At 44.9% G+C, this 1131467-nt stretch overlaps 8 protein-coding genes across 16 annotated transcripts; 5 read left to right on the top strand and 3 right to left on the bottom strand.

The window, feature by feature from the left end:
- Nucleotides 1-15537: 15537 nt before the first annotated feature.
- LOC140728003 (MICOS complex subunit MIC26-like) lies at nucleotides 15538-47374 on the top strand. 2 transcript variants are annotated; one of them, XM_073046083.1, is made up of 10 exons: nucleotides 15618-15636; nucleotides 16186-16287; nucleotides 18566-18661; nucleotides 24271-24390; nucleotides 28377-28431; nucleotides 34870-34968; nucleotides 35636-35727; nucleotides 42489-42605; nucleotides 43319-43368; nucleotides 46811-47374. In XM_073046083.1, exons 3-9 carry the CDS (start codon nucleotides 18653-18655, stop codon nucleotides 43358-43360), a joined length of 534 nt encoding a protein of 177 aa, XP_072902184.1. In that variant the 5' UTR covers nucleotides 15618-15636; nucleotides 16186-16287; nucleotides 18566-18652; the 3' UTR covers nucleotides 43361-43368; nucleotides 46811-47374. The 2 variants fall into 2 exon arrangements, with proteins under 2 accessions (XP_072902183.1, XP_072902184.1); XM_073046082.1 differs by lacking the exon at nucleotides 18566-18661 and having other exon boundaries at nucleotides 15538-15636.
- A 5708-nt stretch (nucleotides 47375-53082) lies between these two features.
- Nucleotides 53083-94769, top strand: mbtps2 (membrane-bound transcription factor peptidase, site 2). Of its 2 annotated transcripts, XM_073046080.1 has the most exons (11): nucleotides 53083-53166; nucleotides 58752-58900; nucleotides 62688-62826; nucleotides 64644-64747; nucleotides 65501-65628; nucleotides 65744-65862; nucleotides 73992-74172; nucleotides 76618-76712; nucleotides 82069-82264; nucleotides 86516-86591; nucleotides 90423-94769. In XM_073046080.1, exons 1-11 carry the CDS (start codon nucleotides 53092-53094, stop codon nucleotides 90643-90645), a joined length of 1485 nt encoding a protein of 494 aa, XP_072902181.1. In that variant the 5' UTR covers nucleotides 53083-53091; the 3' UTR covers nucleotides 90646-94769. The 2 variants fall into 2 exon arrangements, with proteins under 2 accessions (XP_072902181.1, XP_072902182.1); XM_073046081.1 differs by lacking the exons at nucleotides 86516-86591; nucleotides 90423-94769 and adding an exon at nucleotides 84917-85880.
- Nucleotides 94770-112266: 17497 nt separating this feature from the next.
- sms (spermine synthase) lies at nucleotides 112267-170721 on the top strand. Its single transcript, XM_073046079.1, has 11 exons — nucleotides 112267-112373; nucleotides 114775-114895; nucleotides 118644-118737; nucleotides 126255-126319; nucleotides 129786-129961; nucleotides 130776-130930; nucleotides 142468-142557; nucleotides 144481-144595; nucleotides 148770-148849; nucleotides 164642-164757; nucleotides 168859-170721. Exons 1-11 carry the CDS (start codon nucleotides 112328-112330, stop codon nucleotides 168887-168889), a joined length of 1089 nt encoding a protein of 362 aa, XP_072902180.1. The 5' UTR covers nucleotides 112267-112327; the 3' UTR covers nucleotides 168890-170721.
- Nucleotides 170722-193482: 22761 nt separating this feature from the next.
- Nucleotides 193483-774137, top strand: phex (phosphate regulating endopeptidase homolog, X-linked). The gene is made up of 22 exons (XM_073046078.1): nucleotides 193483-193748; nucleotides 214354-214419; nucleotides 227231-227392; nucleotides 245751-245837; nucleotides 255011-255237; nucleotides 619954-620022; nucleotides 687161-687277; nucleotides 695584-695667; nucleotides 696288-696433; nucleotides 696687-696780; nucleotides 700856-700984; nucleotides 704726-704827; nucleotides 730352-730429; nucleotides 733313-733416; nucleotides 734747-734805; nucleotides 748906-748960; nucleotides 759949-760016; nucleotides 763451-763581; nucleotides 765388-765453; nucleotides 766528-766632; nucleotides 768097-768173; nucleotides 774035-774137. Exons 1-22 carry the CDS (start codon nucleotides 193625-193627, stop codon nucleotides 774135-774137), a joined length of 2253 nt encoding a protein of 750 aa, XP_072902179.1. The 5' UTR covers nucleotides 193483-193624.
- Nucleotides 774138-777924: 3787 nt separating this feature from the next.
- Nucleotides 777925-851310, bottom strand: LOC140727997 (cullin-4A-like). 3 transcript variants are annotated; one of them, XM_073046074.1, is made up of 20 exons: nucleotides 850824-851310; nucleotides 845620-845735; nucleotides 838566-838669; nucleotides 835115-835184; nucleotides 834397-834470; nucleotides 828359-828521; nucleotides 828195-828284; nucleotides 828027-828109; nucleotides 819641-819708; nucleotides 816969-817087; nucleotides 813663-813855; nucleotides 812559-812663; nucleotides 811367-811477; nucleotides 807780-807865; nucleotides 797987-798094; nucleotides 795243-795356; nucleotides 787127-787232; nucleotides 784437-784609; nucleotides 783915-784067; nucleotides 777925-779149 (listed from the first exon to the last, which is right to left on the bottom strand). In XM_073046074.1, the coding sequence occupies exons 1-20, from the start codon at nucleotides 851173-851175 to the stop codon at nucleotides 779054-779056; spliced, it is 2484 nt and encodes an 827-aa protein (XP_072902175.1). In that variant the 5' UTR covers nucleotides 851176-851310; the 3' UTR covers nucleotides 777925-779053. The 3 variants fall into 3 exon arrangements, 2 of the variants coding, with proteins under 2 accessions (XP_072902175.1, XP_072902176.1); XM_073046075.1 differs by lacking the exons at nucleotides 777925-779149; nucleotides 783915-784067; nucleotides 784437-784609; ... (5 more) ...; nucleotides 812559-812663; nucleotides 813663-813855 and adding an exon at nucleotides 813864-814266; XR_012098980.1 differs by lacking the exons at nucleotides 777925-779149; nucleotides 783915-784067; nucleotides 784437-784609; ... (5 more) ...; nucleotides 812559-812663; nucleotides 819641-819708 and having other exon boundaries at nucleotides 813718-813855.
- A 12-nt stretch (nucleotides 851311-851322) lies between these two features.
- Nucleotides 851323-902660, top strand: pcid2 (PCI domain containing 2). 2 transcript variants are annotated; one of them, XM_073046076.1, is made up of 15 exons: nucleotides 851323-851426; nucleotides 856282-856369; nucleotides 862183-862272; nucleotides 871364-871437; nucleotides 872181-872248; nucleotides 877823-877862; nucleotides 882145-882199; nucleotides 883852-883955; nucleotides 884586-884661; nucleotides 885437-885578; nucleotides 885805-885905; nucleotides 888115-888188; nucleotides 897184-897309; nucleotides 897428-897551; nucleotides 902314-902660. In XM_073046076.1, exons 2-15 carry the CDS (start codon nucleotides 856334-856336, stop codon nucleotides 902401-902403), a joined length of 1200 nt encoding a protein of 399 aa, XP_072902177.1. In that variant the 5' UTR covers nucleotides 851323-851426; nucleotides 856282-856333; the 3' UTR covers nucleotides 902404-902660. The 2 variants fall into 2 exon arrangements, with proteins under 2 accessions (XP_072902177.1, XP_072902178.1); XM_073046077.1 differs by having other exon boundaries at nucleotides 851349-851431.
- A 13449-nt stretch (nucleotides 902661-916109) lies between these two features.
- Nucleotides 916110-950633, bottom strand: LOC140727996 (coagulation factor IX-like). Of its 4 annotated transcripts, none has more exons than XM_073046071.1 (9): nucleotides 950464-950633; nucleotides 950209-950369; nucleotides 942318-942342; nucleotides 930824-930952; nucleotides 928425-928538; nucleotides 925137-925181; nucleotides 924086-924198; nucleotides 919588-919702; nucleotides 916110-916769 (listed from the first exon to the last, which is right to left on the bottom strand). In XM_073046071.1, the coding sequence occupies exons 1-9, from the start codon at nucleotides 950540-950542 to the stop codon at nucleotides 916195-916197; spliced, it is 1356 nt and encodes a 451-aa protein (XP_072902172.1). In that variant the 5' UTR covers nucleotides 950543-950633; the 3' UTR covers nucleotides 916110-916194. The 4 variants fall into 4 exon arrangements, with proteins under 4 accessions (XP_072902172.1, XP_072902171.1, XP_072902174.1 ...); XM_073046070.1 differs by having other exon boundaries at nucleotides 925053-925181; nucleotides 950464-950632; XM_073046073.1 differs by lacking the exon at nucleotides 928425-928538 and having other exon boundaries at nucleotides 950464-950632.
- Nucleotides 950634-995876: 45243 nt separating this feature from the next.
- LOC140727994 (coagulation factor X-like) lies at nucleotides 995877-1039277 on the bottom strand. The gene is made up of 8 exons (XM_073046069.1): nucleotides 1038947-1039277; nucleotides 1034639-1034799; nucleotides 1029327-1029351; nucleotides 1012534-1012647; nucleotides 1010046-1010177; nucleotides 1007348-1007517; nucleotides 998889-999006; nucleotides 995877-996846 (listed from the first exon to the last, which is right to left on the bottom strand). The coding sequence occupies exons 1-8, from the start codon at nucleotides 1039014-1039016 to the stop codon at nucleotides 996278-996280; spliced, it is 1359 nt and encodes a 452-aa protein (XP_072902170.1). The 5' UTR covers nucleotides 1039017-1039277; the 3' UTR covers nucleotides 995877-996277.
- Between the last annotated feature and the right edge of the window lie 92190 nt (nucleotides 1039278-1131467).

Here is a 1131467-nt window from a genome sequence, read left to right as displayed (position 1 = left end):
CACACACACAACACAACATAGTGTGTGTTGAATATATATACCCACACAACACAGTCACCTCCCGATACACACACAACACAACATAGTGTGTGTTGAATATATACACCCACACACCACAGTCACCTCCCGATACACCCACACACCACAGTCACCTCCCGATACACACACACTACACAACATAGTGTGTGTTGAATATATACACCCGCACACCACAGTCACCTCCCGATACACACACACACCACAGTCACCTCCCGATACACACACACAACACAACATAGTGTGTGTTGAATATATACACACACACACCACAGTCACCTCCCGATACACACACACGACACAACATAGTGTGTGTTGAATATATACACCCACACACCACAGTCACCTCCCGATACACACACACAACACAACATAGTGTGTGTTGAACATATACACCCACACACCACAGTCACCTCCCGATACACACACACACCACAGTCACCTCCCGATACACACACACTACACAACATAGTGTGTGTTGAATATATACACCCACACACCACAGTCACCTCCCGATACACACACACTACACAACATAGTGTGTGTTGAATATATACACCCACACACCACAGTCACCTCCCGATACACCCACACACCACAGTCACCTCCCGATACACACACACTACACAACATAGTGTGTGTTGAATATATACACCCACACACCACAGTCACCTCCCGATACACACACACTACACAACATAGTGTGTGTTGAATATATACACCCACACACCACAGTCACCTCCCGATACACACACACAACACAACATAGTGTGTGTTGAATATATACACCCACACACCACAGTCACCTCCCGATACACACACACTACACAACATAGTGTGTGTTGAATATATACACCCACACACCACAGTCACCTCCCGATACACACACACTACACAACATAGTGTGTGTTGAATATATACACCCACACACCACAGTCACCTCCCGATACACACACACAACACAACATAGTGTGTGTTGAATATATACACCCACACACCACAGTCACCTCCCGATACACACACACACCACAGTCACCTCCCGATACACACACAACACAACATAGTGTGTGTTGAATATATACACCCACACACCACAGTCACCTCCCGATACACCCACACACCACAGTCACCTCCCGATACACACACACTACACAACATAGTGTGTGTTGAATATATACACCCACACACCACAGTCACCTCCCGATACACACACACACCACAGTCACCTCCCGATACACCCACACACCACAGTCACCTCCCGATACACACACACTACACAACATAGTGTGTGTTGAATATATACACCCGCACACCACAGTCACCTCCCGATACACACACACACCACAGTCACCTCCCGATACACACACACAACACAACATAGTGTGTGTTGAATATATACACACACACACCACAGTCACCTCCCGATACACCCACACACAACACAACATAGTGTGTGTTGAATATATACACCCACACACCACAGTCACCTCCCGATACACCCACACACAACACAACATAGTGTGTGTTGAATATATACACCCACACACCACAGTCACCTCCCGATACACACACACAACACAACATAGTGTGTGTTGAATATATATACCCACACAACACAGTCACCTCCCGATACACACACAACACAACATAGTGTGTGTTGAATATATACACCCACACACCACAGTCACCTCCCGATACACCCACACACCACAGTCACCTCCCGATACACACACACTACACAACATAGTGTGTGTTGAATATATACACCCGCACACCACAGTCACCTCCCGATACACACACACACCACAGTCACCTCCCGATACACACACACAACACAACATAGTGTGTGTTGAATATATACACCCACACACCACAGTCACCTCCCGATACACCCACACACCACAGTCACCTCCCGATACACACACACTACACAACATAGTGTGTGTTGAATATATACACCCACACACCACAGTCACCTCCCGATACACACAGACAACACAACATAGTGTGTGTTGAATATATACACCCACACAACACAGTCACCTCCCGATACACACACACAACACAACATAGTGTGTGTTGAATATATACACCCACACACTACAGTCACCTCCCGATACACACACACACCACAGTCACCTCCCGATACACACACACGACACAACATAGTGTGTGTTGAATATATACACCCACACACCACAGTCACCTCCCGATACACACACACTACACAACATAGTGTGTGTTGAATATATACACCCACACACCACAGTCACCTCCCGATACACACACACACCACAGTCACCTCCCGATACACACACACAACACAACATAGTGTGTGTTGAATATATACACCCACACACCACAGTCACCTCCCGATACACCCACACACCACAGTCACCTCCCGATACACACACACAACACAACATAGTGTGTGTTGAATATATACACCCACACAACACAGTCACCTCCCGATACACACACAACACAACATAGTGTGTGTTGAATATATTCACCCACACAACACAGTCACCTCCCGATACACACACACAACACAACATAGTGTGTGTTGAATATATACACCCACACACTACAGTCACCTCCCGATACACACACACACCACAGTCACCTCCCGATACACACACACTACACAACATAGTGTGTGTTGAATATATACACCCACACACCACAGTCACCTCCCGATACACACACACTACACAACATAGTGTGTGTTGAATATATACACCCACACACCACAGTCACCTCCCGATACACACACACACCACAGTCACCTCCCGATACACACACACAACACAACATAGTGTGTGTTGAGTATATATACCCACACAACACAGTCACCTCCCGATACACACACAACACAACATAGTGTGTGTTGAATATATACACCCACACACCACAGTCACCTCCCGATACACACACACACCACAGTCACCTCCCGATACACACACACTACACAACATAGTGTGTGTTGAATATATACACCCACACACCACAGTCACCTCCCGATACACCCACACACAACACAACATAGTGTGTGTTGAATATATACACCCACACACCACAGTCACCTCCCGATACACACACACAACACAACATAGTGTGTGTTGAATATATATACCCACACAACACAGTCACCTCCCGATACACACACAACACAACATAGTGTGTGTTGAATATATACACCCACACACCACAGTCACCTCCCGATACACCCACACACCACAGTCACCTCCCGATACACACACATTACACAACATAGTGTGTGTTGAATATATACACCCGCACACCACAGTCACCTCCCGATACACACACACACCACAGTCACCTCCCGATACACACACACAACACAACATAGTGTGTGTTGAATATATACACCCACACACCACAGTCACCTCCCGATACACACAGACAACACAACATAGTGTGTGTTGAATATATACACCCACACAACACAGTCACCTCCCGATACACACACACAACACAACATAGTGTGTGTTGAATATATACACCCACACACTACAGTCACCTCCCGATACACACACACACCACAGTCACCTCCCGATACACACACACGACACAACATAGTGTGTGTTGAATATATACACCCACACACCACAGTCACCTCCCGATACACACACACTACACAACATAGTGTGTGTTGAATATATACACCCACACACCACAGTCACCTCCCGATACACACACACACCACAGTCACCTCCCGATACACACACACAACACAACATAGTGTGTGTTGAATATATACACCCACACACCACAGTCACCTCCCGATACACCCACACACCACAGTCACCTCCCGATACACACACACAACACAACATAGTGTGTGTTGAATATATACACCCACACAACACAGTCACCTCCCGATACACACACAACACAACATAGTGTGTGTTGAATATATACACCCACACAACACAGTCACCTCCCGATACACACACACAACACAACATAGTGTGTGTTGAATATATACACCCACACACTACAGTCACCTCCCGATACACACACACACCACAGTCACCTCCCGATACACACACACTACACAACATAGTGTGTGTTGAATATATACACCCACACACCACAGTCACCTCCCGATACACACACACTACACAACATAGTGTGTGTTGAATATATACACCCACACACCACAGTCACCTCCCGATACACACACACACCACAGTCACCTCCCGATACACACACACAACACAACATAGTGTGTGTTGAGTATATATACCCACACAACACAGTCACCTCCCGATACACACACAACACAACATAGTGTGTGTTGAATATATACACCCACACACCACAGTCACCTCCCGATACACACACACACCACAGTCACCTCCCGATACACACACACTACACAACATAGTGTGTGTTGAATATATACACCCACACACCACAGTCACCTCCCGATACACACACACTACACAACATAGTGTGTGTTGAATATATACACCCACACACCACAGTCACCTCCCGATACACACACACACCACAGTCACCTCCCGATACACACACACATCACAACATAGTGTGTGTTGAGTATATATACCCACACAACACAGTCACCTCCCGATACACACACAACACAACATAGTGTGTGTTGAATATATACACCCACACACCACAGTCACCTCCCGATACACACACACACCACAGTCACCTCCCGATACACACACACTACACAACATAGTGTGTGTTGAATATATACACCCACACACCACAGTCACCTCCCGATACACACACACAACACAACATAGTGTGTGTTGAATATATACACCCACACACCACAGTCACCTCCCTATACACACACACTACACAACATAGTGTGTGTTGAATATATACACCCACACACCACAGTCACCTCCCGATACACACACACAACACAACATAGTGTGTGTTGAGTATATATACCCACACAACACAGTCACCTCCCGATACACACACACTACACAACATAGTGTGTGTTGAATATATACACCCACACAGCACAGTCACCTCCCGATACACAACATAGTGTGTGTTGAATATATACACCCACACAACACAGTCACCTCCCGATACAAACACACAACACAACATAGTATGTGTTGAATATATACACCCACACAACACAGTCAACTCCCTATACACACACACTGCACACCAGTCACCTCCCTATACACACGCACAACACAGTCAACTCCCTATACATACACACTACACACCACAGTCACCTCCCTATGCACACAACACAGTCACCTCCCTATACACACACACTACACACCACAGTCACCTCCCTATACACACACACACACAACACAGTCACCTCCTGATACACAGACACACAACACAGTCACCTCCCTATACACACACACAACACAGTCACCCCCCTACACACACACACTACACAGTCACCTCCCGATACACACACACACAACACAGTCACCTCCCTACACACACACTACACAGTCACCTCCCGATAAACACACACACACAACACAGTCAACTCCCTATACACACACACTACACACCACAGTCACCTCCCTATACACACACACTACACAGTCACCTCCCTATACACACACACTACACACCACAGTCACCTCCCTATACACACACAACACAGTCACCTCCTGATACACACACACACAACACAGTCAGCTCCCTATACACACACACAACACAGTCACCTCCCGATACACACACACAACACAGTCACCTCCCTATACACACACACTACACAATCACCTCCCGATACACACACACAACACAGTCACCTCCCTATACACACACACTACACAGTCACCTCCCGATACACACACACACACACAACACAGTCACCTCCCTACACACACACTACACAGTCACCTCCCGATACACACACACAACACAGTCACCTCCCTATACACACACACTACACAATCACCTCCCGATACACACACACAACACAGTCACCTCCCTATACACACACACTACACAGTCACCTCCCTATACATACACACTACACAGTCACCTCCCTATACACACACACAACACAGTCACCTCCCGATACACACACACAACACAACATAGTGTGTGTTGAATATATACACCCACACACTACAGTCACCTCCCGATACACACACACACCACAGTCACCTCCCGATACACACACACTACACAACATAGTGTGTGTTGAATATATACACCCACACAACACAGTCACCTCCCGATACAAACACACAACACAACATAGTATGTGTTGAATATATACACCCACACAACACAGTCAACTCCCTATACACACACACTGCACACCAGTCACCTCCCTATACACACGCACAACACAGTCAACTCCCTATACATACACACTACACACCACAGTCACCTCCCTATGCACACAACACAGTCACCTCCCTATACACACACACTACACACCACAGTCACCTCCCTATACACACACACACACAACACAGTCACCTCCTGATACACACACACACAACACAGTCACCTCCCTATACACACACACAACACAGTCACCCCCCTACACACACACACTACACAGTCACCTCCCGATACACACACACACAACACAGTCACCTCCCTACACACACACTACACAGTCACCTCCCGATAAACACACACACACAACACAGTCAACTCCCTATACACACACACTACACACCACAGTCACCTCCCTATACACACACACTACACAGTCACCTCCCTATACACACACACTACACACCACAGTCACCTCCCTATACACACACAACACAGTCACCTCCTGATACACACACACACAACACAGTCAGCTCCCTATACACACACACAACACAGTCACCTCCCTACACACACACACTACACAGTCACCTCCCGATACACACACACACACACAACACAGTCACCTCCCTACACACACACTACACAGTCACCTCCCGATACACACACACAACACAGTCACCTCCCTATACACACACACTACACAATCACCTCCCGATACACACACACAACACAGTCACCTCCCTATACACACACACTACACAGTCACCTCCCTATACATACACACTACACAGTCACCTCCCTATACACACACACAACACAGTCACCTCCCGATACACACACACAACACAACATAGTGTGTGTTGAATATATACACCCACACACTACAGTCACCTCCCGATACACACACACACCACAGTCACCTCCCGATACACACACACTACACAACATAGTGTGTGTTGAATATATACACCCACACACCACAGTCACCTCCCGATACACACACACTACACAACATAGTGTGTGTTGAATATATACACCCACACACCACAGTCACCTCCCGATACACACACACTACACAACATAGTGTGTGTTGAATATATACACCCACACACCACAGTCACCTCCCGATACACACACACAACACAACATAGTGTGTGTTGAATATATATACCCACACAACACAGTCACCTCCCGATACACACACAACACAACATAGTGTGTGTTGAATATATACACCCACACACCACAGTCACCTCCCGATACACACACACACCACAGTCACCTCCCGATACACACACACTACACAACATAGTGTGTGTTGAATATATACACCCACACACCACAGTCACCTCCCGATACACACACACAACACAACATAGTGTGTGTTGAATATATACACCCACACAACACAGTCACCTCCCAATACACACACAACACAACATAGTGTGTGTTGAATATATACACCCACACAACACAGTCACCTCCCGATACACACACACAACACAGTAACCTCCCTATACACCCACACAACACAGTCACCTCCCGATACACACACACAACACAACATAGTGTGTGTTGAATATATACACCCACACACCACAGTCACCTCCCGATACACACACACACCACAGTCACCTCCCGATACACACACACAACACATCATAGTGTGTGTTGAATATATACACCCACACAGCACAGTCACCTCCCGATACACACACACAACACAACATAGTGTGTGTTGAATATATACACCCACACAACACAGTCACCTCCCGATACACACACACAACACAACATAGTATGTGTTGAATATATACACCCACACAACACAGTCAACTCCCTATACACACACACTGCACACCACAGTCACCTCCCTATACACACGCACACCACAGTCACCTCCCTATACACACACACTACACACCACAGTCACCTCCCTATACACACACACACACAACACAGTCACCTCCTGATACACACACACACAACACAGTCACCTCCCTATACACACACACAACACAGTCACCTCCCTACACACACACACTAGACAGTCACCTCCCGATACACACACACACAACACAGTCACCTCCCTACACACACACTACACAGTCACCTCCCGATAAACACACACACACAACACAGTCAACTCCCTATACACACACACTACACACCACAGTCACCTCCCTATACACACACACTACACAGTCACCTCCCGATACACACACACAACACAGTCACCTCCCTATACACACACACTACACACCACAGTCACCTCCCTATACATACACACAACACAGTCACCTCCCTATACACACACACTACACACCACAGTCACCTCCCTATACACACACAACACAGTCACCTCCTGATACACACACACACAACACAGTCAGCTCCCTATACACACACACAACACAGTCACCTCCCTACACACACACACTACACAGTCACCTCCCGATACACACACACAACACAGTCACCTCCCTATACACACACACAACACAGTCACCTCCCTATACACACACACTACACAGTCACCTCCCTACACACACACACTACACAGTCACCTCCCTATACACACACACTACACACCACAGTCACCTCCCTATACATACACACAACACAGTCACCTCCCTATACACACACACTACACACCACAGTCACCTCCCTATACACACACTACACAGTCACCTCCTGATACACACACACACAACACAGTCAGCTCCCTATACACACACACAACACAGTCACCTCCCTACACACACACACTACACAGTCACCTCCCGATACACACACACACACAACACAGTCACCTCCCTACACACACACTACACAGTCACCTCCTGATACACACACAACACAGTCACCTCCCTATACACACACACTACACAATCACCTCCCGATACACACACACAACACAGTCACCTCCCTATACACACACACTACACAGTCACCTCCCTACACACACACACTACACAGTCACCTCCCGATACACACACACACAACAGTCACCTCCCGATACACACACACAACACAGTCACCTCCCTATACACACACACACAACAGTACAGAATTACACACCCACACATCAACACAGTCACCTCCCTATACACACACACAACACAGTCACCTCCCTATACACACACACAACACAGTCACCTCCCGATACACACACACAACACAGTCACCTCCCTATACATACACACAACAGTACAGAATTACACACCCACACATCAACACAGTCACCTCCCTATACACACACACAACACAGTCACCTCCCGATACACACACACACAACACAGTCACCTCCCGATACACACACACAACACAGTCACCTCCCTATACATACACACAACAGTACAGAATTACACACCCACACATCAACACAGTCACCTCCCTATACACAGTCACAACACAGTCACCTCCCTATACATACACAGTACCGAGTTACACACACACACACACACACACACACACACACACACACACACACACACACACACACACACACACACACACACACACACACACACACACACAGAGTCACCCCCACATAAAGCACAGTTATCACCTCCACATATACACAACACTTAATCACATATTGCTATATTAAAAAGACAAAACCTATTTAGTCTGGTGGAGGAAGAATTTAAAAACTGGTTGCTTAAGGGTAGCAACAACTGCACTTCCTTGAAAAAATTGTCTGATGACGTGAAGTGATTTGCCTCAGAATTGCTGAGGCTGGAGTCCTATTGTGTGGGCGTGTTAATGGAGAAAAAGCACAGTGGATAGGTGCAATGGGCAGTGATGGCAATGAATGTCAAACAGACAGAGTTATTTATTCGGTGCAAAAATCCACCACCTGGGTGATCCAGACAAGAAACATTGAGAAGTGTGAAGCTAATTTGTAACATCAGTAGTGTTTCAGAGCAACATAGCTGACTTTAGAATTTGGAATACTTACAGTAGATGGGGAATAATGTATTTAAATGCTAAAGCATGATAGATATCAAATGATTCCTTCCGGGGAATCAATCCAGCTGGGTGATACTTTACAGTCAGAAGCCGGTTAGAATGTGGAAATTTTTATCTCATGGAGTGAGTGAAGAGACCACCACCAGGGAGGGAAACCAGCAGTTTTTGGCCCCAGATAGAACTGTTGCATGTTCTGAGCAGATTAGGCAGCATTATTGGACGAAGGAACAGTTGATGTTTCAAATCAACCTTGAGTAAAAGGATGACCCTTTAGAGGAGAGATAAGGTGGGATTTCTTTATCCATCATTGCTGAGGAGGCCAGGTCGTTGCGTCTATTGAATGCAGAGGCTAATCATCATCATCATTCTGTCCTCTGTTGTATGACATCATCATTTTGTGCCGTGTTGTATGACTTGGGTCAACATGGTCTTAGACCATGATTATTCTTGGCAAATTTTACATGATGGAATGGCGGAGCAGACTCAGTGAGCCAAATAGTCTATTTCAGCTCCTATCTCTTATGGTCTTACAATGATTAAAGGTCTGAAAGGTCTGAAAGCTTGTCTATATCAATGGTGTTGAAGTTTAGAGCTTCAAATTTCTAGCTGTGAACATTGCCAATAGACTGACCTATTTCAATCACATTATGGCCAAGAGAGCTCACCAACGCCTCTACTTCCTCGGGAAATTCAGCATGTCCTTGTCGACTTTTGTCAATTATTTTATTGACGCACCACAGAAAGTGTTCTGTCTGGATGCATAATGGTTTGGTATGATAACTGCTTTGCATGTGACCACAAGGAACTGCAGAGAGTTGTGGATACAGCTCAGCACTTCAAAGGAACCAGCCTTCTGTCTGCCTCCCACTGCTTTTGTTTTTTTATGTAATTTACATTTTTTTTAAAGCTCATCATCAAACAAACATTTCCATAAGATGTATTTCAGACATTGTACATATATATCATATAATCATATATATCACAAATCTCCACAAAGTATTTATCTGAGGTATACACTTATAGAAAAGAGTGAAAAGAAAAAACAAGCAAAAGGAAAGAACTATGTACAAGTAGGGAGTGATCTTTTTTTTTTACAACAGATTCATCGATTTGTGAGAATAAAATCAGGCCTATGAGGCATTATGTAGTTAAACCATTTTTCCCAGTATGAATCAAATTGTTCCAGCTTATGATTAACAGATGCTGTTATCTTCTCCACTTTGTAAATGTCCATTGTAATTTCCATCCATGTATTTAAAGTTGGGCTCTCCTGTGATAACCATTTCCCAGTAAGAGTCTTTTTACCAGCCACCAACAGTATATTCATTATTTATCTCTTTTCAACCATTCTTGAGGTATATATCCAAAATATATGGTCTTACTCTCTAAGGGTATTTCACATTTAAAGATGTCTTGTAGGGCATTATGTATCCCCCTCCAATAGTTTTTGATAACAGGGCAGTCCCAAAAAATATGATAATGATTTGCATTTTGATTTCCACAATTTCTCCAGCAAACAGGGGGGTTACTATCACAATGGGATTTCTGAGAGGGTGTAATAAAATATCTTATCAAGTTTTTCCATCCAAACTCCCTCCATTTCTGTGAACTGGTACACTTCCATTGATACCTCCATATTGTTGTCCATTCTTCCTCAGATATAATTATCCCTCCTTCCTTCTTCCATTTTGTTTTAATGTATGAAGTTGAATGTGTTTTAAGATTTGGCTACCCCGTATACATGCTTGAAATGATTCTACTACCGTTATCTGAATTATATGCTTTTCTAAATAGCTCTATCAAGCATGTACTTGCCTTGGTTACATTTTTAAGTGTCTTATTAACATATTGTAGCATCTGTAAATACCGATAAAAATCTTGTTTTTCTAATAAGTGTTTCTCTTTAAGCATTTCAAAACTGAACAGTGTTCCTTCTTTCATTATGCTGCAAAGAACTGTTATTCCTTTAGCTGTCCAGTCCTTAAATCTAGCATCCAATTTATTTGGTGTAAAATCCAAGTCATATGCACACCATTTAAGAATTGCAATATCTCCCTCTAGATTATATTCTTTTATAGTAGTTTTCCATATTTTAAGAGTCAATTTCACCCATGGGTTATCAATAGTATTTATGTACCTTTGCAGGTTGTTATCAGCCAAAATTGCTTGTATGGGGATGGGAAGTACCCGCTCCTCAATGTTTTTCCATTGAGCGTCATATGATGAGTTGCACCAACATATCACAGCTCTCAACTGTGCTGCAAAATAATAATCTCTAAGAGAAGGTAGGCCCCCTCCCTCCTTTTCCTTTGCTAATTGCAAAGTTTTGAGATGAACTCTAGGCCTTTTACCTGCCAAATATACCTTGATAGCATCTTGTTCCATTCATTGAATTGATTTTGATTAATCTCTATTGGTAGGGTCTGAAAGAGATATAACAGTCTGGGCAGTATATTCATTTTAATAGACTCAATCCTAAGTAATATAAAATCCACATTATAATAAGTATTTCTTGAGATAGGTATATCACCATCTACTTTTGCTTCCGTTTAGCTTCTCAACATTTTTAAAGTTAGCCAAACCTTATGGCTCTTCTGAAGGGAGTGAGGACTGTCTTTGGGAAACTCCCGGTCTCTTCCTGATATACTTCTCTCGGCCTCCTCCCGTCTCCTGCCTTCTCGATTCTTGCACTATTTCCCAAGCCGAGCAGGATAATTCCTCTGCCAGGCTTTCCCTCGTTTTGATCATGCTGACAGGCCTGTGGTCACCTCTTCCACTGTCTGGCCATTGCTTTTGTAAAGCAGGCAGTAAAATCAAACACCCCACCCACTATGGACATGCTCTCTTCCCCCTCTCTCAGATACAAAAGCCTGAACACACAGACTCAAGGACAGCTTCTATCCCACTGTGATCAGACTCTTGAACAATAAGATAGACTCTTGGCATCACAATCTAACTTGTTAGCATCTTGTTTACCTGCACTGAGCTTTCCCCGTCGCTTTTACATTATTCTGCATAATTATTGTTTTATCTTATTCAATGCACCTTGTAATGATTTGATCTGTATGCAAGGCAAGCTTTTCACTGTATCTTGGTAGATGTGACAATGATAAACCAAAACCAATACTGTTGTCACTGGATTATTGAGAGACCAACATAATACCAGAGGGTTTTTTTCCCTTGATTCTGGATCATACAAAAGGAACTTTGGTTAGAAATTTGGAGGAATTGCACATTAGTTACATGTAGGAACATTGAAATCAAATCATGAACAATGTTCCCTTTGGCAGAAATAATCCTAGTGTTCAAAGTTCAAAGTACTTTTATTATCAAAGTATGTGCAACTGCAACTTTGAGATTCGTCTGCCTACAATCAGCCACAAAACAAGAAAAACTGAAAGAGCCCAATTTTTAAAAATTGATTTGAGCATTTATTAGCTGTCTTGGACAACTGCCTAACATGGGCTTCATTTACTGGTCCCTGGCTTGAAATGAGGACTCTTGGACTAAGTGGTATCATAGTACCTGTGACGCAAATGCTGAAGGATCATTGGCTCCTTTCTTTTGCTGGAACAGCCTGGTGCTTCAGTGCCCATTTAGCCTAAGGAAACTTTAATCTCAATATCCATCCAGCAGGCTACCACCTTTCCCCATAATGTGGCTCTCCAGTGATTTGGTCTGGGAGGATGCAGTACTGGAGTGACTTGTTGCTTAATGTGTAACATTGGCAAAAGAGGCAGGGATGAACCCAGCGGGTGCAATGAACCCATAAGGAGATGGAGTGAGATACATTGCAGTCACAGTAAGAAGGAGCTGAGCTTTATGATGTCAGTGGTAGGTGACACATACTGTCCCTTTAACTGAAGAGAGAAGGGAAAGATGAGCAAGGCTCATCTCCACCAGCCGTATGAGGTCATTTACCTGTCATGCAGCCATCTCCCACAGACAGGTAAACAACTAAAGCATTTAAAAGACATTTGGATGTGTACATGGATAGGAAATCTTTAGCGGGATATGGGCAAATCATGTTGCCAAGTGGAACTAGCTCAGGTGGGCGCCTTGGTCAGGGTGGACGGGTTGGGTTAAAGGGCTTGTTTTGTGCTGTATTTACTCTAGCAGGGGGTCTGACTCTCTCACACACACAATGTATAACACACGATCTCACACACACCACGTAGGATCTCTCTCCTACACACAACATACGGTACGTTCCCTCTCTCATATGCACACACAAGAAACACTGGGGTATTCACACACCCACAATACGGGGGTGCTACAAACTGTTACTGACTGCGCTGCCCTTATCCCCGGGACCCTCTCTGTTCTGGGGACAGGGACAGGGACAGAGAGGAAGGTTTTCAAAGCTTGCAGAGGGATCTGGACCAGCTGGAAAAATGGGCTGAAAAATGGCAGAAGGAGTTTAATGCAGACAGGTGTGAGGTATTGCACTTTGGAAGGACAAACCAAGGTAGAACATACAAGGTAAGTGGTAGGGCACTGAGGAGTGCAGCAGAACAGAGGGATCTGGGAATACAGATACAAAATTCCCTAAAAGTGGCGTCACAGGTAGATAGGGTCGTAAAGAGAGCTTTTGGTACATTGGCCTTTATAAATCAAAGTATTGAGTATGAGAGTTGGAATGTTATGGTGAGGTTGTATAAGGTATTGGTGAGGCCGAATTTGGAGTATTGTGTGCAGTTTTGGACACCTAATTACAAGAAGGATATTAATAAAGTTGAAAGAGTGCAGAGAAGGTTTACCAGGATGATGCCGGGACTTGAGAAACTGAGTTACAGAGAAAGGTTGAATAGGTTAGGACTTTATTCCCTGGAGCGTAGAAGAATGAGGGGAGACGATAGAGGTATATAAAATTATGATGGGTATAGATAGAGTGAATGCAAGCAGGCTTTTTCCACTGAGGCTAGGGGAGAAAAAAACCCAGAGGACATTGGTTAAGGGTGAAGGGGGAAAAGTTTAAAGGGAACATGGGGGGGGGGTGCTTCTTCATGGAGAGTGGTGGGAGTGTGGAATGAACTGCCAGATGAAGTGGTAACTTTTAACATTTAAGAAAAACTTGGACAGGTACATGGATGAGAGGTGTATGGGGGGATATGGGCCAGGTGCAGGTCAGTGGGACTAGGCAGAAAAATGGTTCGACACAGCCAAGAAGGGCCAAAACGCCAGTTTCTGTGCTGTAATGTTCTATGGAGAGGGTGAGCTGCGGCCGATTTTGAATTTGCGTTGTGTGTCTGACCTCCGCGGCCGCCGTAGGTGGAGCGGCCGGCCTGTCCTGTCCTGGGAGTAGGTACGGCGGGAACGGGGACGGAGAGGACGGTGAGTCCGGGACGCGGCCTGCCGGTGGGTGGGCCAGAAAGAGATGTGGAAACGCTCCCAACAGTCGGTGAATGGAGGGGGTTTGTGCACATGGTGGGAAGTAGATTTCAGTAGAGGACAGTCCTTGACTTGTGGAGTCAGCAGCTGCACTGGTGCGAGAATTCCGGTTCCATTTTACTGGCACCTGGACAGGGCTGTGTGGATTGGGGGGGAAAGGGTCAAACGCAGGTAAATGGGACTAGTTTGGATGGGTATTTTGGGCAGTCTGTACTGCATGACTATGGGCGAAGGAAATATTTCAGTCCATGCAGTGTGGCGATTGAGGGGTATAACTTTTATTATTGTAATCCAGACAACATCTGATAAACGTCTTCTAAAGCCTCCATATCCTACAGTGAGATAGCCAGAACTGCAGTGTCCAAGTTTTACATAGCTGGCTATAAAAGGGTGCGTGGAGACTGGAATGTGTGCCCACAGGCGCAGTGGGTGAGGGTAGTATCCCAAACATTGAAGGTTGGCCACTGTGTAACTTGGTACCATTTCTTGCAGGTTGTGGGAGTGGAAAGGTTCCACACATACCTGGGACTCGTTCCAATGCCTGTGTTCGCACAGAGTAACAAAGACATGAAAGGGATTCTCAAAGTTGATCAGGTAATGCTCTTATTTTGTAGTCTGCTAATATTGATACGTTTTTATTTTGTAGTTCAAAGTAAATTTATTATCAAAGTACTTACATGTTGCCATATACAACCGTGAGATTTATTTATTTCTGGGCAATCACAGTAAATACAAGAAACAATAGAATCTGAAAGACCTCACCCAACAGGATGGACACCAATGTGCAAAAAACCAGTGCAAATACAAAAAGAAAGAGAAAAAAGTAACATTAGTAATATGTCAACACAAGAAATTACAAAAATAAATAATAAAAGACTTAACAAATTCTGGATGATAAATGCAGAAAATGCCAAGAGAAACCAGAAACAATCCCACACACTACAGGACTGAGCAGCAGTTTAACTCAATCCGATTCCTTACACCAGCAAAATCAAATGGCAAGCATCATTCACCAAATCTTGCTTAAAATACAAACTCATAAAAGACACCATTCCTTGCTGTAAATGCGTGCCTGATCCAGTTTTGGAGTTAATTATATTATGACCAATGTATTAATACAGCTAGAGCAATCCATAATAACCGTCTGGAGTATAATATTACAGGATAAACGAGCAAGAACAACTTACTTAACCATTCCAAACACACACAACTTATCTTTAACAATTAGTTAAAAATCACCAGAAATATGCTGAATTAAAAGAGGAAATTGAAAGACTGTGGAACATGACAGGGGATACATTGTCCCAGTAGTAATATCTACCACTGGTATCCTCCCAAAGTCACTGCACAATAGCATTAAACAATTAGTCCTACACAGCAATATTTATGTAAATTTTCAGAAAGCCACAACACTAAACACCACTAGAATGGTCCAAAACTTCCTAGCAATTGAGAAATAAATGTGCTTGGCACTGCCTGTATCTCTGGTTTGAACTGAGGGGAAAGAATAAATAAATAAGCAATATAAGCAATCAAGAACATGAGATGAAGAGTCCTTAAATGTGACTCTCATTCAGTGATGTGCGAGTGAAGTTATCTACTCTGGTTCAAAGGGCTGATGATTGAGGGTTAATAACTGTTAACCCTCAAATAACAAAGACAATTTTTGATTTTGTTTGAACTTCCATCGTCTCTGATCAATACAAGGGAGCCAGCACGATCCCCCTTCACCCCTCGCTTGCATGCCCATAATGGGGAAAGTGCACATGCTGACTAAATGCTTACATAGCCCAAATGAACTGAACCAACAATAGCTGTCCCTGAACCTGGTGGTGTGGGTCCTGGGGCTCTTGTCCCATCTTCCCAATGGCAACAGCATGGCCTGGGTGATGGGGGTCCCTGCTTTCCTGCGACAGCGCTCCACGTAGATGTGCTCAGCGATGGGGAGAATAATAGTTCAACGTGGACTAGGTAGGCCAAAGGGCCAGTTTCTGTGATAGTGCCCTATCATTTTGAATCGCGTTGTTCTCTAAAGCGATGTAGCAATCAACACTGGCAATTTTATTTACAAATTCACACGTTCATACACCAGCTTAATACAGAGGAAGTGCAGTGTCTCACAAAGCAGGAATTGCTCCCAAACCGAAGTCCCCGTAGTAAACTGTGCCCCTTTCTTGACTCTGAGGGAGATGCTTTCAGCTGAATCAGGGAAAGCTTGCTCTGTGCCGAGAGGTTGCTTGCAAATGCGCCAACCATTGCAGAGGCTGTCCTCGGTTACTCCGGTAAAGGAATGAGCAATATGTGAGAGCTGAGCAATTGTCTACTAAGCCAAACAAGGCACTGCCGAATTGGAGCATGTTAAATGAGTGGAGTTGGTCAACACTTAAGGACATATTTCTACATCTGCTTCAGGGTCGGCTAATTTGAAAGATTCCTGTGATGTTCCTGTTGAGCATCAGCAAGAAATGTTGGGCCAGTTAACCATGAGGCTGATTAACTGATAAGCTGATTAGCTTGCATCCCTCCTCGAGCAAGATCAGTAGGAACTTAGTTCCATTGGCACTTCTCAATTGATTGCCTGATGTGTGAAGTGTTGGATCCTATTATGTACAACACCGAGTTCAGGCTTTGGTGTGGTGAGATCTGGTTTGGGAGAAACCTTGCCTTACCCAGAACGAATCTAATTTCAGTATATCCAGCTGCTTCTATGCAACAGCAGCAAAAGCTTCAGATGACGCATCACAGAAGATGCAGACCTCTTTCTTTTGAGCTGTGGATGCTGGAATTGTTCTGTAGGTTCTTGGACTTTTCAAATCTTTAAGATCCTGAAGGGAGGAATACTACTGCTGCCACTGTATATGTTTCTCTTTAGGGAGCGTGACATCCCATCCACAAGCGTCTGAGGTCAACATGAAGCATCCCTGCTTACTGACTGGAGCAGCAAATCAATAGGCTGTTGATGGCCATGGTGGGTAAAGGGTCTTACAGTAATCTGCAAAGTAAGGGTGCCAGTAATGAGGTCACATCCAAGGCCCAGACTACGCTGCATAGAAGGCAGGTCCAGTCCAAGATCAAGATTCTGCAGACCTTTGGCCAGATCTTCAGGTGGGAAGGGTTGCATGACCTCAGTACTGTTGGATGTGATCTTACGTGGTCTGAGATTAGACAGTCAACGTGTATTGCGCTGCTTTCAGTGCATTGACTGCTTCTTCTGCACTAGAAAATGATTTCAGACTGTCACTGAAATAGAAGTGCCTCACTGTGTACCTTCATGCTTCAGTCTGAATTCATTCTCTTCCTTGATAGCGGTCCTTTTCAGGCCTCAGCTGCTGTGACTCAGTTACCAAATACATGAGCTCTTGTGGGTACTTATGAATATTATTGTCCATTTGGTGGTCACAAAACTACAAGAGTCTGAGGTAGTCTCGATGATCCTCTCTCACTGGGAAGCAAGGGAACATTTGCTCGATGTCTGCCATCACTGCGATGGACTCAGTATTGAAATGCACGAGGACCCTGAGCACACTGTTATTGAGGTCTGGACCCCATAGGAGCATACTGTTCAGTGATTAGCCTTTGAACTGCACACTTGAATCAAAGACGGTTCATATTTGTGCAGGTTTCTGTGAGTTTTCTTTGCTGGAATCTTGTGGAGGCAGTAACTCAGCACGATTGCTCCTGAAGAGTCAACTCCACATAATGATCTTTCATTCCTGTTTCCTTCTCAGTGTGTGACTGGGGACATGAATCGGCCAAGGGTCTATTCTCTATTCTTTGGTAGAAGTTGTTGTGGAGTGCAGAAAGGAAAGGGAGCTGCCCAAGTGTTTGACTCATCTCTGCTAAACTCTGTTCATGATTCGAAGGCAGATCGCATCTTCGGTGGAAGATGCCAGCTTTTCATTGTCCTCCAAGTGACAGCGACTGGCTTGCCTGAATCTGGTTGTCAGTGTGAGTACGTAAGTATGTGCTTCATTTGCTTTCCGACAGTCTTCTGTTTCATACAAATTCTGCTCTCACAGGATCTGAAATGAATTCCGCACTTGTTCTCTAGGACATTAGTCTGAAACCATCGAGGCAGGCCTCACCCACTGTGACCCAACCCAGGTCCAGTCATTGGGTTTAAGGTGCACCATGCCAACCATTACTAGGTTCATGTACCTTGTGTGCACGGATGGTGCCTCTGCCGAGCAGCAGGAGAATTTCAGCAGAAGTGTCAAGTGGGAGGGTCGTGTCAGCTGTAGCCTTAGGATGTGAATGACCGTGTGCAGCCTCAGGAGTTGGGATTTCATCTGCTGTTGGGATCGTGGTCACACTCAATGAAATATGGCGAGGTTAAGCAGACCACCCTTCCTACTGACTCCACGACAAATCCCTGGCTCTTCTCCTGGCATGTCTTTAGAACGTAAGGGGGAACTTTGAATATTGAATGTGTCAAAGAATGTTGAATTTGCCAATGACACATTGCTCTGATCTTCAATATCACATATGCCTTTAGTTTTTGCTCGGGATGTCCTTTTAGGTAGATGTTGACTCAACATATTTTAAAGCAGGGTTGGTCTTGGAAGCCTTTCCTGCATACCTGTGTGCACGGGGACGTATTGCACCCGATGGATGCTCAGCTGGCTCCCCACTGTGACTGGAGCCAGTCATAGCCAAGGTGCTGACCCTGAGGGGAATGTTGATGTGTGCTGCTCACTGCTGCACTTCGTGCAGTGTAAGAGAGCTTTAGTCTTTTGATTGTTGAGCTATTGAAGCACAACATTTAAAATATATTGAGTGCTCCTTTAGAAAGTGCCTCTGGTCTGGAAGCATTTTTGTTTTTCTGAATGCTTTTCATTTCCTTAAGAGGTGAGGTTCCTTAAGGGGAGGATGTTGTCTATCGGGGTTCATGATAGAGTTTTCTACTTCAGTTTTGTTGACCGTGATAGGGGTTCTGGTTTTCCATACTTTTGCTGGAATGAGGTGTTACCAGAGGTTGAGAGGATAAAACCAGGGTCATTTTGCATTTCTGCATGGTGGCAGATGAAGTCCACAAAGAATGAAAATGGTGAATGGGGACGTGATACTTGAACCCTTCAGTTATCCATTGCTCTTGCATGCTGTTTGGTTGTGTTTCCACTATAGGGTTTATTCCTCTTGCAGTGTCCAAGAAACTCAGTCCTAGTAGGTAACCCTTGCTTTTCGCAGCTGGCAGATCTGTTTTCAGAACTACAAGTTCCCGGAGCTTCCGTGGTTCTTTGTGTGAGAGCTTTAGAAATTATCAAGTCTATTAAAGGGAGATTCTTTGATTGCCCCTGGAAAGCCACAGTGTTTGTCCAGCCTCTACCACAGCATTTGTACCCTATGGTTGGATTACTCTTGTGAACTGCCTTAACCCTTGTTGCATGTTGCAGTGACTCCCCACCAGGCCATTACAGAGAAGGTCTAGCTTTTTGCTTGGTTTGAGACTTCGTCCTTCGATGGGGTTGTGAAAGCTTGACTTGCAGGACAGATAACTGGAACACTTTTATTCCTGCTGTGACTAGGTCTCGAGCCAGATCAAATGCACCTGCAGCTCCTGAATGAGAGCATTGTGGAAACTGGTTTGCCAAATGTGTTTCCTGGGGTTCAGTCTCTCCATGTCTGCAGATGGGATTGGCATCAGCAGCAACTCTTCACTATGGTAAAAAATTTGGAAGGGATGTTGTGGGTCTTTGCTGCTGTAGACCTTGACTGTCAAAACCTGGACTATGTGAAATACATGCTGGTGAGAGGTGAGGACAGCTTCTTGTAGAGCTGTACCACTGATGTTTTTTGTAGCCAAAATAGGTTTGGACATATTCTTTAGTAAGATTCATTGGCTCTTGTGACGGCAAAGCATGACTGGTTCTGGTTATGGACTCAGCTGTCTAAGTCAGCTGCTGCTTCATACACCTGAGGCAGCCTTAGCTCCACCCTCTTCCTCGAGCACACTTCATGGAAATTCTGTACATGCTCTGCTCATGCCTTCTCAATTTGTATCTCAACTTCAGCTTTGGTGCAAGTTCATGCTGGAGCTATGTGAATTGTGCATTGCAATAGATGAGCCACATTCTGACCTAGCTCCAGATCTTGGTGATCAACGTTACTCGAGTCGCAAGCGGACATCGATTTCGGCGTCTAGACATATCTCCAGACCGCGGGCAATGCCTCTGAAGACGTTATCTTTTCACTCTGCTGCCCTCACTGTGTACATATAGAGAGCTATGCAGTGATCTAACCAACATCTCAAATATCACCTGAGACAGAAGCTTTCTTTGGGCCACCATCCATGAGGCACAAGTCAAGAGCTGGGCTGGATGAGGGCAGCACCAACTTTACAGAAGCTCTTAATGAAAAGCAGGTCAAAAAAATCCACTTAATTAGTGCCCCACCCACCTTCCTTAAGGCAGCAGCAGGTTATGACTGCATTATGTACCTTCTACAAAATGCACTGCAGTCACCCAGCATCACCCGCCTGCCCCTCCAGCTCACATGCTTGGAAAGCTCTGATAATCCTCTGTCCCAGTGATTGCAAATCCTGACAGTTCAGCCTCAGGTTAACCTGATACTGTTTCATTTTCCTTTCAAACTTGCCAGGGCCCAGTTTCCCACACTCCCTTTAAACTCACCAAGGTCCTGTTTCCCACACTCTTTAAACTCACCAGGGCCCTGTTTCCCACACTCCCTTTAAACTCATCAGGGCCCTGTTTCCCACACTCCCTTTAAACTCACTAGGGCCCCACTTCCCATACTCCCTTTAAACTCACCAGGGCCCTGTTTCCCACACTCCCTTTAAACTCACCAGGGCCCCATTTCCCATACTCCCTTTAAACTCACCAGGGCCCTGTTTCCCACACTCCCTTTAAACTCACTAGGGCCCCATTTCCCATACTCCCTTTAAAGTCACCAGGGCCCTGTTTCCCACACTCCCTTTAAACTCACCAGGGCCCCGTTTCCCACACTCTTTAAACTCACCAGGGCCCCGTTTCCCACACTCCCTTTAAACTCACTAGGGCCTTGTTTCCCACACTCCCTTTAAACTCACCAGGGCCCCGTTTCCCACACTCTTTAAACTCACCAGGGCCCTGTTTCCCACACTCCCTTTAAACTCACCAAGGTCCTGTTTCCCACACTCTTTAAACTCACCAGGGCCCTGTTTCCCACACTCCCTTTAAACTCACCAGGGCCCCGTTTCCCACACTCCCTTTAAACTCACCAGGGCCCTGTTTCCCACACCCTTTAAACTCACCAGGGCCCTGTTTCCCACACTCCCTTTAAACTCACCAGGGCCCTGTTTCCCACACTCCCTTTAAACTCACCAGGGCCCTGTTTCCCACATTCCCTTTAAACTCACCAGGACCCCGTTACCCACACTCCCTTTAAACTCACCAGGGCCCTGTTTCCCACACTCCCTTTAAACTCACCAGGGCCCTGTTTCCCACACTCACTTTAAACTCACCAGGGCCCCATTTCCCATACTCCCTTTAAACTCACCAGGGCCCCGTTTCCCACACTCCCTTTAAACTCACCAGGGCCCCGTTTCCCACACTCCCTTTAAACACACCAGGCCCCGTTTCCCACACTCCCTTTAAACTCACCAGGGCCCCATTTCCCATACTCCCTTTAAACTCACCAGGGCCCCGTTTCCCACACTCCCTTTAAACTCACCAGGGCCCCGTTTCCCACACTCCCTTTAAACTCACCAGGGCCCCGTTTCCCACACTCCCTTTAAACTCACCAGGGCCCCGTTTCCCACACTCCCTTTAAACTCACCAGGGCCCCATTTCCCATACTCCCTTTAAACTCACCAGGGCCCCGTTTCCCACACTCCCTTTAAACTCACCAGGGCCCCGTTTCCCACACTCCCTTTAAACTCACCAGGGCCCCGTTTCCCACACTCCCTTTAAACTCACCAGGGCCCCGTTTCCCACACTCCCTTTAAACTCAACAGGGCCTCGTTTCCCATACTCCCTTTAAACTCACTAGGGCCCCGTTTACCACACTCTATGTTTAAACTCATCAGGGCTCCATTTTCCATACTCCATTAAATGTTTGTAGGTAAGCAGGGAACTGTGTATTTAATATTTCAGTAATATTTGAGTAATATTGTAAACATACTGTTTGATTCATCATTGTGGTTTACATAATGCATTGTGGGTTATATGTAAAAGTACATAAATGGCACACATTATGCCGTCACGTCATACACACATGTCTCTCTGAAAGTAAAAACAAAACTCAGACAAGCTCTCCTGCACTCCCATCTTTTTGCTTACAGTTAGTGGAGTTACAAAATATAACAATTGGAATTAATGTTTCTTTAGTAGAGAGTGAGCCAGTAGAATTTGATTCTCGATCGATTCAAGGCAATGGGGAGAGTGAGATAATGGTCTTTTGGTTGGATTGTTGCAAGATTACAAGAAATGAGTTGGGCAGTGGGATTAATTTTGGATTAATATAGAATGTAATTTACATTGGCAAGGTTATCGTATGGAATTGGTGGCATTAATTTTGCTTTGAGGAGAGTAACTCAGTGGTCTGTACCTACAGTAGCCACGACCCATCCTTGTTTTGCAGTTATCGCTTTATACAACCCCAACTAAAACCTCGCATTTTGAGGAAGCAAAACCAACTCATCTTGAAGAGAGCATCTCTGTTTTACGGAAGTCAGCAGAACCGTATATCACTCAGTATCAGGTATGGCAAACATTTGGACTGTGTCCTTTGGGAAGAATGCGGTTTGATTTGAGTTATCTAATGTTCCCTTCAGACTTGGGAGAGATTTCTGGCTGCCAGGAACATTGGTTTCAGGATCATCTGAGCCACTGGTAATTCCTTTGCCATTTTTTTTTAGTTGTTGGATTGTTACTGTTATTCTTTGGATATGTTGCATGTAGGTCCAGGTCCTGATTAAGAGAGTGCTCCATTTGATAACAACCCCTAGAAATGGACACCCATTTGAAGACAGACCTAGATCCTTCAGGGTCTTGTCAAACATGGCCCTAAAGCACTCTTGTCTTGCAGGCGGGCATGTGTCTAAAAGATTACTCTGTTATCTAACAAGCATTCCTATTGTATTGCTGATAAAGCTGTCATAGCATATGGCCATCCTTTTCATAAATTGAAGATTTTGACTGAAAGATGTTAGAAGAGTACAGCACAGGAACAGGCCCTTCAGCCCACGATGTATGTGCTGAGCATGTTGCGGAATTAAGCTAAATCTCTTTTGCCTGCACTCGATCCATATCCCTCCATTTCCTGCATATCGATGTGACTATTGTATCTGCTTCCACCACCACCCCTGGCAGCTCATTCCAGCCACTGGGTAAAACAAAACTTGCACTGCACATCTCATCTGAACTTTTCCCCCTCACCTTAAATGCATGCCTCTAGTATTTGCCACCTACCCTGAGGAAAAAAAGATTCTGACTGTCTAACTCTCAAAATCTTATAAACTTATATCTTATCTTCCCTCAGCTTTTGACACTGACCGGACTCTCCTTATAGCTCATACCATCTAATCTAGGCAGCTTCTTGGTAATCCCCTTTTGCATCCTTTTCAAAACACCACATCCTTCCTGTAATGGATGACTAAAGTGCACCCTAAACAAAGTTTTTTTATATAGCTGCACCATGACTTCTTCATTGCCCCAACCAATGAAGGCAGGCGTACCATCCGACTTATTTTACCATCCTGTCACTGAGGAGTTCATGAACCTCTAGGATTGAGACCATCTGTCTCAACTTTGCTCACAAAGCTGCCATTCCTGTTCCATTCCCACTATACTTTCAGCACAAGCCTCACTCCAGTGCCTTCAGTATCTCCCTCCATTCTCACTGAACTTTCCTTCATGACCGTTCTAGTGGCTGAAGTGATTCCTTCTCTACAGCCTATGCTCATCCACCTCCCTTTCATCCCTTGAAAGTTAGAACAGTAATTGAATCACATTGAGATAGTGGAAACTGCATGTTGGAGTGTTGGGACAGGGTGTCACAGGGGTCATCAGTATACATGAGTAAGCTGTTTCCATTGACATCTGTAGGTAGCAGCTGATGTGGGCATCTTACGATTGGTGATCTGCCCCCTGTCTCAGGACTGGAAAGGCCCAGAATGATACCTTCTGATGGCTTCATGGTGCTATTTCCCTTGAAATCTCTGCAGCCTTTGGTACCATTCATCACATTGTCATCCCCCAGGGCTCAATTGGAATTCCACCATTAAGTATTCAATTGGAGGCACAAGGATGAAACTTCTCTATCACAAGGATCTGCCCTCCTTCCCCCCCCCCCCACCCCCCACGTGCTGGCCTTTTGATTACATCATTTTCAGTCCTGGTTACCTTGCACTCGTGGACCAGCTCCATCTCCTACTACCTGCCTTGATCCAATCATTGCTCTGTTTAAGACGAGCATCTTCACAGAACAGAATAGATTCAATCTACTTACTCTTCATCCATCCTCCTCCTCTCATTCGAACCAGGTTTTTCACATTTGACCCTAGGCCGAGTCCACCACATACTTGCTCTGTTAAAAGCACCATTTCCACAGTACTACATTGCCCATCTGCCCCTGAACTTGTCTCAACCCATCTGCCTCCTAAAGGTGAGGACCTGTCCACTTGTTGCACTAGACTCCCCAATAACAATAGTGTTTCACCCTACATTGTCTTCATGTGAACTGTTCTGCCCATACTGCCCAGTACACGTCTTACCTCGAGCTCGCTGAAGCACATTTGTCCGCACTGCTTTAATCTGTGCTCTTGCAGGAATCCATGTAACCGGTGAACAAGGTGAGTGAGCTAAGGTTAAGTTGTTCAGACAAGTATTCAAGGAGGCTGGAGGTGTAAAACCATGGAAGCTGATGCAGAGGAGATTTATGGGTGTATACAAGGTCTTGATGGATAAATAGACAAAAACTGTTCCATTAGTGGACTATTCAGGAATTGGATGCATGATTTACTGTGATGGGCAAAAGATACAGGGGGCAAGTTTTCTTTATGCACTGTTTAGGGCCTGGAATTTTCAACCAGCTGAAATGTTCAACCCAAAACATGAACAATTTCTTTCCCCCCATAGATGCTGATCAGAGTTCCCCTGGCAAGTTGTTTATTGCTGGAAATTCCAGCATCTCCATTAGGCTCCGGAATTTCTGTCTGTTAGGGTAGTGTCATCAGTTGAGGTTTTCAAAACAAATTAATTAGGCACAAGAGAAACGATTGAAGAGACATTGTTGAAGAGAACAAGAGACTAGGACTGACTGGACTAGTCTCTGAAGATCTGACACAGACCAAGTCTGGACAACTTACAATGGAAATGGTGGCCAGGTTACTAAGTTTGTGGCAGGAACCAAAAGCACTGGCTTCATTCTTCTCCGTATTCAATAGCAGGAAATTTCTTTCATCCAGATAAACACTGTGAGAAATTTGAAATGACGAATAGTCAACATAGAATCAGTAAACAGTGTTAAGTGTCTATTATTACATAAATCGTATTTTGCCTGGTCAAGCTGGTCTATATCTTGCAAACAGTCTTCAACTCTACTGCAGTTCCAATCATCAGTAAGCTGGATGTGAGGAACAGACAACTTAAACACTAAAGATGAACTCTTGATCTCTCAGTCTAGCACACCATACCCTTCAACTTGGCCTGCCTGCACGGCACGTCCTCTCTCACTGTAACATTATATTCGCATTTTCCGTTTGTACTACCTCGATGTATGAAATTATCTACCTGGGTAAACCAAATACCAGTTGCAATTCTCATTACGTTATTGAAATATAGCCAAGTTCAAGTTCAGTTTATTGTCATTCAACCATACAGCTAAATGAAGCAAAGTTCCTCCGGACGAGGGTGCACAACATAGTACATATAACTCACACATTATACAGAAAGTAATATTACCACAAATAAGTGAACAAATAATAGCATTTATAACACAATATAAAAGGTAAACAATATATCGGTAAAGACAATTCATGCATGATGAGATCTGGTGGTGGCAAGTAATTCAGTAGTCTCACAGCCTGGGGAAGAAGCTGTTCCCCTCCCTAATGGTATAGAGCTAAGACTCTATATGGTCAATCCCTGTGAAATTCAGCAACAGTTACTAGTCTTTTTTCTCTTGCTTTAGCAACTGTTCACTCTGCCAATCGGCAGAAAGATTACAGAAGTCCTGGAGAATACATCATCATTTTGTACTGTGTCATATGACATGGGCGATCATGGTCTTCCATCCAAAGCCCTTCTCACTCTTTTCTCTATCCATGACCATGATTTTTCTTGGCAATTTTTTCTATAGAAGTGGTTTGCTGTGCCTTCTTTTGGGCAGCATCTTTACAAAATGGTGATCCCAACCATGATCAGTACCCATCAGAGATTGTCTGCTGGCATCAGGCAGGCAATCTGAAGAAGACAGATACACAAAGTTCACCCCATGGAGCGGTGTAGATGGTCCCTATGGGTAACGTATCATGTGGGTCAGATCTGCTCTAAAAGACAAGGGCCCCATTCATAAACTGATGCTAAGAATATTTATTCAGGTCTGTCAGGGATAGTACTAAAAAAAATTCTTCAAATACAAATAGAATCTTTTAACTTTAGTTGTAAAGAGGTGTATGCTCTTGAGGACTCTTCTTCATTGAATAGAATCTTACTTTGATTTATTTCATTTTTTTCTCTTTTAAGGGTGTTTACAAGGATCTTAAGCCTAAAATAGAAAAAACTGTTCAGCTTGGAAAAGGTAAGAAACCATCTGAGTTTGTCATCCATTTCTGTATGATATAAGAAATAAAAACAGAATTACACTATTCACCCCCTCCCTCAGGCCAGCTCTTGCATTAAAGACTGATCTTTTACCTTGAGGCTGATTCAACTTTAGTTAGCTGCCAGTCCATTTTTCCCTTGAATGTACTGAATTGCAGAGGTTAACCACTCTTTGTGTGAATTAATTTATTCTGTTCTGATCCTCTTATTTTACCCATTAAGTGGTTTTAGACACCTCATCCAGGGAAATCATCTACACTGTGAAGTCAAAGAAGTAAGTTTTGATGAGATCACCTCTCAGTCTTATAAACTCTGCATAATCTCTCCTCAAACCTACCATATCAGTTACCCTTCTGGTGAACCATTGCTGCAGTTCCTCCATTGCAAGTATATCTTCTTTGGGTATGCGGATCATACCTATGCCCACTATTCTAGCTGTAGACTTGGTAGGATGCTATATAAATAGAGCAAAGTTTCTACATTTGTACTCAAGTTCCTTTGAAACCAAGCCCTTCGGGGTTATTTTTACTGAACTTGCGCATTAGTCCTGGAACTCAAGTGTAAGGGTACTGGGGCCCTTTAAACACCGATACCTTTCAGTGTCTGACCATTTAAAACATTCAAGCAATGCTGTGCTTACTCAGCCCCTGCTGCTCCAGCCACTGCCTCTTCCTCATTGGGAGGCTGTGGATATGGTGAGAAGGGAGTGTATGAGGTTGAATAGGATACGGAATCGGCCATGATGCAGTGGCAGATCACACTCGATGGGCTGAATGGCCTTATTCTGCTCCTATGTCTTATGGACCACAGTCAGAGCAGATCAGAAGTAACACCAGGTGTGTCGAGCTGCAGCTTCTTAGAGACCAGAACTGGAGCTGCAGCTGGATGACCTTCGTCTGGTCAGGGAGAGTGAGGAGGTGATAGAGAGGAGCTATAGGCAGGTAGTCACACCGGGACCACAGGAGACAAAGAAGTGGGTAACAGTCAGGAGAGGGAAGGGCAAGAAGCAGGTGCCAGAGAGTACCCCTATGGCTGTCCCCCTTAACAATAAGCACTCCTGCTTGAGTACTGTTGGAGGAGATAACCTACCTGGGGGGAGCAACAGTGGCCGCACCTCTGGCACAGAGTCTGGCCCTGTGGTTCAGAAGGGCAGGGAAAGGAAGAGGATGGCAGCAGTGATAGGGAACTCTATAGTTAGGGGGTTAGACGGGCGATTCTGTGGACGAAGGGAAGAAACGCAGTAGAGGTTGTGGTACATATTGGTACCAATGACATAGACAGGAAAAGGAAGGAGGTTGGAGAAACAGACTACAGGGAGTTAGGAAAGAAGTTGAGAGCAGGACCTCAAAGGAAGTCATCTCGGGATTACTGCCTGTGCCACGTGACAGTGAGTATAGGAATAGAATGAGGTGGAGGATAAATGCGTGGCTGAGGGATTGAAGTAGGAGGCAGGGTTTCAGATTTCTGGATCATTGGGACCTCTTTTGGGGCAGGTATGACCTGTACAAAAAGGATGGGTTGCACTTGAATCCCAGGGGGACCAATATCCTGGCGGGGAGGTTTGCTAAGGCTATTGGAGAGAGTTTAAACTAGAATTGCAGTGGGGTGGGAACCAAACTGAAGTGACAGAGGAAAGGGAGGTTGGCTCACAAATAGAGAAAGCTTTGAGTCAGTGCGAAAAGGAGGATAGGCAGGTGATAGAGAAGGGACACGCTCAGACCGATGGTTTGAGGTGTGTCTGTTTTAATATGAGGAGTGTTATGAATAAAGTGGATGAGCTTAGAGTGTGGATCAGTACTTGGAGCTATGATGTTGTGGCCATTACAGAGACTTGGATGGTGCAGGGGCAAGAATGGCTACTTCAAGTGCCAGGCTTCAGATGTTTTAGAAAGGATAGGGAGGGAGGCAAAAGAGTTGGGGGCGTGGCACTGCTGATCAGAGGTAGTGGCACAGCTACAGAAAAGGAGGAAGTCATGGAGGGGTTGGCTGCGGAGTCTCTGTGGGTGGAAGTTAGGAACAGGAAGGGGGCAATAACTCTACTGGGTGTTTTTTATAGACCACCCAATAGTAACAGGGACATCGAGGAGCAGATAGGGAGACAAATTCTGGAAAGGAGTAATAATAACAGGGTTGTTCTGATGGGAGATTTTAATTTCCCAAATATTAATTGGCATCTCCCGAGAGTGAGGGGTTTAGATGGGGTGGAGTTTGTTAGGTGTGTTCAGGAAGGTTTCTTGACACAATATGTAGATAAGCCTACAAGAGAAGAGGCTGTAATTGATCTGGTATTGCGAAATGAACCTGGTCTCAGTGGGAGAGCATTTTGGAGATTGTGATCACAATTCTATCTCCTTTACCATAGCATTGGAGAAAGATAGGAACAGACAAGTTAGGGAAATGTTTAATTGGAGTAAGGGGGAATATAAGGCTATCAGGCGGGAACTTGAAAGCATAAATTGGAAACAGATGTTCTCAGGGAAATGTACGAAAAAATATGGCACATGTGCAGGGGATGTTTGCGTGGGGTTCTGAGTAGGTATGTTCCAATAAGAGAGGGAAAGGATGGTAAGGTACAGGAACAGTGGTGTACAAAGGCTGTTGTAAATCTAGTCAAGAAGAAAAGAAGAGCTTACGAAAGGCTCAAAAAACTAGGTAATGATAGAGATCTAGAAGATTATAAGGCTAGCAGGAAGGAGCTTAAGAATGAAATTAGGAGAGCCAGAAGGGGCCATGAGAAGGCCTTGGCGGACAGGTTTAAGGAAAACACCAAGGCATTCTACAAGTATGTGAAGAACAAGAGGATAAGATGTGAGAGAATAGGACCAATCAAGTGTGACAGTGGGAAAAGTGTGTTTGGAACCGGAGGAAATAGCAGAAGTACTTTATGAATACTTTGCGTCAGTATTCACAACGGAAAAGGATCTTGGCGATTGTAGGGATGACTTGCAGTGGACTAAAAAGCTTGAGCACTTAGATATTAAGGAAGAGGACGTGCTGGAGTTTTTGGAAAGCATCAAGTTGGATAAGTCACCGGGACCAGACGGGATGTATCCCAGGCTACTGTGGGAAATGAGGGAGGAGATTGCTGAGCCTCTGGTGGTGATCTTTACATCATCAATGAGGACGGGAGAGGTTCCAGAGGATTGGAGGGTTGCGGATGTTGTTCCTTTATTCAAGAAAGGGAGTAGGGATAGCCTTGGAAATTATAGGCCAGTGAGTCTTACTTCAGTGGTTGTTAAGTTGATGAAGAAGATCCAGAGAGGCAGGATTTATGAACATTTGAAGAGGCATAATATGATTAGGAATAGTCAGCATAGCTTTGTCAAAGGCAGAACATGCCTTACGAGCCTGACTGAATTTTCTGAGGATGTGACTGAACACGTTGATGAAGGAAGAGCAGTAGATGTAGTGTATATGGATTTCAGCAAGGCATTTGATAAAGTACCCTATGCAAGGCTTATTGAGAAAGTAAGGAGGGATGGGATCCAAGGGGACATTGTTTTGTGGATCCAGAACTGGCTTGCCCACAGAAGGCAAAGAGTGGTTGTAGACGGGTCATATTCTGCATGGAAGTCGGTGACCAGTGGTGTGCCTCAGGGCTCTGTTCTGGGACCCTTACTCTTTGTGATTTTTATAAATGACCTGGATGAGGAAGTGGAGGGATGGGTTCGTGAATTTGCTGATGACACAAAGGTTGGAGGTGTGGTGGATAGTGTGGAGGGCTGTCAGAGGTTACAGCGGGACATTGATAGGATGCAAAACTGGGCTGAGAAGTGACAGAACGAGTTCAACCCAGATAAGTGTGAAGTGGTTCATTTTGGTAGGTCAAATATGATGGCAGAATATAGCATTAATGGTAAGACTCTTGGCAGTGTGAAGGATCAGAGGGGTCCGAGTCCATAGGACACTCAAAGCTGCTACGCAGGTTGACTCTGTGGTTCAGAAGGCATATGGTGCATTGGCCTTCATCAACCGTGGGATTGAGTTTAAGAGCCAAGAGGTAATGTTATATAGGACCCTGGTCAGACCCCTTGGAGTACTGTGCTCAGTTCTGGTTGTCTCACTACTGGAAGGATGTGAAAACCATAGAAAGGGTGCAGAGGAGATTTACAAGGATGTTGCCTGGATTGGGGAGCATGCCTTATGAGAATAGGTTGAGTGAACTTGGCCTTTTCTCCTTGGAGTGAAGGAGGATGAGAGGAGACCTGATAGAGGTGTAGAAGATAATGAGAGGCATTAATCGTGTGGATAGTCAGGGGCTTTTCCCCAGGGCTGAAATGGCTAGCATGAGAGGGCACAGTTTTAAGGTGCTTGGAAGTAGGTAAAGAGGAGATGTCAGGGATAAGTTTTTTACTCTGAGAATAGCGAGTGTGTGGAATGGGCCGGCGGCAGCGGTGGTGGAGGCGGAAACGATAGGGTCTTCTAACAGACTCCTGGATGGCTACGTGGAGCTTAGAAAAATAGAGGGCTATGGGTAAAGCCTAGGTAGTTCTAAGGTAGGGACGTGTTTGGCACAGCTTTGTGGGCCTGTAATGTGCTGTAGGTTTTCTATGTTTAACATCTCCTTGCTGACAATCAACATAGGTGCACCTCAAGCATGAATGTTTGGCCCACTGCTCTGCTCTCTCTACACCATGACTGTGTGGTTAGGTACAACTCAAATGCCATCTAAAAGTTTACTGATAACACAGCTATTGTTGGCAGAATCTCAGGTGGTGACAAAGAGGCATATAGGAGTGAAAGAGATTGGCTGGTTGAGCGGTGTCACAACAACACGCTTGGCATTCAGTGTCAGTAGACCAAGAAGTTGATTCTGGATTTCAGGAAGGGAAGTCGAGGGAACACACACCAGTCCTCATTGAGCAGCCAGCAGTGGAAGGAGTGAGCAGTTTCAAGTTCCTGGATGTCAACATCTCTGAAGATTTATCCTGTGCCCAACATATTGATGCAATTATGAAGAAATCATGACAGCAGTCAGGATGAAGGGTCTCAGCCTGAAACGTTGACTGCTTGTTTTCACGGATGCTGCCCGAGCTGCTGAGTTCCTCCAGCTTGTTTCAACACTTTAGGAGTAGCTTTTTCCATTCAACTATACGATTCCTGAACAGTCCATGAACTCACAAACACTACTTCACTATTTCTGCTCTCTTTTTTTGCACTATATATTTCCTATTGAAATTTACAGTGTATTTTCTGTGCTGCACTGCACTGGTGCCATAAAAGAACAAATCTCACAACATGGGTCAGTGATAAAACTGATTCTGATTCTCATTCTCATGTTAAGGTGCTTTTAACTCTATGTCAAGCTCTTAATGTCGTCAAGTATCAAACCCTTATCTCGAGGTAATTCACTAATTCAAGGTTTCTCATATACACATTTTATTCTGCTTTTAATTTTGGTAGCCTGTGATTTGCTGTGAAATTTTGATAGTCCAGTATCAATATTGGGAATGTGTGTGTTGTTGTGTAGTAGCTTCATAAAGAATCACATGGGCTATCTAAATCATGGCTTTCCTTCTGCACTCTAAAGCCAATTACAAGTGCAATAAACCAAGTAAATGTACATTCCATACAGTAAAGAGGTCAGCTGTCTGCTGTTCCTACCCTTTCTAGTACACAGAAAGCCCACAACTCAAAACTCTTACACAGCAAGTAGACAGACAGACACACGTGTATGGATGGACAGATGTAACAGTCACACGCACACATGCAAAGACAGATGCAGGCGCAGACAGTCATAGTCTGTCTCTCACACTCTCACTCTCTCTCACTCTCACACTCTCTCTCTCTAACTCTCTCATATATTTAGGGTTTACTTGAGACACAATATTTATTCCCATCTTAATGCTAACATACAGAGATTCTCCCATTTTATCTTTCAACACTACATTCTACATGCACTACATAAAGAAGCAAACGAGTAATCAACATGAACCTGATGAAGTGCACCCTTTCTGGCCACTTTATCATTCTGAGCTTAGTTCTTCTGATCAATCCCCTCCCCCCAACAACCCTTCACCAGCTATTTTCCTTCTGTGCACAGAATTCTTCTGCCTTTTCCCTTCTTTTCTGTTTTAAAAAAACATTGGTCGTAAATCCATGAATACAAACATATTCCAAGTGTAAGTGCACTCAAAATCTCATTCTGAATCTATTGGGCTGCCAGAGTGTTGAGGTACCTGGGCCACAATGGATATTGAACCCAATGGATTAACGGTCCCAGGCTCGTCATTACATCGGTAAAGTTGATCTGATGACTTCGAATGCTAATTAAATTCACCTGTGGCAATGTATGGACAGCACAGTATTCATTATCCAGGTAACCAGCAGAAAATGGTTAGATAAAGGAAATATTAAGATGAATAGATGGGTGGAAGTTGTTTTGGTTAAATGCTTTTTTTTATTGTTCCGGCAGATGGCTATACCTTTCTGAATAATCCTCCACCTGGATTCTACCCACGGACTGGAGTCATCGCACTTGCTGGTGTGGCTGGCCTTCTGCTTGCTGGAAGGGGTAGGAACAGAAGGAAGCTTTTGTTTTAGATGCAGTTTGGTGTTTTACCTGGCCTAGCCCATGTGAGTTCAGTAATGAAGTCACAATGGTCAAATTCACAGGCTTCAGTCTGCAACCTTCTGGCACAGGCAAAACATATTGTCTTCAACCCAAAGGCACCTTTGAACTAGAGCCATGGATTGAAATTGTATAAAAAGAACAATTTAGGAGCTAAATGCCCCACCCTGTTCTTCTTTGTCAGATCGTACGACCACCTTGATGCTGCACCAGATCCAGTTAGATATTGAACCAACCAACACAAATACTGCAGGATCTCAGTGGGGAAATGGACAGTCAGGTTGTTGGGTTGAGACAGGGGAAGGAGTGAAGCAAGAGCTGGCAAGTGATAGATGGATCTAAGTGAGGGGGGTGATGGGCTGATGGAGGAGGGGAGAGTGGGGATAGTGACTGAGTCTGCAAGGTGCTGGGTGGAAGTGACGAAAGGCTAAAGATGATGGAATGTGATGGGAGAGGAAGGTGGAGCGTGGAACAAAGAGAGAGAAGTGGGAGGGCAGATGGGAAAATGGGAGAGGGGAACAAAAACCTCTCTAAATAAGAGATTTATTTTTTCTCCACTCTTGTCTGTCATTGGTTTAATTTGAGTATTTTTATTTTGATCTAATTATAGGTTCCCGTGTAAGGAAAGTGTTTTACTCATGTGGGTTTGTAACTGCTTGCGCCTCTCTGTATTATCCTCAACAAACTGTTGAAATTGCAAAGGTGAGTGTTTCATTGGAACCTCAGTTGTACAGAGGTTGTACCTCATTGGGATATTATAACTTTAATAATTAATGTTATGATGTTTAAAGATTGGAATTACTCAAAGATGATTTATACCTGCCTGAGAATAATTTTAATTAGAGTCATAGTGTAATACAGCAAGACAACAAGCTCTTCTACCCGACTTTTCCATGCTGAGCAAGGTCCTACTCACTTGCGTTTGGCTTATGATTTTATAATGTCTACACAATCAACCTTCAGGTTCCTACAGTCCAAAGAATGAAGTCCTAGCCTGCCCAGTCTCGCCCCATAACACAGACCATCAAGTCATGACAACATTCTTTTAACCTTCCTTTGCAGTAATGCTGTTTAAAGAAAGCAGTTAATTAATTAAACCCTTGCAATTATGGATTGTTTAGAACTCCTTTACAGATTTTCCTTTGCTAATACAGCTGTTGGAGGAAAATGCCACTGGGCTGTGTAACGTAATGATCAAAGCATCTGCTGCAGATGTTGGTGGAGGATTGCCTTGCTGGGGAAAAGTCCCTCACTGCTCCTGGAAATGCTGCCACATCCACATCAGTAGATAGCCTAGATGTAGTGAAGCCCATGACAGTATCCATGGGCTGTTGATGAGAATATTTCAGCTAGCTGATTGAACTGATCTGACCAGCTAATCTGCTGCAGTAATCCTGTTTTTACCTTCATCTGACGTAGATGTTGTTGGTAAATCCAGCATTTATTTTCCATCCTTAATGGTCCCTGAACTGAGTGACTTCGACTTTTTCAGGATATGTGTCAAACCTATTGGCTGTGCGTTCCTCACAGAAATAACATTTCTGAAGCATCAGCATTTAATATTTATGAACTTTTTAACAACACAACAGGTTGATCAATACAAGAGGTGATCGGAGGAATGTATAGGAGGGATGTTTTTCATGCAGTGAGTGACGGGTGCATGGAATGCACTGCCAGGGGTGGTGATATCGTCAGATACACTAGGTGGATTTAAGAGATTCGTCTTAGATAGGCACATGGATGAAAGAAAAATGTAGGCTATGTGGGAGGGAAGGTTATAGAGAGGTGATCTTGGGTGTAGATTAAAAGGTCAGCATAATCTAGTGGGCTGAAGGGTCTGTACTGTGCTGTGGAGCTCTGTTTTATGTTCTGTGTTTTTAATTACACAAATTAAAATTTTGTGAACGGCAGAAGCGGGATTTGAACTGCAGTCCAATTACTTCACAAGTGCACCAGGTTATCAGTCTGACGATTAGTTATTGGCCAGGACACAGCTCAGTGGAATTAGAATGGGTGAAGTGTCGAAGGGAGATGATTTCATCATCAAAGACTCCAGCAAATTTCTACAGGTGTTCTGTAGAGAGCATCCTAACCAGTACGGAGGGGCCACTGCACAGGATCATAAAAAGCTGCAAACTCCATCATGGGCACGAGCCTCCCGAGCAATCAGCACATCTTCAAGGAGTGATGCCTCAGAAAGGCTGCATCCATTATTAAGGACCCCCAACAACCAGGGCATGCCTTTTTCTCATAGCTACCATCGAGGAGGAGTCCGATGACACACACTCAACATATTAGGAAAAATTTCTTTCCCTCTACCATTATATTTCTGAATGGACAATTAACACATGGGTAGAGCGTTCCTATGGAACCTTTCTTAAGCCGAAATGGCGTAAAGCGAAGAACCATTAATTTATATGGGAAAAATTTTCGTAAAAGCAAAAATCCTCTTTGTAATGCAAAAACCTTACTAATGTAGGTCTTTTGTAAAAGCGAAGTGACGCAAAGCGAACAATCGTAATGCGGGGGACACCTGTACTCTGCCACACTATTTTTGCTCTCTTTTTGCACTGTTTATTTAATACAAGTTATCTATATATCCAGTATACTTTCTTACTGTCCTTTGTAGGGTTTTTTATTATTATGTATTGCAATGTTGCTGCAAAACAACAAACTTCACGACATGTGCCTGTGATATTAAACCTGATTCTGCTTCTGACTATGAGACCTTAACATATATAACCATATAACAATTACAGCACGGAAACAGGCCATCTCGGCCCTTCTAGTCCATGCCGACGCTTACACTCACCTAGTCCCACTGACCCGCACTCAGCCCATAACCCTCCATTCCTTTCCTGTCCATATACCTATCCAATTTTACTTTAAATTACAATACTGACCCTGCCTCTACCACTTCTACTGGAAGTTCATTCCACACAGCTACCACTCTCTGAGTAAAGAAATACCCCCTCGTGTTACCCTTAAACTTTTGCCCCCTAACTCTCAAATCATGTCCTCTTGTTTGTATCTCCCCTACTCTCAGTGGAAAAAGCCTATCCACGTCAACTCGATCTATCCCCCTCATTATTTTAAATACCTCTATCGTCCCCCCTCAACCTTCTACGCTCCAAAGAATAAAGACCTAACTTGTTAGCCTTTCCCTGTAACTTAGGTGCTGAAACCCAGGTAACATTCTAGTAAATCTTCTCTGTACTCTCTCTATTTTGTTGATATCTTTCCTATAATTCGGTGACCAGAACTGTACACAGTACTCCAAATTCGGCCTTACCAATGCCTTGTACAATTTTAACATTACATCCCAACTCCTATACTCAATGCTCTGATTTATAAAGGCCAGCATACCAAAAGCTTTCTTCATCACCCTATCCACATGAGATTCCACCTTCAGGGAACTATGCACCATTATTCCTAGATCACTCTGTTCTACTGCATTCTTCAATGCCCTACCATTTACCATGTATGTCCTATTTGGATTATTCCTACCAAAATGTAGCACCTCACATTTATTAGCATTAAACTCCATCTGCCATCATTCAGCCCACTCTTCTAACAGGCCTAAATCTCTCTGCAGGCTTTGAAAACCTACTTCATTATCCACAACGCCACCTACCTTAGTATCATCTGCATACTTACTAATCCAATTTACCACCCCATCATCCAGATCGTTAATGTATATGACAAACAACATTGGACCCAATACAGATCCCTGAGGCACACCACTAGTCACCGGCCTCCAACCTGACAAACAGTTATCCATCACTACTCTCTGGCATCTCCTATCTAGCCACTGTTGAATCCATTTTACTACTTCAATATTAATACCTAACGATTGAACCTTCCTAACTAACCTTCCGTGCGGAACCTTGTCAAAGGCCTTACTGAAGTCCATACAGACAACATCCACTGCTTTAATCTCATCAACTTTCCTCGTAACGTCTTCAAAAAGTTCAATAAGATTTGTCAAACATGACCTTCCACACACAAATCCATGCTGACTATTCCTAATCAGACCCTGTCTATCCAGATAATTATATATATCATCTCTAAGAATACTTTCCATTAATTTACCCACCACTGACATCAAACTGACATGCCTATAATTGCTAGGTTTACTCTTAGAACCCTTTTTAAACAAAGGAACCACATGAGCAATACGCCAACCCTCCGGCACCATCCCCATTTCTAATAAAATTTGAAATATTTCTGTCAGAGCCCCCGCTATTTCTACACTAACTTCTCTCAAGGTCCTAGGGAATATCCTTTCAGGACCCGGAGATTTATCCACTTTTATATTCCTTAAAAGCACCAATACTTCCTCCTCTTTAATTGTCATAGTTTCCATAACTTCCCTACTTGTTTCCCTTGCCTTACACAATTCAATATCCTTCTCCTTAGTGAATACCGAAGAAAAGAAATTGTTCAAAATCTCCCCCATCTCTTTCGGTTCCACACATAGCTGTCCACCCTGATTCTCTAAGGGACCAATTTTATCCCTCACTTTCCTTTTGCTATTAATATAACTGTAGAAACTCTTAAGATTTATTTTCACCTTACTTGCCAAAGCAACCTCGTATCTTCTTTTAGCTTTTCTAATTTCTTTCTTAAGATTCTTTTTACATTCTTTATATTCCTCGAGCACCTCATTTACTCCATGCTGCCTATATTTATTGTAGATCTTCCTCTTTTTCGGAACCAAGTTTTCAATATCCCTTGAAAACCATGGCTGTCTCAAACTTTTAACCTTTCCTTTCAACCTAACAGGAACATAAAGATTCTGTACCCTCAAAATTTCACCTTTAAATGACCTCCATTTCTCTATTACATCCTTCCCATAAAACAAATTGTCCCAATACACTCCTTCTAAATCCTTTCGCATCTCCTCAAAGTTAGCCTTTCTCCAATCAAAAATCTCAACCCTGGGTCTAGTCCTATCCTTCTCCATAATTATATTGAAACTAATGGTATTGTGATCATTGGACCTGAAGTGCTCCCCGACACATACGTCCATCACCTGGCCTATTTCATTCCCTAACAGGAGATCCAACACTGCCCCTTCTCTAGTCGGTACCTCTATGTATTGCTGCAAAAAAACTATCCTGCACACATTTTACAAACTCCAAACCATCCAGCCCTTTTACAGTATGGGTTTCCCAGTCTATATGTGGAAAATTAAAATCTCCCACAATCACAACCTTGTGCTTACTACAAATATCTGCTATCTCCTTACAAATTTGCTCCTCCAATTCTCGCTCCCCATTAGGTGGTGTATAATACACCCCTATAAGTGTTACTACACCTTTCCTATTCCTCAATTCCACCCAAATAGTCTCCCTAGATGAGCCCTCTAATCTATCCTGCCAGAGCACCGCTGTAATATTTTCTCTGACAAGCAATGCAACACCTCCTCCTCTTGTCCCTCCGATTCTATCACACCTGAAGCAACGAAATCCAGGAATATTTAGTTGCCAATCACACCCCTCCTGCAACCATGTTTCACTAATAGCTACAACATCATATTTCCAGGTATCAATCCATGCTCTAAACTCATCCACCTTTCTTACAATGCTCCTAGCATTAAAATAGATGCATTTAAGAAATTCTCCACCTCTTACTCTCTGTTTATCCCTAACGGTACAAACAACTTTATTATATTTTTCTTCCTTCTCCCCTTCATCTTCAGTCTGAGCACTCCGCTTCTCTATCACCTGCCTATCCTTCCTCACACACTGTCTACTAGCTTTCTCTATTTGTGAGCTAACCTCCTCTCCCCTAGTCTCTTCAAATTGATTCCCACCCCCCAACCATTCTAGTTTAAAGTCTCCCCAGTAGCCTTAGCAAATCTCCCCGCCAGGATATTGGTCCCCCTGGGATTCAAGTGTAACCCGTCCTTTTTGTACAGGTCACACCTGTCCCAATGATCCAGAAACTTGAATCCCTGCCCCCTGCTCCAATCTCTCAGCCACGCATTTATCCTCCACCTCATTCCATTCCTACTCTCACTGTCACGTGGCACAGGCAGTAATCCTGAGATTACTACCTTTGTGATCCTTCTTCTCAACTGCTTTCCAAACTCCCTATATTCTCCTTTCAGGACCTCTTCCCTTTTCCTACCGATGTCATTAGTACCTATATGTACCACGACCTCTGGCTCCTCACCCTCCCACTTCAGGATATCTTGGACACGATCAGAAACATCCGGAACCCTGGTACCAGGGAGGCAAACTACCATCCGGGTGTCCTGATCGCGTCCACAAAATCGCCTATCTGACCCCCTAATTATCGAGTCCCCTATTATTAAAATTCAAGATGGCTCCCGCTGCACTCCTGTTGTGATCCTACGACTTCCTTCTCCAAACGAAAACCGATTCAGGATTTCTGCCCGTTTTAAATCTTCCCCTCTTCACTGCCTGCCATCACACGCCTGCACAGTCCCGCTTCTCTTAACTCTGATGAGAATAAGAAAATTCAAGATGGCTCTGCCACACTCCCATTCTGATCCTCCGACTTCCTCCTCCAAAACATGTAGGAGAAGAATTCGGCCATCAGGTCTGCCCTGCCTTCAATCATGGTTGATTTTTTGTTAAGGGCGCCAGAATATTCCAGCTCGGGACATTGGAGTTTGGAATTCAATTCCAGCACCATCTGTACGTTCTCCCTGTGACCACGTGGGTTTGCTCCCGCGGTCCAAAGGTGCACCAGTTAGTAGGTTAATGAGTCATTGTAAATTGTCTTGTGATTAGGCTTGGGTTAAATAGGTGGGTTGCTGAGTGACATGGCTCAGTGGGCCTGAAAGCCTGTTTCACTCTGTATTTCTAAATAAAATAAATAAATGTTTTAAATATCCATTATCTCGCCTTTTCCCCATAACCTTAACCTCCTTACCAATCAGGAGCCTATGACTTAGTCTCTGCCTTAAATATACCCAGTTACTTGGCCTGCATTGCTGTCTGTGGCAATGAAATTCCACAGATTCACCACCCTCTGGCTGAAGAAATTCCTCCTTATCTCTGTGCTAAAGGGCTATCCCCTTATTCTGAGGCTGTGCTCTCAGATTCCAGTCTGTCCTAATGGAAATGTCTACTGTATCCATAACTTTCATTATCCAGTGAAATCATTCAGTAAGATTTGAGGTAAAAGGAACAGCCGTGAGCAGTGGGACAGGAGGGTTGATGTTAAACGCAAGGTGTGGTGAAAGCATGAACAGAGATTAATGGGCTGATGCACCATGTTCTGTGCTGAATACTCAGCCGTTTCTACTTGATCTTTTTGAGATGCCACTGAGAGTTTTGATTCACAGCTAGTTAAAGACACTGTGTAACCCTGGTCCAGAGCAGAGAGGGAAGGCAATAATTTATTTTTAAAAATCAATATAAGTACTAATGTCATGATGATTTGTGATACGTAGATAAGGTATGTGCTAATTACTGTGCTTTCCTCAGGCAACTGGTTCATCACTTTATGAATTGTCCATGCAAACATATTTAACAATTGAATCTCTGTGGAAGAAATTCAGAGATCAGAAGCCAGAAGCTTCCCCAATACCAGGGAATAGTCAGGTACTGCCGCTTTTTCTCTTATCCAGGCTGTGATGCACCCAGGTATGTCCTCCTGTTTCTAAACATGAGATTCTGCAGATACTGGAAATACACAAAAAGTGCTGGAGAAGCTCAGCAGGTCAGGCATCATCTGTGGAAGGGAATAAGCAGTTGACGTAATGGGCCAGGGGTCTCAGCCTGAATTTGAAACTGCTTATTCCCTTCCATAGATGCTGCCTAACTGCTGAGTTCCTCCCATTTACTTTCTTTACAACCTGATGCTTATACTCCATAATATGTTAGAAAAGGTTTGTACGACACCATGTACTGCAGAGATAGATTTGTAAAGAATGGTATTGCACCACATCTTGTTCAGATAGAGTGACTCATTGTGAAGCACTTGCATTGCAGCATATGTCTATACAGATCAAGGATTCATTAAATACTCTCACCTCTGACACATGGATTCCATGTCCACTAACACCGATTTATTGTCACATAATGAAAGAATCGCCCAACTCTGACCGACTGTACAGATGGTTTGTCAAACTTAACTCCATTTCCCTACACACATCATGCAGAAGTACGCATCTCTACAAACTACTTCAAGAAATGGTATGCAAGACAATGGTGCTTAATGTTAACTTCATATATGGATGATGACTATTTAAACATTATTTATGTTTGTTCTACAACTCTTTTTAAAAAGCATCTATTGACAATTTTTTTTAAAGGTTACCAAGGTTCAAATATCAGATGCAAAAAGTTCCTCTTAAAAGTACAGGTAGGCATCATGTGTTTTTCCCTATCCTCTAACGATGGCATTGAATACTGCCTGACAGCACTCATGGAGAGAGCGAAAGGGGGGAGATGGAGCTTGCTGGGAGAAGGGGAGGCTGGTAGGTAATGTGGTGACAATTACCACATTCAGTTGTTGGAATTTGATAATTAAGAAAGGTGGTGAGTGGAACCAGATAAGGGAGGGATGATGGTCAGGCATAATTACTTTATTGCCAAGTGTACCAAGATAGAGTGAAAAGCTTTTGTTTATGTGCTATCCACACATAATCACATCAAGTTAGTGCAAAAGGACAGTAAAAGAATTGAAAATACTATTACATTTGCAGCAAGTGCAATGCACAAAGACAAATAAGGTTCAAAGACAAGTGAAAAGGACAATGGGGGATTTCCAAAGCAAGTAGATTGGGAAAATCAGCTTGGAGCTGAATCCCAGGAGAGGGAATTTGTAGAGTTTCTATGAGATGGCTTTTTAGAGCAGCTTGTGCTTGAGCCCAGTAAGGGAAAGGCAAATCTGGATGTGTGTTGTGTAATGAACCACATTTGATTAGGGAGCTAAAGGAACCCTTAGGAGACAGTGATCATAATATGATAGACTTCATCCTGCAATTTGAGAGGAAGAAGCTAAAGTCAAAGTATCAGTATTAGAGTGGAGCAAAAGGAGTTTCTGGGAGAAATTTGTAAGATAGATGCATCTCAAAGAAGAAAAAGTATTCTAAAGACAGGATGGCGTAACTGTGGCTAACAAGGGAAGTCAAAGACAGCGTTAAAGCAAAAGGGTATGCTATATTTTTACAATATAGTAAAAACTAGTGGGGATTTAGAGGATTGGGAAGCTCTGAAAAACCAACAGAAGGCAACCATAAATACCATTGGAAGAGAAAAGATGAAATATGAAGATAAGCTAGCCAAAATAATATAAGAGGATATCAAATTTTTTTCAGATATATAAATATGAATGAATATTGGACTGCTGGAGAGGTAGGAATGGGGGACAAAGAAATGGCAGACAAATTCAATAACTGTGTTGCATCAGTCTTCACTGTGGAAAACACCAATAGGATGCCAGAAATTTGGGAGCGTTAGGACAGAATTGTGAGTAATTGCTGTTTCTAAGGAGAAGGTGCTTGGAAAACTGGAAGATATTAAGGTGTATGTATCTCAGATGGACTATACCTAAGAGTTCTGAAAGAGTAGCTGAAGAGATTGTGGAAGCATTAGTACTGATCTTTCAAGAATCATTAGATTCTAAAACATTTCCAGAGGACTGGAAAATTGGAAATGTCACTCCACTCTTCAGGAAGGGAGGGAGCCAAAAACAGGAAGTTACAGGCCAGTTAGCCTGACTTCAGTGGTTGAGAAGATATTGGAGTTCATTATTGAGGTTTCAGGGTACTTGGAGACATGATAAAATAGGCCAAAGTCAGCATGGTTTCGTTAACTTGAAACCTTACCTGACAAATCTATTGGAATTCTTTAAGGAGGTAACAGACAAGGTAGACAAAGGAGGGACAATAGATGTTAAATTTTCAGAAGGCCTTTGACAAGTGCCACACATGAGGCTGGATTCCCAAGGGTTGAGTCAGTGGTGAGGAAGGAAATGCGATGTTTGCATTCATTTCAAGAGCACTTGAATATAAAAGCAAGATGTAATGTTGAGACTTTATGAAGCACTGGTGAGGCCTCACTTGGAGTATTGTGAGCAGGTCTTAGAAAGGATGTGCTGACATTGGAAAGGGCTCAGAGGAAGTTCGCCAGAGTGATTCCATGAATGAATGGGTTATCGTAAAAGGAGCGTTAGATGACACTGGGCCTGTACTCACTGGAATTTGGAAAGATGAGAGGGGGAATCCCTGAAACCTATCAAATGTTGAAAAGCCTGGATAGAGTGGATGTGGAGTGAATGATGGGGGAGTCTGGGGCCAGAGGACACATCTTCGGAATAGAGGGATGTCCATTTAGAATGGAGATGAGGAAGAGTTTCTTTAACCAGGGGAATATGTGCAATTCATTGGGTGTATTTGAGGTGAGGCTGATAGATTCTTGATTGATCAGCCATGATGAATAGTGGAGCCCACTCGATGGGCTGTATAGCCTAATTCTGCTCCTATCTCTTATGTTCTATACAAGAGCCCATGATAGTTCAGGAAAAATACTAGCATGGATAGAAGAACGGTGGACTGGGAGGAGGCAAAGAGAGAGAATAAAAGGAGCCTTTTTCTGGATGGCTGCTGGTGACTAGTAGTTGTTGTTGGAACCACTTCTTTTCACATTATATGTCAATGACTTAGCTGACAGTATTGATGGCTTTGTAGTTTGTGAACGACCCAAAGTTAGGTGGAGGGGCAGGGTACATTGAAAGAAGCAGGGAGGCTGCAGATGAACTTGGATTAGGAGAGTGGCAGGTGGAATATAGTGTAGGGAAGTGTATGATTATGTACTTTGATAAAGTAATAAGAGTGTAGGCTATTTTGTAAATGGGAATGTAATTCAGAAATCAGAAGTGCAGAGACTTGGGGTCCTAGTGCAGGATTCCCAAAAGGTTATCTTGCTGGTTGAGTCGGTAGTAAGGAAGGCAAATGCACCGTGAGCATTCATTTTGAGAGGGCTAGAGTGAATAAGCAAGGATGTAATGCTGAGGCTTTACAAGGCATTGGTGAGGTCTCACTTGCAGTATTGTGAGCAATGATGGGCCTCTTATCTAAGAAAAAATGTGCTGGCATTGGAGAGGGTTCAGAGGAGGTCCATTAGAATGATCCTGGAGATGAAAGGATTCATGTAGGAGGAGTGTTTGGCTCTGGGCCTGTACTCACTGAAGTTTAGAATGAGGGGGGATCTCATTGAAGCGTTGAATATTAAAAGATCAAGTAGACATGCAGAGGACGTCCAGTTGTGATGGAATGGTGGAGCAGACTCGATGGGCTGAATGGCCTGATTCTACTCCTATGTCTTATAGCTGTGATGAGGTAGATTCAAAGGTCAAGATTTTGTGCTTATGGTATGAGGCTCGCAATAGTTTTATAACAATGGCAGAGAATGGTATGTGTTCTCAAGCTGTTCTATCCTCTGCGTGACAGAAGAGGAGAGAAGACAAAGTGATTAGGGTGAGAAGGATCTTTAATTAGGTTGGCAGCTTTCTCCAAATAGCGGGAACAAGTTGGGGGAGAGGATAGGAGACCCAGTGGTGTAAAAACGTGCTGGCGATAGGCCTTTTTCTATGTGCTGCTTTGTCTCTGCCCATCAACCATCAGCTGCTGTCCCCCAACTCCATCCCTCCCTCCATTCCTGACAGCTGACTGCATCTTCCCATCATCCCCTTTCTCACCTGGTTCAACCTATTACTTACCCCCACCCCCTACCTCTTTATACCAGTAGTCCTGATACCGGGTTTCAATCTTATACAATTGACCACTCTTTTACCTCCACAGATGTTACCTGACCCACTGAGTTCCTCCCGCAGATTGTTTATGGCTCCAAATTCCACTATCTACATCCCTTGTGTTAAGAGCGCCCCAGAGCTTCAGGCAGTGCCAGCCAGAGGAGACAGACACCTCCACCACAGGTGGTTGACAGAAGCCCAACTCTCGCCTCTCCTGCCTTACGAGCAGAATTCTTCAACATAATTTCTCCCTAATACTGATGGCCCTACAACCTCCAGCAAGTGTTCTGTGGCAGACAAGTGTCAAGTGAAACTGGGCTTTCCAATGTCACCGGAATCATCCTCACCCTGGCACCTAACTTGGAAAGAACTGTCTGATACTTTCGTAAAGATACTGACCCCAAATTATTTTCTGATAGGTGGACTAATTTAAATGGTTTATTTCAAGGAACAGAGCTATGAGTGAAGCAGTATTTCTTGTGAAGCAAAATAAGCCTGAATGATTGTTGTTCAATTAATCACACTTTATTGATGAGTTAAATAATCAGAAATTTATTTTTGCTTGGAAATCTGTATATTCAATATAATCTAATAAAACACAATTAAAGATCAAGTAATATGGGTGAATATTTTGTGTGATAATTGCATGTGCACCCACGGTCAACTTTGAACCTGTCTGTGGTGCTGTGAGGCAGTGGCCCCACTATAATACCTGACTGGGTGAGTATAACTTCAAAGATACAGAAGCAGTCCTTGCTTGGTCAGGGTAAAGCAGTCTTCTCGACTGTGGCCTGTTCGCCATCTGTATCATTCATTTCCTGCACTATACACTGGAGGGTACTCGCTCAGGACCACCGAAATCCATAATCTCTATGTCCAAGGGACAAGGAGAACGGGTGTAGACAACAGCACTGCATACACAATCTCCTCTGACGCCACCGTTGCTGGCCAAATCAAAAATGATGAATTGGCATACTGTATAGGAGGGAAACATGAGGAAATCTGCAGATGCTGGAAATTCAAGCAACACGCACAAAATGCTGGTGGAACACAGCAGGCCAGGCAGCATCTATAAGGAGAAGCACTGTCTATGTTTCGGGCCGAGACCCTTCGTCAGGACTAACTGAAAGGAAAGATAGTAAGAGATTTGAAAGTAGGAGGGGGAGGGGAAAATGCAAAATGATAGGAGAAGACCGGAGGGGGTGGGGTGAAGCTGAGAGTCGGAAAGGTGATTGGCAAAAGGGATACAGAGCTGGAGAAGGGAAAGGATCAAGTGTAAGGGCAGGTGTAGCACTTATTCCGCTTACATCACCAATATATAAAAAGCCACACTGAGAGCACCGGACGCAGTATACCTCACCAATATATAAAAGGCCACACTAGGAGCCCTTACACTTCCTCCCTCACCACCATTCAGGGCCCCAGACGGTCCTTCCAGGTGAGGTGACACTTCACCTGTGAGTCAGCTGGTGTGGTATACTGCGTCCGGTGCTCCCAGTGTGGCCTTTTATATATTGGTGAGACCTGACGCAGACTGGGAGACCATTTTGCTGAACACCTACGCTCGGTCCGCCAGAAAAAGCAGGATCTCCCAGTGGCCCCACATTTTAATTCCACGTCCCATTCCCATTCTGATATGTCTATCCATGGATCCATGGCCTCCTCTACTGTCAAGATGAAGCCACACTCAGGTTGGAGGAACAACACCTTATATACCGGCTGGGTAGCCTCCAACCTGATGGCATGAACATTGACTTCTCTAACTTCCATTAATGCCCCTCCTCCACTTCTTACCCCATCCCTGACATATTTAGTTCCTCCCCCCCTTTTATCTATTTATTTATTTTCTCTCTCTCTTTCTGCCCATCATCCTTTGCCTGCTCACCATCTCCCTCAGGTGCTCCCCTCCCCCTTTCTTTCTCCCTAGTAGGACTCCCATCTCATGATCCTTTCCCTTCTCCAGCTCTGTATCACTTTTTCCAATCACCTTTCCAGCTCTTAGCTTCATCCCACCCCCTCCGGTCTTCTCCTATCATTTCGCATTTCCCCCTCCTACTTTCAAATAGAACCATAGAACATTTCAGCACAAAAACAGGCCTTTTGGCCCTTCTTGGCTGTGTCGAACCATTTTTCTGCCTAGTCCCACTGACCTGCACCTGGGCCATATCCCTCCATACACCTCTCATCCATGTACCTGTCCAAGTTTTTCTTAAATGTCAAAAATGAGCCCACATTCACCACTTCATTTGGCAGCTCATTCCACACTCCCACCACTCTCTGCGTGAAGAAGCCCCCCCCCCCCCATGTCCCCTTTAAACTTTTCCCCCTTCACCCTTAACCCTGGCCTCAGTGGAAAAAGCCTGCTTGCATTCACTCTATCTATACCCATCATAATTTTATACACCTCTATCAAATCACCCCTCATTCTCCTATGCTCCAGGGAATAAAGTCCTAACCTATTCAACCTTTCTCTGTAACTCAGTTTCTCAATTCCCGGCAACAGCCTTGTAAACCTTCTCTGCACTCTTTCAACCTTATTAATATCCTTTTGTAATTAGGTGACCAAAACTGCACACAATACTCCAAATTCAGTCTCACCAATGTCTTAAACAACCTCACCATTACATTCCAACTCTCATACTAAATATTTGATTTATAAAGGCCGATGTACCAAAAGCTCTCTTTACAACCCTATCTTCTTGTGACACCACTCTCAGGGAATTATGTATCTGTACTCCCAGATCCCTCTGTTCTACTGCACTCCTCAGTGTCCTACCATTTACCTCGTATGTTCTACCTTGGTTTGACCTTCCAAAGTGCAATACCTCACACTTGTCCGTATTAAACTCCATCTGCCATTTTTCAGCCCATTCCTCCAAATGGTCCAAATCCCTCTGCAAGCTTTGAAAACCTTCCTCAATGTCCACTACACCTCCAATCTTTGTATCATCGGCAAATTTACTGATCCAATTTGCCACATTATCATCCAGATCATTGATATAGATGACAAATAACAATGGACCCAGCACTGATCCCTGTGGCACACCACTAGTCACAGGCCTCCACTCAGAGAAGCAATCCTCCACTACCACTCTCTGGCTTCTTCCATTGAGCCAATGTCTAATCCAATTTACTACCTCTCCATGTATACCTAGCGACTGGATCTTCCTAACTAACCTCCCATGCGGGACCTTGTCAAAGGCCTTACTGAAGTCCATGTATACAACATCCACTGCCTTCCCTTCATCCACTTTCCTGGTAACTTCCTCGAAAAACTCTAATAGATTGGTTAAACATGACCTACCATGCACAAAGCCATGCTGACTTTTTCTAATAAGTCCCTGTCTAATCCAAATACTTGTAGATCCTACACGAGGAAATCTGCAGATGCTGGAAATTCAAACACACAAAATGCTGGTGGAACACATTCCAGGCAGCATCTATAGGAAGAAGCAGTGTCAAAGGGTCTCGGCCCAAAACGTCGACAGTGCTTCTTCCTATAGATGCTGCCTGGCCTGCTGTGTTCCACCAGCATTTTGTGTGTGTTACTTGCAGATCCTATCTCTTAGTATTCCTTCCAATAATTTACCTACTACCGATGTCAAACTTACCGGCCTATAATTTCCCGGCTTACTCTTTGAATCTTTTTTAAACAACGGAATTACATGAGATATCCTCCAATCCTTCGGCATCTGACCCGTGGATATTGACATTTTAAATATTTCTGCCAGGTCCCCTGCAATTTCAACACTAGTCTCCTTCAACATCCGAGGGAATACCCTGTCAAGTCCTGTGGATTTATCTACTCTGTTTTGCCTCAAGACAGCAAGCACCTCCTCCTCTTCAATCTGTATAAGTTCCATGACCTCCCTACTTGTTTGCCTTGTTTCCATAGACTCCATTCCAGTTTCCTTAGTAAATACAGATGCAAAAAACCCATTTAATATCTCTCCCATTTCTTTTGGTTCCATACATAGCCGACCACTCTGATCTTCAAGAGGACCAATTTTATCCCTTACTATCCTTTTGCTCTTAACATACCTGTAGAAGCTCTTAGGATTAACCTTCACGCTGACTCCCAAAGCAACCTCATATCTTCTTTTAGCCCTCCTGATTTCTTTCTTAAGTATTTTCTTACTCTTTTTATACTCCTCAACCATCTTATTTCCTCCCTGTTTCCTATACATGCCATATATCTCTCTCTTCTTTATCGGAGTTCCAATATCTCTCGAGAACCAAGGTTCCTTATTCTTATTCACTTTGCCTTTAACCCTGACAAGAACATACAAACTCTGTACTCTCAGAATTTCTCCTTTGAAGGCCTCCCACTTACCAATCACATCCTTGCCAGAGAACAACCTGTCCCAATCCACGCTTTTTAGATCCTTTCTCATTTCTTCAAATTTGGCCTTTTTCCAGTTTAGGACTCAACCCGAGGATCAGATCTATCTTTATCCATGATCAAGTTGAAACTAATGACATTATGATCACTGGAACCAAAGTGTTCCCCTACACACACTTCCGTCACCTGCCCTAACTCATTTCCTAATAGGAGATCTAATATTGCATCCTCCCTAGTTGGTACATCTATATATTGATTTAAAAAACTTTCCTTAACACATTTCACAAACTCTTACCCATCTAGACCTTTAACAGTATGGGAGTCCCAATCAATGAGTGGAAAATTAAAATCCCCTACAATCACAACTTTCTGTCTCCTGCAGTTGTCTGTTATCTCTCTGCAGATTTGCTCCTCCAATTCTCGCTGACTATTGGGTGGTCTATAATACAACCCTATTAATGTGGTCATACCTTTCCTGTTTCTCAGCTCCACCCATATGGCCTCAGTAGACAAGCCCTCTAATCTGTCCTGCCGAAGCACTGTTGTAATATTTTCCCTGCCTAGCAATGCCACCCCCTACCCTTCATCCCTCTGCCTCTATCACGTCTGAAACATCAGAACCTTGGAACATTGAGCTGCCAGTCCTGCCCCTCCTGTAGCCAAGTTTCAGTAATGGCTATGACGTCATAATTCCATGTGTCAATCCAGGCCCTCAGCTTATCTGCCTTTCCCACAATACTCCTTGCATTGAAATATACACACCTCAGAAGATTGTTACCACCACACACAACCTTACTATTTGTGACTTTGCATGAACTACTATCATCATTTATTTTTACCCCCGTTCCACTATCTACTCTGGCACTCTGGTTCCCATCCCTCTGCAAATCTAGTTTAAACCCTCCCCAATAACACTAGCAAACCTCCCTGCAAGTATATTGGTCCCCTTGTAGTTCAAATCTCTTTCCTTTCAGTTAGTCCTGATGAAGGGTCTCGGCCCGAAACATCGACAGTGCTTCTCCTTATAGATGTTGCCTGGCCTGCTGTGTTCCACCAGCATTTTGTGTGTGTTGCTTGTATAGGAGGGAGATTGAAAGGCTGGTTAAAATGCCGATCTCTCACTCAATGTTGGCAAAATCAAAGAGCTGATTATCGACCACAGCATCCATCATCAAGGCCCCCACTTTCCAGACCATGCTCTCTTCTCACTTCTACCATCTGTCAGGAGCCTTAGTTCCCACAATTCCAGGTTCAGGAATAGATACCATCCAATATTCCTGAACCCGGATTAGCGGTCGGAGCAGTCTGGGGAGAGGCCGGAGACTGGGAGCTGCACTTCGGGTAAAGGCTGCAACACCGGCCGGGGTCTAGTTGTGCATCTATTTGTCACTCATGGTTACCAGCTGCAGTGGAGAACACTCATTTTCAAAACTGAAAAGGATTAAAAATGAACTAAGGAGCACCATGGGTCAAAACAGATTGAACAATTTCACTCTAATGAGCATTGAACATGAACTTCAGCGTGAAATAAACATTTCCAGTATCCTCAACAAATTTGCTCATGCTAAATCTAGAAAATCTAACTTTTAAATTGTAGTTTTGTTACTTTTGACATTTGAAATTGATACCTACATGTAAGTAATACTATTACTGAAGTGTACTGTATTATCTGGCTGTAGAGCAAATGAAAAAATTGAATTACTTTACTATGCAAGTAAATAATTTACGTTTACTTATGTGCATTTTTCTAAATTTAGGGCCCCTTTATAACACATACTACAGGCCCCGCACTAGCTTAATCCGGCCCTGATTTTAGGTATAAAATTACTGTACATCTATATAAAACCTTTAGATCTCCCTTACCAACATGGCCACCACCTTGGTCAGCTGGCACTTTACCAACATGGCGGGCCGGACGTAACGCTCCGTAACAACATGGCCGCCGTTGGGTGATGTCACCTCCTATTTGGCTGGTCATTTCCGGTGTGATGGTGCCGGCAGCCGCTGTTTTGGGCCCAGTGGGTTTTTGGTGTGTGCTGTGTCTTGTCGACTCGGTGTTTAAGGTGAGGCGGGTGGCCGCGAATCCTGTCTCAGTCACCACGGGCACGGCAGGGTTGCAGCCCCTTTTCTGCTGTCCCGCACCAATCCCTGGAACATCACTCTCCCGTACCTATTCCTCCGTGACCCGCCCTCCCTAGCACCCACTCAGAATCTCATTATCGACTGCATTGACCCACCCCACCTGTCTCACCATCCTTCCACACTAAGGGAGTAGCTCAGATAGGATCTCGGTTGCGTCTGCACCATTTGGGCCGAATAACCTGTTTTCTTGCTGTATGACGCTATGACCAGTCCCTCGTGTAACCTTGGTGGTCTTTCATCCACGTGCAGGCTGGGCAAAACAAGTCATTCATTCCCTGTGGCACAGCGGCTGAGCAGGTAGAGCTGCTGCCTCAGCTTTAGTGAACTGTTCAATACCAACCTCTAATGATGTCTGTATGGAGTTGGTATGTTCTCCCTATCATCACAGTGGGTTTCTCCCACATCCCATAGCCATTCAGATTGGTAGGATAACTGGACACTGTAAATTGTCCCTAGTGTGTATATGAGGATTAGAATCTGGGAGGAGAATGTGGGCAACGGGATTAATATAAATGACTGAATTTCATCTATTTGCAGATAATTTCTCATACTGTGCACTGATGAACACTCAGGTCTTTAGAAATGCTTTTGTAGCCTTTTCTGGCTTCACGCATCTTTACAATTCTTCTAAGGACTTAAAGTTCTTTTGCACATCAACAGATCTGTCTTGAGAGGAGCAGGCTCTGTGAGTAGCCTGACTTGGTGTCTTTTTTATAGGGCAGGGCATTTCTACAACCCACACATCCAATCTCATCTCATTGATTAGAACACCTTATTTCAAATAGCTTTTGTAGAAGACATTACCCTAGAGGCTCACATACTTTCTTGAACTTTGAATGTGATGTTTAAATGGTATATTCAGTATTGACAAGAAATACAATTGTTTTTGTGTGATTAGTTTAGGCAGATTGTGTTTGTCTATTATTGTGACTTAGATGAAGATCAGACCACATTCTGTGAGTAATTAATGCAGAAAAACAGGTAATTGCAGGGGCTTCACAAACTTTTTCTTGCAACTGTGCTATCCTTCTCAATCCATTCTTCTGCATTCACCCCGTAACCATGAGATACAGGAGCAAAATTGGGCCCTTTGATCTATCAAGTCTACTCTGCCATTTCACCATGGCTGATCCATTTTTTCTCTCAGCCCCAATCTCCTGCCTTTTCCCTGTATCCCTTCATGCCCTGACCAATCGAGAATATATCAACCTCTGCCTTAAATACACGTAAAGACTTGGCCTTCACAGCCACAGTAACAAATTCCAGATTCACCACTCTTTGGCTAAAGAAATTCTTCCACTCATCTCTGTTCTAAAAGGACGCCCCTCTACTCGGAGGCTGTGTCCTCTGGTCCTGGAGTTTCCCACCATAGGATACATCCTCTCCACGGTCACTCTATCAAGGCCTATCACCATTCGACAGGTTCCAGTTAGGTCACTTTTCATACTTCTGAATTCCTGTGAATACAGGCCCAGAACCATCAAATGCTCTTCATGTAACAATCCGTTCAATTGTGGAATCATTTCGTGAACCTCCTTTGAATCTCTCCGGTGTCAGCACATCCTTTCTAAGATAAGGGGCCCAAACTCGCTCACAATACTCCCAAGTGAGGACTCACCAGTCCTCTATAAAGCCTCAATGTTACACCCTTGCTTTTATATTCTAGTCCGCTTGAATTGATTGCTAACATTGCATTTGCCTTCCTCGTCACAGACACAACCTCCAAATTAACCATTAGGGAATCCTGCACAAGGACTTCCAAGTCCCTTTGTGCCTCAGATATTTGAATTTTCTCTCCATTTAGAAAATAGCCTATCTACTCCTTTATTTCTTCTACCAAACTGTGTAACCATACACTTCCTGACACTCCATTCCCATTCCATCTGCCACTTCTTTGCCCATTCTCCTGTAGCCTCTCTACTTCCTTTTTGGCATGCATTTTGTTTTATCTCCTGTTGTAATTTCCAGGCCATATCCTTACTATTGTTTGAGGGTATATTTATAACTCCCATCAGGGTCTTTTTACCCTTGCAGTTCCTTAGCTCTACCCACAATGATTCAACAGCTTCCGAGCCTTCTTTCTAATGATTTGACTTAATAATTTTTTACCAATAGAGCCATGCCATTCACTCTGCTTTCCTGCCTGTCCTTTTGATACAATGTGTATCCTTGGACATTAAGCTCCCAGCTATAATCTTCTTTCAGCCATGAATCAATAATGCCTACAACATCATACATGCCAATCTGTAACTGTGCTGCAAGTTTATCTCCCTTATTCTGTATACTGCATGCATTCAAATACAACATCTTCAGTTCTGTGTTTACCCTTTTTGATTTTGTCCCCCTTTTACATTGCAGCTCATCCTGTTGACTGCAATTTTGCCCAATCATCAGCTTCTCCATTTGTTTGATTACACATTGCCGCTGTTTGTAAACCAACTACCTCATCCTCAGCACTATCACTCCTGTTCCCATCCTCCTGCCAAATTAGCTTAAACCGTCCTGAACAACTCTAACCAACCTGGCAATAAGGATAATCCTCTAATGGATAACCCTCCCGGGTTGAGATGGAATCTGTCTCTTTTGTACAGGTCGTACCTTCACCAGAAGAGATCACAATGATCCATAAATCTGAACCCCTGTCCCCAACACCAGTTCCCTGCCATTTACCTGCCAAGTCATTCTGTCTTGCCCTCACTAACCTTTGATACCCTTACTAATCAAGAACCTGTCAATCTTTGCTTTAAATACACCCAGTGACTTGGCCGCCACAGCTATCTGTGGCAATGGACTCCACAGATTCTCTACCCTGTGGCTAAAGAAATTCCTTTGTTCTAAATGGATGTCCCTCTATTCTGAGACTCTGCCTCTGGTGTCTCCCCCACTTCTGGGAAACATCTTCTCCACATCCATTCTATCTAGGTTTTTCAATATTTGATAGGTTTAAATGAGATCCCCGTCATTCTTCCAAACTCCAGCAAGTATAGGCCCAGAGCCATCAAATGCTCCTCATCCATTAAGTTTTTCATTGCCAGAATCATACTTATGAACCTCCTCTGGGACCTCTCCAATACTAGATCATGTTTTCTTGGATAAGGGGCCCAAAACTCACAGTACTCAAGTGTGGTCTGACCAGTGCTGAATCAATAATAAGTTGATAAAGGGAGCAAAGTAGAATATGAGTTGACTTGTGAGAAACATGAAAACAGGGTAAGAAGTTTCAGTGTAGGTGAGAAAGGAGAAGATTAGCAAGGGCAACTTTGTACCCTTTAAGGAGGAACAGGAGAGCTTATAACGGGAGATAAGGAAATGGCAGAGAAATTAAACAATCCCTTTGTGTGTGTTTATTAAGGAAGACACAGAAATCTTCCCTGACATACAGGAGAGCCAATTATAGAATTACCACTGAAGAAGTTAATGGTAATTTCGAATGACTACAGTACTGTGCAAAAGACTTAGGCATGTATCTATTGGTCGGGTGGCTAAGACTTTTGTACAGTACGGTATTTGTCAATGTGGAGCGGAGAGCTGTAAACCTGGTGGGACCAAAGAATGTTGGGAATGGCAAGAGTAGAGCGCCGTGGGATTTCTGGTAGAGGAGTACCGGGGCGGGGGGACGCAGGTGCAGACACAGGCAAGATCATTTGATTCCAAACAATTGGTTTATTGATCATTGAATGTTTCTGATGTTTCTTGCACCCTTCCCGTTTTCTGAACCTTCTCCCTGTCCCTTTCCCACTCTCAGTCCTCAAAAGAGACCCATATGAGAATCGGGTTTATCATGAAATGTTATTATCATGAAATTTGTTTTTTTTTGTGGCAGCAGTGCAGTGCAATACTTAAAATTACTACAGCACTGTGCAAAGGTCTTTGGAATCCTAACTGTGGATCTGTGCCTGAGACTTTTGCACAGTGCTGTATATCCCAGAGTTGTTAAAGGTGACTATGGAAATAGTGAATGCTGAGATTATCAACTTGCAAAGCTCTATAGATTCTGGGATTGTTCCTGTGAATCGGAGGGTGGTAAATGTGATTGTGCTATTAAAGGAAAGAGCAGGGAGAAAATGGGAAATAACAACTTTCTAACATTGGGGTGACCCTAATAGTTGGGAAACCGCTGGAATTAATAATAACAGATTGATAGCAAGACCCATTGCATCGACTGCACTTTCCTGTATTGTTGCAGCCTAACCCGCTTAGTTCCAGCATCTGCAGCCATTGATAGCAAGACACTTGGAAAAGATAATTGGATTGAATAGTATGAATTAACGAAGAAGACTCGTGTTTGAATAATCTGTTGAAGTTTTTGATGCTGTATCTGAATCTGTGAATTTGGATTTTCGGAAGACTTTATTTAAAGTCCCACATCGGAGGATGATGGCATGGATTGAGAGCTGGTTAACAGAGATAATAAAATGATTCTTGCCAGGCTGTGCCTAATGGGGATTTGTCTTTTATCTCACATCGACAGTGATAATTAGGAGTTTGAAGAGATTTGGTATGTCAACAAATACACTCAAAAACTTCTATAGATGTACCGTGGAGAGCATTCTGACAGGCTGCATCACTATCTGGTATGGGGCGGGGGGAGGGGGGCTACTGCACAGGACCAAGAGAAGCTGATGCGGTTTGTAAATTTAGTCGGCTCCATCTTGGGTACTTCCCTAGAAAGTACCCAGGATGTCTTCAAGGAGTGGTATTTCAGAAAGGTAGCATCCATTATTAAGAACCTTCATCACCCAGGGCATGTCCTTTTCTCACTGTTACCATCAGGTAGGAGGTACAGAAGCCTGAAGGCACACACTCAGCGATTCAGGAATATCTTCTTGGATTCAAGATAATAAACCTGATTCTGATTCACTGTGTACTGTATATGGAAGAGGATCAAGTATAACGTTTACTGATCACATTAAAACTAAAAGGGAGTTTGAGGAGTGAGGAGGATGTAGAGGCTTCAAATGGTAAAGACTAGCAGTGACTGGTAACATACTGCAAATGGAGTAAATAGTGGAAAAATATGAGGTTGTCCACTTCATTTGGAACAAGAGGTGTGCTGCACATTTTTTATCGGTGAGAGATTGGGGAATGTTGGTACTCAAACAGACCTGCCTGTCCTTGTGCAACAATCTGCTGGAGAACTCAGTGGGTCGAGCAGCATCAACAGGGGAAAAGGAATTGTGACATATTGGGTTGAAAGCTTGCATCAGGACTGAGAGAGCCTTTCTCCCCCTCTCCCTTCCCTCCCTCCCCCTTTACCCCCTCCTCTCTCGCTCTCCCTCTCTCTTCCATCATCTACCTGATACTGAATCCTAGTTCCACAGTACCATCTCCCCCAACCTGACTGTCATCTTTCACTCCTACTCTGCCAGTGAGTGGTAGAATCTGGGGAGAGCTTGTGTGGAGAATAAAATAGGTTTAGTGTAAGTGGGCGTAGACTAACTGTGTGGAGGGTCTGTTTCTGTCTGCATGACTCAATAAAACTGATGCCAGTCTTCTGAATCTGCAGTCGTCACCTAGTCTAAAGGTGTGGTACGAAGAATGCCTGACAAAACTTGGGATCAGCATTGCCCCTTTTCACATACGTTGGCAGTCAACTTTCTTCAACCGGTTCTTTTTAAAGATGGGACGATGGAAACCTCAGTTTCTGTACTTGTGGTAAGTTGAGTTATAAAGTTCCTCTTGAAACTAAGGCTGTCTGGATTATTTTTTGGAAAATTCAGCTCATCAGTACTGATCTGGGACCTCTATGTTAAATTTCAAGTGTGAGCCGATGTGTTAACTGTACGAAGTTACACTGGAGTAAAGACCGAGAGCAATGGTGTTACAGAAATCCACGGCGAGCGTGAAGATGGAAACACTACCACTGAGGGTAGTTTCTCCGGCATTCATTCTGGATCCTAGCTAACTGGGCCAGCGGTTAATCAGGGCAGCCACTTATTTGGAACAATTCTTAAAGAACATAAACAAACTAAGAAAATATCCTGCATTGTCTTCATTTATCTGGGTCACTATGCTGGTAAATGGGGCTGCAGACTGTTGCCGAACAGATTCCTACTGTTGTCAGGTGCACGCCCTTGTGTGGCTGTTAGCCGCTGCACCATGCTTAGAGCGAACAGGTTTAAATAGTATCAGTTGCATGTGTTTGTGTTCAAAAAATAGTGAATTTTGTCAGATAGTTGGTGAGTAATAAATAGGAAGACAATACCAAATACAAACCCCGTTTTTAGAAAAGTTGGGATATTTTCCAAAATGCAATAAAAACAAAAATCTGTGATATGTTAATACATGTGAACCTTTATTTAACTGACAAAAATACAAAGAAAAGCTTTTCAATAGTTTTACTGACCAACTTAATTGTATTTTGTAAATATACACAAATTTAGAATTTGATGGCTGCAACACACTCAACAAAAGTTGGGTAAGAGGCATGTTTACCATTGTGTTTCATCACCTTTCCTTTTAATAACACTTTTTAATCGTTTCGGAACTGAGGATACTAATTGTAGTAGATTTGCAATTGGAAATTTTGTCCATTCTTGCTTGATATAAGACTTCAGCTGCTCAACAGTCCGTGGTCTCTGTTGTCTGATTCTCCTCTTCATGATGTGCCATACATTTTCAATAGGAGATAGATCTGGACTGGTAGCAGGCCAGTCAAGCACACGCACTCTGTGTCTACAAAGCCACGCTGTTGTAGCCCGTGCAGAATGTGGTCTGGCATTGTCCTGCTGAAATAAGCATGGACGTCCTGGGAAGAGACGTTGCCTTGATGGCAACATATGTCTCTCTAAAATCCTAATATACGCCTCAGAGTCAATGGTACCTTCACATACATGCAACTCACCCATGCCGTGGGCACTGATGCACCCCCATACCATCACAGATGCTGGCTTTTGCACCTTTCGCTGATAACAATCAGGATGGTTGTTTTCATCTTTGGCACAGAGAACTCAACGCCCGTTTTTTCCGAAAACTAGCTGAAATGTGGACTCATCTGACCACAGCACACGGTTCCACAGTCTTTCAGTCCATCTGAGATGAGCTCGGGCCCAGAGAACTCACCGGCCTTTCTGCATAGAGTTGATGTATGGCTTCTTCCTTGCGTAATACAGTTTCAAGTTGCATTTCTGGATGCAGCGATGGACTGTGTTAAGTGACAATGGTTTTCCGAAGTACTCCCGAGCCCAGGTGGCTATAATTGTCACAGTAGCATGACGGTTTCTTAGGCAGTGCTGCCTGAGGGATCGAAGATCACACGCATTCAACAGTGGTTTCCGACCTTGCCCTTTACACACTGAGATGTCTCTGAATTCTCTGAATCTTTTCACAATATTATGTACTGTAGATGTTGAAAGACCTAAATTCTCTGCAGTCTTGCATTGGGAAATGTTCCTTTTGAACTGACTAACAATTCTCTCACGAATGTTGGCACAAAGGGGTGAGCCACGACCCATCCTTGCTTGCAAAGACTGAGCCTTTGATAGACGCTACTTTTATACCCAATCATGATACCTCACCTGCTACCAATTAGCCTGCTTAATGTGGAGTCTTCCAAACCGGTGTTACTTGAATATTCTGTGCACTTTTCAATCTTATTTTAACTCAGTCCCAACTTTTGTTGAGTGTGTTGCAGCCATCAAATTCTAAATTTGTGTATATTTACAAAATACAATTAAGTTGGTCAGTAAAACTACTGAAAATCTTTTCTTTGTACTTTTGTCAGTTAAATAAAGGTTCATGTGAATTAACATATCAGATTTTTGTTTTTATTGCATTTTGGAAAATATCCCAACTTTTCTGGAAATGGGGTTTGTAGTTTTGCTCACTGTGGTTTCAAACATTCAAGCTTGGAGATGCCAGAAAAGGCCACAAGTGAAAATGAAATGATTTCACTACTTCAACAAGTTAGGAACTACGAAGAACTTAAAGGTATCAATAACCATCTCAAATGTTACAGTGCAAATGAAAATTTGGAGGATGCAATCATAGATAGTGTTGTATGAAGGCACTAGGTGTCTCTACTGATTTTGTTCGTTGCATGCACTGGATTAACTCCTCTGTTGATTACTATTAGAAATTAAAACACAATTTTATAGTACTGTAGTACTATTGGTAGTGTTCTAATTTATTCTGCATTTCATTTAAATACATAATTTGTTACTCAGTTTGTCTTCTTCATGCCCTTTTAACGATTTCCATGAAACCAGCTAATTGAGACGGCTGCTTAATTGGGCTGAAATGTACTGGTCCAAGCATGTCGTACGCACACATACACACACAAACATGCAGAGATGCACACAAAATTCCAGTTAATTGGGACACATCAGGACCAGTACATTTTGGCCCAATTGAACAGCTGCCCCATTTAGCCAAAGTTTCATGGTGAGGGTCTGAAATACTTTAGTCAAAATTGAAAAAAAAAGCAAAAATCACTGCTTTTTGAATCATCGGCCATTGACCCAAATGGATAGCATTACACAAAAGCATGTAACTGATGCTTTTTAAAAACTGTTTGCTCCAAACATGGTATAGTGTCTAACAGCCACACAAGTGCACAAAACTGACACCAGTTGGAAACTGTTCGGCAACAGTCTCCGGTCCCAAACAATTGAAGCAAATCCCAGGTATTTTCTCGATTAGATTTTGTTCTTTAGGAGTTGACCCAAATAAACGGCTGATCAACCGATGGACCAGTTAACCAGAGTAATATCCTGTGTATACATGCAAAGGATTACCTCTTGCATTACTATGGAATTGTCCCTGATTGTGATTTTGCTTGCACTTAGGTCTTGTACTGCAGAGTATAGTTTTCTGTTCACTATATTCTGACTGTTGTCTAGGAAGCAGATTGAGTGTGCTACATAGATAAGGAAAAGGATCAGAAAATTTACTGCTGTATTAGTTAACATCAAAGCACTTGCAATATTGGCAAAGGTACAGGGACCTTAATGTTTTCAAAAACCTCAGCACAACAACATGCTTGAGTAATTTTCTTTGCACTAGAGTATTGAATTTGGCGTCATATATAAATTTTGTATAACTTACATTCTGTGTGTTGTCTGAACCTATGTGCCTGTGGTGCTGCTTTAAGTTTTTCATTGTACCTGTACCGCACTGTACTTGTGTACATAACAATAAAATCAACTTCAGTTCTCCTTCCAAGTCCCATTATTGTTGTCCAGCAGACTCTTTACACATTCTTAACTATCGTGTTGTGGCTAGTGAATTATCAGGGATGATTTCTTCTTCCATGTCCTCAAAATTAACCTGTGGTGTTCTTCAAGATTGTATCATAGAAGTCGTATGAGCTTTCTGCTTACTTAATAAACCTGACACCCTTCAGGAATGTGTCCTGAGAGGGATGCAGCCATTTACTTCACTTATTGTGCCTTGTCCATCATTGAAAGATGCACTGGGTCACTGACTATTTCTTGATCTCTAGGTTCAGTCTTGGGATGGGATTTGGAGTGGTCTTCATGTTTATCTCAATAATACTTCTAACAAAAACCCTGGCACAGACATTGGCGGTGATGTCAGCCGATGGGACAGTGGCTGAGAACAAACGCATCCTGCAAGTTGTGGTAAGTGGCCCAGGCCTGGGGAATGAAGAATGACTGTCATTGTTGGGGTGGGAGGAAAATACAAAATGCCCAAAAAACCCTCAAAATCTTTATCAAGGGAGAAATAGTCAATGTTTCTGGTCCAAGACAATTAATCAAGACAGCCTCAGATGATTAATTTACAAAGCATCTCAACAAGCACTTGAATGCAATGAATGCATAAAGCTAATGCAGCTAAATGGGTTAACTAAGATGTACGTTGGTCAGTAGAGACATGATGGGCTGAAGCGCCTGTTTCTGTTCTGTATGACTAAATACCGGAGATAGTTGAATTCCTTATCCCTGGTCCCGTGGCTTGGTTGGAACAGTGTAGGAACCAAGTTAGAATGGGACAGAGAACTCAAGTGAGAAGCTTTGCATTATTTGGATGTCCTTCAGTTGAGCTTGGAAGACGGATGAAGTGTGGTGCAAGAACAACTAGAAAGCCACATGACTGGTTGTTTCCACTCATCAGTGAAAGCATAATGTAGGAATGAAAAGATGAGAATATGACAATGGAGAGGTTAAAAAAGAAGAGTTTTCTCAGTAAGTGTGGCTTTAAAGGCCAGAGCTGTCTGTCTGTATTAGAGGACTGAATTGCATGTGATACAATCTTGTTACTGTGCCTATTATTACCTCTATAAACTTGTGCTTTTTCCACGTTCTTCTCACCTTAATTGTTTTATTTCTCATCATTAGGCCTATGCCGTCATCTGAGAACGAGGCAGCATCAAGTTCAGTATATGTACTTATGATAATTTCATTTGATACTTATCACCGGGATTGTTTTGCAGAAATCAACTTGTCTGTCTATATGACCACTCTGTCTAATTTGATGTGACAGCTCTGTGCCTGAAATGAGCGATGACTGTAAAGGGAGTATGAACAGAGGCAGACTGAGGATGGAGGACTCAGCTGAAAGCTTTGTGCATTGTTTCCATCTCTTCCAATGGGGTGAAAGGTGACAGAAGAGCCACATGTCTGCAATACCACTAAAGAACAAAGGTGTAAAACACCATTTCTTAAGATACTAGTGTGGAAGCATATGAACCAGATGGTTGCAAGAGGGTTAATAATTGACTACATATCCTTGCTGCAACACCACCAAATCTATCAAAAATCTATAACCCCTGGAAGAAATTGATCCTTATGCAGTTAGGGTTGAGTGTGTTTTTAATTATTCTCTTTATCTGCCTCCTCCCTCTATGTAACCAAGCAGAGATCATGGAGAGTTACTGAACAAGAGAAAAATTTATAAAAAACAATTGTAAGAAAGGAGATTTGAGCCAGTTTGTTTGAAATCTGGGTGTTTTCCCTTAAATGTTCCCTTAGTAGTAAGATGATAAAAGGATTTTGCTGTTAACAGTTGGTGTCTCGAGTTATTTACAACACAACTAAAAGAGTGAAGCAGTTTTAAGAAGTGGATGCCTTGACTTTCACCTGAGTTGCCAGATACTTGACCCACATGCGTTTTCTCCATGTAGCAGTCAGATCAGAAGAGATTTGTTAGTTGTCTGCAGCAGGGTTCTGATGCAGTCTCGACCCAAAACATCAGCTATCCCTTTGCTTTCAGATGCTGCCTGACCTGCTGAGTTCCTCTAGCAGTTTGTGTTTTGCTCCAGTCTGAGCATCTGCAGTCCCTTGTGTGTCCAATGAATTAATGGTGGTTGTTCATTGTAGGTCAAGGCACAGACACTGAATATTGCTGAGTCGTCCCCACAGCACCCAGTGCTATATAAGACTTTACAGACCATTTGACTTCAGAACAATATATTTACTTTTCTTTATAATATCTACAGGTGCCTGGTGTTAACCTACCTACGAGCCAACTGGTATATTTTTTCACTGTGATTCTGATCAGTGGGATTATTCACGAAATAGGCCATGGGGTGGCTGCAGTCAGGTATTGTCTCTACTGATTCACTTTGCTCCAGAGATTAGATGAAATGTTTTCCCTCTTTTGGGGGATGTGTTTTTAGTTTTATTATTTTCATTTGTCTGGGTCTTCCTGTGGGAACAGTGGGTTGTATTGGTTGGCATGTGCTTGGAGAGAACGTTAAGGTGGTGTTTCTTCATGTTCATTATCATTCACCCAAACAGTGGTAGGTCAGTACAAGGCCCAGATTCTGTAGGCTCCCACAGTTCATGAAAGGATTGGGAGTTGTAGTGGAGGGAATATGTCTCTTTGCTGAATTTATTCTCTTGGTCTGAAAATGAAACTAGTGTGTTATTTACCAAACATGAAAGACTTGCTCGATACTAACTCAGAACTGTGTGCCTCAAATCCAGCTGCTATTCACCAGTCCTATGTAGCATGAGTTTCAAGTCTGACTTTGTACTCAGGCGGTATAAAAGTCATAGAGTTACTCAGTTAGACAAGATTAGTGATGAAAAATATGTTTGAAAGTGGTCTTGGATTTATTTTCTTTACTTGGAGTTCTATCTGTTGGAATGCTTTAGAGACAATACAACCAATGGTACTTGGGAAGTTAATTGATGCAAAACACTGAAGCTGTATATTCAGTGGACTAAGCTTTTTTTTTGTCCATATCTCAAGACCTCAGCCATTGCAGTGTAGTTTGCTAGAAATTGATTTCAATGCTTGTCAAGCAGCAATTAGTCTGGTATTGAATTGATTTTTTTTTACTGTGTGCAGGGAGCAAGTGAGATTTAACGGCTTTGGAATGTTTATTTTTGTTGTCTATCCTGGGGCATTTGTTGACCTCTACACAAACCATTTGCAGTTGATTTCCCCAATTCAACAATTACGAGTATTTTGTGCAGGTAAACAATAACTCTCCAAATATTTTGATTGAGAAGAGTTAAGATTGTATTTAAAACTGGCTTCATTTTTGGACTGCAAATTTAAACAGTATTAATTGTTCCGCTCTTTTGGCAGGTGTATGGCACAATTTCATCCTGGCTTTGATGGCTTTACTCATCCTGTACTCATTGCCACTCTTTCTCCTTCCCTTGTACTACACTGGAATTGGGGCATTGGTCACTGAAGTCACAGAGGTAATTAATTCATCTGAGCTAATGACAGACGTGTCTAATACTAGATGGCTTAGGTTTACAATGCAGAGTAAGGTTTAAAGAGGATCTGAGAAAGAATGTTTTTCATTCAGAGGGCAGATACAATGTGGAACACACTGCCTAAGAAGGTGGTGGGTTCAGATGTCCTGCAACATTTAAGGAACACTTGAAACACTAAGGCACAATAGCTGATGGAACAAGTGTTGATGAGTCGGGCAATTGATGGTCTCATGGTCATGCTGTGCCAAAGGGTCTGACTCTAAAACGAGCGATGACTTACAATCACATCTGAATCTCAAGTGTAATAGGATTATACCTAAAATTACAATAACTTTTATTGCTTCAAACAAGGTATGTTTAATAGAGCTGACAATAACTAAAATGAACTTAAGGCATGTCTGATGGTTTCTCTCCTTTTTCTTCTTTAACTTCAAAGCTGATTCATTTTAAGGAATGAAAAAGAACTTGCTTCTGAAAATGCTTCATCAGGCCAAAAAATGGTAATATGGTGATGTTGACAGCAGAATTAGAGATATATGCTGCTACACTCAGCAGTGCTTGATAACCTGTTAGAGGAATAGGTAGATACTTTATTGATCCCAAAGGAAATTACAGCGTCACAGTAGCATTACAAATGCACAGGTATAAATATTAGGAAGTAACTAAGAAAGAAATAAAAAGTAAGTTCTCTCCAACAGTCTAACAGGAGGGGATCATCACTTCCCCGGGTATAGGTGGACTCATTATAGAGCCTAATGGCTGAGGGTAAGAATGACCTCATATATTGCTCTTTGTAGCAATGCAGTTGTCTTAGTCTATTGTAATCCCAGGGGCTGAAACATCTTTTGAGTGAGTATATAATGTTCCTGCTTGTGATTTATCTGTACAGGTAATTGCAGTCTGTACAGATCATTGGTACCATCTGCACAGCTCATCTCTGCCAGTAAAGTTGTTCACCTGGTAGTTCCATTTGCCTGAGTTTGACCCATGTCCCTCTAAACCAGAGGTTTTTAACCTTTTTTTATGCCATGGATCTCTTTGTCAGTCTGGTGAAGTCTGTGGACCCTTCTCAGAATAATGTATTAAAATCTGTAAAATAAAATATGTAAGATACAAAATAAACCAATTATATTGAAATCAGAATCAGGTTTAATATCAGTGGTGTGTGTCATGCAATTTGTTAACTTAGCAGCAGCAGTTCAACGTAATACATAATAAGATAGAAAGAAAAAATAAATAAATCAGTAAATCAATTACAGTAAATATATATGAGTATATTGAATAGTTTAAAAATTATGCAAAAACAGATTAATATATATTAAAAAAGCGAGGTAGTGTTCATGGGTTCAATGTCCATTCGGGAATCGGATGGCAGAGGGGAAGAAGCTGTTCCTTAGTTGCTGAGTGTGTGTCTTCAGGCTTCTGTACCTCCTTCCTGACAGTAACAATGAGAAGAGGGCATGCTCTGGGTGATGGGGGAGGGGGTCCTTAAAAATGGGGATCACCTTTCTGAAGCACTGCACCTTGAAGATGTCATATGTACTACAGAGATGAGTACCCAGGATGGAACTGACTAATTTTATGACTTTATGTACCTTCTTTCAATCTGTGCAGTTGCCCCCCCCCCCCCCACCCCCATACCAGACAGTGATGCAGCCTGTCAGAATGCTCTCTATGGTACATCTATAGAAGTTTTTGAGTGTTTTCATTGACAAGACAAATCTCTTCAAACTCCTAATGAAATATAGCCACTGACTTGCCTTCTTTACAGCTACATCAACGTGTTGGAGCCAGGTTAGATCCTCAGAGATCTTACCACCCAGGAACTTTAAATTGCTCACTCTCTCTACTTTTGACCCCTCTTATCAGGATTGGTTTGTGTTCCCTCATCTTACCCTTCCTGAAATCCACAAACAGCTCTTTTGTCTTACTGACGTTGAGTTCCAGGTTGTTGCTGCGGCACCACATCCATTAGTTGGCATATCCTGCTCCTGTACACCCTCTCATCTCCATCTGAGATTCTTCCAACATTGGTTGTATCATCAGCAAATTTGTAGATTGTATTTGAGCTATGCCTAGCCACACAGTCTAGGCTATAGAAGGAGTAGAGAAATGGGCTAAGCACACAGTCTAGCACACACCCCAGAGGTGTACCAGTGTTGATCATCAGCGAGGAGGAGATGTTATCACCCGTCTGCACAGATTGAGGTTTGCCAGTTAGGAAGTCAAGGATCCAATTGCAGAGGGAGGTACAGAGGCCCAGGTGTCAAAATATTTTTAAAAATACAGTTATCAAAATATTTTAAAAACAAATTTGTGATATAGTAATATATGTACTTCTTCATTAACTCATTAAATAATAAGACTATACATTTTAAATATAGTCAAGTTACAATTAAGTTTTATTTTTTGAAGACATCAGTGTGAAGGCTGTTGTTACTTTGCTTGAATAAGAACATGAAACTGAGGTAGTCTGACAAAGCAACATGCGTGTCATATTGGACATCCAATTGATTTTGATTTTTTGTTTTAATGGTTACAAGTGTGAAAGCTCAATGTTTTTGTATGCTTTTTAAGTAATTTGATAAATTTGCAAAGAACTAAGTAATCTGAATGTTTATTAAGTGAAGTGCAAGATATTCAAGAAATTTGTATGCCAAGTAAGTAAAATAAAGCAGGTTATACAATTTATCTGAAGTGTTAACACTGTTAATGGTTTTTAAATACTTGGATCTATGCCCCTCATGACTTTATAAACCTCTGTAAGGTCACCCCTTCACATCCTCCTTTCTCAAGCCCCCAGTCCAGGCAACATCCTTGTGAATCTTTTCGGCTTAATCACATCTGTGGTGATCTGAACTGTGCACACAATGCCCAGTGTGTTTAACCAACAACTTGTTCCAAATTCAGAAGAAATAGATCACTCGATGTACCCTGTGTAACCCCAACATAATATGATAGAATTCACCCTGCAGTTTGAGAGGGAGAAGCTAAAGTCAGGCGTATCAGCATTACAGTGGAATAAAGGGAATTACAGAGGCATGAGAGAGGATCTGGCCAAAGTTGATTGGGAGGGACACTAGCAGAGATGACAACAAAGCAGCAATGGCTGGAGTTTCTTGGAGCAATTCAGAAGATACAGGATAGATATGTCCCATGAAGAAGTATTCTTAAGGCAGGATAACGCAACTGTGGCTGATAAAGGTAGGCAAAGGTCAAAAGAGGGCAAAAGTTAGTAGGAAATTAGAGGATTGGGAAACTTTTAAAAACCCGCAGAAGGCAAATAAGTAAGCCATAAGGAGGGAAAAATGAAATATAAAGGTAGGCTAGCCAATAATATCAAAGAGGATTTCAAAAGTTTTTTCACGTATATGAAGAGTGAAAGAGACATCAGAGTAGATATCAGTCTGCTGGAAAATTATACTGGAGAGATAGTAATGGAGGACAAAGAAACGATGGATGAACTGAACAAGTATTTTGCTTCAATCTTCGCTGTGGAAGTAAGGCGGAAGTTCAAGAGTGCCGTGGGGCAGAAGTGAATGCAATTGCTATTACTAAGAAAAAAGGGCTTGGGAAGCTGAAAGGTCTGAAGGTAGATAAGTCACCTGGATGAGTTGGACTACAATCAGGGTTCTGAAAGAGGTAGCTGAAGAGATTGTGGAGGCATTTGTAATGATCTTTCAAGAATCTCTAAATTCTGGAATGGTTCCAGATGACTGGAGAACTGCAAATGTCACTCCACTCTTCAAGAAGGGAGGGAGACAGAAGAAAGGAGGTTATTGGCTGATTAGCCTGACCTGTGGTTTGGAAGATGTTGGAGTCAATTGATAAGAGTGAAGTCTCAAGGTACTCAGAGGGCCATGATAAAATAGGCCAAAGTCAGTATTGTTTCCTTAAGGAAAAATATTGTCTGACAAATCTTTTGGAATTCTTTGAAGAAATAACATGCAGGATGGACAAAGGAGAATTGGTGGATGTTGTGCACTTGGATTTTCAGAAGGTTTTTGACAGGGTGTCACACATGAGGCTACTTAACAAATTAAGAGCCCGTGGTTTAACATGGATAGAGCATTGGCTGATTGGCAGGAGGCAAAGCGTGTCAATAAAGGGAGTCTTTTCTGGTTGGCTGTGGTGTTCCACAGGGGTTGATGTTGGGACCACTTTTTCTTACATTCTATGTCAATGACTTGGATGACATGAATTGAAAAGATAAGATAAAACTTTATTCATCCCAAAGGAAATTATTGTTGCAAGGTTGTTCAGTCAGAAATATATATTTTAAAATACAAAATGTGCATTAAAAAGTAATAGTGCAAAATACAGGTGTGCAGTGAAACCATGTACTTAAGGAGGAGGAGTTGTAGAGTTTTATAGCCACAGGGAGAAAGGATCTCCTATGGTATTCTGTGATGCACCTCGATGGAATCAGTCTGTTAGTAAAGGGTCTCCCCTGTTTGTCAGGTTTGTCTGCTTTGTTGCAGAGTTTGCAGACGATATGAAGATAGGTGGAGAGGCAGGTAGTCATAGAGTTATAGAACACTACAGCCCAGAAACTGGCCCTTCGGTCCACCTAGTCTGTACTGAGCTATTAATCTGCCTAGTCCCATCGACCTGCACCCAAACCATAGCTCTCTATACCCTTCTCATTCATGTACCTACAGTGCCTATAAAAAGTATTCACCCCTGGCCCCCTGAAAGTTCTCATGTTTTGTTAATTTACAACATTGAATCACAGTGGATCCAACCCGGCCTTTGACACTGATCAACAGAAAAAGACCCCCCCCCCCCCATGTCAAAGTGAAAACAGATCTCCACAGAGTGATCAAATTACAAATATAAAACAAAATAATTGATTGCATAAATACTCATCCTTAATATGAAGCACCAAATCATCACTGGTGCAGCCAATTGGTTTTAGAAGTCACACATTTAGTTAAAAGGAGTTCTATTTTTGGACAACTGTGTGCAGTCAAGGGTTTCAATTGATTGTAGTAAAAATACACCTGCACCTGGAAGGTCCAACTGCTGGCGAGTCTGTATTGTTGCAAAAACTACACCACAAAGACAGAAGAACACTCCAAGCAACTCCGCAAAAAGGTTATTGAAAAGCACAAGTCAGGAGATGGATACAAGAAAATTTCCAAGTCACTCAATGTCCCTTGGAGTACAGTTAAGTCAATCATTCAGAAATAGAAAGAATATGGCACAGCTGTAAATCTGCCTAGAGCAGGCAGTCCTCAGAAACTGAGTGACCATGCAAAGGGACTGGTGAGGGAGGCCACCAAGAGACCTGTGATAACTCTGGATGAGTTACAAGCTTCAGTGGCTGAGATGGGAGAGACTGTGTGTACTACAACTGTTGCCCGGGTGCTTCACCAGTCACAGCTTTATGGGAGAGTGTAAAGAGAAAGCCACTTTGAAAAACAACTGTCACACAAAATTTTGGCTGGCGTTTTCTAGTGGGAGACTCTGAAGTCAGCTGGGAAAAAGTTCAATAGGCCGATGAAACCAAATTTGAGCTATTTGGCCAGACTAAACACTGTTACTGCACATCATCAAGAAACACCAATCCCTCTTGAAGCATGTGGTGGCTGCATCATGCTGTGGGGATGCTTCACTGCAGCACACCTTGGAAAGCCTGTGAAGGTAGAGGGTAAAATGAGTGCAGCAAAAATACATGGAAATCTTGGAGGAAAACCTGATGCAGTCTGCAAGAGAACTGTGACAAGAGAAGATTTGTTTTCCAGCAAGCCAATGACCCCAAGCATAAAGCCAAACCTACACAGGAAGCCTTAAAAACAACAAAGTTAATGCCCTGGAGTGGCCAAGTCAAAGTCCAAACCTCAATTCAATTGAGAATTTGTGGTTGGACTTGAAAAGGACTGTTCACACATGATCTTCATGCAATCTGACAAAGCTTGAACAGTTTGTAAAAAAGAATGCGGAAAAATTGCAGTGTCCAGATATGCAAAGCTGATAGAGGCCTATCCACACTGACTCAAGGCTGTAATTGCTGCCAAAGGTGCATCTACTAAATACTGGCTAGAAGGGGTGAATACTTGTGCGATTATTTTGTGTTTTATATTTTGTGATTAATTTAGATCACTAGGTAGAGTTCCGCTTTCACCCTGACACGAAAGTCTCCCTCCATTGATCAGTGTCAAAAAAAGCCAAATCAAATCCACTGTTGTAAAACAACAAAACTTCCAGGGGAGTGAATACCCTATTTCTATTCGCAGTTTATGTCCTCAACTCTGGTTGATATTTCATTGATCCTGTTAGTTACTATTCCATAGATCTGAGTATGCCCACAAGAAAATGAATCTCAGGGTTGTATGTGGAGACATTTACTTTTTTTATTAATTTTTTTTCTACAAACGAACAACAAAAAAAATACAGCACATCCACAAAAACCATGACCTTAACAAAATCAAATTAAATATTGAGCAGCAAAAGGGAGAATAATATAAAGGCAAAAGTAAATATACACATTAGAGGTACACCGCACCAAAAAAACCTTAGTCCTCACCCCGTAAGAAAGTCCAATACAAGGCCCCATTTCCTTTCAAAGATGTCCCCTCTGTCCTCATTACATAGTCTCAGTCTCTCCAAATGTAAAGTATTTGCCAGTTCTCTCAGCCACAGATCGTAGGTAGGCACAGAGTCCATTTTCCACATTTGCAGGATTAACTTCTTAGCAATCACCATTCCAAACAATACAGCCACTTTTTCATACTTATTGGCTGAAGATAGGGAGCTTGTTGCTCCAAGGATGGCTATGAGCGGCTCCAGTTCCCACCGCTTCCCATAAGCCCCCGAGAAACAGCGAAAAATACTTTTCCAGTATGGATAAAGTTTACAACATGACCAGAATGAATGTGACATGTTACTGTTCTCAGATTTACATCTACTACAAACTGGTGAAACATCAGGATAGAAGCTGTGCAACTTTTCTGTGGAAGAATGGAGTCTATGTATTGTTTTAAACTGTATAAGTCTGTGTCTGACATTAACTGAACAATCATGTATACTTTTTAAACACTCATCCTAGACCTCCTCTGTCAGTTCTATACCCAATTCATCCACCCATGCCTGTTTAAGTCCTGCAGTATTCACCCGAAATTCATTATGTAGGATCAGATAAAAATAGGATACAGCACTACGAGTAACCGGATCAAATTTATTTATTGCCTCCAGGGACTCATGTTTGTCTAAAACTTCGAAATTAGGTATATATTTCCTAACATAATCTCGAATTTGTAAATATCTGAAAAAACTAGATGCAGGGATATTGTAAACTGCTTGTAACTGTGCAAATGTGGCAAAGTTTCCAATAATATATAGATCACCTACACTACAGATGCCACTCCGTTTCCAGGAAGAAAGAACAGTATCATTCAGGCCAGGCAAAAAGGAATGATTATCACAAATTGGAGTGTCAATATAAGTTTTTGGGGCCTTAATGTGTAGTTGAATCTGCTTCCAAATTCTTATAGTGCTGACATCCACTAAGCTGTTACTAAATTGTGACTTGTTAACTGCAGTAGGTGTATTAAGGAGAACTGGTAAGGAAGTCTTTTTACAAAGCACTCGCTCTATGAGTAACCATGCTGGGCACGAGTCTGAGGTAGAGGGTGGGCCTTTTTTCATTTTTCACACCCTTTGTTCATTTGGAACAGAGATGAGGAGGAATTTGTTTAGCCAGAGGGTGGCGAATCTGTGGAATTCATTGCCACAGACAGCTGTGGAGGCCAGGTCATTGGGTGTATTTAAGGGAGAGGTTGATAGGTTCTTGATTATTCAGGGTGTGAAAGATTACGGGGAGAAGGCAGGAGAATGGGGTTGAGAAGGAAAATGGTTCAGCCATGATGAAATATCAGAGTAGACTTTGATGGGTCAATTGCCTAATTGTGCTCCTGTGACTTATTGGTATTATTAGTGTAGAATTCTCTCAAGCCTAACCTTTGTACACTTTCCTGAGGGGTAGCACCCAGAACTGAACAGGATATCTCAATTTTGTCATGACCAGAGCTTTATAACACAAAGTAACTCCCTTTTCTCTTAATTGAAGCTTACTCCAGTTTTAATTGTGCATATTCTCTGTTTCCCAGAATTCACCCGCCAGTGGACCCAGAGGACTGTTTACCGGTGATCTTATTAAATATGTAGAGAACTGTTCAGTTCACTGTGTGGAAGATTGGCACAAGTGCATTGAAGAAATCCATCAGAAACCTCAGACTGGATACTGTGTTAATGAAGTGACCCTGCAGCACCTCAGCTCTGTGACTCGAGGTACAGATATGCTCTTCGGAAGTAGATGCTGAAAATATCAGGCAGACATTGAAAATTAGTTAACATTTGAAACTGAAGAGCATTCAACAAACTGGGAAATAGTAGGGGGTGTCACGTTTTAAAGGATTGGACAATTAATTTTTGTTTTTAGTGTCTTTGTATTTTTACCATCTCTCTGGTTTATTTAGCAGACATACATTAGTTATCCTTCAGAGAATTATCTGGTCCTTTGCCATAATGGGATTTTGCTGTGTAGAGCATTTCCCAATGTTGAAGTAGTTCCAAAGTAATTGGTGGGTTTGATTCGTTCTGGGGCTCTGGCCTGTGCTATTTGTATTTTAAGTGGATGTGAGGGAGAATGGAATAGAATTGGGTAAAGAGAAGTAACTAGTTTTGGATACCTCTGCTATGAGGAAACATTTCATTTAAATCTATCCTATCTCTACCCCTTGTTGGAATAGAGTATGAGCGAGACTAAGCAACCGAGGCCCAAGCTAGATGGAGTGAGTTGGGTTCAGTGAAAAGGTAACGAGACCTCAGAGTGGGCTGCAGTGTGGGCAGTGGACTACAGACAACAACAAATGTTCGTCAAGACATGGGAGTTAATTCTACAGAATCTACACCTGAATGGATGGTGGAAGCAGATACTCTCACATTTAATAAGTATCTAGACATGAAGTTGAACCACATTCCATGCTGGTAAATGGGATTAGTGTATTTAGCTACTTGTTGGACTGAAAGGCCTGTTTCTGTGTTGTATGACTCTGACCCTGTAACTCTGTTCTTGATTGATGATAATCTCTGAAGTAACATTAGACATGGTAGAAATAGCCTAAGCAAATTATTGACACGTGTACCTAGATATAGTGAAAAGCTTTTTGTTTCGTGTGTCATCCATACAGATAATGCCATACACAAATACATTGAGGTACTAAGATAACAAAATGCATAATATAGTGTTAGTATTACAGCATTACAATGCAATTGTCTACAATTTGCATTGTAGAATTTGTCTACATTTGCATGTACAGTCAGCTCTCCTTATCCATGGATTCCGTATGCGCAGATTCAACCAACCACGGATCAGGAAAACCCGGAAGATCTCTCTCCAGCGCTCGTTGTTTGAGCATGTACAGACTATTTTTTCTTGTCATTATTCCCTAAACAATACAATATAACAACTATTTACATAGCATTTACATTGTATTAGGTATTATAAGTAATCTAGAAATGACTTAAAAGTACAGGCAGTTCCCGGGTTATGAATGAGTTCCATTTCTGAGTCCGTCTTTAAGTCGTAACAGGTACATCCGGTATTATTTAGCATCAGTTAGTCAAACATTTTTCTTAGTATATAGTACATATTTTACTTTTCTATGCATATAAAACACTTAAGAAACGTATGTATTTCAATAATTAAACCACTGTGTTGCTTAGTAATAATTGTAGCTTTCATAGGGACAGGGCCTTTCACATGCTCCATTAAAATTGTTCCGATCACTGACCGACTGTAGCCTAACGCTTTTCCAATGACCGATGGTTTTTCACCTCTTTCCGATTGCTTTATTACTTCCACCTTATTTTCAATCGTGATCGTGATTATTTTCATGAACAGAAACACCATGGATTCAGAGCTGCGCTGGGTCCTAATATCCACTGCATTGACCATGTTAAATAAAGTCCGGGGTTCCGCTGGGTCCTATAGACCACCGCATTAAGACAGGTTAAATAAGGAACTTGAGCATCCCCGTTTTTTGGTATCCGCGGGGGTCTCGGAACCAGTCCCCGCAGATAAGGAGGGCCTACTGTAGACAAGGTCCTCGGTGAGGTAGGTTGGAGTTTAAGAGTTCATCTTTTAACATAGGAGAGGTCTGATCAAGAGTAATAACAGCAGATGGAAGCTGTCCTTGAATTTGGGAGTTCATGCTTTCATAGTTTTGTACTTCTGCCCAATGGGCCCAAGGGGTAAGAGGGAAGTGTCCTTAAAATGTTGTCTACTTTCCCAAGGCAGTGGGAAGTGTGGATGGAGTCAGTGGAGGAAGACTGATTTGCATGATGAACTGGTTTGCATTCACAACTCTGCAATTTCTTGCAGTCTTGAGCAAAGCAGTTGTCATACCAAGATGTGATGTATCTAGGTAGGATGCTGTCTATGGTGCATCTCTTAAAATTGATTAGAATCATCAAGGTTATGCCAAATTTCCTTATCATTCAAAGAAGTGGAGGAGTGGTGGGCTCTTTTGGTCATTATATTTGCGTGATATTTACATAAATAGTTGTGGTATTTACACCCAGGAACTTACAGTGCAATGTTCTTTGAGTCTACAGTGATGACCTCTGTGCACTAGCTGGATGTTCTTTAAGTTCCAAATAGTTCCATAATCATAGGAGATCTGAAGTTTCCCTGTGGAGCAACCGAGAAACATTGCTTTTTCTTCTCTGCAGCGTACAAGAGGCTTGATGGAACCACTGAGTGTTGTAACAACAACAGCCTTGTGGATATTTGCTTTTCTTACCATGGCAACTTGCAGATGCCTCAGGTGAGCCTCACCACACTCTGTCCTCACACGATTGAGTCAATGTTTAACAACCATAGAATTCCACCTCCTCCTGTCTTTATACAAAATTAAACACAAGAGATTCTACAAAACACGTTGTTTCTGTGATCTGCGCTTGATGAAAAGAAAAATATTTGAACTGCTAACTGGGAAATATTGATAGTTTAGTTACAACTAATGTTGACATCTGGATCAACCTTTTCTGACCATTATAATCCAGCAGAAACCTGTTTAATGAAACCTCACATTAAATGATAGAACAAAATCTGAGGTTTTTAACCATACAATATTGTCAGGGAAACAATGGGTAAAATACTTCATTTGAATATTTTATTTTTCCACCTCCACCGGTTTTTAGCCATTTTAATTTCCCATTCCAACTTCTCTGCCTGCTCCACTGCCAGAATGAGGTAGAATGTGAATTACATGAGCAGCAGCTTGTGTGCTGCCTGGGTAGTCTACAATCTGCACATGAACATAGAATTCTCTAACCCACTTCCCTTTCTCTGTCCTCCTGATCTGCCCAGTTTCTTCTACATCCACCTCAATTACTCTGTTCCTTTCTCATCCCTCACCGTCCACCTGCTCATCACCCACAAATTTCTCTCTCTTAGGCCCCCCCCCCCATTGTTCCACTCTGCCTTCCCACCTCCCTCAGTTGAGTCCATGCACATCTTTCCTCTTTTACCAGATTCAATCACCTATCACAACCCAGCCTCTGTTGCAAATGTCTACTCTCCCCTTGTCCATCACCCCTCCTCAAATGGATCCAGCTATTACTTGCCAGCTCCTGTTCCACTCCTTCAGCCACCTCTTCATACCAGCTACCTCCCCCTACTCTCAGTGCAAATGAAGAATCTCAATAGCTGCCCATTTCCTCCATTGATGTTGCCTGAGTTCTTCCAGTGCTCTAGCTTCCAGCATCTATAGTCCCGTGTGCCTTTGTATATTATTTGATACCTTTCCTACAGTTTGGAATAATAAGTGTAAGTTGCTGTTTATTTATTTTGTATTTTGTTTTAATCTCTGTGGCTGTGGGCTTTGCGGGCTGAGCTCGCATTTAATTCATCTTCATCATGTGTGACGTGAGTGATCATAATTGTTCTTGGCAAATTGTACTGAAGTGCTTTGCCATTGCCTTCTTCTGGGCAGTGTCTTTAGAAGATGAGTGACTTCAGCCATTATCAATAGCGGAGGGAAGGAGTGCCTTACACCTCATTTGCTGGAGACATATCTCTGCCACACCACCCAGAGCATTTAATTACCATCCCTAAATGCCCTTAAGATGGTGAGCTGCCTTCTTGAACCACTGCAGGCCTTGAGGTGTGAGTGTGCCTACAGTACTGTTAGGGAGGGAGATTTCCTAGGATGTTGATTGAGTAACGTGGTGGAAAGGTGGAATTCCAACTCAGGACAGTATGTGGCCTGGAGGGCAACTCCCTGTTGCTGTCCCCTTGTTTTTGCTGCCCTTGTCCTAGCTGGTAGAGATCATGGTTGGAAGGTGCAGTATAAAGGGTCTTGGGCTATCAATACTGTCCTGAGAGGTGCTCCATATCCTGAAAAAGATGTTTGAAATAAAATGAATATACATTGTTAAAAGCTGAGCCCCTAGAATTCATCTTGTGATATATTAGTAAAAGTCTTTCATTCAGAAAATGATGTATTTCTATCTTCTATGTTCAATCTGTAGACAATTAGATACTAATGTATAACTCCAACTCTGTGACACAAAACACAATACTATTGTTGGAGATTAAATTAAATAGCTGGGTATTCTTTGTACATCAGCCAGCATCAACAGAGGGAGAAAAGCTGTTAGCAGTTCAGGTCAATAATGATTTATCAGAACTTTCTTTCCACCCATACCCCCACCATTCACCTTGTCTCTCCTCTGTCCCACTGTGTCGCTGACTTTCCAAACATACCCTGTCACTTCCTCCTCCCCATCCCCATCTAACCATCTCAGCTCAAGTTTCCCAGTTTGTCAGTGTGTTTGGTCTCTTGACTCCTAACCTCTCCTCTTCGTTCCCAATGTCTTCCCATCTCTCTTCATTTAGTGTCTGGGTGAGCTGCCTGAACGATTATAGCTTGGTAGCACTCACGTCTACTGTGATGAAGTGCATCAAGAGGTTGATTAGGGCTAGTATTAACTCCTGTCTGAGCAAGAACCTGGACCCACCACAACACACCTACAACAGACACAATCTCACGGGTTCTCCACTCGGCTTTGGGGCACCTGGACAACAGCAATACTTACATCAAGCTGCAGTTTATATCGATTATAGCTCACTATTCCTCTTGTGCACTATTTGTTTGTTTATTGTAACTACTAGTAAGTTTTTATGAATTGCTCTGTACTGCTGCCACAAACAAATTTCGCGACGTATGTCATTGATAATAAACTTAATTCTGATATTGATTTCTGCTTCATCCCTCTTGCTGCACTCAGCTGCCAGCATCTCCTGCTCTATCCTTCTTTTCCTTCCTTATTCCTGTCACACAGATCTCACCACCTTCTGCTACTCCTCCACTGCCCCTCTTTCATCTTCTGTTTCCACAACTCCCTCCCCACTCATGCCTTCTCATGACTGGCTGTCTCTCAGCCTGATATTTTCCCTGGTCTCTCACTGTCTACTCTTGCTATTCCCGCACACTGTCACCACTCCACTCCCTCCTTCAGTATGGTTGCACTCCCTGTACCCTCTGACTGTGACCAATGGTGTATTGCCACTGGTAGCAATGCCATGACATTTGAGCCCCACTAATTAATGAAAAGTTTCACTTCCTGTTGACACATTTACATTATACCTTGAGAAACAAAGCCTGTATGATATAATTTCCATCTTTAGCGAGGGGCAATGACTTCCTTTCCCGGTCTGCTTGGTTCGCACAAACCTCATTGACCTCCAGGACAGTGTTCTCCTGTGTTATAGTAATTTGCCTATGGGAAGTTCACAAAACAAAGCCAAAAAAAAATTGAGGAATAGAATGGAAGTTCACACTCATGGAACTTGTGAGTAAAATAAACAGAAAATCGGGAAGAAAAAGCCAGATTTTGTCAATGCTTCACAATATGGATAGTTTTCTAGGAATACAATTCCTCCTTGACACTCAGAAATTTTCAAGAAGCATATGAATAAATTTAGTCCACATCAAAGTCACAGCTCTCTCCTCCCACTTATCTTTTTCACCCTCCACCCTCCCCTACAACCCGTCACCACCCTCCCCAAACTTGTACTTCAGCCTCCAGCACACACAGTTTTGATATACCCATGAGGTTTTGATTTTGCTGAAATTGAAAGTACTCTGCAATCCCAAGAACTAATGGGAAAAAAACAAGAAAATCTGCAGACGCTGGAAATCCGAGCAACACGCACAAAATGCTGGAGGAACTCAGCAGGCTAGGCAGCATGTATGGAAAAGAGTACAGTTGACATTTTTGACTGAGTCTCTTCAGCTGGACTGGAGAAAAGAAGATGAGGAGTCAGAGTTAGGTGGGAGAGGCAGGGAGAAACCGGGAGGGGAGGGGTGAAGTAAAGAGCTGGGAAATTGATTGATGGAAGAGATACAGGGCTGGAGAAAAGGGAATCTGACAGGAGTGGACAAAAGGCCATGGAAGGAAAAGAGGGAGGAGCACCAGAGGGAGGCAATGGGAGGGAAAGAGAGGAGGTGAGAGGGGTAGGGGAGCATTACTGGAAATTTGCACATACAATATTTCTACTTTATATAGGTTGTATATTTATCATTTCATTCCTGCTTTTACTATATGTTAGTGTTATTTTAGATTTTATGTGTTATTTGGTATTTGGTAGGTTATATTTTGGATCTAGGAACGCTCAAAAATTTTTCCCATATAAATTAATGGTAATTGCTTCTTCGCTTTATGACATTTCAGCTTACAAACGGTTTCATAGGAACGCTGTACCTTCGGATAGCGGGGGAAACCTGTACAGCCAGTTGAAATAGTGTTACTCCGGAGACAAGGTGCAAAGCACAGAACCAACAATCACACACAGCATAGGCATGCATAGCACATGTAAGATAGTAATAAACATACAGTCACACAAGAAAAATATAATGTAGCTCAAGTCCCTAAGTAGCCTCGTAGATTGATGGAGCATGTATGTTTTCAGCAAGACCAAGCCCTCAGTAGTCCGCAGACAAATGCACACAATCTATTGAGCGAACACTGGAGGGCATCATTGACGGGAGGGACCTACCCCAATCCAGCATGGATGTTGTTTCACACTGCCTCTGGCAGCTGTGATAGGTGACACTCCGGCACGAGGCCTAGCCCTCACAACAACCAAGGCCACACAGCTCCCCCACCACCTGTCTTTTCCAATTACCCAGAGAATAGAATTTCCCGTATTCTACGTTACCAATGTTCAACAGTCTTGCAGTCACAAGAAAAATATCCAAATCCATCACTCAATGGTAGGCTGCATACCACCTTCACGCACCAACTCTGATGCCTTTCTGTAGCAGGCAATGACACAGTTCGCACCAAAACTAGTTCCTCCGCAAATAAGCGACTCGCTTTTGGGGTAGACCTGCAGTACTTGAAGTTTTTAATGTTCAGCAGTGCCTTGCGATCGTAAAAGGACAAAGCGTCCTTTAACATCTGCCGGACGATGCTGAGGATGGTCTACGAGTCTGTGGTGGCCAGTGCTATCATGTTTGCTGTTGTGTGCTGTGGCAGCAGGCTGAGGGTAGCAGACACCAACAGAATCAACAAACTCATTCGTAAGGCCAGTGATGTTGTGGGGGTGGAACTGGACTCTCTGACAGTGGTGTCTGAAAAGAGGATGCTGTCCAAGTTGCATGCCATCTTGGACAATGACTCCCATCCACTCCATAATGTACTGGTTAGGCACAAGAGTACATTCAGCCAGAGACTCATTCCACCGAGATGCAACACTGAGCGTCATAGGAAGTCATTCCTGCCTGTGGCCATCAAACTTTACAACTCCTCCCTCGGAGTGTCAGACACCCTGAGCCAATAGGCTGGTCCTGGACTAATTTCCACTTGGCATGATTAACTTCTTATTATTTAATTATTTATGGTTTTATATTGCTATATTTCTACACTATTCTTGGTTGGCGCGGCTGTAACAAAACCCAATTTCCCTCGGGATCAAAAAAGTATGCCTGTCTGTCTGTTTAAAAAAGAGAAAAACGCCTTTTAAATCTTACTGACAGCTTGGAGAGTTTGTGTTAAAAGTGTGCTGGGCTTGATAGAACCTCCACAGCTTGGAACTGGGGTATTACCATTCTTGAGAGCTGTATACGACTTGGTATGCCTCACTCTCTTTTGTGCATTTGTTTGGGTTTGTAGCATGTTTGCCTGCCAGCCAGGAAAACCATTGAATCTAGTCGGTTGTGCCAGCGGAATGCAGACTGTCAGAAGGAGTTTATCCATAGCCTGTGTGCAAAGCCTTCCATGGAAAACCAAACCAGGCTGATCAGAGTCAAGCACGCGTCTGCCATGGATATGTTATTTGTTGGGCACCCTGTACATCTTCAGTATGCAGGTATGTGGCAGTGTGGTTCTATAAACGATTGGCTACATTGCATTGAGTTAAGATTCACATCAAGTTGTTCACTCTCTTCTGGCTGAGCTTTTGCTGCCAATGATCGTGTGCCAGTTGAAATGGCAGGTGAGCAGAGAAATCGAGTCATCCTCTGCCAGATTCACTCTTGCATCTGAGTGCTCTGTGTGAGAGCCTGGAACCGGGGTGTGAAAACCTACCTTAGAGATCAGAGATGTTAGTGGAATAGCACAAAATGTAAAAGTTTCTGGGTCAGTACCCCAGCTCAGTTATTGTTACTTTATTTTCATAGCTTTGGGACATTGATAGTGGCACATAATAAAAAGAACACAGCTATCCACGGTTTGATTCTACCCCCAGTATCACTAGCTCTCTCTCCTCTGAGCTTGCATACTTAGCTACACTTTATATTGAATCATTGTAAAGCAGATATTTTGCTACTTCCTTCTTCTCAAAGTCCAAAGCCATCATCTTGAGCCTCCACCATAGAAACTCAGTCCATTTTATTGAAACCTGGCCGAGTTTTTGATCCCCAACTTGAACACACTGACTCTACTTGGGTCATGTTGCCAGGTTTGGCTGTCTATGGGCACTTCCTCAGGCAGATTGCCCATCCTCTGCTCTTTGCTTTCTTTCAACTGCATGTGGAGCAAGAGAATCAATGCAAAGTTCCATGTAGAATATGGAACCTCTCTCCTTCGGTTAAGTCCACTTTTTCACTACATTGGTACCTGACCATTTAGCATCCTTTTAACAAGGGAATGCGACATGGGGTAATCATTTTCTGTTCATTTGAAGAACATTTTGCTTAACCGAGTAAAGTTTCATTCTTAAAAAGAAATGTGAGAATATTAGGACATAGTTGTTCAGTAACTTGCCAGTTACAGATAAAATGGGGTAAGAATTAACAGATATAAGGACAGAGAGAAAGCAGTATTGGAATATTATTTCGCACTGATATTTATGAGGGAGGTGAAACAAAAGGACATTAGATGATGAGATTTGAATTTAAAATCGAAGAATTGATTATTTTAAATTGATCAATTTAACTGGGATGGGTTGCACCCATTCATTTTAGAATAATCTAGGGAAGAGTACAAGAGGCATTATCACATGTTTAACAATTCAATAGAAGAAGGTGACATGCCAGATTGTTGATGGATGTCTTACCTGTATTTAAGCAAAATAGGATGTATCGTACTAGTCAGCATAACAAACGTAGGTGGTAGGAAAAGTGAAGTAGAGCAAAGGACAGACAGAGATGACCTAATGAAGGAGAGAAAAGGGCACATAGAGATAAAACAACAAATCATCAGCTTGGGTTTGGAAATGAGAAAATCTTGCTTGATCAATATTAAAAAATAACAATATGAAGACAAATGTATTACTATAATCAAATAGTTTGTTTTATATAGGTTTTTGAATGACCTTGGTTAAGGTTCACTGTTGTAGACCAATGTCAGCGAATCTCTCATCAAGACATAAACAGCAGAGCATAGTAGTAAAGAGTTGTAATTTATGGGTTGGGGATGGGGAGGTGAGGTGAGTAGAGGTGTTCTGCAAGGATCAATGCCAGGGCAACTGTTTGCAAATTAATAACTTAGACCTTGCAGCGGTAGTCAACATTGAGGAAGATGGCAAACAAATGACTGATGAATATTAATAAACTTGCAGAATGGGTAAATGTTTGGCAATTTAAATTCAGCTCTGTATAAAAACAAGGTAATAACTTTTGGTAGTAAAAACAAAGTCTCTATTACTGGGAAGGGGAGCGGCTAGTTAGCAGTAGGGGAATAAAGCAAAAGCACACATTAATAAAAGATACTCAAAGCCATGAAATAAGTAAACACACACTCTGGTTTGTGGAAGGAATTTAAATTGAGAAATAAGTGTTAAACCTATCTGGAACGTGGTTAGACAATATGGTATCACGTAGAAATGCAGTCACCATATTATGAAAAGAGCACACTGGCTGTGGAAAGGGAAAGGGTGCAGAAAAGGATCATAAAAATGGTACCAGGAATGGAAGAGGGTGAACAGACTGGATGCTCTTCATTCAACAATATCGGGTGACTTAATACAGTAGAAATGTTTAAAACAATGGTAGGTTTTCACAGAGAAGATCCAGAGAGACAACCTTGGGAAAGAGCCTAACTAGAAGCCGATAACAGAAGGTGTTCACCATGAAATACAATAGGGAAGCCAGTAGAAACAGAGGAGAGAGAAATACCCTTTTTAGCCAGTGGTTGATAGGTGTCTGGAATTCACAACCTGAGGTAGAAACCTTGCCCACATTTAAAATGTATCTGTGCATGATCTAGACCTGTCACCCTGTGAGTCACAGTCCTCCAACTGCTGGGAGGGTGGGATACAGTTGGGTAGCTGCCTAATGACCAGGAGAAACAAAAGAGTAGTAAATTTTTAACGATTCTGTAGCCAAAGTGTGGTAAAAACAAATTGGATATGCTGCTAGAGGAAATGAGAAACCAAATGATGTTGATGGTTTTAAGCTGATGCTAGCAAGCAGGGGAGAGAGATAAGAATGCAGGCCACACTGAAGATAAAGAGAAAGATTAGCTTTATTTGTCACGTGTAAATCAAAACATACAGTGAAATGTGTCTTTTGTGTCAAAGTCCAACACAGTCCAAGATGTGCTGGGAGGCAGCCCGCAAGTGTTGCCATGCTTCTGCTGGTAATGTAGCATATCCACAACGTACTAACCCGAAGCCAGATGCCTTTGGAATGAGGGAGGAAACCGGAGCACACGGAGAAAAGCCATGCAGTCACAGGGAGAACATAGAAACTGTTTGTAGACAGCGGTGAGAATTGAACTCCAGTCTTACAGCCGCTATGTTAGCATGCTGCTGATACAGTTAGACAAAGGAGGATCAACACCAACGTAGATGGAGAACTCAATGGCCTGTTTTATGCTGTAAGCTGTATAATTAGGACATTATGGGAAATGGATGTGATGGTTATCTTCATGATTACATTGTATCTGAAACCATTAAACCCAGCAGAGTTTTCTGCTGCAATTTCAAATAACTTCACACTTTCTGCAAATGTTTTGATTGTGACCCCTGTTTCCTAGCATGACCACATCAACAGGTGATCATGTCAGCAGACTTTGCCCATTTCCCCCAAGGCAATGAGTGGAACTGGACCTTCCATTTCATTGAGCAAATACTTCCCACCTTTGGAGTCATAAAACCATTCTGTCTTGGAAACCTGTTTTGATTTGCATATGAATGTGAAAGGAAATACATCTTTAGATAATGTGAACATTCCACTTTAAAACTATATCCGAATATCATACACAAAATGCTGGAGGAACTCAGCAGGTTGGGCAGCATCTATGGAAATGAATATTCGACGTTTCGAGCCTTTCGTCAGGACTGGAAAGGAAGATGCCAGAATAAGGAGGGGGAGGTGCAGGAGTACAAGCCAGAAGGTGACAGATGAACCAGGTTTGTGGGGGAGGGGAATGAGGTAAGAAACTGGGAGGTGATCGGTGAAAAAGGCAAAAGGCTGGAGAAGAAGGAATCTGATGAGAGGAGAGTGGATCATGGAGGAAGGAGGGGCACCAGGAGCAGATGAAAGGCCGTTGAGTAGAAGAGAAGAGGTAAGGGGGGGGGGGGGGTCCAGATTGGAGAATTGAAGAAGGGGGACAGAAAAGTTCCCGGTGGCCAACTATTTTAATTCCAATCCCCATTCCAGTTCCAACGTGCCGGTCCATGGCTTCCTCTACCTCCATGATGAAGCCATTCTCAGGCTGGATGAGCAACATCTCATATTCCGTCTGGGTAGCCTACAAGCTGATGGCATGAACGTCGATTTTTCAAACATCCAGTGTGGCTCCTTAATCTGAAGGTGGCCTCATTGAGGTAGTAGAGGAGGCTGTGGAGCAGCGTATGGGAGTGAGGGTTGGAATTAAAATGATTGGCCACCAAGAAATCCTGTTGTTTGCAAATGGGATGAAGATGCTGCACAAAACAGTTCCCCATCTTTGTTGGGTCTCACCAATGTAGAGGAGGCCTCTTTGGGAGCACCAGATACAGTAGACAACCCCAACAGATTGACAGGTGAAGTGTTGCCTTGCCTGGAAGGACTGTTGGGACCCTGAATGGAGGTGCACTGATTTGTTAATTTTTTAAATGATTTTGTGGCCATGTTCATAAGCTTGTGGACTACTATGTTTTATATGCTTCTGATATGTATTTTTTTGGTTGCAGTGAGTCTTACCAACTACATGCCACGCTTTGGTTTCCTACACTTGAACATCCCAGTTGTAATAGAAACTTTTTGCAAGTATCCTTTTCCTGTTGTCAAGAAGACAAACCAGTCCGCAAGGGGTTGATGGAAGTCTCTCTCAGAGAGGGGTTGTCACATGCTGTCATAAATTCCCAAGCAATCTGGACCCTGTGAAGTTTATCAAAATGAGCGCATTGCACCAGTGGGAAGTCTTTAACTGGAACTGTTTCCATTTATCACATTCCAGTGGTAATTTTAAGCCACTTTGTTACTGAATCACTGAGAAGTAAAAACCTTCTTTCTAAGTTCACCCTTTCTATTAAAATAGTTTTTGTTGGAGCTCCCTAAACCTCTCTGCAAACTGCCCAGCCTCTCTTTGCCTCTGCTCTTCATCACTTCACCACAGCAAGGTTTGCCATACTTCCATCCACCCAACCCCTACTTTGTTTACACCATCCTGTGAGCTGTTGTACCATTCTCTGCAACATGGCTTGTAATTTCCCACCTTGAATCTCTGCACTCTAGAATAAAATAATTGGTTTTGACTAGTAGTCTTTGATCTGCTTGTCAATGAGAGCTGTTGTCACTATTTCTTCTCTACCTTTTACTTATGTAGCTTTAGCTTTCCTGAAACACTGTCTTTGATGTGCTTGTCAACTAGAGCTGCTGTCTCTATTTCTCCTCTACCTTTTACTTACTTCTCCTCTGTGTCTACAGCTGTTCTTCAACTCTAACAGTGTCTTTCAAACTTCTCAGCCAAAGCTAGTTTTTGGTACTGGCAACCATCCCAGTGCATGAATTTATACAACCTACTCTGGCACTACCTCCCCATAACATGTAATTGGTTTATTATTGTCACATGTACTGAGATAAAGTGAAAAACTTTTGTTTGTATGTCATTGAGACAGATTATTCTATACACAGGTACATAAAAGTCTTGTAAAAGATGAAAACAAAATGCAGAATGTAGCAGTACAGTTTCAGAGAAAGTGCATTGGAGGTTGACAAAGAGATCCAAAAGCTAAACTAGCTTCAATTTTACCCGTGCTATGATTCTGATCCAATCAAAGACTCTATCCATACCTCATCCATTTAATGAGTGGGTGGTGGGACTTTCAATCTTTGAAATGGAAGCTGCTCTTCAAGAATACATTGTCATCATCATTATGTGCCATGTCATATGATGTGGGCTATCATGGTCTTCCATCTATCCTTAATCTGATTGTTGCCTGTGGAGAAGACCCCTTCATGCTGTTGTTTTCTCTATCCATGACCATGACTGTTTTGGAAAGATTTTCCACAGTAGTGGTTTACCATTGTCTTCTCACAAACAAAAGAAAATCTGCAGATGCCGGAAGTCCAAGCAACACACACACACACAAAATGCTGGAGGAACTCAGCAGGCCAGGCAGCATTTATGAGTACAGTCGGTGTTTCAGGCCAAGACCCTTACATCAGGAATGGAAAAAGAAAGCTGAGGAGTAGAGTAAGAAGGTGGGGGGAAGGGAGGAAGAAACACAAGGTGAGAGGGAGGGGTGAAGTAAAGAGCTGGGAAGTCGATTGGTGAAAGAGATAAAGGGCTGGAGAAGGGGGAATTTGATAGGAAAGGACAGAAGACCATGGAAGAAAGGGAAGGGGGATGAGCACCAGAGGACGATGATGGGCTGGTAAGCAAATAAAGTGAGTGAGGGAAATGGTGAATGGGGGGAGGGGTACAATTACTGGAAGTTCAAGAAATTGGCGTTCATGCCATCAGGTTGGAGGCTACTCAGAGGGAATATAATGTGTTGCTCCTCCCACCCGTGTATGGCCTCATTGTGACAGTAAAGGAGGCCATGGACTAACGTGTTGGAATGGGAAATGGAATTAAAATGGGTGGAAACCGGATCAGGTTTATGAAAAGTGCAAGGAATGGGACAAACCAAATTGCTTTACTAGGAGCTGGGATGGATTTGATGGATAAGTGCAGAGAATGATTCCAAGATTTTAGGATGAACAAAATGCATCAATTAAGAAATCCACAGAATATCAGTTTGAGTCCTACCATGACAGTAGTGTAAAAGAATGATCACATTGGTACATCGAGGTAGTACAGGAAAAAGCAATGCAGAATAAAGCAATACAGTGCTAGAGAAAATGCAGTGCAGGCCGACAATAAGATGCAAAGCCACGTCAAGGGAGAAAGTGCTCAAAAAGCCGAAAGACCTCAGGACGTAAGTCACACGGACCAGTTGAACTGCACCCTAGGGTTCTGAAAGAGGTAATGATAGAGACTGTTGAGGCATTAGAAATGATCTTTCAAAAATCATTGGACTCTGGCATTGTGCCAGAGGACTGGAAAATTGTAAATGTCACTCCACTCTTTAAGAAAGGAGGAAGGCAGCAGAAAGGAAATTACAGACCAGTTAGCCTGACCTCAGTGGTTGGGAAGATGTTGGAGTTGATTGTTAAGGATGAGATTATGGAGTATTTGATGACACAGGACAAGATAGGATAAATTCATCTTGGTGTCCTTAGGGGAAAATCTTGCTTGACAAGCCTGTTGGAATTCTTTGAGGAGATTACTAGCAGGATAGATAAAGGGGATGCAGTGGACATTATATATTTGGACTTTCAGAACACCTTTGACAAGGTTTCACACATGAGGGTGCTTACCTAGTTAAGAGCCCGAGGTGTGGTTAGAGCATTGGCTGATTGGTAGGAGGCAATAAGTGGGAATAAAAGGATCCTTTTCTGGTTGGCTGTCAGTGACTAGTATTGTTCCACAGGGGTTGATGTTGTAATAGATGGCTTTGTTGCCAAGTTTACAGATGATACGAAGATTGATGGAGGGGCAGGTAGTGTTAAGGAAACAGGTAGGCTACAGAAAGACAGACAGATTAGGAGAATGGGCAAGAGAGCAGCAAATGAAAAACAATGTTGGAAAATGCACGGTCAGACACTTAGGTAGTAGACGTAAATTTGCAGAATATTTTCTAAATGGGGAGAAAATCCAAATATCTGAAATGCAATGGGACTTGGGAGTCCTTGTGCAGAACACCCTAAAGTCTAACCTGCAGGTTGAGACAGTGGTGAGGAAGGCAAATGCAATGTTAGTATTAATTTCAAGTGGTCTGGAATACAAGAGCAGGGATATGATGCTGAGGCTTTATAAGGCAAAAGTGAGGCCTCACCTTGAGTACTGAACAGATTTGGGTTCCTCATCTAAGAAAAGGTGTGCTGGCATTGGAAATGGTTCAGAGGAGGTTCACTAGTGTGATTCCAAGAACGAAAGGGTTATTATACAAGGAATGTTTGATGGCTCTGGGTCTGTACTCACTGGAATTTAGAAGGATGAGGGGGGATCTCAATGAAACATTTCGAATATTGAACTGCTTAGATGTGGAAAGGATGTTTCCCATGATGAGGGAGTCTAGGATAAGAGGGCACAGCCTCGGGATAGAGATGTGTCTATTTAAAACAGATGCAGAGAAATTTCTTCAGCCAGAAGATGGTGAATTTGTGGAGTTTGTTACCAGGTCAGGTCGTTGGGTGTATTTAAGGCAGAGCTTGATTGGGTCTTGGTTGGACACGGCATCAAAGGTTACAGGGAGAAGGCCGAAGTCTGGGGATGGGGGTGGGGGGGGGGGGGGGGGGAAGGATCAGCCACTATTGAATGGTGGAGCAGACTCGATAGGCCAAATGGCCTATTTCTGCTCCTATGTCTTATGGTTTTATTACCAAGTTTATTATGTTTTTATTATTAAGGTAGACTTATTACCAAGAGTTTATGACCCATTATTTCCATATTGTGGAATAATTAAATATAAAAATATTGCTTGTCAAAAGTGTAGATGAAGGCATTTTATAACTTATTGCTGACTAGATTCCTTGATGTTACTGTCCCAGATACGTGCTTTCCTTATCAGGAGCTCTCGCAGTAATAAATGCTGTGCCATGTTTTGCGCTGGATGGACAGTGGATCTTGAATTCCTTCCTGGAGGCCACACTCAGCTCACTTATTGTAGAGAAGAATCATCGGGATCTCATTGGATTTTTTATCTTGCTTTTTGGCAGTGCCCTGCTGGCTTCCAATGTGGTTTTAGGTCTTTGGATGGTAACAGCTAGGTAGTGCTTTAAGCCTGATAGCTCCCATTTATGCCTCTATAGCATAGTCCTCACTGCCTCCAATTCCACATTGTGGAAACTGCTGAGCACAATCCCAAGATTTTAAAGGACCCCTGTTGGACTGTGACCATGTAATTTTGTGCCAACTATTCAGTTGGGCAAGCCTCCTCTGGAGCATGAAATTGGAAAATATATTGGATAGGGTGAGGGCACCTTCTATCATTCAACTATTGTAGCTTTGAGTGGAATAGTTTCAGTTCTGTCTATTTAAATTAAGTGCTGGGGCCCATCATCAGCTGCAGAAATGTTCACTATGTCAATCTGTAACCTTGTGGCCTGGAACATCTCTCCCTCCATCATTAAAATCAGGCCAGGCTCCATAAAGCAAATTTGGGTAAGCATGCCCAGTGAAGCTACAACCCAAATCTGTAAGTATGCTGACAACATTATCAGCATTTCATAGACATTTCACTACAGATTTGATCAAATCTATGCAGCACTATCATGTTTGGTAGACCCATGACCATGGCACTATCAGCGCTGGAGAAGGAGGTTGTTCAAAAGAACATTCCCATTCTTGCCGGGTGCAAGGCCCCATGAGTCTGAAGTAGTCAGGTACATGTTCAGCCAAAAGTGCTGAGTGATGCTCCATCCTCCTGAGGTTCCCTCTATAAAAGAAGCCAGTTTAATTCAGTTCATGTGATATCAAGTAGTGGTTGAGCCAGCTGGATACAGCACACAACAACTCACTGTAATACTGATGACCGTCAGGGCAAGCTGTACCACTAGCCAAGTTGTTCCATTACAGTGACAACACTGGCATCATCATTGGTTTGACAATGTGAAATATAGTCTGGTATGTTCTAAAAAAACTACGGCAAATTCAATCTGGCTAACCACCACCCAATCAGTCTGCTGTCACTCACTGGAAGTGTGAAGAAAGGTTTGTTGACTGTGCTATCAGGCAGCACTTACTGGACCACCAGAGCTCAGTTTGGTTTTCACTAGAACCAGCTGGGCCCAGACATCATCATTTGATCCATACTTGGACCAAGGAGTGAGGTGAGAGTTACTGCCCTTGATACTGAGGGTGCATTTCACTGAGTGCAGCATCAAAGGGTCCTGTTTAATCTGACATCAGTGGGATTCAAGGATGATTGGAGTCATAATACAGAGGAAACCAGATGTAACACGCACAAAATGTTGGTAATTGGATGTCAATCCTATCTCTAGTATGTCACTACAGGAATTCCTCAGGGCAGTATTAGTCTCACCACCAAATTCAGCTGCTTCATCAATAATATTCCTTTTGTCATTAGCAAAGAGTAGGATTGTTTGCAACTGATTAATCCGAAACAGCTGGAATAATAAATGTGGCAGCACAAGCAGGGAAGTGACTAGATGTCCTGTACATGAGTGACTCATTTGATACCATAAGGCTCTTCCAATATCAAAAGGACACTTGCTTGGAGTGTGTTGGAATACTCTCATTCAACAAGATGAGTGTAGCTCAATAACACTTATGAAGCTTGGTCATCCAAAGTTCAAACCTTGAGATTCCTCTCCTTACAGTCCACCACAAAACAAGAAACCCAAAAAGAACCCTTCAAAAAAACAAGCAATAAACCCCCAATGCACAGAGAGAGAGAAAACACAAATTGTGCAAACAATAAAAGCAAGCAACAGCACTCAGAACAGAAGTGGGTTCTCGGGCACAAAGCCCAAGGCAGCCAGAGCAGGCCCACAGCCTCTACCTCAGTGCAGCAGAGTGGAGCAAATGTCACAGAACAGTGAGCAGAGCCGGCCCAACCCTCATCTTTCCCTGGCCTGACATTTAAATCATCCAAACATCAGGTTGTACCTCGCTCATAGACTTGGGCCCTGTTGCATCAATACATTCTGGGCCTGGACTGAGCTTTCCAAATTGGCCTGATGGGATGGTGTTCCCCTGTACTTGAAGCCCTTTCCTTCCTGGTGGCAGAGTTCACGGGTCTTGGAGATGCTGTTAGGAGCTTAGATCGATCAGACCTCGCTCTCTGTTTCGGCATCTGGGCTCTGAAGCACCCCTGCTTCACATGTCCTATGTCCGTCTCAACCTTGCTCTGACTTTGCATTGCACTCACACAGCTCGACCCTGGAGTCAGACTCTTCGCTGTTGGCAGTGAATATTACTGTAACTTTTAACAGAAAAACTGTTAGTAATGAAGTATCCAGGACAAACCACTCCCAACCCCACCCCCAAGCATTCATTCTCTCAGAACCATAGAACTATGTATAAAATGTACTTAGTTGCCCATGCTTCTGACAGCATCTCCAAAACCCATGAGTTCCACCACTAGGAAGGAAAGGGCTTCAAGTACAGGGGAACACCAGTGCTTTCATGTGCCCCCAAGCCACACACCAGCCCATCTTGGAAATGTTCTCACCAATCCTTCATTGTTGTTGGGTCTAACTCCTTCCCATTGCAACAGTTCCAAGAAGGCAGCTTATCACTTACTCAGGGGCATTTAAGAATGGGTAATAAAACAACCAGTTCCCAAAAATACAAAAAGGAAACTGTTGTAAGTTTGTATAATGATTTTAAATTACAAGTAGTATTTGTGCTGATGCTGCCACTTCCTTTCCTGATTGATTTAATTTGGAAACTGATATATTCTGGTGAATGTCAGCAAGTAGTAAGTTGTCGTTTTGGTGTCCAGACAAAAAGAAGTGCTTAGTTCTGTTGGAACCTTTGAATCAAGTGGCCCCTCTTGGAAAGAGATATTGGTCTAACATGCTTGTTCATCTGAAGTGTGGAGCAACACACAAAGGCATTGGAGTAACTCAGCAGGTCAGGCAGCATTCAGGGAAGGAAATGAATAGCCAATGTTTTGGATTGATCCTTCATCAGGACTGGAAATAAAGAGGTGAAATACCCCTCCCCATGCCTTTTTATATTGGCTTTCTTTTTCTTTATGGCCTGATGAAGGATTTCAATCTGAAACATTCACTGTTTATTTCCCTCCATTGATGCCAATTGACCTGCTGAATTCCTCCAGCTCCTTTGTGTGTTCTCCACATTTCCATCATCTGCACTCCGTGTCTTGATCCTGTTTTTTCAGTTTGACTCAGAAGTGATACTGATTTATAGCACCTTCCAGCAGTAATTGTTTTCCTGCACGTATTTTACCCATAGAAGACTTATCATGTCCTTTTATCATAAATATAACCAAAATTAAATCATGTTGAAGAAGAGTCAATGCTTTCAGAGCATAAATAGAAAGTAAGTTGCAAGTAAGCCTGATTCCACATTAAGTCAGAAGATTTTCCTTGGAAGATTAGTGACAAGGCCTATGTGCTGTACCACACAGGTTTTCCAGGTGTGGTGTCTCACTGAGAATTTGATAATTCTACTTGTATGTTGTTCTTCATTGCACAGCAATTTCTTCTCTCTTGCCTTAACAGCTTAATTTTGCTTAAGTTTCTAAATGGTGTCTTCTCTGTTTCTGATTGTGACCACATGCGCCAAATGAGCTGCTGATGCTGGTGGACCTGTTGTGCCTCTTCCAGTGTTATGGAATTGAAGCTGTTCTGGATTCTACCATTCTTGTCAAACATTTTCTTATATAAACAAGAGACCTCATGATGACAACCATCTGGCATAAAGAGCTGTAACTTTATGCATATTTTGATAATTTTATTTATTGAATTATTGAGTGCTGCAGGCAGGTTAACCTTTGTTGTCTTGTTGATGATTTGGGTTAGGATTTGTCAAGATGCACCTGTATTTTTCTCTTCTTTTAAATACTAGTTGCCTGATAGGTGTTCACTGATTATTTCTAATATCTAGCAGCAAAATATAGTCCATTCCAATGATATAAGGAAGGAATTATTCCTCCCTCTATCCAGCAATGAACTGTTAAAGAAACAGCAGATGAAATTATTCATATATCAAAGTAAGTAGAGTATTATCCAAAGTTCTGTGGATTTTAACAAAATGTATTGAACTACAAAATTTAATTTGTGTGTTGTCTGTATTTGCGTGAAAAGTAATCATGTGTTTTGTAAAGTTGTGTCCATGTAACTTATTTTGCTGCGATATCTGGAAAATTTTGAGATTTTTTTGAAGTAAAAATATATAAACAAAAAGGCTTTGTGCATTATTTGGCTTCACACTTTCTTCAAGGATATTGAGAATATAATGCAGATGTACTAGTAGTTTGAGAATTGCAAAACAATTTGGAAAATTATCATTTGCTTAAAATAATGTAAAATGGCAATGCAAGATAAATTATGAAATAGTGGCAGAAAAACTTCTGAGCAATTGAAGGAAGAACAACAAAGATTTGAAATAAAGGTACTTCGAGAATGAGGAGAACTCAACTGTACAGAATTGAAACTGGAAGTCAGTCCCAATCTTGGGTAAACTGCCAGCTTTCAGTATTACTTTGTCCAGATGGGGAAGTGTATGGGTAAATGTGACGAGAACTCTTTGCTTATTCAGCAAACTGCAAATCTCTGTTTTTGCTTTGTAAGCTTTCAAAATTGTTATGATCACAAGCAGAAAAATAATTATAATTAATATGGATGCAAACTAGATTAAATGTTGGGTTGTTTGAAAATTGATTGAATGCCTTACATTTAAACCATTGTAGTAAAAAAATACACATTTTCATATATTCAAAAAGGATTATCTTAAATTCAGACAGCTTGGTAGGTCTTCACTCCCTGAAAGTAGATTGTGTGCAAAGAAGGCATATGGCATGATTTCCTTCATTAGTTGGAGAATTGACTATGAGTAAGGAAGACTTCGGTTATGTCACACTTTGTGCGTTTCTGGTCACCTTATTAAAGAAATATTGGAGGCTATAGAGACTGCAGAAGTTAACCAGGGTGCTGCCTGGATTATAGGGTATGATCTATAAGGAGAGATCATAAGCCATAGGAGGGGAATTAGGCTATTCGGTCTATTGAGACTTCTTTGCCATTCCATCATGGATGATTTACTATCCCCCACAACCCCATTCTCCTGCCTCTTCCCAAATCCTTGGACACCCTGACGAAACAAGAACCTCTGAATCTCCACTTTAAATATACCCAATGACCCAGCCTCCACAGCCATCTGGCAATGAATTCCGCAGAATTACCACTCCCTATCTAAAGAAATTCTACCTCTTCTATGTTCTAAAAGGATGTCCCTCTTTTCTGAGTCTGCCCACTTGTGCTAGACTTCCCCCACTATAGGAAACATCTTCTCCATGTTCACTCCACTTAGGCCTTTCGATATTCAATAGATTTCAATAAGATCCCCCCCCCCTCATTTTTTTAAACTCTAGTGAGTACAGGCCCCAAACCATCAAATGCTCCTCGTACATTAATCCTTCCTTTCCCAGAATAATTCTCGTGAATCTCTTCTGAACACTCCAATGCCAGCACATCTTTTAGATAAAGCGGCCCAGAACTGCTCACAATACTACAGCATGACCAATGCTTTATAAAACCTCAGCATTACCTGTTTGCTTTATATTCTCGTCCTCTCAAAATGAATGCTGACAATGCTTTTACCTTCCTTACCACTGATTCAACCTGCAAGTTAACGTTTAGAGAATCCTGCACAAGGACTCCCAAGTCCCTTTGCATCTCAGAGTTTTCTCCCTAATTAGAAAATAGTCTGTGCCTTGATTCCTTCTACTAAAGGGGATGACCATACCCTTCCTTACACTATATTGTGTCTGTCACTTCTTTGCCCATTCTCCTAATCCATCCAAGTCCATAAGACATAGGAGCAGAATTAGGTCATTCAGCCCATTGAGTCTGCTCCACCGTTCCATCATGGCCAATCCCAGATCCCACTTAACCCCATTCACCTGCATTCTCACCATATCCGTTGATGCCCTGACTGGTCAGGAAACGATTAACTTCTGCTTTAAATATATGCACGGACCTGGCCTCCACTGCAGTATGTGGCAGAGCATTCCACAGATTTACCACTCTCTGGCAAAAACAATTCTTCCTTATCTCTGTTCCAGAGGGTTGCCCCTCAAGTTTGAGGCTATGGCCTCTCTTCTGAATAACCCCACCATAGGAAACATCCTCTCCACATCCACCTTATCTAGCCCTTTCAACATTCGGTAGGTTTTAATGAGATCCCCACGCATTCTTCTAAATTCCAGTGAGTACAGGCCCAAAGCTGCCAAAAACTCCTCATAATGCCCATTAAGTTCATCTCCCATTTTTTGTCTCCCCTTACTACTTCACCAGTATCATTTTCCAATGATCCAATATCAACTCTTACCTCCCTTCTACTCTTCATATAACTGGAAAAACTTTTAGTATCCTGTCTATTTATTAGTGGCTAGTTTGCCTTCATTGTTCAACTTTTCCCTTCTTATAGCTTCTTTAGTTGCCTTGTGTTGGATTTTATAAGCTTCCCAATCAACTGACTTCCCACTCAATTTTACTACCTTATATAACCTTTCCTTGGCTTTTAGGCAGTCCTTAACTTGCTTTATCAGTCACGGTTGCCCACGCCTGCCATTTGAGATCTGCTTCTTCCGTGGCACATATCTATCCTACACCTTGAGAACTATTCTCAGAATCTTCAGCCATCTCTTCTCTGTCATCATCCCCGCCAGTATTATCCTCCAATCCACCTGGTCAAAATTCTCCCTCATGCCTCTATTATTCCTCTTATTCCATTGTGATGCTGATACATATGAGTTATGCTTCTCCCTCTCAAATTACAGTACAAATTCAATCAAATTATGATCACTGCCTCCTAAGGGTTCCTTTATGTTAATCTCCCTAATCAGATCTGGGTTATTACACCCAATCTAAGATGGCCTTTCCCCGAGCAGGCTCAAGCACAAGCTGCTCTAAAACACCATCTCATAGGCATTCAACAAACTCTGACACCAATTCAATTCACCCAATCCCCTTGCATGTTGAAGCCCTCCATTACAATTGTATCATTACCCCTATTACATGCCTTTTCCAGCTCCCTTTGCATTCTCAAACCCCACATCTGGGCTGCTATTTGGAGGTCTAGATATTGTTACAAGAATCACCCCTTGAAATAATGATCAGTGAGGCACAGAGAATCTGTGTTTACTAACAAGTAACTTATTATTTAAACTAAAAAACACGTGGGTTCACCATCTTATCCACCTGTGTGCACCCTACTATGATTCTCTGATCCACCATGAACAGTCAATGAAGAGAAAAGGTATTACCTGGGAAGGGAGTCTACACTGGCCAGGCATTCCTTATGGTCCCGATCTCCATGTGTCTGTGGGGTCCTCCTTATCTGCGATGGTTGGTCTCTGGCTGCTGGGGAGTTATCGAGTCCGTGTATTTGGAGCTCCTGAGTCTTATACTGTTCCTCATCAATTAAACCATTGGATCTCCATCCCATTGGCTCAAGGTCACCTGACCTACCGGGGTCACCTTCTTACTGGTCATTGTACAGGGCTACAGCCAACATTGTTTCACAGCTGTGCCCACCCCAGCCTTGTGTATTTGTGTCTTTACACTCTGACAGGTCCAAACCAGTTAAGTGAGGCAACCCAGACAGAGTCTAACGAGATTACCGATTGCAGGTCTGGCATTTTACAAAACAAGTAGCTACTCCTCGGAGAATGGTCTCAGCTTTATTGCTCTGATTAGATTGTCCCAGAGTCGAGAATCAGTTCAGAGCCCATGCCCTGTACATAACAAATAGCTACTTGTTTGAGAATCAATTCAGATTTAGCAGATCAGTTCCTGTGTCCACATTCAGTTGCTCTGATTAGATTATCCAAGAGCAAGAATCAGTTCAGAGTCCAAAAAAATGGGGGTGGGGGGGAAATAAAGACATCTGAATTGTCTGCTTCCCTGCCCTTCACCAGACTGCAGTTTCCTCTGGCCAACAATATGATACCCATAATATTTTTTTTACCCTTGCAATTTCTTACCTCCACCCACAACGATTCAATATTCTCTGACCCTACAGCACCTCCTTCTAAAGATGTAATTCCTTCTCTTACCAACTAAGCCACGTCACTACCTAAGCCTTCCTGCCTGTTCTCTCGATATAAAGTATATCCTTTAATGTTAAGCTACCAACTATGGCCTTCTTTCAGCCACGACTCAATGATGCCCACATCGTCATATTGACCAATTTCTAATTACACCACGAGTTCACCCACCTTATTCCGAATACTACACACATTTAAGTACAGCACCTTCAGTCCCACGTTCTTGGCTATTTTGAAATTTGACTCTGTGTACAATTTAACTCTTTGCTCCGTCTGCAGTTGTGCCCAATCTTTGGCTTGGCCTTCCTTACATTCACGTTAGCACCTGTCGTCTACTTGTAAACCTGCTTGCTCATCCTCAGCTCTGTCATCCTGGTTCCCTTCTGCACACTCCCTGCTTCCTCAACACTGCCTATTCCTCCACCTATCTTTGTATTGTCCTTAAACTCGGCCACAAAGCCATCGATTCTGTCATCAAAATCACTGACATCAATTGTGAGAAGCGGTCTCAACACCAATACCCACAGAACAACAGTAGTCACCAGCAACCAATAAGAAAAGGCCCCCATTATTCCCACTCTTTGCCTCTCGCCAATAAGCCAATATTCCTAGCAGTGAGGATGTAGTTACACTTAGACAGATCAATTAGGTAGGCCACTTACTTCACCAGACTCCCAAAGCAGACACTCTATTCTGGTCTCTGTCATGGGAAGTGACTAGCAGTTGTTCTTCAAGCCTCCCTGAAAGGATACAACACTTCTGACCCCTGGCCTTCTCTGGTCTGTTACCATTCAGAGTGGAGAAGCAGCATTCAGAATAGTATTTAGGACTTTAAGCCCCAGAAGAATACCAGAATATGTGTACCATCTCCCATACCATCCTACTGGCTGTCCTGCCAGTCTCCTGTCCTAGCTGTGGTTCCCAAATTGACCTCAGCACCCACACAACCATAAGAGGAAGCAAGTTATCCTTGTTCCCAAGATAATCGCTAAAAAAAAAACAGACCCTCAACCTTTTTTCTGGTTACTGTCCCATGGATTAACTTAGCCTTGTTTGTCACCATGTTTCACCATCTCCTCCCATGGGTAAGATGAGCCACCCCCAACTTTCACTGGTGACTCCCCATTGGTAGTTAGCCATACCCTAATCTTAACTGGCCTATCTCTCATTTCACTGCATCTCCATCATTCACTGAACTCAGCTCCTTGGGTTGTTAGACTTGCCTAATTGGTTAGTGAACTGTGCCCCACTTAGTTATCTTCACGTCATCATTTACATGTGCATCTTACTTGGTGTGTTTCTAGTTTTCACTGACCTCTCATGGTTAGTTAGCTGTGCCCAGTCATTTACATATCTATTCTACTTGCTCAGCCATTCACAGTTCCTTGGAGACGTAAGACACTACGCTGCCCTGGTGGAGGACTTTGTCAAATGGTGCAAGCTGAATCATCTGCAGCTCAACATCAGTAAGACAAAGGAGATGGTGACGGACTTTAGGAAGACTAAGCCTGCAACACTGCTCCCTGTTACTGTTGATGATGAGGATGTGAATGTGGTGAGGACGTACAGGTACCTGGGGTGCACCTGGATGACAGACTTGAGCACCAACACACAGGCTGTGTACAAGAAGGGCCAGAGTCACCTCTACGTCCTGAGGAGACCGAGGTCCTTTGGAGTATGCAGGCTTCTCCTTCACATGTTCTACCAGTCTGTTATCACCAGTCCAGTCTTCTATCTGGCAGTGTGCTGGGACAATGGCATCAACACAAGTGATGCCAATAGGCTCAATAAACTGATTAGAAAAGCTGGTTCTGTTACAGGAGTTGAACTAGACACACTGGAGGCTATAGTAGTACAAAGGACCCTTTGAAAAATCCTGGCAATTCTGCACAATGTTTCTCACCCTCTGCATGTCATCTTGGCTGAACAGAGGAGCACTTTTAGTAATAGACTAAGACAACTGCTGGTCATTCTTACTCTTGGCCATTAGGCTCTATAATGACTCTCCTCCTGTTAGACTGTTTGAGGTAACTTATTTTCTATTCTTTCTTACTATTCTTCTAATATTTGTATATTGTATACCTGTGCATTTGTAACGCTACTGTGACACTACAGTTTCCTATGGAATCAATAAGCTATCTATCTATCTACAGATACTGGAACCTGGAGCAACAAACAATATGCTGGAGTAAATCAGCAAGTTGAGCAGCATCTGTGGGGGAAAGATATTGTCAACTTTTCCAGTTGAGAGGCGAAAAGGCTAGCGTGGAGAGGAGAGGGGAGTGGCAAAGCAGAGACTGAAGAAGGGTGTAGGGTAACAGGCAGGTGAGCAGGGGTGGAGTTGGAAGGCAGTGGCAGGTGATCGATAGATGGAAAGAGAGGGAAAAGAATAAACAACATACACGGAAGGTGGGGGGAATGGCATGTGAAGACAGGACACAGATGGTGGAGGAAAAGAAGGAGAAACACAAGCTAAACAGGCAACAATAATAACCATTAGGACAGAAGGGAGAGGTGAACAACAGTGACCAAGATTGGGGGTGGGAGAACCTGTGTATGAATTGTGTGAATGAATCCAGAAGGGGGTGAAAATGAAAGGACTTGCAGAATCAGAAGTTAAGTTGTGGAGGGGGGGGGGGGGCGGGGAGAGTACCTGAAAACTCAATATACATTCCATTGAGCTGTAGCCTACCCGGACACATCCTCATATGGAGGTTTAAATACACAGGATCGCAGGCGGCTGCAGAGGGATGTAAACTCAGCCACCTCCCCCAGCATTGAGGGCATTCTCAACACCCCCCCCCCTTATCACTGAGGGCATTCTCACCCCCCCCCCCCACTATTGAGGGCATCCTCACAACCCCCCCCCTTATCACTGAGGGCATTCTCACCCCCCCACTATTGAGGGCATCCTCACACCCCCCCCCCCCTTATCACTGAGGGCATTCTCACCCCCCCCCACTCCACTATTGAGGGCATTCTCACCCCCCCACTCCACTATTGAGGGCATTCTCACCCCCCATTATTGAGGGCATCCTCAGAACCCCCCCCCCCCTCACCATTGAGGGCATTCTCAAGAGGTAGTGCCTCAAGAAGTTGGCACCCATCTTTAAGGACCCTCACCACTCGGGTCCTGCCCTCTTTTCATTACTAGCGTCTGGGAGGATTCACAGGAGCCTGAAGATACACACTCAACAATTCAGAAACAGCAGCTTCTGCTCTACCATCAGTTCTCAGTGGTCCATGAACCCATGGACTCCACCTCAGCATTTTTGCACTATATTTATTTTTTAATTTAAAGTAGTTTTGTCTTTTCACTGTACTGCTGCCACAAAATGACAAATTTCACCTGATATGACAGTGATATTAGACCATTTCTGGACAAGTTCATGTGGGAATGGGAAGAGGTGTTGTAATTGACTGCATCTGGAGCTCAGGTTGATTATTACTGACTGAGGATAGATGTTCTGTGAAATGGTTGCCAAGTTTACACCTGACCTTGCCAATGTAAAGGAAACATTTGAGAGCTTCTTCTTCTGTGAGACATTTCTATCCTACGCCTTGAGAACTATTCCCAGAAACTTCAGCTATCTCTGCTGTGCCGTCATCCCCGCCAGTATCCCCCACCAATCCAGCTGGACAAGCTCTTCTCTAACGTCTCTGTAATTCTCTTCATTCCATTGTGATGCTGATACATGTGAGTTACGCTTCTCCCTCTCAAACTGCAGTGTGAATTAATCAAATTATGATCACTGCTTCCTAAGGGAGAGGAGCTTGTCCAGCTGGATTGGAGGAGGATACTGGCAGGGATGACGGCAGAGCAGAGATAGCTGAAGTTTCTGGGAATCTGATCTGAGTTATTACACAACACAAAATCTAAGATGGCTTTTCCCCAAGGAGGCTCAAGCACAAGCTGCTCGATAAAGCTTGGTAATCCACTGTCAGTCGCCGTTTGTAGGTTCCATCTTCAGTCCTACGTGTCTTCACTTCCCTAGTCTTTACTGGAGTAACTTGTGACATAGCTGCCAATTCAGAGTTTGGCATTGTTTCATTGTCCAACGTAGGGAGTACTTTTCAAGAAGAAGTGTCACTGGCAGAGCTGCCCACCTGAAATTCCTGCCGAGCTTTCGAATACTGCTTCAGTCTGCTTCAAAGCTCTATACAATGCACTTTGATTTGACAACACGTTTCCTGTTAACTGTTCGCTCATTTAGTTAATGCAAAAATTTGCTCTTTAGGCTTTTTACTCTGTCTATCACACAGTTTTTGTAGTTTATCACCTTTCAGTTTTCTTTCCCAATTGATTAGTTCACAATCACATCTTTACTGGCCCTGTTAACTTTTTTCACTCACTCACACATTCAATCAAACTGTTCCTATCTTTGACTCACATATTCCAGTTTGTTTTTCCCTTTCCCGCAGGCATTCTCTGCATTTTATCACATGCCTTCTCAATAGACTTAAATTGATCGTACATTTAATCTGTTTTGTTTTCATTAGTTTTATGAAACAGATGTTTTATTCAGGTAAGAGCCCAAACACTCAGTCATCTGTTCACCTGTAACTGGAGATTCTGTAGTAGGTTTCACGACTTTGGCCATTGTCTCAATTCAGTCTGGTGTAACACATGTACAAACTTTTATCACTTGGACTGTGATCCAAAATATTTGGTCTTGCAACCAAAATTCTGTAAGATAGCGTCAAAATCTTTATAGGACTGCAGTTAAGTATTTTTGAATTGTAAGCAAAATTTTATTGGCTTGCAGTCAATATTTTATTTTAGTACTACAACCAAAATTCTATCAACTTGCAAGTGATATTTTTGGTTTGCCAATGTCAATTTTTCCCTCACTGGATTGCAATCTAAAGTTTTTAAGCACAAGATTACAACTGGAAAATTTATTCAATTCTCCACCAACTTATATGAGCATAATTTCAGTATAATATTAGCTTCAGTGTTGGTCTTTTTTCCAAATCTGATTTTTTTCAGAATAGCAATGTATAGTAGTTTCCTCACTCTTAAACCTCCCCTACACGGTGTATTGAAGCACAAACTGGACAGTTTGGAATTATAGAGGAAGCCTTTACCTCCATTTAAGTTTAGGCACTGCAAGTGTCCACTTGGTCTGGGATTCTTCCAGGTTCTTAAATCTCCACGCCCATTCCGCTGACTATGCCAAAAATTGTTCAATTCTGATGTTTTTGATCTGAGGTTCTTTCGGATGTCAAGAATGAGACATAAGACTTGTTGCTTCACAGTAGTTTTATTAAGTACAACGAGAACAAAGGAATTAGAAATGGAGAACAGCAAGAGTCTGGTAATGAGTAGGAAAGAACAAAGATGGAGAGTCAATATGCTCTTTTTATAGCACAGATAACAAGCATTCCATTCAAATTTGTAAATGCCAGGTAATCAATTAGAGATCCCCTATTCCAATATGCAATACTCAAGAAGCTTCCAGAATGATACAAAGAACTGTAACCAATAGGAAACAATTGTGTGTGTGTGTGTATATATATATATATATATATATATATTATATTTATACACATATAATTGTATAAAATACAGGCAGGCATGAGAAAGTTCAAACTACAAAGGAAGTAACACTCCCTGGATGGTGTATGAGGACACATGTTAAATCTATTGTGAAGTGCCAGGCGTAAGAAAGTGATGAGCTGACCAGGGGGCCGTGAAGAAAGTGCTCCCTCTGTGGAAGATGGAAAAGGGTGGGCAGGAGAAAATGTGGCTGGTAGTAAGATCACAAGGCAGCTGGTGGAAATGATAAAGGACGACACGCTGGGCGTGCAGTCTCGTCTGGTGAAAATAAGGGTGGGAAACTCTATCTCTTTCCTGTCTAAGAGGAGACTGAGAGAGAGCAGAGGTGTCAGAAACAGAGAAGACGTGAGATTCGAGAAGAACAGAAGGGAAGTCATACTTCCTGAATAGGGACAACACTTCAGCTGCCCCGGAGAGCCTCATCTTCAGAGCAAATGGTAATAGAGACAGAGAAGCAAGGAGAAAGGAGTGGCAAGGACAGGGTGGGAAGTAGCTGTGGGAGTTGGTGTTGCTTGTTAATATATTTATAGTAAATATCCCTGGCTCGTTTGTCTCCTGTGATGGAGACAGTGAGATCTAGAAATGGGAGAGAAGTGTCAAGCTTTGCTGTATGGTTGAGTGCTTGGTGGGGGGGGGGGGGGAATCATTGCTTTTCTGCTGCTAACATGTGGGTGGGGGAGCTGGGAGGGGCTTTGGGGTTCTAACATTTAAATTTGGGGCACTCTTTTTGTTTTTGTGGATGGTTGTGAAGAAAAAGAATTTCAGGATGTATATTGTATACATTTCTCTGACATTAAACGTACCTTTGAAACCTTTGAAAGTGGTCCACAAAATCACAAGGAATCTTTTCTTTCTACTCTGTCACTGTTACTGTTTCCCTCTCAGTCCTGACTCAGGGTGTGGAATTGGAAATGGTTTATTATCGTGTGGAGAGTGAAAAGCTGGCCATGCACACTGTTCATTCAGATCGGACCGTGCAGTGAACACTGGTAGTGTAGAGTGATACAAAATGCTTTAGAACCACCCAACTACACGGAGAGTGGAGGGGGCCTGGAAGCTGCTGCCAAGGGTGCTGGTAGAGGCCGGTACATTACTGTCACTTAAGAGACATGGATGGTAGAAAAATGGTGGGCTAGGTGAGAGGGAAGGGGCAGATTGATCTCAGATTAAGTCATGCAAAATCGTGGGCTGTACTGTGCTTATGTATTAGTGATGTGGAATAACAGCTGCAGAGAAAGCGTGGTTCAGGTAAACAATCAGGTACAAGAACATAACAATGTCGCGAGTCCAACTTATCACACTGGGGAACTAGCTAATAGTCTTACAGCAGCAGAGAAGAAATTGCCCTTCAGCCTGGTGGAACGTGCTTTCAGGCGTTTGGAAGAGGGAAGAAGAGAAGACGTCTGGAGTGGTTAGGCTATTTGATTATGCTGACTGCTGAAGTTTAGACGGGCCCCATTGAGGGGAGGCTAGTTCTCCTGATACACAGAGCTGTGCCCACAACATGCTTTCAATAAAATTTTACAACGATCGAAGGGAACATGCCAAATTTGACCCAAAACCTGGACAGTTTTGCACCCCTCCCCCCACTCCCCTCCCTACAGATGCTGCTCGACCCACTGAGTTCCCATGGCACTTTGGTTTGTTATTCATTGACATATCCCACTGTATGAGTCAGCCCCACTCCCACTTTACACTGTTAATCAGTGCCACCCCATCATTTACATATCCGCTTCTCTGCTTAATTAGCTCTGCCTCTGCTTTCATGGAGCCTGCCCACGGTTTGGCCTCCTCTCTAGCATTCTTCTTCTCCTTCTGAGATTTTATGGTGGTTAATAAACAGCTTTAGGACGCGTTACCCAGAAAACACTGGAGGAACTCAGCAGGCCAGGCAGCATCAGTGTCTGCGCTTCCAGCATCTGTGGATTTTCTCCTGTTTGTGATGCTGCCTGGCCTGCTGAGTTCCTCCAGCATTTGGTGGGTGTTGCTCCGATTTCCAGAGTCTGCAGATTCTCTCTAGTTTAAGGTACATTACATCCGCCTTCTGAACTGGAGTGTGGGTCAGGATATGTAAATCACCCATATTTATATTTGTATCTATTAAAAAACTTGTATTCTTATGTAATTGCACTATATATTTAAAGCAATAATCCTGTGATCCTTTTTGCAAAATACTGTTAATGTTAAATTGTATTTTACTCCGTGATAACTTTAAAATCATCCATCTCCTCTCCTGATTATAGATTATATCTTGGACACCTCACCAATGCATGCTCAACCAATTCTTGTTGATTACAATAGTCACATCTCACATTATTGTATTTCATTAAAAACAATGTGCCCTGTGTGCCCAAACCTCAATTTCGATATTATCACCTCTTCTCTCCTTCTCTTTCCTGCATTTCTCAACCATCCTGCTTCTTTACAGATATTATAAAGTTGTCTTCCTGTTTTCTCTTCATCCTAATGTTGTCTCCATTTAAAATGTAATTTTTAATGTTTTTCATTTCTCCTTTACTGTAATTTATTTGAATGTCCACTTCTGCTCACCCAATTGCCTCCTTTGCTAATCTATCCCACTTGCTCATTCCCTCTAATACAACATGCGCAGGAATCAACGTAAAACATACAGAGTCCCATCATTTAAAAACTGAATAAGCTTTGTATTATCTCACACATAATGTCTGGTCTTGTTTTTGGGTGTAAATCTTTTAGACTCCTGATTGTTGTGCTTGATCAGACAATATTACAACTCACACCAATCTCCCTTCCTCCACCTGCTGAGAAGCTGATAGTTCAGCTGTCATTTCACCTGTACACACCAAGAAGCCATCATGCAGCCTCACCTGCTTTTTAATGTTAGTATCAGGCACTACCAGTCCTACCCCTAATCTATTACCATTTTCAAAGCATCTGTGTATATTTATAAATATCCATAATGATTATTTACATAAGATTCAATAATATCTTGAGTTAATATCACTGCTCTATTTTTCTGTCTCCTTTTGAATAATTTAGGATCCAGCTCTGGTGCTTCACAGAGCCATGGCTTCAAATAGCCTACAAAGTACCCTGGACATCTCCAAGGAGCTGTGTCTCAGAAAAGCAGCGTCCATTATTAAGGACCCCCATCACCCAGGGCATGCCCCTTTCTCACTATTATCATCAGGTAGGAGGTACAGAAGCCTGAAGGCACACACTCAGCGATTCAGGAACAGCTTCTTCCCCTCTGCCATCTGATTCCTAAATGGACATCGAACCCGTGAACGCTACCTCACTCTTTTAATATATATTATTTGTTTTTGCTTGATTTTTAATCTATTCAATACACGTATACTGTAATTGAAATGCTTATTTATTATTACTATTATTTTCTTCTCCTTCTACATTATGTTAACTTATGCTGCTGCTAAGTTAACTAGTTTCAGGACACATGCTGGTGATAAACAGATGAACAGTTTTGGATACTGTTGGGGGAGATGTCTCATCAGGGGAAGGCAGCAGCAGCCGAGTTCACTGCACCATGGGTGGCTCTGCGGCACAGGAGGGAAGGAAGAGGAGTGGGAGAGCTATAGTGATAGGGGATTTGATTGTAGATAGGCGTTTCTGCAGCCGCAAACGAGACTCCAGGATGGTATGTTGCCTCCCTGGTGCAAGGGTCAAGGATGTCTCTGAGCGGCTGCAGGACATTCTGGAATGGGAGGGTGAACAGCCAGTGGTCGTGGTGCACATAGGTACCAACGATATAGGTAAAAAACGGGATGAGGTCCTACAAGGTGAATTTAGGGAGTTAGGAGATAAACTAAAAAGTAGGACCACAAAGGTAATAATCTCTGGATTACTACCAGTGCCACGTGCTAGTCAGAGTAGAAATAGGAGGATATTTCAGATGAATACGTGGCTTGAAAAATGGTGCAAGGGGGAGGGATTCAAATTTCTGGGGCATTGGAACCAGTTCTGGGGGAGGTGGGACCAGTATAAACAAGACGGTCTGCACCTGGGCTGGACTGGAACCAATGTCCTAGAGGGACCGTTTGCTACTGCTGTTCAGGAGGATTTAAACTAATGTGGCAGGGGAATGGGAACAAGTGCAGAGACAGAGGGGTGTAAAATGAGGGTAGAAGCAAAAAGTAGTAAGGTGAAAAGTAAAAGTGGCAGGCAGGCAAATCCAGGGCAAAAAGCAAAAAAGGGCCACTTTTCAACATAATTGTATAAGGGCTAAGAGTGTTGTAAAAACAAGCCTGAAAGCTTCGTGTATCAACGCGAGGAGCATTCATAACAAGGTGGATGAATTGAATGTGCAGATAGTTATTAATGAATATGATATAGCTGGGATCACAGAGACATGGCTCCAGGGTGACCAAGGATGGGAGCTCAACCTCCAGGGATATTCAATATTCAGGAGGGATAGACAGGAAAGAAAAGGAAGTGGGGTAGCATTGCTGGTTAGAGAGGAGATTAACGCAATAGAAAGGAAGGACATTAGCCTGGAGGATGTGGAATCGATATGGGTAGAACTTAACTCAGTAAAAAATATGATATGCATCTAAATCACTATCTCAAAAAGCATTAATAATAGCTTTTAAAAAGTTCTTAAGTCCTGGCGGTTGAATTGTAAAGCCTAATGGCATTGGGGAGTATTGACCTCTTCATCCTGTCTGAGGAGCATTGCATCGATAGTAACCTGTCGCTGAAACTGCTTCTCTGTCTCTGGATGGTGCTATGTAGAGGATGTTCAGAGTTTTCCATAATTGACCGTAGCCTACTCAGCGCCCTTCGCTCAGCTACCGATGTTAAACTCTCCAGTACTTTGCCCGCGACAGAGCCCGCCTTCCTTACCAGCTTATTAAGACGTGAGGCGTCCCTCTTCTTAATGCTTCCTCCCCAACACGCCACCACAAAGAAGAGGGCGCTCTCCACAACTGACCTATAGAACATCTTCAGCATCTCACTACAGACATTGAATGACGCCAACCTTCTTAGGAAGTACAGTCGACTCTGTGCCTTCCTGCACAAGGCATCTGTGTTGGCAGTCCAGTCTAGCTTCTCGTCTAACTGTACTCCCAGATACTTGTAGGTCTTAACCTGCTCCACACATTCTCCATTAATGATCACTGGCTCCATATGAGGCCTAGATCTCCTAAAGTCCACCACCATCTCCTTGGTCTTGGTGATATTGAGACGCAGGTAGTTTGAGTTGCACCATATCACAAAGTCCTGTATCAGTTTCCTATACTCCTCCTCCTGTCCATTCCTGACACACCCCACTATGGCCGTGTCATCAGCGAACTTCTGCACATGGCAGGTCTCCGAGTTATATTGGAAGTCTGATGTGTACAGGGTGAACAGGACCGGAGAGAGTACGGTTCCCTGCGGCGCCCCTGTGCTGCTGACCACCGTGTCAGACCTACAGTCTCCCAACCGCACATACTGAGGTCTATCTGTCAAGTAGTCCACTATCCAATCCAGCATGTGAGAGTCTACTCCCATCTCCGTTAGTTTGTGCCTTAAGATCTTGGGCTGGATGGTGTTAAAGGCACTAGAGAAGTCAAGGAATGTAATCCTCACAGTACAACTGGCCCCATCTAGGTGAGAGAGTGATTTGTGCAGCAAATACGTGATAGCATCCTCCACTCCCACCTTCTCCTTATACGCAAACTGAAGAGGATCCTGGGCGTGCCTGGTTTGTGGCCTCAGATTCTGTATTATCAGCATATGGCAAGCATTTAAAGATCGCATGGATGAACTACAACAATTGTTCATCCCAGTTTGGCAAAAGAATAAACCAGGGAAGGTAATGCACCCATGGCTGACAAGGGAAATTAGGGATAGTATCAAGTCCAAAGAAGAAACATATAAATTAGCTAGAAAAAGCGGCACACCTGAGGACTGGGAGAAATTCAGAGTCCAGCAGAGGAGGACAAAGGGCTTAATTAGGAAAGGGAAAAAAGATTATGAGAGAAAGCTGGCAGGGAACATAAAAACTGACTGTAAAAGCTTTTATAGATAAGTGAAAAGAAAAAGATTGGTTAAGACAAATGTAGGTCCCTTACAGTCAGAAACAGGTGAATTGATCACAGGGAACAAAGACATGGCAGACCAATTGAATAACTACTTTGGTTCTGTCTTCACTCAGGAGGACATAAATAATCTTCCGGAAATAGTAGGGGACCGAGGGTCTAGTGAGATAGAGGACTGAGGGAAATACATGTTAGTAGGGAAGTGGTGTTAGGTAAATTGAAGGGATTAAAGGCAGATAAATCCCCAGGGCCAGATGGTCTGCATCCCAGAGTGCTTAACGAAGTAGCCCAAGAAATAATGGATGCATTAGTGATAATTTTTCAAAACTCTTTAGATTCTGGATTAGTTCCTGAGGATTGAAGGATGGCTAATGTAACCCCACTTTTTAAAAAAGGGAGAGAGAAATCGGGGAATTATAGACCAGTTAGCCTGACATCAGTGGTGGGGAAAATGCTAGAGTCGGTTATCAAAGATGTGATAACAGCACATTTGGAAAGAGGTGAAATCATCGAACAAAGTCAGCATGGATTTGTGAAAGGAAAATCATGTCTGACGAATCTTATAGAATTTTTTGAAGATGTAACTAGTAGAGTGGATAGGGGAGAGCCAGTGGATGTGGTATATTTGGATTTTCAAAAGGCTTTTGACAAGGTCCCACACAGGAGATTATTGTGCAAACTTAAAGCCCACGGTATTGGGGGGTATGGTATTGATGTGGATAGAGAATTGGTTGGCAGACAGGAAGCAAAGAGTGAGAGTAAACGGGACCTTTTCAGAATGGCAGGCAGTGACTAGTGGGGTACCGCAAGGCTCAGTGCTGGGACCCCAGTTGTTTACAATATATATTAATGATTTAGACGAGGGAATTAAATGCAGCACCTCCAAGTTTGCGGATGACACAAAGCTGGGCAGCGGTGTTAGCTGTGAGGAGGATGCTAAGAGGATGCAGGGTGACTTGGATAGGTTAGGTGAGTGGGCAAATTCATGGCAGATGTAATTTAATGTGGATAAATGTGAGGTTATCCACTTTGGTTGCAAGAACAGGAAAACAGATTATTATCTGAACGGTGGCCGATTAGGAAAAGGGGAGATGCAATGAGACCTGGGTGTCATTGTACACCAGTCATTGAAGGTGGGCATGCAGGTACAGCAGGCGGTGAAAAAGGCAAATGGTATGTTGGCATTCATAGCAAAAGGATTTGAGTACAGGAGCAGGGAGATTCTACTGCAGTTGTACAAGGCCTTGGTAAGACCGCACCTAGAGTATTGTGTGCAGTTTTGGTCCCCTAATCTGAGGAAAGACATTCTTGCCATAGAGGGAGTACAGGGAAGGTTCACCAGATTGATTCCTGGGATGGCAGGACTTTCATATGAAGAAAGACTGGATCGACTAGGCTTATACTCACTGGAATTTAGAAGATTGAGGGGGGATCTTATTGAAACGTATAAAATTCTAAAGGGATTGGACAGGCTAGATGCAGGAAGATTGTTCCCGATGTTGGGGGAGTCCAGAATGAGGGGTCACAGTTTAAGGATAAAGGGGAAGCCTTTTAGGACCGAGATGAGGAAAAACTTCTTCACACAGAGAGTGGTGGATCTGTGGAATTCTCTGCCACAGGAAACAGTTGAGGCCAGTTCATTGGTTATATTTAAGAGGAAGTTAGATATGGCCCTTGTGGCTAAAGGGATCGGGGGGGTATGGAGAGAAAGCAGGTACAGGGTTCTGAGTTGGATGATCAACCATGATCATACTGAATGGCGGTGCAGGCTCGAAGGGCCGAATGGCCTACTCCTGCACCTATTTTCTATGTTTCTATAATAAACCTGATTCTGATTCTGGAGACAACCCAGGAAAGGGCACTGTAGCCTGTCCCTTCTGCTCTTCCATGCAAAACTTGTGATTCCCTTGCTTTCCTTTTGCAGCACGGGTCTGAAAGCAGTCCGGTTGCATGATTTTCTCGATGTTGGGACAGTACAAGCCGGTCTCAGTTGCCCCCCGCCCCCCCACCCCGAGGTGAGACTCCGCCCCGCCCCGGCCCCGCCCCTCGGCGCAGCGCGCATGCGCGCCCGGCTCGGTCGCTGTGCACTCGGCATGGCCAGGAGCTGGAGCCATGGCGGTGCAGCAGTACGTCCTGGACTTCTGCCTCTCGGCGCCAGGTGAGTGCGACCCGTCAGTGGTTTCGCGGGGGAGCGCAGGCCGAGCCTCCTCCGACCGAGAGGTGCAGACGGCGGGGGTGAGTCGAGGCGAAGCTCGGACCCCGCCGCCAGCCTGTAGCAGGGGAAGAGGGGGGGAGTGGTGGTGGAGGAGATAGCGGCGGGCACGGGTTCAGGCCTAGGCAATCTGACACGCTCCCCGGAACCGAGCGACAAACAGGACTACTTTGCAGGTATGTAGCCCAGTGCATTATTAAGCAAATAACATTGATGATCAATGACATAATAAGTGGCATGAACTAAACTGATTAACTGAAACAGAAACTGTTGCAAAAACAATCAAACTGGGCGAAGGACAAAGGTGAGGATGGAGCAGATGTAACAGTTTAACCTTCAAATCATCAATTCTTACACCATGGCAAGGGTGAGCATAGAAACAAGACACAAGGTGTTCATCCTGCATCAGCAAGGTTGACCATAAATGTAGTGGTTGGGCATGGAAACTGCAGCAGACGAAAGATACATCAGACTGACGTCCCTTCTAAATCGAAGAAGTCCAGCATTGCTATCAGCTCTGAACTCAGAATCAACTCTAACCCAAATATACAATCTACAAATCTACCAAATAAAAAACTCTACAGTCTGAAGAAGTCTTGTCAGAAGTGATCTACATGGAAGATTTGCTGTCAAAAAGCTTCCTCCGAAGTGGACACAAAGCTGGGAGATGCACCTATGCACAAAAACACAAAACACTTGGTGCTGAACAATGGCAGCAAGTGGCATGGGCTATCGAGTTAAAATTGAAAATTTTTGGCTCAAACTTGAGACAGTTGTCTGTAGAAGAGCTGGAGAGTGCTACATAGATGAATGTGAAGCATGGTAGAGGTTCCCTGCAGGTTTGGAACTGAACTTTTACCAGTGGAATTGGTGATCTGGTCTGTAATCCTCAGTGCTGACAAGTACAAGCAAATTTTCATCTATCACGTAATGCATTAAGGGAGATGTCTGATCAGTCCCAACTTTGGGCACAACATGGAGGGCTGAAGGTTCTGTACTGTGTCATAGTGTTTTTTGGTTTATTTGGCAGCTGGACAATGACCCCAATCACATGGCCAAGGCCATAAAGAACTAACTTCAGCAATTTTCCAGCCGTTTTCTTATAAAACTGCTTGACAGGAAACCTAAGGGAATTGATGCAGTTTTAAAGGCAAAGGGTGGTCACAACAAATACACCCAGACCCTGCTTAACTCAGAGGGCTGTGTAAACAAACGCGATGCATAAATCGCTATTACGTAAATCGACAGGTGTCTGGTTTTAAAAAAATCAAACCCAAAATATATGATCTATTATGTTTACACAGTATTATTTGTGGAGTAACAAACACTAAAGTAGACCTAACCTGTACATCAGTGGAGCAGCAACACATTACAACTGCAGCGGAGGGAAGCTGGTGGTGGCTACATCTTAAAGGAAGGACCAGGCTGTGGTTCCTCCTCTAACTTTGGCTTCTTCAAGTAGGCTTCAAGATATGACTGCCTTTTCTTAAGTTTCCTCTCATGAAGCAGTTCTCGGTAGCAGGAAATTAATGTCGAGAACTCCTCTCTTTGCCTTATTGTTTCATTCCCAGTTGGGGTCGATGAAGTGGTCCCATGATTTGTATGATCGTCGTGATGCTAGTGCTGAGGAATTTGGTGGTGAGGCTTTGCCCAAGACTTTTGTATGGTACGGTGTGCCAGTGATGGTGATTCTGAACTGTGTGTTATACTTCCAGTAAGTTGTGCAATCTTCACCCACTGTATATTGGTTGCTTAACCCAATGACGGGGGTGCACAGTGAAACAAATTGCTCAGTCCTGAATGGTTGTGAGATTCTTATTTGTTCTATTTGTAGCCATTGGGAGATGTCAGTTTAGATACATGGAGTTTTGTTGATGAAGAAATGAATGACATTGCAGTTATCTTCATTGATTGTCATCCTTTTCATTAAGACAAGTTTTACATCATGTAAATTTGAGTGATATTCCATAGAAAATATTAAGTAAAGACAACTTGAGGGATTCCTGCCATGCATCTGTCACCTGGGAAAGTTTTATTTGTCGATCTTATGAATTTGCTGGACAGGATTGCATCTAATATATTATTTCCTATAATATCAGGAAGAGTTTACAAAGTTCTGCAAATAGATTTTTTTTACAGCATGCTAATTATACTGATATTTGCTTTAAATTTGTGCATTTTCTTCTTAGGATATTGATTACTTTCGCTATTTAAGTAAATTAGATGTCTGCAGACTGCTGTAGGTGGATAGAAATTGTCAAACATATATGTGGGTGAGTCAATAGTAGATGTGAAAGATCAGCAATATAGTTCTATCTTTGTTAATGTTGGCTTTCTTTTTCCTTAGCTGATGGCAGAACTGTTATTGAAGCATTGGAGCCAATTTTTCGGGAGCAACAAATGACCAAAACAGTTCACAATTTGGGAGAAAATGGATTCTTAGTAACATATATTTCAGAGTCTGGCAGGTATGAGAACTTTCAAACCTGTTTTTAGAATTATGGCAGAAGATTAAGTTCTACTGAAACTGAATTTATGGCCTTTGTATTTGCAAACATGCTTGGTGGGATATGTGTTACTTGGTTTAATGACACACTAGAAGGAGGAGATTGTTTGGCGTCTTGTAGAGTTGTTGCATCACACTGTCAGTGATTTAGGTTCAGTTGTGACTTCTGCTGCTGTCTGAGGAAATTGCATGTTGCAAGAGGGTTTCCTCACATCTCAAAGATGTGGATTGGTGGTTAATTGGGCGTGGGGGTGGAAGAATTGTTGGGAATGTGGACAAGTTAAGTGAGGGAATGAGAATTCTCTGAGAGCTAGTATAAATTTGATGGACCAAAAGGTCTTCTGTCATAGCACTACAGTACAGAAACAGGTCCTTCAGCCCATCTACTCCATGCTGTCCTGGTCTTCTGCCTAGTCCCATCTACCTGCACCTGAACCAAAGCCCTCCATACATCTCTCATCAATGTATCTATCCAAATGTTACAGTTCAACTCACATCTGCCACTTCTACTGGCAACTCATTACACACTTGAACCCCCCGAATGAAGAAACTGTCCTTCAGATTTATCTTAAGTATCTCACCTTTCTCTGTAAACTTATTCTAATATCATTCAACCTGAAAGAGGGGGTGGAAATACCTGCAAGCACCCCTCTTAATTTTACATATGTCTATAAGATCTCCCCTCATTCTCCTGTGTTTCAGTGAATAAAATCCTGATCTCTTTAACCTTATAACTCAGGTCCCAGCAACATCCTTGCTGTCAACAGACCGTTGATGCTTAATAGCTGTGACAGCATTGATAGAAAGAGAAATAAAGTGAAGGTTAAACACCCTTTGCTGAGGATATATTTCTGTGGTTCAGTCACAGATTCAGTCCAAATCTTGTTCTGGCAGTGGTGAAAAGGTGAGGATTGACAATGGGGGCACTGGGTTTCCATGTACAGGCCTGCTGGGCTCCTACAGTGCTGATCACACATGAAGTAGGGATTGAATGTCCCTGAACAGAGGGAAGACTGTAAAGTTCCCACCTTCTTTGGAATTGGTCTTGATTGTTAGTTCCTGGAGCCCCACCGGAGGGTCCATTTGAGGACCAGAGACCTTCCCCTGGGATACTGAGAGAAGATGGAGAGAGCGGGTGTCTGCCTAGAGGATCATGCACCGTCACCTGTGATTTCCTTACACCTCATAAACCCCCTGAAGATACTCACCCACTTCAGCCCACTGTGACACAACTGTTGTTGGCAGAATTTCACTGGCGATGAGGTGGTTTCAGGAACGAGGTCAATCAGCTGGTTGAGTGGTGTTGCAACTGCAACCTTTCACTCAACATCAGCAAGACATTGAGGACTTCAGGAAGGGAAAGTCAAGGGAATACACACCCTCATGGAGGGGTCAGCAGTAGAAAGAGTGAGCTGTTTTAGGTTCCTGAGTATCAGTGTCTCTGAAGATCTTTACTGGATCCAACATATTGATGCAGTTACAAAGAAGGCACAACAGTGGCTGTGTTTCATTGGGAGTTTGAGGAGATTTGGTATGTCACTAAAGAGTAGCTAATTTCTACAAATGTAGCGTGGAGAGAATTCTAACTGGTTGGGGAGGGCGTAGTGTGGCACTGCACAGAATCGGAAAAAGCTGCAGAAGGTTGTAAGCTCAGCCAGTTTCTTCGTGGTCACTACTCTCCCCAGCAGCCAGAACATCTCAGAAAGGCGGCACCAGTCATTAAGGACCAGCAAGAACGTACCCTCTTCTCATTACTACCATCAGGGAAGAGGGACAGGAGCCTGAAGAAACACACTCAATGTCTTAGGAACAGTTCTTTCCCTCCACCAATCGATTTCTGAATGATCATGAACCCATGAACACTATCTCACTATTCTTGCTCTCCTTTTACACTACTTTTAAATATTATTGTAATTTATAGTATATTTCATGTCTTGCAAAGCAACAAATTTCATGACATGTCAGTTATAATGAAACTGATTCTGATCAACGGGGGTCAGCAGGGAATATCTTAAACACAAACACTTGGAGCCCAGTTCTCGAGCTGCATGTAATTCATTCACTTGCAGGTCTGTGGTTTTTCAAGACTTTCATTTCTGTGTGTGGTTCTACACCGTCTTTACACTTAGTCACTTTCCCTGTGTCCAGTGCTCATAAAACCCAGTGACAATTTTTCAACATCCATTCAGTTGTCCTCTGGGTGCCTGGGTCTTAAGGAAATAAGGAACTATGCGTTACTTTTTGCCCACTCAACTTTAACCTTCAGATATATTTTGTTTGGTAAAGTAACGTTTGCTCTGGAATAAAACAAGTTAGTAACATTCTGCAGGTCTGGCAGCATCAGTTGAAAGATAAACAGTGTTTAACCTTCAGTCTGTTAATCCTCCATCAGAACCAGGAAAGTTGAGAGCATGGGGGAAGGAAAGATGGGACAAAGGAAATACTTCTGACCTGGAGAGGACAAGATTTGCATGGAGAAGTTATAGAAATTATCAGATTAATAGAGGTAGTATGAGAAAAGTTGTTTTCCATTTTCATGAAAGGCATAGGCTTTAATTCAGTAACAAGGAAATGTGGTATTAAGTACTCAGCTGGTCAAGCAGAATCCATGGAAACAGAAACGCTTGGCTTTTTAGGTTGAAGATCCTTTTCAGACTTGCCGTGGACCTTTTAATATATTCAGATTGGGTAGTTCAATTGGTATTTGGCCTGTTTGTGCTCATTATAAAGGTTTTGCTGATTTCAAGTGGTCATTAAATAATTTTCATCATTTCACACCACCGTGAGATGCTTGTAGATGCAAAAGGGAAAAGTTCCTGCTCTCAGATGTACAGAATAGGAAGAGGTCTTGACCTACATTCTCTGTCTTGATCATGCTATAAAATTAAACTAATCCCTTCTGCCTGCATGTGATCAATATCCCTCCATTCTCTGCATATTCATGTCTCAATTTAAAAGCTTCTTCAATGCCTCTGTCATATCTGCTTCAACCACTGTTCTTGGCAGCACATTCCAGGCCCTCTGTGTAAACACTTGCATTGCACATCACCTTTAAACTTCTCCCCCTCTCATCTTATATGGATGTCCTCTCAGTATTTGGCATTTTTAACCCTGCTATAAGAATTCTGACTGTCTACCTTATCTATGCTTCTCATAATTTTATTAACTCTCAGGTTTCCCCTCAGTCTCCAGTGCTAGAGAAAACAGTCTAACATTGACCTATACCTCTTTGTAGCTGCTACCCTTTAAGCCAAGCAGTATCCTTGTAAGCCACTCCTGCACCCACTTCAAAGCCTCTCCATTATTCCTGTAATGGGGTGACCATACAGAAATGCAGCCTGACCAGAGTTCTATACAATGTGTTGTTACCTTTTGTTTTACTTCATGTAGTAGCTAATTGTATCAGTCTGTCTATCTGTTAAAATGTGGGGAGGGACATTTTACTGAACACTTGCATGGTGTTATTTTGTTACGTACACAACGAAACAAGCCATGCTATCCTAGAAATACATTCAATGTAATATGTTTGGGATTTGTGCCTTTCCTGCTTTGTGTTTATGCAAACTTCCACTCCTATGCTCTGCTTAGCAATTTTAGAATATAAACTGTGTTGTATTGTGCTCTTTTACAACCACTGGAAAGAAAAGACTTAAATACTACTTGAATTTCATACACATTTTATTTCAGACTTCAATTAATTTTACTTGCAGCTTTGCCACTCTAAGAATGTACACAGATAAGCTCATGACATTTGACTTCCATAGCTATGAATTGGACAACAAAGGGCGAGCAACAGTTGAAACGGTAAGTGTTATGCTTCTGAGTATATTAGTTTGCAGAATTTGCACTGAGGTATATAAAGGAAAATGGGTATTACTAAATGGAGCAAAACTAGTCTTTATTTCACATGCGGTCATGGTAGTTAGACAACAGGTGTCATGAGTTTCTGATTTTGTTTTATAAGAGGGATGCAGAAATATTAATGAGCACATACATTAAGCTTGTTGGCTGTTTTCCCCTGAAGTCTGATCACAAGCTAGTTGACAGCTTGTACTAAAGGTAATTAGCTGATTGGGTCAGTTTAGAACTTGAAGCAAGGATGAAGAGCCTGTGGATTGTGATGACACAACATAGTTAAGATTTTGTAGAATACAATAAGTGGACTCTTGATTTGTCAATGATTGATATTGACCCTACTATCACAAGCCCAGAATTAGATTCTTTTGACTGAACAGGCTTACAGCATGGAAGCAGGCAGCCTGGCCTACCATGCCCTCAAAAACCAGCAGGCACACATCTGCATCATTATTCTCTCTCAATTCCCCTCCCTGCCCCAGATTCTCCCTGCATGAGCAAGTTACAGTGACTAGTTAATCTACTGACCCGTAGGTGAGGAGAGTGATGCATTTGGAGAAAACCCATTCAGGAGAATTTAAAAGGCACAGGGACAGCAGACCTTGATCCCTGGAGCTGTGTGCCTGGTGCTGTAACTGATCGCACTACTGTCTTTCAGGCTTCCTTTAAGGGAAAAGTTTGTAAGAACCTAAATAGTGCCTATTTATACAACAAGAGGTGCTCTTTTTACATGAAAGACAGTGTAAATGGAAGCATTTGCATCGAGGAAAACTATCTTGCAATCATTGTACATTTCAGTATAGGTCTTTGAAAATAATAAGCATGATTGGTCTTTCCCTTATTAAGAGTGGATTTAATGGTAAATCCAAGGATATTAAACAAATGTATTAAACAACAGTTGGTTATTCCTTATCTGGAATACAATGGCCAAATTGGGACATTGCCTTTTTAAGAAGAGTCTTGGAGCAGTTCTGGACCAGAACTGGGAAGTGGTATTTTGCCTTAGGTTAATGAATGCAGAAGAAGTTTTATCATGCATTGCTCCTGGTTCTTTTAATAATCTTTCTGAATGATTTACTGAAGTGTTAAAGATGAACTGTTTTGATGGAATTAACACTGAGAAACTGTCTTCTTTCCCAGGTTCATTAACCAGTATAGCAGGTTTAAGAATTGGAAAGGTATGCAGAACAAACACCAATAAAATGCCAGTAACCAGGCAACCTCGTACCAGATTGACAGATGTGCCAGACTATTGGATATTATTTTCATCAATAAGCTGTCACAATTGAAGTTTACTATTTTTTTGCAATTAGATGATATGAAAATAGGTTTTTATAGTCGACCTAGTCAGTGTGAAGAGGTGTGTGGGAACCCAGGCCAGAATATAGAAACATGGAAAAGCTGCAGCGCAGTGCAGGCCCTTCGGCCCACAATGCTGTGCCAAACATGTACTTCAGTTAGAAATTACCTAGGGTTACCTATAGTCCTCTATTTTTCTGAGCTCCATATACCCATCCAGGAGTCTCTTAAAAGACCCTATTGTATCCACCTCCACCACTGTTGCCGGCAGCCCATTCCACGCATTCACTACTCTCTGTTTTAAGTAAAACTGACCTCTCCTCCATACCTACTTCCAAGCGTGTTAAAACTCACGTGCTAGCCATTTCAGCCATGGGGGAAAAGCCTCTGACTATCCACACGATCAATGCCTCTCATCATCTTATATACCTATTGGGTCACCTCTCATCTTCCGCCACTCCAAGGAGAAAAGGCCAAGTTCACTCAACCTATTCTCATAAGGCATGCTCCCCAATCCAGGCAACATCCTTGTAAATGTCCTCCACACCTTTTCTATAGTTTCCACATCCTTCCTGTAGTGAGGTGACCAGAAATGAGCACGGCGCTACAAGAGGGGTCTGACCAGGGTCCTGTATAGCTGTTACATTACTTAACTGTGTTGGACTCCATCTGTCACTTCTCAGCCCAGTTTTGCTTCCCATTGATGTCCCACTGTAACCTCTGACAGCCCTCCACACTATCCACAACACTTCCAACCCTTGTGTCATCAGCAAATTCACTAACCCATCCCTAAACTTCCTCATCCAGGTCATTTATAAAAATCACGAAGAGAAGGGGTCCCAGAACAGATCCCTGGTGAACACCAGTGGTCACCAACTTCCATGTAGAATATGACTCGTCTACAACCACTCTTTGCCTTCTATGTGCAAGCCAATTCTGGATCCACAAAGCAATGTCCCCGTGGATCCCATGCCTCCTTACTTTCTCAATAAACCTTGCATGGGGTACCTTGCTGAAATCCATTTACACTACATCTGCTCTACCTTCATCAACGTGTTCAGTCATATCCTCAAAAGATTCACTCTGGCTTGTAAGACACGACCTGCCTTTGGCAAAGCTATGCTGACTATTCCTAATCATATTATGCTTTTCCAAATGTTCATAAATCCTGCCTCTTTGGATCTTTTCCATCAATTTGCTAACCACTGAAGTAAGACTTGCTGGTCCATAATGGAGATGTCAGGGATAAGATTTTTACGCAGAGAGTGGTGAGTGCATTGAATAGGCTGCCGGTGATGGTGGTGGAGGCAGATATGGTAGGGTCTTTTAATAGACTCCTGGATAGGTACATGGAGCTAAGAAAGATAGAGGACTATGGGTAACCCTAGGTAATTTCTAAGGTAAGGACATGTTTGGCCTATATTGTGCTGTAGGTTTTTATGTTTCTATAATTTCCTGGTCTATCTATTCCCTTTCTTGAATAAGGGAACAACAACCACAACTCTCCAATCCTCCAGAACCTCTCCTGTCCCCATTGGATCATTGCCAGAGGCTCAGCAGTCTCCTCCCTCACCTCCCACAGTAGCCTAAAGTACATCTCATCTGGTCCTGGAAACTTATCCAACTTGATGATTTCATAAAGCTCCAGCACATCCTCTTTCGTAATATCTAAACGCATTGATGTAGTGTATATGGATTTCAGCAAGGCATTTGATAAGGTACCCCATGAAAGGCCAAGATCCTTTTCTGTAGTGAATACTGAAGCAAAGTATTCATTTTAAGTACCTCTGAACTCCCCTTCAGTTCCATACACACTTTTCCACTGTCACACTTGATTGGTCCTATTCTCTCACGTCTTATCCTCTTGTTCTTAACATATGTGTAGAATGCCTTCGGGGTTTCTTTAATCCTGCTCAACAAGGCCTTCTCGTGGCCCCTTCTGGCTCTCTTAATTTCCCTTATAATCTTCTGGTTCTCTATCATTACCTAGTTTTTTGAAACGTTCATAAGCTTTTCTTCTTGACTAGATTTTCAACAGCCTTTGTACACCACGGTTCCTGTACTGTACCATCCTTTCCCTGTCTCGTTGGAACATATCTATGCAGAGCACCATGCAAATATCCCCTAAACATTTGCCACATTTCTGCTGTACATTTCCCTAAGAACATCCGTTCCCAATTTATGCTTCCAAGTTCCTGCCCGATAGCTTCATATTTCCCCTTACTCCAATTAAAAACTTTCCTAACTTGTCTGTTCCTATCCCTCTCCAATGCTGTGGTAAAGGAGATAGTATTGTGATCACTATCTTCAAAGTGCTCTCCCACTGAGCAGGTTCATTTCCCAATAACAGATCAGGTACAGCCTCTCTTCTTGTAGGCTTATCTACATATTGTGTCAGGAAGCCTTCCTGAACACACCTAACAAACTCCACCCCATCTAAACCCCTTGGTCTAGGGAGATGCCAATCAATATTTGGGAAATTAAAATCTCCCACCATGACAGCCCTGTTATTATTACACCTTTCCAGAATCTGTCTCCGTATCTGCTCCTGTATGTCCCTGTTACTATTGGGTGGTCTATATAAAAAAAACACCCAGTAGAGTTATTGACCCATTCCTGTTTCTAACTTCCACCCACAGAGACTCAGTAGACAACCCCTCCATGACTTTCTCCTTTTCTGCAGCTGTGACACTATCTCTGATCAGCAGTGCCACGCCCCCACCTCTTTTGCCTCCCTCCCTGTCCTTTCTGAAACATCTAAAGTCTGGCACTCTAAGTAACCATTCCTGTCCTTGAATCATTCAAGTCTCTGTAATGGCCACAACGTCATTGCTGCAAGTACTGATCCACGCTCTAAGCTCATCCACTTTGTTTATGGATGCTTCTTGCTTTAAAATGAACATTCTCTATCACCTGTCTATCCTTCCTCTCGCACTGTCTCCAAGCTTTCTCTATTTGTGAGCCAACCACCCCTTCCTCCGTCTCTTCAGTTTGGTTCCCAACCCCCAGCAATCCTAGTTTAAACTCTTCCCCAATAGCTTTTGCAAACCTCCCTGCCAGGATATTGTCCCCCTCAGATTCAAGTGCAACCTGTCCTTTTTGTACAGGTCATGCCTCTCCCAAAAGAGGTCCCAATGATCCAGAAATCTGAATCCCTGCCCCCGTTCTAATCCCTCAGCCTCGCATTTATCCTCCACCTCACTCTATTCCTATACTCACCGTTGTGTGGCACAGGCACTAATCCCAAGATTACAAACTTTGAGGTCCTGCTTCTCAACTTCCTTCCCACCTCCTTGTTGTCTGTTTTCAGGACCTCCTCCCTTTTCCTACCTATGTCATTGGTACCAATATGTACCACAACCTCTGGCTGTTCACCTTCCCACTTCAGGATATCCTGGACGCGATCAGAAACATCCCGCACCCTGGCACCTGGGAGGCAAACTACCGTCCGTGTTTCTTTCCTGCGTCCACAGAATTGCCTGTCTAATCCCCTAACTGTAGAGTCCCTTATTACTGCTGCCTTCTCTACCCTTCTGAGCCACAGGGCTAGACTCTGTACCAGAGGCATAGCCACTGGAGGTTGCTTCCCCCAGTTAGACTGCCCTCTCCCCAAACAGGAGTACTTATTGTTAAGAGGACGGCCACAGGGATACTGTCCAGCATCTGCTTCTTGCCCTTCCCTCTCCTGACTGTCTCCTGACTCCCATCTCCGTACCTGTCTCCTGAGGCCCCAGTGTGACTACTTGCCTGTAGCTCCTCTCTGTCACCTCCTCGCTCTCCCTGACCAGACGAAGGTCATTGAGCTGCATCTCCTGTTCCCTAACGCTGTCTCTAAGGAGCTGCAGCAAATGTATTTAAAATAAGGGCAGCAAGGCAGGGAGCTTGAGGTTCAGGGCTTTGGTGCTTGGAGACAATGAGAAACAGAGCCCAGAGAGTTTAAAGGGAGCATGGGAAATGGGACTCAAATCAATTTAAATGGAGGTGGGGTCCAGAGGGTTTAAATGCAGAATGGGCAACAGAGCCTGACAAGTTTATAAGGAACAGAAAACAAGAGTTTAGTAAGTTCCAAGGGAGCATGGAGATGTGGCACTGAAACGCTGCTATTTCTGAGCAATAACATAAGGAATTCTTGGAGTTTTTTGTTCTGTGAATTGGAATGTGCTGGTAACAGATTGTATGGTAGTTCCTGGTGAATACTGAATATGTGCAGGCCTGCGGGAAAGCAGTAAGACTAATTGAATTGATCTTTGAAAGATATTTGGACCAAATGGGTTCCCATAAGATAATATTCTAAATGGGCATTTTTTCAGTGTGCTTGTGTATATAGTTTTGTGGAATGATAGTGCTATCTGTAGTGAAATAATCCACAACTATTTGAGATGATTGAGGTATTTATTGGGTTTGACAGACCCCAAGCTGAGACCTTATAATCTCTCCTCTTTGCTCTATTTACAGAGTCCAAAGTTTTATTTGTTATTTAACAGGGTTAACTACTTTATTTGTCATAGCTGATGATATTTGTATGCTTTGTCCTGCACCATACAGGATATTACCATTGTAGGTCCCTTCTGATTTCTGATTTTACTTACCAAGCCTATAACCAAGCTCCAGTACAGTGTGCTGGAATGAACCTGTCCTATTTGTACTTGATCATTTTGTCTCTGTCCCAGCTTGCCAAAGCCTTGGTTTCAGCTAGTAAGGTGTTTCTCCTTGATTCCCATTCTACACATTGTTGAGCCAACTTTTGGCCATGGTAGCATAGCAGTTGTTACAGCTTGGGGCATCAGAGTTCAACTCTGACATCATCTTAAGTTTTAAGTCCTCCCTATGGAAAGTGTGTCTTTTCTCTGGGTCTGCTGGTTTCCCCTCACAGTCCAAAGAGGTAAAAGGTAGTAGGTTCATTGGTCAATGTAAATTGTCTCATAATTAGGTTAGGGTTAAATCAGGGGTCACTGATCAGCGTAGCTCAAAGGGTTGGAGGGCCTGTTCCGTGCTATATCTCAATAGATAAAGTAATTGTGTCCTTAGACATTTGAAGAAGAGGGATCATTATTTGAGAATGCTGTTCTTGGACTACAGTTCAGCATTCAACACCATAATTCCCTGCAGGCTCGACCTTCACCCTGCCTTGTGTAGCTTGATCCTGCACCTCCTGTCAGATTGGTAAGGATGGGCTCCCTCACCTCTGACCCTCAACACAGGTGCCCCTCAGGGCTGTGTCCTAAGCCCCCTCCTTTACTCTCTGTACACCCATGACTGTGTTGCCATCCATAGTTCCAATCTGCTATTTAAGTTTGCTGACGACCCTACACTGATTGGCCTAATCACAATAATGAGGCAGGCTACAGAGAGGAAGTCATCACCCTGACAAAGTGATGTCACGAAAACAACCTCTGCCTCAATGTCACAGAAACAAAGGAGCTGGTTGTGGATTACAGGAGGAATGGAGACGTGCCAGCCCCTATTGACATCAATGGTTCTGGGGTTGAGAGGGTAAACAGCTTTAAGTTCCTTGGCATAAACATCACCGAGGATCTCACATGGTCTGTATATATCTGCTGTGTGGTGAAAAAGGCACAACAGCCCCTCTTTCACCTCAGATGGTTGAGAAGTTTGATTCCCGCCCACAAATTCTAAGAGCTTTCTATAGGGGCATGATTGAGAACATCCTGACTGGCTGCATCTCTGCCTGGTATGGGAACTGTACTTCCCTCAATCGCAGGACTCTGCAGAGAGTGGTGCGGACAGCCCAGTACATCTGTAGATGTGAACTTCCCACTATTCAGGACGTTTACAAAGACAGGTGTGTAAAAAGGGCCTGAAGGATCATTGGAGACCTAAGTCACCCCAATCACAAACCGTTCCAGCTGCTACCATCCAGGAAACGGTACCGCAGCATAAAAGCCAGGACCAACAGGCTCTGGGACATCTTCTTCCACCTGGCCATCAGACTGCTTAATTCATGCTGACTCAACTGTATTTCTATGTTATATTGACTGTCCTGTTGTACATAGTATTTATTATAAATTACTATAATTGCACATTTGAATGGAGAGATAATGTAAAGATTTTAACTCGTATATGAAGGATGTAAGGCATAAAGTCAGTTCAATTCAGTTAATTCTACAGTGATTTAATTCAATTGACGCTACTCATTTATATTTCAGCTCTGTAACAAACTGGAACAGAAAATGAAAGACCTCTTGCAGGGAAATATCAAAAGGCTAAAAAGGTAGGAAATAAAATAGATCATCCAATTGGATATCGCGTTAACTGACAAACTTGAGTGGCTTCTCTCAATCAAGTGTTTGTTGATAGTATCCTGCATGTTAGTAATTGGTTACTCTGTTCTATTATTTTTCATTCTACATGTGTTAAACTGAGTTATTTGCTTTATCACGTGGAGAACTTGATAGAGGGTAGTCACAATCAAAGATATTGAAGCACTGAAATAAACACGTGCTTTGGCAGATGTTTATAGTACATGTTCTTCCTATGAATTGTTCAGGTGTAAGTAACTTGTTAACTCATTGAGCAAATTACTTGATAAGTATTCAAATATCAGTTAGCATAGTGAAATGCTCTTCTTGCAGGATATGGGAACGCAGGGAGACATCTAGTGTCCCTGACAACTATATCTTTGAGAATGCATCCAGCTGCAGCTGCTTACAAACCATGTTAAGGATCATTCATGAGGCTGAGGGTTGATTGACAGCCTATATGGGGAGGTAGTTGCACCTACCGTGCACAGGTAACTGGGTCCCCAGGGGAGGAGGGCATAGGCAGCCAGTGCAGGGTACATCTGTGGCTGTCCTTCTCAATAATAGGTATTTCACTTCAGATACTGGCGGGGGGTGGTCTGGCACTGAGTTTGACTCTTTGGCTCATAAGGGAGAAGAGGTAAGCTACAGTGATAGGGGATTCAATCTCAGGAGGTTCTATGGAAGAGAATGAGATTTATGGGTGGTATGTTCTCTTTCCCCCCCACCCAGGTTCAGACAGGGAAATAGGCTGAAAACCGGCAGGTGTAATTTAATCAGACACGTGGAGAGTATGCATGGTGAGCAGTAGGGCACAGAGGAGTGTGGAAGAACAGAAGGATCTGGGAATACAGATCCATAATCCCTTGAAAGTGGCATCATAGGTAGGTAGGGTCGTAAAGAGAGCTTTTTGCACATGGACTTTCATAAATCTAAGTATCGCGTACAGGAGCTGGGGTGTAAATTGGTTGTGTAAGACATTGGTGAGTTCTAATTTGGAGTATCATGCAGTTCTGGCCACCTGCCTACAGGAAAGTGATCAATAAGATTGAAAGAGTGCAGAGAAAAACTTTACAAGGATGTTGCTGGGACTGGAAGACTTGAGTTATAAGGGAAAGATTTAATAGCTTAGGACTTTATTCCCTAGAATGTCAATGGAGGGAGATTTGATAGACTTAAACAAACTTATGAGGGGTGTAAATAGGGTAGATGCAAGCAGGCTTTTTCCACTGTGGCTGGGAGCAACTAGTGATAGAAGTCATGGGTTAAGGGTGAAAGGTAAATTATTTAAGTGAAACATGAGAGGGAACTTCTTCACTCAGAGGGTGGTGAGTGTGGAACGAGCTGCCAGTGGAAGTGGTGGATGTGGGTTCATTTAAACACCTAAGAGAAATTTGGATCAGTACATGCTGGGAGGGATATAGATGGCTATGATTTGGATGCAGGTCATTGGGACGAGGAAGCATAATAGTTTGGCATGTGCTGTATGGGGTAAAAAGCCTGTTTCTGTGCTGTGATGTTTTGTATCTGTGCCTTCTGATAAATACACCTTGGCAACAACTGAAGTGAAATGCTAAACACTGTCATAGAAGACTCAGAAATTCAAACATCAAACCATGTTTGAATCTTGCCAGTGTTTCGTGTTTTACTTCTGTTTATGGAAGGCATTTTAATATTAATCATTATATTTGCACAATACAGAGCTGGCCTTTCTAATATTGTCAAGTGAAAATCACAAAACTGCAGATGGTGGAGATCTAATGTAAAATGGAAAAAGCTAGAAATACCCCAGCAGTCAGGCCACATTTGCAGGAAGAGATAGTTAAATGCCCGAGTATTTACAGCGTTTTCAGTTTATCATACAATTTTCCTTCCTTCTCCTCTGCCTGTATTGCCTCCCTGAGCTGTATATTGGATTGATTTACCTTCTCTCTTCAGAAATCATTTATTTAGGTACAATTGCACTATCTTCTTGTTACCATATAGCCATTTGATGGACTGATTATGTTCACCTCAATAATGAATGGGCAACTTCAGTCCCTTGCAGTGCTTAAACATATATGGATTGGGTCTATTGGAGAACACATGAATGATTAGAGAAGCCAGACTATTACCACTTTGAGCCATAGCTTTTTCTCCAATTCTGATTTAGGAGCAGAGTGCACAGTCTCAGAATAGGCTGAGGAGGAATTTCTGTAGCCAAAGGGTGGTGAATCTGTGGAATTCATTGCTGTAGATAGCTTTGGCGGTCAAGTCAGTGGGGATATTTAAAGCAGAGGTTGATAGGTTCTTGATTAGTTAGGGCATCAGCTGTTATGGAGACTAGACCTTTTAAGGCGTCATATTTGGTTTTGGAATTTCAAATTAACTACAGCTAGATTTTTAAAATTTTAAGTAAAGTTTTGAATTTAAAGCAATGCCGGTCAAGTCAAAGTACTTGATTTATTTGCAGACATTTTGAACCATAAATCCTACTTCAGAGCTGAGTATTGAGGGAGAGATCAGAGTGAGAAGTACATTCTCTCTTTAGCCTTGTTAACTTCATTAAGGAGATGTGTCTACCAACATTCTTGCAGATTAAGATGATGCTGGATTGTCAGTGGCCTGTTTTCAGTTTTTCCTCATGACAGCATTATGCCCCTATTTGCATGTAGAAACTAACTAAAGAAAGTTGTGTAGCTCACTGTTCCATATGGGACTTGAGGGATGTGTTGGGTTTAACAGAAGAGGAGGACTAGTGCTTAGGCCAATGAAGAGGAGGGTGGAAATAACTAGTTGTGCTGTTTGCTTCTGATGGACTTTACAACAGGCGTTTCAGCTTTTAACCATTTCTCTTTCCACAGACGCTGTCTGAGTGCTGAGTGTTTCCATCAATTAAGCTATTTAATTTAGAGGTGCAGCACGGAACAGGCCCTTCTGGCCCACCGAGCCGTACTGCCCATCAACTCACCAATTTAACCCTAGCCTTATCACAGGACAACCCACAAATTAACTTACTAGTTGGTGTATCTTTTGAATGTGGGAGGAAACTGGAGCACCCGGAGGAAACCCACACGCACAAGGGAAGAACGTACATACTTCCTTACAGCGGTCACCAGAACTGAATTTCAAACTCTGCCTCAAGCTGTAACAGTGTCACACTAACTGATATGCTACTGCGGTTAGTGTAGCAAACGATATGCTATTTGTGTTTTCTGTTTTTATTTCAGATTTCCAATATTTGAAGTTTTTCACATCTAATATTCTGCCTTCGACCAACATAAATAAAGCTTAATTCCAACTGGCAGTGCATCTCATTTACAGTTTACAGGATGTTCCCAGTGCCTGTATTTAAAATGTATTTCTCTAGATGTGTGTCCATTTGGGACTTTGTTACTTCCCTTATAAGGAAGAATGTAAATGCAGATTTGTTCATTCAACCAATATTGCTCTACACAGGTTACCTGCAATCATCAGAGGGGGGACCATTGATAGATACTGGCCTACTGCAGATGGCCGATTGGTTGAATATGATATTGATGATGTTGTTTATGATGAAGATTCTGCATACCAGAACATAAAGATTCTTCATTCAAAGCAGTTTGGAAATATTCTCATCCTCAATGGTGACATTAGTAAGTATTTACTGGTTTTCTGGTGTTCGTAAGAGCTGATTAGTTTATTTGTTAATAAACATTCAAGAGTGGAATTTTATTTGTTCTTGTGTCTTGTTTCATGCAATCTTCATTGCTTTTTTTTGTCCATTGTAACCTGTTTTGAATGCTGGTCTTTGTCAAACTCTCTTAATATCCACTGACAATCCATAGTCTAGGGACATTGTAGGTGGCTTAGAGAAAGAATGGAAAGAAAAAAAGATTCCTTGTACATAATTTAAAGGTGTGAATTGTTGTTGCATCCCACTCTTCCTTGTTGGAACTGAGTCCATGATGCAAATGCGAGCTTACAACAAAAACTGAAAATTCTGGTAATACACAACCGCTCCTTTAGTGCTGTGGAAGGGATAAGGGCAGGGTTGAACTTGGGCTTTTTTAAAAGCTGCCTTATTGTTAATTTTAGAAGACTTGCATAGGATTTCCTACATTCTGCTCTGTAAAATAAGATATATTTATAATTATATGTGAACCACCTCCTAAAAATGTTCCTGCATTTGAAGTAATGAATTGATAAATAATGAACATATTCATCAATTCAAGCAGCATCTGTGAAGAGAGAATAATGTTTCTTGTTTTTAAGTCCATGTGGAACAGTTCTCAAGCACTGGATAAGACTAGGGTAAGGCTGGATCTTTACCACCTTCTGATAGAGCAAGAGTCCTACCAGTGCTCCTTGGGACTTGAACCTCATTTGTCCTTGAAGTTACTGTTGAGCCTGTTGCATTTAATTCCTTACTGAATGATGTAGTAAACATTATATATTTCTTTGTTCCAGATTTGGGAGAAAGTGACCTCCCATATACACAGGCTATAATGGGCAGTGGAGTGGAGGACTACACAGGGAAAGAGATTCTTATCTTGGGAGGAGGCGATGGTGGAATTCTGTGTGAGCTGGTTAAGTTAAAGCCAAAGATGGTCACCATGGTGGAAATATCCTTTACCCTTGCCTGAATTAGTAGGTAAATGGTGTGAAATGGCTTGCTTAAAGCTGGTAGGATTTACAGGAATGCTATCTAGTCATTTTGAGTGGAGAAGGAGAGAGTTACAATATATTCTCTAGGTTGTACTGCAGATGGTGAAATAAGGTTCCAGCTTTTAGTATTAATCCTCTGCTGACAACTAAGTGTTCACTTACTTTTTGTCCTCTTGTTCTAAATTCTCCCATAGTGAAAATGTCTAGATATCTACCCTTCAAGCTGTGTAAGAGTTCCTGATAGTAAACTGGTTTAATGTCACGTGTACTGTGGTGCAGTGAAAAATTTTATTGCAGAATTCATTCTTCTAAAATTTAAAATCGTATAGGCCCTTCAAGGACAGCACCTACAAACTCTCTCTTCCCCCACCCCCACATCAATTCTGGAAATCAATCTAATGAACCTTGATTACACTGTCTCAGCGCAAGTGTCTCTTGCCTTCAGTATGGATACAATACCTGTTCATTATATTCCAGATGCTGTCTCACCAGAAATATGTACATTCTTTACCGAGATCCTCTTGCAGTCCAGGTCAAGAAAGGACTATAAGAAAGTAAGAGTGGACCATTTGGACCCTGATGCCTGTTAAGTAGATCATTGCTGGCATAATATATAAGTCTATTCTTCCACCATTTTCTCATATGCTTGGAGAAAAGTACACACCATTTGAATTGTATGCCTATATGTTAACCCCGGGTGATTTATGTACAAGAACATGGAGGTCCTTCTATACCTCAGGTTTTGTTCTCTTAACATTTGAAAATCAGTTACATAGCCTGGGCAGGCCCATGACCTACTGCTTGTGCTCCTGTGCTGGTTGTCAAACGCCCATCTGAACTGAATCATTTATTTTTCATTCAAATTGTCATCAGCTCTGCTATCCCAACCTTCTTTTTCCCCATGTTATATTCCAGCAGCCAGGTTTTGCCCATTCACTTCCATAAAGATTCCTAAAGACCCTCTGCATTTTCAACAACCCACACTGCCCCTAGTTTCATATCAGCAAACTTGAACATAGTATACTTAGATCCTCATCCAAGTTGTTGATGTGGATTTTGAACAGATGAGTCTCTGCCCCAGCCGCACCCCCTCAAATTCCTGTGACGTCCCAGTCATCTCAAGTCCCCATTTATTCCTACTGATTTCTGCCTCTTTGGCCAGCTTGTGAGCACTTTCCATCTATGCTAGGTTGAGCATGAGCCTTGTTAAAAAAACAGACAAATGCTATAATCAGCAAGTTTGCAGCCCAATGCACCACAAGGTGTGGAGAGGAACAACAAAAACAAATCTCCCTCTTAGCCAGTTCCATTGTATTGCCTGGAATCATGAGTCTTTTTAAAGAAAAAATCTCCAGTGAGGCACTTCATTAAATATCATCTGAGAGTGTAGTTTATTTCTGGTTCATCCTCAAGAAAATTAACAAATTGATTAAGTATTTTCCCTTTCATAAATTAACTGTCCAATCTAATTATGATTTTTATCAATACCCTAGTGCACTCTTACCACTTGATAATTTTTCCATTTACTGACAGTGGCTGAACTAGTTGTATTTCTAGTTTCTTCCTTGATTAGTGAGGTTAGTTATGTAGCTGCCAATCCTGGGAACTCTAATTCAGTGGAAGCTTGGAAGCTATCATCCAGTGGACATGGGTATTTGTGTGCTTTTACTCCTATTGCTAATTTCTTCTGGCTCTTTATTTCCTCTAGACTTGTTGATCTCCATTCCTGGGGATTCTCAAGTTCAAGTTCAATTGTCATTCAACCATACATATGTAGACAGCTAAAAGAAACAGCTGTGCTCTCCATGGAGGCGGACAAGCAAAATGTTCTGAAGTTAGATTAACAGCAGAAGGTTCTCCTGTGTTCAGGTTTTGAGGGAGGCTGGGGATGAAATTGCAGAAGCCCTTGTGGAGTTATTTGCTTCGTCATTTGCCACAGGCGAAGTGCCAGAAGACTGGTGGGTGACTAATGTTGTTCCATTGTTCAAAAATGTTAGCAAGGACAGCCCAGGAAAATACAGCATGGTGAGCCTGATTTCATTTTGTAGGGAAGTTACTGAAAGCCGCAGGATAAGACTTCCTTTTCAGGAGCATCTAAGATATCCTCCCCCTTCAAAGAATGCCGTTTCCCTTTCTCTACCATCGATCCTACTCTCATCCATTTCCCGGACATCTGGCCTCACCCCATCTTCCTGCTGCCATTGTAGGGGTTGAGTTCATCCTGTCCTTCCCTACCACCCCTGGGTCACCAAATCCTGTACATCATTCTTTGCATCTTCTGCATTTTCAACAGGATCCTATCACCAAACACATATTTACCTTTTTCTCCCGATGCACCCCCCCCCCCGCCAACCTCATCTCTCAGGATTGCTCTTTCCATGACTGCCTTGTCTGTTCATCTCTCCTCACTGATCCCCCTCCTGGCACTTGTCCCTGTAAGTGCCACCAGTGTTACACTTGCCCATTCACCACCGCCCTCACTACTGTTCAGGGTCCCAAACAGTCCTGCCAGGTGAGGCAATACTTCACCGGGATCACCTACTATACCCAGTGCTCTTGGTGTGGCCTCTAAACTGCTTTGTCAAGCACCTTGGCTCAGTCCATCACATCAGGTAGAATTTTCCAGTGGCCAACTATTTTAATTCCACTCCCCATTCCGACGTGTTGATCCATGGTTTCCTCTACTACCACACTGAGGCCACTTCCAGGTTAGAGGAGCAACACCTCATATTTCATTTGGCTACCTGTTGGCATGAACATAATTTTTTCCTCATGTCTGATAATTTCTTCCCTTGACCTTTTTCCCCTTCCCCCATTCCAGCACCTCCTTTTCTCTTTCACTTGCTTCACCTGCCTATCACCTCTCTGGTGCCCCTCCTCCCCCACTTTCTCCCATGGTTCTCTTGAGCCCTTTACCTTTTCCATTGATCATCACCCCCCCCCCCCCCCACCTACTTAACTTCTCCCTCACTCACCTTGCTTTACCTATCACCTTCCAGCTTGTACTCCTCCCCCACCCCCACCTTTTCATTCTGGCTTCTACCCTTTCTTTTCCAGTCCTGATGTAGGGCCTTGGCCTTAAATGTTGACTGCTAATTCCACTCCATTGATGCTGCCTGACCTATTGAGTTTCTCCAGTATTTTGAGAATTACTGGAAGGAATTCTGAGGAACAAGATCTACCATCACTTGGAGAGTCAATGCCTAATCTGAAATAGCATGATTTTGTGCATGGGAAGTCATATCTGATTAATTTTTTATTTGTTCTTACTGAGGGGATGAATGAAGGCAGGGCACTGGATGTTTATATGGACTTTTGTTAAGTCTTTATCGTCTTAATTGGAATCTTAGGCTGCATAGGATTCAGATAAGCTAGTGAAGTGGATTTAAAATGAGCTCAATGATAGGAAGCAGAGGGTGATGGTTGAAGGTTGATTCTGTGAATGATGGGGTACCCTCTTGTTATTCATGTAGTGGATCTGTATGCAGGTGGGCACAATTAGCAAATTTAGTCAACACACACAGAACGCAGCAGGCCAGGCAGCATCTATAGGGAGAAGTACAGTCGACATTTCAGGCCGAGACCTATCGTCAGGACTAACTGAAAGAAGGGATAGTAAGAGATTTGAAAGGGGGGGGGGAAGGGGGAGATGCAAAATGATAGAAGAAGACAGGAGGGGGAGGGTGAAGCTAAGAGCTGGAAAGGTGTTTGGCAAAAGGGATACAGAGCTGGAGAAGGGAAAGGATCATGGGACGGGAGGCCTAGGGAGAAAGAAAGGGGGAGGGGGGCACCAGAGGGAGATGGAGAACAGCCAGAGTGATTGTGAGAGGGACAGAGGGGTTGGGGAGAAGGAGAAGAAAAATAAATAAATAAGGGATGGGGTAAGAAGGAGAGGAGGTGCATTAATGGAAGTTAGAGAAGTCAATGTTCATGCCATCAGGTTGGAGGCTACCCAGACGAAATATAAGGTGTTCCTCCTCCAACTTGAGTGTGGTTTCATCTTGACAGTAGAGGAGGCCATGGATAGACATATCAGAATGGGAATGGGATGTGGAATTAAAATGTGTGGCCACTGGGAGATCCTGCTTTCTCTGGCAGACAGAACATAAGTGTTAAGCAAAACGGTCTCCCAGTCTGCGTCGGGTCTCACCAATATATAGAAGGCTGCACTGGGCGCAGTATACCATGCTGTGATCCATATGGGTGCCCACGGCCACACCTTTAGTTTGGAGGAAGTGGGAGGAGCCAAAGGAGAAATTATTAACAGACTTATTAATAGACTTATTCCCCTAGTCGGAGGAGGGTGGTGGTAAGAGGGGAATTGGTTAGGTCTGGAATCCAAAAAGAAGCACAGAGCTTTGAGACCTTCCTGGTGGAGGACAGAGGTATATAGGGACTGGACATCCATGGTGAAAATAGGGCAGTGGGGGCCAGGGAACTTAAAATCATTGAAAAAATTCAGAGCATGAGAAGTGTCAAGGTATGAAATTCAGTGATGGTGCTAAATTAAGTGATCATGTTGCTAGTGAAGAAGGTTGCAATGAATTACAAAGAGATCTTGATCATTAGAGAGATGGACTGAGGAATGGCAAATTGATTTCAACTTAGGTAAGTGTGAGGGTGATGCATTTTGGGCATTCAGTCCAGGGTAGGATCTATACAGTGGACAGCAGGGTGCTAACAACTGGGGCGTACAAGTACACAGCTGTGGATTTATACTGAGTGGGTGGCATGTTGGCCACAAACAGTCATGTGGATGCTGCTTGGACTTGAGGGCCTGAACTATAGGAAGAAGTTGGCCATGCTGAATGTTTATTCCTTAAAGTGCAGAAGAAAGAATCAGATTCGATCAGTGTTAGCATCACTGACATAGGTCATGAAATTTGTTGTTTTGGGGGCAGCAATACAGTGCAGGCATAACAAATCACTGTCAGTTACAATTAAAGAATAGTGAGGTAGTTAGTGTTCATGAGTTCATATAACAATTACCACACAGAAACAGGCCACCCCTGCTCTTCTAGTCCGTGCTGAACGCTTCATGGAGTGTTAAGAAATCTGATGGCAGAGAGGAAGAAGCTGTTCCAAAAGCATTGATTGTGGTCTTCATATTTTGCATCTCCTTCCTGATGGTAGCAATGAGAAGAGGGCATGTCGTAGGTGGTGAGGGTCCTTAAAGGTGGATACCACTTTCTTGAGACGCCACCTTTAGAAGATGTTCTCAATTGGGGGGGGGGGGGGTGATCTCAGAGAACTTTACAGATCATGAGGGGTATGGATAAATTGCATGGCTCTCTTCTCCCTGGGGTTAGGATGTTAGCACAGATACAAGATAAGATGGAAAATATTTAATCAATAGGTACGTTTAATGTCAGAGAAATGTATACAACATACATCCTGAAATTCTTTTTCTTCGCAAACATCCATGAAAACAGAGGAGTGCCTGAAAGAATGAGTTACAGTTCAACGTTATAATTCCAAAGCCCCTCCTTTTATGCGTATGCAGCCACAAGGCAACGAACCCCCCCACCAGCAAAAAAAAACATCAGCACCAAGCACTTGATCATGCAGCAAAACATCAATAAAGAAACATTTGCAGTACTCCACAGACTGCTTGTTCACGTGGTAATTTGACGTACCACAGGCATGCTCTCTCTCCCTAATAAGAGAAAAAGAGGTGTCCCTGTTGCACAGCGAGAGGGGAGACATAACAAAACAGCTCATTGATTTATGATGTTAGAAGTCTGTTGTGTCACTTTTTCCAAGCTCTGCACCCAGAGAGCTCAGGTCTCTGGACACCCAACCAGCAGCAGCCAAACTGCTGCTCCCAATGTTCCGTGCTCTCCTGCAACGCCTCAGTCAGGGAGACCGGCCTTGAATTAGCCCATCTCCAGAGCCACGAAAATCTGGTACCCTGTAGGCATGCTAGTCTGCCAGGCTGTTCCTGAAAGTGGAAAGTGGCCGGCTGTGAGGCCCTGAGAACGGGTCCTATTACCGCAAGGAACAGAAGCCAGAGTGACCTCCAGGTCAGGGTCTTCAAAAGAACCTTGAAAAGGAAAAAGAGACAAAAATAGAAGTAGAGCTGTTTCTGAAGATGCAAACAAAGGAGTCGCCGTCTAGCACCATCTTGACTTTAGTCTGTCCTTTGATAGAAGAGAACTAAGAGGAAACTTTACAGAGGGTAGTGAGTACTGGGAACGAGCTGTCAAAGGAGGTGGTTGAGGCATGTATAATTGTAACATTTAAGAGGCATTTGGATGGGTACATTAGTATTTCCATTGTCTTAGTCTTAAAGGACCCACAAGTTGCTAATCTGTTCTCTTTACATACACGTAGAAACATCTATTATGTTATTGCTAGGTTAGTCTGACAGTTTCCTTTGTTTATTTGTCAGTGTCTTTGTCCTTTACCAAAATCTCAATTGTATAGATCACATCTCCTGTTGGGAGTTAGTGTCTCAAAAGATTTGTGAATATGTTTATTGGTAACCTTTACATATTAGTTTACCCTTTATTGTACTGTACTAAATCCAAATTAAATGATTTGTTTATCCTTCAAAATACTGATCTAGAAACCCCTTAAGCACCCCATGAGTTCACTGTCAAACTGTCTGTACTCAACTGGTTTGTCCAGTTCACATTTAAAATCTGTAATTATTGGGTAACCCTTGTTACTCAATAATCTTCCCCTGCTTTGGTGCTGCATTACTGCTATTGTTTGAGGAGTGTATTGTTTTCTGTCCCTTGTTATGGCTCCACCCAAGTTGAGAACTCTATTTCTTGAGCTGTACTCTTTTATTTCTGCTGTCTTTAATTCGTTTTCCCATTATGGGTGCCCTCCTCATTGATTTTGTCCATCTCTTCTAAAGGCTTGGTATTGTGGACTGTTTGCCCCCCGTTTTTAGTCTCTTTGCACAACTGTACTGGCTCTGAGACAGTCTCTGCTTAATTCCAGAAATATCATTAATTCATTTATCTTGTTTTGAATGCTGAGTGTAATCGGATTAAGTACTTTTAAAATTTTTATCCTAATGTCATACTTCCCTGCTCCAATTGAATTTGTTCCACCTTGTTTCTCTGCTCTGTCCCTTCCTGACAGACTGCTCTATCCATTACCTGGTTAGTCACAGAGCACTACAGCCATTCAGTCCATCTAGTCTACTTTGCCTTGTCCTATTGACCTAGACCATAGTTCTCTATATCCCCCCCCATCCACATAGTTATCTAAATTTCTCTTGGGTGTTGAAAGTGAACCTACATCCACCACTTCCACACTGTTGCTATCCTGAGTGAAGGAGTTTGCGTTAAATATTTCACTTTTCACCCAACAGCTGACCTTTAGTTCTAGTCTCACCCAACCTCAGTGGAAAAATCCTGCTTGCTTTTATGCTCTCTATACCTCATACTTTTGTATACCTTTCTAGTCTTCCCTAACTTTCCTACACCCCAGGGAATGAAGTCCTAGTTCATTGAATTTTTTCCCGTAATTTGGGCCCTCAAGTCTTGTCAACTTCCTTGTAAATTTTTTTGTACTCTTTCAATCTTATTGATATTTTCCTTTAGGTAGGTGACCAAAACTGCACACAGTACTCCAAATTAGGCATCACCAATGTCTTGTACAACTTTAACATGATATCCCAGCTCCTGTGCTCACTACATTGATTTAAGATGACCTCTGTGCCAAAAGCTTTCTCTATGACCCTATCTACCTTTGACACCACTTCTAAGGGAATTTTGGATCTATATTCCCAGATCCCTCTGTTCTACCGCACTCCTCAGTGCCCTCCCGTTCACTATGGAAGACCTATTCTGGTTTGTCCTCCCAAAGTGCAACACTTCACGCTTGTCTGCATTAAATTGGTATTACCATGGCTGCCATGGTAACATTATGGTATTGCAACTTGGGGCATTTTGGAGTTCAGTAAGGAATTTACACATCCTTCCCATGGAATACATTTTACCCCAGGTGCTGTGGTTTCCTCCAACAGTCATACCAAGTAGGTTAATTGGTTATTGTAAATTGTTCCATGGTTAGGTTAGGGTAAAAACGAGGTTGTTGAGTTACTGGTACGTGCCATATCTCTGAATAAATAATTAGACAGAATCCACCTGCTGCTTTTCAGCCCATGTTTCAAACTGGTCCAGATCCCACTACAAGTTTTGATAACCTTCCTTGCTGTCCACTACACCCCCAATCTTGGTGTCATCCTCAAATTTGATGATCCAGTTCACTACATTATCATCTGGATCATTGATATAAATGACAAGCAACATCTTTTCCCAGCAACAATCCTTGTGCACGCCCTGTGAAGGTTGGAAAGGCAACCTTCTACTACCACCCTGTTTTCTCCTGTCAAGTCAATGTCATATCCAATTTACTACATCATCCTGAATGCCGAGCTATTGAATCTTCTTGATCAACCTTCCATGCAAGAACTTGATAAAGGCCTTGCTAAATTTCATAGGGGTAACATCCACTGCCTTCAACTATCCTGGTAACCTTGAAAAACTCTTAAGATTGTCTCCCTAAACTTGATATCTTTGTCTTTTAATCTGACAGGAATATAATTCTATACTCTGAAAATTTCACTTTTGAAGGCTTCCCACTTCCCAAGTACACCTTTGCCAGAAAACAGTCTGTTCCAATTTACACTTGCCAGATCCTTTCTGATTTTTTCCAATTTAGAATCTAAACCCAAGGACAAAACCTGTCCTTCTGCATAATTATCTTGAAATGGAATTATGGTCATGAGATCCAAAGTGTTTAGCTACACACACTTCTGTCACTTGCCCTGTGTCATTCCCTAATGGAAGATCCAATATTACACTCCCTTTAGTTGGGATCTCATTAAATTGATAAAGGAACCTTTCCAGTACCCATTTTACAAACTATGCCACTCAGCCCTTTTACAGAATAAGAGTCCCAGTCAGTGTGTGGAAAGTTAAAATCACTTAAAGTTTCTCCCTTAAATCCCACTGATTTAATATAATATAATCCAGTTTGCAAGATCATGACTTTCTTATTCCTCATTTCCACCTATATACACTCGGTAGACGAGCCCTTCAGTCTATCCTGCCTTTTCCCTGACTAGTAATGCTATCCCTCCCATTCTATCATGTCTAAGACAGCGGGAACCTCAGACCATTGAGCTGCCAGTCCTGCCCCTCTTGCAACCAAGTTTCACTAATGGCTACAATGTCATAATTCCACATTCTTATCCATGCTCTAAGCTCATCCGTTTTATGTACAATACTCCTTGCATTGAAATAGATGCAACTCAGGACATTATTCCCAACGTGCCCAACTTTGTCTTCTGTCTTCGTATGTGGGCTTAACACCATTTTTCCCCATAACCACTCCACAATCCGCCTTGGCACTCTGGTTCCCAATCCTCTGGAGTAGAAATGGCAAACCTCATAAGGATACTCGTCTCCCTCCAGCTGAGGTGCAAACAATCCCTTCTGTACATGTCTCACCTTCCCAAGAAGTGAGACCAATGATCCAAAAATGTGAAACCCTTCCTTCTAAACCATCTCCTTAGCCACATTTTCCTGTTTTTGGTAGCAAATCATGAGATCACAAACTTGGAGGTCCTGTCCTTTAACTTAGCACCTAACTCCCTGAATACACTTTGATTGGTACCATAAGACGTAGGAGCAGAACTAGGTCCATTGCGATTGCCCCACCATTCCATGACAGCTGATATATTAGCCCTCTCAACCCATTTCTCCTGCCTTCCTGTAACCTTTAACTCCCTTACTAATCAAGAACCGCTGTTTTAAATATACCCAATAACTTGGCTTCCACAATCATCTGTAGCAATGAATTCCTCAGATTCACCACCATCTGTCTAAAGAAATTCCCCCTCATCTCTGTTTTAGAAAGGGGCCCTGCTATTTTGAGGCTAAGCCTTGTGGTCCTAGATTCCCCCACAGCTGGAACCATCCTCTTTAGTTTAGGCCTTTCAGTATTCAATGGCTTTCAACTAAATCCCCCCTTGTTCTTCTAAACTCCAGTGAGTACAGACTCAGAGCCATCAGATGCTCTTGATGTTAACCCTTTCATGCTGTTGATGTGGACTAGAACCTCTGGCTGTTCTAGTTATTGTGGACTTGGTCCGAAATATCTCTAACCCTGGCATCAGAAGGCAACATATCATTTGGTTGTCTCTTTCACATCCACAATACCTCCAGTCTGTTCCCCTAACCCTTATCACTACTGCTTGCCTCTTCTGCCCCCCGCTTCTAAGCCAAAGAGCCAGACTCTATTTGCATAATAAGAAAGAAAGTTACCAGAAATACTCTTTAGCCGCCACTACCTCTCCTTGCTGAATTCTCTTGAGCAAGAGCCTCAGACTCTCCACTGTCCACTCACGATGGCTGCTGTGCTTAAATCTCACATTTTATTGGCTTTTGTCAAATAACTAATTATCCAATGATTTCAAGCACACAGAATATCCTGACTGGACCCACTTGCTTTTTCAAAACTTGCACACAAAATCCATAAGGCAGCTGCTCAAACCCATTTTTCAGAGTTTTCCCCCACAAAGGTGTCTGAGCAACACATTCCAAATGCTAGAGTAGCTCATTAAGTCAGGGAGCATTTATTTAGGGTAACGATAATTTGATATTTCAGGATGAGAACTGGCCCTGTTTATTCCAAACCATAGATGCTGCTTGATTTGTTGAGTTCCTCTAGCATTTTTGTACGTGTTGAGCAATGATAAAGCTTGTGCTGTTACAAAGAGAAACAGGAGTTAGCCTGCTCCACTGTCAGTACGATCATGGTTGATCTGCCTCAGGCCTCATTTTCTCTTCTGTGGCAGTTAAACAAAAGTCTTGTTGGGATTGGAATTGGAACCTCGTGCATGCTCTGCATTTTAAACTCTAAACCTCTTGACCAATGAGTCCATTCCCAGTATGATTGATGGCATAGAGTTGAGGAGCCAAATGCCCTCCTATTACTTTTTCTAAAGACTGTTTGGTGCTATTGCCATAGCTGAGCAGTGTGGAAATGATTGGCTAAGCCTCTGTCATTAAGCATGATTTCCATACTACCGTTCGTGAGAGTGATTCAATGTATATCATTTGGGTGCTTAATCTTCAGTTCCTGTACTTTCTGGAGAAGTTGTCTTGCGTTTACCGGAGAAGTAGCTGGAGACAGCTCTCTAAATAGGGTTTCAAATGAATTGACTTCTGTGCAGTCTTCTACACTTTTAAAAATCTTGTTTTGTGAATGCCCGAACAACTGGTTTATTTAACCTGACAGCTGACTTGTAGATTTATCAGAGGTACAAGCAGTAAAGAAAGTCTTTGCTTTTTTTACAGTTTTATTTTAATCATGCCGTACGTCTGGGGAATGCCTGTTTTGGGACGGTTGTGGACCTACGAAACTTCCTCTTGCTAGAAATAATGTTTTTATACCTTCGGATTTTATTCAACTATAAGTTTTAATTTATTTTGCAAAAGTGTTTTCAAATTCCTTAACTAAGTTCTACATTGACCAAATGGTGATCGACGCATGTTGCAAACACATGCGCAAAACCTGTGGAGATGTTCTGGACAATCTGAAAGGAGATTGCTACCAGGTATATATGTTCAAAAGCTCTGGATTAAATCATCAATTGTGCATGACAAATATTTTGAAAGCTGCCTTACTAATTTTCAAGAATTAATAATAGAGCTGTTCATTTTGTCTGACATCTAACTTATTATTATTCTGGTTATGACTGCATGGCAAGCTCTCTCAACTCACTGCTTTTGTTCAGGTTTGTATTCTGATTCTCTATTTCAGCACTGGTTGCTTCCAATGCATTCTATTAATTCCTTTTGGGTACTCATCTACAATCTTTACTATCTTGATACCAGTTTACTCAGAGACTCAGCCTATTAATGCTGCGAATGTAAACTGCTCTGTACCTGAACACAACCCTTTCTTTGAAACTTAGCTGCTCTTTTTGCAATGTACCTTTTGGTTTGTTCAACATATTCATAATTAATTAACCTTTTAAAGAACTGTACTGGGGCCTCACCTAGCATGCAGTATGAGCTCTGAGGCTCAAGTGGTAATTAGTTCCAAAATGGGGCATTAGGTGCTCCCAATGACATAGTGCAAAACAATAGTCACATTTGGGAGCCGGTAAGTTATTAGCATTGTTATCTTTCAGTATTGAGTATTTCCCCAAACCCAGTGTGCAGGATAGCATGGAATGTGTTGCTCATGAAAGAGCAAATGCAGGCCTTTCACTCTCTCACCTGCTTTGCCATTCAGTAAGGTTGTAGTTTATCAGCATAACCTTCCAGTGTTAACCCCTAAATCTTTGGTCCTCTAAAATTGACCTCTCACTTGGTTCTGTAAACTCTTCTAGAGCTTCATCCTTTCATTCCTGTGGTAGTGGTAGATGGCCTTTTATTCACCACCCCCAGTTTGGTCAATATCCGCTGTCTTTCTGAGTACTAATAACTGCTCAAACTCCTTCATTTCCTATGTTCCAGTCATTTGAGAACTTTCCTCACAAAAGTGAATCTGTGCAGTATTACTTTGTATCTTTTCGCAGTTGGTGTACAGGCAGTCCCCGGGTTACGTACAAGTTCCGTTCCTGAATCCATTTTTAAGTCGGATTTGTACGTGAGTCGGAATAAGTACATCCGGTATTATTTAGCGTTAGTCAAACGTTTGTCTTAGTATATTTTACCTTTCTGTGCATATAAAATACTTAAGAAACATATGTATTCCAATAATTAAACTACAGCGTTGATTAGTAATAATTGTAGCTTTCAGCGGGGCAGGGCCTTTCACATGCTCCATTATTCTCACTTTATCTGTTATCCTTTAAAATTGTTCCGATCGTTGACTGACTGTAGCCTAATGATTTTCCAATGACCCATGCGTTTCACCTCTTTCCAAATGCTTTATTATTTCCACTTTATTTTCAATCGCGATCGCTTCCCGTCAATGGATCAGAAACACTGTGGGCGGCGGGTCCCGACCTGTGCCGGCTCCCGAGGTCCACTGGGTCCTAAGGACCACTGCACTGAATTCCCCAGGTCCACACTGAGACAAGTTAAATGGGACAAGTGGGAGCTGTGCTGGGTTTGGGTATTTGATCCTCCACAATATTCTGCGTGGAAATTTAAACTGGAGGTGGCAGTGTTTTTTTTTACGAGGTCGAGTTGCGAGCTCAACATTAACCTGGCACGGGAGTGGTCTATCACTAGATCGAACGCAGGAACTTCCATTCTCCAGCCCGGCGCTGACCTCACTGCGCCACCAGCCGACCGGAATTTGGGGTGGGGGGGGGGGCTGGGTCAAGGTGAATCTTACTAAGAAAAATTTAAGCCAAATACAAAATTAAACACAACACAGTATCAACGGCAATGACTTAAAATGGTGGACGGCGTTGCGATCCAACTTAAAATGGCGGACGGCGTTCTCCTTACTCTGTTCGTAAGTACGAGTTGTCATTCGTAACCGGGGACTACCTGTACTGTCATTTTTTTTTATTGTGCAGGTCTTAGTGGAAGATTGTGTTCCAGTGCTGAAGGCATATGCTGCAGAAGGGAGGCTATTTGATTACGTTATTAATGACCTGACAGCTGTTCCTATCTCTACATCTCCGGAAGAGGGTAAATACTGTGACGTTTATTCATTTTCAAGAATTGGGTATGGTCAGCAGTTACTGCCCGTCCCTGTTTTACCAAGGAGCTTGCTTATGGTTTTATGATAACTTAGCAGTTTTATGGTTCCCATTAGTCGTTTAGATTTACTTTGCTTTACTTAATTAGCTTCATTTAGATTCCCTTGTAATTCTCGAGCTACTGTGTAGCATTTCAACTTGTGGATAATGTCTGTCATTTTGTTCTGTAGTTATTACTTCACTATTACTGAAATCACTAAGAACCAACTCTGGCATCATTGCTGTGGATCCACTGCACTCCATTTGCCAATTCTTACAACTTTATTTTTTTGTGAAAACTAATTTTATCTGTATTTGGGTTGAAAACTTGTTGCTGAAGGATAGTGTGAGTATTTTCTGATTGCTACGGAGAGTCTGCAGAGAGATAAAGATAGGTTAAGTGAGTGGGCACGGCCTGGCATCTGGAATACGATGTTGGTAAATGTGAAGTTGTCCACTTTGGAAGGAAAAATGGAAGAGCAGATTATTATTTAAATGGTAAAAATTGCAGCATGCTGCTGTGCATGGGAGTGCTTGTGAATGAATCACAGAAGATTGGTTTGTAGGTGCGGCAGGCTATCGAGAAGGCAAATGGATGTTGGCCTTGCTAGAGGGATTGAATTTAAGAGCAGGGAGGTTATGCTGCAACTGTACAGGGTAAATTTGAGGCTGCACCTGGAGTACTGCATGCAGTTCTGGTCTCCTTACTTGGAGAAGGTATACTGGCTTTGGAGGCAGTGCAGAGGAGTTCACCAGGTTGATTCCAGAGATGAGAGGGTTAGACTATGAGCAGAGATTGAGTCGCCTGGGACTGTACTCGCTGGAATTCAGAAGAATGAGAGAAGATCTTAAGGAAACATAAAAATATGACATGGATAGATAAGATAGAGGCAGGAAAGTTCTTTCCGCTCGTAAGTGTGACTAGAACTAGGGGACATAGCCTCAAGATTTGGGGGAGTGGATTTAGGACGGAGGTGAGGAGGAACAGTTTTTCCCAGAGAGTGGTGAATCTGTGGAATTCTCTGTCCGATGAAGCAGTGGAGACTGCCTCAGTAAATATATTTAAGACAAGGTTGGATAGATTTTTGCATAGTAGGGGATTTAAGGTTTTGGGAAAAGGCTGGTAGGTAGGGATGGCCAGATCAGCCATGATCTTATTGAATAGCAGAGCAGGCTCGACGGGCCAGCTGACCTGCTGTTGCTCCTATTTCTTATGGTCAGTGTGTACATTCTCTCTTCTCCTCTCTCCATCAGGCAGAGATAAAACTAGCCTGGAGGCTCATATCACCAGACTCAAGGACAGCTTCTACCTTGCTGTTGTAAGATTGTTGAATGGTTCCCCAGTATGATAAGATAGACTCTTGACCTCACAATCTTCCACCTGCTCTGCTCTCTGCATCTGCTGTTGCATTTGTTATCGTTTTACCTTGTTGTACCTCAGTGCACTGTTGAATTATTTGATTTGTAAAAATAGTAATGTAAAACAAATTTTCAACTGCACTTTGGTGCATTTGACAAAAATAAGACAATTTCAATGCAATTTAAGGCAATTTTAACGCAATGTAAGACAATTTTAATGGTTCCAATCCACAAAAGACCGTCCTGCATACTATTTATGTTCATAGTCTACTTTTCTTCAAACTTTGGGCCTTAATGAAGCAGGAAATGAGATGGCATGTACATCAGTGAATGAAAGAATCACTTCCTCAGTCATCCCATTAAAGGATAATCAGGAGGAAAATTAGATCACTACCTAAGATATGCAATGGGATGTTCAAATGTGGGTGGCTCAGTTAAATGTGATGTGTGCTTTTGAATTTGTTTCATCAGTTACCTAGAATAAAACTACTAACCAAAACTTTCTAATTGTTGCAATGTCCTTTGAGTCAGAGTTTTGACTCTATACACAGTTGCTGACCCTGTATATGTGAAATCCAAGATAGATTAAATAAAATCTTTGTAAATGCACCAATTACATTTGCTTTAGTGGTGTCAAATAGGATCTGATGTATTGATACTGAATAGAGCTGTTTTTGATGAGGCCAGGCTTTATTTCCCAATCCAAATTGCTCTTGTGATCAGTCCCTTTGCATTACTGGATACCTTTTGCTGTCCAGCAGTGATGAAGGAAGGATGAGGTCCAAACCCAGAATTTATACCCAAAGCAGATGCATTATCTCCAAGATAGGGTAGGATGGAATGTAAAAAGTGGGATTTACGTCTATGTTTTCCCCTTGTCTTTCTAAGTCAAAATTGAGTTTATAGTTATTTGCACAAGTGCAATGAAAAACTTGCTGCATCATATGCGCATAACATCAGATAATCATCATTCATAGGACAACGTAAGCAAGTTAGAGGTTGCTTATTTAGCAGATGGGTGGAAGGCAGCCTTTTGTACCACTTTTTTATTTTATCTGTGTAGCTGCAGTGCATTTTGTGGATATATTTTTTATCACACTGTGCTGGTGACTGAGGGAATGAATATGTGGTTAATAAAATGGTCCATTTTGCTTTCAAACCTTGAGTACTGTTAGAGATGTACTCATCCTGATAAATGGAGAGTATTGCTTGCATTCCCAACTGATGTCATGGGTGGAAAAGCATCTAGCACTTAGGAGGTGAGTCAGCTATTGTGTTCTATAAACAAAGACGGTGGGGAATTTGGAGAAGGTGTTGAAGGTTATGGAGGGTAGTTGGCCCCCCTTTGGATGACGTGTTAATCAACTGTCGGATCGTTGTCCAGGTCCTGCTTCAGCTATGTAGTTTTCTGAGAAATAACCAATAGAATTGTGGACTGTACAATTATAAGTGAGTCTTCACCTGGATGTGATAGGAAAAAGTACTGTCTGTGATGGAAACAGATACAATAGAGGCTTTAATTGGATGAACAGGCTCATAATTTTATGGCATAGAAATAGACCCTTTGGCACACTGTGTCCATGCTATTCTTTTTGCCCATCTTCCTATCCCACTTGTCTGCATCAGGACTGTATTGTTCACTCTTTCATATGTAAGTGCCTGCCTAAATGTCTTTTAATCATGGTGATTATATATGATTCTACCACCTCTAGCAATATGTATCAGATATCAATCAACATATACTTTTAAAGAAACTAACTTCTCCAACCCTCTTAAATGTTTTCCTCTCACTTTAATCCTGTGTGTTCTTGTTTTTCATACCCACCCACAGGAAATGATTTTGGTTACCTACCCTATCTGCCTCTTGTATAACCTCATACTTGGGTTACTCCTCAGCTTCCTTTGCTCCAAGGCAAATGGGCCCTGCTTGTCCATTCTCTCCCCATGACGAAGCGCTTCCAATCCAGGCAACAATCTGATGGATCTCTGCACCCCCTCCAGCGCAGTCACATCCTACAGTGTGCAGTCAGAGTTGCAAATGGTACTCCCAAGTGTGGCCTCAACTGGTGTTTTGTAAGGGTGCAACATTACATCCCAACTGTTCTGTTTGTCCACCAACCAATTAATACCAGCGTGTCAAATACCATCTTCACCCACCCAGGGAGAAAACATTGCAGAGACTTGGGCAACGAATGATGGAATGAAAATAAGTGAATAAAATAAATAGATTGCTTTTTAAAGGTGCCAGAACAGGAAAGTAGTAAATATACAGAAGGGGCTAAATTGGATCCTTTTGATTTCTCAAAAAAGCATTAAAAATTGGTCTCTATATAAAGTTACTATAGGGTGTGTAAACTCAGATTTCTCTGTTCGATATGCCTCTGAATATGAATAAGGGAACAGGACTAATCAAGTTACTATATAAAGCTGACCTTTGCCCTCCTATTGTGTAATGATTCTATGATTTCTTTTTGAGTTGAGCAGAGTTTGCATTGTCCACTTCTAGCCAAAAGAATTACTGGTGTGTTTCTGGCAATTCAATAAAGTGCAATTTTATCATTGAAGGTGCCTTTTACTGCCCAATTAGTACTGAGAAATCCAGCTTCTCAATGGCTGCAGCTTGGTTGTGTCATTTTTGTTTTCTGACCTGCAGTTTCCTATTTTTATGTTAACAAATTTTAGATTTTTTTTCAGTTATAAAAATCTGAATGGAAGTTAAAGGTGAACTCGTATAGAGTGAATTGTTTATTTCTTTCTGCCCCTAGAATCAACATGGGATTTTTTGCGACTTATTCTTGATCTTGCTCTGAGGGTTTTAAAGCCCACTGGAAAGTATTTCACACAGGTGGGTCAGTCTTTTCACCGTTTATTCTGATTATGACAGTAATAAAACTTCATAAATTAACATTGCACCATGCAAATGAGAAGATTTCAGAAGGGAGGTGTTCCATGAGCCTTGGTGAAATGCATCTAGTCTGCACCTTAGTAGGTTTTCCAGTTGAGGGAATGATGTTTACAGTCCATTTGAGTTATTGGGAAAGTTCTCCAAATCACTAGACTACACAGGGTATCATAGGTGATGGTACTTATAAACTTGGTGTATGAGCAGCAACAAGTTAAGATTCTTGGAATTCTCTTTCAATTATGTTGGATCTTTATTTGTTCAGGAACTTTAGTTTTAATAATAAAATTGATGACTGCTTTTTTAAGAAGGAAAGTAGAGAGAAAATGGGGAAATGTTGATGAATGAAGCTGACTTTTGATGTAGAGAAGGTGTTAATTATGTTGGGAATAAAGTGAGCACATCAGAACTGAAGAGGTGGGAGAAGGACAGGCAGGCCATCTGCTCTGCTCCATCATTCATTGATAGCATGGGCAATCTTCAATCTCTGCCTTGTTTAGCGCTCTCCCTATACTCCTTGATTCCCTTAATGCACAGAAGCCAATCAGTCTTTTGTTTTGAATGTTCACTGAGTTTTCACATATGTTGAGAGTAGAGATTCCCCCCCCAGTCCTCTGAGTGAAGAGATTTACACTCCTGAGTGAGCTTCCTGGTTAAAGATAATGAGTGTGAAATATAGAAATATGGTCATTATCAAAGTGTACTCGGACCAGATTTTCATGATTCCTTCTGTTTTTAAATAGTGTTTTCCTAGTTTCTTGACCACAATCAGTGGCAAATTATTTTAATGGGAACAGGCAGTTTTAGAGAGAGTGATGGAATAAAGCATTGAATACTGCAGCACAGAAGCTAGATCTACCCATCTATCTTCCACTATTGGAGTTTACAATAACTTAGATGTTTGTCAAGATACTCAAATGTTGTGAGAGTTCCTGACTCCACCATTCTGTCAGGTGAGTGAAGTTAGACTTTCCCATTTACTTGAGGTGAGTGCAACAAACTCAAAAGTGTTTGGATTTAAATTGGGGAAGTACAAGATCAAATTCTGGATGATGGAGAAGTGTTTTTCTCACTGCTGTCTTTATAACTTGGACAAATATAAAAATGATTCAAAGGGCCATGAACATTGATTTTATCCCTAGTTTACTGGAGTACAAAAGGATAGAAGGTATAAAATTGGACTGAGTTGCAATCATATTGCACCCATAGTACAGAGCAAAGGTGGAGGGGTCAGGTTAAGATGCTGATCAGCCATGATCTCATGATTGGTAGAGTAGGCTGATTTCTGTTGGTGTCTTCTCAATTCCTGTATTTAATTGCAACCCAAATAAAGTGAGTCCAAGGGTGTGGGTGGGGTAGGCACTCCAAATGAGACTTGCATAACTGTAACCTTCCAAGGAAAATCTCAGGGGTGATCTATTGTAGAATACTCTGATTTTTTTTTGAGAAAAGGAATTTTCTTGTTTTACATTTATTTGCTAGCCTAATTTTGTTAATCAGATGTTACAACAGAGGTTGTTATACATGTGATCCTATTGACCTTGCCATCTAACTGTTGTAGCAGTCAAGAGACAGAATTCTGCTTCTTCAGAGAATCTTGTGTCGAGGCAAGGAATGGATGAATCGAGTAATTCACTCATGTCCAAGTGTGCCCCATTCATGCTCTTGTTATTTCTGATCCCGGAACACAATGATTAATGTCTGCAGAGTACCCATTAATGGAAAGCTTTGTTCAAACTCAGCAACATCGCGATATTTCTTAGTGGGAGCACCAGAGGTGCAGTGCTGCTAGTGCACGCTGGATGGCAACATATACACATTCAGTCACAGGAAAACAATTGGGATTTAGAATGTAATATGAGCATGGGGTATGTACAGTTCTGCTTGCTTTGATTTCTTAATAGCTATTTAGACACATGACTAATTTTCCTAAACATTTGACTTGTGCTTTGCCTTATCAGTTTTTTTGCATATTAGATTATGTGGATGTTAGACAAAGGAAGTACTGTAAACTATGAACAGTAAAAGCTCTAATAATCATCTGGTTAGTCTTGTGGATACTACATGGCTGTGTCCCAGCCTATGAGGATTTAAAAGAACTTTTGGCACTGTGTGAAGAACAGAGGAGTTCTGGATTCCTGGATGACATTTGGTCTTCAGGCAACGTGTATTAAAACATTATCTGGTTATAATCTTGTGCTTTGATGTGAGACTTTGGGCCTGAATTAGCTGCCATATTTCTCTACCTTAGAAAAGTGACTATTTTTCTAATGTACTTTCACAATTGTGAAGCACTTTGCAACATAATAAAGGATGCACTGGGTGTTGCATCAATGGGGGACTCTTTACTATGTGTACAATAATCCAGAATTGTTTAAAGATTGTGTAAAGCAGTTGCACATTCAGTTCCAAATTTAAACAAAAACAGACATGGTTATATCTGTACAGAGTTAAACTCTGGCTTCCAGTTGTTCACATTCATGCTGGCCTGGCACCTGGTTCGGTCATTTGACAAGAGTATGAGCTTGGGTCCAGAGTGCAAGCAGCATGTGTGACCAGTGTCAAGAATCCAGGTTGTGGCAGGACTTGGAGTTCAGGACACCGCGGGTCACAATGCTGGCAGCTTTGTGGCTAAGAGCTGAGTGGGTAAATATATATTCCCTGCTCTCTTTAAAATCAACAGGTGACCTCGCCTGGCCCCTTAATATCACCTCCCTGAACGAGAAGATACAGCAACACCTCCACTTCCTAAGAAAATTGGGCAAGCAAGGCTCCCCCCTCCCATCTTAAGTGCTTTTTACAGGAGCATCTTTGAGAGCATCCTGACAAGCTGCATCTCCATCTAGTATGGGAGCAATCAAACATTAGACCAGAAGTCCCTACATAGGACTGTGAGAACAGCTGAGAAGATCAGAGTGGTGTCCCCATCATCCATTGAGGACATTTATCAGCAGTGCTGTGCATGCATTATTAAGGATCCCATTCCACCCATCCATTCAGCATCCTCTTTGACTTGCTACCACCAGGCAGGAGACTACGGTGTGTAAAAACAAGAACGGTCAGGATGAGACACAGTTTCTTCCCCTTATTCCTTTTCTTCCTTATTCCGAGCTTGCTGGAGTTTCATTGCACTATGTAAATGGGCATTGAGGTTGTGCCGATAGTGGTTTCATCTATATGCAATGCAAATGTATAAGAAGGTGATGTACTCTTAAAACAGACTCACACTGCAAGTATGGGTCCTATCCCTGTAGGTTGAGAATTAAATCTTGCCCTGTAATCAGTGCATTGGCTTTTAACTAAACCACCTTGATTTGCTTCCCTCAATATTCTGTTCTTGGGAGACTATTCTAATTTTGCCAACATCATCTCTGGTAACACTTCAGCAAATATTATGTCCTTTGAAAGACCTTCCTTAGTTTTTCTTGGTGTTGTGTCCAAACTTACTCTGAATATTCCACCTGAGGCCTATCTTTTAAGATCTAGTGTCATCATTTTGTGTTTATGAAATATTTATAACAAAATATCCCTTAAACTTCCTTAATGCCCTTACTGGTTTGAGTATATGGACACTAATATGTAAACTTTTCAGATTAATTTAACATGATGGTGTAGCAAGTAGAGTCACTGCTTCACAATTTCAGAGACCCAGGTTTATTATTGTTGTTGTTATTGTTATTTGTTTTTTTTGTATTTCTTACAAGGGAGTAAAAATCTTTGTGTCTCTGTCCTAATGTATAAGCAATAAGAAGGGAAATGTGGGAGGACATTGTCCAAACACTAAAATTGTAAACATAATTATTTTGTATACATGTATAGTCAGATCAGTTCTGATTGCCTGGTGAAAGAAGCTGTCCTGGAGCCTGTTGGTCCTGGCCTTAATGCTGCAGTACTGTTTGCCAAACTGTACCAGATGAAACATTTGGTGGTTGGCGTGGCTGGAGTCCCTGATGATCCTCCTGGCCCTTTTTACGCATCTGCTGCTGTAAATATCCTGAATAGAGGACAGTTCACATCCACAGATGTGCTGGGCTGTCCGCACCACCCTCTGCAGTGCCCTGCAATTGAGGGTATTACAGTTCCCGTACCAGGCAGTGATACAGTCAGTCAGGATGCTCTCGATTGTGTAGAAAGTCCTGAAGATTTGGGGACTCATGCCGAACTACTTCAGCCATCTGAGGTGAAAGAGGCGCTGTTGTGCTTTTTTCACCACACAGCTGGTATATACAGTCCAGGTGGGATCCTTGGTGACACGTATACTGAGGAACTTAAAACTATGCACTTTTTCAACTACAGTCCCACTGATGCCAATAGGGGCTAGCCTGCTTTCTGCAAATTTGATCAGCAGATTGGAGCAGCGCATAGCAACACATTTGTGGGTGTATAGCGAGTAGAGCTCAGGACACAGCCCTTGGTGGGGCTCCTGTGTTGAGAGTCAGAGGTGAGAGAGCCCATTCTTACTACCTGCCAGAGATCCAACAGGAAGTTCAGGATCCACCTGCACAAGGTGGGGTGCAGGCCAAGGTCTCTGAGCATCTTGTTGAGCCTGGGGGAGGGAATCATGGTCAGAATTTGAAAGTACGAAGATCTGATAGAATGGAAACACCTGACAGTCAGGAAATTAATAAGCTTTTTTTGGACTTTTACTCTAATCTTTATAAATCTGATTTTTCAGACAGTTACTTCTATGAATGAATTTCTGCATAGATTGAATATACTCCAAATTTCTACCCAAGATATGAATACTTTAGATGCACCCATTAATCGAGAGGAAATTAAGACCATAAGACAAAGGAGCAGAAGTCAGCCATTCGGTCCATCGAGTCTGCTCCGCTATTTCATCATGAGCTGATCCAATCTCCCCGTTAGTCCCATTCTCCCGCTTTCTCACCATAACTGATGCCCTGACTACTCAGAAATTGTAAGAGTTGTATCTTGTTTTCAATCAGATAAAGCTCTAGGACCTGATGGTTTTACGGTAGAATTTTGTAAGACGTTTACGGACTTACACCTCATCTCTGCCAAATTTTCACTGAATCTATATCTTCTGGGACCCTCCCGAAAACTTTTCACGAGGCATCAATTTCATTAATTCCTAAAAAAGGAAAAGCTTTATTTGAATGTGTCTCTTACAGACCAATTTCTTTCTTAAATGTTGATTCCAAAATTTTTTCTAAGATTTTGGCTAACAGGCTTGAGAATGTTTTACCTAAGGTTATTTCTAAGCATCAAACTGGATTTATTAAGAATAGATATTCATATTTTAATATTCGGAGACTAAACATCATTCATTCCTCTCCATCTAAAGAATTTGAATGTGTTGTTTCTCTTGATGCAGGGAAAGCCTTTGATAGGGTAGAATGGCCCTATTTATTTCAGGTTTTAGAAAGATTTAATTTTGTCCCTTGCTTTATTTCTTGGATTAAACTGATTTATCAAGCCCCTTTGGCAGCAGCTATAACTAATAATCAAAAATCTTCTTATTTTAGGTTATATAGAGGTACCTGGCAGGATAGCCCTCTCAGTCCGCTGCTATTTATTTTAGCTTTAGAACCTCTCGCTATTGCTCTTCGGGACTCCAATGAGGTTTTGGGTATTAAGAGAGGTGATAAAATGCATAAGGTTTCATTGTACGCAGATGACTTGTTAGTTTACATTTCAGATCCTAAGAAATTCATTACTGCTTTTTTCTGAATCTAGCAGTTTTTTTGGATATAAATTAAATTTGCATAAAAGTGAGTTATCTCCTATTAACAATTATTTTGATCAATATGATCAATTTCCTTTTAGTATTGCTAAAAATAACTTTACTTATCTCGGTATTAAAATTACCAAAAATTTTAACGACCTGTATAAATATAACTTTCTTCCATTAATTGAGTATACGTAGCAAGTAATTTCTAAATGGTCTCCTATGATATTATCATTAATTGGCTGTATTAATGTAATTAAAATGATAGTATTACCAAAGTTTTTATATGTATTCCAAGCAATCCCCTCTTTTGTTCCTAAACTGTTTTTTGATAGAATAGACTCTAAAATTTTATCTTTTATTTGGAATAATAAAAATCCTAGGTTGAGTAAACTTATATTGCAGAAATTAAAAATAGTATGGTGTATGGCTTTGCCAAACTTTAGATTGTACTACTGGGCAATTAACATTTGTTATTTCGCTTTTTGGATTCATTTTTCAGATATACATGATTGTCCCTTATGGGTGGATTTCGAGAAAAACGGTGAAGGGATATTCTTTGCCTTCTTTATTGGGAGCTCCTCTTCCTTTTTTGCTTTCTAAGATCGGTAGTCGAGACTTTAATCCTATTATTAAACATACATTAAGAATTTGGTTTCAATTTCGTAGATCTTTTGATTTTAATAACTTTGTTCTTTCTAGTAAAATCCACCTTAATTATTCTTTTGAACCTTCAATTTTTGATCAGACCTTTTCAATTTGGAAAGCCAAAGGAATAGTAACTTTTTTAGATTTGCTCATGGGTAATTGTCTAATGTCTTTCACTCAGTGGATAAATATGACCTATCTAATGTACACTTTTTTAGATGTTTACAAATTAGGAATTTTCTACGTAATTTACTGCCAGATTTTCCCTGGCTTACCCAATATTATTGATACTCTTTTTCAGATCAAACCATTTCAAAAAGGACTGATAGCTATAATTTATAAATGGTTATTGAACTTGCATATGTTATCTAATGATAAAATTAAAGATGCGTGGGAACAGGAGTTTCGAAAGTCACTTTCAGATAATTAATGGGATAAAATTTTTCATTTGGTAAATACCTCTTCTATTTGTGCCCGTCACTCCTTGATACAGTTCAAGGTAGTGCATTGGGCGCATATGTCAAAGGACAAATTAGCCCGTTCTTTTTCTAATATTAATCCTATTTGTGATAGATGTAATATTGAGGTGGCTACTTTAACACACATGTTCTGGTCTTGCATCAAGTTAAAGAATTTTTGGAAAGAAGTCTTCAAAACTTTGTCAAAGGTTTTGAATTTGGATCTACAACCGAATTTACTTACAGCAATTTTGGGATCATTCCTTTGGAAGCAGGAGATATTCCAACGGATGATAGCTTTCACAACTTTATTGGCTAGGAGAGTCATTTTTTTAAAATGGAAGGATTCTAATCCACCTACTGTTATTTATTGGCTTACCTCCATTATGTCCTGTCTAAGTTTAGAGAAAATAAGAAGTCGGACATTTGATACATCCTCTAAATTTGAGGAAATTTGGCAACCTTTTATTCAATATTTTCATATGCTCTGACTTATGGACCTTCCAGTTACCTTTTTGAAGTTTTGGATTTGATCAGAAAGTTTTTCCTTGTTTTTTCTTGCTTTCACTTTTAGTTTGAGCTGCCCAGTTCTTTTTTAAAATATTTTTTGTTTTTTTTTGTGTTTTGGGGTTTTTTCTTTCAGTTTATGTCAATTATAAAAGTTTCTTTATCTTTTTTCTTTTTATGGATAAGAGGAGAATCAATTATCCTTTTCTTTATTATATACTATTAGATTAATACTTTGATCTTGATAATGTAATTTTTCCTTTTATTGGAACTGTTATTGATATAGATATTTGTGATAATTCTCCTCTTGTTTATATACTTTTTTATTTAACTAATAAAAAGATTGATAAAGGAAAGGAAAAGGAATTATGGTGTTGAATGCTGAACTGTAGTCCTGACCTTGAGTGTGTCTGAGTAGATTTCCCACATCCTCCCTATGATCATGTCGGTTGTCAGTAATTGAATACTAAGTTTTCTGTAGTGTGAAAATCAGTGATAGAGTTTGTGGGGGTGGTTGTGTGGTGGAGAACTGATTGGAATGGGGGGAGAATAAGATGGGATTGGTGTAGGTGGGTGCTTGATGGTTGGCATAGTTTCAGTCACCTGTCATGTTTCCTTGCTATGGATTCTCTGTCTATATTCTCAAAGTGTATCCCCACATACATTATACTGATAGCTCTCCCTCTTCCCCTTCCAATGTGAATAACTTTGCACCTTTTGTACTCCTGCCAATTCTCAGCCCAGCTCTGCATCCTATCAAAATCCTGTTGTAACCTACGACATTGTTCTACACTATTTACACCACCACCAAATGTTGTTATCTGCAAACTTACTAACTCACCCTTCCACTTCCTCATTCAAGTCGTTTATAAAAATTACAGCGAGGAGTGCCTGAACAGATCCTTGTGGAACACCAACTTCCAGGCAGAATATGCTCCATCTGTTACTACCCTGTGCATTCTGTGGGAAAGCCAATTCTGAATCATTTCTCTGGGTTCCATGCTTCCTGATTTTCTGAAAGAGCCTACTGCAGGAAACCTTGTCAAATGCCTCACACAGAAATCCATATACACCATGTCCACTGCTTTGCCTTCATCAATTGGTTTTGGCACTTCCTCAAAGAACTCAATCAGGCTCATAGGTCAACCTGCCCCTCACAGGGTCATGCTGACTATCCCTAATCAGAATATGCTTCACCAAGTACATGTAAATCCTATCTCTAAGAATCCTCACCAATAGTTTGCCTCACTGACATTACACTCGCTGGGTTTTAATTCCCAGGGTTATCCCTACTACTTGAACAAAGGAATAACATTGTCAACTTAACACATACAAAATGCTGGAGGAACTCAATAGGCCTGGCAGCATCTATGGAAAAAAATACAGTCAATGTTTCAGGCCAAGACTCTTCAGCAGAACGGACTCTACCTGAAGCGTTGACTGTACTCTTTTCTACAGATGCTGTCTGGCCTGTTGAGTTCCTCCAGCATTTTGTGTGTTACTTGGATTTCCAGCATCTGCAGATTTTCTCTTGTTTGTGATAACATTATCAACTTCCAGTCTTTGCTGCTCCTGTGGCCAGTGAGGAGGCAAAGATCATTGTCTAAGGTAAAGCATCTGTTTTCCTCTAGTATACTGTTTGGCTTCAGTGACCTACAGCTGCAAGAAAAGGTTTGTGAGCCCTTTGCAGTTACCTGGGTTACTCATAAAATGTGTTCTGATCTTCATCTGTCACAATAATAGATAATCTGCCTAAACTAACAACACAAAAGCAATTGCACTACTTGTCAATACTGAGTACAATATTTAAATATCACAGTCTAGGTTCAAAAAAAGTATGTGAACCTCTGGGTTAATGCCTTCTACAAAATTTTGGAGTCAGGTGTTCCAGTCAATGAGATGAGATTGGAGTTGTGGGTTGTGGAGGTGCCCTGCCCTATAGAAAAGGCACAGTCAGGTTACTGACAGTCTGCTCTTCTCAAGAAAGATCTGTTTACGTGCACCATGCCTTGATCAAAACAACTTTCAGAGGACCTTAGAGGCAGATTTGTAGAGATAAATGAAGCTGGAAAAGGCTATAAAGGCATTTCTAAAGACATGAGTCTTCATCAGTCCCCAATAGGAGAAATTGTCTACGAATGGAAGAAATTCAGTACCGTTGCTACTCTCCCTAGGAGTGGGCATCCTGCAAAGATCACACCGAGGGCACAACTTGCAATGCTGAAGGAGTTGAAAAGAATCGAAAGGTAACAGCAAAAGACTTGCAGAAATCTCTAGAACTTTCTAAAGTCTCTGTTCACTATGAGAAAACGCTGAACAAGAATGGTGTTCATGGAAGGAGACCATGGAGGGAAGCACTGCTCTCAACAAAAAACATTGCCCATCGCAACTTTGCAAAGACCACCTGGATGTTCTACAATGCTTCTGGGACAATGTTCTGGGGACAGATGAGACAAATGTTGAACCTTTTGACAGAAGTGCATGTTGCTATGTTTGGAGGAAAAAGGGCACTGCACACCAACACCAAAACCAAAACAGCTGTGAAGTATGGTGGAAGGAGCATCGTGGTTTGGGGCTGTTTTGCTGCCGCAGAGCCTGGACAGCTTGCAATCATTGAGGGAACAATGAATTCAAAATTGTATCGTGACATTTTACAGGAGAATACCAGGGTAATGGTCAGTCACCTGGAGCTTAATAGAAGTTGGATGATGCAACAAAAACAATGATTGGAAACACGAGTAAATCAACAACAGAATAGTTTAAAAAGAAAATGTGTTTTGGAATGGGCAAGTCAGAGTCCAGACCTGAATCCAGTTGAGATGCTGTGGCAGACCTGAAGAGGGCTGTTCATACAAGGTATCTCAGAAATATTGATGAACTGAAACAGTTTTCTATGGAGGAATGGTCTAAAATTCCTCCTCACCTTTGTGCAAGTCTGTTCAGAAGCTACAGGAAATGTTTGGTGGAGTTTATTGCTGCTAAGGAGATTCTGCCAGTTATTAAATACAACTGTACCTACCCTAACGTTTTTCAAAAGATCCAGCATATCTCCTTAACGTTGACATTTTCCAACTTCTCAGTATCTTCTACATTGATCTCATTCATCAAGTACACTCCTCCTTTTGTGAACATTGAAGCAAAGTTTTCTTAAAGGACCTTCCCTGCCTCTTCTGACTCCAGGCACGTTTCTTCTTCTATTCCTGATCGGTCCTACTCTCCCTCCAGTCATCCTGCTGTTTTTGCAAGTGTAAAACACTGTGTTTTTCTTCGTCCTACTCATCAAGGCTGTTTAATGCCTCCTAGCTCTCCTAAGTCCATTCTTCAGTTCCTTCCTGGCTACTTTGTAACTCTAGAGGTCTTTCTGATGCTTGCTAAACCTTAAAATAACTAGATGTTCCATATTTCTTGTCAACCCCAGTTCTTTCACCTTACTATCCTTTCCCTGCCTCAGTGGGACAACCCTATCCAGAACTCCATGCAGGTGCTCCCTAAACAATCTCCATATTTACATTAGTCATTTCCCTGAGTATATTTGGCCCCAGTTTTCACTCCTAAGTTCTTGCCTAAATAGCAGCATATTTCACCTCTCCCAATTAAAATCTTTCCTGTACCATTTGTTCTTGTCCTTGTCCAAGGCTATGATTAAGGTCAGGGAGTTGTGGTTCCTTTTTCTGAAATGATCACCCACCAGGAGATCTGACACCTGACCAGGTTCATTGCGTACTCAGGTGTCCCCCCCCCCCCACCCCTTTACAAAGGTAGAGCATTCCTATGAAACCTTTCTTAAGCTGAAATGGCGTGAAATGATGAACCATTAATTTATATGGGAAAAATTTTCGTAAAAGCGAAAATCCTCTTTGTAATGGGTGAAAGCAGGTTACTAATGTAGGTTCTTTGTAAAAGCGAAGTGGCAGAAAGCAAACATTTGTAAAGCGGGTGAAACCTGTACCAGACCCAGTATGGTCTCTCCTCTAGTCAGCCTGTTTACATATTTTGTCAGGACATACCTAACAAGTTTTGCCTCATCTAACCCTTTGTACTGAGGAGGTGCTAATCAATATTTGGGAAGTTGAATGACGCCCATGACAATAACCCTGACATTTTTGTGTTTTCTCAAAGTCTGCCTTCTGATTTACATCTCAGTATTTCTGCTGCTCTTGGCAGTTGTATAGAATACACTCAATAGTGATTTCTCCCTTCCTGCTTCTGACTTCCAGTCACACTGATTCTGTGGACAATCACTCCGTGACTCCCTTCCTTTCTGCAGCTGCGATAGCATCCCTGATTAGCACCCACTTCCCCATCTCTTCCCTCCTTCCCTTTCTTTTTTGAAATGTCTAAACCTTGGAACCTCCATTGACCATTCTTGCCCTTGTGACAGCCAAGTCTCTGTAACAGCCACAAGATAATAGTTCTCTGCACTGACCCATGCTCATAGTTCATTGCTCTTGTGTTTGATATCTCTTGCCTTAAAAAAGACATTTCAGGCCATACAACCGACTGCAGTTACAGCACCTATAACAAGGTATTCACCCCCTCCCCCTTGGAAATTTTCATGTTTTATTGTTTTACAACATTGAATCACAGTGGAATTAATTCGGCTTTTTTGACACTTCCATGTCAAAGTGAAAACAAATTTCTACAAATTAGTTACTAAACATAATAATTGATTGCATAATTACTCACCCCCTTCAAGTCAGTATTTAGTAGATTCAGCTTTGCATATCTGGACACTGCAATTTTACCCCATTCTTTACAAAACTGCTCAAGCTCTGTCAGATTGCATGGGATTGTGAGTGAACAGCCCTTTTCAAGTCCAGCCATAAATTCTCAATTGGATTGAGGTCTGGTCTCTGACTTGGCCACTCCAGGACATTCACTTTGGTTTTAAGCCATTCCTGTGTAGCTTTGGCTTTATGCTTGAGGTAATTGTCTTGCTGGAAAACAAATCTTTTCCCAAGTTGCAGTTCTCTTGCAGACTGCATTAGGTTTTCCTTAAGGATTTCCCTGTATTTAGATAGATAGATACTTTATTCATCCCCATGGGGAAATTCAACATTTTTTCCAATGTCCCATACACTTATTGTAGCAAAACTAATTACATACAATACTTAACTCAGTAAAAATATGATATGCATCTAAAATCACCCTCTCAAAAAGCATTAATAATAGCTTTAAAAAAGTTCTTAAGTAGTTTACTTAAATACATTGAGTCCTAACCCCGGCACTTTAACATATCTTACTCCTGGCAGTTGAATTGTAAAGCCGAATGGCATTGGGGAGTATTGATCTCTTCATCCTGTCTGAGGAGCATTGCATTGATAGCAACCTGTCGCTGAAACTGCTTCTCTGTCTCTGGATGGTGCTATGTAGAGGATGTTCAGGGTTTTCCATAATTGACCGTAGCCTACTCAGCGCCCTTCACTCTGCTACCGATGTTATACTCTCCAGTACTTTGCCCACGACAGAGCCCGCCTTCCTTACCAGCTTATTAAGACGTGAGGCGTCCCTCTTCTTAATGCTTCCTCCCCAACACGCCACCACAAAGAAGAGGGCGCTCTCCACAACTGACCTATAGAACATCTTCAGCATCTCACTACAAACATTGAATGACGCCAACCTTCTAAGGAAGTACAGTCGACTCTGTGCCTTCCTGCACAAGGCATCTGTGTTGGCAGTCCAGTCTAGCTTCTCGTCTAACTGTACTCCCAGATACTTGTAGGTCTTAACCTGCTCCACACATTCTCCATTAATGATCACTGGCTCCATATGAGGCCTAGATCTCCTAAAGTCCACCACCATCTCCTTGGTCTTGGTGATATTGAGACGCAGGTAGTTTGAGTTGCACCATATCACAATATCACCATATCAGCAATATTTGCTGTATTTATTTTGCCCTCTACCTTCACAAGCCTTCCAGGGCCTGCTACAGTGAAGCATCCCCACAGCATGATGCAGCCACCACCATGCTTCACGGTAGGGAGGATGTGTTTTTGTTGATGTCCAGTGTTTGGCTTATGCCAAACATAGCGTTTAGTCTGATGGCCAAGAAGCTCAATTTTGGTTTCATCAGACCACAGAACATTCTTCCAGCTGACTTCAGAGTCTCCCACATGCCTTCTGGCAAACTCTAGATGAGATCTCATGTGAGTTTTTTTCAGCAGTGGCTTCTTCTTTGCCACTCTCCCATAAAGCTGTGACTGGTGAAGCACCCGGGCAACAGTTGTTGTGTACGCAGTCCCTCCCATCTCAGCCTCTGAAGCTTGTAACTCCTCCAGATTTGTCATAGCTCTCTTGGTGGCCTCCCTCACTAGTCCCTTTCTTGCACAGTCTCTCAGGTTTTGAGGATGGCCTGCTCTAGGCAGATTTACAGCTGTGCCATATTCTTTCCATTTCTTGATGATTGAATTATCTGTATTCCAAGGGATATTCAGTGGCTTGGAACATTTCTTGTATCCATCTCCTGACTTGTGCTTTTCAATAACCCTTTCATGGAGTTGCTTGGAGTGTTATTTTGTCTTCATGGTGTAGTTTCTGCCAGGATACTGACTCACCAGCAGTTGGACCTTCCAGATACAGGTGTATTTTTACTACAATCAATTGAAACACTTTGACTGTACTCTAGTGATATCCATTTAACTAATTATGTGACTTCTAAAACCAATTGGCTGCACCAGGGATGATTTGCTGTGTCATATTAAACTTGTTTTGGCGGGTGGGGTGAATCAACTACTTTCTTTTTTATATCTGTAACTAATGTAGATCTGGATCACTTTGTAGAGATCTGTTTTCACTTTGACGTGGAGTCTTTTTCTGTTGATCAGTGGGGGGAAAAGTGCCAAATTAAATTTGCTGTGATTTAATGTTGTAAATCTGTAAAACATGAGTACTTCCAAGGGGGTGTGAATACTTTTTATGGGCACTGTAAATTTTTTTCACTACCTATCCTTAATTTTTACACACTGCAGCAACCTTTACACCAACTGCCCCATCCCTCTGCCAAACTATTCTAAATCCTCAATTTTAACAAATCTGCCGAAGAGAATATTGGTCTCCCTCAAGTTCAGGTGTAACTTGTCCTTGTTCACAGTCATACCTTCCCTAGAACCAATCCCAATAATCCTCAAATCTGAAGCTCTACCACTTACACCACTTCTTCAGCCAAATATTCATCTGCCACATCATCCTATTCTTGCCCTCACTAGTGCACATCACAGGCAGCAATCCAGAGATTAAATTGCTTGAGGTTCTGCTTTACAGCCTCCTACTTGCTCCCTAAATATTCTCTTCAGGACCTCATCCTTTTTCACCCTTCTATCATCAGTATCAATATGTATCATGACTTCTGACTTCTCACCCTCCCCCTTAAGAATGCTGTGGACCCAATCTGAGATGTCCTTGACACTGTTTTTGTTCACTTCTAACTTCTCAACAATTAAGGCTGTGAGCAGTTTTCAGGAATGGTAACCTGAGATCTTGCTGAATGCTATTTTTTTTGTACTAAAGTTACACTATATTTAGTTATTATTGTTTTAAATAAATAGTATTTTCCCAGCTACTAAAGTTGCATTACTTAAGTGACATTAAACTTTCAATCTTGATCTTATTGAATGTTGGTCAGGATCAATGCCTAAATAGCTACCTTGTTCTTCTGTTCACATAAGTGACACTGTGGACCATCTCTGAGAACACTGACCATTATGATTCAAAATGCCATAATTCTCTTATTTTCCCACTGATTGTGTCTTAGAAGGGGATGGGAGTTGGCATCAGTAGGCTATCATTAACCGAAAAATTGTAAAAAGTGACTGAAATCAGTATTTCTGCCTGCACCATCTCTTAGGTGCAAAATAAAATCAAAGTTAAAATAAAATTTATTATCAAATACTTGAGTTTCACCACACGGCCTTGAGGCACATTTTCTTGCACATATTTACAGGAAAATAAAAGCAATAGAATTTATGAAAACCTGTACACAATGACTGACAAACATCCAGAATGCACAAAATGAATACAGATTGTGTAAATATAGAAAACATACCAAGAACACTAGTTATAAAGAGTCTAGGTTATAATGAGTGAAGTTGTCCATAGTAGTTTAGGAGCTTGATAGGTAGTAAACGAAACTGGTTGTATGGGACCTGAGGCTTCTGTGCCTGCTTGGAGTTGCAAGAAGAGAGCCTGGAAGTTGCCTGGAATTGGACAGTTGTATGTTGATGTCTAGCATGCTCCTTGAGATTGGTGGTAGGACTGGGTGGGAAGTTGAGATGGCCACTTGGAAGTCATTGATTACTGTCATATTTGTTTTCTTGTGGTTTGTGTTGCTGCCCATTTCCAAATCGGTAATCTTTATCTGCAAGTCAAATTTTGTAAAAATCTGGATAATTTTTTTTCCTCCTTTTGAAGTGCTTAATTGTTTTTCTCTTGTAGGGTAACTGTGCAAACTTAACAGAAGCACTAGCAACGTATGAGAAGCAGCTGAACAAGCTCTGCTGTCCTGTGGAATATTCAAAGAAAGTTGTTTGTGTTCCTTCTTATGCAGAATTGTATCCTTTCTCAAATTTGAAGTATTTATCTATGAAATAGGTTAAGTTCTTTCCCCAAATGAGTGTTTCCATAGGTAATTTAGTCACTCTCAACATATATGTAGTTAATTGAGAGTGTGCCTAGTGAAACAAAAAAATTACTGGACTGGCAGATGATTTGTATCTAATACCAACTTAGGACAATGAGGGTGAGTATTCAGTACGAGTGGTGAGATGATTTGTTTCAGTAACTCCTCACATTTAAATTCCTTCCAAGTTGTGCTTGGATTCTTGAATGGCCGGGTTCTTTCTTGCGTCAGTATCCTCTTCCAGCACTATTGTGCATTTCTCTAATGCTGGCCTTCCACTGTATTATTTTCAAATAGATTCAAATTTTGTCTGATTTATGTTCCTGTGAAATACATAGATTCATGTTTATTATTTAAAAACACATAAATGCAAGTTATTGGGATGTAACCTGTGAAGTAAAATGATCATTGTTGTTAATAACATCGTTAGGACTAAATTTCTTGGACAACTGTCACAAAGATTAGTCACAGTTTAATGAGGATTCAAAACAATAAATACTGAAAATGCTGTCAGATTTCATCTTGGGAAGGGGAAGCTTATAAAGATTTAAGTGCAATTAAAGCCAATCTAAAGGACAAAGTGACAAATTGAGATGTCCATAAAGAATGTGGCTATGGAAAATTAGCTGAAATCATTTATTTATAAATATCTGTGGGCAACATTTGAAGGTGGTGTGCTACATGCAATCCCCTTCCAAGCTCTCTAAATAATAACAAAGTTAAAGTAACCCATTGGAAAACTAGAACTTAGTGTTGATTTTAGCAATAGCTTTGGCTCATGAGTTCAGTGAACTGATGATCTTGGCTCCAGATCACGATTATGTGATTCTCCATGGAAAATGAATACATTGTCAGGCTTTGTCCCCAGGTGGCTTGTTTAAAAATCATGAAATATTTCCTCATTTTAACCATAACTGCATCAGTCATAAAAATACATAAGCCATTAGGCTCTACCCTCAGATGGTTCTAGGACATAGAACATACAGCACAATACAGGCCCTTTGGCCCACAATGCTGTGCTGAACATGTACTTTAGAAGTTACCTATAATTTCTAAATAATCTTCTATTTTTCTAAGCTCCATGTACCTATGCAGGAGTCTCTTAAAAGACCCTATCGTATCTTCCTCCACCACTGTTGCCTGCAGTCCATTCCATGCACTCACCACTCTCTGTGTAAAATAAAAACTTACCTCTGACATCCCCTCTGTACCTACTTCCAAGCACCTTAAAACTGTACCCTCTCGTGTTAGCCATTTCAGCCCTGGGAAAAAGCCTCTGACTAACCACACGATCAATGCCTCTCATCATCTTATACACCTCTATCAGGTCACCTCTCATCCTTTGTTGCTCTAAGGAGAATAGGCCAAGTTCTGTCAACCTATTCACATAAGGCATGCTACTCAATCCAGGCAAATCTCCCCTGCACCCTTTCGATAGGTCCCACATCTTTCCTGTAGTGAGTCAACCAGAACTGAGCACAGTACTCCAAGTGGGGTCTGACCAGGGACCTATATAGCTGTAACATTACCTCTGGGCTCTTAAAAACTCAGTCCCACAGTTGATGAAGGCCAATGCACCATATGCCTTCTTAACTACAGTCACCCTGCACAGCAGCTTTGAGTGTCCTATAGATTCAGACCCCCAAGATCCCTCTGATCCTTCACACTGCCAAGAGTCTTAGCATGAATACTATACTTTGCCATCATATTTGATCTACCAAAATGAATCACCTCACACTTATCTGGGTTGAACTCCATCTGCCACTTCTCAGCCCAGTTTTGCATCCTATCGATGTCCCGCTGTAACCTCTGACAGCCCTCCACACCATCCACAACACCCCCAACCTTTGTGTCTTCAGCAAATACTAACTCATCCCTCCTCTTCCTCATCCAGGTCATTTATAAAACATCACGAAGAGAAGGGGTCCCAGAACAGATCCCTGATGCACACCACTGGTCACCGACATCTATGCAGAATATGACCTGTCTACAACCACTCTTTGCCTTCTGTGGGCAAGCCAGTTCCGGATCCACAAAGCAATGTCCCCTTGAATCACATGCCTCCTTACTTTCTCAATAAGCCTTGTATCTGTATCAAATGCCTTGCTGAAATCCATATACACTACATCCACTGCTCTACCTCCATCAACGTGTTTAGTCACATCAGAAAATTCAGTCAGGCTTGTTAGGCATGACCTGCCCTTGACAAAGCCATGCTGACTATTCCTAATCATATTATGCCTTTCCAAACGTTCATAAATCCTGCCTGTCAGGATCTTCTCCATCAACTTACCAACCACTGAAGGAAGACCGACTGGCCTATAATTTTGACCATGGAGGAACACTGTTTTGCTTGGCTGAATTCATGTGTATGATTGAATGCCAGTTAAACTTGAACTCACTCGCTCCACCGAGGAGCCATTTCTGTGCAGTGAGTAAACCTGCACCTCTCTAAAGCCCATATCATCTCTTCGGGCTTGTCCATGTTGGGATTCAAGTTGTGCGGACACCATTCTAGCAGCTGCTCTACCTCCCCTCTGTGCACTCTCGTCATCGTGATGAGGCCAGTCACTGTTGTGTCATCAATGGATTTGATTCAGTTTGAACTTGAGCCAAGAGCACAGTGAACAGCAGTGGGCTGAGCACACTGGTCAGTGCTAGAGATGTTGCTGCCAACAAGGGCCAGTTGGTCTGTTGGGAAGTCCTAGATCTAGTTACAGAGAGGGGTATTGAGAACCGATGAGTACAGTTTATCTGCCAGCTTTTGAGGGATGATTATGTTAAATACTGAGCTAAAGTTGGTGAGCAGCATCCCTGAATATGAGGCATCATTTTCCAGGTGGGAGAGGACGGAATTGAATGCAGATAATACGGTATGATCAGAGGATCAATATCTGCGATGATGAGTGAACTGCAATGGTCCAGTGTAGCAGGAAGATGGGATTTAATGAGATCCATAACCAGCTGTTCAAAGCACTTCATTATTGTTGAGGTCATTGCTACTGGACTGTAGTAATTAGGGCAGGTTACTGTTGCTGTCTTGGGCACCAGTATGATGGTGCTGCCTAGAATCCTGTGGGGGCAGTAGACTGTTCCAGAGGGATGTTGAAGATGTCTGTTAACTGGGCTGTGCAGTCCCTCAACACCTGACCAGGCCCTGAAGCTTTATGTGCGTTGACTTGGCTAGGGTCTTCTTCACAACAGCTGCAGCCAAACAGTGTGCCTGCTTGGGTAGGGGTGTGTGGGGAGGGTGGAATGGGGTAGGGAGTTTTCCAACGGGAGCATTGTTCCGTTCGTAAAGACATCCAGCCTCTTGGGAAGAGAACTGTCGCTGCCAATGACATGCAGGATGGACTTGTATTCTGTTATGGTCTGAATGCTCTGCCCAATGTGCCTCTTGTGTCTGGTATCACAGAAATGGCTACATATTCTCTGTGAATAATCCCACTTTGCCTTCCTGATGGCATGGGAAAGCACAGCTTTTGCTGACCCCATTCTGAAAGTATCTTTAGTCAATATTTTAACACTCCTTTCATGCAAAAATGGACTCAAAATTCTTATTCAGAACTGCATGTCTTCATTGATCTGATAACTCCCTTTCTTTCTCCATGGATGCTGTCTCCTGCTGAGTGTTCCCGGCATTTACAGTTTTAATTTACAATGAAAATCATAGCACTTAAAAAGTGACAATGTCCAGGATTCCTGCTGCTCCTGGAAGGCCCTGGGATGATGGATGGTCAGAGGCCAGGTGATGATTTTCCTTGTGTTGTAAGGGAGATTGCCTGAAGTGGAGTGATTGGTGTTGGTGGATCAACAAGTCACAAAAGACAATCCCTTCAGAATGATAATGGAAACAGGAAGATTGGTGGTAGAACTCAGCTGAGCTTTGTTATATACAATTTTTAAAAACCTATTTGTCTGAATATTATAATTTTTCATTTTTCAGAAGTGCTTTTAAGCGCATTTTATAAACGATGGTAAATTTTATGTGCACAAATTCAATGTGTTTGCTTTCCTTAAGCTCCTTGTTCAGATGGGTGTTTTACACAATATGGAAGAAGTAAAACCTGCCTTTTCAATGCAAAAGTTGTTATAATTTTATGAAAATCAATAAAATTCCTAATCATAAGGATGCCAGGGCAATGTCCTGCATGATGCTTTTTAGCTTGCTCCCTGGTGCATGTTCTTTCTCAAACAACAAATGCTGCGTACTTAAAGTTAAGAGTATTGGCCCAAAATGTCTTATATTGTGCTGTGACTTGACTTGTCTTTTCTTGAAAAAGGCAATGCATATTTTGCTGCATTTAAAAAAAAAAATTATTTCTGGTCACTTGTATTTTGAATGAAAGTGGAAAGAAAATGCCCTTATTCAGCTGGACTACTTCAAATTGGTGTAAATGTGAACCTGTATCTACTGTGTGAATGGCAAGCTCACAATTTGTGTCTATTCATCTAAATGTTTTTTGCATTGTAACTTTCAAATTATGATGCAAACATTTTGACCATAAAACAGGAAATTAAGTTTTTAATTTATTTGCTAATTTTCCTTTGATTCAACACAAAAAAAGTTGCTATTTTCGTAAAGTTACTACTGTAGTCCCTTGAAAGGGCTAATGGGAGAGAGAGAGAGCTTACTTAGATTGCTTCAGGGATGGAAAGTGGGAATCAATTGTTCAAATCTCTTTTGTCATCTTTTGAATGTTTTTCCAGGCATGTTGCTAATGTTAGGATGTTTGTTGTTTCATTAATCACAGCAGAATTGTTTTCCTTTATGGTTGAGTGAAAATGTTTCACTTATTAGCACTGAGAACCAAGCAGCTTCTGCCGTTATTTATTCTGACTAGGATATAAATGAGCAATAGGTTGCAAAGGCATCTGTGTAACCATTAATTTACATTGAAGGAAAAATGCACAATTGATGCTTCTATGGACATAGGAATAATAATGCTTGGTAAGTTCCAAGCAAATAAAAACAAGACTTTGATATTTTAAATTGAGTATGGGGAAACTTTTCCGGTTAATCATTCCTTGTATTTGATAGTGTAGTTCAATTATTTCCATCAGCTGTGTTCATTGGAAAGAAGTCAGAGCAAATGGACATTATTAATAATGTCAGCTCCTAATTGCAATTGTTGGAGATTCATGCTTTATGTATTTCTATTGCTAACCTGCTTTTAGAAAATGGTGGAATTTCAGTGGTGTTTCCTGAGAAGTAAATATTAGTGACTATTGGTAAATAGGTGCAAGGAAGGATCAATCAGCCAGCGTTAAAATTCAGAAGATTTTAGTTAAATTAATTTCTTTCCCTTATTTAAACATCCAATTTAAATAGATTAATATCAGTCCAACAAGGAAACTGATGGGAAATGACAGGATGGAGGCAGCACATTTATCCTCATATTGCTTTAGCAAAGGCTCCACTTATTTCAGCTGTATATTTTCTTTTGCATCCTATTGTTCAAGCTCTCTCAGACACTGACCTTCTTTTGTAGTGTGGTGTGAGATGGTTACATCTAAGTAGTGCAGCCATATTTCGAACATGGAAGACTTTTCTGCATGTCAGACAATGGCAACTTCACACAAAACAGCCTTTGCACTAAATGCTGCTCCCATTGTGTAGAACATTGGTCAGGTACAGTAGACGGGAGTATTGTAAAGGATTTATTGATGGTGATTTAGTTCTGTAGTTAAAAACATGCAGTAGTGCAGTAAACCTTGCAAAAAGGGTTTAACTTTAAAAAAAATTAGCTGCTTGTTTTAAACTTGAAATGTTTTGTGTTTGTAAGCATTAAAGAAAAGGTACAAAGCTGCCTGCATCATTGTAAACATTGTACCCCCATAAACTCTTATTTTTAAAATAAATTTTGGAGTCTTTATTTGCTCCTTTCCTGCATTACCTACCTTTGTGTTGGTTTGAGGCTTGAGATATGCCATTGGGGAATTGGTATTATTTTAACTGATGTTTCTCCAGGAGCTCTTGCCTTTGCTCCTTATGTTGTTCTAATCCGTCTTTAATGGAATGGATTTGCCCGCTGCTCTAGGTTAATATTGTGTAGTTTAAGTTCGATAAATTTGCCTCTGATGTATGGGCCCTCTGAAATATGGATGTGCGTATCAAAATAGATGTAAAACAGGCTGACACTACATTAGTGGAAATCCTAACCATCTTCTTCAAAATTATTGCATGAAGTCAAAATTATCCTGTTGATTTTGCAGGTAATATCCAGTGTGTTTCTATGCTCCTGTGGCTGTTGAATAGTGAGGGATTTAGTATAATGTTGCTTTTCCTGTGACAGGACCAGCTTGGCATATGTCTGCCTTTATTTGAATGAGCTGTTGGCTCCTCTTGACTTGTCTAACCTCAGTTTAGTCTCATTCCTCATTCATGTATATACAGCATTGGAAACAGGGCCTTTAGCCCATCTCATCAATGATAACCAAGGTGTTTCTTGAGCTAGTCCCATTTGTCTGCATTTAGTCCATACCCCCTAAATTGTTCCATATACCCCTTACCTGCTAGAAAAACTTACCCCTTTGGTTCCCTTTATATCATTCCCCTCTCATCTTAAGTCTATTGCTCTGGTTTTGGGCTCCTTTTTCCAAGTGAAAATGACTGACTGACCTTCATCTCTGGCCCTTCTGGTTTTATAAAACTGGCCAGGAAGAACTCAGGTCTGCAAATCAGCTTACCTAAGACAGTTTCCAGATGGTAAGCATTTTATGTAAAATTGGCAAGCTTGTAGAAACAACAGCCTGTGATCTGAAATAGCCTGAGCCCAGTATTTGTCTGAGCTGGAAAGGAAGTTACCTGAGGTACAGGTTTGGGGAAAGAGCCATAAAGTAATAGTACTTGTAGCCTTGGGCCAGGTCCAATGAGAAGCTGACAAAGCTTGAGCCAATGAAATTGTAACATAACAGGTTGAACTGATAAGGAAAAAGGTTAAGAAATGGAGGAGCTCAAGTACAGGCAACAACAACTCTGGAGAGGAACTATCATAGAAGTAATGATGCCACGTCGGAAATGTGGAAATCACAAGGAATGGCTGGCCTGCATAGACTCCCTTTTCTGAGTATCACCTTTTTGAATCTTTAACTGTTCATGGAATTCTAGTGGGTGTATGCACAGGTATTTAGTTTTGTAAATTCACATGCTTGTTAACTGAACCAATATATATCGATTCTTTCTGTGCCTAACTGATCATTATTGTTGAGTAATACCAGTGACAACTCTACAAGAATACTTGCAAAATGCTGGTGGAATGCAGCAGGCCAAGCAGCATCTATAGGGAGAAGCACTGTCGAACGTTTCGGGCTGAGACCCTTTGTCAGGACTGACCAAGGGTCTCGGCCCAAAACGTTGACAGTGCTTCTCCCTATAGATGCTGCCTGGCCTGCTGCGTTCCACCAGCATTTTGTGTGTGTTGCTTGAATTTCCAACATCTGCAGATTTCCTCGTGTCTCCTCTCTGTAGGAAACAGTCCCAATCTATTTGCTGTCTATAACTTAAGCCATCCACTCCCAGCCATAGCCATGTGAATATTTTATGCACTCTCTTAATCATTTCCAGCCTATTATGTAGCAAATAGAACTGAGCATAGTCATACCAGTGATAATAATGCCTCTAATATCTTGGGAAGGTTTTGTAGCGTGAAATCCTTAAGACTGCCAACATCTCTTCATTTATAATGTCAATATGTTTCAGAACATTAATGTTCTCCACCTTGAATTCCCTAGCTTCCATGAGCTTGATGGTAAATAGACACTAGAAGTATTCATTAAATATCTCACTCGTTTCATGTCACCCCACATGTAGCCACATTGATCTTTAAGGAGTTGTATTCTCTTTCTGGTTACTCTCTAGTTCTTGATAAATTTGTAGAATTTCTTGGGCTTCTCCTTGCCTTATCTACATCCCTTTTACTCAGGCTTTGTTTGATTCCAGCTGCCTTTTTCTGAAAAAAAACCTCAATATCCCTCATCAGCCAGGGTTCCTTAATTCTATCCACCTTGCCCTTCACTCGCTAACAGAGAGTTCAGGACCAATATGTCCCTGTTTCACTTTTGAAAGTATCTCAATTGCCAGAACCTATTCATGTCAACCATTTCAAGTTCTTATCTAAAACCTTGAAAACTACCCTTGTAAAACTTTAACTTGTGCACCAGACCAATTTTTTTTCATAACAATTTAAAATCTACATGAATTACGGTCGCTGTTCCCAAATTGCTCTCCCACTGGAAATTTGGCTTCTTGTCCTGCCATACTGCCCAGTACATGGATTTTTCTAAACAGAGATTTAGTACTTCCTCTCCCCAGTGTCACTTTATATTCATAGAAACATAGAAAATAGGTGCAGGAGTAGGCCATTTGGCCCTTCGAGCCTGCACCGCCATTCAGTATGATCATGGCTGATCATCCAACTCAGAACCCTGTACCTGCTTTCTCTCCATACCCCCAATCCCTTTAGCCACAAGGGCCATATCTAACTTCCTCTTAAATATAGCCAATGAACTGGCCTCAACTGTTTCCTGTGGCAGAGAATTCCACAGATTCACCACTCTCTGTGTGAAGAAGTTTTTCCTCATCTCGGTCCTAAAAGGCTTCCCCATTATCCTTAAGCTGTGACCCCTCATTCTGGACTTCCCCAACATCGGAAACAATCTTCCTGCATCTAGCCTGTCCAATCCCTTTAGAATTTTATACGTTTCAATAAGATCCCCCCCTCAATCTTCTAAATTCCAGTGAGTATAAGCCTAGTTGATCCAGTCTTTCTTCATATGAAAGTCCTGCCATCCCAGGAATCAATCTGGTGAATCTTCTCTGTACTTCCTCTATGGCAAGAATGTCTTTCCTCAGATTAGGGGACCAAAACTGCACACAATATTCTAGGTGCGGTCTCACCAAGGCCTTGTACAACTGCAGTAGAACCTCCCTGCTCCTGTACTCAAATCCTTTTGCTATGAATGCCAACATACCATTTGCCTTTTTCACCGCCTGCTGTACCTGCATGCCCACCTTCAATGACTGGTGTACAATGACACCCAGGTCTCGTTGCATCTCCCCTTTTCCTAATAGGCCACCGTTCAGATAATAATCTGTTTTCCTGTTCTTGCAACCAAAGTGGATAACCTCACATTTATCCACATTAAATTACATCTGCCATGAATTTGCCCACTCACCTAACCTATCCAAGTCACCCTGCATCCTTTTAGCATCCTCCTCACAGCTAACACCGCCACCCAGCTTCGTGTCATCCGCAAACTTGGAGATGCTGCATTTAATTCCCTCGTCTAAATCATTAATATATATTGTAAACAACTGGGGTCCCAGCACTGAGCCTGGCGGTACCCCACTAGTCACTGCCTGCCATTCTGAAAAGGTCCCGTTTACTCCCACTCTTTGCTTCCTGTTTGCCAACCATTTCTCTATCCACCTCAATACCATACCCCCAATACAGTGTGCTTTAAGTTTGCACACTAATCTCCTGTGTGGGACCTTGTCAAAAGCCTTTTGAAAATCTAAATATACCACATCCACTGGCTCTCCCCTATCCACTCTACTAGTTACATCTTCAAAAAATTCTATAAGGTTCGTCAGACATGATTTTCCTTTCACAAATCCATGCTGACTTTGTCCAATGATTTCACCTCTTTCCAAATGTGCTGTTATCACATCTTTGATAACCGACTCTAGCATTTTCCCCATCACCGATATCAGACTATAATTCCCTGGTTTCTCTCTCCCTCCTTTTTTAAAAAGTGGAGTTACATTAGCCACCCTCCAATCCTCAGGAACTAATCCAGAATCTAAGGAGTTTTGAAAAATTATCACTAATGCATCCACTATTTCTTGGGCTACTTCCTTAAGCACTCTGGGATGCAGACCAGAGTACCTATTCGTACCTAATACTTGTGGTATTGCAAACCTCTAATTGCACATTTAGGTGTTGGAAGCCTGTTGTGTGAAACATTTCAAGGCCGTCTGGAAGTCGCAACACCCCAAGTCTATTCAGGGCATCCTTTGGAAAGTTCTGAGAGCTGGTTGGTCACTTGCTGTTGCCTGAATTCTGTATTGCTAAATTGCTATAGCTTCAGTACTGTTTGTTTACTGATCAATGTGAGGGTGGTGTCTATGGCCCTTTTGCCAGTACAAATATTGAGAAGCATTAATACATGGACTTAAAATGGACATCCATGCACCTCGAGGGATAAAATTGGTCCACTTGAACATAGCACGTTATCCAAAGCCAAATACAAAATGCTGGAGGAACTCAGCCGTTCAGGCAGCATCTATGGAAATGAATAAACAGCTGATGTTTTGGGCCGAGACCCTTCTTCGTGACTTGGGGGCAGGTGATGCAAAGTGGGTGGGAAAGGCCAATGGCTGGAGAAGAAAGAATCTGATGAAGAGGGGAGTAGACCTTAGGAGAAAGGGAAAGATGAGGGGACTTGGGGAAGTAATAGGCAGGTGAAAAGAAGTAAATGGTCAGAGTGGGGAATAGAAGGGTGAGGGAAAATTTGTTTATGGGAAGGGGAGATCAATATTCATGCCATCAAATTGGAGGATACCCAGAGAGAATATAAGATGTTGCTCCTCCACTGAGGGTGGCCTCATCTTGGCACAAGAGGAGGCCAAGGATGGACGTGTCAGAACAGGAATGGGAATTAAAATGTTTGGCCACCAATAAGTCCTGCTTGTGGTGGATGGTGAAGAGGTCCCCCAGTTTATGACAAATCTCACCAATGTGGAAGAAGCCACATCGGGAGCACTGGACACAATGGGCAACCACAGCAGATTTGCAGGTAAAGTGTTGCCTCACTAGGACTGTTTGGGGCCCAGGGTGGAGGTGAGGGAGGAAGTGAGTGGGCTCTTGTAGCACTTAGGCTGCTTGCAGGGATAAGTGGATGAAGGTTGGGGGGGGGGGGGGGAGAGGGATGAATTGGCAAGGGAATTGCGGTGGAAGTGATCACCGTGGAAAATGGAGGGGAGGTAAAGATGTTTAACGGTAGAATCTCTTTGGAGATGCTGGAATTTACAGAGGCTAATGTGTTGGATGCAGAGACTGATGGGGTGCTAGGTAAGGAGAAGAGGGACTCTATCAATTTTAAGGTGGAGCATGGATGTACCAGAAGTGGGGGACATGTTTGTGAGGGCAGTGTCGTCTTTTAAAGCATCGTCTTTTAAAGGAGGACAGGAAAGCAACGACCTGGGAACAGATAATGGTGGAGACAAACAGAAAGCAGAATAGAATTTTTACAGAAGGTAGGGGGAGAAGAGGCATAGTTGAGATTACCGTGGGAATCAATGGGTTCATAAAAGATGTTGGTTGACACTGAGGTGGACCAAGTGAATTTAAGGGCAGGGTGGAAGTTGGAGGCAATTTTTCCTCATGCTGCAAAACTGCTCAAGCTCTGTCAGATTGCATGGGGATCATGGGTGAACAGCCCTTTCAATTCCAGCCACAAATTTTCCATTGGATTGAAGTCTGGACACTGACTTGGCCACCCCAGAACATTGATTTTGTAGTTTTAAAGCCATTCCTGTGTAGCTTTGGCTTTATGCTTGGGGTCATTGTCTTGCTGGAAAACAAATCTTCTCCCAAGTTGCAGTTCTCTTGCGGACTGCATCAAGTTTTCCTCCAGGATCTCCTGGTATTTTGCTGCATTCATTTTAACCTCTACCTTCACAAGCTTTCCAGGTCCTGATGTAGCCACCACCACGCTTCACAGTAGTGATGGTGTGTTTCTGATTATGTGCGGTGTTTGGATTATGCCAAACATAGTATATAGTCTGATAATCAAAAAACTCAATTTTGGTTTTGTCAGACCATAGAACCTTCTTCCAGCTGACTTCTAGAGTTTCCCACATGCCTTCTGGCAATCTAGCCAAGGTTTCATGAAAATGTTTTCAACAGTGGCTTTATCTTTGCTACTTCCCCATAAAGCAGCAACTGGTGAAGCACCCAGGCAACAGTCTTTCCCATCTCAGCCACTGAAGTTTGTAACTCCTCCAGGTCTCTTGGTGGCCTCCCTCACTAGTCCCCTTCTTGCACAGTCACTCAGTTTTTGAGGACAACCTGCTCTAGGCAGATTTACAGCTGTGTGCCATATTCTTTTCATTTCTTGATGATTGTCTTAACTCCAGGGGATATTTAGTGTCTTGGAAATTTTCTTGTATCCATCTCCTAACTTGTGCTTTTCAATGACCTTTTTGCAGAGTTGCTTGGAGTGTTCTTCTGTCTCTATGATTTATTTTGCCAGGATACTGACCCACCAGCAGTTGGACCTTCCAGATCCAGGTGTATTTTTACTGCAATCAATTGAAACACCTTGACTCCTCACTGTGTGACTGCACACAGGTGATCTCCATTTAACTAATTATGTGACTTTTAAAACCAATTGGCTGCATCAGGGATGATTTGTTGTGATTTATTAAAGTGGAGGGTGTGAATACTTACGCAATTGTATATTCTTTTGTATTTGTAATTAACTTAGATCACTTTGTAGATATCTGCTTTTACTTTGATGTTAAAAAGTCTTTTTCTGTTGATCAGTGTCAAAAAAGCCAAATCAAAACCACTATGATTCAATGTTGTAAAACAATAAAACACGAAAACTTCCAAGGGGTGTGAATGCCCTTTATAGGCACTGCATATCACAGATTTGGATGATGATATTAACTGGATCAATAAATTGGCAGATGACAGCAAGATTGGAGGTGCAGTGAAGAAAGAGGAGGCTATCAAATGTTGAAGTAGGATCTGGACCAGCTGAAAAATGGCAGATAGAATTTAATGTATACAAATGTGAAGTGCTACATTTTGAGAGAACAAACCAATGGGGTATGCAGGGAGAACAGTATTGCACTGAGGAGTGTGGCAGAACAAAAGGGTCTGGGAAAACATCCATAATTCCTTGAAAGTGAAATCACAGGTGGAGAGAGCCATAGAGAGTTAGGTACATCAGTTTTCATGAATCGGAGTAATGAAAACAGGATTTAGAATGTTGTGATGACTTCGTATAAAACATTGTTGAGGCCGAATTTAGAGTATTGAGTATAGTTCTGACCACCTACTTATAGGAATTGTATCAATAAGATTGAAGACAACATATACAAGGCTGTTGTTGGGTCTTGAGGACCAGAGTTATAAGAGAAAAGTTGAACGGGTTGGACATTATTCCCTGGAATTTAGGAGAATGAGGGAAGATTTGAGATACAAAATTATGAGGGGTATAAGTAGGATAAATGCAAGCAAGCTTTTGCCACTGAGGTTGGGTGAAGCTGGAACTAGAGGTCATAAGTTAATAGGAAAAGGGAAATATTTGAGGGGAACCTGAGAGGATAGAGAATGTGAAAATTATAAGCATAGACTCAGTAGATCAGAGGGAACTTTTTTTCCTGGTAGCTGTCAATACTACAGTAAGGGAGAATGAGATTAACTGGCTTCTAGTTATAATGTTTCATTGTCACCCTCTGCCTCCTATTAACAAATGCTTTGGAACCATCTCCCATGTGGAACAATGTTGAAGATTTTTATTAAGGTCTATGTAGAGTATATCAACTGCAAAGTCCTTATCAAATATGCTCTTCTTTGAAAAAAATTAATCAAATTTGTCAGTCGGGATCTCCAACTGAAGCTGTATGCTGACCATCCCTGATCCATTCCTGCCTTTTCAATTATGGATTAGACCTATTCCTCAGAATTTTTTTTCCAATGCCATCCCTACATTGGGCTTACTGGCTAGTAGTTACTTAATCTGTCCATGCTGCCCTTCTTGAATAAAAGTGCCATAGTTTGTCTTCCAGTCATCTGGTGCCTCACCCAAAGCCAGGAAAGTCAGTGCTGCGATCATCTCCCTTGCTTTCAGACTGAGGCTGTCTACAAGAAGGGTCAGAGCCATCTCTACTTCCTGAGGAGACTGAGGTCCTTTAACATCTGCCGGACAATGCTGAGGACGTTCTACGAGTCTGTGGTGGCCAGTGCTATCATGTTTGCTGTTGTGTGCTGGGGCAGCAGGCTGAGGGTAGCAGACACCAACAGAATCAACAAACTCATTCGTAAGGCCAGTGATGTTGTGGGGGTGGAACTGGACTCTCTGACGGTGGTGTCTGAAAAGAGGATACTGTCCAAGTTGCATGTCATCTTGGACAATGTCTCCCATCCACTCCATAATGTACTGGTTAGGCACAGGAGTACATTCAGCCAGAGACTCATTCCACCGAGATGCAACACTGAGCGTCATAGGAAGTCATTCCTACCTGTGGCCATCAAACTTTACAACTTCTCCCTCGGAGTGTCAGACACTCTGAGCCAATAGGCTGGTCCTGGACTTATTTCTACTTGGCATAATTTACTTATTATTTAATTATTTGTGGTTTTATATTGCTATAGTTCTACACTATTCTTGGTTGGTACGACTGTAACGAAACCCAATTTCCCTCGGGATCAATAAAAGATGTCTCTGTCTGTCTGTCTGAAATGTCTCATCAGGCCCTGGGTATCTATCCATCCTTATGCCTTTTAAGACATCTTAATTAGTTCTGAACATGTCACAGAATTTCTTACAAAGCTTCTCCTCCCCCTCCCTAAATGGTTCACCTATAAGACCCCTCTCTTTTTTAAACACAATGAAGAAGTAGTCATTTAAAATCTCGTCTTTTTTGTGAAGGCATTGATGAAGAGCAATATAGTACAACTGTGGCTGAGAATGGAAGTCAAAGCTATTGTAAAAGCAAAAGAAAGGGCATACAACAAAGCAAAATTTAGTGGGAAGATAGAGGATTGGGAAGTTTTAAAAAACCTACAGAGAGCAACTTAAAAAAAATAATTAGTAAGTAAAAGATGAATTATGAAAATAAGCTAGCAAATAATATCAAAGTGGATAGTAAAAGCTTTTCCAAGTATGTTAAAAATAAAAATGAGGTGGATATAGGACTGTTGGAAAATGAGGCAGGAGAAATAATAACGGAGGACAAGGAGATGGCTGATGAACTAAGTGAGTATTACATCAGTCTTCACTGTGGAAGACACTAGCAGTATGCCTGATGTTGTAGTCTGTGAAGGAAGAGAAGTAACAGTAACTGCACCCACAAAAGAGAAGGTGCTCAAGAAGCTGAAAGAAACTAAAGGTACATAAGTCATCTGGACCAGATGAACTGCACCCAAAGGTTCTGAAAGAGGTAGCGTTAGAGATTGTGGAGGCATTGGTAATAATCTTTCAAAAATCATTGAACTCTGGCATGGTGCCAAAGGACTGGAAAATTGCAAATGTTACTCCACTCTTTAGAAAGGAGGAAGGCAGTGGAAAGGAAATTATAGACCAGTTAGCCTGACCTCAGTGGTTGGGAAGATGTTAAGGATGAGGTGATGGAATATTTGGTGACACAGGACAAGATAGTACAAAGTCAGCATGGTTTCCTTCAGGGAAAATGCTGTCTGACAAACCTGTTGGCATTCTTTAAGGAGATTACAAGCAGGGTAGATAAAGGGGATGTAGTGGATGTTGTATATTTGGACTTTCAGAAGGCCGTTGGCAAGGTGCCACACATGAAGCTGCTTACCAAGTTAAGGTATTACCATGGTATTACAGGAAAGTTACTAACATGGTTACAGGATTGGCTGATTGGTAGGAGGCAGCGAGTGGGAATAAAAGGATCATTTTCTGGTTGGCTGCCAGTGACGAGTGGTGTTCCGCAGGGGTTGGTGTTGGAACCGCCTTTTTTTTGTAATTTTTTTTATTGAAGTTCATCATCAAACAAACATTTCCATAAGATGTATTTCAGACATTGTACATATATATCATGTAATCATATATATCACAAATCTCCACAAAGTATTTATCTGAGGTATACACTTATAGAAAAGAGTGGAAAGAAAAAAACAAGCAAAAGGAAAGAACTATGTACAAGTAGGGAGTGATTTTTTTTTTACAACAGATTCATTGATTTGTGAGAATAAAATCAGGCCTATGAGGCATTATGTAGTTAAACCATTTTTCTCAGTGTGAATCAAATTGTTCCAGCTAATGATTAACAGATAATTTGCATTTTGATTTCCACAATTTCCCCAGCAAACAGGGAGGTTACTATCATAATGGGATTTCTGAGAGGGTGTAATAAAATATTTTATCAAGTTTTTCCATCCAAACTCCCTCCATTTCTGTGAATTGGTACACTTCCATTGATATCTCCATATTGTTGTCCATTCTTCCTCAGATATAATTATCCCTCCTTCCTTCTTCCATTTTGTTTTAATGTATGAAGTTGAATGTGTTTTAAGATTTGACAACCCCTTATACATGCTTGAAATGATTCTACTACCATTATCTGAATTATATGCTTTTCTAAAGAGCTCTATCAAGCATGTATTTGCCTTGGTTACATTTTTAAGTGTCTTGTTAACATATTGTCGCATCTGTAAATACCGATAATCTTGTTTTTCTAATAAGTGTTTCTCTTTAAGCATTTCAAAACTGAACAGTGTTCCTTCTTTCATTATGTTGCAAAGAACTGTTATTCCTTTAGCTGTCCAGTCCTTAAATCCAGCATCCAATTTATTTGGTGTAAAATCCGAGTCATATGCACACCATTTAAGAATTGCAATATCTCCCTCTAGATTATATTCTTTTATAGTAGTTTTCCATATTTTAAGAGTCAATTTCACCCATGGGTTATCAATAGTATTTATGTACCTTTGCAGGTTGTTATCAGCCAAAATTGCTTGTATGGGGATGGGAAGTACCCGCTCCTCAATGTTTTTCCATTGAGCGTCATATGATGGGTTACACCAACATATCACAGCTCTCAACTGTGCTGCAAAATAATAATCTCTAAGAGAAGGTAGGCCCCCTCCCTCCTTTTCCTTTGCTAATTGCAAAGTTTTGAGACGAACTCTAGGCCTTTTACCTGCCAAATTAACCTTGATAGCATCTTGTTCCATTCATTGAACTGATTTTGATTAATCTCTGTTGGTAGGGTCTGAAAGAGATATAACAGTCTGGGCAGTATATTCATTTTAATAGACTCAATCCTTGAACTGAGACTGAAAAAAGGAATCAGGTTCCATCTTGCCCCATCTTCCTTAATTTTTTTATATAAAGGCTGATAATTACATTCTGATAATTTTGCCAAATCTTTTGGCATAATGATGCCCAAATATTTGAAAGACTCTGTGTGCCATGCCCAGGGGTATCGACTTTCAATTACTCTTGGTGGGCTATAGTAATATGAAAGTAATTGGGTTTTATCTATGTTGATCTTGTATCCTGATAATTGGCCATATTGTTCAAAGGATTGCATCAATTTAGGTAAAAAGTATGTTGGTTGCCCTAGATAGATCAAAATGTCATGCTCATACCAAGCCAATTTATGCTCTGTCCCTTTAATAGTAATTCCCCTGATATCTTCATTTTGTCTGATATATTGAGCTAATGGTTCCAGATAAAGCGCGAAGAGTAGTGGTGATCCTGCACAACCCTGTCTCGTGCCCCTTTCTAGGGTAAGACTATTTGATAAATATCCATTGATTTTAATCCTAGCAGTAGGATTGTCATATACTGTCTGTATAGTTTTAATAGTTGTGTCTTGGAAACCAAATCTATGTAAAACTGTGTAAAGAAAATTCCAATTAACTGAATCAAATGCTTTTTCAGTGTCCACGCTTATCACTATTGCTTTGATTTTATTTTTTTGTATATGATCCATAATGTGAAGTGTCCTTCGTATATTGTCGTGTCTGGCATTGTCGTATAAAACCTGTCTGATCGTTACGTATCAGTATGGGTAGAAACTCCTCTAATCATTTGGCCATGATGGAGGTAAATAATCTATAATTTACATTAAGAACGGATATTGGTCTAAATGAGCCGCATTCCATTTTATCCTTACCTTCTTTCGGTATAGCTGAGATTATTGCTTCCTTCCAACTGGGTGGCATTTGTGCCTTTTTTTAGAGCCCAGTTCAGTGTGGGGAGTAAAAACAGAATTAACTCATTTTTAAATTCTTTGTACCACTCTGCCGTATACCCATCTGATCCTGGTGACTTGCTTAATTTAAGCCTACTAATTGCAGCTTTTAATTCAACTTCAGTTATGTCAACAGTCATCATTCTATTTTGTTCTTCGCTTTGTTACGTATCCCGTAACTGGATCACTTACCAGCAAAGATAGAGAGGTCCGTTGAAGTCTGATGGCACTATTTTGTAGAAGTTTTTATTTATAAAGGGGCACAAAAATAAGGTTAATACAAACATTCAGATAACATACGTCGTCAATACTCAATCTAAAGCGCAGGTATAGTAATAATCAATAAGAAATAAGCTCTATCGTTGTCTAGGGGTAATATATTGTCCGATGTAAATATAAAAGTCTCTCGAGGTCACTGCAGTTCCACCAGCTGCCGTCTTTTGGGTGTCGCGGTGGTGCACTTTGTTGGAGAGAGAGAGAGAAATAGGTATAAAAGGGAACAGTTACCCGGCGGGTTTTTTCCAACCTTTATGAGTTCGATCCGTCGGAGTCTCGTTGGGGGGTGGCCGTTCACTTGTGGCCTCTCCTGTAGCTAAAGCCGTTATTTTGTGGTGAGGTCGCCAATCCCAGGCAAGGAAAAGATGCACACGAACCCCCCCACCAGCTCTCGCTATTAAACGCTGTCACAGGATTTCTAGCGTGTCTTCTGGTACGTCTGGGGGGCCGTCTTTACAACCCCTCTTTTATCTGAACTCACGGGGTCTCAGATGTCAATCTGGTTGGGATGATGCAATCTCTCTCCATCTCTCCACCCACGTTGCCCTGAGGCTATACACGTAGTACAGTTCCCAATTCACAAAGGTGTCTCCACGAGACAATGACCACAGTCGCCAGCTTTTGCCTCGCCATGAAACGAGGAACACCGCACGTATCTCTCTCTTCTCTTGGGCCATTGACCCCCCCTTCACTAGGGCTCTTGCAATTCTCACAAAGGAGGGGGCTGGGATCATAACAGCTTGAATTGGGTAACTCTAGAGAATTCAAGAAGGTGTCAATTTGGGTTATGCTTCCCCCTGGAACTTTGGAATATAGAGTTTTGTAAAACACTTAAAAAGCTTCTTGAATTTCACTTTGCTTATTTTTTTTTATCATTTTCGTTCTTGGGTCCCTAATTCTATGAATTGTATTTTCTGCTATTTTTTTCAGTTTCCATACCAGTATTTTCATAGATTTCGATCCACTTTCATAATGTCCCTGTTTCAGAAATATTAAATTTTTCCTGATTTCTTGCGTAGCCAAACTATTTATTTCATTCCTAATTCTTTTAATTTCCCCAATGTATCCTGTGCCAAATTCAATTTGTGTTTTTCTCTAGTTCCTTCAGCCTATTTTGTAATTCCTCTAATGTTTTATTCTTTATTTTTTTCTTATATGAAGATATCGCTATAATTTCCCCTCTTAAGACAGCCTTCAGAGTATCTCATAAAATGGGAGGTGAAACCTCTCCATTATCATTAAATTCTAAGTAGAGAGCAATTTCTTTTTTAATTTATTCCTTAAAGTATGGATAATTGAGTAGACTTGAATTTAGTTTCCAAATAGTATTCTTTGGTTGTAGGTCAAAATCAACAGATAAATATATAGGTGCATGGTCACTTACATCTATTGTCCCAATTCCACAGGTGTTTATTTTGTCTTTGTCTTTTCCAAATGTTATGAAATAGTCTATTCTTGTATATACAGAATGTGGAGCAGAATAATAAGTGTAATCCCTTCGGTCAGGGAAAAGGTCCCTCCATATATCAATTAAACCAACATCCTCAAAAAGTGTATTAACTTTCTTATGTAAAGATTTTGTTTCATAGGTTTCTCTATTGGAAGAGTCTAAGTTTGGTTGTAATTGTAAATTTAAGTCTTCCCCACATATCAGGAGACCTTCTGTTTCCGTTACCATAATATCAGTAATTTTCTGAAAGAAACCAATATCACTTCCCGGGGGTGCGTATATATTCAATAGAGTAACTGAATTTCCATCTATATTCCCCCTTACCAGAATATATCTGCCCTCCTTATCTCCCATTTCGAATACTTTTTCAAAATTTAGTTTACTTGAGATAAGAATAGCAACTCCTCTCCTATGTCCTGATTTATATGAGGAGAAAAACAGATTAGTGAAGCCCATTCTCTTTAGTTTTTTTATGCTCATTATCAATTAAATGAGTTTCCTGTAAATATACTACATGGGCTTGTTCTTTTTTTATTTTGGATAAAATTCTCTTATGTTTGATTGGATTTAATAGCCCATTGACATTAAAAGAAATGAATTTTACCTTGTCCTTAGCCATTTGTATTTATCTGTCAATGTATCATTGAAATTAGAATAAAACTTAATCGATCTACTCCCTAAACAATTAAGAACCAAGAAACTCAAATAATAACAAAAATGGCAACGAACGTGTGATTCCAAGGATGAGGTCTCTAGTAAATGACCCTCCGTTGAGCTAGAGGAAATGTCTAGCTGTGGGGGATAACCCCTCCTACTTGTGAGTTGAGGGCCCCCATTGCAGTATTCATAAAAGTCAGTGAACAAATCCATTACACAGAAAAGATTTCCCTGTGTACTATATATACACACACACAAATATATATATACATACACACACACACACATATTACATACATACACATATATGTATACATATATATATATATTCTCATTTTGGTGGGGAAAAAGGAGTAAGTGAGTGAATAAAGAATAACAACTAAGTAATATAAAATCCACATTATAATAAGTATTTCTCAAGATAGGTATATCACCGTCTACTTTTGCTTCCGTTTAGCTTCTCAACATTTTTAAAGTTAGCCAAACCTTATGGCTCTTCTGAAGTGGGTGAGGACTGTCTTTGGGAAACTCCCGGTCTCTTCCTGATATATTTCCCTCGGCCTCTTTCCATCTCCTGCCTTCTCGATTCTCGCACTATTTCCCAAGCGGAGCGGGATAATTCCTCAGCCAGGCTTTCCCTCGTTTTGGTCATGCTGACGGGCAACCTTCTGGCCTTCATGTCTGTAGTCGCCTCTTCCACTGTCTGGTACAACCGCGTCCCGTTGTCATAAAACACTCAAAGTTTAGCAGGGAAAGGATTTTAAATCTAATCTTTTTTTGCTTTAGTACTCGCTTTACTTCAGAGTATTTGCATTTCTGGAGGACCACGGGGGGGAGGGGTGGGAATCTTGGTTGAAATATATTAATTTATCATCAAAAAACACTCTCTTCTTACCCCAGGCCCTTCGTAGAATCTCTGCCTTGGCGCTGTACCGAAGGAATTTTATTATTATTGAGCGTGGCTTTCTATCCTGGGTAGGTTTCGAGACGAGCGCACGATAGGCTCTTTCGACTTCCAGCTCCATAGGCGAGGGAAAATCTAGCGCGTCCCGCAGTAACTTTCTGACAAACTCTGTCATAGACGAGCTCTCCGCTCCTTCAGGAACATAGTAGATTCTGATAATTTTCCGCTGTGATCTTCCCTCCAGGTCAGGCAGTTTACCTTCTTGGTGATGTAATATTTTTATTGTCTTACTCAGTATCTGTTCCACATTTTGAATGCGATCTTCCACCTTCTCAATTCGAGTCTCTGCCACCGCTATTTTTTGATTGACGCTAGCGAGCTCTGACTTAATATCATGGAACTGCTGCTCTATTTCTTTCCAGAACTCCCTTATCTCTTCCAGGATTTCGAACCAATTCACCGCTTCGCCTGAACGAGGCCCAGCGTCCGCCTCGATAGCACGTGGTCGGGTAGGAGAGCTGCCCGCTGCACTCCTCTCAGACGCAGGCTCTGCAGTGTCGCTTTTTTATTTCCATTCCTTTTCCCCATTCTTGCCCCTCTTTTCAGTTCAAATATTTTTCGAAAAAATTAGGGCAGGTGGATGCTTCCCTGGTGTCATGGATTATTGATTACCTGACTGGCAGACCACAGTACGTGTGCTTGCAACACTGTGTGTCAGACAGAGTGGTCAGCAGCACTGGGGCTCCACAGGGGACTGTCCTGTCTCCCTTTCTCTTCACCATCTACACCTCAGACTTCAACTACAACACAGAGTCTTGCCATCTTCAGAAGTTTTCTGATGATTCTGCCATAGTTGGATGCATCAGCAAGGGAGATGAGGCGGAGTACAGGGCTACGGTGGGAAACTTTGTCACATGGTGCGAGCAGAATCATCTGCAGCTTAATGTGAAAAAGACTAAGGATCTGATGGTGGACCTGAGGAGGGCTAAGGCACCGGTGACCCCTGTTTCCATCCAAGGGGTCAGTGTGGACATAATGGAGGATTGCAAATACCTGGGGATACGAATGGACAATAAACTCAACTGGTCAAAGAACACTGAGGCTGTCTACAAGAAGGGTCAGAGCCGTCTCTATTTCCTGAGGAGACTGAGGTCCTTTAACATCTGCCGGATGATGCTGAGGATGTTCTATGAGTCTGTGGTGGCCAGTGCTATCATGATTGCTGTTGTGTGCTGGGGCAGCAGGCTGAGGGTAGCAGACACCAACAGAATCAACAAACTCATTCGTAAGGCCAGTGATGTTGTAGGGGTGGAACTGGACTCTCTGACAGTGGTGTCTGAAAAGAGGATGGTGTCCAAGTTGCATGCCATCTTGGACAATGTCTCCCATCCACTCCATAATGTACTGGTTAGGCACAGGAGTACATTCAGCCAGAGACTCATTCCACCGAGATGCAACAATGAGCGTCATAGGAAGTCATTCCTACCTGTGGCCATCAAACTTTACAACTCCTCCCTCGGAGTGTCAGACACCCTGAGCCAATAGGCTGGTCCTGGACTAATTTCCACTTGGCATGATTAACTTCTTATTATTTAATTATTTATGGTTTTATATCGCTATATTTCTACACTATTCTTGGTTGGTGCGGCTGTAACGAAACCCAATTTCCCTCGGGATCAATAAAGTATGTCTGTCTGGCATATTTGATGGGTTAATGGGGCTTAACATGCATTTTTCAGGGGGAGCTCGTGACTTAAACTGCCATTCTTGACGATGACGTCACCAGAAACAGGAACCACTTCTTTTTATGCTGTAGATAAATGATATAGATGATGGAGTAGATGGCTTTGTTGCCAAGTTTGCTGATGATGCAAAGATTGGTGGAGGGGCAGGTAGTGTTGAGGAAACAGGTAGGATGCAGAAGGACTTAGACGGATTAAGAGAATAACAAGAAAGCGGCAAATGAAATACAATGTTGCAAAATTCATGGTCATGCACATTGGTAATAGAAACAAATGTATGGATTATTATCTAAATGAAGAAAAGTCAGGAATCTGAGATGCAGAGGGACTTGAGAGTCCTTGTGCAGAACACCCTGAAGGTTAACTTGCAGATTGAGTTGGTGGTGAGGTGGTTAGCATTCATTTCAAGAGGTCTAGAATACAAGAGCAAGGTTGTGATGCTGAGGCTTTATGAGACACTGGTGAGGCCTCATCTTGAGTATTGTGAACAGTTTTGGGCCCCTCATCTTAGAAAAGATGTGCTGGCATTGGAGAGGATCCAGAGGAGGTTCACAAGGATGATTCCAGGAATGAAAGGGTTATCATATGAGGACCGTTTGATGGCTCTGGGTCTGTACTCACTGGAATTCAGAAGGATGGGGGGGGGGGGGTGGAATCTCATTGAAACCTTTCGAATGTTGAAAGGCTTAGACAGAATAGATGTGGTAAGGATGTTTCCCATAGTGGGAGAGTCTATGACAAGAGGGCACAGCCTCAGGATAGAAGGGCTCCCTTTAAAGACAGATGTGAAGAAATTTCTTTAGCTGAAGGGTGATGAATTTGTAGAATTTGTTGCCACATGTAGCTGCGGAGGCCAGGTTGTTGGGTGTATTTAAGGCAGAGTTTGATAGGTTCTTGATTGGACATGACATGAAAGGTTACGGGGAGGAGGCTGGAACTGCGGTTGAGGAGGATATCGAAAAGAGGATCAGCCATGATTGAATGGCAGAGAAGACTCGATAGGTCAAATGGCCTAATTTATGTCTAAGATGGACATGGGCAAGTACAGTGAACAGAATGTGAAATTCATAGGGAGGAGTGGAGAAACATTGGCGATAATGTACAGGAGCTGGAAGAATCATGGAGGGATATACAGAGCCTATAAAAAGTATTCACCCCCCTTGGAAGTTTTCATGTTTCATTGTTTTACAAGATTGAATCATAGTGGATTTAATTTGGCATTTTTTGACATTGATCAACAGAAAAGGACTTGTGTCAGAGTGAAAACAGATTTCTACAAAGTGATCCTACAAATGCCCAGGTGCTGTGTCTCACCGTGGCCGATGTGAGAAGAACCCTGTGCAGGGTCAACCCATGGAAGGCTGCTGGACCAGACAATATCCCTGGTAGAGTGCTCAGAGGATGTGCTGACCAGCTAGCAGATGTTCTCACTGACTTCTTCAACATCTCCCTGAGCAGCGCCACCATTCCAACGTGCTTCAAGGCTGCCACCATCGTTCCCGTGCCGAAGAAATCTTCAGTGTCCTGCCTAAATGACTACCGTCCCGTTGCACTCACATCCATCATCATGAAGCGTTTCGAGAGGCTCGTCATGAGGCATATCAAGACCCTGCTGCCCCCCTCACTGGACCCCCTGCAGTTTGTGTACCGTCCCAACCGCTCAACAGACAACACCATTGCTATCACCCTCCAATTTCCTACCCAATTTCCAATTGCCTACCCAATTTCCCTCGGGATCAATAAAGTATGTCTGTCTGTCTGTCTGTCACCTGGCCCTAACCCACCTGGACAAAAAAGACACGTACGTTCGAATGCTGTTCATAGACTTCAGTTCAGCATTCAACACAATCATCCCTCAGAAAGTGATTGGAAAGCTGAGCCTACTGGGCCTGAACACCTCCCTCTGCAACTGGATTCTAGACTTCCTGACTGGGAGACCTCAGTCAGTCCGGATTGGGAGCAGCATCTCCAACACCATCGCACTGAGCACGGGGGCTCCCCAGGGCTGCGTGCTCAGTCCACTGCTGTTCACTCTGCTGACCCACGACTGTGCTGCAACACACAGCTCGAACCACATCATCAAGTTCGCCGATGACATGACCGTGGTGGGTCTCATCAGCAAGAACGATGAGTAAGCATACAGAGAGGAGGTGCAGCGGCTAACTGACTGGTGCAGAGCCAACAACCTGTCTCTTAATGTGAACAAAACAAAAGAGATAGTTGTTGACTTCAGGAGGGTACAGAGTGACCACTCCCCGCTGAACATCCATGGCTCCTCGGTAGAAATCGTTAAGAGCACCAAATTTCTTGGTGTTCACCTGGCGGAGAATCTCACCTGGTCCCTCAACACCAGCTCCATAGCAAAGAAAGCCCAGCAGTGTCTCTACTTCCTGCGAAGGCTGAGGAAAGTCCATCTCCCACCCCCCATCCTCACCACATTCTACAGGGGTTGTATTGAGAGCACCCTGAGCAGCTGCATCACTGCTTTGTTCGGAAATTGTACCATCTTGGATCGCATGACCCTGCAGCGGATAATGAGGTCAGCTGGGAAGATCTTCCTGCCATTACGGACATTTACACTGCACGCTGCATCCGCAAGGCAAACAGCATTATGAAGGACCCCACGCACCCCTCATACAAACTCTTCTCCCTCCTGCCATCTGGGAAAAGGCACCGAAGCATTCGGGCTCTCATGACCAGACTTTTCTTCCCCCAAGCTATCATAGACTCCTCAATACCCAGAGCCTGGACTGACACCTTATTGCCCTAATGTCTTGTTTATTATTCAATATAATGTCTGCATTGCTTTGAGCACTTTATGCAGTCCTGGATAGGTCTGTAGTCTAGTGTAGTTTTTTCTCTGTGTTGTTTTTTACGTAGTTCAGTCTAGTTTTTGCACTGTGTCATGTAACACCATGGTCCTGAAAAAACATAGTCTCATTTTCACTATGTACTGTACCAGCAGTTATGGTCGAAATGACAATAAAAAGTGACTTGACTTGATCTAAATTAATTACAAATATAAAACACAAAATAATTGATTGCATAATTATTCACCCCTTCAAGTCAGGATTTGATAGATGCACCTTTGGCAGCATTTACAGCCTCGAGTCTGTGTGGATAGGCCTCTGTCAGCTTTGCACATTTGCAATTCCCCCGATTCTTCTTTACAAAACTGTTCAGGCTCTGTTGGATTGAATGAGGATCATGAGTGAACAGCCGTTTTCCATTCCAGCCGCTGATTCTCAATTAGATTGAGGTCTGGACTCTGACTTGGCCACTCCAGGACATGAACTTTGTTGTTTTAAAGCCATTCCTCTGTAGCTTTGGCTTATGCTTGGGATCATTGTCTCGCTGGGAAACAAATCTTCTCCCAAGTTGCAGTTCATTAGGTTTTCCTCCAGGAGTTCCCTATATTTTGCCGTATTCATTTTACCCTCTACCATGGAGGCATAGTGTGTTTTTGATGACGTGCAGTGTTCGGATTACGCCAAACATAGCGTATAGTCTGATGGCTGAAAAGCTCAGTTTTTGTTTAATCAGACCATAGAACCTTCTTCCAGCTGACTTCAGCATCTCCCATATGCCCTCTGGCAAACTCTAGCCGAGATTTCATGGGAGTTTTTCATGGGAGCTTTCTCTTTGCCACTCTCCCATAAAGATGCGACTGGTGAAGCACTCAGGCAACAGTTGTATGCGCAGTCTCTCCCATCTCACCAGTGTGAACCGTGTTAGCTCTGTAGGTCTATGACCCTGCGAATTGATCTCTACATGAGTCTATAACGCCATGTCTATTTCTCTATAAATCAGTGGTTTATGGCTCTGAGACTTGATAGCTTGATGGTATGGCTCAATAACTCTATAGATCTGTGAATAGCTTATGGTTTCTATAGGTTTATTGGTCAATGAGTTTTGACAGCTTGATGACTTTATCACTGTGATTCTTTAAGTGGCAGAATGCTTCAACTTGTTTCTTTGAAGACACCCGCCTCATGACAAATCAAACCTGTCAAAAACTGACCTAACGGTCCCTGCAATGTAATTATTTTACTGGGAAACTGATTTTTCAGCAGACAAAACCTTTGCTTTCTCACCTAGCTTCTCATTTCATCCCAGCTCCTCCAGACCCCTTACCCCTCACTTGGCTTCACCTATCACCTTTCAGCTTGTACTCCTCCTCCTCCTCCTCCTCTACCTTATTCTGACTTCTTCCCCATTCCTTTCCAGACTTGAGAAAGGACCTCGGCCAGAAATATGGACCTCTCCATGACTGCTGCCTGACCTGCTGAGTTGCTTCAGATAGATAGATACTTTATTCATCCCCATGGGGAAATTCAACTTTTTTTCCAATGTCCCATACACTTGTAGCAAAACTAATTACATACAATACTTAACTCAGTAAAAAATATGATATGCATCTAAATCACTATCTCAAAAAGCATTAATAATAGCTTTTAAAAAGTTCTTAAGTCCTGGCGGTTGAATTGTAAAGCCTAATGGCATTGGGGAGTATTGACCTCTTCATCCTGTCTGAGGAGCATTGCATCGATAGTAACCTGTCGCTGAAACTGCTTCTCTGTCTCTGGATGGTGCTATGTAGAGGATGTTCAGAGTTATCCATAATTGACCGTAGCCTACTCAGCGCCCTTCGCTCAGCTACCGATGTTAAACTCTCCAGTACTTTGCCCACGACAGAGCCCGCCTTCCTTACCAGCTTATTAAGACGTGAGGCGTCCCTCTTCTTAATGCTTCCTCCCCAACACGCCACCACAAAGAAGAGGGCGCTCTCCACAACTGACCTATCTTCAGCATCTCACTACAGACATTGAATGACGCCAACCTTCTAAGGAAGTACAGTCGACTCTGTGCCTTCCTGCACAAGGCATCTGTGTTGGCAGTCCAGTCTAGCTTCTCGTCTAACTGTACTCCCAGATACTTGTAGGTCTTAACCTGCTCCACACATTCTCCATTAATGATCACTGGCTCCATATGAGGCCTAGATCTCCTAAAGTCCACCACCATCTCCTTGGTCTTGGTGATATTGAGACGCAGGTAGTTTGAGTTGCACCATATCACAAAGTCCTGTATCAGTTTCCTATACTCCTCCTCCTGTCCATTCCTGACACACACCACTATGGCCGTGTCATCAGCGAACTTCTGCACATGGCAGGACTCCGAGTTATATTGGAAGTCTGATGTGTACAGGGTGAACAGGACCGGAGAGAGTACGGTTCCCTGCGGCGCTCCTGTGCTGCTGACCACCGTGTCAGACCTACAGTCTCCCAACCGCACATACTGAGGTCTATCTGTCAAGTAGTCCACTATCCAATCCACCATGTGAGAGTCTACTCCCATCTCCGTTAGTTTGTGCCTTAAGATCTAAGATCAGCATTTTGTGTGTGTTACTCTGGATTTCCAGCATCTGCAAAATCTCTTGTGATGACATTTCAAGTTGCACAACATGCCAGGAGTTATATATTTGGAGTTGGAGTTTCATTAGAACTGACGTTTGTATACATCCCTGATCATTGCAAGCTGGATAAGGAATTGCTGCAGTGACAGATATAAACTAATACATTAAAACTAACTGCTGGCTTATGCAGCAGACAAGTTAGTGGCTGCACTTAAACTGGGACCTACATTCTTCCAAGTAGTGTACAGGGGAGGGAGAGCAGCCACTGTTCTTTCTCTGAGAGGGAGGACAGGTTGTGCATAACACTCCTGCCCGTAAATGGAAAATTTTAACCAACTCTAGAGGACTGGTTTTTCCATAGAGAAGGAGAAGGATAGGAGGAACTTTTGGACATCATGCAGATGGAGGTGTTGGAGAATGCAAGACCGACCATGGGAAGACATCGAAACAAATGGTTGAAAGTAGCCCTCTTTATTTCTGTGGCTGTAGCTGTGGCTCTCGGTATTGTTCTGATACTGGGTGAGTGTGCATTTTCCAACTCTGCTCAAGCTTGTGTTGTAAGTTTCCAAAGGTTCAAAATGATGTTGTAATTTTTGCACAGGGGTTTATAGCCAATAGACAATAGGTGCAGGAGTAGGCCATTCGGCCCTTCGAGCCATTCAATGATCATGGCTGATCATCCACAATCAGTACCCCGTTCCTGCCTTCTCCCCATATTCCCTGACTCCGCTATCTTTAAGAGCTCTATCTGACTTAAGAACAGCACTGTCAACAATAGAGAAAGGGGTTCAAACTGATGTTGTAATTTTTACATAGGAGTTTAAGAACAGCATTGTCATCAACAGAGAGAGCTCTTCTACGTTTTGAAAATCTGCATGGGTTGGAGTTGGGTCCATATATGAAATCTGGGTATAATGCCTGTTGTGTCATAAAATTATCTCCAAATGGAGTGATAAATAACCATTTTGGGTCTCATGCCATTTGTGGCAATTCAGCTCCTGAATCAGTAGACTGTAGGTCCCGTCTAACTCAGGCCAGGTTGAGACACCTATGCTATGCTGATATTGGAAAGGGCTGTGTCTCATAAGAGGTGGATGCAAAGAAATCCCAGAGCAGGGTTCAGACAAGAGCAGGGTATATCTATCTAAGGTCAATAATTATGCCAAGCAGCATCAGTAATCTGGCTCCTGTTCTCATTTATCTCAGTATCATTGCTTTGTGCTCACCTTGAGCCACCATCAACCTCCTGTTATTTTAAAAAATAATTAAAGTGCAAACACGAGGAAATCTGCAGATGCTGGAAATTCAAACAACACACACAAAATGCTGGTGGAACCAGCATTTCAGTCCTGACGAAAGGTCTCGGCCTGAAACGTTGACAGCGCTTCTCCCTACAGATGCTGCCTGGCCTGCTGTGTTCCACCAACATCTTGTGTGTGTTGTTGTTATGATTAAAGTGCAGTTGGTTTTGGACCTTTTGCCATTTTTTGTCTGCTTCTCACTTTACTGGACTAGTCAGCGTCTGCCCTCCTTCCCCATGTGCCCTCTTTCTCTGGGCACCAGTCTCTGCCTTGCCTTCCTTGCATGCCCCTTGCATCCCCCCCCCTGGCTGTTCCTGTGTGTGGGGGACCCGGTGACTGAGATGGCCTGGCCCAATGCTGCTGGTGATCTCTGCAGGGCTGTTCTGGAGAATTTCCCTGTGGTATGAGCGCAGCACTTCCTCAGAAGATTCTTTATGCTCACACCCAGAAGATCAGGGTGGGAATGGCAAGGGCACCACACTCAATCCCACCCACCCTCCCCGGGAAAGGTGGAAAAATGGATTCAAAATTAACTTGATAATGGGAAATGGAGGATGATGGTGGAGACCTCTTTTTGTACTTGAAAGTTCGTGCTCAGAAATTAATGATGGGTACTTTACCGATTGTCAAATGCAATCATGATTTGAATGTGAGAGCCAACTTGCAGTTGACACAGAGTCTGGTTATGCTGGTTGTGGTGTTGATAATGAGGAGGATGGGTCGTCATAAAGTACAGAATGATATTGGTGAGCTGGGTTGAGCAATGACAGATAGAACCAAATTCTGATAGTGGAAGGTGATGAATTTTTAGGAGGTAGAATAAGGTTGGACCGTGACCAAGAATGTTTGGGTCTTAGATCGTTTTGGGGAATAGAGGAATTTGGTGTACAAAGTTCATGGATCCCTAATAGTGGCAGCCCAAGTTGATGAGGTGAAGAGGCATTTGGGATACTGACTGTTATTAGCAGGGGCAGTGAATATAAAAGTATGTAGGTCATGGTACAACTTCATGAAACAATGGTTAGGCCACAGCTGCAGTGCTTGCCAGTGCTTTAGGAAGATTTAACTTCACTGGAGAGGCTGCAATGGAGATTTACTGGGATGTTGCCTGTGATGGAGTTTTTCCAGGTATGGGGAGAGACTGAATAGGCTGGGTTTGTATTCCTTGAAACAGAAGGCTGAAGGTGGGAGTGAGGAGAAAACCTGAAAGATGTACTGTATTATGAGAGACATGTATGATGCTGAGATAAGTCCTAGGATATCCAGGGACACATCATCAGTGACACAGCCTGGGCTCATCGGGTGTTCCGGGTCTTTCAACAGCAGACACTCTTGCCTAGGTGACCCAGCCAGGGTTGATCAGGCCCTGGCTTGTGTCCCAGCAGCAGTGGTCCACCCTTTGATCCACAGCCATCTGGAGGCTCGTTCAGCAGCCTCTCTGACAGTCCTGATGGCTCTTTTCTTTGCAGCTCCGTAAAGGTTAGTGAGAAACTTCTTCCCATAATGGAGACATCTAAAAGCAGAAAGCACAGGCTGAATGTAGGGAGTGAGCAGGTTTTGAGGGGATCTGAGGAATTTATTTCCAGACCTGGGTTCTGGGGATGTTGCTGTGGAGGGTTGTGCAGCCTGGTGTGGAAATGGAAGTCTGGTTAATGACCAGAAGGGTTGCTCCACAAGACACTTGTCAGTCTGGACAGCCTGAGTGATGAGGCTTTCCCAAGTAGACGGCTTATCTTCCAAGCCCTCCAAGATGCTGCAGTAGTAATGGGTCACTGGACTTACATGCTGCCGTGGCCCTTCACTGTGACGGTCCTGAATTCCATGGTGTAATCCAAGGCTTGATGCGGGGTAAATATCTGATCTACTGCCTCCCTTCTGCTTCCCAAATGGTCAAAAACCCAGTGCATCTCAGTGGTGAAATCATCAAAATTTATTGCAAATGCGGGTCTTATTGTCCCAATTAGCAGCATCCCAGGTCAGAGCTCATCCAGCCAAGAGAGAGATGAAGAAGGCAACCTTGGCTCAGTCCATAGAGTTCAGAGATGGCAGGCCCTCGAAGTGTAAGGTGCACTGGGACAGATAGTTGCAGCACTAGGCTGGGGATTCATTGGAGTATTCGGGCACTGAACTCCAGGGCTCCGAGGAGGAGCTTGGCTGGTGTGCTGTATCAGGACAGAGAGCTGGTTGAGAGTGGTGAGTAGCTAGTCAGTGGTTTCCTTCTGCCTCTGGATGTGTTAATGGACAAGTTCCTTTAGGCAAGCAAACACTTCTGGGTGAATTGCTGCTTCACTCGTCCTGTCAGGAGGCTTGACCCAAAAGCAGAGCAGTGAAAATGATTTAGCAGTGAGCAATAAGCTTAAGAGTAAACTGCACAATAATAAACCACAAGGGCCACAAAAAGAAAGAGGGAACAGGTACTAAATACCACAGGCAACAAAGTAACTGAAGGCTAGGAGCAAACACGAGGAAATCTGCAGATGCTGGAAATTCAAACAACAACACACACAAAATGCTGGAAGAACACAGCAGGCTAGGCAGCATCTATAGGGAGAAGCGCTGTCGACGTTTCGGGCCGAGACCCGAAAACGTCTCGGCCCGAAACGTCGACAGCACTTCTCCCTATAGATGCTGCCTAGCCTGCTGTGTTCTACCAGCATTTTGTGTGTGTTGAAGGCTAGGAGCAACTGGTTGAGGCTGGTTGTTTTGAAGAGTGAATAAAAGCTGTGTTCGAGAGCAGGGTTTCAATAGGCTGCAGGTGATGAGTTGGAAATAAGGTGCAGGTGATTCCTGTTAGCTGAAATGAGACTGGGAGGTGGTTGCTTGTGCAGGTCTGACAACAGAAGGTGTTTGGAACACACTGCCAGAGAAGACGGTGAAGGCAGAGACTCTATTGACATTTATAAAGTATCTGGATAAGCATTTGAACTGCCAAGGCATAGGAGGCTATGGAGAAGTGCTAGTATATGCGATTAGTGAAGATGACATGGGCAGAGAGTGCTAAAGAATTGCTTTCTGTGGAGTATGACACAGTGATTGCATCCACAGATTTTTCTCCATCGTTTTTGCTTGTTGAATTCACAGATTTGTCAAAGAGTAATTACCTTCTGTAAAATGCATCGACTTAGTTTTATTATGTTAAGTTTGTTGGCATGGCTAGGTATTTCATCCTGAATATAGACACTAGCGCCTTTCCAGTGACAGATGTTGGTAAGCTAACAGGCCTGAAGTTATCCACATCCTCCATTCATGAACAATGGAGTCACACTTGCAGCTTCTCAGTCCTCTGCAACTCCAAAATCTTAACCAATGGCTCCAGCATCACTACAGCCAATTTCTTTTAAACCTTCATATGTGGCCATCAGAGCCCAGTGTCTTGACTGACTTTAGTCCAATTAATTTTTCCAATATCCTATTATTTATGATTGCAATTATCACAAGTTCTTTCTACCCATCAGAAACCTGTAGGATATTAGCAGTGGATTACTGATGCAAAATATTGATTTATTTGCCGTTTCTTCATTTCATGTTTTAATTTCCCAGTCTCACGCTCCAAAAGCCCTACACTTACCCTGGCTAACCTTTTTCATTTTATTTATAAGAAAGTGCTTGCTGTTTGTTTTCCTAATACTGTACTTCCCAGTTTTCTCTCATATTTAAAAAAGATTTTATTAACATTTGAGTCTCTTGCTGCTGGCTCTTCAAAATCCCTAGTCCTCTTGTCGAACACTAGCTCTTGTTAATTATATGCTCTAGTCTTTGATTTACTCTTTTCCTTGACTTTCATTTTCAATCACAAATTCTTTTGCAATCCTTTTTATCGAATTCAGATAAATTTCTGCTGTATTATGAACTAGCTGTTTAAATGTCTGCTCTGCCCGTTCACTTAACCTATCCCTAAGTTTATTACCCAGCTCACTCCAGCCAACTACCCCTTCAGACTATTGTAACTGCTGTTGTTTGAGGACATTGAGTGTATCCAGAATTACAACACATTGTGATCACTGCTCCTGGGAGAATCCTTAACCACAGGTTTTTCATTAATCTTGCCTCATTATGCATGACAAACCTTAAACAGAGTGTGGGTAAGGTCTGTAATTTACTGCTCTGAAGAATAAATTCCTCCTCTTCTGCACCCACAACAGTTTGATTAGTCAAATGTAAAAACACATCTGAAACTTCTTACATGTCTTTACTGTTTCCCTGTTTGAGTGCTCCTTTAGAAAAGCCACATCTTGGGGGCCTATGGACTGCTCCCAGTGTTGTGGTTTTTCGTGCTTTACAAATGACCAGGAGACGCAGAAGATTCTTCAAGAAGGGTTAAACTTTAATTTGCAAATCAAAGCTGAGACAGTCATTGAGCTAGTCGCTGATTGTCTCCCGATTCTCGGACACAGCAGCTTTTTAAAGCAATCCCCTGGTTTAGTTGCATTAACATATCCAAGCGGTCTATAGGTGCATATCACAAGTACATCCGCCACTATTGTTTTTACCTATTGACTTATTCATGTTCTAGTCTGACTACATAGCTTTAGTTACACAGCAGACAAGTTCAAAGCAAAACATCTCTTAGCTACCTTTTATTAACACATATTGTCGTCTACATTCAATTGGATACATGCAGAGCCCATAGCAAACTTCAAAGCTGACTACCTCTCATTAGCATATATTAACACACCATTGTCTTTTAGCATTCCACATAGTTTTTAGCATTAAGTTTTATACCCCATAATATTTTATACTCCAATACCAGCAGACCCGTCTTTCCCCTTTTCCTTAATTCCAAGCAGCCCAATTCCACATCACTGTCCAGTGTACTCAGCACTGCTGGGATTCTTCCCTTCATGAACAAAGCTATCTCACCCTCTTTACCTTTCTTCAAAACAAAATACACTACAGTCAAACTAAACCCTTTTTGAATATTGTTGGTCTATTATGTAACAGACCACATGCTGAGTCCTACAAACGTCACAAAGACAAAATCTAATATTAAATGAGTCTGTTGGGGGATAAATGTTGGCCGACACTAAAGAAAATACTGTGTTTTATCATTAACTGTCACAGGAACTGTTAACGTGAGTGTAGTAGGGACAGGCAGGGCCACGGATTTAACATCTCCTTCCATTTCAGAGTCTAATCTTCTCATACTGCAGGAGGAAGGATATATCCAGAAACTATAGCCAGTCAGTTTAATCTCTGTTGGAAAAGCTTTCAGAAACATTGATCTGGGACGGGATTTATAATCACCTGGAGGAATTGGAACTAATTTAGGCAAGCCAGGGTGGATTTTGTAAAGGGCAAGTTAGGTATTGATAGAATTAGATAACAAGTAGATTTGATGAGGGATGTACGGTCAATGTGGTGCTTCATAACTGGTCAATGTTGAAGCACAGGTTGAAGAGGAAACTGTAAACACGGATACAAAGTTGGTTACGTAACAGACACAGAGGGCTGTGGTGAAATGTTGTTTGTCAGACTGGAGGACGGTGTACAGTGTTGCCTCCACTCTTTGCATTGAGGCTGATGCTTTATCTGACAGACTTGGGGGAGAATGCCACAACTTCTAAATTTGTGGATGACACAAGACTCAACAGTACAGTGAACTGGGAAGAGGCTGGTGACAAAGCGCAACTGGACATGAACAGACTGGTAGAAGGGGCAGACGTATGGCAGATGGAGTTGAGTGCGGAGAAATGAGAAGTGATGCACTTTGGTAGGAAGAATTAGTTGCGTAAAGGATACTTTCTGAACGAGGTGCAGGAACTGAAGAAATGAGTGTATATGTACACTAGTCACTGAAGGTGGAGAGGCTGGTTGAGAAAGTAATTAATCACACATAAACAGTTCTGGACTTTATCTAAAGAAGTTTAGAGTATAAAAGCAGGGAAGTCATGCAGAACCTTTATTAAAAACAATTGTCTTCAACTGGTTTCACATTATAGGAAGGATGAGGTGGCTTTGAAAAGGTCTAGAGTAGAATGGTCCCGGGGTGGGGGACCACATCTGTGAAGATAGGTTGGAAGTTGAGGGAGAGTTTTGTTTGGAGTAGAAAAGGCAGAGGGGGAGTGTGATATACGTCTAAAATGATAGAGTGAAGGAGCAAAAACCTCCACCAGCAGCGTGAGATTGGAACTGGAATGCACTGTCTGCAGTTTACTGTAGATATATGTACAGAGGTGCAGTGAAAACTTTGTTCTGCATGCAGTCATTTCAGATCATTTGATTACATCAGTGCATTGAGATAGTGCAAGGGAAAGCAAGAAGAGAATGCAAAATTACAGAGACAGAAAAAGTGCAGTGCAGGCACAAGACCACAACCAGGCCGACTGTGAGTCAAGAGTGCGTCTTTTTGTATTGGCGACCATTCAACGGCAGAACAGAAGCTGTTCTTCAGCCTTTACCTTCTGTCTGATGGGAAATTGGAGAAGAGAGGATGTGCAGGGTGGGATTACCTGGCTGTTTTACTGAGGCAGCAAGAAGCGTAGACAGAGTCCAGGGAGGGGAGGCTGGTTCCTGTGATGTGCTGAGCTGTGCCCACAACTCTCTGCTGTTCCTTATGGTTACGTACTGAGCAGTGGGGGGGAGGCAGCTTCCACTGTGGCCTGCAAAAGGGAACAGAATGGATATATGGTGAAGAAAAGTTCTGCGAGGCTGTGAAGAAGGGGGCTGGTGGATGTAGTGGGCTGAATGGTCTCTTCCGTGTGATCGTTTTATGATTGTGTAACTAAATAGGACATAGGTCTGGAGGTAAAAGTGCTATATTGACATTGAGCCGCAGGTTTTTCAGAATGAGGTCCATTTCAACAATGCTCTAATGGGCATCAATGCCACTCATTACTCACACACTCCAAATTGGAACATGCTGCTTCCAAACTTCCATTTCTCCACATCCATCTTAATTGGGAAGACAGCCAAACTACAAGAGAAAAAGGATCTGCACTTGGAGCAGCTATGGCTATGCTCTTAGTCCTGTGTCAGGTTGTTTGTGCCAGACACTGAGGGAGGGACAACCGAGTGTTGTTTAAAAACAAGCTGCTGGCACAGTAGATGTTCAGCACAGGGGTAAAATGAACAGAGTCGCTACTCACAGCCCAGTGACTCAGGGTCTGTCTTGGTCTTGGGTGCTGTTGGTGTGAACTTTGCACATGCCCCTTGTGTCCATGTGACTTCCACCCTGGGGTCCTGCTTTTCTTCCGCATCCCAAAGACACGCAGGTGGGTGGGTTAATTGGCCCTGATGGAGTTGGTGTGCGAGGGAAGGGTTTGCAGTGAAATGGGTGGGGGACTGGGGTTTGATGGAATGGGCTCTGAAGCAGTGGTCTGCTATGTTCTACGAGAATCCGCTGTTCGTACCTGGTCTGGTGTACAGGTGACTCCAGACCCACCTAGCCGGCTGCTCCCTCAGTGTAGAGGCAAATAGGAATGAACAATAAATGCTGGGATCACTAGTGATATCCACATCCTGTCAGTAAATAACACAAAGCAATAAGTTTAAATAAAAAAGATGTGCTGAGATATATTATCAGGTTTCTGCTCATTTAAATACAGTGAAACTTGGAGTCATAGTATTGTACAGCACAGATACGGTCCTACAACCCAAAATGACCTTGTTGACCATGTGCCAGTGTTAGGCCCATTTCCCTATAAACCTTTGGTAAACTCCCCACCCTTCTGTAAGGTCACCCCCTCACTCTCCTACATTCCAGGGAAAAAAACGTCCCAAAATACTATCTGTTGTGTCCTGCAACTCCAAAGCGTAAAGTTAATTGAAAGAAAAACACAAAATTGGGATACTTATGTACATTCTTAGTTTTAGCGAGACTTGCACTTGAGAGGTGGTGATGTGATGACATATGCCGTTTACATACTTTTACTTATAACCCACAATGCTTATTTAAATAACAAGGAATATATTTATAATATTACTCAAATGTTACTGAAATATTAAATACACAACACCCCTCCCTGCTTAGCAACAAACTCCAGCTAAATACAGAATGCATCTCAACTCAAATCAGCAAAGTTTTGCTCTCCAGTGGCCCCCTCCCCTCCCCCCCCCCCAGTTCATATTGGTCACATTCATCTTTCTGTGGTTTCTTTCGCATTGCAGATTGGCAGGTTGGGGGTTGGGATTTGATGTCCTCGTTGCCATTTTCTGGGGGGGGGGAGGCAATCTGTTAGTTTTTTCTGCGAGGGAGGAGTTCAATGTTCTTGTTGGTGTTTTTCTGTGTGGGCGATCTGTTAATCTTTGTGTGAGAGAAGGTGTTGGGGGCTTGGCTTTGCGAGTTTTTGTTTCCCTTTCTCATGTGTGTGAAGGGACCCAAGGCTTGTCTTTGTTTCATGGCTATCTGGAGAACACAGATCCCAGAGTTGTATTTTGCATACATTTTTTGATAATAAAGTAACTTTAAACTTCTATCACTCATAACATGTGAGCTGACTGCAGCTATACCCTACGGCAGGGCAGCACAGGCCAACTTCACGAAACAATGTGGATTATATTGTCTGATGTCAGCATTTCTTTTGTCTTTTGGAAAGCCACCTCACACTGTTTCGTCCATTGCCATTTGTTCCCGATCTGTAGTAATGAGTTCACGGAGTGGAGCACAGTAGCCAGGTTTGGCAGGAACCTATTAAAGTAATTGACAAATCCTAAAAAGGACTGCAACAGTGACAGATTCTTTGGCTTTGGGGCATGGACCACTGCTTGAATTTTCCCAGCACACTTGTGTAATCCTTGTGTGTTAATGGTGTGACCGTAGTAAGTGATGCTTGTTTTAAAGAATTTGCACTTGTTGTGCCATGCTCTGAGCCCATAATCTTCTAATTTTTTATCACTGTCTTGAGATTTTGGAGATGTTTTGTGCCATCCTTGCTGGAAACAATGATGTCATCCAGGTAACACTGTGTGTCTAGGCAGTATGGAGCACTTGGTCCAGAGTGCAGGTGCAGATGCTACTCCAAAAGTAAGCCTATTACAGTGATAAAGCCTTTTGTGAGTGTTTATAGTGAGAAATATTTTGGACTCTTCTTCCATCTACATCTGTAAGCAGGCCTCAGTTAAGTGCAATTTGCTGAAGAAAGGTTTGCAAATGTATTTTCTATCCTGAACAGAGGATATTGATCTGCTCTCAGTATTGGGTTGACAGTGACCTTAAAATCACCACAGATCCTGACAGACCCAGTCTTCTTGGCTCCTGGGAACAAAACTTGGGTGTGGCATTTTTATTTAACACTATTTTATCCTTCATATGTTTTGAGTTTTCCAATGCCATCTTTGAACACTGATGTGGCATCGTCCAGTACCTTTCTGAATTCACTTTCAGTTGACTATTGCAGGGGACGTGACAAGGAAATGGGGATGGATCTCCAATCAAGTTGCAGTTGTCTGAGCCAGTCATGACCCCACAATGCTGGCCCTCCTGTTTTCACCACATACAAGAGTCAGTGTGGCTTGTTGGTCGTTGCATTTCACTGCTAGGAATGTCATTCCCACAGGAGTTATCTTCTTTTCCTGTATGGTTCTTAGTTGGATATCTGCAGGCTTCAGTTCAGTATCTTTGAAATGCCATTCAAACTCATTGGTGAAATGACTGAAAGAGCCAAGCCAGTGTCCAATTCCAATTTAATTAATTTGCTGTTCTCTTCTTGTCCAAGCCAGTTTGCTTGTCTCTTGTTAGTTTTCACATTGTAAGCCATAAGGCTACCCAGTCCTATGTCAGTATCATTACTATCAGAATTTTCAACAACAATTCAGATTAGTGATCATTTTGAAACTGCAACTTTACTTTTTATCTTTTTCTTTTCCTGGTGCAGTCCACTTATTTTTGTCCACCTGACATGCTCTTTGTATGTAAGGGCAAAAGGACCCAAATGGCTGTTGTCTACAGGCCACCAAACAGTAGCATGGATATTGGGTGCAAGTTGAATAGGGAGTTAACATTGGCATGTGGCAAAGGTAATGTCGCAGTAGTTATGGGGGATTTCAACATGCAGGTGAACTGGGAGAATCAGGTTGGTGCTGGACCACAGGATAGGGAGTTTGTAGAGTGCCTACGGGATGCATTCTTGGAACAACTTGTACGAGAGCCGACCAGGGACAAGACTATTCTGGATTTAGTGTTATGTAATGAACAGGATTTGATAAGCGATCTCGCAGTAAAGGAGCCATTAAGAGGTAGTGATCACAATATGATAAGCTTTTATCTGCAATTTGAGAAGGATAAGGGCAGCTCAGAGGTGTCAGTGTTGCAGATGAACAGGGGAAACTATGGAGCCATGAGGGAGGAGCTGGCCAAAGTTGACTGGACGGATAGCCTAGCAGAAAAGACAGTGGAACAGCAATGGCAGGTATTCTTGGGAATAATGCACAAGGTGCAAAATCAGTTCATCCCCCAGAGAAGGAAGGATTCAAAGGGGGAAAGGGGCCTCAGTGGTTGACAAAGGAAGTCAGAGACTGCATAGCATTAAAAAAAAGGAAATATGACAGAGCTAAGGTGAGTGGGAGGACAGATGATTGGGAAGTTTTTAAGGAACACCAGAACTTAGCTAAAAAGACAATACGGGGAGAAAAAATGAGGTATGAACGCAAGTTGCCAGGAATATAAAGGAAGATAGCAAAAGCTTTTTTAGGTATGTGAAGAGAAAGAAGATAGTTAAGAACAATGTTGGGCCCTTGAAGAATGAATTGGGTGAAATTGTTAAGGGAAACAGAGAAATGGCAGAAGAAGTTAATGAGTACTTTAGATCTGTTTTCACTAAGGAAGACACAAGCAATCTCCCAGATGTATGGATGGGCCAAGGACATAGGGTAACAGAGGAAATGAAACAGATTGACATTCGGAAGGAAACGGTGATGAGAAGACTGATGGGACTGAAGGCTGACAAATCCCCAGGTCCAGATGGTCTGCACCCTAGGGTACTAAAGGAGGTGGCCCTGGAAATTGCGGATGCATTGGTAATCATTTTCCAATGTTCCTTAGATTCAGGATCAGTTCCTGAGGATTGGAGAATGGCTAATGTTATCCCACTTTTTAAGAAAGGAGGGAGGGAGAAAACAGAGAACTATCGACCTGTCAGCCTGACATCGGTGGTGGGAAAGATGCTAGAGTCCATTATTAAGGATGAAATAGTGGCATATCTAGATAGCAGTGATAGGATTGGGCCGAGCCAGCATGGATTTACCAAGGGTAAATCATGCTTGACTAATCTGTTGGAATTTTTCGAGGATGTAACCAGGAAGTTAGATGGGGGAGATCCAGTAGATGTAGTGTACCTCGATTTTCAGAAGGCATTTGATAAGGTCCCACATAGGAGATAGGTGGGTAAAATCAAAGCTCATGGCATTGAGGGGAAGACATTGACATGGATAGAAAACTGGTTGGCAGATAGAAAGCAAAGGGTAGCGGTGAATGGGTGTTTCTCGGAATGGCAGGTGGTGACTAGTGGGGTGCCACAGGGCTCGGTATTGGGACCACAGCTGTTTACAATTTACGTCAACGATTTAGATGAAGGCATTGAGAATAACATCAGCAAATTTGCTGATGATACTAAGCTGGGTGGCAGCGTGACATGTGATGAGGATGTTAGGAGAATTCAGGGTGACTTGGATAGGCTGGGTGAGTGGGCAGATACTTGGCAGATGGTGTTTAATGTGAATAAGTGTGAGGTTATCCACTTTGGGAGTAAGAACAGGAACGCAGATTATTATCTGAACGGTGTAGAGTTAGGTAAGGGAGAAATACAAAGAGATCTAGGAGTCCTTGTTCATCAGTCACTGAAGGTGAATGAGCAAGTGCAGCAGGCAGTGAAGAAGGCTAATGGAATGTTGGCCTTTATTACAAAGGGAATTGAGTACAAGAGCAAGGAAATCCTCTTGCATTTGTACAGAGCCCTGGTGAGACCACACCTGGAGTATTGTGTACAGTTTTGGTCTCCAGGGTTAAGTAAGGACATCCTGGCTGTAGAAGTGCAGCGTAGATTCACGAGGTTAATTCCTGGGATGTCTGGACTGTCTTGCGCAGAGAGGTTAGAGAGACTGGGCTTGTACACGCTGGAATTAAGGAGATTGAGAGGGGATCTGATTGCAACATATAAGATTATTAAGGGATTGGACAAGATAGAGGCAGGAAATATGTTCCAGATGCTGGGAGAGTCCAGTACCAGAGGGCATGGTTTGAGAATAAGGGGTAGGTCATTTAGGACAGAGTTAAGGAAAAACTTCTTCTCCCAGAGAGTTGTGGGGGTCTGGAATGCACTGCCTCGGAAGGTAGTGGAGGCCAATTCTCTGGATGCTTTCAAGAAGGAGCTAGATAGGTATCTTATGGATAGGGGAATCAAGGGATATGGAGAAGGCAGAAACCGGGTATTGATAGTAGATGATCAGCCATGATCTCAAAATGGCGGTGCAGGCTCAAAGGGCCGAATGGTCTACTTCTGCACCTATTGTCTGTTGTATGTGACCTACTTTGCTGCATTTTCTGCAAGTTTCACCTTTAAACCTGCATTGGATTGAATTCACTATTTCTTACATCCTTCACATACATGAGGAGTAAAAATCTTTGTTATGTCTCTGTCTAAATGTGCAATCATAGTAATTTATAATAAATAGAACAGTCAATAGAGCATAGAAATACACTCACATAAGCATGAGTTAATCAGCCTGATGGCCTGGTGGAAGAAGCTGTCCCGGAGCCTGTTGGTCCTGACTTTCATACCACTTCCTGGATGGGAGCAGCTGGAATAGATTATGATTGGGGTGATTCAGGTCCCCAATAATCCTACAGGCCCTTTTTACATACCTGTCCTTGTAAATGTCCTGAATCCTGGGAAGTTCACAACTGCAGATGTGTTGGGCTGTCCGTACCACTCTCTGCAGAGTCCTGTGATTGAGGGAGGTACAGTCCCCATACCAGGCAGTGATGCAGCCAGTCAGGATGTTCTCAATTGTGCCCCTGTAGAAAGTTCTTAGGATTTGGGGGCCCATACCAAACTTCCTCAACCATCTGCGGTGAAAGAGGCACTGTTGTCCCTTTTCACCAGACAGTTGGTGTGTACAGACCACGTGAGGTCCTCGGTGATGTGGATGTTGAGGAACTTAAAGCTGTTTACACTCTCAACCCCAGATCCATTGATGTCTATAGGGGTTAGCCCGTCTCCATTCCTCCTGTAATCCACAACCAGCTCCTTTGTTTTTGTGACATTGAGGGAGAGGTTGTTTTCTTGACACCACTGTGTCAGAGAGATGACTTCTTCCCCGTAGGCCACCTCGTTATTGTTTGAGATACGGCCAAACAATATAGTGCCATTGACATATTTAATTAGCAGATTAGAGCTGTGGGTGGCGATACAGTCAGGGTATGCAGGGAGTAAAGGAGGTGACTCAGTACACAGCCCTGAGGGGCTTCTGTATTGAGAGTCAGAGGGGTGGAGGTGAGGGAGCCCACTCGTACCACCTACTGGCGATCTGACAAGAAGTCCAGGATCCAGTTGCACAAAGAAGGGTCAAGGCCTTGACCCTGAGACTCCTGTCGAGCCTGGAGGGAATTATGGTGTTGAATGCTGAACTGTAGTCCAAGAACAGCATTCTCACATAAGCATCCTTCTCCTCGAGATGTGTGAGGGCGGTGTGTAAAGTAGTGGAACTGCATTGTCTGTTTGGCGTATGTGAGCCCCTGCCACAGTGTATCACTATTTGTTTGGCCAGGCGGGTTTCTGTTTAGAAGGTGCAATTTTGTTCACACTCACTTTCATTCCTGACTGCAATTCAATGGTTGGCCTGCTCTTTCCATTGATACAGTGATTTCAACTGCTCTGTTAAACATGAGCTGTGCTTCAGGAAGGAGTCATTTATGAATGCTTTCTTGTAAGATCTCACAAACTAAATGATCTCTCAGTGCATCATTAAGCCCATTACCCAACTGAAAATGCTCAGATAATCTCTTCAGATAGTCAGATAGTCGATGTCTCCAGAAGACACGGTACATCATTAAAGACCCCTCACACCCTCTCCATAAACTGTTTGTTCTTCTGCCATCAGGTAAACGTTACAGGAGCATCAAAACTAAAACCACAAGGCTACTAAACAGCTTCCTCTCACAGGCAGTCAGACTGCTAAATAGCTGCTCTACCTGAATCTGCTTTGGTCACTCTTAACTTGCACTGGACACTTATAACTTGTTTTTAACTGACATGTGGCTATTGTGTTTTACCATTTATTGTTATGTTTATTATTTAGTGTTGCGTTTGTTATGTTATGATTGCACTGCCCCTGGGAAACGCTGTCTCATTCTGCCCTGCAGAGCTGATGTACGGTTAGAATGACAATAAAGTTTTTGAATCTTGAAATCTTTTTGAATCTTCAGTTCAGCCAAGTAAGCTGAAATGGACTCTCCTTCCTTTTGATTCTTATTACAAAACCTAAAGCACTCTGCAATCAGCAATGTTTCTGGTTCTAAATGTCCCTGTGTTACTTTCATGATATCAGCAAAGCTCTTTTCTGTTGATTTGGTTGGAGCAATCAAACTTTGAAGCAAACTATATACCTTTAAACTGAACACACTCAGCAAAGTTGACATTTGCTTTTCATTAGCTGTTTAATTTGCTTCAAAATACAGCTCAATTTGCTCAGTATACAATATCCAGGTATCTCTTGTGCAAATGAACGCATCTATTTTTCCAATGTAGCAAGCCATTTCTGCATTTTTTTACATTTATTTCATTTTTCAATCTTTTTATTGATTTTCCAGTAAAAAATATACAAATCAGAGGAAAAGTTTAGCAAACAGATAATACAAAAGACGTATAAACAGCGGTAAAGAAAAGTATATATTATCAAAATCAGATAGGTATAATGTTACGCTGTTATATATACAATATAATCAAGAAACCACAACTCCTCTTAACAAATCGTAAAAAAAAGATTGGAAAATTTTATTTAATAAAAGGAAAAAAAACCCACTAAACTAAATTGGAACAAAAAAAATTTAAAAAAAAGAAGCAAAAAGAAAGATCGGGCAGTCCATTTGAAGATAAAATTAGAAGAAAAAGAAAGAGAGAAAACATCCTTCCAGTCACCTCCGAACCTTCACGGATAAGGATTTTCCCTAAAGAGAATAAAGAAAAATAAATAAATAAAAATAAATTCAATCTTGAAAATATTGAATAAAGGGTCGCCAGACTTGCTCAAAATTAAAAGATGTATCAAACGTCCAGCTTCTAGTTTTCTCCAAGCTTAAACATGACATAATGGAGGAGAGCCAATAAAAAAACAGTAGGCGGATTAGTATCTTTCCAGTATAACAAGATAGCTCTCCTGGCCAGTAATGTTGAAAAGGCTATCACATGTGGAGCGGAAGCAGACACTCTGCCTACTTCCTCTGGAATAATCCCAAAAATTGCCATAAGTGAATTGGGTTGAACATCCACATCTATAACTTTAGATATTATTGTAAACATATCCTCCAAAAATTATTTAAGCTTACAGAAGACCAAAACATATGAGTTAGAGTAGCCACCTCTACATTACATCTGTCACAAATAGGGCTTATATTAGGAAACATATGTGCCAATTTATCTTTGGACATATGGGCCCTGTGTACTATCTTAAACTGAATTAACGAATAGCGTGCACAGATAGATGAATTATTAACTAGATAATAAATTTTACTCCATTGATCATCTGAAAGTGAATGTTGAAGTTCTATTTCCCAACTGTGTTGAACCCTATCATTAGGCAACATGCGAGCATTCATTAACTGTTTATAAATGTAGCTATTAATTGTTTTTGAAAAGGTTTAACCTGAAAAATAGCATGAGCCAAATTTGAAGAGTAGGCCAAAGGATAATTCGATAGAAAATCACGTAAAAAATTCCTAACCTGTAAGTATCTTAAAAAAATGTGTATTAGAGATGTCATATTTATCCATTAACTGGGAAAAAGACATTAAACAGTCTTGTAAAAACAAATCTAAAAAAGTTTTTATTCCTTAGTTTTCCATGTTAAAAAAGCCTTATCCAGAGTTGATGGTTTAAAAAAAATTAGAATAAATATTACTAGAGAGTAGAAAATAATTTAATTCAAAAAATCTATGAAACTGAAACCAGATTTTTAAAGTATGTTTAACAATAGGGTTGAGAGCTTGTCTACCTATTCTGGAGAGCGAAAACGGAAGAGGAGCTCCTAATAAAGAAGCTAAAGAATACCCCGTTACCGAATTTTCATCCAAATGTAACCATGAAGGCTGATCCTGGTTATCTATATCATAAATCCAAAAAGTAATATAACGAATATTGATTGCCCAATAATAAAATCTAAAGTTCGGTAAGACCAGTCCTCCATCTTCTTTTGATTTTTGCAATAAAAGTTTATTCACTCTAGAGCTTTTCCAAACATTATTCCAAAAGTTATTCCAAATGTAAGACAAAATCATAGACATAGAATAGTACAGCACATTACAGGCCCTTCAGTCCACAATGTTGTGCCGACCCTCAAACCCTGCCTCCCATATAACCCCCCCACCTTAAATTCCTCTATATACCTGTCTAGTAGTCTCTTAAATTTCACTAGTGTATCTGCCTCCACCACTGACTCAGGCAGTACATTCCACGCACCAACCACTCTCTGAGTGAAAAACCTTCCTCTAACATCCCCCTTGAACTTCCCTCCCCTTATCTTAAAGCCATGTCCTCTTGTACTGAGCAGTGGTGCCCTGGGGAAGAGGTGCTGGCTGTCCACTCTGTCTATTCCTCTTAATATCTTGTACACCTCTATCATGTCTCCTCTCATCCTCCTTCTCTCCAAAGAGTAAAGCCCTAGCTCCCTTAATCTCTGATCATAATCCATACTCTCTAAACCAGGCAGCATCCTGGTAAATCTCCTCTGTACCCTTTCCAATGCTTCCACATCCTTCCTATACTGAGGCGACCAGAACTGGTCACAGTACTCCAAGTGTGGCCTAACTAGAGTTTTATAGAGCTGCATCATTACATCGCGTCTCTTAAACTCTATACCTCGACTTATGAAAGCTAACACCCCATAAGCTTTCTTAACTACCCTATCTACCTGTGAGGCAACTTTCAGGGATCTGTGGACATGTACCCCCAGATCTCTCTGCTCCTCCACACTACCAAGTATCCTGCCATTTACTTTGTACTCTGCCTTGGAGTTTGTCCTTCCAAAGTGTACCACCTCACACTTCTCCGGGTTGAACTCCATCTGCCACTTCTCAGCCCACTTCTGCATCCTATCGATGTCTCTCTGCAATCTTCAACAATCCTCTACACTATCTACAACACCACCGATCTTTGTGTCGTCTGCAAACTTGCCAACCCACCCTTCTACCCCCACATCCAGATCGTTAATAAAAATCACAAAAAGTAGAGGTCCCAGAACAGATCCTTGTGGGACACCACTAGTCACAACCCTCCAATCTGAATGTACTCCCTCCACCACGGCCCTCTGCCTTCTGCAGGCAAGCCAATTCTGAATCCACCTGGCCAAACTTCCCTGGATCCCATGCCTTCTGACTTTCTGAATAAGCCTACCATGTGGAACCTTGTCAAATGCCTTACTAAAATCCATGTAGATCACATCTACTGCACTACACTCATCTATATGCCTGGTCACCTCCTCAAAGAACTCTATCAGGCTTGTTAGGCACGATCTGCCCTTCACAAAGCCATGCTGACTGTCCCTGATCAGACCACGATTCTCTAAATGCCCATAGATCCTATCTCTAAGAATCTTTTCCAACAGCTTTCCCACCACAGATGTAAGGCTCACTGGTCTGTAATTACCTGGACTATCCCTACTACCTTTTTTGAACAAGGGGACAACATTCGCCTCCCTCCAATCCTCCGGTACCATTCCTGTGGACAACAAGGACATAAAGATCCTAGCCAGAGGTTCAGCAATCTCTTCTCTTGCCTCGTGGAGCAGTTATGACATGGTGGTGTGATGATGTATGCCATTTATGTACTTTATATATAACCCATAATATATTATGTAAACAATAAAGAATGCCTAATTAATCAATATAGTTACAATATTATGTAAATATTACTGAAATATTAAATACACAATACTGTCCATCTTCTCCTTGTAACCCATTCCTCCCTGACCCAATAAGGAAATGGTGAGGGCAAGTACTGGAAGCTCAAGAAATCAATGTTCATGCTATCAGGTTGGAGGCTACCCAGATGGAATGTGAGTTGTTGCTCCTCGAACCTGAGTGTGGCCTCATTGCGGCAGCAGAAGAGGCCATGGACTGAGATTCATAAGACCTAAGAATTCAGCCATTTGGCTCATGGGGTCTGCTCTTCCATTCGATCATGACTGATCCTTTATTCCCTCCTCAGTCCCACTCCCCGGCCTTCTCTCCGTAACCTTTGATGCCATGCCCAATCAAGAACCTGTCAAGCTCTGCCTTAAATACACCCAATGACCTGATCACCACAGCTGCCCGTGGTAACAGAGTCCACAAATCTACCACTCTCTGGCTAAAGGAATTTCTCTGCATCTCTGTTTTAAATGGATGCTCCTCTTCCTGAGCTTGTGCCCTCTTGTCCTAGACTCCCCCACCATGGGAAACATTCTTTCCACATCTACTCTGTCTAGGCCTTTCAACATTCAAAGTGAGATCCTTCCTCATCCTTCTAAATTCCAGTGTGTACAGGCTATCAAACATTCCTTATATGATAACCCTTTCATGCTTGGAATCATCCTTGTGAACCTCCTCTGAACCCTCTCCAATGCCAGCACATCTTTTCATAGATGAGGAGCCTAAAACTGTTCACAATACTCAAGGTGAGGCCTCACTGGAGCCTTATAAAGCCTCAGCATCACATCCCTGGTCTATACTCTAGACATCTTGAAATGAATGCAAACATTGCATTTGCCTTCCTCACCACTGACTCAACCTGCAAGTTAATCTTTAAGGTTTTCTGCACAAGGACTCCCAAGTCCCCTTGCATCTCAGATTTTTGGATTTTCTCCCCATTTAAAAAATAGTCTGCACATTTATTTCTATTACCAAAGTGCATGACCATGCAGTTTCCAACATTGTATTTCATTTGTCACTTTTTTTGCCCATTTTCCTAATCTGTCTAAGTCCTTCTGCAGCCTACCTGTTTCCTCAACACTACCTGCCCCTCTTTGTATCTTTGTACCATCTGCAAACTTGGCAACAAAGCCATCTATTCCATCATCTAAACCATTTATATACAGCATAAAGAGAAGCGGTCCCAACACTAACCCCCACGGAAGACCACTACTCACTGGCAGCCAACCAGACAAGAATCCTTTTAAACCCACTCGCTGTCTCCTACCAATCAGCCAATGCTCTAACCGTGCCAGTAACTTTCCTGTAATACCAGGTGCTCTTAACTTGGTAAGCAGCCTCATGTGTGGCACCTTGTCAAAGGCCTTCTGAAAATCCAAATATACAACAAACACTGCATCTCCTTTGTCTATCCTACTTGTAATCTCCTCAAAGAATTCCAACAGGTTCATCAAGCAAGATTTTCCTTTAAGGAAATCATGCTGACTTTGTCCTGTGTCACCAAGTACTCCATAACCACATCCTTAACAACTTACTCCATCTTCCCAACCACTGGGGTCAGGGTAACTGGTCTATAATTTCCTTTCTGCTGTCTTCCTCCTTTCTAAAGAGCGGATTGATTCATCCAGAAGTGGTTTGGGCTCACCGGGTATTGATCTGCCTGGAATTTCAACACAACTTAGCCAAAGAACCATGAAATGCCATGGCAAATTCTTTCTTGAAATGAGAAGCGTGACATCCGATAAATTTGTGTCTGCTTTATTCACAGCTGCTCGTCGAGTGATCAGACTGCACTCTGAGGAGTACTGCACAACAGCTGAATGTGCTGAGGCTGGTAAGTGGCAACTTTTATTCCTTCTTGAGAATGAGGTTTGTGGGATGCAGACAACAGGACTGAGGTTTGTTCCATTCCCCGTTATTTCAGAAGCTGGGTTCAGACCATTGCTTTAAATCCCAGGTGTGGGGTCCAATGCACCTTAGTTTTCTGTGAGGGAAGCTGTGTTTATCAGCCTTGGACAGGGAAGCAGTTTTAATTTTTGTTCCAAAAGGAAGCATTTCCGAGAGGACACTCACAGGAAAAATGACAAGTACCTTCTCTGCAACACAAAATTCTGGAGGACCTCAGCAGGTCAGGTAGCATCTATAGAAATGAATAAACAGTCAACGTTTTGGGCTGGACCCTTCCTCAGGACTGGAAAGGAAGGGGCAGAAACCAGAATAAGAAGATGGGAGGAGAGAGAGGGCAGAAATTACTGGAAGTTCAGGAAATTGATGTTCAGGTTGAAGTTTACCCAGATGGAATCTTTGGTGTTGCTTCTCCAACTTGAGTTTGTCCTCACCATAGCAGTCGTGGAGTCCTCACCATGCACGGATATAGAAATAAGTTGGAAAATGAGTAGCTTGGGTGATTGAGTTGTTCTCTGAACTTGAAATCCATTTGTAAACGTTTCGTCGCCATACGAGGAGACATTCCAGTGCGTTGTTCACTTGTGTGTACTCCGAATGCTTATCAATCAGCTGATTGGTCGTCATTGCAGAAACTCATTGTGATAGAAGTCAATGTGTGAGCAAACACTTTGCATGCAAGATAATTCCCAGGAGTATGGTTTTACACAAACAACTCTGCAAACTTGTATGTTTTTTTATCAATTCAATTTATAAGTGAATGTGGGCAAAACTCCAGACTATGCAACCAATCAGTGACAAAACCCCTCCCTACGTCACAACTGAGTTTCCATAATAACAACCAATCAGCTGATTGATGAGTATATAAAGGCCAAGCATTTGGAGGACACACCACAAGTGAACAGTGCACTGATTATGTCTCCTCGTATGGTGACGAAACATTTGCAGATGGATTGCCAAGATGAAGAACATCTCAACCCAACCATGGACTGGTATGTCAGAATGGGAATGGAAAGTCAAGTTGAAGCAGGTAGCCTTGTGTGACAGGCAGAGAGAAGGTACCTCGGCAAACCAGTGTCCCAGTCAGCGTTGGGTCTCACCAGTGTTCGAGGCAGCTACACTGGAAGCACCTGACACAGTAGGTGACCTTCACAGATTCACAGGTGAAGTGTTGCCTTACCTGGAAGGACTGTTTGCAGCCCGGAATGGTTGTGAGCTGAAGTGTAGGGACAGGTGCAGAACTTATCGCACTTGCAGAGATAAGTGCCAGGAAGGAGATCAGTAGGGAGGGACAAATGGACAAGGGAGGTATGTAGAGAACGATTCCTACAGAAAGCTGACTGGAGAGGTGGGTAAGATGTACTTCGTGATTCTATTACAGATGATGATGCTTAGTGATTCTATTACAGATGGAAGATGTTACAGGGAATTATGTGCACATAATACAATTATAAAGAAGGCAAGACAACAGTTATATTTCATTAGGATTTTGAGGAGATTTGGTTTGTCACTTAAGACACTCAAAAGCTTCTACAGCTGTACCATGGAGAGCATTCTGACAGGCTGCATCACTGTCTGGTATGGGAGGATGGGGTGTGGGGGAGGGGGGGCTACTGTACAGGATCAAAAGAAGCTACAGAAAATTGTAAAATTAGTCAGCTCCATTTTGGGCACAAGACATCTTCAAGGAGCATTGTCTCAGAAAGGTGACGACCGTCACCCAGAGCATGCCCTCTTCTCATTGTTACCATCAGGAGGTACAGAAGCCTGAAGGCACACACTCAGAGATTCAGGAACAGCTTCTTCCCCTCTGCCATCCGATTCCTAAGTGGACATTGAACCCGTGAAAACTTTGTTGTTCAGACGTTTCCAACTCTTCGTGACCTCATGGACCATCGGGTTTTCATGGCAAGATACAGAGTAGATTGCTAGGCCTTTCTTCCGTGCAGATACTGCTGCTGCTGCCCAGGCTGGGACCCAGCCGGCTGGGTTTGAACTCTGGACCATCTGCCTCGTAGTCCAGTGTTGATGCCACTACACCACCAGCTGGCCTCAGTTTTTATTTCTGTTTTTGCACTATTTTCAATGTAACTATTTAATATACACATATATACTTACTATAACTGATTTACTGATATAATTTTCCCTATGTTATCATGTATTACATTATGTGCTGCTGCGAAGTTAACAAATTTCACGACACATGCCGGTGATATTAAATCTGATTCTGATTTAGAGTCTGTGAGGTAGTGGGGAAGGACAAAGGGAACAGGAGGACGGAGCGAGGGCAGATGTGGGAAATTGAGATGCGGATAAGTGCAACACTGGCAGTGGAAGGGAAGCTTCTTACTTTGAAAAACGAGGACATCCCTGATGTTCTGGAATGGAAAGCCTCATCCTGATAACAGATGTGGCAGAGACAGAGGAGCTGTGAAAGGGGAATACCATTTTCACAACTGATAGTGTGGGAACAGCTGTACCCAAGATAACTGAGTGTCAGTTCATCTGTAAAAGATGCCAGTGCATTGTCTGTCTCCAGAAATGGGAACAGTGAGATCAAGAAAAGGGAGAGAGGTGACCGAGATGGCCCAAATAAAGTTGAGGATAAGGTGGAAGTTGAAGGCAAAGTTGATTAAAATTGATGAGCTCAGCATGGGTGCAGAAGCAACACCAATGTAGTCATCGATGCAGTGGAGAAAAAGTTGAGGTATGTTACAGGTGTAGTTTTGGAACATGGTAGTTCCACGGCTGATAAAAAGGCAGGGATAGCTGGGGACATGCGAGAGTCCATAGTTACACTTCTGGTTCGGAGAGAGTGGGAGGAGCCAAAAGAAAGGAGAGAAAGAACCAGTTCCACCAACGAGGGAGGAGGGTGGTGGACTGGCACTGGTTAGTTCTGTTGTCCAGAAAGAAGTGGAGAGCTTTAAGGCTTTCCTGATGGGAAACGGAAGTGTATAGGGATGGGCCAGGGAACTGGAAGTGACTGAAGTATCACAGATGTAGGGAGGAGCAAAGGGGATACGAAGGAGTCGAGGTATGTGGATCAGTTCGGTGCAGTAGAGGCTGGCAGAAACTGTGGTTCTACCTGAACAGTCGGGCTTGTGGATCTTGGGTAGGAGGTAAAAACAGTGTAAAATACAGGGAATCTGAGGCTGGTGTCAGTGGATGGTTGATCTCAAGAACTAATAAGGTTGTTGATGGTGTGGGAGACAATGGCCCGATGCTCCTTAGTGAGGTCCTTTTCAAGGATTAAGTAAGAAGAAGTGTCTGAAAGTTGACCTTGGTGGTGAGGTTATGGTTGGTTCTGAGAGACTGGAGGGCAATACTTTCAGAGGGGGTGAAATTGGAATAGGAGAGGGGAATGCTGAAGTTGAGAAGTTTGATGTCCCATTGGCTGTCAGAGTTGAAAAGATTCCAAAAGGGCAGAAGGCCAGAGTGGGATGTTTAAGAAAAGGATGAGGGTTGAAGACAGGAGAAGGGACATCGGAGGGGTGAGGGAGGGGTGGGGGTAGGGAAATCCTTGCCAGAGACGTAGGTTCGGAGACAGAGGCAATGGAAGGAGCTCGACATTGTCAGTGGCTATGAGAAAGTTCTCAGCCTGGAAGTGGTTGGGCTGTGGCCATAGCCAATGCAGAAACTGGATGCAGCCAGAGCCAAGGTCAAAGGTGCAGAGTCTCTCCTGTTTATGAAAAAGCATCACTGCTTCTCAGCATATTATGGAACTTTGCAAAAGAAAACTTTTCCTGAGTTTCGTTAATGCTGCACACGCTCTATTTGAAGGAGTTAGAGCATGTGATGCTCTCTTTCAGATACACATGGTATAGTTTACCATTCTCCAAGAGAAAGAGAATCAGACGAGAGAGAGGGTGAATGTTGGTTTAGTTTCTATCCCTCTCCTGTGCCGGTAGCACCATGTTCTCAGGACAGGCCCAGCCTGTCCACATCCAAGTCCAAGCTGAGTTTCCTGTCATGTGCCCAAATACTGTACAGTGAGGTACAGGCACAATGCAAAGCTTGTTTGTCGCAGCCTCACAGGCATGTAGGTTTAGACAACGCACTGAATGTAAATTGACATTCTGAATTCAGGTTTCTGAATGTAAACAGAAATCATTCAAGACAGTGAAGAAAAATAAAACGAGAATGCAAGATATTACATTACTCAAGCATATTGTGCTGAGGTTTTTGAAGACATTGCAATTGTCCTGCATGTTTGATGATATTGTGAGGATACAGCTAACACAGTGCTACATTTCCTGACCCTTCTTTCTTCTCAGCACACAAAATTGGCCCCCTTACTCTCGGTGTTATGACATCAGATTCACGGATCTAGTTGTTCCTGTGATGTTAGTTGTGTCGATGGTACTGGTAATCAGTCAGGCAATAGCAAAAACTGGAGGTCAGGATTGGGATCAACAATTTTCAGGAAGGTGGATTCAGAAGGAAAGAAGATATTAGTACTTTGAGCAAATCTTTACTATTCTTAACATAAATACAAAAGGTTCTACAGATGCTGGAAATCAAGAGCAACATACACAAGATACTGGAGGAACTGAGCAGGTCAGGCAGCATCCATGGAAGTGAATAAACTGTCAACCTTTCAGGCTAAGACCCTTCATCAGGACTGGAAAGGAAGGGCAAGAGGCCAGAATTCTGATGAAGAGTCTCAGCCCAGAACATTGACTGTTTATTCATTTCCATAATGCTGCTTGACCTTCTGAGTTCCTCCAGCATTTTGTGTCTTACTCTTAACATTTGGCAAGTTATTCAGGAGATTCTGTAACTCATGTGTTCCATCGCTCAAGAGTTGGTGAGAATCGCTATGTGGAGCTGAAGACAGGCGTGAGTTTCAAAATACACGACGCAGATCTACGTTGTTTGGCGCTCAAAGTGTTAGTGAGTCTAGGCCCGACCTCACTCACGTCATGTACATTAACGCAGTGTAACTCAGGATGCTGAATTGTGCAGACCTAGTTGATACACTGTGGATACAAGCTTTGTTTACAAGTGTCTGTGAAAGGAAGATTTTGCAATTCACTTCTTTGTTGATCTTTTCCAGTTTAATTTGTGGAACGCAATTGTGTTGAACTGATATGCTGCGGAATCTCATTAACAAAAACTTTCAAATAGCAAAATGTAAATATTTGGGATTTGCACCTCTGGCGTTTAGTTTCCTAGTATTTTTTTGTTTTTAATGCTTTGCTTGACCTGGGTTATCTTTAGCCTATATATATTAAAGGTAGAATAAGTGATTGCACAAACTCTAAGGAGGGGAGCCACCCTAGATTAGATTGAAAGTTTTGGTTGTATGGGGAATACTTTGGAAGTTTTTTGTTTGGTAATGCCTGCGATCATCCTCAGTTGGGGAGGTAGATCTAGGCTTCAGGGGTTAATTGTATTTTCTTGTTTGTGTAAAGGGGTGGGGAAGTGTTTTGAGGGATTATCATAGCAGCTTATTCTTTTGTGTGTTATGGATTGGCCAGACTTTCTTTTCATTGTGCGTTATTGTGTGCAGCTTGTGTCCTCACACTGTTTTGGATTGTGGGCCCTGTGTGTCTTTTGATGTGGTTAACATGATTGCTGCCGATGGAGGCCACCCTGGGAGGTTTATTTCTTGGAATGTAAAGGGGCTCAGTGGTCCTGTTAAAAGAGCTAAAGTTTTCTCTCATCTGAAACAATTAAAAGCAGATATACTATTTCTACAAGAGACACATTTAAGAGTGGAAGACCATAATAGACTCCATAAAGCATGGATTAGTCAGGTTTTTCATTCCAGATTTAATAGTAGGTCCAGGGGGTGGCAATATTAATCACCAAAAGAAAGCAGTTCACACCATCTGATGTGATCAGTGACCCTAATGGTTGCTTTATTATAGCCCCTGGATCTCTCTTTCAGATACCTGTCATTGTGGTAAATGTTTATGCCCCTAATTGGGATGACTTCCACTTTGCAGATAAGGTTTTATCACTAATACCTAACCTGAATACAGACCAGCTGATCTTTTCAGGAGATTTGAACTGTGCTATTGACCCACTGCTTGATAGATCTAGCTCTAGGAGAGCTTCTTCTGGTACGGCAAAGGCCTTCTCGATGTTTATGAAACAAAATGGTTATATGGATCCTTGAAGATTTTTGAATCCATTGGTTGGGCAATTCTCTCTCTTTTCTCATGTTCACCACTCCTATTCCAGGCTAGACTATTTCTTTATAGATAGCTCCTTGATACCAATGATTAGACAAATTGAGTACACTGCTATAGCTATATTTGAAACTGTGAAACTGGATCTATGTTTTCCTTTCAGCATTAGAGAACAGCCTCTTTGGAGACTTATCCCCTTTTACTTTCCAGTGAGAAATGTCGTAGTTATATGTCGGCTAACATTGACACATTCTTTGAGACTAACAAAACTGAGTCGGTATCGTAATCTTTACTTTGGGAAACTTCAAAAGCTTACTTGAGGGGTCAAATAATATACTTCAGATGCCAATAAAGAGCGTAGGAAGGAAATGCAAGTGTTATTGCTATCTATTTTGGACCTGGATAGGCAATATTCTGAGGCACCCACTGTGGAATTATATAAAAGCCGAGCTGATTTGCAAGCGAAGTTTAATCTTCTATCTACAAACCTATCAGAACAATTAAGACACGTGGCCTCTGTTATGAATATGGTGACAAGGCGAGCCGGCTTATGGCTCATCAGTTGAAGCATCAAGCTGCATCACGACTTATTCCCCAGATAAGAGACACGCACCAAAACTTGACAAGCAATCCAAAAGAGATTAATAACATCTTTGCAACTTTTTATTCCTCTCTGTATACCTCAGAATTTCCCTCAGATATAACAAATATGGAACGTTTTTAGATAATTTGAAAATACCAACTCTTGAACCAGAGGAGGTGGAGAATTTAGATCGGGCTCTTGGGCAGGAAGAGATTAATAATGCCATTATGGCTATGCAGAGTGGTAAGTCCCCAGGTCCTGATGGTTATCCGATAGAATTTTATAACCTTGTAAAAGTGGTTCAGGAATCTTTGGAGAACAGTTTCTTACCCCCAGAGGCATCTATTTCACTTCTTCTTAAAAAGGACAAGGATCCGACATTGTGGATCATATCACCCCATCTCGCTTTTGAATGTAGATGTGAAAATTTTGGCTAAAGTGCTTGTGTGCCGTTTAGAACGTCTTAGAACATCCTAAGATAATCTCAGATGATCAAACAGGTTTTATTCAAAATCGCCATTCTTTTTTTAATATCCATCGACTGGCTGACGTGGTTTATTCACCCAGTGATTCTCCGAGTCCGGAGGTTGTTATCTCCTTGGGCGCGGAGAAGGCGTTTGATAGAGTGGGGTGGGTATAATTGTTTAGTGTTTTGGAGAAATTTGGATTTGGCAGAATATTTGTAGCCTGAGTTAAGCTATTATATCACTCACCTTTAGTGTGTATACAGACAAATTATTTTCGATCTGACTATTTCCCATTAACACGTGGCACTCACCAAGGCTGCCCATTGTCCCCTCTTCTTTTTGTAATTGCAATTGAGCCTCTTTCTATTGCACTTAAGTCAACTACATTATTTCAAGGCGTTAGGAGAGGGGACATGGAACACCGTGTATCCCTGTATGCTGACGACCTCTTACTTTATGTTAGCGAGCCTGTAGGTAGCAGTCCTGCTATTGTGTCAATTTGGAGCCTTCTCTGGCTATAAACTGAAACTTCAAAAAAGTAAATGCTTTCCCATTAATAACTTGGCCCTACGGATCCGACAGGAATCTTTGCCTTTTCCTTTATCTCAAGATGGTTTTGTATACCTAGGAATACATATTAATCGCTCTTTTACATCTCTGTTTGAAGCTAGCCACAGGCCTCAGGTTAGCTAAATGAAGGCTGATTTTGAGAGATGGCGCGGTTTACCCCTTACTATAGCTGGAGGAATTCAATCAGTGAGAATGACGATACTTCCCAGTTTACCCCTCACTATAGCTGGAGGAATTCAATCAGTGAAAATGACGATACTTCCCAGTTTACCCCTCACTATAGCTGGAGGAATTCAATCAGTGAGAATGACGATACTTCGCAGTTTACCCCTCACTATAGCTGGAGGAATTCAATCAGTGAAAATGACGATACTTCCCAGTTTACCCCTCACTGTAGCTGGAGGAATTCAATCAGTGAGAATGACGAAACTTCCCAGTTTACCTCTCACTATAGCTGGAGGAATTCAATCAGTGAGAATGACGAAACTTCCCAGATCTCTTCACTTGTTCCAGAGCTTGCCAGTTTTCTTATCTACGTTATTTTTCAAATCAGTCGACCAAGCCATAACCTCCTTTATTTGGGAAACTAAAGTCCCAAGAGTTAATAAGCGCACTCTCCAAAGAGGTTGTGACATAGGTGGAATGGGCCTTCCTAGCTTTATTCATTATTACTGGGCATCGAGCATTCAGAAGGTATTATTTTGGCTCCACCGGCCAGATATAAACTGGTGCCTGCTTGAGACACGGTCCTGCCACTCCTCGTCCCTTCCAGCTTTAGTGTATTCTTCCTTGCCATTGAAATCCTCTCAATTCACATCTAACCTGGTCGTGCTCTCCACCCTCAAACTTTTTAATCAATTTCGCTGCCACTATAAGTTCATATCAGCTTCAATTTTGGGTCCCATTCATAGAAACCCATCTATTTCTTCCCTCCACACTCGATTCAGTTTTTAGACAATGGAGTTTGAACGGTCTTATGGGCATTAAGCATTTGTACACTGATAATATATTTGATAGTTTTGATAACCTGTGCAGTAAATATGGCCTTCTACATAATCATTTTTTAAAATACCTGTAGATTCACCACTTTGTCAAGGAAAAATTCCCTCTTTTCCTGATCTACCACCTGCTATGTGGTGTGAAAAGTTCAATCTAGCTTTAATAAAGGGCTGATCTCTGTACTATACTCTCTGCTGATGTCTTTGGAAGTTCAAGATCTAAAGATCTAAACAAATCTAAGTCTAGGTGGGAGGATGACCTTGGTATAGATCTGGCTGAGGAATATTGGGCAAAAGCATTGAATAGAGTTCATTCCTCATCATCATGTGCTAGACTGGGGCTCATACAATGTAAAGTTTTACACAGGGTACATTAAGTAAAGCCAGGCTTGCTGACATATATCCCGGAACAGACGCTGGCTGTGACAGGTGTTCCTTCTCTCCGGCTGGTTTAGGTTTAGTACATGTATTTTGGTCTTGCCCTTGGCTTGATAGCTATTGGGCACTGGTTTTTAAAATTATCAGTGAGGTTTTGGGGGTGACACTGAGACCTTGCCCGCTTATAGCTGTATTTGGTGTGGCGGATGATTCTTTGGGTTTAAATGCAAACTAGTCGGATATCGTTGCATTTACATCGCTTTTGGCCCATAGGAGAATCTTGCTGGTCTGGAGATCTGCCACTCCCCCATCTGCTGCTGCTTGGTTAGAGGACATAATGTTTTTTCTGAAATTAGAAAAGGTGAAATTCACTCTGAGGGGGTCTGTGAAAAAGCTCTATTCAAAATGGGGACCTTTCTTGTCATATTTTGGGAGTCTTAAGGAATTACCTACTAGTTGAGGGCATCTGATTGTACTTGGGAAGTTGCCTCTCTCTTAACACGCATCTGGTTTACCTCACAGGGTGGTTGATGAATTGTAATATGAGTATATTCTGGATCATCTGACATGTTGTGGATGTGTGTGGGCCTTCGTCTTGAAGGAGTGTGGGGGTATGGCTGTGAAATGTCCGTACTTGTATTTGTGAAGTGTTGCATTGTAAATACATTAGCTGCCATGGTATGTTCGGGGAGGGAGGGTGAGGGGAGTTTTGTTTAGGAGAAAGATATAAAAGCAAAATGGAGGAAAATGTAACCATTATGTATTCTGTTTTGTGTCATTCCTTCAAAAAAATAATTTAAAAAAAGAAAAGAAATACACCACCCAGTGATCACCTCCAACTAGAGAGAATAACCTCTTACTCATGACATTCATGGCCCATCAGATGGGCATGACCCTTGATCAGAAACTAAGCTGAACTTTGAGAGGCTTACTTCCTTGACACCTCAAAGGAATTGTTTCTACAAGTCAGGAGTGTGATGGAATGTGTGCAGATCCAACAACTCTCAGGAAGTCTGGCAGCCTCCAGAACAAAGCAACCTGTTCTCTCAGCACTGCAACGACCATCTGAACATTAGTTCCCTTCATCAGCAACACACAGTGTCTACCGTGCACATTGTGTATCAATGGCACTGCAGTTATTTGGCCAGGCTACTCTGACATCCCCTCCCAAACCCACAAGAAGGACAAGGGCACCACCAATCTTAGGCAGATTCACTCCAACTCACACACAACGTTTGGATATCGAGCATCTTTCACTATCATTGTGCTAGATCCTAGAACTCCTTCCCCTACAGCAGACTGAGTGGTTCAAGAAGGCAGCTCATCACAACCACTTTGAGTGAAGTTAGGGATGGGCAATAAATGCTGGCCTTCTCAACGACGTTCAGATAAATAGCCAGTCAAAGTTATCTGGTAGAGATTACTCTGATGTGTTAACTGATCTGACTTGAGATGACATGAGAATTGGCATATCCTGATGACCCTCACCAATTTTTACAAATGCATCCTATCCAGGTATATTACAGCTTGGTATGGCAACCACTCTGTCCAAGACAGCAATAGCAGAGAGTTGACAGCACAAAATTCACCCTCCCCTCAACTGACTGTCTACATTCCCTGCTACCTCAGGAAAGCAGCGAACACAGCTAAAGACCCTTGCCACTCCGATCATTCTCTCTTCTCCCCTCTCCCATTAGGCAGAAGACACCAAAGCCTGGATTGTTTAGGCTATTGCTCAGCAACATGTGAAGTAGATCAGATTGAGTTAGGTTATTGTCATGTTCACGTGAGTTCACCAAGAATCAGAACTGAATTTCTTATCACTGACGTGAAGCTCACAGAGTGAACAGTACCCTTGGGAATAGTAAATCAACAGTAAACACCTCGACAAGCACAAAACATAGTGCAGCTTTAGAAATGCTAAAATGACAGTAACAGAATGAGGAGAAGTTCAGAGTCGAGGAAATGTAGTACTTCTTGGGAGGGATGTGAAGAGGTGATTATTTCAGAAGCCTGATACAGTGGGAAAGAAGCTGTTCTTGAGTCTTTTAATCAGGCTTTCCTGTATCTTCTCCCAAAGGTAGAAGCGGAATGGCCAGCTGGCAAGTATTGCTGACGATACTGTTAGCTTTTCTGAAGCAACACACCTTAATGGGTGGAAAGGAGTGGACTGAGTTGGAGTGGGCTCTTGTCGACCCAGAGCAGAGCAATGGCCCTACCAGGCTGAGATACCTTTTATAACATATCTGTGGAGGTTCAAGAGAACCCTCCTGGACAAGCCAAATCTTCTCAAATGCCTAAGGAAGTACATAAGCTGAGGTGCATTCCCAATATCTGCAACAATGTGAAGCTGATGAGTTAGATTCAAGGTGTTTGTTTGTAAAATTGTTCTCTGTCCAAACTTTCCTCCAAGGTCCTTTAGTCTTCAGGACTAGGAGGGGTGAGCTCATGTCCAAAGGTGTTTTTGGGAGAACACGTTTAAGAGATCACGATGGTCACTTCTTGTTTGGGTGGAAGTCAAGTTTATTGACATGTGCAGAAGTATGGTGAGGTACAATGAAAGACTTAATTGCAGCAGCATCACAGTTCCGTAGGTTCAGCGAATACACAAAGCATTCTGTAAGTTGTATAGAGATATGCATAAATTATCACAGACAGTGAAGAAAAAAATACTGTAAGAAAGTAATTGTTCCCAAATCGGATGGTGAGGGATTTGAGGCTTTTGTACCTCCTGCCAGAGAGACCGGTTAGTGGGGATCCTTGATAAACTCCTCTTGTAGATGTTGTCAATGGTGGGGAGGCCAGTCTGTATCCTCCACACTCTGCTGCCTCCTGCACAGCTGTGCATTGAAATTCTTGTAAATACCTTGATGTAACAATCAGGAAACTTTCTAAAAAGCTGTAGCAACTATGGTAACTGTGCAATGGCTTTCACTTGTGATTATTGTGAAGAAAGCACGACAGCACCTCTACTTCTTCAGGAGTCTATGGAGGTTCAGCATGTCATCAAAAACCTTGGCAAACTTCTATAGAGATGTGGTGGAAAGTGTGCTGACTGGTTGCATTACGGCCTGGTATGGGAAAATCAATGCCTTTGAGTGGAAAATCCTACAAAAGGTAGTGGACTTGGCCCAATACATCACAGGTACAACCCTCCCAACCACTGAGCACACCTACATGAAACATTGCCGTAGAAAAGCAGCATCGTCATCAAAGATCGTCACCACCCAGGCCGTGCTCTTCTCTTGCTGCAGCCACCAGGAAGAGTGTACCAGTGTCTCAGGACTCGCACCACCAGGTTCAAGAGCAGTTACTACCTTCAACCATCAGGCTCTTGAGCAAAAGGGGATAACTACACTCATTTACGGTCTCTGTTATATTGTTATTTCATGCTCGCTATTTATTTATATTTGCATTTGCCCTGTCTGTTGTTTATTGACTCCGTTCACAGTTACTGTTCTATAGATTTACTAAGTATGCTCGCAGAAAAAGAATCTCAGGGTTGTATGTGGTGACATGTATGTAATCTGGCGATAAATTTTACTTTGAACTTTGATTATGCGTATTTGTGTCAGTGCTATTCGACTGTCTTTGTTTCCTCTTACAGCTGTTACAATATTTAACAAAATCAACTGGTCAGCTGATCCATGTGACAACTTCTACAACTTTGCATGTGGAAGATGGCAGAAGGAGACGCCCATCCCTGAAGACTATCCAAGCTATGGGATTTATGATTGGGTTGAGCAAAATGTCTACATCATGTTGAGAGGCAGGTTCACTCTACTCACTTCTATGCAGAAACACAATTAAGCTTTCAATTCTGGGAAGGAAAGCCCTTGCGTTTTATATTTGTGTAAATGAGATAAATATGGGGTTTTGATAGTGCTGACGCTTTGGTCTGGACACATGAAATGGAGTCTGCATCACAGTCATACATCATGGAATAGGCCCTCCAGCCCATCTCAACCATGCCAGCCAAGGTGCTTACTGTATCTAGTCCAATTTGCACATTTCATCCACATCCCTCTAATTTATTTTATTTTTCCTGCCTCAGTCACTCCTACATAACTGTTCCATATAAGCCCACCTTCTGAACTGAGCTGCCTTTCAAATGAAGAAGTTGCCTTTCAAGTTCCAAATAAGTCTTAAACTAATACCCTCTACTTGATTTCTCAACCTTGGGTAAAAGACTGAAAGTACTCGTGCAACCTGGGCCCTCGTTGTTTATGAACTGCCCAAGTTCATAAAGTGCAGCTGCCACACAACCTCCCAGTGTTTATACTCATTGCCCTGACCGATGATGGCCGCCTTCTTCACTCTCTCCACCTGCAATAGCACAGGCAGTAAACCTTGTACTTGTACTAGCACAAGAGGTTCTGCAGATGCTGGACATCTTGAGCAACACACACAAAATGCTGGAGAAACTCAGCAACTCAGGCAGCATCGACAGAAGGAAATAATAAGTTGATGCTTTAGACTGAGACCGCTCATCAGGACTAGAAAGGAAGGGGGCAGAAACCAGAATAAGAAGATGGGGGAAGGGAAGGTAGTCAAGCTGGCAGGTGAGGGGGAAGGTGGGTAGATGGGGAATGATGTGAGAGGCTGGAAGATGGAAGGAATCTGATAGGAGAGGACAGTGGGGATCTAAGATGAGGCCGATCTGCTGTGCTGTGAGTGACAGAGAATATTCAGCATTACCTGTTTACAGTTAGTATATGGGAAAGTACTTCAGGGGTTTAGCTGTGGATTTGGCCTGGTCAGCGTCCCAGCCCATAAAGAAAAGTTCAGCAAACTACACAAACCAAAGGTCTGCGCCCCAACTGCACACTGTACATGATTCTCACGCTCTGCCACTTTTCCTTTGACAACGAGCTTGGGTCTCGGAAATGCTGATCTCCTTTTAGTATAACATTATTGCATCACAGGAGCTGGGTTAACTTGTGTAAATGTGTAGGCAGTAAACCTCCTGTGGATTCAGTTTTTTCTGTGATGCAGAGAATTCAATAGCTGGCTTTTTGATCAAATATACAGGACAACAATGATTTTGCTTCCTGAATAATTTTAGGTATACCTTTCGTATCGCCTATATTCATTATTTGAATTCATAATTCAAGTCAATTAAAATTTTGCCCACAATGTAAGCTGAAAAGTTTTCTATCTTATTCAGGCATGCCTGCCAATGCTTTGGGCTGCCAGCATTACCACAACAATGGCAACTTTTTATTGAATCTTCAGTGGTAAGCTTGTAATCTGTGCTGTTACTCAACAGCAATATCCATCCTTCAATACCAATCAACAATGTTTACCATTCAATACCGATCAGCAATGTCTACCTTTCAATACCAATCGGCAATGTCTACCATTCAATACCAATCATCAATGTCTACCTTTCAATACTGATCGGCAATGTCCACCCTTCAATACCGATCAACAATGTCCACCCTTCAATACCGGTCGACAATGTCCACCTTTCAATACCGATTGAGAATGTCCACCTTTCAATACCGATCGGCAATATCCACACTTCAACACCAATCGGCAATGTCCACCTTTCAATACCGATCATCAATGTCTACCCTTCAATACCGATCGACAATATCCACCCTTCAACACCGATCAGCAATGTCCACCCTTCAATACCGATCGGCAATGTCCACCCTTCAACACCGATCGACAATATCCACCCTTCAATACAGATCGACAATATCCACCCTTCAACACCGATCGACAATGTCCACCTTTCAATACCGATCGGCAATGTCCACCCTTCAATACCGATCGGCAATGTCCACCCTTCAACACCGATCGACAATGTCCATCCTTCAACACCGATGGGCAATGTCCACTTTTCAATACCGATCGGCAATGTCCACCCTTCAATACCGGTCACCAATGTCCACCTTTCAACACCGATCGGCAATGTCCACCTTTCAATACCAATCGGCAATGTCCACCTTTCAATACCGATCGGCAATATCCACCCTTCAACACCGATCGGCAATGTCCACCTTTCAACACCGATCATCAATGTCCACCTTTCAATACCGATCGGCAATGTCCGCCCTTCAATACCGGTCGACAATGTCCACCTTTCAACACCGATCGGCAATGTCAACCTTTCAATACCGATCGGCAATGTCCACCCTTCAATACCGATCGGCAATGTCCGCCCTTCAATACCGGTCGACAATGTCCACCTTTCAACACCGATCGGCAATGTCAACCTTTCAATACCGATCGGCAATGTCCACCCTTCAACACCGATCGGCAATGTCCACCTTTCAATACCGATCATCAATGTCTACCCTTCAATACCGATCGACAATATCCACCCTTCAATACTGATCGGCAATGTCCACCCTTCAATGCCGGTCGCCAATGTCCACCTTTCAACACCGATCGGCAATGTCCACCTTTCAATACCGATCAGCAATGTCCACCCTTCAATACCAATCGGCAATGTCCACCTTTCAATACCGATCGGCAATATCCACCCTTCAACACCGATCGGCAATGTCCACCTTTCAATACCGATCGGCAATGTCCACCCTTCAATACCGGTCGACAATGTCCACCTTTCAACACCGATCGGCAATGTCCACCTTTCAATACCGATCGGCAATGTCCACCCTTCAATACCGATCGGCAATGTCCACCTTTCAATACCGATCGGCAATGTCCACCCTTCAATACCGGTCGACAATATCCACCCTTCAACACCGATCGGCAATGTCCACCTTTCAATACCGATCGGCAATGTCCACCTTTCAATACAGATCAACAATATCCACCTTTCAATACCGATCGGCAATGTCCACCCTTCAATACCGGTCGACAATATCCACCCTTCAACACCGATCGGCAATGTCCACCTTTCAATACCGATCGGCAATGTCCACCTTTCAATACAGATCAACAATGTCCACCTTTCAATACCGATCGGCAATATCCACCCTTCAACACCGATCGGCAATGTGCACCTTTCAACGCCGATCATCAATGTCCACCTTTCAATACCGATCGGCAATGTCCACCCTTCAATACCGGTCGACAATGTCCACCCTTCAACACCGATCGGCAATGTCCACCTTTCAATACCGATCGGCAATGTCCACCCTTCAATACCGATCGGCAATGTCCACCTTTCAATACCGATCGGCAATATCCACCCTTCAACACCGATCGACAAGGTCCACCTTTCAACACCGATCATCAATGTCCACCTTTCAATACCGATCGGCAATGTCCATCCTTCAATACCGGTCGGCAATGTCCACCTTTCAACACCGATCGGCAATGTCCACATTTCAATACCGATTGGCAATGTCCACCCTTCAACACCGATTGGCAATGTCCACCTTTCAATACCGATCGACAATGTCCACCCTTCAACACCGATCGGCAATGTCCACCTTTCAATACCGTTCGGCAAAGTCCACCCTTCAACACCGATTGGCAATGTCCACCCTTCAACACCGATCGGCAATGTCCACCTTTCAATACCGATCGGCAATGTCCACCCTTCAATACCGATCGACAATGTCCACCCTTCAATACCGATCGGCAATATACACCCTTCAATACCGATCGGCAATGTCCACCTTTCAACACCGATCGGCAATGTCCAATTTCAATACCGATCGTCAATATACACTCTTCAACACCGATCGGCAATGTCCACCTTTCAATACCGATCATCAATGTCCACCCTTCAACACCGATCGGCAATGTCCACCCTTCAACACCGATTGGCAATATCCACCCTTCAATACCGATCGGCAATGTCCACACTTCAACACCGATCGACAATGTCCACCTTTCAACACCGATCGGCAATGTCCACCTTTCAATACTGATCGGCAATATCCACCCTTCAACACCGATTGGCAATGTCCACCCTTCAACACCGATCGACAATATCCACCCTTCAACACCGATTGGCAATGTCCACCCTTCAACACCGATCGACAATATCCACCCTTCAACACCGATTGGCAATGTCCACCCTTCAACACCGATCGACAATGTCCACCCTTCAACACCGATCGGCAATATCCACCCTTCAACACCGATTGGCAATGACCACCTTTCAATCCCGATCGGCAATGTCCACACTTCAACACCGATTAGCAATGTCCACCCTTCAACACCGATCGGCAATGTCCACCCTTCAACACCGATCGGCAATGTCCACACTTCAACACCGATCGGCAATGTCCACCCTTCAACACCGATCGACAATGTCCACACTTCAACACCGATCGGCAATGTCCACCCTTCAACACCGATCGGCAATGTCCACCTTTCAATACCGATCGGGAATGTCCACACTTCAACACCGATCGGCAATGTCCACCTTTCAATACCGATCGGCAATGTCCACCCTTCAATACCGATCGGCAATGTCCACCCTTCAATACCGGTCGCCAATGTCCACCTTTCAACACCGATCGGCAATGTCCACCTTTCAACACCGATCGGCAATGTCAACCCTTCAACACCGATCGGCAATGTCCACCCTTCAACACCGATCGACAATGTCCACACTTCAACACCGATCGGCAATGTCCACCCTTCAACACCGATCGGCAATGTCCACCTTTCAATACCGATCGGGAATGTCCACACTTCAACACCGATCGGCAATGTCCACCTTTCAATACCGATCGGCAATGTCCACCCTTCAATACCGATCGGCAATGTCCACCCTTCAATACCGGTCGCCAATGTCCACCTTTCAACACCGATCGGCAATGTCCACCCTTCAACACCGATCGGCAATGTCCACCTTTCAATACCGATCGGCAATGTCCACCCTTCAATACCGATCGGCAATGTCCACCTTTCAACACCGATCGGCAATGTCCACCTTTCAATACCGATCGGCAATGTCCACCTTTCAATACCGATCGGCAATGTCCACCTTTCAATACAGATCAACAATGTCCACCTTTCAATACCGATCGGCAATATCCACCCTTCAACACCGATCGGCAATGTGCACCTTTCAACGCCGATCATCAATGTCCACCTTTCAATACCGGTCGACAATGTCCACCCTTCAACACCGATCGGCAATGTCCACCTTTCAATACTGATCGGCAATGTCCACCCTTCAACACCGATCGACAATGTCCACCTTTCAACACCGATCGGCAATGTCCACCCTTCAACACCGATCGGCAATGTCCACCCTTCAACACCGATCGACAATGTCCACACTTCAACACCGATCGGCAATGTCCACCCTTCAACACCGATCGGCAATGTCCACCTTTCAATACCGATCGGGAATGTCCACACTTCAACACCGATCGGCAATGTCCACCTTTCAATACCGATCGGCAATGTCCACCCTTCAATACCGATCGGCAATGTCCACCCTTCAATACCGGTCGCCAATGTCCACCTTTCAACACCGATCGACAATGTCCACACTTCAACACCGATCGGCAATGTCCACCCTTCAACACCGATCGGCAATGTCCACCTTTCAATACCGATCGGGAATGTCCACACTTCAACACCGATCGGCAATGTCCACCCTTCAACACCGATCGGCAATGTCCACCTTTCAATACCGATCGGGAATGTCCACACTTCAACACCGATCGGCAATGTCCACCTTTCAATACCGATCGGCAATGTCCACCCTTCAATACCGATCGGCAATGTCCACCCTTCAATACCGGTCGCCAATGTCCACCTTTCAACACCGATCGGCAATGTCCACCCTTCAACACCGATCGGCAATGTCCACCTTTCAATACCGATCGGCAATATCCACCCTTCAACACCGATCGGCAATGTCCACCTTTCAACACCGATTGACAATGTCCTCCTTTCAATACCGATCGGCAATGTCCAGACTTCAATACCGATCGGCTGTGCTGTATCCATGAATGAAAACTACTGAAATTTGGAAGTCTTGTTGAAACACGTACAGTACAGCTGCTATAAGTGAGCATCTGTGATGATCTGAAAGTAGTAGTGCTGCTACTAGGAATGCTGCTTGAATACACCAGGTACTGCTGATTCATTTGCAAATGGGACAGCTGTGCTAAAGAATCTCATTACATTAAAACTGATCGGTCACTCAGTAAGCAGTTCATTGCAGGGCAGAAAAGTGCGGTACATAAGCCACTTTTAGACCCAACAAAGATATTTTGCCTCTTCTTCAAATAAAACTGGGACTTATGAAAACTTTTGTCAAAGCGATGCACAAGAGAGGTGAAGGATTTTAATATTTAACTCGGCTGTTTCCCAGAATAACTGTTGCCAAGATTAAGGAAGGCATTTTTGTTGGTCCATAAACCAAGCAGATTATCGATGACAGGCAATTTGAAGAACTTACTAGTGGGACTGGAGAAAATCACATGGAAGGCATTCAAAGGATGTTATTGAAAATTTTCGTGGCAACTACAGAGCACCAAACTGCGTGCAACTGGTTGACAACATGCTTCAGGCATACAAAACCAGGAAGTGCAACATGTCACTAAAGATTCATTTTCTGCATTCCCGTTTAGACTTTTTCCCTGCAAATCTTGGTGCTGTTGGTGACGAGCATGGTGAAAGGTTTCACCAGGACATTGCGGACATGGAGAAATGGTACCAGGGCAACTGGAATCCATCAATGCTGGCGAATTATTGTTGGACACTTAAGCAAAAAGCCTCAGACACTGAGTACAAATGAAAATCATCAGCAAAACATTTTTAACTTGAACTATTGCAAACCATCAGCACTGTTATGCACTTAAACACATTATAGTCAATAAAAGTTAATTTCTTGTTTCTCCAAACTCCTACATGATACAAATAGTCTGAAATTACATTTGTGTTCAACTTCAAGGGGTCTATCATAATCAGGAAGATTCTAAGGACATAACATTTCTGTCTAATTGCTGTCTAATGATATCAGTGCTGCTCAGGACACTGTCACTGTCACTGGCTGAGAGTTGACAAACTTCCAGGGAAAAGAAATCGAAGTGCTTTTGAATCCTGTCTACAAGGGAATGTCTGATTGTGAAAGGGTATCTGAGTTTGACTTTCTAATATTTGGCCCTTGCAGTACAACATTTGATCATCCCATTAGATAGATAGATAGATAGATAGATACTTTATTCATCCCCATGGGGAAATTCAACATTTTTTCCAATGTCCCATACACTTGTTGTAGCAAAAACTCATTACATACAATACTTAACTCAGTAATAATATGATATGCATCTAAATCACTAACTCAAAAAGCATTAATAATAGCTTTAAAAAAAAAAAAAAGTTCTTAGGTCCTGGCAGTTGAATTGTAAAGCCTAATGGCACTGGGGAGTATTGACCTCTTCATCCTGTCTGAGGAGCATTGCATCGACAGTAACCTGTCGCTGAAACTGCTTCTCTGTCTCTGGATGGTGCTATGTAGAGGATGTTCAGGGTTTTCCATAATTGACCGTAGCCTACTCAGCGCCCTTCGCTCAGCTACCGATGTTAAACTCTCCAGTACTTTGCCCACGACAGAGCCCGCCTTCCTTATCAGCTTATTAAGACGTGAGGCGTCCTTCTTCTTAATGCTTCCTCCCCAACACGCCACCACAAAGAAGAGGGCGCTCTCAACAACTGACCTATAGAACATCTTCAGCATCTCACTGCAGACATTGAATGACGCCAACCTTCTAAGGAAGTACAGTCGACTCTGTGCCTTCCTGCACAAGGCATCTGTGTTGGCAGTCCAGTCTAGCTTCTCGTCCAACTGTACTCCCAGATACTTGTAGGTCTTAACCTGCTCCACACATTCTCCATTAATGATCACTGGCTCCATATGAGGTCTAAGCCAATGCTTCTTCTCTCTTTCCCTCCTCTGTTTTGCAACTCAGACCATCAACAAGCTAACCATATAACCACATAACAATTACAGCACGGAAACAGGCCATCTCAGTCCTTCTAGTCCGTGCCGAACACTTACTCTCACCTAGTCCCACCGACCCGCACTCAGCCCATAACCCTCCATTCCTTTCCTGTCCATATACCTATCCAATTTTACTTTAAATGACAATACCGACCCTGCCTCTACCACTTCTACTGGAAGCTCGTTCCACACAGCTACCACTCTCTGAGTAAAGAAGTTCCCCCTCGTGTTACCCCTAAACTTTTGCCCCCAACTCTCAACTCATGTCCTCTTGTTTGAATCTCCCCTACTCTCAATGGAGAAAGCTTATCCATGTCAATTCTATCTATCCCCCTTATAATTTTAAACACCTCTATCAAATCCCCCCTCAACCTTCTATGCTCCAAAGAATAAAGACCTAACTTATTCAACCTTTCTTTGTAACTTAAGTGCTGAAACCCAGGTAACATTCTAGTAAATCTTCTGTGTACTCTCTATTTTGTTGATGTCTTTCCTATAATTCGGTGACCAGAACTGTACACAATACTCCAAATTTGGCCTTACCAATGCCTTGTACAATTTTAACATTACATCCCAATTCCTATACTCAATGCTCTGATTTATAAAGGCCAGCATACCAAAAGCTTTCTTCACCACCCTATCCACATGAGATTCCACCTTCAGGGAATTATGCACCATTATTCCTAGATCACTCTGTTCTACTGAATTCCTCAATACCCTACCATTTACCATGTTTGTCCTATTCTGATTAGTCCTACCAAAATGTAGCACCTCACACTTATCAGCATGAAACTCCATCGGCCATCTTTCAGCCCACTCTTCTAACTGGCCTAAATATCTCTGCAAGCTTTGAAAACCTACTTCGTTATCCACAACGCCACCTATTTTAGTATCATTTGCATACTTACTAATCCAGTTTACTACCCCATCATCCAGATCATTAATGTATATGACAAACAACATTGGACCCAGTACAGATCCCTGACGCACACCACTAGTCACCGGCCTCCAACCTGACAAACAGTTATCCACCACATCTCTGGCATCTCCCATCCAGCCACTGTTGAATCCATTTTACCACTTCAATATTAATACCTAACGATTGAACCTTCCTAACTAACCTTCCGTGCAGAACCTTGTCAAAGACCTTACTGAAGTCCATATAGACAACATCCACTGCTTTACCCTCGTCAACTTTCCTCGTAAGCTCTTCAAAAAATTCAATAAGATTTGTCAAACATGACCTTCCACACACAAATCCATGTTGACTGTTCCTAATCAGACCTTGTCTATCCAGATAATTATATATACCATCTCTAAGAATACTTTCCATTAATTTACCCACCACTGACGTCAAACTTACAGGCCTATAATTGCTAGGTTTACTCTTAGAACCCTTTTTAAACAATGGAACAACATGAGCAATACGCCAATCCTCCGGCATAATCCCCATTTCTAATGACATTTGAAATATTTCTGTCAGAGTCCCTGCTATTTCTACACTAACTTCTCTCAAGGTCCTAGGGAATATCCTTTCAGGACCCGGAGATTTATCCACTTTTATATTCCTTAAAAGTGCCAGTACTTCCTCCTCTTTAATCATCTTAGTTTTGCATAACTTCCCTACTTGTTTCCCTTACCTTACACAATTCAATATCCTTCTCCTTAGTGAATACCAAAGAAAAGAAATTGTTCAAAATCTCCCCCATCTCTTTCGGCTCTGCACATAGCTGTCCACTCTGATTCTCTAAGGGACCAATTTTATCCCTCACTATCCTTTTGCTATTAATATAATTGTAGAAACCTTTCAGATTTACTTCCACCTTATTTGCCAAACCAAACTCGTATCTTCTTTAGCTTTTCTAATTTCTTTCTTAAGATTCTTTTTACACTCTTTATATTCCTTGAGCACCTCATTTACTCCATGCTGTCTATATTTATTGTAGATATCTCTCTTTTTCTGAACCAAGTTTCCAATATCCCTTGAAAACCATGGCTCTCTCAAACTTTTAACCTTTCCTTTCAATCTAACAGGAACATAAAGATTCTGTACCCTCAAAATTTCACCTTTAAATGACCTCTATTTCTCTATTACATCCTTCCCATAAAACATATTGTCCCAATCCACTCCTTCCAAATCCTTTCGCATCTCCTCAAAGTTAGCCTTTCTCCAATCAAAAATCTCAACCCTTGGTCCAGTCCTATCCTTCTCATAATTATATTGAAACTAATGGCATTGTGATCACTGGACCTGAAGTGCTCCCTAACACATTCCTCCGTCACCTGAACTTTTTAATTCCCTAACAGGAGATCCAACACTGCCCCTTCTCTAGTTGGTACCTCTATGTATTGCTGCAAAAAACTATCCTGCACACATTTTACAAACTCCAAACCATCCATCCCTTTGACAGTATGGGCTTCCCAGTCTGTGTGGAAAATTAAAATCTCCCACAATCACAACCCTGTGCTTACTACAAATATCTGCTATCTCCTTACAAATTTGCTCCTCCATTTCTCGCTCCCCATTAGGTGGTCTATAATACACCCCTATAAATGTTACCACACCATTCCCATTCCTCAATTCCACACAAACAGTCTCCCCAGGTGAGCACTCTAATCTATCCTGCCAGAGCATGGCGATGAATGACGGCAGTGTGGGAAGCTGCTTTCATGATTCACTTCATCACACAGTCGGGTGGAGAAGGAAATGTGTGCAACACTAGCACGCTGATTTGTGGGAAGCCAAGACTGCCAATCCTAAGTTCTTTAGCGAGCCTCTCATGTGAACTGTTTTTTCTAATACACATCACCAGTTTACAAACATCCTGTTTTTGTTGTTCTGATTTCTACCAAACAATAAGTTCTTGTTAACTTAGACCTTGAATCTATAGGCTCATGTTTCACATTAGGCATGGTACATAAATTAACAGCACCAGTTTAACATTGATGGTCTTCTCAGATTTCTGAAGGTGAACCAATGACCTGGTTTAAATCAGCTTTGGCTGACAATCCCATTCTCACATGGGGTTGGCGTGGCAACCCACATAACTGTGATCTCCAGGCTACTGTCCACGCTGTTCCCCCTGCAGAGCTGTATTCTAGGAAAAACCTTCAAAGCTTCCTTCAATCCAAGTAAGAACTGAACAAAGATCTATAAACTAACTAAATTTGTGCTGTGACCAAAAGATCGGCCTAGTTTGTCCTTTTTCGCAATCTTGCTAAATGGCATACAACTTGTCACATTTGTGAGAAATCACAGAAAGGACACTTCGTAGGACATCCTCAGGTTATAAGCACTCAGCTTATGTATGGCCCATACATAGAAATGAATGTATGGAGACCGGCAGGATGGATTTACTGAGTCCATGGGGCTACAGGCATTTTCTGCCATCTGGGATCTTACATTTGAATAGTTGAGGTAAGTGCACTACTTTGATCACAAGTTACCCTGGGTCAGCCTATGCTTTAATTAAATATTGGCAGGCAGCTGGAATCTGACTTGCAAACTCTTTGGGTTTTACGAACATTTTTCAGGAATGGAAACCTGAGGAGGACCTGTAATGTTAGAGCTCTTCACAACCTGGTAATTCCAAAACCAAATATCCTTATTGTGGTAAACCACATATACCTGTCTGGACACGCCCCTCTGCTGACTGCTCCTGTGGCTCCTCCCACAGACCCCTGCTGACTGCTCCTGTGGCTCCTCCCACAGACCCCGGTATAAAGGCGATTGGAGGCACTGCTCCCCCCCCCCCCACCCCAGTCTCCAGGATGTTGTGTGGTGGGCTCTTGCTGCTAATCGTGGTCTCTTGCAGCTAATAAAAGCCTATCGTTCGCCTCCCATCTCCGAGAGTTATTGATGGTGCATCACTTATCACAATAAACAGAAACAAAGAGCACGGCATTTATGTATCACAAGGATATGGTCCTAAAGCAGACAAATGGGATTAGTGCAGATGAGCAAAATGATTGATCTGGACATAATGGGCTGGAGGTCTCATTTTTATGCTGTGTGACTCTATGACAACATTAACCCACTTAACAAACCTACTCATCCTGATTTACAATTACAGGTTACAACTGTTCACACATAAATATCATGATTGATACCATAAACCTCATTTAAAATGCTGGTCTTTTGAACTGTTTGATAATGTAATTTACTTACAATATCTCAAAACCTTTCTGATCTTGGAGACTCAGTAGCAGTCCAGGATTTGGGTCCAAGCTCCACCTCACTATTTTACAAATTGAACACCCTTTTGTAAAATATGTAAAATACAATTTTTCACACTTTCTCTCATGACCTTATTCTTTATATTCTGGTTAGGCATTCATCTGTATTTGTTTTATATTTTCATGTATTTTTAGTTAAAGACCAGAAAATAAATAATCTCCTCCAGTGCCTACAGATCATCATCACTTGAAATGAGGGGGAAATAAAGCATTGTCCCAGTTCTGCTAAAGGATCATTGACAGAAAACCTTAACTGCATTAACTCTGCCACTGTTTTCACAGATGCTGCCTGACCTGTTGAGTATCTGAAGCATTCTGTCTTTACTTTTCTAAGCAAACATATTATTTTATTTTTTGCTCCATCAGTTTACATGAGATTATATTGTATAGTGAGAGGCAGTTAGAGATAAAGGTCTGTGGATTTTTATGAGTTTAAAGTGTTTTTAAACTCCTTTAGCTTTCAGCTTAGATTTTGCTGTAATATTTTTGGAAGGTGAGTACTGTATGTGTAAATGTAAGAAAGAAAATGCTTTATGAGAGACATTTGTTCATTTTGTTTACACGCTTGATCACAATGGTACAATGCAAAAGCCCTGCAACTCTACGGTGCATGAGGAATAATGATGAAAAAGTCATTTCCAATAAACAAACACACCTAGGATCAATATGATTGAGGTATACACAAAGTATGAGTTTGAATATTTGTTCTAAGAGAAAATAAGAAAAAAATCTGTATGAATACTGACATACCAATACAAATTTATCATTCACCAGGAAACAATAATTTAATTCACACCAGTATAAACTTACATCAAAATTGCATTGAGAAAATATTTTAAGCTATAACACAAAATAATACCATATAATACAAAATAAAGACCCATCAGCCAGTTTATAACATGCAATGTAATCATTGAAGCTCATTGCTGCGTAATCAATCCAGTTTGCTTCACTTCATTTACTCGTAGTATCGAAGCAGTTCAACTATGAAGAACCAGTCCAAGCAAAAAAAGCCCAAGGAAAAAGCATTGAACTTTCTCCAGTCTTGGCTACTAGCTGCTAACTGACAGTTATCTGCACATTCTCTGTGTCTGCATGAGGATTTTCCCGACAGTGGTACCTCTTGTTCCAGATTTGGTCCTGTGAGCGTTTCGCCGTGCTCATTCTCTGTTTTCACTCACCTCCATCCTCCATGCTTTCTGTAGAAAAAAATGGCTACCTGTTCTTTTCCCGTGATCTCTCTGTGGAAAAAGAAGACAAATCCTATTTGCTAATTCAATAAACATAGGTAGAAACATAGAAAACCTACAGCACAATACAGGCCCTACGACCCACAAAGTTGTGCCAAACACGTCACTACCTTAGAAATTACTAGGCTTACCTATAGCCCTCTATTTAACTAAGCTCCACGTACCTATCGAAAAGCCTCTTAAAAGACCCTATTGTGTCCGCCTCCACCACCGTTGCCAGCAGCCCGTTTCACCACTCTGAGTAAAATACTTACCCTTGACATCTCCTCTGTATCTACTCCCAAGCACCTTAAACCCATGTCCTCTTGTGGCAACCATTTCAGCCCTGGAAAAAAGCCTCTGACTATCCACATGATCAATGCCTCTCATCATCTTGTACACCTCTATCAGGTCACTTCTCATCCTCCGCCGCTCCAAGGCGAAAAGGCCGAGTTCACTCAACCTATTCTCATAAGGCTTGTTCCCCGGTCCAGGCAACATCCTTGTAAATCTCCATCCGCACCCTTTCTATGGTTTCCACGTCCCTCCTGTAGTGAGGCGACCAGAACTGAGCACAGTACTCCAAGTGGGGTCTGACCAGGGTCCTATATAGCTGAAACATTACCTCTCAGCTCCTAAATTCAGTTCCACGATTGATGAAGGGCAATACACTATACGCCTCCTTAACCACAGAGTCAACCTACACAGCTGCTTTGAGCATCCTATGGACTTGGACCCCAAGATTCCTCTGATCCTCCACGCTGCCAAGAGTCTTACCATTAATACTATATTCTACCATCATATTTGATCTACAAAAATGAACCACCTCACACTTATCTGGGTTGAACTCCATCTTCTGCTTCTCAGCCCAGTTTTGCATCCTATCAATGTCCCGCTGTAACCTCTGACAGTCCTTCACACTATCCACAACACCCCCAACCTTTGTGTCATCAACAAACTTATTAACCCATCCCTCCACTTCCTCATCCAGGTCATTTATAAAAATCATAAAGAGTAAGGTTTACAGAACAAATCCCTGAGGCACAGCACTGGTCACCGACCTCCATGCAGAATATGACCTGTCTACAACCACTCTTTGCCTTCTGTGGGCAAGCCAGTTCTGGATCCACAAAGCAATGTCCCCTTGAATCCCATGCCTCCTTACTTTCTCAGTAAGCCTTGCATGGGGTACCTTATCAAATGCCTTGCTGAAATCCATATACACTACATCTACTGCTCTTCCTTCATCAATGTGTTTAGTCACATCCTCAAAAAATTCAGTCAGGCCCATAAGGCACAACCCGCCCTTTACAAAGCCATGCTGACTATTCCTAATTATACTATATCTCTCCAAGTGTTCATAAATCCTACCTCTCAGGATCTTCTCCATCAACTTACCAACCACTGAGGTAAGACTCACTGGTCTATAATTTCCTGGGCTATCTCTACTTCCTTTCTTGAATAAGGGAACAACATCCGCAACCCTCCAATCCTTGGGAACCTCTCCTGTCCCCATTGATGATGCAAAGATCATCGCCAGAGGCTCAGCAATCTCCTCCCTCGCCTCCCACAGTAGCCTGGGGTATATTTCATCTGGTCCCGGTGACTTATCCAACTTGATGCTTTCCAAAAGCTCCAGCACATCCTCTGTCTTAATATCTACATGCTCAATCTCTTCAATCTGCTGCAAGTCATCACTGCAGTCACTAAGATTCTTTTCCATAGTGAATACTGAAATAAAGTATTCATTAAGTACCTCTGCTATTTCCTCCGGTTCTATACACACTTTCCCACTGTCACACTTGATAGGTCCTATTCTTTCATATCTTATCCTCTTGCTCCTCACATACTTGTAGAATGCCTTGGGGTTTTCCTTAATTCTGCCCACCGAGGCCTTCTCATGGCCTCTTCTGGCTCTCCTAATTTCCTTCTTAAGTTCCTTCCTAGTAGCCTTATAATCTTCTAGATCTCTAACTTTACCTAGCTCTCTGAACCTTTTCTTTTCTTCTTGACTAGATTTATTACAGCCTTTGTACACCACGGTTCCTGTACCCTACCATAACTTCCCTGTCTTGTTGGATCGTATCTATAGAACTCCACACAAATATCCCCTGAATATTTACCACATTTTTTCATACTTTTCCCTGAGAACAAGTTTCCAATTCAACCCTCCAAGTTCCTGCCTGATAGCCTCATAATTCCCCTTACTCCAATTAAACGCTTTTCTAACTTGTCTGTTCCTATCTCTCTCCAATGCTATTGTAAAGGAGATAGAATTATGATCACCATCTCCAAAATGCTCTCCCACTGAGAGACCTGACATCTGACCAGGTTCCTTTCCCAAAACCAAATCAAGTACAGCCTCTCCTCTTGTGGGCTTAACTACATTTTGTGTCAAGAAACCTTCCTGAACACACCTAACAAACTCCACCCCATCTAAACCTCTCACTCTAGGGAGATGCTGATCGATATTTGGGAAATTAAAATCTCCCATCAACTCTGTTATTATTGCACCTTTCCAGGATCTGTTTCCCTATCTGCTCCTCGATAACCCTGTTTCTGTTAGGCAGCCTATAAAAAACACCCAGTAAAGCTATTGACCCCTTCCTGTTCCTAACCCCCACCCACAGAGACTCCATAGACAATCTCTCCATGACATCCACCTTTTCTGCAGCTGTGACACTAGCTCTGATCAACAGTGCCACACCTCCACCTCCCTCCCTGTCCTTTCTGAAACATCTAAACTTGCAGTGACCAATCCTGTCCCTGAGCCATCCAAGTCTCTGTAATGGCCACCACATCATAGCTGCTAGTACTGATCCACGCTTTAAGCTCATTGGCTTTGTTCACAACACTCCTTGCATTAAAATAGACACATCTCAAGCCTTTGGTCTGAGTGCGTCCCTTCTCTATCACCTGCCTATCCTCCCTCTCGCACTGTCTACAAGCTTTCTCTATTTGTGAGCTAATCTCCTCTTCCCCAGTCTCTACAGTTCGGTTCCCACCCTCCAACAATTCTAGTTTAAACTCTCCCCAGCAGCCTTAGCAAACCTCCCTGCCAGGATATTGGTCCCCCTGGGATTCAAGTGCAACCCATCCTTTTTGTACAGGTCACACCTGCCCCAAACGAGGTCCCAATGATCCAGAAATCTGAATCCCTGCCCCCTGCTCCATTCCCTCAGCCACACATTTATCCTCCACCTCATTCTATTCCTATTCTCACTGTCACGTGGCACAGGCAGTAATCCTGAGATTACTACCTTTGAGGTCCTGCTTCTCAACTTCCTTCCTAACTCCCTGTAGTCTTCTTTCAGGACCTCTTCCCTTTTCCTGCCTATGTCATTGGTACCAATATGTACCACAACCTCTGGATATTTTGCAGGACTGCAGGATATCTTGGACGCGATCCGGAACACCCCGGACCCTGGCACCTGGGAGGCAAACTACCATCCGAGTTTCTTTCCTGCATCCACAGAATCACCTGTCTGAGCTCCTAACTATAGAGTCCCCTATCACTACTGCCTTCCTCTTCCTTTCCCCACCCTTCTGAGCCACAGGGCCGGACTCTGTGCCGGAGGCACGGCCACTGTTGCTTCCCCCAGGTAGGTTGTCCCCCCCCAACAGTACTCAAACAGGAGTACTTTTTGTCAAGGGGTACACCACAGGGGTACTCTCTAGTACCTGACTCTTCCCCTTCCCCTGACTGTGACCCACTTGTCTGTCTCCCGTGGCCCCAGTGTGACCACCTGCCTATAACTCCTCTCTATCACCTCCTCGCTCTCCCTGACCAGACGAAGGAAATTGAGCTGTATCTCCAGCTCCCTAACTCCGTCCCTTAGGAGCTGCAGCTCGATACACCTGGTGCAGATATAGCCATCCAGGAGGCTGGGAGACTCCAGGACCTCCTACATCTGACACATATGGAGGAGACCACCTAAAAGATTGGTTGATGGCAAAAGATGGTTTGGTGTCACAGTATTTCAGTGGAGAGGATGGCCAAGCAGATAGAGTCCCCACAGCTCTTGGCCATGGCAATGCATGTTCCGGAGGCCAACTTGTGGACTACCATAATAAAATTTGGTAATTTTCTATGTAGATGTAAACTGTCTCTTGATTTTGTCCTTCATCCTATCTACATATGATTCTAGTCCCAGTATCCTTGGCTGACTTAATAACCAGCTCACTTTCAGCCCGAAACCTTTGCAGACGGGGGAAAGCACAACCTAACCAATGCACTTGAGTACCAACATCTGCTTACGATCCAAAGGAAATGCAGATGTTGGAAATCTGAAACAAAAGCAGGAAAACAGTCAGGCAGCATCTGTGGAAGGTAAAACTGAATTAATAGTTCAGGTTTGAAGCTGTTTCATCTTGCCAGACAGCATCTATGGAAAAGAGTACAGTCGCCATAGGGGGTACCTTTTAAATCTACTCCTCCAGCTTTTTTCCTCCAGCCCTGCCGAAGGGTCTCGGCCTGAAATGTCGACTGCCCTCTTTTCCACAGTTGCTGCCTGGCCTGTTGAGTTCCTCCAGCATTTTGTCTGTGTTGCTCAGACTTCCAGCATCTGCAGATTTTCTCATTTTCACTTTCATCTTAATTGTTTCCTCTCCCAGTTCTTTCAAAGTATCCCTGAGCAGAAAGTTTTCTTTTTCCAGAGATGCCACCAGTGTTTCCAGCAGTTTTAGGATTTTAGATCCATTTTTTTATATCACTGCGCTCAAAAATTGATTTTTCACTAACAATCAATTTTCCTCCCCTGCAGAGCTGTTGGAAAACCCTATTGATACAGAAAAAGATATTGAAAGTGAACAAGATGCAAAGAGACTTTATCAGTCATGTATGAATGAAAGTAAGTAATTTAGTACATCTGTAAATCTAGTTTTGCAACCCCGAAGTCTTTACCCTGGGAATGTAAATGTGTACTCAATACAGTATATGAATCTGTTTAAAATATTGCAAGCTGCATGCTGATGTTCCCAGTGGAAACTCAATCTCAGAAGGGAATAGTGATGTGCTGTGGATATACAGCACTGGTATCTGTTGAGGGCTGCCACTCAGAAACTTCTCTGGAGTGCACAGAAGTTAAAACTCTGAGGTACAATAATGCAAGGCAGCTTGCTTTATCAGTGACAAGAATGGCGGTGCAATAGAGAAAGAGCACTGTGGTTTAGTTTTGTTTCATCCACTTCCTGCCCCGGCCACCTGTTACAGAGTCTCACCAGTTCCTTGGGCCTACCCGCCTCGGGCCTCAAAGCTGAACTTACCATCTTAAAATCTTAATCACGGACCTCTATTTGTTTTCCAACAGCATTGATAATGGTTCTCCTGCGACTATTTACACGTCTCTCTTATCCCATGACCACCAGACTGCCACTGTTGAATAACAGAAGAGTCTGATTTAAATTGTCTGACCCTATGGACTTGTTCCAGGACAGATCCAGACAAGAATTCAGATTTCTGGATCATTGGGACCTCTTTTGGGGCAGGTGTGACCTGTACAAAAAGGACGGGTTGCACTTGAATCCCAGGGAGACCAATATCCTGGCAGGGAGGTTTGCTAAGGCTACTGGGGAGAGTTTAAACTAAAATTGTTGGGGTTTGAGATGTGTCTATTTTAACACAAGGAGTATTGTGAACAAAGTGGATGAGCTTAGAGCATGGATCAGTACTTGGAGATATGATGTGGTGGCCATCACAGAGACTTGGATGGCTCAGGGACAGGAATAGTTACTGCAAGTGCCGGGTTTTACTTGTTTCAGAAAGGACAGGGAGGGAGGCAAAAGAGGTCGGGGCATGGCACTGTTAGTCACAGCTGCAGGAAAGGTGGATGCCATGAAGGGATTGTCTACAGAGTCTCTGTGGGTGGAAGTTAGGAACAGGAAGGGGTCAATAACTCAACTGGGTGTTTTTTATAGGCCACCCAATAGTAACAGGGATATTGAGGAGCAGATAGGGGAACATATCCCGGAAAGGTGTAATAATAACAGAGCTGTCATGGTGGGAGATTTTAATTTCCCAAATATCGATTGGCATCTCCCGAGAGCAAGGGGTTTAGATCGGGTGGAGTTTGTTAGGTGTGTTCAGGAAGGTTTCTTGACACAATATGTAGATAAGCCTACAAGAGGAGAGGCTGTACTTGATTTGGTTTTGAGAAATGAACCTGGTCAGGTGTCAGATCTCTCAGTGGGAGAGCATTGTGGAGATAGTGATCATAATTCTATCTCCTTTACAATAGCATTGGAGAGAGATAGGAACAGACAAGTTAGAAAAGCGTTTAATTGCAGTAAGTGGAATTATGAGGCTATCAGGCAGGAACTTGGAAGCTTAAATTGGGAACAGATGTTCTCCGGGAAAAGTACGGAAGAAATGTGGTAAATATTCAGGGGATATATGCGTGGCGTTCTGCATAGGTACGTTCCAAAGAGACAGGGAGATTATGATAGGGTACAGGAACCGTGGTGTACAAAAGCTGTAGTAAATCTAGTCAAGAAGAAAAGAAAAGCTTATGAAAGGTTCAGAGAGCTAGGTAATGTTAGAGATAGAACCACAGAACCATAGAAAACTACAGCACAATACAGGCCCTTCAGCCATCCATGTTGTGCCGACCCATATAATCCTTAGAAAAATAGTAATAAACCCACACTACCCCATAACCCTCTATTTTTCTTTCATCCATGTGCCTGTCCAAGAGGCTCTTAAATACTCCTCATGTTTTAGCCACCACCACCATCCCTGGCAAGTCATTCCAGGCACTCACAACCCTCTGTGTAAAAACTTACCCCTAATGTCTCCCCTAAACTTCCCTCCCTTAATTTTGTACTTATGCCCTCTGGTGTTTGCTGTTGGTGCCCTGGGAAACAGGTACTGACTATCCACCCTATCTATGCCTCTCATAATCTTGTAGACCTCTATCAAGTCCCGTCTCATTCTTCTATGCTCCAAAGAGAAAAGTCCCAGCTCTGCTAACCTTGCTTCATATGACTTGTTCTCCAAACCAGGCAACATCCTGGTAAATCTTCTCTGCACCCTCTCCATAGCTTCCACATCCTTCCTATAATGAGGTGACCAGAATTGAATACAATACTCTAAGTGTGGTCTCACCAGAGATTTGTAGAGTTGCAACATGACCTCTCTACTCTTGAACTCAATCCCTCTGTTAATGAAGCCTAGCATTCCATAGGCCTTCTTAACTACCCTATCAACCTGTGCAGCGGCCTTGAGGGATGTATGGATTTGAACCCCAAGATCCCTTTGTTCATCCACACTCTTAAGTAACTGACCATTAATCCTGTACTCAGTCTTCTGATTTTTCCTTCCATCAGTTCACACTTGTCCAGATTGAACTCCATCTGCCATTTTTCTGCCCAACTCTGCAGCCTATCTATATCCTCTTGTAACCTTCGACAACCTACAACTCCATCCACAACTCCTCCAATCTTCGTGTCATCTGCAAACTTACTCACCCATCCTTCCGCCTCTACATCCAGGTCATTTATAAAAATCACAAATAGCAGGGGTCCCAGGACAGATCCCTGCGGCACTCCACTAGTCACTGACCTCCAGGCAGAATACTTTCCTTCCACAACTACCCTCTGCTTTCTTCCTTTAAGCCAATTTTTTATCCAAACAGCCAAGGTTCCACTTATCCCATGACTCATGACTTTCTGGATGAGTCTCTCATGAGGGACCTTGTCAAATGCTTTGCTAAAGTCCATGTAGACCACATCCACTGCCCTACCCTCATCAATTTTTTTTGTTACGTCTTCAAAAAACTCAATCAGGCTCATGAGACACGATCTTCCCTTCACAAAGCCGTGTTGACTATCCATGAGTAGACTGTACTTCTCCAAATGCTCGTAGATCCTATCCTTAAGAATCCTTTCCAGTAGTTTGCAGACCACTGACACTGGTCTATACTTCCCAGGTTTCTCCCTATTACCTTTTTTAAACAAGGGAACTATATTTGCTATTCTCCAGTCCTCTGGCACTTCCCCTGCAGCCAAAGAGGATTCAAAGATCATAGCTAATGCTCCTGTGATCTCTTCTCTCAATTCCTACAACAACCTGGGGTGTATCATATCTGGCTCTGGGGATTTATCAATCTTAATGTTTTTAAGAACATCCAGCACTACTTCTTCCTTAATCTCCACATTGTCCAGCACACAGGCCCGCTCTACTTCGGCCTCAACCTGATCAAGATCCTTTTCACTTGTGAATACTGAAGCAAAGTATTCATTTAGGTCCTCCCCAACCTCCTCCGCCTCCAGGCACATGTTGCCCTCTTTATCTTTTAGTGGTCCCACCATCGTTCTCATCATCCTCCTATTCGTCACACACGCATAGAGTGCATTGGGGTTCTCCTTAATCCTACATGCTAAGGCCTTCTCATGCCCCCTTCGAGCTCTCCTAAGTCCTTTCTTTAGCTCCTTCCTGGCTACCCTATATTTCTCATGAGCCCCTCCTACTTCCTGCTTCTTATATCTGACATATGCTTCCTTTTTCCTCTTGACGAGTTACCTCACATGTTTCATCAGCCACGGTTCCCTTTTCCTACCATTTTTTCCTTGTCTCAGTGGAACAAACCTATCCTGAACCCAGCTCAAGTGGTCCCTAAACTTCTCCCACTTTACTTCTGTGCTTTCCCCTTTGAACATCTGTTTCCAATTTACTCTCGCTAGTTCCTGCCTCATCCCTTCAAAGTTAGCCCTTCCCCAGTTAAGCACTTTCCCATTTTATCTGATTTTATCCCTTTCCATAGCTATGCTGAAGCTAAGGGAGTTGTGGTCACTCTCACCAAAATGCTCTCCCACCAAGAGGTCTGTCACCTGACCAGGTTCATTACCCAGAACTAGCTCCAGTATGGCCTCTCCTCTCGTCGGCCAGTCCACATACTGTGTCAGGAATCCTTCTTGAACACACCAGACAAATTCAGCCCCATCTATCCCCCTTGCACTCAGGAGGTGCCAGTCAATATCAGGGAAGTTGAAATCACCCATAACTACATCCCTGTATTTCCTGCACCATTCTAAAATCTGCCCTCTTATCTGCTCCTCGGTGTCCTGAGGGCTATTTGGGGGCCTATAGACTACTCCCAGTACAGTGATTGATCCCTTCCCATTTCTGACCTCCACCCAGACTGACTCCGTGGACACTCCCTCTGCAGTATCCTCCCTTTCTATAGCCGTGATACTATCCCTGACCAGCAATGCCACTCTCCCCCCCTTTCTACCTCCCATCCTATGCCTTTTAAAACACCTGAACCCCGGGACTGCATCATCCAATCCTGCCTTTCCTCCAACCAAGTTTCAGTAACAGCTACAACATCGTAGTTCCACGTACTAATCCATGCTCTAAGTTCATCCTCCTTGTTCCTAATACTCCTAGCATTGAAATAGACACATTTCAACCCCTTTGAAACCCCGTTGATCTAGAAGATTATAAGCCTAACAGGAAGGAGCTTAAGAAGGAAATCAGGAGAGCCAGAAGGGGCCATGAGAAGGCCTTGGTGGGCAGAATTAAGGAAAACCCCAAAGCATTCTACAAGTATGTGAAGAGCAAGAGAATAAGACATGAAAGAATAGGACCAATCAAGTGTGACAGTGGGAACACAGACAAAATGCTGGTGGAACGCAGCAGGCCAGGCAGCATCTATAGGGAAAAGCACTGTCGACGTTTCGGGCAGAGACCCTGACGAAGGGTCTCAGCCCAAAACGTCGACAGTGCTTCTTCCTATAGATGCTGCCTGGCCTGCTGCGTTCCACCAGCATTTTGTGTGTGTTACTTGTATTTCCAGCATCTGCAGATTTCCTTGTGTTTCACAGTGGGGAAAGTGTGTTTGGAACCGGAGGAACCAGCAGAGGAACTTGATGAAAACTTTACTTCAGTATTCACTATGGAAAATGATCTTGGTGATTGTAGTGATGACTTGCAGAAGACTGAAAAACTTGAGCATACAGATATTAAGTAAGAGGATGTGCTGGGGTTTTGGAAAGCATCAAGTTGGATAAGTCACCGGGACCAGACGGGATGTACCTCAGGCTACTGTGGGAGGCGAGGGAAGAGATTGCTGAGCCTCTGGCGATGATCTTTGCATCAGCAATGGGGACAGGAAAGGTTCCGGAGGATTGAAGGGTTGCAGATGTTGTTCCCTTATTCAAGAAAGGAAGTAGAGATAGCCCAGGAAATTATAGACCAGTGAGTCTTACCTCAGTGGTTGGTAAGTTGATGGAGAAGATCCTGAGAGGCAGGATTTATGAACATTTGGAGAAGTATAATATGATTAGGGGTAGTCAGCATGGCTTTGTCAAAGGCAGGTCGTGCCTTACAAGCCTTATTGAATTATTTGAGGATGTGACTAAACACATTGATGAAGGAAGAGCAGTAGATGTAGTCTATATGGATTTCAGCAAGGCATTTGACAAGGTACATCATGCAAGGCTTATTGAGAAAGCAAGGAGGCATGGGATCCAAGGGAACATTGTTTTGTGGATCCAGAACTGGCTTGCCCACAGAAGGCAAAGAGTAGTTGTAGACGGGTCATATTCTGCATGGAGGTTGGTGACCAGTGCTGTGCCTCAGGGATCTGTTCTGTGAACCTTACTCTTTGTGATTTTTATAAATGACCTGGATGAGGACGTGGAGGGATGGGTTAGTAAGTTTGTTGATGACACAAAGGTTGGAGGTGTTGTGGATAGTGTGGAGGGCTGTCAGAGGTTACAGCAGGACATTGATAGGACGCAACACTGGGCTGAGAAGTGGCAGATGGAGTTCAACCCTGATAATTGTGAAGTGGTTCATTTTGGTAGGTCAAATATGATGGTAGAATATAGTATTAATGGTAAGACTCTTGGCAGCGTGGAGGATCAGAGGGATCTTGGGGTCCGAGCCCATAGGACGCTCAAAGCAGCTGTGCAGGTTGACTCTGTGTTTAAGAAGGCATATGGTGTATTGGCCTTCAGCAATCATGGATTTGAATTTAGGAGTTGAGAGGTAATGTTGCAGCTATATAGAACCCTGGTCAGACCCCACTTGGAGTACTGTGCTCAGTTCTGGTCGCCTCACTACAGGAAGGACGTGGAAACCATAGAAAGGGTGCGGATGGAGATTTACAAGGATGTTGCCTGGACTGGGGAACAAGCCTTATGAGAATAGGTTGAGTGAACTCGGCCTTTTCACCTTGGAGCGGCGGAGGATGAGAAGTGACCTGATAGAGGTGTACAAGATGATGAGAGGCATTGATCATGTGGATAGTCAGAGGCTTTTTTCCAGGGCTGAAATGGTTGCCACAAGAGGACATGGGTTTAAGGTGCTTGGGAGTAGGTACAGAGGAGATGTCAGGGGTAAGTTTTTTACTCAGAGAGTGGTGAGTGCGTGGGATGGGCTGCTGGTAACAGTGGTGGAGGTGGATATGATAGGGTCTTTTAAGAGACTTTTGGATAGGTACATGGAGCTTAGAAAAATAGAGGGCTATAGGTAACCCTAGTAACTCCTCAGGTAGGGACATGTTTGGCACAACTTTGTGGGTCAAAGGGCCTGTATTGTGCTGTAGGTTTTCTATGTTTCTATGTTTCTAAATCCAATTACTCCCCTTTTTCAATCACTTGATCATCAATAATCTATACTTGAGTTGAGGACAGCATAGTGGAGCTGCTGATAGAACTACCGCCTCCCAGTTCCAGCAATCTCTGTTCAATCTTGACCTCATGCTGTCTGTGTGAATTCAGGATGTTCTCCCTGAGACCACGCGGGATTCCTCTAGATACTCCAGTTTTCGTCCACACTCCAAAAACATGCAGGATGCTAGATCAGTTGGCTGCTGTTGTAGACTGGGAATTGATGGGAAAGTGAGATGAATGTAATATTTGTGTAAGTGTCTGGCTGGCTGTCAGTATCAACTTGGTTGGGGAAGTTGCTTGGTTTCTGTATTTGATGGCCTGTTTTGCAAAATTTCCAATTGTCTTTTCCTTTGGCAACTCACGTTCTCAGTAATAATTATCAGCTGCACAGTTTGCACGTTGGTTGTTTGTCAGCTTTTCATAAATTCTTTTGTGTGTTTTTTTTCCTGTAAATGCCTAGAGGAAAATGATTCTCGAGGCAGTTTATAGTAACAAAAATGGGCTTTGATGTGAGTTTACTTTGAACTTTGATCAAGTGGATTTCAAGTTTCAAATTCCTTTAGCTTGGTGAATTTCCCCATCATATCACAAAGATATGATATCACAAAGATTTCCCCATCATATCACAAAGAACTTTCTACCTCTCTTCCCTTTTATTCACAACAGTTTCCATCATATTCTGGAATATTTTTATTTCCCTGAAACTCTTGATATTTACTTATAAAATATTGAGGTTAACTTTCAGAGAAGTCACCTGGTAGGTGTGTGGGAGAGTCATGATTTATGCTACCAGCAGTTTTTCAGAAAATCGTTCACTATTCTTGGTTTCATCTCCTGCAGGATCCCCTCTTGTCCCCCAGCTCCCATTCCTGGCCTCTTCTACCCTTCTCTAGGACCTCTTTTATGATTGAACCTCTGGCCTTCCACTTCATTACAGACTGTACCTGATCTGTTTCCTTTTCATCTTTTACAACATCTTAAATCCATCTTTAGTTGATTATTAATCTGAAACATTCGCTGTTTCATTAACCTGAAACATTCACTGCTTCTCTGAATCATTAATCTGGAACATTTACTGTTTCTCTGGATCATTAATCTGGAACATTTACTGTTTCTCTGGATCATTAATCTGGAACATTTACTGTTTCTCTCTTGCAGGTACCACCTGACCTGCTGAGTATTCCCAGAAAACAACACACACAAAATGCTGGTGGAACACAGCAGGCCAGGCAGCATCTATAGGGAAAAGTGCTGTCGACGTTCGGGCCGAGACCCTTCGTCAGGCCTAACCGAAAGGAAAGATAGTAAGAGATTTGAAAGAAGTGGGGGGAGGGGGAAATGTGAAATGATAGGAGAAGACTGGAGGGGGTGGGATGAAGCTAAGAGCTGGAAAGGTGATTGGCGAAAGTGATACAGAGCTGGAGAAGGGAAAGGATCATGGGATGGGAGGCCTCGGGAGAAAGAAAGGGGGGGAGCACCAGAGGGAGATGGAGAACAGGCAAACAACTAAATATGTCAGGGATGGGGTAAGAAGGGGAGGAGAGGCATTAACGGAAGTTAGAGAAGTCAATGTTCATGCCATCAGGTTGGAGGCTACCCAGCCGGTATATAAGGTGTTGTTCCTCCAACCTGAGTTTGGATTCATTTTGACAGTAGAGGAGGCCATGGATAGACATATCAGAATGGGAATGGGACGTGGAATTAAAATGTGTGGCCACTGGGAGATCCTGCTTTCTCTGGCGGACCGAGCGTAGGTGTTCAGCGAAACGGTCTCCCAGTCTGCGTCGGGTCTCACCAATATATAAAAGGCCACACCGGGAGCACCGGACGCAGTATACCACACCAGCCGACTCACAGGTGAAGTGTTGCCTCACCTGGAAGGACTGTCTGGGGCCCTGAATGGTGGTGAGGGAGGAAGTGTAAGGGCAGGTGTAGCACTTGTTCTGTTTACAAGGATAAGTGCCTGGAGGGAGATTGGTAGGAAGGGATGGGGGGGGGGGACGAGTGGACAAGGGAGTTGCGTAGGGAGCGATCCCTGCGAAAAGCAGAAAGAGTGGGGGAGGGAAAAATGTGTTTGGTAGTGGGATCCCGTTTCGGTTAGTCCTGATGAAGGGTCTCAGTCCAAAACGTCAACAGTGCTTCTCACTATAGATGCTGCCTGGCCTGCTGCGTTCCACCAGCATTTTGTGTGTGTTGTTTGAATTTCCAGCATCTGCAGGTTTCCTCGTGTTTGAGTATTCCCAGAATTGTCTCTTTTTATTCCATAATTTCAGCATCTGCAGTATTTTCTTTCTGTGTTATTTCACCAAGACTGTCCTGCCAGTTAGCTAATTGCTCACATCATGTGTCTGACTACACTGTTGTCAGTTGCTGCCTTCATTCTCACCCCTGCCTTTCTTGTTGATAGCTGCCATAGAGCTAGAAGATAGCAGGCCTTTGCTTCATTTCTTGAAGCATCCACATTTGCGCTGGCCTGTTCTCGAGGCAAGCAATGGACCTGATGGAACCTGGAAGGAAGAGGAATTCGACCTCCTGGAGGCACTGGCTATTCTCCGAGGGAGATTTGCAAGAAACGTCTTCATTAATTTCCGTGTTACACTTGATGAGAAAAGCTCCAGTGAAAGAATCCTGACGGTCAGTGCCATCATGTCCACTCTGTACAATATTGTACATGCATTTTGGCCAGAATCAGCGAAGGCTGAGGAATGACTAAATTCGGTGTGCTGTGTCTGCCTGTCTGTGGTCTGCTCTGCGTTTGAGGAAACAAACCCAGACTGGGCAACAGCTTTGCAGGACACCTGGTTTGTCTACAAGGGTGACCCTGCACTTGTAGTCACCTATGACCTTAAATCTCCATCACACTCCTCTACCGACCTCAGCCTTTGACCTCCCACTCCTCTCCGATGTTCATCTTGACAGCTTCTATGACTCGTGAATGGAGCTCTCAGACGTTAAAGATGAACTCTTGGTCTCCCAATCTACTAAGATCTTTGTTCAGCTGCTCTGTATTTTCTCTGGTGCTGCAACACTATACTCTGTATTCTGGGGTTTTTCAATACTTCTGTGTTCTTATGTTATGGCACCATTGTTACTGAATCTCAGTACACGTCACTATCACACCACATTGCATAATGGAGCTCAATATTGAAATTAATGGCTTCAGATAACCTGATCAGCCAACTGTAACATTAGCTGTTTTTCTCTCTCCACAGATGCTGCTTGACCTGCTGAGTATTTCTAGCATCCTCTTTCATTTCTGATTTCTGACAGCTGCTGTGGTCTGTACCTCCCTATTGCAGCATTGTTTGTAAGTTTACCCCTGCTGCCTTTACCTATCTTCTCCCTCTGCCTTCACCTATTTATACCATCAGACAGGTCAGCTGTGGGTAGCAACACTCGCCTCACTCTGTTAGACCGCGTCTGGGTCGCCCAGATTGTCCTGTTCCCCACTCTGCACCTCCCCCTTTGCAATTTCAAACATTCTTCTTTTCTTCACATTCCTCTTCCAATCAAGGTTCATCAACCGAAAAGACTGATGGCATGTTTCACCCTCCACGGGTGCTGCCCGACTTCTTGTTATTTCAGATTCCTGCCTGTGTGTAGAATCATTACAGTGGGGCTGAGGGCTGAAGCCAGGGGCCAGGGAAAGAGGATTCACTGGCTCCTTCCATTGAAATTTTGATGCAGGTCTGGTCGGCCAGTTGTCTCCCTTATTGTTCAATGGACACTTAATTCTGGGTTGGTTTCAGACTCAGTAGCAGTGTATAGTATTGCAGGATAAAGCACAGCTCCCTGACTGACACAAAACCAACCACTCAGTCTGAGTCGGAGAACACAATGCAGACTGCCGTTCCCCAAGTGCGCAGGCTCGTCTTAGATCAGAGGTCAAGCCATTGCCTTTTCTGTTTCTCCGTGACATTGAAGGAGAGCAGAGTATTTCAATTAATATTGATCCCTCGATCAGCATCAACAAAACGGGTTAACTGATTGACAGAATTTGCTCTACGCAGTTGGGGTTACGGCTACAACACTGACCACATGGCTGCAAAGCAACGTAGAGGTGGAGTTAGGGTAGAGTTTGTCTGTCCAACTTGCCTGACTGGATGGTCAGCCAGAACAGTGCTCTTGGCTTTCTGTGTGGAATCCGCCTGCTACGTTCTCCATTGAACTCTGCTGTGTTCTACACTCAGTTGCCAATTTAATTTCCCAGGTTACCAAGCATGACGTGAAAATGGAGTGGTGGTGGACGCAGTGGTCCCAGCAAAATGGAGGCACTTCCTCAGAGTTGTAATACTCTGTGCTTGCTAAGCAGACTGGGGGCATGGAGTCCAATCAATGAGTCTACAATGGCCAGCCCCACAAGAATTTTTAATGAGATCCACCTCCTGTTCGTCTAAATGCGTTGAGAGTTCCATAAGACAGTTGTCCAATTCCAGGCACCAATATAATGAATTGAATTCTCCAATTTCAGGTAACCTGCTCTCCCTCTGCCCCTTTTCTCATTCCTGCAGATCTACCCAGTTCCTTGTACACTCACCCTAGTCCCCCATCAAACTGTTTCTTCCCCCTCCTCCACTCACTCCACCTTCCTATAAACTACACAGCCCTCTCATTGAATCCCCTCCCCTCCCTCCCTCACTTGATTGCACGTTTTACCGCCCTCCCCCATCCCCTCAAATTCCATCATCTGCAGATCTCCGTTGCCTCCACCTCCCAGCCTCTGTTGTTATTCCCACTCTCCCCTGTATCACCTGCTCCCCTGGATCTATCCATCACTTGCTCCATCTTTTACACTGATTCCCTCCCCTTTTAGTACAAATGAAGAGTTTCGACATAGAACAGGTAGAGGCTCTTCTACCCATGATAGCTGATTAAACTAGTTAAAACCCTAACCTAGTCCATTCTGCTTACTCACCATACCTCTCCATTTTCTGCATGGCTGACGAAGAGCCTCTTGAACACTTCTGTCACAGCAGCCACACTATCACCCTTCAGATGCATTTCAGACAGCCACACGCCTCCTTTGCACTTGCTCCTTGCTTCTACTCTACCTACGTCTGTCACAAACTACCGACCTCCCCTCAGCCTTACCGCTCCAGAGAAAACAATGCAAGTTTGTCCAGCTCCTCCTCATAGCACATTCCAACACAAAACACATCGTCTGGTGGATGCAATGTTAGCATCCATCTCACGAGGACTGGGATATAAGCGCAGGGATGTGACACCAAGGCTTTATATGGCACTGGTGAGAATCTTGCCAGTGTCTGAGAATTGGAGAATGAAGGGTCATCTTATAGGAATCTAAGAGGTGAGTTGTTCACCCTTGAGGGGTGGCATTTTAGAACAGCGGGAAGGAATCAGAATCAGGTTTATTATCACCGGCATGTGATGTGAAATTTGTTAACTTAGCAGCAGCAGTTCAATGCAAAGGAGGAATTCATTTAGCCAGAGAGCAGTAAATCTGTGGAATGCTCTGCCACAGACAGCGGTGGAGGCCAAGTCCATGGGTATATTTAAAGTGGAAGCTGAACGTTTCCTGATCAATCAGTGTATCAAAGGATATGGCATGAAGGCAGGTGTATGGGGATGAGTGGGATCCGGGATCAGCCATGATGGAATGGCAGAGCTGATTTTGGAATCTAAAATTATTATAACAAGAGTTCTGGAAATACTCAGAAGGTGAGGCAGCATCTATGGTAATACAAACAGAATTAATATATTAAATACGAAATATGAAGAATGAAAAATGAAAGCAAGTGAGCAAACAATATTAAAGCAGATAGTAAAAGTGTTTTCAAATATGTAAAATATATGAGAGAGGTGAGAACTTATAGAAAATGAAGCCAGAGGAATAATAATGTGGGACAAGGTGATAGCAGATGAACTAAATCAGTGTTTTACAATTGCCTTCACTGTGGAAGACACTAACAGTGTGCCAGATGTTGAAGGGTGTGAGGGAAGAGAAGTGAGTGCAGTTACTATTACAAGGGAGAAGGTGGTCAGAAAGCTGAAATACTTCAGGGTACATTAGTCACCTGGACCAGATGAACTGTACCCTAGGACTCTGAAAGAAGTAGCAGTAGAGATTGTGGTGGCATTAGTAATGATCTTTCAAAAATTATTGGACACTGGCCAGAGGACTGGAGCATTGAAAATGTCACACCACTCTTTAAGAAAGGAAGAAGACAGCAGAAAGAAAATGATAGAGCAGTTAGCCTGACCACAGTGGTTGGGAAGATGTTGGAGTTGATTGTTAAGGATGAGGCTATGGAGTACTGGTGACCCAGGACAAGATAGGACAAAATCAGCATGGTTTCCTTCAGGGAAAAACTTGCCTGACAAACCTGTTGGAATTCCTTGAGGAGATTACATGTAGGATAGATAAAGGAGATGCAGTGTTTGTTGTATATTTGGACTTTCAGAAGGACTTTGACAAGGTGCCACACATGAGGCTGCTTACCGAGAGGGGGGTGAATTTGTGGAATTTGTTACAACAAGCAGCTATGGAGGCCAGGTCATGAGTGTATTTAAAGCAGAGGTTGATAGGTTATCATTGGACACAGAATCAAAGGTTATGGGGAGAAGACCAGGGAATGGGGCTGACGAGGGAGGAAAGGATCAGACATCATTGAATAGTAGAGCAGAATCGATGGGCCATAGGGCCTAATTCTGCTCCTATCTCTAAAGTTCAATTATATCAGTTCAAAATCATTTCTCAGAACGAAGATGGGAGAAGCCAACAGGGAGGAGACATCTCTGATAATACAAGGGTGTCGATGAGGGTAAACATGAGGGGACAATGCAGAGAGACAATAATCAGAGAGAGAACACAATTTAAAAAATGGAGCAGTTACAATACACAGATCAGAGAGACATGTCGAGTAGATCCTCTCCCAGAGTTACAATACACAGATCAGAGAGACATGTCGAGTAGATCCTATCCCAGAGTTACAATACACAGATCAGAGAGACATGTCGAGTAGATCCTATCCCAGAGTTACAATACACAGATCAGAGAGACATGTCCAGTAGATCCTCTCCCAGAGTTACAATACACAGATCAGAGAGACATGTCAGGTAGATCCTCTCCCAGAGTTACAATACACAGATCAGAGAGACTTGTCCAGTAGATCCTCTCCCAGAGATACAATACACAGATCAGAGAGACATGTAGAGTAGATCCTGTCCCAGAGTTACAATACACAGATCAGAGAGACATGTTGAGTAGATCTTCTCCCAGAGTTACAATACACAGATCAGAGAGACATGTCGAGTAGATCCTGTCCCAAAGTTACAATACACAGATCAGTGACACATGTCGAGTAGATCCTCTCCCAGAGTTACAATACACAGATCAGAGAGACATGTCGAGTAGATCCTCTCCCAGAGTGACAATACAGTTGTCCGAGAGACATGTTGAGTAGATCCTCTCCCAGAGTTACAATACACAGATCAGAGAGACATGTCGAGTAGATCCTCTCCCAGAGTAACAACACACAGATCAGAGAGACATGTCGAGTAGATCCTGTCCCAAAGTTACAATACACAGATCAGTGACACATGTCGAGTAGATCCTCTCCCAGAGTTACAATACACAGATCAGAGAGACATGTCGAGTAGATCCTCTCCCAGAGTTACAATACACAGATCAGAGAGACATGTCGAGTAGATCCTCTCCCAGAGTTACAATACACAGATCAGAGAGACATGTCCAGTAGATCCTCTCCCAGAGTTACAATACACAGATCAGAGAGACATGACCAGTAGATCCTATCCCAGAGTTACAATACACAGATCAGAGAGACATGTCCAGTAGATCCTCTCCCAGAGTTACAATACACAGATCAGAGAGACATGTTGAGTAGATCTTCTCCCAGAGTTACAATACACAGATCAGAGAGACATGTCGAGTAGATCCTCTCCCATAGTTACAATACACAGATCAGAGAGACATGTCGAGTAGATCCTCTCCAAGAGTTACAATACACAGATCAGAGAGACACGTCGAGTAGATCCTCTCCCAGAGTTACAATACACAGATCAGAGAGACATGTCGAGTAGATCCTCTCCCAGATTTACAATACACAGATCAGAGAGACATGTCCAGTAGATCCTCTCCCAGAGTTACAATACACAGATCAGAGAGACAAGTAGAGTAGATCCTCTCCCAGAGTTAGAATACACAGATCAGAGAGACATGTCGAGTTGATACTCTCCCAGAGTTACAATACACAGATCAGAGAGACATGTCGAGTACATCCTATCCCAGAGTTACAATACACAGATCAGAGAGACATGTCCAGTAGATCCTCTCTCAGAGTTACACGACATAGATCAGAGAGACATGTCAAGTAGATCCTCTCTCAGAGTTACAATACACAGATCAGAGAGACATGTCGAGTAGATCCTCTCCCAGAGTTACACTACACAGATCAGAGATACATGTCCAGTAGATACTCTCCCAGAGTTACAATACACAGATCAGAGAGACATGTCGACTAGATCCTCTCCCAGATTTACAATGCACAGATCAGATTGACATGTCGAGTAGACCCTCTCCCAGATTTACAATACACAGATCAGAGAGACATGTCCAGTAGATGCTGTCCCAGAGTTACAATACACAGATCAGAGAGACATGTCGAGTAGATCCTCTCCCAGAGTTACAATACACAGATCAGAGACACATGTCGAGTAGATCCTCTCCCAGAGTTACAATACACAGATCAGAGAGACATGTCCAGTAGATCCTCTCCCAGAGTTACAATACACAAATCGGAGAGACATGTCGAGTAGATCCTCTCCCAGAGTTACAATACACAGATCAGAGAGACATGTCCAGTAGATCCTCTCCCAGAGTTACAATACAGTGATCCGAGAGACATGTCGAGTAGATCCTCTCCCAGAGTTAGAATACACAGATCAGAGAGACATGTCGAGTAGATCCTATCCCAGAGTTACAATACACAGATCAGTGAGGCATGTCGAGTAGATCCTCTCCCAGAGTTACAATACACAGATCAGAGAAACATGTCCAGTGGATCCTGTCCCAGAGTAACAATACACAGATCAGAGAGACATGTCCAGTATATCCTCTCACAGAGTTACACTACATAGATCAGAGAGACATGTCAAGTAGATCCTCTCTCAAAGTTACAATACACAGATCAGAGAGACATGTCGAGTAGATCCTCTCCCAGAGTTACAATACACAGATCAGAGAGACATGTCCAGTAGGTACTCTCCCAGAGTTACAATACACAGATCAGAGAGTCATGTCGAGTAGACCCTCGCCAAGATTTACAATACACAGATCAGAGAGACATGTCCAGTAGATGCTGTCCCAGAGTTACAATACACAGATCAGAGAGACACGTTGAGTAGATTCTCTCCCAGAGTTACAATACACAGATCAGAGAGACATGTCCAGTAGATCCTCTCCCAGAGTTACAATACACAGATCAGAGACACATGTCCAGTAGATCCTCTCCCAGAGTTACAATACACAGATCAGAGACATGTCGAGTAGATCTTCTCCCAGTGTTACAATACACAGATCAGAGACACATGTCCAGTAGATCCTCTCCCAGAGTTACAATACACAGATCAGAGACATGTCGAGTAGATCTTCTCCCAGACTTACAATACACAGATCAGAGAGACATGTCGAGTAGATCCTCTCCCATAGTTACAATACACAGATCAGAGAGTCATGTCGAGTAGATCCTCTCCCATAGTTACAATACAGAGATCAGAGAGACACGTCGAGTAGATCCTCTCCCAGAGTTACAATACACAGATCTGAGAGACATGTCGAGTAGATCGTCTCCCAGATTTACAATACACAGATCAGAGAGACATGTCCAGTAGATCCTCTCCCAGAGTTACAATACACAGATCAGAGAGACAAGTAGAGTAGATCCTCTCCCAGAGTTAGAATACACAGATCAGAGAGACATGTCGAGTAGATCCTCTCTCAGAGTTACAATACACAGATCAGAGAGACATGTCCAGTAGATCCTCTCCCAGAGTTACAATACACAGATCAGAGAGACATGTCCAGTAGATCCTCTCCCAGAGTTACAATACACAGATCAGTGAGGCATGTCGAGTAGATCCTCTCCCAGAGTTACAATACACATATCAGAGAGACATGTCCAGTAGATCCTCTCCCAGAGTTACAATACACAGATCAGAGAGACATGTCCAGTAGATCTTCTCCCAGAGTTACAATACACAGATCAGAGAGACATGTCGAGTAGATCCTCTCCCATAGTTACAATACACAGATCAGAGAGTCATGTCGAGTAGATCCTCTCCCATAGTTACAATACAGAGATCAGAGAGACACGTCGAGTAGATCCTCTCCCAGAGTTACAATACACGGATCAGAGAGACACGTCGAGTAGATCCTCTCCCAGAGTTACAATACACAGATCAGAGAGACATGTCGAGTAGATCGTCTCCCAGATTTACAATACACAGATCAGAGAGACATGTCCAGTAGATCCTCTCCCAGAGTTACAATACACAGATCAGAGAGACAAGTAGAGTAGATCCTCTCCCAGAGTTAGAATACACAGATCAGAGAGACATGTCGAGTAGATCCTCTCCCAGATTTACAATACACAGATCAGAGAGACATGTCCAGTAGATCCTCTCCCAGAGTTACAATACACAGATCAGAGAGACATGTCGAGTTGATACTCTCCCAGAGTTACAATACACAGATCAGAGAGACATGTCGACTAGATCCTCTACCAGATTTACAATTCAAAGAACAGAGAGACATGTCCAGTGGATCCTGTCCCAGAGTAACAATACACAGATCAGAGAGACATGTCGAGTAGATCCTCTCTCAGAGTTACACTACATAGATCAGAGAGACATGTCAAGTAGATCCTCTCTCAGAGTTACAATACACAGATCAGAGATACATGTCGAGTAGATCCTATCCCAGAGTTACAATACACAGATCAGAGAGACATGTCCAGTAGATCCTGTCTCAGAGTTACACTACATAGATCAGAGAGACATGTCAAGTAGATCCACTCTCAGAGTTACAATACACAGATCAGAGAGACATGTCGAGTAGATCCTCTCCCAGAGTTACAATACACAGATCAGAGAGACATGTCGAGTAGATCCTCTCCCAGAGTTACAATACGCAGATCAGAGAGACATGTCCAGTAGATCCTCTCCCAGAGTTACAATACACAGATCAGAGAGACATGTCGAGTAGATCCTGTCCCAGAGTTACAATACACAGATCAGAGACACATGACGAGTAGATCCTCTCCAAGAGTTACAATACACAGATCAGAGAGACATGTCCAGTAGATCCTCTCCCAGAGTTACAATACACAGATCAGAGAGACATGTCAGGTAGATCCTCTCCCAGAGTTACAATACACAGATCAGAGAGACTTGTCCAGTAGATCCTGTCCCAAAATTAGAATACACAGATCAGAGAGACATGTCGAGTAGATCCTCTCCCAGAGTTACAATACACAGATCAGTGATACATGTCGAGTAGATCCTCTCCCACAGTTACAATGCACAGATCAGAGAGACATGTCCAGTTGATCCTCTCCCAGAGTTACAATACACAGATCAGAGAGACATGTCCAGTAGATCCTCTCCCAGAGTTACAATACACAAATCAGAGAGACATGTCCAGTAGATCCTATCCCAGAGTTACAATACACAGATCAGTGAGGCATGTCGAGTAGATCCTCTCCCAGTTACAATACACAGATCAGAGAGACATGTCCAGTAGATCCTCTCCCAGAGTTACAATACACTGATCAGAGAGACATGTCGAGTTGATACTCTCCCAGAGTTACAATACACAGATCAGAGAGAGATGTCGACTAGATCCTCTCCCAGATTTACAATGCACAGATCAGAGAGACATGTCAAGTAGATCCTCTCCCAGAGTTACAATACACAGATCAGAGAGACATGTCGAGTAGATCCTCTCCCAGAGTAACAACACACAGATCAGAGAGACATGTCGAGTAGATCCTGTCCCAAAATTAGAATACACAGATCAGAGAGACATGTCGAGTAGATCCTCTCCCAGAGTTACAATACACAGATCAGTGATACATGTCGAGTAGATCCTCTCCCAGAGTTACAATGCACAGATCAGAGAGACATGTCCAGTTGATCCTCTCCCAGAGTTACAATACACAGATCAGAGAGACATGTCCAGTAGATCCTCTCCCAGAGTTACAATACACAGATCAGAGAGACATGTCCAGTAGATCCTATCCCAGAGTTACAATACACAGATCAGTGAGGCATGTCGAGTAGATCCTCTCCCAGTTACAATACACAGATCAGAGAGACATGTCCAGTAGATCCTCTCCCAGAGTTACAATACACTGATCAGAGAGACATGTCGAGTTGATACTCTCCCAGAGTTACAATACACAGATCAGAGAGACATGTCGACTAGATCCTCTCCCAGATTTACAATTCACAGATCAGAGAGACATGTCGACTAGATCCTCTCCCAGATTTACAATGCACAGATCAGAGAGACATGTCGAGTAGATCCTCTCCCAGAGTTAGAATACACAGATCAGAGAGACATGTCGACTAGATCCTCTCCCAGATTTACAATGCACAGATCAGAGAGACATGTCCAGTGGATCCTGTCCCAGAGTTACAATACACTGATCAGAGAGACATGTCGAGTAGATCCTGTCCCAGAGTTACAATACACAGATCAGAGAGACATGTCCAGTAGATCCTCTCTAAGAGTTACACTACACAGATCAGAGATACATGTCCAGTAGATACTCTCCCAGAGTTACAATACACAGATCAGAGAGACATGTCGACTAGATCCTGTCCCAGAGTTACAATACACAGATCAGAGAGACATGTCGAGTAGATCCTCTCCCAGAGTTACAATACACAGATCAGAGAGACATGTCGAGTAGATCGTCTCCCAGATTTACAATACACAGATCAGAGAGACATGTCCAGTAGATCCTCTCCCAGAGTTACAATACACAGATCAGAGAGACAAGTAGAGTAGATCCTCTCCCAGAGTTAGAATACACAGATCAGAGAGACATGTCGAGTAGATCCTCTCCCAGATTTACAATACACAGATCAGAGAGACATGTCGAGTAGATCCTCTCCCAGAGTTACAATACACAGATCAGAGAGACATGTCCAGTAGGTACTCTCCCAGAGTTACAATACACAGATCAGAGAGTCATGTCGAGTAGACCCTCGCCAAGATTTACAATACACAGATCAGAGAGACATGTCCAGTAGATGCTGTCCCAGAGTTACAATACACAGATCAGAGAGACACGTTGAGTAGATTCTCTCCCAGAGTTACAATACACAGATCAGAGAGACATGTCCAGTAGATCCTCTCCCAGAGTTACAATACACAGATCAGAGACACATGTCCAGTAGATCCTCTCCCAGAGTTACAATACACAGATCAGAGACATGTCGAGTAGATCTTCTCCCAGAGTTACAATACACAGATCAGAGACACATGTCCAGTAGATCCTCTCCCAGAGTTACAATACACAGATCAGAGACATGTCGAGTAGATCTTCTCCCAGACTTACAATACACAGATCAGAGAGACATGTCGAGTAGATCCTCTCCCATAGTTACAATACACAGATCAGAGAGTCATGTCGAGTAGATCCTCTCCCATAGTTACAATACAGAGATCAGAGAGACACGTCGAGTAGATCCTCTCCCAGAGTTACAATACACAGATCTGAGAGACATGTCGAGTAGATCGTCTCCCAGATTTACAATACACAGATCAGAGAGACATGTCCAGTAGATCCTCTCCCAGAGTTACAATACACAGATCAGAGAGACAAGTAGAGTAGATCCTCTCCCAGAGTTAGAATACACAGATCAGAGAGACATGTCGAGTAGATCCTCTCTCAGAGTTACAATACACAGATCAGAGAGACATGTCCAGTAGATCCTCTCCCAGAGTTACAATACACAGATCAGAGAGACATGTCCAGTAGATCCTCTCCCAGAGTTACAATACACAGATCAGTGAGGCATGTCGAGTAGATCCTCTCCCAGAGTTACAATACACAGATCAGAGAGACATGTCCAGTAGATCCTCTCCCAGAGTTACAATACACAGATCAGAGAGACATGTCCAGTAGATCTTCTCCCAGAGTTACAATACACAGATCAGAGAGACATGTCGAGTAGATCCTCTCCCATAGTTACAATACACAGATCAGAGAGTCATGTCGAGTAGATCCTCTCCCATAGTTACAATACAGAGATCAGAGAGACACGTCGAGTAGATCCTCTCCCAGAGTTACAATACACGGATCAGAGAGACACGTCGAGTAGATCCTCTCCCAGAGTTACAATACACAGATCAGAGATACATGTCGAGTAGATCGTCTCCCAGATTTACAATACACAGATCAGAGAGACATGTCCAGTAGATCCTCTCCCAGAGTTACAATACACAGATCAGAGAGACAAGTAGAGTAGATCCTCTCCCAGAGTTAGAATACACAGATCAGAGAGACATGTCGAGTAGATCCTCTCCCAGATTTACAATACACAGATCAGAGAGACATGTCCAGTAGATCCTCTCCCAGAGTTACAATACACAGATCAGAGAGACATGTCGAGTTGATACTCTCCCAGAGTTACAATACACAGATCAGAGAGACATGTCGACTAGATCCTCTACCAGATTTACAATTCAAAGAACAGAGAGACATGTCCAGTGGATCCTGTCCCAGAGTAACAATACACAGATCAGAGAGACATGTCGAGTAGATCCTCTCTCAGAGTTACACTACATAGATCAGAGAGACATGTCAAGTAGATCCTCTCTCAGAGTTACAATACACAGATCAGAGATACATGTCGAGTAGATCCTATCCCAGAGTTACAATACACAGATCAGAGAGACATGTCCAGTAGATCCTGTCTCAGAGTTACACTACATAGATCAGAGAGACATGTCAAGTAGATCCACTCTCAGAGTTACAATACACAGATCAGAGAGACATGTCGAGTAGATCCTCTCCCAGAGTTACAATACACAGATCAGAGAGACATGTCGAGTAGATCCTCTCCCAGAGTTACAATACGCAGATCAGAGAGACATGTCCAGTAGATCCTCTCCCAGAGTTACAATACACAGATCAGAGAGACATGTCGAGTAGATCCTGTCCCAGAGTTACAATACACAGATCAGAGACACATGACGAGTAGATCCTCTCCAAGAGTTACAATACACAGATCAGAGAGACATGTCCAGTAGATCCTCTCCCAGAGTTACAATACACAGATCAGAGAGACATGTCAGGTAGATCCTCTCCCAGAGTTACAATACACAGATCAGAGAGACTTGTCCAGTAGATCCTGTCCCAAAATTAGAATACACAGATCAGAGAGACATGTCGAGTAGATCCTCTCCCAGAGTTACAATACACAGATCAGTGATACATGTCGAGTAGATCCTCTCCCACAGTTACAATGCACAGATCAGAGAGACATGTCCAGTTGATCCTCTCCCAGAGTTACAATACACAGATCAGAGAGACATGTCCAGTAGATCCTCTCCCAGAGTTACAATACACAAATCAGAGAGACATGTCCAGTAGATCCTATCCCAGAGTTACAATACACAGATCAGTGAGGCATGTCGAGTAGATCCTCTCCCAGTTACAATACACAGATCAGAGAGACATGTCCAGTAGATCCTCTCCCAGAGTTACAATACACTGATCAGAGAGACATGTCGAGTTGATACTCTCCCAGAGTTACAATACACAGATCAGAGAGAGATGTCGACTAGATCCTCTCCCAGATTTACAATGCACAGATCAGAGAGACATGTCAAGTAGATCCTCTCCCAGAGTTACAATACACAGATCAGAGAGACATGTCGAGTAGATCCTCTCCCAGAGTAACAACACACAGATCAGAGAGACATGTCGAGTAGATCCTGTCCCAAAATTAGAATACACAGATCAGAGAGATATGTCGAGTAGATCCTCTCCCAGAGTTACAATACACAGATCAGTGATACATGTCGAGTAGATCCTCTCCCAGAGTTACAATGCACAGATCAGAGAGACATGTCCAGTTGATCCTCTCCCAGAGTTACAATACACAGATCAGAGAGACATGTCCAGTAGATCCTCTCCCAGAGTTACAATACACAGATCAGAGAGACATGTCCAGTAGATCCTATCCCAGAGTTACAATACACAGATCAGTGAGGCATGTCGAGTAGATCCTCTCCCAGTTACAATACACAGATCAGAGAGACATGTCCAGTAGATCCTCTCCCAGAGTTACAATACACTGATCAGAGAGACATGTCGAGTTGATACTCTCCCAGAGTTACAATACACAGATCAGAGAGACATGTCGACTAGATCCTCTCCCAGATTTACAATTCACAGATCAGAGAGACATGTCGACTAGATCCTCTCCCAGATTTACAATGCACAGATCAGAGAGACATGTCGAGTAGATCCTCTCCCAGAGTTAGAATACACAGATCAGAGAGACATGTCGACTAGATCCTCTCCCAGATTTACAATGCACAGATCAGAGAGACATGTCCAGTGGATCCTGTCCCAGAGTTACAATACACTGATCAGAGAGACATGTCGAGTAGATCCTGTCCCAGAGTTACAATACACAGATCAGAGAGACATGTCCAGTAGATCCTCTCTAAGAGTTACACTACACAGATCAGAGATACATGTCCAGTAGATACTCTCCCAGAGTTACAATACACAGATCAGAGAGACATGTCGACTAGATCCTGTCCCAGAGTTACAATACACAGATCAGAGAGACATGTCGAGTAGATCCTCTCCCAGAGTTACAATACACAGATCAGAGAGACATGTCGAGTAGATCGTCTCCCAGATTTACAATACACAGATCAGAGAGACATGTCCAGTAGATCCTCTCCCAGAGTTACAATACACAGATCAGAGAGACAAGTAGAGTAGATCCTCTCCCAGAGTTAGAATACACAGATCAGAGAGACATGTCGAGTAGATCCTCTCCCAGATTTACAATACACAGATCAGAGAGACATGCCCAGTAGATCCTCTCCCAGAGTTACAATACACAGATCAGAGAGACATGTCGAGTTGATACTCTCCCAGAGTTACAATACACAGATCAGAGAGACATGTCGAGTAGATCCTCTCCCAGATTTACAATGCACAGATCAGAGAGACATGTCGAGTAGATCCTCTACCAGATTTACAATTCAAAGATCAGAGAGACATGTCCAGTGGATCCTGTCCCAGAGTAACAATACACAGATCAGAGAGACATGTCGAGTAGATCCTCTCTCAGAGTTACACAACATAGATCAGAGAGACATGTCAAGTAGATCCTCTCTCAGAGTTACAATACACAGATCAGAGATACATGTCGAGTAGATCCTCTCCCAGAGTTACACTACACAGATCAGAGAGACATGTCCAGTAGATCCTATCCCAGAGTTACAATACACAGATCAGAGAGACATGTCGAGTAGATCCTCTCCCAGAGTTACAGTACACAGATCAGAGATACATGTCCAGTAGATACTCTCCCAGAGTTACAATACACAGATCAGAGAGACATGTCCAGTAGATCCTATCCCAGAGTTACAATAAACAGATCAGTGAGGCATGTCGAATAGATCCTCTCCCAGATTTACAATGCACAGATCAGATTTACATGTCGAGTAGACCCTCTCCCAGATTTACAATACACAGATCAGAGAGACATGTCCAGTAGATGATGTCCCAGAGTTACAATACACTGATCAGAGAGACATGTCGAGTAGATCCTCTCCCAGAGTTACAATACACAGATCAGAGAGACATGTCCAGTAGATCCTCTCCCAGAGTTACAATACACAGATCAGAGAGACATGTCGAGTAGATCCTGTCCCAGAGTTACAATACACAGATCAGAGACACATGACGAGTAGATCCTCTCCAAGAGTTACAATACACAGATCAGAGAGACATGTCCAGTAGATCCTCTCTCAAAGTTACAATACACAGATCAGAGAGACATGTCGAGTAGATCCTCTCCCAGAGTTATACGACACAGCTCAGAGAGACATGTCCAGTAGGTACTCTCCCAGAGTTACAATACACAGATCAGAGAGACATGTCCAGTAGATCCTCTCCCAGAGTTACAATACACAGATCAGTGAGGCATGTCGAGTAGATCCTCTCCCAGAGTTACAATACACAGATCAGAGAGACATGTCCAGTAGATCCTCTCCCAGAGTTACAATACACAGATCAGAGAGACATGTCCAGTAGATCTTCTCCCAGAGTTACAATACACAGATCAGAGAGACATGTCGAGTAGATCCTCTCCCATAGTTACAATACACAGATCAGAGAGTCATGTCGAGTAGATCCTCTCCCATAGTTACAATACAGAGATCAGAGAGACACGTCGAGTAGATCCTCTCCCAGAGTTACAATACACGGATCAGAGAGACACGTCGAGTAGATCCTCTCCCAGAGTTACAATACACAGATCAGAGAGACATGTCGAGTAGATCGTCTCCCAGATTTACAATACACAGATCAGAGAGACATGTCCAGTAGATCCTCTCCCAGAGTTACAATACACAGATCAGAGAGACAAGTAGAGTAGATCCTCTCCCAGAGTTAGAATACACAGATCAGAGAGACATGTCGAGTAGATCCTCTCCCAGATTTACAATACACAGATCAGAGAGACATGTCCAGTAGATCCTCTCCCAGAGTTACAATACACAGATCAGAGAGACATGTCGAGTTGATACTCTCCCAGAGTTACAATACACAGATCAGAGAGACATGTCGACTAGATCCTCTACCAGATTTACAATTCAAAGATCAGAGAGACATGTCCAGTGGATCCTGTCCCAGAGTAACAATACACAGATCAGAGAGACATGTCGAGTAGATCCTCTCTCAGAGTTACACTACATAGATCAGAGAGACATGTCAAGTAGATCCTCTCTCAGAGTTACAATACACAGATCAGAGATACATGTCGAGTAGATCCTATCCCAGAGTTACAATACACAGATCAGAGAGACATGTCCAGTAGATCCTGTCTCAGAGTTACACTACATAGATCAGAGAGACATGTCAAGTAGATCCACTCTCAGAGTTACAATACACAGATCAGAGAGACATGTCGAGTAGATCCTCTCCCAGAGTTACAATACACAGATCAGAGAGACATGTCGAGTAGATCCTCTCCCAGAGTTACAATACGCAGATCAGAGAGACATGTCCAGTAGATCCTCTCCCAGAGTTACAATACACAGATCAGAGAGACATGTCGAGTAGATCCTGTCCCAGAGTTACAATACACAGATCAGAGACACATGACGAGTAGATCCTCTCCAAGAGTTACAATACACAGATCAGAGAGACATGTCCAGTAGATCCTCTCTCAAAGTTACAATACACAGATCAGAGAGACATGTCGAGTAGATCCTCTCCCAGAGTTACAATACACAGATCAGAGAGACATGTCGAATAGATCCTCTCCCAGATTTACAATGCACAGATCAGAGAGTCATGTCGAGTAGACCCTCTCCCAGATTTACAATACACAAATCAGAGAGACATGTCCAGTAGATGCTGTCCCAGAGTTACAATACAAAGATCATAGAGACACGTCGAGTAGATTCTCTCCCAGCGTTACAATACACAGATCAGAGAGACATGTCCAGTAGATCCTCTCCCAGAGATACAATACACAGATCAGAGAGACATGTCCAGTAGATCCTCTCCCAGAGTTACAATACACAGATCAGAGAGACATGTCAGGTAGATCCTCTCCCAGAGTTACAATACACAGATCAGAGAGACTTGTCCAGTAGATCCTGTCCCAAAATTAGAATACACAGATCAGAGAGACATGTCGAGTAGATCCTCTCCCAGAGTTACAATACACAGATCAGTGATACATGTCGAGTAGATCCTCTCCCACAGTTACAATGCACAGATCAGAGAGACATGTCCAGTTGATCCTCTCCCAGAGTTACAATACACAGATCAGAGAGACATGTCCAGTAGATCCTCTCCCAGAGTTACAATACACAAATCAGAGAGACATGTCCAGTAGATCCTATCCCAGAGTTACAATACACAGATCAGTGAGGCATGTCGAGTAGATCCTCTCCCAGTTACAATACACAGATCAGAGAGACATGTCCAGTAGATCCTCTCCCAGAGTTACAATACACTGATCAGAGAGACATGTCGAGTTGATACTCTCCCAGAGTTACAATACACAGATCAGAGAGAGATGTCGACTAGATCCTCTCCCAGATTTACAATGCACAGATCAGAGAGACATGTCAAGTAGATCCTCTCCCAGAGTTACAATACACAGATCAGAGAGACATGTCGAGTAGATCCTCTCCCAGAGTAACAACACACAGATCAGAGAGACATGTCGAGTAGATCCTGTCCCAAAATTAGAATACACAGATCAGAGAGACATGTCGAGTAGATCCTCTCCCAGAGTTACAATACACAGATCAGTGATACATGTCGAGTAGATCCTCTCCCAGAGTTACAATGCACAGATCAGAGAGACATGTCCAGTTGATCCTCTCCCAGAGTTACAATACACAGATCAGAGAGACATGTCCAGTAGATCCTCTCCCAGAGTTACAATACACAGATCAGAGAGACATGTCCAGTAGATCCTATCCCAGAGTTACAATACACAGATCAGTGAGGCATGTCGAGTAGATCCTCTCCCAGTTACAATACACAGATCAGAGAGACATGTCCAGTAGATCCTCTCCCAGAGTTACAATACACTGATCAGAGAGACATGTCGAGTTGATACTCTCCCAGAGTTACAATACACAGATCAGAGAGACATGTCGACTAGATCCTCTCCCAGATTTACAATTCACAGATCAGAGAGACATGTCGACTAGATCCTCTCCCAGATTTACAATGCACAGATCAGAGAGACATGTCGAGTAGATCCTCTCCCAGAGTTAGAATACACAGATCAGAGAGACATGTCGACTAGATCCTCTCCCAGATTTACAATGCACAGATCAGAGAGACATGTCCAGTGGATCCTGTCCCAGAGTTACAATACACTGATCAGAGAGACATGTCGAGTAGATCCTGTCCCAGAGTTACAATACACAGATCAGAGAGACATGTCCAGTAGATCCTCTCTAAGAGTTACACTACACAGATCAGAGATACATGTCCAGTAGATACTCTCCCAGAGTTACAATACACAGATCAGAGAGACATGTCGACTAGATCCTGTCCCAGAGTTACAATACACAGATCAGAGAGACAAGTAGAGTAGATCCTCTCCCAGAGTTAGAATACACAGATCAGAGAGACATGTCGAGTAGATCCTCTCCCAGATTTACAATACACAGATCAGAGAGACATGCCCAGTAGATCCTCTCCCAGAGTTACAATACACAGATCAGAGAGACATGTCGAGTTGATACTCTCCCAGAGTTACAATACACAGATCAGAGAGACATGTCGAGTAGATCCTCTCCCAGATTTACAATGCACAGATCAGAGAGACATGTCGAGTAGATCCTCTACCAGATTTACAATTCAAAGATCAGAGAGACATGTCCAGTGGATCCTGTCCCAGAGTAACAATACACAGATCAGAGAGACATGTCGAGTAGATCCTCTCTCAGAGTTACACAACATAGATCAGAGAGACATGTCAAGTAGATCCTCTCTCAGAGTTACAATACACAGATCAGAGATACATGTCGAGTAGATCCTCTCCCAGAGTTACACTACACAGATCAGAGAGACATGTCCAGTAGATCCTATCCCAGAGTTACAATACACAGATCAGAGAGACATGTCGAGTAGATCCTCTCCCAGAGTTACAGTACACAGATCAGAGATACATGTCCAGTAGATACTCTCCCAGAGTTACAATACACAGATCAGAGAGACATGTCCAGTAGATCCTATCCCAGAGTTACAATAAACAGATCAGTGAGGCATGTCGAATAGATCCTCTCCCAGATTTACAATGCACAGATCAGATTTACATGTCGAGTAGACCCTCTCCCAGATTTACAATGCACAGATCAGAGAGACATGTCCAGTAGATGATGTCCCAGAGTTACAATACACTGATCAGAGAGACATGTCGAGTAGATCCTCTCCCAGAGTTACAATACACAGATCAGAGAGACATGTCCAGTAGATCCTCTCCCAGAGTTACAATACACAGATCAGAGAGACATGTCGAGTAGATCCTGTCCCAGAGTTACAATACACAGATCAGAGACACATGACGAGTAGATCCTCTCCAAGAGTTACAATACACAGATCAGAGAGACATGTCCAGTAGATCCTCTCTCAAAGTTACAATACACAGATCAGAGAGACATGTCGAGTAGATCCTCTCCCAGAGTTATACGACACAGCTCAGAGAGACATGTCCAGTAGGTACTCTCCCAGAGTTACAATACACAGATCAGAGAGACATGTCGAATAGATCCTCTCCCAGATTTACAATGCACAGATCAGAGAGTCATGTCGAGTAGACCCTCTCCCAGATTTACAATACACAGATCAGAGAGACATGTCCAGTAGATGCTGTCCCAGAGTTACAATACACAGATCAGAGAGACACGTCGAGTAGATTCTCTCCCAGCGTTACAATACACAGATCAGAGAGACATGTCCAGTAGATCCTCTCCCAGAGATACAATACACAGATCAGAGAGACATGTCAGGTAGATCCTCTCCCAGAGTTACAATACACAGATCAGAGAGACTTGTCCAGTAGATCCTCTCCCAGAGATACAATACACAGAGCAGAGAGACATGTAGAGTAGATCCTCTCCCAGAGTTACAATACACAGATCAGAGAGACATGTCGAGTAGATCCTCTCCCAGAGTAACAACACACAGATCAGAGAGACATGTCGAGTAGATCCTGTCCCAGAGTTACAATACACAGATCAGTGAGACATGTCGAGTAGATCCTCTCCCAGAGTAACAACACACAGATCAGAGAGACATGTCCAGTAGATCCTCTCCCAGAGATACAATACACAGATCAGAGAGACATGTCAGGTAGATCCTCTCCCAGAGTTACAATACACAGATCAGAGAGACTTGTCCAGTAGATCCTCTCCCAGAGATACAATACACAGAGCAGAGAGACATGTAGAGTAGATCCTCTCCCAGAGTTACAATACACAGATCAGAGAGACATGTCGAGTAGATCCTCTCCCAGAGTAACAACACACAGATCAGAGAGACATGTCGAGTAGATCCTCTCCCTGAGTTACAATACACAGATCAGTGACACATGTCGAGTAGATCCTCTCCCAGAGTTACAATGCACAGATCAGAGAGACATGTCCAGTTGATCCTCTCCCAGAGTTACAATACACAGATCAGAGAGACATGTCGAGTAGATCCTCTCCCTGAGTTACAATACACAGATCAGTGACACATGTCGAGTAGATCCTCTCCCAGAGTTACAATGCACAGATCAGAGAGACATGTCCAGTTGATCCTCTCCCAGAGTTACAATTCACAGATCAGAGAGACATGTCGAGTAGATCCTCTCCCTGAGTTACAATACACAGATCAGAGAGACATGTCCAGTAGATCCTCTCCCAGAGTTACAATACACAGATCAGAGAGACATGTCGACTAGATCCTCTCCCAGATTTACAATTCACAGATCAGAGAGACATGTCGACTAGATCCTCTCACAGATTTACAATGCACAGATCAGAGAGACATGTCGAGTAGATCCTCTCCCAGAGTTACAATACACAGATCAGAGAGACATGTCGACTAGATCCTCTCCCAGATTTACAATGCACAGATCAGAGAGACATGTCCAGTGGATCCTGTCCCAGAGTTACAACACACAAATCAGAGAGACATGTCGAGTAGATCCTGTCCCAGAGTTACAATACACAGATCAGAGAGACATGTCCAGTAGATGATGTCCCAGAGTTACAATACACTGATCAGAGAGACATGTCGAGTAGATCCTCTCCCAGAGTTACAATACACAGATCAGAGAGACATGTCCAGTAGATCCTCTCCCAGAGTTACAATACACAGATCAGAGAGACATGTCGAGTAGATCCTGTCCCAGAGTTACAATACACAGATCAGAGAGTCATGTCGAGTAGATCCTCTCCCATAGTTACAATATACAGATCAGTGAGGCATGTCGAGTAGATCCTCTCCCAGTTACAATACACAGATCAGAGAGACATGTCCAGTAGATCCTCTCCCAGAGTTACAATACACTGATCAGAGAGACATGTCGAGTTGATACTCTCCCAGAGTTACAATACACAGATCAGAGAGACATGTCGACTAGATCCTCTCCCAGATTTACAATTCACAGATCAGAGAGACATGTCGACTAGATCCTCTCCCAGATTTACAATGCACAGATCAGAGAGACATGTCGAGTAGATCCTCTCCCAGAGTTACAATACACAGATCAGAGAGACATGTCGACTAGATCCTCTCCCAGATTTACAATGCACAGATCAGAGAGACATGTCCAGTGGATCCTGTCCCAGAGTTACAACACACAAATCAGAGAGACATGTCGAGTAGATCCTGTCCCAGAGTTACAATACACAGATCAGAGAGACATGTCCAGTAGATGATGTCCCAGAGTTACAATACACTGATCAGAGAGACATGTCGAGTAGATCCTCTCCCAGAGTTAGAATACACAGATCAGAGAGACATGTCGACTAGATCCTCTCCCAGATTTACAATGCACAGATCAGAGAGACATGTCCAGTGGATCCTGTCCCGGAGTTACAATACACTGATCAGAGAGACATGTCGAGTAGATCCTGTCCCAGAGTTACAATACACAGATCAGAGAGACATGTCCAGTAGATCCTCTCTAAGAGTTACACTACACAGATCAGAGATACATGTCCAGTAGATACTCTCCCAGAGTTACAATACACAGATCAGAGAGACATGTCGACTAGATCCTGTCCCAGAGTTACAATACACAGATCAGAGAGACATGTCGAGTAGATCCTCTCCCAGAGTTACAATACACAGATCAGAGAGACATGTCGAGTAGATCGTCTCCCAGATTTACAATACACAGATCAGAGAGACATGTCCAGTAGATCCTCTCCCAGAGTTACAATACACAGATCAGAGAGACAAGTAGAGTAGATCCTCTCCCAGAGTTAGAATACACAGATCAGAGAGACATGTCGAGTAGATCCTCTCCCAGATTTACAATACACAGATCAGAGAGACATGCCCAGTAGATCCTCTCCCAGAGTTACAATACACAGATCAGAGAGACATGTCGAGTTGATACTCTCCCAGAGTTACAATACACAGATCAGAGAGACATGTCGAGTAGATCCTCTCCCAGATTTACAATGCACAGATCAGAGAGACATGTCGAGTAGATCCTCTACCAGATTTACAATTCAAAGATCAGAGAGACATGTCCAGTGGATCCTGTCCCAGAGTAACAATACACAGATCAGAGAGACATGTCGAGTAGATCCTCTCTCAGAGTTACACAACATAGATCAGAGAGACATGTCAAGTAGATCCTCTCTCAGAGTTACAATACACAGATCAGAGATACATGTCGAGTAGATCCTCTCCCAGAGTAACACTACACAGATCAGAGAGACATGTCCAGTAGATCCTATCCCAGAGTTACAATACACGGATCAGAGAGACACGTCGAGTAGATCCTCTCCCAGAGTTACAATACACAGATCAGAGAGACATGTCGAGTAGATCGTCTCCCAGATTTACAATACACAGATCAGAGAGACATGTCCAGTAGATCCTCTCCCAGAGTTACAATACACAGATCAGAGAGACAAGTAGAGTAGATCCTCTCCCAGAGTTAGAATACACAGATCAGAGAGACATGTCGAGTAGATCCTCTCCCAGATTTACAATACACAGATCAGAGAGACATGTCCAGTAGATCCTCTCCCAGAGTTACAATACACAGATCAGAGAGACATGTCGAGTTGATACTCTCCCAGAGTTACAATACACAGATCAGAGAGACATGTCGACTAGATCCTCTACCAGATTTACAATTCAAAGATCAGAGAGACATGTCCAGTGGATCCTGTCCCAGAGTAACAATACACAGATCAGAGAGACATGTCGAGTAGATCCTCTCTCAGAGTTACACTACATAGATCAGAGAGACATGTCAAGTAGATCCTCTCTCAGAGTTACAATACACAGATCAGAGATACATGTCGAGTAGATCCTATCCCAGAGTTACAATACACAGATCAGAGAGACATGTCCAGTAGATCCTGTCTCAGAGTTACACTACATAGATCAGAGAGACCTGTCAAGTAGATCCACTCTCAGAGTTACAATACACAGATCAGAGAGACATGTCGAGTAGATCCTCTCCCAGAGTTACAATACACAGATCAGAGAGACATGTCGAGTAGATGATGTCCCAGAGTTACAATACACTGATCAGAGAGACATGTCGAGTAGATCCTCTCCCAGAGTTACAATACGCAGATCAGAGAGACATGTCCAGTAGATCCTGTCCCAGAGTTACAATACACAGATCAGAGACACATGACGAGTAGATCCTCTCCCAGAGTTACAATACACAGATCAGAGAGACATGTCGAATAGATCCTCTCCCAGATTTACAATGCACAGATCAGAGAGTCATGTCGAGTAGACCCTCTCCCAGATTTACAATACACAAATCAGAGAGACATGTCCAGTAGATGCTGTCCCAGAGTTACAATACACAGATCATAGAGACACGTCGAGTAGATTCTCTCCCAGCGTTACAATACACAGATCAGAGAGACATGTCCAGTAGATCCTCTCCCAGAGATACAATACACAGATCAGAGAGACATGTCCAGTAGATCCTCTCCCAGAGTTACAATACACAGATCAGAGAGACATGTCAGGTAGATCCTCTCCCAGAGTTACAATACACAGATCAGAGAGACTTGTCCAGTAGATCCTGTCCCAAAATTAGAATACACAGATCAGAGAGACATGTCGAGTAGATCCTCTCCCAGAGTTACAATACACAGATCAGTGATACATGTCGAGTAGATCCTCTCCCACAGTTACAATGCACAGATCAGAGAGACATGTCCAGTTGATCCTCTCCCAGAGTTACAATACACAGATCAGAGAGACATGTCCAGTAGATCCTCTCCCAGAGTTACAATACACAGATCAGAGAGACATGTCCAGTAGATCCTATCCCAGAGTTACAATACACAGATCAGTGAGGCATGTCGAGTAGATCCTCTCCCAGTTACAATACACAGATCAGAGAGACATGTCCAGTAGATCCTCTCCCAGAGTTACAATACACTGATCAGAGAGACATGTCGAGTTGATACTCTTCCAGAGTTACAATACACAGATCAGAGAGAGATGTCGACTGGATCCTCTCCCAGATTTACAATGCACAGATCAGAGAGACATGTCAAGTAGATCCTCTCCCAGAGTTACAATACACAGATCAGAGAGACATGTCGAGTAGATCCTCTCCCAGAGTAACAACACACAGATCAGAGAGACATGTCGAGTAGATCCTGTCCCAAAATTAGAATACACAGATCAGAGAGACATGTCGAGTAGATCCTCTCCCAGAGTTACAATACACAGATCAGTGATACATGTCGAGTAGATCCTCTCCCAGAGTTACAATGCACAGATCAGAGAGACATGTCCAGTTGATCCTCTCCCAGAGTTACAATACACAGATCAGAGAGACATGTCCAGTAGATCCTCTCCCAGAGTTACAATACACAGATCAGAGAGACATGTCCAGTAGATCCTATCCCAGAGTTACAATACACAGATCAGTGAGGCATGTCGAGTAGATCCTCTCCCAGTTACAATACACAGATCAGAGAGACATGTCCAGTAGATCCTCTCCCAGAGTTACAATACACTGATCAGAGAGACATGTCGAGTTGATACTCTCCCAGAGTTACAATACACAGATCAGAGAGACATGTCGACTAGATCCTCTCCCAGATTTACAATTCACAGATCAGAGAGACATGTCGACTAGATCCTCTCCCAGATTTACAATGCACAGATCAGAGAGACATGTCGAGTAGATCCTCTCCCAGAGTTAGAATACACAGATCAGAGAGACATGTCGACTAGATCCTCTCCCAGATTTACAATGCACAGATCAGAGAGACATGTCCAGTGGATCCTGTCCCAGAGTTACAATACACTGATCAGAGAGACATGTCGAGTAGATCCTGTCCCAGAGTTACAATACACAGATCAGAGAGACATGTCCAGTAGATCCTCTCTAAGAGTTACACTACACAGATCAGAGATACATGTCCAGTAGATACTCTCCCAGAGTTACAATACACAGATCAGAGAGACATGTCGACTAGATCCTGTCCCAGAGTTACAATACACAGATCAGAGAGACATGTCGAGTAGATCCTCTCCCAGAGTTACAATACACAGATCAGAGAGACATGTCGAGTAGATCGTCTCCCAGATTTACAATACACAGATCAGAGAGACATGTCCAGTAGATCCTCTCCCAGAGTTACAATACACAGATCAGAGAGACAAGTAGAGTAGATCCTCTCCCAGAGTTAGAATACACAGATCAGAGAGACATGTCGAGTAGATCCTCTCCCAGATTTACAATACACAGATCAGAGAGACATGCCCAGTAGATCCTCTCCCAGAGTTACAATACACAGATCAGAGAGACATGTCGAGTTGATACTCTCCCAGAGTTACAATACACAGATCAGAGAGACATGTCGAGTAGATCCTCTCCCAGATTTACAATGCACAGATCAGAGAGACATGTCGAGTAGATCCTCTACCAGATTTACAATTCAAAGATCAGAGAGACATGTCCAGTGGATCCTGTCCCAGAGTAACAATACACAGATCAGAGAGACATGTCGAGTAGATCCTCTCTCAGAGTTACACAACATAGATCAGAGAGACATGTCAAGTAGATCCTCTCTCAGAGTTACAATACACAGATCAGAGATACATGTCGAGTAGATCCTCTCCCAGAGTTACACTACACAGATCAGAGAGACATGTCCAGTAGATCCTATCCCAGAGTTACAATACACAGATCAGAGAGACATGTCGAGTAGATCCTCTCCCAGAGTTACAGTACACAGATCAGAGATACATGTCCAGTAGATACTCTCCCAGAGTTACAATACACAGATCAGAGAGACATGTCCAGTAGATCCTATCCCAGAGTTACAATAAACAGATCAGTGAGGCATGTCGAATAGATCCTCTCCCAGATTTACAATGCACAGATCAGATTTACATGTCGAGTAGACCCTCTCCCAGATTTACAATACACAGATCAGAGAGACATGTCCAGTAGATGATGTCCCAGAGTTACAATACACTGATCAGAGAGACATGTCGAGTAGATCCTCTCCCAGAGTTACAATACACAGATCAGAGAGACATGTCCAGTAGATCCTCTCCCAGAGTTACAATACACAGATCAGAGAGACATGTCGATTAGATCCTGTCCCAGAGTTACAATACACAGATCAGAGACACATGACGAGTAGATCCTCTCCAAGAGTTACAATACACAGATCAGAGAGACATGTCCAGTAGATCCTCTCTCAAAGTTACAATACACAGATCAGAGAGACATGTCGAGTAGATCCTCTCCCAGAGTTATACGACACAGCTCAGAGAGACATGTCCAGTAGGTACTCTCCCAGAGTTACAATACACAGATCAGAGAGACATGTCGAATAGATCCTCTCCCAGATTTACAATGCACAGATCAGAGAGTCATGTCGAGTAGACGCTCTCCCAGATTTACAATACACAGATCAGAGAGACATGTCCAGTAGATGCTGTCCCAGAGTTACAATACACAGATCAGAGAGACACGTCGAGTAGATTCTCTCCCAGCGTTACAATACACAGATCAGAGAGACATGTCCAGTAGATCCTCTCCCAGAGATACAATACACAGATCAGAGAGACATGTCAGGTAGATCCTCTCCCAGAGTTACAATACACAGATCAGAGAGACTTGTCCAGTAGATCCTCTCCCAGAGATACAATACACAGAGCAGAGAGACATGTAGAGTAGATCCTCTCCCAGAGTTACAATACACAGATCAGAGAGACATGTCGAGTAGATCCTCTCCCAGAGTAACAACACACAGATCAGAGAGACATGTCGAGTAGATCCTGTCCCAGAGTTACAATACACAGATCAGTGAGACATGTCGAGTAGATCCTCTCCCAGAGTAACAACACACAGATCAGAGAGACATGTCCAGTAGATCCTCTCCCAGAGATACAATACACAGATCAGAGAGACATGTCAGGTAGATCCTCTCCCAGAGTTACAATACACAGATCAGAGAGACATGTCCAGTAGATCCTCTCTAAGAGTTACACTACACAGATCAGAGATACATGTCCAGTAGATACTCTCCCAGAGTTACAATACACAGATCAGAGAGACATGTCGACTAGATCCTGTCCCAGAGTTACAATACACAGATCAGAGAGACATGTCGAGTAGATCCTCTCCCAGAGTTACAATACACAGATCAGAGAGACATGTCGAGTAGATCGTCTCCCAGATTTACAATACACAGATCAGAGAGACATGTCCAGTAGATCCTCTCCCAGAGTTACAATACACAGATCAGAGAGACAAGTAGAGTAGATCCTCTCCCAGAGTTAGAATACACAGATCAGAGAGACATGTCGAGTAGATCCTCTCCCAGATTTACAATACACAGATCAGAGAGACATGCCCAGTAGATCCTCTCCCAGAGTTACAATACACAGATCAGAGAGACATGTCGAGTTGATACTCTCCCAGAGTTACAATACACAGATCAGAGAGACATGTCGAGTAGATCCTCTCCCAGATTTACAATGCACAGATCAGAGAGACATGTCGAGTAGATCCTCTACCAGATTTACAATTCAAAGATCAGAGAGACATGTCCAGTGGATCCTGTCCCAGAGTAACAATACACAGATCAGAGAGACATGTCGAGTAGATCCTCTCTCAGAGTTACACAACATAGATCAGAGAGACATGTCAAGTAGATCCTCTCTCAGAGTTACAATACACAGATCAGAGATACATGTCGAGTAGATCCTCTCCCAGAGTTACACTACACAGATCAGAGAGACATGTCCAGTAGATCCTATCCCAGAGTTACAATACACAGATCAGAGAGACATGTCGAGTAGATCCTCTCCCAGAGTTACAGTACACAGATCAGAGATACATGTCCAGTAGATACTCTCCCAGAGTTACAATACACAGATCAGAGAGACATGTCCAGTAGATCCTATCCCAGAGTTACAATAAACAGATCAGTGAGGCATGTCGAATAGATCCTCTCCCAGATTTACAATGCACAGATCAGATTTACATGTCGAGTAGACCCTCTCCCAGATTTACAATACACAGATCAGAGAGACATGTCCAGTAGATGATGTCCCAGAGTTACAATACACTGATCAGAGAGACATGTCGAGTAGATCCTCTCCCAGAGTTACAATACACAGATCAGAGAGACATGTCCAGTAGATCCTCTCCCAGAGTTACAATACACAGATCAGAGAGACATGTCGAGTAGATCCTGTCCCAGAGTTACAATACACAGATCAGAGACACATGACGAGTAGATCCTCTCCAAGAGTTACAATACACAGATCAGAGAGACATGTCCAGTAGATCCTCTCTCAAAGTTACAATACACAGATCAGAGAGACATGTCGAGTAGATCCTCTCCCAGAGTTATACGACACAGCTCAGAGAGACATGTCCAGTAGGTACTCTCCCAGAGTTACAATACACAGATCAGAGAGACATGTCGAATAGATCCTCTCCCAGATTTACAATGCACAGATCAGAGAGTCATGTCGAGTAGACCCTCTCCCAGATTTACAATACACAGATCAGAGAGACATGTCCAGTAGATGCTGTCCCAGAGTTACAATACACAGATCAGAGAGACACGTCGAGTAGATTCTCTCCCAGCGTTACAATACACAGATCAGAGAGACATGTCCAGTAGATCCTCTCCCAGAGATACAATACACAGATCAGAGAGACATGTCAGGTAGATCCTCTCCCAGAGTTACAATACACAGATCAGAGAGACTTGTCCAGTAGATCCTCTCCCAGAGATACAATACACAGAGCAGAGAGACATGTAGAGTAGATCCTCTCCCAGAGTTACAATACACAGATCAGAGAGACATGTCGAGTAGATCCTCTCCCAGAGTAACAACACACAGATCAGAGAGACATGTCGAGTAGATCCTGTCCCAGAGTTACAATACACAGATCAGTGAGACATGTCGAGTAGATCCTCTCCCAGAGTAACAACACACAGATCAGAGAGACATGTCCAGTAGATCCTCTCCCAGAGATACAATACACAGATCAGAGAGACATGTCAGGTAGATCCTCTCCCAGAGTTACAATACACAGATCAGAGAGACTTGTCCAGTAGATCCTCTCCCAGAGATACAATACACAGAGCAGAGAGACATGTAGAGTAGATCCTCTCCCAGAGTTACAATACACAGATCAGAGAGACATGTCGAGTAGATCCTCTCCCAGAGTAACAACACACAGATCAGAGAGACATGTCGAGTAGATCCTCTCCCTGAGTTACAATACACAGATCAGTGACACATGTCGAGTAGATCCTCTCCCAGAGTTACAATGCACAGATCAGAGAGACATGTCCAGTTGATCCTCTCCCAGAGTTACAATACACAGATCAGAGAGACATGTCGAGTAGATCCTCTCCCTGAGTTACAATACACAGATCAGTGACACATGTCGAGTAGATCCTCTCCCAGAGTTACAATGCACAGATCAGAGAGACATGTCCAGTTGATCCTCTCCCAGAGTTACAATTCACAGATCAGAGAGACATGTCGAGTAGATCCTCTCCCTGAGTTACAATACACAGATCAGAGAGACATGTCCAGTAGATCCTCTCCCAGAGTTACAATACACAGATCAGAGAGACATGTCGACTAGATCCTCTCCCAGATTTACAATTCACAGATCAGAGAGACATGTCGACTAGATCCTCTCCCAGATTTACAATGCACAGATCAGAGAGACATGTCGAGTAGATCCTCTCCCAGAGTTACAATACACAGATCAGAGAGACATGTCGACTAGATCCTCTCCCAGATTTACAATGCACAGATCAGAGAGACATGTCCAGTGGATCCTGTCCCAGAGTTACAACACACAAATCAGAGAGACATGTCGAGTAGATCCTGTCCCAGAGTTACAATACACAGATCAGAGAGACATGTCCAGTAGATGATGTCCCAGAGTTACAATACACTGATCAGAGAGACATGTCGAGTAGATCCTCTCCCAGAGTTACAATACACAGATCAGAGAGACATGTCCAGTAGATGCTCTCCCAGAGTTACAATACACAGATCAGAGAGACATGTCGAGTAGATCCTGTCCCAGAGTTACAATACACAGATCAGAGAGTCATGTCGAGTAGATCCTCTCCCATAGTTACAATATACAGATCAGTGAGGCATGTCGAGTAGATCCTCTCCCAGTTACAATACACAGATCAGAGAGACATGTCCAGTAGATCCTCTTTCAGAGTTACAATACACTGATCAGAGAGACATGTCGAGTTGATACTCTCCCAGAGTTACAATACACAGATCAGAGAGACATGTCGACTAGATCCTCTCCCAGATTTACAATTCACAGATCAGAGAGACATGTCGACTAGATCCTCTCCCAGATTTACAATGCACAGATCAGAGAGACATGTCGAGTAGATCCTCTCCCAGAGTTACAATACACAGATCAGAGAGACATGTCGACTAGATCCTCTCCCAGATTTACAATGCACAGATCAGAGAGACATGTCCAGTGGATCCTGTCCCAGAGTTACAACACACAAATCAGAGAGACATGTCGAGTAGATCCTGTCCCAGAGTTACAATACACAGATCAGAGAGACATGTCCAGTAGATGATGTCCCAGAGTTACAATACACTGATCAGAGAGACATGTCGAGTAGATCCTCTCCCAGAGTTAGAATACACAGATCAGAGAGACATGTCGACTAGATCCTCTCCCAGATTTACAATGCACAGATCAGAGAGACATGTCCAGTGGATCCTGTCCCAGAGTTACAATACACTGATCAGAGAGACATGTCGAGTAGATCCTGTCCCAGAGTTACAATACACAGATCAGAGATACATGTCCAGTAGATACTCTCCCAGAGTTACAATACACAGATCAGAGAGACATGTCGACTAGATCCTGTCCCAGAGTTACAATACACAGATCAGAGAGACATGTCGAGTAGATCCTCTCCCAGAGTTACAATACACAGATCAGAGAGACATGTCGAGTAGATCGTCTCCCAGATTTACAATACACAGATCAGAGAGACATGTCCAGTAGATCCTCTCCCAGAGTTACAATACACAGATCAGAGAGACAAGTAGAGTAGATCCTCTCCCAGAGTTAGAATACACAGATCAGAGAGACATGTCGAGTAGATCCTCTCCCAGATTTACAATACACAGATCAGAGAGACATGCCCAGTAGATCCTCTCCCAGAGTTACAATACACAGATCAGAGAGACATGTCGAGTTGATACTCTCCCAGAGTTACAATACACAGATCAGAGAGACATGTCGAGTAGATCCTCTCCCAGATTTACAATGCACAGATCAGAGAGACATGTCGAGTAGATCCTCTACCAGATTTACAATTCAAAGATCAGAGAGACATGTCCAGTGGATCCTGTCCCAGAGTAACAATACACAGATCAGAGAGACATGTCGAGTAGATCCTCTCTCAGAGTTACACAACATAGATCAGAGAGACATGTCAAGTAGATCCTCTCTCAGAGTTACAATACACAGATCAGAGATACATGTCGAGTAGATCCTCTCCCAGAGTTACAGTACACAGATCAGAGATACATGTCCAGTAGATACTCTCCCAGAGTTACAATACACAGATCAGAGAGACATGTCCAGTAGATCCTATCCCAGAGTTACAATAAACAGATCAGTGAGGCATGTCGAATAGATCCTCTCCCAGATTTACAATGCACAGATCAGATTTACATGTCGAGTAGACCCTCTCCCAGATTTACAATACACAGATCAGAGAGACATGTCCAGTAGATGATGTCCCAGAGTTACAATACACTGATCAGAGAGACATGTCGAGTAGATCCTCTCCCAGAGTTACAATACACAGATCAGAGAGACATGTCCAGTAGATCCTCTCCCAGAGTTACAATACACAGATCAGAGAGACATGTCGAGTAGATCCTGTCCCAGAGTTACAATACACAGATCAGAGACACATGACGAGTAGATCCTCTCCAAGAGTTACAATACACAGATCAGAGAGACATGTCCAGTAGATCCTCTCTCAAAGTTACAATACACAGATCAGAGAGACATGTCGAGTAGATCCTCTCCCAGAGTTATACGACACAGCTCAGAGAGACATGTCCAGTAGGTACTCTCCCAGAGTTACAATACACAGATCAGAGAGACATGTCGAATAGATCCTCTCCCAGATTTACAATGCACAGATCAGAGAGACACGTCGAGTAGATTCTCTCCCAGCGTTACAATACACAGATCAGAGAGACATGTCCAGTAGATCCTCTCCCAGAGATACAATACACAGATCAGAGAGACATGTCAGGTAGATCCTCTCCCAGAGTTACAATACACAGATCAGAGAGACATGTCGACTAGATCCTGTCCCAGAGTTACAATACACAGATCAGAGAGACATGTCGAGTAGATCCTCTCCCAGAGTTACAATACACAGATCAGAGAGACATGTCGAGTAGATCGTCTCCCAGATTTACAATACACAGATCAGAGAGACATGTCCAGTAGATCCTCTCCCAGAGTTACAATACACAGATCAGAGAGACAAGTAGAGTAGATCCTCTCCCAGAGTTAGAATACACAGATCAGAGAGACATGTCGAGTAGATCCTCTCCCAGATTTACAATACACAGATCAGAGAGACATGCCCAGTAGATCCTCTCCCAGAGTTACAATACACAGATCAGAGAGACATGTCGAGTTGATACTCTCCCAGAGTTACAATACACAGATCAGAGAGACATGTCGAGTAGATCCTCTCCCAGATTTACAATGCACAGATCAGAGAGACATGTCGAGTAGATCCTCTACCAGATTTACAATTCAAAGATCAGAGAGACATGTCCAGTGGATCCTGTCCCAGAGTAACAATACACAGATCAGAGAGACATGTCGAGTAGATCCTCTCTCAGAGTTACACAACATAGATCAGAGAGACATGTCAAGTAGATCCTCTCTCAGAGTTACAATACACAGATCAGAGATACATGTCGAGTAGATCCTCTCCCAGAGTTACACTACACAGATCAGAGAGACATGTCCAGTAGATCCTATCCCAGAGTTACAATACACAGATCAGAGAGACATGTCGAGTAGATCCTCTCCCAGAGTTACAGTACACAGATCAGAGATACATGTCCAGTAGATACTCTCCCAGAGTTACAATACACAGATCAGAGAGACATGTCCAGTAGATCCTATCCCAGAGTTACAATAAACAGATCAGTGAGGCATGTCGAATAGATCCTCTCCCAGATTTACAATGCACAGATCAGATTTACATGTCGAGTAGTCCCTCTCCCAGATTTACAATACACAGATCAGAGAGACATGTCCAGTAGATGATGTCCCAGAGTTACAATACACTGATCAGAGAGACATGTCGAGTAGATCCTCTCCCAGAGTTACAATACACAGATCAGAGAGACATGTCCAGTAGATCCTCTCCCAGAGTCACAATACACAGATCAGAGAGACATGTCGAGTAGATCCTGTCCCAGAGTTACAATACACAGATCAGAGACACATGACGAGTAGATCCTCTCCAAGAGTTACAATACACAGATCAGAGAGACATGTCCAGTAGATCCTCTCTCAAAGTTACAATACACAGATCAGAGAGACATGTCGAGTAGATCCTCTCCCAGAGTTATACGACACAGCTCAGAGAGACATGTCCAGTAGGTACTCTCCCAGAGTTACAATACACAGATCAGAGAGACATGTCGAATAGATCCTCTCCCAGATTTACAATGCACAGATCAGAGAGTCATGTCGAGTAGACCCTCTCCCAGATTTACAATACACAGATCAGAGAGACATGTCCAGTAGATGCTGTCCCAGAGTTACAATACACAGATCAGAGAGACACGTCGAGTAGATTCTCTCCCAGCGTTACAATACACAGATCAGAGAGACATGTCCAGTAGATCCTCTCCCAGAGATACAATACACAGATCAGAGAGACATGTCAGGTAGATCCTCTCCCAGAGTTACAATACACAGATCAGAGAGACTTGTCCAGTAGATCCTCTCCCAGAGATACAATACACAGAGCAGAGAGACATGTAGAGTAGATCCTCTCCCAGAGTTACAATACACAGATCAGAGAGACATGTCGAGTAGATCCTCTCCCAGAGTAACAACACACAGATCAGAGAGACATGTCGAGTAGATCCTGTCCCAGAGTTACAATACACAGATCAGTGAGACATGTCGAGTAGATCCTCTCCCAGAGTAACAACACACAGATCAGAGAGACATGTCCAGTAGATCCTCTCCCAGAGAGACAATACACAGATCAGAGAGACATGTCAGGTAGATCCTCTCCCAGAGTTACAATACACATATCAGAGAGACTTGTCCAGTAGATCCTCTCCCAGAGATACAATACACAGAGCAGAGAGACATGTAGAGTAGATCCTCTCCCAGAGTTACAATACACAGATCAGAGAGACATGTCGAGTAGATCCTCTCCCAGAGTAACAACACACAGATCAGAGAGACATGTCGAGTAGATCCTCTCCCTGAGTTACAATACACAGATCAGTGACACATGTCGAGTAGATCCTCTCCCAGAGTTACAATGCACAGATCAGAGAGACATGTCCAGTTGATCCTCTCCCAGAGTTACAATACACAGATCAGAGAGACATGTCGAGTAGATCCTCTCCCTGAGTTACAATACACAGATCAGTGACACATGTCGAGTAGATCCTCTCCCAGAGTTACAATGCACAGATCAGAGAGACATGTCCAGTTGATCCTCTCCCAGAGTTACAATACACAGATCAGAGAGACATGTCCAGTAGATCCTCTCCCAGAGTTACAATACACAGATCAGAGAGACATGTCCAGTAGATCCTATCCCAGAGTTACAATACACAGATCAGTGAGGCATGTCGAGTAGATCCTCTCCCAGTTACAATACACAGATCAGAGAGACATGTCCAGTAGATCCTCTCCCAGAGTTACAATACACTGATCAGAGAGACATGTCGAGTTGATACTCTCCCAGAGTTACAATACACAGATCAGAGAGACATGTCGACTAGATCCTCTCCCAGATTTACAATTCACAGATCAGAGAGACATGTCGACTAGATCCTCTCCCAGATTTACAATGCACAGATCAGAGAGACATGTCGAGTAGATCCTCTCCCAGAGTTACAATACACAGATCAGAGAGACATGTCGACTAGATCCTCTCCCAGATTTACAATGCACAGATCAGAGAGACATGTCCAGTGGATCCTGTCCCAGAGTTACAACACACAAATCAGAGAGACATGTCGAGTAGATCCTGTCCCAGAGTTACAATACACAGATCAGAGAGACATGTCCAATAGATGATGTCCCAGAGTTACAATACACTGATCAGAGAGACATGTCGAGTAGATCCTCTCCCAGAGTTACAATACACAGATCAGAGAGACATGTCCAGTAGATCCTCTCCCAGAGTTACAATACACAGATCAGAGAGACATGTCGAGTAGATCCTGTCCCAGAGTTCCAATACACAGATCAGAGAGTCATGTCGAGTAGATCCTCTCCCATAGTTACAATACACAGATCAGTGAGGCATGTCGAGTAGATCCTCTCCCAGTTACAATACACAGATCAGAGAGACATGTCCAGTAGATCCTCTCCCAGAGTTACAATACACTGATCAGAGAGACATGTCGAGTTGATACTCTCCCAGAGTTACAATACACAGATCAGAGAGACATGTCGACTAGATCCTCTCCCAGATTTACAATTCACAGATCAGAGAGACATGTCGACTAGATCCTCTCCCAGATTTACAATGCACAGATCAGAGAGACATGTCGAGTAGATCCTCTCCCAGAGTTACAATACACAGATCAGAGAGACATGTCGACTAGATCCTCTCCCAGATTTACAATGCACAGATCAGAGAGACATGTCCAGTGGATCCTGTCCCAGAGTTACAACACACAAATCAAAGAGACATGTCGAGTAGATCCTGTCCCAGAGTTACAATACACAGATCAGAGAGACATGTCCAGTAGATGATGTCCCAGAGTTACAATACACTGATCAGAGAGACATGTCGAGTAGATCCTCTCCCAGAGTTACAATACACAGATCAGAGAGACATGTCCAGTAGATCCTCTCCCAGAGTTACAATACACAGATCAGAGAGACATGTCGAGTAGATCCTGTCCCAGAGTTACAATACACAGATCAGAGAGTCATGTCGAGTAGATCCTCTCCCATAGTTACAATACAGAGATCAGAGAGACACGTCGAGTAGATCCTCTCCCAGAGTTACAATACACAGATCAGAGAGACATGTCCAGTAGATCCTCTCCCAGAGTTACAATACACAGATCAGAGAGACAAGTAGAGTAGATCCTCTCCCAGAGTTAGAATACACAGATCAGAGAGACATGTCGAGTAGATCCTCTCCCAGATTTACAATACACAGATCAGAGAGACATGCCCAGTAGATCCTCTCCCAGAGTTACAATACACAGATCAGAGAGACATGTCGAGTTGATACTCTCCCAGAGTTACAATACACAGATCAGAGAGACATGTCCAGTAGATCCTCTCCCAGAGTTACAATACACAGATCAGAGAGACATGTCCAGTAGATCCTCTCTCAAAGTTACAATACACAGATCAGAGAGACATGTCGAGTAGATCCTCTCCCAGAGTTATACGACACAGCTCAGAGAGACATGTCCAGTAGGTACTCTCCCAGAGTTACAATACACAGATCAGAGAGACATGTCGAATAGATCCTCTCCCAGAGTTACAATGCACAGATCAGAGAGTCATGTCGAGTAGACCCTCTCCCAGAGTTACAATGCACAGATCAGAGAGTCATGTCGAGTAGACCCTCTCCCAGATTTATAATACACAGATCAGAGAGACACGTCGAGTAGATCCTCTCCCAGATTTACAATACACAGATCAGAGAGACATGTCCAGTAGATGCTGTCCCCGAGTTACAATACACAGATCAGAGAGACACGTCGAGTAGATTCTCTCCCAGCGTTACAATACACAGATCAGAGAGACATGTCCAGTAGATCCTCTCCCAGAGATACAATACACAGATCAGAGAGACATGTCCAGTAGATCCTCTCCCAGAGTTACAATACACAGATCAGAGAGACATGTCAGGTAGATCCTCTCCCAGAGTTACAATACACAGATCAGAGAGACTTGTCCAGTAGATCCTCTCCCAGAGATACAATACACAGATCAGAGAGACATGTAGAGTAGATCCTCTCCCAGAGTTACAATACACAGATCAGAGAGACATGTCGAGTAGATCCTCTCCCAGAGTAACAACACACAGATCAGAGAGACATGTCGAGTAGATCCTGTCCCAAAATTACAATACACAGATCAGAGAGACATGTCGAGTAGATCCTCTCCCAGAGTTACAATACACAGATCAGTGACACATGTCGAGTAGATCCTCTCCCAGAGTTACAATGCACAGATCAGAGAGCCATGTCCAGTTGATCCTCTCCCAGAGTTACAATACACAGATCAGAGAGACATGTCCAGTAGATCCTCTCCCAGAGTTACAATACACAGATCAGAGAGACATTTCCAGTAGATCCTATCCCAGAGTTACAATACACAGATCAGTGAGTCCTGTCGAGTAGATCCTCTCCCAGTTACAATACACAGATCAGAGAGACATGTCCAGTAGATCCTCTCCCAGAGTTACAATACACTGATCAGAGAGACATGTCGAGTTGATACTCTCCCAGAGTTACAATACACAGATCAGAGAGACATGTCGACTAGATCCTCTCCCAGATTTACAATTCACAGATCAGAGAGACATGTCGACTAGATCCTCTCCCAGATTTACAATGCACAGATCAGAGAGACATGTCCAGTGGATCCTGTCCCAGAGTTACAATACACTGATCAGAGAGACATGTCGAGTAGATCCTGTCCCAGAGTTACAATGCACAGATCAGAGAGACATGTCCAGTAGATCCTCTCTAAGAGTTACACTACATAGATCAGAGAGACATGTCATGTAGATCCTCTCTCAGAGTTACAATACACAGATCAGAGAGACATGTCAAGTAGATCCTCTCCCAAAGTTACACTACACAGATCAGAGATACATGTCCAGTAGATACTCTCCCAGAGTTACAATACACAGATCAGAGAGACATGTCGACTAGATCCTCTCCCAGATTTACAATGCACAGATCAGTTTGACATGTCGAGTAGACCCTCTCCCAGATTTACAATACACAGATCAGTGAGTCATGTCCAGTAGATGCTGTCCCAGAGTTACAATACACAGATCAGAGAGACATGTCGAGTAGATCTTCTCCCAGAGTTACAATACACAGATCAGAGAGACATGTCGAGTAGATCCTCTCCCATAGTTACAGTACACAGATCAGAGAGTCATGTCGAGTAGATCCTCTCCCATAGTTACAATACAGAGATCAGAGAGACACGTCGAGTAGATCCTCTCCCATAGTTACAGTACACAGATCAGAGAGTCATGTCGAGTAGATCCTCTCCCATAGTTACAATACAGAGATCAGAGAGACACGTCGAGTAGATCCTCTCCCAGAGTTACAGTACACAGATCAGAGAGACATGTCGAGTAGATCCTCTCCCAGATTTACAATACACAGATCAGAGAGACATGTCCAGTAGATCCTCTCCCAGAGTTACAATACACAGATCAGAGAGACAAGTAGAGTAGATCCTCTCCCAGAGTTAGAATACACAGATCAGAGAGACATGTCGTGTAGATCTTCTCCCAGAGTTACAATACACTGATCAGAGAGACATGTCCAGTAGATCCTCTCCCAGAGTTACAATACACAGATCAGAGAGACATGTCGAGTTGATACTCCCCCAGAGTTACAATACACAGATCAGAGAGACATGTCGAGTAGATCCTCTCCCAGATTTACAATGCACAGATCAGTGAGACATGTCGAGTAGATCCTCTCCCAGAGTTACAATACACTGATCAGAGAGACATGTCGAGTAGATCCTGTCCCAGATTTACAATTCAAAGATCAGAGAGACATGTCCAGTGGATCCTGTCCCAGAGTAACAATACACAGATCAGAGAGACATGTCGAGTAGATCCTATTCCAGAGTTACAATACACAGATCAGAGAGACATGTCCAGTGGATCCTGTCCCAGAGTAACAATACACAGATCAGAGAGACATGTCGAGTAGATCCTATCCCAGAGTTACAATACACAGATCAGTGAGGCATATCGAGAAGATCCTCTCCCAGAGTTACAATACACAGATCAGAGAGACATGTCCAGTGGATCCTGTCCCAGAGTAACAATACACAGATCAGAGAGACATGTCGAGTAGATCCTCTCTCAGAGTTACACTACATAGATCAGAGAGACATGTCAAGTGGATCCTCTCTCAGAGTTACAATACACAGATCAGAGAGACATGTCGAGTAGATCCTCTCCCAGAGTTACACTACACAGATCAGAGATACATGTCCTGTAGATACTCTCCCAGAGATACAATACACAGATCAGAGAGACATGTCGACTAGATCCTCTCCCAGATTTACAATACACAGATCAGAGAGTCATGTCCAGTAGATGCTGTCCCAGAGTTACAATACACAGATCAGAGAGACATGTCGAGTAGATCTTCTCCCAGAGTTACAATACACAGATCAGAGAGACATGTCGAGTAGATCCTCTCCCATAGTTACAATACACAGATCAGAGAGACATGTCGACTAGATCCTCTCCCAGATTTACAATTCACAGATCAGAGAGACATGTCGACTAGATCCTCTCCCAGATTTACAATGCACAGATCAGAGAGACATGTCGAGTAGATCCTCTCCCAGAGTTACAATACACAGATCAGAGAGACATGTCGACTAGATCCTCTCCCAGATTTACAATGCACAGATCAGAGAGACATGTCCAGTGGATCCTGTCCCAGAGTTACAACACACAAATCAGAGAGACATGTCGAGTAGATCCTGTCCCAGAGTTACAATACACAGATCAGAGAGACATGTCCAGTAGATGATGTCCCAGAGTTACAATACACTGATCAGAGAGACATGTCGAGTAGATCCTCTCCCAGAGTTACAATACACAGATCAGAGAGACATGTCCAGTAGATCCTCTCCCAGAGTTACAATACACAGATCAGAGAGACATGTCGAGTAGATCCTGTCCCAGAGTTACAATACACAGATCAGAGAGTCATGTCGAGTAGATCCTCTCCCATAGTTACAATACACAGATCAGTGAGGCATGTCGAGTAGATCCTCTCCCAGTTACAATACACAGATCAGAGAGACATGTCCAGTAGATCCTCTCCCAGAGTTACAATACACTGATCAGAGAGACATGTCGAGTTGATACTCTCCCAGAGTTACAATACACAGATCAGAGAGACATGTCGACTAGATCCTCTCCCAGATTTACAATTCACAGATCAGAGAGACATGTCGACTAGATCCTCTCCCAGATTTACAATGCACAGATCAGAGAGACATGTCGAGTAGATCCTCTCCCAGAGTTACAATACACAGATCAGAGAGACATGTCGACTAGATCCTCTCCCAGATTTACAATGCACAGATCAGAGAGACATGTCCAGTGGATCCTGTCCCAGAGTTACAACACACAAATCAGAGAGACATGTCGAGTAGATCCTGTCCCAGAGTTACAATACACAGATCAGAGAGACATGTCCAGTAGATGATGTCCCAGAGTTACAATACACTGATCAGAGAGACATGTCGAGTAGATCCTCTCCCAGAGTTACAATACACAGATCAGAGAGACATGTCCAGTAGATCCTCTCCCAGAGTTACAATACACAGATCAGAGAGACATGTCGAGTAGATCCTGTCCCAGAGTTACAATACACAGATCAGAGAGTCATGTCGAGTAGATCCTCTCCCATAGTTACAATACAGAGATCAGAGAGACACGTCGAGTAGATCCTCTCCCAGAGTTACAATACACAGATCAGAGAGACATGTCCAGTAGATCCTCTCCCAGAGTTACAATACACAGATCAGAGAGACAAGTAGAGTAGATCCTCTCCCAGAGTTAGAATACACAGATCAGAGAGACATGTCGAGTAGATCCTCTCCCAGATTTACAATACACAGATCAGAGAGACATGCCCAGTAGATCCTCTCCCAGAGTTACAATACACAGATCAGAGAGACATGTCGAGTTGATACTCTCCCAGAGTTACAATACACAGATCAGAGAGACATGTCCAGTAGATCCTCTCCCAGAGTTACAATACACAGATCAGAGAGACATGTCCAGTAGATCCTCTCTCAAAGTTACAATACACAGATCAGAGAGACATGTCGAGTAGATCCTCTCCCAGAGTTATACGACACAGCTCAGAGAGACATGTCCAGTAGGTACTCTCCCAGAGTTACAATACACAGATCAGAGAGACATGTCGAATAGATCCTCTCCCAGAGTTACAATGCACAGATCAGAGAGTCATGTCGAGTAGACCCTCTCCCAGAGTTACAATGCACAGATCAGAGAGTCATGTCGAGTAGACCCTCTCCCAGATTTATAATACACAGATCAGAGAGACACGTCGAGTAGATCCTCTCCCAGATTTACAATACACAGATCAGAGAGACATGTCCAGTAGATGCTGTCCCCGAGTTACAATACACAGATCAGAGAGACACGTCGAGTAGATTCTCTCCCAGCGTTACAATACACAGATCAGAGAGACATGTCCAGTAGATCCTCTCCCAGAGATACAATACACAGATCAGAGAGACATGTCCAGTAGATCCTCTCCCAGAGTTACAATACACAGATCAGAGAGACATGTCAGGTAGATCCTCTCCCAGAGTTACAATACACAGATCAGAGAGACTTGTCCAGTAGATCCTCTCCCAGAGATACAATACACAGATCAGAGAGACATGTAGAGTAGATCCTCTCCCAGAGTTACAATACACAGATCAGAGAGACATGTCGAGTAGATCCTCTCCCAGAGTAACAACACACAGATCAGAGAGACATGTCGAGTAGATCCTGTCCCAAAATTACAATACACAGATCAGAGAGACATGTCGAGTAGATCCTCTCCCAGAGTTACAATACACAGATCAGTGACACATGTCGAGTAGATCCTCTCCCAGAGTTACAATGCACAGATCAGAGAGCCATGTCCAGTTGATCCTCTCCCAGAGTTACAATACACAGATCAGAGAGACATGTCCAGTAGATCCTCTCCCAGAGTTACAATACACAGATCAGAGAGACATTTCCAGTAGATCCTATCCCAGAGTTACAATACACTGATCAGTGAGGCCTGTCGAGTAGATCCTCTCCCAGTTACAATACACAGATCAGAGAGACATGTCCAGTAGATCCTCTCCCAGAGTTACAATACACTGATCAGAGAGACATGTCGAGTTGATACTCTCCCAGAGTTACAATACACAGATCAGAGAGACATGTCGACTAGATCCTCTCCCAGATTTACAATTCACAGATCAGAGAGACATGTCGACTAGATCCTCTCCCAGATTTACAATGCACAGATCAGAGAGACATGTCCAGTGGATCCTGTCCCAGAGTTACAATACACTGATCAGAGAGACATGTCGAGTAGATCCTGTCCCAGAGTTACAATACACAGATCAGAGAGACATGTCCAGTAGATCCTCTCTAAGAGTTACACTACATAGATCAGAGAGACATGTCATGTAGATCCTCTCTCAGAGTTACAATACACAGATCAGAGAGACATGTCAAGTAGATCCTCTCCCAAAGTTACACTACACAGATCAGAGATACATGTCCAGTAGATACTCTCCCAGAGTTACAATACACAGATCAGAGAGACATGTCGACTAGATCCTCTCCCAGATTTACAATGCACAGATCAGTTTGACATGTCGAGTAGACCCTCTCCCAGATTTACAATACACAGATCAGTGAGTCATGTCCAGTAGATGCTGTCCCAGAGTTACAATACACAGATCAGAGAGACATGTCGAGTAGATCTTCTCCCAGAGTTACAATACACAGATCAGAGAGACATGTCGAGTAGATCCTCTCCCATAGTTACAGTACACAGATCAGAGAGTCATGTCGAGTAGATCCTCTCCCATAGTTACAATACAGAGATCAGAGAGACACGTCGAGTAGATCCTCTCCCATAGTTACAGTACACAGATCAGAGAGTCATGTCGAGTAGATCCTCTCCCATAGTTACAATACAGAGATCAGAGAGACACGTCGAGTAGATCCTCTCCCAGAGTTACAGTACACAGATCAGAGAGACATGTCGAGTAGATCCTCTCCCAGATTTACAATACACAGATCAGAGAGACATGTCCAGTAGATCCTCTCCCAGAGTTACAATACACAGATCAGAGAGACAAGTAGAGTAGATCCTCTCCCAGAGTTAGAATACACAGATCAGAGAGACATGTCGAGTAGATCTTCTCCCAGAGTTACAATACACAGATCAGAGAGACATGTCCAGTAGATCCTCTCCCAGAGTTACAATACACAGATCAGAGAGACATGTCGAGTTGATACTCTCCCAGAGTTACAATACACAGATCAGAGAGACATGTCGAGTAGATCCTCTCCCAGATTTACAATGCACAGATCAGTGAGACATGTCGAGTAGATCCTCTCCCAGAGTTACAATACACTGATCAGAGAGACATGTCGAGTAGATCCTGTCCCAGATTTACAATTCAAAGATCAGAGAGACATGTCCAGTGGATCCTGTCCCAGAGTAACAATACACAGATCAGAGAGACATGTCGAGTAGATCCTATCCCAGAGTTACAATACACAGATCAGAGAGACATGTCCAGTGGATCCTGTCCCAGAGTAACAATACACAGATCAGAGAGACATGTCGAGTAGATCCTATCCCAGAGTTACAATACACAGATCAGTGAGGCATATCGAGTAGATCCTCTCCCAGAGTTACAATACACAGATCAGAGAGACATGTCCAGTGGATCCTGTCCCAGAGTAACAATACACAGATCAGAGAGACATGTCGAGTAGATCCTCTCTCAGAGTTACACTACATAGATCAGAGAGACATGTCAAGTGGATCCTCTCTCAGAGTTACAATACACAGATCAGAGAGACATGTCGAGTAGATCCTCTCCCAGAGTTACACTACACAGATCAGAGATACATGTCCTGTAGATACTCTCCCAGAGATACAATACACAGATCAGAGAGACATGTCGACTAGATCCTCTCCCAGATTTACAATACACAGATCAGAGAGTCATGTCCAGTAGATGCTGTCCCAGAGTTACAATACACAGATCAGAGAGACATGTCGAGTAGATCTTCTCCCAGAGTTACAATACACAGATCAGAGAGACATGTCGCGTAGATCCTCTCCCATAGTTACAATACACAGATCAGAGAGACATGTCGACTAGATCCTCTCCCAGATTTACAATTCACAGATCAGAGAGACATGTCGACTAGATCCTCTCCCAGATTTACAATGCACAGATCAGAGAGACATGTCGAGTAGATCCTCTCCCAGAGTTACAATACACAGATCAGAGAGACATGTCGACTAGATCCTCTCCCAGATTTACAATGCACAGATCAGAGAGACATGTCCAGTGGATCCTGTCCCAGAGTTACAACACACAAATCAGAGAGACATGTCGAGTAGATCCTGTCCCAGAGTTACAATACACAGATCAGAGAGACATGTCCAGTAGATGATGTCCCAGAGTTACAATACACTGATCAGAGAGACATGTCGAGTAGATCCTCTCCCAGAGTTACAATACACAGATCAGAGAGACATGTCCAGTAGATCCTCTCCCAGAGTTACAATACACAGATCAGAGAGACATGTCGAGTAGATCCTGTCCCAGAGTTACAATACACAGATCAGAGAGTCATGTCGAGTAGATCCTCTCCCATAGTTACAATACACAGATCAGTGAGGCATGTCGAGTAGATCCTCTCCCAGTTACAATACACAGATCAGAGAGACATGTCCAGTAGATCCTCTCCCAGAGTTACAATACACTGATCAGAGAGACATGTCGAGTTGATACTCTCCCAGAGTTACAATACACAGATCAGAGAGACATGTCGACTAGATCCTCTCCCAGATTTACAATTCACAGATCAGAGAGACATGTCGACTAGATCCTCTCCCAGATTTACAATGCACAGATCAGAGAGACATGTCGAGTAGATCCTCTCCCAGAGTTACAATACACAGATCAGAGAGACATGTCGACTAGATCCTCTCCCAGATTTACAATGCACAGATCAGAGAGACATGTCCAGTGGATCCTGTCCCAGAGTTACAACACACAAATCAGAGAGACATGTCGAGTAGATCCTGTCCCAGAGTTACAATACACAGATCAGAGAGACATGTCCAGTAGATGATGTCCCAGAGTTACAATACACTGATCAGAGAGACATGTCGAGTAGATCCTCTCCCAGAGTTACAATACACAGATCAGAGAGACATGTCCAGTAGATCCTCTCCCAGAGTTACAATACACAGATCAGAGAGACATGTCGAGTAGATCCTGTCCCAGAGTTACAATACACAGATCAGAGAGTCATGTCGAGTAGATCCTCTCCCATAGTTACAATACAGAGATCAGAGAGACACGTCGAGTAGATCCTCTCCCAGAGTTACAATACACAGATCAGAGAGACATGTCCAGTAGATCCTCTCCCAGAGTTACAATACACAGATCAGAGAGACAAGTAGAGTAGATCCTCTCCCAGAGTTAGAATACACAGATCAGAGAGACATGTCGAGTAGATCCTCTCCCAGATTTACAATACACAGATCAGAGAGACATGCCCAGTAGATCCTCTCCCAGAGTTACAATACACAGATCAGAGAGACATGTCGAGTTGATACTCTCCCAGAGTTACAATACACAGATCAGAGAGACATGTCCAGTAGATCCTCTCCCAGAGTTACAATACACAGATCAGAGAGACATGTCCAGTAGATCCTCTCTCAAAGTTACAATACACAGATCAGAGAGACATGTCGAGTAGATCCTCTCCCAGAGTTATACGACACAGCTCAGAGAGACATGTCCAGTAGGTACTCTCCCAGAGTTACAATACACAGATCAGAGAGACATGTCGAATAGATCCTCTCCCAGAGTTACAATGCACAGATCAGAGAGTCATGTCGAGTAGACCCTCTCCCAGAGTTACAATGCACAGATCAGAGAGTCATGTCGAGTAGACCCTCTCCCAGATTTATAATACACAGATCAGAGAGACACGTCGAGTAGATCCTCTCCCAGATTTACAATACACAGATCAGAGAGACATGTCCAGTAGATGCTGTCCCCGAGTTACAATACACAGATCAGAGAGACACGTCGAGTAGATTCTCTCCCAGCGTTACAATACACAGATCAGAGAGACATGTCCAGTAGATCCTCTCCCAGAGATACAATACACAGATCAGAGAGACATGTCCAGTAGATCCTCTCCCAGAGTTACAATACACAGATCAGAGAGACATGTCAGGTAGATCCTCTCCCAGAGTTACAATACACAGATCAGTGACACATGTCGAGTAGATCCTCTCCCAGAGTTACAATGCACAGATCAGAGAGCCATGTCCAGTTGATCCTCTCCCAGAGTTACAATACACAGATCAGAGAGACATGTCCAGTAGATCCTCTCCCAGAGTTACAATACACAGATCAGAGAGACATTTCCAGTAGATCCTATCCCAGAGTTACAATACACAGATCAGTGAGGCCTGTCGAGTAGATCCTCTCCCAGAGTTACAATACACTGATCAGAGAGACATGTCGAGTTGATACTCTCCCAGAGTTACAATACACAGATCAGAGAGACATGTCGACTAGATCCTCTCCCAGATTTACAATTCACAGATCAGAGAGACATGTCGACTAGATCCTCTCCCAGATTTACAATGCACAGATCAGAGAGACATGTCCAGTGGATCCTGTCCCAGAGTTACAATACACTGATCAGAGAGACATGTCGAGTAGATCCTGTCCCAGAGTTACAATACACAGATCAGAGAGACATGTCCAGTAGATCCTCTCTAAGAGTTACACTACATAGATCAGAGAGACATGTCATGTAGATCCTCTCTCAGAGTTACAATACACAGATCAGAGAGACATGTCAAGTAGATCCTCTCCCAAAGTTACACTACACAGATCAGAGATACATGTCCAGTAGATACTCTCCCAGAGTTACAATACACAGATCAGAGAGACATGTCGACTAGATCCTCTCCCAGATTTACAATGCACAGATCAGTTTGACATGTCGAGTAGACCCTCTCCCAGATTTACAATACACAGATCAGTGAGTCATGTCCAGTAGATGCTGTCCCAGAGTTACAATACACAGATCAGGGAGACATGTCGAGTAGATCTTCTCCCAGAGTTACAATACACAGATCAGAGAGACATGTCGAGTAGATCCTCTCCCATAGTTACAGTACACAGATCAGAGAGTCATGTCGAGTAGATCCTCTCCCATAGTTACAATACAGAGATCAGAGAGACACGTCGAGTAGATCCTCTCCCATAGTTACAGTACACAGATCAGAGAGTCATGTCGAGTAGATCCTCTCCCATAGTTACAATACATAGATCAGAGAGACACGTCGAGTAGATCCTCTCCCAGAGTTACAGTACACAGATCAGAGAGACATGTCGAGTAGATCCTCTCCCAGAGTTACAATACACTGATCAGAGAGACATGTCGAGTTGATACTCTCCCAGAGTTACAATACACAGATCAGAGAGACATGTCGACTAGATCCTCTCCCAGATTTACAATTCACAGATCAGAGAGACATGTCGACTAGATCCTCTCCCAGATTTACAATGCACAGATCAGAGAGACATGTCCAGTGGATCCTGTCCCAGAGTTACAATACACTGATCAGAGAGACATGTCGAGTAGATCCTGTCCCAGAGTTACAATACACAGATCAGAGAGACATGTCGAGTAGATCCTCTCCCATAGTTACAATACAGAGATCAGAGAGACACGTCGAGTAGATCCTCTCCCAGAGTTACAGTACACAGATCAGAGAGACATGTCGAGTAGATCCTCTCCCAGATTTACAATACACAGATCAGAGAGACATGTCCAGTAGATCCTCTCCCAGAGTTACAATACACAGATCAGAGAGACATGTCGACTAGATCCTCTCCCAGATTTACAATTCACAGATCAGAGAGACATGTCGACTAGATCCTCTCCCAGATTTACAATGCACAGATCAGAGAGACATGTCCAGTGGATCCTGTCCCAGAGTTACAATACACTGATCAGAGAGACATGTCGAGTTGATACTCTCCCAGAGTTACAATACACAGATCAGAGAGACATGTCGACTAGATCCTCTCCCAGATTTACAATTCACAGATCAGAGAGACATGTCGACTAGATCCTCTCCCAGATTTACAATGCACAGATCAGAGAGACATGTCCAGTGGATCCTGTCCCAGAGTTACAATACACTGATCAGAGAGACATGTCGAGTAGATCCTGTCCCAGAGTTACAATACACAGATCAGAGAGACATGTCCAGTAGATCCTCTCTAAGAGTTACACTACATAGATCAGAGAGACATGTCGAGTTGATACTCTCCCAGAGTTACAATACACAGATCAGAGAGACATGTCGACTAGATCCTCTCCCAGATTTACAATTCACAGATCAGAGAGACATGTCGACTAGATCCTCTCCCAGATTTACAATGCACAGATCAGAGAGACATGTCCAGTGGATCCTGTCCCAGAGTTACAATACACTGATCAGAGAGACATGTCGAGTTGATACTCTCCCAGAGTTACAATACACAGATCAGAGAGACATGTCGACTAGATCCTCTCCCAGATTTACAATTCACAGATCAGAGAGACATGTCGACTAGATCCTCTCCCAGATTTACAATGCACAGATCAGAGAGACATGTCCAGTGGATCCTGTCCCAGAGTTACAATACACTGATCAGAGAGACATGTCGAGTTGATACTCTCCCAGAGTTACAATACACAGATCAGAGAGACATGTCGACTAGATCCTCTCCCAGATTTACAATTCACAGATCAGAGAGACATGTCGACTAGATCCTCTCCCAGATTTACAATGCACAGATCAGAGAGACATGTCCAGTGGATCCTGTCCCAGAGTTACAATACACTGATCAGAGAGACATGTCGAGTAGATCCTGTCCCAGAGTTACAATACACAGATCAGAGAGACATGTCCAGTAGATCCTCTCTAAGAGTTACACTACATAGATCAGAGAGACATGTCATGTAGATCCTCTCTCAGAGTTACAATACACAGATCAGAGAGACATGTCAAGTAGATCCTCTCCCAAAGTTACACTACACAGATCAGAGATACATGTCCAGTAGATACTCTCCCAGAGTTACAATACACAGATCAGAGAGACATGTCGACTAGATCCTCTCCCAGATTTACAATGCACAGATCAGTTTGACATGTCGAGTAGACCCTCTCCCAGATTTACAATACACAGATCAGTGAGTCATGTCCAGTAGATGCTGTCCCAGAGTTACAATACACAGATCAGGGAGACATGTCGAGTAGATCTTCTCCCAGAGTTACAATACACAGATCAGAGAGACATGTCGAGTAGATCCTCTCCCATAGTTACAGTACACAGATCAGAGAGTCATGTCGAGTAGATCCTCTCCCATAGTTACAATACAGAGATCAGAGAGACACGTCGAGTAGATCCTCTCCCATAGTTACAGTACACAGATCAGAGAGTCATGTCGAGTAGATCCTCTCCCATAGTTACAATACAGAGATCAGAGAGACACGTCGAGTAGATCCTCTCCCAGAGTTACAGTACACAGATCAGAGAGACATGTCGAGTAGATCCTCTCCCAGATTTACAATACACAGATCAGAGAGACATGTCCAGTAGATCCTCTCCCAGAGTTACAATACACAGATCAGAGAGACAAGTAGAGTAGATCCTCTCCCAGAGTTAGAATACACAGATCAGAGAGACATGTCGAGTAGATCTTCTCCCAGAGTTACAATACACAGATCAGAGAGACATGTCCAGTAGATCCTCTCCCAGAGTTACAATACACAGATCAGAGAGACATGTCGAGTTGATACTCTCCCAGAGTTACAATACACAGATCAGAGAGACATGTCGAGTAGATCCTCTCCCAGATTTACAATGCACAGATCAGTGAGACATGTCGAGTAGATCCTCTCCCAGAGTTACAATACACTGATCAGAGAGACATGTCGAGTAGATCCTGTCCCAGATTTACAATTCAAAGATCAGAGAGACATGTCCAGTGGATCCTGTCCCAGAGTAACAATACACAGATCAGAGAGACATGTCGAGTAGATCCTTTCCCAGAGTTACAATACACAGATCAGAGAGACATGTCCAGTGGATCCTGTCCCAGAGTAACAATACACAGATCAGAGAGACATGTCGAGTAGATCCTATCCCAGAGTTACAATACACAGATCAGTGAGGCATATCGAGTAGATCCTCTCCCAGAGTTACAATACACAGATCAGAGAGACATGTCCAGTGGATCCTGTCCCAGAGTAACAATACACAGATCAGAGAGACATGTCGAGTAGATCCTCTCTCAGAGTTACACTACATAGATCAGAGAGACATGTCAAGTGGATCCTCTCTCAGAGTTACAATACACAGATCAGAGAGACATGTCGAGTAGATCCTCTCCCAGAGTTACACTACACAGATCAGAGATACATGTCCTGTAGATACTCTCCCAGAGATACAATACACAGATCAGAGAGACATGTCGACTAGATCCTCTCCCAGATTTACAATACACAGATCAGAGAGTCATGTCCAGTAGATGCTGTCCCAGAGTTACAATACACAGATCAGAGAGACATGTCGAGTAGATCTTCTCCCAGAGTTACAATACACAGATCAGAGAGACATGTCGAGTAGATCCTCTCCCATAGTTACAATACACAGATCAGAGAGTCATGTCGAGTAGATCCTCTCCCATAGTTACAATACAGAGATCAGAGAGACACGTCGAGTAGATCCTCTCCCACAGTTACAATACACAGATCAGAGAGAAATGTCGAGTAGATCCTCTCCCAGAGTTACAGTACACAGATCAGAGAGACATGTCGAGTAGATCCTCTCCCAGATTTACAATACACAGATCAGAGAGACATGTCCAGTAGATCCTCTCCCAGAGTTACAATACACAGATCAGAGAGACATGTCGACTAGATCCTCTCCCAGATTTAAAATGCACAGATCAGAGAGACATGTCCAGTGGATCCTGTCCCAGAGTAACAATACACAGATCAGAGAGACATGTCCAGTAGATCCTCTCTCAAAGTTACTATACACAGATCAGAGAGACATGTCGAGTAGATCCTCTCCCAGAGTTATACGATACAGATCAGAGAGACATGTCCAGTAGGTACTCTCCCAGAGTTACAATACACAGATCAGAGAGACATGTCGACTAGATCCTCTCCCAGATTTACAATGCACAGATCAGAGAGTCACGTCGAGTAGACCCTCTCCCAGATTTACAATACACAGATCAGAGAGACATGTCCAGTAGATGCTGTCCCAGAGTTACAATACACAGATCAGAGAGACACGTCGAGTAGATTCTCTCCCAGCGTTACAATACACAGATCAGAGAGACATGTCCAGTAGATCCTCTCCCAGAGATACAATACACAGATCAGAGAGACTTGTCCAGTAGATCCTCTCCCAGAGATACAATACACAGATCAGAGAGACATGTCGACTAGATCCTCTCCCAGATTTAAAATGCACAGATCAGAGAGACATGTCCAGTGGATCCTGTCCCAGAGTAACAATACACAGATCAGAGAGACATGTCCAGTAGATCCTCTCTCAAAGTTACTATACACAGATCAGAGAGACATGTCGAGTAGATCCTCTCCCAGAGTTATACGATACAGATCAGAGAGACATGTCCAGTAGGTACTCTCCCAGAGTTACAATACACAGATCAGAGAGACATGTCGACTAGATCCTCTCCCAGATTTATAATGCACAGATCAGAGAGTCACGTCGCGTAGACCCTCTCCCAGATTTACAATACACAGATCAGAGAGACATGTCCAGTAGATGCTGTCCCAGAGTTACAATACACAGATCAGAGAGACACGTCGAGTAGATTCTCTCCCAGCGTTACAATACACAGATCAGAGAGACATGTCCAGTAGATCCTCTCCCAGAGATACAATACACAGATCAGAGAGACTTGTCCAGTAGATCCTCTCCCAGAGATACAATACACAGATCAGAGAGACATGTAGAGTAGATCCTCTCCCAGAGTAACAACACACAGATCAGAGAGACATGTCCAGTAGATCCTCTCCCAGAGTTACAATACAGTGATCCGAGAGACATGTCGAGTAGATCCTCTCCCAGAGTTAGAATACACAGATCAGAGAGACATGTCGAGTAGATCCTGTCCCAGAGTTACAATACACAGATCAGTGAGGCATGTCGAGTAGATCCTCTCCCAGAGTTACAATACACAGATCAGAGAGACATGTCGAGTAGATCCTCTCCCAGAGTAACAACACACAGATCAGAGAGACATGTCCAGTAGATCCTCTCCCAGAGTTACAATACAGTGATCCGAGAGACATGTCGAGTAGATCCTCTCCCAGAGTTAGAATACACAGATCAGAGAGACATGTCGAGTAGATCCTGTCCCAGAGTTACAATACACAGATCAGTGAGGCATGTCGAGTAGATCCTCTCCCAGAGTTACAATACACAGATCAGAGAGACATGTCCTGTGGATCCTGTCCCAGAGTAACAATACACAGATCAGAGAGACATGTCAAGTAGATCCTCTCTCAAAGTTACAATACACAGATCAGAGAGACATGTCGAGTAGATCTTCTCCCAGAGTTACAATACACAGATCAGAGAGACATGTCGAGTAGATCCTCTCCCATAGTTACAATACACAGATCAGAGAGTCATGTCGAGTAGATCCTCTCCCATAGTTACAATACAGAGATCAGTGAGGCATGTCGAGTAGATCCTCTCCCAGAGTTACAATACACAGATCAGAGAGACATGTCCAGTGGATCCTGTCCCAGAGTAACAATACACAGATCAGAGAGTCATGTCGAGTAGATCCTCTCCCATAGTTACAATACAGAGATCAGTGAGACATGTCCAGTAGATCCTCTCCCAGAGTTACAATACAGTGATCCGAGAGACATGTCGAGTAGATCCTCTCCCAGAGTTAGAATACACAGATCAGAGAGACATGTCGAGTAGATCCTGTCCCAGAGTTACAATACACAGATCAGTGAGGCATGTCGAGTAGATCCTCTCCCAGAGTTACAATACACAGATCAGAGAGACATGTCCAGTGGATCCTGTCCCAGAGTAACAATACACAGATCAGAGAGACATGTCCAGTAGATCCTCTCTCAAAGTTACTATACACAGATCAGAGAGACATGTCGAGTAGATCCTCTCCCAGAGTTATACGATACAGATCAGAGAGACATGTCCAGTAGGTACTCTCCCAGAGTTACAATACACAGATCAGAGAGACTTGTCGAGTAGATCCTCTCCCAGATTTACAATGCACAGATCAGAGAGTCACGTCGAGTAGACCCTCTCCCAGATTTACAATACACAGATCAGTGAGTCATGTCCAGTAGATGCTGTCCCAGAGTTACAATACACAGATCAGGGAGACATGTCGAGTAGATCTTCTCCCAGAGTTACAATACACAGATCAGAGAGACATGTCGAGTAGATCCTCTCCCATAGTTACAGTACACAGATCAGAGAGTCATGTCGAGTAGATCCTCTCCCATAGTTACAATACAGAGATCAGAGAGACACGTCGAGTAGATCCTCTCCCATAGTTACAGTACACAGATCAGAGAGTCAAGTCGAGTAGATCCTCTCCCATAGTTACAATACAGAGATCAGAGAGACACGTCGAGTAGATCCTCTCCCAGAGTTACAGTACACAGATCAGAGAGACATGTCGAGTAGATCCTCTCCCAGATTTACAATACACAGATCAGAGAGACATGTCCAGTAGATCCTCTCCCAGAGTTACAATACACAGATCAGAGAGACAAGTAGAGTAGATCCTCTCCCAGAGTTAGAATACACAGATCAGAGAGACATGTCGAGTAGATCTTCTCCCAGAGTTACAATACACAGATCAGAGAGACATGTCCAGTAGATCCTCTCCCAGAGTTACAATACACAGATCAGAGAGACATGTCGAGTTGATACTCTCCCAGAGTTACAATACACAGATCAGAGAGACATGTCGAGTAGATCCTCTCCCAGATTTACAATGCACAGATCAGTGAGACATGTCGAGTAGATCCTCTCCCAGAGTTACAATACACTGATCAGAGAGACATGTCGAGTAGATCCTGTCCCAGATTTACAATTCAAAGTTCAGAGAGACATGTCCAGTGGATCCTGTCCCAGAGTAACAATACACAGATCAGAGAGACATGTCGAGTAGATCCTTTCCCAGAGTTACAATACACAGATCAGAGAGACATGTCCAGTGGATCCTGTCCCAGAGTAACAATACACAGATCAGAGAGACATGTCGAGTAGATCCTATCCCAGAGTTACAATACACAGATCAGTGAGGCATATCGAGTAGATCCTCTCCCAGAGTTACAATACACAGATCAGAGAGACATGTCCAGTGGATCCTGTCCCAGAGTAACAATACACAGATCAGAGAGACATGTCGAGTAGATCCTCTCTCAGAGTTACACTACATAGATCAGAGAGACATGTCAAGTGGATCCTCTCTCAGAGTTACACTACACAGATCAGAGATACATGTCCTGTAGATACTCTCCCAGAGATACAATACACAGATCAGAGAGACATGTCGACTAGATCCTCTCCCAGATTTACAATACACAGATCAGAGAGTCATGTCCAGTAGATGCTGTCCCAGAGTTACAATACACAGATCAGAGAGACATGTCGAGTAGATCTTCTCCCAGAGTTACAATACACAGATCAGAGAGACATGTCGAGTAGATCCTCTCCCATAGTTACAATACACAGATCAGAGAGTCATGTCGAGTAGATCCTCTCCCATAGTTACAATACAGAGATCAGAGAGACACGTCGAGTAGATCCTCTCCCACAGTTACAATACACAGATCAGAGAGAAATGTCGAGTAGATCCTCTCCCAGAGTTACAGTACACAGATCAGAGAGACATGTCGAGTAGATCCTCTCCCAGATTTACAATACACAGATCAGAGAGACATGTCCAGTAGATCCTCTCCCAGAGTTACAATACACAGATCAGAGAGACATGTCGACTAGATCCTCTCCCAGATTTAAAATGCACAGATCAGAGAGACATGTCCAGTGGATCCTGTCCCAGAGTAACAATACACAGATCAGAGAGACATGTCCAGTAGATCCTCTCTCAAAGTTACTATACACAGATCAGAGAGACATGTCGAGTAGATCCTCTCCCAGAGTTATACGATACAGATCAGAGAGACATGTCCAGTAGGTACTCTCCCAGAGTTACAATACACAGATCAGAGAGACATGTCGACTAGATCCTCTCCCAGATTTACAATGCACAGATCAGAGAGTCACGTCGAGTAGACCCTCTCCCAGATTTACAATACACAGATCAGAGAGACATGTCCAGTAGATGCTGTCCCAGAGTTACAATACACAGATCAGAGAGACACGTCGAGTAGATTCTCTCCCAGCGTTACAATACACAGATCAGAGAGACATGTCCAGTAGATCCTCTCCCAGAGATACAATACACAGATCAGAGAGACTTGTCCAGTAGATCCTCTCCCAGAGATACAATACACAGATCAGAGAGACATGTCGACTAGATCCTCTCCCAGATTTAAAATGCACAGATCAGAGAGACATGTCCAGTGGATCCTGTCCCAGAGTAACAATACACAGATCAGAGAGACATGTCCAGTAGATCCTCTCTCAAAGTTACTATACACAGATCAGAGAGACATGTCGAGTAGATCCTCTCCCAGAGTTATACGATACAGATCAGAGAGACATGTCCAGTAGGTACTCTCCCAGAGTTACAATACACAGATCAGAGAGACATGTCGACTAGATCCTCTCCCAGATTTACAATGCACAGATCAGAGAGTCACGTCGCGTAGACCCTCTCCCAGATTTACAATACACAGATCAGAGAGACATGTCCAGTAGATGCTGTCCCAGAGTTACAATACACAGATCAGAGAGACACGTCGAGTAGATTCTCTCCCAGCGTTACAATACACAGATCAGAGAGACATGTCCAGTAGATCCTCTCCCAGAGATACAATACACAGATCAGAGAGACTTGTCCAGTAGATCCTCTCCCAGAGATACAATACACAGATCAGAGAGACATGTAGAGTAGATCCTCTCCCAGAGTAACAACACACAGATCAGAGAGACATGTCCAGTAGATCCTCTCCCAGAGTTACAATACAGTGATCCGAGAGACATGTCGAGTAGATCCTCTCCCAGAGTTAGAATACACAGATCAGAGAGACATGTCGAGTAGATCCTGTCCCAGAGTTACAATACACAGATCAGTGAGGCATGTCGAGTAGATCCTCTCCCAGAGTTACAATACACAGATCAGAGAGACATGTCGAGTAGATCCTCTCCCAGAGTAACAACACACAGATCAGAGAGACATGTCCAGTAGATCCTCTCCCAGAGTTACAATACAGTGATCCGAGAGACATGTCGAGTAGATCCTCTCCCAGAGTTAGAATACACAGATCAGAGAGACATGTCGAGTAGATCCTGTCCCAGAGTTACAATACACAGATCAGTGAGGCATGTCGAGTAGATCCTCTCCCAGAGTTACAATACACAGATCAGAGAGACATGTCCTGTGGATCCTGTCCCAGAGTAACAATACACAGATCAGAGAGACATGTCAAGTAGATCCTCTCTCAAAGTTACAATACACAGATCAGAGAGACATGTCGAGTAGATCTTCTCCCAGAGTTACAATACACAGATCAGAGAGACATGTCGAGTAGATCCTCTCCCATAGTTACAATACACAGATCAGAGAGTCATGTCGACTAGATCCTCTCCCATAGTTACAATACAGAGATCAGTGAGGCATGTCGAGTAGATCCTCTCCCAGAGTTACAATACACAGATCAGAGAGACATGTCCAGTGGATCCTGTCCCAGAGTAACAATACACAGATCAGAGAGTCATGTCGAGTAGATCCTCTCCCATAGTTACAATACAGAGATCAGTGAGACATGTCCAGTAGATCCTCTCCCAGAGTTACAATACAGTGATCCGAGAGACATGTCGAGTAGATCCTCTCCCTGAGTTAGAATACACAGATCAGAGAGACATGTCGAGTAGATCCTGTCCCAGAGTTACAATACACAGATCAGTGAGGCATGTCGAGTAGATCCTCTCCCAGAGTTACAATACACAGATCAGAGAGACATGTCCAGTGGATCCTGTCCCAGAGTAACAATACACAGATCAGAGAGACATGTCCAGTAGATCCTCTCTCAAAGTTACTATACACAGATCAGAGAGACATGTCGAGTAGATCCTCTCCCAGAGTTATACGATACAGATCAGAGAGACATGTCCAGTAGGTACTCTCCCAGAGTTACAATACACAGATCAGAGAGACTTGTCGAGTAGATCCTCTCCCAGATTTACAATGCACAGATCAGAGAGTCACGTCGAGTAGACCCTCTCCCAGATTTACAATACACAGATCAGAGAGACATGTCCAGTAGATGCTGTCCCAGAGTTACAATACACAGATCAGAGAGACACGTCGAGTAGATTCTCTCCCAGCGTTACAATACACAGATCAGAGAGACATGTCCAGTAGATCCTCTCCCAGAGATACAATACACAGATCAGAGAGACTTGTCCAGTAGATCCTCTCCCAGAGATACAATACACAGATCAGAGAGACATGTAGAGTAGATCCTCTCCCAGAGTAACAACACACAGATCAGAGAGACATGTCCAGTAGATCCTCTCCCAGAGTTACAATACAGTGATCCGAGAGACATGTCGAGTAGATCCTCTCCCAGAGTTAGAATACACAGATCAGAGAGACATGTCGAGTAGATCCTGTCCCAGAGTTACAATACACAGATCAGTGAGGCATGTCGAGTAGATCCTCTCCCAGAGTTACAATACACAGATCAGAGAGACATGTCGAGTAGATCCTCTCCCAGAGTAACAACACACAGATCAGAGAGACATGTCCAGTAGATCCTCTCCCAGAGTTACAATACAGTGATCCGAGAGACATGTCGAGCAGATCCTCTCCCAGAGTTAGAATACACAGATCAGAGAGACATGTCGAGTAGATCCTGTCCCAGAGTTACAATACACAGATCAGTGAGGCATGTCGAGTAGATCCTCTCCCAGAGTTACAATACACAGATCAGAGAGACATGTCCAGTGGATCCTGTCCCAGAGTAACAATACACAGATCAGAGAGACATGTCAAGTAGATCCTCTCTCAAAGTTACAATACACAGATCAGAGAGACATGTCGAGTAGATCTTCTCCCAGAGTTACAATACACAGATCAGAGAGACATGTCGAGTAGATCCTCTCCCATAGTTACAATACACAGATCAGAGAGTCATGTCGAGTAGATCCTCTCCCATAGTTACAATACAGAGATCAGTGAGGCATGTCGAGTAGATCCTCTCCCAGAGTTACAATACACAGATCAGAGAGACATGTCCAGTGGATCCTGTCCCAGAGTAACAATACACAGAACAGAGAGTCATGTCGAGTAGATCCTCTCCCATAGTTACAATACAGAGATCAGTGAGACATGTCCAGTAGATCCTCTCCCAGAGTTACAATACAGTGATCCGAGAGACATGTCGAGTAGATCCTCTCCCAGAGTTAGAATACACAGATCAGAGAGACATGTCGAGTAGATCCTGTCCCAGAGTTACAATACAAAGATCAGTGAGGCATGTCGAGTAGATCCTTTCCCAGAGTTACAATACACAGATCAGAGAGACATGTCCAGTGGATCCTGTCCCAGAGTAACAATACACAGATCAGAGAGACATGTCAAGTAGATCCTCTCTCAAAGTTACAATACACAGATCAGAGAGACATGTCGAGTAGATCTTCTCCCAGAGTTACAATACACAGATCAGAGAGACATGTCGAGTAGATCCTCTCCCATAGTTACAATACACAGATCAGAGAGTCATGTCGAGTAGATCCTCTCCCATAGTTACAATACAGAGATCAGAGAGACATGTCGAGTAGATCCTGTCCCAGAGTAACAATACACTGAGCAGAGAGACATGTCCAGTTGATCCTCTCACAGAGTTACACTACATAGATCAGAGAGACATGTCAAGTAGATCCTCTCTCAAAGTTACAATACACAGATCAGAGAGACATGTCGAGTAGATCTTCTCCCAGAGTTACAATACATAGATCAGAGAGACATGTCGAGTAGATCCTCTCCCAGAGTTACAATACACAGATCAGAGAGACATGTCAGGTAGATCCTCTCCCAGAGTTACAATACACAGATCAGAGAGACTTGTCCAGTAGATCCTCTCCCAGAGATACAATACACAGATCAGAGAGACATGTAGAGTAGATCCTCTCCCAGAGTTACAATACACAGATCAGAGAGACAAGTCGAGTAGATCCTCTCCCAGATTTACAATACACAGACCAGAGAGACATGTCGAGTAGATCCTCTCCCAGAGTAACAACACACAGATCAGAGAGACATGTCCAGTAGATCCTGTCCCAGAGTTACAATACACAGATCAGTGAGGCATGTCGAGTAGATCCTCTCCCAGAGTTACACTACATAGATCAGAGAGACATGTCAAGTAGATCCTCTCTCAAAGTTACAATACACAGATCAGAGAGACATGTCGAGTAGATCTTCTCCCAGAGTTACAATACACAGATCAGAGAGACATGTCGAGTAGATCCTCTCCCAGAGTTACAATACACAGATCAGAGAGACATGTCAGGTAGATCCTCTCCCAGAGTTACAATACACAGATCAGAGAGACTTGTCCAGTAGATCCTCTCCCAGAGATACAATACACAGATCAGAGAGACATGTAGAGTAGATCCTCTCCCAGAGTTACAATACACAGATCAGAGAGACATGTAGAGTAGATCCTCTCCCAGAGTTAGAATACACAGATCAGAGAGACATGTCGAGTAGATCCTCTCCCATAGTGAGAATACAGAGATCAGAGAGACACGTCGAGTAGATCCTCTCCCAGAGTTACAATACACAGATCAGAGAGACAAGCCGAGTAGATCCTCTCCCAGATTTACAATACACAGATCAGAGAGACATGTCGAGTAGATCCTCTCCCAGAGTTACAATACACAGATCAGAGAGACATGTCCAGTAGATCCTCTCCCAGAGTTACAATACACTGATCAGAGAGACATGTCGAGTTGATCCTCTCCCAGAGTTACAATACACAGATCAGAGAGACATGTCGACTAGATCCTCTCCCAGATTTACAATGCACAGATCAGAGAGACATGTCGAGTAGATCCTCTACCAGATTTACAATTCAAAGATCAGAGAGACATGTCCAGTGGATCCTGTCCCAGAGTAACAATACACAGATCAGAGAGACATGTCGAGTAGATCCTCTCTCAGAGTTACACTACATAGATCAGAGAGACATGTCAAGTAGATCCTCTCTCAGAGTTACAATACACAGATCAGAGAGACATGTCGAGTAGATCCTCTCCCAGAGTTACACTACACAGATCAGAGATACATGTCCAGTAGATACTCTCCCAGAGTTACAGTACACAGATCAGAGAGAAATGTCGAATAGATCCTCTCCCAGATTTACAATGCACAGATCAGATTGACATGTCGAGTAGACCCTCTCCCAGATTTACAATACACAGATCAGAGAGACATGTCGAGTAGATCCTCTCCCAGAGTTAGAATACACAGATCAGAGAGACATGTCGAGTAGATCCTCTCCCAGAGTTACAATACACAGATCAGTGACACATGTCGAGTAGATCCTCTCCCAGAGTTACAATACACAGATCAGAGAGACATGTCCAGTAGATCCTCTCCCAGAGTTACAATACAGTGATCCGAGAGACATGTCGAGTAGATCCTCTCCCAGAGTTAGAATACACAGATCAGAGACACATGTCGAGTAGATCCTCTCCCAGAGTTACAATACACAGATCAGAGAGACATGTCCAGTAGATCCTCTCTCAAAGTTACAATACACCGATCCGAGAGACATGTCGAGTAGATCCTCTCCCAGAGTTATACTTCACAGATCAGAGAGACATGTCCAGTAGGTACTCTCCCAGAGTTAAAATACTCAGATCAGAGAGACATGTCGACTAGATCCTCTCCCAGATTTACAATGCACAGATCAGAGAGTCATGTCGAGTAGACCCTCTCCCAGATTTACAATACGCAGATCAGAGAGACATGTCCAGTAGATGCTGTCCCAGAGTTAGAATACACAGATCAGAGAGAGATGTCAAGTAGATCCTCTCCCAGAGTTACAATACACAGAGCAGAAAGACATGTCCAGTAGATCCTCTCCCAGAGATACAATACACAGATCAGAGAGACATGTAGAGTAGATCCACTTCCAGAGTTACAATACACAAATCAGACAGACATGTCCAGTAGATCCTGTCCCAGAGTTACAATACACTGATCAGAGAGACATGTCGAGCAGATCCTGTCCCAGAGTTACAATATACAGATCAGAGAGACATGTCGAATAGATCCACTCACAGAGTTAAAATACACAGATCAGTGAGACATGTCGAGTAGATCATATCCCAGATTTACAATACACAGATCAGAGAGACATGTCGAGTAGATCCTTTCCCAGAGTTACAATACAGAGATCAGAGAGACATGTCGAGTAGATCCTCTCCCAGAGTTTCAATACACAGATCAGTGAGACATGTCGAGTAGATCCTATCCCAGAGTTACAATACAGAGATCAGAGAGACATGTTGAGTAGATCCTCTCCCAGAGTTTCAATACAGAGATCAGAGAGACATGTCCAGTAGATCCTCTCCCAGAGATACAATACAGAGATCAGAGAGACATGTCCAGTAGATCCTCTCCCAGAGCTACACTACAAAGATCAGAGTGACATGTCGAGTTGATCCTCTCCCAGAGTTACAATACACAAATCAGAGAGACATGTCGAGTAGATCCTTTCCCACAGTTTCAATACACAGATCAGAGACATGTCGAGTAGATCCTCACCCAGAGTTACAATACACAGATCAGAGAGACCTGTCGAGTAGACCCTGTCCCAGAGTTACAATACACCGATCCGAGAGACATGTCAAGTAGATCCTCTCCCAGAGTTATACTTCACAGATCAGAGAGACATGTCCAGTAGGTACTCTCCCAGAGTTAAAATACTCAGATCAGAGAGACATGTCGACTAGATCCTCTCCCAGATTTACAATGCACAGATCAGAGAGTCATGTCGAGTAGACCCTCTCCCAGATTTACAATACGCAGATCAGAGAGACATGTCCAGTAGATCCTGTCCCAGAGTTACAATACACTGATCAGAGAGACATGTCGAGCAGATCCTGTCCCAGAGTTACAATATACAGATCAGAGAGACATGTCGAATAGATCCACTCACAGAGTTAAAATACACAGATCAGTGAGACATGTCGAGTAGATCATATCCCAGATTTACAATACACAGATCAGAGAGACATGTCGAGTAGATCCTTTCCCAGAGTTACAATACAGAGATCAGAGAGACATGTCGAGTAGATCCTCTCCCAGAGTTTCAATACACAGATCAGTGAGACATGTCGAGTAGATCCTATCCCAGAGTTACAATACAGAGATCAGAGAGACATGTTGAGTAGATCCTCTCCCAGAGTTTCAATACAGAGATCAGAGAGACATGTCCAGTAGATCCTCTCCCAGAGATACAATACAGAGATCAGAGAGACATGTCCAGTAGATCCTCTCCCAGAGCTACACTACAAAGATCAGAGTGACATGTCGAGTTGATCCTCTCCCAGAGTTACAATACACAAATCAGAGAGACATGTCGAGTAGATCCTTTCCCACAGTTTCAATACACAGATCAGAGACATGTCGAGTAGATCCTCACCCAGAGTTACAATACACAGATCAGAGAGACCTGTCGAGTAGACCCTGTCCCAGAGTTACAATACACCGATCCGAGAGACATGTCAAGTAGATCCTCTCCCAGAGTTATACTTCACAGATCAGAGAGACATGTCCAGTAGGTACTCTCCCAGAGTTAAAATACTCAGATCAGAGAGACATGTCGACTAGATCCTCTCCCAGATTTACAATGCACAGATCAGAGAGTCATGTCGAGTAGACCCTCTCCCAGATTTACAATACGCAGATCAGAGAGACATGTCCAGTAGATGCTGTCCCAGAGTTAGAATACACAGATCAGAGAGAGATGTCAAGTAGATCCTCTCCCAGAGTTACAATACACAGAGCAGAAAGACATGTCCAGTAGATCCTCTCCCAGAGATACAATACACAGATCAGAGAGACATGTAGAGTAGATCCACTTCCAGAGTTACAATACACAAATCAGACAGACATGTCCAGTAGATCCTGTCCCAGAGTTACAATACACTGATCAGAGAGACATGTCGAGCAGATCCTGTCCCAGAGTTACAATATACAGATCAGAGAGACATGTCGAGTAGATCCACTCACAGAGTTAAAATACACAGATCAGTGAGACATGTCGAGTAGATCATATCCCAGATTTACAATACACAGATCAGAGAGACATGTCGAGTAGATCCTTTCCCAGAGTTACAATACAGAGATCAGAGAGACATGTCGAGTAGATCCTCTCCCAGAGTTTCAATACACAGATCAGTGAGACATGTCGAGTAGATCCTATCCCAGAGTTACAATACAGAGATCAGAGAGACATGTTGAGTAGATCCTCTCCCAGAGTTTCAATACAGAGATCAGAGAGACATGTCCAGTAGATCCTCTCCCAGAGATACAATACAGAGATCAGAGAGACATGTCCAGTAGATCCTCTCCCAGAGCTACACTACAAAGATCAGAGTGACATGTCGAGTTGATCCTCTCCCAGAGTTACAATACACAAATCAGAGAGACATGTCGAGTAGATCCTTTCCCACAGTTTCAATACACAGATCAGAGACATGTCGAGTAGATCCTCACCCAGAGTTACAATACACAGATCAGAGAGACCTGTCGAGTAGACCCTGTCCCAGAGTTACAATACACTGATCAGAGAGACATGTCGAGTAGATCCTGTCCCAGAGTTACAATACACTTATCAGAGAGAGATGTCGAATAGATCCTCTCCCAGAGTTACAATACACAGATCAGAGAGACATGTCGAGTAGATCCTGTCCCAGTGTTACAAAACACAGATCAGAGAGACATGTCGAGTAGATCCTCTCCCAGATTTACAATACACAAATCAGAGAGATATGTCGAGTAGATCCTTTCCCACAGTTACAATACACAGATCCGAGAGACAAGTCGAGTAGATCCTCTCACAGAGTTACAATACACAGATCAGAGAGACATGTCGAGTAGATCCTGTCCCAAAGTTACAATACACAGATCAGAGAGACATGTCGAGTAGATCCTCTCCCAGAGTTACAATACAGTGATCCGAGAGACAGTTTGAGTAGATCCTCTCCCAGAGTTACAACACACAGATCAGAGAGACATGTCGAGTAGATCTTCTCCCAGAGTTACAACACACAGATCAGAGAGACATGTCCAGTAGATCCTCTCCCAGAGATACAATACACAGATCAGAGAGACATGTCGAATAGATCCTCTCCCAGAGTTACAACAGACAGATCAGAGAGACATGTTGAGTAGATCCTCTCCCACTGTTACACTATACAGATCAGAGAGACATGTCGAGTAGATCCTATCCCAGAGTTTAATACACAGATCAGAGAGACATGTCGAGTCGATCCTTTCCCAGAGTTACAATACAGAGATCAGAGAGACATGTCGAGTAGATCCTCTCCCAGAGTTACAATACACAGATCAGAGAGACATGTCGAGTAGGTCCTCTCCCAGAGTTACAATACACTGATCAGAGAGACATGTCGAGTAGATCCTCTCCCAGAGTTACAATACACAAATCAGAGAGACATGTCGAGTAGATCCTTTCCCACAGTTACAATACACAGATCAGAGGGACATGTCGAGTAGATCCTCTCCAAGAGTTACAATACACAGATCAGAGAGACATGTCGAGTAGATCCTCTCCCAGAGTTACAATACACAGATCAGTGAGACATGTCGAGTAGATCATATCCCAGATTTACAATACACAGATCAGAGAGACATGTCGAGTAGATCCTTTCCCAGAGTTACAATACAGAGATCAGAGAGTCATGTCGAGTAGATGCTCTCCCAGAGTTTCAATACAAAGATAAGTGAGACATGTCGAGTAGATCCTATCCCAGAGTTACAATACACAGATCAGAGAGACATGTCGAGTAGATCCTCTCCCAGAGTTACAACACACAGATCAGAGAGGCATGTTGAGTAGATCCTCTCCCACTGTTACACTATACAGATCAGAGAGACATGTCGAGTAGATCCTCTCCCAGAGTTACAATACACAGATCAGTGACACATGTCGAGTAGATCATGTCCCAGAGTTACAATACACTGATCAGAGAGACATGTCGAGTAGATCCTGTTCCAGAGTTACAATACTCTGATCAGAGAGACATGTCGAGTAGATCCTGTCCCAGAGTTACAATACACTGATCAGAGAGACATGTCGAGTAGATCCTTTCCCAGAGTTAAAATACACAAATCAGAGAGACATGTCGAGTAGATCCTTTCCCACAGTTACAATACACAGATCAGAGAGACAAGTCGAGTAGATCCCCTCCCAGAGTTACAATACACAGATCAGGGAGACATGTCGAGTAGATCCTGTCCCAGAGTTACAATACACAGATGAGAGAGACATGTCGAGTAGATCCTGTCCCAGATTTACAATACACTGATCAGAGAGACATGTCGAGTAGATCCTCTCCCAGAGTTACAATACACAGATCAGAGAGACATGTCGAGTAGATCCTCTCCCAGAGTTACAATACAGTGATCCGAGAGACATGTTGAGTAGATCCTCTCGCACTGTTACACTATACAGATCAGAGAGTCATGTCGAGTAGATCCTCTCCCAGAGTTACAATACACAGATCAGAGAGACATGTCGAGTAGATCCTCTCCCAGAGTTACAATAGACAGATCAGAGAGACATGTCGAGTAGATCCTCTCCCAGAGTTACAATACACAGATCAGAGAGACATGTTGAGTAGATCCTCTCCCACTGTTAGACTATACAGATCAGAGTGACATGTCGAGTAGATCCTCTCCCAGAGTTACAATACACAGATCAGAGAGACATGTCGAGTAGATCCTCTCCCAGAGTTAGAATACAAAGATCAGAGAGGCATGTACTGTAGATCCTCTCACAGAGATACAATACACAGATCAGAGAGACATGTCGAGTAGATCCTGTCCTAGAGTTACAATACACAGATCAGAGAGACATGTCGAGTAGATCCTGTCCCAGAGTTACAATACAGAGATCAGTGAGACATGTCGAGTAGATCCTCTTCCAGAGTTACAATACAGAGATCAGAGAGACATGTCGAGTAGATCCTCTCCCAGAGATACAATACAGAGATCAGAGAGACATGTCGAGTAGATCCTCTCCCAGAGTTTCAATGCAGAGATCAGAGAGACATGTCCAGTAGATCCTCTCCCAGAGATACAATACAGAGATCAGAGAGACATGTCCAGTAGATCCTCTCCCAGAGCTACACTACAAAGATCAGAGAGACATGTCGAGTTGATCCTCTCCCAGAGTTACAATACACAAATCAGAGAGACATGTCGAGTAGATCCTGTCCCAGAGTTACAATACACTGATCAGAGAGACATGTCGAGTAGATCCTGTCCCAGTGTTACAATACACAGATCAGAGAGACATGTCGAGTAGATCCTCTCCCAGAGATACAATACAGTGATCCGAGAGACAGTTCGAGTAGATCCTCTCCCAGAGTTACAACACACAGATCAGAGAGACATGTCGAGTAGATCTTCTCCCAGAGTTACAACACACAGATCAGAGAGACATGTCCAGTAGATCCTCTCCCAGAGATACAATACACAGATCAGAGAGACATGTCGAATAGATCCTCTCCCAGAGTTACAACACACAGATCAGAGAGACATGCTGAGTAGATCCTCTCCCACTGTTACACTATACAGATCAGAGAGACATGTCGAGTAGATCCTATCCCAGAGTTACAATACACAGATCAGTGAGACATGTCGAGTCGATCCTTTCCCAGAGTTACAATACAGAGATCAGAGAGACATGTCGATTAGATCCTCTCCCAGAGTTACAATACACAGATCAGAGAGACATGTCGAGTAGGTCCTCTCCCAGAGTTACAATACACAAATCGGAGAGACATGTCGAGTAGATCCTTTCCCACAGTTACAATACACAGATCAGTGGGACATGTCGAGTCGATCCTCTCCAAGAGTTACAATACACAGATCAGAGAGACATGTCGAGTAGATCCTCTCCCAGAGTTACAATACACAGATCAGTGAGACATGTCGAGTAGATCATATCCCAGATTTACAATACACAGATCAGAGAGACATGTCGAGTAGATCCTTTCCCAGAGTTACAATGCAGAGATCAGAGAGACATGTCGAGTAGATCCTCTCCCAGAGTTACAATACACAGATCAGAGAGACATGTCGAGTAAATCCTCTCCCAGAGTTACAACACACAGATCAGAGAGACATGTTGAGTAGATCCTCTCCCACTGTTACACTATACAGATCAGAGAGACATGTCGAGTAGATCCTCTCCCAGAGTTACAATACACAGATCAGTGACACATGTCGAGTAGATCCTCTCTCAGAGTTACAATACACAAATCAGAGAGACATGTCCAGTAGATCCTCTCCCAGAGTTACAATACACTGATCAGAGAGACATGTCGAGTAGATCCTGTTCCAGAGTTACAATACACTGATCAGAGAGACATGTCGAGTAGATCCTGTCCCAGAGTTACAATACACTGATCAGAGAGACATGTCGAGTAGATCCTCTCCCAGAGTTACAATACACAAATCAGAGAGACATGTCGAGTAGATCCTTTCCCACAGTTACAATACACAGATCAGAGAGACAAGTCGAGTAGATCCTCTCCCAGAGTTACAATACACAGATCAGAGAGACATGTCGAGTAGATCCTGTCCCAGAGTTACAATACACAGATGAGAGAGACATGTCGAGTAGATCCTGTCCCAGAGTTACAATACACAGATCAGAGAGACATGTTGAGTAGATTCTCTCCCAGAGTTACAATACACAGATCAGAGAGACATGTCGAGTAGATCCTATCCCAGAGTTACAATACACAGATCAGAGAGACAAGTCGAGTAGATCCTCTCCCAGAGTTACAATACACTGATCAGAGAGACATGTCGAGTAGATCCTCTCCCAGAGTTACAATACACAGATCAGAGAGACATGTCGAGTAGATCCTCTCCCAGAGTTACAATACAGTGATCCGAGAGACATGTTGAGTAGATCCTCTCCCACTGTTACACTATACAGATCAGAGAGACATGTCGAGTAGATCCTCTCCCAGAGTTACAATACACAGATCAGAGAGACATGTCGAGTAGATCCTCTCCCAGAGTTACAATACACAGATCAGAGAGACATGTCGAGTAGATCCTCTCCCAGAGTTAGAATACAAAGATCAGAGAGACATGTCGAGTAGATCCTCTCCCAGAGTTAGAATACAAAGATCAGAGAGACATGTACAGTAGATCCTCTCACAGAGTTACAATACACAGATCAGAGAGACATGTCGAGTAGATCCTGTCCCAGAGTTACAATACACAGATCAGAGAGACATGTCGAGTAGATCCTGTCCCAGTGTTACAATACACTGATCAGAGAGACATGTCGAGTAGATCCTGTCCCAGTGTTACAATACACAGATCAGAGAGACATGTCGAGTAGATCTTCTCCCAGAGTTACAACACACAGATCAGAGAGACATGTCCAGTAGATCCTCTCCCAGAGATACAATACACAGATCAGAGAGACATGTCGAATAGATCCTCTCCCAGAGTTACAACACACAGATCAGAGAGACATGCTGAGTAGATCCTCTCCCACTGTTACACTATACAGATCAGATAGACATGTCGAGTAGATCCTATCCCAGAGTTACAATACACAGATCAGAGAGACATGTCGAGTCGATCCTTTCCCAGAGTTACAATACAGAGATCAGAGAGACATGTCGAGTAGATCCTCTCCCAGAGTTACAATACACAGATCAGAGGGACATGTCGAGTAGATCCTCTCCAAGAGTTACAATACACAGATCAGAGAGACATGTCGAGTAGATCCTCTCCCAGAGTTACAATACACAGATCAGTGAGACATGTCGAGTAGATCCTCTCCCAGAGTTACAATACACAGATCAGTGACACATGTCGAGTAGATCCTCTCCCAGAGTTACAATACACTGATCAGAGAGACATGTCAAGTAGATCCTGTCCCAGAGTTACAATGCACTGATCAGAGAGACATGTCGAGTAGATCCTGTTCCAGAGTTACAATACACTGATCAGAGAGACATGTCGAGTAGATCCTGTCCCAGAGTTACAATACACAAATCAGAGAGACAAGTCGAGTAGATCCTCTCCCAGAGTTACAATACACAGATCAGAGAGACATGTCGAGTAGATCCTGTCCCAGAGTTACAATACACAGATGAGAGAGACATGTCGAGTAGATCCTGTCCCAGAGTTACAATACACTGATCAGAGAGACATGTCGAGTAGATCCTCTCCCAGAGTTACAATACACAGATCAGAGAGACATGTCGAGTAGATCCTCTTTCAGAGTTACAATACAGTGATCCGAGAGACATGTTGAGTAGATCCTCTCCCACTGTTACACTATACAGATCAGAGAGACATGTCGAGTAGATCCTCTCCCAGAGTTACAATACACAGATCAGTGACACATGTCGAGTAGATCCTCTCTCAGAGTTACAATACACAAATCAGAGAGACATGTCCAGTAGATCCTCTCCCAGAGTTACAATACACTGATCAGAGAGACATGTCGAGTAGATCCTGTTCCAGAGTTACAATACACTGATCAGAGAGACATGTCGAGTAGATCCTGTCCCAGAGTTACAATACACTGATCAGAGAGACATGTCGAGTAGATCCTCTCCCAGAGTTACAATACACAAATCAGAGAGACATGTCGAGTAGATCCTTTCCCACAGTTACAATACACAGATCAGAGAGACAAGTCGAGTAGATCCTCTCCCAGAGTTACAATACACAGATCAGAGAGACATGTCGAGTAGATCCTGACCCAGAGTTACAATACACAGATGAGAGAGACATGTCGAGTAGATCCTGTCCCAGAGTTACAATACACAGATCAGAGAGACATGTTGAGTAGATTCTCTCCCAGAGTTACAATACACAGATCAGAGAGACATGTCGAGTAGATCCTATCCCAGAGTTACAATACACAGATCAGAGAGACAAGTCGAGTAGATCCTCTCCCAGAGTTACAATACACTGATCAGAGAGACATGTCGAGTAGATCCTCTCCCAGAGTTACAATACACAGATCAGAGAGACATGTCGAGTAGATCCTCTCCCAGAGTTACAATACAGTGATCCGAGAGACATGTTGAGTAGATCCTCTCCCACTGTTACACTATACAGATCAGAGAGACATGTCGAGTAGATCCTCTCCCAGAGTTACAATACACAGATCAGAGAGACATGTCGAGTAGATCCTCTCCCAGAGTTACAATACACAGATCAGAGAGACATGTCGAGTAGATCCTCTCCCAGAGTTAGAATACAAAGATCAGAGAGACATGTCGAGTAGATCCTCTCCCAGAGTTAGAATACAAAGATCAGAGAGACATGTACAGTAGATCCTCTCACAGAGTTACAATACACAGATCAGAGAGACATGTCGAGTAGATCCTGTCCCAGAGTTACAATACACAGATCAGAGAGACATGTCGAGTAGATCCTGTCCCAGTGTTACAATACACTGATCAGAGAGACATGTCGAGTAGATCCTGTCCCAGTGTTACAATACACAGATCAGAGAGACATGTCGAGTAGATCTTCTCCCAGAGTTACAACACACAGATCAGAGAGACATGTCCAGTAGATCCTCTCCCAGAGATACAATACACAGATCAGAGAGACATGTCGAATAGATCCTCTCCCAGAGTTACAACACACAGATCAGAGAGACATGCTGAGTAGATCCTCTCCCACTGTTACACTATACAGATCAGATAGACATGTCGAGTAGATCCTATCCCAGAGTTACAATACACAGATCAGAGAGACATGTCGAGTCGATCCTTTCCCAGAGTTACAATACAGAGATCAGAGAGACATGTCGAGTAGATCCTCTCCCAGAGTTACAATACACAGATCAGAGGGACATGTCGAGTAGATCCTCTCCAAGAGTTACAATACACAGATCAGAGAGACATGTCGAGTAGATCCTCTCCCAGAGTTACAATACACAGATCAGTGAGACATGTCGAGTAGATCCTCTCCCAGAGTTACAATACACAGATCAGTGACACATGTCGAGTAGATCCTCTCCCAGAGTTACAATACACTGATCAGAGAGACATGTCAAGTAGATCCTGTCCCAGAGTTACAATGCACTGATCAGAGAGACATGTCGAGTAGATCCTGTTCCAGAGTTACAATACACTGATCAGAGAGACATGTCGAGTAGATCCTGTCCCAGAGTTACAATACACAAATCAGAGAGACAAGTCGAGTAGATCCTCTCCCAGAGTTACAATACACAGATCAGAGAGACATGTCGAGTAGATCCTGTCCCAGAGTTACAATACACAGATGAGAGAGACATGTCGAGTAGATCCTGTCCCAGAGTTACAATACACTGATCAGAGAGACATGTCGAGTAGATCCTCTCCCAGAGTTACAATACACAGATCAGAGAGACATGTCGAGTAGATCCTCTCCGAGAGTTACAATACAGTGATCCGAGAGACATGTTGAGTAGATCCTCTCCCACTGTTACACTATACAGATCAGAGAGACATGTCGAGTAGATCCTCTCCCAGAGTTACAATACACAGATCAGAGAGACATGTCGAGTAGATCCTCTCCCAGAGTTACAATACACAGATCAGAGAGACATGTCGAGTAGATCCTCTCCCAGAGTTAGAATACAAAGATCAGAGAGACATGTACAGTAGATCCTCTCACAGAGATACAATACACAGATCAGAGAGACATGTCGAGTAGATCCTGTCCCAGAGTTACAATACACAGATCAGAGAGACATGTCGAGTAGATCCTGTCCCAGAGTTACAATACACAGATCAGAGAGACATGTCGAGTAGATCCTCTCCCAGAGTTACAATACAGAGATCAGAGAGACATGTTGAGTAGATCCTCTCCCAGAGATACAATTCAGAGATCAGAGAGACATGTCGAGTAGATCCTCTCCCAGAGTTTCAATGCAGAGATCAGAGAGACATGTCCAGTAGATCCTCTCCCAGAGATACAATACAGAGATCAGAGAGACATGTCCAGTAGATCCTCTCCCAGAGCTACACTACAAAGATCAGAGAGACATGTCGAGTTGATCCTCTCCTAGAGTTACAATACACAAATCAGAGAGACATGTCGAGTAGATCCTTTCCCACAGTTACAATACACAGATCAGAGAGACATGTCGAGTAGATCCTATCCCAGAGTTACAATACACAGATCAGAGAGACATGTCGAGTAGATCCTTTCCCAGAGTTACAATACAGAGATCAGAGAGACATGTCGAGTAGATCCTCTCCCAGAGTTACAGTACAGTGATCCGAGAGACATGTTGAGTAGATCCTCTCCCACTGTTACACTATACAGATCAGAGAGACATGTCGAGTAGATCCTCTCCCAGAGTTACAATACACAGATCAGAGAGACATGTCGAGTAGATCCTCTCCCAGAGTTACAATACACAGATCAGAGAGACATGTCGAGTAGATCCTCTCCCAGAGTTAGAATACACAGATCAGAGAGACATGTACAGTAGATCCTCTCAAAGAGATACAATACACAGATCAGAGAGACATGTCGAGTAGATCCTCTCCCAGAGTTACAATACACAGATCAGAGAGACATGTCGAGTAGATCCTCTCCCAGAGTTAGAATACAAAGATCAGAGAGACATGTACAGTAGATCCTCTCACAGAGATACAATACACAGATCAGAGAAACATGTCGAGTAGATCCTCTCCCAGAGTTACAATACACAGATCAGAGAGACATGTACAGTAGATCCTCTCACAGAGATACAATACACAGATCAGAGAGACATGTCGAGTAGATCCTCTCCCAGAGTTACAATACAGAGATCAGAGAGACATGTCGAGTAGATCCTCTCCCAGAGTTAGAATACAAAGATCAGAGAGACATGTACAGTAGATCCTCTCACAGAGATACAATACACAGATCAGAGAGACATGTCGAGTAGATCCTGTCCCAGAGTTACAATACACAGATCAGAGAGACATGTCGAGTAGATCCTGTCCCAGAGTTACAATACAGAGATCAGTGAGAGATGTCGAGTAGATCCTCTCCCAGAGTTACAATACAGAGATCAGAGAGACATGTTGAGTAGATCCTCTCCCAGCGATACAATACAGAGATCAGAGAGACATGTCGAGTAGATCCTCTCCCAGAGTTTCAATGCAGAGATCAGAGAGACATGTCCAGTAGATCCTCTCCCAGAGATACAATACAGAGATCAGAGAGACATGTCCAGTAGATCCTCTCCCAGAGCTACACTACAAAGATCAGAGAGACATGTCGAGTTGATCCTCTCCCAGAGTTACAATACACAAATCAGAGAGACATGTCGAGTAGATTCTTTCCCACATTTACAATACACAGATCAGAGAGACATGTCGAGTAGATCCTCTCCCAGATTTACAATACACAGATCAGAGAGACATGTCGAATAGATCCTCTCCCAGAGTTACAACACACAGATCAGAGAGACATGCTGAGTAGATCCTCTCCCACTGTTACACTATACAGATCAGAGAGACATGTCGAGTAGATCCTATCCCAGAGTTACAATACACAGATCAGAGAGACATGTCGAGTCGATCCTTTCCCAGAGTTACAATACACTGATCAGAGAGACATGTCGAGTAGATCCTCTCCCAGAGTTACAATACACAGATCAGAGAGACATGTCGAGTAGGTCCTCTCCCAGAGTTACAATACAGTGATCAGAGAGACATGTCGAGTAGATCCTTTCCCACAGTTACAATACACAGATCAGAGGGACATGTCGAGTAGATCCTCTCCAAGAGTTACAATACACAGATCAGAGAGACATGTCGAGTAGATCCTCTCCCAGAGTTACAATACACAGATCAGTGAGACATGTCGAGTAGATCATATCCCAGATTTACAATACACAGATCAGAGAGACATGTCGAGTAGATCCTTTCCCAGAGTTACAATACAGAGATCAGAGAGACATGTCGAGTAGATCCTCTCCCAGAGTTTCAATACACAGATCAGTGAGACATGTCGAGTAGATCCTATCCCAGAGTTACAATACACAGATCAGAGAGACATGTCGAGTAGATCCTCTCCCAGAGTTACAACACACAGATCAGAGAGACATGTTGAGTAGATCCTCTCCCACTGTTACACTATACAGATCAGAGAGACATGTCGAGTAGATCCTCTCCCAGAGTTACAATACACAGATCAGTGACACATGTCGAGTAGATCCTGTCCCAGAGTTACAATACACAGATCAGAGAGACATGTCGAGTAGATCCTGTCCCAGAGTTACAATACACAGATCAGAGAGACATGTCAGGTAGATCCTGTTCCAGAGTTACAATACACTGATCAGAGAGACATGTCGAGTAGATCCTGTCCCAGAGTTACAATACACAGATCAGAGAGACATGTCAGGTAGATCCTGTTCCAGAGTTACAATACACAGATCAGAGAGACATGTTGAGTAGATCCTCTCCCACTGTTAGACTATACAGATCAGAGTGACATGTCGAGTAGATCCTCTCCCAGAGTTACAATACACAGATCAGAGAGACATGTCGAGTAGATCCTCTCCCAGAGTTAGAATACAAAGATCAGAGAGACATGTACTGTAGATCCTCTCACAGAGATACAATACACAGATCAGAGAGACATGTCGAGTAGATCCTGTCCTAGAGTTACAATACACAGATCAGAGAGACATGTCGAGTAGATCCTGTCCCAGAGTTACAATACAGAGATCAGTGAGACATGTCGAGTAGATCCTCTTCCAGAGTTACAATACAGAGATCAGAGAGACATGTCGAGTAGATCCTCTCCCAGAGATACAATACAGAGATCAGAGAGACATGTCGAGTAGATCCTCTCCCAGAGTTTCAATGCAGAGATCAGAGAGACATGTCCAGTAGATCCTCTCCCAGAGATACAATACAGAGATCAGAGAGACATGTCCAGTAGATCCTCTCCCAGAGCTACACTACAAAGATCAGAGAGACATGTCGAGTTGATCCTCTCCCAGAGTTACAATACACAAATCAGAGAGACATGTCGAGTAGATCCTGTCCCAGAGTTACAATACACTGATCAGAGAGACATGTCGAGTAGATCCTGTCCCAGTGTTACAATACACAGATCAGAGAGACATGTCGAGTATATCCTCTCCCAGAGATACAATACAGTGATCCGAGAGACAGTTCGAGTAGATCCTCTCCCAGAGTTACAACACACAGATCAGAGAGACATGTCGAGTAGATCTTCTCCCAGAGTTACAACACACAGATCAGAGAGACATGTCCAGTAGATCCTCTCCCAGAGATACAATACACAGATCAGAGAGACATGTCGAATAGATCCTCTCCCAGAGTTACAACACACAGATCAGAGAGACATGCTGAGTAGATCCTCTCCCACTGTTACACTATACAGATCAGAGAGACATGTCGAGTAGATCCTCTCCCAGAGTTACAATACACAGATCAGTGACACATGTCGAGTAGATCCTGTCCCAGAGTTACAATACACAGATCAGAGAGACATGTCGAGTAGATCCTGTCCCAGAGTTACAATACACAGATCAGAGAGACATGTCAGGTAGATCCTGTTCCAGAGTTACAATACACTGATCAGAGAGACATGTCGAGTAGATCCTGCCCCAGAGTTACAATACACAGATCAGAGAGACATGTCAGGTAGATCCTGTTCCAGAGTTACAATACACAGATCAGAGAGACATGTTGAGTAGATCCTCTCCCACTGTTAGACTATACAGATCAGAGTGACATGTCGAGTAGATCCTCTCCCAGAGTTACAATACACAGATCAGAGAGACATGTCGAGTAGATCCTCTCCCAGAGTTAGAATACAAAGATCAGAGAGACATGTACTGTAGATCCTCTCACAGAGATACAATACACAGATCAGAGAGACATGTCGAGTAGATCCTGTCCTAGAGTTACAATACACAGATCAGAGAGACATGTCGAGTAGATCCTGTCCCAGAGTTACAATACAGAGATCAGTGAGACATGTCGAGTAGATCCTCTTCCAGAGTTACAATACAGAGATCAGAGAGACATGTCGAGTAGATCCTCTCCCAGAGATACAATACAGAGATCAGAGAGACATGTCGAGTAGATCCTCTCCCAGAGTTTCAATGCAGAGATCAGAGAGACATGTCCAGTAGATCCTCTCCCAGAGATACAATACAGAGATCAGAGAGACATGTCCAGTAGATCCTCTCCCAGAGCTACACTACAAAGATCAGAGAGACATGTCGAGTTGATCCTCTCCCAGAGTTACAATACACAAATCAGAGAGACATGTCGAGTAGATCCTGTCCCAGAGTTACAATACACTGATCAGAGAGACATGTCGAGTAGATCCTGTCCCAGTGTTACAATACACAGATCAGAGAGACATGTCGAGTAGATCCTCTCCCAGAGATACAATACAGTGATCCGAGAGACAGTTCGAGTAGATCCTCTCCCAGAGTTACAACACACAGATCAGAGAGACATGTCGAGTAGATCTTCTCCCAGAGTTACAACACACAGATCAGAGAGACATGTCCAGTAGATCCTCTCCCAGAGATACAATACACAGATCAGAGAGACATGTCGAATAGATCCTCTCCCAGAGTTACAACACACAGATCAGAGAGACATGCTGAGTAGATCCTCTCCCACTGTTACACTATACAGATCAGAGAGACATGTCGAGTAGATCCTATCCCAGAGTTACAATACACAGATCAGTGAGACATGTCGAGTCGATCCTTTCCCAGAGTTACAATACAGAGATCAGAGAGACATGTCGAGTAGATCCTCTCCCAGAGTTACAATACACAGATCAGAGAGACATGTCGAGTAGGTCCTCTCCCAGAGTTACAATACACAAATCAGAGAGACATGTCGAGTAGATCCTTTCCCACAGTTACAATACACAGATCAGAGGGACATGTCGAGTCGATCCTCTCCAAGAGTTACAATACACAGATCAGAGAGACATGTCGAGTAGATCCTCTCCCAGAGTTACAATACACAGATCAGTGAGACATGTCGAGTAGATCATATCCCAGATTTACAATACACAGATCAGAGAGACATGTCGAGTAGATCCTTTCCCAGAGTTACAATACAGAGATCAGAGAGACATGTCGAGTAGATCCTCTCCCAGAGTTTCAATACACAGATCAGTGAGACATGTCGAGTAGATCCTATCCCAGAGTTACAATACACAGATCAGAGAGACATGTCGAGTAAATCCTCTCCCAGAGTTACAACACACAGATCAGAGAGACATGTTGAGTAGATCCTCTCCCACTGTTACACTATACAGATCAGAGAGACATGTCGAGTAGATCCTCTCCCAGAGTTACAATACACTGATCAGAGAGACATGTCGAGTAGATCCTGTTCCAGAGTTACAATACACTGATCAGAGAGACATGTCGAGTAGATCCTGTCCCAGAGTTACAATACACTGATCAGAGAGACATGTCGAGTAGATCCTCTCCCAGAGTTACAATACACAGATCAGAGAGACATGTCGAGTAGATCCTTTCCCACAGTTACAATACACAGATCAGAGAGACAAGTCGAGTAGATCCTCTCCCAGAGTTACAATACACAGATCAGAGAGACATGTCGAGTAGATCCTGTCCCAGAGTTACAATACACAGATGAGAGAGACATGTCGAGTAGATCCTCTCCCAGAGTTAGAATACAAAGATCAGAGAGACATGTACTGTAGATCCTCTCACAGAGATACAATACACAGATCAGAGAGACATGTCGAGTAGATCCTGTCCTAGAGTTACAATACACAGATCAGAGAGACATGTCGAGTAGATCCTGTCCCAGAGTTACAATACAGAGATCAGTGAGACATGTCGAGTAGATCCTCTTCCAGAGTTACAATACAGAGATCAGAGAGACATGTCGAGTAGATCCTTTCCCAGAGATACAATACAGAGATCAGAGAGACATGTCGAGTAGATCCTCTCCCAGAGTTTCAATGCAGAGATCAGAGAGACATGTGCAGTAGATCCTCTCCCAGAGATACAATACAGAGATCAGAGAGACATGTCCAGTAGATCCTCTCCCAGAGCTACACTACAAAGATCAGAGAGACATGTCGAGTTGATCCTCTCCCAGAGTTACAATACACAAATCAGAGAGACATGTCGAGTAGATCCTGTCCCAGAGTTACAATACACTGATCAGAGAGACATGTCGAGTAGATCCTGTCCCAGTGTTACAATACACAGATCAGAGAGACATGTCGAGTAGATCCTCTCCCAGAGATACAATACAGTGATCCGAGAGACAGTTCGAGTAGATCCTCTCCCAGAGTTACAACACACAGATCAGAGAGACATGTCGAGTAGATCTTCTCCCAGAGTTACAACACACAGATCAGAGAGACATGTCCAGTAGATCCTCTCCCAGAGATACAATACACAGATCAGAGAGACATGTCGAATAGATCCTCTCCCAGAGTTACAACACACAGATCAGAGAGACATGCTGAGTAGATCCTCTCCCACTGTTACACTATACAGATCAGAGAGACATGTCGAGTAGATCCTATCCCAGAGTTACAATACACAGATCAGTGAGACATGTCGAGTCGATCCTTTCCCAGAGTTACAATACAGAGATCAGAGAGACATGTCGAGTAGATCCTCTCCCAGAGTTACAATACACAGATCAGAGAGACATGTCGAGTAGGTCCTCTCCCAGAGTTACAATACACAAATCAGAGAGACATGTCGAGTAGATCCTTTCCCACAGTTACAATACACAGATCAGAGGGACATGTCGAGTCGATCCTCTCCAAGAGTTACAATACACAGATCAGAGAGACATGTCGAGTAGATCCTCTCCCAGAGTTACAATACACAGATCAGTGAGACATGTCGAGTAGATCATATCCCAGATTTACAATACACAGATCAGAGAGACATGTCGAGTAGATCCTCTCCCAGAGTTACAATACACAGATCAGTGACACATGTCGAGTAGATCCTGTCCCAGAGTTACAATACACAGATCAGAGAGACATGTCGAGTAGATCCTGTCCCAGAGTTACAATACACAGATCAGAGAGACATGTCAGGTAGATCCTGTTCCAGAGTTACAATACACTGATCAGAGAGACATGTCGAGTAGATCCTGCCCCAGAGTTACAATACACAGATCAGAGAGACATGTCAGGTAGATCCTGTTCCAGAGTTACAATACACAGATCAGAGAGACATGTTGAGTAGATCCTCTCCCACTGTTAGACTATACAGATCAGAGTGACATGTCGAGTAGATCCTCTCCCAGAGTTACAATACACAGATCAGAGAGACATGTCGAGTAGATCCTCTCCCAGAGTTAGAATACAAAGATCAGAGAGACATGTACTGTAGATCCTCTCACAGAGATACAATACACAGATCAGAGAGACATGTCGAGTAGATCCTGTCCTAGAGTTACAATACACAGATCAGAGAGACATGTCGAGTAGATCCTGTCCCAGAGTTACAATACAGAGATCAGTGAGACATGTCGAGTAGATCCTCTTCCAGAGTTACAATACAGAGATCAGAGAGACATGTCGAGTAGATCCTCTCCCAGAGATACAATACAGAGATCAGAGAGACATGTCGAGTAGATCCTCTCCCAGAGTTTCAATGCAGAGATCAGAGAGACATGTCCAGTAGATCCTCTCCCAGAGATACAATACAGAGATCAGAGAGACATGTCCAGTAGATCCTCTCCCAGAGCTACACTACAAAGATCAGAGAGACTTGTCGAGTTGATCCTCTCCCAGAGTTACAATACACAAATCAGAGAGACATGTCGAGTAGATCCTGTCCCAGAGTTACAATACACTGATCAGAGAGACATGTCGAGTAGATCCTGTCCCAGTGTTACAATACACAGATCAGAGAGACATGTCGAGTAGATCCTCTCCCAGAGATACAATACAGTGATCCGAGAGACAGTTCGAGTAGATCCTCTCCCAGAGTTACAACACACAGATCAGAGAGACATGTCGAGTAGATCTTCTCCCAGAGTTACAACACACAGATCAGAGAGACATGTCCAGTAGATCCTCTCCCAGAGATACAATACACAGATCAGAGAGACATGTCGAATAGATCCTCTCCCAGAGTTACAACACACAGATCAGAGAGACATGCTGAGTAGATCTTCTCCCACTGTTACACTATACAGATCAGAGAGACATGTCGAGTAGATCCTATCCCAGAGTTACAATACACAGATCAGTGAGACATGTCGAGTCGATCCTTTCCCAGAGTTACAATACAGAGATCAGAGAGACATGTCGAGTAGATCCTCTCCCAGAGTTACAATACACAGATCAGAGAGACATGTCGAGTAGGTCCTCTCCCAGAGTTACAATACACAAATCAGAGAGACATGTCGAGTAGATCCTTTCCCACAGTTACAATACACAGATCAGAGGGACATGTCGAGTCGATCCTCTCCAAGAGTTACAATACACAGATCAGAGAGACATGTCGAGTAGATCCTCTCCCAGAGTTACAATACACAGATCAGTGAGACATGTCGAGTAGATCATATCCCAGATTTACAATACACAGATCAGAGAGACATGTCGAGTAGATCCTTTCCCAGAGTTACAATACAGAGATCAGAGAGACATGTCGAGTAGATCCTCTCCCAGAGTTTCAATACACAGATCAGTGAGACATGTCGAGTAGATCCTATCCCAGAGTTACAATACACAGATCAGAGAGACATGTCGAGTAAATCCTCTCCCAGAGTTACAACACACAGATCAGAGAGACATGTTGAGTAGATCCTCTCCCACTGTTACACTATACAGATCAGAGAGACATGTCGAGTAGATCCTCTCCTAGAGTTACAATACACTGATCAGAGAGACATGTCGAGTAGATCCTGTTCCAGAGTTACAATACACTGATCAGAGAGACATGTCGAGTAGATCCTGTCCCAGAGTTACAATACACTGATCAGAGAGACATGTCGAGTAGATCCTCTCCCAGAGTTACAATACACTGATCAGAGAGACATGTCGAGTAGATCCTCTCCCAGAGTTACAATACACAAATCAGAGAGACATGTCGAGTAGATCCTTTCCCACAGTTACAATACACAGATCAGAGAGACAAGTCGAGTAGATCCTCTCCCAGAGTTACAATACACAGATGAGAGAGACATGTCGAGTAGATCCTCTCCCAGAGTTAGAATACAAAGATCAGAGAGACATGTACTGTAGATCCTCTCACAGAGATACAATACACAGATCAGAGAGACATGTCGAGTAGATCCTGTCCTAGAGTTACAATACACAGATCAGAGAGACATGTCGAGTAGATCCTGTCCCAGAGTTACAATACAGAGATCAGTGAGACATGTCGAGTAGATCCTCTTCCAGAGTTACAATACAGAGATCAGAGAGACATGTCGAGTAGATCCTCTCCCAGAGATACAATACAGAGATCAGAGAGACATGTCGAGTAGATCCTCTCCCAGAGTTTCAATGCAGAGATCAGAGAGACATGTCCAGTAGATCCTCTCCCAGAGATACAATACAGAGATCAGAGAGACATGTCCAGTAGATCCTCTCCCAGAGCTACACTACAAAGATCAGAGAGACATGTCGAGTTGATCCTCTCCCAGAGTTACAATACACAAATCAGAGAGACATGTCGAGTAGATCCTGTCCCAGAGTTACAATACACTGATCAGAGAGACATGTCGAGTAGATCCTGTCCCAGTGTTACAATACACAGATCAGAGAGACATGTCGAGTAGATCCTCTCCCAGAGATACAATACAGTGATCCGAGAGACAGTTCGAGTAGATCCTCTCCCAGAGTTACAACACACAGATCAGAGAGACATGTCGAGTAGATCTTCTCCCAGAGTTACAACACACAGATCAGAGAGACATGTCCAGTAGATCCTCTCCCAGAGATACAATACACAGATCAGAGAGACATGTCGAATAGATCCTCTCCCAGAGTTACAACACACAGATCAGAGAGACATGCTGAGTAGATCCTCTCCCACTGTTACACTATACAGATCAGAGAGACATGTCGAGTAGATCCTATCCCAGAGTTACAATACACAGATCAGTGAGACATGTCGAGTCGATCCTTTCCCAGAGTTACAATACAGAGATCAGAGAGACATGTCGAGTAGATCCTCTCCCAGAGTTACAATACACAGATCAGAGAGACATGTCGAGTAGGTCCTCTCCCAGAGTTACAATACACAAATCAGAGAGACATGTCGAGTAGATCCTTTCCCACAGTTACAATACACAGATCAGAGGGACATGTCGAGTCGATCCTCTCCAAGAGTTACAATACACAGATCAGAGAGACATGTCGAGTAGATCCTCTCCCAGAGTTACAATACACAGATCAGTGAGACATGTCGAGTAGATCATATCCCAGATTTACAATACACAGATCAGAGAGACATGTCGAGTAGATCCTTTCCCAGAGTTACAATACAGAGATCAGAGAGACATGTCGAGTAGATCCTCTCCCAGAGTTTCAATACACAGATCAGTGAGACATGTCGAGTAGATCCTATCCCAGAGTTACAATACACAGATCAGAGAGACATGTCGAGTAAATCCTCTCCCAGAGTTACAACACACAGATCAGAGAGACATGTTGAGTAGATCCTCTCCCACTGTTACACTATACAGATCAGAGAGACATGTCGAGTAGATCCTGTCCCAGAGTTACAATACACAGATGAGAGAGACATGTCGAGTAGATCCTGTCCCAGAGTTACAATACACAGATCAGAGAGACATGTTGAGTAGATCCTCTCCCAGAGTTACAATACACAGATCAGAGAGACATGTCGAGTAGATCCTATCCCAGAGTTACAATACACAGATCAGAGAGACAAGTCGAGTAGATCCTCTCCCAGAGTTACAATACACTGATCAGAGAGACATGTCGAGTAGATCCTCTCCCAGAGTTACAATACACAGATCAGAGAGACATGTCGAGTAGATCCTCTCCCAGAGTTACAATACAGTGATCCGAGAGACATGTTGAGTAGATCCTCTCCCACTGTTACACTATACAGATCAGAGAGACATGTCGAGTAGATCCTCTCCCAGAGTTACAATACACAGATCAGAGAGACATGTCGAGTAGATCCTCTCCCAGAGTTACAATACACAGATCAGAGAGACATGTCGAGTAGATCCTCTCCCAGAGTTAGAATACAAAGATCAGAGAGACATGTCGAGTAGATCCTCTCCCAGAGTTAGAATACAAAGATCAGTGAGACATGTACAGTAGATCCTCTCACAGAGTTACAATACACAGATCAGAGAGACATGTCGAGTAGATCCTGTCCCAGAGTTACAATACACAGATCAGAGAGACATGTCGAGTAGATCCTGTCCCAGTGTTACAATACACTGATCAGAGAGACATGTCGAGTAGATCCTGTCCCAGTGTTACAATACACAGATCAGAGAGACATGTCGAGTAGATCTTCTCCCAGAGTTACAACACACAGATCAGAGAGACATGTCCAGTAGATCCTCTCCCAGAGATACAATACACAGATCAGAGAGACATGTCGAATAGATCCTCTCCCAGAGTTACAACACACAGATCAGAGAGACATGCTGAGTAGATCCTCTCCCACTGTTACACTATACAGATCAGATAGACATGTCGAGTAGATCCTATCCCAGAGTTACAATACACAGATCAGAGAGACATGTCGAGTCGATCCTTTCCCAGAGTTACAATACAGAGATCAGAGAGACATTTCGAGTAGATCCTCTCCCAGAGTTACAATACGCAGATCAGAGGGACATGTCGAGTAGATCCTCTCCAAGAGTTACAATACACAGATCAGAGAGACATGTCGAGTAGATCCTCTCCCAGAGTTACAATACACAGATCAGAGAGACATGTCGAGTAGATCCTCTCCCAGAGTTACAATACACAGATCAGTGACACATGTCGAGTAGATCCTCTCCCAGAGTTACAATACACTGATCAGAGAGACATGTCAAGTAGATCCTGTCCCAGAGTTACAATGCACTGATCAGAGAGACATGTCGAGTAGATCCTGTTCCAGAGTTACAATACACTGATCAGAGAGACATGTCGAGTAGATCCTGTCCCAGAGTTACAATACACAAATCAGAGAGACAAGTCGAGTAGATCCTCTCCCAGAGTTACAATACACAGATCAGAGAGACATGTCGAGTAGATCCTGTCCCAGAGTTACAATACACAGATGAGAGAGACATGTCGAGTAGATCCTGTCCCAGAGTTACAATACACTGATCAGAGAGACATGTCGAGTAGATCCTCTCCCAGAGTTACAATACACAGATCAGAGAGACATGTCGAGTAGATCCTCTCCCAGAGTTACAATACAGTGATCCGAGAGACATGTTGAGTAGATCCTCTCCCACTGTTACACTATACAGATCAGAGAGACATGTCGAGTAGATCCTCTCCCAGAGTTACAATACACAGATCAGACAGACATGTCGAGTAGATCCTCTCCCAGAGTTACAATACACAGATCAGAGAGACATGTCGAGTAGATCCTCTCCCAGAGTTAGAATACAAAGATCAGAGAGACATGTACAGTAGATCCTCTCACAGAGATACAATACACAGATCAGAGAGACATGTCGAGTAGATCCTCTCCCAGAGTTACAATACACAAATCAGAGAGACATGTACTGTAGATCCTCTCACAGAGATACAATACACAGATCAGAGAGACATGTCGAGTAGATCCTGTCCTAGAGTTACAATACACAGATCAGAGAGACATGTCGAGTAGATCCTGTCCCAGAGTTACAATACAGAGATCAGTGAGACATGTCGAGTAGATCCTCTTCCAGAGTTACAATACAGAGATCAGAGAGACATGTCGAGTAGATCCTCTCCCAGAGATACAATACAGAGATCAGAGAGACATGTCGAGTAGATCCTCTCCCAGAGTTTCAATGCAGAGATCAGAGAGACATGTCCAGTAGATCCTCTCCCAGAGATACAATACAGAGATCAGAGAGACATGTCCAGTAGATCCTCTCCCAGAGCTACACTACAAAGATCAGAGAGACATGTCGAGTTGATCCTCTCCCAGAGTTACAATACACAAATCAGAGAGACATGTCGAGTAGATCCTGTCCCAGAGTTACAATACACTGATCAGAGAGACATGTCGAGTAGATCCTGTCCCAGTGTTACAATACACAGATCAGAGAGACATGTCGAGTAGATCCTCTCCCAGAGATACAATACAGTGATCCGAGAGACAGTTCGAGTAGATCCTCTCCCAGAGTTACAACACACAGATCAGAGAGACATGTCGAGTAGATCTTCTCCCAGAGTTACAACACACAGATCAGAGAGACATGTCCAGTAGATCCTCTCCCAGAGATACAATACACAGATCAGAGAGACATGTCGAATAGATCCTCTCCCAGAGTTACAACACACAGATCAGAGAGACATGCTGAGTAGATCCTCTCCCACTGTTACACTATACAGATCAGAGAGACATGTCGAGTAGATCCTATCCCAGAGTTACAATACACAGATCAGTGAGACATGTCGAGTCGATCCTTTCCCAGAGTTACAATACAGAGATCAGAGAGACATGTCGAGTAGATCCTCTCCCAGAGTTACAATACACAGATCAGAGAGACATGTCGAGTAGGTCCTCTCCCAGAGTTACAATACACAAATCAGAGAGACATGTCGAGTAGATCCTTTCCCACAGTTACAATACACAGATCAGAGGGACATGTCGAGTCGATCCTCTCCAAGAGTTACAATACACAGATCAGAGAGACATGTCGAGTAGATCCTCTCCCAGAGTTACAATACACAGATCAGTGAGACATGTCGAGTAGATCATATCCCAGATTTACAATACACAGATCAGAGAGACATGTCGAGTAGATCCTTTCCCAGAGTTACAATACAGAGATCAGAGAGACATGTCGAGTAGATCCTCTCCCAGAGTTTCAATACACAGATCAGTGAGACATGTCGAGTAGATCCTATCCCAGAGTTACAATACACAGATCAGAGAGACATGTCGAGTAAATCCTCTCCCAGAGTTACAACACACAGATCAGAGAGACATGTTGAGTAGATCCTCTCCCACTGTTACACTATACAGATCAGAGAGACATGTCGAGTAGATCCTGTCCCAGAGTTACAATACACAGATGAGAGAGACATGTCGAGTAGATCCTGTCCCAGAGTTACAATACACAGATCAGAGAGACATGTTGAGTAGATCCTCTCCCAGAGTTACAATACACAGATCAGAGAGACATGTCGAGTAGATCCTATCCCAGAGTTACAATACACAGATCAGAGAGACAAGTCGAGTAGATCCTCTCCCAGAGTTACAATACACTGATCAGAGAGACATGTCGAGTAGATCCTCTCCCAGAGTTACAATACACAGATCAGAGAGACATGTCGAGTAGATCCTCTCCCAGAGTTACAATACAGTGATCCGAGAGACATGTTGAGTAGATCCTCTCCCACTGTTACACTATACAGATCAGAGAGACATGTCGAGTAGATCCTCTCCCAGAGTTACAATACACAGATCAGAGAGACATGTCGAGTAGATCCTCTCCCAGAGTTACAATACACAGATCAGAGAGACATGTCGAGTAGATCCTCTCCCAGAGTTAGAATACAAAGATCAGAGAGACATGTCGAGTAGATCCTCTCCCAGAGTTAGAATACAAAGATCAGTGAGACATGTACAGTAGATCCTCTCACAGAGTTACAATACACAGATCAGAGAGACATGTCGAGTAGATCCTGTCCCAGAGTTACAATACACAGATCAGAGAGACATGTCGAGTAGATCCTGTCCCAGTGTTACAATACACTGATCAGAGAGACATGTCGAGTAGATCCTGTCCCAGTGTTACAATACACAGATCAGAGAGACATGTCGAGTAGATCTTCTCCCAGAGTTACAACACACAGATCAGAGAGACATGTCCAGTAGATCCTCTCCCAGAGATACAATACACAGATCAGAGAGACATGTCGAATAGATCCTCTCCCAGAGTTACAACACACAGATCAGAGAGACATGCTGAGTAGATCCTCTCCCACTGTTACACTATACAGATCAGATAGACATGTCGAGTAGATCCTATCCCAGAGTTACAATACACAGATCAGAGAGACATGTCGAGTCGATCCTTTCCCAGAGTTACAATACAGAGATCAGAGAGACATTTCGAGTAGATCCTCTCCCAGAGTTACAATACGCAGATCAGAGGGACATGTCGAGTAGATCCTCTCCAAGAGTTACAATACACAGATCAGAGAGACATGTCGAGTAGATCCTCTCCCAGAGTTACAATACACAGATCAGTGAGACATGTCGAGTAGATCCTCTCCCAGAGTTACAATACACAGATCAGTGACACATGTCGAGTAGATCCTCTCCCAGAGTTACAATACACTGATCAGAGAGACATGTCAAGTAGATCCTGTCCCAGAGTTACAATGCACTGATCAGAGAGACATGTCGAGTAGATCCTGTTCCAGAGTTACAATACACTGATCAGAGAGACATGTCGAGTAGATCCTGTCCCAGAGTTACAATACACAAATCAGAGAGACAAGTCGAGTAGATCCTCTCCCAGAGTTACAATACACAGATCAGAGAGACATGTCGAGTAGATCCTGTCCCAGAGTTACAATACACAGATGAGAGAGACATGTCGAGTAGATCCTGTCCCAGAGTTACAATACACTGATCAGAGAGACATGTCGAGTAGATCCTCTCCCAGAGTTACAATACACAGATCAGAGAGACATGTCGAGTAGATCCTCTCCCAGAGTTACAATACAGTGATCCGAGAGACATGTTGAGTAGATCCTCTCCCACTGTTACACTATACAGATCAGAGAGACATGTCGAGTAGATCCTCTCCCAGAGTTACAATACACAGATCAGACAGACATGTCGAGTAGATCCTCTCCCAGAGTTACAATACACAGATCAGAGAGACATGTCGAGTAGATCCTCTCCCAGAGTTAGAATACAAAGATCAGAGAGACATGTACAGTAGATCCTCTCACAGAGATACAATACACAGATCAGAGAGACATGTCGAGTAGATCCTCTCCCAGAGTTACAATACACAAATCAGAGAGACATGTCGAGTAGATCCTTTCCCACAGTTACAATACACAGATCAGAGAGACATGTCGAGTAGATCTTTTCCCAGAGTTACAATACAGAGATCAGAGAGACATGTCGAGTAGATCCTCTCCCAGAGTTACAATACACAGATCAGTGAGACATGTCGAGTAGATCCTATCCCAGAGTTACAATACACAGATCAGAGAGACATGTCGAGTAGATCCTTTCCCAGAGTTACAATACAGAGATCAGAGAGACATGTCGAGTAGATCCTCTCCCAGAGTTACAGTACAGTGATCCGAGAGACATGTTGAGTAGATCCTCTCCCACTGTTACACTATACAGATCAGAGAGACATGTCGAGTAGATCCTCTCCCAGAGTTACAATACACAGATCAGAGAGACATGTCGAGTAGATCCTCTCCCAGAGTTACAATACACAGATCAGAGAGACATGTCGAGTAGATCCTCTCCCAGAGTTAGAATACACAGATCAGAGAGACATGTACAGTAGATCCTCTCAAAGAGATACAATACACAGATCAGAGAGACATGTCGAGTAGATCCTCTCCCAGAGTTACAATACACAGATCAGAGAGACATGTCGAGTAGATCCTCTCCCAGAGTTAGAATACAAAGATCAGAGAGACATGTACAGTAGATCCTCTCACAGAGATACAATACACAGATCAGAGAGACATGTCGAGTAGATCCTCTCCCAGAGTTACAATACACAGATCAGAGAGACATGTACAGTAGATCCTCTCACAGAGATACAATACACAGATCAGAGAGACATGTCGAGTAGATCCTCTCCCAGAGTTACAATACAGAGATCAGAGAGACATGTCGAGTAGATCCTCTCCCAGAGTTAGAATACAAAGATCAGAGAGACATGTACAGTAGATCCTCTCCCAGAGTTACAATACACAGATCAGAGAGACATGTCGAGTAGATCCTCTCCCAGAGTTACAATACACAGATCAGAGAGACATGTCGAGTAGATCCTCTCCCAGAGTTAGAATACACAGATCAGAGAGACATGTACAGTAGATCCTCTCAAAGAGATACAATACACAGATCAGAGAGACATGTCGAGTAGATCCTCTCCCAGAGTTACAATACACAGATCAGAGAGACATGTCGAGTAGATCCTCTCCCAGAGTTAGAATACAAAGATCAGAGAGACATGTACAGTAGATCCTCTCACAGAGATACAATACACAGATCAGAGAGACATGTCGAGTAGATCCTCTCCCAGAGTTACAATACACAGATCAGAGAGACATGTACAGTAGATCCTCTCACAGAGATACAATACACAGATCAGAGAGACATGTCGAGTAGATCCTCTCCCAGAGTTACAATACAGAGATCAGAGAGACATGTCGAGTAGATCCTCTCCCAGAGTTAGAATACAAAGATCAGAGAGACATGTACAGTAGATCCTCTCACAGAGATACAATACACAGATCAGAGAGACATGTCGAGTAGATCCTGTCCCAGAGTTACAATACACAGATCAGTGAGACATGTCGAGTAGATCATATCCCAGATTTACAATACACAGATCAGAGAGACATGTCGAGTAGATCCTTTCCCAGAGTTACAATACAGAGATCAGAGAGACATGTCGAGTAGATCCTCTCCCAGAGTTTCAATACACAGATCAGTGAGACATGTCGAGTAGATCCTATCCCAGAGTTACAATACACAGATCAGAGAGACATGTCGAGTAGATCCTCTCCCAGAGTTACAACACACAGATCAGAGAGACATGTTGAGTAGATCCTCTCCCACTGTTACACTATACAGATCAGAGCGACATGTCGAGTAGATCCTCTCCCAGAGTTACAATACACAGATGAGTGACACATGTCGAGTAGATCCTGTCCCAGAGTTACAATACACAGATCAGACAGACATGTCGAGTAGATCCTGTCCCAGAGTTACAATACACAGATCAGAGAGACATGTCAGGTAGATCCTGTTCCAGAGTTACAATACACTGATCAGAGAGACATGTCGAGTAGATCCTCTCCCAGAGTTACAATACACAAATCAGAGAGACATGTCGAGTAGATCCTTTCCCACAGTTACAATACACAGATCAGAGAGACAAGTCGAGTAGATCCTCTCCCAGAGTTACAATACACAGATCAGAGAGACATGTCGAGTAGATCCTGTCCCAGAGTTACAATACACAGTTGAGAGAGACATGTCGAGTAGATCCTGTCCCAGAGTTACAATACACTGATCAGAGAGACATGTCGAGTAGATCCTCTCCCAGAGTTACAATACACAGATCAGAGAGACATGTCGAGTAGATCCTCTCCCAGAGTTACAATACAGTGATCCGAGAGACATGTTGAGTAGATCCTCTCCCACTGTTACACTATACAGATCAGAGAGACATGTCGAGTAGATCCTCTCCCAGAGTTACAATACACAGATCAGAGAGACATGTCGAGTAGATCCTCTCCCAGAGTTACAATACACAGATCCGAGAGACATGTCGAGTAGATCCTCTCCCAGAGTTAGAATACAAAGATCAGAGAGACATGTACAGTAAATCCTCTCACAGAGATACAATACACAGATCAGAGAGACATGTCGAGTAGATCCTGTCCCAGAGTTACAATACACAGATCAGAGAGACATGTCGAGTAGATCCTGTCCCAGAGTTACAATACACAGATCAGAGAGACATGTCGAGTAGATCCTGTCCCAGTGTTACAATACACTGATCAGAGAGACATGTCGAGTAGATCCTGTCCCAGTGTTACAATACACAGATCAGAGAGACATGTCGAGTAGATCCTGTCCCAGTGTTACAATACACAGATCAGAGAGACATGTCGAGTAGATCCTCTCCCAGAGATACAATACAGTGATCCGAGAGACAGTTCGAGTAGATCCTCTCCCAAAGTTACAATACACAGATCAGAGAGACATGTCGAGTAGATCCTCTCCCAGAGATACAATACAGTGATCCGAGAGACAGTTCGAGTAGATCCTCTCCCAGAGTTACAACACACAGATCAGAGAGACATGTCCAGTAGATCCTCTCCCAGAGATACAATACACAGATCAGAGAGACATGTCGAATAGATCCTCTCCCAGAGTTACAACACACAGATCAGAGAGACATGCTGAGTAGATCCTCTCCCACTGTTACACTATACAGATCAGAGAGACATGTCGAGTAGATCCTATCCCAGAGTTACAATACAGAGATCAGAGAGACATGTCGAGTAGATCCTCTCCCAGAGTTACAATACACAGATCAGTGAGACATGTCGAGTAGATCCTCTCCCAGAGTTACAATACACAGATCAGTGAGACATGTCGAGTAGATCCTCTCCCACAGTTAGAATACAAAGATCAGAGAGACATGTACAGTAGATCCTCTCACAGAGATACAATACACAGATCAGAGAGACATGTCGAGTAGATCCTCTCCCAGAGTTACAATACACAAATCAGAGAGACATGTCGAGTAGATCCTTTCCCACAGTTACAATACACAGATCAGAGAGACGTGTCGAGTAGATCTTTTCCCAGAGTTACAATACAGAGATCAGAGAGACATGTCGAGTAGATCCTCTCCCAGAGTTACAATACACAGATCAGTGAGACATGTCGAGTAGATCCTATCCCAGAGTTACAATACACAGATCAGAGAGACATGTCGAGTAGATCCTTTCCCAGAGTTACAATACAGAGATCAGAGAGACATGTCGAGTAGATCCTCTCCCAGAGTTACAGTACAGTGATCCGAGAGACATGTTGAGTAGATCCTCTCCCACTGTTACACTATACAGATCAGAGAGACATGTCGAGTAGATCCTCTCCCAGAGTTACAATACACAGATCAGAGAGACATGTCGAGTAGATCCTCTCCCAGAGTTACAATACACAGATCAGAGAGACATGTCGAGTAGATCCTCTCCCAGAGTTAGAATACACAGATCAGAGAGACATGTACAGTAGATCCTCTCAAAGAGATACAATACACAGATATGAGAGACATGTCGAGTAGATCCTCTCCCAGAGTTACAATACACAGATCAGAGAGACATGTCGAGTAGATCCTCTCCCAGAGTTAGAATACAAAGATCAGAGAGACATGTACAGTAGATCCTCTCACAGAGATACAATACACAGATCAGAGAGACATGTCGAGTAGATCCTCTCCCAGAGTTACAATACACAGATCAGAGAGACATGTACAGTAGATCCTCTCACAGAGATACAATACACAGATCAGAGAGACATGTCGAGTAGATCCTCTCCCAGAGTTACAATACAGAGATCAGAGAGACATGTCGAGTAGATCCTCTCCCAGAGTTAGAATACAAAGATCAGAGAGACATGTACAGTAGATCCTCTCCCAGAGTTACAATACACAGATCAGAGAGACATGTCGAGTAGATCCTCTCCCAGAGTTACAATACACAGATCAGAGAGACATGTCGAGTAGATCCTCTCCCAGAGTTAGAATACACAGATCAGAGAGACATGTACAGTAGATCCTCTCACAGAGATACAATACACAGATCAGAGAGACATGTCGAGTAGATCCTCTCCCAGAGTTACAATACACAGATCAGAGAGACATGTACAGTAGATCCTCTCACAGAGATACAATACACAGATCAGAGAGACATGTCGAGTAGATCCTCTCCCAGAGTTACAATACAGAGATCAGAGAGACATGTCGAGTAGATCCTCTCCCAGAGTTAGAATACAAAGATCAGAGAGACATGTACAGTAGATCCTCTCACAGAGATACAATACACAGATCAGAGAGACATGTCGAGTAGATCCTGTCCCAGAGTTACAATACACAGATCAGTGAGACATGTCGAGTAGATCATATCCCAGATTTACAATACACAGATCAGAGAGACATGTCGAGTAGATCCTTTCCCAGAGTTACAATACAGAGATCAGAGAGACATGTCGAGTAGATCCTCTCCCAGAGTTTCAATACACAGATCAGTGAGACATGTCGAGTAGATCCTATCCCAGAGTTACAATACACAGATCAGAGAGACATGTCGAGTAGATCCTCTCCCAGAGTTACAACACACAGATCAGAGAGACATGTTGAGTAGATCCTCTCCCACTGTTACACTATACAGATCAGAGAGACATGTCGAGTAGATCCTCTCCCAGAGTTACAATACACAGATCAGTGACACATGTCGAGTAGATCCTGTCCCAGAGTTACAATACACAGATCAGACAGACATGTCGAGTAGATCCTGTCCCAGAGTTACAATACACAGATCAGAGAGACATGTCAGGTAGATCCTGTTCCAGAGTTACAATACACTGATCAGAGAGACATGTCGAGTAGATCCTCTCCCAGAGTTACAATACACAAATCAGAGAGACATGTCGAGTAGATCCTTTCCCACAGTTACAATACACAGATCAGAGAGACAAGTCGAGTAGATCCTCTCCCGGAGTTACAATACACAGATCAGAGAGACATGTCGAGTAGATCCTGTCCCAGAGTTACAATACACAGTTGAGAGAGACATGTCGAGTAGATCCTGTCCCAGAGTTACAATACACTGATCAGAGAGACATGTCGAGTAGATCCTCTCCCAGAGTTACAATACACAGATCAGAGAGACATGTCGAGTAGATCCTCTCCCAGAGTTACAATACAGTGATCCGAGAGACATGTTGAGTAGATCCTCTCCCACTGTTACACTATACAGATCAGAGAGACATGTCGAGTAGATCCTCTCCCAGAGTTACAATACACAGATCAGAGAGACATGTCGAGTAGATCCTCCCCCAGAGTTACAATACACAGATCCGAGAGACATGTCGAGTAGATCCTCTCCCAGAGTTAGAATACAAAGATCAGAGAGACATGTACAGTAAATCCTCTCACAGAGATACAATACACAGATCAGAGAGACATGTCGAGTAGATCCTGTCCCAGAGTTACAATACACAGATCAGAGAGACATGTCGAGTAGATCCTGTCCCAGAGTTACAATACACAGATCAGAGAGACATGTCGAGTAGATCCTGTCCCAGTGTTACAATACACTGATCAGAGAGACATGTCGAGTAGATCCTGTCCCAGTGTTACAATACACAGATCAGAGAGACATGTCGAGTAGATCCTGTCCCAGTGTTACAATACACAGATCAGAGAGACATGTCGAGTAGATCCTCTCCCAGAGATACAATACAGTGATCCGAGAGACAGTTCGAGTAGATCCTCTCCCAAAGTTACAATACACAGATCAGAGAGACATGTCGAGTAGATCCTCTCCCAGAGATACAATACAGTGATCCGAGAGACAGTTCGAGTAGATCCTCTCCCAGAGTTACAACACACAGATCAGAGAGACATGTCGAGTAGATCTTCTCCCAGAGTTACAACACACAGATCAGAGAGACATGTCCAGTAGATCCTCTCCCAGAGATACAATACACAGATCAGAGAGACATGTCGAATAGATCCTCTCCCAGAGTTACAACACACAGATCAGAGAGACATGCTGAGTAGATCCTCTCCCACTGTTACACTATACAGATCAGAGAGACATGTCGAGTAGATCCTATCCCAGAGTTACAATACAGAGATCAGAGAGACATGTCGAGTAGATCCTCTCCCAGAGTTACAATACACAGATCAGTGAGACATGTCGAGTAGATCCTCTCCCAGAGTTACAATACACAGATCAGTGAGACATGTCGAGTAGATCCTCTCCCAGAGTTACAATACACAGATCAGAGAGACATGTCGAGTAGATCCTCTCCCAGATTTACAATACACAGATCAGTGAGACATGTCGAGTAGGTCCTCTCCCAGAGTTACAATACACAGATCAGTGAGACATGTCGAGTAGATCCTCTCCCAGAGTTACAATACACAGATCAGAGAGACATGTCGAGTAGATCCTGTCCCAGAGTTGCAATACACAGATGAGAGAGACATGTCGAGTAGATCCTGTCCCAGAGTTACAATACACTGATCAGAGAGACATGTCGAGTAGATCCTCTCCCAGAGTTACAATACACAGATCAGAGAGACATGTCGAGTAGATCCTCTCCCAGAGTTACAATACAGTGATCCGAGAGACATGTTGAGTAGATCCTCTCCCACTGTTACACTATACAGATCAGAGAGACATGTCGAGTAGATCCTCTCCCAGAGTTACAATACACAGATCAGACAGACATGTCGAGTAGATCCTCTCCCAGAGTTACAATACACAGATCAGAGAGACATGTCGAGTAGATCCTCTCCCAGAGTTAGAATACAAAGATCAGAGAGACATGTACAGTAGATCCTCTCACAGAGATACAATACACAGATCAGAGAGACATGTCGAGTAGATCCTCTCCCAGAGTTACAATACACAAATCAGAGAGACATGTCGAGTAGATCCTTTCCCACAGTTACAATACACAGATCAGAGAGACATGTCGAGTAGATCTTTTCCCAGAGTTACAATACAGAGATCAGAGAGACATGTCGAGTAGATCCTCTCCCAGAGTTACAATACACAGATCAGTGAGACATGTCGAGTAGATCCTATCCCAGAGTTACAATACACAGATCAGAGAGACATGTCGAGTAGATCCTTTCCCAGAGTTACAATACAGAGATCAGAGAGACATGTCGAGTAGATCCTCTCCCAGAGTTACAGTACAGTGATCCGAGAGACATGTTGAGTAGATCCTCTCCCACTGTTACACTATACAGATCAGAGAGACATGTCGAGTAGATCCTCTCCCAGAGTTACAATACACAGATCAGAGAGACATGTCGAGTAGATCCTCTCCCAGAGTTACAATACACAGATCAGAGAGACATGTCGAGTAGATCCTCTCCCAGAGTTAGAATACACAGATCAGAGAGACATGTACAGTAGATCCTCTCAAAGAGATACAATACACAGATCAGAGAGACATGTCGAGTAGATCCTCTCCCAGAGTTACAATACACAGATCAGAGAGACATGTCGAGTAGATCCTCTCCCAGAGTTAGAATACAAAGATCAGAGAGACATGTACAGTAGATCCTCTCACAGAGATACAATACACAGATCAGAGAGACATGTCGAGTAGATCCTCTCCCAGAGTTACAATACACAGATCAGAGAGACATGTACAGTAGATCCTCTCACAGAGATACAATACACAGATCAGAGAGACATGTCGAGTAGATCCTCTCCCAGAGTTACAATACAGAGATCAGAGAGACATGTCGAGTAGATCCTCTCCCAGAGTTAGAATACAAAGATCAGAGAGACATGTACAGTAGATCCTCTCCCAGAGTTACAATACACAGATCAGAGAGACATGTCGAGTAGATCCTCTCCCAGAGTTACAATACACAGATCAGAGAGACATGTCGAGTAGATCCTCTCCCAGAGTTAGAATACACAGATCAGAGAGACATGTACAGTAGATCCTCTCAAAGAGATACAATACACAGATCAGAGAGACATGTCGAGTAGATCCTCTCCCAGAGTTACAATACACAGATCAGAGAGACATGTCGAGTAGATCCTCTCCCAGAGTTAGAATACAAAGATCAGAGAGACATGTACAGTAGATCCTCTCACAGAGATACAATACACAGATCAGAGAGACATGTCGAGTAGATCCTCTCCCAGAGTTACAATACACAGATCAGAGAGACATGTACAGTAGATCCTCTCACAGAGATACAATACACAGATCAGAGAGACATGTCGAGTAGATCCTCTCCCAGAGTTACAATACAGAGATCAGAGAGACATGTCGAGTAGATCCTCTCCCAGAGTTAGAATACAAAGATCAGAGAGACATGTACAGTAGATCCTCTCACAGAGATACAATACACAGATCAGAGAGACATGTCGAGTAGATCCTGTCCCAGAGTTACAATACACAGATCAGTGAGACATGTCGAGTAGATCATATCCCAGATTTACAATACACAGATCAGAGAGACATGTCGAGTAGATCCTTTCCCAGAGTTACAATACAGAGATCAGAGAGACATGTCGAGTAGATCCTCTCCCAGAGTTTCAATACACAGATCAGTGAGACATGTCGAGTAGATCCTATCCCAGAGTTACAATACACAGATCAGAGAGACATGTCGAGTAGATCCTCTCCCAGAGTTACAACACACAGATCAGAGAGACATGTTGAGTAGATCCTCTCCCACTGTTACACTATACAGATCAGAGCGACATGTCGAGTAGATCCTCTCCCAGAGTTACAATACACAGATGAGTGACACATGTCGAGTAGATCCTGTCCCAGAGTTACAATACACAGATCAGACAGACATGTCGAGTAGATCCTGTCCCAGAGTTACAATACACAGATCAGAGAGACATGTCAGGTAGATCCTGTTCCAGAGTTACAATACACTGATCAGAGAGACATGTCGAGTAGATCCTCTCCCAGAGTTACAATACACAAATCAGAGAGACATGTCGAGTAGATCCTTTCCCACAGTTACAATACACAGATCAGAGAGACAAGTCGAGTAGATCCTCTCCCAGAGTTACAATACACAGATCAGAGAGACATGTCGAGTAGATCCTGTCCCAGAGTTACAATACACAGTTGAGAGAGACATGTCGAGTAGATCCTGTCCCAGAGTTACAATACACTGATCAGAGAGACATGTCGAGTAGATCCTCTCCCAGAGTTACAATACACAGATCAGAGAGACATGTCGAGTAGATCCTCTCCCAGAGTTACAATACAGTGATCCGAGAGACATGTTGAGTAGATCCTCTCCCACTGTTACACTATACAGATCAGAGAGACATGTCGAGTAGATCCTCTCCCAGAGTTACAATACACAGATCAGAGAGACATGTCGAGTAGATCCTCTCCCAGAGTTACAATACACAGATCCGAGAGACATGTCGAGTAGATCCTCTCCCAGAGTTAGAATACAAAGATCAGAGAGACATGTACAGTAAATCCTCTCACAGAGATACAATACACAGATCAGAGAGACATGTCGAGTAGATCCTGTCCCAGAGTTACAATACACAGATCAGAGAGACATGTCGAGTAGATCCTGTCCCAGAGTTACAATACACAGATCAGAGAGACATGTCGAGTAGATCCTGTCCCAGTGTTACAATACACTGATCAGAGAGACATGTCGAGTAGATCCTGTCCCAGTGTTACAATACACAGATCAGAGAGACATGTCGAGTAGATCCTGTCCCAGTGTTACAATACACAGATCAGAGAGACATGTCGAGTAGATCCTCTCCCAGAGATACAATACAGTGATCCGAGAGACAGTTCGAGTAGATCCTCTCCCAAAGTTACAATACACAGATCAGAGAGACATGTCGAGTAGATCCTCTCCCAGAGATACAATACAGTGATCCGAGAGACAGTTCGAGTAGATCCTCTCCCAGAGTTACAACACACAGATCAGAGAGACATGTCCAGTAGATCCTCTCCCAGAGATACAATACACAGATCAGAGAGACATGTCGAATAGATCCTCTCCCAGAGTTACAACACACAGATCAGAGAGACATGCTGAGTAGATCCTCTCCCACTGTTACACTATACAGATCAGAGAGACATGTCGAGTAGATCCTATCCCAGAGTTACAATACAGAGATCAGAGAGACATGTCGAGTAGATCCTCTCCCAGAGTTACAATACACAGATCAGTGAGACATGTCGAGTAGATCCTCTCCCAGAGTTACAATACACAGATCAGTGAGACATGTCGAGTAGATCCTCTCCCACAGTTAGAATACAAAGATCAGAGAGACATGTACAGTAGATCCTCTCACAGAGATACAATACACAGATCAGAGAGACATGTCGAGTAGATCCTCTCCCAGAGTTACAATACACAAATCAGAGAGACATGTCGAGTAGATCCTTTCCCACAGTTACAATACACAGATCAGAGAGACGTGTCGAGTAGATCTTTTCCCAGAGTTACAATACAGAGATCAGAGAGACATGTCGAGTAGATCCTCTCCCAGAGTTACAATACACAGATCAGTGAGACATGTCGAGTAGATCCTATCCCAGAGTTACAATACACAGATCAGAGAGACATGTCGAGTAGATCCTTTCCCAGAGTTACAATACAGAGATCAGAGAGACATGTCGAGTAGATCCTCTCCCAGAGTTACAGTACAGTGATCCGAGAGACATGTTGAGTAGATCCTCTCCCACTGTTACACTATACAGATCAGAGAGACATGTCGAGTAGATCCTCTCCCAGAGTTACAATACACAGATCAGAGAGACATGTCGAGTAGATCCTCTCCCAGAGTTACAATACACAGATCAGAGAGACATGTCGAGTAGATCCTCTCCCAGAGTTAGAATACACAGATCAGAGAGACATGTACAGTAGATCCTCTCAAAGAGATACAATACACAGATCAGAGAGACATGTCGAGTAGATCCTCTCCCAGAGTTACAATACACAGATCAGAGAGACATGTCGAGTAGATCCTCTCCCAGAGTTAGAATACAAAGATCAGAGAGACATGTACAGTAGATCCTCTCACAGAGATACAATACACAGATCAGAGAGACATGTCGAGTAGATCCTCTCCCAGAGTTACAATACACAGATCAGAGAGACATGTCGAGTAGATCCTCTCCCAGAGTTACAATACAGAGATCAGAGAGACATGTCGAGTAGATCCTCTCCCAGAGTTAGAATACAAAGATCAGAGAGACATGTACAGTAGATCCTCTCACAGAGATACAATACACAGATCAGAGAGACATGTCGAGTAGATCCTGTCCCAGAGTTACAATACACAGATCAGTGAGACATGTCGAGTAGATCATATCCCAGATTTACAATACACAGATCAGAGAGACATGTCGAGTAGATCCTTTCCCAGAGTTACAATACAGAGATCAGAGAGACATGTCGAGTAGATCCTCTCCCAGAGTTTCAATACACAGATCAGTGAGACATGTCGAGTAGATCCTATCCCAGAGTTACAATACACAGATCAGAGAGACATGTCGAGTAGATCCTCTCCCAGAGTTACAACACACAGATCAGAGAGACATGTTGAGTAGATCCTCTCCCACTGTTACACTATACAGATCAGAGAGACATGTCGAGTAGATCCTCTCCCAGAGTTACAATACACAGATCAGTGACACATGTCGAGTAGATCCTGTCCCAGAGTTACAATACACAGATCAGACAGACATGTCGAGTAGATCCTGTCCCAGAGTTACAATACACAGATCAGAGAGACATGTCAGGTAGATCCTGTTCCAGAGTTACAATACACTGATCAGAGAGACATGTCGAGTAGATCCTCTCCCAGAGTTACAATACACAAATCAGAGAGACATGTCGAGTAGATCCTTTCCCACAGTTACAATACACAGATCAGAGAGACAAGTCGAGTAGATCCTCTCCCGGAGTTACAATACACAGATCAGAGAGACATGTCGAGTAGATCCTCTCCCAGAGTTACAATACAGTGATCCGAGAGACATGTTGAGTAGATCCTCTCCCACTGTTACACTATACAGATCAGAGAGACATGTCGAGTAGATCCTCTCCCAGAGTTACAATACACAGATCAGAGAGACATGTCGAGTAGATCCTCTCCCAGAGTTACAATACACAGATCCGAGAGACATGTCGAGTAGATCCTCTCCCAGAGTTAGAATACAAAGATCAGAGAGACATGTACAGTAAATCCTCTCACAGAGATACAATACACAGATCAGAGAGACATGTCGAGTAGATCCTGTCCCAGAGTTACAATACACAGATCAGAGAGACATGTCGAGTAGATCCTGTCCCAGAGTTACAATACACAGATCAGAGAGACATGTCGAGTAGATCCTGTCCCAGTGTTACAATACACTGATCAGAGAGACATGTCGAGTAGATCCTGTCCCAGTGTTACAATACACAGATCAGAGAGACATGTCGAGTAGATCCTGTCCCAGTGTTACAATACACAGATCAGAGAGACATGTCGAGTAGATCCTCTCCCAGAGATACAATACAGTGATCCGAGAGACAGTTCGAGTAGATCCTCTCCCAAAGTTACAATACACAGATCAGAGAGACATGTCGAGTAGATCCTCTCCCAGAGATACAATACAGTGATCCGAGAGACAGTTCGAGTAGATCCTCTCCCAGAGTTACAACACACAGATCAGAGAGACATGTCCAGTAGATCCTCTCCCAGAGATACAATACACAGATCAGAGAGACATGTCGAATAGATCCTCTCCCAGAGTTACAACACACAGATCAGAGAGACATGCTGAGTAGATCCTCTCCCACTGTTACACTATACAGATCAGAGAGACATGTCGAGTAGATCCTATCCCAGAGTTACAATACAGAGATCAGAGAGACATGTCGAGTAGATCCTCTCCCAGAGTTACAATACACAGATCAGTGAGACATGTCGAGTAGATCCTCTCCCAGAGTTACAATACACAGATCAGTGAGACATGTCGAGTAGATCCTCTCCCACAGTTAGAATACAAAGATCAGAGAGACATGTACAGTAGATCCTCTCACAGAGATACAATACACAGATCAGAGAGACATGTCGAGTAGATCCTCTCCCAGAGTTACAATACACAAATCAGAGAGACATGTCGAGTAGATCCTTTCCCACAGTTACAATACACAGATCAGAGAGGCGTGTCGAGTAGATCTTTTCCCAGAGTTACAATACAGAGATCAGAGAGACATGTCGAGTAGATCCTCTCCCAGAGTTACAATACACAGATCAGTGAGACATGTCGAGTAGATCCTATCCCAGAGTTACAATACACAGATCAGAGAGACATGTCGAGTAGATCCTTTCCCAGAGTTACAATACAGAGATCAGAGAGACATGTCGAGTAGATCCTCTCCCAGAGTTACAGTACAGTGATCCGAGAGACATGTTGAGTAGATCCTCTCCCACTGTTACACTATACAGATCAGAGAGACATGTCGAGTAGATCCTCTCCCAGAGTTACAATACACAGATCAGAGAGACATGTCGAGTAGATCCTCTCCCAGAGTTACAATACACAGATCAGAGAGACATGTCGAGTAGATCCTCTCCCAGAGTTAGAATACACAGATCAGAGAGACATGTACAGTAGATCCTCTCAAAGAGATACAATACACAGATCAGAGAGACATGTCGAGTAGATCCTCTCCCAGAGTTACAATACACAGATCAGAGAGACATATCGAGTAGATCCTCTCCCAGAGTTAGAATACAAAGATCAGAGAGACATGTACAGTAGATCCTCTCACAGAGATACAATACACAGATCAGAGAGACATGTCGAGTAGATCCTCTCCCAGAGTTACAATACACAGATCAGAGAGACATGTACAGTAGATCCTCTCACAGAGATACAATACACAGATCAGAGAGACATGTCGAGTAGATCCTCTCCCAGAGTTACAATACAGAGATCAGAGAGACATGTCGAGTAGATCCTCTCCCAGAGTTAGAATACAAAGATCAGAGAGACATGTACAGTAGATCCTCTCCCAGAGTTACAATACACAGATCAGAGAGACATGTCGAGTAGATCCTCTCCCAGAGTTACAATACACAGATCAGAGAGACATGTCGAGTAGATCCTCTCCCAGAGTTAGAATACACAGATCAGAGAGACATGTACAGTAGATCCTCTCACAGAGATACAATACACAGATCAGAGAGACATGTCGAGTAGATCCTCTCCCAGAGTTACAATACACAGATCAGAGAGACATGTACAGTAGATCCTCTCACAGAGATACAATACACAGATCAGAGAGACATGTCGAGTAGATCCTCTCCCAGAGTTACAATACAGAGATCAGAGAGACATGTCGAGTAGATCCTCTCCCAGAGTTAGAATACAAAGATCAGAGAGACATGTACAGTAGATCCTCTCACAGAGATACAATACACAGATCAGAGAGACATGTCGAGTAGATCCTGTCCCAGAGTTACAATACACAGATCAGTGAGACATGTCGAGTAGATCATATCCCAGATTTACAATACACAGATCAGAGAGACATGTCGAGTAGATCCTTTCCCAGAGTTACAATACAGAGATCAGAGAGACATGTCGAGTAGATCCTCTCCCAGAGTTTCAATACACAGATCAGTGAGACATGTCGAGTAGATCCTATCCCAGAGTTACAATACACAGATCAGAGAGACATGTCGAGTAGATCCTCTCCCAGAGTTACAACACACAGATCAGAGAGACATGTTGAGTAGATCCTCTCCCACTGTTACACTATACAGATCAGAGAGACATGTCGAGTAGATCCTCTCCCAGAGTTACAATACACAGATCAGTGACACATGTCGAGTAGATCCTGTCCCAGAGTTACAATACACAGATCAGACAGACATGTCGAGTAGATCCTGTCCCAGAGTTACAATACACAGATCAGAGAGACATGTCAGGTAGATCCTGTTCCAGAGTTACAATACACTGATCAGAGAGACATGTCGAGTAGATCCTCTCCCAGAGTTACAATACACAAATCAGAGAGACATGTCGAGTAGATCCTTTCCCACAGTTACAATACACAGATCAGAGAGACAAGTCGAGTAGATCCTCTCCCGGAGTTACAATACACAGATCAGAGAGACATGTCGAGTAGATCCTGTCCCAGAGTTACAATACACAGTTGAGAGAGACATGTCGAGTAGATCCTGTCCCAGAGTTACAATACACTGATCAGAGAGACATGTCGAGTAGATCCTCTCCCAGAGTTACAATACACAGATCAGAGAGACATGTCGAGTAGATCCTCTCCCAGAGTTACAATACAGTGATCCGAGAGACATGTTGAGTAGATCCTCTCCCACTGTTACACTATACAGATCAGAGAGACATGTCGAGTAGATCCTCTCCCAGAGTTACAATACACAGATCAGAGAGACATGTCGAGTAGATCCTCCCCCAGAGTTACAATACACAGATCCGAGAGACATGTCGAGTAGATCCTCTCCCAGAGTTAGAATACAAAGATCAGAGAGACATGTACAGTAAATCCTCTCACAGAGATACAATACACAGATCAGAGAGACATGTCGAGTAGATCCTGTCCCAGAGTTACAATACACAGATCAGAGAGACATGTCGAGTAGATCCTGTCCCAGAGTTACAATACACAGATCAGAGAGACATGTCGAGTAGATCCTGTCCCAGTGTTACAATACACTGATCAGAGAGACATGTCGAGTAGATCCTGTCCCAGTGTTACAATACACAGATCAGAGAGACATGTCGAGTAGATCCTGTCCCAGTGTTACAATACACAGATCAGAGAGACATGTCGAGTAGATCCTCTCCCAGAGATACAATACAGTGATCCGAGAGACAGTTCGAGTAGATCCTCTCCCAAAGTTACAATACACAGATCAGAGAGACATGTCGAGTAGATCCTCTCCCAGAGATACAATACAGTGATCCGAGAGACAGTTCGAGTAGATCCTCTCCCAGAGTTACAACACACAGATCAGAGAGACATGTCGAGTAGATCTTCTCCCAGAGTTACAACACACAGATCAGAGAGACATGTCCAGTAGATCCTCTCCCAGAGATACAATACACAGATCAGAGAGACATGTCGAATAGATCCTCTCCCAGAGTTACAACACACAGATCAGAGAGACATGCTGAGTAGATCCTCTCCCACTGTTACACTATACAGATCAGAGAGACATGTCGAGTAGATCCTATCCCAGAGTTACAATACAGAGATCAGAGAGACATGTCGAGTAGATCCTCTCCCAGAGTTACAATACACAGATCAGTGAGACATGTCGAGTAGATCCTCTCCCAGAGTTACAATACACAGATCAGTGAGACATGTCGAGTAGATCCTCTCCCAGAGTTACAATACACAGATCAGAGAGACATGTCGAGTAGATCCTCTCCCAGATTTACAATACACAGATCAGTGAGACATGTCGAGTAGGTCCTCTCCCAGAGTTACAATACACAGATCAGTGAGACATGTCGAGTAGATCCTCTCCCAGAGTTACAATACACAGATCAGTGAGACATGTCGAGTTGATCCTCTCCCAGAGTTACAATACACTGATCAGAGAGACATGTCGAGTAGATCCTCTCCCAGAGTTACAATACACAGATCAGTGAGACATGTAGAGTAGATCCTATCCCAGAGTTACAATACACAGATCAGTGAGACATGTCGAGTAGATCCTCTCCCAGAGTTACAATACACAGATCAGAGAGACATGTCGAGTTGATCCTTTCCCAGAGATATAATACAGAGATCTGAGAGACATGTCGAGTAGATCCTCTCCCAGAGTTACAATACACAGATCATAGAGACTTGTCGAGTAGGTCCTCTCCCAGAGTTACAATACACAGATCAGAGAGACATGTCGAGTAGATCCTCTCCCAGAGTTACAATACACTGATCAGAGAGACATGTCGAGTAGATCCTCTCCCAGAGTTACAATATATAAATCAGAGAGACATGTCGAGTAGATCCTTTCCCACAGTTACAATACACAGATCAGAGGGACATGTCGAGTAGATCCTCTCCAAGAGTTACAATACACAGATCAGAGATACATGTCGAGTAGATCCTCTCCCAGAGTTACAATACACAGATCAGTGAGACATGTCGAGTAGATCCTATCCCAGAGTTACAATACACAGATCAGAGAGAAATGTCGAGTAGATCCTTTCCCAGAGTTACAATACAGAGATCAGAGAGACATGTCGAGTAGATCCTCTCCCAGAGTTACAATACACAGATCAGTGAGACATGTCGAGTAGATCCTATCCCAGAGTTACAATACACAGATCAGAGAGACATGTCGAGTAGATCCTTTCCCAGTGTTACAATACAGAGATCAGAGAGTCATGTCGAGTAGATCCTCTCCCAGAGTTACAACACACAGATCAGAGAGACATGTTGAGTAGATCCTCTCCCACTGTTACACTATACAGATCAGAGAGACATGTCGAGTAGATCCTCTCCCAGAGTTACAATACACAGATCAGTGACACATGTCATGTAGATCCTGTCCCAGAGTTACAATACACAGATCAGAGAGACATGTCGAGTAGATCCTGTCCCAGAGTTACAATACACTGATCAGAGAGACATGTCGAGTAGATCCTGTCCCAGAGTTACAATACACTGATCAGAGAGACATGTCGAGTAGATCCTGTCCCAGAGTTACAATACACTGATCAGAGAGACATGTCGAGTAGATCCTCTCCCAGAGTTACTATACACAAATCAGAGAGACATGTCGAGTAGATCCTTTCCCACAGTTACAATACACAGATCAGAGAGACATGTCGAGTAGATCCTCTCCCAGAGTTACAATACACAGATCAGAGAGACATGTCGAGTAGATCCTGTCCCAGAGTTACAATACACAGATGAGAGAGACATGTCGAGTAGATCCTGTCCCAGAGTTACAATACACTGATCAGAGAGAAATGTCGAGTAGATCCTCTCCCAGAGTTACAATACACAGATCAGAGAGACATGTCGAGTAGATCCTCTCCCAGAGTTACAATACAGTGATCTGAGAGACATGTTGAGTAGATCCTCTCCCACTGTTACACTATACAGATCAGAGAGACATGTCGAGTAGATCCTCTCCCAGAGTTACAATACACAGATCAGAGAGACATGTCGAGTAGATCCTCTCCCAGAGTTACAATACACAGATCAGAGAGACATGTCGAGTAGATCCTGTCCCAGAGTTACAATACACAGATGAGAGAGACATGTCGAGTAGATCCTGTCCCAGAGTTACAATACACTGATCAGAGAGAAATGTCGAGTAGATCCTCTCCCAGAGTTACAATACACAGATCAGAGAGACATGTCGAGTAGATCCTCTCCCAGAGTTACAATACAGTGATCCGAGAGACATGTTGAGTAGATCCTCTCCCACTGTTACACTATACAGATCAGAGAGACATGTCGAGTAGATCCTCTCCCAGAGTTACAATACACAGATCAGAGAGACATGTCGAGTAGATCCTCTCCCAGAGTTACAATACACAGATCAGAGAGACATGTTGAGTAGATCCTCTCCCAGAGTTACAATACAGAGATCAGCGAGTCATGTCGAGTAGATCCTCTCCCAGAGTTACAATACAGAAATCAGAGAGAAATATCGAGTAGATCCTGTCCCAGAGTTACAATACACAGATCAGAGAGACATGTCGAGCAGATCCTGTCCCAGTGTTACAATACAGATATCAGAGAGACATGTCGAGTAGATCCTCTCCCAGAGTTACAATACAGAGATCAGAGAGACATGTTGAGTAGATCCTCTCCCAGAGTTTCAATACAGAGATCTGAGAGACATGTCCAGTAGATGCTCTCCCAGATATACAGTACACTGATCAGAGAGACATGTCGAGTAGATCCTCTCCCAGAGTTACAATACACAGATCAGAGAGACATGTCGAGTAGATCCTCTCCCAGAGTTACAATACAGTGATCCGAGAGACATGTTGAGTAGATCCTCTCCCACTGTTACACTATACAGATCAGAGAGACATGTCGAGTAGATCCTCTCCCAGAGTTACAATACACAGATCAGAGAGACATGTCGAGTAGATCCTCTCCCAGAGTTACAATACACAGATCCGAGAGACATGTCGAGTAGATCCTCTCCCAGAGTTAGAATACAAAGATCAGAGAGACATGTACAGTAAATCCTCTCACAGAGATACAATACACAGATCAGAGAGACATGTCGAGTAGATCCTGTCCCAGAGTTACAATACACAGATCAGAGAGACATGTCGAGTAGATCCTGTCCCAGAGTTACAATACACAGATCAGAGAGACATGTCGAGTAGATCCTGTCCCAGTGTTACAATACACTGATCAGAGAGACATGTCGAGTAGATCCTGTCCCAGTGTTACAATACACAGATCAGAGAGACATGTCGAGTAGATCCTGTCCCAGTGTTACAATACACAGATCAGAGAGACATGTCGAGTAGATCCTCTCCCAGAGATACAATACAGTGATCCGAGAGACAGTTCGAGTAGATCCTCTCCCAAAGTTACAATACACAGATCAGAGAGACATGTCGAGTAGATCCTCTCCCAGAGATACAATACAGTGATCCGAGAGACAGTTCGAGTAGATCCTCTCCCAGAGTTCCAACACACAGATCAGAGAGACATGTCGAGTAGATCTTCTCCCAGAGTTACAACACACAGATCGGAGAGACATGTCCAGTAGATCCTCTCCCAGAGATACAATACACAGATCAGAGAGACATGTCGAATAGATCCTCTCCCAGAGTTACAGCACACAGATCAGAGAGACATGCTGAGTAGATCCTCTCCCACTGTTACACTATACAGATCAGAGAGACATGTCGAGTAGATCCTATCCCAGAGTTACAATACAGAGATCAGAGAGACATGTCGAGTAGATCCTCTCCCAGAGTTACAATACACAGATCAGTGAGACATGTCGAGTAGATCCTCTCCCAGAGTTACAATACACAGATCAGTGAGACATGTCGAGTAGATCCTCTCCCAGAGTTACAATACACAGATCAGAGAGACATGTCGAGTAGATCCTCTCCCAGATTTACAATACACAGATCAGTGAGACATGTCGAGTAGGTCCTCTCCCAGAGTTACAATACACAGATCAGTGAGACATGTCGAGTAGATCCTCTCCCAGAGTTACAATACACAGATCAGTGAGACATGTCGAGTTGATCCTCTCCCAGAGTTACAATACACTGATCAGAGAGACATGTCGAGTAGATCCTCTCCCAGAGTTACAATACACAGATCAGTGAGACATGTAGAGTAGATCCTATCCCAGAGTTACAATACACAGATCAGTGAGACATGTCGAGTAGATCCTCTCCCAGAGTTACAATACACAGATCAGAGAGACATGTCGAGTTGATCCTTTCCCAGAGTTATAATACAGAGATCTGAGAGACATGTCGAGTAGATCCTCTCCCAGAGTTACAATACACAGATCATAGAGACATGTCGAGTAGGTCCTCTCCCAGAGTTACAATACACAGATCAGAGAGACATGTCGAGTAGATCCTCTCCCAGAGTTACAATACACTGATCAGAGAGACATGTCGAGTAGATCCTCTCCCAGAGTTACAATATATAAATCAGAGAGACATGTCGAGTAGATCCTTTCCCACAGTTACAATACACAGATCAGAGGGACATGTCGAGTAGATCCTCTCCAAGAGTTACAATACACAGATCAGAGATACATGTCGAGTAGATCCTCTCCCAGAGTTACAATACACAGATCAGTGAGACATGTCGAGTAGATCCTATCCCAGAGTTACAATACACAGATCAGAGAGAAATGTCGAGTAGATCCTTTCCCAGAGTTACAATACAGAGATCAGAGAGACATGTCGAGTAGATCCTCTCCCAGAGTTACAATACACAGATCAGTGAGACATGTCGAGTAGATCCTATCCCAGAGTTACAATACACAGATCAGAGAGACATGTCGAGTAGATCCTTTCCCAGAGTTACAATACAGAGATCAGAGAGACATGTCGAGTAGATCCTCTCCCAGAGTTACAACACACAGATCAGAGAGACATGTTGAGTAGATCCTCTCCCACTGTTACACTATACAGATCAGAGAGACATGTCGAGTAGATCCTCTCCCAGAGTTACAATACACAGATCAGTGACACATGTCATGTAGATCCTGTCCCAGAGTTACAATACACAGATCAGAGAGACATGTCGAGTAGATCCTGTCCCAGAGTTACAATACACTGATCAGAGAGACATGTCGAGTAGATCCTGTCCCAGAGTTACAATACACTGATCAGAGAGACATGTCGAGTAGATCCTGTCCCAGAGTTACAATACACTGATCAGAGAGACATGTCGAGTAGATCCTCTCCCAGAGTTACTATACACAAATCAGAGAGACATGTCGAGTAGATCCTTTCCCACAGTTACAATACACAGATCAGAGAGACATGTCGAGTAGATCCTCTCCCAGAGTTACAATACACAGATCAGAGAGACATGTCGAGTAGATCCTGTCCCAGAGTTACAATACACAGATGAGAGAGACATGTCGAGTAGATCCTGTCCCAGAGTTACAATACACTGATCAGAGAGAAATGTCGAGTAGATCCTCTCCCAGAGTTACAATATACAGATCAGAGAGACATGTCGAGTAGATCCTCTCCCAGAGTTACAATACAGTGATCTGAGAGACATGTTGAGTAGATCCTCTCCCACTGTTACACTATACAGATCAGAGAGACATGTCGAGTAGATCCTCTCCCAGAGTTACAATACACAGATCAGAGAGACATGTCGAGTAGATCCTCTCACAGAGTTACAATACACAGATCAGAGAGACATGTCGAGTAGATCCTGTCCCAGAGTTACAATACACAGATGAGAGAGACATGTCGAGTAGATCCTGTCCCAGAGTTACAATACACTGATCAGAGAGAAATGTTGAGTAGATCCTCTCCCAGAGTTACAATACACAGATCAGAGAGACATGTCGAGTAGATCCTCTCCCAGAGTTACAATACAGTGATCCGAGAGACATGTTGAGTAGATCCTCTCCCACTGTTACACTATACAGATCAGAGAGACATGTCGAGTAGATCCTCTCCCAGAGTTACAATACACAGATCAGAGAGACATGTCGAGTAGATCCTCTCCCAGAGTTACAATACACAGATCAGAGAGACATGTTGAGTAGATCCTCTCCCAGAGTTACAATACAGAGATCAGCGAGTCATGTCGAGTAGATCCTCTCCCAGAGTTACAATACAGAAATCAGAGAGAAATATCGAGTAGATCCTGTCCCAGAGTTACAATACACAGATCAGAGAGACATGTCGAGCAGATCCTGTCCCAGAGTTACAATACAGAGATCAGTGAGACATATCGAGTAGATCCTCTCCCAGTGTTACAATACAGATATCAGAGAGACATGTCGAGTAGATCCTCTCCCAGAGTTACAATACAGAGATCAGAGAGACATGTTGAGTAGATCCTCTCCCAGAGTTTCAATACAGAGATCTGAGAGACATGTCCAGTAGATGCTCTCCCAGATATACAATACAGAGATCAGAGAGACATGTCCTGTAGATCCTCTCCCAGAGCTACACTACAAAGATCAGAGAGACATGTCGAGTTGATCCTCTCCCAGAGATACAATACACAAATCAGAGAGACATGTCGAGTAGATCCTGTCCCAGAGTTACAATACACTGATCAGAGAGACATGTCGAGTAGATCCTGTCCCAGTGTTACAATACACAGAACAGAGAGACATGTCGAGTAGATCCTCTCCCAGAGTTACAATACACAAATCAGAGAGATATGTCGAGTAGATCCTTTCCCACAGTTACATTACACAGATCCGAGAGACAAGTCAAGTAGATCCTCTCCCAGAGTTACAATACACAGATCAGAGAGACATGTCGAGTAGATCCTGTCCCAAAGTTACAATACACAGATCAGAGAGACATGTCGAGTAGATCCTCTCCCAGAGTTACAATACAGTGATCCGAGAGACAGTTCGAGTAGATCCTCTCCCAGAGTTACAACACACAGATCAGAGAGACATGTCGAGTAGATCTTCTCCCAGAGTTACAATACACAAATCAGAGAGATATGTCGAGTAGATCCTTTCCCACAGTTACAATACACAGATCCGAGAGACAAGTCGAGTAGATCCTCTCCCAGAGTTACAATACACAGATCAAAGAGACATGTCGAGTAGATCCTGTCCCAAAGTTACAATACAAAGATCAGAGAGACATGTCGAGTAGATCCCCTCTCAGAGTTACAATGCAGTGATCCGAGAGACAGTTCGAGTAGATCCTCTCCCAGAGTTGCAACACACAGATCAGAGAGACATGTCCAGTAGATCCTCTCCCAGAGATACAATACACAGATCAGAGAGACATGTCGAATAGATCCTCTCCCAGAGTTACAACACACAGATCAGAGAGACATGTTGAGTAGATCCTCTCCCACTGTTACACTATACAGATCAGAGAGACATGTCGAGTAGATCCTATCCCAGAGTTACAATACACAGATCAGAGAGACATGTCGAGTAGATCCTCTCCCAGAGTTACAATACAGTGATCCGAGTGACAGTTCGAGTAGATCCTCTCCCAGAGTTACAACACACAGATCAGAGAGACATGTCGAGTAGATCTTCTCCCAGAGTTACAACACACAGATCAGAGATACATGTCCAGTAGATCCTCTCCCAGAGATACAATACACAGATCAGTGAGACATGTCGAATAGATCCTCTCCCAGAGTTACAACACACAGATCAGAGAGACATGTCGAGTCGATGCTTTCCCAGAGTTACAATACAGAGATCAGAGAGACATGTCGAGTAGATCCTCTCCCAGAGTTACAATACACAGATTAGAGAGACATGTCGAGTAGGTCCTCTCCCAGAGTTACAATCCACTGATCAGAGAGACATGTCGAGTAGATCCTCTCCCAGAGTTACAATACACAAATCAGAGAGACATGTCGAGTAGATCCTCTCCCAGAGTTACAATACACAGATCAGTGAGACATGTCGAGTAGATCCTATCCCAGATTTACAATACACAGATCAGAGAGACATGTCGAGTAGATCCTCTCCCAGAGTTACAATACACAGATCAGTGAGACATGTCGAGTAGATCCTATCCCAGAGTTACAATACAAAGATCAGAGAGACATGTCGAGTAGATCCTTTCCCAGAGTTACAATACAGAGATCAGAGAGACATGTCGAGTAGATCCTCTCCCAGAGTTACAACACACAGATCAGAGAGACATGTTGAGTAGATCCTCTCCCACTGTTACAATACACAGATCAGAGAGACAAGTCGAGTAGATCATCTCCCAGAGTTACAATACACAGATCAGAGAGACATGTTGAGTAGATCCTCTCCCACTGTTAGACTATACAGATCAGAGTGAAATGTCGAGTAGATCCTCTCCCAGAGTTACAACACACAGATCAGAGTGACATGTCGAGTAGATCCTCTCCCAGAGTTACAATACACAGATCAGAGTGACATGTCGAGTAGATCCTCTCCCAGAGTTACAATACACAGATCAGAGAGACATGTCGAGTAGATCCTCTCCCAGTTACAATACACAGATCAGAGAGACATGTCGAGTAGATCCTCTCCCAGAGTTAGAATACACAGATCAGAGAGACATATACAGTAGATCCTCTCACAGAGATACAATACACAGATCAGAGAGACATGTCGAATAGATCCTCTCCCAGAGTTACAACATACAGATCAGAGAGACATGTTGAGTAGATCCTCTCCCACTGTTAGACTATACAGATCAGAGTGACATGTCGAGTAGATCCTCTCCCAGAGTTACAATACAGAAATCAGTGACACATGTCGAGTAGATCCTCTCCCAGAGTTACAATACACAGATCAGAGAGACATGTCGAGTAGATCCTGTCCCAAAGTTACAACACACAGATCAGAGAGACATGTCGAGTAGATCTTCTCCCAGAGTTACAACACACAGATCAGAGAGACATGTTGAGTAGATCCTCTCCCACTGTTACACTATACAGATCAGAGAGACATGTCGAGTAGATCCTATCCCAGAGTTACAACACACAGATCAGAGAGACATGTCGAGTAGATCCTCTCCCAGAGTTACAATACAGTGATCCGAGTGACAGTTCGAGTAGATCCTCTCCCAGAGTTACAACACACAGATCAGAGAGACATGTCGAGTAGATCTTCTCCCAGAGTTACAACACACAGATCAGAGATACATGTCCAGTAGATCCTCTCCCAGAGATACAATACACAGATCAGTGAGACATGTCGAATAGATCCTCTCCCAGAGTTACAACACACAGATCAGAGAGACATGTCGAGTCGATGCTTTCCCAGAGTTACAATACAGAGATCAGAGAGACATGTCGAGTAGATCCTCTCCCAGAGTTACAATACACAGATTAGAGAGACATGTCGAGTAGGTCCTCTCCCAGAGTTACAATCCACTGATCAGAGAGACATGTCGAGTAGATCCTCTCCCAGAGTTACAATACACAAATCAGAGAGACATGTCGAGTAGATCCTCTCCCAGAGTTACAATACACAGATCAGTGAGACATGTCGAGTAGATCCTATCCCAGATTTACAATACACAGATCAGAGAGACATGTCGAGTAGATCCTCTCCCAGAGTTACAATACACAGATCAGTGAGACATGTCGAGTAGATCCTATCCCAGAGTTACAATACAAAGATCAGAGAGACATGTCGAGTAGATCCTTTCCCAGAGTTACAATACAGAGATCAGAGAGACATGTCGAGTAGATCCTCTCCCAGAGTTACAACACACAGATCAGAGAGACATGTTGAGTAGATCCTCTCCCACTGTTACAATACACAGATCAGAGAGACAAGTCGAGTAGATCCTCTCCCAGAGTTACAATACACAGATCAGAGAGACATGTTGAGTAGATCCTCTCCCACTGTTAGACTATACAGATCAGAGTGAAATGTCGAGTAGATCCTCTCCCAGAGTTACAACACACAGATCAGAGTGACATGTCGAGTAGATCCTCTCCCAGAGTTACAATACACAGATCAGAGTGACATGTCGAGTAGATCCTCTCCCAGAGTTACAATACACAGATCAGAGAGACATGTCGAGTAGATCCTCTCCCAGTTACAATACACAGATCAGAGAGACATGTCGAGTAGATCCTCTCCCAGAGTTAGAATACACAGATCAGAGAGACATATACAGTAGATCCTCTCACAGAGATACAATACACAGATCAGAGAGACATGTCGAATAGATCCTCTCCCAGAGTTACAACATACAGATCAGAGAGACATGTTGAGTAGATCCTCTCCCACTGTTAGACTATACAGATCAGAGTGACATGTCGAGTAGATCCTCTCCCAGAGTTACAATACAGAAATCAGTGACACATGTCGAGTAGATCCTCTCCCAGAGTTACAATACACAGATCAGAGAGACATGTCGAGTAGATCCTGTCCCAAAGTTACAACACACAGATCAGAGAGACATGTCGAGTAGATCTTCTCCCAGAGTTACAACACACAGATCAGAGAGACATGTCCAGTAGATCCTCTCCCAGAGATACAATACACAGATCAGAGAGACATGTCGAGTAGATCCTCTCCCAGAGTTACAACACACAGATCAGAGAGACATGTCGAGTCGATCCTTTCCCAGAGTTACAATACAGAGATCAGAGAGACATGTCGAGTAGATCCTCTCCCAGAGTTACAATACACAGATCAGAGAGACATGTCGAGTAGGTCCTCTGCCAGAGTTACAATACACTGATCAGAGAGACATGTCGAGTAGATCCTCTCCCAGAGTTACAATACACAAATCAGAGAGACATGTCGAGTAGATCCTTTCCCATAGTTACAATACACAGATCAGAGGGACATGTCGAGTAGATCCTCTCCAAGAGTTACAATACACAGATCAGAGAGACATGTCGAGTAGATCCTCTCCCAGAGTTAGAATACACAGATCAGAGAGACATGTCCTGTAGATCCTCTCCCAGAGTTACAATACAGTGATCCGAGAGACAGTTCGAGTAGATCCTCTCCCAGAGTTACAACACACAGATCAGAGAGACATGTCGAGTAGATCTTCTCCCAGAGTTACAACACACAGATCAGAGAGACATGTCCAGTAGATCCTCTCCCAGAGATACAATACACAGATCAGAGAGACATGTCGAGTCGATCCTTTCCCAGAGTTACAATACAGAGATCAGAGAGACATGTCGAGTAGATCCTCTCCCAGAGTTACAACACACAGATCAGAGAGACATGTCCAGTAGATCCTCTCCCAGATTTACAATACACTGATCAGAGAGACATGTGGAGTAGATCCTCTCCCAGAGTTACAATACACAGATCAGAGAGACATGTCGAGTAGATCCTCTCCCAGAGTTACAATACACAGATCAGAGAGACATGTCGAGTAGATCCTCTCCCAGAGTTACAATACACAAATCAGAGAGACATGTCGAGTAGATCCTTTCCCACAGTTACAATACACAGATCAGAGGGACATGTCGAGTAGATCCTCTCCAAGAGTTACAACACACAGATCAGAGAGACATGTCGAGTAGATCTTTCCCAGAGTTACAATACAGAGATCAGAGAGACATGTCGAGTAGATCCTCTCCCAGAGTTACAATACACAGATCAGTGAGACATGTCGAGTAGATCCTATCCCAGAGTTACAATACACAGATCAGAGAGACATGTCGAGTAGATCCTTTCCCAGAGTTACAATACAGAGATCAGAGAGACATGTCAAGTAGATCCTCTCCCAGAGTTACAACACACAGATCAGATAGACATGTTGAGTAGATGCTCTCCCACTGTTACACTATACAGATCAGAGAGACATGTCGAGTAGATCCTCTCCCAGAGTTACAATACACAGATCAGTGACACATGTCGAGTAGATCCTGTCCCAGAGTTACAATACACAGATCAGAGAGACATGTCGAGTAGATCCTGTCCCAGAGTTACAATACACTGATCAGAGAGACATGTCGAGTAGATCTTCTCCCAGAGTTACAATACACTGATCAGAGAGACATGTCGAGTAGATCCTGTCCCAGAGTTACAAGACACTGATCAGAGAGACATGTCGAGTAGATCCTCTCCCAGAGTTACAATACACAAATCAGAGAGACATGTCGAGTAGATCCTTTCCCACAGTTGCAATACACAGATCAGAGAGACAAGTCGAGTAGATCCTCTCCCGGAGTTACAATACACTGATCAGAGAGACATGTCGAGTAGATCCTGTCCCAGAGTTAGAGGACACTGATCAGAGAGACATGTCGAGTAGATCCTCTCCCAGAGTTACAATACACAAATCAGAGAGACATGTCGAGTAGATCCTTTCCCACAGTTGCAATACACAGATCAGAGAGACAAGTCGAGTAGATCCTCTCCCGGAGTTACAATACACAGATCAGAGAGACATGTCGAGTAGATCCTCTCCCAGAGTTAGAATACACAGATCAGAGAGACATGTACAGTAGATCCTCTCACAGAGTTACAATACACAGATCAGAGAGACATGTCGAGTAGATCCTCTCCCAGAGATACAATACACTGATCAGAGAGACATGTCGAATAGATCCTCTCCCAGAGTTACAACACACAGATTAGAGAGTCATGTTGAGTAGATCCTCTCCCACTGTTAGACTATACAGATCAGAGTGACATGTCGAGTAGATCCTCTCCCAGAGTTACAATACACAGATCAGAGAGACATGTCGAGTAGATCCTTTACCAGAGTAACAATACAGAGATCACAGAGACATGTTGAGTAGATCCTCTCCCAGAGTTACAATACAGAGATCAGCATGTCATGTCGAGTAGATCCTCTCCCAGAGTTACAATACAGAAATCAGTGACAGAAGTCGAGTAGATCCTGTCCCAGAGTTACAATACACAGATCAGAGAGACATGTCGAGTAGATCCTCTCCCAGATTTACAATACACAGATCAGAGAGACATGTCGAGTAGATCCTCTCCCAGAGTTACAATACACAGATCAGAGAGACATGTCGAGTAGATCCTGTCCCAGAGTTACAATACGCTGATCAGAGAGACATGTCGAGTAGATCCTCTCCCAGAGTTACAATACAGAAATCAGTGACAGAAGTCGAGTAGATCCTGTCCCAGAGTTACAATACACAGATCAGAGAGACATGTCGAGTAGATCCTCTCCCAGATTTACAATACACAGATCAGAGAGACATGTCGAGTAGATCCTCTCCCAGAGTTACAATACACTGATCAGAGAGACATGTCGAGTAGATCCTGTCCCAGAGTTACAATACGCTGATCAGATAGACATGTCGAGTAGATCCTCTCCCAGAGTTACAATACAGAGATCAGAGAGAGACATGTCCAGCAGATCCTCTCCCAGAGCTACACTACAAAGATCAGAGAGACATGTCAAGCTGATCCTCTCCCAGAGTTACAATACACAAATCAGAGAGACATGTCGAGTAGATCCTTTCCCACAGTTACAATACACAGATCAGAGAGACATGTCGAGTAGATCCTGTCCCAGAGTTACAATACACTGATCAGAGAGACATGTCGAGTAGATCCTGTCCCAGAGTTACAATACACTGATCAGAGAGACATGTCGAGTAGATCCTGTCCCAGAGTTACAATACACTGATCAGAGAGACATGTCGAGTAGATCCTCTCCCAGAGTTACAATACAGAGATCAGAGAGAGACATGTCCAGTAGATCCTCTCCCAGAGCTACACTACAAAGATCAGAGAGACATGTCGAGCTGATCCTCTCCCAGAGTTACAATACACAAATCAGAGAGACATGTCGAGTAGATCCTTTCCCACAGTTACAATACACAGATCAGAGAGACATGTCGAGTAGATCCTCTCCCAGAGTTACAATACACAGATCAGAGAGACATGTCGAGTAGATCCTCTCCCAGAGTTACAATACACTGATCAGAGAGTCATGTCGAGTAGATCCTATCCCAGAGTTACAATACACAGATCAGAGAGTCATGTCGAGTAGATCCTGTCCCAGAGTTACAATACACAGATCAGAGAGACATGTCGAGTAGATCCTTTCCCACAGTTACAATACACAGATCAGAGAGTCAAGTCGAGTAGATCCTCTCCCAGAGTTACAATACAGTGATCCGAGAGACATGTCCAGTATATCCTCTCCCAGAGATACAATACAGAGATCAGAGAGACATGTCCAGTAGATCCTCTCCCAGAGCTACACTACAAAGATCAGAGAGACATGTCGAGTTGATCCTCTCCCAGAGTTACAATACACAAATCAGAGAGACATGTCGAGTAGATCCTGTCCCAGAGTTACAATACACTGATCAGAGAGACATGTCGAGTAGATCCTGTCCCAGTGTTACAATACACAGATCAGAGAGACATGTCGAGTAGATCCTCTCCCAGAGTTACAATACAGGGATCCGAGAGACAGTTCGAGTAGATCCTCTCCCAGAGTTACAACACACAGATCAGAGAGGCATGTCGAGTAGATCTTCTCCCAGAGTTACAATACACAAATCAGAGAGATATGTCGAGTAGATCCTTTCCCACAGTTACAATACACAGATCCGAGAGACAAGTCGAGTAGATCCTCTCCCAGAGTTACAATACACAGATCAAAGAGACATGTCGAGTAGATCCTGTCCCAAAGTTACAATACACAGATCAGAGAGACATGTCGAGTAGATCCTCTCCCAGAGTTACAATGCAGTGATCCGAGAGACAGTTCGAGTAGATCCTCTCCCAGAGTTGCAACACACAGATCAGAGAGACATGTCCAGTAGATCCTCTCCCAGAGATACAATACACAGATCAGAGAGACATGTCGAATAGATCCTCTCCCAGAGTTACAACACACAGATCAGAGAGACATGTTGAGTAGATCCTCTCCCACTGTTACACTATACAGATCAGAGAGACATGTCGAGTAGATCCTATCCCAGAGTTACAATACACAGATCAGAGAGACATGTCGAGTCGATCCTTTCCCAGAGTTACAATACAGAGATCAGAGAGACATGTCGAGTAGATCCTCTCCCAGAGTTACAATACACAGATCAGAGAGACATGTCGAGTAGGTCCTCTCCCAGAGTTACAATACACTGATCAGAGAGACATGTCGAGTAGATCCTCTCCCAGAGTTACAATACACAAATCAGAGAGACATGTCGAGTAGATCCTTTCCCACAGTTACAATACACAGATCAGAGAGACATGTCGAGTAGATCCTCTCCCAGAGTTACAATACACAGCTCAGTGAGACATGTCGAGTAGATGCTCTCCCAGAGTTACAATACAAAGATCAGAGAGACATGTCGAGTAGATCCTTTCCCAGAGTTACAATACAGAGATCAGAGAGACATGTCGAGTAGATCCTCTCCCAGAGTTACAACACACAGATCAGAGAGACATGTTGAGTAGATCCTCTCCCACTGTTACAATACACAAATCAGAGAGACAAGTCGAGTAGATCCTCTCCCAGAGTTACAATACACAGATCAGAGAGACATGTTGAGTAGATCCTCTCCCACTGTTAGACTATACAGATCAGAGTGACATGTCGAGTAGATCCTCTCCCAGAGTTACAATACACAGATCAGAGAGACATGTCGAGTAGATCCTCTCCCAGAGTTACAATACACAGATCAGAGAGACATGTCGAGTAGATCCTCTCCCAGAGTTAGAATACACAGATCAGAGAGACATGTACAGTAGATCCTCTCACAGAGATACAATACACAGATCAGAGAGACATGTCGAATAGATCCTCTCCCAGAGTTACAACACACAGATCAGAGAGACATGTTGAGTAGATTCTCTCCCAGCGTTACAATACACAGATCAGAGAGTCAAGTCGAGTAGATCCTCTCCCAGAGTTACAATACAGTGATCCGAGAGACATGTCCAGTATATCCTCTCCCAGAGATACAATACAGAGATCAGAGAGACATGTCCAGTAGATCCTCTCCCAGAGCTACACTACAAAGATCAGAGAGACATGTCGAGTTGATCCTCTCCCAGAGTTACAATACACAAATCAGAGAGACATGTCGAGTAGATCCTGTCCCAGAGTTACAATACACTGATCAGAGATACATGTCGAGTAGATCCTGTCCCAGTATTACAATACACAGATCAGAGAGACATGTCGAGTAGATCCTCTCCCAGCGTTACAATACACAAATCAGAGAGATATGTCGAGTAGATCCTTTCCCACAGTTACAATACACAGATCCGAGAGACAAGTCGAGTAGATCCTCTCCCAGAGTTACAATACACAGATCAGAGAGACATGTCGAGTAGATCCTGTCCCAAAGTTACAATACACAGATCAGAGAGACATGTCGAGTAGATCCTCTCCCAGAGTTACAATACAGTGATCCGAGAGACAGTTCGAGTAGATCCTCTCCCAGAGTTACAACACACAGATCAGAGAGACATGTCGAGTAGATCTTCTCCCAGAGTTATAATACACAAATCAGAGAGATATGTCGAGTAGATCCTTTCCCACAGTTACAATACACAGATCCGAGAGACAAGTCGAGTAGATCCTCTCCCAGAGTTACAATACACAGATCAAAGAGACATGTCGAGTAGATCCTGTCCCAAAGTTACAATACACAGATCAGAGAGACATGTCGAGTAGATCCTCTCCCAGAGTTACAATGCAGTGATCCGAGAGACAGTTCGAGTAGATCCTCTCCCAGAGTTGCAACACACAGATCAGAGAGACATGTCCAGTAGATCCTCTCCCAGAGATACAATACACAGATCAGAGAGACATGTCGAATAGATCCTCTCCCAGAGTTACAACACACAGATCAGAGAGACATGTTGAGTAGATCCTCTCCCACTGTTACACTATACAGATCAGAGAGACATGTCGAGTAGATCCTATCCCAGAGTTACAATACACAGATCAGAGAGACATGTCGAGTCGATCCTTTCCCAGAGTTACAATACACAAATCAGAGAGACATGTCGAGTAGATCCTTTCCCACAGTTACAATACACAGATCAGAGAGACATGTCGAGTAGATCCTCTCCCAGAGTTACAATACAGAGATCAGTGAGACATGTCGAGTAGATGCTCTCCCAGAGTTACAATACAAAGATCAGAGAGACATGTCGAGTAGATCCTTTCCCAGAGTTACAATACAGAGATCAGAGAGACATGTCGAGTAGATCCTCTCCCAGAGTTACAACACACAGATCAGAGAGACATGTTGAGTAGATCCTCTCCCACTGTTACAATACACAGATCAGAGAGACAAGTCGAGTAGATCCTCTCCCAGAGTTACAATACACAGATCAGAGAGACATGTTGAGTAGATCCTCTCCCACTGTTAGACTATACAGATCAGAGTGACATGTCGAGTAGATCCTCTCCCAGAGTTACAATACACAGATCAGAGAGACATGTCGAGTAGATCCTCTCCCAGAGTTAGAATACACAGATCAGAGAGACATGTACAGTAGATCCTCTCACAGAGATACAATACACAGATCAGAGAGACATGTCGAATAGATCCTCTCCCAGAGTTACAATACACAGATCAGAGAGACATGTTGAGTAGATCCTCTCCCACTGTTAGACTATACAGATCAGAGTGACATGTCGAGTAGATCCTCTCCCAGAGTTACAATACACAGATCAGAGAGACATGTCGAGTAGATCCTCTCCCAGAGTTAGAATACACAGATCAGAGAGACATGTACAGTAGATCCTCTCACAGAGATACAATACACAGATCAGAGAGACATGTCGAATAGATCCTCTCCCAGAGTTACAACACACAGATCAGAGAGACATGTTGAGTAGATTCTCTCCCAGCGTTACAATACACAGATCAGAGAGACATGTCGAGTAGATCCTTTCCCACAGTTACAACACACAGATCAGAGAGACATGTCGAATAGATCCTCTCCCAGAGTTACAACACACAGATCAGAGAGACATGTTGAGTAGATTCTCTCCCAGCGTTACAATACACAGATCAGAGAGTCATGTCGAGTAGATCCTCTCCCAGAGTTACAATACACAGATCAGAGAGACATGTCGAGTAGATCCTATCCCAGAGTTACAATACACAGATCAGAGAGACATGTCGAGTCGATCCTTTCCCAGAGTTACAATACAGAGATCAGAGAGACATGTCGAGTAGATCCTCTCCCAGAGTTACAATACACAGTTCAGAGAGACATGTCGAGTAGATCCTGTCCCAGAGTTACAATACACTGATCAGAGAGACATGTCGAGTAGATCCTGTCCCAGAGTTACAATACACTGATCAGAGAGACATGTCGAGTAGATCCTCTCCCAGAGTTACAATACAGAGATCAGAGAGAGACATGTCCAGTAGATCCTCTCCCAGAGCTACACTACAAAGATCAGAGAGACATGTCGAGCTGATCCTCTCCCAGAGTTACAATACACAAATCAGAGAGACATGTCGAGTAGATCCTTTCCCACAGTTACAATACACAGATCAGAGAGACATGTCGAGTAGATCCTCTCCCAGAGTTACAATACACAGATCAGAGAGACATGTCGAGTAGATCCTCTCCCAGAGTTACAATACACTGATCAGAGAGTCATGTCGAGTAGATCCTATCCCAGAGTTACAATACACAGATCAGAGAGTCATGTCGAGTAGATCCTGTCCCAGAGTTACAATACACAGATCAGAGAGACATGTCGAGTAGATCCTCTCCCAGAGTTACAATACACAAATCAGAGAGACATGTCGAGTAGATCCTTTCCCACAGTTACAATACACAGATCAGAGAGTCAAGTCGAGTAGATCCTCTCCCAGAGTTACAATACAGTGATCCGAGAGACATGTCCAGTATATCCTCTCCCAGAGATACAATACAGAGATCAGAGAGACATGTCCAGTAGATCCTCTCCCAGAGCTACACTACAAAGATCAGAGAGACATGTCGAGTTGATCCTCTCCCAGAGTTACAATACACAAATCAGAGAGACATGTCGAGTAGATCCTGTCCCAGAGTTACAATACACTGATCAGAGAGACATGTCGAGTAGATCCTGTCCCAGTGTTACAATACACAGATCAGAGAGACATGTCGAGTAGATCCTCTCCCAGAGTTACAATACAGTGATCCGAGAGACAGTTCGAGTAGATCCTCTCCCAGAGTTACAACACACAGATCAGAGAGACATGTCGAGTAGATCTTCTCCCAGAGTTACAATACACAAATCAGAGAGATATGTCGAGTAGATCCTTTCCCACAGTTACAATACACAGATCCGAGAGACAAGTCGAGTAGATCCTCTCCCAGAGTTACAATACACAGATCAAAGAGACATGTCGAGTAGATCCTGTCCCAAAGTTACAATACACAGATCAGAGAGACATGTCGAGTAGATCCTCTCCCAGAGTTACAATGCAGTGATCCGAGAGACAGTTCGAGTAGATCCTCTCCCAGAGTTGCAACACACAGATCAGAGAGACATGTCCAGTAGATCCTCTCCCAGAGATACAATACACAGATCAGAGAGACATGTCGAATAGATCCTCTCCCAGAGTTACAACACACAGATCAGAGAGACATGTTGAGTAGATCCTCTCCCACTGTTACACTATACAGATCAGAGAGACATGTCGAGTAGATCCTATCCCAGAGTTACAATACACAGATCAGAGAGACATGTCGAGTCGATCCTTTCCCAGAGTTACAATACAGAGATCAGAGAGACATGTCGAGTATATCCTCTCCCAGAGTTACAATACACAGATCAGAGAGACATGTCGAGTAGGTCCTCTCCCAGAGTTACAATACACTGATCAGAGAGACATGTCGAGTAGATCCTCTCCCAGAGTTACAACACACAGATCAGAGAGACATGTTGAGTAGATCCTCTCCCACTGTTACAATACACAAATCAGAGAGACAAGTCGAGTAGATCCTCTCCCAGAGTTACAATACACAGATCAGAGAGACATGTTGAGTAGATCCTCTCCCACTGTTAGACTATACAGATCAGAGTGACATGTCGAGTAGATCCTCTCCCAGAGTTACAATACACAGATCAGAGAGACATGTCGAGTAGATCCTCTCCCAGAGTTACAATACACAGATCAGAGAGACATGTCGAGTAGATCCTCTCCCAGAGTTAGAATACACAGATCAGAGAGACATGTACAGTAGATCCTCTCACAGAGATACAATACACAGATCAGAGAGACATGTCGAATAGATCCTCTCCCAGAGTTACAACACACAGATCAGAGAGACATGTTGAGTAGATTCTCTCCCAGCGTTACAATACACAGATCAGAGAGTCAAGTCGAGTAGATTCTCTCCCAGAGTTACAATACAGTGATCCGAGAGACATGTCCAGTATATCCTCTCCCAGAGATACAATACAGAGATCAGAGAGACATGTCCAGTAGATCCTCTCCCAGAGCTACACTACAAAGATCAGAGAGACATGTCGAGTTGATCCTCTCCCAGAGTTACAATACACAAATCAGAGAGACATGTCGAGTAGATCCTGTCCCAGAGTTACAATACACTGATCAGAGATACATGTCGAGTAGATCCTGTCCCAGTATTACAATACACAGATCAGAGAGACATGTCGAGTAGATCCTCTCCCAGAGTTACAATACACAAATCAGAGAGATATGTCGAGTAGATTCTTTCCCACAGTTACAATACACAGATCCGAGAGACAAGTCGAGTAGATCCTGTCCCAAAGTTACAATACACAGATCAGAGAGACATGTCGAGTAGATCCTCTCCCAGAGTTACAATACAGTGATCCGAGAGACAGTTCGAGTAGATCCTCTCCCAGAGTTACAACACACAGATCAGAGAGACATGTCGAGTAGATCTTCTCCCAGAGTTATAATACACAAATCAGAGAGATATGTCGAGTAGATCCTTTCCCACAGTTACAATACACAGATCCGAGAGACAAGTCGAGTAGATCCTCTCCCAGAGTTACAATACACAGATCAAAGAGACATGTCGAGTAGATCCTGTCCCAAAGTTACAATACACAGATCAGAGAGACATGTCGAGTAGATCCTCTCCCAGAGTTACAATGCAGTGATCCGAGAGACAGTTCGAGTAGATCCTCTCCCAGAGTTGCAACACACAGATCAGAGAGACATGTCCAGTAGATCCTCTCCCAGAGATACAATACACAGATCAGAGAGACATGTCGAATAGATCCTCTCCCAGAGTTACAACACACAGATCAGAGAGACATGTTGAGTAGATCCTCTCCCACTGTTACACTATACAGATCAGAGAGACATGTCGAGTAGATCCTATCCCAGAGTTACAATACACAGATCAGAGAGACATGTCGAGTCGATCCTTTCCCAGAGTTACAATACAGAGATCAGAGAGACATGTCGAGTAGATCCTCTCCCAGAGTTACAATACACAGCTCAGAGAGACATGTCGAGTAGATCCTCTCCCAGAGTTACAATACACAAATCAGAGAGACATGTCGAGTAGATCCTTTCCCACAGTTACAATACACAGATCAGAGAGACATGTCGAGTAGATCCTCTCCCAGAGTTACAATACACAGATCAGTGAGACATGTCGAGTAGATGCTCTCCCAGAGTTACAATACAAAGATCAGAGAGACATGTCGAGTAGATCCTTTCCCAGAGTTACAATACAGAGATCAGAGAGACATGTCGAGTAGATCCTCTCCCAGAGTTACAACACACAGATCAGAGAGACATGTTGAGTAGATCCTCTCCCACTGTTACAATACACAGATCAGAGAGACAAGTCGAGTAGATCCTCTCCCAGAGTTACAATACACAGATCAGAGAGACATGTTGAGTAGATCCTCTCCCACTGTTAGACTATACAGATCAGAGTGACATGTCGAGTAGATCCTCTCCCAGAGTTACAATACACAGATCAGAGAGACATGTCGAGTAGATCCTCTCCCAGAGTTAGAATACACAGATCAGAGAGACATGTACAGTAGATCCTCTCACAGTGATACAATACACAGATCAGAGAGACATGTCGAATAGATCCTCTCCCAGAGTTACAACACACAGATCAGAGAGACATGTTGAGTAGATTCTCTCCCAGCGTTACAATACACAGATCAGAGAGACATGTCGAGTAGATCCTTTCCCACAGTTACAACACACAGATCAGAGAGACATGTCGAATAGATCCTCTCCCAGAGTTACAACACACAGATCAGAGAGACATGTTGAGTAGATTCTCTCCCAGCGTTACAATACACAGATCAGAGAGTCATGTCGAGTAGATCCTCTCCCAGAGTTACAATACACAGATCAGAGAGACATGTCGAGTAGATCCTATCCCAGAGTTACAATACACAGATCAGACAGACATGTCGAGTCGATCCTTTCCCAGAGTTACAATACAGAGATCAGAGAGACATGTCGAGTAGATCCTCTCCCAGAGTTACAATACACAGTTCAGAGAGACATGTCGAGTAGATCCTCTCCCAGAGTTACAATACACTGATCAGAGAGACATGTCGAGTAGATCCTCTCCCAGAGTTACAATACACAAATCAGAGAGACATGTCGAGTAGATCCTTTCCCACAGTTACAATTCACAGCTCAGAGGGACATGTCGAGTAGATCCTCTCCAAGAGTTACAATACACAGATCAGAGAGACATGTCGAGTAGATCCTCTCCCAGATTTACAATACACAGATCAGTGAGACATGTCGAGTAGATCCTATCCCAGATTTACAATACACAGATCAGAGAGACATGTCGAGTAGATCCACTCCCAGAGTTACATTACACAGATCAGTGAGACATGTCGAGTAGATCCTCTCCCAGAGTTACAATACAAAGATCAGAGAGACATGTCGAGTAGATCCTTTCCCAGAGTTACAATACAGAGATCAGAGAGACATGTCGAGTAGATCCTCTCCCAGAGTTACAACACACAGATCAGAGAGACATGTCGAGTAGATCCACTCCCAGAGTTACAATACACTGATCAGAGAGACATGTCGAGTAGATCCTGTCCCGAGTTACAATACACAGATCAGAGAGACAAGTCGAGTAGATCCTCTCCCAGAGTTACAATACACAGATCAGAGAGACATGTTGAGTAGATCCTCTCCCACTGTTAGACTATACAGATCAGAGTGACATGTCGAGTAGATCCTCTCCCAGAGTTACAATACACAGATCAGAGAGACAATTCGAGTAGATCCTCTCCCAGAGTTACAATACACAGATCAGAGAGACATGTTGAGTAGATCCTCTCCCACTGTTAGACTATACAGATCAGAGTGACATGTCGAGTAGATCCTCTCCCAGAGTTACAATACACAGATCAGAGAGACATGTCGAGTAGATCCTCTCCCAGAGTTACAATACACAGATCAGAGAGACATGTCGAGTAGATCCTCTCCCAGAGTTACAATACACAGATCAGAGAGACATGTCGAGTAGATCCTCTCCCAGAGTTAGAATACACAGATCAGAGAGACATGTACAGTAGATCCTCTCACAGAGATACAATACACAGATCAGAGAGACATGTCGAATAGATCCTCTCCCAGAGTTACAACACACAGATCAGAGAGACTTGTTGAGTAGATCCTCTCCCACTGTTAGACTATACAGATCAGAGTGACATGTCGAGTAGATCCTCTCCCAGAGTTACAATACACAAATCAGAGAGACATGTCGAGTAGATCCTTTCCCACAGTTACAATACACAGATCAGAGAGACATGTCGAGTAGATCCTCTCCCAGAGTTACAATACACAGATCAGAGAGACATGTCGAGTAGATCCTCTCCCAGAGTTACAATACACTGATCAGAGAGTCATGTCGAGTAGATCCTATCCCAGAGTTACAATACACAGATCAGAGAGTCATGTCGAGTAGATCCTGTCCCAGAGTTACAATACACAGATCAGAGAGACATGTCGAGTAGATCCTCTCCCAGAGTTACAATACACAAATCAGAGAGACATGTCGAGTAGATCCTTTCCCACAGTTACAATACACAGATCAGAGAGTCAAGTCGAGTAGATCCTCTCCCAGAGTTACAATACAGTGATCCGAGAGACATGTCCAGTATATCCTCTCCCAGAGATACAATACAGAGATCAGAGAGACATGTCCAGTAGATCCTCTCCCAGAGCTACACTACAAAGATCAGAGAGACATGTCGAGTTGATCCTCTCCCAGAGTTACAATACACAAATCAGAGAGACATGTCGAGTAGATCCTGTCCCAGAGTTACAATACACTGATCAGAGAGACATGTCGAGTAGATCCTGTCCCAGTGTTACAATACACAGATCAGAGAGACATGTCGAGTAGATCCTCTCCCAGAGTTACAATACAGTGATCCGAGAGACAGTTCGAGTAGATCCTCTCCCAGAGTTACAACACACAGATCAGAGAGACATGTCGAGTAGATCTTCTCCCAGAGTTACAATACACAAATCAGAGAGATATGTCGAGTAGATCCTTTCCCACAGTTACAATACACAGATCCGAGAGACAAGTCGAGTAGATCCTCTCCCAGAGTTACAATACACAGATCAAAGAGACATGTCGAGTAGATCCTGTCCCAAAGTTACAATACACAGATCAGAGAGACATGTCGAGTAGATCCTCTCCCAGAGTTACAATGCAGTGATCCGAGAGACAGTTCGAGTAGATCCTCTCCCAGAGTTGCAACACACAGATCAGAGAGACATGTCCAGTAGATCCTCTCCCAGAGATACAATACACAGATCAGAGAGACATGTCGAATAGATCCTCTCCCAGAGTTACAACACACAGATCAGAGAGACATGTTGAGTAGATCCTCTCCCACTGTTACACTATACAGATCAGAGAGACATGTCGAGTAGATCCTATCCCAGAGTTACAATACACAGATCAGAGAGACATGTCGAGTCGATCCTTTCCCAGAGTTACAATACAGAGATCAGAGAGACATGTCGAGTATATCCTCTCCCAGAGTTACAATACACAGATCAGAGAGACATGTCGAGTAGGTCCTCTCCCAGAGTTACAATACACTGATCAGAGAGACATGTCGAGTAGATCCTCTCCCAGAGTTACAACACACAGATCAGAGAGACATGTTGAGTAGATCCTCTCCCACTGTTACAATACACAAATCAGAGAGACAAGTCGAGTAGATCCTCTCCCAGAGTTACAATACACAGATCAGAGAGACATGTTGAGTAGATCCTCTCCCACTGTTAGACTATACAGATCAGAGTGACATGTCGAGTAGATCCTCTCCCAGAGTTACAATACACAGATCAGAGAGACATGTCGAGTAGATCCTCTCCCAGAGTTACAATACACAGATCAGAGAGACATGTCGAGTAGATCCTCTCCCAGAGTTAGAATACACAGATCAGAGAGACATGTACAGTAGATCCTCTCACAGAGATACAATACACAGATCAGAGAGACATGTCGAATAGATCCTCTCCCAGAGTTACAACACACAGATCAGAGAGACATGTTGAGTAGATTCTCTCCCAGCGTTACAATACACAGATCAGAGAGTCAAGTCGAGTAGATTCTCTCCCAGAGTTACAATACAGTGATCCGAGAGACATGTCCAGTATATCCTCTCCCAGAGATACAATACAGAGATCAGAGAGACATGTCCAGTAGATCCTCTCCCAGAGCTACACTACAAAGATCAGAGAGACATGTCGAGTTGATCCTCTCCCAGAGTTACAATACACAAATCAGAGAGACATGTCGAGTAGATCCTGTCCCAGAGTTACAATACACTGATCAGAGATACATGTCGAGTAGATCCTGTCCCAGTATTACAATACACAGATCAGAGAGACATGTCGAGTAGATCCTCTCCCAGAGTTACAATACACAAATCAGAGAGATATGTCGAGTAGATTCTTTCCCACAGTTACAATACACAGATCCGAGAGACAAGTCGAGTAGATCCTGTCCCAAAGTTACAATACACAGATCAGAGAGACATGTCGAGTAGATCCTCTCCCAGAGTTACAATACAGTGATCCGAGAGACAGTTCGAGTAGATCCTCTCCCAGAGTTACAACACACAGATCAGAGAGACATGTCGAGTAGATCTTCTCCCAGAGTTATAATACACAAATCAGAGAGATATGTCGAGTAGATCCTTTCCCACAGTTACAATACACAGATCCGAGAGACAAGTCGAGTAGATCCTCTCCCAGAGTTACAATACACAGATCAAAGAGACATGTCGAGTAGATCCTGTCCCAAAGTTACAATACACAGATCAGAGAGACATGTCGAGTAGATCCTCTCCCAGAGTTACAATGCAGTGATCCGAGAGACAGTTCGAGTAGATCCTCTCCCAGAGTTGCAACACACAGATCAGAGAGACATGTCCAGTAGATCCTCTCCCAGAGATACAATACACAGATCAGAGAGACATGTCGAATAGATCCTCTCCCAGAGTTACAACACACAGATCAGAGAGACATGTTGAGTAGATCCTCTCCCACTGTTACACTATACAGATCAGAGAGACATGTCGAGTAGATCCTATCCCAGAGTTACAATACACAGATCAGAGAGACATGTCGAGTCGATCCTTTCCCAGAGTTACAATACAGAGATCAGAGAGACATGTCGAGTAGATCCTCTCCCAGAGTTACAATACACAGCTCAGAGAGACATGTCGAGTAGATCCTCTCCCAGAGTTACAATACACAAATCAGAGAGACATGTCGAGTAGATCCTTTCCCACAGTTACAATACACAGATCAGAGAGACATGTCGAGTAGATCCTCTCCCAGAGTTACAATACACAGATCAGTGAGACATGTCGAGTAGATGCTCTCCCAGAGTTACAATACAAAGATCAGAGAGACATGTCGAGTAGATCCTTTCCCAGAGTTACAATACAGAGATCAGAGAGACATGTCGAGTAGATCCTCTCCCAGAGTTACAACACACAGATCAGAGAGACATGTTGAGTAGATCCTCTCCCACTGTTACAATACACAGATCAGAGAGACAAGTCGAGTAGATCCTCTCCCAGAGTTACAATACACAGATCAGAGAGACATGTTGAGTAGATCCTCTCCCACTGTTAGACTATACAGATCAGAGTGACATGTCGAGTAGATCCTCTCCCAGAGTTACAATACACAGATCAGAGAGACATGTCGAGTAGATCCTCTCCCAGAGTTAGAATACACAGATCAGAGAGACATGTACAGTAGATCCTCTCACAGTGATACAATACACAGATCAGAGAGACATGTCGAATAGATCCTCTCCCAGAGTTACAACACACAGATCAGAGAGACATGTTGAGTAGATTCTCTCCCAGCGTTACAATACACAGATCAGAGAGACATGTCGAGTAGATCCTTTCCCACAGTTACAACACACAGATCAGAGAGACATGTCGAATAGATCCTCTCCCAGAGTTACAACACACAGATCAGAGAGACATGTTGAGTAGATTCTCTCCCAGCGTTACAATACACAGATCAGAGAGTCATGTCGAGTAGATCCTCTCCCAGAGTTACAATACACAGATCAGAGAGACATGTCGAGTAGATCCTATCCCAGAGTTACAATACACAGATCAGACAGACATGTCGAGTCGATCCTTTCCCAGAGTTACAATACAGAGATCAGAGAGACATGTCGAGTAGATCCTCTCCCAGAGTTACAATACACAGTTCAGAGAGACATGTCGAGTAGATCCTCTCCCAGAGTTACAATACACTGATCAGAGAGACATGTCGAGTAGATCCTCTCCCAGAGTTACAATACACAAATCAGAGAGACATGTCGAGTAGATCCTTTCCCACAGTTACAATTCACAGCTCAGAGGGACATGTCGAGTAGATCCTCTCCAAGAGTTACAATACACAGATCAGAGAGACATGTCGAGTAGATCCTCTCCCAGATTTACAATACACAGATCAGTGAGACATGTCGAGTAGATCCTATCCCAGATTTACAATACACAGATCAGAGAGACATGTCGAGTAGATCCACTCCCAGAGTTACATTACACAGATCAGTGAGACATGTCGAGTAGATCCTCTCCCAGAGTTACAATACAAAGATCAGAGAGACATGTCGAGTAGATCCTTTCCCAGAGTTACAATACAGAGATCAGAGAGACATGTCGAGTAGATCCTCTCCCAGAGTTACAACACACAGATCAGAGAGACATGTCGAGTAGATCCACTCCCAGAGTTACAATACACTGATCAGAGAGACATGTCGAGTAGATCCTGTCCCGAGTTACAATACACAGATCAGAGAGACAAGTCGAGTAGATCCTCTCCCAGAGTTACAATACACAGATCAGAGAGACATGTTGAGTAGATCCTCTCCCACTGTTAGACTATACAGATCAGAGTGACATGTCGAGTAGATCCTCTCCCAGAGTTACAATACACAGATCAGAGAGACAATTCGAGTAGATCCTCTCCCAGAGTTACAATACACAGATCAGAGAGACATGTTGAGTAGATCCTCTCCCACTGTTAGACTATACAGATCAGAGTGACATGTCGAGTAGATCCTCTCCCAGAGTTACAATACACAGATCAGAGAGACATGTCGAGTAGATCCTCTCCCAGAGTTACAATACACAGATCAGAGAGACATGTCGAGTAGATCCTCTCCCAGAGTTACAATACACAGATCAGAGAGACATGTCGAGTAGATCCTCTCCCAGAGTTAGAATACACAGATCAGAGAGACATGTACAGTAGATCCTCTCACAGAGATACAATACACAGATCAGAGAGACATGTCGAATAGATCCTCTCCCAGAGTTACAACACACAGATCAGAGAGACTTGTTGAGTAGATCCTCTCCCACTGTTAGACTATACAGATCAGAGTGACATGTCGAGTAGATCCTCTCCCAGAGTTACAATACACAGATCAGAGAGACATGTCGAGTAGATCCTTTCCCACAGTTACAATACACAGATCAGAGAGTCAAGTCGAGTAGATCCTCTCCCAGAGTTACAATACAGTGATCCGAGAGACATGTCCAGTAGATCCTCTCCCAGAGCTACACTACAAAGATCAGAGAGATATGTCGAGTTGATCCTCTCCCAGAGTTACAATACACAAATCAGAGAGACATGTCGAGTAGATCCTGTCCCAGAGTTACAATACACTGATCAGAGAGACATGTCGAGTAGATCCTGTCCCAGTGTTACAATACACAGATCAGAGAGACATGTCGAGTAGATCCTCTCCCAGAGTTACAATACACAAATCAGAGAGATATGTCGAGTAGATCCTTTCCCACAGTTACAATACACAGATCCGAGAGACAAGTCGAGTAGATCCTCTCCCAGAGTTACAATACACAGATCAGAGAGACATGTCGAGTAGATCCTGTCCCAAAGTTACAATACACAGATCAGAGAGACATGTCGAGTAGATCCTCTCCCAGAGTTACAATACAGTGATCCGAGAGACAGTTCGAGTAGATCCTCTCCCAGAGTTACAACACACAGATCAGAGAGACATGTCGAGTAGATCTTCTCCCAGAGTTACAATACACAAATCAGAGAGATATGTCGAGTAGATCCTTTCCCACAGATACAATACACAGATCCGAGAGACAAGTCGAGTAGATCCTGTCCCAAAGTTACAATACACAGATCAGAGAGACATGTCGAGTAGATCCTCTCCCAGAGTTACAATACAGTGATCCGAGAGACAGTTCGAGTAGATCCTCTCCCAGAGTTACAACACACAGATCAGAGAGACATGTCGAGTAGATCTTCTCCCAGAGTTACAATACACAAATCAGAGAGATATGTCGAGTAGATCCTTTCCCACAGATACAATACACAGATCCGAGAGACAAGTCGAGTAGATCCTCTCCCAGAGTTACAATACACAGATCAAAGAGATATGTCGAGTAGATCCTGTCCCAAAGTTACAATACACAGATCAGAGAGACATGTCGAGTAGATCCTCTCCCAGAGTTACAATGCAGTGATCCGAGAGACAGTTCGAGTAGATCTTCTCCCAGAGTTGCAACACACAGATCAGAGAGACATGTCCAGTAGATCCTCTCCCAGAGATACAATACACAGATCAGAGAGACATGTCGAATAGATCCTCTCCCAGAGTTACAACACACAGATCAGAGAGACATGTTGAGTAGATCCTCTCCCACTGTTACACTATACAGATCAGATAGACATGTCGAGTAGATCCTATCCCAGAGTTACAATACACAGATCAGAGAGACATGTCGAGTCGATCCTTTCCCAGAGTTACAATACAGAGATCAGAGAGACATGTCGAGTAGATCCTCTCCCAGAGTTACAATACACAGATCAGAGAGACATGTCGAGTAGGTCCTCTCCCAGAGTTACAATACACTGATCAGAGAGACATGTCGAGTAGATCCTCTCCCAGAGTTACAATACACAAATCAGAGAGACATGTCGAGTAGATCCTTTCCCACAGTTACAATACACAGATCAGAGAGACATGTCGAGTAGATCCTCTCCCAGAGTTACAATACAAAGATCAGAGAGACATGTTGAGTAGATCCTTTCCCAGAGTTACAATACAGAGATCAGAGAGACATGTCGAGTAGATCCTCTCCCAGAGTTACAACACACAGATCAGAGAGACATGTTGAGTAGATCCTCTCCCACTGTTACAATACACAGATCAGAGAGACAAGTCGAGTAGATCCTCTCCCAGAGTTACAATACACAGATCAGAGAGACATGTTGAGTAGATCCTCTCCCACTGTTAGACTATACAGATCAGAGTGACATGTCGAGTAGATCCTCTCCCAGAGTTACAATACACAGATCAGAGAGACATGTCGAGTAGATCCTCTCCCAGAGTAACAATACACAGATCAGAGAGACATGTCGAGTAGATCCTCTCCCAGAGTTAGAATACACAGATCAGAGAGACATGTACAGTAGATCCTTTCACAGAGATACAATACACAGATCAGAGAGACATGTCGAATAGATCCTCTCCCAGAGTTACAACACACAGATCAGAGAGACATGTTGAGTAGATCCTCTCCCACTGTTAGACTATACAGATCAGAGTGACATGTCGAGTAGATCCTCTCCCAGAGTTACAATACACAGATCAGAGAGACATGTCGAGTAGATCCTTTACCAGAGTAACAATACAGAGATCACAGAGACATGTCGAGTAGATCCTCTCCCAGAGTTACAATACAGAGATCAGCGAGTCTTGTCGAGTAGATCCTCTCCCAGAGTTACAATACACAGATCAGAGAGACATGTCGAGTAGATCCTATCCCAGAGTTACAATACACAGATCAGAGAGACATGTCGAGTCGATCCTTTCCCAGAGTTACAATACAGAGATCAGAGAGACATGTCGAGTAGATCCTCTCCCAGAGTTACAATACACAGATCAGAGAGACATGTCGAGTAGGTCCTCTCCCAGAGTTACAATACACTGATCAGAGAGACATGTCGAGTAGATCCTCTCCCAAAGTTACAATACACAAATCAGAGAGACATGTCGAGTAGATCCTTTCCCACAGTTACAATACACAGATCAGAGGGATATGTCGAGTAGATCCTCTCCAAGAGTTACAATACACAGATCAGAGAGACATGTCGAGTAGATCCTCTCCCAGAGTTACAATACACAGATCAGTGAGACATGTCGAGTAGATGCTCTCCCAGAGTTACAATACAAAGTTCAGAGAGACATGTCGAGTAGATCCTTTCCCAGAGTTACAATACAGAGATCAGAGAGACATGTCGAGTAGATCCTCTCCCAGAGATACAACACACAGATCAGAGAGACATGTTGAGTAGATCCTCTCCCACTGTTACAATACACAGATCAGAGAGACAAGTCGAGTAGATCCTCTCCCAGAGTTACAATACACAGATCAGAGAGACATGTTGAGTAGATCCTCTCCCACTTTTAGACTATACAGATCAGAGTGACATGTCGAGTAGATCCTCTCCCAGAATTACAATACACAGATGAGAGAGACATGTCGAGTAGATCCTCTCCCAGAGTTACAATACACAGATCAGAGAGACATGTCGAGTAGATCCTCTCCCAGAGTTAGAATACACAGATCAGAGAGACATGTACAGTAGATCCTCTCACAGAGATACAATACACAGATCAGAGTGACATGTCGAGTAGATCCTCTCCCAGAGTTACAATACACAGATCAGAGAGACATGTCGAGTAGATCCTTTACCAGAGTAACAATACAGAGATCACAGAGACATGTCGAGTAGATCCTCTCCCAGAGTTACAATACAGAGATCAGCTTGTCTTGTCGAGTAGATCCTCTCCCAGAGTTACAATACAGAAATCAGTGAGACATGTCGAGTAGATCCTCTCCCAGAGTTACAATACACAGATCAGTGAGACATGTCGAGTAGATCCTATCCCAGAGTTACAATACACAGATCAGAGAGACATGTCGAGTAGATCCTTTCCCGAGTTACAATACAGAGATCAGAGAGACATGTCGAGTAGATCCTCTCCCAGAGTTACAACACACAGATCAGAGAGACATGTTGAGTAGATCCTCTCCCACTGTTACACTATACAGATCAGAGAGACAAGTCGAGTAGATCCTCTCCCAGAGTTACTATACACAGATCAGTGACACATGTCGAGTAGATCCTGTCCCAGAGTTACAATTCACAGATCAGAGAGACATGTCGAGCTGATCCTCTCCCAGAGTTACAATACACTGATCAGAGAGACATGTCGAGTAGATCCTGTTCCAGAGTTACAATACACTGATCAGAGAGACATGTCGAGTAGATCCTGTCCCAGAGTTACAAGACACTGATCAGAGAGACATGTCGAGTAGATCCTCTCCCAGAGTTTCAATACACAAATCAGAGAGACATGTCGAGTAGATCCTTTCATACACAGATCAGAGAGACAAGTCGAGTAGATCCTCTCCCAGACTTACAATACACAGATCAGAGAGACATGTCGAGTAGATCCTCTCCCAGAGTTACAATACACAGATGAGAGAGACATGTTGAGTAGATCCTGTCCCAGAGTTACAATATACTGATCAGAGAGACATGTCGAGTAGATCCTCTCCCAGAGTTACAATACACAGATCAGAGAGACATGTCGAGTAGATCCTCTCCCAGAGTTAGAATACACAGATCAGAGAGACATGTACAGTAGATCCTCTCACAGAGTTACAATACACAGATCAGAGAGACATGTCGAGTAGATCCTCTCCCAGAGATACAATACACAGATCAGAGAGACATGTCGAATAGATCCTGTCCCAGAGTTACAACACACAGATTAGAGAGTCATGTTGAGTAGATCCTCTCCCACTGTTAGACTATACAGATCAGAGTGACATGTCGAGTAGATCCTCTCCCAGAGTTACAATACACAGATCAGAGAGACATGTCGAGTAGATCCTTTACCAGAGTAACAATACAGAGATCACAGAGACATGTCGAGTAGATCCTCTCCCAGAGTTACAATACAGAGATCAGCGAGTCATGTCGAGTAGATCCTCTCCCAGAGTTACAATACAGAAATCAGTGACACATGTCGAGTAGATCCTGTCCCAGTGTTACAATACACAGATCAGAGAGACATGTCGAGTAGATCCTGTCCCAGAGTTACAATACACTGATCAGAGAGACATGTCGAGTAGATCCTCTCCCAGAGTTACAATACAGAGATCAGAGAGAGACATGTCCAGTAGATCCTCTCCCAGAGATACAATACAGAGATCAGAGAGACATGTCCAGTAGATCCTCTCCCAGAGCTACACTACATAGATCAGAGAGACATGTCGAGCTGATCCTCTCCCAGAGTTACAATACACAAATCAGAGAGACATGTCGAGTAGATCCTTTCCCACAGTTACAATACACAGATCGGAGAGACATGTCGAGTAGATCCTCTCCCAGAGTTACAATACACAGATCAGAGAGACATGTCGAGTAGATCCTCTCCCAGAGTTACAATACACTGATCAGAGAGTCATGTCGAGTAGATCCTGTCCCAGAGTTACAATACACAGATCAGAGAGACATGTCGAGTAGATCCTCTCCCAGAGTTACAATACACAAATCAGAGAGACATGTCGAGTAGATCCTTTCCCACAGTTACAATACACAGATCAGAGAGTCAAGTCGAGTAGATCCTCTCCCAGAGTTACAATACAGTGATCCGAGAGACATGTTGAGTAGATCCTCTCCCACTGTTACACTATACTGATCAGAGAGACATGTCGAGTAGATCCTATCCCAGAGTTTCAATACCCAGATCAGAGAGACATGTCGAGTAGATCCTCTCCCAGTTACAATACACAGATCAGAGAGACATGCCGAGTAGATCCTCTCCCAGAGTTACAATACACAAATCAGAGAGACATGTCGAGTAGATCCTGTCCCAGAGTTACAATACACAGATCAGAGAGACATGTCGAGTAGATCCTGTCCCAGAGTTACAATACACAGATCAGAGAGACATGTCGAGTAGATCCTCTCCCAGAGTTACAATACAGTGGTCCGAGAGACATGTTGAGTAGATCCTCTCCCAGAGTTAGAATACAGAGATCAGAGAGACATGTTGAGTAGATCCTCTCCCAGAGTTATAATACACAGATCAGAGAGTCATGTCCAGTAGATCCTCTCCCAGAGATACAATACACAGATCAGAGAGACATGTCGAATAGATCCTCTCCCAGAGTTACAACACACAGATCAGAGAGACATGTTGAGTAGATCCTCTCCCACTGTTACACTATACAGATCAGAGAGACATGTCGAGTAGATCATATCCCAGAGTTACAATACACAGATCAGAGAGACATGTCGAGTAGATCCTCTCGCAGTGTTACAATACACAGATCAGAGAGACATGTTGAGTAGATCCTCTCCCACTGTTAGACTATACAGATCAGTGTGACATGTCGAGTAGATCCTCTCCCAGAGTTACAATACACAGATCAGAGAGACATGTCGAGTAGATCCTTTACCAGAGTTACAATACAGAGATCAGAGAGACATGTCGAGTAGATCCTCTCCCAGAGTTACAATACAGAGATCAGCGAGACATGTCGAGTAGATCCTCTCCCAGAGTTTCAATACAGAGATCAGAGAGACATGTCCAGTAGATCATCTCCCAGAGCTACACTACAAAGATCAGAGAGACATGTCGAGTTCATCCTCTCCCAGAGTTACAATACACAAATCAGAGAGACATGTCGAGTAGATCCTTTCCCACAGTTATAATACACAAATCAGAGAGACATGTCGAGTAGATCCTTTCCCACAGTTTTAATACACATATCAGAGAGACATGTCGAGTAGATCCTCTCCCAGAGTTACAATACACAGATCAGGGAGACATGTCGAGTAGATCCTGTCCCAGAGTTACAATACACTGATCAGAGAGTCATTCCCAGTAGATCCTGTCCCAGAGTTACAATACACAGATCAGAGAGACATGTCGAGTAGATCCTCTCCCAGAGTTACAATACACAAATCAGAGAGACATGTCGAGTAGATCCTTTCCCACAGTTACAATACACAGATCAGAGAGACAAGTCGAGTAGATCCTCTCCCAGAGTTACACCACACAGATCAGAGAGACATGTTGAGTAGATCCTCTCCCACTGTTACACTATACAGATCAGAGAGACATGTCGAGTTGATCCTCTCCCACAGTTACAATACACAGATCAGAGAGACATGTCGAGTAGATCCTGTCCCAGAGTTACAATACACTAATCAGAGAGACATGTCGAGTAGATCCTCTCCCAGAGTTACAATACACAGATCAGAGAGACATGTCGAGTAGATCCTCTCCCAGAGTTACAATACAGTGATCCGAGAGACATGTTGAGTAGATCCTCTCCCAGAGTTAGAATACACAGATCAGAGAGACAAGTCGAGTAGATCCTTTCCCACAGTTACAATACACAGATCAGAGAGACATGTCGAGTAGATCCTCTCCCAGAGATACAATACACAGATCAGAGAGACATGTCGAATAGATCCTCTCCCAGAGTTACAACACACAGATCAGAGAGACATGTTGAGTAGATCCTCTCCCACTGTTACACTATACAGATCAGAGAGACATGTCGAGTAGATCCTATCCCAGAGTTACAATACACAGATCAGAGAGACATGTCGAGTAGATCCTCTCCCAGAGTTACAATACACAGATCAGAGAGACATGTCGAGTAGATCTTCTGCCAGAGTTACTATATACAGATCAGTGAGACATGTCGAGTAGATCCTCTCCCAGAGTTACAATACACAGATCAGAGGGACATGTTGAGTAGATCCTCTCCCAGAGTTACAATGCACAGATCAGAGAGACATGTCGAGTAGATCCTCTCCCAGAGTTACAATACACAGATCAGAGAGACATGTAGAGTAGATCCTCTCCCAGAGTTACAATACACAGATCAGAGAGACATGTCGAGTAGATCCTCTCCCAGAGTTACAATGCACAGATCAGAGAGACATGTCGAGTAGATCCTCTCCCAGATTTACAATACACAGATCAGAGAGACATGTCAGGTAGATCCTTCCCAGAGTTACAATACACAGATCAGAGAGACATGTTGAGTAGATCCTCTCCCACTGTTACACTATACAGATCTGAGAGACATGTCGAGTAGATCCTCTCCCAGAGTTACAATACACAGTTCAGTGACACATGTCGAGTAGATCCTGTCCCAGAGTTACAATACACAGATCAGAGAGACATGTCGAGTAGATCCTGTCCCAGAGTTACAATACACAGATCAGAGAGACATGTCGAGTAGATCCTGTCCCAGATTTACAATACACAGATCAGAGAGACATGTCGAGTAGATCCTGTCCCAGAGTTACAATACACAGATCAGAGAGTCATGTCGAGTAGATCCTCTCCCAGAGTTACAATACACAGATCAGAGAGACATGTTGAGTAGATCCTCTCCCACTGTTACACTATACAGATCTGAGAGACATGTCGAGTAGATCCTCTCCCAGAGTTACAATACACAGTTCAGTGACACATGTCGAGTAGATCCTGTCCCAGAGTTACAATACACAGATCAGAGAGACATGTCGAGTAGATCCTGTCCCAGAGTTACAATACACAGATCAGAGAGTCATGTCGAGTAGATCCTCTCCCAGAGTTACAATACACAGATCTGAGAGACATGTCGAGTAGATCCTCTCCCAGAGTTACAATACACAGTTCATTGACACATGTCGAGTAGATCCTGTCCCAGAGTTACAATACACAGATCAGAGAGACATGTCGAGTAGATCCTGTCCCAGAGTTACAATACACAGATCAGAGAGTCATGTCGAGTAGATCCTCTCCCAGAGTTACAATACACTGATCAGAGAGACATGTCGAGTAGATCCTGTCCCAGAGTTACAATACACAGATCAGAGAGACATGTCGAGTAGATCCTCTCCCAGAGTTACAATACACAGATCAGAGAGACATGTCGAGTAGATCCTCTCCCACTGTTAGACTATACAGATCAGAGTGACATGTCGAGTAGATCCTCTCCCAGAGTTACAATACACAGATCAGAGAGACATGTCGAGTAGATCCTTTACCAGAGTTACAATACAGAGATCAGAGAGACATGTCGAGTAGATCCTCTCCCAGAGTTACAATACAGAGATCAGAGAGACATGTCGAGTAGATCCTCTCCCAGAGTTTCAATACAGAGATCAGAGAGACATGTCCAGTAGATCATCTCCCAGAGCTACACTACAAAGATCAGAGCGACATGTCGAGTTCATCCTCTCCCAGAGTTACAATACACAAATCAGAGAGACATGTCGAGTAGATCCTTTCCCACAGTTATAATACACAAATCAGAGAGACATGTCGAGTAGATCCTTTCCCACAGTTTTAATACACAGATCAGAGAGACATGTCGAGTAGATCCTCTCCCAGAGTTACAATACACAGATCAGGGAGACATGTCGAGTAGATCCTGTTCCAGATTTACAATACACTGATCAGAGAGTCATTCCCAGTAGATCCTGTCCCAGAGTTACAATACACAGATCAGAGAGACATGTCGAGTAGATCCTCTCCCAGAGTTACAATACACAAATCAGAGAGACATGTCGAGTAGATCCTTTCCCACAGTTACAATACACAGATCAGAGAGACAAGTCGAGTAGATCCTCTCCCAGAGTTACACCACACAGATCAGAGAGACATGTTGAGTAGATCCTCTCCCACTGTTACACTATACAGATCAGAGAGACATGTCGAGTTGATCCTCTCCCACAGTTACAATACACAGATCAGAGAGACATGTCGAGTAGATCCTGTCCCAGAGTTACAATACACTAATCAGAGAGACATGTCGAGTAGATCCTCTCCCAGAGTTACAATACACAGATCAGAGAGACATGTCGAGTAGATCCTCTCCCAGAGTTACAATACAGTGATCCGAGAGACATGTTGAGTAGATCCTCTCCCAGAGTTAGAATACACAGATCAGAGAGACAAGTCGAGTAGATCCTTTCCCACAGTTACAATACACAGATCAGAGAGACATGTCGAGTAGATCCTCTCCCAGAGATACAATACACAGATCAGAGAGACATGTCGAATAGATCCTCTCCCAGAGTTACAACACACAGATCAGAGAGACATGTTGAGTAGATCCTCTCCCACTGTTACACTATACAGATCAGAGAGACATGTCGAGTAGATCCTATCCCAGAGTTACAATACACAGATCAGAGAGACATGTCGAGTAGATCCTCTCCCAGAGTTACAATACACAGATCAGAGAGACATGTCGAGTAGATCCTCTGCCAGAGTTACTATATACAGATCAGTGAGACATGTCGAGTAGATCCTCTCCCAGAGTTACAATACACAGATCAGAGGGACATGTTGAGTAGATCCTCTCCCAGAGTTACAATGCACAGATCAGAGAGACATGTCGAGTAGATCCTCTCCCAGAGTTACAATACACAGATCAGAGAGACATGTAGAGTAGATCCTCTCCCAGAGTTACAATACACAGATCAGAGAGACATGTCGAGTAGATCCTCTCCCAGAGTTACAATGCACAGATCAGAGAGACATGTCGAGTAGATCCTCTCCCAGATTTACAATACACAGATCAGAGAGACATGTCAGGTAGATCCTTCCCAGAGTTACAATACACAGATCAGAGAGACATGTTGAGTAGATCCTCTCCCACTGTTACACTATACAGATCTGAGAGACATGTCGAGTAGATCCTCTCCCACTGTTACACTATACAGATCTGAGAGACATGTCGAGTAGATCCTCTCCCAGAGTTACAATACACAGTTCAGTGACACATGTCGAGTAGATCCTGTCCCAGAGTTACAATACACAGATCAGAGAGACATGTCGAGTAGATCCTGTCCCAGAGTTACAATACACAGATCAGAGAGACATGTCGAGTAGATCCTGTCCCAGAGTTACAATACACAGATCAGAGAGACATGTCGAGTAGATCCTGTCCCAGAGTTACAATACACAGATCAGAGAGTCATGTCGAGTAGATCCTCTCCCAGAGTTACAATACACAGATCAGAGAGACATGTCGAGTAGATCCTCTCCCAGAGTTACAATACACAGTTCAGTGACACATGTCGAGTAGATCCTGTCCCAGAGTTACAATACACAGATCAGAGAGACATGTCGAGTAGATCCTGTCCCAGAGTTACAATACACAGATCAGAGAGTCATGTCGAGTAGATCCTCTCCCAGAGTTACAATACACAGATCTGAGAGACATGTCGAGTAGATCCTCTCCCAGAGTTACAATACACAGTTCAGTGACACATGTCGAGTAGATCCTGTCCCAGAGTTACAATACACAGATCAGAGAGACATGTCGAGTAGATCCTGTCCCAGAGTTACAATACACAGATCAGAGAGTCATGTCGAGTAGATCCTCTCCCAGAGTTACAATACACTGATCAGAGAGACATGTCGAGTAGATCCTGTCCCAGAGTTACAATACACAGATCAGAGAGACATGTCGAGTAGATCCTCTCCCAGAGTTACAATACACAGATCAGAGAGTCATGTCGAGTAGATCCTCTCCCAGAGTTACAATACACTGATCAGAGAGACATGCCAAGTATATCCTCTCCCAGAGTTAGAATACAGAGATCAGAGAGATATGTCGAGTAGATCCTCTCTCAGAGTTAGAATACACAGATCAGAGAGACATGTTGAGTAGATCCTCTCTCACTGTTACACTATACAGATCAGAGAGACATGTCGAGTTGATCCTCTCCCAGAGTTACAATACACAGATCAGAGAGACATGTCGAGTAGATCCTGTCCCAGAGTTATAATACACAGATCAGAGAGACATGTCGAGTAGATCCTCTCCCAGAGTTACAATACACTGATCAGAGAGACATGTCGAGTAGATCCTGTCCCAGAGTTATAATACACAGATCAGAGAGACATGTCGAGTAGATGCTCTCCCAGAGTTACAATACAGAGATCAGTGAGACATGTTGAGTAGATCCTCTCCCAGAGCTACACTACATAGATCAGAGAGACATGTCGAGCTGATCCTCTCCCAGAGTTACAATACACAAATCAGAGAGACATGTCGAGTAGATCCTTTCCCACAGTTACAATACACAGATCGGAGAGACATGTCGAGTAGATCCTCTCCCAGAGTTACAATACACAGATCAGAGAGACATGTCGAGTAGATCCTCTCCCAGAGTTACAATACACTGATCAGAGAGTCATGTCGAGTAGATCCTGTCCCAGAGTTACAATACACAGATCAGAGAGACATGTCGAGTAGATCCTCTCCCAGAGTTACAATACACAAATCAGAGAGACATGTCGAGTAGATCCTTTCCCACAGTTACAATACACAGATCAGAGAGTCAAGTCGAGTAGATCCTCTCCCAGAGTTACAATACAGTGATCCGAGAGACATGTTGAGTAGATCCTCTCCCACTGTTACACTATACTGATCAGAGAGACATGTCGAGTAGATCCTATCCCAGAGTTTCAATACCCAGATCAGAGAGACATGTCGAGTAGATCCTCTCCCAGTTACAATACACAGATCAGAGAGACATGCCGAGTAGATCCTCTCCCAGAGTTACAATACACAAATCAGAGAGACATGTCGAGTAGATCCTGTCCCAGAGTTACAATACACAGATCAGAGAGACATGTCGAGTAGATCCTGTCCCAGAGTTACAATACACAGATCAGAGAGACATGTCGAGTAGATCCTCTCCCAGAGTTACAATACAGTGGTCCGAGAGACATGTTGAGTAGATCCTCTCCCAGAGTTAGAATACAGAGATCAGAGAGACATGTTGAGTAGTTCCTCTCCCAGAGTTATAATACACAGATCAGAGAGTCATGTCCAGTAGATCCTCTCCCAGAGATACAATACACAGATCAGAGAGACATGTCGAATAGATCCTCTCCCAGAGTTTCAATACACAAATCAGAGAGACATGTCGAGTAGATCCTGTCCCAGAGTTACAAGACACTGATCAGAGAGACATGTCGAGTAGATCCTCTCCCAGAGTTTCAATACACAAATCAGAGAGACATGTCGAGTAGATCCTTTCATACACAGATCAGAGAGACAAGTCGAGTAGATCCTCTCCCAGACTTACAATACACAGATCAGAGAGACATGTCGAGTAGATCCTCTCCCAGAGTTACAATACACAGATGAGAGAGACATGTTGAGTAGATCCTGTCCCAGAGTTACAATATACTGATCAGAGAGACATGTCGAGTAGATCCTCTCCCAGAGTTACAATACACAGATCAGAGAGACATGTCGAGTAGATCCTCTCCCAGAGTTAGAATACACAGATCAGAGAGACATGTACAGTAGATCCTCTCACAGAGTTACAATACACAGATCAGAGAGACATGTCGAGTAGATCCTCTCCCAGAGATACAATACACAGATCAGAGAGACATGTCGAATAGATCCTGTCCCAGAGTTACAACACACAGATTAGAGAGTCATGTTGAGTAGATCCTCTCCCACTGTTAGACTATACAGATCAGAGTGACATGTCGAGTAGATCCTCTCCCAGAGTTACAATACACAGATCAGAGAGACATGTCGAGTAGATCCTTTACCAGAGTAACAATACAGAGATCACAGAGACATGTCGAGTAGATCCTCTCCCAGAGTTACAATACAGAGATCAGCGAGTCATGTCGAGTAGATCCTCTCCCAGAGTTACAATACAGAAATCAGTGACACATGTCGAGTAGATCCTGTCCCAGTGTTACAATACACAGATCAGAGAGACATGTCGAGTAGATCCTGTCCCAGAGTTACAATACACTGATCAGAGAGACATGTCGAGTAGATCCTCTCCCAGAGTTACAATACAGAGATCAGAGAGAGACATGTCCAGTAGATCCTCTCCCAGAGATACAATACAGAGATCAGAGAGACATGTCCAGTAGATCCTCTCCCAGAGCTACACTACATAGATCAGAGAGACATGTCGAGCTGATCCTCTCCCAGAGTTACAATACACAAATCAGAGAGACATGTCGAGTAGATCCTTTCCCACAGTTACAATACACAGATCGGAGAGACATGTCGAGTAGATCCTCTCCCAGAGTTACAATACACAGATCAGAGAGACATGTCGAGTAGATCCTCTCCCAGAGTTACAATACACTGATCAGAGAGTCATGTCGAGTAGATCCTGTCCCAGAGTTACAATACACAGATCAGAGAGACATGTCGAGTAGATCCTCTCCCAGAGTTACAATACACAAATCAGAGAGACATGTCGAGTAGATCCTTTCCCACAGTTACAATACACAGATCAGAGAGTCAAGTCGAGTAGATCCTCTCCCAGAGTTACAATACAGTGATCCGAGAGACATGTTGAGTAGATCCTCTCCCACTGTTACACTATACTGATCAGAGAGACATGTCGAGTAGATCCTATCCCAGAGTTTCAATACCCAGATCAGAGAGACATGTCGAGTAGATCCTCTCCCAGTTACAATACACAGATCAGAGAGACATGCCGAGTAGATCCTCTCCCAGAGTTACAATACACAAATCAGAGAGACATGTCGAGTAGATCCTGTCCCAGAGTTACAATACACAGATCAGAGAGACATGTCGAGTAGATCCTGTCCCAGAGTTACAATACACAGATCAGAGAGACATGTCGAGTAGATCCTCTCCCAGAGTTACAATACAGTGGTCCGAGAGACATGTTGAGTAGATCCTCTCCCAGAGTTAGAATACAGAGATCAGAGAGACATGTTGAGTAGATCCTCTCCCAGAGTTATAATACACAGATCAGAGAGTCATGTCCAGTAGATCCTCTCCCAGAGATACAATACACAGATCAGAGAGACATGTCGAATAGATCCTCTCCCAGAGTTACAACACACAGATCAGAGAGACATGTTGAGTAGATCCTCTCCCACTGTTACACTATACAGATCAGAGAGACATGTCGAGTAGATCATATCCCAGAGTTACAATACACAGATCAGAGAGACATGTCGAGTAGATCCTCTCGCAGTGTTACAATACACAGATCAGAGAGACATGTTGAGTAGATCCTCTCCCACTGTTAGACTATACAGATCAGTGTGACATGTCGAGTAGATCCTCTCCCAGAGTTACAATACACAGATCAGAGAGACATGTCGAGTAGATCCTTTACCAGAGTTACAATACAGAGATCAGAGAGACATGTCGAGTAGATCCTCTCCCAGAGTTACAATACAGAGATCAGCGAGACATGTCGAGTAGATCCTCTCCCAGAGTTTCAATACAGAGATCAGAGAGACATGTCCAGTAGATCATCTCCCAGAGCTACACTACAAAGATCAGAGAGACATGTCGAGTTCATCCTCTCCCAGAGTTACAATACACAAATCAGAGAGACATGTCGAGTAGATCCTTTCCCACAGTTATAATACACAAATCAGAGAGACATGTCGAGTAGATCCTTTCCCACAGTTTTAATACACATATCAGAGAGACATGTCGAGTAGATCCTCTCCCAGAGTTACAATACACAGATCAGGGAGACATGTCGAGTAGATCCTGTCCCAGAGTTACAATACACTGATCAGAGAGTCATTCCCAGTAGATCCTGTCCCAGAGTTACAATACACAGATCAGAGAGACATGTCGAGTAGATCCTCTCCCAGAGTTACAATACACAAATCAGAGAGACATGTCGAGTAGATCCTTTCCCACAGTTACAATACACAGATCAGAGAGACAAGTCGAGTAGATCCTCTCCCAGAGTTACACCACACAGATCAGAGAGACATGTTGAGTAGATCCTCTCCCACTGTTACACTATACAGATCAGAGAGACATGTCGAGTTGATCCTCTCCCACAGTTACAATACACAGATCAGAGAGACATGTCGAGTAGATCCTGTCCCAGAGTTACAATACACTAATCAGAGAGACATGTCGAGTAGATCCTCTCCCAGAGTTACAATACACAGATCAGAGAGACATGTCGAGTAGATCCTCTCCCAGAGTTACAATACAGTGATCCGAGAGACATGTTGAGTAGATCCTCTCCCAGAGTTAGAATACACAGATCAGAGAGACAAGTCGAGTAGATCCTTTCCCACAGTTACAATACACAGATCAGAGAGACATGTCGAGTAGATCCTCTCCCAGAGATACAATACACAGATCAGAGAGACATGTCGAATAGATCCTCTCCCAGAGTTACAACACACAGATCAGAGAGACATGTTGAGTAGATCCTCTCCCACTGTTACACTATACAGATCAGAGAGACATGTCGAGTAGATCCTATCCCAGAGTTACAATACACAGATCAGAGAGACATGTCGAGTAGATCCTCTCCCAGAGTTACAATACACAGATCAGAGAGACATGTCGAGTAGATCTTCTGCCAGAGTTACTATATACAGATCAGTGAGACATGTCGAGTAGATCCTCTCCCAGAGTTACAATACACAGATCAGAGGGACATGTTGAGTAGATCCTCTCCCAGAGTTACAATGCACAGATCAGAGAGACATGTCGAGTAGATCCTCTCCCAGAGTTACAATACACAGATCAGAGAGACATGTAGAGTAGATCCTCTCCCAGAGTTACAATACACAGATCAGAGAGACATGTCGAGTAGATCCTCTCCCAGAGTTACAATGCACAGATCAGAGAGACATGTCGAGTAGATCCTCTCCCAGATTTACAATACACAGATCAGAGAGACATGTCAGGTAGATCCTTCCCAGAGTTACAATACACAGATCAGAGAGACATGTTGAGTAGATCCTCTCCCACTGTTACACTATACAGATCTGAGAGACATGTCGAGTAGATCCTCTCCCAGAGTTACAATACACAGTTCAGTGACACATGTCGAGTAGATCCTGTCCCAGAGTTACAATACACAGATCAGAGAGACATGTCGAGTAGATCCTGTCCCAGAGTTACAATACACAGATCAGAGAGACATGTCGAGTAGATCCTGTCCCAGATTTACAATACACAGATCAGAGAGACATGTCGAGTAGATCCTGTCCCAGAGTTACAATACACAGATCAGAGAGTCATGTCGAGTAGATCCTCTCCCAGAGTTACAATACACAGATCAGAGAGACATGTTGAGTAGATCCTCTCCCACTGTTACACTATACAGATCTGAGAGACATGTCGAGTAGATCCTCTCCCAGAGTTACAATACACAGTTCAGTGACACATGTCGAGTAGATCCTGTCCCAGAGTTACAATACACAGATCAGAGAGACATGTCGAGTAGATCCTGTCCCAGAGTTACAATACACAGATCAGAGAGTCTTGTCGAGTAGATCCTCTCCCAGAGTTACAATACACAGATCTGAGAGACATGTCGAGTAGATCCTCTCCCAGAGTTACAATACACAGTTCAGTGACACATGTCGAGTAGATCCTGTCCCAGAGTTACAATACACAGATCAGAGAGACATGTCGAGTAGATCCTGTCCCAGAGTTACAATACACAGATCAGAGAGTCATGTCGAGTAGATCCTCTCCCAGAGTTACAATACACTGATCAGAGAGACATGTCGAGTAGATCCTGTCCCAGAGTTACAATACACAGATCAGAGAGACATGTCGAGTAGATCCTCTCCCAGAGTTACAATACACAGATCAGAGAGACATGTCGAGTAGATCCTCTCCCACTGTTAGACTATACAGATCAGAGTGACATGTCGAGTAGATCCTCTCCCAGAGTTACAATACACAGATCAGAGAGACATGTCGAGTAGATCCTTTACCAGAGTTACAATACAGAGATCAGAGAGACATGTCGAGTAGATCCTCTCCCAGAGTTACAATACAGAGATCAGAGAGACATGTCGAGTAGATCCTCTCCCAGAGTTTCAATACAGAGATCAGAGAGACATGTCCAGTAGATCATCTCCCAGAGCTACACTACAAAGATCAGAGCGACATGTCGAGTTCATCCTCTCCCAGAGTTACAATACACAAATCAGAGAGACATGTCGAGTAGATCCTTTCCCACAGTTATAATACACAAATCAGAGAGACATGTCGAGTAGATCCTTTCCCACAGTTTTAATACACAGATCAGAGAGACATGTCGAGTAGATCCTCTCCCAGAGTTACAATACACAGATCAGGGAGACATGTCGAGTAGATCCTGTTCCAGATTTACAATACACTGATCAGAGAGTCATTCCCAGTAGATCCTGTCCCAGAGTTACAATACACAGATCAGAGAGACATGTCGAGTAGATCCTCTCCCAGAGTTACAATACACAAATCAGAGAGACATGTCGAGTAGATCCTTTCCCACAGTTACAATACACAGATCAGAGAGACAAGTCGAGTAGATCCTCTCCCAGAGTTACACCACACAGATCAGAGAGACATGTTGAGTAGATCCTCTCCCACTGTTACACTATACAGATCAGAGAGACATGTCGAGTTGATCCTCTCCCACAGTTACAATACACAGATCAGAGAGACATGTCGAGTAGATCCTGTCCCAGAGTTACAATACACTAATCAGAGAGACATGTCGAGTAGATCCTCTCCCAGAGTTACAATACACAGATCAGAGAGACATGTCGAGTAGATCCTCTCCCAGAGTTACAATACAGTGATCCGAGAGACATGTTGAGTAGATCCTCTCCCAGAGTTAGAATACACAGATCAGAGAGACAAGTCGAGTAGATCCTTTCCCACAGTTACAATACACAGATCAGAGAGACATGTCGAGTAGATCCTCTCCCAGAGATACAATACACAGATCAGAGAGACATGTCGAATAGATCCTCTCCCAGAGTTACAACACACAGATCAGAGAGACATGTTGAGTAGATCCTCTCCCACTGTTACACTATACAGATCAGAGAGACATGTCGAGTAGATCCTATCCCAGAGTTACAATACACAGATCAGAGAGACATGTCGAGTAGATCCTCTCCCAGAGTTACAATACACAGATCAGAGAGACATGTCGAGTAGATCCTCTGCCAGAGTTACTATATACAGATCAGTGAGACATGTCGAGTAGATCCTCTCCCAGAGTTACAATACACAGATCAGAGGGACATGTTGAGTAGATCCTCTCCCAGAGTTACAATGCACAGATCAGAGAGACATGTCGAGTAGATCCTCTCCCAGAGTTACAATACACAGATCAGAGAGACATGTAGAGTAGATCCTCTCCCAGAGTTACAATACACAGATCAGAGAGACATGTCGAGTAGATCCTCTCCCAGAGTTACAATGCACAGATCAGAGAGACATGTCGAGTAGATCCTCTCCCAGATTTACAATACACAGATCAGAGAGACATGTCAGGTAGATCCTTCCCAGAGTTACAATACACAGATCAGAGAGACATGTTGAGTAGATCCTCTCCCACTGTTACACTATACAGATCTGAGAGACATGTCGAGTAGATCCTCTCCCAGAGTTACAATACACAGTTCAGTGACACATGTCGAGTAGATCCTGTCCCAGAGTTACAATACACAGATCAGAGAGACATGTCGAGTAGATCCTGTCCCAGAGTTACAATACACAGATCAGAGAGACATGTCGAGTAGATCCTGTCCCAGAGTTACAATACACAGATCAGAGAGACATGTCGAGTAGATCCTGTCCCAGAGTTACAATACACAGATCAGAGAGTCATGTCGAGTAGATCCTCTCCCAGAGTTACAATACACAGATCAGAGAGACATGTCGAGTAGATCCTCTCCCAGAGTTACAATACACAGTTCAGTGACACATGTCGAGTAGATCCTGTCCCAGAGTTACAATACACAGATCAGAGAGACATGTCGAGTAGATCCTGTCCCAGAGTTACAATACACAGATCAGAGAGTCATGTCGAGTAGATCCTCTCCCAGAGTTACAATACACAGATCTGAGAGACATGTCGAGTAGATCCTCTCCCAGAGTTACAATACACAGTTCAGTGACACATGTCGAGTAGATCCTGTCCCAGAGTTACAATACACAGATCAGAGAGACATGTCGAGTAGATCCTGTCCCAGAGTTACAATACACAGATCAGAGAGTCATGTCGAGTAGATCCTCTCCCAGAGTTACAATACACTGATCAGAGAGACATGTCGAGTAGATCCTGTCCCAGAGTTACAATACACAGATCAGAGAGACATGTCGAGTAGATCCTCTCCCAGAGTTACAATACACAGATCAGAGAGTCATGTCGAGTAGATCCTCTCCCAGAGTTACAATACACTGATCAGAGAGACATGCCAAGTATATCCTCTCCCAGAGTTAGAATACAGAGATCAGAGAGATATGTCGAGTAGATCCTCTCTCAGAGTTAGAATACACAGATCAGAGAGACATGTTGAGTAGATCCTCTCTCACTGTTACACTATACAGATCAGAGAGACATGTCGAGTTGATCCTCTCCCAGAGTTACAATACACAGATCAGAGAGACATGTCGAGTAGATCCTGTCCCAGAGTTATAATACACAGATCAGAGAGACATGTCGAGTAGATCCTCTCCCAGAGTTACAATACACTGATCAGAGAGACATGTCGAGTAGATCCTGTCCCAGAGTTATAATACACAGATCAGAGAGACATGTCGAGTAGATGCTCTCCCAGAGTTACAATACAGAGATCAGTGAGACATGTTGAGTAGATCCTCTCCCAGAGTTAGAATACACAGATCAGAGAGACATGTCCAGTAGATCCTCTCCCAGAGTTACAATACACAGATCAGAGAGACATGTCGAGTAGATCCTCTCCCAGAGTTACAATACACAGATCAGAGAGACATGTCGAGTAGATCCTCTCACAGAGATACAATACACAGATCAGAGTGACATGTCGAGTAGATCCTCTCCCAGAGTTACAATACACAGATCAGAGAGACATGTCGAGTAGATCCTTTACCAGAGTAACAATACAGAGATCACAGAGACATGTCGAGTAGATCCTCTCCCAGAGTTACAATACAGAGATCAGCGAGTCTTGTCGAGTAGATCCTCTCCCAGAGTTACAATACAGAAATCAGTGAGACATGTCGAGTAGATCCTCTCCCAGAGTTACAATACACAGATCAGTGAGACATGTCGAGTAGATCCTATCCCAGAGTTACAATACACAGATCAGAGAGACATGTCGAGTAGATCCTTTCCCAGAGTTACAATACAGAGATCAGAGAGACATGTCGAGTAGATCCTCTCCCAGAGTTACAACACACAGATCAGAGAGACATGTTGAGTAGATCCTCTCCCACTGTTACACTATACAGATCAGAGAGACAAGTCGAGTAGATCCTCTCCTAGAGTTACAATACACAGATCAGTGACACATGTCGAGTAGATCCTGTCCCAGAGTTACAATTCACAGATCAGAGAGACATGTCGAGCTGATCCTCTCCCAGAGTTACAATACACTGATCAGAGAGACATGTCGAGTAGATCCTGTTCCAGAGTTACAATACACTGATCAGAGAGACATGTCGAGTAGATCCTGTCCCAGAGTTACAAGACACTGATCAGAGAGACATGTCGAGTAGATCCTCTCCCAGAGTTTCAATACACAAATCAGAGAGACATGTCGAGTAGATCCTTTCATACACAGATCAGAGAGACAAGTCGAGTAGATCCTCTCCCAGACTTACAATACACAGATCAGAGAGACATGTCGAGTAGATCCTCTCCCAGAGTTACAATACACAGATGAGAGAGACATGTTGAGTAGATCCTGTCCCAGAGTTACAATATACTGATCAGAGAGACATGTCGAGTAGATCCTCTCCCAGAGTTACAATACACAGATCAGAGAGACATGTCGAGTAGATCCTCTCCCAGAGTTAGAATACACAGATCAGAGAGACATGTACAGTAGATCCTCTCACAGAGTTACAATACACAGATCAGAGAGACATGTCGAGTAGATCCTCTCCCAGAGATACAATACACAGATCAGAGAGACATGTCGAATAGATCCTCTCCCAGAGTTACAACACACAGATTAGAGAGTCATGTTGAGTAGATCCTCTCCCACTGTTAGACTATACAGATCAGAGAGACATGTCGAGTAGATCCTCTCCCAGAGTTACAATACAGTGGTCCGAGAGACATGTTGAGTAGATCCTCTCCCAGAGTTAGAATACAGAGATCAGAGAGACATGTTGAGTAGATCCTCTCCCAGAGTTATAATACACAGATCAGAGAGTCATGTCCAGTAGATCCTCTCCCAGAGATACAATACACAGATCAGAGAGACATGTCGAATAGATCCTCTCCCAGAGTTACAACACACAGATCAGAGAGACATGTTGAGTAGATCCTCTCCCACTGTTACACTATACAGATCAGAGAGACATGTCGAGTAGATCATATCCCAGAGTTACAATACACAGATCAGAGAGACATGTCGAGTAGATCCTCTCGCAGTGTTACAATACACAGATCAGAGAGACATGTTGAGTAGATCCTCTCCCACTGTTAGACTATACAGATCAGTGTGACATGTCGAGTAGATCCTCTCCCAGAGTTACAATACACAGATCAGAGAGACATGTCGAGTAGATCCTTTACCAGAGTTACAATACAGAGATCAGAGAGACATGTCGAGTAGATCCTCTCCCAGAGTTACAATACAGAGATCAGCGAGACATGTCGAGTAGATCCTCTCCCAGAGTTTCAATACAGAGATCAGAGAGACATGTCCAGTAGATCATCTCCCAGAGCTACACTACAAAGATCAGAGAGACATGTCGAGTTCATCCTCTCCCAGAGTTACAATACACAAATCAGAGAGACATGTCGAGTAGATCCTTTCCCACAGTTATAATACACAAATCAGAGAGACATGTCGAGTAGATCCTTTCCCACAGTTTTAATACACATATCAGAGAGACATGTCGAGTAGATCCTCTCCCAGAGTTACAATACACAGATCAGGGAGACATGTCGAGTAGATCCTGTCCCAGAGTTACAATACACTGATCAGAGAGTCATTCCCAGTAGATCCTGTCCCAGAGTTACAATACACAGATCAGAGAGACATGTCGAGTAGATCCTCTCCCAGAGTTACAATACACAAATCAGAGAGACATGTCGAGTAGATCCTTTCCCACAGTTACAATACACAGATCAGAGAGACAAGTCGAGTAGATCCTCTCCCAGAGTTACACCACACAGATCCGAGAGACATGTTGAGTAGATCCTCTCCCACTGTTACACTATACAGATCAGAGAGACATGTCGAGTTGATCCTCTCCCACAGTTACAATACACAGATCAGAGAGACATGTCGAGTAGATCCTGTCCCAGAGTTACAATACACTAATCAGAGAGACATGTCGAGTAGATCCTCTCCCAGAGTTACAATACACAGATCAGAGAGACATGTCGAGTAGATCCTCTCCCAGAGTTACAATACAGTGATCCGAGAGACATGTTGAGTAGATCCTCTCCCAGAGTTAGAATACACAGATCAGAGAGACAAGTCGAGTAGATCCTTTCCCACAGTTACAATACACAGATCAGAGAGACATGTCGAGTAGATCCTCTCCCAGAGATACAATACACAGATCAGAGAGACATGTCGAATAGATCCTCTCCCAGAGTTACAACACACAGATCAGAGAGACATGTTGAGTAGATCCTCTCCCACTGTTACACTATACAGATCAGAGAGACATGTCGAGTAGATCCTATCCCAGAGTTACAATACACAGATCAGAGAGACATGTCGAGTAGATCCTCTCCCAGAGTTACAATACACAGATCAGAGAGACATGTCGAGTAGATCTTCTGCCAGAGTTACTATATACAGATCAGTGAGACATGTCGAGTAGATCCTCTCCCAGAGTTACAATACACAGATCAGAGGGACATGTTGAGTAGATCCTCTCCCAGAGTTACAATGCACAGATCAGAGAGACATGTCGAGTAGATCCTCTCCCAGAGTTACAATACACAGATCAGAGAGACATGTAGAGTAGATCCTCTCCCAGAGTTACAATACACAGATCAGAGAGACATGTCGAGTAGATCCTCTCCCAGAGTTACAATGCACAGATCAGAGAGACATGTCGAGTAGATCCTCTCCCAGATTTACAATACACAGATCAGAGAGACATGTCAGGTAGATCCTTCCCAGAGTTACAATACACAGATCAGAGAGACATGTTGAGTAGATCCTCTCCCACTGTTACACTATACAGATCTGAGAGACATGTCGAGTAGATCCTCTCCCAGAGTTACAATACACAGTTCAGTGACACATGTCGAGTAGATCCTGTCCCAGAGTTACAATACACAGATCAGAGAGACATGTCGAGTAGATCCTGTCCCAGAGTTACAATACACAGATCAGAGAGACATGTCGAGTAGATCCTGTCCCAGATTTACAATACACAGATCAGAGAGACATGTCGAGTAGATCCTGTCCCAGAGTTACAATACACAGATCAGAGAGTCATGTCGAGTAGATCCTCTCCCAGAGTTACAATACACAGATCAGAGAGACATGTTGAGTAGATCCTCTCCCACTGTTACACTATACAGATCTGAGAGACATGTCGAGTAGATCCTCTCCCAGAGTTACAATACACAGTTCAGTGACACATGTCGAGTAGATCCTGTCCCAGAGTTACAATACACAGATCAGAGAGACATGTCGAGTAGATCCTGTCCCAGAGTTACAATACACAGATCAGAGAGTCATGTCGAGTAGATCCTCTCCCAGAGTTACAATACACAGATCTGAGAGACATGTCGAGTAGATCCTCTCCCAGAGTTACAATACACAGTTCAGTGACACATGTCGAGTAGATCCTGTCCCAGAGTTACAATACACAGATCAGAGAGACATGTCGAGTAGATCCTGTCCCAGAGTTACAATACACAGATCAGAGAGTCATGTCGAGTAGATCCTCTCCCAGAGTTACAATACACTGATCAGAGAGACATGTCGAGTAGATCCTGTCCCAGAGTTACAATACACAGATCAGAGAGACATGTCGAGTAGATCCTCTCCCAGAGTTACAATACACAGATCAGAGAGACATGTCGAGTAGATCCTCTCCCACTGTTAGACTATACAGATCAGAGTGACATGTCGAGTAGATCCTCTCCCAGAGTTACAATACACAGATCAGAGAGACATGTCGAGTAGATCCTTTACCAGAGTTACAATACAGAGATCAGAGAGACATGTCGAGTAGATCCTCTCCCAGAGTTACAATACAGAGATCAGAGAGACATGTCGAGTAGATCCTCTCCCAGAGTTTCAATACAGAGATCAGAGAGACATGTCCAGTAGATCATCTCCCAGAGCTACACTACAAAGATCAGAGCGACATGTCGAGTTCATCCTCTCCCAGAGTTACAATACACAAATCAGAGAGACATGTCGAGTAGATCCTTTCCCACAGTTATAATACACAAATCAGAGAGACATGTCGAGTAGATCCTTTCCCACAGTTTTAATACACAGATCAGAGAGACATGTCGAGTAGATCCTCTCCCAGAGTTACAATACACAGATCAGGGAGACATGTCGAGTAGATCCTGTTCCAGATTTACAATACACTGATCAGAGAGTCATTCCCAGTAGATCCTGTCCCAGAGTTACAATACACAGATCAGAGAGACATGTCGAGTAGATCCTCTCCCAGAGTTACAATACACAAATCAGAGAGACATGTCGAGTAGATCCTTTCCCACAGTTACAATACACAGATCAGAGAGACAAGTCGAGTAGATCCTCTCCCAGAGTTACACCACACAGATCAGAGAGACATGTTGAGTAGATCCTCTCCCACTGTTACACTATACAGATCAGAGAGACATGTCGAGTTGATCCTCTCCCACAGTTACAATACACAGATCAGAGAGACATGTCGAGTAGATCCTGTCCCAGAGTTACAATACACTAATCAGAGAGACATGTCGAGTAGATCCTCTCCCAGAGTTACAATACACAGATCAGAGAGACATGTCGAGTAGATCCTCTCCCAGAGTTACAATACAGTGATCCGAGAGACATGTTGAGTAGATCCTCTCCCAGAGTTAGAATACACAGATCAGAGAGACAAGTCGAGTAGATCCTTTCCCACAGTTACAATACACAGATCAGAGAGACATGTCGAGTAGATCCTCTCCCAGAGATACAATACACAGATCAGAGAGACATGTCGAATAGATCCTCTCCCAGAGTTACAACACACAGATCAGAGAGACATGTTGAGTAGATCCTCTCCCACTGTTACACTATACAGATCAGAGAGACATGTCGAGTAGATCCTATCCCAGAGTTACAATACACAGATCAGAGAGACATGTCGAGTAGATCCTCTCCCAGAGTTACAATACACAGATCAGAGAGACATGTCGAGTAGATCCTCTGCCAGAGTTACTATATACAGATCAGTGAGACATGTCGAGTAGATCCTCTCCCAGAGTTACAATACACAGATCAGAGGGACATGTTGAGTAGATCCTCTCCCAGAGTTACAATGCACAGATCAGAGAGACATGTCGAGTAGATCCTCTCCCAGAGTTACAATACACAGATCAGAGAGACATGTAGAGTAGATCCTCTCCCAGAGTTACAATACACAGATCAGAGAGACATGTCGAGTAGATCCTCTCCCAGAGTTACAATGCACAGATCAGAGAGACATGTCGAGTAGATCCTCTCCCAGATTTACAATACACAGATCAGAGAGACATGTCAGGTAGATCCTTCCCAGAGTTACAATACACAGATCAGAGAGACATGTTGAGTAGATCCTCTCCCACTGTTACACTATACAGATCTGAGAGACATGTCGAGTAGATCCTCTCCCAGAGTTACAATACACAGTTCAGTGACACATGTCGAGTAGATCCTGTCCCAGAGTTACAATACACAGATCAGAGAGACATGTCGAGTAGATCCTGTCCCAGAGTTACAATACACAGATCAGAGAGACATGTCGAGTAGATCCTGTCCCAGAGTTACAATACACAGATCAGAGAGACATGTCGAGTAGATCCTGTCCCAGAGTTACAATACACAGATCAGAGAGTCATGTCGAGTAGATCCTCTCCCAGAGTTACAATACACAGATCAGAGAGACATGTCGAGTAGATCCTCTCCCAGAGTTACAATACACAGTTCAGTGACACATGTCGAGTAGATCCTGTCCCAGAGTTACAATACACAGATCAGAGAGACATGTCGAGTAGATCCTGTCCCAGAGTTACAATACACAGATCAGAGAGTCATGTCGAGTAGATCCTCTCCCAGAGTTACAATACACAGATCTGAGAGACATGTCGAGTAGATCCTCTCCCAGAGTTACAATACACAGTTCAGTGACACATGTCGAGTAGATCCTGTCCCAGAGTTACAATACACAGATCAGAGAGACATGTCGAGTAGATCCTGTCCCAGAGTTACAATACACAGATCAGAGAGTCATGTCGAGTAGATCCTCTCCCAGAGTTACAATACACTGATCAGAGAGACATGTCGAGTAGATCCTGTCCCAGAGTTACAATACACAGATCAGAGAGACATGTCGAGTAGATCCTCTCCCAGAGTTACAATACACAGATCAGAGAGTCATGTCGAGTAGATCCTCTCCCAGAGTTACAATACACTGATCAGAGAGACATGCCAAGTATATCCTCTCCCAGAGTTAGAATACAGAGATCAGAGAGATATGTCGAGTAGATCCTCTCTCAGAGTTAGAATACACAGATCAGAGAGACATGTTGAGTAGATCCTCTCTCACTGTTACACTATACAGATCAGAGAGACATGTCGAGTTGATCCTCTCCCAGAGTTACAATACACAGATCAGAGAGACATGTCGAGTAGATCCTGTCCCAGAGTTATAATACACAGATCAGAGAGACATGTCGAGTAGATCCTCTCCCAGAGTTACAATACACTGATCAGAGAGACATGTCGAGTAGATCCTGTCCCAGAGTTATAATACACAGATCAGAGAGACATGTCGAGTAGATGCTCTCCCAGAGTTACAATACAGAGATCAGTGAGACATGTTGAGTAGATCCTCTCCCAGAGTTAGAATACACAGATCAGAGAGACATGTCCAGTAGATCCTCTCCCAGAGTTACAATACACAGATCAGAGAGACATGTCGAGTAGATCCTCTCCCAGAGTTACAATACACAGATCAGAGAGACATGTCGAGTAGATCCTCTCACAGAGATACAATACACAGATCAGAGTGACATGTCGAGTAGATCCTCTCCCAGAGTTACAATACACAGATCAGAGAGACATGTCGAGTAGATCCTTTACCAGAGTAACAATACAGAGATCACAGAGACATGTCGAGTAGATCCTCTCCCAGAGTTACAATACAGAGATCAGCGAGTCTTGTCGAGTAGATCCTCTCCCAGAGTTACAATACAGAAATCAGTGAGACATGTCGAGTAGATCCTCTCCCAGAGTTACAATACACAGATCAGTGAGACATGTCGAGTAGATCCTATCCCAGAGTTACAATACACAGATCAGAGAGACATGTCGAGTAGATCCTTTCCCAGAGTTACAATACAGAGATCAGAGAGACATGTCGAGTAGATCCTCTCCCAGAGTTACAACACACAGATCAGAGAGACATGTTGAGTAGATCCTCTCCCACTGTTACACTATACAGATCAGAGAGACAAGTCGAGTAGATCCTCTCCTAGAGTTACAATACACAGATCAGTGACACATGTCGAGTAGATCCTGTCCCAGAGTTACAATTCACAGATCAGAGAGACATGTCGAGCTGATCCTCTCCCAGAGTTACAATACACTGATCAGAGAGACATGTCGAGTAGATCCTGTTCCAGAGTTACAATACACTGATCAGAGAGACATGTCGAGTAGATCCTGTCCCAGAGTTACAAGACACTGATCAGAGAGACATGTCGAGTAGATCCTCTCCCAGAGTTTCAATACACAAATCAGAGAGACATGTCGAGTAGATCCTTTCATACACAGATCAGAGAGACAAGTCGAGTAGATCCTCTCCCAGACTTACAATACACAGATCAGAGAGACATGTCGAGTAGATCCTCTCCCAGAGTTACAATACACAGATGAGAGAGACATGTTGAGTAGATCCTGTCCCAGAGTTACAATATACTGATCAGAGAGACATGTCGAGTAGATCCTCTCCCAGAGTTACAATACACAGATCAGAGAGACATGTCGAGTAGATCCTCTCCCAGAGTTAGAATACACAGATCAGAGAGACATGTACAGTAGATCCTCTCACAGAGTTACAATACACAGATCAGAGAGACATGTCGAGTAGATCCTCTCCCAGAGATACAATACACAGATCAGAGAGACATGTCGAATAGATCCTCTCCCAGAGTTACAACACACAGATTAGAGAGTCATGTTGAGTAGATCCTCTCCCACTGTTAGACTATACAGATCAGAGTGACATGTCGAGTAGATCCTCTCCCAGAGTTACAATACACAGATCAGAGAGACATGTCGAGTAGATCCTTTACCAGAGTAACAATACAGAGATCACAGAGACATGTCGAGTAGATCCTCTCCCAGAGTTACAATACAGAGATCAGCGAGTCATGTCGAGTAGATCCTCTCCCAGAGTTACAATACAGAAATCAGTGACACATGTCGAGTAGATCCTGTCCCAGAGTTACAATACACAGATCAGAGAGACATGTCGAGTAGATCCTGTCCCAGAGTTACAATACACTGATCAGAGAGACATGTCGAGTAGATCCTCTCCCAGAGTTACAATACAGAGATCAGAGAGAGACATGTGCAGTAGATCCTCTCCCAGAGATACAATACAGAGATCAGAGAGACATGTCCAGTAGATCCTCTCCCAGAGCTACACTACATAGATCAGAGAGACATGTCGAGCTGATCCTCTCCCAGAGTTACAATACACAAATCAGAGAGACATGTCGAGTAGATCCTTTCCCACAGTTACAATACACAGATCGGAGAGACATGTCGAGTAGATCCTCTCCCAGAGTTACAATACACAGATCAGAGAGACATGTCGAGTAGATCCTCTCCCAGAGTTACAATACACTGATCAGAGAGTCATGTCGAGTAGATCCTGTCCCAGAGTTACAATACACAGATCAGAGAGACATGTCGAGTAGATCCTCTCCCAGAGTTACAATACACAAATCAGAGAGACATGTCGAGTAGATCCTTTCCCACAGTTACAATACACAGATCAGAGAGTCAAGTCGAGTAGATCCTCTCCCAGAGTTACAATACAGTGATCCGAGAGACATGTTGAGTAGATCCTCTCCCACTGTTACACTATACTGATCAGAGAGACATGTCGAGTAGATCCTATCCCAGAGTTTCAATACACATATCAGAGAGACATGTCGAGTAGATCCTCTCCCAGTTACAATACACAGATCAGAGAGACATGCCGAGTACATCCTCTCCCAGAGTTACAATACACAAATCAGAGAGACATGTCGAGTAGATCCTGTCCCAGAGTTACAATACACAGATCAGAGAGACATGTCGAGTAGATCCTGTCCCAGAGTTACAATACACAGATCAGAGAGACATGTCGAGTAGATCCTCTCCCAGAGTTACAATACAGTGGTCCGAGAGACATGTTGAGTAGATCCTCTCCCAGAGTTAGAATACAGAGATCAGAGAGACATGTTGAGTAGATCCTCTCCCAGAGTTATAATACACAGATCAGAGAGTCATGTCCAGTAGATCCTCTCCCAGTGATACAATACACAGATCAGAGAGACATGTACAGTAGATCCTCTGACAGAGATACAATACACAGATCAGAGAGACATGTCGAATAGATCCTCTCCCAGAGTTACAACACACAGATCAGAGAGACATGTTGAGTAGATCCTCTCCCACTGTTACACTATACAGATCAGAGAGACATGTCGAGTAGATCATATCCCAGAGTTACAATACACAGATCAGAGAAACATGTCGAGTAGATCCTCTCGCAGTGTTATAATACACAGATCAGAGAGACATGTTGAGTAGATCCTCTCCCACTGTTAGACTATACAGATCAGAGTGACATGTCGAGTAGATCCTCTCCCAGAGTTACAATACACAGATCAGAGAGACATGTCGAGTAGATCCTTTACCAGAGTTACAATACAGAGATCAGAGAGACATGTCGAGTAGATCCTCTCCCAGAGTTACAATACAGAGATCAGCGAGTCATGTCGGGTAGATCCTCTCCCAGTGTTACAATACAGAAATCAGAGAGAAATTTCGAGTAGATCCTGTCCCAGAGTTACAATACACAGATCAGAGAGACATGTCGTGTAGATCCTGTCCCAGAGTTACAATACAGAGATCAGGAGACATGTCGAGTAGATCCTCTCCCAGAGTTACAATACAGAGATCAGAGAGACATGTCGAGTAGATCCTCTCCCAGAGTTACAATACAGAGATCAGAGAGACATGTCGAGTAGATCCTCTCCCAGAGTTTCAATACAGAGATCAGAGAGACATGTCCAGTAGATCCTCTCCCAGAGCTACACTACAAAGATCAGAGAGACATGTCGAGTTCATCCTCTCCCAGAGTTACAATACACAAATCAGAGAGACATGTCGAGTAGATCCTTTCCCACAGTTATAATACACAAATCAGAGAGACATGTCGAGTAGATCCTTTCCCACAGTTTTAATACACAGATCAGAGAGACATGTCGAGTAGATCCTCTCCCAGAGTTACAATACACAGATCAGGGAGACATGTCGAGTAGATCCTGTCCCAGAGTTACAATACACTGATCAGAGAGTCATGTCCAGTAGATCCTGTCCCAGAGTTACAATACACAGATCAGAGAGACATGTCGAGTAGATCCTCTCCCAGAGTTACAATACACAAATCAGAGAGACATGTCGAGTAGATCCTTTCCCACAGTTACAATACACAGATCAGAGAGACAAGTCGAGTAGATCCTCTCCCAGAGTTACACCACACAGATCAGAGAGACATGTTGAGTAGATCCTCTCCCACTGTTACACTATACAGATCAGAGAGACATGTCGAGTTGATCCTCTCCCACAGTTACAATACACAGATCAGAGAGACATGTCGAGTAGATCCTGTCCCAGAGTTACAATACACTAATCAGAGAGACATGTCGAGTAGATCCTCTCCCAGAGTTACAATACACAGATCAGAGAGACATGTCGAGTAGATCCTCTCCCAGATTTACAATACAGTGATCCGAGAGACATGTTGAGTAGATCCTCTCCCAGAGTTAGAATACACAGATCAGAGAGACAAGTCGAGTAGATCCTTTACCACAGTTACAATACACAGATCAGAGAGACATGTCGAGTAGATCCTCTCCCAGAGATACAATACACAGATCAGAGAGACATGTCGAATAGATCCTCTCCCAGAGTTACAACACACAGATCAGAGAGACATGTTGAGTAGATCCTCTCCCACTGTTACACTATACAGATCAGAGAGACATGTCGAGTAGATCCTATCCCAGAGTTACAATACACAGATCAGAGAGACATGTCGAGTAGATCCTCTCCCAGAGTTACAATACACAGATCAGAGAGACATGTCGAGTAGATCCTCTGCCAGAGTTACTATATACAGATCAGTGAGACATGTCGAGTAGATCCTCTCCCAGAGTTACAATACACAGATCAGAGGGACATGTTGAGTAGATCCTCTCCCAGAGTTACAATGCACAGATCAGAGAGACATGTCGAGTAGATCCTCTCCCAGAGTTACAATACACAGATCAGAGAGACATGTAGAGTAGATCCTCTCCCAGAGTTACAATACACAGATCAGAGAGACATGTCGAGTAGATCCTCTCCCAGAGTTACAATGCACAGATCAGAGAGACATGTCGAGTAGATCCTCTCCCAGATTTACAATACACAGATCAGAGAGACATGTCAGGTAGATCCTTCCCAGAGTTACAATACACAGATCAGAGAGACATGTTGAGTAGATCCTCTCCCACTGTTACACTATACAGATCTGAGAGACATGTCGAGTAGATCCTCTCCCAGAGTTACAATACACAGATCAGAGAGACATGTCGAGTAGATCCTGTCCCAGAGTTACAATACACAGATCAGAGAGTCATGTCGAGTAGATCCTCTCCCAGAGTTACAATACACAGATCAGAGAGACATGTTGAGTAGATCCTCTCCCACTGTTACACTATACAGATCTGAGAGACATGTCGAGTAGATCCTCTCCCAGAGTTACAATACACAGTTCAGTGACACATGTCGAGTTGATCCTGTCCCAGAGTTACAATACACAGATCAGAGAGACATGTCGAGTAGATCCTGTCCCAGAGTTACAATACACAGATCAGAGCGTCATGTCGAGTAGATCCTCTCCCAGAGTTACAATACACAGATCTGAGAGACATGTCGAGTAGATCCTGTCCCAGAGTTATAATACACAGATCAGAGAGACATGTCGAGTAGATCCTCTCCCAGAGTTACAATACACTGATCAGAGAGACATGTCGAGTAGATCCTGTCCCAGAGTTATAATACACAGATCAGAGAGACATGTCGAGTAGATGCTCTCCCAGAGTTACAATACAGAGATCAGTGAGACATGTTGAGTAGATCCTCTCCCAGAGTTAGAATACACAGATCAGAGAGACATGTCCAGTAGATCCTCTCCCAGAGTTACAATACACAGATCAGAGAGACATGTCGAGTAGATCCTCACCCAGAGTTACAATACACAGTTCAGTGACACATGTCGAGTAGATCCTGTCCCAGAGTTACAATACACAGATCAGAGAGACATGTCGAGTAGATCCTGTCCCAGAGTTACAATACACAGATCAGAGAGTCATGTCGAGTAGATCCTCTCCCAGAGTTACAATACACTGATCAGAGAGACATGTCGAGTAGATCCTGTCCCAGAGTTATAATACACAGATCAGAGAGACATGTCGAGTAGATCCTCTCCCAGAGTTACAATACACTGATCAGAGAGACATGTCGAGTAGATCCTGTCCCAGAGTTATAATACACAGATCAGAGAGACATGTCGAGTAGATGCTCTCCCAGAGTTACAATACAGAGATCAGTGAGACATGTTGAGTAGATCCTCTCCCAGAGTTAGAATACACAGATCAGAGAGACATGTCCAGTAGATCCTCTCCCAGAGTTACAATACACAGATCAGAGAGACATGTCGAGTAGATCCTCACCCAGAGTTACAATACACAGATCAGAGAGACATGTCGAGTAGATCCTCTCCCAGAGTTACAACACAGTGATCCGAGAGACATGTTGAGTAGATCCTCTCCCAGAGTTAGAATACACAGATCAGAGAGACATGTCCAGTAGATCCTCTCCCAGAGTTACAATACACAGATCAGAGAGACATGTCGAGTAGATCCTCTCCCAGAGATACAATACACAGATCAGAGAGACATGTCGAGTAGATCCTCTCCCAGAGTTACAACACACCGATCAGAGAGACATGTCGAGTAGATCCTTTCCCACAGTTACAATACACAGATCAGAGAGTCAAGTCGAGTAGATCCTCTCCCAGAGTTACAATACAGTGATCCGAGAGACATGTCCAGTAGATCCTCTCCCAGAGCTACACTACAAAGATCAGAGAGATATGTCGAGTTGATCCTCTCCCAGAGTTACAATACACAAATCAGAGAGACATGTCGAGTAGATCCTGTCCCAGAGTTACAATACACTGATCAGAGAGACATGTCGAGTAGATCCTGTCCCAGTGTTACAATACACAGATCAGAGAGACATGTCGAGTAGATCCTCTCCCAGAGTTACAATACACAAATCAGAGAGATATGTCGAGTAGATCCTTTCCCACAGTTACAATACACAGATCCGAGAGACAAGTCGAGTAGATCCTCTCCCAGAGTTACAATACACAGATCAGAGAGACATGTCGAGTAGATCCTGTCCCAAAGTTACAATACACAGATCAGAGAGACATGTCGAGTAGATCCTCTCCCAGAGTTACAATACAGTGATCCGAGAGACAGTTCGAGTAGATCCTCTCCCAGAGTTACAACACACAGATCAGAGAGACATGTCGAGTAGATCTTCTCCCAGAGTTACAATACACAAATCAGAGAGATATGTCGAGTAGATCCTTTCCCACAGTTACAATACACAGATCCGAGAGACAAGTCGAGTAGATCCTCTCCCAGAGTTACAATACACAGATCAAAGAGACATGTCGAGTAGATCCTGTCCCAAAGTTACAATACACAGATCAGAGAGACATGTCGAGTAGATCCTCTCCCAGAGTTACAATGCAGTGATCCGAGAGACAGTTCGAGTAGATCCTCTCCCAGAGTTGCAACACACAGATCAGAGAGACATGTCCAGTAGATCCTCTCCCAGAGATACAATACACAGATCAGAGAGACATGTCGAATAGATCCTCTCCCAGAGTTACAACACACAGATCAGAGAGACATGTTGAGTAGATCCTCTCCCACTGTTACACTATACAGATCAGATAGACATGTCGAGTAGATCCTATCCCAGAGTTACAATACACAGATCAGAGAGACATGTCGAGTCGATCCTTTCCCAGAGTTACAATACAGAGATCAGAGAGACATGTCGAGTAGATCCTCTCCCAGAGTTACAATACACAGATCAGAGAGACATGTCGAGTAGGTCCTCTCCCAGAGTTACAATACACTGATCAGAGAGACATGTCGAGTAGATCCTCTCCCAGAGTTACAATACACAAATCAGAGAGACATGTCGAGTAGATCCTTTCCCACAGTTACAATACACAGATCAGAGAGACATGTCGAGTAGATCCTCTCCCAGAGTTACAATACAAAGATCAGAGAGACATGTCGAGTAGATCCTTTCCCAGAGTTACAATACAGAGATCAGAGAGACATGTCGAGTAGATCCTCTCCCAGAGTTACAACACACAGATCAGAGAGACATGTTGAGTAGATCCTCTCCCACTGTTACAATACACAGATCAGAGAGACAAGTCGAGTAGATCCTCTCCCAGAGTTACAATACACAGATCAGAGAGACATGTTGAGTAGATCCTCTCCCACTGTTAGACTATACAGATCAGAGTGACATGTCGAGTAGATCCTCTCCCAGAGTTACAATACACAGATCAGAGAGACATGTCGAGTAGATCCTCTCCCAGAGTTACAATACACAGATCAGAGAGACATGTCGAGTAGATCCTCTCCCAGAGTTAGAATACACAGATCAGAGAGACATGTACAGTAGATCCTTTCACAGAGATACAATACACAGATCAGAGAGACATGTCGAATAGATCCTCTCCCAGAGTTACAACACACAGATCAGAGAGACATGTTGAGTAGATCCTCTCCCACTGTTAGACTATACAGATCAGAGTGACATGTCGAGTAGATCCTCTCCCAGAGTTACAATACACAGATCAGAGAGACATGTCGAGTAGATCCTTTACCAGAGTAACAATACAGAGATCACAGAGACATGTCGAGTAGATCCTCTCCCAGAGTTACAATACAGAGATCAGCGAGTCTTGTCGAGTAGATCCTCTCCCAGAGTTACAATACACAGATCAGAGAGACATGTCGAGTAGATCCTATCCCAGAGTTACAATACACAGATCAGAGAGACATGTCGAGTCGATCCTTTCCCAGAGTTACAATACAGAGATCAGAGAGACATGTCGAGTAGATCCTCTCCCAGAGTTACAATACACAGATCAGAGAGACATGTCGAGTAGGTCCTCTCCCAGAGTTACAATACACTGATCAGAGAGACATGTCGAGTAGATCCTCTCCCAAAGTTACAATACACAAATCAGAGAGACATGTCGAGTAGATCCTTTCCCACAGTTACAATACACAGATCAGAGGGATATGTCGAGTAGATCCTCTCCAAGAGTTACAATACACAGATCAGAGAGACATGTCGAGTAGATCCTCTCCCAGAGTTACAATACACAGATCAGTGAGACATGTCGAGTAGATGCTCTCCCAGAGTTACAATACAAAGTTCAGAGAGACATGTCGAGTAGATCCTTTCCCAGAGTTACAATACAGAGATCAGAGAGACATGTCGAGTAGATCCTGTCCCAGAGTTACAACACACAGATCAGAGAGACATGTTGAGTAGATCCTCTCCCACTGTTACAATACACAGATCAGAGAGACAAGTCGAGTAGATCCTCTCCCAGAGTTACAATACACAGATCAGAGAGACATGTTGAGTAGATCCTCTCCCACTTTTAGACTATACAGATCAGAGTGACATGTCGAGTAGATCCTCTCCCAGAGTTACAATACACAGATGAGAGAGACATGTCGAGTAGATCCTCTCCCAGAGTTACAATACACAGATCAGAGAGACATGTCGAGTAGATCCTCTCCCAGAGTTAGAATACACAGATCAGAGAGACATGTACAGTAGATCCTCTCACAGAGATACAATACACAGATCAGAGTGACATGTCGAGTAGATCCTCTCCCAGAGTTACAATACACAGATCAGAGAGACATGTCGAGTAGATCCTTTACCAGAGTAACAATACAGAGATCACAGAGACATGTCGAGTAGATCCTCTCCCAGAGTTACAATACAGAGATCAGCGAGTCTTGTCGAGTAGATCCTCTCCCAGAGTTACAATACAGAAATCAGTGAGACATGTCGAGTAGATCCTCTCCCAGAGTTACAATACACAGATCAGTGAGACATGTCGAGTAGATCCTATCCCAGAGTTACAATACACAGATCAGAGAGACATGTCGAGTAGATCCTTTCCCAGAGTTACAATACAGAGATCAGAGAGACATGTCGAGTAGATCCTCTCCCAGAGTTACAACACACAGATCAGAGAGACATGTTGAGTAGATCCTCTCCCACTGTTACACTATACAGATCAGAGAGACATGTCGAGTAGATCCTCTCCCAGAGTTACAATACACAGATCAGTGACACATGTCGAGTAGATCCTGTCCCAGAGTTACAATTCACAGATCAGAGAGACATGTCGAGCTGATCCTCTCCCAGAGTTACAATACACTGATCAGAGAGACATGTCGAGTAGATCCTGTTCCAGAGTTACAATACACTGATCAGAGAGACATGTCGAGTAGATCCTGTCCCAGAGTTACAAGACACTGATCAGAGAGACATGTCGAGTAGATCCTCTCCCAGAGTTTCAATACACAAATCAGAGAGACATGTCGAGTAGATCCTTTCATACACAGATCAGAGAGACAAGTCGAGTAGATCCTCTCCCAGACTTACAATACACAGATCAGAGAGACATGTCGAGTAGATCCTCTCCCAGAGTTACAATACACAGATGAGAGAGACATGTTGAGTAGATCCTGTCCCAGAGTTACAATATACTGATCAGAGAGACATGTCGAGTAGATCCTCTCCCAGAGTTACAATACACAGATCTGAGAGACATGTCGAGTAGATACTCTCCCAGAGTTAGAATACACAGATCAGAGAGACATGTACAGTAGATCCTCTCACAGAGTTACAATACACAGATCAGAGAGACATGTCGAGTAGATCCTCTCCCAGAGATACAATACACAGATCAGAGAGACATGTCGAATAGATCCTCTCCCAGAGTTACAACACACAGATTAGAGAGTCATGTTGAGTAGATCCTCTCCCACTGTTAGACTATACAGATCAGAGTGACATGTCGAGTAGATCCTCTCCCAGAGTTACAATACACAGATCAGAGAGACATGTCGAGTAGATCCTTTACCAGAGTAACAATACAGAGATCACAGAGACATGTCGAGTAGATCCTCTCCCAGAGTTACAATACAGAGATCAGCGAGTCATGTCGAGTAGATCCTCTCCCAGAGTTACAATACAGAAATCATTGACACATGTCGAGTAGATCCTGTCCCAGAGTTACAATACACAGATCAGAGAGACATGTCGAGTAGATCCTGTCCCAGAGTTACAATACACTGATCAGAGAGACATGTCGAGTAGATCCTCTCCCAGAGTTACAATACAGAGATCAGAGAGAGACATGTCCAGTAGATCCTCTCCCAGAGATACAATACAGAGATCAGAGAGACATGTCCAGTAGATCCTCTCCCAGAGCTACACTACATAGATCAGAGAGACATGTCGAGCTGATCCTCTCCCAGAGTTACAATACACAAATCAGAGAGACATGTCGAGTAGATCCTTTCCCACAGTTACAATACACAGATCGGAGAGACATGTCGAGTAGATCCTCTCCCAGAGTTACAATACACAGATCAGAGAGACATGTCGAGTAGATCCTCTCCCAGAGTTACAATACACTGATCAGAGAGTCATGTCGAGTAGATCCTGTCCCAGAGTTACAATACACAGATCAGAGAGACATGTCGAGTAGATCCTCTCCCAGAGTTACAATACACAAATCAGAGAGACATGTCGTGTAGATCCTTTCCCACAGTTACAATACACAGATCAGAGAGTCAAGTCGAGTAGATCCTCTCCCAGAGTTACAATACAGTGATCCGAGAGACATGTCGAGTAGATCCTCTCCCACTGTTACACTATACTGATCAGAGAGACATGTCGAGTAGATCCTATCCCAGAGTTTCAATACACAGATCAGAGAGACATGTCGAGTAGATCCTCTCCCAGTTACAATACACAGATCAGAGAGACATGTCGAGTAGATCCTCTCCCAGAGTTTCAATACACAGATCAGAGAGACATGTCGAGTAGATCCTCTCCCAGTTACAATACACAGATCAGAGAGACATGTCGAGTAGATCCTCTCCCAGAGTTAGAATACAAAGTTCAGAGAGACATGTACAGTAGATCCTCTCACAGAGATACAATACACAGATCAGAGAGATGTCGAATAGATCCTCTCCCGCAGTTACAACACACAGATCAGAGAGACATGTTGAGTAGATCCTCTCCCACTGTTGGACTATACAGATCAGAGTGACATGTCGAGTAGATCCTCTCCCAGAGTTACAATACACAGACCAGTGAGACATGTCGAGTAGATCCTATCCCAGAGTTACAATACACAGATCAGAGAGACATGTCGAGTAGATCCTTTCCCAGAGTTACAATACAGTGATCAGAGAGACATGTCGAGTGGATCCTCTCCCAGAGTTACAATACAGAGATCAGCGAGCCATGTCGAGTAGATCCTCTCCCAGAGTTACAACACACAGATCAGAGAGACATGTTGAGTAGATCCTCTCCCAGAGTTACAATACACAGATCAGTGACACATGTCGAGTAGATCCTGTTCCAGAGTTACAATACACAGATCAGAGAGACATGTCGAGTAGATCCTGTCCCAGAGTTACAATACACTGATCAGAGAGATATGTCGAGTAGATCCTCTCCCAGAGTTACAATACACAAATCAGAGAGACATGTCGAGTACATCCTTTCCCACAGTTACAATACACAGATCAGAGAGACAAGTCGAGTAGATCCTCTCCCAGAGTTACAATACACAAATCAGAGAGACATGTCGAGTAGATCCTGTCCCAGAGTTACAATACACAGATCAGAGAGACATGTCGAGTAGATCCTGTCCCAGAGTTACAATACACAGATCAGAGAGACTTGTCGAGTAGATCCTCTCCCAGAGTTACAATACAGTGGTCCGAGAGACATGTTGAGTAGATCCTCTCCCAGAGTTAGAATACAGAGATCAGTGAGACATGTTGAGTAGATCCTCTCCCAGAGTTATAATACACAGATCAGAGAGTCATGTCCAGTAGATCCTCTCCCAGAGATACAATACACAGATCAGAGAGACATGTACAGTAGATCCTCTCCCAGAGATACAATACACAGATCAGAGAGACATGTCGAGTAGATCCTCTCCCAGAGTTACAACACACCGATCAGAGAGACATGTTGAGTAGATCCTCTCCCACTGTTATACTATACAGATCAGAGAGACATGTCGAGTAGATCCTATCCCAGAGTTACAATACACAGATCAGAGAGACATGTCGAGTAGATCCTCTCCCAGAGTTACAATACACAGATCAGAGAGACATGTCGAGTAGATCCTCTGCCAGAGTTACTATATACAGATCAGTGAGACATGTCGAGTAGATCCTCTCCCAGTGTTACAATACACAGATCAGAGGGACATGTTGAGTAGATCCTCTCCCAGAGTTACAATACACAGATCAGTGAGACATGTCGAGTAGATCCTCTCCCAGAGTTACAATACACAGATCAGTGAGACATGCCGAGTAGATCCTCTCCCAGATTTACAATACACAGATCAGAGAGACATGTTGAGTAGATCCTCTCCCACTGTTACACTATACAGATCTGAGAGACATGTCGAGTAGATCCTCTCCCAGAGTTACAATACACAGTTCAGTGACACATGTCGAGTAGATCCTGTCCCAGAGTTACAATACACAGATCAGAGAGACATGTCGAGTAGATCCTGTCCCAGAGTTACAATACACAGATCAGAGAGACATGTCGAGTAGATCCTCTCCCAGAGTTACAATACACAGATCAGAGAGACATGTCGAGTAGATCCTCTCCCAGAGTTACAATACACAGATCAGAGAGTCATGTCGAGTAGATCCTCTCCCAGAGTTACAATACACTGATCAGAGAGACATGTCAAGTATATCCTCTCCCAGAGTTAGAATACAGAGATCAGAGAGACATGTCGAGTAGATCCTCTCTCAGAGTTAGAATACACAGATCAGAGAGACATGTACAGTAGATCCTCTGACAGAGATACAATACACAGATCAGAGAGACATGTCGAATAGATCCTCTCCCGGAGTTACAACACACAGATCAGAGAGACATGTCCAGTAGATCCTCTCCCAGAGTTACAATACACAGATCAGAGAGACATGTCGAGTAGATCCTATCCCACTGTTAGACTATACAGATCAGAGTGACATGTCGAGTAGATCCTCTCCCAGAGTTACAATACACAGACCAGTGAGACATGTCGAGTAGATCCTATCCCAGAGTTACAATACACAGATCAGAGAGACATGTCGAGTAGATCCTGTCCCAGAGTTACAATACAGAGATCAGAGAGACATGTCGAGTAGATCCTCTCCCAGAGTTACAATACAGAGATCAGCGAGCCATGTCGAGTAGATCCTCTCCCAGAGTTACAACACACAGATCAGAGAGACATGTTGAGTAGATCCTCTCCCACTGTTACACTATACAGATCAGAGGGACATGTCGAGTAGATCCTCTCCCAGAGTTACAATACACAGATCAGTGACACATGTCGAGCAGATCCTGTTCCAGAGTTACAATACACAGATCATAGAGACATGTCGAGTAGATCCTGTCCCAGAGTTACAGTACACTGATCAGAGAGACATGTCGAGTAGATCCTTTCCCACAGTTGCAATACACAGATCAGAGAGACAAGTCGAGTAGATCCTCTCCCAGAGTTACAATACACAAATCAGAGAGACATGTCGAGTAGATCCTGTCCCAGAGTTACAATACACAGATCAGAGAGACATGTAGAGTAGATCCTCTCCCAGAGATACAATACACAGATCAGAGAGACATGTCGAATAGATCCTCTCCCAGAGTTACAACACCCAGATCAGAGAGACATGTTGAGTAGATCCTCTCCCACTGTTACACTATACAGATCAGAGAGACATGTCGAGTAGATCCTATCCCAGAGTTACAATACACAGATCAGAGAGACATGTCGAGTAGATCCTCTCGCAGTGTTACAATACACAGATCAGAGAGACATGTTGAGTAGATCCTCTCCCACTGTTAGACTATACAGATCAGAGTGACATGTCGAGTAGATCCTCTCCCAGAGTTACAATACACAGATCAGAGAGACATGTCGAGTAGATGCTCTCCCAGAGTTACAATACACAGATCAGAGAGACAAGTCCAGTAGATCCTGTCCCAGAGTTACAATACACAGATCAGAGAGACATGTCCAGTAGATCCTCTCCCAGAGATACAATACACAGATCAGAGAGACATGTCGAATAGATCCTCTCCCAGAGTTACAACACACAGATCAGAGAGACATGTCGAGTAGATCCTGTCCCAGAGTTACAATACACAGATCAGAGAGACATGTCCAGTAGATCCTCTCCCAGAGATACAATACACTGATCAGAGAGACATGTCCAGTAGATCCTCTCCCAGAGTTACAACACACAGATCAGAGAGACATGTTTAGTAGATCCTCTCCCACTGTTACACTATACAGATCAGAGAGACATGTCGAGTAGATCCTATCCCAGTGTTACAATACACAGATCAGAGAGACATGTCGAGTAGATCCTCTCCCAGAGTTAAACAATACACAGATCAGAGAGACATGTCGAGTAGATCCTCTCCCAGAGTTACAATACACAGATCAGTGAGACATGTCGAGTAGATCCTCTCCCAGAGTTACAATACACAGATCAGAGAGAAATGTCGAGTAGATCCTCTCCCAGAGTTACAATACACTAATCAGAGAGACATGTCGAGTAGATCCTCTCCCAGAGTTACAATACACAGATCAGAGAGACATGTCGAGTAGATCCTCTCCCAGAGTTACAATACAGTGATCCGAGAGACATGTTGAGTAGATCCTCTCCCAGAGTTAGAATACACAGATCAGAGAGACATGTCCAGTAGATCCTCTCCCAGAGATACAATACACAGATCAGAGAGACATGTCGAATAGATCCTCTCCCAGAGTTACAACACACAGATCAGAGAGACATATTGAGTAGATCCTCTCCCACTGTTACACTATACAGATCAGAGAGACATGTCGAGTAGATCCTATCCCAGAGTTACAATACACAGATCAGAGAGACATGTCGAGTAGATCCTCTCCCAGGGTTACAATACACAGATCAGTGAGACATGTCGAGTGGATCCTCTCCCAGAGTTACAATACACAGATCAGAGGGACATGTTGAGTAGATCCTCTCCCAGAGTTACAATACACAGATCAGAGAGACATGTCGAGTAGATCCTCTCCCAGAGTTACAATACACAGATCAGTGAGACATGTCGAGTAGATCCTCTCCCAGATTTACAATACACAGATCAGAGAGACATGTCAGGTAGATCCTTCCCAGAGTTACAATACACAGATCAGTGAGACATGTCGAGTGGATCCTCTCCCAGAGTTACAATACACAGATCAGAGGGACATGTTGAGTAGATCCTCTCCCAGAGTTACAATACACAGATCAGAGAGACATGTCGAGTAGATCCTCTCCCAGAGTTACAATACACAGATCAGTGAGACATGTCGAGTAGATCCTCTCCCAGATTTACAATACACAGATCAGAGAGACATGTCAGGTAGATCCTTCCCAGAGTTACAATACACAGATCAGAGAGACATGTTGAGTAGATCCTCTCCCACTGTTACACTATACAGATCTGAGAGACATGTCGAGTAGATCCTCTCCCAGAGTTACAACACACAGATCAGAGAGACATGTCGAGTAGATCCTGTCCCAGAGTTACAATACACAGATCAGAGAGACATGTAGAGTAGATCCTCTCCCAGAGATACAATACACAGATCAGAGAGACATGTCGAATAGATCCTCTCCCAGAGTTACAACACCCAGATCAGAGAGACATGTTGAGTAGATCCTCTCCCACTGTTACACTATACAGATCAGAGAGACATGTCGAGTAGATCCTATCCCAGAGTTACAATACACAGATCAGAGAGACATGTCGAGTAGATCCTCTCGCAGTGTTACAATACACAGATCAGAGAGACATGTTGAGTAGATCCTCTCCCACTGTTAGACTATACAGATCAGAGTGACATGTCGAGTAGATCCTCTCCCAGAGTTACAATACACAGATCAGAGAGACATGTCGAGTAGATGCTCTCCCAGAGTTACAATACACAGATCAGAGAGACAAGTCCAGTAGATCCTGTCCCAGAGTTACAATACACAGATCAGAGAGACATGTCCAGTAGATCCTCTCCCAGAGATACAATACACAGATCAGAGAGACATGTCGAATAGATCCTCTCCCAGAGTTACAACACACAGATCAGAGAGACATGTCGAGTAGATCCTGTCCCAGAGTTACAATACACAGATCAGAGAGACATGTCCAGTAGATCCTCTCCCAGAGATACAATACACTGATCAGAGAGACATGTCCAGTAGATCCTCTCCCAGAGTTACAACACACAGATCAGAGAGACATGTTGAGTAGATCCTCTCCCACTGTTACACTATACAGATCAGAGAGACATGTCGAGTAGATCCTATCCCAGTGTTACAATACACAGATCAGAGAGACATGTCGAGTAGATCCTCTCCCAGAGTTAAACAATACACAGATCAGAGAGACATGTCGAGTAGATCCTCTCCCAGAGTTACAATACACAGATCAGTGAGACATGTCGAGTAGATCCTCTCCCAGAGTTACAATACACAGATCAGAGGGACATGTTGAGTAGATACTCTCCCAGAGTTACAATACACAGATCAGAGAGACATGTCGAGTAGATCCTCTCCCAGAGTTACAATACACTAATCAGAGAGACATGTCGAGTAGATCCTCTCCCAGAGTTACAATACACAGATCAGAGAGACATGTCGAGTAGATCCTCTCCCAGAGTTACAATACAGTGATCCGAGAGACATGTTGAGTAGATCCTCTCCCAGAGTTAGAATACACAGATCAGAGAGACATGTCCAGTAGATCCTCTCCCAGAGATACAATACACAGATCAGAGAGACATGTCGAATAGATCCTCTCCCAGAGTTACAACACACAGATCAGAGAGACATATTGAGTAGATCCTCTCCCACTGTTACACTATACAGATCAGAGAGACATGTCGAGTAGATCCTCTCCCAGAGTTACAATACACAGATCAGAGAGACATGTCGAGTAGATCCTCTCCCAGGGTTACAATACACAGATCAGTGAGACATGTCGAGTAGATCCTCTCCCAGAGTTACAATACACAGATCAGAGGGACATGTTGAGTAGATCCTCTCCCAGAGTTACAATACACAGATCAGAGAGACATGTCGAGTAGATCCTCTCCCAGAGTTACAATACACAGATCAGTGAGACATGTCGAGTAGATCCTCTCCCAGATTTACAATACACAGATCAGAGAGACATGTCAGGTAGATCCTTCCCAGAGTTACAATACACAGATCAGAGAGACATGTTGAGTAGATCCTCTCCCACTGTTACACTATACAGATCTGAGAGACATGTCGAGTAGATCCTCTCCCAGAGTTACAATACACAGATCAGAGAGACATGTCGAGTAGATCCTGTCCCAGAGTTACAATACACAGATCAGAGAGACATGTCCAGTAGATCCTCTCCCAGAGATACAATACACTGATCAGAGAGACATGTCCAGTAGATCCTCTCCCAGAGTTACAACACACAGATCAGAGAGACATGTTGAGTAGATCCTCTCCCACTGTTACACTATACAGATCAGAGAGACATGTCGAGTAGATCCTATCCCAGTGTTACAATACACAGATCAGAGAGACATGTCGAGTAGATCCTCTCCCAGAGTTAAACAATACACAGATCAGAGAGACATGTCGAGTAGATCCTCTCCCAGAGTTACAATACACAGATCAGTGAGACATGTCGAGTAGATCCTCTCCCAGAGTTACAATACACAGATCAGAGGGACATGTTGAGTAGATCCTCTCCCAGAGTTACAATACACAGATCAGAGAGACATGTCGAGTAGATCCTCTCCCAGAGTTACAATACACTAATCAGAGAGACATGTCGAGTAGATCCTCTCCCAGAGTTACAATACACAGATCAGAGAGACATGTCGAGTAGATCCTCTCCCAGAGTTACAATACAGTGATCCGAGAGACATGTTGAGTAGATCCTCTCCCAGAGTTAGAATACACAGATCAGAGAGACATGTCCAGTAGATCCTCTCCCAGAGATACAATACACAGATCAGAGAGACATGTCGAATAGATCCTCTCCCAGAGTTACAACACACAGATCAGAGAGACATATTGAGTAGATCCTCTCCCACTGTTACACTATACAGATCAGAGAGACATGTCGAGTAGATCCTATCCCAGAGTTACAATACACAGATCAGAGAGACATGTCGAGTAGATCCTCTCCCAGAGTTACAATACACAGATCAGAGAGACATGTCGAGTAGATCCTCTCCCAGGGTTACAATACACAGATCAGTGAGACATGTCGAGTAGATCCTCTCCCTGAGTTACAATACACAGATCAGAGGGACATGTTGAGTAGATCCTCTCCCAGAGTTACAATACACAGATCAGAGAGACATGTCGAGTAGATCCTCTCCCAGAGTTACAATACACAGATCAGTGAGACATGTCGAGTAGATCCTCTCCCAGATTTACAATACACAGATCAGAGAGACATGTCAGGTAGATCCTTCCCAGAGTTACAATACACAGATCAGAGAGACATGTTGAGTAGATCCTCTCCCACTGTTACACTATACAGATCTGAGAGACATGTCGAGTAGATCCTCTCCCAGAGTTACAATACACAGATCCGAGAGACATGTCGAGTAGATCCTCTCCCAGAGTTACAATACAGCGATCAGAGAGACATGTCGAGTAGATCCTCTCCCAGAGTTACAATACACTGATCAGAGAGACATGTCAAGTATATCCTCTCCCAGAGTTACAATACACAGATCAGAGAGACATGTCGAGTAGATCCTCTCCCAGAGTTACAATACACTGATCAGAGAGACATGTCAAGTATATCCTCTCCCAGAGTTAGAATACAGAGATCAGAGAGACATGTCGAGTAGATCCTCTCCCAGAGTTACAATACACAGATCAGAGAGACATGTCGAGTAGATCCTCTCCCAGAGTTACAATACACAGATCAGAGAGACATGTCGAGTAGATCCTCTCCCAGAGTTACAATACACAGATCAGAGAGTCATGTCGAGTAGATCCTCTCCCAGAGTTACAATACACAGATCAGAGAGACATGTCGAGTAGATCTTCTCCCAGAGTTACAATACACAGATCAGAGAGACACGTCGAGTAGATCCTCTCCCAGAGTTAGAATACAGAGATCAGAGAGACATGTCGAGTAGATCCTCTCTCAGAGTTAGAATACACAGATCAGAGAGACATGTACAGTAGATCCTCTGACAGAGATACAATACACAGATCAGAGAGACATGTCGAGTAGATCTTCTCCCGGAGTTACAACACACAGATCAGAGAGACATGTTGAGTAGATCCTCTCCCACTGTTAGACTATACAGATCAGAGTGACATGTCGAGTAGATCCTCTCCCAGAGTTACAATACACAGATCAGAGAGACATGTCGAGTAGATCCTATCCCAGAGTTACAATACACAGATCAGAGAGACATGTCGAGTAGATCCTCTCCCAGAGTTACAATACACAGATCAGAGAGACATGTCGAGTAGATCCTCTCCCAGAGTTACAATACACAGACCAGTGAGACATGTCGAGTATATCCTATCCCAGAGTTACAATACACAGATCAGAGAGACATGTCGAGTAGATCCTCTCCCAGAGTTACAATACAGAGATCAGCGAGCCATGTCGAGTAGATCCTCTCCCAGAGTTACATCACACAGATCAGAGAGACATGTCGAGTAGATCCTCTCCCAGAGTTATAATACAGAGATCAGCGAGCCATGTCGAGTAGATCCTCTCCCAGAGTTACAACACACAGATCAGTGACACATGTCGAGTAGATCCTGTCCCAGAGTTACAATACACAGATCAGAGAGACATGTCGAGTAGATCCTGTCCCAGAGTTACAATACACAGATCAGAGAGACATGTCGAGTAGATCCTCTCCCAGAGTTACAATACACAGATCAGAGAGACATGTCGAGTAGATCCTCTCCCAGAGTTACAATACACAGATCAGAGAGTCATGTCGAGTAGATCCTCTCCCAGAGTTACAATACACTGATCAGAGAGACATGTCAAGTATATCCTCTCCCAGAGTTAGAATACAGAGATCAGAGAGACATGTCGAGTAGATCCTCTCTCAGAGTTAGAATACACAGATCAGAGAGACATGTACAGTAGATCCTCTGACAGAGATACAATACACAGATCAGAGAGACATGTCGAATAGATCCTCTCCCGGAGTTACAACACACAGATCAGAGAGACATGTCCAGTAGATCCTCTCCCAGAGTTACAATACACAGATCAGAGAGACATGTCGAGTAGATCCTATCCCACTGTTAGACTATACAGATCAGAGTGACATGTCGAGTAGATCCTCTCCCAGAGTTACAATACACAGACCAGTGAGACATGTCGAGTAGATCCTATCCCAGAGTTACAATACACAGATCAGAGAGACATGTCGAGTAGATCCTGTCCCAGAGTTACAATACAGAGATCAGAAAGACATGTCGAGTAGATCCTCTCCCAGAGTTACAATACAGAGATCAGCGAGCCATGTCGAGTAGATCCTCTCCCAGAGTTACAACACACAGATCAGAGAGACATGTTGAGTAGATCCTCTCCCACTGTTACACTGTACAGATCAGAGGGACATGTCGAGTAGATCCTCTCCCAGAGTTACAATACACAGATCAGTGACACATGTCGAGTAGATCCTGTTCCAGAGTTACAATACACAGATCATAGAGACATGTCGAGTAGATCCTGTCCCAGAGTTACAGTACACTGATCAGAGAGACATGTCGAGTAGATCCTTTCCCACAGTTGCAATACACAGATCAGAGAGACAAGTCGAGTAGATCCTCTCCCAGAGTTACAATACACAAATCAGAGAGACATGTCGAGTAGATCCTGTCCCAGAGTTACAATACACAGATCAGAGAGACATGTAGAGTAGATCCTCTCCCAGAGATACAATACACAGATCAGAGAGACATGTCGAATAGATCCTCTCCCAGAGTTACAACACCCAGATCAGAGAGACATGTTGAGTAGATCCTCTCCCACTGTTAGACTATACAGATCAGAGAGACATGTCGAGTAGATCCTATCCCAGAGTTACAATACACAGATCAGAGAGACATGTCGAGTAGATCCTCTCGCAGTGTTACAATACACAGATCAGAGAGACATGTTGAGTAGATCCTCTCCCACTGTTAGACTATACAGATCAGAGTGACATGTCGAGTAGATCCTCTCCCAGAGTTACAATACACAGATCAGAGAGACATGTCGAGTAGATGCTCTCCCAGAGTTACAATACACAGATCAGAGAGACAAGTCCAGTAGATCCTGTCCCAGAGTTACAATACACAGATCAGAGAGACATGTCCAGTAGATCCTCTCCCAGAGATACAATACACAGATCAGAGAGACATGTCGAATAGATCCTCTCCCAGAGTTACAACACACAGATCAGAGAGACATGTCGAGTAGATCCTGTCCCAGAGTTACAATACACAGATCAGAGAGACATGTCCAGTAGATCCTCTCCCAGAGATACAATACACTGATTCAGAGAGACATGTCCAGTAGATCCTCTCCCAGAGTTACAACACACAGATCAGAGAGACATGTTGAGTAGATCCTCTCCCACTGTTACACTATACAGATCAGAGAGACATGTCGAGTAGATCCTATCCCAGTGTTACAATACACAGATCAGAGAGACATGTCGAGTAGATCCTCTCCCAGAGTTAAACAATACACAGATCAGAGAGACATGTCGAGTAGATCCTCTCCCAGAGTTACAATACACAGATCAGTGAGACATGTCGAGTAGATCCTCTCCCAGAGTTACAATACACAGATCAGAGGGACATGTTGAGTAGATCCTCTCCCAGAGTTACAATACACAGATCAGAGAGACATGTCGAGTAGATCCTCTCCCAGAGTTACAATACACTAATCAGAGAGACATGTCGAGTAGATCCTCTCCCAGAGTTACAATACACAGATCAGAGAGACATGTCGAGTAGATCCTCTCCCAGAGTTACAATACAGTGATCCGAGAGACATGTTGAGTAGATCCTCTCCCAGAGGTAGAATACACAGATCAGAGAGACATGTCCAGTAGATCCTCTCCCAGAGATACAATACACAGATCAGAGAGACATGTCGAATAGATCCTCTCCCAGAGTTACAACACACAGATCAGAGAGACATATTGAGTAGATCCTCTCCCACTGTTACACTATACAGATCAGAGAGACATGTCGAGTAGATCCTATCCCAGAGTTACAATACACAGATCAGAGAGACATGTCGAGTAGATCCTCTCCCAGAGTTACAATACACAGATCAGAGAGACATGTCGAGTAGATCCTCTCCCAGGGTTACAATACACAGATCAGTGAGACATGTCGAGTAGATCCTCTCCCAGAGTTACAATACACAGATCAGAGGGACATGTTGAGTAGATCCTCTCCCAGAGTTACAATACACAGATCAGAGAGACATGTCGAGTAGATCCTCTCCCAGAGTTACAATACACAGATCAGTGAGACATGTCGAGTAGATCCTCTCCCAGATTTACAATACACAGATCAGAGAGACATGTCAGGTAGATCCTTCCCAGAGTTACAATACACAGATCAGAGAGACATGTTGAGTAGATCCTCTCCCACTGTTACACTATACAGATCTGAGAGACATGTCGAGTAGATCCTCTCCCAGAGTTACAACACACAGATCAGAGAGACATGTCGAGTAGATCCTGTCCCAGAGTTACAATACACAGATCAGAGAGACATGTCCAGTAGATCCTCTCCCAGAGATACAATACACTGATCAGAGAGACATGTCCAGTAGATCCTCTCCCAGAGTTACAACACACAGATCAGAGAGACATGTCGAGTAGATCCTCTCCCAGAGTTACAATACACTGATCAGAGAGACATGTCAAGTATATCCTCTCCCAGAGTTACAATACACAGATCAGAGAGACATGTCGAGTAGATCCTCTCCCAGAGTTACAATACACTGATCAGAGAGACATGTCAAGTATATCCTCTCCCAGAGTTAGAATACAGAGATCAGAGAGACATGTCGAGTAGATCCTCTCCCAGAGTTACAATACACAGATCAGAGAGACATGTCGAGTAGATCCTCTCCCAGAGTTACAATACACAGATCAGAGAGACATGTCGAGTAGATCCTCTCCCAGAGTTACAATACACAGATCAGAGAGTCATGTCGAGTAGATCCTCTCCCAGAGTTACAATACACAGATCAGAGAGACATGTCGAGTAGATCTTCTCCCAGAGTTACAATACACAGATCAGAGAGACACGTCGAGTAGATCCTCTCCCAGAGTTAGAATACAGAGATCAGAGAGACATGTCGAGTAGATCCTCTCTCAGAGTTAGAATACACAGATCAGAGAGACATGTACAGTAGATCCTCTGACAGAGATACAATACACAGATCAGAGAGACATGTCGAGTAGATCTTCTCCCGGAGTTACAACACACAGATCAGAGAGACATGTTGAGTAGATCCTCTCCCACTGTTAGACTATACAGATCAGAGTGACATGTCGAGTAGATCCTCTCCCAGAGTTACAATACACAGATCAGAGAGACATGTCGAGTGGATCCTATCCCAGAGTTACAATACACAGATCAGAGAGACATGTCGAGTAGATCCTCTCCCAGAGTTACAATACACAGATCAGAGAGACATGTCGAGTAGATCCTCTCCCAGAGTTACAATACACAGACCAGTGAGACATGTCGAGTATATCCTATCCCAGAGTTACAATACACAGATCAGAGAGACATGTCGAGTAGATCCTCTCCCAGAGTTACAATACAGAGATCAGCGAGCCATGTCGAGTAGATCCTCTCCCAGAGTTACAACACACAGATCAGAGAGACATGTCGAGTAGATCCTCTCCCAGAGTTATAATACAGAGATCAGCGAGCCATGTCGAGTAGATCCTCTCCCAGAGTTACAACACACAGATCAGTGACACATGTCGAGTAGATCCTGTCCCAGAGTTACAATACACAGATCAGAGAGACATGTCGAGTAGATCCTGTCCCAGAGTTACAATACACAGATCAGAGAGACATGTCGAGTAGATCCTCTCCCAGAGTTACAATACACAGATCAGAGAGACATGTCGAGTAGATCCTCTCCCAGAGTTACAATACACAGATCAGAGAGTCATGTCGAGTAGATCCTCTCCCAGAGTTACAATACACTGATCAGAGAGACATGTCAAGTATATCCTCTCCCAGAGTTAGAATACAGAGATCAGAGAGACATGTCGAGTAGATCCTCTCTCAGAGTTAGAATACACAGATCAGAGAGACATGTACAGTAGATCCTCTGACAGAGATACAATACACAGATCAGAGAGACATGTCGAATAGATCCTCTCCCGGAGTACAACACACAGATCAGAGAGACATGTCCAGTAGATCCTCTCCCAGAGTTACAATACACAGATCAGAGAGACATGTCGAGTAGATCCTATCCCACTGTTAGACTATACAGATCAGAGTGACATGTCGAGTAGATCCTCTCCCAGAGTTACAATACACAGACCAGTGAGACATGTCGAGTAGATCCTATCCCAGAGTTACAATACACAGATCAGAGAGACATGTCGAGTAGATCCTGTCCCAGAGTTACAATACAGAGATCAGAAAGACATGTCGAGTAGATCCTCTCCCAGAGTTACAATACAGAGATCAGCGAGCCATGTCGAGTAGATCCTCTCCCAGAGTTACAACACACAGATCAGAGAGACATGTTGAGTAGATCCTCTCCCACTGTTACACTATACAGATCAGAGGGACATGTCGAGTAGATCCTCTCCCAGAGTTACAATACACAGATCAGTGACACATGTCGAGTAGATCCTGTTCCAGAGTTACAATACACAGATCATAGAGACATGTCGAGTAGATCCTGTCCCAGAGTTACAGTACACTGATCAGAGAGACATGTCGAGTAGATCCTTTCCCACAGTTGCAATACACAGATCAGAGAGACAAGTCGAGTAGATCCTCTCCCAGAGTTACAATACACAAATCAGAGAGACATGTCGAGTAGATCCTGTCCCAGAGTTACAATACACAGATCAGAGAGACATGTAGAGTAGATCCTCTCCCAGAGATACAATACACAGATCAGAGAGACATGTCGAATAGATCCTCTCCCAGAGTTACAACACCCAGATCAGAGAGACATGTTGAGTAGATCCTCTCCCACTGTTACACTATACAGATCAGAGAGACATGTCGAGTAGATCCTATCCCAGAGTTACAATACACAGATCAGAGAGACATGTCGAGTAGATCCTCTCGCAGTGTTACAATACACAGATCAGAGAGACATGTTGAGTAGATCCTCTCCCACTGTTAGACTATACAGATCAGAGTGACATGTCGAGTAGATCCTCTCCCAGAGTTACAATACACAGATCAGAGAGACATGTCGAGTAGATGCTCTCCCAGAGTTACAATACACAGATCAGAGAGACAAGTCCAGTAGATCCTGTCCCAGAGTTACAATACACAGATCAGAGAGACATGTCCAGTAGATCCTCTCCCAGAGATACAATACACAGATCAGAGAGACATGTCGAATAGATCCTCTCCCAGAGTTACAACACACAGATCAGAGAGACATGTCGAGTAGATCCTGTCCCAGAGTTACAATACACAGATCAGAGAGACATGTCCAGTAGATCCTCTCCCAGAGATACAATACACTGATTCAGAGAGACATGTCCAGTAGATCCTCTCCCAGAGTTACAACACACAGATCAGAGAGACATGTTGAGTAGATCCTCTCCCACTGTTACACTATACAGATCAGAGAGACATGTCGAGTAGATCCTATCCCAGTGTTACAATACACAGATCAGAGAGACATGTCGAGTAGATCCTCTCCCAGAGTTAAACAATACACAGATCAGAGAGACATGTCGAGTAGATCCTCTCCCAGAGTTACAATACACAGATCAGTGAGACATGTCGAGTAGATCCTCTCCCAGAGTTACAATACACAGATCAGAGGGACATGTTGAGTAGATCCTCTCCCAGAGTTACAATACACAGATCAGAGAGACATGTCGAGTAGATCCTCTCCCAGAGTTACAATACACTAATCAGAGAGACATGTCGAGTAGATCCTCTCCCAGAGTTACAATACACAGATCAGAGAGACATGTCGAGTAGATCCTCTCCCAGAGTTACAATACAGTGATCCGAGAGACATGTTGAGTAGATCCTCTCCCAGAGGTAGAATACACAGATCAGAGAGACATGTCCAGTAGATCCTCTCCCAGAGATACAATACACAGATCAGAGAGACATGTCGAGTAGATCCTCTCCCAGAGTTATAATACAGAGATCAGCGAGCCATGTCGAGTAGATCCTCTCCCAGAGTTACAACACACAGATCAGTGACACATGTCGAGTAGATCCTGTCCCAGAGTTACAATACACAGATCAGAGAGACATGTCGAGTAGATCCTGTCCCAGAGTTACAATACACAGATCAGAGAGACATGTCGAGTAGATCCTCTCCCAGAGTTACAATACACAGATCAGAGAGACATGTCGAGTAGATCCTCTCCCAGAGTTACAATACACAGATCAGAGAGTCATGTCGAGTAGATCCTCTCCCAGAGTTACAATACACTGATCAGAGAGACATGTCAAGTATATCCTCTCCCAGAGTTAGAATACAGAGATCAGAGAGACATGTCGAGTAGATCCTCTCTCAGAGTTAGAATACACAGATCAGAGAGACATGTACAGTAGATCCTCTGACAGAGATACAATACACAGATCAGAGAGACATGTCGAATAGATCCTCTCCCGGAGTTACAACACACAGATCAGAGAGACATGTCCAGTAGATCCTCTCCCAGAGTTACAATACACAGATCAGAGAGACATGTCGAGTAGATCCTATCCCACTGTTAGACTATACAGATCAGAGTGACATGTCGAGTAGATCCTCTCCCAGAGTTACAATACACAGACCAGTGAGACATGTCGAGTAGATCCTATCCCAGAGTTACAATACACAGATCAGAGAGACATGTCGAGTAGATCCTGTCCCAGAGTTACAATACAGAGATCAGAAAGACATGTCGAGTAGATCCTCTCCCAGAGTTACAATACAGAGATCAGCGAGCCATGTCGAGTAGATCCTCTCCCAGAGTTACAACACACAGATCAGAGAGACATGTTGAGTAGATCCTCTCCCACTGTTACACTATACAGATCAGAGGGACATGTCGAGTAGATCCTCTCCCAGAGTTACAATACACAGATCAGTGACACATGTCGAGTAGATCCTGTTCCAGAGTTACAATACACAGATCATAGAGACATGTCGAGTAGATCCTGTCCCAGAGTTACAGTACACTGATCAGAGAGACATGTCGAGTAGATCCTTTCCCACAGTTGCAATACACAGATCAGAGAGACAAGTCGAGTAGATCCTCTCCCAGAGTTACAATACACAAATCAGAGAGACATGTCGAGTAGATCCTGTCCCAGAGTTACAATACACAGATCAGAGAGACATGTAGAGTAGATCCTCTCCCAGAGATACAATACACAGATCAGAGAGACATGTCGAATAGATCCTCTCCCAGAGTTACAACACCCAGATCAGAGAGACATGTTGAGTAGATCCTCTCCCACTGTTACACTATACAGATCAGAGAGACATGTCGAGTAGATCCTATCCCAGAGTTACAATACACAGATCAGAGAGACATGTCGAGTAGATCCTCTCGCAGTGTTACAATACACAGATCAGAGAGACATGTTGAGTAGATCCTCTCCCACTGTTAGACTATACAGATCAGAGTGACATGTCGAGTAGATCCTCTCCCAGAGTTACAATACACAGATCAGAGAGACATGTCGAGTAGATGCTCTCCCAGAGTTACAATACACAGATCAGAGAGACAAGTCCAGTAGATCCTGTCCCAGAGTTACAATACACAGATCAGAGAGACATGTCCAGTAGATCCTCTCCCAGAGATACAATACACAGATCAGAGAGACATGTCGAATAGATCCTCTCCCAGAGTTACAACACACAGATCAGAGAGACATGTCGAGTAGATCCTGTCCCAGAGTTACAATACACAGATCAGAGAGACATGTCCAGTAGATCCTCTCCCAGAGATACAATACACTGATTCAGAGAGACATGTCCAGTAGATCCTCTCCCAGAGTTACAACACACAGATCAGAGAGACATGTTGAGTAGATCCTCTCCCACTGTTACACTATACAGATCAGAGAGACATGTCGAGTAGATCCTATCCCAGTGTTACAATACACAGATCAGAGAGACATGTCGAGTAGATCCTCTCCCAGAGTTAAACAATACACAGATCAGAGAGACATGTCGAGTAGATCCTCTCCCAGAGTTACAATACACAGATCAGTGAGACATGTCGAGTAGATCCTCTCCCAGAGTTACAATACACAGATCAGAGGGACATGTTGAGTAGATCCTCTCCCAGAGTTACAATACACAGATCAGAGAGACATGTCGAGTAGATCCTCTCCCAGAGTTACAATACACTAATCAGAGAGACATGTCGAGTAGATCCTCTCCCAGAGTTACAATACACAGATCAGAGAGACATGTCGAGTAGATCCTCTCCCAGAGTTACAATACAGTGATCCGAGAGACATGTTGAGTAGATCCTCTCCCAGAGGTAGAATACACAGATCAGAGAGACATGTCCAGTAGATCCTCTCCCAGAGATACAATACACAGATCAGAGAGACATGTCGAATAGATCCTCTCCCAGAGTTACAACACACAGATCAGAGAGACATATTGAGTAGATCCTCTCCCACTGTTACACTATACAGATCTGAGAGACATGTCGAGTAGATCCTATCCCAGAGTTACAATACACAGATCAGAGAGACATGTCGAGTAGATCCTCTCCCAGAGTTACAATACACAGATCAGAGAGACATGTCGAGTAGATGCTCTCCCAGGGTTACAATACACAGATCAGTGAGACATGTCGAGTAGATCCTCTCCCAGAGTTACAATACACAGATCAGAGGGACATGTTGAGTAGATCCTCTCCCAGAGTTACAATACACAGATCAGAGAGACATGTCGAGTAGATCCTCTCCCAGAGTTACAATACACAGATCAGTGAGACATGTCGAGTAGATCCTCTCCCAGATTTACAATACACAGATCAGAGAGACATGTCAGGTAGATCCTTCCCAGAGTTACAATACACAGATCAGAGAGACATGTTGAGTAGATCCTCTCCCACTGTTACACTATACAGATCTGAGAGACATGTCGAGTAGATCCTCTCCCAGAGTTACAACACACAGATCAGAGAGACATGTCGAGTAGATCCTGTCCCAGAGTTACAATACACAGATCAGAGAGACATGTCCAGTAGATCCTCTCCCAGAGATACAATACACTGATCAGAGAGACATGTCCAGTAGATCCTCTCCCAGAGTTACAACACACAGATCAGAGAGACATGTCGAGTAGATCCTCTCCCAGAGTTACAATACACTGATCAGAGAGACATGTCAAGTATATCCTCTCCCAGAGTTACAATACACAGATCAGAGAGACATGTCGAGTAGATCCTCTCCCAGAGTTACAATACACTGATCAGAGAGACATGTCAAGTATATCCTCTCCCAGAGTTAGAATACAGAGATCAGAGAGACATGTCGAGTAGATCCTCTCCCAGAGTTACAATACACAGATCAGAGAGACATGTCGAGTAGATCCTCTCCCAGAGTTACAATACACAGATCAGAGAGACATGTCGAGTAGATCCTCTCCCAGAGTTACAATACACAGATCAGAGAGTCATGTCGAGTAGATCCTCTCCCAGAGTTACAATACACAGATCAGAGAGACATGTCGAGTAGATCTTCTCCCAGAGTTACAATACACAGATCAGAGAGACACGTCGAGTAGATCCTCTCCCAGAGTTAGAATACAGAGATCAGAGAGACATGTCGAGTAGATCCTCTCTCAGAGTTAGAATACACAGATCAGAGAGACATGTACAGTAGATCCTCTGACAGAGATACAATACACAGATCAGAGAGACATGTCGAGTAGATCTTCTCCCGGAGTTACAACACACAGATCAGAGAGACATGTTGAGTAGATCCTCTCCCACTGTTAGACTATACAGATCAGAGTGACATGTCGAGTAGATCCTCTCCCAGAGTTACAATACACAGATCAGAGAGACATGTCGAGTAGATCCTATCCCAGAGTTACAATACACAGATCAGAGAGACATGTCGAGTAGATCCTCTCCCAGAGTTACAATACACAGATCAGAGAGACATGTCGAGTAGATCCTCTCCCAGAGTTACAATACACAGACCAGTGAGACATGTCGAGTATATCCTATCCCAGAGTTACAATACACAGATCAGAGAGACATGTCGAGTAGATCCTCTCCCAGAGTTACAATACAGAGATCAGCGAGCCATGTCGAGTAGATCCTCTCCCAGAGTTACAACACACAGATCAGAGAGACATGTCGAGTAGATCCTCTCCCAGAGTTATAATACAGAGATCAGCGAGCCATGTCGAGTAGATCCTCTCCCAGAGTTACAACACACAGATCAGTGACACATGTCGAGTAGATCCTGTCCCAGAGTTACAATACACAGATCAGAGAGACATGTCGAGTAGATCCTGTCCCAGAGTTACAATACACAGATCAGAGAGACATGTCGAGTAGATCCTCTCCCAGAGTTACAATACACAGATCAGAGAGACATGTCGAGTAGATCCTCTCCCAGAGTTACAATACACAGATCAGAGAGTCATGTCGAGTAGATCCTCTCCCAGAGTTACAATACACTGATCAGAGAGACATGTCAAGTATATCCTCTCCCAGAGTTAGAATACAGAGATCAGAGAGACATGTCGAGTAGATCCTCTCTCAGAGTTAGAATACACAGATCAGAGAGACATGTACAGTAGATCCTCTGACAGAGATACAATACACAGATCAGAGAGACATGTCGAATAGATCCTCTCCCGGAGTTACAACACACAGATCAGAGAGACATGTCCAGTAGATCCTCTCCCAGAGTTACAATACACAGATCAGAGAGACATGTCGAGTAGATCCTATCCCACTGTTAGACTATACAGATCAGAGTGACATGTCGAGTAGATCCTCTCCCAGAGTTACAATACACAGACCAGTGAGACATGTCGAGTAGATCCTATCCCAGAGTTACAATACACAGATCAGAGAGACATGTCGAGTAGATCCTGTCCCAGAGTTACAATACAGAGATCAGAAAGACATGTCGAGTAGATCCTCTCCCAGAGTTACAATACAGAGATCAGCGAGCCATGTCGAGTAGATCCTCTCCCAGAGTTACAACACACAGATCAGAGAGACATGTTGAGTAGATCCTCTCCCACTGTTACACTATACAGATCAGAGGGACATGTCGAGTAGATCCTCTCCCAGAGTTACAATACACAGATCAGTGACACATGTCGAGTAGATCCTGTTCCAGAGTTACAATACACAGATCATAGAGACATGTCGAGTAGATCCTGTCCCAGAGTTACAGTACACTGATCAGAGAGACATGTCGAGTAGATCCTTTCCCACAGTTGCAATACACAGATCAGAGAGACAAGTCGAGTAGATCCTCTCCCAGAGTTACAATACACAAATCAGAGAGACATGTCGAGTAGATCCTGTCCCAGAGTTACAATACACAGATCAGAGAGACATGTAGAGTAGATCCTCTCCCAGAGATACAATACACAGATCAGAGAGACATGTCGAATAGATCCTCTCCCAGAGTTACAACACCCAGATCAGAGAGACATGTTGAGTAGATCCTCTCCCACTGTTACACTATACAGATCAGAGAGACATGTCGAGTAGATCCTATCCCAGAGTTACAATACACAGATCAGAGAGACATGTCGAGTAGATCCTCTCGCAGTGTTACAATACACAGATCAGAGAGACATGTTGAGTAGATCCTCTCCCACTGTTAGACTATACAGATCAGAGTGACATGTCGAGTAGATCCTCTCCCAGAGTTACAATACACAGATCAGAGAGACATGTCGAGTAGATGCTCTCCCAGAGTTACAATACACAGATCAGAGAGACAAGTCCAGTAGATCCTGTCCCAGAGTTACAATACACAGATCAGAGAGACATGTCCAGTAGATCCTCTCCCAGAGATACAATACACAGATCAGAGAGACATGTCGAATAGATCCTCTCCCAGAGTTACAACACACAGATCAGAGACATGTCGAGTAGATCCTGTCCCAGAGTTACAATACACAGATCAGAGAGACATGTCCAGTAGATCCTCTCCCAGAGATACAATACACTGATTCAGAGAGACATGTCCAGTAGATCCTCTCCCAGAGTTACAACACACAGATCAGAGAGACATGTTGAGTAGATCCTCTCCCACTGTTACACTATACAGATCAGAGAGACATGTCGAGTAGATCCTATCCCAGTGTTACAATACACAGATCAGAGAGACATGTCGAGTAGATCCTCTCCCAGAGTTAAACAATACACAGATCAGAGAGACATGTCGAGTAGATCCTCTCCCAGAGTTACAATACACAGATCAGTGAGACATGTCGAGTAGATCCTCTCCCAGAGTTACAATACACAGATCAGAGGGACATGTTGAGTAGATCCTCTCCCAGAGTTACAATACACAGATCAGAGAGACATGTCGAGTAGATCCTCTCCCAGAGTTACAATACACTAATCAGAGAGACATGTCGAGTAGATCCTCTCCCAGAGTTACAATACACAGATCAGAGAGACATGTCGAGTAGATCCTCTCCCAGAGTTACAATACAGTGATCCGAGAGACATGTTGAGTAGATCCTCTCCCAGAGGTAGAATACACAGATCAGAGAGACATGTCCAGTAGATCCTCTCCCAGAGATACAATACACAGATCAGAGAGACATGTCGAATAGATCCTCTCCCAGAGTTACAACACACAGATCAGAGAGACATATTGAGTAGATCCTCTCCCACTGTTACACTATACAGATCAGAGAGACATGTCGAGTAGATCCTATCCCAGAGTTACAATACACAGATCAGAGAGACATGTCGAGTAGATCCTCTCCCAGAGTTACAATACACAGATCAGAGAGACATGTCGAGTAGATCCTCTCCCAGGGTTACAATACACAGATCAGTGAGACATGTCGAGTAGATCCTCTCCCAGAGTTACAATACACAGATCAGAGGGACATGTTGAGTAGATCCTCTCCCAGAGTTACAATACACAGATCAGAGAGACATGTCGAGTAGATCCTCTCCCAGAGTTACAATACACAGATCAGTGAGACATGTCGAGTAGATCCTCTCCCAGATTTACAATACACAGATCAGAGAGACATGTCAGGTAGATCCTTCCCAGAGTTACAATACACAGATCAGAGAGACATGTTGAGTAGATCCTCTCCCACTGTTACACTATACAGATCTGAGAGACATGTCGAGTAGATCCTCTCCCAGAGTTACAACACACAGATCAGAGAGACATGTCGAGTAGATCCTGTCCCAGAGTTACAATATACAGATCAGAGAGACATGTCCAGTAGATCCTCTCCCAGAGATACAATACACTGATCAGAGAGACATGTCCAGTAGATCCTCTCCCAGAGTTACAACACACAGATCAGAGAGACATGTTGAGTAGATCCTCTCCCACTATTACACTATACAGATCAGAGAGACATGTCGAGTAGATCCTATCCCAGTGTTATAATACACAGATCAGAGAGACATGTCGAGTAGATCCTCTCCCAGAGTTAAACAATACACAGATCAGAGAGACATGTCGAGTAGATCCTCTCCCAGAGTTACAATACACAGATCAGTGAGACATGTCGAGTAGATCCTCTCCCAGAGTTACAATACACTAATCAGAGAGACATGTCGAGTAGATCCTCTCCCAGAGTTACAATACACAGATCAGAGAGACATGTCGAGTAGATCCTCTCCCAGAGTTACAATACAGTGATCCGAGAGACATGTTGAGTAGATCCTCTCCCAGAGTTAGAATACACAGATCAGAGAGACATGTCCAGCAGATCCTCTCCCAGAGATACAATACACAGATCAGAGAGACATGTCGAATAGATCCTCTCCCAGAGTTACAACACACAGATCAGAGAGACATATTGAGTAGATCCTCTCCCACTGTTACACTATACAGATCAGAGAGACATGTCGAGTAGATCCTATCCCAGAGTTACAATACACAGATCAGAGAGACATGTCGAGTAGATCCTCTCCCAGAGTTACAATACACAGATCAGAGAGACATGTCGAGTAGATCCTCTCCCAGGGTTACAATACACAGATCAGTGAGACATGTCGAGTAGATCCTCACCCTGAGTTACAATACACAGATCAGAGGGACATGTTGAGTAGATCCTCTCCCAGAGTTACAATACACAGATCAGAGAGACATGTCGAGTAGATCCTCTCCCAGAGTTACAATACACAGATCAGTGAGACATGTCGAGTAGATCCTCTCCCAGATTTACAATACACAGATCAGAGAGACATGTCAGGTAGATCCTTCCCAGAGTTACAATACACAGATCAGAGAGACATGTTGAGTAGATCCTCTCCCAGAGTTAGAATACAGAGATCAGAGAGACATGTCGAGTAGATCCTCTCTCAGAGTTAGAATACACAGATCAGAGAGACATGTACAGTAGATCCTCTGACAGAGATACAATACACAGATCAGAGAGACATGTCGAATAGATCCTCTCCCGGAGTTACAACACACAGATCAGAGAGACATGTCCAGTAGATCCTCTCCCAGAGTTACAATACACAGATCAGAGAGACATGCCGAGTAGATCCTATCCCACTGTTAGACTATACAGATCAGAGTGACATGTCGAGTAGATCCTCTCCCAGAGTTACAATACACAGACCAGTGAGACATGTCGAGTAGATCCTATCCCAGAGTTACAATAAACAGATCAGAGAGACATGTCGAGTAGATCCTGTCCCAGAGTTACAATACAGAGATCAGAAAGACATGTCGAGTAGATCCTCTCCCAGAGTTACAATACAGAGATCAGCGAGCCATGTCGAGTAGATCCTCTCCCAGAGTTACAACACACAGATCAGAGAGACATGTTGAGTAGATCCTCTCCCACTGTTACACTATACAGATCAGAGGGACATGTCGAGTAGATCCTCTCCCAGAGTTACAATACACAGATCAGTGACACATGTCGAGTAGATCCTGTTCCAGAGTTACAATACACAGATCATAGAGACATGTCGAGTAGATCCTGTCCCAGAGTTACAGTACACTGATCAGAGAGACATGTCGAGTAGATCCTTTCCCACAGTTGCAATACACAGATCAGAGAGACAAGTCGAGTAGATCCTCTCCCAGAGTTACAATACACAAATCAGAGAGACATGTCGAGTAGATCCTGTCCCAGAGTTACAATACACAGATCAGAGAGACATGTAGAGTAGACCCTCTCCCAGAGATACAATACACAGATCAGAGAGACATGTCGAATAGATCCTCTCCCAGAGTTACAACACCCAGATCAGAGAGACATGTTGAGTAGATCCTCTCCCACTGTTACACTATACAGATCAGAGAGACATGTCGAGTAGATCCTATCCCAGAGTTACAATACACAGATCAGAGAGACATGTCGAGTAGATCCTCTCGCAGTGTTACAATACACAGATCAGAGAGACATGTTGAGTAGATCCTCTCCCACTGTTAGACTATACAGATCAGAGTGACATGTCGAGTAGATCCTCTCCCAGAGTTACAATACACAGATCAGAGAGACATGTCGAGTAGATGCTCTCCCAGAGTTACAATACACAGATCAGAGAGACAAGTCCAGTAGATCCTGTCCCAGAGTTACAATACACAGATCAGAGAGACATGTCCAGTAGATCCTCTCCCAGAGATACAATACACAGATCAGAGAGACATGTCGAATAGATCCTCTCCCAGAGTTACAACACACAGATCAGAGAGACATGTCGAGTAGATCCTGTCCCAGAGTTACAATACACAGATCAGAGAGACATGTCCAGTAGATCCTCTCCCAGAGATACAATACACTGATTCAGAGAGACATGTCCAGTAGATCCTCTCCCAGAGTTACAACACACAGATCAGAGAGACATGTTGAGTAGATCCTCTCCCACTGTTACACTATACAGATCAGAGAGACATGTCGAGTAGATCCTATCCCAGTGTTACAATACACAGATCAGAGAGACATGTCGAGTAGATCCTCTCCCAGAGTTAAACAATACACAGATCAGAGAGACATGTCGAGTAGATCCTCTCCCAGAGTTACAATACACAGATCAGTGAGACATGTCGAGTAGATCCTCTCCCAGAGTTACAATACACAGATCAGAGGGACATGTTGAGTAGATCCTCTCCCAGAGTTACAATACACAGATCAGAGAGACATGTCGAGTAGATCCTCTCCCAGTGTTACAATACACTAATCAGAGAGACATGTCGAGTAGATCCTCTCCCAGAGTTACAATACACAGATCAGAGAGACATGTCGAGTAGATCCTCTCCCAGAGTTACAATACAGTGATCCGAGAGACATGTTGAGTAGATCCTCTCCCAGAGTTAGAATACACAGATCAGAGAGACATGTCCAGTAGATCCTCTCCCAGAGATACAATACACAGATCAGAGAGACATGTCGAATAGATCCTCTCCCAGAGTTACAACACACAGATCAGAGAGACATATTGAGTAGATCCTCTCCCACTGTTACACTATACAGATCAGAGAGACATGTCGAGTAGATCCTATCCCAGAGTTACAATACACAGATCAGAGAGACATGTCGAGTAGATCCTCTCCCAGAGTTACAATACACAGATCAGAGAGACATGTCCAGTAGATCCTCTCCCAGAGATACAATACACTGATCAGAGAGACATGTCCAGTAGATCCTCTCCCAGAGTTACAACACACAGATCAGAGAGACATGTTGAGTAGATCCTCTCCCACTGTTACACTATACAGATCAGAGAGACATGTCGAGTAGATCCTATCCCAGTGTTATAATACACAGATCAGAGAGACATGTCGAGTAGATCCTCTCCCAGAGTTAAACAATACACAGATCAGAGAGACATGTCGAGTAGATCCTCTCCCAGAGTTACAATACACAGATCAGTGAGACATGTCGAGTAGATCCTCTCCCAGAGTTACAATACACTAATCAGAGAGACATGTCGAGTAGATCCTCTCCCAGAGTTACAATACACAGATCAGAGAGACATGTCGAGTAGATCCTCTCCCAGAGTTACAATACAGTGATCCGAGAGACATGTTGAGTAGATCCTCTCCCAGAGTTAGAATACACAGATCAGAGAGACATGTCCAGTAGATCCTCTCCCAGAGATACAATACACAGATCAGAGAGACATGTCGAATAGATCCTCTCCCAGAGTTACAACACACAGATCAGAGAGACATATTGAGTAGATCCTCTCCCACTGTTACACTATACAGATCAGAGAGACATGTCGAGTAGATCCTATCCCAGAGTTACAATACACAGATCAGAGAGACATGTCGAGTAGATCCTCTCCCAGAGTTACAATACACAGATCAGAGAGACATGTCGAGTAGATCCTCTCCCAGGGTTACAATACACAGATCAGTGAGACATGTCGAGTAGATCCTCTCCCTGAGTTACAATACACAGATCAGAGGGACATGTTGAGTAGATCCTCTCCCAGAGTTACAATACACAGATCAGAGAGACATGTCGAGTAGATCCTCTCCCAGAGTTACAATACACAGATCAGTGAGACATGTCGAGTAGATCCTCTCCCAGATTTACAATACACAGATCAGAGAGACATGTCAGGTAGATCCTTCCCAGAGTTACAATACACAGATCAGAGAGACATGTTGAGTAGATCCTCTCCCAGAGTTAGAATACAGAGATCAGAGAGACATGTCGAGTAGATCCTCTCTCAGAGTTAGAATACACAGATCAGAGAGACATGTACAGTAGATCCTCTGACAGAGATACAATACACAGATCAGAGAGACATGTCGAATAGATCCTCTCCCGGAGTTACAACACACAGATCAGAGAGACATGTCCAGTAGATCCTCTCCCAGAGTTACAATACACAGATCAGAGAGACATGTCGAGTAGATCCTATCCCACTGTTAGACTATACAGATCAGAGTGACATGTCGAGTAGATCCTCTCCCAGAGTTACAATACACAGACCAGTGAGACATGTCGAGTAGATCCTATCCCAGAGTTACAATAAACAGATCAGAGAGACATGTCGAGTAGATCCTGTCCCAGAGTTACAATACAGAGATCAGAAAGACATGTCGAGTAGATCCTCTCCCAGAGTTACAATACAGAGATCAGCGAGCCATGTCGAGTAGATCCTCTCCCAGAGTTACAACACACAGATCAGAGAGACATGTTGAGTAGATCCTCTCCCACTGTTACACTATACAGATCAGAGGGATATGTCGAGTAGATCCTCTCCCAGAGTTACAATACACAGATCAGTGACACATGTCGAGTAGATCCTGTTCCAGAGTTACAATACACAGATCATAGAGACATGTCGAGTAGATCCTGTCCCAGAGTTACAGTACATTGATCAGAGAGACATGTCGAGTAGATCCTTTCCCACAGTTGCAATACACAGATCAGAGAGACAAGTCGAGTAGATCCTCTCCCAGAGTTACAATACACAAATCAGAGAGACATGTCGAGTAGATCCTGTCCCAGAGTTACAATACACAGATCAGAGAGACATGTAGAGTAGATCCTCTCCCAGAGATACAATACACAGATCAGAGAGACATGTCGAATAGATCCTCTCCCAGAGTTACAACACCCAGATCAGAGAGACATGTTGAGTAGATCCTCTCCCACTGTTACACTATACAGATCAGAGAGACATGTCGAGTAGATCCTATCCCAGAGTTACAATACACAGATCAGAGAGACATGTCGAGTAGATCCTCTCGCAGTGTTACAATACACAGATCAGAGAGACATGTTGAGTAGATCCTCTCCCACTGTTAGACTATACAGATCAGAGTGACATGTCGAGTAGATCCTCTCCCAGAGTTACAATACACAGATCAGAGAGACATGTCGAGTAGATGCTCTCCCAGAGTTACAATACACAGATCAGAGAGACAAGTCCAGTAGATCCTGTCCCAGAGTTACAATACACAGATCAGAGAGACATGTCCAGTAGATCCTCTCCCAGAGATACAATACACAGATCAGAGAGACATGTCGAATAGATCCTCTCCCAGAGTTACAACACACAGATCAGAGAGACATGTCGAGTAGATCCTGTCCCAGAGTTACAATACACAGATCAGAGAGACATGTCCAGTAGATCCTCTCCCAGAGATACAATACACTGATTCAGAGAGACATGTCCAGTAGATCCTCTCCCAGAGTTACAACACACAGATCAGAGAGACATGTTGAGTAGATCCTCTCCCACTGTTACACTATACAGATCAGAGAGACATGTCGAGTAGATCCTATCCCAGTGTTACAATACACAGATCAGAGAGACATGTCGAGTAGATCCTCTCCCAGAGTTAAACAATACACAGATCAGAGAGACATGTCGAGTAGATCCTCTCCCAGAGTTACAATACACAGATCAGTGAGACATGTCGAGTAGATCCTCTCCCAGAGTTACAATACACAGATCAGAGGGACATGTTGAGTAGATCCTCTCCCAGAGTTACAATACACAGATCAGAGAGACATGTCGAGTAGATCCTCTCCCAGAGTTACAATACACAGATCAGAGAGACATGTCGAGTAGATCCTCTCCCAGAGTTACAATACAGTGATCCGAGAGACATGTTGAGTAGATCCTCTCCCAGAGTTAGAATACACAGATCAGAGAGACATGTCCAGTAGATCCTCTCCCAGAGATACAATACACAGATCAGAGAGACATGTCGAATAGATCCTCTCCCAGAGTTACAACACACAGATCAGAGAGACATATTGAGTAGATCCTCTCCCACTGTTACACTATACAGATCAGAGAGACATGTCGAGTAGATCCTATCCCAGAGTTACAATACACAGATCAGAGAGACATGTCGAGTAGATCCTCTCCCAGAGTTACAATACACAGATCAGAGAGACATGTCGAGTAGATCCTCTCCCAGGGTTACAATACACAGATCAGTGAGACATGTCGAGTAGATCCTCTCCCAGAGTTACAATACACAGATCAGAGGGACATGTTGAGTAGATCCTCTCCCAGAGTTACAATACACAGATCAGAGAGACATGTCGAGTAGATCCTCTCCCAGAGTTACAATACACAGATCAGTGAGACATGTCGAGTAGATCCTCTCCCAGATTTACAATACACAGATCAGAGAGACATGTCAGGTAGATCCTTCCCAGAGTTACAATACACAGATCAGAGAGACATGTTGAGTAGATCCTCTCCCACTGTTACACTATACAGATCTGAGAGACATGTCGAGTAGATCCTCTCCCAGAGTTACAACACACAGATCAGAGAGACATGTCGAGTAGATCCTGTCCCAGAGTTACAATACACAGATCAGAGAGACATGTCCAGTAGATCCTCTCCCAGAGATACAATACACTGATCAGAGAGACATGTCCAGTAGATCCTCTCCCAGAGTTACAACACACAGATCAGAGAGACATGTTGAGTAGATCCTCTCCCACTGTTACACTATACAGATCAGAGAGACATGTCGAGTAGATCCTATCCCAGTGTTACAATACACAGATCAGAGAGACATGTCGAGTAGATCCTCTCCCAGAGTTAAACAATACACAGATCAGAGAGACATGTCGAGTAGATCCTCTCCCAGAGTTACAATACACAGATCAGTGAGACATGTCGAGTAGATCCTCTCCCAAGTTACAATACACTAATCAGAGAGACATGTCGAGTAGATCCTCTCCCAGAGTTACAAAACACAGATCAGAGAGACATGTCGAGTAGATCCTCTCCCAGAGTTACAATACAGTGATCCGAGAGACATGTTGAGTAGATCCTCTCCCAGAGTTAGAATACACAGATCAGAGAGACATGTCCAGTAGATCCTCTCCCAGAGATACAATACACAGATCAGAGAGACATGTCGAATAGATCCTCTCCCAGAGTTACAACACACAGATCAGAGAGACATATTGAGTAGATCCTCTCCCACTGTTACACTATACAGATCAGAGAGACATGTCGAGTAGATCCTATCCCAGAGTTACAATACACAGATCAGAGAGACATGTCGAGTAGATCCTCTCCCAGAGTTACAATACACAGATCAGAGAGACATGTCGAGTAGATCCTCTCCCAGGGTTACAATACACAGATCAGTGAGACATGTCGAGTAGATCCTCTCCCTGAGTTACAATACACAGATCAGAGGGACATGTTGAGTAGATCCTCTCCCAGAGTTACAATACACAGATCAGAGAGACATGTCGAGTAGATCCTCTCCCAGAGTTACAATACACAGATCAGTGAGACATGTCGAGTAGATCCTCTCCCAGATTTACAATACACAGATCAGAGAGACATGTCAGGTAGATCCTTCCCAGAGTTACAATACACAGATCAGAGAGACATGTTGAGTAGATCCTCTCCCACTGTTACACTATACAGATCTGAGAGACATGTCGAGTAGATCCTCTCCCAGAGTTACAATACACAGATCCGAGAGACATGTCGAGTAGATCCTCTCCCAGAGTTACAATACAGAGATCAGAGAGACATGTCGAGTAGATCCTCTCCCAGAGTTACAATACACTGATCAGAGAGACATGTCAAGTATATCCTCTCCCAGAGTTACAATACACAGATCAGAGAGACATGTCGAGTAGATCCTCTCCCAGAGTTACAATACACTGATCAGAGAGACATGTCAAGTATATCCTCTCCCAGAGTTAGAATACAGAGATCAGAGAGACATGTCGAGTAGATCCTCTCCCAGAGTTACAATACACAGATCAGAGAGACATGTCGAGTAGATCCTCTCCCAGAGTTACAATACACAGATCAGAGAGACATGTCGAGTAGATCCTCTCCCAGAGTTACAATACACAGATCAGAGAGTCATGTCGAGTAGATCCTCTCCCAGAGTTACAATACACAGATCAGAGAGACATGTCGAGTAGATCTTCTCCCAGAGTTACAATACACAGATCAGAGAGACACGTCGAGTAGATCCTCTCCCAGAGTTAGAATACAGAGATCAGAGAGACATGTCGAGTAGATCCTCTCTCAGAGTTAGAATACACAGATCAGAGAGACATGTACAGTAGATCCTCTGACAGAGATACAATACACAGATCAGAGAGACATGTCGAGTAGATCTTCTCCCGGAGTTACAACACACAGATCAGAGAGACATGTTGAGTAGATCCTCTCCCACTGTTAGACTATACAGATCAGAGTGACATGTCGAGTAGATCCTCTCCCAGAGTTACAATACACAGATCAGAGAGACATGTCGAGTAGATCCTATCCCAGAGTTACAATACACAGATCAGAGAGACATGTCGAGTGGATCCTCTCCCAGAGTTACAATACACAGATCAGAGAGACATGTCGAGTAGATCCTCTCCCAGAGTTACAATACACAGACCAGTGAGACATGTCGAGTATATCCTATCCCAGAGTTACAATACACAGATCAGAGAGACATGTCGAGTAGATCCTCTCCCAGAGTTACAATACAGAGATCAGCGAGCCATGTCGAGTAGATCCTCTCCCAGAGTTACAACACACAGATCAGAGAGACATGTCGAGTAGATCCTCTCCCAGAGTTACAATACAGAGATCAGCGAGCCATGTCGAGTAGATCCTCTCCCAGAGTTACAACACACAGATCAGAGAGACATGTTGAGTAGATCCTCTCCCACTGTTACACTATACAGATCAGAGAGACATGTCGAGTAGATCCTCTCCCAGAGTTACAATACACAGATCAGAGAGACAAGTCGAGTAGATCCTCTCCCAGAGTTACAATACACAAATCAGAGAGACATGTCGAGTAGATCCTGTCCCAGAGTTACAATACACAGATCAGAGAGACATGTCGAGTAGATCCTCTCCCACAGTTACAATACAGAGATCAGAGAGACATGTCGAGTAGATCCTCTCCCAGAGTTACAATACAGAGATCAGAGAGACATGTCGAGTAGATCCTCTCCCAGAGTTTCAATACAGAGATCAGAGAGACATGTCCAGTAGATCCTCTCCCAGAGCTACACTACAAAGATCAGAGAGACATGTCGAGTTGATCCTCTCCCAGAGTTACATTACACAAATCAGAGAGACATGTCGAGTAGATCCTTTCCCACAGTTATAATACACAGATCAGAGAGACATGTCGAGTAGATCCTCTCCCAGAGTTACAATACACAGATCAGGGAGACATGTCGAGTAGATCCTGTCCCAGAGTTACAATACACTGATCAGAGAGTCATGTCGAGTAGATCCTGTCCCAGAGTTACAATACACAGATCAGAGAGACATGTCGAGTAGATCCTCTCCCAGAGTTACAATACACAAATCAGAGAGACATGTCGAGTAGATCCTTTCCCACAGTTACAATACACAGATCAGAGAGACAAGTCGAGTAGATCCTCTCCCAGAGTTACACCACACAGATCAGAGAGACATGTTGAGTAGATCCTCTCCCACTGTTACACTATACAGATCAGAGAGACATGTCGAGTTGATCCTCTCCCAGAGTTACAATACACTGATCAGAGAGACATGTCGAGTAGATCCTGTCCCAGAGTTATAATACACAGATCAGAGAGACATGTCGAGTAGATCCTCTCCCAGAGTTACAATACACTAATCAGAGAGACATGTCGAGTAGATCCTCTCCCAGAGTTACAATACACAGATCAGAGAGACATGTCGAGTAGATCCTCTCCCAGAGTTACAATACAGTGATCCGAGAGACATGTTGAGTAGATCCTCTCCCAGAGTTAGAATACACAGATCAGAGAGACATGTCCAGTAGATCCTCTCCCAGAGATACAATACACAGATCAGAGAGACATGTCGAATAGATCCTCTCCCAGAGTTACAACACACATATCAGAGAGACATATTGAGTAGATCCTCTCCCACTGTTACACTATACAGATCAGAGAGACATGTCGAGTAGATCCTCTCCCAGAGTTACAATACACAGATCAGAGAGACATGTCGAGTAGATCCTCTCCCAGAGTTACAATACACAGATCAGTGAGACATGTCGAGTAGATCCTCTCCCAGAGTTACAATACACAGATCAGAGAGACATGTCGAATAGATCCTCTCCCAGAGTTACAACACACAGATCCGAGAGACATGTTGAGTAGATCCTCTCCCACTGTTACACTATACAGATCAGAGAGACATGTCGAGTAGATCCTATCCCAGTGTTACAATACACAGATCAGAGAGACATGTCGAGTAGATCCTCTCCCAGAGTTAAACAATACACAGATCAGAGAGACATGTCGAGTAGATCCTCTCCCAGAGTTACAATACACAGATCAGTGAGACATGTCGAGTAGATCCTCTCCCAGAGTTACAATACACAGATCAGAGGGACATGTTGAGTAGATCCTCTCCCAGAGTTACAATACACAGATCAGAGAGACATGTCGAGTAGATCCTCTCCCAGAGTTACAATACAGAGATCAGAGAGACATGTCGAGTAGATCCTCTCCCAGAGTTACAATACAGAGATCAGAGAGACATGTCGAGTAGATCCTCTCCCAGAGTTTCAATACAGAGATCAGAGAGACATGTCCAGTAGATCCTCTCCCAGAGCTACACTACAAAGATCAGAGAGACATGTCGAGTTGATCCTCTCCCAGAGTTACATTACACAAATCAGAGAGACATGTCGAGTAGATCCTTTCCCACAGTTATAATACACAGATCAGAGAGACATGTCGAGTAGATCCTCTCCCAGAGTTACAATACACAGATCAGGGAGACATGTCGAGTAGATCCTGTCCCAGAGTTACAATACACTGATCAGAGAGTCATGTCGAGTAGATCCTGTCCCAGAGTTACAATACACAGATCAGAGAGACATGTCGAGTAGATCCTCTCCCAGAGTTACAATACACAAATCAGAGAGACATGTCGAGTAGATCCTTTCCCACAGTTACAATACACAGATCAGAGAGACAAGTCGAGTAGATCCTATCCCAGAGTTACACCACACAGATCAGAGAGACATGTTGAGTAGATCCTCTCCCACTGTTACACTATACAGATCAGAGAGACATGTCGAGTTGATCCTCTCCCAGAGTTACAATACACTGATCAGAGAGACATGTCGAGTAGATCCTGTCCCAGAGTTATAATACACAGATCAGAGAGACATGTCGAGTAGATCCTCTCCCAGAGTTACAATACACTAATCAGAGAGACATGTCGAGTAGATCCTCTCCCAGAGTTACAATACACAGATCAGAGAGACATGTCGAGTAGATCCTCTCCCAGAGTTACAATACAGTGATCCGAGAGACATGTTGAGTAGATCCTCTCCCAGAGTTAGAATACACAGATCAGAGAGACATGTCCAGTAGATCCTCTCCCAGAGATACAATACACAGATCAGAGAGACATGTCGAATAGATCCTCTCCCAGAGTTACAACACACATATCAGAGAGACATATTGAGTAGATCCTCTCCCACTGTTACACTATACAGATCAGAGAGACATGTCGAGTAGATCCTCTCCCAGAGTTACAATACACAGATCAGAGAGACATGTCGAGTAGATCCTCTCCCAGAGTTACAATACACAGATCAGAGAGACATGTCGAATAGATCCTCTCCCAGAGTTACAACACACAGATCAGAGAGACATGTTGAGTAGATCCTCTCCCACTGTTACACTATACAGATCAGAGAGACATGTCGAGTAGATCCTATCCCAGTGTTACAATACACAGATCAGAGAGACATGTCGAGTAGATCCTCTCCCAGAGTTAAACAATACACAGATCAGAGAGACATGTCGAGTAGATCCTCTCCCAGAGTTACAATACACAGATCAGTGAGACATGTCGAGTAGATCCTCTCCCAGAGTTACAATACACAGATCAGAGGGACATGTTGAGTAGATCCTCTCCCAGAGTTACAATACACAGATCAGAGAGACATGTCGAGTAGATCCTCTCCCAGAGTTACAATACACAGATCAGAGAGACATGTCGAGTAGATCCTCTCCCAGAGTTACAATACAGTGATCCGAGAGACATGTTGAGTAGATCCTCTCCCAGAGTTAGAATACACAGATCAGAGAGACATGTCCAGTAGATCCTCTCCCAGAGATACAATACACAGATCAGAGAGACATGTCGAGTAGATCCTCTTCCAGAGTTACAATACAGAGATCAGCGAGCCATGTCGAGTAGATCCTCTCCCAGAGTTACAACACACAGATCAGAGAGACATGTCGAGTAGATCCTCTCCCAGAGTTACAATACAGAGATCAGCGAGCCATGTCGAGTAGATCCTCTCCCAGAGTTACAACACACAGATCAGAGAGACATGTTGAGTAGATCCTCTCCCACTGTTACACTATACAGATCAGAGAGACATGTCGAGTAGATCCTCTCCCAGAGTTACAATACACAGATCAGAGAGACAAGTCGAGTAGATCCTCTCCCAGAGTTACAATACACAAATCAGAGAGACATGTCGAGTAGATCCTGTCCCAGAGTTACAATACACAGATCAGAGAGACATGTCGAGTAGATCCTCTCCCAGAGTTACAATACAGAGATCAGAGAGACATGTCGAGTAGATCCTCTCCCAGAGTTACAATACAGAGATCAGAGAGACATGTCGAGTAGATCCTCTCCCAGAGTTTCAATACAGAGATCAGAGAGACATGTCCAGTAGATCCTCTCCCAGAGCTACACTACAAAGATCAGAGAGACATGTCGAGTTGATCCTCTCCCAGAGTTACATTACACAAATCAGAGAGACATGTCGAGTAGATCCTTTCCCACAGTTATAATACACAGATCAGAGAGACATGTCGAGTAGATCCTCTCCCAGAGTTACAATACACAGATCAGGGAGACATGTCGAGTAGATCCTGTCCCAGAGTTACAATACACTGATCAGAGAGTCATGTCGAGTAGATCCTGTCCCAGAGTTACAATACACAGATCAGAGAGACATGTCGAGTAGATCCTCTCCCACTGTTAGACTATACAGATCAGAGTGACATGTCGAGTAGATCCTCTCCCAGAGTTACAATACACAGATCAGAGAGACATGTCGAGTAGATCCTATCCCAGAGTTACAATACACAGATCAGAGAGACATGTCGAGTGGATCCTCTCCCAGAGTTACAATACACAGATCAGAGAGACATGTCGAGTAGATCCTCTCCCAGAGTTACAATACACAGACCAGTGAGACATGTCGAGTATATCCTATCCCAGAGTTACAATACACAGATCAGAGAGACATGTCGAGTAGATCCTCTCCCAGAGTTACAATACAGAGATCAGCGAGCCATGTCGAGTAGATCCTCTCCCAGAGTTACAACACACAGATCAGAGAGACATGTCGAGTAGATCCTCTCCCAGAGTTACAATACAGAGATCAGCGAGCCATGTCGAGTAGATCCTCTCCCAGAGTTACAACACACAGATCAGAGAGACATGTTGAGTAGATCCTCTCCCACTGTTACACTATACAGATCAGAGAGACATGTCGAGTAGATCCTCTCCCAGAGTTACAATACACAGATCAGAGAGACAAGTCGAGTAGATCCTCTCCCAGAGTTACAATACACAAATCAGAGAGACATGTCGAGTAGATCCTGTCCCAGAGTTACAATACACAGATCAGAGAGACATGTCGAGTAGATCCTCTCCCACAGTTACAATACAGAGATCAGAGAGACATGTCGAGTAGATCCTCTCCCAGAGTTACAATACAGAGATCAGAGAGACATGTCGAGTAGATCCTCTCCCAGAGTTTCAATACAGAGATCAGAGAGACATGTCCAGTAGATCCTCTCCCAGAGCTACACTACAAAGATCAGAGAGACATGTCGAGTTGATCCTCTCCCAGAGTTACATTACACAAATCAGAGAGACATGTCGAGTAGATCCTTTCCCACAGTTATAATACACAGATCAGAGAGACATGTCGAGTAGATCCTCTCCCAGAGTTACAATACACAGATCAGGGAGACATGTCGAGTAGATCCTGTCCCAGAGTTACAATACACTGATCAGAGAGTCATGTCGAGTAGATCCTGTCCCAGAGTTACAATACACAGATCAGAGAGACATGTCGAGTAGATCCTCTCCCAGAGTTACAATACACAAATCAGAGAGACATGTCGAGTAGATCCTTTCCCACAGTTACAATACACAGATCAGAGAGACAAGTCGAGTAGATCCTCTCCCAGAGTTACACCACACAGATCAGAGAGACATGTTGAGTAGATCCTCTCCCACTGTTACACTATACAGATCAGAGAGACATGTCGAGTTGATCCTCTCCCAGAGTTACAATACACTGATCAGAGAGACATGTCGAGTAGATCCTGTCCCAGAGTTATAATACACAGATCAGAGAGACATGTCGAGTAGATCCTCTCCCAGAGTTACAATACACTAATCAGAGAGACATGTCGAGTAGATCCTCTCCCAGAGTTACAATACACAGATCAGAGAGACATGTCGAGTAGATCCTCTCCCAGAGTTACAATACAGTGATCCGAGAGACATGTTGAGTAGATCCTCTCCCAGAGTTAGAATACACAGATCAGAGAGACATGTCCAGTAGATCCTCTCCCAGAGATACAATACACAGATCAGAGAGACATGTCGAATAGATCCTCTCCCAGAGTTACAACACACATATCAGAGAGACATATTGAGTAGATCCTCTCCCACTGTTACACTATACAGATCAGAGAGACATGTCGAGTAGATCCTCTCCCAGAGTTACAATACACAGATCAGAGAGACATGTCGAGTAGATCCTCTCCCAGAGTTACAATACACAGATCAGTGAGACATGTCGAGTAGATCCTCTCCCAGAGTTACAATACACAGATCAGAGAGACATGTCGAATAGATCCTCTCCCAGAGTTACAACACACAGATCCGAGAGACATGTTGAGTAGATCCTCTCCCACTGTTACACTATACAGATCAGAGAGACATGTCGAGTAGATCCTATCCCAGTGTTACAATACACAGATCAGAGAGACATGTCGAGTAGATCCTCTCCCAGAGTTAAACAATACACAGATCAGAGAGACATGTCGAGTAGATCCTCTCCCAGAGTTACAATACACAGATCAGTGAGACATGTCGAGTAGATCCTCTCCCAGAGTTACAATACACAGATCAGAGGGACATGTTGAGTAGATCCTCTCCCAGAGTTACAATACACAGATCAGAGAGACATGTCGAGTAGATCCTCTCCCAGAGTTACAATACAGAGATCAGAGAGACATGTCGAGTAGATCCTCTCCCAGAGTTACAATACAGAGATCAGAGAGACATGTCGAGTAGATCCTCTCCCAGAGTTTCAATACAGAGATCAGAGAGACATGTCCAGTAGATCCTCTCCCAGAGCTACACTACAAAGATCAGAGAGACATGTCGAGTTGATCCTCTCCCAGAGTTACATTACACAAATCAGAGAGACATGTCGAGTAGATCCTTTCCCACAGTTATAATACACAGATCAGAGAGACATGTCGAGTAGATCCTCTCCCAGAGTTACAATACACAGATCAGGGAGACATGTCGAGTAGATCCTGTCCCAGAGTTACAATACACTGATCAGAGAGTCATGTCGAGTAGATCCTGTCCCAGAGTTACAATACACAGATCAGAGAGACATGTCGAGTAGATCCTCTCCCAGAGTTACAATACACAAATCAGAGAGACATGTCGAGTAGATCCTTTCCCACAGTTACAATACACAGATCAGAGAGACAAGTCGAGTAGATCCTATCCCAGAGTTACACCACACAGATCAGAGAGACATGTTGAGTAGATCCTCTCCCACTGTTACACTATACAGATCAGAGAGACATGTCGAGTTGATCCTCTCCCAGAGTTACAATACACTGATCAGAGAGACATGTCGAGTAGATCCTGTCCCAGAGTTATAATACACAGATCAGAGAGACATGTCGAGTAGATCCTCTCCCAGAGTTACAATACACTAATCAGAGAGACATGTCGAGTAGATCCTCTCCCAGAGTTACAATACACAGATCAGAGAGACATGTCGAGTAGATCCTCTCCCAGAGTTACAATACAGTGATCCGAGAGACATGTTGAGTAGATCCTCTCCCAGAGTTAGAATACACAGATCAGAGAGACATGTCCAGTAGATCCTCTCCCAGAGATACAATACACAGATCAGAGAGACATGTCGAATAGATCCTCTCCCAGAGTTACAACACACATATCAGAGAGACATATTGAGTAGATCCTCTCCCACTGTTACACTATACAGATCAGAGAGACATGTCGAGTAGATCCTCTCCCAGAGTTACAATACACAGATCAGAGAGACATGTCGAGTAGATCCTCTCCCAGAGTTACAATACACAGATCAGAGAGACATGTCGAATAGATCCTCTCCCAGAGTTACAACACACAGATCAGAGAGACATGTTGAGTAGATCCTCTCCCACTGTTACACTATACAGATCAGAGAGACATGTCGAGTAGATCCTATCCCAGTGTTACAATACACAGATCAGAGAGACATGTCGAGTAGATCCTCTCCCAGAGTTAAACAATACACAGATCAGAGAGACATGTCGAGTAGATCCTCTCCCAGAGTTACAATACACAGATCAGTGAGACATGTCGAGTAGATCCTCTCCCAGAGTTACAATACACAGATCAGAGGGACATGTTGAGTAGATCCTCTCCCAGAGTTACAATACACAGATCAGAGAGACATGTCGAGTAGATCCTCTCCCAGAGTTACAATACACAGATCAGAGAGACATGTCGAGTAGATCCTCTCCCAGAGTTACAATACAGTGATCCGAGAGACATGTTGAGTAGATCCTCTCCCAGAGTTAGAATACACAGATCAGAGAGACATGTCCAGTAGATCCTCTCCCAGAGATACAATACACAGATCAGAGAGACATGTCGAGTAGATCCTCTTCCAGAGTTACAATACAGAGATCAGCGAGCCATGTCGAGTAGATCCTCTCCCAGAGTTACAACACACAGATCAGAGAGACATGTCGAGTAGATCCTCTCCCAGAGTTACAATACAGAGATCAGCGAGCCATGTCGAGTAGATCCTCTCCCAGAGTTACAACACACAGATCAGAGAGACATGTTGAGTAGATCCTCTCCCACTGTTACACTATACAGATCAGAGAGACATGTCGAGTAGATCCTCTCCCAGAGTTACAATACACAGATCAGAGAGACAAGTCGAGTAGATCCTCTCCCAGAGTTACAATACACAAATCAGAGAGACATGTCGAGTAGATCCTGTCCCAGAGTTACAATACACAGATCAGAGAGACATGTCGAGTAGATCCTCTCCCAGAGTTACAATACAGAGATCAGAGAGACATGTCGAGTAGATCCTCTCCCAGAGTTACAATACAGAGATCAGAGAGACATGTCGAGTAGATCCTCTCCCAGAGTTTCAATACAGAGATCAGAGAGACATGTCCAGTAGATCCTCTCCCAGAGCTACACTACAAAGATCAGAGAGACATGTCGAGTTGATCCTCTCCCAGAGTTACATTACACAAATCAGAGAGACATGTCGAGTAGATCCTTTCCCACAGTTATAATACACAGATCAGAGAGACATGTCGAGTAGATCCTCTCCCAGAGTTACAATACACAGATCAGGGAGACATGTCGAGTAGATCCTGTCCCAGAGTTACAATACACTGATCAGAGAGTCATGTCGAGTAGATCCTGTCCCAGAGTTACAATACACAGATCAGAGAGACATGTCGAGTAGATCCTCTCCCAGAGTTACAATACACAAATCAGAGAGACATGTCGAGTAGATCCTTTCCCACAGTTACAATACACAGATCAGAGAGACAAGTCGAGTAGATCCTCTCCCAGAGTTACACCACACAGATCAGAGAGACATGTTGAGTAGATCCTCTCCCACTGTTACACTATACAGATCAGAGAGACATGTCGAGTTGATCCTCTCCCAGAGTTACAATACACTGATCAGAGAGACATGTCGAGTAGATCCTGTCCCAGAGTTATAATACACAGATCAGAGAGACATGTCGAGTAGATCCTCTCCCAGAGTTACAATACACTAATCAGAGAGACATGTCGAGTAGATCCTCTCCCAGAGTTACAATACACAGATCAGAGAGACATGTCGAGTAGATCCTCTCCCAGAGTTACAATACAGTGATCCGAGAGACATGTTGAGTAGATCCTCTCCCAGAGTTAGAATACACAGATCAGAGAGACATGTCCAGTAGATCCTCTCCCAGAGATACAATACACAGATCAGAGAGACATGTCGAATAGATCCTCTCCCAGAGTTACAACACACATATCAGAGAGACATATTGAGTAGATCCTCTCCCACTGTTACACTATACAGATCAGAGAGACATGTCGAGTAGATCCTCTCCCAGAGTTACAATACACAGATCAGAGAGACATGTCGAGTAGATCCTCTCCCAGAGTTAAACAATACACAGATCAGAGAGACATGTCGAGTAGATCCTCTCCCAGAGTTACAATACACAGATCAGTGAGACATGTCGAGTAGATCCTCTCCCAGAGTTACAATACACAGATCAGAGGGACATGTTGAGTAGATCCTCTCCCAGAGTTACAATACACAGATCAGAGAGACATGTCGAGTAGATCCTCTCCCAGAGTTACAATACAGAGATCAGAGAGACATGTCGAGTAGATCCTCTCCCAGAGTTACAATACAGAGATCAGAGAGACATGTCGAGTAGATCCTCTCCCAGAGTTTCAATACAGAGATCAGAGAGACATGTCCAGTAGATCCTCTCCCAGAGCTACACTACAAAGATCAGAGAGACATGTCGAGTTGATCCTCTCCCAGAGTTACATTACACAAATCAGAGAGACATGTCGAGTAGATCCTTTCCCACAGTTATAATACACAGATCAGAGAGACATGTCGAGTAGATCCTCTCCCAGAGTTACAATACACAGATCAGGGAGACATGTCGAGTAGATCCTGTCCCAGAGTTACAATACACTGATCAGAGAGTCATGTCGAGTAGATCCTGTCCCAGAGTTACAATACACAGATCAGAGAGACATGTCGAGTAGATCCTCTCCCAGAGTTACAATACACAAATCAGAGAGACATGTCGAGTAGATCCTTTCCCACAGTTACAATACACAGATCAGAGAGACAAGTCGAGTAGATCCTCTCCCAGAGTTACACCACACAGATCAGAGAGACATGTTGAGTAGATCCTCTCCCACTGTTACACTATACAGATCAGAGAGACATGTCGAGTTGATCCTCTCCCAGAGTTACAATACACTGATCAGAGAGACATGTCGAGTAGATCCTGTCCCAGAGTTATAATACACAGATCAGAGAGACATGTCGAGTAGATCCTCTCCCAGAGTTACAATACACTAATCAGAGAGACATGTCGAGTAGATCCTCTCCCAGAGTTACAATACACAGATCAGAGAGACATGTCGAGTAGATCCTCTCCCAGAGTTACAATACAGTGATCCGAGAGACATGTTGAGTAGATCCTCTCCCAGAGTTAGAATACACAGATCAGAGAGACATGTCCAGTAGATCCTCTCCCAGAGATACAATACACAGATCAGAGAGACATGTCGAATAGATCCTCTCCCAGAGTTACAACACACATATCAGAGAGACATATTGAGTAGATCCTCTCCCACTGTTACACTATACAGATCAGAGAGACATGTCGAGTAGATCCTCTCCCAGAGTTACAATACACAGATCAGAGAGACATGTCGAGTAGATCCTCTCCCAGAGTTACAATACACAGATCAGTGAGACATGTCGAGTAGATCCTCTCCCAGAGTTACAATACACAGATCAGAGAGACATGTCGAATAGATCCTCTCCCAGAGTTACAACACACAGATCAGAGAGACATGTTGAGTAGATCCTCTCCCACTGTTACACTATACAGATCAGAGAGACATGTCCAGTAGATCCTATCCCAGTGTTACAATACACAGATCAGAGAGACATGTCGAGTAGATCCTCTCCCAGAGTTAAACAATACACAGATCAGAGAGACATGTCGAGTAGATCCTCTCCCAGAGTTACAATACACAGATCAGTGAGACATGTCGAGTAGATCCTCTCCCAGAGTTACAATACACAGATCAGAGGGACATGTTGAGTAGATCCTCTCCCAGAGTTACAATACACAGATCAGAGAGACATGTCGAGTAGATCCTCTCCCAGAGTTACAATACACAGATCAGAGAGACATGTCGAGTAGATCCTCTCCCAGAGTTACAATACAGTGATCCGAGAGACATGTTGAGTAGATCCTCTCCCAGAGTTAGAATACACAGATCAGAGAGACATGTCCAGTAGATCCTCTCCCAGAGATACAATACACAGATCAGAGAGACATGTCGAGTAGATCCTCTTCCAGAGTTACAATACACAGATCAGAGAGACATGTCGAGTAGATCCTCTCCCATAGTTACAATACACAGATCAGAGAGACATGTCGAGTAGATCCTGTCCCAGAGTTACAATACACTGATCAGAGAGACATGTCGAGTAGATCCTGTCCCAGAGTTACAATACACAGATCAGAGAGACATGTCGAGTAGATCCTCTCCCAGAGTTACAATACACAGATCAGAGAGACATGTCGAGTAGATCCTCTCCCAGAGTTACAATACACAGATCAGAGAGACATGTCGAGTAGATCCTCTCCCAGAGTTACAATACAGAGATCAGAGAGACATGTCGAGTAGATCCTCTCCCAGAGTTACAATACAGAGATCAGAGAGACATGTCGAGTAGATCCTCTCCCAGAGTTTCAATACAGAGATCAGAGAGACATGTCCAGTAGATCCTCTCCCAGAGCTACACTACAAAGATCAGAGAGACATGTCGAGTTGATCCTCTCCCAGAGTTACATTACACAAATCAGAGAGACATGTCGAGTAGATCCTTTCCCACAGTTATAATACACAGATCAGAGAGACATGTCGAGTAGATCCTCTCCCAGAGTTACAATACACAGATCAGGGAGACATGTCGAGTAGATCCTGTCCCAGAGTTACAATACACTGATCAGAGAGTCATGTCGAGTAGATCCTGTCCCAGAGTTACAATACACAGATCAGAGAGACATGTCGAGTAGATCCTCTCCCAGAGTTACAATACACAAATCAGAGAGACATGTCGAGTAGATCCTTTCCCACAGTTACAATACACAGATCAGAGAGACAAGTCGAGTAGATCCTCTCCCAGAGTTACACCACACAGATCAGAGAGACATGTTGAGTAGATCCTCTCCCACTGTTACACTATACAGATCAGAGAGACATGTCGAGTTGATCCTCTCCCAGAGTTACAATACACTGATCAGAGAGACATGTCGAGTAGATCCTGTCCCAGAGTTATAATACACAGATCAGAGAGACATGTCGAGTAGATCTTCTCCCAGAGTTACAATACACTAATCAGAGAGACATGTCGAGTAGATCCTCTCCCAGAGTTACAATACACAGATCAGAGAGACATGTCGAGTAGATCCTCTCCCAGAGTTACAATACAGTGATCCGAGAGACATGTTGAGTAGATCCTCTCCCAGAGTTAGAATACACAGATCAGAGAGACATGTCCAGTAGATCCTCTCCCAGAGATACAATACACAGATCAGAGAGACATGTCGAATAGATCCTCTCCCAGAGTTACAACACACATATCAGAGAGACATATTGAGTAGATCCTCTCCCACTGTTACACTATACAGATCAGAGAGACATGTCGAGTAGATCCTCTCCCAGAGTTACAATACACAGATCAGAGAGACATGTCGAGTAGATCCTCTCCCAGAGTTACAATACACAGATCAGTGAGACATGTCGAGTAGATCCTCTCCCAGAGTTACAATACACAGATCAGAGAGACATGTCGAATAGATCCTCTCCCAGAGTTACAACACACAGATCAGAGAGACATGTTGAGTAGATCCTCTCCCACTGTTACACTATACAGATCAGAGAGACATGTCGAGTAGATCCTATCCCAGTGTTACAATACACAGATCAGAGAGACATGTCGAGTAGATCCTCTCCCAGAGTTAAACAATACACAGATCAGAGAGACATGTCGAGTAGATCCTCTCCCAGAGTTACAATACACAGATCAGTGAGACATGTCGAGTAGATCCTCTCCCAGAGTTACAATACACAGATCAGAGGGACATGTTGAGTAGATCCTCTCCCAGAGTTACAATACACAGATCAGAGAGACATGTCGAGTAGATCCTCTCCCAGAGTTACAATACACAGATCAGAGAGACATGTCGAGTAGATCCTCTCCCAGAGTTACAATACAGTGATCCGAGAGACATGTTGAGTAGATCCTCTCCCAGAGTTAGAATACACAGATCAGAGAGACATGTCCAGTAGATCCTCTCCCAGAGATACAATACACAGATCAGAGAGACATGTCGAGTAGATCCTCTCCCATAGTTACAATACACAGATCAGAGAGACATGTCGAGTAGATCCTGTCCCAGAGTTACAATACACTGATCAGAGAGACATGTCGAGTAGATCCTGTCCCAGAGTTACAATACACAGATCAGAGAGACATGTCGAGTAGATCCTCTCCCAGAGTTACAATACACAGATCAGAGAGACATGTCGAGTAGATCCTCTCCCAGAGTTACAATACACAGATCAGAGAGACATGTCGAGTAGATCCTCTCCCAGAGTTACAATACACAGATCAGAGAGACATGTCGAATAGATCCTCTCCCAGAGTTACAATACACAGATCAGAGAGTCATGTCGAGTAGATCCTCTCCCAGAGTTAGAATACAGAGATCAGAGAGACATGTCGAGTAGATCCTCTCCCAGTGTTACAATACACAGATCAGAGAGACATGTCGAGTAGATCCTCTCCCAGAGTTAGAATACACAGATCAGAGAGACATGTCGAGTAGATCCTCTCCCAGAGTTACAATACACAGATCAGAGAGACATGTCGAGTAGATCCTCTCCCAGAGTTACAATACACAGATCAGAGAGACATGTCGAGTAGATCCTCTCCCAGAGTTACAATACACAGATCAGAGAGACATGTCGAGTAGATCCTCTCCCAGAGTTACAATACACAGATCAGAGAGTCATGTCGAGTAGATCCTCTCCCAGAGTTAGAATACAGAGATCAGAGAGACATGTCGAGTAGATCCTCTCCCAGTGTTACAATACACAGATCAGAGAGACACGTCGAGTAGATCCTCTCTCAGAGTTAGAATACACAGATCAGAGAGACATTTACAGTAGATCCTCTGACAGAGATACAATACACAGATCAGAGAGACATGTCGAATAGATCCTCTCCCAGAGTTACAACACACAGATCAGAGAGACATGTCGAGTAGATCCTCTCCCAGAGTTACAATACAGAGATCAGCGAGCCATGTCGAGTAGATCCTCTCCCAGAGTTACAACACACAGATCAGAGAGACATGTTGAGTAGATCCTCTCCCACTGTTACACTATACAGATCAGAGAGACATGTCGAGTAGATCCTCTCCCAGAGTTACAATACACAGATCAGTGACACATGTCGAGTAGATCCTGTTCCAGAGTTACAATACACAGATCAGAGAGACATGTCGAGTAGATCCTTTCCCACAGTTACAATACACAGATCAGAGAGACAAGTCGAGTAGATCCTCTCCCAGAGTTACAATACACAAATCAGAGAGACATGTCGAGTAGATCCTGTCCCAGAGTTACAATACACAGATCAGAGAGACATGTCGAGTAGATCCTCTCGCAGTGTTACAATACAGAGATCAGAGAGACATGTTGAGTAGATCCTCTCCCACTGTTAGACTATACAGATCAGAGTGACATGTCGAGTAGATCCTCTCCCAGAGTTACAATACACAGATCAGAGAGACATGTCGAGTAGATCCTTTAGCAGAGTTACAATACAGAGATCAGAGAGACATGTCGAGTAGATCTTCTCCCAGAGTTACAATACAGAGATCAGCGAGTCATGTCGAGTAGATCCTCTCCCAGTGTTACAATACAGAAATCAGAGAGAAATATCGAGTAGATCCTGTCCCAGAGTTACAATACACAGATCAGAGAGACATGTCGAGTAGATCCTGTCCCAGAGTTACAATACAGAGATCAGGAGACATGTCGAGTAGATCCTCTCCCAGAGTTACAATACAGAGATCAGAGAGACATGTCGAGTAGATCCTCTCCCAGAGATACAATACACAGATCAGGGAGACATGTCGAGTAGATCCTGTCCCAGAGTTACAATACACTGATCAGAGAGTCATGTCGAGTAGATCCTGTCCCAGAGTTACAATACACAGATCAGAGAGACATGTCGAGTAGATCCTCTCCCAGAGTTACAATACACAAATCAGAGAGACATGTCGAGTAGATCCTTTCCCACAGTTACAATACACAGATCAGAGAGACAAGTCGAGTAGATCCTCTCCCAGAGTTACACCACACAGATCAGAGAGACATGTTGAGTAGATCCTCTCCCACTGTTACACTATACAGATCAGAGAGACATGTCGAGTTGATCCTCTCCCAGAGTTACAATACACTGATCAGAGAGACATGTCGAGTAGATCCTGTCCCAGAGTTATAATACACAGATCAGAGAGACATGTCGAGTAGATCCTCTCCCAGAGTTACAATACACTAATCAGAGAGACATGTCGAGTAGATCCTCTCCCAGAGTTACAATACACAGATCAGAGAGTCATGTCGAGTAGATCCTCTCCCAGAGTTACAATACAGTGATCCGAGAGACATGTTGAGTAGATCCTCTCCCAGAGTTAGAATACACAGATCAGAGAGACATGTCCAGTAGATCCTCTCCCAGAGATACAATACACAGATCAGAGAGACATGTCGAATAGATCCTCTCCCAGAGTTACAACACACATATCAGAGAGACATATTGAGTAGATCCTCTCCCACTGTTACACTATACAGATCAGAGAGACATGTCGAGTAGATCCTCTCCCAGAGTTACAATACACAGATCAGAGAGACATGTCGAGTAGATCCTCTCCCAGAGTTACAATACACAGATCAGTGAGACATGTCGAGTAGATCCTCTCCCAGAGTTACAATACACAGATCAGAGAGACATGTCGAATAGATCCTCTCCCAGAGTTACAACACACAGATCAGAGAGACATGTTGAGTAGATCCTCTCCCACTGTTACACTATACAGATCAGAGAGACATGTCGAGTAGATCCTATCCCAGTGTTACAATACACAGATCAGAGAGACATGTCGAGTAGATCCTCTCCCAGAGTTAAACAATACACAGATCAGAGAGACATGTCGAGTAGATCCTCTCCCAGAGTTACAATACACAGATCAGTGAGACATGTCGAGTAGATCCTCTCCCAGAGTTACAATACACAGATCAGAGGGACATGTTGAGTAGATCCTCTCCCAGAGTTACAATACACAGATCAGAGAGACATGTCGAGTAGATCCTCTCCCAGAGTTACAATACACAGATCAGAGAGACATGTCGAGTAGATCCTCTCCCAGAGTTACAATACAGTGATCCGAGAGACATGTTGAGTAGATCCTCTCCCAGAGTTAGAATACACAGATCAGAGAGACATGTCCAGTAGATCCTCTCCCAGAGATACAATACACAGATCAGAGAGACATGTCGAGTAGATCCTCTCCCATAGTTACAATACACAGATCAGAGAGACATGTCGAGTAGATCCTGTCCCAGAGTTACAATACACTGATCAGAGAGACATGTCGAGTAGATCCTGTCCCAGAGTTACAATACACAGATCAGAGAGACATGTCGAGTAGATCCTCTCCCAGAGTTACAATACACAGATCAGAGAGACATGTCGAGTAGATCCTCTCCCAGAGTTACAATACACAGATCAGAGAGACATGTCGAGTAGATCCTCTCCCAGAGTTACAATACACAGATCAGAGAGACATGTCGAATAGATCCTCTCCCAGAGTTACAATACACAGATCAGAGAGTCATGTCGAGTAGATCCTCTCCCAGAGTTACAATACACAGATCAGAGAGACATGTCGAGTAGATCCTCTCCCAGAGTTACAATACACAGATCAGAGAGACATGTCGAGTAGATCCTCTCCCAGAGTTACAATACACAGATCAGAGAGACATGTCGAGTAGATCCTCTCCCAGAGTTACAATACACAGATCAGAGAGTCATGTCGAGTAGATCCTCTCCCAGAGTTAGAATACAGAGATCAGAGAGACATGTCGAGTAGATCCTCTCCCAGTGTTACAATACACAGATCAGAGAGACACGTCGAGTAGATCCTCTCTCAGAGTTAGAATACACAGATCAGAGAGACATTTACAGTAGATCCTCTGACAGAGATACAATACACAGATCAGAGAGACATGTCGAATAGATCCTCTCCCAGAGTTACAACACACAGATCAGAGAGACATGTCGAGTAGATCCTCTCCCAGAGTTACAATACAGAGATCAGCGAGCCATGTCGAGTAGATCCTCTCCCAGAGTTACAACACACAGATCAGAGAGACATGTTGAGTAGATCCTCTCCCACTGTTACACTATACAGATCAGAGAGACATGTCGAGTAGATCCTCTCCCAGAGTTACAATACACAGATCAGTGACACATGTCGAGTAGATCCTGTTCCAGAGTTACAATACACAGATCAGAGAGACATGTCGAGTAGATCCTTTCCCACAGTTACAATACACAGATCAGAGAGACAAGTCGAGTAGATCCTCTCCCAGAGTTACAATACACAAATCAGAGAGACATGTCGAGTAGATCCTGTCCCAGAGTTACAATACACAGATCAGAGAGACATGTCGAGTAGATCCTCTCGCAGTGTTACAATACAGAGATCAGAGAGACATGTTGAGTAGATCCTCTCCCACTGTTAGACTATACAGATCAGAGTGACATGTCGAGTAGATCCTCTCCCAGAGTTACAATACACAGATCAGAGAGACATGTCGAGTAGATCCTTTAGCAGAGTTACAATACAGAGATCAGAGAGACATGTCGAGTAGATCTTCTCCCAGAGTTACAATACAGAGATCAGCGAGTCATGTCGAGTAGATCCTCTCCCAGTGTTACAATACAGAAATCAGAGAGAAATATCGAGTAGATCCTGTCCCAGAGTTACAATACACAGATCAGAGAGACATGTCGAGTAGATCCTGTCCCAGAGTTACAATACAGAGATCAGGAGACATGTCGAGTAGATCCTCTCCCAGAGTTACAATACAGAGATCAGAGAGACATGTCGAGTAGATCCTCTCCCAGAGATACAATACACAGATCAGGGAGACATGTCGAGTAGATCCTGTCCCAGAGTTACAATACACTGATCAGAGAGTCATGTCGAGTAGATCCTGTCCCAGAGTTACAATACACAGATCAGAGAGACATGTCGAGTAGATCCTCTCCCAGAGTTACAATACACAAATCAGAGAGACATGTCGAGTAGATCCTTTCCCACAGTTACAATACACAGATCAGAGAGACAAGTCGAGTAGATCCTCTCCCAGAGTTACACCACACAGATCAGAGAGACATGTTGAGTAGATCCTCTCCCACTGTTACACTATACAGATCAGAGAGACATGTCGAGTTGATCCTCTCCCAGAGTTACAATACACTGATCAGAGAGACATGTCGAGTAGATCCTGTCCCAGAGTTATAATACACAGATCAGAGAGACATGTCGAGTAGATCCTCTCCCAGAGTTACAATACACTAATCAGAGAGACATGTCGAGTAGATCCTCTCCCAGAGTTACAATACACAGATCAGAGGGACATGTTGAGTAGATCCTCTCCCAGAGTTACAATACACAGATCAGAGAGACATGTCGAGTAGATCCTCTCCCAGAGTTACAATACACAGATCAGAGAGACATGTCGAGTAGATCCTCTCCCAGAGTTACAATACAGTGATCCGAGAGACATGTTGAGTAGATCCTCTCCCAGAGTTAGAATACACAGATCAGAGAGACATGTCCAGTAGATCCTCTCCCAGAGATACAATACACAGATCAGAGAGACATGTCGAGTAGATCCTCTCCCAGAGTTACAATACACAGATCAGAGAGACATGTCGAGTAGATCCTCTCCCATAGTTACAATACACAGATCAGAGAGACATGTCGAGTAGATCCTGTCCCAGAGTTACAATACACTGATCAGAGAGACATGTCGAGTAGATCCTGTCCCAGAGTTACAATAGACAGATCAGAGAGACATGTCGAGTAGATCCTCTCCCAGAGTTACAATACACAGATCAGAGAGACATGTCGAGTAGATCCTCTCCCAGAGTTACAATACACAGATCAGAGAGACATGTCGAGTAGATCCTCTCCCAGAGTTACAATACACAGATCAGAGAGACATGTCGAGTAGATCCTGTCCCAGAGTTACAATACAGAAATCAGAGAGACATGTCGAGTAGATCCTTTCCCACAGTTACAATACAGAGATCAGAGAGACATGTCGAGTAGATCCTCTCCCAGAGTTACAATACACAAATCAGAGAGACATGTCGAGTAGATCCTTTCCCACAGTTACAATACACAGATCAGAGAGACAAGTCGAGTAGATCCTCTCCCAGAGTTACACCACACAGATCAGAGAGACATGTTGAGTAGATCCTCTCCCACTGTTACACTATACAGATCAGAGAGACATGTCGAGTTGATCCTCTCCCAGAGTTACAATTCACTGATCAGAGAGACATGTCGAGTAGATCCTGTCCCAGAGTTATAATACACAGATCAGAGAGACATGTCGAGTAGATCCTCTCCCAGAGTTACAATACACTAAACAGAGAGACATGTCGAGTAGATCCTGTCCCAGAGTTACAATACACTGATCAGAGAGACATGTCGAGTAGATCCTGTCCCAGAGTTACAATACACAGATCAGAGAGACATGTCGAGTAGATCCTCTCCCAGAGTTACAATACACAGATCAGAGAGACATGTCGAGTAGATCCTCTCCCAGAGTTACAATACACAGATCAGAGAGACATGTCGAGTAGATCCTCTCCCAGAGTTAGAATACAAAGATCAGAGAGACATGTCGAGTAGATCCTCTCCCAGAGTTAGAATACAAAGATCAGTGAGACATGTACAGTAGATCCTCTCACAGAGTTACAATACACAGATCAGAGAGACATGTCGAGTAGATCCTGTCCCAGAGTTACAATACACAGATCAGAGAGACATGTCGAGTAGATCCTGTCCCAGTGTTACAATACACTGATCAGAGAGACATGTCGAGTAGATCCTGTCCCAGTGTTACAATACACAGATCAGAGAGACATGTCGAGTAGATCTTCTCCCAGAGTTACAACACACAGATCAGAGAGACATGTCCAGTAGATCCTCTCCCAGAGATACAATACACAGATCAGAGAGACATGTCGAATAGATCCTCTCCCAGAGTTACAACACACAGATCAGAGAGACATGCTGAGTAGATCCTCTCCCACTGTTACACTATACAGATCAGATAGACATGTCGAGTAGATCCTATCCCAGAGTTACAATACACAGATCAGAGAGACATGTCGAGTCGATCCTTTCCCAGAGTTACAATACAGAGATCAGAGAGACATTTCGAGTAGATCCTCTCCCAGAGTTACAATACACAGATCAGAGGGACATGTCGAGTAGATCCTCTCCAAGAGTTACAATACACAGATCAGAGAGACATGTCGAGTAGATCCTCTCCCAGAGTTACAATACACAGATCAGTGAGACATGTCGAGTAGATCCTCTCCCAGAGTTACAATACACAGATCAGTGACACATGTCGAGTAGATCCTCTCCCAGAGTTACAATACACTGATCAGAGAGACATGTCAAGTAGATCCTGTCCCAGAGTTACAATGCACTGATCAGAGAGACATGTCGAGTAGATCCTGTTCCAGAGTTACAATACACTGATCAGAGAGACATGTCGAGTAGATCCTGTCCCAGTGTTACAATACACAAATCAGAGAGACAAGTCGAGTAGATCCTCTCCCAGAGTTACAATACACAGATCAGAGAGACATGTCGAGTAGATCCTGTCCCAGAGTTACAATACACAGATGAGAGAGACATGTCGAGTAGATCCTGTCCCAGAGTTACAATACACTGATCAGAGAGACATGTCGAGTAGATCCTCTCCCAGAGTTACAATACACAGATCAGAGAGACATGTCGAGTAGATCCTCTCCCAGAGTTACAATACAGTGATCCGAGAGACATGTTGAGTAGATCCTCTCCCACTGTTACACTATACAGATCAGAGAGACATGTCGAGTAGATCCTCTCCCAGAGTTACAATACACAGATCAGACAGACATGTCGAGTAGATCCTCTCCCAGAGTTACAATACACAGATCAGAGAGACATGTCGAGTAGATCCTCTCCCAGAGTTAGAATACAAAGATCAGAGAGACATGTACAGTAGATCCTCTCACAGAGATACAATACACAGATCAGAGAGACATGTCGAGTAGATCCTCTCCCAGAGTTACAATACACAAATCAGAGAGACATGTCGAGTAGATCCTTTCCCACAGTTACAATACACAGATCAGAGAGACATGTCGAGTAGATCTTTTCCCAGAGTTACAATACAGAGATCAGAGAGACATGTCGAGTAGATCCTCTCCCAGAGTTACAATACACAGATCAGTGAGACATGTCGAGTAGATCCTATCCCAGAGTTACAATACACAGATCAGAGAGACATGTCGAGTAGATCCTTTCCCAGAGTTACAATACAGAGATCAGAGAGACATGTCGAGTAGATCCTCTCCCAGAGTTACAGTACAGTGATCCGAGAGACATGTTGAGTAGATCCTCTCCCACTGTTACACTATACAGATCAGAGAGACATGTCGAGTAGATCCTCTCCCAGAGTTACAATACACAGATCAGAGAGACATGTCGAGTAGATCCTCTCCCAGAGTTACAATACACAGATCAGAGAGACATGTCGAGTAGATCCTCTCCCAGAGTTAGAATACACAGATCAGAGAGACATGTACAGTAGATCCTCTCAAAGAGATACAATACACAGATCAGAGAGACATGTCGAGTAGATCCTCTCCCAGAGTTACAATACACAGATCAGAGAGACATGTCGAGTAGATCCTCTCCCAGAGTTAGAATACAAAGATCAGAGAGACATGTACAGTAGATCCTCTCACAGAGATACAATACACAGATCAGAGAGACATGTCGAGTAGATCCTCTCCCAGAGTTACAATACACAGATCAGAGAGACATGTACAGTAGATCCTCTCACAGAGATACAATACACAGATCAGAGAGACATGTCGAGTAGATCCTCTCCCAGAGTTACAATACAGAGATCAGAGAGACATGTCGAGTAGATCCTCTCCCAGAGTTAGAATACAAAGATCAGAGAGACATGTACAGTAGATCCTCTCCCAGAGTTACAATACACAGATCAGAGAGACATGTCGAGTAGATCCTCTCCCAGAGTTACAATACACAGATCAGAGAGACATGTCGAGTAGATCCTCTCCCAGAGTTAGAATACACAGATCAGAGAGACATGTACAGTAGATCCTCTCAAAGAGATACAATACACAGATCAGAGAGACATGTCGAGTAGATCCTCTCCCAGAGTTACAATACACAGATCAGAGAGACATGTCGAGTAGATCCTCTCCCAGAGTTAGAATACAAAGATCAGAGAGACATGTACAGTAGATCCTCTCACAGAGATACAATACACAGATCAGAGAGACATGTCGAGTAGATCCTCTCCCAGAGTTACAATACACAGATCAGAGAGACATGTACAGTAGATCCTCTCACAGAGATACAATACACAGATCAGAGAGACATGTCGAGTAGATCCTCTCCCAGAGTTACAATACAGAGATCAGAGAGACATGTCGAGTAGATCCTCTCCCAGAGTTAGAATACAAAGATCAGAGAGACATGTACAGTAGATCCTCTCACAGAGATACAATACACAGATCAGAGAGACATGTCGAGTAGATCCTGTCCCAGAGTTACAATACACAGATCAGTGAGACATGTCGAGTAGATCATATCCCAGATTTACAATACACAGATCAGAGAGACATGTCGAGTAGATCCTTTCCCAGAGTTACAATACAGAGATCAGAGAGACATGTCGAGTAGATCCTCTCCCAGAGTTTCAATACACAGATCAGTGAGACATGTCGAGTAGATCCTCTCCCAGAGTTACAACACACAGATCAGAGAGACATGTTGAGTAGATCCTCTCCCACTGTTACACTATACAGATCAGAGCGACATGTCGAGTAGATCCTCTCCCAGAGTTACAATACACAGATCAGTGACACATGTCGAGTAGATCCTGTCCCAGAGTTACAATACACAGATCAGACAGACATGTCGAGTAGATCCTGTCCCAGAGTTACAATACACAGATCAGAGAGACATGTCAGGTAGATCCTGTTCCAGAGTTACAATACACTGATCAGAGAGACATGTCGAGTAGATCCTCTCCCAGAGTTACAATACACAAATCAGAGAGACATGTCGAGTAGATCCTTTCCCACAGTTACAATACACAGATCAGAGAGACAAGTCGAGTAGATCCTCTCCCAGAGTTACAATACACAGATCAGAGAGACATGTCGAGTAGATCCTGTCCCAGAGTTACAATACACAGTTGAGAGAGACATGTCGAGTAGATCCTGTCCCAGAGTTACAATACACTGATCAGAGAGACATGTCGAGTAGATCCTCTCCCAGAGTTACAATACACAGATCAGAGAGACATGTCGAGTAGATCCTCTCCCAGAGTTACAATACAGTGATCCGAGAGACATGTTGAGTAGATCCTCTCCCACTGTTACACTATACAGATCAGAGAGACATGTCGAGTAGATCCTCTCCCAGAGTTACAATACAGAGATCAGAGAGACATGTCGAGTAGATCCTCTCCCAGAGTTACAATACACAGATCCGAGAGACATGTCGAGTAGATCCTCTCCCAGAGTTAGAATACAAAGATCAGAGAGACATGTACAGTAAATCCTCTCACAGAGATACAATACACAGATCAGAGAGACATGTCGAGTAGATCCTGTCCCAGAGTTACAATACACAGATCAGAGAGACATGTCGAGTAGATCCTGTCCCAGAGTTACAATACACAGATCAGAGAGACATGTCGAGTAGATCCTGTCCCAGTGTTACAATACACTGATCAGAGAGACATGTCGAGTAGATCCTGTCCCAGTGTTACAATACACAGATCAGAGAGACATGTCGAGTAGATCCTGTCCCAGTGTTACAATACACAGATCAGAGAGACATGTCGAGTAGATCCTCTCCCAGAGATACAATACAGTGATCCGAGAGACAGTTCGAGTAGATCCTCTCCCAAAGTTACAATACACAGATCAGAGAGACATGTCGAGTAGATCCTCTCCCAGAGATACAATACAGTGATCCGAGAGACAGTTCGAGTAGATCCTCTCCCAGAGTTACAACACACAGATCAGAGAGACATGTCCAGTAGATCCTCTCCCAGAGATACAATACACAGATCAGAGAGACATGTCGAATAGATCCTCTCCCAGAGTTACAACACACAGATCAGAGAGACATGCTGAGTAGATCCTCTCCCACTGTTACACTATACAGATCAGAGAGACATGTCGAGTAGATCCTATCCCAGAGTTACAATACAGAGATCAGAGAGACATGTCGAGTAGATCCTCTCCCAGAGTTACAATACACAGATCAGTGAGACATGTCGAGTAGATCCTCTCCCAGAGTTACAATACACAGATCAGTGAGACATGTCGAGTAGATCCTCTCCCACAGTTAGAATACAAAGATCAGAGAGACATGTACAGTAGATCCTCTCACAGAGATACAATACACAGATCAGAGAGACATGTCGAGTAGATCCTCTCCCAGAGTTACAATACACAAATCAGAGAGACATGTCGAGTAGATCCTTTCCCACAGTTACAATACACAGATCAGAGAGACGTGTCGAGTAGATCTTTTCCCAGAGTTACAATACAGAGATCAGAGAGACATGTCGAGTAGATCCTCTCCCAGAGTTACAATACACAGATCAGTGAGACATGTCGAGTAGATCCTATCCCAGAGTTACAATACACAGATCAGAGAGACATGTCGAGTAGATCCTTTCCCAGAGTTACAATACAGAGATCAGAGAGACATGTCGAGTAGATCCTCTCCCAGAGTTACAGTACAGTGATCCGAGAGACATGTTGAGTAGATCCTCTCCCACTGTTACACTATACAGATCAGAGAGACATGTCGAGTAGATCCTCTCCCAGAGTTACAATACACAGATCAGAGAGACATGTCGAGTAGATCCTCTCCCAGAGTTACAATACACAGATCAGAGAGACATGTCGAGTAGATCCTCTCCCAGAGTTAGAATACACAGATCAGAGAGACATGTACAGTAGATCCTCTCAAAGAGATACAATACACAGATCAGAGAGACATGTCGAGTAGATCCTCTCCCAGAGTTACAATACACAGATCAGAGAGACATGTCGAGTAGATCCTCTCCCAGAGTTAGAATACAAAGATCAGAGAGACATGTACAGTAGATCCTCTCACAGAGATACAATACACAGATCAGAGAGACATGTCGAGTAGATCCTCTCCCAGAGTTACAATACACAGATCAGAGAGACATGTACAGTAGATCCTCTCACAGAGATACAATACACAGATCAGAGAGACATGTCGAGTAGATCCTCTCCCAGAGTTACAATACAGAGATCAGAGAGACATGTCGAGTAGATCCTCTCCCAGAGTTAGAATACAAAGATCAGAGAGACATGTACAGTAGATCCTCTCCCAGAGTTACAATACACAGATCAGAGAGACATGTCGAGTAGATCCTCTCCCAGAGTTACAATACACAGATCAGAGAGACATGTCGAGTAGATCCTCTCCCAGAGTTAGAATACACAGATCAGAGAGACATGTACAGTAGATCCTCTCACAGAGATACAATACACAGATCAGAGAGACATGTCGAGTAGATCCTCTCCCAGAGTTACAATACACAGATCAGAGAGACATGTACAGTAGATCCTCTCACAGAGATACAATACACAGATCAGAGAGACATGTCGAGTAGATCCTCTCCCAGAGTTACAATACAGAGATCAGAGAGACATGTCGAGTAGATCCTCTCCCAGAGTTAGAATACAAAGATCAGAGAGACATGTACAGTAGATCCTCTCACAGAGATACAATACACAGATCAGAGAGACATGTCGAGTAGATCCTGTCCCAGAGTTACAATACACAGATCAGTGAGACATGTCGAGTAGATCATATCCCAGATTTACAATACACAGATCAGAGAGACATGTCGAGTAGATCCTTTCCCAGAGTTACAATACAGAGATCAGAGAGACATGTCGAGTAGATCCTCTCCCAGAGTTTCAATACACAGATCAGTGAGACATGTCGAGTAGATCCTATCCCAGAGTTACAATACACAGATCAGAGAGACATGTCGAGTAGATCCTCTCCCAGAGTTACAACACACAGATCAGAGAGACATGTTGAGTAGATCCTCTCCCACTGTTACACTATACAGATCAGAGAGACATGTCGAGTAGATCCTCTCCCAGAGTTACAATACACAGATCAGTGACACATGTCGAGTAGATCCTGTCCCAGAGTTACAATACACAGATCAGACAGACATGTCGAGTAGATCCTGTCCCAGAGTTACAATACACAGATCAGAGAGACATGTCAGGTAGATCCTGTTCCAGAGTTACAATACACTGATCAGAGAGACATGTCGAGTAGATCCTCTCCCAGAGTTACAATACACAAATCAGAGAGACATGTCGAGTAGATCCTTTCCCACAGTTACAATACACAGATCAGAGAGACAAGTCGAGTAGATCCTCTCCCAGAGTTACTATACACAGATCAGAGAGACATGTCGAGTAGATCCTGTCCCAGAGTTACAATACACAGTTGAGAGAGACATGTCGAGTAGATCCTGTCCCAGAGTTACAATACACTGATCAGAGAGACATGTCGAGTAGATCCTCTCCCAGAGTTACAATACACAGATCAGAGAGACATGTCGAGTAGATCCTCTCCCAGAGTTACAATACAGTGATCCGAGAGACATGTTGAGTAGATCCTCTCCCACTGTTACACTATACAGATCAGAGAGACATGTCGAGTAGATCCTCTCCCAGAGTTACAATACACAGATCAGAGAGACATGTCGAGTAGATCCTCCCCCAGAGTTACAATACACAGATCCGAGAGACATGTCGAGTAGATCCTCTCCCAGAGTTAGAATACAAAGATCAGAGAGACATGTACAGTAAATCCTCTCACAGAGATACAATACACAGATCAGAGAGACATGTCGAGTAGATCCTGTCCCAGAGTTACAATACACAGATCAGAGAGACATGTCGAGTAGATCCTGTCCCAGAGTTACAATACACAGATCAGAGAGACATGTCGAGTAGATCCTGTCCCAGTGTTACAATACACTGATCAGAGAGACATGTCGAGTAGATCCTGTCCCAGTGTTACAATACACAGATCAGAGAGACATGTCGAGTAGATCCTGTCCCAGTGTTACAATACACAGATCAGAGAGACATGTCGAGTAGATCCTCTCCCAGAGATACAATACAGTGATCCGAGAGACAGTTCGAGTAGATCCTCTCCCAAAGTTACAATACACAGATCAGAGAGACATGTCGAGTAGATCCTCTCCCAGAGATACAATACAGTGATCCGAGAGACAGTTCGAGTAGATCCTCTCCCAGAGTTACAACACACAGATCAGAGAGACATGTCGAGTAGATCTTCTCCCAGAGTTACAACACACAGATCAGAGAGACATGTCCAGTAGATCCTCTCCCAGAGATACAATACACAGATCAGAGAGACATGTCGAATAGATCCTCTCCCAGAGTTACAACACACAGATCAGAGAGACATGCTGAGTAGATCCTCTCCCACTGTTACACTATACAGATCAGAGAGACATGTCGAGTAGATCCTATCCCAGAGTTACAATACAGAGATCAGAGAGACATGTCGAGTAGATCCTCTCCCAGAGTTACAATACACAGATCAGTGAGACATGTCGAGTAGATCCTCTCCCAGAGTTACAATACACAGATCAGAGAGACATGTACAGTAGATCCTCTCACAGAGATACAATACACAGATCAGAGAGACATGTCGAGTAGATCCTCTCCCAGAGTTACAATACAGAGATCAGAGAGACATGTCGAGTAGATCCTCTCCCAGAGTTAGAATACAAAGATCAGAGAGACATGTACAGTAGATCCTCTCCCAGAGTTACAATACACAGATCAGAGAGACATGTCGAGTAGATCCTCTCCCAGAGTTACAATACACAGATCAGAGAGACATGTCGAGTAGATCCTCTCCCAGAGTTAGAATACACAGATCAGAGAGACATGTACAGTAGATCCTCTCAAAGAGATACAATACACAGATCAGAGAGACATGTCGAGTAGATCCTCTCCCAGAGTTACAATACACAGATCAGAGAGACATGTCGAGTAGATCCTCTCCCAGAGTTAGAATACAAAGATCAGAGAGACATGTACAGTAGATCCTCTCACAGAGATACAATACACAGATCAGAGAGACATGTCGAGTAGATCCTCTCCCAGAGTTACAATACACAGATCAGAGAGACATGTACAGTAGATCCTCTCACAGAGATACAATACACAGATCAGAGAGACATGTCGAGTAGATCCTCTCCCAGAGTTACAATACAGAGATCAGAGAGACATGTCGAGTAGATCCTCTCCCAGAGTTAGAATACAAAGATCAGAGAGACATGTACAGTAGATCCTCTCACAGAGATACAATACACAGATCAGAGAGACATGTCGAGTAGATCCTGTCCCAGAGTTACAATACACAGATCAGTGAGACATGTCGAGTAGATCATATCCCAGATTTACAATACACAGATCAGAGAGACATGTCGAGTAGATCCTTTCCCAGAGTTACAATACAGAGATCAGAGAGACATGTCGAGTAGATCCTCTCCCAGAGTTTCAATACACAGATCAGTGAGACATGTCGAGTAGATCCTATCCCAGAGTTACAATACACAGATCAGAGAGACATGTCGAGTAGATCCTCTCCCAGAGTTACAACACACAGATCAGAGAGACATGTTGAGTAGATCCTCTCCCACTGTTACACTATACAGATCAGAGCGACATGTCGAGTAGATCCTCTCCCAGAGTTACAATACACAGATCAGTGACACATGTCGAGTAGATCCTGTCCCAGAGTTACAATACACAGATCAGACAGACATGTCGAGTAGATCCTGTCCCAGAGTTACAATACACAGATCAGAGAGACATGTCAGGTAGATCCTGTTCCAGAGTTACAATACACTGATCAGAGAGACATGTCGAGTAGATCCTCTCCCAGAGTTACAATACACAAATCAGAGAGACATGTCGAGTAGATCCTTTCCCACAGTTACAATACACAGATCAGAGAGACAAGTCGAGTAGATCCTCTCCCAGAGTTACAATACACAGATCAGAGAGACATGTCGAGTAGATCCTGTCCCAGAGTTACAATACACAGTTGAGAGAGACATGTCGAGTAGATCCTGTCCCAGAGTTACAATACACTGATCAGAGAGACATGTCGAGTAGATCCTCTCCCAGAGTTACAATACACAGATCAGAGAGACATGTCGAGTAGATCCTCTCCCAGAGTTACAATACAGTGATCCGAGAGACATGTTGAGTAGATCCTCTCCCACTGTTACACTATACAGATCAGAGAGACATGTCGAGTAGATCCTCTCCCAGAGTTACAATACAGAGATCAGAGAGACATGTCGAGTAGATCCTCTCCCAGAGTTACAATACACAGATCCGAGAGACATGTCGAGTAGATCCTCTCCCAGAGTTAGAATACAAAGATCAGAGAGACATGTACAGTAAATCCTCTCACAGAGATACAATACACAGATCAGAGAGACATGTCGAGTAGATCCTGTCCCAGAGTTACAATACACAGATCAGAGAGACATGTCGAGTAGATCCTGTCCCAGAGTTACAATACACAGATCAGAGAGACATGTCGAGTAGATCCTGTCCCAGTGTTACAATACACTGATCAGAGAGACATGTCGAGTAGATCCTGTCCCAGTGTTACAATACACAGATCAGAGAGACATGTCGAGTAGATCCTGTCCCAGTGTTACAATACACAGATCAGAGAGACATGTCGAGTAGATCCTCTCCCAGAGATACAATACAGTGATCCGAGAGACAGTTCGAGTAGATCCTCTCCCAAAGTTACAATACACAGATCAGAGAGACATGTCGAGTAGATCCTCTCCCAGAGATACAATACAGTGATCCGAGAGACAGTTCGAGTAGATCCTCTCCCAGAGTTACAACACACAGATCAGAGAGACATGTCCAGTAGATCCTCTCCCAGAGATACAATACACAGATCAGAGAGACATGTCGAATAGATCCTCTCCCAGAGTTACAACACACAGATCAGAGAGACATGCTGAGTAGATCCTCTCCCACTGTTACACTATACAGATCAGAGAGACATGTCGAGTAGATCCTATCCCAGAGTTACAATACAGAGATCAGAGAGACATGTCGAGTAGATCCTCTCCCAGAGTTACAATACACAGATCAGTGAGACATGTCGAGTAGATCCTCTCCCAGAGTTACAATACACAGATCAGTGAGACATGTCGAGTAGATCCTCTCCCACAGTTAGAATACAAAGATCAGAGAGACATGTACAGTAGATCCTCTCACAGAGATACAATACACAGATCAGAGAGACATGTCGAGTAGATCCTCTCCCAGAGTTACAATACACAAATCAGAGAGACATGTCGAGTAGATCCTTTCCCACAGTTACAATACACAGATCAGAGAGACGTGTCGAGTAGATCTTTTCCCAGAGTTACAATACAGAGATCAGAGAGACATGTCGAGTAGATCCTCTCCCAGAGTTACAATACACAGATCAGTGAGACATGTCGAGTAGATCCTATCCCAGAGTTACAATACACAGATCAGAGAGACATGTCGAGTAGATCCTTTCCCAGAGTTACAATACAGAGATCAGAGAGACATGTCGAGTAGATCCTCTCCCAGAGTTACAGTACAGTGATCCGAGAGACATGTTGAGTAGATCCTCTCCCACTGTTACACTATACAGATCAGAGAGACATGTCGAGTAGATCCTCTCCCAGAGTTACAATACACAGATCAGAGAGACATGTCGAGTAGATCCTCTCCCAGAGTTACAATACACAGATCAGAGAGACATGTCGAGTAGATCCTCTCCCAGAGTTAGAATACACAGATCAGAGAGACATGTACAGTAGATCCTCTCAAAGAGATACAATACACAGATCAGAGAGACATGTCGAGTAGATCCTCTCCCAGAGTTACAATACACAGATCAGAGAGACATGTCGAGTAGATCCTCTCCCAGAGTTAGAATACAAAGATCAGAGAGACATGTACAGTAGATCCTCTCACAGAGATACAATACACAGATCAGAGAGACATGTCGAGTAGATCCTCTCCCAGAGTTACAATACACAGATCAGAGAGACATGTACAGTAGATCCTCTCACAGAGATACAATACACAGATCAGAGAGACATGTCGAGTAGATCCTCTCCCAGAGTTACAATACAGAGATCAGAGAGACATGTCGAGTAGATCCTCTCCCAGAGTTAGAATACAAAGATCAGAGAGACATGTACAGTAGATCCTCTCCCAGAGTTACAATACACAGATCAGAGAGACATGTCGAGTAGATCCTCTCCCAGAGTTACAATACACAGATCAGAGAGACATGTCGAGTAGATCCTCTCCCAGAGTTAGAATACACAGATCAGAGAGACATGTACAGTAGATCCTCTCACAGAGATACAATACACAGATCAGAGAGACATGTCGAGTAGATCCTCTCCCAGAGTTACAATACACAGATCAGAGAGACATGTACAGTAGATCCTCTCACAGAGATACAATACACAGATCAGAGAGACATGTCGAGTAGATCCTCTCCCAGAGTTACAATACAGAGATCAGAGAGACATGTCGAGTAGATCCTCTCCCAGAGTTAGAATACAAAGATCAGAGAGACATGTACAGTAGATCCTCTCACAGAGATACAATACACAGATCAGAGAGACATGTCGAGTAGATCCTGTCCCAGAGTTACAATACACAGATCAGTGAGACATGTCGAGTAGATCATATCCCAGATTTACAATACACAGATCAGAGAGACATGTCGAGTAGATCCTTTCCCAGAGTTACAATACAGAGATCAGAGAGACATGTCGAGTAGATCCTCTCCCAGAGTTTCAATACACAGATCAGTGAGACATGTCGAGTAGATCCTATCCCAGAGTTACAATACACAGATCAGAGAGACATGTCGAGTAGATCCTCTCCCAGAGTTACAACACACAGATCAGAGAGACATGTTGAGTAGATCCTCTCCCACTGTTACACTATACAGATCAGAGAGACATGTCGAGTAGATCCTCTCCCAGAGTTACAATACACAGATCAGTGACACATGTCGAGTAGATCCTGTCCCAGAGTTACAATACACAGATCAGACAGACATGTCGAGTAGATCCTGTCCCAGAGTTACAATACACAGATCAGAGAGACATGTCAGGTAGATCCTGTTCCAGAGTTACAATACACTGATCAGAGAGACATGTCGAGTAGATCCTCTCCCAGAGTTACAATACACAAATCAGAGAGACATGTCGAGTAGATCCTTTCCCACAGTTACAATACACAGATCAGAGAGACAAGTCGAGTAGATCCTCTCCCAGAGTTACAATACACAGATCAGAGAGACATGTCGAGTAGATCCTGTCCCAGAGTTACAATACACAGTTGAGAGAGACATGTCGAGTAGATCCTGTCCCAGAGTTACAATACACTGATCAGAGAGACATGTCGAGTAGATCCTCTCCCAGAGTTACAATACACAGATCAGAGAGACATGTCGAGTAGATCCTCTCCCAGAGTTACAATACAGTGATCCGAGAGACATGTTGAGTAGATCCTCTCCCACTGTTACACTATACAGATCAGAGAGACATGTCGAGTAGATCCTCTCCCAGAGTTACAATACACAGATCAGAGAGACATGTCGAGTAGATCCTCCCCCAGAGTTACAATACACAGATCCGAGAGACATGTCGAGTAGATCCTCTCCCAGAGTTAGAATACAAAGATCAGAGAGACATGTACAGTAAATCCTCTCACAGAGATACAATACACAGATCAGAGAGACATGTCGAGTAGATCCTGTCCCAGAGTTACAATACACAGATCAGAGAGACATGTCGAGTAGATCCTGTCCCAGAGTTACAATACACAGATCAGAGAGACATGTCGAGTAGATCCTGTCCCAGTGTTACAATACACTGATCAGAGAGACATGTCGAGTAGATCCTGTCCCAGTGTTACAATACACAGATCAGAGAGACATGTCGAGTAGATCCTGTCCCAGTGTTACAATACACAGATCAGAGAGACATGTCGAGTAGATCCTCTCCCAGAGATACAATACAGTGATCCGAGAGACAGTTCGAGTAGATCCTCTCCCAAAGTTACAATACACAGATCAGAGAGACATGTCGAGTAGATCCTCTCCCAGAGATACAATACAGTGATCCGAGAGACAGTTCGAGTAGATCCTCTCCCAGAGTTACAACACACAGATCAGAGAGACATGTCGAGTAGATCTTCTCCCAGAGTTACAACACACAGATCAGAGAGACATGTCCAGTAGATCCTCTCCCAGAGATACAATACACAGATCAGAGAGACATGTCGAATAGATCCTCTCCCAGAGTTACAACACACAGATCAGAGAGACATGCTGAGTAGATCCTCTCCCACTGTTACACTATACAGATCAGAGAGACATGTCGAGTAGATCCTATCCCAGAGTTACAATACAGAGATCAGAGAGACATGTCGAGTAGATCCTCTCCCAGAGTTACAATACACAGATCAGTGAGACATGTCGAGTAGATCCTCTCCCAGAGTTACAATACACAGATCAGTGAGACATGTCGAGTAGATCCTCTCCCAGAGTTACAGTACACAGATCAGAGAGACATGTCGAGTAGATCCTCTCCCAGATTTACAATACACAGATCAGTGAGACATGTCGAGTAGGTCCTCTCCCAGAGTTACAATACACAGATCAGTGAGACATGTCGAGTAGATCCTCTCCCAGAGTTACAATACACAGATCAGTGAGACATGTCGAGTTGATCCTCTCCCAGAGTTACAATACACTGATCAGAGAGACATGTCGAGTAGATCCTCTCCCAGAGTTACAATACACAGATCAGTGAGACATGTAGAGTAGATCCTATCCCAGAGTTACAATACACAGATCAGTGAGACATGTCGAGTAGATCCTCTCCCAGAGTTACAATACACAGATCAGAGAGACATGTCGAGTTGATCCTTTCCCAGAGATATAATACAGAGATCTGAGAGACATGTCGAGTAGATCCTCTCCCAGAGTTACAATACACAGATCATAGAGACATGTCGAGTAGGTCCTCTCCCAGAGTTACAATACACAGATCAGAGAGACATGTCGAGTAGATCCTCTCCCAGAGTTACAATACACTGATCAGAGAGACATGTCGAGTAGATCCTCTCCCAGAGTTACAATATATAAATCAGAGAGACATGTCGAGTAGATCCTTTCCCACAGTTACAATACACAGATCAGAGATACATGTCGAGTAGATCCTCTCCCAGAGTTACAATACACAGATCAGTGAGACATGTCGAGTAGATCCTATCCCAGAGTTACAATACACAGATCAGAGAGAAATGTCGAGTAGATCCTTTCCCAGAGTTACAATACAGAGATCAGAGAGACATGTCGAGTAGATCCTCTCCCAGAGTTACAATACACAGATCAGTGAGACATGTCGAGTAGATCCTATCCCAGAGTTACAATACACAGATCAGAGAGACATGTCGAGTAGATCCTTTCCCAGTGTTACAATACAGAGATCAGAGAGTCATGTCGAGTAGATCCTCTCCCAGAGTTACAACACACAGATCAGAGAGACATGTTGAGTAGATCCTCTCCCACTGTTACACTATACAGATCAGAGAGACATGTCGAGTAGATCCTCTCCCAGAGTTACAATACACAGATCAGTGACACATGTCATGTAGATCCTGTCCCAGAGTTACAATACACAGATCAGAGAGACATGTCGAGTAGATCCTGTCCCAGAGTTACAATACACTGATCAGAGAGACATGTCGAGTAGATCCTGTCCCAGAGTTACAATACACTGATCAGAGAGACATGTCGAGTAGATCCTGTCCCAGAGTTACAATACACTGATCAGAGAGACATGTCGAGTAGATCCTCTCCCAGAGTTACTATACACAAATCAGAGAGACATGTCGAGTAGATCCTTTCCCACAGTTACAATACACAGATCAGAGAGACATGTCGAGTAGATCCTCTCCCAGAGTTACAATACACAGATCAGAGAGACATGTCGAGTAGATCCTGTCCCAGAGTTACAATACACAGATGAGAGAGACATGTCGAGTAGATCCTGTCCCAGAGTTACAATACACTGATCAGAGAGAAATGTCGAGTAGATCCTCTCCCAGAGTTACAATACACAGATCAGAGAGACATGTCGAGTAGATCCTCTCCCAGAGTTACAATACAGTGATCTGAGAGACATGTTGAGTAGATCCTCTCCCACTGTTACACTATACAGATCAGAGAGACATGTCGAGTAGATCCTCTCCCAGAGTTACAATACACAGATCAGAGAGACATGTCGAGTAGATCCTCTCCCAGAGTTACAATACACAGATCAGAGAGACATGTCGAGTAGATCCTGTCCCAGAGTTACAATACACAGATGAGAGAGACATGTCGAGTAGATCCTGTCCCAGAGTTACAATACACTGATCAGAGAGAAATGTCGAGTAGATCCTCTCCCAGAGTTACAATACACAGATCAGAGAGACATGTCGAGTAGATCCTCTCCCAGAGTTACAATACAGTGATCCGAGAGACATGTTGAGTAGATCCTCTCCCACTGTTACACTATACAGATCAGAGAGACATGTCGAGTAGATCCTCTCCCAGAGTTACAATACACAGATCAGAGAGACATGTCGAGTAGATCCTCTCCCAGAGTTACAATACACAGATCAGAGAGACATGTTGAGTAGATCCTCTCCCAGAGTTACAATACAGAGATCAGCGAGTCATGTCGAGTAGATCCTCTCCCAGAGTTACAATACAGAAATCAGAGAGAAATATCGAGTAGATCCTGTCCCAGAGTTACAATACACAGATCAGAGAGACATGTCGAGCAGATCCTGTCCCAGAGTTACAATACAGAGATCAGTGAGACATATCGAGTAGATCCTCTCCCAGTGTTACAATACAGATATCAGAGAGACATGTCGAGTAGATCCTCTCCCAGAGTTACAATACAGAGATCAGAGAGACATGTTGAGTAGATCCTCTCCCAGAGTTTCAATACAGAGATCTGAGAGACATGTCCAGTAGATGCTCTCCCAGATATACAATACACTGATCAGAGAGACATGTCGAGTAGATCCTCTCCCAGAGTTACAATACACAGATCAGAGAGACATGTCGAGTAGATCCTCTCCCAGAGTTACAATACAGTGATCCGAGAGACATGTTGAGTAGATCCTCTCCCACTGTTACACTATACAGATCAGAGAGACATGTCGAGTAGATCCTCTCCCAGAGTTACAATACACAGATCAGAGAGACATGTCGAGTAGATCCTCTCCCAGAGTTACAATACACACATCCGAGAGACATGTCGAGTAGATCCTCTCCCAGAGTTAGAATACAAAGATCAGAGAGACATGTACAGTAAATCCTCTCACAGAGATACAATACACAGATCAGAGAGACATGTCGAGTAGATCCTGTCCCAGAGTTACAATACACAGATCAGAGAGACATGTCGAGTAGATCCTGTCCCAGAGTTACAATACACAGATCAGAGAGACATGTCGAGTAGATCCTGTCCCAGTGTTACAATACACTGATCAGAGAGACATGTCGAGTAGATCCTGTCCCAGTGTTACAATACACAGATCAGAGAGACATGTCGAGTAGATCCTGTCCCAGTGTTACAATACACAGATCAGAGAGACATGTCGAGTAGATCCTCTCCCAGAGATACAATACAGTGATCCGAGAGACAGTTCGAGTAGATCCTCTCCCAAAGTTACAATACACAGATCAGAGAGACATGTCGAGTAGATCCTCTCCCAGAGATACAATACAGTGATCCGAGAGACAGTTCGAGTAGATCCTCTCCCAGAGTTCCAACACAGAGATCAGAGAGACATGTCGAGTAGATCTTCTCCCAGAGTTACAACACACAGATCAGAGAGACATGTCCAGTAGATCCTCTCCCAGAGATACAATACACAGATCAGAGAGACATGTCGAATAGATCCTCTCCCAGAGTTACAGCACACAGATCAGAGAGACATGCTGAGTAGATCCTCTCCCACTGTTACACTATACAGATCAGAGAGACATGTCGAGTAGATCCTATCCCAGAGTTACAATACAGAGATCAGAGAGACATGTCGAGTAGATCCTCTCCCAGAGTTACAATACACAGATCAGTGAGACATGTCGAGTAGATCCTCTCCCAGAGTTACAATACACAGATCAGTGAGACATGTCGAGTAGATCCTCTCCCAGAGTTACAATACACAGATCAGAGAGACATGTCGAGTAGATCCTCTCCCAGATTTACAATACACAGATCAGTGAGACATGTCGAGTAGGTCCTCTCCCAGAGTTACAATACACAGATCAGTGAGACATGTCGAGTAGATCCTCTCCCAGAGTTACAATACACAGATCAGTGAGACATGTCGAGTTGATCCTCTCCCAGAGTTACAATACACTGATCAGAGAGACATGTCGAGTAGATCCTCTCCCAGAGTTACAATACACAGATCAGTGAGACATGTAGAGTAGATCCTATCCCAGAGTTACAATACACAGATCAGTGAGACATGTCGAGTAGATCCTCTCCCAGAGTTACAATACACAGATCAGAGAGACATGTCGAGTTGATCCTTTCCCAGAGTTATAATACAGAGATCTGAGAGACATGTCGAGTAGATCCTCTCCCAGAGTTACAATACACATATCATAGAGACATGTCGAGTAGGTCCTCTCCCAGAGTTACAATACACAGATCAGAGAGACATGTCGAGTAGATCCTCTCCCAGAGTTACAATACACTGATCAGAGAGACATGTCGAGTAGATCCTCTCCCAGAGTTACAATATATAAATCAGAGAGACATGTCGAGTAGATCCTTTCCCACAGTTACAATACACAGATCAGAGGGACATGTCGAGTAGATCCTCTCCAAGAGTTACAATACACAGATCAGAGATACATGTCGAGTAGATCCTCTCCCAGAGTTACAATACACAGATCAGTGAGACATGTCGAGTAGATCCTATCCCAGAGTTACAATACACAGATCAGAGAGAAATGTCGAGTAGATCCTTTCCCAGAGTTACAATACAGAGATCAGAGAGACATGTCGAGTAGATCCTCTCCCAGAGTTACAATACACAGATCAGTGAGACATGTCGAGTAGATCCTATCCCAGAGTTACAATACACAGATCAGAGAGACATGTCGAGTAGATCCTTTCCCAGAGTTACAATACAGAGATCAGAGAGACATGTCGAGTAGATCCTCTCCCAGAGTTACAACACACAGATCAGAGAGACATGTTGAGTAGATCCTCTCCCACTGTTACACTATACAGATCAGAGAGACATGTCGAGTAGATCCTCTCCCAGAGTTACAATACACAGATCAGTGACACATGTCATGTAGATCCTGTCCCAGAGTTACAATACACAGATCAGAGAGACATGTCGAGTAGATCCTGTCCCAGAGTTACAATACACTGATCAGAGAGACATGTCGAGTAGATCCTGTCCCAGAGTTACAATACACTGATCAGAGAGACATGTCGAGTAGATCCTGTCCCAGAGTTACAATACACTGATCAGAGAGACATGTCGAGTAGATCCTCTCACAGAGTTACTATACACAAATCAGAGAGACATGTCGAGTAGATCCTTTCCCACAGTTACAATACACAGATCAGAGAGACATGTCGAGTAGATCCTCTCCCAGAGTTACAATACACAGATCAGAGAGACATGTCGAGTAGATCCTGTCCCAGAGTTACAATACACAGATGAGAGAGACATGTCGAGTAGATCCTGTCCCAGAGTTACAATACACTGATCAGAGAGAAATGTCGAGTAGATCCTCTCCCAGAGTTACAATATACAGATCAGAGAGACATGTCGAGTAGATCCTCTCCCAGAGTTACAATACAGTGATCTGAGAGACATGTTGAGTAGATCCTCTCCCACTGTTACACTATACAGATCAGAGAGACATGTCGAGTAGATCCTCTCCCAGAGTTACAATACACAGATCAGAGAGACATGTCGAGTAGATCCTCTCACAGAGTTACAATACACAGATCAGAGAGACATGTCGAGTAGATCCTGTCCCAGAGTTACAATACACAGATGAGAGAGACATGTCGAGTAGATCCTGTCCCAGAGTTACAATACACTGATCAGAGAGAAATGTCGAGTAGATCCTCTCCCAGAGTTACAATACACAGATCAGAGAGACATGTCGAGTAGATCCTCTCCCAGAGTTACAATACAGTGATCCGAGAGACATGTTGAGTAGATCCTCTCCCACTGTTACACTATACAGATCAGAGAGACATGTCGAGTAGATCCTCTCCCAGAGTTACAATACACAGATCAGAGAGACATGTCGAGTAGATCCTCTCCCAGAGTTACAATACACAGATCAGAGAGACATGTTGAGTAGATCCTCTCCCAGAGTTACAATACAGAGATCAGCGAGTCATGTCGAGTAGATCCTCTCCCAGAGTTACAATACAGAAATCAGAGAGAAATATCGAGTAGATCCTGTCCCAGAGTTACAATACACAGATCAGAGAGACATGTCGAGCAGATCCTGTCCCAGAGTTACAATACAGAGATCAGTGAGACATATCGAGTAGATCCTCTCCCAGTGTTACAATACAGATATCAGAGAGACATGTCGAGTAGATCCTCTCCCAGAGTTACAATACAGAGATCAGAGAGACATGTTGAGTAGATCCTCTCCCAGAGTTTCAATACAGAGATCTGAGAGACATGTCCAGTAGATGCTCTCCCAGATATACAATACAGAGATCAGAGAGACATGTCCTGTAGATCCTCTCCCAGAGCTACACTACAAAGATCAGAGAGACATGTCGAGTTGATCCTCTCCCAGAGATACAATACACAAATCAGAGAGACATGTCGAGTAGATCCTGTCCCAGAGTTACAATACACTGATCAGAGAGACATGTCGAGTAGATCCTGTCCCAGTGTTACAATACACAGAACAGAGAGACATGTCGAGTAGATCCTCTCCCAGAGTTACAATACACAAATCAGAGAGATATGTCGAGTAGATCCTTTCCCACAGTTACATTACACAGATCCGAGAGACAAGTCAAGTAGATCCTCTCCCAGAGTTACAATACACAGATCAGAGAGACATGTCGAGTAGATCCTGTCCCAAAGTTACAATACACAGATCAGAGAGACATGTCGAGTAGATCCTCTCCCAGAGTTACAATACAGTGATCCGAGAGACAGTTCGAGTAGATCCTCTCCCAGAGTTACAACACACAGATCAGAGAGACATGTCGAGTAGATCTTCTCCCAGAGTTACAATACACAAATCAGAGAGATATGTCGAGTAGATCCTTTCCCACAGTTACAATACACAGATCCGAGAGACAAGTCGAGTAGATCCTCTCCCAGAGTTACAATACACAGATCAAAGAGACATGTCGAGTAGATCCTGTCCCAAAGTTACAATACAAAGATCAGAGAGACATGTCGAGTAGATCCCCTCTCAGAGTTACAATGCAGTGATCCGAGAGACAGTTCGAGTAGATCCTCTCCCAGAGTTGCAACACACAGATCAGAGAGACATGTCCAGTAGATCCTCTCCCAGAGATACAATACACAGATCAGAGAGACATGTCGAATAGATCCTCTCCCAGAGTTACAACACACAGATCAGAGAGACATGTTGAGTAGATCCTCTCCCACTGTTACACTATACAGATCAGAGAGACATGTCGAGTAGACCCTATCCCAGAGTTACAATACACAGATCAGAGAGACATGTCGAGTAGATCCTCTCCCAGAGTTACAATACAGTGATCCGAGTGACAGTTCGAGTAGATCCTCTCCCAGAGTTACAACACACAGATCAGAGAGACATGTCGAGTAGATCTTCTCCCAGAGTTACAACACACAGATCAGAGATACATGTCCAGTAGATCCTCTCCCAGAGATACAATACACAGATCAGAGAGACATGTCGAATAGATCCTCTCCCAGAGTTACAACACACAGATCAGAGAGACATGTCGAGTCGATGCTTTCCCAGAGTTACAATACAGAGATCAGAGAGACATGTCGAGTAGATCCTCTCCCAGAGTTACAATACACAGATTAGAGAGACATGTCGAGTAGGTCCTCTCCCAGAGTTACAATCCACTGATCAGAGAGACATGTCGAGTAGATCCTCTCCCAGAGTTACAATACACAAATCAGAGAGACATGTCGAGTAGATCCTCTCCCAGAGTTACAATACACAGATCAGTGAGACATGTCGAGTAGATCCTATCCCAGATTTACAATACACAGATCAGAAAGACATGTCGAGTAGATCCTCTCCCAGAGTTACAATACACAGATCAGTGAGACATGTCGAGTAGATCCTATCCCAGAGTTACAATACAAAGATCAGAGAGACATGTCGAGTAGATCCTTTCCCAGAGTTACAATACAGAGATCAGAGAGACATGTCGAGTAGATCCTCTCCCAGAGTTACAACACACAGATCAGAGAGACATGTTGAGTAGATCCTCTCCCACTGTTACAATACACAGATCAGAGAGACAAGTCGAGTAGATCCTCTCCCAGAGTTACAATACACAGATCAGAGAGACATGTTGAGTAGATCCTCTCCCACTGTTAGACTATACAGATCAGAGTGAAATGTCGAGTAGATCCTCTCCCAGAGTTACAACACACAGATCAGAGTGACATGTCGAGTAGATCCTCTCCCAGAGTTACAATACACAGATCAGAGTGACATGTCGAGTAGATCCTCTCCCAGAGTTACAATACACAGATCAGAGAGACATGTCGAGTAGATCCTCTCCCAGTTACAATACACAGATCAGAGAGACATGTCGAGTAGATCCTCTCCCAGAGTTAGAATACACAGATCAGAGAGACATATACAGTAGATCCTCTCACAGAGATACAATACACAGATCAGAGAGACATGTCGAATAGATCCTCTCCCAGAGTTACAACATACAGATCAGAGAGACATGTTGAGTAGATCCTCTCCCACTGTTAGACTATACAGATCAGAGTGACATGTCGAGTAGATCCTCTCCCAGAGTTACAATACAGAAATCAGTGACACATGTCGAGTAGATCCTCTCCCAGAGTTACAATACACAGATCAGAGAGACATGTCGAGTAGATCCTGTCCCAAAGTTACAACACACAGATCAGAGAGACATGTCGAGTAGATCTTCTCCCAGAGTTACAACACACAGATCAGAGAGACATGTCCAGTAGATCCTCTCCCAGAGATACAATACAGAGATCAGAGAGACATGTCGAGTAGATCCTCTCCCAGAGTTACAACACACAGATCAGAGAGACATGTCGAGTCGATCCTTTCCCAGAGTTACAAAACAGAGATCAGAGAGACATGTCGAGTAGATCCTCTCCCAGAGTTACAATACACAGATCAGAGAGACATGTCGAGTAGGTCCTCTGCCAGAGTTACAATACACTGATCAGAGAGACATGTCGAGTAGATCCTTTACCAGAGTAACAATACAGAGATCACAGAGACATGTTGAGTAGATCCTCTCCCAGAGTTACAAATCAGAGATCAGCATGTCATGTCGAGTAGATCCTCTCCCAGAGTTACAATACAGAAATCAGTGACAGAAGTCGAGTAGATCCTGTCCCAGAGTTACAATACACAGATCAGAGAGACATGTCGAGTAGATCCTCTCCCAGATTTACAATACACAGATCAGAGAGACATGTCGAGTAGATCCTCTCCCAGAGTTACAATACACAGATCAGAGAGACATGTCGAGTAGATCCTGTCCCAGAGTTACAATACGCTGATCAGAGAGACATGTCGAGTAGATCCTCTCCCAGAGTTACAATACAGAAATCAGTGACAGAAGTCGAGTAGATCCTGTCCCAGAGTTACAATACACAGATCAGAGAGACATGTCGAGTAGATCCTCTCCCAGATTTACAATACACAGATCAGAGAGACATGTCGAGTAGATCCTCTCCCAGAGTTACAATACACTGATCAGAGAGACATGTCGAGTAGATCCTGTCCCAGAGTTACAATACGCTGATCAGATAGACATGTCGAGTAGATCCTCTCCCAGAGTTACAATACAGAGATCAGAGAGAGACATGTCCAGCAGATCCTCTCCCAGAGCTACACTACAAAGATCAGAGAGACATGTCAAGCTGATCCTCTCCCAGAGTTACAATACACAAATCAGAGAGACATGTCGAGTAGATCCTTTCCCACAGTTACAATACACAGATCAGAGAGACATGTCGAGTAGATCCTCTCCCAGAGTTACAACACACAGATCAGAGAGACATGTTGAGTAGATCCTCTCCCACTGTTACAATACACAGATCAGAGAGACAAGTCGAGTAGATCCTCTCCCAGAGTTACAATACACAGATCAGAGAGACATGTTGAGTAGATCCTCTCCCACTGTTAGACTATACAGATCAGAGTGAAATGTCGAGTAGATCCTCTCCCAGAGTTACAACACACAGATCAGAGTGACATGTCGAGTAGATCCTCTCCCAGAGTTACAATACACAGATCAGAGTGACATGTCGAGTAGATCCTCTCCCAGAGTTACAATACACAGATCAGAGAGACATGTCGAGTAGATCCTCTCCCAGTTACAATACACAGATCAGAGAGACATGTCGAGTAGATCCTCTCCCAGAGTTAGAATACACAGATCAGAGAGACATATACAGTAGATCCTCTCACAGAGATACAATACACAGATCAGAGAGACATGTCGAATAGATCCTCTCCCAGAGTTACAACATACAGATCAGAGAGACATGTTGAGTAGATCCTCTCCCACTGTTAGACTATACAGATCAGAGTGACATGTCGAGTAGATCCTCTCCCAGAGTTACAATACAGAAATCAGTGACACATGTCGAGTAGATCCTCTCCCAGAGTTACAATACACAGATCAGAGAGACATGTCGAGTAGATCCTGTCCCAAAGTTACAACACACAGATCAGAGAGACATGTCGAGTAGATCTTCTCCCAGAGTTACAACACACAGATCAGAGAGACATGTCCAGTAGATCCTCTCCCAGAGATACAATACAGAGATCAGAGAGACATGTCGAGTAGATCCTCTCCCAGAGTTACAACACACAGATCAGAGAGACATGTCGAGTCGATCCTTTCCCAGAGTTACAAAACAGAGATCAGAGAGACATGTCGAGTAGATCCTCTCCCAGAGTTACAATACACAGATCAGAGAGACATGTCGAGTAGGTCCTCTGCCAGAGTTACAATACACTGATCAGAGAGACATGTCGAGTAGATCCTCTCCCAGAGTTACAATACACAAATCAGAGAGACATGTCGAGTAGATCCTTTCCCATAGTTACAATACACAGATCAGAGGGACATGTCGAGTAGATCCTCTCCAAGAGTTACAATACACAGATCAGAGAGACATGTCGAGTAGATCCTCTCCCAGAGTTAGAATACACAGATCAGAGAGACATGTCCAGTAGATCCTCTCCCAGAGTTACAATACAGTGATCCGAGAGACAGTTCGAGTAGATCCTCTCCCAGAGTTACAACACACAGATCAGAGAGACATGTCGAGTAGATCTTCTCCCAGAGTTACAACACACAGATCAGAGAGACATGTCCAGTAGATCCTCTCCCAGTGATACAATACACAGATCAGAGAGACATGTCGAGTCGATCCTTTCCCAGAGTTACAATACAGAGATCAGAGAGACATGTCGAGTAGATCCTCTCCCAGAGTTACAACACACAGATCAGAGAGACATGTCCAGTAGATCCTCTCCCAGATTTACAATACACTGATCAGAGAGACATGTGGAGTAGATCCTCTCCCAGAGTTACAATACACAGATCAGAGAGACATGTCGAATAGATCCTCTCCCAGAGTTACAACACACAGATCAGAGAGACATGTCGAGTCGATGCTTTCCCAGAGTTACAATACAGAGATCAGAGAGACATGTCGAGTAGATCCTCTCCCAGAGTTACAATACACAGATTAGAGAGACATGTCGAGTAGGTCCTCTCCCAGAGTTACAATCCACTGATCAGAGAGACATGTCGAGTAGATCCTCTCCCAGAGTTACAATACACAAATCAGAGAGACATGTCGAGTAGATCCTCTCCCAGAGTTACAATACACAGATCAGTGAGACATGTCGAGTAGATCCTATCCCAGATTTACAATACACAGATCAGAAAGACATGTCGAGTAGATCCTCTCCCAGAGTTACAATACACAGATCAGTGAGACATGTCGAGTAGATCCTATCCCAGAGTTACAATACAAAGATCAGAGAGACATGTCGAGTAGATCCTTTCCCAGAGTTACAATACAGAGATCAGAGAGACATGTCGAGTAGATCCTCTCCCAGAGTTACAACACACAGATCAGAGAGACATGTTGAGTAGATCCTCTCCCACTGTTACAATACACAGATCAGAGAGACAAGTCGAGTAGATCCTCTCCCAGAGTTACAATACACAGATCAGAGAGACATGTTGAGTAGATCCTCTCCCACTGTTACACTATACAGATCAGAGTGAAATGTCGAGTAGATCCTCTCCCAGAGTTACAACACACAGATCAGAATGACATGTCGAGTAGATCCTCTCCCAGAGTTACAATACACAGATCAGAGTGACATGTCGAGTAGATCCTCTCCCAGAGTTACAATACACAGATCAGAGAGACATGTCGAGTAGATCCTCTCCCAGTTACAATACACAGATCAGAGAGACATGTCGAGTAGATCCTCTCCCAGAGTTAGAATACACAGATCAGAGAGACATATACAGTAGATCCTCTCACAGAGATACAATACACAGATCAGAGAGACATGTCGAATAGATCCTCTCCCAGAGTTACAACATACAGATCAGAGAGACATGTTGAGTAGATCCTCTCCCACTGTTAGACTATACAGATCAGAGTGACATGTCGAGTAGATCCTCTCCCAGAGTTACAATACAGAAATCAGTGACACATGTCGAGTAGATCCTCTCCCAGAGTTACAATACACAGATCAGAGAGACATGTCGAGTAGATCCTGTCCCAAAGTTACAACACACAGATCAGAGAGACATGTCGAGTAGATCTTCTCCCAGAGTTACAACACACAGATCAGAGAGACATGTCCAGTAGATCCTCTCCCAGAGATACAATACACAGATCAGAGAGACATGTCGAGTAGATCCTCTCCCAGAGTTACAACACACAGATCAGAGAGACATGTCGAGTCGATCCTTTCCCAGAGTTACAAAACAGAGATCAGAGAGACATGTCGAGTAGATCCTCTCCCAGAGTTACAATACACAGATCAGAGAGACATGTCGAGTAGGTCCTCTGCCAGAGTTACAATACACTGATCAGAGAGACATGTCGAGTAGATCCTCTCCCAGAGTTACAATACACAAATCAGAGAGACATGTCGAGTAGATCCTTTCCCATAGTTACAATACACAGATCAGAGGGACATGTCGAGTAGATCCTCTCCAAGAGTTACAATACACAGATCAGAGAGACATGTCGAGTAGATCCTCTCCCAGAGTTAGAATACACAGATCAGAGAGACATGTCCAGTAGATCCTCTCCCAGAGTTACAATACAGTGATCCGAGAGACAGTTCGAGTAGATCCTCTCCCAGAGTTACAACACACAGATCAGAGAGACATGTCGAGTAGATCTTCTCCCAGAGTTACAACACACAGATCAGAGAGACATGTCCAGTAGATCCTCTCCCAGAGATACAATACACAGATCAGAGAGACATGTCGAGTCGATCCTTTCCCAGAGTTACAATACAGAGATCAGAGAGACATGTCGAGTAGATCCTCTCCCAGAGTTACAACACACAGATCAGAGAGACATGTCCAGTAGATCCTCTCCCAGATTTACAATACACTGATCAGAGAGACATGTGGAGTAGATCCTCTCCCAGAGTTACAATACACAGATCAGAGAGACATGTCGAGTAGATCCTCTCCCAGAGTAACAATACACAGATCAGAGAGACATGTCGAGTAGATCCTCTCCCAGAGTTACAATACACAAATCAGAGAGACATGTCGAGTAGATCCTTTCCCACAGTTACAATACACAGATCAGAGGGACATGTCGAGTAGATCCTCTCCAAGAGTTACAATACACAGATCAGAGAGACATGTCGAGTAGATCCTTTCCCAGAGTTACAATACAGAGATCAGAGAGACATGTCGAGTAGATCCTCTCCCAGAGTTACAATACACAGATCAGTGAGACATGTCGAGTAGATCCTATCCCAGAGTTACAATACACAGATCAGAGAGACATGTCGAGTAGATCCTTTCCCAGAGTTACAATACAGAGATCAGAGAGACATGTCAAGTAGATCCTCTCCCAGAGTTACAACACACAGATCAGATAGACATGTTGAGTAGATGCTCTCCCACTGTTACACTATACAGATCAGAGAGACATGTCGAGTAGATCCTCTCCCAGAGTTACAATACACAGATCAGTGACACATGTCGAGTAGATCCTGTCCCAGAGTTACAATACACAGATCAGAGAGACATGTCGAGTAGATCCTGTCCCAGAGTTACAATACACTGATCAGAGAGACATGTCGAGTAGATCTTCTCCCAGAGTTACAATACACTGATCAGAGAGACATGTCGAGTAGATCCTGTCCCAGAGTTACAAGACACTGATCAGAGAGACATGTCGAGTAGATCCTCTCCCAGAGTTACAATACACAAATCAGAGAGACATGTCGAGTAGATCCTTTCCCACAGTTGCAATACACAGATCAGAGAGACAAGTCGAGTAGATCCTCTCCCGGAGTTACAATACACTGATGAGAGAGACATGTCGAGTAGATCCTGTCCCAGAGTTAGAAGACACTGATCAGAGAGTCATGTCGAGTAGATCCTCTCCCAGAGTTACAATACACAAATCAGAGAGACATGTCGAGTAGATCCTTTCCCACAGTTGCAATACACAGATCAGAGAGACAAGTCGAGTAGATCCTCTCCCGGAGTTACAATACACAGATCAGAGAGACATGTCGAGTAGATCCTCTCCCAGAGTTAGAATACACAGATCAGAGAGACATGTACAGTAGATCCTCTCACAGAGTTACAATACACAGATCAGAGAGACATGTCGAGTAGATCCTCTCCCAGAGATACAATACACTGATCAGAGAGACATGTCGAATAGATCCTCTCCCAGAGTTACAACACACAGATTAGAGAGTCATGTTGAGTAGATCCTCTCCCACTGTTAGACTATACAGATCAGAGTGACATGTCGAGTAGATCCTCTCCCAGAGTTACAATACACAGATCAGAGAGACATGTCGAGTAGATCCTTTACCAGAGTAACAATACAGAGATCACAGAGACATGTTGAGTAGATCCTCTCCCAGAGTTACAAATCAGAGATCAGCATGTCATGTCGAGTAGATCCTCTCCCAGAGTTACAATACAGAAATCAGTGACAGAAGTCGAGTAGATCCTGTCCCAGAGTTACAATACACAGATCAGAGAGACATGTCGAGTAGATCCTCTCCCAGATTTACAATACACAGATCAGAGAGACATGTCGAGTAGATCCTCTCCCAGAGTTACAATACACAGATCAGAGAGACATGTCGAGTAGATCCTGTCCCAGAGTTACAATACGCTGATCAGAGAGACATGTCGAGTAGATCCTCTCCCAGAGTTACAATACAGAAATCAGTGACAGAAGTCGAGTAGATCCTGTCCCAGAGTTACAATACACAGATCAGAGAGACATGTCGAGTAGATCCTCTCCCAGATTTACAATACACAGATCAGAGAGACATGTCGAGTAGATCCTCTCCCAGAGTTACAATACACTGATCAGAGAGACATGTCGAGTAGATCCTGTCCCAGAGTTACAATACGCTGATCAGATAGACATGTCGAGTAGATCCTCTCCCAGAGTTACAATACAGAGATCAGAGAGAGACATGTCCAGCAGATCCTCTCCCAGAGCTACACTACAAAGATCAGAGAGACATGTCAAGCTGATCCTCTCCCAGAGTTACAATACACAAATCAGAGAGACATGTCGAGTAGATCCTTTCCCACAGTTACAATACACAGATCAGAGAGACATGTCGAGTAGATCCTGTCCCAGAGTTACAATACACTGATCAGAGAGCCATGTCGAGTAGATCCTGTCCCAGAGTTACAATACACTGATCAGAGAGACATGTCGAGTAGATCCTGTCCCAGAGTTACAATACACTGATCAGAGAGACATGTCGAGTAGATCCTGTCCCAGAGTTACAATACACTGATCAGAGAGACATGTCGAGTAGATCCTCTCCCAGAGTTACAATACAGAGATCAGAGAGAGACATGTCCAGTAGATCCTCTCCCAGAGCTACACTACAAAGATCAGAGAGACATGTCGAGCTGATCCTCTCCCAGAGTTACAATACACAAATCAGAGAGACATGTCGAGTAGATCCTTTCCCACAGTTACAATACACAGATCAGAGAGACATGTCGAGTAGATCCTCTCCCAGAGTTACAATACACAGATCAGAGAGACATGTCGAGTAGATCCTCTCCCAGAGTTACAATACACTGATCAGAGAGTCATGTCGAGTAGATCCTATCCCAGAGTTACAATACACAGATCAGAGAGTCATGTCGAGTAGATCCTGTCCCAGAGTTACAATACACAGATCAGAGAGACATGTCGAGTAGATCCTTTCCCACAGTTACAATACACAGATCAGAGAGTCAAGTCGAGTAGATCCTCTCCCAGAGTTACAATACAGTGATCCGAGAGACATGTCCAGTATATCCTCTCCCAGAGATACAATACAGAGATCAGAGAGACATGTCCAGTAGATCCTCTCCCAGAGCTACACTACAAAGATCAGAGAGACATGTCGAGTTGATCCTCTCCCAGAGTTACAATACACAAATCAGAGAGACATGTCGAGTAGATCCTGTCCCAGAGTTACAATACACTGATCAGAGAGACATGTCGAGTAGATCCTGTCCCAGTGTTACAATACACAGATCAGAGAGACATGTCGAGTAGATCCTCTCCCAGAGTTACAATACAGTGATCCGAGAGACAGTTCGAGTAGATCCTCTCCCAGAGTTACAACACACAGATCAGAGAGGCATGTCGAGTAGATCTTCTCCCAGAGTTACAATACACAAATCAGAGAGATATGTCGAGTAGATCCTTTCCCACAGTTACAATACACAGATCCGAGAGACAAGTCGAGTAGATCCTCTCCCAGAGTTACAATACACAGATCAAAGAGACATGTCGAGTAGATCCTGTCCCAAAGTTACAATACACAGATCAGAGAGACATGTCGAGTAGATCCTCTCCCAGAGTTACAATGCAGTGATCCGAGAGACAGTTCGAGTAGATCCTCTCCCAGAGTTGCAACACACAGATCAGAGAGACATGTCCAGTAGATCCTCTCCCAGAGATACAATACACAGATCAGAGAGACATGTCGAATAGATCCTCTCCCAGAGTTACAACACACAGATCAGAGAGACATGTTGAGTAGATCCTCTCCCACTGTTACACTATACAGATCAGAGAGACATGTCGAGTAGATCCTATCCCAGAGTTACAATACACAGATCAGAGAGACATGTCGAGTCGATCCTTTCCCAGAGTTACAATACAGAGATCAGAGAGACATGTCGAGTAGATCCTATCCCAGAGTTACAATACACAGATCAGAGAGACATGTCGAGTCGATCCTTTCCCAGAGTTACAATACAGAGATCAGAGAGACATGTCGAGTAGATCCTCTCCCAGAGTTACAATACACTGATCAGAGAGACATGTCGAGTAGATCCTCTCCCAGAGTTACAATACACAAATCAGAGAGACATGTCGAGTAGATCCTTTCCCACAGTTACAATACACAGATCAGAGAGACATGTCGAGTAGATCCTCTCCCAGAGTTACAATACACAGCTCAGTGAGACATGTCGAGTAGATGCTCTCCCAGAGTTACAATACAAAGATCAGAGAGACATGTCGAGTAGATCCTTTCCCAGAGTTACAATACAGAGATCAGAGAGACATGTCGAGTAGATCCTCTCCCAGAGTTACAACACACAGATCAGAGAGACATGTTGAGTAGATCCTCTCCCACTGTTACAATACACAAATCAGAGAGACAAGTCGAGTAGATCCTCTCCCAGAGTTACAATACACAGATCAGAGAGACATGTTGAGTAGATCCTCTCCCACTGTTAGACTATACAGATCAGAGTGACATGTCGAGTAGATCCTCTCCCAGAGTTACAATACACAGATCAGAGAGACATGTCGAGTAGATCCTCTCCCAGAGTTACAATACACAGATCAGAGAGACATGTCGAGTAGATCCTCTCCCAGAGTTAGAATACACAGATCAGAGAGACATGTACAGTAGATCCTCTCACAGAGATACAATACACAGATCAGAGAGACATGTCGAATAGATCCTCTCCCAGAGTTACAACACACAGATCAGAGAGACATGTTGAGTAGATTCTCTCCCAGCGTTACAATACACAGATCAGAGAGTCAAGTCGAGTAGATCCTCTCCCAGAGTTACAATACAGTGATCCGAGAGACATGTCCAGTATATCCTCTCCCAGAGATACAATACAGAGATCAGAGAGACATGTCCAGTAGATCCTCTCCCAGAGCTACACTACAAAGATCAGAGAGACATGTCGAGTTGATCCTCTCCCAGAGTTACAATACACAAATCAGAGAGACATGTCGAGTAGATCCTGTCCCAGAGTTACAATACACTGATCAGAGATACATGTCGAGTAGATCCTGTCCCAGTATTACAATACACAGATCAGAGAGACATGTCGAGTAGATCCTCTCCCAGCGTTACAATACACAAATCAGAGAGATATGTCGAGTAGATCCTTTCCCACAGTTACAATACACAGATCCGAGAGACAAGTCGAGTAGATCCTCTCCCAGAGTTACAATACACAGATCAGAGAGACATGTCGAGTAGATCCTCTCCCAGAGTTACAATACACAGATCAGAGAGACATGTCGAGTAGATCCTCTCCCAGAGTTAGAATACACAGATCAGAGAGACATGTACAGTAGATCCTCTCACAGAGATACAATACACAGATCAGAGAGACATGTCGAATAGATCCTCTCCCAGAGTTACAACACACAGATCAGAGAGACATGTTGAGTAGATTCTCTCCCAGCGTTACAATACACAGATCAGAGAGTCAAGTCGAGTAGATCCTCTCCCAGAGTTACAATACAGTGATCCGAGAGACATGTCCAGTATATCCTCTCCCAGAGATACAATACAGAGATCAGAGAGACATGTCCAGTAGATCCTCTCCCAGAGCTACACTACAAAGATCAGAGAGACATGTCGAGTTGATCCTCTCCCAGAGTTACAATACACAAATCAGAGAGACATGTCGAGTAGATCCTGTCCCAGAGTTACAATACACTGATCAGAGATACATGTCGAGTAGATCCTGTCCCAGTATTACAATACACAGATCAGAGAGACATGTCGAGTAGATCCTCTCCCAGCGTTACAATACACAAATCAGAGAGATATGTCGAGTAGATCCTTTCCCACAGTTACAATACACAGATCCGAGAGACAAGTCGAGTAGATCCTCTCCCAGAGTTACAATACACAGATCAGAGAGACATGTCGAGTAGATCCTGTCCCAAAGTTACAATACACAGATCAGAGAGACATGTCGAGTAGATCCTCTCCCAGAGTTACAATACAGTGATCCGAGAGACAGTTCGAGTAGATCCTCTCCCAGAGTTACAACACACAGATCAGAGAGACATGTCGAGTAGATCTTCTCCCAGAGTTATAATACACAAATCAGAGAGATATGTCGAGTAGATCCTTTCCCACAGTTACAATACACAGATCCGAGAGACAAGTCGAGTAGATCCTCTCCCAGAGTTACAATACACAGATCAAAGAGACATGTCGAGTAGATCCTGTCCCAAAGTTACAATACACAGATCAGAGAGACATGTCGAGTAGATCCTCTCCCAGAGTTACAATGCAGTGATCCGAGAGACAGTTCGAGTAGATCCTCTCCCAGAGTTGCAACACACAGATCAGAGAGACATGTCCAGTAGATCCTCTCCCAGAGATACAATACACAGATCAGAGAGACATGTCGAATAGATCCTCTCCCAGAGTTACAACACACAGATCAGAGAGACATGTTGAGTAGATCCTCTCCCACTGTTACACTATACAGATCAGAGAGACATGTCGAGTAGATCCTATCCCAGAGTTACAATACACAGATCAGAGAGACATGTCGAGTCGATCCTTTCCCAGAGTTACAATACACAAATCAGAGAGACATGTCGAGTAGATCCTTTCCCACAGTTACAATACACAGATCAGAGAGACATGTCGAGTAGATCCTCTCCCAGAGTTACAATACACAGATCAGTGAGACATGTCGAGTAGATGCTCTCCCAGAGTTACAATACAAAGATCAGAGAGACATGTCGAGTAGATCCTTTCCCAGAGTTACAATACAGAGATCAGAGAGACATGTCGAGTAGATCCTCTCCCAGAGTTACAACACACAGATCAGAGAGACATGTTGAGTAGATCCTCTCCCACTGTTACAATACACAGATCAGAGAGACAAGTCGAGTAGATCCTCTCCCAGAGTTACAATACACAGATCAGAGAGACATGTTGAGTAGATCCTCTCCCACTGTTAGACTATACAGATCAGAGTGACATGTCGAGTAGATCCTCTCCCAGAGTTACAATACACAGATCAGAGAGACATGTCGAGTAGATCCTCTCCCAGAGTTAGAATACACAGATCAGAGAGACATGTACAGTAGATCCTCTCACAGAGATACAATACACAGATCAGAGAGACATGTCGAATAGATCCTCTCCCAGAGTTACAATACACAGATCAGAGAGACATGTTGAGTAGATCCTCTCCCACTGTTAGACTATACAGATCAGAGTGACATGTCGAGTAGATCCTCTCCCAGAGTTACAATACACAGATCAGAGAGACATGTCGAGTAGATCCTCTCCCAGAGTTAGAATACACAGATCAGAGAGACATGTACAGTAGATCCTCTCACAGAGATACAATACACAGATCAGAGAGACATGTCGAATAGATCCTCTCCCAGAGTTACAACACACAGATCAGAGAGACATGTTGAGTAGATTCTCTCCCAGCGTTACAATACACAGATCAGAGAGACATGTCGAGTAGATCCTTTCCCACAGTTACAACACACAGATCAGAGAGACATGTCGAATAGATCCTCTCCCAGAGTTACAACACACAGATCAGAGAGACATGTTGAGTAGATTCTCTCCCAGCGTTACAATACACAGATCAGAGAGTCATGTCGAGTAGATCCTCTCCCAGAGTTACAATACACAGATCAGAGAGACATGTCGAGTAGATCCTATCCCAGAGTTACAATACACAGATCAGAGAGACATGTCGAGTCGATCCTTTCCCAGAGTTACAATACAGAGATCAGAGAGACATGTCGAGTAGATCCTCTCCCAGAGTTACAATACACAGTTCAGAGAGACATGTCGAGTAGATCCTGTCCCAGAGTTACAATACACTGATCAGAGAGACATGTCGAGTAGATCCTGTCCCAGAGTTACAATACACTGATCAGAGAGACATGTCGAGTAGATCCTCTCCCAGAGTTACAATACAGAGATCAGAGAGAGACATGTCCAGTAGATCCTCTCCCAGAGCTACACTACAAAGATCAGAGAGACATGTCGAGCTGATCCTCTCCCAGAGTTACAATACACAAATCAGAGAGACATGTCGAGTAGATCCTTTCCCACAGTTACAATACACAGATCAGAGAGACATGTCGAGTAGATCCTCTCCCAGAGTTACAATACACAGATCAGAGAGACATGTCGAGTAGATCCTCTCCCAGAGTTACAATACACTGATCAGAGAGTCATGTCGAGTAGATCCTATCCCAGAGTTACAATACACAGATCAGAGAGTCATGTCGAGTAGATCCTGTCCCAGAGTTACAATACACAAATCAGAGAGACATGTCGAGTAGATCCTCTCCCAGAGTTACAATACACAAATCAGAGAGACATGTCGAGTAGATCCTTTCCCACAGTTACAATACACAGATCAGAGAGTCAAGTCGAGTAGATCCTCTCCCAGAGTTACAATACAGTGATCCGAGAGACATGTCCAGTATATCCTCTCCCAGAGATACAATACAGAGATCAGAGAGACATGTCCAGTAGATCCTCTCCCAGAGCTACACTACAAAGATCAGAGAGACATGTCGAGTTGATCCTCTCCCAGAGTTACAATACACAAATCAGAGAGACATGTCGAGTAGATCCTGTCCCAGAGTTACAATACACTGATCAGAGAGACATGTCGAGTAGATCCTGTCCCAGTGTTACAATACACAGATCAGAGAGACATGTCGAGTAGATCCTCTCCCAGAGTTACAATACAGTGATCCGAGAGACAGTTCGAGTAGATCCTCTCCCAGAGTTACAACACACAGATCAGAGAGACATGTCGAGTAGATCTTCTCCCAGAGTTACAATACACAAATCAGAGAGATATGTCGAGTAGATCCTTTCCCACAGTTACAATACACAGATCCGAGAGACAAGTCGAGTAGATCCTCTCCCAGAGTTACAATACACAGATCAAAGAGACATGTCGAGTAGATCCTGTCCCAAAGTTACAATACACAGATCAGAGAGACATGTCGAGTAGATCCTCTCCCAGAGTTACAATGCAGTGATCCGAGTGACAGTTCGAGTAGATCCTCTCCCAGAGTTGCAACACACAGATCAGAGAGACATGTCCAGTAGATCCTCTCCCAGAGATACAATACACAGATCAGAGAGACATGTCGAATAGATCCTCTCCCAGAGTTACAACACACAGATCAGAGAGACATGTTGAGTAGATCCTCTCCCACTGTTACACTATACAGATCAGAGAGACATGTCGAGTAGATCCTATCCCAGAGTTACAATACACAGATCAGAGAGACATGTCGAGTCGATCCTTTCCCAGAGTTACAATACAGAGATCAGAGAGACATGTCGAGTAGATCCTCTCCCAGAGTTACAATACACAGATCAGAGAGACATGTCGAGTAGGTCCTCTCCCAGAGTTACAATACACTGATCAGAGAGACATGTCGAGTAGATCCTCTCCCAGAGTTACAACACACAGATCAGAGAGACATGTTGAGTAGATCCTCTCCCACTGTTACAATACACAAATCAGAGAGACAAGTCGAGTAGATCCTCTCCCAGAGTTACAATACACAGATCAGAGAGACATGTTGAGTAGATCCTCTCCCACTGTTAGACTATACAGATCAGAGTGACATGTCGAGTAGATCCTCTCCCAGAGTTACAATACACAGATCAGAGAGACATGTCGAGTAGATCCTCTCCCAGAGTTACAATACACAGATCAGAGAGACATGTCGAGTAGATCCTCTCCCAGAGTTAGAATACACAGATCAGAGAGACATGTACAGTAGATCCTCTCACAGAGATACAATACACAGATCAGAGAGACATGTCGAATAGATCCTCTCCCAGAGTTACAACACACAGATCAGAGAGACATGTTGAGTAGATTCTCTCCCAGCGTTACAATACACAGATCAGAGAGTCAAGTCGAGTAGATTCTCTCCCAGAGTTACAATACAGTGATCCGAGAGACATGTCCAGTATATCCTCTCCCAGAGATACAATACAGAGATCAGAGAGACATGTCCAGTAGATCCTCTCCCAGAGCTACACTACAAAGATCAGAGAGACATGTCGAGTTGATCCTCTCCCAGAGTTACAATACACAGATCAGAGAGACATGTCGAGTAGATCCTGTCCCAGAGTTACAATACACTGATCAGAGATACATGTCGAGTAGATCCTGTCCCAGTATTACAATACACAGATCAGAGAGACATGTCGAGTAGATCCTCTCCCAGAGTTACAATACACAAATCAGAGAGATATGTCGAGTAGATTCTTTCCCACAGTTACAATACACAGATCCGAGAGACAAGTCGAGTAGATCCTGTCCCAAAGTTACAATACACAGATCAGAGAGACATGTCGAGTAGATCCTCTCCCAGAGTTACAATACAGTGATCCGAGAGACAGTTCGAGTAGATCCTCTCCCAGAGTTACAACACACAGATCAGAGAGACATGTCGAGTAGATCTTCTCCCAGAGTTATAATACACAAATCAGAGAGATATGTCGAGTAGATCCTTTCCCACAGTTACAATACACAGATCCGAGAGACAAGTCGAGTAGATCCTCTCCCAGAGTTACAATACACAGATCAAAGAGACATGTCGAGTAGATCCTGTCCCAAAGTTACAATACACAGATCAGAGAGACATGTCGAGTAGATCCTCTCCCAGAGTTACAATGCAGTGATCCGAGAGACAGTTCGAGTAGATCCTCTCCCAGAGTTGCAACACACAGATCAGAGAGACATGTCCAGTAGATCCTCTCCCAGAGATACAATACACAGATCAGAGAGACATGTCGAATAGATCCTCTCCCAGAGTTACAACACACAGATCAGAGAGACATGTTGAGTAGATCCTCTCCCACTGTTACACTATACAGATCAGAGAGACATGTCGAGTAGATCCTATCCCAGAGTTACAATACACAGATCAGAGAGACATGTCGAGTCGATCCTTTCCCAGAGTTACAATACAGAGATCAGAGAGACATGTCGAGTAGATCCTCTCCCAGAGTTACAATACACAGCTCAGAGAGACATGTCGAGTAGATCCTCTCCCAGAGTTACAATACACAAATCAGAGAGACATGTCGAGTAGATCCTTTCCCACAGTTACAATACACAGATCAGAGAGACATGTCGAGTAGATCCTCTCCCAGAGTTACAATACACAGATCAGTGAGACATGTCGAGTAGATGCTCTCCCAGAGTTACAATACAAAGATCAGAGAGACATGTCGAGTAGATCCTTTCCCAGAGTTACAATACAGAGATCAGAGAGACATGTCGAGTAGATCCTCTCCCAGAGTTACAACACACAGATCAGAGAGACATGTTGAGTAGATCCTCTCCCACTGTTACAATACACAGATCAGAGAGACAAGTCGAGTAGATCCTCTCCCAGAGTTACAATACACAGATCAGAGAGACATGTTGAGTAGATCCTCTCCCACTGTTAGACTATACAGATCAGAGTGACATGTCGAGTAGATCCTCTCCCAGAGTTACAATACACAGATCAGAGAGACATGTCGAGTAGATCCTCTCCCAGAGTTAGAATACACAGATCAGAGAGACATGTACAGTAGATCCTCTCACAGAGATACAATACACAGATCAGAGAGACATGTCGAATAGATCCTCTCCCAGAGTTACAACACACAGATCAGAGAGACATGTTGAGTAGATTCTCTCCCAGCGTTACAATACACAGATCAGAGAGACATGTCGAGTAGATCCTTTCCCACAGTTACAACACACAGATCAGAGAGACATGTCGAATAGATCCTCTCCCAGAGTTACAACACACAGATCAGAGAGACATGTTGAGTAGATTCTCTCCCAGCGTTACAATACACAGATCAGAGAGTCATGTCGAGTAGATCCTCTCCCAGAGTTACAATACACAGATCAGAGAGACATGTCGAGTAGATCCTATCCCAGAGTTACAATACACAGATCAGACAGACATGTCGAGTCGATCCTTTCCCAGAGTTACAATACAGAGATCAGAGAGACATGTCGAGTAGATCCTCTCCCAGAGTTACAATACACAGTTCAGAGAGACATGTCGAGTAGATCCTCTCCCAGAGTTACAATACACTGATCAGAGAGACATGTCGAGTAGATCCTCTCCCAGAGTTACAATACACAAATCAGAGAGACATGTCGAGTAGATCCTTTCCCACAGTTACAATTCACAGATCAGAGGGACATGTCGAGTAGATCCTCTCCAAGAGTTACAATACACAGATCAGAGAGACATGTCGAGTAGATCCTCTCCCAGATTTACAATACACAGATCAGTGAGACATGTCGAGTAGATCCTATCCCAGATTTACAATACACAGATCAGAGAGACATGTCGAGTAGATCCACTCCCAGAGTTACATTACACAGATCAGTGAGACATGTCGAGTAGATCCTCTCCCAGAGTTACAATACAAAGATCAGAGAGACATGTCGAGTAGATCCTTTCCCAGAGTTACAATACAGAGATCAGAGAGACATGTCGAGTAGATCCTCTCCCAGAGTTACAACACACAGATCAGAGAGACATGTCGAGTAGATCCACTCCCAGAGTTACAATACACTGATCAGAGAGACATGTCGAGTAGATCCTGTCCCGAGTTACAATACACAGATCAGAGAGACAAGTCGAGTAGATCCTCTCCCAGAGTTACAATACACAGATCAGAGAGACATGTTGAGTAGATCCTCTCCCACTGTTAGACTATACAGATCAGAGTGACATGTCGAGTAGATCCTCTCCCAGAGTTACAATACACAGATCAGAGAGACAATTCGAGTAGATCCTCTCCCAGAGTTACAATACACAGATCAGAGAGACATGTTGAGTAGATCCTCTCCCACTGTTAGACTATACAGATCAGAGTGACATGTCGAGTAGATCCTCTCCCAGAGTTACAATACACAGATCAGAGAGACATGTCGAGTAGATCCTCTCCCAGAGTTACAATACACAGATCAGAGAGACATGTCGAGTAGATCCTCTCCCAGAGTTACAATACACAGATCAGAGAGACATGTCGAGTAGATCCTCTCCCAGAGTTAGAATACACAGATCAGAGAGACATGTACAGTAGATCCTCTCACAGAGATACAATACACAGATCAGAGAGACATGTCGAATAGATCCTCTCCCAGAGTTACAACACACAGATCAGAGAGACTTGTTGAGTAGATCCTCTCCCACTGTTAGACTATACAGATCAGAGTGACATGTCGAGTAGATCCTCTCCCAGAGTTACAATACACAGATCAGAGAGACATGTCGAGTAGATCCTTTCCCACAGTTACAATACACAGATCAGAGAGTCAAGTCGAGTAGATCCTCTCCCAGAGTTACAATACAGTGATCCGAGAGACATGTCCAGTAGATCCTCTCCCAGAGCTACACTACAAAGATCAGAGAGATATGTCGAGTTGATCCTCTCCCAGAGTTACAATACACAAATCAGAGAGACATGTCGAGTAGATCCTGTCCCAGAGTTACAATACACTGATCAGAGAGACATGTCGAGTAGATCCTGTCCCAGTGTTACAATACACAGATCAGAGAGACATGTCGAGTAGATCCTCTCCCAGAGTTACAATACACAAATCAGAGAGATATGTCGAGTAGATCCTTTCCCACAGTTACAATACACAGATCCGAGAGACAAGTCGAGTAGATCCTCTCCCAGAGTTACAATACACAGATCAGAGAGACATGTCGAGTAGATCCTGTCCCAAAGTTACAATACACAGATCAGAGAGACATGTCGAGTAGATCCTCTCCCAGAGTTACAATACAGTGATCCGAGAGACAGTTCGAGTAGATCCTCTCCCAGAGTTACAACACACAGATCAGAGAGACATGTCGAGTAGATCTTCTCCCAGAGTTACAATACACAAATCAGAGAGATATGTCGAGTAGATCCTTTCCCACAGATACAATACACAGATCCGAGAGACAAGTCGAGTAGATCCTCTCCCAGAGTTACAATACACAGATCAAAGAGATATGTCGAGTAGATCCTGTCCCAAAGTTACAATACACAGATCAGAGAGACATGTCGAGTAGATCCTCTCCCAGAGTTACAATGCAGTGATCCGAGAGACAGTTCGAGTAGATCTTCTCCCAGAGTTGCAACACACAGATCAGAGAGACATGTCCAGTAGATCCTCTCCCAGAGATACAATACACAGATCAGAGAGACATGTCGAATAGATCCTCTCCCAGAGTTACAACACACAGATCAGAGAGACATGTTGAGTAGATCCTCTCCCACTGTTACACTATACAGATCAGATAGACATGTCGAGTAGATCCTATCCCAGAGTTACAATACACAGATCAGAGAGACATGTCGAGTCGATCCTTTCCCAGAGTTACAATACAGAGATCAGAGAGACATGTCGAGTAGATCCTCTCCCAGAGTTACAATACACAGATCAGAGAGACATGTCGAGTAGGTCCTCTCCCAGAGTTACAATACACTGATCAGAGAGACATGTCGAGTAGATCCTCTCCCAGAGTTACAATACACAAATCAGAGAGACATGTCGAGTAGATCCTTTCCCACAGTTACAATACACAGATCAGAGAGACATGTCGAGTAGATCCTCTCCCAGAGTTACAATACAAAGATCAGAGAGACATGTTGAGTAGATCCTTTCCCAGAGTTACAATACAGAGATCAGAGAGACATGTCGAGTAGATCCTCTCCCAGAGTTACAACACACAGATCAGAGAGACATGTTGAGTAGATCCTCTCCCACTGTTACAATACACAGATCAGAGAGACAAGTCGAGTAGATCCTCTCCCAGAGTTACAATACACAGATCAGAGAGACATGTTGAGTAGATCCTCTCCCACTGTTAGACTATACAGATCAGAGTGACATGTCGAGTAGATCCTCTCCCAGAGTTACAATACACAGATCAGAGAGACATGTCGAGTAGATCCTCTCCCAGAGTAACAATACACAGATCAGAGAGACATGTCGAGTAGATCCTCTCCCAGAGTTAGAATACACAGATCAGTGAGACATGTACAGTAGATCCTTTCACAGAGATACAATACACAGATCAGAGAGACATGTCGAATAGATCCTCTCCCAGAGTTACAACACACAGATCAGAGAGACATGTTGAGTAGATCCTCTCCCACTGTTAGACTATACAGATCAGAGTGACATGTCGAGTAGATCCTCTCCCAGAGTTACAATACACAGATCAGAGAGACATGTCGAGTAGATCCTTTACCAGAGTAACAATACAGAGATCACAGAGACATGTCGAGTAGATCCTCTCCCAGAGTTACAATACAGAGATCAGCGAGTCTTGTCGAGTAGATCCTCTCCCAGAGTTACAATACACAGATCAGAGAGACATGTCGAGTAGATCCTATCCCAGAGTTACAATACACAGATCAGAGAGACATGTCGAGTCGATCCTTTCCCAGAGTTACAATACAGAGATCAGAGAGACATGTCGAGTAGATCCTCTCCCAGAGTTACAATACACAGATCAGAGAGACATGTCGAGTAGGTCCTCTCCCAGAGTTACAATACACTGATCAGAGAGACATGTCGAGTAGATCCTCTCCCAAAGTTACAATACACAAATCAGAGAGACATGTCGAGTAGATCCTTTCCCACAGTTACAATACACAGATCAGAGGGATATGTCGAGTAGATCCTCTCCAAGAGTTACAATACACAGATCAGAGAGACATGTCGAGTAGATCCTCTCCCAGAGTTACAATACACAGATCAGTGAGACATGTCGAGTAGATGCTCTCCCAGAGTTACAATACAAAGTTCAGAGAGACATGTCGAGTAGATCCTTTCCCAGAGTTACAATACAGAGATCAGAGAGACATGTCGAGTAGATCCTCTCCCAGAGATACAACACACAGATCAGAGAGACATGTTGAGTAGATCCTCTCCCACTGTTACAATACACAGATCAGAGAGACAAGTCGAGTAGATCCTCTCCCAGAGTTACAATACACAGATCAGAGAGACATGTTGAGTAGATCCTCTCCCACTTTTAGACTATACAGATCAGAGTGACATGTCGAGTAGATCCTCTCCCAGAATTACAATACACAGATGAGAGAGACATGTCGAGTAGATCCTCTCCCAGAGTTACAATACACAGATCAGAGAGACATGTCGAGTAGATCCTCTCCCAGAGTTAGAATACACAGATCAGAGAGACATGTACAGTAGATCCTCTCACAGAGATACAATACACAGATCAGAGTGACATGTCGAGTAGATCCTCTCCCAGAGTTACAATACACAGATCAGAGAGACATGTCGAGTAGATCCTTTACCAGAGTAACAATACAGAGATCACAGAGACATGTCGAGTAGATCCTCTCCCAGAGTTACAATACAGAGATCAGCGAGTCTTGTCGAGTAGATCCTCTCCCAGAGTTACAATACAGAAATCAGTGAGACATGTCGAGTAGATCCTCTCCCAGAGTTACAATACACAGATCAGTGAGACATGTCGAGTAGATCCTATCCCAGAGTTACAATACACAGATCAGAGAGACATGTCGAGTAGATCCTTTCCCGAGTTACAATACAGAGATCAGAGAGACATGTCGAGTAGATCCTCTCCCAGAGTTACAACACACAGATCAGAGAGACATGTTGAGTAGATCCTCTCCCACTGTTACACTATACAGATCAGAGAGACAAGTCGAGTAGATCCTCTCCCAGAGTTACAATACACAGATCAGTGACACATGTCGAGTAGATCCTGTCCCAGAGTTACAATTCACAGATCAGAGAGACATGTCGAGCTGATCCTCTCCCAGAGTTACAATACACTGATCAGAGAGACATGTCGAGTAGATCCTGTTCCAGAGTTACAATACACTGATCAGAGAGACATGTCGAGTAGATCCTGTCCCAGAGTTACAAGACACTGATCAGAGAGACATGTCGAGTAGATCCTCTCCCAGAGTTTCAATACACAAATCAGAGAGACATGTCGAGTAGATCCTTTCATACACAGATCAGAGAGACAAGTCGAGTAGATCCTCTCCCAGACTTACAATACACAGATCAGAGAGACATGTCGAGTAGATCCTCTCCCAGAGTTACAATACACAGATGAGAGAGACATGTTGAGTAGATCCTGTCCCAGAGTTACAATATACTGATCAGAGAGACATGTCGAGTAGATCCTCTCCCAGAGTTACAATACACAGATCAGAGAGACATGTCGAGTAGATCCTCTCCCAGAGTTAGAATACACAGATCAGAGAGACATGTACAGTAGATCCTCTCACAGAGTTACAATACACAGATCAGAGAGACATGTCGAGTAGATCCTCTCCCAGAGATACAATACACAGATCAGAGAGACATGTCGAATAGATCCTGTCCCAGAGTTACAACACACAGATTAGAGAGTCATGTTGAGTAGATCCTCTCCCACTGTTAGACTATACAGATCAGAGTGACATGTCGAGTAGATCCTCTCCCAGAGTTACAATACACAGATCAGAGAGACATGTCGAGTAGATCCTTTACCAGAGTAACAATACAGAGATCACAGAGACATGTCGAGTAGATCCTCTCCCAGAGTTACAATACAGAGATCAGCGAGTCATGTCGAGTAGATCCTCTCCCAGAGTTACAATACAGAAATCAGTGACACATGTCGAGTAGATCCTGTCCCAGTGTTACAATACACAGATCAGAGAGACATGTCGAGTAGATCCTGTCCCAGAGTTACAATACACTGATCAGAGAGACATGTCGAGTAGATCCTCTCCCAGAGTTACAATACAGAGATCAGAGAGAGACATGTCCAGTAGATCCTCTCCCAGAGATACAATACAGAGATCAGAGAGACATGTCCAGTAGATCCTCTCCCAGAGCTACACTACATAGATCAGAGAGACATGTCGAGCTGATCCTCTCCCAGAGTTACAATACACAAATCAGAGAGACATGTCGAGTAGATCCTTTCCCACAGTTACAATACACAGATCGGAGAGACATGTCGAGTAGATCCTCTCCCAGAGTTACAATACACAGATCAGAGAGACATGTCGAGTAGATCCTCTCCCAGAGTTACAATACACTGATCAGAGAGTCATGTCGAGTAGATCCTGTCCCAGAGTTACAATACACAGATCAGAGAGACATGTCGAGTAGATCCTCTCCCAGAGTTACAATACACAAATCAGAGAGACATGTCGAGTAGATCCTTTCCCACAGTTACAATACACAGATCAGAGAGTCAAGTCGAGTAGATCCTCTCCCAGAGTTACAATACAGTGATCCGAGAGACATGTTGAGTAGATCCTCTCCCACTGTTACACTATACTGATCAGAGAGACATGTCGAGTAGATCCTATCCCAGAGTTTCAATACACAGATCAGAGAGACATGTCGAGTAGATCCTCTCCCAGTTACAATACACAGATCAGAGAGACATGCCGAGTAGATCCTCTCCCAGAGTTACAATACACAAATCAGAGAGACATGTCGAGTAGATCCTGTCCCAGAGTTACAATACACAGATCAGAGAGACATGTCGAGTAGATCCTGTCCCAGAGTTACAATACACAGATCAGAGAGACATGTCGAGTAGATCCTCTCCCAGAGTTACAATACAGTGGTCCGAGAGACATGTTGAGTAGATCCTCTCCCAGAGTTATAATACACAGATCAGAGAGTCATGTCCAGTAGATCCTCTCCCAGAGATACAATACACAGATCAGAGAGACATGTCGAATAGATCCTCTCCCAGAGTTACAACACACAGATCAGAGAGACATGTTGAGTAGATCCTCTCCCACTGTTACACTATACAGATCAGAGAGACATGTCGAGTAGATCATATCCCAGAGTTACAATACACAGATCAGAGAGACATGTCGAGTAGATCCTCTCGCAGTGTTACAATACACAGATCAGAGAGACATGTTGAGTAGATCCTCTCCCACTGTTAGACTATACAGATCAGAGTGACATGTCGAGTAGATCCTCTCCCAGAGTTACAATACACAGATCAGAGAGACATGTCGAGTAGATCCTTTACCAGAGTTACAATACAGAGATCAGAGAGACATGTCGAGTAGATCCTGTCCCAGAGTTACAATACAGAGATCAGAGAGACATGTCGAGTAGATCCTCTCCCAGAGTTTCAATACAGAGATCAGAGAGACATGTCCAGTAGATCATCTCCCAGAGCTACACTACAAAGATCAGAGAGACATGTCGAGTTCATCCTCTCCCAGAGTTACAATACACAAATCAGAGAGACATGTCGAGTAGATCCTTTCCCACAGTTATAATACACAAATCAGAGAGACATGTCGAGTAGATCCTTTCCCACAGTTTTAATACACAGATCAGAGAGACATGTCGAGTAGATCCTCTCCCAGAGTTACAATACACAGATCAGGGAGACATGTCGAGTAGATCCTGTCCCAGAGTTACAATACACTGATCAGAGAGTCATTCCCAGTAGATCCTGTCCCAGAGTTACAATACACAGATCAGAGAGACATGTCGAGTAGATCCTCTCCCAGAGTTACAATACACAAATCAGAGAGACATGTCGAGTAGATCCTTTCCCACAGTTACAATACACAGATCAGAGAGACAAGTCGAGTAGATCCTCTCCCAGAGTTACACCACACAGATCAGAGAGACATGTTGAGTAGATCCTCTCCCACTGTTACACTATACAGATCAGAGAGACATGTCGAGTAGATCCTGTCCCAGAGTTACAATACACTAATCAGAGAGACATGTCGAGTAGATCCTCTCCCAGAGTTACAATACACAGATCAGAGAGACATGTCGAGTAGATCCTCTCCCAGAGTTACAATACAGTGATCCGAGAGACATGTTGAGTAGATCCTCTCCCAGAGTTAGAATACACAGATCAGAGAGACAAGTCGAGTAGATCCTTTCCCACAGTTACAATACACAGATCAGAGAGACATGTCGAGTAGATCCTCTCCCAGAGATACAATACACAGATCAGAGAGACATGTCGAATAGATCCTCTCCCAGAGTTACAACACACAGATCAGAGAGACATGTTGAGTAGATCCTCTCCCACTGTTACACTATACAGATCAGAGAGACATGTCGAGTAGATCCTATCCCAGAGTTACAATACACAGATCAGAGAGACATGTCGAGTAGATCCTCTCCCAGAGTTACAATACACAGATCAGAGAGACATGTCGAGTAGATCCTCTGCCAGAGTTACTATATACAGATCAGTGAGACATGTCGAGTAGATCCTCTCCCAGAGTTACAATACACAGATCAGAGGGACATGTTGAGTAGATCCTCTCCCAGAGTTACAATGCACAGATCAGAGAGACATGTCGAGTAGATCCTCTCCCAGAGTTACAATACACAGATCAGAGAGACATGTAGAGTAGATCCTCTCCCAGAGTTACAATACACAGATCAGAGAGACATGTCGAGTAGATCCTCTCCCAGAGTTACAATGCACAGATCAGAGAGACATGTCGAGTAGATCCTCTCCCAGATTTACAATACACAGATCAGAGAGACATGTCAGGTAGATCCTTCCCAGAGTTACAATACACAGATCAGAGAGACATGTCGAGTAGATCCTCTCCCAGAGTTAGAATACACAGATCAGAGAGACATGTACAGTAGATCCTCTCACAGAGATACAATACACAGATCAGAGAGACATGTCGAATAGATCCTCTCCCAGAGTTACAACACACAGATCAGAGAGACTTGTTGAGTAGATCCTCTCCCACTGTTAGACTATACAGATCAGAGTGACATGTCGAGTAGATCCTCTCCCAGAGTTACAATACACAGATCAGAGAGACATGTCGAGTAGATCCTTTCCCACAGTTACAATACACAGATCAGAGAGTCAAGTCGAGTAGATCCTCTCCCAGAGTTACAATACAGTGATCCGAGAGACATGTCCAGTAGATCCTCTCCCAGAGCTACACTACAAAGATCAGAGAGATATGTCGAGTTGATCCTCTCCCAGAGTTACAATACACAAATCAGAGAGACATGTCGAGTAGATCCTGTCCCAGAGTTACAATACACTGATCAGAGAGACATGTCGAGTAGATCCTGTCCCAGTGTTACAATACACAGATCAGAGAGACATGTCGAGTAGATCCTCTCCCAGAGTTACAATACACAAATCAGAGAGATATGTCGAGTAGATCCTTTCCCACAGTTACAATACACAGATCCGAGAGACAAGTCGAGTAGATCCTCTCCCAGAGTTACAATACACAGATCAGAGAGACATGTCGAGTAGATCCTGTCCCAAAGTTACAATACACAGATCAGAGAGACATGTCGAGTAGATCCTCTCCCAGAGTTACAATACAGTGATCCGAGAGACAGTTCGAGTAGATCCTCTCCCAGAGTTACAACACACAGATCAGAGAGACATGTCGAGTAGATCTTCTCCCACAGTTACAATACACAAATCAGAGAGATATGTCGAGTAGATCCTTTCCCACAGATACAATACACAGATCCGAGAGACAAGTCGAGTAGATCCTCTCCCAGAGTTACAATACACAGATCAAAGAGATATGTCGAGTAGATCCTGTCCCAAAGTTACAATACACAGATCAGAGAGACATGTCGAGTAGATCCTCTCCCAGAGTTACAATGCAGTGATCCGAGAGACAGTTCGAGTAGATCTTCTCCCAGAGTTGCAACACACAGATCAGAGAGACATGTCCAGTAGATCCTCTCCCAGAGATACAATACACAGATCAGAGAGACATGTCGAATAGATCCTCTCCCAGAGTTACAACACACAGATCAGAGAGACATGTTGAGTAGATCCTCTCCCACTGTTACACTATACAGATCAGATAGACATGTCGAGTAGATCCTATCCCAGAGTTACAATACACAGATCAGAGAGACATGTCGAGTCGATCCTTTCCCAGAGTTACAATACAGAGATCAGAGAGACATGTCGAGTAGATCCTCTCCCAGAGTTACAATACACAGATCAGAGAGACAAGTCGAGTAGATCCTCTCCCAGACTTACAATACACAGATCAGAGAGACATGTCGAGTAGATCCTCTCCCAGAGTTACAATACACAGATGAGAGAGACATGTTGAGTAGATCCTGTCCCAGAGTTACAATATACTGATCAGAGAGACATGTCGAGTAGATCCTCTCCCAGAGTTACAATACACAGATCAGAGAGACATGTCGAGTAGATCCTCTCCCAGAGTTAGAATACACAGATCAGAGAGACATGTACAGTAGATCCTCTCACAGAGTTACAATACACAGATCAGAGAGACATGTCGAGTAGATCCTCTCCCAGAGATACAATACACAGATCAGAGAGACATGTCGAATAGATCCTGTCCCAGAGTTACAACACACAGATTAGAGAGTCATGTTGAGTAGATCCTCTCCCACTGTTAGACTATACAGATCAGAGTGACATGTCGAGTAGATCCTCTCCCAGAGTTACAATACACAGATCAGAGAGACATGTCGAGTAGATCCTTTACCAGAGTAACAATACAGAGATCACAGAGACATGTCGAGTAGATCCTCTCCCAGAGTTACAATACAGAGATCAGCGAGTCATGTCGAGTAGATCCTCTCCCAGAGTTACAATACAGAAATCAGTGACACATGTCGAGTAGATCCTGTCCCAGTGTTACAATACACAGATCAGAGAGACATGTCGAGTAGATCCTGTCCCAGAGTTACAATACACTGATCAGAGAGACATGTCGAGTAGATCCTCTCCCAGAGTTACAATACAGAGATCAGAGAGAGACATGTCCAGTAGATCCTCTCCCAGAGATACAATACAGAGATCAGAGAGACATGTCCAGTAGATCCTCTCCCAGAGCTACTCTACATAGATCAGAGAGACATGTCGAGCTGATCCTCTCCCAGAGTTACAATACACAAATCAGAGAGACATGTCGAGTAGATCCTTTCCCACAGTTACAATACACAGATCGGAGAGACATGTCGAGTAGATCCTCTCCCAGAGTTACAATACACAGATCAGAGAGACATGTCGAGTAGATCCTCTCCCAGAGTTACAATACACTGATCAGAGAGTCATGTCGAGTAGATCCTGTCCCAGAGTTACAATACACAGATCAGAGAGACATGTCGAGTAGATCCTCTCCCAGAGTTACAATACACAAATCAGAGAGACATGTCGAGTAGATCCTTTCCCACAGTTACAATACACAGATCAGAGAGTCAAGTCGAGTAGATCCTCTCCCAGAGTTACAATACAGTGATCCGAGAGACATGTTGAGTAGATCCTCTCCCACTGTTACACTATACTGATCAGAGAGACATGTCGAGTAGATCCTATCCCAGAGTTTCAATACACAGATCAGAGAGACATGTCGAGTAGATCCTCTCCCAGTTACAATACACAGATCAGAGAGACATGCCGAGTAGATCCTCTCCCAGAGTTACAATACACAAATCAGAGAGACATGTCGAGTAGATCCTGTCCCAGAGTTACAATACACAGATCAGAGAGACATGTCGAGTAGATCCTGTCCCAGAGTTACAATACACAGATCAGAGAGACATGTCGAGTAGATCCTCTCCCAGAGTTACAATACAGTGGTCCGAGAGACATGTTGAGTAGATCCTCTCCCAGAGTTAGAATACAGAGATCAGAGAGACATGTTGAGTAGATCCTCTCCCAGAGTTATAATACACAGATCAGAGAGTCATGTCCAGTAGATCCTCTCCCAGAGATACAATACACAGATCAGAGAGACATGTCGAATAGATCCTCTCCCAGAGTTACAACACACAGATCAGAGAGACATGTTGAGTAGATCCTCTCCCACTGTTACACTATACAGATCAGAGAGACATGTCGAGTAGATCATATCCCAGAGTTACAAAACACAGATCAGAGAGACATGTCGAGTAGATCCTCTCGCAGTGTTACAATACACAGATCAGAGAGACATGTTGAGTAGATCCTCTCCCACTGTTAGACTATACAGATCAGAGTGACATGTCGAGTAGATCCTCTCCCAGAGTTACAATACACAGATCAGAGAGACATGTCGAGTAGATCCTTTACCAGAGTTACAATACAGAGATCAGAGAGACATGTCGAGTAGATCCTCTCCCAGAGTTACAATACAGAGATCAGAGAGACATGTCGAGTAGATCCTCTCCCAGAGTTTCAATACAGAGATCAGAGAGACATGTCCAGTAGATCATCTCCCAGAGCTACACTACAAAGATCAGAGAGACATGTCGAGTTCATCCTCTCCCAGAGTTACAATACACAAATCAGAGAGACATGTCGAGTAGATCCTTTCCCACAGTTATAATACACAAATCAGAGAGACATGTCGAGTAGATCCTTTCCCACAGTTTTAATACACAGATCAGAGAGACATGTCGAGTAGATCCTCTCCCAGAGTTACAATACACAGATCAGGGAGACATGTCGAGTAGATCCTGTCCCAGAGTTACAATACACTGATCAGAGAGTCATTCCCAGTAGATCCTGTCCCAGAGTTACAATACACAGATCAGAGAGACATGTCGAGTAGATCCTCTCCCAGAGTTACAATACACAAATCAGAGAGACATGTCGAGTAGATCCTTTCCCACAGTTACAATACACAGATCAGAGAGACAAGTCGAGTAGATCCTCTCCCAGAGTTACACCACACAGATCAGAGAGACATGTTGAGTAGATCCTCTCCCACTGTTACACTATACAGATCAGAGAGACATGTCGAGTTGATCCTCTCCCACAGTTACAATACACAGATCAGAGAGACATGTCGAGTAGATCCTGTCCCAGAGTTACAATACACTAATCAGAGAGACATGTCGAGTAGATCCTCTCCCAGAGTTACAATACACAGATCAGAGAGACATGTCGAGTAGATCCTCTCCCAGAGTTACAATACAGTGATCCGAGAGACATGTTGAGTAGATCCTCTCCCAGAGTTAGAATACACAGATCAGAGAGACAAGTCGAGTAGATCCTTTCCCACAGTTACAATACACAGATCAGAGAGACATGTCGAGTAGATCCTCTCCCAGAGATACAATACACAGATCAGAGAGACATGTCGAATAGATCCTCTCCCAGAGTTACAACACACAGATCAGAGAGACATGTTGAGTAGATCCTCTCCCACTGTTACACTATACAGATCAGAGAGACATGTCGAGTAGATCCTATCCCAGAGTTACAATACACAGATCAGAGAGACATGTCGAGTAGATCCTCTCCCAGAGTTACAATACACAGATCAGAGAGACATGTCGAGTAGATCCTCTGCCAGAGTTACTATATACAGATCAGTGAGACATGTCGAGTAGATCCTCTCCCAGAGTTACAATACACAGATCAGAGGGACATGTTGAGTAGATCCTCTCCCAGAGTTACAATGCACAGATCAGAGAGACATGTCGAGTAGATCCTCTCCCAGAGTTACAATACACAGATCAGAGAGACATGTAGAGTAGATCCTCTCCCAGAGTTACAATACACAGATCAGAGAGACATGTCGAGTAGATCCTCTCCCAGAGTTACAATGCACAGATCAGAGAGACATGTCGAGTAGATCCTCTCCCAGATTTACAATACACAGATCAGAGAGACATGTCAGGTAGATCCTTCCCAGAGTTACAATACACAGATCAGAGAGACATGTCGAGTAGATCCTCTCCCAGAGTTAGAATACACAGATCAGAGAGACATGTACAGTAGATCCTCTCACAGAGATACAATACACAGATCAGAGAGACATGTCGAATAGATCCTCTCCCAGAGTTACAACACACAGATCAGAGAGACTTGTTGAGTAGATCCTCTCCCACTGTTAGACTATACAGATCAGAGTGACATGTCGAGTAGATCCTCTCCCAGAGTTACAATACACAGATCAGAGAGACATGTCGAGTAGATCCTTTCCCACAGTTACAATACACAGATCAGAGAGTCAAGTCGAGTAGATCCTCTCCCAGAGTTACAATACAGTGATCCGAGAGACATGTCCAGTAGATCCTCTCCCAGAGCTACACTACAAAGATCAGAGAGATATGTCGAGTTGATCCTCTCCCAGAGTTACAATACACAAATCAGAGAGACATGTCGAGTAGATCCTGTCCCAGAGTTACAATACACTGATCAGAGAGACATGTCGAGTAGATCCTGTCCCAGTGTTACAATACACAGATCAGAGAGACATGTCGAGTAGATCCTCTCCCAGAGTTACAATACACAAATCAGAGAGATATGTCGAGTAGATCCTTTCCCACAGTTACAATACACAGATCCGAGAGACAAGTCGAGTAGATCCTCTCCCAGAGTTACAATACACAGATCAGAGAGACATGTCGAGTAGATCCTGTCCCAAAGTTACAATACACAGATCAGAGAGACATGTCGAGTAGATCCTCTCCCAGAGTTACAATACAGTGATCCGAGAGACAGTTCGAGTAGATCCTCTCCCAGAGTTACAACACACAGATCAGAGAGACATGTCGAGTAGATCTTCTCCCAGAGTTACAATACACAAATCAGAGAGATATGTCGAGTAGATCCTTTCCCACAGATAGAATACACAGATCCGAGAGACAAGTCGAGTAGATCCTCTCCCAGAGTTACAATACACAGATCAAAGAGATATGTCGAGTAGATCCTGTCCCAAAGTTACAATACACAGATCAGAGAGACATGTCGAGTAGATCCTCTCCCAGAGTTACAATGCAGTGATCCGAGAGACAGTTCGAGTAGATCTTCTCCCAGAGTTGCAACACACAGATCAGAGAGACATGTCCAGTAGATCCTCTCCCAGAGATACAATACACAGATCAGAGAGACATGTCGAATAGATCCTCTCCCAGAGTTACAACACACAGATCAGAGAGACATGTTGAGTAGATCCTCTCCCACTGTTACACTATACAGATCAGATAGACATGTCGAGTAGATCCTATCCCAGAGTTACAATACACAGATCAGAGAGACATGTCGAGTCGATCCTTTCCCAGAGTTACAATACAGAGATCAGAGAGACATGTCGAGTAGATCCTCTCCCAGAGTTACAATACACAGATCAGAGAGACATGTCGAGTAGGTCCTCTCCCAGAGTTACAATACACTGATCAGAGAGACATGTCGAGTAGATCCTCTCCCAGAGTTACAATACACAAATCAGAGAGACATGTCGAGTAGATCCTTTCCCACAGTTACAATACACAGATCAGAGAGACATGTCGAGTAGATCCTCTCCCAGAGTTACAATACAAAGATCAGAGAGACATGTTGAGTAGATCCTTTCCCAGAGTTACAATACAGAGATCAGAGAGACATGTCGAGTAGATCCTCTCCCAGAGTTACAACACACAGATCAGAGAGACATGTTGAGTAGATCCTCTCCCACTGTTACAATACACAGATCAGAGAGACAAGTCGAGTAGATCCTCTCCCAGAGTTACAATACACAGATCAGAGAGACATGTTGAGTAGATCCTCTCCCACTGTTAGACTATACAGATCAGAGTGACATGTCGAGTAGATCCTCTCCCAGAGTTACAATACACAGATCAGAGAGACATGTCGAGTAGATCCTCTCCCAGAGTAACAATACACAGATCAGAGAGACATGTCGAGTAGATCCTCTCCCAGAGTTAGAATACACAGATCAGAGAGACATGTACAGTAGATCCTTTCACAGAGATACAATACACAGATCAGAGAGACATGTCGAATAGATCCTCTCCCAGAGTTACAACACACAGATCAGAGAGACATGTTGAGTAGATCCTCTCCCACTGTTAGACTATACAGATCAGAGTGACATGTCGAGTAGATCCTCTCCCAGAGTTACAATACACAGATCAGAGAGACATGTCGAGTAGATCCTTTACCAGAGTAACAATACAGAGATCACAGAGACATGTCGAGTAGATCCTCTCCCAGAGTTACAATACAGAGATCAGCGAGTCTTGTCGAGTAGATCCTCTCCCAGAGTTACAATACACAGATCAGAGAGACATGTCGAGTAGATCCTATCCCAGAGTTACAATACACAGATCAGAGAGACATGTCGAGTCGATCCTTTCCCAGAGTTACAATACAGAGATCAGAGAGACATGTCGAGTAGATCCTCTCACAGAGTTACAATACACAGATCAGAGAGACATGTCGAGTAGGTCCTCTCCCAGAGTTACAATACACTGATCAGAGAGACATGTCGAGTAGATCCTCTCCCACAGTTACAATACACAAATCAGAGAGACATGTCGAGTAGATCCTTTCCCACAGTTACAATACACAGATCAGAGGGATATGTCGAGTAGATCCTCTCCAAGAGTTACAATACACAGATCAGAGAGACATGTCGAGTAGATCCTCTCCCAGAGTTACAATACACAGATCAGTGAGACATGTCGAGTAGATGCTCTCCCAGAGTTACAATACAAAGTTCAGAGAGACATGTCGAGTAGATCCTTTCCCAGAGTTACAATACAGAGATCAGAGAGACATGTCGAGTAGATCCTCTCCCAGAGATACAACACACAGATCAGAGAGACATGTTGAGTAGATCCTCTCCCACTGTTACAATACACAGATCAGAGAGACAAGTCGAGTAGATCCTCTCCCAGAGTTACAATACACAGATCAGAGAGACATGTTGAGTAGATCCTCTCCCACTTTTAGACTATACAGATCAGAGTGACATGTCGAGTAGATCCTCTCCCAGAATTACAATACACAGATGAGAGAGACATGTCGAGTAGATCCTCTCCCAGAGTTACAATACACAGATCAGAGAGACATGTCGAGTAGATCCTCTCCCAGAGTTAGAATACACAGATCAGAGAGACATGTACAGTAGATCCTCTCACAGAGATACAATACACAGATCAGAGTGACATGTCGAGTAGATCCTCTCCCAGAGTTACAATACACAGATCAGAGAGACATGTCGAGTAGATCCTTTACCAGAGTAACAATACAGAGATCACAGAGACATGTCGAGTAGATCCTCTCCCAGAGTTACAATACAGAGATCAGCGAGTCTTGTCGAGTAGATCCTCTCCCAGAGTTACAATACAGAAATCAGTGAGACATGTCGAGTAGATCCTCTCCCAGAGTTACAATACACAGATCAGTGAGACATGTCGAGTAGATCCTATCCCAGAGTTACAATACACAGATCAGAGAGACATGTCGAGTAGATCCTTTCCCGAGTTACAATACAGAGATCAGAGAGACATGTCGAGTAGATCCTCTCCCAGAGTTACAACACACAGATCAGAGAGACATGTTGAGTAGATCCTCTCCCACTGTTACACTATACAGATCAGAGAGACAAGTCGAGTAGATCCTCTCCCAGAGTTACAATACACAGATCAGTGACACATGTCGAGTAGATCCTGTCCCAGAGTTACAATTCACAGATCAGAGAGACATGTCGAGCTGATCCTCTCCCAGAGTTACAATACACTGATCAGAGAGACATGTCGAGTAGATCCTGTTCCAGAGTTACAATACACTGATCAGAGAGACATGTCGAGTAGATCCTGTCCCAGAGTTACAAGACACTGATCAGAGAGACATGTCGAGTAGATCCTCTCCCAGAGTTTCAATACACAAATCAGAGAGACATGTCGAGTAGATCCTTTCATACACAGATCAGAGAGACAAGTCGAGTAGATCCTCTCCCAGACTTACAATACACAGATCAGAGAGACATGTCGAGTAGATCCTCTCCCAGAGTTACAATACACAGATGAGAGAGACATGTTGAGTAGATCCTGTCCCAGAGTTACAATACAGAGATCAGAGAGACATGTCGAGTAGATCCTCTCCCAGAGTTACAATACACAGATCAGAGAGACATGTCGAGTAGGTCCTCTCCCAGAGTTACAATACACTGATCAGAGAGACATGTCGAGTAGATCCTCTCCCACAGTTACAATACACAAATCAGAGAGACATGTCGAGTAGATCCTTTCCCACAGTTACAATACACAGATCAGAGGGATATGTCGAGTAGATCCTCTCCAAGAGTTACAATACACAGATCAGAGAGACATGTCGAGTAGATCCTCTCCCAGAGTTACAATACACAGATCAGTGAGACATGTCGAGTAGATGCTCTCCCAGAGTTACAATACAAAGTTCAGAGAGACATGTCGAGTAGATCCTTTCCCAGAGTTACAATACAGAGATCAGAGAGACATGTCGAGTAGATCCTCTCCCAGAGATACAACACACAGATCAGAGAGACATGTTGAGTAGATCCTCTCCCACTGTTACAATACACAGATCAGAGAGACAAGTCGAGTAGATCCTCTCCCAGAGTTACAATACACAGATCAGAGAGACATGTTGAGTAGATCCTCTCCCACTTTTAGACTATACAGATCAGAGTGACATGTCGAGTAGATCCTCTCCCAGAATTACAATACACAGATGAGAGAGACATGTCGAGTAGATCCTCTCCCAGAGTTACAATACACAGATCAGAGAGACATGTCGAGTAGATCCTCTCCCAGAGTTAGAATACACAGATCAGAGAGACATGTACAGTAGATCCTCTCACAGAGATACAATACACAGATCAGAGTGACATGTCGAGTAGATCCTCTCCCAGAGTTACAATACACAGATCAGAGAGACATGTCGAGTAGATCCTTTACCAGAGTAACAATACAGAGATCACAGAGACATGTCGAGTAGATCCTCGCCCAGAGTTACAATACAGAGATCAGCGAGTCTTGTCGAGTAGATCCTCTCCCAGAGTTACAATACAGAAATCAGTGAGACATGTCGAGTAGATCCTCTCCCAGAGTTACAATACACAGATCAGTGAGACATGTCGAGTAGATCCTATCCCAGAGTTACAATACACAGATCAGAGAGACATGTCGAGTAGATCCTTTCCCGAGTTACAATACAGAGATCAGAGAGACATGTCGAGTAGATCCTCTCCCAGAGTTACAACACACAGATCAGAGAGACATGTTGAGTAGATCCTCTCCCACTGTTACACTATACAGATCAGAGAGACAAGTCGAGTAGATCCTCTCCCAGAGTTACAATACACAGATCAGTGACACATGTCGAGTAGATCCTGTCCCAGAGTTACAATTCACAGATCAGAGAGACATGTCGAGCTGATCCTCTCCCAGAGTTACAATACACTGATCAGAGAGACATGTCGAGTAGATCCTGTTCCAGAGTTACAATACACTGATCAGAGAGACATGTCGAGTAGATCCTGTCCCAGAGTTACAAGACACTGATCAGAGAGACATGTCGAGTAGATCCTCTCCCAGAGTTTCAATACACAAATCAGAGAGACATGTCGAGTAGATCCTTTCATACACAGATCAGAGAGACAAGTCGAGTAGATCCTCTCCCAGACTTACAATACACAGATCAGAGAGACATGTCGAGTAGATCCTCTCCCAGAGTTACAATACACAGATGAGAGAGACATGTTGAGTAGATCCTGTCCCAGAGTTACAATATACTGATCAGAGAGACATGTCGAGTAGATCCTCTCCCAGAGTTACAATACACAGATCAGAGAGACATGTCGAGTAGATCCTCTCCCAGAGTTAGAATACACAGATCAGAGAGACATGTACAGTAGATCCTCTCACAGAGTTACAATACACAGATCAGAGAGACATGTCGAGTAGATCCTCTCCCAGAGATACAATACACAGATCAGAGAGACATGTCGAATAGATCCTGTCCCAGAGTTACAACACACAGATTAGAGAGTCATGTTGAGTAGATCCTCTCCCACTGTTAGACTATACAGATCAGAGTGACATGTCGAGTAGATCCTCTCCCAGAGTTACAATACACAGATCAGAGAGACATGTCGAGTAGATCCTTTACCAGAGTAACAATACAGAGATCACAGAGACATGTCGAGTAGATCCTCTCCCAGAGTTACAATACAGAGATCAGCGAGTCATGTCGAGTAGATCCTCTCCCAGAGTTACAATACAGAAATCAGTGACACATGTCGAGTAGATCCTGTCCCAGTGTTACAATACACAGATCAGAGAGACATGTCGAGTAGATCCTGTCCCAGAGTTACAATACACTGATCAGAGAGACATGTCGAGTAGATCCTCTCCCAGAGTTACAATACAGAGATCAGAGAGAGACATGTCCAGTAGATCCTCTCCCAGAGATACAATACAGAGATCAGAGAGACATGTCCAGTAGATCCTCTCCCAGAGCTACACTACATAGATCAGAGAGACATGTCGAGCTGATCCTCTCCCAGAGTTACAATACACAAATCAGAGAGACATGTCGAGTAGATCCTTTCCCACAGTTACAATACACAGATCGGAGAGACATGTCGAGTAGATCCTCTCCCAGAGTTACAATACACAGATCAGAGAGACATGTCGAGTAGATCCTCTCCCAGAGTTACAATACACTGATCAGAGAGTCATGTCGAGTAGATCCTGTCCCAGAGTTACAATACACAGATCAGAGAGACATGTCGAGTAGATCCTCTCCCAGAGTTACAATACACAAATCAGAGAGACATGTCGAGTAGATCCTTTCCCACAGTTACAATACACAGATCAGAGAGTCAAGTCGAGTAGATCCTCTCCCAGAGTTACAATACAGTGATCCGAGAGACATGTTGAGTAGATCCTCTCCCACTGTTACACTATACTGATCAGAGAGACATGTCGAGTAGATCCTATCCCAGTGTTTCAATACACAGATCAGAGAGACATGTCGAGTAGATCCTCTCCCAGTTACAATACACAGATCAGAGAGACATGCCGAGTAGATCCTCTCCCAGAGTTACAATACACAAATCAGAGAGACATGTCGAGTAGATCCTGTCCCAGAGTTACAATACACAGATCAGAGAGACATGTCGAGTAGATCCTGTCCCAGAGTTACAATACACAGATCAGAGAGACATGTCGAGTAGATCCTCTCCCAGAGTTACAATACAGTGGTCCGAGAGACATGTTGAGTAGATCCTCTCCCAGAGTTAGAATACAGAGATCAGAGAGACATGTTGAGTAGATCCTCTCCCAGAGTTATAATACACAGATCAGAGAGTCATGTCCAGTAGATCCTCTCCCAGAGATACAATACACAGATCAGAGAGACATGTCGAATAGATCCTCTCCCAGAGTTACAACACACAGATCAGAGAGACATGTTGAGTAGATCCTCTCCCACTGTTACACTATACAGATCAGAGAGACATGTCGAGTAGATCATATCCCAGAGTTACAATACACAGATCAGAGAGACATGTCGAGTAGATCCTCTCGCAGTGTTACAATACACAGATCAGAGAGACATGTTGAGTAGATCCTCTCCCACTGTTAGACTATACAGATCAGAGTGACATGTCGAGTAGATCCTCTCCCAGAGTTACAATACACAGATCAGAGAGACATGTCGAGTAGATCCTTTACCAGAGTTACAATACAGAGATCAGAGAGACATGTCGAGTAGATCCTCTCCCAGAGTTACAATACAGAGATCAGCGAGACATGTCGAGTAGATCCTCTCCCAGAGTTTCAATACAGAGATCAGAGAGACATGTCCAGTAGATCATCTCCCAGAGCTACACTACAAAGATCAGAGAGACATGTCGAGTTCATCCTCTCCCAGAGTTACAATACACAAATCAGAGAGACATGTCGAGTAGATCCTTTCCCACAGTTATAATACACAAATCAGAGAGACATGTCGAGTAGATCCTTTCCCACAGTTTTAATACACAGATCAGAGAGACATGTCGAGTAGATCCTCTCCCAGAGTTACAATACACAGATCAGGGAGACATGTCGAGTAGATCCTGTCCCAGAGTTACAATACACTGATCAGAGAGTCATTCCCAGTAGATCCTGTCCCAGAGTTACAATACACAGATCAGAGAGACATGTCGAGTAGATCCTCTCCCAGAGTTACAATACACAAATCAGAGAGACATGTCGAGTAGATCCTTTCCCACAGTTACAATACACAGATCAGAGAGACAAGTCGAGTAGATCCTCTCCCAGAGTTACACCACACAGATCAGAGAGACATGTTGAGTAGATCCTCTCCCACTGTTACACTATACAGATCAGAGAGACATGTCGAGTTGATCCTCTCCCACAGTTACAATACACAGATCAGAGAGACATGTCGAGTAGATCCTGTCCCAGAGTTACAATACACTAATCAGAGAGACATGTCGAGTAGATCCTCTCCCAGAGTTACAATACACAGATCAGAGAGACATGTCGAGTAGATCCTCTCCCAGAGTTACAATACAGTGATCCGAGGGACATGTTGAGTAGATCCTCTCCCAGAGTTAGAATACACAGATCAGAGAGACAAGTCGAGTAGATCCTTTCCCACAGTTACAATACACAGATCAGAGAGACATGTCGAGTAGATCCTCTCCCAGAGATACAATACACAGATCAGAGAGACATGTCGAATAGATCCTCTCCCAGAGTTACAACACACAGATCAGAGAGACATGTTGAGTAGATCCTCTCCCACTGTTACACTATACAGATCAGAGAGACATGTCGAGTAGATCCTATCCCAGAGTTACAATACACAGATCAGAGAGACATGTCGAGTAGATCCTCTCCCAGAGTTACAATACACAGATCAGAGAGACATGTCGAGTAGATCCTCTGCCAGAGTTACTATATACAGATCAGTGAGACATGTCGAGTAGATCCTCTCCCAGAGTTACAATACACAGATCAGAGGGACATGTTGAGTAGATCCTCTCCCAGAGTTACAATGCACAGATCAGAGAGACATGTCGAGTAGATCCTCTCCCAGAGTTACAATACACAGATCAGAGAGACATGTAGAGTAGATCCTCTCCCAGAGTTACAATACACAGATCAGAGAGACATGTCGAGTAGATCCTCTCCCAGAGTTACAATGCACAGATCAGAGAGACATGTCGAGTAGATCCTCTCCCAGATTTACAATACACAGATCAGAGAGACATGTCAGGTAGATCCTTCCCAGAGTTACAATACACAGATCAGAGAGACATGTTGAGTAGATCCTCTCCCACTGTTACACTATACAGATCTGAGAGACATGTCGAGTAGATCCTCTCCCAGAGTTACAATACACAGTTCAGTGACACATGTCGAGTAGATCCTGTCCCAGAGTTACAATACACAGATCAGAGAGACATGTCGAGTAGATCCTGTCCCAGAGTTACAATACACAGATCAGAGAGACATGTCGAGTAGATCCTGTCCCAGAGTTACAATACACAGATCAGAGAGTCATGTCGAGTAGATCCTCTCCCAGAGTTACAATACACAGATCAGAGAGACATGTTGAGTAGATCCTCTCCCACTGTTACACTATACAGATCTGAGAGACATGTCGAGTAGATCCTCTCCCAGAGTTACAATACACAGTTCAGTGACACATGTCGAGTAGATCCTGTCCCAGAGTTACAATACACAGATCAGAGAGACATGTCGAGTAGATCCTGTCCCAGAGTTACAATACACAGATCAGAGAGTCATGTCGAGTAGATCCTCTCCCAGAGTTACAATACACAGATCTGAGAGACATGTCGAGTAGATCCTCTCCCAGAGTTACAATACACAGTTCAGTGACACATGTCGAGTAGATCCTGTCCCAGAGTTACAATACACAGATCAGAGAGACATGTCGAGTAGATCCTGTCCCAGAGTTACAATACACAGATCAGAGAGTCATGTCGAGTAGATCCTCTCCCAGAGTTACAATACACTGATCAGAGAGACATGTCGAGTAGATCCTGTCCCAGAGTTACAATACACAGATCAGAGAGACATGTCGAGTAGATCCTCTCCCAGAGTTACAATACACAGATCAGAGAGACATGTCGAGTAGATCCTCTCCCACTGTTAGACTATACAGATCAGAGTGACATGTCGAGTAGATCCTCTCCCAGAGTTACAATACACAGATCAGAGAGACATGTCGAGTAGATCCTTTACCAGAGTTACAATACAGAGATCAGAGAGACATGTCGAGTAGATCCTCTCCCAGAGTTACAATACAGAGATCAGAGAGACATGTCGAGTAGATCCTCTCCCAGAGTTTCAATACAGAGATCAGAGAGACATGTCCAGTAGATCATCTCCCAGAGCTACACTACAAAGATCAGAGAGACATGTCGAGTTCATCCTCTCCCAGAGTTACAATACACAAATCAGAGAGACATGTCGAGTAGATCCTTTCCCACAGTTATAATACACAAATCAGAGAGACATGTCGAGTAGATCCTTTCCCACAGTTTTAATACACAGATCAGAGAGACATGTCGAGTAGATCCTCTCCCAGAGTTACAATACACAGATCAGGGAGACATGTCGAGTAGATCCTGTCCCAGAGTTACAATACACTGATCAGAGAGTCATTCCCAGTAGATCCTGTCCCAGAGTTACAATACACAGATCAGAGAGACATGTCGAGTAGATCCTCTCCCAGAGTTACAATACACAAATCAGAGAGACATGTCGAGTAGATCCTTTCCCACAGTTACAATACACAGATCAGAGAGACAAGTCGAGTAGATCCTCTCCCAGAGTTACACCACACAGATCAGAGAGACATGTTGAGTAGATCCTCTCCCACTGTTACACTATACAGATCAGAGAGACATGTCGAGTTGATCCTCTCCCACAGTTACAATACACAGATCAGAGAGACATGTCGAGTAGATCCTGTCCCAGAGTTACAATACACTAATCAGAGAGACATGTCGAGTAGATCCTCTCCCAGAGTTACAATACACAGATCAGAGAGACATGTCGAGTAGATCCTCTCCCAGAGTTACAATACAGTGATCCGAGAGACATGTTGAGTAGATCCTCTCCCAGAGTTAGAATACACAGATCAGAGAGACAAGTCGAGTAGATCCTTTCCCACAGTTACAATACACAGATCAGAGAGACATGTCGAGTAGATCCTCTCCCAGAGATACAATACACAGATCAGAGAGACATGTCGAATAGATCCTCTCCCAGAGTTACAACACACAGATCAGAGAGACATGTTGAGTAGATCCTCTCCCACTGTTACACTATACAGATCAGAGAGACATGTCGAGTAGATCCTATCCCAGAGTTACAATACACAGATCAGAGAGACATGTCGAGTAGATCCTCTCCCAGAGTTACAATACACAGATCAGAGAGACATGTCGAGTAGATCCTCTGCCAGAGTTACTATATACAGATCAGTGAGACATGTCGAGTAGATCCTCTCCCAGAGTTACAATACACAGATCAGAGGGACATGTTGAGTAGATCCTCTCCCAGAGTTACAATGCACAGATCAGAGAGACATGTCGAGTAGATCCTCTCCCAGAGTTACAATACACAGATCAGAGAGACATGTAGAGTAGATCCTCTCCCAGAGTTACAATACACAGATCAGAGAGACATGTCGAGTAGATCCTCTCCCAGAGTTACAATGCACAGATCAGAGAGACATGTCGAGTAGATCCTCTCCCAGATTTACAATACACAGATCAGAGAGACATGTCAGGTAGATCCTTCCCAGAGTTACAATACACAGATCAGAGAGACATGTTGAGTAGATCCTCTCCCACTGTTACACTATACAGATCTGAGAGACATGTCGAGTAGATCCTCTCCCAGAGTTACAATACACAGTTCAGTGACACATGTCGAGTAGATCCTGTCCCAGAGTTACAATACACAGATCAGAGAGACATGTCGAGTAGATCCTGTCCCAGAGTTACAATACACAGATCAGAGAGACATGTCGAGTAGATCCTCTCCCAGAGTTACAATACACTGATCAGAGAGTCATGTCGAGTAGATCCTGTCCCAGAGTTACAATACACAGATCAGAGAGACATGTCGAGTAGATCCTCTCCCAGAGTTACAATACACAAATCAGAGAGACATGTCGAGTAGATCCTTTCCCACAGTTACAATACACAGATCAGAGAGTCAAGTCGAGTAGATCCTCTCCCAGAGTTACAATACAGTGATCCGAGAGACATGTTGAGTAGATCCTCTCCCACTGTTACACTATACTGATCAGAGAGACATGTCGAGTAGATCCTATCCCAGTGTTTCAATACACAGATCAGAGAGACATGTCGAGTAGATCCTCTCCCAGTTACAATACACAGATCAGAGAGACATGCCGAGTAGATCCTCTCCCAGAGTTACAATACACAAATCAGAGAGACATGTCGAGTAGATCCTGTCCCAGAGTTACAATACACAGATCAGAGAGACATGTCGAGTAGATCCTGTCCCAGAGTTACAATACACAGATCAGAGAGACATGTCGAGTAGATCCTCTCCCAGAGTTACAATACAGTGGTCCGAGAGACATGTTGAGTAGATCCTCTCCCAGAGTTAGAATACAGAGATCAGAGAGACATGTTGAGTAGATCCTCTCCCAGAGTTATAATACACAGATCAGAGAGTCATGTCCAGTAGATCCTCTCCCAGAGATACAATACACAGATCAGAGAGACATGTCGAATAGATCCTCTCCCAGAGTTACAACACACAGATCAGAGAGACATGTTGAGTAGATCCTCTCCCACTGTTACACTATACAGATCAGAGAGACATGTCGAGTAGATCATATCCCAGAGTTACAATACACAGATCAGAGAGACATGTCGAGTAGATCCTCTCGCAGTGTTACAATACACAGATCAGAGAGACATGTTGAGTAGATCCTCTCCCACTGTTAGACTATACAGATCAGAGTGACATGTCGAGTAGATCCTCTCCCAGAGTTACAATACACAGATCAGAGAGACATGTCGAGTAGATCCTTTACCAGAGTTACAATACAGAGATCAGAGAGACATGTCGAGTAGATCCTCTCCCAGAGTTACAATACAGAGATCAGCGAGACATGTCGAGTAGATCCTCTCCCAGAGTTTCAATACAGAGATCAGAGAGACATGTCCAGTAGATCATCTCCCAGAGCTACACTACAAAGATCAGAGAGACATGTCGAGTTCATCCTCTCCCAGAGTTACAATACACAAATCAGAGAGACATGTCGAGTAGATCCTTTCCCACAGTTATAATACACAAATCAGAGAGACATGTCGAGTAGATCCTTTCCCACAGTTTTAATACACAGATCAGAGAGACATGTCGAGTAGATCCTCTCCCAGAGTTACAATACACAGATCAGGGAGACATGTCGAGTAGATCCTGTCCCAGAGTTACAATACACTGATCAGAGAGTCATTCCCAGTAGATCCTGTCCCAGAGTTACAATACACAGATCAGAGAGACATGTCGAGTAGATCCTCTCCCAGAGTTACAATACACAAATCAGAGAGACATGTCGAGTAGATCCTTTCCCACAGTTACAATACACAGATCAGAGAGACAAGTCGAGTAGATCCTCTCCCAGAGTTACACCACACAGATCAGAGAGACATGTTGAGTAGATCCTCTCCCACTGTTACACTATACAGATCAGAGAGACATGTCGAGTTGATCCTCTCCCACAGTTACAATACACAGATCAGAGAGACATGTCGAGTAGATCCTGTCCCAGAGTTACAATACACTAATCAGAGAGACATGTCGAGTAGATCCTCTCCCAGAGTTACAATACACAGATCAGAGAGACATGTCGAGTAGATCCTCTCCCAGAGTTACAATACAGTGATCCGAGGGACATGTTGAGTAGATCCTCTCCCAGAGTTAGAATACACAGATCAGAGAGACAAGTCGAGTAGATCCTTTCCCACAGTTACAATACACAGATCAGAGAGACATGTCGAGTAGATCCTCTCCCAGAGATACAATACACAGATCAGAGAGACATGTCGAATAGATCCTCTCCCAGAGTTACAACACACAGATCAGAGAGACATGTTGAGTAGATCCTCTCCCACTGTTACACTATACAGATCAGAGAGACATGTCGAGTAGATCCTATCCCAGAGTTACAATACACAGATCAGAGAGACATGTCGAGTAGATCCTCTCCCAGAGTTACAATACACAGATCAGAGAGACATGTCGAGTAGATCCTCTGCCAGAGTTACTATATACAGATCAGTGAGACATGTCGAGTAGATCCTCTCCCAGAGTTACAATACACAGATCAGAGGGACATGTTGAGTAGATCCTCTCCCAGAGTTACAATGCACAGATCAGAGAGACATGTCGAGTAGATCCTCTCCCAGAGTTACAATACACAGATCAGAGAGACATGTAGAGTAGATCCTCTCCCAGAGTTACAATACACAGATCAGAGAGACATGTCGAGTAGATCCTCTCCCAGAGTTACAATGCACAGATCAGAGAGACATGTCGAGTAGATCCTCTCCCAGATTTACAATACACAGATCAGAGAGACATGTCAGGTAGATCCTTCCCAGAGTTACAATACACAGATCAGAGAGACATGTTGAGTAGATCCTCTCCCACTGTTACACTATACAGATCTGAGAGACATGTCGAGTAGATCCTCTCCCAGAGTTACAATACACAGTTCAGTGACACATGTCGAGTAGATCCTGTCCCAGAGTTACAATACACAGATCAGAGAGACATGTCGAGTAGATCCTGTCCCAGAGTTACAATACACAGATCAGAGAGACATGTCGAGTAGATCCTGTCCCAGAGTTACAATACACAGATCAGAGAGTCATGTCGAGTAGATCCTCTCCCAGAGTTACAATACACAGATCAGAGAGACATGTTGAGTAGATCCTCTCCCACTGTTACACTATACAGATCTGAGAGACATGTCGAGTAGATCCTCTCCCAGAGTTACAATACACAGTTCAGTGACACATGTCGAGTAGATCCTGTCCCAGAGTTACAATACACAGATCAGAGAGACATGTCGAGTAGATCCTGTCCCAGAGTTACAATACACAGATCAGAGAGTCATGTCGAGTAGATCCTCTCCCAGAGTTACAATACACAGATCTGAGAGACATGTCGAGTAGATCCTCTCCCAGAGTTACAATACACAGTTCAGTGACACATGTCGAGTAGATCCTGTCCCAGAGTTACAATACACAGATCAGAGAGACATGTCGAGTAGATCCTGTCCCAGAGTTACAATACACAGATCAGAGAGTCATGTCGAGTAGATCCTCTCCCAGAGTTACAATACACTGATCAGAGAGACATGTCGAGTAGATCCTGTCCCAGAGTTACAATACACAGATCAGAGAGACATGTCGAGTAGATCCTCTCCCAGAGTTACAATACACAGATCAGAGAGACATGTCGAGTAGATCCTCTCCCACTGTTAGACTATACAGATCAGAGTGACATGTCGAGTAGATCCTCTCCCAGAGTTACAATACACAGATCAGAGAGACATGTCGAGTAGATCCTTTACCAGAGTTACAATACAGAGATCAGAGAGACATGTCGAGTAGATCCTCTCCCAGAGTTACAATACAGAGATCAGAGAGACATGTCGAGTAGATCCTCTCCCAGAGTTTCAATACAGAGATCAGAGAGACATGTCCAGTAGATCATCTCCCAGAGCTACACTACAAAGATCAGAGAGACATGTCGAGTTCATCCTCTCCCAGAGTTACAATACACAAATCAGAGAGACATGTCGAGTAGATCCTTTCCCACAGTTATAATACACAAATCAGAGAGACATGTCGAGTAGATCCTTTCCCACAGTTTTAATACACAGATCAGAGAGACATGTCGAGTAGATCCTCTCCCAGAGTTACAATACACAGATCAGGGAGACATGTCGAGTAGATCCTGTCCCAGAGTTACAATACACTGATCAGAGAGTCATTCCCAGTAGATCCTGTCCCAGAGTTACAATACACAGATCAGAGAGACATGTCGAGTAGATCCTCTCCCAGAGTTACAATACACAAATCAGAGAGACATGTCGAGTAGATCCTTTCCCACAGTTACAATACACAGATCAGAGAGACAAGTCGAGTAGATCCTCTCCCAGAGTTACACCACACAGATCAGAGAGACATGTTGAGTAGATCCTCTCCCACTGTTACACTATACAGATCAGAGAGACATGTCGAGTTGATCCTCTCCCACAGTTACAATACACAGATCAGAGAGACATGTCGAGTAGATCCTGTCCCAGAGTTACAATACACTAATCAGAGAGACATGTCGAGTAGATCCTCTCCCAGAGTTACAATACACAGATCAGAGAGACATGTCGAGTAGATCCTCTCCCAGAGTTACAATACAGTGATCCGAGAGACATGTTGAGTAGATCCTCTCCCAGAGTTAGAATACACAGATCAGAGAGACAAGTCGAGTAGATCCTTTCCCACAGTTACAATACACAGATCAGAGAGACATGTCGAGTAGATCCTCTCCCAGAGATACAATACACAGATCAGAGAGACATGTCGAATAGATCCTCTCCCAGAGTTACAACACACAGATCAGAGAGACATGTTGAGTAGATCCTCTCCCACTGTTACACTATACAGATCAGAGAGACATGTCGAGTAGATCCTATCCCAGAGTTACAATACACAGATCAGAGAGACATGTCGAGTAGATCCTCTCCCAGAGTTACAATACACAGATCAGAGAGACATGTCGAGTAGATCCTCTGCCAGAGTTACTATATACAGATCAGTGAGACATGTCGAGTAGATCCTCTCCCAGAGTTACAATACACAGATCAGAGGGACATGTTGAGTAGATCCTCTCCCAGAGTTACAATGCACAGATCAGAGAGACATGTCGAGTAGATCCTCTCCCAGAGTTACAATACACAGATCAGAGAGACATGTAGAGTAGATCCTCTCCCAGAGTTACAATACACAGATCAGAGAGACATGTCGAGTAGATCCTCTCCCAGAGTTACAATGCACAGATCAGAGAGACATGTCGAGTAGATCCTCTCCCAGATTTACAATACACAGATCAGAGAGACATGTCAGGTAGATCCTTCCCAGAGTTACAATACACAGATCAGAGAGACATGTTGAGTAGATCCTCTCCCACTGTTACACTATACAGATCTGAGAGACATGTCGAGTAGATCCTCTCCCAGAGTTACAATACACAGTTCAGTGACACATGTCGAGTAGATCCTGTCCCAGAGTTACAATACACAGATCAGAGAGACATGTCGAGTAGATCCTGTCCCAGAGTTACAATACACAGATCAGAGAGACATGTCGAGTAGATCCTGTCCCAGAGTTACAATACAGAGATCAGAGAGACATGTCGAGTAGATCCTGTCCCTGAGTTACAATACACAGATCAGAGAGTCATGTCGAGTAGATCCTCTCCCAGAGTTACAATACACAGATCAGAGAGACATGTCGAGTAGATCCTCTCCCAGAGTTACAATACACAGTTCAGTGACACATGTCGAGTAGATCCTGTCCCAGAGTTACAATACACAGATCAGAGAGACATGTCGAGTAGATCCTGTCCCAGAGTTACAATACACAGATCAGAGAGTCATGTCGAGTAGATCCTCTCCCAGAGTTACAATACACAGATCTGAGAGACATGTCGAGTAGATCCTCTCCCAGAGTTACAATACACAGTTCAGTGACACATGTCGAGTAGATCCTGTCCCAGAGTTACAATACACAGATCAGAGAGACATGTCGAGTAGATCCTGTCCCAGAGTTACAATACACAGATCAGAGAGTCATGTCGAGTAGATCCTCTCCCAGAGTTACAATACACTGATCAGAGAGACATGTCGAGTAGATCCTGTCCCAGAGTTACAATACACAGATCAGAGAGACATGTCGAGTAGATCCTCTCCCAGAGTTACAATACACAGATCAGAGAGTCATGTCGAGTAGATCCTCTCCCAGAGTTACAATACACTGATCAGAGAGACATGCCAAGTATATCCTCTCCCAGAGTTAGAATACAGAGATCAGAGAGATATGTCGAGTAGATCCTCTCTCAGAGTTAGAATACACAGATCAGAGAGACATGTTGAGTAGATCCTCTCTCACTGTTACACTATACAGATCAGAGAGACATGTCGAGTTGATCCTCTCCCAGAGTTACAATACACAGATCAGAGAGACATGTCGAGTAGATCCTGTCCCAGAGTTATAATACACAGATCAGAGAGACATGTCGAGTAGATCCTCTCCCAGAGTTACAATACACTGATCAGAGAGACATGTCGAGTAGATCCTGTCCCAGAGTTATAATACACAGATCAGAGAGACATGTCGAGTAGATGCTCTCCCAGAGTTACAATACAGAGATCAGTGAGACATGTTGAGTAGATCCTCTCCCAGAGTTAGAATACACAGATCAGAGAGACATGTCCAGTAGATCCTCTCCCAGAGTTACAATACACAGATCAGAGAGACATGTCGAGTAGATCCTCTCCCAGAGTTACAATACACAGATCAGAGAGACATGTCGAGTAGATCCTCTCACAGAGATACAATACACAGATCAGAGTGACATGTCGAGTAGATCCTCTCCCAGAGTTACAATACACAGATCAGAGAGACATGTCGAGTAGATCCTTTACCAGAGTAACAATACAGAGATCACAGAGACATGTCGAGCTGATCCTCTCCGAGAGTTACAATACACTGATCAGAGAGACATGTCGAGTAGATCCTGTTCCAGAGTTACAATACACTGATCAGAGAGACATGTCGAGTAGATCCTGTCCCAGAGTTACAATACACAGATCAGTGACACATGTCGAGTAGATCCTGTCCCAGAGTTACAATTCACAGATCAGAGAGACATGTCGAGCTGATCCTCTCCCAGAGTTACAATACACTGATCAGAGAGACATGTCGAGTAGATCCTGTTCCAGAGTTACAATACACTGATCAGAGAGACATGTCGAGTAGATCCTGTCCCAGAGTTACAAGACACTGATCAGAGAGACATGTCGAGTAGATCCTGTCCCAGAGTTACAATACACAGATCAGTGACACATGTCGAGTAGATCCTGTCCCAGAGTTACAATTCACAGATCAGAGAGACATGTCGAGCTGATCCTCTCCCAGAGTTACAATACACTGATCAGAGAGACATGTCGAGTAGATCCTGTTCCAGAGTTACAATACACTGATCAGAGAGACATGTCGAGTAGATCCTGTCCCAGAGTTACAAGACACTGATCAGAGAGACATGTCGAGTAGATCCTCTCCCAGAGTTTCAATACACAAATCAGAGAGACATGTCGAGTAGATCCTTTCATACACAGATCAGAGAGACAAGTCGAGTAGATCCTCTCCCAGACTTACAATACACAGATCAGAGAGACATGTCGAGTAGATCCTCTCCCAGAGTTACAATACACAGATGAGAGAGACATGTTGAGTAGATCCTGTCCCAGAGTTACAATATACTGATCAGAGAGACATGTCGAGTAGATCCTCTCCCAGAGTTACAATACACAGATCAGAGAGACATGTCGAGTAGATCCTCTCCCAGAGTTAGAATACACAGATCAGAGAGACATGTACAGTAGATCCTCTCACAGAGTTACAATACACAGATCAGAGAGACATGTCGAGTAGATCCTCTCCCAGAGATACAATACACAGATCAGAGAGACATGTCGAATAGATCCTCTCCCAGAGTTACAACACACAGATTAGAGAGTCATGTTGAGTAGATCCTCTCCCACTGTTAGACTATACAGATCAGAGTGACATGTCGAGTAGATCCTCTCCCAGAGTTACAATACACAGATCAGAGAGACATGTCGAGTAGATCCTTTACCAGAGTAACAATACAGAGATCACAGAGACATGTCGAGTAGATCCTCTCCCAGAGTTACAATACAGAGATCAGCGAGTCATGTCGAGTAGATCCTCTCCCAGAGTTACAATACAGAAATCAGTGACACATGTCGAGTAGATCCTGTCCCAGAGTTACAATACACAGATCAGAGAGACATGTCGAGTAGATCCTGTCCCAGAGTTACAATACACTGATCAGAGAGACATGTCGAGTAGATCCTCTCCCAGAGTTACAATACAGAGATCAGAGAGAGACATGTCCAGTAGATCCTCTCCCAGAGATACAATACAGAGATCAGAGAGACATGTCCAGTAGATCCTCTCCCAGAGCTACACTACATAGATCAGAGAGACATGTCGAGCTGATCCTCTCCCAGAGTTACAATACACAAATCAGAGAGACATGTCGAGTAGATCCTTTCCCACAGTTACAATACACAGATCGGAGAGACATGTCGAGTAGATCCTCTCCCAGAGTTACAATACACAGATCAGAGAGACATGTCGAGTAGATCCTCTCCCAGAGTTACAATACACTGATCAGAGAGTCATGTCGAGTAGATCCTGTCCCAGAGTTACAATACACAGATCAGAGAGACATGTCGAGTAGATCCTCTCCCAGAGTTACAATACACAAATCAGAGAGACATGTCGAGTAGATCCTTTCCCACAGTTACAATACACAGATCAGAGAGTCAAGTCGAGTAGATCCTCTCCCAGAGTTACAATACAGTGATCCGAGAGACATGTTGAGTAGATCCTCTCCCACTGTTACACTATACTGATCAGAGAGACATGTCGAGTAGATCCTATCCCAGAGTTTCAATACACAGATCAGAGAGACATGTCGAGTAGATCCTCTCCCAGTTACAATACACAGATCAGAGAGACATGCCGAGTAGATCCTCTCCCAGAGTTACAATACACAAATCAGAGAGACATGTCGAGTAGATCCTGTCCCAGAGTTACAATACACAGATCAGAGAGACATGTCGAGTAGATCCTGTCCCAGAGTTACAATACACAGATCAGAGAGACATGTCGAGTAGATCCTCTCCCAGAGTTACAATACAGTGGTCCGAGAGACATGTTGAGTAGATCCTCTCCCAGAGTTAGAATACAGAGATCAGAGAGACATGTTGAGTAGATCCTCTCCCAGAGTTATAATACACAGATCAGAGAGTCATGTCCAGTAGATCCTCTCCCAGTGATACAATACACAGATCAGAGAGACATGTACAGTAGATCCTCTGACAGAGATACAATACACAGATCAGAGAGACATGTCGAATAGATCCTCTCCGAGAGTTACAACACACAGATCAGAGAGACATGTTGAGTAGATCCTCTCCCACTGTTAGACTATACAGATCAGAGAGACATGTCGAGTAGATCATATCCCAGAGTTACAATACACAGATCAGAGAAACATGTCGAGTAGATCCTTTACCAGAGTTACAATACAGAGATCAGAGAGACATGTCGAGTAGATCCTCTCCCAGAGTTACAATACAGAGATCAGCGAGTCATGTCGGGTAGATCCTCTCCCAGTGTTACAATACAGAAATCAGAGAGAAATTTCGAGTAGATCCTGTCCCAGAGTTACAATACACAGATCAAAGAGACATGTCGTATAGATCCTGTCCCAGAGTTACAATACAGAGATCAGGAGACATGTCGAGTAGATCCTCTCCCAGAGTTACAATACAGAGATCAGAGAGACATGTCGAGTAGATCCTCTCCCAGAGTTACAATACAGAGATCAGAGAGACATGTCGAGTAGATCCTCTCCCAGAGTTTCAATACAGAGATCAGAGAGACATGTCCAGTAGATCCTCTCCCAGAGCTACACTACAAAGATCAGAGAGACATGTCGAGTTCATCCTCTCCCAGAGTTACAATACACAAATCAGAGAGACATGTCGAGTAGATCCTTTCCCACAGTTATAATACACAAATCAGAGAGACATGTCGAGTAGATCCTTTCCCACAGTTTTAATACACAGATCAGAGAGACATGACGAGTAGATCCTCTCCCAGAGTTACAATACACAGATCAGGGAGACATGTCGAGTAGATCCTGTCCCAGAGTTACAATACACTGATCAGAGAGTCATGTCCAGTAGATCCTGTCCCAGAGTTACAATACACAGATCAGAGAGACATGTCGAGTAGATCCTCTCCCAGAGTTACAATACACAAATCAGAGAGACATGTCGAGTAGATCCTTTCCCACAGTTACAATACACAGATCAGAGAGACAAGTCGAGTAGATCCTCTCCCAGAGTTACACCACACAGATCAGAGAGACATGTCGAGTAGATCCTGTCCCAGAGTTACAATACACTAATCAGAGAGACATGTCGAGTAGATCCTCTCCCAGAGTTACAATACACAGATCAGAGAGACATGTCGAGTAGATCCTCTCCCAGATTTACAATACAGTGATCCGAGAGACATGTTAAGTAGATCCTCTCCCAGAGTTAGAATACACAGATCAGAGAGACAAGTCGAGTAGATCCTTTCCCACAGTTACAATACACAGATCAGAGAGACATGTCGAGTAGATCCTCTCCCAGAGATACAATACACAGATCAGAGAGACATGTCGAATAGATCCTCTCCCAGAGTTACAACACACAGATCAGAGAGACATGTTGAGTAGATCCTCTCCCACTGTTACACTATACAGATCAGAGAGACATGTCGAGTAGATCCTATCCCAGAGTTACAATACACAGATCAGAGAGACATGTCGAGTAGATCCTCTCCCAGAGTTACAATACACAGATCAGAGAGACATGTCGAGTAGATCCTCTCCCAGAGTTACAATGCACAGATCAGAGAGACATGTCGAGTAGATCCTCTCCCAGATTTACAATACACAGATCAGAGAGACATGTCAGGTAGATCCTTCCCAGAGTTACAATACACAGATCAGAGAGACATGTTGAGTAGATCCTCTCCCACTGTTACACTATACAGATCTGAGAGACATGTCGAGTAGATCCTCTCCCAGAGTTACAATACACAGTTCAGTGACACATGTCGAGTAGATCCTGTCCCAGAGTTACAATACACAGATCAGAGAGACATGTCGAGTAGATCCTGTCCCAGAGTTACAATACACAGATCAGAGAGACATGTCGAGTAGATCCTGTCCCAGAGTTACAATACAGAGATCAGAGAGACATGTCGAGTAGATCCTGTCCCTGAGTTACAATACACAGATCAGAGAGTCATGTCGAGTAGATCCTCTCCCAGAGTTACAATACACAGATCAGAGAGACATGTCGAGTAGATCCTCTCCCAGAGTTACAATACACAGTTCAGTGACACATGTCGAGTAGATCCTGTCCCAGAGTTACAATACACAGATCAGAGAGACATGTCGAGTAGATCCTGTCCCAGAGTTACAATACACAGATCAGAGAGTCATGTCGAGTAGATCCTCTCCCAGAGTTACAATACACAGATCTGAGAGACATGTCGAGTAGATCCTCTCCCAGAGTTACAATACACAGTTCAGTGACACATGTCGAGTAGATCCTGTCCCAGAGTTACAATACACAGATCAGAGAGACATGTCGAGTAGATCCTGTCCCAGAGTTACAATACACAGATCAGAGAGTCATGTCGAGTAGATCCTCTCCCAGAGTTACAATACACTGATCAGAGAGACATGTCGAGTAGATCCTGTCCCAGAGTTACAATACACAGATCAGAGAGACATGTCGAGTAGATCCTCTCCCAGAGTTACAATACACAGATCAGAGAGTCATGTCGAGTAGATCCTCTCCCAGAGTTACAATACACTGATCAGAGAGACATGCCAAGTATATCCTCTCCCAGAGTTAGAATACAGAGATCAGAGAGATATGTCGAGTAGATCCTCTCTCAGAGTTAGAATACACAGATCAGAGAGACATGTTGAGTAGATCCTCTCCCACTGTTACAATGCACAGATCAGAGAGACATGTCGAGTAGATCCTATCCCAGAGTTACAATACACAGATCAGAGAGACATGTAGAGTAGATCCTCTCCCAGAGTTACAATACACAGATCAGAGAGACATGTCGAGTAGATCCTCTCCCAGAGTTACAATGCACAGATCAGAGAGACATGTCGAGTAGATCCTCTCCCAGATTTACAATACACAGATCAGAGAGACATGTCAGGTAGATCCTTCCCAGAGTTACAATACACAGATCAGAGAGACATGTTGAGTAGATCCTCTCCCACTGTTACACTATACAGATCTGAGAGACATGTCGAGTAGATCCTCTCCCAGAGTTACAATACACAGTTCAGTGACACATGTCGAGTAGATCCTGTCCCAGAGTTACAATACACAGATCAGAGAGACATGTCGAGTAGATCCTGTCCCAGAGTTACAATACACAGATCAGAGAGACATGTCGAGTAGATCCTGTCCCAGAGTTACAATACAGAGATCAGAGAGACATGTCGAGTAGATCCTGTCCCTGAGTTACAATACACAGATCAGAGAGTCATGTCGAGTAGATCCTCTCCCAGAGTTACAATACACAGATCAGAGAGACATGTCGAGTAGATCCTCTCCCAGAGTTACAATACACAGTTCAGTGACACATGTCGAGTAGATCCTGTCCCAGAGTTACAATACACAGATCAGAGAGACATGTCGAGTAGATCCTGTCCCAGAGTTACAATACACAGATCAGAGAGTCATGTCGAGTAGATCCTCTCCCAGAGTTACAATACACAGATCTGAGAGACATGTCGAGTAGATCCTCTCCCAGAGTTACAATACACAGTTCAGTGACACATGTCGAGTAGATCCTGTCCCAGAGTTACAATACACAGATCAGAGAGACATGTCGAATAGATCCTCTCCCAGAGTTACAACACACAGATCAGAGAGACATGTTGAGTAGATCCTCTCCCACTGTTACACTATACAGATCAGAGAGACATGTCGAGTAGATCCTATCCCAGAGTTACAATACACAGATCAGAGAGACATGTCGAGTAGATCCTCTCCCAGAGTTACAATACACAGATCAGAGAGACATGTCGAGTAGATCCTCTGCCAGAGTTACTATATACAGATCAGTGAGACATGTCGAGTAGATCCTCTCCCAGAGTTACAATACACAGATCAGAGGGACATGTTGAGTAGATCCTCTCCCAGAGTTACAATGCACAGATCAGAGAGACATGTCGAGTAGATCCTCTCCCAGAGTTACAATACACAGATCAGAGAGACATGTAGAGTAGATCCTCTCCCAGAGTTACAATACACAGATCAGAGAGACATGTCGAGTAGATCCTCTCCCAGAGTTTACAATGCACAGATCAGAGAGACATGTCGAGTAGATCCTCTCCCAGATTTACAATACACAGATCAGAGAGACATGTCAGGTAGATCCTTCCCAGAGTTACAATACACAGATCAGAGAGACATGTTGAGTAGATCCTCTCCCACTGTTACACTATACAGATCTGAGAGACATGTCGAGTAGATCCTCTCCCAGAGTTACAATACACAGATCAGAGAGACATGTCGAGTAGATCCTGTCCCAGAGTTACAATACACAGATCAGAGAGTCATGTCGAGTAGATCCTCTCCCAGAGTTACAATACACAGATCAGAGAGACATGTTGAGTAGATCCTCTCCCACTGTTACACTATACAGATCTGAGAGACATGTCGAGTAGATCCTCTCCCAGAGTTACAATACACAGATCAGTGACACATGTCGAGTAGATCCTGTCCCAGAGTTACAATTCACAGATCAGAGAGACATGTCGAGCTGATCCTCTCCCAGAGTTACAATACACTGATCAGAGAGACATGTCGAGTAGATCCTGTTCCAGAGTTACAATACACTGATCAGAGAGACATGTCGAGTAGATCCTGTCCCAGAGTTACAAGACACTGATCAGAGAGACATGTCGAGTAGATCCTCTCCCAGAGTTTCAATACACAAATCAGAGAGACATGTCGAGTAGATCCTTTCATACACAGATCAGAGAGACAAGTCGAGTAGATCCTCTCCCAGACTTACAATACACAGATCAGAGAGACATGTCGAGTAGATCCTGTTCCAGAGTTACAATACACTGATCAGAGAGACATGTCGAGTAGATCCTGTCCCAGAGTTACAAGACACTGATCAGAGAGACATGTCGAGTAGATCCTCTCCCAGAGTTTCAATACACAAATCAGAGAGACATGTCGAGTAGATCCTTTCATACACAGATCAGAGAGACAAGTCGAGTAGATCCTCTCCCAGACTTACAATACACAGATCAGAGAGACATGTCGAGTAGATCCTCTCCCAGAGTTACAATACACAGATGAGAGAGACATGTTGAGTAGATCCTGTCCCAGAGTTACAATATACTGATCAGAGAGACATGTCGAGTAGATCCTCTCCCAGAGTTACAATACACAGATCTGAGAGACATGTCGAGTAGATACTCTCCCAGAGTTAGAATACACAGATCAGAGAGACATGTACAGTAGATCCTCTCACAGAGTTACAATACACAGATCAGAGAGACATGTCGAGTAGATCCTGTCCCAGAGTTATAATACACAGATCAGAGAGACATGTCGAGTAGATCCTCTCCCAGAGTTACAATACACTGATCAGAGAGACATGTCGAGTAGATCCTGTCCCAGAGTTATAATACACAGATCAGAGAGACATGTCGAGTAGATGCTCTCCCAGAGTTACAATACAGAGATCAGTGAGACATGTTGAGTAGATCCTCTCCCAGAGTTAGAATACACAGATCAGAGAGACATGTCCAGTAGATCCTCTCCCAGAGTTACAATACACAGATCAGAGAGACATGTCGAGTAGATCCTCACCCAGAGTTACAATACACAGTTCAGTGACACATGTCGAGTAGATCCTGTCCCAGAGTTACAATACACAGATCAGAGAGACATGTCGAGTAGATCCTGTCCCAGAGTTACAATACACAGATCAGAGAGTCATGTCGAGTAGATCCTCTCCCAGAGTTACAATACACTGATCAGAGAGACATGTCGAGTAGATCCTGTCCCAGAGTTATAATACACAGATCAGAGAGACATGTCGAGTAGATCCTCTCCCAGAGTTACAATACACTGATCAGAGAGACATGTCGAGTAGATCCTGTCCCAGAGTTATAATACACAGATCAGAGAGACATGTCGAGTAGATCCTCTCCCAGAGTTACAATACACTGATCAGAGAGACATGTCGAGTAGATCCTGTTCCAGAGTTACAATACACTGATCAGAGAGACATGTCGAGTAGATCCTGTCCCAGAGTTACAATACACAGATCAGTGACACATGTCGAGTAGATCCTGTCCCAGAGTTACAATTCACAGATCAGAGAGACATGTCGAGCTGATCCTCTCCCAGAGTTACAATACACTGATCAGAGAGACATGTCGAGTAGATCCTGTTCCAGAGTTACAATACACTGATCAGAGAGACATGTCGAGTAGATCCTGTCCCAGAGTTACAAGACACTGATCAGAGAGACATGTCGAGTAGATCCTCTCCTAGAGTTACAATACACAGATCAGTGACACATGTCGAGTAGATCCTGTCCCAGAGTTACAATTCACAGATCAGAGAGACATGTCGAGCTGATCCTCTCCCAGAGTTACAATACACTGATCAGAGAGACATGTCGAGTAGATCCTGTTCCAGAGTTACAATACACTGATCAGAGAGACATGTCGAGTAGATCCTGTCCCAGAGTTACAAGACACTGATCAGAGAGACATGTCGAGTAGATCCTCTCCCAGTGTTTCAATACACAAATCAGAGAGACATGTCGAGTAGATCCTTTCATACACAGATCAGAGAGACAAGTCGAGTAGATCCTCTCCCAGACTTACAATACACAGATCAGAGAGACATGTCGAGTAGATCCTCTCCCAGAGTTACAATACACAGATGAGAGAGACATGTTGAGTAGATCCTGTCCCAGAGTTACAATATACTGATCAGAGAGACATGTCGAGTAGATCCTCTCCCAGAGTTACAATACACAGATCAGAGAGACATGTCGAGTAGATCCTCTCCCAGAGTTAGAATACACAGATCAGAGAGACATGTACAGTAGATCCTCTCACAGAGTTACAATACACAGATCAGAGAGACATGTCGAGTAGATCCTCTCCCAGAGATACAATACACAGATCAGAGAGACATGTCGAATAGATCCTCTCCCAGAGTTACAACACACAGATTAGAGAGTCATGTTGAGTAGATCCTCTCCCACTGTTAGACTATACAGATCAGAGTGACATGTCGAGTAGATCCTCTCCCAGAGTTACAATACACAGATCAGAGAGACATGTCGAGTAGATCCTTTACCAGAGTAACAATACAGAGATCACAGAGACATGTCGAGTAGATCCTCTCCCAGAGTTACAATACAGAGATCAGCGAGTCATGTCGAGTAGATCCTCTCCCAGAGTTACAATACAGAAATCAGTGACACATGTCGAGTAGATCCTGTCCCAGAGTTACAATACACAGATCAGAGAGACATGTCGAGTAGATCCTGTCCCAGAGTTACAATACACTGATCAGAGAGACATGTCGAGTAGATCCTCTCCCAGAGTTACAATACAGAGATCAGAGAGAGACATGTCCAGTAGATCCTCTCCCAGAGATACAATACAGAGATCAGAGAGACATGTCCAGTAGATCCTCTCCCAGAGCTACACTACATAGATCAGAGAGACATGTCGAGCTGATCCTCTCCCAGAGTTACAATACACAAATCAGAGAGACATGTCGAGTAGATCCTTTCCCACAGTTACAATACACAGATCGGAGAGACATGTCGAGTAGATCCTCTCCCAGAGTTACAATACACAGATCAGAGAGACATGTCGAGTAGATCCTCTCCCAGAGTTACAATACACTGATCAGAGAGTCATGTCGAGTAGATCCTGTCCCAGAGTTACAATACACAGATCAGAGAGACATGTCGAGTAGATCCTCTCCCAGAGTTACAATACACAAATCAGAGAGACATGTCGAGTAGATCCTTTCCCACAGTTACAATACACAGATCAGAGAGTCAAGTCGAGTAGATCCTCTCCCAGAGTTACAATACAGTGATCCGAGAGACATGTTGAGTAGATCCTCTCCCACTGTTACACTATACTGATCAGAGAGACATGTCGAGTAGATCCTATCCCAGAGTTTCAATACACAGATCAGAGAGACATGTCGAGTAGATCCTCTCCCAGTTACAATACACAGATCAGAGAGACATGCCGAGTAGATCCTCTCCCAGAGTTACAATACACAAATCAGAGAAACATGTCGAGTAGATCCTGTCCCAGAGTTACAATACACAGATCAGAGAGACATGTCGAGTAGATCCTGTCCCAGAGTTACAATACACTGATCAGAGAGACATGTCGAGTAGATCCTGTTCCAGAGTTACAATACACTGATCAGAGAGACATGTCGAGTAGATCCTGTCCCAGAGTTACAAGACACTGATCAGAGAGACATGTCGAGTAGATCCTCTCCCAGAGTTTCAATACACAAATCAGAGAGACATGTCGAGTAGATCCTTTCATACACAGATCAGAGAGACAAGTCGAGTAGATCCTCTCCCAGACTTACAATACACAGATCAGAGAGACATGTCGAGTAGATCCTCTCCCAGAGTTACAATACACAGATGAGAGAGACATGTTGAGTAGATCCTGTCCCAGAGTTACAATATACTGATCAGAGAGACATGTCGAGTAGATCCTCTCCCAGAGTTACAATACACAGATCAGAGAGACATGTCGAGTAGATCCTCTCCCAGAGTTAGAATACACAGATCAGAGAGACATGTACAGTAGATCCTCTCACAGAGTTACAATACACAGATCAGAGAGACATGTCGAGTAGATCCTCTCCCAGAGATACAATACACAGATCAGAGAGACATGTCGAATAGATCCTCTCCCAGAGTTACAACACACAGATTAGAGAGTCATGTTGAGTAGATCCTCTCCCACTGTTAGACTATACAGATCAGAGTGACATGTCGAGTAGATCCTCTCCCAGAGTTACAATACACAGATCAGAGAGACATGTCGAGTAGATCCTTTACCAGAGTAACAATACAGAGATCACAGAGACATGTCGAGTAGATCCTCTCCCAGAGTTACAATACAGAGATCAGCGAGTCATGTCGAGTAGATCCTCTCCCAGAGTTACAATACAGAAATCAGTGACACATGTCGAGTAGATCCTGTCCCAGAGTTACAATACACAGATCAGAGAGACATGTCGAGTAGATCCTGTCCCAGAGTTACAATACACTGATCAGAGAGACATGTCGAGTAGATCCTCTCCCAGAGTTACAATACAGAGATCAGAGAGAGACATGTCCAGTAGATCCTCTCCCAGAGATACAATACAGAGATCAGAGAGACATGTCCAGTAGATCCTCTCCCAGAGCTACACTACATAGATCAGAGAGACATGTCGAGCTGATCCTCTCCCAGAGTTACAATACACAAATCAGAGAGACATGTCGAGTAGATCCTTTCCCACAGTTACAATACACAGATCGGAGAGACATGTCGAGTAGATCCTCTCCCAGAGTTACAATACACAGATCAGAGAGACATGTCGAGTAGATCCTCTCCCAGAGTTACAATACACTGATCAGAGAGTCATGTCGAGTAGATCCTGTCCCAGAGTTACAATACACAGATCAGAGAGACATGTCGAGTAGATCCTCTCCCAGAGTTACAATACACAAATCAGAGAGACATGTCGAGTAGATCCTTTCCCACAGTTACAATACACAGATCAGAGAGTCAAGTCGAGTAGATCCTCTCCCAGAGTTACAATACAGTGATCCGAGAGACATGTTGAGTAGATCCTCTCCCACTGTTACACTATACTGATCAGAGAGACATGTCGAGTAGATCCTATCCCAGAGTTTCAATACACAGATCAGAGAGACATGTCGAGTAGATCCTCTCCCAGTTACAATACACAGATCAGAGAGACATGCCGAGTAGATCCTCTCCCAGAGTTACAATACACAAATCAGAGAAACATGTCGAGTAGATCCTGTCCCAGAGTTACAATACACAGATCAGAGAGACATGTCGAGTAGATCCTGTCCCAGAGTTACAATACACAGATCAGAGAGACATGTCGAGTAGATCCTCTCCCAGAGTTACAATACAGTGGTCCGAGAGACATGTTGAGTAGATCCTCTCCCAGAGTTAGAATACAGAGATCAGAGAGACATGTTGAGTAGATCCTCTCCCAGAGTTATAATACACAGATCAGAGAGTCATGTCCAGTAGATCCTCTCCCAGTGATACAATACACAGATCAGAGAGACATGTACAGTAGATCCTCTGACAGAGATACAATACACAGATCAGAGAGACATGTCGAATAGATCCTCTCCGAGAGTTACAACACACAGATCAGAGAGACATGTTGAGTAGATCCTCTCCCACTGTTACACTATACAGATCAGAGAGACATGTCGAGTAGATCATATCCCAGAGTTACAATACACAGATCAGAGAAACATGTCGAGTAGATCCTCTCGCAGTGTTACAATACACAGATCAGAGAGACATGTTGAGTAGATCCTCTCCCACTGTTAGACTATACAGATCAGAGTGACATGTCGAGTAGATCCTCTCCCAGAGTTACAATACACAGATCAGAGAGACATGTCGAGTAGATCCTTTACCAGAGTTACAATACAGAGATCAGAGAGACATGTCGAGTAGATCCTCTCCCAGAGTTACAATACAGAGATCAGCGAGTCATGTCGGGTAGATCCTCTCCCAGTGTTACAATACAGAAATCAGAGAGAAATTTCGAGTAGATCCTGTCCCAGAGTTACAATACACAGATCAGAGAGACATGTCGTGTAGATCCTGTCCCAGAGTTACAATACAGAGATCAGGAGACATGTCGAGTAGATCCTCTCCCAGAGTTACAATACAGAGATCAGAGAGACATGTCGAGTAGATCCTCTCCCAGAGTTACAATACAGAGATCAGAGAGACATGTCGAGTAGATCCTCTCCCAGAGTTTCAATACAGAGATCAGAGAGACATGTCCAGTAGATCCTCTCCCAGAGCTACACTACAAAGATCAGAGAGACATGTCGAGTTCATCCTCTCCCAGAGTTACAATACACAAATCAGAGAGACATGTCGAGTAGATCCTTTCCCACAGTTATAATACACAAATCAGAGAGACATGTCGAGTAGATCCTTTCCCACAGTTTTAATACACAGATCAGAGAGACATGTCGAGTAGATCCTCTCCCAGAGTTACAATACACAGATCAGGGAGACATGTCGAGTAGATCCTGTCCCAGAGTTACAATACACTGATCAGAGAGTCATGTCCAGTAGATCCTGTCCCAGAGTTACAATACACAGATCAGAGAGACATGTCGAGTAGATCCTCTCCCAGAGTTACAATACACAAATCAGAGAGACATGTCGAGTAGATCCTTTCCCACAGTTACAATACACAGATCAGAGAGACAAGTCGAGTAGATCCTCTCCCAGAGTTACACCACACAGATCAGAGAGACATGTTGAGTAGATCCTCTCCCACTGTTACACTATACAGATCAGAGAGACATGTCGAGTTGATCCTCTCCCACAGTTACAATACACAGATCAGAGAGACATGTCGAGTAGATCCTGTCCCAGAGTTACAATACACTAATCAGAGAGACATGTCGAGTAGATCCTCTCCCAGAGTTACAATACACAGATCAGAGAGACATGTCGAGTAGATCCTCTCCCAGATTTACAATACAGTGATCCGAGAGACATGTTGAGTAGATCCTCTCCCAGAGTTAGAATACACAGATCAGAGAGACAAGTCGAGTAGATCCTTTCCCACAGTTACAATACACAGATCAGAGAGACATGTCGAGTAGATCCTCTCCCAGAGATACAATACACAGATCAGAGAGACATGTCGAATAGATCCTCTCCCAGAGTTACAACACACAGATCAGAGAGACATGTTGAGTAGATCCTCTCCCACTGTTACACTATACAGATCAGAGAGACATGTCGAGTAGATCCTATCCCAGAGTTACAATACACAGATCAGAGAGACATGTCGAGTAGATCCTCTCCCAGAGTTACAATACACAGATCAGAGAGACATGTCGAGTAGATCCTCTGCCAGAGTTACTATATACAGATCAGTGAGACATGTCGAGTAGATCCTCTCCCAGAGTTACAATACACAGATCAGAGGGACATGTTGAGTAGATCCTCTCCCAGAGTTACAATGCACAGATCAGAGAGACATGTCGAGTAGATCCTCTCCCAGAGTTACAATACACAGATCAGAGAGACATGTAGAGTAGATCCTCTCCCAGAGTTACAATACACAGATCAGAGAGACATGTCGAGTAGATCCTCTCCCAGAGTTTACAATGCACAGATCAGAGAGACATGTCGAGTAGATCCTCTCCCAGATTTACAATACACAGATCAGAGAGACATGTCAGGTAGATCCTTCCCAGAGTTACAATACACAGATCAGAGAGACATGTTGAGTAGATCCTCTCCCACTGTTACACTATACAGATCTGAGAGACATGTCGAGTAGATCCTCTCCCAGAGTTACAATACACAGATCAGAGAGACATGTCGAGTAGATCCTGTCCCAGAGTTACAATACACAGATCAGAGAGTCATGTCGAGTAGATCCTCTCCCAGAGTTACAATACACAGATCAGAGAGACATGTTGAGTAGATCCTCTCCCACTGTTACACTATACAGATCTGAGAGACATGTCGAGTAGATCCTCTCCCAGAGTTACAATACACAGATCAGTGACACATGTCGAGTAGATCCTGTCCCAGAGTTACAATTCACAGATCAGAGAGACATGTCGAGCTGATCCTCTCCCAGAGTTACAATACACTGATCAGAGAGACATGTCGAGTAGATCCTGTTCCAGAGTTACAATACACTGATCAGAGAGACATGTCGAGTAGATCCTGTCCCAGAGTTACAAGACACTGATCAGAGAGACATGTCGAGTAGATCCTCTCCCAGAGTTTCAATACACAAATCAGAGAGACATGTCGAGTAGATCCTTTCATACACAGATCAGAGAGACAAGTCGAGTAGATCCTCTCCCAGACTTACAATACACAGATCAGAGAGACATGTCGAGTAGATCCTGTTCCAGAGTTACAATACACTGATCAGAGAGACATGTCGAGTAGATCCTGTCCCAGAGTTACAAGACACTGATCAGAGAGACATGTCGAGTAGATCCTCTCCCAGAGTTTCAATACACAAATCAGAGAGACATGTCGAGTAGATCCTTTCATACACAGATCAGAGAGACAAGTCGAGTAGATCCTCTCCCAGACTTACAATACACAGATCAGAGAGACATGTCGAGTAGATCCTCTCCCAGAGTTACAATACACAGATGAGAGAGACATGTTGAGTAGATCCTGTCCCAGAGTTACAATATACTGATCAGAGAGACATGTCGAGTAGATCCTCTCCCAGAGTTACAATACACAGATCTGAGAGACATGTCGAGTAGATACTCTCCCAGAGTTAGAATACACAGATCAGAGAGACATGTACAGTAGATCCTCTCACAGAGTTACAATACACAGATCAGAGAGACATGTCGAGTAGATCCTGTCCCAGAGTTATAATACACAGATCAGAGAGACATGTCGAGTAGATCCTCTCCCAGAGTTACAATACACTGATCAGAGAGACATGTCGAGTAGATCCTGTCCCAGAGTTATAATACACAGATCAGAGAGACATGTCGAGTAGATGCTCTCCCAGAGTTACAATACAGAGATCAGTGAGACATGTTGAGTAGATCCTCTCCCAGAGTTAGAATACACAGATCAGAGAGACATGTCCAGTAGATCCTCTCCCAGAGTTACAATACACAGATCAGAGAGACATGTCGAGTAGATCCTCACCCAGAGTTACAATACACAGTTCAGTGACACATGTCGAGTAGATCCTGTCCCAGAGTTACAATACACAGATCAGAGAGACATGTCGAGTAGATCCTGTCCCAGAGTTACAATACACAGATCAGAGAGTCATGTCGAGTAGATCCTCTCCCAGAGTTACAATACACTGATCAGAGAGACATGTCGAGTAGATCCTGTCCCAGAGTTATAATACACAGATCAGAGAGACATGTCGAGTAGATCCTCTCCCAGAGTTACAATACACTGATCAGAGAGACATGTCGAGTAGATCCTGTCCCAGAGTTATAATACACAGATCAGAGAGACATGTCGAGTAGATCCTCTCCCAGAGTTACAATACACTGATCAGAGAGACATGTCGAGTAGATCCTGTCCCAGAGTTATAATACACAGATCAGAGAGACATGTCGAGTAGATGCTCTCCCAGAGTTACAATACAGAGATCAGTGAGACATGTTGAGTAGATCCTCTCCCAGAGTTAGAATACACAGATCAGAGAGACATGTCCAGTAGATCCTCTCCCAGAGTTACAATACACAGATCAGAGAGACATGTCGAGTAGATCCTCACCCAGAGTTACAATACACAGATCAGAGAGACATGTCGAGTAGATCCTCTCCCAGAGTTACAACACAGTGATCCGAGAGACATGTTGAGTAGATCCTCTCCCAGAGTTACACTATACAGATCTGAGAGACATGTCGAGTAGATCCTCTCCCAGAGTTACAATACACAGTTCAGTGACACATGTCGAGTAGATCCTGTCCCAGAGTTACAATACACAGATCAGAGAGACATGTCGAGTAGATCCTGTCCCAGAGTTACAATACACAGATCAGAGAGACATGTCGAGTAGATCCTCTCCCAGAGTTACAATACACAGATCAGAGAGACATGTCGAGTAGATCCTCTCCCAGAGTTACAATACACAGATCAGAGAGTCATGTCGAGTAGATCCTCTCCCAGAGTTACAATACACTGATCAGAGAGACATGTCAAGTATATCCTCTCCCAGAGTTAGAATACAGAGATCAGAGAGACATGTTGAGTAGATCCTCTCTCAGAGTTAGAATACACAGATCAGAGAGACATGTACAGTAGATCCTCTGACAGAGATACAATACACAGATCAGAGAGACATGTCGAATAGATCCTCTCCCGGAGTTACAACACACAGATCAGAGAGACATGTCCAGTAGATCCTCTCCCAGAGTTACAATACACAGATCAGAGAGACATGTCGAGTAGATCCTATCCCACTGTTAGACTATACAGATCAGAGTGACATGTCGAGTAGATCCTCTCCCAGAGTTACAATACACAGACCAGTGAGACATGTCGAGTAGATCCTATCCCAGAGTTACAATACACAGATCAGAGAGACATGTCGAGTAGATCCTGTCCCAGAGTTACAATACAGAGATCAGAGAGACATGTCGAGTAGATCCTCTCCCAGAGTTACAATACAGAGATCAGCGAGCCATGTCGAGTAGATCCTCTCCCAGAGTTACAACACACAGATCAGAGAGACATGTTGAGTAGATCCTCTCCCACTGTTACACTATACAGATCAGAGGGACATGTCGAGTAGATCCTCTCCCAGAGTTACAATACACAGATCAGTGACACATGTCGAGCAGATCCTGTTCCAGAGTTACAATACACAGATCATAGAGACATGTCGAGTAGATCCTGTCCCAGAGTTACAGTACACTGATCAGAGAGACATGTCGAGTAGATCCTTTCCCACAGTTGCAATACACAGATCAGAGAGACAAGTCGAGTAGATCCTCTCCCAGAGTTACAATACACAAATCAGAGAGACATGTCGAGTAGATCCTGTCCCAGAGTTACAATACACAGATCAGAGAGACATGTAGAGTAGATCCTCTCCCAGAGATACAATACACAGATCAGAGAGACATGTCGAATAGATCCTCTCCCAGAGTTACAACACCCAGATCAGAGAGACATGTTGAGTAGATCCTCTCCCACTGTTACACTATACAGATCAGAGAGACATGTCGAGTAGATCCTATCCCAGAGTTACAATACACAGATCAGAGAGACATGTCGATTAGATCCTCTCGCAGTGTTACAATACACAGATCAGAGAGACATGTTGAGTAGATCCTCTCCCACTGTTAGACTATACAGATCAGAGTGACATGTCGAGTAGATCCTCTCCCAGAGTTACAATACACAGATCAGAGAGACATGTCGAGTAGATGCTCTCCCAGAGTTACAATACACAGATCAGAGAGACAAGTCCAGTAGATCCTGTCCCAGAGTTACAATACACAGATCAGAGAGACATGTCCAGTAGATCCTCTCCCAGAGATACAATACACAGATCAGAGAGACATGTCGAATAGATCCTCTCCCAGAGTTACAACACACAGATCAGAGAGACATGTCGAGTAGATCCTGTCCCAGAGTTACAATACACAGATCAGAGAGACATGTCCAGTAGATCCTCTCCCAGAGATACAATACACTGATCAGAGAGACATGTCCAGTAGATCCTCTCCCAGAGTTACAACACACAGATCAGAGAGACATGTTGAGTAGATCCTCTCCCACTGTTACACTATACAGATCAGAGAGACATGTCGAGTAGATCCTATCCCAGTGTTACAATACACAGATCAGAGAGACATGTCGAGTAGATCCTCTCCCAGAGTTAAACAATACACAGATCAGAGAGACATGTCGAGTAGATCCTCTCCCAGAGTTACAATACACAGATCAGTGAGACATGTCGAGTAGATCCTCTCCCAGAGTTACAATACACAGATCAGAGGGACATGTTGAGTAGATCCTCTCCCAGAGTTACAATACACAGATCAGAGAGAAATGTCGAGTAGATCCTCTCCCAGAGTTACAATACACTAATCAGAGAGACATGTCGAGTAGATCCTCTCCCAGAGTTACAATACACAGATCAGAGAGACATGTCGAGTAGATCCTCTCCCAGAGTTACAATACAGTGATCCGAGAGACATGTTGAGTAGATCCTCTCCCAGAGTTAGAATACACAGATCAGAGAGACAAGTCCAGTAGATCCTCTCCCAGAGATACAATACACAGATCAGAGAGACATGTCGAATAGATCCTCTCCCAGAGTTACAACACACAGATCAGAGAGACATATTGAGTAGATCCTCTCCCACTGTTACACTATACAGATCAGAGAGACATGTCGAGTAGATCCTATCCCAGAGTTACAATACACAGATCAGAGAGACATGTCGAGTAGATCCTCTCCCAGAGTTACAATACACAGATCAGAGAGACATGTCGAGTAGATCCTCTCCCAGGGTTACAATACACAGATCAGTGAGACATGTCGAGTGGATCCTCTCCCAGAGTTACAATACACAGATCAGAGGGACATGTTGAGTAGATCCTCTCCCAGAGTTACAATACACAGATCAGAGAGACATGTCGAGTAGATCCTCTCCCAGAGTTACAATACACAGATCAGTGAGACATGTCGAGTAGATCCTCTCCCAGATTTACAATACACAGATCAGAGAGACATGTCAGGTAGATCCTTCCCAGAGTTACAATACACAGATCAGAGAGACATGTTGAGTAGATCCTCTCCCACTGTTACACTATACAGATCTGAGAGACATGTCGAGTAGATCCTCTCCCAGAGTTACAACACACAGATCAGAGAGACATGTCGAGTAGATCCTGTCCCAGAGTTACAATACACAGATCAGAGAGACATGTAGAGTAGATCCTCTCCCAGAGATACAATACACAGATCAGAGAGACATGTCGAATAGATCCTCTCCCAGAGTTACAACACCCAGATCAGAGAGACATGTTGAGTAGATCCTCTCCCACTGTTACACTATACAGATCAGAGAGACATGTCGAGTAGATCCTATCCCAGAGTTACAATACACAGATCAGAGAGACATGTCGAGTAGATCCTCTCGCAGTGTTACAATACACAGATCAGAGAGACATGTTGAGTAGATCCTCTCCCACTGTTAGACTATACAGATCAGAGTGACATGTCGAGTAGATCCTCTCCCAGAGTTACAATACACAGATCAGAGAGACATGTCGAGTAGATGCTCTCCCAGAGTTACAATACACAGATCAGAGAGACAAGTCCAGTAGATCCTGTCCCAGAGTTACAATACACAGATCAGAGAGACATGTCCAGTAGATCCTCTCCCAGAGATACAATACACAGATCAGAGAGACATGTCGAATAGATCCTCTCCCAGAGTTACAACACACAGATCAGAGAGACATGTCGAGTAGATCCTGTCCCAGAGTTACAATACACAGATCAGAGAGACATGTCCAGTAGATCCTCTCCCAGAGATACAATACACTGATCAGAGAGACATGTCCAGTAGATCCTCTCCCAGAGTTACAACACACAGATCAGAGAGACATGTTGAGTAGATCCTCTCCCACTGTTACACTATACAGATCAGAGAGACATGTCGAGTAGATCCTATCCCAGTGTTACAATACACAGATCAGAGAGACATGTCGAGTAGATCCTCTCCCAGAGTTAAACAATACACAGATCAGAGAGACATGTCGAGTAGATCCTCTCCCAGAGTTACAATACACAGATCAGTGAGACATGTCGAGTAGATCCTCTCCCAGAGTTACAATACACAGATCAGAGGGACATGTTGAGTAGATACTCTCCCAGAGTTACAATACACAGATCAGAGAGACATGTCGAGTAGATCCTCTCCCAGAGTTACAATACACTAATCAGAGAGACATGTCGAGTAGATCCTCTCCCAGAGTTACAATACACAGATCAGAGAGACATGTCGGGTAGATCCTCTCCCAGAGTTACAATACAGTGATCCGAGAGACATGTTGAGTAGATCCTCTCCCAGAGTTAGAATACACAGATCAGAGAGACATGTCCAGTAGATCCTCTCCCAGAGATACAATACACAGATCAGAGAGACATGTCGAATAGATCCTCTCCCAGAGTTACAACACACAGATCAGAGAGACATATTGAGTAGATCCTCTCCCACTGTTACACTATACAGATCAGAGAGACATGTCGAGTAGATCCTCTCCCAGAGTTACAATACACAGATCAGAGAGACATGTCGAGTAGATCCTCTCCCAGGGTTACAATACACAGATCAGTGAGACATGTCGAGTAAATCCTCTCCCAGAGTTACAATACACAGATCAGAGGGACATGTTGAGTAGATCCTCTCCCAGAGTTACAATACACAGATCAGAGAGACATGTCGAGTAGATCCTCTCCCAGAGTTACAATACACAGATCAGTGAGACATGTCGAGTAGATCCTCTCCCAGATTTACAATACACAGATCAGAGAGACATGTCAGGTAGATCCTTCCCAGAGTTACAATACACAGATCAGAGAGACATGTTGAGTAGATCCTCTCCCACTGTTACACTATACAGATCTGAGAGACATGTCGAGTAGATCCTCTCCCAGAGTTACAATACACAGATCAGAGAGACATGTCGAGTAGATCCTGTCCCAGAGTTACAATACACAGATCAGAGAGACATGTCCAGTAGATCCTCTCCCAGAGATACAATACACTGATCAGAGAGACATGTCCAGTAGATCCTCTCCCAGAGTTACAACACACAGATCAGAGAGACATGTTGAGTAGATCCTCTCCCACTGTTACACTATACAGATCAGAGAGACATGTCGAGTAGATCCTATCCCAGTGTTACAATACACAGATCAGAGAGACATGTCGAGTAGATCCTCTCCCAGAGTTAAACAATACACAGATCAGAGAGACATGTCGAGTAGATCCTCTCCCAGAGTTACAATACACAGATCAGTGAGACATGTCGAGTAGATCCTCTCCCAGAGTTACAATACACAGATCAGAGGGACATGTTGAGTAGATCCTCTCCCAGAGTTACAATACACAGATCAGAGAGACATGTCGAGTAGATCCTCTCCCAGAGTTACAATACACTAATCAGAGAGACATGTCGAGTAGATCCTCTCCCAGAGTTACAATACACAGATCAGAGAGACATGTCGAGTAGATCCTCTCCCAGAGTTACAATACAGTGATCCGAGAGACATGTTGAGTAGATCCTCTCCCAGAGTTAGAATACACAGATCAGAGAGACATGTCCAGTAGATCCTCTCCCAGAGATACAATACACAGATCAGAGAGACATGTCGAATAGATCCTCTCCCAGAGTTACAACACACAGATCAGAGAGACATATTGAGTAGATCCTCTCCCACTGTTACACTATACAGATCAGAGAGACATGTCGAGTAGATCCTATCCCAGAGTTACAATACACAGATCAGAGAGACATGTCGAGTAGATCCTCTCCCAGAGTTACAATACACAGATCAGAGAGACATGTCGAGTAGATCCTCTCCCAGGGTTACAATACACAGATCAGTGAGACATGTCGAGTAGATCCTCTCCCTGAGTTACAATACACAGATCAGAGGGACATGTTGAGTAGATCCTCTCCCAGAGTTACAATACACAGATCAGAGAGACATGTCGAGTAGATCCTCTCCCAGAGTTACAATACACAGATCAGTGAGACATGTCGAGTAGATCCTCTCCCAGATTTACAATACACAGATCAGAGAGACATGTCAGGTAGATCCTTCCCAGAGTTACAATACACAGATCAGAGAGACATGTTGAGTAGATCCTCTCCCACTGTTACACTATACAGATCTGAGAGACATGTCGAGTAGATCCTCTCCCAGAGTTACAATACACAGATCCGAGAGACATGTCGAGTAGATCCTCTCCCAGAGTTACAATACAGAGATCAGAGAGACATGTCGAGTAGATCCTCTCCCAGAGTTACAATACACTGATCAGAGAGACATGTCAAGTATATCCTCTCCCAGAGTTACAATACACAGATCAGAGAGACATGTCGAGTAGATCCTCTCCCAGAGTTACAATATACTGATCAGAGAGACATGTCAAGTATATCCTCTCCCAGAGTTAGAATACAGAGATCAGAGAGACATGTCGAGTAGATCCTCTCCCAGAGTTACAATACACAGATCAGAGAGACATGTCGAGTAGATCCTCTCCCAGAGTTACAATACACAGATCAGAGAGACATGTCGAGTAGATCCTCTCCCAGAGTTACAATACACAGATCAGAGAGTCATGTCGAGTAGATCCTCTCCCAGAGTTACAATACACAGATCAGAGAGACATGTCGAGTAGATCTTCTCCCAGAGTTACAATACACAGATCAGAGAGACACGTCGAGTAGATCCTCTCCCAGAGTTAGAATACAGAGATCAGAGAGACATGTCGAGTAGATCCTCTCTCAGAGTTAGAATACACAGATCAGAGAGACATGTACAGTAGATCCTCTGACAGAGATACAATACACAGATCAGAGAGACATGTCGAGTAGATCTTCTCCCGGAGTTACAACACACAGATCAGAGAGACATGTTGAGTAGATCCTCTCCCACTGTTAGACTATACAGATCAGAGTGACATGTCGAGTAGATCCTCTCCCAGAGTTACAATACACAGATCAGAGAGACATGTCGAGTAGATCCTATCCCAGAGTTACAATACACAGATCAGAGAGACATGTCGAGTAGATCCTCTCCCAGAGTTACAATACACAGATCAGAGAGACATGTCGAGTAGATCCTCTCCCAGAGTTACAATACACAGACCAGTGAGACATGTCGAGTATATCCTATCCCAGAGTTACAATACACAGATCAGAGAGACATGTCGAGTAGATCCTCTCCCAGAGTTACAATACAGAGATCAGCGAGCCATGTCGAGTAGATCCTCTCCCAGAGTTACAACACACAGATCAGAGAGACATGTCGAGTAGATCCTCTCCCAGAGTTATAATACAGAGATCAGCGAGCCATGTCGAGTAGATCCTCTCCCAGAGTTACAACACACAGATCAGTGACACATGTCGAGTAGATCCTGTCCCAGAGTTACAATACACAGATCAGAGAGACATGTCGAGTAGATCCTGTCCCAGAGTTACAATACACAGATCAGAGAGACATGTCGAGTAGATCCTCTCCCAGAGTTACAATACACAGATCAGAGAGACATGTCGAGTAGATCCTCTCCCAGAGTTACAATACACAGATCAGAGAGTCATGTCGAGTAGATCCTCTCCCAGAGTTACAATACACTGATCAGAGAGACATGTCAAGTATATCCTCTCCCAGAGTTAGAATACAGAGATCAGAGAGACATGTCGAGTAGATCCTCTCTCAGAGTTAGAATACACAGATCAGAGAGACATGTACAGTAGATCCTCTGGCAGAGATACAATACACAGATCAGAGAGACATGTCGAATAGATCCTCTACCGGAGTTACAACACACAGATCAGAGAGACATGTCCAGTAGATCCTCTCCCAGAGTTACAATACACAGATCAGAGAGACATGTCGAGTAGATCCTATCCCACTGTTAGACTATACAGATCAGAGTGACATGTCGAGTAGATCCTCTCCCAGAGTTACAATACACAGACCAGTGAGACATGTCGAGTAGATCCTATCCCAGAGTTACAATACACAGATCAGAGAGACATGTCGAGTAGATCCTGTCCCAGAGTTACAATACAGAGATCAGAAAGACATGTCGAGTAGATCCTCTCCCAGAGTTACAATACAGAGATCAGCGAGCCATGTCGAGTAGATCCTCTCCCAGAGTTACAACACACAGATCAGAGAGACATGTTGAGTAGATCCTCTCCCACTGTTACACTATACAGATCAGAGGGACATGTCGAGTAGATCCTCTCCCAGAGTTACAATACACAGATCAGTGACACATGTCGAGTAGATCCTGTTCCAGAGTTACAATACACAGATCATAGAGACATGTCGAGTAGATCCTCTCCCAGAGTTACAATACACTGATCAGAGAGACATGTCAAGTATATCCTCTCCCAGAGTTACAATACACAGATCAGAGAGACATGTCGAGTAGATCCTCTCCCAGAGTTACAATATACTGATCAGAGAGACATGTCAAGTATATCCTCTCCCAGAGTTAGAATACAGAGATCAGAGAGACATGTCGAGTAGATCCTCTCCCAGAGTTACAATACACAGATCAGAGAGACATGTCGAGTAGATCCTCTCCCAGAGTTACAATACACAGATCAGAGAGACATGTCGAGTAGATCCTCTCCCAGAGTTACAATACACAGATCAGAGAGTCATGTCGAGTAGATCCTCTCCCAGAGTTACAATACACAGATCAGAGAGACATGTCGAGTAGATCCTCTCCCAGAGTTACAATACACAGATCAGAGGGACATGTTGAGTAGATCCTCTCCCAGAGTTACAATACACAGATCAGAGAGACATGTCGAGTAGATCCTCTCCCAGAGTTACAATACACTAATCAGAGAGACATGTCGAGTAGATCCTCTCCCAGAGTTACAATACACAGATCAGAGAGACATGTCGAGTAGATCCTCTCCCAGAGTTACAATACAGTGATCCGAGAGACATGTTGAGTAGATCCTCTCCCAGAGTTAGAATACACAGATCAGAGAGACATGTCCAGTAGATCCTCTCCCAGAGATACAATACACAGATCAGAGAGACATGTCGAATAGATCCTCTCCCAGAGTTACAACACACAGATCAGAGAGACATATTGAGTAGATCCTCTCCCACTGTTACACTATACAGATCAGAGAGACATGTCGAGTAGATCCTATCCCAGAGTTACAATACACAGATCAGAGAGACATGTCGAGTAGATCCTCTCCCAGAGTTACAATACACAGATCAGAGAGACATGTCGAGTAGATCCTCTCCCAGGGTTACAATACACAGATCAGTGAGACATGTCGAGTAGATCCTCTCCCTGAGTTACAATACACAGATCAGAGGGACATGTTGAGTAGATCCTCTCCCAGAGTTACAATACACAGATCAGAGAGACATGTCGAGTAGATCCTCTCCCAGAGTTACAATACACAGATCAGTGAGACATGTCGAGTAGATCCTCTCCCAGATTTACAATACACAGATCAGAGAGACATGTCAGGTAGATCCTTCCCAGAGTTACAATACACAGATCAGAGAGACATGTTGAGTAGATCCTCTCCCACTGTTAGACTATACAGATCTGAGAGACATGTCGAGTAGATCCTCTCCCAGAGTTACAATACACAGATCCGAGAGACATGTCGAGTAGATCCTCTCCCAGAGTTACAATACAGAGATCAGAGAGACATGTCGAGTAGATCCTCTCCCAGAGTTACAATACACTGATCAGAGAGACATGTCAAGTATATCCTCTCCCAGAGTTACAATACACAGATCAGAGAGACATGTCGAGTAGATCCTCTCCCAGAGTTACAATATACTGATCAGAGAGACATGTCAAGTATATCCTCTCCCAGAGTTAGAATACAGAGATCAGAGAGACATGTCGAGTAGATCCTCTCCCAGAGTTACAATACACAGATCAGAGAGACATGTCGAGTAGATCCTCTCCCAGAGTTACAATACACAGATCAGAGAGACATGTCGAGTAGATCCTCTCCCAGAGTTACAATACACAGATCAGAGAGTCATGTCGAGTAGATCCTCTCCCAGAGTTACAATACACAGATCAGAGAGACATGTCGAGTAGATCTTCTCCCAGAGTTACAATACACAGATCAGAGAGACACGTCGAGTAGATCCTCTCCCAGAGTTAGAATACAGAGATCAGAGAGACATGTCGAGTAGATCCTCTCTCAGAGTTAGAATACACAGATCAGAGAGACATGTACAGTAGATCCTCTGACAGAGATACAATACACAGATCAGAGAGACATGTCGAGTAGATCTTCTCCCGGAGTTACAACACACAGATCAGAGAGACATGTTGAGTAGATCCTCTCCCAGAGTTAGAATACACAGATCAGAGAGACATGTCCAGTAGATCCTCTCCCAGAGATACAATACACAGATCAGAGAGACATGTCGAATAGATCCTCTCCCAGAGTTACAACACACAGATCAGAGAGACATATTGAGTAGATCCTCCCCACTGTTACACTATACAGATCAGAGAGACATGTCGAGTAGATCCTATCCCAGAGTTACAATACACAGATCAGAGAGACATGTCGAGTAGATCCTCTCCCAGAGTTACAATACACAGATCAGAGAGACATGTCGAGTAGATCCTCTCCCAGGGTTACAATACACAGATCAGTGAGACATGTCGAGTAGATCCTCTCCCTGAGTTACAATACACAGATCAGAGGGACATGTTGAGTAGATCCTCTCCCAGAGTTACAATACACAGATCAGAGAGACATGTCGAGTAGATCCTCTCCCAGAGTTACAATACACAGATCAGTGAGACATGTCGAGTAGATCCTCTCCCAGATTTACAATACACAGATCAGAGAGACATGTCAGGTAGATCCTTCCCAGAGTTACAATACACAGATCAGAGAGACATGTTGAGTAGATCCTCTCCCACTGTTAGACTATACAGATCTGAGAGACATGTCGAGTAGATCCTCTCCCAGAGTTACAATACACAGATCCGAGAGACATGTCGAGTAGATCCTCTCCCAGAGTTACAATACAGAGATCAGAGAGACATGTCGAGTAGATCCTCTCCCAGAGTTACAATACACTGATCAGAGAGACATGTCAAGTATATCCTCTCCCAGAGTTACAATACACAGATCAGAGAGACATGTCGAGTAGATCCTCTCCCAGAGTTACAATATACTGATCAGAGAGACATGTCAAGTATATCCTCTCCCAGAGTTAGAATACAGAGATCAGAGAGACATGTCGAGTAGATCCTCTCCCAGAGTTACAATACACAGATCAGAGAGACATGTCGAGTAGATCCTCTCCCAGAGTTACAATACACAGATCAGAGAGACATGTCGAGTAGATCCTCTCCCAGAGTTACAATACACAGATCAGAGAGTCATGTCGAGTAGATCCTCTCCCAGAGTTACAATACACAGATCAGAGAGACATGTCGAGTAGATCTTCTCCCAGAGTTACAATACACAGATCAGAGAGACACGTCGAGTAGATCCTCTCCCAGAGTTAGAATACAGAGATCAGAGAGACATGTCGAGTAGATCCTCTCTCAGAGTTAGAATACACAGATCAGAGAGACATGTACAGTAGATCCTCTGACAGAGATACAATACACAGATCAGAGAGACATGTCGAGTAGATCTTCTCCCGGAGTTACAACACACAGATCAGAGAGACATGTTGAGTAGATCCTCTCCCACTGTTAGACTATACAGATCAGAGTGACATGTCGAGTAGATCCTCTCCCAGAGTTACAATACACAGATCAGAGAGACATGTCGAGTAGATCCTATCCCAGAGTTACAATACACAGATCAGAGAGACATGTCGAGTAGATCCTCTCCCAGAGTTACAATACACAGATCAGAGAGACATGTCGAGTAGATCCTCTCCCAGAGTTACAATACACAGACCAGTGAGACATGTCGAGTATATCCTATCCCAGAGTTACAATACACAGATCAGAGAGACATGTCGAGTAGATCCTCTCCCAGAGTTACAATACAGAGATCAGCGAGCCATGTCGAGTAGATCCTCTCCCAGAGTTACAACACACAGATCAGAGAGACATGTCGAGTAGATCCTCTCCCAGAGTTATAATACAGAGATCAGCGAGCCATGTCGAGTAGATCCTCTCCCAGAGTTACAACACACAGATCAGTGACACATGTCGAGTAGATCCTGTCCCAGAGTTACAATACACAGATCAGAGAGACATGTCGAGTAGATCCTGTCCCAGAGTTACAATACACAGATCAGAGAGACATGTCGAGTAGATCCTCTCCCAGAGTTACAATACACAGATCAGAGAGACATGTCGAGTAGATCCTCTCCCAGAGTTACAATACACAGATCAGAGAGTCATGTCGAGTAGATCCTCTCCCAGAGTTACAATACACTGATCAGAGAGACATGTCAAGTATATCCTCTCCCAGAGTTAGAATACAGAGATCAGAGAGACATGTCGAGTAGATCCTCTCTCAGAGTTAGAATACACAGATCAGAGAGACATGTACAGTAGATCCTCTGGCAGAGATACAATACACAGATCAGAGAGACATGTCGAATAGATCCTCTACCGGAGTTACAACACACAGATCAGAGAGACATGTCCAGTAGATCCTCTCCCAGAGTTACAATACACAGATCAGAGAGACATGTCGAGTAGATCCTATCCCACTGTTAGACTATACAGATCAGAGTGACATGTCGAGTAGATCCTCTCCCAGAGTTACAATACACAGACCAGTGAGACATGTCGAGTAGATCCTATCCCAGAGTTACAATACACAGATCAGAGAGACATGTCGAGTAGATCCTGTCCCAGAGTTACAATACAGAGATCAGAAAGACATGTCGAGTAGATCCTCTCCCAGAGTTACAATACAGAGATCAGCGAGCCATGTCGAGTAGATCCTCTCCCAGAGTTACAACACACAGATCAGAGAGACATGTTGAGTAGATCCTCTCCCACTGTTACACTATACAGATCAGAGGGACATGTCGAGTAGATCCTCTCCCAGAGTTACAATACACAGATCAGTGACACATGTCGAGTAGATCCTGTTCCAGAGTTACAATACACAGATCATAGAGACATGTCGAGTAGATCCTCTCCCAGAGTTACAATACACTGATCAGAGAGACATGTCAAGTATATCCTCTCCCAGAGTTACAATACACAGATCAGAGAGACATGTCGAGTAGATCCTCTCCCAGAGTTACAATATACTGATCAGAGAGACATGTCAAGTATATCCTCTCCCAGAGTTAGAATACAGAGATCAGAGAGACATGTCGAGTAGATCCTCTCCCAGAGTTACAATACACAGATCAGAGAGACATGTCGAGTAGATCCTCTCCCAGAGTTACAATACACAGATCAGAGAGACATGTCGAGTAGATCCTCTCCCAGAGTTACAATACACAGATCAGAGAGTCATGTCGAGTAGATCCTCTCCCAGAGTTACAATACACAGATCAGAGAGACATGTCGAGTAGATCTTCTCCCAGAGTTACAATACACAGATCGGAGAGACACGTCGAGTAGATCCTCTCCCAGAGTTAGAATACAGAGATCAGAGAGACATGTCGAGTAGATCCTCTCTCAGAGTTAGAATACACAGATCAGAGAGACATGTACAGTAGATCCTCTGACAGAGATACAATACACAGATCAGAGAGACATGTCGAGTAGATCTTCTCCCGGAGTTACAACACACAGATCAGAGAGACATGTTGAGTAGATCCTCTCCCACTGTTAGACTATACAGATCAGAGTGACATGTCGAGTAGATCCTCTCCCAGAGTTACAATACACAGATCAGAGAGACATGTCGAGTAGATCCTATCCCAGAGTTACAATACACAGATCAGAGAGACATGTCGAGTAGATCCTCTCCCAGAGTTACAATACACAGATCAGAGAGACATGTCGAGTAGATCCTCTCCCAGAGTTACAATACACAGACCAGTGAGACATGTCGAGTATATCCTATCCCAGAGTTACAATACACAGATCAGAGAGACATGTCGAGTAGATCCTCTCCCAGAGTTACAATACAGAGATCAGCGAGCCATGTCGAGTAGATCCTCTCCCAGAGTTACAACACACAGATCAGAGAGACATGTCGAGTAGATCCTCTCCCAGAGTTATAATACAGAGATCAGCGAGCCATGTCGAGTAGATCCTCTCCCAGAGTTACAACACACAGATCAGTGACACATGTCGAGTAGATCCTGTCCCAGAGTTACAATACACAGATCAGAGAGACATGTCGAGTAGATCCTGTCCCAGAGTTACAATACACAGATCAGAGAGACATGTCGAGTAGATCCTCTCCCAGAGTTACAATACACAGATCAGAGAGACATGTCGAGTAGATCCTCTCCCAGAGTTACAATACACAGATCAGAGAGTCATGTCGAGTAGATCCTCTCCCAGAGTTACAATACACTGATCAGAGAGACATGTCAAGTATATCCTCTCCCAGAGTTAGAATACAGAGATCAGAGAGACATGTCGAGTAGATCCTCTCTCAGAGTTAGAATACACAGATCAGAGAGACATGTACAGTAGATCCTCTGGCAGAGATACAATACACAGATCAGAGAGACATGTCGAATAGATCCTCTCCCGGAGTTACAACACACAGATCAGAGAGACATGTCCAGTAGATCCTCTCCCAGAGTTACAATACACAGATCAGAGAGACATGTCGAGTAGATCCTATCCCACTGTTAGACTATACAGATCAGAGTGACATGTCGAGTAGATCCTCTCCCAGAGTTACAATACACAGACCAGTGAGACATGTCGAGTAGATCCTATCCCAGAGTTACAATACACAGATCAGAGAGACATGTCGAGTAGATCCTGTCCCAGAGTTACAATACAGAGATCAGAAAGACATGTCGAGTAGATCCTCTCCCAGAGTTACAATACAGAGATCAGCGAGCCATGTCGAGTAGATCCTCTCCCAGAGTTACAACACACAGATCAGAGAGACATGTTGAGTAGATCCTCTCCCACTGTTACACTATACAGATCAGAGGGACATGTCGAGTAGATCCTCTCCCAGAGTTACAATACACAGATCAGTGACACATGTCGAGTAGATCCTGTTCCAGAGTTACAATACACAGATCATAGAGACATGTCGAGTAGATCCTGTCCCAGAGTTACAGTACACTGATCAGAGAGACATGTCGAGTAGATCCTCTCCCAGAGTTAGAATACAAAGATCAGAGAGACATGTACAGTAGATCCTCTCACAGAGTTACAATACACAGATCAGAGAGACATGTCGAGTAGATCCTGTCCCAGAGTTACAATACACAGATCAGAGAGACATGTCGAGTAGATCCTCTCCCAGAGTTACAATACACAGATCAGAGAGACATGTCGAGTAGATCCTCTCCCAGAGTTACAATACACAGATCAGAGAGTCATGTCGAGTAGATCCTCTCCCAGAGTTACAATACACTGATCAGAGAGACATGTCAAGTATATCCTCTCCCAGAGTTAGAATACAGAGATCAGAGAGACATGTCGAGTAGATCCTCTCTCAGAGTTAGAATACACAGATCAGAGAGACATGTACAGTAGATCCTCTGGCAGAGATACAATACACAGATCAGAGAGACATGTCGAATAGATCCTCTCCCGGAGTTACAACACACAGATCAGAGAGACATGTCCAGTAGATCCTCTCCCAGAGTTACAATACACAGATCAGAGAGACATGTCGAGTAGATCCTATCCCACTGTTAGACTATACAGATCAGAGTGACATGTCGAGTAGATCCTCTCCCAGAGTTACAATACACAGACCAGTGAGACATGTCGAGTAGATCCTATCCCAGAGTTACAATACACAGATCAGAGAGACATGTCGAGTAGATCCTGTCCCAGAGTTACAATACAGAGATCAGAAAGACATGTCGAGTAGATCCTCTCCCAGAGTTACAATACAGAGATCAGCGAGCCATGTCGAGTAGATCCTCTCCCAGAGTTACAACACACAGATCAGAGAGACATGTTGAGTAGATCCTCTCCCACTGTTACACTATACAGATCAGAGGGACATGTCGAGTAGATCCTCTCCCAGAGTTACAATACACAGATCAGTGACACATGTCGAGTAGATCCTGTTCCAGAGTTACAATACACAGATCATAGAGACATGTCGAGTAGATCCTGTCCCAGAGTTACAGTACACTGATCAGAGAGACATGTCGAGTAGATCCTTTCCCACAGTTGCAATACACAGATCAGAGTGACAAGTCGAGTAGATCCTCTCCCAGAGTTACAATACACAAATCAGAGAGACATGTCGAGTAGATCCTGTCCCAGAGTTACAATACACAGATCAGAGAGACATGTAGAGTAGATCCTCTCCCAGAGATACAATACACAGATCAGAGAGACATGTCGAATAGATCCTCTCCCAGAGTTACAACACCCAGATCAGAGAGACATGTTGAGTAGATCCTCTCCCAGAGTTACAATACACAGATCAGAGAGACATGTCGAGTAGATCCTCTCGCAGTGTTACAATACACAGATCAGAGAGACATGTTGAGTAGATCCTCTCCCACTGTTAGACTATACAGATCAGAGTGACATGTCGAGTAGATCCTCTCCCAGAGTTACAATACACAGATCAGAGAGACATGTCGAGTAGATGCTCTCCCAGAGTTACAATACACAGATCAGAGAGACAAGTCCAGTAGATCCTGTCCCAGAGTTACAATACACAGATCAGAGAGACATGTCCAGTAGATCCTCTCCCAGAGATACAATACACAGATCAGAGAGACATGTCGAATAGATCCTCTCCCAGAGTTACAACACACAGATCAGAGAGACATGTCGAGTAGATCCTGTCCCAGAGTTACAATACACAGATCAGAGAGACATGTCCAGTAGATCCTCTCCCAGAGATACAATACACTGATTCAGAGAGACATGTCCAGTAGATCCTCTCCCAGAGTTACAACACACAGATCAGAGAGACATGTTGAGTAGATCCTCTCCCACTGTTACACTATACAGATCAGAGAGACATGTCGAGTAGATCCTATCCCAGTGTTACAATACACAGATCAGAGAGACATGTCGAGTAGATCCTCTCCCAGAGTTAAACAATACACAGATCAGAGAGACATGTCGAGTAGATCCTCTCCCAGAGTTACAATACACAGATCAGTGAGACATGTCGAGTAGATCCTCTCCCAGAGTTACAATACACAGATCAGAGGGACATGTTGAGTAGATCCTCTCCCAGAGTTACAATACACAGATCAGAGAGACATGTCGAGTAGATCCTCTCCCAGAGTTACAATACACTAATCAGAGAGACATGTCGAGTAGATCCTCTCCCAGAGTTACAATACACAGATCAGAGAGACATGTCGAGTAGATCCTCTCCCAGAGTTACAATACAGTGATCCGAGAGACATGTTGAGTAGATCCTCTCCCAGAGGTAGAATACACAGATCAGAGAGACATGTCCAGTAGATCCTCTCCCAGAGATACAATACACAGATCAGAGAGACATGTCGAATAGATCCTCTCCCAGAGTTACAACACACAGATCAGAGAGACATATTGAGTAGATCCTCTCCCACTGTTACACTATACAGATCAGAGAGACATGTCGAGTAGATCCTATCCCAGAGTTACAATACACAGATCAGAGAGACATGTCGAGTAGATCCTCTCCCAGAGTTACAATACACAGATCAGAGAGACATGTCGAGTAGATCCTCTCCCAGGGTTACAATACACAGATCAGTGAGACATGTCGAGTAGATCCTCTCCCAGAGTTACAATACACAGATCAGAGGGACATGTTGAGTAGATCCTCTCCCAGAGTTACAATACACAGATCAGAGAGACATGTCGAGTAGATCCTCTCCCAGAGTTACAATACACAGATCAGTGAGACATGTCGAGTAGATCCTCTCCCAGATTTACAATACACAGATCAGAGAGACATGTCAGGTAGATCCTTCCCAGAGTTACAATACACAGATCAGAGAGACATGTTGAGTAGATCCTCTCCCACTGTTACACTATACAGATCTGAGAGACATGTCGAGTAGATCCTCTCCCAGAGTTACAACACACAGATCAGAGAGACATGTCGAGTAGATCCTGTCCCAGAGTTACAATACACAGATCAGAGAGACATGTCCAGTAGATCCTCTCCCAGAGATACAATACACTGATCAGAGAGACATGTCCAGTAGATCCTCTCCCAGAGTTACAACACACAGATCAGAGAGACATGTTGAGTAGATCCTCTCCCACTATTACACTATACAGATCAGAGAGACATGTCGAGTAGATCCTATCCCAGTGTTATAATACACAGATCAGAGAGACATGTCGAGTAGATCCTCTCCCAGAGTTAAACAATACACAGATCAGAGAGACATGTCGAGTAGATCCTCTCCCAGAGTTACAATACACAGATCAGTGAGACATGTCGAGTAGATCCTCTCCCAGAGTTACAATACACTAATCAGAGAGACATGTCGAATAGATCCTCTCCCAGAGTTACAATACACAGATCAGAGAGACATGTCGAGTAGATCCTCTCCCAGAGTTACAATACAGTGATCCGAGAGACATGTTGAGTAGATCCTCTCCCAGAGTTAGAATACACAGATCAGAGAGACATGTCCAGCAGATCCTCTCCCAGAGATACAATACACAGATCAGAGAGACATGTCGAATAGATCCTCTCCCAGAGTTACAACACACAGATCAGAGAGACATATTGAGTAGATCCTCTCCTACTGTTACACTATACAGATCAGAGAGACATGTCGAGTAGATCCTATCCCAGAGTTACAATACACAGATCAGAGAGACATGTCGAGTAGATCCTCTCCCAGAGTTACAATACACAGATCAGAGAGACATGTCGAGTAGATCCTCTCCCAGGGTTACAATACACAGATCAGTGAGACATGTCGAGTAGATCCTCTCGCAGTGTTACAATACACAGATCAGAGAGACATGTTGAGTAGATCCTCTCCCACTGTTAGACTATACAGATCAGAGTGACATGTCGAGTAGATCCTCTCCCAGAGTTACAATACACAGATCAGAGAGACATGTCGAGTAGATGCTCTCCCAGAGTTACAATACACAGATCAGAGAGACAAGTCCAGTAGATCCTGTCCCAGAGTTACAATACACAGATCAGAGAGACATGTCCAGTAGATCCTCTCCCAGAGATACAATACACAGATCAGAGAGACATGTCGAATAGATCCTCTCCCAGAGTTACAACACACAGATCAGAGAGACATGTCGAGTAGATCCTGTCCCAGAGTTACAATACACAGATCAGAGAGACATGTCCAGTAGATCCTCTCCCAGAGATACAATACACTGATTCAGAGAGACATGTCCAGTAGATCCTCTCCCAGAGTTACAACACACAGATCAGAGAGACATGTTGAGTAGATCCTCTCCCACTGTTACACTATACAGATCAGAGAGACATGTCGAGTAGATCCTATCCCAGTGTTACAATACACAGATCAGAGAGACATGTCGAGTAGATCCTCTCCCAGAGTTAAACAATACACAGATCAGAGAGACATGTCGAGTAGATCCTCTCCCAGAGTTACAATACACAGATCAGTGAGACATGTCGAGTAGATCCTCTCCCAGAGTTACAATACACAGATCAGAGGGACATGTTGAGTAGATCCTCTCCCAGAGTTACAATACACAGATCAGAGAGACATGTCGAGTAGATCCTCTCCCAGAGTTACAATACACTAATCAGAGAGACATGTCGAGTAGATCCTCTCCCAGAGTTACAATACACAGATCAGAGAGACATGTCGAGTAGATCCTCTCCCAGAGTTACAATACAGTGATCCGAGAGACATGTTGAGTAGATCCTCTCCCAGAGGTAGAATACACAGATCAGAGAGACATGTCCAGTAGATCCTCTCCCAGAGATACAATACACAGATCAGAGAGACATGTCGAATAGATCCTCTCCCAGAGTTACAACACACAGATCAGAGAGACATATTGAGTAGATCCTCTCCCACTGTTACACTATACAGATCAGAGAGACATGTCGAGTAGATCCTATCCCAGAGTTACAATACACAGATCAGAGAGACATGTCGAGTAGATCCTCTCCCAGAGTTACAATACACAGATCAGAGAGACATGTCGAGTAGATCCTCTCCCAGGGTTACAATACACAGATCAGTGAGACATGTCGAGTAGATCCTCTCCCAGAGTTACAATACACAGATCAGAGGGACATGTTGAGTAGATCCTCTCCCAGAGTTACAATACACAGATCAGAGAGACATGTCGAGTAGATCCTCTCCCAGAGTTACAATACACAGATCAGTGAGACATGTCGAGTAGATCCTCTCCCAGATTTACAATACACAGATCAGAGAGACATGTCAGGTAGATCCTTCCCAGAGTTACAATACACAGATCAGAGAGACATGTTGAGTAGATCCTCTCCCACTGTTACACTATACAGATCTGAGAGACATGTCGAGTAGATCCTCTCCCAGAGTTACAACACACAGATCAGAGAGACATGTCGAGTAGATCCTGTCCCAGAGTTACAATACACAGATCAGAGAGACATGTCCAGTAGATCCTCTCCCAGAGATACAATACACTGATCAGAGAGACATGTCCAGTAGATCCTCTCCCAGAGTTACAACACACAGATCAGAGAGACATGTTGAGTAGATCCTCTCCCACTATTACACTATACAGATCAGAGAGACATGTCGAGTAGATCCTATCCCAGTGTTATAATACACAGATCAGAGAGACATGTCGAGTAGATCCTCTCCCAGAGTTAAACAATACACAGATCAGAGAGACATGTCGAGTAGATCCTCTCCCAGAGTTGCAATACACAGATCAGTGAGACATGTCGAGTAGATCCTCTCCCAGAGTTACAATACACTAATCAGAGAGACATGTCGAGTAGATCCTCTCCCAGAGTTACAATACACAGATCAGAGAGACATGTCGAGTAGATCCTCTCCCAGAGTTACAATACAGTGATCCGAGAGACATGTTGAGTAGATCCTCTCCCAGAGTTAGAATACACAGATCAGAGAGACATGTCCAGCAGATCCTCTCCCAGAGATACAATACACAGATCAGAGAGACATGTCGAATAGATCCTCTCCCAGAGTTACAACACACAGATCAGAGAGACATATTGAGTAGATCCTCTCCTACTGTTACACTATACAGATCAGAGAGACATGTCGAGTAGATCCTATCCCAGAGTTACAATACACAGATCAGAGAGACATGTCGAGTAGATCCTCTCCCAGAGTTACAATACACAGATCAGAGAGACATGTCGAGTAGATCCTCTCCCAGGGTTACAATACACAGATCAGTGAGACATGTCGAGTAGATCCTCTCCCTGAGTTACAATACACAGATCAGAGGGACATGTTGAGTAGATCCTCTCCCAGAGTTACAATACACAGATCAGAGAGACATGTCGAGTAGATCCTCTCCCAGAGTTACAATACACAGATCAGTGAGACATGTCGAGTAGATCCTCTCCCAGATTTACAATACACAGATCAGAGAGACATGTCAGGTAGATCCTTCCCAGAGTTACAATACACAGATCAGAGAGACATGTTGAGTAGATCCTCTCCCAGAGTTAGAATACAGAGATCAGAGAGACATGTCGAGTAGATCCTCTCTCAGAGTTAGAATACACAGATCAGAGAGACATGTACAGTAGATCCTCTGACAGAGATACAATACACAGATCAGAGAGACATGTCGAATAGATCCTCTCCCGGAGTTACAACACACAGATCAGAGAGACATGTCCAGTAGATCCTCTCCCAGAGTTACAATACACAGATCAGAGAGACATGTCGAGTAGATCCTATCCCACTGTTAGACTATACAGATCAGAGTGACATGTCGAGTAGATCCTCTCCCAGAGTTACAATACACAGACCAGTGAGACATGTCGAGTAGATCCTATCCCAGAGTTACAATAAACAGATCAGAGAGACATGTCGAGTAGATCCTGTCCCAGAGTTACAATACAGAGATCAGAAAGACATGTCGAGTAGATCCTCTCCCAGAGTTACAATACAGAGATCAGCGAGCCATGTCGAGTAGATCCTCTCCCAGAGTTACAACACACAGATCAGAGAGACATGTTGAGTAGATCCTCTCCCACTGTTACACTATACAGATCAGAGGGACATGTCGAGTAGATCCTCTCCCAGAGTTACAATACACAGATCAGTGACACATGTCGAGTAGATCCTGTTCCAGAGTTACAATACACAGATCATAGAGACATGTCGAGTAGATCCTGTCCCAGAGTTACAGTACACTGATCAGAGAGACATGTCGAGTAGATCCTTTCCCACAGTTGCAATACACAGATCAGAGAGACAAGTCGAGTAGATCCTCTCCCAGAGTTACAATACACAAATCAGAGGGACATGTCGAGTAGATCCTGTCCCAGAGTTACAATACACAGATCAGAGAGACATGTAGAGTAGATCCTCTCCCAGAGATACAATACACAGATCAGAGAGACATGTCGAATAGATCCTCTCCCAGAGTTACAACACCCAGATCAGAGAGACATGTTGAGTAGATCCTCTCCCACTGTTACACTATACAGATCAGAGAGACATGTCGAGTAGATCCTATCCCAGAGTTACAATACACAGATCAGAGAGACATGTCGAGTAGATCCTCTCGCAGTGTTACAATACACAGATCAGAGAGACATGTTGAGTAGATCCTCTCCCACTGTTAGACTATACAGATCAGAGTGACATGTCGAGTAGATCCTCTCCCAGAGTTACAATACACAGATCAGAGAGACATGTCGAGTAGATGCTCTCCCAGAGTTACAATACACAGATCAGAGAGACAAGTCCAGTAGATCCTGTCCCAGAGTTACAATACACAGATCAGAGAGACATGTCCAGTAGATCCTCTCCCAGAGATACAATACACAGATCAGAGAGACATGTCGAATAGATCCTCTCCCAGAGTTACAACACACAGATCAGAGAGACATGTCGAGTAGATCCTGTCCCAGAGTTACAATACACAGATCAGAGAGACATGTCCAGTAGATCCTCTCCCAGAGATACAATACACTGATTCAGAGAGACATGTCCAGTAGATCCTCTCCCAGAGTTACAACACACAGATCAGAGAGACATGTTGAGTAGATCCTCTCCCACTGTTACACTATACAGATCAGAGAGACATGTCGAGTAGATCCTATCCCAGTGTTACAATACACAGATCAGAGAGACATGTCGAGTAGATCCTCTCCCAGAGTTAAACAATACACAGATCAGAGAGACATGTCGAGTAGATCCTCTCCCAGAGTTACAATACACAGATCAGTGAGACATGTCGAGTAGATCCTCTCCCAGAGTTACAATACACAGATCAGAGGGACATGTTGAGTAGATCCTCTCCCAGAGTTACAATACACAGATCAGAGAGACATGTCGAGTAGATCCTCTCCCAGAGTTACAATACACTAATCAGAGAGACATGTCGAGTAGATCCTCTCCCAGAGTTACAATACACAGATCAGAGAGACATGTCGAGTAGATCCTCTCCCAGAGTTACAATACAGTGATCCGAGAGACATGTTGAGTAGATCCTCTCCCAGAGTTAGAATACACAGATCAGAGAGACATGTCCAGTAGATCCTCTCCCAGAGATACAATACACAGATCAGAGAGACATGTCGAATAGATCCTCTCCCAGAGTTACAACACACAGATCAGAGAGACATATTGAGTAGATCCTCTCCCACTGTTACACTATACAGATCAGAGAGACATGTCGAGTAGATCCTATCCCAGAGTTACAATACACAGATCAGAGAGACATGTCGAGTAGATCCTCTCCCAGAGTTACAATACACAGATCAGAGAGACATGTCCAGTAGATCCTCTCCCAGAGATACAATACACTGATCAGAGAGACATGTCCAGTAGATCCTCTCCCAGAGTTACAACACACAGATCAGAGAGACATGTTGAGTAGATCCTCTCCCACTGTTACACTATACAGATCAGAGAGACATGTCGAGTAGATCCTATCCCAGTGTTATAATACACAGATCAGAGAGACATGTCGAGTAGATCCTCTCCCAGAGTTAAACAATACACAGATCAGAGAGACATGTCGAGTAGATCCTCTCCCAGAGTTACAATACACAGATCAGTGAGACATGTCGAGTAGATCCTCTCCCAGAGTTACAATACACTAATCAGAGAGACATGTCGAGTAGATCCTCTCCCAGAGTTACAATACACAGATCAGAGAGACATGTCGAGTAGATCCTCTCCCAGAGTTACAATACAGTGATCCGAGAGACATGTTGAGTAGATCCTCTCCCAGAGTTAGAATACACAGATCAGAGAGACATGTCCAGTAGATCCTCTCCCAGAGATACAATACACAGATCAGAGAGACATGTCGAATAGATCCTCTCCCAGAGTTACAACACACAGATCAGAGAGACATATTGAGTAGATCCTCTCCCACTGTTACACTATACAGATCAGAGAGACATGTCGAGTAGATCCTATCCCAGAGTTACAATACACAGATCAGAGAGACATGTCGAGTAGATCCTCTCCCAGAGTTACAATACACAGATCAGAGAGACATGTCGAGTAGATCCTCTCCCAGGGTTACAATACACAGATCAGTGAGACATGTCGAGTAGATCCTCTCCCTGAGTTACAATACACAGATCAGAGGGACATGTTGAGTAGATCCTCTCCCAGAGTTACAATACACAGATCAGAGAGACATGTCGAGTAGATCCTCTCCCAGAGTTACAATACACAGATCAGTGAGACATGTCGAGTAGATCCTCTCCCAGATTTACAATACACAGATCAGAGAGACATGTCAGGTAGATCCTTCCCAGAGTTACAATACACAGATCAGAGAGACATGTTGAGTAGATCCTCTCCCAGAGTTAGAATACAGAGATCAGAGAGACATGTCGAGTAGATCCTCTCTCAGAGTTAGAATACACAGATCAGAGAGACATGTACAGTAGATCCTCTGACAGAGATACAATACACAGATCAGAGAGACATGTCGAATAGATCCTCTCCCGGAGTTACAACACACAGATCAGAGAGACATGTCCAGTAGATCCTCTCCCAGAGTTACAATACACAGATCAGAGAGACATGTCGAGTAGATCCTATCCCACTGTTAGACTATACAGATCAGAGTGACATGTCGAGTAGATCCTCTCCCAGAGTTACAATACACAGACCAGTGAGACATGTCGAGTAGATCCTATCCCAGAGTTACAATAAACAGATCAGAGAGACATGTCGAGTAGATCCTGTCCCAGAGTTACAATACAGAGATCAGAAAGACATGTCGAGTAGATCCTCTCCCAGAGTTACAATACAGAGATCAGCGAGCCATGTCGAGTAGATCCTCTCCCAGAGTTACAACACACAGATCAGAGAGACATGTTGAGTAGATCCTCTCCCACTGTTACACTATACAGATCAGAGGGACATGTCGAGTAGATCCTCTCCCAGAGTTACAATACACAGATCAGTGACACATGTCGAGTAGATCCTGTTCCAGAGTTACAATACACAGATCATAGAGACATGTCGAGTAGATCCTGTCCCAGAGTTACAGTACACTGATCAGAGAGACATGTCGAGTAGATCCTTTCCCACAGTTGCAATACACAGATCAGAGAGACAAGTCGAGTAGATCCTCTCCCAGAGTTACAATACACAAATCAGAGAGACATGTCGAGTAGATCCTGTCCCAGAGTTACAATACACAGATCAGAGAGACATGTAGAGTAGATCCTCTCCCAGAGATACAATACACAGATCAGAGAGACATGTCGAATAGATCCTCTCCCAGAGTTACAACACCCAGATCAGAGAGACATGTTGAGTAGATCCTCTCCCACTGTTACACTATACAGATCAGAGAGACATGTCGAGTAGATCCTATCCCAGAGTTACAATACACAGATCAGAGAGACATGTCGAGTAGATCCTCTCGCAGTGTTACAATACACAGATCAGAGAGACATGTTGAGTAGATCCTCTCCCACTGTTAGACTATACAGATCAGAGTGACATGTCGAGTAGATCCTCTCCCAGAGTTACAATACACAGATCAGAGAGACATGTCGAGTAGATGCTCTCCCAGAGTTACAATACACAGATCAGAGAGACAAGTCCAGTAGATCCTGTCCCAGAGTTACAATACACAGATCAGAGAGACATGTCCAGTAGATCCTCTCCCAGAGATACAATACACAGATCAGAGAGACATGTCGAATAGATCCTCTCCCAGAGTTACAACACACAGATCAGAGAGACATGTCGAGTAGATCCTGTCCCAGAGTTACAATACACAGATCAGAGAGACATGTCCAGTAGATCCTCTCCCAGAGATACAATACACTGATTCAGAGAGACATGTCCAGTAGATCCTCTCCCAGAGTTACAACACACAGATCAGAGAGACATGTTGAGTAGATCCTCTCCCACTGTTACACTATACAGATCAGAGAGACATGTCGAGTAGATCCTATCCCAGTGTTACAATACACAGATCAGAGAGACATGTCGAGTAGATCCTATCCCAGAGTTAAACAATACACAGATCAGAGAGACATGTCGAGTAGATCCTCTCCCAGAGTTACAATACACAGATCAGTGAGACATGTCGAGTAGATCCTCTCCCAGAGTTACAATACACAGATCAGAGGGACATGTTGAGTAGATCCTCTCCCAGAGTTACAATACACAGATCAGAGAGACATGTCGAGTAGATCCTCTCCCAGAGTTACAATACACAGATCAGAGAGACATGTCGAGTAGATCCTCTCCCAGAGTTACAATACAGTGATCCGAGAGACATGTTGAGTAGATCCTCTCCCAGAGTTAGAATACACAGATCAGAGAGACATGTCCAGTAGATCCTCTCCCAGAGATACAATACACAGATCAGAGAGACATGTCGAATAGATCCTCTCCCAGAGTTACAACACACAGATCAGAGAGACATATTGAGTAGATCCTCTCCCACTGTTACACTATACAGATCAGAGAGACATGTCGAGTAGATCCTATCCCAGAGTTACAATACACAGATCAGAGAGACATGTCGAGTAGATCCTCTCCCAGAGTTACAATACACAGATCAGAGAGACATGTCGAGTAGATCCTCTCCCAGGGTTACAATACACAGATCAGTGAGACATGTCGAGTAGATCCTCTCCCAGAGTTACAATACACAGATCAGAGGGACATGTTGAGTAGATCCTCTCCCAGAGTTACAATACACAGATCAGAGAGACATGTCGAGTAGATCCTCTCCCAGAGTTACAATACACAGATCAGTGAGACATGTCGAGTAGATCCTCTCCCAGATTTACAATACACAGATCAGAGAGACATGTCAGGTAGATCCTTCCCAGAGTTACAATACACAGATCAGAGAGACATGTTGAGTAGATCCTCTCCCACTGTTACACTATACAAATCTGAGAGACATGTCGAGTAGATCCTCTCCCAGAGTTACAACACACAGATCAGAGAGACATGTCGAGTAGATCCTGTCCCAGAGTTACAATACACAGATCAGAGAGACATGTCCAGTAGATCCTCTCCCAGAGATACAATACACTGATCAGAGAGACATGTCCAGTAGATCCTCTCCCAGAGTTACAACACACAGATCAGAGAGACATGTTGAGTAGATCCTCTCCCACTGTTACACTATACAGATCAGAGAGACATGTCGAGTAGATCCTATCCCAGTGTTACAATACACAGATCAGAGAGACATGTCGAGTAGATCCTCTCCCAGAGTTAAACAATACACAGATCAGAGAGACATGTCGAGTAGATCCTCTCCCAGAGTTACAATACACAGATCAGTGAGACATGTCGAGTAGATCCTCTCCCAAGTTACAATACACTAATCAGAGAGACATGTCGAGTAGATCCTCTCCCAGAGTTACAAAACACAGATCAGAGAGACATGTCGAGTAGATCCTCTCCCAGAGTTACAATACAGTGATCCGAGAGACATGTTGAGTAGATCCTCTCCCAGAGTTAGAATACACAGATCAGAGAGCCATGTCCAGTAGATCCTCTCCCAGAGATACAATACACAGATCAGAGAGACATGTCGAATAGATCCTCTCCCAGAGTTACAACACACAGATCAGAGAGACATATTGAGTAGATCCTCTCCCACTGTTACACTATACAGATCAGAGAGACATGTCGAGTAGATCCTATCCCAGAGTTACAATACACAGATCAGAGAGACATGTCGAGTAGATCCTCTCCCAGAGTTACAATACACAGATCAGAGAGACATGTCGAGTAGATCCTCTCCCAGGGTTACAATACACAGATCAGTGAGACATGTCGAGTAGATCCTCTCCCTGAGTTACAATACACAGATCAGAGGGACATGTTGAGTAGATCCTCTCCCAGAGTTACAATACACAGATCAGAGAGACATGTCGAGTAGATCCTCTCCCAGAGTTACAATACACAGATCAGTGAGACATGTCGAGTAGATCCTCTCCCAGATTTACAATACACAGATCAGAGAGACATGTCAGGTAGATCCTTCCCAGAGTTACAATACACAGATCAGAGAGACATGTTGAGTAGATCCTCTCCCACTGTTACACTATACAGATCTGAGAGACATGTCGAGTAGATCCTCTCCCAGAGTTACAATACACAGATCCGAGAGACATGTCGAGTAGATCCTCTCCCAGAGTTACAATACAGAGATCAGAGAGACATGTCGAGTAGATCCTCTCCCAGAGTTACAATACACTGATCAGAGAGACATGTCAAGTATATCCTCTCCCAGCGTTACAATACACAGATCAGAGAGACATGTCGAGTAGATCCTCTCCCAGAGTTACAATACACTGATCAGAGAGACATGTCAAGTATATCCTCTCCCAGAGTTAGAATACAGAGATCAGAGAGACATGTCGAGTAGATCCTCTCCCAGAGTTACAATACACAGATCAGAGAGACATGTCGAGTAGATCCTCTCCCAGAGTTACAATACACAGATCAGAGAGACATGTCGAGTAGATCCTCTCCCAGAGTTACAATACACAGATCAGAGAGTCATGTCGAGTAGATCCTCTCCCAGAGTTACAATACACAGATCAGAGAGACATGTCGAGTAGATCTTCTCCCAGAGTTACAATACACAGATCAGAGAGACACGTCGAGTAGATCCTCTCCCAGAGTTAGAATACAGAGATCAGAGAGACATGTCGAGTAGATCCTCTCTCAGAGTTAGAATACACAGATCAGAGAGACATGTACAGTAGATCCTCTGACAGAGATACAATACACAGATCAGAGAGACATGTCGAGTAGATCTTCTCCCGGAGTTACAACACACAGATCAGAGAGACATGTTGAGTAGATCCTCTCCCACTGTTAGACTATACAGATCAGAGTGACATGTCGAGTAGATCCTCTCCCAGAGTTACAATACACAGATCAGAGAGACATGTCGAGTAGATCCTATCCCAGAGTTACAATACACAGATCAGAGAGACATGTCGAGTGGATCCTCTCCCAGAGTTACAATACACAGATCAGAGAGACATGTCGAGTAGATCCTCTCCCAGAGTTACAATACACAGACCAGTGAGACATGTCGAGTATATCCTATCCCAGAGTTACAATACACAGATCAGAGAGACATGTCGAGTAGATCCTCTCCCAGAGTTACAATACAGAGATCAGCGAGCCATGTCGAGTAGATCCTCTCCCAGAGTTACAACACACAGATCAGAGAGACATGTCGAGTAGATCCTCTCCCAGAGTTACAATACAGAGATCAGCGAGCCATGTCGAGTAGATCCTCTCCCAGAGTTACAACACACAGATCAGAGAGACATGTTGAGTAGATCCTCTCCCACTGTTACACTATACAGATCAGAGAGACATGTCGAGTAGATCCTCTCCCAGAGTTACAATACACAGATCAGAGAGACAAGTCGAGTAGATCCTCTCCCAGAGTTACAATACACAAATCAGAGAGACATGTCGAGTAGATCCTGTCCCAGAGTTACAATACACAGATCAGAGAGACATGTCGAGTAGATCCTCTCCCAGAGTTACAATACAGAGATCAGAGAGACATGTCGAGTAGATCCTCTCCCAGAGTTACAATACAGAGATCAGAGAGACATGTCGAGTAGATCCTCTCCCAGAGTTTCAATACAGAGATCAGAGAGACATGTCCAGTAGATCCTTTCCCAGAGCTACACTACAAAGATCAGAGAGACATGTCGAGTTGATCCTCTCCCAGAGTTACATTACACAAATCAGAGAGACATGTCGAGTAGATCCTTTCCCACAGTTATAATACACAGATCAGAGAGACATGTCGAGTAGATCCTCTCCCAGAGTTACAATACACAGATCAGGGAGACATGTCGAGTAGATCCTGTCCCAGAGTTACAATACACTGATCAGAGAGTCATGTCGAGTAGATCCTGTCCCAGAGTTACAATACACAGATCAGAGAGACATGTCGAGTAGATCCTCTCCCAGAGTTACAATACACAAATCAGAGAGACATGTCGAGTAGATCCTTTCCCACAGTTACAATACACAGATCAGAGAGACAAGTCGAGTAGATCCTCTCCCAGAGTTACACCACACAGATCAGAGAGATATGTTGAGTAGATCCTCTCCCACTGTTACACTATACAGATCAGAGAGACATGTCGAGTTGATCCTCTCCCAGAGTTACAATACACTGATCAGAGAGACATGTCGAGTAGATCCTGTCCCAGAGTTATAATACACAGATCAGAGAGACATGTCGAGTAGATCCTCTCCCAGAGTTACAATACACTAATCAGAGAGACATGTCGAGTAGATCCTCTCCCAGAGTTACAATACACAGATCAGAGAGACATGTCGAGTAGATCCTCTCCCAGAGTTACAATACAGTGATCCGAGAGACATGTTGAGTAGATCCTCTCCCAGAGTTAGAATACACAGATCAGAGAGACATGTCCAGTAGATCCTCTCCCAGAGATACAATACACAGATCAGAGAGACATGTCGAATAGATCCTCTCCCAGAGTTACAACACACATATCAGAGAGACATATTGAGTAGATCCTCTCCCACTGTTACACTATACAGATCAGAGAGACATGTCGAGTAGATCCTCTCCCAGAGTTACAATACACAGATCAGAGAGACATGTCGAGTAGATCCTCTCCCAGAGTTACAATACACAGATCAGTGAGACATGTCGAGTAGATCCTCTCCCAGAGTTACAATACACAGATCAGAGAGACATGTCGAATAGATCCTCTCCCAGAGTTACAACACACAGATCCGAGAGACATGTTGAGTAGATCCTCTCCCACTGTTACACTATACAGATCAGAGAGACATGTCGAGTAGATCCTATCCCAGTGTTACAATACACAGATCAGAGAGACATGTCGAGTAGATCCTCTCCCAGAGTTAAACAATACACAGATCAGAGAGACATGTCGAGTAGATCCTCTCCCAGAGTTACAATACACAGATCAGTGAGACATGTCGAGTAGATCCTCTCCCAGAGTTACAATACACAGATCAGAGGGACATGTTGAGTAGATCCTCTCCCAGAGTTACAATACACAGATCAGAGAGACATGTCGAGTAGATCCTCTCCCAGAGTTACAATACAGAGATCAGAGAGACATGTCGAGTAGATCCTCTCCCAGAGTTACAATACAGAGATCAGAGAGACATGTCGAGTAGATCCTCTCCCAGAGTTTCCATACAGAGATCAGAGAGACATGTCCAGTAGATCCTCTCCCAGAGCTACACTACAAAGATCAGAGAGACATGTCGAGTTGATCCTCTCCCAGAGTTACATTACACAAATCAGAGAGACATGTCGAGTAGATCCTTTCCCACAGTTATAATACACAGATCAGAGAGACATGTCGAGTAGATCCTCTCCCAGAGTTACAATACACAGATCAGGGAGACATGTCGAGTAGATCCTGTCCCAGAGTTACAATACACTGATCAGAGAGTCATGTCGAGTAGATCCTGTCCCAGAGTTACAATACACAGATCAGAGAGACATGTCGAGTAGATCCTCTCCCAGAGTTACAATACACAAATCAGAGAGACATGTCGAGTAGATCCTTTCCCACAGTTACAATACACAGATCAGAGAGACAAGTCGAGTAGATCCTATCCCAGAGTTACACCACACAGATCAGAGAGACATGTTGAGTAGATCCTCTCCCACTGTTACACTATACAGATCAGAGAGACATGTCGAGTTGATCCTCTCCCAGAGTTACAATACACTGATCAGAGAGACATGTCGAGTAGATCCTGTCCCAGAGTTATAATACACAGATCAGAGAGACATGTCGAGTAGATCCTCTCCCAGAGTTACAATACACTAATCAGAGAGACATGTCGAGTAGATCCTCTCCCAGAGTTACAATACACAGATCAGAGAGACATGTCGAGTAGATCCTCTCCCAGAGTTACAATACAGTGATCCGAGAGACATGTTGAGTAGATCCTCTCCCAGAGTTAGAATACACAGATCAGAGAGACATGTCCAGTAGATCCTCTCCCAGAGATACAATACACAGATCAGAGAGACATGTCGAATAGATCCTCTCCCAGAGTTACAACACACATATCAGAGAGACATATTGAGTAGATCCTCTCCCACTGTTACACTATACAGATCAGAGAGACATGTCGAGTAGATCCTCTCCCAGAGTTACAATACACAGATCAGAGAGACATGTCGAGTAGATCCTCTCCCAGAGTTACAATACACAGATCAGAGAGACATGTCGAATAGATCCTCTCCCAGAGTTACAACACACAGATCAGAGAGACATGTTGAGTAGATCCTCTCCCACTGTTACACTATACAGATCAGAGAGACATGTCGAGTAGATCCTATCCCAGTGTTACAATACACAGATCAGAGAGACATGTCGAGTAGATCCTCTCCCAGAGTTAAACAATACACAGATCAGAGAGACATGTCGAGTAGATCCTCTCCCAGAGTTACAATACACAGATCAGTGAGACATGTCGAGTAGATCCTCTCCCAGAGTTACAATACACAGATCAGAGGGACATGTTGAGTAGATCCTCTCCCAGAGTTACAATACACAGATCAGAGAGACATGTCGAGTAGATCCTCTCCCAGAGTTACAATACACAGATCAGAGAGACATGTCGAGTAGATCCTCTCCCAGAGTTACAATACAGTGATCCGAGAGACATGTTGAGTAGATCCTCTCCCAGAGTTATAATACACAGATCAGAGAGACATGTCCAGTAGATCCTCTCCCAGAGATACAATACACAGATCAGAGAGACATGTCGAGTAGATCCTCTTCCAGAGTTACAATACAGAGATCAGCGAGCCATGTCGAGTAGATCCTCTCCCAGAGTTACAACACACAGATCAGAGAGACATGTCGAGTAGATCCTCTCCCAGAGTTACAATACAGAGATCAGCGAGCCATGTCGAGTAGATCCTCTCCCAGAGTTACAACACACAGATCAGAGAGACATGTTGAGTAGATCCTCTCCCACTGTTACACTATACAGATCAGAGAGACATGTCGAGTAGATCCTCTCCCAGAGTTACAATACACAGATCAGAGAGACAAGTCGAGTAGATCCTCTCCCAGAGTTACAATACACAAATCAGAGAGACATGTCGAGTAGATCCTGTCCCAGAGTTACAATACACAGATCAGAGAGACATGTCGAGTAGATCCTCTCCCAGAGTTACAATACAGAGATCAGAGAGACATGTCGAGTAGATCCTCTCCCAGAGTTACAATACAGAGATCAGAGAGACATGTCGAGTAGATCCTCTCCCAGAGTTTCAATACAGAGATCAGAGAGACATGTCCAGTAGATCCTCTCCCAGAGCTACACTACAAAGATCAGAGAGACATGTCGAGTTGATCCTCTCCCAGAGTTACATTACACAAATCAGAGAGACATGTCGAGTAGTTCCTTTCCCACAGTTATAATACACAGATCAGAGAGACATGTCGAGTAGATCCTCTCCCAGAGTTACAATACACAGATCAGGGAGACATGTCGAGTAGATCCTGTCCCAGAGTTACAATACACTGATCAGAGAGTCATGTCGAGTAGATCCTGTCCCAGAGTTACAATACACAGATCAGAGAGACATGTCGAGTAGATCCTCTCCCAGAGTTACAATACACAAATCAGAGAGACATGTCGAGTAGATCCTTTCCCACAGTTACAATACACAGATCAGAGAGACAAGTCGAGTAGATCCTCTCCCAGAGTTACACAACACAGATCAGAGAGACATGTTGAGTAGATCCTCTCCCACTGTTACACTATACAGATCAGAGAGACATGTCGAGTTGATCCTCTCCCAGAGTTACAATACACTGATCAGAGAGACATGTCGAGTAGATCCTGTCCCAGAGTTATAATACACAGATCAGAGAGACATGTCGAGTAGATCCTCTCCCAGAGTTACAATACACTAATCAGAGAGACATGTCGAGTAGATCCTCTCCCAGAGTTACAATACACAGATCAGAGAGACATGTCGAGTAGATCCTCTCCCAGAGTTACAATACAGTGATCCGAGAGACATGTTGAGTAGATCCTCTCCCAGAGTTAGAATACACAGATCAGAGAGACATGTCCAGTAGATCCTCTCCCAGAGATACAATACACAGATCAGAGAGACATGTCGAATAGATCCTCTCCCAGAGTTACAACACACATATCAGAGAGACATATTGAGTAGATCCTCTCCCACTGTTACACTATACAGATCAGAGAGACATGTCGAGTAGATCCTCTCCCAGAGTTACAATACACAGATCAGAGAGACATGTCGAGTAGATCCTCTCCCAGAGTTAAACAATACACAGATCAGAGAGACATGTCGAGTAGATCCTCTCCCAGAGTTACAATACACAGATCAGTGAGACATGTCGAGTAGATCCTCTCCCAGAGTTACAATACACAGATCAGAGGGACATGTTGAGTAGATCCTCTCCCAGAGTTACAATACACAGATCAGAGAGACATGTCGAGTAGATCCTCTCCCAGAGTTACAATACAGAGATCAGAGAGACATGTCGAGTAGATCCTCTCCCAGAGTTACAATACAGAGATCAGAGAGACATGTCGAGTAGATCCTCTCCCAGAGTTTCAATACAGAGATCAGAGAGACATGTCCAGTAGATCCTCTCCCAGAGCTACACTACAAAGATCAGAGAGACATGTCGAGTTGATCCTCTCCCAGAGTTACATTACACAAATCAGAGAGACATGTCGAGTAGATCCTTTCCCACAGTTATAATACACAGATCAGAGAGACATGTCGAGCAGATCCTCTCCCAGAGTTACAATACACAGATCAGGGAGACATGTCGAGTAGATCCTGTCCCAGAGTTACAATACACTGATCAGAGAGTCATGTCGAGTAGATCCTGTCCCAGAGTTACAATACACAGATCAGAGAGACAAGTCGAGTAGATCCTCTCCCAGAGTTACACCACACAGATCAGAGAGACATGTTGAGTAGATCCTCTCCCACTGTTACACTATACAGATCAGAGAGACATGTCGAGTTGATCCTCTCCCAGAGTTACAATACACTGATCTGAGAGACATGTCGAGTAGATCCTGTCCCAGAGTTATAATACACAGATCAGAGAGACATGTCGAGTAGATCCTCTCCCAGAGTTACAATACACTAATCAGAGAGACATGTCGAGTAGATCCTCTCCCAGAGTTACAATACACAGATCAGAGAGACATGTCGAGCAGATCCTCTCCCAGAGTTACAATACACAAATCAGAGAGACATGTCGAGTAGATCCTTTCCCACAGTTACAATACACAGATCAGAGAGACAAGTCGAGTAGATCCTCTCCCAGAGTTACACCACACAGATCAGAGAGACATGTTGAGTAGATCCTCTCCCACTGTTACACTATACAGATCAGAGAGACATGTCGAGTTGATCCTCTCCCAGAGTTACAATACACTGATCAGAGAGACATGTCGAGTAGATCCTGTCCCAGAGTTATAATACACAGATCAGAGAGACATGTCGAGTAGATCCTCTCCCAGAGTTACAATACACTAATCAGAGAGACATGTCGAGTAGATCCTCTCCCAGAGTTACAATACACAGATCAGAGAGACATGTCGAGTAGATCCTCTCCCAGAGTTACAATACAGTGATCCGAGAGACATGTTGTGTAGATCCTCTCCCAGAGTTAGAATACACAGATCAGAGAGACATGTCCAGTAGATCCTCTCCCAGAGATACAATACACAGATCAGAGAGACATGTCGAATAGATCCTCTCCCAGAGTTACAACACACATATCAGAGAGACATATTGAGTAGATCCTCTCCCACTGTTACACTATACAGATCAGAGAGACATGTCGAGTAGATCCTCTCCCAGAGTTACAATACACAGATCAGAGAGACATGTCGAGTAGATCCTCTCCCAGAGTTACAATACACAGATCAGTGAGACATGTCGAGTAGATCCTCTCCCAGAGTTACAATACACAGATCAGAGAGACATGTCGAATAGATCCTCTCCCAGAGTTACAACACACAGATCAGAGAGACATGTTGAGTAGATCCTCTCCCACTGTTACACTATACAGATCAGAGAGACATGTCGAGTAGATCCTATCCCAGTGTTACAATACACAGATCAGAGAGACATGTCGAGTAGATCCTCTCCCAGAGTTAAACAATACACAGATCAGAGAGACATGTCGAGTAGATCCTCTCCCAGAGTTACAATACACAGATCAGTGAGACATGTCGAGTAGATCCTCTCCCAGAGTTACAATACACAGATCAGAGGGACATGTTGAGTAGATCCTCTCCCAGAGTTACAATACACAGATCAGAGAGACATGTCGAGTAGATCCTCTCCCAGAGTTACAATACACAGATCAGAGAGACATGTCGAGTAGATCCTCTCCCAGAGTTACAATACAGTGATCCGAGAGACATGTTGAGTAGATCCTCTCCCAGAGTTAGAATACACAGATCAGAGAGACATGTCCAGTAGATCCTCTCCCAGAGATACAATACACAGATCAGAGAGACATGTCGAGTAGATCCTCTTCCAGAGTTACAATACACAGATCAGAGAGACATGTCGAGTAGATCCTCTCCCATAGTTACAATACACAGATCAGAGAGACATGTCGAGTAGATCCTGTCCCAGAGTTACAATACACTGATCAGAGAGACATGTCGAGTAGATCCTGTCCCAGAGTTACAATACACAGATCAGAGAGACATGTCGAGTAGATCCTCTCCCAGAGTTACAATACACAGATCAGAGAGACATGTCGAGTAGATCCTCTCCCAGAGTTACAATACACAGATCAGAGAGACATGTCGAGTAGATCCTCTCCCAGAGTTACAATACAGAGATCAGAGAGACATGTCGAGTAGATCCTCTCCCAGAGTTACAATACAGAGATCAGAGAGACATGTCGAGTAGATCCTCTCCCAGAGTTTCAATACAGAGATCAGAGAGACATGTCCAGTAGATCCTCTCCCAGAGCTACACTACAAAGATCAGAGAGACATGTCGAGTTGATCCTCTCCCAGAGTTACATTACACAAATCAGAGAGACATGTCGAGTAGATCCTTTCCCACAGTTATAATACACAGATCAGAGAGACATGTCGAGTAGATCCTCTCCCAGAGTTACAATACACAGATCAGGGAGACATGTCGAGTAGATCCTGTCCCAGAGTTACAATACACTGATCAGAGAGTCATGTCGAGTAGATCCTGTCCCAGAGTTACAATACACAGATCAGAGAGACATGTCGAGTAGATCCTCTCCCAGAGTTACAATACACAAATCAGAGAGACATGTCGAGTAGATCCTTTCCCACAGTTACAATACACAGATCAGAGAGACAAGTCGAGTAGATCCTCTCCCAGAGTTACACCACACAGATCAGAGAGACATGTTGAGTAGATCCTCTCCCACTGTTACACTATACAGATCAGAGAGACATGTCGAGTTGATCCTCTCCCAGAGTTACAATACACTGTTCAGAGAGACATGTCGAGTAGATCCTGTCCCAGAGTTATAATACACAGATCAGAGAGACATGTCGAGTAGATCCTCTCCCAGAGTTACAATACACTAATCAGAGAGACATGTCGAGTAGATCCTCTCCCAGAGTTACAATACACAGATCAGAGAGACATGTCGAGTAGATCCTCTCCCAGAGTTACAATACAGTGATCCGAGAGACATGTTGAGTAGATCCTCTCCCAGAGTTAGAATACACAGATCAGAGAGACATGTCCAGTAGATCCTCTCCCAGAGATACAATACACAGATCAGAGAGACATGTCGAATAGATCCTCTCCCAGAGTTACAACACACATATCAGAGAGACATATTGAGTAGATCCTCTCCCACTGTTACACTATACAGATCAGAGAGACATGTCGAGTAGATCCTCTCCCAGAGTTACAATACACAGATCAGAGAGACATGTCGAGTAGATCCTCTCCCAGAGTTACAATACACAGATCAGTGAGACATGTCGAGTAGATCCTCTCCCAGAGTTACAATACACAGATCAGAGAGACATGTCGAATAGATCCTCTCCCAGAGTTACAACACACAGATCAGAGAGACATGTTGAGTAGATCCTCTCCCACTGTTACACTATACAGATCAGAGAGACATGTCGAGTAGATCCTATCCCAGTGTTACAATACACAGATCAGAGAGACATGTCGAGTAGATCCTCTCCCAGAGTTAAACAATACACAGATCAGAGAGACATGTCGAGTAGATCCTCTCCCAGAGTTACAATACACAGATCAGTGAGACATGTCGAGTAGATCCTCTCCCAGAGTTACAATACACAGATCAGAGGGACATGTTGAGTAGATCCTCTCCCAGAGTTACAATACACAGATCAGAGAGACATGTCGAGTAGATCCTCTCCCAGAGTTACAATACACAGATCAGAGAGACATGTCGAGTAGATCCTCTCCCAGAGTTACAATACAGTGATCCGAGAGACATGTTGAGTAGATCCTCTCCCAGAGTTAGAATACACAGATCAGAGAGACATGTCCAGTAGATCCTCTCCCAGAGATACAATACACAGATCAGAGAGACATGTCGAGTAGATCCTCTCCCATAGTTACAATACACAGATCAGAGAGACATGTCGAGTAGATCCTGTCCCAGAGTTACAATACACTGATCAGAGAGACATGTCGAGTAGATCCTGTCCCAGAGTTACAATACACAGATCAGAGAGACATGTCGAGTAGATCCTCTCCCAGAGTTACAATACACAGATCAGAGAGACATGTCGAATAGATCCTCTCCCAGAGTTACAATACACAGATCAGAGAGTCATGTCGAGTAGATCCTCTCCCAGAGTTAGAATACAGAGATCAGAGAGACATGTCGAGTAGATCCTCTCCCAGTGTTACAATACACAGATCAGAGAGACATGTCGAGTAGATCCTCTCCCAGAGTTAGAATACACAGATCAGAGAGACATGTCGAGTAGATCCTCTCCCAGAGTTACAATACACAGATCAGAGAGACATGTCGAGTAGATCCTCTCCCAGAGTTACAATACACAGATCAGAGAGACATGTCGAGTAGATCCTCTCCCAGAGTTACAATACACAGATCAGAGAGACATGTCGAGTAGATCCTCTCCCAGAGTTACAATACACAGATCAGAGAGTCATGTCGAGTAGATCCTCTCCCAGAGTTAGAATACAGAGATCAGAGAGACATGTCGAGTAGATCCTCTCCCAGTGTTACAATACACAGATCAGAGAGACACGTCGAGTAGATCCTCTCTCAGAGTTAGAATACACAGATCAGAGAGACATTTACAGTAGATCCTCTGACAGAGATACAATACACAGATCAGAGAGACATGTCGAATAGATCCTCTCCCAGAGTTACAACACACAGATCAGAGAGACATGTCGAGTAGATCCTCTCCCAGAGTTACAATACAGAGATCAGCGAGCCATGTCGAGTAGATCCTCTCCCAGAGTTACAACACACAGATCAGAGAGACATGTTGAGTAGATCCTCTCCCACTGTTACACTATACAGATCAGAGAGACATGTCGAGTAGATCCTCTCCCAGAGTTACAATACACAGATCAGTGACACATGTCGAGTAGATCCTGTTCCAGAGTTACAATACACAGATCAGAGAGACATGTCGAGTAGATCCTTTCCCACAGTTACAATACACAGATCAGAGAGACAAGTCGAGTAGATCCTCTCCCAGAGTTACAATACACAAATCAGAGAGACATGTCGAGTAGATCCTGTCCCAGAGTTACAATACACAGATCAGAGAGACATGTCGAGTAGATCCTCTCGCAGTGTTACAATACAGAGATCAGAGAGACATGTTGAGTAGATCCTCTCCCACTGTTAGACTATACAGATCAGAGTGACATGTCGAGTAGATCCTCTCCCAGAGTTACAATACACAGATCAGAGAGACATGTCGAGTAGATCCTTTAGCAGAGTTACAATACAGAGATCAGAGAGACATGTCGAGTAGATCTTCTCCCAGAGTTACAATACAGAGATCAGCGAGTCATGTCGAGTAGATCCTCTCCCAGTGTTACAATACAGAAATCAGAGAGAAATATCGAGTAGATCCTGTCCCAGAGTTACAATACACAGATCAGAGAGACATGTCGAGTAGATCCTGTCCCAGAGTTACAATACAGAGATCAGGAGACATGTCGAGTAGATCCTCTCCCAGAGTTACAATACAGAGATCAGCGAGACATGTCGAGTAGATCCTCTCCCAGAGATACAATACACAGATCAGGGAGACATGTCGAGTAGATCCTGTCCCAGAGTTACAATACACTGATCAGAGAGTCATGTCGAGTAGATCCTGTCCCAGAGTTACAATACACAGATCAGAGAGACATGTCGAGTAGATCCTCTCCCAGAGTTACAATACACAAATCAGAGAGACATATCGAGTAGATCCTTTCCCACAGTTACAATACACAGATCAGAGAGACAAGTCGAGTAGATCCTCTCCCAGAGTTACACCACACAGATCAGAGAGACATGTTGAGTAGATCCTCTCCCACTGTTACACTATACAGATCAGAGAGACATGTCGAGTTGATCCTCTCCCAGAGTTACAATACACTGATCAGAGAGACATGTCGAGTAGATCCTGTCCCAGAGTTATAATACACAGATCAGAGAGACATGTCGAGTAGATCCTCTCCCAGAGTTACAATACACTAATCAGAGAGACATGTCGAGTAGATCCTCTCCCAGAGTTACAATACACAGATCAGAGGGACATGTTGAGTAGATCCTCTCCCAGAGTTACAATACACAGATCAGAGAGACATGTCGAGTAGATCCTCTCCCAGAGTTACAATACACAGATCAGAGAGACATGTCGAGTAGATCCTCTCCCAGAGTTACAATACAGTGATCCGAGAGACATGTTGAGTAGATCCTCTCCCAGAGTTAGAATACACAGATCAGAGAGACATGTCCAGTCGATCCTCTCCCAGAGATACAATACACAGATCAGAGAGACATGTCGAGTAGATCCTCTCCCAGAGTTACAATACACAGATCAGAGAGACATGTCGAGTAGATCCTCTCCCATAGTTACAATACACAGATCAGAGAGACATGTCGAGTAGATCCTGTCCCAGAGTTACAATACACTGATCAGAGAGACATGTCGAGTAGATCCTGTCCCAGAGTTACAATAGACAGATCAGAGAGACATGTCGAGTAGATCCTGTCCCAGAGTTACAATACACAGATCAGAGAGACATGTCGAGTAGATCCTCTCCCAGAGTTACAATACACAGATCAGAGAGACATGTCGAGTAGATCCTCTCCCAGAGTTACAATACACAGATCAGAGAGACATGTCGAGTAGATCCTGTCCCAGAGTTACAATACAGAAATCAGAGAGACATGTCGAGTAGATCCTTTCCCACAGTTACAATACAGAGATCAGAGAGACATGTCGAGTAGATCCTCTCCCAGAGTTACAATACACAAATCAGAGAGACATGTCGAGTAGATCCTTTCCCACAGTTACAATACACAGATCAGAGAGACAAGTCGAGTAGATCCTCTCCCAGAGTTACACCACACAGATCAGAGAGACATGTTGAGTAGATCCTCTCCCACTGTTACACTATACAGATCAGAGAGACATGTCGAGTTGATCCTCTCCCAGAGTTACAATACACTGATCAGAGAGACATGTCGAGTAGATCCTGTCCCAGAGTTATAATACACAGATCAGAGAGACATGTCGAGTAGATCCTCTCCCAGAGTTACAATACACTAAACAGAGAGACATGTCGAGTAGATCCTCTCCCAGAGTTACAATACACAGATCAGAGAGACATGTCGAGTAGATCCTCTCCCAGAGTTACAATACAGTGATCCGAGAGACATGTTGAGTAGATCCTCTCCCAGAGTTAGAATACACAGATCAGAGAGACATGTCCAGTAGATCCTCTCCCAGAGATACAATACACAGATCAGAGAGACATGTCGAATAGATCCTCTCCCAGAGTTACAACACACAGATCAGAGAGACATGTTGAGTAGATCCTCTCCCAGAGTTACAATACACAGATCAGAGAGACATGTCGAGTAGATCCTCTCCCAGAGTTACAATACACAGATCAGTGAGACATGTCGAGTAGATCCTCTCCCAGAGTTACAATACACAGATCAGAGGGACATGTTGAGTAGATCCTCTCCCAGAGTTACAATACACAGATCAGAGAGACATGTCAGGTAGATCCTTCCCAGAGTTACAATACACAGATCAGAGAGACATGTCCAGTAGATCCTCTCCCAGAGTTACAATACACAGATCAGAGAGACATGTCGAGTAGATCCTCTCCCAGAGTTACAATACACAGATCAGTGAGACATGTCGAGTAGATCCTCTCCCAGAGTTACAATACACAGATCAGAGGGACATGTTGAGTAGATCCTCTCCCAGAGTTACAATACACAGATCAGAGAGACATGTCAGGTAGATCCTCTCCCAGAGTTACAATACACAGATCAGAGAGACATGTCAGGTAGATCCTTCCCAGTGTTACAATACACAGATCAGAGAGACATGTTGAGTAGATCCTCTCCCACTGTTACACTATACAGATCTGAGAGACATGTCGAGTAGATCCTGTCCCAGAGTTACAATACACAGATCAGAGAGACATGTCGAGTAGATCCTGTCCCAGAGTTACAATACACTGATCAGAGAGACATGTCGAGTAGATCCTGTCCCAGAGTTACAATACACAGATCAGAGAGACATGTCGAGTAGATCCTCTCCCAGAGTTACAATACACAGATCAGAGAGACATGTCGAGTAGATCCTCTCCCAGAGTTACAATACACAGATCAGAGAGTCATGTCGAGTAGATCCTCTCCCAGTGTTACAATACACTGATCAGAGAGACATGTCGAGTATATCCTCTCCCAGAGTTAGAATACAGAGATCAGAGAGACATGTACAGTAGATCCTCTGACAGAGATACAATACACAGATCAGAGAGACATGTCGAATAGATCCTCTCCCGGAGTTACAACACACAGATCAGAGAGACATGTTGAGTAGATCCTCTCCCACTGTTACACTATACAGATCAGAGAGACATGTCGAGTTGATCCTCTCCCAGAGTTACAATACACAGATCAGAGAGACATGTCGAGTAGATCCTGTCCCAGAGTTACAATACAGAAATCAGAGAGACATGTCGAGTAGATCCTTTCCCACAGTTACAATACAGAGATCAGAGAGACATGTCGAGTAAATGCTCTCCCAGAGTTACAATACACAGATCAGAGAGACATGTCGAGTAGATCCTGTCCCAGAGTTATAATACACAGATCAGAGAGACATGTCCAGTAGATCCTCTCCCAGAGATACAATACACAGATCAGAGAGACATGTCGAATAGATCCTCTCCCAGAGTTACAACACACAGATCAGAGAGACATGTTGAGTAGATCCTCTCCCAGAGTTACAATACACAGATCAGAGAGACATGTCGAGTAGATCCTCTCCCAGAGTTAAACAATACACAGATCAGAGAGACATGTCGAGTAGATCCTCTCCCAGAGATACAATACACAGATCAGAGGGACATGTTGAGTAGATCCTCTCCCAGAGTTACAATACACAGATCAGAGAGACATGTCGAGTAGATCCTCTCCCAGAGTTACAATACACAGATCAGTGAGACATGTCGAGTAGATCCTCTCCCAGAGTTACAATACACAGATCAGAGGGACATGTTGAGTAGATCCTCTCCCAGAGTTACAATACACAGATCAGAGAGACATGTCGAGTAGATCCTCTCCCAGAGTTACAATACACAGATCAGTGAGACATGTCGAGTAGATCCTCTCCCAGATTTACAATACACAGATCAGTGAGACATGTCGAGTAGATCCTCTCCCAGAGTTACAATACACAGATCAGAGAGACATGTTGAGTAGATCCTCTCCCACTGTTACACTATACAGATCAGAGAGACATGTCGAGTAGATCCTCTCCCAGAGTTACAATACACAGTTCAGTGACACATGTCGAGTAGATCCTGTCCCAGAGTTACAATACACAGATCAGAGAGACATGTCGAGTAGATCCTCTCACAGAGTTACAATACACTGATCAGAGAGACATGTCGAGTAGATCCTGTCCCAGAGTTACAATACAGAAATCAGAGTGACATGTCGAGTAGATCCTGTCCCAGAGTTACAATACACTGATCAGAGAGACATGTCGAGTAGATCCTGTCCCAGAGTTACAATACAGAAATCAGAGAGACATGTCGAGTAGATCCTGTCCCAGAGTTACAATACACAGATCAGAGAGACATGTCGAGTAGATCCTCTCCCAGAGTTACAATACAGAAATCAGAGAGACATGTCGAGTAGATCCTTTCCCACAGTTACAATACACAGATCAGAGAGACATGTCCAGTAGATCCTTTCCCAGAGTTACAATACAGAAATCAGAGAGACATGTCCAGTAGATCCTCTCCCAGAGATACAATACACTGATCAGAGAGACATGTCGAGTAGGTCCTCTCCCAGAGTTAGAATACACAGATCAGAGAGACATGTTGAGTAGATCCTCTCCCAGAGTTAGAATACAGAGATCAGAGAGACATGTCCAGTTGATCCTCTCCCAGAGTTACAATACACAGATCAGAGAGACATGTCGAGTAGATCCTATCCCAGTGTTACAATACACAGATCAGAGAGACATGTCCAGTAGATCCTGTCCCAGAGTTACAATACACAGATCAGAGAGACATGTCCAGTAGATCCTCTCCCAGAGTTACAATACACAGATCAGAGAGACATGTCGAGTAGATCTTCTCCCAGAGTTAAACAATACACAGATCAGAGAGACATGTCGAGTAGATTCTCTCCCAGAGTTACAATACACAGATCAGAGGGACATGTGGAGTAGATCCTCTCCCAGAGTTACAATACACAGATCAGAGAGACATGTCGAGTAGATCCTCTCCTAGAGTTACAATACACAGATCAGTGAGACATGTCGAGTAGATCCTCTCCCAGATTTACAATACACAGATCAGAGAGACATGTTGAGTAGATCCTCTCCCACTGTTACACTATACAGATCTGAGAGACATGTCGAGTAGATCCTCTCCCAGAGTTACAATACACAGATCAGAGAGACATGTCGAGTAGATCCTCTCCCAGAGTTACAATACACAGTTCAGTGACACATGTCGAGTAGATCCTGTCCCAGAGTTACAATACACAGATCAGAGAGTCATGTCGAGTAGATCCTCTCCCAGAGTTACAATACACAGATCAGAGAGACATGTCGAGTAGATCCTGTCCCAGAGTTACAATACACTGATCAGAGAGACATGTCGAGTAGATCCTGTCCCAGAGTTACAATACACAGATCAGAGAGACATGTCGAGTAGATCCTCTCTCAGAGTTAGAATACACAGATCAGAGAGACATGTCCAGTAGATCCTCTCCCAGAGTTACAATACAGAAGTCAGAGAGACATGTCGAGTAGATACTCTCCCAGAGTTATAATATAGGGATCAGTGAGACATTTCGTGTAGATCCTCTCCCAGAGTTACAATACACAGATCAGAGAGACATGTCCAGTATAGAGGATCTGCTCGACATGTCTCTCCCCAGTGTCCCTCCATGCGACAACTCTCCCCGGGATACCTCTATTCGACAACTCACCCCGGGGTCCCTCTATTCGACATCTCTCCCTAGTGTCCCTCTATTCGACATCTCTCCCCGCGGTCCCTCTATTTGACAACTCTCCCCAGATTCCCTGTGCTCGACATCTTTCCCGGGGTCCCTCTATTCAACATCTCTCCCCGGGGTATCTCTATTCGACATCTCTCCCCAGTGTCCCTCTATTCGACATCTCTCCCCGGGGTCCCTCTATTCGACATCTCTCCCCAGTGTCCCTCTATTCGACATCTCTCCCCAGTGTCCCTCTATTCGACAACTCTCCCCGGGGTCCCTTTATTTGACAACTCTCCCCGGGGTCCCTCTATTCAACATCTCTCCCCGGGGTCTCTCTATTCGACATCTCTCCCCAGTATTCCTGTATTCGACATCTCTCCCCGTGGTCTCTCTATTCGACATCCCTCTCTGGGATCCCTCTATTCGACATCTCTCCCCAGTATTCCTTTATTCGACAACTCTCCCTTCTGTTTGACGACACTCCCCAGGTCCCCTTATTCACTGTGTAAGTCTGTCTCCCAAAATGCAACACTTCATCGAATTAAAGGCAATTATGAGGATTATCTACTGTCAGTGACGAATTTATTCCGTACATTCTGTACCGAATGAAGCGGCCACTGTCTGTAAGTTCATCTAACGTTGTCTTCAAGGTTTGACGTGCATTCAGTGAAGCTCTTCTGCACCCCAGTGTTGCAGGTCACTTACTGGCTGCCGATTACCCTGCTGGGGTTCAGGGCAGCAATGAGGGTCCTCCATTTCTGGTGGAGTTCAGGGTTTGCTTCATCACATCCGTAGCTTCCTCTGCATTTTCACTACTCTCAGTCAATCAAGTGCTGGCTGGATGCTCAGGAATGCCAGCACTCTCAGATGTGGAAGGGTTCTGCATTTCTGCTTCTGTAATACTTTTGTTTTCGCAGTCAAGGTTGTTAGCCCTGTGCTGAAACCTCTTGACCTGTTTGGCATGGGTAACCCTACAAAAGCATGAAGCCCTGCTCCGTGGAAAGCCAGCGTAGCTCTCCACGTCATTCAGGCATGTAAGCCTCCAAACCCCGGCAAGGTTGTGGTCCATTGATGTAATGTCTGCTTATTTGTGTTGTTCTCATTTTCCTGTCAGTTTGAACCAGCCTGGCCTTTCTCCTCTGACCTCCTTCATTAACAATGTCCGCTCACAACCGCTCACTGGATGTCTTTTTTGTTTCTTGTACTATATTCTCTGTAAACTCTCGGGACTGTTGTCTGTGAAAATCCCAGGAGATCAGCAGTTTCTAAGATACTCAAACCTCCCCATCTGGCACCAACATTCATTCCACGGTCAAAGTCACTTAGATCACATTTCTTCCCCATTCTGGTGTTTGGTCTGAACAGCAGCTGAATCTCTAGACCATGTCTTGCATGCATTGAGTTGCTGCCGCATGATTGGCTGATTAGATATTTGCAGGTGTACCTAATAAAATGGCCATCAAGTGTATTTTAGTGATGTAGTTGAGGATTAAATACTGCCCTGGATACTCCTTGAATCTGTCATTTAAAGCTGATTCAAGAGCCAGTATTCCCCTGTATTTCAAGAGAGTGACAGCCTGAAAATTATTCTGAAATGGGTCTTAAACTGTGATATTCTGACGGAAAATGTTGACATCTGGCTCCTGGGAAATGAAACTTCATAACATTTGAAATGTTACAGCAGCTTCATTCATTATTTTGTTTCATTCCCCTGTAGTATAATCTGCTCATCATTTTGGATCTGGTGTCAATTATTTTACTCTGTCTTATTATTTACCCACAGCTGGGCCAAGCCTCCTTGCTTATGAATGTGCGTGAAAACTACATGGCTAACAGCTTGCGGGCAAAATCTGTGAGTGCTTTTACATCTGTGTTGTGACGTGCAAAGCTTAATATTTTCTGTTAATTTCTGTTTTAAAGTGAAGAGAGGGATAGGAATAAAGTTTAAAACCAAACAAATAAATGCTGGATGATGCTAATTGATTGTTATTGATGGCTCCTTGCAGAAGGCAACAACTAACATGTTTTGCCCAGAAAATGAGACTACCCTCAGTGCGACCCTACAATAGGAAACTCCTGACGGCACACAGTGGGGCAGCCCTCGTGTGAAGGTTCAGTCCTGGCTTGGGGTGCTGTCTGAGTGGAGTCTGCACGTTCTCCCTGTGGCTGTGTGGGTTTCCTCTGGGTGTTCCAGCTTCTTCATGCATTTCAGAAGATTACTGGAATGATAATTTCATTGGCGACTGTAACTTTCTCTTTAGTACAGGTGAGTGGCTGAATTGGGAGGGAATTGACAGGAATGTTGGGATTAGTCAAAATGGGTGGTGGAAGGTCTGCATAGACATGGTGGGCAACGAGCCCATTTCGTGCTGGATGACAATGCCTCTCCGACTCACAGAATACAAAATGAAATGATAAAGGAAGAAGGAAAAGCAAGTGTACTTTTATTTCCAGTTACTCATTTTCTCCAATTTGAGCATTGTCCCATTATATAAAACTTGGATTAGGCTGCACTTGGAGTATTGTTCGTAGTTCTGTTCACCCCATTACAGGAAGGATGAGGGGGTTGTGGAGAGAGCAGATGATAGAGTACGAGTATCCAGATTAGATTAGAGGCTATGAATGATAAGGAGAAGCTGGCCAACCTTGGGTCATTTCTCTGAAGTGTCTGGGGGTAAAGGGTGCCTGGTAGAAGTATATAAGATTATAAGAAGCACAGAATAGTAGGAGACAGAATCTTTCTCCCAGGGTAGAAATGTTAAATAATAGAGAACATGCATTTAAGCTGAGAAGGTAAAACTTTAAAGGAGACCCTTTAGGAAAGTTTTTACAGAAGGAGTGGTAACTGCTGGGGTAGGTAGTGCAATAAGTAAAATAGTGGTGCTGGAGAGACTATTAGATAGATGACTGTTAAACTGGAAAATGAGTAGTAAAGATGTTCAAGGATGTTGTCAGAACCTGAGGTACTGAGTTACAGGGAGAGGTAGAACAGGCTAGCAATATAATCCTTAGAGCATAGGGGATCAAAAGGCTTTCTTACAGAGGTGTATCAATTGATGAGAGAGTCAATTCAAGCAGTCTTTCTCCCAGGGTTAGAGAATCACCAACTGCAGGGCAGAGGTTTAAGATGAGAGGGGATTCTGAGCAGCAACCTTATCTGTACATAGAATGGTATGTATATCAAATTCAAGTGTAATTATCATTCAACCATACATAAATAAAACAGTGCTCCTCTAGGGCCAAGGTGAAAAACAAGGCATATAAAACTGCACATGATACCAAGGGCCCACTGCACATGATACTAAGGGCCCACTGCACATGATACCAAGGGCCCACTGCACAAGATACCAAGGGCCCACTGCACATGATACCAAGGGCCCACTGCACAAGATACCAAGGGCCCACTGCACATGATACCAAGGGCCCACTGCACAAGATACCAAGGGCCCACTGCACATTATACCAAGGGCCCACTGCACATGATACCAAGGGCCCACTGCACATGATACCAAGGGCCCACTGCACGGGATACCAAGGGCCCACTGCACATGATACCAAGGGCCCACTGCACAAGATACCAAGGGCCCACTGCACATGATACCAAGGGCCCACTGCACATGATACTAAGGGCCCACTGCACGCGGCACCAAGGGCCCACTGCACATGATACCAAGGGCCCACTGCACGGGATACCAAGGGCCCACTGCACAAGATACCAAGGGCCCACTGCACATGATAGCAAGGGCCCACTGCACAAGATACCAAGGGCCCACTGCACATGATACCAAGGGCCCACTGCACATGATACCAAAGGCCCACTGCACGGGATACCAAGGGCCCACTGCACAAGATACTAAGGGCCCACTGCACAAGATACCAAGGGCCCACTGCACAAGATACCAAGGGCCCACTGCACATGATACCAAGGGCCCACTGCACATGATACCAAGGGCCCGCTGCACGGGATACCAAGGGCCCACTGCACATGATACCAAGGGCCCACTGCACATGATACCAAGGGCCCACTGCACGGGATACCAAGGGCCCACTGCACAAGATACCAAGGGCCCACTGCACAAGATACCAAGGGCCAACTGCACGCGATACCAAGGGCCCACTGCACATGATACCATGGGCCCACAGCACGGGATACCAAGGGCCCACTGCACACTGAACCAATAGCCCACTCCACGCGATACCAAGGGCCCACTGCACGCAGCACAAATAGCCCACTGCACACGATACCAAGGGCCCACTGCACACGATACCAAGGGCCCACTGCACGCAGCACCAATAGCCCACTGCACGCGATACCAAGGGCCCACTGCACACGATACCAAGGGCCCACTGCACGCAGCACCAATAGCCCACTGCACGCGATACCAAGGGCCCACTGCACACGATACCAAGGGCCCACTGCACGCGGCACCAATAGCCCACTGCACACAATACCAAGGGCCCACTGCACATGGTACCAAGGGCCCACTGCATGCAATACCAAGGGCCCACTGAACATGATACCAAGGGCCCACTGCACGCAATACCAGGGGCCCACTGCACACGATACCAAGGGCCCACTGCACACAGCACCAATAGCCCACTGCACGCGATACCAAGGGCCCACTGCACGCAATACCAAGGGCCCACTGCACATGATACCAAGGGCCCACTGCACGCGACACCAATAGCCCACTGCACGCAATACCAAGGGCCCACTGCACATGATACCAAGGGCCCACTGCACGCAATACCAGGGGCCCACTGCACACGATACCAAGGGCCCACTGCACGCGGCACCAATAGCCCACTGCACACGATACCAAGGGCCCACTGCATGTGGCACCAATAGCCGACTGCTCACGATACCAAGGGCCCACTGCACACGATAGCAAGGGCCCACTGCATGCAGCACCAATAGCCCACTGCACGCGATACCAAGGGCCCACTGCACGCAATAACAAGGGCCCACTGCACACGATACCAAGGGCCCACTGCACACGATACCAAGGGCCCACTGCACGCGGCACCAATAGCCCACTGCACGCGATACCAAGGGCCCACTGCACACGATACCAAGGGCCCACTGCACGGGATACCAAGGGCCCACTGCACGGGATATCAATAGCCCACTGCACGTGGTACTAAGGGCCCACTACATGTGATACCAAGGGCCCACTGCACGGGATACCAAGAGCCCACTGTACGCGATAACAAGGGCCCACTGCACGCTATACCAAGGGCCCACTGCACGCAATACCAAGGGGCCACTACACGCAATACCAAGGGCCCACTGCACATGATACCAAGGGCCCACTGCACGGGATACCAATAGCCCACTGCACACGATACCAAGGGCCCACTGCATGTGGCACCAATAGCCGACTGCTCACGATACCAAGGGCCCACTGCACACGATAGCAAGGGCCCACTGCATGCAGCACCAATAGCCCACTGCACGCGATACCAAGGGCCCACTGCACGCAATAACAAGGGCCCACTGCACACGATACCAAGGGCCCACTGCACACGATACCAAGGGCCCACTGCACGCGGCACCAATAGCCCACTGCACGCGATACCAAGGGCCCACTGCATGTGATACCAAGGGCCCACTGCACGGGATACCAAGAGCCCACTGTACGTGATAACAAGGGCCCACTGCACGCTATACCAAGGGCCCACTGCACGCAATACCAAGGGGCCACTACACGCAATACCAAGGGCCCACTGCACATGATACCAAGGGCCCACTGCACGGGATACCAATAGCCCACTGCACATGATACCAAGGGCCCACTGCACAGGATACCAATAACACACTGCACGCGATACCAATAGCCCACTGCACGTGGTACTAAGGGCCCACAACATGCGATACCAAGGGCCCACTGCACGGGATACCAAGGGCCCACTGCACGCGATACCAAGGGCCCACTGTACGCGATACCAAGGGCCCACTGCATGCAATACCAAGGGCCCACTGCACGGGATACCAATAGCCCACTGCACGTGATACCAAGGGCCCACTGCACGGGATACCAAGTGTCCACTGCACGGGATCTCAATAGCCCACTGCACATGATACCAAGGGTCAACTGCACGCGATACCAAGGGCCCACTGCAGGGGATATCAATAGCCCACTGCACATGATACCAAGAGCCCACTGCACGGGATACCAAGGGCCCACTGCACGCGTTACCAAGGGCCCACTGCACATGATACCAAGGGCCCACTGCACAGGATACCAATAGCCCACTGCACGCGATTCCAAGGGCCCACTGCACGGGATATCAATAGCCCACTGCACACGATACCAAGGGCCCACTGCACATGATACCAAGGACGCGCTGCACGGGATACCAAGGGCCCACTGCACGGGATACCAATAGCCCACTGCACATGATACCATGGGCCCACTACACGCGATACCAAGGGCCCACTGCAAGGGATACCAAGGGTCCACTGCACGCGGCACCAATACCCGCTGCACACGATACCAAGGGCCCACTGCACATGATACCAAGGGCCCACTGCACACGATACCAAGAGCCCACTGCACACAATACCAAGGGCCCACTGCACATGATAAGAAGGGCCCACTGCACATGATACCAAGGGCCCACTGCACAAGATACCAAGGGCCCACTGCACATGATACCAAGGGCCCACTGCACATGATACCAATAGCCCACTGCACATGATAACAAGGGCCCACTGCACATGATACCAAGGGCCCGCTGCACGGGATACCAATAGCCCACTGCACACGATAACAAGGGCCCACTGCACACGATACCAAGGGCCCACTGCACGCAGCACCAATAGCCCACTGCACGCGATACCAAGGGCCCACTGCACGCAATAACAAGGGCCCACTGCACACAATACCAAGGGCCCACTGCACGCGATACCAAGGGCCCACTGCACGCAATAACAAGGGCCCACTGCACACGATACCAAGGGCCCACTGCACGGGATACCAATAGCCCACTGCAGGCGATACCAAGGGCCCACTGCACGGGATATCAATAGCCCACTGCACATGATACCAAGGGCCCACTGCACGGGATACCAAGGGCCCTCTGCACGGGATATCAATAGCCCACTGCACATGATACCAAGGGCCCACTACATGCGATACCAAGGGCCCACTGCACGGGATACCAAGGGCCCACTGTACGCGATACCAAGGGTCCACTGCACATGATACCAAGGGCCCACTGCACGCGATACCAAGGGCCCACTGCATGCGATACCAAGGGCCCACTGCACGGGATATCAATAGCCCACTGCACATGATACCAAGGGCCCACTGCACGGGATATCAATAGCCCACTGCACATGATACCAAGGGCCCACTGCACGGGATATCAATAGCCCACTGCACGGGATACCAAGGGCCCACTGTACGTGATACCAAGGGTCCACTGCACATGATACCAATAGCCCACTGCACATGATACCAAGGGCCCACTGCACGGGATACGAAGGGCCCACTGCACAGGATACCAATAGCCCACTGCATGCGATACCAAGGGCCCACTGCACGGGATATCAATAGCCCACTGCACGTGATATCAATAGCCCACTGCACGGGATACCAAGGGCCCACTGTACGCGATACCAAGGGTCCACTGCACATGATACCAATAGCCCACTGCACGCGATACCAAGGGCCCACTGCACGGGATATCAATAGCCCACTGCACATGATACCAAGGGCACACTGCACGTGGTACTAAGGGCCCACTACATGCGATACCAAGGGCTCACTGCACGGGATACCAAGGGCCCACTGTACGCGATACCAAGGGCCCACTGCACATGATACCAAGGGCCCACTGCACGCGATACCAAGGGCCCACTGCACGGGATACCAATAGCCCACTGCACGCGATACCAAGGGCCCACTGCACAGGATATCAATAGTCCACTGCACGCAATACCAAGGGCCCACTGCACACAATACCAAGGGCCCACTGCCCGCAATACCAAGGGCCCACTGCACGGGATACCAAGGGCCCACTGCACGCGATGCCAAGGGCCCACTGCACGGGATATCAATAGCCCACTGCACATGATACCAAGGGCCCACTGCACGGGATACCAAGGGCCCACTGCACGGGATAACAAGGGTCCACTGCACGGGATCTCAATAGCCCACTGCACATGATACCAAGGGCCCACTGCACGCGATACCAAGGGCCCACTGCAGGGGATATAAATAGCCCACTGCACATGATACCAAGGGCCCACTGCACGGGATACCAAGGGCCCACTGCACGCGTTACCAAGGGCCCACTGCACATGATACCAAGGGCCCACTGCACAGGATACCAATAGCCCACTGCACGCGATTCCAAGGGCCCACTGCACGGGATATCAATAGCCCACTGGACACGATACCAAGGGCCCCCTGCACCAGATACCAAGGGCCCACTTCACAGGATACCAATTGCCCACTGCACATGATACCAAGGGCCCACTGCACATGATACCAAGGACCAACTGCACATCATACCAAGGGCCCACTGCACACGATACCAAGGGCCCACTGCACGCGGCACCAATAGCCCACTGCACGCGATACCAAGGGCCCACTGCACACGATACCAAGGGCCCACTGCACGTGGCACCAATAGCCCACTGCACGCGATACCAAGGGCCCACTGCACACGATACCAAGGGCCCACTGCACGGGATATCAATAGCCCACTGCACGTGGTACTAAGGGCCCACTACATGTGATACCAAGGGCCCACTGCACGGGATACCAAGGGCCCACTGCACGCGGCACCAATAGCCCACTGCACGCGATACCAAGGGCCCACTGCACACGATACCAAGGGCCCACTGCACGCGGCACCAATAGCCCACTGCACGTGGTACTAAGGGCCCACAACATGCGATACCAAGGGCCCACTGCACGGGATACCAAGGGCCCACTGCACGCGATACCAAGGGCCCACTGTATGCAATACCAAGGGCCCACTGCACGGGATACCAATAGCCCACTGCACGTGATACCAAGGGCCCACTGCACGGGATACCAAGGGTCCACTGCACGGGATCTCAATAGCCCACTGCACATGATACCAAGGGTCCACTGCACGCGATACCAAGGGCCCACTGCAGGGGATATCAATAGCCCACTGCACATGATACCAAGGGCCCACTGCACGGGATACCAAGGGCCCACTGCACGCGTTACCAAGGGCCCACTGCACATGATACCAAGGGCCCACTGCACAGGATACCAATAGCCCACTGCACGCGATTCCAAGGGCCCACTGCACGGGATATCAATAGCCCACTGCACACGATACCAAGGGCCCACTGCACATGATACCAAGGATCCACTGCACGGGATACCAAGGGCCCACTGCACGGGATACCAATAGCCCACTGCACATGATACCATGGGCCCACTACACGCGATACCAAGGGCCCACTGCAAGGGATACCAAGGGTCCACTGTACGCGGCACCAATACCCACTGCACACGATACCAAGGGCCCACTGCACATGATACCAAGGGCCCACTGCACACGATACCAAGGGCCCACTGCACGCGGCACCAATAGCCCACTGCACGCGATACCAAGGGCCCACTGCACATGATACCAAGGGACCACTGCACACGATACCAAGGGCCCACTACACATGATAACAAGGGCCCACTGCACATGATACCAAGGGCCCACTGCACAAGATACCAAGGGCCCACTGCACATGATACCAAGGGCCCATTGCACATGATACCAATAGCCCACTGCACATGATAACAAGGGCCCACTGCACATGATACCAAGGGCCCGCTGCACGGGATACCAATAGCCCACTGCACACGATACCAAGGGCCCACTGCACACGATACCAAGGGCCCACTGCACGCAGCACCAATAGCCCACTGCACGCGATACCAAGGGCCCACTGCACGCAATAACAAGGGCCCACTGCACACAATACCAAGGGCCCACTGCACGCGATACCAAGGGCCCACTGCAGGGGATATCAATAGCCCACTGCACATGATACCAAGGGCCCACTGCACGGGATACCAAGGGCCCACTGCACGCGTTACCAAGGGCCCACTGCACATGATACCAAGGGCCCACTGCACAGGATACCAATAGCCCACTGCACGCGATTCCAAGGGCCCACTGCACGGGATATCAATAGCCCACTGCACACGATACCAAGGGCCCACTGCACATGATACCAAGGATCCACTGCACGGGATACCAAGGGCCCACTGCACGGGATACCAATAGCCCACTGCACATGATACCATGGGCCCACTACACGCGATACCAAGGGCCCACTGCACGGGATACCAAGGGCCCACTGTACGCGATACCAAGGGTCCACTGCACATGATACCAAGGGCCCACTGCACGGGATACCAAGGGCCCACTGCACAGGATACCAATAGCCCACTGCATGCGATACCAAGGGCCCACTGCACGGGATATCAATAGCCCACTGCACATGATACCAAGGGCCCACTGCACGTGATATCAATAGCCCACTGCACGGGATACCAAGGGCCCACTGTACGCGATACCAAGGGTCCACTGCACATGATACCAATAGCCCACTGCACGCGATACCAAGGGCCCACTGCACGGGATATCAATAGCCCACTGCACATGATACCAAGGGCCCACTGCACGTGGTACTAAGGGCCCACTACATGCGATACCAAGGGCCCACTGCACGGGATACCAAGGGCCCACTGTACGCGATACCAAGGGCCCACTGCACATGATACCAAGGGCCCACTGCACATGATACCAAGGGCCCACTGCACAAGATACCAAGGGCCCACTGCACATGATACCAAGGGCCCATTGCACATGATACCAATAGCCCACTGCACATGATAACAAGGGCCCACTGCACATGATACCAAGGGCCCGATGCACGGGATACCAATAGCCCACTGCACACGATACCAAGGGCCCACTGCACGGGATACCAAGGGCCCACTGCACGCGATGCCAAGGGCCCACTGCACGCGATGCCAAGGGCCCAATGCACGGGATATCAATAGCCCACTGCACATGATACCAAGGGCCCACTGCACGGGATACCAAGGGCCCACTGCACGGGATAACAAGGGTCCACTGCACGGGATCTCAATAGCCCACTGCACATGATACCAAGGGCCCACTGCACGCGATACCAAGGGCCCACTACAGGGGATATAAATAGCCCACTGCACATGATACCAAGGGCCCACTGCACGGGATACCAAGGGCCCACTGCACGCGTTACCAAGGGCCCACTGCACATGATACCAAGGGCCCACTGCACAGGATACCAATAGCCCACTGCACGCGATTCCAAGGGCCCACTGCACGGGATATCAATAGCCCACTGGACACGATACCAAGGGCCCCCTGCACCAGATACCAAGGGCCCACTTCACAGGATACCAATTGCCCACTGCACATGATACCAAGGGCCCACTGCACATGATACCAAGGACCAACTGCACATCATACCAAGGGCCCACTGCACACGATACCAAGGGCCCACTGCACGCGGCACCAATAGCCCACTGCACGCGATACCAAGGGCCCACTGCACACGATACCAAGGGCCCACTGCACGCGGCACCAATAGCCCACTGCACGCGATACCAAGGGCCCACTGCACACGATACCAAGGGCCCACTGCACGGGATATCAATAGCCCACTGCACGTGGTACTAAGGGCCCACTACATGTGATACCAAGGGCCCACTGCACGGGATACCAAGGGCCCACTGCACGCGGCACCAATAGCCCACTGCACGCGATACCAAGGGCCCACTGCACACGATACCAAGGGCCCACTGCACGCGGCACCAATAGCCCACTGCACGTGGTACTAAGGGCCCACTACATGTGATACCAAGGGCCCACTGCACGGGATACCAAGAGCCCACTGTACGCGATAACAAGGGCCCACTGCACGCTATACCAAGGGCCCACTGCACGCAATACCAAGGAGCCACTACACGCAATACCAAGGGCCCACTGCACATGATACCAAGGGCCCACTGCACGGGATACCAATAGCCCACTGCACATGATACCAAGGGCCCACTGCACAGGATACCAATAACACACTGCACGTGATACCAAGGGCCCACTGCACGGGATACCAAGGGTCCACTGCACGGGATCTCAATAGCCCACTGCACATGATACCAAGGGTCCACTGCACGCGATACCAAGGGCCCACTGCAGGGGATATCAATAGCCCACTGCACACGATACCAAGGGCCCACTGCACATGATACCAAGGATCCACTGCACGGGATACCAAGGGCCCACTGCACGGGATACCAATAGCCCACTGCACATGATACCATGGGCCCACTACACGCGATACCAAGGGCCCACTGCACGGGATACCAAGGGCCCACTGTACGCGATACCAAGGGTCCACTGCACATGATACCAAGGGCCCACTGCACGGGATACCAAGGGCCCACTGCACAGGATACCAATAGCCCACTGCATGCGATACCAAGGGCCCACTGCACGGGATATCAATAGCCCACTGCACATGATACCAAGGGCCCACTGCACGTGATATCAATAGCCCACTGCACGGGATACCAAGGGCCCACTGTACGCGATACCAAGGGTCCACTGCACATGATACCAATAGCCCACTGCACGCGATACCAAGGGCCCACTGCACGGGATATCAATAGCCCACTGCACATGATACCAAGGGCCCACTGCACGTGGTACTAAGGGCCCACTACATGCGATACCAAGGGCCCACTGCACGGGATACCAAGGGCCCACTGTACGCGATACCAAGGGCCCACTGCACATGATACCAAGGGCCCACTGCACATGATACCAAGGGCCCACTGCACAAGATACCAAGGGCCCACTGCACATGATACCAAGGGCCCATTGCACATGATACCAATAGCCCACTGCACATGATAACAAGGGCCCACTGCACATGATACCAAGGGCCCGCTGCACGGGATACCAATAGCCCACTGCACACGATACCAAGGGCCCACTGCACGGGATACCAAGGGCCCACTGCACGCGATGCCAAGGGCCCACTGCACGCGATGCCAAGGGCCCAATGCACGGGATATCAATAGCCCACTGCACATGATACCAAGGGCCCACTGCACGGGATACCAAGGGCCCACTGCACGGGATAACAAGGGTCCACTGCACGGGATCTCAATAGCCCACTGCACATGATACCAAGGGCCCACTGCACGGGATACCAAGGGCCCACTGCACGCGTTACCAAGGGCCCACTGCACGCGATACCAAGGGCCCACTGCACATGATACCAAGGACCAACTGCACATCATACCAAGGGCCCACTGCACACGATACCAAGGGCCCACTGCACGCGGCACCAATAGCCCACTGCACGCGATACCAAGGGCCCACTGCACACGATACCAAGGGCCTACTGCACGCGGCACCAATAGCCCACTGCACGCGATACCAAGGGCCCACTGCACATGATACCAAGGGCCCACTGCACGGGATATCAATAGCCCACTGCACGTGGTACTAAGGGCCCACTACATGTGATACCAAGGGCCCACTGCACGGGATACCAAGGGCCCACTGCACGCGGCACCAATAGCCCACTGCACGCGATACCAAGGGCCCACTGCACACGATACCAAGGGCCCACTGCACGCGGCACCAATAGCCCACTGCACGTGGTACTAAGGGCCCACTACATGTGATACCAAGGGCCCACTGCACGGGATACCAAGAGCCCACTGTACGCGATAACAAGGGCCCACTGCACGCTATACCAAGGGCCCACTGCACGCAATACCAAGGAGCCACTACACGCAATACCAAGGGCCCACTGCACATGATACCAAGGGCCCACTGCACGGGATACCAATAGCCCACTGCACATGATACCAAGGGCCCACTGCACAGGATACCAATAACACACTGCACGTGATACCAAGGGCCCACTGCACGGGATACCAAGGGTCCACTGCACGGGATCTCAATAGCCCACTGCACATGATACCAAGGGTCCACTGCACGCGATACCAAGGGCCCACTGCAGGGGATATCAATAGCCCACTGCACATGATACCAAGGGCCCACTGCACGGGATACCAAGGGCCCACTGCACGCGTTACCAAGGGCCGACTGCACATGATACCAAGGGCCCACTGCACAGGATACCAATAGCCCACTGCACGCGATTCCAAGGGCCCACTGCACGGGATATCAATAGCCCACTGCACACGATACCAAGGGCCCATTGCACATGATACCAAGGATCCACTGCACGGGATACCAAGGGCCCACTGCACGGGATACCAATAGCCCACTGCACATGATACCATGGGCCCACTACACGCGATACCAAGGGCCCACTGCAAGGGATACCAAGGGTCCACTGTACGCGGCACCAATACCCACTGCACACGATACCAAGGGCCCACTGCACATGATACCAAGGGCCCACTGCACACGATACCAAGGGCCCACTGCACGCGGCACCAATAGCCCACTGCACGCGATACAAAGGGCCCACTGCACATGATACCAAGGGACCACTGCACACGATACCAAGGGCCCACTACACATGATAACAAGGGCCCACTGCACATGATACCAAGGGCCCACTGCACAAGATACCAAGGGCCCACTGCACATGATACCAAGGGCCCATTGCACATGATACCAATAGCCCACTGCACATGATAACAAGGGCCCACTGCACATGATACCAAGGGCCCGCTGCACGGGATACCAATAGCCCACTGCACACGATACCAAGGGCCCACTGCACGGGATACCAAGGGCCCACTGCACGCGATGCCAAGGGCACACTGCACGTGGCACCAATAGCCCACTGCACGCGATACCAAGGGCCCACTGCACACGATACCAAGGGCCCACTGCACGGGATATCAATAGCCCACTGCACGTGGTACTAAGGGCCCACTACATGTGATACCAAGGGCCCACTGCACGGGATACCAAGGGACCACTGCACGCGGCACCAATAGCCCACTGCACGCGATACCAAGGGCCCACTGCACACGATACCAAGGGCCCACTGCACGCGGCACCAATAGCCCACTGCACGTGGTACTAAGGGCCCACAACATGCGATACCAAGGGCCCACTGCACGGGATACCAAGGGCCCACTGCACGCGATACCAAGGGCCCACTGTATGCAATACCAAGGGCCCACTGCACGGGATACCAATAGCCCACTGCACGTGATACCAAGGGCCCACTGCACGGGATACCAAGGGTCCACTGCACGGGATCTCAATAGCCCACTGCACATGATACCAAGGGTCCACTGCACGCGATACCAAGGGCCCACTGCAGGGGATATCAATAGCCCACTGCACATGATACCAAGGGCCCACTGCACGGGATACCAAGGGCCCACTGCACGCGTTACCAAGGGCCCACTGCACATGATACCAAGGGCCCACTGCATAGGATACCAATAGCCCACTGCACGCGATTCCAAGGGCCCACTGCACGGGATATCAATAGCCCACTGCACACGATACCAAGGGCCCACTGCACATGATACCAAGGATCCACTGCACGGGATACCAAGGGCCCACTGCACGGGATACCAATAGCCCACTGCACATGATACCATGGGCCCACTACACGCGATACCAAGGGCCCACTGCAAGGGATACCAAGGGTCCACTGTACGCGGCACCAATACCCACTGCACACGATACCAAGGGCCCACTGCACATGATACCAAGGGCCCACTGCACACGATACCAAGGGCCCACTGCACGCGGCACCAATAGCCCACTGCACGCGATACCAAGGGCCCACTGCACATGATACCAAGGGACCACTGCACACGATACCAAGGGCCCACTACACATGATAACAAGGGCCCACTGCACATGATACCAAGGGCCCACTGCACAAGATACCAAGGGCCCACTGCACATGATACCAAGGGCCCATTGCACATGATACCAATAGCCCACTGCACATGATAACAAGGGCCCACTGCACATGATACCAAGGGCCCGCTGCACGGGATACCAATAGCCCACTGCACACGATACCAAGGGCCCACTGCACACGATACCAAGGGCCCACTGCACGCAGCACCAATAGCCCACTGCACGCGATACCAAGGGCCCACTGCACGCAATAACAAGGGCCCACTGCACACAATACCAAGGGCCCACTGCACGCGATACCAAGGGCCCACTGCAGGGGATATCAATAGCCCACTGCACATGATACCAAGGGCCCACTGCACGGGATACCAAGGGCCCACTGCACGCGTTACCAAGGGCCCACTGCACATGATACCAAGGGCCCACTGCACAGGATACCAATAGCCCACTGCACGCGATTCCAAGGGCCCACTGCACGGGATATCAATAGCCCACTGCACACGATACCAAGGGCCCACTGCACATGATACCAAGGATCCACTGCACGGGATACCAAGGGCCCACTGCACGGGATACCAATAGCCCACTGCACATGATACCATGGGCCCACTACACGCGATACCAAGGGCCCACTGCACGGGATACCAAGGGCCCACTGTACGCGATACCAAGGGTCCACTGCACATGATACCAAGGGCCCACTGCACGGGATACCAAGGGCCCACTGCACAGGATACCAATAGCCCACTGCATGCGATACCAAGGGCCCACTGCACGGGATATCAATAGCCCACTGCACATGATACCAAGGGCCCACTGCACGTGATATCAATAGCCCACTGCACGGGATACCAAGGGCCCACTGTACGCGATACCAAGGGTCCACTGCACATGATACCAATAGCCCACTGCACGCGATACCAAGGGCCCACTGCACGGGATATCAATAGCCCACTGCACATGATACCAAGGGCCCACTGCACGTGGTACTAAGGGCCCACTACATGCGATACCAAGGGCCCACTGCACGGGATACCAAGGGCCCACTGTACGCGATACCAAGGGCCCACTGCACATGATACCAAGGGCCCACTGCACGCAATACCAAGGAGCCACTACACGCAATACCAAGGGCCCACTGCACATGATACCAAGGGCCCACTGCACGGGATACCAATAGCCCACTGCACATGATACCAAGGGCCCACTGCACAGGATACCAATAACACACTGCACGTGATACCAAGGGCCCACTGCACGGGATACCAAGGGTCCACTGCACGGGATCTCAATAGCCCACTGCACATGATACCAAGGGTCCACTGCACGCGATACCAAGGGCCCACTGCAGGGGATATCAATAGCCCACTGCACATGATACCAAGGGCCCACTGCACGGGATACCAAGGGCCCACTGCACGCGTTACCAAGGGCCGACTGCACATGATACCAAGGGCCCACTGCACAGGATACCAATAGCCCACTGCACGCGATTCCAAGGGCCCACTGCACGGGATATCAATAGCCCACTGCACACGATACCAAGGGCCCACTGCACATGATACCAAGGATCCACTGCACGGGATACCAAGGGCCCACTGCACGGGATACCAATAGCCCACTGCACATGATACCATGGGCCCACTACACGCGATACCAAGGGCCCACTGCAAGGGATACCAAGGGTCCACTGTACGCGGCACCAATACCCACTGCACACGATACCAAGGGCCCACTGCACATGATACCAAGGGCCCACTGCACACGATACCAAGGGCCCACTGCACGCGGCACCAATAGCCCACTGCACGCGATACAAAGGGCCCACTGCACATGATACCAAGGGACCACTGCACACGATACCAAGGGCCCACTACACATGATAACAAGGGCCCACTGCACATGATACCAAGGGCCCACTGCACAAGATACCAAGGGCCCACTGCACATGATACCAAGGGCCCATTGCACATGATACCAATAGCCCACTGCACATGATAACAAGGGCCCACTGCACATGATACCAAGGGCCCGCTGCACGGGATACCAATAGCCCACTGCACACGATACCAAGGGCCCACTGCACGGGATACCAAGGGCCCACTGCACGCGATGCCAAGGGCCCACTGCACGTGGCACCAATTGCCCACTGCACGCGATACCAAGGGCCCACTGCACACGATACCAAGGGCCCACTGCACGGGATATCAATAGCCCACTGCACGTGGTACTAAGGGCCCACTACATGTGATACCAAGGGCCCACTGCACGGGATACCAAGGGACCACTGCACGCGGCACCAATAGCCCACTGCACGCGATACCAAGGGCCCACTGCACACGATACCAAGGGCCCACTGCACGCGGCACCAATAGCCCACTGCACGTGGTACTAAGGGCCCACAACATGCGATACCAAGGGCCCACTGCACGGGATACCAAGGGCCCACTGCACGCGATACCAAGGGCCCACTGTATGCAATACCAAGGGCCCACTGCACGGGATACCAATAGCCCACTGCACGTGATACCAAGGGCCCACTGCACGGGATACCAAGGGTCCACTGCACGGGATCTCAATAGCCCACTGCACATGATACCAAGGGTCCACTGCACGCGATACCAAGGGCCCACTGCAGGGGATATCAATAGCCCACTGCACATGATACCAAGGGCCCACTGCACGGGATACCAAGGGCCCACTGCACGCGTTACCAAGGGCCCACTGCACATGATACCAAGGGCCCACTGCATAGGATACCAATAGCCCACTGCACGCGATTCCAAGGGCCCACTGCACGGGATATCAATAGCCCACTGCACACGATACCAAGGGCCCACTGCACATGATACCAAGGATCCACTGCACGGGATACCAAGGGCCCACTGCACGGGATACCAATAGCCCACTGCACATGATACCATGGGCCCACTACACGCGATACCAAGGGCCCACTGCAAGGGATACCAAGGGTCCACTGTACGCGGCACCAATACCCACTGCACACGATACCAAGGGCCCACTGCACATGATACCAAGGGCCCACTGCACACGATACCAAGGGCCCACTGCACGCGGCACCAATAGCCCACTGCACGCGATACCAAGGGCCCACTGCACATGATACCAAGGGACCACTGCACACGATACCAAGGGCCCACTACACATGATAACAAGGGCCCACTGCACATGATACCAAGGGCCCACTGCACAAGATACCAAGGGCCCACTGCACATGATACCAAGGGCCCATTGCACATGATACCAATAGCCCACTGCACATGATAACAAGGGCCCACTGCACATGATACCAAGGGCCCGCTGCACGGGATACCAATAGCCCACTGCACACGATACCAAGGGCCCACTGCACACGATACCAAGGGCCCACTGCACGCAGCACCAATAGCCCACTGCACGCGATACCAAGGGCCCACTGCACGCAATAACAAGGGCCCACTGCACACAATACCAAGGGCCCACTGCACGCGATACCAAGGGCCCACTGCAGGGGATATCAATAGCCCACTGCACATGATACCAAGGGCCCACTGCACGGGATACCAAGGGCCCACTGCACGCGTTACCAAGGGCCCACTGCACATGATACCAAGGGCCCACTGCACAGGATACCAATAGCCCACTGCACGCGATTCCAAGGGCCCACTGCACGGGATATCAATAGCCCACTGCACACGATACCAAGGGCCCACTGCACATGATACCAAGGATCCACTGCACGGGATACCAAGGGCCCACTGCACGGGATACCAATAGCCCACTGCACATGATACCATGGGCCCACTACACGCGATACCAAGGGCCCACTGCACGGGATACCAAGGGCCCACTGTACGCGATACCAAGGGTCCACTGCACATGATACCAAGGGCCCACTGCACGGGATACCAAGGGCCCACTGCACAGGATACCAATAGCCCACTGCATGCGATACCAAGGGCCCACTGCACGGGATATCAATAGCCCACTGCACATGATACCAAGGGCCCACTGCACGTGATATCAATAGCCCACTGCACGGGATACCAAGGGCCCACTGTACGCGATACCAAGGGTCCACTGCACATGATACCAATAGCCCACTGCACGCGATACCAAGGGCCCACTGCACGGGATATCAATAGCCCACTGCACATGATACCAAGGGCCCACTGCACGTGGTACTAAGGGCCCACTACATGCGATACCAAGGGCCCACTGCACGGGATACCAAGGGCCCACTGTACGCGATACCAAGGGCCCACTGCACATGATACCAAGGGCCCACTGCACGCGATACCAAGGGCCCACTGCACGGGATACCAATAGCCCACTGCACGCGATACCAAGGGCCCACTGCACAGGATATCAAGGGCCCACTGCACGCGATACCAAGGGCCCACTGCACGGGATACCAATAGCCCACTGCACGGGATACCAAGGGCCCACTGCACGCGATGCCAAGGGCCCACTGCACGCGATGCCAAGGGCCCAATGCACGGGATATCAATAGCCCACTGCACATGATACCAAGGGCCCACTGCACGGGATACCAAGGGCCCACTGCACGGGATAACAAGGGTCCACTGCACGGGATCTCAATAGCCCACTGCACATGATACCAAGGGCCCACTGCACGCGATACCAAGGGCCCACTACAGGGGATATAAATAGCCCACTGCACATGATACCAAGGGCCCACTGCACGGGATACCAAGGGCCCACTGCACGCGTTACCAAGGGCCCACTGCACATGATACCAAGGGCCCACTGCACAGGATACCAATAGCCCACTGCACGCGATTCCAAGGGCCCACTGCACGGGATATCAATAGCCCACTGGACACGATACCAAGGGCCCCCTGCACCAGATACCAAGGGCCCACTTCACAGGATACCAATTGCCCACTGCACATGATACCAAGGGCCCACTGCACATGATACCAAGGACCAACTGCACATCATACCAAGGGCCCACTGCACACGATACCAAGGGCCCACTGCACGCGGCACCAATAGCCCACTGCACGCGATACCAAGGGCCCACTGCACACGATACCAAGGGCCCACTGCACGCGGCACCAATAGCCCACTGCACGCGATACCAAGGGCCCACTGCACAGGATACCAAGGGCCCACTGCACGGGATATCAATAGCCCACTGCACGTGGTACTAAGGGCCCACTACATGTGATACCAAGGGCCCACTGCACGGGATACCAAGGGCCCACTGCACGCGGCACCAATAGCCCACTGCACGCGATACCAAGGGCCCACTGCACACGATACCAAGGGCCCACTGCACGCGGCACCAATAGCCCACTGCACGTGGTACTAAGGGCCCACTACATGTGATACCAAGGGCCCACTGCACGGGATACCAAGAGCCCACTGTACGCGATAACAAGGGCCCACTGCACGCTATACCAAGGGCCCACTGCACGCAATACCAAGGAGCCACTACACGCAATACCAAGGGCCCACTGCACATGATACCAAGGGCCCACTGCACGGGATACCAATAGCCCACTGCACATGATACCAAGGGCCCACTGCACAGGATACCAATAACACACTGCACGCGATACCAATAGCCCACTGCACGTGCTACTAAGGGCCCACAACATGCGATACCAAGGGCCCACTGCACGGGATACCAAGGGCCCACTGCACGCGATACCAAGGGCCCACTGTACGCGATACCAAGGGCCCACTGCATGCAATACCAAGGGCCCACTGCACGGGATACCAATAGCCCACTGCACGTGATACCAAGGGCCCACTGCACGGGATACCAAGGGTCCACTGCACGGGATCTCAATAGCCCACTGCACATGATACCAAGGGTCCACTGCACGCGATACCAAGGGACAACTGCAGGGGATATCAATAGCCCACTGCACATGATACCAAGGGCCCACTGCACGGGATACCAAGGGCCCACTGCACGCGTTACCAAGGGCCCACTGCACATGATACCAAGGGCCCACTGCACAGGATACCAATAGCCCACTGCACGCGATTCCAAGGGCCCACTGCACGGGATATCAATAGCCCACTGCACACGATACCAAGGGCCCACTGCACATGATACCAAGGATCCACTGCACGGGATACCAAGGGCCCACTGCACGGGATACCAATAGCCCACTGCACATGATACCATGGGCCCACTACACGCGATACCAAGGGCCCACTGCAAGGGATACCAAGGGTCCACTGTACGCGGCACCAATACCCACTGCACACGATACCAAGGGCCCACTGCACATGATACCAAGGGCCCACTGCACACGATACCAAGGGCCCACTGCACGCGGCACCAATAGCCCACTGCACGCGATACAAAGGGCCCACTGCACATGATACCAAGGGACCACTGCACACGATACCAAGGGCCCACTACACATGATAACAAGGGCCCACTGCACATGATACCAAGGGCCCACTGCACAAGATACCAAGGGCCCACTGCACATGATACCAAGGGCCCATTGCACATGATACCAATAGCCCACTGCACATGATAACAAGGGCCCACTGCACATGATACCAAGGGCCCGCTGCACGGGATACCAATAGCCCACTGCACACGATACCAAGGGCCCACTGCACGGGATACCAAGGGCCCACTGCACGCGATGCCAAGGGCCCACTGCACGCGATGCCAAGGGCCCAATGCACGGGATATCAATAGCCCACTGCACATGATACCAAGGGCCCACTGCACGGGATACCAAGGGCCCACTGCACGGGATAACAAGGGTCCACTGCACGGGATCTCAATAGCCCACTGCACATGATACCAAGGGCCCACTGCACGCGATACCAAGGGCCCACTACAGGGGATATAAATAGCCCACTGCACATGATACCAAGGGCCCACTGCACGGGATACCAAGGGCCCACTGCACGCGTTACCAAGGGCCCACTGCACATGATACCAAGGGCCCACTGCACAGGATACCAATAGCCCACTGCACGCGATTCCAAGGGCCCACTGCACGGGATATCAATAGCCCACTGGACACGATACCAAGGGCCCCCTGCACCAGATACCAAGGGCCCACTTCACAGGATACCAATTGCCCACTGCACATGATACCAAGGGCCCACTGCACATGATACCAAGGACCAACTGCACATCATACCAAGGGCCCACTGCACACGATACCAAGGGCCCACTGCACGCGGCACCAATAGCCCACTGCACGCGATACCAAGGGCCCACTGCACACGATACCAAGGGCCCACTGCACGCGGCACCAATAGCCCACTGCACGCGATACCAAGGGCCCACTGCACACGATACCAAGGGCCCACTGCACGGGATATCAATAGCCCACTGCACGTGGTACTAAGGGCCCACTACATGTGATACCAAGGGCCCACTGCACGGGATACCAAGGGCCCACTGCACGCGGCACCAATAGCCCACTGCACGCGATACCAAGGGCCCACTGCACACGATACCAAGGGCCCACTGCACGCGGCACCAATAGCCCACTGCACGTGGTACTAAGGGCCCACTACATGTGATACCAAGGGCCCACTGCACGGGATACCAAGAGCCCACTGTACGCGATAACAAGGGCCCACTGCACGCTATACCAAGGGCCCACTGCACGCAATACCAAGGAGCCACTACACGCAATACCAAGGGCCCACTGCACATGATACCAAGGGCCCACTGCACGGGATACCAATAGCCCACTGCACATGATACCAAGGGCCCACTGCACAGGATACCAATAACACACTGCACGCGATACCAATAGCCCACTGCACGTGGTACTAAGGGCCCACAACATGCGATACCAAGGGCCCACTGCACGGGATACCAAGGGCCCACTGCACGCGATACCAAGGGCCCACTGTACGCGATACCAAGGGCCCACTGCATGCAATACCAAGGGCCCACTGCACGGGATACCAATAGCCCACTGCACGGGATACCAAGGGCCCACTGCACGGGATACCAAGGGTCCACTGCACGGGATCTCAATAGCCCACTGCACATGATACCAAGGGTCCACTGCACGCGATACCAAGGGCCCACTGCAGGGGATATCAATAGCCCACTGCACATGATACCAAGGGCCCACTGCACGGGATACCAAGGGCCCACTGCACGCGTTACCAAGGGCCCACTGCACATGATACCAAGGGCCCACTGCACAGGATACCAATAGCCCACTGCACGCGATTCCAAGGGCCCACTGCACGGGATATCAATAGCCCACTGCACACGATACCAAGGGCCCACTGCACATGATACCAAGGATCCACTGCACGGGATACCAAGGGCCCACTGCACGGGATACCAATAGCCCACTGCACATGATACCATGGGCCCACTACACGCGATACCAAGGGCCCACTGCAAGGGATACCAAGGGTCCACTGTACGCGGCACCAATACCCACTGCACACGATACCAAGGGCCCACTGCTCATGATACCAAGGGCCAACTGCACACGATACCAAGGGCCCACTGCACGCGGCACCAATAGCCCACTGCACGCGATACCAAGGGCCCACTGCACATGATACCAAGGGACCACTGCACACGATACCAAGGGCCCACTACACATGATAACAAGGGCCCACTGCACATGATACCAAGGGCCCACTGCACAAGATACCAAGGGCCCACTGCACATGATACCAAGGGCCCATTGCACATGATACCAATAGCCCACTGCACATGATAACAAGGGCCCACTGCACATGATACCAAGGGCCCGCTGCACGGGATACCAATAGCCCACTGCACACGATACCAAGGGCCCACTGCACACGATACCAAGGGCCCACTGCACGCAGCACCAATAGCCCACTGCACGCGATACCAAGGGCCCACTGCACGCAATAACAAGGGCCCACTGCACACAATACCAAGGGCCCACTGCACGCGATACCAAGGGCCCACTGCACGCAATAACACGGGCCCACTGCACACAATACAAAGGGCCCACTGCACGGGATACCAATAGCCCACTGCAAGCGATACCAAGGGCCCACTGCACGGGATATCAATAGCCCACTGCACATGATACCAAGGGCCCACTGCACGGGATACCAAGGGCCCTCTGCACGGGATATCAATAGCCCACTGCACATGATACCAAGGGCCCACTACATGCGATACCAAGGGCCCACTGTACGCGATACCAAGGGTCCACTGCACATGATACCAAGGGCCCACTGCACGGGATACCAAGGGCCCACTGCACATGATAGCAAGGGCCCACTGCACGGGATACCAAGGGCCCTCTGCACGGGATATCAATAGCCCACTGCACATGATACCAAGGGCCCACTGCACGGGATACCAAGTGCCCACTGCACATGATACCAAGGGCCCACTGCACGGGATACCAAGGGCCCACTGTACGCGATACCAAGGGTCCACTGCACATGATACCAATAGCCCACTGCACATGATACCAATAGCCCACTGCACGCGATACCAAGGGCCCACTGCACGCAATACCAAGGGCCCACTGCACATGATACCAAGGGCCCACTGCACGCGACACCAATAGCCCACTGCACGCAATACCAAGGGCCCACTGCACATGATACCAAGGGCCAACTGCACGCAATACCAGGGGCCCACTGCACACGATGCCAAGGGCCCACTGCACGGGATATCAATAGCCCACTGCACGTGGTACTAAGGGCCCACTACATGTGATACCAAGGGCCCACTGCACGGGATACCAAGAGCCCACTGTACGCGATAACAAGGGCCCACTGCACGCTATACCAAGGGCCCAATGCACGCAATACCAAGGGGCCACTACACGCAATACCAAGGGCCCACTGCACATGATACCAAGGGCCCACTACACGGGATACCAATAGCCCACTGCACATGATACCAAGGGCCCACTGCACAGGATACCAATAACACACTGCACGCGATACCAATAGCCCACTGCACGTGGTACTAAGGGCCCACAACATGCGATACCAAGGGCCCACTGCACGGGATACCAAGGGCCCACTGCACGCGATACCAAGGGCCCACTGTACGCGATACCAAGGGCCCACTGCATGCAATACCAAGGGCCCACTGCACGGGATACCAATAGCCCACTGCACGTGATACTAAGGGCCCACTGCACGTGATACCAAGGGCCCACTGCACGGGATACCAAGGGTCCACTGCACGGGATCTCAATAGCCCACTGCACATGATACCAAGGGTCCACTGCACGCGATACCAAGGGCCCACTGCAGGGGATATCAATAGCCCACTGCACATGATACCAAGGGCCCACTGCACGGGATACCAAGGGCCCACTGCACGCGTTACCAAGGGCCCACTGCACATGATACCAAGGGCCCACTGCACAGGATACCAATAGCCCACTGCACGCGATTCCAAGGGCCCACTGCACGGGATATCAATAGCCCACTGCACACGATACCAAGGGCCCACTGCACATGATACCAAGGACCCACTGCACGGGATACCAAGGGCCCACTGCACGGGATACCAATAGCCCACTGCACATGATACCATGGGCCCACTACACGCGATACCAAGGGCCCACTGCACATGATACCAAGGGCCCACTGCACACGATACCAAGGGCCCACTGCACGCGGCACCAATAGCCCACTGCACGCGATACCAAGGGCCCACTGCACATGATACCAAGGGCCCACTGCACACGATACCAAGGGCCCACTACACATGATAACAAGGGCCCACTGCACATGTACCAAGGGCCCACTGCACAAGATACCAAGGGCCCACTGCACATGATACCAAGGGCCCACTGCACGCGATACCAAGGGCCCACTGCACGCAATAACAAGGGCCCACTGCACACAATACCAAGGGATTACTGCACGCGATACCAAGGGCCCACTGCACGCAATAACAAGGGCCCACTGCACACGATACAAAGGGCCCACTGCACGGGATACCAATAGCCCACTGCAAGCGATACCAAGGGCCCACTGCACGGGATATCAATAGCCCACTGCACATGATACCAAGGGCCCACTGCACGGGATACCAAGGGCCCTCTGCACGGGATATCAATAGCCCACTGCACATGATACTAAGGGCCCACTACATGCGATACCAAGGGCCCACTGCACGGGATACCAAGGGCCCACTGTACTCGATACCAAGGGTCCACTGCACATGATACCAAGGGCCCACTGCACGGGATACCAAGGGCCCACTGCATGCGATACCAAGGGCCCACTGCACGGGATATCAATAGCCCACTGCACATGATACCAAGGGCCCACCGCACGGGATATCAATAGCCCACTGCACTGGATACCAAGGGCCCACTGTACGCGATACCAAGGGTCCACTGCACATGATACCAAGGGCCCACTGCACGGGATACCAAGGGCCCTCTGCACGGGATATCAATAGCCCACTGCACATGATACCAAGGGCCCACTACATGCAATACCAAGGGCCCACTGCACGGGATACCAAGGGCCCACTGTACGCGATACCAAGGGTCCACTGCACATGATACCAAGGGCCCACTGCACGGGATACCAAGGGCCCACTGCACAGGATACCAATAGCCCACTGCATGCGATACCAAGGGCCCACTGCACGGGATATCAATAGCCCACTGCACATGATACCAAGGGCCCACTGCACGGGATATCAATAGCCCACTGCACGGGATACCAAGGGCCCACTGTATGCGATACCAAGGGTCCACTGCACATGATACCAATAGCCCACTGCACGCGATACCAAGGGCACACTGCACGGGATATCAATAGCCCACTGCACATGATACCAAGGGCCCACTGCACGTGGTACTAAGGGCCCACTACATGCGATACCAAGGGCCCACTGCACGGGATACCAAGGGCCCACTGTACGCGATACCAAGGGCCCACTGCACATGATACCAAGGGCCCACTGCACGCGATACCAAGGGCCCACTGCACGGGATACCAATAGCCCACTGCACGCGATACCAAGGGCCCACTGCACAGGATATCAATAGTCCACTGCACGCGATACCAAGGGCCCACTGCACACAATACCAAGGGCCCACTGCCCGCAATACCAAGGGCCCACTGCACGGGATACCAAGGGCCCACTGCACGCGATGCCAAGGGCCCACTGCACGCGATGCCAAGGGCCCACTGCACGGGATATCAATAGCCCACTGCACATGATACCAAGGGCCCACTGCACGGGATACCAAGGGCCCACTGCACGGGATACCAAGGGTCCACTGCACGGGATCTCAATAGCCCACTGCACATGATACCAAGGGCCCACTGCACGCGATACCAAGGGCCTTCTGCAGGGGATATCAATAGCCCACTGCACATGATACCAAGGGACCACTGCACGGGATACCAAGGGCCCACTGCACGCGTTACCAAGGGCCCACTGCACATGATACCAAGGGCCCACTGCACAGGATACCAATAGCCCACTGCACGCGATTCCAAGGGCCCACTGCACGGGATATCAATAGCCCACTGCACACGATACCAAGGGCCCACTGCACATGATACCAAGGACCCACTGCACGGGATACCAAGGGCCCACTGCACATTATACCAAGGGCCCACTGCACATGATACCAAGGGCCCACTGCACGGGATACCAAGGGCCCACTGCACAAGATACCAAGGGCCCACTGCACATGATACCAAGGGCCCACTGCGCATGATACCAATAGCCCACTGCACATGATAACAAGGGCCCACTGCACATGACACCAACGGCCTACTGAACATGATACCAAGGGCCCACTGCACATGATACCAAGGGCCCACTGCACATGATACCAAGGACCCACTGCACGCGGTACCAAGGGCCCACTGCACACGATACCAAGGACCCACTGCACATGATACCAAGGGCCCACTGCACATGATACCAAGGGCCCACTGCACGGGATACCAAGGGCCCACTGCACATGATACCAAGGGCCCAATGCACGGGATACCAAGGGCCCACTGCACATGATACCAAGGGCCCACTGCACGGGATACCAAGGGCCCAATGCACAAGATACCAAGGGCCCACTGCACATGATACCAAGGGCCCACTGCACATGATACCAATAGCCCACTGCACATGATAACAAGGGCCCACTGCACATGATACCAAGGGCCCACTGCACGGGATACCAAGGGCCCAATGCACATGATACCAAGGGCCCACTGCACATGATATCAAGGGCCCACTGCACGGGATACCAAGGGCCCACTGCACAAGATACCAAGGGCCCACTGCACATGATACCAAGGGCCCACTGCACGCAATATCAAGAGCACACTGCACATGATACCAAGGGCCCACTGCATGCAATACCAAGGGTTCACTGCACGCGGCACCAATAGCCCACTGCACGCAATACCAAGGGCCCACTGCACATAATACCAAGGGCCCACTGCACGCAATACCAAGGGTCCACTGCACATGATACCAACGGCCCGCTGCACGGGATACCAAGGGCCCACTGCACATGATACCAAGGGCCCACTGCACGCGGCACCAAGGGCCTACTGCACATGATACCAAGGGCCCACTGCACGGGATACCAAGGGCCCACTGCACATGATACCAAGGGCCCACTGCACATGATACCAAGGGCCCACTGCACGGGATACCAAGGGCCCACTGCACAGGATACCAAGGGCCCACTGCACAAGATACCAAGGGCCCACAGCACATGATACCAAGGACTGACTGCACATGATACCAAGGGCCCACTGCACATGATACCAAGGGCCCACTGCACGGGATACCAAGGGCCCTCTGCACATGATACCAAGGGCCCACTGCACGGGATACCAAGGGCCCACTGCACATTATACCAAGGGCCCACTGCACATGATACCAAGGGCCCACTGCACGGGATACTAAGGGCCCACTGCACGGGATACCAAGGGCCCACTGCACAAGATACCAAGGGCCCACTGCACATGATACCAACGGCCCACTGCGCATGATACCAATAGCCCACTGCACATGATAACAAGGGCCCACTGCACATGACACCAAGGGCCTACTGGACATGATACCAAGGGCCCACTGCACATGATACCAAGGGCCCACTGCACATGATACCAAGGGCCCACTGCACATGATACCAAGGGCCCACTGCACGGGATACCAAGGGCCCACTGCACAAGATACCAAGGGCCCACTGCACAAGATACCAAGGGCCCACTGCACATGATACCAAGGGCCCTCTGCACAAGATACCAAGGGCCCACTGCACATGATACCATGGGCCCACTGCACGCAGCACCAATAGCCCACTGCACATGATACCAAGGGCCCACTGCACAAGATACCACGGGCCCACTGCACATGATGCCAAGGGCCCACTGCACATGATACCAAGGGCCCACTGCACGGGAAACCAAGGGCCCACTGCACATGATACCAAGGGCCCACTGCACGGGATACCAAGGGCCGACTGCACATGATACCAAGGGCCCACTGCACACGATACCAAGGGCCCACTGCCCGCAATACCAAGGGCCCACTGCACATGATACCAAGGGCCCACTGCACGCAATACCAAGGGCCCACTGCACATGATACCAACGGCCCACTGCACGCAATACCAAGGGCCCACTGCACATGATACCAACGGCCCGCTGCACGGGATACCAAGGGCCCACGGCACATGATACCAAGGGCCCACTGCACGCGGCACCAAGGGCCTACTGCACATGATACCAAGGGCCCACTGCACTGGATACCAAGGGCCCACTGCACATGATACCAAGGGCCCACTGCACATGATACCAAGGGCCCACTGCACGGGATACCAAGGGCCCACTGCACGGGATACCAAGGGCCCACTGCACAAGATACCAAGGGCCCACTGCACATGATACCAAAGACTGACTGCACATGATACCAAGGGCCCACTGCACATGATACCAAGGGCCCACTGCACGGGATACCAAGGGCCCACTGCACATGATACCAAGGGCCCACTGCACGGGATACCAAGGGCCCACTGCACATTATACCAAGGGCCCACTGCACATGATACCAAGGGCCCACTGCACGGGATACCAAGGGCCCACTGCACAAGATACCAAGGGCCCACTGCACATGATACCAAGGGCCCACTGCGCATGATACCAATAGCCCACTGCACATGATAACAAGGGCCCACTGCACATGACACCAACGGCCTACTGAACATGATACCAAGGGCCCACTGCACATGATACCAAGGGCCCACTGCACATGATACCAAGGGCCCACTGCACGCAGCACCAATAGCCCACTGCACATGATACCAAGGGCCCACTGCACATGATACCAAGGGCCCACTGCACATGATACCAAGGGTCCACTGCACATGGTACCAAGGACCCACTGCACGCGGTACCAAGGGCCCACTGCACACGATACCAAGGACCCACTGCACATGATACCAAGGGCCCACTGCACATGATACCAAGGGCCCACTGCACGGGATACCAAGGGCCCACTGCACATGATACCAAGGGCCCAATGCACGGGATACCAAGGGCCCACTGCACATGATACCAAGGGCCCACTGCACGGGATACCAAGGGCCCAATGCACAAGATACCAAGGGCCCACTGCACATGATACCAAGGGCCCACTGCACATGATACCAATAGCCCACTGCACATGATAACAAGGGCCCACTGCACATGATACCAAGGGCCCGCTGCACGGGATACCAAGGGCCCAATGCACATGATACCAAGGGCCCACTGCACATGATATCAAGGGCCCACTGCACGGGATACCAAGGGCCCACTGCACAAGATACCAAGGGCCCACTGCACATGATACCAAGGGCCCACTGCACGCAATATCAAGAGCACACTGCACATGATACCAAGGGCCCACTGCATGCAATACCAAGGGTTCACTGCACGCGGCACCAATAGCCCACTGCACGCAATACCAAGGGCCCACTGCACATAATACCAAGGGCCCACTGCACGCAATACCAAGGGTCCACTGCACATGATACCAACGGCCCGCTGCACGGGATACCAAGGGCCCACTGCACATGATACCAAGGGCCCACTGCACGCGGCACCAAGGGCCTACTGCACATGATACCAAGGGCCCACTGCACGGGATACCAAGGGCCCACTGCACATGATACCAAGGGCCCACTGCACATGATACCAAGGGCCCACTGCACGGGATACCAAGGGCCCACTGCACAGGATACCAAGGGCCCACTGCACAAGATACCAAGGGCCCACAGCACATGATACCAAGGACTGACTGCACATGATACCAAGGGCCCACTGCACATGATACCAAGGGCCCACTGCACGGGATACCAAGGGCCCTCTGCACATGATACCAAGGGCCCACTGCACGGGATACCAAGGGCCCACTGCACATTATACCAAGGGCCCACTGCACATGATACCAAGGGCCCACTGCACGGGATACTAAGGGCCCACTGCACGGGATACCAAGGGCCCACTGCACAAGATACCAAGGGCCCACTGCACATGATACCAACGGCCCACTGCGCATGATACCAATAGCCCACTGCACATGATAACAAGGGCCCACTGCACATGACACCAAGGGCCTACTGGACATGATACCAAGGGCCCACTGCACATGATACCAAGGGCCCACTGCACATGATACCAAGGGCCCACTGCACATGATACCAAGGGCCCACTGCACGGGATACCAAGGGCCCACTGCACAAGATACCAAGGGCCCACTGCACAAGATACCAAGGGCCCACTGCACATGATACCAAGGGCCCTCTGCACAAGATACCAAGGGCCCACTGCACATGATACCATGGGCCCACTGCACGCAGCACCAATAGCCCACTGCACATGATACCAAGGGCCCACTGCACAAGATACCACGGGCCCACTGCACATGATGCCAAGGGCCCACTGCACATGATACCAAGGGCCCACTGCACGGGAAACCAAGGGCCCACTGCACATGATACCAAGGGCCCACTGCACGGGATACCAAGGGCCGACTGCGCATGATACCAAGGGCCCACTGCACACGATACCAAGGGCCCACTGCCCGCAATACCAAGGGCCCACTGCACGGGATACCAAGGGCCCACTGCACGCGATGCCAAGGGCCCACTGCACGCGATGCCAAGGGCCCACTGCACGGGATATCAATAGCCCACTGCACATGATACCAAGGGCCCACTGCACGGGATACCAAGGGCCCACTGCACGGGATATCAAGGGTCCACTGCACGGGATCTCAATAGCCCACTGCACATGATTCCAAGGGCCCATTGCACGCGATACCAAGGGCACACTGCAGGGGATATCAATAGCCCACTGCACATGATACCAAGGGCCCACTGCACGGGATACCAAGGGCCCACTGCACGCGTTACCAAGGGCCCACTGCACATGATACCAAGGGCCCACTGCACGGGATATCAATAGCCCACTGCACACGATACCAAGGGCCCACTGCACATGATACCAAGGACCCACTGCACGGGATACCAAGGGCCCACTGCACGGGATACCAATAGCCCACTGCACATGATACCATGGGCCTACTACACGCGATACCAAGGGCCCACTGCAAGGGATACCAAGGGTCCACTGCACGTGGCACCAATACCCACTGCACACGATACCAAGGACCCACTGCACATGATACCAATGGTCCACTGCACATGATACCAAGGGTCCACTGCACGCGGCACCAATACCCACTGCACACGATACCAAGGACCCACTGCACATGATACCAAGGGCCCACTGCACACGATACCAAGGGCCCACTGCACGCGGCACCAATAGCCCACTGCACGCGATACCAAGGGCCCACTGCACATGATACCAAGGGCCCACTGCACACGATACCAAGGTCCCACTGCACATGGTACCATGGACCCACTGCACGCGGTACCAAGGGCCCACTGCACACGATACCAAGGACCCACTGCACATGATACCAAGGGCACACTGCACATGATACCAAGGGCCCACTGCACGGGATACCAAGGGCCCACTGCACATGATACCAAGGGCCCAATGCACGGGATACCAAGGGCCCACTGCACATGATACCAAGGGCCCACTGCACGGGATACCAAGGGCCCACTGCACAAGATACCAAGGGTCCACTGCACATGATACCAAGGGCACACTGCACATGATACCAATAGCCCACTGCACATGATAACAAGGGCCCACTGCACATGATACCAAGGGCCCGCTGCACGGGATACCATGGGCCCAATGAACATGATACCAAGGGCCCACTGCACATGATACCAAGGGCCCACTGCACATGATACCAAGGGCCCACTGCACGCAATATCAAGAGCACACTGCACATGATACCAAGGGCCCACTGCATGCAATACCAAGGGTCCACTGCACGCGGCACCAATAGCCCACTGCACGCAATACCAAGGGCCCACTGCACATAATACCAAGGGCCCACTGCACGCAATACCAAGGGTCCACTGCACATGATACCAACGGCCCGCTGCACGGGATACCAAGGGCCCACTGCACATGATACCAAGGGCCCACTGCACGCGGCACCAAGGGCCTACTGCACATGATACCAAGGGCCCACTGCACGGGATACCAAGGGCCCACTGCACATGATACCAAGGGCCCACTGCACATGATACCAAGGGCCCACTGCACGGGATACCAAGGGCCCACTGCACAGGATACCAAGGGCCCACTGCACAAGATACCAAGGGCCCACAGCACATGATACCAAGGACTGACTGCACATGATACCAAGGGCCCACTGCACATGATACCAAGGGCCCACTGCACGGGATACCAAGGGCCCTCTGCACATGATACCAAGGGCCCACTGCACGGGATACCAAGGGCCCACTGCACATTATACCAAGGGCCCACTTCACATGATACCAAGGGCCCACTGCACGGGATACTAAGGGCCCACTGCACGGGATACCAAGGGCCCACTGCACAAGATACCAAGGGCCCACTGCACATGATACCAACGGCCCACTGCGCATGATACCAATAGCCCACTGCACATGATAACAAGGGCCCACTGCACATGACACCAAGGGCCTACTGGACATGATACCAAGGGCCCACTGCACATGATACCAAGGGCCCACTGCACATGATACCAAGGGCCCACTGCACGGGATACCAAGGGCCCACTGCACAAGATACCAAGGGCCCACTGCACAAGATACCAAGGGCCCACTGCACATGATACCAAGGGCCCTCTGCACAAGATACCAAGGGCCCACTGCACATGATACCATGGGCCCACTGCACGCAGCACCAATAGCCCACTGCACATGATACCAAGGGCCCACTGCACAAGATACCACGGGCCCACTGCACATGATGCCAAGGGCCCACTGCACATGATACCAAGGGCCCACTGCACGGGAAACCAAGGGCCCACTGCACATGATACCAAGGGCCCACTGCACGGGATACCAAGGGCCGACTGCACATGATACCAAGGGCCCACTGCACACGATACCAAGGGCCCACTGCCCGCAATACCAAGGGCCCACTGCACGGGATACCAAGGGCCCACTGCACGCGATGCCAAGGGCCACTGCACGCGATGCCAAGGGCCCACTGCACGGGATATCAATAGCCCACTGCACATGATACCAAGGGCCCACTGCACGGGATACCAAGGGCCCACTGCACGGGATATCAAGGGTCCACTGCACGGGATCTCAATAGCCCACTGCACATGATTCCAAGGGCCCATTGCACGCGATACCAAGGGCACACTGCAGGGGATATCAATAGCCCACTGCACATGATACCAAGGGCCCACTGCACGGGATACCAAGGGCCCACTGCACGCGTTACCAAGGGCCCACTGCACATGATACCAAGGGCCCACTGCACGGGATATCAATAGCCCACTGCACACGATACCAAGGGCCCACTGCACATGATACCAAGGACCCACTGCACGGGATACCAAGGGCCCACTGCACGGGATACCAATAGCCCACTGCACATGATACCATGGGCCTACTACACGCGATACCAAGGGCCCACTGCAAGGGATACCAAGGGTCCACTGCACGCGGCACCAATACCCACTGCACACGATACCAAGGACCCACTGCACATGATACCAATGGTCCACTGCACATGATACCAAGGGTCCACTGCACGCGGCACCAATACCCACTGCACACGATACCAAGGACCCACTGCACATGATACCAAGGGCCCACTGCACACGATACCAAGGGCCCACTGCACGCGGCACCAATAGCCCACTGCACGCGATACCAAGGGCCCACTGCACATGATACCAAGGGCCCACTGCACACGATACCAAGGTCCCACTGCACATGGTACCATGGACCCACTGCACGCGGTACCAAGGGCCCACTGCACACGATACCAAGGACCCACTGCACATGATACCAAGGGCACACTGCACATGATACCAAGGGCCCACTGCACGGGATACCAAGGGCCCACTGCACATGATACCAAGGGCCCAATGCACGGGATACCAAGGGCCCACTGCACATGATACCAAGGGCCCACTGCACGGGATACCAAGGGCCCACTGCACAAGATACCAAGGGCCCACTGCACATGATACCAAGGGCCCACTGCACATGATACCAATAGCCCACTGCACATGATAACAAGGGCCCACTGCACATGATACCAAGGGCCCGCTGCACGGGATACCATGGGCCCAATGAACATGATACCAAGGGCCCACTGCACATGATACCAAGGGCCCACTGCACGGGATACCAAGGGCCCACTGCACATGATACCAAGGGCCCACTGCACGGGATACCAAGGGCCCACTGCACAAGATACCAAGGGCCCACTGCACATGATACCAAGGGCCCACTGCACGCAATACCAAGGGCCCACTGCACATGATACCAAGGGCCCACTGCACGCAATACCAAGGGCCCACTGCACATGATACCAACGGCCCGCTGCACGGGATACCAAGGGCCCACTGCACATGATACCAAGGGCCCACTGCACGCGGCACCAAGGGCCTACTGCACATGATACCAAGGGCCCACTGCACGGGATACCAAGGGCCCACTGCACATGATACCAAGGGCCCACTGCACATGATACCAAGGGCCCACTGCACGGGATACCAAGGGCTCACTGCACAGGATACCAAGGGCCCACTGCACAAGATACCAAGGGCCCACTGCACATGATACCAAGGACTGACTGCACATGATACCAAGGGCCCACTGCACATGATACCAAGGGCCCACTGCACGGGATACCAAGGGCCCACTGCACATGATACCAAGGGCCCACTGCACGGGATACCAAGGGCCCACTGCACATTATACCAAGGGCCCACTGCACATGATACCATGGGCCCACTGCACGGGATACCAAGGGCCCACTGCACGGGATACCAAGGGCCCACTGCACAAGATACCAAGGGCCCACTGCACATGATACCAATGGCCCACTGCGCATGATACCAATAGCCCACTGCACATGATAACAAGGGCCCACTGCACATGACACCGCCTACTGGACATGATACCAAGGGCCCACTGCACATGATACCAAGGGCCCACTGCACATGATACCAAGGGCCCACTGCACATGATACCAAGGGCCCACTGCACGGGATACCAAGGGCCCACTGCACAAGATACCAAGGGCCCACTGCACAAGATACCAAGGGCCCACTGCACATGATACCAAGGGCCCTCTGCACAAGATACCAAGGGCCCACTGCACATGATACCATGGGCCCACTGCACGCAGCACCAATAGCCCACTGCACATGATACCAAGGGCCCACTGCACAAGATACCACGGGCCCACTGCACATGATACCAAGGGCCCACTGCACGGGAAACCAAGGGCCCACTGCACATGATACCAAGGGCCCACTGCACGGGATACCAAGGCCCGACTGCACATGATACCAAGGGCCCACTGCACACGATACCAAGGGCCCACTGCCCGCAATACCAAGGGCCCACTGCACGGGATACCAAGGGCCCACTGCACATGATACCAAGGGCCCACTGCACGCAATACCAAGGGCCCACTGCACATGATACCAACGGCCCGCTGCACGGGATACCAAGGGCCCACTGCACATGATACCAAGGGCCCACTGCACGCGGCACCAAGGGCCTACTGCACATGATACCAAGGGCCCACTGCACGGGATACCAAGGGCCCACTGCACATGATACCAAGGGCCCACTGCACATGATACCAAGGGCCCACTGCACGGGATACCAAGGGCCCACTGCACAGGATACCAAGGGCCCACTGCACAAGATACCAAGGGCCCACTGCACATGATACCAAGGACTGACTGCACATGATACCAAGGGCCCACTGCACATGATACCAAGGGCCCACTGCACGGGATACCAAGGGCCCACTGCACATGATACCAAGGGCCCACTGCACGGGATACCAAGGGCCCACTGCACATTATACCAAGGGCCCACTGCACATGATACCAAGGGCCCACTGCACGGGATACCAAGGGCCCACTGCACGGGATACCAAGGGCCCACTGCACAAGATACCAAGGGCCCACTGCACATGATACCAATGGCCCACTGCGCATGATACCAATAGCCCACTGCACATGATAACAAGGGCCCACTGCACATGACACCAAGGGCCTACTGGACATGATACCAAGGGCCCACTGCACATGATACCAAGGGCCCACTGCATATGATACCAAGGGCCCACTGCACATGATACCAAGGGCCCACTGCACGGGATACCAAGGGCCCACTGCACAAGATACCAAGGGCCCACTGCACAAGATACCAAGGGCCCACTGCACAAGATACCAAGGGCCCTCTGCACAAGATACCAAGGGCCCACTGCACATGATACCATGGGCCCACTGCACGCAGCACCAATAGCCCACTGCACATGATACCAAGGGCCCACTGCACAAGATACCACGGGCCCACTGCACATGATGCCAAGGGCCCACTGCACATGATACCAAGGGCCCACTGCACGGGAAACCAAGGGCCCACTGCACATGATACCAAGGGCCCACTGCACGGGATACCAAGGGCCGACTGCACATGATACCAAGGGCCCACTGCACACGATACCAAGGGCCCACTGCCCGCAATACCAAGGGCCCACTGCACGGGATACCAAGGGCCCACTGCACGCGATGCCAAGGGCCCACTGCACGCGATGCCAAGGGCCCACTGCACGGGATATCAATAGCCCACTGCACATGATACAAAGGGCCCACTGCACGGGATACCAAGGGCCCACTGCACGGGATATCAAGGGTCCACTGCACGGGATCTCAATAGCCCACTGCACATGATACCAGGGCCCACTGCACGCGATACCAAGGGCCCACTGCAGGGGATATCAATAGCCCACTGCACATGATACCAAGGGCCCACTGCACGGGATACCAAGGGCCCACTGCACGCGTTACCAAGGGCCCACTGCACATGATACCAAGGGCCCACTGCACGGGATATCAATAGCCCACTGCACACGATACCAAGGGCCCACTGCACATGATACCAAGGACCCACTGCACGGGATACCAAGGGCCCACAGCACGGGATACCAATAGCCCACTGCACATGATACCATCGGCCTACTACACGCGATACCAAGGGCCCACTGCAAGGGATACCAAGGGTCCACTGCACGCGGCACCAATACCCACTGCACACGATACCAAGGACCCACTGCACATGATACCAAGGGCCCACTGCACATGATACCAAGGGTCCACTGCACACGGCACCAATACCCACTGCACACGATACCAAGGACCCACTGCACATGATACCAAGGGCCCACTGCACACGATACCAAGGGCCCACTGCACGCGGCACCAATAGCCCACTGCACGCGATACCAAGGGCCCACTGCACATGATACCAAGGGCCCACTGCACACGATACCAAGGTCCCACTGCACATGGTACCATGGACCCACTGCACGCGGTACCAAGGGCCCACTGCACACGATACCAAGGACCCACTGCACACGATACCAAGGGCCCACTGCACATGATACCAAGGACTGACTGCACATGATACCAAGGGCCCACTGCACATGATACCAAGGGCCCACTGCACATGATACCAAGGGCCCACTGCACGGGATACCAAGGGCCCACTGCACATGATACCAAGGGCCCACTGCACGGGATACCAAGGGCCCACTGCACATGATACCAAGGGCCCACTGCACATGATACCAAGGGCCCACTGCACGGGATACCAAGGGCCCACTGCACAAGATACCAAGGGCCCACTGCACATGATACCAAGGGCCCACTGCACATGATACCAATAGCCCACTGCACATGATAACAAGGGCCCACTGCAGATGATACCAAGGGCCCGCTGCACGGGATACCAAGGGCCCAATGCACATGATACCAAGGGGCCATTGCACATGATACCAAGGGCCCACTGCACGGGATACCAAGGGCCCACTGCACAAGATACCAAGGGCCCACTGCACATGATACCAAGGGCCAACTGCACATGATACCAAGGGCCCACTGCACATGATACCAAGGGCCCACTGCACGCAATACCAAGAGCCCACTGCACATGATACCAAGGGCCCACTGCATGCAATACCAAGGGTCCACTGCACGCGGCACCAATAGCCCACTGCATGCGATACCAAGGGCTCACTGCACATGATACCAAGCACCCACTGCATGAATTACCAAGGGCCCACTGCACATGATACCAAGGGCCCACTGCACGCAATACCAAGGGCCCACTGCACATGATACCAAGGGCCCACTGCACGCAATACCAAGGGCCCACTGCACATGATACCAACGGCCCGCTGCACGGGATACCAAGGGCCCACTGCACATGATACCAAGGGCCCACTGCACGCGGCACCAAGGGCCTACTGCACATGATACCAAGGGCCCACTGCACGGGATACCAAGGGCCCACTGCACATGATACCAAGGGCCCACTGCACATGATACCAAGGGCCCACTGCACGGGATACCAAGGGCCCACTGCACAGGATACCAAGGGCCCACTGCACAAGATACCAAGGGCCCACTGCACATGATACCAAGGACTGACTTCACATGATACCAAGGGCCCACTGCATGCAATACCAATGGCCCACTGCACATGATACCAAGGGCCCACTGCACGCGATACCAAGCACCCACTGCATGCAATACCAAGGGCCCACTGCACGCAATACCAAGTGCCCACTGCACATGATACCAAGGGCCCACTGCACACGATACCAAGGGCCCACTGCACGCAATACCAAGAGCCCACTGCACGCAATACCAAGTGCCCACTGCACATGATACCAAGGGCCCGCTGCACGGGATACCAAGGGCCCACTGCACATGATACCAAGGGCCCACTGCACATGATACCAAGGGCCCACTGCACACGATACCAAGCACCCACTGCATGCAATACCAAGGGCCCACTGCACGCAATACCAAGAGCCCACTGCACGCGATACCAAGGGCCCACTGCACATGATACCAAGGGCCCGCTGCACGGGATACCAAGGGCCCACTGCACATGATACCAAGGGCCCACTGCACATGATACCAAGGGCCCACTGCACACGATACCAAGCACCCACTGCATGCAATACCAAGGGCCCACTGCACGCAATACCAAGAGCCCACTGCACGCGATACCAAGGGCCCACTGCACATGATACCAAGGGCCCGCTGCACGGGATACCAAGGGCCCACTGCACATGATACCAAGGGCCCACTGCACATGATACCAAGGGCCCACTGCACGGGATACCAAGGGCCCACTGCACAAGATACCAAGGGCCCACTGCACATGATACCAAGGGCCCACTGCACATGATACCAATAGCCCACTGCACATGATACCAAGGGCCCACTGCACATGATACCAAGGGCCCGCTGCACGGGATACCAAGGGCCCAATGCACATGATACCAAGGGCCCACTGCACATCATACCAAGGGCCCACTGCACGGGATACCAAGTGCCCCCTGCACCAGATACCAAGGACTGACTGCACATGATACCAAGGGCCCACTGCACATGATACCAAGGGCCCACTGCACGGGATACCAAGGGCCCACTGCACATGATACCAAGGGCCCACTGCACGGGATACCAAGGGCCCACTGCACATTATACCAAGGGCCCACTGCACATGATACCAAGGGCCCACTGCACGGGATACCAAGGGCCCACTGCACGGGATACCAAGGGCCCACTGCACAAGATACCAAGGGCCCACTGCACATGATACCAATGGCCCACTGCGCATGATACCAATAGCCCACTGCACATGATAACAAGGGCCCACTGCACATGACACCAAGGGCCTACTGGACATGATACCAAGGGCCCACTGCACATGATACCAAGGGCCCACTGCACATGATACCAAAGGCCCACTGCACATGATACCAAGGGCCCACTGCACGGGATACCAAGGGCCCACTGCACAAGATACCAAGGGCCCACTGCACAAGATACCAAGGGCCCACTGCACATGATACCAAGGGCCCTCTGCACAAGATACCAAGGGCCCACTGCACATGATACCATGGGCCCACTGCACGCAGCACCAATAGCCCACTGCACATGATACCAAGGGCCCACTGCACAAGATACCACGGGCCCACTGCACATGATGCCAAGGGCCCACTGCACATGATACCAAGGGCCCACTGCACGGGAAACCAAGGGCCCACTGCACATGATACCAAGGGCCCACTGCATGCAATACCAAGGGTCCACTGCACGCGGCACCAATAGCCCACTGCATGCGATACCAAGGGCTCACTGCACATGATACCAAGCACCCACTGCATGAATTACCAAGGGCCCACTGCACATGATACCAAGGGCCCACTGCACGCAATACCAAGGGCCCACTGCACATGATACCAAGGGCCCACTGCACGCAATACCAAGGGCCCACTGCACATGATACCAACGGCCCGCTGCACGGGATACCAAGGGCCCACTGCACATGATACCAAGGGCCCACTGCACGCGGCACCAAGGGCCTACTGCACATGATACCAAGGGCCCACTGCACGGGATACCAAGGGCCCACTGCACATGATACCAAGGGCCCACTGCACATGATACCAAGGGCCCACTGCACGGGATACCAAGGGCCCACTGCACAGGATACCAAGGGCCCACTGCACAAGATACCAAGGGCCCACTGCACATGATACCAAGGACTGACTTCACATGATACCAAGGGCCCACTGCATGCAATACCAATGGCCCACTGCACATGATACCAAGGGCCCACTGCACGCGATACCAAGCTCCCACTGCATGCAATACCAAGGGCCCACTGCACGCAATACCAAGTGCCCACTGCACATGATACCAAGGGCCCACTGCACACGATACCAAGGGCCCACTGCACGCAATACCAAGAGCCCACTGCACGCAATACCAAGTGCCCACTGCACATGATACCAAGGGCCCGCTGCACGGGATACCAAGGGCCCACTGCACATGATACCAAGGGCCCACTGCACATGATACCAAGGGCCCACTGCACACGATACCAAGCACCCACTGCATGCAATACCAAGGGCCCACTGCACGCAATACCAAGAGCCCACTGCACGCGATACCAAGGGCCCACTGCACATGATACCAAGGGCCCGCTGCACGGGATACCAAGGGCCCACTGCACATGATACCAAGGGCCCACTGCACATGATACCAAGGGCCCACTGCACACGATACCAAGCACCCACTGCATGCAATACCAAGGGCCCACTGCACGCAATACCAAGAGCCCACTGCACGCGATACCAAGGGCCCACTGCACATGATACCAAGGGCCCGCTGCACGGGATACCAAGGGCCCACTGCACATGATACCAAGGGCCCACTGCACATGATACCAAGGGCCCACTGCACGGGATACCAAGGGCCCACTGCACAAGATACCAAGGGCCCACTGCACATGATACCAAGGGCCCACTGCACATGATACCAATAGCCCACTGCACATGATACCAAGGGCCCACTGCACATGATACCAAGGGCCCGCTGCACGGGATACCAAGGGCCCAATGCACATGATACCAAGGGCCCACTGCACATCATACCAAGGGCCCACTGCACATGATACCATGGGCCCACTGCACATGATACCAAGGACTGACTGCACATGATACCAAGGGCCCACTGCACATGATACCAAGGGCCCACTGCACGGGATACCAAGGGCCCACTGCACATGATACCAAGGGCCCACTGCACGGGATACCAAGGGCCCACTGCACATTATACCAAGGGCCCACTGCACATGATACCAAGGGCCCACTGCACGGGATACCAAGGGCCCACTGCACGGGATACCAAGGGCCCACTGCACAAGATACCAAGGGCCCACTGCACATGATACCAATGGCCCACTGCGCATGATACCAATAGCCCACTGCACATGATAACAAGGGCCCACTGCACATGACACCAAGGGCCTACTGGACATGATACCAAGGGCCCACTGCACATGATACCAAGGGCCCACTGCACATGATACCAAAGGCCCACTGCACATGATACCAAGGGCCCACTGCACGGGATACCAAGGGCCCACTGCACAAGATACCAAGGGCCCACTGCACAAGATACCAAGGGCCCACTGCACATGATACCAAGGGCCCTCTGCACAAGATACCAAGGGCCCACTGCACATGATACCATGGGCCCACTGCACGCAGCACCAATAGCCCACTGCACATGATACCAAGGGCCCACTGCACAAGATACCACGGGCCCACTGCACATGATGCCAAGGGCCCACTGCACATGATACCAAGGGCCCACTGCACGGGAAACCAAGGGCCCACTGCACATGATACCAAGGGCCCACTGCACGGGATACCAAGGGCCGACTGCACATGATACCAAGGGCCCACTGCACACGATACCAAGGGCCCACTGCCCGCAATACCAAGGGCCCACTGCACGGGATACCAAGAGCCCACTGCACATGATACCAAGGGCCCACTGCACGCAATACCAAGGGCCCACTGCACATGATACCAACGGCCCGCTGCACGGGATACCAAGGGCCCACTGCACATGATACCAAGGGCCCACTGCACGCGGCACCAAGGGCCTACTGCACATGATACCAAGGGCCCACTGCACGGGATACCAAGGGCCCACTGCACATGATACCAAGGGCCCACTGCACATGATACCAAGGGCCCACTGCACGGGATACCAAGGGCCCACTGCACAGGATACCAAGGGCCCACTGCACAAGATACCAAGGGCCCACTGCACATGATACCAAGGACTGACTGCACATGATACCAAGGGCCCACTGCACATGATACCAAGGGCCCACTGCACGGGATACCAAGGGCCCACTGCACATGATACCAAGGGCCCACTGCACGGGATACCAAGGGCCCACTGCACATTATACCAAGGGCCCACTGCACATGATACCAAGGGCCCACTGCACGGGATACCAAGGGCCCACTGCACGGGATACCAAGGGCCCACTGCACAAGATACCAAGGGCCCACTGCACATGATACCAATGGCCCACTGCGCATGATACCAATAGCCCACTGCACATGATAACAAGGGCCCACTGCACATGACACCAAGGGCCTACTGGACATGATACCAAGGGCCCACTGCACATGATACCAAGGGCCCACTGCACATGATACCAAGGGCCCACTGCACATGATACCAAGGGCCCACTGCACGGGATACCAAGGGCCCACTGCACAAGATACCAAGGGCCCACTGCACAAGATACCAAGGGCCCACTGCACATGATACCAAGGGCCCTCTGCACAAGATACCAAGGGCCCACTGCACATGATACCATGGGCCCACTTCACGCAGCACCAATAGCCCACTGCACATGATACCAAGGGCCCACTGCACAAGATACCACGGGCCCACTGCACATGATGCCAAGGGCCCACTGCACATGATACCAAGGGCCCACTGCACGGGAAACCAAGGGCCCACTGCACATGATACCAAGGGCCCACTGCACGGGATACCAAGGGCCGACTGCACATGATACCAAGGGCCCACTGCACATGATACCAAGGGCCCACTGCACGGGATACCAAGGGCCCACTGCACAAGATACCAAGGGCCCACTGCACAAGATACCAAGGGCCCACTGCACATGATACCAAGGGCCCTCTGCACAAGATACCAAGGGCCCACTGCACATGATACCATGGGCCCACTGCACGCAGCACCAATAGCCCACTGCACATGATACCAAGGGCCCACTGCACAAGATACCACGGGCCCACTGCACATGATACCAAGGGCCCACTGCACGGGAAACCAAGGGCCCACTGCACATGATACCAAGGGCCCACTGCACGGGATACCAAGGCCCGACTGCACATGATACCAAGGGCCCACTGCACACGATACCAAGGGCCCACTGCCCGCAATACCAAGGGCCCACTGCACGGGATACCAAGGGCCCACTGCACATGATACCAAGGGCCCACTGCACGCAATACCAAGGGCCCACTGCACATGATACCAACGGCCCGCTGCACGGGATACCAAGGGCCCACTGCACATGATACCAAGGGCCCACTGCACGCGGCACCAAGGGCCTACTGCACATGATACCAAGGGCCCACTGCACGGGATACCAAGGGCCCACTGCACATGATACCAAGGGCCCACTGCACATGATACCAAGGGCCCACTGCACGGGATACCAAGGGCCCACTGCACACGATACCAAGGGCCCACTGCACAAGATACCAAGGGCCCACTGCACATGATACCAAGGACTGACTGCACATGATACCAAGGGCCCACTGCACATGATACCAAGGGCCCACTGCACGGGATACCAAGGGCCCACTGCACATGATACCAAGGGCCCACTGCACGGGATACCAAGGGCCCACTGCACATTATACCAAGGGCCCACTGCACGGGATACCAAGGGCCCACTGCACGGGATACCAAGGGCCCACTGCACAAGATACCAAGGGCCCACTGCACATGATACCAATGGCCCACTGCGCATGATACCAATAGCCCACTGCACATGATAACAAGGGCCCACTGCACATGACACCAAGGGCCTACTGGACATGATACCAAGGGACCACTGCACATGATACCAAGGGCCCACTGCATATGATACCAGGGGCCCACTGCACATGATACCAAGGGCCCACTGCACGGGATACCAAGGGCCCACTGCACAAGATACCAAGGGCCCACAGCACAAGATACCAAGGGCCCACTGCACATGATACCAAGGGCCCTCTGCACAAGATACCAAGGGCCCACTGCACATGATACCATGGGCCCACTGCACGCAGCACCAATAGCCCACTGCACATGATACCAAGGGCCCACTGCACATGATACCAAGGGCCCACTGCACGGGAAACCAAGGGCCCACTGCACATGATACCAAGGGCCCACTGCACGGGATACCAAGGGCCGACTGCACATGATACCAAGGGCCCACTGCACACGATACCAAGGGCCCACTGCCCGCAATACCAAGGGCCCACTGCACGGGATACCAAGGGCCCACTGCACGCGATGCCAAGGGCCCACTGCACGCGATGCCAAGGGCCCACTGCACGGGATATCAATAGCCCACTGCACATGATACAAAGGGCCCACTGCACGGGATACCAAGGGCCCACTGCACGGGATATCAAGGGTCCACTGCACGGGATCTCAATAGCCCACTGCACATGATACCAGGGCCCACTGCACGCGATACCAAGGGCCCACTGCAGGGGATATCAATAGCCCACTGCACATGATACCAAGGGCCCACTGCACGGGATACCAAGGGCCCACTGCACGCGTTACCAAGGGCCCACTGCACATGATACCAAGGGCCCACTGCACGGGATATCAATAGCCCACTGCACACGATACCAAGGGCCCACTGCACATGATACCAAGGACCCACTGCACGGGATACCAAGGGCCCACAGCACGGGATACCAATAGCCCACTGCACATGATACCATAGGCCTACTACACGCGATACCAAGGGCCCACTGCAAGGGATACCAAGGGTCCACTGCACGCGGCACCAATACCCACTGCACACGATACCAAGGACCCACTGCACATGATACCAAGGGCCCACTGCACACGATACCAAGGGCCCACTGCACGCGGCACCAATAGCCCACTGCACGCGATACCAAGGGCCCACTGCACATGATACCAAGGGCCCACTGCACACGATACCAAGGTCCCACTGCACATGGTACCATGGACCCACTGCACGCGGTACCAAGGGCCCACTGCACAGGATACCAAGGACCCACTGCACACGATACCAAGGGCCCACTGCACATGATACCAAGGACCGACTGCACATGATACCAAGGGCCCACTGCACATGATACCAAGGGCCCACTGCACATGATACCAAGGGCCCACTGCACATGATACCAAGGGCCCACTGCACATGATACCAAGGGCCCACTGCACGGGATACCAAGGGCCCACTGCACATGATACCAAGGGCCCACTGCACGGGATACCAAGGGCCCACTGCACATGATACCAAGGGCCCACTGCACATGATACCAAGGGCCCACTGCACGGGATACCAAGGGCCCACTGCACGCGGCACCAATAGCCCACTGCACGCGATACCAAGGGCCCACTGCACGGGATACCAAGGGCCCACTGCAGGGGATATCAATAGCCCACTGCACATGATACCAAGGGCCCACTGCACGGGATACCAAGGGCCCACTGCACGCGTTACCAAGGGCCCACTGCACATGATACCAAGGGCCCACTGCACGGGATATCAATAGCCCACTGCACACGATACCAAGGGCCCACTGCACATGATACCAAGGACCCACTGCACGGGATACCAAGGGCCCACAGCACGGGATACCAATAGCCCACTGCACATGATACCATAGGCCTACTACACGCGATACCAAGGGCCCACTGCAAGGGATACCAAGGGTCCACTGCACGCGGCACCAATACCCACTGCACACGATACCAAGGACCCACTGCACATGATACCAAGGGCCCACTGCACATGATACCAAGGGTCCACTGCACGCGGCACCAATACCCACTGCACACGATATCAAGGACCCACTGCACATGATACCAAGGGCCCACTGCACACGATACCAAGGGCCCACTGCACGCGGCACCAATAGCCCACTGCACGCGATACCAAGGGCCCACTGCACATGATACCAAGGGCCCACTGCACACGATACCAAGGTCCCACTGCACATGGTACCATGGACCCACTGCACGCGGTACCAAGGGCCCACTGCACAGGATACCAAGGACCCACTGCACACGATACCAAGGGCCCACTGCACATGATACCAAGGACCGACTGCACATGATACCAAGGGCCCACTGCACATGATACCAAGGGCCCACTGCACATGATACCAAGGGCCCACTGCACGGGATACCAAGGGCCCACTGCACATGATACCAAGGGCCCACTGCACGGGATACCAAGGGCCCACTGCACATGATACCAAGGGCCCACTGCACATGATACCTAGGGTCCACTGCACGCGGCACCAATACCCACTGCACACGATACCAAGGACCCACTGCACATGATACCAAGGGCCCACTGCACACGATACCAAGGGCCCACTGCACGCGGCACCAATAGCCCACTGCACGCGATACCAAGGGCCCACTGCACATGATACCAAGGGCCCACTGCACACGATACCAAGGTCCCACTGCACATGGTACCATGGACCCACTGCACGCGGTACCAAGGGCCCACTGCACAGGATACCAAGGACCCACTGCACACGATACCAAGGGCCCACTGCACATGATACCAAGGACCGACTGCACATGATACCAAGGGCCCACTGCACATGATACCAAGGGCCCACTGCACATGATACCAAGGGCCCACTGCACGGGATACCAAGGGCCCACTGCACATGATACCAAGGGCCCACTGCACGGGATACCAAGGGCCCACTGCACATGATACCAAGGGCCCACTGCACATGATACCAAGGGCCCACTGCACGGGATACCAAGGGCCCACTGCACAAGATACCAAGGGCCCACTGCACATGATACCAAGGGCCCACTGCACATGATACCAATAGCCCACTGCACATGATAACAAGGGCCCACTGCACATGATACCAAGGGCCCGCTGCACGGGATACCAAGGGCCCAATGCACATGATACCAAGGGGCCATTGCACATGATACCAAGGGCCCACTGCACGGGATACCAAGGGCCCACTGCACAAGATACCAAGAGCCCACTGCACATGATACCAAGGGCCAACTGCACATGATACCAAGGGCCCACTGCACATGATACCAAGGGCCCACTGCACGCAATACCAAGAGCCCACTGCACATGATACCAAGGGCCCACTGCATGCAATACCAAGGGTCCACTGCACGCGGCACCAATAGCCCACTGCATGCGATACCAAGGGCTCACTGCACATGATACCAAGCACCCACTGCATAAATTACCAAGGGCCCACTGCACATGATACCAAGGGCCCACTGCACGCAATACCAAGGGCCCACTGCACATGGTACCAAGGGCCCACTGCACGCAATACCAAGGGCCCACTGCACATGATACCAACGGCCCGCTGCACGGGATACCAAGGGCCCACTGCACGCAATACCAAGGGCCCACTGCACATGGTACCAAGGGCCCACTGCACGCAATACCAAGGGCCCACTGCACATGATACCAACGGCCCGCTGCACGGGATACCAAGGGCCCACTGCACATGATACCAAGGGCCCACTGCACGCAATACCAAGGGCCCACTGCACATGATACCAACGGCCCGCTGCACGGGATACCAAGGGCCCACTGCACATGATACCAAGGGCCCACTGCACGCGGCACCAAGGGCCTACTGCACATGATACCAAGGGCCCACTGCACGGGATACCAAGGGCCCACTGCACATGATACCAAGGGCCCACTGCACATGATACCAAGGGCCCACTGCACGGGATACCAAGGGCCCACTGCACAGGATACCAAGGGCCCACTGCACAAGATACCAAGGGCCCACTGCACATGATACCAAGGACTGACTTCACATGATACCAAGGGCCCACTGCATGCAATACCAATGGCCCACTGCACATGATACCAAGGGCCCACTGCACGCGATACCAAGCACCCACTGCATGCAATACCAAGGGCCCACTGCACGCAATACCAAGTGCCCACTGCACATGATACCAAGGGCCCACTGCACACGATACCAAGGGCCCACTGCACGCAATACCAAGAGCCCACTGCACGCAATACCAAGTGCCCACTGCACATGATACCAAGGGCCCGCTGCACGGGATACCAAGGGCCCGCTGCACGGGATACCAAGGGCCCACTGCACATGATACCAAGGGCCCACTGCACATGATACCAAGGGCCCACTGCACACGATACCAAGCACCCACTGCATGCAATACCAAGGGCCCACTGCACGCAATACCAAGAGCCCACTGCACGCGATACCAAGGGCCCACTGCACATGATACCAAGGGCCCGCTGCACGGGATACCAAGGGCCCACTGCACATGATACCAAGGGCCCACTGCACATGATACCAAGGGCCCACTGCACACGATACCAAGCACCCACTGCATGCAATACCAAGGGCCCACTGCACGCAATACCAAGAGCCCACTGCACGCGATACCAAGGGCCCACTGCACATGATACCAAGGGCCCGCTGCACGGGATACCAAGGGCCCACTGCACATGATACCAAGGGCCCACTGCACATGATACCAAGGGCCCACTGCACGGGATACCAAGGGCCCACTGCACAAGATACCAAGGGCCCACTGCACATGATACCAAGGGCCCACTGCACATGATACCAATAGCCCACTGCACATGATAACAAGGGCCCACTGCACATGATACCAAGGGCCCGCTGCACGGGATACCAAGAGCCCAATGCACATGATACCAAGGGCCCACTGCACATCATACCAAGGGCCCACTGCACGGGATACCAAGTGCCCCCTGCACCAGATACCAAGGACTGACTGCACATGATACCAAGGGCCCACTGCACATGATACCAAGGGCCCACTGCACGGGATACCAAGGGCCCACTGCACATGATACCAAGGGCCCACTGCACGGGATACCAAGGGCCCACTGCACATTATACCAAGGGCCCACTGCACATGATACCAAGGGCCCACTGCACAGGATACCAAGGGCCCACTGCACGGGATACCAAGGGCCCACTGCACAAGATACCAAGGGCCCACTGCACATGATACCAATGGCCCACTGCGCATGATACCAATAGCCCACTGCACATGATAACAAGGGCCCACTGCACATGACACCAAGGGCCTACTGGACATGATACCAAGGGCCCACTGCACATGATACCAAGGGCCCACTGCACATGATACCAAAGGCCCACTGCACATGATACCAAGGGCCCACTGCACGGGATACCAAGGGCCCACTGCACAAGATACCAAGGGCCCACTGCACAAGATACCAAGGGCCCACTGCACATGATACCAAGGGCCCTCTGCACAAGATACCAAGGGCCCACTGCACATGATACCATGGGCCCACTGCACGCAGCACCAATAGCCCACTGCACATGATACCAAGGGCCCACTGCACAATATACCACGGGCCCACTGCACATGATGCCAAGGGCCCACTGCACATGATACCAAGGGCCCACTGCACGGGAAACCAAGGGCCCACTGCACATGATACCAAGGGCCCACTGCACGGGATACCAAGGGCCGACTGCACATGATACCAAGGGCCCACTGCACACGATACCAAGGGCCCACTGCCCGCAATACCAAGGGCCCACTGCACGGGATACCAAGAGCCCACTGCACATGATACCAAGGGCCCACTGCACGCAATACCAAGGGCCCACTGCACATGATACCAACGGCCCGCTGCACGGGATACCAAGGGCCCACTGCACATGATACCAAGGGCCCACTGCACGCGGCACCAAGGGCCTACTGCACATGATACCAAGGGCCCACTGCACGGGATACCAAGGGCCCACTGCACATGATACCAAGGGCCCACTGCACATGATACCAAGGGCCCACTGCACGGGATACCAAGGGCCCACTGCACAGGATACCAAGGGCCCACTGCACAAGATACCAAGGGCCCACTGCACATGATACCAAGGACTGACTGCACATGATACCAAGGGCCCACTGCACATGATACCAAGGGCCCACTGCACGGGATACCAAGGGCCCACTGCACATGATACCAAGGGCCCACTGCACGGGATACCAAGGGCCCACTGCACATTATACCAAGGGCCCACTGCACATGATACCAAGGGCCCACTGCACGGGATACCAAGGGCCCACTGCACGGGATACCAAGGGCCCACTGCACAAGATACCAAGGGCCCACTGCACATGATACCAATGGCCCACTGCGCATGATACCAATAGCCCACTGCACATGATAACAAGGGCCCACTGCACAGGACACCAAGGGCCTACTGGACATGATACCAAGGGCCCACTGCACATGATACCAAGGGCCCACTGCACATGATACCAAGGGCCCACTGCACATGATACCAAGGGCCCACTGCACGGGATACCAAGGGCCCACTGCACAAGATACCAAGGGCCCACTGCACAAGATACCAAGGGCCCACTGCACATGATACCAAGGGCCCTCTGCACAAGATACCAAGGGCCCACTGCACATGATACCATGGGCCCACTTCACGCAGCACCAATGGCCCACTGCACATGATACCAAGGGCCCACTGCACAAGATACCACGGGCCCACTGCACATGATGCCAAGGGCCCACTGCACATGATACCAAGGGCCCACTGCACGGGAAACCAAGGGCCCACTGCACATGATACCAAGGGCCCACTGCACGGGATACCAAGGGCCGACTGCACATGATACCAAGGGCCCACTGCACACGATACCAAGGGCCCACTGCCCGCAATACCAAGGGCCCACTGCACGGGATACCAAGGGCCCACTGCACATGATACCAAGGGCCCACTGCACGCAATACCAAGGGCCCACTGCACATGATACCAACGGCCCGCTGCACGGGATACCAAGGGCCCACTGCACATGATACCAAGGGCCCACTGCACGCGGCACCAAGGGCCTACTGCACATGATACCAAGGGCCCACTGCACGGGATACCAAGGGCCCACTGCACATGATACCAAGGGCCCACTGCACATGATACCAAGGGCCCACTGCACGGGATACCAAGGGCCCACTGCACAGGATACCAAGGGCCCACTGCACAAGATACCAAGGGCCCACTGCACATGATACCAAGGACTGACTGCACATGATACCAAGGGCCCACTGCACATGATACCAAGGGCCCACTGCACGGGATACCAAGGGCCCACTGCACATGATACCAAGGGCCCACTGCACGGGATACCAAGGGCCCACTGCACATTATACCAAGGGCCCACTGCACATGATACCAAGGGCCCACTGCGCATGTTACCAATAGCCCACTGCACATGATAACAAGGGCCCACTGCACATGACACCAAGGGCCTACTGGACATGATACCAAGGGCCCACTGCACATGATACCAAGGGCCCACTGCACATGATACCAAGGGCCCACTGCACATGATACCAAGGGCCCACTGCACGGGATACCAAGGGCCCACTGCACAAGATACCAAGGGCCCACTGCACAAGATACCAAGGGCCCACTGCACATGATACCAAGGGCCCTCTGCACAAGATACCAAGGGCCCACTGCACATGATACCATGGGCCCACTGCACGCAGCACCAATAGCCCACTGCACATGATACCAAGGGCCCACTGCACAAGATACCACGGGCCCACTGCACATGATGCCAAGGGCCCACTGCACATGATACCAAGGGCCCACTGCACGGGAAACCAAGGGCCCACTGCACATGATACCAAGGGCCCACTGCACGGGATACCAAGGGCCGACTGCACATGATACCAAGGGCCCACTGCACACGATACCAAGGGCCCACTGCCCGCAATACCAAGGGCCCACTGCACGGGATACCAAGGGCCCACTGCACGCGATGCCAAGGGCCCACTGCACGCGATGCCAAGGGCCCACTGCACGGGATATCAATAGCCCACTGCACATGATACAAAGGGCCCACTGCACGGGATACCAAGGGCCCACTGCACGGGATATCAAGGGTCCACTGCACGGGATCTCAATAGCCCACTGCACATGATACCAGGGCCCACTGCACGCGATACCAAGGGCCCACTGCAGGGGATATCAATAGCCCACTGCACATGATACCAAGGGCCCACTGCACGGGATACCAAGGGCCCACTGCACGCGTTACCAAGGGCCCACTGCACATGATACCAAGGGCCCACTGCACGGGATATCAATAGCCCACTGCACACGATACCAAGGGCCCACTGCACATGATACCAAGGACCCACTGCACGGGATACCAAGGGCCCACAGCACGGGATACCAATAGCCCACTGCACATGATACCGTAGGCCTACTACACGCGATACCAAGGGCCCACTGCAAGGGATACCAAGGGTCCACTGCACGCGGCACCAATACCCACTGCACACGATACCAAGGACCCACTGCACATGATACCAAGGGCCCACTGCACATGATACCAAGGGTCCACTGCACGCGGCACCAATACCCACTGCACACCATACCAAGGACCCACTGCACATGATACCAAGGGCCCACTGCACACGATACCAAGGGCCCACTGCACGCGGCACCAATAGCCCACTGCACGCGATACCAAGGGCCCACTGCACATGATACCAAGGGCCCACTGCACACGATACCAAGGTCCCACTGCACATGGTACCATGGACCCACTGCACGCGGTACCAAGGGCCCACTGCACACGATACCAAGGACCCACTGCACACGATACCAAGGGCCCACTGCACGCGGTACCACGGGCCCACTGCACATGATGCCAAGGGCCCACTGCACATGATACCAAGGGCCCACTGCACGGGAAACCAAGGGCCCACTGCACATGATACCAAGGGCCCACTGCACGGGATACCAAGGGCCGACTGCACATGATACCAAGGGCCCACTGCACACGATACCAAGGGCCCACTGCCCGCAATACCAAGGGCCCACTGCACGGGATACCAAGGGCCCACTGCACATGATACCAAGGGCCCACTGCACGCAATACCAAGGGCCCACTGCACATGATACCAACGGCCCGCTGCACGGGATACCAAGGGCCCACTGCACATGATACCAAGGGCCCACTGCACGCGGCACCAAGGGCCTACTGCACATGATACCAAGGGCCCACTGCACGGGATACCAAGGGCCCACTGCACATGATACCAAGGGCCCACTGCACATGATACCAAGGGCCCACTGCACGGGATACCAAGGGCCCACTGCACAGGATACCAAGGGCCCACTGCACAAGATACCAAGGGCCCACTGCACATGATACCAAGGACTGACTGCACATGATACCAAGGGCCCACTGCACATGATACCAAGGGCCCACTGCACGGGATACCAAGGGCCCACTGCACATGATACCAAGGGCCCACTGCACGGGATACCAAGGGCCCACTGCACATTATACCAAGGGCCCACTGCACATGATACCAAGGGCCCACTGCGCATGTTACCAATAGCCCACTGCACATGATAACAAGGGCCCACTGCACATGACACCAAGGGCCTACTGGACATGATACCAAGGGCCCACTGCACATGATACCAAGGGCCCACTGCACATGATACCAAGGGCCCACTGCACATGATACCAAGGGCCCACTGCACGGGATACCAAGGGCCCACTGCACAAGATACCAAGGGCCCACTGCACAAGATACCAAGGGCCCACTGCACATGATACCAAGGGCCCTCTGCACAAGATACCAAGGGCCCACTGCACATGATACCATGGGCCCACTGCACGCAGCACCAATAGCCCACTGCACATGATACCAAGGGCCCACTGCACAAGATACCACGGGCCCACTGCACATGATGCCAAGGGCCCACTGCACATGATACCAAGGGCCCACTGCACGGGAAACCAAGGGCCCACTGCACATGATACCAAGGGCCCACTGCACGGGATACCAAGGGCCGACTGCACATGATACCAAGGGCCCACTGCACACGATACCAAGGGCCCACTGCCCGCAATACCAAGGGCCCACTGCACGGGATACCAAGGGCCCACTGCACGCGATGCCAAGGGCCCACTGCACGCGATGCCAAGGGCCCACTGCACGGGATATCAATAGCCCACTGCACATGATACAAAGGGCCCACTGCACGGGATACCAAGGGCCCACTGCACGGGATATCAAGGGTCCACTGCACGGGATCTCAATAGCCCACTGCACATGATACCAGGGCCCACTGCACGCGATACCAAGGGCCCACTGCAGGGGATATCAATAGCCCACTGCACATGATACCAAGGGCCCACTGCACGGGATACCAAGGGCCCACTGCACGCGTTACCAAGGGCCCACTGCACATGATACCAAGGGCCCACTGCACGGGATATCAATAGCCCACTGCACACGATACCAAGGGCCCACTGCACATGATACCAAGGACCCACTGCACGGGATACCAAGGGCCCACAGCACGGGATACCAATAGCCCACTGCACATGATACCGTAGGCCTACTACACGCGATACCAAGGGCCCACTGCAAGGGATACCAAGGGTCCACTGCACGCGGCACCAATACCCACTGCACACGATACCAAGGACCCACTGCACATGATACCAAGGGCCCACTGCACATGATACCAAGGGTCCACTGCACGCGGCACCAATACCCACTGCACACCATACCAAGGACCCACTGCACATGATACCAAGGGCCCACTGCACACGATACCAAGGGCCCACTGCACGCGGCACCAATAGCCCACTGCACGCGATACCAAGGGCCCACTGCACATGATACCAAGGGCCCACTGCACACGATACCAAGGTCCCACTGCACATGGTACCATGGACCCACTGCACGCGGGTACCAAGGGCCCACTGCACACGATACCAAGGACCCACTGCACACGATACCAAGGGCCCACTGCACATGATACCAAGGACCGACTGCACATGATACCAAGGGCCCACTGCACATGATACCAAGGGCCCACTGCACATGATACCAAGGGCCCACTGCACGGGATACCAAGGGCCCACTGCACATGATACCAAGGGCCCACTGCACGGGATACCAAGGGCCCACTGCACATGATACCAAGGGCCCACTGCACATGATACCAAGGGCCCACTGCACGGGATACCAAGGGCCCACTGCACAAGATACCAAGGGCCCACTGCACATGATACCAAGGGCCCACTGCACATGATACCAATAGCCCACTGCACATGATAACAAGGGCCCACTGCACATGATACCAAGGGCCCGCTGCACGGGATACCAAGGGCCCACTGCACATGATACCAAGGGCCCACTGCACATGATACCAAGGGCCCACTGCACACGATACCAAGCACCCACTGCATGCAATACCAAGGGCCCACTGCACGCAATACCAAGAGCCCACTGCACGCGATACCAAGGGCCCACTGCACATGATACCAAGGGCCCGCTGCACGGGATACCAAGGGCCCACTGCACATGATACCAAGGGCCCACTGCACATGATACCAAGGGCCCACTGCACACGATACCAAGCACCCACTGCATGCAATACCAAGGGCCCACTGCACGCAATACCAAGAGCCCACTGCACGCGATACCAACGGCCCACTGCACATGATACCAAGGGCCCGCTGCACGGGATACCAAGGGCCCACTGCACATGATACCAAGGGCCCACTGCACATGATACCAAGGGCCCACTGCACGGGATACCAAGGGCCCACTGCACAAGATACCAAGGGCCCACTGCACATGATACCAAGGGCCCACTGCACATGATACCAATAGCCCACTGCACATGATACCAAGGGCCCACTGCACATGATACCAAGGGCCCGCTGCACGGGATACCAAGGGCCCAATGCACATGATACCAAGGGCCCACTGCACATGATACCAAGGGCCCACTGCACGGGATACCAAGTGCCCCCTGCACCAGATACCAAGGGCCCACTTCACAGGATACCAATTGCCCACTGCACATGATACCAAAGGCCCACTGCACATGATACCAAGGACCAACTGCACATGATACCAAGGGCCCACTGCACGCAATACCAAGAGCCCACTGCACATGATACCAAGGGCCCACTGAAGGCAATACCAAGGGCCCACTGCACGCGGCACCAATAGCCCACTGCACATGATACCAAGGGCCCACTGCATGCAATACCAATGGCCCACTGCACATGATACCAAGGGCCCACTGCACGCGATACCAAGCACCCACTGCATGCAATACGAAGGGCCCACTGCACGCAATACCAAGAGCCCACTGCACATGATACCGAGGGCCCACTGCACACGATACCAAGCACCCACTGCATGCAATACCAAGGGCCCACTGCACGCAATACCAAGAGCCCACTGCACGCGATACCAAGGGCCCACTGCACATGATACCAAGGGCCCGCTGCACGGGATACCAAGGGCCCACTGCACATGATACCAAGGGCCCACTGCACATGATACCAAGGACCCACTGCACGGGATACCAATAGCCCACTGCACGCGGCACCAATAGCCCACTGCACGCGATACGAAGGGCCCACTGCACGGGATACCAATAGCCCACTGCACATGATACCAAGGGCCCACTACACGCGATACCAAGGGCCCACTGCACGCGATACCAAGGGCCCACTGCACGCGGCACCAATAGCCCACTGCACGCGATACCAAGGGCCCACTGCACACGATACCAAGGGCCCACTGCACGCAATACCAAGGGCCCACTGCACGCGGCACCAATAGCCCACTGCACACAATACCAAGGGCCCACTGCACATGGTACCAAGGGCCCACTGCATGCAATACCAAGGGCCCACTGCACATGATACCAAGGGCCCACTGCACGCAATACCAGGGGCCCACTGCACACGATACCAAGGGCCCACTGCACACAGCACCAATAGCCCACTGCACGCGATACCAAGGGCCCACTGCACGCAATACCAAGGGCCCACTGCACATGATACCAAGGGCCCACTGCACGCAATACCAGGGGCCCACTGCACACGATACCAAGGGCCCACTGCACGCGGCACCAATAGCCCACTGCACACGATACCAAGGGCCCACTGCATGTGGCACCAATAGCCGACTGCACACGATACCAAGGGCCCACTGCACACGATAGCAAGGGCCCACTGCATGCAGCACCAATAGCCCACTGCACGCGATACCAAGGGACCTCTGCACACGATACCAAGGGCCCACTGCACACGGTACCAAGGGACCACTGCACACGATACCAAGGGCCCACTGCACACAGTACCAAGGGCCCACTGCACGCAATACCAAGGGCCCACTGCACACGGTACCAAGGGACCACTGCACACGATACCAAGGGCCCACTGCACACGGTACCAAGGGACCACTGCACACGATACCAAGGGCTCACTGCACACGATACCAAGGGCCCACTGCACACGGTACCAAGGGCCCACTGCACACGGTACCAAGGGCCCACTGCACGCAATACCAAGGGCCCACTGCACACGGTACCAAGGGACCACTGCACACGATACCAAGGGACCACTGCACATGATACCAAGGGCCCACTGCACACGATACCAAGGGCCCACTGCACATGGTACCAAGGACCCACTGCACATGATACCAAGGACCCACTGCACATGATACCAAGGGCCCACTGCACAAGATACCAAGGGCCCCACTGCACACGGTACCAAGGGACCACTGCACACGATACCAAGGGCCCACTGCACGCGGTACCAAGGGCCCACTGCACACGATACCAAGGACCCACTGCACATGATACCAAGAACCCACTGCACGCAATACCAAGGGCGCACTGCACGCAGCACCAATAGCCCACTGCACGCGATACCAAGGGCCCACTGCACATGATACCAAGGGCCCACTGCTCGCAATACCAAGGGCCCACTTCACACGATACCAAGGGCCCACTGCACGCAATACCAAGGGCCCACTGCACACGGTACCAAGGGACCACTGCACACGATACCAAGGGCCCACTGCACACGGTACCAAGGGACCACTGCACACGATACCAAGGGCCCACTGCACACGGTACCAAGGGCCCACTGCACGCAATACCAAGGGCCCACTGCACACGGTACCAAGGGACCACTGCACACGATACCAAGGGCCCACTGCACACGGTACCAAGGGACCACTGCACATGATACCAAGGGCCCACTGCACACGGTACCAAGGGACCACTGCACACGATACCAAGGGCTCACTGCACACGATACCAAGGGCCCACTGCACACGGTACCAAGGGCCCACTGCACACGGTACCAAGGGCCCACTGCACGCAATACCAAGGGCCCACTGCACACGGTACCAAGGGACCACTGCACACAATACCAAGGGCCCACTGCACACGATACCAAGGGACCACTGCACACGATACCAAGGGCTCACTGCACATGATACCAAGGGCCCACTGCACATGATACCAAGGGCCCACTGCACGGGATACCAAGGGCCCACTGCACAAGATACCAAGGGCCCACTGCACAAGATACCAAGAGCCAACTGCACGCGATACCAAGGGCCCACTGCACATGATACCATGGGCCCACTGCACGGGATACCAAGGGCCCACTGCACACTGTACCAATAGCCCACTCCACGCGATACCAAGGGCCCACTGCACGCGATACCAAGGGCCCACTGCACGCAATACCAAGGGCCCACTGCACGCAGCACCAATAGCCCACTGCACGCGATACCAAGGGCCCACTGCACACGATACCAAGGGCCCACTGCACGCAATACCAAGGGCCCACTGCACGCGGCACCAATAGCCCACTGCACACAATACCAAGGGCCCACTGCACATGGTACCAAGGGCCCACTGCATGCAATACCAAGGGCCCACTGCACACGATACCAAGGGCCCACTGCACACAGCACCAATAGCCCACTGCACGCGATACCAAGGGCCCACTGCACGCAATACCAAGGGCCCACTGCACATGATACCAAGGGCCCACTGCATGCAATACCAGGGGCCCACTGCACACGATACCAAGGGCCCACTGCACGCGGCACCAATAGCCCACTGCACACGATACCAAGGGCCCACTGCATGTGGCACCAATAGCCGACTGCACACGATACCAAGGGCCCACTGCACACGATAGCAAGGGCCCACTGCATGCAGCACCAATAGCCCACTGCACGCGATACCAAGGGACCTCTGCACACGATACCAAGGGCCCACTGCACACGGTACCAAGGGACCACTGCACACGATACCAAGGGCCCACTGCACACGGTACCTAGGGCCCACTGCACGCAATACCAAGGGCCCACTGAACACGGTACCAAGGGACCACTGCACACGATACCAAGGGCCCACTGCACACGGTACCAAGGGACCACTGCACACGATACCAAGGGCTCACTGCACACGATACCAAGGGCCCACTGCACACGGTACCAAGGGCCCACTGCACACGGTACCAAGGGCCCACTGCACGCAATACCAAGGGCCCACTGCACACGGTACCAAGGGACCACTGCACACGATACCAAGGGCCCACTGCACATGATACCAAGGGCCCACTGCACACGATACCAAGGGCCCACTGCACATGGTACCAAGGACCCACTGCACATGATACCAAGGACCCACTGCACATGATACCAAGGACCCACTGCACATGATACCAAGGGCCCACTGCACACGATACCAAGGGCCCACTGCACACGATACCAAGGGCCCACTGCACGCGGTACCAAGGGCCCACTGCACACGATACCAAGGGCTCACTGCACACGATACCAAGGGCCCACTGCACACGGTACCAAGGGCCCACTGCACACGGTACCAAGGGCCCACTGCACGCAATACCAAGGGCCCACTGCACACGGTACCAAGGGACCACTGCACACGATACCAAGGGCCCACTGCACACGATACCAAGGGACCACTGCACACGATACCAAGGGCTCACTGCACATGATACCAAGGGCCCACTGCACATGATACCAAGTGCCCCCTGCACGCAGTACCAACAGCCCAGAACAGATTCCAGTATATCTGCAGAGGCTTTTCGCATATCACCTCGATGTCTCCTCCCCGGGCGACTGCACCATGCTCCCAGAGAAGTGATTGAGCAGGGGCAATAACAACTTTCTAAAGGCAGCTGGAGAGAAACGTGGATTAGAAAGGTTTAGAAGGTTGTGGGCCTAACACTGCAAATGAAATTAGCTTGCAGCTCAAAATTTGTACTAGCTTCAACTTTTTCCTGAATTCAGCTCCACATATGCTGGTTGCCCTTCTACTACTTCCTGCAGTTACTTAAAACCCACCTGCTCATTCCCATTGTTACTTTGTGTGTGTAAATTAGCAGGTGTTTTCTGTGCCGCTTCAGGAGCACACCATTAGTTGTACTTAGAGATGAGGAGAGGATCTGAAAGGTGCTGTGTAATTGTGAGATTGTGGCGACCCACTTCCTAGCGCACTCGAACCGGCTCACAAATAGCCAGCGCGCAGGCACAAAGGCCAGGTCTGCAACAAAGGGAGAAAGCCTGAGGGGGTTTGTGAGTACGTGTCTCTCGGAGCATCCGCGCCCGGGGAGGGCGGATGGAGGGAGGCTTTAAAGCAAGGCTGTGAAGTTGGAATAAACTTTAACTTTGACTGCAGTTTACCGACTCCGTGTCGTTATTTTAGCGCTGCGTGTAGCACACCGCTACAAATCCATGTTTCATGTAATTGTACAATTGCTGTCACAATAAAACCAACAATGTCATCAAGGACTCCCACTAGCAGGCTCCTAAACCGGCCTGGATGGCTCTGGGCTAAATAGTATAGATTTGGGAAGGATGTTTCCTGCATTGAGTCTAGGACCAGAGGGCACAGCCTCAGAATAGGCACATGTCCATTTAGAACAGAGATGATGAAGAATTTCTTTAGCCAGAGGGCGGTGAATCTGTGGAATTCATTGCCACAGGCGGCTGTGGAGGCCGAGTCATTGGGTACATTTAAAGAAAAGTTTTATAGATTGTTGATTAGTCAGGGTGTCAAAGAGTACGGGGAGAAGGCCGGAGGATGGGATTGAGAGGGATAGTAAATCAGCCATGTTGGAATGATGGAGCAGACTTGATGGGCCAAATGGCCTCACTTTGCTCCTATGTTTGATGATCTTGTGGAATGGCAGATGGAATTTAACTCATGCAAGTGCAAAGTTTTGTATTTTGGTTAATATTTACACAACAAATGCCAGAGCCATGAACAAAGTTGTAGGAGAGAGAGACCTAGCTGTACAAGTAGATGCTCCATGGAAGAAGTGACACAGGTAGACGGCGCTGAAGAAGACGATTGGCATATTTGCCATCGTCACTCAGGGCACTGAGTACAGAAGCTGGGATGGCATGTTACAACGGTGGAAGAGTCCTTGGAAATCTGCAAAGTGTTATGAGCAGTTCTGACTGCCCGTTCATCAGAAGGAATCAGAATCAGGTTTATTATCACCGGCTTGTGACGTGAAATTTGTTAACTTAACAGCAGCAGTTCAATGCAATACATAGTCTAGCAGAGAAAAAATAAGTAAATCAATTGCAGTGTACGTATATTTAATACATTAAAAATTGTGCAAAAACAGAAATATATATTAAAAAGTGAGGTAGTGTTCACGAGTTCAACGTCCATTTAGGAGTTGGATGGCAGAGGGGAAGAAGCTGTTCCTGGATCACTGAGTGTGTGCCTTCAAGCTTCTGTACCTCCTACCTGATGGTAACAGTAAGAAAAGTGCATGCCCTGGGTGCTGGAGGTCCTTAATAATGGACGCTGCCTTTCTGAGACACTGCTCTCTGAAGGTGTCCTGGGTACTTTGTAGGCTAGTACCCAAGATGGAGCTGACTAGATTCACAACCCTCTGCAGCTTCTTTCAGTCCTGTGCAGTAGTCCCTCCATACCAGACAATGATGCAGCCTGTCAGAATGCTCTCCATGGTACAACTATAGAAGTTTTTGAGTGTATTTGTTGACATACCAAATCTCTTCAAACTCCTAATAAAGTATAGCCGCTGTCTTGCCTTCTTTATGACTACATCAATATGTTGGGACCAGGTTAGGTCTTCAGATCTTGACACCCAGGAACTTGAAGCTGCTCACTCTCTCCACTTCTGATCCCTCTATGAGGATTGGTATGTGTTCCTTCATCCTACCCTTCCTGAAGTCCATAATCCACTCTTTCTTCTTACTGACGTTGAGTGCCAGGTTGTTGCTGCGGCACCATTCCACTAGTTGGCATCTCTCACTCCTGTACGCCCTCTCATCATCACCTGAGATTCTACTAATAATGGTTGTATTGTCAACAAATTTATAAATGGTATTTGAGCTATGCCTAGCTACACAGTCCTGTATATATATATATATATAGAGAGAGAGTAGAACAGTGGGCAAAGCACACACCCCTGAGGTGCATCAAAGTTGATCGTCAACAAGGAGGAGATGTTATCACCAATCTGCACAGGTTGTGGTCTTACAGTTAGGAAGTTGAGGATCCAATTGCAGACGGAGGTACAGAGGCCCAGGTTCTGCAACTTCTCAATCAGGATTGTGGGAATGATGGTATTAAATGCTGAGCTATAGTCGATGAACAGCACCCTGACACAGGTGCTTGTGTTGTCTAAGGTTGTGTGGAGAGCCACTGAGATTGCGTCTGCTGTTGACCTATTGTGGTGATAGTCAAATTGCAATGGGTCCAGGTCCTTGCTGAGGCAGGAGTTCAGTCTGGTCATGACCAACCTCTCAAAGCATTTCATCACTGTCGATGTGAGTGCTACTGGGCGATAGTCATTAAGGCAGCCCACATTATTTTTCTTAGGCACTGGTATAATTGTTGCCTTCTTGAAGCAAGTGGGAACTTCCACCCATAACAGTGAGAAGTTGAAAATATCCTTGAATACTTCTGCCAGTTGGTTGGCACAGGTTTTCAGAGCCTTACCAGGTACTCCATCGGGACCTTCCGCCTGGCGAGGGTTCACTCTCTTTAAAGACAGCCTAACATCGGCCCTGAGACAGAGATCACAGTGACATCAGGTGCAGCAGCTGTAGTTGTGTTCTTCCTTTCAAAGTGTGCATAGAAGGTGTTGAATTCATCTGGCAGTGAAGGATTGCTGCCATCCATAGAACATAGAATAGTACAGCACATTACAGGCCCTTCGGCCCACAATGTTGTGCCGACCCTCAAACCCCCCCCCCCCACCTTAAATTCCTCCATATCCCTGTCTAGTAGTCTCTCAAATTTCACTAGTGTATCTGCCTCCACCACTGACTCAGGCAGTGCATTCCACGCACCAACCACTCTGAGTAAAAAACCTTCCTCTAATATCCCCCTTGAACTTCCCTCCCCTTACCTTAAAGCCATGTCCTCTTATACTGAGCAGTGGTGCCCTGGGGAAGAGGCGCTGGCTGTCCACGCTGTCTATTCCTCTTAATATCTTGTACACCTCTATCATGTCTCCTCTCATCCTCCTTCTCTCCAAAGAGTAAAGCCCTAGCTCCCTTAATCTATGATCATAATCCATACTCTCTAAACCAGGCAGCATCCTGGTAAATCTCCTCTGTACCCTTTCCAATGCTTCCACATCCTTCCTATAGTGAGGCGACCAGAACTGGACACAGTACTCCAAGTGTGGCCTAACTAGAGTTTTATAGAGCTGCATCATTACATCGCGTCTCTTAAATTCTATCCCTCGACTTATGAAAGCTAACACCCCATAAGCTTTCTTAACTACCCTATCTACCTGTGAGGCAACTTGCAGGGATCTGTGGACAAGTACCCCCAGAACCCTCTGCTCCTCCACACTACCAAGTATCTGCCATTTACTTTGTACTCTGTCTTGGAGTTTGTCCTTCCAAAGTGTACCACCTCACACTTTTCCGGGTTGAACTCCATCTGCCACTTCTCAGCCCACTTCTGCATCCTATCAATGTCTCTCTGCAACCTTCGACAATCCTCTACACTATCTACAACACCACCAACCTTTGTGTTGTCTGCAAACTTGCCAACCCACCCTTCTACCCCCACATCCAGGTCATTAATAAAAACCACAAAAAGTAGAGGTCCCAGAACAGATCCTTGTGGGACACCACTAGTCACAACCCTCCAATCTGAATGTACTCCCTCCACCATGGCCCTCTGCCTTCTGCAGGCAAGCCAATTCTGAATCCACTTGGCCAAACTTCCCTGGATCCCATGCCTTCTGACCTTCTGAATAAGCCTACCATGTGGTACCTTGTCAGATGCCTTACTAAAATCCATGTAGATCACATCCACTGCATTACCCTCATCTATATGCCTGGTCACCTCCTCAAAGAACTCTATCAGGCTTGTTAGACACGATCTGCCCTTCACAAAGCCATGCTGACTGTCCCTGATCAGACCATGATTCTCTAAATGCCCATAGATCCTATCTCTAAGAATGTTTTCCAACAGCCTTCCCACCACAGACGTAAGGCTCACTGGTCTATAATTACCCGGACTATCCCTACTACCTTTTTTGAACAAGGGGACAATATTTGCCTCCCTCCAATCCTCCGGTACCATTCCGGTGGACAACGAGGACATAAAGATCCTAGCCAGAGGCTCAGCAATCTCTTCCCTCGCCTCGTGGAGCAGCCTGGGGAATATTCCGTCAGGCCCCGGGGACTTATCCGTCCCAATGTATTCATGCTATTGGGTTTCACTTTGTAGGAAGTAATGTCTTGCAGACCCTGACAGAGTTGCCATGAATCCAATATTGCTTCCAACCTTGTTTGAAATAGTCTCTTTGCCCTTGAAATAGCCCTCTGCAAATCATACCTGTTTTTCTGCTACGAGCCTGGGTCGCCAGACTTGAACGCTACAGATCTAGCCTTCAGCAGATGATGTACCTCCTGGTTCATCCAATGTGATTGCATTGGAAAGGGTGTAAAAAAGATTCACAAGGATGTTGGTGGGGTGTCTGTCTACCCTTCGCTGAAGGAGCCGGAGGGGATGAATGAGAGACATGGTGGTCTCAGGGTGGGAGAGTCTAAAGCTAGAGGGCACAGGTTTAATGTGACAGGGGAAGTATTTGAACAGGTGCTCTTTTCGAAGAGGTTAGTGAGTATATGGAATGAACTGCTGGAGGAGGTGAAAGAGGCATACACAATTACAACATTTTAAAGACATTTAGTTACATGGATGGAAAAAATTTAGAAGGATGTGTTTCCAATGTGGATAAATGGGGCTAGCTCAGTGAGGCACTTGGCTGGCGTGGGTAAGTTGAGGTGAATGGTCTGTTTTCACGCTGTATGACCATAACAATTCCATTTCAATTACAACCGTCTGCATTTATAAACAGCCTTTAATGTAATGAAGTGCTGCAAAGTGTTTTGCGGGTAATATTAGGACTGCTGGTTAATAGCTTGGTAGGTGCAAGGATTTAAAAGAGAGCTTAGACCTTTGCGATAGCACAAGAGGAATGAAAAGAGCTGAGAGGAGTCTAGACCTGGAGGAAGTTGCAAAATTATTAGAGGAGGCGTCATGCAAACAGAGGTGGATATCTGTGCAATCCCTAACCTGTAGGGCCTGATGTGGACCCAATCAAAACAGAGCCAGGGTCAAGCCAGCATCTTCCTGATCCATGGCACACAGCAGTTCTGGAATTTTTTTAAAAAAAAAACAAAATTCTGCAGATTCTGGAAAATTGAGTGAAAAAGCAATGGAACAGGCAGTGGTTCAGACAGTATTTACAGAGCTAGAAGCAGACTGAATGTTTCAGAACTGGAAACAAGGTTAGAAATGAAGCTGCTGGAATGATGTCAGCCGTGGGACTGTCTAATTGCTCCTCTCTGCTTCTCCTTCAGATTCGCCATGCCCTGCTGCAGCTGATGATCGATGTGCCCATTCTCCTGGGGGCAAACACCACCATCGCAAAGGATGACATGGAGGCTGCGATGGAGTTTGAGACCAAGTTGGCTGAGGTCAGTGGAAGTGTACACATTCCAGTGACTGGCCAGTTCAGTGTAGTTTGGGAGTGCATAGAAACATTTCACTTCATGGTCTATTGAAAAGGTAGCTGTACATATTACAGCATCATAGCTCAGAAACTGGCCTCGCTGGGTCTCAGCACCTACCTCTGTAACTCAGTATCACCTCCCTGAACAAGAAGGCACAGGAGTGCCCCCACTTCCCAAGAAGATTGAGGAAAGCAAAGCTCCCTCCTACCACCCCCCCCCCCCCATCTTAACTGAAGTTTACGGGAGCACCATTGAGAGTGTCCTGACAAACTGCAATTTGTTGCTATCTTGGGCAGAGAAGCTGCCATATTGAGCTGTATTGTATCAGGATAGGATGCTTTCTGTGGTGAATCTGTAAAATGTGGTGAATGTCACACAATTTCAAAATATAACTCATTTGACCTTATGCCATAACCTGCTGCATGTCGATAACTTTATCATGTGATAACTTTAATATCTAGTCTACAGCACTGGAAGTCTAATTAGTCCAGACTGGTCTTTTGATAAGTTTAACTCTCCCCCTCATCATTTCAGCTCCCCTATCATCTTACACCCAGTTGACACATTGATGGTATTTGCCACAAACTCATGGGAATCTCTTCCATATTCTTGTCACTCTGAGTGAAACATTTTCTCTTGAACTATCTGTCATGATTTGTTACCTTTAATTTTGAACGATATCTCTGTTAAACATTTTCATTATCTTCATGGTCTCTATTGAGTCAGCTCTCTATCTTCCCTTTTCCTCACATGCACACTCTCTTAGTGCATAATCTTTTGCTTCATTTTTGGTGAGGTTTTACTTTTTTTTTACTGTATGAACAGGACTGTGTAAGACTTGCAGTGGTGATTGAGAAACTCTCTGCTTTTCAATATTTCCCCTCTAAGAATGAATCTAGTGCTTGGATTGTCTTTGTGTGACCTTCATGATTCCATTGCTACATTTTAGTTGGTTATTCTGCACCCTTGCATCTCATACTGGCTCTTTTCTCTGCAGTCCAGACAATTAATAATTTCCTCATTCTAATGCACTATCCATGTTAAAGAGAGAGCCTTTTCCCGTTGCCCGCCAGTGACTAGTGGTGTTCAACGTGTTGGTCTTGGGACCACTTCTTTTAATGTTATATGTCAATGACTTGGATGACAGAATTGATGACTTTGTGGGCAAGTTTGTGGAAAATATGAAGAAAGATGCAGGGGCAGACTATTTTCTAAATGGAATAAATTCAGAAATCAGAGATGCAAAGGGACTTGAGAGATCTTGTTCAAGATTCCCTAAAAGTTAACTTGCAGGTGGTAAGGAAAGCAAATAAAATGTTAGCATTCATTTTGAGAGGACTAGAACATGCAAGGGTATCATGGTGAGACTTTGGTCAGACCACACATGGAGTGTTGTAAGCAGCGTTGAGCCCATTATCTAAGAAAGTATGTACTGACGTTGGAAAGGGTCCAGAGGAAGTTCACGAGAATGATCCCAGAAATGAAAGGGTTAACATATGAGGAGCGTTTGATGCCCCTGGGCCTGTACTTGCTGGAGTTTAGAGGAATGAGGAGGGATTCTCATTGAAATCTATTGAATATTGAGAGTGGATGTGGGGAGGATGTTTCCTATAGCTGGTGACCAGAGGGCACAGCATGAGGATAGAAGGACATTCCAGATGGATATGTGGGTCAGTACGGGATGGATCGTGGTGCGTTTTGAAGGGGATCCTGTGCAGTACAGCTCGATAGACATGATTAAATATTTGCATTTCAGCCGGTTACAGCTGAGAGTCACAACTGCTTCCAAGGTCTGTACAGTTAATAAAGATGTCTTGATGCTACTGAACAATCTATTGCTGCTTAAAACCAATGGAAACAATGCTGACTGTGGCTGTACTTCTCACCAGACTCCTTGTAGGAAATGTGGCTACTGGTCAGGGGTACAGATGTGTTTCGACTTCCTATACCGACTACCTTGCTAGCAAATAAAATCGAGGATCTTAGAGCTGAGGTGCTGTATCAGAGGGACATTAGGACCACTTGCATCCTTAATTTCACAGAATCCTGGTTAACCTTTCTATACCGGATGCATTAGCTTGACAGGTTCACCATACACCGTCAGGATAGGACTGTCGAGTCTCTCAAGAGCAGACATGGAGGTGTACACCTCATATCAACTCCTCTTGGTGCACAAGTGTATCAGTGATGTCCCAATTTTGCTCACCAGAGCTAGGGTATCTCACAATTGTGCTGTCTATTTTACCTGCTGTGGGAGATTTCTGTGATTATTTTGATAATGGTGTACACTCCACCTCATGCGAATGTCAAACAGGCTCTGGATGATCTGAGCAATGGGATCAACATGCATGAAATAGCACACCCTGATGCCTTCACCACCATTTTGGGGGATTTTAACTAGGCCAGCTTGAAAAATCACTAAACAATTATCATTAACAAGCCACTTGTAATACCAGAGAAAACATCACACTGGACCACTATTACACCATCATCAGGAATACCTACCGTCTTATCGCACGCCCACTCTTCAGGAAATCTGATCACCTGACTGTGCTTCTACTCCCTGAGTACAGGCAGAGACGGAAGAATGCAGCACCAGTAGTGAGGACCGAGAAGGTTTGGACAAGGGAAACACAGGAGCGCCTACAGGACTGCTTTGAATCGGTGGACGGGACTGTATTCAGGGAGTCATCTTCGAATCTGGATGAGCATGCTGCAGTTGTTACTGACTTCATTAAAACCTGTGTGGATGAGTGTGTGCCTACAAAGATTTGCTGTACATTCCCAGACCAAAAGCCATGGATGAACCAGGAGGTTTGTCATCTACTGAGGGACAGATCAATGGCATTTAAGTCTGGCGACCAAGGTCTGTCCAAGAAAACCTGGTATGACTTGCAGGGGGCCATCTTGAGAGCAAAGAAACAATGTTGGAGGCGACATCGGATGCACGTCATCTCTGGCAGGGCTGACAAGACATCACTTCCTACAAAGCGAAACCCAATAGCATGAATGGCAGTGATGCTTCAATACTAAACGAGCTCAATGCCTTTGAAAGGGAGAATATAACTACAGCTGTGAAGATCTCTGCTGCACTTGGTGACCCTGTGATCTCTGTCTCGGAGGTGATGCCAGGCTGTCTTTCAGGATGGTGAACCCTCATAAGACAGCAGGCCTTGATGAAGTACCTGGTAAGGCCCTGAAAACTTGTGGCAACCAAATGGCGGATGTATTTAAGGGCATTTTCAACCTCCCATTGCTACAGTTGGAAGTTCCCACCTGCTTCAAAAGGGCAAAAATTATACCAGTGCCCAAGAAATGTAGCATGAGATGCCTTAATGACAATATCCAGTAGCACTCAGATCTACGGTGATGAAATGCTTTAAGAGGTTGGTCATTGCCAGAATCAGTTCCTGCCTTAGGAAGGAACTGGACCCACTGGACCCAATTTGCCTATAGCCACAATAGGTCTACAGCAGATGCAATCATATTGGCTCTTCACACAGCCTTAGATCATCTGGATAATCCAAACACCTATGTCAGGAAGCTGTTCGTTGACTACAGCTCCACGCTTAACATCATCATTCTCAAGAGTCCCTGAGAATCTGGGCCCCTGTATCTCCCTCTGCAATTGGATCCTCGACTTCCTAACCAGGAGACCACAATCTGTGCGGATTGGTATTAATAACTCCTCCTCACTGACGATCAACACTGGCACACCTCAGGGGTGTGTGCTTAGCCCACTGCTCTACTCTCTCTATACCCATGACTGTGTGGTTTGGTATTGCTCAAATGCCATCTATAAGTTTGCTGATGATACAACCATTGTTGGCAGAATTTCAGATGGAGGCAAGTGGGCGTACAAGAGCAGGATATACCAGCTAGTTGAGTGGAGTTGTGGCAATAAGCTGGCACACAGTGACAGTAAGATGAAAGAGCTGATAGTGGACTTCAGGAAGGGTAAGACGAAGGAAGACATGCCAATCCTGATAGAGGGATCAGAAGTGGAGAGAGTGAGCAGCTTCAAGTTCCTGGGTGTCAAGATCTCTGAGGATCTAACCTGGTCCCAACGTATCGATGCAGTTGTAAAGAAGGCAACTCCTATTTCATTAGGAGTTTGAAGAGTTTGGTTCATCACCAAAACACTTGAAAACCTCTATAGATGTACTGTGAAGAGCATTCTGACAGGTTGCATCACTGTGTGGTGTGGGAGTGGGGGGATAGGCGGGGCTAAGAAGCTACAGATAGTCATAAAATTAATCAGCTTCATCTTGGGTACGAGCCTCCATATTATTCAAGACATCTTCAAGGAGCGAGGCCTCAGAAAGGCAACATCATTATGAAGGGCCCCCAGCACTCCGGGCCCCTTCTGATTGTTACCATTGTGAAGGAGGTACAGAAGCCTGAAGGCACACACTCAGTGATTCAGAAACAGCTTCTTCCCCTCTGCCATCCGATTCCTAAATGAACATTGAACCCATGAACATGACCTCACTTTCATTATTTTTCTTTTTGCACTATTGTATATGTGTGTGTCTACACACACACACACACACACACACACACACACACACACACACACACACACACACACACACACACACACACACACACACACACACCTGTGATGATGAACCTGATTCTGATTCTGGATACATTGGTTAGTACGGGACGGACACGTGGGTCGGTACCGACTGTACATGTGGGTGGGTACCGGGTGGATGAGTGTGTGGGCACGGGACGGACACGTGGGTCGGTACCGAATGTACATGTGGGTCGGTACCGGGTGGATGAGTGTGTGGGCACGGGACGGACACGTGGGTCGGTACCGAATGTACACGTGGGTGGGTACCGGGTGGATGAGTGTGTGGGCACGGGACGGACACGTGGGTCGGTACCGAATGTACACGTGGGTGGGTACCGGGTGGATGAGTGTGTGGGCACGGGACGGACACGTGGGTCGGTACCGACTGTACACGTGGGTGGGTACCGGGTGGATGAGTGTGTGGGCACGGGACGGACACGTGGGTCGGTACCGACTGTACACGTGGGTGGGTACCGGGTGGATGAGTGTGTGGGCACGGGACGGACACGTGGGTCGGTACCGACTGTACACGTGGGTGGGTACCGGGTGGATGAGTGTGTGGGCACGGGACGGACACGTGGGTCGGTACCGACTGTACACGTGGGTGGGTACCGGGTGGATGAGTGTGTGGGCACGGGACGGACACGTGGGTCGGTACCGACTGTACACGTGGGTGGGTACCGGGTGGATGAGTGTGTGGGCACGGGACGGACACGTGGGTCGGTACCGAATGTACACGTGCGTGGGTACCGGGTGGATGAGTGTGTGGGCACGGGACGGACACGTGGGTCGGTACCGAATGTACACGTGGGTGGGTACCGGGTGGATGAGTGTGTGGGCACGGGACGGACACGTGGGTCGGTACCGACTGTACACGTGGGTGGGTACCGGGTGGATGAGTGTGTGGGCACGGGACGGACACGTGGGTCGGTACCGACTGTACACGTGGGTGGGTACCGGGTGGATGAGTGTGTGGGCACGGGACGGACACGTGGGTCGGTACCGACTGTACACGTGGGTGGGTACCGGGTGGATGAGTGTGTGGGCACGGGACGGTCACGTGGGTCGGTACCGACTGTACACGTGGGTGGGTACCGGGTGGATGAGTGTGTGGGCACGGGACGGACACGTGGGTCGGTACCGACTGTACACGTGGGTGGGTACCGGGTGGATGAGTGTGTGGGCACGGGACGGACACGTGGGTCGGTACCGACTGTACACGTGGGTGGGTACCGGGTGGATGAGTGTGTGGGCACGGGACGGACACGTGGGTCGGTACCGACTGTACACGTGGGTGGGTACCGGGTGGATGAGTGTGTGGGCACGGGACGGACACGTGGGTCGGTACCGACTGTACACGTGGGTGGGTACCGGGTGGATGAGTGTGTGGGCAGGGGACGGACACGTGGGTCGGTACCGACTGTACACGTGGGTGGGTACCGGGTGGATGAGTGTGTGGGCACGGGACGGAAACGTGGGTCGGTACCGGGTGGATGAGTGTGTGGGTACGGGACGGACACGTGGGTGGGTACCGGGTGGATGAGTGTGTGGGCACGGGACGGAAACGTGGGTCGGTACCGACTGTACATGTGGGTGGGTACCGGGTGGATGAGTGTGTGGGCACGGGACGGACACGTGGGTCGGTACCGAATGTACACGTGGGTGGGTACCGGGTGGGTGAGTGTGTGGGCACGGGACGGACACGTGGGTCGGTACCGAATGTACACGTGGGTGGGTACCGGGTGGGTGAGTGTGTGGGCACGGGACGGACACGTGGGTCGGTACCGACTGTACACGTTGGTCGGTACCTGGTGGGTGAGTGTGTGGGCACGGGACGGACACGTGGGTCGGTACCGAATGTACACGTGGGTCGGTACCTGGTGGGTGAGTGTGTGGGCACGGGACGGACACGTGGGTCGGTACCGAATGTACACGTGGGTCGGTACCTGGTGGGTGAGTGTGTGGGCACGGGACGGACACGTGGGTCGGTACCGAATGTACACGTGGGTCGGTACCTGGTGGGTGAGTGTGTGGGCACGGGACGGACACGTGGGTCGGTACCGAATGTACACGTGGGTCGGTACCTGGTGGGTGAGTGTGTGGGCACGGGACGGACACGTGGGTCGGTACCGAATGTACACGTGGGTCGGTACCTGGTGGGTGAGTGTGTGGGCACGGGACGGACACGTGGGTCGGTACCGAATGTACACGTGGGTCGGTACCTGGTGGGTGAGTGTGTGGGCACGGGACGGACACGTGGGTCGGTACCGAATGTACACGTGGGTCGGTACCTGGTGGGTGAGTGTGTGGGCACGGGACGGACACGTGGGTCGGTACCGAATGTACACGTGGGTCGGTACCTGGTGGGTGAGTGTGTGGGCACGGGACGGACACGTGGGTCGGTACCGAATGTACACGTGGGTCGGTACCTGGTGGGTGAGTGTGTGGGCACGGGACGGACACGTGGGTCGGTACCGAATGTACACGTGGGTCGGTACCTGGTGGGTGAGTGTGTGGGCACGGGACGGACACGTGGGTCGGTACCGAATGTACACGTGGGTCGGTACCTGGTGGGTGAGTGTGTGGGCACGGGACGGACACGTGGGTCGGTACCGAATGTACACGTGGGTCGGTACCTGGTGGGTGAGTGTGTGGGCACGGGACGGACACGTGGGTCGGTACCGAATGTACACGTGGGTCGGTACCTGGTGGGTGAGTGTGTGGGCACGGGACGGACACGTGGGTCGGTACCGAATGTACACGTGGGTCGGTACCTGGTGGGTGAGTGTGTGGGCACGGGACGGACACGTGGGTCGGTACCGAATGTACACGTGGGTCGGTACCTGGTGGGTGAGTGTGTGGGCACGGGACGGACACGTGGGTCGGTACCGAATGTACACGTGGGTCGGTACCTGGTGGGTGAGTGTGTGGGCACGGGACGGACACGTGGGTCGGTACCGAATGTACACGTGGGTCGGTACCTGGTGGGTGAGTGTGTGGGCACGGGACGGACACGTGGGTCGGTACCGAATGTACACGTGGGTCGGTACCTGGTGGGTGAGTGTGTGGGCACGGGACGGACACGTGGGTCGGTACCGAATGTACACGTGGGTCGGTACCTGGTGGGTGAGTGTGTGGGCACGGGACGGACACGTGGGTCGGTACCGAATGTACACGTGGGTCGGTACCTGGTGGGTGAGTGTGTGGGCACGGGACGGACACGTGGGTCGGTACCGAATGTACACGTGGGTCGGTACCTGGTGGGTGAGTGTGTGGGCACGGGACGGACACGTGGGTCGGTACCGAATGTACACGTGGGTCGGTACCTGGTGGGTGAGTGTGTGGGCACGGGACGGACACGTGGGTCGGTACCGAATGTACACGTGGGTCGGTACCTGGTGGGTGAGTGTGTGGGCACGGGACGGACACGTGGGTCGGTACCGAATGTACACGTGGGTCGGTACCTGGTGGGTGAGTGTGTGGGCACGGGACGGACACGTGGGTCAGTACCGGGTGGATACATTGGTCAGTATGGGCTGGATACCTGGGTTAGGTTGGGATGGATTAGCGGGTCAAGGCGCTAAAGATTAGAGTGTTTGTACAGGAGTGATATAAAGTGGGAGATAAAATATTTGGGACTAGTCTGAGTGTGAGTCAGTTACATTTCAACCTCACTGGCGCATTGCAGATTGTGTTCGCAGAGAAGAACAGGACGAGTGAAGCCATTCACACCAAGCTCAGCATACTGGATTTACAAAGCACCATTCCGCAGGTGAGCAACAGGTCGCCGAGTGCCCTGACTCCGTATCCTACAACAGAAGTGTTGAATTGAGTTGTTACATCACAAGCTAAAGCACAGCTCATGTCAATAACTGACCTTTGGTTTAGTACGGTCACATCTGTTGAAAAGCTTTGGTTTGTGTCATTACGCACCTCAGGACAGTGAGGCAGCAAAAGGGAAAGTAGAATGAAGTGTTACACCTACCGAGCAAACGTACTGGAGGTAGACAAAGTGCAGGATCACAACGAGGTAAATTGGGAGACCAGTGCGACTTGGACGTACGAGAGGCCCATTCAGCAGTGGGATAGAATTTGACGTGGAATTTTGTACTTTTGTATCTTCTGTCCGATGGCGGGGGTAGGAGAGAGAATGACTGAGATGGGATGGGTGTTTTCCTGAAGCCACAGGAAGTGCAGACAGAGTCAGTGGAAGGGAGCTGGTGTCTGATTGCCTGGGCAACTGGGCTCCTGTTATTAAAGCAACACTTATTGCTTCAAGTGTACAAAGTACCTGAACTATCTGAGCAGCTAACAGGTAGCCCCTGCCATCAGGAGAGAGTTCTGCGGCTGGTCAGGACTCTGTTTCAACACGTGTGGCTCATGTGTCCACAGTTTGACTGGCTTCGCTACATCAGGACAGTGATTGACTTTGAAGAGCACCCTCATCTCATACACATGAATATGTCAGAAGAGGTCATCGTGGACTCGGTGCAGTATTTCAAGGACTTGTTCCGGTTGCTAGAAACTGTGGAAAACCGGTAAGATGAACATTCAGTTAACAGCACTTGGCATGTCAGCTCCAAGTCCTGCACCTACCCTTGCAATTTTCTTTCTGCATGTTCCACCATTGTGTGGGTGTGAGCCCTCTCAATATCAATAGGGCAATGTCTCCTTCAAGTTCTCCCAGCCAATATTGTCAGGGGCCCAGCTGCTTGTTTAGGTCACACTGACACCTGAACAATTCTCTACAATGTTGTAATATGGAGCAACTAATTCTATATCTCTTCACAGAACTGTGGCCAACTATATTGTATGGAGAGTCGTGTATAGTAGATTAGGGAACCTCAGCCATCGATTCTTCAACAGGTTCAGTGAATATATTAAGGTAAGTGATGAGCTGTCTAACAGGAAGACACATATAGTGGAGAGTGAGGATTTCTGAAATACCTTTGCATGAAAACAGAGCTGCTGTCAGCTATTGTGAGAGATACAAATAATGCATGAGTTTGTTAGGTGTTTTCAGGAAGGTTTCTTGACACCATATATAGATAAGCCTACAAGAGGAGAGGCTGTACTTGATCTGGTATTGGGAAATGAACCTGGTCAGGTGTCAGGTCTCTCAGTGGGAGAGAATTTTGGAGACAGTGATCACAATAGAACCTCTCCTTTACATAGCGTTGGAGAGGATAGGAACAGACAAGTTAGGAAAGCGTTTAGTTGGAGTAAGGGAAAATATGAAGCTATCAGACAGGAACTTGGAAGCATTCATTGGGAACAAATGTTCTCAGGGAAATGTACGGCAGAAATGTGGGAAATATTCAGGGGATATTTGCATGGCATTCTGCATAGGTACGTTCCAATGAGACAAGTAAAGGATGGTAAGAACTGTGGTGTACAAAGGCTGTTGAAAATCTAGTCAAGAAGAAAAGAAAGGCTTACAAAAGGATCAAAAAACTAGGAAATGATAGAGATCTAGATTATAAGGCCAGCAGGAAGGAGTTTAAGAATGATATTAAGAAAGCCAGAAGGGACTATGAGAAGACCTTGGCGAGCAGGATTAAAGAAAACCCCAAGGCATTCTACAAGTAAGTGGAGAGCAAGAGGATAAGAGATGAGAGAATAGGACCAATCAAGTGTGAGGGTGGAAAAGTCTGTATGGAACCAGAGGAGACAGAGCAGGTACTTAATACTTTGCTTCTGTATTCACTACGGAAAAGGATCTTGGCGATTGTAGGGATGACTTACAGTGGATTGAAAAGCTTCAGCATGTAGATATTAAGACAGAGGATGTGCTGGAGCTTTTGGAAAGCATCAAGTTGGATAAGTCTCTGGGACCAGATGAGATGTACCCCAGGCTACAGTGGGAAGTGAGGGAGGTGATTGCCGAGCCTCTGGTGATGATCTTTGCATCATCAATGGAGACGGAAGAGGTTCCGGAGGATTGGAGGGTTGCAGATGTTATTCCCTTATACAAGAAAGGGAGTAGAGATAGCCCAGGAAATTATAGATCGGTGAGTCTTACTTCAGTGGTTGGTAAGTTGATGGAGAAGATCCTGAGAGGCAGGATTTATGAACATTTGGAGAGGCATACTATGATTAGTAGTAGTCAGCATGGCTTTGTCAAAGGCAGGTCATGCCTTATGAGCCTGATTGAATTTTTTTGAGTATGTGACTAAAAACATTGATGAAGGTAGAGCCGTAGATGTAGTGTATATGGATTTCAGCAAAGCATTTGATAAGGTACCCCATGCAAGGCTTATTGAGAAAGTAAGGAGGCATGGGATCCAAGGGGACATTGCTTTGTGGATCCAGAACTGGCTTGCCCACAGAAGGCAAGAGTGGTTGTAAACGGGTCATATTCTGCATGGAGGTCGGTGACCAGTGGTGTGCCTCAGGGATCTGTTCTGGGACCACTACGTGGTTTTTATAAATGACTTGGGTGATGAAGTGGAGGCATGGGTTAGCAAATTTGCCGATGACACAAAGGTTGGGGGTGTTGTGGATAGTGTGGAGGGCTGTCAGAGGTTACAGCGGGACATTGATAAGATGCAAAACTGGGCTGAGAAGTGACAGATGGAGTTCATCCCAGATAAGTGTGAAGTGGTTCATTTTGGTTGGCCAAATATGATGGCAGAATATAATATTAATGCTATATTAATATAGTATCTTGGCAGTGTGGAGGATCAGAGGGATCCTGGGGTCTGAGTCTATAGACACTCAACGCTGCTGTGCAGGTTGACTCTGTGGTTAAGAAGGCGTACGGTGTATTGGCCTTCATCAACCGTGGGATTGAGTTTAAGAGCCAAGAGGTAATGTTACAGCTATATAGGACCATTGTCAGACCCACTTGGAGTATTGTGCTCAATTCTGTTCGCCTCACTACAGGAAGGATGTGGAAACCATAGAAAGGGTGCAGAGGAGATTTACAAGGATGTTGCCTGGATTGGGGAGCATGCCTTATGGGAATAGGTTGAGTGAGCTTGGCCTTTTCTTCTTGGAGTGACGGAGGATGAGAGGTGAACTGATAGAGGTGTACAAGATGATGAGAGGCATTGATCGTGTGAATAGTCAGAGGCTTTTTCCCAGGTCTGAAATGGCTAGCATGAGAGGGCACAGTTTTAAGGTGCTTGGAAGTAGGTACAGGAGAGATGTCTGGGGTGAGCTTTTTATGCAGAGAGTGGTGAGTGCATCTCACACCCTACCCCCATTATATCACCCAGTGTTCTCCATTATATCACTCTACCCCATTATATCACACAGCGTTCTCCATTATATCACACACTCTACCCCCATTATATCACCCAGTGTTCTCCATTATATCACACACTCTACCCCCATTAGATAAGAAACTGTACCCCATTATATCACACACTCTACCCCCATTAGATAAGAAACTGTACCCCATTATATCACACACCCTACCCCCATTATATCACCCAGTGTTCTCCATTATATCACTCTACCCCATTATATCACACAGCGTTCTCCATTATATCACACACTCTACCCCCATTATATCACACTCTCTACCCCATTAGATAAGAAACTGTACCCCATTATATCACACACCCTACCCCATTAGATAAGAAACTGTACCCCATTATATCACACACCCTACCCCCATTATATCACCCAGTGTTCTCCATTATATCACACACTCTACCCCCATTAGATAAGAAACTGTACCCCATTATATCACACACTCTACCCCCATTAGATAAGAAACTGTACCCCATTATATCACACACTCTACCCCCATTAGATAAGAAACTGTACCCCATTATATCACACACCCTACCCCCATTATATCACACAGCGTTCTCCATTATATCACATACTCTACCCCCATTATATCACACTCTCTACCCCATTAGATAAGAAACTGTACCCCATTATATCACACACCCTACCCCATTTTATCACACACCCTCTCTCATTATATCGCACACCATACCCCATTATATCACCCAGCGTTCTCCATTATATCATGCAATCTACCCCATTATATCACACACTACCTTATTGTATCTCACAATGTTCTCTATTATATGAATCAAGGTACCCCATCATATTTCACTCACTGTGCCCCCACTAGCTCTCTGACTGAAGAACCCTTCTCTCCTATTGGTTACCACATAGACAATAGCATTGAAAAGTTAATGCCACCAAACATTGGATACTGCCAGACAGCCAGTGCTATGAAACAGTCCATGGGACTGACTGGTTCTTGGATCTCCTTATTGCCCCATATTTCTATCTTCTTAGTCTGTTGACTCAATCTAATCTTGCCCCGAGGCCCACAACTGGTTCCATTGTCTCCTTTGGCTCGTCTCCCAGAGTCAGAGAGCTCCTTGCCCTGATATGCCCAACATCCTCCCTTCCTGAATGGAAGGGTATACGGTACTTTGATTCACCCCCACCTACACAGGCCCACTTGTCTCAGCATCAACATGCTTATATTGTTACTTCCTTGCTCAAGCTCCTTCTGAAGCTCCACAGCCCCCAAACATGGATAAGTTGTTTTGGAACTCCATGTCACTACTACAGTGGACAAACGTTGCCAGTGTGGTTCTGCAGGTTCGTACGTGTTGCCAATCAGTAACAAAGGTGCCACTGAACGTGTTGCCAATCAGTTCGTACGTGTTGCCAATCAGTTCGTACGTGTTGCCAATCAGTTCGTACGTGTTGCCAATCAGTAACAAAGGTGCCACTAAACCATTTTTATTGAAGGTAGTCAACACTTAGCTGAAAGCAACATCAAAAGTCCTACCACAGATGCACACTCAAATAATTTATTTCAGAGGTTGCCCTTGAAAAGGGGTATGTTCTGAAATTAGAGCAAGGAACATGAGTGAGTGAGTGATATTCTACTTCCTTTTGGGAGAAGTTTGAAGACGAAAACTATTTCTTGTGCGCTGTAAGACCCAAAAGCCTCATTGATGTTCTGAATTTTGCTCTAGGTGATTACAGGGATGAAGTCGTTGTCTCCACGATGGGACACATGTACCTCCTTTGTTGAAGCTGTCATGCCGTATGCTGTGGGAAGGATGTTTGTGAAAGCTCATTTTCAGGAGAACAAGAAGAAGCTGGTAGGTTGACTGACCATCAACTTTCACCCTTCCACCTATTACCTGCATCTCCTCACCTGATGGCAGTTTACCATATTCCACCTAAGTTACATCAGTTAAGGATCCTCGCAATGTCTAAAACGTGTCAAAGACCTTGTGCTATTCCAGTGCTGACTGCCATAGAAAGAGAGTTATCTATTGCTCCAGTTATCTTATTGCTGAGTCCAAATCTCCCCAACCACACCATCTGAGGTTGTTCAAGTAGTTAGCTCCCTGCACCTTCTCAAGGGTAGTTAGACATGGACAAATAAGGTAGAAGAATTTGGCAAGGTGGAAAGATTACAGCAAATTGTTTTTCATCTTATAGCCAACTTCGTACAGTGCACCCCCACTTTATAGCAGTTTCTGCAATGGAAATGCACCCTTATGAAAATCAAATCAAATCAAGTTTAATCATCATTCAAACCATACACAGATACAGCTGAACGAGACAGCATTCCTCTGGGACCAAGTGCAAAACATTCAAAATATCATGCAACCATTCAAAAATAACTTAATTCAAAAATAACTGAATTCAAAATAGTGAGAAAAGAAGCATATTCACTCAAAAGAAAACCTATATGTAGCCCAAAACCCTGAGCGACAATATCCAGTAATAGAGTCTGACTATGCAGATACAGATTAAACATTTGCTCTTAGGGGATTTGTATGACAAAACAACAACCGAATATATGCAGAGACTGAGTTAGTTTGCCAAGGACAACAATCACAAGCTGCCAGTTCACAAAGGAAGGCCATTTCAGTGATTTGCTCTGGAAACTGACAAGGGAATCTTCCATTATAATTGTACAATTTATCAAACAATGTAATATCCATTTCTAGTTAATTAAAGTGACAACCTTTTCTCTTTTGCCTACAATGCAATCAGAATTCACTTAGCATTTTTAACTACACAGTCATGTGAACATTATTGTTGAGAGACTACGTTGCTGTAGGAATGCTGTCATTTCACTGGGAATACAGGGTTCATGTTAGGAGAAATTGTGATATGAATGGTTTTCTTGGAACCGAACCTCCCTATAATGAGGTATACTATAGTTAAATTTGGTCTTCTATTTTCTATGTTAATCTTCTGTACCCATCTTTTTATTGTAGATAAATTATAGAGGGTGCAGGACATAAGGAGCCAATCTGTCGCAGTGATTATCCCTCAGGTTTGGCGCTGAGACTCTCACAAGGCTTTTTAATAGAGATCTTCTGATCCTCAGCTGTGGTTTGGCAGAATTAATCAGTAAGACACTTACAAGGACAATATGGTACCATGCTTAAATTGGCAATCGGCTAATGATTCTAAAATTTGTCGAGGGATTGAGGGTTATGGACAAGAGGAGTTGAAGTTAACATAAATCAGCCACGGTCATATTGGATGGTGGGCCAGACTTGATGGGCGGAGCAGCCTACTCCCTCTCCTACTTTCTTAACATCCCCTACAATTCACCTATTGACACAACCGATCGACAGATGACGCAATAGCCACAGCTCTACACACCGTCCTTACACATCTGGAGAAGCAGGATGCTTATGTGAGAATGCTGTTCTTAGACTACGGTTCAGTATTCAACATCATAGTTCCATCCAGTCTCGACAAGAAGCTCAGAGACCTTGGCCTTAACCCTGCCTTGGGCAGTTGGATCCCAGACTTCCTGTCAGATCACCGGCAGGTGGTAAGAGAGGGCTCCCTCATCTCCAACTCTCTGACTCTCAATACAGAAGCCCCTCAGAGTTGTGTACTGAGTCCCCTCCTTTACTCTCTGTATACCCATGATTGTGTCACCACCCACAGCTCCAATCTGCTAATTAAATTTGCCAATGACACTATATTGTTTGGCCGTATCTCTAACAATAATGAGGTGGCCTACAGGGAAGAAGTCATCTCTCTGACACAGTGGTGTCAAGAAAACAACCTCTTCCTCAATGTCGCAAAGACAAAGGAGCTGGTTGTGGTTTACAGGAGGAATGGAGAAGGGCTAACCCCTGTTGACATCAATGGATCTGGGGTTGAGAGGGTAAACAGCTTTAAGTTCCTTGGCATCCACATCACCGAGGACCTCACGTGGTCTGTACACACCAGCTGTGTGGTGAAAAGACACAATAGTGCCTCTTTAACCTCAGATATAACCATATAACATAACAATTACAACACAGAAACAGGCCATCTCGGCCCTTCTAGTCCGTGCCGAGCGCTTACTCTCACCTAGTCCCACCTACCTGCACTCAGCCCATAACCCTCCATTTCTTTCCTGTCCATATTCCTATCCAATTTTTTTTCAATGACAAAATCGAACCTGCCTCTACCACTTCTACTGGAAGCTCATTCCACACAGCTACCACTCTCTGAGTAAAGAAGTTCCCCCTCGTGTTACCCCTAAACTTTTGCCCCTTAACTCTCAACTCATGTCTTCTTATTTGAATCTCCCCTACTCTCAATGGAAAAAGCCTATCCACGTCAACTCTATCTATCCCCCTCATAATTTTAAAATGGTTAAAATTTTTAAGATGTTTTAAGAAGTTTGGTATGGGCCCCTAAATCCTGAGAACTTTCTACAGGGACACAATTGAGAGCATCCTGACTGGCTGAATCACTGCCTGGCATGGGAACGGTACCTCTCTTAATCGCAGGACTCTGCAGAGAGTGGTGTGGACAGCCCAGTGCATCTGTAGTTGTGAACTTCCCATGATTCAGGCCATTTACAAGGACAGGTGTGTAAAAAGGGCTCGTAGGATCACTGGGGACCTGAGTCACCCCAACCACAAACTGTTCCAGCTGCTGCCATCCGGGAAGCGGTACCGCAGCATAAAAGCCAGGACCAACAAGCTCTCAGACTGATGAACTCACACTGATTTGAGTGTACTCTATATTACATTGACTGTTCTATTTATTATAAATTACTTTGATTGCACATTTAGATGGAGACATAACATGAAGATTTTTACTCCTCATGTATGTGAAAGATGTAAGAAATAAAGTCAGTTCAATTTAGGACCATACCAAGTGTAGATTATGAAAGACAGCTTTCAATGATTCTCTCTTGGTGTTGTGCAGTAAAGGATTTGCCCTCTATGGAATAAGCTTCCAGAAGAAGTGGTTGAAGCGGGTAAATTCACAACATTTAAAAGATGCTTGGACATGCACAAAGGTTTAGGGAGATGTGGGCCAAAGATGGGCATCTGGGACTACCTTAGATGGGCATCTTGGTTGGCATGAAGAATTTGAGCTGTATGACTGTATAATACCCCAGAGCCTTCCCACCATCTACCATCTGAAACATTCATTCACTTACCTTCAGAGCGGAGAATCTGCAGTGGGTACTGTCAATAAAACTTGCCTTGTTAAACTCATAAACTCTTATCACCTAGTACAAGGACACCACCAGCTATAGTTTCCTTCAAAATCACACACCACCCTGCCTTGTAAATATATCACCATCTCTTCATTCATGCTAAGAACCCGTCCATCAGAAGCATGGCAGGTAGCCAAGTAGGCCACTCATCACCTCCTTCTCAAAGGTAAGTTGTAAATAAAATCAACAAAACAGAAACTGTGAAACCTTGTGCCATTGGATAAGCAGTACACTTTGATCTTCCCTCCTAGTAGTTCTAATGCAACAACCATGAACCCTTCACTACAATCCTGTCATGCCTGAGGGCCTCAGTACCATTTCTCATACAAGTATTGACTCTCCTGTGCTCTTGCTTCTATAGACTGAAGATTTAGTTGCTGGTATTCGTTGGGCGTTTTTGGACATAGTGGAAAAGGAAAATGACTGGATGGATGCTGAAACCAAAGACAAAGCAAAAGAAAAGGTATATTTTGCATTTTTAAGGCTTACTGTGTAGGGAGGCAGATGAGTCAACCTTCCAGTTGAGAAATGACTCAGTCATTGAGTTATAAATGACTCAGTCATTGAGTTATCAATGACTGCTAGAGTTAAAGCAATAGTGTTCAGAATTCCTCTCACTCGGAACTCAGGTATTTCTCGTGTGAGTGTACGTGTGTCAGACACTCCGTGGTCACACACTAGCACATGCTCATCCCACTGACAGTATACACACTCACTCCATGTTTACACACTCGTTTGCAGTCACACCCCTGCCCCTCCCCCATTTGTTCCAGCAGAAAGCACAAGCCCCTCCACCCACCACGCAAGCAACAGCAAAGCCCCCACAGAGACCACGATCCGGAGTTCATCAGAAACTACGGTCCATCCCACAGGCTCTCCGAGGGAGAGAGAGGTATCGTCCCTTCCACAGCGAGAGGGGAGAACAACAGCTCGCTGTTTCCATGTTGCAGTCTGCAGTGTCACTTTATTTCGAGTTCCTCAACTCGAGAATCAGCAGCAAACTCTCTCTCACCGTTGAGAGGGAGTGAAACAGCCACACCCGCTGACTTCCTGTTCCGATCTCCCTCGACGCTTCAGTCTGCGGCACCGATGAGAAACTGGGTCATCCACAGGGCCGCACCCCGAAGGCACTCGTCTGGAGATATCGAAAATACAAGGCCACACCGATAGCAGCGACACTCCGCTGTGGAAACCACAGTCTTTCTTTCTTTCTTTCTTTTCAAATCTTTTTATTAATTTTTAAGAAAAACATAAGAAAAATATTAGTACAAAACATTTGAGAGTACATAATAGATTAATTAACAATCAAATATGTATTAATCAATACATAGAGTCTCTCAAACTCATAGTATAATGTAAAGGAATTAAGAGAAAAAAAGAGAAACCCCCCCCCCAAAAAAAAACAACAACTAAAAAAAAACTAACCAACATGGGCAATCGCATAATGTTAAATACATACAGTAGTGCCAATGACTCCCAACCTCCATCCACACAATTCAGGATAGTAGCAATAAGGTTCAGGATCAGACCATTTAATTCATATGAAAATGTTGAATAAATGGTCTCCAAGTTTCCTCAAATTTAACTGAAGAATCAAAAACCACACTTCTAATTTTTTCTAAACTCAAACAGGAAATAGTTTGAGAAAACCACTGAAATACAGTTGGAGGGTTAATTTCTTTCCAATTCAGTAAAATAGATCTTCTAGCCATTAATGTAACAAATGCAATCATTCGTTGGGATGAAGTGGATAAACACTTATTATCTATCATTGGTAGACCAAAAATTGCGGTAAAAGGATGTGGTTGGAGATTAATATTTAAGACTCTTGAAATAATATTAAAAATATCTTTCCAATAGTTTTGTAAACAAGGACAAGACCAAAACATATGAGTCAACGAAGCTATATCAGAATGACATCTATCACAGGTTGGATTAACATAAGAATAAAATCGAGCAAGTTTATCTTTAGACATGTGAGCTCTATGTACAACCTTAAATTGTATTAGAGCATGTTTAGCACAGATAGAGGATGAGTTTACCAATGATAAATTTTTTTCCCATTGCTCAGTAGATATAGGGCAATGCAGTTCTTCCTGCCATTCCTTCTTAATTTTTTCCGATATATCTGGTTGTACATTCATAATCATATTATAAATGATAGCTACTAAGCCCTTTTGACAGGGATTAAGAGCTAAAATTCTTTCTGTAATGTCCAATGGACATTCTTTCGAAAAAGACTTTAGTTCATTATATAAAAAATTTCTAACTTGTAGATATCTAAAAAAATGGGTTTTAGATAAATTATATTTATTAGATAACTGTTCAAAGGACATAATGTTATCATCCAAAAACAGATCACGAAAACATGTTATACCTTTTGTTTTCCATAAAAAAAAGGCTTGATCTATAGATGATGGTCGAAAAAAGTAATTAGATGTTATAGGACTTGACAGCATAAACTTATTCAAACCAAAAAATTTACGAAATTGAAACCAGATTCGTAATGTATACTTGACTATAGGATTAGTTATCTGTTTATTCGTTTTGAATAACGAAAAAGGAAGTGAAGATCCTAAGATTGAGATCAATGAGAAATCTTGCACAGATTTACATTCCAAATTTACCCATTGTGGGCCAGCAACTGTAGTCGATTCTTGTATCCAAAATATCAAATACCGTATATTAACTGCCCAATAGTAAAATCTTAAATTTGGTAGAGCCAAGCCGCCCTCCTTCTTAGGCTTCTGTAAATATTTTTTAGCTAACCTAGGATTTTTGTTCTGCCACAAATACGAAGATATTTTAGAATCAACTATATCAAAAAAAGATTTAGGAATAAAAATTGGTAATGCTTGAAATAGATATAGAAATTTAGGTAGTATCATCATCTTAATGGCATTAATTCTACCTACCAAAGACAAAGATAGTGGGGACCACCTATTAGCAAGTTGCTTAATTTGATCTATTAAAGGCAAAAAATTAGTTTTAAATAAATCTTTATGTTTTTTAGTAATTTTAATACCTAAATAAGTAAAATAGTCTGTAACAATTCTATATGGTACCTGATTATAAATTGAAGTATGCATATTTAATGGAAAAAGTTCACTCTTATTAAAATTCAATTTATATCCAGAAAAATTACTAAATTGAGCAAGCAAAGAAGAAATAGCAGGAATAGATCTTTCAGGGTCAGATATATATAATAACAAATCATCCGCATATAATGATACCTTATACATCGTCTCCCCACGGGTAATACCTAAAATATTGGGTGATTCACGAATAGCTATAGCCAAGGGTTCCAAAGCAATGTCAAATAATAAAGGGCTTAAAGGACAACCTTGCCTTGTACCCCGAAATAACTGAAAAAAAGGGGATCTTTGATTATTAGTGAAGACCGAAGCTAAAGGTTTCTGATATATTAATTTAATCCATGATATAAATTTTGAACTAAAATTAAAATGTTGCAAAGTATTAAATAAATATGACCATTCGACTCTATCAAATGCTTTTTCGGCATCTAAGGAAATGACACATCCTGGGGTTTTAGATGAAGAGGTATAAGCAATATTAATTAATTTTCTAATGTTAAAAGATGAATAGCGATTTTTAATAAATCCAGTCTGATCCTCAGAAATAATCTGAGGCAATATATTTTCTAATCTAATAGCCAAAATTTTACTAAAAATCTTAAAATCCGTATTCAGCAAAGATATAGGCTGATAGGATGCGCATTCAGTGGGGTCTTTATCTTTTTTAAGAATTAAGGAAATAGAAGCTTCATAAAAAGATTGTGGTAGTTTACCTATACTTAATGCATCTTTAAGAATTTTACAAAGCCAAGGAGAAAGTATAGAAGAAAAGGATTTAAAAAATTCTGCAGAAAAACCATCTGGACCCGAAGCTTTACCCGAGTTCATTAAGAAAATAGCCTTTTCTATTTCAGACTCCGTAATAGGTGTGTCCAAAAAAGCACTATCCTCAACAGTTACTTTTGGAATATTCAATTTCCTTAAGAATTCACTCATTATAGAAGAGTCTTTAGTACATTCTGATTGATATAAAGAATTATAAAAATCTTGGAAGGCTTTATTTATCTCTTTATGATCAATTGTCAAAGTACCATTTTGTTTGCGAATCTTAGTAATTTGTCGCTTATCCGAAACAATTTTCAATTGGTTAGCTAGTAATTTACCAGACTTATCTCCATATGTATAGAATTGAGCTTTCGATTTAATTAACTGACTTTCAATCGAGGAGGTTAATAATAAACTATGCTCCATTTGAAGTTCCACTCTTTCTTTATAAAGTTCTTTACTAGGGGTCAATGAGTAAATCTTATCAATTGCCTTAATTTTATCAACTAATGTTAATATTTTAGAATTAGTTCGTTTCCTAACTCCGGCAGAATATGAAATAATCTGTCCACGAATATATGCCTTAAAAGTATCCCACAGAATTCCACTAGAGATGTCTGCTGTAGAATTTATTGAGAAAAACAAATCAATTTGCTGTTTAATAAAGTTAACAAAGTCAGAGTCCTGCAGTAAAACAGGATTAAACCTCCAACCTTTAGTACTAATATATGAATCCGTCACCTTAATAGATAACTTCAAAGGTGCATGATCAGATATAGCAATAGAGTCATATTTGCAATCCATAACGTCTATAAGTAAATGCTGATCAATGAAAAAGTAATCAATTCTTGAGTAATTATGATGCACATGGGAAAAATATGAGAACTCTTTGTCATTAGGGTGTGGAAAACGCCAAATTTCACAAATAGCTGAATCAATCATAAAAGAATTAATAAGAGAAGCCGATTTGTTCGGAAAAGTTTGAGTGGGCTTGGATCTATCCATCAAAGGGTTTAGACAACAATTAAAATCCCCGCCCATTATCAATCTATATTGATTCAGATTAGGAAAGGATGTAAATAAGCATTTAAAAAATTCAGGACAGTCAATGTTTGGAGCATAAACATTAACTAAAACAACTTTTTGATTAAAAAGTAAACCAGTAATAAGCAAAAATCTACCTTGCGGATCTGAAATTGTTTCATGATGTATAAAAGCAGTTGATGAGTCTATAAAAATAGAAACACCTCTCACTTTAGCTTGCGAATTTGAGTGATACTGTTGGCCCTTCCAAAACCTAAACAACCTCTGACTATCCACCTTCCTTACATGAGTCTCTTGTACAAAAATAACATTAGCATTCATTCTATGGAATACTTTGAATACTTTTTTCCGTTTGATCGGATGATTTAAACCATTAGTATTCCAAGAAACAAAGTTAATAGTCTTATCCATATTGACAATATATATTACAGTTAACATATAGGTTTGAAAGAAAAGTGAACTCATGAACCCGGAAGAGGGAAGTAAGTTCAAAGGGAAACCGGAAGTCATAGCACCGCAGCCATTTTTGTAGTTTCATATAAGCCCATGAAATAAAACTAAGCAAAAAGCAAGCAAAAAAAAGAAAAAAAAGAAAAATCCCCCTCCCACCACCCTCAAAACCCCAGGAAAAAAGCCTAACAGAGGCAAGCGAGCGATCTAATACTAAAATTACCCCCTTGTCTCAAGACGGCAACTCAAACGTAACAAAGTTAAGAAAAAAATACAAACAACCCACATTATAAAAAAAGGGTTGATATAGCAAAAGTTAAAATATAAAATTAATGTTATAAATGTATATAAACAAAAGGGTTAAAAAAAATTAAAACAATAAATGAAAGTTTAAAACTTTCAAACACATCAAAACAGTTATGACGCTACAAACACTGGAGTCTGTCGGGAAGAAGAAACGCCATTTTATTTTTTCCCAATCTTAATATTCAAATGCTAAAAGTGTAAAAAAAAGCGTATATCGATTTAAAAAAGGAAAAAAAAAACCCTAATAGGTCATTTTCAACGCTAATCGATTAATAATATATAAAAATATAAAATCAGAATAAGCCCAGTAAAAAAAAGAGAGCTTTAACCGTATGTAAGAAATACATGTGAACAATATCAGAAAAAAAAAACCCCAAACGTCAATCTATAACAGATCCAAATCTATAGGCTAAATTACATTGGTCAGCCCGATCAAATGTCATTGTTCAAGGAAACCTTGAGCATCCGCTGGCGATCATTGTTCCAGAAAACCTTGAGCAACCGCTGGCGATTTAAACAGCTGAAAAGATCCATCTTGAAGGGTGACTCTCAGGTGTGCTGGAAACAGCAACGCTTGCTTGTAGCCTTTCTGGTGAAAATTCGACATAACCGATCTGAAAGCCAGCCTAGCCCGTAATACCTATGGGCTATAGTCCTCCAGAATGCGAAAATTAAAATTTTGATAGGTTATCATACCTTTTTTACGAGCCGCACGGATCAGACGTTCTTTGATGTGAGGATAATGGATTCTAAGAATTACGTGCCGCGGTTTCAGACTTGAATCTGCCTGAAATCTGGACACCCGATGAGCCCGATCGATTATCGGGGGATTATCCAGGACTTCTGCGCCCAGGACATCCACTAGAAATTTAGAGAAGAAAACGGTCAGATCACCGCTTTCAAATTTTTCCGGGATCCCAATTAACCGAAGATTTTGTCTTCGAGAACGATTTTCCAAATCAGTAATTTTAACATTATAACGATCCATCTGTTGGATCGTCGAAGTTTGCTCTTCTTGCATTTTTTCGATTATACGATCCTTCTTACGAGCGGCTTCTTCAAGAACCAAAATGCTTGCTTGTTGTTCTTTTGATTCCCGTGAAAAGGTCAGGAACTTTTCTTCGAGTGATTTCAAACGTTCGTCATACTGTGTAAATCTTCCAAGTAATTTTCTCTCCAGATCTTCAAATTTAGCTTCTATAAACTTCACACAACTTCTAAAGTTAACGGTTCTTTCGTCTGTTTCGATTCTTTTGCTTCAGACATTTCAGCAAGTTGAGAGTAATTCAAATAGTTTAAAAGAAAAATTCTATATGTTTAGACCCCTTTAAAATAAGTTTAAGGGGTGTTTGTAGGTTAAAAAAAAAACGTAAAAGGTTTGGAGCAAAGCCTAGATGCGGTTTACTCCATGAGCGCCATCTTGAGACCTCCAAACCACAGTCTGAGTGCATCTGTAGATCGTGGTCTCCAACAGGACCCCAACCACCTCAGAAAGGAAAGAAGAGACATTAAAGAGAAGAATTTATTTAAACTGTTTTGAAGATGAACTCGAAGAAGTCACCCTGTGACGCCATCTTTAGCTCCTCTTAGTCATAGCTAAAGTTACATAGCTTTATGTTTGACTCCATGACTGGGACCACATGTTGTCGGCTAAGGCCGTTCACAGCCCTTTTTGACCTCTAGTCGCCATTCATCATGCTGACTGATCGGATGATCCTGCACCTCCCCACCCTCCCCATACGTGAGGTGGAATAGGCTGCGCTGGGCCCTTGGCACTGTACTCCTGTCACTCTCCCTGACAAACCATCTAGTGGACCTTTGAGTCTCTCTGAAAGAAATGACAGAGCAGTATTTCCTTCATCCCCTTTCTGTTCACAGATCAGGGTGGCGAGGTGGAAAGGCGTCTCTAACAAAGAAGGTGCAAGATGCTCCTTCCCTCCACCAGCCGGCAGGTCACCCTTGGGCAAGGTGTAGTACCTGCTTAGCACCTCGATCAGGGTCACGTGACAAATGAAGCCACGACTGCGGGTGGTGCAGGTGACCGCTGACGCCAGGCAGACAGTCTTTGAAGAGGATTGATAATGGCTGTGGTACCGTCTTGTAAAGACACTGCCCAGAAGAAGGCAATGACATACCACTTAAGTAGAAATATTTGCCAAGAACGATCACGGTCACGGATAGAGAAAAGAGTAAGAACAACAGCGTGAGGGGGTCATCGTCGCAGGCACGTAATTAAGACAGTTGGAAGACCATGACTGCCCACGTCATGGGGACGATGATGCTGTCACTAAACCCCACCCTGCATGAAATGGGGAAAATTACAACAGAAAATGCTGGAAACACTCAACACGTCAGGCAGCAGACAGAAACAATCAGCGTTTCAGGTCTAAAGAGATACAGGGCTGGAGAAGGGGGAGTCCGATAGGAGAGAACAGAAGGCCGTGGAAGAAAGAAAAGGAGGAGGAACACCAGAGGTAGGTGATGGGCAGGGAAGGAGATGAGGTTAAAGAGGAAAATGGAGATGGGGAATGATGAAGGGGTGGGGGGGGCATTACTGGAAGTTTGAGAAATCGATGTTCAAGCCATCAGATGGAATATAAGGTGTTGCTCCTCCAACCTGAGTGTGGCCTCATCTCATCAGTAGAGGAGGCCATGGACTGACACATCGGACTAGGAATGGGAAGTGGAATTAAAATGGGTGGCCACTGGGAGATCCTGCTTTCTCTGGCGGACAGAGTGTATATGCTCGGTGAAACGGTCTCCCAATCTACATCGGGTCTCACCATGTACAGGAGGCCACACCGAGAGCACTGAACACAGTAAATGAACCCAGCAGACTCAGAAGTGAAGTACCGCCTCACATGGGCCCTGAATAGTAGTGAGGAAGGAGGTGTAAGGGCAGGTGTAGCACTTGTTCTGCTTGCAAGGATAAGTGCCAGGAGGGAGATCAGTGGGGAGGGACGAATAGACAAGGGAATCGCATAGGGAGCGATTCCCATGGAGAGCAGAAAGTGGGATGGGGGAGGAATGATGTGCTTGATGGTGGGATCCCATTGGAGGTGGTGGAAGTTCCGAAGAATTATGTGCTGGGTGCAGAGACTGGCGGGGTGGTAGGTAAGGACAAGAGGAAGTCTATCTCTGGTAGGGTGGCGGGAGGATGGGTTAAGAGCAGACAAGCGAGAAAGGGAAGAGATTCGGTTGAGGCAAGGTTGATGGTGGAAGAAGGGAAGCCCCTTTCTTTGAAAAAGGACATCTCCTTCGTTCTAGAATGAAAAGCCTCATCCTGAGAGCAGATGTGGTGGAGTCGGAGGAATTGAGAGAAGGGGATGGTGTTTTAATAAGTAACAGGGTGCGACAAGGTATAGTCCAGTTTGTTGTGAGAGTCTGTAGGTTTATAATAGACATTGGTGGATAACCTGTCTCCGGAGCTAGAGACAGTGAGATCAAGAAAGGGAAGGGAAGTGTTGGAAATGGACCAGGTGAATTTGAGGGCCGGGTGGAAGTTGGGGGCAAAGTGGATGAAGTCGATGAGTTCAGCATGGGTGCAGGAAGCAGCACCAATGCAGTTGTCCATGTAGTGTAGGAAAAGTGTGGGATGGCCACCAGTGTAGGCTTGGAGCACAGACAAACAGGCAGGGACAGCTGGGACCCAAGCGAGTGCCCGTGGCTACACCCTTTGTTTGAAGGAAGTGGGTGGATCCAAAGGAGAAATTATTGAGAGTGAGGACAAGTTCCACTTGGCGGAAGATGTGGTGGTGGAGGAAAACTGGTTAGGTCTGGTGTCCATAAAAAAACAGAGTGCTTTGAGGCCTTCCATAGTGAAAATAAGATGATAGGGCCCAGGGAACTTCAAATCTTTGAAAAGATCCAGAGTGTGTGAAGTGTCACGGATGTAGGTGGGAAAGGACTGAACTAGGAAGGGTAAGACAGAGTCAAGGTATGCAGATAGGAGTTCAGTGGGGCAGGAACCAGCTGAAACAATGGGTCTACCCAGACAGGCAGGTTCTGCCTTGGGTAGGAGGCAGAAACAGGAGGTGTGAGGGGCAGGATCTATGAGGTTGGTGGCAGTGCATGAGAGATCCCCAGAGTCAAAAGGTTGGTGATGGTGCGGGTGACAATGGCCTGGTGTTTCTTAGTGGAGTCCTGTTCGAGGGGTAAGTAAGAGGAGGTGTCTGAGAGTTGCTGGGGCCTCAGCAAGGTAGAAGTCAGTCCACCGTACTATTATAGCACCCCCTTTAGCTGCGGGTCCGATGGTGAGGTTAGGGTTAGTGCTGAGAGAGTGGAGAGCTGAGCGTTCAGAAGGAGTGAGATTGGAATAGGAGAGAGGAGCGTTAAAGTCTAGATGGTTGATGCCCCGTCGACAGTTGGCAATGAAAAGGTCCAGGGCAGGGTGACCAGGAAGAGGAGAAGGGTTGAAGATGGGAGATGAGGGTCATTGATGCAGGTTGGGGAGTCCTTTGCAAAGAAATAGGCTTGGAGACGGAGGCGGTAGAAGAAGTGCTCAGCGTTGTGGCGGGCACAGATCTCACTGAGGTGTGGGTGCAGGTGAGGGGCCCTTACTGAGGACAGAACGTTCTGCCTCAGAGAGGGCAAGTTCAGAGGGGATGGTTGACAAAGGTGTGGCCCTTACTGAACGTTCTGCCTGAGAGAGGGGGAGTTCAGAGGGGATGGTTGACCAAGGTGTGGCCCTTACAGAACGTTCTGCCTCAGAGAGGGCAAGTTCAGAGGGGATGGTTGACAAAGGTGTGGCCCTTACTGAGGACAGAACGTTCTGCCTGAGAGAGGGCAAGTTCAGAGGGGATGGTTGACAAAGGTGTGGCCCTTACTGAGGACAGAACGTTCTGCCTGAGAGAGGGGGAGTTCAGAGGGGATGGTTGACCAAGGTGTGGCCCTTACTGAACGTTCTGCCTGAGAGAGGGGGAGTTCAGAGGGGATGGTTGACAAAGGTGTGGCCCTTACTGAGGACAGAACGTTCTGCCTGAGAGAGGGCAAGTTCAGAGGGGATGGTTGACAAAGGTGTGGCCCTTACTGAACGTTCTGCCTGAGAGAGGGGGAGTTCAGAGGGGATGGTTGACAAAGGTGTGGCCCTTACTGAGGACAGAACGTTCTGCCTCAGAGAGGGGGAGTTCAGAGGGAATGGTTGACAAAGGTGTGGCCCTTACTGAGGACAGAACGTTCTGCCTCAGAGAGGGCAAGTTCAGAGGGAATGGTTGACAAAGGTGTGGCCCTTACAGAACGTTCTGCCTCAGAGAGGGCAAGTTCAGAGGGGATGGTTGACAAAGGTGTGGCCCTTACTGAACGTTCTGCCTGAGAGAGGGGGAGTTCAGAGGGGATGGTTGACAAAGGTGTGGCCCTTACTGAGGACTGAACGTTCTGCCTGAGAGAGGGCGAGTTCAGAGGGGATGGTTGACAAAGGTGTGGCCCTTACTGAGGACAGAACGTTCTGCCTGAGAGAGGGCAAGTTCAGAGGGGATGGTTGACAAAGGTGTGGCCCTTACTGAGGACAGAACGTTCTGCCTGAGAGAGGGCAAGTTCAGAGGGGATGGTTGACCAAGGTGTGGCCCTTACTGAACGTTCTGCCTGAGAGAGGGGGAGTTCAGAGGGGATGGTTGACAAAGGTGTGGCCCTTACTGAGGACTGAACGTTCTGCCTGAGAGAGGGGGAGTTCAGAGGGGATGGTTGACAAAGGTGTGGCCCTTACTGAGGACAGAACGTTCTGCCTGAGAGAGGGGGAGTTCAGAGGGGATGGTTGACCAAGGTGTGGCCCTTACTGAACGTTCTGCCTGAGAGAGGGGGAGTTCAGAGGGGATGGTGACAAAGGTGTGGCCCTTACAGAACGTTCTGCCTCAGAGAGGGCAAGTTCAGAGGGGATGGTTGACAAAGGTGTGGCCCTTACAGAACGTTCTGCCTCAGAGAGGGCAAGTTCAGAGGGGATGGTTGACAAAGGTGTGGCCCTTACTGAGGACTGAACGTTCTGCCTGAGAGAGGGGGAGTTCAGAGGGGATGGTTGACCAAGGTGTGGCCCTTACAGAACGTTCTGCCTGAGAGAGGGGGAGTTCAGAGGGGATGGTTGACCAAGGTGTGGCCCTTACTGAACGTTCTGCCTGAGAGAGGGGGAGTTCAGAGGGGATGGTTGACCAAGGTGTGGCCCTTACTGAACGTTCTGCCTGAGAGAGGGGGAGTTCAGAGGGGATGGTTGACAAAGGTGTGGCCCTTACTGAACGTTCTGCCTCAGAGAGGGGGAGTTCAGAGGGGATGGTTGACAAAGGTGTGGCCCTTACTGAGGACAGAACGTTCTGCCTGAGAGAGGGGGAGTTCAGAGGGGATGGTTGACAAAGGTGTGGCCCTTACTGAACGTTCTGCCTGAGAGAGGGGGAGTTCAGAGGGGATGGTTGACCAAGGTGTGGCCCTTACTGAGGACAGAACGTTCTGCCTGAGAGAGGGGGAGTTCAGAGGGGATGGTTGACCAAGGTGTGGCCCTTACTGAGGACAGAACGTTCTGCCAGAGAGAGGGGGAGTTCAGAGGGGATGGTTGACAAAGGTGTGGCCCTTACAGAACGTTCTGCCTGAGAGAGGGGGAGTTCAGAGGGGATGGTTGACAAAGGTGTGGCCCTTACTGAACGTTCTGCCTGAGAGAGGGGGAGTTCAGAGGGGATAGTTGACAAAGGTGTGGCCCTTACTGAGGACAGAACGTTCTGCCTGAGAGAGGGCAAGTTCAGAGGGGATGGTTGACAAAGGTGTGGCCCTTACTGAACGTTCTGCCTGAGAGAGGGGGAGTTCAGAGGGGATGGTTGACAAAGGTGTGGCCCTTACTGAGGACAGAACTTTCTGCCTGAGAGAGGGGGAGTTCAGAGGGGATGGTTGACAAAGGTGTGGCCCTTACTGAACGTTCTGCCTGAGAGAGGGGGAGTTCAGAGGGGATGGTTGACAAAGGTGTGGCCCTTACTGAACGTTCTGCCTGAGAGAGGGGGAGTTCAGAGGGGATGGTTGACAAAGGTGTGGCCCTTACTGAACGTTCTGCCTGAGAGAGGGGGAGTTCAGAGGGGATGGTTGACAAAGGTGTGGCCCTTACTGAGGACAGAACGTTCTGCCTGAGAGAGGGCAAGTTCAGAGGGGATGGTTGACAAAGGTGTGGCCCTTACTGAGGACAGAACGTTCTGCCTGAGAGAGGGGGAGTTCAGAGGGGATGGTTGACAAAGGTGTGGCCCTTACTGAGGACAGAACGTTCTGCCTGAGAGAGGGCAAGTTCAGAGGGGATGGTTGACAAAGGTGTGGCCCTTACTGAACGTTCTGCCTGAGAGAGGGGGAGTTCAGAGGGGATGGTTGACAAAGGTGTGGCCCTTACTGAGGACAGAACGTTCTGCCTGAGAGAGGGGGAGTTCAGAGGGGATGGTTGACAAAGGTGTGGCCCTTACTGAGGACAGAACGTTCTGCCTGAGAGAGGGCAAGTTCAGAGGGGATGGTTGACAAAGGTGTGGCCCTTACTGAACGTTCTGCCTGAGAGAGGGGGAGTTCAGAGGGGATGGTTGACAAAGGTGTGGCCCTTACTGAGGACAGAACGTTCTGCCTGAGAGAGGGCAAGTTCAGAGGGGATGGTTGACAAAGGTGTGGCCCTTACTGAACGTTCTGCCTGAGAGAGGGGGAGTTCAGAGGGGATGGTTGACAAAGGTGTGGCCCTTACTGAACGTTCTGCCTGAGAGAGGGGGAGTTCAGAGGGGATGGTTCACAAAGGTGTGGCCCTTACTGAGGACAGAACGTTCTGCCTGAGAGAGGGGGAGTTCAGAGGGGATGGTTGACCAAGGTGTGGCCCTTACTGAGGACAGAACGTTCTGCCTGAGAGAGGGGGAGTTCAGAGGGGATGGTTGACAAAGATGTGGCCCTTACTGAGGACAGAACGTTCTGCCTGAGAGAGGGGGAGTTCAGAGGGGATGGTTGACAAAGGTGTGGCCCTTACTGAACGTTCTGCCTGAGAGAGGGGGAGTTCAGAGGGGATGGTTGACAAAGGTGTGGCCCTTACTGAGGACAGAACGTTCTGCCTGAGAGAGGGGGAGTTCAGAGGGGATGGTTGACCAAGGTGTGGCCCTTACTGAGGACAGAACGTTCTGCCTGAGAGAGGGGGAGTTCAGAGGGGATGGTTGACAAAGGTGTGGCCCTTACTGAGGACAGAACGTTCTGCCTGAGAGAGGGGGAGTTCAGAGGGGATGGTTGACAAAGGTGTGGCCCTTACTGTGGACAGAACGTTCTGCCTGAGAGAGGGGGAGTTCAGAGGGGATGGTTGACAAAGGTGTGGCCCTTACTGAACGTTCTGCCTGAGAGAGGGGGAGTTCAGAGGGGATGGTTGACAAAGGTGTGGCCCTTACTGAACGTTCTGCCTGAGAGAGGGGGAGTTCAGAGGGGATGGTTGACAAAGGTGTGGCCCTTACTGAACGTTCTGCCTGAGAGAGGGGGAGTTCAGAGGGGATGGTTGACAAAGGTGTGGCCCTTACTGAACGTTCTGCCTGAGAGAGGGGGAGTTCAGAGGGGATGGTTGACAAAGGTGTGGCCCTTACTGAGGACAGAACGTTCTGCCTGAGAGAGGGGGAGTTCAGAGGGAATGGTTGACAAAGATGTGGCCCTTACTGAGGACAGAACGTTCTGCCTCAGAGAGGGGGAGTTCAGAGGGAATGGTTGACAAAGGTGTGGCCCTTACTGAGGACAGAACGTTCTGCCTGAGAGAGGGGGAGTTCAGAGGGGATGGTTGACAAAGGTGTGGCCCTTACTGAGGACAGAACGTTCTGCCTGAGAGAGGGGGAGTTCAGAGGGGATGGTTGACAAAGGTGTGGCCCTTACTGAGGACAGAACGTTCTGCCTGAGAGAGGGGGAGTTCAGAGGGGATGGTTGACAAAGGTGTGGCCCTTACTGAGGACAGAACGTTCTGCCTGAGAGAGGGGGAGTTCAGAGGGGATGGTTGACAAAGGTGTGGCCCTTACTGAACGTTCTGCCTGAGAGAGGGGGAGTTCAGAGGGAATGGTTGACAAAGGTGTGGCCCTTACTGAGGACAGAACGTTCTGCCTGAGAGAGGGGGAGTTCAGAGGGGATGGTTGACAAAGGTGTGGCCCTTACTGAGGACAGAACGTTCTGCCTGAGAGAGGGGGAGTTCAGAGGGGATGGTTGACAAAGGTGTGGCCCTTACTGAACGTTCTGCCTGAGAGAGGGGGAGTTCAGAGGGAATGGTTGACAAAGATGTGGCCCTTACTGAGGACAGAACGTTCTGCCTCAGAGAGGGGGAGTTCAGAGGGAATGGTTGACAAAGGTGTGGCCCTTACTGAGGACAGAACGTTCTGCATGAGAGAGGGGGAGTTCAGAGGGGATGGTTGACAAAGGTGTGGCCCTTACTGAACGTTCTGCCTGAGAGAGGGGGAGTTCAGAGGGGATGGTTGACAAAGGTGTGGCCCTTACTGAGGACAGAACGTTCTGCCTGAGAGAGGGGGAGTTCAGAGGGGATGGTTGACAAAGATGTGGCCCTTACTGAACGTTCTGCCTGAGAGAGGGGGAGTTCAGAGGGGATGGTTGACAAAGGTGTGGCCCTTACTGAGGACAGAACGTTCTGCCTGAGAGAGGGCGAGTTCAGAGGGGATGGTTGACAAAGGTGTGGCCCTTACTGAGGACAGAACGTTCTGCCTGAGAGAGGGGGAGTTCAGAGGGGATGGTTGACAAAGATGTGGCCCTTACTGAACGTTCTGCCTGAGAGAGGGGGAGTTCAGAGGGGATGGTTGACAAAGGTGTGGCCCTTACTGAGGACAGAACGTTCTGCCTGAGAGAGGGCGAGTTCAGAGGGGATGGTTGACAAAGGTGTGGCCCTTACTGAGGACAGAACGTTCTGCCTGAGAGAGGGGGAGTTCAGAGGGGATGGTTGACAAAGGTGTGGCCCTTACTGAGGACAGAACGTTCTGCCTGAGAGAGGGCGAGTTCAGAGGGGATGGTTGACAAAGATGTGGCCCTTACTGAACGTTCTGCCTGAGAGAGGGGGAGTTCAGAGGGGATGGTTGACCAAGGTGTGGCCCTTACTGAACGTTCTGCCTGAGAGAGGGGGAGTTCAGAGGGGATGGTTGACAAAGGTGTGGCCCTTACTGAGGACAGAACATTCTGCCTGAGAGAGGGGGAGTTCAGAGGGGATGGTTGACCAAGGTGTGGCCCTTACTGAACGTTCTGCCTGAGAGAGGGGGAGTTCAGAGGGGATGGTTGACAAAGGTGTGGCCCTTACTGAGGACAGAACGTTCTGCCTGAGAGAGGGGGAGTTCAGAGGGGATGGTTGACAAAGGTGTGGCCCTTACTGAGGACAGAACGTTCTGCCTCAGAGAGGGGGAGTTCAGAGGGGATGGTTGACAAAGGTGTGGCCCTTACTGAACGTTCTGCCTGAGAGAGGGGGAGTTCAGAGGGGATGGTTGACAAAGATGTGGCCCTTACTGAACGTTCTGCCTGAGAGAGGGGGAGTTCAGAGGGGATGGTTGACAAAGGTGTGGCCCTTACTGAGGACAGAACGTTCTGCCTGAGAGAGGGGGAGTTCAGAGGGGATGGTTGACAAAGGTGTGGCCCTTACTGAACGTTCTGCCTGAGAGAGGGGGAGTTCAGAGGGGATGGTTGACAAAGGTGTGGCCCTTACTGAACGTTCTGCCTGAGAGAGGGGGAGTTCAGAGGGGATGGTTGACAAAGATGTGGCCCTTACTGAGGACAGAACGTTCTGCCTGAGAGAGTGGGAGTTCAGAGGGGATGGTTGACAAAGATGTGGCCCTTACTGAACGTTCTGCCTGAGAGAGGGCAAGTTCAGAGGGGATGGTTGACAAAGGTGTGGCCCTTACTGAACGTTCTGCCTCAGAGAGGGGGAGTTCAGAGGGGATGGTTGACAAAGGTGTGGCCCTTACTGAACGTTCTGCCTGAGAGAGGGGGAGTTCAGAGGGGATGGTTGACAAAGGTGTGGCCCTTACTGAACGTTCTGCCTGAGAGAGGGGGAGTTCAGAGGGGATGGTTGACAAAGGTGTGGCCCTTACTGAACGTTCTGCCTGAGAGAGGGGGAGTTCAGAGGGGATGGTTGACAAAGGTGTGGCCCTTACTGAGGACAGAACGTTCTGCCTGAGAGAGGGGGAGTTCAGAGGGGATGGTTGACAAAGGTGTGGCCCTTACTGAGGACAGAACGTTCTGCCTGAGAGAGGGGGAGTTCAGAGGGGATGGTTGACAAAGGTGTGGCCCTTACTGAACGTTCTGCCTGAGAGAGGGGGAGTTCAGAGGGGATGGTTGACAAAGGTGTGGCCCTTACTGAGGACAGAACGTTCTGCCTGAGAGAGGGGGAGTTCAGAGGGGATGGTTGACAAAGATGTGGCCCTTACTGAGGACAGAACGTTCTGCCTCAGAGAGGGGGAGTTCAGAGGGAATGGTTGACAAAGGTGTGGCCCTTACTGAGGACAGAACGTTCTGCCTGAGAGAGGGGGAGTTCAGAGGGGATGGTTGACAAAGGTGTGGCCCTTACTGAACGTTCTGCCTGAGAGAGGGGGAGTTCAGAGGGGATGGTTGACAAAGATGTGGCCCTTACTGAACGTTCTGCCTGAGAGAGGGGGAGTTCAGAGGGGATGGTTGACAAAGGTGTGGCCCTTACTGAGGACAGAACGTTCTGCCTGAGAGAGGGGGAGTTCAGAGGGGATGGTTGACAAAGGTGTGGCCCTTACTGAGGACAGAACGTTCTGCCTGAGAGAGGGGGAGTTCAGAGGGGATGGTTGACAAAGGTGTGGCCCTTACTGAACGTTCTGCCTGAGAGAGGGGGAGTTCAGAGGGGATGGTTGACAAAGATGTGGCCCTTACTGAGGACAGAACGTTCTGCCTGAGAGAGGGGGAGTTCAGAGGGGATGGTTGACAAAGATGTGGCCCTTACTGAGGACAGAACGTTCTGCCTGAGAGAGGGGGAGTTCAGAGGGGATGGTTGACAAAGGTGTGGCCCTTACTGAACGTTCTGCCTGAGAGAGGGGGAGTTCAGAGGGGATGGTTGACAAAGGTGTGGCCCTTACTGAGGACAGAACGTTCTGCCTGAGAGAGGGGGAGTTCAGAGGGGATGGTTGACAAAGGTGTGGCCCTTACTGAGGACAGAACGTTCTGCCTGAGAGAGGGGGAGTTCAGAGGGGATGGTTGACAAAGGTGTGGCCCTTACTGAGGACAGAACGTTCTGCCTGAGAGAGGGGGAGTTCAGAGGGGATGGTTGACAAAGATGTGGCCCTTACTGAACGTTCTGCCTGAGAGAGGGGGAGTTCAGAGGGGATGGTTGACAAAGGTGTGGCCCTTACTGAACGTTCTGCCTGAGAGAGGGGGAGTTCAGAGGGGATGGTTGACAAAGGTGTGGCCCTTACTGAGGACAGAACGTTCTGCCTGAGAGAGGGGGAGTTCAGAGGGGATGGTTGACAAAGGTGTGGCCCTTACTGAACGTTCTGCCTGAGAGAGGGGGAGTTCAGAGGGGATGGTTGACAAAGGTGTGGCCCTTACTGAGGACAGAACGTTCTGCCTGAGAGAGGGGGAGTTCAGAGGGGATGGTTGACAAAGGTGTGGCCCTTACTGAACGTTCTGCCTGAGAGAGGGGGAGTTCAGAGGGGATGGTTGACAAAGGTGTGGCCCTTACTGAACGTTCTGCCTGAGAGAGGGGGAGTTCAGAGGGGATGGTTGACAAAGATGTGGCCCTTACTGAGGACAGAACGTTCTGCCTGAGAGAGGGGGAGTTCAGAGGGGATGGTTGACAAAGATGTGGCCCTTACTGAACGTTCTGCCTGAGAGAGGGCAAGTTCAGAGGGGATGGTTGACAAAGGTGTGGCCCTTACTGAACGTTCTGCCTCAGAGAGGGGGAGTTCAGAGGGGATGGTTGACAAAGGTGTGGCCCTTACTGAACGTTCTGCCTGAGAGAGGGGGAGTTCAGAGGGGATGGTTGACAAAGGTGTGGCCCTTACTGAACGTTCTGCCTGAGAGAGGGGGAGTTCAGAGGGGATGGTTGACAAAGGTGTGGCCCTTACTGAACGTTCTGCCTGAGAGAGGGGGAGTTCAGAGGGGATGGTTGACAAAGGTGTGGCCCTTACTGAGGACAGAACGTTCTGCCTGAGAGAGGGGGAGTTCAGAGGGGATGGTTGACAAAGGTGTGGCCCTTACTGAACGTTCTGCCTGAGAGAGGGGGAGTTCAGAGGGGATGGTTGACAAAGATGTGGCCCTTACTGAGGACAGAACGTTCTGCCTGAGAGAGGGCAAGTTCAGAGGGGATGGTTGACAAAGGTGTGGCCCTTACTGAGGACAGAACGTTCTGCCTGAGAGAGGGCAAGTTCAGAGGGGATGGTTGACAAAGGTGTGGCCCTTACTGAACGTTCTGCCTCAGAGAGGGGGAGTTCAGAGGGGATGGTTGACAAAGGTGTGGCCCTTACTGAACGTTCTGCCTGAGAGAGGGGGAGTTCAGAGGGGATGGTTGACAAAGGTGTGGCCCTTACTGAACGTTCAGATGGGATGGTGAAATCACGGCATGGATGAGACTTGGAATCGGAGGGGGGAAGGGTGTTCAGGGATGGTGGGCTGAGAGGAAGATGGAGTCTGCAAGGCCCAGGAGTTGGCAGTGGGACCTGAGAGAGAGAGGATTGTGGTGTGATGGTAGGGGAAGGGGAGATGGGGTTTCCAGCAGCAGCCAGTGAAGACCCGGCCTGGAGTCAAGGCCAGAGTTGGAGTTGGAGGTTGTGCATTCGGCTCTTTAGAGATTTCCGAAGTCGCTGGAAACCACGTTGATGGAGCTGGAGTCTGCTCCGGATTGCTAGAGCTGTTGGGGTCGGCCGCAGGGATCGCGGTCGGGAGATGTCCGGGACTGCTGGCGTTGGAGTCAGCAGGTTCTGTCGTCTCTGGCCAGACGACCTTGCAGGCCATGAGAAAGCCAAAGAACCGGCGGAGGATAAAGTAGCGGACAGGTCCATTATAGATTAGCAAGTCGCCGTCGCTACAAGCCAGAGTGATCCAGCCCGCATCGGAGTACCAGCAATTAACCTTCCGTCGCCACAGTGATCCAGCCCGCATCGGAGTTCCAGCAATTCACCTTCCGTCGCCAGAGTGACCCAGCCCGCATCGGAGTACCAGCAATTCACCTTCCGTCGCCAGAGTGATCCAGCCCGCATCCGAGTACCAGCAATTCACCTTCCGTCTCCAGAGTGATCCAGCCCGCATCGGAGTACCAGCAATTCACCTTCCCTCACCAGAGTGATCCAGCCCGCATCGGAGTACCAGCAATTCACCTTCCGTCGCCGGAGTGATCCAACCCGCATCGGAGTTCCAGCAATTCACCTTCCGTCGCCGGAGTGATCCAGCCCGCATCGGAGTACCAGCAATTCACCTTCCGTCACCAGAGTGATCCAGCCCGCATCGGAGTACCAGCAATTCACCTTCCGTCTCCAGAGTGATCCAGCCCGCATCGGAGTACCAGCAATTCACCTTCCGTCGCCAGAGTGATCCAGCCCGCATCGGAGTACCAGCAATTCACCTTCCGTCGCCAGAGTGATCCAGCCCGCATCGGAGTTCCAGCAATTCACCTTCCGTCGCCAGAGTGATCCAGCCCGCATCGGAGTACCAGCAATTCACCTTCCGTCACCAGAGTGATCCAGCCCACATCGGAGTACCAGCAATTCACCTTCCCTCACCAGAGTGACCCAGCCCGCATCGGAGTACCAGCAATTCACCTTCCCTCACCAGAGTGACCCAGCCCGCATCGGAGTACCAGCAATTCACCTTCCCTCACCAGAGTGATCCAGCCCGCATCGGAGTACCAGCAATTCACCTTCCGTCACCAGAGTGATCCAGCCCGCATCGGAGTACCAGCAATTCACCTTCCCTCACCAGAGTGACCCAGCCCGCATCGGAGTACCAGCAATTCACCTTCCCTCACCAGAGTGACCCAGCCCGCATCGGAGTACCAGCAATTCACCTTCTGTCACCAGAGTGATCCAGCCCGCATCGGAGTACCAGCAATTCACCTTCCGTCTCCTGAGTGATCCAGCCCGCATCGGAGTACCAGCAATTCACCTTCCCTCACCAGAGTGACCCAGCCCGCATCGGAGTACCAGCAATTCACCTTCTGTCGCCAGAGTGACCCAGCCCGCATCGGAGTACCAGCAATTCACCTTCCATCGCCAGAGTGATCCAGCCCACATCGGAGTACCAGCAATTCACCTTCCGTCACCAGAGTGATCCAGCCCGCATCGGAGTACCAGCAATTCACCTTCCGTCACCAGAGTGATCCAGCCCGCATCGGAGTACCAGCAATTCACCTTCCGTCACCAGAGTGATCCAGCCCGCATCGGAGTACCAGCAATTCACCTTCCGTCACCAGAGTGATCCAGCCCGCATCGGAGTACCAGCAATTCACCTTCCGTCACCAGAGTGATCCAGCCCGCATCGGAGTACCAGCAATTCACCTTCCGTCGCCAGAGTGATCCAGCCCGCATCGGAGTACCAGCAATTCACCTTCCGTCACCAGAGTGATCCAGCCCGCATCGGAGTACCAGCAATTCACCTTCCGTCGCCAGAGTGATCCAGCCCACATCCGAGTACCAGCAATTCACCTTCCGTCACCAGAGTGATCCAGCCCGCATCGGAGTACCAGCAATTCACCTTCCGTCACCAGAGTGATCCAGCCCGCATCGGAGTACCAGCAATTCACCTTCCATCGCCAGAGTGATCCAGCCCGCATCCGAGTACCAGCAATTCACCTTCCGTCACCAGAGTGATCCAGCCCGCATCGGAGTACCAGCAATTCACCTTCCGTCACCAGAGTGATCCAGCCCGCATCGGAGTACCAGCAATTCACCTTCCGTCACCAGTGTGATCCAGCCCGCATCGGTGTACCAGCAATTCCCCTTCCGTCGCCAGAGTGATCCAGCCCGCATCGGAGTACCAGCAATTCCCCTTCCGTGGTCAGAGTGATCCAGCCCGCATCGGAGTGCCAGCAATTCACCTTCCGTCACCAGAGTGATCCAGCCCACATCGGAGTACCAGCAATTCCCCTTCCATGGTCAGAGTGACCCAGCCCGCATCGGAGTACCAGCAATTCACCTTCCCTCACCAGAGTGACCCAGCCCGCATCGGAGTACCAGCAATTCACCTTCCCTCACCAGAGTGACTCAGCCCGCATCGGAGTACCAGCAATTCACCTTCCGTCACCAGAGTGATCCAGCCCGCATCGGAGTACCAGCAATTCCCCTTCCGTGGTCAGAGTGATCCAGCCCGCATCGGAGTGCCAGCAATTCACCTTCCGTCACCAGAGTGATCCAGCCCGCATCGGAGTACCAGCAATCCACCTTCCATCGCCAGAGTGATCCAGCCCGCATCGGAGTGCCAGCAATTCACCTTCCGTCACCAGAGTGGGCAAGGTCAAACTGCCCGAGGTGAGTGGAAGGTGTAGTCCTGGCTCGACGTTCATGCCCAGTGTCCGTGTCTACCCCTTGAAGAAGAGTCCCGGCTTGATGCCTGATCCGAAGGAGGAGTCCTGGCTCAGTGTTCCTGTCCTGTGTTTTGGTGTCCAGATTTCTGGCTGCAGCGATCCATGGTGACCACATTTCTGGCCATGTTCCCCCTGTCCAAGTCCAAGGTCCGCGGCTGTCCGTGTTCCCCCTGTCCAAGTCCAAGGTCCGCGGCTGTCCATGTTCCCCCTGTCCAAGTCCAAGGTCCGCAGCTGTCCATGTTCCCCCTGTCCAAGTCCAAGGTCCGCGGCTGTCCATGTTCCCCCTGTCCAAGTCCAAGGTCCGCGGCTGTCCATGTTCCCCCTGTCCAAGTCCAAGGTCCGCGGCTGTCCATGTTCCCCCTGTCCAAGTCCAAGGTCCGCGGCTGTCCATGTTCCCCCTGTCCAAGTCCAAGGTCCGCGGCTGTCCCAGTCCCCAGGGTCTAAGTCCAAGGTCCGCGGCTGTCCGTGTTCCCCCTGTCCAAGTCCAAGGTCCGCGGCTGTCCCAGTCCCCAGGGTCTAAGTCCAAGGTCCGCGGCTGTCCGTGCTCCCCCTGTCCAAGTCCAAGGTCCGCGGCTGTCCATGTTCCCCCTGTCCAAGTCCAAGGTCCGCGGCTGTCCATGTTCCCCCTGTCCAAGTCCAAGGTCCGCGGCTGTCCCAGTCCCCAGGGTCTAAGTCCAAGGTCCGCGGCTGTCCGTGCTCCCCCTGTCCAAGTCCAAGGTCCGCGGCTGTCCGTGTTCCCCCTGTCCAAGTCCAAGGTCCGCGGCTGTCCGTGTTCCCCCTGTCCAAGTCCAAGGTCCGCGGCTGTCCGTGTTCCCCCTGTCCAAGTCCAAGGTCCGCGGCTGTCCGTGTTCCCCCTGTCCAAGTCCAAGGTCCGCGGCTGTCCATGTTCCCCCTGTCCAAGTCCAAGGTCCGCGGCTGTCCATGTTCCCCCTGTCCAAGTCCAAGGTCCGCGGCTGTCCATGTTCCCCCGTCCAAGTCCAAGGTCCGCGGCTGTCCATGTTCCCCCTGTCCAAGTCCAAGGTCCGCGGCTGTCCATGTTCCCCCTGTCCAAGTCCAAGGTCCGCGGCTGTCCATGTTCCCCCTGTCCAAGTCCAAGGTCCGCGGCTGTCCCAGTCCCCAGGGTCCAAGTCCAAGGTCGGCGGCTGTCCGTGCTCCCCCTGTCCAAGTCCAAGGTCCGCGGCTGTCCCAGTCCCCAGGGTCTAAGTCCAAGGTCGGCGGCTGTCCGTGCTCCCCCTGTCCAAGTCCAAGGTCCGCGGCTGTCCGTGTTCCCCCTGTCCAAGTCCAAGGTCGGCAGCTGTCCGTGCTCCCCCTGTCCAAGTCCAAGGTCCGCGGCTGTCCGTGTTCCCCCTGTCCAAGTCCAAGGTCCGCAGCTGTCCCAGTCCCCAGGGTCCAAGTCCAAGGTCGGCGGCTGTCCGTGCTCCCCCTGTCCAAGTCCAAGGTCCGCGGCTGTCCCAGTCCCCAGGGTCTAAGTCCAAGGTCGGCGGCTGTCCGTGCTCCCCCTGTCCAAGTCCAAGGTCCGCGGCTGTCCCAGTCCCCAGGGTCCAAGTCCAAGGTCGGCGGCTGTCCGTGCTCCCCCTGTCCAAGTCCAAGGTCCGCGGCTGTCCCTGTTCCCGCTGTCCAAGGTCCGCGGCTGTCCCTGTTCCCGCTGTCCAAGGTCCACGGCTGTCCATGTTCCCCCTGTCCAAGTCCAACGTCCGCGGCTGTCCACGTTCCCCCGTCCATATCCAAGGTCTGCGGCTGTCCGTGGTCCCCCTGTCCAAGATCCGCGGCTGTCCACGTTCCCATTGTCCAATGTCCGCGGCTGTCCGTGTTCCCCCTGTCCAAGTCCAAGGTCCGCAGCTGTCCACGTTCCCCCGTCCAAGTCCAAGGTCTGCGGCTGTCCATGTTCCCTCTGTCCAAGTCCAAGGTCTGTGGCTGTCCACGTTCCCACTGTCGAAAGTTTGCGGCTGTCCACGTTCCCACTGTCCAAGTCTGAGGTCTGTGGCTGTCCATGTTCCCCCTGTCCAAGTCCAAGGTCCGCGGCTGTCCATGTTCCCACTGTCCAAGTCCAATGTCCGCGGCTGTCCGTGCTCCCCCGTCCAAGTCCAAGGTCCGTGGCTGTCCATGTTCCCACTGTCCAAGTGCAAGGTCCACGGCTGTCCGCGTTCCCCCGTCCAAGTCATGGCCGCAGCAATCCTAGTTCCCTGTTTCCTAGTCCCAGGTCCGTGGCGATGCAAATCCCTCGTCCCCTCGTCCGAGGTTTGTGTTCCTCTTGGTCCTCCTTGATTTCCCGATTTTCTGGATAGCGAGTAATAAACGCTATTTTATTGAACCTAAGAAAGACGTGTTTGTGTCCTGTGTGTGGGTCTTCTCCCAGCACCCTTGTCCCCACCTCGTGACAAACTTGGAGAAGGAGGGATGAAGTAAAGAACTGTTCTAATATTATCTATGTTTTCTGTGTACTAGATGCACTGGAAGATAATCCTTTGCCTCTATATTCATCACCTTTTTCAATTTTGCCTCCATGTTCCCATAAGTTACTTTGTAAATTATTATCCCTCTCTAAATTTTTGTCTTTTCATTTATTCTAGAGACTTCCATAACCTCACTTGCAGTCTCCTTCTCTTTGACCTTATACTGTATTCACTCTTCCAAATTGCAGACCCCAACCATCACTAATTAGTTTAAAGATATATTTCAACCCATCCCATTGACTGTAATTTTGTCCTATCAACTTCTGGACAGTCTCTGTACACATTTTATCTAGTTGTTTACCTGCTCTATCACTTCAGGTGAGACTAGGTGAGGGTAAGCATTCAGCACGGACTAGAAGGGCTGAGATGGCCTGTTTCCGTGCTGTAATTGTTATATGGTTCAGTTCCCACCTTCCTGCCAAATTTGTTTAAACCATCCCTCACAGTTCTAGCAAACCTGGTCCTCCTCAGGTTTGGGTGTAATCTGTCATACCTTCCCCGGAGGAGAGTCCAGAGATCCATAAATCTGAAACCCTGCCCATTGAACCAATTCCTTGGCCTCGCGTTCATCTGCCAAATTTTCCTATTCTTACCCTCACTGGCATGTGGCACAGGCAGCAATCTAAAGATAACCGCCTTGAGATGCTGCATTTCAGCTTCCTACCGAGCTCCCTAGTTCTCTCTTCAGGCCCACATTCCTTTTCCTACCCAAGTTATTGGTACCAGTGTGTACTCCGACTTCTGGCTGTTCATATTCCCCCTTTAGAATGCTGTGGATCCGATCAAAGACATCTCTGACCCAGGAACCTGGGAGGGAAAATACCACCTGGGTGTCTACCATTTCTGCACAACAGCCTACTGCTCTTATCAGCTCTTCTTCCCCTTCCTTTCCGAGCCACGGAATTTTTATAGAATGTCATCATTACTTCTCCACAGGGATAACTGATTGTGGCGGCCAAGCATTCAAAGTGAAATTGGTTCTTAATCCTTCAGTGTTGGTTCTTGCTAACACTGCAAAGCATAATTCACTGATATGGAACACGGTCAATCTAACCATTGCTCCAGTGTGCCTGAGACATTCTTAGTAGAGACTGAGTTCACTTCAGCATAGAACAGCTTGCAGACAAGTTCGCTGGATAGGGGGCTAATAGCAAAGACCCCAATGGACATCAGCTCTTTGCTTGGCAAAGGAGATGTGTCCAGGGCCAGTTTAGGTCTATAATCAAAGTACCATCACCTGTAGAAGAAGGGTCAAAGTTTAAATGCAGGATGGGGAAATAAACTTTCCCTTCAGCAGGGGTAGCCACATTTTGGAAAGTTCTCAAGCCTATAGGAAATGAGATTAGCCTGTAATTACTAGTGGTAACTTTCACTGTCAGTAATTTCTTCATTTTTCTTTGTAGGCTAAGGCTATTCTCGCCAAGATTGGATATCCTACCTTCATTCTGAACGACGATGCAATTAACAACAAGTACAGAAATGTAAAATACCCAAGTTCTGATTGCCCCCTGATGCTTTGTTCAGTTTGTGCTTCAGCAAGATTCTATGCACACCGTTGATCAGAAATACAAGTGGAGATGGACTCAATCCACTGGCACTTGCAACCAAGGAAATTTTTTTTAAAAAGGGAAATATTTGTTTTTGAATACTAATTATCATATGTCCCTCAGAATTTGCTTTATGAATTGTTTTTGTATTAATGAATATCCTGGTTAGAGCAAGTGGAATTTAATTTAGGCTAAGCAGAAAGCAGCTCAGTTATATATTTCATTCATCTAGCACCTACAGGGAGAAAACACAGGTGCAGTGTTCTTTGACCCTAGATCAGAACACAACACCCTTTACTCTCCAAAATGCTTTAAACCAAGGAACAAGTAATTCAAGCTGGCCGCTACCTCCTGTCAACAGTTAATATTGATCTTTTTGGCCCTTAATCTTTCTGTGGGTGCAGTGAAAGGAAGCAGACTGTCAGCACAACCAGTAGACCACTGTGTAAAAATCAGTAGTAGGAACAGGCCACTCTCCTTGGAACAGGAGGGGCCTCAAGCCATGTAGTTGAAATGATCTTGGCTTGACCTCAGACAAAAGAACATCTGCAGATGCTGGAAATCCAGAGCAACACACACAAAATGCTGGAGGAGCTCAGCAGGTCAGGCAGCATCTATGGAAAAAAATAAATAGTCAATATTTCGGGCTGAAGCCCTTCTTTAATGCTTTCAACATATTCAATATCCTCTCCCTAGAGCTCTCTGGACAGGGTACTTCCAAACATTCACTGCCTCCTGGGAGATGAAATTCCTCCCCATCATCTTATGAAATAAGCAATTCCATCTTCTAGTTCCAATACACCTTTGATCAGAGTCATCTATCAATGAGTTGTGGGTGAATATTGGCTGTAATTGATTTAGTAGATCAATGGACTCGTAACATTTAACCATAAGGTATAGGAGCAGAAGTAGGCCATTTGGCCCATTGAGTCTGCTCCACCATTTCATAGATAGGGATTGATAAATACTTTATGATGCCAAAGGAAATTACAGTGTCACAGTGGCATTACAAGTGCACAAGTATAAATATTAGAAGAGAAATATCAAAGAATAAAAAATGTTACCACTAACAGTCTCACACGAGAGGGTCATCACTTCCCCAGCTTCAGGTTAACTCATTATAGAGCCAAATGGCTGAGGGTACGAATGACCTCATATAACGCTCTTTGGAGCAGCACAGTTGTCTTAGTCTGTTACTGAAAGTGCTCCTCTGTTCAGCCAAGGTGGCGTGCAGAGGGTGAGAGACATTGTCCAGAATTGCCAGGATTTTCCTTAGGGTCTTTGTTCTACCATACTAGTGTGTCTAGTTTGACTCCTGGAACAGAGCCAGCCTTTCTAATCAGTTTATTGAGCCCGTGTTGATGCCATTGCCCCAGCACACCACCAAATAGAAAATTGTACTGGTGACAACAGATTGGTAGGACACCATGTTGATCCATTTCTCCTCTCAACCCCAGTCTCCTGCCTTTCCCCCATATCCTTTCAAGCCCTGCCCAATCAAGAATCTATCAACCTCTGCCTTAAATCTACACAAAGACTTGAACTCCACAGCTGCCTATGGTAACAAATTCCACAAATTCACTACTCTCTGGCTAAAGAAATTCCTCCTCATCTTCTTTCTAAAAGGACATCAGTCTTAGACTCTCCTACCATAGGAAATATCCTCTCCACATCCACTCTATCAAGGTCTTTCACCATTTGATAGGTTTTGATGAGGTCACCCTCATTCTTATGAATTCTAGTGAATACTGACCCAGAGCTATCAAAAGCTCTTCATATGACAAGCCATTTAAACCTGGAATCATTTTTGTGAACCTCCTTTGAACACTCTCCAGTTTCAACAAATCCTTTCTGAGATAAGGGCCCAAACCTGCTCATAAAACTCCAAGTGAGGCCTCACCAGTGCTTTATAAAGTCTCAACATTACATCCTTGTTTTGATTTTCTAGACCTCTTGAAATGACTGCTAACATCACATTTCCATAAATACAATGTGTATTCTTGGACATTAAGCTCCCGGCTATAATCTGTTTTCGGCCATGATACATTGATGCCTGCAATGTCATACACACCAATCTGTAACTGTGTTTACAAGTTCATCGACCTTATTCCATATACTGCACACATTCAACTATAACACCTTTAACCCTGTATTCACACTTTCAATTTTGTCCGCCTTTCATGTTGCAACTTATCCTGTTGACTGCAGTTTTGGCTGACCAACAGCCTCTCCTCATACACATTGCCTCTGTTTGTAAATCAGCTACCTCATCTTCAGCACTATCACTCTGGTTCCCATCCCCCTGCCTAACTAGTTTAATCCCTCCCGAACAATAAGCCAACCTTCCCGCAAGGATATTGGACCTCCTCTGATTCAGGTGTAACCCATCCCTTTTGTACAGGTTGTACCTTCCCCAGAAGAGATCATAATGCCAGAGAAGATGGTGGAGGTTAAAAACAGTATCAACATTTAAGGAGCATCTGAATAGGTACTTGAATGAGTAGGATATAGAGAGTTACGGGATTAATGCAGCAACCTAGACATGGAGATTAAGGGGATATAGAGAGTTACGGGATTAATGCAAGCAATATAGACATGGAGGATGAAGGCGTACTCCTCTGCTGTACATTGTGCATTATGCTTGCATCCTAAATTATGTGCATTTGGTGACTGGATGGAAAGAGGAATTAGTTTGAATAACACTCTTGTTGTTTGAATGTCCTCTTTCTGTGCTGCAATTCACTGCATTGCTTTGATTCTTGTCTAGCCTGATTCATTACTTGAAACTCTCACCTGGTTTGTCCTCTGCCTTTATAGGTGACTATTTCGGCAACGGACTACTTTGGAAACTTGCTGAGTTTTCTTAGGTTTTATGCCCAGTTGGATTTCCGAGATCTCAGGCGCCGTATGACAAAGACAGAGTGAGTGTGTAAATACAGTTGGTCTTGATATTTCCTTATCCAAGCAACACATGCAAGCTGTTGAGCATCACTGCTTGCAAATGTAGATCCCATTACACGAAATGAGGGAGTCAGTGTGCTGCTATTGTTTCTGCCTACTCAGTGTAAGGAAGATCACACACTATAGCAGGCTGTCACCAGTCCCAGGCAACTGATAGGCACCCTTGGGCCAGCAATACAAGTTTAATTATCATTCAACCATATACAAATATAGCCAAATGAAAGCAATTCTCCAGAGACAATGTGCAAAACACATTATCACAGCATGTAGCACACATGGTTATGATTTCAGAAAAACATACAGTCACAAAGAGGAAAAAATATAGCCCAACACTGAGTTGTCCTGGTCCAGCTTGTTCTTCCACTGAGTGAATACCGGAGGCATCGCTGAGCGACCTCTGGAGGGCAGCACTGAGCGACCTCTGGAGAGCAGCACCGAGTGACCTCTGGAGGGCAGCACCGAGCAAACTCTGGTTGGGGGGGTGGGGGGAGGCGGGCAGCATCAAGTGAGCACAAGAAGGCAGCACCGACACGTGAAGCCAGACCCAAATCCAATGGCACACAGCCAACTGGCATCTTTATCGCTGGTGACTGCAATGGGCGACTTCGAGGCACGAGGGCCTTTTTTTTGTGTGACAACTGAGGCAACACAGCTCCCCCACAGCTCTCACCAATGAACCAGTTAACTGGTTTTTGTCAGTTACCTATGGGCAACAGGGTCTTGCAATCACGATAAAAATGTCCAAGATAATCACTTGCACCTTTTTTTGGACTGCGAACCATCTTAGCACAATGGTTCGCAACAAGTCCAGGCAACAGCACAACAACTGTATGCAACAAGTCCATCTCCACTGCTATCAAGCAACTCTCTGGTGAGGTAGTCCTGTGGTAATAAATATTCTTAGTATCCAAGAGTGACTTGTGACTGTGAGAGATGAACAAATGCACCTTTGGCAACAACAGGGGTCTGATTGTGATGCCCATCTACACTAATCCTGTTTGCCAGCATAGCAGCTGTACCCATCAAGCTCTTTCCTATCCAAGTAGCTGTCAAAATGCCTTTTAAACATTGTAATTGTATCTGCTCCCAGCACCTCCTCTGGCAGCTCATTTCAGGCACCACCTCTTCTGCATGAAAACCTTCCCCCGCCTTCCTCTTTGAATTTCTCTTCTCTCACCTTAGAGAGTTTCTGCAATGAAAAGTGCTAATCCAAAATCTTCCCAGGGAAGGCACAGATGGGAATTATTACTGGATAGATTTCCCTAAAATGACTTTGTCCTCTTTGTACAGATGGTTCACCCATCCCACCACAGTAAACGCCTTCTATGTATGGTCAAGAAACCAGATACGTAAGTGCTTAGGTTGACTTTTTTAGTTTATTAAAGCTGTGTGTCCCTTTGCATCTTCTGAGTTGCAATATTTGAAAACTGTTTGGAAACAACTCTCACCTCTTTCACTACCTGTTTGCCCTTTGCCACAATGAAGAAGCAGGTGGCACGGATGGAGGATGAGAGTTTGTGATTCCTTGGAAATGCCCAATAAGAACCACCCACCAAATCCTGTCCTCAAAGATCAGAAGACCAGAAGTCCAAAAGCAAAATGCTGCAGATATTGACTACCCAAAATAAAAATGACAAATGCCAGGAGTACCTAGCAGTGTCATAGAAACTTAGAAACATAGAAAATAGGTGCAGGGGTAGGCCCTTCGGCCCTTCGAGCCTGCACCGCCATTCAGTATGATCATGGCTGATCATCCAACTCAGAACCCTGTACCTGCTTTCTCTCCATACCCCCTGATCCTTTTAGCCACAAGGGCCATATCTAACGTGTCTGTGGAGAGAGAAATTGATAATATTTCATCAGAGCTAAGAAAATCTCAAGGCCATGTGCTGGTGAGGCCAGAAATAGGAGGATCATACAGTTTAACATGTGGCTAAGAAGTTAGTGTAGGAGGGAGGGCATCAGATTTGTGGATCATTGGGCTCTCTTCCGGGGAGGTGAGACCTGTACTGAAAAGATTTGTAGTTGAACTGGAGTGTGACTAATACCTTAGTGGGAAGGTTTGCTAATTCTGTGTTGGGGGGTGGGGTTGGTGGTGGGTGTTTTAAATTAGAGTTGCAGGGGGATGGGAACTAGAGTGCTAGAACTGATTATGGAGAAGCTGTGGAAATTGTTAAGACCTCAGACAAAGCCTGGAATCAAAAGTTTGAGCATGAAGTGACTATGTTCTGAGCTGTGTATACTTCAATGCAAGAAGTATTGTAGGAAAGGTGGTTGAGCTCAGGGCCTGGATCAACAAATGGGATTATGAAACTATAGCCATTAGTGAGTCTTGGGCGCAGGAGGGGCAGGGTTGGCAGCTCAATATTCTGGGTTTCCGTTGTTTTAAATGCGACAGAGTAGGAGAGATTATAGGGGAAGGGATTGTGCTACTAGTCAGTGCTCAGTCAGGACAGATCGGAGAACTCATCTGGTGAGGCTTTATGGGTGGAACTGAGGAATAAGAGAGGTGTGACCATGTTAATGGGGCTATATTACAGACCACCCAAAGTCCATGGGATTTAGAGGAACACATTTGTAGAGGGACCACAGACTGTTGTAAGAACCAAAAGGTTGTTAAAGTAGGTAATTTTAACTTTCTGTGTATTGAGTAGGACTCCCATACTGTATAGGATAGGGTTTGTCAAATGTGCTCATGAAAGTTTCCTTGATCAGTACATAGAAGTCCCAATGTGAGAGTGTGTGATACTTGATCTGCAATTATGGTAGACTTCAAAAGTGAAATTTTAAGAGTACGAAGCTTGTATGAGCCTGTCAGAATCAAAGGTAAAGATGACAGTTTTAAGGAATACTGGCTTGGTGTGTGTGTGTGTGTGTGTGTGTGTGTGTGTGTGTGTGTGTGTGTGTGTGTGTGTGTGTGTGTGTGTGTGTGTGTGTGTGTGTGTGTGTGTGTGTGTGTGTGTGTGTGTGTGTGTGTGTGTGTGTGTGTGTGTGTGTGTGTGTGTGTGTGTGTGTGTGTGTGTGTGTGTTTTGCTTGGATTTCCAGTATCTGCAGATTTTCTCTTGTTTTAGGTTTAGGGAACCTTGGCTTTCAGGAGATATGGTTAACAAAAAAAGATGTATAGCAAGTATGGGCAGATAGGAACACATGAGATCTTTATGGAGTATAAGAAATTCAAGAGAACACAAACAAGAAATCAGGAGGGCTAAAAGAAGGCATGAGGTTGCCCTAGCAGACAAGGTGAAGGAGAACCCTAAGGGATTCTACAGGTACATTAAGAACAAAAGGGTTGCAAGGGCCTCTGGATGATCAGAACGGTAATCCATGTGTGGAGCCAAAAGGGATGGGGGAGATCGTTAGTGTTTTGTTTTCAACTGTGTTTACCCAGGAGGCAGACACAGAGTCTATGGAAGTGAGTCATCGAGGACATGGACTCTATACAGACTACAGAGCAGGAGGAGGTCTTGAGGCAGATTAGGGTGGATAAATCCCCAGGGCCTGACAGGGTGCTCCCTCAGGCCCCGTGGGAGGCAAGTTCAGAAATTGTTGGGGCCCCTAGCAGAGATAATCATCCTTAGCAACAGGTGAGGTACTGGAAGGTTGGAGGACAAGAAAGACACTAAAAATAAACCAGGAAATTATAGGTCGGTGAAGCTGATATCAGTAATGGGAAGTTATTGGAAGGTATTTTAAGCGACTGGATTTAGGAATATTTGGATAGACAGGGATTGATTAGGGATAGTCAGCTTAGCTTTGTGTGTGGTAGATCATGTCTAACCAATCTTCTTGAGTTTTACTAGGAAAGTTGATGACGGCAAGGGAGTGAATATTGTCTACAGGACTTTAGCAAGTCTTTTGACACGGTCCCAGATGGGAGGCTGATCGGGAAGGTTCAGCCGCTCAGTATTCAAGACAAGGCAGTAAACTGGATTAGACATTGGCTTTGTGAGAGAAGCCAGAGAGTGGTAGTGGAGGGCTGCCTCTCTGACTGGAGACCTGTGACTAGTGGAGTGCCTCATGGATTGGTGCTGGATCCATTGTTGTTTGACATCTGTATTAATGATCTGGATGATAATGTGGCTAATTGGATTGTCAAACTTGGAGATGACACAAAAATTGGTGATGTAGTGGCAGTGACGAAGACTATCAGAGCTTGCAGCAGGGTCTGGACCAGCTGGAAAAATGGCTGAAAAAGGCAGATGGAATCTAATGTGGACGAGTGTGAGGTTTTGCACTTCGGTAGGACCAACCAGGGTAGGTCTTACACAGTGAGCAGTCAGGCACTGAGGAGTGCTGTCGAGCAAAGGGATCTGGGAATACAGGTCCATAATTCATTGAAAGTGGCTGCTTAAGTATAGATTCATAAAGAAAGCCTTTGGCACATTGACCTTCATTAATCATTGTACTGAGTACATGAGATGGGATCTTATGTTGAAGTTGTATAAGACATTGGTGAGGCCTAATTTGGAGTATTGCATACAATTTTTGTTGCCTACTTACAGAAAAGATGTAAATAAGTTTGAAATAGTAAAGAGAAAGTTTACAAGGAATTTGCTGGGATTGGAAGACCTGTATTCTAAGGAAAGTTTGAATAGGTTAGGACTTTATTCCTTGAAATGTAGAAGATTGCGTGGAGAGGTGACAGAGGTGTACAAAATTATGAAGGGTATAGATAGGGTTAATTCAAGCAGGCTTTTCCTACTAGAACTAGAGGTCATAGGTTAAGGGTGAAAGGTGAGAAGTTTAAGGGGAACATGAGGGGGAACCTCTTCACCCAGAGAGTCATGAGAGTGTGGAATGAGCTGCCAGCACAAGTGGTCCATGTGAGCTTGATCTCAACATTTAAGAGAAGTTTGGATAGATACATATAGGGGTATGAAGGGTTCTGGTCTTGATGCAGGTCGATGGGAGCAGGCAGTTTAAATGATTCAGCACAGACTAGATGTATTGAAGAACCTGTTTTTGTGCTGTACTTTTCTATGACTCTATAGTTTACTATTGTCACATGTACCAGGAAAAGCTTTTGCTTACATGCCATCAGACGATCATTCCATGCATAAGTATATTGAGTGCGTTAAAACAAAATGCAGAATATTGTGCTATTCTTGAGGTGCTCCACTGGTCGACTCAACCCTGGATGTTATGACCCTATGTGATAGGCAAGCCAGAGCGAGCAAGCTGCAGAAGCCCCCTTCCATGCAGCTGATGAATCCAGAGGAACGGTAGAGACAAATAGAGTTTGGCACCAGTGGTGTTGCAGGAGTTTCCAGTCAGCACTGAACTCGACATAGGACGCCTCAGAGACTCCGGCTCCAGATTCTTCCTCTGGGTTTCCTCCCGAAGCCTCCCCCATGAGTGGGTGTAGCTGCAAGCCAGCAGAGGTTTGCAATTAGAGATTCCCTTCTCCTAGATGAGCTGCCAACCATGGCTGACAAGCCCAATCTGCCCCAAGCAACAGATCTTAAGGCAACATAAATTCACCTTTGCCCCTTCTCCTGCCAGAAGAAAAGGTTCTGCTGGGCTTAGTAGCTAAGCCACACGTGAAGGACAGGACCTGGATCTGATTGTCAGAGGCTATTTGAGATGCACGCCATTGGGAGCATTTAATAGGTAGCTTATCTCCACTAGCACCCCAGCTATAACAACCTTAAGGAACCATTATGTTATAGTTACACAGAAAATGCAGTAGAATGTACGAGAGCCTCTACAAAGTAAATTGCGAGGTTGAATAGTTCCTGCTTTAGCCTATGAGAGGTCCATTCAAGGGTCGATAACAGTTGGGTGGAAGCTGTCATCAAGAATGTTTTTTTTTGTTCATGTACTCCGGCTTTTGTATATTTTGCTTTAAGGAAGAGAGGAGAATAGAAAATGGGGTGGGATGGGACTTTGATTATGTTGGTTATTTTCCCAAAGCAGCAGGAAGTGTAGACAGAGACTGCTTTACCCAATGGACTGGACAGTGTTCACAACTCTAAAATGTCTTGCAATCTTGGACAGAGCAGTTGCCAAATAAAGCTGTGTTGTATCTGATAAGCTGCTTTCTAAGTTATTGTTAATATGATTTAACCATCAGGTTCCTGAACCACAATGGATAACTAACCCCAACCCTGAACTGATTCCATAACCTATGGACTCACTTTCAAGGACTCTACAACTCATTTTCTCAATATTAGTTTTTATTTATGTATTTATTATCATTATTTTGCTTTTCTTTTTGTATTTGCACAATTTGTTGTATTTTGCACGTACTGTAGGTTACTTGTCTTGGTTTCAGTGTAGTGTTCCATTGATTCTGTCGTGTTTCTTTGTATCTACTGTGAATGCCCACAAGAAAATGGATCTCAGGGTAGTACATGGTGACATACACTTAGTGGCACTTTATTAGGCACACCTGCTCATTAATGCAAACATCTAATCAGCCAATCACAGGGCAGGAACTTGATGCATAAAAGAAAGCAGACATGGTCAAGAGGTTCAGCTGTTGCTCAGAATGGGGGAGAAATGTGACTGACAATGGAATGATCAAGATGGCATATGGGGTGGTTTGAGTTGCTCAGAAACGGCTGACCTCAGGATTTTCACACCCAAAAATTTCTAGAATTTACAGAGAATGGAGCAAATAGCAACAACCTCCAGTGAGAGCAGTTCCGTGGGCAAAACGCCTTGTTAATGAGAGAGGTCAGAGGAAAACGCTAGACTGGTTCAAACTGGCAGGAAAGTGGCAGTAACTGAAATAGCCACGCGGTACAACAGTGGTGTGCAGAAGAGCACCTTTGAAAGCACAAGATGTCGAATCTTAAAGTGGATGGATGGGCTACACGTACATACACACAGTGGCCTCTTGATTTGGTTCAAGAAGTCTTAATAACGTGGCCAATGAGTCTGTATGTTCTACTTAGAACTTTGGTGGTATTTAGCCCTAAGAACCTGAAGCTCTCAACTATTTCCACCTCCACCTTAGCAGATGGGATGTATGCTCCACTCTGGGTGTGGGTGTGGGTGTCATGGGCACCAAGAGCTCATGCTTTTTCGTTTGTTGTTCCTCTCCATGCGTTGGGTAGTAACCTTGCTGTTTCTTTAGTGTTTTATGAGGCTGAGTTGCTAGCTCAACACTCAACCCAGCACAGATGGAAAGCATGCAAGGAGCCGGCCGGATTCGAACCTGGGACCACTTGCCTCGAAATCCGGTGTGGATGCCACTACACCACTGACCAGCAAGGGCTCATTGTGGATGTTATAACTGATGGAGATGCAGAAGCAGAGAATGAGAGGAATGGGTTGACCAAGAGCAATAGATGGAATTGGCCACTGGGTCTATCTCAGTGTACCTGAGTAAAGGTGACCTGGGTGGATGAGAAATCAAAATGGAGTCTATTGTCACGTGCTCAAGCTCATGTCGCAGAGGTACAATGAAAATCTGATTTGCAGCAGCATCTTAGCACAATCATCAGACACACAACATTCACAAGAGAAGCATACTAAATCCAAAGACACAAGACAAAAAGACATAGGAGCAGAATCAGGCCATTTGGCCCATTGAGTTTTACACGTTTTACAAAAAAGAATACAATTAGAATTTTTGAAAGAAGTCCATTGCTGTGCGAAGTGGTCATAACGTTTCAATACTGAGGTCGTGATCGGGGTTGTGCAGGCTGGTTTAAGAACTGAATGGTTGAAGGGAAGTAACTGTTCTTGAACCTGGTGCTGTGGGACTTGTGGCTTCTGTACCTCCTGTGAATGGTTGCTGGGAGAAGATGGCATGATCTGGATAGTGGAATCTTTAGTAATAGATTTCCCGTCTTGCAGGAGTACCTCCCAGAGATTCAGGTACATGTACATGAACCATTTGTGTTAACAAGCACACCAAAAGAGGCACTGCAAGTGTTGCTACACATTCCAGCGCCATCACAGTATGCCCACAAAGTCCCCCAGAATAACACAACAGCAGCAAGAACAAAAATGAAACGAGACAACAGCATCTCTCCCACCCACCCAGTCAGGCCCCAACCCCAGGACAGGCCACTTCCGGGCCTTCAGACCTTGTTTCTGGTCTCTCAGGCTTGCAGACATCTGGCTTCCAACTTCAGATTTCACCCCAGGATGCCGATCATGGATTTTCCCGTTCAAAAGAAATCATCAAACTGCCCCCTCATGCACAAAAAAAACAGAACAAATCATGCAAATGGCAAAAAATGAGTGAAGAATACAGAATATAAAACATTGAAGCACAAAGTCACTGAAACAGTCCAGGTTCAGTTCAGTTCACCTTAGCACTGTGTCATTCATTGACTGCAGGCCGCAGGGCCAGTCCAACCCAATCCCCTAAAACCTAACAAAAGCTACTATGTATGGGTCATGACATCGACAAGCATCGAGCTCAGCTGCATCTTGACTAGAATACACAACTGGTGGTGGGAGGGAGGTGTCCACAAGGAGTTTACTACTCTCAGCAGTTTAAAATCTCCTAGAAAGGCACAGATCTAGCTTGGACTCACTCAATTTGGAGAAAGTGGGCACATTTGAAGAAGTGTCAACAATTTGTTGAAGTAATGGTAAAACTTAGGTTAATAAGGAAAATGTTTGAGAAGAGAGATGAAGTGATGTGGTGTGTCTGTTAATGAATTTTTTACACCTCAACCCACCCTTGAAATTAACAGGAAAGGAACTGAAACAAAATATATCTTTGAGGTCAGTACTGACCAGAAACTCAACTGGAACAGCCCCATAAACATCGTGGCTACAAGAGCAGCCCACGGGTTGAGTGATCATCTCCTGACTCCACAAAGCCTTTCCACCATCTACAAGTCACGTCAGGAGTGTGAAGCAACACTCTGTACTTGCTGCTACACTACTGGGATGCCCGGCCCATTCTTAGGCCTAGGTACTCATCATATTCTGCCGTCAGTTTTCCTTTTGAGCTACCTTCATATTCTTCAGTATGGAAAGATCTGTCCAGCTGGCATGCAGACAGCAGCCTTTCATTGTTTCTTGGTACCTGTGACTATAATAACAAAGCAAAACCAGACTACTTCGATAGTACCTCCCACCAAGGAGCAGGGCAGCAGGTGGTCTCCGAGTTGGACAACCAACGTCGGGGTGTGTAAAAACAGCTAGATTTCAATCAGGACGGCGATCGAGATTTTAAAAGCAGAGCTTTGTGGCAATTTCTCTGAGCTGAGGAGCGGCCAATCAGCAAGAGGCAGTGTGTGAAAAGAGCTACCTTTCAGTTAGTTCCTTCTTCAAGATTTAAAGAGCAGAGCTTTGAGGTAGCTTTTTCTGAGTTGGACAATCAGCGTCAGGGGTGTGTAAAAAGTGATAGCTTTCCATCAGGCCAGTGATCAAGACTTTAAAGGCCGATTTGCGGCAGTTTCTCTGAGTTGAGGGCGCCCAGTCGGCAAGAGGGATTCATTAGAACGGGCACAGGTGTAGGCGGAGGAGCCGCTGTTGTGAGTCTGCCGGTGCTTAGAGAGGCTTTTGAGTCATCAGGCTTGGCTGAGGAAAAGTATCTCATAAGTTACTCCATTTCTGTTCTTACTTGTTCATTTCTTGTCTGTTGGGGCATAGTAGTTTAGTGAGAGTACCTCCAGGGGCAGTGTTTTGTACAGTGTGGACAGTCCGGGAGACCTCCGCACCCCCCCCCCCCCCCAGATAAACACACCTGCACCGGGAGCACTGAGTTACAGCTCCTGAGAGAACGTATTGAGGGACTGGAGCTACAGCTCGATGACGGGAGAATGGGGAGGTGACAGACAGGAGCTAGAGTCACATCTAGATTGCAGGAGACAGGTAACTGTAAGGAGACATAGGGGAAATGCAGAGTATACCTGTGGCCATTCCCCTCAGTAATAAGTATACAGCTTTAGATAGTATTAAGGGGTCGACCTAGGGGAGGGGTGAGCCACAGTAAACAGGTCTCTGACTTAGAAGAGCAGAGGGGTGAAGAGGACTGTAGTGTTTATATGAGATTATAACAGAGATAATAACGAATTATCATTTACCCCTCTGTTACAGAGGGGTAAAGAGGACTGTAGTGTTTATATGAGATTCCTCAGTCAGAGGAACAGAGACGAGAATCTGTGGGCGTGCCTCCCTGGTGTCAGGGTGACGGATGTCTCAGATCAGGTCCACGGGTGAGGGTGAGCAGCCAGTAGTCTTGGTGCATATCAGCACTGATGACATAGGTAGACAAGGTGAGGAGGTCCTGAAGAGAGATTTTAGGGGCTAGGCAGAAAGCTGAGAAGCAGGTCCCCCAGGGTAGTAATCTCTGGATTGCTGCCTGTGCCACATGCCAGTGAGGGTAAGAATAGGATGATTTGGCAGGTAAATGTGTGGTGCAGGGGGCAGGGATTCAGATTTATGGATCATTGGGATCTTTACTGGGGAAGGTACGACCAGTACAAAAGGGAAGGGTTACACCTGAACCAAGGAGTGTCCAATGTCCTTGTGGGCAGGTTGGCTCAGGAAGATTTAAACAAATTTAGCAGTGGGATGGGAACCAGACTGATAGGGCTGAGAATGAGGTAGCTGGTTTACAAACTGAAGTTGTGTGTAGTGAGATTTAAAGCAAGGAGAGGCTGTTGATAGGGCAAAATTGCAGTCAACAGGATGAGTTGCAATGTAAAAAGCAGACAAAATCGAAAAGGGTGAATATAGGACTTAAGGTGTTGTATGTGAATGCGCTCAGTATATGGAATAAGGGAGATGAGCTAGTAGCACAGTTACAGATCAGCAGCTGTAATGTTGTAGTGATTCATGGCTGAAAGAAGATTATAGCTGGAAGCTTAATGTCCAAGGATACACATTGCATCAAAAGGACAGGCAGGAAGGCAGAGATGGTGGTATTGCTCTGTAGGGAACATATGAAATCCAAAGTGAAAATCAGAAAGTGTTGAATCATTGTGGATAGAGCGAAGGAACTGCAAGGGTAGAAAGACCCTGATGAGAACTGTATACAGACCTCCACACAGTAGTGAGGATGTGGTCTACAAATTACAATGGGAGCTAGAAATGCATGCTAAAAGATCAATGTTACAATAGTCATGGAGGACTTCAATAAGCGAGTAGATTGGGAGAATCAGGTTGGTGCTGGATTCCAAGAGGAGTATTTTCTAGAAAGTCTACCAGATGTTTTTTTAGAGCAGTTTGTGGCTGAGCCCACTAGCAGATTAGCTGTACTGGATTGGGGGTTGTGCAATGAACTGGAATTAGAGAGCTTGAGGTAAAAGAACCCTTGGGGATGAGTGATCAGAAAATGATCAAATTCACCCTGAAATTTGAGAAGAGGTTAAAGTCAGATGTATCAGTATTGTTGTGGAGTAAAGGGAAATATAGAGGCATGAGAGAGGAGTCAGCTAAAATTGATTGGAAAAGAACACTGGCAGGGATGATGGCAAAGCAGCAATGGCTGGAATTTCTGGAAGCAATTTGGATGACACAGAATATATATATCCCAAAGAGGAAGAAGTATTCTAAAGGCAAGATGACAGAACCATGGTTAACAAGGGAAGTCAAAGCCAAAGAGAGGACATATAATAGAGCAAAAATTAATGGGGAGTTAGAGGATTGAGAAGCTTTTAAATACCAACAGAAGGTAACTAAAAAAAAGTCATTAAGAAAGTATAGATGGAATACAAAAATAAGCTAGCCAATAATATTAAAGAGGATACCAAAAGTTTCTTCAGATACATAAACAGTAAAAGAGAGGAGAAAGTGGATATCAGACCACTGGAAGGTGTTGCTGGAGAGATAGAAATGAGGTACATGGAAATGGCAGGTGAACTAAGTAGTTTATATCAGTCCTCACTGTGGAAGACACTAGCAGTATGGTGGAAGTTCCAGGAGACAGGGGTCATGAAGTGTGTGAAGTTGCCATTACTAGAGAGAAGGTTCTTGGGAAACTGAAAGGTCTGGAGGTAGATAAGTCATCTGGACCAGTTGTTGAACACCCCAGGGTTCTGAAGGGGTTGGCTGAAGAGATTGTGGAGGCATTAGTAATGATGACTAGATTCTGGAATAGTTCTGGAAGACAGGAAAATTGCAAATATCACTCCACTTTTCAAGAAGGGAGCGACGTAGAGGAAAGGAAATTACAGGCCATTTAGTCCAAGTCAGTGATTGGGAAGATGTTGGGAGTCAATTGTTAAGGATGAAGTTTCAGGATTCTTGTAGGCACGTGATAAAATAAGTCATTGGCAGCATGGTTTGCTCAAATCTGTTGGAATTCTTTAAAGAAATATCGAGCAGGATAGACAAAGGAGAATCAGTTGTTGTTGTGCACTTGGATTTTCAGAAGGCCTATGGCAAGGTGTCACATACAAGGCTGTTTAACAAGCTACAACTGTGGTATTACAGGAAAGATTCTAACATGGATAAAGTAGTGGCTGTTTGACAAGAGGGAAAGAGTGGGAATAAAGGGAGCCTTTTCTGGTTGGCTGCTGGTCACTCGTGGTGTTCCACTGGGGTCTGTATTGGGATTGATTCTTTTTACAGTATATGTCAATGACTCGGATGATGGAATTGATGGCTGTTTGAATATAATATAAGGATGGGTAGGGGTAGATAGTTTTGAGGAAGTAGAGAGACTACAGAGGGACTTTGACAGATTAGGAGATTGGGCAAAGTGGCAGATGGAATACAATGTTGGGAAGTGTACGGTCATGCACTTTGGTAGAAGAAATGAAAGGGTTGACTACTTTCTAAATGGAGAGAAAATACGAAAAGTTGAAATGCAAAGGGACTTGGGAGTCCTTGTGCAGGAATCCCTAAAGGTTCATTTGCAGCTTGAGTCTGTGGTGAGGAAGGCAAATGCGATGTTAGCATTCATTTCAAGAGGATTAGAATATGAAAGCAAGGATATGATGTTGAGACTTTATAAAGCACTGGTGAGGCCTCACTTGGAGTATTGTGAGCAGTTTCGGACCCCATGTGCTGAAACTGGAGAGGATTCAAAGGAGGTTTGCAAAAATGCTGGTCATATAAAGAGGACCTGATGCCCCTAGACCTGTACTCACTGGAATTCAGAAGAATGAGGGGTGACTTAATTGAAACCTATCAAATGGTGAAAGGCCTGAATAGAGTAGATGTGGAAAGGATGCTCCCTATGGTAGGAGAATCTAAGATCAGAGGACACAGCCTCAGAATAGAGGGCCATCCTTTTATAACAGAGATGAGGAGGTATTTCTTTAGCCAGGAAGTGGTGAATCTGTGCAATTCTTTGCCACATGCAGCTTTGGAAGCCAAATCTTTATGTATATTTAAAGCAAAAGTTGATAGATTCTTGATTGGTCAGGGCGTGAAGAGGTATGGAGGGAAGGATGAGCTATGTGAGAATAGGACCAATTATGAGTGAGAGTGGAAACGTGCATGGAGTCAGGGGTGGTGGCGGAGGTACTTAATGAATACTTTGCTTCAGTATTCACCAGGGAAAAGGACCTTGGCAATTGTGGGGATGACTTACAGTAGACTGAAACATTTGAGTGTATGGCCATTAAGAAAGAAGATGTGCTGGAGCTTTTGAAAGGTATTAAGTTGCTGGAACCGGATGAGATATACCCAGGCTAATGTGGAAAGAGAGGGAGGTGATTGCTGAGCCTCTGGCAATGATCTTTGCATCATCAATGGGGATGGGGGAGGTTCCGGAGGATTGGAGGGTTGCAGATGTTGTTCCCTTATTCAAGAAAGGGAGTAGAGGTAACCCAGGAAATTATAGACCAGTGAGTCTGACTTCAGTGGTGTTCAAGTTGGGAAAGATTCTGAGAGGCAGAATTTATGAGCATTTGGATTAATGCTCTGATAGTTATAATCTGATTAGTGATAGTCAGCATGGCTCTGTCAAGGGCAGGTCATGCCTTACGAACCTGACTGAATTCTTTGAGGATGTAACAAAACACATTGATGAAGGTAGAGTAGTGGATGTAGTGTATATGGATTTCAGTAAGGTATTTGATAAGGTTCCCCATGCAAGGTTCATTCAGAAAGTAATGAGGCATGGGATCCAAGGAGACCTTGCTTTGTGGATCCAGGATTGACTTACCCACAGAAGGCAAAGGATGGCTGTGAATGATTTGTATTCTACCTGGAGGACAGTGTCCAGTGGTGTTCCGCAGGGATTTGTTCTGGGACCCCTCCTCTCTGTGATTTTTATAAATGATCTGGATGAGGAAGTAGAAGGGTAGGTTAGTAAGTTTGCTGATGACACAGAAGTTGGGGGTGTTCTGATAGTCTGGAGGGTTGTCGGAGGTTACAGTGGGACATTGATAGGATGCAGAACTGGGGTGAGAAGTGGCAGATGGAGTTCAACCCAGATAAATGCAAAGTGGTTTATTTAGATAGGTCAAATTTGAAGCCAGAATAGACTCCTGGCAGTGTGGAGAAACAGCAAGATCTTGGGTATTCGACTCCATAGGACACTCAAAGCTGCTGAGCAGGTTGACAGTGTTGTTAAGAAGGTGTGTGGTGTGCTGGCCTTCATCATCCATGGGATTGAGTTCAAGAGCCATGAGGTAATCCTAAAGCTATATAAGACCTTGGTCAGATCCCACTTGGAGTACTGTGTTCAGTTCTGGTCACCTAACTGCAGGAAGGATGTGGACATCATAGAGAGAGTGCAGAGGAGATTTACAAGGATGTTGTCTAGATTGGAGAGCATGCATTATGAGAATAGAGTGAGTGAGCTTGGCCTTTTCTCCTTGGAGTGACGGAGGATGAGAGTTGACCCAATAGAGGTGTATAAGATGATAAGAGGCATTGATTCTGTGTATAGCCAGATGCTTTTTCCCGGGGCTCAAATGGCTAACACAATGGGGCATAGTTTTTGGAAGTTGGTACAAGGGGGATGTCAGTGGTAGGTTTTTCACACAGAGAGTGCTGGGTGTGTGGAGTGCACTGCCTGTGATGGTGGTAGAGACAGATACAATAGGGTCTTTTAAGAAACTCTTAGATAGGTACATGGAGCTCAGAAAAGTAGAGGGCTATCTGGTAGGGAAATTCTATGCAGTTTCTAGAGTAGGTTACATTGTCGGCACAACATAGTGGACCAAACGGCCTGTAATGTGCTGTAGATTTCTGTTTCTATTAGGGCTGGGAGGAAAATTAGATCAGACATGGCCTAATTCTGTTCCTTGTATCTTTTGGTCTTATCTGTGGGTTCCCTCCCAAGATGTGTATCATCCTAACTTTGCTTTTCTTCCATCGTCTCTGGGTCTAAATCCTGGAAGCCCATCTGCATGGTGAGAGTATCTTCACCAGGACCGCAGCCCTTGAAGGAGGTAGTTCACCCACACATGAGGGTTGAGCAATAAACGTTAGCCTTGCCAGTGACACACAAACAATGAAAAGGCTATTTTAACCACACTCCCACATGCAGCACATATGTTCGAAGTGGACTGAATATGGTGTTCTCGGGGGACCTGTCTCTACTGAATTTGACCTGTTTCCTTCCCATTTGCAGAGTTTCCAGCTGGTGAGCTCCAAAAACCATTTTTCTGGGGAGAAGAGTATCCTTTGTAAGTAGTGATCACTTTGACCTCTTCTCCCTTCAAACCAAACACCACCCACTGCCACAATTCGGTGTTGCTTGCTCAACCCATCCCCAGACCCAGGTATTGATCGCTGCTTGGATCACCATCTTCAAATCCCAACACCTCCCCTGGAATCTCACACTATCACAGAAGAGAGTCCTTTGGCCCACTGAGTTTGTACTGTCTCTATGTAAGAATATCCAGTTTGTGCCACCTCCATGAGTCTTTATCAACACAGCCCTGCACATTGTTCCCTTTCAAATACTTCTCCAGCTCCTGCTACAAATGAACCTGCCTCCACTACTAACCCCGGCTGTGCATTGAGACCCAAAGGCTTTTTCCTTGCATCACTTTTGGTTCTTTCACAATCACTTTCATGCACCTTGTGAATAGGAAAGACATAGAAGGTTATGGCAAAGCCTGTGGGCTGTTTCCATGGTCTATGTGTCTAAGTTCTCTGATTCTTCTCCCCCTCTATCAATGGGAATGGTTTTTCTATGCCCTTTGTCACTTCTGTCAGGTCTCTTATAGCTTCCCTTGCTCTTGAGGTCGACAACATCAACATCTCCAGTTTCAGAAGTGACATACTCCTTCCCCTTCCTCACACTTGGAGTCATATCAGTAAATCTCTTCTGCACCCCCTCAAGCCCTATCTTCCTTAAAGTGAGACACCTAGAACCGGGAACACAATGGTGTTTACTGAGGTTCAGCATGGCTTCCTTGTTCCTGTCATCTAAGGTCAAAATCCTTTTTGTTTTTTTAACCACTTTCATACCCTGGCCTGCTATTTGCATTTACTTTATCGGAGTAAAGTCTTGATGACGAGTCTCAGTCTGAAACATCGACTGTTTATCCTTCTCCATAGACGCTGCTCAACCTGCTGAGCTTCTCCAGCATTTTGTGCTGATCAATACAAGTACTCCCACTTCTCTCCGCACTTACACTCTTTAGAGTTGCTCACCCCTTTGTATTCATCCCATCCACAATGCAGCATTTATAGTTTCTCGGTGCACCGATCGATTTGTGTACTTTCAGAAACCCAGTGCACCCTTGCTGAACTGCTCCATTCTGCTACATCCAGTCGAAGGAGCAGCTCTCTCATTCCACAAGTTTTCTATCTGTGTTTCTTTTATTTTATGGCCTTCATTCTTAACTCTATTAAGTTGCATCTTATCAAAAGGTTTTTGCAAGTCAGTCTCGCAGACTTATAGGGTGGTACAGCGCTTCTTATACCATGGCCCCTTACCATCATCCGAGGGGTCCATGAGCCCCAGGGTGGGAACCCCTGCACAAGAACAGAGCCTTCTGGCCACCAGATCCACACACACCTTTTGCCCATCTACACTCATCCCATTTGCCTGAAACCTTCTAAGTCTTGCTTATTTATGTGTCCGTCTAAATGTCTCTTAGTAGTAGGCAAATCTGATTCCACCATCCCAACTGGCAGCACTTTCCAGACATCAACCAGTACCTGTGTGGGGGAAAAAGCTCTTTGAAGCTCCTTCCTCACACCTTAAGCCCATGCCTTCTCAATTTTCATAAACCTACCATGAGAAGAAGATTTGATTATCTATTCTATCTATACCGCTGATAATCTTTATTTAGCTGTCAGGTTCCTTTACTGCAGGGGAAACAAACACCATCTTGTAGCGGTGTGCTACACACAGCGCTAAAATAATGACACGGAGTCGGTAAACTGCAATTAAAGATGATTTTATTCGAACTTCACAGCCTTGCTTTATAGCCTCCCTGATCCCGCCCTCCCCGGGCGCGGATGCTCTAAGGGACACGTACTCACAAACCCCCGCAGGCTTTTTTCCTTTGTTGCAGACCTGGCCTTTGTGCCTGCACGCTGGCTATTTGTGAGCCGGTTCGAGTGCGCTAGGAAGTGGGTCGCCACATAACCCCCCCCCCCCCCCCAGAACCGGCGGTACACCCCCCAATGTCCACAGTCTGGGCCGGACCCTGTTTGGGAGGTGGGTCTCTGTGCCGCGGTGCCGGAAACTCGACCGGTTTCGCCAGGTCCACATGGGCCGGTTTGAGTCGGTCCACCGTGAAAACCTCCTCTCTCCCCCCAACGTCCAGCACGAACGTGGACCAGTTGTTTCTGATCACCGTAAACGGCCCCTCGTAGGGCCATTGCAGCGGTGGCCGATGCCCGCCCTGTCATACAAACACAAACTTACAGTTCTGCAGGTCATTGGGTACGCAGGTCGGGTTCTGCCCATGCTGCGAAGTGGGTATGGGGGCCAGGGCACCGAGCCTCTCGCGTAGTCTGTCCAGGACAGCTGCGGGTTCTTCCTCTTGCCCCCTTGGGGCTGGTATGAACTCCACTGGGACGACCAGGGGTGCGCCGTACACCAACTCAGCCGACGAGGTGTGCAGATCCTCTTTGGGCGCCGTGCGGATTCCGAGCAGGACCCAGGGAAGCTCGTCCACCCAGTTAGGCCCTTTGAGGCGGGCCGTGAGAGCTGACTTTAGGTGACGGTAGAAACGCTCCACTAGTCCGTTAGACTGTGGGTGGTAGGCAGTTGTGTGGTGCAGCTGTGTCCCCAAATGGCTGGCCATAGCTGACCACAGGCCGGAGGTGAACTGGGTGCCTCTGTCGGAGGTAATGTGGGCCGGTACACCAAAGCGAGACACCCAGGTGGCGATCAGTGCCCGGGCGCAAGATTCGGAGGTGGTGTCGGTGAGTGGGATCACCTCTAGCCATCTTGTGAACCGGTCCACGATAGTCAGGAGGTGCTGCGCTCCGCGCGACACTGGCAGGGGGCCCACGATATCCACATGAATGTGGTCGAAATGCCGGTGGGTGGGGTGGAACTGCTGCGGCGGGGCCTTGGTGTGCCGCTGCACCTTGGCCGTCTGGCAGTGCATGCACGCTCTGGCCCATTCACTGACCTGCTTGTGGAGTCCGTGCCAAGCGAACCTGTTGGCTACCATCCGGACGGTTGTCCTGATGGAGGGGTGCGCTAAGTTGTGAATGGAGTTGAAAACGCGCCGCCGCCAGGCTGCCGGGACGACGGGACGGGGTTGGCCGGTGGTGATGTTGCAGAGTAGGGTCCTCTCACCTGGGCCTACGGGGAGGTCCTGGAGCTGCAAACCGGAGACTGCAGTCCTGTAACTCGGGATCTCCTCATCTGCCAGCTGCGCCTCTGCCAGCGCCTCAAAGTCTACCCCTTGGGAAAGGGCGTGAATGTTAGGGTGAGAGAGTGCGTCCGCCACGACATTGTCCTTTCCCGAGACGTGCCGGACGTCCATCGTGTATTCAGAGATGTAGGACAGATGTCGCTGCTGGTGGGACGACCAGGGATCGGACTCCTTCGTGAACGCAAAGGTAAGCGGCTTGTGGTCTGTGAACGCGGTGAAGGGCCTACCTTCTAAGAAGTACCTGAAATGCCAGATTGCCAGGTATAGCGCCAACAGTTCCTGGTCGAAAGCACAGTATTTGAGCTCAGGTGGTCGTAGGTGTTTGCTGAAAAACGCCAGGGGTTGCCAGCGACCCTCGATGAGTTGCTCCAGTACCCCACCGACTGCCGTATTAGATGCGTCCACTGTGAGGGCGGTAGGGACGTCCATTCTGGGGTGTACTAGCATCGCGGTGTTCGCCAAGGCTTCTTTCGTTTTAATGAAAGCGGCGGCGGACTCCTCGTCCCAGGCAATGTCCTTGCCCGGACCCGACAGCAGGGCGAACAGGGGGCACATGATTCGGGCAGCTGAAGGGAGGAAGCGGTGGTAGAAATTTACCATACCCACGAATTCCTGAAGGCCTTTGATTGTGGTGGGTCGGGGGAAATGGCGGACCGCATCTACCTTAGCGGGCAGAGGGATTGCCCCATCTTTAGTAATCCTGTGGCCCAGGAATTCGATGGTGTTGAGCCCGAACTGGCATTTGGCCGGGTTGATTGTTAGACCGTATTCACTCAGTTGGGCGTAGAGTTGACGGAGGTGGGACAGATGCTCCTGACGACTGCTGCTGGCTATGAGGATGTCGTCCAAATAGATGAATGCGAAGTCCAGGTCCGAACGGGGTGATGAGAGCCGTTTTGGGGACGTCGTCCGGATGCATCGGGATTTGATGGTATCCTCGGACAAGGTCTACCTTGGAGAAGATCCGCGCGCCGTGCAGGTTTGCTGCAAAGTCCTGAATGTGCGGCACAGGGTAGCGGTCCGGTGTGGTAGCCTCGTTCAGCCTGCGGTAGTCGCTGCACGGTCTCCAGCCCCCTGTCGCTTTGGGCACCATGTGCAGGGGGGAGGCCCATGGGCTGTTGGACCGCCGTATGATCCCCAATTCCTCCATCCTCTTAAACTCCTCCTTCGCCAGTTGGAGCTTGTCCAGGGGAAGCCGCCGAGCGCGGGCGTGGAGGGGTGGTCCCTGGGCCGGGATGTGGTGCTGTACGCCGTGTCGGGGCATGGCTGCCGCAAACTGCAGCATGGGATATCTGCCAGGACTCTGGTGAAGTTGTTGTCGGACAGCGTGATGGAGTCGAGGTGTGGGGCTGGCAACTGGGCTTCTCCCAGGGAGAACGTCTGAAAGGTCTCGGCGTGGACCAGTCTCTTCCCTTGCAGGTCGACCAGTAGGCTGTGAGCCCGCAAGAAATCCACGACCAGGAGCGGTTGGACTATGGCGGCCAGTGTGAAGTCCCACGTGAACCGGCTGGAGCCGAACTGTAGCTGCACCGTACGGGTGCCGTAGGTCCTTACTGTGCTGTTGTTCGCGGCCCTCAGGGTGGGACCCGGTGCCCTGTTGCGGGTGTCATAACTCGTCGGAGGTAAGACGCTGATCTCGGCACCGGTGTCGACCAAAAAACGGCGTCCCGACTGCTTGTCCCAGACATACAGGAGGCTATCCCGATGGCCAGCCACCGTAGCCATCAGCGGCGGCTGGCCCTGGCGTTTCCCGGGAACTGGCAGGGCGGGGGTGACAACGGCGGGCTTCTGCGCCCCACCGCTGGTGGTAGAAACACCATTGCTCGTTGGGCTCCACACCCCTGCCTCTGGGGTTAGCGGGCTCTGCGGCTGGGCCTGGACTGGTTTGCTGCTGGGAGCGTGGCCGGGTGATCTGTGCGATGGACGCCCCACTCTCCTTCTTGGCGTTCCACAGCAAGTCCGCCCAAGTTGCCACCTTCCGGGGGTCGCTGAAATCCGCGTCGGACAGCAGCAGGCGTATGTCCTCGGGCAGCTGCTCCAGGAATGCCTGTTCAAACATGAGGCAGGGTGTGTGTCCACCAGCCAAAGACAACATCTCATTCATTAAAGCTGATGGAGGCCTGTCTCCCAAGCCATCCAGGTGCAGTAAGCGGGCAGCCCGTTCGCGCCGTGTGAGTCCGAAAGTCCTTAGGAGCAGGGCTTTGAATTCCATGTACTTGCCGTCCGCCGGGGGAGACTGTAAGAACTCAGCAACCTGGGCCGCTGTGTCCTGATCGAGGGAGCTCACCACGTAGTAGTAACGTGTGTCATCCGAGGTTATCTGCCTAATGTGGAATTGGGCTTCTGCTTGCTGGAACCATAGGTGAGATCGCAGCGTCCAGAAGCTTGGCAGTTTCAATGAAACCGCATGAACAGATGCGGCGTCGGTCATCTCCGGTCCAAAAATCGTTTGGACCGTCGGGGTCACCAATTGTAGCGGTGTGCTACACACAGCGCTAAAATAACAACACGGAGTCGGTAAACTGCAATTAAAGATGATTTTATTCGAACTTCACAGCCTTGCTTTAAAGCCTCCCTGATCCCGCCCTCCCCAGGCGCGGATGCTCTAAGGGACACGTACTCACAAACCCCCACAGGCTTTTTTCCTTTGTTGCAGACCTGGCCTTTGTGCCTGCGCGCTGGCTATTTGTGAGCCGGTTCGAGTGCGCTAGGAAGTGGGTCGCCACAATCTCACAATTAGTCTTTTGTACAATTTATTTATTTTGTAACTTGTAGTAATTTTTATGCTTTGCAATGTACCACTGCTACAAAACAACACATTTTAAGACATTTATCAGTGATAATAACACCGATTCTGAATCAGCCTGTCTAGTTTCTCCCCATATCTCAGTTCGTCCAATCCAGGCAATATCTTGGGAATCTCAATAGACAATAGACAATAGACAATAGGTGCAGAAGTAGACCATTCAGCCCTCTGAGCCTGCACCGCCATTTTGAGATCATGGCTGATCATCTACTATCAATACCCGGTTCCTGCCTTGTCCCCATATCCCTTGATTCCCCTATCCATAAGATACCTATCTAGCTCCTTCTTGAAAGCATCCAGAGAATTGGCCTCCACTACCTTCCGAGGCAGTGCATTCCAGACCCCCACAACTCTCTGGGAGAAGAAGTTTTTCCTTAACTCTGTCCTAAATGACCTACCCCTTATTCTCAAACCATGCCCTCTGGTACTGGACTCTCCCAGCATCTGGAACATATTTCCTGCCTCTATCTTGTCCAATCCCTTAATAATCTTACATGTTTCAATCAGATCCCCTCTCAATCTCCTTAATTCCAGCGTGTACAAGCCCAGTCTCTCTAACCTCTCTGCGTAAGACAGTCCAGATATCCCAGGAATTAACCTCGTGAATCTACGCTGCACTTCCTCTACAGCCAGGATGTCCTTCCTTAACCCTGGAGACCAAAACTGTACACAATACTCCAGGTGTGGTCTCACCAGGGCTCTGTACAAATGCAAGAGGATTTCCTTGCTCTTATACTCAATTCTCTTTGTAATAAAGGCCAACATTCCATTAGCCTTCTTCACTGCCTGCTGCACTTGCTCATTCACCTTCAGTGACTGATGAACAAGGACTCCGAGATCTTTGTATTACTCCCTTACCCAACTCTATACCATTCAGATAATAATCTGCCTTCCTGTTCTTACTCCCAAAGTGGATAACCTCACACTTATTCACATTAAACGCCATCTGCCAAGTATCTGCCCACTCACCCAGCCTATCCAAGTCACCTTGAATTCTCCTAACATCCTCATCACATGTCACACTGCCACCCAGCTTAGTATCATCAGCAAATTTGCTGATGTTATTTTCTATGCCTTCATCCAAATCGTTAATGTAAATGGTAAACAGCTGTGGTCCCAATACCGAGCCCTGTGGCACCCCACTAGTCACCACCTGCCATTCTGAGAAACACCCATTCACCGCTACCCTTTGCTTTCTATCTGCCAACCAGTTTTCTATCCATATCAATGCCTTCCCCCCAATGCCCTGAGCTTTGATTTTACCCACCAATCTTCTATGTGGGACCTTATCAAATGCCTTCTGAAAATCGAGGTACACTACATCCACTGGATCTCCCCCGTCTAACTTCCTGGTTACATCCTCGAAAAATTCCAACAGATTAGTCAAGCATGATTTACCCTTGGTAAATCCATGCTGGCTCGGCCCAATCCTATCACTGCTATCTAGATATGCCACTATTTCATCCTTAATAATGGACTCTAGCATCTTTCCCACCACCGATGTCAGGCTGACAGGTCGATAGTTCTCTGTTTTCTCCCTCCCTCCTTTCTTAAAAAGTGGGATAACATTAGCCATTCTCCAATCCTCAGGAACTGATCCTGAATCTAAGGAACATTGGAAAATGATTAGCAATGCATCCGCAATTTCCAGGGCCACCTCCTTTAGTACCCTAGGGTGCAGACCATCTGGACCTGGGGATTTGTCAGCCTTCAGTCCCATCAGTCTTCTCATCACCGTTTCCTTCCGAATGTCAATCTGTTTCATTTCCTCTGTTACCCTATGTCCTTGGCCCATCCATACATCTGGGAGATTGCTTGTGTCTTCCTTAGTGAAAACAGATCTAAGTACTCATTAAATTCTTCTGCCATTTCTCTGTTTCCCTTAACAATTTCACCCAATTCATTCTTCAAAGGCCCAACATTGTTCTTAACTATCTTCTTTCTCTTCACATACCTAAAAAAGCTTTTGCTATCTTCCTTTATATTCCTGGCTAGCTTGCGTTCGTACCTCATTTTTTCTCCCTGTATTGTCTTTTTAGTTAAGTTCTGTTGTTCCTTAAAAACTTCCCAATCATCTGTCCTCCCACTCACCTTAGCTCTGTCATATTTCCTTTTTTTTAATGCTATGCAGTCTCTGACTTCCTTTGTCAACCACTGAGGCCCCTTTCCCCCCTTTGAATCCTTCCTTCTCTGGGGGATGAACTGATTTTGCACCTTGTGCATTATTCCCAAGAATACCTGCCATTGCTGTTCCACTGTCTTTTCTGCTAGGCTATCCGTCCAGTCAACTTTGGCCAGCTCCTCCCTCATGGCTCCATAGTTTCCCCTGTTCAACTGCAACACTGACACCTCCGAGCTGCCCTTATCCTTCTCAAATTGCAGATAAAAGCTTATCATATTATGATCACTACCTCCTAATGGCTCCTTTACTGTGAGATCGCTTATCAAATCCTGTTCATTACATAACACTAAATCCAGAATAGTCTTGTCCCTGGTCGGCTCTCGTACAAGCTGTTCCAAGAATGCATCCCTTAGGCACTCTACAAACTCCCTATCCTGGGGTCCAGCACCAACCTGATTCTCCCAGTTCACCTGCATGTTGAAATCCCCCATAACTACAGCAACATTATCTTTGCCACATGCCAATGTTAACTCCCTATTCAACTTGCACCCAATATCCATGCTACTGTTTGGTGGCCTGTAGACAACACCCATTTGGGTCCTTTTGCCCTTCCTGTTCCTCAGTTCTATCCACACAGACTCTACTTCTCCTGACCCTATGTCCCCCCTTGCAAAGGACTGAATCTCATTCCTTACCAACAGGGCCACCCCACCCCCTCTGCCCACATTTCTGTCCCTATGATAGCATGTATGCCCTTGTACATTCATTTCCCAGGTCTAATCTCCCTGCAGCCATGTCTCCGTTATCCCAACAACATCATAGTTACCCATTCGCACCTGGGCTTCAAGCTCATCCGCCTTATTCCTGACACTTCGTGCATTCAGATATAGAATTTTTAACCCATTTCTCCTCTCTCTGTTTGAATCGCTGCCTATTGTGCTTAACCCAGCTCCCTGAACTCCCATCGGGCTATACGCCCCTAGAATTTTGTTGTCCTTCCTACATTTACTTATTCTTTCAACACATTTAACTCCATGTTCCGTCAGACCATCCCTCTCTACACGAGTCCTCCTTATCACTTGTTCCGCCCCACCTTCCTCTACTACACACTTAATATTCCAGAACCGTGTAGTCCCCACCTGTCCTTTATTCTTCCTCTCGCTATCCTCTCTCACATTCTGGATCCCCGCCCCCTGCAAATTTAGTTTAAACCCCCCCAAGAAGCTCTAGCAAACTTCCCTGCAAGAATGTTAGTACCGCTCCAGTTCAGGTGTAAACCGTCCCTTCGGAACAGATCCCACCTTCCCTGGAACAAGGCCCAATTATCTACAAACCTGAAGCCCTCCCTCCTGCACCATCCTCTCAGCCACGTATTAATCTGTATAATCCTTCTGTTCCTTGCCTCACTCGCACGTGGCACAGGTAGCAATCCTAAGATTGTTACCCTGGAGGTCCTGCTCTTCAGCTTCGCACCTAACTCCCTGAACTGCCTGCGCAGGACCCCGTCACTCATCCTACCCACGTCATTGGTCCCTACATGGACTACAACATCTGGATTCTTGCCCTCCCTCTCGAGAATAACCTGCACCCGATCTGAGATGTCTCGGACCCCGGCACCAGGGAAGCAACATACCATTCGAGACTCCCGATCTTCCCCACAAAATCTCCTATCCGCCCCCCTGACTATAGAATCCCCTATCACTACCGCTCTCTTCTCTTCCCTCCTCCCCTTCCTAGTCGCGGGTCCAACCTCAGTGCCAGAGACAGGACCACTGCAGCTTGTTCCTGGTAGGTCATCCCCACCAACAGTATCCAAAACGGTATACTTATTTTTGATGGGAACGGCCACAGGGGTGCTCTTCTCTCTCTGTCTGCTCCCCCTGCCTCTCTTGACTGTCACTCATTTGCCTACCTCCTGTCTTTTCGGTGTGACTGCCTCCCGATAACTCTTATCTATCTCTGCCTCTGCCTCCCGAATGATCCGTAGTTCATTCAGCTCCTGCTCCAATTCCCTAACTCGGTCTGATAGGAGCTGCAGATGGATGCACCTATTGCAGGTGTGGTCATCAGGGACAACTGTGTTGACCCTGACCTCCCACATACTGCATACGGAGCACACCACTGCTCTAAGCGTCTCCCCCATTACCTGATCCCAGATTAGTCAGAATAAATGAAAAGCTCTGCAGTGCAGCAACACCCTTCCTGTAAGGAGGCAACCAGAGCACACAATACCCCAAGTGCAATCTCACCAGTGCTTTGTAAACATCCCAACTTTTATTTTCTGTATCCTGACCCATGAAGGCGAGCATGCCTTTTCCATCAGTTTATGTTGCGATTTTCAGACAACGAGTTCCTCTGAGTTCATCAACATTCCTCATGTCCAACTCCTAGTTGTCTTCCCAAATTCCACCTCTTCCTCCTCGGGTTACTTCAAAACACTTAATCGAATGTGGCTGCGGGGGGAGGGGGTAGAAGGATGAATGGGAGCTGTGTAAAGGGGTTGCTGGTGGTCAGCACAGACTGGGGTTGGGTGGGGGGGGGGGGGGAGGGAGTGCCAAAGGGGCTGGTTCCACGACCCATGAAATGGTGGGAAACATCACGTGGTGTTTGGTTGGAAATGAGATTGAACCTATCCAACCTCAGGTCAGGTCCCCCCAAAAACTCAAAACTGGCTGAAAGCAGTCTTGTTGAAATGGTCCAAAGACAGAAAATAGCACTGAAACGTTAAGTGAAGAACCAGGTTCATTGTGCTTCAAATGGGCAGAATCCACAATGTGATTTAGGGGATGTGTGATCAGAAGAGATTCAGGGTTCATCTTGACACTGTTAAGAAGTGTGGTATTGTGGAGTGGAACATCTTTGAGCTTTCACATGGTGAACTACTTGTAATTGCAGGTCTGTCAGTTATGGAGCAATCGGTACCATTATCGGACATGAGTTCTCACATGCCTTTGATAGCCATGGTAAGTAACAAGCCATGTAAGTGGTGCTCAGCTGACAATCTCAATCTTTCTGCAGTCTGAAACAGGGTCAGTGTCACGTGCAAACATCTTTAATATGCCTCTGCATTGATGTCTAAGTTATTTTACATCAGGAAGCAAGGAACTCAGTGCCAAGCTCTGTGTAGCAGTCACCCAACAACCATTGCCCCATGCTTCACCTTGGAGCTAATTTTCCACTCTCCTATGCACAGAAGTATTTTGATCTGTCTGCCAATTGCACCCTGATTAAACTTGCATGTAGACTGTGTGAACCTTACTCACCAATCCTACCGCTACCTCAAAAACTTCACTGAAATTATTCAGACATGATCTTCACTTAAAGGTGTTGAGAATAAGGAAGAGCATGAAGACAGCATGATTTGAGGAATTCTACAGGAGGAATTTCTTTACCCAGAGGGTGTGATTCTGTGAAATTCATTGGCACAAGCAGCTGGGGAGCTCAAGTCACTGGGTATACTGAGAGAGGAAATTGATAGGTTCTTGATTAATAATGGCATCAATAGTTATGGGAAGATGCAGGAGAATGGGGTTGAGAAGGAAAATAAATGAACCATGATTGAATGGTGGAGACTTGATGGGCTGAATACGTAACACTGCTCCTATAGAACATAGAGCATACAACATAGGGCAGACGCTTCTGCCCACTATGTTGTCTTAACCTTTTAACTGATTCCAAGATCAGTCTAACCCTTCCCTCACACATAGCCCTCCTCTTTTCCTTCATTTCTGTACTCATCTAAGAGTCTCTTAATCTATACTCCCACCAGCCTGGCAGTGCATTATATGGACCTGCCAATCTCTGTGCAAAAACACTCCAAGTCTGGCTTATCCACAGCTTTGTACAGGGGTGACATGACTCCCTGACTCTTATACTCTGTTCCTAGTGAGGAAGACAAGCATATCATATCTCGTTATCAACCTAGCAGCCTTCTGAAATGTATGGGCTGCTGATTCACAAATTGGCAAATGGGGGAAACTGGGCATTACTGGGCTTGCAGTGAGAAAAACACTTTTGACTGATGTGTTAGTCGTTGTATCTGGGATAGGTTTTCTATTGTCATATGTCATGAGGGACTGACTTGTGGAGAGAGGCTGAGCATGTTGAGACCTCTTATGAAGCTTAGGAGAATGAGGGAGTGATCGTATGGAGGTATATAAAATTGAGGGTCAATAATGGTCACATTGTCTACTTCCCAGGATTGCAGAATAGAGAACTAGCAGTCACAGGTTTAAGGTGAGAAGAGAGAGATTTAGTAAGAACCTGAGGGGCAACATTTTCACTAGATAGTGATCAGGAAATGGAACGAGCTGCCAGAGGAAGTGGTGGAGGCAGGTAGAGTAATAATATTTGAAAGGAACTTGGAGGGTACATCGATTGGAAGGATATAGGCTAGCTGCAGGAAAACGGAACTCGCTTAGATGGGAATCTTAGTTAGCATGGAGCTGTTGGGCCGAAAGGCCTGTTTCTGTGCTGTATGGCTCTATGCACAGAGATACAGAGAAATGCCTTTGTCTCTTGTCAGGCCATGCCATACACAAGTTCATCGAGTTAGTTAAAAGGAAAACAGGATGCAGAATTTAATGTTACAGAGAAAGTGCAGTACAGGCAGACACATCAGGTACAATGTCTACAACAAGGTAACTGGGAGATCAAGAGTTTACCTCTTACCATACGAGAGGTTCCTTCAATAACCTGAACATTAACATTCATGGAGAGCTGCAAGGAATATTGCTTCACAATATCCAGAGGCTTGGGTTCAATCCTGGCATCAGGTATCATGGTCATAGGACACTACAACACAGAAACAAGCCCTTTGCCTCCTGTAGCCCATGCCGAGCTATTAATCCGCCTAGACCCATTGCACTGGGACCACAGCTCTCCATACCCCATCCATCCATGCACCTAAAAAATTTCTCTTAAATGTTGAAACCAAACCTGCATCCATCACTTCCCATGGCAGCTCATTCCACACTCTCACTGCCCTCTGAGAGAAGTAGTTCCCCCTCATGTTCTTCAAAATTTCACCTTTTGTCACTGGGTATACTTAAAGTGGAAATTTGTAGATTCTTGATTAGTAAGAACATCAATGGTTACAGGGAATGGGGTTGAGAAAGAAAATAAATGAACCATGATTCTTCCATGGGCTCTGTGTCCGTCTGCCTTCTGAGTAAATACCGAAAATCCATTTAGGATGTTCCACATCTCATTGAACTCCATGCATAGATGATCACTCTGATACTCAAGAGGGCCAATTTTACCCCTTGCTGACTTGTGGTATGTGAGATTTGCATGTTTTCCCAAAGGTGCTCCAAGTTCCTTCCACATCTCAAAGATGGGTGGGTCTGTAGGTTATTGGTCAATGTAAGTTACCCCTCGAGTGGTAGAATTTGGGGGAGTTGATGGAAATGTGGAAGATTAGATCTGTGTAAATGGGTTGCTGGTGGTAAGCACAGGGGCTGGTCCCTTTTGTATGGCCCTGTGAAATTTTGGGAAACATCCTGTGCTCTTTTGGTCAGGTCCTCTCAACAACTCTCAGAACTGGCTAAAAGCAACAGTGTTGGGATGGTGCAAAAGCAGAAAGTAGCAGCAAACATAACCTGCAGGGACCCGACTAAATTCAGCTCACTGGCACAGTAATCAGAGAATGTGTCAGCCACACTCACTCTGAATACTGTCAAACCCCAGGGCGCTGGGTCCAAGCTCAGTGTCTGAAGGCAATCTTCATTCAGCACTGGCCTCCTGACTGCAGCATGGAGCAGCAGACAGGGAGATGCGGCAGAACTCTGTGGCCAACTGCAATGATGAAGCAGCCAGACCACCCTGACTGTGATCCCCACAGACGTGCAAGATGGGGCAAAACTCACCCACACATTGGTGCAGTTATTACAGAAAACCCCAGCTGCAAAACCTTCAGAGGCATCCAGACCTGCAAAGTGGTCTGCAACAGCACTTTCCCAAGCCTCCCATCCTGCTCCTCCAGTAATGGGGTGCAGCCAGCAATACCATGCATGGCTCCTTCACCCTACCTCGATGGGGCAAAGTTATCCAGAACCCACAGCAAGAACTCCCTAAGCAACTTTTACATTTCTGTTGTGCATTCCCAAAAAGTACATCTCTTCCCAACTTAGGCTCCCAAGTTCCTGCCTAATTGTGTCATAATTTGACCTCCCCCGATCAAATACTTCCCCATACTGCCTGCTCCTTTCTCTGTCCAAGGCTATCGTAAAGGTCACTGTAACCCAAGTGCTCACCCACTAAGAGATCTTTCACCTGACCAGGTTTATTGCCTAGTCTATACCCCTCACAGTTCATTTGCCTCTGAGTTTTGTGTCAGTACACTTTTGATAACTATATACAACTCTTGGGTACTTTAACTGTTTTGTTTCATTTGTAGGTCGAAAATATGACATAGGTGGAAATTTGCATCAGTGGTGGAGTAATGACTCGATTTCAAACTTTGAAGCCAAAGCCAACTGTTTGGTGAGGCAGTACAGTAACTACTACTGGACCCCGGCACGCCTCAAGGTAGGGTTATGGTTGAAGTGAGGGTTTTTTTAAGGGAGTGCAGCTTCCATATCAGAATCAGAATTGGGTTTAATATCAGGGGCATATGTTGTGAGGTTGTTAACTTTGCGGCAGCAGTACAATGAAATACTGTGCATAAAAGAGAAAAGAACTGTGAATTGCAGTAAGAATATAAAAAGACCATAAGACATAGGAGCAGAATAAAGCCATTTAGCCCTTTGAGAATTCTCAGCCACTTAATCATGGTTAATCCTTTTCCCCCTCGCCAGCCCCGCTCCCTGACCTTCTCCCCGTAACCTTTGATGCAGTGCCCATTGCTCTGCCTTAAATATACCCAACGACCTGGCCTTCACAGATGCCTGTGGTAACAAATTCCACAAATTCACCACCCTCTGGCTAAAGAAATTTCTCTGCATCTCTATTTTAAACGGACGCCCCTCTATCCTGGGGCTGTGCCCTCTTGTCCTAGACTCCCCCACGATGGGAAACATCCTTTCCACATCTACTCTGTCTAGGGCTCTCGACATTCAAAATATTTCAATGAGATCCCCCCCCTCATCTTTCTAAATTCCGGCAAGTACAGACCCAGTGCTATCAAACGTTCCTTGCATGAAAACCCTTTCATTCCCAAAATTATCCTTGTGCCAAAACTGGTCACAATACTCAAGGTGAGGCCTCACCAGTGTCTTACAAAGCCTCAGCATCACATCCCTGGTCTATACTCTAGAGATCTTGAAATTAATGCAAACATGGCATTTGCCTTCCTCACCACTGAATCAGGATGGAGATGAGGAGGAGCTGTCCAGTGAAGCAGTGGAGGCTACTTCAGTAAATATATTTTCAATAAGGTTGGATAGATTTTTGCATAGTAGGGGAATTAATGGTTATGGGGTAAATGCAGGTAGGTGGAGATGAGTCCATAGCCAGATCAGCCATGATCTTATTGAATGGCAGAGCAGGCTCAATGGGTCAGATGGCCAACTCCTACTCCTATTTCTTATACTCTTATGTTCATTCCCCCCCTTGCACTCCCTCAATTCACTTAATTCTTCCCTCACTTTTTCCATCATCGCATTCCTCTCTCACCCCATCATCTCACTTCCACCCACACTCCCTCCATCATCCCATTCCTCCCTCCATTGCCTCACTCCCACCCACTGCACCTGTTCAGTTACATGCTGGAGAAATATAGACCAAATGGACGATTGGCACAGAGGAGTTGAGCAGAAAGGTCGATTTCCTTGCTGGATACCTCTGATGGACTGGAATCCTTACAGGATTCTGTGGGATTGTGTAGGCTTGTAATGGGGATTGAACATTGATCTGTCCTTGAGATGGAGGAGCCGATAAAGGGAAGGTAAAATATGTGCGAAGGCAGGGTGGAGACTGGCAGCAATGATGTGCCCATTTTCATTCTGTATGAGAGCAGGAAGGTCATCGATGTCCCAGAGAAAAAGGCGAGGAAGGAGCTCTAACTGAACTGGAGCCATATGGAATTCCGTGCACTCCACAAGGAGATGTGTATGTGGAACCTGGACCCAAATATGTGCCCGTGGCTGCACCTTTGACCTTGAGTGAGTGAGTGAGTGAGTGGTTACAGCAGAAGTTGCTCAAAATAAGGATGAGTTCAGCCGGGTGGAAGAGGCTGGGTCAGGAAGATCTTTGATCACCTTTACCTGACTCAGGGTTAATCTATTATCTTACAACACTCCCCGGCATCAAGCTGTTTTATAAGATACTATGGAAATGTGCGTCATAGCAGCTTGAGTATTTCTAAAATCCAGTCTTCAATCTTGTGCCTTGTAGGTAAATGGTCAACAGACATTAGCAGAGAACATCGCTGACAATGTTGCTGTCCGCCTGGCTTTCAAGGTAGGTTAATGACCCTAATGCCAATGAGATTTTCTTCCAAGTGTTTCCCAAAGACGCTAAACATCCTGTACATTTGACCTGCACTGGTCACCTAGACTGATGCCTCCTTGGGCTTACAGATTCATAGAGATTCACAGCATGGAAACAGGCCCTTTCACATAACCGTTCATATTGATCATGGTGCCCACTTCAGCTAGTCATATTTGTCTACATTTGGTCATTACTTTTCTAAACCTTTCCTATCCATCTATTTATCTAAATGCCTTTTGAATATTGTTATTGTACCCGCCTCAACTGCTTCCTCTAGCAGCTTATTCTATGTAGAGGGTGAAGAAGTTGCCACTCAAGTCCCCATTACATCTTTTTTTCTCACCTTAAAACTATACCCACTAGTTCTTGATTGCCTTTCACCGGAAAAAAAGACGGGTGTATTCTCCCTAGCTATGCCCCTCATAATGTTATACACGTCTATAAAGTCACTCCTTAGTCTCCTGTGCACCAAGGAATAAAGTCTGAGTCTGTCCAACCTTTCCCTGTAACTCAGGCCCTCAAGTCCTGGTAGCATCCTTTGAAACCTTAGTTGCATTGTTATTAACGTGGATTGAGGATCCAATTGTGTTTGATGACTCCTCTGTAGAGCACCTTGGGGCATTTTGCTTGAAGGTAGGAAAATTTGCCGCAATGCATCGGGAGGGTGAGAATCTGCCATAATAATTACAGGTGAAGCCTTTGCTGGTGTTTTGATTGGTGGGAATGTATGCAGCTCACCTCACTGCCTCCTGGGCTCCTATACCCTTCCCCACAGAGCTGGGGAGACACTGCCAGAGCCAGCAAATTTGTCATGTTCTCTGACCTCATCACAAGTGTGTATTAGCTGAGTGAAACCTACATAACCTACAACACTACATAACCAGACCATGCAGGGCAGTTTGAATAAAAGCCCCATTCCCAATTTAAAATGGACAATGCAGAGCAACACGGCTGAGGAATAATCAGGGGGAGGAAAGAGCAGTAGAGAGTGTGCAGGAAGTGGAATTCCATTCCATTATTAATTTCTGGAATTTTGCCTTCCAGGCCTATCGGAAGTGGGTACAGGAGGAGAAAGGAGGCAGGGAAGAGGCACTTCTCCCTGGCCTCAAGCTGAACCATAATCAGCTCTTCTTTTTAAGTCATGCTCAGGTGAGTAATATTTCACACGAATACGAGAATATAAGAGCAGCTCTTGGCTACACAGCCCCTCAGATCTGCCATCAAAATCATGGATGATCTACACCAGACCTCAATTCGTTTTATGGCCAGTTCTCCATGACCCCAATTTCTCCACTTGCAAAAGTCTATTTGCACTTGCTTTTAAACACGTAACAAACTAGCCTCCAACTCTCCAGCGACTCACCACCAGCTGTACTCAATGATTGCAACCACATGACACTGGGCAGACTGGATAGGGAATAACGAACAATATTCCAGAGGGATGCAGCATCTGTGGAGAGTAAGGAATTGCCAACGTTTCAGGATGACAACCTATATCATTCCTTCCAAAGAACCCCCAGCTCCCCCCTCCCACATGCAAACAGCGACAAGCCAATGGCCCATCTTACAGCTCTTGTTTTTATGCATCAGAGTCTCCTTCCTGATGGTAGAAAGCCAAAAGAGATGCTGGGCAGACGGGTAGGATCTTTGATAATACTAAGGACCCTGCATATGCTCTCACAGAACTTTGTAGGGACTTGCAGTCCGATGCTCTGCTGCTCCCATATCAGATGGAAATGCAGTTTGTCAGAATGCTGTCAATAGTGCTCACGTAAAATACAGTTAAGATGGGAGAGGGGAGTCTCTCTTGTCTCAATTTCCTCAGGAAGTGGAGGTGCTGCTGTGCGTCCTTATTTAGGGAGGTGATATTGAGGGGCCAGTTGAGATCATCCATGATGTGAACTCCCAGGAACTTGGTTCAGTTGACTCTCCCTATGAGGAGGTACATATGTGCAGAGAGATGTTTCACCTGCACCTTCCTAAAGCCCACAATCATTTCTTTGACCTTCTCCACATTCAGACTTAGGTTATTGTTCTCATACCAGTCCACCAGCCGCTTCACTTCCTCTCGTGTTCTGTCTCATCATCATTGTTGATGAGGCCAATCATTGCTGTGTCACCCACAAACCTGACACGATCTGAGCTGACTCCCATGACTCAGTTGTGCATCGACAGTGGGCTGAACACAGCCCTGGGGAGTGCCAGTGCTCAGCACAATGAAACTAAAAACATTGCTGCCCACACAGACTGACTGTGGCCTTTCTGTTATGATGTCCAGGGTCCAGTTACAGAGGGAGACATTGAGACCCAGTGAGGACAGCTTGCCCACCAGTTTTTGGGGTACAATGGTGTTAAATGTCCTGTATGTCTTGCACCATATTCCAGCATCTGCAGTCTCTTGTGTCTCAAGACTGTATAGGGAAATACCCTGTGAAAGGACAGTATCACAGCAAAGTGCTCCACCCGTCACCTGTCAAGAACGAAAGTCTACTATCCAATGGATGCTGCATTACTGGTAGTTCAGGATCCAATTAGCAATAAAAATCTCCTACTACAACTCTACCTTTAGCTGTGGAAGTAACTCTTTGTCTTTATGATCTTTTCCACTTCTAGGTCAGATGCAGTAATCATAATCCAGAGGCTGCCAGGAATAGGATTCTGACTGGCGTACATAGTCCTCCTGAAATCAGGTGAGATTCAAAGTCAGACTATTAACCATTCTTGTGCGGTTCTCAGTTTGATGCTGTCTGTTTTACACTTCTATGTGGATGCATCACAGATTGGTATGGAAGCTGATCAGCACAAGAAATTCCAGAAAGTTGTGAACACAGATCAGGCCACCACCATTGTACCCTCCATAGACTCTTTCCTGCTGCCTCAGGAAAGCTGCCAACATGAGGAAGGACTCCTTCCACCTGGGCACTTTCATTTTCTGCTCTCCTGTGAGGCAGTAGATACAAAAGGTTGAGAACATGAAACATCAGGCTCAAGGACAGCTTCTAAACGGCTGTTACAATACTCTTGAATGGATCTCTCATACTGAAAGATGAACTTTTGATCTCTCAGCCCTTGTACTTTCTTTGTCTGCCTGCACTGCACTTCCTCTGTGATTGCATCATTTGCATTCTCTTATCAATGTATTTATTTATGGAATTACCTGTGTAGATGACATGCAAACAAAAGTTTTTCACTGTACCTTGGTACATGAGACAATAATAAATCAATTACCAATTCCAACTATAATTTATAAATTTAAAGCAGAAATTGTTGGGAATATTCAGCAAATCAGGCAACATCTTTCTCATTTTTATCCTTTGTTTCCTTCACCATTCAGCCCATCAAGTCACTGCCAGCTCTCAGAGCATTCCCACCAGTCCTGTTCTCCTACATTCCCCACCACTCATTCTCTCCACATCCCCATCACTTCCCCCATCCAGGCTCTGCCCTCACCCACATGTGGGCAGAATAACCTACTAACTTGCATGTCTTTAGGATGTGGAGGAAACTGGAGCACCCAGTGAAACCCATACAGTCATGGGGAAATCACGCAAACTCCACACAGACAGCACTTGAGCTCAGGATCAAACCTTAGATCACTGGAGTTGAGAGGGAACAGTTTGAAAGGCTGCACCACTGTGGTGCTCTCACCTCCAGAGGAGATAAAAGAAGTTAGCACTACTGCTCAAAATATAACATTGGATCTGGGAAAAATTAGAAATAAAACTCCGATAATCCAGCATACTCAGGATTTTGGTGATGACAGCCTGGCAGATATTCTGAACTTTTGTATGTTCATCCTTGTGAGTAACATTCAGTTGTTATTAGATAGTCATATAGAAACGGACCATTTGGCCCTACTTCTCCATGCCTACTCTGTTTCCCGGTGGGCTAGTCCCATCTGCTTCACATTTGACCCACAATCCTTTATCCATGTACATATCTAGATGGCTTCTAAATGTTGCTAATGTGCCGGCTCAACCACTATTTCTGGCAGCTCATTCCAAATGCACACCATCCTTTGCATAAAAAAATCTATCCCAGTATTCCTTTGAAATCTTTCACCTCTGATCTTAAGACCATATGTAGGGTAAGGTAATTGGGAGAGATATACATAATTCACAACCACCAACACTGGGTTGTGGCTTCGCTTTAACAGGCTGATCTGACATGATGATTTTGTTACATAAAGTTTTTTAGTGCATTCTTGTGTTTAGGTATTTGAGTTCAATAAAATGTGTCACGGGTTTCATTAAGCATAATGCCTCACTTCGTTTTATTTGCGAAAACCTACATTGGTGACCCCGATTCCAGAGTTATTGAACATGTTGGCCAATGCAATCGCTTTGAACCTGCTGGAGTTTTGGAGCAAAAATACCTTCATTTGGTTTGTACTAGCTGAGGCCCAATTTGCCCTGCGAGAAATTACCACCAACGGCACCAAACTCTATTAGATGGTAGCATTGCTCAGCAATTCCAGAGTGGTGAGTCTGCCTGAACACAATAAATACCAATCACTGAAAATACTCCTCTCACAGACTTTCAGATGATCAGAGTCTGTGCACGCCAAACTGTTGTTCTCCTTACCTGATCTCGGTAATGCTGGGCCTCCGGAGCGAATGGACCACAAGGTGTCTCTCCTGGGAAATCACCATCCTTGTTTTATTTTTAAAGAACTCTTCATGCAGCAAATGCCTGATCAAGTTTGCATAGCCCTCCCTAATGCACCTGTGATGGACTATAGAGAGTCTCCTAAAATGGCTGATAGCCTACACTCAGCCGGGCAGCGGTGCATCATTCCCCCTCCTTTCTCTACCTCAATAATCCCGGTAAACTTTTACCACTATCGCTTTGGCAGGAATGCTAAGAAGTGCCGACCGCCTTGCAGCTTCGACGGTACCAGGGTATCGAGACATCAGAGGTTTGAGGGGTATTTTACTGTTCATTATGGACACCCTTTCAGGGCGACGCTTCTTGCCTGGCACGGGTGCCCAAGTGAGTGTGCTGCCAGCATCCCCTGCTGATAGGCAAAGAGTGACGAAACCTTTAACGGCAGCAAGTTCCAGACCTACGGGACATGATGGGTGATCCTTTGCTTCATATTACACGTGGGACTTCGTCCTTGCTCAAGTGGCTAGACCTCTGCTCGGTGCAGATTTCCCGTGTGTCCAAGGACTGTTAGTCAGTCTGAAGAACTACAGGCTTGTGGATGCCATGGATATCCTGTTCCCCCAGCAAGTTCCCTACAACGACTCCGTCAAGCGCATGCGCCGCCGCATGTGAGATTACTCGGCTGCTGGGCGAATTCCCAAACCTCACCCGGCCCTCATTGTCCACTACAGTTGCAGACACGTTCCCACAACCGGCCCACCAGTCCACACCTGTGCGTGTGAACTGGACTGAAAAAAGCTGGCAACCGCAAAAGACAGCATTGTACAGGGGCGTACAATGCCCAGGGGCGGGCATCACCCCTCCATATGGTCCCTAAGCCCGATGGTAGTTGCCACCCATGTGATTCCTGACGCCTTAACGGAGCCATTACCCCTGATTGTTACCCAGTACTACGCATCCAAGACTTGTAGGTATATTTAGCAGGAAAGTAATTTCTTTCCAAAGTCGATCTAATTGGGAGATACCATCAGGTGCCTGTGTGCTCAGAAGACATTCCCAAAACAGCTGTGATAGCCCCGTTTGACCTTATTGAGTTTCTGTGAATGTCGCATGGACTGAAAGATGCAGCACAGACTTTCCAGTGGCTGATGGACTCTGCATTAAAAGACTCAGATTTTCTTTCTGTTTACCTGGATGACATACTTGTGTTCAGATCTGGATGCACTGGCCACATCTCATTTCCACACACTTTTCGAGCGCTTGGATCGATTATTAACCCTGCTAAATGCCTGTTTGGTTGTCAACCATTGACTTTCAGCAGAAAGTGCGAAACCCCTCCCATCAAAAGTAGTCTCTATTGTAGATTTCCCACTACAAAAAACAACAGGAATTTTTAGGTGTGTTAAATTTCTGTCACCGCTTCGTTCCGCGAGCTGCCGAGCTTGTACTCCCCCTGCGTCGTGCGTTTAAAAGCAATCCCCAATCACGACTGGTCAGCAGATATAACCAGGGCATTTGATGATACCAAACGAGCTCTTTCTAATGGCCCTACTGGTGCACCCGCTCCCCAGCCCACCCGTAGCCATTACTGCTGACGCTTCGGACTGTGCTGTGGCTGCTGAGGTCGGAGATGTGTGGCAGTCGCTCGCCGCCTTCAGCCGACAGCACCATCCCCCTGAAAGGAAGTATACACGTTTGACCATGAATCTGGCTGATCACCATTTTCATTTTCTTCTGGAGGGTCACTATTTCACAGCGTTTGGTGACCACAAACCCCTTGTGCATGCGATGGCCAAAATTAACCGTTACGTTCAGGTGCCCTTGGCACCTTTAGAGGTCCAAGTGACGGTTTGACCATGTCAATGTGGATCTTGCCACCTCTTTACCACGGTGGACTGGACCACCAGGCGGCCAGAGGTAGTCACTATAGCATCGACGATAGCCGCAGACGTGGCTCGGGCATTCGTCAGCACCCCATCTGATATTTCCTCTGACCATAGTCCCCAATTCATTTCAAAGCTCTGGGCTGCAATAGCCCGAACCTCGGTGTTATGCTACATCACACCACGTCGTATACCCCGCAGTCCCCTGCTCCTTAAAGGTTGTTCTAAGGGCTTACCTGACCGATGAGTGTTGGCATGATCATCTCCCATGGGGCTCAGAACCTGCGGACATTCATCCCAGAGTTGGTATACAGACAGCTGTTCCGAGTGCCAGATGATGCCAGGACTGCCTGGTCAGACTCTTAACACTTGGTAAATTCGATTCCACCTCCCATCACGGCATACAGCGTTCTTGGGTTCCAGTTGATCACATTCCGCATCGTCCGCACACCAACATCCCCATAGGTCCTCTTACGATGTCCCATTCCGTATTTTGGAACGGGAAGAAAAGACTTTTATCATAGGTAAGAAGCTAAACTTGAACGTATTTTGGTAGATCACAAACCAGCTCACCAAGATATGGAGTATTCCGCTGCCACAAGATGGCCGTGGGTGTGTCAACGGCCTCGGGATGAGCCAGAGAAGCCTGCTGTTCCTCCACCCATGGAACACAGGACCTGAGCCGGGCTCCAGACAGGCTCGCAATGCCGGTTTTAGAGAATTCTGGGGGGGGGGGGGGGTGCTGTGTAGGGTAAAACAATTGGGAGAAATGTATGCAATTCATAACTATGGACATTGAGTTGGAAGGGTGCTTTTGTGTTTAAGTTTTGGAGTTCAATAGAAAGTTATGGGTTTCATTAAACATAACACGCCTCACTTGTTTTATTTGTGAAAACCAACAAGTACACTCTTGTTTTCAGCATCTCTCCCTGGGAAAAGACTAGGCTCTAATCTGTGCCTCTCAGGTCACCCCTTGATCTTCTACATTCTAAGGAATAAAGTCATAATCTCTGCAACCTCTCCTTGTAACTCAGACCCTCAAGCCCAGGCAGCTTCCTGTATTTTCTGCACTCTTTCTAGTTTACTAAAAGCTTTCCTATAATACGATGACCAAAGCTGTACACAACACTCCAAGTGCGGCATCACCAAAATCTTATCTAACTGCAATATAACTTCCCAACATCTATACTGTACAGGCTGCTGGAACATATGCTGAGGAAAACATTGAAGCTTGGTGTAGTTAATTCAAGGCTCTGTGGGAAAGGATGGCAGTTTAGGGTTCTCACTACTTGACACGGAAAGGCTGAGTTGGGTGGGGGAAACGAGAACAACGAAATGAGTATCACCTCGGGCGGCCACATGTGACAGTGGTACTAGAAATTTACAGTACTGAATGTAACAACCATGAATGTAAGTTTCTTTTGTGCACTGGTTTTCTTTTGTGTGTGTATATATATATTTATTATGAATAAAGTTTATTTTTGAAAATAAAAACTACATTTAAGAGGTATTTGGACAGGCACTTGCATGAAGCATATGGCCTTAATGGGGCAAAGAAGATTAGTGTAAAGAGGTGGACATAGTGAGCTGAGGGCCCCTTTGTGCTTCACAACTCAGACTCTTCCTTTCTCCCTGACCTTCACCTTCACTTACTCTTCCCCACAGGAGGGAGAATTCTATCTGTATCTTCATCATTTTAAAAAGAAGCTTAAGCTGAATATTAAAGCAATGCTTTGATAGGGAGGAGTGCTGTGTGGGGAAGAGTGGGAGAGGTCTGGGTAGGATACGATGAATAGAAATGAACAGAAACGGAGGAAAAGTCAACTTTATTGTCAGTGCACAAGTACAGTGAAAAATGTTATTGCTGCAACACACAGAACATAACTTATAAAATTATTCCATACAATGTTGAAAATATGATTTAGCTTTCAGTTAATTTTGGTTCCACAGGCTTAAGTATTGCTGCTTAACTCTTATTTTTCAAATCCCTGTGAGATTTCTATATAAATTGATTCTAGTGCAGCTTTTGACTGGGTGAACAGCTTTCTTTTAATTTGCAGAGTTATTGGTGCAATCGCTAATTCTGAAGAATTCAGCAAGGCTTACAATTGTCCTAGTACATCACCGATGAACAGAGGCGCTAACTCCTGCCGAGTGTGGTAGACTATGATTTATGCCATTTGCATCGCTGATTGACACCTAACCAAGTCAAAGTGGTATCAGGTGTGTGTGTGTGTGTGTGTGGGGAAGAACCTTTATTTCTGTTTTATTTGAAACCGCGGTCACAAACCAGATGCTTTGCTAGGTCAGTGTTGTAATGCAAGGCCCCCTCAAGATGTAGATTTGAACAGTCCGGAATCCTGCTGAAGGGTCTCAGCCTGAAATAGCGATTGGTCATTCCCCTCCATGACTTGCTGAGTTCCTTTGACATTTTGTTGGTGTTCTTGTAGATTTCAACAGACTGCAAACAAAGCAGACATTGTCAGCACTGCATCCCCCCCGGGTATAGGGAATGGGAATGTCGCATATCACTCTGTATGTTTGGATCCATGTCCATTTATAATGAAGAATCCTGTCAGGTCTACCCCCAGCGAGCCTCGTCCCTCTGGGGATGTTACAGGGGCCTTTGAACAAGTCACTGAAGTTATGTTCCATAGCTGTATGAGCCGCACTTGGTGGCAGGAAGCCTCCGAACTTGGTGTACTGTTAGCTGCTTTGTTCGATCAAGGATTGGCCCCATTACACAGCACTGCTTATCTTGGCATTGGGAAGTGTGCTCGTAAATTGTTCCTGACACATCTGGGTGCCTTTTGAAATCTGATTGCTGGACTAGTGTGATGTTTTGGGCTGAAGGGCCTGTTTTCATGCTGTCTCAGTTTGAGGGACTGGTGAAGTGCTGACAAAAATAAACCCAGCATCCCTTATTCCTTAGGCTCAGGTGTTCTGAATATTCACAACTTCTGCACGACTGAGAACCAGAGGTAATTCACACTGGTCAGCTCCAGGGGAAGTTAAGGTGGGTGGTGATTGGAATAACAAACACAGAAACTAGGCTCTACAGTACAACTTATCCATGCCCACCTGCTTGAGTTTTGCCCATATCCCTCTAACCTTTTCTATCCATGTACCAAAAGTCTTTTACAGGTTAAACTGTACCTGCCTCTATCATCTCCTCTGGCAGTTTCTTCCCTATACCCAATACCCTCTGTGTGGAAATACTTGTCCTTTAAATCTTTCTCCTCTCACCTTGAACTTATGACACACTAATTTTAGATTCCCCTACCATGGAGAAATACCCAAACTATGACCTTCATAATTTTATAAACCTCTATAAGATCATCCCTCAACCTCGTTTGCTGCAGGGAACAGTCCCAGCCTATCCAATCTCTCTTTCTAACTCAAGCACCCTAATCTTGTGAATCTTTTTTGCATCCTCTCATTTCCTATGGTGTGGCAATGGGACCTGCACACTAAACTCCAATGCAACCTTACAGGCTATTTGTAAAATAACTCCTATATTCAGCACCACAGCAATGAAGGCAAGCACTCTATATTGCCTTGCTCACCACCCTGTCTACCAGTGCTGCCATTTTCAGGAAACAATGTACTTGTACCATAAGCTCTTGCTGTTCAATAATACTCCCAGGACCTTGCAATCTCTGTGTACGTTCTGGTCTGATTGAACTTCCCAAAATTATAATGTTTCTCTTAAAACAACCCCACCCCCAACACCACCAATGTGCCAACTAGTTAATGGGATGGGAGATCATTCAACCTGGATCAGCAAATTTGTGGATGACGACAAAATTGGCTGTGTGGTAGACATCGAAGAAGACTGTCAGAGCTGGCAGTGGGATCTGGATCAGATAGAATTTAACGCAGACAAGTGTGAGGTGTTGCATTTAGGGGGAATGGGAAAATGTTTAAAGGGAACGTGAAGAAAGAAATCTTCATTCAGAGGGCTGTGAGAGTGTGGAATGAGCTGCCAACACAAGTGGTGCATGCAAGCTTGATTTCAACATTGTAGGTGAATGGGACTAGGCAGTTTAAATGGTTCAGCATGGACTGGATGGGCAGTTAGATGACCCTAACCTAATGAGTGCACACCAGCTCAAAGCTACAATAATCCAGTAATTCCTGCTCCAGATCAACCATTGCTAAGACCCGACATAGATTAGGAGTCTGCTTTGTCGAGCATCTTTACTCCATCCGCAATAAACAAGACAGACAATTTAAGTTCAATCCCCATTCCCATTCTGACATGCAAGTCCATGGTCAACTCTACTGCCAAGCTGAGGCCACTTGAAAGTTGGAGGGGCAACATCTCACTTTCCATCTGGGTAGCATGCAACCTGACAGCATGAAAATTGATTTCTCTGGCTTCTGGTAATTTCTTCCCCCTCCCCCTTCCCTCCTCATTCATTCCCCATCCTGGCCCCCCTCTCCCTTCTTCCTACCTGCCTATCACATCCTTCTGGTGCCCCTCCTTCCCTTTCCCTCTTCTATCAGATCCCTCCTTTAACCCTTTACTTCTCACCTCTTACTTCACCCTCACCCCTCCCTTACCCACCTAGCTTTCACCTTACTTGGCTTCACCCATCACCTTCTAGCTTGTACACCTCCTCCTCTTCCCCCCCCCCCCTTCATTCTAGTCCTGATGAAGGGCGTCAGCCTGAAATGACTTGTTATTCCTTTCTCTAGCTGCTACCTGACCTGCTGAGTTTATTCACCATTTTGTGTGTGTTGTGTTCTGGATTTCCTGCACCTGCAGAATCCCGTGTTTAACCATTCCGATTCTTTCCTTTCACTGTGTCCGACTCCTTTCTGAATGCCACATTGAATTCCCCTCCACCACCAACACACTTGGCAGTTCTACACCCCAACCCAAGTGCCTGTCACGTTGGGCTCTGCTGCCAATCACATTTCTTTTTTTTTTGTCTCCTTGATGTTGGCCCAAAATAAATGAACTTTTAAGTGAAACCAAAACAGCAGCTGCTAGAAATAGGAAGTAAAGAGCAGAAAATGTTGAAATCACTCGGGACAGGCAGCATCTGTGGAGAGAAACAGTTTTAGGTCAGGGAGCCTTCATCAGAACTGGGAAAGAAAAAGACAGGTTTTCAGTAGCTGACGAGATGGGGGAGAAATTGTAGAACAAAAGAAAGTAAAACTGGACATAATGAGAGTGGCACTTCTATCATCTATGCTCTGGATCTCCCTCTGCAACTGAACCAATTCACTCTATCTCAAAACTCTTGTGATCTGCAGTTCCACTTTATCCCCTACCACATTTGGTGTTGTAAAACAATGTTTTCCCACCCCCCTTTTCCGTTCAGAGATCAAAGTTTGTAAACTTCAACCGCTCTTGAATCCCAGTCCCCCTACTGAAACACTCTGAGTTCCTGATCCACCTCTTGAACTAATCATTGCTGACTGCCTTGGGTTGAACAATTGTTTTAACTTCTAATGCACATGTAACTATTACTCTAACTGCCCCTATTGACCCATTTAGTCATAGAACGCTATAGCACCGAAACGCGACCTTAGGTCCATCTAGTCAATGCTAAATTATTAATCTGCCTCATTGACTATCTCATTGACCTGCACCCAGTAACCTTCCATCTATTTACCTATTCAAATTTCTCTTAAATGTTGAAATCAAATCTGCATCCACCAGTTCCGCTGAGAGCTCGTTCCACACTCTAGACTAAATAAGTAATTTTGGAAGGATATAACTCATTTTCCCCCTTCAAAGTCAAACGAGGTTGAAATTTTTTTTCTGTAAAAACCCTGATGCAGACATGACCCAATTGCAACATTTTCTGTAGCGTTAGAATAGTTAAAGGTACAAAAATTACAGAAATCTTTAATTTGCCACTGTAATTACTTAATTTTTTCCACAAATTGTGTTATACAGACGTAACTCAATAAAGACAGAGCCCAGAGCAGAAAATCAGTTTATATTATCAGAAGACAAAAGGTCCAATTTATTTCAGAATGACTTTTTTTTGGACATAATAACAATATGAAACAAATTAGGACAAGCTCACAGGAATTCCATCACCTCAGCTCCACCAGACTAGTTAGTGTTTCTGAACAACTTACAGTGAATAACACAAAGGAACACTTGTATATTCTATACAAAGCACATGTATAATCTGCAAAGTTTTAAGTTTGTTGGGCACTATGAGAAATACGTTAAACAGAAAGAATCATTCAAAAATGGGAAAACTACTCTGAAAAAGCAATCATATCAAGTGGAAGGAGGTGAAAATGCTATTCGACCTAAAACAAATACCAACCTTGGGACTAAGAATATTGGGTGCATAATGACTACTTTAGCAATAGGTGTAGGTTATTAGTGGAATGTGTGTTTGACAGTCTAATTTTTGGCACTTTTACATGTTTTGAAGATAGTTATCTCTATTTTGATGCAACATTTCTCCATTCATATGATGCATGCAATAAAAACCTAAATGTTACTCTGTGGCATGTGTGCATTGGTGACCAGAAGTATAGTGCAGCCTCGCTACTGCTTAAAGTTGATTACTTTATTGGTTGTTTAAGTCATTTAAAAAAATAAAAATGTCAGTTTCACTGATCAAAAATGTTGTTTATCTCACTGTGGCAGTAATGCCAAAAGTCAGTATGTAATGTGAAACATTTTCTCTCAGGGTATCTTACATATTTATATTTTAATAGAGTTCTCTCAAAAGATTCCAGGCTGTTGATTATATGGGAGGAATGGTGTGCAGGCTATGTTTTTTAAGTCTTAATCAAAAGGGCATGAGTTACACAAGAAATCAAATGAAATTACACTGTAGATATGAAATCTTCAACAACACAACGGGAGATGTATTTACTTCTGTGCTCTTTTCACACTTTCTGGAGATCCTCAGGAAACAAAGGCTGGATACTGTGTAAAAAGGGATGCCTGAGGATATTGCTCCTAAAAGGAATGCCCTCCACTGCTTCACAAGAGGCTTTGGCTGGACTGTGCAAAACCAAACAGAATCCAAAATGGATGCAGAGAGTATCAGTGCTTTTAAAGATTTACTGAGTTGAAAGTCTTGTTCAGTATATTATGCCACATAATGATACTGGTTGGCATTGTCTCGGTTCCTCTCCATATAATCCCGATCAATTAGAGACTCAATTCTCTTCTTCAGATCTCCAGGCTGAATGTTCAAAAAATGGGAAAAGGCAAAGAACACAAATAAGCAAACATAAGGTGATGTAATAACACCTGGATAGTAACACAATGAACATCCTGTGAAATCAGGAGCAAAAATCTGAATAAAGTATTCTCCAAAATTTGCTCTGCCATTGAAGCAAAAGTCAAGTGGTATGGTTAGCATCACATTCAAAAGTGAAGGACTCAAATAACAGCAGCTTTTTTGGAGTTCTGAGTGTTTATGGTTTGATTTGAAACAGATTTAATTTTGGGCTAAGCAAAAATAATCCTCTCAGCAGCTCGAGTCTACATCAAGTGGTACAGCTTTATTTCAGGGTCAGAGTTGTACAGTTCAGACCATTAGATCCTTTCTGCCCATCTACACTAATCCCATTTGCCCACATCAGGAGCTTGTCTAAATGCCTTTTCATCATAGTCATCTATCAGATATCACCACCTCCTCTGGCAGCATGTTCTGGATATCAATTACTCTGGGTAAAAATAAAATACCCCTCAGATCCCCTTGAAAATTCCTCACCCTCACCTTAAACCTATGCCTTCTTGTTTTTAATAATTTTACCAGGGGAAAAGATTTTGACTACTGTCTCTACCTCTCATAATCTATTATATCACTTATCAGGTCTCCCCCTGCAAGCCTCCTTCTCTCTAGGAAAAAGCCAGTCTACCTAATCTCTTCCCAAAAGTAAAGTCCTTCAATCCCACAACATCCTGGTACACGTCCACACTTTCTCCAATGCCAACATACCTTTCCCATAGCGTGGCAACCAAAACTGTCCACAAGTTGGTGTAACTGGTGTTTTATAAAGTGTGACATAAGCATCTTCACTATCTGTGCCATGGATTGTTTACCACCCTATATACCAGTATGCCACTGTCAGGGAACTAAGGATTTGTGTTTAAAATCAGTCCAAGAACAGCGATCATTACTGTTTCTGTATGAACCATTTCCTACTTCGGCAGCTCTGGAAGGTTTTCAAAATTTTAGAAAAGACAGAGGAGCAGGTTAAAAGAAAAGGGGAGGGGGGAGAATCAGGGACAATATCATAGTGTCGGACTCCTCCATTATGTCTCTCCTGAGCGCAGCCAAGTCCATTTGGGTGGAACTCAGGAATCGGAAGGGTGTAATCACACTGATGGATTGTACTACAGACCCCCGTATACCCACTGGGACACTGAGGAACAGATATGTAAACAGATTAAGGAAATGTGTTAAAAGAAAAAGGGTTATTGTCATGGGGGATTTCAACTTCCCTAATATAAAATGGGACCTCCTTATAGGTTCAAATGGGGCAGAATTTGTTACATGATGGTCCAAAGAGAGGGTGGACCATACTGGGTAATGGTAGTGTTGTGTAATGAGCCTGGCCAGATGATGAACTTTCAGTGGGTGAACAGTTAGGGAACAGTGATTGCAACTCCTAACTTTTCAGGATAGGTATGATCCTTGTGCGTGTTTTAAATTGCGTTAGGGCAAATTACAAGGAAATTAGGCAGGAACTACGAAGTATTAATTGGGAACACCTTTTTTTGTGGTAAGTCCACATCAGACATGTGGAGGGTGTTTAAAGATCAGAGTATAAGAAAAGTATGTTCCTGTTAAAAGAAAGGATGGGGATGGAAAGGTAAGAGACTCCTGGATGTCCAGAGAGAGAGAGGTGATGAATTTAGTCAAGAGGAAAAAGGAAAAGTATGCAAAGCTTTGGAAGTTAGGACCTAGTGAAGCATACGAAGAATAGAAAGAAGCCAGAAAAGAACTAAAAAAGGAATTAGGAAAGCCAGGAGGGACGTGAAAAGTCCTTGTTAAGAGAATTAAGGTGAATCCCAAGGCATTCTAACAAGAGCAAGAGGATAACTAGGGAAAGGATGGGACCATTCAAGAGTAAAGGAGTGAACATTTTCATGGATGCAGAGAATGTGAGTGAGGTACTTAATGAGAACTTTGCTTTTGTATTTATCAAGGAAAAGGATACAGAGAACCAGGAGATCAGTACTGAGTGTATAAATACAACAGGGCTGTTAGAAGTCAAGGAGGAAGTGTTGGGCTTCCTAATGAATATTAAGGTGGATAAGTCCCAGGGCCTGACGGGATTTACCCCAGGTTACTGAAGGAGGCAAGGGTCGAGATTTGCTGGCACTCGACCATTATCCTTGTGTCCTTTAGCCACAGGCGATGTCCCAGAGGACTAGAAGGGAACAAGGGAAAATCTTGGGAACAATAGAGCACTGAGACTCACATCAGTTGTAGGGAAATTGCTGGAAAACATTCTTAGGGATAGGATTTATGATCATTTGAAAACCAATGGCATAGTTAGGGACAGCCAGCATTGCTTTCTGCATGGCACGGTGTGCTTTACCAACTTGATTGAGTTTTCTGCCAAGGTGACAAGAGAGACTGATGAGGGTAGGGCAGTGGATGTTGTCTTCATGGAGTTTAGTAAGGTGCTTGACAAAGTCCGTCATGGGGGGCTAAACCAGAAGATTAAGATGCATAGGGTCTGCGGTGAATTGGCTGTTTGGATTCATAACTGGCTTGCGCATAGAAGACAGAGGGTTCTGGTTGAAGGGACTTGTTCGAGCTGGAGGTCTGTAATTAGTGGAGTCCTGCCGGGACCTCTGCTGTATGTATATAAATGACCTGGATGAAAATGTAGTTGGGTAGGTTAGTAAATGACACGAAGATTGGTGGAGTTGTGGATCGTCTAGAAGACTGGCAAAGAATACAGCACAATATTGACCAGTTGCAGATAAGGACTGAAAAATGGCAGATGGAGTTTATCCCAGATGAATGTGAGGTGTTGCACCTCAGCAGGGCAAATGCAAGGAGACAGTACAGTGTTATGGGCAAGATCCTTATCAGTGTTGCTGAGCAGAGAGACCTTGGGATCAAGTTCATTGGTTCTTGAAACTAGCTACACAGATCAATAAAGTGGTTAGGAAGGCTTATGGAATGCTTACTTTTATTAGTCGAGGCACTGACTTCAAAAGTCAAGAGGTTATGTTGCAACTTCATCATGCTCTGGTTAGGCCACATCTGGAGAATTGCGTACAGTTTGGATTGCTCAACTATAGGAAGGATGATGGGGATTTGGAGAGGGTGCAAAAGAGGATTATCAGGATGTTGCCTGGTTTAGAGGGCATGTGCTATCACGAGAGGCTGGATAAACTTGGGTCATTTTCTCTGAAGCATCAGAGACTGAGGGGATATCTGATAAGAGGTTTACAAGATTATGAGAGACGTGGTTAGAGTGCACAGATAGTTTCTGCTTCCCAGGTCTGAAATGTCTAATACCAGAGGGCATGCATTTAAGTGAAAGGGGTAGGTTCAAGGGGGATGCGAGGGATGTTTTTTACTCAGAGAGTGGTGGATGTCTGGAATGTGCTGCCTGGTATGGTGGTAGAGGCAAATATACTAGAAGCTTTTAAGAGATATTTGGATAAGTACATGGATGTAAGGAAGATGGAGGGTTATGAACATGGTATAGGCAGGAGGGATTAGTGTTTGGGTGTTTTTGATTTGCTTTTCAGCTGGTTTGGCACCACATTGTGGGACAAATGACCTGTTCCTGTGCTGTACTCTTGTAAGTAAATTAAGCAAGACAGCCTGGTATATGGTTCTATGGGTGTTGATTGGAGTTCCGATTTGACTGGAGTGAGGTGATTTCAGCTGCTGCAGTGATCGACCACACTTCCATTCTCATGGAAATAACTGGGAAAGGATCAGGAAAAACACTGGTCACTTTAGAAAACCAAGTAGAACTGGCCACTTCTCAGAAAAATAGTACCACCATTGCACGACTCCCATCAACAATGATTGGGGATGATTATCTGGTCTGTATAGCATCACTATTTGTCCCATTGTGCTTTGTCCCAGCCTTAAAAGCAGGAATTCAGGACAAGTAGCTCCTTAGTCATTCAGCCAGTGAAACAGCTGGGCAGTGGGAATTGGCAGAATCACATCAGGTTCAATCTGTGAGACATTACAGCTGAAGCTGAGAGCAGGATGTCGCACACCGAGAGAAAGCAAGCAAGACCCAATCAATCAATAAACATCAGAAATGGCACGAAACGTGGATTCCCTTGATCTGTTCTCCCATTTAATGAATTGAATGGTTCCAATCCTTACTAGATAAACCATAATCTTGTACAAACTGTATCAGTCTCAGGCTTACAACTTACAGGATTGGATTGCACAGGAGAGGATGCTGGATTCACAAGGAAATTGCTCAAGATATAGCGGTTCATAAAGATTAAAGACAGGAACTGGCTGGTTTTCTTTGGAGCAGAGAGGCTGAGTGGGACTTGATTAAGATATACAACATTATGAGAAGCACGGATGGGAAGGATTGCAAGGAAGTGTGGTTCTTATAACAAGGTGGCATAGATATATGATAAGGAGTAGGAAATTTAGAGGAAATCTGAGGATGAATTTAACCCAGAGGGAGGATAAAATCTGAAATGACTGCGTGAAGGGATAGACTCGCACAATATTTAAGAGATACTGTATTTAGATGAACACCTGGCATAGAAGATGACAGGTCTGGAAATAGATACTTGATGGCCAGCACAGACACGGTGGGCTAAACAACTTGTTCTAGTACTGTATGATTCTTTGATCCTGTCGCAAACCACTCAGATGAAGATTTTCAGCTTCCAGAAAAGGATCCAATCTGGCCAGAGTTCCAGGAGTGAAACAGACATCTGCAATGTTTATTCCAACAAAAATAGTGCATCATTCAAAAATTAATTACCTTCACTGGAAACTTCAACTGGTCATAGAGTTCTGAAACAAGGAGGTTATGGCTGAGTGTCTTTCTCATTTTCATGATTCGGACTATAGCAGCATCAATTTGGTACTGTCTATCTTGGAATACTCGTTCAGTGGTACTCGTCTGCTCCTCAGCCTGAAAAATAGTAAAATTTCATACATATTCTTCAGTTTATTATTATTCACCTTATTAATTTTCATTCTAATGCCACTGACTCTCTTGGGTTTGTTTTCTTGATGTGTCTCTATAACTAATAGTGTGTTATTCTACACACAATAGAAGAAACTGCATCTAAATTTTGCCCAGACTTTGATTTCTGAAACTGCTTAACAAAATATCTTCAGGTATACATTCCTATTTCAAAAACTGAGGAAATAGCCACAAGTGAATTGCCCAAAAGATGCTACAATATCAAGTGCTATTGAATAAAGGGTGCAGATATCAAATAACAATGCATCAAATTGATTTTTGGTAAAATGCCAGAATACTGGAGGAAATACATACAGTTTCCTTCATCTGGATTTGGTTAATCTTTATTCTAAACAGTTTGTGCTTGAACTCATCATTAAAGATAAGCTTGTCTCCATCTTCCACATCTTTCCCCTTGGGAACTTTGTTCAACACACGAGCTTTACCGCAAGCTAAAGACTGCAACGTTCTCCTTAATTCACTGTCTTCTATGGTAGAAATTAAAAACAGAACATATTTAACAAAACTTTAAATATTTTACCAAACTTCATCCAGAGATACACATAACAAAATAGAACATCCATTGGTCATGCAGATAGCTCAGTAACAAAGTGAACTAGACGTATCAAATGTTGCATCTAAGTTAGGATTAGTATTAGGATGTGCACTTGGTTTTTCTAAAATCTCAAGGAGAAGGAAGCCTATTATTCCTATTGAAAATTGGTAATACTTTCTTGACATCTTTAAACAGCTAAAAATTTGGGTGGATCTGACCTAATCCTTTCTTTTTCTAGAACCATAAAAAGAGAATGAAAATTTGTACACTGTTTCTGCAAAAGACCATACATGACTTAAAGCAATTCAACAAATACATCCAAGAGAAAGTTTAGTGAGATAGCAAAGGGATGTCTCAGATACTATTAGAGGTTGTTTATGATGGCTAGGAAATTTTTATGGATGCTTCTGGTGGAATGGAAAAAACTTTCCTAACAAGTCTACTTTTGGCTAAAGTTCAAAGACCAAACATGATTGCCCTTGCTTCAAAAGACATTAATTCAATGTTTATCGTGGGAGGAAAACTGAACTCATTTGGCTTTTAAACCTCCTTTAAATTTGACAAATGTTATACTTTGGTCAAGGAGCTGTAAAGGAAAAGCTCTAAGAAACTCGTAAACATATTGTCTGAGGTTAATGTACAATGGCTCACAAAGCAGCTACCAAAACATTAGATTCAAATGTTGCAAGATATTAAACACAAAAATCAATTAATGGAAGTAGTTACTTCAGTGCTGGCTGGAGATTGTTGTCAGACATTATCAGTTATTATACAGGGTGCTAAAGCAGATGAACTGAAATCCTGCTTTATATACCTGGGAAAATTTTAAATGATTACACTTGAAAACTGATATGTGAGTGTATTTATTTAACAGCTGATCCATCGGTAAGTCTATTGAAATTACTCAGACTAGGAGATGAATAATTTTGATGGAAACTATAAACTGAATTGTCACATCTCATCAGAACAGAGGGATCTTGGATTCCACATCCACAGATCCCTCATAGTTGCCACACAAGTCGAGGGGGTTGTTAAGAAGTATGAGGTGCTGGCCTTCATTACTTGGGGGATCAAGTGCAAGTGCCATGAGGCTCTTGTTATACCACATATGGAATATTGTGTCAGTTCTGGTCACCCTCACTATGGGAAGGATGTGGAAACTTTAGAGGGGGTGTAGAGAAGATTTACCAGGATGCTGCCTGGATTAAAGGGCATGTCTTATGAGGAACGGTTGAGCAAGCTAGGACTTTTCTCTCTGGAGTGAAGGATGAGAGGTGACCTGATGGAGGTATACAAGATGCTAAGAGGCAAAGTTAGAATGGGTAGCCAGAGATGTTTCCCAAGGTAGAAATGACTAACACAAGCGGGCACAATTTTAAGGAGATTGAAGGGAAATATGGGGGGGTGGTGAGTTCATTACATAGAGAGTGGTGGGTGTGTGGAACCAGGAGAAGTAGATGCAGTAGGGACATTTAATCTGATCTATCTTTTCAATTCCAGCAACTTCAGCTCCCTGTTCAACTTAGTTGTGATATGAGTGTTAACAAGTGCCAGGAGGAATGGCAATGTATACCCAAATCAAGGAGAACTTACAGTTGAGAGTTTAGTGATATTAGCTGCAGGGGACAGAGGTGATTTTGAAGGAAGTTGGTGCAGTTTTCTTTATCATAGCTATGATGATGGTGAAAGCAAGTGTGGAGATCAAGAAGGGGAACACAGGTCTAGCTAATGCTGTAGGTGCAGCCATCCAGATAAATGTTATAATCACACTCTTGGACTTGTTCAGGATATATATGAGGATCATGAAACAAGCTTTGTGGGTACCCATTCTTTGCCCTAATCACCTACATGACTGATACAGTTAAATTTCTAAACCAATGGCTTAATTCTCCAGAGTCCTGGTTTACTTTAGACCAGGTAGATACAAGACCAAGTTTACTACAGAAGGTTAGTTCTATCCAATTGTGAGGCATGCTAGTGTGGAATCAACTCACAGATCCTATTTCCACAGCACCCTCAACCAACTTATCATTTTAAAGACAATTGTTACAGCTGGAATGGGTCTGTACACTGCCTTGATTCTGAGAACATCTCGGAATGAGTTCAACCAGTCATAATACCATGGCAGGTGGCTTCCATTTGGCAGGATAGAATGGAAGCAAAAAAGGCTTACAAATTTAATACCTGATGTGCACATCATTTAGAATCATTTTTGATAAAAATATATAGCTACAAATATGAATTGCTACAAATTAATTGCTGATCTTTTAGTCTGCTCTGCGACTTTGTCTGCATGCAGGAATTCTGCTGATATATTGTATTAGTAAGTGGCAACTCCCTATATCCTGGCTTTATACAATTAAATTTTAAAAATGAAAGTTTACAAATTTTTTAATTTAGGTAGTTCAAGTTTGTTTAAAAGTTGACAATTTCCATGTTGTTTCCATACCTATGCCAGTCGCAGCCTTGATTTCTTCCATACTGAACTCATTGTGCTCATTGAACATGAGCAACACCAAGGTCTGGAAGAGTGAAACCTGCAGTTCCTTTTTACCCTAGAGCACACATTGAAGAAATTCAAGATCAACTGGGAGCAAAACAGATGACACCAAAGTTTTTATGCTATTAAGGAATAACAAGGTTATAGAGGAAAAGACCATAATTGAATTGAATACAAAACATTTGACCATAAGATAAAGAGCAGAATCAGGCTATCTGGCCCATCGAACCTGCTCTGCCATTCTATCATGGCTGATTTCTTTTTCTTTCAACTGCATTTCCCCACCTTCTCCCATGACTTTTAACCCCCTTACCAATCAAGAATCTATCAATCTCTACCTTAAGTACACCTAATGATTAGACTCACTCTTCTCCCCTTTTCCATGGACAGCTTCTGCCCCACTAGGATAAAAATATTGAAGAGTTCCTAGCCATTAAGTTGGACTCTTTGCTATAATCTTGCACCTTATTACCAATCAGCACTGTAGCTGTTACACCTTATTCTGCATTATTATTGTTTTTCCATGTTCTACTCCAATGCACTGTGTAATAATCTGATCCGTATGAACAGTATGCAAAACAAGCTTTTCACCATGTCTGTGCACATCAGATTCATTTATTTATCACATGTACACCAAAACATACAATGACGTGTCCACTGGAGGCCTGAGGGTGGCCTGTTCATTTGTGTTAACAACCAACACAATCTAAGGATGTCCTGAGTCAGCATGCAAGTGCCAATACACATTCTAGTGTCAACATAGCGTAACCATCATGAACAACACAAGCAACAAAACCCCTTTTCTCCCAGCCATACACCCATTTATATTCAGACAGGTCTCCAATGCCAGGACAGGCCATCTACAGGCCTCCAGCAGACTAGCAGATAACGGACCTCCAACCTCCAGACCAAGGTTTCGACCTCGATTTCTAAACTCGCTGACTTTGGTCTTCAACCTTTGGGCTTCTTTCTTCAGTACTGACCCCCGGACTTGCTAGATCTCCGACCACAGGGTGCACGATCTTGGTCACTGCCAATGGGGATTGCTAAGTGTTCATCCACAGTGCTTGCAGGGCCGACATCCTTCCACAGAGATCACTGGCCTTTGACCATGGAGCACTCCAGCCTGGACTTTGGATTGAACTCGTCCATGTCACTAAAGCCCTAAATCCTCTCGTTTTCCCCAAAACCTTCCCTAAAATGCAACCACGTCTGAACAATGATCTTAACAGACATCGCAGCTTGGCACTATCTTGAGTGGGTAATAATAATTCTGCTCCTCTATTCAGGCCTTTCACCATCCTGAAGTTTCAGTGCGATTCTCTCCTCATTCTTCTGAACTACTGATCCAGACATCAAACTCTGCTCATTCCTATGAATCTCCTCAGGACCTTCTCCAGGGCCAGCACCTTTCTTGGATATGGGGCCCAAAATTGCTTGCAATGTTCCAAATACAGTTTGGCTTATACTCACCAGTACATCATGCCAAAAAACCTTTAAATGTTTACTGTTGAATTTTAATTGCCCCAGGCCAAGTGGTGAAGGTAATACCACCATGTTTTGGAAAGGAAGATTCAACATTCAGACCTATTAATGGCAGTATATTTCAAGTTTGAAGGTCAGTTAATGTCATTCGCTGCAACGTAGTCACAGTCCACGAGTGGTAGTGGAAGAGAATGTGCAAGGTAGCTTAGTAGTCGTTTATCAAACAGGATGCTATCCATGAGTTTAACATCATGTGTTATTGAAACTACACCTATCCAGGCAAATGGAGATCTGCAATTCAGAAGGAGGTATATGAGCAACAGAGGTGGGGTGGTGGGAAGAAGAGAAAGATAACAGATACAAGGTCTGCTGATTGTCCATTTCATTCCACGGATGCTGCCCAACTCACCAAATTCCTCCAGAAGTTTATCTTGATTGTGGAAAGCTTTGGTGTTAAATTAGGAGGCTAAGTGCATCAGGAATTCTGAAACTGGGAGAAAGGGGTTTTGCAAGGTTTCTGGCTTAAGAATCTTTGCCAGTGGATGTAGAGCTCGATGTCAGTTTGGGTTTCAAGTTTATTGAGATGCCACAATATAGGCACTAAGCTGGTTCTGTTCAGGATGGGTCATTTCAGTTCCTAGGGATCGACAGAAGAAATAGTGAAATCACGGCAGAGTATGAAATTGGCAGAGAAGATACAAAGGGTAGAAAGATCTAGAGTGTTAGAAACCACAGTTCTAATAAAGGTCATGAATAATGACCTGAAACATTAACTGCTTCTCTCCAAAGTAACTGCCTGACTAGGTGTTTTCAGTATTTTCTCTCTGTATTTCTGATTTGTAGCACCTTATCAGATAATACATTTGATACAGACACCATAGCTGCAAGCAGTACTTCAGGTGTAGACTCACTATACTGTATAATTGTAGCAAGACAATTTTGGAAAGGTCTTGTAGCTTTAGTTTTTGGTCTTGTTTTTGTCTGGTGGATTTAGAGCTCTTTTCCGGGGAACGTGCTAGATGGTAGCGCGATATTAATACACAGCAGCCTCTCCGGACTCTGGATTGGGGATTGCCAAACGTTACGTGGATTTTCTGGCGTAGTCTGTTTTGTCATGTGCTTTTGTGATATCATTCTGGGGGAACATTGTCTCATTTTTTAACTGCATTGAATTTGTGGTTTCTAAATGACAATAATCTGAATCTGAAATGATCAATAAAAAACAGTAAATTGCTGACTTTTCACTTACTGTATGTGCATGTTTAGTGTACATTAAGACCCTTCTATACATAGAAAACATTTTCTATCTTTTCTATATTTGGAGAAGGAAGACTGAGAATTGGAGCAGGAGTGCGGGGGGAGCCATTTTGATTTTTTCTTCTTCTCATTGGAGTTAACAGAGGTGGGACTGCGCAGGCATGTGACGTCGGGCAGTGAAGCGCGGAAGATTTAAAAGGTCAGAAATCTTGATTTGGGTTTAATTTGGAGAAGGAAGACTGAGAATCGGAGTGGGAGTGCGGCGGAAGCCATTTTGAATTTTTCTTCTTTTCGTTTGAGTTAAGAGAGGCGGAACTGCACAGGCGTGTGACGTTGGGCAGTGAAGCATGGAAGATTTAAAAGGAACACAACCTTATACAGCGGGCAGCATCGTTTTGCAGGCAGTGGAGTGAGCCGGGAGCAGAGTAAAGGCTTAAGGGCTTGGGCTCAAAGGGCTTAGGCGGAAATGAGCGAGGCAAGGTAGGTTTAGTTTTCAATTTTTCCTGTTATTTGAGGAAAGGGGGAAGTATGAGTATGAGGCAGCTTGTTGTTCTCGGTGTTGGATGTGGGAGGTCCTGGAGTCTCCTAGCCTCCTGGACGTCCACATCTGCGCCAGGTGTGCTGAGCTGCAGCTCCTAAGGGACTGTGTTAGGGAACTGGAGCTGCAGCTCGATGACCTTCGGCTGGTCAGGGGAGCGAGGAGTTACAGGCAGGTGGTCACATCGGGGCCACGGAAGGCAGACAAGTGGGTCACAGTTAAGAGAGGGAAGGGGAAGAGTCAGGCACTAGAGAGTACTTCATTGGCTGTACCCCTTGACAATAAGTACTCCTGTTTGAGTACTGTTTTTTTTTGGGGGGGGGGGGAGAACAGCCTACCTGGGGGAAGCAACAGTGGCCGTGCCTCTGGCACAGAGTCTGGCCCTGTAGCTCAGAAGGGTAGGGAAAGGAAGAGGAAGGCAGTAGTAATAGGGGACTCGATGGTTAGGGGGTCAGGTAGGCAATTCTGTGGATGCAGTCAGGAGACCCGGATGGTAGTTTGCCTCCCTAGTGCCAGGGTCTGGGATGTTTCTAATCGCGTCTAAGATATCCTGAAGTGGGAGGGTGAGGAGCCAGAGGTCGTGGTACATATAGGTACCAATGACATAGGCAGGAAAAGGGAAGAGGTCCTGAAAGGAGAATATAGGGAATTAGGTAGGGAGTTAAGAAGGAGGACTGCAAAGGTAGTAATCTCAGGATTACTACCTGTGACCACACGACAGTGAGAGTAAGAATGGAATGAGGTGGAGGATAAATGCGTGGCTGAGGGATTGGAGCAGGGGGCAGGGATTCAAGTTTCTGGATCATTGGGACCTCTTTTAGGACAGGAGTGACCTGTACAAAAAGGACGGGTTGTACTTGAATCCTAGGGAGACCAATATCCTGGCGGGGAGATCTGCGAAGACTACTGGGGAGACTTTAAACTAGAACACTGGGGGGTTGGGAATCAAATTGAAGAGACTAGGAGAGAGGAAGTTAGTTCACAAATAGAGAAAGCTAGTAGACAGTGTGTGAGGGAGGATAGGCAAATGACAGAGAAGGGGAGCACTCAGACTGAAGATGTAGGGGAGAAGGAAGAAAAAGATAATAAAGTTGTTTGCACTGTTAGGGATAAACAGAGAGCAAGAGGTGGGAGTTTCTTAAATGCATCTACTTTAATGCCAGGAGCATTGTAAGAAAGATGGATGAGCTTAGAGCATGGATTGATACCTGCAAATATGATGTTGTAGCTATTAGTGAAACATGGTTGCAAGAGGGGTGTGATTGGCAACTAAATATTCCTGGATTTCATTGCTTCAGGTGTGATAGAATCGGAGGGGCAAGAGGGGGAGGTGTTGCATTGCTTGTCAGAGAAAATATTACATCAGTGCTTTGGCAGGATAGATTAGAGGGCTTGTCTAGGGAGACTATTTGGGTAGAATTGAGGAATGGGAAAGTTGTAGTAACACTTATAGGGGTGTATTATAGACCACCTAATGGGGAGCAAGAATTGGAGGAGCAAATTTGTAAGGAGATAGCAGATATTTGTAGTAATTTTTAGCCAGAGGGTGGTGAATCTGTGGAATTTGTTGCCGCGGGCGGCAGTGGAGGCCGGGTCATTGGGTGTATTTAAGGCAGAGATTGATAGGTATCTGAGTAGTCAGGGCATCAAAGGTTATGGTGAGAAGGCGGGGGAATGGGACTAAAGGGGAGATTGGATCAGCTCATCATGAAATGGCAGAGCAGACTTGACGGGCCGAATGGCTGACTTCTGCTCCTTTGTCTTATGGTCTAAGATACGAGGTTGCTTTGGCAAGTAAGGTGAAAATAAATCCAAAGGGTTTCTACAGTTATATTAATAGCAAAAGGACAGTGAGGGATAAAATTGGTCCTTTAGAGAATCAGAGTGGACAGCCATGTGCAGAGCCGAAAGAGATGGGGGAGATTTTGAACTATTTCTTTTCTTCGGTATTCACTAAAGAGAAGGATATTGAATTGTGTAAGGTAAGGGAAACAAGTTGGGTAGTTATGGAAACTATGATAATTAAAGAAGAGGAAATACTGGCGCTTTTAAAGAATATAAAAGTGGATAAATCTCTGGGTCCTGACAGGATATTCCCTAGGACCTTGAGGGAAGTTAGTGTAGAAATAGCAGGGGCTCTGACAGAAATATTTCAAATGTCATTAGAAACGGGGATGGTGCCGGAGGATTAGCGTATTGCTCATGTGGTTCCATTGTTTAAAAAGGGTTCTAAGAGTAAACCTAGCAATTATCAATTGATCCAAGTGTAAGTTTGATGTCAGTGGTGGGTAAATTAATGGAAAGTATTCTTAGAGATGGTATATATAATTATCTGGATAGACAGGGTCTGATTAGGAACAGTCAACATGGATTTGTGTGTGGAAGGTCATGTTTGACAAATCTTATTGAATATTTTGAAGAGGTTACTAGGAAAGTTGACGAGGGTAAAGCAGTGGATGTTGTCTATGTGGACTTCAGTAAGGCCTTTGACAAGGTTCCACACGGAAGGTTAGTTAGGAAGGTTCAATCGTTAGGTATTAATATTTAAGTAGTAAAATGGATTCAACAGTGACTGGATGGGAGATGCCAGAGAGTAGTGGTGGATAACTGTTTGTCAGGTTGGAGGCCGGTGACTAGTGGTGTGCCTCAGGGATCTGTACTGGGTCCAATGTTGTTTGTCATATACATTAATGATCTGGATGATGGGGTGGTAAATTAGATTAGTAAGTATGCAGATGATACTAAGGTAGGTGGCATTGTGGATAATGAAGTAGGTTTTCAAAGATTGCAGAGAGATTTAGGCCAGTTAGAAGAGTGGGCTGAAAGATGGCAGATGGAGTTTAATGCTGATAAGTGTGAGGTGCTACATTTTGGTAGGACTAATCAGAATAGGACATACATGGTAAATGGTAGGGCATTGAAGAATGCAGTAGAACAGAGTGATCTAGGAATAATGGTGAGTTCCCTGAAGGTAGAATCTCATGTGAATAGGGTGGTGAAGAAAGCTTTTGGTATGCTGGCCTTTATAAATCAGAGCATTGAGTATAGGAGTTGGGATGTAATGTTAAAATTGTACAAGGCATTGGTGAGGCCAAATTTGGAGTATTGTGTACAGTTCTGGTCACCAAATTATAGGAAAGATGTCAACAAAATAAAGAGAGTACAGAGGAGATTTACTAGAATGCTACCTGGGTTTCAGCACCTAAGTTACAGAGAAAGGTTGAACAAGCTAGGTCTTTATTCTTTGGAGTGTAAAAGGTTGAGTGGGGACTTGATAGAGGTATTTAAAATTATGAGGGGGATAGACAGAGTTGACATGGATAGGCTTTTTCCATTGAGAGTAGGGGAGATTCAAACAAGAGGACATGAGTTGAGAGTTAAGGGGCAAAAGTTTAGGGGTAACATGAGGGGGAACTTCTTTACTCAGAGAGTGGCAGCTGTGTGGAACGAGCTTCCAGTAGAAGTGGTAGAGGCAGATTTGATATTGTCATTTAAAGTAAAACTGGATAGGTATATGGACAGGAAAGGAATGGAGGGTTATGGGCTGAGTGCAGGTAGGTGGGACTAGGTGAGAGTAAGCGTTCGGCACGGACTAGAAGGGCCAAGATGGCCTGTTTCCGTGCTGTAATTGTTATATGTGTAAGGGGTTTCTTCTTAGTAGCTAAGGCTACTAAAATGGCTTCTTTGTTATGTTAAAAGTAAAAATGCTTCTTTGTTATGTTAACTGGTGAGAGAGTGCTTTCTCTCGCAGCTTGTTTGGGTTATAATTACTGATAACGAGAATTGTATTCATTAGTTAACCAATTGGGATAGCTGTTCTTTCTTATGGGTCTGTAAGCTAGTGTTGCACAGGCTTTTGAGGAGAAGGCGCGAGGGGGTTGGAGAGAGAAGACGCGGTGTTGTAAACTGGACGACGGAAAGGACCCCAAGTGGGGGTCCGAGGCCCAGGGTTTCGGCGAGGAGAGGAGATGAGGTCAGATTCGTGTGGAGCATCTGGTCAACCACTGTTGTTGTTCCCAGGCGGCGGGTTGAGGAGGTCGGAGGGGATCGAATGGTGGCAAGAAGACTTCGTTAACTGAGCTCCAATGGTTGTGCATGAAGTGGTTGGACTTGGATAAGTTTGGCACCTTTTTTCCTTTTATATTGTATCTCTATTAAGTACATAGTTCCAGTAAGATCTAGAAAGTGTAATCATTTAAATCGCATATGGTGTACTGTCTTTTATTTGGCTTGGTGGGACATCACACAGCATCTACACAAGCTGATTGCCCTGTTTGGTGGGGCCGAAGGCTGCTCCCCATAGACGGAAGCGAGCTGAGTGAGCCTGAGGCTTACCAGGGAGCTACATATGGTTATATGGTTTTCATCTGTTGTCACCTTGCTTACTTACTTACATTTCCATCTACCTTGGCTGGGACCCTGCAATATCCTATTGCTCACTTTGGACACATAACACCTTCCAAATTGTTAATATAATTTGAATATCTAATCTCCATGGTAACATTTAAACAATCCCTCATCTGTGTTCATGTGCATGGAGATGCTGAGAAATTAAAATATTGATTAGCCATGATTTAACAGTACAAAGTATCACAGAGCTAAATGGTCTGGTCCTTCTGTGTATCTTCCTCTTTTAAGTTGGTCAGCTAATGGAAGAAATGTTTATGTTAATCTATCTACCAAGCCATTCTATATACCAATCTGTGATGGGTAATTTGGAAAGATCAGCACCTCTTTTATTTACGTATGCAACAATAGGTTTAAAAATATTTGTCAAACTATTACCTCTTTAAAATCTGCCTTCAAAACTGAATGCCCTAATGTGGCCTGCCACTGTAGTTTCCTCCCACTGTGTTTTCCGAGGTAGAATGTCTTAAATACCTCCTGTAATTTCACCATCTGAAAACATAATGAAATGTAACATACATTATGAAGACAAAAACTTATGCTCATTTGCACAGGTGGCCTTGCAGCTCACTACTGATATTTAATAGAATTACCATATTAGTTGCATGCAGCTACCATTTCCTCATTGCCCTCAATATTTTTCTCCAAGTATTTATTCAGCCCCCGTTTCAAATGCTTCCATCATCTTTTTAACGTTCACTCCACATCCTAACTCAGTGCACAAAATTCTCATTATCCATCCAATTATTCTGCCAGTTACGTTAAATTTGTGTTATTACATCTGCCAAAGGAAACCATCTCCTCTATGAAAACTGCCCAAGTTATTTTTTTTCATATTACCTCCTCCCTCACCCCCATTCAGAGCCCCAGGCAGTCCTTCCAGGTGAGGCAACCCTTCGCCTGTGAATCTGCTGAGGCTGTCTATTCAGGTGTTCCCGATGAAGCTTCCTCTACATTGGTGAGACCCATCGTGAATTGGGTGACCGCTTCATCGAGCACCTCCACTCCATCTGCCAAAAGCAGAACTTCCCAGTGGTCCAACAGTTTAATTCCAATTGCCATTTCCATTCTGACGTGTCAGTCTATGGCTGACTTCTTGTGCCATAATGAGGCAACATAATGAAGTAACATCTTATATTCCATCAAAGTACCCTTCAACCCGATGTCATGAATATCAATTTCTCCTTCCAGTAAAAAAAAAAATTCTCTCCCTTCCCCTCTTCTTCAATTCCCCACTCTGGCCTCTTAGCTCTTTGCACCTGCCCATCACCTCTCCCCGGTGCCCCTTTTTCTTCCTGATGTCTACTCTTCACTTCTATCAGATTCTTCCTCTCAGCCCTAAAACATTCGCACCCACCTGGCTTCACCTCATCACCTTCTAGCTATCCTCCGTCCCTCCCCCCCAACCTATTTATTCGGGCACCTTCCCCCTTTCTTTCCAGTCACGAAGATACGTTTTGGCCTGAAATGTCAACTGTTTGTTCATTTCCATGGTTGCTAACTGACTTGCTGAGTTCCTCTAGCATTATGTGCGTTGCTTTGGATTTTCAACATCTGCAGAACTTCTTGTTCCTTGACTTTCATTGTTCTGTGCAAATATTTTAAACTCTCTAATCCTGCACAAGCTGTGAGGAAAGTTCTGTTTCCCTCTAAAATACATAGGAGCAGAATTAGGCCATTTGGCCCATTAAGTCTGCCCTGCTATTCCATCATGGCTGATTTTTTTTATCCCTGACAACCCCACTCTCCTGTCTTTTCCCTGCAGAATTTGATGCCCTTATTTGTCAAGAACCTTTTAAGCTCTGCTTTAAACATATCCAGTGACTTGGTCTCCACTGGCAATAATTTCCACAGATTCACCACACTCTGGCTGAAGAAATACCTCATCATCTGTGTTCGAAAGGGACATCTTATACAATTCTGAGGCTCTGCCCAGTCCTCCCCACATCCAATCTATCTAGGCTTTTCAATATTCGATAGGTTTCAATGGTATCCCCGCCTCATTCTTGTAAACTCCACAAGTCCAGGCCAGGCATCAAACACTCCTCATACTTTCCCAGAATCATATGTGTGAACCTCCTCTGAACCCTCTTCAATGCCAGCACATCTTTCTTAGATAAAGAACTTAAAACTGTTCACAACCAAGTGTGGCTTGACTGAAGCCTCAGCATTACATCCTTGCTATTATATTCTCATCCTCTCAAAATAAATGCTAACATTGCATTTGCCTTCCTAACCACCGACTCAACCTGCAAGGTAACCCTGAACAAGGACTCCTAAGTCCCTTTGAACCCTGATTTCTCCCTGTTTAGAAAACAGTCTAAGCCTTTATTCTTTCTACCAAAGTGGATGACCATATACTATATCCCATCTGTCACTTCTTTACCCAGTCTACTAATCGGACCCTCTGCAGACTCCCTGCTTCCTTAACATTTCCTGCCCCTTCACCTATCATCCAAATCACTGACATATAATGTGAAAAGCAGTCCAAATGTTAACCCTTACGAAACACCACAAGACACCAGCAGCAAACCAGAAAAGGCCCTCTTTATTCCCATTCTTTGCTTCCTGCCAGTCAGGCAAGATTCTGTCCATGCTAGTATCTTTCCTGTAATATTGTGGGCTCTTTTCTCGTTTAGCAGCCTCATCTATGCTTCCTTGAGTCCTTCACCAATAGAAAAAGAATCTTTATCAACCCTGTCTATATTCTCCATGATTTTAAATACCTTTTTAGAGCTCCTTCTCGGCTCCAAGGTGACAACTCTAGTCTTTCTAATCTATCCATACAACTAAAGTTCTTCCTTGGTCCCATTTTGAAAATCTCTTTTATATCATTCCAAAACATAGCAGCCAGAACAGGACACAACACCAGTTGTGGATGAAACACTGCCCCAAGAAAGCAGCATCCATCATCAAGGACCCATCACAATCCAGGTCATGATCTCCTCTCAGGAAGGTGGGAGGGGGGAGGTGTGAATATATTTGGTGAGAGGGGTAAGATTTTAAAGGGACCTGAGAGGCAAATTTTTCTACACAGAGAGTGATGGGTGGTTGAGGCAGACACAATAGTATTATTAAAGAAAGGCTTAGAGGAACATGCACTGAATGTCATCTGCACGTACCTCAGAAGGCAGATGGGTTTCCATTGGTGTGTACGTTGGCCAATATCCCATTGTCAGAACGTTGACTGTAAGATCTATCCTACTCGGGTCATTCTGATTTTGGATATACTGAAGATAGGGGGAAAAAAAACACATATTGGAAGAAGATTATAAACAAAGTGAAAGTGCCGTGGATATAGTGCGGACAGTCTTGCATCAAAAACAGGATTTAAAGTGCAATTTACAAATTACCAAGACAAAGAAACTTTATCCTTGAAACCAGTACTAGTACAAGTTTGTTGGCTACTGTGGATCAGTAAAAATTTACAGTATAACAATTGCAAAGATCGAAATAAAATTTATTATCAGAGTACATACATGTCACCACATAAAACCCTGAGATTCTTTTTTTCTGTGGGTATACTTAGCAAATCTATAGAACAGTAACTGTGAACTTCAAAAAACACAGCAGCTAAATCTAAGGCTCCACGATTTCATTAGTTTGTAAAAGCATACAAAATATGGTTCAAACTAGTACCCATTTTTCAAATTATGAAGCAACCCGATTTGTGTTGTGTCTGTGTACAACTACATAATCAACTAAATAAAAGTATGTACATGGGCGATGGTTTTAACTGATGTACTCACATTGCAGCAAGAGAGACGAGCAATGGGCACGTTCAGACAACAGATCAATACGTAGTGGTGGGGCGGGGGGAGAGGGTGGGTCATTGCTCGAAAAGAAATAGGTCCATGCATTACACTTCCTCCCCCTTTAGATTAATGCAACATAAAACTGTATGTACAAAACATTCAATTTCCCTTTCATAAACCAATACTCCAAATAAACATGCTTTCACAGTAACAGTCCATAACAACTTCACAGTTCTAAAGGTTCAGTCTTTTGGTTGGCACACTGCTTCTTTCAGGCCAATGCCGCTGGACCTGTATCTGGCAGGTGTCTTGTTAACGATAATGTTCTCGTCGCGCCTCTGGATCTGTGGACTGGCATCAGGTTTAGTAGATGTCTAGTCTAAGACAACGTTCTCGCTTTCCGGTGTCATGTTGTTGTCAGTGACATCATCTCTGAGAGGCAAGTCCAGTGACTGTAATGTGCCCTTCATGTTGGACACAGTCGATTCAGGTGTGTTCTTCAGTTGAGCTTCCGGTATCTGGTCCACATGACGTCTCCATGTCTAATCTATAACATTACTGGTCCATTTCTTGTAGCTATCCTACCAGGTGTCCACTTGTCTTCTTGATAATCACACAGTAGGACTTCCTGTCCAACTTCCAAGCTCCTTGCTACTTCACTTGGCAACCGGCTGAACTGTTTATTTTGTACTTCCCTTCAGAGGTTTGGTTTCAGGAGGTCTGTGTGAGATCTCAAATTCTTGCTCATGAACAGCATTGCAGGGGTTTGATTTGTCATTGCATGAACAGATTTCTGATACACATAATGGAAGATGTCCACCTTGTGCTGTAGGGAAATGTCCCCCTTGTCCATCACTTTAATGGACTTTTTGAAGGTTTGGATAAATCTTGCAGCTAACCCATTCGTTGCTGGGCGATGAGGAGCTCACTTGAAGTGTCTGATGCCATTTTTCTTCATGAACAGTCAGAATTTCCCTTATGTGTATTGTAGTTCGTTGTCACTCACAATTTATTCTGATAAGTAGTTTCTGGCAAAGATAGTCCTCAGAGCGGAGACAGTGTTTGCTGAGGTAGTTGACTTCATTAGTACAAGTTCCAGCCACTTCGAACGAGCATCCACAGCAATCAGAAACATGGAGTCTATGAATGGCCCAAAGTCAATACTGTATGTACTATTTCCCATGATGACAATGCCACTCCCACAGGTGTAAGGGTGCCTGTGGGAGTGCATTTTGAACTTTTTGGCATCCAAAACAACTTTTGGTCAAGGCTTCAATCCGTTCATCTATTCCCGGCCACTACACATAGCTCCAGACAAGATTCTTCATCTTGACTGTACCCAGGTATCCTTCATGCAGGTTTTCTAACACTCTGATGTGCAGTTTAGAGGGAACCACAACATGAGATCCACACATCAACATTCTTTGACATACCGACAGTTGGTCTTCTCTCACTGAGAACTCTGGAAACATAGGGTTACCATGAGCAAGCCATCCTTGCATGGTGAACTTTTGACAATGCAGGTCATTCCTCGTTTCCCTTTGTTACCAACAACTGGTCCACCAATGCGGTATGGAACAATTCTGCTGGGTCACAGTATGAATGCTTTTCTTCAGTTGCTAACAGTGGAAGATTTGACAAGCCACCACTGTTGCTGTGTTGTTTGGTACCCTTGAACTCTATGTCACAAGAGTGGGCTCCTAAGACTAGTGCCCAACATTGTATCCAGGCAGCAGTCATCACTGGAATTCCCTTCTTGGGATTGAAAATGGACACAAGGGGCTGGTGATTTGTCACTAGTGTAAACTTCTGTCCATAGAGGTAGTGGAGGGACTTCTTTATTCCCCACAAGGGCGTATCGGACGATCTGTGCGCAGTTGTGTTCTTGAAGCAAATGCAATTGGGCATTTAGATCCGTCTTTCATAATTTGTGACAAAACAGTTCCAATGCCATATGGGGACGCATTGCACACCAGTCTGATGGGCAGGGATGGGCCATCCGTTGGATGCTATTATTCTCTTTGTTTCCTTGAATGTTTTTTCACAACTTTCTGACCATTCCCACTTTTCTCCTGTCTGTAACTGCATTCAATAGATGCAGCACCATAGCAACGTAGGGGGAAACTGGTGGTAGTAGTTTACAAGGCCCAAGTATGACCTGAGCTGTGACACTTTTTCTGGTTTGGGTGCCTGTAGCACTGTTTCAATCTTCTTGTGACTTATATAAGCCATGCTTGTCAATGACATGTCCACAATGTGAGATTTCATTCTGGAAAAACTCACATTTCTCTCTTTGCACCCAGACCATACTCACTCAGTCAGAAAGCGCTTTATCAAGGTTCTGGAGGTGCTCTTCATCATTCTTGCCAGTCATTATGTCGTCATCAAGGTAACATGAAGTTCCTGGGATATCTTGGAGCACTTGGTCCATTGCTCTTTGCCAAATTGCTGGAGCCAAAAACGAGACGATTATACTGGAACAGTCCCTTGTGAGTGTTGATTGCAAGGAACTTCCTGCTTGATTCCTCAATCTCCATTTGCAGATAGGTTTGTGACAAGTCAATCTTTGAAAACCTGTCCCCATTTGTCAAAGATGCAAAAATGTTTTCTATTCATGGCAGAAGATATGCAGCACTGGGTTGATCTTGAAATCCCCACATTTGTGAGCAGCTCTGGTCTTCCCTTTCTTGATCACTGGGACAATGGATATGGCCCAATTGCAGAGAATTCCAGACACCTCTAAGTTCTGAAGTTCAACATCCACTTAAGAATGCAGTGCGTAAGGCACTGGACACGCTTCATGGAATCTTGGTGCTACTCTTTCATTCAATTCTATTCTGACTTTTATGCCTTTGACTTTACCTATCCCCTTCTCATTAGCATTGAGCAGCTGTTCCAGACTCTGGTTAGTGCTGCCATTGCCTTTTGATGCCACAGTAAGAATCTGAACTGAGTGCCAGTCTAGTTAGATTTTTCTCAACTATTCGTGTCCAAAAAGTGCTGGCCCTCCACTTTTCAATACATAAGTGCTATGTTTGGCCTCCATACGTCACATTCACCTTCGTAAGATCATATGACAGAATTAGGCCGTTCAGCCCATCGAGTCCACTCCACCATTTCATCATGGATGATCCCAGATGCCATTCAACCCCATATACCTGCCCTCCCACCATATCCCCTGATTCCCTGACCAATTCAGAATCTATCAATTTCCACTTTAAATATACCCACGGACTTGGCCTCCACCACAGTCTGTGGCAGAGCATTCCACAGATTCACACTTTGGCTAAAAAAATTCCTCCTTACTTCTGTTCTAAAAGGTTACCCCTCAATTTTGATGCCATGCCCTGTATTTCTGGATACTTCCACTAGAGGAAACACACTCTCCACATCCACCCTATCTAGTCCTTTCAACATTTGGTAGGTTTCAATGAGATCCTCACACGTTCTTCTAAATTCCAGTGAGTACAGGCCTTAAGCTGCCAAACACTCCTCATATGTTAACTCCTTCATTCCCGGACTCATCCTCCTGAACCTCCTCTGGACTCTCTCCAGTGACAATACGTCTTTACTGAGATAAGGGGCCCAAAACTACTGACAATACCACAGGTGTAGCTTGACTAGTGTCTTATAAAGCTTCAGCATTATCTCCTTGTATTTATATTCTATTCCCCTTGAAATAAATGCCAACATTGCATTTGCCTTTATTTACCTCACACTCAACCTGTGAATTAACATTCTGGGAGTATTGCACAAGGTCTCCCAAGTCCCTTGGCAATCTCTGAGTTTTGAACCTTCTCCCCATTTAGATAACAGCCCGCACTATTGCTCCTTTAAAAAAAATGCATTATCATACATTTCCCAGCACTGTTTTCAATCTGCCACTTTTTTGTCCAGTCTTCAAATTTGTCTAAGTTCTGCTGCTATCGCATTGCTTCCTCAGCACTACCTATCTTTGTATCATCCCACAAACTTTGTCACAAAGCCATCAACTCCGTTATCCAAATCACTGGCAAATAGTATGAGAAGTAGCGATCCCAATACTGGCCCTTTGGGAACACCACTGGTCACTGGCAGCCAACCAGAAAAGGTCCTTTTTATTCCCGCTTGCTACCTTCTACTTGTCAGCAATTCCTCTATCCATGCCAGTATCTTTCCTAAAACACCATCGGATTTTATCTTGTTAAGCAGCCTCGTGTGAGGCACCGTATGAAATGCCTTCTGAAAATCTAAGAAAATGACATCCACTGCCTCTCCTTTGTCCATCCTGCATGTTACTTCTTTGAAGAATTCCAACAGATTTGTCAGGCGAGATTTCCCTTTACAGAAAGCATGCTGGCTTTGAATTATTTTATCATTAGTCTCCAAATAGTACCCCAAAACCTCATCCTTAATAATGGACTCCAACACTTATCAACCACTGAGGCTAAGCTAAATGGCCTATAATTTCCTTTTTTTTGCCTTCCTCTGTTCTTAAAGAGTGGAGTGACATCTGCAATTTTCCAGGCTTCCTGGACCATGCCAGAATCAAGAAATTCTTGAAAGATCATGACCAATGCATCCATTATCTCTTCAGCAACCTCTTTCAGGACTCTGGGATGTAGTCCACTGATCCAGGTGACTTATCCATCTTAAGACCTTTCAGATTGCGTAGCACTTTTGCCTTTGTAATAGCAATGACATTCTCTCCTGTTTCCTGACACTCATGGACCTCTGGCATGCTGCTAGTGTCTTCCACAGTAAAGACTGAAGCAAAGTTCATCTGTCATTTCTTTGTCCCCCATTACTACTTCACCAGCATCATTTTCCAGTGGTCGCATATGAACTCTTACCTCTCTTTAATTCTTTATGTAACTGAAAAATCTTTATATTATCAGCTTGTTTGCCCTCATATTTTATCTTTTCCTTTCTTATAGTTTTTTAGTTTCCTTCTGTTGGATTTTAAAAACTTCACATCATCCAACTTCCCACTCACTTTTGCTACATTATATGTCCTTTATGCAGACCTCAACTTTCCTTGCCAGCCAAGATTGCCTTGCCATGCCATTTGAGAACTACTACTTCTGTGGGACATATCTATCCTCAGCCTTGAGAGCTATTCCTAGAAACTTCAGCCACCTCTGCTCTGCTGCCATCCCCACCAGTGTCCCCTCCAATCCATCTGGGCAAGCTCCTCTCTCATTCCTCTGTAATTCCTTTATTCCACTGTGATACTGATATGCAACTTATGCTCCTCCTCAAATTGTAGTATGAATTCAATCATTTTATGATCACGGCCTCCTACTGGTTCATTTACATTAAGCTCCCTAATAAGATCTGGGTTGTTACACAACACCCTGTCTAAGATGGCCTTTCCCCGAGTAGGCTCAAGCACAAGCTGCTCTAAAAAGCTATCTTGTATGCACTCAAGAAATTCCCTCTCTTGTAATCTGACACTAACAAAATTTTCTCAATCCCCTTGCATATCGAAGTCCCCCATTACAATTGTAATAAGAGTAATGTCACATGCCCTTTCCAGCTCCCTTTGTAATCTCAACCCCACATCTTGGCTACTACTTGGAGGCCTATATATGATTCCCAGAATGTTTTTTTCACCATTTGTTTCTTAACTCCACCCACAAAGATTTGACATTCTCTGACCTTATGTCATCTTTTTCTAAAGATGTCATTCCATCTTTTACCAAGCGCCACATCACTGCCTATGCCATCTTGCCTGTCCTTTCAATACAGAGTATATCCTTTGATGTTAAACTCCCAACTATGACCTTCTTTCAGCCACGACTCAGTGATGCCCGCATACCGACCAATCATTAATTGTGCCACGATGTTGTCCACCTCATTCCATTTAAATACAGCATCTTCAATCTTGCATTCTTTGCCCTAATGAATTTTGCCTCAGTGGTACAACTTTGCCCTGCCTGCAGTTGTACCCAATAATTGGCTCGTCATTCCTTACATTCATGTTCCATATCACATCATCTACTTGTAAACCTACTGGTTCATCCTCAGTTTGCCTTTGGGAGACACTTTTACTCCCGTGCAAGTCTTTAGTATCACAGAGGTCTTCTATCATGGTACCTTAGAAAACAGTCTGTGGTAGTCACCCTCTGGAATGATGGACAAAGCTGAATGTATCCAGCTCAATTTTCAGTTTTACACCACACACATCCATATAATATCGTGATCTGCTTCAGTAATACTGCACAGTTCTAGGCATGACAGCTCACCTTTGGCAGACCCTGCATTGTCTGATTTTCTTTTACATTTGGTCACTTTATTCATTTGCTTAGTTGTGCTTTGAACCAACAGTCATTTGCATTGTGGGAGGATTTGCCACATTTTTAACATAATTGGCTTTTTACACCATTCACGGACATTTTGTGCATCTTACACTCCTCTTCTGTAGTTGTGCTGCATCCTTTGCTGCAGTCTCTAACGATATGGTAATAGTTAATATCTGTTTTACGGTTAGGTCTTTTTTTGGACAGTAGCCTCTTTTGAGTAACACACACAAAATGCTGGTGGAACGCAGCAGGCCAGGCAGCATCTATAGGAAGAAGTACAGTCAATGTTTCTGGCCGAGACCCTTCGACTGAACTTCTTCCTATAGATGCTGCCTGGCCTGCTGTTTTCCACCAGCATTTTGCGTGTGCTACTTGAATTTTCAGCATCTGCAGATTTCCTCGTGTTTGAGCCTCTTTTGAGTGCTTTGACGATGCACGCCACATACAAGCCTGTCCCTTAATTCATCAGAAAGTCCATCTCTAAAGTTTGAGTACTAGGAAAGCTTGCGCAGTTCTGTAACGTATTCAGAAAGACTTCCATCTTTTAATTGGTCCTTTTTGTAAAATTTTAAGAATTTTGTCAAACACCTTGATTGCTGGCTTTTCAGGGATTACTAGGTTGCGTAAGAACTATATGTCCTTGCACCCATTAAACTAAGTGTAGATAACTTTCTTTTGCTCCTCCACTTTAGTCGTGCTACAATACAGTTCAACCCTCTTGATATAAGACTCCCCAGCCTTCATTAGCACTATCAATTTCATCAACTTTCCTGACTGAAGCCATTGGCACATTATTTTCACTTTAAATTCATCACATCTTTCACTTGCTTTTGGGTCCTTCAGCTTAACTGTTGGTGCAGCTCAGGATGTTTTTTGACATTCAGGTATTTACTTGTCACTAATTTATTGTGTCTGTGCATAACTACATATCAATTAAATAAAAACAAGCATGAGGGAGATAGCTTTTACTAGTGTATTCACATTGCATTGAGAGAGAGAGAGAGAGAGGACTACGTGCATGTGTAGACAACAGCAAATATGCTGACAACAGATTAATATGTAGTGTTAAGGTTATTGTTCTAAAAGAAATAGATCCATACATTACATTTGTTGCAGAGGTAATGGACAGTCACTCTGGGAAAAGGGTAAAGTACATATGCAGGAAAGAAGAGGGCCCTCAAGGGTGCCAAACCTCTGTTCAGGAACAAAAATAGATCAGCTGAGCTGCAGGCATCATCATCATGCCTTTGGAACATTGCTTGCTCCAGACGGGCATTTAGCCAAGGACACCACATCTACTCAAAGCCAACATGTTAATTGGTTTACATCACACAAGAAGAAATGAAAGCAAGCACATTCAATAAGGGAAGGAAATCAAGCCCCGGTAGATGCCAAATCTGGTAAGACCACAAGGTATAGGCAGGGCAGTTTCAGAGTTCCTGGAAACTGCAGGATGTAAAAAACAAGCAGAATTCTCTACTAATGTAGACAAGAGAATGAAAGAATCAAAGGAAGTGAAAGAGACTGAAGTGGAAAAACAGACTGATGATCCAAAAGGCTCCCTCTAGTGTGCAGCCAGTGTAGTTAAGCACTTACCTTAGGGGAGGTAAGTGCTTAACGGAAGAGGAATTTGTCTGGTTGAACATGCACTGAAATAGAGTCATGACTAACTGGGCTCAAGCAATAGCAGCAAGCACAGCTTTCCACTTATAAAGACAATGAATATGGTGATTCATTACTGACTACACACTTATTTAACAGATACTAATGCTTCACATTAAGGAAGGCGGGCTCTGTCGTGGGCAAAGTACTGGAGAGTTTAACATCGGTAGCTGAGCGAAGGGCGCTGAGTAGGCTACGGTCAATTATGGAAAACCCTGAACATCCTCTACATAGCACCATCCAGAGACAGAGAAGCAGTTTCAGCGACAGGTTACTATCGATGCAATGCTCCTCAGACAGGATGAAGAGGTCAATACTCCCCAATGCCATTAGGCTTTACAATTCTACCGCCAGGACTTAAGAACTTTTTAAAAGCTATTATTAATGCTTTTTGAGATAGTGATTTAGATGCATATCATATTTTTTTACTGAGTTAAGTATTGTATGTAATTAGTTTTGCTACAACAAGTGTATGGGACATTGGAAAAAAAAGTTGAATTTCCCCATGGGGATGAATAAAGTATCTATCTATCTATCTATCTACTAAAGCTATTAACAATTATAACATTCTCTCTGTTGCATTGGTTAATTACTTAGGTCTAAATTAGCAGTAAATTTCAAAATTCTCTTCTACTTAATAATTATGTATCAAGCTTGTTGTTTCAGCTAGTTCACATTTTCAATTTATAAACTGATGCAGCTGCAATGAAATTAATTTGCGTCCCCAGACTACAGATGAGATGGGAGAGGAAAATCAGAGCCCCTGCTTTGGAGCAATATCTGCCACTGGGAATGTTTTTGAGCACCAGGAGCCAGGACAATCCTATTCAGATGTGGTACAGTTCATGATGGGACAGTTAGCCGATACTAAATCTCCAAATTCACAATCCACTTCTAGGTTTGGGTTGTTTCAAACTAGAGGTCTGTGTGGATGTTCAAAACCCCTCACGATAGAAGGGGAATTTAAATTAAATTTATTAAAATTTTTTGAAATTTTCAGCTGAAATCTGCCGTCTTACTCTGTGTATAACTTCAAAATGGTAAAAGAAGTGGCCTAGCAGCCTATCAGAGGAGATTAATGATGATGTTGTCAGCATTCATTATTTGAACGTATAAGCAAATTAAAAATCACAGATCATAGTAGGCCAAGAGGTAGACAGAACACAGGATAAAGTGAAAGGAAACTTACAAATAATGTCTGCATGAAGGATTACCTGCTTAAACTGGATCATAATATCTTTCGAAAGTTCCATGTCTTTAAACATCCCTTCTAGCTTGCTGGTGAATGCAGCTCCGCATTCTACAGAAACAAGGCATAAACCGGTCACAAAAATCAAAATACTTGCATATACGTTTGTAAAATACGACATTATGCCCAGCTTTTATTCTACTCCAAGATCAACCTAAACTTCCCTCCTACATAGGCCTCTATTTTTCTGTCATCCACATTCCTATTTACGAGTTTCTTCAATGTCCCTAATGAACTGTATCTACCTCTACCACCATCCCTGGCAGGGTGTTCCATGCACCCACCATTCTCTATGTATTAACCATGCTTCTGACATTCCATCTATTTTTCCTCCAAATATTTTAAAATTATGCCCCCTTGTATTAGTCATTCCTGCCCTGGGAAAAAAAATTAAGCACCCTATCTATGCCTCTTATCATCTTGTACACCTCCATCGTCATCTCTCATCCTCCGCTGCTACAAAGAGAAAAGCCCTAGCTCACTCAACCCATCTTCATAAGACTTCATATCTCTAGTCCAGGCAGCATCCTGGTTAAATCTCTTCTGCAATGTCTTTAAACCTTCCACATCTTTCCTTTAATGAGGTAACCAGGAATGAACACAATATTCCAAGTGTGGTCTACCTCAGAGTTTTATAGAGCTGCAATATTATCTCGCAGCCCCAACAAATGAAGGCCAATACACCATATGCCTTCTGAACAACCCTATCAACTTTCTCAGTAACTTTGAGGGATCGATGAACGCTGACTCCAGGCCCCACTGTTCCTCCACACTGCCAATAACCCTGCATTAACTCTGTATTTTGCATTCAATTTCAACCCTCCAAAATGGATCACTTCACACTTTTCCAGGTTGAACTCCATCTGCAACTTCTCAGCCAGTTCTGCATCCTGTCAATGTCCCACTACAACCTATATCAACTCTCCACAACTTTCATTCACCTGCAAAATTACTAACCTACCTTTCCACTTCCTTATCCTAGTTATTTATATATATATATATTAAAAAAAATCACAGAGCAGGGAACAAATCCCCCTCGTGACACCACTAGTCACTAACCTGCAGGGAGAATACGCTCCATTTATTACCACCCTCTCTTCTGTGGAGAAGCCAATTCTGCATCCACACATCCAAGTTGTTAGTTCAGCACACAGGAGGTCATCGATGGCCTATGCTCTACTGGGAGCTAAGGCCCCAAGAAGCAGAAGAAGACATATAAGCTTCCCTGATTCCATCCCTCCTGATGTTCTGAATGAGCCTATTATGGGGAACCTTATCAAATGCCTTACACACCACATACACTGCTCTACCTTCATCAATGTGCTTTGTCACATCTTCAAAGAATTCAGTTAGGCTCGTGAGGCATGAACTGCCCTTCACAAGCCAATGCTGACTATCTCTCACCAGACTATACTTCTCCAAATGACCGCAAATCCTGCCTCTTAAGAATCTTCTCCAATAATTTGCTCACTACATAAGTAAGGCTCACAGGTCTATAATTCCCAGTTATCCTGACTCCCTTTCGTACCCTCAACTCTGGCCAACCTCCTGTTCTTCACATGTGTAGAATTGTGTTAGGTTTTCCTTAATTCTACTTCCCAAGGCCTTCTCATGCCCTTTTCTAGCTCTCTTAATTCCATTCTTCAGCTTCTTCCTAGCTACCTTGTAACTCTTTAGAGCCCTGTATGCTCCTTGCTTCCTAAACCCCAAATAAGCTTCTTTCTTTCTCTTGACTAGATGTTCCACATCTCTTGTAAGTTATGGTTCCTTCATCCTTTCCCTGCCTCAATGGGACAAACTTAAACAGAACTTCATGCAAGTACTTCGTAAACAACCTCCACATTGTGTTGTACATTTTTCTGAGTACATCTGTTCCAATTTATGCTTCCTAGTTCCTGCCTGATAGCATAATCCCCCCCCCCCCACTATTTCTTCCCCATACAATAGGTCAGTGAGTTGTCATTGTCTCCGAAATGCTCTCCCACAGAGAGATCTGGCTCATTGCCTACCACTAGGTCCAGTATGACCTCCTCTCCATTCGGCCTGTCTACATATTGAGTCAGGAATCCTTCCTGGACACACCTAACAAATTCTTCTCCATCTAAACCTTTTGCACCAAGGAGGTACCAATCAATATTTGGAAAGTTGAAGCCCCACAGGACAACAACCCTGTTATTTTTGCATCTTTCCAAAATCCATCTGATCTGTTCCTCAGTGCCTCTGTTGCTTTTGGGTGGGGGGTGTATAGAATACTCCCAGTAGTGTGATTACTCCCTTTGTGTTTCTGACTTCCATCCACACTGATTCAGTAGGTGATCCACCATGACGTCTATTCCTGATTGGCAGTGCCACTTCCCCACCTCTTTTAAAACATCCAAACACTGGAACATCCAGTAGCCATTCCAGCCCTTGTGACAGCCAAATCTACATAATAGCCACATCATCATAGTTCCATGTACAGACCCATCTGTAAGTTCCTCGCCCTTGTTCCTAATACATCTTCCATTAAAGTAGGTACACTTCAACCCATCCCGCTAACTGCAATTTTGCCCTATCAACTACCTATCCCCTCACAGACTCTCTACACACTGCAACCACCTGTACACCAACTACCCCATCCTAACACTCTGGCTCCTTTGCCCTAAGAAACTAATTTAAACTCCCCCCAACAGCACCTGCAAATCTATCCACAAGGACATTGGCACCCCTTAAGCTCAGGTGTAACCCGTCATTTTGGTTTAGAAAATACCTTACTCAGAAGAGATCCCAATGATCCACAAATTTCAAACCCATCCTCAGCCATACATTCATATGCCAAATTATCCTATTATCTTCACTGGTGTGTGGCACAGGCAACAATTCAGAGATTACTACCCTTAAGGTCCTGCTTTTCAGGTTCCTATCTAGCTTCCTATATTCTGTGTTCAGGACCTCATCTCTTTTCCTATCCATGTCATCGGTACCAATATGTACCATGGGTTCTGGCTGCTCACCCTTATCCTTTAGAATGCTGTGAATTGATTCAAGACACTGCTGGAAGAGAACATACCTTCCAGGCGTCTCCTTCACGCTCAAAGAAGCATCTGTCTGTTCCCCTGTCACCAGTGCATTCCCTTTCCCTTCTGATCCACAGAGACAGACTGTGTGTCGGAGATCTGGTCACTGTGGTTTTCCCCAGGGAGGTCATTCCACCCCCCCCCCCCCCACTAAACAAACAGTGGAACAATCACTGAGTACACTGTACCATCTGCCTATCCCCTTTCCCTCTCCTGACAGTCCCCCTGCAACTTAGGGGTGAATCCCTCTGTAAATCTATCCCATCATTCTCCTGTATGAGCTGTCAGTCATCCACTTGCAGCTCCAGCTCCATTTCCCTAAGACAGTGTGTGAGGAGCTGCAGCCAGCTGCACTTCACACAGATGTAGTTATCAGGGAGAGTGGAGGTCTCCCAGAATCCCCACATCTGACATGAAGAACACTGTTTACTTGGTTTCAACACAGCAGAACAAAACAAGACCGTCTTAGAGCTGAACAGTGCCCACGTAGATGTACCGTGTTTCAGTTTAGACAGCATTGATTTCTCAGCGTCCACGGAAGCACTTTTTCCCACCAGTAGCCGTTTTGCCAAATCCTTCTTATAGAAAGCCTCAAATACATCTTTTCCTGTTGAAAGGAAATGAAACAAAACTGAGTCCTGGGGACACATAACAAGTCAATGTAATCCTTGTGTAACATTCTGTATATGCATCTCCAAGAAATGAAGGGAGGTAGGTTTCAGTCAACGCTGAAACTCTGCCTAATTTTACTCTCATTATATCAGGTGTGGTGTCTTGTGGTCCTGACAAATTAGCTGAACTAAAAAGGGACTACACCTTGATCACTATTTCTATTAAGGGTTTAAAACCACAAAGAAATGCAAAATATATGTTGGCCATGTCAGGTATTGCTTTTTCATAATTATCCTGGACTTAAAATAAAACTATGACTAGACCAATAATTCAGAGACTGCAAAGCCAATCTGGAAATAGAAAGCTACCAGAAATCTTTTAAATTGTTGTTATAGAACAAAAACAAATCAGCTCATTAATAGCTTTAAACAAGGAGATCTACTACTCTGCTCTACCTGCTAAGAGATTGCAGTTCCAAAAAACTGCCTTCAGTAGCGGGCTTGCAAGCCACCTACTAGCATCAAACTTGTGGCAGTGGTCAATCACCACTTTCACAGGCAGTACACAGCAGTCTCACCAGAGATGCCCACTGATTATTTAGAGAAACTACACGATACAGGACTTTCCAGCCCAATGAGCCGCACTGCCCTGCACCCACTCTAACCTATCATGAGACAAGTTACAAAGGCCAATTAATCTGGTAACCACTATGTCTTTGGACTGGGGGAGGAAATGAGATCACCCAGAGGAAACCCACGGGCTCACGGAGAGGACATACAAATGTCAGAATGAATTAAAAACATACTGTCATTAAATGAGGAGCTAGACGACTACCATGCTTACACAGTATGGTAACTTAAAAATCATGTATGACTTTAAATTCTTCACAATGTTTTCCAATTAAGAACATAGAAAAAGAAGAATAAGACCGAGCATTCATCTTGATCATTAGTAGGTGTTACTTGTTACCCCGGAGGGGCAATCTATTCTTGCCTTTGCAGAATGAATTTCAAAAATAAACTGATCGTGTTTTAGAGGGTTCCTAATACAGCTATAAATCAATAAGATTAACTCACCATGAATAAACCTAAATATGATCATGATTTTGTCAAGTATTCTCTCCAGTTCTTCATCTGTTGCTTCTTTGTTACCCGCTCGTAATTTGGAATCAACATACTTGGCTATAAACAAATTAAATCCAATTAAAAGATATTTAAACTGCAAAGCTCTTGAAAAATTGACAACATATTCAAGATTTATATTTAGATTTGACAAAGTGGAATAGCCTGTTGTCCTTTTAGCACAATAACCAAGATTGTGCAGAAATGGCATACAATCAAAGCTCTGTGAGGTGACTTGAAAAGAGAAATTATCCTTGGAACTCAGAAACCAGATGAATGTGACCAAAAATGTTGAAGCAAATAGCAATTTGTAGATAGGAGAGAACAGACAAGTGGAGTTTATTACTGATGTTAGCGGACAGAATGCAGTTACTACCTGCTGAACACTGCCTTCAATTCCCTCATTTTTTGTTTTCAATGAAATAATTTTCCAGGACTTGAGGACTTGAGTTACAGGGGAAGGTTGAACAAGTTTGGACTTTCTCTCCCCTTCCCCCCCCCGAAGTGTAGAAGAATGAAGGGAGATTTGAGGGAGGTATACAATATGATGAAGGGTGTAGATAGGGTAAATGCAAGCAGGCTTTTGCCAGTGAAGTTAAGTGAGACTAGAACTAGAGGTCAAAGGTTAAGGGCAAAAGGTTAAATATTTAAGGGGAACCTGAGGGGGAACTTCACTCAGAGGGTAGCACGAGCGTGGAATGAGCTGCCTGCATGGTGGATGCAAGAAGTTTGGATAATTACATGGATGGGAGGTGCAGGTTGATGGGACCAGGCAGAATAACTAGGCAGATAGGATAAAGGGTCTGTTTCTATGCTGTAGTGAACCATGACTCCACTTACATTTGGCAATGGCAAGTCTGCAAAGGGGTGCCAAGGTATAACTCATTTTTTACAACGACAAGAATGATAAATTGGAAGGCGAGTAGCCGAAAGAGCAAAAGGAGATGTACACAAAATGCTAAGTTCTGAGAACAAAGGCTTAGTAATACTATAAGCACCACTTCATGATTGCCATTGTCACCAAATCTGTCACACTACAAAATAAGATTTCTGCCATACCTATCAACTCAGCAGGCTTGTTAGGCCTTTTGTTGATAAAAGTCTCAAATGCTTCTTTCGTTGTATTGACAAACTTTTCATTTTTTAGAAAGCACATTTCGATTATATGATCGACTTTATCTTTGAAGTCTAGCAGCTCCTTAACCATTGTCTTGTCTTTCTCAGGATTAACCACAATTGTAGTGCCAATGGTCTGTAAAGTAAAAGAGTGAATAACATCAAGTGCCCGTAAGTCTGAAGACCCAGCATCAGCAAATAAACACGCTAAAGGTTCATAAACATGCGCTAATCCCACCCCATTCCAGAAATTGGTTAGTAAGCCCAAGGCCAATCGGTGAAGCAAATCCTTATAAATTGTCGTGATGATCTGCCACGACAGTTGAACTTCCTGTCACATCTGTTTCATGTGGACATGTGAGGATTTTTTAACCAGCTTTGAAAGCTGCTGTCCCAACATGGGTATTGTCTGGAAACTGAAAACAAGGGGTCTAATTCATGCAAATTTCTTCAAAGTCAAAATCTATGTTTTAACCATTTTCCATCAAAAAGATTGTAACAACCTGTTTCCGTAAAGACCAGATGTTAGCCATATACTTCAGGGAGGCTGGAATAGAAATTCAATCATTGAACAACAACAAAACCAACTGCTGGAAATACCAGCTTCCATTTCCATCCATCCCCTCTCCATTTCCCCGTCCCTCAACCCCCTCTATTTCCCCCACCCCTCAACCCCCTCTATATCCCCACCTCTCAACCTACTCTATTCCCCACCCCTCAACCCCATTTATTTCCCCCACCCCTTAACCCCCTATTTCCCCATCCCTCAAACCCCTCTATTCCCTAACCCCTCAAACCCCTCTATTTCCCCACCCCTCAACTGTATTTCCCCCATCCCTCAACCCCCTATATTCCCCCAACCCCTCTATTCCCTCATCCTTCAAACCCCTCTATTTCCCCCACCCAACTCCCTCTATTTCCCCATCCCTCAACACCCTCTATTTCCCCCACCCCTCAACCCCCTCTATTTTCCCCACCCCAAACCCCTCTATTCCCCATCCCTCAACCCCCTCTATTTCCCTATCCCTCAAACCCCCTCTATTTCCCCATCCCTCAAACCCCCTCTATTCCCCCATTCCTCAACTCACTCTCTTCCCCATCCCTCCACTCATCTGGAAAGACTTCTGAGGCCTTGAATGTAAGTGAGGGAGGTGACTGGGCAGGTGTTATACCTTGGCTGTTTGCAGGAATAAGTGATGGGAGGGAGATTAGTGGGGAGGGACGAATGGACAAGGGAATGATGGATGGAGGAAATGGGGGGGGGGATAGAGATAAAGATATCTTTGATGGTAGGATCCCTTTGAAGATGGTGGAAGCTGTGGAGGACGTTACTACCACTGGAAAGGAGGTGGAGGAATCTGAGGATCGACCTATTACAATTTAGGAGCAACTTCTTCCTGTTTGCCATCAGATTTCTGGATAGTTTGTGAACCCATTAACACAACCTTATTATTGCTTTTTTGGCCACTACTTGTTTATTTTGCAGCTTATATGTTGTTGCTCTGTACTGCTGCCACAAAACAACAAAGTTCACATCATTTAAGTTAGTAATAACTTTAACCAGTTTCTGACCCTGACCCTCACCAACTTTTATAAAAAGCATTCTAGTGGTGTGTGTTGCTTAGGTTTCCAGCATCTGCAGATTTTCTCTTGCTAGTGGGATGCATCTTGTCTTGGTATGCCAACTGCTCTGCCCAAGAAAGCAACAAAAAAAAGCAGAAATGCGGGCATATCTCAGTCTACGTGCAAAACAGTTTTTCCACAGTACCTCAGCACATACCTTAGAACCATACAGCACAGAAACAGGGCTTTTGGCCCTTTTTGGCTGTGTCAAACCATTTTTCTGCCTAGTCCCACTGACCTGCACCTGGGCCATATCCCTCCATACACCTCTCATCCATGTACCTGTCCAAGGATCTCTTAAATGTTAAAAGTGAGCCTACATTTACCACTTTATCTGGCAGCTCATTCCACACTCCCACTACTCTCTGTGTGAAGAAGCCGCCCCTAATGTTCCCTTTAAACTTTTCCCCCTTCACCCTTAACCCATGTCCTCTGGTTGTTTTCTCCCCTAGCCTCAGTGGAAAAAGCCTGCTTGCATTCACTCTATCTATACCCATCATAATTTTATACACCTCTATCAAATCACCCCTCATTCTCCTACGCTCCAGGGAATAAAGTCCTAACCTATTCAACCTTTCTCTGTAACTCAGTTTCTCAAGTCCTGGCAACATCCTTGTAAACCTTCTCTGCATTCTTTCAACCTTATTAATATCCTTCCTGGAATTCAGTGACCAAAACTGCACACAATACTCCAAATTCGGCCTCACCAATGCCTTATACAACTTCACCATAACATTCCAACTCTTATACTCATACTTAGATTTATAAAGGTCAATGTACCAAAAGCTCTCTTTACGACCCTATTTACCTGTGACGCCACTTTTAGGGAATTTTGTATCTGTATTCCCAGATCCCTCTGTTCTAATGCACTCCTCAGTACCCTACCTTGTATGTTCTACCTTGGTTTGTCCTTCCAAAGTGCAATACCTCACACTTGTCCGTATTGAACTCCATCTGCCATTTCTCAGCCCATTTTTCCAGCTGGTTCAAATTCCTCTGCAAGCTTTGAAAACCTTCCTCACTGTCCACTACACCTCCAATCTTTGTATCATCAGCAAATTTACAGATCCAGTTTACCACATTATCATCCAGATCATTGATATAAATGACAATAACAATGGACCCAGCACTGATCCCTGTGGCACACCACTAGTCACAGGCCTCCACTCGGAGAAGCAATCCTCCACTACTACTCTCTGACTTCTCCCATTGAGACAATGTCTAATCCAATTTACTACCTCACCATGTATACCTAGCAACTGAACCTTCCTAACTAACTTCCCATGCGGGACCTTGTCAAAGGCTTTACTGAAGTCCATGTAGACAACATCCACTGCCCTCCCTTCATCAACTTTCCTGGTAACCTCCTCGAAAAACTCTACTAGATTTGTTAAACACGACCTACCACGCACAATGCCGTGTTGACTCTCCCTAATAAGTCCCTGTCTACCTAAATACTTGTAGATCCTATCTCTTAGTACTCCCTTCCAATAATTTACCTACTACCGACGTCAAACTTACTGGCCTATAATTTTCCGGATTACTTTTAGAGCCTTTTTTAAACAATGGAACAACATGAACAACAACATCAAAACAACAACCTTGTGACAATAATAAACCAATTACCTTGATGTATTCATTCCAGTGCTGCAAAAGGACCGGCAAACCACCTTTAACCCTGCTGAACAGCTGATACAGTAAAGTGAGATCAGCAGTTCTATTTTCATCAAGCAGTTGATTGAGACCTGAAAGAAACAATAAAAATAAAGCATTTAACATATATAGCTACACAACATCATATATTTAAATAACAGCTCTAATATTAATTTTTCAAATAGTGTGACAATCTATGGAGACCGTAGGTAGAGTCATGGAGATGATGAGGCAGAAACATTTAAACAGGGAATTCAACTGTTAGGGGTCAGGCTTATGCACCAATGGTGGGATAAAATGGAAGCACATAGCCACTAGGAATGGAGAATGCTGCAATGCAGGGCAGAGATAGGGAGAGGGTAAGGACAGTGAGGTAATTAACTATGTAAACACAGGGAAGAATTATAAAGTTGCAGTACTGCAAGATGGGAATCAATGGTTCTGAATGATCAGTTGTGTGGACCAGAAGAATGGCAGTTCTGGATTAGTGGAAATTTATGAAAACTGCGATAGGACTATGGCCAATAAAGTATTTTTTATGGTGGAGGATTTTCATTCACAGCAGATAGTTGAAGGAAAAATGAGACAGAAGATTTAAATATAGCTGTTATGAGCTGAGAATGGGTTTGAAAAATTATCTGCTTGGAGTCTAAAGGCAGTAGAAGCAAACAGTTTAGTGAAGCTATAAGAAACTTTTAGATGGACACATATATATGAAGGGAATGGATGGATGGATATGGATGATACACAAGGTTTTTAATATAAATTAACAGCAAGGTCAGCACACTATCATGGGCCAAATGGCCTGCCCAGCAATGTACTGCTCTACGTTTTTGTTCCATTATATTATTTCTACGTTTGGTGTGGAATTCCATATGTGAACCCTTCAGCCAGTTAACAATTTTGATGTCTTCCTCCAAAGTTTGTAACAAATCAGTTAATGATAATAAAGCAGTTTCTGATTCTGCATACTTTAGAGGGGAAATTCCAGAACAAGGCAGCAGTTAGCACCAGTAACCTGGGTTTAATTTTGCTGCCATCTTTAAGGAGTTTGTATATTCTCCTAGTGACCGCGTCGATTTTGACCAGGTGCTCTGGATTCATCTACATTCTAAAGGTGTACGAATTAGTAGGTTAATATTTGGGCAATGCAAACTTGTCGGTCTGGAAGGGCATGTTGCTGTGCTGTATCTCTAAATAAAACAGTAACAATTTTAAAAATAGCTCCTCTGGGACCTCGACTGTCCCCTGAGAGGGCAAAGACCTTTGTCAAAACCCCAGCCATCTTCTCACTTTGCTCCTTTCAATATTCTGGGATATATGTCATTGGATGAGTGAGACTTAATCTGAAAATGTCCTGGTACATTAGCATGCTCCACCCGGTTTTCAATATTTTCCAATTCCTTCTCAATAAATACTAGCACAAAATTCTCATTTAGCCCCTCAGCCACTTACTCTGACTCCAGCACAAATTCCCTCCTCTACATTCTATGTTTACATTCGAGTCATTATTTTTACTTTATGCCTTGTGATTGCACTTGACCCTGCTCACCAAAGTCATTTTACCATCCTAATCACTTGCCTGAACTCTTTCCTGCTATCTTTATTTTCCACAAGACAACAGTCTGACTTTTAATTTCCTAAACTTCAGGAATACTTCCTCTTTTCCCCCTGACTAACGACACTCTTGGGTCATGCGGTTCCCTTACCTTACCATCCTCATCCCCTTACTCTTTCTGGAACATGCCAATCCTGAACTCTGATCAACTGGTCTTTAAACAACTCCCACCTGTCAAATCTGGACCTGTCCAGACAGCAACTTCTCCCAATCAACGTCCCTCAATCCTGTCTTATCCTGTCATAATTTGCCCCCATCAATTTAATTTCTCCTGCAAATCCAATTTTATCCTTAGTGATAACTATCTTAAAACATAATGAATTACAATAATATTCCCAAAATGTTCAGCCACCTGGCTTATTTCCCAAAACTAGGTCCAGTATGCTCTGTCCTCTAAATATACTCTCCACATACGGTTCCAAGAACCTCTCTTGGATGCACTGAAGAAATCCCAACCCATTGAAGTTTCTTATATTAAGGATGTTGCTATGAATACTAGAGATGTTGAAGTCCCCCACCATGAAAACCCTGTTGTTTTTGAACACCTCTGTAATCTGGCTACATACCTGTTCCTTCACTTCTCAATTGCAATGTGCAGGGGAGGGGGGGTTATAGCATAAACCTATTCTGTAATTGCATCTTACTTATTTTAGCTCCATCAAAATTGCCACTGTTGAGGAGCCGTCCAGCATATCCTGAGTACTGCTGTGATAGCATTGGTCTTCATTCAAACCTCCTTTCTATCATGTCTATAACAATAAAACCCAGGAATGCTGAGCTCTATTACATTTTTATGTTAAAAATATTAAACGTTAAGCATTGGTTCAGGCATGGGAGATGGAACAAATGACAGCATGTTTATAACAACTGAAAGCCCATGGAGTTAGAATTCAAGTTAAGTTACAATGAAGTGCAAAGTGGGTCAACATTAGAAAAAGTGCAATTAGAGTAAATGGCTAAGGAGATGTTTTACTAAACCATGTGATAAAATTAAATAGGAATATTCTATATATTTGGTTTCTTTTACCTTTTTGAAGAATAGCTGTCAGATGCTCACCAAGAAGATGCTTCTCAACACTGGCAACCAACCACTTCCTAAAAAATCACCAATAATTACATTGTAGAGAGTTGTGGACTGTGCCTTCTCCCAGTTGACTCTGTCTACATGTCCTGTTGCCTCAGGAAAACAGCCAACATAATCAAAGGTCCCACCTATCCCAGTCATTCAGTATTCCTCCTCCCTCCCATTAGGCAGAAGATGCAAAACCACCAGACTGTAGGACAGTTTCCATCCCACTATTATAGCACTCTCAAATGGATCTCTCACATAAAAAAAGAACTCCTGATCCCTCAGCCTACCCTGTCATCACTCTTGCACCTTATTTGGCTACCTCCACTGCACTCTCTGTAAGTGTTACATACATTCTGCATTTTTCCCTACTCTGCTTCTTCAGTGTCATTAAGTATGGGATGATGTATATGGAAGGCATGCAACAGCTTTTCACTGTACAGTGACAATAACAAACCAAATACCAATACAATTTGGGGGGGCAGCATGGTAGCAGAGTAATTAACACAACACTTCACAGTACCAGCAACCAGGGTTCAATTTCCTCCGCTGCCTGTAAGGAGGTTGTACTTTCTTCCAGTATCTGTGCCAGTTTCCTCCAAGTGTGCCAGTTCCTTTCCACAGTTCAAAGATGTACTGGTTGGAGGTTAACTGATCATTGTAAATTGTCCTGTGATTAGGCTAGGATTAAACTGGGGATCGATGGGCAGAATGGCCAGAAACCAGAAGGACTTATTCTGTACTGTCTCAATAAATACATTTTAAAAATATATAGTCCACTAAGCTATTCACACAGAAGACAAAACAAAATATGCATCAATAACTTTCCCAATGGAAACTACTGCAGACGGAAGAGGCCCTGATATCTAGCATCAGGTGATTCAATACAATCAAGCGCATCAAGAATAAAATCAGGGCTAAATCAGAAAAAAGCAAGAGGAGAGAATGAACAAAAATGAAAGTTTTTGAATAAAGCCATGACAAACAGGAGTCTAAGTTAGTGAATCATTAAAAAAAATTTGTACACCAAGATCAAACATAATCCATTCTCTCCTCAGCAGTCACCAGAAGAGATCACGTTGGTCTATTTCAAAAACATTTTCATGCTTCCAGACAGACCCTGCCTTGCTCCTAACTGTGTGGTTTATAATTTAAGGCTTCAACTGCAGGTAGTAATGCAAATATTTCTGCTACTTCTCTGCCCAAGACTCTGGTAGCTGTGAGCACTACACAAATCCAGTCTCTAAAATGATATCCTGCCACAGGGCCATTATTTATAGCCGGAAGGGTGCCACAGTAGTGTAGCACCCTGTATAACCACTACAAAGTAGAGTAGTGGTTAGCGTGATGCTATTACTGCTCAAGGGGTCAGAGTTCGGAGCTCAATTCCACCTGTAAGGACTTCTGTCCTTCCTGTTAACTTGTGGGTGTCCACAATATGTTTTTGAAAGTTACAAGACATCACATTCATAATAATGTCACAATGTCTGTATACAGTGATATAAACTCAGAATACAAGAGGTTGAGCTGTCAGGGACACCATGAGCATTTAACTAAGAGAGTTGAGTTTGCTTGTGTCAATCAGTAAACCTCCCACTGTTAGTTTTGCTTGGTGTCAGGAGTAGCTTGTGTCTTTCATCCTTACTCCTGGGCATTTGTAGGAATAATGATGAACAACCCAAAGTCTCTGCTTGTGCCACTTGGGACTCCAATTTAATACAGGGAACTTCTGTAAACAGGAAAAGCAACAGTAAGGAATAATGTTAAATGAATCAAGGAAGAAGAGAAACACAGAATGGTAAACATTAAGGGAGAAAGGTTAAAGAGATACAGAAATTTTCATTAAAAAATAAATCATATTCTTCAGAGGAAATGAGATTCCATATTGATAAAACTGCTCACTGGTAAAATAATTGTAAATTATTAGGGCAAAAAAGTAATTATTTTTCGATATTTACTTGCACTAAGTTTTTCCAATACTTTGTTTGAAACTAGTGGATTAGTTCCACAGGTTCACAGCATTGAAGGGACACACACCAGTGTGCAAAAGAGCACCTTGTGGAAGCGCAGGATATTTTGTTTGGCAACTTAACACATCGATATTGAAGCTGTCATCAGGTTTTTCTATTAAAAGCAAGTGCCAACAGCTTCATTATTAATGCTAATGCCCAAACAACAAGAACTTGTATTTCTTTTGTTTAACCAACTTTACTTTCAACGTCTCCCTTCAATACCTGAGGGCTACCACCTTTACATCGCACAATTCCCTTCCTTCCACATGCACATGTGAATAACAGGGACAGTGCACGTGTACTGTATAGTTACATAGTCCAAATGAACAGAACTCAACAATCTCCCATCCTTTTTATGTATATATTAAAAAAATTAAATTTGAAAAAATATTTAAAGACAATCCAAATGTCCATTAGGACATGGGAATTAGTTCTAACCCTTGAAATTAATACAATTTGTAAGGTACCAAATGCCTTCACTAAGGGCCTTTAACAGCACAAGAGCTGGAGCTCCCTTCTTTGTGAAACAGTCACCCAGTTGTTCCTTCGTATTGACCATAGCACACAATGAATTTTCTGTGCTTGGAGAAGTTCTTTGATGCTGCTTATCTGGAGACGAAGCTTCTTCTCTGTAACTTACTTGGTGGATTTGATGCAGTTGTCTGTAACACGTTATCAATAGACTGTCCTTCTTTGAGACATCGTGGAAAAGCTCAGAGTAGAATGTGGCCATAAAAAAGGCATTGTCAACACCTTCAGACATTGCAAGGGTTTCTCCTACCTGCATACTCGGTACAACTCTTCGGATCATTTCTGATTGCCAATAGAGAGGTGAAAATCTTTCCTCTTCCTCCATCAGTACAATAAAATGTCCCACTTGAGACCCTCCATCAGGAAGATTTCCAACTGAGGCATCACTGAAGATAACGAGCCTCAGTGAGCTATCTTTTCCAAGCTGTTGAAACTTCAAGACTACTTTTTCCAGATTGAATTCTGCACACAATGCCTCACGTGAAGTTTGTACTGTGGCATTTTTTGTGCAGGATGCCAAGTTGCAGGCATCAAACATGATGTCAGGTCTGTTCTATCTCGCTACCCATAGAATCTGACCTACCTTTGACCCAAGCTTCAGCTTCACTGAGGGGTGCATCCCCCTGTACGACATGTGAGGATTCCATGCGGATTGTCTGAAGATTCCTGATGTAGCTTTCTTGGTGCAGTTGTACTGTTCTGTCAACAGCAAGGTTGTCTATCTCTACATAGCAGAATTTTGTCACGCTCCTCCTGTCCAACCTAATAGGCTTTGTGAGCCACCCCATATGAAGTCATCTACAAGCCTTCCAATCACATGATATCCTGAATCATGCTAGTAAAAAAATAGCTGGATCCACTTGTGACCTCTTTCCACCTTTTCAACATTATTTCCTTGACCTTTTTATACCAGCAGATCATGCACACATTTTTTGTTTCCACAGTGTTCCTTCACTTCTGGCTTCAGGGGGGGGATTCAATGTAAATGTTACATGACAGCTCCATTCCCCATAAGAATGCGGATTTTATGTCCATGCAATGAGTTTGCCAATGCTTATGACATATTACTGAAAGAAATAATCAGAGAGACTCTGATGCACATGTTGGCAAATCTTTGCAGAATTTTTCTATGTTTTGTTCCTCAAAAGCCAGCAGATGTGCTGTTGAGACTTCTTTCAGGGTGCATACCCATCTTGTAGACACTGTCTATTGGTCAATGTCTCCAACTTCCTCAAACACTCCACTATTTCTCCAACTTCTGATTTCATCCTGTTTTGCAGATTCAAATGACACCTCCTTAGTTACCGGCACATCTTCATGTTGACATTTCCCAGATGGTCTAGTCTTTTCTATACTTGTTTAATATGAAGTCTGTCTACACATGATATGTCGACTGACCCTTAAGTGCCAGTGACCGTGAATTTTGTTTATCCTAGTGGCTTTGCCTGCTCATCCTAAGACTTCAGCTTTGTATAAGATACCAGTGTTTTGGTCTACAAATCTCAGTTTATCCTGTTTTCAGACTGAAACTTCAGTGTTGTCTTTGCACTTGTGATACTTTCTGTTCAAGCAAGTTGGTTGAGTTCTCAACTGCTCTCTGTGTCAATGTTGTGCAACTCTGTTGGGTCCTGAGCTGCACTCTCCTCATCCTTTCTGTGCTATGTGATCGTGTGCCATGTAAGTGTTTTTCATTTTTTTGGTGTCTTTCTCCATGGAGTTCTGATGGTCTTCAGTTTGTGCTTTACGTAGTTTGGAATGATGCACTCTCACATATGTACCTCCATGTCTTATGAATACCACAACTCCATCCTGACCTATGACAACACCACGACCTTTCCATTCTGTACAGTCCGCTCTTTTTGTCCCGTCTCATATTTCTCGTCTGTAGGATGTAGCTGTGCCTCAGCACTCTTTTAATTCTCTCTGAACACTCTGCTTCAGTGAAAGCCTTCCTTGATACATGCAGTGCTGAAATATATTTCCCAACCCATTCACTCCTTGCAGTGCCCTCTAGAGCAGGTGGTCTGTCAACCAGTACAGAGGGAAAGTTTGGATTCTGACTGAACACCAAATGATACAGGTTACAGCCACCTACACTGTGCGTGGTATTCTTCACCGTAAGGGCCCAGTCCTGGGCTGTGTTCCAATCATAGCCATTGCTTTTCTTTATCTTCAGCATTACTCCAGTAAGCATTTGATTGTGTCACTCCTGAAGCCCAAAGTCTATATGCTACTGTTGGCTTTGTCGCTATGTTCTCTGCCATATCTCTGAATTCACCATTATTAAATTCTTCACCATTATCACTGAATACTTTGAGGTGGGCCATTCACACTTACCCAGAAATGAATGAAGTTTTTTTCACTATCTCTGAGGGTCTGTTTATATTTACAATGCTACCAGCACTGAAACACGTGTACTCATCAATGACGTGGAGATACTACCCTCTTTGCTCCAGTTCATGTAGGTCTACAACTACTGCTTCATTGTATTCAGATGCTAGTGGCACACCAACCGCAGACTTGGGCTTTCCAAACTTTTGTTCAAAATCAGTAATATAATCAGCCATATTTTTAGAATTGTCTATAAATTTTGTCTGTCTGAATATGCCTTATAAATCTGACCCTTTTCTTCCTTCAAAAAATTTGAGTCAAGTGTATTTATTAGCGAATTCATACCATCATCTCTATTCAAGTCTTCCACTGAAATTCCCATTGCGGTCTCTCTCGCTCTTCCTGAAAGTGGCAACGCAAAGTCTTCTCCAATTCTGTAACATGAGTCCATATTCCAATTTCATTTTTCCAGCTTTCTTAAGGCTTGTTCTCATCAAATGTTGGTGGGATCCTGTAATTGGACACCATCCTCTTCTACCGCTGTTAATGCTCAAACAGGAAGGACACAGTTTCCCTCTGTTTAAACAACTTCACTTTCAACATCTCCTTTCAATATTTGAGGGCCACCTTCTTTACATCTCGCAATTCCTCTCTTTCCACACACAAACACACAACAGCATGTGTACTAAATTCTTACATATCCAAATGAACAGAACTCAACAATTACTTTACAGAAGTGCAGGCTGATTAACACTGGCCATCTGGTTTTGAGTTTAAAAATATCAGTCCATCACAAATACACCTGGTAAGAGCAACAATATTACATCCCTATATTTAGGCAAATACACAAAAAGTGATATAACTTATGAGTCGACCTTCCAATGATTGCAAGCATACCATTCATACTGCACCATGCCTGGCGCTTCCTCACTGTAAACTCATTTTTCCACTCTTCCTTTATTTAGAAGCTTTGAACAGTTAGGCCTCCAGACTTCCAATCACCTCGGTCCTGGACCCTCAGATTCATGGACATTGGGCTTCCAATCTCCAAGTCCTTGGCTCAAACTCACAGACTTCCAACCTCTGGACACACTGAGCTGAGGGCTTCAACCTTTAGACCTTGACCTCTGGTCTTGCCACCTTCAGTCTTTGACCTTCAGGCTTAGGACTCTAGCCAGCTCTCATGCCTCCTCACTAATGGACCTCAGACATGTGGTGTGTTGGGAGTGTGGGGGAAGAGTCACCAGTTCTTGTTCATGGGGCCTGCTGACTTTGATGATTGGCCACAGGGATCACTGGCCTTCATCTTCAGCACCTGCTGACCTGACTTTGGTCAACTGGGATTGCTGGCCTTCAACTGTAGAGTGCTCCAACCTGGACTCCGACCACTGCCTCCTACCTGACTCTTCATTTACTGCCCCAACCTCTAATTGTCTCCCCATCCCAATCCTTGAACTCTTATTTCTCCTATAATACCTTGTGCTGTCTCCAACACCATCCCTAAGAATCTAAAAAAAACACATCTACTTCTGAGTCACCACCTTGATTGACAGTGCAGCACTGCATCATCATGACTGGACATCTACATGCACATGGGAATGGGAGAGGGCAAGGAGCAGCTCATCTGATCCACTTGCCATCTTCACCCTCTCTTCATTAAGGAAAGTCAAACATCTTCAATTGCATACATGCTAGACTGGAGTGAAAGTTTTGAGGCCATTCAACCTAACAATGTTCATTGAAGAATCAGAAGTTAATGCAGATCTCTCAAATTCATTACAGAAACAATGCATTGGGAAAAATGAAGCCAAGAGGTAGAAGCTAATTTAAGGAACAATACCTGGTTTAAGAAAAGGAGCTACATTCTACCCTCAAATCTGAAAATCACGTTAATCCTTTTGCTATGCTTATGTTTCTCATGGTCCCAGAACTAATGCTACACAATTAGGAAAACTCACCAACGTCTCAACTTTCTGAGGAGCCTGAAGAGAGCTGGACTATGCACATCTATACTCATGTTATTCTACAGATGCGCAGTAGACAGCAGCCTAACAAGCTACATCACTGAATGGTACAGAAACTGCTCTGCAACAGACAGGAAATCTCTATAATGGGTATCCAAAACTGCCTAAGACATCACTGGAAGCAGCATACCCACAATCCAGGACACATATACAGAAAGGTGTCAGAAAAGGGCCAGTAACATGACATAAGTAAACAAGGTGAGGAGGTTCTGAAGAGAGATATTAGTGAGCTAGATAGAAAACTGAGAAACAGGACCTCTAGGGTAGTAATCTCTGGATTGCTGCCCGTGCCAAATGGCAGTGAGGGTATGAACATGATGATTTAGCAGATGAATGGCAGGGGACTGAGGAACTAATGAAGGAAGCAGGGTTCAGATTTATGGATCATTTGGATCTCTTCTTGGGAAGGTATGACCTGTACAAAAGGTATGGGTTACAACTGAATTGGAGAGGGTCCAATGTCCTTGTGGGCAAGTTGGCTAAAGTTGTTAGGGTGGGTTTAAACCAACTTGGAAGGGGATGGGAACTAGAGTGATAGTACTGAAGATGAGGTAATTGGTTTTACAGAGGCAATGTGTAGTGAGATTCCTCGCAAGGAGTGGCTAATGATAGGACAAAATTACAGCCAACATGATGAGTTGCAATATAAGAGGTGGACACTATTGAAAAAAGTGAACACAGGACTAAAGGTGCTAAATCTGAATGCATACAGTATACAGAATAAGGTTGATGAACTTGTAGCAGTTACAGATTGGCATGCATGATGTTGCAGACATCACTGAATCATGGCTGAAAGAAGATTATAGCTGGGAGCTTAACATCCAAGGGTACACATTGTATCAAGAGGACAAGGAAGGAAGGCAGAAGGGGTAGTGTGGCTCTTAGAACAAAGATGAGGAGAAATTTCTTTAGCCAGAGAGTGGTGAAACTGTGGAATTCTTTGCCTCAGGTAGCTGTGGAAGCCAAGTCTTTAAGTATATTTCAGACAGAGGTTGATAGATTCTCGATCGGTCAGGGCATGAAAGTATATGGGAAGAAGGCAAGAGATTGGGGCAGAGAGGAAAATGGGATCAATGACAAGGAAATGGTGGAGCAGACGCGATGGGCCAATGGCCTAATTCTGCTCATCTTATTGTAACATCACGAAGCATTCTACCCACCTTGGTCATGGACTATTTGCCCCACCCCATCAGGGGGGAGGCCAGGTCCACCAGACTCAAAAACAGTTCCTTTCCTCAAGTAAGGCTGATCAACACCTCCATCCACTAACCCACCCCTAACTACAACTGCTTTATCATTTCCTGTCACTTATGTTCTGGAAATAACATTAAACAATTTTGAATATTAGCCCCCTTCAAATGAGGAATCTTTATCTGTTTATTGTATTGAATTCTTATAATATTTATTGGCATAGTCACTAATGGGAAAGCAAAGGCAATTACTCACTGTGTGCTTTGTTCCAGGTATGTAATTACTCGGTCCATTTCTTCCTCTAGGCGCTTGTTTACATGGTGAAGATATTCTGGAACCTAGGTTCAAATCATAGAAGTAAAATGAACATTGGCTCCAAACGTTGTGCTAGTTAAGAACATTTGTTAAGCATCTGTTACTTGCCTCCCTTTCTTGCATTAATCTTTGTCCTTCTGCTACATATAAACAATTGGTCTCCTCCAAAAATCTTTGTTCGAATGATTCCTGGTAAACCTGTTTGATGCAAATGGTGACTTGTCAAGCTTTCCATAGAAAAAGATCTATCTGAGGATCAAAACTTCCCTTACCTGCAGATCAGAAAGCATACTCAGCAAGCTTCGTATCAGACTTCTGTCCACAGCCTCACCATTTCGTTCCTTTTCAATCAATAGAAGGATTCCATCAATGGTTTTGTTCTGCACAGTTTTGTCATTGATGATATGGGTTCGGAACAGCTCCAAGCCTATGTCCCTGACGGTATTTAAGCACAAGATGAAATCGTTACTGGATAAGTGCACTATCTAACACACTAAGGGGCATATAAACTCCCTACAGCATTAATTCCATTAAAATCAATATGGAAACATTAAGTAGGCCCTTTCCTTTTTTGTTTCTTTACTAACCATATAGTCCAATTAAGAATTATAAAGCTCAATCGTTCAATCACATATTATGTACTGTTTGTTATTTCATGGTTCTGATTTGTAACAGGGGAATACATCACGTAGCATCCACCCAAACAAGATTTCTTAAGTTTGGCTGGACAGGGGGCTGTCTTCCCCTGGATTAAGCCGCCAACCGAACCTGAGGGTTACAACTTGATTCCGTGGGATGCCAAGTGATTACCCTGAGCATTGAACCAGTGGGGTAGATATTCGTACTCTGGATGAATCGTTAATTCACCTGTTAAGTACTGTTAAAGGTGTGATTGTAGGGTGGAGCTTTGATAAAATGGTGGGCACAGCTCTCGTTTCAAGGCAGACCGGTGCTGACATAGTGGCAGCGGGGCTGGCCGAATCACAAGTCAAGTTTCCTGTAGCTGGGGGTGGAGATTTCAAAGACAGGGTTCTATCGTTTCTGAGGAGTGAGGGGAAGGTGTGGTCAGACTTGGAATGTCAAATTAGTCCCCATCCCCCAGGGGAGAGTGAGAATTCTGAGGTAGTATCTGCCCTTACCTCTCTGGCGGATAAATGGAAAAACACCCAGGTTTCAAGTCCCTACTATGGTGGGCTCCGCCTATTCTCTGGAATAATGCCCACCCCTAAAGGAGGAGTATGAGACTTAGGCGGAGTAGAGCTCTCAGTTGTTAGATGAGTGGCAGTGCTCTGATGATGTAAACTGACAGAGATTGGTTGAGCGTATGAGTGAGCGGGCTGCTGACATTGTGAGAGCCGTCAGGTTGCAGTATCCCCTAGCAATCATGAGTGATTACATGCAAGCACTGGAAAACGCTTTTGGCCTGACAGGAAACCCAATGAAGCTCATGGCAGGGTTTCAGAACATGCGTCAGGAGAATGGGGAGAAACTTTTGGAAAAAGGGGGAAAGTTAACCACTGAGTCATTCAACTTCGGGGACTCCCCGGTTCCTGCTGGTTGAGAGAGGAGGTTGGTAGAGATGTTGAAGCTGGAAAGTGTCTTTTCCACTGACCAGTTTGATGTGGGTTGTTCCAAGAGCACTCATCACACTATCCGGGTGACCGAGGTCACCCATTTAGGGAGAGGTTGTGGCGATTGGCCCCTGCAGAGGTAGACGATGTTTGGCAGCATCTGTGTAAGTTGAAGGAAGCTGGGATCATCACTGAGTCCTGAAGCCCCTATGCGTCCCCAATAATAGTGGCCCGAAAGAAGAATGGGAAGGTACGGATGCGTGTGGATTACAGGACTCTGAACAGGCACACCGTCCCTGATCAGTATATGGTCCCAAGGATCGAAGACATGCTGGCCTGTCTGAGTGGTGCGAAGTGGTTCAGTGTGCTGGACTTGAGGCGTGGACATTACCAGATCCCCAGTAGTGAGGCCGACAAAGAGAAGATGATATTGATATATCCCCTAGGATTCTTCCAGTTTGAAAGGATGCCCCAGGGCAAATTTGGAGCCCCTGCAACCTTCCAGTGGGTCATGGAGAAGATGGTGGGGGATATGAACTTGCTTGAGGGAGTGGTGTATCTGAATGACCTCATAGTGTTTGGATCCATCTTAGAAAAACATGAAGCCAGGCTACTGAAGGTGCTCGGCCGCCTGAAAGCTGAAGGGTTAAAACTTTCCCTGGACAAGTGCCAGTTCTGCCAAATTTTTGTTAGCTATGTTGGACGCATAGTTTCATGGGATGGAGAAACCAGATCCGGCTAAGATCGAGATGGTTACCACTTGGCCAAGACCCCAGACTGTTAGCGCTCTGCGCTCATTCTTCAAGTTCTGTGGTTACCGAGATTTATGAAAGTGAGTCACCCATTGAGACAGCTTCTGTGTGGTTACCCTCCCTTGGGGAAGAAAGGGGGGGAATAAAAGGACAGGAGGGTGGAGAGTATCTTAGCCCATCGGAGCCCTTTGGACTGAGGTGGGATGCAAATTGTGAGGAGGCCTTTCAGTCGCTGAAGGAGCTGCTGACCCAGGCGCCGGTGCTGGCTTTTGCGGACCCGATTGCTGTACGTACTGCACACGGATGCCAGCCAAGAGGGCTTAGGGGGCATCCTGTATCTGGATCGAGGCGCCAGGTTGAGACCCATTGCATTTGTCAGCTGGAGTCTCTCACCCTCTAAGAAAAACTATCCCATGCACGTTAGAATTTCTGGCATTGAACTGGACAGTGGTGCATAAGCTGAGTGGGCCAAATTTGAGGTGAGGATGAACAATAACCCTCCAACTTATATTCTGACCTCAGCGAAACCGGATGCCACAGGCCATCGGTGGTTGGCGGCGTTGTCTGCCTATGATTTCAGTCTGAAGTACTGGCTGGGAAGCCGGAACATTGATGCTGATGCTTTGTCCCGACGGGCGCATGAGGGACTGGTCAGGGACGAGGAGTGGGAGAGTGTTCCTGCCCCGGGGGTGAAGGCCATTTTCAGTTTGCCATCACCATGAAGGCAGAGGGAAAGGAGGGGCAGGATCGAGTGGTGGATCAATTGGGAGCTTCTGATGACGCCATTCCCCAAGTTGACTGTAACTTGACTGCTCTGAAGACAAATCAGCTGCTGGAATTGGGAAATGGCAGCTGCTCAGCGAGATGACCTGAGCATCGGTACCACCTGGTCAACAGTTGAAAAGGGAGACATGGCTCAGTCAGAGAAGACGAAACATTACTGTGAGAATGGCCTCAGTTGGAGTTGCAGAACCAGATCTTATACCGGGTCACGTCACCCCCCGGACCGACCTCGGCATCGCCAGCTGGTTCTGCCTGAGAAGTATTGGAGGATTGCGTTGAAGTCACTTCATGATGATTCTGGACATCTGGGGGTTGGAAAGACCTATGGATTGCTCAGAGACCGGTTTTACTGGCCCCGGATGAAGTCGGAGGTCGAAGAATACCACAAGTCGTGCATTCAATGCATACGGTCGAAGGCGCTGCCTAGTCCCTCTTGCAGAGTGTGAGGCCCCTGGACCTGGTGTGTATGGATTCCTGTCAATAGAACCTGATGCCAGCAACACGGTGAATGTCTTAGTCATCACAGACCACACCACCAGGTATGCTCAGGCTTTTCCTATCAAGGACCAGAGGGCGTCCACGGTGGCTGAACTGTTACGGGAGAAGTATTTCATTTATTATGCCCTTCCCAGGCGGATACATAGTGATCAGGGACGGGATTTCGAGAGCAGCCTCATCCACGAGCTACCAGGCATGCTTGGAGTAGAGAAGTCGACGACCACGCCCTATCATCCGCAGGGTGATCCCCAGCCTGAGATGTTTAATCGGACCTTGCTAGACATGCTCAGCACCCTGGAGATCAGCAAGAAGAGCAAGTGGAGTCAACATATTGCTTATCTGGTCCACAGTTACAACTGCACCTGAAATGAAGCTACTGGGTACTCACCATACTATCTGCTGTTCGGGAGTGAGGTGAGGTTGCCCACTGACATTTACTTTGGGACTGACGAGGGTGACTTACCACCGAAGACTTATCTGGAGTATGTGCCTGATATGAGAAGAGAGCTGAAAAGGGTTTATGAATTAGCTGAGGCCGTGGCTGCCAAGCAGAATCAAGGAAATAAGAGGAGGTATGATCAAAAGGTGAGGTTCTCCCAACTCCTGCTGGGAGACCGAGTCCTCAGAAGGAATTTGGGGCTACTTGGGAAGCATAAGTTGGCTGACTGCTGGGCGCCCCTATGTGGTGGAGAGTCAGATGCCAAACCTACTAGTTTTCTGGGTGAAACCAGAGGATGGGAATGGGCCTGTCAAGATTCTCCACTGGAACCTCCTGCTGCCCCAGAACAAGAGGTGTAGGTAGATTCAGATCCTGACCTGGAGCCTACACCTAATAAGAGGACTCTGCAGAAGTGTGTCGTATCTGCAGGGCCAACAGCAGGAGAGTTTAAGCTGGCCCCCACCTGAGAGGGATACTGATTCGGAGGGTGTGGTATATGCTGCCTTTTGCTAACTCCCCATTGATTGAGGAAGAGACTTCCAGCCCTTCTCCTGCTGAGTCAGGTGAAATTGGAGGGTGGGGAGGCTATCTGTGGACAGCCTGTGTGACAATGAGACCCTGCAAGGGATGAAGAGGGGGTTGGTCACAGGACAGAGGGGTTCGAGTTGCCGGTGGGCACGAGTGAGAGGCCGGGTGAAGCCTTGCCAGGTACCAGAAGTATCCCCAGTAGTGTCGGAACCTGAAGAATTAGCTGAGGGGGAATGGAGGTCTCAGAGAATTAGGAGACCACCGGATAGACTGGCCTATATAGCACCAGGGGAACAGAGTGTGACCATTACAATTTTGGGCAGCTATGTCACTGCCTTTCACACCTGTGTTGGACTTGGTGTTTTGCAGGAAGGGTTGGCGAATTATCTCAATGTCATGAGGATGTGACTAAATTTGGTGGGGGGGGGGGGGGGAAAGAGTGTAGCGCACTGTAATGTTTCACTGCTAATATAATGGTTTCTCTGTAGCAGCAGTGTTTGGGTTATGACTAGAGATAACAGGGGCTTTGGAATGTGTGCCGTCCAATGAGAGGCGTGTTGTTTCTTTCTTATGAGTCTGAAAGAAAGGATTCATGGTCTTTTGTCGGCAAGAGATGAAGAGAGAAGACTCGAATGGAGACAGTCGGTAGACTGCTGGATGGAGTGGACGGAGCAAGAGTCCAAGGGTCGGCCACAGTCAGAAGAGGTCAATGGGGAACGAATGGACAAAATTGTGAGCTCCAACATTGCGCATTAGACTGTTTCATGAGAATGGGCCCTTTTCCTTTTTTGTTTCTTTACTAACCATAAGAATTACAAAGCTCAATAGTTTAATTGCATATTGTGTACTGTTTGTTATTTCATGGTGCTAATTTGTAACAGGGGACACATCACACAGCATCCACCCAATAAAGATTTCTTAAGTTTGGCAGGGCCGGGGGTTGTCTCCCCTTAGATTAATCCACCAGCTGAACCTGAGGGTTACAGGTATATTTCACACATTTAATAATAGAAGCATAAAGTATAGATACATAAAGAACAAATCTAAGGAAGTCAATGTTTTTTTAATACGGATTTGCTAAATCTGTTTGTCGGCACCAAACTAGGAAATGTGACGACAGAAAAGGATGAAGAGATTTACCAGTTCAATTTTGGGATGAGTTACACTGAAGAGCTGGAGAAGCTGGACTTATTCCCTGAGAGGCTGTGAAGAGGTCTGTTACAGCAAACTGTTCCAAATGTCAGAAGGGTAAAGTACCTTAGAATGAACCTCGTGTCTCAAGTGGGCTCCCATAAATATCGGCATCAATACTTCAGAGCCACAATGAGATCCTATCTGGAAGGAGTCAAGAGACTGGAGATGCTGGAATCTGGGAGTAACCATCTGCTCAGAGGGACAAGCAGTATCAAGTCGGGGAAAGGGATTGTTGACATTTCAGATCAAAACCGAAGTGCAGGTCTAGAAGGAATTGGCTCGACAATTTGCATTTGTGTAGCTACTTCAGTGCGATTAAACTTCAGGATAAGATATTTTGAACCAGACTAGAAGTCAAAAAAATGAGCAGCATAATTGATTTTATAATTGTTTTGAAAAGAAAAGCCAGAGTACAACATAAATCACTTTTCCCATGGTAGGCAGATGACTGGATAATAATGTGCATACAGATGTTAAGTATGTGTGTTCAAAATCCACAATTAACGGACAGTCTACAGCAAATCAAAGACACGCTGCTTACTCACCAGATAGATGGAAGCATTGAACTCTGGAGGACATAAGTTCGGTCAAGAAACAGGAAAATGCTCCTGATCATTATCTGCAGATAAATGGAAACGTCAAAAACAAAGATACTCAGTGGCATATTAGGCACATCTGCTTGTTAATGCTAACATCTAACCAGCCAATCACGTGACAGCAACTCAAGAGGTTCAGTTGTTGTTCAGACCCGACATCAGAATGGGGAAAAATGTGATTTAGTCTGTGGATAATTATTGGTGTCAGCCAGGGTGGTTTGAGAATCTCAGAAAATGCTGATCTCCTGGGATTGTCACGCACAACAGGCTCCAGAGTTTACACAGAATGATGTGAAAAACAGAAAACATCCAGTGAGCGGCAGTACTATGGGCAGAAACATCTTATCAATTGGAGAGGTCAGAGGAGAATGGCCAGTGGCCAGACTGGTTCAAGCTGATAGAAAGGTGATAGCAATTCACATAACCACATGTCACAATAGTGAAAGCACCTCCGAATGCACATGTCAAACCTTGAAATGGATGGGCTATGGCAGCAGAAGACCATGAACATACACTCAGTGGCCACATTATTAGTTATAGGAAGTGCCCAATAAACTGGCCACCAAGTGTATAATCAGGAACAAGTAAATATTATTGTATTCAAAAACAAAAGGCAAAACATTTGCTGAGAACAGAAACTCATTGTATTCACGGATGACCAACTTACCATTTGCTGACAGTGATCCTGCCAACATTTGTTAATTTTTTTCAAAAACAAACTGCTATCCAGTGAATCTGTGGAAAACAAGGTTAAGGAATAGGCAGCAGCATAATAACAAGAATATGCTTGGAACAATCTATAGGCAGAGTATGTGCAGAATCGTTAAAGAAGATAGCTTTTAATCAAACATGAATCCTGTCTGCTCTGTCATTTAACAAAATCATGGTTGAATCAATCAGAACCTAACAACGTCATCACTTGCTTACCTAATTCAGACCCAAGTATATTCACTGCCCCTACCTTCATGGTCTGCTCCTCTGATTTCCAGACTCATGGTCTTCAGAGACAAAAAAAGAGCTTTATCGTAGTCAACAATTTCTTTTTACACCATGAACGCAGTGCAAGATTCTCCCACAAGAGGAAGCACTTACAGGACTGCTTTGAGTCGTGGTGGACTGGGATTCATCTTTGTTCTCAAGTCTGAATAAATACGACAGTTTTCACTGACTTCATTAAAACCTTTGTGGAGAAGTGTATGCCTACAAGAAAATACCATACATACCCGAATCAAAGGCCTTGGATATGAACCAGGAGATTTGTAGCCTGTTGAGGGCTAGATCTGTGGCATTCAAGACCGGTGATCCAGGATTCTAGAAGGTGGACAGGTGTGACTTACGGAGGACTAGCTCAAGAGCAAAAGAACAATTCCAAATTAGGTTAGAGGCAGCATCAAATGCATGTCAACTCTGGCAAGGTTTGCAGCCCATTACTTCCTTCAAAGTGAAATCTAACATCATGAATGGCAGTGATGCTTCACTTCCAGATGAGCTCACTGTCTTTTATGCCTGTTTTGAAAAAGAGATTAAAATGACAGCTATGAGGATCCTTACAGCATCAGTGACTCTGTGATCTCTGTCTTGGAGGTGGATGTCAGAAAGGCTTTCAAGAGGGTAAACCCTTGCAAGGCAACAGGTTCCAATGGTGTACATGGTAGGGCTTTGAAAACCTGTGCCAACCAACTGACGGGTATGTTTAAAGACATTTTCAATCTCTCATTGCTAGTTGGTAGTTCTAACCTGCTTCAAAAGGGCAAGAATCGTATTAATGTCCAAAAGCCCGGTGAGCTGTCTTAATGACTGTTTTCCAGGAGCACTCACATTTACGATGATGAAATACTTTGAGAGGTTGGTTATGGTTAGTAACTCTGCCTCAGTAAGGACCTGGACCCACTGCAATTGGCCTACCGCCACAACAGGTCTACCTCACTGACAATCAACATCAACACACCTCAAAGATGTGTGCTTAGCCCATTGCTCTATCCTCTACATCCATGACTGTATGGCTAGGCACAGATGAAATGTCATTTATGTATTTGCTGATGACACAACTATTGTTGGCAGAATTTCAGATGGTGTCAAGAAGGCATACAGGAGTGAGATAAATCAGCTGGTAGAGTGGTGTCGCAGAAAACAACCTTACTCTCTCATCTTCTTCAGTTGTCCATCAGAACCCGATGATGACGTCCATTCCTTTAACGGTGAGATCTTTGATGACTATACAGTCCTATCCTGGACCCACAAGTTTTATTGCAGGTGGGACATGTATATGTGGTAGTGGTGGTAGTGATGGCAACAATGGCTGCATTTCTCCTGACTCTCTTCTGCTGTCTTCTGGTTGTTCTTTTCATCACCAGAATATGAAACCCATCCCTACACAGCCGTCTCCAAGTGTTATGGTCAGCAGCAACATACTCCAGGTCCTCAGGTCTGATCTTGCACTTCCTTAAAGCGTTCTTCATCTGATCCTTATAGCGCTTCTTCGCCCCTCCAGCTGAGCGTCGACCATGATGTAGCTGGCCGTATAACACTCTGCGGGGTAGCCAACATGGGGGCATCCTTATCACATGCCCCAGCCACTGCAGCTGACGCTGTCAGTAGTGCCATCTTTCAAATATCTGGGGAGCATTCTCTCTGAGGATAGTGGCATTGACAACGACATCCAGAGCCGCATTAAACAGGCATCAGCTGCCTTTGGGAGACTTCGGCGTAGAGTCTTTCAGAACAGGAGCTTTCATCCCTCCACAAAGGTCACTGTATACCAAGCGATCTGTGTCACCACCCTCTTTTATAGCTGTGAAGCTTGGGTAACCTACAGCCGTCACATCAAGTCCTTGGAGCGCTTCCACATAAGCTGCCTTCACCGCATCCTGGGAATTACCTGGTGTGAGCGGGTGCCTCACACTGAAATACAGTTGAATTAGCTGGCCTGTAGTTTCCTGCTTTCTATTTCTCTCTCTTTCTGAATAAAGGAATTACACCGTTTTTCCAATCTAATGGATTCATCTCCATTTCTCAGGTATTTAGGAAATTTAAACCAAGGTGTCAACTTTCATGTTAGTCACTTCTTGTAAGACCCTCGGATGAAGACAATCAGGACCCAGAGATTCCTCAGCTGTAGCTTCATCAAATTAATCAGTACCACTTTCCTTATATTCTAAGGTTATGCCCTCTGGTCCTAGACCCCCCCCCCCCCCCACACACACACTATAGGAAACATCTTTTTCATGTCCACTCTATCTGGGTCTTTCAATATTCCATAGGCTTCAATGAGATCTTCCCTCATTCTCCTCAACTCCAGTGAAAACAAGTCCAGAGCCATCAAGCATTCCCACAATTCTTTCACTCCTGGGTTCATTCTTGTGAACCTCTTTTGGACCTTTTCCATCGCTAGTACATCCTTTCTTAGATAAGGGGGCAAAAACTGCTCACAATATTCCGAGTGCAGTCTGACCAAGGGAAGTGGTATTAATTAATTAAATGAAGCTAAGGCTGAGAAATCCAACATCTTATAAGCTTCAACATTACATCCTTGCTTTAACTTTCTGATCCTCTCGAAATAAATGTTATTATTGCATTTGCCTTCCTCACCACCAACTCAACCTTTAAGGAATCCTGCATGAGGGCTTCCAAGTCTCTTTGCACCTCTGATTTCTGAATTTTCTTTCTATTTAGAAAATAGTCTACACCTTTATTCTTTCTACCAAAATGCATGACCATATATTTCCCTACACTATATTCCATCTGCCACTTCTTTCCCCATTCTCTTAAACTGTCTAAGTACTTCTACAAAGCCACTAGTCACCAGCTAGATTGTGGTAGGTACAATGTAAGATTACACTTGTGAATACTATTGTGCTCTGTGAAAGCAATGATGTTCAGTGGTGGTGAATGAAATTCTTGCTCTGGTGGTAAAAGCTGCTTAGATAATAAGAATCAAAAGGAACACATAACATTTAAAACAGCACCTTACTTGAATGTGGAGAACTTTAACAGTCACTGATGTACTTTTCAATGATCTGCAATAATTGCACTTATCTGAGATTCAACACAATACAAACAAAAATGATACGTATCAGACCCTGAGGGCAAGGTAAACCCACAGTCGAATAAAAGGATATTCTTGGAATTGTTGAATCTTTGCCTTGACATGGTCTTCACACACCTGTCGAAGTTGTTTATATAGTGTTGCTGACACCTTATAAGAACACAGATTCTCAACAGCCTGTGTGTAACAGAAAAGTGCATCAACACACGAACAAAATTCCAATCTCACTGTGCTCTGAGATATACAAAACACTAACATTTACGTGAACTGTCCTCTACCCCTTCTAGATCTGTCTCCATCTCAGGAGACTAATTATCCACTGACATTTGCTGTAAGGATGCCATCCTATACTCTCAGTTTCTCGTTCTCTGTTGTATCTGTTCTCAAATGAAGCTTTCTTTTCCAGCTAAAATGCTGTCCTCTCTTAGAAAATGTGGCTTTGCCTCTACTGTAATTGGCAAAGTCCTCAGCTGCACCACCTACAATTCTCACACTTTTGCTCTCGGTGTACCATCCCAAGGCACAACAGAGGTGGAGTGCCTTTATCTTTCACCATCCCTGCGTCTGCATCCTGCACATTCTTTGTGTTAGCTCTGCAGCTACAATGTGATCACACCACCAGCCACATCTTCCCTCCCATCCTTTCTGCTCTCTCTATGACTCACTGCTACATTCACCCCTGCCCAATCCCTGTTTGGTCTCACTGATTGCAGTCGAAGGCACACATGAAGGGCTGCTTAGATCCTACGGTGGTGGTGAGGAAAGAGATGAAGGAACACTTTACCCTGCAATTGTAGGAGGTGCAACATCCCTTTAAATCAGTGAGACCAGAGATGGCACACTTAGCCAAGTATCAGCACTTTATAAATCTTGGGCTCTCAGTTGCAAGCCATTTCAACTTCCCTCCCCATTCCCACACCAACCTGTCTATCCTTGGCCTTCTGCTCTGTCAGTGTGAGGCCAAATGCAAACTTGAGGAGCAGCTAAAAGACTAAAACTACTCTGCAATATCACCACCAACAATTTTCATTTTATTTACAAGCTTGCTAATCATACCTTTTATATCATTTATATCAAAGCCATCAATAAAATGAACAGAGAGAGGTCCAACATCAATACCTGGGGTACACTGCTGGCCACACTCTTTAATCACAAAAATCAACCATCACCCTCTATCTTTTATTACCAAGCAAGCCTACTTTGCATCCAGTTTGGTAGCTTTCCTTGGATCTTATGAGGACAAACCTTTTGATGAGTCTTCCATGTGGGCCTTTGTCAAGGATAGGTAATAATAGAGGAAAAAGAAATGGCAGACAAACTGAGTATGTATTTTGCCTCAGTCAGGGGATGGTGCTCTGAGGAATTCATTGCCAGAGAGAGCAGTGGAAGCCAAGTAATTGGTTATGTTTAAAGCGGTTTTTGATTAGTAAGGGCATTTAAGGTTACACAAAGAAGGCAGGTGAATGGGGTTGAGGGGGAAAAATAAATCAGCCATAACAGGCCAAATGGCTTAATTCTGTTCTCGTCTTATGGGCTTGCATAAAGAATAGCAACATCAGTAATGATAACCTGAGACCATCAGGGACAGTGCATAAAAACACAAGGATCTACCACTAATTAGAGCAAACACAAAAATGAAGATTTGCTATCTAAAAGCTCTGAGTACAAGCGTAAATGCCACAGATACACTTCTTAAAAATCTAACAGCCATTACTGAAATATGACTACAAAGCGACCAAGGTTGGGAATTAAACATTCCTGGATACTTAAACTGAAGAGATTGTACGTGGCCTATCAGCGGTGTCAACAGAGCTTTACCAAGAGGGATTTCTCGCAGGTCGCCGGCAGTTACTTAAAAAGGGAACTTTGAGATGTTCATTGTACATGGCATATCAGCAGCTATAACTGGAGCACCAATTGTGAATTAGATAGCAGAAAAGGTTCAGGCACAAAAGAGAGACACGGCCTAGCGGAGCGGTCATCGACAGAGTGATCTGAGGCAGGGTGGTAGGGCTTTGCCGATAACAGGTCGAGGCGAGGTAAGTTACCTGTGAGGGATAAAACAGGAAGTATGTCTGTAAGGCCAGTGTACTGTACGGCGTGTCAGATGTGGGATGTCTGGGGGCCTCCCAGCCTCCCAGATGGCCACATATGTGCCAGGTTTGTCGAGCTGCCGCTCCTTAGGGACCGGGCTAGAAACTGGAGATGCAGCTCTTGACCTTCGTCTGGTCAGGGAAAGTAAGTAGGTGATAGAGAGCAGCTATAGGCAAATAGTCACACCGGGGCCTTGGGAGACAAATAAGTGGGTAACAGTCAGGAGAGGGAAGGGCAAGAGTCAGATACTAGTGAATACCCCTGTGGCTGTTCCCTTTAGCAATAAGTTCTCCTGTTTGAGTACTGTTGGGGGGGTGGGGGGAAGACAGCCTACCTGGTGGAAGCAACTGTGGCCGTGCTTCTGGCACAGAGCCTGTCCCTGCAGTTCAGAAGGGTAGGGAAAGGAAGAGGATGGAATCAGTGACAGGGAACTCTATAGTTAGTGGGTCAGACAGGCGATTCTGTGGACACAGGAAAGAAACACGGATGGTAGTTTGCCTCCCAGGTGCCAGGGTCCAGGATGTTTCTGATCGATTACACGATATCTTGAAGAGGGAAGAACAGCCAGAGGTCGTGGTACATATTGGTACCAACGACATAAGTAGGAAAAGGGAGGAGGTCCTAAAAACAGACTACAAGGAGTTAGGAAGGAAGTTGAGAAGCAGGACCTCAAAGGTAGTAATCTCGGGATTACTGCCTGTGCCACGTGACAGTGAGTATAGGAATAGAATGAGGTGGATGATAAATGCGTGGCTGAGGGATTCAGATTTCTGGTTCATTGGGACCTCGTCTGGGGCAGATATAACCTGTACAAAAAGGACGGGTTGCACTTGAATCTGAGGGGGACCAATATCCTGGTGGGGAGGTTTACTAAGGCTACTGGGGAGAGTTTAAACTAGAATTGCTGGGGGGTGGGAACCAAACTGAAGAGAAGGAGGAAGGGCTGGTTGGCTCATAAATAGAGAAAGCTTGGAGACAGTGCAAGAGGGAGGATAGGCAGCTGATACAGAAGGGATGCACTCAGACTGATGGTTTGAAATGTGTCTATTTTAATGCCAGAAGCATCATGAATAAAGCCGATGAGCTTAGAGCGTGCATCAGTACTTGGGCTATGATGTTGTGGGCATGATAGAGACTGGGATGGCTCAGCGGCAGGAATGGTTACTTAGAGTGCCAGGCTTTAGATGTTTCAGAAAGGACAGGGAGGGAGGCAAAAGAGGTGGAGGCATGGCACTGCTGATCAGAGATCATGTCACGGCTGCAGAAAATGAGGAAATCATGGAGGGATTGTCTACTGAGTCTCTGTGGGTGGAAGTTAGAAACAGGAGGGGCGCCAATAGCTCGACTGGGTGTTATTTTATAGACCACCCAACAGTAACATCGAAAAGCAGATAGGGAGACAGATTCTGGAAAGGTGTAATAATAATAGGGTTGTCATGGTGGGAGATTTTAATTTCCCAGATACTGATTGGCATCTCCCTAAAGCAAAGGGTTCAGATGGGGTGGAGTTTGTTAGATTTGTTCAGGAAGCTTTCCTGACACAATACGTAGATAAGCCAACAAGAAGAGAGGCTGTACTTGATCTGTTATTGGGAAATGAACCTGGTCAGGTGTCAGGTCTCTCAGTGGGAGAGCATTTTGGAGATAGTAATCACAATTCTACCTCTTTTACCATAGCATTGGTGAGAGTTAGGAAAGAGTTTAATTGGAGTTAGAGGAAATAAGAAGCTATCAGACAGGAACTTGGAAGCATAAATTGGGAACAGATGTTCTCAGGGAAATGTACGGCAGAAATGTGGCAAATGTTCAGGAGATATTTGTGTGGGATTCTGCATAGGTATGTTTCAATGAGACAGGGAAAGGAGAGTAGGGTGCAGGAACCATGGTGTATAAAGGCTGTTGAAAATCTAATCAAGAAGGAAAGCTTATAAAAGGTTCAAAAAAACTAGGTAATGATAGAGATCAAGAAGATTATAAGGCTAGTAGGAAAGAGCTTAAGAATGAAATTAGGAGAGCCAGAAGGGGCCATGAGAAGGCCTTGGCGAGCAGGATTAAAGAAACCCCAAGGCATTCAACAAGTATGTGAAGAGCAAGAGGATAAGATGTGAGAGAATAGGACCAACCAAGTGTGACAGTGGAAAAGTGTGTATGGAACCAGAGGAGATAGCAGAAGTACTTAATAAATTCAGTATTCACTACGGAAAAGGATCCTGGCGATTGTAGGGATGACTTACAATGGATTGAAAAGCTTGAACATATAGACATTTAGAAAGAGGATGTGCTGGAGCTTTTGGAAAGCAAGAAGTTGGATAAGTCTCCGGGACCAGACGAAACATACCCTAGGCTGCTGTGGGAGGCGAGGGAAAATATTGCTGTGCCTCTAGCAATGATTTTTGCATCATCAATGGGGATGGGAGAGGTTCCGGAGGATTGGAGGGTTGCAGATGTTGTTCCCCTATTCAAGAAGGGGAGTAGAGGTAGCCCAGGAAATTATAGACCAGTGAGTCTTATCTCAGTGGTTGGTAAGTTGATGGAGAAGATCCTGAGAGGTAGGATTTATGAACACTTGGAGAGGTATACTATGATTAGTAGTAGTCAGCATGGCTTTGTCAAAGGCAGGTCATGCCTTACGAGCCTGATTGAATTTTTTGAGGATGTGACTAAAAACATTGATGAAGGTAGAGCAGTAGATGTAGAGTGTATGGATTTCAGCAAGGCATTTGATAAGGTACCCCATGCAAGGCTTATTGAGAAAGTAAGGAGGCATGGGATCCAAGGGGACCTTGCTTTGTGGATCCAGAACTGGCTTGTCCGCAGAAGGTAAGAGTGGTTGTAGATGGAGGTTGGAGACCAGTAGTGCACCTCAGGGATCTGTTCTGGGACCCTTACTCATCGTGACTTTTATAAATGACTAGGATGAGGAAGTGGAGGGATGGGTTGGTAAATTTGTTGATGACACAAAGGTTGGAGGTGTTTTGGATAGTGTGGAGGGCTGTCAGAGGTTTCAGTGGGACATTGATAGGATGCAAAACTGGGCTGAGAAGTGGCAGATGGAGTTCAACCCAGATAAGTGTGAGGTGGTTCATTTTGGTAGATCAAATATGATGGCAGAATATAGTATTAATGGTAAGACTCTTGGCAGTGTGGAGGAATAGAGGGATCTTGGGGTCCAAGTCCATAGGACACTCAAAGCAGCTGCGCAGATTGACTCTGTGGTTAAGAAGGCATATGGTGTATTGGCCTTCATCAATCATGGAATTGAATTTAGGAGCTGAGAGGTAATGTTGCAGCTAAATAGGACCGTGGTCAGACCCCACTTGGAGTACTGTGCTCAGTTCTAGTCGTCTCACTACAAGAAGGATGTGGAAGCCATAGAAAGGGTGCAGAGGAGATTTACAAGGATGTTGCCTGGATTGGGGAGCATGCCTTATGAGAAAAGTTTGAGTGAACTCGGCCTTTTCTCCTTGGAGTGACGGAGGATGAGAGGTGACCTAATAGAAGCATATAAGATGATGAGAGGCATTGATCGTGTGGATAGTCTGAGGCTTTTTCCAAGGGCTGGAATGGCTAGCATGAGAGGGCACAGTTTTAAGGTGCTTGTAAGTAGGTACACAGGAGATGTCAGGGGTTTTTACGCAGAGTGGTGAGTGGGTGGAATGGGCTGCCAGCGATGGTAGTGGTGGCAGGTACAAAAGGATCTTTTAAGAGACTCCCGGACATGTACATGGAACTTAGAAAAATAGGGCTATGGGTAACCCTAGGTAATTCAGTATTGTGTTGTAGGTTTTCTATGTTTCTATGAATAGTGATGGGGTGGCCCAATTTTAAAGATGGAATAAAATACGCTGAGGAGGAAGGACTATTGCTCAGAAAATCAAGCCAATTTAGTTTGCAGTGAGCAACAGGCAGAAAATAAGCTTCCTAAGCATCCATGGCATGATGTGAATCAAGAAATTACAGATATATATAACAAATTTAACCCAATAGTCACAGAAGAATTGGTATAAAAAATAGTGATGGCATACAGGACCAACTTGTAGACTGTGCATGAGGATTTTCTATATCAATATGTTGAAAAAACAAGAGAGGAACGAACTATTTTATAGATGTTACTGTGCGAAGAAAAACAATAAAACTGACAATATGGTAGTTAATTAGTGAACCGTAGTCATAAAAGGATGGGATTTTGTGTAAAGTTTGAAAGCAATTTAAGTCAATCTGAAACCATGTTTTTAAAACTAAAGAAACCAAACTTTGGAAGCACGAGGTATGATCTAGCTATGGTTGACTGGAAAACTAAATTAAAAGTTTTGAATAAATCAGCAATGCTTAATTTTAAACAATTAATGTGTATATCCCTGCAAGACCAAAATAAATAGCAGAGTTAATGCCCCAGCCTTGACAGTGTTAGATGAAAGGCCATTGCTTATCATGTTGACAATGAAAGGACCACAAAAAATTCTGAATATAGAGGATCAAAGCATTAAAGAAAAATCAGAATATAATCCAGTGAAAGCACAATTTTAAGAGCTATATATGAAGGATAGTCATGGGCATTCAATCACAAAAACCACCATCACCCTCTGCTCTTATTAGCAAACCAACTTTAAATCCAATTTGTGAACTTGTTTTGGATCCCATGGGGTCTAATCTTTAGACTCCGTCTCCCACGCTGACAAAGGATTTACTGAAATCCATGCAAACAATATCAACCATACTGCCCGCATCAATCCAATCTCAAAGAAATTCAATCAAATAATCAGACAGGAGAGCATGGCTTCACAACAAAGCCATGCTATTCCTACTTTCCAAGAACAGATTAATCCTGCCCCCAGTTTTTTTTCCAAATCACATCCCTACAAATGACATTAGGTTAACTGGCCTATATTTACCTAGCCATGCCTGCTGGCCTTTACAACAGCCACATTAAATTGTCTAATATAGTCATGGAAACTTTAAATGAATGGATAAACTTAATTTTTATAAATCCTGGAGGCAAACAAACTTAACAGCAGTCTTGAGTGCTGTGTTACCTGATAAAGTTCTTCTAAATTGTATTTTATTGAGGTGCTGTTCTGAATGGTCCCAACTGCTTCATGAAGCTTCTGCCACGTGTCCTGAGTGTAGCTGTCAGGCAATTTCGGTTTATCTATTAGGAGACAAACAGGAATTTATTAAAGCAGCAAAGCTGAGTCTAACATTAATGGCTTTCTCTCTATCATAGAAAATACACCATAGAAACAAGCAGAGGAACAGAAGAGCTAATCAGAAAAAGAAAGTCAACACACAAAGTAAATTCCATTATCAAGTTACATATATGTCACCATATAAACACTGAGATTCATTTTTCAGCAAATCTATAGAATATCAACTACAGTGAGTTGGCCACACCACAGGGCAGCAGCCGAGTTCATTGCACCATGAGTGGCTCTGCGGCACAGGAGGGAAGGAAGAGGAGTGGGAGAGCTATAGTGATAGGGGATTCGATTGTAAGGGGAATAGATAGGTGTTTCTGCAGCCGCAAACGAGACTCCAGGATGGTATGTTGCCTCCCTGGTGCAAGGGCCAAGGATGTCTCTGAGCGGCTGCAGGACATTCTGGAATGGGAGGGTGAACAGCCGGTGGTCGTGGTGCACATAGGTACCAACGATATAGGTAAAAAACGGGATGAGGTCCTACAAGGTGAATTTAGGGAGTTAGGAGATAAACTAAAAAGTAGGACCACAAAGGTAATAATCTCTGGATTACTACCAGTGCCACATGCTAGTCAGAGTAGAAATAGGAGGATATTTCAGATGAATACGTGGCTTGAAAAATGGTGCAAGGGGGAGGGATTCAAATTTCTGGGGCATTGGAACCAGTTCTGGGGGAGGTGGGACCGGTATAAACAGGACAGTCTGCACCTGGGCAGGACTGGAACCAATGCCTTAGGGGGAGTGTTTGCTACTGCTGTTCAGGAGGCTTTATGGGAACAAGTGCAGAGAGACAGAGGGGTGTAAAATGAGGGTAGAAGCAAAAAGTAGTAAGGTGAAAAGTAAAAGTGGCAGGCAGGCAAATCCAGGGCAAAAAGCAAAAAGAGCCACTTTTCAACATAATTGTATAAGGCCTAAGAATGTTGTAAAAACAAACCTGAAGACTTTGTGTGTCAACGCGAGGAGCATTCGTAACAAGGTGGATGAATTGAATGTGAAGATAGTTATTAATGAATATGATATAGTTGAGATCACAGAGACATGGCTCCAGGGTGACCAAGGATGGCAGCTCAACATCCAGGGATATTCAATATTCAGGAGGGATAGACAGGAAAGAAAAGGAGGTGGGGTAGCATTGCTGGTTAGAGAGGAGATTAACGCAATAGAAAGGAAGGACATTAGCCTGGAGGATGTGGAATCGATATGGGTAGAGCTGCATAACACTAAGGGGCAGAAAGCACTGGTGGGAGTTGTGTACAGGCCACATAACAGTAGTAGTGAGGTTGGGGATGGCATTAAACAGGAAATTAGAAATGCGTGCAATAAAGGAACAGTAGTTATAATGGGTGACTTCAATCTACATATAGATTGGGTGAACCAAATTGGTAAGGGTGCTGAGGAAGAGGATTTCTTGGAATGTATGTGGGATGGTTTTCTGAACCAACATGTTGAGGAACCAACTAGAGAGCAGGCCATTCTAGATTGGGTATTGAGCAATGAGGAAGGGTTAGTTAGCAATCTTGTCGTGCGAGGCCCCTCGGGTAAGAGTGACCATAATATGGTGGAATTCTTCATTAAGATGGAGAGTGACATAGTTAATTCAGAAACAAAGGTTCTGAACTTAAAGAAGGGTAACTTTGAAGGTATGAGACATGAATTAGCTAAGGTAGACTGGCAAGTGACACTTCAAGGGTTGACGGTGGATACGCAATGGCAAGCATTTAAAGATCGCATGGATGAACTACAACAATTGTTCATCCCAGTTTGGCAAAAGAATAAACCAGGGAAGGTAGTGCACCTGTGGCTGACAAGGGAAATCAGGGATAGTATCAAGTCCAAAGAAGAAACATATAAATTAGCAAAAAAAAGCGGCACACCTGAGGACTGGGAGAAATTCAGAGACCAGCAGAGGAGGACAAAGGGCTTAATTAGGAAAGGGAAAAAAGATTATGAGAGAAAGCTGGCAGGGAACATAAAAACTGACTGTAAAAGCTTTCATAGATATGTGAAAAGAAAAAGATTGGTCAAGACAAATGTAGGTCCTTTACAGTCAGAAACAGGTGAATTGATCATAGGGAACAAAGACATGGCAGACCAATTGAATAACTAACTTTGGTTCTGTCTTCACTAAGGAGGGCATAAATAATCTTCTGGAAATAGTAAGGGACCGAGAGTCTAGTGAGATGGAGGAACTGAGGGAAATACATGTTAGTAGGGAAGTGGTGTTAGGTAAATTGAAGGGATTAAAGGCAGATAAATCCCCAAGGCCAGATGGTCTGCATCCCAGAGTGCTTAAGGAAGTAGCCCAAGAAATAGTGGATGCATTAGTGATCATTTTTCAAAACTCCTTAGATTCTGGATTAGTTCCTGAGGATTGGAGGGTGGCTAATGTAACCCCACTTTTTAAAAAAGGAGGGAGAGAGAAACCGGGGAATTATAGACCAGTTAGTCTGATATCGGTGGTGGGGAAAATGCTAGAGTCGGTTATCAAAGATGTGATAACAGCACATTTGGAAAGAGGTGAAATCATTGGACAAAGTCAGCATGGATTTGTGAAAGGAAAATCATGTCTGACGAATCTTATAGAATTTTTTGAAGATGTAACTAGTAGAGTGGATAGGGGAGAGCCAGTGGATGTGGTATATTTAGATTTTCAAAAGGCTTTTGACAAGGTCCCACACAGGAGATTAGTGTGCAAACTTAAAGCACACAGTATTGGGGGTATGGTATTGATGTGGATAGAGAATTGGTTGGCAGACAGGAAGCAAAGAGTGGGAGTAAACGGGACCTTTTCAGAATGGCAGGCAGTGACTTGTGGGGTACCGCAAGGCTCAGTGCTGGGACCCCAGTTGTTTACAATATATATTAATGATTTAGACAAGGGAATTAAATGCAGCATCTCCAAGTCTGCGGATGACAGGAAGCTGGGCGGCGGTGTTAGCTGTGAGGAGGATGCTAAGAGGATGCAGGGTGACTTGGATAGGTTAGGTGAGTGGGCAAATTCATGTGGATAAATGTGAGGTTATCCACTTTGGTTGCAAGAACAGGAAAACAGATTATTATCTGAATGGTGGCCGATTAGGAAAAGGGGAGATGCAACGAGACCTGGGTGTCATTGGACACCAGTCATTGAAGGTGGGCATGCAGGTACAGCAGGCGGTGGAAAAGGCAAATGGTATGTTGGCATTCATAGCAAAAGGATTTGAGTACAGGAGCAGGGAGGTTCTACTGCAGTTGTACAAGGCCTTGGTGAGACCGCACCTAGAATACTGTGTGCAGTTTTGGTCCCCTAATCTGAGGAAAGACATTCTTATCATAGAGGGAGTACAGAGAAGGTTCACCAGATTGATTCCTGGGATGGCAGGACTTTCATATGAAGAAAGACTGGATCGACTAGGCTTATACTCACTGGAATTTAGAGGGGGGATCTTATTGAAACGTATAATATTCTAAAGGGATTGGACAGGCTAGATGCAGGAAGATTGTTTCCGATGTTGGGGAAGTCCAGAACGAGGGGTCACAGTTTAAGGATAAAGGGGAAGCCTTTTAGGACCGAAATGAGGAAAAACTTCTTCACACAGAGAGTGGTGAATCTGTGGAATTCTTCAGTTGAACAGTTGAGGCCGGTTCATTGGCTATATTTAAGAGGAAGTTAGATATTGCCCTTGTAGCTAAAGGGATCAGGGGGTATGGAGAGAAAGCAGGTAAGGGTTTTGAGTTGGATGATCAGCCATGATCATACTGAATGGCGGTGCAGGCTCATAAGGCCGAATGGCCTACTTCTGCACCTATTTTCTATGTTTACAGGATCAACAAAAGATTAATCAGAGTGAAGAAATCAAATAGTGGAAATGCAAATATAAATACAATAAATAACAAGAACATGAGATAATGAGATAAAAGAGTCCTTAATGTGAGATCATCGGTTGTGGGAACATCTCAAGGATGGAGCAAGTGAAGCTGAGTGTAGTTATCCCCTTTTCTTCAAGGCCTGATGGTTGAGGGGTAGTAACTGTTTTTGAACCTGATGGTGTGAGACCTGAGGCTCTTGTACCTTCTACCTGATGGCAGCAGCAAGAAAAGAGCATGGCCTGGATGGTGCAGATCTCTGAGAATGGATGCTACTTTTCTACAGCAACATTTCACGTAGATGTGTTCAATGGCTGGGAGAACTTTACCCGTGATGTACTGGGCCAGATCAAATAGTTTGAAGGATTTTCCGTTCAAAGGCATTGGTGTTTCTGTACCAGACTGTGATGCAGCCAGCCAATATACTCTTTATGACACATCTATAGAAGTTTCTCAAAGTTTTAGATGTCTGCAGACTCCTAAGGAATTAGAGGCTCTATCATGCTTTTTTCACAATTGCACTTACATGCTGGGTCCAGGCCAGGTACTCTGAAATATTAACACCCAGGATTTAAAGTTGATGATCCTCTGACGAGGACTGGCTTATGGAAATCTGGTTTCCCTCTGGGAAGTTTACAATCAGTTCTTTAGTCTTGCTGACATTGAGCGAGAGATTGAAAATTTGGTTGCGTGGCATCATAATAGCAATCTCCCGATCCTGTATGCCGATTCAACACCATCTTTGATTTGGCCAATGACAGTGGTGGCATCAGCAAACTTGAATGTGCCATATGACAACACAGTTGGGTAACAAGGAAAGCCAATGAGAAGCATATGGAAAAGAGGCAAGAATGCAGGGGTTAAGTTAATAGAATGTGGCCCAGAACAGGTAAGAGGAGAAAAGCTGAGGGAGCCATTCACAGGGGTGAGCAAGGGGAAGGGATGATGGGAGAAGATGGGGAGGAGAGGGAAGGTGGGTGGGATATGGAGTAGAGGAAGATTTGGGAGAAGGTGGGGATGGAAAGGAGTTGAGTTCAGGACTAGGGGAGACGAGGAATTTCTGGTGGGTCGTGGAAAAAGGCACAGTGGCTTTAGGAATGGAAGCTGCATTTGGAGAGAGAAAATTGGAATATGGGGCAGATTGGGTGAAAAGGGCAATGGGGTTGGCGTGGGCACTCGGGAACAAGAATATCCACCTTTGAAGTTCTTGATGAGCAGCTTCCTGGAGGCGGCCGGTTTGCCACCGGTTTCGACGACACGGCTCAGCCCGTTAACGTGCCCGGGCAGCGCGGAGAAGTTGGCCCTGCGCTGTCCATCGTCCGCCATCTCCTCTTGGGCCTGGGCCGGCCGCACTCGCTTCCTGCCCTGACCCGCCTCGGCAAGGCCGAGCCGCTGCATCGAGGTGGCCTTCGCCGGTGACGAGCCGCGGAGAGCCCCCTGGTCGGGCTCGGCTATCCGTACTCTCTTCCTCTGGAGTCCGTAGCCACTGACATCGGCGCTCCACTGCTCGTCTGGCGGGCTGTCACAGGGCGCCGCCGGCCGCAGCATCAACGGAAGCGCGACTTCAGCCCTCAGGCAGCAAGCGGTCGTACTGGTGTGTCCGTCCGTCCGTTCGTCCGGCGGTCCGGCGAGCCCCTCCGCGCCCTCACACCGCCGTCCGGGAGCCGGAGCCCACCGGAAGTAAACAACCGCACCCTTTGACCCCGCAGCCTCAGGCGGGCTACTTCCGCTCCCGCTCGGCTCGGGACGGGAGTCGGTGAGGCGGCTTGTGGCTGTTCTGTATCGTGCGGTGCGGTGAGGTGAGATGTGGTTCTGGGCCGTGAAGATGGGATGTGTCGGGGGCCGGAGAGGACGGGACATGGGACACGGGACGGGGGACGGTGGTGGCGGTTGGAACCACGGGTTGACGTGATGCGAGTCATGTCGAGAAGAGGCAAAGTGTGGGCTGCTGACCAAACCGGGACGTATGAGTCTGCTGTTTGTCCAAGATGCAGCTCCCAGACCACCGAGTAGTATAAGGGAGTACAATAACATTCAAACAAAAGGAAATCAGAATGCGGAATTAAGTGTTATGAAGAAAATACAGAACAGGTAGAAAAATAAAATGTAAATGTCATGGCAAGGTAGATTCAGAGATTAAGAGTTAATCTTTCTCGTTCAGGAGTCTTATAACAGCGGGATAGAAGCTGTCCTTTATCCTGGGTGGTACGTGCTTTTGGGCTGTTATCTGTATGAGAGAGCAAGTCCGATTAATTCAGAAAAAAGGGGACAAAGGGACTGGAGATCTGGATGCTAAGTGTCAGTGACTCCTCCTTCATTTTACTCCATATTTTGCCCTTAGAGTCAGTGCCGACTGAGCAACTCCCATTTTCTCCACATATTTTTCGCAAGCATGTGTTTGTGCAGCTCCACTGCTCTTTGAATTTATACTTTTATTATTGCTGCGTGTGCAGTGAAAAGCTGTTTTGTGTATGCCATTCAGAGAGATAAGGCCATATGTAATTACACTAGGGTAGTAATAAGCAAAACAATGCAAAATATAGTGTTGCAGTTAAAGAAAGTGCAGTTCTTTGTGGAGTTTGCAAGTGTTCCCCCCCCCAAATAATTTGATTTCCTCCCACCTCCCAAAGACTTGTGAGTTGGTAGGCCAATTGGGTGCTTTAAATTGCCCCAAGTGTGTAGTTGGGTGGTAACAATTGGGGAGAATTGATGGAAACTTGGGAAAATAAATGAGGATTAGTATACTTGTTGGAATGGGAGGCCTGTGTCCGAGACTTAAGACTTTGTCAATTAACTCCTTTAACCCTCCCCATTTTTCTTTCTCATACCCAAGCTTGGGGTATTCTCCATTAAAGGTCTTCCCAGCTTACGAATGCCCAACTTGTGTACAGCCCTATACATTCAAACGCACATTTGGGAGACTAGTGGGATGCATTTGCCAGCTGCTGCTGGGCTGGCAAGCATCTTCTGCAGTGTTGAAATCTGATTTGTAGCAATATCTTGAAAGCCCTGATTTAACTACACATTGATCCATGCTTTCTTTTAAATATATTACCGGGCAGTTATGTTTAGCTCTTAGGAGCAAATTTCCTGTTGGTATCTGAGGAGGACCTGTTATTCTAACCTCTTTGACTAAGTATATGGGTTATTAACAACAATTCACAGTCTGTTCTTGTAGCATTGTGAGTCATTCCAAGCTGTTTTAGAGGAGGTTTTGAACACTAAATCCATTTAAGTTTATTGGGCGAGGGTGACTTGAATTCTCAAGTTCACAGAAAGATTAGAGTGTGAAAGGAGACCAATAAAGTCCATGTTGGTTCTGTGTAAAAACATTAGGTGAGTCTCACTCACTGTTCTCTTCCAATATTCCTGCACGTTCTTACTCCGTTTCTGTTAGGATTCACAATTGGTTCACAATTAAACAAACCTGTGCTATGCCTCTCAGCAGTGTTCCAGAATGCAACTACTTGCTGCAAGCAGAAATCATTGTTTATCTTAGCAATTTTGTTTACTTTGCCAATCACCTTAATCATACCTGTAGCTCTTCTAGGCTTCTATATCAAGTACAAGTTCAAATTCATCATCATTCAACCTTATGCATGTACGTAGCCAAGCAAAACCATGTTCCCCCAAACCAAGGTGCACAACACAATACACATGACTCACACACAACACATAAAGCAATATTACCACAATTAAATTAACAAATAATAAAATATGTTCTGGAAGACTGACATTTAGCTTAAGGTGCATTTACAACAAATTTAAAGGTGTACAGTAAAACACTACTGGTGCTTTGTAAAGTGATGAGACTGGGGTGGTGGTAGGGAGTTCTGTTGTCTCATGACCTGAGGAAAGAAACTGTTTCCCATCCTAACAGTCTTTGTCTTAATACTGGGCCTGACTTACACCACCAGGTTCAGAAACAGTTATTACTCCTTAACCGTCAGGCTCTTGAACCAAAGGAGATAACTTGCTCAACTTCACTTGCCCCATCACTGAAATGTTCCCACAACCTATGCACTAGCTTTCAAGGACCCTTCATCTCAAGTTTTCAATACTTATTGCTTATTTATTTATTTTTGAAGTATTATTTCTTTCTTTTTGAATTTGTACAGTTTGTTTTTTGCACACTGATTGAATAGCCAAGCTGGTGTATTCTTTTATTGATTCTATTATGGTTATAGGATTTATTGAGTGTATTGCAAGACAGCGAATTTCAGGGCTGTATCTGGTGACATAGATGTACCACGATAGCAATGGAGCTGGACTTATTGCATGTCATTGTTATGTTGTCGCTTGGACTTGTGTGCCCTTGGATGGTGCGAGTGATTATCTCGGACATTTTTATTGTGATCATAAGATTCTGTTGGATATTGGTAATGTAGAACATTGCAAGTCCAGTTCACCGGTTCATTGGGGAGACTGACTCACCGAGGCGGTATGGGAGAAGCCTCTATGGGTTCACTGGAATCTGTCTGGCCCCTCCTGTTGGTCTGCCCACCGATGCTCGCTTGGTGTTGCTCTCCAGTGTGAACTTGGTGGAAGCAAGCTGGACACTCAGAGACTTGGGCTGTATTTTTTTTGTTGTGACTATGCTTTTCTGAAATCGTAACTATATGGACTGTTTGTGTTACGTGCTGTAAGCAGTGTGTTGTGCTGTTTGTAATGTGTTTTACACCTTGGCTTGGAGGGAATCTGTTTTGTTTGGCTATACAGTCGACCCTCCTTATCCGCAAATTCAACCAACCGCAAATCGCGAAAACCCAGGAATGCTTTTCCAGCACTTATTGTTCAAGAATGTAAAGACTTTTTTCTTGTCATTATTCCCTAAACAATGCAGTATAACAACTATTTTACGTAGCATGTACGTTGTATTAGGTATTATAAGTAATCTAGAGATGATTTAAAGTATATGGGAGGATGTGCGTGGGTTATCATGGATCGGGATCAAAAAAATCGGAAGTTCTTACTAAGTCAGTCAGAACAGGTACATCCGGTATTATTTAGCATCAGTTAGTCAAATGTTTGCCTTCGTATATAGTATATTTTACCTTTCTATGCATATAAAACACTTAAGAACGTATGTTTCAGCACCGGGCTCGGGTCGATCTAGTGACAGATCGCTATGGAGTGCGCTCTGCACCGTGCCGGGTTGATGTGGAGAATCAAAAACCCAAAACCCAATAATTAAACCACTGTGTTGCTTAGTAATAATTGTAGCTTTCATCAGGGCAGAGCCTTCCTCACTTTATCCTTAAAAATTGTTCCGGTCGTTGACCGACGTAGCCTAACACTTTTCCAATGACCGATGTTGTTTCACCTCTTTCCGATCGCTTTATTATTTCCACTTCATTTTCAATTGTTATCGTGATTATTTTCGTGAACAGAAACACTGCGGATTCAGATCTCTGCCGCTGGGTCCTAATGTCCACCGCACTGAGACGGGTTTAAATAAGGTTTGATTCTAAGATCCACTGCATTGAGACATGTTGAATAAGGGACTTGAGCATCTGCAAATTTTGGAATCAGTGAGGGGTCCTGGAACCAATCCCCCACGGATAAGGAGGGCCGACTGTATTCATATATGGTTGAATGATAATTAAAGCTGAACTTGAAGGTTTAAATAATCTTATATAGGCAGTCTGTGAGTGGCTAAAATGAGCCGCACAGAGCTGTAACTGGGAAATGTAAACACAAGAGATTCTGCAGCTGCTGGAAATCCAGAGCAACACGCACAAAATGCTGGAGGAGCTCAGCAGGTCAGGCAGCATCGATGGAAGTGAATAAAGCCTTTATTCATACACAGAATCTCCAGGAGATGAAGAGTCTAGTGGATCCTCACTCTCTTGACATGATGTTTTGTACCTCTTCAACATAAAGGGTATTGTTTTAAGTTTAACCTACTTATTTTTAACATTTGGAATATAGTGGAATGAATTAACAAAATAACATTTACAATGTCAGCACATCCCAACTCACAGAAGCCCTTTGACTGTTCCAAATGCCAGGCACCCAAACTATACCCCTTTTTTTTATCAGTGTTGACTCTCAATAGGCAACTAGCCAGAAGGTTAAGTGACAAAATACCCCTGTCCTGAACTATACCTTAAGTGGTGAGGATAAACAGTACCTTTAACAATGGGCTAATAGCACAGACATTCATCTTTTGGCTTCTCCTGTATAATTCAATGGGGCAGAATCAAAATGTTGCACACCCATGATTGGTTTAATGAAGTTAAATCGTGTAGAGTTTTATTTCCTGAAGACTGGCTGTCATTTGAGTTAATCCATAATTATGCTCTTCATAATTATCCCTAACGAGCATATTTGCTTGGTAAAGTAAAATCAACATCTGTTCAGCTTGTTGTCTTTGATCATCTTGATCATTTCATGATTCTTCCTGATCTCCTGACTTTTTGTTTTCATTCCAGATGGCGCGCGCGCGCGTGTGTGTGTGTGTGTGTGTGTGTGTGTGTGTGGTTTCATTAATTTTGATAACTGATATCAAACTCAAATACAAATGAGTTTAATGTTTTTTTAAAGAGAGGCAGCTTATAACTCCATCTCTGTACTGAATGCTTGATTGAGTTTTTACTTTCTTGTTAGTGTTAAAGCAAATTCTACAACAAATTGATCTGTATATCTCCTTAGGTGATCTCATGTCATTTTGCCTCAAGACATCTGAACTGCCACCCTGCCAGCAATGGCACACATCACAGTGAATCAGTATTTACAGCAGGTAATCCAATAACCAACTTTTAACTAAGATAGTGTATGCAATAGGACAATGTGATAGCAGTCACTGAACAAGATCAGCACCATCAGAAATGATCCATGATTTCTGTGAGAGAGCTAATCGCACCACACTGCGACATAAAGAAGACATTTCCTTCACCTAGTGGGGCATTGAGTGTGTAGAGCTATACAAGACATTGATGGAGTATTATCAGAATCAGGTTTATTATCGGCATTTGTCATGAAATTTCTTAGCTTAGCAGCAGTAGTTCAATGCAATACATAATATGGAAGGGGAAAAATAAATAGAGCAATTACAGGATATGTATATTGGAGATTAAAAAATTGTGCAAAAAGAGAAATATATAGAAAAGTTGAGGAAGTGTTCGCAGCTTCAAAGTCCATTTAAGAATCAGATGGCAAAGGGGAAGAAGCTGTTCCTGAATCGCTGAGTGTGTGCCTTCAGGCTTCTGTACCTCCTACCTGATAGTAACAGATGAGGTTATTGATCGTTGTCTTTTACGAGGATGGGGAGTCTAAAACTAGAAAATATGTACTTGGAACATGCCCTGGGTGTTGGAGTTCCTTAATAATAGACACCGTCTTTCTGAGACACTGCTCCTTGAAGATATCCTGCATACTTCATAGGCTAGTACCTAAGATGGAGCCGACTAAATTTACGACCCTCTCCAGCATCTTTTGGTCCTGTGCAGTAGCCCCCTCACCAGTGATTCAGATACAGCCTGTCAGAATGCTCTCCATAGTACATCTATAGAAATTTTTGATTGTATTTGTTGACATACCAAATCTCTTCAAGCTCCAAATGAAATATAGTGTATAGTCAAACACGAGGAAATCTGCAGATGCTGGAAATTCAAACAACAACACACACAAAATGCTGGTGGAACACGGCAGGCCAGGCAGCATCTATAGGGAGAAGATAGACATCTTGGTTGGCATGGACAAGTTGGGCTGTTTCCATGATGTAGGACTCTGATTCTATTTACTGTGTATTTTGTGGAAAGGAGCATTTTAAAACAAGCAACACACACAAAATGCTTGATATAACCATATGAAATACCAAAGCAGTTGACCATATTGGTAGGGTTTAGAAATGTTCAAAAGGAGGAAGGAGAGTTTGAGCTTGGTGACTTGCACTCAGTGGTTTAGGAACAGCTTCTTCCTCTCTGCCATTAGATTTCTGAACAGTCCGTGATCATGATCTCATTATTCGTCATTTGTACTATTTATTTATTTTGTGATTCATAGTAATTTTTGTCTTTGCACTATACTGCTGCTGTAAAACAATAAACTTCACATCACATAAATCAGTGATAATAAACCACTTTCTAATTCTGAGTGGTTTATAGAGGAAATTCCAAAACAAGGCGTCGCAGATGAAGTTGGCCAAAAATGGTGGAGTAATTAAATCTGGGGGTCCTCAAGGTTGTGGTTGTGCAGACAACTCGGGGATATAGGGCTGAAAGAGTAGTGGTAGGCAGGGACACATTCATGACGGCATGAAAACAAAACTTCCACCTGGCTGAACTGGGAGTCAGTAAACAGAAGTTAACAGAATTTGATGCAAATTGAGTGAAAACATAACATAAATGGCAGGGTATGGATACGATAATGGTGTTTCTTCATGAATTTAGTTGCAATGTAGACATGGTATTTGGGAAAATGAAGAAGTCAAGGCTATTATGTATGTTGTTGAGGAAAGGTTTGGCAGGATGAGGGAGATCGTTCATCTTCAGGCAGGCCATTGTGGAAATCAGATAGGAGCCAGGGTTTGGATGGCTGAGTAGGAGTGAGGAAGTTGCCCCATTGAGATTAATGAATTGGTGCATCTTCAGGAATATCAGGGCATAGACTGCAGACACTGTGGTGTTAAGACCATAGGAAGCAGAATTAGGCCATTTGACCCATCGAGCCTGCTTCGCCATTTCATCACGACTGATCCAATTTCCCTTCAGCCCCAATCTCCTGTCTTCTCCCCATATCTCCTCATGCCCTGATTAATCAAGTTTACCTCCAGGTAGTAATCTCAGGATGACTGCCTGTGCCACATTCTAACGAGCGCAAGAATAGCATGATCGGGCATATTAATATGTGGCTGAGAGACTGACGTAGGGGGCAGGGCTTTGGTTTCCTGGATTACTGGGGCTTCTTCTGGGGCAGGTATGACCTGTACAATAAGGACGGGTTACAATTGAACCCAAAGGTGTCCAATATCCCAGTAGGCAGGTTTAATAGAGCTGTTTGGGAGGTTTTAAACTAATTTGGCAGGGGAATGGGAACTGGAGTGATAGGGCTGAGGAAGAGGAAAACAGAAATAAATCAAAGATTGTGTGCACCAGACATGATAGAAAGGACAGGCAGGAGATGAGACATAACCACAGCCATGATTATGGGATGAGTTACAGGCAATATAGGCATGGTGCAGTTAAAACAGAAAGCAACAAATACTGAACTGGAAGTGTTGTGTTTGAATGTACGCAGCATAAGAAATAAAATAGACAATCTTGAAATTTAGCTCTAGATTGGCAAGTATGATGTGGCCTTTTCTGAAACTTGGCTAAAGGATGGCTGCCATTGGGAGCATGAACGTCTAAGGATATACGGTGTATCGGAAAGATAGTTTAATAGGCAGAGGGTGTGGTGTGGCCCTGTTGTATAGGTAATAATATTAAATCATTAGAAAGGGATGGCGTAGAATCGGAAGGTGTAGAGTTTGTATGAGTTGAGTTAAGAAATGGCAAGAATATAAGGACCCTAATGGCAGTTGTATACAGGCCTCCAAACAGCAGCCAGGATGTAGGTTACAAATTACAACAGGAGATAGAAAAGGCATGTTATAAGGGCAATGGCATGATAATCGTTGGGGATTTTAACATGAAAGTGGATTGGGAAAACCAGGCCAGTACTGGACCTCGAGAGGGAATTTGTAGAATGTCTAAAGGATGGCTTTTTCGAACAGCTTGTTGTTGAACCCACTAGGGGATTGGTTGTGCTAGATTGGGCGTTGTGCAATGATCTGGAGATATTAAGGTTAAGGAACCCTTAGGGGACAGTGGTTACAATATGATCGAGTTCTCTTTGAAATTTGAGAACGAGAAACCTATTTCCAATGTGTCAGTGTTTCAGTGGAATAAAGAAAATTACAATGGCATGAGAGGGGAACTGGCCAAGGTTGACTAGAAAGAGACACTAGCAGGAAAGACAGCAGAGCAGCAATGGCTGGAGTTTCTGCCAAAAATGAGGGAAGTGCAATTCAGATATATTCCAAACAAGAGAAATTTTCAAATGGAAGGATCATACCGTGGTTCTCAAGTGAAGTCAGAGCCAATGTAAAAGCAAAAGAGAGGGTAAAAAATGGAAGCCGAAGCTTATAAAAACTTGCAAAAGGAAACTAAGGTCATTAGCAAGGAAAAGATGAATTATGAAAGGAAGCTGGTGATTAATATCAAAGCAGATACCAAAAGCTTTTTTAAGTTATAAAGGGTAAAAGAGAGTTGCGGGTACATATAGGACCAGTAGAAAATGACGCTGGAGATATTGTAATGAGAGATGCAGAGATGGGAGAGGAACTGAATGTGTGTTTTGCATCAGTCTTCACATTGGAAGACATCTGCAGTGTACCGGACATTCAAGAGTGTCAGGGAAGTGAAGTAGGTGCAGTGAAAATTACGACTGAGAAGGTGCTCAGGAAGCTTAATGGTCTGAGGGTGGATAAATCTCCTGGACCTGATGGAATGCACCCTCGGGTTCTGAAGGAAGTAGCTGGAGAGATTGTAGAGGCATTAACAATGATCTTTCGAGAGTCGATAGATTCTGGCATTGTACTGGATGACTGGAAAATTGCAAATGTTACTCCGCTATTTAAAAAGGGTGGGAAGTGGCAGAAAAGAAACTATAGACCTGTTGGCCTGACGTCAGTGGTTGGGAAGTTGTTGGAATCGATTGTTAGAGATGAGATTATGGAGTTCCTGGAGGCACATGACAAGATAGGCTAAAGCCAGCATGGTGTCCTGAAAGGAAAATCCTGCCTGACTAACCTACTGCAATTTTTTTGAGGAAATAACAAACAGGGTAGAGAAAGGAGATGCAGTAGACGTGGTGTACTTGGATTTTCAGAAGGCCTTTGACAAGGTGCCACACATGAGGCTGCTTAGCAAGATAAGATCCCGTAGAATTACAGAGGAGTTACTAGCATGGGTGGAGCATTGGCTGATTGGCAGAAAACAGAGAGTGGGAATAAAGGGATCCTATTCTGGCTGGCGGCCAGTTACTAGTGGAGTTCCACAGGGTTAGGACCGCTACTCTTTACGATGTATGTCGATGATTTGGACTACGGGATTAATGGATTTGTGGCTAAATTTGCCAATGATCAAAAGATGGGTGGAGGGGCTGGTAGTGTTGAGGAAACAGAGAGCCTGCAGAGAAATTTAGATAGTTTAGGGGAATGGGCAAAGAAGTGGCAAATGAAATACAATGTTGGAAAGTGTACGGTCATGCACTTTGGTGGAAGAAATAAACGGGCAGACTATTATTTAGATGGGAGAGAATTCAAAATGCAGAGATACAAAGGGACTTGGGAGTCCTTGTGCAGGATACCCTAATGGTTAACCTCCAGGTTGAGTCAGTGGTGAAGAAGGCAAATGCAATGTTGGTATTCATTTCCGGAGATATGGAATATAAGAGAAGGGATGTGATGCTGAGGCTCCTATAAGGCACTCGTGAGACCACACTTGGAGTATTGTGTGCAGTTTTGGGCTCCTTATTTTAGAAAGGATATACTGACATTAGAGAGGGTTCAGAAAAGATTCATGACAATGATTCCAGGAATGAAAGGGTTACCATATGAGGAACGTCTGGCAGCTCTTGGGCTGTATTCCCTGGAGTTTAGGAGAATGAGGGGGAATCTCATAGAAACATTCCGAATGTTAAAAGGCCTGAACAGATTAGATTTGGCAAAGTTATTTCCCATGGTAGGAGAGTCCAGGACAAAAGGACACGACTTCAGGATTGAAGGACACCCATTTAGAACAGAGATGTGGAGAAATTAGTTAGAGGGTGGTAAATCTGTGGAATTTGTTGCCATGAGCGGCTATGGAGGCCGAGTCATTGGGTGCACTTAAGGCAGAGTTAGATAGGCTCTTGATTAGCCAGGGCTTAAAGAGAGAAGGCAGGGGAGTGGGAATGACTGGAAGAATTGGATCAGCCCATTATTGAATGGTGGAGCAGACTTGATAGGCCGAATGGCCTGCTTCTGCTCCTATATCTTATGGTCATTTACAGCAAAACTTCGGATATTCTTTATGTTTGCTGAGAGTTGAATGAAACAGGTTGGCCATGATCAGGACTAGAAAAGCTGGCAATGGGAAATCGGAATTCTGGTGGTTGCATGGAAGTGGTTTAATATGAAAGCAGTGTAGTTCAGTTTCAGCCAGTTACCAGGGTACAAAGTATATGTACTGTATGTGCCCTATTAATGTTATACCATACTGCCCGTTACGCCACTGGCGTTTGGGGCACCAATGAAGGTCCTCCATCTGTCTGTCTTTGGCCACTCAGATGCAGAAAGATTCTTCACTGCAGTTTCCAATCAGGTTGTCAGCCCTGAGCTGAACCTCTGAGCCTGCAGGACCAGTGGGCCACTCTTAGTCTGGCCTCTACCCTACCAAGAGCCAAAGCATAAAGCCGTGGCTTCAGCCAACGTAGCTCTCCGGGTCATTGAGGCACACAAGCCTCCAAACCATGACAAGGTTGTGGTCCTTAATGTTATAACATAAAGACTATTTATTGTTTTAATAGGTTTTGGAGTCCATCGACAGCAGAAATGGTGAATCCTGTGCTGAATTTTTATCATTTAAACATCCTCACATTGCCAATCGTAGGTTACAGGTAGGAAAAAAGTATTGACGTTGTGAACTTACTTGAGAGAATGAAGAAATCGCAATTATTATTGCATATTAAGTATTCTGCAAGATGCATTGGTTCATCAAATTATTCTGGAATGCCATGAAAATCACTTCCCTGCTTTCTGGTGTGATAGTTCTTTAATTATAGAAGTATCATTTTGTTTCCATGGCTTTGTCCTCTGAAATTGCTGGCATGCTTATCTCCGTCACTATACCAGTCGTCTTCTATAATTCTTTTTAAAACCTGCTATACCCATTTGACTAATAAGACCATAATACATAGGAGCAGAATTAGGCCATTAGGCTCATCGAGTCTGGTCTACCATTTCATCGTGGCTGATCCAATTTTCCTCTGAGCCTCAATCTCCTTCTTTCTCTCTTTATCCCTTCATGCCCTGACCAATCAAGAATCTATCAACCTCTGCCTTAAAAATACATAAAGACATGGCTTTCACAGCTGCCAGTGGCAAAGACTTCCAGATTCACACCCTCTGGTTAAAGAAATTCCTCCTCATCTCCTTTTTCCATTCAATAGGTTTCAATTAAGTCATCCCTTGTTCTTCTAAATTCCAGTGAGTACAGGACCAGAGCTGTCAAATCTGTAGAGTAGTGGTCGCCAACCTGTCGATCGCGATCGACTGGTCGATCTTTGAGACTTTCCCAGTAGATCCCAAAAAAAATAGAAAAATAAATACACAAATACTGTTGAGAGATTGTTTTCGAGTTGCGGGGTTTTAGTTCCATTCTTTCTGCCCAGTGCACATGTGTGTAGCTCCCCCGCCACGTACTACACTGCAGTGGCGGGGGTGGTCCCCCACCACCGGGCCAAAAGGAAACGATATGATTTGGTGATATGAAACGATATGAGTCAGCTGCACCTTTCCTCATTCCTTGTCATGCGCATTGTTGAACTTGAATGCACACGAGGTCATCAGTCGCCTAAACGCAATGATACCCTCGCGCCAGGGATCACTGGTTGGTCTCGGGTAACTGGCTGCCTCGCACGGCCGGTGGGAAGTGCCGTTGCTACTGGCCTGGAATGCGGACAGATGGGCGCCGCCTCTAAACCTGTATAGCACACCGAATGTTCATGGGGAACCCGGTGCTAAAGTATTCGCAGATGTCCTAATTCGGGCTCAGGGTTTCGTAGGTAGCAGAGCAGCTACCTCCCTGCGATCTACTGAAAGTCATCTCTCGAGCCAAACTCTTGTCGGCCGATAAATCCTGTCGCACTCCTCGCTCGGTCGGTCGCTCTCTCCAGACTGCGACCGCCATGGCCCCAATACGGGGACCTCCTGGCCCTTACCTTGTCCTCTCACCCCACTCACGACCAGCCGCACCTGGCCAAGGCATCTGGCAACAGGCAGACGGAGGCTGGAGTTCGGGCCTGCAGGCTGTCTAATGAGGCCATGAAGCCTTCAAAACTGCTTAGGTACATATAACAATCACAATCACAGCACGGAAACAGGCCATTCCGGCCCTCCTAGTCCGTGCCGAACTCTTAATCTCACCTAGTCCCACCTACCCGCACTCAGCCCATAACCCTCCACTCCTTTCCTATCCATATACCTATCCAATTTTACCTTAAATGACACAACTGAACTGGCCTCTACTACTTCTACAGGAAGCTCATTCCACACAGCTATCACTCTCTGAGTAAAGAAATACCCCCTCGTGTTTCCCTTAAACTTTTGCCCCCTAACTCTCAAATCATGTCCTCTCGTTTGAATCTCCCCTACTCTCAATGGAAACAGCCTATTCACGTCAACTCTATCTATCCCTCTCAACATTTTAAATACCTCGATCAAATCCCCCCTCAACCTTCTACGCTCCAATGAATAGAGACCTAACTTGTTCAACCTTTCTCTGTAACTTAAGTGCTGAAACCCAGGTAACATCCTAGTAAATCGTCTCTGCACTCTCTCTAATTTATTGATATCTTTCCTATAATTCGGTGACCAGAACTGTACACAATATTCCAAATTTGGCCTTACCAATGCTTTGTACAATTTTAACATTACATCCCAACTTCTGTACTCAATGCTCTGATTTATAAAGGCCAGCGTTCCAAAAGCCTTCTTCACCACCCTATCTACATGAGACTCCACCTTCAGGGAACTATTCCTAGATCTCTCTGTTCCACTGCATTCCTCAATGCCCTACCATTTACCCTGTATGTTCTATTTGGATTATTCCTGCCAAAATGTAGAACCTCACACTTCTCAGCATTAAACTCCATCTGCCAACATTCAGCCCATTCTTCTAACCGGCATAAATCTTCCTGCAAGCTTTGAAAACCCACCTCATTATCCACAACACCTCCTACCTTAGTATCATCAGCATACTTACTAATCCAATTTACCACCCCATCATCCAGATCATTTATGTATATTACAAACAACATTGGGCCCAAAACAGATCCCTGAGGCACCCCGCTAGTCACCGGCCTCCATCCCGATAAACAATTATCCACCACTACTCTCTGGCATCTCCCATCTAGCCACTGTTGAATCCATTTTATTACTCCAGCATTAATACCTAACGACTGAACCTTCTTAACTAACCTTCCATGTGGAACTTTGTCAAAGGCCTTGCTGAAGTCCATATAGACTACATCCACTGCCTTACCCTCGTCAACATTCCTCGTAACTACTTCAAAAAATTCAATAAGGTTTGTCAAACATGACCTTCCACGCACAAATCCATGCTGGCTACTCCTAATCAGATCCTGTCTATCCAGATAATTATAAATACTATCTCTAAGAATACTTTCCATTAATTTACCCACCACTGATGTCAAACTGACAGGTCTATAATTGCCAGGCTTACTTCTAGAACCCTTTTTAAACAATGGAACCACATGAGCAATACGCCAATCCTCCGGCACAATCCCTGTTTCTAATGACATCTGAAAGATCTCCGTCAGAGCTCCTGCTATCTCTACACAAACTTCCCTCAAGGTCCTGGGGAATATCCGGTCAGGACCCGGAGATTTATCCACTTTTAAATTTCTTAAAAGCGCCAGTACTTCCACCTCTTTAATTGTCATAGGTTCCATAACTTCCTTACTTGTTTCCCACACCTTACACCATTCAATATCCTTCTCCTTAGTGAATACCGATGAGAAGAAATCGTTCAAAATCTCTCCCATCTCCCTCGGCTCCACACATTGCTGACCACCCTGATTCTCTAAGGGACCAATTTTATCCCTCACTATCCTCTTGCTTTTAATATAACTGTAGAAGCCTTTCGGATTTACTTCCACCTTATTTGCCAAACCAAACTCGTAACTTCTTTTAGCTTTTCTAATCTCTTTCTTAAGTTTCCTTTTACATTCTTTATATTCCTCGAGCAATTCCTTTACTCCATGCTGCCTATATCTATTGTAGACATCCCTCTTTTTTCGAACCAAGTTTCTAATATCCCTTGAAAACCATGGCGCTTTCAAACCTTTAACCTTTCCTTTCAACCGAACAGGAACATAAAGATTCTGTACCCTCATAATTTCACCCTTAAATGACCTCCATTTCTCTATTACATCCTTCCCATAAAACAACTTGACCCATTCCACTCTCTCTAAATCCCTGCGCATCTCCTCAAAGTTAGCCTTTCTCCAATCAAAAATCTCAACTCTAGGTCCAGTCCTGTCCTTCTCCATAATTATATTGAAGCTAATGCTATTGTGATCACTGGACCCGAAGTGCTCCCCAACACATACATCTGTCAGCTGACCTATCGCATTCCCTAACAGGAGATCCAACACTGCCCCATCTCTAGTCGGTACTTCTATGTGTTGTTGCAAAAAGCTATCCTGCACACATTTCACAAACTCTAAACCATCCAGCCCTTTTACAGAATGAACTTCCCAATCTATGTGTGGAAAATTAAAATCTCCCACAATCACCACCTTGTGTTTACTACAAATATCTGCTATCTCCTTACACATTTGCTCTTCCAACTCACGCTCCCCATTAGGTGGCCTATAATACACTCCTATCAGTGTTACTACACCTTTCCCATTCCTCAATTCCACCCAAATAGCCTCCCTAGAGGAGCTCTGTAATCTATCCTTCCAAAGCACTGCCATAAGATTTTCTCGGACAAGCAATGCAACACCTCCTCCTCTGGCCCCTCCTACTCTATCACACCTGAAGCAACTAAATCCAGGAATATTTTGAGTCCAAACACCCTGCACTTAAAGAAAAACCCGTTGAGTTTTTTAAGCAAAAAAAAACGTGAGCAAGCGGGACAGAAGCTAAGTGCTGAGAGCCACATAAACTAAATTGCGGAATAGTCTGGACATAAGGAACCTGCTTTGAGTATCACTGTATTCCAGTCATGTTTAACACCCCCCCCCCCCCCCCCCCCGTTGGCCGGTCCGCAAGAATATTGTCAATATTAAACCGGTCTGCGGTGCAAAAAAGGGTGATGTCCCTGGTGTACATACATTATTTCTACTTCCAGATTGCGAGGTTTTACTTCCGGTCTTTTCTGCCTGGTGCGCATGCGTGTGACTAACCGATTTAGTAGGGTCGATCTTGCCTTTCACTGAGGCTGAGGTAGGGGATCTTGGTCTTTAAAAGGTTGGTGACCACTACTGTAGAGAATTCTGCGCAAGGACCCCCTTTGCACCTCAAGTTTTTGTATTTTCTCTCCATTTAGAAAATAGTCAACCCTTTCATTTCTTCTACCAAAGTGCATGGCCATACACTTCCTGACACCTGTGTCATCTGCCACTTTTTTGCCCGTTCTCCTAATCTAAGCCCTTCTATAGTCTCTCTGCTTTTTCAAATCTACCTGCCCCTCCACCCATCTTAATATTGTCTGCAAACTTTGCAACAAAGCCATCAATTCCATCATTCAAATCATTGACATATAACAGAAAAAGAATCAGTCCCAACACAGATCCCTGTGGAACACCACTAGTCACCACAGCTGGTCAGAAAAGGCTTGCTTTATTCCCACTTATTTCCTCCTACCAATCAGCCACTGTTTAGTCCGTGCTAGAATCTTTTCTGTAACACCATGGGCTTGTAGCTTGTAGCCTCATCTGTGGCACCTTGACAAAGGCCTTCTGAAAATCCAAGAGTTCAACATCCACTGATTTGCCTTTGTCTATCTTGCTTGTTATTTCTTCAGATTATTCCAACAAATTTGTCAGGCAAGATTTTCCCTTGAGGAACCCATGTTGACTACGGCCAATTTCATTAAGTGCCTCCTGGTACCCTGAGCCTTCATCCTTAATAATCGACTCCCAGCCGCTGAGGTCAGACTATCTGGCCTATAGTTTCCATTCTTCTGCCTCTTTCCCTTCTTGAAGATGGAGAATGGTCTCCCATCACCTTTCCAGAATCTAGTGATTCTCGAAAGATCATTTCTAATGCCTCCACAGTCTCTTCAGCCACCTCTTTCAGAATTTTGGGACATAAACCATCTGGTCCAGGTGACTTATCTACCTTCAGACCTTTCAGTTTCTCAAGCACCTTCTTTTTAGTAATGGTAATTTCACACACTCCATGACCTCTGACACCTGAAACTTCTGCCTTACTGCTAATCTCTTCCACTGATGCAAAATACTTATCCAGTTCATCCATCATTTCCTTGTCTCCTTTTATTACTTCTCCAGCATCACTTTTCAGTGGTTGGAAATTCCTTCTTGCCTCTTTTACACTTTATGTATCTGAAGAAACTTTTGGTATTCTCTTTAATATTGTTGGCTAAATTACTTTCATATTCTGTCTTCATCTTAATGACTTTTTCAGTTACCTTCTGTTGGTTTTTAAAAGCTCTCCAATCCTCTAACTTACTGTAAATTTGGCTCTATTATATGTCCTCTCTTTGTCTTTTATATTGGCTTTGGATTCTCTTTGTTAGCGTTGTGAAACACCTTTCTTCCCGGTCGTCTCAGGAAATGGCTTGTTAGCCCTCACTGGCAGTCTCCCAACTCAGTGCTGAGAACCCCTCTGTTCTCAGGCCTCGTGTGTCTAGGAGAAACACACCAAACAGTCCTGCCAAATCCCTGAGATCGAGATGTGACTCCCACCGAAGCCCCGGTTTGTGTGGTGAATGCTGTGCAATGTGCTGCCTTGTTACAGCTTGTCAGCAGGAAATGACAGACTGCACACTGCATACAATTGAAGGAAGTATATCTATGAATATAACTAAAGAGTTAGTAAAGAAAAGAAAGAAAAAACAAGAGCCCATTATAATTAAACAGTCACATGTGCACAGGTTGGAGCTCAAATCTTCCAGAAGTCATTCACCGATCCCCAGTAGACTCCCGCACCTTGCTCCAAAGAATCCTGGTCCCCACCGGATCGAATCCTGTGACTGATTCTCTCCAGCATCTTCTCTCTTCACCTTCTGCTGAACCAAGACAAAGACTCAGACCGGTGTCAGGCACAAAAGAAATCACACTGCCCCAGCTTTCCCTCCTGATCGAATGGCCCACATTCCTAGGCACCCCTTATCTCTAATAACCCAAACACTACTTCTGCAGAAAGACCATTACATGAAATACTCTACACCGTTAGCAGTGAAGCCTTTATCATGATTGTGTCATCTTGCCTTTAGAATACTACTTCTTTGGGATGTGTATATCATGTGCTTTCTGAATTTTCAGGGATTGTAAAATCACTAGTGGAAGTGAGGGGAGGAAATCCTTGGCACAGAAACGTTACTCCAAATATCTCCTTTAAGAAGTGGAAGATTTTAGCTAGGAGGGATGATTCAATAAGACAGGATTGTTTTCCTTGATCAGAAATTATGAGGCATAGATTTGGCTGAAAAGAGACAAGGGTAGATAAAGTTGGTGAGAGTCTGGTGGGAGAGATATTGCAGTTAAACAGTACTTCCATGAAGAGTCATTCACTGTAGTGCTATGGATCCAGGTCAAAATAACTGTCTCTTTTTTAATCATCACAGATATGACAGATCCCTTTTGTCATTTATTCTTTCCACCATAATGTTAAATCCCTATCTGTAGTTAACAGTACCTCAGCAATGGCATTTCCTCATTTTTCTTTTCAGAATTCCTCTACCCAAAACTTCCTCTACTCAAATGATGGTACTTCCAGCGAATTGTGATTTAATTTTATTCAGGGTGTAGAATTTTGCTAGAATTCCACTTAAATTTTCTGTAACTGTTTTGTTTGGAGAAGAAGAGGTCACAGGGAGATTTGATAGGAATATATAAATGATGAGGGATCTGTACAGAGGGAATAGTGAGATGCATAGGTGGAGGAGTTGAGGAGTAGTGATCACAGGTATACAATAAAGGGAAGAAGAATTAAGAACAATAGAAGGAGAAAAAGCCTTGTACACCATTGTGGGTAGAATCTGGCTAGGATGGTTAAAACATGGAATGCCTGTCTGCCTTTAAGAGGGAATCGGATAAGAAACTAGCAAGGCTATGGAGAAGGGGCTAGGGAGTTGCTCTGGGAGGGACATAATAGATGAAATGACTTTCAATATAGTAAACGTTGAATGACGCTAGGGTATATCAGTAGCTTCTGTTTAAGCATACATCACATTCTCAACTGGAGTTCTGTGAGAGGTCTTTAGGGGTTCTGCAGGAAGAGGAAGAACTTCATGAGCTGCAGTCTGATCATGCACTCGAGATGAGATTTACTGACATGCCTCTGGACAGTTCTGGATTTCTGTAAAAGAAGAGTATGCTGCGTTCATAGGAAAGCAATGAACATTTTGCTGCAGTTTTCAACTTCTTACATGTGAGAGCAAGCTTTTTCTTGTTTAACAAGCTCCAAGAGCAAGGATAGAAATCGTCTCATTTCAGTTGAAGGTGAAATCCATGTGCGTTTATCTCAGAGTTGAGTATCTGTGCAACAGAAAGCAAGCAGAGGTTTCACATGCTAGGCCTATATTTCAGCCTGATCAGGTCACTTGGTAAGAAAATAGTTTTTCAAAGTCTTATATACAATTGTGTTTAGGCTATATTTTGATTTATATTGCTTTGGCTTATGGTTTTTAGTAACTTTATTATTCAACATTGTCGATAAGTTTTCATGTTGTAAATAGCATTAATTAAAATCACTTTTCAACTTTTATTTAAATTAAATCTACTGAGTGCATTCAATCCCATTTTGGCTTTAGCAAGTGTAACCCTCAGGTTCACCCAGCTCGTGTTCGTCTAGGGGAAACAGGCTTCGGCCCCGCCAAACTGGGTAACCGCGTTTGTGTGGATGCTGTGTAATATAGCCCCATTACAAACCCACAACGCAAGATATCAGACAGTAAACCATATGAAATTAAATGATTGAACTTTATGAATCTCAATATGAATAGTGTTTAGGGTTAGTAATGAAAATTAAAAAAGGGCCCAAGTCAAGTCAAAGTCAAGTTGGAGCTCACTCAGTAGTCATTCTTCCACCATCGGTCTCCTCTGAACGTCACCGATCTTCGGGCCGTCAGATCCCAGTCCACTCCGTCCGGTGGTCTACCAGCTCTCTCCACACGTGTCTTCCCTCTTCATCTCTCCTTGACAAAAGACCACGAAAACAACATCCTTCTAGCTACACAGACAAAACAACATGCATATTACAGTCCTATTACCTCCAGCCATAGCCCAAATATTGATGCTACAGAGAAACCGTTACCTCAGCAGTGGACATTACAGAGAAGCCATTACACCAGTTATTTAACAGAAATTTATCATGTTTGCCTTGTGAGTTTTTAAAAAATTTATGAAAGGGAAAGAAAGAGAAGCTAAGCTTAACTACCTGTTTTTTTTCAAGAAAAGTCAGCTAAAAATTCATTCTCTACTCAACACACAATTATTTTTGGATTACTATATCTACAACTTACCAATCATGCTAATGTACTGTGAGCTGTAGATATAATAATAATCATTTTTGCGCAGGGGTTCCCTGAGACCTGAAAATTATTTCAAGGGTTCCTCCAGGGCAAAAAGGTTGAGAAAGTCTGGTCTAATGTATGATGTTGTACAATGCAGTTCGTTTGGGCCTGCTTGATTTTATGTTAAATGTTCAGAGGCTACTTTGTGCGCATTTCAGAGACTGCACATCTGCAAGTAATTTTTTTGTATTTCTAATTAGTTAGCAAATCCGGAGGAGAGATGCCAGCAGATTCTTGAACCTCCATATGATGAAATGGTGGCAGCTCATTTAAGGTAAATAAATTCTTAGTGGTTATTTTTATTAATATATTCTTTGCAACTTATTTTTCTCTTTGAGAATGTTTTCTGTCTACTTACCACTGCAACATATTTGATTGTTTATGAGAGAATCTGTGTTAGCCTGTCACAGTGCCTATCCTTCATTATTTGGAAGCCGCTGCTTCCATGATGCTTTTCACTGCTGCAATATCTAACATTGTACTACGCACATAAATAGTTAAGGCCCTAGCTCAGAAACCATTTGACACTTTTTTAAAAATAATGTTAACCTTGATATCCCTTGAAAGTTTTTCTTTCAATTTTGTTTTGTCATCCTTTACCTTTCTTCATCCCTCTCTCTCAGCTCCCTAGATCTTCACTACTCTTGGTAGTTTTTGTTGCTTCTTACCTCATTATTGACCACGGATTGATTGGTTATCAGTTAATCCTATATTATGCTAAATTCTAGTTTTACCTGATGTTTTGACTACCTTCCTGCCACTGTTCTCTGACATTCCTTTGAACATAACTGCACTACAACTTAGAATCCTATTACCTATTAAATTTTAGCCTGATGATTGGTTATCAATTGATCACTGCAGGTAAATGGTTACTTAATAATTAAGATAATAAATGGTATATAGAGGAGACAAGTAGTGAAGTATGGGGGTAATCAACTATGGGGGTAATCAATATGTGCTATGTGGCTGAGGTAAAATGCACTGGATGTCTCTACTTATTCCTTTCTCTCTTTACAGGTGTGCTTTTGCTGTTGCAAATCATGATTTTGTGGAGGCATATAAATACCAGACAAATGTAGTGCAATATCCTTCTTAAACCAGAATAGTAAAATGTAGTAAAAATAATTTAAAGAAATGTTGACTTATACTTGGACACTCTTTTTGTTACTCTAACTTTGAATCTACACTTTATCTAGTTTTCTGTTGCCTCCTCTTGGGCTCACTTATCAAAGGACATTTTGTTCTGTAATATTAATATTGTCAAAAACACAATTATTTCCCCCATTTGTGTTTGCCTTTCATGCTGTTTGAGCTGTTGCAATTTGCAATTTGTCGTCCTTTACTCAGTTACATTTCCGAATTGGAGTTTCTCATCTATATGTAGATTCTTGAGAACATATTTGCAATCATGGGCAGCTTCAGTGCAGCTTTACAATTTCCATCATCCGTCCCTCTACTATCAGACTGCAATTCTGTCATCGGCATTTTAATTCTCCCATTTCTACATCGGGTCTCAGCCACAAAGGTCTATTTCATCATCTTTCCATCCTGCTCCCTGGTCATTATCTCAGGCTGAACCATTTGTTTCACAGCCTCTGCATCCTATAAGCCAACTAAATTCCATTCTATTACAAAGACTGCCTTCTGTATATTTAGATAGATAGATAGATAGATACTTTATTCATCCCCATGGGGAAATTCAACATTTTTTCCAATGTCCCATACACTTGTTGTAGCAAAAACTCATTACATACAATACTTAACTCAGTAATAATATGATATGCATCTAAATCACTAACTCAAAAAGCATTAATAATAGCTTTAAAAAAAAGTTCTTAAGTCCTGGCAGTTGAATTGTAAAGCCTAATGGCATTGGGGAGTATTGACCTCTTCATCCTGTCTGAGGAGCATTGCATCGACAGTAACCTGTCGCTGAAACTGCTTCTCTGTCTCTGGATGGTGCTATGTAGAGGATGTTCAGGGTTTTCCATAATTGACCGTAGCCTACTCAGCGCCCTTCGCTCAGCTACCGATGTTAAACTCTCCAGTACTTTGCCCACGACAGAGCCCGCCTTCCTTATCAGCTTATTAAGACGTGAGGCGTCCTTCTTCTTAATGCTTCCTCCCCAACACGCCACCACAAAGAAGAGGGCGCTCTCAACAACTGACCTATAGAACATCTTCAGCATCTCACTGCAGACATTGAATGACGCCAACCTTCTAAGGAAGTACAGTCGACTCTGTGCCTTCCTGCACAAGGCATCTGTGTTGGCAGTCCAGTCTAGCTTCTCGTCCAACTGTACTCCCAGATACTTGTAGGTCTTAACCTGCTCCACACATTCTCCATTAATGATCACTGGCTCCATATGAGGCCTAGATCTCCTAAAGTCCACCACCATCTCCTTGGTCTTGGTGACATTGAGACGCAGGTAGTTTGAGTTGCACCATATCACAAAGTCCTGTATCAGTTTCCTATAATCCTCCTCCTGTCCATTCCTGACACACCCCACTATGGCCGTGTCATCAGCGAACTTCTGCACATGGCAGGACTCCGAGTTATATTGGAAGTCAGATGTGTACAGGGTGAACAAGACCGGAGAGAGTACGGTTCCCTGTGGCGCTCCTGTGCTGCTGACCACTGTGTCAGACCTACAGTCTCCCAACCGCACATACTGAGGTCTATCTGTCAAGTAGTCCACTATCCAATCCACCATGTGAGAGTCTACTCCCATCTCCGTTAGTTTGTGCCTTAAGATCTTGGGCTGGATGGTGTTAAAGGCACTAGAGAAGTCAAGGAATGTAATCCTCACAGCACAACTGACCCCATCTAGGTGAGAGAGTGATTTGCTGAAATCCTTAATGTGTTTTGCTGTCTCAAGTGTTAATTATTCAAATACCATTTTAAAGGGCCTCCCCTGCTCCACTGGAGAAATTTTAACTTCATTTCTGCACCACATGCAACTCCTGCGTGTCCTTACTGACCTACATCAGTTTGTGGTCCCTTGACACCTCCAATTTACAAATGCCATCAAGGGTGTGCTGTCATCTCCCTAAAATTTAGTGTTTAACTTCCGCTTACGCGATCTGTGAAGTGTAATCTTTATTTTAAAGCTGTATTAGTTTGCTTCTCACCCTAATCTGTTAAACATCATAGTTCAAGTTTAAATGTCATTTGGAATGGTACTACTCTGGGACCAAGATGCAAAACCCAGTACCAACAGTCACACAGCACGAGGCAAATATAGCACCTATAAGATAGCAAGCACATGTAAGATATCAGTAAAATACAGTCACACAAAAAATGTATAGTCCAAGACCCCGAGTCCATGAATATGACAGAAATCAGCAGTCAACCACCATACAGCTTGTCTTCTGCTGAGTGAACAATGGAGTGAGGGGGGAGCAGCACCAAATCCAGCTTTGATGCCGTGCCACACCACCTCCGACGCCTCTCTCCTCGGCGGATGTAAATGGGTGACATCGCGGCTTGAGGCCAAGTACAAGGCTCCCGCTCACCTGCTGCCCGCCAATAAATCTGTGAATCATACTTGTAGCATTCCACATTAACAATGCTCAACAGGATCTTGTCGTCACAATAAAAGCAACCAAGGTGATCCCTTGCTGTTAGAATGCACATCTCCTTCGCGCACCGACTCCTCTGATGCCTCTCTGACGCAGGCAGCAGCATGAGCCACACCAAGTCCAGTTTCTTCAGTTTTTCTGCTAACGAGCAGAAGGATCTGCAGTACTTTAAGTTCTTAATGTCCAGCAGTGCCTTGCAATTGTAAAAAATGTTTTAAAAAAGGACAATAACACCTTTGATTGGCCCTGTAGAAGCTGCTGTGATGGAACATTTGATCCAGCCTACCAGTCTGAAATATTAACCCTGCTGTCCTCTTTACAGATGCCCCCTGATCTGGGATCAGGGACCAATAGATGATGATTATACTTCACGTTAGATTGTCTGTTAATTTCCCAGTGGTAGTTGCTCGCTCAATAGTATTCTAAAGTCATATGCCTCGTCTTTCTTCTATCCCTAGCAAAAAAGTAAGCTTTTTGATTCATTTCCTATTTTACAAACATAAAAATATTTCAAACAAGCAAAACCAATATTGTCAATGAGAGGACAATAGTTATCTGTTCACTTCAGTTCCATGCTCAGCATGTATCTTACTGTATTTTTATATACAAACCTGTGTGCTGCAGCCTCTGCTTTTTAGTAGATCTTGCACTTTGCAGTGAAGTGGGTGCAGTATTGTGTCAGGGGAGGCCATTCCTTTGGTGTGTCAAATGTACAGGAGATGGCTACGTCCCATCCTTCTTTATTTTCTCCTTGCCTTCTGTGCAGCTATATTCCGGCTTTTTCTCTGACGTGTTCTTCCCAGTGATCAGTACAGCTCTGAGATTTTTAAGCAGCTCTGTATGGGACTCCTGTGTGCAGTTCTGTGTGCCAGTTGCTGCAGTGCCACTTTCCTTCACTAAGGAAACCAATGATTATTCTTCGCCCCTGATTTTTCTTGAGTAGGTAAGGTAGTTTAACTAGTCCATTCCTGTTCTCCCTGAGCATCCCACTGTGCTGTCAGAAAGTGAGAACCGGATTTCGATGGAGTTGTGCTGTAATTTTAAATCAGGATGTTGTGCGACTGGGAGGGGAACTTGCTGGTGTTGATGATTCCAAGTTGGTGGTCCCCTAATCCTTAATGGTTGAGTAACAGAGAGGTGTGGTTGGATGAGTAATTATAGTGTTCTTTATAAGAAGTCTATACTGCAGCCTATTGGTAGTGGAGGTAATAAATGTTATGAGTGATGAATGGGTGCCAATCAATTGGACTGCTTTGTCCTGGTTATGGCCCAGCTTCTTGAAGGCTGTTGGAGCTACACTTCAGATTCAGATTCAGTTTATTGTCATTTGGAAACCACAAATGCAGTGCAGTTAAAAAATGAGACAACGTTCCTCCAGAATGATATCACAAAAACACATGACAAAACAGACTACACCAGAAATTCCACATAACGTTTGGCAATCCCCAATCCAGAGTCCGGAGAGGCTGCTGCGTATTAATATCGCGCTACCATCTTAGCGAGTTTCCCGGAAAGGAGCTCCAATCCCACGAGACAAAACAAGACCAAAAACTGAAGCTACAAGACCTGCACAAAACCACATAGTTACAACATATAGTTACAACAATGCAAACAATAGCATAATTGATAAAAACAGACCATGGGCACAGTAAAAATAGTCCAAAGATGTTAAAAGACTATAATTTTGAAAGAAACCACCACACAGTTTCCACAAGTCCTCAGGGTCCCGATAGACTAGTCATCCCACGCCGACGGCAGAAGGGAATACCCCCACTATGGACTTCAACGGCGCCGCCCGACTCAGCCTCGCAGACGCAGCACACAATGAAAGCTCCGTCGAACCCAGCCTCACAGACACAGCACACACTGAAAGCACTCCGACCGCAGCGGACTCCGAGTCTGTCGAACCTCCGAGCCTCTGACCATCCCCTCCGGCACAGCTTCTCCAAGCGCCATCCTCTGCCGAGCATATTAAGATGCCCCCGCCAATGGCCATCGGCAATGCAATCCCGAGGATTGTGGGCCTGTTCTTCCCAGCAGAGACCCGGACCTCACAGCAGCAGCAGCAACGAAGAAGGTCTTCCTGGAGATTTCCAGATGTTTCTCCGTGCTTCCACGTCCGTTTTTCATCCGATTATGATTGCGCACGACACCCCACTTCACAAATAACAGATAATCAGCTCCAGAGTGGCCGCTGCAAGCTGCGTCGAGCCGCCATCTTGGATCACTTATCCAGCAAGTGGAGAATATACCATTCCACTCTTCACTTGTGCCTTGCACAATGTTGGGTGTCGGGGGGGTAAATCACTTGACTCAGGTTATACAACCTCTTCTTGTAGTAACAGAATTCATGGTAACTGGTCCACTCAGGTTTCTGGTTAATGATTGTCTCCAGGCTATTAATGGTGGGTGACTGAACAACCATAATGATATTTAATATCAAGGATAGATGGTTGGACTCTGTTCTTCTGGTTACTTTTGTGGTGCTAATGTTAATAACCACATTTTGCTGCATATTGGTATGGACTGGTTCATTTGATGAGGAGATACACTATTTTCAATATTCATATGGGTAAACTGAATTAGTATTGTGTCAAGCAGTGCTTTGCGTTTGTCAACAATTGCTGGCATTTATAAGTAAATCCAGCTCACCATGTGATCCACTTTCAAACTTTATTTTGTTCTTGTAATTTATAGTTACAAATCTCAGGACATATGCCAGTGATATTAAACAGGACTGTTGATACTTTATTGAAATACATTGGGGAATTTAACTCTTGTAAGGTGCCACATAAGCAGAAGCTGTTCTTCCATTCTTGACATTCCTATAATTAATGCTTGTTGTTCTGAAATACCGGTATTTTTAATTTCTTGCCACTTTTCACGATTACTTTCGAGCATCTGTGTTATGTACTTCAGCTTTGTTTCTCTTTTGTGATCACAGACACTGGGAGCCGAAGAAGTAACCTTTCACCTTTATAGGTTGGAGTAGAGTCATATTGTACTTGAATGTGGTTATGATTTAATTTGATTATTACAATTATGGCTTCAATTGTATTTTCCTTAATACAAAACATCATTCTTGAAGGCCTTCCAAGCTCACAAAGAGGAGAACTGGTAAGTCTGAGCTGTTTACTGGAACATTTGGGATCTATTCTCATATCTCATCTATTCTGAAGATTTATGAAGAATTTAATTTGATCTGTGCTGTAGTGGATGATACCCTTGGTGTTGACAACATTAATTACACTGTAATTTGCCTGTGCGTGAACTTGCTGGTTGCAGTCTGTGTATTGCTGTTAGATCAATGAACATCATGACCATATAATGAAAGGTGGTTCCACTGCAGGACAGTCTTGTAGAAGAATTGAAGATAGAATATTTCTCTGCTATTTGCATTTACCAAAATGATCTAGTGCATTTGGAATCTTTGAAATTGATTCTGAATTAGTGTAATTAGACATAAAGACAATGTTTCCAATATTTTCAATAGGAGAATAAAACTAGCAATGGAACTGAGCCTTTGGACAGTGCAGTGGTGCAGCTTGTAGAAGCAGTGCATCACAGAGCTGGAGACTAGTTTCAATTCTAGCCTTGAGTGCTGTCTGCTTAGAGTTTGCATGTTCTGCTTGTAAGTGCATGGGCTTTTTTTGGGTGCTTCAGTCTCCTCACTCATCCAAATACTGGTAGGCGAATTGGCATGTAAATTGTATGTAGGATATAGGTTGGTGTTAGAAACTGGGGGTGTAGTTGAAGCAAATGAGTATTTGAAAACAAGATTGATGTAGGTTTAGAATAAATGGGCAGTTGATGGGTTATGGGCATATTTCCATGTTATAAATTGAGGATCTGCAGCCAAGATGGCTGTATCAGAGGGAAATGAAAGAGTTTTATGTTCTGTATTTAAAACATAGACAATATTTCCAATATCTGCAATAGGAGAATGGAATTAGCAATGAAACTCAACATTTAGACAGTGCAGTGGTGCAGCTAGTAGAACCACTGCCTCACAGAGTCAGAGACCTAGTTCCGACTGCAAGGGTGGCAAAAAAAAACATGATGGGAATCATACATAGGTCTCCAAATAGTAGCCAAGATCTGAGGCTGAGATTGCAAAGGGAGATGGAAAAGGCATGTAATAAGGGTAATCGTACAATTGTAATGGGGGACTTCAATATCCAAGGGGGTTGGGAAAATCAGGTTGGTGCTGGATTGCAAGAGAGGGAATTTGTTGAAAGCCAACGAGATGGCATTTTAGAGCAGCTTGTGCTTGAGCCTACTCCGAGAAAGGCTATCTTAGATTGGGTTTTGTATAGCAACCCAGATCTTATTAGGGAGTTTAATGTAAAGGAACCCTTAGGAGGCAGTGATCATAATATGATTAAATTCAAACTGCAATTTGAGAGGGAGAAGCATAAGCCACATGTATCAGTATCACAATGGAATAAAAGGAATTACAGAGGCATGAGAGAGGAGCTTTCCCAGGTGGATTGGAGGAAGGTACTGGCGGGGATGACAGCAGAGCAGAGATGACTGATGTTTCTGGGAATAGCTCACAAGGCATAGGATAGATATGTCCCACAGAAGTTGTTCTCGTATGGCAGGGGTAGGCAACCATGGCTGACAAGGGAAGTTAAGAACTGCACAAAAGCCAAGGAAAGGGCATATAAAGTAGCAAAAATGATTGGGAAGCTTTTAAAACCTAACAAATGGCAATTAAAAAGCTACAAGAAGGGAAAAGATGAAATATAAGGACAAATTAGCTAATAATATAAAGCAGGATACTAAAAGTTTTTTTTTCCAGTTATATAGAATAAAAGGCAGGTGAAAGTTGGTATTGGACCACTGGAAAATGTTGCTGGTGAGGTAGTAATTGGGTACAAAGAAATGGCAGATGAACGTAATGGGCACTTTGCATCTGTCTTCACTGTGGAACGCACTAGTAGTGTGCCAGAGGTCCGTGAGTGTCAGGGAGCAGAAGTGAGTGCCATTGCTATCACAAAGGCAAAGGTGCGAGGCAGACTGAAAGGTCTTAAGGTGGATAAGTCACCTGGAGCAGATGGACCACATCCCAGAATACTGAGAGGGGTTGCTGAAGAGATAACGGATGCATTGGTCATGATCTTTCTAGAGTCACTGGATTCTGGCATGGTCTCAGAGGACTGGAGGATTGCAAATGTCACTCCACTCTTTAAGAAGGAGGAAGGCAAAAGAAAGGGAGTTGTAGGCCAGTTAGCCTAACCTCAGTGGCAGGGAAAATGTTGGAGTCTAATATTAAGGATGAGGTTTCGAGGTACTTGGAGATTAATGATAAAATAAGTCAAAGTTAGCATGGTTTCTGTAAAGGGAAATCTTGCCTGATAAATCTGTTAGAGTTATTTGAGGAAGTAACAAGCAGGGTGGACAAAGGATGTCATTCACTTAGATTTTCATGAGACTGTTTTATTTAGATTTTCATGAGCACTTGAGGCTGCTTAACAAGATAAAATAGTATGGCGTTACAGGAAAGATACTGGCATGGATAGAGGAATGGCTGACAGGCAGGAGGCAACGTGGGAATAAAAGGGGTCTTTTCTGATTGGCTGCCAGTGTTTCTCAGGGGTCAGTATTGAGACTTACTTTTCACATTTTTGTCAGTGACGGCTTTGTGCCAAAGTTTGCGGATGATACGAAGATAGGTGGAGGGGTAGGTAGTGCTGATAAAGCAATGAGATTACAGCAGGACTTGGACAAACTGGAAGAATGGGCAAAAAAAAGTGGCAGATAGAATACAGTGTTGGGAAATGTATGATAATGCATTTTGGTAAAAGGAAATTTAGTACAGTCTATTATCTAAATGGGGAGAAGGTTGAAACATCGGAGGTACAGAGAGACATAAGAGTCCTCGTGCAAGACCCAGAAAGTTAATTTACAGGTTGAGTCTGTGGTAAAAAAGGCAAATGCAATGTTGGCATTTATTTCAAGGGGAATAGAATATAAAAGCAGGGAGATAATGCTGAGGCTTTATAAGACATTTGTTGGGCTGCACCTGGAATTTTGTCAACAATTTTGGGCCGAATCTCAGAAAGAATGGTTGTTATTGAGAGAGTCCAGAGCAGGTTCATGAGGATGATTCTGGGAATGAAGGGGTTAACACGTGAGTGTTTGGCAGTTTTGGGCCTTTGCTCACTGGAATTCAAAAGAATGTGTGGGATCTCATTAAAACCTACCTAATGTTGAAAGGATTAGATAGGGATGTGGAGAGGATGTTTCCTCTGGTGGGGGTATGCAGAACTAGAGAACACAGCCTCAAAACTGAAGGGTGATCTTTTGGAACAAAGGTAAGGAGGAATTTTTTTAGCCAAAGAGTAGTGGGTATATATATGTATATATAAGGCAGAAGTTGATAATTTCCTGATGAGTCAGGGTATCAAAGGATATGATGAGAAGACAGGTGTATGGGGTTGACTGAGATCTGGGATCAGCCATGATGGAATGGTTGTATATGTTGACATATATGTACTTACATAAGTACTTAATAAATTTACTTCGAAGTTTGAAGGTTTGTGGACAAATGTGCATATTTCCATGTTGTATCTTTAACTTTTAAGATTCATTCCCTTGTGAATGAATTAATCGTAACAAGGTTATTGGAAGGAGCCAGTGGAGGGTGCTGAATGTTTGGATTATTTAAATCTATTTCAACGTAAGTTGTCAAAGCTGCCCAGCAGTTAAATAAAAAGCCTATTTTATTTTAACCTTTATACCAGTATTTTATTATTTCCTGTCAGAGTTGTCTTCTGTACAGACACTCCTATGCTTGGCGTCACATTATGTGAATATAAACAATGTACGTATGTATATAAGCTATCTTATCTATTTATATTTATTGTGTTTTTATCTTGTTACGGTACTTTTTTGGTGCTGCATTGCATCCAGAGTAACAATTATTTTATTCTCATTTACACTTGTGTGCTGGAAATGACATTAAACAACCTTGATCCTTGAGTCTTCTTAAATAAGATCTAAAATCTGTTTAATCTTGTAATTTTGCTTTGAATGACCAGATTACCACAGAAATTGCAACAGGTTGGGGGACTGCTCTATTTTGTGGGGCCCTAGCTGTTAATTTGATAAAATAATACCATATGATGCACAACCTCAGTGTAATGGTGCATTTCATGGGAAGATTTAACTCTTTCATATTTCTCTACATTAGCTTTTATAGTATATGATTAAAAGTAGGAAACAAATAGGGCGAAAAAATATTTTATAGTTTGTATTTCTGCTAGTTTTGGAAGAAAAAGTACATAAAGTTTGTAAAGAGATGTAGGAGCTAGGACGTGGTGCAGTTGTAGGCTGTTGTGTATTTTTTTTGTTCAAGTTTGTTTTTTTGGTATTTGTGTTTTGTCCTTTATAGGGCCTTACCAATTATGTATGCAGTAGCTCTGGACCTGCGGATCTTTGCAAATAATGTGAGTGATAAGACTGTTTATTAATCTATTATAAATGTATATTCATTTGTTGGAATGTAGACAGCAGTGTAGCCTTCATTCTGCTATCTTTGTACAGACATTTCATAGGTTGTGCAAAAGCATGTGTTCAGTACAGATGAATACGTCATTGGAAAGAGAAGCAACATGCAGTCCTGGAATCTTTGTCTTTGGCTGCAAGAATATCCATCAGTTCCACTTGCATTGTTATCCCCTAATCACTATAGCAGGAGTTAATATAGCACTGCCACTTACTTCCTCCCCTCCTGCGCAGCAGGACCACACATAGTGTGATTAGTTTGGCTTCTGCTAGAAACAGGAGCAAGTTTTCATCTCATGAGATTTCACTGTGTCTGGGGTCAATACTGATTTCTCTGGAGGGCACTTTCTCGTGCCCATAGACATTATTTCACCACCTCTGGAGGATCTAGCCTGATAAAGTCCTTGTCTGACTCTGCCAACAGATTTATGATTATAACAACATCAGGTCTTTTTGATTAGTAAGTGAGGACTCCAGTTTCAAGATTTTTGAAAGGGTAACTTTACAAGATGAATGTTAGTGTATTTGCATTTGATGCGTAGGCTACTGTTGAGTTGTCCAGTTTTTAAAATTATATTTGAACATGATAACGTAGCGGTTAACATGACACTATTATGGCTCGGGGTGTTGGAGTTCACAGTTCAATTCTGGCACCGTCTATAAGGAGTTTGTACTTCCTCTCCACAAATGTGTGGGTTTCCTCCCATGTTCCAAAGACATACCGGTTAGTAGGTTAATTGAAAATTGTCCTGTGATTAGGCTAGGGTTAAATAGGGGGCTGTTGGGCTGGAAGGACTTGTTCTGCACTGTATCTCTAAATACATAACACATTTGTAATGGTACGACCAGTGGCTTGCAAGACCACTTGAGAGGGTATTCTGAATCAAATGGGATGGTTCTAGAACCACACACAGCTAAGCAGGCTAAGAGAATGGGTGAAACAAGTTTTCTTGATTAGCATTACAAAGTAGATGGTTCTTTTTCGCCTTGTATTCCAAATTGTTAACTGAATTTAGATTGCATAACTTTGCTGCATTGTTAGTCCAGGTTCCAGTTTATCAGTCTGCCCAGGTAATGGTTATGCCACTACCAACCTCTGAACCTTTCAGTTAGGTTCCAATGGACAGTCTTATCATGTGGAGCAATTCTGACAGCTTTGCTAAAGTTGTTTGAGTGCAATTGATCACCCTTTAGGCCTTGTCTGAGACTCTTATTCAAACTCTTCTGCAGAGAGTTTTGCTTTTGCTTAAGCCGTACTGTGGTATGCTCCTACAATGTGAAAAAATGTAGAATGATGAAAGCGAGGTGATGTTCGGGTTGAGCAGTTGGGGGGATTCTTCTGAATGCATTAGCTAGTAAATCCTGGCACATCATAGACTCGAACGCGATGTAATGGTACAGTGTCATGTCATTCTTTTTTACACTGCATGTGGCATCTTCAGAGCAAAGCCAGGTTCCACTGGACATTTAACATCCCTGACACAAATGTAGTTAAAATCAGAAATAACTCATCATAAAACATTAAAATGATTAAATTACCTTAAAATTATTGCAATGATATGTTTTTAATTTACCCACCTACTCGTATGTCCAGGCTGACCAACAGTTAGGCAAGAAAGGGAAGGGCAAGATGGGAGATACGCTGGAGAAAGCTGCAGAACTACTGATGAGCTGTTTCCGGATCTGCGCCAGTGACAAGTAGGTTTTAATAACCTGTTTTGTTATGTTGGAGATAGGTTGTGCTACTTCAGGACAGCATTTAAAAGCTAACACTTAACTATGAACTGTAATTTTAAATCACGGATAGGTAATGGTGTGAGACTGGGACCAGGGCTATTCTGACATCTGTTTCCCTTTTATCTGAGCGGTATCCTTTATAGTTTGTGGAACTGCTTCAGGACTATGTCAATGGTTATATTTTCATATCACGCACTGCTAGGTTTTCTGTCCTCCAGCATCAGAGTGTGAAGCGTGAAGTTTCAAGCACCAGTGTAGGATGGTGCCCAACCTGCTGAGTTCATCCAGCTTTTGTAAGTGTAGGATGAGTTGTTCAGTGGAACATGAAGACTTCTAAAATGTTTATCAAAGTAGAATGAGGTGATTACCATCAAATATCAGCTATCAGTGTGGAGGATAAGTGTGTGTAAAGTCCGCAGAAAGGACAGCTGCTTGTTTAAGGTGTGCTGAGATAGGTACAAACTGTATGTGCTGTGAAGTGTAAGATTATGCAACAAAGAATAATTCAAAGCAGGTGGAGGTTATTGTCTGACTTCCCTGATTGCTTTTTATGTGACTGAAATGATTTTACCAAGTTATTTTTGAAAACAGCCGTGCTGGAATCGATGACTCTAAGAAATGGGGAATGCTATTTCTCATCAATCAGCTGTTCAAGATATACTTTAAGGTGAGAAAGCATGTTTGTCTTTCTAGCTCTGTAACAACACTTCCTCAGTGAACTGAATTTTAGCGAAGTGTTGAAGAAGGTCAGGTGGGACATGAGAATGGGTAAAGTCTGCCTGGAACTGCCAAGATCTTGCTCCACAACAGGATCTTGTCTGTCAAATCTGCCCAGCACCTGGAAGTCCAGGGGAATAGCAAGCAGAAGCATGCTGCAGTTGTGCCTCCCTTGTGAGAGGGATCATGAAGGAGATCAGAGATGAAAGCAGGCTAGAGTGAAGCTCAGGCAGCAGAATCTTCCTTGAGGGGTGAGGGGAGATTCTCATCCTGCAGCAGGCTCCCCTGCTTAGATGCTTGAAGTAGAAATCCTGGATCTGCCATCTTAAGAAAAGTGGGAAGGGTGGAGGGTGGGGAACACCCTCTCCTTTGAACTCTAACCTTTTTTCATTCACTTGGAGGAGTTGACACCAAGACTGATTCTCTGTGGGAAATGAGGCGTCATTGAACATACACATAAACTTCGCACAATGCTCTCTGCCTAGTTCACCCAGTTAGGCATTCTGCAAGCTGGCGAGTGGACATGGCACTGTTGAGTCAGTTATCTGTTCAGTCAGTTGTCACTACGTAAGTGGCATAGCAAGTTGAAGCCATGTTTCAGTATTTGGCCTCAGATGCTGGACTTCCTAGCAATAAGCATTTTTCACAAAGGGTAAAACTGGAAGTACATTGCGTGAGATTCATATTTGGTGGAATTCAATATTCCAACCATTTTTATTTTGTAGATCAATAAACTCCATTTGTGCAAGCCTTTAATCCGAGCAATTGATAGTTCCAACTTGAAGGATGAGTACAGTATGGCACAGAGGGTGACGTACAAGTACTATGTTGGGAGGAAAGCCATGTTCGACAGTGATTTTAAGCAAGGTGAGGAAACCACTCATTTCTGGTATTTTAGATACATTGGATTACTCAGTTCAAAGATAAAATTTTATTAATCCAGTCTATATGTAATCTTCCATTCACTGTGTAAAATACATAAAACGGGAATACGTAGAATTTACAGTGAGTTTAATCCGAGACTGTTATGTATTTCTAATTCTATAGAGTGATAATGCTTTTTAAATGAAAACATCTTCTGTTGTCTTCACAGCCGAAGAATATCTCTCATTTGCTTTTCGGCATTGTCACAAGACCACCCAGAAAAATAAGCGGATGATCTTGATTTACTTGCTACCTGTGAAGATGCTTCTTGTAAGTAAGCCTTGTGAAGTGCTACAATAAAGCTGGTACTTAGGCTAATACATCTTGAAGGCAAGAACAGTTGTGAAAGCATTGTTAGTGAATGCTGCGATAATTGGCATATTGAGTTTGTGATATCTCAGAGACGAGCACACTAGACAGTACTGAGTTGTCATTGTTTGGGATTCAAGGCTTAATCAATCTTCTCAGTAAATATAAAAATACCCATGGTACTACTCAGAAAAGAATAATGGAGTTATCCCACTGTTGGTAACCAGGATGGGCCAATATGGAGCAATATCCTTGAATTTGGAACTAGGGAGGCAACATATCATTTGAAACCATCTCAGCAACCATAAACATGGTTATCTACTCCCCTCAATAGAATCCTTGAAAACTGCTGCATTGTTGGCTACAGCAACCTCCCCCCCCTCCTCCTGCTCATCCAAAAAGGATATCTCCCCCTACGTGCTCAGAATTAAATGCAGATTAGAGAGTAGGCTGTCCTTAGATTTCTGAGCTCAGAGTTCAGTTCTGGCGCCATTTGTTTGTTCTCCCTGTGAATGTGTGGGTTTCCTGCCACAGTCCAAAGACGTATGGTTGGTAGGTTATAAATTATCCTGTGATTAGGCTAGGGCTAAATTGTTATGAGCATACATGCACAGGATATAATTGCTAAGAAAATTAGCTTTTTGCAGCTACAGTTCAACCTGAGATGAAAACAAACACAAGTTAACATGATATTAAGTTGACATAAACTATATACAACTTCCACATGTAAGATAAGCCACGCAAAATAGAGTGACACTAGTATATGTACTGAACTAAATGTATGTAATGAATATGCTTAAAATACTATTGCTCATGACAACAGGCTACCAGGGGTTCTGGTAAAAGTAGAAATAGTAGTGTTTAAGAGGCTGTTAGATACATGAAAATACATAGAATGGAAGGTTATAGATGATACAGGCAGAAGGGATTAGTTTCAGTTGGATCATTTAGGCACAGACTTTGCAGGCCAAAGGGTGTATTCCTGTGCTATACTGTTCTGGTTAGATTACTTATTTACATACTCTTAAAATAAATTCTTAATTCCCTGGCATATTGAAATTTATTTGGCTTCAGTTTCTTTCAGCCTTTTTTTTAAGCCCATAGTTTCCGAGTTAGGGAGAGTTTGGCCAGGCTGGAGCTTTACTCTTTGGAGCACAGGAGAATAAGTGCAAATCTTAGAAAATTATCAGGCCTAACAAGCCATGCCACCAACAACCCACCTACTTAACCCACAGAACAATTTACAATGATCAATCAGGTACATCTTTGGACTGTGGGAGGAAATCCATGTGGTCACAGGGAGAACTTCCGAAGTCCTTACAGACGGCACTGGAATTGAACTCTGAACTGCGACTCCCCAAGCTGTAATGGCATCATATTAACCTCTATGTACCATGGCACCCTATTTTGTTGGATTTGAAGCCCTCTAGGTCTTTCTGCTACTGCACATTTCAGTTTGAAAAACAGGCCTTTCCCTGCAGGAACCTTGTCAATTGTTACTTGCACATCTCACATGGGTCCCTGCAACAGCATTGCTGTAACTGCAACCCTACAATCTTCAGGCCCATGCCTGCCCTGTAATCTTCAGCCCTACAATCTTAAGGCCCGTGCCTGCCCTGTAATCTTCAGGCCTGTGCCTGCCCTGTAATCTTCAGCCCTACAATCTTCAGGCCCGTGCCTGCCCTGTAATCTTCAGGCCCATGCCTGCCCTGTAATCTTCAGCCCTACAATCTTAAGACCCGTGCCTGCCCTGTAATCTTCAGCCCTACAATCTTAAGGCCCATGCCTGCCCTGTAATCTTCAGCCCTACAATCTTAAGGCCCATGCCTGCCCTGTAATCTTCAGGCCCGTGCCTGCCCTGTAATCTTCAGCCCTACAATCTTAAGGCCCGTGCCTGCCCTGTAATCTTCAGGCCTGTGCCTGCCCTGTAATCTTCAGCCCTACAATCTTAAGGCCCATGCCTGCCCTGTAATCTTCAGCCCTACAATCTTAAGGCCCATGCCTGCCCTGTAATCTTCAGCCCTACAATCTTAAGGCCCATGCCTGCCCTGTAATCTTCAGGCCTGTGCCTGCCCTGTAATCTTCAGCCCTACAATCTCCAGGCCCGTGCCTGCTCTGTAATCTTAGCACCTGATTGCTTTTCCCTTAATATGATACCTTTGTTTTGCAGGGCCACATGCCAACAGTACTGCTACTGCGAAAATATGATCTCCTGCAGTTTTCAGATGTCACCAAGGCAGTTGGGTATGAATTTTAATGAGATACAATCTTTCAAGTTGCATATTAATTCTTGTGAGTTGTGAAAGAAGTTATAAGTTAGCAGCCTTTGAAATTAATGGTAACTGATCGTGTGCTCGGAGGATGGTCCCTTGTTTAGTGAAGTGTCAGCAACAATAGTTTGGTTTTATTTATTGTCATGTGTACTGGAAATAAGTTTGCATGCCATCCAGACAGATCCTACCCACATAGAAGTATACTGAAGTAGTAAAAAGAATTCCAGAATGCTAAATATAGTGTTTCAGTGACAGAGAAAGTGTACTATGCCTAGACAAACAAAGTGTAAGGACAGTGACAGGGTAGATTAAACTGAAATACAGTTTTTTGTTTTGCAAGTTGAGTAACCCAACCATTTCTTCCAATTTAGAAACACAGGTTCAGGAGCTGGCCTTTCATCTACTTGAGTCTGTGCCATTGTTGGGATGTTTTAAATCCATTTAAGTACAGTGCTTTCCAGTTAATTGGGATTCATTGGGACCAGTACATTCTGGCCCAATTAAACAGCTGCCTGAATTAGCTCAAGTTTTATGAAAAAAAAGTTTAAAGGTACAAAAAAGACAAGCTACCATTTAACTGAGTGACAAATTCTGTATGTGAATAAAATACAATAAACAAGAGCACTATCAATGCTACTACAGTACTATAAAAATATGTATTAGTTCATAATAGTGATGGACAGAGGACTTCATCCATTGTGCACTGCCGTGTTTCTTTGATTGACTGTAAGTCAAAAAAATCAGCCTGGACACCTAGTGCAGATAGTGGACTGCCTTCATCCAATGCTTCCTCCAAATCTTCATTTTTGTTGTAACATTCAAGCTAATTGTTAATACCTTCAAATTTGTTATAATACCTAACTTGTTGAAATAGTGAGATGATTTCATTTTTTATCCCGGCTATTTCTGGCATCGCCCAGCCTGAATGCTTGAAGTCATAGTGAGCAAAACAGTTCTAAATTGTCTTATGCTTATTTCTTCCTAAAATTCAGTCACAAAAATCACTTCTTTAAAACACAAACAGGCAACTGAATCAGAATCAAGTTTATTATCACTGGTATGTGACGTGAAATTTGTTAACTTAGCAGTAGCAATTCAATGCAATACATAATCTCGCACAGAGAAAAAAAGTAAAACATAATATATAAGGTAATTATAAACTGTTCACTCTAAGCATGGTGTGTTTAATGGACATGCAAGTTCACATGATTGACACTAGTTAGAAACTGTTTGGCAACTGTCTCCTGTCCCCAATAAATGAAGGGGATTGGCTATTTTGTCGATTAGCATTTGTTCTTTGAGTTGTCCTAATAAGCAACTGCCTCGATTAACTGATGGCCCAATTAACCAGAATCCATTGTAGCTTAAAATTTCAATTCCACTTCATACCCAAAACTACATCGTTCTCAGTTTTGAAATTTTCAGTAAAGTTCAGACTTCTGCTACAATGTAGGAGAGTGGAGGGTTGGAAAAGTTCCAAATTTCCACTTGCCTCTATGTGAAGAAGTGTTTCCTGACAGGAAATCTGAACTGTAGGCTGGGTTATTGCAGCCTTCCTTTGTTGTAGAACTTCCCATCTGCCCCAGTCCTCCAGCTGTGTTGTGTTGATTCAGCCCATGTTCATCATCCACCGCACTTTTTCTACTGCTTTTTTTTCTGGTCTTGAAGTTCCAGTCATTCTGAGACCTGGCAACTGCATCTCTCCTGCATGCCAGATGTAGAACAAAGACAAGGAATGGGCCTCGTGGTGGAACTTGAGATCCTGTCCCTGGGCAACCTGGTGGTTTTCATCAACACACTTCAGACAGAGACCATATCACATTGGAGCAGAATTGGGTCATTCAGCCCATCGAGTCTGCTCTGTCATTCCATCATGGCTGATCCATCTCAACCCCGTTCTCCTGCCTTCTCCCTGTAATATTTGATGGCCTTACTAATCAAAGAACCAATCAACATCCGCTTTGAATATACCCCATGACTTGGCCTCCACAGTTGTCTGTGGTAATAAATTCCACAGATAAGGCAGAAGATGAGGCAGTTGGAATAGCATAAGACATAGGAGCAGAATTAGGCTTTTCGGTGCATTGAATCTACTCTGGTATTTGATCATGGCTAATCCATTTCCCTCTCAACCCCATTCTTCTTCCTTCTCCCCATAACCTTTCACGTCTGACTAGTCAAAAACGAATCAAACATGGAGATGAGTCCATGGTCAGACAGCCATGATCTTATTGAATGGTGGAGCAGGCTCATCGGGCCAGGTGGCTGACTCCTGTTCCTATTTCTTAGGTTCTTATATACACCCAATGACCTGGCCACCACAGTTGCCTGTGGCAACAAATTCCACATATTTACTGCCCTCTGCATAAAGAAATCCCTTATTATCTCTGTTTTAAAAGGACGTGCTCCTTTCCTGAGGCTCTGCCCTCTTGTCCTAGAGACCACACTGTAGGAAGCATCCTCTCCAGGTCCACACTGTGTTGGACCATCCTTTTGGGAAGTGGAATTTCAGAGAAACTCAGAAGGATTTTTAAAAAACACCAAACAGGGCAATATTGTATATGCTATCCAGTGCAATGAGAACTGCACAGATCTGTATATTGTCGAGACAAAACAGCCACTTCACAAACGGATGGCCCAATATAAGAGGGCTAACACCTCAGGTCAAGGGTCAGCTGCATATCTACACCCAAAGGACAAGGGACTCTCCTTTGATGATAACAATGTACACATTTTGGACAGGTGGTTTGAAAGAGGAGTTAAAGAAGCCATCTTTGTCAAACTGGCAAACACATCCCTGAACAGAGGGTGGGGTATGACACCACCTATCAGCTACTTACAATGCAGTCCTAGCATCTCTACCCCCGCATCTCTACAACAGTTCATACCTCTGTTCATGCAGAGATAAGACTAATGACCCTCTCATAACCTTTATGACTCTTAATGACCCTCATGTGATTGCTATACCTTTAAACAACTCCCTGAGTTTATAAGCCGGAAAACTACCCACCATGAATCAGAACTGAAGAACCTCTTGGATAACTGGCAAAACATCTTCTAAACAACACAGCAAGTCCAGTTGCCTTGATTTAATGCTGCTTGATAAACAATGACCTGGATGACTGAGAACCTTCATAGTCTGAATGCTAACATTGCATTTGCCTTCCTTACTACCAATTCATCTTGCAAGTTAACCTTTAGGAAACCCTGCACAAGGACTTGCAAGTCCCATTGCACTTCTGATTTCTGATTTTGCACCCCTTTCAGAAAATTGTCTGCACCTTTATTCCTTCTATCAAAGTGCATGATCATACAGTTCCCTACATTGTATTCTCTCTGCCACTTCTTTGCCCATTCTCAGAATCTGACTAAGATTTCCTGCTGAAGGATTTCGGCCAAAAATGTTGTCTGTACTTTTTTCCATAGATGCTGCCTGACCTGAGTTCCTCCAGCATTTTGTGTATGTAACTGGTCTGTAATTTCCTTTCTACTGCCTCCCTCCTTTCTTAATGAGTGGAGTGATGTGCAATTTTCCAGTCCTCCGGAACCATGCCAGAATGGATTGATTTGTGAAAGATCATTACTAATGCCGCCACAATCTCTACTGCTACCTCTTTCAGAACCTTAGGGTGCAGTTCATCTGGCCCCAGCGACTTATGTACCTTGGTCTTTCGGCTTTTTGAGCACCTTCTCCCTTGAAATAGTAACTGCACTGTCTTCTCTTCCCTCACACCCTTCAACACTTGGCACACTGCTAGTGTCCTTCGCAGTGTAGACTGATGCAAAATGCTCATTTAGTTCATCTGCCATCTATATCCATTGTCATTTCAAGGATCACTAGAGTCTGGCATGGTTATGGAGGATCAGAAATGTTGCTCCATTATTCAAGAAGGGAGCCACATCCTATAGATTGAAGCCCTTCAAACCAGCCTTCCCCTCGTTCTTACTGGCATACGTACATTCACTTCAAAATAAGCTGGACTATCTGAGACTGAACCAGCGAAAGAAAAACATTTGTGCATTCATTCTCAGAGAAACTTGGCTTCAGCACTCTGTACCAGGTGCAGTCAGTCATCCTGCTGGAGGGTTTCAGCACCTTTTGGGGAGGCAGGAATTCAGCAATCTCAGGCAAGACCCGTGGTGGTGGTATCTGTATTTACATGAATAAGAACTGGTGTATGGAAGCTTTAGCAGTGGCATTCCACTGATCACTGATGATTGAGTTCATATTTGTTCATTGGGTGAGTTTGGAAACTAAATCGGTATCTGCTTATGCTCTGGGTTCTATTTTAGGGACATCTCTCCCTTTTGCTCTTTCTAAATTGCCGAATCGAATCGACAACCCGATAATTAAATATACCTTATGTATATGGTTTCAATTTCGGAAATTTTTCGGGTTGACTCAATTCGTGTTAAATAGTCCTATTGTATCTAATTGTTTTTTCCACCCCTCAATTATAGATCAAGCTTTTTTGACTTGGAAAACTAAGGGATTATTAAGATTTTCTGACTTATTTTTGGACAATTGTTTTATGTCTTTTGAGCAATTAGCAAATAAATATAATTTGCCTAGATTTCATTTTTTTAGATACTTACAGGTTAGGCATTTTTTAAGTACGGTACTTCCTTCATTCCCAAATTTTGTGTCTTCAGATATTTTGGAGAGTTTGTTTGAATTAAACCCTTTTCAAAAAGGGCTTATATCAAAACTTTATAATATAATTATGAAGATACGTTCAGTGCCCTTTGATAAGACCAAAAATGATTGGGAAAGAGAGCTTAATCTTATTATTCCTATTGAGAATTGGGATAGAATTCTTCAATTAGTTAATACATCATCTATATGTGCCAAACATTCATTAATACAATTTAAGGTTGTGCATAGGGCCCATATGTCCAAGGATAAATTAGCTCATTTTTATTCTCATATAAACCCTATTTGTGATAGATGTCAATCAGAAATTGCGTCTTTAACTCATATGTTTTGGTCATGTCCGATTTTGGAAAAATATTGGAAAGATATTTTTGATATTATTTTGGCGGTACTGAACATTGATTTACAACCCCATCCTATTACCGCAATTTTTGGTTTACCGATGATGGGCTCACTTCACTTATCTCCTTCCGCCTGTCGAATGATTGCTTTTCTCACTTTGATGGCTAGAAGATCTATTTTGTTGAATTGGAAGGAAATTAATCCTCCCACGGTATTTCATTGGCTTTCTCAAACTATGTTATGTCTAAATTTAGAAAAAATTAGAAGTGCTGTATTTGATACTTCTATTAAATTTGAAAAGATATGGAGACCATTTATTCAATATTTTCATATGATGTAATGGCCCTGGGCCAGGCTTATTGGTTTTTTCAGCTTTAATCGTATGTATGTTGAGAGGATCGGAGTTGACGACATTGATGTTTATGTATGCTTGTGAGATATTATGAACAGCCCTTTTTTTTTCTTCTTTTTTTTAGTTTTTTTTTTAGTTTTTTCTTCCTTTTTTGTTTTTTTTCTTAGATATTAGATTAGTAGATTAGTTAACTTTCATATATAGATTTATATATATTTTTTTCTCTTTTTTTATATTATATATTATGGAATATCTAGACTTACCTTGTTCATATATATACACTATATGGTTTATGTTTTGGGAAAGCTTACTTATACTGTATTCATTGTTTATGTATTCCTTCATGTGTAATGGGAGTTTATATGTTTGTAATCCATTATTAATATTTTAATTGTATTTTGTTCATAATATTTTTAATACTAATAAAAAGATTAAAAGAGAGAGAGTTCATATTTGTAGTGCAGACCATTTTATATAGCAAGAGAGTTCACTACAGTTATGTTGGTAGCTGTGTATATATCCCACCCCCCCCCCCCCGCCCCACCTTCTGCAAATGCTGGTAACCTGCTGCTTGAGCTGTACAACACCATCAGTGACTTTCAAACACTCCAATGGTATCTTCATTCTTGCAGGTTATTTTAACCATGCAAACTCTAATACAGTCCTGCCCAAGTTCCACCAGCTACCAGGTGACTATAAACCAGTCTCTTGACCCCACGTTGGTCTCATAGGTCACTCATCTGTATTGTTAATTCCAGTATACAAACCAGTTCTAATGGTGGTGAAAGCCTGGCCTGAGGGGCAATCTCTGCACTGCAGGACTGCTTTGATCATACAAACTGGAGAATGTTCGGGGAGGCTGCTACCTCTGGCAACCAAGTTGACAGTGAGGAATATCTGGATGCTGTGACCAGCTACATGGAGCAGTATACTGAGAATGTGACCATATGAAACACATCCGGGTGAGGGTAAATCAGAAGCCATGGCTTACTGCAGAGGTCCGTGCCAGTCTGAGGGATCGTGATGCTGCCTTTGGATTAGGGAATGTGACAGCTCTCAGGCAAACAAGAACCATGCTTTCCTACTCCATCAGGACAGTGAAACGGGTGCATTCTCAGAGAATATACTGCCCCTTCTGCAATACCAGAGACATAAGGTGTATGTAGCAGTGAATTCAGGGGATTATAGACTACAAGTCTACCCTGCATGTCAGTGAACAGGATACTTCACTCCTTGAAAGGCTGAATGCCTTCTACTCTCAGTTTGATGTCCAGAACAAAGTGCTAACGAGGAAGGTGCTCCTCCCTCTGGGGGACCGACATTTCATCTGGCTGAAGCTGAGCTGAGGAAAACCCTGGCAAGTGTCAACCCATGCAAAGCTGCAGGACTCAATGATATAGCAGGTCAGGTTCATGAGAACTGCATAGCCCAGCAAACAGTGGTGTTGATGGATATAGTCAACATCTCTCTGGAACAATTCATTGTCCCCTCGGATTTCAAGACGATCAATCATTCCAGTAACAAAGAAGACAATGGAATCCTACATAAATGACTATGTAGGATTTAGTGACATGAAAATGTCCTGGACATGAAATGCTTTGAGCAGCTGGTCCTGGAGCACACTAAGGCCTTTCTCCGGCTTATCACTCAAATCGATCCTCGGATGATACAATAGTCTCTGCCCTCCACTCTATCCTGTCCCACCTGGAAAATGGCTGTGCCACAGGATTCATCGGGTATGTGGATGACACACAGTTTGGCCTCATCAACAACGATGATGAGATGGAGCACAGAGAGGAAGTGGAGCGGCTGGTGAATTGGTGTGAGAACAACCTAAGTCTGAACATGGAGGAGACAAAGGAAATCATTGTGGACTTCAGGAAGGTGCAGACAAACCATCCCACTCTGCGAATACATAGCTCCTCCGCAGACAGTTAAGTGCACCGAGTTCATGTGAGTTCACATCACAGATGACCTCACCTAGTCCTTTATCACCTCCCTGAACAAGAAGGCACAGCAGCGCATCCACTTCCTAAAGAGACTGAGGCAAGCAAGGCTGTCCCCTCACAGCCCCCACCATCTTAATTATATTTTACAGGAGCACCACTGAGAGCATCCTGACAATTGCATCTCCATCTGGAATGGGAGTAGTCGAGCACTGGACCGGAAGTCCTTACAAAGGACTGTGAGAACAGCGGAGAGGTCATTTATCAGGAGCACTGCGTACAAAGGACTCTTAGTATTACTAAGGATCTCACCTATCCATCCACCATTCTCTCTGACTTTCTACCATCAGACAGGGGAGTACAATGCATAAAAGCAGGAGCAGTCAGGATGAGAAACAGTTTCTTCCCTCAGGCATTAAGCTTCTGAACTCCCTGTCGCAGCATAGTTGAAGTGTCACTGGTTAATCTGTTCTGTAGCTTTAATATTTAACATTAATGCACTTTCGTTTGTTTTTTATCTGTGATTCATCTGTAGATTTTATCCTTTCCTTTGTAAGTTATCGTGTGTTATGTATATCACAGTCCTTTTCACCCTGCATTGGAGAAATATTGTCTCGTTTCTATATAGATTATATGGTTATGTATGTTGTCTACATGTACAAAGTTAAATGACAATAAATTTGAATTGACTTGACTTGAAGAAAGGAAATTATAGGCTAGTTAGCCTAATATCGATTGTTAAGGATGAGGTTTTGGGGTACTTGGAGGTACATGATAAATAGTTGCCGTTTCAGGCCAAGACCTTTCAGTTCCTGGTTTCTTTGCTATTCCAGTGCTGATGAACGGTTAGGGTCTGAAACGTCAAATGTTTATTGCCTTTTGTAGATGTTTCCCGATCTGATGGTCTCAGCACTGTCTATAATAATCCCACCACCAGTGATGCTTAATGTACAGGCATCCATCCGCCTGACCCCAAAACCAGGCAACATTTTTACTGACCACCATTTTTCAGGTGCCAGCCCTCCTTTTCAAAACCACATCTCAAGATAATTGCCTCTTAACCTACTGGCTCCCTTTGATTAAAATCTTTAATTAAAACTTACTAGCACTTCTCTGGCTAGGATCTTAATTAGATCCTATTTTGATGCCCTTCTGTCCTGAAACACAGTGAATTACAGGAGAAGAGCTGTGAGATTGGCAGGTAGGGAAACAAACTTGTGACTGGTACTGATTTAATATTCCCAATATTTGGAATAAATTTCAGGTCCTCCAGTGCTGTTGGATAAGTAGCATGGCAAATTGAAGACAGCAGAGGGTTCTGGAAAAATAGATCAGGGTACATGTAGAACACAATGAGCTTTTAAATCATATCAGAGAGAGCTGAGGTGAACCCATTGCAGGAACTTCTGAAATACAGCTGAATGCATAGGAGTAGAACTAAACAAGTGCAGCCCAAAGCATTCATCTAGTGGAGGAAAGATACTGAAGAAAAATGGTTTGATCAGTCTTGTTAAAGGTTGTGGATGTGTAGAAGAATAAGTGATGGGGAAGGGTTGGAGATGGGGAGGCACAAGGTCAGGGATGAACAGGTGGATGGGTTGAAAAAAACTAACATATTCAATTTTGGACTGCATTGGCCATGTTTTGAACTTGTCTTGTGTTTTTTAATTAGTGAAGGGAACCTTCTGCTCCTGAATGAAGCTTTGTCAAAACATGAAGCTTTCTTCATTCGCTGTGGAATCTTTCTGATACTTGAGAAACTAAAGATAATCACATACAGAAACCTTTTCAAGAAAGTGTAAGTGCTGAGCACACAATATATCATGTAGTATTCACTGTCAGCATTCAGTATGTAATTATTTAAGGCCACAAGGTGTGTTTGGGGATTAAACTGCAATTTAGCTTGTTTTTTTCAGGTATTTATTACTTCGAACACATCAACTGCCTCTTGATGCATTCCTGGTTGCTCTTAAATTCATGCAAGTGGAGGATGTTGATATTGATGAAGTCCAGTGTATTTTAGCAAACCTCATCTACATGGTATGTATTAGGTCACTATTAAGGTTGAACACCAGTTCTGAACTGGTGGAAGGAAACAAGATGTCAGGGTTATTCCCAATGTTTAGCAACCTAACTGAGCAGAGGTTGTGCAGCCTATTCAAAGAGCTGGGAAAGCTATTATGGGCTAAATAGCCTCTGTGTTGTATTATTCTGTTAGATACTGTCGATGCCCAAAGGCTGTATCTTCTAATGTATTAAGGCAGTTAGTTGTTAAGGTAGATGGGATATCCCAATTCATGTGAATGTCCAGGGTTTAGGATCCATTAGAAACACCAGTGAATTGTATCCCAAAATAATAGTAATATAAACAATTGCATAGCTGTTAGCATGACTCTATTACAGCTCAGAGCACTGGAGTTCAATTTTAGTGTTTGTATGTAAGGAGTTTGTACATCCTCCCTGTGAATACATGGGTTCCCTCCAGATGCTCTGGTTTCTTCCCACATTCCAAAGGTGTACTGGTTAGCAGGCTAATTGGTCATTGTAAATTGTCCTGTGATTAGTCTTGGAGGAATTAGATTGGTTGCTGGATGACACGGCTCATTGAGTCAGATGGGCTTGTCTGCACTGTCTCTTTAAGTAAATAAATAAAAATTTGATCGAAAGGGAGGATCAAAGTCTGCAAACCAGCAAGTAAGTAAAAAGTTGGCAGATTAAAAGAAGAAACAAAAAGTGCTCGTTAAATGGTGGGAATTGAGTAAAACCTTGCTGATCATTAGGTGTGAGAAGTAAGTATGCTGATATAGCAGGCAGTGAGGAAGACAAATGGCATTGCTGACTTTATTGGAAGAGAACTGGAATACTCTTGCTGTTAAGGAGTCTTGCTGTATAGTGAGGCCATATTTGGAGCCTTCTGCAATTTTGGTCTCTATACATTAAAAGCCATAATTTGGAATGAGTATAGCAAAAGTTGATTCTTGGAATGTGGGGGATTGTACTGTGAAGAGTAAGTAAATTTAACATCTAACTGGAGTTAGAAGAATGGGTGGTGATCTCATTAAAACTACACAATTTCGAGCCACTTTGACAGGTAGGTTCTCTGAAGTTGTTTTTTCTAGTTGGAAAATGGAACTAGAGATATAGTCTCAAGACAGGGTTAGTCATTTAAGATGGATGGCTTTTTATACGGAGGATTATTAGTTGTTGGGAGTGTAATTTGGGTGACTATATTTGGTCATTGGGTATGCTTGAAGCTTCGATAGATAAATTTTGGATATTGAGAGGTGTTCCTGTTTAATGTTGGTGCTTTGAATGTAGAGTCCAAGTGCTATGTGGCCTGCTCTTGCTTCTGTGTCTCAATAGGTGGTGAATCACACTTGGTTGATATTGTCACTTTTTGTTGAAGGCTGCATTTGTGTGCTGCTCTAGGTTAGCAATTAATGAGTTCAGTTTACCTAGCTTTATCCCATATTTGTCTTTCTACATATCAAACTTAAAACAAGTTATAATCTGTTTCCAAAATGCCTTCTCACTTATACTCCCTCCACTTGTCCAATACTGACCATTTCCTGGACAGTCTAGCTGTAGTCTGGCTCAAAAAGCTCTGTCATTCACATTAAGGTGATCTCAGTTTGTACTGGACAAGTCCCTGATACTTTTTCACTTCCTTTGTGATTTGTCAACACAATTTCTCATCTACAGTGCCTTTTAAAAGTATTCAGCCCCTGACCCTCTATTCACATAAGAATATTACAACCAGGGATTTTGATCAATTTAACTGAGAAATTTGATGTGTGAATCACATGCTCCTTTTTCACAGTAGAACCCAAAAATGGAAAATTGTAAAGCATGAAAAACTAAAAATTCAAAAACTGAAACATCAGCAATTTAAAAGTATTCACTCCCCCTTTGCTTAGTACTTAGTTGAACCACCTCTTGCAGCTATTACTGCTAGTAGTCTTTTTGGATAAGTCCTTATTAGCTTTGTATAACATGTTGGTGCAAAATTTGCTCAGTCTCCTTGCAAAACTGGTTAAGCTATGCCAGAATAATTGGGGAGCAGCAGTGGACAACAATCTTGAGGTCTTACCAGAAATGTTCAATTATGCTAAGGTCAAGCCTCTTGAGGTCTTGACAGCAATTTTCTTCATTTGAAGCTACTCCACTGGCAGTGTGATTTGTGTTGTTGTCCTGCTGAAAGACAAACTTCCCCAGTTTAAGCTTTCTGGCGGAGGCCAGCAGGTTTAAATCCAGGATCTCCCATCCTGACAAGATTATCAGTCCCTGCTGCTGGAAAGCATCCCCAAAGCATGATGCTACCCCCACCAGTAGAGATGGTGTTACCTGGCTGATGTGCAGTGTTAGCGGCACACATGCCATTTAGTGTTGAAGCAAAAAGTACAACTTTTCTTATCCAACCACAAGACCTTCTTTCACAACTTTACAGTATCTTCTAAGTGATGCTTTGCAAACTCTTTATGAGCAAAGGGTGTTTTTTTTTTAGCCAGAGTTATTCCTTGCCACTCTTCCATAAGTAGCGATTGATGAGCCATGACTTTTTTCTCCAGTTGCAGGCTCTGACTTCTGCAGCTAACTCAGAGTGACTGTTGGCATCACAGTGCCATTCTTCGGCGACGGGTGGCAATGTGGCCGTGATATTGTATTTTTTCTACTTTTTCACAATGGGCCACACTGAGCTGTGAGTTATGTTCAGTGCCTTTGAGATGATTTTGTATCTTCCCCAAATTTCCCTGACTTGTCTTGAATGCTTTTTTGTCTACATATTGGTTTGGTCTGTTTGAAATCTACCATGCTATTGAACCTTACAGAGAGAGGGGTATTTATTCTTATGAAAACAGGTGATCCTCCAAGTGTTCTGCATCAACAAATTGGGTGAGTTGGTAAGGTAATACTATATATTGTACCTGAGGAAAGTTAGTGTAGTAATTACAAAGAGGATGAACACTTTTTCAGCCTCACAATTTTTGTTTTAAATTTTTAATATATTGTTGGCAGGTTTTGGAATTTTTCTTTTTGATTTGACATGCTGTAGATTAGCTCAAACATCCTACTTTAATATATTTTAAATTTAGAAAATGAGACAGTAAAATGTGAAGATAATTGTGGGAGCTGAATTCTCTCTAAAGGCACTGTAATTAGTTTAGAAAATCCTATGACCTCACATTAAAAATTAACTGTTAACCTAATTTCATCTGGGTTTGACAGTATAGAGCTCCCAATTTCTATCGCCCTCTGGTGGTTTGTAACTTCACTCTTGAGAACCCAACTATTTATTCTGTCAATTCCAATTAATATCTTGAAATTAGCAGTTAAACCACATCCTGACTTTCCAAGTTCCAGGAGTACATCATAGTTCAAAAATCTGTCCATGTCATTGAACTTTTGAATCCATGTAGTACTTTGGTGAATCCATGTTATGCTCTCTCCAAGAATAACGTGTAGTATATTTTGTGTCACTTTAAGTACTTTGCAGTTCTGCTTCAGGCACTGATGAAAATGCTACTTGAGATTTTGAATTTAACAATTACCAGTATTTATGATGGCATTTTCAACACACATGTTTAAAGACAGGAAGGAGTTGGTAGATGAGATTTTGCAATGTGTGACTGTTTTGTAAATTGTGTAAAGAGTCATTGAGGTAAGAATTATAGCTATAATTTTATAACTATATTATAACTTAATGATGTCATTGATCAATGCTAGTTAAGGCACATTGGGTAATACTCCCTGATATTTTGACTCAAAATCTGAAGTGATCAGTACAGTATTGAAGGGATGTACTGTTTCAAGGGTGTCTTATGTCTAGGTGTTAATTAAGATGGACATAAGAGATTAAATATTACCATTGGGTAAAATTATTGGAAACACTGCCCAGGGTCTTGACCAATAATTCTCTCCAACAGCATTTAAGGTTATCAAGTCACATGCATCACTGTTTGAGGAAGCTTGCTGTGCATTTCATACATTACAATAGTCACCACACTTCAATAAGTATTTCAGTGGGTCTGATGGACTTTGGGAGGTTCTGAAGTTATAAAAGGTGATACAGTGGATTCTAGTTAATTGGGACATATCGGGACTGTTACATTTTGGCCCAATTAAGCAGCTGCACCAATGAGCAGAAATTTCATGGAAATAATTAAAAAGGTGTAAAAAAGACATACTAGCGTTTAACTGAGCAGCAAATTATTTATTTAAATGGAATACAGAACCAATCAGAGCACTACCAACACTACCACAGTACTATGAAACTGGATTAGTCCCTAATAGTTATCAATGGAGGAATTCATCCAGCGTGTGCTGTCGTGTTCTTTTGATTGATAATAAATGAACAAAATCAGTGCAGACACCTAGTGCAGAAATGCTTTCAGTGATTGCATCTTCCAAGTTTCAGTTTTCATGATTTTTCAAGATGATTGTCAATACCTTAAAATTTTTCATGGTTCCCAATTTGTTGAAGTAGTGAAACTGTTTCATTTTCTGTTTTGGCAGTCTCTGGCATCTCCATACATGAATGCTTGAAACCGCAGTGAGCAAAACAGTTCTGAATTGTAAAACTGCTTACTTCTTGCCAATTATCAGTGACAAAATATCACTCCTTTTTGAACGTAAACACATGCAACTGATGCTATTTAAAAACTGCTCCCTCTAAGCACGGTGTAGTGTCTAATGACCCCACAATTGCATGCAACTGACATTGTATATCATTACAACTCATTCACTTTCTGGTGAATGATTTAGAGTACTATTTGTGCTTTAACATGTTTATTCTATTTTACAGGGACACATTAAGGGTTACATCTCTCACCAACATCAGAAGCTTGTGGTCAGTAAACAGAACCCTTTCCCTCCTCTGTCCTCTGTGTGTTAACTAACTGAGGCCAGACATCCATGTATTCTCATTCCCAGCAATTCCTGAACGCATGGTGGTTGCTAGTGGTCTCATTACCAGCAGCTGAATTTAAAGCTGAGGGTACTGAGAATTCATAGCCAGTCTTGGTTGTATATCTCCTGATAATTAGCTTGAAGTAATTTTGTATGTCTCATTAAGGATGCAAGTATAAAGCAAAAGTATATTTTGTTACCATGTTAAATGTCACAGACGCTGTAATAAACTTTTTAGATAAAGCATGGCTTTTGTCTTACTCAGTCACAGATGAGTTTCAATTCAACTATGGCTACATCCACACTACGCCGGATCAATCCGTAACCAAAGCTTTTTCTCTTCGTTTTTACCCTCCATCCACACTAAAACAGCATTTTCGTCCCCCGAAACTGGAGCTTTTCAGAAATGCTTTCCAGGGTGGGTATTTTTGAAAATGCTGCTCGGGTAGATCAGTGTGGACGGGGTAACCGGAGACTTTTGAAAACACTGTCAGACAGCAGCGCAGGATTTCATTGTTTTCTTGAATGCAACCTAACAATTTCAGAACAGACGGCAACGAGACTGAAGCCAGAAGAGTTAGAAATGTACTCACCAAATACTTTGACCCATAACTTACTGAATAAATAAGTATACTCACTTTGCCCTGTTTTCTGTCCTTACTCGTATGAAGGTGGTTTACCTATTTATGCAAGTACTTCTCTGACAATAGTTGTGTAACAGCCTAATGTAACATTGTATGTAACAATGTAACAAGATAACACTGATGCAGACATGTTTTATACATTTAACAAAGTGCTTTATTAATGCAACAGTTAGCCAGTTTTTTAATGTTCGTCGTCAGCCGGGTCAATCTGTCCGTGAACTCCCTGTCGGTTGCCTCTGTACGCTCCAGTATTTGTTTTTTTTTTCACTTTTAAGTTCTTCTGCGCGAAAGCCAACAGCTGTTCATCGTTTTAAGTTTTTCTAGTCTGTAACTACACAAATGCGCACTTTTACGGTGAGATTCGACACCAAACATGTTGCTTGTTTTCGGTAGATGTGTCCTGTGCATGTGCAGGAGGAGGAGCTTCACCGAAATCTCCGTTTCAGTGTGGATAGAGATATTTTCAAAAACGCATAGTGTGGATGCCTATCGTTTTTACACGAAACCGGCGTTTTCAAAATTATCCCGTCTAGTGTGGATGTAGCCTATATAGATATGTGAGTAATATCTAAAATATTTCAAGTTGACATTTGGTGACCCTGAATGCCTCCTTTATCTAGAACATAAATTCTGAAAGAGGAAAAAAAGGAAGGCTAAAAGAAAGCATGAGGTTGCCCTGGCAGACAAGGTGAAGCAGAATCCCAAGGGCTTCTACAGATATATTAAAAGCAAAAGGTTTCCCAGGGAAAAAAATGGTCCACTTAATCAATGTGTTAATCTGTGTGTAATGCCAAAAAAGATGGGCAGATCTTAGATGGATTACTTGCATCTGTATTTACTCAGGAGATGGACACAGAGTCTATAGAACTGAGGCAAAACAGCATTGAGGTCATGAACCATGTATGAATTACTGAAGAGGCAAACTTGCTGTTTTGAGGCAAATTAGGGTGGATAAGTATGTAGGGCTGACAAGGTGTCACCTCAGACATTGTGGGAGGCCAGTGAAGAAAATGCAGAGACCCTAGCACAGGTATTTAAAATGCCCTTAATTACAGGTGAGGTGCTGAAGGATAACTAATGTTGTTCAATTGTTCAAGAATAGCTCTAAGAATAAGCCGGGAATTTATAGACCAGGGAGATTTACATCAGTATTTCCTAAATTATTGGAAGGTATTCTAAGAGACTGAATATATATTTGAGTAGATAGGGCCTGATTAGGGATAATCAGGATGTCTTTGTGCATGGTAGGTCATGTTGAACTATTTTTATGGAGTTTTTCGAGAAGATTACCGGGAAAACTGATGAACAATAGGCAGTGGAAGTTGTCTACATGGACTTTGACAAAGTCCCACATGGTCAAAAAGGTTCAATTGTTTGGTATACATGTTGAGGTAGTAAATTGGATTTGACATCAGCTTCGCAGGAGAAGTCAATGATTACCTATCTGACTGGAGGCCTGCGACTAGTGGTGTGTGGCTGGGATCGGTGCTGTGTATGTTGTTTTTTGTCATGTACAGTATATCAATGATCTTGATGTAAACTGGCTCACCAAACTTGTAGCTGACACAAAGATTGGGAACATAATGGACAGTGAGGAAGGTTATCAAAGCTTGCAGAGGGATCTGGACCAGCTGGGAAAATGGGCTGAAAAATTGCAAATGGAATTTAATGCAGACAAGTGCAAGGTATTGTACTTTGGGAGGACCAACCAGGGTAGGCCTTGCCCAGTGAACAGTAGGCCACTGAGGAGTGCAAAAGTATCTGGGAATCCAGGTCCATAATTCATTGGAAGTGATGGTACAGATAGATAAAGGGAGCTTTTGAAACACTGTCCTTTATAAGTCTAAGTATTGAGTAGTGGAGTTGGGACGTCATGTTGAAGTTGTATGAGACGTTGGTGAGACCAAATTTGCAGTATTGTTTGCATTTCTGGTCACCTGCCTACAGAAAAGATGTCAATAAGACAGAAAATTTAAAAGGATGTTGCTGCCATTGGAGAATCTGAATTATAGGGAAAGGTTGAATAGGTTAGAACTTTCTCCTATGCCCCAGGGAATAATAATAATAATAAGGGATCTGATAAAATTATGAGGGGTACAGATAGGCTTAATGCAAGCAGGCTTTTTCCACTGAGATGGGGTGAAATTAGAACTAAATGTCATGGGTTGAGGATGAAGTGTGAAATAATTAAGGGAAACATGAGGGGGAACTTCTTCACTCAGGGAGGTGGGGGTGTGCAAAGGAAGTGGTGCATGGGGGTTCAGTTTCAACCTTTAAGAAAAGCTTGTGCAAGTACATGGACTGGAGGGGTATGGAGGGCTCTGTTCTAGTTGCAGGTCGATAGGACTGTGCAGAATAACAGTTTGGCACAGACTAGATGGGCCGATGGGCCTTTTTCTGTGATCTTGTACTCTGACTCCATAATTCATACAAAATGGGCTGTGAACTTTGGTTAACTTCCCCTTTCTGACGCATAGATCAATCCATTGTCTCCTCACTCAACTTGCATTACTAGGCTCAAGCATCATTCACTAAGCAGCTGGAGTAATGATTGCATGTAAGTGCAAGAGACTTGATGTTTCTAAAGATGCATTGTATCTGTAAATCACAGCTGATCTGTATGTACACCTTTCACAGTTCAAGTGACATTTGGATAGAGGCATCTGCCCAACTATAATGTATCTCTGAAAAGTAGCTTGTACATCAAAAGTTGCATTTGCCAATGCAGCCATTCAAACCTGGCAGCCAATGCAAAAGGATTTTAAAAGCAAATTGCATCCCAGAAATGGGAACACTTGGAATGGTTACATTGGAATTGGAGTTTACCGTGGAACCAACCACATCTAATGGATCACCACAGTATCTACTCCAGCTTTTCAGCATGTGGGTAGTTCCTTCAAATTAAACTTCTAAAAAAATTTTTAAATCTTCTGAATACAATCCTTCCAATGTACCAAGGAAGTGAGTACAGGTCCTCCCTAGTTTACAAACACCTGACTGACGTTAGCCTGTACATGTGTTTGAGCGGAATGGACTTGCAAGCTGCAAGCATCTTCTGCTGTGTAGGCACTCTGTTTGCAGCACATTTCTGACTTGGGAACTGTTTGGGTTACAATCAGTTCACAGGAAGAGAACTTTACTGTATCATGAAGAGGATCTACTGTACCCACGTAGCAGTTTATCTACCATCATTCCAGTTCATCAAAATCTGGTTAGGCAGTTGTCAATCCATTATCCAAAAGATTTAATAAAGTATACTAAGAATTTTAAAATAGTACACAATATTTTTGAAAACAAAATTTAAGTTATTCCAAAGCTGACCAATTTTACTGCCTTATGGAAGGTTTCACATTTAGATATATGCAAAATGAGTCTGAGCAGAAGCTGAATCTAGAAGTTCCTTAGAAATGGCATGATATTTGTTACTGGAAATTGGAATGGACATTTTGTGCCTGGATGTTGAGTGGAAACTGGATAAGTGAAGAAAACATTATCTGCTTATTCTTGAAAATTAAAAAACATGTTGCATCACTTGCTCACCTGTTTCATTTGTGGAACATTATGGAGAAATTCAAAAGGATGTGACATTAAAGCGTAATTTCTTCAAAAGTCACTTCAAAACATTATATTGTGAAATGAGTGTAAATTAATGTTTCAGTTGAACATTATAATGAAATAAATGTTTATTGCAGTTTAACAAGCGCAACATGCAGTCGACATTTTGGCAGAAATGGAGAAAAAGCTGAGTAGATTTAAAAGGTGGGGGGTGGGGCGGGGAAGGAATACCAGAGGGAGGCACTGGAAAGATGAGGAGATAAGGTGAGAAAAGGAAATGGTGAAGGAGAGGTGAGGCGAGGGGCATGACCAGAAGTTTGAGCAATTGATGCTTATGCCATCATGTTGGAGGCTACCCAAACGGAGCACAAGGTGTTGTTCCTCCAACACAAGTGTGGCCTCATCACAACATATCGGAATGGGAATAGGAAGTTACAATGGGTGGCCACTGGGAGATCCCGCTTTTTCAGGTGGAAGGAATGTAGGTGCTTAGCGAAGCGGTCTCCCAAATATTTCAGGTCTCACCAATATACAGAAGGCCACACTGGGAGCACTGGACACAGTAAATGGGTGAAGTGTCACCTCACCTGGAAGGACCTTAGAGCCCTGGATGGTCATGAGGGAGGAGGTGTAGGGACAGGTGAAACACTTGTTCCACTTGCAAGGAGAGGTGCCAGGAGAGAGATCAGTAGGGAGGGACGAATGGACAATGGGAGCAATCCCTGTGGAAAGCAGAAGGAGGGGGGGAGATGGCGGAAGTTTTAGAGAATAATGTGCTGGACGTGGAGGCCGGTGGGGTGGTTAGTTAGGACAGGGAAAAACTTATCCCTGGTAGAGTGGTTGGAGGATGGGATAACAGCAGACATGCGTAAAATGGAAGAGATACGGTTGAGGACAGAGTTGATGGTGGAGCAAGGGAAGCCCCTTTCTTTGAAAAAGGAGGACATCTTCATTCCAGAATGAATAGCCTCATCCTGCGAGCAGATGCAGCGGGGATGGAGGAATTGAGAGAAGGGGATGACGTTTTTACAAGTAACAGTGTGGGAAGAGGTATAGAATCAAATCAAAAACGAGAAAATCTGCAGATACTGGAAATCTGAGCAACGCAAAATGCTGGAGGAACTCAACAGGCTAGGCAGCATCTATGGAAAGAAGTACAGTCGACGTTTCGGGCCGAAACCCTTCAACAGGACAACTGCCCGAAACGTTGACTTTTCCATTGATGCTGCCTGGCCTGCTGAGTTACTCCAGCATTTTGTGCGAAGAGGTATAGTCCAGGTAGCTGTGGGAGTCCAGGGGTTTGTAATAGATATCAATGGATAAGCTGTCTCCAGGGATAGAGACAGTGAGATTGAGAAAGGAGAGGGAGGTTTCAGACAGTTTGAAGGCAGGTTGGAAGTTGGAGGGAAAGTGGATGAAGTTAATGAGTTCAGCATGGGTGCAGGAAGCAAACTTCACCTATGAGTTTGTGTCCGGGTGTAGTCTTCTGTATATCGGTGAGACCTGTCATAGATTGGGAGACTGCTTCGCCAAGCACCTACATTCCGTCTGCCTGAAAAAGTGGGATCTCCCAGTGGCCACTCATTTTAAATCCACTTCCCATTCCCATTCCAATATGTCTATCCATGGCTCCCAGCACTGTCGTGATGAGGCCACACTTACTTTTTAGCCTCCAACCTGATGGGATGAACACTGATTCCTCAAACTTACTGTCGTGTCCCCCACCTAACCTCTCCTTCACCATTTCCCATCCCCTTTTCCCTCTCTCACCTTATCTCCTTGCCTGCCCATCGCCTTCCTCTGGTGCTCCTCACCCTTTTTCTTTCATGGCCTTCTTTTACCAATTTACCTCCCAGCTCACTTCATCCCCTCCCCCTTCAGGTTTCACCTATCATCTTGTGTTTCTCCAACCTTACCTTCCTCCCCCCCCCCCCACACCTTTTAAATCTACTCAGCTTTTTTTCTGCATTACTATACTGCCAAAACGCCGACTGTACTCTTTTCCTAGATGTCACCTGGCCTGTTGAGTCCCTCCAGCATTTTGTGTGTGTTGCTTGGATTTCCAGCATCTGCAGATTTTCTCTTGTTTTTTTTATTGCAATTTGTACTTTATCCCACTATTGTTATGACTGCTCAGTGGGGAGGTTCCTTGAGTATGAATCAACACTATATCTCATGTAAAATGCAAGGTAATCCAGCAAGTGCCTTGTTAGAAACCAGAAGTATCTAATTGTATGGATTGAAATGTAGGAAAACTACTATAGTTCTGGGTTTTCAGGGCTATCCAAGCTCAGACAGAAGTGTTTGAGGCAGAATGAGGTGTTCTGCCAACTGTAAGGAAAATTGAGAGGAAATGAATGGAGAAAGCAATGGCAGGCTCTTCCAGAAAGATGGCAGCAGCCTCTGTGGGGCCAATTCTTTTTACCATTGCAGGATACTGCTAGACATTAAGAATTTCAAATACTACAGGTCGATTGGGATTTCTTCCCGGAAAGGTACAACCTGTACAAGAGGGACAGTTTACACTTGAAATCAAAGGAAACAAATATCCTTGTCATAGGTTTACTAGAGCTGTTTGGGAGGGTTTAAACTAATTTGGCAGGGGGATGGGAACTGGAGTGATAGGGCTGAGGATGGGTGGTTGCTTTGCCAATACAGGCAGTGTGTAGTGAGACTGTAAGCAAGGAGAGTCTGATGATAAGAAGATTACAGCTGGGAGCTTAACGTCCAAGAATACACATCATATTGAAAGGACAGGCATGTAGGCTGAAAGGTGGGGTCGCTCTGTTGGCAAAAAATGAAATCAAATAATTTGTAAGGTGACATAGGATCGGAAATTGTAGAGTAAAAGAACCATGATAGAAGTTATATACAGACCTTTGAACAGTAGTAAAGGTATGGTCTACAAATGACAATGGAAGATACAAAATGCATGTCACAAAGGCAATGTTACGATTTGTCATAAGGGATTTCAATATGCAGATAATTGGGAAAATCAGGTTGGTGCTGGATCCAAGAGGGCGAATTTGTAGAATGCGTATAAGATGGCTTTTTTAGAGCAGCTCGTGGTTGAGGCCACTAGTGGATCAGCTATTCTGAATTGGGTGTTATGCAATGAACTGGAATTGATTAAAGAGCTCAAGGTGAAGCAACCATTGGGGAAAATTGATTATAATATGATAGAATTCACCCTGCAATTTGAGCAGAAGCTAAAGTCAGATGTATCCATATTACAGTGGAGTAAAGAGAATTACAGAGGCATAAAAGAGGAGTTGGCCAGAATTGATCGGAAAAGAACACTGGCAAGGATGATGGCAGAGCAGTGATGGTTGGAATTTCTGGGGGCCATTCAGAAGATGCAGGATAAGTACATCCCAAAGTAGTATTCTAAAGGAAGGATGACACAACCATGGCTGACGAGAAGTCAAAGCCAACATAAAAGCCAAAGAGAGGGCATATAATAAAGCAAAAATTAGTGGGAATTTAGAGGATTGGAAAGCATTTAGAAACCAACAGAAGGCAACTAAAAAGTCATAAAAAAGGATAAGGTGGAATACAAAGGTAAGCTAGCCAATAATATTAAAGATGATACATAAAGTTTCTTTAGATATATAAAGTGTAAAGGAGAGGTGAGAGGAGATATCAGACTGCTGGAAAATGATACTGGAGAGATAGGACAGAGAAACTGAGTAGTATTTTCACTGTGGAGGACACTAGCAGTGTGGTGGAAGTTTGAGAATGTCGGGATCAGAAGGGTGTGAAGTTGTCATTAGTAGGGGAAGGTGTCTGGGAAACTGAAAAGTCTCAAGGTAAGTAGATCACCTGAACCGGAAGGTCTATTTGCCAGAGTTCTGAAGGAGTGGCTGAAGAGATTGTGGAGGGCATTAGTAATAATCTTTAAAGGATCAATGGATTCTGGCATGTTTCCAGAGGACCATAAAATTGCAAATGTCACTCCATTCTTCAAGAAGGGATAGAGGCAGAAGACAGGAAATTACTGATCAGTGAGTCTGACCTCAATGGTTTGGAAGATATTGCAGCAGAATGTTGAGGATGTGGTTTGAGGGTACTTGGAGGCACATGATAAAATAGACTGTAGTCAGCATTGTTTCTTTAAGGGAAAATCTTGCCTGACAAATCTGCTCAGTAAGTTAAGAGCCAATGGTGCTGTAGGAAAGATACTAGCGTGGATAAAGCATAGGTTGATTGTCAGGAGACAAAGAGTGGGATTAAGGGGAGCCATTTCTGGTTGGATGCCAATGACTAGTGGTGTTCCACGGGGGTCTGTGTTGGGACTTTTTTTTTAACCTTGTATGTCACAAAGATTTGGATGATGGAATTGATGGGTTTGTGACCATGTTTGCAGATGACAAGGTAAGTGGAGGGGCAGGTAGTTTTGAGGAAGCAGAGAAGCTACAGAAGGACTTAGATTAGGAGAATGGATAAAGTAGCGGATAGAATACAGTGTCAAGAGGTGTATGTTCATGCACTTTGGAAGAAGAAGTAAACGTGTAGACTTTTCTAAATCAAGAGAAAATTCAAAAATCTGACATGCAAAAGGACTTGGGAGTCCTTGCGTAGGATTTGCTAAAGGTACATTTACAGATTGAGTTGGTGGTGAGGAAGGCAAATGTGATGTTAGCATTCATTTCAAGAGGGCCAGAATATAAAAGCAAGGATGTAATATTGAGGCTTTATAAAGCATTGGTGTGGCTTCACTTGGAGTATTGTGAGCAGTTTTAGGCCCCTTAGAAAGGACGTTTTGATATTGGAGAGAGGTCAAAGAAGGTTCACGAAAATTATTCAGGATTGAAAGGCTTATAAGAGGCTCTTATAAGCCTTTAAGGTTCAGTGACTCTGTGCCTGTACTCACTGAAATTCAGAAGAATAAGCGGGGGGTGGGGGGGATCTCATTGAAACCTATCAAATGTTGAAAGGCCTTGATAGAGTGGATGTGAAGAGAATGTTTCCTATGGTAGGAGTGTCTAAGATCGGAGGGCACAGCCTTGGAATAGAGGGATGCCCATTTCAAATGAAGATGGGGTGTAATTTCTTTAGCCAGTGAGCGGTGAATCTGTGGAATTCCTTGCCACAGGCAGCTGTGGAGGCCAAGTCATTGGGCATATTTAAGGCAGAGGTAGATAGTTTCATGATTAGTCATCACATGAAGGGATGCAAGAAAAAGGCAAGAGATTAGGGCTGATAAGGAAATGCCATAATGAAATTGCGGAGTAGACTCAATGGGCCAAAAGGCTTAATTCTGCTCCTATATCTTAAGGTCTTATGGTCTACCATCAACGAGTTTCTCATTGGCAGAGAAGCTAGACTTGGTGCAGACTGTGTTGCTCTCTGTTACAGAGAGGCATTTGGGTTGGTGTGTGAAGGCAGTTTGTAGTCTAACAGCGAATGATTGACCACAGGAATGTTTTCAATGGCTTTTGGGATCACCTGGTAAAGGAAGCCATTGAAATAAGACTAATGGTGAAGTTCTCATTCTGAGTAAGAACTGGAATATGATTTTAAGCAAGCTGAGAAAGTGGAAACCTGATTGGTGAGGACTAACCATTCAGGAGGGTCGAAACATGGGAGTTGAGTATATTTATCACTGGGCTAGATGTGCCAAAGCATCATCCTTGATGAAGATGGTGGAACTTGTCATTGAAACAATGGTGAAATTGGCACCTGTACCTGGCTGGAAGCTCAAGAGTTTATAAGTGACTGATTGTCTTAGTCATTTTTTTTGTGATTGCAAGACCCTGTTGGACATTGGTATCAGAATCAGAATTAGGTTTATTATCACCGGCATGTGACATAAAATTTGTTAACTTAAGCAGCAGCAGTTCAATGCAATATGTAATCTAGCAGAGAGAAAAATAAATTAATTAATATAATAATAATAAACAAACAGTGAATCAATTACATATATTGAACAGATTTTAAAAAGTGCAAAAACAGAAATACTGTATATTTAAAAAAACATGAGGTGGTGTCCAAAGATTCAATGTCCATTTAGGAATCGGATGGCAGAGGGGAAGAAGCTGTTCCTGAATCGCTGAGTGTGTGCCTTCAGGCTTCTGTACCTCCTACTTGATGGTAACAGTGAGAAAAGGGCATGTCCTGGGTGCTGGAGGTCCTTAATAATGGACGCTGCCTTTCTGAGATACTGCTCACTGAAAGTGTCCTGGGTACTTTGTAGGCTAGTACCCAAGATGGAGCTGACTAGATTTACAACCTTACGCAGAGCTTCTTTCGGTCCCTCCATACCTGATAGTGATGCAGTCTGTCAGAATGCTCTCCACTGTACAACTATAGAAGTTTTTGAGTGTATTTGTTGACATGCCAAATCTCTTCAAACTCCTAATAAAGTATAGCTGCTGTCTTGCCTTCTTTATAACTACATCAATATGTTGGGACCAAGTTAGATCCTCAGAGATTTAGACACCCAGGAACTTGAAGCTGCTCACTCTCTCCACTTCTGATCCCTCTATGAGGATTGGGATGTGTTCCTTTGTCTTACCCTTCCTGAAGTCCACAATCAGCTCTTTCTTCTTACTGACGTTGAGTGCCAGGTTGTTGCTGCGGCACCACATCACTAGTTGGCATATCTCAGTCTTGAACGCCCTCTCATCACCATCTGAGATTCTACCAACAATGGTTGTATCATCAGCAAATTTATAGATGGTATTTGAACTATGCCTAGCCACACAGTTGTGAGTGTATATAGGGAGTTGAGCAGTGGGCAAAGCACACACCCCTGAGGTGCACCAGTGTTGATCGTCAGCGAGGAGGATATGTTATCACCAATCCGCACAGACTGTGGTCTTCCAGTTAGGAAGTTGAGGATCCAATTGCAGAGGGAGGTACAGAGGCCCAGGTTCTGTAACTTCTCAATCAGGATTGTGGGAATGATGGTATTAAATGCTGAGCTATAGTCGATGAGCAGCATACTGACGTAGGTGTTTGTGTTGTCTGGGTGATCTAAAGTCATGTGGAGAGCCATCGAGATTGAGTCTGCCATTGCAATGGGTCCAGGTCCTTGCTGAGGCAGGAGTTCAGTCTTGTCATGACCAACCTCTCAAAGCATTTCATCACTGTGCAGCTCTATGATTCATGATTCACCCGCCCTTTCCTTGTGCATCTGACATTGCATTCTTGCTTCTCACTAACGTGATCTACTCTTTTAGTAATGTGGAATGCTACAATGCCAGTCTACTGGTTTATTGGTGGGTCTGACGGTGGGGTAGCTGTGTGGCATCGCGTGCGGTCACCTGTTTCCAGCTGTCAATAGTGAGGCATCCATGCTGGTGTTGGTGCTGCTCCCCCGTGTGTGCTTGGTGGAAGACCAGCTGGATTGCGTTCATCTGCAGACTGCTGCAGGCTTGCTCTCGGAGACAATGTTCATGGCCTCAGGGACTTGGGTTATATGAGATTTTTTATGTGACTGTATATTTACTGCTATCCTATGTGCTATATGTACTGTGTATGTGACTGTTGGTACTGTTTTTTACTACTTGGCCCCAGATCAACACTGTTTGATTTGGCTGTATTCATGATTATTCATGTATGGCTGAATGACAACCTAAACTTGAACTAAAACTGAAAGAATAGATCACTTTAGTGAGAAGCAGGAATGGAATGTCAGATGCACAAGGAGAGGATGGGTGAATCATGAATTATACAGTTGCATTTGGAGTGAGGAAGTATATAGTTGAGCTAAAAGCAATGATCATGAATGTAGAAGGTGACTGAGTGGAAGCTTTGAAATCCTGAGGATAATTTTAAAGTGAACTGGGTATGTCTAATAATTAGCTGAATAACAAGGTAGCAAACAGAAACAAAAGGAAATAGGCATCATGCAATCTGTTATTCAAACCCTTCTTTTTGGAGTATTATCTGTTATGCATTCTGACTGCTCACAAAGTTTCTTATTCCCTCTCCATACCATCTCTAATATCAACTTACCCTGATGCATTTTGAGTGTATGATCTGAAACCTTAGGGTCAATCAAAATCATGGATTCCTGCTTCACGGGATGACACGAGCCCAGCGAATGACACAAAACAAAGGTGTTAAAACGCTGCAGAGAGCTGACACTGTCATTAATTGCAATATTTAGAGTGGGGATTGGGGTTGTACAGTAAGTGCCCCTTCAGTAGGCACATGTAGTTCTGCTATAATGCAATAGTTATATTCATCAGAAGCCTTATGTTATAGAAAGTCATGTTACAGCAGAACAGGCTGTAGTTTCCTTCAAAGCACAGATTTAAACAAGCTTTTTCAGTTATGGTATAGCCAAGTTTCATCATGGAATCATGCATTACAGCAGAACTCTCTTTATCCTATAAATAACTTGGGCTAGCTACATTCCATGCACAATGTTTCTTACCTTGCTATAAAAGGAGAGGTTGATGTTAACGGAATTATATTTGTAATAAATCATACTAAGCCACTGGGATTTTAAGCAAGTGAATACTCAAGTCTTTGTGTCAACAGGTAATGGATGGGTAAATCAAACATTACTGGTGTTAATGTTTATGTTACTGTGATTTTTTTTAAACCTCATAAGAGCATTGGTTGAATGAGGCCATTGAAAGCATATTGTCCTTTGATAGACTGAGAGCTGAGATAATGTTTGCACTTTATGTCTTGGCAATGTTGTCACTGAATATGTTCCCAGCTTCTCCTGACTTAGTCACCTGCATCAGTCATGTCATTATTGGTTTCTCGTATACACTCTGAGACCACTCCTGGACTAATCTGCTATTCTTCCCTTTCTCCCATCCTCTCCTATCAGATTCCTCTTTACCTTTTCCACCAATCATCTCCCAGCTTCTCACTTCATTCCCACCTTCCTTCCCCTTAACTTATCACCTTGCAGTTTGTATTGCTCTCCCTCACCCTTTTCTCCCGCCCCACCCCCACCCCCTCCATTTCTTGTTCTGGTTTCTTCCCCCTTCCTTTCCAGTCCTGATGAAGGGTCTCAGCCTGAAATGTTAGCTCTTTATTCATCTCCATACACGCTGCCTGACCTGCTGAGTTCCCCCAGCATTCTGTACGTGTCACTCTAGATATCCAGCATCCGCAGACTCTCTTGTGTTTGTGGTATGAGTAATTAATGAATTCACTTAAATATTTAGATTCTTGTTAGCACATCACTGGCTAACCTACACCAATATCTGTGCTAAAGCTTGGGGCAACTGTTATGAAGGTCAAGTTAATTGCATAGGGACAATTACTGTCACTGATGCCATCACTGCCATTGTTACTGCTGCCATCACACTCATCATTAGAAGTATAATCACATTGTCACCAGCACCATTATCTTCACAGCTATTATAAAGATCTTTATCAATGATAATGGAGTGAAACTTCTTTCTCTCACATTTTAATGACATCAATTTATTAACAGCTCTGTCTGTGTATTGGAATGATTTAAAGCTTTCCCTATCTACAGAACATTTGATTTCTTCTGTAATTATTCACACAAACTGAGTCAGGAAAGTAATTAATTTATTTTCAATTCATCCTTTTTACTTCTGTACCTCTACCTATGAAACTTTAATGAGAAAAATGCAAAACTAGCTTGATGTATAGTTAGTAACCTGACCTGACCGTGTCTGGCTCATTATTTTTTTAATCCAATTTATATACCTTGATACTTTGGTGTATACTGGTATCTTATTACAATTATATTTGTCTACCCCTAAGCTCATGCCTGTTAGGAACCATACACCCTTATAGTTAGTTACAAGAGGGCTTCCTCTGGTTAAAGAACAGAGTGGATCTACTAATTCTTCAAATCCTGCACAAAACATTCGATATACAATAGGAAAAGACTGCACCCCCTCACAAATGGCATGTTTGATATAAGGGACATATGGTACTCCAAGAAGAACTGGTTGCTCAACACGGCCTTGTTTCATTTTCCATCCGCTTATGGCCCCATATTCAGAGTTCATCAAGAAGAATTCAGCGAAGTCTGTCTCGGGAAGACAGATGGGGCTGGTGTAGTTGTTGAATTGTATCGGTGTTACCAACTCCAGCAATGCAATGTCATTTTCGAAGGTCATCTGCGAATATCTTGAGTGGGCATGTACTCGACTTACATTAATTGTTTGTTCAACACCTTCATCTACTTCCAGGTTGTATTCTCCTATTAGAAAATCAAAAAAGATTTTTAATTATCAGAGATAATTTTCCCAGGACTGAAATGGCTAACACAAGAGGGCACGGTTTTAAGGTGCTTGGAAGTAGGTACAGAGGAGATGTCGGGTAAGTTTTTTCACAGAGAGGGGTGAGAGCATGGAATGGGCTGCCGGTGATGGTGGTGGAGGCAGATACAATAGGGTCTTTTAAGAGGCTCCTGGATAGGTACATGGAGCCTAGAAAAATAGAGGGCTATGAGTAATCCTAGGTAATTTCTAAATAAGTACATGTTCAGCACAGCATTGTGGGCAGAAGGGCCTATATTGTGCTGTAGGTTTTCTATGTTTCTAGATACAGGTTTTCAAAGTTAAGAAAGAAACTGTTCTGTCACATACTAAGAATTTATATTCATGCAGAGCCCTCCATTACTTCAAGATGTCTCAAATTATTTAACATCCAATGAAGTACTGAGTCAGTCCACTATGTCCATAGTGACCAGTGGCCACTCATCCTTATTAATCCCATCTTTGGCGTGTAGTCTTCTAAGCATGGGTAATTACCAGTCTAGATACTTAAATGCTGTCAGTGACTCTGCTTCAACCACTCTGGTAGTGCATTCCAAGTGCTCATCACTCTCTGGGTGAAAAAGATCCCCCTCCCAAAATCTCTTCTCTTTTATCCTGAATTTCTGAACTTTAATTTTGTGTACCTCTTATAGGGTGAAACATTTGTTGAGTCTACCCTGTGTATACCCCCCAATGTTATATATGTCAGTTATGTCCCCTGCAGGGAAAATGGACCTTGCTTCCTCAGTCTCCCAATAACTCCTGGCAACATCCTTATGAATCCCCAGTGCTATTGACCTTCCCTGTAGTTCAACGCTCCAGCTCAAACTGACCATATTTAGACACTTTTAGGAAAGCTGCAGCAAATGGAAATCAAATGCCTCATTGGCTAATCTGCAAACACGAGGAAATCTGCAGATGCTGGAAATTCAAACAACACACACAAAATGCTGGTGGAACACAGCAGGCCAGGCAGCATCTATAAGGAGAAGCGCTGTCGACGTTTCGGGCCAAGACCCTTCATTAGGACTAACTGAAAGGAGAGATACTACGAGATTTGAAAGTAGTGGGGGGAGGGGGAAATGCGAAATGATAGGAGAAGACCGGAGGGGGTGGGATGAAGCTAAGAGCTGGAAAGGTGATTGGCGAAAGTGTTACAGAGCTGGAGAAGGGAAAGGATCATGGGACAGGAGGCCTCGGGAGAAAAAAGTGGGTGGGGGAAGCACCAGAGGGAGATGGAGAACAGGCAGAGTGATGGGCAGAGAGAGAGAAAAAAACAAACAACTAAATATGTCAGGGATGGGGTAAGAAGGGGAGGAGGGGCATTAACAGAAATTAGAGAAGTCAATGTTCATGTTCAGAAGTCAATGGCTAATCTGTTTTGGTTAGTCTTGGTTTAAAAAAACATTAGTCAGGACAATGTGAAGACTCTTGTCTATTAGAGAGCATCACGCTAGGACTGTGCAACTATTTCTTGTCCTAACCTGAGGTTACATCTCAGCTGTGATGTTTTAAGATAGTATTACTATTTGAATATTCAACTGAGATACACTAAAGAGCATAAATGCTATCTAGGTTACAGAAATATTAAATCCACGGGATCACACAGTAGCTGACACAATAAGCTCATGGTGAGTATAACTCTTCCCATATTATCTCACCTCACACCATCTACAATCCCTTCCATTCACGCCATTTACAACCAGGAATCTTGCTGTGTATCCCAGATAGTCCAGGCTGGTGCTTACACGCTGTTTTCACTCACTCTTACCCTGCACCAATTTATTCCCTTAGATCATCATTCTAATTTGGAACTTGGAGATTTCTGATCTTCAGCTACTAAACCAAGATCTGTCATACTCCTTGCTGATTATTACAATTCTGCACAAGCAAAGTCATGTGAAACTTGTGGTAAGAGTATCACGCTGCCAAAACCCTTTGATTTGGCACATAGTGGAATAGCAGCCCAATTAGGTAGCAGAGAGCAGGTTCCCTACTTCTCATGTTTCCATTTGCAATAAATCAACCTTTTGTCATGAGGGAGGGCATGGAGACTGGACCCAAATGCAGGATGCAGACAGGACAAAGCTAAAGGACAAGACAAGTTGTGGAGATCATGACATTCATGGAGACCATGGAATCAAGGAGATCTTGGAGTCCTAGGAGGTCTCAAGGCTTGGCTTGGGGCTGAGATGTAGGAGTTCTGGGAAGCTAGCCTCCTGGGCAGGTCACAGGGCACAATCCAATAGAGGCAAGGAACAGGAGGGGACAGAACCAACCACAGGGCAACAGCAATCTGGCCTGGCTTACCCAACAGAGACAAGGGACAGGAAAGGAGATCAGTCTGGGGTGGCTTCAAGACTCAAGGCAGCCAGAAGACTTGGGCAGGCTACAGAACAGCCAAATCCACACCTCACTCAAAGAACTCCAAGCAGAGACTGACAGGATAACCCCCCAACCACACTCAATCCCAGAGCCCCTTGTATTCACAGCCAACTGATGAGCATCAGGTGCAGATGCTTGAGACCAAGCGGAAGCGAGGGACAGTCGGAGGACCCGGAGTTCGGAGTCCGCGTACCGGACCGAGAACCGGAATGCGGACATCAGACACCTTTATCTTGTTGAATGACTTACTCCTGTTCTCAATTATGTTTGAGATGGTACTTTCATCACTCAAGTGAAAAACATATCTTTGAAATTAGTTTATTTAATGATAATGTAATTTCAAAGCATTCAGTAAGTAAAGCTGAAGGAACTTACCAAGAACAACGGTGAAAGATTGTAAATGGTTCACACAGGCAGCCGAGGTTAGCACAAAGTCCTCATTCAGAATGGCGCCCCCGCAGACTATTTCATCATTATGTTTTAATAGCACCTGTGGGTGAAATGTGCAAAGCACCTTAGCCCGAACACTCGATGCATTAAAACAATCTAAGATTGCTGTCTGTGGGAATTGTACTGGAATCCCAGCAAAGATTGATTTACTTGTTTAGCAATACAGTGTGGAGTAGACTCTTTGAACCATGCTGCCCCAACAAATCCGTTTAACCCTAACATAATGACAGGACAATTTACGGTGACTAATTAACCGACCTAGTAGATCTTTGGTCTGTGGGAGGAAACTGGAGCACCCAGGGAAAAGCTACATATTCCATGGGGGGGAGGAGGATGTACAGAGACTTCTGTATGCTGGAATTGAACTCTAAACTCCAGAATGCCCCAAGCTGTAATAGCGTTGTGCTAACCACAATGCTACTGTGGAGCCCGAGATGGTCAGATCTTACTGTGTAAGGTGCCCTGGTGTATGGAAATGCAGGGACGACCACGGAGAAGTCAGGAGTGTTGTTATGTTCACACTTGTAGCCATGGACAGCTCATGGAGTCTCAAAGCTTTGGCTGATGTTGCCACAGTCACTGGTAACATTCACAGGGCTCTGCTGCCTTTCCAAACTCCAGCATGGAGGTGCATCTAATAGACCTGCTGCCCCAGCACCAGGAACCTGGGATGCTTATGTGTAAGTGTGTGTTGGGTTTTCCATATTCTGCCTGTGAACACATAGGTTTCCAACCAGATCCAAAAAACACGTGAGCTGGTAAATTATCCTTATTGTGTGGGTGAGTGGTAGAATTACGGAAGAATTGATGAGAATGGTAGGATTACGATAAATAGATGGTTGATGTACCATGTTCCTGTACTGTACACCTCTGACTCATTGGAAGACCTGCATCCACATTAGGGAAACTTTAGTCCCAGCAGTATGTGGAAGTCAAAGCATTGCAATGTACCTGCCTCTTGCTGCTCGATCTGTGTTAATTCCTGACTAGTTTATAGGCTTGATGGTGGAATTGCTATTGCTGCATCACTGGAAGTTCTGCTTCATACAGATTGTCCAAGATGAATCAGGGGAATACAGGCCTAAATTTCGCTGTGTTTTCTCAGCAATTCACATGAGTGCCACCACATTTCAGGATTCCTGCAAGAAAGTGAATGGCCCAGTCTTGCTATCCAGGAATGGCTTGGTCTTGTCTGCCTGCTACCTAGCATTAGGCTGTGCCAAGGAATCCAGTGGCGTGGCAGAGCATTTGCTGTTAGACTGGGCAGCTGGTCCAGATCCTATGCCTAGTTACTCCTGGTACAGATCCCACAAGGCCATTTACGTACCTGGCAAGCACTGGGCTGTGAAGAAACAAGGTAGGTTATGTATGCTTTATTATTTATCAGTGTTCATGTTTTAAGTTGCTCAAGTTCAGATTAGTTTATTGCCGTATAAACCAGGGTGCAATGGAACTCTTAACATGAGGCTCACAGAGTGAACAGATTGCAGCAAGCAGGTCAGAGAAGGAGAATCAGTGGATGTTGTGTACTTGGGTTTTCAGAAGGCCTTTGACAAGCTGTTGCACATGAGGCTGCTAAAAGCCCTTCGCAATTACAGGAAAGATGCTGGCATGGATTGAGCAGTGGCTGATCGGCAGGAGGCAGCGAGTGGGAATGAAAGGAACCATTCCTGGTTGGCTGCCAGTGACTAGTGATGTTCTGCAGGGGTTGGTTTTGGGGCCGCTTCTTTTTACATTGTTCGACATTGATTTGGATGACAGAATACTTGACAGATAGACCTCAGTATGTGCGGTTGGGAGACTGTAGGTCTGACACGGTGGTCAGCAGCACAGGGGCGCCGCAGGGAACCGTACTCTCTCCGGTCCTGTTCACCCTGTACACATCAGACTTCCAATATAACTCGGAGTCCTGCCATGTGCAGAAGTTCGCTGATGACACGGCCATAGTGGGGTGTGTCAGGAATGGACAGGAGGAGGAGTATAGGAAACTGATACAGGACTTTGTGATATGGTGCAACTCAAACTACCTGCGTCTCAATATCACCAAGACCAAGGAGATGGTGGTGGACTTTAGGAGATCTAGGCCTCATATGGAGCCAGTGATCATTAATGGAGAATGTGTGGAGCAGGTTAAGACCTACAAGTATCTGGGAGTACAGTTAGACGAGAAGCTTGACTGGACTGCCAACACAGATGCCTTGTGCAGGAAGGCACAGAGTCGAATGTACTTCCTAAGAAGGTTGGCGTCATTCAATGTCTGTAGTGAGATGCTGAAGATGTTCTATAGGTCAGTTGTGGAGAGCGCCCTCTTCTTTGTGGTGGCGTGTTGGGGAGGAAGCATTAAGAAGAGGGACGCCTCACGTCTTAATAAGCTGGTAAGGAAGGCGGGCTCTGTCGTGGGCAAAGTACTGGAGAGTTTAACATCGGTAGCTGAGCGAAGGGCGCTGAGTAGGCTACGGTCAATTATGGATAACTCTGAACATCATCTACATAGCACCATCCAGAGACAGAGAAGCAGTTTCAGTGACAGGTTACTATCGATGCAATGCTCCTCAGACAGGATGAAGAGGTCAATACTCCCCAATGCCATTAGGCTTTACAATTCTACCGCCAGGACTTAAGAACTTTTTAAAAGCTATTATTAATGCTTTTTGAGATGGTGATTTAGATGCATATCATATTTTTTTACTGAGTTAAGTATAGTATGTAATTAGTTTTGCTACAACAAGTGTATGGGACATTGGAAAAAAAGTTGAATTTCCCCATGGGGATGAATAAAGTATCTATCTATCTATCTATCTATCTAGAATTGATGGCTTTGTGACCGAGTTTATGGACAGTACGAAGACAGGTGGAGGAGCAGGTAGTATTGAGGAAGCAGGGAAGCTGCAGAAGGACTTGGACAGATGAGAATGTGCAAAGAAGTGGCAGATAGAATACAGTGTCAGAAAGTGTATGGCTGTGCACTTTGGTAGAAGGAATAAAAGTGTAGTTTATTATCTAAATGGGGAGAAAATTCAAAAATCCGAAGTGCAAATGGACTCACGCTGGATTCTTTAAAGGTTAACTTGCCGGTTGAGTCAGTGTTGAAGAAGGCAGATGTAATATTAGCATTTATTTCGTTAGGGCTAGAATATAAAAGCAAGGATGTAATGCTGTGGATTTAAAAGGCACTGGTGAAGCCTCACTTGTAAGCAGATTTAGACTCCTTATCTAAGAGATGTGCTGACATTGGAGAGGGTTCGGAGGAGAGTCATGAAAATGATTCCAAGAATGAAAGGGTTATTGTATGAGGAGTGTTTAAGGGCTCTGGGCCTGGAGAGGAGGATCTCATTGAAACCTATCAAATGTTGGAACAGGCCGTGATAGAGTGGATGTGGAGAGGATGTTTCCTATAGTGGGGGAGTCAAAGACTGAGGGCACAGACTCAGAGTAGAGAGATGTCCCTTTAGAATAGATGAGGAGCAATTTCTTTAGCCAGAGGGTGGTGAGTCTTTGGAATTCATTGCTACAGGCAGCAGTGGGGGCCAGGTGTACTTAAGGCAGAGGTTGATAGCCTCTTCATGAGTCAGGGCATGAAAAGTTATGGGGAGAAGGCAGAAGAATGGGGTTGAAAGGGAAAGTGGATCAGCCATGATTAAATGGTGGAGTAGACTTGATGGGCTGAATGGCCTAATTCTGCTCAGATGTCTTATGATTTTGTGCATGGTAATAAAAACTACAACCATAAGTACAATGACAAGCTCAAAACAACAGAATGGTGCAAAGATAGTCATACAAAAGAAATGTCGAAGTGACAATAAGGAAAGGCTGAGAATTAAGTGTTAGTGATGTGTCGGCACCACTGGAAGGAGATGTAATAGCAAAGAGTAATAAGCTATTCAAAGTGATTTCAGATGATTTAAAAATATTTTACCTTTTCTAATGTCGTTTTAAATTGTTTTGAATGTCCTTGAGTGACTACATGACTTGATTAGTCCTTCCATGGCCTATGCTCCACACAGATCTGATGTCAGGATCTGGAGTTGCTAGGTTTGGGGCAGTGGATTTGTGGCCAAGCACAGTATCACTAATTACTTGTATCTTCATGTATTAGATGCCACTTAGTGGTCATATTTCATGGCCCTGCACTAAGGAGGTAGTTAAAGATCAGCCAAGATGGAGGATTCAAACTTGACCAATATAATTCCTTAATTACAAACGTGGACCTGATGGGATTTAATGACAATCTTGTGGTTTGGTGGTTGCAAATCTGACAGGTTTATTTAAGAACTTGAATTTAAATTCTCAGCTGCCATAGTGAGATTGAACCATTCCAATAGTGTTATTATCCATATTAAATTCTCAGTTGCCATGGTGAGATTGTACCACTGCAGTAATGTTATTATCCAGTAGTGTTGTTATGCACCATTTATAGCCTCACCTGCCATGGATATTCACCCCTTTGACATCGCTGGTCACCAATGAGTGCCCTGAGGATCAAGTCAGAATCATCAATTGCTAAAGGGACTGAGAGCTTTCCACATGGATACGGCACTGTTCAACACAAAGGAGTTATATTAATGAGCTGGTAATACATTATATCCTCTCTCCAGTTCATCCTGTCACTGAAATAGCACCCTCACACACTCTGCATTCTAGTCTGGCAGCTGGGAGATCTGCAATGCACACCCAGGTTGGAACAATCTGGACTAGCCACTGGTGTGTCCAAGTTTCACAGTCTACAGGTTACGCTATACAGTGTGTGGTTGTGCTGTATGGTGCATTGTTTACTGCACTGTTTATTGTACTAGAGGTGAGTGTGTGATGTGGGTGTGTTGAACTGGATGTGATGTGTAGTTTGTGGTTTACCGTACTGGCACTGTGACACAGGCTTTGCTGCACTCAAGATACGTCAGATCATAAGAAATCAAACAGGCCTTAGCCTTACAACCCCTCACACTGCTATATTTTATAAGACATGTGTTATATTTTACTTCAGTAACCTTCTTACATTTATCTCATATTCCCTGATTCCCTTAGTATCTAAAAATATCAATTCCTGTCTTGAATATACATGCCAATTTCCCCTCCACCAGTAGGTGGAGAATTCTAAAACTTCACCATCTCTGTGTGAAGAAATTTCTTCTTGTCTCAGTCCTGAACGACCACCCTCTTATTCTGAAATTACATTCCTGGTTCTAGACACTCCAGCTGTCAACCTGTCAAGCCCCAAAGAATTTGTATGTTTCAATGAGATTGAATGCGTGTTTTGTAGTGTTTGATTCGCTGGGGTTGTCATGCATGATATAATGCTAGATTCCCTCTACTCTTTAAACATCACAGCTGATGATCATGGAGACAAACAGTATATCCCAAGGAGTAAAGCACAGGGCGACATTAATATTTACCTTCAGGAACACAGCTCTTCTGATTTGCCCCAAGCTTATATCCCTGGGCACAGTAACAGACATAGGTATCATGTTCTAACTTACAGAAGTGATCACAGGTATGCCCGTGTGATGAACAGTCCTGGGGACCTGAAATTCAAGCAATTGATCTTATAAATTTTTCTTCATATACATGTGGTAACATACATGTAGGTGTTAAGGAAAGCAATGTTGGAAATAACATAGATGCAATTTAACACAATCAGGAGAAAGTCTGCGGATGCTGGAGGTCCAAAGCAATACACTCAAAATGCTGGAGGAATTCGACAGGTTAGGTAGCATCTATGGAAAAGAGTAATGTAGATGCAAGGTAAGGCAGATGCTGGAATTTGGAGTAAATAAAACAAACTGCTGGAAGAACTCAGTGGGTCAGGCACGATCTGTGGAGGGAAATGGACAGTTGATGATTCAGGATGGCCCCTGAAATGTCTCCATGAAGGTTCTCCACCTGAAATGTTGACTGCCCAGTTCTCTGCGCAGATGCTGCCTGAGTTTCTCCAGCAGCTCTTTTCCCCCGTGGGCAGGTACAGACATAGGAAAGATTTAAAGGGACATGGACCATATGCAAACTAATGGGACTAGTAAGTGCCACCAAAATGCGTTGGGCCAATGACCCTGCTGAAGAGTCTCGGCCTGAAATGTTAACTGTACTCTTTTCCACAGAAGCTGCCTTGCCTGCTGAGTTCCTCCAGCATATTGTGTGTGGAGCGTGTTTCTGTGCTGTATATCTCTACGACTCTACAGTCACTTGTATTACGCTTTCTGGATGAGGAAGGTATTTAACAGGCAGCTGCAGGAGAGAGGGTAAGTGGTGGCGGGTAGAAACGCCATGCCCACAGGCAGACTCCAGCTATATAGTAAATGCCCCTCATTCTCGGATCCCTGCAAGACCACCCTCATCTATGTGGTATCACCCTGACTGGACTGTAATCCATTCTAGTTTCATTACCAAAATCACTCTGAGGCACGGGACGTACTAGGCTTGGTGAGTCTGGTGTGGGCTAGTCTGGTGCACAAGTATGTGCCTCACTGCACAGGTGGGCAGATGCAGACTGGGAAAGTGTGGCAGGGTCTGCCTATTTGGCTGGAGGGCACTCAGTTTCTTGGCAAGCTGTTTCCCTCAGCACCGCTGGCTGCTTGTCAGTGTGAACTCAGCAGAAAAAGGAGGCATAGGTTGTGAATCCTTTCATCCTACTACCCTGAATGATTTTTTTTGACAGTCATTAATCCCTTTTTTATAAATTTACATTTTACAATCCAAATCCATCACTTAGTCACTCACATTCCTGTGCTTCTACTCTCTGAGAAGAATATGTTATAACCACTGGTGCCCATGGTGTTTAGGAAGTCATTTGTTTTCAGATTATCTTTGCAGTCAATGACCTGCCAGTTTTATTTTGGTTTTGGCAAACAGATGCAATTAACTGTGTAAAATAGCACCATATCATTGTTTTCATTATCCATTAGTCAGTATCTTTTACAAACATGAGAAAATCTGCGGATGCTGGAAACCCAGAGCAACACACACAAAATGCTGGAGGAACTCAGCAGGTTAAGCAACATCTATGGAAGAGAGTAAAGAGTTGACATTTTGGGCCGAGACCCTTCTTCAGGACTGAAAGGGGAAGATGCCAAAATAAAAAGGTGAGGGGACGGGAAGGAGGTGAGCTGGAAGATGATAGGTGAAGCCAGGTGGGTGGGAAAGGCCAAGGTCTGGAGATGAAGGAATCTGATGGGAGAGGAGAGTGGACCAGAGGAGAAAGGATCCAGGGGGGAAGTGATAGGCAAGTAAAGAGAAGAGGTAAGAGGACAGGGTGGAGAGTAGACAAAGAGGGGAGGGAAAGGGTACTTTTTTGACCGGAAGGAGAAACGATCATCATGCCTTCAGATGGCGGCTACCCAGATGAAATATAAGGTGCTGTTCCTCAACCCTGAGAGTGGCCCCATCTTGGCACAAGAGGAGGTTACGGAGCAACATGTCGGAATGGGAACGGGAACTAAAATGTCTGGCCACTGGGAAGTCCAGCTTGTGGAGGCGCTTGACGAAGCAGCTCCCAATTTACGACGGGTCTCATCAATGTAGGGTAGCACCGGACACAACCTTGACAGATTCACAAGTGAAATGTTGCCTCACCTGGAATGAATGTTCTGCGCCTGAACAGGCAGGTGTAGCACTTCGGCTGTTTACAGTTAGAAATTTTGTTATTAAACGTTATAATGAGATACACTCAAAATTCATCACTTTGTATTGCTAGTTTCCACGGTTTGCATCAGCTACTGGTTATTTTTTCTGATAAACATCTGCTATTACAATTAATAGCAGTTTTCTCCAGTCAGTAACAATGAACGTTTTTATATAATCTATGCCCATAGATTCACCATAACTAATATACTTCAATTATCTAGAAGCAATGCACACTGGCTTTCTTGAAATTAAAGACCATCTAATTTTATCAACATTATTCTGATATGTAGCACCGACTCCTTCATTGTAACAACATTTATTTAACACACTTGTAACTTTATACCCAAAACACGAAGTTGTTTTGAACAATAAATCCCTATCACTAGTTACTTTGGACATAATTAATATCCATAGGTTTTGAAAACAATACAGTATCTAGTATTTTTTATTGTGTATATACATTAAGGTAATATATTTACATAGCTATGGATCAATAATTAAAATCAAAACCTATCATTCTTCACTATTCCTAGTTTTACTTTCATGCTGTGATCACATTGTTGTTGACTATTGCAGTCCAAATTTAAATAACTTATGGTCACTCAAAAGGAGGGCATGCTGGCTCCCATCATAGCATACCTTTCAGTTCCTGTCTCATTACTCTCTCTCATATGCCTATCAACTTAGATTTTTTTTCTCTACTTAACCACACTAAGGTGTAATTTCCACCAGCCTATTAATCTACCAACATGCTTTGGGGATATGTGTACAAACCGGGGAAGGTCATGTGATCATGGGGAGAACATACATCCACACATCTAACACTGGTGAAATTATTTATGTATTATCAATTGTTGCCACCAATGTCCATATTTTTGAGTCTTCTCCCTTGTAATATCCCTCACAAGAACTGAATGTTCCCCAGTTGTTACAAGTTGTTTGGTAAGCTTTGACCAAATGTAGAAGGAAATTGAAAATGGTGTATAGTCTTGAGAGTCTGAGTCATCTGGAGTGACTGAGCTGCTTTCTCATGGACACGTAGACCCTACTTATGCTAAGTTTCTCTCTGTTGTGTTATTTTAAATCAAACTTGTCTTTCTGTACTTTTGAGTGATCACAAATGAGCAAAGTTGGAAAGGCATAATTACCAAGTTCACAATTTTGGCCATAATAGCCAGCTTCACATAAGCATTTATAGTGTGTGGATTGAAGCTGACACCATCCTCCATTCTTGCATGGGCTGGATGCACACGCATCATTTTCTGCAAGGAAATATTTATTATGACATTTTGGAAAATGCACTGCTATTAGCAATTCAAAAGTACAACAAGAGGTTCTGAAGGTCACAGCAGAAACCTAATGTTTGAGATGGGTGGAAAGATTATTCAAGAAATCATAGATTCAAGTGCATTGAGTTTATTCAAAACAGGGATCAATAAAATTCTGGATTTTAAAGGAATCGAGATATGGAGATAGTACTGGAAATTGGTAGAACAGCATACTCCCACAGTCACTCAGTGATGCTGGCAATGGAACTTGAGATATTACCATAGTTATATCTGATGTTAGATTTACTTGTCTTCAAGATCCAGGTTCCCACACATCTCCCAAAGTCAATTGTCTGGATAGGGGTTTTTAGGAAGTCTGTGTGGCATGTTTACTTGCACAGGAAAGGCCTGTAATGCTAACTTTTGGTTTGTTGCACCAATGAGGTGCTGCTTCATGGAAGGTTTGTAGTGAATGAAAGGGCTCAGTAAAGACAGCAAGAAGCCATTTTGGAAATGGCAGTGACTCTGAGGAAGAAACATTTTCCTTAAACTGTTGCAAGAATCCCACCCAGCAAGAATGACCCCCCTCCCCCCACAACCCTGCCCATCTCCACCCTCTTGATTGAGAAAGAACTCTAAATGAGTGATCAGTGACCTAGAGTTCTGTCACACCACCTTCTGAGTGTTTCTTGATGGTGAGGAACTGTCATAGTAGTAACTGAGATCAGGTGCAATGCTATTTCTGGAATAAACTGTGATACAGATGGTCTGAATCAGGGATAACAAGGGGAAAATGTGAAAATTCAAACTATTTAGTGGGGGAGGGTGGCTAGGAAAGAGTCACATACTTGGCATGTACTGCAATATATTATCCTGGACTTTCCCACTGCCTGCATAATCACAACCTAAGTGAGGCTGTTTCTTGGGTCCAGTAATAATTATGTTTTTTGTTATTTCACCCTCATTGTTATGAAGGCCATTTTAAAGGGATGAAACACTTGCTTTGAAGGCAATGTAGAGAAGGTTCGCCAGGCGGATTACTGGGATGAAGAGGTTGACATCTGAAGGAAAGTTGAGCAATTTGGCCTGTATCTGAAGACTGGAAAGAGGAGAGATGATCTTACTGAAACATAAAGAATTATGATTGGCAAGGTAGATGTTGAGAGGATGTGCCTGTAATGTGTGGGTGTCTGGAACTAGGGGACATGGTTCCAGAATTATGGGCCAGAGAAGGAATTTCTTCTCTCAGAGTCCTGAAAAATTCTATTCCAGAGAGCTATGGAAATGGAGTCATTAGATATGGGTAGAGATTGGCAGACATTAGAACTGTTGGGCTCAGGAGGAACAAGGGAAAGTAGTGTGACCCAGAATGGAGCAGTCATGATCTTGATCAACAAGCCTGAAGGACTGACTGGCCAATTCCTGCTCCTCAGCTTCCAGGAGGGATCAGCCCAGACACAGGAGCTCTAAGATCAGGCTTGGGTGATCCAGATAATGAAAACAGGATATGGAAAAGAATCAAACTGAGGGTTGTTGAGAAGCTTGAAGGTTAAAGAATTCACAGATTTCACAAGGAAACAGGTGTTACCCATATAACCATCAACATTTTATTGTTAGCAATTTGTAGGATTTACATACAAATACAGAAGCCCTTGAAGTTGTTGCTAGCTGTTTGTCAGGAATGTGCTCTGGCATGTGGGTCCAGTAATGGGCATGAAATTACACCAATTCTACAGTCTACTTACTAAGGAATCTCTTAGAACAATCTGTGCCAATGTAATCTGGCACCATAACAACAGATGCATTCATTTCTGAGGCAAACAGCTATGAGGGACATAGCTTTGAGTTTATTTTTGCAATCCATTTTTAAAAAGTATTATTTTTTGTTAATCTTTACTAGTTTGAATGTTTTTAATAGCTTCTGAATGCATGACACATTCAGAAGGTACAATTTTTTCAACAGTCAGCTAACCCAGGGTTAGCTGTCAGCTATTTTTCGGCTAGTTGGTGAACCTCACTGAGGATCACACTGACTGGGTTGCAGTTTGAAGCTGGGAGGATCTGTTGTGGTAAGTCGTGAGTCCACCAGATAGACCAGCAATCAGTGCAGATGACCCAACATAACATTTAGATACGCAAAGGATTTGGAGACTTCATGGTTGGGATATCAACAATAGCTGCCTTTAAGTTAAAATCCAACATCAGTCAATGTTTGTGAAGATATTTGTCAACCCACTACCAGCACACTTACTGATTACAGTCAGTTGTCGTGGTCTTACCGATCTCACAGCTTCTGCCAGTGTAGCCTGTCTTACATATGCAGCTATAGTCATCGGGAGTGCTGTGGCAGGTCCCGCCGTTCCAGCAAGGATCTGATTCACACACATTCGCTGTAATATTGGTATCAACTGAAAATTGAAGTATAAACCAAACATTCAGAAGATGTTTTCTGAAGAATATGCTAGTAACAGAAGTTTATAAATGATCAAGTATTATTTTAACACTGGAACATAGAGATTCTGCAGATGCTGGAAATCTTGAGCAACACACACAAAATGCTGAAGAAACTCAGAAGGCCAGGCAGCATCTATGGAGGGAAATAAGCAGTTGATGTTTCAGGGCAAAACCGTTCGTCACCAGTCCTGATGAAAGTTCCTGGCCTGAAACATTGATTGTTTATTTCCTTCCATAGATGCAGCCTGACTAGCTGAGTTCCTCCAGCATTTTGTGTGTATTATACAGGAACATGAAGGCTGATTGAGCCAAATACCCTGACAGTATTGATCCTCCATGTGGTAAATAGTCATGTTTACCCTCCTGTTGCCATCCCATTTTAACCCGTTTTGCTGTTTCCTATCTCAAAGGTGAAACTGTCAAATTGACTGTCTCTGTCACAGCTACAAATTCTGGAAATTGAATCCTATAGCTTCAAATTTCAAAGTTCTGTTCTTTTTCTTGAATCTCTTACATTTATTTAACTTTTTCCATTCACTTTCAACACCCCAGACATTAGAAACGGTCTGTTATTATCTAATTGCATCGTCCTTCTTTGCTCTACTGCCTTATGTTCTTGTAATCTGAGTTACTGCTACAAAAAAATAGTGCACCAAGAGGGGAAATTGTTGCAGCTTGTCCAATGGCAAGTTCAGCAGGGACCTGTTAATGCTTGACCATAGTATAGAATCTTCAGACATGACAAGCGAATTGTACAAATAGAAGGTGGTATTGCAATGTTAGTCATGGAATTCATCACTGGAGTAATGACAGAGGATATCGTAGAAGATTCTTCCAGTGAGTCTGTATGGGTGTAGCACAGAAACAAAATGGGAGCAATCACTGTGATCCAAATCACACTTCCTGAGCATCCGTGGAGTGGCTTCAAATGAAGAAAATCGATGTCCTCGAGTGGCCCAGTCAGAGTCCTGATCTTAACCCGATCGAACATCTCTGGAAAGACCTCAAAACTGTGGTCCACCGTCACTCCCCAAATAACCTGGCACAGCTTGAACAATCCTGCAAGGAGGAATGGGCAAATCTTGCTCCATCACGTTGTGCAAAGCTAATAGGGACTTATCCAAAAAGCCTACTAAATAGCTCCGAGAGGTGGTTCATCTAAGTATTGAGCAAAAGGGAATGAATACTTTTGAATTGTTGATGTTTCAGTTTTTGAATTTTTAGTTTATCATGCTTTACAATTTACCCTGATATTTTTGGGCTGCACTGTGAGAAACGGAGCGTGTGATTCACAAATAAAAAATCTCAGTTAAATTGATCAAAATCCCTGTTTGTAGTACTCATTTATATGAACAGAGGTTTGGGGGCTGAATACTTTTAAAAGGCACTGTAGATGGGAAATTGTGTCGACAAATCACAGAGGAAGTGTAAAAGTATCAGGGGATTGGAAGGGACTTGTCCAGTACAAACTGGGATCACCTTAATGTGAATGACAGAGCTTTTTAAGCTAGTCTACAGCTAGACTCTCTAGGAAATGGTCAGTATTGGGCAACTGGAGGGAATATAAGTGAGAAGGCATTTCAGAGGCAGGCTGATATGCAGAAAGACAAATATGGGATAGAAATTAAGACTCTGAATTTGGGGAAGTTTAATAAGACAGGATCTGGCAAAAGTGGACATGAGCAATGCTTCTTAGTAAGTTTAAAAGTGACCAATTCTAAAATAATATAGTACGAGTTCCTTGCCAACATGTTCTTGAGTTCTACAGTCCACAAGTGATAAAGTCATACAGCAGGGAAACAAAACCCTTCAGCCTACCATGCACATACTGACGGTTTTGCCTCTCTGCATTAATCCCATTTGTCCACATTAGGACAGTATCCTTAAGTACCTTGCCTTTTTAAGTGTATGTTTAAAATTGTACCTGAAATCACCATCCTGTAGCATGTGTTCGAGATATCAGCCTCTGTCTATGTTAAAAAAAACTATCTCTCTTCTTAAGCCTATGTCCTCTTAAATATGAGAAATTGCACAGATGTTGGAAATGCAAAGCAACACACCCAAAATGCTGGAGGAGCTCAGCACATCTATGGAAATCAATAAACAGTCAATGTTTTGGACCGAGACCCTTCTTCAGGACTGAGTAGGAAGGGGGAAGATGCCAGAATAGAAAAAGTGGGGTGAGAGAAAGAAAGGTGAAAGGAATGGCGAGTAGGAATGGTAAAGAGCTGGAGTTGAAGGAATTTGATAGAGAGGTGTGGACCAAAGGAGAAAGAGGGTGAGGAGGGGACCCAGAGGAAGGTAACAGGCAGGTGAGAAGAGGTAAAAGGTCAGAGTAGGGAATAGAGGAAGGGTGGGGGGGTGTAATTTTGTTTAACGGAAGGAGAAATTGATATTCATGGCATCAGATTTATTTTTGATACCCCTACCATGAGGGCTGAAGGAACCATGAACATCAATAAAGAAAAAAAAATTGTATGTTATGGCAGGAACTGAAAACTGCTGAGTCTCTGCAGGAATATCGCAACATATTTCAGAACAAATACCAGTGGTATTAAACCTGATTCGGACTCTATATACTGTAGAAAAGTGTAAGAAGTAGTAGTGAGGACGCTACATATTCTTATAAATTTATTGAAGGCAAGAAGGTCACCAGCGAAAGAGCAAGGTACATTAGGGACTAGCCAGCCGGAAGTGTAGTGGCATCCACAACGGATTTCGAGGCAAGTGGTCCTGGATTCGAATCTGGTCGGATCCTTGGTGCTGGATTGAGTGTTGAGCTTACAACCTAGCCTCATAAAAAACAGACAAATGCTAAAGAAATGGCAAGGTTGCCGCCTGATGCACCCCAAAGTGCAAAAAGGAACGACAACAACATTAGGGACCAATGCGCAAAAGTGGAATCTAAGGATGTAGGTGAGGTCTTAAATTTGTATTCCCAATGGAGGAGGACAAAAAGATAAATTCTAAGGAAAATTACTATTAAACTTCCTATTAAACAGGAAGGTTTAAGTAAATCCCCATTCCTCTGATGAAGTGTGTCCCAGATGCTGTGAAAATCAAAGGAATCGATTGCATGGACTATATATACTGTATATAAAAAAAATTGAAATCTTCTCTGGTCACAGGTAAGATTGGTTAATTACTGGAGGAGAGCCATTTCTATTCAAGAAGGGCATCAGGATTAAGCTAGGTAGTTATTGTGAGATTATGCCAGTGGTAGGATGTTTTTGGAAAATGTCTATGCTTGGATTAATCAAAGATGGTCAGCATAGCTTTGTGAAGAGGAGAATCGTGATATTGATTCGATTGAAATTTTCAGAGGTGTTGGTGAGGGTAGCATAGTTGATAGAGACATCTTAGACTTCAATAAAGTTTTTGGTGAGGACTGGTCCAAAAGATAGGTGCCTGTCAGATCCAAGGCAAGTTGGCAAATAGAGTCTGAAATATGCCTGGTGATGGGACTGGGATGGATACTCTGATTTTATGCGGAACACTATGGGGAATATTGCTGGATTCTTGCGATGCATTATATGCATGATCGGTATACAGATGGCAATGCTGGTGGTAAGAAGGGTTGTCTTCAGTTACAGTTTGATGTTGATGTGTTGATAAGATGGTCAGTCTGGTGCCAGATGAAATTCAATCCGAAACGAGGTGATTTATTTTGGGAGGACTAATAAGAGTTGGACACCCAGAGTGAATAATAGGAACCTAGGAGGTACTGAGCAACAAAGAAACCTGATGTACATCAAACCAGGAAATAAGATTGGTAAGAAGACGCATGGGATGCTTGCCTTCAATAGGCTGCGCAGAGCATATAGGACATGATTGTACAGCTATATAAAACATCAGACCACTGCAGAAAAAGTGTGTTTAATTCTGGCCACCATACTATAGCAAGCATGTGTTTGAACTGGAAAGCCTGGTTTGAGCATTTCAGCTGTGAAGATAGGCTGTTATGTTTTCTTTAGAGAAAGGAACACTCACTAAGAGTACAGCTTGGCTTACCTCATTGGAGTTTAGGAATGAAAGATAATCTTAGTGAGACAAGAATGTCAGGAGGCTGTTTCTATGAGTTGGAACTCAGTATAAAGAGTCATCATTGAAGATTATGGCAGGGAGATATTTCTTGACTCAAAAGTCTGTGTATCCTTGCAATGCTCAATCTCAGGGTAGTGCTACAGTTCTGGGGACTGATATCTAAACTGGGTGAGTTGTCCTACAGACTGGTTAAGTAACTATGTGACAACAGCTCACCTCTTTTCACCCCTTCCCTTCTTAGCCACAGAGCCAGACTTAGTACTGCAGACCTAACACTGTTTAAAAAGATAAGAGTATTACAGGAAAGAAACTAGCATGGACAGAAGATTAGCTGACTTCAAGAAGACAAAGAGTAGGAATAAAGCCGGCCTTTTCTGGTTGGCTGCCAGTGACTAGTAGTGTTCCACTGGGGTCAGTTTTGCGATAACTTCTTTTCACGTTATATGTCAATGACTTTGTGGCCAAGTTTGCAGATTATTCAAAGATAGGTGGAGGGGCAGGTAGTGTAGGAAGAGCAGGGTGTCTGCAGAAGGACTAGACAGGTTAGGAAAATGGGCAAAGAAGTGGCAGATGTAATAGTGTTGGGTAGTCTATGGTCATGCACATTGGTAGAAGGAAAAAAGGCCTAGACTATTTTCTAAATGGGGAGCAAATTCAGAAAACAGAGGTGCAAAGGGACCTGGGAGTCCTTGTGCAGGATTCCCTAAAGTTTAACTTTCAGGTTGAGTCAGTGTAAGGAGGCAAATGCAATGTTAACCTTCATTCCAAGAAGACTCCAATATAAAAGCAAAGATGTAATGCTGAGGTTTGATAAGGCTTTGGTCAAACTGCACGGAGTATCGTGAGCAGTTTTGGGCCCCTGTCTAAGATAGAAGGTGGTGATATTGGAGAGGGTCCAGAGGAGGTTCATAGAAATTATCTTGGGAATGAAAGGATTAATGTATGAGGAACTTGCTGGAATCTAGAAGAATGGGGTGAGTGGGGGGAATCTCATTAAAACTTATCGAATATTAAAAAGGTCTATATAGAGTGTGTGTGGAGAGAATACTTCCTATAGTGGGGGAGTCTGGGACCAAAGGGCACAACTTAGAATACAAGAATATCCATTTATAACAGTGACTAGTTTTGTGAATTTGTGAAATTCATTGCCACAGTGGCTGTGGAGACCAAGTCCTTGGGTTTATTTAAAGCAGAGTTTGATAGATTCCTGATTAGTAAGGGTGTCAAAGGTTATGGAGAGAAGACAGGAGAATGGGGTTGAGAGGGACAATAGATCAGCCATGATGGAATGGTGAGGCAGACTCAATGGGCGATCAACATAATTCTGCTGCTGTGTCTTATGGTCGGAGGACTGGATGATAGCTAATGTTGTTCCGTTGTTCAAGAAAGGCTCAAAGAATAGGCCTGAAAATTTTAGGCCAGCAAGCCTGAAGTCAGTAATGGGTAAGTTATTGGAATGTACTCTTAAGGGATCAGTTATAAAAGTACTTTGGTAGATGGGGCCTGATTAGGGATAGTGAACATGCTTTGTGCATGGGAAGATGTGTATTACCAAATTATAGAATTTAATGAGGAGGTTGCTGGGAAAGTTGAAGGAAAGGCATTGAATGTTGTCAAATGGGCTTTAGCAAGGTCTTTGATAAAGTATTCAAAGCAGGCTGGTCAAGAAGGTTTAGTCGCTTGGCATTCAGAATCAGTAGTAAATTGGATTTGACATTGCTTCACAGTAAAAGTCAGAGAAGATGGTTGCTATCTGACTGGAGGCCTGTGACCAGTGAGGTGCCACAGGGATGGATGCTGGGTCTGTCATCTTTATCAGCAATCTGGATGATAATTTGTGGGTGACTCCAAGACAGGGGGTTTGGTGGACAGTGAGGAAAACAATCAAAGCTTGCAGCAGGATCTGGACTACCTGAGAAATGACAGATGGAATTTAATACAGAGAAGTTTGAGCTGTTACACTTTGGGAGGGCCAACCAGAGTAGAATTTACGCAGTGATAAGTAGGACACTGAATAGTGTGATTTTTCCAATTGGGTTGGGTGAGATTAGAACTGGAGGTTAAGGATGAAAGGTAAAATATTTAAGGAGAATCCAAGAGGGAATTTCTTCACTCAGGTGGTGAAAGCATGGAATGATCTGCCAGTTCCATGCGTGTTCGATTTTCTTTTAAAGAGAAATTTGGAAAATACATGATGGTGGTGGTGGGGGGGGGCGGTGATATGGAAGACTATGTTGCCGGTCAATGGGACTAAGAAGAATAACAGTTCGGCACAGACTAGAAGTTTGTGTCTGTGCTGTATGACTTGATGAGTACAGAAATTGCAGGTTTGGTTGTAAGACAAGTTACAAACATAGTCTTCCATATCCCCCCCCCCCCCCACTCCACCCAACCACCATCATGGTGACACTGCACTATAGATGACAATAAGATGGCATCTTCCTAATGTATTAAACCACAAAAGGAATATGCAATAGAAACAGCTAAAGGATCTCATAAATACTGGATCATGTGGAAAAGTTAATAGGAAAGAGAGACTTCAAGAACGTTACCATCCTGAGCAATGGCTGGCATCAGTAAGGGAGTTATAAAGTAAAGGCTGAAGCATTCATAGGTATGATCAGTGTGATGATCTATTTCACCTAATCCTGAGATTCCTTCTACTGCCCATCACAAAGTCTGTCTCCAGCCAATTCATTTCATTCCAGGTGACAGCTGAGACTACTGGATACAGTAAAGGCTATGATTGTAGTACCAAAGATCTGTGTTCTAGTGTTAGCTTCAACTGCATTTAGGCTGCTAAGGTGTCTACACTGGCATTCATCTGGAAAATTACTCAGCTATGTGTTCGCAGTAAAAAAGAACAGAATCCAGTCTGACTGATTATTTCTCACGGATCAACATTGTGATGGAAGCTGTAATCAACAGTGCTACTAGAAATAATTCATTCCAGACCTCATCAAAACCTTGAGTCAAATGGGACCAAAGAGCTGAAATCATACCAGAGCTCAAGAAGAGCAGGGTGAGCTGCCTCAATGATTATCACCCAGTGGTACTTACATCTACTGCAATGAAATGCTTTGAGAGATTGGTCATGGCTAGAATTAACTCTTGCCTAAGCAAGGACCTGGACCCACTGCAATTTGTCTATCACCATAATAGGTCTAAGCAGACACAATCTCACTGGCTCTCCACCCAGCCTCCGAATACTTGAACAATAGCGATACCCATGTCAGGCTGATGTTTATTGATTACAGTACAACATTCACTCAGTTATAATCAACAAACTCCAAAACCTAAGCCTCTGTACCTCCCTCTGGGATTGGAACCCTGATTTCCTCACTGGGAGACCTCAGTCTGATCTGAACAGATCAGAAATAACATCTCAAATTCACTGACAGTCAACTCTGGCGCACCTCCAGGATGCCTGCTTAGCCCACTGCTCTACTCTCTGTACATCCGCGATTGTTTGGCTAGGCACAGCTCAAATGGCATCTGTAGATTTGCTGATGGGACAACTATTGTTGGCAGAATTTCAGTTGGTGCTGAGGAAGATCTCATCTTATTGTCATTTATAGTTATTATTATATCCTGCAATGTTCTACAGCCACAAAATAGCAAACTTCATGACTTGCACCAATGGTATTAAACCTGATTCTGATTCTGAGTTTTGGAAGTGAAGTAGAGTATCTGTCATTAACATGAAAACAGCATTTGACTAAGTGTAACATTAAGGACATGTGGTTAACAAATGTAAATGGTCATCAGAGTCGGGGGTTGTCCTGTCTATTTTGTTACTCTGGCTTGGAGTTCCCCTTATTAAAGATGAGTTCTTTAAGTAAGTCTGGCAGTCACCCTGGACCTAGTTCCCTTCCTATCCCTTACCTCTGTTGGGCAAGCCAGGCCAGACTGCTGTTGCCTGGTGGGGGACTCTGCCCCTTTCCATCCCTTGCTCCTGATGGGTTGTGCCCCACTACCTACCCAGGTGCCCTGTGACCTGCTCAGGCCCCTGTGTTCCTGCCTGGGAGGTCTGGGCCCTGCCTAGGAGTTATGACCCCTACCCAGAGGTCTCTGCCCCTACCTATCTCTCGTTGGTGACAGGTTGTGCCCCGCAACCTACTCGGGTGCCCTGTGACTTGCTCAGGCCCCTGTGTTCCTGCCTGGGAGGTCCAGGCCCTGCCTAGAAGTTATGCAGCCTGCCCAGTGAACTCCTAGACCTTGCCTGAACTCCAAGATCCTGCTGTCTTGCCTGAACTCCGGGATCCGCCTAGCCTGCCTGAACTCCGGGATCCGCCTAGCCTGCCTGAACTCTGAGATTCTCTCGGAACCCCAGCATCACCTTGAACGTCATGTCCCTCATGCACACCACAGTCACCACATCTTGTCTATCGTCCTGCCCCTAGTACTTCAGTGCCTGCGTCCTGCACTTGGGTTCAGTCTCCTGTCCCCTTATGACAGTTCACTGATGATTGCAAAATGTTCAACTCCTCATGAAGAGCTAAGCAACATTCGGGCAGGGTCAGATAAGTAGCAAGTAACATCCATCCATAAACATGCAAGGCAAAGAGCTTAACCATCTACTCTTAACATCCATTGAATTACCATTGTTGGGTCCTCCAGGTATCAATATCACCATTGATGAGAAGCTCAGTTAGACCTGACCCATTACTACTGTAGCTACAAGAACCAACCAGAGACTGGATATTGTGCAGTGAATCTCCTGAAACTTCAAACCCTGGCACACTTTGGCTGCAGTGTCCACTGTCTATAAAATGCACTGCAGTTCCTCATAGACTTCTTCTGAAAGCTTCCAAACTTAGTCTAATAGTCACATCGCTCACCACTCCAGGGGTCACCCCTGTACTCTGGCAGACTTGGTTTGGCCTTGTCTCTCAAACTGTAAGCCTGACCTGCTGGATGAATAAAGGTGAAAAGGAATATTTTCTTCCACACGTTACCTTCCTACTGGTATACCATCTGCACTAGGATTTAGAAACCAGAATATCCTACCCTATCTGAGTTATCCTAAACACAAAGGCTGCAACGGTTTATGAAGGAACTCACTTCTTCTCAAGGCTAATTAGGGGTGTGTATCAAATACTGGCCTTGCCAGAGATGCATGGGTTCTATAAATAAATGAAAAAATAACAGATGGTAGAGATTTAGCACTTCTAACAGAGATCTCTAACCAACTCTTTTTGATGTTCAAAGAAATATCATCATCAAATTCCCCAAGATCCAGGGCATCACCAGAAACCTTACTAGAACAGCACATAAATGCTGTCCATGATGACAAGAGAATGGGTCAGATGCTGGGTATTCTTCAGCAAGTAACCCAACTTGAGGAATGTTATTTTAACATAACTTGAGAAACTTAACTCAAATCAGATCAGGCTTGCCCAAATGAATGGTAGCCAATTTGCTAGCTTGCACTTACATATTCACCACCTTCATGATAGGCAATAATCTTGCTGAATCACCCACATTTCATGGATGAATATGTAGAAAACAGAGGGCAGTGAAATATTGGGACTGATTCAAAGATATAAGGAAAGAGTGAAGCAGCAGGATTAATTTGGGATGTGTTCATTGCTATAGTGAGAGTGAGTCAGAGTCTTGAGATGTGCATTGAAGCATCCATGGGGAAAACACGGTGCATTAGGATATGAATTGGTCTAGCAGGATTCAATCTGAACATAATAGGCCAATAATCCCTGCATTTGAAATCTCTACAATTCCTTAACTGGCATAAATGCAACAAATGTAATTATCTAATCACAATTTTGGATTTTAACTCTGCTTTTGAAGTTTATAAAACAAATTGTGTTAGTTTCATGAAAACAAAGATATTTGGTTGAATCATCTTCACTCTACTTTTTATACTAAATGGTCACCGATAAGGCAAATTTGCAGGCTAGTGTTTAGGGTTACGTTAAAGGATAGGATTAAATTTGTAAGTCAAGCTTCAAAATGAGTAAATATTCTTTTTCTGTGTGTATGGACTGGCCCACCATGTGTCGAACTCGATCAGTGACAAATTATACAGCCATGCTGGTGTTTCCCACCTAGTACCTATCTTCACTCTATCAGAACAAGTCACTTGGTTTCATCTACATTTCATTGCTATCTAGTCTTCTCTTTCTCTTTCAGAGGGATAAAGTTAGCAGTTTCTCTGACTATACATGGTCCATAACCTGTTGAGTTTTAAAAGTATTTTTTATTTCTGTTTCAGATTTCCTGTATCTGCAGCTTTTTGATTTCATACACTGTAAGAAATTGAGAGTATTTGTGTCAGTAGGGCTGTCATAGTTTGATTCATGTGGTGCGAGGTGATGGGGTGCGACAGCTGTGGAATTAGAGTGGGTAAAATTTGGAAATTATTAACATTGGCCAGGAATTTTCTCAGAACTGTAATTTCATTAAATGTATTCTGGAAGTCCTAAGACTGGGCTCAGGTTAATATAGTTTTATATCTCATCCATAGGAAGAACCATATCACAGCTGTCGAATAATGCCGCAGAGGAGCTTTCTCATTGCTCTGCTTTTTTGAAGAGTTTTCTAATTGCTTATTTTCACCTCTGCCTTTTTAAGTTGGTCTACAATTGTCCTCTCTTCATTATCTAATTCTCTTTTGAAGATCGGTGGTGAATGTTCTCCAATCATTGATTCGTGCAGTGCATACTAAATCTTAACAGTTCACTAGATAAAGGTGTTTTTTCCCAAACCCATATCTGAGACATTTGCCTGTTATTTTAAACCTGTGTCCTTTGGTTATTGACCTACTGGTAAGTGGAAACTATTTCTCCTTCTGTATCAAAACTCTCCATAATTCTGAACACTTCTTTAAACCTCATTTAACATTCTCTGATTTAGGAAGGATAATTTGAACAATTTACTCTTAAAGATGGTGGTGTAGTGACTTCAGGGCGAGATCGAATCTGGCCAGCTCCTTTTCATGCTCTCCATCCGTGCCTAGGTTGAGTGTCGAGCTAGCAACTCGACCTCATAAAAAAAACCTGGAGAGGGATGGGGTCCGCTAGGTTTCAGATGCCCTAGACATGCCGTACGATGAGCAATCACCAAAAAGATCGGTGCAAAAAGCTTGTCATGACGTGCCCTGACAACTCCACCAGGGGCGGGACACACACACACAAGCTAACGATCCTCACCACTGGCACTTAAAATACATCTGTATCCTCTCCAAGCCCTGACACCACTTGGTCTTCAATGCCTTTTATGTGAAGTCTTATTGAGATAAGTAACTATGTTACTCACCCATGTAAGTCCTGAAGAACTTCCACTAGAGAGAAAAAAATACAGTGTTACAGTATGTAAGCAAGTGAACGGATTTGCTATGATTATCCAGATAGATTTCTCTTGTATGTTTGATGAGCAATTGTCAACAGGTACTTTTTTTTTAGCTTAATGGTGGCACTTACATACACTTTTGCTTTCATGCCTTTGTCATAAACAATAACCAAGGTATCTTGAGTTGAAATATGGAACTGATGAAGAATGCTACCCTTACGGGCAAACTGGCTTCTAAACTGGTGGTAGCTCATGCATATACTGCAAACCCAACCATCACGCAAATGTCTACGCCTTAAACTTGCCACAGGTTCTGTTCGACTGTTGGCCATAGTGTAGCTCTTTGATTGATAGCAATACAACTGTTGTAGTACTGTATGCTAGTCCCAAACAATTGCATACTAGGGTTTCAACAAACTTCCTGGCCTTATTGCAGATCAGTAAAAGACTGGTTCATTGAGAATGTTGTGGTAACCTGGGTGTAGGACTGTTTTCACAGATTTCTAGGGGTATCTGTTCTGTCTGAAGTTACTAGATGTAGGGAAACTGAAGACTAAAGGAAGCAGACCCTTGTGTAAATCCCAGCACTCCTAGAGTAAAGGAGCAGAGACACTGAGACGTTCATAGATTCAAACCTTCAAAGTAGTAAAAGCCCTTCGGGTCTGATTTTAAGGGTGGGCACTTTCATGATGATTGGGTTTGCAGTGAATGCATGATCTACTACCAGTTTAGAAGACCTTTTGCCTGGAAGGGTAGCATTCTTCATCAGGTTCGTGTATCCACTCAAGATACCTCAGTTATTATGCAGAAATGGATTATAATAACAAAGAAGTAATGCAATAATAATACAGATATTTAAGGAATAATTTAAATAATGGGTTATATTTTTCCCTCTCAGCACCCCGGCTGGATGGAGCTGACAAGACACACATAGACAGAGGGAATGTTCTCAGTCTTCTTTCTGGGGCTAGAAAATCAAGAATTAGAGGGCATATGTACAAGATGACAGGATTCAATAGGTAATTGAGGGTTTTTTTTTAATACAGCAGGGGGTATATATGTGGAATTTGCTGCACAGAAAAGTGATTGAGTCAGGTATAAAAGCAACCTTTTAAAGACAGGTGGACAGGTATATGGAAAGGAATGGTTTAGAAAGATATGGGCCAAATGCTGGCAAATAAGGTTAGTTAGGAAGGTTCAATTGTTAGGTATTAATATTGTAGTAAAATGGATTCGACAGTGGCTGGATGGGAGATGCCAGAGAGTAGTGGTGGATAACTGTTTGTCAGGTTGGAGGTCGGTGACCAGTGGTGTGCGTCAGGGATCTGTACTGGGTCCAATGTTGTTTGTCATATACATTAATGATCTGGATGATGGGGTGATAAATTGGATTAGTAAGTATGCAGGTGATACTAAGATAGGTGGTGTTGTGGATAATGAAGTAGGTTTTCAAAGCTTGCAGAGAGATTTAGGCCAGTTAGAAGAGTGGGCTGAAAGATAGCAGATGGAGTTTAATGCTGATAAGTGTGAGGTGCTACATTTTGGTAGGAATAATCCAAATAGGACATACATGGTAAATGGTAGGGCATTGAGGAATTCAGTAGAACAGAGTGATCTAGGAATAATGGTGCATAGTTCCCTGAAGGTGGAATCTCATGTGGATAGGGTGGTGAAGAAAGCTTTTGGTATGCTAGCCTTAATAAATCAGAGCATTGAGTATAGGAGTTGGGATGTAATGTTAAAATTGTACAAGGCATTGGTGAGGACAAATTTGGAGTATTGTGTACAGTTCTGGTCACCGAATTATAGGAAAGATGTCAACAAAATAGAGAGAGTACAGAGAAGATTTACTAGAATATTACCTGGGTTTCAGCACCTAACTTACAGAGAAAGGTTGAACAAGTTAGGTCTTTATTCTTTGGAGCGTAGAAGGTTGAGGAGAGACTTGATAGAGGTATTTAAAATTATGAGGGGGATAGATAGAGTTGATGTGGATAGGCTTTTTCCATTGAGAGTAGGAGAGATTCAAACAACAGAACATGAGTTGAGAGGGGGCAAAAGTTTAGGGGTAACACAAGGGGGAACTTCTTTACTCAGAGAGTGGTAGCTGTGTGGAACAAGCTTCCAGTAGAAGTGGTAGAGGCAAGTTCGATATTGTCATTTAAAGTAAAATTGGATAGGTATGTGGACAGGAAAGGAATGGAGGGTTATGGACTGAGTGCAGGTCGGTGGGGCTAGGAGAGAGTGAGTGTTCAGCACGGACTAGAAGGGCCGAGATGGCCTGTTTCCGTGCTGTAGTTGTTATATAGTTATATGGCTAAATGGGACGAGCTTGGAAGGGCATGTTGGTCAGCGTGTATGGGCCAGTTGCGCCGAAGGGCCTGTTTTCTGTTGTATCCCAAAACAGCAAATCAAAGTTTATGATGGATGTCATACAAGGACACTGCCAAGTAAGCTCATTCTTCACCTCTGACTGCCATCCTTCTCTCTCTCACCCATTAGCCCTCCACAGTCAGTCAACTCACAGAACCCAATACAATTACTTCCCTAATCTCATTGAAGAGCCAATGGGAGAAGAATTGGGGATCCAAGGAGTCAATGGGTGGGAAACTCAAACTAGGGAGAAGCAATATGATGCAAATCTGAGTTTGGGAGATTCTAAAGGAACCTGCTGGTCCTATTTCTCCCCTCCCCAATCACATTGAGTTCTCAGTCCATATATCCCTGTCCCTGATTCCCCATTCCAAATGTTTTTCTGTGCCACAGACACTCTACCACTGATCTCCCAAATTATGGCCTATCTCTTTAATTCCCCAAGCCCTCAGTCCTCCCATCCTATTGATTTTCTCAGTCCCAGATCCTTCCATCCCATTGAATATCCTGATTGCCTGTTCCCCCAATGCCATTGTATGTTAGAAATATAGAAAGCCTACAGCACAATATAGGCCCTTCGGCCCAAAAAGCTGTGCCGAACATGTCATTACTATAGAAATTACCTAGGGTTCCCATAGCCCTCTATTCTTCTAAGCTCCATATACCTAACCAGGAGTCTCTTAAAGACCCTATTGTATCCGCCTCCACCACCGCTGCCAGCACTGCTCCCATTCCACTCACTCACCACTCTCTGCGTAAAAAAAACTTACCCCTGACATGTCCTCTGTACCTACTTCCAAGCACCTTAAAACTATGCCCTCTCATGCTAGTCATTTCAGCCCTGGGAAAAAAGCCTCTGACTGTCTGATGATCAAAGCCTCTCATCACCTTGTACACCTCTATCAGGTCACCTCTCATCCTCCATTGCTCCAGGGAGAAAAGGCCGAGTTCACTCAACCTATTCTCACAAGCATGCTCCCCAATCCAGGCAACATCCTTATAAATCTCCTCTGCACCCTTTCTATGGCTTCCACATCCTTCCTGCATTGAGGTGACCAGACTAAATTCCTGCCCAACCTACTGATTCATTCTGGTTTCACCACTTTTTATCCCACTGATTGCCACAGTTTCAAATACTCCCAACCATTCATTCTATTATTCTCTGATTCACCAGCTCAATAATTCTCAATGGTCTCAATATCTTTATTCCATTGATTCTCTCTGTCCCTGATCCTCAAAATCCCAACACTTCTTGATCCCTTGTTGAATCTAATCCTCCCTGTTCTTAATATCTCAATCCTGTTCATTCTCCTAATCCTTTAATTGTTATTTCATTGAATCTCCTAGCTCTTTATCTGCTGCCAGTGATTCTCACTGTCCTTGGTCCCCAATTTCCCCATCCCACTGATGCTCCTCATTCCAGAAGTTCCTTTCCAAAGATTCTTCATGCTCTCCTTCCCTGAAATTCTCCCAATTTAGATTTTCTCCTGTAGATTCTACCATTTCAGAACCTTCCATCCTATCGCTGATTTCCCATTCTATTGATTTCTTCCTGTCCTTGATCTCCCTTTCCCATTGAAACCCCCAATGACAGTTTCTCTTAAATTGTTGATTGCATCAGTCCTAGATTCTTCCACCCCAGGCTTCCTTCTTCTCATCATTTCCCTTTCTCTCTTCCCATTGATCCTTCCTTTTTCAAATTCCCCCATTACTTTGTCTGCTGCCAGGCAAATAACCTCTTCCTCAATGACAACAAGACAGAAAAGATGGCTGGTGACTTCAGGATGCACCGCTCACACCCTCTTTACGCTGGGGGCACAGCTATGGAAACTGCAAACAGTATCGGATTCCTGGAGGTACACATCTCACACAACCTTTTATGGTGCCAGAACACATCCATTACAATCAGAGAAGGTCACCAATGCCTCTGCTTTCTGAGGAGGCTGATGAGAGCTGGACTATGCACATCTGTACTCATGTCCTTCTGCAGTTGCTTGGTAGAGAGCATCATAACATGTTGCATCACCGCTTGGTATGGACAGGAAAACAGGTAGTCAAAACTGCCCAATGCATCACTGGCAACAGCCTATCCACCATCAATGAAATGTATACAGAAAGGTGCCTGAAAAGGACCAGTAATTCCAATCCCGCTTGTGGACTATTTGTTCTACTCCCATCAGGGAAGAGGCTACATAACATCCATGCCAGGACTACCTGTCTCAAAAACGGTTACCCTCCCACAAGCAGGAAATGTTCAGCATCTCCAGCCACTAACCACTTCTCCATACCCCACACGACTGCTACTTTATCATTTCCTGTCAGAGTCATCGATGTACAGACACTCCTATGCCTAGTGTCACTTTAAGAATGTGCAATTAACCTATGTATATAACCTATCTTCTGTATTTATATTTATTGTGTAACTTACTGTGTCTCTCTTTGTGCTGCAGCAGATTATTTATTAACTATTATTTTGTTCTCTTTTATATTTGTGTACTGGAAATAACATTAAAGAATCTAGAATCTTGACATTTCCAGTACAGAATACCCCATTCTGTTGTTTCTCCTGGGACCTGATCCCTCTATCCCATTGATTTTCTCAGTCTAGCATCCTTCTGACCCATTGATCACCCTGGAATCCAGTTCCCATTCCATTGATTCCCTCAGGCTCCAATCCTCATGCATTAATTTTACTCAATCCAGCTTCCCACCCCCATTGATTATCCCAATATCTGAGCTGTCGTTCTATTGATTCTCCCTCTACCGTCCAGAATCTCTCATTGCATTGGAAGATTTAAAATTAGCTTTATATGTCACATGTGCATCAAAACATACAGTGAATTATGTTATTTGTACCAATTACTTCTTCCAAATTCCCTAGTCCCACTAATTCCCCTTTTACTTGATTCTGTCCAGCCTTTTGATTCTCCCGATTCCCTATTTCAGAATCAGAATCTGGCTTGTTATCACTGCTTCATGACATGAAATCTATTGTTGCAGCAGCAGTACAATGCATATGTTCCCCAAATCCCAAATGCTCCCAATCAGTTCATTCTCTTATATCAATTCCCAATCCCTTTTCCCCCCACTCCCATCTCATCACTTCTCTTTGTTCCTGATCTTCCCATCACTTTAATTGTCTTGATTCCAAATCATCTATTCCCATTGATTATACTGGTTCACTATCCAATCTCATTCATTTTCCCAGCCTCCAAACCCATCCCATTCATTTTCCCTGTTTATCATTATGATTCATTTTAGTTCTCTATTTCCATAATATAATTCTCTGGTTTCCTGTACCCCATCGCATTGATCCATATTTTCTCCAATGCCTAATCATTTAACTCCATCCAATTAATTTTCCTAGACCACATTGCACCTATCCTACCAATGCTTTTAGTCTCTGACACCCAATTCCAATAATTGCCCCAGTGACCAATTTTGCAAGTCCCACTGACTAACATTTCCTAATAAATCTCACCTCAGCTCACTGATTTTCCCAATTTAATTAATTCATCCTGTCACAGAGCTCCTATCTCATTGATTCAGCTGATCCCTGAGCCCTATCTCAATGGTTTTCTGCCTCAATGATCCTTCCATCTCTTTGATTATCCCAGTCACTGATCACTCCATTCCAGTTCTACTTGTCTGAAACCTGTCCTTCCCTTTGTTTCTCCTGGACCCTCATCTGACTATCCCATTAACTCCTTTTACCCAATTCCTGCATTTCATTTATTGTCCTAGTCCTTGACTACACCTGCCATTTAACCCTTCTGTTTATCTTTCCCTCCTTCCCAATGGTATTTCTCCTGATGTATAAAGCCCCAATCAAATTTAATCCTTCCTAATCATGATATCGCCATCCAATGGATTCTTCATGTCCCTGAATTATCATTTTATTAATTCTGCTGGTTCTCAATCCCTATCCCTTTTGGATCTTTCTGACTCCACTACTCCCTTGCATTGATTCCTTCTAGCCTCTAACTCCCTGTTATCACAATCATATTAATTTTTCTGGTTTATAATCCATTTATTTTCCTGGTCTCAGAACCTCATCTCACTGATGATCTTAATTTCACTTCCCATCCAGATCCTTGATGATGCCCATGACATGGATTCAGCCTCTTCCAGATATCCCCCATACCACTGATCCTTTCCATCATCCTGACAATTATTTTAGCTGAAATGCCACCACCACCCCCAAGCTGATGATGAACTTCAATGTCTCTGCCTCACTCTTGCATTCCCTTGGTTTCCTGTCCAATCATCCTAGTCAATTTGCCTTCTTCAGTCTTGTATAGAGACCATCAACATTATCCGTTTTGCCTATTCTAATTCTGATATTCTCCCTTCAAAATAATTTATCTGGACCATCACCACCTAATACACAACTCAATGAGGCCTCTAATCCCAACCCTTCTCTCCCATTATTATTGCTCATTCCTGATGTATGCCAGTCCTTGATGCCACTTCTATTCCCTTTGCACCCCCCCCCCGATCCCCATAATATAGCCTCAATAGGATTGCTGTCTGCTTATACTGATGATCCTTGCCTCAAAAGGAGCCTGGGTGAATGCATTGTGGGTTCTGAAAAAGTCATACCTAGTTACCTCAGCCTGGTCTCTGCACTACCTGAGGCACGCTATCACTTTTTGACACAGAGAGTAGTTTAGAGGCTAGGACTCCTATGGCATGTAACTGACCTCTTAGCTCCCCAAAGTCTTTTTTTCCACCATCTACAAAGCTAAAGGCAGGAGTGTGAAGGAATACCATTCTCCACTTTCCTGGACAACTGCAGCCTCAACAACATTCATATCAGCCATTTGACACTCATCAAAAACTATTTACTCACTCATTCACCAACACATGGTAGCAGCAGTTTGTATCATGAAGGGCAGGAACTGAATTAAAAAGGAAAGAATGAGTAATTAGCATATTTTGATAGTAGACAGAGATTGGGAAACAGTTATGAGTAGCTGAAGAGAACAAAGTCCATAGTAGCATTTACACGATAAGTGAATAAATAAGCCAAAATGGACCTTAAAGGCACACAGGCAGCAGAAGGCAGCTAAATTAGAGTGAGAGCCTTTAATCTAGCCCAGACCAAGTAATCTCCTTCACTGCTGTAAAATTCTTGGTTCCCAACACTTTCCCAACCACTGCAAGTAGCAAGTCAATCATTAAAGTGAAGAGAAAATTAAATGGAGATAGAATTAAACTTAAAGCATGAACAATAAATGTAAATGCTGATTAAAAGTACATGTAATCAAGTACCTGCAGATATACTGATGTTGGTTTAGCTTCAGTTAATGATGGTTTTGGCTTTAAATCATTAACTGTTTGTATTCCGCTGTTTTGTCTGTGGTCATTTGGGAAGCCCATCACCCATCCATTGCCCTGGCTTCTGCAGGGTACCGGCTACCTTTCCAATGAAGTGCATGTGATGCATGAAAGATGGAATGTGGCGTGGGGTGGGTTCACTCACCGTCTCCTCCTGGTTTTCAAACACTTCCCTCGCCTCCTCGAAGTTGCACTGTTCCTCTCTGCACTCTCGCTCTAAGTTGCCAGGTCTGAGTTCCTCCAGCAGGAAATTCCTACGTTTCTGTCTACTCAAAAGGCCGTGGGCATCATTACTGGAAAGAAAGACTGAGAGGAGATATGGTGTTATTTTTTAAGGCCACTGCTTTTCTCAACAATGACCTTTTCTGTAAATTGATTTTGCACTCCACGTTGAACAAACCTTGTTGATTTGCTTCTGTGGGGACAAATGATGAGAAAATGAGCCCCAGAAGCCATGTCGTTGTGAATAAGGTCCCCATAAAACCAGACCCTTCACTCTCTCCTTTCGATGGACTGTGCAGGAAGGATTAAAGTTCAGTGTCTGTCTGTCAGTTACTGGCGTTGTTTATTTTTGTGGTCAGTTATTACAGCAATTGACATTACTCTGAGCTCACGTTTACTGCATCACTTTGTTTGGTTCTCTGAAAAGTAATTAGGTCCAAACAATAAGCCTGGGGTAGGGGGAGGGGTGTGATCCCTACCTCCATTAAATTAACTAAATGCAGTATTGAGCACACACTCTACTCTAAAGACTGCTGACTGGGCAATGACATTACCTGGAATAAACGCAATGCATTCAGTTCAAACTGTGTTCCTATCAGACTTTCTCCAGTCTATCAGTGTCCAAATCTACCAGCCTTGCTCTCTTTTCCTTCATTTGTAGACACATTTGTAGACTTTGGAAATGCTTTTGTGGCCTTTTCCAGCTTCATGCATCTCTACAATTCTTCTTCTAAGGTCCTCTGAAAGTGTTTTTATATTGATGCATGGTGTACTTAAACAGATATTTCTTGTGAACAGTGGGCTTTGTCAATAACCTGACTTTGTGTGTCTTCTTTTATAGGGCAGGGTACCTCTACAACCCCCAACTCCAATCTCATCTCATTTATTGGAACACCCGATTCCAAATAGCTTTTGTAGAAAGCTTTATCCCAGAGGTTCACTTATTTTTTTCAACAAATACATGTAACATTGGATCATTTTTCTCAATAAATAAATGAACACATATAATGTTTTTGTGTTATTTATTTAATTGGGTTCTCTTTATCTAGTTTTGGGACTTAGATGAGATCTGATCCTATGTTAGGTCATATTTAAGCAGAAATAGAGGAAATTCTGCAGGATTTACAAGCTTTCTAGCACCATTGTATGCCTGAATCTTACCAATTCTCTTTTAAAAGGCTTCAACTTGTCAGTTGTAATTTTACTTACAATCATGTGCACCAATCTACTTTCATCAGGTCCTTTCCAATGCTGTTGAAATGGGCTTTCCAGCAACTCAGAACATTAATTTGAAATAAACCTGATCCCTTTACTTACTTTGAAATTTAAAGAATACTGATTGCTGTTCCCAAAGTGCTTCCCCTCTTCCACTTCCACGACTTGCCCAGGATCATTTCCTCCAGCTCATGGGACATCTCTGTATGCTGCCTCAAACTCTCTTGGATGCATTTAACGAATTCTACCCCATCTAAGCCCCTAACACTAAATCAATAACAGTCAATAATGGGAAACTTAAAATCACCTATTACAATAACTCTATTGCTCTTACACCTTTCTGTGATTTTCTGATGTGCAGTGTCTTCCTCTAATTTCTACTCACTATTCAAGATTCGAGTTTATGAATATGAAAACATGCAGTAGGATGTGTCAATTGTGTTAACAATGAGCACATCCAAGGGTGTGGTGGGGCAGCCCACAAGTATTGCCCATGTCCCAGCACCAACACAACATGCCCACAATGTCTGTGGAACAACACAGAACTCAACAAAACAGCATAACAAGCACCAAAAAGAAGCCCCATTCCTTCCTGCCACCCATACATATACAAGGGGATCTGGCAGCTGCAACTTGAAAGCTTTGGCAATTATGCACATTATGTTGATTTAATAGCTTCCTTCAAAACAGTAGGAAAATGGCCTATCTGGCAGTACTCTCCATCCCAGCTGAAAATCAAAAGACTGTAGATTTTGGAAATCTCCAGTGCCTTGTGGATTTCCTGTATGAAACTCCTGGTCTGTGAACCAAGTGGTATATGAAAGGCTTAATCAAAATCTCTTGATTTTATTTAGTCAGAACCAAGAACGTGTGTATTCTGAATCAATCCTCAATAACAAAGTCCTGATATGGGCACTGTTTCTTCCAATGAAACATACTCTGCAATGGTTGGCATTCTTCTGTTGAGGTACAGGAGATCTGTAAATTCACAAGTTCTATAATACGGCTTGCATTCGGTTAGCACCCAGCCTTTCCATGCAGCCCAGCGCTGACAGCCTGGCACAACGTGACCTCCAGCACCTTTGACTGGTGAACGACGACCTGGGCCCAGCTCAGGTTGCCCAACCAAGGCAGCCAACCTATGCCCCTGCCCCTAACACTCGACAGCATTGGCACAGTGTCCTTGAGGGCTGCACTGAGTCGAGCTCCACTGCAAACTCCCATTTCTGCTGTGTGTGTTATAGTGTAACCCCAGCAAGGTGATTCCCTCTCTTATATTGCCTCATTGAATTATCCTCCACGATATCTTCTGAATGTTGAGATAATGTTCTCCCTAATCAATAGTGAGACCCCTCCTGTCCTACTTTGCGTCTTCTTCTGTCTGGCATATCAGGCTGCCATTCTTATTATTCTCCCAACCATGATGACGACAATATATTCTTGCAAGTGGTGATCCATGCTCTCAGATCCTCTGACTGATGCAGTGAGCTTGCCAGATTCCTCTGCTCATGCTCCCTAAACTGCCTCTGTTTACACTCCCCACTGGACCTGTTTGTTCATTCTCTGCTTTGAGTCAGTTTCTTTACCTGTTGCCTTGTTTCCAACCACTCCATGTTACTTTAAACCCTTTTGAATAGCATGAGCACATTTCTCTGTGAGGATACTGGGGTCCCTCCAGTTTAGGTGCAACCCTTCCGTGTATAGATCCCACTTCCCCAGAAGTGATCCCAATGATCCAAGTATCTGAAGTCCTACCCCCAGCACCAACCCCTCAGCAACTTAGCTCTTCTAACCTCCTGTTTCTACAATATGATATGGGGAATAATCCTAAGATTACAGCCGTAGAGTTCTTGATTTTTAACCTGCCTAATTCCCTAAGTCATTCTGCAGTTCCTCATCCTTCTCTGTACTTACGTATGCCATCAGTGCCAACCTTTGGCTGATCTCTTCCCACCCAAATGTGTTCTGGATGTCGTCTGAGACATCTCTGACCCTGGCAGCTTAGTATTCTGGAGTCTCATGTTCAGTCACAGAAACACCTGTCAGTTCTCCTCACTAAAGAACCCCCAACTACTTCTAACTTAATCTCTCCCTCCTCTGCTGTTCTTCGGGGCTGACCATGCTGCCATAAATATGGCTGTTGCTTCTACTTTCCTCTGAAAAGCCAGTCTTTCCACCCAACATGATTCAAAACGATGTATGTGTCTGAGAGGGAAATGACAACAGGGGACTCCTGCATTAACTGCCTACTTGGTGGTCACCCACATCCTTCCTTGCTGTGTGACTCACTACCATCCGTGTATTTCTCACAACCCAGATGCTCCAGCTGCTCAGTGCCCTCTGACAGGACCTACAGCTGGGCGCACATTTTGACTCGAGAGATTCTGGCAGTTTTGGCAGTTGGACTGTGCAATCAAGAAAGCCGTTGATTAGACAATCAAGATTTGAATAGCTCAGACTCAGCAGAAAGCAGCTGATTGGGCAATTGAGGTCAGGTGACCAAGCAGTTTGAAAAGCTCAAACAAATAAATAGAGGGTTACCTCAAGCGGAGCGGCCTGTGGAAAGTGGCCAGTGAAGGAGTGGAGATTTGAGGCTTTGATGCGAGAGGCTTCGACGAGTAGAGGCTGAGGATGAGCTTCACTCCAAGTGAGGTAAGGCCGGGTAAGTTCCTTTCAAAGGAGAAAGTTTCAAAAGTTGAGGCAAGTATTGGGTAGGTCATGGCAGCTGAGATCGGCCCCGTGGTTTGTTCATCCTGCAGCATGTGGGAAATCAGGGATACTTCCAGTGTTCCTGACGACTATGTGTGCAGGAAGTGTGTCCAACTGCAGCTTCTGGCAGACCGCATTGTGCGTCCGGAGCTGCAATTGGATTCATACTGGAGCATCTGCGATACTGAGAAAGTCGTGAATAGCACGTTCAGTGAGTTGGCCACACAGCAGGTAAAGGCTACACAGGCAGAAAGGGAAGGGGTGGCCACTAGACAGCGTAGCAGTAGGCAGGTAGTGCAGGAGTCCCCTGGGGTCATCTCCCTCCTAAACAGATATACTGTTTTGGATACTGTTGGGGGAGATGTCTGATCAGGGGAAGGCAGCAGCAGCTGAGTTCATTGCACCATGGGTGGCTCTGCGGCACAGGAGGGAAGGAAGAGGAGTGGGAGAGCTATAGTGATAGGGGATTCGATTGTAAGGGGAATAGATAGGCGTTTCTGCAGCCACAAACGAGACTCCAGGATGGTATGTTGCCTCCCTGGTGCAAGGGTCAAGGATGTCTCTGAGCGGCTGCAGTACATTCTGGAATGGGAGGGTGAACAGCCGGTGGTCGTGGTGCACATAGGTACCAACGATATAGGTAAAAAACGGGATGAGGTCCTACAAGGTGAATTTAGGGAATCAGGAGATAAACTAAAAAGTAGGACCACAAAGGTAATAATCTCTGGATTACTATCAGTGCCATGTGCTAGTCAGAGTAGAAATAGGAAGATATTTCAGTTGAATACGTGGCTTGAAAAATGGTGCAAGGGGGAGGGATTCAAATTTCTGAGGCATTGGAACCAGTTCTGGGGGAGGTGGGACCGGTATAAACAGGACGGTCTGCACCTGGGCTGGACTGGAACCAATGTCCTAGGGGGAGTGTTTGCTACTGCTGTTCAGGAGGCTTTAAACTAATGTGGCAGGGGGATGGGAACAAGTGCAGAGAGACAGAGGGGTGTAAAATGAGGGTAGAAGCAAAAAGTAGTAAGGTGAAAAGTAAAATGGCAGGCAGGCAAATCCAGGGCAAAAAGCAAAAAGGGCCACTTTTCAACATAATTGTATAAGGGCTAAGAGTGTTGTAAAAACAAGCCTGAAAGCTTTGTGTGTCAATGCGAGGAGCATTCGTAACAAGGTGGATGAATTGAATGTGCAGATAGTTATTAATGAATATGATATAGTTGGGATCACAGAGACATGGCTCCAGGGTGACCAAGGATGGGAGCTCAACATTCAGGGATATTCAAGATTCAGGAGGGATAGACAGGAAAGAAAAGGAGGTGGGGTAACTTTGCTGGTTAGAGAAGAGATTAACGCAATAGAAAAGAAGGACATTAGCCTGGAGGATGTGGAATCGATATGGGTAGAGCTGCATAACACTAAGGGGCAGAAAACACTGGTGGGAGTTGTGTACAGGCCACCTAACAGTAGTAGTGAGGTTGGGGATGGCATTAAACAGGAAATTAGAAATGCGTGCAATAAAGGAACAGTAGTTATAATGGGTGACTTCAATCTACATATAGATTGGGTGAACCAAATTGGTAAGGGTGCTGAGGAAGAGGATTTCTTGGAATGTATGTGGGATGGTTTTCTGAACCAACATGTCGAGGAACCAACTAGAGAGCAGGCCATTCTAGATTGGGTATTGAGCAATGAGGAAGGGTTAGTTAGCAATCTTGTCGTGCGAGGCCCCTTGGGTAAGAGTGACCATAATATGGTGGAATTCTTCATTAAGATGGAGAGTAACATAGTTAATTCAGAAACAAAGGTTCTGAACTTAAAGAAGGGTAACTTTGAAGGTATGAGACGTGAATTAGCTAAGGTAGACTGGCAAATGATACTTCAAGGGTTGACGGTGGATAACCATTTAAAGATCGCATGGATGAACTACAACACTTGTTCATTCCAGTTTGGCAAAAGAATAAACCAGGGAAGGTAGTGCACCTGTGGCTGACAAGGGAAATTAGGGATAGTATCAAGTCCAAAGAAGAAACATATAAATTAGCAAAAAAAAGTGGCACACCTGAGGACTGGGAGAAATTCAGAGACCAGCAGAGGAGGACAAAGGGCTTAATTAGGAAAGGGAAAAAAGATTATGAGAGAAAGCTGGCAGGGAACATAAAAACTGACTGTAAAAGCTTTTATAGATACATGAAAAGAAAAAGATCGGTCAAGACAAATGTAGGTCCTTTACAGTCAGAAACAGGTGAATTGATCATAGGGAACAAAGACATGGCAGACCAATTGAATAGCTACTTTGGTTCTGTCTTCACTAAGGAGGACATAAATAATCTTCCGGAAATAGTAAGGGACCGAGGGTCTAGTGAGATGGAGGAATTGAGGGAAATACATGTTAGTAGGGAAGTGGTATTAGATAAATTGAAGGGATTAAAGGCAGATAAATCCCCAGGACCAGATGGTCTGCATCCCTGAGTGCTTAAGGAAGTAGCCCAAGAAATAGTGGATACATTAGTGTTAATTTTTCAAAATTCCTTAGATTCTGGATTAGTTCCTGAGGATTGGAGGATGGCTAATGTAACCCCACTTTTTAAAAAAGGAGGGAGAGAGAAACCAGGGAATTATAGACCGGTGAGTCTGACATTGGTGGTGGGGAAAATGCTAGAGTCGGTTATCAAAGATATGATAACAGCACATTTGGAAAGAGGTGAAATCATCAGACAAAGTCAGCATGGATTTGTGAAAGGAAAATCATGTCTGACGAATCTTATAGAATTTTTTGAAGATGTAACTAGTAGAGTGGATAGGGGAGAGCCAGTGGATGTGGTATATTTAGATTTTCAAAGGCTTTTGACAACGTCCCACACAGGAGATTGGTGTGCAAACTTAAAGCACACGGTATTGGGGGTATGGTATTGATGTGGATAGAGAATTGGTTGGCAGACAGGAAGCAAAGAGTGAGAGTAAACGGGACCTTTTCAGAATGGCAGGCAGTGACTAGTGGAGTACCGCAAGGCTCAGTGCTGGGACCCCAGTTGTTTACAATATATATTAATGATTTAGACGAGGGAATTAAATGCAGCATCTCCAAGTCTGCGGATGACACGAAGCTGGGCAGCGGTATTAGCTGTGAGGAGGATGCTAAGAGGATGCAGGGTGACTTGGATAGGTTAGGTGAGTGGGCAAATTCATGGCAGATGTAATTTAATGTGGATAAATGTGAGGTTATCCACTTTGGTTGCAAGAACAGGAAAACAGATTATTATCTGAACGGTGGCTGATTAGGAAAAGGGGAGGTGCAACGAGACCTGGGTGTCATTGTACACCAATCATTGAAGGTGGGCATGCAGGTACAGCAGGCGGTGAAAAAGGCAAATGGTATGTTGGCATTCATAGCAAAAGGATTTGAGTACAGGAGCAGGGAGGTTCTACTGCAGTTGTACAAGGCCTTGGTAAGACCACACCTAGAATATTGTGTGCAGTTTTGGTCCCCTAATCTGAGGAAAGATATTCTTGCCATAGAGGGAGTACAGAGAAGGTTCACCAGATTGATTCCTGGGATGGCAGGACTTTCATATGAAGAAAGACTGGATCGCCTAGGCTTATACTCACTGGAATTTAGAAGATTGAGGGGGGATCTTATTGAAACGTATAAAATTCTAAAGGGATTGGACAGGCTAGATGCAGGAAGATTGTTTCCGATGTTGGGGAAGTCCAGAACGAGGGGTCACAGTTTAAGGATAAAGGGGAAGCCTTTTAGGACCGAGATGAGGGAAAATTTCTTCACACAGAGAGTGGTGAATCTGTGGAATTCTCTGCCACAGGAAATAGTTGAGGCCAGTTCATTGGCTATATTTAAGAGGCAGTTAGATATGGCCCTTGTGGCTAAAGGGATCGGGGGGTATGGAGAGAAAGCAGGTACAGGGTTCTGAGTTGGATGATCAGTCAAGATCATACTGAATGGCGGTGCAGGCTCGAAGGGCCGAATGGCCTACTCCTGCACCTATTTTCTATGTTTCTATTCCTCAGGTATAATAATCAGGAACACCAGAAATGTACCGGATCTCTGTCAACCTGCTGGAGGAACATGGAAATCTTCTCTGCTCTTCTCACTATAGAACACCCCATCACTATTGCTTCCTGAGTTTCCAGTTTATTCCATCCTTTCTGCTAAGAGAAAATACAAGAAATACAAAGCATAGTATGGCTTTCTATGTGTTAATAGTGTTGTCAAGTTAATACTTTTACAGCATCATCATCTTAATATATTCTATGACCAAAACACTAATGCCATTCATGGTTTCTTTGAAAAATAGCCCCTGCAAGTGTTGGTGTGGCTTTTTCATAGATTCCAGCCCTTCACTGCTGAGTGGTAACAGGACCTTAGGTTGTAGTCTTCCCCCAAGAAACCTCTACATTATCTGCACCAAGTTTCAATGTGTCCTTTATCGTATGCAGCCTGGAACGTGCAGGGTGGCATAATTCCCTTACAGTGGAGGACCAAGTATCAGGCAGATCAAAGCACATCTTTCACTGAGTTGATCTTTCTGCAATACCTGACTTAGTTCTGTGCAATGCCCCATAAATCAGGTTGCACTGCTGCTTGGGTCTAACTGTGACAAGGACACCTGCATCCTTCAAACAAGTGGGAAACCATCTTCTCCCTCTCATAATCATCCTAAGATCAGTATGCACTGGGAGTGATACTCTGACCATACAGAAGGAGCTGACCGGAAGGGCCCCTGGGACGATTCCAGAATAATAAGAAGAGTGAGGGAAAGGAGGTCAAGCTAGAAGGTACTAGGTGGATGGAAGGGCTGGTGGGTGAAGTGAGAAACTGGGAGGGAGGTGATAGGTGGAAAAGGCAAAGGTCTGGAGAAGAAGGAATCTGATAGGAGAGGAGAGTTGACTACGGGAGAAAGAGAAGGAGGAAGAGCACCAGAGGAAGATGATAGGCAGCTGAGGAGATGAGGTAAGAGTCCAGTGTAACGAATTGAAGAAGAGGGAAAGGGGAGGGGAAAATTACTGGAAGTTGTAGAAATCTGTGTTCATCCTATGAGGTTGTAGGGTACCTAGATGGAATATGAGGAGTTGGTTCTCCAACCTGAGAGTGGCCTCATTGTGGTATAAGAGCAGGCCATGGACCAACATGTCAGACCAGGAAGGGGGAACAGGAAAAAAATGGTTCGCCACTGGGAAATTCTGCTTTTTGCAGGTGTAGCAGAGTTGCTTGACAAAGCAGTCCAACAATCTTCATCAAGTCTTCCAATACAGAGGAGGCCGCATCAGGAGCACCAGATATAGTAGACGACCTCCAACAGATTTAGATATGAAGTTTTGTCTCATCTGGAAGGACTGTTTGGGGCCTCGAATGGAGGTGAGAGGTGGTGAATGGACAGGTGTAGCACTTATAACCATATAACCATATAACAATCACAGCACGGAAACAGGCCATTCCGGCCCTCCTAGTCCGTGCCGAACTCTTAATCTCACCTAGTCCCACCTACCCTCACTCAGCCCATAACCCTCCACTCCTTTCCTGTCCATATACCTATCCAATTTTACCTTAAATGACACAACTGAACTGGCCTCTATTACTTCTACAGGAAGCTCATTCCACACAGCTATCACTCTCTGAGTAAAGAAATACCCCCTCGTGTTTCCCTTAAACTTTTGCCCCCTAACTCTCAAATCATGTCCTCTCATTTGAATCTCCCCTACTCTCAATGGAAACAGCCTATTCACGTCAACTCTATCTATCCCTCTCAAAATTTTAAATACCTCGATCAAATCCCCCCTCAACCTTCTACGCTCCAATGAATAGAGACCTAACTTGTTCAACCTTTCTCTGTAACTTAAGTGCTGAAACCCAGGTAACATCCTAGTAAATCATCTCTGCACTCTCTCTAATTTATTGATATCTTTCCTATAATTCGGTGACCAGAACTGTACACAATATTCCAAATTTGGCCTTACCAATGCTTTGTACAATTTTAACATTACATCCCAACTTCTGTACTCAATGCTCTGATTTATAAAGGCCAGCATTCCAAAAGTCTTCTTCACCACCCTATCTACATGAGACTCCACCTTCAGGGAACTATGCACTGTTATTCCTAGATCTCTCTGTTCCACCTGCATTCCTCAATGCCCTACCATTTACCCTGTATGTTCTATTTGGATTATTCCTGCCTAAATGTAGAACCTCACACTTCTCAGCATTAAACTCCATCTGCCAATGTTCAGCCCATTCTTCTAACCGGCATAAATCTCCCTGCAAGCTTTGAAAACCCACCTCATTATCCACAACACCTCCTACCTTAGTATCACCAGCATATTTACTAATCCAATTTACCACCCCATCATCCAGATCATTTATGTATATTACAAACAACATTGGGCCCAAAACAGATCCCTGAGGCACCCCGCTAGTCACCGGCCTCCATCCCGATAAACAATTATCCACCACTACTCTCTGGCATCTCCCATCTAGCCACTGTTGAATCCATTTTATTACTCCAGCATTAATACCTAACGACTGAACCTTCTTAACTAACCTTCCATGTGGAACTTTGTCAAAGGCCTTGCTGAAGTCCATATAGACTACATCCACTGCCTTACCCTCGTCAACATTCCTCGTAACTTCTTCAAAAAATTCAATAAGGTTTGTCAAACATGACCTTCCACGCACAAATCCATGCTGGCTACTCCTAATCAGATCCTGTCTATCCAGATAATTATAAATACTACCTCTAAGAATACTTTCCATTAATTGTGCCACTTGCAGGAATAAGAACCAAGAGAGATTAGTGGGGAGGAATGAATTCACAAGGGAATCACTGAAGTAGTGATCCCTGGGAAAGCAGAGAGTAGGGGGGAGGTAAAGATGTGTTTGATGGTAAGTCCCGCTGAAGATGGTGGAAGTTGCAGAGAATGATGTGTTGGATCTGGAGGCTCATGGAAGGGTAGGTGAGGACAAGACAAGCTCCATCCCTCTTAAGGTGGCGGGAAGATGGGGTGAGCACCAACGTCCGGGAAATGAAGGAGATGTGAGTGAGGACAGCATCAATGGTAGAGGAAGAGAAACTCCATTCTTTGAAGAAGGAGGGCACCTCTGATGTCCTGGAAAGGAAAGCCTTATCCTGGGAACGGATGTAGCGGAGACAAAGGAACTGAGAAAAGGGAATGGCATTTTTACATGGGGAGCAGTATAATCAAGATAGCAGTGGGAATCAGTGGGTTTATAAAAGTTATTGGTAGACAGTTTGTGTCTGGAAATGGAGCCAAAGAGATTGAGAAAGGGGAGAGAGGTGTCAGAAACAGATCAAGTGAATTTAAGGACATCCTGGAAGCTGGAGACAATGTTGATGAAATGGACAAGTTCAGCATGGGTGCATGAAGCAGCACTAATGCAGTTGTCAGTGTAGCAGAGAGTTGGAGAGAATTACTGGGGAAAACTTGGAACATGGGCTGTTCCATGTAGCCAATGAAAAGGCAAGTATAGCTGGTGCATATGAGGATGCCCATGGCCAAACCTTGCGTTTGGAGAAAGTGGGAGGAGCTGAAAGAGCAACTGTTGAGGGTGAGGAGGAGGGAGGTGGTGGAGGGAATTGGTTGGGTCTCTTGTCAAGTCAGAATGCACAGAACTTTTAGGCCTTCTTGATGGGGGTAGAAGTGAATAGTGACTGGACATCCATGCTGAAAATGAGATGATCAGGGCCAGGGAATTGAAAGCTGCTGAGGAGATTGAGACCATGTGAAGTGTCACTGATGTGGGTGGGAAGCGACTGAACCCAAGTACCCGTATGCAGATATGAGTTCAGTGGAACAGGAGTAAGCAGAAGCAATGGGCCTGCCCTGACAGTCAGCTTACTGCATCTTGTTGAAGTCTGATGATGTGGCATTCTGCCAGATGATTTAGACAGTTTGCTCAGGGAATAGTCCAGGAATCCACTGAGTCTTATGTCTCACAGTTTCAGAAAGGCAATCTGTGCTGACCACTGCTTATTACTGTGGTCACCTGGTAGAACCTCAGTACAGAGTAGCTCTTGATGCCCGCATACATTGGTTCCAATTACAGTCCAATGCGGCCACACAGAAAGGTGGTCATCAGGATGAGGGCAATGTTACGTGTGTTTTTACACCATTGTCAATGGACATGTATTGAGACCTATTGGACTCAAGAAAGCACAGAACCTAATATATTCTTAGTTCTTGTTGAGCCTGCCAGGACCTCCCCCCACTCAAGGAAGACTTCATTTAATTTAAATTTGCTTAAGATAATTCCAGCACACAATATTTTTTCCTATGTGATCAAACTTCTAGTCTCCATGCTTATCAAAACTTCCTGTAATTCTGAAGGGGCAGTGTGATGATAATGGATTTACTGACTGTGAAGTTCAAAACTCAAGTGAAGGTAGCTATAGGTACCCTCACAAAAGGGAGGTAATACTGTAGCCACTAACTGCTCTTCAAAGGCTATATCATTTCCCTGTTTATCCTCCATGGCAAGTTTAGCTGCCATTACTCACTATTTCAGTGGTGGGGCCCCCCTCCCTCCCCTCTAGTGTGTGCACAAATTTAAACTGTGCACAAAAGGCCGTCACCCTCTACCTCGCTAGCATGTTAAGTGTATTTCACAATCGTACACAATCACATTTCCTTTTCCAGTAAAATATTCCCCAAACTTCAAGCCCAACTGCGTTATTCACAAACAAGTTTTATTGCTTATTACTGATAACTATGCATAGTTATCATAACTAACCACAGAACCAGGTTTCTTGTAGATGCAAATGATCAGTCTTGCTTTCTGTGATTGTATTGCTTCTGACCATTCCCAAGTATATGGGAATATATCAATGGAGCAGGATGGGTCACTTAATTCTTTGGGTCTGCTCTGCCATTTATGAATATCTAAATATAATCTCAACTCCTATCTAACCATGTCAACTTTTCATTTCCTTGTTTACATCTCCCTTAAAAAAAACAAATTCTGCTTCCATTGCTCTAATGAGGAAGAGATTCAATCTCTGAGAGAATGTTTCATCTTACCTCTGCTTTGAATGGGTGCTAGCAGTTTTTAAACTGGTCATAGTTCTGGAATCTCCCTTAAACAAGGAGACCAATACTCTATGAATATGCAATACGCTAGATGGGATTACATGGCCTTCCTTATTTCTGTATTCAATACCCCCAGCAACAACTTTCTTTTAACCTTCTTAATTGCTTGTCATACTAGTATTTTGTGAATCATGGATTAGATCACCCAGATCTCTCTGCATCTTAAAGCTGTCTCATGTTTTAGATTAAGTGTTTTTTTTGTATCTTCTTCCATAATGGACAAATTCATATTCTTTCACATTAAAATCCATTCGTCAGATCTTTGCTCATCTATTATTTAATTTATCTGTATCTCTTTGTAAGCTCCTTATATCTTCTTCACTACAAGCATCCTACCTATCATTGTGTTAGTTTCAAATTCAGTACCAATACTTCTATATTCATGCAATCATTTATATAAATTGCAAATACTCTCTACAGTTTCCTGTTAACTAATCAGTCTTCCATCCACACTAATATCTCCTTCATCAAATCTTTTGACTGGCGCCTTGTCAGATATGTTCTGAAAATCTAAGTGTGATTTATCCGCGGGTTCCTCTTTATGCAAAGCACACTGTTTCAGTTAATATTATGAAGACTCTCCAATATTATCTTAGACCTGGTACTTTTTTTTACCCCATTAAAGTCAAGTCTTAAGGTGGATAAGTCACCTGGACCAGATGGACTACATCCCAGAGCCCTGAGAGAGGTTACTAAAGAAATAACGGATGTATTGGTCATGATCTTTCAAGAATCACTTGAATCTGTCATGGTCCTGGAGAACCGGAAAATTGAAAATGTCCACTCTTTAAAAAGAGGAAATTATAGACCAGTTAGCATAAGCTCTGGTTGGGAAAGTGTTGGAGTCCATTACTAAGGACGAGGCTTAGGGGTACTTTGAGACTAATGATAAAATAAGTCAAAATCAGCATGGTTTCTGTAAAGGGATATCTTGCAAGCAAAGTGGAAAAAGGAGAGGCAGTGGATGTCATTTAATTGGATTTTAGAGGGCATCTGATAAAGTGCCACACATGAGACATGAGATAAAATCCCAAGGCGTTACAGGAAAGATACTGGCATGGGTAGAGGAATGGCTGACAAGGCAGAGGGCAGTTAATAGGAATAAAGGGATCCTTTTCTGGTTGGCTGCCAGTGACTAGTGGTGTTCCTCAGGGGTTAGTATTGGGACCACTACTTTTCACATTTGTCAATGATTTAGATAATGGAATTGATGGCTTTGTGGCAAAGTTTACAGGTGATGTGAAGAAGATAGGTGGAGGGGATAGGTAGTGCTGAGGAAGCAATGGGATTGCAGCAGGACTTAGACAAATTGGAAGAATGGGCAAAAAATTGGCAGATGGAATACAGTGTTGGGAAATGTAAGATAGTGCATTTTGGTAAAAGGAACAGTAGTGCAGACTATTATCTAAATAGGGAAAAAATTCAAACATCAGAGGTGCAGAGTCCTCTTGCAAGACTCCCAGAAGGTTAACTCAGAGGTTGAGTCTGGTAAAGGAGGCAAATGCAATGTTGGCATTTATTTCAAGGGGAATAGAATATAAGAGCAAGGAATGCTGAAGTTTCATAAGACACTAGTCAGGCCGCACTTGGACTATTGTCAAAATTTTTGGGCCCCTTATCTCAGAAAGGATGTGTTGACATTGGAGAGAGTCCAGAGGAGATACAGGAGGGTAGTTCTAGGGATGAAGGGGTTAACATATAAGGAGTGTTTGGCCTGTACTCACTGGAATTTAGAAGAATGTGTGAGGATCTCATTGAAACTTACCGAATATTGAAAGGACTAGATAAGGTGGATGTGGGGAGGATGTTTCCTCTGGTGCAGGGATATGGTGAGAGGGCAGGTGTACAGGGTTGAGAGGGATCCGGGATCAGTCATGATGGAATGGCGGAGTAAACTCAATGGGCCGAATGGCCTAATTCTACTCCTATGTCTTATGGTCTTACGAAATATTCCCAAAACAGTTTCTAATGCTCCTTAATTTCACACAAACATTTTCTGAAGTGCTTTTTATGCCAAATTGTAATCTGTTACGTTTGACAGTTATTGTCCCTCCTGTACCTGCTCACGTTTTCATGTAACGTGCTGCAGTCTTCCTCAGTGTAATAAAACCTGTCCAGTTTGGTATTGCATGTGAATTGTTTCTCAGTTTTGAAACACAATCAGTCAAGTTTCTGATCCTAAATTTGAAATATTAACATGAATTGTCAAAAACAAATTTCTACCTTCTGCTACTCTGAAGAGATGTTCCTTTTCCTAACTCTTTGCTTATAGTCGTGCAATCAACTCACAATCCACTCTGTTACATTTCCCAGCCACATGTACTCTGTTCTCAGTCATTCATGTGGCATATTATCTAATGTCCCTATGAGTGTATTTTATTTACTGTGTAACCCTGAACAACACACACAGAATGCTGGATGAACACAGCCTCTCTGCAAGGAAATGAATAGGGGACATTTCAGGCTGTTATGGCAGACCAGTTGACTTCATTTCCCTCCATAGATGCTGTTTAATATGCTTAGTTCTTAAAGCATTTTGTGAGTTGTTCAATATTTCCAGCATCTGCAGAATCTCTTGTGTCTCCATGCTGAGTAACCCCCATCTAAAGTTTCCGATCTCTCTTCTAAAGAGTGCAATGTCATCAGCCAAACAATTGTAATATCTTTGGTTTTTCGAAGTTTTTCTATTTTTTCCTTTGGTTCAACTCCCCTTTGAGTTTCTACTAATGGGAAAAGCTTACTATTGCCTAGACAAACTCTATCTCCACTTTTAGATAATAGATATTGTGTTAACTACCTTCTGGTGCTCTGGCACTATGATGTTCTGAGGAACCATTAACCATGTAGCTACGCCTTTGCTGTCTCTCCTCACTCCTTCCCAAGCAACGTTATTCCATATCTCTATGATTTCACTTTCTTAGGGTTATCATTGTGCATCCCCGGAGTTCTTTGTAACCAAGGATGATCTCTGTACCTGAAGACTAGATCATTAGATGTGTTTAAGGAAGAAGATAAATAAACATTTGAAGAATGAAGGAACTGAGAGCTGTGGGGAACAGATGCAGAAGAGAAGTTGAAGTTGCCATAAATTATTCATTGACAGGCTTGAGGGGCTTGGTGACCATTTTGTGTTCTCATTTTCTTTTCTTTGTATGTTCTTGTCATTTATCTGAGATTATATCAAGACCACCAAACTGCTGGACACCTTGTACATCTGTTGAAAGCTTGCATTAAACTTTGTATAAGGTATTGAGCCCATCCAAATGCAACATTATGCATCAGCTATCGACGATGTAGGTAGGCATGAGGGTGAATTGAAATGCATATCTCCAGCAAGCACCATACAGAACCATTACTGGGATGACAGTGAGGGCATATTTTACTGATTTGTACTATTGTAAACCTTTTATCAAGCTACTAGCACTGGCTTCATAAATAAAGTGACTTTTGGACACAATGACCCAATCATTATGGCACCTTTCATATTTCCTTATACTGTAGCAGAGAAGAAGGACATTTGGCCCATTGACTCCATGCTAGCTTACAGAACAATTCAATTTTGCACTAATATTCTCTGTGACTGGTTCTCCCCCACTGTCTTATCAGTTCTCCCACTATCCACATCAGAGACCAATTAACAGTGGGCAGTTAACCCACTAAATGGCGTGACTTTGAGATGTGAGAGGGAAAAAGAACACCTGGATGAAATCCACCCAGTCACAGGGAGAACATGCAAACTCCACATAGACAGCACAGATCACAATTGAACCTGGGTCTGTGAGGTTGTGAGGTAGCAGCTGTAGCTAGCACACTACTTACAGTGGCATCAGAGGGCTTCAGGTAACGATGAAGCAGACAAAGGCCTAGAAGGTGTTTGGATGTTAGAGAAATGAAACAATATGAGGGTAGTGCAAGAAAATAATTCTGAGATCAGCCCTGATTATGGTGAATGGTGGAGGAGACCCATTGGGTCAGATGGCCCTCTTCTGCTCCTGTTTCCTATTTCTAAATAATGGTCATTCAACCATACGCATATACCCATGAATCCAGCCAAATGAAACAAGGCCAGGGTGCAAAACCCAGTACCAACAGTCACAGAAAGCACATATATGATATCAGTAACATATAGTCATACAAAAACAATCGTCCAGGACCCTGAGTCCATGAATGAGGCAGTCAACCACAATACAGCCTGTCTTCTGCCGGCGAGCGCTGGGGCAGCACCGACTCCAGCATGATCGCCACACCATACCATTGCTCCGACTCCTCTTTCCTGGCAGCTTAAACAGGCAACACCACAGCTTGAGGCCTAGTCCTTGCTAGAACCGAGGCGATGCAGCTCCCCTGCCACCCGCCAATCAATCAGCGAATCAGACTTGCAACAACCCACATTAACAATACACAGCAGTCTTGTGATCATTAGAGAAGTGGCTAAGGCGATCACTTGCTATTCAACTACACACCACTTTCATGCACTGACTCCTCTGATGCAGTCAGCAGAATGATCCACACCAAGTCCAGCTCCTTCAGTTTCCCCACCAGCGAGCAACTCACTGATGGGGTAGACCTGCAGTTCTTAATGTCCAGTAGGGTCCTGCAATTGTAAAAAGTACACTTAAAAAGAACAATAACAGCTTTGGTTGCCCCCATAGAAGCTGCCACCATCTTACCAGAAAATTAATCAGATTCTATACGATGTTTATGTTTCACAGGTCCCTATTTATATGCATTTTTGATCATAACTTGTAATTGCACCTTGTGCTACTTGTAATACTGGAAGCATGTTGTGTGTACACAGCTGAAGTTTAAAGTGCGAGAGTAATCCTCACGCCAAGCTCACTCGATGCCTGACTTGCCATACTGCATCTTGTATGTGCATTAATCATTTGTGAGCCCCATTTGGGAACTCAAGCTTGCAACTGCCTTTAATAAAACGATTGTTAAATGTTTGAAAATTAAAATTGAGAATTACGTTAAATTTGTTGAGAATTGTAGAGTTCTTGTTCACCTGGGCCTGTCTGTGGAGGTGTAAGGAATCAAAGACTTTGACTGTCATTATCATGATGAGATCTGCTGTTGTCTTTTGTTCCGCCCAGCTTTCAGTGCGGCAGAGAGTCCTTCCTTCCCAGAGGAGGACCGACAGGCTGTGTCCAGGAGGGGCTTACATTACAGAACTCTTCCAAGAACAATACTCTGTCCTGGTATGACAAGTGAGACTGAAGGTCATAACCTTGAATACAAATGGACATTTAGATTCTCAGAGAGAGTGCCATCCCACCACAGTGAGCTGAAGCTGGAAGTGCGTTCTTTAGAGTTTGGAAGAATGAGAGTGATTTTATTGAAACAAGCAAGTCCTAAGGGATCAGAGCAGGGGAGACATAGAGGTATCTCCACTAGTGGGACGGTGTGAAACAAAGACTAGATTAGAAAAAAAATTATGGTCATTTAAAACTGAAGTGCACAGGAACCTTTTCTTCTCAGAGTATCTTAAATCTCTGCACTTCTTTGGTCTTCAGGTGGTGAAGGCTAGACAACAATTTGAAAGATTGTTGAATAGGGGCTTCACAGCCCTCCAGAGTTGAGTATTACACAGATTTACCACCCTCTGAGTGAAATAATTCTCTTTGCCTTGGTATCCAAAGGATCACCCCTTATGCTGCCCTATCCTAGGCTTCTCACTCAGAAGAAACACCCTCACTGAATTCGCTCTGTAAAACTTCATAAAAACTTTACATGATTCTGTGAGGTTTCCTCTTATACATCAAAAGATACAAACTGAATCTACTCAATCTCTCCTCATGCAGAAGCCCATTAAGACTGTCTAGTAAATCTCCACTGCATTCCTATGGTATGTACAATATCCTTTCTTAGGTAAGTAGATCAAGTTTGAGCTTAGTACATCAGTTATGGTCTCATCAAGGCCTTGTATAATTGCTGTAGGACATATTTCTTCCTCAGCTCGAGTCCTTTCCTAACAGATGGTTCTTGAAGATTGGAGACACAACAAGGCCATCCCTGAGGTCCTGAATCAAATAATGTGTTTGCTTGAATTGTTCAGGAGCGTTCTGTGTTACACTTGTTTTTTAACCTCATGTATCCTTTGCAGTCTGGTTATGTTTGAGAGAACTTTCCTTACCCATTGTCCTAAAGCAGCAGGAGGAGAAAGAGAAAGAGTAAAGGTTACAAGCAACAATAAAAAGACAAAGGAGTCTCTCTCTGGATTATATCTGACCTCCCTGAGCATCAGATCACGGTTCTGTCAAAGGAACAACCTGTCTCATGTGCAGCAAAACCTGGACTTTGGTTAAGTGGCAAATTAATATAACTCCACACAACTAGTTGCCGATGACCATCCTCACCAGAAACAGTTTCAGGTGTGACTGACTTTTATTTTGGTGGCTACAATGGGTTACGTTAGAAGAATGTAATCCTTAATTTGTAAAGCACTTTTTCCATTTGCAAGGCAAGAGCCAGCTATTCGGAAACTTACTTAATGGTAATAACTCCAAAGGCACTAAAGAAGTTTCTCAGGGTAAAGCAACGTTGTTGATAACCACTCCCCTAGTACTGGCTGCTGTGTGAGCTATTAGCAACTTCTCATGATTTCCATCTAGAGAGAGGGGAAACCTTAACCTCAGCACCCAGAAAGGTAAGAAGAGCAAAATCGTGAATCCTCTAACACCTGCAAGGTCTCCTTAGACTTCATGCTGACTTGAAATGATCTTGCCTTCCATTGTTCTGCTTTCACAATACAGGGCCGTGTCTTATACAATGGAAGTTTACAGGGCTTTGGTGACACAGATTGAGAAAGCGGTTAAAAAAATTTACAGGATCTTTATAATTGTCTTCATAAGCAATGGCAAAGAACTCAAGAACCTTTGTAAAACACTGATTTGGTCAAAGCTATAGAATTTTGTCCATTTTCAGGGTGACACTTCACACTTCATTAAGATAAGCTTTATCAAAATCATTCCAAGAATAGAGCCAACAGAGACCACAGATGCTTCAATCTGAAGCATGTGCTGTCCAGTCTCCAAGCCTGTATGATCCACTGCATAAAGATACGCTGCATGAATCACACTACTTCCAAATACTCTGAATGGTTGTTAACAAACAGCAGGAAACAATCTATTCCTGCATTGCACCCTGGCAGGAATAAGCTGGCCACCTTCCATGTACACTGGGAGTGTGCAGCCTGCAGCTGTGATTCATCGAGCAGGGCTGCCCTGATCAATCCCAGGACAGCAGACACAACCTCTGGCCACTTTATATGCTGGACTAATGCATGATCTTTAGTATGTGTACTTGTTGGAATCATCATTCTGTGGCACTACTTGCCCCAACCTTAAACATGCCCTCCCCGCCCCCCGTCAATGGGTAATGCTGCCATCTACTGAAAGGGCTGTTCTCCTCACTCACACCTCTGACTTCTCCCTACCTCGAAAGAATCTACTCATTGATTTGCTTCACTGCACAGCTATTTGTTGAGCAGTCACCAGAAAATTATCCAACTGAAATTTGCCTGTTCCAAGTTACTAACTGTCTTCTAAATGCTGTCGTGTCACCCTGTGCATTGTAACATTCTTCTTCAAAGTGCAACACAGTCGAGCTTTCAGACAGAATGGCCCATCTTTACCATCACACAGCCCCGTTGTCATGACGGCTTTGTCCGGTCTAGAAGTTCCCACTTCTAGTTGAAAGTCTGTGACCAGAGTTGAAACGCTTCCCAATGAGCAGCTTCTGACCCTTGGAACGATGACCAGAATCTCTTTATCAGTCTAGGTATTGTTTCTCACTGGAGAGGAGAGTGTGGGAAGCATCCGGAATCAGTAGCTCATGGTCTATTTCCATTATATTGATAATTGATACACCTCCCCATAGCCGGAGCCGCTACAGGACACAAGTCAAAATCCATCGAGGAGGATTCCCTATTTAGCTTGCCTCTAAAGAATTTAAGTGCACTCTAACCTGTCACCCCGGTGCAATGGACTTCCTTTTGTGTAATATGTGACAAAGGGAGCAATGCGTTGGATTGGTTTCATAAAACGAGCAGCATCCCAAGGAAGGAGTGAAACTTGGTGAGCTTAAATAGCTCTCTCCCATCCAGTACTGCAGCCACTTTTCTGAATCCCAGGTACACTCTGTTGGGCCGCATTATTTCACTTGTCTTTTGTGGCAAAGAGGAAACTATTTGCAAAGACATGTCTAAGGTTCCTGCAGAATGTTATCCATTGCTAACTTGAATATCTTCGTGGTGTCTTAATTCTCCATGGTAATTTGAAGGGGATGTTACAGCTCCCAAGCGTGCTAATTGCCAGGGCTCTGACCTGGCGTCTGCTCTTTATTTAAGTGTGCATGGATCAATCCAGTTGGCTGAAGTTCTGTATCAAGCCCATCATTTCAGTGAAAAATCTTGGATTTGGGAAGAGGATAAAGCTCACTCACCATCAGCAGTTCTAGTTCTGGGTAATGAACCAGGTCAGGTGACAGATCTCTTGGTGGGGGAGCATTTTGGTGAGAGTGACCACAACTCCCTTAGCTTCAGCATAGCTATGAAAAGGGATAAAATCAGATAAAATGGTAAAGTGCTTAACTGGGGAAGGGCTAACTTTGAAGGGATAAGGCAGGAACTAGCAAGAGTAAATTGGAAACAGATGTTCAAAGGGGAAAGCACAGAAGTAATGTGGAGGAAGTTTAGGGACCACTTGTGCTGGGTTCAGGATAGGTTTGTCCCACTGAGGCAAGGAAAAAATGGTAGGAAAAGGGAACCGTGGCTGACAAAACACATCAGGCAACTCGTCAAGAGGAAAAAAGGAAGCATATGTTAGATATAAGAAGCAGGAAGTAGGAGGGGCTCATGAGAAACATAGGGTAGCCAGGAAGGAACTAAAGAAAGGACTTAGGAGAGCTCGAAGGGGGCATAAGAAGTCCTTAGCATGTAGGATTAAGGAGAACCCCAAGGCGTTCTATGTGTATGTGAAGAATAGGAGGATGACGAGAACGAAGGTGGGACCGCTAAAGGATAAAGAGGGCAACATGTGCCTGGAGGTGGAGGAGATTGCGGAGGTCCTAAATGAATACTTTGCTTTAGTATTCACAAGTGAAAAGGATCTTGATCAGGATGAGGTCGAAGTTGAGCGGACCTGTGTGCTGGACAATGTGGAGATTAAGAAAGAAGAAGTGCTGGATATTCTTAAAAACATTAAGATTTATAAATCCCCAGGGTCGGATATGATACACCCCAGGTTGTTGTGGGAATTGAGAGAAGAGATCGCAGGAGCATTAGCTATGATCTTTGAATCCTCTTTGGCTACAGGGGAAGTGCCGGAGGACTGGAGAATGGCAAATGTAGTTCCCTTGTTTAAAAAAGGTAATAGGGAGAAACCTGGGAATTATACACCAGTGAGTCTTACGTCGGTGGTCTGCAAACTATTGGAAAGGTTTCTTAAGGATAGGATCTATGAGCATTTGGAGAAGTACAGTCTACTCATGGATAGTCAACATGGCTTTGTGAAGGGAAGATCGTGCCTCACGAGTCTGATTGAGTTTTTTGAAGAGGTAACAAAAGAAATTGATGAGGGTAGGGCAGTGGATGTGGTCTACATGGACTTTAGCAAAGCATTTGACAAGGTCCCTCATGAGAGACTCATCCAGAAAGTCATGAGGCATGGGATAAGTGGAACCTTGGCTGTTTGGATAAAAAATTGGCTTAAAGGAAGAAAGCAGAGGGTAGTTGTGGAAGGAAAGTATTCTTCCTGGAGGTCGGTGACTAGTGGAGTGCCGCAGGAATCTGTCCTGGGACCCCTGCTATTTGTGATTTTTATAAATGACCTGGATGTAGAGGCGGAAGGATGGGTGAGTAAGCTTGCAGATGACACGAAGATTGGAGGAGTTGTGGATGGAGCTGTAGGTTGTTGAAGGTTACAAGAGGATATAGACAGGCTGCAGAGTTGGGCAGAGAAGTGGCAAATGGAGTTCAATCCGGACAAGTGTGAGGTGATGCATTTTGGAAGGACAAACCAGAAGACTGAGTATAGGATTAATGGTCAGTTACTTAAGAGTGTGGATGAACAAAGGGTTCAAATCCATACATCCCTCAAGGTCTCTGCACAGGTTGATAGGGTAGTTAAGAAGGCCTATGGGATACTAGGCTTCATTAATAGGGGGACTGAGTTCAAGAGTAGAGAGGTCATGTTGCAACTCTACAAATCTCTAGTGAGACCACATTTAGAGTATTGTGTTCAGTTCTGGTCACCTCATTATAGGAAGGATGTGGAAGCTATGGAGAGGGTGCAGAGGAGATTTATCAGGATGTTGCCTGGTTTGGAGAACAAGTCATATGAAGCAAGGTTAGCAGAGCTGGGACTTTTCTCTTTAGAGCATAGAAAAATGAGAGGGTACTTGATAGAAGTCTACAAGATTATGAGAGGCATAGATAGGGTGGATAGTCAGTACCTGTTTCCCAGGGCACCAATAGCAAACACAAGAGGGCATATGTACAAAATTAAAGGAGGGAAGTTTAGGGGAGACATCAGGGTAAGTTTTTTTACACAAAGAGTTGTGAGTGCCTGGAATGACTTGCTAGGGATGGTGGTGGAGGCTGAAACATTAGGGGTATTTAAGAACCTCTTGGAGAGGCACATGGATGAAAGAAAAATGGAGGGTTATGGGGTAGTGTGGGTTTAGTATATTTTTTAAGGATTATATGGGTCGGCACAACATGGAGGGCTGAAGGGCCTGTACTGTGCTGTAGTGTTCTATGGTTCTATGGTTCCATAGCAGTTCTGATCTTGGAAACTCTAATCGCTATGTAACTGCAGTTTTAGTTATCTTGTGGATAGCATGAATGGGACTGCTTGGCTAGAACCAAGCATTTCTCTTACTCTCCATTTCACATCTGCTTCTCTTTGCATTTCCCTGGACTTGCCTGAGTCTAGCATTTTGACTTGGCATATGTCTCTTGCATTACTGTTAGCTTTTAAGATGATCCCAGTCCCTCATCCTATCAGCCGAGCTTTCCATAGTCCAGCATTGCTATTGCTAGTGCTAGTTCGGTATTTGAGTTTGTTTGGGCAGCCATGTTGAAAAATCTAAGGGCTCCTGTGCTCCAGTAATAGCATGACCACTTACTCACTGGGCTTCCACAGACTGTCTTTACAGACATCTCTACAAGATACAGTGCTCAAAGGAATGGGCAGTACTAAATACCCAGCAGATTATAGGGGGTGCTCAAAGTGATCACTGAACCTTTGCCTTATTTGCTTGGTATGTGAAGTTAAATGGTGGTATTTATTTTGTGGTCAATTGTATTGTGACATTGTGACCACACACTTGCTGGGGAGTTGGGATCTGTTGTGTTAATTGGTATTGTCATTGGATTTTTGTAAACCATATATAAAAAGGACTGTCTGCCTATGACCCACCCTCATTGTCTAACTTTCACCATTGAGCAAAGACTAGACTTATGATAGCCAAAGATTGAACTTGTTCTCTGAGCTAGGGCAGATTATAGGAAGAGGCTCCTACCAAAAGTAAGATGGATGCTTGCATTCTCTGACATCAGCCCAGATAGAGTGGTAATGGGTAATACTATGCGAATGTCATTCCTGCCTTCAAGGCAAGTTTCAGTGTTCTCAAGGATCTCAGGTAGAATCATAGAGTTGTACAGCACAGGAATGGGTCCTTTCACTCCTATATCCATACACAGTAAAAAATTGTGCAAATAATTCCAAAGCATAATACATGGTTTAACCTCACTGTGCTGACCTGATCTGCTGCTTCAGCTCTTTAAACAACTTCTGCCGTGGTGTTCTGCTCCATCCTGACAAAGTCAGTAACCAAACCTTGGCACCTCCTCACTATGAAGATGTAACTGAGAGCTGCAGTGTGAAGAGCTACCAAGGGAGGGCGATAGAGAGGTAAACCTGCACATGGTTTAATGCACAGCTGACCGTTGGGTTTGTTTCCAATGTGGCCGTGACTGGTTAACCATTTCATGGCCAGTCATGGCAGCTGCAGACCTACACCAACATCCAAAGGTGGAGGACTTCAGATTCCTGAAGAAATTGTAGATTATTCAACAGCTGCTATTGAATGGAGACATGGTGTCTGAGAAAAACTATGAAAAAAAGACAAAGGTGAGTCTAGCTTCCGGCAACACACACAAAATGCTGGAGGAGCTCAGCAGGCCAGGCAGCATCAATAGAAAAGAGTGAATAGTCGATGCTTCGGGCTGACACCCTTCAACAGGACTTCTGGCTCAAACTTTTTGATTCCAGACCAAAATGCATTCCTCTTTCACTGCTGAATCTTATAGGGATTTCCAAATGTACCCTACATCCAAATGTAAGCCTCCAGCCTGGTCATTTAGAAAAACAAAAGCTTTGCCAAAGCACCTTCTAAGTCTCTGCCTTTAGGATTGGCTGTTACCTCTTTTTTGACTTTGCCTCTAACTTGCACCCAGCCCTCAAATTCACTTGGTCCATCTCGGACATTTCTCTCGCCTTTCTCGGTCTCTTGGTCTCCATCTCTGGAGACAGACTGTCCACTGACATCTTCTATAAACCCACTGACTCCCATAACTACCTTGATTATACCTCTTCCCACCCTGCCAAATGCAAAAATTCTATTCCCTATTCCCAGTTCCTCCGTCTCCACTGCATCTGCTCCAAGGATGAGGCTTTCCGTTCCAGGAGATCCCAAATGTCCTCTTTCTTTAAGAATCATAGTTTCCCTTCTGCTGTCATCAATGATACCCTCACCCGCATCTCCTCCATTTCCCGCACTTCGGCCCTCACTCCATCCTCCCGTCACCACAACAGGGACCGTGACCCCCTTGTCCTCACCTACCACCCCACCAGCCTCCGGATTCAGCATATTATCCTCCGCAACTTCCGGCCACCTTCAACAGGACCCCACCACTAAGCACATCTTTCCCTCTCTGCTTTTCGCAGGGATCGTTCCCTCTGCGACTGCCTGGTCCACACGTCCCTCCCCACAGATCTCCTACCTGGCGCTTATCCCTACAAGCGTAAGTGCTACACCTGTCCCTACACTTCCTCTCTTACCACCATTCAGGGCCCCAAACAGTCCTTCCAGGTGAGGCAACACTTCACTTGTGAATCTATTGGGGTAATCCATTGCATCTGGTGCTCCCGGTGCAGCCTCCTCTACATCAACGAGACCTGACACAGATTGGGGGACTGCTTCGTCGAGCACCTCCACTCCGTCCGCCACAACAGACAGGATCTCCCGGTTGCCACCCACTTCAACTCTGCCTCTCATTCCCATTCGGATATGTCCATAAATGGCCTCCTCTACTGCCGTGACGAGGCCAAACTTCGGTTGGAGGAACAACATCTCATATACCGTCTGGGTAGTCTCCAGCCCCTTGGTATGAACATCGAATTCTCCAACTTCCAGTAATTCCCTCCCTCTTCCTTCCCCCATCCCACCTTCACTCTGTCTCCTCTTCTAGCTGCCTATCACCTCTCATGACTCTGCCTTCTTCTACTACCCATAGTGCTTTCCCTTCTTCACCTCTCCTGCCTATCCCCTCCCTGCTTCCCCTCCCCCACCCCTTGATCGTTCCTCTGATTGGTTTTCCACCCTCTCCCCACCTTCTTTATAGGGCCCCTGCCCCCTCCTTCTTTAGTCCTGATGAAGGGTTTCGACCCGAAACGTTGATTTCTTCTTTCAACGGATGATGTCCGACCTGCTGAGTTCATCCAGCGTTTTTGTACCTCTTTTTTTCAATTGAGACAATAACTGTTGACTTATTAGGCTCCACCTCAACACCAACTCTGTTCCACCATGGAACCCTTGACGTTAAATATGTCCTCCCTCACTTCTGTGCTCTCATTCTCACAGAAACTTGGCTTCAGGACTCTATACTAGACGCAGTCATACAACTCTGACCCACTATGGAACCCTTGACATTGGAAACATAGAAAACCTACAGCACAATACAGGCCCTTCTGCCCACAAAGCTATGCTGAACATGTCCTTACCTTAGAACCACCTAGGCTTACCCATAGCCCTCTATTTTTCTAAGGTCTATGTGTCTATCCAGGAGTCTCTTAAAAGACCCTATTGTTTCTGCCTCCACCAACACCATCGGCAGCCCATTCCACGCACTCACCACTCTCTGTGTAAAAAACCTACCCCTGACGTCTCCTCTGTACCTACTCCCCAGAACCTTAAAACTGTGCCCTCTTGTGCTAGCCATTTCAGCCCTGGGAAAAAAGCCTCTGACTGTCTGATGATCAAAGCCTCTCATCACCTTGTACACCTTTATCAGGTCACCTCTCATCCTCCATCGCTCCAAGGAGAAAAGGCCGGGTTCACTCAACCTATTCTCATAAGCATGCTCCCCAATCCAGGCAGCATCTTTGTAAATCTCCTCTGCACCCTTTCTATGGCTTCCACATCCTTCCTGTAGTGAGGCGACCAGAACTGAGCACAGTACTCCAAGTGGGGTCTGACCAGGGTCCTATACAGCTGCAACATTACCTCTCGGCTCTTAAACTCAATCCCATGATTGATGATGGCCAATGCACCGTATGCCTTCTTTACCACAGAGTCAACCTGCACAGCTGCTTTGAGCGTCCTATGGACTCGGACCCCAAGATCCCTCTGATCCTCCACACTGCCAAGAGTCTTATCTTTAATACTATATTCTGTCATCATATTTGACCTACCAAAATGAACCACTTCACATTTATCTGGGTTGAACTCCATCTGCCACTTCTCAGCCCAGTTTTGCATCCTATCAATGTCCCGCAGTAACCTCTGACAACCCTCCACACTATCCACAACATCCCAACCTTTGTGTCATCAGCAAACTTACTAACCCATCCCTCCACTTCCTCATCCAGGTCACTTATAAAAATCACGAAGAGTAAGGGTCCCAGAACAGATCCCTGATGCACAGCACTGGTCACCGGCCTCCATGCAGAATATGACCCGTCTACAACCACACTTTGCTTTCTGTGGACAAGCCAGTTCTGAATCCACAAAGCAATTTCCCCTTGGATCCCATGCCTCCTTACTTTCTCAATAAGCCTTGCATGGGGTACTTTATCAAATGCCTTGCTGAAATCCATATACACTACATCTACTCTCTACCTTCATCAATGTGTTTAGTCACATCCTCAAAAAATTCAATCAGGCTCGTAAGGCATGACCTACCTTTGAGAAAGCCATGCTGACTATTCCTAATCATATTATGCCTCTCCAAATGTTCATAATTCCTGCCTCTCAGGATCTTCTCCATCAACTTACTAACCACTGAAGTAAGATTCACTGGTCCATAATTTCCTGGGCTATCTCTACTCCCTTTCTTGAATAATGGAACAACATCCGCAACCCTCCAATCCTCCGGAACCTCTCCCATCTCCATTGATGATGCCAGAGGCTCAGCAATCTCCTCCCTCGCTTCCCACAGTAGCTTGGGGTACATCCCGTCCAGTCCCGGTGGCTTATCCAACACATCCTCTTCCTTAATATCTACATGCTCAAGCTTTTCAGTTTGCTGCAAGTCATCCTTACAATCGTCAAGATCCTTTTCCGTGGTGAATACTGAAGCAAAGTATTCATTAAGTACCTCTGCCATCTCCTCCAGTTCCATACACACTTTTCCACTGTCACACTTGATTGGTCCTATTCTCTCACGTCTTATCCTCTTGCTCTTCACGTACTTGCAGAATGTCTTGGGGTTTTCCTTAATCCTGTCCCCCAAGGTCTTCTCACGGCCCCTTCTGGCTCTCCTAATTTCATTCTTAAACTCCTTCCTGCTAACCTTATAATCTTCTGGATCTCTATCATTACCTATTTTATTTTTTTACCTTTCATAAGCTCTTCTTTTCTTCTTGACTAGATTTACAACAGTCTTTGTACACCATGGTTCCTGTACCCTACCATCCTTTCCCTGTCTCATTGGAACATGCCTGTGCAGAACCTCACGCAAATATTCCCTGAACATTTGCCACATTTCTTCTGTACATTTCCCTGAGAACATTTGTTTCCAATTTATGATTACAAGCTCCTGCCAGGTAGTCTCATATTTCCCCTTACTCCAATTAAATGTTTCCCTAACTTGTTTGTTCCTATCCCTCTCCAATGCTATGGTAAAGGAGATAGCATTGTGATCACAATCTCCAAAATGCTCTCCCACTGAGAGACCTGACACCTGACCAGGTTCATTTCCCAATACCAGATCAAGTACAGCCTCTCCTCTTGTACGTTTATCTATATATATCTATATATATTATCTATATATATCTATATATATTATCTATATATATCTATATATATTATCTATATATATCTATATCTATATATATCTATCTATATATCTATATACAAGAAACCTTCCTGAACACACCTAACAAACTCCACCCCATCTAGACCCCTCACTCTAGGGAGATGCCAATCAATATTTGGGAAATTAAAATCTCCCACTACAGCAACCCTGTTATTATTACACCTTTCCAGAATCTGTCTCTGTATCTGCTCCTCAATGTCCCTGTTACTATTGGGTGGTCTATAAAAAACAGCCAGTAGAGTTATTGACCTCTTCCTATTCCTCGCTTCCACCCACAGAGACTCAGTAGACAATCCCTCCATGACTTCCTCCTTTTCTGTAGCTGTGACACTATCTCTGATCAACAGTGCCACGCCCCCCCCCCCCCTCTTTTGCCTCCCTCCCTGTCCTTTCTGAAATATCTAAAGCCTGGCTCTTGAAGTAGCCATTCCTGCCCCTGCACCATCCAAGTCTCTGAATTGGCCACAACATCATAGCTCCAAGTGCTAATCCATGCCCTAAGCTCATCCGCTTTGTTCAATATACTCCTTGCGCTAAAGTAGACATGTCTCAAACCATCAGTCTGAGTACGTCCCTTCTCTATCACCTGCCTATCCTCCCTCTCGCACAGTCTCGAAGCTTTCTCTATTTGTGAGCCAACCTCCCTTTCCTTCGTCACTTCAGTTTGGTTCCCACCCCTCAGCCATTCTAGTTTAAACTCTCCCCAGTAGCCTTAGCAAACCTCCCCACCAGGATATTTGTCCCCTTGGGATTCAAGTGCAACCCGTCCTTTTTGTACAGGGCACACCTGCCCCAAAAGAGGTCCCAATGATTCAGAAATCTGAATCCCTGCTCCCTGCTCCAATCCCTCAGCCACGCATTTATCATCCACCTCATTCTATTCCTATACTCACTGTCACGTGGCACAGGCAGTAATCCCGAGATTACTACCTTTGAGGTCCTGCTTCTCAACTTCCTTCCTAACTCCTTGAAGTCTGTTTTTAGGACCTCCTCCCTTTTCCTACCTATGTCGTTGGTACCAATATGTACCACGACCTCTGGCTGTTCTCCTTCCCACTTCAAGATATCGTGGACGTGATCAGAAACATCCCGGACCCTGGCACCTGGGAGGCAATCTACCATCTGCGTTTCTTTCCTGTGTCCACAGAATCACTTGTCTGACCCCCTGATTATAGAGTCCCCTATCACTACTGCCAGAGGCCCAGCCACTGTTGTTTCCTCCAGATAGGCCTTCTCCCCCAACAGTACTCAAGCAGGAGTACTTATTGTTAAGGGCAACAGCCACAGGGGTACCCTCTGGCATCTGACTCCTGCACTTCCCTCTCCAAACTGTTACCCACTTATCTGTCTCCCGAGGCCCCAGTGTGACTACAGTACTTGCCTATAGCTCCTCTCTATCACCTCCTCACTCTCCCTGACCAGACGAAGGTCATTGAGCTGCATCTCCAGTTCCCTAACGTGATCCCTAAGGAGCTGCAGCTCGACGCACCTGGCGCAGATTTGACTGTCTGGGAGGCTGAGAATCTCCAGGACTTCCCACATCTGACACTGAGCGTAGAAAACCGGCCTCAAACACATACTTTCTGTCTGTATTCTACACAGGCAACCTACCTTGCCTTGACCCATTATCGCCGAAGCCTCTTTGAGCGGAAACCTTCCTACTCTGTCTCCCTCTACTCTGACGCCCACTCTGTAGAGCTGTCTTCTTTTTAAACTCCTCCCGCTATTCTCCCTGGCTGACCTCCGTGCTCCGTTCAAACTGCTGAGGAAATCTGTCCTCCCTCACATCCGTGTACTCCTTCTCAGAGAAACTGGGCTTCAAGACTCAATGGAGACACAGTCATCCTGCTGGAGGGTTTCAGCACATTTTGGCTGACAGGAATCCAGTGTCTCAGGCAAGACCCGTGCTGGTGGTATCTGTATTTACATAAGTAGGAACTGGTGTATGGAAGCTTTAGCAGTGGCATCCCACTGATCACTGATGATTGAGTTCATATTAGTGAAGTGCAGACTGTTTAATATACCGAAGGAGTTCACTCCAGTTGGATTGGTAGCTGTATCTGTACAACCCCCAACCCCGCTAACGCCAGCAAGGTTCTGTGTGAGCTCTTCAGCACTATCAGTGACTTTCAAACCCAACACCCTGATGGTATCTTCATTATCGCAGGCCATTTTAACCATGAAAACCTAAAGACAGTCCTGCCCAAGTTCCACCAGCATGCTGGTTTTGCTACCAGAGGTGAAAACACTCTGGACCTGGTTTATACTAACATACCAGGGGCATAGAAAGCAATAATTTGACCCCACATTGGTCCCACAGATCCCTCATCTGCAATGTTAGTTCCAGTACACAAACCAGTGATGAGACGGTCAAACCAGTTCGGAAGGTGGGGAAAGCCTGGCCTGAGAAGCCATGGCTTACTACAGAGGCCCACGCATGGCTGAGGGATCGTTATGCGGCCTTTAGATCAGGTAATGTGACAGCTCTCAGGGAAGCAAGATCTGTGCTTTCCCGCTCCATCAGGAAGCTGAAATGGGTGCATTCTCAGAGAATGTACAACCACCACGGCGATACAGAGACGCGAGGTGCTTTTGTGGCAGTGAATTCAGAGGATCATAGACGACAGGCCTACCCTACATCTCAGTGACAAGGATGCCTCACTCCCGACAGGCTGAGAATCTTTTCTGCCTGAGTGCTGGCGAGGAAGGCCCCCTCCCCCCAGGGGAGCAGACACTCCTCTGGCTGAAGCTGAGGTGAGGAAGGCCCCCTCCCCCCAGGGGAGCAGACACTCCTCTGGCTGAAGCTGAGGTGAGGAAAGCCCTGGCCAGTCAACCCACATAGAACTGTGGGGCCCGATGATATACCAGGTTGGGTTTCTGAAAAACTGCGTAGCCCAGCGAACACAGGTGCCGACGGATACATTCAACATCTCTCTGCAATAATCCATTGTCCCCTCAGTTTGGAAGGTGGCAACCATCGTTCCAGTGACAAAGAAGGCAACAGTAACTTGTCTAAACAACCATCATCCAGTGGCATTAACATCAATCATTACGAAATGTTTTCAGCACATTAATGCTTTTCTCTCAGCTACATTGGACCCTTTCCAGTTCGCTTATCACTCAAATTGATCCTCGGACGATGCAATAGTCTCTGTCCTCCACTCTATCCTGTCCCACCTGGAAAATGGCTGTGCCACAGGATTCATCGGGTATGTGGATGACACACAGTTTGGCCTCATCAACAACGATGATGAGATGGAGCACAGAGAGGAAGTGGAGCGGCTGGTGAATTGGTGTGAGAACAACCTAAGTCTGAACATGGAGGAGACAAAGGAAATCATTGTGGACTTCAGGAAGGTGCAGACAAACCATCCCACTCTGCGAATACATAGCTCCTTCGCAGACAGTTAAGTGCACCGAGTTCATGTGAGTTCACATCACAGATGACCTCACCTAGTCCTTTATCACCTCCCTGAACAAGAAGGCACAGCAGCGCATCCACTTCCTAAAGAGACTGAGGCAAGCAAGGCTGTCCCCTCACAGCCCCCACCATCTTAATTATATTTTACAGGAGCACCACTGAGAGCATCCTGACAATTGCATCTCCATCTGGAATGGGAGTAGTCGAGCATCAGACCGGAAGTCCCTACTGTGAGAGGATTCCAGGAGTGCGAGCCTTGGGTGAGGCGACTGTGGGACGGGGAGTGAACCAATGTTCAACTCCATTTCACCTATTGAACTTCACTAACTAAAGTGAGGAGGCAGATTGAAGCATTGAGGCAAATGCAGACGGTGGATACTGGCTGCCAGACTTCTGATCTCTCCGCTGCCGGAGAGGGGAGACTGATTTTTGATCACTGGTGGGATCTCTCCGCTGCCGGAGAGGGGAGACTGATTTTTGATTACTGGTGGGATCTCTCCGCTGCCGGAGAGGGGAGACTGATTTTTGATCACTGGTGGGATCTCTCCGCTGCCGGAGAGGGGAGACTGATTTTTGATTACTGGTGAGATCTCTCTGCTGTTGGAGAGGGGAGACTGATTTTTGATTACTGGTGAGATCTCTCTGCTGCTGGAGAGGGGAGACTGATTTTTGATCACTGGTGGGATCTCTCTGCTGCCGGAGATGGGAGACTGATTTTTGATCACTGGTGGGATCTCTCTGCTGCCCGAGAGGGGAGACTGATTTTTGATCACTGGTGGGATCTCTCTGCTGCCGGAGAGGGGAGACTGATTTTTGATCACTGGTGAGATCTCTCTGCGGCCGGAGAGGGGAGACTGATTTTTGATCACTGGTGGGATCTCTCTGCTGCCGGAGAGGGGAGACTGATTTTTGATCACTGGTGGGATCGTTCTTCTGCCGGAGAGGGGAGACTGATTTTTGATCACTGATGCGATCGCTCTGCTGCCGACGAGGGGAGACTGATTTTTGATCACTGGTGGGATCGTTCTTCTGCCGGAGAGGGGAGACTGATTTTTGATCACTGGTGGGATCGCTCTGCTGCCGGAGAGGGGAGACTGATTTTTGATCACTGGTGGGATCACTTTGCTACTGAAGAGGGGAGACTGTCTTTTGATTGCTGGTGGGATCGCTCTGCTACCGAAGAGGGGAGACTGCCTTTTGATGAGTGGTGGGATCTCCCTGCTATCGAAGAGGGGAGACTGATTTTTGATCACTGGTGGGATCTCTCTGCTGCCGGAGAGGGGAGACTGATTTTTGATCACTGGTGGGATCTCTCTGCTATCGAAGAGGGGAGACTGTCTTTTGATTGCTGGTGGGATCGCACTGCTACCGAAGAGGGGAGACTGCCTTTTGATGAGTGGTGGGATCGTTTTGCTGCCAGAGAGGGAGACTGTTGCCTGTGCTGTGCCTGGAGAAAGTCACCCTGGTTTTACTGTGTTTTGGATACGAATATATATATGGATATGGATATTGACTTGAACTATTGACTATAGCCTTTTTTCTGGTTTTATAATTCTTTCATATTCTGTGTTTTTCGCCCAATCTTTTTCTTTTTTTTTGTGCAGGGTAGGGTGATTTGGCGATTGCCATACTTTTGTTTCTTGGTTTCGTGGCTATCTGGAGAAGAAGAATTTCAGAGTTGTATACCTTGATAATAAATGAATCTTTGAACCTTCGAACCTTTGAGAATGGCTGAGAGGATTGTAGGGGTCTCCCTACCATCCACTGGGGACCTTTATCAGAAGCACTGCAGACACAGGGCTCTCAGTATTAGCAGGGATTCCACGCAACCATCCAGCATCCTCTTTGACTTTCTACCATCAGGCAGGAGACCACAATGTATAAAAACAAGAACGATCAGCATGGGAAACAGTTTCTTCCCCCAGGACATTAGGTTTCTGAGCTCCCTGCTGCATCATCATTGAAATGTCACTGATTAATCTGTTCTGTACAATATTCAAATTATGTACCTTAGTTTGTCAGTTATGCATGATTCAACATTGGATTTTGTCCTTGGTTTCATAAGTTTTGTGTGCTATGTGTACTGCTGTGCCTTACGCCCAGGTTCAGAGAAATATTGTCTTGTGCCTATGTGCATGATATGATTATATATGTTATACACATGTATATAGTTAAATGACAATGAACTTGACTGATTGACCTTCATAAGAGTGGGGACTGCCTTTTGATGACTAGTGGAATGACACTCTGCTGACAATTGAGAGGAGATGAATTGCATAAAGATGAATCTGATTGAATTTATTGTTTGTGAGCAGAAGGCAACTCCCAAACTGTTGGGTAGATGCCAGTGTTGGAACTGTAGAGGAACAGCTCAGCTAGAGAAATAGCTAGTTGTGGAGAGCAGCTTTCACTATTGTGATACAGATATTGATGAACCCATAGCCTTTACTGCAACCAGACACCACAGAACCCAACCTCACATGGTTGATGTATCTCAGATGCCTGGAAAGTATTATGAAGGTGTTCTTCAATCCACATCTGGCAGAGTCATTTAGTGTTGCAGGAGAAACTAGGGCAGAGACAGAGCCTCTCCATGGACGATGATACAGGCAGTGTACCACTTGCAAGCCTGGATCATTGCATCTTTCCAGCTACCACCAGGGCATTTGCCTAATTACCTCATCCAATCCCTCTTTGACCTTCCCTCGGCTCTGACAGCAGTCAGGAAATTTGACATCTATCAGTCAAGTTTATTGTCATTTAACTGTATACATGTATATAATGTGTATAATCATATCATGTACATAGGCAAACTTCATGAAATGTTTATTTAAGGACAGCATTGATAAGTCAGTTATTACAAATCTAACATCAATGACAGTAAAGTTATTGGAGAAAAGATAGGAAGGAATCATTAATCTACACTTTAAAAGCCAGGGATTAATCAAATATGGTCAGCATGGATTCATTAAGGGATGATCCTGTACAGTGACTTTTATTTCATTTTTGAAGAGTAACAAAAGTATTGCCAAAAGCTGACTGACTTTGTGTTGTCTATGTGGACTTCATTAAGGCCTTCGGCGAGGCTGTTCCAAAAAGTCAAGGTTCTTGGAAACCAAGCCATGTTGGGAAATTGGATCTAAAGATGGCCTGGAAATAGAAAGCAGAATGTGATTGTGGAGAGTTGTTTTGTAACCAAGTGTGTGCCATGAGGATGTGAGGCTGGCAAGTATGATAGCTAGGCTTGTAAGTAACAAGAAATTTTCTGGTGTCAGTGTAGCAAAGAGGATAATATCAGGCCACAGGACAATATTAATGAGTTGGTGGGATGGGCAGAGCATTACCAAGTGAAATTTAATCTAGGTAAGTGTGATATTATGCAAATTGGGAAGTCTGATAAGGGAAATGCACTATAAATAATAGGGCCTTAGGAAATGCTGAAATAGTGAAGATGGTAGCACAGCTAGATGGGGTGGTAAAGATGGTGCAGGTGAGACTATAATATGAACTATTATATTGGTACACATTTTCTAAACTATGAGCACTGCAAACTGCAGCCTGTAAGTTGTGCTTTGGAACTGTCTATACCGCCTGGCATTTTTGCGGTAACCTGGAGGATTCAGGGTGAACTGGATTCACAGGAATGCAGGTATGGCCGAGGCAGCCATTTCTGGAGTGGACTTGGGGCTAGATCAAAGTGCTGGGGCCTGGGCCCAAGAGTGAAAAACAGACAGATGTTTGGCCTATTCTAGTGCTGAGTCAGATTAAAAGACCAAAGTGTCAAGGTTGAAAGTGAAGGACGAACCAGTGCCCAGCTCACTTCTCCATGAGGGTTACTTGCTTCAGTGCAGAAATGGCTTTGTGGCTATGGACTCTGTAGCTCACGTTCTGGGTGTTATGTCAGCATGATTTGTTCTTTGTTTCACTCATTGACTGTGTTTGTTGTGTGGGCTTTTTAATGGTGCCTATTTCTATCGTGCTTCTTTGTTTGGTGCCTGCCTGCAGGAAGATGAATCTCAAGACTGTAAGCAATATACATACTTGGACAATAAATGTACTTTAAAGATCTATAGGATACTTGTCTTCATCAGCCAAGGCATAGAAAGTAAGAGCAGGGAGGCTATGGCAAATCTTTATAAAACATTGGTTAGGCCACAGCAGGAATATTGTGTGCAGTTCTGGGTAGCATGCCACAGGAAGGATGTGATTGCACTGGGATGAGTAGAGGGAACTCACCAGGACATTTCAGTTATGTGAAGAGATTGAATAGTCTGGATTTGGTTTCCTTGGAAAAGGCAAGTCTGAAGAGTAATATGTCATTAGGGGCAAAGGTAGTGAAAATAATTGCAATTTTTTCTTCATGACAAACTGGAAGGTGTATGTTTTCCGTAAGGACTAATTAGTTAAAAAGAAATATGAGGAAGAATTAAGGGTGGTAGAATCTGGAATTAATTATATGGGTGGTGGAGAAAGAGATTCTCACAAGAAGTATCTAGAGAAGACTTGAATTGTATGAACTAAGTGTTGCCTAGTGATGTTAGTGCTTGGTATGGACATAGACCCTGAAAAACAAACAAATAAATAAATAAATAGCTGGGTGCTTATAGGTACTTAATAGCAGTAGTCCTGGGCTTCATTCCTGATGTACAATGGTTCACCCTTTAAAATCCCCCTGTCCTCAGACTTGTCTAATGAGTAAAGCGATCATGGAGCCAAGATGAGCCCTTGGCAGCTACTGTGACTGTTATAGGCGACCTCTGCTTACAGATGTCTCAGTTGATGCATCAGCAGGATTGATCATGTTTGGGTGGCCTGAGAATCTATGATTGCCAGGTGTGCAATACTCCACACCCCCGGGAGACAGCCCTGTTACCCATGCCCTCCAACTTCATCCACAGTGGCTGTGTTAAAGCAAACAAGCCATCCAGGCATGCATTATCACACGGAATGAGAGGTATCTGGTGGAACCCCGAGGGACCAGGAGGAAAAGAAAGGTATGGCAGTGTCACTGACAGCCATGACTAAAGCACGGCAACTAGGTCTAGGTCTCTTACTAGTGGCTACAAAAGTCAGCCACTACCACTGTGCCTCTCACATTAGTATTTCAGCACATCAAACACTATCCATCCTGGGTGCTATGTATGGGCCTCTTTCAGCAGCTTTTCTCTTTTGATCTCCCCTCTCCTGCAGAATTTACACTCTCTGAGCAGCAGGTTATTACTTCTGCTGGCCAAGGTGGACCTAATCTGAGATCCGAAGGATCATCGTAGTTGTGAATGATGGGCATTCCAGACTCCAAAATGTGTAAACCTTTCAGTGTATCAGTGCAGAGAGCAGTGAGCAGAGAGCAGTGAGTGCACTGAACCAATTGGCATATTTTCTGAGCCTGATTCCCGAAGTTAAAGTAGGAAATCGATATTGATGTCAGAGCAAATAGCATGTGCTTGACGACAAACTTCCTCTGTGACTTACCGTCTTTGTGTACAAAAGTCAACAGGTTAGAGTTGATTTCCAGATAGTGTCCCTGGTTAAATCTCCAACTCCCAATCCCCCCCCCACAAAAATCAAATCCCACACCTTCTCCCAACTTAATATATGCCCCCTGCCTCTCACAGCAGTGGGGAAGATCTGGGAAATGAAATTATGCTTATAATGCTATAATGATTTAGCTGGAATTCCTCTGGATGTTGGACTGGACCTACAAAACAATGTTACTGTTGCTGACCCGATCTCTTGGGCAATGTTTATGTATGCTGATAACATGTAAAAGATATTGCAAAATATTTGATTTGATTTTATCTAGATGTACCCAACTAATTTTGTTAATGGTTTATCAATCCCTCAAGTTACAGTACTTCAGCTGTGAAGAGCAAATTTGTTCCCCAGTCCCATGTGGATCTTCCTTGTGAAAGCTGAGAGTGATTCAGAATCAAAGGAACTTTTTTTTCTGCCTCTGCTCATGAACTTGTTAGGTCAGTCTGTTGTATATTGACTCATACGGACTTTAAACTGCCAATGTTTACTGCCTGGGAAAGAAAAGTGCAATGCTGGAAGTGTAAACAATTGGGATAATCTTTCAGCAAACAAAATTATATTTTCCACAGAAGGATATGTAAGGAAATGGTGTAAATGCAAATCAATTGATTTTTTTTTTGTCCTTATTTGTTCCATGAAGTCAGAAAGTCACTGTTACAGCAAGCATTTATTACTCTTCAGTCCAGACCTGATGAAGGGTCTTGGCCCGAAATGTTGACTATTTACTCTTTTCCATGGATGCTGCCTGACTTTCTGTGATCCTTCAGCATTTTGTGTGTTGGATTACCAGAATAAGCATTTTTTTTTGTGTTTCTGATTTATTGCCCTTGTCTGGTGAGCTTGAGCAGATCGGAGTGAGCTGCTGTTTTGAATCACTGCATTCTGGTCAAGTCTGGTCAAGGTTTTTCCAAAGCGCTGTCAGCGAGGGTGAGCCACCAAGGGTATGTTACCAAGTCAAAAAACATTGTGATTGGAGGAAACAAGTTCCTTTTAACTCACCTGTTGGAAATAAAATGACATTGATTAATTGTTAAAGAACTGCCTATTAGAATATTCCTGGATATTCCAGGATTTAATGTAGGCTGAGGAAAGGTGGTTGGAGAGAGGAGATTGCATGAAGACACCTCTAGGAATATGAGCTAGTATTTTGTTATTCTTGAAGACCATACTGTTAGAAGAGACTAAAATCTCCAGGCACAAAGTTTTCCAGTCAGTGTGCTGCTCTTCCATTGCACAGTGAATGCCATAATCTCACCAACGCTGGCTATCCCAGGACCATTTATCACACACATGGCTGAAGTATTAACAGTGCCATCATGAGATGAAGTTTACATCCAAGGAGAGCTGAACGTTCATCACTTTTGACAAGCAACACTGCAACAGAGATCTGCATTGTTATAATCTGGTTGGTTTGGTTTACCTGTATTACTTTGTGAGCAGGTGCAGTTCCCTTCAAACCACCTCAATTGTGGGATTTCACCAGCTGAATGGCAGATTGTGCGTGAACATATGTCATGGTGGGAGCCAATAAATATGAGGAGGTACTTAAGTAATGTGTGAATGAGGTGTGAAGAACATTAAGATACAGAGTCCTGGATGATTGCAAATTATATTGGTTATCCATTGTATCCAACAATGACAGGAGACATTTTTTAACGGGCTGCAATCATTGCAAGAAGTCCTTCATTGATAATGCAGCCCAAAATTCAAAAAGAGTTTGGGTACTTTGGGACATTTCAGTGGGCTGCATTCATTATGACGTTATTTGTTGGTGAGTCAGCGTGAGGTACGAAAGGAGCTTGGGGCTTTTCAGGAGTTTTCAGAGGGCTGCAATCAGAACGAACCGTCAGGCACTCAGCAAGGGTATAAATGGAAGCCAGGTGTAAGTGCAGCAGCCATTGTAGGAGTGGTCAGGTTTTGGCTCAACAGGCTTGGGCACGAAAAGGCTTGGCGGAGCACAGGCAGAGGTTCTAAGTAAATTTCTACTGTTTTTTTTGTTGGTACACAGCTAAGTGAGCTGAGAATAGGTCCAGAGTTAGTGGTATGTTCCTTGTGTGAGCTGTGGGAACCTGGGGGACCTCTAGTCTCCCTGATAACTATATCTGCACAAAATGCATCTAGCTGCAGCCTTAGAGATCATATTATGAAATTGAATCTACAACTGGATGACTTACGGCTCATATGGGCAAATGAGGAGGTGACAGACAGGAGCTACAAAGAGGTAGTCACCCTAAGTTTCAGGAGGCAGGTACCTGAGTGACTGGCAGAAGAAGGAAATGAATGGACAACTAGTGCAGAATACCCCTGTAGATGTTCCCCTCAATAATAAGTATACTGCTTTGGATAATGTTGAGGGGGTGGCTTACCAGGGGAAAGCCAGGTTTGCCAGTTGGTTCAGAATCAAATGGCTGAAGGGAAGTAACTGTTCTTGATACTGGTGGTGTATGAATTCGGACTTCTGCATTTCCTGCCCAAAGGTAGCTGCAAAATGATGAGATAGCCTGGATATTGGGGATCGTTGATGAGGGATGTTGCCTTCGTAGGGCAATGCCTCCTGTTGGTAACTGCAGATGGTGGGGAGGTGTGTGCCTGTGATATATTGTACTGAGACCACTCCTCTCTGCAGCATCACATTCAAATTGCCAGACTGGACTATGACGCAATCAGTCAGGATACTTTCAACAGTGCATCTGTGGAAGCTTGCAAGAGTGCTCAGTATTTAGCTGAATCTTCTTAATGTCCTAAAAATTAAAGATGGCTGTCCACTTTCCTTGTGATTGCATCTTTGTGCTGGGTTCAAGACAAGTGATCTCATATGCTAACACCCAGGCACTTAAAGCTACTGGCTCTCTCCACTGCCAATGTAGACTGGCGCATGTTTTCACTCCTTCCCCTCCCTGAAGTCAAGTACTAGTTCTTTATTTTGCTGATGTTGAGTTAGAGATGAATGGCTAAAAAAAGTTACATCTGTTTTCAATAGCCTTTAGAAGTATGAGGGATGATCTCATCGAAAATAATTAAGATGCTGAGCAGGTTCTGACTGGGGAAATGATAGGCTAGAGGTCAAGATGGCAGAATAAGCAAGGGGACAGTTATACAATGAGGGGACCAATCATTTAAGGCTTAGATACATAGACATTTCTTCTTGCAGAGTTTAGCGAATCTCTGGAATTCTTTATCCAACGGAGTAGTGAAGATCACCAGAGGAACTTAGAAATTTTTGGAAGTTTGTGAAATTGAGGGCAATGAGGAAATAGCACAGTTGATGAGCCCTGGGGTAGATGAGCCTTGAAAATATTGAATGGCTGTACAGTGCACCTCACACATGCTCCTATTTTCTTGTGTTTCTAAGTGCGAAGCAGGATGTAAAATTTGCTTGGTGTTGGAGGTGGACATCTCTCTAATGGGTGGCATATATAACACTGCCAATGGGTGAAGTGAAAGACATATGTAACATTGCCAATGGGTAAACTGAACAATGGGTGGCATATATAGAGCCAGCTCATAGTTCAGAGCTTCAACAACTCTGAGCTGTAAGCTCAGATATTTACTCAGAACTGTAAGCTCAGCTCAGAGTTCAGAGCTTCAAGAGACTGAGACAAAACCTCTACTGACACTCCAGTGGGGCAGTGTGCACTGTCCTGGTGAACTGATGTCCCTCTCGTGAAATGTTAAACCTAGCCCGACTGTCTGCTCAAGTAGAGGAAAAAGATTGCATGGCAGAATTTTGAAGATCTGCAGACATTTCTTTCTGCTGTTCTTCTCAGATTCATCCTTCAATTGGCATATCTTATCAGAGCAAATTACCTAGACGTTCTAGTTAGCACACTATAGAAAGGCTGTGGTAGTGAGAGAGAATGTGCAAACAACAAATTTCATGCCATATTGCATGTCGGTCGTAATAAGCCTGACTCTGGGTCTGATATGTTGCCTGGAAAGGTATAAGGGGAATCGGATAGTCTGAGTTTATTGCACTGGAACCGAGGAGGCTGAGGGGGTGACCTTATAGGATTTATAGAACAATGAAGGATATAGTGGGTTAGATTGTTAGCCTTTATCCCAGGTCAGGATAGTCTAGAACTAGATGTACACAGAAAACGCTGGAGGAATTCAGCTGGTTAGACAGTGTCTATAGTGGTAAATAAAAATATTGATGCATGAATGTGTCTGTCCATAATGAAGCCAAAGTCAGGTCAGAGAAACAACGTTTCATATTCTCTCCAGGTAGCCTCCAACCTGACAGCATAAACATCAACTTCTGGTAATCCCTCCCCCCGGTTTCCCCCACACCTTTTCTTTTTGCATTCACATTCTAGAAACCCTTTCATCCCTTCTCTTCTCCTCCCCTCCACTCACCATCTGTCCATCACCTCCATGTGGTGCCACACCTTCTTTTCTTCCTTTCATCATCCACTGTCTTCTCCTATCAGAATCCTTCTCCTTCAGCATTTTGCCTCTTCCACCTATCACCCCCCCCCAGCTTCTCACACCATCACCTCTTCCAACCCACCCGTCTCCCTCCTCACCTGGCCCCACCTCCCACCTGCCAGCTGGTACTCCTTCCCCTCCGCCAACCTAATTGTGGCTTCTACCCCCTTCCTTCCCAGTCCTGATGAAGGGTCTCGGCCCAAAGCATCGACTGTATATTTCCCTCCATAGATGCTGCCTGACCTGCTCTGTTCCTTCAGCTTTTTGTGTCAAGATGCTGTAATCAACATTTCCAACTTCTGTAGGATCTCTTGTTGTCTCTGGAATTAGAGAACATGGGTTTAAGTTGAGAGGAAAGAAACTTAAAGGAGATCTGAGGGGTAAGGTTTTACACAGATGGTGGTAGTTGTCTGGAATAGATTGCTGGGAAAAGTGATGGAGGTAGATACCATTACAACGTTCAAATGGCATTTGAGCAGATAGTTGAAGAGGAAAGCTGGCGAGGTGTACAAGCTTAATACTGGCAAATAGGATTAGCAAAGGTAGGCTTCATGGTTTGAATGACAAGGTGGGCCCAAAGAGTCCCTTTGTGTGCTGCAGTATTCTGATCCCATGATTTCTCCCATTACTCTGTGGATATTTCCTGTGTCAAATTAGCCTTCACAATTCCTGCATTCAACAATGACTGCAATTTGAAATGTTTCAATGACAGAAAGATATTTGGGATATTTTGAAGTTGTGAATTGCTTCAACATCATTCCCAGCAACTTTCTCGAGATGCAATGACTCATCTGCATTTGGGGGATAGCGAACATACCAGTCCAAAGGTCTCTAAAATGTGCAAAACCAGAGCACCATTTTTCTGCCCATTTTTCCAGCTGGTCCAGGTCCCACTGCAAGCTTTGGTAGTCTTCCTTGTTGTCCACTACAACCCCAGTCTTGGTGGCATCCACAAGCTTGCTAATCCAGTTTACAACTTTAACATCCAGATTGTTGATAGAGATGACAAACAACAACAGACCCTTCGCTGGTCCCCGCGGCACTCCACTACTCACAGGTCTCTGTTCAGAGAGGCAGCCATCTACTACCACTCTCTGGCTTCTCCTGCAAAGCCAATGTTAAATCTAATTTAGTACCTCATTTTGAATGCCAAATGATTTAACCTTCTTGACCAGCCTCCCATGCTTGTCAAATGTTTTGCTAAAGTCCACTGCCTTTCCTTCATCAACTTTCCTGATAACTTCCTCAAAAATTCTATGAGATTGGTTAGACATGATCTACCATGCACAAAGCCATATTGACTACTCCTAATCAAATACTTATATATCCCATCCTGTAAAATACCGGGTAATAATTTATCGCTTACTGACAGTAGGCTCACTGGCCTATAATATCCTGGCTTCTTCTTAGAGCTTTTCTTAAGCAATGGAACAACGTTACATAACCTCCAGTCCTCTTGCATCTTACCTCCTCCAGACCCCTACAATTTCTGTGCTAACCTCCCACAACGTCCAATGAGACACCTAGTCAGGCCATGGAGATCTATCCACCCTAATTTGCCTCAGGACAGCAAGCTCCTCTTCCTCTGTAATCTGTATACAGTCCATTATCTCACAGCTGTTTCCCCTCACTTCTATAGAGCCCGTGTCCATCTCCTGAGTAAATACAGATGCAAAAAAAATCTATTTGAAATCTCTAACATACTGTACAGTTCATCTGCATCAGCACCATAATCACATCAGATTAATTGACACTCTTGTAACCTTGTTACAGTTTAATGCATCTCTCACTTTTCTACACTTGGCATAATTCAGAGCATTTCCCAATCTCGTACCCTTGGCACAGTTCAGTGTGTTTCCCATTATTATAAACATGGCATGGTTCAGTGCACCTCAACTATGCCAAGAGTACAATAGCAAGCAATGTACTGAACCATTCCAAGTATTCATAGCCACTGTAGTGTGCCTATTATTGATACATTTCCAGAACTAGCAACAATAGACACAATAGCATTATTGGATATGTGTACTGTCCAATGTATTTGTAATTTATGTACAACTGTATTGTATGGTATGTCACTTACATTATGGTGTCTAATTATCTTGTACAGTTTATCTGTCACTATTGGACTCTTGCTCTGCTAAGTGTACTGGTTACTGTTCTCTGGGGTGTAGCTTCTTCTATTCGAAAGCCATTTCCATCATGTTGATTAGTTTGTTTAAAGTTTGCGGTACTCTTTTCCCATTGGTTGGTTTTTGGATGCAATGAAGCCCTTCTCTGGTTCCGGGCACCCTGGGGGTATATATGATGGCATGTACAGAGGGTTCACTCTCTTTCTTTTCTGCCACTTCAGGCTGAATTTGCAACCAGTCCTGAAGGACCACTGAGAGACAGCATAGACCCCCACCCCCCCACCGTGGTTTGTTTAATTAAGCATTTATGCATAGCGTGCTTATTTCTTGGTTTTATAGATGGGGGAGATTTAGTAGTGTATCTGTTCATTTAAAGGGCAGCTGAACGTACGGTGCAGAGGTTTTGGATACCTTAGACAAATACTTGCTTAGCTAGATACTTGACTTAGCGTTCCACTGTTTGTGAAATAAATATCCCACGCACCCGTTTTTAAATCAGATTCTCCTGCTTCATTGATTGGATCCTTGAACCCACTCTCCCACGTTACAGTTACCATTGTAAATAGCACAATTTTGTTCATCCACTGCCACTGTACATTTCTACTATCATCAATGTACATTTCAGTCAACCAGTTTCTGTACACTCACATAATTTAGTTTGTCTGCCACAATTAAACAGTCTTCAGTGTGCATTGGTGTGATGATATATACCATTTGCCTTCCAGATATAGTCACATTCTGATGGTAATTTTTATTCTGAATATTATTGGTGCACTTTTCAGAGATGGCACGTACACTCTGGGACAACTGCTTGCTGGTTGATATTTTACATACAGCATTAGACTATAACGTGGGAAAAAGATGACGTAGTGTAATTATACGAAAATCTTTAAAAAATTTAAATTTCCTTTGTAACCCTAATGTAGATAAATGGAGCCAACTATTGATAATAGGTCTAATTTTAATTATGTCACAAAGACTGCATTTAATTTCTATGTTCAGCTCTGATGTACTGTATGTTGGAATTAATGGTGAGGAAGTCAAACTTTGTAATATATTTGCAAAGTGGGGTGTCTAGCCTGCACATATTAAAATGAAATGCATTTTCAATCTAATTATGTGTGAGTGGGTAAGTAGACATTTCTTTCATAACATATTTAATCCATTTGATGTATTTTGACACCTTTGTGTAGATGCCATATTTCCCTTTCTGTGCACATCCTTCTCCCCAGCTTACAATCCCAGTCAAAAACCAAGTGTTCTTGTGATTGGTGACATGAGGGCCTCCACTGTCCCCTCGGCAGGAGTCTTTGTTCTCATTACTGTAGCCAGCACAGAACATGTTCTGAGACACAGGGAACCGACTGGATTCAATGCACTTGGCCCGATCGATGTAAGGCACAGTGAGCCGCTGCAGCTTGGTGGATGTCACACCGTGGTCTTGGAGACGGCCCCAGCCACTAACTAACGCGTTGGGCTGATTCATCAGAACTTGTTCCGCAAAGTTTTTATGGGGAATACAAATTGGTACAACATGCTGATTGAGTTGTAGCGGGTTCTTCAAAACCAGAATTGCAATGTCATTATCAAATGTGTATTTTTCGAATTGAGGATGGGAGATTAACATCGTAACCTCTTGTCGCTGCTCTGTACCTTCTTCCAAATTGATATCAAATTCACCTGCATGTAGCAATAGAAATATCCAAATAAGATCTTTTGAATCTTTAATTAATGGTTAAATTTCTATCAAATTATTTGCAAGTTATGGATTCTACTCTGCAAACCAGAGCAAAAATCTAGTGGTTTTACAACTGGGTACCGGCAAAGTGCTGGAGGTTAACCTCGCGATAGACTGGCACCCTATCCGGCGGTGGGGAAGAGTCTCGTAGTCTCAGTGGCTTCACGCCGTGGAAACTGGCATAAGCACTGGCCTGATGAGCCTATAAGGCTCGGGACAGACTTTAACTTTAACTCAGTGACCAGTGGTGTTCACACAAATCTATTCTGTGACCCCTGCTCTTTGTGATTTTATAAATGATTTGGATGAGCAAGTGGAAGGGAAAGTTAGTAAATTTGCAGGTGACACAAAGTTTGGTGATGTTGTGGGTAGTATAGAAGGTTGTTGTAGATTATGATGGGACATTGATAGGATGCAGAGCCGGGCTGAGATGGAGTCAATGTGGAAAAGGGTGAAGTGATTCATTTTGTAATGTTGAACATAAAGGCAGAGTGCAAGGTTCTGGCAGGATTCCAATGTGGAGGGACACCAGGATCTTGGCTCCACATTCAGAGATTCCTCAAAGCTGCCGAGCAAGTTGATAGGATGATCAAGAAGGCACGTAGTGCACTTGTCTTCATTAGCTGGGCTTCTGAATTCAAGAGCCATGAGGTAATGTAGCAGCTCTTTGAAACTCTGGTTAGACAACTTGGAGTACTGTGTTCATTTCTGTTTGCCACATCATAGGAAGGATGTGGGTGCAGAGGAGGTTTGCCAGGATGTTGCCTGGATTAGAGAACATGTCTTATGCAGAAAGATTGAGCAAGCTGGGTCTTTTCTCTTTGGAGCAAAGGAGGTGATTTAATAGAGGTGAGTAAAATGATAATGCACTAATGCACTTCCAGTGTTGGTTGTAGAGGCAGATACATTAGGGACATTTAAAAGGCTATTTGTGGGAGGAGAGTGTTAGATTAAATTTGGAGTAGTTTAAAAGGTAGGCACAACATTGTGTACTGAAGGACCTGCATGGTGCTGTAGCTCTGTTTAAGATAAAAGGGCGACATTGTCTGAAAGAAGAGAACTAGATGTAAAAATGGAATCATGCATCATGGAAATGATCCCACCAGTGCTCAGATCACCAAACACCCACTTACACTGCTCCTATGTTAGTTCTTTCAACTCCCATTTGATTGGCTTGTCACTTACCTATGTTAGGAATGATTTACAACTGTCAGTTAACCTACAAACCTGCATATCCTGAGGAGCGCTAGGAAACAGGAGCAACACGGGAAAACCCACGCAATCGGTCACAGGGGACAGACAGGACAACCAGGTGGCACACTCATCAGCTTGTCGCAAATTCCAATCGACCAGCTTGTCTGTTTAATTGAAATTCAGGGCTGGAATTTGATGGAAAGTGCCACCTACAGCTGAAATCTTAAATTTGTAGAAAAATTCTGCACTTAGCGAAGTTGACAATGAGGTAATAATCCTTTTGTCTATAAGTGGGTGGCACAATGGTGTACAGACAGAACAGTAGCATAGAGGCTAGTGTAACACTTTACAGCATCAGCGATCGGGTTCAATTCCCGTTGCTGACTTCAGGAATTTGTACATCTTCCCATGACCATGCATGCTTCCACTGGGTGCTCCAGTAACCCCCTCACATTCCAAAGGTGTTTGGATTAGGAAAAGTTTGTAAGTTATGGACGTGCTATGTTGGCAGCCTGCCAGCTGCCCTCACTGTGTTAGTCTTTGACCCAAACAGCACTTTTCACTTTAGGATTCAAAGTACACATAACAAAGAAAGACCATATTTAATCTTTAACCTGTAGGAAGAGCAATAATTAAAAATTAGATGTTAGAAAAAAATTGAAGAAACATGGATTTTACAGGAAAAGCATGAAACACAGAATAAATCAGAGAAACTGCTTAACATTTTCCACTGTATTTGAAATAAGAATCACAATTTATCAATAAAGCAATGTAGAAAAAGAGTTCTCACCAGCAACAGCAGTGATGGCCTTGGTGTGGTTAAGGCAATGGGCTGCACTCACTAGTAACCGTTCATTTAGAATCGTGGCTCCACAAAATACTGTGTCAGTTTCATCAAGTAATAGGATCTGTTGGTTAATTAATATATTACATTAAGATGATTATTTTAATAGGATTTATAATATTATTATTCTAATAGGATCTGTTGGTTAATTAATATAAAATCATTATTTTGCACTGAGGGCAATGTGAAACTATAGCCAGCAGGTCACAAATGGTTTGAGAGTCATGGTGAACTGCCAGCCTTAATTAGGCCCTTTGGAATTCATTCAGTTCAGGACCTGCCGCTGGTCCATTCACAAATACTGAAATTGAAGTTGCTTTACTCATGCTGATCTTCCTCGAGGACACGATCATGCAGTTGGTGAACAGAATCTGGGTGATAGTTAAGAGGAGATGCCTTGGTGTTCTCGTGTGGACTTGCATGTTCAAATGGAGGAGAAGCAGAAAACAAAAAGAAGAGTACTGGTTTTCCAGTCCGAGTCAATTATAGTTTCTGCTGGACGAGCAAGGTTATTCAAGGACATTCACTTTGTTTTGGGGAAGCTCATAACTGAAGAACAGTTTAACTTTGAAAGAGGAACCAAGGAGGGCTGCTCGGTGTGGCATATTGCCGTATACTGGTGTGTGATCTAGTAAATGTGGATTTCAGCAACGTGTTTGACTGGTCAGGTGGGCAAATGCCCTTGGGATCCAAAAGAAGGTAATATTAGATTCAAAGCTGGGTTGTAATGACTGAGAGAGTACAGTGGATTGCCCAGGCCTTAAAACTGGAGTCCTGCTTTAATTCATGATTTAAATAGCAAGGTCAAGTACCCATTAAGAAGACCATGAGAGAGAGGGGCAGAATTAGATCATTCATCCCACCATTCAATCACGGCTGATTTATTATCCCTTTCAACCTCATTCTCCTGCCTTTGCCCCGTAACCTTTGATATCCTTATTAATCAAGAACCTAAAAACTTCTTCGTTAAATATACGAAAGGACTTGGTCTTCACAGCTATCTGTGGCAAAGAATTCCACAGATTCACCACCATCTGGCTAAAGAAATTCCTCCTCTTCTCTGTTTTAAAGGGATGTCCTTCTATTCAAAGATTGTGTTGTCTGGTGCTAGAGTCTCGCACTAATGGAAACATTCTCTCCACATCAATTCTATCTATTCTCCCCATGTAGAAAAAGCCTTTCATTTCCTTTCGGTTAGTCCTGACGAAGGGTCTCGGCCCGAAACGTCGACATCGCTTCTCCCTATAGATGCTGCCTAGCCTGCTGTGTTCTACCAGCATTTTGTGTGTGTTGTTGTTTCATTTCATCAGCCACATCATTAACATACAATGTGAGTAGTAGCAGACCCAGCACTGACCCCTGCTGACAGCCAAGCAGAAAAGGTCACTTTTATTCTTACTCAATGCTTTCTGTCAGACAAACAATCTTCTGTCCATGCTTGTATCTTTTCTGTAATACCATAGTCTCTTATCTTGTTTAGCAGCCTCACGTGCAGCACCTTGTCAAGACCTTCTGAAAATCCAAGCAAACAACATTCACAGACTCTCCTTTGTCTATCCTGCCTGTTGTTTCGTCAAGGAATTCCTACAGATCTGTCAGGCAAGGTTTGTTCTTAAGGAAACCATGCTGACTTCAGCCTCCAACTATTCTCGATAACGGACTCTCATCTTGCCAACCAGTGAAGTCAAGCTTATAATTTCCTGCCTTTTTAAAGAGAGTAATGACATTTACAATTTTTAATTTCTATGGAATCATTCCAGAATCTAGTGATCAATAAAAGATTTTTACTAATGTCAACCTCTTTAGCTACCCTCTACAGAAGCCAGGGGCGTAGTCCACCTGGTCCAGGTGACCTATCTTTCAGCTTCCCCAGCACAAGGTAACAATGACTAGACTCACTTCTGCCCCCTGACATTCATGAATTTCTGGCATGCTGCCGGTCCTCCACAATAATACCCGACACAAAATGATCATTTCCTTGTTGCCTATTACTACCTCTCCCACATCATTTTCCATCATCTACTCTGGCCTTTCATTTACTCTTCATGTATCTTAAAACATCTTGATATCATCTTTTACATTTTGGCTAGTTTATTTTCATATTTCATTTTTTCTCTCTTTATTGCTTTTTAGTTGCCTTTTGTTGGTTTTTAAAAACTTCCCAATTCTCTAAATTTCCACTAATTTTTGCTGTATTGTATGCCATCTCTTTTGCTTTTTGCTATCTTTGACTTCCCTTGTCAGGCATGGTTACGTAATTTTCCTTCTAAAATACAGTTCTTCTTTGGGAGGAACTGATCTTGTGTGTTCCAAATTACTCCCATTATTCAGCCATTGCTGCTGTACCGTCATCTCTGCTAGTCCCCCCCCCCCCCCCAATCAACTTTGGACAACTCCTCTCTCATACCTCTGTAGTTACCTTTTCTCAGCTGTAACATTGATACATCCAGTTTTAGCTTCTCCCTCTCAAATTGCAGCTTGAATTCTATTATATTCTGATCAGTGTCTCCTAAGGGTTCCTTTACCTAATCACTGTTCCCTCTAAACTGTGCGAGTGAGCAGCGACTGAAATGCTCCTGTGCACGTAGCCATTGTTGCTGTGTCGCAGGTAGGGTATTCATTAGTCTCAGGTTGACGGAAGAAACTGTTACCCAGTCTGGCAGTCCTCGTGTCTATGCTCCTGTACCTTCTTTCTGACAGCAGTAGGTCAAAGAGATTGTGGGATGGATGATAGGAATTCTCAACAATGCTTCAGGCTCTATCGTATACTACACTCCCGGTAAATGCCACAAATATGAGGGCGGGAGACCTTGGTGATCCTCTTGGCAGCTTTTATTATCCTCTGTAGGGTCTTGCAGTCTGATACTTTGCAGCATCCTTACCTCACAAGGATGCATCCAGACAGGACAGTCTCCATGGTTCTCAGAAAGCTGTTAGAATGGGGGCGGGGAACCTTGCGCATCTCAATCTCCTCAGAAAGAACAGACACTGTTGTGTCTTTTTGACTAATAAGGAGGTTTTGTGGGACAGGTTAGATTGTCTGTTATGTGCACACTAAAGAAAAGGAACTTAGTGCTCTTCATTCTCTCCACAGAAGGGCCGTTGATGTGGAATGGAGAGTGGTCAGCCTGCACCTGGTTGAAGTCCAAAATCATCTCCTTTGCCTTGTGCACATTGAGACTCAGTTTGTTGTTCTGTCACCATTTGACAAGCTTCTGTCCCTCCTCTCTGAATACCGACTCATCATTGTTGCTGATCAGACCAACCACTGCTGCATCATCGGCCAACTTGGTGATGTGTTTGGCCTGCATCTAGCAGTGCAGTTATAGATTGAACAGCAGCAGGCTGAGCACACAGCCATGGGGGATGCCAGTGCTGAGCACACAGCCATGGGGGATGCCAGGGCTGAGCACACAGCCATGGGGGATGCCAGTGCTGAGCACACAGCAATGGGGGATGCCAGTGCTGAGCACACAGCCATGGGGGATGCCAGGGCTGAGCACACAGCCATGGGGGATGCCAGTGCTGAGCACACAGCCATGGGGGATGCCAGTGCTGAGCACACAGCCATGGGGGATGCCAGTGCTGAGCACACAGCCATGGGGGATGCCAGTGCTGAGCACACAGCAATGGGGGATGCCAGTGCTGAGCACACAGCCATGGGGGATGCCAGTGCTGAGCACACAGCAATGGGGGATGCCAGGGCTGAGCACACAGCCATGGGGGATGCCAGTGCTGAGCACACAGCAATGGGGGATGCCAGTGCTGAGCACACAGCAATGGGGGATGCCAGTGCTGAGCACACAGCCATGGGGGATGCCAGCGCTTAGTGCAGTGGAGCTTGGGATGATGCTGCTAACTTGCACTGACTAGGGTCTTTTTGTCAAGAAGCCCAAGAGCAAGGTACAGAGAAGGGCGTTGAGCAACGATTGCATTAAACTCAAGCTGAAGTTGAGGAACAGCGTTTGGTTTGAGTGGTAGGTGAACTGGAAAGGGTCCAATGCAACTGGAAGATGGGATTTTACATGATCCGTTACCAGCTGCTCAAAGCTCTTCATGATGGCTGAAGTGGATAGTGGTCATTTAGGCCAGATACTCTACCTCTTTTGGCACTGTCTTAAAGCCTGCAGGGTCAGTGGGTTGTTACAAAGAGATATTAAAGATATCTGTTAGCAGTGGGGTGCAATCCCTCAGCATCTCACCAGGTATGTTGTCTGGCCCTGCAGCTTTGTCTGGGTTTACCCTGGCTAGGATCCTCCCTGCCTCTGCTGCGGCCAGACAAGGTGCCTGTTCCTCGGGGAGAAGGGGTTTCCTCGAGGTCACATTATTTAATGTATTGAATTTGATCCACTAATCATTGTCATTCTCAAAGACCTATTTTCACTAATCTTAGACGAATTACATTTATTTCCTTGTCAGTTAACTCTCTGAATTTCCCATGGGGATCAGTGAATGTCACATGACAATCCATTTGGTGCTTGCCAACAACCATGTGGCAACCATCATGATTGCTAATGCACCAACCCTGGGCCCACATGAACCTGTAAAAGAAGCCTCCTATGCTATCTAGACATGACACTGTTGAGCATCCCCGAGGAGGATAAGGTAATTCTCTCAGGGAACTTCAATGTCAGGGTCTGTCAGGACTTCAACATTTGGAAGAGTACCATAGGCAAGGAAGGCGTTGGCAAGATCGACTCAAGCAAAGTACCACTTCTCACCATATTTGCTGAGCACACTCTTATCATCGTTAGCACTCACCTCCATCAGAAAAGCAAATTTAAGGCATTTGGCATTACCCTCGATCTAAGCAGTGGCATTTCATTGACTATGTTATTGTGTGAGCCAGGGACCACTGTGATGTGAACATCACAAAGGCCATGGTTGGCACAGATGACTGTTGGACAGATTATCTGCCCCACCATGCTCATCACACTCATGAGAAAGAGGAGGGTTCACAGAAGCAGACCAGGACAATATTAAAACTCAAGGGCCTACTTGACACTGCCACCCAGCATCACCTTCAGCCCTCATTTGGGGAAAACCACTAACCACTAATATTTGGAGAATATTGAAGAAGACGGAGTTCTGCTTAAATCCACCATCCTCTATATTTACAAAAACACCTTTGCACATGAGTCCAAGAAACATCAAGATTGATTTGATGATACGACTTAGAGATAGAACAACTTTTGCGCTTGACAGAATTACATCAGCATAAGAACAAAGCCTTACTTCAGAGCCAAGGCAAATGTCCAGTACAGGGTGAAGCAGCTAAAGAACTGAGAAAGCACTGGAAATTCAGAGACTGTCAGACTCTTGTAAAATGAGATGCTTCTCCAGTGCCAACACAGAAATCTATGGCACCAGGTACTGTGGATTAAATCCCCTGTGCTCAAAGGATGGGAAGGATTTGTCAGAGGGTCAGAAGGATATTAACAATTGATGGAGAGAGCATATTCAAGAACTTCTTAGGTGTGGTAGTGCTGCTGAACCAGAGCTTACTAACCAAATTCTCCAGAGACATGTGAGAGAAGACATGGGGGAAGCTCGCATTATGAAAGAGGTCCAATATGGCATTGGGAGCTTGAAAAGTAACAAAGCCACTGGTCCTGATGGGATCCCAGCAGAGATCTTCAAGGAAGGTGGACCAGCATTCCTGCACCATATACATGCCCTGGTCCTGAAGGTCTAGGAAAAGGAACTCTTGCCCTCAGAACTCAGGGATGCTCTAGTAGTGACCATAGTTAAGAAAGGATAGAAGGCAAATTGTGGCAATTACAGAGGCATCTCCCTTTTCTTAACAAGAGGCAATGTGCTTGCATGTATCCTTGTCAACTGACTCCTTTCGCTATCTGGAGAAGTACCCCCAGAATCACTGTGTTGTTTCCGTCCATCTAGAGGTATTGCTAACATGATCTTCAGAGCACGCCAATTACAGGAAAAATGCTATGAACAAAGGCAATCCTTGTACTGTACTTAGCTTTCATAGATTTGACAAAGACATTTGATGCAGTAGACGGCCGAGTTCTCTGGCATATACTATCAAGATATGGCTGTGCTGACAAGTATTTTCAAATACTGAAGTGACTGCATGATGGTGTGTCAGCCACAGTACTCCGTATTAGTGCTGCTGGATCAGAACCCTTCACTGTGAAGACGGAAGTCAAACAGGGCTGTATCATTGCACCCACCTTATTTACCATCTTTATTGCTTCTTCACCCCATTGGTCAAAACCTGTCACAAGCAATCCCGATCATGGACTTTTGGATCATGGATCATGGCTTTTCAAACTCAGCTGGTTCAAGGTCAGCACCACCATTATCATGGAGCTTCAGTAACTGGATAACAACACCATTGCAGCATGCTCTGCAGAAGACCTCCAATATATCCTGAATGTCTTTGCCAAAGCATACAGTGACCTGTATCTTGTCTTGAATATTAAAAGACTTAGGCCCTAAATAAGTCATTACTCAACCGTTCATTTATCCAGCTCACCATAAAAATTGATGCTATTGCCCTTGAAAATGTAGACCACTTTCCGGCACAATTCCGGAATTGGCAGCATTCTCTCCTCAAAAACAGACATTGACTCGGAGATCAACCACCGCCTGGGTGGTGCTGGTGGAATCTATGCAGGATTAAGGAAAAAGTCTTTGAAGACCATGACCTATGGGTCCAAACAAAACTTTTGGTCTATAGAGTAACCATCTTTCCTACATTATTGTACAGAGCAGAATCATTTGGCACCTGGAAGTGCTGGAAAATTACCACTAAAGATTTTGAGGATCAGCTGGAAGGACAGACGCATGAACACCAGCATACTGGAGGAGGCCAACATCAACAGTATCTCCAGCATGATAAAGCAACACCAACTCCAGTGGATAGGTCATGTCATCCGGATGGCCAACTCACGTCTCCCCAAACAGATCCTTTACTCCGAGTTGAAGGGACAACAGCAAGCCTCTGGTGGGCAAAGTACCATCACAATTAGCCTGAAGAAATTCAACATTACATCTAAAAGCTGGGAAGATAGAGCTGGAGGAAATCTGTTCCTACTCTACACGAGAATGAGCTCTGCTGTGCTGCAGAGAACAAGTGGAGTCACAGCTTCGGAAGGAGAGACTGAACAGGCACTGTGGCGTGGCATCCTTGCTGGATTGGGGCAGGTCCCTCCCGTTGTTGCTGCTCTCCAGTGATTGCCTGGTGAAAGACAAGGTGGATTGCGTGCATACGTGCATTTGTCTGCAGATTACTGAGGGCTTATTCTGGCCAACAACCATCAATCTACAGGACATGTCACTCAGGGACTTGGCTATATTATATATTTTTATGTGACTGTATGTTTACTGCTATCTTGTTTATGCTATATGTTCCTTATGTTGTGTATGACTGTTGGTACAGTGTTTTTCACCTTGACCCCAGGGGAAAGTTCTGTTTGGCTGTATTCAGGATATTCATGCATGGTTGAATGACAACTCATCTAGAACATCATACTCAATTTGAGAGATTGCATGAGTATTACTGCGTGCTCAGCCCATTACCCCCACCATCGTGTGGCTAAGCATGGCTCCAATGCTATAGTCAAATCTCTTCTTGTAGGTGCAATGCTGCAATAGACAGTGGTCTGTGTCATCAAAACTGAGGAACTAATCACTGACTTCAGAAAAGGGAATTTGGGAGATCACATGCCAGTTTTCATTGGCGGGTCTCAGGAGGAGAGAGTTAGAAATGTCAGATTTCTGGCCATCAGTATTTTGGATGACCTGTCCTTGGTGCATGTAGTCACAAAGGAGGTGTAGCAGTACCTCTACTTTTTTAGAAGCTGAAGGAGATTTACATCTTTCTTTTTATATGGAAATAGAGTAGATGAGAGGGTTGAGACTGTTTGGAATCTAAAGGATGTGGAGAGAGAACAGAAGTGGTGTTCAGTCTGAGTGCAATATGAGTACAGTATGTCTGGGTATGGATCAAAGCAAATGGGATTAAAGTAGTTATTAAAGGTATGAGGACAGAACAGGGCAGTGGATGATACTGAGTTGGACAGTAAATGTGAGGGAAATGATTTAGTCTGGGTGGGTTGTTAAAGAGTATGGGCGTGAGCATGAGAGTATTAAACCAGATGTAGTGAGTAAGTATTGGACCATGTGGAGAGAACTGTCGAGTGAAGTTGATCTGGTGAGGAAATTAAAAGGTAAGTATTAAATGAATGCAATATAAAGAAACTAGGCTGAATAAAAGTCTTGCTGCAGTAAGGATTTAATTTGGAAGTAACCCATGCAGAGTAAAGTGTCTGTACTGTGCTGGGAATGGAGTGACTATACTGTTTGAGTTCAGAAAGAATTCAAAGTGAAGTGGAAACTTGTTTATTTCTAATTTGTATTCTTGGATGTATGGTAAGTACCTGCCATGGACACTGTCCCGGTGGGCAATCCTGGCCTCCCACGATTCTGATTAGTGAATTGCTGCCACTTTCTCCGTCCAGGTCAGCATCAGTGTCATTTACCATACTGCTGTTCGTAGGCACAGGATCAGTCAAAAGCAGTGGACCAACGGTCCCACACGGATTACGTACTGATCAAAGGAATAGAGAAAGTGTTTACTTAAGATACAAGCATTTTATGACTGACTTCAATACAACATCTTTGCGCTTTAGCTGATTGTGGAGTTCCTCAGATTGAGAGCTGTAGAGTGGAGTGTATAGTCTGAAGATCATGGAACAAAGCAAACCATTTAACAACTTTATTCAATAGCTTATTCATCCAACTTCTCCATCTCACCTTCCTCCAATCCCCCAGATGTTTTCCAAGTTATTTCAAATTAAAATTCTCTGGTATTACATGTGTATTTAATGGCGTACCCCTTATTATTGAGATTCTGACTAAGATCTGTCTTTATTCTTGCAGCTCCAAATCTTAGCTTGTCAGGTGATCCCATAAATTCAGTTGTACAAAACACCCTACTGCTAAGTATTGCACAAAATTATGCTGAGCAATATATTTAGTATATATTACTATATATACATACTTGTTCTCTCTTTATCATGATAAATTGGTATTATTTATTGGATGATCGACTGATATATCTTGCTGAAAAGCATTTTAATTCCATATATTATTTATTCATTAGTAATATATTTCCCTTCCTCTACCTCTTTAACTGCCTATCTCCGTTTCAGTAATCTTGAGATATTGGATTTATTGATGAATTTTGCTTGTTTCTGTGTTTTCATGATTGAATCATATGTATACATTATGTGTCCTATCCACCTGTCAGTTAAGGATTTGGCATGGCTGTTTTGTAATAATTGACTTTCTTTTATTTGCACTTCGGTCTGTCTTTGTTTTATTATTGGCTTTTGGAAGTTGTCCTCTTTCTGCTACTCAATAGATCAGCTAGCAATTTCACCTGTCTTCTGAGCAGCAGCTCAGATTTACGTTTCTTTGCTCTTTGTCTAAAATGAATTGCTTGGATCTGAGTAGGATGAGCGCAGCTAAGGTAAATGTGGGGACTAGAATGAGGCTGATGAATAACAGCAAATAAAATAATGACAGGTTTGAAAAAGGACCTGGTTTTCAGATTTGTCAAATTCCATCTTATATACATCCCTAAGAGAAAGAAGTATTCTAAAGGCAAGATGGCAAAACTGTGGCTAACATGACATGTCAAAGCCGACATAAGAGCCAAAGCATATAATAGAGCAAAAATTGATGGGAAGTTAGAGGATTGGGAAGCTTTTAAAAACCAACAGGAAGCCTAAATAAAAAGTTATTAAGAAGGTAAAGATGGAATGCAAAAGTAAGCTACCCATAATATTAAAGAGAATGTCAAAAGATTCTTATGTTACATAAGGGACGTGATTTTGAGGTACATGGAGGCACATGACAAAATGGGCCATAGTCAGCATGGTTTCCTCAAGAGGACACAGCCTCAGAATTGAGGGGTATCCTTTTGAGAACAGAGATGAGGAGGAATTTCTTTAGCCAAAAAGAGGTGAACCTGTGGAATTTGTTGCCATAAGGGACTGTGGAAGCCAAGTCTTTGTGTATAGATTCTTGATTTGTCAGGGCATGAAGTGATACTGGGATGGGGTTTGGAAGGCAGGAGATTGAAACTGAAAGGAAAAATAGATCAGCCATGATGAAATGGCAGAGCAGACTCAGCGGCCTAATTCTCCTCCTGTATCTTATGTTACAGAAGGGAAGAGAGGCAGACAGTTGCACTCTATATTGCCAGTGAGGGGACATGTGTAACCTAGTGATCCGTCTCCTACTATTACCAATAACACCTTTCCAGGATTTTTGTGGAAGCACACCTCAAATAAAGAGAAACGGAAAGCTGAAAGTCTTACCTCAGAAAGATGTGAAGCTGGTGTTCAGCTGAACATTTAAAGATGCAGAGCAAGCTTGTTAAAAGTGAGGAGCATGCCCAGTTTGTTCACTGTTGGTGCACAGATGCCAGTGGAGGGTTAGAAAGGAGAGGAAACATGAAAGGGTGTGTTTGATCATTTATGTATTTTTGGAAAGGTAGGTGGGTTGGTGAAGTTTAGAGAGGAAGGGAATGACGAGGTCTTGAACAGACTTTGAATGATTGTGTAGGGATTGGGTGCATCTGAGTAGAGGCCACCCTCCACCACCAGCAACTCGAATACTTATGCTTATTGTTTATGGGTAGGGTTTTTACAAAATTGGATCAAGATTGTTTGTATCTGTGGAAATATCCCTTGATGGGTGATAGTTATCAGTTTCTAGTATCTAGTTTGTGCTTTTATCAAATTACAATGAATTTTCTCAGAGAAAGCAACATAAGACTTAAGTAGACCAACTTATATTTTACTCTCAGTGACATCATCTCTCTGAGGACAGTGAACTCTGCGTCTACAACCAGATTATGCCACTTTATCCGCTCCATGTGAGAATTAGATAAAGCTGGAGTGAAGAGAGCAAATGAAGTGACTGGCTTGTGTTTGACTTTAAGTGAACTGAAGAATGAAATAAACAATGAAGAACATACTCTTAGCTTTCTCCACTTTGCTCAGTCATCGATGGTGCTGGCAAAAATTCCAAGATGCAGAAAATTGCAAAAGCATGCCATGTGCCTACCTGCAGGAACGCAGGATTTTCCATCTTCAGCAAGTACAAAGTCAGAATCACAGGAACACCTAGCCAGGCCGTGCTGGGCTCGGCAGTAGTGGTGGCAGCCTCCATTGTTCAGATTGCAGAGCTTTGGAATTTCTGAAAGATATAAACATGATCTGGAGCTGGGACCTAATTTTCACTGTGTTCTGGTGAAGTGGCCCAGAGCTCAGGCTTCCAGCCTCATCTCTCTCCCAGTGGGATGTGTTGGAAGATCACATAGGAGGCAACCAGTGGCAGCAGGTTCCAGAGGGAGTATCCTGAAGAGTTTCAGTTAGTGACAGCAAGACTCCAATCTGTTTTGGGGGAGTCTGCGCCTGGGGTGCAGAACAGCTGACTTTTGGTAAAGAAGACCCTGTTCCCTATTCAGTTTTGGAGCAATAAAGATTTCTAGAAGGTAGCAAAACTAGATTATTTAATAAGCCACTACCTAGTTTTGCCAGTTGAATTGTCCAGGTAGACTCATTATCTCAGCTTGTTCCTGCCCACTGAACTCATATCTAGATACCTCAACTCTGTCTTATCCTTCCTAGTTCAGACCCTTCCTACTACATCTGTGACTCTTCACTCGCGCGGGATCTTTTCAAGGATTTCAGGTTCCCTGGGCCCCATCATCTTATTTTTACTATGGACGTCCAGTCCCTCCATACCTCCATCCCCCACCAGGAAGGCCTCAAAGCTCCCTGTTTCTTTCTGGACACCAGACCCAACCAGTTCCTCTCCACCACCACTCTCCTCTACCTAGCAGAACTTGTCCTCACTCTCAATAATTTCTCCTTTGGCTCTTCCCACTTCCTTCAAACAAAAGGTGTAGCCATGGGATGTTGCATGGGTCCCAGCTATGCTTGCCTGTCTGTGGGCTATGTAGGATAGTTTATGTTCTAAGCCTACAAAGGTGATCGTCCTGCACTTTTCCTACGCTACATCGACGACTGCATTGGTGCTGCTTCCTGCACCCGTGCTGAACTAATTGATTTTATCCACTCTGCTTCCAACTTACACCTGGCCCTTAAATTTACCTGGTCTATTTCCAACACCTCCTCCCCTTTCTCAAACTCTTTGTCTCCATCTCTGGAGATAGCTTATTTGGTGATGTTGACTATAAACCAATGGATTCTCACATCTAGATGGACTATACCTCGTCCCACCCTGTTACTTGTAAAAATGTCATCCCTTTACTCAATTCCTCCGTCTCCATCGCATCTGCTCTCAGGATGAGGCTTTTCATTCTAGAATGAAGGAGATGTCCTCCTTTCTCAAAGAAAGGGGTTTCCCTTCCTCCACCATCAGTGCTGTTTTCAACCACATCTCTTCCATTTCACGCACATCTGCTCTTACCCCATCTTCTGCCAAGTCCTCACTTACCACCCCACTAGCCCTCGCATCCAGCACATAATTCTCCGAAACTTCCACCATCTCCAACTGGATCCCACCACCAAGCACATCTTTCCTTCTCCCCCCGCCCACTTTCTGCTTTCCACAGGGATCACTCTCTATGAAACTCCCTTGTCCATTTGTCCCTCCCTGGCTCTCCTGGCACTTATCCTTGTAAATGGTACAAGTGCTACACCTGCTCCTACACCTTCTCCTTCACTACCATTCATAGCCCCTAACAATCCTTCCAGGTGAGATGACACTTCACCTGTGAGTCTGTTGGGGTCATGTATTGTGTCCGGTGCTCCCTGTGTGGCATCCTGTATATCAGTGAGTCCCGATGTAAATTGGGAGACCATTTCACTGAGCAGCTCCAACAGAAAAAGCGGGATCTTCCAGTGGTCACCCATTTTAATTCCACATCTCATTCCCATTCCAATATGTCTATCCATGGCCTCCTCCACTGTCATGATAAGGCCACACTCAGGTTGGAGGAACAACACCTTTTATCCCATCTGTGTAGCCTCCAGCCTGATGGCATGAACTTCCTATAATGTCCTCCCACCCTCCCTTCCCCATTCCCTATCCCTTTTCCTTCTCTCCTTATATCCTTGCCGGCTCACCGCCTCCCTCGGGTGCTTCTGTCCCCCTTTTCTTTCTTCCATGGCCTTCTGTCCTCTCCTATCAGATGTCCCCTTCTCCAGCCCTGTATCTCTTTCACCAATCAACTTCCCAGCTCTTTACTTCACACCCCTCCCCCTCCTGGTTTCACCTATCACCTTGTGTTTCTCCCTCCCCCCCCCCCACCCTTTTAATTCTGCTCCTCAGCTTCTTTTCTCCAGTCCTGCTGAAGAGTCTCGGCCTGAAGCATCGACTGTACTCGTTTCCATCGATGCTGCCTGGCCTGCTGAGTTCCTCCAGCATTTTGTGTGAGGGAAATTGCTGGGAATGTGGGAAGATTGAAATGGGGTTAGTACAGCATTAGTGTAAGTGAGAGCTAGATGGTTAGTCTGAGTTTGTGAGGCTGAAGGAGTGGTATGACTCTATGACTTGGATAATATTGAAAATTCCTGCACTTTACCGATTTCACAGTTGATGCCTTTAAAACCTTCTAGGCAGGTGCACTTATACAGGTTGATGCCGTCACTGCAGCTGCCTTGATTCTTGCAGGGGTTGGATTCGCACTGGTTCCCATCTGCAGGGACAGCGAGGGACATGAATATGAAATATGTTTATGGAATTCCTTTCTCTACCCAGTAGATCAATTCACGCAATGAATGATTCCTAATTATCGATCTCTGTGGAACAAAGGGAAACTAATTTAAAGCAATTGTAAATATGGGAGGAAAATATTATTTATAGAAACAGTGAACTATCATGGTTTATTGCTCCCCAAACCTCCATGTAACATCTTTTTGAGTGCTGGTTACAGTCTTGTCTCTTTGGTGGGTGGTTCCAAGTTCCTGGGATTTTAGCAGAAAACTCTTGGTTGGCACTTCATCGTAGTTCTGGATAACTTGTCTGTTAGACATTAATTCCAGGCCTGCCTCACATGGCAGTATTTTGGAAAAGCTGAGGGAACATTGTTAGAGAGGAACTGAAATAAAAATCTTTGACATTGGGTGAATAGTGGTATGAATCTGGAACTCAGGTGGGAGACAGAAATGTGCCATTTTTGGATGATCATCCGAAGATCCATAAATTACTGTTCTACTGAACAAGGACTCTATGAATCTGAAATACATTTTTGGTTGTTGTGTATAGATGAGGCAAACATGCTATCAATCTCAAAGAATTAGCAAATAATTTTTGCTCAGTCAACATTTCTAACAAATGATTTTCTTGCATTTTATCACACTACTGCTCATGACAATTGTGGACTCACACTTAAAAGCAACTCACATCCCATTTTGGGCGTACTAAAGTGTGCTGTATCCATTGAAGTCTGAGCCTGTGCCCTCTGGTCCTAAACCCCCACCAAAGGAAGCATGTCTACTCTATCTAGGCTTTTCAATATTCAATGAGTTCACCACTCATTCTTCTAAACTCCAGTGAGTACAGACCCAGAGCCATCAAATGCTCTTCATACATTAAATCTTTCATTCCCAGGGCCATTCTCATAAACCTCTTCTGGTCCCCCTCCAATGCTAGCACACCTTTCTTGGATAAGGAGCCCAAAACTGCTCACCTCACAATACATTGAGTGCGGTCTGATAAAGTCTCACCATTACACCCTTGATTTTTGATTTTATATATAAACCATATAACAATTACAGCGCGGAAACAGACCATCTTAGCCCTTCTAGTCCATGCCGAACGCTTACTCTCACCTAGTCCCACTGACCCGCACTCAGTCCATAACCCTCCATTCCTTTCCTGTCCATATACCTATCCAATTTTACTTTAAATTACAATACAGAACCTGCCTCTACCACTTCTACTGGAAGCTCGTTCCACACAGCTGCCACTCTCTGAGTAAAGAAATTCCCCCTCGTGTTACCCTTAAACTTTTTCCCCTTAACTCTCAAATCATGTCCTCTTGTTTGAATCTCCCCTACTCTCAATGGAAAAAGCCTATCCACGTCAACTCTATCTATCCCCCTCATAATTTTAAATACCTCTATCAAGTCCCCCCTCAACCTTCTACACTCCAAAGAATAAAGACCTAACTTGTTCAACCTTTCCCTGTAACTTAGGTGCTGAAACCCAGGTAACATTCTAGTAAATCTTCTCTGTACTCTATTTTTTTGACATCTTTCCTATAATTCAGTGACCAGAACTGTACACAATACTCCAAATTCGGCCTTACCAATACCTTGTACAATTTTAACATTACATCCGAACTCCTGTACTCAATGCTCTGATTTATTAAGGCCAACGTATCAAAAGCTTTCTTCAGCACCCTATCCACATGAGATTCTACCTTCAGGGAACTATGCACCATTATTCCTAGATCACTCTGTTCTACTGCATTCTTCAATGCCCTACCATTTACCATGTTTGTCCTATTTGGATTATTCCTACCAAAATGTAGCAGCTCGCACTTCTCAGCATTGAACTTCATCATGAAATGAACACCGACATTGCATTTGCCGTCCTTGTGACTAACTGGAGGAAGAACAATACCCTGGCTGGGAGGTTTGCTAATGCTACTCGGGAGGGTTTAAACTAGTTTTGTTGGAGACTGTGAACAAGAGCACCAGGTCAGTAAGTGAAGGGTCGGACTGGTAGATAGACAGGGACGGTATTGAAAAGCAAATTTGAAGTAACAAGTAAGATGGGTCAGATAGTTTGAAGGATGTATATTTTAACGGGAGACAGTGATGAACTTAGAGCATAGATCAGTACATGGAACTACGATGTTGTGGTAATTACTGAAACTGGGTTTAGAGGGGGCAGCAATGGATGGTAATGTAACAGGTTTTTGAAGTTTTAGAAAAGATAAAGAAGGAGGTAAAAAAGGTGGGAGGGTTGGTGAGTTCCACAACTAATGAGGGACAATATCAGAGCTGCACTCAGCAGAGATGTACTAGAGGGGTCAGACACAGGGTCCATTTGGGTAGAACTCAGGAATCGGAAGGGTGTAATCACACTGATGGATTGTACTACAGACCCCCGTACACCCACTGGGACATTGAGGAACAGATATGTAAACAGAATATGTAAACATTGAATCAGAAGGGTGTAATCACACTGATGGATTGTACTACAGACCCCCGTACACCCACTGGGACATTGAGGAACAGATATGTAAACAGAATATGTAAACATTGAATCAGAAGGGTGTAATCACACTGATGGATTGTACTACAGACCCCCGTACACCCACTGGGACATTGAGGAACAGATATGTAAACAGAATATGTAAACATTGAATCAGAAGGGTGTAATCACACTGATGGATTGTACTACAGACCCCCGTACACCCACTGGGACATTGAGGAACAGATATGTAAACAGAATATGTAAACATTGAATCAGAAGGGTGTAATCACACTCATGGGATTGTACTACAGACCCCCGTACACCCACTGGGACATTGAGGAACAGATATGTAAACAGAATATGTAAACATTGAATCAGAAGGGTGTAATCACACTCATGGGATTGTACTACAGACCCCCGTACACCCACTGGGACATTGAGGAACAGATATGTAAACAGAATATGTAAACATTGAATCAGAAGGGTGTAATCACACTGATGGATTGTACTACAGACCCCCGTACACCCACTGGACATTGAGGAACAGATATGTAAACAGAATATGTAAACATTGAATCAGAAGGGTGTAATCACACTGATGGATTGTACTACAGACCCCCGTACACCCACTGGGACATTGAGGAACAGATATGTAAACAGAATATGTAAACATTGAATCAGAAGGGTGTAATCACACTCATGGAATTGTACTACAGACCCCCGTACACCCACTGGGACATTGAGGAACAGATATGTAAACAGAATATGTAAACATTGAATCAGAAGGGTGTAATCACACTGATGGATTGTACTACAGACCCCCGTACACCCACTGGAACATTGAGGAACAGATATGTAAACAGAATATGTAAACATTGAATCAGAAGGGTGTAATCACACTCATGGGATTGTACTACAGACCCCCGTACACCCACTGGGACATTGAGGAACAGATATGTAAACAGAATATGTAAACATTGAATCAGAAGGGTGTAATCACACTCATGGGATTGTACTACAGACCCCCGTACACCCACTGGGACATTGAGGAACAGATATGTAAACAGAATATGTAAACATTGAATCAGAAGGGTGTAATCACACTGATGGATTGTACTACAGACCCCCGTACACCCACTGGACATTGAGGAACAGATATGTAAACAGAATATGTAAACATTGAATCAGAAGGGTGTAATCACACTGATGGATTGTACTACAGACCCCCGTACACCCACTGGGACATTGAGGAACAGATATGTAAACAGAATATGTAAACATTGAATCAGAAGGGTGTAATCACACTGATGGATTGTACTACAGACCCCCGTACACCCACTGGACATTGAGGAACAGATATGTAAACAGAATATGTAAACATTGAATCAGAAGGGTGTAATCACACTGATGGATTGTACTACAGACCCCCGTACACCCACTGGGACATTGAGGAACAGATATGTAAACAGAATATGTAAACATTGAATCAGAAGGGTGTAATCACACTGATGGATTGTACTACAGACCCCCGTACACCCACTGGGACATTGAGGAACAGATATGTAAACAGAATATGTAAACATTGAATCAGAAGGGTGTAATCACACTGATGGATTGTACTACAGACCCCCGTACACCCACTGGGACATTGAGGAACAGATATGTAAACAGAATATGTAAACATTGAATCAGAAGGGTGTAATCACACTGATGGATTGTACTACAGACCCCCGTACACCCACTGGGACATTGAGGAACAGATATGTAAACAGAATATGTAAACATTGAATCAGAAGGGTGTAATCACACTGATGGATTGTACTACAGACCCCCGTACACCCACTGGGACATTGAGGAACAGATATGTAAACAGAATATGTAAACATTGAATCAGAAGGGTGTAATCACACTCATGGGATTGTACTACAGACCCCCGTACACCCACTGGGACATTGAGGAACAGATATGTAAACAGAATATGTAAACATTGAATCAGAAGGGTGTAATCACACTGATGGATTGTACTACAGACCCCCGTACACCCACTGGGACATTGAGGAACAGATTTGTAAACAGAATATGTAAACATTGAATCAGAAGGGTGTAATCACACTGATGGATTGTACTACAGACCCCCGTACACCCACTGGGACATTGAGGAACAGATATGTAAACAGAATATGTAAACATTGAATCAGAAGGGTGTAATCACACTGATGGATTGTACTACAGACCCCCGTACACCCACTGGGACATTGAGGAACAGATATGTAAACAGAATATGTAAACATTGAATCAGAAGGGTGTAATCACACTGATGGATTGTACTACAGACCCCCGTACACCCACTGGGACATTGAGGAACAGATATGTAAACAGATTAAGGAAATGTGTAAAAATAAAAGGGTTATTGTCATGGGGGATTTCAATGTCCTTAAGATAAACAGGGACCTTCTCAGTGCAAGGCGTTTACATGGGGCAGAATTTGTTAGGTCTTTTTTGGATGTCTTAGGCTCAAGTTTCGGTGTCAGAGTTCTGCCGAAGTCCAGAGAAAGAGTATAAAAAAGCACAGATTTGGTATGTCAACAAATACACTCAAAAACTATAGATGTACCGTGGAGAGCATTCTGACAGGCTGCATCACTATCTGGTATGGGGCGGGGGGAGGGGGGGCTACTGCACAGGACCAAGAGAAGCTGATGCGGTTTGTAAATTTAGTCGGCTCCATCTTGGGTACTTCCCTAGAAAGTACCCAGGATGTCTTCAAGGAGTGGTATTTCAGAAAGGTAGCATCCATTATTAAGAACCTTCAACACCCAGAGCATGTCCTTTTCTCACTGTTACCATCAGGTAGGAGGTACAGAAGCCTGAAGGCACACACCCAGCGATTCAGGAATATCTTCTTCCATTCTGCCATCCGATTCCTAAATGGACATTAATCTCCTGAACACTACCTCACTTTTTGATATATATATTATTTGATTTTTGCACAATTTTTAATCTATTCAATATATGTATACCTGAATTGATTTATTTGTGTTTTTTCTATATTATGTATTGCATTGAACTGCTGCTGCTAAGTTCACTAATTTCATGACACATGCCGATGATAATAAATCTGATTCTGATTCTGAGGCTGGTCTTCTTGGGCTGCGCAGGCCCGGGAAGTGTTGGAGTCAGATCCTCAGTTTGGAGTCTGAGAGTGGACTCCAGACAATCCATCTTTTTGGTGGCTCAAGTTGCAGGGAGTGGGAGTGTTGGTGTCAGGACTCTGTGGAAGTCAGGAGGGAAAGGATAAAAGGAGCAGATTAGGGCAAGGCCAACCTTTTACAGCTGTGCAGTAAGTGTCAGTATCAGAGGCTCATGTGGAAGGGCATCCAGGACATCACCAACTACAGGACAACATCACCTGACTGTGCGGGTGATGCCTCCCTCCCAGGTGAGCTGAATAACTTCTATGCCAGTTTTGAGGCGGAAAATGATGTGGTAATGAGGAAGTCCACCCCTCCTCCAAATGACTAGGTGCTGTGTCTCACTGTGGCCAATGTGAGAAGAACCCTGTGCAGGGTCAACCCACGGAAGGCTGCTGGACCAGACAACATTCCTGGTAGAGTGCTCAGAGGATGTGCAGACCAGCTAGCAGATGTTCTCACTGACATCTTCAACATCTCCCTGAGCAGCGCCACCATTCCAATGTGCTTGAAGGCCGCCACCATCGTCCCCATGCCGAAGAAGTCTTCAGTGTCCTGCCTAAATGACTACCGTCCCGTTGCACTTACATCCATCATCATGAAGTGTTTCAAGAGGCTCATCATGAGGCATATCAAGACCCTGCTGCCCCCCTCACTGGACCCCCTGCAGTTTGCGTACCGTCCCAACCGCTCAACAGATGATGCCATTGCCACCACCCTCCACCTGGCCCTAACCCACCTGGACAAAAAAGACACGTACGTTGGAATGCTGTTCATAGACTTCAGTTCAGCATTCAACACAATCATCCCTCAGAAACTGATTGGAAAGCTGAGCCTACTGGGCCTGAACACCTCCCTCTGCAACTGGATCCTAGACTTCCTGACTGGGAGACCTCAGTCAGTCCGGATCGGGAGCAGCATCTCCAACACCATCACACTGAGCACGGGGGGCCCCCAGGGCTGTGTGCTCAGTCCACTGCTGTTCACTCTGCTGACCCAGGACTGTGCTGCAACACACAGCTCGAACCACATCATCAAGTTCGCCAATGACACAACCATGGTGGGTCTCATCAGCAAGAACGAGTCAGCCTACAGAGAGGAGGTGCAGCGGCTAACGGACTGGTGCAGAGCCAACAACCTGTCTCTTAATGTGAACAAAACAAAAGAGATAGTGGTTGACTTCAGGAGGGCACGGAGCGACCACTCCCCGCTGAACATCGACGGCTCCTCGGTAGAGATCGTTAAGAGCACCAAATTTCTTGGTGTTCACCTGGTGGAGACTCTCACCTGGTCCCTCAACACCAGCTCCATAGCAAAGAAAGCCCAGCAGCGTCTCTACTTTCTGCGAAGGCTGAGGAAAGTCCATCTCCCACCCCCCATCCTCATCACATTCTATGGGGTTGTATTGAGAGCATCCTGAGCAGCTGCATCACTGCCTGGTTCAGAAATTGCACCATCTCGGATCACAAGACCCTGCAGCGGATAGTCAGGTCAGCTGAGAAGATCATCGGAGTCTCTCTTCCTGCCATTACGGACATTTACACTACACACTGCATCTGCAAAGCAAACAGCATTATGAAGGACCCCACACTCCCCTCATACAAACTCTTCTCCCTCCTGCCGTCTGGGAAAAGGCTCCGAAGCATTCGGGCTCTCATGACCAGACTATGTAACAGTTTCTCCCCCCAAGCTATCAGACTCCTCAATACCCAAAGCCTGGACTGACACCTTACTGCCCTATTGTCTTGTTTATTATTTATTGTAATGCCTGCACTGTTTTGTGCACTTTATGCAGTCCCGGGTAGGTCTGTAGCCTAGTGTAGTTATTTTATGTGTTGTTTTTTACGTAGTTCAGTCTAGTTTTTGTACTGCGCCATGTAACACCATGGTCCTGAAAAACGTTGTCTCATTTTTACTATGCACAGTACCAGCAGTTATGGTCGAAATGACAATAAAAGTGACGACTTGACTAATCTCAGCTGCAAGTAAAAGAAGAGCAGGCTCAGGTGGAGCAGCCATTGTCAGAGTGTGCCAGTGATAGAGCGTGAAGGCTTTGGCTTTACAGGCTTCGGCGTGAAACGGCAGAGGCACAATTAAGAAGAGGTAAGTTTTTTTTTAGTATAGAGTAGTCAGGATGGAATGCTCCTCCTGTCAGATGTGGGAATTTGGGATACCTGACAGTTTTCCTGATGACTACATCTGTGGGAAGTGCACCCAACTACAGCTTCTGATTGACAGGTCAAGGAATTGGAGCTGGAGTTGGATGTACGCAGGATCATTTGGGAGGCTGAAGATCTTATAAATGAGACTTCTGGAGAGGTGGTCACACCAAGAGTACAGATTTTGGACAGAAGATTGGTGACCACGAGAGGTAAGGGGACTATGAAGTCAGTGCAGGTTTCCCCTCAGCAACAATTTGAATACTGCTGGGGGTAATGACCCGTCAGATCACAGCAGCAGCTACCAGGCTGGTGGCAATGTGGCCAGCTCTGAGCCTCAGCAGGTCAGGCAGTACGGTAGTTATAGAGTACTGGTCAGGGTAAGGTCAGGCAGTACGGTAGTTATAGAGTACTGCTCAGGGTAAGGTCAGGCAGTACGGTAGTTATCGAGTACTGGTCAGGGTAAGGTCAGGCAGTACGGTAGTTATAGAGTACTGCTCAGGGTAAGGTCAGGCAGTACGGTAGTTATCGAGTACTGGTCAGGGTAAGGTCAGGCAGTACGGTAGTTATAGAGTACTGCTCAGGGTAAGGTCAGGCAGTACGGTAGTTATCGAGTACTGGTCAGGGTAAGGTCAGGCAGTACGGTAGTTATAGAGTACTGCTCAGGGTAAGGTCAGGCAGTACGGTAGTTATCGAGTACTGGTCAGGGTAAGGTCAGGCAGTACGGTAGTTATAGAGTACTGCTCAGGGTAAGGTCAGGCAGTACGGTAGTTATCGAGTACTGGTCAGGGTAAGGTCAGGCAGTACGGTAGTTATCGAGTACTGCTCAGGGTAAGGTCAGGCAGTACGGTAGTTATCGAGTACTGGTCAGGGTAAGGTCAGGCAGTACGGTAGTTATCGAGTACTGGTCAGGGTAAGGTCAGGCAGTACGGTAGTTATCGAGTACTGGTCAGGGTAAGGTCAGGCAGTACGGTAGTTATCGAGTACTGCTCAGGGTAAGGTCAGGCAGTACGGTAGTTATCGAGTACTGCTCAGGGTAAGGTCAGGCAGTACGGTAGTTATCGAGTACTGCTCAGGGTAAGGTCAGGCAGTACGGTAGTTATCGAGTACTGGTCAGGGTAAGGTCAGGCAGTACGGTAGTTATCGAGTACTGCTCAGGGTAAGGTCAGGCAGTACGGTAGTTATCGAGTACTGCTCAGGGTAAGGTCAGGCAGTACGGTAGTTATCGAGTACTGCTCAGGGTAAGGTCAGGCAGTACGGTAGTTATCGAGTACTGCTCAGGGTAAGGTCAGGCAGTACGGTAGTTATCGAGTACTGCTCAGGGTAAGGTCAGGCAGTACGGTAGTTATCGAGTACTGCTCAGGGTAAGGTCAGGCAGTACGGTAGTTATCGAGTACTGCTCAGGGTAAGGTCAGGCAGTACGGTAGTTATCGAGTACTGCTCAGGGTAAGGTCAGGCAGTACGGTAGTTATCGAGTACTGCTCAGGGTAAGGTCAGGCAGTACGGTAGTTATCGAGTACTGCTCAGGGTAAGGTCAGGCAGTACGGTAGTTATCGAGTACTGCTCAGGGTAAGGTCAGGCAGTACGGTAGTTATCGAGTACTGCTCAGGGTAAGGTCAGGCAGTACGGTAGTTATCGAGTACTGCTCAGGGTAAGTTCAGGCAGTACGGTAGTTATCGAGTACTGCTCAGGGTAAGGTCAGGCAGTACGGTAGTTATCGAGTACTGCTCAGGGTAAGGTCAGGCAGTACGGTAGTTATCGAGTACTGCTCAGGGTAAGTTCAGGCAGTACGGTAGTTATCGAGTACTGCTCAGGGTAAGGTCAGGCAGTACGGTAGTTATCGAGTACTGCTCAGGGTAAGGTCAGGCAGTACGGTAGTTATCGAGTACTGGTCAGGGTAAGGTCAGGCAGTACGGTAGTTATCGAGTACTGGTCAGGGTAAGGTCAGGCAGTACGGTAGTTATCGAGTACTGGTCAGGGTAAGGTCAGGCAGTACGGTAGTTATAGAGTACTGCTCAGGGTAAGGTCAGGCAGTACGGTAGTTATAGAGTACTGGTCAGGGTAAGGTCAGGCAGTACGGTAGTTATAGAGTACTGGTCAGGGTAAGGTCAGGCAGTACGGTAGTTATCGAGTACTGGTCAGGGTAAGGTCAGGCAGTACGGTAGTTATAGAGTACTGGTCAGGGTAAGGTCGGTAGTTATAGAGTACTGCTCAGGGTAAGGTCAGGCAGTACGGTAGTTATAGAGTACTGGTCAGGGTAAGGTCAGGCAGTACGGTAGTTATAGAGTACTGGTCACGGTAAGGTCAGGCAGTACGGTAGTTATCGAGTACTGCTCAGGGTAAGGTCAGGCAGTACGGTAGTTATAGAGTACTGGTCACGGTAAGGTCAGGCAGTACGGTAGTTATAGAGTACTGCTCAGGGTAAGGTCAGGCAGTACGGTAGTTATAGAGTACTGGTCAGGGTAAGGTCAGGCAGTACGGTAGTTATAGAGTACTGGTCACGGTAAGGTCAGGCAGTACGGTAGTTATAGAGTACTGCTCAGGGTAAGGTCAGGCAGTACGGTAGTTATAGAGTACTGGTCAGGGTAAGGTCAGGCAGTACGGTAGTTATAGAGTACTGCTCAGGGTAAGGTCAGGCAGTACGGTAGTTATAGAGTACTGGTCAGGGTAAGGTCAGGCAGTATGGGGGAGTGTCAGGGAGCAGGAGTGAGTGCCATTGCTATTACAAAGGAAAAAGTGCTAGGCAAACTGAAAGGTTTTAAGGTGGATAAGTCACCTGGAGCAGACTGACTACATCCCAGAGTCCTGAGAGAGGTTGCTGAAGAGATAACGGATGCATTGGTCATGATCTTTCAAGAACCACTGGATTCTGGCATGGTCGCGAAGGACTGGAAAATTGCAAATGTCACTCCACTCTTTAGGAAGGGAGGAAGGCAAAAGAAAAGAAATTGTAGGTCAGTTAGCCGAACCTCAGTGGTTAGGAAAATGTTGGAATCCATTATTAAGGATGAGGTTTCAGGGTACTTGGAGACTAATGATAAATGGTCTAAGTCTGTATGGTTTCTGTAAAGTGAAATCTTGCCTGACAAATCTGTTGGACTTCTTCGAGGAAGTATCAAGCAGGGTTGACAAAGGAGAGGAAGTGGATGTCATTTACTTCGATTTCCAGAAGGCATTTGATAACATGCCACACATGAGGCTGCTTAACAAAATAAAGTCCTATGGCATTACAGGAAAGATACACGCAATGAATAGAGAAATGACTGATAGGCAGGAGGCAGTGAGTGGAAATAAAGGGGGCTTTTTCTGGTTGGCTGCCAGTGACTAGTGGTGTTCCTCAGGGGTCAGTATTGGGACCGTTACTTTTCACATTGTCTGTCAATGATTTGGATGATGGAATTGATGGCTTTGTGGCAAAGTTTGCAGATGATACGAAGATAGGTGGAGGGGTAGGTAGTGCTGAGGAAGTAATGTGTTTGCAGCAGGAGTTAGACAGATTGGAAGAATGGACAAAGAGGTGGCAGATGGAATACAGTGTTGGGAAATGTGTGGTAATGCATTTTGGTAAAAGGAACAATAGTGCAGATTATTATCTAAATGGGGAAAAGGTTCAAACATCAGAGGTGCAGAGAGATTGCACAAGAGTTCTTGTGCAAGACTCCCAGAAGGTTAATTTACAGTTTGAGTCTGTGGTAAAGAAGGCAAAAGCAATGTCTCAGAAAGGATCATTGGAGAGAGTCTGGAGGAGATTCATGGGGATGACTCTGGGAATAAAGGGGCTAGCATATGAGGAGTGTTTGGCAGCTTTGGGCCTGTACTCGCTGGAATTTAGAAGAATGCGTGGGGATCTGATTGAAACCTATGGAATTTTGAATGGACTAGATAAGATGGATGTGGAGAGGTTGTGGTGGGGGTATCCAGAACTACAGAGCACAGCCTCAAAATTGAGGGGCAACCTTTTAGAACAGAGGTAAGGAGGAATTTTTTAGCCAGAGGGGGGTGAATCTGTGGAATGCTCTGCCACAGACTGCGGTGGAGGCCAAATCCCTGAGTATACTTAAAGTGGAAATTGATAGTTTCCTGATTGGTCAGGGCATCAAAGGATATGGCAAGAAGGCAGGTGTACGGAGTCGAGTGGGCTCGATATCAGCTGGGATGGAATAGTAGAGCAGACTTGATGGGCTGAATGGCCTAATACTGCTCCTATGTCTTCTGGTTTGAAATTCATATGAGGTGCAGTGGTTTGGGGGACAGAAAGAGATTCTGTGGCAGCAAAAGAAACACCGGGATGGTGTGTTGTTTCCCTGGTGCTAAGGTCCAGGACATCTCAGAGCAGCTGCAGGATATTCTCAAGGGGGAAGGGGAATAGAGGTTGTGGTGCAGAAAAGAGGAAGAGGTCCAAGGTTGTAATCTCCAGAGGCTAGTACAGGTAGGAATGGGGTGATAGCATGGAGTAACTGTGGAGATAGTGCGGGGGACAGGGCTTCAGGTTCTTGGATTATAGGAACCTTTTCTTGAGGAGGTGTGACCCGGACAAGAGGGGTGGGTTGTACCTGTACAAGACGGGAACCAATATCATGGCTGGGAGGTTTGCCTATGCTACACTGGAGAGTTTAAACTAGTTTTGTAGGGGGCTGGGTACAAGAGCCGCAGTCAGTAAGGGAAGAATCGGACTGGTAGGTAGAAGGCTCTTCGACCACATGCTTACCCTTCGTCAGTCCTACTGAAGGGTTTCAGCCCAAAACGTCGACTGTACTCTTTTCCTAGACGCTGCCTGAGTTCCTCCAGCATTTTGTGTGTGTTGCCAGTAGGCAGATGTGAGGAAAAGTATTGAAAGGCAAAATCAAAATAAGAGGTATGATGGGTCGGATAGTTTGAAGTGTGTATACTTAAATGCTATTATGGGTAAGGGTGATGAACTTAGAGCATGGATCAGTACACAGAACTACGATGTTGTAGCATTACTGAAACTTGGTTGAGAGAGGAGCAGGAATGGGTGATTAAATACCATGATTTGAAGTTTTAGAAAAGATAGACGAGGAGGCAAAAGAGAGATTGGAGAAGTTGCACTACTAATAAGGGACAATATCACAGCTGCATTCAGGGGAGACATAACAGAGGGTTCAGACACTGTCCATTTTGGTACAATTCAAGAATAGGAAGGATGCAATCACACTGATGGGATTGTACTACAAACCCTCTAATAGACATTGAGGAATCGGTATGTAATCAGATTAAGGAAATGTAAAAATAATAGGGTTGTTATCATGGGAGATTTCAACTTCCTGAATATAAACTAATGCCTTCTTTGGGCAAAGGGTTTCGATGGGGCAGAAGTTGTTAAGTGTATCCAGGAAGATTTCTTAAATCAATATGTGAAAGGTCCAATGAGAGGAAGTGCTGTACTGGACCTGATGTTAGGTAATGAGCAAGAAAAGAACTAAAGTCAGGAATTAGGAAAGCCAGGATGGGCCATGAAAAGTCCTTGGCAGGTTGGATTAAGGTGAATCCCAAGGCATTCCGTACATGTGTCAAGAGCAAGAGGAGAGGGTAGGACCACTCAAGGATGGGGGGCGGGGGGGAACGACATTTGTTTGGATGCAGAGAAAGTAAATGATGTATGTAATGAGTGCTTTGATTGGAAAAGGATATGGAGGATCAGGAGATCAGTGCTGAGTGTATAAATGTGTTAGGGTGTTTAGAGATCAAGGAGATTGGGCCTCCTAATAACTATTAAAGTGGATAGATCTGCAGGGTCTAATGTGACTTATCCCAGGTTGTTGAAGGAGGCAAGAGACAAGATTGCTAGGGCCATGACCAGCATCTTGGTCTCTCCTCTAAGCACAGGCAAGGTCCCAGAGGACTGGTGAGTGGTGAATGTTGTAGCTCTGTTGAAGAAGGGAAAAGCCTGGGAACTATAGAACGACAAGTCTTGTGTCAGTTGTAGGGAAATTGCTGGAGAAAATTCTTAAGGATTTATGAGCATTTGGAACCTATGGCCTAATTAGGGAGAGTCAGCATGGCTTTGTGCGGGCAGGCCATACCTCATCAACTCGATTTTTTGACGAGGTGATAGGAGATATTGATGAGGGTAGGGCAGTGGTTGTTGTCTACATGAATTTTGGAATGGTGTTTGACAAAGTCTTTCATGAGAGGCTAATCCAGAAGATTAAGGTAGATGGGGTCTGTGGTGAACTCGCTGTTTGGATACAGAACTGGTGTGTGCTTAGAAGATAGAGGATAGTGGTTGAAGGAACTTATTCGAGCTGGAAGTCTGTAATTAGTGGTGCCCTGCAAGGATCTCTGCTGGGACCATTGCTGTTTGTGATATGTAATAATGCAAACACCAGAGGGCATAGTTACAAAATTAAGGGAGGGAAGTTTAGGGGAGATATCAGGGGTAAGTTTTTACACAGAGGGTTGTGAGTGCCTGGAATGACTTGCCAGGGATAGTGGTGGAGGCTGGAACATTAGGGGTATTTAAGAGCCTCTTGGACAGGCACATGGATGAAAGAAAAATGGAGGGTTATGGGGTAGTGTGTGTTTAGTACTTTTTTTAAGGATTATATGGGTCGGCACAACACGGAGGGCTGGAGGGTCTGTAATGTGCCGTAGTGTTCTATGTTCTATGGACTTAGCTGAAAATGTAGATGGGGGGTGTTAGTAAGTTTGCAGAAGATACCACGATTAGCGTAGTTGTGGATAGTGTAGAAGGATGGCAAAGAATACAGCACGATATAGATCAGTTGCAGGTATGGGCTGAGAAATGGCAGACGGAGTTTAACTCAGATAACTGTGAGGTGTTGCATCTCGGTAGGGCAAATGCAAGGAGAGTACACTGTTAAGGGCAAGATCCTTATTAGCGTTGCTGAGCAGAGAGATCTTGGGATCCAAGTTCACCGCTCCTTGAAAGTGGCTACACAGGTTGATAAAGTGGTTTAGAAGGTCTATGCTTTTATGCTTCTATGTTTATGGAATGCTTGTTTATATTAGTCGAGACAATGAGTTCAAAAGTCAACAGTCTGATTTAGAGGGCATATGCTGCTATGAAAGGCTGAATTAACAGGTTGTTTTCTCTGGAGCATCGGCGGCTGAGGGAAGATCTGACAGAGGATTTTTAAGATTGAGTGGCATGGATAGTGTAGACAGGGAGTGTTTGTGTCCCAGGATTGAAGTGTCTAATACCAGAGGGCACATATTGGGAACAGATTTGGCCAGATTTGGGAACAGCGTCTTTCCAACTGTGATAAGACTGCTGAACTGATCCTGACCCAGATCTGGGCCGCACCTTCCAAATATCCAGACCTGACTTGCACTACCTTACTTTCCCTTTTCTATTTTCTAATTATGATTTATAATTTAAATTTTTATTATATTTACTTTGATTTGTACTTCAGGGAGCGCGAAGCGCAGAATCAAATATCGATGTGATGATTGTACGCTCTAGTATCAATTGTTTGGTGGCAATAAAGTAAAGTATTAAGTATTGAAGGTGAGATGGGATAGGTTCAAGGGGGATGTGAGGAGTAAGTTTTTTATTCAGAATGGTGGTAAAGGCAAATACATTTGAGACTTTAAGAGACTTTTAGATAGGTACATGAATGTGAGGTAGATGGAGGGATATGGACATTGAATAGGTAGCAAGGATTAGTGTTTGGGTGTTATTGATTTGCTTTTTAGCTGCTTCGGCACAACATTGTGACTGAAAGTTCTGTTGTTATGCTATGTTATCTCAGCCTGCAAATTAACCTTCAGGGAATCCTGCAGAAGGACTCCCAAGTCCCTTTACACTACTGATTTGTGTATTTGCTCCCTGTTTAGAAAATAGTCTACACCTTTATTACTTCTACCAAAGTGCAGGACAATAACTTCCCTACACTGTATTCCATCCACATTGCTTTTCTCATTTTTTGCCTCCTGCTAGTCTGCCAATCTTCTGTCCATCCATGTATCTTTCCTGTAATACCACGGGCTCTTATCTTGTCTAGCAGGTGCCTTGTGTGGCACCTCAGCCAATTCTCCTTTGTCTACCCTGATTGTTATTTGCTCAAAGAATTCCAACAGATTTCTCAGGCAATATTTCCTGAAGTAAATGATGCTGACTTTGGCCTATTTTATCACGTGCCTCCAAGAACCACAAAACCTAATCCTTAATAATGGACTTCAACATTTTACCAACCACTGAAGTCAGGCTAACTGATGTAAACTTTCCTGTCTTTTGCCTCCGTCCCTTCTTAAAGATTGGAATCACATTTTACAATTTTCAGTCCTCTGGAGCTATTCCAGAATCTAGTGATTCTTGAAAGATCACTGTTAATGCCTCCATAATTTCTGCAGCTACCTCTTACAGAGCCTTGCGGTGGACACCATCTGGTCCATGTGACTTCAGAAGACACAGGATATATACATTCCATAGAGAAAGAAGTATTCCAAAGGGAAGGTGACACAACCAAGGCTAACAAGAGAAGTCAAAGCCAACAATAAAAGCCAACTAGAGAGAATATAATAGAGTAAAGGGTAAATGATGAAGGGTCTTGGCCCGAAACATCGATTGTACTCTTTTCCATAGGTGCTGCCTGGCCTGAGTTCCTCCAGCATTTTGTATGTGTTTTGCTTGGATTCCAGCATCTGCAGATTTTCTCTTGTTTGTGATTGGACAACAAAACTTTCTGATAGTTCTGCTGAAACCTGATCCAAGTGCCCTGTAGACCCACTGGAGAAGATCGGAGGATCCCTATTTCTCATCCCCACTGTGATCAAATCTCAAGCTGAGCAATCATAACTAAATGGAATTAAATAAAAGTGTTGTGGTTACTCACCTACATACTTATTCCAGAATTCATCCTGAAATGGAAAGGCAACATTGAATCAGACAGTTAATAATGAGAGGTGCACAGCTGAAAACTCACCAGTGTCACACTCTGTATCATGCAACTCTTACAAATTGGGTAGATGGAGAACTTCCTGTGGTCCAGCAAACTGAGGGAAGACTTTTACATAGCCAGCATTTCCCTGAACAACTTCTGTCTTCACTGACTATCTAATCATGTTGACATCATTTACATAGCCAGCCCAAAACCTCTTGATAATCCACAGGGTGCCATGAATGTGGGAGGAGCCGGCAGACGAAGGCTGGATGTGAGGTGGCAATGCAAGAACTGTGGAAGGAACTGGAGGGAGATGGAGCAGATGTGGGTTTCAGCAGCAGACTTGCTGGGATAGGTGGTGAGATATATGAAAAGTCGATAAAGGAATTGGCTGTATTTGGGAGTGAAATTTGATTGAAAGCTGGGATTGATGTGATGGGGGCATGGAAAAGTGATGGGTGAGGCAGTGAAAGTGGTTTAGTGTGATTCAAAGGCACACTGAGGTTGGTTGCAGCAAGACCAGGAAATTGAAAGGAGGTGGGCTGAGAGATAAAAGAGCAATGGGGAGAAAATTGTGGAAGAGGGGAGTGAAATGGACAAAGAATTAGAATTTTAATGGAAGCTGAAAGAGTGGGATTTGGGAAAGAGACGGTAAATGTCTAAGACAAAAAAAGCTGGAGGTCAGACAAAGAAATATGGTCATGGATACATTTTAATTGCCTGGGTAGGGCAAGAACAATCTATCTTTTTTTTATTCCATCAACCTGCTGCAATTTGCAGCTAATTCTCCTTTTTTTCCCAGGGGATCACCTTGGTTGGAGAGCAGTAAGGTAAAAAGGCACAATAAGAAAGGGAAATGATAGCTGAGAGATGGGAGTGACAGTGGGTGGGAGCTGGGAATGTGAATGGACAGAGGTGAGAGTGAGATTGATAGGATGTAGAAGGCCATGGATTTGGGGCAACACACTGGAAAATGGCTGACTAACAGAAAACGGAGAGTCAGGATAAAGTAGAACGGGGAATGTTGGAAATACTCGGCAGGTCAGCCCACATCTGTGGGAAGAGAAACAGAGGCAATGTTTCAAGTGAAGGGCCTTTTGTTAGAACTGGGAAGGAGTGCAAAGACACTCATTAAGCTGCAGGAAGTGTGAGAGAGGGGACATGGTCAACAGCATAGAGAGTTACAAAATGCCAATCAGGGTAGTCATGTTCTTCACTCCCAGAAAGAAACAAAAACTCACAGCTTAGTTCATATCACAGACGAGTGGCTTTAGTGAAACTAAGTTACCTGAAATTATAGCATTCAGAAGGCTGCAATGCTCCCACATGGAAGACGTTACTCAAGCTTATATGAACTGCTTTTCAGTCAGGATTTTTTCCAGATTATTTATTGTTTTTCCTTCTTTGTATTTGCTCGGTTAGGACAGTAGGGATGCCAGGCAGGATAGTGGAATGCTCCTCTTGTCGGATGGGGGAAGGCAGGGAGACCTCCAGTGTCCTTGATAACTACAACAGCAAGAAGTGCATCCAGCTGCAGCTTCTAACAATTCACTTTAAGGAGTTGGAGCTAGAACTGGATGAACTCTGGATCATCCGGAATGCTAAGGGGTGACGGATAGGACGTATAGAGAGGTGGTTACACACAAATTGCAGGACACGGGAGACTGGGTGACAGCTAGGGTAGGGAAAAGGATTAAACAGCCACTGCAGAATACTCCTGTAGCCATCCGCTTCAAACACAGGTATATCACTTTGGATACTGTTGGGGGGGGGGGGGGGGGTCCATCAGAGGAAAGTCACACTGGTCAGGTCTCTGGCACTAAGTCTGGCTCCGTGGTTCAGAAGGGAGGGGGAGAGATAAGGCAAGCTATGGTGATGGGGGATTTGTTAATTATGAGAACAGAAAGGAGGTTCTGTGGATGAGAAAGACATTCCTGGGTGCCAGGGTTGGGGATGTTTTGGATCAAATCCCTACCTACATCATTGTTACTTATCTACATGGACCATGACCTCTGGCTGCTCACCCTCCCACTTAATACTGAGAACTCAGTCCGAGGTATCCCAGACCCTGGCACCCAGGAGGAAAATGAGGTGGCTAAGTCTCCAGGGCCTGACAAGATGTCCCCCCAGAGCCTATGGGAGACAAGTACAGAAATTGCAGGGGCCCTAGCAGAGGTACTTAGTGGCAGGCAAGGTACCAGTGAATTTGCCACAGGACAGCAAACCCGTCTTCCTTTAGAAAAACAAATTTGTAGAATGATTACAGACTATTGTAATAGTAGGTGTAATTGTAGTATGGAACTCCTATACTACAAAAGGACTAAATGGGATAGAGTTTGTCAAATGTGTTCAGGAAAGTTTCCTTAATTGGCATAAAGCAGTCCCAACAAGAGAGTGTGGAATGCTTGATCTCCTATTTGGGAATGAGACAGGGCAGGTGACAGAAGTTTGTGTATGGGAACACTTTGCATCCAGTGATCATAATGCCATTAGTTTCAAGATAATTATGGAGAAGGATAGGTCTGGTCCTTGGGTTGAGATTCTCAACTGGAGAAAGGACAATTTCCATGATATTGGAAAGGATCTGGCGAGTGTGGATTGGGTCAGGCTGTTTTCTGGCAAAGGAATACTTGGTAAGTGGGAAGTCTTCAAAGTGAAACTTTAAGAGTACAAAGATTATGTCAGAATAAAAGGTAAAGATAATAGGTTTAGGGATCCTCGGTTTTCAAGAGATGAGACCCTGGTTAAGAAAAAAGAAGAGGTGCATAGTAGGTATAGGAAGATAGAAAAGAATTAGGTACTTGAAGAATCTAAGTATGAGAACATGAGAGCTAAAAGGAGGCATGAGGTTGCCCTAGCAAATAAGGTAAGGAGTATCCTAAGGGATTCTACAGATATGTTAAGAGAAAAAGGATTGCAAGGGACAAAATTGGTCCTCTGGAAGATCAGAATGTTAATCCATGTGTGGAGCCAAAAGAGATGGGGGAGATCATAACTGGAATTTTTGCATCTGTATTTACTCCGGAGACGGACACAATCTATTGAACCGAGGCAAAGCAGCAGAGAGGTCATGGACCTTATACAGATTACAGAGGAGGAAGTGTTTGCTACCCTGAAGCAAAATAGAGTGGATAAGTCCCCAAGGCCTGAAAAAATGTTCCCTTGGACTCTGTGGGAGGAAAGTGCAGAAATTGCAGAGGCCCTACCAGAGATATTTAAATTATCCGTAGTGACAGGTGAGGTACCGAAGGATTAGAGGCTAGCTAATGTTGTTTCACTGTTTAAGAGAGGCTCTGAAAATAAACCAGGAAATTATGGGCCAGTGAGCCTGACATCAGTGGTAGAAAAATTATTGGAAGGTATTCTAAGAGACTGGATATAGACTGGATAAACAAAGACTGACCGGGGATAGTTAGCATGGCTTTGTACGTGGTTGGCTATGTCTAACCAATCTTATAGTCTTTTGAAGAAGTTACCAGGAAAGTGGATGAAGTAAAGGCAGTGGATGTTGTCTACATGGACTTTAGTGAGGCATTTGACAAGGTTCCATTTGGGAGGTTCCAAGAAGGTTCAGTCGCTCGGCATTCAAGATGAGGTATTAAATTGGATTAGACATTGGCTTTATGGGAGAAGCCAGAGAGTGGTAGTAGAGGATTGCCTCACTGACTGGAGGCCCGTGACTCGTGGTGAGCCACAGGGATCGGTGCTGGGTCCTTTGTTGTTTGTCATCTATATCAATGATAACGTGGTGAACTGGTTCAGCAAATTTGTACATGACACCAAGGTTGGGGGACAGCGAGGAAGACTATTAAAGTTTGTGGTGGGATCACGACCAGCTGGAAAAATGGAAAAATCTGCTAATAGATGGCAGATAGAATTTAATGCAGGTAAGTGTGAGGTGTTACACTTTGGGAGGACCAACCAGGGTAGGTCTTACACAGTGAGTGGTAGGGCACTGAGAAGTGTGGTAGACAAATGGATCTGGAAATACAAGTCCATAACCATTAAACATAGCATCACCGATGGATAGAGTCATAAGGAAATTTTTAGGCACATTAGCCTTCATATTACAAAGTATTGAATACATGAGTTGGGATGTTATGATGTCATGATGAAGTTGTGTAAGACCTAATTTGGAGTTTTATGTGTAGTTTTGATCACTTATCTACAGGAAAGATGTAAGTAAGTTTAAAAGAGTATAGCGTAAATTTACAAGGTTGTTGCTGGGTCTGGAGGACCTGTGCTATGTAAAGATTGGATAGATTAAGATTATTCCTTAGAACGTACAAGATTGAGAGGAGATTTGATAGAGCTGCACAAAATTATGAGGGTTATAGATAGGGTAAATGCAAGCAGGCTTTTTCGACTGAGATTGGGTGGGACTGCAACTAGAGGTCATGGGTTAAGGATGAAAGGTGCAAATTGAAGGGGAACATGAGGGGAAACTTCTTCACTCAGATTGTCATGAGAGTGTGGACTGAGTTGCCAGCACAAGTGGTGCATGTGAGCTCGAATTCAACATTTAAGAGAAGTTTGGATAGGTACATGGACGGTAGAGGTATGGAGGGCTATGGTCCCAGTGCATGTCAATGGGAGTAGGCAGTTTAACTGGTTTCAGCATGGACTAGATGGGTTAAATGGCCTGTTTCTGTGCTGTAGCTTTTTTTAAGGTTCTATGAATAGATCATTTTCAGATTGTCAGAATTAACTGGTGAGGTGAAACGATGATAAGAGTTAGGGCCTTAATGACTTAAAATCTGTATTAATGTCTTGGATGAAGCAGCTAAGAGCACTGTAGCCAAATTTGCTGATTCAAAGGACAATGGGTCAATAGTTGTGAGGAGCCTACAAATAGATTTAGTGAGTAGCAGAAATGGCAGATGAAGCGTAAGATGGAAAAATGTGAGGTTACCTGTTTCGGAAGGAAGAATAGAAAAAAGCAAATTATTACTTAAAGAAAGTGAGTTTACAAAAGAGGTCTGGTTCTCCAGGTATCCAAAAACACAAACAATTAGCAAGTAATTAGGAAGCTAATGGGATGCTGGTGATTTTTGTAGGGAGAATGTTTAATCCTATTTTCTGTGATTACCCTTTACGTCTTCAATTTCCTCTTTGATTTAATCTCTCTTCTCTTCTGGAATCTCTCTTAGATGTATCACTTTCTGTTCATCCCTGAACTTCATTACTCCAGTACCAGTGGATACACTCATGATCAGGATAGCTAAAGTCAGCAACTGAATACACAAACCAACTTGTACACTCACAGTTCGCTGGTCATCTTCAAAATATTCTCTTGCTTCTTCGTGTGAGCACCTCTCTTCGTTGCACTCTCTCTCCAAGTTACCTTCTTTCAGTTCTTCAAAGAAGCTGTTTTCACGCCTTAGGCGGGTTAAGAAGTTGCTGGCCTTTTTGCTGGATACAAATACTTGAACAGAAGCAGACCATGTTAGTGATTATCCTGGCTCAATGATAGTGACTCAATGTCATTTAAGCCTCCAGTCAGCAATAGTATGAGACTGGGACCCGGTCAGATCAATCCTGTGGAATTGTGAGTTTATCCCAAACTGCAGAATCTCAGGCCTACTCTAACCTGTAGAGCCATTGGTCTATTAACAGATTATAGAATTATGGGCCTAAGTCTGATCAATAAAGTTTTTGGTTTACCTTGACCATTTGAGGTGTGGGACATATATCAGCTCTAGAATCAAAGTCTTATTCCTGAACTATACAATCTTCAGCCATTCCAATCTCTATCTTCTTTGGTATATCTTGTGTTTATAGAATTATCATCTATTCTAGATGTACAGGCACAAGGGGCTATTTCTGGGCTACAGAATCCGTATCTAATTTTTGACATACAGCATCATGGCTCAGCTCAAATATCAGTCAATGCACCAACATTCCAGTCCTGTGAGATCATGGCCCATCCTAAACTGCTGGATTATGGGCATATGTCTGGACTGTGAAATAATGTACCCGTCAGTTATCCCAAGACTCATGGCTTTGTCCTGACTCATTAGATTTCAGACTACCATTGATATAGGAAAAAGGAAAATTGAATAAAAGGACATTTTTCTACTCAATTCAGAAAGATTTTGCTGATTCATTTACACACCTCTGTTAAGAAATTATGTTAATCTCAGATTTAAGATTAATAATTAGTTTAGCACCAGTTATCCTTTTTTTTAAAGAGAATTCGAAATTTCCACCACCTTAGTGGCGAAAATCTGGTTCTAGCACTTCTGTCTTAAATTCTCTGAGTATGGAATAAATCCTTCCCCTTTCACCATCTGTTTCCATTAAAATCTGAAAATCTTAAGTTAATTCTAGGAAACATGTTCTGGTTATGGTGATTTATCCTTGGAGCACAAATGTTATTCTCAAATGTTATTATCAGTACTCTCTTGTCTACAACTTTCCTGTCCCCCTTCCATGCTCCAGCCCAGGTTGTGTGTAGTGGCCCCTTTGTTCTTCCTTCCCCTAGATACAAAGGCCAAAATTCTGCCATCTTTCTGATTGTTGTCTATACTTGTCCAAGACATTATCACCGATGGACTCCTTTGGACTACACTGGTCCTACTGATCTTGACCAAAATGATTGACTTCTTTGCATTTTAATGCTGCCTCAAAAATTGCTTGCAGACTATCCTTATTGACAACTGTAAGTATGTGACTTCCTCTTCCATAATTTAAATCAACTATACATATGGTGCTGTGCCATCAGAAGTCTTTATGGAACACCACTCATTACATCCAGACAATTTAATAGCTGCTTCCTATCCCTACTTGCAGTTTCCCACTGTTTTCCAATCATCAGGAAGATCATATAAATTAGACTTACAGGCTAAATCTATAACTATCCACTGAATATCTATGTAGACTTTCTGCGATTAGCTTAAAATGTTCAAGGTAATTAGAGATTGGTTGGTAAAGTCTCACGTACTGAAGAGATGACACTAAACTATTGGACTGCTGCTCCCTCGCATCCTGCTGAAGAACAAAATCTCTGAAAGATCAGTAAAGAGAATTTAAGCCTCAAAAGGAGCCACAGAGCATTAATGCAGAAAAAATAATTCCTTAGGTAACAGTAAAAATAAGCATATTTCAACCAGTCTAAGAAAGCACTGAAGCAACTGAAAGCAAGGATGTTGTTTCTAGGGACAGTGTAAGTGTTGCCTGATTCTGCAATAACACTGATGCCAAAAATGCAAAGGAAGAAATTCGAGCAAAGAACAACAAGTATTATTTTCAGTAATGTAAGGAGTCCAGGAGGTAAATTTGTTGAGATTTGCATGTCATGTTTCAAATTGTGAGCTACAATAAAAATATCACTCACATCATACAAACTTTGAAAGGAAAAAGATGTTAAAATGGAGAAGGGAGTACTGGAAATTGTCTTTGGGGTGAAATAGTTTAATCTACTTCTCTTAAACCGATCTATCTTAGGCACAGAAAGCAAGCCTATATTAGCAGCTCCTGCTGCACAGACCAAAATACCAACATCGGCTGTGTCCACTGTGCAGTAGTGTGTTATCTCTTATCTCAGTATGATTACATGATTGAACTTAGAACTTCTAAACAAAATATGATTGCAGCTGCATTGTCAAGGTTATCATGTACAGGGAGAGAGAGCATGACCTTCATACTGGAACCAGTCAAAGATGGTTTTCAAGTATAGTAATAATGTAATAAAACACAAAACAAAATCAGTAAAAAATGAGTCTACTGAGGAAGAATGGATGGACGCTAGTCCAGATGAAGACAATGCGAGTTGTTGATAATCAAGGTCATATGAAAACACTGACTTATCATACCAAGTGTATTGAGAAGACAAATTTTTGGAGATCCTTGAATGGCATTGTGAACTTAGAGGAGCTGTTGGGAGTTATGATTCTAGATTTGGATTATTTAAAGATCTAATATTACAGATCCAAAACATCGAACACACCTTCACAGAGATCAGAATGGTTAACAAGGTGATTATTGCAAAGAGGGGAGTGATGCCTTATTTATAGATCTTCTCCAAAGTGGATCAAGGTAAAACATGATCCACTTCAATATACTGCACTCATGAGAAATTAAGATTTCTGGGTCACCAGAAATGCTGGATAACAGTTATCAGTTGTGTTCATTTCCATCTGAGAGCATTTGAAACAAAATAGTATTAACCTAATGTTTTCTTCACTGTTGTATCAGCATGGTTTAGCATGGCTGAGAGACAATGAGTATTCAACGAAGCACTGAAGAAGAAAAAAACATACAAGGGGTTTTATTCCTATTAGGAAATAGTTGTGGCAGGTAATGTGATTTGGTATCTTGTGCAATTAGGAAAATAAAGTCAGACAGGTACACATAATTCCTGCAAGGGATGCGCAAGAAAACTTTGAAGAATTGTGTCCTTATAAGTCTTTCCTGGAAATTTATCCAGTGGTAACTGTGGAAAAACATTTACACAATTCTCCTAAATTTCAAGTTAAATACCCCTAACTAGGATTGAATACCATTGCATGTTCCCTTGTGAAAATCAAAGCTACACAAAAAAATCTCTTGAGTAGCAAAAACAATACATACCATGAAAAATGAATGAAATGGGAGCGCAGTGTTAATATGTAAATCTATGAGAAGTATAGATAATGAATGCATACATACAATGTAATTCGTAAGCTCAATATATCAGTGACCATGTTCAGGTTCTCGACATTCCCCCACATACAGTTATGAATAAAAGAGAATAGTTGCATTTGGGGTATTGTGTTCCGTTCTGGTTGCCCATTACAGGAAGGGCAAGGAAGCTGTGCAGAAGGTGCATAAGAGAGTTACCAGGATGCTGCCTGAGAGGAGATCCAACAGAAATTTATATCATGATGAAAGGCATAGATAGGCAGTCAGATTTCTTTCTCACGGTAGAAGTGTGAAATACTAGATGGCAGTCCTTTAAGATGAGGTGGGGGAGGGGCAAAATTGAAAGGAGATATGTGGGCCAGGATTTTACCCAGAGGGTGATAGGTGCCAGGAGTGGTTGTGGAAACAAATACAATAGTAAAGTTACACGGCTTTTAGATAGGCTCATGAATATGCAGGAAATGAAGACACATAAATATGATGGTGTGCAGGCAAAGGGATTAGTTTAATTTGGCGTCATGTTCAGCACAGACATCTTGGATTGAAGAACCTGTTGTTGTGATATGTTCTATAAACATGGCAGAAGAGCAGGCTGACTCAAGAAATAGCTAAAATAATGAACAAACTTACAATAATTATAACCGAGATTAACTAATTATTATCACTGTGTATTTTGCATCAATGGGTGCCTTTTTAATGAAAGCCTTACTTCACTAAAATTCTTCCAATTCCTCACACTAAGCAAACTCCAAAAGATCTCCTAAACAAGAGCTGTGAGCAATTGTTTCAAATACTGAAGCATTCAGATTGTAAATTTTGATAGTAACGTTAAAAAGACAGTGGCTCTTCCTCCTTAAACTGAGGTTTACAAAGTCAAAAATTAACACTGAGCCCTGTTTTAAAGTGTCTCACCAAAAATTTAGCACAAAAAGTTTAACAAGAGACAATACCTTCACTTTCAGTTCCTGTGAGACTAATGATGAGAAGGAAAAGATTTATAGCCCAGAAAAGATTCGCCATGGTCCGTTTCTGTTAAAGCTTCTTGTATCTGAATTTCAGTGCTCTGACTAAATAAACAAAAGTTCAAAGTTCGGTGGCCAGATTAGTAAAACTCTTGATTCCTATTGATTCTCAGTTCACGTTGCCAGAGTCCTGTCTGATTTCTAGTCGTAAGAACTCTTCCCCTTGCAAATGGTGAAGTAAAGGCACGAGTTTAAGAACAGAACACTCTTCCTCCAAATTCACTGTATGCCTCCACTGGGAGGCATAGCTAGGACATAGCTAGGGAAAGTGTAGTTCTTCTCACCTTCCTACCTGGAAATCAGTCACCCCCACCTGCACCACCAAATTTCCCAACACAATATAAACTCCTGCAGTCCAGGAAGTGACCTCAACTTCTAAAATATTTCTTCCATTCATATCTGGGCTGCACTTGTTGCCCTTGACTAGTGGCCCCTGAGAAGGTGGTAAGCAGTGGCCTTCTTTATCTGTACCAGTGGACGTATTGTTCAATCAGGAGTTCCAAGATTTGGACCCACTGACCATAGAACCATAGAACTTTGCAGCACAGAAACAGGCCTTTTGGCCCTTCTTGGCTGTGCCGAACCATTTTTCTGCCTAGTCCCACTGACCTGCACCTGGGCCATATCCCTCCAAACCCCTCTCATCCATATACCTGTCCAAGTTTTTCTTAAATTTTAAAAGTGAGCCCGCATTCACCACTTCATCTGGCAGCTCATTCCACACTCCCACCACTCTGTGTGAAGAAGCCCACCCCCCCAATGTTCCCTTCAAACTTCTCCCCTTTCACTCTTAACCCATGTCCTCTGGTTGTTTTCTCCCCTAGCCTCAGTGGAAAAAGCCTGCTTGCATTCACTCTATCTATACCCATCATAATTTTATACACCTCTAACAAATCACCCCTCATTCTCCTACGCTCCAGAGAATAAAGTCCTAACCTATTCAACCTTTCTCTGTAACTCAGTTTCTCAAGTCCCAGCAACATCCTTGTAAACCTTCTCTGCACTCTTTCAACATTATTAATATCCTTCCTGTAATTTGGTGACCAAAACTGCACACAATACTCCAAATTCGGCCTCACCAATGCCTTACACAACCTCACCATAACATTCCAACTCTTATACTCAATACTTTGATTTATAAAGGCCAATGCACCAAAAGCTCTCTTTACTACCCTATCTACCTGTGATGTCACTTTTAGGGAATTTTGTATCTGTATTCCCAGATCCCTCTGTTCTACTGCACTCCCCAGTGCCCTACCATTTATCTTGCATGTTCTACCTTGGTTTGTCCTTCCAAAGTGCAATACCTCACACTTGTCTGTATTAAACTCCATCTGCCATTTTTCAGCCCATTTTTCCAGCTAGTCTAGATCCCTCTGCAAGCTTTGAAAACCTTCCTCACTGTCCACTGCACCTCCAACCTTTGTATCATCAGTAAATTTGCTGATCCAATTTGCCACATTAACATCCAGATCATTGATATAGATGACAAATATCAATGGACCCAGCACTGATCCCTGCGGCACACCACTAGTCACAGGCCTCCACTCAGAGAAGCAATCCTCCACTACCATTCTCTGGCTTCTTCCTTTGAGCCATTGTCTAATCCAATTTACTACCTCTCCATGTATACCTAGTGACTGAATCTTCCTAACTAACCTCCCATGCACAACCTTGTCAAAGGCCTTACTGGTCCATATAGACAACTTTCACTGCCTTCCCTTCATCCACTTTCCTGGTAACCTCCTCAAAAAACTCTAATAGATTGGTTAAACATGACCTACCACGCACAAAGCCATGCTGACTGTTCCTAATAAGTCCCTGTCTATCCAAATACTTGTAGATCCTATCTCTTAGTACTCCTTCCAGTAATTTACCTACTACCAACGTCAAACTTACTGGCCTATACTTTCCTGGATTATTTTTAGAGCCTTTTTTAAACGGAACAACGTGAGCTATCCTCCAATCCTCCGGCACCTCACCCGTAGATACCGACATTTTAAATACATCTGCCAGGGCCCCTGCAATTTCAACACTAGTCTCCTTCAAGGTCCGAGGGAATACTCTGTCAGGTCCTGGGGATTTATCTACTCTGATTTGCCTCAAGAGAGCAAGCACCTCCTCCTCTTCAATCTGTATAGGTTCCATGACTTCACTGCATGTTTGCCTTTTTTCCATTGGCTCCATGCCCGTTTCCTTAGTAAATACAGACGCAAAAAACCCATTCCAGATCTCCCCCATTTCTTTTGGTTCCATACATAACTGACCACACTGATCTTCAAGAGGACCAATTTTATCCCTTACTGTCCTTTTGCTCTTAATATATCTGTAGAAGCTCTTAGGATTATCCTTCACCTTGACTGCCAAATCAACCTCATGTCTTCTTTTAGCCCTCCTGATTTCTTAAGTATTTTTTTTGCACTTTTTATACTCCTCAAGCATCTTATTTGCTCCCTGTTTCCTATACATGTCATACATCTCTCTCTTCTTCTTTATCAGAGTTCCAATATCCCTTGAGAACCAAGGTTCCTTATTCTTATTTACTTTGCCTTAAATCCTGACAAGAACATACAAACTCTGAACTCTCAAAATTTCTCCTTTGAAGGCTTCCCACTTACCAATCACATCCTTGCCAGAGAACAACCTGTCCCAATCCACGCTTTTTAGATCCTTTCTCATTTCTTCAAATTTGGCCTTTTTCCAGTTTAGAACCTCAACCCGAGGACCAGATCTACCTTTATCCACGATCAAGTTAAAACTGATGGTGTTATGATCACTGGAACCTACACACACTTCTGTCACCTGTCCTAACTTGGTTCCCAATAGGAAATCTAATATTGCATCCTCTCTAGTTGATACCTCTATATATTAATTTAGAAAACTTTCCTGAACACATTTTACAAACTCTAACCCGTCTAGACCTTCAACAGTATGGAGTCCATATCAATATGTGTAAAATTAAAATCCCCTACAATCACAACTTTCTGTTGCCTGCAGTTGTCTGCTATCTCTCTGCAGATTTGCTCCTCCAATTCTCACTGACTATTGGGTGGTCTATAATACAACCCTATTAATGTGGTCATACCTTTTCTGTTTCTCAGCTCTACCCATATGGCCTCGGTAGACAAGCCCTCTAATCTGTCCTGACTGAACACTGCTGTAACGTTTTCCCTGACTAGCAATGCCACCCCCTACCCTTCATCCCTCTGCCTCTATCACGTCTGAAACATCGGAACCCTGGAACATTCAGCTGCCAGTCCTGCCCCTCCTGTAGCCAAGTTTCACTAATGGCTACAATGTCATAATTCCACGTGTCAATCCACGCCCTCAGCTCATTAGCCTTCCCCACAATACTCCTCGCATTGAAATAGACACACCTCAGAAGATTATTACCACCACACACAACCCTTCAATTTCTGACTTTGCATGAACTTTTAACATAATTTATTTTCACCTCTGCTCCACTATCTGCTCTGGCACTGTGTTTCCCATCCTTCTGCAAATCTAGTTTAAACCCTCCCCAATAGCACTAACAAACCTCCCTGCAAGGATATTGGTCCCCCTGTAGTTCAGGTGTAACCCGTCTCTCTTGTACAGGTCCCACCTGCCCCAGAAGAGATCCCAATGATTCTGAAATCTGAAACTCTGCCCCCTACACCAGTTCCTCAGCCATATGTTCATCCTCCAGAGCATCCTATTCTTACCCTCACTGGCACGTGGCACAGGTAGCAATCCTGTGATTGCCACACTCGAGGTCCTGCTTTTTAACTTGCTACCAAGCTCTCTATACTCACTCTTCAGGACCTCCTCACTACGTCATTGGTACCGATGTGTACCATGACATCTGGCTGCTCACCCTCCCATTTCAGAATGCTGTGTACGCGATCAGAGACATCCCTGACTCTGGCACCCAGGAGGCAACAAACCATCTGGGAGTCTATGTCACGACCACAGAACCTCCTGTCTGTACCTCCAACTATTGAGTCCCCTATCACTACCGCTCTCCTCTGCTTCCACCCTCCCTTCTGCACTGCAGAACCAGACTCAGTGCCAGAGATCCGGCTGCCACAGCTTGTCCCAGGTAAGCCAACAGTATCCAAATCGGTATACTTGTTGTTGAGGGGAATGGCCACAGGGGAGCCCTGCTCTGCCTGCCCTTTCCCCTTCCCTCACCTGACCACAACCTGTGCAATGCTCCTTTGACGTAACTGCCTCCCTGTAGCTACTATCTATAAACTCCTCATTCTTCCGAATGATCCAGTGGTCATCCAGCTCCTGCTCCAGTTCCCTAACGCGGTTTGTTAGGAGCAGCAGCTGGATGCACCTCTTGCAGGTGTTGTTGTCAGGGACACCGGATGTCTCCCTGACTTCCCACATCCTGCAAGAGGAGCATTCCAACATCCTGCCTGGCATTCTCTCTACTCTAAACAAACAAAACAAAACTTACCGGAAACCTATCCTCGCCTCTGCCTGTTCGCGCCAAAGCCTGTTGAGCCAAAGCCGTCCCACTCTGCTGCACGCTGTATATGGTGGTCTTTTTTTAAACATTTGGCACTCTACACCTGCGCAGTCTAACCTCTTTTCCCCAAGTAGTGTAAAAAAATGACTTCTCTCCGAGATTACTTTATTCATTCACTCACTCTCAGCTTCTTGCTTTGATTTAAAAAAGACCCTTGAAAGTTCCTCTCCTTTTTAAACCTTTGGGCTTCTCCATAAGAGAAAAGCAACTTATTTTCCCACCTGTAGATGTTGTGGGACTAGGAAGGGAATTTGCAGGTGGTGCATTCCCAGGAGCCTCCTGCCCTTGTCCTTCTCAGTGATTCGTCACACATCTGAAGTGCTGAGTGACTGAAGTCCATTTTGTAGACGGTACAAACTGTCCATTTTGTAGATGGTACAACCGTGCACCATTGGTTGAAGGAACAAATGTGCCAATCAAAAGGGGCAGCATTGTCCTTGATTGCATTGTGTCCTGTGTGCTGTGGAGTTTCGCTCATTTTGGCAAATGGAGAGTTTTCATCATACTGCAGGTTTGTACGTTCTAGGTGATGGAAGGGCTTTGGGATGTCAGGAGGTGAGTCAGCCTTTGAACTCCACTGTAACTACTTTCTAACCTCTTTTGTGGTGATGCAGGTTTTTGACCCAAAACCTCAACAATTCTTCACTGTTTGTCCAGCCGAATTCCTGTAGCAGATTGTCACTCTAGATCAGGGGTTATCAAACGTTTTAATGCCATGGACCCCTATCATTAACCAAGGGATCTATGGCACTGAGATTGGGAACCCCTGCTCTAGGTTTAAGCATCTGCAGTCTCTTGTTTCAGGTATTGGTTAAACCTTTTCTTGTTGGATGGGACCTTGTATGACATATGTGTTAAATGGACTGAATATTAGTTGTTTCTTATCAGCTAAATTTTATCTGGGTCTTGTTGCTTGCAGCCACGGACTGCTTCGTAAATTGAGGTGTGTAAATGGAGTTGAATATTGTTCAATAATTAGTGAACATCTCCCTAACTTTATGATGGAAGGAAGGTCATTGAAGAGGATGGACAAAGGTCCAGCCCTGATTGCCTAAGCTTGAGATGATAGACTCCTAACTCAAGCAGGCATCTTCTTTTGTTTTGTTCTAGGTCATTAAGGTTTATTTGACAGCTTATGCATTCCAATTATTTCACTGTTTTCTCCCAAATGATGCCCAAATTTTCTAGGGCTCCGTAACACCACATCTAGTCCAACGCTGCCTTAATGACATTCACTGTCATCTCGCTTCTGGATTTCAGCTCTTTGTTTCATGCTTGATCAAGGCAATGATGAGATCTCCTGCTGGGTGTGGTTACACAAGAGATCAAAGCATTTCCAGCATCTCCCCATAACCTAGCTCCCTCTGTCTTCCCATCCCAGCGTATGGGGCCCCACTTCACTACGGCCCAGCTCCCTCCACCTCACTCCAGCTGTGATGTCATTCTCACCTCATCCTAAATGTGGTGTCTCTCTGCTCCCTGTGCCATGTGGTCCAATAGTGGTGTTCCATCCGTTCCTCTCCACTCTTCATTTAGCCATTAAACTCTAGCCCCTGGTGTACTGCAGATAAAAGATCTGAAATGATGGAGCTTTAGCAGCTAAAAAAAAGTTGAGAAGAAATAAAATCCCGTTTTTAATCCAGTGCAGGCAGCAGGATTACCTGTTAACGGGGCTGTTTAACTACATACTCACGGAGCGTCTTTATAGACACTCTCCGATCAGCTGTTCACACCCTTGCACCAAGGGGCATGTTGAAGTTCACTGCCAGTACCCTTTGGACTCTGGCTACCCTTCAACTCCCAGTGTAGGGTTCTGTTCCCTGACCCACCAGCAGCTTCAGCTCATTTCAGGACACTCCATCTGTCCACTTAGTATGCAGGGCCTAAGTAAGACGGCAGGGGAACAAATCCTGGAGGATACAAGCCAGACACCACATCAGTTTTATGAATTTAGGATCAACACGAACTGAAAAGTTTCTGGACAGCAGCCTGAAAGGGCGGTGGGGTCCGGCTGCTCCTGTCCAGTACACACTGAAAGTACACTGCCCCAATATCATCATTCATGTCTTGACCTCCCTAGAATTTCTGAGTCATTATTGCTGCTTATCAGAAGGGATCTTGTTTACCTTCACGGTCTGATATGTTCACTCCTACAAACAGCAAAACCAGTTTCTTTTCACTTTTAGTAATTGTTCATTCTCATCAATCTTGTGTTTGATGCTGATTCAAGATCCAAATCTTGAATCTTGATACCATCCATTACAATACTACAGAGGCATGGTTACCATATTCAATGACGTTTGTGTATTTTCTGACTTACAAACAAATTAACTTCTAAGTGACTGTAAAATTGGAACTTGCTCATCAGCCATGCACTTGGTTTAAGTTTCACTTTGTTCGATGACTTGCATTACTTGCAATTGTCCTTAAATGCTACAGCCGTGTGAGACATTCAGCCACTGTAAAAGTGCCTGTGTCTTTGGGAGAAGGTTAGATCTGCCCCCGTCATTGCCCCTACCAAGGGTCATCAAACAGGTCCAGACTCTGGGCTTTGTCACTGCACTGGCTGAGACCTGCTCACTGCTGAGGTGTTGCCATTTGCTGTAGAGACTGTTGTGTAAAGGGGTAGGTGTTTACTGTTATATTTCTTGAGCTAGTGGTAACTTACTTCAAGGGGTTGACGCTGATGCATGGTATCTTCCTGTGGTGGCTTTTTCAGTCTCGCCCTATGTTCTGCCATTTAATGGATTAGACCTGGAAAACAAAATTTTTGCATGCTTCTATCTCAATCATACCTGTGATTTTCTGAAAAGTGAGAGTGGTATTGTGTAGTCAGAGTGTCTTGCTTTTATCCCCACCTCTTCTCAGCTTTTCACATCCCACTCCCAGACAGGGCAAGTGCAGCAGGGTGTGGGAAGAGCAGAATTGAGAAGGAGTGCGAGAGAGAGCAAGGCAAAGGAGAATTGAATGGTTGGGGTTGGGTTGTAGGGCTGTGGGGTGATAGTTTCAGTGCTGCATTTCTTGATCTGTGAAGTGTGCTGTGCAGTTTGGTGTGGATTTTATCCCCCGCAAACAAGTGCTGCAGATTTTCTGTCTTGTCTCTGCCAAGGTGAATGCTTTAGATGCCAGTGCTGCTGGCTTATCTGTCTGTACTGGGGCTACTCCCAGGACTTCAGTCAAAGAATGTACCTATAACCTTCCTGTTGATCTGTGATGGGTAACAAGATTCTGTCACAGATCTGCAGCTATGAATTTATGCAGAACATGAATTGCCTACTCTCAGTTCCACACTCTACACTGCTCTCAATGCATTCATGACTAGGCACACCTCACGTGCCGTCTATAAAGTTGTCGATGACACAACCGCCATTGGAGAACTCAGATGGTGCTGAGAGGCGTACAGGAGTGAAATAGGTTGGCCAGCACTCAAGGTAAGACCAAGGAATGAATGATGAACTTCAGAATTGGGAAGTCAGAGAACACACACCAGTCCTCACTGAGGGGTCAGAAGTGAAAAGTGTGAGCAGCTTCAAGTTCTTGGGTGTTAACATTTCTGAGGATCTATCCTGGGTCCAACACATTGATGCAATAATGAACAAGGCACTCCAGTTGTTATATTTGATTGTGAGTTTGAGGCGATTTGGTATGTCAATAAGGACACTTGTACAGATATATTGTGGAGAGCATTCTGACTGGTTGTGCCACTGTCTGGTATAGAGATGCCAACGCACAGGATCAGAAAAAACTGGCAAGGTTTGAAAACTCAGGCAGCTACATCATGGGCACTGACCTCCCTACCACCGAGGGCATCTTCAGCAGACAATGCCATCATTAACAACCCTCACCACATGGCCTCTGCACATGTTGAAGACACACACTCAACATTTTAGCACCAACTTCTTCAACTATGCCATTAGATTTCTGAATGGACTACGAAAATCATGAATTAGGCCCCAGGTAGCAGTTAGTGCAATGTTTTTACAGCTCTGGATAATGGACTTCAGTGTTCGACCCAGTCATCCTCTGTAAGAATTCTCTATAAACCTTCCACGTGGAATCTGTGTATTTCCTCTGGGTCCTCCTCCTTCCTCACACATTCCAAAGACTGACTGGGACATTGAAATTTGTCCTATGTTTAGGTTAGTGTTATTTCAGGGTTTTACTTTATTGAGATTCAGTGCAGAATAGGCCTTTCCCAGTAGTCCTAGTCTAATGATGGGAAAACTTACAATGACTCTACAAACTGGTATACCTTTGGACAGTGGGAAGAAACCGGAGCACCAGGAGGAAACAGACGTGGTCAAGGAGAGAACGTACAGACTCCTTACAGGAAACCCACGTGGTCATGGAGAGAACGTACAGACTCCTTACAGGAAACCAACGTGGTGACGGAGAGAACGTGCAGGTTCCGAACAGGAAACCCATGTGGTCATGGAGAGAATGTACAGATTCCTTACAGGAAACCCACTTGTTCACGGAGAGAACGTGCAGATTCCTTACAGGAAACCCACGTGGTCATGGTGAGAACGTACAGATTCCTTACAGGAAACCCACGTGGTCATGGTGAGAACGTACAGACTCCTTACAGGAAACCAACGTGGTGAAGGAGAGAACGTGCAGGTTCCTAACAGGAAACCCACGTGGTCACGGAGAGAATGTACAGATTCCTTACAGGAAACCCACTTGTTCACGGAGAGAACGTGCAGATTCCTTACAGGAAACCCACGTGGTCATGGTGAGAACGTACAGATTCCTTACAGGAAACCCACGTGGTCATGGAGGACGTACAGACTCCTTACAGGAAACCCACGTGGTCACTCTGAGAACGTACAGACTCCTTACAGGAAACCCACGTGGTCACGGAGAGAACGTACAGACTCCTTACAGGAAACCCACGTGGTCACAGAGAGAACGTACAGATTCCTTACAGGAAACACACGTGGTCACAGAGAGAACGTACAGATTCCTTACAGGAAAGCCACTTGGTCATGGAGAGATCGTACAGATTCCTACAGGAAACCAACGTGGTCACGGAGAGAACGTACAGATTCCTTACAGGAAACCCAAGTGGTCACGGAGAGAACGTACAGATTCCTTACAGGAAACCCGCTTGGTCACGGAGAGAACGTACAGACTCCTTTCAGGAAACCCATGTAGTCACTCTGAGAACGTACAGACACCTTACAGGAAACCCACGTGGTCATGGAGAGAACGTACAGATTCCTTACAGGAATCCCAAGTGGTCATGGAGAGAACGTACAGATTCCTTACAGGAAAACCATGTGGTCACGCTGAGAACATACACGGTCCATACAGAAAACCCACATGGTCACGGAGAACATACACACTCCTTACAGGAAACCAACATGGTCACATAGAGAACATACAGTTTCCTTACGGGAAACCCACGTTGTCACGGAGAGAATGTGCAGATTCTTTATGGGAAACCTACGTGGTCATGGAGAGAACGTGCAGACTCCTTACGGGAAACCCACGTGGTCAAGGTGAGAACGTACATACAACTTACAGAAAACCCACGTGGTCAAGGAGAGAACGTACAGACTCCCTACAGGAAACCCACGTGGTCACGAAGAGAACGTACAGACTCCTTACAGGAAACCCACGTGGTCACGGAGAGTACGTGAAGACTCCTTACGTGAAACCCACGTGGTCAGGGAGAGAACGTACAGATTCATACAGGAAACCCACGTGGTCATGGAGAGAACGTACAGACTCCTTACAGGAAACCCACATGGTCATGGAGAGAATGTATATTCTCATTTCAGGAAACTCAGGTGGTCATTGAGAGAACGTGCAGACTCCTTACGGGAAACCCACGTAGTCACGGAGAGAACGTATAGATTCCTTACAGGAAACCCGCGTGGTCACGGAGAGAACGTACAGACTCCTTACAGGAAACCCACGTGGTCACAGAGAGAACGTACAGATTCCTTACAGGAAACTCATGTGGTCACGGAGAGAACGTACAGACTCCTTACAGGAAACCCACGTGGTCACAGAGAGAACGTACAGATTCCTTACAGGAAACCAATGTGGTCACGGAGAGAACGTACAGACTACTTACAGTAAACCCATGTGGTCATGGAGAACGTACAGATTCCTTACAGGAAACCCACGTGGTCACGGAGAGAAGGTACAGACTCCTTACAGGAAACCCACGTGGTCACAGAGAGAACGTACAGATTCCTTACAGGAATCTCATGTGGTCACGGAGAGAACGTACAGACTCCTTACAGGAAACCCACGTGGTCACGGAGAGAACGTACAGATTCCTTACAGGAAACCCACGTGGTCACAGAGAGAACGTACAGATTCCTACAGGAAACCAACGTGGTCACGGAGAGAACGTACAGATTCCTTACAGGAAACCCAAGTGGTCACGGAGAGAACGTACAGATTCCTTACAGGAAACCCGCTTGGTCACGGAGAGAACGTACAGACTCCTTTCAGGAAACCCATGTAGTCACTCTGAGAATGTACAGACACCTTACAGGAAACCCACGTGGTCATGGAGAGAACGTAGAGATTCCTTACAGGAATCCCAAGTGGTCATGGAGAGAACGTACAGATTCCTTACAGGAAAACCATGTGGTCACGCTGAGAACATACACGGTCCATACAGAAAACCCACGTGGTCACGGAGAACATACACACTCCTTACAGGAAACCAACGTGGTCACGGAGAGAACGTACAGACTCCTTACAGGAGACCTACGTGGTCACGTAGAGAACATACAGTTTCCTTACGGGAAACCCACGTTGTCACGGAGAGAATGTGCAGATTTTTTATGGGAAACCTATGTGGTCATGGAGAGAACGTGCAGACTCCTTACGGGAAACCCACGTGGTCAAGGTGAGAACGTACATACTACTTACAGAAAACCCACGTGGTCACGGAGAGAACGTACAGACTCCCTACAGGAAACCCACGTGGTCACGAAGAGAACGTACAGACTCCTTACAGGAAACCCACGTGGTCACGGAGAGTACGTACAGATTCCTTACAGGTAACCCACGTGGTCATGGAGAGAACGTACAGACTCCTTACAGGAAACCCCCGTGGTCATGGAGAGAAAGCGCAGACTCCTTACAGTAAACCAACGTGGTCACGGTCAGAACGTACAGACTACTTACAGTAAACCCACGTGGTCACGGAGAACGTACAGATTCCTTTCAGGAAACTCATGTGGTCACGGAGAGAACGTACAGATTCCTTACAGGAAACCCACGTGGTCATGGAGAGAACGTACAGACTCCTTACAGGAAACCCACGTGGTCACAGAGAGAACGTGCAGATTCCTTACAGGAAAGCCACTGGGTCACGGAGAGAACGTACAGATTCCTAACAGGAAACCCACGTGGTCACAGAGAGAACGTACAGATTCCTTACAGGAAAGCCACGTGGTCACGCTGAGAACATACAGAGTCCATACAGGAAACCCATGTGGTCACGGAGAGAACGTACATACTCCTTAATCAAACCCACGTAGTCACGGAGAGAACGTACAGATTCCTTACAGGAAAGCCATGTGGTCACGCTGAGAACATACAGTGTCCATACAGGAAACCCATGTGGTCACGGAGAGAACGTACATACTCCTTAATCAAACCCACGTAGTCACGGAGAGAACGTACAGATTCCTTACAGGAAACCCACGTGGTCAAGGAGAACGTACAGACTCCTTACGGGAAACCCACGTGGTCACGGAGAGAACGTGCAGACTCCTTAAAGGAAAGCCACGTGGTCACGGAGAGAACGTACAGACTCCTTACAGGAAACCCACGTGGTCACAGAGAGAACGTGCAGATTCCTTACAGGAAAGCCACTGGGTCACGGAGAGAACGTACAGATTCCTAACAGGAAACCCACGTGGTCACAGAGAGAACGTACAGATTCCTTACAGGAAAGCCACGTGGTCACGCTGAGAACATACAGAGTCCATACAGGAAACCCATGTGGTCACGGAGAGAACGTACATACTCCTTAATCAAACCCAGGTAGTCACGGAGAGAACGTACAGATTCCTTACAGGAAAGCCACCTGGTCACGCTGAGAACATACAGAGTCCATACAGGAAACCCATGTGGTCACGGAGAGAACGTACATACTCCTTAATCAAACCCACGTAGTCACGGAGAGAACGTACAGATTCCTTACAGGAAACCCACGTGGTCAAGGAGAACGTACAGACTCCTTACGGGAAACCAACGTGGTCACCGAAAGAACGTGCAGACTCCTTACAGGAAAGCCACGTGGTCATGGAGAGAACGTACAGACTCCTTACAGGAAACCCACGTGGTCACAGAGAGAACGTACAGATTCCTTACAGGAAACTCATGTGGTCACGGAGAGAACGTACAGACTACTTACAGTAAACCCATGTGGTCATGGAGAACGTACAGATTCCTTACAGGAAACCCACATGGTCACGGAGAGAAGGTACAGACTCCTTACAGGAAACCCACGTGGTCACAGAGAGAACGTACAGATTCCTTACAGGAAACCCTTGTGGTCACGAAGAAAACGTACAGACTACTTACAGTAAACCCATGTGGTCATGGAGAACGTACAGATTCCTTACAGGAAATGCACGTGGTCACGGAGAGAAGGTACAGATTCCTTACAGGAAACTCATGTGGTCACGGAGAGAACGTACAGACTCCTTACAGTAAACTCATGTGGTCACGGAGAGAACGTACAGACTCCTTACGGGAAACCCACGTGATCACGGAGAGAACGTACAGACTCCTTACAGGAAACCCACGTGGTCACAGAGAGAACGTACAGATTCCTTACAGGAAACCCATGTGGTCACGGAGAGAACGTACAGACTCCTTACAGGAAACCCTCATGGTCACGGAGAGAACGTACAGATTCCTTACAGGAAACCCACGTGGTCACAGAGAGAACGTACAGACTCCTTACAGGAAACCCACGTGGTCACGGAGAGAATGTACAGACTCCTTACAGGAAACCCACGTGGTCACAGAGAGAACGTGCAGATTCCTTACAGGAAAGCCACTGGGTCACGGAGAGAACGTACAGATTCCTAACAGGAAACCCACGTGGTCACAGAGAGAACGTACAGATTCCTTACAGGAAAGCCACGTGGTCACGCTGAGAACATACAGAGTCCATACAGGAAACCCATGTGGTCACGGAGAGAACGTACATACTCCTTAATCAAACCCACGTAGTCACGGAGAGAACGTACAGATTCCTTACAGGAAAGCCACGTGGTCACGCTGAGAACATACAGAGTCCATACAGGAAACCCATGTGGTCACGGAGAGAACGTACATACTCCTTAATCAAACCCACGTAGTCACGGAGAGAACGTACAGATTCCTTACAGGAAACCCACGTGGTCAAGGAGAACGTACAGACTCCTTACGGGAAACCAACGTGGTCACCGAGAGAACGTGCAGACTCCTTACAGGAAAGCCACGTGGTCATGGAGAGAACGTACAGACTCCTTACAGGAAACCCACGTGGTCACAGAGAGAACGTACAGATTCCTTACAGGAAACTCATGTGGTCACGGAGAGAACGTACAGACTACTTACAGTAAACCCATGTGGTCATGGAGAACGTACAGATTCCTTACAGGAAACCCACATGGTCACGGAGAGAAGGTACAGACTCCTTACAGGAAACCCACGTGGTCACAGAGAGAACCTACAGATTCCTTACAGGAAACCCTTGTGGTCACGAAGAAAACGTACAGACTACTTACAGTAAACCCATGTGGTCATGGAGAACGTACAGATTCCTTACAGGAAACTCATGTGGTCACGGAGAGAACGTACAGACTCCTTACAGTAAACTCATGTGGTCACGGAGAGAACGTACAGACTCCTTACGGGAAACCCACGTGATCACGGAGAGAACGTACAGACTCCTTACAGGAAACCCACGTGGTCACAGAGAGAACGTACAGATTCCTTACAGGAAACCCATGTGGTCACGGAGAGAACGTACAGACTACTTACAGTAAACCCATGTGGTCATGGAGAACGTACAGATTTCTTACAGGAAACCCACGTGGTCACGGAGAGAAGGTACAGACTCCTTACAGGAAACCCACGTGGTCACAGAGAGAACGTACAGATTCCTTACAGGAATCTCATGTGGTCACGGAGAGAACGTACAGACTCCTTACAGGAAACCCTCGTGGTCACGGAGAGAACGTACAGATTCCTTACAGGAAACCCACGTGGTCACAGAGAGAACGTACAGACTCCTTACAGGAAACCCACGTGGTCACGGAGAGAATGTACAGACTCCTTACAGTAAACTCATGTGGTCACGGAGAGAACGTACAGACTCCTTACAGGAAACCCACGTGGTCATGGAGAGAACGTACAGACTCTCTACACTAAACCCACGTGGTCACGGAGAGAACGTGCAGACTCCCTACACTAAACCCACGTGGTCACGGAGAGAACGTGCAGACTCCCTACACTAAACCCACATGGGCACGGAGAGAACGTAAAGACTCCCTACACTAAACCCACGTGGTCACGGAGAGAATGTACAGACTCCTTACGGGAAACCCACGTGGTCACGGAGAGAACGTAAAGACTCCCTACACTAAACCCACGTGGTCACGGAGAGAACGTACATACTCCTTAATCAAACCCACGTAGTCACGGAGAGAACGTACAGATTCCTTACAGGAAACCCACGTGGTCACAGAGAGAACGTGCAGATTCCTTACAGGAAAGCCACTGGGTCACGGAGAGAACGTACAGATTCCTAACAGGAAACCCACGTGGTCACAGAGAGAACGTACAGATTCCTTACAGGAAAGCCACGTGGTCACGCTGAGAACATACAGAGTCCATACAGGAAACCCATGTGGTCACGGAGAGAACGTACATACTCCTTAATCAAACCCACGTAGTCACGGAGAGAACGTACAGATTCCTTACAGGAAAGCCATGTGGTCACGCTGAGAACATACAGAGTCCATACAGGAAACCCATGTGGTCACGGAGAGAACGTACATACTCCTTAATCAAACCCACGTAGTCACGGAGAGAACGTACAGATTCCTTACAGGAAACCCACGTGGTCAAGGAGAACGTACAGACTCCTTACGGGAAACCCACGTGGTCACGGAGAGAACGTGCAGACTCCTTAAAGGAAAGCCACGTGGTCACGGAGAGAACGTACAGACTCCTTACAGGAAACCCACGTGGTCACAGAGAGAACGTGCAGATTCCTTACAGGAAAGCCACTGGGTCACGGAGAGAAGGTACAGACTCCTTACAGGAAACCCACGTGGTCACAGAGAGAACGTACAGATTCCTTACAGGAAACCCTTGTGGTCACGAAGAAAACGTACAGACTACTTACAGTAAACCCATGTGGTCATGGAGAAAGTACAGATTCCTTACAGGAAATGCACGTGGTCACGGAGAGAAGGTACAGATTCCTTACAGGAAACTCATGTGGTCACGGAGAGAACGTACAGACTCGTTACAGTAAACTCATGTGGTCACGGAGAGAACGTACAGACTCCTTACGGGAAACCCACGTGATCACGGAGAGAACGTACAGACTCCTTACAGGAAACCCACATGGTCACAGAGAGAACGTACAGATTCCTTACAGGAAACCCATGTGGTCACGGAGAGAACGTACAGACTACTTACAGTAAACCCATGTGGTCATGGAGAACGTACAGATTCCTTACAGGAAACCCACGTGGTCACGGAGAGAAGGTACAGACTCCTTACAGGAAACCCACGTGGTCACAGAGAGAACGTACAGATTCCTTACAGGAATCTCATGTGGTCACGGAGAGAACGTACAGACTCCTTACAGGAAACCCTCGTGGTCACGGAGAGAACGTACAGATTCCTTACAGGAAACCCACGTGGTCACAGAGAGAACGTACAGACTCCTTACAGGAAACCCACGTGGTCACGGAGAGAATGTACAGACTCCTTACAGGAAACCCACGTGGTCACAGAGAGAACGTGCAGATTCCTTACAGGAAAGCCACTGGGTCACGGAGAGAACGTACAGATTCCTAACAGGAAACCCACGTGGTCACAGAGAGAACGTACAGATTCCTTACAGGAAAGCCACGTGGTCACGCTGAGAACATACAGAGTCCATACAGGAAACCCATGTGGTCACGGAGAGAACGTACATACTCCTTAATCAAACCCACGTAGTCACGGAGAGAACGTACAGATTCCTTACAGGAAAGCCACGTGGTCACGCTGAGAACATACAGAGCCCATACAGGAAACCCATGTGGTCACGGAGAGAACGTACATACTCCTTAATCAAACCCACGTAGTCACGGAGAGAACGTACAGATTCCTTACAGGAAACCCACGTGGTCAAGGAGAACGTACAGACTCCTTACGGGAAACCAACGTGGTCACCGAGAGAACGTGCAGACTCCTTACAGGAAAGCCACGTGGTCATGGAGAGAACGTACAGACTCCTTACAGGAAACCCACGTGGTCACAGAGAGAACGTACAGATTCCTTACAGGAAACTCATGTGGTCACGGAGAGAACGTACAGACTACTTACAGTAAACCCATGTGGTCATGGAGAACGTACAGATTCCTTACAGGAAATGCACGTGGTCACGGAGAGAAGGTACAGATTCCTTACAGGAAACTCATGTGGTCACGGAGAGAACGTACAGACTCCTTACAGTAAACTCATGTGGTCACGGAGAGAACGTACAGACTCCTTACGGGAAACCCACGTGATCACGGAGAGAACGTACAGACTCCTTACAGGAAACCCACGTGGTCACAGAGAGAACGTACAGATTCCTTACAGGAAACCCATGTGGTCACGGAGAGAACGTACAGACTACTTACAGTAAACCCATGTGGTCATGGAGAACGTACAGATTCCTTACAGGAAACCCACGTGGTCACGGAGAGAAGGTACAGACTCCTTACAGGAAACCCACGTGGTCACAGAGAGAACGTACAGATTCCTTACAGGAATCTCATGTGGTCACGGAGAGAACGTACAGACTCCTTACAGGAAACCCTCGTGGTCACGGAGAGAACGTACAGATTCCTTACAGGAAACCCACGTGGTCACAGAGAGAACGTACAGACTCCTTACAGGAAACCCACGTGGTCACGGAGAGAATGTACAGACTCCTTACAGTAAACTCATGTGGTCACGGAGAGAACGTACAGACTCCTTACAGGAAACCCACGTGGTCATGGAGAGAACGTACAGACTCCCTACACTAAACCCACGTGGTCACGGAGAGAACGTGCAGACTCCCTACACTAAACCCACGTGGTCACGGAGAGAACGTGCAGACTCCCTACACTAAACCCACATGGGCACGGAGAGAACGTAAAGACTCCCTACACTAAACCCACGTGGTCACGGAGAGAATGTACAGACTCCTTACGGGAAACCCACGTGGTCACGGAGAGAACGTAAAGACTCCCTACACTAAACCCACGTGGTCACGGAGAGAACGTACATACTCCTTAATCAAACCCACGTAGTCACGGAGAGAACGTACAGATTCCTTACAGGAAAGCCATGTGGTCACGCTGAGAACAGACAGAGTCCATACAGGAAACCCATGTGGTCACGGAGAGAACGTACATACTCCTTAATCAAACCCACGTAGTCACGGAGAGAATGTACAGATTCCTTACAGGAATCCCACGTGGTCAAGGAGAACGTACAGACTCCTTACGGGAAATCAACGTGGTCACCGAGAGAACGTGCAGACTCCTTACAGGAAAGCCACGTGGTCATGGAGAGAACGTACAGACTCCTTACAGGAAACCCACGTGGTCACAGAGAGAACGTACAGATTCCTTACAGGAAACTCATGTGGTCACGGAGAGAACGTACAGACTACTTACAGTAAACCCATGTGGTCATGGAGAACGTACAGATTCCTTACAGGAAACCCACATGGTCACGGAGAGAAGGTACAGACTCCTTACAGGAAACCCACGTGGTCACAGAGAGAACGTACAGATTCCTTACAGGAAACCCTTGTGGTCACGAAGAAAACGTACAGACTACTTACAGTAAACCCATGTGGTCATGGAGAACGTACAGATTCCTTACAGGAAATGCACGTGGTCACGGAGAGAAGGTACAGATTCCTTACAGGAAACTCATGTGGTCACGGAGAGAACGTACAGACTCCTTACAGTAAACTCATGTGGTCACGGAGAGAACGTACAGACTCCTTACGGGAAACCCACGTGATCACGGAGAGAACGTACAGACTCCTTACAGGAAACCCACGTGGTCACAGAGAGAACGTACAGATTCCTTACAGGAAACCCATGTGGTCACGGAGAGAACGTACAGACTACTTACAGTAAACCCATGTGGTCATGGAGAACGTACAGATTCCTTACAGGAAACCCACGTGGTCACGGAGAGAAGGTACAGACTCCTTACAGGAAACCCACGTGGTCACAGAGAGAACGTACAGATTCCTTACAGGAATCTCATGTGGTCACGGAGAGAACGTACAGACTCCTTACAGGAAACCCTCGTGGTCACGGAGAGAACGTACAGATTCCTTACAGGAAACCCACGTGGTCACAGAGAGAACGTACAGACTCCTTACAGGAAACCCACGTGGTCACGGAGAGAATGTACAGACTCCTTACAGTAAACTCATGTGGTCACGGAGAGAACGTACAGACTCCTTACAGGAAACCCACGTGGTCATGGAGAGAACGTACAGACTCCCTACACTAAACCCACGTGGTCACGGAGAGAACGTGCAGACTCCCTACACTAAACCCACGTGGTCACGGAGAGAACGTGCAGACTCCCTACACTAAACCCACATGGGCACGGAGAGAACGTAAAGACTCCCTACACTAAACCCACGTGGTCACGGAGAGAATGTACAGACTCCTTACGGGAAACCCACGTGGTCACGGAGAGAACGTAAAGACTCCCTACACTAAACCCACGTGGTCACGGAGAGAACGTACATACTCCTTAATCAAACCCACGTAGTCACGGAGAGAACGTACAGATTCCTTACAGGAAAGCCATGTGGTCACGCTGAGAACATACAGAGTCCATACAGGAAACCCATGTGGTCACGGAGAGAACGTACATACTCCTTAATCAAACCCACGTAGTCACGGAGAGAATGTACAGATTCCTTACAGGAAACCCACGTGGTCAAGGAGAACGTACAGACTCCTTACGGGAAACCCACGTGGTCACGGAGAGAACGTACAGACTCCTTACAGGAAAGCCACGTAGTCACGGAGAGAACGTACAGATTCCTTACAGGAAACCCACGTGGTCAAGGAGAACGTACAGACTCCTTACGGGAAACCCACGTGGTCATGGAGAGAACGTGCAGACTCCTTAAAGGAAAGCCACGTGGTCACGGAGAGAACGTACAGACTCCTTACAGGAAACCCACGTGGTCACAGAGAGAACGTGCAGATTCCTTACAGGAAAGCCACGTGGTCACAGAGAGAACGTACAGAATCCTTACAGGAAACTCATGTGGTCACGGAGAGAACGTACAGACTCCTTACGGGAAACCCACGTGGTCACGGAGAGAACGTACAGACTACTTACAGTAAACCCATGTGGTCATGGAGAACGTACAGATTCCTTACAGGAAACCCACGTGGTCACGGAGAGAAGGTACAGACTCCTTACAGGAAACCCACGTGGTCACAGAGAGAACGTACAGATTCCTTACAGGAAACTCATGTGTTCACGGAGAGAACGTACAGACTCCTTACGGGAAACCCACGTGGTCACGGAGAGAACGTACAGACTCCTTACAGGAAACCCACGTGGTCACAGAGAGAACGTACAGATTCCTTACAGGAAATCCATGTGGTCACGGAGAAAACGTACAGACTACTTACAGTAAACCCATGTGGTCATGGAGAATGTACAGATTCCTTACAGGAAATGCACGTGGTCACAGAGAGAACGTACAGATTCCTTACAGGAAACTCATGTGGTCACGGAGAGAATGTACAGATTCCTTACAGGAAACCCACGTGGTCAAGGAGAACGTACAGACTCCTTACAGGAAACCCACGTGGTCACGGAGAGAAAGTGCAGACTCCTTACAGTAAACCAACGTGGTCACGGTCAGAACGTACAGACAACTTACAGTAAACCCACGTGGTCACGGAGAACGTACAGATTCCTTATAGGAAACTCATGTGGTCACGGAGAGAACGTACAGATTCCTTACAGGAAACCCACGTGGTCACGGAGAGAACGTACAGACTCCTTACAGGAAACCCACGTGGTCACAGAGAGAACGTGCAGATTCCTAACAGGAAACCCACGTGGTCACAGAGAGAATGTACAGATAACTTACAGGAAAGCCACGTGGTCACGCTGAGAACATACAGAGTCCATACAGGAAACCCATGTGGTCACGGAGAGAACGTACATACTCCTTAATCAAACCCACGTAGTCACGGAGAGAACGTACAGATTCCTTACAGGAAAGCCATGTGGTCACGCTGAGAACATACAGAGTCCATACAGGAAACCCATGTGGTCACGGAGAGAACGTACATACTCCTTAATCAAACCCACTTAGTCACGGAGAGAACGTACAGATTCCTTACAGGAAACCCACGTGCTCAAGGAGAACGTACAGACTCCTTACGGGAAACCCACGTGGTCACGGAGAGAACGTGCAGACTCCTTAAAGGAAAGCCACGTGGTCACGGAGAGAACGTACAGACTCCTTACAGGAAACCCACGTGGTCACAGAGAGAACGTGCAGATTCCTTACAGGAAAGCCACTGGGTCACGGAGAGAACGTACAGATTCCTAACAGGAAACCCACGTGGTCACAGAGAGAACGTACAGATTCCTTACAGGAAAGCCACGTGGTCACGCTGAGAACATACAGAGTCCATACAGGAAACCCATGTGGTCACGGAGAGAACGTACATACTCCTTAATCAAACCCACGTAGTCACGGAGAGAACGTACAGATTCCTTACAGGAAACCCACGTGGTCAAGGAGAACGTACAGACTCCTTACGGGAAACCAACGTGGTCACCGAGAGAACGTGCAGACTCCTTACAGGAAAGCCACGTGGTCATGGAGAGAACGTACAGACTCCTTACAGGAAACCCACGTGGGCACAGAGAGAACGTACAGATTCCTTACAGGAAACTCATGTGGTCACGGAGAGAACGTACAGACTCCTTACGGGAAACCCACGTGGTCACGTAGAGAACGTACAGACTACTTACAGTAAACCCATGTGGTCATGGAGAACGTACAGATTCCTTACAGGAAACCCACATGGTCACGGAGAGAAGGTACAGACTCCTTACAGGAGACCCACGTGGTCACAGAGAGAACGTACAGATTCCTTACAGGAAACCCTTGTGGTCACGAAGAAAACGTACAGACTACTTACAGTAAACCCATGTGGTCATGGAGAACGTACAGATTCCTTACAGGAAATGCACGTGGTCACGGAGAGAAGGTACAGATTCCTTACAGGAAACTCATGTGGTCACGGAGAGAACGTACAGACTCCTTACAGTAAACTCATGTGGTCACGGAGAGAACGTACAGACTACTTACAGTAAACCCATGTGGTCATGGAGAACGTACAGATTCCTTACAGGAAACCCACGTGGTCACGGAGAGAAGGTACAGACTCCTTACAGGAAACCCACGTGGTCACAGAGAGAACGTACAGATTCCTTACAGGAATCTCATGTGGTCACGGAGAGAACGTACAGACTCCTTACAGGAAACCCTCGTGGTCACGGAGAGAACGTACAGATTCCTTACAGGAAACCCACGTGGTCACAGAGAGAACGTACAGACTCCTTACAGGAAACCCACGTGGTCACGGAGAGAATGTACAGACTCCTTACAGTAAACTCATGTGGTCACGGAGAGAACGTACAGACTCCTTACAGGAAACCCACGTGGTCATGGAGAGAACGTACAGACTCCCTACACTAAACCCACGTGGTCACGGAGAGAACGTGCAGACTCCCTACACTAAACCCACGTGGTCACGGAGAGAACGTGCAGACTCCCTACACTAAACCCACATGGGCACGGAGAGAACGTAAAGACTCCCTACACTAAACCCACGTGGTCACGGAGAGAATGTACAGACTCCTTACGGGAAACCCACGTGGTCACGGAGAGAACGTAAAGACTCCCTACACTAAACCCACGTGGTCACGGAGAGAACGTACATACTCCTTAATCAAACCCACGTAGTCACGGAGAGAACGTACAGATTCCTTACAGGAAAGCCATGTGGTCACGCTGAGAACATACAGAGTCCATACAGGAAACCCATGTGGTCACGGAGAGAACGTACATACTCCTTAATCAAACCCACGTAGTCACGGAGAGAATGTACAGATTCCTTACAGGAAACCCACGTGGTCAAGGAGAACGTACAGACTCCTTACGGGAAACCCACGTGGTCACGGAGAGAACGTACAGACTCCTTACAGGAAAGCCACGTAGTCACGGAGAGAACGTACAGATTCCTTACAGGAAACCCACGTGGTCAAGGAGAACGTACAGACTCCTTACGGGAAACCCACGTGGTCATGGAGAGAACGTGCAGACTCCTTAAAGGAAAGCCACGTGGTCACGGAGAGAACGTACAGACTCCTTACAGGAAACCCACGTGGTCACAGAGAGAACGTGCAGATTCCTTACAGGAAAGCCACGTGGTCACAGAGAGAACGTACAGAATCCTTACAGGAAACTCATGTGGTCACGGAGAGAACGTACAGACTCCTTACGGGAAACCCACGTGGTCACGGAGAGAACGTACAGACTACTTACAGTAAACCCATGTGGTCATGGAGAACGTACAGATTCCTTACAGGAAACCCACGTGGTCACGGAGAGAAGGTACAGACTCCTTACAGGAAACCCACGTGGTCACAGAGAGAACGTACAGATTCCTTACAGGAAACTCATGTGTTCACGGAGAGAACGTACAGACTCCTTACGGGAAACCCACGTGGTCACGGAGAGAACGTACAGACTCCTTACAGGAAACCCACGTGGTCACAGAGAGAACGTACAGATTCCTTACAGGAAATCCATGTGGTCACGGAGAAAACGTACAGACTACTTACAGTAAACCCATGTGGTCATGGAGAATGTACAGATTCCTTACAGGAAATGCACGTGGTCACAGAGAGAACGTACAGATTCCTTACAGGAAACTCATGTGGTCACGGAGAGAATGTACAGATTCCTTACAGGAAACCCACGTGGTCAAGGAGAACGTACAGACTCCTTACAGGAAACCCACGTGGTCACGGAGAGAAAGTGCAGACTCCTTACAGTAAACCAACGTGGTCACGGTCAGAACGTACAGACAACTTACAGTAAACCCACGTGGTCACGGAGAACGTACAGATTCCTTATAGGAAACTCATGTGGTCACGGAGAGAACGTACAGATTCCTTACAGGAAACCCACGTGGTCACGGAGAGAACGTACAGACTCCTTACAGGAAACCCACGTGGTCACAGAGAGAACGTGCAGATTCCTAACAGGAAACCCACGTGGTCACAGAGAGAATGTACAGATAACTTACAGGAAAGCCACGTGGTCACGCTGAGAACATACAGAGTCCATACAGGAAACCCATGTGGTCACGGAGAGAACGTACATACTCCTTAATCAAACCCACGTAGTCACGGAGAGAACGTACAGATTCCTTACAGGAAAGCCATGTGGTCACGCTGAGAACATACAGAGTCCATACAGGAAACCCATGTGGTCACGGAGAGAACGTACATACTCCTTAATCAAACCCACTTAGTCACGGAGAGAACGTACAGATTCCTTACAGGAAACCCACGTGCTCAAGGAGAACGTACAGACTCCTTACGGGAAACCCACGTGGTCACGGAGAGAACGTGCAGACTCCTTAAAGGAAAGCCACGTGGTCACGGAGAGAACGTACAGACTCCTTACAGGAAACCCACGTGGTCACAGAGAGAACGTGCAGATTCCTTACAGGAAAGCCACTGGGTCACGGAGAGAACGTACAGATTCCTAACAGGAAACCCACGTGGTCACAGAGAGAACGTACAGATTCCTTACAGGAAAGCCACGTGGTCACGCTGAGAACATACAGAGTCCATACAGGAAACCCATGTGGTCACGGAGAGAACGTACATACTCCTTAATCAAACCCACGTAGTCACGGAGAGAACGTACAGATTCCTTACAGGAAACCCACGTGGTCAAGGAGAACGTACAGACTCCTTACGGGAAACCAACGTGGTCACCGAGAGAACGTGCAGACTCCTTACAGGAAAGCCACGTGGTCATGGAGAGAACGTACAGACTCCTTACAGGAAACCCACGTGGTCACAGAGAGAACGTACAGATTCCTTACAGGAAACTCATGTGGTCACGGAGAGAACGTACAGACTCCTTACGGGAAACCCACGTGGTCACGTAGAGAACGTACAGACTACTTACAGTAAACCCATGTGGTCATGGAGAACGTACAGATTCCTTACAGGAAACCCACATGGTCACGGAGAGAAGGTACAGACTCCTTACAGGAGACCCACGTGGTCACAGAGAGAACGTACAGATTCCTTACAGGAAACCCTTGTGGTCACGAAGAAAACGTACAGACTACTTACAGTAAACCCATGTGGTCATGGAGAACGTACAGATTCCTTACAGGAAATGCACGTGGTCACGGAGAGAAGGTACAGATTCCTTACAGGAAACTCATGTGGTCACGGAGAGAACGTACAGACTCCTTACAGTAAACTCATGTGGTCACGGAGAGAACGTACAGACTCCTTACGGGAAACCCACGTGATCACGGAGAGAACGTACAGACTCCTTACAGGAAACCCACGTGGTCACAGAGAGAACGTACAGATTCCTTACAGGAAACCCATGTGGTCACGGAGAGAACGTACAGACTACTTACAGTAAACCCATGTGGTCATGGAGAACGTACAGATTCCTTACAGGAAACCCACGTGGTCACGGAGAGAAGGTACAGACTCCTTACAGGAAACCCACGTGGTCACAGAGAGAACGTACAGATTCCTTACAGGAATCTCATGTGGTCACGGAGAGAACGTACAGACTCCTTACAGGAAACCCTCGTGGTCACGGAGAGAACGTACAGATTCCTTACAGGAAACCCACGTGGTCACAGAGAGAACATACAGATTCCTTACAGGAAACCCACGTGGTCACGGAGAGAATGTACAGACTCCTTACAGTAAACTCATGTGGTCACGGAGAGAACGTACAGACTCCTTACAGGAAACCCACGTGGTCATGGAGAGAACGTACAGACTCCCTACACTAAACCCACGTGGTCACGGAGAGAACGTGCAGACTCCCTACACTAAACCCACGTGGTCACGGAGAGAACGTGCAGACTCCCTACACTAAACCCACATGGTCACGGAGAGAACGTAAAGACTCCCTACACTAAACCCACGTGGTCACGGAGAGAATGTACAGACTCCTTACGGGAAACCCACGTGGTCACGGAGAGAACGTAAAGACTCCCTACACTAAACCCACGTGGTCACGGAGAGAACGTACATACTCCTTAATCAAACCCACGTAGTCACGGAGAGAACGTACAGATTCCTTACAGGAAAGCCATGTGGTCACGCTGAGAACAGACAGAGTCCATACAGGAAACCCATGTGGTCACGGAGAGAACGTACATACTCCTTAATCAAACCCACGTAGTCACGGAGAGAACGTACAGATTCCTTACAGGAAACCCACGTGGTCAAGGAGAACGTACAGACTCCTTACGGGAAACCCACGTGGTCATGGAGAGAACGTGCAGACTCCTTAAAGGAAAGCCACGTGGTCACGGAGAGAACGTACAGACTCCTTACAGGAAACCCACGTGGTCACAGAGAGAACGTGCAGATTCCTTACAGGAAAGCCACTGGGTCACGGAGAGAACGTACAGATTCCTAACAGGAAACCCACGTGGTCACAGAGAGAACGTACAGATTCCTTACAGGAAAGCCACGTGGTCACGCTGAGAACATACAGAGTCCATACAGGAAACCCATGTGGTCACGGAGAGAACGTACATACTCCTTAATCAAACCCACGTAGTCACGGAGAGAACGTACAGATTCCTTACAGGAAAGCCACGTGGTCACGGAGAGAACGTACAGATTCCTTACAGGAAAGCCACTTGGTCACGGAGAGAACGTACAGATTCCTTACAGGAAAGCCACGTGGTCACGCTGAGAACATACAGAGTCCATACAGGAAACCCATGTGGTCACGGAGAGAACGTACATACTCCTTAATCAAACCCACGTAGTCACGGAGAGAACGTACAGATTCCTTACAGGAAACCCACGTGGTCAAGGAGAACGTACAGACTCCTTACGGGAAACCCACGTGGTCATGGAGAGAACGTGCAGACTCCTTAAAGGAAAGCCACGTGGTCACGGAGAGAACGTACAGACTCCTTACAGGAAACCCACGTGGTCACAGAGAGAACGTGCAGATTCCTTACAGGAAAGCCACTGGGTCACGGAGAGAACGTACAGATTCCTAACAGGAAACCCACGTGGTCACAGAGAGAACGTACAGATTCCTTACAGGAAAGCCACGTGGTCACGCTGAGAACATACAGAGTCCATACAGGAAACCCATGTGGTCACGGAGAGAACGTACATACTCCTTAATCAAACCCACGTAGTCACGGAGAGAACGTACAGATTCCTTACAGGAAAGCCACGTGGTCACGCTGAGAACATACAGAGTCCATACAGGAAACCCATGTGATCACGGAGAGAACGTACATACTCCTTAATCAAACCCACGTAGTCACGGAGAAAACGTACAGATTCCTTACAGGAAACCCACGTGGTCAAGGAGAACGTACAGACTCCTTACGGGAAACCCACGTGGTCATGGAGAGAACGTGCAGACTCCTTACAGGAAAGCCACGTGGTCATGGAGAGAACGTACAGACTCCTTACAGGAAACCCACGTGGTCACAGAGAGAACGTACAGATTCCTTACAGGAAACTCATGTGGTCACGGAGAGAACGTACAGACTCCTTACGGGAAACCCACGTGGTCACGTAGAGAACGTACAGACTACTTACAGTAAACCCATGTGGTCATGGAGAACGTACAGATTCCTTACAGGAAACTCATGTGGTCACGGAGAGAACGTACAGACTCCTTACGGGAAACCCACGTGGTCACGTAGAGAACGTACAGACTACTTACAGTAAACCCATGTGGTCATGGAGAACGTACAGATTCCTTACAGGAAACCCACATGGTCACGGAGAGAAGGTACAGACTCCTTACAGGAGACCCACGTGGTCACAGAGAGAACGTACAGATTCCTTACAGGAAACCCTTGTGGTCACGAAGAAAACGTACAGACTACTTACAGTAAACCCATGTGGTCATGGAGAACGTACAGATTCCTTACAGGAAATGCACGTGGTCACGGAGAGAAGGTACAGATTCCTTACAGTAAACTCATGTGGTCACGGAGAGAACGTACAGACTCCTTACGGGAAACCCACGTGATCACGGAGAGAACGTACAGACTCCTTACAGGAAACCCACGTGGTCACAGAGAGAACGTACAGATTCCTTACAGGAAACCCATGTGGTCACGGAGAGAACGTACAGACTACTTACAGTAAACCCATGTGGTCATGGAGAACGTACAGATTCCTTACAGGAAACCCACGTGGTCACGGAGAGAAGGTACAGACTCCTTACAGGAAACCCACGTGGTCACAGAGAGAACGTACAGATTCCTTACTGGAATCTCATGTGGTCACGGAGAGAACGTACAGACTCCTTACAGGAAACCCTCGTGGTCACGGAGAGAACGTACAGATTCCTTACAGGAAACCCACGTCGTCACAGAGAGAACATACAGATTCCTTACAGGAAACCCACGTGGTCACGGAGAGAATGTACAGACTCCTTACAGTAAACTCATGTGGTCACGGAGAGAACGTACAGACTCCTTACAGGAAACCCACGTGGTCATGGAGAGAACGAACAGACTCCCTACACTAAACCCACGTGGTCACGGAGAGAACGTGCAGACTCCCTACACTAAACCCACGTGGTCACGGAGAGAACGTGCAGACTCCCTACACTAAACCCACATGGTCACGGAGAGAACGTAAAGACTCCCTACACTAAACCCACGTGGTCACGGAGAGAATGTACAGACTCCTTACGGGAAACCCACGTGGTCACGGAGAGAACGTAAAGACTCCCTACACTAAACCCACGTGGTCACGGAGAGAACGTACATACTCCTTAATCAAACCCACGTAGTCACGGAGAGAACGTACAGATTCCTTACAGGAAAGCCATGTGGTCACGCTGAGAACATACAGAGTCCATACAGGAAACCCATGTGGTCACGGAGAGAACGTACATACTCCTTAATCAAACCCACGTAGTCACGGAGAGAACGTACAGATTCCTTACAGGAAACCCACGTGGTCAAGGAGAACGTACAGACTCCTTACGGGAAACCCACGTGGTCATGGAGAGAACGTGCAGACTCCTTAAAGGAAAGCCACGTGGTCACGGAGATAACGTACAGACTCCTTACAGGAAACCCACGTGGTCACAGAGAGAACGTGCAGATTCCTTACAGGAAAGCCACTGGGTCACGGAGAGAACGTACAGATTCCTAACAGGAAACCCACGTGGTCACAGAGAGAACGTACAGATTCCTTACAGGAAAGCCACGTGGTCACGCTGAGAACATACAGAGTCCATACAGGAAACCCATGTGGTCACGGAGAGAACGTACATACTCCTTAATCAAACCCACGTAGTCACGGAGAGAACGTACAGATTCCTTACAGGAAAGCCACGTGGTCACGCTGAGAACATACAGAGTCCATACAGGAAACCCATGTGGTCACGGAGAGAACGTACATACTCCTTAATCAAACCCACGTAGTCACGGAGAGAACGTACAGATTCCTTACAGGAAACCCACGTGGTCAAGGAGAACGTACAGACTCCTTATGGGAAACCCACGTGGTCATGGAGAGAACGTGCAGACTCCTTAAAGGAAAGCCACGTGGTCACGGAGAGAACGTACAGACTCCTTACAGGAAACCCACGTTGTCACAGAGAGAACGTGCAGATTCCTTACAGGAAAGCCACTGGGTCACGGAGAGAACGTACAGATTCCTAACAGGAAACCCACGTGGTCACAGAGAGAACGTACAGATTCCTTACAGGAAAGCCACGTGGTCACGCTGAGAACATACAGAGTCCATACAGGAAACCCATGTGGTCACGGAGAGAACGTACATACTCCTTAATCAAACCCACGTAGTCACGGAGAGAACGTACAGATTCCTTACAGGAAAGCCACGTGGTCACGCTGAGAACATACAGAGTCCATACAGGAAACCCATGTGGTCACGGAGAGAACGTACATACTCCTTAATCAAACCCACGTAGTCACGGAGAAAACGTACAGATTCCTTACAGGAAACCCACGTGGTCAAGGAGAACGTACAGACTCCTTACGGGAAACCAACGTGGTCACCGAGAGAACGTGCAGACTCCTTACAGGAAAGCCACGTGGTCATGGAGAGAACGTACAGACTCCTTACAGGAAACCCACGTGGTCACAGAGAGAACGTACAGATTCCTTACAGGAAACTCATGTGGTCACGGAGAGAACGTACAGACTCCTTACGGGAAACCCACGTGGTCACGTAGAGAACGTACAGACTACTTACAGTAAACCCATGTGGTCATGGAGAACGTACAGATTCCTTACAGGAAACCCACATGGTCACGGAGAGAAGGTACAGACTCCTTACAGGAAACCCACGTGGTCACAGAGAGAACGTACAGATTCCTTACAGGAAACCCTTGTGGTCACGAAGAAAACGTACAGACTACTTACAGTAAACCCATGTGGTCATGGAGAACGTACAGATTCCTTACAGGAAATGCACGTGGTCACGGAGAGAAGGTACAGATTCCTTACAGGAAACTCATGTGGTCACGGAGAGAACGTACAGACTCCTTACAGTAAACTCATGTGGTCATGGAGAGAACGTACAGACTCCTTACGGGAAACCCACGTGATCACGGAGAGAACGTACAGACTCCTTACAGGAAACCCACGTGGTCACAGAGAGAACGTACAGATTACTTACAGGAAACCCATGTGGTCACGGAGAGAACGTACAGACTACTTACAGTAAACCCATGTGGTCATGGAGAACGTACAGATTCCTTACAGGAAAGCCATGTGGTCACGCTGAGAACATACAGAGTCCATACAGGAAACCCATGTGGTCACGGAGAGAACGTACATACTCCTTAATCAAACCCACGTAGTCACGGAGAGAACGTACAGATTCCTTACAGGAAACCCACGTGCTCAAGGAGAACGTACAGACTCCTTACGGGAAACCCACGTGGTCACGGAGAGAACGTGCAGACTCCTTAAAGGAAAGCCACGTGGTCACGGAGAGAACGTACAGACTCCTTACAGGAAACCCACGTGGTCACAGAGAGAACGTGCAGATTCCTTACAGGAAAGCCACTGGGTCACGGAGAGAACGTACAGATTCCTAACAGGAAACCCACGTGGTCACAGAGAGAACGTACAGATTCCTTACAGGAAAGCCACGTGGTCACGCTGAGAACATACAGAGTCCATACAGGAAACCCATGTGGTCACGGAGAGAACGTACATACTCCTTAATCAAACCCACGTAGTCACGGAGAGAACGTACAGATTCCTTACAGGAAACCCACGTGGTCAAGGAGAACGTACAGACTCCTTACGGGAAACCAACGTGGTCACCGAGAGAACGTGCAGACTCCTTACAGGAAAGCCACGTGGTCATGGAGAGAACGTACAGACTCCTTACAGGAAACCCACGTGGTCACAGAGAGAACGTACAGATTCCTTACAGGAAACTCATGTGGTCACGGAGAGAACGTACAGACTCCTTACGGGAAACCCACGTGGTCACGTAGAGAACGTACAGACTACTTACAGTAAACCCATGTGGTCATGGAGAACGTACAGATTCCTTACAGGAAACCCACATGGTCACGGAGAGAAGGTACAGACTCCTTACAGGAGACCCACGTGGTCACAGAGAGAACGTACAGATTCCTTACAGGAAACCCTTGTGGTCACGAAGAAAACGTACAGACTACTTACAGTAAACCCATGTGGTCATGGAGAACGTACAGATTCCTTACAGTAAATGCACGTGGTCACGGAGAGAAGGTACAGATTCCTTACAGGAAACTCATGTGGTCACGGAGAGAACGTACAGACTCCTTACAGTAAACTCATGTGGTCACGGAGAGAACGTACAGACTCCTTACGGGAAACCCACGTGATCACGGAGAGAACGTACAGACTCCTTACAGGAAACCCACGTGGTCACAGAGAGAACGTACAGATTCCTTACAGGAAACCCATGTGGTCACGGAGAGAACGTACAGACTACTTATAGTAAACCCATGTGGTCATGGAGAACGTACAGATTCCTTACAGGAAACCCACGTGGTCACGGAGAGAAGGTACAGACTCCTTACAGGAAACCCACGTGGTCACAGAGAGAACGTACAGATTCCTTACAGGAATATCATGTGGTCACGGAGAGAACGTACAGACTCCTTACAGGAAACCCTCGTGGTCACGGAGAGAACGTACAGATTCCTTACAGGAAACCCACGTGGTCACAGAGAGAACATACAGATTCCTTACAGGAAACCCACGTGGTCACGGAGAGAATGTACAGACTCCTTACAGTAAACTCATGTGGTCACGGAGAGAACGTACAGACTCCTTACAGGAAACCCACGTGGTCATGGAGAGAACGTACAGACTCCCTACACTAAACCCACGTGGTCACGGAGAGAACGTGCAGACTCCCTACACTAAACCCACGTGGTCACGGAGAGAACGTGCAGACTCGCTACACTAAACCCACATGGTCACGGAGAGAACGTAAAGACTCCCTACACTAAACCCACGTGGTCACGGAGAGAATGTACAGACTCCTTACGGGAAACCCACGTGGTCACGGAGAGAACGTAAAGACTCCCTACACTAAACCCACGTGGTCACGGAGAGAACGTACATACTCCTTAATCAAACCCACGTAGTCACGGAGAGAACGTACAGATTCCTTACAGGAAAGCCATGTGGTCACGCTGAGAACATACAGAGTCCATACAGGAAACCCATGTGGTCACGGAGAGAACGTACATACTCCTTAATCAAACCCACGTAGTCACGGAGAGAACGTACAGATTCCTTACAGGAAACCCACGTGGTCAAGGAGAACGTACAGACTCCTTACGGGAAACCCACGTGGTCATGGAGAGAACGTGCAGACTCCTTAAAGGAAAGCCACGTGGTCACGGAGAGAACGTACAGACTCCTTACAGGAAACCCACGTGGTCACAGAGAGAACGTGCAGATTCCTTACAGGAAAGCCACTGGGTCACGGAGAGAACGTACAGATTCCTAACAGGAAACCCACGTGGTCACAGAGAGAACGTACAGATTCCTTACAGGAAAGCCACGTGGTCACGCTGAGAACATACAGAGTCCATACAGGAAACCCATGTGGTCACGGAGAGAACGTACATACTCCTTAATCAAACCCACGTAGTCACGGAGAGAACGTACAGATTCCTTACAGGAAAGCCACGTGGTCACGCTGAGAACATACAGAGTCCATACAGGAAACCCATGTGGTCACGGAGAGAACGTACATACTCCTTAATCAAACCCACGTAGTCACGGAGAGAACGTACAGATTCCTTACAGGAAACCCACGTGGTCAAGGAGAACGTACAGACTCCTTACGGGAAACCCACGTGGTCATGGAGAGAACGTGCAGACTCCTTAAAGGAAAGCCACGTGGTCACGGAGAGAACGTACAGACTCCTTACAGGAAACCCACGTGGTCACAGAGAGAACGTGCAGATTCCTTACAGGAAAGCCACTGGGTCACGGAGAGAACGTACAGATTCCTAACAGGAAACCCACGTGGTCACAGAGAGAACGTACAGATTCCTTACAGGAAAGCCACGTGGTCACGCTGAGAACATACAGACTCCTTACGGGAAACCCACGTGGTCACGTAGAGAACGTACAGACTACTTACAGTAAACCCATGTGGTCATGGAGAACGTACAGATTCCTTACAGGAAACTCATGTGGTCACGGAGAGAACGTACAGACTCCTTACGGGAAACCCACGTGGTCACGTAGAGAACGTACAGACTACTTACAGTAAACCCATGTGGTCATGGAGAACGTACAGATTCCTTACAGGAAACCCACATGGTCACGGAGAGAAGGTACAGACTCCTTACAGGAGACCCACGTGGTCACAGAGAGAACGTACAGATTCCTTACAGGAAACCCTTGTGGTCACGAAGAAAACGTACAGACTACTTACAGTAAACCCATGTGGTCATGGAGAACGTACAGATTCCTTACAGGAAATGCACGTGGTCACGGAGAGAAGGTACAGATTCCTTACAGGAAACTCATGTGGTCACGGAGAGAACGTACAGACTCCTTACAGTAAACTCATGTGGTCACGGAGAGAACGTACAGACTCCTTACGGGAAACCCACGTGATCACGGAGAGAACGTACAGACTCCTTACAGGAAACCCACGTGGTCACAGAGAGAACGTACAGATTCCTTACAGGAAACCCATGTTGTCACGGAGAGAACGTACAGACTACTTACAGTAAACCCATGTGGTCATGGAGAACGTACAGATTCCTTACAGGAAACCCACGTGGTCACGGAGAGAAGGTACAGACTCCTTACAGGAAACCCACGTGGTCACAGAGAGAACGTACAGATTCCTTACTGGAATCTCATGTGGTCACGGAGAGAACGTACAGACTCCTTACAGGAAACCCTCCTGGTCACGGAGAGAACGTACAGATTCCTTACAGGAAACCCACGTGGTCACAGAGAGAACATACAGATTCCTTACAGGAAACCCACGTGGTCACGGAGAGAATGTACAGACTCCTTACAGTAAACTCATGTGGTCACGAAGAGAACGTACAGACTCCTTACAGGAAACCCACGTGGTCATGGAGAGAACGTACAGACTCCCTACACTAAACCCACGTGGTCACGGAGAGAACGTGCAGACTCCTTACGGGAAACCCACGTGGTCACGGAGAGAACGTAAAGACTCCCTACACTAAACCCATGTGGTCACGGAGAGAACGTGCAGACTCCTTACGGGAAACCCACGTGGTCACGGAGAGAACGTAAAGACTCCCTACACTAAACCCATGTGGTCACGGAGAGAACGTACAGACTCCCTACACTAAACCCACGTGGTCACGGAGAGAACGTGCAGACTCCTTACGGGAAACCCACGTGGTCACGGAGAGAACGTAAAGACTCCCTACACTAAACCCATGTGGTCACGGAGAGAACGTACAGACTCCCTACACTAAACCCACGTGGTCACGGAGAGAACGTGCAGACTCCCTACACTAAACCCACATGGTCACGGAGAGAACGTAAAGACTCCCTACACTATACCCACGTGGTCACGGAGAGAATGTACAGACTCCTTACGGGAAACCCACGTGGTCACGGAGAGAACGTAAAGACTCCCTACACTAAACCCACGTGGTCACGGAGAGAACGTACATACTCCTTAATCAAACCCACGTAGTCACGGAGAGAACGTACAGATTCCTTACAGGAAACCCACGTGGTCAAGGAGAACGTACAGACTCCTTACAGGAAACCCACGTGGTCACGGAGAGAACGTACAGACTCCTTACAGGAAAGCCACGTGGTCACGGAGAGAACGTACAGACTCCTTACAGGAAAGCCACGTAGTCACGGAGAGAACGTACAGATTCCTTACAGGAAAGCCATGTGGTCACGCTGAGAACATACAGAGTCCATACAGGAAACCCATGTGGTCACGGAGAGAACGTACATACTCCTTAATCAAACCCACGTAGTCACGGAGAGAACGTACAGATTCCTTACAGGAAACCCACGTGGTCAAGGAGAACGTACAGACTCCTTACGGGAAACCCACGTGGTCATGGAGAGAACGTGCAGACTCCTTAAAGGAAAGCCACGTGGTCACGGAGAGAACGTACAGACTCCTTACAGGAAACCCACGTGGTCACAGAGAGAACGTGCAGATTCCTTACAGGAAAGCCACTGGGTCACGGAGAGAACGTACAGATTCCTAACAGGAAACCCACGTGGTCACAGAGAGAACGTACAGATTCCTTACAGGAAAGCCACGTGGTCACGCTGAGAACGTACATACTCCTTAATCAAACCCACGTAGTCACGGAGAGAACGTACAGATTCCTTACAGGAAAGCCACGTGGTCACGCTGAGAACATACAGAGTCCATACAGGAAACCCATGTGGTCACGGAGAGAACGTACATACTCCTTAATCAAACCCACGTAGTCACGGAGAGAACGTACAGATTCCTTACAGGAAACCCACGTGGTCAAGGAGAACGTACAGACTCCTTACGGGAAACCCACGTGGTCATGGAGAGAACGTGCAGACTCCTTAAAGGAAAGCCACGTGGTCACGGAGAGAACGTACAGACTCCTTACAGGAAACCCACGTGGTCACAGAGAGAACGTGCAGATTCCTTACAGGAAAGCCACTGGGTCACGGAGAGAACGTACAGATTCCTAACAGGAAACCCACGTGGTCACAGAGAGAACGTACAGATTCCTTACAGGAAAGCCACGTGGTCACGCTGAGAACATACAGAGTCCATACAGGAAACCCATGTGGTCACGGAGAGAACGTACATACTCCTTAATCAAACCCACGTAGTCACGGAGAGAACGTACAGATTCCTTACAGGAAAGCCACGTGGTCACGCTGAGAACATACAGAGTCCATACAGGAAACCCATGTGATCACGGAGAGAACGTACATACTCCTTAATCAAACCCACGTAGTCACGGAGAAAACGTACAGATTCCTTACAGGAAACCCACGTGGTCAAGGAGAACGTACAGACTCCTTACGGGAAACCAACGTGGTCACCGAGACAACGTGCAGACTCCTTACAGGAAAGCCACGTGGTCATGGAGAGAACGTACAGACTCCTTACAGGAAACCCACGTGGTCACAGAGAGAACGTACAGATTCCTTACAGGAAACTCATGTGGTCACGGAGAGAACGTACAGACTACTTACAGTAAACCCATGTGGTCATGGAGAACGTACAGATTCCTTACAGGAAACTCATGTGGTCACGGAGAGAACGTACAGACTCCTTACGGGAAACCCACGTGGTCACGTAGAGAACGTACAGACTTCTTACAGTAAACCCATGTGGTCATGGAGAACGTACAGATTCCTTACAGGAAACCCACATGGTCACGGAGAGAAGGTACAGACTCCTTACAGGAGACCCACGTGGTCACAGAGAGAACGTACAGATTCCTTACAGGAAACCCTTGTGGTCACGAAGAAAACGTACAGACTACTTACAGTAAACCCATGTGGTCATGGAGAACGTACAGATTCCTTACAGGAAATGCACGTGGTCACGGAGAGAAGGTACAGATTCCTTACAGGAAACTCATGTGGTCACGGAGAGAAGGTACAGACTCCTTACAGGAAACCCACGTGGTCACAGAGAGAACGTACAGATTCCTTACTGGAATCTCATGTGGTCACGGAGAGAACGTACAGACTCCTTACAGGAAACCCTCGTGGTCACGGAGAGAACGTACAGATTCCTTACAGGAAACCCACGTGGTCACAGAGAGAACATACAGATTCCTTACAGGAAACCCACGTGGTCACGGAGAGAATGTACAGACTCCTTACAGTAAACTCATGTGGTCACGGAGAGAACGTACAGACTCCTTACAGGAAACCCACGTGGTCATGGAGAGAACGTACAGACTCCCTACACTAAACCCACGTGGTCACGGAGAGAACGTGCAGACTCCCTACACTAAACCCACGTGGTCACGGAGAGAACGTGCAGACTCCCTACACTAAACCCACATGGTCACGGAGAGAACGTAAAGACTCCCTACACTAAACCCACGTGGTCACGGAGAGAATGTACAGACTCCTTACGGGAAACCCACGTGGTCACGGAGAGAACGTAAAGACTCCCTACACTAAACCCACGTGGTCACGGAGAGAACGTACATACTCCTTAATCAAACCCACGTAGTCACGGAGAGAACGTACAGATTCCTTACAGGAAAGCCATGTGGTCACGCTGAGAACATACAGAGTCCATACAGGAAACCCATGTGGTCACGGAGAGAACGTGCATACTCCTTAATCAAACCCACGTAGTCACGGAGAGAACGTACAGATTCCTTACAGGAAACCCACGTGGTCAAGGAGAACGTACAGACTCCTTACGGGAAACCCACGTGGTCATGGAGAGAACGTGCAGACTCCTTAAAGGAAAGCCACGTGGTCACGGAGAGAACGTACAGATTCCTTACAGGAAAGCCACGTGGTCACGCTGAGAACATACAGAGTCCATACAGGAAACCCATGTGGTCACGGAGAGAACGTACATACTCCTTAATCAAACCCACGTAGTCACGGAGAGAACGTACAGATTCCTTACAGGAAAGCCACGTGGTCACGCTGAGAACATACAGAGTCCATACAGGAAACCCATGTGATCACGGAGAGAACGTACATACTCCTTAATCAAACCCACGTAGTCACGGAGAAAACGTACAGATTCCTTACAGGAAACCCACGTGGTCAAGGAGAACGTACAGACTCCTTACGGGAAACCAACGTGGTCACCGAGAGAACGTGCAGACTCCTTACAGGAAAGCCACGTGGTCATGGAGAGAACGTACAGACTCCTTACAGGAAACCCACGTGGTCACAGAGAGAACGTACAGATTCCTTACAGGAAACTCATGTGGTCACGGAGAGAACGTACAGACTCCTTACGGGAAACCCACGTGGTCACGTAGAGAACGTACAGACTACTTACAGTAAACCCATGTGGTCATGGAGAACGTACAGATTCCTTACAGGAAACTCATGTGGTCACGGAGAGAACGTACAGACTCCTTACAGGAAACCCACGTGGTCACAGAGAGAACGTACAGATTCCTTACAGGAAACTCATGTGGTCACGGAGAGAACGTACAGACTACTTACAGTAAACCCATGTGGTCATGGAGAACGTACAGATTCCTTACAGGAAACCCACATGGTCACGGAGAGAAGGTACAGACTCCTTACAGGAGACCCACGTGGTCACAGAGAGAACGTACAGATTCCTTACAGGAAACCCTTGTGGTCACGAAGAAAACGTACAGACTACTTACAGTAAACCCATGTGGTCATGGAGAACGTACAGATTCCTTACAGGAAATGCACGTGGTCACGGAGAGAAGGTACAGATTCCTTACAGGAAACTCATGTGGTCACGGAGAGAAGGTACAGACTCCTTACAGGAAACCCACGTGGTCACAGAGAGAACGTACAGATTCCTTACTGGAATCTCATGTGGTCACGGAGAGAACGTACAGACTCCTTACAGGAAACCCTCGTGGTCACGGAGAGAACGTACAGATTCCTTACAGGAAACCCACGTGGTCACAGAGAGAACATACAGATTCCTTACAGGAAACCCACGTGGTCACGGAGAGAATGTACAGACTCCTTACAGTAAACTCATGTGGTCACGGAGAGAACGTACAGACTCCTTACAGGAAACCCACGTGGTCATGGAGAGAACGTACAGACTCCCTACACTAAACCCACGTGGTCACGGAGAGAACGTGCAGACTCCCTACACTAAACCCACGTGGTCACGGAGAGAACGTGCAGACTCCCTACACTAAACCCACATGGTCACGGAGAGAACGTAAAGACTCCCTACACTAAACCCACGTGGTCACGGAGAGAATGTACAGACTCCTTACGGGAAACCCACGTGGTCACGGAGAGAACGTAAAGACTCCCTACACTAAACCCACGTGGTCACGGAGAGAACGTACATACTCCTTAATCAAACCCACGTAGTCACGGAGAGAACGTACAGATTCCTTACAGGAAAGCCATGTGGTCACGCTGAGAACATACAGAGTCCATACAGGAAACCCATGTGGTCACGGAGAGAACGTGCATACTCCTTAATCAAACCCACGTAGTCACGGAGAGAACGTACAGATTCCTTACAGGAAACCCACGTGGTCAAGGAGAACGTACAGACTCCTTACGGGAAACCCACGTGGTCATGGAGAGAACGTGCAGACTCCTTAAAGGAAAGCCACGTGGTCACGGAGAGAACGTACAGATTCCTTACAGGAAAGCCACGTGGTCACGCTGAGAACATACAGAGTCCATACAGGAAACCCATGTGGTCACGGAGAGAACGTACATACTCCTTAATCAAACCCACGTAGTCACGGAGAGAACGTACAGATTCCTTACAGGAAAGCCACGTGGTCACGCTGAGAACATACAGAGTCCATACAGGAAACCCATGTGATCACGGAGAGAACGTACATACTCCTTAATCAAACCCACGTAGTCACGGAGAAAACGTACAGATTCCTTACAGGAAACCCACGTGGTCAAGGAGAACGTACAGACTCCTTACGGGAAACCAACGTGGTCACCGAGAGAACGTGCAGACTCCTTACAGGAAAGCCACGTGGTCATGGAGAGAACGTACAGACTCCTTACAGGAAACCCACGTGGTCACAGAGAGAACGTACAGATTCCTTACAGGAAACTCATGTGGTCACGGAGAGAACGTACAGACTCCTTACGGGAAACCCACGTGGTCACGTAGAGAACGTACAGACTACTTACAGTAAACCCATGTGGTCATGGAGAACGTACAGATTCCTTACAGGAAACTCATGTGGTCACGGAGAGAACGTACAGACTCCTTACAGGAAACCCACGTGGTCACAGAGAGAACGTACAGATTCCTTACAGGAAACTCATGTGGTCACGGAGAGAACGTACAGACTACTTACAGTAAACCCATGTGGTCATGGAGAACGTACAGATTCCTTACAGGAAACTCATGTGGTCACGGAGAGAACGTACAGACTCCTTACGGGAAACCCACGTGGTCACGTAGAGAACGTACAGACTACTTACAGTAAACCCATGTGGTCATGGAGAACGTACAGATTCCTTACAGGAAACCCACATGGTCACGGAGAGAAGGTACAGACTCCTTACAGGAGACCCACGTGGTCACAGAGAGAACGTACAGATTCCTTACAGGAAACCCTTGTGGTCACGAAGAAAACGTACAGACTACTTACAGTAAACCCATGTGGTCATGGAGAACGTACAGATTCCTTACAGGAAATGCACGTGGTCACGGAGAGAAGGTACAGATTCCTTACAGGAAACTCATGTGGTCACGGAGAGAAGGTACAGACTCCTTACAGGAAACCCACGTGGTCACAGAGAGAACGTACAGATTCCTTACTGGAATCTCATGTGGTCACGGAGAGAACGTACAGACTCCTTACAGGAAACCCTCGTGGTCACGGAGAGAACGTACAGATTCCTTACAGGAAACCCACGTGGTCACAGAGAGAACATACAGATTCCTTACAGGAAACCCACGTGGTCACGGAGAGAATGTACAGACTCCTTACAGTAAACTCATGTGGTCACGGAGAGAACGTACAGACTCCTTACAGGAAACCCACGTGGTCATGGAGAGAACGTACAGACTCCCTACACTAAACCCACGTGGTCACGGAGAGAACGTGCAGACTCCCTACACTAAACCCACGTGGTCACGGAGAGAACGTGCAGACTCCCTACACTAAACCCACATGGTCACGGAGAGAACGTAAAGACTCCCTACACTAAACCCACGTGGTCACGGAGAGAATGTACAGACTCCTTACGGGAAACCCACGTGGTCACGGAGAGAACGTAAAGACTCCCTACACTAAACCCACGTGGTCACGGAGAGAACGTACATACTCCTTAATCAAACCCACGTAGTCACGGAGAGAACGTACAGATTCCTTACAGGAAAGCCATGTGGTCACGCTGAGAACATACAGAGTCCATACAGGAAACCCATGTGGTCACGGAGAGAACGTACATACTCCTTAATCAAACCCACGTAGTCACGGAGAGAACGTACAGATTCCTTACAGGAAACCCACGTGGTCAAGGAGAACGTACAGACTCCTTACGGGAAACCCACGTGGTCATGGAGAGAACGTGCAGACTCCTTAAAGGAAAGCCACGTGGTCACGGAGAGAACGTACAGATTCCTTACAGGAAAGCCACGTGGTCACGCTGAGAACATACAGAGTCCATACAGGAAACCCATGTGGTCACGGAGAGAACGTACATACTCCTTAATCAAACCCACGTAGTCACGGAGAGAACGTACAGATTCCTTACAAGAAAGCCACGTGGTCACGCTGAGAACATACATAGTCCATACAGGAAACCCATGTGATCACGGAGAGAACGTACATACTCCTTAATCAAACCCACGTAGTCACGGAGAAAACGAACAGATTCCTTACAGGAAACCCACGTGGTCAAGGAGAACGTACAGACTCCTTACGGGAAACCAACGTGGTCACCGAGAGAACGTGCAGACTCCTTACAGGAAAGCCACGTGGTCATGGAGAGAACGTACAGACTCCTTACAGGAAACCCACGTGGTCACAGAGAGAACGTACAGATTCCTTACAGGAAACTCATGTGGTCACGGAGAGAACGTACAGACTCCTTACGGGAAACCCACGTGGTCACGTAGAGAACGTACAGACTACTTACAGTAAACCCATGTGGTCATGGAGAACGTACAGATTCCTTACAGGAAACTCATGTGGTCACGGAGAGAACGTACAGACTCCTTACGGGAAACCCACGTGGTCACGTAGAGAACGTACAGACTACTTACAGTAAACCCATGTGGTCATGGAGAACGTACAGATTCCTTACAGGAAACCCACATGGTCACGGAGAGAAGGTACAGACTCCTTACAGGAGACCCACGTGGTCACAGAGAGAACGTACAGATTCCTTACAGGAAACCCTTGTGGTCACGAAGAAAACGTACAGACTACTTACAGTAAACCCATGTGGTCATGGAGAACGTACAGATTCCTTACAGGAAATGCACGTGGTCACTGAGAGAAGGTACAGATTCCTTACAGGAAACTCATGTGGTCACGGAGAGAACGTACAGACTCCTTACAGTAAACTCATGTGGTCACGGAGAGAACGTACAGACTCCTTACGGGAAACCCACGTGATCACGGAGAGAACGTACAGACTCCTTACAGGAAACCCACGTGGTCACAGAGAGAACGTACAGATTCCTTACAGGAAACCCATGTGGTCACGGAGAGAACGTACAGACTACTTACAGTAAACCCATGTGGTCATGGAGAACGTACAGATTCCTTACAGGAAACCCACGTGGTCACGGAGAGAAGGTACAGACTCCTTACAGGAAACCCACGTGGTCACAGAGAGAACGTACAGATTCCTTACTGGAATCTCATGTGGTCACGGAGAGAACGTACAGACTCCTTACAGGAAACCCTCGTGGTCACGGAGAGAACGTACAGATTCCTTACAGGAAACCCACGTGGTCACAGAGAGAACATACAGATTCCTTACAGGAAACCCACGTGGTCACGGAGAGAATGTACAGACTCCTTACAGTAAACTCATGTGGTCACGGAGAGAACGTACAGACTCCTTACAGGAAACCCACGTGGTCATGGAGAGAACGTACAGACTCCCTACACTAAACCCACGTGGTCACGGAGAGAACGTGCAGACTCCCTACACTAAACCCACGTGGTCACGGAGAGAACGTGCAGACTCCCTACACTAAACCCACATGGTCACGGAGAGAACGTAAAGACTCCCTACACTAAACCCACGTGGTCACGGAGAGCATGTACAGACTCCTTACGGGAAACCCACGTGGTCACGGAGAGAACGTAAAGACTCCCTACACTAAACCCACGTGGTCACGGAGAGAACGTACATACTCCTTAATCAAACCCACGTAGTCACGGAGAGAACGTACAGATTCCTTACAGGAAAGCCATGTGGTCACGCTGAGAACATACAGAGTCCATACAGGAAACCCATGTGGTCACGGAGAGAACGTACATACTCCTTAATCAAACCCACGTAGTCACGGAGAGAACGTACAGATTCCTTACAGGAAACCCACGTGGTCAAGGAGAACGTACAGACTCCTTACGGGAAACCCACGTGGTCATGGAGAGAACGTGCAGACTCCTTAAAGGAAAGCCACGTGGTCACGGAGATAACGTACAGACTCCTTACAGGAAACCCACGTGGTCACAGAGAGAACGTGCAGATTCCTTACAGGAAAGCCACTGGGTCACGGAGAGAACGTACAGATTCCTAACAGGAAACCCACGTGGTCACAGAGAGAACGTACAGATTCCTTACAGGAAAGCCACGTGGTCACGCTGAGAACATACAGAGTCCATACAGGAAACCCATGTGGTCACGGAGAGAACGTACATACTCCTTAATCAAACCCACGTAGTCACGGAGAGAACGTACAGATTCCTTACAGGAAAGCCACGTGGTCACGCTGAGAACATACAGAGTCCATACAGGAAACCCATGTGGTCACGGAGAGAACGTACATACTCCTTAATCAAACCCACGTAGTCACGGAGAGAACGTACAGATTCCTTACAGGAAACCCACGTGGTCAAGGAGAACGTACAGACTCCTTACGGGAAACCCACGTGGTCATGGAGAGAACGTGCAGACTCCTTAAAGGAAAGCCACGTGGTCACGGAGAGAACGTACAGACTCCTTACAGGAAACCCATGTGGTCACAGAGAGAACGTGCAGATTCCTTACAGGAAAGCCACTGGGTCACGGAGAGAACGTACAGATTCCTAACAGGAAACCCACGTGGTCACAGAGAGAACGTACAGATTCCTTACAGGAAAGCCACGTGGTCATGCTGAGAACATACAGAGTCCATACAGGAAACCCATGTGGTCACGGGGAGAACGTACATACTCCTTAATCAAACCCACGTAGTCACGGAGAGAACGTACAGATTCCTTACAGGAAAGCCACGTGGTCACGCTGAGAACATACAGAGTCCATACAGGAAACCCATGTGGTCACGGAGAGAACGTACATACTCCTTAATCAAACCCACGTAGTCACGGAGAAAACGTACAGATTCCTTACAGGAAACCCACGTGGTCAAGGAGAACGTACAGACTCCTTACGGGAAACCAACGTGGTCACCGAGAGAACGTGCAGACTCCTTACAGGAAAGCCACGTGGTCATGGAGAGAACGTACAGACTCCTTACAGGAAACCCACGTGGTCACAGAGAGAACGTACAGACTACTTACAGTAAACCCATGTGGTCATGGAGAACGTACAGATTCCTAACAGGAAACCCACATGGTCACGGAGAGAAGGTACAGACTCCTTACAGGAAACCCACGTGGTCACAGAGAGAACGTACAGATTCCTTACAGGAAACCCTTGTGGTCACGAAGAAAACGTACAGACTACTTACAGTAAACCCATGTGGTCATGGAGAACGTACAGATTCCTTACAGGAAATGCACGTGGTCACGGAGAGAAGGTACAGATTCCTTACAGGAAACTCATGTGGTCACGGAGAGAACGTACAGACTCCTTACAGTAAACTCATGTGGTCACGGAGAGAACGTACAGACTCCTTACGGGAAACCCACGTGATCACGGAGAGAACGTACAGACTCCTTACAGGAAACCCACGTGGTCACAGAGAGAACGTACAGATTCCTTACAGGAAACCCATGTGGTCACGGAGAGAACGTACAGACTACTTACAGTAAACCCATGTGGTCATGGAGAACGTACAGATTCCTTACAGGAAACCCACGTGGTCACGGAGAGAAGGTACAGACTCCTTACAGGAAACCCACGTGGTCACAGAGAGAACGTACAGATTCCTTACAGGAATCTCATGTGGTCACGGAGAGAACGTACAGACTCCTTACAGGAAACCCTCGTGGTCACGGAGAGAACGTACAGATTCCTTACAGGAAACCCACGTGGTCACAGAGAGAACGTACAGATTCCTTACAGGAAACCCACGTGGTCACGGAGAGAATGTACAGACTCCTTACAGTAAACTCATGTGGTCACGGAGAGAACGTACAGACTCCTTACAGGAAACCCACGTGGTCATGGAGAGAACGTACAGACTCCCTACACTAAACCCACGTGGTCACGGAGAGAACGTGCAGACTCCCTACACTAAACCCACGTGGTCACGGAGAGAACGTGCAGACTCCCTACACTAAACCCACATGGTCACGGAGAGAACGTAAAGACTCCCTACACTAAACCCACGTGGTCACGGAGAGAATGTACAGACTCCTTACGGGAAACCCACGTGGTCACGGAGAGAACGTAAAGACTCCCTACACTAAACCCACGTGGTCACGGAAAGAACGTAAAGACTCCCTACACTAAACCCACGTGGTCACGGAGAGAACGTACAGACTCCTTACAGGAAACCCATGTGGTCATGGAGAGAACGTACAGATTCCTGACATGAAAACTACGTGGTCACGGTGAGAACATACAGACTCCTTACAGGAAACCCACCTGGTCATGGAGAGAACGTACAGACTCCTTACAGGAAACCCACGTGGTCACAGAGAGAACGTGCAGATTCCTTACAGGAAAGCCACTGGGTCACGGAGAGAACGTACAGAATCCTTACAGGAAACCCACGTGGTCACAGAGAGAACGTGCAGATTCCTTACAGGAAAGCCACTTGGTCACGGAGAGAACGTACAGATTCCTTACAGGAAAGCCACGTGGTCACGCTGAGAGCATACAGAGTCCATACAGGAAACCCATGTGGTCACGGAGAGAACGTACATACTCCTTAATCAAACCCACGTAGTCACGGAGAGAACGTACAGATTCCTTACAGGAAACCCACGTGGTCAAGGAGAACGTACAGACTCCTTACAGGAAACCCACGTGGTCACGGAGAGAACGTGCAGACTCCTTACAGTAAACCAACGTGGTCACGGTCAGAACGTACAGACTACTTACAGTAAACCCATGTGGTCACGGAGAGAACGTACATACTGCTTAATCAAACCCACGTAGTCACGGAGAGAACGTACAGATTCCTTACAGGAAACCCACGTGGTCAAGGAGAACGTACAGACTCCTTACGGGAAACCCACGTGGTCACGGAGAGAACGTGCAGACTCCTTAAAGGAAAGCCACGTGGTCACGGAGAGAACGTACAGACTCCTTACAGGAAACCCACGTGGTCACAGAGAGAACGTACAGATTCCTTACAGGAAACTCATGTGGTCACGGAGAGAACGTACAGACTCCTTACGGGAAACCCACGTGGTCACGGAGAGAACGTACAGACTACTTACAGTAAACCCATGTGGTCATGGAGAACGTACAGATTCCTTACAGGAAACCCACGTGGTCACGGAGAGAACGTACAGACTCCTTACGGGAAACCCACGTTGTCACAGAGAGAACGTACAGATTCCTTACAGGAAACCCATGTGGTCACGGAGAAAACGTACAGACTACTTACAGTAAACCCATGTGGTCATGGAGAACGTACAGATTCCTTACAGGAAATGCACGTGGTCACAGAGAGAACGTACAGTTTCCTTACAGGAAACTCATGTGGTCACGGAGAGAACGTACAGATTCCTTACAGGAAACCCACATGGTCAAGGAGAATCTACAGACTCCTTACAGGAAATCCACGTGGTCAGGGAGAGAACGTGCAGACTCCTTACGGGAAACCAACGTGGTCACCGAGAGAACGTGCAGACTCCTTACAGGAAAGCCACGTGGTCATGGAGAGAACGTACAGACTCCTTACAGGAAACCCACGTGGTCACAGAGAGAACGTACAGATTCCTTACAGGAAACTCATGTGGTCACGGAGAGAACGTACAGACTCCTTACGGGAAACCCACATGGTCACGTAGAGAACGTACAGACTACTTACAGTAAACCCATGTGGTCATGGAGAACGTACAGATTCCTTACAGGAAACCCACATGGTCACGGAGAGAAGGTACAGACTCCTTACAGGAAACCCACGTGGTCACAGAGAGAACGTACAGATTCCTTACAGGAAACCCTTGTGGTCACGAAGAAAACGTACAGACTACTTACAGTAAACCCATGTGGTCATGGAGAACGTACAGATTCCTTACAGGAAATGCACGTGGTCACGGAGAGAAGGTACAGATTCCTTACAGGAAACTCATGTGGTCACGGAGAGAACGTACAGACTACTTACAGTAAACCCATGTGGTCATGGAGAACGTACAGATTCCTTACAGGAAACCCACGTGGTCACGGAGAGAAGGTACAGACTCCTTACAGGAAACCCACGTGGTCACAGAGAGAACGTACAGATTCCTTACAGGAATCTCATGTGGTCACGGAGAGAACGTACAGACTCCTTACAGGAAACCCTCGTGGTCACGGAGAGAACGTACAGATTCCTTACAGGAAACCCACGTGGTCACAGAGAGAACGTACAGATTCCTTACAGGAAACCCACGTGGTCACGGAGAGAATGTACAGACTCCTTACAGTAAACTCATGTGGTCACGGAGAGAACGTACAGACTCCTTACAGGAAACCCACGTGGTCATGGAGAGAACGTACAGACTCCCTACACTAAACCCACGTGGTCACGGAGAGAACGTGCAGACTCCCTACACTAAACCCATGTGGTCACGGAGAGAACGTGCAGACTCCCTACACTAAACCCACATGGTCACGGAGAGAACGTAAAGACTCCCTACACTAAACCCACGTGGTCACGGAGAGAATGTACAGACTCCTTACGGGAAACCCACGTGGTCACGGAGAGAACGTAAAGACTCCCTACACTAAACCCACGTGGTCACGGAAAGAACGTAAAGACTCCCTACACTAAACCCACGTGGTCACGGAGAGAACGTACAGACTCCTTACAGGAAACCCATGTGGTCATGGAGAGAACGTACAGATTCCTGACATGAAAACTACGTGGTCACGGTGAGAACATACAGACTCCTTACAGGAAACCCACCTGGTCATGGAGAGAACGTACAGACTCCTTACAGGAAACCCACGTGGTCACAGAGAGAACGTGCAGATTCCTTACAGGAAAGCCACTGGGTCACGGAGAGAACGTACAGACTCCTTACAGGAAACCCACGTGGTCACAGAGAGAACGTGCAGATTCCTTACAGGAAAGCCACTTGGTCACGGAGAGAACGTACAGATTCCTTACAGGAAAGCCACGTGGTCACGCTGAGAGCATACAGAGTCCATACAGGAAACCCATGTGGTCACGGAGAGAACGTACATACTCCTTAATCAAACCCACGTAGTCACGGAGAGAACGTACAGATTCCTTACAGGAAACCCACGTGGTCAAGGAGAACGTACAGACTCCTTACAGGAAACCCACGTGGTCACGGAGAGAACGTGCAGACTCCTTACAGTAAACCAACGTGGTCACGGTCAGAACGTACAGACTACTTACAGTAAACCCATGTGGTCACGGAGAGAACGTACATACTGCTTAATCAAACCCACGTAGTCACGGAGAGAACGTACAGATTCCTTACAGGAAACCCACGTGGTCAAGGAGAACGTACAGACTCCTTACGGGAAACCCACGTGGTCACGGAGAGAACGTGCAGACTCCTTACAGGAAAGCCACGTGGTCACGGAGAGAACGTACAGACTCCTTACAGGAAACCCACGTGGTCACAGAGAGAACGTACAGATTCCTTACAGGAAACTCATGTGGTCACGGAGAGAACGTACAGACTCCTTACGGGAAACCCACGTGGTCACGGAGAGAACGTACAGACTACTTACAGTAAACCCATGTGGTCATGGAGAACGTACAGATTCCTTACAGGAAACCCACGTGGTCACGGAGAGAACGTACAGACTCCTTACGGGAAACCCACGTTGTCACAGAGAGAACGTACAGATTCCTTACAGGAAACCCATGTGGTCACGGAGAAAACGTACAGACTACTTACAGTAAACCCATGTGGTCATGGAGAACGTACAGATTCCTTACAGGAAATGCACGTGGTCACAGAGAGAACGTACAGTTTCCTTACAGGAAACTCATGTGGTCACGGAGAGAACGTACAGATTCCTTACAGGAAACCCACATGGTCAAGGAGAATCTACAGACTCCTTACAGGAAACCCACGTGGTCAGGGAGAGAACGTGCAGACTCCTTACAGTAAACCAACGTGGTCACGGTCAGAACGTACAGACTACTTACAGTAAACCCACGTGGTCACGGAGAACGTACAGATTCCTTACAGGAAACTCATGTGGTCACGGAGAGAACATACAGATTCCTTACAGGAAACCCACGTGGTCATGGAGAGAATGTACAGACTTCTTACAGGAAACCCACGTGGTCACAGAGAGAACGTGCAGATTCCTTACATGAAAGCCACTGGGTCACGGAGAGAACGTACAGATTCCTAACAGGAAACCCACGTGGTCACAGAGAGAACGTACAGATTCCTTACAGGAAACCCACGTGGTCACAGAGAGAACGTACAGATTCCTTACAGGAAACCCACGTGGTCACGCTGAGAACATACAGAGTCCATACAGGAAACCCATGTGGTCACGGAGAGAACGTACATACTCCTTAATCAAACCCACGTAGTCACGGAGAGAACGTACAGATTCCTTACAGGAAAGCCATGTGGTCACGCTGAGAACATGGAGAGTCCATACAGGAAACCCATGTGGTCACGGAGAGAACGTACATACTCCTTAATCAAAGCCACGTAGTCACGGAGAGAACGTACAGATTCCTTACAGGAAACCCACGTGGTCAAGGAGAACGTACAGACTCATTACGGGAAACCCACGTGGCCACGGAGAGAACGTGCAGACTCCTTACAGGAAAGCCACGTGGTCACGGAGAGAACGTACAGACTCCTTACAGGAAACCCACGTGGTCACAGAGAGAACGTGCAGATTCCTTACAGGAAAGCCACTGGGTCACGGAGAGAACGTACAGATTCCTAACAGGAAACCCACGTGGTCACAGAGAGAACGTACAGATTCCTTACAGGAAAGCCACGTGGTCACGCTGAGAACATACAGAGTCCATACAGGAAACCCATGTGGTCACGGAGAGAACGTACATACTCCTTAATCAAACCCACGTAGTCACGGAGAGAACGTACAGATTCCTTACAGGAAAGCCACGTGGTCACGCTGAGAACATACAGAGTCCATACAGGAAACCCATGTGGTCACGGAGAGAACGTACATATTCCTTAATCAAACCCACGTAGTCACGGAGAGAACGTACAGATTCCTTACAGGAAACCCACGTGGTCAAGGAGAACGTACAGACTCCTTACGGGAAACCAAAGTGGTCACCGAGAGAACGTGCAGACTCCTTCCAGGAAAGCCACGTGGTCATGGAGAGAACGTACAGACTCCTTACAGGAAACCCACGTGGTCACAGAGAGAACGTACAGATTCCTTACAGGAAACCCACGTGGTCACGGAGAGAATGTGCAGACTCCTTACAGTAAACCAACGTGGTCACGGTCAGAACGTACAGACTACTTACAGTAAACCCATGTGGTCACGGAGAGAACGTACATACTGCTTAATCAAACCCACGTAGTCACGGAGAGAACGTACAGATTCCTTACAGGAAACCCACGTGGTCAAGGAGAACGTACAGACTCCTTACGGGAAACCCACGTGGTCACGGAGAGAACGTGCAGACTCCTTACAGGAAAGCCACGTGGTCACGGAGAGAACGTACAGACTCCTTACAGGAAACCCACGTGGTCACAGAGAGAACGTACAGATTCCTTACAGGAAACTCATGTGGTCACGGAGAGAACGTACAGACTCCTTACGGGAAACCCACGTGATCACGGAGAGAACGTGCAGACTCCTTACAGGAAAGCCACGTGGTCACGCTGAGAACATACAGAGTCCATACAGGAAACCCATGTGGTCACGGAGAGAACGTACATACTCCTTAATCAAACCCACGTAGTCACGGAGAGAACGTACAGATTCCTTACAGGAAAGCCACGTGGTCACGCTGAGAACATACAGAGTCCATACAGGAAACCCATGTGGTCACGGTGAGAACGTACATATTCCTTAATCAAACCCACGTAGTCACGGAGAGAACGTACAGATTCCTTACAGGAAACCCACGTGGTCAAGGAGAACGTACAGACTCCTTACGGGAAACCAAAGTGGTCACCGAGAGAACGTGCAGACTCCTTACAGGAAAGCCACGTGGTCATGGAGAGAACGTACAGACTCCTTACAGGAAACCCACGTGGTCACAGAGAGAACGTACAGATTCCTTACAGGAAACCCACGTGGTCACGGAGAAAACGTGCAGACTCCTTACAGTAAACCAACGTGGTCACGGTCAGAACGTACAGACTACTTACAGTAAACCCATGTGGTCACGGAGAGAACGTACATACTGCTTAATCAAACCCACGTAGTCACGGAGAGAACGTACAGATTCCTTACAGGAAACCCACGTGGTCAAGGAGAACGTACAGACTCCTTACGGGAAACCCACGTGGTCACGGAGAGAACGTGCAGACTCCTTACAGGAAAGCCACGTGGTCACGGAGAGAACGTACAGACTCCTTACAGGAAACCCACGTGGTCACAGAGAGAACGTACAGATTCCTTACAGGAAACTCATGTGGTCACGGAGAGAACGTACAGACTCCTTACGGGAAACCCACGTGATCACGGAGAGAACGTGCAGACTCCTTACAGGAAAGCCACGTGGTCACGCTGAGAACATACAGAGTCCATACAGGAAACCCATGTGGTCACGGAGAGAACGTACATACTCCTTAATCAAACCCACGTAGTCACGGAGAGAACGTACAGATTCCTTACAGGAAAGCCACGTGGTCACGCTGAGAACATACAGAGTCCATACAGGAAACCCATGTGGTCACGGTGAGAACGTACATATTCCTTAATCAAACCCACGTAGTCACGGAGAGAACGTACAGATTCCTTACAGGAAACCCACGTGGTCAAGGAGAACGTACAGACTCCTTACGGGAAACCAAAGTGGTCACCGAGAGAACGTGCAGACTCCTTACAGGAAAGCCACGTGGTCATGGAGAGAACGTACAGACTCCTTACAGGAAACCCACGTGGTCACAGAGAGAACGTACAGATTCCTTACAGGAAACCCACGTGGTCACGGAGAAAACGTGCAGACTCCTTACAGTAAACCAACGTGGTCACGGTCAGAACGTACAGACTACTTACAGTAAACCCATGTGGTCACGGAGAGAACGTACATACTGCTTAATCAAACCCACGTAGTCACGGAGAGAACGTACAGATTCCTTACAGGAAACCCACGTGGTCAAGGAGAACGTACAGACTCCTTACGGGAAACCCACGTGGTCACGGAGAGAACGTGCAGACTCCTTACAGGAAAGCCACGTGGTCACGGAGAGAACGTACAGACTCCTTACAGGAAACCCACGTGGTCACAGAGAGAACGTACAGATTCCTTACAGGAAACTCATGTGGTCACGGAGAGAACGTATAGACTCCTTACGGGAAACCCACGTGGTCACGGAGAGAACGTACAGACTACTTACAGTAAACCCATGTGGTCATGGAGAACGTACAGATTCCTTACAGGAAACCCACGTGGTCACGGAGAGAACGTACAGACTCCTTACGGGAAACCCACGTTGACACAGAGAGAACGTACAGATTCCTTACAGGAAACCCATGTGGTCACGGAGAAAACGTACAGACTACTTACAGTAAACCCATGTGGTCATGGAGAACGTACAGATTCCTTACAGGAAATACACGTGGTCACAGAGAGAACGTACAGTTTCCTTACAGGAAACTCATGTGGTCACGGAGAGAACGTACAGATTCCTTACAGGAAACCCACATGGTCAAGGAGAATCTACAGCCTCCTTACAGGAAACCCACGTGGTCACGGAGAGAAGGTACAGACTCCTTACAGGAAACCCACGTGGTCACAGAGAGAACGTACAGATTCCTTACAGGAATCTCATGTGGTCACGGAGAGAACGTACAGACTCCTTACAGGAAACCCTCGTGGTCACGGAGAGAACATACAGATTCCTTACAGGAAACCCACGTGGTCACAGAGAGAACATACAGATTCCTTACAGGAAACCCACGTGGTCACGGAGAGAATGTACAGACTCCTTACAGTAAACTCATGTGGTCACGGAGAGAACGTACAGACTCCTTACAGGAAACCCACGTGGTCATGGAGAGAACGTACAGACTCCCTACACTAAACCCACGTGGTCACGGAGAGAACGTGCAGACTCCCTACACTAAACCCACGTGGTCACGGAGAGAACGTGCAGACTCCCTACACTAAACCCACATGGTCACGGAGAAAATGTACAGACTCCTTACGGGAAACCCACGTGGTCACGGAGAGAACGTAAAGACTCCCTACACTAAACCCACGTGGTCACGGAGAAAATGTACAGACTCCTTACGGGAAACCCACGTGGTCACGGAGAGAACGTAAAGACTCCCTACACTAAACCCACGTGGTCACGGAGAGAACGTACATACTCCTTAATCAAACCCACGTAGTCACGGAGAGAACGTACAGATTCCTTACAGGAAAGCCATGTGGTCACGCTGAGAACATACAGAGTCCATACAGGAAACCCATGTGGTCACGGAGAGAACGTACATACTCCTTAATCAAACCCACGTAGTCACGGAGAGAACGTACAGATTCCTTACAGGAAACCCACGTGGTCAAGGAGAACGTACAGACTCCTTACGGGAAACCCACGTGGTCATGGAGAGAACGTGCAGACTCCTTAAAGGAAAGCCACGTGGTCACGGAGAGAACGTACAGACTCCTTACAGGAAACCCACGTGGTCACAGAGAGAACGTGCAGATTCCTTACAGGAAAGCCACTGGGTCACGGAGAGAACGTGCAGATTCCTAACAGGAAACCCACGTGGTCACAGAGAGAACGTACAGATTCCTTACAGGAAAGCCACGTGGACACGCTGAGAACATACAGAGTCCATACAGGAAACCCATGTGGTCACGGAGAGAACGTACATACTCCTTAATCAAACCCACGTAGTCACGGAGAGAACGTACAGATTCCTTACAGGAAAGCCACGTGGTCACGCTGAGAACATACAGAGTCCATACAGGAAACCCATGTGGTCACGGAGAGAACGTACAGACTCCCTACACTAAACCCACGTGGTCACGGAGAGAACGTGCAGACTCCCTACACTAAACCCACGTGGTCACGGAGAGAACGTGCAGACTCCCTACACTAAACCCACATGGTCACGGAGAGAACGTAAAGACTCCCTACACTAAACCCACGTGGTCACGGAGAGAATGTACAGACTCCTTACGGGAAACCCACGTGGTCACGGAGAGAACGTAAAGACTCCCTACACTAAACCCACGTGGTCACGGAAAGAACGTAAAGACTCCCTACACTAAACCCACGTGGTCACGGAGAGAACGTACAGACTCCTTACAGGAAACCCATGTGGTCATGGAGAGAACGTACAGATTCCTGACATGAAAACTACGTGGTCACGGTGAGAACATACAGACTCCTTACAGGAAACCCACCTGGTCATGGAGAGAACGTACAGACTCCTTACAGGAAACCCACGTGGTCACAGAGAGAACGTGCAGATTCCTTACAGGAAAGCCACTGGGTCACGGAGAGAACGTACAGACTCCTTACAGGAAACCCACGTGGTCACAGAGAGAACGTGCAGATTCCTTACAGGAAAGCCACTTGGTCACGGAGAGAACGTACAGATTCCTTACAGGAAAGCCACGTGGTCACGCTGAGAGCATACAGAGTCCATACAGGAAACCCATGTGGTCACGGAGAGAACGTACATACTCCTTAATCAAACCCACGTAGTCACGGAGAGAACGTACAGATTCCTTACAGGAAACCCACGTGGTCAAGGAGAACGTACAGACTCCTTACAGGAAACCCACGTGGTCACGGAGAGAACGTGCAGACTCCTTACAGTAAACCAACGTGGTCACGGTCAGAACGTACAGACTACTTACAGTAAACCCATGTGGTCACGGAGAGAACGTACATACTGCTTAATCAAACCCACGTAGTCACGGAGAGAACGTACAGATTCCTTACAGGAAACCCACGTGGTCAAGGAGAACGTACAGACTCCTTACGGGAAACCCACGTGGTCACGGAGAGAACGTGCAGACTCCTTAAAGGAAAGCCACGTGGTCACGGAGAGAACGTACAGACTCCTTACAGGAAACCCACGTGGTCACAGAGAGAACGTACAGATTCCTTACAGGAAACTCATGTGGTCACGGAGAGAACGTACAGACTCCTTACGGGAAACCCACGTGGTCACGGAGAGAACGTACAGACTACTTACAGTAAACCCATGTGGTCATGGAGAACGTACAGATTCCTTACAGGAAACCCACGTGGTCACGGAGAGAACGTACAGACTCCTTACGGGAAACCCACGTTGTCACAGAGAGAACGTACAGATTCCTTACAGGAAACCCATGTGGTCACGGAGAAAACGTACAGACTACTTACAGTAAACCCATGTGGTCATGGAGAACGTACAGATTCCTTACAGGAAATGCACGTGGTCACAGAGAGAACGTACAGTTTCCTTACAGGAAACTCATGTGGTCACGGAGAGAACGTACAGATTCCTTACAGGAAACCCACATGGTCAAGGAGAATCTACAGACTCCTTACAGGAAATCCACGTGGTCAGGGAGAGAACGTGCAGACTCCTTACGGGAAACCAACGTGGTCACCGAGAGAACGTGCAGACTCCTTACAGGAAAGCCACGTGGTCATGGAGAGAACGTACAGACTCCTTACAGGAAACCCACGTGGTCACAGAGAGAACGTACAGATTCCTTACAGGAAACTCATGTGGTCACGGAGAGAACGTACAGACTCCTTACGGGAAACCCACATGGTCACGTAGAGAACGTACAGACTACTTACAGTAAACCCATGTGGTCATGGAGAACGTACAGATTCCTTACAGGAAACCCACATGGTCACGGAGAGAAGGTACAGACTCCTTACAGGAAACCCACGTGGTCACAGAGAGAACGTACAGATTCCTTACAGGAAACCCTTGTGGTCACGAAGAAAACGTACAGACTACTTACAGTAAACCCATGTGGTCATGGAGAACGTACAGATTCCTTACAGGAAATGCACGTGGTCACGGAGAGAAGGTACAGATTCCTTACAGGAAACTCATGTGGTCACGGAGAGAACGTACAGACTACTTACAGTAAACCCATGTGGTCATGGAGAACGTACAGATTCCTTACAGGAAACCCACGTGGTCACGGAGAGAAGGTACAGACTCCTTACAGGAAACCCACGTGGTCACAGAGAGAACGTACAGATTCCTTACAGGAATCTCATGTGGTCACGGAGAGAACGTACAGACTCCTTACAGGAAACCCTCGTGGTCACGGAGAGAACGTACAGATTCCTTACAGGAAACCCACGTGGTCACAGAGAGAACGTACAGATTCCTTACAGGAAACCCACGTGGTCACGGAGAGAATGTACAGACTCCTTACAGTAAACTCATGTGGTCACGGAGAGAACGTACAGACTCCTTACAGGAAACCCACGTGGTCATGGAGAGAACGTACAGACTCCCTACACTAAACCCACGTGGTCACGGAGAGAACGTGCAGACTCCCTACACTAAACCCATGTGGTCACGGAGAGAACGTGCAGACTCCCTACACTAAACCCACATGGTCACGGAGAGAACGTAAAGACTCCCTACACTAAACCCACGTGGTCACGGAGAGAATGTACAGACTCCTTACGGGAAACCCACGTGGTCACGGAGAGAACGTAAAGACTCCCTACACTAAACCCACGTGGTCACGGAAAGAACGTAAAGACTCCCTACACTAAACCCACGTGGTCACGGAGAGAACGTACAGACTCCTTACAGGAAACCCATGTGGTCATGGAGAGAACGTACAGATTCCTGACATGAAAACTACGTGGTCACGGTGAGAACATACAGACTCCTTACAGGAAACCCACCTGGTCATGGAGAGAACGTACAGACTCCTTACAGGAAACCCACGTGGTCACAGAGAGAACGTGCAGATTCCTTACAGGAAAGCCACTGGGTCACGGAGAGAACGTACAGACTCCTTACAGGAAACCCACGTGGTCACAGAGAGAACGTGCAGATTCCTTACAGGAAAGCCACTTGGTCACGGAGAGAACGTACAGATTCCTTACAGGAAAGCCACGTGGTCACGCTGAGAGCATACAGAGTCCATACAGGAAACCCATGTGGTCACGGAGAGAACGTACATACTCCTTAATCAAACCCACGTAGTCACGGAGAGAACATACAGATAACTTACAGGAAACCCACGTGGTCAAGGAGAACGTACAGACTCCTTACAGGAAACCCACGTGGTCACGGAGAGAACGTGCAGACTCCTTACAGTAAACCAACGTGGTCACGGTCAGAACGTACAGACTACTTACAGTAAACCCATGTGGTCACGGAGAGAACGTACATACTGCTTAATCAAACCCACGTAGTCACGGAGAGAAGGTACAGACTCCTTACAGGAAACCCACGTGGTCACAGAGAGAACGTACAGATTCCTTACAGGAATCTCATGTGGTCACGGAGAGAACGTACAGACTCCTTACAGGAAACCCTCGTGGTCACGGAGAGAACGTACAGATTCCTTACAGGAAACCCACATGGTCAAGGAGAATCTACAGACTCCTTACAGGAAACCCACGTGGTCAGGGAGAGAACGTGCAGACTCCTTACAGTAAACCAACGTGGTCACGGTCAGAACGTACAGACTACTTACAGTAAACCCACGTGGTCACGGAGAACGTACAGATTCCTTACAGGAAACTCATGTGGTCACGGAGAGAACATACAGATTCCTTACAGGAAACCCACGTGGTCATGGAGAGAATGTACAGACTTCTTACAGGAAACCCACGTGGTCACAGAGAGAACGTGCAGATTCCTTACATGAAAGCCACTGGGTCACGGAGAGAACGTACAGATTCCTAACAGGAAACCCACGTGGTCACAGAGAGAACGTACAGATTCCTTACAGGAAACCCACGTGGTCACAGAGAGAACGTACAGATTCCTTACAGGAAACCCACGTGGTCACGCTGAGAACATACAGAGTCCATACAGGAAACCCATGTGGTCACGGAGAGAACGTACATACTCCTTAATCAAACCCACGTAGTCACGGAGAGAACGTACAGATTCCTTACAGGAAAGCCATGTGGTCACGCTGAGAACATGGAGAGTCCATACAGGAAACCCATGTGGTCACGGAGAGAACGTACATACTCCTTAATCAAAGCCACGTAGTCACGGAGAGAACGTACAGATTCCTTACAGGAAACCCACGTGGTCAAGGAGAACGTACAGACTCATTACGGGAAACCCACGTGGCCACGGAGAGAACGTGCAGACTCCTTACAGGAAAGCCACGTGGTCACGGAGAGAACGTACAGACTCCTTACAGGAAACCCACGTGGTCACAGAGAGAACGTGCAGATTCCTTACAGGAAAGCCACTGGGTCACGGAGAGAACGTACAGATTCCTAACAGGAAACCCACGTGGTCACAGAGAGAACGTACAGATTCCTTACAGGAAAGCCACGTGGTCACGCTGAGAACATACAGAGTCCATACAGGAAACCCATGTGGTCACGGAGAGAACGTACATACTCCTTAATCAAACCCACGTAGTCACGGAGAGAACGTACAGATTCCTTACAGGAAAGCCACGTGGTCACGCTGAGAACATACAGAGTCCATACAGGAAACCCATGTGGTCACGGAGAGAACGTACATATTCCTTAATCAAACCCACGTAGTCACGGAGAGAACGTACAGATTCCTTACAGGAAACCCACGTGGTCAAGGAGAACGTACAGACTCCTTACGGGAAACCAAAGTGGTCACCGAGAGAACGTGCAGACTCCTTCCAGGAAAGCCACGTGGTCATGGAGAGAACGTACAGACTCCTTACAGGAAACCCACGTGGTCACAGAGAGAACGTACAGATTCCTTACAGGAAACCCACGTGGTCACGGAGAGAATGTGCAGACTCCTTACAGTAAACCAACGTGGTCACGGTCAGAACGTACAGACTACTTACAGTAAACCCATGTGGTCACGGAGAGAACGTACATACTGCTTAATCAAACCCACGTAGTCACGGAGAGAACGTACAGATTCCTTACAGGAAACCCACGTGGTCAAGGAGAACGTACAGACTCCTTACGGGAAACCCACGTGGTCACGGAGAGAACGTGCAGACTCCTTACAGGAAAGCCACGTGGTCACGGAGAGAACGTACAGACTCCTTACAGGAAACCCACGTGGTCACAGAGAGAACGTACAGATTCCTTACAGGAAACTCATGTGGTCACGGAGAGAACGTACAGACTCCTTACGGGAAACCCACGTGATCACGGAGAGAACGTGCAGACTCCTTACAGGAAAGCCACGTGGTCACGCTGAGAACATACAGAGTCCATACAGGAAACCCATGTGGTCACGGAGAGAACGTACATACTCCTTAATCAAACCCACGTAGTCACGGAGAGAACGTACAGATTCCTTACAGGAAAGCCACGTGGTCACGCTGAGAACATACAGAGTCCATACAGGAAACCCATGTGGTCACGGAGAGAACGTACATATTCCTTAATCAAACCCACGTAGTCACGGAGAGAACGTACAGATTCCTTACAGGAAACCCACGTGGTCAAGGAGAACGTACAGACTCCTTACGGGAAACCAAAGTGGTCACCGAGAGAACGTGCAGACTCCTTACAGGAAAGCCACGTGGTCATGGAGAGAACGTACAGACTCCTTACAGGAAACCCACGTGGTCACAGAGAGAACGTACAGATTCCTTACAGGAAACCCACGTGGTCACGGAGAAAACGTGCAGACTCCTTACAGTAAACCAACGTGGTCACGGTCAGAACGTACAGACTACTTACAGTAAACCCATGTGGTCACGGAGAGAACGTACATACTGCTTAATCAAACCCACGTAGTCACGGAGAGAACGTACAGATTCCTTACAGGAAACCCACGTGGTCAAGGAGAACGTACAGACTCCTTACGGGAAACCCACGTGGTCACGGAGAGAACGTGCAGACTCCTTACAGGAAAGCCACGTGGTCACGGAGAGAACGTACAGACTCCTTACAGGAAACCCACGTGGTCACAGAGAGAACGTACAGATTCCTTACAGGAAACTCATGTGGTCACGGAGAGAACGTATAGACTCCTTACGGGAAACCCACGTGGTCACGGAGAGAACGTACAGACTACTTACAGTAAACCCATGTGGTCATGGAGAACGTACAGATTCCTTACAGGAAACCCACGTGGTCACGGAGAGAACGTACAGACTCCTTACGGGAAACCCACGTTGACACAGAGAGAACGTACAGATTCCTTACAGGAAACCCATGTGGTCACGGAGAAAACGTACAGACTACTTACAGTAAACCCATGTGGTCATGGAGAACGTACAGATTCCTTACAGGAAATACACGTGGTCACAGAGAGAACGTACAGTTTCCTTACAGGAAACTCATGTGGTCACGGAGAGAACGTACAGATTCCTTACAGGAAACCCACATGGTCAAGGAGAATCTACAGCCTCCTTACAGGAAACCCACGTGGTCACGGAGAGAAGGTACAGACTCCTTACAGGAAACCCACGTGGTCACAGAGAGAACGTACAGATTCCTTACAGGAATCTCATGTGGTCACGGAGAGAACGTACAGACTCCTTACAGGAAACCCTCGTGGTCACGGAGAGAACGTACAGATTCCTTACAGGAAACCCACGTGGTCACAGAGAGAACATACAGATTCCTTACAGGAAACCCACGTGGTCACGGAGAGAATGTACAGACTCCTTACAGTAAACTCATGTGGTCACGGAGAGAACGTACAGACTCCTTACAGGAAACCCACGTGGTCATGGAGAGAACGTACAGACTCCCTACACTAAACCCACGTGGTCACGGAGAGAACGTGCAGACTCCCTACACTAAACCCACGTGGTCACGGAGAGAACGTGCAGACTCCCTACACTAAACCCACATGGTCACGGAGAAAATGTACAGACTCCTTACGGGAAACCCACGTGGTCACGGAGAGAACGTAAAGACTCCCTACACTAAACCCACGTGGTCACGGAGAAAATGTACAGACTCCTTACGGGAAACCCACGTGGTCACGGAGAGAACGTAAAGACTCCCTACACTAAACCCACGTGGTCACGGAGAGAACGTACATACTCCTTAATCAAACCCACGTAGTCACGGAGAGAACGTACAGATTCCTTACAGGAAAGCCATGTGGTCACGCTGAGAACATACAGAGTCCATACAGGAAACCCATGTGGTCACGGAGAGAACGTACATACTCCTTAATCAAACCCACGTAGTCACGGAGAGAACGTACAGATTCCTTACAGGAAACCCACGTGGTCAAGGAGAACGTACAGACTCCTTACGGGAAACCCACGTGGTCATGGAGAGAACGTGCAGACTCCTTAAAGGAAAGCCACGTGGTCACGGAGAGAACGTACAGACTCCTTACAGGAAACCCACGTGGTCACAGAGAGAACGTGCAGATTCCTTACAGGAAAGCCACTGGGTCACGGAGAGAACGTACAGATTCCTAACAGGAAACCCACGTGGTCACAGAGAGAACGTACAGATTCCTTACAGGAAAGCCACGTGGACACGCTGAGAACATACAGAGTCCATACAGGAAACCCATGTGGTCACGGAGAGAACGTACATACTCCTTAATCAAACCCACGTAGTCACGGAGAGAACGTACAGATTCCTTACAGGAAAGCCACGTGGTCACGCTGAGAACATACAGAGTCCATACAGGAAACCCATGTGGTCACGGAGAGAACGTACATACTCCTTAATCAAACCCACGTAGTCACGGAGAAAACGTACAGATTCCTTACAGGAAACCCACGTGGTCAAGGAGAACGTACAGACTCCTTACGGGAAACGAACGTGGTCACCGAGAGAACGTGCAGACTCCTTACAGGAAAGCCACGTGGTCATGGAGAGAACGTACAGACTCCTTACAGGAAACCCACGTGGTCACAGAGAGAACGTACAGATTCCTTACAGGAAACTCATGTGGTCACGGAGAGAACGTACAGACTCCTTACGGGAAACCCACGTGGTCACGTAGAGAACGTACAGACTACTTACAGTAAACCCATGTGGTCATGGAGAACGTACAGATTCCTTACAGGAAACCCACATGGTCACGGAGAGAAGGTACAGACTCCTTACAGGAAACCCACGTGGTCACAGAGAGAACGTACAGATTCCTTACAGGAAACCCTTGTGGTCACGAAGAAAACGTACAGACTACTTACAGTAAACCCATGTGGTCATGGAGAACGTACAGATTCCTTACAGGAAATGCACGTGGTCACGGAGAGAAGGTACAGATTCCTTACAGGAAACTCATGTGGTCACGGAGAGAACGTACAGACTCCTTACAGTAAACTCATGTGGTCACGGAGAGAACGTACAGACTCCTTACGGGAAACCCACGTGATCACGGAGAGAACGTACAGACTCCTTACAGGAAACCCACGTGGTCACAGAGAGAACGTACAGATTCCTTACAGGAAACCCATGTGGTCACGGAGAGAACGTACAGACTACTTACAGTAAACCCATGTGGTCATGGAGAACGTACAGATTCCTTACAGGAAACCCACGTGGTCACGGAGAGAAGGTACAGACTCCTTACAGGAAACCCACGTGGTCACAGAGAGAACGTACAGATTCCTTACAGGAATCTCATGTGGTCACGGAGAGAACGTACAGACTCCTTACAGGAAACCCTCGTGGTCACGGAGAGAACGTACAGATTCCTTACAGGAAACCCACGTGGTCACAGAGAGAACGTACAGATTCCTTACAGGAAACCCACGTGGTCACGGAGAGAATGTACAGACTCCTTACAGTAAACTCATGTGGTCACGGAGAGAACGTACAGACTCCTTACAGGAAACCCACGTGGTCATGGAGAGAACGTACAGACTCCCTACACTAAACCCACGTGGTCACGGAGAGAACGTGCAGACTCCCTACACTAAACCCACGTGGTCACGGAGAGAACGTGCAGACTCCCTACACTAAACCCACATGGTCACGGAGAGAACGTAAAGACTCCCTACACTAAACCCACGTGGTCACGGAGAGAATGTACAGACTCCTTACGGGAAACCCACGTGGTCACGGAGAGAACGTAAAGACTCCCTACACTAAACCCACGTGGTCACGGAAAGAACGTAAAGACTCCCTACACTAAACCCACGTGGTCACGGAGAGAACGTACAGACTCCTTACAGGAAACCCATGTGGTCATGGAGAGAACGTAGAGATTCCTGACATGAAAACTACGTGGTCACGGTGAGAACATACAGACTCCTTACAGGAAACCCACCTGGTCATGGAGAGAACGTACAGACTCCTTACAGGAAACCCACGTGGTCACAGAGAGAACGTGCAGATTCCTTACAGGAAAGCCACTGGGTCACGGAGAGAACGTACAGACTCCTTACAGGAAACCCACGTGGTCACAGAGAGAACGTGCAGATTCCTTACAGGAAAGCCACTTGGTCACGGAGAGAACGTACAGATTCCTTACAGGAAAGCCACGTGGTCACGCTGAGAGCATACAGAGTCCATACAGGAAACCCATGTGGTCACGGAGAGAACGTACATACTCCTTAATCAAACCCACGTAGTCACGGAGAGAACGTACAGATTCCTTACAGGAAACCCACGTGGTCAAGGAGAACGTACAGACTCCTTACAGGAAACCCACGTGGTCACGGAGAGAATGTGCAGACTCCTTACAGTAAACCAACGTGGTCACGGTCAGAACGTACAGACTACTTACAGTAAACCCATGTGGTCACGGAGAGAATGTACATACTGCTTAATCAAACCCACGTAGTCACGGAGAGAATGTACAGATTCCTTACAGGAAACCCACGTGGTCAAGGAGAACGTACAGACTCCTTACGGGAAACCCACGTGGTCACGGAGAGAACGTGCAGACTCCTTACAGGAAAGCCACGTGGTCACGGAGAGAACGTACAGACTCCTTACAGGAAACCCACGTGGTCACAGAGAGAACGTACAGATTCCTTACAGGAAACTCATGTGGTCACGGAGAGAACGTACAGACTCCTTACGGGAAACCCACGTGGTCACGGAGAGAACGTACAGACTACTTACAGTAAACCCATGTGGTCATGGAGAACGTACAGATTCCTTACAGGAAACCCACGTGGTCACGGAGAGAACGTACAGACTCCTTACGGGAAACCCACGTTGTCACAGAGAGAACGTACAGATTCCTTACAGGAAACCCATGTGGTCACGGAGAAAACGTACAGACTACTTACAGTAAACCCATGTGGTCATGGAGAACGTACAGATTCCTTACAGGAAATGCACGTGGTCACAGAGAGAACGTACAGTTTCCTTACAGGAATCTCATGTGGTCACGGAGAGAAAGTACAGATTCCTTACAGGAAACCCACATGGTCAAGGAGAATCTACAGACTCCTTACAGGAAACCCACGTGGTCAGGGAGAGAACGTGCAGACTCCTTACAGTAAACCAACGTAGTCACGGTCAGAACGTACAGACTACTTACAGTAAAACCACGTGGTCACGGAGAACGTACAGATTCCTTACAGGAAACTCATGTGGTCACGGAGAGAACATACAGATTCCTTACAGGAAACCCACGTGGTCATGGAGAGAACGTACAGACTTCTTACAGGAAACCCACGTGGTCACAGAGAGAACGTGCAGATTCCTTACATGAAAGCCACTGGGTCACGGAGAGAACGTACAGATTCCTAACAGGAAACCCACGTGGTCACAGAGAGAACGTACAGATTCCTTACAGGAAACCCACGTGGTCACAGAGAGAACGTACAGATTCCTTACAGGAAACCCACGTGGTCACGCTGAGAACATACAGAGTCCATACAGGAAACCCATGTGGTCACGGAGAGAACGTACATACTCCTTAATCAAACCCACGTAGTCACGGAGAGAACGTACAGATTCCTTACAGGAAAGCCACGTGGTCACGCTGAGAACATGGAGAGTCCATACAGGAAACCCATGTGGTCACGGAGAGAACGTACATACTCCTTAATCAAACCCACGTAGTCACGGAGAGAACGTACAGATTCCTTACAGGAAAGCCATGTGGTCACGCTGAGAACATGGAGAGTCCATACAGGAAACCCATGTGGTCACGGAGAGAACGTACATACTCCTTAATCAAACCCACGTAGTCACGGAGAGAACGTACAGATTCCTTACAGGAAACCCACGTGGTCAAGGAGAACGTACAGACTCCTTACGGGAAACCCACGTGGCCACGGAGAGAACGTGCAGACTCCTTACAGGAAAGCCACGTGGTCACGGAGAGAACGTACAGATTCCTAACAGGAAACCCACGTGGTCACAGAGACAACGTACAGATTCCTTACAGGAAAGCCACGTGGTCACGCTGAGAACATACAGAGTCCATACAGGAAACCCATGTGGTCACGGAGAGAACGTACATACTCCTTAATCAAACCCACGTAGTCACGGAGAGAACGTACAAATTCCTTACAGGAAAGCCACGTGGTCACGCTGAGAACATACAGAGTCCATACAGGAAACCCATGTGGTCACGGAGAGAACGTACATATTCCTTAATCAAACCCACGTAGTCACGGAGAGAACGTACAGATTCCTTACAGGAAACCCACGTGGTCAAGGAGAACGTACAGACTCCTTACGGGAAACCAAAGTGGTCACCGAGAGAACGTGCAGACTCCTTACAGGAAAGCCACGTGGTCATGGAGAGAACGTACAGACTCCTTACAGGAAACCCACGTGGTCACAGAGAGAACGTACAGATTCCTTACAGGAAACCCACGTGGTCACGGAGAGAACGTGCAGACTCCTTACAGTAAACCAACGTGGTCACGGTCAGAACGTACAGACTACTTACAGTAAACCCATGTGGTCACGGAGAGAACGTACATACTGCTTAATCAAACCCACGTAGTCACGGAGAGAACGTACAGATTCCTTACAGGAAACCCACGTGGTCAAGGAGAACGTACAGACTCCTTACGGGAAACCCACGTGGTCACGGAGAGAACGTGCAGACTCCTTACAGGAAAGCCACGTGGTCACGGAGAGAACGTACAGACTCCTTACAGGAAACCCACGTGGTCACAGAGAGAACGTGCAGATTCCTTACAGGAAACTCATGTGGTCACGGAGAGAACGTACAGACTCCTTACGGGAAACCCACGTGATCACGGAGAGAACGTGCAGACTCCTTACAGGAAAGCCACGTGGTCACGCTGAGAACATACAGAGTCCATACAGGAAACCCATGTGGTCACGGAGAGAACGTACATACTCCTTAATCAAACCCACGTAGTCACGGAGAGAACGTACAGATTCCTTACAGGAAAGCCACGTGGTCACGCTGAGAACATACAGAGTCCATACAGGAAACCCATGTGGTCACGGAGAGAACGTACATATTCCTTAATCAAACCCACGTAGTCACGGAGAGAACGTACAGATTCCTTACAGGAAACCCACGTGGTCAAGGAGAACGTACAGACTCCTTACGGGAAACCAAAGTGGTCACCGAGAGAACGTGCAGACTCCTTACAGGAAAGCCACGTGGTCATGGAGAGAACGTACAGACTCCTTACAGGAAACCCACGTGGTCACAGAGAGAACGTACAGATTCCTTACAGGAAACCCACGTGGTCACGGAGAAAACGTGCAGACTCCTTACAGTAAACCAACGTGGTCACGGTCAGAACGTACAGACTACTTACAGTAAACCCATGTGGTCACGGAGAGAACGTACATACTGCTTAATCAAACCCACGTAGTCACGGAGAGAACGTACAGATTCCTTACAGGAAACCCACGTGGTCAAGGAGAACGTACAGACTCCTTACGGGAAACCCACGTGGTCACGGAGAGAACGTGCAGACTCCTTACAGGAAAGCCACGTGGTCACGGAGAGAACGTACAGACTCCTTACAGGAAACCCACGTGGTCACAGAGAGAACGTACAGATTCCTTACAGGAAACTCATGTGGTCACAGAGAGAACGTACAGACTCCTTACGGGAAACCCACGTGGTCACGGAGAGAACGTACAGACTACTTACAGTAAACCCATGTGGTCATGGAGAACGTACAGATTCCTTACAGGAAACCCACGTGGTCACGGAGAGAACGTACAGACTCCTTACGGGAAACCCACGTTGTCACAGAGAGAACGTACAGATTCCTTACAGGAAACCCATGTGGTCACGGAGAAAACGTACAGACTACTTACAGTAAACCCATGTGGTCATGGAGAACGTACAGATTCCTTACAGGAAATGCACGTGGTCACAGAGAGAACGTACAGTTTCCTTACAGGAAACTCATGTGGTCACGGAGAGAACGTACAGATTCCTTACAGGAAACCCACGTGGTCAAGGAGAATCTACAGACTCCTTACAGGAAACCCACGTGGTCAGGGAGAGAACGTGCAGACTACTTACAGGAAACCCACGTGGTCACAAAGAGAACGTGCAGATTCCTTACATGAAAGCCACTGGGTCACGGAGAGAACGTACAGATTCCTAACAGGAAACCCACGTGGTCACAGAGAGAACGTACAGATTCCTTACAGGAAACCCACGTGGTCACAGAGAGAACGTACAGATTCCTTACAGGAAACCCACGTGGTCACGCTGAGAACATACAGAGTCCATACAGGAAACCCATGTGGTCACGGAGAGAACGTACATATTCCTTAATCAAACCCACGTAGTCACGGAGAGAACGTACAGATTCCTTACAGGAAAGCCATCTGGTCACGCTGAGAACATACAGAGTCCATACAGGAAACCCATGTGGTCACGGAGAGAACGTACATACTCCTTAATCAAACCCACGTAGTCACGGAGAGAACGTACAGATTCCTTACAGGAAACCCACGTGGTCAAGGAGAACGTACAGACTCCTTACGGGAAACCCACGTGGCCACGGAGAGAACGTGCAGACTCCTTACAGGAAAGCCACGTGGTCACGGAGAGAACGTACAGACTCCTTACAGGAAACCCACGTGGTCACAGAGAGAACGTGCAGATTCCTTACAGGAAAGCCACTGGGTCACGGAGAGAACGTACAGATTCCTAACAGGAAACCCACGTGGTCACAGAGAGAACGTACAGATTCCTTACAGGAAAGCCACGTGGTCACGCTGAGAACATACAGAGTCCATACAGGAAACCCATGTGGTCACGGAGAGAACGTACATACTCCTTAATCAGACCCACGTAGTCACGGAGAGAACGTACAGATTCCTTACAGGAAAGCCACGTTGTCACGCTGAGAACATACAGAGTCCATACAGGAAACCCATGTGGTCACGGAGAGAACGTACATACTCCTTAATCAAACCCACGTAGTCACGGAGAGAACGTACAGATTCCTTACAGGAAACCCACGTGGTCAAGGAGAACGTACAGACTCCTTACGGGAAACCAACGTGGTCACCGAGAGAACGTGCAGACTCCTTACAGGAAAGCCACGTGGTCATGGAGAGAACGTACAGACTCCTTACAGGAAACCCACGTGGTCACAGAGAGAACGTACAGATTCCTTACAGGAAACTCATGTGGTCACGGAGAGAACGTACAGACTCCTTACGGGAAACCCACGTGGTCACGTAGAGAACGTACAGACTACTTACAGTAAACCCATGTGGTCATGGAGAACGTACAGATTCCTTACAGGAAACCCAGATGGTCACGGAGAGAAGGTACAGACTCCTTACAGGAAACCCACGTGGTCACAGAGAGAACGTACAGATTCCTTACAGGAAACCCTTGTGGTCATGAAGAAAACGTACAGACTACTTACAGTAAACCCATGTGGTCATGGAGAACGTACAGATTCCTTACAGGAAATGCACGTGGTCACGGAGAGAAGGTACAGATTCCTTACAGGAAACTCATGTGGTCACGGAGAGAACGTACAGACTCCTTACAGTAAACTCATGTGGTCACGGAGAGAACGTACAGACTCCTTACGGGAAACCCACGTGATCACGGAGAGAACGTACAGACTCCTTACAGGAAAACCACGTGGTCACAGAGAGAACGTACAGATTCCTTACAGGAAACCCATGTGGTCACGGAGAGAACGTACAGATTCCTTACAGGAAACCCACGTGGTCACGGAGAGAACGTACAGACTCCTTACAGGAAACCCACGTGGTCATGGAGAGAACGTACAGACTCCCTACACTAAACCCACGTGGTCACGGAGAGAACGTGCAGACTCCCTACACTAAACCCACGTGGTCACGGAGAGAACGTGCAGACTCCCTACACTAAACCCACATGGTCACGGAGAGAACGTAAAGACTCCCTACACTAAACCCACGTGGTCACGGAGAGAATGTACAGACTCCTTACGGGAAACCCACGTGGTCACGGTGAGAACGTAAAGACTCCCTACACTAAACCCACGTGGTCACGGAGAGAACGTAAAGACTCCCTACACTAAACCCACGTGGTCACGGAGAGAACGTACAGACTCCTTACAGGAAACCCATGTGGTCATGGAGAGAACGTACAGATTCCTGACATGAAAACTACGTGGTCACGGTGAGAACATACAGACTCCTTATAGGAAACCCACCTGGTCATGGAGAGAACGTACAGACTCCTTACAGGAAACCCACGTGGTCACAGAGAGAACGTGCAGATTCCTTACAGGAAAGCCACTGGGTCACGGAGAGAACGTACAGATTCCTAACAGGAAACCCACGTGGTCACAGAGAGAACGCACAGATTCCTTACAGGAAAGCCACTTGGTCACGGAGAGAACGTACAGATTCCTTACAGGAAAGCCACGTGGTCACGCTGAGAGCATACAGAGTCCATACAGGAAACCCATGTGGTCACGGAGAGAACGTACATACTCCTTAATCAAACCCACGTAGTCACGGAGAGAACGTACAGATTCCTTACAGGAAACCCACGTGGTCAAGGAGAACGTACAGACTCCTTACAGGAAACCCACGTGGTCACGGAGAGAACGTGCAGACTCCTTACAGGAAAGCCACGTGGTCACGCTGAGAACATACAGAGTCCATACAGGAAACCCATGTGGTCACGGAGAGAACGTACATACTCCTTAATCAAACCCACGTAGTCACGGAGAGAACGTACAGATTCCTTACAGGAAAGCCACGTGGTCACGCTGAGAACATACAGAGTCCATACAGGAAACCCATGTGGTCACGGAGAGAGCGTACATATTCCTTAATCAAACCCACGTAGTCACGGAGAGAACGTACAGATTCCTTACAGGAAACCCACGTGGTCAAGGAGAACGTAAAGACTCCTTACGGGAAACCAAAGTGGTCACCGAGAGAACGTGCAGACTCCTTACAGGAAAGCCACGTGGTCATGGAGAGAACGTACAGACTCCTTACAGGAAACCCACGTGGTCACAGAGAGAACGTACAGATTCCTTACAGGAAACCCACGTGGTCACGGAGAAAACGTGCAGACTCCTTACAGTAAACCAACGTGGTCACGGTCAGAACGTACAGACTACTTACAGTAAACCCATGTGGTCACGGAGAGAACGTACATACTGCTTAATCAAACCCACGTAGTCACGGAGAGAACGTACAGATTCCTTACAGGAAACCCACGTGGTCAAGGAGAACGTACAGACTCCTTACGGGAAACCCACGTGGTCACGGAGAGAACGTGCAGACTCCTTACAGGAAAGCCACGTGGTCACGGAGAGAACGTACAGACTCCTTACAGGAAACCCACGTGGTCACAGAGAGAACGTACAGATTCCTTACAGGAAACTCATGTGGTCACGGAGAGAACGTACAGACTCCTTACGGGAAACCCACGTGGTCACGGAGAGAACGTACAGACTACTTACAGTAAACCCATGTGGTCATGGAGAACGTACAGATTCCTTACAGGAAACCCACGTGGTCACGGAGAGAACGTAGAGTTTCCTTACAGGAAACTCATGTGGTCACGGAGAGAACGTACAGATTCCTTACAGGAAACCCACGTGGTCAAGGAGAATCTACAGACTCCTTACAGGAAACCCACGTGGTCAGGGAGAGAACGTGCAGACTACTTACAGTAAACCCACGTGGTCACGGAGAACGTACAGATTCCTTACAGGAAACTCATGTGGTCACGGAGAGAACATACAGATTCCTTACAGGAAACCCACGTGGTCATGGAGAGAACGTACAGACTCCTTACAGGAAACCCACGTGGTCACAGAGAGAACGTACAGATTCCTTACAGGAAACCCACGTGGTCACAGAGAGAACGTACAGATTCCTTACAGGAAACTCACGTGGTCACGCTGAGAACATACAGAGTCCATACAGGATACCCATGTGGTCACGGAGAGAACGTACATACTCCTTAATCAAACCCACGTAGTCACGGAGAGAACGTACAGATTCCTTACAGGAAAGCCATCTGGTCACGCTGAGAACATACAGAGTCCATACAGGAAACCCATGTGGTCACGGAGAGAACGTACATACTCCTTAATCAAACCCACGTAGTCACGGAGAGAACGTACAGATTCCTTACAGGAAACCCACGTGGTCAAGGAGAACGTACAGACTCCTTACGGGAAACCCACGTGGCCACGGAGAGAACGTGCAGACTCCTTACAGGAAAGCCACGTGGTCACAGAGAGAACGTACAGACTCCTTACAGGAAACCCACGTGGTCACAGAGAGAACGTGCAGATTCCTTACAGGAAAGCCACTGGGTCACGGAGAGAACGTACAGATTCCTAACAGGAAACCCACGTGGTCACAGAGAGAACGTACAGATTCCTTACAGGAAAGCCACGTGGTCACGCTGAGAACATACAGAGTCCATACAGGAAACCCATGTGGTCACGGAGAGAACGTACATACTCCTTAATCAAACCCACGTAGTCACGGAGAGAACGTACAGATTCCTTACAGGAAAGCCACGTTGTCACGCTGAGAACATACAGAGTCCATACAGGAAACCCATGTGGTCACGGAGAGAACGTACATACTCCTTAATCAAACCCACGTAGTCACGGAGAGAACGTACAGATTCCTTACAGGAAACCCACGTGGTCAAGGAGAACGTACAGACTCCTTACGGGAAACCCACGTGGTCACGGAGAGAACGTGCAGACTCCTTACAGGAAAGCCACGTGGTCACGGAGAGAACGTACAGACTCCTTACAGGAAACCCACGTGGTCACAGAGAGAACGTACAGATTCCTTACAGGAAACTCATGTGGTCACGGAGACAACGTACAGACTCCTTACGGGAAACCCACGTGGTCACGGAGAGAACGTACAGACTACTTACAGTAAACCCATGTGGTCATGGAGAACGTACAGATTCCTTACAGGAAACCCACGTGGTCACGGAGAGAACGTACAGTTTCCTTACAGGAAACTCATGTGGTCACGGAGAGAACGTACAGATTCCTTACAGGAAACCCACGTGGTCAAGGAGAATCTACAGACTCCTTACAGGAAACCCACGTGGTCAGGGAGAGAACGTGCAGACTACTTACAGTAAACCCACGTGGTCACGGAGAACGTACAGATTCCTTACAGGAAACTCATGTGGTCACGGAGAGAACATACAGATTCCTTACAGGAAACCCACGTGGTCATGGAGAGAACGTACAGACTCCTTACAGGAAACCCACGTGGTCACAGAGAGAACGTGCAGATTCCTTACATGAAAGCCACTGGGTCACGGAGAGAACGTACAGATTCCTAACAGGAAACCCACGTGGTCACAGAGAGAACGTACAGATTCCTTACAGGAAACCCACGTGGTCACAGAGAGAACGTACAGATTCCTTACAGGAAACCCACGTGGTCACGCTGAGAACATACAGAGTCCATACAGGAAACCCATGTGGTCACGGAGAGAACGTACATACTCCTTAATCAAACCCACGTAGTCACGGAGAGAACGTACAGATTCCTTACAGGAAAGCCATCTGGTCACGCTGAGAACATACAGAGTCCATACAGGAAACCCATGTGGTCACGGAGAGAACGTACATACTCCTTAATCAAACCCACGTAGTCACGGAGAGAACGTACAGATTCCTTACAGGAAACCCACGTGGTCAAGGAGAACGTACAGACTCCTTACGGGAAACCAACGTGGTCACCGAGAGAACGTGCAGACTCCTTACAGGAAAGCCACGTGGTCATGGAGAGAACGTACAGACTCCTTACAGGAAACCCACGTGGTCACAGAGAGAACGTACAGATTCCTTACAGGAAACTCATGTGGTCACGGAGAGAACGTACAGACTCCTTACGGGAAACCCACGTGGTCACGTAGAGAACGTACAGACTACTTACAGTAAACCCATGTGGTCATGGAGAACGTACAGATTCCTTACAGGAAACCCACATGGTCACGGAGAGAAGGTACAGACTCCTTACAGGAAACCCACGTGGTCACAGAGAGAACGTACAGATTCCTTACAGGAAACCCTTGTGGTCACGAAGAAAACGTACAGACTACTTACAGTAAACCCATGTGGTCATGGAGAACGTACAGATTCCTTACAGGAAATGCACGTGGTCACGGAGAGAAGGTACAGATTCCTTACAGGAAACTCATGTGGTCACGGAGAGAACGTACAGACTACTTACAGTAAACTCATGTGGTCACGGAGAGAACGTACAGACTCCTTACGGGAAACCCACGTGATCACGGAGAGAACGTACAGACTCCTTACAGGAAAACCACGTGGTCACAGAGAGAACGTACAGATTCCTTACAGGAAACCCATGTGGTCACGGAGAGAACGTACAGATTCCTTACAGGAAACCCACGTGGTCACGGAGAGAACGTACAGACTCCTTACAGGAAACCCACGTGGTCATGGAGAGAACGTACAGACTCCCTACACTAAACCCACGTGGTCACGGAGAGAACGTGCAGACTCCCTACACTAAACCCACGTGGTCACGGAGAGAACGTGCAGACTCCCTACACTAAACCCACATGGTCACGGAGAGAACGTAAAGACTCCCTACACTAAACCCACGTGGTCACGGAGAGAATGTACAGACTCCTTACGGGAAACCCACGTGGTCACGGTGAGAACGTAAAGACTCCCTACACTAAACCCACGTGGTCACGGAGAGAACGTAAAGACTCCCTACACTAAACCCACGTGGTCACGGAGAGAACGTACAGACTCCTTACAGGAAACCCATGTGGTCATGGAGAGAACGTACAGATTCCTGACATGAAAACTACGTGGTCACGGTGAGAACATACAGACTCCTTATAGGAAACCCACCTGGTCATGGAGAGAACGTACAGACTCCTTACAGGAAACCCACGTGGTCACAGAGAGAACGTGCAGATTCCTTACAGGAAAGCCACTGAGTCACGGAGAGAACGTACAGATTCCTAACAGGAAACCCACGTGGTCACAGAGAGAACGCACAGATTCCTTACAGGAAAGCCACTTGGTCACGGAGAGAACGTACAGATTCCTTACAGGAAAGCCACGTGGTCACGCTGAGAGCATACAGAGTCCATACAGGAAACCCATGTGGTCACGGAGAGAACGTACATACTCCTTAATCAAACCCACGTAGTCACGGAGAGAACGTACAGATTCCTTACAGGAAACCCACGTGGTCAAGGAGAACGTACAGACTCCTTACAGGAAACCCACGTGGTCACGGAGAGAACGTGCAGACTCCTTACAGGAAAGCCACGTGGTCACGCTGAGAACATACAGAGTCCATACAGGAAACCCATGTGGTCACGGAGAGAACGTACATACTCCTTAATCAAACCCACGTAGTCACGGAGAGAACGTACAGATTCCTTACAGGAAAGCCACGTGGTCACGCTGAGAACATACAGAGTCCATACAGGAAACCCATGTGGTCACGGAGAGAGCGTACATATTCCTTAATCAAACCCACGTAGTCACGGAGAGAACGTACAGATTCCTTACAGGAAACCCACGTGGTCAAGGAGAACGTAAAGACTCCTTACGGGAAACCAAAGTGGTCACCGAGAGAACGTGCAGACTCCTTACAGGAAAGCCACGTGGTCATGGAGAGAACGTACAGACTCCTTACAGGAAACCCACGTGGTCACAGAGAGAACGTACAGATTCCTTACAGGAAACCCACGTGGTCACGGAGAAAACGTGCAGACTCCTTACAGTAAACCAACGTGGTCACGGTCAGAACGTACAGACTACTTACAGTAAACCCATGTGGTCACGGAGAGAACGTACATACTGCTTAATCAAACCCACGTAGTCACGGAGAGAACGTACAGATTCCTTACAGGAAACCCACGTGGTCAAGGAGAACGTACAGACTCCTTACGGGAAACCCACGTGGTCACGGAGAGAACGTGCAGACTCCTTACAGGAAAGCCACGTGGTCACGGAGAGAACGTACAGACTCCTTACAGGAAACCCACGTGGTCACAGAGAGAACGTACAGATTCCTTACAGGAAACTCATGTGGTCACGGAGAGAACGTACAGACTCCTTACGGGAAACCCACGTGGTCACGGAGAGAACGTACAGACTACTTACAGTAAACCCATGTGGTCATGGAGAACGTACAGATTCCTTACAGGAAACCCACGTGGTCACGGAGAGAACGTAGAGTTTCCTTACAGGAAACTCATGTGGTCACGGAGAGAACGTACAGATTCCTTACAGGAAACCCACGTGGTCAAGGAGAATCTACAGACTCCTTACAGGAAACCCACGTGGTCAGGGAGAGAACGTGCAGACTACTTACAGTAAACCCACGTGGTCACGGAGAACGTACAGATTCCTTACAGGAAACTCATGTGGTCACGGAGAGAACATACAGATTCCTTACAGGAAACCCACGTGGTCATGGAGAGAACGTACAGACTCCTTACAGGAAACCCACGTGGTCACAGAGAGAACGTACAGATTCCTTACAGGAAACCCACGTGGTCACAGAGAGAACGTACAGATTCCTTACAGGAAACTCACGTGGTCACGCTGAGAACATACAGAGTCCATACAGGATACCCATGTGGTCACGGAGAGAACGTACATACTCCTTAATCAAACCCACGTAGTCACGGAGAGAACGTACAGATTCCTTACAGGAAAGCCATCTGGTCACGCTGAGAACATACAGAGTCCATACAGGAAACCCATGTGGTCACGGAGAGAACGTACATACTCCTTAATCAAACCCACGTAGTCACGGAGAGAACGTACAGATTCCTTACAGGAAACCCACGTGGTCAAGGAGAACGTACAGACTCCTTACGGGAAACCCACGTGGCCACGGAGAGAACGTGCAGACTCCTTACAGGAAAGCCACGTGGTCACAGAGAGAACGTACAGACTCCTTACAGGAAACCCACGTGGTCACAGAGAGAACGTGCAGATTCCTTACAGGAAAGCCACTGGGTCACGGAGAGAACGTACAGATTCCTAACAGGAAACCCACGTGGTCACAGAGAGAACGTACAGATTCCTTACAGGAAAGCCACGTGGTCACGCTGAGAACATACAGAGTCCATACAGGAAACCCATGTGGTCACGGAGAGAACGTACATACTCCTTAATCAAACCCACGTAGTCACGGAGAGAACGTACAGATTCCTTACAGGAAAGCCACGTTGTCACGCTGAGAACATACAGAGTCCATACAGGAAACCCATGTGGTCACGGAGAGAACGTACATACTCCTTAATCAAACCCACGTAGTCACGGAGAGAACGTACAGATTCCTTACAGGAAACCCACGTGGTCAAGGAGAACGTACAGACTCCTTACGGGAAACCCACGTGGTCACGGAGAGAACGTGCAGACTCCTTACAGGAAAGCCACGTGGTCACGGAGAGAACGTACAGACTCCTTACAGGAAACCCACGTGGTCACAGAGAGAACGTACAGATTCCTTACAGGAAACTCATGTGGTCACGGAGACAACGTACAGACTCCTTACGGGAAACCCACGTGGTCACGGAGAGAACGTACAGACTACTTACAGTAAACCCATGTGGTCATGGAGAACGTACAGATTCCTTACAGGAAACCCACGTGGTCACGGAGAGAACGTACAGTTTCCTTACAGGAAACTCATGTGGTCACGGAGAGAACGTACAGATTCCTTACAGGAAACCCACGTGGTCAAGGAGAATCTACAGACTCCTTACAGGAAACCCACGTGGTCAGGGAGAGAACGTGCAGACTACTTACAGTAAACCCACGTGGTCACGGAGAACGTACAGATTCCTTACAGGAAACTCATGTGGTCACGGAGAGAACATACAGATTCCTTACAGGAAACCCACCTGGTCATGGAGAGAACGTACAGACTCCTTACAGGAAACCCACGTGGTCACAGAGAGAACGTGCAGATTCCTTACATGAAAGCCACTGGGTCACGGAGAGAACGTACAGATTCCTAACAGGAAACCCACGTGGTCACAGAGAGAACGTACAGATTCCTTACAGGAAACCCACGTGGTCACAGAGAGAACGTACAGATTCCTTACAGGAAACCCACGTGGTCACGCTGAGAACATACAGAGTCCATACAGGAAACCCATGTGGTCACGGAGAGAACGTACATACTCCTTAATCAAACCCACGTAGTCACGGAGAGAACGTACAGATTCCTTACAGGAAAGCCATCTGGTCACGCTGAGAACATACAGAGTCCATACAGGAAACCCATGTGGTCACGGAGAGAACGTACATACTCCTTAATCAAACCCACGTAGTCACGGAGAGAACGTACAGATTCCTTACAGGAAACCCACGTGGTCAAGGAGAACGTACAGACTCCTTACGGGAAACCCACGTGGCCACGGAGAGAACGTGCAGACTCCTTACAGGAAAGCCACGTGGTCACGGAGAGAACGTACAGACTCCTTACAGGAAACCCACGTGGTCACAGAGAGAACGTGCAGATTCCTTACAGGAAAGCCACTGGGTCACGGAGAGAACGTACAGATTCCTAACAGGAAACCCACGTGGTCACAGAGAGAACGTACAGATTCCTTACAGGAAAGCCACGTGGTCACGCTGAGAACATACAGAGTCCATACAGGAAACCCATGTGGTCACGGAGAGAACGTACATACTCCTTAATCAAACCCACGTAGTCACGGAGAGAACGTACAGATTCCTTACAGGAAAGCCACGTTGTCACGCTGAGAACATACAGAGTCCATACAGGAAACCCATGTGGTCACGGAGAGAACGTACATACTCCTTAATCAAACCCACGTAGTCACGGAGAGAACGTACAGATTCCTTACAGGAAACCCACGTGGTCAAGGAGAACGTACAGACTCCTTACGGGAAACCAACGTGGTCACCGAGAGAACGTGCAGACTCCTTACAGGAAAGCCACGTGGTCATGGAGAGAACGTACAGACTCCTTACAGGAAACCCACGTGGTCACAGAGAGAACGTACAGATTCCTTACAGGAAACTCATGTGGTCACGGAGAGAACGTACAGACTCCTTACGGGAAACCCACGTGGTCACGTAGAGAACGTACAGACTACTTACAGTAAACCCATGTGGTCATGGAGAACGTACAGATTCCTTACAGGAAACCCACATGGTCACGGAGAGAAGGTACAGACTCCTTACAGGAAACCCACGTGGTCACAGAGAGAACGTACAGATTCCTTACAGGAAACCCTTGTGGTCACGAAGAAAACGTACAGACTACTTACAGTAAACCCATGTGGTCATGGAGAACGTACAGATTCCTTACAGGAAATGCACGTGGTCACGGAGAGAAGGTACAGATTCCTTACAGGAAACTCATGTGGTCACGGAGAGAACGTACAGACTACTTACAGTAAACTCATGTGGTCACGGAGAGAACGTACAGACTCCTTACGGGAAACCCACGTGATCACGGAGAGAACGTACAGACTCCTTACAGGAAACCCACGTGGTCACAGAGAGAACGTACAGATTCCTTACAGGAAACCCATGTGGTCACGGAGAGAACGTACAGACTACTTACAGTAAACCCATGTGGTCATGGAGAACGTACAGATTCCTTACAGGAAACCCACGTGGTCACGGAGAGAAGGTACAGACTCCTTACAGGAAACCCACGTGGTCACAGAGAGAACGTACAGATTCCTTACAGGAATCTCATGTGGTCACGGAGAGAACGTACAGACTCCTTACAGGAAACCCTCGTGGTCACGGAGAGAACGTACAGATTCCTTACAGGAAACCCACGTGGTCACAGAGAGAACGTACAGATTCCTTACAGGAAACCCACGTGGTCACGGAGAGAATGTAGAGACTCCTTACAGTAAACTCATGTGGTCACGGAGAGAACGTACAGACTCCTTACAGGAAACCCACGTGGTCATGGAGAGAACGTACAGACTCCCTACACTAAACCCACGTGGTCACGGAGAGAACGTGCAGACTCCCTACACTAAACCCACGTGGTCACGGAGAGAACGTGCAGACTCCCTACACTAAACCCACATGGTCACGGAGAGAACGTAAAGACTCCCTACACTAAACCCACGTGGTCACGGAGAGAATGTACAGAATCCTTACGGGAAACCCACGTGGTCACGGTGAGAACGTAAAGACTCCCTACACTAAACCCACGTGGTCACGGAGAGAACGTAAAGACTCCCTACACTAAACCCACGTGGTCACGGAGAGAACGAACAGACTCCTTACAGGAAACCCATGTGGTCATGGAGAGAACGTACAGATTCCTTACAGGAAACCCACGTGGTCAAGGAGAACGTACAGACTCCTTACGGGAAACCCAAGTGGCCACGGAGAGAACGTGCAGACTCCTTACAGGAAAGCCACGTGGTCACGGAGAGAACGTACAGACTCCTTACAGGAAACCCACGTGGTCACAGAGAGAACGTGCAGATTCCTTACAGGAAAGCCACTGGGTCACGGAGAGAACGTACAGATTCCTAACAGGAAACCCACGTGGTCACAGAGAGAACGTACAGATTCCTTACAGGAAAGCCACGTGGTCACGCTGAGAACATACAGAGTCCATACAGGAAACCCATGTGGTCACGGAGAGAACGTACATACTCCTTAATCAAACCCACGTAGTCACGGAGAGAACGTACAGATTCCTTACAGGAAAGCCACGTTGTCACGCTGAGAACATACAGAGTCCATACAGGAAACCCATGTGGTCACGGAGAGAACGTACATACTCCTTAATCAAACCCACGTAGTCACGGAGAGAACGTACAGATTCCTTACAGGAAACCCACGTGGTCAAGGAGAACGTACAGACTCCTTACGGGAAACCAACGTGGTCACCGCGAGAACGTGCAGACTCCTTACAGGAAAGCCACGTGGTCATGGAGAGAACGTACAGACTCCTTACAGGAAACCCACGTGGTCACAGAGAGAACGTACAGATTCCTTACAGGAAACTCATGTGGTCACGGAGAGAACGTACAGACTCCTTACGGGAAACCCACGTGGTCACGTAGAGAACGTACAGACTACTTACAGTAAACCCATGTGGTCATGGAGAACGTACAGATTCCTTACAGGAAACCCACATGGTCACGGAGAGAAGGTACAGACTCCTTACAGGAAACCCACGTGGTCACAGAGAGAACGTACAGATTCCTTACAGGAAACCCTTGTGGTCACGAAGAAAACGTACAGACTACTTACAGTAAACCCATGTGGTCATGGAGAACGTACAGATTCCTTACAGGAAATGCACGTGGTCACGGAGAGAAGGTACAGATTCCTTACAGGAAACTCATGTGGTCACGGAGAGAACGTACAGACTCCTTACAGTAAACTCATGTGGTCACGGAGAGAACGTACAGACTCCTTACGGGAAACCCACGTGATCACGGAGAGAACGTACAGACTCCTTACAGGAAACCCACGTGGTCACAGAGAGAACGTACAGATTCCTTACAGGAAACCCATGTGGTCACGGAGAGAACGTACAGATTCCTTACAGGAAACCCACGTGGTCACGGAGAGAACGTACAGACTCCTTACAGGAAACCCACGTGGTCATGGAGAGAACGTACAGACTCCCTACACTAAACCCACGTGGTCACGGAGAGAACGTGCAGACTCCCTACACTAAACCCACGTGGTCACGGAGAGAACGTGCAGACTCCCTACACTAAACCCACATGGTCACGGAGAGAACGTAAAGACTCCCTACACTAAACCCACGTGGTCACGGAGAGAATGTACAGACTCCTTACGGGAAACCCACGTGGTCACGGTGAGAACGTAAAGACTCCCTACACTAAACCCACGTGGTCACGGAGAGAACGTAAAGACTCCCTACACTAAACCCACGTGGTCACGGAGAGAACGTACAGACTCCTTACAGGAAACCCATGTGGTCATGGAGAGAACGTACAGATTCCTGACATGAAAACTACGTGGTCACGGTGAGAACATACAGACTCCTTACAGGAAACCCACCTGGTCATGGAGAGAACGTACAGACTCCTTACAGGAAACCCACGTGGTCACAGAGAGAACGTGCAGATTCCTTACAGGAAAGCCACTGGGTCACGGAGAGAACGTACAGATTCCTAACAGGAAACCCACGTGGTCACAGAGAGAACGCACAGATTCCTTACAGGAAAGCCACTTGGTCACGGAGAGAACGTACAGATTCCTTACAGGAAAGCCACGTGGTCACGCTGAGAGCATACAGAGTCCATACAGGAAACCCATGTGGTCACGGAGAGAACGTACATACTCCTTAATCAAACCCACGTAGTCACGGAGAGAACGTACAGATTCCTTACAGGAAACCCACGTGGTCAAGGAGAACGTACAGACTCCTTACAGGAAACCCACGTGGTCACGGAGAGAACGTGCAGACTCCTTACAGGAAAGCCACGTGGTCAGGCTGAGAACATACAGAGTCCATACAGGAAACCCATGTGGTCACGGAGAGAACGTACATACTCCTTAATCAAACCCACGTAGTCACGGAGAGAACGTACAGATTCCTTACAGGAAAGCCACGTGGTCACGCTGAGAACATACAGAGTCCATACAGGAAACCCATGTGGTCACGGAGAGAACGTACATATTCCTTAATCAAACCCACGTAGTCACGGAGAGAACGTACAGATTCCTTACAGGAAACCCACGTGGTCAAGGAGAACGTACAGACTCCTTACGGGAAACCAAAGTGGTCACCGAGAGAACGTGCAGACTCCTTACAGGAAAGCCACGTGGTCATGGAGAGAACGTACAGACTCCTTACAGGAAACCCACGTGGTCACAGAGAGAACGTACAGATTCCTTACATGAAACCCACGTGGTCACGGAGAAAACGTGCAGACTCCTTACAGTAAACCAACGTGGTCACGGTCAGAACGTACAGACTACTTACAGTAAACCCATGTGGTCACGGAGAGAACGTACATACTGCTTAATCAAACCCACGTAGTCACGGAGAGAACGTACAAATTCCTTACAGGAAACCCACGTGGTCAAGGAGAACGTACAGACTCCTTACGGGAAACCCACGTGGTCACGGAGAGAACGTGCAGACTCCTTACAGGAAAGCCACGTGGTCACGGAGAGAACGTACAGACTCCTTACAGGAAACCCACGTGGTCACAGAGAGAACGTACAGATTCCTTACAGGAAACTCATGTGGTCACGGAGAGAACGTACAGACTCCTTACGGGAAACCCACGTGGTCACGGAGAGAACGTACAGACTACTTACAGTAAACCCATGTGGTCATGGAGAACGTACAGATTCCTTACAGGAAACCCACGTGGTCACGGAGAGAACGTACAGTTTCCTTACAGGAAACTCATGTGGTCACGGAGAGAACGTACAGATTCCTTACAGGAAACCCACGTGGTCAAGGAGAATCTACAGACTCCTTACAGGAAACCCACGTGGTCAGGGAGAGAACGTGCAGACTACTTACAGTAAACCCACGTGGTCACGGAGAACGTACAGATTCCTTACAGGAAACTCATGTGGTCACGGAGAGAACATACAGACTCCTTACAGGAAACCCACGTGGTCACAGAGAGAACGTACAGATTCCTGACAGGAAACTCATGTGGTCACGGAGAGAACGTACAGACTCCTTACGGGAAACCCACGTGGTCACGTAGAGAACGTACAGACTACTTACAGTAAACCCATGTGGTCATGGAGAACGTACAGATTCCTTACAGGAAACCCACATGGTCACGGAGAGAAGGTACAGACTCCTTACAGGAAACCCACGTGGTCACAGAGAGAACGTACAGATTCCTTACAGGAAACCCTTGTGGTCACGAAGAAAACGTACAGACTACTTACAGTAAACCCATGTGGTCATGGAGAACGTACAGATTCCTTACAGGAAATGCACGTGGTCACGGAGAGAAGGTACAGATTCCTTACAGGAAACTCATGTGGTCACGGAGAGAACGTACAGACTCCTTACAGTAAACTCATGTGGTCACGGAGAGAACGTACAGACTCCTTACGGGAAACCCACGTGATCACGGAGAGAACGTACAGACTCCTTACAGGAAACCCACGTGGTCACAGAGAGAACGTACAGATTCCTTACAGGAAACCCATGTGGTCACGGAGAGAACGTACAGATTCCTTACAGGAAACCCACGTGGTCACGGAGAGAACGTACAGACTCCTTACAGGAAACCCACGTGGTCATGGAGAGAACGTACAGACTCCCTACACTAAACCCACGTGGTCACGGAGAGAACGTGCAGACTCCCTACACTAAACCCACGTGGTCACGGAGAGAACGTGCAGACTCCCTACACTAAACCCACATGGTCACGGAGAGAACGTAAAGACTCCCTACACTAAACCCACGTGGTCACGGAGAGAATGTACAGACTCCTTACGGGAAACCCACGTGGTCACGGTGAGAACGTAAAGACTCCCTACACTAAACCCACGTGGTCACGGAGAGAACGTAAAGACTCCCTACACTAAACCCACGTGGTCACGGAGAGAACGTACAGACTCCTTACAGGAAACCCATGTGGTCATGGAGAGAACGTACAGATTCCTGACATGAAAACTACGTGGTCACGGTGAGAACATACAGACTCCTTACAGGAAACCCACCTGGTCATGGAGAGAACGTACAGACTCCTTACAGGAAACCCACGTGGTCACAGAGAGAACGTGCAGATTCCTTACAGGAAAGCCACTGGGTCACGGAGAGAACGTACAGATTCCTAACAGGAAACCCACGTGGTCACAGAGAGAACGCACAGATTCCTTACAGGAAAGCCACTTGGTCACGGAGAGAACGTACAGATTCCTTACAGGAAAGCCACGTGGTCACGCTGAGAGCATACAGAGTCCATACAGGAAACCCATGTGGTCACGGAGAGAACGTACATACTCCTTAATCAAACCCACGTAGTCACGGAGAGAACGTACAGATTCCTTACAGGAAACCCACGTGGTCAAGGAGAACGTACAGACTCCTTACAGGAAACCCACGTGGTCACGGAGAGAACGTGCAGACTCCTTACAGGAAAGCCACGTGGTCAGGCTGAGAACATACAGAGTCCATACAGGAAACCCATGTGGTCACGGAGAGAACGTACATACTCCTTAATCAAACCCACGTAGTCACGGAGAGAACGTACAGATTCCTTACAGGAAAGCCACGTGGTCACGCTGAGAACATACAGAGTCCATACAGGAAACCCATGTGGTCACGGAGAGAACGTACATATTCCTTAATCAAACCCACGTAGTCACGGAGAGAACGTACAGATTCCTTACAGGAAACCCACGTGGTCAAGGAGAACGTACAGACTCCTTACGGGAAACCAAAGTGGTCACCGAGAGAACGTGCAGTCTCCTTACAGGAAAGCCACGTGGTCATGGAGAGAACGTACAGACTCCTTACAGGAAACCCACGTGGTCACAGAGAGAACGTACAGATTCCTTACAGGAAACCCACGTGGTCACGGAGAAAACGTGCAGACTCCTTACAGTAAACCAACGTGGTCACGGTCAGAACGTACAGACTACTTACAGTAAACCCATGTGGTCACGGAGAGAACGTACATACTGCTTAATCAAACCCACGTAGTCACGGAGAGAACGTACAAATTCCTTACAGGAAACCCACGTGGTCAAGGAGAACGTACAGACTCCTTACGGGAAACCCACGTGGTCACGGAGAGAACGTGCAGACTCCTTACAGGAAAGCCACGTGGTCACGGAGAGAATGTACAGACTCCTTACAGGAAACCCACGTGGTCACAGAGAGAACGTACAGATTCCTTACAGGAAACTCATGTGGTCACGGAGAGAACGTACAGACTCCTTACGGGAAACCCACGTGGTCACGGAGAGAACGTACAGACTACTTACAGTAAACCCATGTGGTCATGGAGAACGTACAGATTCCTTACAGGAAACCCACGTGGTCACGGAGAGAACGTACAGTTTCCTTACAGGAAACTCATGTGGTCACGGAGAGAACGTACAGATTCCTTACAGGAAACCCACGTGGTCAAGGAGAATCTACAGACTCCTTACAGGAAACCCACGTGGTCAGGGAGAGAACGTGCAGACTACTTACAGTAAACCCACGTGGTCACGGAGAACGTACAGATTCCTTACAGGAAACTCATGTGGTCACGGAGAGAACATACAGATTCCTTACAGGAAACCCAAGTGGTCATGGAGAGAACGTACAGACTCCTTACAGGAAACCCACGTGGTCACAGAGAGAACGTGCAGATTCCTTACATGAAAGCCACTGGGTCACGGAGAGAACGTACAGATTCCTAACAGGAAACCCACGTGGTCACAGAGAGAACGTACAGATTCCTTACAGGAAACCCACGTGGTCACAGAGAGAACGTACAGATTCCTTACAGGAAACCCACGTGGTCACGCTGAGAACATACAGAGTCCATACAGGAAACCCATGTGGTCACGGAGAGAACGTACATACTCCTTAATCAAACCCACGTAGTCACGGAGAGAACGTACAGATTCCTTACAGGAAAGCCATCTGGTCACGCTGAGAACATACAGAGTCCATACAGGAAACCCATGTGGTCACGGAGAGAACGTACATACTCCTTAATCAAACCCACGTAGTCACGGAGAGAACGTACAGATTCCTTACAGGAAACCCACGTGGTCAAGGAGAACGTACAGACTCCTTACGGGAAACCCACGTGGCCACGGAGAGAACGTGCAGACTCCTTACAGGAAAGCCACGTGGTCACGGAGAGAACGTACAGACTCCTTACAGGAAACCCACGTGGTCACAGAGAGAACGTGCAGATTCCTTACAGGAAAGCCACTGGGTCACGGAGAGAACGTACAGATTCCTAACAGGAAACCCACGTGGTCACAGAGAGAACGTACAGATTCCTTACAGGAAAGCCACGTGGTCACGCTGAGAACATACAGAGTCCATACAGGAAACCCATGTGGTCACGGAGAGAACGTACATACTCCTTAATCAAACCCACGTAGTCACGGAGAGAACGTACAGATTCCTTACAGGAAAGCCACGTTGTCACGCTGAGAACATACAGAGTCCATACAGGAAACCCATGTGGTCACGGAGAGAACGTACAAACTCCTTAATCAAACCCACGTAGTCACGGAGAGAACGTACAGATTCCTTACAGGAAACCCACGTGGTCAAGGAGAACGTACAGACTCCTTACGGGAAACCCACGTGGTCACGGAGAGAACGTGCAGACTCCTTACAGGAAAGCCACGTGGTCACGGAGAGAACGTACAGACTCCTTACAGGAAACCCACGTGGTCACAGAGAGAACGTACAGATTCCTTACAGGAAACTCATGTGGTCACGGAGAGAACGTACAGACTCCTTACGGGAAACCCACGTGGTCACGGAGAGAACGTACAGACTACTTACAGTAAACCCATGTGGTCATGGAGAACGTACAGATTCCTTACAGGAAACCCACGTGGTCACGGAGAGAACGTACAGTTTCCTTACAGGAAACTCAAGTGGTCACGGAGAGAACGTACAGATTCCTTACAGGAAACCCACGTGGTCAAGGAGAATCTACAGACTCCTTACAGGAAACCCACGTGGTCAGGGAGAGAACGTGCAGACTACTTACAGTAAACCCACGTGGTCACGGAGAACGTACAGATTCCTTACAGGAAACTCATGTGGTCACGGAGAGAACATACAGATTCCTTACAGGAAACCCACGTGGTCATGGAGAGAACGTACAGACTCCTTACAGGAAACCCACGTGGTCACAGAGAGAACGTGCAGATTCCTTACATGAAAGCCACTGGGTCACGGAGAGAACGTACAGATTCCTAACAGGAAACCCACGTGGTCACAGAGAGAACGTACAGATTCCTTACAGGAAACCCACGTGGTCACAGAGAGAACGTACAGATTCCTTACAGGAAACCCACGTGGTCACGCTGAGAACATACAGAGTCCATACAGGAAACCCATGTGGTCACGGAGAGAACGTACATACTCCTTAATCAAACCCACGTAGTCACGGAGAGAACGTACAGATTCCTTACAGGAAAGCCATCTGGTCACGCTGAGAACATACAGAGTCCATACAGGAAACCCATGTGGTCACGGAGAGAACGTACATACTCCTTAATCAAACCCACGTAGTCACGGAGAGAACGTACAGATTCCTTACAGGAAACCCACGTGGTCAAGGAGAACGTACAGACTCCTTACGGGAAACCCACGTGGCCACGGAGAGAACGTGCAGACTCCTTACAGGAAAGCCACGTGGTCACGGAGAGAACGTACAGACTCCTTACAGGAAACCCACGTGGTCACAGAGAGAACGTGCAGATTCCTTACAGGAAAGCCACTGGGTCACGGAGAGAACGTACAGATTCCTAACAGGAAACCCACGTGGTCACAGAGAGAACGTACAGATTCCTTACAGGAAAGCCACGTGGTCACGCTGAGAACATACAGAGTCCATACAGGAAACCCATGTGGTCACGGAGAGAACGTACATACTCCTTAATCAAACCCACGTAGTCACGGAGAGAACGTACAGATTCCTTACAGGAAACCCACGTGGTCAAGGAGAACGTACAGACTCCTTACGGGAAACCCACGTGGCCACGGAGAGAACGTGCAGACTCCTTACAGGAAAGCCACGTGGTCACGGAGAGAACGTACAGACTCCTTACAGGAAACCCACGTGGTCACAGAGAGAACGTGCAGATTCCTTACAGGAAAGCCACTGGGTCACGGAGAGAACGTACAGATTCCTAACAGGAAACCCACGTGGTCACAGAGAGAACGTACAGATTCCTTACAGGAAAGCCACGTGGTCACGCTGAGAACATACAGAGTCCATACAGGAAACCCATGTGGTCACGGAGAGAACGTACATACTCCTTAATCAAACCCACGTAGTCACGGAGAGAACGTACAGATTCCTTACAGGAAAGCCACGTTGTCACGCTGAGAACATACAGAGTCCATACAGGAAACCCATGTGGTCACGGAGAGAACGTACAAACTCCTTAATCAAACCCACGTAGTCACGGAGAGAACGTACAGATTCCTTACAGGAAACCCACGTGGTCAAGGAGAACGTACAGACTCCTTACGGGAAACCCACGTGGTCACGGAGAGAACGTGCAGACTCCTTACAGGAAAGCCACGTGGTCACGGAGAGAACGTACAGACTCCTTACAGGAAACCCACGTGGTCACAGAGAGAACGTACAGATTCCTTACAGGAAACTCATGTGGTCACGGAGAGAACGTACAGACTCCTTACGGGAAACCCACGTGGTCACGGAGAGAACGTACAGACTACTTACAGTAAACCCATGTGGTCATGGAGAACGTACAGATTCCTTACAGGAAACCCACGTGGTCACGGAGAGAACGTACAGTTTCCTTACAGGAAACTCAAGTGGTCACGGAGAGAACGTACAGATTCCTTACAGGAAACCCACGTGGTCAAGGAGAATCTACAGACTCCTTACAGGAAACCCACGTGGTCAGGGAGAGAACGTGCAGACTACTTACAGTAAACCCACGTGGTCACGGAGAACGTACAGATTCCTTACAGGAAACTCATGTGGTCACGGAGAGAACATACAGATTCCTTACAGGAAACCCACGTGGTCATGGAGAGAACGTACAGACTCCTTACAGGAAACCCACGTGGTCACAGAGAGAACGTGCAGATTCCTTACATGAAAGCCACTGGGTCACGGAGAGAACGTACAGATTCCTAACAGGAAACCCACGTGGTCACAGAGAGAACGTACAGATTCCTTACAGGAAACCCACGTGGTCACAGAGAGAACGTACAGATTCCTTACAGGAAACCCACGTGGTCACGCTGAGAACATACAGAGTCCATACAGGAAACCCATGTGGTCACGGAGAGAACGTACATACTCCTTAATCAAACCCACGTAGTCACGGAGAGAACGTACAGATTCCTTACAGGAAAGCCATCTGGTCACGCTGAGAACATACAGAGTCCATACAGGAAACCCATGTGGTCACGGAGAGAACGTACATACTCCTTAATCAAACCCACGTAGTCACGGAGAGAACGTACAGATTCCTTACAGGAAACCCACGTGGTCAAGGAGAACGTACAGACTCCTTACGGGAAACCCACGTGGCCACGGAGAGAACGTGCAGACTCCTTACAGGAAAGCCACGTGGTCACGGAGAGAACGTACAGACTCCTTACAGGAAACCCACGTGGTCACAGAGAGAACGTGCAGATTCCTTACAGGAAAGCCACTGGGTCACGGAGAGAACGTACAGATTCCTAACAGGAAACCCACGTGGTCACAGAGAGAACGTACAGATTCCTTACAGGAAAGCCACGTGGTCACGCTGAGAACATACAGAGTCCATACAGGAAACCCATGTGGTCACGGAGAGAACGTACATACTCCTTAATCAAACCCACGTAGTCACGGAGAGAACGTACAGATTCCTTACAGGAAAGCCACGTTGTCACGCTGAGAACATACAGAGTCCATACAGGAAACCCATGTGGTCACGGAGAGAACGTACATACTCCTTAATCAAACCCACGTAGTCACGGAGAGAACGTACAGATTCCTTACAGGAAACCCACGTGGTCAAGGAGAACGTACAGACTCCTTACGGGAAACCCACGTGGTCACGGAGAGAACGTGCAGACTCCTTACAGGAAAGCCACGTGGTCACGGAGAGAACGTACAGACTCCTTACAGGAAACCCACGTGGTCACAGAGAGAACGTACAGATTCCTTACAGGAAACTCATGTGGTCACGGAGAGAACGTACAGACTCCTTACGGGAAACCCACGTGGTCACGGAGAGAAGTACAGACTACTTACAGTAAACCCATGTTGTCATGGAGAACGTACAGATTCCTTACAGGAAACCCACGTGGTCACGGAGAGAACGTACAGTTTCCTTACAGGAAACTCATGTGGTCACGGAGAGAACGTACAGATTCCTTACAGGAAACCCACGTGGTCAAGGAGAATCTACAGACTCCTTACAGGAAACCCACGTGGTCAGGGAGAGAACGTGCAGACTACTTACAGTAAACCCACGTGGTCACGGAGAACGTACAGATTCCTTACAGGAAACTCATGTGGTCACGGAGAGAACATACAGATTCCTTACAGGAAACCCACGTGGTCATGGAGAGAACGTACAGACTCCTTACAGGAAACCCACATGGTCACAGAGAGAACGTGCAGATTCCTTACATGAAAGCCACTGGGTCACGGAGAGAACGTACAGATTCCTAACAGGAAACCCACGTGGTCACAGAGAGAACGTACAGATTCCTTACAGGAAACCCACGTGGTCACAGAGAGAACGTACAGATTCCTTACAGGAAACCCACGTGGTCACGCTGAGAACATACAGAGTCCATACAGGAAACCCATGTGGTCACGGAGAGAACGTACATACTCCTTAATCAAACCCACGTAGTCATGGAGAGAACGTACAGATTCCTTACAGGAAAGCCATCTGGTCACGCTGAGAACATACAGAGTCCATACAGGAAACCCATGTGGTCACGGAGAGAACGTACATACTCCTTAATCAAACCCACGTAGTCACGGAGAGAACGTACAGATTCCTTACAGGAAACCCACGTGGTCAAGGAGAACGTACAGACTCCTTACGGGAAACCCACGTGGCCACGGAGAGAACGTGCAGACTCCTTACAGGAAAGCCACGTGGTCACGGAGAGAACGTACAGACTCCTTACAGGAAACCCACGTGGTCACAGAGAGAACGTGCAGATTCCTTACAGGAAAGCCACTGTGTCACGGAGAGAACGTACAGATTCCTAACAGGAAACCCACGTGGTCACAGAGAGAACGTACAGATTCCTTACAGGAAAGCCACGTGGTCACGCTGAGAACATACAGA

Source organism: Hemitrygon akajei, chromosome 5, assembly GCF_048418815.1.
Source record: "Hemitrygon akajei chromosome 5, sHemAka1.3, whole genome shotgun sequence".
Lineage (NCBI taxonomy): Eukaryota > Metazoa > Chordata > Chondrichthyes > Myliobatiformes > Dasyatidae > Hemitrygon > Hemitrygon akajei.
This window is presented reverse-complemented; position numbering and strand designations above follow the sequence as displayed.

What these genes read in the sequence shown, in the direction of transcription:
- LOC140728003 (XM_073046082.1), top strand. Translation starts at nt 16,231, where the DNA reads ATGCCTGTGTTCGCACAGAGTAACAAAGACATGAAAGGGATTCTCAAA. An exon ending in GGATTCTCAAAGTTGATCAG is followed by an intron (nt 16,288 to 24,270) that starts GTAATGCTCTTA and finishes CTTGTTTTGCAG; the next exon opens with TTATCGCTTTATACAACCCC. An exon ending in AAACTGTTGAAATTGCAAAG is followed by an intron (nt 35,728 to 42,488) that starts GTGAGTGTTTCA and finishes TGCTTTCCTCAG; the next exon opens with GCAACTGGTTCATCACTTTA.
- mbtps2 (XM_073046080.1), top strand. Translation starts at nt 53,092, where the DNA reads ATGGTGCCGGCAGCCGCTGTTTTGGGCCCAGTGGGTTTTTGGTGTGTG. An exon ending in CATGGGGTGGCTGCAGTCAG is followed by an intron (nt 64,748 to 65,500) that starts GTATTGTCTCTA and finishes TACTGTGTGCAG; the next exon opens with GGAGCAAGTGAGATTTAACG. An exon ending in ATTACGAGTATTTTGTGCAG is followed by an intron (nt 65,629 to 65,743) that starts GTAAACAATAAC and finishes CTCTTTTGGCAG; the next exon opens with GTGTATGGCACAATTTCATC.
- sms (XM_073046079.1), top strand. Translation starts at nt 112,328, where the DNA reads ATGGCGGTGCAGCAGTACGTCCTGGACTTCTGCCTCTCGGCGCCAG. An exon ending in CATCCTCAATGGTGACATTA is followed by an intron (nt 129,962 to 130,775) that starts GTAAGTATTTAC and finishes TCTTTGTTCCAG; the next exon opens with ATTTGGGAGAAAGTGACCTC. An exon ending in TGAAAGGAGATTGCTACCAG is followed by an intron (nt 142,558 to 144,480) that starts GTATATATGTTC and finishes TTTATTGTGCAG; the next exon opens with GTCTTAGTGGAAGATTGTGT.
- phex (XM_073046078.1), top strand. Translation starts at nt 193,625, where the DNA reads ATGCAGATGGAGGTGTTGGAGAATGCAAGACCGACCATGGGAAGACAT. An exon ending in TGGGGAGAAGAGTATCCTTT is followed by an intron (nt 748,961 to 759,948) that starts GTAAGTAGTGAT and finishes TTGTAATTGCAG; the next exon opens with GTCTGTCAGTTATGGAGCAA. An exon ending in ACATGCCTTTGATAGCCATG is followed by an intron (nt 760,017 to 763,450) that starts GTAAGTAACAAG and finishes TTTCATTTGTAG; the next exon opens with GTCGAAAATATGACATAGGT.
- LOC140727997 (XM_073046074.1), bottom strand. Translation starts at nt 851,175, where the DNA reads ATGCTGCGGCCGGCGGCGCCCTGTGACAGCCCGCCAGACGAGCAGTGG. An exon ending in GATTAATGCAAGAAAGGGAG is followed by an intron (nt 828,110 to 828,194) that starts GCAAGTAACAGA and finishes ATTTGAACCTAG; the next exon opens with GTTCCAGAATATCTTCACCA. An exon ending in AGTTGAAGTTTCCAGTGAAG is followed by an intron (nt 779,150 to 783,914) that starts GTAATTAATTTT and finishes TTGAACATTCAG; the next exon opens with CCTGGAGATCTGAAGAAGAG.
- pcid2 (XM_073046076.1), top strand. Translation starts at nt 856,334, where the DNA reads ATGGCACACATCACAGTGAATCAGTATTTACAGCAG. An exon ending in ATGGTGGCAGCTCATTTAAG is followed by an intron (nt 871,438 to 872,180) that starts GTAAATAAATTC and finishes CTCTCTTTACAG; the next exon opens with GTGTGCTTTTGCTGTTGCAA. An exon ending in GATGTCACCAAGGCAGTTGG is followed by an intron (nt 888,189 to 897,183) that starts GTATGAATTTTA and finishes TTTTTTAATTAG; the next exon opens with TGAAGGGAACCTTCTGCTCC.
- LOC140727996 (XM_073046070.1), bottom strand. Translation starts at nt 950,542, where the DNA reads ATGGGGACCTTATTCACAACGACATGGCTTCTGGGGCTCATTTTCTCA. An exon ending in GGGGTGAATATCCATGGCAG is followed by an intron (nt 919,703 to 924,085) that starts GTGAGGCTATAA and finishes TTTCACCCACAG; the next exon opens with GTGCTATTAAAACATAATGA. An exon ending in ATCTTTCACCGTTGTTCTTG is followed by an intron (nt 916,770 to 919,587) that starts GTAAGTTCCTTC and finishes ATTTTCTAATAG; the next exon opens with GAGAATACAACCTGGAAGTA.
- LOC140727994 (XM_073046069.1), bottom strand. Translation starts at nt 1,039,016, where the DNA reads ATGGCGAATCTTTTCTGGGCTATAAATCTTTTCCTTCTCATCATTAGT. An exon ending in AAAATCCTGCGTTCCTGCAG is followed by an intron (nt 1,007,518 to 1,010,045) that starts GTAGGCACATGG and finishes TCCTTTGATCAG; the next exon opens with TACGTAATCCGTGTGGGACC. An exon ending in CGGGACAGTGTCCATGGCAG is followed by an intron (nt 999,007 to 1,007,347) that starts GTACTTACCATA and finishes ATTAACCAACAG; the next exon opens with ATCCTATTACTTGATGAAAC.